The sequence below is a fragment of the Rhinatrema bivittatum genome, chromosome 2, assembly GCF_901001135.1.
Source record: "Rhinatrema bivittatum chromosome 2, aRhiBiv1.1, whole genome shotgun sequence".
In the NCBI taxonomy this organism is placed as follows: domain Eukaryota; kingdom Metazoa; phylum Chordata; class Amphibia; order Gymnophiona; family Rhinatrematidae; genus Rhinatrema; species Rhinatrema bivittatum.
In genome coordinates, this window is record NC_042616.1 from 118,414,049 (window position 1) to 119,402,065 (window position 988,017).

The 988,017-nt window shown below is 43.7% G+C and overlaps 4 protein-coding genes and 1 non-coding gene across 6 annotated transcripts; 2 read left to right on the plus strand and 3 right to left on the minus strand.

Moving 5' to 3' along the window:
• The first annotated feature begins 8,717 nt into the window (after window positions 1–8,717).
• LOC115083226 (myb-related transcription factor, partner of profilin-like) lies at window positions 8,718–9,928 on the plus strand. The gene is made up of 2 exons (XM_029587034.1): window positions 8,718–9,198; window positions 9,459–9,928. The coding sequence occupies exons 1-2, from the start codon at window positions 8,718–8,720 to the stop codon at window positions 9,926–9,928; spliced, it is 951 nt and encodes a 316-aa protein (XP_029442894.1).
• Window positions 9,929–246,095: 236,167 nt separating this feature from the next.
• LOC115086392 lies at window positions 246,096–246,221 on the minus strand. The gene has a single exon (XR_003855267.1). It is a non-coding gene; the product is annotated as a U6atac minor spliceosomal RNA (small nuclear RNA).
• A 96,626-nt stretch (window positions 246,222–342,847) lies between these two features.
• On the plus strand, window positions 342,848–345,756 carry FZD8 (frizzled class receptor 8). The gene has a single exon (XM_029588557.1). It carries the CDS (start codon window positions 343,272–343,274, stop codon window positions 345,126–345,128), a length of 1,857 nt encoding a protein of 618 aa, XP_029444417.1. The 5' UTR covers window positions 342,848–343,271; the 3' UTR covers window positions 345,129–345,756.
• A 29,473-nt stretch (window positions 345,757–375,229) lies between these two features.
• GJD4 (gap junction protein delta 4) lies at window positions 375,230–376,435 on the minus strand. The gene has a single exon (XM_029587036.1). The coding sequence runs from the start codon at window positions 376,433–376,435 to the stop codon at window positions 375,230–375,232; it is 1,206 nt and encodes a 401-aa protein (XP_029442896.1).
• A 30,732-nt stretch (window positions 376,436–407,167) lies between these two features.
• CCNY (cyclin Y) lies at window positions 407,168–895,026 on the minus strand. Of its 2 annotated transcripts, XM_029588558.1 has the most exons (10): window positions 894,380–895,026; window positions 629,503–629,577; window positions 612,095–612,129; window positions 578,678–578,778; window positions 554,555–554,590; window positions 533,554–533,611; window positions 533,166–533,285; window positions 497,452–497,618; window positions 457,393–457,555; window positions 407,168–408,783 (listed from the first exon to the last, which is right to left on the minus strand). In XM_029588558.1, the coding sequence occupies exons 1-10, from the start codon at window positions 894,531–894,533 to the stop codon at window positions 408,667–408,669; spliced, it is 1,026 nt and encodes a 341-aa protein (XP_029444418.1). In that variant the 5' UTR covers window positions 894,534–895,026; the 3' UTR covers window positions 407,168–408,666. The 2 variants fall into 2 exon arrangements, with proteins under 2 accessions (XP_029444418.1, XP_029444419.1); XM_029588559.1 differs by lacking the exons at window positions 612,095–612,129; window positions 629,503–629,577; window positions 894,380–895,026 and adding an exon at window positions 608,537–608,600.
• Between the last annotated feature and the right edge of the window lie 92,991 nt (window positions 895,027–988,017).

Consider the following 988,017-nt stretch of genomic DNA (forward strand, 5'->3'; position numbering starts at 1 on the left):
GGGGGACTTTAAGCTTCTTGCTGTCACACTAAAGGAGTTGCCACAGTGAATGTATTATGAGATTTCAATTACCCCAATATTCACGGGGTAAATGTAATGTCAGGACACACTAGGGAGGTAAAGTTTGGCTATGTAGAACCTTTTCCACTATTTAAAGGGACAAATTTGAAGTTATTAAGATAGGTAGTGGCACTTATCTGGCTAATATTCAATTTATCTGGATTAGTAGCAATAGGCTTACATAGCTGGATAAGTCTCAAGCTCTACTTAGACAAACTACTTGTTTGTCTAAGTAGCACTTTTCGGACTTATCAAGCTACATGCCACTACTTAGCCAGATAAATTGGCAATTACCAGATAAATCCAATTTTGTGTGGCTCATGGTTTTAATATACACGAGCATTAGTGCACGCATAATCATATCTTATAATATTTTAGTGTTGGATATAAAATATAGTAGTAACTTTGCATGTGCCCATATAAACCCGTAAATGGGTGGATGGGAGCAGTTTTAGTCCCAGGGCTGAAGTAAGTTTTGTAACAGAAAAAAACAAGAAGAGAAAGGTAAGGGGGAAAGGGCGAGGGAGGGAAGGGAAGGAAAGGTGGGGTGGGGATAGGGAATGGGGGAAGGCAGCGTGGCTCAGCACAGGCTCAGCGCGCGCAAGTTATAAAATCAGGCATACATGTGTGTGTGCACTGGGTAGCGCACGCACATGTACGCCCGTGCTCACCTTTTAAAATCTACCCCTTAGGGAATAGCCATTACTTATCACTGCTTAATAGCAGCATAAGATCTATTTACTTTTGGGGATTTTCCCAGGTACTTGTGACTTGGATTGGCCACTGTTGGAAACAGGACGCTGGGCATGATGCACCCTCAGTCTGCTCCAGTATGGTAATTCTTATGTTTCTATGTTCTTAATGAGCTGCTTTGCATGACAGTGCATCACTGCAGCTCATTAATGTCTGAGTCTCATACTAAAGTTTTATATGTAGTGGACTACGTGCTAAAGTTTACTACATGCAAAGGAGGTATTTTGAGAAATTTTCCACAAATGGGCTCTATGTATGTTATAGGGGTAAAGGCTAGGCAGCAGCATTTTGGAAAATGGCCACCGACTGGGCCCAGAGGTTAGGGGGTTAGCCCTCACTAGATCACCAATGACTACGTTTCAAGTAAGGGGGGGGGGGTCCAGGAGATAGGATAAGGTGGGGGATGGTAGTCAGAGTCAGGGTCAGGGTCCATTTGACCAGCAAGATTTCTTATACGGAAGGGAGGTCTGGGGGGGTGGGGTGGAGTGGGCCACTAGACTACCATGGCCATTTAATTCTAAAAAGAGGGATCCAAGGAGTGACCTGGCTTCATGGGGCCAGATTTTCTTGTAAAAGGGAAGGGTTTATGAATGGGGGGGGGGGCAGGACATTGCAGGGGTGATTTATTTTATTTACAACGGGCTACATGTAAGGGTGGTGGATGGTTTAAGCAAATTCCTATGGGTTTTTAAATTACTTAGGGGGTATTCTCAGGGCCAAGCAGCTCCTTTAAGGCTAGACTGTGAGTTCATTGGGATGTGTGTTAATGTCTTGATGCACCTGCAGGAAATTAGTTACAACTCCTGAGTTGTATCTAATTTCTAGTCAAATAATGTAGCTTGCATATTTTTTGACAAGCTGCATTATTTGATTTGCATAGTTTAGGGTATTAATCAGCTCATTAGCATATTTTACATGCTAATGAGCTCATCTAAATATGTGTGGTGCTGAGGCTCAGATAACATGAGTATTTCAAATATCTCACATTAACCCCATGTTAAGTCATTTACTGCACAAAAAAAAGAGAATTTTTATACAATAAATGGCTTAACTCAACTTAGTAAATGAGACCGTTAGCCAGATGAGTGCCATTATTCAGCCCTGTCCAGCGAAGTTGTTTGGATAAGTCTCCTGCTATTGAGCAGGTCTAAAGTTAGCCAAATAAATGTATCTGGCTAACTTTTAGAATATATTGAATATCCCAGCTAAGTTATTTGGATATGTTTATTTGGCTAACTTCAAAGACAGATAGTGGCTGAACATCTACCTCTAAATTATGTAAAAATCCAAAATGCCCACACTTTTGCACATTTTAGGATGTTTTATGAGTTCTAATGCATATATATAGGGCTCCATCAAATCTTATTTTCATTGATAAAAATTTTTCAGAGATATAGATCAACAAAAGATTAAGTGGTTTATTGAAAAATGTAGAAAATATATCATGTTCTTTATGCTTTTCATAAAAATTGTAACTGTGGCATTTTCCACAGTTTATTAATAACTTGCATTTGTTCTGAATTGATGTTTTTCATATTTTTTACCAAAGCAAGTAAATTCACATTTTTCTTGCAGATGGAGATAGACTGAAAATCAGAAGATAACACAAAAAGAAATGATGCAGTAATACATCGAAGCTACAGGTGGGCTTAGCCACATAATTCATAGTGATTTTCTTTAACTAAAGGTATGCAAAGATACCATTCATATTCTGGCTGCAGTTATGTACCATTTATTAAGCCTTTAAAGTTGAGTTTCTCAAACTAATATATAATGAGTTGTAACAATCCAAGGAAGTCATTACTAAAGAATGCAACATTGTTTTCAAGTCTGATTCAGATAAGTAAGGTTTCAGCAGCCTTAGCATTTGTAATTTATAAAAACTGCTGTGTACTACCTTTCTTTCTGGAGATTTAAAAGAAACACGATTACCCCAAGATTACATGCATTGTTTACAATTGTTCTATCAATACACTCAAAGAGGAAACTATTTGAAGGATCTCAATGTGAAAAACTTGATTTTAAAAAATCTTGCTTTCACAGGTATTAAGAACCTGCCTATGTTCAGTTAACTATTTTTAACCTCAGTCAAACAATGTAATATTTTCTGCAAAGCATCAGTCACAGAAAGATGAGCTGGAACCAAATGCTGGATGGCACCAGCAGACAGTTGAATGCCGACATGCAAGTTAGCCAGCAACTGACATACAGACAGGACTAGGGGATATTCCATGAAGTAAGCGTGTAACATGTAGCACATTTAAGTAAATCATAGATAGCTCTTCTTCACTCAACGCACAATTAACTTGTGGCCAAGGTTTTAGTACAGTAAATGTAGCAGGGTTTCAATAGGGATTGGATAAGTTATTGGACGAGAAGTCCATTACCTGCGATTGGAAAGTGCTTGTTTTGAGGTATTTGGCTGGTATTTGTATATCCTGAATTGTATCTAGGATACAACACATTTGTAGCTCGGAAGCAGGGCTTGATGGACCCATAGCAAAACCACCGCTAACAACTCTTTTATGGGTTGCATAGCCTTCGAGTTGTGGGCTTTTTCCCTAGTGTCTATCAGTAGCCAGTCACCAATAGCCAGAAAAATTAAACAGTGTCCAATTCCTATTTTGCCCCCGACATCTTCGTAGAGAGCAATGTAATACTTGTGTTTATCCTCAAACAATCGTCAAGATTAATTGGTCAAGGTTATTTAGCCCTATGCTCTGCTTGCTGTACTCTACCTTGGCTGTCTTTCAAATATTCCCGCAGCAGTATCACATAAGTCGCATGCTTAGAGTAGAAAATAAATCAAACACATTTTTGAGCATAAAAAAAATATATTTTAACCAAAAAAATAAACAAGTATTTACAACTATAATATTCGGATACAAATTTAACATGGGGGGGGGCAAAGGGGGGGGGGTTTAAAAAAAAAGTGGGGAAAGCATGCCATGGGAGAGGAGGAGGAGCGCTGTCAGTGTTGGCCCCCTGTGCTGATGCTCCAGCAGGAGCCCGCGCCAAGACCAGCAGTGACTGAGCTCCTGCGATTGCTCGCAGGAGCTCTACCATCTCCTGCTGGCTGTGATGCTGGTCCTGCAGGAGCATCAGCACACGCAGTGAGTTCCCCTCCAGGGCGTGAAAGGTGTTGGCGATCTGCGCCAGGAGGTACAGCATTGAGTCCATACGGCCCTCAATGCTGCCCTCTGGCCGATCGCCAACCCTGGAAAGCCCTGGAGAGGCTGGGCCAACGACATCGACGTCGCTGTCCTCCTCCTCCTCTCCCATGGCAGGCGGGGCGGGGCTGGGGCGGGGCGGGGCTGGGCGAGGTGGGTAGGTCGGGAGACAGTTGGGGTTGAAAATCAGGGGGGGTTTGGTGCGGTGGGATATAGCCGGGGAGGGGCAAAATAACGGGTAGGCGCTCCAAAATGGGGGTGGGTGGGGAAGCAGGGGAAGCAGGAACCATTTTGGGGGGTGAAGGAAATGGGACGGGACGGATAACAGTGGGACGGTCCATGTGTGGGTGGGGTGGAACGGGCGTGGCCAGCATTTCTTCATCAGAAGTATCTGAAAAGAGAAAAATCAAGGCCTTAATCCCATCCAACATGAATTCATGCACAACAAGAAACAGAACATAGCAACATTTTTTAAGAGGAACAATAGTGGATTCAATTTAACACATGTACACATGCCAATTCCCTTGTCGTGAACAATGCAGAAAGTAAGCCAATAATACTGAAGGCTCACCTTGGGGGGGTGCCAGCTCTTCCCCCGTCCTTTCTCCTTCATCAGAAGTATCTGAAAAGAGAAAAATCAAGACCTTAATCCCATCCAACATGAATTCATGCACAACAAGAAACAGAACAGAGCAACATTTTTTAAGAGGAACAATAGTGGATTCAATTTAACACATGCCAATTCCCTTGCCGTGAACAATGCAGAAAGTAAGCCAATAATACTGAAGGCTCACCTTGGGGGGGTGCCAGCTCTTCCCCCGTCCTTTCTCCTTCATCAGAAGTATCTGAAAAGAGAAAAATCAAGGCCTTAATCCCATCCAACATGAATTCATGCACAACAAGAAACAGAACAGAGCAACATTTTTTAAGAGGAACAATAGTGGATTCAATTTAACACATGTACACATGCCAATTCCCTTGTCGTGAACAATGCAGAAAGTAAGCCAATAATACTGAAGGCTCACCTTGGGGGGGTGCCAGCTCTTCCCCCGTCCTTTCTCCTTCATCAGAAGTATCTGAAAAGAGAAAAATCAAGGCCTTAATCCCATCCAACATGAATTCATGCACAACAAGAAACAGAACAGAGCAACATTTTTTAAGAGGAACAATAGTAGATTCAATTTAACACATGTACACATGCCAATTCCCTTGTCGTGAACAATGCAGAAAGTAAGCCAATAATACTGAAGGCTCACCTTGGGGGGGTGCCAGCTCTTCCCCCGTCCTTTCTCCTTCATCAGAAGTATCTGAAAAGAGAAAAATGAAGGCCTTAATCCCATCCAACATTAATTCATGCACAACAAGAAACAGAACATAGCAACATTTTTTAAGAGGAACAATAGTGGATTCAATTTAACACATGTACACATGCCAATTCCCTTTTCGTGAACAATGCAGAAAGTAAGCCAATAATACTGAAGGCTCACCTTGGGGGGGTGCCAGCTCTTCCCCCGTCGTTTCTCCTTCATCTGAAGTATCTGAAAAGAGGAAAATCAAGGCCTTAATCCCATCCAACATTAATTCATGCACAACAAGAAACAGAACAGAGCTACATTTTGGACAATGGTAAATACTTTTTTCACTTTCTGCTCAGCCTTTACATCTGTTAAATGCACCTACCATCCTGTTGGTGGGCCCGCAGGGCCCTCAGGTACTCCGGCTCCTCCTTCCGGATCCTGCGCGCCCGCTTCTTCAGTGCCTCTATCTGTGGGTTATATAATAGCCAAAGGAAAGGGAAGTTGAACTACAAGTAGAGAGGTGGAATGAAATTTTAGCCCTACCAGTCTAATAGGTAGTGTTATTTTTACATTTGTCATCCGCATCCCAAATAGACACCCAGTGCCCAAGCACATGTAAAAGTAAAGTTAAGTCAAGTGCCATGTTTCATGCTGTGATGCACAGCTCTACTAAGCGAAAACCCCCAAAAAAAATTGCTCTTGCAAGTGAAGCATCACTTTACCACCATCAGATTTAACACTACTAAACAAACAAAGCGAAGATGTTCAACTTAAAACTTTACTCAAAAAACAGAAGCAAACACCTCTCAATTCGATAGGCACACAGCACTCTAGAGAGGGAAAATAGTATTTAGACTATTTACCGATACCATATATCAAAAAGTAGACTAGAGACTATATCATAGGCTCTATGAAACTTTAAACTTTTGCATGCAGTTACAAAATTTACTACAGGCCTATGAACTTACCTCCCGCGGAAAATCCGCTTGGGCATTGAATTGTGCCCTGAGCGCCCGCCAGGCCTCGTCCGCCCTCTCCTGGTCCCGCGGGCGCCCAGGGATAAAGTAGAGGCGAGCCATGTTTGCCGCCACTAGCTCCGCCAGCAGCCGGACATCGCCGGCGGAAAAATTGCGGCCTCTTCCGCGAGGCATATTTGCTGCAATTGCAAAATGGCCGCCCGGATGTTTCATTGCACGTGCGAGCGCCGTGCATCCGGCTTTAGGCGCCTTTCCCTCCGCCATATTCCTACAGTCAAACACAACTGGCGATGTAGCCTAGATTTCAGCGTGCCTTCGGTTCGCCATTTTGCTACGGCTAAACATATGGGCGCTCTATCCTAGGTTGAAGCTTTGCTACGGCTAAACATATGGGCGCTGTATCCTAGATTTAAGCTTAGTTTTCGGTTCGCCATTTTGCTATGGCTAAACATATGGGCGCTCTATCCTAGGTTGAAGCTTTGCTACGGCTAAACATATGGGCGCTGTATCCTAGATTTAAGCTTAGTTTTCGGTTCGCCATTTTGCTACGGCTAAACATATGGGCGCTCTATCCTAGATTTAAGCTTAGTTTTCGGTTCGCCATTTTGCTACGGCTAAACATATGGGTGCTCTATCCTAGGTTGAAGCTTTGCTACGGCTAAACATATGGGCGCTGTATCCTAGATTTAAGCTTAGTTTTCGGTTCGCCATTTTGCTACGGCTAAACATATGGGCGCTCTATCCTAGGTTGAAGCTTTGCTACGGCTAAACATATGGGCGCTCTATCCTAGGTTGAAGCTTTGCTACGGCTAAACATATGGGCGCTGTATCCTAGATTTAAGCTTAGTTTTCGGTTCGCCATTTTGCTACGGCTAAACATATGGGCGCTCTATCCTAGGTTGAAGCTTTGCTACGGCTAAACATATGGGCGCTGTATCCTAGATTTAAGCTTAGTTTTCGGTTCGCCATTTTGCTACGGCTAAACATATGGGCGCTCAATCCTGAATTGCCGCCATTCTTGCCGCATTCCTATTACTGGCGTTTAGTGTTGGTGAAAACTGGAGTTTCAAGAAGGTCTTTGAAACCGGAGTTTCCTATTGGTTTTCAAACTGCTCTTTCCTATTGGTTTTCAAATTGCAGTTTGAAACTGGAGTTTCCTATTGGTTTTCAAACTGCATTTTCATTTCGGTTTTATAACTTGCTTTTCCTATTGGCCAGCACGGCATAATAATCGTACCATGGGCGTGTATATAGCTCGCTTCCCTTGGATGGAAAAGTCCCTTTACATATTTCGTTTGGACAAGGACACACCATGAACAAGTGTTTTGTCGGATATTGTCAAGGCTTTAAGCAGGTAAGCATTGCATTAAACGCTTTTGGTTCGGGCATCTACGGGCCCCCCTTGTGTTTAACCGTGTGACTTTGCAACTGTCCCTCTTATTTTCTTCTTTTTTGCCCTGTTATGTTTCCCTCTTTTTTGCATTTCTAAGCGCAGATGTTTCCATTTCAGCGCTTGGATTTAAGCTTTCCGTTGTATTGAGCCCGGTAGCCTAGTTTCACGGTTCTTTGCATTCATGCTGTGTTTTATGTTTATCGCTTGCCATCCCTATATCTAATGGAGATGTGAATCGTGTGATCAAGTCGGTAGATGGTCGCCCGAATCGCGATGGCCGCCCGTGAACATAGGCGTCCGTAAGGGCATTCTCGTCCACCCTTGATTGGCGCCCATTTTCCTGCGACCGCTTTGTCTGTTCCGCCCTACGGATGCCTCCTGCGTGATAATCGCCGGCCGTATTCCCGTACGGCAACACGATTCGAGTGCAGGAAGTAGTTCCCGGATCCCCGGTGGACTTAGGTCTAGTCCTGTGTGGGGTTTTCCGTTGTATTGAGCCCGGTAGCCTAGTTTCACGGTTCTTTGCATTCATGCTGTGTTTTATGTTTATCGCTTGCCATCCCTATATCTAATGGAGATGTGAATCGTGTGATCAAGTCGGTAGATGGTCGCCCGAATCGCGATGGCCGCCCGTGAACATAGGCGTCCGTAAGGGCATTCTCGTCCACCCTTGATTAGCGCCCATTTTCCTGCGACCGCTTTGTCTGTTCCGCCCTACGGATGCCTCCTGCGTGATAATCGCCGGCCGTATTCCCGTACGGCAACACGATTCGAGTGCAGGAAGTAGTTCCCGGACCCCCGGTGGACTTTGGTCTAGTCCTGTGTGGGGTTTTACCGCCCTAACCAATATTAACGATTTGTTGCATTAAATCGGGGGAATTCTTATTATTTATCTCTCAACCTGGAGTTAATCACTAATGTTCACAACAGCTGAACACAGTTAATGGAAAGGCTCTTAAACAAGGCTATACAGGGGCCTAAATAATTTTACAGTATATATTACCGATTTCATCTCCTCCATGATGTTCATTAATCGCGTTTTCTTTGTTACCGTCCAGGTTTAACTATGCCGGGAAAGCGAGTTCGGGCTCAGGTAGAGGACCATGCCACGGACCAGCAGCCAGAGGAGGACTCAAGCGCCTCCCAGCCATCCCAAAAGAGAACCCATAATGCGCGCTTTACGGATGATGAAAAAGAACTCTTGTGCCGTGCTGTATGTGAAAAACATCGCCTTCTCTTTAAGTCCAAGCTTTCGTGGTGCAGCCAAAAGAAGATTTGGGAGAAGATTGCACAGGATGTAAGCTCACTTTCGGTTATGCCAAGAGATATTAAGCAGGTGCAGCACCGGTGGCGTGACACCAGAAAAGAGGTTAAAGAGAAGGCCACTAAAATCAATGCCCACGCAAAGAGGACTGGTGGAGGGCCACCGTGCAGCATCGTGCTGACACCTGTGGAGGAGATGGTTCTCAGAACCATGGCTGCGGAGGTAGTGGTGGGCGTGCAGACGGAGTATGGCGGTGAAACGGAACCATGTGCACCTTGTGCAGGTATGTATTTAGCTAAATTCAGATGTGAGCTGTATGGTAGCTCAGTGGTCAGCCGATGTGTGATCGCTCCTTTCTTACAATTTACTACTGTAATAGAAATGTGCATCATTGATTGCCCTACCGTCACTGTACTTGTCACAATATTGTCTGATAGCCATAAGAATTCTCTTTTTATGACAAAATAGAAATCGGTACTGTAATAAATTATGATTAACTTTCCACAGTTATGTAATGACGTTGACCTCTCTCTTTGCCCACAGAAACAATGGACGACGGTGACGGTGACAGCGGAGAATCCGAACACCAGGAATCATTGTTTCCGCAGCCTAGCGCAGACCCCCCCAGCCAAGCGATGTCATCAGGGGACATGGATACACAGGATCAGTACGATGTCCCTGTGATCGGAGCGGAGGATGTTGTACTGGACCTACAGTATTTGAACACCCCCCTGGCATTTCAAGAACCCGACCCATCACAGCAAAGCGATGAAGCTACAGTGATTGAGGAATCTGAACCAGTGTTTCCTGACACGGAAATTGCACCAGTATTTGGCATAGAGACCGTGACCGATCAATTACTGGCTGGAATCGGCTCGCGCCTGGATGGTCATCATGCTCTAATCCTCCAGGAGCTGCGTTTGCTCAGAGCTGACTTTAAACAGTGCATGGCGTCACTGATTGGCGCAATCCAGTCACTTGCCCCGAAACCTCCAGCCGGCAACAAATCCTAAAACGTTTAATAAAAGTTATATTTTGTTTTCAATTTGAGTAAGCGTACTTTTGTTTATATTAAAACCGTTGTCCTTGGGGGGGTCATGTAACGCAGGAAGGGATATTTATTCAAGCATAAATCACTACTGTACATAACGAAGTGGCTAGAAACGGGCAGGGGAACCACAAAAGGTTATACATGTACAGTTTTTAATGGGACGGTCATATTTTCCAGATTCAAATAATGGAAATAAATAATTCAGAGTTGTTATATAATAAAATTTTTATTGAGTGATCCTCAGACACAATTATAACTGTGTGTTCAAAATCTCTAGAGCCACCCCACAGAATACTCATGTCGCCTACAATCCTTTTACGGTGTGATCATCTTCCGTTAATGTCTTAAAAGACATGAATTTCAAATTCTGGAACAGAAAGAGAAGAAAAGGCAAGAGTAAATAGTACATACATGTACAGAAACGATCAATCTCTAGAGATCTCAATCTGAACCGGACCATGTAAAATTACCCCCTTATCTTCCTGCTCCAGGCTGTACTCCCACTTCCGGTCGTCTGAAGCCAACTTCACATCTCTATTAATATGTAGAGAATACCACAGCTATGACGAACTATTGAACCACAATATCGTCGTGGGCCACAGTAGACAGGAATGGTTATATGACAGCAGTAATGAAATGTAATGTATGACATGAAACTTACATGAGAAATAAATTTCGATGATCCTCCGCCGGACTTCATTACCCCGTGCTGTGCTGTCCGCATCAACTGCCAGCTCCTGTGGCGGATCGGGTATCAAGTCTTCTTCAACCTCTGCATGCATACCGAATCTCAGACAAATGTTGTGTAGCATGCAGCAGGCAATAATTATGCTGACAACCTTTTCGGCACTGTATTGCAGGGCCCCCCCCCGAGCGATCCAGACATCGAAAACGCACCTTCAGCACTCCAAAGGTGCGTTCAATGACGTTTCTGGTGCTGGCATGAGCCTCATTGTACCGTTTCTCAGCATTTGTGTGTGGTGTCTGGAGCGGTGTTAGTAACCAAGGCTTACAACCATAGCCGCCATCACCTATGGGATGCAAAATATGGGATGTATTGAAAACAACTTGCAGCGCAAAAACGGTAAACATAATATTCATAACTATATAGCTATCATCTTTCAGATCCGGAGAACAGAACACTACACATGAGAGACAGACAAATCACAGGAAGTTGCAATTGTCACTTACCAAGTAGCCAGCCTTCGCCGTACTTTCCTTCAATGAAATTAGTAGCCAGATTGGAATGCGCGAGAATGTAGGCATCATGGCAGTTCCCTGGAAAGTTAGCTACCACATTTAGGATGCGAAGGCGTGCGTCGCAAACCACTTGCACATTCATGGAATGAAAGTGCTTGCGATTACGGAACCCACTCTCTTCTTCCGCCCTGGGTCTTAACGCAATATGGGTACAGTCGATAGCGCCTAACACGTTGGGCATACCGGCAATACCCATGAAGCCACTGCGGATCTGTTGGAGTTCTGCTGGATCCGTAGGAAAGAATATATAGTCCCTCTTCCGCTTCATCATGGCCTTCAACACCTGGGCTAGATTCCGTGAAACAGAGGCCTGCGTCATACCTGCAACTTTGCTCACCGGGTTTTGAAAACTTCCGGTACCAAAAAAATTTAAGGCACACAGAAGCTTACTCAATCCGGGCACAGCATGGTATCGATTGGTCTTGGGATCCAGGTCCTCACGCAAGTCTTCATACAGGGACAAGATTGCCTGTGAGCTCAGCCGGTATGTTCGGACAACATCTCTCTCACACATGCCAAAGAGCATCGCCCGTGTATGGATGACACGTGGCCGCTGGATGGCCTGTTGATGGGCCGGCTCTGCCTGCAGGGGATACAACAGATGATAAAACCGTCAATGATATAAGACAACTCAAATTAGCAATGGACACATATAAATGCTTTTAGCACATGGATTACACTGGGTTATATGTTGATTAACAGCATTGACTTCATTTGATATATGCTTGGTATTTCTACATTGATTGTAAAGCCAGTGCCTACATTAGCTATGTGAATCTTTATTTGGCGATTTTAAATGTCGCCTGATGTATTTTAATCTTCTAAAATCGTTAGAGACGCTATATAATAGGAATCCCCCCTATTTATCGTCAGAAAGGGTAGTGGAAGGGGGAAGGGGAGTGCGGGAAAACCTCCCAAAGATATCTCTAATGTACATATGGTATGAAAAACTACAGCCGGATTGGCTCAATAGCTTACAAAAATATGTGTCACAAAAAAGAGCACAGAAAAAACCATGGCCATGGATCAGTGACAATTATGCACTACCGCACAGGCGCCTGTGAACGGTCTTTTACGGGTGGCTGTGGGCATAGGCCCGGCGCCATTTTGTTATACTCGGGTCTGTTTTCCCAATGGTTGAATCAGTCTCTATCTTGAAGAACAAAAGAAATTGCTAAAACCCTTTATCGTTTTGGTCGCCCTTCTCTGTACCTTCTTCACAGCTCGATTAACATTTCTATTCATTGTAAACTGATGTCTATAACGTGCCGCTGTATAAGAAGACTTTAAATATATAAATAAATATATTAATAAACAAACAACTATAGCCCTTGGCTCAATAGCTGCAAATAGACACTGGTCTCTAAGGCGCCCGTAACCGGCGCCGTGAACGGCACTTTACGGGCGACTGCTTTCTCGTCCGCCATAAGGCGGACGAGAAAGCAGTCGGCTATATCGACCGGCGCACGTCCTCCGCTGCCCAACCACCGGCACATCCTCCGCTGCCCAACCACCGGCGCACACCCTCCGGCGCCCATTACCGGCGCCCGTTATCGGCGCCCATAACCGGCGGCTATATGGACCAGCGACCATCGACCGGCGCACATCCTCCGGTGCCCATCGACCGGCGTCAATAGAGGCACCAGAAGGCATGGGCGCCGTTCTTACAGAAAATAACAGATCACCTACCTCCGGTCTTACAGCTGGGTTCTCGGGTCGGTCTGGTTCTCCATGCTGCGGCAGCCCCCTGTTCACCTCTCCAATCTGCCGAGCGTTTCCTGGGTTTCTCAGTCGAGCATACATTCGTCTCCTTCTCCACTGAATCATTATTAGCGTCAGAGCAAAAAATAACAGCTCGTCCATGGTGCAGTCCGGTACCTAACTGTTCGAACACCACACTAACACCACGTTGAGGTAGGCGCTAAACGAGCGTGTTAAGGCCGCGGCTAAACAGTGGGTTACAAAGGAGATAATCTGAGCGCGCTTTACGGTATCGGAGAGGAAGAGCTAATTCCTTCATTATACAGCATTATACAGCATTATACAGCTAATTCGCTCATTTACATGCCGGGTGCGGAAAGGGTTATGCGTCTGTTTTCAGAAGCGATACGGACGCGTGAAACTGGAGACTGGATCGCTTAATTGCTTTGCGCACCCGAATTGTGCGCTACGAGCACGTTACAGACGGGCAATCTTCGATCGGACGACACTGGATCGAGCTGATAGTGGAAACATGTAGAGAGTAAACAAAGTGGCAGAAAGGAAGGACCACTGGGAAACCCCTATATCTAACAAGACCCTGTTTGTTTTAATGCTTTTCAGTTCAGTTGAGAACTATGGGTCTTGCGCTGAAGGTGGACCCTTGGCCTGGTGCAGGATTGGTACGGCCCTCTAGTTGGACCCAGAGAGCGCCTGCCACCAGGAGGCAGAGCACATGAGGAGACAGAGGATAACTTGAGCTTCACCAATAACAGTCTGGGGTTTCCTCAGGATGAGCCCTTGGGTACCTGGACTGCCTGGACTTAGGTGGGCCTCAGGTGGTCTCCCAGAGAGGTAGCGGAGGGGTGTGCCCACCATGAGCAAGGGTGCGCAGCTGATGCAGAGTGGATGGACTAGATCCGAACTGGAAGCTCCGGAGATCTCAGGGAGGTAACAGTTCAGGAAGCTTCTCCGGCGAGGCAGACAGCGCCTGCGGATCTAGTCAGGTGGAAGCCGAGGTTAGTTTCCAAGCAGGTTGGTCTGGTAGTCACAGTAGGCCAGAAGAGAGTGTTCGAGTGAAGCACAAGGGTCAGAGCCAGAATATCAGTCCAGGAATAGTCAGCCAAAGCAGGGGTCAGTCCCCCCAGAGTCAGGCCGAGCATAGTGAAGGCAAGCGAGGGTGAGTTCCAGGCGGCAGACAAGAGAATGGTGAGGCAGGCAGAGGTCAGTACCAGAGGTCAGTCTGAAGAGGTACTACCTGAGAAGGATACAGGAACACACGGAGACACTGGGAACAAGGAGATGCTGGAATGAGGAGATGCTGGAACAAGGAGACGCTGGAACAAAAGAACACTGGAATACAAGAAGGCAAACTAGTACACCAACGGTGTCGACCCAATTGCAAAGGCGGGGTCTTGGGGACAGGGCCTCGCTTTAAATAGGGTTAAGCGGTGATGTCATCACTTCATGTCTTGTTCGGGTTTCCCGCGCTCGGCCATTTAAATACAGAGACTTCGGCCCCACACATGCCTAGGGGCGGGGCCGAGACGGCCGAAGACACGGAGCCCCGGCGGGAGCTCCGCTGCAAGGCCTTGAGCGAGGAAGAAGACGAGGCAGGCCACAGTGAGCGTTGGGGACGCTGGGAGCTAGCGGCGAGGCCAGCACTAGTCAAGGGCAGCGTGAGGTGAGCAGGCCCGGTCATGGCATCCATGCGGCCGGGATGCGCAACAATATGTTGGTTTTGAATTCTTGACGTGGCAGATTTTTATTGGGACAACAACAAATCAAAAAACTCTCCAGTGTGCAAAAGCAAAAATATCTTTAAGAAACCACTGGTGCACCCCAGTTGTTATCTCCAATGATCCTCAACACACAAAAAAAATATAAAATGATAAAGAATAGTCGGTACCACATATTAAAGAATTGGAAAGAGAAAAACCTCAGGCAGCTGACATTCTACTACCAAAGTTTACCAATGCTCAACAATGGCTGCAATTGCCACATAGGAAAAAAAGAACTTTCCTAAAATCTGTCATCATGGAGTGCATCACACTTGGAGCATGCATGTAGAACTTGCATCGCAATACCCTCAGATGACCCATGTGAGACTTTCTGCCATGCCACATTTTGTGTGCTATCATCTCATATGCCTTTGTTGGCACACGGTTCTGCAGATAATATGCAGTCATCAGTGCCTCTCCCCTGAACTTGTCAAGAAGGTTCGCATCCAACAGCATGCTTCTTCCTGTCTCCACCAGTATGCATTTTTTCTTCTTGGCTACACCATTCTGTTTATAGTGCACTGTGACCTGATGCTTGATCCCTTGTCACTTGAGAAATGCATGAGTTGCTCTGTTCACATATTCTCCTCTGATGCCTGTACAGATGGTTCCAGGTTTATACTGAAATTTGTTGCTTATCACTTCATGTGCTCCTTGTGTTTCTCTAGTGTTTCATTTTTGTGTCTCAAAAGGTAAGTCTTTATGCACCTAGAGTAATCATTAATGAAGGTCTGGAAATATCTGTTTCCAGAAGGGGTTCCTGTTTTCATTGATCCACACAGATCATTGTGGAGTAGTTCCAGTGGCTGACTTGCTCTGTGCTGGCTTGCCCTCTCAGTGGTGCACAATGTTGCTTTACCTTTTCGACATCACAGGCTCATTATTCAAAAGTTGTCCATTTATCTAAATTAAGCCTGGATTCATCATTCCTCGCAGAATGATGAATCCTGCGAAAACCGGGGGCGGGGAGGCAGGCCTGCGAAAGCCCGCAGCCTTTGCACCACGGCGGTGCACCGGCTGCCAGCTTTCGCACCGAATAGCGCCACCAAGAAAGATGGTGCTATTCAGCACGCTACTGCCGACAATAATGTTAGTAACATTATCGCAGGCAGTGAAGACACCGCCGACTCCGCTCATCCCCACCCCGACTCCTCCCCTCCCCCTAATTTGCATTCTATCGCATGCGAAAAGCCTTTGATAAATGACCCCCTTAGTCAGATAGGCATATCCGGCTAACTTAGATGGGATATTCAGCAGCACAGCTATGCTATTAAACATTCCTGGACAAATCACTACTTAGACACATAAGTCTTATCCATCTAAGTTTAAACCTGCTATTGAGCAGATCTAATATAGGCAGATAAGTTATCCATCCAAGGCCGAATATTGCTTAGTCAGCAACTTATCTGTGCATTGCCTGCCCACAACTTGTCTGGCTAACTAGATAGCCAGATAACGTATTTCTCCCATTTTCTAGTGGCCACTAAATATAATTCCTACTTATCCAGCTATCTGCCGGCTGAATATTGACACCCATATGCATGTCAATATCTCTGTGCACAGTGATATCTTTAAATCCAACATCAACTGTTTGTACAGCAAGTCATTTATTGCATCTGGGCAACTGTGAACCAGGTAACTGTGCCATGTGTGTATTCATTTCTAGTATGAGAACTGGATAGCTACTTTATCTTCCTCATCTTACAATGATGCAATATATATTGTTATCTGCAACCCCCTTGTAACACTCTGCCTGCCCCTTCTTAATTGTGCCTATATTCTTGGGGGAGTAGAGAGTTAAGCCCTTGCTTATCAGGAATTTCACTTATATCAGGCTCCCCTTCATGTCTGACAAATACAGCACATCCTGTATGAGAACTCTGTGCCTGTGCCCAGCAATTGTGGTGCATAGGGATGTGAATCGTTTTCCATATCGTCTTAACGATAGAAATCGTGTGGCAGGGCAAGAAAATCGTCTTAGGCACGATTTTTTAGTTAAAAAATCGTTAAAAATCGTTTTTTCCGATTAGTGCGCACTAACTCGAGTTAGTGCGCACTAACGGGAGTTAGTGCGCACTAACTGGGAGTTAGTGCGCACTAACTGAAAATGATACAATTTGACACTTTTCAGGTCAGTTAAGGTCAGTTTAGGAATGAATATGTATTCCTATTGGCTGCCCTCTTATTTATTCATGTTACCAAGTTTCCTACTGACAGTATATGGGGGATGGGAAATGGAAACAGTTGGTAGCTTGACAAAACAAGTAATGTGATCAGTCAATGTGACTAGAACTTGTGCCCTAACCCTGATACCAGGGGTATTGTGATCTTCCTGCACACAGTGCCCTATCCCTATTAATACCAGGAGTGTTGTGATCTTCCTGCACACAGTGCCCTATCCCTAATACCAGGGGTGTTGTGATCTTCCTGCACACAGTGCCCTATTCCTGATACTGGGGGTGTTGTGATCTTCCTGCACACAGTGCCCTATTCCTGATACCGGGGGTGTTGTGATCTTCTTGCACACATCCCGATATCAGGGATAGGGCACTGCGTGCAGGAAGATCACAACACTCCTGGTATTAATAGGGATAGGGCACTGCATGCAGGAAGATCACAACACTCCTGGTATTAATAGGGATAGGGCACTGCATGCAGGAAGATCACAACACCCCTGGTATCAGGGATAGGGCACTGTGTGCAGGAAGATCACAATACCCCGGAGGAGTGAGGGTCAGGCAGCTCCCCCCTGTCTGTGAAGCCAGCCTCTCACTAGTAATGCAGGGAGGGAGCTGTCTCAGACTTCACCATCCTCCCTCCCCCCCCTTACCCACACACCATTCACTAGCTGGGACATGGGGGAAGTCAGGAGTGAGGGTCAGGCAGCTCCCCCCTGTCTGTGAAGCCAGCCTCTCACTAGTAATGCAGGGAGGGAGCTGTCTCAGACTTCACCATCCCCCCCCCCCCCCCTCACCCACACACCATTCACTAGCTGGGACATGGGGGAAGTCAGGAGTGAGGGGACAGGCAGCTCCCCCTGTCTGTGAAGCCAGCCTCTCACTAGTAATGCAGGGAGGGAGCTGTCTCAGACTTCACCATCCTCCCCCCCCCCCCTCACCCACACACCATTCACTAGCTGGACATGGGGGAAGTCAGGAGTGAGGGTCAGGCAGCTCCCCCCTGTCTGTGAAGCCAGCCTCTCACTAGTAATGCAGGGAGGGGAGCTGTCTCAGACTTCACCATCCTCCCCCCCCCCCCTCACCCACACACCATTCACTAGCTGGGACATGGGGGAAGTCAGGAGTGAGGGTCAGGCAGCTCCCCCCTGTCTGCGAAGCCAGCCTCTCACTAGTAATGCAGGGAGGGAGCTGTCTCAGACTTCACCATCCTCCCCCCCCCCCCCTCACCCACACACCATTCACTAGCTGGGACATGGGGGAAGTCAGGAGTGAGGGTCAGGCAGCTCCCCCCTGTCTGTGAAGCCAGCCTCTCACTAGTAATGCAGGGAGGGAGCTGTCCTCAGACTTCACCATCCACCCCCCCCCCTCACCCACACACCATTCACTAGCTGGGACATGGGGGAAGTCAGGAGTGAGGGTCAGGCAGCTCCCCCCTGTCTGTGAAGCCAGCCTCTCACTAGTAATGCAGGGAGGGAGCTGTCTCAGACTGGTATCAGGGTTAGGGCACTGTGTGCAGGAAGATCACAACACTCCTGGTATTAATAGGGATAGGGCACTGTAAGAGATGACTGTAGTAGATTGAATAAAGATCTGATGTTTCTGCTCTCCTCACACCAAACAAAAACAACACACAAGCAGAGAAGCCCTTCTTACAAAGCTGAGCTAGTGAGTTAAGTAGGAGGAAAAGTAAACATACTGGTGCCAGTGTGGCTACTTAAAAAATACACTTACCAACAATCAATTACATATATTTGAACTGTGTACAGTTCCAGCCAGGACCACCTTTCTAAAATGCACAGTGATTGGCAAATTCAACATGCACTAGCATTTCAGGTGCCTGCTAACAAAAATAATAAACAAACAAGTTCTAGTCACGTGAGTGCTGATCATTACATTACTTTTTTTGTCAAGCTTCCAACTGTTTCCATTTCACATCCCCCCAACCATATTGGTAACATCAATAGATGAGAGCACAGCCAGCCAATAGGAATACATACATACATATTCATTCCTAAGTGACCTTTACTGACCTGGGAAGTGTGAACACTTTGTTTCATTTTCTGTTGGTGTTCGTTAGTTTCCAGTTCCATTTCCCATCCCCCAACCATCACCTCAGTGGTAACCTTGGTAACATCAATAGATAAGAGGGCAGCCAGCCAATAGGAACACATATTCATTCCTAACTGACCTTCAGTGACCTGGAAAGTGTTTATTTGTATCATTTTCAGTTAGTGCGCACTAAATCGAGTTAGTGCGCACTAACGGGGAGTTAGTGCGCACTAACTCGAGTTAGTGCACACTAACACGATTTAACGATTTTTAACGATAAATCGTTAGAATTTCTATTGTATCGTGTTCTATAACGATTTAAGACGATATAAACATTATCGGACGATAATTTTAATCGTTGAAAAACGATTCACATCCCTAGTGGTGCATATAGGCTGTCCTGTTCCCTTCCTCATCATAGAAATACATTTACCATACTAGATACACTTCATCTTTTACATTGTAATCAATGTCTGTGAAAATATTAATAACTTTATTGCTTGTTATAAGGTTTGATGCATCTGATTCAATATAACCATCTATCACGTTATGTCCTTCAGGGAGTTTAAAACTGCAGTTCCAAAGCCATTTATTGTTTCTTTGGTTAATTACATATTTTGCTGCTGCTATTATTTCAGCTACTGACTGATCGCTATTAGGTTTTTAGGCTAGGCAGTTCCATTTTAAATGCCTTAACTTTCGAAAATGGCAGCATAGCTTGGGTTGTGATCACCCATCAGCTACACCTCCTTCTGTGAAGGTATCTTTGCCTTTCCCAATCTCACCCTCTGCTGTGTGAAAAATTGATCATAACACAGCACTTTACCTTCTGAGATATTTCAAGAGGAAGGGTACTGACATAGTGGTCCCAATCCTGTGTTTTTGCTATTTTGGAAAGTGGGAGAATTTCCCCTTTTTCAAATAAAGGGTAGAAATTCCAACCCTCTGCAAATCTTTTTGGGACCAATTATCTCTAGTAGCATACTAGAAATCCATACTTGTGTGGCTGTAATCTATTTTTGTGAAGACAAAATCTGTAAGTGAAACCTCTGGAGGATGTCCATTTCATGAAGAAGAAGAAGAGATCTCAGAGGAACTGCAATTCTTAGAGGTATAATGGACAATCTGCAATAGTACAGAGGATTCCACATATTTATTTATTTATCTATCTATTTATTTATTTATTTGTTGTTTTTATATGCCGAAGTTCATGGGAAACATCACATCAGTTTACAATATAATAAAATATAAAAACACAATTCAAAATGTACAGTGAAATACATAATTTGTTAAAAGAAACATTGAAATAAAATAAAATAAAATTTTCTAAAAGCATCTAAGAGAGTTATTACTAAAATAGATAAAAAATAAAATTTATCTGAAAATAAAGGTTGGATACAGCTGTCATCATTAGTTATGCATAAGCTTGCTGGAAAAGCCAGGTCTTTATTCTCTTCTTGAAAATTCAGGAATTTGCTTCTAATCTTAAGTCCTGCAGCAAGGAATTCCATAAGTGGGGACTTGCAAGTGATAGAGCTCACTCTTTTACAGTATTTAGGTGTGCTAATTTGGGAGAGGATATAGGTAAAGTGCCATTGCTTTCTGAGCGCGTAATTCTCTGTAGAGAATGGAAATGGAGAGCAGTGTTAAGCCAGTCAACTTTATCATTATATAATGTCTTGTGAATCAATGATAGAGTTTTGTAATGGATTCTATATGTTATTGGTAGCCTATGTAGTTCCTTTAGAATAGGTGTTATATGATCTGCTTTCCTAGTGTTAGTTAGTACTCTGGCAGCTGTGTTCTGCAGTAGTATAAAGTAGTCTGGTAGAAGATGCCAGAAGGCCTAATAATAAGGCATTGCAGTAATCAATTTTTGAGAAAATGTGGGCTTAGAGTACAATTCTGAAATCATTTATATGAAGTAGGGGTTAAGATTTGGACATCATCGGCATAGATAAAATGTGTTAGTCCTAGTCCAGCTAACAGCTTGCATAATGGCAGCATTTATATATTAAAAAGTGTTGAGGATAAAGAGGATCCTTGGGGAACACCATGGACCAAATCTATCTGCTCTGATTCAAATACACTTATTTTAACTTTATCGGACCTATTTCTTAGATATGATTCAAACCATCAATGGGTGACATCTGATAGGCCAATTTCACTTAGCCTATCTAGCAAAATGTCGTGGTTGACCATATTAAATGCAGCGGATATATCCAGCATTACTAGGAGGTATGACTGGCCATTGTCTAAGCCTCTCAGGACTGCATCCATGAGGGAAACAAGTAGGGTTTCTGTACTGAAAATGTTTCAAAAGCCGAATTAGGAGGGGTATAATATATTATGATTTTCGAAATGTTCTGAAAGTTGTTGATTGACCACTTTTTCCATGAGTTTAGCTAGAAATGGTAGATTGGAGATGAGCCTGAAACTGGGGGTTTTTTGGAATGGGCTTGATTACGGCACATTTTATATTATCTGGAAAACTACCTTGATTTAAAGAGGAGGAGTCGGGGTATCACCAGGGCCGACTCTGCGAGGACGGCGCAGACAGTGAAAAAGTAAGGAGTCTTTTCACTGCCTATTTCATGCCCAATAACTATACCTTCTATGGTGTAGTTATTGGGCGCGATGCCGGCAGCGATCGCACCGCGGAGGTGCGATCGCTGCTGGCTAGCACAGGACTCCCCCCCCCCCCCCGTTTCGGCCCCCCAATCCCTATTACCGCATTTTTCTAAAGTACCGCAGTCCTGTGATACTTTAGAAAATGAAGCCCTATGTTAGGGACTAACTTTAGGGATTGGATGGGAATTGCATCAGAAGGGTGGATGGCAGGGTTCATTTTCCTAATGAGGATCTCAATTTCAGTGGAAAATACATTATCAAAGGTGGACCATATTATTTCTGGGTTTGTTGGCAAGGTGATTTTATTTATCTTATCTATGTGAATGTTTTTTATTAAATTAAGAGTCTTCTCTCTAAAAAAATTGTTCAAACTCGTTGCATTTAAGTTCTACATTTTCTTGAAGTGTTGAATTTGGCTTGGATTTAGTTATATCTGTTACATAGGAGAATAAAACTCTTGGGTTGAATTGATAGTCATGAATTTTTTTGGAAAAGTAATCTCATTTAGTTTTATAATATTAGATCGATATTTACAGAGCGTGGTCCTTTAGATGCCTAGAGTTGTAGGGGTTGGATTTTTTCGCCCTTTTGTTTCAGCGTTTCTAAGGGAGCGCTTTATTTATTTATTTATTTTATTTGTTTATTTAAAATCTTTTTTATACCGTCGTTTAGTAGAATACTGTCACAACGGTTCACATATAGGCACATATAGTACATTGTATATGCAATTGTTCCTATTATTAGTAATGGAGGTGCCTGATGATCTCGGTAACATCGTTTCATAGTAGTGGCTAAGAGTTTAGTGATGATTAATCTGACCTGTGACTAAGATAAAGACTGTTAAATTATACATTTAATTTAGAAGGTGCAATAGACAGACCATGACATACATACATATAATGTGCTAGTGCTGTATGAAGATTTCATGTGTACAGCTTTCAGCGTTTTTTTCTCTCTCGCTCTCTTTGTGGAAAGGCTTCTCTAAAGAGCCATGTCTTTAAGCTCTTTTTGAAAGTCTTGAAATCTCTCTGTAGTCTTATCTCTATGGGCATGGTGTTCCATCATTTTAAGGTCAGGGGTGTACCATGATGCTCTGTGTTTATTGAAGGGCTTTACCTCTTTTTTAATTATTGGGCAGCAGGTATTAGCTGGATCATTGGTGATTGAATTCCAAGAGGCAACAGCGGAATCAACGTCAGTCAGATCCAGATTTTTAAGGCTTCTGGTAAAAGTTCTATTAAGTCATCTCCTGGCTTCCTATATTCAAAAAGTCTTGGAGGCAAGGAAATCCAAAATGACCCCCGGAACTTTCCTTGCTCGATGTTTTGTGCATTTTTATTGTTGACTGTATTTTTGGGTAACTGCAATTTCTGTAAGCAGATTTTTGTTATATCCTACCATTTATCTTTTGCTTCAGTAAACATTTTATTTTTGCAATGTAATCCCTTGGCTGGCATCCCCCTACAGGGCTTCAGACACCACACCTCACAGTCTTAACTGTTAAAGTTCTTTACTCTTGTTAATTTTCTGTGAAGCCCTGTGCTTAATCAAATATTAAAGTCAGTAGCATACAGCACTAATAATCATGCTGGATGCTGATACGTTTCAACTTAAAACAGTAACTTCTAAAAAGATCCACAGGTGCACATGTGTGCGCGGTCGTCACCCACACCCAGCAACCCAGCAACACAGGTTATAAAATAGCCTGACTGCTCGCACATGTGCAATCTTTTATAAGTGAGCATGCACCTTTGCATGCAAATGCCACTTCTACTGCATAAGTGAAGGGATTTAAATAGACACAAGCTCTGATGCCATTACCAGTTTTACCAGTTTTACCAGTTCATTCCCAGTTTGCCCAGGTACGGAATAGGACTTCCAAACTCCCCTAGTTTAAAAGCCTTCCTTCTCCCCTGTTAGGCCTGACCCTTAAAACCCTGCTGATCTAGCTATTTATTGTATTAATTACACATCCTCCATAGCAGAAGTAAAGTTGTGCAGCAGGGGACACCGATGCGCACCTCTGCGCATATTTACATGGTAATTTGAAGTTGAATTTCAGGAACGCCCATGCCCCACCCAGACCCTGCCCATGTTCTGCCCATTTATTAGAACTTTTCATTTGTGCGTGCAGCGGGAGATACATACATACTCTGGCAGCTTTTAAAATCTGATCAGTGTGCACTGGCCCGACATATTCGCGTATCTTCCGGTTTTGGCGCACATCGGGCTTTTAGAATTCACCTTTAAGCTTTTAGGATTGAGCATGGAAAAATGGATAATCAGCTTCTTTATACTTCTTGATATTTACAAAGTTCTGCTTACATTTTAGATCTTCACTATATTCTTGACCATAAGCTTTCTGTAAATTCATTCAGATTGTAAAGCTGTTTCCGATAATAATTTGGAAGTAGTTTTTAAGTTTCCTCCCAAAAGCTAGATGTACAGGAATTTTACCCAATTTAGGTGTTTCATACCTTTCCTGTATTTACTCCTCACCCTTCTCCTTCCTTTAGTTCAAACCTGCGTGGTACCTTTAGGCTCCCCGCATCCCTTGATAATCTCCTTCAGATGGTCATGGATACACCTGGGTGGTGTATCCATGACCATCCAGTTAGTCTTCTAACTCTTCCTTTCCTTCTCCCTGGGAATGAATGAGAATTCATTCCTCCCTGAGGACACAGTTGATTTTGGGGTTCCCCCTCTGTAACAGACACTGCTTCCTCCAGATGTCAAACAATCTGAATCCCTGGGCCCTAGGGTACTCAGTTTGAACAAAAAGGGAAATCCTTAAGCAAAAAGGGAAAACTAAACTATGGGACAGGAAGGGTGAAAAAGCTTCCTCCTCACCAAAAGAAAGGTTTCCAAAACCATGGCCAAAAATAGGTGAAGTTACTCTAGCTCCTTTCTTTACCCAGGTCTCAATGATCGAGACCTCAGATTCCTTCCCTAGGAAAATTAACAAAAAGGTAATCGCAGAGGGACATGCTGCCCCTAAGAGGATAAACTGAAGTTTCCACTAGGGATGTGCAAAGCCCGAACCTTTCAGTCTGGGCTTTGTTTTTGCAAATATCGTATTTCCCGCGGTTTGGGCCTTTGAAATTTGGGGGGACCCGAATTTCAGGTTAGTGCACACTAACGGGATTAGGGATGTGCATTTCTTCAGGACGAATTAGGCAATTGCAACGAAATTGCCTAATTCGTCCTGGTTCGGGGACCCTGAAATCCGAATTAATTTTTCCCGAAATTTTGGTTAAAATTCATTTTCGGGTTAGTGCATACTAAATGGAGTTAGTGCACACAAACTCCTGTTAGTGTGTGCTAACATTTTAACGTTAGCGCGCACTAACTCCCATTAGTGTTCACTAACCTGAAAACAAATGTTTCCCAAAATTTCACAAAAAATTTGTTCCCTAATTTCCACGCTCTTGTAATGGTGGCAGCGAGTTACTTATACCAGAAGCTCATCACCACCACTTCCCACATGAAGAAGCTGTAAACCACAATATACACGCGATACTATTCCCTCTGTATTGCTGGACCATTCCTTTTAATAGAGATCCTTTAGGATCTTTACAGGAACAAAACTTCAAGGTGTGAAAATTGTTTCTTGAATGAGTGTGAGAAAGATCTCTTTGGGCTTAGAAGCAAACTGCTTCCCACCTATCTAGAAGAATCACCAGTACTGTATTGAGATTGTCAGGTCTCACCAGTGCCCAAGGATGTGCCTATTTTCCTAAGGGAAAACCTGAAGACCCTAAAAAGGGTTTTATGTAGATAGATAGGCAGATAGATAGATATACAGTATATAGAGATATAGAGATATTCACACACACATACATTTAGGTTTAAGTATTATCAATAGGTTTCTTTGTTTAGTACAAACAAGGATTGTTGACATTTAATTTATTTATTTATTTATTTATTTATAGATTCTTTTATACCGCGGTATGTATAGTTATACATCACCTCGGTTTACAGTGAAACAATAAATTAGCAACAGGCTTTACATGTAACATTTTAAAAACAGTAAAACATTTAACAGCAACAGGCTTTACAGAAACATGGGTTTTAAAGATAATATGTATACATCATTAAATGTCAACCAATAACATATTAATAACCATGTATTCGCAGGAGCAAATTAACTGTCAGAGGCAAGACCAGCGTCACATTAAATACAATAGCCTGAATTGAATAACAGTGGGGGGGTATGGAATAGCAGAATGTAAATACACTTGGCGAGGATAAGAACTTGGAGACAGTAAGGAATAATATGAGATAGCTGAATTTAAGGTTAGATGAGATTCATAGAGTGAATGCTCATCAATCAATTGACATTTAATGATTCAGCAATTGATAGAACCCTAAACCAAGCCCTAACCCCTGCAGCCATGGAAAAACCTCACCGTTACCACATAATCATCATCTACTTCTATATCCTACCCCCTGATCTCCTGTCTAATCGCTCATCAATAATAACTGATTTCATGCAATATCTACTCCGCTGATCTATTAGTCAACTGCCTATATGTCACAGATATAATTTTTATGATAGACAAGAAACATTCCTGAGCCTAACTGCTCCACAGTTCCTGTATACCGATATGATATACACAGCTATACCTGTAAATATTTCTTTAACCCTCTAATAGATATTGATGTTCTCCTATAACATACAATATTCACATCTTTCACTATCTGTGTAACTTATTATCTATGTTACTGTTATAGATGTTCCCTGTATCAAACAGAAGGAAACGCCTGGCTTCCTGCACCACTAAGTTGTTTGTAAACCGATGTGATATGGAAAATCGAACACCAGTATATAAAAACAAATAAATAAATAAATAATCACTGAAGTATGACTTCAGGGAGATATTGCATAATGAGGGAACCCCCCCCCCCCCAAAAAAAAAAGGAGAGAGGGTAAAGAGCATGCTACCATTTAAGTGAACTGCAGCAGAGAACAGAAAGAGGACAATGCAGCTATGTAACATGATCTACCAGCCCAGGAAACCCAGAATGAAAAGGTTACCAGACCTCTTACTGTGAAGGTGCTAAAATGACCATTGAATAGAGTCAGAGACTCAGGTAGGGAAATTTGCATGTCACAGCCCCTTGGACTACTGTTGGTAACTTGCAGTGAAATATCACTTTAAATCATATAGAAATATGACTGGAAAAGCAGGCGTAGGTTGCATGCACCGACCGAGTGCCGGCACGCGATCCCCAGGCCCAGTGGCAGTGCGAAGCATCTGGCCATGCCCACGCCCCACCCCTCCCCACCCATACTCCGCCCATTTTTTCAAGCCCCAGGACATACGCGCATCCCGGGGCTTGCGGGCGTCGCCGAGCCTACGCAAAATAGGCTCAGCGCGCGCAGGAGGGGTTTTAAAGGGTAACCCTTTTAAAATCGGCCCCAAAATGTTTCTCCACATAACCACTTAAAATTAGGAGCACACATAAGCACGCTAACAGGTGAATTTTCAAAGGAGTTAAGTGCATAAATGTGATATACTATCATAGAAATTCAAAAAACATTTACACATGTAGGGGTAGATTTTCAAACCGCGCGAATTGGCGTACTTTTGCTGGCGCATCAGGCGCCAGCAAAAGTACGCGGGATTTTAGTAGATACGCGCGTAGCCGCTAAAATCCTGGATCGGCGCGCGCAAGGCTATCGATTCTGTATAGCCGGCGCGCGCCGAGCCGCACAGCCTACCCCCGTTCCCTCCGAGGCCGCTCCGAAATCGGAGCGGCCTCGGAGGGAACTTTCTTTTGCCCTCCCCTCACCTTCCCCTCCCTTCCCCTACCTAACCCACCCGCCCGGCCCTGTCTAAACCCCCCCCCTTACCTTTGTCGGGGGATTTACGCCTCCCGGAGGGAGACGTAAATCCCCGCGCGCCAGTGGGCCGCTAGCGCGCCGGGACGCGACCTGGGGGCGGGTACGGAGGGTGCGGCCACGCCCCCGGACCGCCCCGGGCCATAACCACGCCCCCGGGCCCGCCCCCAAAACGATGCCGACATGCCCCAAAAATGCCGCGCCGACCGGGCCCGCCCCGACACGCCCCAACACGCCCCCCTCGTCAAACCCCGGGACTTACGCGAGTCCCGGGGTCTGCGCGCGTCGGTAGGCCTATTGAACATAGGCGCACCGGCGCGCAGGGCCCTGCTCGCCTAAATCCGCCTGGATTTAGGCGGATTTAGGCGAGCAGGGCTCTGAAAATCCGCCCCGTAAAGTGCACTTATGCAAGTAAATCCTATGGACAATTCAATGGCATATATTGTACAAATTTTCAAAAACCCACTTACACAAGTAAAGTGCATTTGCACATGTAAAACCCAGTTTTAAGCATGTAAATCTTAAGAAAATTAGGCCCTTAGCGTATTTTATATTATATGTGCACACTTGCAGGGACAATTTAACATTCCAGCATATGTGGATGCGCACACACTCGTTTTAAAGTTACCATCTTATGTTTCTCAAAGAAATAACTGTAGAGTCTGAAAATAAAAAAGGAATGTCTTTTATTCATTTGAAATTAATTTTAAAAATGTTACTGATAAAGGGGAGTGTGTAAAGTTTTCCATCTTAAATAAATACATTTTCTAAGAATAACGGTGAATAGTGATTTCGAGTATTCTAGGACATCATGGGATTCATCTGAAACTTTTCATCAGGCTACATGGTTCCTGCATTAAAAGATTTTAATTGCTGGAAAAGTCCAAATCAGCCATTTCAGCTTTTTGGCACCCATGTGAATTCACAGCCTGGGAGAAAAATTTCAATTAAGTCTAGTCAAAGGACTTCAACTATATCAGATGACAGTTCTTGAAAAATGATTCATATTTTTCTGTACATTATGTCTTATTTTAAGTGTTCATGCCCCTTTTCATTCATTGTTTTGGAACCTCTTTACAGGAATCTTACACTATTGTTCTCCGTATCGTATACCTTACAAAGGAAGCTGTGATTATGGACATTATAGATTGTTATAGACATGCAGGCAGTCCTCTACCAAATGCCTATGTGCATGTTCTTAACTATAATGTGAACAAGAACAGATGCAATATTAGATTTAAAACAGAAAAGCTGTGGCCTTCTGATTCCAGGGTTAATAAATTCACATTTGTTTTTAGCCTGCTTTCATCAAAATTAAAATCTATTGCAGAATGAATGTGTGATCTAGCTTTGCCTATCACTATTTGTCCCTATATTTTCCATCCAGAGAGGGTTTTATCCCTGCTTTTTTGAGGTCTGTGGCTCAGAGGTATGAATTGCCTCCGGAGCACATCCGTAGGATGTGGGTAAGAAGATACTGGAGAAGGTGAGGAGTTTGCGGTACTGTTGGTCTTTCCTCCCCAGAAATTGATCAAGGAGAGTGGAGATATTGAGAGTAGTGAAATTTTGGAGTTTGAAAGATATTTGAAGATTTTTTTGGATTTGAACTAGTTTCCTGATAAAAGGACAAACCCCCGGTATCTTGAAGGGCTGGGTTCTTGATATTTTTGCCTTTGCGACCAGTTAACTGCAGAGGTTGGAGATTGTGGAGATTTTTGAGACTTTGAAATTCTCTTACAGGGACTGTTGTTGGAGTTGCCAATTTTAGAAAATCTATTTTTGAACAAGTGGTTTTGTCATCCGCTCCAGTTCTTGTTTCATGCCAGACCTTGAGAGAGATTACCCTACCCTTCTAGGAGGTATTAGATTCTAGAAGTGGACACTGGTTCAGGTGGGAGAAGAGCATCTTGGGGATTTACCACGGACAAAGAGACTATGGCTTTTTTTGCTTTTTTATCTTTCTGATGCCGTCTCCACATTTGACCACATAAACTCCTTACTGAGATTCAATCTGAACACTCCACACCTAAAGAAATATATAGATGTTCTTTGTAAATTATAAAATTCACTTGAAATCATTTATAATATAGTATCAAAAAACCCATATGATTTCGAAACTATGGTTCCCTTGTCAGAACCCAAACTAACTGAATCTGAGAAAATGAAATCAATCTCTTACCAATACACAGTCTGAACCGTTCTGTTGAATCTGAGCCGCCTTTGTACTATCTTTTCAAAAAGACACAGTGCATGCGCAGCAGCCACACATTGCTTTAAATGATGCACCTTCCTCCTCATTCCCATAAATCATAATAGTTCCCTTTCAAAAGACACGGTACATACGTAAATCCCAAACATTACCTAAAGAAAGAGACCTTCTATATATTTCTATAAGAATTTCTATATATTTCCTTAGGTGTGGAGAGTTCAGATTGAGTCTGCGTAAGGAGATAAGTGGTCATATGTGGAAATTATGTGAGTTCAATTTGTTAAGTTTATTAGGTGATTAGAGTGAATAGATTTTCTAGTATTTTATGACTCTGACAGCAATCAGGTAATAGCAAAACAAGCATTACATTGAATAATGAGCATGATTTTAAAATTCAAAGGCATTTTCTGAGCTAAAGGCCTTAGAAAAAATGATACTCACACTGCTGACAGCTGCCGAATTATGCTGCTACAGTAACTTGAAAACCTATCCATGATCTAAGAGAGGGCTACTTTCTATAATCCATTTTCTTCGCTAAACCAGGCTCATTCTATAGAAGAAGAAAATGAGGTATTCCCAGTGCTGGAAAAGATACCAGTGTCCTCAAGCAAGCTATCACATATTTTCTGCTTGAAAGGAAGAATGGGGGAATCCTATTTTCTTCACATCTTCCACATATATGTGTTCATTTCCAGTTGATCTTATTTAATTGCATTTAGCTGTTAAGGGGCAACCTTTATGTATTATTAGAGAAAGTACAGTTCCCCAGTGCAAATAAAACCACAGAAAAAGATGAAAACTAATCTAAACTCTCAGGGCTTCTGGATCACAAATTCCAAATAGGCTGATTCAACTTCCAGGGCTCGAGTATTTACATTTATAGATAGAAAGACAGATATAACACAAGTGACAATGTATATGAACACACCAATATATAGATGGGGACTAAATAAAGAATGTCCAGCAAACTCTGGTTGGCAGTAATGACTCCAATCTAGTGACAACTAAAGGAAGATGTCGGCAAGCCTGACTGCGTATCCTGCTATGGTAAGCCAGAACCTCCTGGACAGTTCAATCATCCACATTCCAAACAATTTTTTAAGAGTTTTTCCAACCTTATTCACTAACACTTTGGACTGTTATGCTCATTTGTTTTATGTACTTTCTTAAAAATCGCCTCACAGCAGTGTCTGCTCAGAAAGCAGAAGGAAGGTCTGTGTAATTACAGAAGCCATCAATTTGTTCCCCTACATAATTTTTCTTTCACTTTTCTGCCATGCATGGCAGTTCAGTTCTGGGTTTCACCGACGCCTGTTCTACTGGGGCATTGGAAACATTTTGCCCCTTTAAGCGCCACAGTTCTCCAATTTTAGCATTACTTGGCAGTCTCTATAAAGTTTGGACAACGCCATTTTTCCAGTGTCTTTGCTCTTATGGGTTGCAGTTCAAGGCCCCTGATAGTATTGAAGGGATCCAGCAAGGTGTATCTCACCTTCCCCTCAAGCCAACATGAAGCAGGCAGGACCCTGTCAGCTCTGCTGATAGTTGTGACATTGGCTCTTCCCCGCCAGGGGGTGTTGGGAACAGCCTTGATGAAACAAAAACCTTCCATTCGCCTGTAACAAGGGTCTCCCCTGAGGAAGCCACTTCGGCGAAACAAGGCCCTTCTAGGATTTTACCACCTGACCCTGGATCTCAAAACACCAGCATTTGGTGGAGCTGTCTTTGAAGTTATTTTGTTATCATTTAGAGCCATGTTTTTGACCTGTTACATGCATTGTCACATTATAGCTTGGCAGTGTCAGTACAAGAGCTGCCCTGCCAATCTCTGCTCACAATTTTTGGGTAACATATGCAGTTCTTATCAAATGCTGTACTAGAACACCTTAGCATTTATTATTACTTTGTATATGTGTTGTGACACTTGTGTTCATGTGCACTTGAGGTAACTGACTGATTGAGCACTTTGGTATGAATGTCTAATTAGTTTTGTGTTTTGTCTGGTCAAGATACTTGCATATATTGTTGCCAATTTATAAACATTTGTGCTCTTCTTTGAATAGGAACATTGCATCCCTTTGTATCTACCTGAGTTTATTATTCTTACTAATATATTGTATCTAATGAATTGAGTTGGTACCATTATTAACATTAATTTTTAAGTGCATTTTAGTGAGTTAAACATTTTTTGTGTCTAGTCATAGATTGCTCATGTTCCTTTGATCTTGTCTATACAAGTCTCATCTTATATATGTATGTATATCAGCCCGGATTTTAAAAGCCCAGCGGGCATACATTTTGGTGTTCACGTACACGGCCGGGCCTTGCGTGCACCGTGCACATTTTCTAAAGGGCCCAGCCATGCATGAAAACACCGATACAAGCACAAACACCAGGCCCTGAAAAAGGGGTGGATAGGGGGCGTGGTCTGGGAGGGGAGGGGCGGGGCAGAGGCCGGCCAGGACAGTGGCCATTAGCCACTGTCCCAGGGAAGCGCATGCCAGCCAACTGCTAATGTGCATAATTACTTCTGCTCTGAAAGAGCGGGTAAGTTACCAAAAAAAAAAAACCTACTTATAGTTAGCATAGGAGTTGGGGAGGAGAGGGGAAGGGGAAGGAAGGTTAGGCAGGGAGTTAGGGAAGTTCCCTCCCACTCTGCTCCTTAATTGGAGTGGACTAGGAGGGAACTGGGGAAGGCCCAATTACATCGCCGCACATCATTTGCAAAACTTCACCCCCCCCCCCCCCCATGCGTGCCACCCACATATGCACGCGCAGATTGTAAAATCTGGCACACATGTGTGCGTGGCCCCCAGATTTTATAACATACGCGCACTGTCGCGCATGTTATAAAATCTGTACTTCCATGCATGCGCATGTGCATCTTTTAAAATATACCCCTAAATAATTTTGGCATGTATCATCTGAAGTCTGTTGCTTCTAATTGATTCATTAGTTAATAAAGATTTTTTCTATAATTTTTTTATATCCATCATTAGAGCTTTTCTGCCCCTTCAATTGGGGTTTTTTTTTGTGTGTTTTCTAAGCACTTTATTTTGTATATATTTAGCCCGCGTTTTATATATAGTATTTATTTACATATGTATGTATGTATAAATAGATAGTATTTATTTACATATGTATGTCCATATATAGTACATTGTTATATGTGTATATTTTATTTATTTTGTATTTGATTTATTTGATTTATATTCCGCTTTTTGGCACTTCAAAGCAGATTAGAGCCAGGAACTGTGGGTATTTCCCTATCCCCTAAGTTATAGATAGATATAGTTATTGAAATAAAAATAGGAATAGATATGGACTTGGTGATGTAGGATAGACAGATGTAATTATTTTAATTCAGAATCCAATGTTTTAGAAACATAACACAATGGAACTCATTTTCAAACTAGGGCTCCCCCAAACACACAATGGGAGAAAGCCTTTAAAACTTAGAGCCCTCTAGGTATTTATAAAGTCATTTTGTTACTTTTCTGTAATGGCTCACCATAGAGATACCATCTTATGACTTAAACAAGAAATCTTAATGTGAAGAAAGCAAAATGGAGGTAAAGCATGCATATACAGTATATTTACTTCTTACTATTATGCACTGTCAAATTATTTGAAGAAAGTGTCACTTTATCATTTTTCCATGGTATTCATTTTAATGTCCAAGTACAAAAAACAGTTGACTTCATAGTGTTCACAAAGACAGCTAGGAGGTAATTAATATGAGTTGGAAAGGGGAAAACAGCTGCCAGGCTCAAATTAATACTCATAGAACTAGTCAGATCCTGTACACTTTCAAGCAAAGAAAAAACAGCCGGTGCTCAGTTGACTGAAATCTTTTGTAAGTAGGAAGTTTAAGTTTATCCGGCATTGTAAAACCACTAAAGAACACTTTTCCCTTGAAAGGTCTGAGTTGAAAGAACTGTAAATTGATCCTTTGCACAGAAACTTAGGATACCATTTCTTTCCTCTTCTGCAAATTTTAACATTTTTAAAAGTAACCCTCTCCTTTGTAAAATAAATAAATAAATAAATAAATTAATTAATTAATAAACAGGAATGTAAATACCATCAATGGAATTGTTTACTCAGGTGAGATGTAGTATGCTTGACTGTCCCCCTTCCAAACTCTCTCCGGTGCTTTACAGCACTAAACAAACAGGCACAGAAAACATTTCTTGCCTCCCAGAGCTGTACCCTGTTTCTTCTCCCAATCCCTTGCACTCTGCTTTTAGAGGTCTTCCACACTGGAGGCTAATGAAAGCTTGCTTTGTTACTATGGTCCATGGCATCTCAATGATTCCTAACAAAACTTGATCATTGATTCAGAGCACTTGGTGAATGGAATTCTTCCTCTGACTTCTCTGCTATCCAACAATGGAAAAAAATTCCTTTTTGTCTCACTTAAGTAATGGGGCTAAGACAACATTTGCAAGAAAGAAGAATTTTTTTGTTTGCATTCAAGCAGTTTCCATTTTTTTTTTTTTTTTAGATCTTTTGTATGGATAAGAAAATCAGCCATTGAGTCTGTCCATTATAAATTTGTTTGTCCAAACTGTTGATAACAATAGATCCTAAAAAAAAGTTTATATTCTGATATATGGCCTAGTTTTGCTTTGATTCCCTTTTTCTTATGAAAATAATTTGTAATTGTATTAAATTAAATAATTTAATTAAAGATTGTCATCATGCACCACTTCATGTTTAGAATTTGTTGTATAATTCTAGCAGTGTCTAAAATGTATACAAAAGGCATTTTGACTATCAGGTATTTTAACAACAGAATCTGTGTGGAGGACATGGCTTGGGCATAGCTTTAAGTATCCTGTTTCTTGACTCACTGAAGTTCATGTCTGTTGGAAAGGTAATACAAAAGAATGTTATGGAAATGATCAACCTGCACCTTCCATAAGAAGACTCTGTCTACTGAAATCAGAGGGATCTGCATTGAATCCTAGTAGACTGTTTTATTTATTTATAGACTTTTGATATTTGTTATGATGTTATTTGTTTGTTTTTTATTTAAATATGTTTTACTTGCCTATAGTATATTCTCATTACTCTAAGGGGGTCATTTATCAAAGTGTTATATGGCATTTTCACAAGTGTTAAGATGTTTTCGCATGCAAAAAAAGCCTTTAACGCATGCGAAAATGCCATAACACATAATGCGAAGCAAATTAGAAAATGGGGAGGAATTTGTGGTGGGATTTGTGGCTAAATGGGCTGGCTTCATAATTTGCGAAGCCATATCAAATGGCTTTAATGCGTATTTTAACTACACCTTTTTCATTTGCGTAAAGCTGTGCAATAGGGCTTTATTGCACTATGCGATGTTTTCGCAAATGCCTTCAGAGTGAGGAAATCAAATCTTCACAAGAGAGCACTGTTCTCTTCTGTTTAAAAAAAAAAACAATCATAGCTAAACCTTTCAATAATATTGCCTTAACAACTAATATAAATAAATGACATATCAAGTAATCAAATAAAATACAACAAAACACAAAATTCCAAACTAATCAACCCAGACAATATTTCACAGTTACCAACATCATAGCACACTATCTACCAATAAAAGTTGAATTATTTATTGTATTTATTATTTAACAGCTTTTTTATAATGGTATTCGTGGGTACATCATATCGGTTTACATAGAACTAAATGAAATACATAAAACAGGGGAGGGGGAGAGGGAGCAGATGAAGAAAGAGAATATGCAAAGAGGGAGAAATGAGAAGTAAAGGGATAGTAATTAACAATTGAGGTGAACAGTAAACTGCATTATACAATATAACCAGGTAAATAAATTAATAGAGAGGATAGGGGGTCAGGGAGTGACTAAAATTAATTAATAACTATAGTGAACAGGAAAAACTGCATTATTCAGTATAACTAGACAAATTATTTAATAACTTAATAAGGGGGTAGCGGGTATAGGGGTAACTAATAGGAAAATTAAGAAGGAATGGGGGAGTCTAAAGGGAGAATACTGAGGGGAGGGGAGGTGGAGGAGAGGGCGAGAGAGAGAAGCATGGAGTAAGAGGGATCGTGATTAACAATAGGGGTGAACAAAAATTCAATATAACAGGACAAATAATTTGATAATGGGATAAAGGGTAAGATGGTGTCTAGTAGGTAAAATATGGAGGAAGGGGGGAGACTAAGGTAAAGGGGACAAGGAGGTAAGGGCAAAAAGGGAGGAACGATGCAGGGTAGAGTCAAAAGGGGATGAATTCAGGTGAAAGTCAGGAGTTCTGGTTAATGCATCCCCTATCAGTTTACACTAACTGCCTTAAGGAGGACACCCAGAAGAAAGCATTACAATCCTGTAACATAGTAAATGATCCATCCAGTCCACCCAGCAAGTTGTTTAGAGTTGTAACTGCCTCTCCATGCAGATTACTCCCATGCAGAAATGTTACACTAAAAGTTATCAAAGGTTACCCTGTTTATTAATTTCCATCCTCTAGCCACCAGGTATGCTCTGTATTTATCCCATCACTTTTGATTACCATATTTGTCTTCACCATCTCTTCCAGAAAGGCATTCCATACAGTCACCATCCCTTCTATGAACAAATATTTCCTAGCATTGTTCCTGAGTGTCCACCCTTGGTGTTTCAGATCATGACCCCTTGATTTACAGTTTCTTTTCCATCAGAAAAGGTTGCATTCAAGTGCATCATGAATACCTTTATTACAGATACTTAATACTCTGTATCATATTCCTGATCATTTCTTTCCTCCAGGGTATTACATAGGTCCTTCAGTCTCATCCTCCAAAGCCCACTAACAACATTTCTCTTCTCAAGTAAAAACATGAGCACTCTCCCCTTGACAGCAAAAATTACCAACTAAAATGGTTGCATATATCACATGATTTCAATTGTTTAAGAAACACAAACTTCTGAATAGAATGCAATTCTCTCAGAAGTTGGTTCCAAAGAGAAAATGGATAGTCTATAATATTTAAAGAAGGAACCATCAGAAGGCCCTCCTCCTGGGGAAATAACATAAGTCCAAGGAAATAAAAGGAATTTATCCTGAAGATAAACCAATGATATTTATGCATTTAAATATCAAGCAGAATATTTTAAATTTCATACAACAACTCACTGGGAGCCAATGTAATTCTTTTATGATAGGACTAATATGTTCATGTACACTGCTACTAGAAAGCAAGCGTGCTTCCGTGTTATGGACCGTTTGCAAGCGAGATAACACATTATGGGAAAAATCCATATAAAGTGTATTGTAATAGACAAGATGTGTCACAACCAATGCCTGAATTAAAGTTCTTAAGGTCGATGTCCCAAACCAAGGCTTAATTTTTGCAATATTGTGAATTTAATAAAACAAATGTACTATAAGATACCTTTGCAATTTATGGCCTAGATTCATCATTTTGCTATAACTTTCACATGAATAGTGCCTGTGATAAAAAACAAAAAGGCATGGTTAGGGTAATATTTGAGTTGCTGCAATGTGCTATTTTAGTTGAGAGAGAGAGAGAGAGCAAGCATGAGCACCTCTAGGATGGCACACATATTAGTCAACTATTTATACCACTATAGGAGGGTCAACTAGTAATTTAAAATGAGTTTTTGGTGGTGGTCTAGGGTTTCATTCACAGTGAGATGAACAAACAGCTCAGTACACATCAATGAACATTTGATGTGATTTGGAATGAGGGAAGGTACACAAAGATGAGATTTCTACAATGTACTCTCAGCCTAGGTTGATAGCATCTAGGTAGAGAGTTCATCAAGCTAGGATGAGAGTACATTGTAGAAATTTCATCTTTGTGTATTTTTCCTCATTCCAAATCACATCAAATGTTCACTGATGTGTACTGTGCTGTTCATACGTCTCACTGTGAATGTAAAACTGGCCCCAAAACCCTAGACCACCACCAAAAGCTTGCTTTGAGTTACTAGTTGACCCTCCTATAGTGGTATAAATAGTTGACTAATATGTGTGCCATCCTAGAGGTGCTCTCTCTCTCTCTCTCTCTCTCTCTCTCTCTCTCTCTCTCTCTCTCTCTGTCCCTCTCTCTCTATCTCTCAACAAATATTTGCATCTTGCAATGTGGTAAATAACACATGTGATAGGTCCCTAAAAGATCTTGATGAATGACCTTATAAGATTCCAAACTATCATCTAAAAACAGTCCCAAATTATGGATGTTCCATTTTAACCAAAGAGGTACAGATTAAATTGAAAAATATAAGATGAATCAGTTCTACACAACATGGCTTCTGACACTGAATAGTTAAATTGCAACTTATTTTGTATTGACTCCTCCCAAATTGCCACCAGTCAAGTCATTGGGATACTGATCTTTCAGCATCAGGTCCTAAGGGAGTATAGAGCTGCACATCATCAGCATAGATATGAAAGCCTACATTAAACAGATGGATGATTCCTGCCAATGGCTATAAATGATATTGAATAAAGCAAGAGAAAGGAGTTAGCCCTGAGAGATCTCAAAGCCAAGAAACAACTCTGCTGAGTGAAAGTTTCCCAGGGCAACCTACTGATTGGACAAGTTAGAAGCACACTGTGCCAAAGATAACAAGTTCAGCTAATCTGTGAAATATAAAATATAATCAGCAAGATCAAAAACCGTGAAATAATCAAACAGGATAGGTACTAATAATACCTTAGAATCACAGGATCTTAAATGATTGTCCATCAGACAAACCAGTAAGAATTCAGTGCCATGCCCTGCCCTGAATCTGGATTGGCAGGACATTGTGCTCTTGTATAAAATTCTCAAGCTGATTCAACACCAAATGTTCAATCACTTTAACCAGGAAGGAGACTCAAAATCAATCAAAAATTTTCAACCATAAAGGAACTGAGAGATAGTTCTTTTTAACCGAGGTTGGTAGAGATTTGCTAACTCTCTCAAAGATATTCTAATCTGGGATTTCCAAGGGAGCTGCAGATGGAGAACACAGGTATCACAATTTGGGACAACTCTCTACTCTTATTGGTAAAAAGGACCAGGTGACTGACCATCTATGCTTTAGATAAGGAGAGAATATTTAAGAGTTCCCAGATGCATAAAGAGGCCACCATAGCTGCAATTTACAGAAGAATTCCCAAAAGGGTAGGGAAAAGACCAGGGGCAAAGAAACCCCAGCTGAATACATAATGGCAATATATATCTTTACTATTTTTATCATCTTACTGGCTCTGAGTTAATATATGCTCTTATCAACTAACTGTTGTAAAATTATTGATAAAAGTCATATTGTAGCCTGTGTTATGGGAGTCTCTGTTTAGTGGACCCTTGGGCTGACCTACTGGAGACTGGGAAAGATGGTCAATGTCTCTAATGTATAGCAGGCCGGGAGGCAGATGTTCGAGCAGGACATAGATGCTCTTCACCCTGGAAGCTGGTACTCCCCCGAGAGGAGCCCGTAGGAGCCCAACCGCTGGGACTTAGATGGCTTCACCCTTGAAAGCCGAGGCCCCCCCGGAAGGAGCCCGTAGGGACCCAGCCACTGGGACTTAGGTGAGTAGTGGATCTCTACCCTGCAGCATTCGCACATATGTAGATTTTCATGTGAATACATGCAGTGCCCTGAAACCACGTATGTCAATGCATTGAACGAGTGTACTTTACCCACCTATATTTAAAATATACTGGTACATTCCATGTATTAAATATATAAAATATTTTACGCATGGAATAGGATTTACCTGCATAAGTCCCTATTTACACGCATAAATTGGTGTATTTTATAAAACATGCAAATCCATGAAATTACCAGTTTTACTAATTAGTTCACCAGTTTGCCCAGTCCTTCTCCAGGTCATTGAGACCCTCCTGGTCTATAATCCCCCGAATTTACCTGGTCCTCCCGCCCTGTCAGTACTGCACGATACACGCGTTTAATACTTATGCCAGATAATTACGCTGGAAAATACATGCACGGGTCTTTTAAAGGAGTAACTTACAGGTGTAACTCTTGGCACCGTCCTCTTTTTTACATGCATATATGTGCATGCGAAAGTGAACATACGCACAATTTTTGTACTTTTATAAAATATGGAATATGCGAGCAGAGGCCACTTACACTCCTCCCCCCCCCCCCCCCCCCCCCCCGGAATTCTACTTCTGTTTCCATAAAAGTGCACATTAAACCCAGCCAAATTTGTATGGGCCATTTACATGCATAAACCATGATTTTAATATGTAAATTGCCTGTAAGTGTAGAAAGTGACATTTATATTAGGTAAAGAAAGCATTAAGGATGCACGAGTCCCTAGATAGACCCTTCAGTGTGTATCAGTACGTGAGATGTTGCTATGGTGTTTAGGATTTACATTCAAGAAGAAAGTGTGAATAGTACAAGTGCAAATGTGTAAAGTGGGACTGAAATGAGTTTATAGGAGAGAAAGTTATGAAGATAAGGAAAATTATTTTTACATTTTATTAGGAGAACTGTTGTGTATTTCATACATGGGAGTATGCCAGAGCGCTTATGGTAAAGCTTTGGATCAACATTCTTGAAGTAAAAGTGGCACTGGCTCTTTAAAAGAAATTTTTTCCATGGAAAAAAAAAAAAGAAATGTTTAAAAATATGGGAAGGTTTCTAGTAAATATTTTGGAGGCATTATGTCACAGAGTAAAGGAAGTGAGAATGTTTAGTATTGCTTTTTGATTCTTCTCCAATCACATAAACATTTTTAAAACGTAAAAATTGTTCCTGCAGGAAGCGATAGAATTGCGGGCAAACTGATAGACTTATTGGAGAAACTGGGTGGTCCCTCGCACGAGCAGGTTTTAAACTCTGCCTGCATGTGCACATAAAAGCCGACAAAGTCCTAGGGAAGACACGCGCAGTAGCTGTGTTCAAGTAATCTCTTAAAATTGTGAACATACTTATGCGTTGTTGGTATATATTAAAACATACGCACGCGAGTGCCCACCTGATTTAATATTCCAGCGTATCTTTGCTCGCACGCCAATATGCGCATTTATGGGCACATGCACGTTCGTTTTAATAGCATATAAATATGTATATATCTTTAGAGAACTGGCTTTTTGAGATTAGCTCTGTTAGTGGAAAGGAAGGTGAAAATAGTGCATTTATGTTGGTCCTTCTTTGTGCAAACTCTGAATACATTTTCTCAGGATGTGATGATTTTTTTTCAATTGAATGTCTCTTGAAAGTCTGTTTTCACAATAGTTGCTATTTAGATTTTCCTGCTATTTATCCCTCCAGAGGTCAACAAGAATATGGATGAGACAAACCCGCAATTTTTACCATTGACTAGGTGCCTTCAGTAAGAAGTAGGGCTTTTTCTCTATTTTAGTTATAATGTAGGACAGTAATCACATAATTGTCTATGAGCTGTGGATAGAAAGATATTCCATTTCTATGAGGTGTCATTCCTCATCCTTCATAATTGTATTCACTGAAAAAAATAACAGCATACAAATCAACCATATTCTGTATCATGGAGAATTTTCAAATTTCAGCAACCAAAGTTTGCATCATAATGAGAAAATGCTATGCAACTGTGAAATCCAATTAGCCCCATCTATTTAATCACCACATTTGCAGACTGTTAGGCAGAGTTCAGGGAAAGCAGATCTCAGCATCTTCTAAAGCAGATTTGAACTGAATTCTTCTCCTACAAATTCCTTAATGGGCTTGAGATTGGAAGCTATTTGCCAACATCTGTTAAGAATGCTTCTTTTTTTGTTTCTTTAAGGTGGGAAGGGAGAAAGATATGTCTTAAAGAAATATTTTACCATTTTTGTTACAAAGGTTGAGAAGATGTGAACCCTTAGTCCGAGGAGGAGTTGATACTACCAGAGGAGATGGCTCCTCGGGTTCCCCCGTCGGAACGTGAGGCTGAATTGAAGCAGCCGGATCTTCACCACTGGAAGCCCGTGGTCCCCCTAGGAGAAGCCCATAGGAACCCAGACCGTTGGGACTTAGGTGAACCTTTGAGAGGTAGAGGACTCATGGAACAGGAGCAAGGGCCAGTTGGATCTTCACCTCTGGAAGTCCGCGGTCCCCCCGGGAGGAGCCCGTAGGGACCCGGACCGCTGGGACTTAGGTGGGCCCTTGAAGATGGAAGACTTGTCGAAGTCCAGTCCGGGAGCAGAAGCCAGAGTTCACCTACCACCAGTCCGAGATCAGAAGGCCGAGGATCACTGGTCACCAGTCCGAAGTCAAACACCAGAGAATCATCGATAGCCAATCCAAAGTCAAACACCAGAAGGTCATCCAGAAGTAGGAACCAGAGTACCAGAGACACCAGCAGACTCCCGGAAGAGATCAGACTCATTGCCAAGTCAAAGCACAGGAAAAGGAAGCCTCCTTATTTACTTCCCGGAGCCTGCCCTATCTGAAGCAGCTGGAGCTGGTTAAGGTACCGAGGTCCCTTTAAAAGCAGGCAGGAGGTGCGGCCACGCGCCTAAGGGGAGGACTGAACCCGGAAGTATTGCAGGGCAGCCCAAGGCCACGAAGAGGAGATCATGAGGCGCTTCCCCCGCTGGGAAGCAAGACAGGAGTTCACCCGGGAGGGCTGTTCCGAGGAAGGGAAGAAGGGCTAGTCGTGAGGACACCTCCCCGATGACGCTGAGGTGCTTGCGGCAGTCCTGACGCCGCGGACGGTAGCGACTGGAAGTTATAACAATTTTACAAAGTTGGAAAGTCTTCCTTCCAAAGTGCATACTCCCTTCAGAGATCATTAACATTTTAATTCTTCTCCTTTAAGGATTTTTAGACCATAATTCCTCATGCAATCTCTAAAACAATATATTGTACAAGGAATTGACATATTTTGAATAATATTAGATACATGATAATATTGATTTAACAAATCCATTTTAAGTGTTGAAAACTACATATAGTAATTATGTATTGTGTTTATGGTTTATGGTTTCTTATTTTGAGTGCATAAATTTATAAATTTCAATTTTTTTCCTTTTACTATTAAAAACAGTAATTTTGAAAGGGACTTCTTTGGGGAAAACAGTGCTTTACGTGCAGAAGTGGCCTATTATAAAACTGCCTGCCTATGACTCAAGTTAACTTACGCATATAGGGGTAAATTTTAAAAGAAGCGCGCGAGGCCTACATGTGTGCACGCAACCCAACGAGCGCATGTACGCCCGATTTTATAACATGCGCGCCCAGGTGCACGCATGTTATAAAATCCAGGGTCGGCGCGCACAAGGGGTGCACAATTGTGCACCTTGCGCATGCCGAGCCGCGCTGCCTTCCTCCGTTCCCTCCCAGGCTGCTCCAAAATCAGAGCAGCCTGGAAGGGAACTTCCCTTCCCCCTAACCTAACCTTCCCACCCCTTCCCCTAACCTTTGCCCCCCCCCTAGCCCTACTCTAACTCCCCATGACTCTTGACTTACGTTTTGGCTGCTCTGTCAGAGGCCTCTGGCCACGCCCCACCCCACCCCCAAACTTCCCCTTTAGTAAAGCCCCAGGACTTACACGCATCCCGGGGCTTTACGCGCACTGCCGAGCCTTTTTAAAATAGGCCCAGTGCGCGTAAGACAGGTTATGCGTATAAATCCGTATGTAATATTCATGTAAAAGTTTATCCAAACTGAGCATTCCCAGGGCAGGGTGGGGAGGGGTTTATACTTATGCACATGCTTTTGCACTTTCAAATGAAGGTGCATACAATTTCCCCAGGCAGGTGTAATTATGTGCAGGTAGTTTCGGTATAATAATTTTCTCAAGGGAAAGCATGCATATACTTTTTTTTTGAAAATTGCTATAACTTATTTGCATATTTGCTAATTTATGCAGGATATTACAAAATTAACCCCTCAGAGTTTTTAGCAAATTCATAAAATTATGTTTTCCAGGTTTCCATCTCCCCTCCCCCACAGCCCATCCTCAACTTTTTATTTGCTTAATACCATTTTCTTTTCTTTATTTTTGGAAGAAGGGGTGTTAAAAACATACAAACGAATTATGTTTCTTATCAAGGGCAATTTTCAAGCTGCCCACATTGATGACTCCTAATATGGAACCAAATTTATTAACTGTACATGTCCACAGTTCGAGACAATTTACAAAATTGACACTACACATAGAGAGGTTTTTTTTAACATATGTTGTACTTACTAAATAGTTGAGCTTTGTATTTGGTAAATTTTATATTTGAATTTAGTTTAGATTTTCATAAACAAACAATGTGAATGGTTTTGAATAAAAAATTAAGATGGTAATTTTCAAACCGGCATGCACGCATGTTATTAAAATAGCCTGTCCGTGTACACATGTGCACCAAGTTTTAAGAGGGTACGTGCCTTGCATGCAGAAGCTGCTTCTACAACATAAGTGAGGAAATTTTGAAAGGGATGTACACTGACACCATTACCAGTTATACCAGTTCCTCCCCAGATCATCCAGTTAACAGCTAGATCCTCCAAACCCCCTGATTTGATAGCCTGTACCCCCCTCAGTTACCTGAGACCCTTTAAACCCCTCCGAAATGGCTCTTTTTTAAGGGGGGGGGGACTTGCAAGCCATCTATAGCAGAAGTAAAGTTGCGCAACAGGGGGCCTCACCGAGCGCCGGATCTCATAAGTATTTACATGAAAATTTCTGGTTAAAGTACTGAAATGCCCATGTACCACTCATGTCCTGCCGAGACCATGTCCACATCCCGCCCCTTATTGAGAAGTTCCACATGTGCACGCAGCAGCATTTATGCACATAGGGGTAGATTTTTTTAAAATACGCACGCGCATTCATGTGTGTGCGCTACCTGGCACACACAGATGGATGTGCGATTTTATAACATGTGCGCGCCAGCGCGCACATGTTATAAAATCACAGGCGGCATGCACAACAGGGAGTAGAATTTAGCGAATTCGCACAGCAATGCATCAAGGCCTTCCCCAGTTCCATTCCAGTCTGCTCCAATTTAGGAACGGACTGAGAGGGAACTTTCCTACCCCCTACCCTAACCTCCCTTTCCCTTTCCCTTCCCCCTCTCCTCCCCACTCTCTAAAACCCTTTTTTAAATTGTATTACCTTTTATTTTGCAAGTTACTTCAGGGCCCGACCTGAAGTAACTTGCGCGCCAGCAGCCAGCCGGCCCGCGAGGCTCCGGGGCAGAGAGGAATGGCGCTGTCCCGGCCTGCCCCACTCCGCCCCCCCTGGACGGCTCACTTCCTGACATCCCAGGGTTTACGCGCGTGGCTGGGCCTGTTTGAAAATTGGCCCGGTGCGTGTAAGGTCCAGCCACGCGCGTACACCCTGGGTTTTACGCGCGCCGGGGTTTTAAAATCTGGTCTATATCCAGGCGGCTTTTAAAATCTGCTTGGCACGTGTGAACCCAACATATTCGCACATCCCCTAATTTCGGCACACATCGAGCTTTTAAAATTCACCTTTATCTTTTCTGGCATAGTCAGAAATGTGAATGTTTATGTAAAATTATGCTAATTTACAACAGAACTGCAGCAAAATTTTGAAAATTCTGCTACAGAATTTGCTAACTTTTCCCAAAGAATCATGAAACATCTCCACAGGAAACTGAGGGCTCTGCTTTCAGCCACTGTAAAAGTGGCAGTTTTCAGTCAGGACAATCTACCCAGGTAAATGCATCTTAAAATTATCCTCATTGAGGGTAATTTTCAAAGGCATTTCCACAGGTAAAGAAGAATTTTACCCATAGAATGACCTTTTAGAAAATTGTCTGCCCAATGTGCAGTAAACTTACACACATGGGGCGGATTTTAAATGCCCTGCGTGCATAAATCCGGCCGGATTTACGCGCGCAGGGCCCTCGCACGCCGGCGTGCCTATTTTGCATAGGCCGCCGGCACGTGCAGAGCCCCGGGACACGCGTAAGTCCCGGGGCTTCGTAAAAGGGGCGGAGAGGGGGCGTGTCAGGGGCGTTCCCGAAATGACGCGGCGTTCCGGGGGCGTGACGCGGTGTTTCGGGGGCGGGCCCGGGGGCATGGCGCCGGCCCGGGGGCATGGTCGAGGCCTCCGGACCAGCCCCTGGGTTGGGTGATGGCGCGCCAGCAGCCCGCTGGCGCACGCAGATTTACATCTGCTTTTAGCAGGCGTAAGTCTGCCAACAAAGGTGGGGGGTTTAGATAGGGCCGGGGGGGTGGGTTAGGTAGGGGAAGGGAGGGGAAGGTGGGGGGAGGGCGAAGGAAAGTTCCCTCCGAGGCCGCTCCGAAATCGGAGCGGCCTCGGAGGGAACAGGCAGCGCGTGCTGGGCTCGGCACGCACAGGTTGCACAAATGTGCACCCCCTTGCGCGCGCCGACCCCGGATTTTATAAGATACGGGCGGCTACGCGCGTATCTTATAAAATCCAGCGTACTTTTGTTCGTACGCGATCGCGCAAATTTTTAAAATCTACCCCCATTACTGCTTGTTCATGCTTATATTTACTCTAAGCAGAGGTTTTTCTGGGGCTAGAGTTGGGAGAGATTTGCACTTGCATGCAGACTTTTGGATTTTCAAAAGTACATGCATAAATGTTCCCAAACATTTTCCATGCACTTAATAGCAGGTGTAATTGTTTGCAGGTAAATTTGGTAAACTAATTTTCAAAGGAAATGTATACATGAATCTGCTTTGAAAACTGGGGCAACTTACACATGTATTTGCTACATAATTTAGGATGTTATAAAACTGCCCCATTATGTATTACTAGTAGTAAAGGTCCATTCATGGATGGGGAAATATGTGAAGAGTAGGAAATGCATAATTGAGATGTCTGATAGTAGAGAGAACAGGCTGAGCTTGGGTGTACTGTAAAGTAGTAGAGAGGGGCTTGGACAATTCAGAGAAAAAGAGAGGGGCAGAGCTGGAGAGAACTTCCAGAGAGGGGGGGCTGTGCTCAGTTTCCATATATGGTAGTAGACAGTGGATTGGACAATACAGAGAGAGAGAGGCGGAGCTGGAGAGTACAGGGAGAGAGGGGGTGGAGATAAATTTCCATACGGAGAGAGGGGGCAGATCTGAAAAGTGGAGCAGAACTGGAGATTACAGGGAGAGGGGAGGAGCTCAATTTGCATATCAGCAATGCAGGTGCAGGACAACTTTCCTCTTTATTATAGTCAGATGGCAGAAATTACCAAAGCATACCAGCCAGCTGGCCAGTCTGATTTAGAGAAGACCCAACCTGAAAACAGATGAGAGCTGCAAGCACATCTGACTCAGATCAAGTGAATTACACCCTTGAACCTTTCCTACTCAGGTCTGTTGATTTATATCTCCTTCCTCCAGTTCATATGTTCATCCCAATGTTTTAAATCTATACTAGGGGTGTGCACATGAAAAACATTTGTTTAATTTTGCTTTTTATTTAGATTGTTTTTTTATTTCTTTGTTTATTCCACTTTATTTTATTTAACTAAAACAAAACAAAGTGTGTCCCTCCCCCACCCACCAAACCTACTAAACCAAAGGACAACCAGGCCCCATCTTTCCACCATCCCCACCTCTTACCCCATTTCTGTCTAATAAAAAAAACCCGATGTATCAGGGCCGGGAGTAGGATCAGGACCAGGGGTGGAGCAGGAGCCCTCCCCTGCCCATCAAATCCATCAAACCAAATGCTTCCCTGGCCCCCAAAAAGTTCCTTATCCTGACTCCACACTAGGCCTTACCCCATCATGGGGTTCATGGGTCTTCCGGGGGCAGTAACAATCCTCAGGCACTCCTACCCACTGCTCTGGCTTTCCAAATTCACCGCCAGTGCCATTATTTTGAGTGCCTGAAACTGCCATACAACATAATGGCACTGGCCTGAGTTTAACCAGCAGCCATTTTGGAAAGCCAGAACAGGGAAACAGGAGTGCCTAGGAATCGCTTCTGCCCCTGACTTGCAGACACATGTGAGGGGGTAAGGAGGTTCCTGGGACCTAGGGGAAGGGGGCCTTTGGATTACCAAGTTTGCTGGATGGAGGGAAGCAGACCTCGAAGAGGATCAGAGTTAGAGAGGTTTTTTTTTATTTTTGGCAGTGAATATTCAAAATGGAAAGAAAGAAATTTCATTCATTTTTCTTTCATTCTGTACAGAAAATAACATAAAACAAAATAGGAAATGTGCTTATATTGTGAGTTTCATACTATTGCTATTAATGTATACTGTGCTAACAGGTGAATTTTCAAAGGAGTTGTGGGCCGGATTTTCAAAGCTGGAGGATTTACGCATCTAACCGGTCATATGCGCGCCGGGCCTATTTTCAAAAGGCCCAGCAACATGCGTAAAGCCCCGGGACGCGTGGGGCGGGGAGGGGGCAGGGAGGGGCGGGGGCATGGCCAGGGCTGAAGTACATTTTGTAACAAAAGAAAAATCGTCAAAAAGGTAGGGAGGAAAGGGCGAGGGAGGTAGGGGAAGGGAAGGGAAGGTGGGGTGGGGGGGTAGGGAAATTCCCTCCAAGGCCGTTCTGATTTCGGAGCGGCCTGGGAGGGAACAGGGGAAGGCAATGCAGCTTAGCGCGGGCTCAGCGTGCGCAAGGTGCACAATTATGCACCCCCTTGCACACGCCAACCCCCGATTTTATAACATGCGTGCGCATGTTTTAAAATCTACCCCTAAGTGCGTAAATGTAACATACTATCGTAATAATTTTCAAAAGCCATTTACTCAAGTAAAACCCAGTTTTACGCAGGTAAATGCTTTTTAAAATCAGGCCCTTTAAGCACTGTGGAGACATTGTGCACTGTCATTGTCATTACCAGCTTATTTCGCTGGATATCATTGTATTTTAATTAGGGCTTCTGATTTTATGTGTTTAGAAATTGTAAATTTAGGTGTTTATATTCCAGCTAATTGAAGGTTCTTTGTGCGGACCAAAAACTGGTGTTTATTAGTGTTTTCACAGTGCAGGCACTATTGTTGGGTACCTTTTCCGGCTGAATCAATTTAATTTATACGTTTTTGCAGCTCAGGAGTTGTCAGCGTGGGAAAGGCACAAAAACAAAACAGAGGATCCAGGGTAGGCAGAAGAGGGGTGAGAAAGCACTAGGGTAAGTGGTGGTTCTCCAGTGTTTATGTGATAAACACCTGTTTTATTGCATTGGAATGTTTTATCTTCGCTTATAAGTTAAAATCTAAAATCAGAAGCCTTAATTGTATTAGTGTTACTATATCATTTTAATTTTCCTATTTCTAATTTGCTTTGCTGTACACTGCCTTGAGTGAATCTTTTCAAAAGGGCAATTAATAAATCTTAACAAATAAATAAATACATATTTGTATGCGTTGTTGCATACACATACATCTCACATGGATTTCAGGAAGCCTTATAGGTTTCCTGAAATCCAGACTGGTTGGGTAGACTTTGAGGAGCAGTTTGAAAATCACTGTATTATATAGCATGGAATACTATGGAATTATAACATCAAACATTGGGAGATAGACCCCGTTAGAACCTCAAATGAAGCAGCTCAGTAGGGTTCTCCACTGCCTCCACTCTTGCTCAGATCAGGTCCATCTAGTCCTATTTTTATCCCACCGCATGCCTAAATTTGTAGTACTGTTTTTTGTTCAGGAAATCTGAGCTTCCAGTCTATTTATGAGAGAGGTAAAGTAAGACTGGATGAGGCTAACTAGTAGAAATGGAGAGCCACCTGGCAACCTTACTTATCCGTCCTGCGACAATATCTCAAACTTCTTCTTAGAAGAAAAATCTTAATGGAGAAAGGGTTAAATGCAAAGCATCCTGCAAAGCACCCTACAATTACATATACATTATACTGAAGTGGACCTTTCCAAATTAACCTGATAATTTAGATTCTTCTTAACTTCCCATTGAAATTCATTATTTTTAAGAATGAAGTTAGGAAGACATAACTGTGTATTATCAAAAATGAGTGCCTGATCTACCTTGCTAAGAAATTGGCAGTTTTGCCTTGGATTCTGCATTATTGGTGAAATTATTTTCACCTTCTAATGGAAAATGCATCTCTTTTTTTAATAATTCAATATGCTCACTCTTCACACCTATCTTAGAAGGCACATGATTCACTTGCAGAGAGACATTTTCTCTTTAAAGTTGTTAACTCCAGGGGGCCACCTGTGCGTGAGGAGGTGTGTGTGCTGCTGCAGCTAAAGCTCTCAGGCAGAGGACACTGGGTGTGTGACCTTGCTCTCCCCTCTCCCTCCCTGGAGCAGCCAGCTGACATCATCGGGGAGTGAGTGATGGGCCCTTCTTAACACCAGGCCTGTGGCAGGAAGGGGCGGGGGAGGGGGAGAACCTGTGAGTGAGGAGAAGTCTTGCTGCTGAAGTTCAGAGGCAGAGGACGTCGGGTGTCTGATCTTGCTCTCCCCTCTCCCTCCCAGGAGCAGCCAGCCAATGACATCATCAGGGAATGACTGATAGTGATCAGGTCCTTTTTAGCAATCGACCTGTGGTGCGTAGCCACCAGTGCCCTGCTGAAGCTGCGTGCCAGCGGGTCATGTCCCTGGGAAGACGTTTTGAGAGACTGATGGGAAAGAAAAGAAAGGGTGTTTGTTTCTTCTCCTATTGTGTCTCGAGGCCTGATGGATTCCCATATTCAGTGGCTATCAGACCAAGCCCTAATGGGCAAGAAGGGTGCGGCCTCTGTTAGTTCTGGGGCCTTTCTTAGCCCAGGCATCTGTCTACCACCACTACAGCCCAGGCCTCACCTTCTCAAGAGGGATGTCATAGCTCCGGAAGCACTAGGAACTGTTAGTTATACTCCATCGGTTAGGGAGAATAAAGGTAAGAAGAAATATATCGGATGCCCAGAGGATATAGGTTTGAATATCTTGCCTGTGGATATTCCTTTGCCAAGGGATGTTGAAGAGGTAAAGGTTTTAGGGGATCTTGTTGTTAGATGTTACCGGGCAATGTAAAAAGGCAGTTGATAATAATTTGGTTGTGGCAAGAATTCCTTTACCCTCACCTAAATCTGTGCTCTGAGTGAGGCCTCTGGGGTTGTTGAGGAACCCGGCAATATATCTTTAGTGGATATCTGACGGGTGGTTACTAAACTGGAGAAAGCAACGTCTCATTCTCTTCTTCTACTGTGTAAGTTTACTGAGAAGATTAAGGCTAAATGGCAAGGGCATGAAGGTCATTTGGTTGAAATGGAAAACTCAGTTTCTATTACAAGATCCTAAGTGGCCTCTGAGCAGATCTCTGGGGTAGCTCATATTAAAGATAGTTTCATTCTTCACAGCGTTTAGAGGCATTAGAGAATTCACAGAGAGCAACAGATGGATTTATTTATTTATTTTAACCAACCTACATCGATCCCACCACTTCCTGCGTTTTCTAAATTTCCCCATTGTCTGTTCATGAGAGGTTTAAGAAATATCTACATGAAATTCTGGGCATATCTGAAGAATGAATACCTGTTCTTTACAAAGTTTACTACATCTCCAAAATTAAAAAGGTCGTTAATGAAGTTGGGGGTGGGGATGGATTTATTAAATCCTAGTAACCCAGATCTGTCTGCTGTTTTGGAAGCATCATTGGATGACAAACCTTGTAGGGCCAACCTTCTAGCTTCCTTTTATGCTGAGCAAGACAAAGTCGTGGTACTTTATAAATATTTTTGGAATACAAATGTCCTATTTTGTAGGCAAAAAATACAGTTTTTCCTGATGCTTCCGATCTGACACAATGTCGTAGGAAGCAATTCCTTCAATTAAAACAGAGAGAATTGTCCCTCAGGGCTACTTTCTTTCTCAAACATCCAGGTAAATATTTGGTTTCTTATCAAAAGAATACATTAGTATTTATAGATCCCACACAGAAGAATTTCTGAGAGATGTCAGTCAAGTAATTGATAATATTATATAATAACTTCCCCTACAGATATTAGTTATCTGGTGGACAATTAATATTTTATTTGTTTGCTCCTCTTTTAAGCTATATTTACTTATAAATATATATTTTCCTCTTTTTTTGCCCCTCTTATTGAGGTCTGGATTGTAAATATGCAGGTTTTATTATGGTTATTTTCTTGGCTTGGTATGGCATCTTCATGATTCTTTCATAATTTCATAACTGAATTTGATTTAAATTTATTGCAATTTAAATATGAAAAAAAAAAAAAAGTTGTAACTCCAACCTATTTTATAACAGTATCTGTAGAGATGATCTCCATTACCTCAAAGATACCAACCACTGTGGAGTCATTAAATAAGAGTAAATCTGTTGCACTAAGTTTTCTAAAAATATAAACTCCGACTTACTGAGCTTTCTAGCTGCCTGCTCTGATTAACAATTACTTAGAGTAAATATACCAAAGAAGAAAGAAGACTGCAATGTTAGCACAGATGTTTCGGTTAATAATTTAGTGACAGAAAGCTATCAGGCCATTCCACTGAGCATTCCTAGTGTTTTACCAGGGATGGCTTAAGAATGTCTTTGAGAAGTTTACTCACTTTCATTAGAGGAAGAGTGGAAACAGATCAATTTAAAATGATAGCAGATTCCAGGCTTGCAAGATAAATTTGAAATGGTATAGATAGAGATTAATAAAGGCATGCTTGGGGACTTCCATCTTATTAATCTGTATCCAGTCCATGTAAAAAAATATATATATATTTGTCTTTGTAGTTAGTTTCTTTTTCACAGAGATTAGAAAAGGATCATTTTCTTGCATCTGCCTAGTCACATCAAGGTGGAGGACAGCACATGGGAAAAATAATCCTCCCTGTTCTGTAACTGACTTTTCCTTTTAAAGGAACAATACATGCTCATTTTATCTACCTGAAATGGCTAATTGCAATCTTCCAGGGTCAGACAGGTCTAGTTTTTCAAGGTAACTGGAATCAGAGTCTGAATGTATTAATATATCTTGCAAATAGTTATGAATGAACTAAAACCAATCCTTAAGAGTCCAGTCCATGTTTCAGACCTCAGTGCTCTGTGAAAGAATACAAAAGGTCTTTTTCAGATACCCATCCCACTTGGAAAAGCTGTGGAGATGACATTCTCTGGCCCAGGAAGGAAGAGAGAGATGACTGCCACTAAAGTGGTGATCCCTATCAGCCAACAAGTGAGGTCTCACAGGAAGCTTCCTGCCAGGCCTGGGGCCAGCAAGCAGGGCCAGTGCAAGGGGAACAAGTGCTCTAGGTGAGCCTTCTGCATTGCGCCTGCCCCCCCCCCTCCCCCGGGCCTCCCCCCATGCCACCGCCACTCCCTGGTTGTGCAGCCCCGATTCCTAGCTCATACCTAACCGCGGGCAGGTTTGGTGCTGCTCCAGCCTGTGGAATCTCTACTCCTCTTTGCCACAACTCATGGCCCCACATGGCTGCTCTAATCTTCAGCGCCCCCTAATGGTCAGTGCCCTAGGTGCCCTCCTACTTCGTCTAGTAGGATGCAGTGGCCCTGCCAGCAAGAGGCTCCTGGCTGTCGGGGTGTGACAATCTGGGGAATAGGATGAGTGGGTAGGAATGGCAGATACCACTGAGAGTACTAAAGTACAAAACTTTGTAAATATAATTTGTTTGCAGCCCTGGAGGACTAGAGCTAAATATGACTATCTCACCGCATGTATTGGAATTTGAATCACTCAATTTGAATTTGAGCTGTCCCCTAAGCAGCATTTCTTCTAATAAAAGGATAGTGGGTATGCAGACTGCTTTGCCCAAAGATATTATTGCTAAAAAAAAAAAAAACAAAAAAGAAAAAAAAACATTCTTCCAACATATTTATCCATATATTTTATTTTATCATACTTAACATTTTATCCATCCATTCATATGTTCATTTATTCATGATTTATGGAGCCTTATACCAACAAAGCTCTAAGATTTTTGTAGAAAATAAATTCTGAATAAATTATAATAAATTAACAAAGTAAGGCAAGTGATACAGTGTATGCATTAGCACAACAACAAAAAACAAACATAAATGACAAATAACGTAATAGTTATCAATAAAACTAAAAGTACAAAATAAATATGATTTTAGTTTGACCTTGGAAAATCCATTTAAGTTTCTTTATGAATGCCAATAAAGCTAGAATCTAACCCTTAGATTCATCAGATTGCTATAAATATAGCGGAAATAGTGCCCATGATAAAAAAAAAAATGAGTGTGGTTAGCAAATTGTAGAGTTACCACGTCGCACAGATAAATATCGTGTCATACATTATTTGTTTTTAATGCAAACAATATATTATCATGGGTCGTAATACACAACCACAGCTGTCACTGCAGGGGAAAGAGAGAGAGAGAGAAAGAGTGACTCTATTCTCTCTCTCTCGCTCTCTCTCTCTCTCTACCCCATGGGATAAAAACATTTTCCCCAGTAATGCAAGGCTAACGTGGGTAGTACGCACAGAAAAAAGGTGTAGTTGGGGGGAAGGAGAGTGGAAGGAGAAGACCCGGAAGGAGCGTGAATACGGCTCACCTTTGCTTCAGGGAGGACGCTTCCCGTTCGACGGACTTGCCGCTGATGTCATCAAAGAGGGACGGTAGGCTTTAAATCCGTCCCTCCCTGTGGCTCCATTCGGGGGAAGGAGAGTGGAAGGAGAAGACCCGGAAGGAGCGTGGATACAGCTCACCTTTGCTTCAGGGAGGACGCTTCCCGGTTCGACGGACTTGCCGCTGATGTCATCAAAGAGGGATGGTAGGCTTTAAATCCATCCCTCCCTGCAGCGCGCAGCCGGCGCGTGGCTTTGCCACTTTTTTGGGAGTTTAGGAAATCGCTCCTTCAATACTTGGCTTCTGTGAGTACAAGATTGTTTCTTATAAAACTTTATCTCACCCTCTCTGAATTCTCCCCTTTAGGCAATCCTAATAATTTTGTGTAATAGGCCTAGAGGATTAGGAAGAAGAGCCCCCTATGTGCTTTAGATTATATACATATGCTGCATTCCAAAAGGAAAGCAAGGATCATCAGAGAGCTTAGGGCTGGTACCTTAGCCTCAGATATCCTGCAACCTACAATAGAGGAGTTCATGATCCCTACAGTGAGTACTATAACTCCGCGGCAGTCCTTGATGATCAATCCAGATGAGCGGGTGGAGAGATCATCGGACACACAAATCAGCTTAAGTCCCGGAGCTCCGTCTACCCCCCCCCCCCCCCCCCCATTTTCCTCTGGAGGTTTGTCAGCAACAAATAGACAAATAGGTGACAGAGTTTCTCTTTCTGTCACGAATCAGTCTATCCCAGAACCTGGAGCAGTGGGGTTCACGGAGGGCTTAGCACAAGGGGAAGAAGAAATGATCCCCTCTGTGATAAAAGCCTCAACTCCTAGAGAGAATAAGGAAACATTGGGGGAATTGAGAAACTCTCTGGAGGACCAAAGACTTGAATGAAATTTATTACGCCCAGCTATTCCTAAGCCTACTGAAGTTACCATGGACTCTATATGGACAGCTATAATGGTATTAGAAAAATCTGTATCTTCCTTGGTAGATGTTACTTCTAATTTGGTCGGGAAAATTCAGCCTATGGAAGCTAATATTTCATTAAACACGAAAAACATAACTGATTTGGATTTAAAAGTTAACATGCTACAAAAAGATCAAATACAACTAATCAAATCAGATATGATTCAACAAAGAAAATTAGAAAATATAGAAAATTCTATTCGATACTTAAATCTTCGTATACTGAATTTCCCTATACTTGAAAAGATATCCCCTTTAGAAATGTTTAAAAAATACTTATTGGAAGTGTTAAAAATCCCTAAAGAATTGATGCCCACCCTGGCAAAAGTGTATATGACTAAGATTTCTTCCACAGTAACAAATGAGAGGGTATCTGAACCAGATTTAGATCTAACACAATTTTTGGAATCATCCATGGAATTAAAGATTAGTAAGAGAGGAACTTTGTTTATACAATGTGTATTTGCAAAGGATAGAGAAATGATTTTAAGAGCTTTTTTCCAAAATAGGAAGTTACTTTTTTTTGGGTCAATCTGTGTGGATTTTTCCGGACATTACTCGTTCCACTCAAGACCGAAGGAAGTGTTTTCTAGCAATGCGTGACGAAGTAGTTGGTATGGGAGCTAAGTTTAGTCTTAGAATCCCATGCCAATGTATAGTGAATAAGCAGGGTGTTAAAAATGTATACTTTGAATCTGATCAATTACGTAAATTTTTTGACTCAAGATCTGTGGTGAATCCAGGTTTAGTGTTATCTTGATTACGGTATAAGTAAGAGATAAGTAACACTGTCTCCTTTTAATCCTATTATTTTCTACCATTGAAATATTTCCAATTAATGAATCGCTCTAATTAGGATTTGTCTTTCATTTCATTAATATTACATTGGAAGTTGTTGCAGATTAGTTTAGTTTAGTTTGGTAAAAACTGTTTCTTTGACTTATTGTATGGTAGAAGTGTTAATCTGCATAATCCATTCGTATTTTTCTTTAAATGTACCTGTATTAATGGTCAAATCCCGTGTTAGTGTGTGTTACTTGCTAGCAGACCCTCATTTCCATTAATTCCTTCCCAACTCCTCCTACTTGCATACTAAATGTTAAATTTGCATACTAACGTGCATTGTGCTATTTATCACCTGCATTAGGGCCCTAACGCATTTTGATGAATGACCTAGTAAGAATGCTAAAGCTTTTGATTTTCAACAATCTTCATGATCATCTATGGCTTGAGACAGAAAATTTTCAAGCAAAAAAAATAGTATCATAAGGATGATTAGAATTCCCACACATCCAGTAAAACTCAAATAAACTCTTTTACATTCTCCCAGCTCTTTCATACACAATATATTTTTGGCTTCATTACAAAATACATGTGGTTCATTATTCCTTTTCAGAAATAGAAAGATACATAGAGACACAGAAACATAGAAAATGATGGCAGAAAAGGATCAAAAGGTCCATCCAGTCTTCCCAGCAAGCTTATGGTAGCATCTGCTGCGCCATACAAGTCACCCCCTTACTTAGCTTCCCAAACCATCCAAGTCAGGGCCCTTGTTGGTTGCTGTCTGTGTCCAATTCCCTCTTACCTCTTGCTGTTGAAGCAGAGAGCAATGTTGGAGTTGCATCCAAAGTATCAGGCACTGCTAACATCAGCAACATCTGGAATAGGACAGAAAAAGCACATTGAACATAGGTATAGCATAATGTCAGCAGGAAGATAAAACTCTCTTATCTGTATATTTAGATAGATTGAATGACTGTTTATATGTTTTATTTTGTTTATGATGATGTTTTATGATGTAACTGATTTATTTTATTATAAACTATTTTGAACCTTAAGGAAAATCAATATAACAAAATAAATATTACCATTATCTGTCCATGCTTCAGTCACCACTTGGCTTCAATTAAATGATTTAAGATACTTATGTGCTCCTATGCCACTGGAAACAATGGGGGAAATAAATGCGTCAATAAACACATTGACAGGATAGCCAAAAATGAATCAGCTTACATCCCTCTTCCAAATTTATCCTAAATATGCGTAATTGTCTGATGAAACTTCATTACTGAGCAACTAGACTGCCACCAACAGCAACAGGAGAGACTACCACAACCCATCTGCTCCCAAGGAAAGGTGAAAAGAAATGCATAAGAATATAAGATGTTCCATGCTAGGTAAGATCAATCACTAATACATTTAAAGGAAGCTAATTAAACATATTCCTACTCCCATTGCAACCTAAGGGGATTATTTTGTAAGGCTTATTGCATGCGATAAGCCGCTATCGCACGCGAAAAGTCCCTTTTCGCGTGCGATAGCAAGTGGGGGCGGAGTCGGGGCGGCGAAGGGAGGAGTCGGAGCGGCGAGGAGGCAGACTCGGCGCTGTCTTCACTGGCGGCGATAAGGCTATTTATTTATTTATTTATTTATTTTTAAGGGTTTTTATATACCGTGGCTCGTTAGCAAACATCACCTCGGTTTACAATGAACATTAAATTAGCAACAAGCTTTACAATCCAACATAATTAAATAATGATACATCGCAGATAACATTGAAATTATAATATAATTAAAAACTAAACTAGATTTGGCAGGGGTGCATAGAGCAGGAGGATCAAATTAATGGTACATTATTAACAGTACAGATATTTACAAGGTCAGAATTAGATGACAGATATCGTTATCGCCACCAGTAGCACGCCCGATAGCATCACCTTTCACCGTGGTGGTGCGATGGCTGCCGGCTTTCACAGGTCCGCTCCCCCGCCCCCCTCCGTCCCCCGTTACCTCTGGATTCACCATTCTCTGCGAGAATGGAGAATCCAGGCCTAAAACTTAACTAGGAAATGAACAAATTTGAGATGAAGGCAGCAGTCCAGCAGCAAGAGGGGGTCTTCCCAGTCTCTTGCATCGAGTGTCACATGCATGATTTTTTACCTGCCGGTAAGAAATTGTACATGTGCATGTGATGCAAAGAGCTCCTGTCTCTCAGAGAACGAGTCCGATCTCTGGAGGCTAGAGTGGCAGACCTGGAGGAGCTGAGGCAGACAGAGAGGTATATAGATGAGACCTTCAGGGACATAGTAGACAAGTCCCAACTTCAGACTGGCAGCCCTGGTGCTGCCTTGGAGGAAGAAGGTCTCATGATTGAAGAGCATCAACCTGGTGCATCAGGAAAGGATCCTGTAGCAAGGACCTGCTCTCCAGGTGGTGCATTGTCCTTTCACACAGAGGATGTGTCTCCAAGGCTTATTGCCCAGGAGGGAAGGGTTAGGTCAGCCGTCATAGTTGGTGATTCGATTATTAGGAATGTAGACAGTTTGGTGGCTGGTGGGTGTGAGGATCACCTGATAACATGCCTACGTGGTGCGAAGATGGTGGACTTCATGCATCACTTAGATAGGATTTTAGACAGTGCTGGGGAGGAGCTGGCTGTTGTAGTACATGTGGGCACCAACGACATAGGAAAATCTGGGAGGGAGATTCTAGGAGCCAATTTTAGACTCTTAGGTAGAAAGCTTAAATCCAGAACCTCCAGGGTAGAATTCTCTGAAATGCTCCCTGTTCTATGCATAGGTCCCCAGAGGTACGCAGAGCTCCGGAGTCTCAATGCGAGGATGAGACGATGGTACAAAGAAGAGGGATTCAGTTTTGTAAGGAACTGGGGAACCTTTTGGGGAAGGGGGAGTCTCTTCCGAAGGGATGGGCTCCACCTTAACCAGGGAGGAACCAGACTGCTGGTGCTAACCTTTAAAAAGGAGATAGAGCAGCTTTTATACTAGAACAAAGGGGAAAGCCAACAGTCGCTCAGCAGTGCATGGTTCGGAGGGAGGTACCTTCAAAGGATATTAATGACGCTTTAGAATTAGGGCACCCCGACCGTGAGATTCCAATAACAAGTGCCTGTAACTAAAAACTCACCTGAGCTAAAAAATTCTAACTTATCCCTAGCAATTAAAATGCAGAATGAAAATACAAACAAAAAACAAACTTTGAAATGTTTGTATGCTAATGCCAGACATCTAAGAAGTAAGAAGGGAGAATTAGAATGTATAGCAGTGAATGATGGCATAGACTTAATTGGCATCTCAGAGACATGGTGGAAGGAGGATAACCAAAGGGACAGTGATATACTGGGGTACAAAATTATATGCAATGACAGAGAGGAGCACCTGGGAGGCGGTGTAGTGCTTTATGTCTGGGACGGCATAGAGTCCAACAGGATAAATGTCCTGCATGAGACTAAATATACAATCGAATTTTTATGGGTAGAAATCCCTTGTGTGTTGCGGAAGACTATAGTGATAGGAGTATACTACCATCCACCTGGCCAAGATGGTGAGACGGACAGTGCAATGCTAAGAAGGGAAGCTAACCAAATTGTGCGTTAATAATGGGAGATTTCAATTACCCCAGTATTGACTGGGTAAATGAATCATCAGGACATGTTAGAGAGATAAAGTTCCTGGATGGAATAAATGACAGTTTTATGGAGCAATTGGTTCAGGAACCAACGAGAGAGGGAGCAATTTTAGATCTAATTCTCAGTGGAGTACAGGATTTGGTGAGAGAGGCAACGGTGGTAGGGCCGCTTGGCAATAGTAATCATAATATGATTGTTACGTTCTGTGTGCCTTGAACTAGAAGTTGGCCCTTGGGTCGTGGCGAGTGAAGACTCCGCCCACAGGGTCCTGTGGGCCCTTACCATAACAGGCAAGGTCTCAACAGTGATGGACAACAGAGGAAATAACTTTATTATACAGCCGATGAGGATCCGAGGAGCAGATCAATAGAGCCAGTACCCAAGACGGTGACCTGCAGCTGGTCAGTCCGAGTAGAATCCTCAGCATGGAGTAGTCCAATGAATACCTTCTCTAGGCGTAGCTTGTGCTGGTAACTCCAGTAGTGGTCCTGCAGCACGGGGTAGGCCGGAAGCCGATGGAAAGCTGCACAAGACTGGAGGGATCCGGTAGTGGCTCGCAGGTGGAGTAACCCGGGGATCTGTGCCACAAAGGTAGATGAGCAGGTTCTGTACTCACGACAGTACTGTGGAAGGAGATGGAGGATCAGGCAGCGAAGAGGTCTGAACAAGAACAGCAAGGGTCATCTGGGGACGATGCAGGAACTCACTGGAACAGAGAAGCAGAAAGTAATGGCTCTCCGAGGAGCATAGCCCTGAGAGCAGCAAGGCCCCCAAGGAGCGGGTACCTAAGTCACCCAGTAGGATAGTGAGACGGAGTCCCAGTGTGGCGGAAATAGCAGGACGGAATCCTTGCTAACTCATAGTGCAAGAAGTCAGCTGAGCTTAAGTATGGTAAGCAGATGACGTCATGCGGTGGGGACACCCCCGAGGTTCCTGCCATGATGCGTTCAAGAAGGGGACAGGTGCGCGCGCATGCCTTAGGTAACCCCGCATGTAAGATGGCTGCCGGGAGTGCCCACGCCATCCCGGGCACGCCATGAGGGTCGGCGTGTGGAAGCAGAGGCTGCCATTCTCCCCACACTTGGAACTGCATAGAGAAAGGAGGTGAGCAGCAAAGGTCGCAACCGCCTGCGGCCGATGGCCGCAACAATACCCCCCTTGGGCCCAACCTGGGGGTTTCGGCTTCTTAGGATGAGCAAGGTGGAAGTGATGTAGCATCTCTTTGTCCAGAATGTTGGCAGCAGGTTCCCAGCTGTTCTCCTCTGGTCCGTACCCTTCCCAGGAGATGAGGTACTCCCAGTGCTTTCCTCTTTTACGAACATCCAATATGTCATCCACTTTGTACGCGATGTCATCTTCAGCATCGAGGGGTTGTGGATCAGGAATCTTGTTAGAAAACTCTGAAAGGATAAGTGGTTTCAGGAGTGAAACGTGGAAAGCGTTGTGTATTTTCATCGAGGGTGGCAACCTCAAGCTGTAAGTCAAAGGCCCCAAATGTCGGAGGAGGGTGAAGGGTCCAATGTATTGTGGAACGAATCGAACTGAAGGAAGGAAGGAAGGAAGCTTGAGTCGGATATATTTAGTACTGAGCCATAATTTATCTCCTGGCTTAAACTGGGGAGCAGCTTGTTGATGAGCATCATAGAATCTCTTTGCTCATGGTACAGGAGCTTGGGCAGCTGAAGATGTACCAGTCAATGGTATGGAAAGTGGTGGAAGTGGCTGCCAACCACACACAATCTAAAATGGCGTGGATCCTGTGGCAGATGCGAATTCAAAACAAACTCAGCCCAGGGTAGTAATTCTGCCCAATCATTTTGGGCAGAATTGACATAGAGTTGACATAGGCATGGATGAGTTGGGCCTAGAGTTGACATAGGCATGGATGAATTGCTTAAGAGTCCTGTTCATTCTCTCCGTTTGTCCATTAGATTGGAGGTGATATGCAGACGTCAAATCCAAAGAAATATCGAACTTGCGACACAGTGTCCTCCAGAACTTGGCGGTAAACTGGACTCCTCTGTCCAATACAATGTAGTTCAGCATCCCATGTAAGCGAAAAATATGCCGCACAAATAGCTTGGCTAACTCTGAGGCAGATGGCGGTCCCGATAGAGCAACAAAGTGCGCCATTTTCGAGAACTGGTCCATGGTAACCCATTTCGTATTGTTCCCATTATAAGGAAGTAGATCGACCATGAAGTCATTTGCATTATGCGCCCAGGGATGACCAGCAGGAAGCTTTTGCCTAGCGCAGAAAGTGCAGGATTCCACGTACGCTTGCACATCTTTTCTCATAGACGGCCACCAATAGTATCGCTGTAGGGTAGCAAGGGTACGGGCTTGTCCTAAGTGGCCTGCTATCTTAGAGTCATGGGCCCAATTCAACAGCTTCTTCCTTAGAGACAGTGGAACCACTGTTTTACCTGTGGGAACCAAATGGGTAGTGGCCAGCATTAACTTCTCAGGGTCAATGATGTGATGTGGTTCGTCTGGGACATTATCAGGAGTGAAGGACTGGGAGAGAGCGTCTGCCCGAACATTCTTCTCAGCAGGATGGTTTTTGAGCAGAAAGTTGATCCTGTTAAAAAACAGTGACCATCTAGCTTGGCGATGATTGAGCCTTTGAGCATGGCTAAGATATTCCAGGTTCTTGTGGTCAATGAATACGGTTATCTGATGTTGGGCACCTTCTAACCAGGGATGCCATTCTTCAAATGCTAGTTTGATGGCAAGCAGTTCCTTATCGCCGATGCCATAATTCCTCTCTGCTGGAGAGAAGCGTCTCGAGAAGAACGAGCAGGGATGTAGAATGAGTGTATCGCTGTGCTGGTTAAGTATGGCCCCCAACACAGACGTCTGAGGCATCCACCTCGACAATGAACGGCTTGTGAGGATCAGGGTGGCGTAAACAGGGTTTCTGGAGGAAGGCCCTTTTGAGCAGTTGGAATGCAGAGTTGGCCTCTGGAGACCAGTTTGAAGGGTTAGCCCCTTTTTTCATCATAGCGGTGAGGGGAGCTGTCAAGGTAGAGTAGTCCTTGATAAAGGAGCGATAATAAATTTTAAAGCCAAGAAAGCAGCGTAGTGCCTTGATTTCAGTGGGTTGAGACCAGTCTTGTATGCTTCTTGTCTTCGAGGGATTGATATGGCAGTCAGGACCCCATTGACATAGCTCCATTGATGACCAATTAAATTGAGGAGAGTGCTCTTGTAGCCAGGGTATGCCAAGCACAATAGGATGGATGGCCTTTTCGAGAACCAGGAACATGATGGTTTCTGTATGCAAAGATCCCTTGTGGAGGCAAACAGGCTGGGTTATGGTCATAACTTCTCCAGGCAAGGCCTCGCCATGAATGGACGAGAGGAGGAGCGGTGTGGGTACTGGCTCAGTAGGAAGTCTTTTGAGAATAAAGTTCCCACCTGCACCCGAGTCGACCAGGGCTTGAGTGGCAAATTCGAGAGGCCCAGAGATGATGGAAACAGGAAGAGTCAGTGGAGGAGAAGGAGCAGTTAGACCTAGGAAGAGTCCTCCAGCGGATCCTAGGTCTGCATGTTTCCTGGACAGATAGGGCAGGTTTGAACTGCATGGCCGATCATCCCGCAATACATGCACAGGCCCATCTTTTCACGAAAGCGCCTCTCTTTGGCTGTCAGATGACTATGGCCTAATTGCATAGGTTCATCTTCTTCTTCAGGGCTAGGTGCAGCTTGGACCAGAGTGGGCGGTAGATTCCATGAACAGATACCACTGGATACATGTTTCTTCAGAGGTTTTACCTCAGTTGAATGTTCGCGTATACGGTGGTCAATTCTCCCAGCAAGGTCAATTAGTGAGCTTAAAGTGTCAGGTAACTCCCGGGCGGCAAATTCATCTTTTATGCAGGAATTGAGTCCTCATAGAAATATAGCTCTTAGGCAACCTGAATCCCATAGGAGTTCGGAAGACAGGGTCTTGAATTCAATCACGTAGTCCGGGAGTGGCTTGGTTTCCTGTTGTAGGTCCAAGAGTGCCGAACAGGCAATAGACTGGCGAACGGGGTCATCAAAAACTGACTTAAAAAGAGCCAGAAGCCCAGGCATTCCCAATGGGGTGAAGCCCAGGCCAGGGCTTTCCCATCCAACAGGGACAAAATATAAGTAATCTTAGTAGTAGCAGTAGGAAAGTAAGCTGGTTGTAGAGCAAAATGCATACAGCATTCATTGAGGAAGCCCCTACACAACAGGGTAGGGATGTGCAGCAGGGACGGATTCATCCCATTCGGGATTCGGATTTGTAGGGGCCCAAATCCGTTGCATCCATTCTCAGGGGCCCCCGATCCATTCATATGTCAAAAATACATTCGTTCCTCCCAAAAAACCCATCCCAACCCTTTAAAGTTATTTATATACAACCCCCCACCCTCCTGATCTCCCCCCCCCCCCCCCCAAGACTTGCCAAATGTACCTGGTGGTCCAGCAGTGTTCCTGGAGTGATCTCCTGCACTCGGGCTGTTGGCTGCCGGTATTCAAAATGGCGCCGATAGTCCCTGTGACATAGTAAGGGCAAAGGCTATCGGCACCATTTTGAATACAGGCAGCCGAAGACCCGCATGCAGGAGACCGCTCCAGGACCCCCCCCCCCCCAAGACTTGCCAAAAGTCCCTGGTAGTCTGATAGCCTTTGCCTTTTCTATGTCACAGGGGCTATTGGTGCCATTTTGAATATCAGCAGCCGACAGCCCGAGTGCAAGAGATCACTCCAGGAACCCCGCTGGACCAGCAGGTACTTTGGCAAGTCTTGGTGGGGTCAGGAGGGTGGGGGACCTATTCGTTGGTGATCCGTTGTATTCGTGGGGGTTCGACATATGTTTCAGAACCCCCACGAATACGAATATGGCATATACGTTGCGGATTCACAATACATCGAAAACAAATGCATACCCCTACAACAGGGAGTCTCCCATGAAACGCGAGGGGGCTGGTAGAAGAGCAGATGGCCCTGAGTGCGGCAAGGCCCCCAAGGAGTGGGTACCTAAGTCAGCCAGTAGATGAGATGGAATCTCAGTGTGGTGGAAATAGCAGGAATGGAATTCTTACTAACTCGTAGTGCAAGAAGTCAGCTGAGCTTAAGTATGGTAAGCGGATGACGTCATGCGGTGGGGACATCCCCGAGGTTCTCACCATGATGCGTTCAAGAAGGGGGCAGGCACGTGCATGCGTTCCTTAGGTAACCCCAGATATAAGATGGCTGCCGGGAGCGCTCATGCCATCCCGGGCACGCCATGCAGGTCGGCGTGTGGAAGCAGAGGCTGCCATTTTCTCCAGACTTGGAACTGCATAGAGAAAGGAGGTGAGCAGCAAAGGTCGCAGCCACCTGTGACCGATGGGCACAACAATGATCAAATTTGAATTAATGACTGGAAGGGGGACAATAAGCAAATCCATGGCTCTCGTCCTAAACTTTCAAAAGGGAAACTTTGATAAAATGAGAAAAATAGTTGGGAAAAAACTGAAAGGAGCAGCTACAAAGGTAAAAAGTGTGCAAGAGGCATGGTCATTGTTAAAAAATACCATCCTAGAAGCACAGTCCAGATGTATTCCACACATTAAGAAAGGTGGAAGGAAGGCAAAATGATTACTGGCATGGTTAAAAGGTGAGGTGAAAGAAGCTATTTTAGCCAAAAGATATTCATTCAAAAATTGGAAGAAGCATCCAACAGAAGAAAATAGGATAATGCATAAGCGTTGGCAAGTTAAATGTAAGACATTGATAAGACAGGCTAAGAGAGAATTTGCAAAAAAGTTGGCTGTTGAAGCAAAAACTCACAGTAAAAAAGTTTTTAAATATATCCGAAGCAGAAAGCCTGTGAGGGAGTCAGTTGGACTGGTAGATGATCAAGGGGTTAAAGGGGCACTTAGAGAAGATAAGGCCATCACGGAAAGATTAAATGATTTCTTTGCTTCTGTGTTTACTGAAGAAGATGTTGGGGAGATACCCGTACCAGAGAAGGTTTTCATGCATAATGATTCAGATGGACTAAACCAAATCATGGTGAACCTAGAAGACGTGGTAGGACTGATTGACAAACTGAAGAGTAGTAAATCACCTGGACCAGATGGTATATACTCCAGGGTTCTGAAGGAATGCAAAAATGAAATTTCAGACCTAATAGTAAAAATGTGTAACCTATCATTAAAATCATCCAAACTGGCTAAAAGACAGGAAACAGAGAGTAGGATTAAATGGACAATTTTCTCAGTTGAAGGGAGTGGGCAGTGGAGTGCCTCAGGGATCTGTACTGGGACCCGTACTTTTCAATATATTTATAAATGATCTGGAAAGAAATATGACGAGTGAGGTATTCAAATTTGCAGATGATATAAAATTATTCAGAATAGTTAAATCTCAAGCAAGTTGTGATAAATTACAGGAAGACCTTGTGAGACTGGAAAATTGGGCATCCAAATGGCAGATGAAATTTAATGTGGATAAGTGCAAGGTGATGCATATAGGGAAAAATAACCCATGCTATAGTTACACAATGTTAGGTTCCATATTAGGAGCTACCACCTGAGAAACAGATCTAGGTGTCATAGTGGATAACACATTGAAATTGTCGGTTCAGTGTGCTGCGGCAGTCAAAAAAGCAAACAGAATGGTGAATAAAACAGAAAATGTCATAATGCCTCTGTATCGCTCCATGGTGAGACCACATCTTGAATACTGTGTACTAAAGATGTGAATCGTGTGCCAGATCGTCTTAACGATCAGATTCGGCTGGGGGGGGGGGGGGGGGGGAAATCTGATCGTTAAGATATGTGAATTGGAATCGTTTCCGATTTCAATTCACATCACTAATTTTTTTTTTAGGGAGGCCCGCGCCACTAAAAAAAAAAACCCACCCGACCCTTTAAATCGACCCCACCCTCCCGACCCCCCCAAAACCTTTTAAAATTACCTGGTGGTCCAGGGGGGCCTCGGGGAGAGATCCAGGGGGGCCTCAGGGAGAGGAGAGATCCAGGGGGGCCTCGGAGAGAGATTTCCCATTCCCAGGCATCAGCTGTTCTAAAAAAAAAATGGCGCTGATGCCCCTTTGCCCTTACCATGTGACAGGGTATCCGTGCCATTATAATAGGGGCTGATGATGAATAGGCCCCTATTATAATAGGGGCCTATTATAATAGGGGCTGATGAGTAAAGATGGCCGGCGCCATCTTTAAAGATGGCGCCGGCCATCCAGTGCTCCTACCATGTGACAGGGACCGGCCAATGGCACGGATATACTGTCACATGGTAAGGGCAAAGGGGCATCGGCGCCATTTTTTTTTTTTTAGAACAGCTGATGCCTGGGAACGGGAAATCTCTCCCCGAGGCCCCCCTGGACCACCAGGTAATTTTAAAAGGTTTTTGGGGGGGTCGGGAGGGTGGGGTTGATTTAAAGGGTCGGGTGAGTTGTTTTTTTTAGCGGCGTAGGCCTCCCTAAAAAAAAGGGTCAGGAGGGTTTTTTTGTTTATCGGGCCATCGGCGCCATTTTAATTAGTGGCAGCCAAAATGGCGCCGATGGCCCGAGAGCAGGAGATCGCGCCAGGCCCCCCCCCCCCCCCACTGGACCACCAGGTAATTTAACATTTTGGGGAGGTTCGGGAGGGTGGGGGAGGGTAAGGAATTGGTTTTAAAGGGTCGGGGTGGGTTTAGGGGTTGTTTTGGTGTGCCGGTTTTCCCGCCCTCCCCCAAATAATTCCCGTTCCCTATTTAACGATACAATACAAATGCCCCTGATGATAAATCGGGGGCATTTGTATTGTATCGTGCACTCTAACGAATTAGGACGATTTTAAAATTATCTGACGATAATTTTAATCGTTCAAAAACGATTCACATCCCTACTGTGTACAATTCTGGTCACTGCATCTCAAAAAAGATATAGTTGCGATGGAAAAGGTACAGACCAAAATGATTTATTTATTTATTTAGGTTTTTTATATACCGGCATTCATGATACAATCACATCATGCTGGTTTACAGTTGAACAGGGTGCAAAATAAACTTCAAACTAGACTATGGTGCGGAGAAAGCAGTTACAAATAACAAGGAAGGTATAACTGAGAGGGGAGAGAAATAAAAGGACAGGATAACATCAGCTAAAGATAATTGTACATCGTTGAAACTAAAATTCCTGTGTGATATAGGTTGGTGGAGTTAGAAATTAATTAATGATAAAGGGGATGGAACAGCTCCGCTATGGGGAAAGACTAAAGAGGTTAGGACTTTTCAGCTTGGAGAAGAGATGGCTGATAGAGGTGTTTAAAATCATGAGAGGTCTAGAACGGGTAAATGTGAATCTGTTATTTACTCTTTCGGATAATAGAAGGACTAGGGGGCACTCCATGAAGTTAGCATGTGGCACATTTAAAACTAATCAGAGAAAGTTCTTTTTCACTCAACGCACAATTAAACTCTGGAATTTGTTGCCAGGGAATGTGGTTAGTGCAGTTAGTATAGCTGTGTTTTAAAAAGGATTGGATAAGTTCTTGGAGAAGAAGTCCATTACCTGCTATTAATTAAGTTAACTTAGAAAATATCCATTGCTATTACTAGCAACAGTAACTTGGGATAGACTTAGTTTTTGGGGACTTGCCAGATTCTTATGGCCCGCTCCTATAGGACCACTTCCGGGGTCCCGCCCTCGACGTCACTGACGGATTGCTGCTATACACCATCGGAGCAAGAAACCAACTCTTACCCCCGGGTTCTTTCATCAGCCAGGTAAATCTCAGAAGCTGCTGTGAGAGAAGCTGGCCTCCTAGACACCATAGAATCTCAACAGCAGCAAGATGAGCATAGCGTATTGCAATGTCAGTTAAATGTGTGTGCTAAATATTGTATTTTCTGGATTATACCTTGTTCAGATGTACCTTGTTCACCTTGTTAGGTGATGCTCTGGTGCACTGATGTACAGCAGAAGCACTGACAAGCTTCCTTGGCCCCCACCAAGTTAGGCTTTCTATATAGGTTACAGACACTAAAGCACACACTTGTATAGTGGAGGTATAGCCTAGTGGTTAGAGCAGTGGACTGGAAACCAGCATTCAACTCCCACTGTTTTTCCTTGTGATGTTGGGCAAGTCACTTTACTCTCTGTTACCTTAGGTACAAAATTAGAGGGTGGGGGTAGGAAAATACCTATAGTGCCTGATTGTATTCCACTTTGAAGTGCCAAAAAGCAGAATATAAAAGTAATCCATAAATGCACTTTTATCTATGAAACATTTATTGCTTCTTACAACAAATGACCCAATAAACATTCTGCTCAACTATGGTTTACATGAAGCTTAATGGTTAGATGTCTACATTTTTGCACACAGTGTGAACTAAAAGCCAGTTTGCAATCATGTCCTGATCCAGTACACAGGACAGGTATTTGGGACAGCTATGGCAACATCCCAAGACTGGCTGTTCACCACATACAGAGCTAGAAAACTAACCTTCTAGAGTGCAACAGCTTTTAGTACATCCTTTCTACAGCTTGTCATTCTGGTGCTCAGGTGAATATATCATTAGCATGGGAAAGCTTTCAGTACTATTTGTGATATGTGTGCTGTTAGGAATAACAAAGCTTCAGTTTTCTGAAGAAAAGAAAGTGAAGAACATGTAACACTTTTTGTTGTACAGGCTGTATCCTAAAGGATAGGTTATTTCTGTTGGGAGAAAGAGAACTTTCTATTAGGGATGTGAATCGGGTGATCGATCGTCTTAACGATCGATTTTGGCTGGGGGGGGGGAGGGAAATCTGATTGTCATGGTTTTTGTTTTTTTTAAATCGTAAAAAATCATAAATCGGGGGAGGGCGGGAAAACCGGCACCCTAAAACCCACCCCGACCCTTTAAAATAAATCCCCCACCCTCCCAAAGCCCCCCAAAATATTTTAAATTACCTGGGGTCCAGTGGGGGGGTCCTGGCACATTCTCCCGCTCTCGGGCCACGGCTGCATTAAAAGAAATGGCGCCGGTGGCCCTCTGCCCTTACCATATGACAGGGCAAAGGTAGCGCCGGCGCCATTTTGGTTCCTGTCACCCGACGTCACGAGTGCAGGAGATCGCTCCCGGACCCCCGCTGGACTTTTGGCAAGTCTTGTGGGGGTCAGGAGGCCCCCCCAAGCTGGGCAAAAGTCCCTGGGGGTCCAGCGGGGGTCCGGGAGCAATCTCCTGCACTCGTGACATCGGGTGACAGGAACCAAAATGGCGCCGGCGCTACCTTTGCCCTGTCATATGGTAAGGGCAAAGGGCCACCAGCGCCATTTCTTTTAACGCAGCCGTGGCCCGAAAGCGGGAGATCGTGCCGGGACCCCCCCACTGGACCCCAGGTAATTTAAAACATTTTGGGGGGCTTCGGGAGGGTGGGGGATTTATTTTAAAGGGTCGGGGTGGGTTTTAGGGTGCCGGTTTTCCCGCCCTCCCCCGATTTACGATTTTTTGACGATAAATCGGGGGAATTGTTATTGTATCGCGGCTCTAACGATTTTTGACGATTTAAAATATATCTGACGATTGTTTTAAATCGTCAAAAAACGATTCACATCCCTACTTTCTATGCCAAGGGCATAGGTGACCTCTAGAGTATGGGCATGTTACTATAGTTCTTTGGGAAAAGCACTCTTACAAAGGAGGCTGGACTCACTGGATGGATGTTTAAAATAAAGTTTACTGTGATTGCTCTGAAAAGAATTAATAAGTGCCAAAATAGGTGTCCAAATACATCCAGGGCCCCCAGATTTCCCAAAGTCAGGATATAAAGGTTTTCTATCTCTAGGGATGTGTCCTTCAAGGCAGAGGCTGGGAACATGATTATCCTCCATGGGGTGGAATGAGAATTGTCCCAAGTGGGTTTGGATCACCTAACAGTGATTACATCTACTACCACAATACCTGGGGTCGACAGTGAATCCCAAAGTCCAATCTGGCAGTGTCCTATGTCCCAGCAGTGGAAACTCCATTGGGGGTGTCCAGGTTATTTTCTCGCCTTCTCTCCCTTTCACTCCTCTTCAAAAGATAGGGCAGTGTCTCCCTGTCAGTGCTAGATTGGAGGCTCTAAAATATAGAGCACACTGAAACAGCTCCTTCTCCTTTGAAATCCAAAATATCCTACCACAATCTAGCCTAGATTAGCACTTCCTTCTGCCTCAAGGACTCCCAATTCCAGTGTACTTCTGGGGGAGGTACTTTATATAGAATGGTATGCCACTTTATAGCTGACTACACCAGGGCTAGGAACTAGTGTCATCTATTGGAGACTCCTGGGGATCTGTACATAAGGAAAAAACACATATGACAGTGTTCGACATTTATCTATTTCATTGTTGTAGAGAAGCCTGCTGAGGAATGTGCTGGTCCTGCACAAAGAGGCACATAAAGGCCATTCTATCACTTTCAAGTCATGCGTGACACCTCTGATGAAGAGAGCGAAAGAGAGTAAGCCCCTGAGATGCAGCGACAGCCCATAATGGAGGAGGAGGAGGAGCAGCTGGAGGAGGAGCAGGAAGACCTAATGGCTGATATCCTAGAGGGTGACCCACAGGACAGCAGCTCATCTGATCAGGGACAAGGCCCTCAAGACGAAATGGTGGTCAGTCAAGCAGAGAGGCTGTTGATACAACAGAGCAGCAGCCTCTTAGGGGAGATATATGGCCTCCAGGTTCAACTGCAGGGCCTCTGACACCATGAGGGAGGAAATGCAGTGTCTGCATCATGAGACACGGGCCCAAACTGCAGTGTGGAGGGATTTGCTGCAGAGGATGCCCCCCTTCCAGCCACAGCCACTAGCAGCTCCATAGCATTTCATGGGGCCCTAGATGCAGCACCCTCCGCCTTATACAGCACCATGTGCATGGATGGGACATCACCATGCTGAGGGTCCCCCTGTGCCCCTGCCACCTGCACCCCATGATGCACCACCTTATGCCTGGATGCCACCTCACCAAGCAGAGGGTCCACTTGCACCACAGCAGCCTGCACCACCCATCATGCTGCTGCCACTGCCACCACCATCATCATCACAGTCTATACTTTCTCCAGCAGAACTCTCCTGCAGCCAACAACTGGAACTGCCACAAGGTCCTTTGCATTCTGAGGGCAGAGTAAGCAATAGCAGAACTCCACTGCAGAGGCGCTCTAGATTAGGGTAGCCTAAGTCCTGTGAGCTTCCTGCTGCATGCAAACGAGGCCGCCAAGGAAGCCATAATTTCTCTTGTTAGAATTTATTTTGTTTCACCTTTTTGTAAAAAAAAATGCACATTCACCTTCTGAAATTTTTTTGTATCAGAGTGCTTTTTTCTTGTATAGCATGCCTTTGACTCATGCAATGTATCTCCTGCAATTGTCCCTAAGTCATCTCCTCTTCCTCCTCTTCCTCCTCCTCATCCACTTCATCCTAATTCTCTTGCAGTCCCTCTGGAGGCATATGTCTAGTTTTGGCAAGGTTATGTAGCACACAGCAGGCTAGAAAGATCTCACAAACTTTAAGTGTGCTATAAAGACAGCATTCCTCTTGATCTTCCAGACAGCAGAAATGTGCTTTCAGTAAGGCAAAGGTTCTCTTAATGACAGTCCTAGTCTTCCGGTGTGCCCTCTTGTAGAAATGCTCAGCTGCACTCCCTAGGGGTCATGAGCTGAGTTTTGAGTGGACAGCCTCTGTCACCTGTAGGGGAGAGCCAAGAGAAAAGCTGGGTTAGTTATAACTTTGGGTTTGAAAGTGGGACAGTTCACAGGACAAGTTTGGAGCAGTCCTGCAGTGTCAACACTCAGTCAACCTAAATATAAGGGAGACAATAGGAAGCAGTGAATTTGGTATGTGGTGGAAGTGATAGGTGTCTTCCTGCCTAGAAGCCATCCCCCAGTGATGTGTCCTTCCTGGAAGTGGTCATGAAGTCTTGTTTGCGAGAAAATGTAGGCATCGTGAATGGATCCTGGAAACCTGGGCATGATGTTCATGATGATGACCTTGGAATCGCAGACCACCTGCATATTGAGGCAGTGGAAGCCCTTGTGGTTGCAGTAGGTGGCCTCGTCTCCCCCGGTGTCCTTATGGGGATGTGAGTGCAATCAGTAGCCCCCAAGACAGTGGGAAAACTTGCAATTTTATAGAAATCAGTAATTATTTGGTGTTGTTGCTCTCTTCTGCTAGGGAAGGATATAAAGGGTAGCATCTTCCTGAGCAAGGCAGCCAGGATCTATACACATAGAAGTGACAGACTGGCTGTTTCCAGATGTGACCCTTAGAGGTGTCTGGAAGATGCCAGTAGCAAAAAAGGTCAGATCGATAGTGACCTTGATGTGTATTGGCAAGGCATGGCCCCTTTTGGTGATAGGTTGCAGGTCCCGCTCTAGCTGCTGGCATAGATACAGTATGGTTTTCTTGTTGAACTTGCACATGATTTGCTCCTCTGACAGATCCAGTAAGTGCATCCTAGTCCTTTAAACTCTGTAAGGTGTACCTCCTCCTCTTCATTCTCTTCCTCTGCATTCTTTCGCTCCTTATCCATATTAATCTGAGTACCCATGTGGTTAGCATAATCATAATATTGAAAAGGAACTCTCCAAGAACAAGTAACCCTCTCTATATGTAGGTGCAACACACTCTCCTAGCCTTCTTTGAGGACCCCCATGATCCAATCTCGTCCCTATTTATTCCTTTAAGCACCAGTTTACACCTGAATATCCTATTCCACTGGTATAGCCCTCTTTATCCCTGATTCACTCACTGCGAGCCCTGTGGTATGTTCCTATAACTCTTCCAGAGTCCCCCAGTAGGTCCCCGTCTGTTCCTGATTTTCCCTGACCTGCTTCTGTGTCCACTCACCGAGAGAGAGAGCAGCCTAGCAAAGGAAAACGTACAATTGAAAGAGAAAGTTTGCACTATCAGGCATCAATGGCAATAGCAAATGTGCAATAATTAAACTTTGAATGTGTGGGTGAATAACTCTTTGCAAGCATGAAGTATCTATGATAATACCTCCTGCATACCCTCATTATTCTTTTTATTATTTCCCCGTTTATGACCGTTGCTATTTGTCAAAATCCAAATATCCTCAGATATTCTCCCTCCACAGCCAAAACCACCAGGACTGAATCACGCTTACAGGCAAAGGAGGGGTCATTTGTAAATGCGATACCCGTAGTACAGGACTATTTAAAACTTGTCCTCCCCAGGGCATCTTTTTCCTCCACCTGCTTGAATTGCAATGCGACCCCCATAAAAGCATGCATCTGATGCTGCTTCATTCCCCCTCTCTGCATCCTCTCTTCTGTGCAGAGAAGGGGCTTCAGAAAGAGAGATTGCTGCCTGGGCAGGGAAATGGAGGAGAGAAGAGAACTGATGTTTGGGCCCCTGGGGAAAGGGAAGAGAGAGGTGAGAGAGAGAGGATCCCAATAGTTGGGGTGAGGGGGGAGAGTTAGAGAGAGTAAAGTAATGTGAGGGGGTGAGATGTGTTATGTTAGGGCCGCCAAGCTGCTGTCATAGTTCTTATGTGAAAGGGAAGTCCCACTAAGACCTATCATTGTTCATTTGTATGTAGGGGAGGAAGGTTTATGTTGAAGGTGCTGAATTCCCATCATTGTTCTCAGAGAGGGGTGTTATGTTAGGATCCAAAAAGTGCAGATACCAAAGGCGAGGGGGGGGAAAAGTTGCTTCCTTTTTGTTTAGTGATTCGAGTATGCCAGCTTTTGGAATGTGAATGTGCGCCATCTCCCATATCTTTGTATTTTGCACAGTACGGGAGGAAATGCAAGTACAGGAGGCTATAGCAAGCTGCGGATACTAAGCCACCTGAAACCTTTACTAACTAGTACAGACTTCAGAACTGTTCTACAAACATTAATATTTTCAAACCTTGACTATTGCAACTCCCTGCTCCTTGGTCTTCCTGCTTGTCACATAAAACCACTACAACTTCTCCAAAATGCAGCCGCAAGTCTGTTACCCAGAGCCAGGAAATACAATCACATTACTCCTACATTGAAAGCAGTGCACTGGCTACTAATTCAGTCTAGAATCCAATATAAAGCGTTAACGATCATATTCAATATCATTAACCTAAATAATAATGATCTGCTTGGATACCACTTAAGCAACAAAACCCCCAACGAACATTGAGATCACAAAATAAAAGTCTCTTCTTGATCCCTGCATTACAAACCTCCCATCTGTTTCAAACAAGAGAAAGGGCAATATCTATCTATAGCAGGTCCTGAACTTTGGAACATTATGCCAGAAGAACTAAGAACCACAACTGACAAGAAGAAATTCAAACAAGAACTGAAAACATGGCTGTTCCAAAATGCATACAACTCAACACAAACTGATTGAATGATTACTTTCTCACTCTAATTCTCTTCCCATTTTCACCCCTAATACCCTCCCAGTACCCAAATACTCTACCCATTGCCTAGTAACTAATAATGGTGTATGTTATTGATAAACTCAGTGTTTTCTAATTCTCTTGAATGTTAATGTCATGAACCGTGATGAACTGGTGATTTTAACTTGGAACGATGGTATACAAGACCTCTAAATAAACAAACAAACAAACAAATAAATAAATAAATGCTTCTCCAGTGTTGCACTGAATGTAGGGTCTAGCTTTCTTGGTGTTTCCAGTTCAGGTTTTCCCTGCATACATTCTATTTATAATTTGTAGTCACTTATTGTGTATTTGGTGTGGGTCTATCCATGTTCTATCTGTGTGATCAAGGTGAGTTACTCAGCTAGCGAGTAATTTTTGTGAAGCGATCTGAAGGACTCCTGCTTGTTCTGTTTTTCCAATAGGAGATATAGTAGTATTCTAGTGTCAAGTGTAATATTTGCAATGCTGTCATTTCATAGGGTCTGCGGCCAGTGGCAGGAAGCAGAGCCCCAAGTGGTTGCCTCTTCCCTTCTTACCCCCAAGGAGGGCCCTGCATGTGTAAGTAAACTTAAGTGTATGGTACAAGTACCAGTGTAACCTTGCCTGCAGTAAGAGGTACTCCCAAGGCCAGGGTTGGGAAGGGATTTGTACTTACAAGCTTATTTTTGGAAATCCAAAAGTATGCATGTATTTTTTCTTGGAAAAGTTATTTACACAAATTAGCAGGTGTGAGTGTGTGTGGGTAGAATCCCTGGGATAATATCAAAGGGAATGTGCATGTATACTTAAAATCTATACAAACTCCATGAGCACAAAATACTCACAAAATTTACACCAATGCACGTGGTTATATATTTACCCCCAAAATACACTGTTAGAATCTTCCAACAATAAGCTATTTTTTAAAGCCAGGACCTTCATAAGCAAGGTGCTGTTACTTACACTCATTATCCCGAAGAATGAGACAGAAGCTTCTTCCTTCCCCACCCTTCAAGTCTCAGTTTTCATAATAAAGGTACATGGCTAAAGAAATTGCTTCAGATATTCTGGCCCTCCCGTGTTTAAGATACTATAGATGATGTTTAACCATATAAACAAAGCTTTTTATCCTACCAGTGCATCTCTCAACAAATGAGCATTATGCATTTTCTACACTGTGATTAATCCCACTGAGAAGGCTGCCTGCTTCAGTCTGCAGCATTTGTAGTTAAGATGTACTCTACAGAGAAAACCCAGTATATTACAAATAATTCAGCATGGAAGAGTTAAGGCATGTTTTACCGTATGTAGGTCTGACCTGAAAGGAAAGGACACAGCTTGCAGACATTGTGGAGATAGAATAAACTATCATTCACCTCTTCACTCTCTTTTGTCTCTAAATTGAGAAAATTGTCAAAGATAATTCCAAAATTGCATAGCCTGTCAACCAAGTCAGATTGAATTGCATCTAATAAGCAGGATGCTACCCAGTCACTAAACTCTGGCTTCATCTGGACCTGTCACTAATTAGGAAGCATTTCATTAACCATTTCCACTATCCAATGAGAAAGTACTGAGGCAAGCACAATGTGACAGGTTTGAAATATTTGAAACCAGCAACTTAATATACACGTTAAACAACAATTTCACAAAAGGAGTTTGTGATTAGGACTCTTGTCTATCCTGAAAAATAACCACAGCTTAATTAATTAGCAATACACTCATGTTGTAATCAGTGATATGAAGGGCTTCTGTCAATGCAAATATGTTGACAGGCTAGGCCAGTCTTGAACTGCTCGTCTTCAGCTCTGCTAGCAGAAAAATAGTACAATTTCAGAGATTTGGGGGTTCTTCTAACAGGCTCCCTTTTTTGAAGGAGTTAATAAACATGTGGATAAAGGTGAACTGGTAGATGTAGTGTACTTGGATTTTCAGAAGGCATTTGACAAAGTTCCTCATGAGACGCTTCTAGGAAAAGTAAAAAGTCATGGGATAGGTGGCAATGTCCTTTCGTGGATTACAAACTGGCTAAAAGACAGGAAACAGAGAGTAAGATTAAATGGGCAATTTTCTCAGTGGAAGGGAGTGGGCAGTGGAGTGCCTCAGGGATCTGAATTGGGACCCTTACTTTTCAATATATTTATAAATGATCTGGAAAGAAATATCACATGTGAGGTAATCAAATTTGCAGATGATACAAAATTGTTCAGAGTAGTTAAATCACAAGCAGATTGTGATAAATTGCAGGAAGACCTTGTGAGACTGGAAAATTGGGCATCAAAATGGCAGATGAAATTTAATGTGGATAAGTGCAAGGTGATGCATATAGGGAAAAATAACCCATGCTATAGTTACACAATGTTAGGTTCCATATTAGGTGCTACCACCCAAGAAAGAGATCGAGGCGTCATAGTGGATAACACATTGGAATTGTCGGTTCAGTATGCTGTGGCAGTCAAAAAAGCAAACAGAATGTTGGGAATTATTAGAAAGGGAATGGTGAATAAAACGGAAAATGTCATAATGCCTATGTATCGCTCCATGGTGAGACCTCACCTTGAATACTGTGTACAATTCTGGTCGCCGCATCTCAAAAAAGATATAATTGCGATGAGAAGTTACAGAGAAGGGCTACCAAAATGATAAGGGGAACAACTCCCCTATGAGGAAAGACTAAATAGGTTAGGACTTTTCAGCTTGAAGAAGACTGAGGGGGGATATGATAGAAGTGTTTAAAATCATGAGAGGTCTAGAATGGGTAGATGTGAATCTACCCATTCTAGACCTCTCATGATTCTAGACCTCTCATGATAATAGAAAGACCTCTCATGATTCTAGACCTCTCATGATAATAGAAAGACTAGGGGGAGTGCCCCCTAGTCTTTCTATTATCTTTCAGATAATAGAAAGACTAGGGGGCACTCCATGAAGTTAGCATGTGGCACATTTAAAACTAATCGGAGAAAGTTCTTTTTCATTCAACGCACAATTAAACTCTGGAATTTGTTACCAGAGGATGTGGTTAGTGCAGTTAGTATAGCTGTGTTTAAAAAAGGATTGGATAAGTTCTTGGAGGAGAAGTCCATTACCTGCTATTAATTAAGTTGACTTAGAAAATAGCCACTGCTATTACTAGCAATGGTGACATGGAATAGACTTAGTTTTTGGGTACTTGCCAGGTTCTTATGGCCTGGATTGGCCACTGTTGGAAACAGGATGCTGGGCTTGATGGATCCTTGGTCTGACCCAATATGGCATGTTCTTATGTTCTTATGCTCATCCCAGCTCTCAGGTCATTCTGATTCCACCCAGCTACCAGACTAGCAGACTAATAGGGGCCAGTTCTGATTGGCTGCAAGACATGAATTCCTTTGCAGCTTTGGCTTCCTGTAAGTATAAGGGATTTCCTGACTTTGTTTCTATGTTTCTGCACCTGGTCTAGTTTCTACCAACCTGGGTCTATGCCTGCTCCTGCTTCCCTGCTGGCCTTGATTCTCACTTGCTCCTGCTCTTCCTTGTCTGCCTCCTCCACTGCCTTTATTTATTTGTTTTATTTTTTATTTATTTAACGAGTTTTATATACTGTCATTCGGAAACATCAAAATAACCCCATCATAACAGTTTACAAAATATAAGGTTACAGAAATGAGGGGGTTAAACAGGGTTTCAAGATATAAACTGTTGGTAAGCAAAGGTTATAACATGTGTAATGTTACAGAAAATTTATAGAAACATAGATGTGATGAATTTCATTTCTTGAAAGAGGATTGGAATGTGAAGTAATTTTGTTGTTCATTGGGTGAGTTGGTATAAGTTTTTAGATCTTTTTTGAAGGTTTTCTTGCGTTCTAAGCTCAGTTGGTAGTGAGTTCCAAAGTTTTGGGCTACCAAGGGAGATTGCTCTATTTTGGGTTGAGGTGAGTTGATTTGAGTGTGTTAGTGGTGTTTTTAGGAGTCCCTTATTTGCTGATCTAAGGTTTCTTCTTGGTGTATGTAGTTGTATATAGGGACTTAGCCAATTTTCTTGTTTTTCGTATATAATTTTATGTAAAATGGATAGGACTGTATTCAATCCTGTATCTAACTGGTAGCCAGTGAAGTGCAATGAGTGTTGGAGTGATGTGATCATGCTTTTTTGATCCTGTGAGGATTCTTGCAGCTGCGTTTTGCAGGATCTGGAGTGGGCGAATGGTGTTTAGAGGTAAGTTGAGTAGGAGAGAGTTGCAGTAGTCTATGTTGGAGAAAATTAGTAATTGAAGTACTGATCTGAAGTCATTGTTGGACAAAAAAGGTTTTAGATGACGGAGTGTAAGTAGTTTTTTATAACCATCTTTGATTTTAGTTGAGATATGATTTTTGAAAGAGAGTTCTTTTTCAATAATTACTCCGAGGTTGTGGGCAGAATTGATTGAAGAAATAATTGTGTTTTGGTTCATCAGGTTAAAGGGTGGTATTTGAGGGGAGTTGTTCTTTCTGTCTAGAAGTACTAATTCAGTCTTGTCGAAGTTGAGAATGAGTTTTAGGCTGGCTAGTATTTCCTTTATTTTGTTTAGGTAATTGGATGTTAATTTGTATGTTTCTTCTAGAGATTTTTTTTATAGGGATTAGTATTTGAATATCATCAGCATAGATGAAGTGTGTTAGATTCATATTTGAAAGGAAGTGGCATAATGGGAGCAGGTAGATGTTAAAGAGCGTCGCTGATAGAGTGGATGCTTGGAGAACTCCAGTGTTTAGGTTGATTTTCTTTGAGAGGGAATCATTATGTAGTACTTAGTAGGATCTTTGTGATAGGTACGAGGAGAACCATTGAAGAGTTGATTTGTTAGCTCCGATTTCATATAGAAGGTTAATCAAGATTGAGTGGTTTACTGTATCAAAGGCTGCTGATAGATCGAGCAGAATTAACAGGAAACTTTGGCCTTTTTCAAAACCTTTGAGTACAAAGTCATTCATTGCAAGAAGAAGGGTTTCAGTGTTGAGTTGTTTTCTGAAGCCGGCACCATTTTTAAAGATGGTGCTGGCCGTCCATTGCTCCTACCATGTGACAGGGACCAGCCAATGGCACGGATACCCTGTCACATGCTAAGGGCAAAGGGCCATCGGCGCCATTTTGTTTACTGGCAGCCGATGGCCCGAGCGCGGGAGAATGCTCCCAGGACCCCCGCTGGACCACCAGGTATTTAAAAATTTGGGGGGGGGGGGGTCCGGAGGGTGGGGGGATACTAACAAATTCATTTTAAAGAGTCGGCTGTATTTTTTGGTTATTGGCTCGGGCGCAGCCAATTAAAAAAAACCCCGATCGGACTGCAAGATAAAAATTTCACGATGTGAATCGGAACCGGAATCCGAAACGATACCAGTTCCGATTCACATCTCTATTGTTTTCATCTAGATGATCGGTGAGCCGAGTGTGGACTACTTTCTCAATGATTTTGGCAATGAATGGGAGGACTGAAATGGGTCGGTAGTTCAGTGGGTTTTCTGGATCTAGATTATTCTTTTTTAGAATGGGTTTTATGATTGCAGATTTTAGGCATTCAGGATAGTTTCTGTCCATGAGGGAAAGGTTTACAATTTTGGTTAAGGTCTTGGTTATTGGTGGTACAAGATTTTTTATTGTTGTAATGGGTATGGCGTCAATTGGGTGTTTAGCTGGGTTCATTTTTTTAATGATCATTTGGATTTCTAAGGAAGATGCTGTTTCAAAGTTGGACCAGGTTTTTGTTTGAATGTTCAGAAATTTCTGGTCTTGTGAGTCATTTTTTAGGTTGTTCTTTATAAGGATATTGATTTTTTCATTAAAGAAGTTTGCAAAGTCATCGCTATTGATCTTTGGTGTTGAAAGTGATTGATCGTCATAGGATGATTTTGTTAGGCTTTTTACTATGTTGAAGAGCATCTTAGGGTTTTGTTGGTATTTGGTTATTTTTTTGGTGTAGAAGTCTTTTTTTGTTTTATGGATGAGTTTTTTGTATTCTGCTAGTTGTGTTCTGTATACGTTTAGTAATGCTGATGTTTTGTTTTTTCTCCATAGTTTCCCAATTTTTCTGAGTTTCCGTTTGGCTGCTCTGATATTTTTGTTGTACCATAAATTTTGATTTTTTTGGTTCTTTTATAGTTTTTTTTATTATGGGGTTTATCTTATCTGCTATTGTTTTCGTTATGGTGATCCAAGAAGATGTTGCTTTTTCTGTGTTTGATAGATCTATATTTGATAGTTCATTTTGAAGATTTGCTTGAAGAGTTTCAATGCAGAAAGGTGGATGGTAGGAGAAGGATTTGGTTGTGTTTTTTCTTGTGGAGCATTTAGAAATTGAAAGTATATTTGTATGGATGATAGAGTGGTCTGACCATGGTATTTTTATCTTCGTTTGGTGGTTAGACCAAAAATTGGTATTGATGAAAACTAGGTCTAGAGTGTGACCTGCTTTGTGCGTAGGGCCATTGATGATTTGATTGAGTCCCAATGATGACAGTGCATCAATGATTGAGGAGCAGGCTGGTGATTAGGGGGTAGAGTCAATGTGTAAGTTGAAGTCACCTAGGATAATTAAGGATTTGTTAATAGATAATTTGGTCAGAAAAAATTTAATGAGTGGTGAGCAGTTTTTTTCAAGAGTATTGGGGGGGCAGTATACTAGGCAAATTTGTAAGTGTGGAAAATCAAATAGTGCAATTTCCATAGGAGAGAAGTTACTTGATGGAATTGGTTTCATCTGTAGGGTTTTTTTAGAGATTAGCATTAAGCCTCCGCCTTTCTTTTTAGGTCTGGGTAGAGAAAAAGTTCTATAGAAGGAGTTATTGATTTGGTTTATTACTGTGTCAGTGTTTTTTGCCCATGTTTCTGTTATAGCTATGAAATCTGGTTTTTCATCATGGAGAAGGTCATTGATGATTGGTATTTTTTTTATTATTGATTGAGCATTGAAGAGAAGGAAAGAAAGTGTTAGATAGTTATAAAGAGATGTGTTGTTGTTATGAGTAAAGGTTATGTGTTGATATTTAAATTTTGTTTTAGATTTCATACTTCTTTCATTCCAGTTGTTGTCAATGTTTAGTCCATTTCTTTTTCTTTGCAGATTTTGGGGGTTGATGGTTTGCCATTCTTATTGAAGATTTGGAGAATATCTGGATATTATGTATGTTGGCACTATGAGATGCACGAAGGGGTGCCTTCCTGAATCCTCACCTGATCCTGCTTTCCTGCATGTCTTGACCTCTCATCTGTTCCTGCTTCTCCTGCTTTCATGGAGTGGCTACCCACTTTTGAGAGTCATTTAGATTTTACAAAGATTGGTGGTAAGACTGGTTATACCGATCACTACCATTTATCAATATTTTTGTGGCATCAATATTTATTGTATTCCTTACTTAAAATTGATTGCTGCTGGGTGGAATTTTGTTTTTGGTTTTTGTTTTTTTTTGTGAAATTTGCTTTCTGACCAACTTTTTTAACTATCAGAACATGACAATTGTCTCTTATCAGAGTGGCTTTCCTGTTAATTTGTGAGGTTTGCTTTATTAGGAAAGCTTTTTCCATATTCTGTAGCTTAACACAGTCTCTGCCTTTGTTGATTTTCTGATTTTGCAATAGCTCTATCTTCCTACTGAAATCTTTACCACATTCAGAATATGTAAACGGTCTCTTTTGTGCATCTTTCCTGTTTTTCCTGTATTTTTTCCTTCTGACTGAGGGTTATAGGGAAAATACCCCAATATAATCAAGAAAGAAGAAAGGTAGGAGAACTAGGCTAGAATCCTAGAGATGAGGAGCAAAAAAGTAGAGATGCAGAAAAGAGATAGGATGGGAGAAGAAACATATATATAATTTTCTTTTTTTCAATTTTTTTTCCAGGGACAAAACACCCTAGAACAACGCTTCTCAACCGGTGTGTCGCCAAACACCGGCAGGTATGTCGCATCTCCCGGTGTCCCACTACCCCGTTCTACTTTCCTTTTGCCTTTTTCCAGCTCCCATGGGCCAATTGGAAGCCTCCTTTCTTCCTACCCCATTGCCCAATGGGAAGCCTCCTTCATTCTGCCTGCCCCCACACAGGCCAATCGGAAGCCTCCTCCATACCACTGGTAGGAAGAAAGGAGGAAGCCTTTGATTAGCCGGTGAGGCAGGCATCAGAATGCCCAGGGGTGGGGTGGAAGGAATAGATGTTTTTGAACTCCGATGAAGCAAGGCTGCATGGTGAAGAGGAAACCCAACCCCCAATGAAGCAAAGCCACCATGGGAGCCCATTCCCATGGTGGCGAAGAGGAAACCTGAGCCCAACCAAGCAAGGCCACTACAGCCCGTGATGGCGAAGAGCAAACCCGACCCCAACCAAGGCCAAAACAAGAGCCCATTCCCATGGTGGCGAAAAAAGAAGGCCCGCCGGAGTAAAGCCACGGCAGAACTGGAGCCCATCCCTGCAGTGAAGCAAGACTTTTTGGTGAGAGCTGGTGCGTCTGTGTGTGAATGAGTGCCTGGCTGAGTGCTGGTGGCGTCTGTGTGTGAATGAGTGCCAGGCTGAGTGCTGGTGTGTCTGTGTGTGAATGAGTGCCTGGCTGAGTGCTGGTGCGTCTGGGTATGAATGAGTGCCTGGCTGAGAGCTGGTGTGTCTGTGTGTGAATGAGTGCCTGGCTAAGAGCTGGTGCATCTGTGTGTGAATGAGTGCCTGGCTGAGTGCTGGTGCATCTGTGTGTGAATGAGTGCCTGGCTGAGAGCTCGTGGTCTGTGTGTGAATGAGCCATGGCTGAGTGCTGGTGCATCTGTGTGTGAATGAGTGCCTGGCTGAGAGCTGGTGGGAATGGGTGCTTGGGTGAGAGCTTGTGTATGTGGGTGTGAATGGATGCCTGGGTGAGAACTTGTGTATGTGGGTGTGAATGGATGCCTGGGTGAGAGCTTGTGTGGGTGGGTGTGAATGGATGCCTGGGTGAGAGCTTGTGTGGGTGGGTGTGAATGGATGCCTGAGTGAGAGCTTGTGTGGGTGGGTGTGAATGGATGCCTGGGTGAGAGCTTGTGTGGGTAGGTGTGAATGGGTGCCTGGGTGAGAGCTTGTGTGGGTGGGTGTGAATGGATGCCTGGGTGAGAGCTTGTGTGGGTGGGTGTGAATGGATGCCTGAGTGAGAGCTTGTGTGGGTGGGTGTGAATGGATGCCTGGGTGAGAGCTTGTGTGGGTAGGTGTGAATGGGTGCCTGGGTGAGAGCTTGTGGATGTGAATGGGTGCCAGAGTGAGACCTGGTATGAATGGGTGCCAGAGTGTGAGCTGGTGTGAATGGGTGCTTGGGTGAGAGCTTGTGTGTATGAGTGTGAATGGAAGCCTGGGTGAGAACTTGTGTCTGTGGGTGTGAATGGATGCATGGGTGAATAGCTGGTGTGAATGTGTGCTTTGGTGAGAGCTTGTGGGTGCGAATGGAAGCCTGGGTGAGAGCTTGTGTGTGTGGGTGTGAATGGATGCCTGGGTGAGAACTTGTGTGTGTGGGTGTGAATGGAAGCCTGGGTGAGAGCTTGTGTCTGTGGGTGTGAATGGATGCATGGGTGAGAGCTGGTGTGAATGGGTGCTTGGGTGAGAGCTTGTGGGTGTGAATGGAAGCCTGGGTGAGAGCTTGTGTGTGTGGGTGTGAATGGATGCCTGGGTGAGAGCTTGTGTGTGTGGGTGTGAATGGAAGCTTGGGTGAGAGCTTGTGGGTGTGAATGGAAGCCTGGGTGAGAGCTTGTGTGTGTGGGTGTGAATGGAAGCCTGGGTGCGAGCTTGTGTCTGTGGGTGTGAATGGGTGCCATGGTGAGAGCTTGTGTGTGTGGGTGTTGAATGGATGCCTGGGTGAGAGCTTGTGGGTGTGGATGTGAATGAAAGCCTGGGTAAGAGCTGGTGTGAATGGGGCGAGAGCATTTGTTTGTGATTGAGAGCTTGTATATAAGAGACCATGACTGTGATTGAGAGAGAGACTGGTCAGGGTGGTGATGTGTTTCTGTGTGAGAGAGAGAGACTGGTCAGGAAGATGACTGGTGTGAGAGAGAGACCGAGACTGGTCATGGGGTCTAATTGGGGGGGGGGGGGGTGACTGGTTGTTGGCGTTAAGGAAGAGGACCGTGAGGACAGAGCTTCAGCAGCTCTTGCTGCTTCTGGTGAGTGCTATGGCGTGGAAGGGTGCCTTCCACGCCAATTAGACCCCATGACCAGTCTCGGTCTCTCTCTCACACCAGTCATCTTCCTGACCAGTCTCTCTCTCTCACACAGAAACACATCACCACCCTGACCAGTCTCTCTCTCAATCACAGTCATGGTCTCTTATATACAAGCTCTCAATCACACACAAATGCTCTCGCCCCATTCACACCAGCTCTTACCCAGGCTTTCATTCACATCCACACCCACAAGCTCTCACCCAGGCATCCATTCAACACCCACACACACAAGCTCTCACCATGGCACCCATTCACACCCACAGACACAAGCTCGCACCCAGGCTTCCATTCACACCCACACACACAAGCTCTCACCCAGGCATCCATTCACACCCACACACACAAGCTCTCACCCAGGCTTCCATTCACACCCACAAGCTCTCACCCAAGCTTCCATTCACACCCACACACACAAGCTCTCACTCAGGCATCCATTCACACCCACAAACACAAGCTCTCACCCAGGCTTCCATTCACACCCACAAGCTCTCACCCAAGCACCCATTCACACCAGCTCTCACCCATGCATCCATTCACACCCACAGACACAAGCTCTCACCCAGGCTTCCATTCACACCCACACACACAAGCTCTCACCCAGGCATCCATTCACACCCACTAGAGAGGGTAAGTAAAGGTGGCTTTTTAAGGTTATTTTTCTTGATTGACTGCCATTTTAATTATTTATTTATTTATTTATTTATTTGGAAACTTTTATATACCGACAACCGTTTGCACATCGTATCGGTTTACAGATAACTAAAAACTTTAGGCATTGCCTTTACATGGAACAGTAAAGGCATTATGCGATTATGCGATGTCTGCTGTTTTGAAATATTTATTGGTATTTGGACATGTTTTAATAATTTTTATGAGTTTTTAATTGTTGGATATTATTCTATTCAGCAGCTGTTTTGTAACAATTTTAGTATAGCTTTACAATTATTTCTGTGTGGGGCTCTATAGCAGCTTGGCTTATTCTGTTTTCCCAATAGGAAATGTATTAGTGTTTAGGGCCTGGTTTAATAGTTGTGTTTCTTAAATAGGATTGTTACTGTTTGAGTGTGTCCCATAATACAGGTGTAACTTTGTGTGGGTTAGTTTGTGTGCATTATTGCAAATCCTGAGAATCTGTTAGGTGCTATATTTCTCTTTCCATTTCTCCAGGTTCACACTGCATGCAGAGTGGCTTTTTTGGTTTTCCACTCAAGTTTCTGTCTCCATATTTATAATTCGTGGTTTTTCTGTACTTGGTGAAAGGTGTGTGACCGAGGTGAGGTATTTTACTAGCATGTAAGCATTTGTATCAATCTTATTTGTTGTGTTTTCTCAATAGGACATGCATTAGTGGTAAATTACTGTCTTTTCAAAAGGAAGGCTATTTTGCCTGGTAGTAAAGGGAGTTTGTTTTGCTTTTACTGGGATGTCATCAGAACCAGAATATCTTTTTTGTTTGGTGAGTTGTACAGGGTAATGCCCTAGATCTGCTCTGCACTCATTGCTGGGGGTGAGGGGGTTCCTGTGGATGCAGAGTACATGTTTACATTTAGCCCCGTGATGGTCACATGTTCAGTGTGTCACGCATGTGAGAACCATCTGTCAGGTGTGTCCCAGCCAAAAAAAGGTTGAGAACCACTGCCCTAGAATAACCAATAAAGAAACAGGGTGAGAAAAAAAGGCTGGGATTGTAGAGGAGTAGAACAAAATGAAGAAAAATAAAAGAGGTGGATGGGAGGAGAAACATATCTTTTTTTCACATTTTTTTGGGACAAAACACCTCAATATAACCAAAAATGAAATATGGTGGGAGAACTAGGCTGATATCCAAACAGCAAACAACATGGAGGCACCAAAACTCCCATGCTGCTACATAATAGGCATGGCAGGTAGACATATTAACATTATGACCCCCTAGATGATATATCAGGAGTAAGGCAGGCAGGTAGAGCGATAGCAGAAAAACCCCAAGATGGTATATCAGGTGCATAGCAGGTAGACAAACCAGAAACACTTCTAAGTGGTATATATGGGCATGGCAAGAAGGCAGAGTAGCAGTAAGAACTCTTAGTATATATATTAGGGGAATGGCAGGTAGGCAGAGCAGTAGCAAAGAAAAAACCTAAGGTGATACAACTGGAGCATGGCAGGTAAGCATGTGGCAGCAAGACACCTAAGGTGGTACATCAGGGTCAAGGCAGGTAAGAAGAGAGGCAGAATGGCCTTCAAGGTACTTTAAGTCATTTTGCAACCCACATGAAAATTCTGTAAATGCAAGAAAAGGCAGTTTAATTTTCAAAAAGACCAGCTTTTCCATCAGTTCTGGTACCATCCTTGAGTAATGAGGGTTCACAATGGCCCTGCCATTGAGAAGACATGTTCACTGGGCATGCTGGTTGGTGGTCAAAAAAGATAATGCTAAGCTACCTTGGCTAGGTCTGCTAGATTGTAAACTTGTGTACCCAAGATGTCAGTGCATCTATGTTCATGACCTTGATGGACTCTGTGAAATAATGTGTCACATAAATTTGTGCTAGGGTTTCCTTTGTCAAGGTGAGTTGAGCGTCTCTCTTACTAGCTGCTTGAGCTATGGCCTATGTTAAGAGAGATGGTACTTTGTGGGTAATGTGGCTTTGGTATATTAAGGTGGGGAAAGAAGTGGTAGCTGAAATGGTGATGCTCCTGCTTGTACCATTCTCTGAGGTGGCCACACTTTCCTATACTGCATCCCCACTGTGCCGCTGCCTCTGGCATTCCTGTTCACATAGCCTAGTTACCAGCATCTCTTTCCTGAATGTGAAATGCTGGGACTGGAACATGAGACTCCCTTTCAACCTTGGATCACAAACTGCAGCAAGTATGTATGCATTGTTTTGTGTGAGTGGTTTCAGTCTCTCTCTTGCAGCTGCTGCTGCTGCTGCAAGGACACCACAAACTGCAACACTATCCAATCATGATGCTCCAGAGCCAATGCACATCTATCTCTATTTCCAGAGCCACTAACCTCTGCAGCATCACATAGGTGGAATTCCAGAGGGTGCCAATATCTTGAAATAGATGTTTGTGAGGTAACCAGAATTCTTCCTGCTTTTCAAGATGAATTTGCCGTACACGTATGCTTCTATGGAAATGCCCTGCTGTTTTTCTGAACATCTCTATCAGGTCCTTCAGGAATGGATTACCATCATCCTTTGGCGCCCAGCCCCAGGGCATCCCTCACTTCCAGATCCAGAAAGTGTGCAAAGCAAAGGATACTCTGAAAGCCCCCATGTTCTATAGCTTTTACCATATTGGTTCCACATTCTGTCAAAAGAAACTTGCCTGAACACTCCTGCCTCTCCAGTCTAGCTGCCAATTCTCCAGCATCTTTATTTTGCCTAATAAAATATTGCATGAGGTATGGGAGCTATGCATCAGCTGGGTGTGCAGCAAAGACCACCTGCACCCTGATTCTCCATCCTAGTTATAACTGCTGCCAGCCCCGACCTCAGCCAGGTCCCATCAGTTTGTCCTCAGGGAGCGATAAGCATGCATAATGTTTGTGCTGGACCAGATATCACTGGTGAAAAGCATACTACTCCCCTCTACCTTAGCTGTGCCTGCAGGCGGCTATTGTAATTGTACAGGATGGGGAGCCTTGAGGGCTCAAAGCTCCCAGCAAGGACCTCCCTCTGGTGGAGGTCAAATGAGCAGGTTCAGAAGGAGGACAACGAGAAGGCCACAGCTCCCGGCTGCATTCTAGGGCCTGTTGATCAATATGACCGGCTAGGTTAATCAATCCCTCCAGGGAGTCGGGTAGTTCATGGGCTGCAGGTTTGTCCTTCAGTTGAGCGGACAGACCATCCAGGAAGATGGGACGGAGACAGTCCTCCTGCCAACCCAGCTCGGAGGCCAGCATACAGAACTTGATGATTTAGTCATTGAGAGGGCGCTGGCCCTGAGGGAGGTGCAGCAGGTCATAGCTGGCATTCACGGCCCTCTCTGGGTTATCAAAGGTCCTCCAGAATTCAGCGATGAAACAAGGCAGGTCCAGAAGGAGGGCATCCAAGTGCTCCCAGAGTGGGGAGGCTCAGGACAGAGCCCTACCCTCGCTTCGTGAGAGGATAAAGGTCATTGCATCTGGGAAGGTGACAGTCTGAAGCATGAAGTTCATGTAGCACTGATTAATAAACTCTCTGCATAGCTTAGGGTCACCATTGAAACGAGGTGGTACCTGGAGTGAAAGGGGTGACCTCGGAGGTGAAGACTGCACCAGAGGGCTGGGAGCCGAGGCTGGCATGGCTTAAATAGGACCAGAGCCTAGACGGACATTGAGCCGCTCAATGGAAGCTGCCAAAGCCTTGAGGTACTGCTGCTGCTGCTGCTAGATCTTGAGTGCCAGGCTCGGAATGGCCTGTAGGGCAGATGCCTCAGCCGGGTCCATGGCCTTGGCAACCTGTTGCGAGCATGGACCCTTGGCCTGAGGTGGTGTTTGCGCCACTTGAGGGGGAAACTCCCACAGTTCCCCACTAACGGGTGGTGAGGCCGGATGAGAAGCAGAGGCCAGCTGGAGCTTCGCCACTACCAGCTCACATTCCCCACAGTTTGAGCCCTTGGGGCCAGTTGGTCTTAGGTGGGCCTCTGTGTGGAAGATCCCCGGAACACGGCCAGACAGGGTGGAGGCAACCAGGAACTGAGGGCCCAAGGCAGGAGCCGAAGACGTGGTCAGGTCCTGTCCAGAGATCAGAGGCAGGTGGCAGAATACGTGGTCAGTCAGCAAGCCAGGTCAACAGCCAAGGTCCATTCGAGGGAAGAAGGACAACGGAGCAGGAACTGGAGTGCAGAGACAGGAACTGGGAATCCGGAGCAGGAGCAGGAAGAAGAGATGGATGCAGATACAGGAACGCAGGAACAGCAACTCTGTAACTCAAGCAGACAAGAGCAGGGGGACCTGTTGCCAAGACAAGCTCTGACTGTCAGGACCACCGACGTCATCACTAGGGAGCTTTTCCCACCACAGCCCCTTTAAATCCTCGACGATGGCGCATGCACGCATCTTGGAGCAGGGGCGAAGGAGGAAGGCTGCGGCGGCATGTTCGGCACGGTGGCATCCCCCCACCGCAGCTGGGAGGCAGCCGGTGAGGCTGGAGAAGTGGTTGGTGTGGCGGCATTCCCCCGCAATGGATGAGAGAAAGGAGGGCTGCCCCGGGATGAGCCAGACAGTCGGGAAGTGGCAGGTCTCAACTGCTCTCCTCCTACACAGCCAAAAGAGATCTCCAGTCATCCCAAATGACTCTTCTTTCTTCTCCTCCTTTGACTTCTGCCAGTTTGTCCTGCACTAGATTTCGTGTTTTCAGTTGTTATGCACCAAATATTTGGAAAAGGGTATGCTACCCCTATGACTTCAGCCTTAATACTTCACTTTCAGAAAAAGAGCAAAGGCCAGGGCGCCCTGCAGAGACCGCAGCCACTCTGTTCTAACGCTTTATTTTAAGTAAAGGCTGGGAACCTGCACTCTCATTGTTTTCCAACTGTAAATTGACCAAACTAATATATTTAAATTGCAATTTGTTTGTAAATTAACTGTTCCTGATTTGATTGTAATTTGCCTTGAGGCCACTCCTGCTAAAAAGCAGAATAACAAATGTATATAAATGAAGAAATATACAATGATGACAAAAAAAGAAAACCATACACAGTCTTTACACGTTACTGCTCAAAGACAAAAAAATGTTTAAAATCAACAATTTGGTACTAAATATAAATCTGTATAATTGAAAACAATTATACATAACACGCCTTCCTTTCCCTGAGCTGTAATTGCCCTCAAAAGGCGATTACCTGCCACAGCTGGGAGGTAGCTTTATGGGATTTTATGTCACAATCCTAGCAATGGATTTTAGGTTTTGCACTATTTTCTAAACTGCTTTCTTTAGAGACATTTACATTTTCTCAATTGACATTAAACATTCTGGAAATCTAGAGCTAGCTGTCGGATAGCTCTGCAGTCACAGCTTGTGTGTCTCCTAAGACCCAACCCATTAATAATCTGTTTATATTCCTCCTGCTCCAGGAAGCATATGTGCCGGAGCAATGCCAGCTGCAGTCTATCTGAGCTCATATACCCCGCAAATGATAGTCAGGGACACTTTCTGTCACTCACCTGTCTGTATTTTATATTCTAATATATATACAGATGCCTGTGGTAAGCAACTCATTAGTATCTCTGACTATAAGGTACTGTAAAGTCACCTTCCTCTGAACATCCATTCACATCCAGCTGTTCAGAGAAATCCAGGGCTCCAGCACCATGTGTTAAAGCTGCTTCCCAGAGAGACCTTGCAGCTTTCAGTCCATTTCCCACTTTTTGATAAGATAAATAATTAGGGTAATGCAGGGATAAGGTGCCATTAACTTTTTGGGAATGCCTCCTTCCATCCAATATGTTAACAACATATTTATCTTAATTACAGAAAGAGTCCACTCATATCCACACTTTCAAGTTAATGGCACGCAAGCAATTAAAGGTTTTTTTAAAATCTCTGAATTTATCACTTCTAAGCATCCTTTCTCCTTAGAGAAACAGGTGACGAGGATTTTCACAAGGTTGAAACAGTTTTTCAACAACTACTGAATAAAAAGGCTATAAATCTGGATGTCTATCCTGTCTGGGGTAGGAAAAGAAGCTTACGTAAACAGAAATAGGTAGCAAAAGTTTTTTTGTTATTTTTATCAATTTGATCTTTTTTTCCAGTCATTACTGTCTCCTTGACCCAAATCATTTGCTGATGAACAAATAATTTAAAAGATTCACTTACAGTCAGAGCACCGCAACAAGCATTCCTTATCCTTGAGCGTATGAACTGAAAAATAAAGACAATGGCATTGTGTCTGGCTTTTAAATATGACAGAATTTTAAAAGCAACAATAATTATATTATTTTATTTTTTTCTCTACTTTGTGGATTGTTTCTCATATCGGGCATGTGCGCCAACAACATCTGCCCAGAGGTTTGGAGCTACATACCTGTCTACACAGAGTTATGATTAGCGAGCATACAGAGATCCATTTGAAAGTAAGGCACTTCACAAATCCAGATTAATGCCATCATCGATATTCCTAATATGCTTATATCTGCTAGGAAAAGATTTGAATGTGATGTGGAGCTGCTCAACCCTTCAGCCAAGGCTGAGAAATCTGATTAATGCAACAGAACTCAAAAACCTCTTGAAAAGAACATTTATTTCACCTTAAGCAGGAATTCTCTAAGATATGAACAGAAAGCACGTTCTGATCCTACACACTGAAAATATATTTTCCCTCATCCTTCCCCAAACATTTGCAAAAGTCTGGGCCCATTTCCTGCAGAAGTCACTAGGGTGTGATTATAGTAAATCATTCCCCCTGGTATCATTTTCTCGTTCTGATTCCATTAACAGCTTTATTTGCACATGATCTGGGAACCCCCAATCTATATATTCTTTTAAAAAGCTGTTTATTTCCCTTTGTTTCTGATTGCATAGCTGCATTTAATCCATGCCAACTAATTTAGAATATGCAGGGTGGAAGTATCACCTTTAAAAGTGATTTATAAAAATCAACACGGTTTCACAAAAGGAAAGAAAGAGAGCATTTTAATAGCTTTTGCATATTGGTCCTTGCAGCATCTTTAGAAAAACATTGATGGAAATTTAATCAAGTTTTCAGACTTCCTGCTTCTGTTATTACAGTTGCCTTCCTAAAATATGTGAAGATTTATTTTCATTTTTCACTGCATTTATATTCAAGTGCTGTTGAAAAACCTTTGCAAGTTGGGCTTAAATTCTTTTTAGTGCTTTGCAACCAGGGCTGAAAGTACTATAAGAGTGACTCAATCTGTCTACCTGTCCAGCGGCATGATAATTTCTGCTAAAATTTGCTTGTCAGGGGCTCATGGGCCTGGCATCTTCCCTATTGAAATTCACTTTGATCTGATAAGGGTGAGGTCATTTTCAATAAGGTCAAAGTTGAAGGTGCTAGAAAATTCATGCATGATTTACATTTCCTCCCATGTTACTTTTCACCTAGTTTTTAATTTATTTTTACTTTTTTGTTTTTTCTCATTCATGTTGTACCTCTTTGCAGGAGACAAATATCTAGATAGTAAACTCTAAAACTTTAGGACCTAAATGCCCTCCCCCCAAAAGCTGGACATATCACTTCTTTAAAATACCTCTTCCTTGTCAGCCTCAACGAAGAAGAGCTTCCAGCTCCTACCTACACTAAAATACAGAGCCATGCCACTGAGCAAAAAGGTCAGGAGATATCCTTCTAATCTAAGGTTACTAGATGAATCTAATTCTTTATGAACTGGCTGAACCAGTCTTGAGATTCTCCTGTATATTTTGGGAATTGTAGTTCTGGCTTCCTTAAAGAAAACCAAAATTACAAAAGATTATAAGCCTCAGCGTATAATATTTATTTATTTATTTGTGGCATTTCTATACCAATGTTCTTTTGCACATCACATCGGTTTACATTGAAACAAGTGGAAAAGAAATTGCATCTCAAGAAACATTCAAACTGCTCAAAACAATTCAGGGCAGTTGAGATAGTTAAGTTATAGGAGGTAGGCTGAAACTTCAGGGTAAGCGAGATTATAATAAATAATGGAAATTTTAACAATATAGAATAAGGATAATGGTGTGAGCTACAACAAAAAAACTTTATACAGAGGGTTTTATGAAAAAAATCTTGAGTTTAGTGGTTTGGTAGTCGGTGTGTGGAGGGTGTCATGAGAAGGCCTTCTTAAACAGCCAGGTTTTCAATTTCTTTTTGAAGTTTGATGTGTTTGGCTCTAGTCTTAATTCTAGGGGCATTGAATTCCATATGGAAGGGCCGGCAATTGATATTGCTCGTTCTTGAATCGCGGTGAAGTGTGTGGATCTGGGTGAGAGTATAATAGGGTCAACAGCAAAACTGGCTCATTCTATCCTTGGTTATCGGGAGCCATTAGGTAACTGAATATATATTCATCAATGTAATTGTCAATACCACCTTGAAAAAGAGAAATAACGCTATACTAGCTGTTACCCAATGAAATTCCTCAGAGGACCCTATTTACACCCCTCCTCCCTAACTTGACCCCAGCACACTCTGACCTCCCTGCCCAGCCCAACCCCAGAACACTCTCCCCCACCAGTCTTCCCCAACACAATCTGACTTCTCTCCCCAATCCCAAGACCACAACTCTCCTCAGTCCCTCCCCAGCACACTTTGTCACACCTTCCTTCACTTCCATCCCAGATATTTGCCTTTCCCTTACTCCCACCCTGAACCCAGCAGTCTCATTACCCTCCACCCCACTCTGACCTGATCCAATCCAAGCAAATCTTGCTATTTTCCCCCTCCTAACCATCTATCTTCTTCTTTCCAGTTCCATGGTCCTCTTTTCCAGGCTACCTGTCATAATGGCTCTAACCAGTTCTGTAGTTGTCTGGTTTCCTCTGGCCCAGCAAACAGACCCTGTGTCCACTACACAACACAGGAAGGTTCCTCAGCAGCAGGTGGGGTGTACATACATGTGAGTGCACACTTGAACATCCCACCATTCTCCTCCCCCTGTGCATTGGTTTCACAGCAAAGTGTAGCTGCATAACTCAGAAATCCCGCACATGCATAACATGGAATTTATGTACATGCACTCATAACTCAGAATTTAGGAACATGCACTCTGAGCTATGTGTGTAAAATTCAGCAAATACGTGCGTAAGTCCCATGCTCCTCAGCGGCTGGCAGAGCGTGACTGTGCACTGGTACACAACTGCATCCCACAAGTCCTACATACAGACACCACTTTTCGCTAAGCATATGATATATATTTATGATAATAGAGTGAGCAAGAACTCTATACAAGACAATTTATACAGGGAAGGGAGGCCAAGTCAACTTTTTTAAGAACAGAAAGCAGGCTGAGTTAAATAGCCTAATTAGAAGATGAGAGTTTGGGGGGGGGGGTTTGAAAAGTGCTGTTATGCGGGTACAGGCTGAGGATTGGGGAAACCCCCTCAGGAGTAGTGCAGGATCGCAGGGCTGGGCTTGCGTTGGTCTTCTGCCTAGTCAGCCCCTCCTCTGCAGATTGAGCCCTCGGGTTCTGGGGGCCAGTAGGGCTTGGCTTCGACAGTTGAACATCATGGTAAGGCAGGCTGGACGAGGCTGGGCAGGCACTGGCTGGAACTAGATACCAATGCAGGGCAGGCTGGGCTGGGCTGGAGCTGGTATAGTGCAGGTAGAGCTGGAACAGGTGCTAGGCAGGTTGCCCTGGAGCAGGTACTGATCAGGCTGGGCTGGACTGGATGCTGACTGGTCAGGGCCAAAGACGATGAAAGGACTAGGAAACCACTGAGGGCAGATACAGGTTAGAAGCTGAGGACTGGATACTGAAGCAGGGACTGGGGCTGGATACATACACAGACTTAGAAAGGATACTGAGTACAGGCAGGACTGGATATAGACAGGGATGGACTGGGTACAAGGGCAAGGCTTGGAATTCTAACAAGGAACAAACTGGGCAGGGCAGAACAGGGACCAGACAAGGGTAGCACAGGACCAAGACAGACAAGAACAGGACTAGACAAGGGCTAGTTAAGAACAAGACAGAAAAAAAGAACAAAGAAGGACCAAAGACCACAAGGTAGGAGGCCCATAGGCCACTATGCATAAGGCCAGGAGGCCACTAGGTTAGGCAGGAGGCCCGGAGGCCACAAGGCAAGGAGCAAGGTAAGATGAGGCCCGGAGGCCACAAGGCAAGGAAAAGCCTAGACAGGCCGCAAAACAAGAAGAAAAGTGCCAAAGTAAGAAAGGCCAGGTCAGAGAGCCGAGGTGACTCAATGAAGAGGTACCAAGGCTTTGAGCAGGCTGAATTAAGTAGGGCTGAGGCTTGGGTATAGTCTGACCAGCGAGAGGTACTTGGCCAAGCTAAAGGTGAGACTTTCTAAGGACTCCTGGTGGAAGGAAGACTGTGCAGCAGGCTGAACCTTGGCACAGAGAAACTGTATAACAGGCAAAACCATGACGTGCATTTCCAAAAACTTACCTTGTCTTACAGTCATAGCTAAGTCAAAGTGGGGGGGAAGAAACAATGGCATCCCACCATGCCTGAATGGAGAAGGAAGCATTGGAGCCCTGCCCAGGCCTGGCAGGAGTGGAGGAGGCAGCAGCACTGGGGAAGGATGGAGTGGAGTCCCTACTGATCCCAGGCAGAGGAGGAAGGAGGCAGAGGAGAAACTGCCTAAGTCCAGTAGGAAAAGAAGAAGTTGATCTCCTGACAAGATCACTGAAGCACATAAGGGGGTTATTCTCCAACTGCACTGGTCCAAATAGAAGAGGAATATCTTATATTCAGGATCATCATATAACTGAGCCAATAGAATTCATGCATACCTTCATTTTGAAATTTCTCCTAGATTATTTCATTTGCATCTGTTTAGTTTTTTTGTGGGGAGGTAGTTTTTCATAGAAAATAATGGGCCGGATTTTCAAAAGGTTATGCGCGCCGAGCCTATTTTCAAAAGGCCCAGCATCGCACGTATAGCCCCGGGACGCGTGTAGTTTCAGGGCTTTACAAAAGGGTGGTCAGGGGTGGGGTGGGCGGGAGTGGGGCAGTCCAGGGCAGGGTGGGTCATGGCCAGAGGCCTCTGCACGACCGCTGGGCCGGGGATCGCGAGCCGGCAGTTGGCCGGCATGCACAACTTACTTCAGCCCAGGGCTGAAGTAAGTTTTGAAATAAAAAAAACTAAATCATCAAAGGTAGGGGGGAAGAAGGGCGGGGGAGGTAGGGGAAGGTAAGGTGGGGTGGGGGTGGGGGTGGGGGTAAGGAATTTCCCTCCGAGGCCGATTTCAGAGCAGCCTGGGAGAGAACAGGGGAAGGCAGCGCAGCTCAGAGCTGGCTCGGCGCACGCAAGGTACACAATTGTGCACCCCCTTGCGCGTGCCGACCCCGGAGTTTATAACATACGTGTGCCTGCGCGCACATGTTATAAAGTTGGGCATACATGTGCGTGCGCCAGGTAGCGTACACACATGTAGGCTGCACGCGTATGTTATAAAATCTACCCCAATGTGTGTAGAACTGAAAATACAATCAACGCATGTTATTCTCTGATCCCACCTGCCCCAGAACATCTCCCCTAGTTTTTCTAGATATTTCCGCTACTTTCGATACTCTTGATCATCAAATCCTTTTATCCAGCTTGCAATCTATAGGAATTACTTCAACAGTACTTATCTGGTTTACACTTACCTATCGAACCGTATTCAATAAATCAATATTGCCCCAGACTCTTCTGACTGTTACTCTGTTCGTTTTGGTGTTCCTCAAGGTTCTTCTCTATCTCCTATTCTCTTTAATATCTATTTACTTTCCCTCTGTCAGTTACTCTCTGCCTTGGACATTTGATTCAAAATATACGCAGACAACATACAATTTTTTGTTCCATATAAATCTTCATGGCCAGATACTCTCTCTACACTTTCTTTATATATAAATACAATTAATACTTGGTTGTCACACAACTGCCTCAAATTGAACCCTGCCAAAATGGAAAGAGTTTACTTATCTTCAATTGCAAATCCTTCTAACGGACCTCCGTCCCTCGTATCGCTAAATGGTATTTCTATTCCTATTCTATCTCAAGCCAGTAGTCTAGGTGTTCTTCTAAACTCTGATCTCTCATTATCCCAACATATTTCTACAATAGTAAAAAAAATATTTTTTCAAACTACATATGCTTAAACGTCTCCACCCGCTTCTTTTCTTTTTTTTATTTTCTTTTTTTTTTTTTTTATTTATACTTTATTAATTTTTCAATTATTATGACATAACATGTCAAAACAAAGTACGGGTAATATTATCTCATTATACTCAAAGTACACAAAAAGTTTTAAATAATATTGGAGCCTAAATTCATAAGTCCCAATATCATTTTACTTAAAAATCCGAGATTTATACCCATATTACTATGAAATTTTAGCAGTAAACAATCTATATCATATAGAGCTCTTCTATGAAAAATATATTTAAGGAAAAAGAAAGTACAGCACCCTATTTCTTTCATTTTACGTCAAGTTCTCAGCCATTATTATTCCCTAATTTTTTTTTTGCCTCCAGGAAGATTTTTAAATCCGGTGGCTCAAAATACACATATTTAACTTCATTGAGTTTTAATAAACATTTACATGGGTATCGCAATGTCATTTGAGCACCAATCTGCTCAGCTAATTGTCTCAATTCCAAAAATTCTTTCCTTTTTCGTTGCGTTGTTTTAGCAATATCCGGGTATATCCATATTTGATGGTCATAGAATTTTACAGATCTATTACGTAGGAATAACTTTAAAACTGTGTCTCTATCCGATGGGAACACAAATCTTACTAAAACAGTTCCACTCTTTTCCACCAAGTCGTTGTCGGATGATTCTAATAACTCAGACACATTTAATGGAGATGATTGATTTTCTTTCACATTTTTAAATGAAATATAATAGATCTTTGCCAGCGGTGGTGTGGCTTCTATTGGAATTTTTAGGATTTCATTCAGATATTTTTTAAATTGTTCATGTAACGACATATATTTGCTTTGAGGGAAATTAATGATTCTAAGATTCAAGAATCTTGAATCATTTTCCAGTCTTTCAAGATTTTTCATCTGGCTCCTCTCTCCTTGCAATAACCCCACTTGAACTTTCTGAATTTGTGTGACTTTCAACTCAAGTTCCTCAATATGTGAATTTTGTTTTCCAATCTGTTGCTCTGATTTTACAATTCTTTCATTCATTTCCATCGTAACTTCAGTCAGTTTGGAAATAGCTTTTTCCAAAGTTACAATTGCCATCCATACTGAATCTAATGTAATAACAGATGGTTTCAGCAATTTATTTAAGGGGGTTCTAATGGCTTTTCCTATCCCTCCAATATCCAGCACCTCCTGGTGCTCTTTGGTGGGTCCCTCCTCCATTCCCCTAATAGAGCTTCCATCAATATTCCCTTGGATATGTTTTTCTCCACTATCCTCAGGAATTTCTTTTTCCCTTTCGGGTAATACAGATGTTAAAAATTTCTTTTCAGAAAAAACATTTTCCAGATGGCTCTCCAAAAAGGGGGGGGAAGGGGTTGACGGTGCTCCCGGGCTTAGTGTAGTATCTGAAGCAGGTGAGCCCAGCTTTAGCTCTGAGGCTGGATTCACAGCGCTTCCCTCAGGAGTAGTCCCAGGGACTGAACTGAAAAAACTCTCAATTTTAGATTGATTGGGGTTCGCTGGGGAAGATGTTACTGCAGATTCCCTCAGCTTTCCCTTCCTTTTAGTGTGGGGCATATTAATATGCAACACACAATAAAGATACAAAAAAAGAAAATCTTATACTAAACTCTTGAGAGCCATCAGTTAACTTTCTTAACTAATTGATTGTTACTGCTATTTGAAGGCTAGGAAAAGGAGTTAAACAAAACTTACTTTTAAGGTGAAGGAGATATAGGAGTCACCAAAACAAAGCCGCGCACCCCTTAGGCGCGCGCGGCTTGGGCGACTCGCGCGCCCTCGGCAGTTGCGCGCCTGGAGTGGGCCGGTTTTATGGGCCCCCGATGACGTCAGCAACCGGAAGTGCTTGCTTCCACCGGGGCAAAACTCCTTTCACCCCGGAGCAGGTAAACATCCAAAAGGTAATTTCTTTGCTATTTACCGGCTGCTGGGATCTTCTCTCCTTTCTCCTTCACCTCCCACCCGCTTCTTTTCTTTCAAGACTTTTGCACAGTCCTTCAATCTCTGATCTTTTCTGGTCTCCACTATTGTAACGCATGTTATTTCAGTCTCTCAGATACAGCAATCTGATCACTCCAGTGAATTCAAAATTCCACTGCCCAAGTCTTAACCGGTTCTTCTTTAAAAATCATATATATCCAATACTGTTCTCTCTACATTGGCTTCCAATTAAATTTAGGATCTTATACAAAATTTTATCTATATTCCACTCGCTCATTCACAACCCCTCCTCGATATGGCTTTGCATTATCCTTCAAATTTACAAACCCACTAGACACAAGATCACTAAACAAAAATATACTAGATGTACCTTCAGTTTGCCTGGCTAGATTAGACATCACTAGAAAAAGAGCCTTTCCATCACTAGTCCCCTATTATGGAATACTCTACCAGTTTCTCTTTGTCTAATCACAAACTCAAAATAATTCCAAAAAAACCTTAAAGACATACCTTTTTTCCGAAGCATTCAACTTACATACTATAGATCACATTTAACATTTGCATTCCATCCTTACCCTAGTCAGTCAAACATTAATGTCCTTTGTATTTTATAGTTTATATTTTAAATTTTTTGTCTTTTAATTTAAGTTTTTAATTCAAATGTTTTTGTTTATGCTAACTATTTTTACTTTTAATTATGTATGTGCTTAATGTAAACCATTTTGACCAATATTCTATTGAAGAAGCAGTATCTAAACATTAGATACTGCTTTTGTTGTGGAACAATTCACATACTTTTAGTTGTACTGAGGGAGTAATGTAAATCACCATTTACCCATATAAATTACTTTGAATTTTTTCCTTCCTTTGCTAGAAGTTATGAAGTCATCACTAGCACCACTGAAGAGACTATAATGGTTCCAACACTTACTCTGTAGACATCCTCTCCTGGGTCCAAGCATACATGAAGTCAGAGGGAGCTTAACATATGGACATCATAGGAGGAACTAGGAAACTTAGGGCCTCATTTTCCAAGGAGTTACCGTGCGTGATAATTCCACAAACCGCGCTAACAGCAGTTAATGTGGTTTGCGAATGCAAAATTTTTAATTTCGTATTCAGGGGGTGGAGCAAATGTAAAGTAGGGAGGATTTATCATGTGCTGCGAAACAGCCACACTGTTAACACGGCTCCTAACGCGGCCAATAACTACACCTCTTTCATTTGCGTTACATTGTGCGATCACAGGCCGGTGAGAGAGAGAGAGAGAGAGAGAGATGCAGGCTCTCTCTGAGCCTGCATCATACTGAAACAGGCCTGTCAGGAGACATCATGAACCGCGATATACCGGCAATATTGCACTAATAGTGCAACTTGCGATACACATGCTTATTAGCATAAGGTACACCCCTTTTTGGTATCGCATGCGATACCAATGCGATATTGGAAAATGAGGCCCTTAGTCATCACATCTATCAACAGTAAGCAATGATATTAACAGAGCTGAATGTTCAGACTATAGTAATGCTTACAGTTCCAGTAGATGGTTTCCTAGCTCTTTGAAGGAAGCAAACCAATGAACAGAGCAGCAGTTACTACCCAAGCAACTTGCTGAGCAGATTGGATGAACCATTTGGATCTTTATTTACTATGTTACTATGTTACTGTGCTACTATGAGGATAACGAACCTGGCGATGCTCTCGGAGACACGCCTAAGGGGGCACTATCCCTTAGTGCCATGCACCCATTTCCCCCACCTCTGCACATGCCATATGCCACAAGCCTCTAGCCCCAAGCTCCTTCTGAAGCATATCTCTCTGGGCCTTCCTACCCCTGGCATATCACTGTTACACCTACCCCTAAGTAGCCTCACCCCATCCTTAAAACCCAATCCTCAGCCCAAGGCACACAAAAAAAGCTCCCTTTACACGCCCACCACTCACAAGCCTCTTTCCCCCAACCCCTCCCTTAGCCGCAGGAGCCTTCAAGGTAAAATTGGAACCAGTCACTCTTGCCCCACCAGCGCTGTCATCCCCTGTGGTGGCGGTTGACCCAATGTGATGATATTTGACCCAAGCTCTTATCGATCTGTTCCGTTTGAAGGTTTATTTTTATGTTCAGATTTTATTATCATGAATATCTTAACTGTGTATGTAAATTATGTAAGCCACCTTGAACATTTGGATAAGTGCAGGTTAAAAATGTTATTAAATAAATAAATAAATAAATAAATATTCTGCTTTCCAGCCACTTGCATGTTGGCAATGGGTAGACCTCTTTCAGATTTGCTAAGTGGCAGTTTAGTGTTGTTTTGGATGAATATATGGTTTGTCTTTATGGTCAATCTTTAATTACAATGTGTTGATATGAGCATTCATTACATTTTTCTTTTTTAATTTCTGAATTGATGTACCTGATTTTTCTAATATGTATCAAAAATGTAGAACAAAATGTAACTAATTAAGGGATAATCAAAGACTAAGGCACCTTTAACATTAGGCAAAAACAGAGTTAACCTTCCTAAGTCAGCCATATCGGGATAAATGGATTCTTAACCGCTGGTAACTACATGAATACTTTCATAACCTGCACACTTCTATCTACACAGAAAAGAGGCATTCTGGGGAGTGTTTCAGCTGCATGGCTGGAAAGTGTACACCTTGTAATATGCTGCTAACACAGCTAACTTACTCCATTGTACACGTTCACCCTCATAATAAACTGATATTCAAATATAATGGGTATATGATGGTTTGTATTTGTACAATTTGCCTTTGTTGTACACCACTTTCAACAGCATGCACAGGGATGCGGTACAGACAAATTTTGAATATAAATAAATTAACTACTTGCATTTGAAAATTAACTTGTAAAAGCTGACAAGTCATAAGGAAAGATAGGAGAAGAATGTTTCCTTGTGTAACCACTTAAAATTAGGATCACATATACGCACTTTTGGTGTATTTTAAATCATATGTGTGCACTTGCACGGATGAATTAAAATTCTAGCATGTGTGGATGCATGTACTGCTCATCTTAAAATTACCATCATAATGTGGTTTTATAAATTACTCTGAAATTTTAAAGCTTCATGATGAAGTAAACTTTGGAATATCTTCTCAGGCATATTGGCAGACTTGTCGTGGGGGTTACAGCTCTTATTCAGTTATATGCAAGCCCAAGCAACTTTGAAATGTCATTTGCTATCCTTAAAATATTATGCTGCGCCAAATGAAATTCATAATGCTGTAGACATAATTTAGAAAGCCAACTGAGTGAATTTATGTTAATGGGAACCTGACATTTGCTTTTCTATATTTGTTATGGGGAAATAAATTGCGTAATTTCTTTTGTTTTTTGCTGTAGTCCAGGATGAGGGATTATGTGCATTTTACAAGAGCTCAAACCAATCACGGCGAGTAGGTGCAGAATGATGGCATGCCTTTCCATCCCAGTCTCCGAGGCAGAATCCATACAGCACTGCCTACATTCCGTCTGCAAGAAGACAGGAAGCTTGCCGTGCCATATCCCCAAGAGTGGGTGCATTTTGGAAATGTTAGCTCATGTCAAAAGCAAAGACAGACTTCAGACAGAAATTATTCAATCTTTTATTTCTCCATTTGAAACCAGGGTAGTTTACATTACACCAGTGATGACCAACTTTCATGAGCCTGGATATCAGTCAAGTAGTTTAAAATGTTATCGAGGGCCCCATCAAATATAGTTTATTTGATTCCTCAAAATACATGAGGAGAAACTTATGTAAACCGATACCTAACTACAATAAAATATGTAAAATGGAAAGAGAGAACAACTAAGATAAAGCTGTGTGGTTGCTATGTTAGTCCACTTGAATGCATAGAAACAAACATTCACACAAATAGAAGGCAATACCTTATTTTTAGGGGAGGGGGGATGAAATAGATGTCATTGCTTTCAGGAATTGCATTCCCTTAATCAGGACAAAACAAAATGAGCAGACAAAGGATGATGTTTCTTGATTATACCAGTGAAACAATTGTAAAGTCATCTTTGCCTGTGCGTTTTGTTTCGACCTGATAAAGGGACTGTAATTCTGAAAAGCTAAACCAGAAATGTATTTAGTCCAAAGAGAAGATATCACCTTTATGTTTTTTCTGTTGACCTTTATTTCCAACGATAACAAGAGAATGCAATACTTTTCATTTACAGAGGTAACCCCACCATGTTTAACTTAATAGAAGAATGTGCTAGCCCCAGCCTAGAAATAAATGGCCTGATTTTAAAACGCGTGTGTGCGTAAACATCGGGGGTTACGTATGTGGGCGTGCGCTGCGTGATTTTTCAGAAAGGCCCAGCCACGCGTGTAACCCCCGTTATGCATCGAACTACCGGGCCTCTAGAAAGTGGCAGGTCGTGGGTATGATCTGGGCGGGGAGTGGTAGGGCGGGGGACGGACCCGGACAGCACCAATAGACAGTGTCCCAAGGAAGCGAGTGCTGGCCGAAGAATACTTCTGCTCTGGAGAAGGAGAAAAGGAGCAGTGTCTGTGGCAAGACTGCCATGGATCCCATCTCTCAGCATCCCAAGAGGAGGCCCAGAGGCAAGAGGGAGGCTGAGGCCTTGTAGAGAGAGTGAGAGAGAGAGAGAAATTGTGTGAGTGTGAGAGTGAGTTGAGACCCTGAGTGTGTGAGATACAGCATATGAGAGTGAGAGCCTGTAAGCCTGTGTGTGTGTGTGTATGTCTTTGTGTGTGTGAGTGAGACAGCATTTGAGAGAGAGCAGGTATGTATGTTTGAGAGAGTCAGCATGTGAAAATGAGAGATGAGTATTTGTGTGAGAGACAGCATGTGAAAATGAGAGTCTGTTAGTATGTGTGAGTGAAACAGTATCTAAGAGAGAGCCATGTATAAGAGAGAGACATCATGTGAAAGTGAGTGCCGTGTGTGTGTGTGTGTGTGTGTGTGTGAGAGAGAGAGAGTATGTGAGAATGGGAGCCACTGAGTGTATAAGAGAGAGAGAGAACATGTGAGACAAAGAGAGCATACAAGAACCTGTCTGTGTGAGATGGAGTCTGTGTAAGAGCATGTGAGAGTAAGAATATGTGTGTGGGGTGGGTGTGTGTGTGTGTGTGTGTGAGAGAGAGAGAGAGAGAGTGTGTGTTAAAATGAGAACCTGAGTGTGTGTTTGAGAGGGGAAGAGAAAAAGACAGGTGGAGAGAGAAGAAACAGAAAGGAAAAAAAAAAAAAGAGACCCTGTAAAAGGAATTGGGAAAAGACTGAGAAAGGGAACATTGGAAAAAAAAAGCCTGGGACCAACCAATTAGAAAAATAAGATCAGACAACAAAGAAAAATATTTAATTTGAATTTTTAGTGATTGGATTATGTTACCTTTGGGAATGTGCATTATATATTTGTATTTTATTGTTTCTTCAGTATTCGACTGTTCAGAGTCTGGTTTCTCGGGCTTTCTATTTGATTTTTGTCTGTGTGTTTCTGTTTCTAATTTATAGTCCCTTATTCTGTATTAGGTAAGAGTCTGTCTGAGTTCTGAATGTGTAAGTGAGGTCCCGTATATCTGCTGGCATGTAGTTTATCTTTAGGGCTTTGTAGCAGTCTGGCTTGTACTGTTAACCCCAGTAAGTAGTGTATTAATGTTCTAGGGCATAGTAAAATATTTGCATTGCTGCTGTGTCATAGATAAGGCTGCTGCTGTTTGAGTCCTGAGATAGGATAGTTCTGATATGGTATGGCAAAGTTCTAGGTGTTTTTTGGTTTGTTTGTTTTTTTGCAGGGGTTTGTGTTACTTCTCAAAGTGTATGGCAGTGAACATTTTGCAGTTCCTGAGATGAGTGTATGTGTGGAAGAGGAGGAGAACAGAGTGAGTATGCATGTGCATGAGAGTCTGGGGAGTGAATTAAAGGAATGAGAGTAATTGTGTGAGTTTGTGAGAATGAGCATGTATATGTGAGAAAGAGTATGAAAGTGAATATGCAAGTGTGTGTGTGTGTGTGTGTGTGTGTGTGTGTGTGTGTGAGAGAGAAAGTTTGTGTACATGCTACTACCAATGTTCCCTCTAAGGACTGGGTTGCTGTGAGCATACTTTTTTTTTTCATTTATTTATTGATTTACAATAATTCCAAGAATAAATCTTGTACAGAAATAAGAAAACTTTGAAATCAAATAAAAAACTCAATCACATGCATGAAGGAAAATATTTATAAACTTTAGCCCACAAGTAAGGGGGGCAGAAATGATAATGGTGAGAAAAATTTAAGGTAATGAAAAGACCAAAGTTAGCGTAGCTCAGCAAATAAACAACTGAAGCTGAATTCATGGAGGGATCATCAAAGGGAAAGAAGATATTGGCAAGGAAGCAGAAGCCTGTCTTTAATCTATAAAGCTGGTCAGTTTTTGGGGGTCAAAGAAAAAATATTTGACCCCTTAACTTGACCACACATTTGCAAGGAAAATTTAACCAAAATAATGTGCCAAGTTGTAGAAAAGCAGGCCTCAAAAGCAAAAATCTCTTTCTTCTAGCCTGGGTTGTTTTTGCTACATCAGGAAAAATATTAAGTAGTGCTCACAGGGTAATGAAACCAAAAAATTTTGCTCACGAGCAAATGTTTTTGCACATAGCAACCCAATCCCTAGTGGGGGAGGCAGCTGGTATAGGTGAAGCTCCAGCTTGTCCTACTACAGGGCACGTTTGCCAGCTGTTGGCATTGGCCTAGTATATTCGCCTACAGGGCAGCGTCAACTATGCCACAGCACCAAGGGCTCACTTCCACACCACTCATCACAGGTGGAAATTGCACCATTTAAGGGAAAGAGTATTTGTACAGAACTTAACAAAACTGAAAGTGGTCAAAACCATGGGACTGGATGGGATGCATCCTTGAATACTGAGGAAGTACAGAAAGCTCCTGGCAGGTCCACTGAAGGACCTGTTCAATGGATCTTTGGAGACAGGAGAAGTTTCACAAGACTGGAAAAGAGCAGATGTAGTCCTTCTTCATAAAAGTGGTAACAAATAGGAAGTTGGAAAACACAAGCCGGTTAGTCTTACCTGGGTATTGATCAAATGAATGGAGACTTTCCTGAAGGTAAGGATAGCGAACTATCTACAAACCAGGGGAATGCAGGATCTAAGGTAACATGACTTTACCAAAGGTAGATTAGAGAATTAGATCAAAGATGTATTCTGGATGTGGTTTGTTTTGGATTTCAGCAAAGCTTTTGATACAGACCCACATAGGTGGGTTATTAATCATCTCAGCAGCCTGGGGGTTCTGAATGGGAGACTGGATTAGAAACCGGCTGAGTGATAGACAAAGGGTGTTGGTAATTAGAATTCACTAAGGAGAGAGGTGATTAGTGGAGTGCCTCAGGGTTCAGTCCTAGGGCCAGTTCTGTTCAGTATCTTTTTAACTGAAATTGTGGCAGGGATAGAAGGAAAAGTTTTTCTTTCTATAGATGAAGGATTATGTACTTGAAGGAGATGAGAGCCATATAATTACAGCAGCCCACATGAGGTTGCTGCCTTGAGCTGATCCTCCTGGTATAAAAGCAGGTGCTCCGCTAGTGGTCTATGCAGGGTTTTGCTTTGGAGATGGAAGGAGCTTTTCTTTTCAGCTCTTATTAATTTTTAAATCAAAGCCCTGATCATTAGAATAGGGAGCCCTAGAAGAAATACAATTTTTAATCTTAACCTCACACCCAGTGAATAATAGATTTACTCTTAAATGATGTGTTAGTATCTTTTTCTGAGAAACTGATCTTGTTTTGGTGAGGAAGTTTCCGGCCACCCTTTCTCTTCAGATGGAGTAACAGAAGAGCTTTTTTTCAGTTGTGATTTCCCTAATATAGGGGATCAAATTGTTCAACTAGCAAGTGATAAGTAAAGGAGAAGAAATGCATACCCAACTGGTTCCACAGTCTGGGAGGAAAGAGAAGAAGCGAAATCAATCACCCAGTGTTTAAAATCAGCTAATTGCTGTGAAGATGCCCATCCAGTATCAGAGGAAAGAAAAGAGATAACAGTGGAGAATTCCAGAAGGATCTGTGGAGCCCAGGTATTTCAAGGGGAGCCTGTAAGGGAAAGGTATACGCCTATATTCAAGGTGCCCAAGTAAGCTTCATTTTCCGTTCAAGGATAAGAAAGAGATCCCTATGGAATGGACCTAAGGATCACAGTTTGACCTATACACAGAGTCACAGGTTTACCTATTTCAGCATTTGGATGTATATTCAAGCTTCACATCCTGAAGAAACTCAGACCCCTCCTCCACTATCATGACTTCCGCACCGTCGTCCAAGCCACCCTTTCCTCAAAGCTGGACTACTGTAATGCCCTCTTCCTTGGCCTACCCTCCTCCACCACCAAGCCCTTACAAATGCTCCAGAATGCCATCGCCAGGGTCATCACCAACTCAAGGAAAGCTGATCACATTACCCCAATACTCAAAGAACTCCACTGGCTCCCCATCGCATCCCGAATTCTCTTCAAAATTCTAACCATAGTGCACAAGTCCATCCACTCGCACAATTCCAATTGGTTGGATGAACCCTTTCGTCCTATACGCACTGAACGACCCACTCGCACTGTCAACAAAGGCACCCTCTCCATTCCCCCTTTGAAAAAAGCCCACCTCTCCTCTACTAGGGACCGTGCACTATCCATTGCAGGCCCTAAACAATGGAACGCCCTCCCTACCACTCTCAGGCTAGAGCCATGTTACGCCAAGTTCAGAAAAAAACTTAAAACATGGCTCTTCCGACAAGCCTACCCTGATTAAGTACACCGACTTCTGCAAGTATCTTGCCTATGCCTTGTATATTCCTGTAAATAGTCCGTTGCAGTTTTTATTTATTGCTTTAATTCCTCCACCTCCTGCTCTTTGTATACTCCTCCTTGTTCGCCCTCCCTGTTCATTGTAATTTCTACCTTTAAAGTTACATTGTAAACCGGTATGATGTATGCATACTAATACCGGTATATAAAAGTTTTTAAATAAATAAATAAATAAATATTGTAAGAGAGATTTGTGGAAAATGCCATTTTTCATGTTTGAACAATTTCCTCAGTAAAGTTAGTGTTGCGTCAGAGGTGGACCCTTGGGCTGAGGTGGGGTTGACGCAACCTGTAGGTCCCCACCATCAGCAGGTGGAGTGGGCTGAAGCTAGAGGCAACTGGAGCTTCACCTATACCAGCCCTCGTTCCCCTCGGATTGAGCCTTTGGGTGCCAGGGCCAGCAGGACTTAGGTGGGCCTCAGAGTTAGCTAGGGATGGAAGGTGGTTCAGCCCAGAGATAGTAGCCGGTAGATGGCGTAGTCCTATCCTGGACAGGATTCAGTACGGGAACTCGGGTGCCAAAGGAGCAATAAGTAACTGGAGGCATTCAAGCAAAGGATGGCCTAAGCCTTGTAAGTCTACATCCAGGGAATAGGCAAGGAGAGGCATCACTGACAGGCGAGGATTAGAGCCGGCGGCAACTGGAAGTTGTTGCAAGCTGTGTAGAACTCTGGACACAGGAGAGTCTGTTGCATCATCATTCAAACCAAGGGTCAAGACATGGAGAAGGCAGGTGTAGTCAATCAAAGCAATGGTCAGGGCACGGAGAAGGCAGGCATAGTCAATCAAAGCAATGGTCAGGGCACGTAGAAGGCAGACGTGGCCAGGCATAGCAAAGGTCCAGGGCTGGAGAGAAGCAGGCGAGTGGTCAGGCGTAGCAAAGTTCTGGGGCTGGAGAGAAGCTGAAGAGTAGTCAGGCGTAGTGGAGGTCCGGGGCTGGAGAGAAGCTGAAGAGTAGTCAGGCATAGCGTAGGTCCGAGGCTGGAAAGAATCTGAAGAGTAGTCAGGCGTAGCAGAGGTCCGGGGCTAGAGAGAAGCTGAGGAATAGTCAGGCGTAGCAATGGTCAAATCCAAGAGTCAGTCCAACAAATAGACGAACAGGAACCGGGAACCACAGGAAACAGGAACACCATGAAGACACAATTCTAGGATCAGCAATGAGTACTCTGAATACGAGGAGACCTGTTGCAAAGGCAAAGCTATGGAGCGAGGCCTGAGCTTTTATACACTGAAGAGTCTGATGTCAGCACCCGGGTCCATGGCCAGGTTCCCGCCGTGGGCCCTTTAAAAGAACTAGTGATGCACGTGTGCATGCCTAGGAAGTGGCGCGGTGCTGATGGCAGCGTCTCTCCACGGGCCACGTGGAGAGGCCCGATGAGTACAGATATCTTGGCTGGCAACACTAGGTAGCGTGGAGACCGGAGGCACTGGAGGGAACCCGAGGTCGGAGCTGGCAGCCCACCGCTGCCAGAGAAGAGGAGCCATGCACTGGAATCCATCTGAGAAGGTGAGAGGACCATGCCACGGGGCTGCTGCGGATGGCACGCATAACAGTTAGTACTGTGGAAGGGCCAGAAGCAGGACTACATAAAACAAAAACAAATAGGATTGCAAGTAAAGTAAATCTCAATTATTTTTCAGAAAAGTGTGTTCATGAACAGCTAACTAAACTTAAAGTAGTTAATATAATGGGAGACTGATGGGATACAAGCAAAGGTTTTAAGGCAACTTAGAGAAGTTCTGGCAGCTCCACTGACTGAACTTTTCAATACATTTTTTAGATTCAGAAGTTGTTCTGGAAGAGTGGAGACAGGCAGATGTAGTTCCTATTCATAAAAGTGGAAGTAAGGAGGAGACTGGGAACTAGAGGCCAGTTAGTCTGATCTCTGTGATGAGCAAATTAATGCAATTGCTAATAAAACAGAGGATAATACAGTTTCTGGAATCCAATGGATTACAAGATCCAAGACAAAATAGGCTTACCCGAGGTAGGTCTTCTCAAATGAATCAAATCATTTTCTTTAGTGGGTAACCAGATAGTGGGATCAGGGGAGAGAGCCATATGTAGTGTACTTGGAGTTCAGTAAGGCCTTTGACAAAGTTCCACATTGGCAAAATATAAATAAATTGAGTACCCTCCGTATGGCCCCTAAAGTGATTAACGGTGTTATAAACTGATTGAGGCGGAGTAGGACTGGAGAAATGTTATCATAGGGACAGCAGCAAAAGCTGAATTGTGAGGGCTGCCCCTGCTACAACAGGGCAGTGGGGGAAAGGGGTTTGTGTAGGTTGTTTGAGATTCCTACACAGTCCTGCAGTTCAGAGACACCAAGCTCGTGGCAGACTACAGTTGGACATTAGGGGAATGGTCATATGAGAGAATTTTCCTCCTCCAGTGGCACTGCAAATGGCTAGAGCCATTAAAGGAGGAGACTTCTAACAGCTGCGGGAGGACTGTGTGCTCCTTCCATGGTACTGAAGGAAATTAGAAAAGGGCGGAGTAAGTAATCAGCCAGAGTTTAGACCACTGCCACTGCTGTTTCATTCTGACTGTGATGGCGGCCCGGGAATGCCTATATTGTCGCAGTTTCCTCCTGAGTGGCTGCCACAAGTATCTGGGGGCCTTGGGAAAGCCTCTCGTGCTAGACTCAGGCACAGGACACATTTTTTACTGACATCAGCATGAAGTCATGTCCCAGCTCAGAGCCCATTTGAATAAAATGAATTTAAAAACATTGAAATAAACAAAATAACATATGAGGACATGGGGCCTGAGCAGACCTCTGTGGGATTTAAAAAGCACAGAGAGAGGCTATATCAGAGCCAACAGAGGAAAAAATTAAAATAAGCTAAGAACAATACAAATAATAAAAAATAAAGACAAGGATACACCTATACAGTGGTAGGGGGCTCCTAAATAGATCCCCGGGAAGCAAGATGATTGTCATCAAAATCGATAAATTTATTTTAGGAAAAATAATGTAAATTGGGTCAAAACAAGGGGCAGAGTCACCAGAGTAAGCCCTTGGCGCATCTAAAATGCCACAGAGAACAACTTCAGTAATCAAGAAATTTTAAGAAAAGTAATATTTCAAAATGACTCTAATCTGGTCAAGAACTGTTAGACCAGTGTGGGTTTTCTCCAGCTTGGAAGCATGACTCAGCTCAGCTCAAAACATCTACAGAAGCCTTGCTATGGAAAACAACAGCGTGACTTGGCCAGTGAAAGAATATCAGGATAACACTGTGATTGGCTCCCCTGAGGTTTTTAGGGTATTTCAATCAAATTTAAAGACATCTAAAATTTTTACCAATAGTCACCACCTGTAGCAGAGGGTGCCAATGGGTATAGAGTACCATACATGGAACACCAGAGAGCTTGAGAGGCACTGCATTTTCTGTGATATCATTAGAGTAAGATACTACTGTAAGAAAAGATTGCTAAAGTTATAGAATGTGAGGAGAGCTATGGTTGATACTACGATGAGCAGAAGTGCTTCACAGTGCTCTGTCACAAAGACTACTCAGTGTCATATTTAAAGTAAAAAGACAAAGGGAACTGATAGGCACACTTAAGTATGAGTGTGTAAGCTATTTAAAGTTGTCAATTTTTGTAAAGAGAAAAATTTTAAGGTAAGAAGCAGTGTAGCTGTAGTTAATTATAATGACAGCTGAAACAGCTTTTAAATTAAGCTTATTGAGATATAATTGTGTGAAAAGAACAAAAATGTGGTGACTGAAAAATTGTTATGTTACTGGTGTGGACCCTTGGGCAGAGACAAAGTTGACGCTAACTGCAGGGAGGAGCCCTTCAGGTCCTTGTCGTCGGCTGGCACAGCCAACAGGACCTTCACCAATACCAGCCCTCGTTCCCTGCAGATGAGCCCTTGTGAACCAGGGCCAACTAGACTTAGGCACAGGTCTCTGAAAGTGACGAATTCCATGAAGGAGTGTAGGCACGAGCAAAGTCAAGGTATTCCTAGGGTCAGAGCAGGCAGCCAACAGGGAAGTCCAGAAGACGTACCAAGAGATGAGGTAGGTGGCGATCCAGCGAAGTCCAAAAACAATCCGAGGTCAAGTCCAAAGAAGCAATCCAGAGGAAGACAAGGCAAGGAACATGGAATCAGGAACACAGAGTCAGGAAACTAGCTACTCACAAGGAGCTCAACCTGTTGCTGAGGCAAGGGACTAAAGGCAGGGACTGAGTTATAAAGTCCTGGAGCGCTGATGTCATTGGTGAAGGCCACAGGGATTTCTCGCCATGGGCCCTTTAAATATTGCAGAGAGGCATGCGCGCATGCCTAAGGAAGTACTAGCAGGGGCCGGACATTGGCAGCATGGGCTCTGGGCCGCAAAGAGGAAGCTTGGCGTTGGTGTTGGATCCCTACCACCGCAAGGGAGGTTGGGGCTGGTCTGGTCATGGTGAGGAAGCGCTGGGTGAATGAGGCCAGCCACAGAGCTCTGTGGCCAGTGAGCACAACAATACCCCCTCCTCTGAATCCCCCTCCAGAGGGTTTAGGCTTCTTGGGCTGAGAGGTGTGTAAATGTTTGAGTATTCTTTTGTCTAGTATGTTGGAGGCAAGTTCCCAGGTATTTTCCTCTGGGCTGTATCCTTCCCAGGATATCAAATATTACCACTTCTTGTTTCACCATCAGACGTCTAGACTAGAGGAACTGGCAAAGGAGGTCTGACTGGAGGAGACATGAGGTATGGCAGTGAGGTCCCCAACTCATCAGTTGAAGGGTTCCCAGTTGATGATGGGAGAGTGGATCTGTAGCCAGGGCAATCCCAATATGATGGAATGTACTGTCTTCTCAATGATTTGAAAGATTATCTCCTCCACATGTAGAATGCTGGTACAGAGGTATAATAGAGTTGTGGTAATCGTGATTTGGCGAGGGAGAGGTTCTCTGTAAATGGTGGAGATAGTTAAAGGTGGGTCCCTGGGAACCGTTGGCAGCTTCAGAATAGTGACCAGGTTCTTCAAGATGAAGTTCCCCTAGCATCGGAATCTATTAATGCAAGTGTAGAGAATTCATACTGGTCCATGGGATCACCACCAGAAGGGTAAATTGGGGACCAGGAGTGGCATAGCCTATGGTCATCTCCCCGCTGACTCCTAGACTTGGTAGTTTCCCTACTTCACAGGGCATTCCACTAGAAGATGGCCCTTCCAAGTGCAATAGAAACAAAGACCATGGGTACGACGTCGGCGCTTCTCTTCGGACATGAGGCGACTCTATCCCAACTACATAGGTTCCTCAAGACGAGATGAATTGGGATCTGTCAATGGGCTTGGGACCAAAGGAAGTGAAAATGATGGGGCAAGCATTACTTGCCTTTGCGGTGTCCGTAACTCTTGGGACCGCTGCTGGAGACGGCGGTCAATCCTCCCGGCTAGATCAATGAGGGCATCATGGGATTCTGGGAGCTCTCTCACTGCTAACTCATCATTTATTCGAGAGGATAGTGCTTCCAAGAAAATGCTCCAAAGACTGTCTTCTTGCCAGTTTAATTCAGTAGCCAGAGTTTCGGAATTCGATGGCACAGTCCGTCAAAGATCTAGCACCCTGCCGAAGATGCAGCAAATTGGATCCGGCAGTGGTCATGTGGCCTGGCTCATTGAACACATGCTTGAAAGCTTGAACAAACTGCTGAAAATCCTGGAGAAGGGCATCACCTTGCTCCCATAAGGGGGAGGCCCAGGCCAAGGCCTTCCCATCGAGAAGGGAGAGGATGAATGTGGTTTTAATAGTGTCATTGGAGAATTGCACCGGCTGTAGAGTGAAATGCATGAAGCATTGATTTAAGAAACCCTGGCACTGCTTGGGGTCCCCCACATACCGGGGCGGTACCGGAAGGCTAAGAGTAGAACCAGTAGGCATGGGTACTGGAGCTGCAGGGGTCGCAGGACTGGTCATGGTGGTAGCATCAAGGCAGGCACTAAGGCATTCCATCGTGCCTGCCAACATCTCCAAAAAGGGCTGCTGCTGCTGTTGGATTTTCTGAACCACGCCCAGAATGGCCTAGAGCCCCAAAAGATATGCCGGGTACATGGCTTCAGCAAACTGTTACTGGTGTTGACCCTTGGGCCGAGACAAGGTTGACACTACTTGCAGGGAGGAGCCCTGCAGGTTCTTGTAATCGGTTGGTGGAGTTGGCTGGTGCAGACACTCAACAGCACCTTCATCAATAGCAACCCTCATTCTCCGCAGGTTGAGCCCTTGGGTACCGGGGCTGGCTGGACTTAGGCGCAGTTCTCCGAAAGTGACGAATCCCACAAAGGAGTATAGGCACGAGCAAAGTCAAGACATTCCTAGGGTCAGGGCAGGCAGCCAACAGGGAAGTCCATAAGACATACCAAGAGTCAAGGTAGGCAGCAATCCAGCGAAGTCCAAGAACAGTCCGAGGTCAAGGCCAAAGATGCAATCCAGAGGAAGGCAAGGCAAGGCAAGGAACACAGAACCAGGAACACGGAGTCAAGCAGCTAGCTACTCACAAGGAGCTCACCCTGTTGCTGAGGCAAGGGACTAAAGGCAGGGACTGGTTTATATAGTCCTGGAGTGCTGACATCATTGGTGAGGGCCATGGAGATTTTCCTGCCACGAACCCTTTAAATTCTGCGGAGAGGCATGCGCACGTGCCTAAAGAAGTGCTAGCAGGGGCCGGATGTTGGCGGCATGGGTGGCAGTTCTGGGCTGCAAAGAGGAAGCGTAGCATTGGCAGCAGATCCCTGCCACCGCAAGGGAAGTCGGGGATGGTCTGGTCGTGATGGGGAAGCGCCAGGTGAGTGAGGCCAGTCGCGGAGCTCTGTGGCCGGCGAGCACAACATGCTGTGACACCAATGCATAAACTTAGGGATAGTAACTTTTAAATTTGGTACATGTTTGCGCGCATGTATCGGCCCACACCCAGGGACACAGCCATTTTATAGCATGCACAAACATATCCACGCATATCATAAAATAACCTGATCATGTGCACGTGTGCCAGATTTTAAGTGGGTGCATGCATATGCGTGCAAATGCTACTTCACCATGTAAAATGGTGGATTTTAAAAAGGGCACACACTGATGCTATTCCCAGTTTTACCAGTTTGTCCCCGGTTCACTCATTTAAGAAATAGGTCCTCCAAAACTCCCTAGTTTAATAGCCTTCGCTCCTCCAGTTAGCTCCGTCCCTTAAAACCTCACAGATCTGCCTAGTTTTCCTTAATTTTTAACTTACACTTCATCCATAGCAGAAGTAAAGTTACTCAGCAGGGGGCCCTTGGCACGCATCGGGTTGCATCGGTATTTTACATGCACATCTTAGGTTCATGCCCCAAAACTCCCATGCCCAGCACAGACCACATCCACGCCCCATCCGTTTTTGAAAACTTTCAAGATGTGCGCGTGGCAGGAGATACGTGAGTATCTCGGTGTCTTTTAAAAGCCACTCGGTGTGCATGCCCACCTTATTTGTGCATCCCCTAATTGATGCACATGCCAGGCTTTTAAAATTCACCTCTAAGTGTGATACAATATTGATACACCAAGCTGGTATCCCTTCACTTGGTCAAAGCCATACTAGATAGGGTACAGGCTCAATGAAAGAAAGTCCTCAGTGTACAAGTACAATAAGTGTTGAGAAACCTTTGTGTGTGTTAATAGTTCCAGCACAGGAATAAATATGAAGCAAAAAAGAAATCTCGGTTTTCATAAGCTTAAAGAAAATTAGAATAGTTTCCTCAATTGGAATTTAAGTATTTGGTGTTGAATAAGGAACTCCTAAGGTAACTAAAACACCCTTGGGTTATACCTAAGAGTTTGAAAAACTTTTAGGGTGAAGAGAAAACTCAATCATTAAAGAATTTATTAGGAAACAATTGTAGTAAACATATCTGGCGGTAGCAGCATAAAGAAAGAAAGAGTGTGCTTATCTACTAACTACACCACCTTATATGTCACTTGTTTCCTCTGCAACATTTTAAATTAGGGAAAAATTGCTTATCTGAATTTTTTTTTCTCAAAAATAGTAAAGCAGAGTACAAGCCATCAAAGAATTGCATAGAGGGAACACACTAGTCTTGCCTGTGGAAGAAAAGTAGAGAAAGAGCAATAGGGAGAAAGGAAAAGAAAAAAAAATTGAGAAAGGAGAACATACAAAAATAAGACACAAAATAAAGGAATAGAAGAAAAGAACAACTGGACATTGAAAAACAAAGAGTATAATTTCAAGTCCAATTTGCAAAAGTCAGGAACATCTGTGAAAAACAAATACTGAAAGAATCCCCAGGGGGCGGAGCACAGGAGGAGACAGAGGCTAGGATGAGCTTCACCACTGGAAGCCCTCGGTCCTTCTGGGTGGAGCCCGAAGGGACCTAGGCCACTTGGACTTAGGTGGGCCTCGCAGGATCTCCCGGAGAGGTAGTAGAAAGGCGTGCCCATGATCAGCAAGGGAGCGCGGTCGGACTTCACGTTGCTGGCCTGGAGAGGCAAGGAAGGCCCAAACAACGTAGGCGATGACAAGGCAGGGGACAGAGCCAGAATCAGAAGATGTGGTCAATGGCAGCCGAGGTCAGAATCCGAGGATCAGTCCGAGGAGTAGTCAACGAGGCAGAGGTCAGGTTCTGGAGGTCAGATGAGGTCACAAGGCAGGCAGAGGTCAGGTTCCAGCAGCGGACAGGAAGGTCAAGGAACAGGCCGAGGTCAGTACCAGAGAGACAGTCCGAGGGTACTACCTGGGAGGACGTACAGACAGATGCAGGAACAGAAGGACGCTAGAACAGAAGGGCACTGGAACACGGCTGGAACAAGATTGGAACAAGGCTGGAACAAGACTGGAACAAGATTGTGAACGTTGAGGCAAACTAGTACACTTACAGTGCCAACCTGATTACCAAGGCAAGGAAGTGCAGGCAGGGACTTCCTTATATCGTCCCATCAATCAGAGCGCGACTGTTGTCGCTGGGGAGGCCGACTGGTGACCTGCAGAGGAGCTAGCAAGGTGAGCAGGCCCGTGCGTGGGCCGGGTGCACAACAACAGCAGCTTAACAACTTTACTATAGTATAAATTAAAGAAGAGTACTGATACTTATCTGATAGAATAACTCTCAGGTTACAGAACTGGTTCTACATATCTATAGTGAGGAAAGAAAAGAATTCTTATTAACTTAAAATTGTCTTGCATTTTTTTTTTTTGTAACTTTTATTTTAAAGTTTAACATCAAATACAAATTAATTTTATAAATATCAATTGTTACCAGCTTATTATAATTTGTTTAGAAAATAAATTTAAAATTTTGAAATTCTAATAATTGAATTTTATTTCATCTGATTCATTTAAACCCTGCCTTCCATCTTAATCCCAGAAAGACTGGCTGAGTGGGTTCCACAACTCTTTTCCTTTTAGGAAAGTCTGTAGGAAGGAGGGCTCTTTCTAACTTCTCCTTCTATGCATTACATCCAGTGGCCCTGCACTTAAGATATTAGAAACCCCAATACACACACTTTGCCACCAATAATGAGAGGGTCACTGCCAACAAGAGGGGGGCATGTTAGACACATAAGATGCAAAAACCCAAGGGATAGATACAGTATAAGGGATGAAATTCTTCTAAGCATGAAAGAAGAGCAGGATCTGGGAGTGATCATATCTAAAAATCTTAAGGTGGCCATACAGATGGATAAGACAATGTCAAAAGCCAGAAAAATGCTTAGGTGCTTAGGGAGAGGAATAGTCAGTAATAAAAAGGAAGATGAAATTGCCCTTATATAAGTCTCTGGTGAAACCTGATTTGGAATAGAGGTGTACAGGGGTGAAAATTTTATTTCATTTTTTGTTTCATTTTTTGTTATTTTCCCCTACAAATTTCATTTTATTTAATGTTTCTTTCATTTCTTTAGTTTAAAATAAAAAGAAATAAACATTAAATAAAAAAAAAACAAAAAAAACATGAAAAACATGAAAAATGAAAAATGAAAAAGGCCTCCCAAGGTCTCCCATCTCCACCACCATTCATCACACCAGGACAAATGTTGGGTCTAGGATCCTCCCCAGCCCCCATTCATCCAGTCCAAGAAGGTTCTGCTGACGAAGCCTAGGTCCACGCCAGTGTCTTGGCATTGCGTAGGCCTAGGCCCAGTAGGTCACCGTGACTTCAGCCTCAGCCCTATGAAAGGCCCATGCTTGGAAGCCTGATCCCAATGCCTCGGTCTAGGACCAGGTTAAAGCCTTAGCCTTGTGTAGGCCTACAACATGGTATGTCACTGCAATCTCAGCCTAGGTCCTAAGCAAGATCCAGGCTTGGAATTCTCGTCCCAATGCTGGGACCTTGACCTTTGGCCCAGCCCCAATGCTAGGGCCTGGCCCAAAGGTCAGGCCCCAATATCTGGGCCAAGGTCCAGGCCAGGCCCAACATCGGGCTTGATCTGGAGGCCAGATACCAATACATGGACTGAGCTCTAAGCCAGGTCCTGGGCTCAAACCCATCACAGGGTCTGGCATGGAGGCCAGGTCCCAACAACTGAGATGAGGCCTAGCCAGGGCTAGAGCCCAGTCCCGATACCAGGCCCTGGCATGAAGCCTGTGTCCTAATGCCTGGACCTTAGCCTAGGCCAAGGCCCATGGCCAGGTCCAACACCAGGCCCTGGGCCACAGGCCAGATCACATCATGCATAGGTCCTGCTCTGTCTTCTTTCTTCTTCAAATAACGGCAGCTGCTGAGAATGTGCCAGTGTAAATTAACTGCCATACACAAAAATGGCACCCTCCACTGAGGAGAGTACACCAGAGTTAATTTCCTCCAGTACATCCCCAGTGGATACCATCATTTGAAGAAAAAAGAAAAAAGAAGAAAGAAGACAGAAGAGAACCTATGAGGCCTGCACCTTCTGGCATCAGGCCTGAGCCTTTGCCTCAGCCAAGGCACAAGAACCCAGCCTCCATGCCAGGTACTGACCTCAGGCCAGAGCCAGGACCTTGCTCTAGACTTTGGCACAGATGGAGGAACTCGGAGGAGACCTGGGTTCGAGCCTTGGTCTAGGTTAAGACCCAGGTGTCAGGACCTGGCCTCCAGGTGTCATGGCCTATGCCTTGACGAGGCCTCAACTTCATACCTAAGTTGAGGTGCCGGTGTCACATTTGGACATAGGCCATGACCCCTGCTTTGGGCCCTGTCCTATTCCTAGATGACACCCTGGCCTTGGGCCTAAGCCTAGGCCCAATGGGTGACTTTTTTTTTTATTTTCAAAATGAAATGAAATTCCGACTAAATTTATTGGAATTTAAATTGTTTCGTTTTGAAAATAAACTAAAACAAAATAGGTAATTTCATTGTTTTTTCCTATTATGTTTTTCCTGAAAGCATATTTATTTATTTATTTAAGGCTTTTATATACTGACTTTCTTGATACAAATCAAATCAACTCGGTTTACATCGAACTAAGTGGTTAACCATAACCAATTAACAAGAGACAAAATTTGATGATGCATAAAGTTACATTATAACAAGGGCGCAAAATCTGGGGATAGGAAAATAAAGGGGGGAGAACAGAGATAGTATACTATATACAGGTGAGGGTGTGGGAGGGAGGCAGAGGAGCCATATCCCTAATTTGGAATACTGCATACAGTTCAGAAGACCTCATCTTCAAAAAGATATGAACTGGCTGTGGTCTGTCCAGAGGATGGCTATTAAAAGGGTCAGTGGTCTTTATTTTAATGCATCTGGGGACAGACTCAAATATCTATACATGTATATCTTAGAGGAAAGGCAGGATAAGGGAGATATGATAGAGACATTTAGATATCTTCAAGATTTCCATGAAGAGGAGATGGACCTCTTTCAATGGAATAGAGGCTCTAGTATGAGGGGTCATGGGATAAGGGTGAAAAAGGATAGATTCAGAAGTAATCTAAGGAAATATTTCTTACAAAGAAGGTAGTAAATGCATACAACAGCCTCCTTGTGGAGGTCATAAATACAAGGACTATCTTAATTCAAGAAAGCATGGAATAAACACAGAGGATCACTGACGGAGTAATAAGGATTGTAAAGCTGAATAATTGGTGTGGATGGGCAGACTAGATAGTCCACAATGGTCTTTTTCTGCCATCATGTTTCTCTGTTTATGTCTAGCTTTATCACTGGCATTTATTAATGGACAGATATTTAACAATTAGGGCCCAGGGTGATCCTCCCCCTGCCTGATGGAGGACCCTGCCCAGGAAAGAGAGATGAAAGATACTGTGGAACCTTAGATTTAACCCATTTTAAAATTGTACCCTGTGCTTTATTGAGGAGGCCCTAGCACAGGGGTTACACAACATGGCACATGATCAAGAACCCAAGAGACATGAAAATGTAGTTAAAGTGTTTTTAGTAAAGAGATATATTAAATTGTGTTGTGAACCCTTTACCATGATTTGGTGGAAAAAAAACCCCCACAAAATTGTTGTAATGTAAGATGACAACTGTTTCCACTATGGAAACAAAATGGATGGCAAAGCATGTAAAATCATGAAGCAGAAAGGAGTCATGCACATGCTCCTGATATCATAGAGAATGTCATTCAGTTGTACCCAATGAGTGTGCGATCCCTGCGACTGAACTGCTACTAAATTAGATGCATGATCCGGAATAGGAGACAGCCAATGGGCATCGCGTTCCAAGTGTATAGAGAGAGAGCATGGAACTCTTTGCTATGCTTATTCACCATCCCAAGTAAGAGAGTCAAGAAAGAGTAGGCTGCAATATTGGGCCTAGCCACTTGTCACTCTCATGAGAGTGTGATCCTTCTTATCAGTGGGACAGGACAGTGTGGAGACGGATAGTGACTTTTACTCTGTGAATTCAGGCTGGACACTGCCATCAAATATCATGTTCCATGTGGGTAACAGAACAAAATACAGCGAGTAATATTGGAAGCCTTAAACATTTACCATGGTCACCACAAGAAAACAAGTGACAACAATATGAAACTGAAGATGGAGGGAATTATAGAGTCTATAGAAAAGAAAATACCACAGCCAACCCTTGTGGAATGCATCAATTTTCCTGTTACTACTGCTGGTCTGATTTAATGTTTAATAACACTTAATAAACCGCACATCAGAAGCAGATGAGCGGTTTACAATAAAAGGCATAAAATGATAGATTAAAAGCAATCATCCCAACTTCTCCTCACAGCCAGAGCATTTCTGCAAACCCTTAGAAATAATTATAATAAATTATACCTACCATCACCCCCATTAAAACACTAATAATCAACTCGCCCCCTCTATTCAACCAAATATCTCACCCTCATCTCCACCTCAATCTCCCAGCTTCCTAGAACAAAATGAAAGAAACATGACAGGCACTTTCATATTGACTAAATAAAATTATCAAATAAAACCCCCTAACTAAATATTTGATTAAAAAGCCAGGTCTTAATTAATTTTCTAAACTTCTCATAATTTAATTTCTTGTGTATATCCAAAGGGAGGGCATTCAATAAAAGGATGAAAAGGACTGATGTACACTAAGTACCTATGAGTCTTATTTCTGAGGGTGATATTAGCCTAAGCAATTTTAATTGAGAGAAACACAGAATATGTATCAGCCTATAAGGAGTCAAAAGTACATCTAGATATTATGGTAAGCCTCTCTGGAGCACTTTAAAAGTTAAACACAGAATTTAAAATTTAATTTGCCCTGCCACTGGTAACCAGTGGAATTCTCTTAATACCAGGGAAACATGCTTAAATCTAAATGCAGCAGAAATAAGCCTATGAGGAAAGACTAAAGAGGTTAGTGCTCTTCAGCTAGGAGAAGAGAAGGCTGAGAGGTGATATGATAGAGGTCTTTAAAATCATGAGAGGTCTAGAATGGGTAAATGTGAATCGGTTATTTACTCTTTCAGATAATAGAAGGATTATGGAGCATGCCATGAAGTTAGCATGTAGCACATTTAAAACTAATCAGAGAAAATTATTTTTCACTCAATGCACAATTAAACTCTGGAATTTGTTGCCAGGGGATGTAGTTAGTGAAGTTATTGTAACTGAGTTTAAAAAAGGTTTGGATAAGTTCCATTACCTGCTATTAATCAAGTTGACTTAGAAAATAACCACTAATATTACTAGCACCAGTAGCATGGGATATACTTAGTTTTTGGGTACTTGCCAGGTACTTGTAGCCTGGATTGGCCAATGTTGGAAACAGGATGCTGGGCTTGATGAACCCTTAGGCTGACCCAGTATGGCAATTTCTTATGTTCTTTAGGAATGTTGAATCATTTTGTTGTGTTTGACATATTGGCTGGATAAATGATCATAATATGTGCTTAATTAAGTCTTCACTGTGATCTATTCTGCCAGCAAAGTCACTAATTTTGACTAAGAGGTGCATTTTGTATGATTCCAATCACAACTTTTTGTTAGCCCATTTGGTGAACTGTTGATATTTTTGTGCCTCTCGCTCCTTTTTCGTTGACACAAATATTTTCTCAAGAGGCTCGTCCAGTCTGCTCAGCAAGATTTTTTTTTCTCATTTAGGATAGTAACTGTCACTCCATGCATATTACCTCATGCATTTTGATAAGGATAGTGACTGCTGCTCCATGCAAGTTACCCCTATGCCTTCTGTTAAGGGTAGTGAAAAAGAAAGTAGTAGATACCCAACTGGTTCCAAAGTCTGGCAAGAAAAAGGAGGAGCTGAGCCCCCCACTTGGTGCTTGTCATCAGCTAAATGCAGTGAATCTGCCCATCTGGTAACAGAGTAAAGAGAACCGTGGAGAATTCAAGGAGGAGCTGTGGATCTGTCAAGGGGAGACCTTAAGGGAAAAAAAAGTACACCTAGGCACAAGGAGCCCAAGGGAGCTTCATATTAAGTTAAAGGATAAGAAAGCGATCCCTAAGGGAGGGGGCAAAGGATCATAGTTTTACCTAGACACAGATTCACAAGTTTCCAGATCTTAGTACCTGGCATTTCCACCAGCCTAAGAGAGACTTTTTTCATATTTTAACAATTTCCTCAGTAAAATTAGTACTCTGTCTGGCTTCATCATTGGCAGGCATTAACAGACATATTTAATAAGTACTGGAGGGTCCAGGAAGTGATCCAGACAGAGAACCTTGCACCAGGGAAGAGGGATGAAAGATGCTGTGGAACCTTAGATTTAGCCCCATGTTTGAAAGTGTACCCTGTGTCTTACTAAAGACTCCCCTAGCAAAGGGGTTAAATTAAGATCTGTAACAGAGTGGACACCACCTGAGGGAGCAGAGAGAATAAGAAATAATATTAAAAAGTTTAAGGAGTGGTCAAATGCTCAGCAATTAAAATCCATTGCTAAAAAGTACAGAATCATGCATTCAGAGTGCAGATATCCGAAGGAGCGGTAATGATGGGCATTGAGAAACTAATGTGCTCTGTCCCAGACAGAGATGTTGCAGTAATTGTGTCTCATCATCTCAAGGAACAAAACAGTGGGACAATGCTGTGGCTTCGCTCAGAGGAACGATGGATTCTACAGGGAAAGGCATAACCAGTAGAAAAAATGAAGGTGATAATACTACTCCACAGGTCAGTGGTTAGGCCTCACCTAGAATAATGTGTTTAGATCTTATCGCCTTATCTCAGAATTATATAGAAATGGTATGTGGACTGCACCAGAAGCCATATGAGATTTGACCTGAGGAACTAAATATATAAATGCTAGAGGAGAGATATGGGAGGGGGATATGATAAATACCTGAAAAGAGAATAATGCACAAGCAGTAAAGCTTTTTCAATAGAAAGAAAGTTCTGGAACTAGAGGTCACAATATAAAGTTCCATACAATATCAGGAAATATTTTTTCATGAAAAGGGTGATGGATGCCTGGAATGTACTCCTGGAGGAGGTGGTAGAGATAAAAATGGTAATGAAATTCAAAAAAGCTTGGGATAAACACAAGGGGATGTAAATGAAGCACTGGGATGACTTGCATGGGATGACAGTTACAACCCAAAGCAGCAGTGACGTGACTGCATTTTGCATCCAAGAAGTCAATGGATGACCTGCACAGAGCAATACCCATTACCTACAACCCTAAACAGCAGTGATAAGATTGCATCGGATCTACAAGAACACCTTGGGGCACGCTGCAAGGAGCAGCAGTTATAAACCTAAAAGGCAGGGGGTACAACTCTGACAGGTTGAATGAGGGACACGGGGAAAGGGGTAGTAGCTATCGGGATCCCAAAGTGGGCAAATCACTACTGGGCAGACTCAATGGAGAATTTGCTCTTTATCTGCTGTCATTTACAATGTTACTATTGCCACAGAAAATAAGTAGCTGCAAAGATTTGTGCCTGCTTTTTCTACAGGAACTTTTTCCATATGTAGTTTCGAAAATTCAAAACTACACGCACTGTTGCCTCCCTCCTGACCTAGACCCACCTGTGGGAAAGCCTCTGCAGTATGCGGGTGAAAGCACCTGCATTGCTGAACGAGGCGCATACTTTACTTGAGCAGAGGGAGGGCGGTTTTCCAAAAGCTCCTGTCCACAGGCAAAATGCATTTTTTTGCCTGTGGACATTTTTCTTTCGTTTTTCTTTCATTCTTCATTTTTCATTCTTCATTTTTCATTCTTTCATTTTCTTTCATTTCTTTCATTTTTCTTTCATTTATTTAGTGCCTTTCTTCCCTCCTCCTTCCCACCCCCCCAATCTTTCCTCCTCCTCCCCTCACCACACTCCAACCCCATCCCCCATCCCCCCCCCACTAATTTCTCATCTTGCAGAGTGCCCCCAGGCTCAGAGTCTTCCTCCCACAGAGAGGCAGGAACCTCCCCCATGAGATGTCGGAGCCTTCCCCGACGCAGCTGAGAGTCCTGCAGGGCCAGCACAAGCCTGCAAGGTCAGAGGGGAGGAGGAGGGTATGCGACCGGTGCCAGCTGCACCAAAGTGCCCAGTGAGTACCAGCACAAGCAAGCGGTTAAGAGTCCTCACACTGGATGTCAAAGAATCTAGATGGCTTTGCTGGGCAAGAGAAAAGGGCAACGTTGAAAGGGACAGAAGGGAAAAAAGAGAAACAAATTAATTGGGGAGGAGATTATGAAATTTCCCTGCTCTCCTATTCCACACCCCCACCCCCCTCACATACACACACACCCCTTGCTTGTGCCTTGTGAATTTCCTTCATTTTTCTTTCATTTTGATTTAAGAAAAAAATGAAACTGACTGGGAATTTTTGTTAAAATTTCCCATTTTGTTTCCAATGAATGCACATCCCTAGCCATGGATCGGGTGTGTTTGGCCTGAGGATCTGCTGGCTGGTAAGCCACATTTTCAGCTTGTGCCAGTCTGTTGGCCCAAGAGCCATTTTTTTGAGTTGATACCAGACATCCAAGTAATTGTTAATGCCTTGCAGAGATGGGGAATAATAAATATCTAATGCATCTTAAAATGTTTCTGGTATCATGTAAGATTTTTTTTTAACCCTATTTAAAGTTTAATTCACATGAATGAGAAAAATGCTGTTATGCCCAGAACGTTTTTTGCAATCATCATGAGTCTATATACTTCTATAGGGTCCACTCTACAATGTAAAGAATCCAGACCTTCCAACTAACACCCCTCCCCATCCAGCCATCAGGAGCAATGTGAGACAGAGCTCGTTTTTAAATTTCTATTTGGGGATTTGGAATCATGCATTATACATTGGCAAAAGCAGAATTTCAACTTCCCAGAATACTTAGGAATGGGACTGTAAAAACCCAGGATTAACATAGTGTTCCTGCCAGCGGGACACTGTCAGCGGTTAAAATGTAAAAGTGTAACAGTGAATTAGATAACCATTGCAGTCTAATATACTTTGCTGTATTCACTGCAACATGAGAAGGACTGAAATATCTTGATGCTTAATTCTACTGTCCAGGCTATGCAAAATATTTGCAACAATTCAAATATTAACTCATTGTGTATCAGCAATATTACTCGTCATACGGTTTCCTATGTTCTTAAAGCATCATTTAAATTCTTTCCTCATATAGAAACTAGTTAAAGGATTTATCCAGCAGTGCTGATTATCCAATCTAAATAATCACAGCTCAACCAAATTCCACCATCCTTTATTACTTTTACCAGTCTCTCAAATATTTAATTAGCTGCACAGCAGTCCTGCATGACTTTTCAATGGTTGTTGGCATGCTGAAATGCAAAAGCAGGTATTACAGTATCTATTTATAAGGCAAAAGGATTGGCATAACTTTATTCAAATTATATATAGATGTGATTCTTTAAAAAATATTCCAAGCCTACTTCAATCTAAGGTTTTCATAAAATAATAATCCAAAAATTATTCAGTAAAAGGATCCTCCTAAATCCAAGCTGGAAATCATAAGCAAAGATAGAATCATTTCAGGTTCTAATTTGCACTAAAATACCGTGGAAGTGACCTCTTCTAAAAATTGTAGACTTCTTCTGGAAATTCTAGACCATTCCTTAAACTTTGCTAGATCCCTCATGCTTTCACACCTTTCTGGGTGCTACCCTGTTGTAGATTTTAGCATTATCCACAAAAAAGACAAACCTTTTCCACACTATCACTTTACAGAATGTTGATAAGAACCGATCAAAGGACCAATCCCTGCAGCCCTTCTCCTCTGTGTTTAGTAATGCCCCTCTCCTCAAAGTGCACACCATTTACCACCATGATAGCTGCTATGGTACATGGTGCTCACTCCAGGGCGAGGAGCATTACTATTAGGATGCTGCAGGGGTCAATCCTTAGACAGTTTCTTTTCAACATTTTCATAAATGATATTGTAGATGGACTTGTCAGGGCAAAAAGGGCATTTGGCAGGTCTTGAAAGGGGTCTGTCCTTTTGAGGAAAAGTGCTTTCCTGGTGAGGCTACAGAATGACTTAAATTAGCCCGAGGACAGAATGGAAGTAGTCCAGAGAAGGGCAACCAAAATGATGTGGGGTCTGTAGCAGAAGATGTATGAGATGAGAATGAAAGTCCTAAATAGTAAATACAGTATGTATATCCTGGAGGAGAGAAGAGACTTGAAGCATATGAAACAGTCTTTCAAATTCCTGAAAGGAATAAATAATGCACAAACATCAAATCTTTTCCTGTGGAAAGGAAGTTCTAAAACTAGGGGTGATGATATGAAATTCCAAGGGGGAAGACTCAGAAATATTTCTTCATGGAAAAGGTGGTAGATGCATGTTATGCCCTCCTGGAAGAGTAGTGATGAGCAAAATGGTACTAGGATTCAAAAGAGTGTGGGACAGAGAGGATCCCTACTGGCTAGAGAATGGAGATGAAGAAATAGGATAACTTCTGTTACACCTACAGCTTACATTTCTGCATTGGGGTTACCTTTAATCAGAATGGTGGTTATTATCCTTAACAGAAGGCTTGGTGATAAACTGCATGGAATGGCAGTTAATACATTTAACAAAAGGAATGGGGCGATCTGCATGAAGCAGCAGTTACTAAGCTAAAGAAAAAAAATCTGCTGGGCAGACTGGATGGACAATTTTGGTCTTTATCTTCTGCCCTTTACTATGTGACGATGTTACTAGCAAATTCAAGTCCCACCCTCAGAGAAGCAAACATGATAACACTCCAAGATATTTTTGACACCTGGGATGGTCTATGGGGGATACCCCAAGGTTACATCTAGAGAGGGGAATGATGTGGTAATGTCAGGGCAAATAAAAGCATTTGTCAAGTCTTGAACCAGGGTCTACCTAGTTGAGAGCTGGTGCTCTGCTGGAGAACCTACGGAATACTCTAACTGAGGCAGCCTTAGACTTGTGTTAGCTTGGGACATGGCCTCACCACTGAGGATCTGGATTGGTCCTCAGGGGTTCAAAGAGTTCCTAGGAAAGGACCAATGTTAGGGCAACTTGATAATTGAGGGCAGCACAGTGACACGGGAAAGCTAAGCTCCATTGCTGCAGACTGCAGAATACTGAACAAGAAGTACAGCCTCTTTGTCCAGTAACAGGAGCTTATCTAGAAATAGGAGAAAAGCACCATCTATTCAGCTTTTTACAAGGTGAATATATGGATCTAAGTTGGCCAACCACCAACATCTATTCTGAGGGAATATTTAGCTCTGCTCATACTAATAATATTGACTTTTAATTTGTGCTATCCAGAAATGCAAAGAAACTTAAATCCTCAGGGGTAGATTTTAAAAAATTGCACGATCGCGTACTTTTGTTCGCGCACCTTCCCCTCCCTTCCCCTACCTAACCCCCCCCCCCCCCCCCTTACCTTTGTTGGCAGATTTACGCCTGCTAAAAGCAGATGTAAATCTGCGCGTGCCAGCGGGCTGCTGGCGCGCTGTCACCCGACCCGGGGGCTGGTCCGGAGGCCTCGACCATGCCCCCGGGCCGGCGCCATGCCCCCGGGCCCGCCCCTGAAATGCCACGGCACGCCCCCGAAACGCCGCGTCATTTCGGGAACGCCCCGACACGCCCCCTCCCCGCCCCTTTTAGAAAGCCCCGGGACTTACGCGCGTCCCGGGGCTCTACGCGCGCCACCGACCTATGCAAAATAGGCGCGCCGGCACGCAAGGGCCCTGCGCGCGTAAATCCGGCTGGATTTACGTGCGCAGGGCATTTAAAATCCGCCCCTCAAAGTCTATTACAATAGACTTCTCTATAAACTCTGGTAGAGCTTACAGAGTTTACTCTTATTCAGCTAGCGATAAGCTTCTGGTTTCAATGAAAATGGTGAGAACAACACCAATTATTAGGGATGTGAATCGTGTGCCAGATCATTTTAATGATCGGGTTCGGCTGGGGGGAGAAAAAAATCTGATCGGCATGATTTTTTTGGTAAAAAAATTGTTTTTCTGAATAGTGTGCACTATCAAAAGTTGTTACTTAATGGTTTAAAAGTAACATTTGAGGAAATGTTCGTTAGCTAGAGGTGCGCACTAAGCTGCGCATGCTTGGTGCTGTCCCCCGTGGCCATTTTGCTACCAGATATAGCACGCACTAGCCAGAAAGAGAAAAAAAGTGCCAGCAGGCTGCAGCAGTGACAGTGCCAGCAGTAGCCACTAGCCAGTAGCCAGTCTAGCCTCAGCCTGCTCTTTAAATTTAACCACTGTAAATTAGGGATGTGCAGAGCAAAAGTTTATGTTCATAAGTCCATAAGTCGAAAGTGGGGGTCAATTTCGGTCAATATGGACATATGGAGAATTCCATAAGTTGAGTCTTATAAAAATTTAAACCCCTCACCCTCCTTAATCCCCCCCCCCCCAAGACTTACCAAAACTCCCTGGTGGTACAGCAGGGAGTCAGGACGCCATTTCTGAACTCCTTTGCGAGGAGCACGTGACGTCGGCGTCACGTCGGAGTGACTCGGCGTCACGTGATTCCCCGCGCGATCACTCCGGGACCCTCGTTGCACCCAAAAGGAACTTTTGGCCAGCTTGGGGGGGTCAGGAGGCCCCCCCAAGCTGGCCAAAAAGGAGTTCAGAAATGGCGTCCTGACTCCCTGCTGTACCACCAGGGAGTTTTGGTAAGTCTTGGGGGGGGGGGATTAAGGAGGGTGAGGGGTTTAAATTTTTATTTAGGATCAACAATCGCGATTTCCAACTTATTCAACATAGCTATGTTGAATAAGTTGGAAATCCGATCGTTTTCGCCTCATCACTTTTTTAAGTTAAAAAAAAAAATAAGTTGCGTTTTACATTTAAGTACAAAACGAAAAGCACACCCCTACTGTAAATATAATAAATTAATAATAAAGTTTTTTGTTTAGTTTTTCTATAGTATGCTAATGTTTTGAAGCTCAGGTTGCAAGTTTCTTTATTAAATGTTTTGTTTCACTAAAGTGGCATATAGAGAAGTACTTAATTTCATTTTATGTAAAGTTTCTTTAGTTTAATACACAAAGTACTTCATTTTATTTTATTCTACTCTAGTGAAAAAAAAGAAGTTTAGTTTAACACAGGAACTGCAAACTTGAGCACAGTGAATGGGGGGGGTGAAGAGAGATGTGAAGGGGGAGACAGCCCCTGCATTCAGCCGCTCTGATTTTCTGAAGAGATCTGTCCTTCAGAGACCAGGGAGTGGGACTGCTTGGCCCTTCATCTCCCCCTTTCCCTCCCCTTCCCCTTCTCTCTCCCATATACCAGCAGTGGGGGGGGGGGAGGGGGGAGAGGGATGTGAAAGGGGAGACAGGACAGCCCCTGCATTCAGCAGCTCTGATTTTCTGAAGAGATCTGTCCTTCAGAGACCAGGGAGTAGGACTGCTTGGCCCTTCACCTCCCCCTTTCCCTTCCCTTTGTCAAGCTACCAACCGTTTCCATTTCCCATCCCCCATATATTAAACCATCACCTCAGTGGGAACCTTGGTAACATCAATTAATAAGAGGGCAGTCAATAGGAATACATATTCATTCCTAACTGACCTGAAAAGTGTCAAATTGTATCATTTTCTGTTAGTGCGCACTAACAATGGGTAGTGTGCACTAACTTCCTGTTAGCGCGAACTAACTCCCGTTAGTGCGCACTAAGACGATTAACGATGTTTTTATGATAAATCGGGGGAATTTCTATTGTTTCGCACTCTTTAACGATTAATGACGATATTAAAAATATCGGACGATAATTTAAATCGTTAAAAAAGGATTCACATCCCTAGCAATTATGATGATGACCATGAGGACAAAGATGTCACTGATCTTCGTTTGACTCTCGTTGGAATAGATAGGAAGTAGGGGGACCTGCCAGAGGTAGGACATGAGTTAGGGAGCATGGAAGGCCCTTGATTTTATCTGAGAGGTGGGAGGATGCTTAGCTTATATGAGAGGTATAGAAGGTTGATTGAACTGCCGAGCCCCTTAATTTGTATCTGGTGGGGAAGTGATCAGGCCATGCAGGCAACTTGTTCTTGTGACAAGGAAGTATTGGGGTGATCAGGCCATGCATGCCCCTTTGTGCTTCACTTGGGGGATGGAGAGCTGCTTTTAGAAGGAGAGAGATGAAATCCCTCATGCTAACATGGCTTTTGACTTTGGGCCAGTTAACGCATGTGCATGCTATAAGGACAATTTTTCTATAGCTTCATGCAAAAATTGAGAGGTCGATATTCAAACATGCCAAACGCTACTTAGCCATATAAGGAGGACTAAGTAGTTAACCAAATAGTCAGTGGGCGGACAGTGGGAGCAACTGGGTGACGCTTCTTATCTGTCTAGCTTAGCTAGATAAGTAGTGATATTCGGTCTTTTTCAGGTAAGTTAACTGGATAAGTTAGACCAGCTCCATAGCAGCCAGCTAAGACTTATTCGGCTAAGTAGTGGCAAACATGGACACATGCAGTAGCAGAGCCCTGCTGCTGAAATTCCCATGAAAGTTAGCCAAATAAGTCTTACTTAGCCACCTACAATATGTCTGAATATTGACATCTTAATGTATTATCCGTTAAGTGCCATTTTAATGTGCATATAAAAAGTTTTAGGACATGCATACAATAATGTTTTTTTGCATAAGTTTTAATGCATATGCCCTAATTGTCTGTCCTGTATTACTTGCACTGACTGCTATCTTCTGTGACTAAATTGGGAGAGTGGGGCATCAAACTTATCAAAGATGTTATTATTGACAGAGAATTTAAGAGAACACCATGATACATCAGGTCAGTTGTGTGTAGGAAATAAAATGGAGGACCCCAGTACTGGAGGAAAAACCAATACCAGCTTCTTCCAGTAAATCAATTTTTCATGAAATCTTTGCTGTTTGAAAGAGGACTCAGATTTGTTTTTCTTTTCTGGTTCTTTGAAATATACATAAGGCCCCATATGATAGCATTTTTTTCCATAGGCACAAAATCAGGAAAATCCTTTAGTACTATACAAATGATGATAATAATAATACTTAGGCTCCATGATCATAACTGCGGCAGCCTTTGTTTTTTGCAAATGGAAGTTAATCTTCAAAACTGGCCAAAACAGGTCCATTTCCCAAAGTAAATTTTGATCCATGGTTCTTGCTCTAAACTGCAATCAGAGGGGCAGAATTAAAAAAAAAAAAAAAAAAAAAAAGCAAAATGACTCCAATCACTGGAACTTCCAGATTGCAATCCCCACCAGTGGGATTGACTTAGCTCTCATTCACACTTCAGTTCCTTTTCTAGAATATTTAATTGCTCCTGAGGCAAGCCCCAGACATACTAACTTCAAAGCATTCAGATCACTTCCAATAATAATTATGGGCTGATCTCTTTTACCCACAGTGCTGTTTCCTTTGGAATATATGAATGTCTGCAATTAATCGCCTGCATACTTTGAAGCAGCATATTAAAAGAAAGATGTATTACGTCCTGTAATACTGATTATTATAACCCTTGGTATTATGGTTGGAAGTGAAAAGGAAGTTTTTCTTGGTCAAGCACTTTGCGGGATATCCCACTTTAGCAGTACAGATTAGAGAAGTTGTGCTATTCAAATGCCTGATCCAGCCACATTCCCAAATTGCTACCTTATCTTATTGCAGAAAAAAAACTATAAAATGTTTATGCCCCAACTTTAAAATACAAATGACTTTTAAAACAAATGTCAAAAGACTATAGCTCATAGTAGTTCCAAGAAAATTAATGCCCAGTGGTGTTTAACAACCCAAGGCTAAGCACCTATACCAGTCAAATATTAATCATCAGGAAATGCCCTGGGCCTTCATGGCTGCTGCTTCATTAGGGTCACTTCATATTCCAAGGACCCTGGAAAACTGGTTAGTATGTGCCATCACCTTCTACTGCTGATCATATTAGCCTGCAAACAGAAGCACTGACCCTTTCACATATAAGGTGAAAAGTTTTTCCAGCACACATAAATTAAAGGGATGTTGCCTACACTACCTAGTGGGTTATAAGGGGTAAAAGCCAACTTGGATCAAAGCGTGTATTAAGGAATAGAATATGCTAGCTACTCCTAAGTTAATATTTACCTGCTAAAGACATGTTATGCATTCACTGGAAATCCTATATCTGTAGTAGGTGGTATATTTACCATGATGCAAAAAAAACCCCCAAAAAAACCCCAGACTCTTTTGGTGGATATATGTTGGAATCACTTCCGTTTATTCGTATATATAGTAGAAGGGGCAGTCATGAAAACAAATTATACCTCCGTCTCCATGCAACTCCCTACCATGCAATTAATAGGGATTTTGTAAAAAAGCTGAACTCCCCTATACAAAATAAATGCACTCCTGGCTCGGGAAGAAGTCCAGTTATTTGACTGTGAGTTGAAGCTGGACCGTTCAATAGGAAATCATGGAAACCCCACTATGGCAGATATGCTTATTCTCCTCTGCTAAAAAAAATAATTCTGCCTCTGTTTATCGAAGGTAATAGAGGCAGCCAAGAAACATCAGAAATTTGGTGCATAAATGATGATGATGACTGATTACAAACAGTCTAGAAATTTTATACAATGTTCATATACAAATAGTCTAGTTCCACTTAGAGTCTTGTTAATGCCACATAAATGTGGCCCCTTTAGCTTCTTTGTTGGTTTCTTCCTTTCTACAGGTTGGGCTTTGAGGTCCCCCTTTCACTCTGCAGGACCTTGAACTTGCTAAAAAATGTACAGTTCATTACTTCTGGGCAACCCCTTCTTAGGTCCTCCTTCTCAAGCTCAAAGCCTTTTAAACACACACTGTCTCTAGTGGATGTGCCAGCTTCCCCACAATCATTTCTCCCCCACCATGCAACAACCATTACAGTCTTTTGGCTGGATCTTTACCTGGCTCTTTAATGCTGTGGCTCAGTTTGGCTTCTCACACACAGCTAGCTGTCCCAAATAGAAAATCTGCTTCTTAGTCTACACCCACCACTCTTCTCGTCTCTTGTCAACTTTTATCTACCTCACATACCTCTCATATGAGGTTGGAGTCCAAGGATTTGTTCAGTCAGAGGCTGGTATTAAAACCAGAATCCAAAACCACTTACTGAAGTACAAGAAGCCTGGCAGAGTAAACTGCTGTTAGTAAAAGGGCAGCTTTTCTTTGAGACTTACACAGAGTTTGAATGGAATTAAATCTCCTAGTTAATAACTGGGGAGAGATTTCTCTGCTAACTAACATTCTTCTCTACTAGGACTGTATGCCAGTAAGACTGACAGATACATTATCAGAGAAAGTAAATTGGAGTAACTGGCAAAAATGAGATAAGGGCACGCGTTTTTATTGTTAGTTTTTTGTTAACTAGTTCACGTTCTAGTTCAGTGGTTCCAGCGAATGAGGCATATGCATACTTAGATTCTGCAGGAAAATAATTTGTGTTATTTTCATGTGAAGGTAGGTGGTGTGGCTGGATGTGGATCAGAGGACCCAAGGATCACATGATCAAAAATTGCACAAAGGAAAAGGCATGGCAATGCATTCCAGAAGCATCAACAAGGACTGCAGAACTGTGAGCTATTTAATGCACACCTGTTACAAAAACAGTACATTTTGGCCAGAAACACAGAGAAGCACAAACATAATATACACACACACAGAATTACTTGGGGACACACAGAAAGTGGTGCACGAAGAGAGGCACAAAGAAAGACTGAAAGAAATTTAGTGTTCTCACTTCTATTTACCTGGTGAGTCTCTGAGTAAGAACTGAAACATGCAAGAAACAGTGAAAATATATTTTTTTTTGTAATTAAAGTATTTTATTGAAAATAATAGAAAATACATCAACAGTTTACCAAGGAAATGAACATCATTTTGTGTCCAAAACAAGTTTGCAAGTGTACATAATGTTTCAAAATAAAACAATCTTAAACAGAAATCTCTATCCAGTGTTAGGATCAGACCTTCCATAACTTATAAGTACAGTGTCACTCTATTTGGTCTCCTGGATTTTAATACCCCTCCCAGAAACCCCCCCCCCCCCCCCCCCGGTCCCATCCCCTTAACCCCACAGGGCTTTGCTAGAACTATGACCATTTTTATCTGTCAAGCAATCATACAGGGACTAATATGTAGGCAAATAGTACTAATCAGCTAATCCAACTGTATAATAGTCCAGCTGAAGAAGTCTATAAAGAACAATAGTAAAGTTCAGTGGAGTGACTTCCACTTAACATAAGGTGTCCAAATTTTTAAAGATTGCGAGCAGATGTTATTTTTAAAAGCCATAATCTTTCTCAACCTATATAATGTATCCAATCTAGTATTATACTGCTAAAATTGAAGGAACCAAAGAGTCCCTCCATTTATAAGCTAGTTCACAATGAGCAGCTATCAATACTTGTTTAGCCAGCTTTTGTTGGTACTTATCCTCTGATGCAATGGAACATCCAAGAGAACTTGAGCCGGGGTGAGTATCAACATAACATTTAGGAGGGAATTTATCCAGCCTGATATTTTCAGCTAATGAGAATGTAAAATAGGACAATCCCACCAGAGGTGAAAAAAGGTACCTAAGCTACCACATCCCTTCCAACACCTATCTGGGATAGATATATATCATGAGCATAGAGTGGGGAAGGGCAATAGCCCCTTAGGATCCTAAATATGTTCTATCCGCAATATTAGGGATGTGAATCGTTTTTTGACGATTTAAAAAAATCATCAGATATATTTTAAATCATCAAAAATCGTTAAGAGTCGCGATACAATAGAAATTCCCCCGATTTATCGTGAAAAATCGTAAATCGGGGGAGGGGGAGGGCGGGGAAAACCGGCACACCAAAACAACCCCTAAACCCACCCCGACCCTATAAAATGAATCCCTTACCTTCCCCCACCCTCCCGAACCCCCCAAAAACTTTTTACGAGTACCTGGTGGTCCAGTGGGGGCGCGGGGACCGATCTCCAGCTCTCGGTCCATCGGCGCCATTTTGGCTGCCACTCAAAAAAGGCGCCGATGGCCCGATAAAAAAAAAACCCACCCGACCCTTTAAAAATGACCCCTTAGCTTCCCCCACCCTCCCGATCCCCCCAAAACATTTTAAAATTACCTGGTGGTCTAGTGGTGGTCCCGGGAGCGATCTCCCATTCTCAGCCCATCGGCTGCCACTCCATAAAGATGGCGCCGATGGCCCTTTGCCCTTACCATATGACAGGGTATCCGTGCCATTGGCCAGCCCCTGTCACATGGTAGGAGCACTGGCTGGCCGGCGCCATCTTTAAAGATGGCCGCCGCCATCTTTAAAGATGGTCGCCGCCATATTTAAAGATGGCCGCCACCGTCGTAAAGATGGCCGCTGCCATCTTTAAAGATGGCGCTGGCCATACAATAGAAATTCCCCCGATTTATCGTGAAAAATCGTAAATCGGGGGAGGGGGAGGGCGGGGAAAACCGGCACACCAAAACAACCCCTAAACCCACCCCGACCCTATAAAATGAATCCCTTACCTTCCCCCACCCTCCCGAACCCCCCAAAAACTTTTGACGAGTACCTGGTGGTCCAGTGGGGGCGCGGGGACCGATCTCCAGCTCTCGGTCCATCGGCGCCATTTTGGCTGCCACTCAAAAAAGGCGCCGATGGCCCGATAAAAAAAAAAACCCACCCGACCCTTTAAAAATGACCCCTTAGCTTCCCCCACCCTCCCGATCCCCCCAAAACATTTTAAAATTACCTGGTGGTCTAGTGGTGGTCCCGGGAGCGATCTCCCATTCTCAGCCCATCGGCTGCCACTCCATAAAGATGGCGCCGATGGCCCTTTGCCCTTACCATATGACAGGGTATCCGTGCCATTGGCCAGCCCCTGTCACATGGTAGGAGCACTGGCTGGCCGGCGCCATCTTTAAAGATGGCCGCCGCCATCTTTAAAGATGGTCGCCGCCATATTTAAAGATGGCCGCCACCGTCGTAAAGATGGCCGCCGCCATCTTTAAAGATGGCGCTGGCCATACAATAGAAATTCCCCCGATTTATCGTGAAAAATCGTAAATCGGGGGAGGGGGAGGGCGGGGAAAACCGGCACACCAAAACAACCCCTAAACCCACCCCGACCCTATAAAATGAATCCCTTACCTTCCCCCACCCTCCCGAACCCCCAAAAAACTTTTGACGAGTACCTGGTGGTCCAGTGGGGGCGCGGGGACCGATCTCCAATTCCGATTCACATCGTTATTTTTTTTTTTGTGAGGCCCGACCCTTACCTTCCCCCACTTTTCCCCTGGGGTGATGTGAATCGGAACAATTCCGATTCACATCACCCCAGATCAGATTTTTTCCCCCCTCTAGCTGAACCCGATCGTTAAGACAATCGGGCACATGATTCACATCTCTACGTAATATCCCTCTAGTCTTCCACCCATGGAAAGCTGACTTGGGTAAGCCCGGACCCAAAAGTGTATTATGGAATAGTGAAGTGCTAATATAATAGTCCCTCTTTCTTACCAATTGTCTCTTCCAGTGTGCCCAGACAAGCAAGGAGTGGTTCAGTGAGTCTGGTATATCTGGTAGTTTCTGCCAGGTTTTTTTCTGTTGCCAGATTAATATATTCAAAGACATAACTCCTATAATACCTGATACAGAACCTCCCAGGGCTTCCTATATCGAACTTTATGCCAATCTACTAGGGCTTTTAAGTGGGATGAGACATGGTACCAATGCAAATTTGGAACACCGAGACCTCCCTGTGATTTTGATAGATAAAGAATCCTTCTAGCCACCCTGGGGGGGGGGGGGGCCTCCCCTTCCATATAAACCATAATAAAAGCCTCTGCCAGAGGGTCAACTTATTAGAGGGGACTGCAAATGGAATAGTTTGAAATAGATAATTAATTCTAGGTAAGATATTCATTTTTAAAACCACTATTCTGCCCAGCCAGGAGATATGATATCTATCCCACTCTTCCATATCCTCATAGATTCGAACGAGGAGTGGAGAATAATTCAACTGAAACATATCTCTCCTGGAGGAAGTGACATCACTCCACCAAATGGCAGCCTAGGGAACGAGCTCCCGAACCCGATCTTCAAACTAGCAGCGTATAGAGAGCAGGACCTCCAATTTTTAGGGATGTGAATCATTTTTTGACGATTTAAAATATCGTCCGATATATTTTAAATCGTCAAAAATCGTTAGAGGCGATATACAATAGGAATTCCCCCGATTTATCGTCAAAAATCGTAAATCGGGGGAAGGGGGAGGGGAAGGGGGAGGGCGGGAAAACCGGCACACTAAAACAACCCTAAAACCCACCCTGACCCTTTAAAATAAATCCCCCACCCTCCCGAACCCTCCCCCAAAATGTCTTAAATTACCTGGGGTCCAGTGGCGGGGTCCCGGTGTGATCTTCCACTCTCGGGCCACGGGTGCGTTAATAGAAATGGCGCCGGCGCTACCTTTGCCCTGTCATATGACAGGGCAAAGGTAGCGCCGGCGCCATTTTGGTTCCTGTCCCCCGACGTCACGAGCGCAGGAGATCGCTCCCAGACCCCCGCTGGACCCCCAGGGACTTTTGGCCAGCTTGGGGGGGCCTCCTGACCCCCACAAGACTTGCCAAAAGTCCAGCGGGGGTCCCGGAAGCGACCTCCTGCACTCGAATCGTATTTGCCGTATTGCAAAATGGTGCCGGCCATACGGCCATATGGCCAGCGCCATTTTGCAATACGGCAATATGGCCATACGGCTGACGCCATTTTGTATTGCAAAATGGCGCCGGCCGTATGGCCATATTGCCCTCCCCAAGACTCACCAAAACTCCCTGGTGGTCCAGCGGTGGGGTCCGGGAACTCACTCACACCCTCGGTGCTAGTTTCATCACGGCGCCAATAGCCTTTGTCACAGGGGCTACCGGTGCATTGGTCAGCCCCTGTCACATGGCCATCGGCGCCATCTTGTGCTCCTACCATGTGACAGGGGCTGACCAATGGCACCGGTAGCCCCTGTGACATAGTATGGGCAAAGGCTATCGGCGCCATTTTGAGTCCTGGTGTCGGACGCCGTGATGAAACTAGCACTGAGGGTCTGAGTGAGTTCCTGGACCTCACCGCTGGACCACCAGGGAGTTTTGGTAAGTCTTGGGGGGGTCAGGAGGGTGGGTGTTTGTAGTTAATTTAGTAGTAACGTATTTACAGATCGACAACTTATTGAATTCTCCATACTTCCGCATGAAACGGAATTGACCCCCCACGAATACGGATCAAGTACGCAACGAAAACTTTTTGCCTGCACATCCCTATCATTAAGTCTCCAGAACAGATGACCCTTATCATAATTAGATATGCCTAATCTCATGTGAAGAGTTGCATGATCAGACCACGTTATGGGGTCAATATCCACTTTTGAGATGTTATTAAAACACTCCTTATTGACCAAGAATAAATCTATTCTCGAAGAAGTATTGTGGGAGTGAGAGAAAAATGTATAACTTCTAGGCTTAGGATAACAGACTCTCCACAGATCAATTAACCCCAGCTTAGATAAAAAAAAAAAAAAGCTTTTAAGAGCCTCCGGTCATTCTCTATGATAGGCTTATGCCTATTTTCTAACATAGGGTTAATTGTTAAATTGAAATCTCCCCCTACTATTAGGTGACCCTCTGCATTTGCAGCCAAAATCTCACCTAGAATCTTGAAAAATATGTCTTGTAGAACACTAGGAGCATGTATATTGACTAGGGTATATTTCACTTCCCCTATGGATATTACCAATATTATATATCTTCCCCCTGGATCTATCAGGCAAGCCAGCATTTCAAAAAGGAAGTCCTTACAGAAGAGAACACCCACCCCTGATTATTTTGCTTCCTTGGCGCAAGGTGCCCAATATTGAAATGGGTATTGATCTGGATGGAGCAAGTGCTTATGTCTGCTCTTTAAATGTGTCTCTTGCACCAGTGCAATGGTAATCTGTTGGGAATTTAAGCCTGAGAAAAAAAGGTGCTGTTTACAATATATATTGTATCCCCTAACATTAAGGGAAAGTACATTATGGGAAGCCATCTGTGGTATAAAAATAAAATAAAATGGCTACCCGCATCCACCAGCTTGCTGGGAAAGATAAAAATGTATGAAAGGACTGCCTGTTCAAGTGATCACATTAGAAATATGTCCCCTCAGACAAAACTCCCCTTGAGTATGGTCAAAAAAGAACCCTATGACTACTTTATAAAAATCCAAATCCCCAACATTAAAGCCTATCCCCCTTCCACCAACGGAGTAGCCAAAACAAGATGGTGCATCCATCAATACCATAGAGGAACCAGCCATTAAGACACTCGAGGTCCTTCCCCAACAAGTTACAGATTAGAGTCTCTCAATAAACATAAAGCATCAATCTCCTCCTATATCAACAGTGCAGCTTAATAAATTTCTCAGGCATCCTGAAATAAAGCAAGTAGAAACATAAACATGTTAGTTAATAGCATTACTGTCCCAAAGTATCTCATGTTGTCTCCTTAGCGCTAGCGGAACTCTCTGAGTTTCGGCAAAGCCGCCTTCCTCCTTTGCCAACCCGCTGCCAGCGAGAAATTTCTTCCTTCCTAGTAGAAAAACTTGAAGAGCTCTGATTCACTTCCAGCCCTGTGTAACTGGCTTCCCGAAGAATCGCCACCGCCTCCGCACACATTTTCACTCGATGCAATGTTCCTTTGAGGTGAGAATCCCAGTCTAAAGGGAAACAGCCACTGGTAGCGTATATTTTCTTTACGTAATACTGCAGTAATATTTCGCAACTCCTGCCGCTTACGGAGTGTAATGGGAGAGAGATCCATGTAGATTGTTACCTCAGTTCCCTGCCAGCTGCATGACGCTTGTTTGCAAGCTATATTGGCAATTTTCTCTTTTACCAAATATTCATGGAAATATGCTATTATGTCTCGCTGGTTTTCCAGTCTCTGGCCAAGAGCCCTATGTGTGCGCTCTATCTGCACATTAATCGGTATAGCCGAGTACTGCTGATTGACCATAGCCAAGAGACTCTGGCTCACTTGTATGACCACTTCCACACAATTTTGAAAGTCTGGGGTTTCAGGGATCCCCCAAAACCTGAGGTTATGGTGAAGAGATCAGTTTGCAAGATCTTCAAGCTTGTCAGATAATGCATAATAATCTTTTTGGAGAGTATTATGGGCATCCCGCATATGTCATAGTTCAAAGTGAGTCAGTTCTAGTCTACTTTCTGTATCGAAAAGTTGGCATCCAAGTTCCACCATTTCCTCTTTCATCTCCCCTATCAATTCCATAATTTATTTTTTATAGCTCTGCATATCATTTCGCAGTTCTTTAAACCAGCTGCAAACCTCGATCCTGGTTGGGAGGTCAGTGTTGGGTAGAGATGCTCCACAAGCCTGAGCAAGCTCAGAGGGACCTTCCTCATCCTGCGCCATGTTCACTAGGCCGCCTTCTCAGGTAGGAAAGGTCTTCTGATAGGAATATTTATGAAAATCAACTGATTTTCATTATACCAAGTCGGCAGCAAATATGCAGTTGGCAAAGTCTATCAGGGGGAGAAAACACCAGGGGATGCCTGAGATTATTGGAGATTTTGCTCACTAAGAAAAGAAGCCCATGCTTCAATCTACCATCCACCTCGATGACATCATTTCCTCTCTAGGAACGCACAATAAAGCTCTGGAATTTGTTGCCAGAGGATGTGGTTAGTGCAGTTAGTGTAGCTGGGTTCAAAAAAGGTTTAGATAAGTTCTTGGAGGAGAAGTCCATTAACGGCTATTAACCAAGTTTACTTAGGGAATAGCCACTGCTATTAATTGCATCAGTGGCATGGGATCTTCTTAATGTTTGGATAATTGCCAGGTTCTTGTGGCCTGGTTTGGCTTCTGTTGGAAACAGGATGCTGGGCTTGATGGACCCTTCGTCTGACCCAGCATGGCAATTTCTTATGTTCTTATGTTCTTATTTTGAGAAAGAATCATATTCTAGGTTTAACAAATTTGCACTATAAGTTTCTGTTGATCATTTGAACTGAAACTAATCTGATTTTGCTGTTGGTGGTGAATCCTTGTACCTGCAAGATAAAAGAAAAAGAAAGATAATATTTGAAGTTCTCCGAAAATCCTAGAAAGGGAAAGGAAAGTAGTTAATAGTGAAAAGCAAACAGTTAAAGAAATACTTCACTTGTAGTTCTTAAAGAGTGTTCCTGGAAATTATTTAAAGAAATTTTGCTTGTTACCAAAATACGTTTTCTTCAATTCATATTCTTAAATGCTGTAAATTCTACTGAATTTGAGAATTTCAGTCAAAGTATTTATTGCTCTGAATTAACACATTGCATTTTAAGATTTTTTTTTTCTACAACTAAATATCATGGCACTAATTCTCTCCCCTGCCTCCAGGGAAACCACTTATATTGTTAATAATCACAATACAGGAAAAATGTGTTTTATTTTATGTATAACTGCCATGAGAGGAAAGATGAGGGGAAAGTGGTTTTCATTTTGGCTTCATGACATTTCTAAAGCTCTCCCTTTCCTATTCTACCCTTGGGGGATACAGTATAATCACCGTGTCTGTGAGATCCGTCTCTCCAGCTCCTACTGCTTCTGAAACAGGTCTTAAATCATCGTTTAATGGTGACTTTGCACCCTTACATTTTTCATCTGCTGGGAGAGTTTTGCATTTTTAGATCCTCCCCATGTGTTTGCCATTCCCCCCTGTTTTAGGATTGGTCAAGTTCCCCACATACAAGCTGGGTTCAGCGTGTTCAAATTGTGTTTGGCTGTAATTTTCATTTGAAGAAGTTTGGAGTTTTTGTTGCTGGTGATCCCAGTAGGCTCCCACCCTAAAATAACAGGATAACAGGGGGAAATCCTATTTTTATGCCCTCACAAACCAAGAGGAGATTTCCCTGCATAGAGAGGAGAGGATTTTGTCTTCCAAAATATGGGCCTGTTATTTTTTGACCTGACCAGCCTGACCAGCAGTGATTCATGGAAGAAGCAGGATTGAGGCTGCCTGTCTGTCTAATAGTCAAGTGGGCTTGCAGTGCTCAGAAGAAGAGTTATCGGGTCAAAGAGAAGTCTAGGTAGGTTTTTCCTATTTTTATGGGAGGAATTGAATTGGCCTTCACCTTCCTATCCCAATCTTTTGAAACACTTTTTTTTTTCCCTTTCCAACCACTTGGAAAAGGACACTAGTTCAAGAGGAAATGGATAAGGAGATAATACTAGGAATCATTATGCTTTTGTTCCTGATGATGATTTTTGCCATCCTTTTGTGGATATTGTTTTTTAAGTTATAGTAAAACTTTTTTTCTTTGAACCCCACTCCTAGTTTACTACATGGTTCTTGTTCCCTCCCACCTGAGAAATGTGTTATGGAAGAAAACTACCCAAGTGTGTACTCTGGTGAACCCAGAGTGAGGAGTGAGAGACTGTGTCAGATAACCTCCTGCAACATTGTGGATCCCGGAGGCTTAGATCCTGTTCCCTATCAGCAGAACCCCAGCGCCCGGGGTCAGAGATGATATGCATGAGTAAAGGTTAGAGGATCAGGATGATGAGAAAGGCCCTGGGTATTGCTGTAGCCTGTGAATTAGGTGTTCTAAAATCAAGAGTGAGGGTTATAATCATTTTATCATCTTTCTTTTATTTCTGCCACTACACTTGTATCTGCCGCCTGTTGCTGTGACCTGTCCCAGTTGCTTTGCCATGTCTCTGGACTGTCTTTTTCTTCTCTTCTCAGGTTTCCTTTGAGGAATATGTCTTATTTGTGTCTGCCCCTGATGCAGACTCCTCCCCCTTTGATGACCTCACCGGGGCTTGCTATTAAAGGCCCACAGCAATGCTGGAGGTGCTGAGTACCAGGGATGCATGCACCTCAGTCGCACACATGAGGAAGTGCAACTAAGAACATGCTCCTTTGTGCATGGCTCGCGCATGATTAAGTGTGTTTTGGTGCATTTCTGTTTCAGTACTCCTGTAATTGATTCTCTTGTATTTTCAACTAAGGGGTAATGGCCATTTTCATCTTTATTTATGCTTGCCATGTATTGTTTTGCTATTCATTGGTTTTCACATTGTGTCTTTTTTTCAGTATCACAGAGTATTTGAAAAACTGCATGTCCCCGTGGAGAAATCAATTCTGGTTTTAACTGAGCATGGCCGTTATAGGGATTTTCTCTGTTGTAAGTCTGAGTTCTCCTCTTCTAATGATAGAGTCTCATGTTTGTGGTTGCCATGCTTCCTGATCAGAATTGCATGCTGCTAATCTTTCATTGATTTTGATTAATGGCCAAACTATTTGTCAAAACATCCCTGTATTAGTTGACCTGCTTAAGGATGACTCTCCTGATGTAGTCTGTGCCACAGAATCATGACTGTGCTCTGCTAACACAGTTCTATTACATCAGTTATGTATTTCCAATTATGTGGTCTTTTCTAAACTACTGTTAAAAAGAAGGGAGATGGGCTTCTCATTGTAGCTGAATCTTCTCGTCAGTTAACACTTCTTCAAACTGAGGATATTTTGCCTGTGGAGTTTTGTTTCCTTGCCTGTCCTCTGCAATGGAATCTAGGTATGGTTTAATCCCTTGTGGTTGTTGTCTGAGAAGCTATCAATGTTTATTGGTTGCCTTTTTGTTGTTAAAGTTGATGTTAGGAAATCCATCATATTAGCTGACTTTATTCTTCACATTGATAGTTCTCTACTTTTTCACACTTGCAGGGATTCACTACAGTCCATGAATGCCCTTGGATAGACTCAGTTGATCCACAAGCTGGCCCATAAGTTGGGTCACACATTGGATCTGATCTGTGCATGTGGGGGCTGGTCACTTAATACATTTCCAGCATCTCATGCATAGAGGTACTTTGCTCTGACCATTTTTAAACCTGCTGCAGTCTAAAACATTCAGCCAGCCCTTGCCTATGGAGCTTGTGCCCCATATTCTGTGTTTAGGAGATCCTCTATTGATGTTGAAGAGTTGCACTCAGATTGACTCACAGTACTTTTATAATCTCCTGCTCATGATGCCATTAGTCTAGTGAAGCATTGGCAAAACTCATATAGCACTGTATTAGATACTCTGACTCCTATGAAATTCTTGAGCAATTGCCATCTTCAGAGGAGTCTTCACTTATTCATACTATACCAAGGTATAAATCACCTCACCTTTGGAAACAAAAGTGTCTTTACTTGCTTCCAAAATTTCAGAAGATTCATTTTTACTCTAACAGACACCGACATTGCATTCCAAACCTTTGGAGCTACCTATGAAAAGGCTCACATTGCATAATACTTCATTTGTAAAGTTGAGGCCAATGCTGTCATCAAAAACATCCCTGTGATGACCTTAATTCCCTACCTGGCTTTAACCATATAAGCCTATCCTATAGGTATTTAGGAGCCAATTCCCCCTATGAACTCCAGAAGAATGCTGTCTTTGACACAATACAAGTATTAAGAAGTGACATTAGCAGTAAATTCGAGAGACTGAAATCAGACTCAGCATATCCAGACTTACAAGTGAGACTCATTCTTGTCATGGCCCTCGTTTAAGAATTGATACAGCTAAAGAAGATGAATAAGAGGAAGAACTCCTGGGAGTAACAATCTTGTTTTTAATAGAAAATGATCTCTTCAAAGGGACTTTCTACAACAAATGTGTCTGAATTCACAGTTAAACATCTTATTTCTTATAAAGACAATATCTACAGTGCGGCCACAATGATGTGTTGGTTTTTGGTCTTTTTGATCCCATCCCAATGCATGCCTAGCCAAGAGGAATCCCTCACAAGCAAGAGAAAGAGGAAGCATAACAACAAGTAGATTAAAATCTCCTGACTAAAATAGTAATTAATTCCTGTTTGTTTTCTAAGAAGACATATATCTGGTGCCTAATTGCTGTATAATTGAACTGGCAGACAATTTTAAAAAAGGCATACCCCCATTCTTTGTTGTTAAGAAATAAAACTTCATGTAGAGGGTTAATTTCTAAGGGACACAGGTTGAAACCTCAATGATTTTTATACAAAATAATGAAAAGTCCACCGCCTCTCTTAATTAAATGCAGTTCAGAAAAACACTGATAATTATCAGGACACATCTGAGTTAAGAGGACATTATCAGCATCAATCAACCATGATGCTGTATTGCATAAAAGCCATGGTATACTTCAATTTCTTTCTTTACTGAATGAGCAATAATGAGACAAACCATTAGGATGCATGATGTAAGCAACAACAATGACATTTGCAAAGTAACACAAGAGATCAAATGAGATCTATGAACTGGGAGCTCTTCCTAACATAGCCATTTGATGGATACAAGTTCACTCGGGCAGATAGATACAGGCTCAGTCTGGATTTGCCCTGCACAGGGATAGTAAGTTTACCTACTAGATGAATCCATTAGTCTTTTGTCCTATACCCAGGTCTGAGAACCAATTTGCACATCAGGATCGCTAAAGATCATCTCCAGATTTTTCTCTGGCTTCATAGAAAATTTTAAATTAAAAAGAAATAAAATAATATTTATGTTATCATCTTATCTATTAATAAGCCAGCATTGAGACAACAAACCCAGCATGGTTTGTTTGCAAAAGCTTCCAACCTGACAGGACCCCTTTACCTCCTTCATAGTGCTTTGAGGTGTTCATGCCACTGTGCTTAATGCTATACTCCTCAATCTATGCTTTGGGTGTTCATGCTAGCATTGGTGCTGCTTTGATCCTCTTTTGATGCCTTAGGTGGTTCATTCCACTATTATTGATGCCCTTTGTCTATTTTTTGGATCCTTGGAGTATTCTTGCCACTCTTGCTACTGATTTGCCCTTCTGATGCCTTGGAGTATTCACGCCTCTGTTAGGTCTGCTTTGCTCTTTTCACAGTGCCTTGGTCTATTTATGTCACTCTTGGTGCCAATTTCCCCACTTTTCATGTCTTGGAGTGCTCACCCCTATGCTGCTGATGTCTACGTGCAAGTTCTCTCAACTTGAATAAAAAAATCCCCACTTTTAGATCCCAAAATATGATGCATTGCTTCCCATTCTTGACTTTAATGGAAAATGAATGACCAAATGACATGAATAACAAAACAATTTGGGGGCCTGAAACAAATGAAACAAATCCATCTGATCCTTTTCCGCTTCAAACCTCATCCACGAAAAGACATGCTCACAACTCTCCTCCACCCTACAGAAGACTAGCCCACGTTAGATACCCTATTTACAAGTCCCTTTCAGTTGATGAGGTCTCCCTAGACCCAAGACTCGGCACAGTGATCAGGTACACTAGGTACAGTCAATTTGTTCTCCTCCTTATTCTCCGGCCCTAGATAAGAGCCCATCATTTTATTCGCCCGGTTATCCCAGTTAATGTATCCCTTGTTGTAATGTAATGCATTCTTACATGCTAGTTCACGTTCTCATGTAAACCGAAGTGATGTGTAATTTTTACATGAATATTGGTATATAAAAATGCTAAATAAATAAATAAATAAATCACCAAGTTGTATGAAATCAATGAACAAATTGAATCAAAAAAATGTTTCTGTGTACATCCCTATCCTATATACGCTATATGGCAGTGATTCTCAATCCAGTTCCCCTTAGCCAGTCAGGGATTCAGGATATCCAAAATGAAAATGCTTGAGAAATATTTGCATACATTGGAGACTGTATATGAAATATCTCATGCATATTCATTATAGATATTCTAAAACTCTGACTGGCCAAATGGTACCTGAGAACTGGATTGAGAACCATTGCTGTATAGAATAAAAAGTAACATATAATTTTGTCTAATCAAAAAGTAAATAGCATATATTGGACAAATGTTGATATAGAGATTATGAGGTCTCCACTAGATGGCCCTAGTTCCAAGTCCTTGGTTAGACAGCTGCAGAGGGACTTACTATTCAATACAGTACCTCCCCCAGAGGTTCTCTAGAATTGGAAATCCTCTAGACACAAGAGGGCACTAGTCCAAGTTAGAATGTGGCAGTGTAGATTTGATTTTGAAGGAGAAGATGTAATTTCAATATACTCTCCATGTTAGGCCCACAGCTTAGCACAGAAAGGAGAGACACTGCTCTGCCAGGTCCTCTGATAGAGGGAGAGAAGAGGATCCTGGGCCCAACAATAAGTCCCGATGCCTGGGCCTCAGCCCCAGCCCAGACCCGATGCTAGGGCCCAATCCGGAGATTAGGTCCTGACACAGGGACCTTGGTTTGGACCTAGGGCCGTCAAAGGAGCCCTACCCAAAGGCTGGGTCCTGACACCTGGGCCTCAGCCCAGGCCTCAGAACTCCTCTCAATGCATCCTCTTTGTTCTTGAACTGATGTCGTCCACTGGGTTTGTGCCAGAGTTAAGTCCGATGCATTCTCCACAGATGAGGGCACCATTTTGATGTACAGCAGCCTAATTGAACTGTGTGTACATCAAAATGGCGCTATCCACTGGGAAGGATGCACCAAAGTTAATTAACAATGGCATGACCCCAGCCAATGGCGTCAGTTCAAGAACAAAGAAGATGAAAAAAGATGCATTGAGAGGCACTCTGATGCCTGGGCCTGACCCTAGGCTGAGGCCCAGATGTTGGGAACCAGCCTCCAGGCCAGGCCCTGGCATTGAGCCTGGGTCCAGGCTGAGGCTTCCGAACCAGACCTCGGCATCGACCCCAATGTTGGGCCTGACCCCAGGCTCTGGTCTAGGCTAAGGCCCAGGCATTTTCACTCAGTTTCCTGGCCAAGGTCCAGGCATCAGGCCTGAATCCATGCTGAGGCCTGGCATTACACTCGGATGTAGGCTGTGGCCCCTGCTTTGGGCCTCTGCCTATTCCCTAGGTGAGGCCCCAGTGTCCGACCTAGCCTTAGGTCTGATGCATTCTTTTCAAATGAATGTAATGAATAGGATTTGTTTAATTCAGGGAGGCCCACAATTTGTTTTGGGGCCCTCTGAATGAAACAAATTGCTTTTATTCATTGTGTTTTTCAGATTTGTTTAAAATGAATGTACATCCCTCCTGGTGTGTAAGTGTATCTATTCTGAGAGCTATGGTAACAAGCACACACATACAAGGCTGCCTGGGCCAATAATTTTAGCCTTCATACCCATAGAACAAACCTATACCTTGGGGGATAGTAGGGGACATGTACCAGTGAAGACAGCCTCAGGAAATAATACTTTTTGTGTGCCCTTTGAAATAGCCAAAACCATGAAAAAGGGTTACGTTAACATTCAAAAGAATAGACTTAGCAAATCTGCAAGCAGTAACACCATTACCAACGTTTCATTGTTGTCTAATCAGTAATCCCTCACCTTTCATAAACCAATGATTCTCAAACCTATCCTAATGACCTCACAGTCTGGTTTTCAGGCTAGATACAATAAATATGCATGAGACCAATATATATATATAATGTATCTCCCATATATGGAAATGCAGTATATTTCATGAATATTCATTGTAGCTATCCGGAAAGTCTAACTGACTGTGGAGTAAATAGGAGAGAATTAGGAACCATTCTCATAAGCATTTGGTCCTCATGTTCATTCTCCATTTGCTCAAGTGCATCCTTATCCTTCATCTCAAAAATCTTTCCTAGGGTGAATTTCTTGCACTGAGAATCATGCATCCTTTGTAAATAAGTAAAGTTTTTGCTCCACGTAGACTAATCTGAAAAACATTTATTTTCCTCTCCTCCCACTTGATTTCATGTTTTCTTTTATAATGGCACTGCTTAAAAATAGACACATTCAAAAGTTAAAATAAACATAATTCTTGAAAACACAACATCACAAGGATGCTCTGGGATAAAATTCATTTTAGGCTGTGGCTTGGTCACAATTTTCTCTGTTTAAAAGTAGCAGTTTTCCATGTAACCAAGGTTTAAAAACTACAAATTCAGACACAGCCACAATTTACTAGTAAACCACAGCTGCCATGTAGTGTTTTATTTTAGACCTATACCTATTATCATTTTACTATCTCTTGAATTGTTTAATTATAGCAATATGTTCTTCTATGGATAGGGACTCAGAGCCAGTTAGTTTATATATAAATTAACTGCAAAAACACACTTGTAAGAAAACTAGAATTGCTTTCAAAAGAAACAGAAAATTTGATGTTTTTTTTTCCAGATGCACAGAAAATATGTCCATAGATTTTATGGCCTTTTTAATAGAAGTCCAATTTATTATTTAAATGGTAAGATTGATATGTGTAGTGTGATGAAGTTCTACCTCTAAATCTATTACACGGTCCCTGCTAGCTGAGGGGCAGCATCAATCACAAGAAAATAAAGGAACAGGGGGAAAAAATATATCCTGAAAATATGAATCAAAACATACTTTTTTATTGCTCCACTGTCCAGAAAGGTTAAAAGCTTATCCAGGATTTTCAGAGTCTCAAATATAAGTAAGTCTGCTTGAATCTAGGCTAATGGTTTTCTGGCTACTTCTCACCTGACTCTGTACACAGTGTGCTTTTTCACATCCTTACCAACTCCCCAGCATTCCTGCTGCTAATGAAGACTAACACATACATATGCCTAGAACTGACTGGCCTGTCTCTTCCCCTTCCCCTTAAACCTCAGAGCCAGTAAAGCCTTCTCTCCCAACAGGAGGACTTCCTCTATATGATCTCTGACAAACCCAGTTCTCCTAAATACAATTGTAATCCTGTGTTCAGGGAGCGAGGGGGTCATCCCTCACAAGGTGGAGGCTCTTTGCAAAGGTGGTTGAGCAGATGGCGCACTTAACCATGGATGAGAGCATTTGAATGAAAGGGTGACCAGATCCTCTTTGTGGCTGCTAAGATTAGTGTAGTCAAGACCCTGGAATAATTGCAGACACTCCAAATGTGAACTTCCAAACCTGCTCTAACTTTTATTTACAGGAAAATATATATATTTACAAGTGACTCCATAGGAACAGTTGACTGTATACAGTTTTCAGAAAACTGTGCTGAGCTTTTGGGTTCAGATTCATAGGTCATTGTAACACTGTTTTTTAAAAAGTGTTCTGGGGTGATCCAGAAAACTACAGACCGATGAGTCTGACATGAGAGCCAGGAAAAAAACACATTTTAATGGGACAAAGCTAGAATGGATTTAGCCAAAGGAAGTTTGCCTCACCAATCTACTAAATTGTATTTGAAGGTATGAATAAACTTGTGGATAAAGATGAGCCAACCAATATTGTGTATCTGAATTGTCAGAAAGCATTTAACAAAGTACTTCATGAGAGACTCTTGAGGAAACTAAAAAGTAATTGGATAGGAGGAAACGTTCTATTGGTTTTGAGAACTGGTTAAAAGATAGAAAACAGAGAGTAGGGCTAAATGGTTAATTTTCTCAATGGAAAAAGGTGAATACTAGAGTGTCCCAGGGATCTGTACTGGGACTACTACTTTTTAACATATTTATAAATGATCTAGAGAGATGGGAACAATGAGTGAGATGATCAAATCTGCTGATGATACAAAATTATTCTAAGTTGTTAAACCACAAGAGGATTGGGAGAAATTGCAAGAGAATCTTGCGAGACTGGGAGACTGGGCATCCAAATGGCAGATGAAATTTAATGTGGACAAGTGCAAGGTGATGCATGTAGGGAAGAGCAACCCAAATCGAATGTAAATCGAATGTAAACCTGTTCGAATGTAAACCGACATGATGTGATCTGCTCATGAATGCCGGTATAGAAAAAACCTAAATAAATAAATCAATAAATAAATCATAGCTACACAATGCAAGATCCCACATTGGGATTCACCACCCAGGAAAAGGATGTAGGTGTCATTGTGGATAACGTTGAAATCCTCTGCTCAATGTGAGGCGACAGCCAAAAAAGCAAATGCAATACTAAGAATATTAGGAAAGAATGGAGATTAAAACAGATAATATCATATTGTTTCTGTATCGCTCCATGATGTGACTGCACCTTGAGTATTGTGTACAGTTCAGGTTTCTGCATCTCAAAAAAGATACAGCGAAATTAGAAAAGGAATAGACAAAGGGGCGGGTTAGGAAGGGGAAGGTGGGGGGGTGGGGGGTGGAAGGGAACAGGGAAAGCCATCGGGGCTCCCCTAGGACTTGGCATGCACAAGTGTGTAACCCCTTCCACTGCGTGCGCATGTTATAAAATCGGGCGTAGATTTGGGTGCGCCGGGTTGCGCGCACAAATCTACGCCTGCGCATAAGTTTTAAAATCTGGCCCTTACTCTACTATGCATTGGCATACAAACATTTCAAAATATGTTTTTTGTTTGCTTATCAAATGACAGGGATAATTTGGAATCTTTAAACTCTTTACTCATAGGCACATTTTCTATTTTTGCTTTTATTGGAGCCTCTGTTGGGATGCTCTCATTTTCCTATTTCATTAGTATCTTTTGAAGATAAATCCCTCTGAACCATGCGCTGCTGAGCAATTGTTGACTTTCCCCTTTGTTCTAGTTTAAAAACTGCTCTTTCTCTTTCTTAAAGGTTAGCGCCAGCAGCCTGGTTCCGCCCTGGTTAAGGTAGAACCTATCCTTTTGGAAAAGACTTCCTCTTTCTCAAAGAGTTGTTCAGCTCCTTGCAAAACTAAAACCCTCTTCCCTGCACCATCGACTCGTCCACAGATTGAGACTCCGGAGCTCTGCCTGCCTGTGGGGTCCTGTTCGTGGATCAGTGAATATTTCAGAGAATGCTACTCTGGGGGTTCTGGATTTTAAATTTCTATAGAAAAGTCTAAATTTGGTTTCCACAACCTCCTTCCCACACTGTCCTGTGTCATTGCTGCCCACATGTACCATGACAGCTGACTCCTCCCCAGCACTGTCTAAAATCCTATCTAGGTGACACATGAGGTCTGCCATCTTTGCACCTGGCAGGCAAGTTACCAGGTGATCCTCACGCCCACCAGCCACCCAGCTATCTACATTCCTAATAATCGAATCACCAGCTATGACAGCGAGCTTAATCCCTCCTTTCTAAGCAGTAGTCCTGGAAGGCTCATCCTCAGCGTGAGCGAATAATTCATCACTTGGACAGCAGATCCTTGCTACAGGATCCCTTCCTGATAAACCAGGGTGATGCTCTCTGAAAAGAGAACCTTCCTCTTCCAAAACAGCGCTGTGGCTACCATACTGGGGTTGGGATTTGGCTACTATGTCCCTGAATGTCTCCTCTATGTAACTCCCTGTCTGGCTTAGCTCCTCCTGGTCTGCCACTCTAGTCTCCAGAGACTCTGCCAGGGTACTTGGGTATTTGGGCAGAGCCAGTATTTGAAACCGCGCTCTGGTCAGCTTTTACAGCTTCTGATTGAACAAATCCTTTGGTCTATTGTCCCAATTCAAAATTAAACATTCATTTCAAGCTGTACCTCATTCACATTTTTAACTACAGCAGATTACTATTTTTCTGCATATCTCTGCTGATAACTTTGACTAAATTTCCTTCCACACAAATTACTCCTTTTCCTTACCCTTCTCTTTAAAAGTTCTCTTTTTCTAGTAGAGTTGTACCACTGGGTTAGAATACAATTCATGTCTACCCTAGGAATAAGGGGCTTTCTCTGGTCAAACAATTCCTTTTCTGCTCTGACAAAAAAAACATTTTTTCCTCACTTGCTGCATCCACACTGATACGCTTCTTGTCCCCTCAAAGCCTTTCTCCAACCTGTCTCTAAACTGGTTCCTTTCCCACCTGCAGAAGCAATAAGCACGGGGCACAGCTCAACTGCTTGTTTACTTTTCTCCCCTCCCCTTTGTGCTTTTATATTTACATTTCCTTCCTACAGAAGGCTCTACAGGTCAACAATTAATTTTAAAAAGCATAGAATCTCTCTGCTAGAGCTAATGCAGCTCTAATTCTCTACCAGATCCATTTTTTCAGGGGCTCAGGCAATACATTAATTATTTTTTAACTCTGCTACAATATAACAGATAATGGTATTGCTTAAAAGTAAAACAAGCAGGTTTTAGGAGTTTGAAATAAAATGTTCATTCTAAAACGTTGCTATTAAGTATTGTCAGGGTCCCTGTTGATGAAACTGTGACAGTCATGGCAGCCGGTGAAGGAGTGTTCTGAGTTACAGCCATCGAAAGGGCACAAATCCAGTATTGCTAAACTTGCCTGTAATCCATTAGCTACTGTGAACTTGAAGTTATATGGAATAATCTATCTGTGCACACTGTGTGCTAATTTCTTATTTACAGTTGAACAAGAGAGTTCATTAGGTACTTATAAAAGTTGTTCTTTATTTACAGATGCTACAGAGGTTATAAAATGTCAGCAAGAGATTTGTATCACTAGTAGTCATTATTTACTTTTTTCCAACTTTTATATACCACACACTCGGCAAAAGCTGACCAGAACAGTGCACAACAAAATCAGAAACATAAAAATAAAAATACAATAAAACCAAATAAAATACATTAAAAATCTACATTATGCTTACCCAAATCAGGATTAAGAGCAGACCATATCAGACAATTACATTATAACCTCATTGTTAACAACCTTTTCTTAAGAGATGGTTGCTGCAATGTAGAGGGAGGTGCTGCTGGTGGGAGATTTTATTGGAGCATCCCACCTGCAAAATCAGTTAGAAGTAAAGTGATCCTAGACTCCTTTTAAAGGGCTGTCCTCAGACAAATGGAACCCATGATGGAGGGGCCGATACTGACCTGATACTTACAAATGAGGGAAGTGTTTCTAATGCTAGTGATCAGATGGTATGGTTTACTGTAAGAGCCAAAGCACAGAGGAATGATTCAAAAGTGAAAGTCCTGGACTTCCGGAGTACCAGCGTTATTAAAATGGGGGAGTAGGAACAGGGCTGGGAGATTACAGTATTACAAACAAGGACCTTTCATTTCCCCAAGAGCAGATGCAGGGGGAGAGCTGACAAGGAGAAAACAAAGGGTGGATAAAGGAAGCATGACTTAGCAATACTGCAGGCCATGGAGCAGCCAGGTTGGTATCAGCTAGCTACAACTCAACAAAAGACATCCGAGTTGGTACTGGCCGATTGGTGATTGCAGGTATAGACCAGCAAGATCCTGGGGACCTAGGAAGCTGGATTTTCCCAGCAACAGACTCACTTGTATTAATGGTGGTTTGGATTATTACAAAGTTTGGTGGTAAATCATAGGGATGAGCAGGATGTTAGATTAAGTATGGAATCTTGCATTCTTATCTGTTCAGGACGAGAAAGAAGCAATGAGAAAGAAAACAAAAACTGATTGGGGTAAAGAGTGATATCCCACAAGTGGCCCAGCTTTTATGGCTGGCAGCTGGGATAAATGCTTAGCAGCCTGGACAGGAATAACTGGGTAGACTGGATGGGCCAACTGGTATTTTTCCACTGTCATCTGCTACGTTAAACTTTTATGTGACTCTGCTACATTTCAATGGGGATTGAAGACCTCACGTCTTCCTTTTACCCTCCCTCCCAAAGTTCATTCTTAAAAGTATCAGTACTCGGAAGCTTATGTTGAAAATAATTCAGGCGACAAAAAAAAAAAAATCAAGATTTCCCTATTTGTTCTAGGTTTTGTTTCATTCCTGAGGGGAAAGGTTATTGAAAACTCATGTAGCAATGCCAAATGGCTCCATTCTTTCAGGATAGGCTAATCCAGTCCTGTTTTTACCTCAGTGCATGCAGGGATTTGTAGTTCTGAGTTCTCCTTGAAAATCAAGATTGTTCAACCTGCTCTGAAAAAGCCTTAAGCCATTTCACATCCAGAAATGAGACACTAACAAAGGAATTCCAAAATCCTGGGAAAGAGTCCCAAATAAAAGATACGGTATATACTTTTATTCCAAAATGTATAAACAAAACATATGCAAGAATATATGTAAGGATAGAAAGGAAAAGAAACCTAAGAATAAGACCGAAAAAGGATGCAACAGAACCAAGAAACTAGCAAGTTATTGGTCTGGGGAACCTAACTAGCACTGTAGCTTTAAGAGCTTTTACATATTGATTTGTTTGTCAGTAATGATTAATGTTTAAAACATTTGTATGCTTCGTTACGTTAAATTCAACTGCAGTAATTTAAAAACACAAATACATATCACAAATTCCTAAATCCATTTTGAGGTTTACATACCATGCACCTAGTGAAACAGTTATTTAGCCTGAAATGGTCTCCTCTGATCTGTAGCACATGCTGCAGTGCTGTGGCAATCTGCCTGCCAGGTAGAGTTCATGGTGTTTGTTTACTTTTTCCTCCTGACTGAATACCTAAAACTGAGACACTTGTTTCTCAGTTGCTTAGTTAAAGTTAACACAGAGTTCATGCACCACGAAATCAAGTTAATATTTAACTCAGGGTGCTGGAATAAGCAGTTGCCTTTACATTGACTGAACTAATGCATGGCAAATAAAAAAGTCTGTGGTAATGTACGTGCTGTAGGGTATGTACAGTATACGTAGCCCAAATCCTAAAAGAACTTGCTGATGGTTCCCAGCCAAATCTCACATTATCAAAATGCCAAGAACAGGGTTCTTTTAACCATTAGGCAACCATTAGGGTCTCGCCAAGGGTGTCAGTTTCTGGTGGTGTGGCAAAGAACAGTTGCAGTCACAGCAAAATAGCAGGTCCTGACAGCCACATAAATTCAAAAAAACAGCAGCACTAATCAATTTGAGGTCAATATTCTGTTACCCAAAAAACATTATCAGCTAGATTTTAAAAGTGTTGTTTGTGCAAAAATGGGGAGCTGGGAATAGACTTACACATGTAACTGGCAATGCATGCCATGTGCTGGGTAACTTTACTATGAGAGAGAGAGAGACTCTGTTAGACAATCTGACACTCTATATATCTCCTACCACTCAGGGTGAAATTTTTTTTTTTGGGGGGAGGTTACATTGCACCCCCCAAAACCCACCCTGAATTGAAAATGCCCCTCTTACAGTGGGAAATATATAGAGTGTCAGATTCTCTGTCTCTCTCCCCCCCCCCCCCCCCAATATGTTCACTTGTATGAGTACCACGTGTAAAGGCTGCACACATATATGCAGCAGGGATATTTTAAATGATACGTTTGTACTTGCATGCACAATATAAAATTAAGCATATCTTTGCTAGTGTTACCCAATACGCGCATTTATGGGCGCATGCACACTCCTTTTAAAATTTACCTGTATTTGGGTTACTTTACCAAGATATTTAATGGCAATTAACCAGGTAAAAGTGTCATTGAATATAGTCTTATAGAATTACCTGGGTAAAGTTATCCAGGTAACTGTGCCATTCTGTAGGTTTATGAATATTAGAAAAAAATTTAGCTGCTCAATAATGCCCCTATCCCCTTTCCACCCACAGTATAAAAGACCATAACAGGCCAGCAGTGCCCGGATACCCCCTCCCTGTTACTCGCAAAATTAAAAATAGTAGCAAGCTAGCAGCACCCTGAACCCCCTTTGTCCCATCCCCAAGATAAAACATTGAAGTCCATGGAGGGATCTATCCCCTTTCAGAACTCACTGATGGGGAAGGACATAAGAACATAAGAAATTGCCATGCTGGCAAGGGTCCATCAAGCCCAGCATCCTGTTTCCAACAGAGGCCAAACCAGGCCACAAGAACCTGGCAAGTACCCAAACACGAAGTAGATCCCATGCTACTGATGCCAGTAATAGCAGAGGCCATTCCCTAAGTCAATTTGATTAATAGCAGTTAATGGACTTCTCCTCCAAAAACTTATCCAAACCTTTTTTAAACCCAGCTACACTAACTGCACTAACCACATCCTCTAGCAACAAAATCCAGAGCTTAATTGTGCAATGAGTGAAAAAGAATTTTCTCTGATTTGTCTTAAAGTGCTACAAAAACACAAAGAACCCCCCAAAAAGTAGCCAGAAGCTAGAAATAAGCTAGGAGCAGTGAATACCTAAGTAAAAAGGTTGAAAAGTTCAGTTCAGTTACTCACCTTGGAAAGATGTTGAGGCAGTGTGATTGGGTTTGAATAGGGACCAACATTTGTTACTCAAGAGAGCAGTGAGTCACTCTGGCTGACTAACTGAAGTTAGACTGTTTGGATTTGTTAGGAACTGGGGAACCTTTTGGGGAAGGGGGAGTCTCTTCCGAAGGTATGGGCTCCACCTTAACCAGGGTGGAACCAAACTGCTGATGCTAACCTTTAAAAAGGAGATAGAGCAGCTTTTAAGCTAGAACAAAGGGGAAAGCCGACAGTCACTAAGCAGCGCATGGTTTGGAGGGAGGGGTCTTTATAGGATATTAATGATGCATTAGAATTAGGGCATCCCAACAGTGAGGTTCCAATAATAAGAAAAGTAGTCCAAGTGCCTGTAACTAAAAACTCACCAGAGCTAAAAAATTCTAACTTATCCCTAACAATTAAAAAGCAGAATGAAAATACAAACAAAAAACAAACTTTGAAATGTTTGTATGCTAATGCCAGATGTCCAAGAAATAAGATGGGAGAATTAGAATGTATAGCAGTGAATGATGACATAGACTTAATTGGCATCTCAGAGACATGGTGGAAGGAGGACAACCAATGGGACAGTGCTATACCGGGGTACAAACTATATCGCAATGACAGAGAGGAGCACCCGAGAGGCGGTGTGGTGCTTTATGTCTGGGATGGCATAGACTCCAACAGGATAAACATCCTGCATGAGACTAAATGCACAATTGAATCTTTATGGGTAGAAATCCCTTGTGAGTCGGGGAAGACTATAGTGATAGGAGTATACTACCGTCCACCTGGTCAAGATGGTGAGACTGACAGTGAAATGCTAAGAGAAATTAGGGAAGCTAACCAAATTGGTAGTGCGGTAATAATGGGAGACTTTAATTACCTCAATATTGACTGGATAAATGTATCATCGGGACACGCTAGAGAGATAAAGTTCCTGGATGGAATAAATTGGTTCAGGAACTGATGAGAGAGGGAGCAATTTTAGATCTAATTCTCAGTGGAGAACAGGATTTGGTGAGAGAGGGTAACGGTGGTGGGGCCGCTTGGCAATAGTGATCATAATATGATCAAATTTGATTTAATGACTGGAAGGGGGACAGTAAGCAAATCCATGGGTCTCGTGCTAAACTTTCAAAAGGGAAACTTTGATAAAATGAGAAAAATAGTTAGAAAAAAACTGAAAGGAGCAGCTACAAAAGTAAAAAGTGTGCAAGAGGCGTGGTCATTTTTTAAAAAATACCATCCTAGAAGCACAATCCAGATGTATTCCACACATTAAGAAAGGTGGAAAGAAGGTAAAACGATTACCGGCATGGTTAAAAGGGGAGGTGAAAGAAGCTATTTTAGCCAAAAGATCTTCAATCAAAAATTGGAAGACGGATCCAACAGAAGAAAATAGGATAATGCATAAACGTTGGCAAGTTAAATGTAAGACATTGATAAGACAGGCTAAGAGAGAATTTGAAAAGAAGTTGGCCATAGAGGCAAAAGCTCACAGTAAAAACTTTTTAAAATATATCCAAAGCAGAAAGCCTGTGAGGGAGTCAGTTGGACCGTTAGATGATCGAGGGGTTAAAGGGGCACTTAGAGAAGATAAGGCCATCGTGGAAATATTAAATGATTTTTTTTCTTTGGTGTTTACTGAAGAGGATGTTGTGGAGGTACCTGTACTGGAGAAGGTTTTCATGGGTAATGATTCAGATGGACTGGACCAAATCACGGTGAACCTAGAAGATGTGGTAGACCTGATTGACAAGCTTAAGAGTAGTAAATCACCTGGACTGGATGGTATGCACCCCAGAGTTCTGAAGGAACTAAAAAATGAAATTTCAGACCTATTAGTAAAAATTTGTAACATCATTAAAATCATCCATTGTACCTGAAGACTGGAGGATAGCTAATGTAACCCCAATATTTAAAAAGGGCTCCAGGGGCGATCCGGGGAAACTACAGACCGGTTAGCCTGACTTCAGTGCCAGGAAATATAGTGGAAAGTATTCTAAACATCAAAATCACAGAACATATAGAAAGACATGGTTTAATGGAACAAAGTCAGTATGGCTTTACCCAAGGCAAATCTTGCCTCACAAATCTGCTTCACTTTTTTGAAGGAGTTAATAAACATGTGGATAAAGGTGAACCGGTAGATGTAGTGTACTTGGATTTTCAGAAGGCATTTGACAAAGTTCCTCATGAGAGAGAAAATGGACAATTTTCTCAGTAGAAGGGAGTGGGCAGTGGAGTGCCTCAGGGATCTGTATTGGGACCCTTACTTTTCAATATATTTATAAATGATCTGGAAAGAAATACAACAAGTGAGGTAATCAAATTTGCAGATGATACAAAATTGTTCAGAGTAGTTAAATCACAAGCAGATTGTGATAAATTGCAGAAGACCTGTGAGGCTGCAAAATTGGGCATCAAAATGGCAGATGAAATTTAATGTGGACAAGTGCAAGGTGATGCATATAGGGAAAAATAACCCATGCTATAGTTACACAATTTAGGTTCCATATTAGGTGCTACTACCCAAGAAAGAGATCTAGGCATCATAGTGGATAACACATTGAAATCTTCGGTGCAGTGTGCTGCGGCAGTCAAAAAAGCAAACAGAATGTTGGGAATTATTAAAAAGGGAATGGTGAATAAAACGGAAAATGTCATAATGCCTCTGTATCGCTCCATGGTGAGACCGCACCTTGAATACTGTGTACAATTCTGGTCGCCGCATCTCAAAAAAGATATAATTGCGATGGAGAAGGTACAGAGAAGGGTAACCAAAATGATAAGGGGAATGGAACAGCTCCATAGGAGGAAAAGCTAAAGAGATTAGGACTTTTCAGCTTGGAGAAGAGATGGCTGAGGGGGGATATGATAGAGGTGTTTAAAATCATGAGAGGTCTAGAATGGGCAGTTGTGAATCGGTTTTTACTCTTTCGGATAATAGAAAGACTAGGGGGCAGTCCATGAAGTTAGCATATGACATATTTAAAACTAATCGGAGAAAGTTCTTTTTCACTCAACGCACAATTAAACTCTGGAATTTGTTGCCAGAAGATGTGGTTAGTGCAGTTAGTATAGCTGTGTTTAAAAAAGGATTGGATAAGTTCTTGGAGGAGAAATCCATTACCTGCTATTAATTAAGTTGACTTAGATAATAACCACCGCTATTACTAGTAACGGTTACTAGTAACGGTAACATGGAAAAGACTTAGATTTTGGTACTTGCCACGTTCTTATGGCCTGGATTGGCCACTGTTGGAAACAGGATGCTGGGCTTGATGGACACTTGGTCTGACCCTGTATGGCATGTTCTTATGTTCTTATGTTCATGGGTGACAAATTTGCCCTCTGCTTATATTCTCCCTTCACCCCAGCTATTCACTCCTGCCCATTTGCGATGGCAGATCCCTAGCTCCTCATTATCACCCTCTTCTTTTCCTTACTGGCTAGGTTGTCCGCAGCATCATATTCACAATCTTTAAAATGCTATGGTCCCACCTCCTCCCTTTCCTGTGCATACTTCCAAGAGAAAAGGAAAAGGCAGGGCCATGTGGCAGCTCCCAATCCCTGCATTTAGGCACCTGGCAATCACCCAGTGTACATTTGAGGACCCGGACAGATGTGTTAGCAGTGGTGGAGGCCCTGGGGGAGACTACAAAAGCAGCAGTGGAGGACGGCAAGAAGTATCAGCAGCGAGGAAGAAGAGAGATTGGGCAGCATTAGCTTTGCGGGTGGAGATATCCTGAACAATACTGCTGCTGAAGGGTGTCAAGCTTTGAAGTCTCACAGGACAGCCAGAAACCTTGCACTGTCCCTGGCTATGCCAGAGCCACTGTCCCTGAAGCAGGAAATATTGGGGGGCGATACAGAGAAACAGAGGGGGAGATACAGTACAGGAAGTGAGAAGAGAGACATGGATGCCGGATGGGGGGAGAAAGAGAAGGATGCTGAGGACTTAAGATGCAGGGCTGATGCTTTCATGTCATTTTCATTTATTAACTCCATAACTCAACCTTCTCTACCACATCAAAGTGAAGAACAATACACTTTTAAAATTTTACATACAAATGCATAAATAAACCAATTTATTCAATCAATATGAATTTAAAAAAAAAAAAACCCTCTAATCAATCTGTCAGAGAGAAGGCTTCTGTGGGGTTGGTGGAGAAAGAGTCAGAGGGGCATGGATGATGCTGCTGGGCAGGGGGAGATAGAGAAAGATACTGGGCAAAAATTGGGGGAGGAGAAAGAGTGGCGATGCTCTTCTAGAACCACCGCTGCGTTCCCCAAAGAATGGGGCGAGGCAGATAGCGGGATTCTGTGCAAGGAGGGAGGAGGAGCTGGAGGGGCTGCCAGGCCAATGGGTTGCCTAGGGCATTTAATACCCTTGCACCAGCCCTGGCCCTGCTTGGATTTGTTTCTAATGCTGACGACTACTTGCAGCCAAGCACTTCAAAGGTCAGGCTGAAGGGAGGAATTTTGTGGATTGAGAACCTCAGGTACATCATTTACAGGTAATTCTTAGGTTGATCCAATAAAAGGTATCACGACCTGCAAAGAATCCAGTTTTGTCTGGGATAAATATGACTGCTAGATCTCTGTCCCTGGAGTAAATGAGCATTAACTTTAAAATGATCTAAGAAAAGATGAGTTATGTTGTTTGTGTGCTGTAGCCATTGCTTTTTACATCAACTTTTCAATACCGTGCATCCTGCAAAAGAAAGGCAAAATATTAAGAGCTGTATTTGTTTTTTCCTTCAGTTTTTTTGTCCAAATTCCCTTCCAATAAAGTGTGCATAAAGGAGGATCATGAGAAAGCATGTATAATTATGACGAGGAGGAGGAGGAGGCGTGAGGATAGACTGAATAAAAACTTTCACAAGAGATGGAGCCATTCAGATGCGATTGGAAGCTCCTATCCAAAGAAAGGGGTCAGCCAAAAAAAAAAAAGTCCTGAAAATGGACTGAGAATTAAAAAAAAAAAAAAAAAGCCTGGGGCAACCAAAAGAAGGAGGCAATTGCAGGGCTGTGGGGAGGATATTCCACCGAATCCAGTCACTGAGGTAAAATAGAGAAGTACCACAGATTTAGGATAATCTGGATGCATGAGCGAGCAATTTACAAGTGGCAAATATTAGACATCTGCACATTGTTACAATGTTCCAGAGATGGTAATGGCAGGTATTTCTTTCTCTAACAATCATGAGATTGTTAGATTCTCCCAGAACAGGTCTGTTGCCTGAATGTTATTAATTTTAAATGACACTAGGTCATGTATAAAATTGTGAAAGGTCTAAACAATAGGGATGTGCGTTCATTTTAAAACAAATGGTAATCCCAACCAAACAGGACATTCTCACTTCAGTTTGTTTTATCCCAAAAAGGATGCACAATCCTCCCAAAAATGCTAATGCAAAAATGCCCACATAGGTACATATATAGGACACGCGCAACACAGATTTTAAAAAGCCGAGAAATACACATGTATGTACCCGTACACACGTCAAGAATAAGAGGGTGGGAAAAGGCTGGAGCATGGATGGAGCAAGGGCATTCCAAGGCGGGGCCAACACTTACATACGTAACTCCGTATTTTAAAACCAGAGATCATGGCGCACATCAGCTTGTTAACCACGTAACATTACTGCTGCTCCAGATGAGGAGCGAGTCTGTAGATCTTGAGTTTTAGGTCTTACAGGACAGGGTGAGGGGTCTGGGTCAACTGGGAGACATGCAGGATGAAGGCCAGAGGGGTCTGGAAGACCTTGATATTAACCAGGCAAACTGGTGGAATAATTGGGAAAACTGGGTTGTCCTTCATGTTTTAAAATCCAACTTTATACGCATGTAAAAGCCAGCAAAGTCCTAGGAATGATATGCAAACTACATTTTCTCTTAAGATTAGGCACATAGGGAGTCATTTATCAAATGACGTTTTCGCATGTAAAAAGCGCCTTTAATGCATGCAAAAGCACCATAACGCATGGTGCGATGCAACTCTCTCTCTCTCTCTCTCTCTCTCTCTCTTTCTCCCTCTCTCTCAACAATTGGCACTTACCAAAAAGTTATTGCAGTAATACCTGTGCTAAGATAGTGCACTTTGTGATAAACAGCCTATTACCATAAAACATGCCCCTTTTCCTATCGCATGCGATATTTAGTGCATTTTGATAAATCCAGGCCAATCTTACATGCGGGAGGTGTATTTAAAAACATATGCATGCAAGTGCACACACGATTTAAAATTGCAGCATATCTCCACTGGCACACTGACACGCATGTGTATGGGCGCCCGCACACTCATTTTTAAATTAGCCTGTTTGTGAATAGTGTGCACTATGGGGCAGATTTTCAAAGGGTTATGTGCGTAACCCCGAAAACCTGCCCCTGCACGCGCCGAGCCTATCTTGCATAGGCTTGGTGGTGCGCGTAAGTCCCGGGATGCGCGTATGTCCCGGGGCTTGCAAAAGGGGCGGGGACTGGGCAGTTTGGGGTGGGGCGGGGGCATGGCTGAAGCCTCCAGGCACAATGGCCATTTGCCGCTGTGCCCGTAATCACGGGCCAGCCGTCGGCCAGCGTGCATAAGCAACTACTCCAACAAAGGTAAGGGGGGGGTTTAGGTAGGGTGGCCTCGGAGAGAACGGAGGAAGGCTGTGCGGCTCGGCGCGCGCAGGTTGCACAATTGTGTACCTCCTTGCGCGCGCCGACCCTGGATTTTATAACATGCGCGCGGCTGCGCACGCATGTTATAAAATTGGGCGTAGATTTGTTTGCGCCGGGTTGCGTGAACAAATCTACACCCGCGTGCAGGTTTTAAGATCTGCCCCTATTTGAATAGTGCTCACTATTTGTGAATAGTATATACTATATGGGGCGGATTTTCAGAGCCCTGCTCGCCGGGAAGCCTATTTTACATAGGCCTACCGGCGCGCGCAGAGCCCCGGGACTCGCATAAGTCCCGGGGTTCTCCGAGGGGGGGCGTGTCGGGGGGCGGTCCCGGTCGTCACGGCGTTTTCGGGGCATGTCGGCAGCGTTTTGGGGGCGGGTACGGGGGCGTGGCTACGGCCCGGGGCGTTCCGGGGGCGCGGCTGCGCCCTCCGTACCCGCCCCCAGGTCGCGGCCCGGCGCGCAGGAGGCCCGCTGGCGCGCGGGGATTTACGCCTCCCAGAGGGAGGCGTAAATCCCCCAACAAAGGTAAGAGGGGGGTATAGACAGGGCCGGGCGGGTGGGTTAGGTAGAGGAAGGGAGGGGAAGGTGAGGGGAGGGTGTTAGAGGATTCCCTCCGAGGCCGCTCCGATTTCGGAGCGGCCTCGGAGGGAACGGGGGTAGGCTGCGCGGCTCGGCGCGCGGCGGCTATACAAAATCCATAGCCTTGCGCGCGCCGATCCAGGTTTTTTAGTAGATACGCGCGGCTCCGCGCGTATCTACTAAAATCCAGCGTACTTTTGTTTGCGCCTGAGCGCAAACAAAAGTAGGCCTATTCGCGCTCCTTTTAAAATCCGCCCCTATGCGAATAGCATGCACTATTTGTGAACAGTATATGTTATTTGCAAATATAGTGTACGATTTTCCAAAATAAATAAAATGAAAAAGCAAAAATGTCCACAAAATGAAAAAACAAAAATTGATCCAAAAACAAATAAAATGAACCAAAATTTAAAAAAAATCTCTGCACATCCCTACTAAATAATTGATAAATAATTCATAAGGAGGTCTATATTCAGCTGCTATTGGGATGAGCAAGTCAGCCACTAAATATCCCCAGCTTTCAAATAGTTAGCCAGATGTTTATCTGGCTAACTTTAGACCTGCCTAATAGGTGATCTAACTTATCTGGCTAACTTTGCCAGATAAGGCTGAATATTGGCACTTAGCTGGATAATTAGCTCTGCCTTGAAATGCCCCATCCCACCCCACCACCTCCACCAGCTGGATAATGATTTAGCTAGATAAATAGTTATCTGGCAAAGTGACAGCTGTTTAATGTTTATTTATTTATTTATTTTATATACTGTCAATGTGAAGCAGTCTCAACGGTACACACTCAATTACATAGAAAAAACTATATAATATATTACAATAAAACAAATTTTAAAAATTAATCACTATAAAACAAATTATTTGCTACATAATAAAATTAAATTCAAAATAAAATACAAAAATTTTAACTAATATGGCAAAAATAAGACTTAAACTTGAGAAATAAAAATAAAATAAGATAAAAAACCAATACATTAAAATAAAATAAAATGAAAGAATATAATGTGGCAGAATATTCAATTGGCACCACATAGCGTGTTAAGTCCAAACTTATCTAGCTAAGTGGTGCTGAATATTGACCTCAGTGTGTCTTATTAACTCATCAATACAGTGTAATCATTACTAGGTACAGGTAGTTAGGGTTATGTTGGGCTAGTCTTAGTTTCCCTGAGGTCCATTCAGTCACTGGCCAGTTTGCAACGTTAGATGGATAAATTTATCCAGCTAACTTTGGAGGTATATTTAGTGGTATATGTTAAATAGGGATGTGCGAAGCCTGAACCTATCGGTTTGGGCTTCGTTTTCCGCCCGTCGCTGGAATTTTCATATTTCCCGCGGTTCGGGCCTTTAAAATTTGGGGAGACCTAATTTTCATTTTAGTGTGCACTAACTCCCCGTTAGTGCACGCTAACATTTTCGTTAGTGCGCACTAAACCCGAAAACTAATTTTTCCCGAAATTTCGGGAAAAGTTCCTTCGGGTTTCGGACTCCCTGAACCAAGACAAATTAGGCAATTTCACTGAAATTGCCTAATTCATCCTGGATGAATGCAAATCCCTAATCTTAAAGATAGTCAGATAAGTTTATCCAGCTAACTTTAGACTACTCTATGGCATGTCCAGAGTTAGCTGGGTAACTTGCCTGGCTAACCTAATTCCTCCCATAAACATTCCTATGTCATCTGACTAAATTTTAGCCAAATAATGAGATATCCAGCTAAAGTTAGGCCAGTAAGTATCCAAAATATTCAAATTTTCAAAATTTAGCCAGATAACTTGCAAATTGAATATGGACCTCTCTGTTCTCAGCACATTCTAGATCATGAAATACTGTTTTACTAATAGACAATATGTGAAATGCAGTGAAGCTGGTGCCCCATCTGAAATCAGCGAGTTGGAAAAGCAGATTGCTGCATGTTTTGACCTTACCCACTAGTTGATTGAGATGTATCTTTAAAATAAGGGAACAATCATAAGTAACATCAGGATTCATTGGATGACTTTCAAATGAGATGATGTTAGTGTCACAGGACATTCAGCTTGAGGTTAGCATATCTGTTGGTGAGCCAGAAAGTATTGTTAACCATATTTGTGATGATAAACCAGGGATGGTAACTTTCAAACCAGCACGCTGTCCTATAATATACACGCATATATTTATGCACATTATAAAATAGGCTGGCTGTGGGCACCTGTGCACTGAATTTTAAGTGCTCTTGCAAATCCCACTTCTACCTCGTAAGTGGTGGATTTTATGAGATGGGCACTGACGCCATTGCCAGTTTTACCAGGTCATTCCCAGTTTGCCCAGTTAAAAGAGAGGTCCTCTAAAACCCCCTAGTTTTATAGCCTGTACTGCCCCTAGTTAGCCCTGACCCTGCAGATCTGCCTGGTATTTTTACTTTTATTACTTGCATTGCATCCACAGCAGACATAAAGTTACACTGCAAGGGGCTTCGGCACATGCCGGATACCATAAGTATTTACATGCAAATTTCTAGGTCAAGTCTTGAAATGCCTATGCCCTGTCCATGCCCCACCTAAACCTTGCCCAACCCTGCCCCTTTTTTCGACATTCTGAGATGTGCGCCCCATGGCATATATGTGCAATTCCGGGTATTTTTAAAATCCATTTGGCACATGCAGCCCGACATAGTAATGCATCCACTAATTAATGCACACATCAGGCTTTTAAAATTCACCTTTAAGTCTCCAGTTCTTCATTGAGTTAAGATCAGTAGGCATAATCTGCTCATGGATCTTTAAAGTTTTACTATAGTCATAAGAGCTAGACATGGCTTTTAACAACAGCATTTGGCATGAGGCTTGTGTCTAGCTGCATTCGCTTAACACCCAAACAACAGCTATGAGTTGTGAATGGCATTTCCTATATCTCCCAAGATACTCATCATGAGATGCACTATCTCACTTTTATCATCTGCACTCTTTCTTTGAAGGCTTCTCCTCAGATGCTTGGGATGAATGTTTCTGGAAAAAAAAGAATGATGGAACTCTGAGGAATGCAGGCTCAAGGATTTTTTTGGCAAACTCTTCTGTAAGACCACCCAGTTCCAACTAGATTTGCTTGGTAACTTGTTAATGACCTACAAACTGGGCACAATTGCTTCCAAACTGCCATGTTTAAAATTGACTTGTCTGCCACCTTCACAGACTGCAAATAATCAGGCTGATTCAGTAAAGTCCACGGGAGAGCGGGCGAACGCCCGCTCTCCTGGCGCACGCACAGGCCACTTGCCTGCGCGCGCGATGCAGTATTTAAATTAGGTCTGACGGTAGAAACAGGTAAAAGGAGGCACTAAGGACACTAGCATGTCGCTAGGGACACTGGCGTGTCCCTAGTGCCTCCTTTTGGCCCGGAGCAGCGGCTGTCAGCGGGTTTGACAGCCGATGCTCAATTTTGCCGGTGTTGGTTCTCAAGCCCGCTGTCCGCTACAGGCTCGGAAACCAGACGCCGGCAAAATTGAGCATCCGGTTTTCGACCCGACAGCTGCCGGCTGACTTCAAATTTTTTTTTTTTTTACTTTTTTTACCCTTTGGGACCTCCGACTTAATATCGCCATGATATTAAGTCGGAGGGTGCACAGAAAAGCAGTTTTTACTGCTTTTCAGTGCACTTTCCCGGTGCCCGAAGAAATTAGCGCCTACCTTTGGGTAGGCGCTAATTTCTGAAAGTAAAATGTGCGGTTTGGCTGTACATTTTACTTACTGAATCACGCGGGCATACCTAATAGGGCCATCAACATGCATTTGCATGTTGAGTGCGCTATTAGGTTTGGCGGGTTGGACACGCGTTTTCTGCCCCTTACTGAATAAGGGGTAAGGGAAAATTCTTACAGAATGCCCTATTTTCCATTGCCCTGGTAATCAATTTCTAATCTGTAATCTATGCCAAGCCTGGTTTCATTCTGCTCCTTGTAAAATATGACTTTGATGTTTCAATGATACATATATTGTTGGGGAATTGATAACAAAAGGTCATCTTCCAGACCAGACAGCAGGGCAGACAGTAACTGTGTTACCTAACAATGCTTGGGAAGTGGTGGGACTGTAAAGATTGCACAGATAGAATGTAATCTGTATTAGCATGAGCCTCTTTCTTCCTCCCTGCCTATTTTGCCCGTCACACCAGCACAATCCCTATGTACAGAATCATGCAACTAAAATGTTTATTATTTTTCTCTCATAGTTTCCCAAGTAAAGTATTCTTGCATGCCGCCATAGAAGAGTTCTGGCTTATTTCTACTTCACTGAGTTTTTCCTGGAGACATGGAGGTCTCTGTTACATGCACCCATTTCTGACCTTGAACACCAAGACTGGGACAGACAGGTATCAACAAGAACTACAAATTAGGAGTCCAGAGAAGGCTGCAGCCCCAGAGAAGAGGTTCTGAATGCAAGGTGTGCTGATCTAGGAAGTTGCTGATAGCTACATCCCAGAGAGCTGGCACAAAGCAGCAAGCTTCAGAGAATAGTGAGTTCTCAAGGGAAAGAAGGACCTGAATTAGGCATACTGCTTTGACCACAAAATAACCGTAGGTAGATCAAAAGAATGTTGATAACTCAGAGTACATGGCTTCCAGTATAGATCTCAGAGCAGCTGTAACTAAACTGAATACAAGCAAAAAACAGGCATGGAAGTTTACAATTGAAATTCTGCTGAGTAAGGATAAACTTTGAAATGTGATATACAAGAACAGACCTAATATAAATGCTAAGGAATCAGATGACAGTAATATGCAGGCAAAGTAATATGCAGGTGAAGATAATTATTTCCCTTTTTGTGAAGGATAGTGAATTAATATACAGCCTTCGCCGTGGAAGCCTGACATTTTAGCCTACCTCTAAATGGTCTCCGATGTCTTGGACTCCGGCTTCACCTAACCTCCGGTGGATTGTGCTGTCAGTGGATAGACTGAGGGCTGTTCTGGCCACTGAAGCCTCCTATCCAGCTGAGTGAGTTAGCGTGCTATCCGGATTCCACTTCATCCTGAGTTTTACTTGCCTGATTTTCCTTGCCTTGCCTTGTCCTGCCATGTCTTGCCTTGCCTGAGTCTTCATCTTTGTCAGCTCCAGAGTCTTCATCTTCTTCAGTTCCTGAGTCTTCATCTTCATCAGCACCTAAGTCTGTCCAGTGCCCGTGGCCTTCATCCACCTCTGCCTCCTGTCCGGCCTGCCACCTCTGCCGTTACCCAGCGGCAGGTCGGAGTGGTCGGAGTGGTCGGAGGACTATTCAGAGACCAACCTTGCGTGGTTGGCCTCCCGGAGGCCGTGCAGGTCGGCAGGGATCTGGGCTTCCAGTCTCCGCCCAGATGAGGCTCCCAGAGGCAATAAATGACTCGCTGAACAAACAAATGATGGAAAATGTAAAAATATCCCCATGCACAAAGGCATTGTTATGCAGGTGCTATCTGAAATGCAAAGTGATATGTACACCACAAGAGGCAAGCCACATCAGAGCAAGTCTGCCAACAGACTTAATCCACAGTGATCTGAGGGGATAAATGAAGACAGCAACTGCTACTGAAACAGATATTTCCTGACCTTCAATGATGATTACTCCAAATACACAAAGACTTACTTCTTAAAGAAAATGAAAATGAGACACTGGAGAAACTCAGAGACTGCATGGTAGTAGTAAGCAACAAGTCCCAGTGTAAATCTAGAATCATCTGTAAGGACAACAGAGGAGAGATGAAGAGCAAACCAACTCAAGTGTAGCTCTAGAAACAAGGGATCAAGCATCAGACTACAGCATCCTAGACTTCCAAATAGAATGGAGTAGCAAAACAGAGGAACTGCCTGATGGTGAAGGTGCAAACAGCATGCTATGGATATCAATTTTCCTGAGAAGTTCTGGAAAGAGGCATTCATGTCTGCAAATTATCTGCAGAATCTGCTGCCTACAAGGGCAAATGAGGTGATACCACATGAAATGTGGCATGGCAGAAAACCTATCATGGATCACCTGAGAGCATTTGGCTGCAAAGCATAAATCCTTTTTTTTATTTCAATTTTATTTAAAATTATTTATTAGCCACTCACTCCATTAATCATGGCAGCTTACAATTTAAAACAAACATAATTTAGTAACACCATAAAACAAACATTATACAAATCATACACAAGTCATACACAAAAATAATATCTCTCACAAAATATCACCCTAGTTTGTGCTTAAGATAAACAGTCATAGTTTCACATTTGTTAATAAATTGCCAGTGTTATATGCCATGATTTTAAACTTTTCTCCAGATCTTACTATCATTCAAAACAATTAGCTGCTATTTGCATAAAAAGTTTGTTGACATAAGTGTTTATAGAACTTTTTAAAAAAATCTTAGTATCTGTTGTAATGTCCTGAATGAAAAGTGTTCCAAGATGGCAGACAGAGATACTGAGGGCATACTATCAGGATGCAATGAATAAGGTGAGGGATACAGAATCCTTGACCCTAGAACAGCCCAAGTAAAAGTATATGTCAACAACACCCCTCACCAAAAATCATGATTCCAATAAGCCCTAAATAGACAATTCCCATTAGAATCACCACTTATGTGGATCAAGATGAAGCCATGGCGCAATCAGGTATTGATGCTGTTGCAAATTGAGGCAGAGTAAAGGAACAACCGCTTGACACTGCAGATGTGAATCAGATGAAACTGAAGAGCAACCAGCTGAGATGATTAAGGAGGAGATTTTGAAACGTCCAGACAATACTGAGGGAACAGATCTTAAAGAGGAACCTATAATTTGAAGGTTCACCTGACAATGATGGATATCTTGGTTCACAGACTCTCATACAGAACTCAAGCCCAAGAAATACTGGAATCCTCAACCTGGGAGGACATCAAAAGACCATCCAAATGTAAGACGTGGGAATAGAGGAGAGTGGCATGACAAGTAAAAGACTCTCCTCTTGAGGACAAAGTGTTGGCATTTGCAGATTTTCCACTAAAGACTGCCACAGAGACATCCTGGAAAGACTGAGTCTTGAAGTCTGACCATTCGGGCTTCAAGAAGGGATATTGGAGGACCGACAGTAAAATGTAATCCTCTAGACCAGATAGCAAGGGTTAATATTCCCTGACTGTGTCACCTGACCCTGCCTGGGAAGGGGTGGAACTTGTAAGGATTACCTAGATAGGATATAAACTATATTAGTTAGCCTGAGTCTCCATCTTCCTCTCTGACTATAATATCTGGTCACACCAACACAACACCTATGTACGGAACCATGAAACCATATTTATAATGTTTATTTTTCTATCTCAGATTCTCAAATAAAGTATTCTTGCATGCTGCCACAGAAGAATGCTGAGTTATTTTTACTTCAAAGTAAGTGTTTCTGTTGGAGGATTAGGGGTCCCTGCTGCAGTGCACATACCTGGTTTGAACAATAAGATTGGTCCAGATTGATACCACCAAAAACCACATAGAGAAAGTAACGATAAACAACAGAGTTACAAATCCCAGAATGCAGTCAGACTAAAACAGGAAAGCCAGAACTGGTTTAGCATGATTATGATACTAAAAAGGCATTGGAAAATCATATATCTATTGTACTGATTTACAAAAGCATTACTTAATATCTGACAATTATTTTATTGCTAGTTGAAGGGTCTGTCAAAAATGACAATTTGTAATGTGGTACAACCTGCTCCCTGTCTCATCTCTCCACTTCCTCCTGCATATTTCTACTTGGTCCCGCAGCAGCCTCTGCTGTGCCCCAAACTGTGGGGGGTCTCATCTCCCTGTGAGCAACAACTTATCAGTCCCCCATCATCATTACAGATCCCCAAGCGACAAAGCCTGGTCTCTCCACTGGTGTTGACTCCCTACCAGGCAAGAGGCGGTCAATGTTCCTCACCAGCTATGGTGTTCAATGCTCCTCGTTATGACCATCAGTCGCAGATGACTGCGACCGATTCAACTCATGTCCTATGTTGCCCTGCTCTCCTCTCCGGGTCAACTTGTGGCTGGGGCTAGCCACTACCGCCGCATACCTCCGGGTTCTCAAGGCTCCTCGTGGCAGCTGGGATGCCGCCGACCCCCACGCCGACTCTGGGCCTTCCTAGGCATGCACGCGCACCTTTAAAGGCCCAATGACGGGAACTTCAGGGGCATCCCTGACTGATGACATCACTAGGGTGGGATTCATAAGCATCTCCCTTGGCTTTTGCTAATTGACTTGGCAACGAGTCCCTTCACCCACTGGTACTTGCTCCTGTCTCCTCGGACCCGTAGTTCCTGCCTTGGATCTACCTGCAGCTCTGGACTCTGGCTCAGGTACCTGCTCCTCGGGGGCCTGCTCGCGCTCCAGTTGGAGACCTGGTCTCCAGGCTTCCCTGCTCCTCGGGGTAGCCCCTATGCCTTCCGGAGTCCTGCCTGCCAGCTTCCCTGCTCCTTGGGGTTGCTCCTCGAACTACCTTACTGCTTTGGAGACTCGACTCTGCGATTCCTTGCTCCTCGGGGCAGTGCCTACGCCAGTGACTGTACTCCGCGCTTTCCCACTCCTCGGGGCAGTGCCAACGTTTTTCTACCAGAGATTCCACTGTGTGCAGCCCCACTCCTTGGGGCAGCTTATGTCACTACTTCAGAGATTCAACTTGGGCTTCCCCGCTCCTCAGGTCAGCCTACGTCATCACACCAGAGCCTCTCTCGCTATGCTGTATCACCCCTCGGAACTGACTCTGCAGCATTCCTCCAGAAGTTCCTATCTCATGCGCCCATCTCCTCGGGGCCTGCCTAGCGCTTCTCTTTCGGAAGCTCCTGCTCTGGTACTTGCATCTCCAGTTCTGCCTGAGTACTGTGTGTCCCCTCTGAACTGTGTCTCTTGCCCCGCTCCTCAGAACACCTCACAGTTGTCTCTCTACAAGCTCCTGCGATCATGTGGCTGTGATGCAGGATGCTTTACCTCTCTGCCACTACTACCGTCTCCCCTGCTGCAGCTGACCTCGCCTCCTGATGGTGAGGACCTGTGGGGCTCCTCCCCACAGGTGGCATCAACCCTTACCTCAGGCCAAGGGTCCATGAAACCCACGAATCCTAACAGATTGCCAAGTCCATGGACCCAGCAGAGGTCTCAGCCATACAGGCCATCCCTGGCCTGGCACAAAAAATCAGTGAGCAACAAAAGTTCCTGGAAACACTAGCAGCAGCCATTTAGATCACTCATTTAGATGCCACTGTGATTGCCGCCACGATGTCTACCAAGCTCAACCCTTCCACCGCTAGGCCAGTTCCTCGGCCTACCGTGCCCTTGCTGGCACTTCCATGCTTTTCAGGGAACCCTGTTATGTGCAGGGGTTTCCTGAATCAATGTAATATGCACTTCTGCCTGCAACCGGCTTACTTCCCAGATGTGATCACCAAGACTACCCCCCACCCTCTGGAACTCCCTCCCCACCTTCCTACGCCAAGAGACATCCTTTCACAACTTTAAGAAAGGAGTCAAAACATGGCTATTCCGACAGGCCTACCCTGACACAAACCAAACTTAATATCTCCGCACCTTAGCCCCCCCTCTGCACGACCTGACACCCTGCGCCCCCCCCCCCCCAGGTCCCCCCCGCCTGGCCTTCCACCCTCTCTCTCAGCCCGCCTGATCCCCTCCCCTCCTCCCCTGGCCACCTCCCTTTATCCTCGACACCCAGCCACCACCCTACCCCCCCCTTTTTTTTCCCCTTTTTCCCCTGCCCTCCACACCCCCTACATACCCTTGAAGAAACCCTTCCCAGCAATTACCTCCTGTTTCAATTGTTCCATATTCCTATTTAATCAAATGTTTCCTGTACATTAGTCATCTGTACATAGTATTCCTCTTTTCCGCTTTATTCCCTCCCTTTACCTCTGTTAACTATACCTCTCCCCCCTTCCCCCCTTATCCCCCTTTCCCACCCACCTCCTACACCTTCCCTTTTCTCCCCCCCCCTACCCCCCTCAAATCTCTATTCCTTGGTTCCATTTATTGTTTATTTTGTTGTATTTGGTTTTGGTTTGTTTTTTGCTCTTGCGTTAGTTTTTTCATACTGTTTTATTGTCATATTGTTATACTGTATCTCCCACCTGAGTTCATTGTAAACCGGCATGATGTGCTTCACGAATGTCGGTAGATAAAAGTTAATAAATAAATAAATAAATAAATACATCCTTTCCCTTCTGGATGGTAAGGTTTTGGCCTGGGCGTCACCCCTCTGGGAATGTGGTGACCCAGTTCTTCTAGCCTTATTTCGCTCCGTCTTCGACGACCCTGGCAGAAGATCCGTTTCCGGGTCCTCACTTCTTCATCTCCAACAGGGCTCTCGGCCATTAACTGACTACGTCATAGAATTCAGGCCCCTTTCGTCAGAACTTCATTGGGACTCAGACTGATTACAATCCATTTTCCTCGAAGGACTGAGTTCCCAGATCAAAGATGAGTTGGCAGCTCATGAATTGCCTTGGACTTATTGATAGACCTTGCCAGTCGCATCGATTGCCACCTGCAGAAGCGCTCACAGGAATCTAGAGTGGGCTCCTCCACACAGGTGGCATCAACCCTCACCTCAGGCCAAGGGTCCACGAAACCCACAAATCCTAACACTTGTCCTTCTGTGCCTTGAAACTTGAGGTTTTTTGGCAACCAACAAACCCCATATGCACACATCTGGTTGACATGCCTATGCACTGACGTCACTGTGTGCGCTTAGGCCATCAGTATGCTGTGTACACACTGAGATAACTGCGTACACACTGAGATAACTGCGTGCATACTAATTAGGGATGTGCACAAGGAACATTTCCATTTAGTTTAGTTTTTTCCTTTCATTTTTCTATTACTGTTTCATTTTATTTCTTGTTTATTCCATTTTGTTTCATTTACCCAAAACAAAATAACAAAAATATTTTGCAAAATCCTTGACAAAATGAAACAAAAGTACCCTCTCCCCTTACTCATCAAACCTACATAAGCAAAAGTCCCCCAGACCCTAGGATCCTCCCAACCTCCTCCCCACTGCAGCCCTTACCCCATTGTAGATCCTTGGGTCTTACAGGGACAGGAATGATCCCCAGCTGCTCTTGGCCCATTGATTCAGCTTTTCAAAATGGCCATAAAGCTGCTGGCCTTGGGTTCATTGTTTTTGAAAGAGCAAGAGCAGCAGGGCAGGAGCAAATGGGAATCACTCCTACCCCTGGAAGACCCATAGATCTGCACTGGTGTAAGGACTGGTGTGGAGGGAGGTAGTGGGCTTCTCAAGGCCAGGAGGCGCCTTTGGTTATGTGGGTTTAGTGGATGGGGACTTGGAACCAGACCTGTTTTTTTATTAATTTGGCAGCAGTAGTGATATTCAAAATGAAAGAAAACCAAACTAAACTTTGTTCATTTTTCTTTCATTCTGTTTTTAAAATGAAATGATAGCACATCCCTAATACAGATGTGCCTATGCATGCACTGGAACCTTGGTATGAGCACAGTAATATCAGTACTTGCAGAGGCAGGGGGCAATACCTACTCTGCTCCACGCATACTGTCCCTACCTCATGCATGCATACAGGCAAACATCACCATACACAGCTTTTTTTTTTATATAGCGGAGGATTACAGACATTCAAATTCTGCATGGTTTTTAGTTTAGCTCCCCAGGAACAAAAAAAGAACAAGTTGGAAAGAGGTATGCATTGAGTAACACAGAGACGTGAGGCTCAGGAGGTCCCAAAACTGGACCGATCTGAACTAAACTCGTTTTCCCCATAATCTTAATTTTCAGGCAAATTGTTACACTGCCACTGCAACATGCATACAGACCGACAGACTGATCATTGAGAAAGCACAATGACAAATGTTTGCACTGACATACACACCTAAAACAAAATCACAATCAGCAGTAATAAGAATCTACTGTAGGGCAAATGATGCCCTGGGCAAAAATGGTTGATGATGTTCCCCCACTCCCAACTGATCCCCAACCAAGAACTTTGGATTTGAGAGTAGGGGCATGCAAGTTCTCTCTACAACCGGGTGGCACACACAGGTGTCCCATCCTCTCCACTGTCCCTGATCTCCCCAAGCATCCTCTCCCTTGCCTCATCCCAAGCATCCACGCCTATGCCTTTTAACCACATCCATCCTCAGCATCTGCCCCTCCCTTTCCCTTCTCCCACCCCAACATCTGTCTCCCCTCCTTCCCTCCACTGCTGTCACTGTATTTGCCCAACACCCCCCCCCCCAAATTCTCTTTGCCTTCTCCCCAGGCAAAATAGCAGTTTAGGGACAGAGCTGCCAGCCCTTCCTATACACTGATCTCATGCATAATGAGATCCCCATTCAAAGAGAGCTCACCCGTGAGTTTTGTACATGCTCACAGGGCCAGCAGTGTCGGGAAGGAACAATGGTAGCAGCGGCTTGGACTAGGGCTATTCCTCCCAGCTGCACGCTAGAGACAATTCTGCCTCCGCATGACTTGAGATGCAGTGTGTGAGCTGCTTAAAGAACCTTCCTCGGCCACACCTGCATGCACCACAGGAAACAGTGTTGGTGCTGATCCTGGCTGATGGCATCCCTCATTGCAGGGCACTCCGGGAAATTTCCCTTCTTTAATTGACACCTTCGTCGACAGTCTCAGCAGAAAACCATGGATTGCATTGGTATGAAGGCTGAATGACCCTCTTACTCCAGAACAGGACAGAGGCAGAATGACAGAGCAATGTGGGAAGCTTGTACTTGCACAGCTACTGCCTATACTATAACGGTTCTGTAAATAAACTGAGGACTTCACTTGCCAATACTCTATATACAGGGCAGGTCACATTAACCGATGTTCATTAAAAAGTTAAATTAAAAATATTGCACAAGACAAATACTAACTTTAAAATCAGAGTTGGACAACAGCAGTCCTCACAGTATACAAACAGCTCCAGTTTCCAGGATTGTCAACTATTTTACCTGGTTCGTAGAAAAATATATGTTAATGCATTGCTTATAAAAATTCTATATCCCTTGCATTTTATTTTTCCAGTACATCAGACCTATATGCTTTTAAGTGAGTTTTTTTTCCCATTTATCAATATGCCATACACTGGCTGTAGAAGCAGGTATGGATGAAAACATCACGGGGTCGCATGCCTTAGGAAGAGGAGCAGAGCACATGGGGCTTCCAGCAGCTACTGGGCTGTGAAGAAGGAAAAGTTCACTGAGGCTGCCATGGGCCCCATCTCGGAGTGGCAAAAGAAGAGTTCCGTCAAGCTGCTGCTACACTCTAACCCAGCCGCCGGCTGAAATCAAAAAGATCGGGCTACACACCTCAACTGCCAGCGGCCATCACCAAAATTAAGAGGCCACATGGTCATTAGGAGGAGGCTGCAGGACCCTCCCATTCCCCCTTAGATTCTATGAGAGACAGAGGACCAGGTGAGAGGGATGACTGTGAGTGTATATATGAAAGAGAGGAAGCCTGATTATGTGTGTATTAGAAAAAGAGAGGATTTGTATAAGCATGTGTACATAAGAGAGAGGGAGCATGTGTATGAGAGAGGGATCTGTGTATATGTGTGAGAGCATATGTACATGAGAGAGAGAGAGAAAGAGCCTATGCATATGTGTATGAGAGAGGGAGCATTTGTGTAAGCATTTGTACATAAGAGAGAGGGAGCATGTGCATGTGTATGACAGAGGATGCTTGTATGTATATGTATGTGTGTGAGATCCTGTATGTATATGAGAGAGGGAGCTGTGTATATATGTGACAGTATGTGTACATGAGAGAGAGAGAGAGCCTATGCATTTGTGTATGAGAGAGAAGGAGCGTTTGTGTAAGAGGTGTACATAAGAGAGAGGAAGCATGTGCATGTGTATGAGAGAGGATGCTTGTATGTATGTATGTGAGATCCTGTATGTATATGAGAGAGAGGGAGTGTGTGTGTATATGTGAAAGCATGTGTATATAAAAGAGAGGGATCATTTGCGTGTGCATGTAAGAGAGAGAGGGAGCTTACTTGTGTGTGAGAACTTATATGCATGAGGCCAAATGATGACCTACTGGTGAGCTTCCTGCAAACAAGACCATCAGGAGAAGGGAGGGTTGTAGCTGAGAGGGAAGGGGTACAAGTGAGGAGAGGGAAGGGGGTGACGGTAGTGAGTGACTGATAGGGGAAGGGAGTGGAGGAGTGGGGGAGAGAAGGGAGAGAGGGGGTGAGTGACTGGGAGGTAAGTAAGTGAGGGAAAGGGTGCTGATGAGTGGCTGAGAGGGAAGAGGAGGGGTAGTGACTGAGAGGTGAATGAAAGGGAAGGAAAGGGAGGAAGGAAGAGTAAGGATATAAAAGTGAAAAGGGCAGGGTAGAAGGGTGTGGGGGTGTGTGTGTGTGTGTGTGTGTGTGTGTGTGTGTGTGTGTGTGTGTGTGAGTGAATGAAAGTATGTATATATGAAAGAGAGAGAGAGGAGAAATTTTGTGTGTTCCCTCCTCTCCTGCCCTCCACCTCCATTTACTCTCCTCTAATCCAGGACAATCTCAGGGTGATTGGAAATCAAAAGTTCTCAGGAATGGAGAGGGGAACATTTTTTTCCTTATTAGTTTTAATTATTGGGTGTTTCTTGGTATGTCTGCTATTTTAAATTATTTAATAGATTTTTGGAAAATATGTAAAGTTGTTTTTCTCATTATTTATCAAATGATCTATTCGTCATCTGTTTTGAAATATTGTTTTTTATTAATGTGTTTACTATTATGATCAGTTATATTTCTTGATTTTGTTAAAATGAGGAATGCTGAAGGTTCTGTTTTTGCATGTTTCCACTGTCTGGGAGGAGAGATGGGGGCTGGGGGCTGGAAGGGTAGGAGAGTGAGAGTGCTATTGCTTCTGTATCTCTGAAATGGGAAGGGGGAAAAATCTGATTTTCTCTGTCATTTTTTAGAAATGTGCATCTGAATATTTCTATATTTTTAAAGTACAGGGAAAATGGAAGTGTTTTTATTTCTCTGGCATTATACTGAGGCAGAGTCTGTCTTTATGGGGGTTTCCAGTTCAGTTTTTGTCTCCATGATTCTCCTTCTAATTTGTTGTCAATCATTCTGTATTTGATGAGGGGATAGGCAGTGTGCTGTAAGGAAGCTGCAGTGATGTGTGTGATCTAGAAAACAGGACACATTTAGAATGCTTCTTTTTCTCTCCTGATGGTCAGAAGTGGATAAATTGGAAATTTTGGAAGAATTGATAAATGTTACATCACAGCCCTTGACTCTTGGTCTTGTTCTTTATCAGAGAATGGTTTTGTTTGTTTGCACTCCCAGGGATGGAAGGGGCAATGTTGGCAGCCTGTCTGAAGGCAGGGAAGCTTTTGCCCCACAGATCGCTCACAGCAGTCTGTCAGGTCATTGCTTTTCCGGGGGTTTGCATTAGTCTCACTTTCTTGCCCTTAAGCATTTCTACAAGGAGGACTGAGGGGGCGGATCTGTTGGGGGAGGCAATGCAAACGCAATGGTTCCCGAGCACCAGAGACCCTCGCTATGCCTCCGGTACCATTCTCCACACCTTTCAGGGCCAAAAATGTTTTTATGGGGAGAGAAAAGCATATATGAACTGAAACAAAACTAAAATCTAATTGAATGAGTTTCCATCTCCCGAATCAACACTTGGTAGAAGGACATTAAGACGCAATTAGGGCTGTGAATCTGTTGGGATAGGTCTCCATCAACTTTACTCACCTGGAATCAGGGGCAGCAGAATGCCTTTTTGATTGGGGGGGAGGGGAGCAGCCAAGCTACACCCCAACCCCTCTCCCAACTCTGCTGCAAGCTCTGCCCACGTTCCCACGTCAGTGTTTTTACATTACTTTTACAGTTAATCTCATTCTATCTTATATACATTCTTCACATAAATCATAGAGTGTAATTCGAGAGTGGCCAACCCGCTCCTCGAGAGCCACATACAGGCCATATTTTCAGGATATTCACAATAAATATACATGAGATAGATCTGCATGCACTGCCTCCATTGTATAAAAATTGCATGCATATTTATTGTGGATATTCTGAAAACCAGGCCTGTTTGTGCCTCTCGAGGACCAGAGTTGGCCACCCCTGGTATAATTATTAATTCCCATACCAATTAAATGCTTGATGCTAGAAAACTGGACATAGTGGTGAAGGAGGAAACAACCAAAACAGCATTACTCATAGAAATATCAATATTAAATGACTATTTGTGATCACAGACCACCACCCCAACACATTCACAGCCTTCTACCAATGGGGGAAAATCAGGATATTTTGCCCTGCACTTCATCATAGAAAAAAATTCTGGTGTCATCTAAGTAACAGAACCAAAAATTTAAAAACTCACATAACTGTTTTAACATTTCCCCAATAAACAATAAAATATTTCAAAACAGCAGACACATCAAATAACACCCAAAAATTACAGCTAGTAAAGATTTAAAACTCTCCCACTCTCCATACCGGGGATCATTTGATGGTCAATCACACTGAGAATGTTATGGATCCTGTCTCTTTCTCACACTCACACATGTTCATTCTCTAAAACATTCCCCACATGCTCTCACACTCACACACACACACTCAGGCAATCACCCATATACATGCACACAAGTACTCTCACACACACACACACACACATAAGAAGGCAGGAAGGCACTCTCACACACACACACACACATACAGACAGATACACAAATAAGCAAGTAGGCACTTTCACACATATGGACTCCCACAGGCAGACAGAAAGGCACTCTGTCACACACAAACAGGCAACAGGAAGGCACTCACATACATGCAGGCAGGCAGACACTCTCTCACACACATATAGGCAGGCATTCTCTCTCACACATAAACAGGCAGGCAGGCAGACCAGGGCCTCATTTTCAACCACCACGGGATGGACTCTGCAGCAGCCTGGGCTTCTTCTTTGGCAGCTGCAGGACAGGCTTTGTGGCCATGGGCTGCCTGAGGCGAAGGATGGAATGCTTCCCCCCCCCCCCCCCCCTGGTACGGTGCAGGTGAAATCACTGAGGGCCAGGGCAGGGGGAAGGCAATGGAGGGGAAGTGACTTGTCCAAGGTCACCAGGAATGGCAATAGGATTTGAACCCTGGCTTCCCTTGTTTGCAGCCCACTGCTCTAAGCATTCAGTTTTTGGGCCTCTTATTTTTTTGTTCTCAGTCTTCGGCGTCTGCACTAGGGGGCGCTGGCGAAATGTTTAATGTGGTGGGGTGGCCACCTCCTGGGTCTAGAAATAGAACTCCTCCATTCCCTATTGCCTGCCTCCCACCCTGCTCCAGGCTCTGCCCCCTGGGGGTGTGAGAGGTTGGTGAACGGTGGGAGTCTGTGTGTGTGTGACACTCTCTTAAGGCTGATGCAAGGGTATTAAATGCCCTGGACAAACCTTACAGCCTTTCATTCCCCCTTCCCTCTCCTCCCCACATAATTAAAACATACATTCTTTTCCATTTTAAAATGTATTAACTTCCCCATCCTCAAAAGTCAGATTGCAGATGGAAAATAGACAAAGTACAATCTTTTTTTTTTTTTTTTTTAAATTCTTTATTTTTAAATTTTTTGAAATTAACCCAAGATATACACTTGTACAGAAAAATAGTTGTTGGCTTCACAACAATAAAATAATAAGAAATTTTTCAACAACTTTACATTCATTATCACAATGATTACCAACATCAAAATTATAAGAAAATTGGGGGAGGGGGCGGAAAGGAGCATTTAATATAAGCAAATATCACAAATATGGAATTGGGTTGCTACCCAATAGTGCTACAGCTATATTACTATTACATTGCCGAAACAGTAGTAGGAGTTTCCTGGGAGCATGACCGTAAAAAAGCCCTGAGCTGAACTGGTTCTTGGAAAACATAGTGAGCATTTTGATATTTAATACAACATTTTGAAGGATATTTTAACACAAAACTAGCATCCAGCTGTAAGACCTCAGGTCTCATTAAAAGAAACTCCTTACGCCTCAACTGGGTTCCTTTTATTACATCCGGATATATCCAGATTGGATAACCAAAAAAAAAAAGGTACCTGCCTATTTCTTAAGAATAATTTCAATATATGAATGAAATAAGCATAGGTTTCCTTTGAGTTATCGCTGAGTCCAGTGAGGATTCCAGGAAATTTGTTAAGTCCAAGTTAACTGTTTGAGGCCCAGCTGGCACTTGCTCTGCTGTCTGTTCTTTCTGCCGAAAGTAATAAGCTTTTACGATAGCTGGTGTCGCAGATTCTGGGATCTTAAGAATCCGGTTCATGTACATTTTAAACATGTCTAGGGGAGATGTTAATTGCTGTACAGGGAAATTGAAGACTCTTAAATTGTGAGCCCTCAATGCATTCTCAACTCCCTCTAGTCTTTTGCTGAATATTTTTTCAGGCACTATTAAATTCTGTTGGTTTTTTTCTGATGAAATAACTCTTTTTTCCAGATCTTCCACTTTTTTTATTAAACGACATTACAAGATTATTATTAGTTGTCGTTTGTTCTCTAGTGTCTAAAGTTATTTGGGATAGAGTTTTAATTGATTGTTCTATTGATCTCAGAACTGACCAGAAGCCTTCTAAAGTGTCGGTGTTCGATGTTGAAATTCCAATCCCTGCAGTCATGGCTCTTAGACGGTTTTCTCCCTCCTCCATATTACCTTGTTCGCACACCACAGTACCTTGCAGGCTAGAGGTTTCTATACCCTGATGTATCCCTTCCAGTGGTCGCGACGTCGCTCCCTCCGAAGCTCTTCCCGGGCAAGCATCTCCTCCCCGCGTTCCACTGGGGTCTCTCTCTCTAGCAGTGGCTCCCGCTCCACTCAAGTACACCGCCTGAGGAGCCTCCTTCACTGCCAAGCTGCCTGGTTCTGCGTCGATGTTGGTTGGAAGTGCGGGCCGTTTCGGCTCTCCGTGGCTCAGAGAGGTGTCAGAGGTCAGGGGTGAGGATGCGTGCTCCAGCGTCTCTCTCCCAGCAACCTGGCTCACCGGCATGGAGGCTGTAGCACCCACGAAAAAACCGGGGATGAGAGAACTCCTGTGGGGGTAAGTTCTCACTCATACCTCTCAGTCTCTCCTTCCTTTTAGTATGGGGCATAATTTTGCAGCAAGAAATCATAAAGAAATCAGCCTTTCACCAATGATCCTCGCAGTCCTATTAGGCAGTGGCCATCTTGCCACCGGTCAAAGTACAATCTTCTGAAGTAGAAATATCATGTATAACAACATATATATTAAATAGGCATACATTGCAAAATAACACACTTTCTATTAGTTCAATAGACTTAATAAACTACCTTTTTTTTATAGTAATCAGGGTGGTTTACTGGATGCCATATGGTATAAGGCCTATGGTAAAGTGCACTGTGTATGGATTTGGCCCACAGAAAGCCAGGAAAAAACTGAACTACACTTCCAATATAGTAAGCCTTCCATATCATAATTGCCAGGACTCAACCTATGAAAAAGCCATACTGCAAATATTACATCAGGCCCTAAACACCAATACACCTCCTATTAGGAAAACAGATTAAAGCCAGGTTGTTGTAAATCCCTACACAGAAACTACCTGCTAGCAGAATACCTGAAGCCTCAGTCACACAAGCAGAACACAGATAAACTCTCACCAAATACAGAATAATGAGATTATAAAATATAAATTCAAATGTGCAGACAAAAACTGAACTGGAAATCACAAGAAGCCAAACTCTGTAAGCAATGCAAACCCAATCAAGAAATATAAAACATTAAACATACCAATATAATGAATGTCAAATCTGCTGATAAATTCAGCCAATTAAAAATGTTTAAATATTACCAAACACTAATAAAACATTTCAAAACAGCAGATACATCACATCCAATAATTAAAACTAAAAAAAAAATCTCCACTCACCATACCTGGGAACTTTCGTTTTCCAGTCCTCCTGAGGTTGTTGAAGATTGGAGGAGGGTGCACAAACTTTAACCTCTCTCACACACACATACTTACAGGTACTCTCACACATGCACACACATGTGCACAGGCACTCTCCCACATAGACACACATAAAAACCCTCTCTTATATACACATACACTCACACCCACCCTCTCATACACACACATATATACACATACATATATGCACATACATATATACACATACACACACACCCTTGCATATATACACATACACACACACACAAACCCTCACATACACACACTCACATGCCAAATTCTCACACACACACACACACCACCACCCTCTCATACATACACACCACCCCACCACCCTCTCATACATACACACACACACACACACACACCCCACACACACCCTCTCAATCACACACCCACCCTTTCACATACACACATACACACACCCACTCTCTCACATGCATAAACACACCCTCTAATACACACTCACAAAGTCTCTCTCACACACAGGCACTTACACAGGGCAAGTCTCTTTCATACATTTTGGACTTTTTCTCTGCCTGCACAGTAAGGCCTCTTCTGTCGCTGGCTGTGGGGAAAAAGCTTTCAGAACCTCAGACCCTTTCCTGCCGCCGGTTACAGTGAAAATGCTGGTGGCACTGCAGTGATTCTTCTTTGCCGCTAAATCATCCTTTTGCTGGTGGGGAGTGAGAATCCTGCCAGCACATCATAGTTCCTTGCTGCTGGGACCTTCCCTTTGCTGGCAGGAAGTGGGAACCCTGCCAGCATGTCACAATTAAGCACCGCCATGGGACCTCTCTTTTGTTTGCAGGGAGTGGGAACCCTGCCAGCACGTCACAATTCCTTGCCGTCTCAGGACTTCTCTTTTGCTGGTGGGGAGTGGAAACCGCGCCAGCATGTCGCTTCTCCACGCCGCCAGTAGAGATGTGAATCGTATGCCAGATCGTCTTAACGATCAGGTTCGGCTGGGGGGGGGAAATCTGATCATTAAGATATGTGAATTGGAATCGTTTCCGATTCCAATTCACATCGCTAATTTTTTTTTTAGGGAGGCCCGCGCCGCTAAAAAAAAAACCCACCCGACCCTTTAAATCGACCCCCCCTTAGCCTCCCCCACCCTCCCGACCCCCCCCCCAAAACCTTTTAAAATTACCTGGTGGTCCAGGGGGGCCTCGGGGAGTGATTTCCCGTTCCCAGGCATCAGCTGCGCTAAAGGAAAATGGCGCCGATGCCCCTTTGCCCTTACCATGTGACAGGGTATCCGTGCCATTGGCCGGCCCCTGTCACATGGTAGGAGCACTGGATGGCCGGCGCCATCTTTAAAGATGGCGCCGGCCATCTTTACTCATCTTGCCCCCACCAGGTAATTTTAAAAGGTTTTGGGGGGGTCGGGAGGGTGGGGGAGGCTAAGGGGGGTCGATTTAAAGGGTCGGGTGGGTTTTTTTTTTTTGATCGGGCCATCGGCGCCATTTTAATTAGTGGCAGCCAACATGGGTCCGATGGCCCGAGAGCGGGAGATTGCGCCGGGACCCCCCCCATTGGACCACCAGGTAATTTAACATTTTGGGGGGGTTTGGGAGGGTGGGGGAGGGTAAGGAATTGGTTTTAAAGGGTCGGAGTGGGTTTAGGGGTTGTTTTGGTGTGCCGGTTTTCCCGCCCTCCCCCAAATAATTCCCATGCCCTATTTAACGATTTAGGACGATTCATGATGATAAATCGGGGGCATTTGTATTGTATCGTGCACTCTGATGATTTAGGACGATTTTAAAATTATCTGACGATAATTTTAATCGTTCAAAAACTATTCACATCCCTAGCCGCCAGCACTGCAGGTTTTCCTGCTGCCAGAGTTTGCCTGAATGATGGGTGAGGCAGCTGTGGCAGGAAGGTTTCAGGGAGCAATTTTTCCACCTCAAAATCTTGCCACCTGAAGTGGCCGCCTCACCCTGCCTCATTATAGAACCGCCCCTGTTTGTGGCAGCACAGCCAGACCTGTTCTCAAAGGATGGATGCTTTGCCATGTGGTCACTTCCTCTTCCTCATCTCTCGGTGCCTGTTGATATCATTCAAGTGCCGGCAGCCAAGAAGGAGGAAGCAGCCCAGAAATACTGCAAGGCCACAATCTTCGTATTTGTTAGGGTCAGGCAGAATGAATGGATTGTGGCAACACCGAGGAGAGCAACAGCAACAGAAAGGACATGGGCCATCCCACTTACCACCAATGAGCTTGCTCCTTCCATTGCAGGCAGGCTCATGGCCCCTGCAGTGCCCCTTCCCTGTTCTTATGCCAGTGCCTAGAATCATCAATATTAGACCATTCTTCTTTACAAAACTGTCCAAGTTCTGTCAGGTTTCTTGAGGAGCATTGATGAACAGCAATCTTAAAGTCATGCCACAATTTTCAATTGGATTGAGGTCGGGTCTCACTGGGCCACTCCAGGACATTTAAGTTTTTGCCCTTAGCCACTCCATTGCAGCTTTGGCTACGTGCTAAAAGGTGAACTTATATTCCAGTTACAGCTTTCTTGCAGGGGGCAGCAGATTTTCCTCAAGGACTTTTCTGCACTTGTCTCTATTCATTGTTAGCATTTTTAAAGACAGAGGGGAATCATGGACTGGCAGTGATTTGCAGTGCTTCCAAGCCCTCTAACTGCTGCACTTTTAAGGGCTGTCTCAGATGTGACATGATCCTGCTAGGAGAAGGGGCCTGAGCCAAATGTGAGAGGGGGCAGGCACCGTCATAGCTGCACCTGCCTTCACTCCTGACAGTGCCCCAGTCCCAGCTGATGAGAAACATCCCATAAAATGATGCCGCCACCACCATGCTTCACAGCAGGGATGGTGTTATCTAAGTGATATGCTGATTTGGATTTGTGCTAATGTAAAGCTTTGCATTTAGGTCAAAAATTTCTATTTTAGTTTTGTCAGACCACAAAATGTTGTGCTACATGGCTACAGTTGTCCCTGAGAGTTCATTTGCATACTTCAAAAGGATTCAAGGTGGGTTTTCTTAAGTAATAGCCTCCTTCTTGCCATCCTACCATATAGCATATAGTAAGGTTATGCATGAGAAAAATGTTCATGTTGTTTCAATTTTCATTTCATTATCCATTTTCAAAATGGCAGCAACTGGCTGATGTAAAATCTTTGCCCCATCACATGAAAGAGTCATGAAATGACATTGGCTGGCTGGCACCATTTTGAAAATGTCAATGCTGAGCCTAGAGCCCTAGAAGGGCACTCCAGGCTCCGCTGGACCACCAAGGCTTGCTTTGTCAGGACCAGGGATAGAGGTGGACTAGGGTCGAGGAGGGTGTGAGGTCTGGGGGAGTTTCAAAACGGGGGAGGGGCTTGAGTAGAACGAAGAAGGGGGAAGGGGATGGACACAGGCCAAGAATCTATACACTTTCAAAACTTTATTTAACTTTGGCTGCCTCAAGAAGGGGGGGGGGGACAGTGGGATCTCTCAAGACCCTTTGGGGTTTTGCTAAACTTGGTGGGAGCGCTGTTTGTATCGCTTGAACCCTTTAAGAAGATGGCAGCCCATGGCTACGGGGCTGCCATCAAGCAGTACAGAATAGGGGCTCTCTGCAGTAATATTTTTCCTGATGATATTTTTCCATCAGGAAAAATCCCATACTATTTACAAAGTTGCAGGATTTACAGAGCTCCAAGTAACATATGGCAACTTAGTATGTTGCGATCCCCCCTGCTGCTGCGCTGCAGGAGGTCTCTTACCTTCCTCCAGAGGCCGCTCTGAAGCCAGGGCCTCGCCTGCGCATCATCCAGGACTTGCTCCAGGGCCTGAGAGGCCTAGCTGCTCCTGAGGCATGCCGGTGGCTTGCAGCCTCAGTGTTTGGACTTCCTGTTGGGCGACGCCCTTCCCTAGGGGCTGGCCCGCAGCTCTCTACCCTAGTTATAGGACCAGCGGTGGGCGGTCCTGGCAAGCTCCTCCCAGGGAGTTGCCTTCTACCTCCAGTATTTAAGGACTTTCTGTTCACTGTGTCTTCGCCTTGGATCTGAGCATTACAGTCGCCTGTAACCTAGCCGATCCAGGTCCTCCATGTTTGATGGCGCCTTGTCCTGTCTCTGCTTGCTGTTCCTGATGTCCAGTGTCTCTGCCTTGATGTCTGTCTCTGACCCTGCCTAGATGTTTGTTCCTGTGCCTGCCAGCCGTAAGGGCTTCGGATGTGAGTTTCCCAGCATCGGAGTCCTGTTCGCCTGGGTCTTCCCCGCGCCCTCCTTCTCAGCGTGGTCCGCGACCAGCCTCTCAGGGCTGTGTAGGGCGCGTCTGGGACAGGGTGGTCTGCGACTCAGTCCCACGGGTGGGCTGAGTAGGGCGCCCTGATGGACAGTGCAATGTTCCCGTCCAGCCTTGTCTACAGTGTCTGCTTCAGCCCGTACCCTGATGTCTTCCTCTGCCAGCCGAGGGGGCTTCGGATGTGAGTATCCCAGCATCGGAGTTCCTACTCGCCTGGATCCTTCTAGTGTCTCGCTTCAGCCCTTGTCCTGATTTCTCCGTCTGCTTCAGCCTGCTTCTGCCCTGTCTGATGTCGTCTGTTTAAGGACTCTGTCTGCCCTCGCCTCTGTCCGGCCTGCTGCCCATTGCCGTTCCCTGCGGCAGGTCCGAAAGGGCCGGGAACAGTCGGAGGACCGTTCATTAGTCAACTTCCCCGTGTTGGCTACCATGGGCATGCAGGTCCGGCTGAGGGCCGGACTTCCTGCTTCTGTTCCTGCCTGCCTGGCTCACCATGCCTGCTCAGCTCACCTCCCACGGTGTGGCCTTGGGCTCCTCCTGGGGTCCTGCCGTGGCCCAAGGGCTCACCACCCGCCCGAGACGACCGCGCCCGCGCGCGCTCGTAACATAGTAAGTGTACCCCTAACTTTGTACCTGAGGCAATGGAGGGTAAAGTGACTTATCCTAGGTCACATGGAGCATCAGTGGAATAAGCAGGATTTGAACCCTAGTTTCCCTCCTTCTGCTGTTCTAACCATTAGCTACTAAGTAAAACTACTAGATAATACAGTAAAAGATTGCAAAGGTATAACTAGCATTTATTAATCACAATTTCTGTAGATTATGTGATGACTAAAATTTATAAAAACAGTAAACCCCAGGCATAGGCATATAAGTGAATCCCACTCTTTATATTATTTTAAGGCTCTCTAAATCCTTCAGTTTAGATTATGAGTTTTATTTAACACTTTCAACACTATCGGTTCTAAGGTCAAAAGTGTTGACAGACGAGACATGCTTGATAGCAAAGTGAAGGTAAACTTATAGTTTCAATATACCAATGATAAGGTATGAGCTAACTCCAAATAAATAAATAATGTTACCAAATAATATAATAAAATGACCCATGGGGAGAGGAAGTTTGCTGATGTTAATAATTTTGCTGATTATTATCTGTACTTGCTGCCTTCTTTAGAGCCAAGAAGTTGAAAAGTGCTCAAACTTTTTGTAAAACATAGTTACTAATGTTCAGAACTTCTTCTTCAAATTGAAACAACTTGAATGTACTGCTCTCTTCCCTCATCCTGTCTTTCCTGCGTCTTTCATTTTTCACAGTCATTTGAAGCACATAGCACGTTAGAAAGCGTCCGAGGTCCATCTTTCAGAGTCTGATGGAAGTAGGGCTTTAGGAGTCTATTCTGTAAGTGGACTGAAGCAATAAACTAGATAATACAGTAAAAGAAACCAGGAAGAGTACTAATGGTTTTTAACACATTTTGGGAATTGAGTCTCTTGGTGGTCTTGAAACCTCTGTGGAGGGGAGGGGGGGAGAGAGGAAATTTTATAGCTTTTCGCATCTATCTGCTGGAGTTCTAAAGTAGGCTTTAGTGCAAATGGGAACATTGTCAGACAATAAAGGAACACAGCTACCTCTGTTAGCACAACAATTAACTTTGTTTGCAAAGTACCAGTCAGTCTATTTGCTACTTGGAATGTGTTAATTATTCTTGCTAATTACATGCAAAACACTCATTATCACCTGCCTGTGGAACAGGACCACTAAGGTTTTAGTGACAAATTAATTATTGTGCTTTCCTCCAGAAAATACTTTCAGTAGTCCCAGTTATTATCGGTAAAACAAACAGTTTCTCAGCAAGATTGCCTCTTCAAGGCTTTTTTTTTAATTGAATGGAAGACGCAAACTAACATCTTTGTGTCCTACCCATGAAGGTGTTTCTGCTATAACAATGGTGTAAACACTATGCATCCTTTAACCCAATATTGGAAGATTTATGAGGCATCATTTATGAAAGCCTTAAACATATCCATACTCAGAATTAATAAGTAGCAACAAAACCTGCATGTACCACACTACCCAAAAAGGAAATTAGTTTACTATTAAACATAAAAAATTATGTCAAAAAGAATGTATATAAGATGAAAAATGACATTTCTCCTTCTTTTTAGAATTATATATTTTCAAGAATTTGTGGTATGCCTTTCCCATTCAGAAGGCGACAACATATATAAATTATACATTATCGCAAAACACATAATAAAACATCATCGTTTCAAACAGCAAATGTACAAAACAGTACATAAAACCTAAAAATGTAGAAAAAAAACCAAAGAATAAAAGAAAGAAAGTAATTATTTTGTTTGGTTAAGTCTCTTCATCGAATGAGATTGAAACAGGTTTATATAAGCACTTAAAACACTTTAAAACTTAAAAATGGCAGTGCTGATCCAAAAAGGCTACAGGAGAAACTAATGCTTTGTTTGGTGGAGATTTATTAAATTGAAATATTGCCTCTTCTTTTCTATCAGCTCAGTGGGGAAAAGAAAAGATAGGGTTTTGTCCTTTCTAGCTGTACCCTTGTCAATGTCTGTTCTCTCAAGCCAGATGGACCATTTTCTAGCAACTGATATAGTGGAGTCTGTGACTGCCATCAGTGCATGATGTTTCACTGTGTCCGAAGGAGCACCCTCCTCTGCCGATTCTGGGCACTGTGGAGGAGCTTCAGAAGACGTCCGAGATGTGTGTACCAGCTGGGACTGTGCAAGTGAGATCAGAGGCCAGACTTCCAAGTACATCAATAGCAGCAGAGAACTTTGTTTTGATGTAAGAATCATCTGAGGTGGTTCGCCTGAGGTGATCCCCAGCTGGCTATGATGGGTGTTGCTTCTTGTGCTGCTGCGTGTATTTAGAAGACACCAGCTGGCTTACCAGACCTCTGATCTTGGGGCACAGCCCACCCCCAAAGTATGAACTATTCCAGGTGTTGTTCGGGGAAGAGACTAGGAAAGTGTACTAGAAATTTTGTCCAAAGTTACCCTTGAGAAAAGTTGAAGGGCTATCTTATCTCGTGGTACTGGAAAGGGTCTGAGATTTAGCTACAACTGTTCATACTGTGGAAGCCAAGGTTAACCAGAATAAGCAGAATAACCCGACTAAGAATAACCAGAATAAGCAGACCAGAGAAGAATAAAACAAATCTATACCTGAGCTTAAACAGAAAATTGTTTGGAATGAAAATACAACTTGCTGCTATCATCAAGGATAGTATTTTTATCCACCTTGAGTTTGAAGCATTGGAAAACAATGTGAAGTAGAAAAACCTTCATCTTATTAATTTCCCCAAGATTGCTAATACTGCTGCTTCGGAACCTTAAAAAATTATATTTAATGGAAGTTTTACCAATTTCCAAAGAAGCAATACCCTCTATGTCCAAAGTTACATGCCAGCTATGAAAGATTCTGAATGTCAGGATGATTTGCAAGTACAGCAAATTAAGGTAGAACGTTCTACCATATGAGATTGAATTGGATCAAGAAAGTGAAATTGGAACAGCAACTTTGCTGATATCTTTCTGGAGAAGATGTGGATTCAAAAAGTTACATCTTCATTAAAAAAAAAAAAAAGGAATCTAGATTTCTTGCAATAAGACGTACATTTTCCCAGATATCTCACAATTATCCCAAGCCTGGTCTCACCCCCAAGCCTCCGTAACAAAAGCTGAACTCCCCAAGCCCCAGCTCAGCCTGCCCCCTAGATCAAGCCCCTTCCCCCAGCCCCAGCGGAGCCTGACTCACCAGCCTGAGCCCCAGCCATTCTACCCTCCAGATATCAGACTCATTCTCTGAGGGCTAGGACCTCTTTGCGCTGAGAAGTAAAATTTAAGACCTGTGCGCGAGTGCACATGTGCGTGTATTTGCCTGCACACGCACATGGACGCGGCGATTTTATAACATACGCTCATATATGCGCGTGTATGCACACATTCTAAAATCGGCTTTACGCACGTACATGTGTGCATGATTTTAAATTGACGCACACATCTGCTTGCATATGGCGACTGGAGCGCATAATTGGGGGACATTTTAGTAGCTACGTGCGCCGACGCAATTACCCGTTTCCCCTTCCAGTTCAGCCCAGTAAAGGAGAGGACTTCCTAAACCCCCCTAGCTAACTTGCTTCCCTTTTATCCTATTAGCCCCAAGCCTTAAAACCCTGCTGACTAGCTTAGTTTTATTTTGTTACACGACTTACACGCTGTCCATAGCAGAAGTAAAATTACACGACAGGGAACTCTGGCGCATGCTTGTGCACGTAAACACTTACACACAGACGTCATAGTGCAGTTCTGGCCCACCCATGCCCCACACAGACCAGGCCCATACCCCACCCCTTGTGGTGAGAAAAATGTGTATGCGCATACCAGGTGATACACACATCCCCGTCCAGGTTTTAAAATCCGCACAGCATGCACCGGGCTGAGTCACGAGCATATTTCCCGGCTTTGGCACGTGTAGGGCTTTTTAAAATTGACCAGTCAGTGCACACAAATATAACCTCTAACCAACTGATAGATAAATCATACGTATGGCACTCAGTGCAAAAGACTGGATACCCTCCTCTCACTGCTGGACTACTGCTTGCGTCTTAATTTTGTTCACTTGTTAGTAATTTAAAATGTCTGAGAGTAGGGATATTCAAACTAATCTAAAGTATTTGAATCTATTAGTTTATTTTAAATTTGTCTGTCAGTGATCCTCCAGAGAGTACAATTGATCTACTCATAACTACCCAGTTACACACATTATTGATCCTTGTTCTAAACTAGCTCCCTGTTATTATACCAAATACATAAATCTGTTGTTGAAAATGTATTGGAAGTGGTGTTTTGGTGCATGGCTTCCAATCCTCTGCTGCTGGAAAGAAGAGAGGATACAGAAGCTGAAGCCAGTAGCTGGCTTGCAGCATCCTAGAGTTTTCTGCTGGGGCAAGTATGAGCCTTCACGTTCTCTGCTGCTGGAAAGAGGGAAAAGACTGTGAAAACTCAAACCTAGATGGTACATAGTGGGGCAGATTTTAAAAAGCCCTGCGCGCGTAAATCCAGCCAGATTTACGCGCGCAGGGGACTTGCGCGCCGGCGCACCTATGATGCATAGGCCGCCGGCGCGCACAAAGCCTAGGGACACGTGTAAGTCCCGGGGCTTTGCTTGGGGGGCGTGTCGGGGGGAGGGGTGTCGGGGGCGGCGTGGCATTCGGGGACGTTCTGGGCTGGGGCTGTGGGCGTGGTGCTGGACCAGGGGGCGTTCCGGGGGCATGGCCGAGGCCTTCGAACCAGCCCCCGGGCCGGGGAATGGCGCACCGGCAGCTGGCCAGCGCGGGCAGGCGTAACTTTCTGCACAAAGGTGGGGGGGATTTAGTTAGGGCTGGGGGGGTGGGTTAGGTAGGGGAAGAGAGGGGGAAGGGGGGGGCCTCGGAGGGAAAGGAGGCAGGCTGCTCGGCTCGGTGCGCGCAGGTCGCACAATTGTGCACCACCCCCCTGTGCGCGCTGACCATGCATTTTATAACATGCCCGCACATAACTTTAAAAATCTATCCCAGTGTTTTCTAGAGCCCTCTACCAGGAAAAGCATGCAAATGAGTCTTCCAGTTCTCTGCTGCTGGAAATAGTGTGGGGGCTGTGGAAGTTAAAGCCTAGACAGCTCATATCATCTTTCAGAAACCCGGCCTGCTAGGAGACATATACAAATGAACCTTCAGGTTTAAGAGGTGTAGGGTATGTGGAAGCTGAAGCCTAGTCAGGCTTGCCCTGCTGGGGCTGCTGGAAAAAGTATGCAAGTGAGCCTCCCAATTCTCTGCTGCAGGGAAACAGTGTGGGGGCTGGGAAAGCTGAAGCCTCGGCAGCTTGCAGTGTCCTCTGAATTTCTCTGCTGGAGTTACTGGGAGAAGTATGCAGATGAGCCTTCTAGTCCTCTGCTGCAGGCAGACAGACACCACTTCCTCCTAAGCACATTATATAGAGAGAGATTCTAAAGTGTGACTGATTTTAATTTCTTGCAGGCCGATACAGTAAAGAGCGGCCGCAGTTACCCAGTTTCTAACCCGCTGTGTACCCACAATTTGGCCGTGTAAGTCTAACCCGCGATTCACTATCTGTTTTTACCGATCCTTACCGCTTCTTTTACTCGACGCGTATCCCTTTCCGCCCGCGGCATGTATATGATATGTAAACGAACCGATTAGCTATTCCCTCCCATACAGTAACATGCGCCCCGACTATCTCCTTTTTAACCTGCTATCTTGCCACGTCTTTTACCTGCTAATTTACCGCCTACCCTGACCCTGGCGTTAACGCCAGGGTCAGGGTAGGCGGTAAATTACGAAATTTCACACGAAAATTCACAGTCCCAAACCAAGGATTGGATTGGGTTGGTTTGGTTTGGGACTGTGAAATTTCATCTCTCTCTGCTGGGGCTTGGATTGGGTTGGTTTGGTTTGGACTGTGAAATTTCGTCTCTCTTGTCCGTCCGAAGGAGGGTGCTTTGTTGCTCTCCCTGCCTCCGATCGCCGGCTGCTGGGGTTTGCTGGCGCCGAGCGCTCAAGGCAGCGGGGTCTGTAGGAGAACCATCCACTTCCTGGTACCTGTCATTTCAAACGTCATTTGAAATGACAGGTTCCAGCGCACCCAGGATACTGTATAGGCGCTTCATGGATGCTTCTTGGACGCGCTTTGGACGCGGCTTGCATTTGCATGCCATTTAAATACTGTATCGAGCGGTATATGATCCAGACTGTGGGCCAGATTTTCAAAAGCATTTACTCGAGCAAAACTGGTTTTTGCTCGAGTAAATACACTTTACTCAAGTAAGTGGGCTTTTCAAAATTGCTACAATATATGCCATTGAATTGTCCATAGGATTTACTCAAGTAAGTGCACTTTACTCGAGTAAATAGCTTTTGAAAATTGCTACGATAGTATGTCACATTTACATGCGTAACTCCTTTGAAAATTACCCCCTGTGCGCGCGGCAAACGAGCAGGTGCCCGGCACTGTCGCACTTTTTCTTACGCGCCCTTACTGTATCGGCCTGTTGATTAGGTACCTTTTTTTATTCTCAGATCTTCTGCTTGAGTATAGACTTTCTCTGGTTGAGTTAATCTCTGGAATTTTGTTAATAATCTGTATTGATTTATTATTAATTGATACTATTTTCCTTTTTCAAGATTTTTGTGCCTGGAAATTTAGTTTGCCAAATTTATAAAATGAATATTAAATTAAAACAAAAATCTTAAAAATGAACTGTCTTCGATTATCTTAGAACATATTTAAAACCATGGAAGGCAGAGTGAAATGAATACTATGCTCTGCTGCTTGCAGGTAAAGATACAGCAGGCCAGAAATGTTCAGTGTTTGCCCGTTATTGGCATTGCAGAGCTGTCAGATAATGAAAGAGGTCGTCAGAATTAATTGCTAGAGAGCCTCTGGGAGGACACGGTACGCACAGAAGGGATTTTGCACAGAGAAGGCTTTGGTAGAAGCTGATTGCTGCAGGATTACACCCATGTAATTTAACATATTTCAAAATGAGATCTCAGATGAACAGGCCTCACTCTGAAACAGCAGATGACGTGGCGTTGATCCTGCATCCCAGCATAAGAAGTACCAAGGTGACCAATCTATAACCAGGAACATCGAAGGTAGGCAGCTCACCTTGGGCCTGATGTAAGGAGGAGCATGGAAAAACTGTCTATTGCAATTCAACGGTTTTTGTGAACTACACAGTAAAAAATAAAAGAGCTCCTAATGTAGTAAGTAAATGGTATGCTAATGCACCTGGAGTTAAAAAGTGTGCAAACATGAATAAAAATGTGCACTCAGCGTTTTGTATAGGCTGAACACCACATTTTAAATCCACTAGGAACAAAGGATTCTCTCAGATTCATGATGTATGAGCTCAAAAAAGAAGCACTTTTGTATGCATGAAAGTCCTTTATGTGCATGATGGGCCGGATTTTAAAAACGTTTATGCACGTAACCGGTCTTATGCGTGCCGGGCCTATTTTAAAAAGGCCCGGCGACGCATGTAAGTCCCGGGGTTTGCAAAAAGGGGCGGGGAGGGGGCAAGGCCAGAGGCTCCAGGCACAGCAGCCATTTGCTTCTGTGCTTGGGATCGCGCACCGGCAGTCGGTCAGCGCGCGCAACTTACTTCAGCCCCAGGGCTGAAGTAAGTTTAGAAACAAAAAAAAGAAGAAAAAAAAGGTAGGGGGGAAAGGTCGGGGGAGGTGGAGGTAGGGGAAGGGAAGGGAATGTGGGGTGGAGGGGTAGGGAATGTGGGGTGGAGGGGTAGGGAAGTTCCCTCCGAGGCCGCTCCGATTTCGGAAGGAATGAGAGAAGGCAGCACGGTTCGGAACACGCTCGGCACACAAGGTGCACAATTGTGCACCCCCTTGCGTGCGCTGACCCCGGATTTTATAACATGTGCGCGCACATGTTATAAAATCGGGTGTACATGTGTGTGTGTGCCGGGTAGCGAGCACACATGTATGTCCGCTCGCTCCTTTTTAAAATCTACCCCTCTGTCTGATTTATGTGAACAAAAATGTTTTCAATGCAGAAAACATCTTTTGTGCGCATAAATTACATTTTTATGCACAGGAAACACGCTTTGTGCACGCAAAGCATGGTTTCCGATCCAGATTACAGGTCACAGCAGCAGAACTCCATCTTCTGCCCATAGACTAACATTAGCCCTGGAAACTTTACTCCACCTCTCTGCATTGTGTGATAATAGCTAATACCATCATTAGCATGGGATTTGCAGGAGAGGGCGCTAACCTGCACACACATTGCTGTGCGCATTGGTAGTAAAGTTTGCACACAGAAAAATATGCACACAACAGCGGGTTAAGCCCTAGGCTCTGCTGAGCTCACTTTACTACTTCAGAGCACCTGGGTGCAAGTACTAAGGTGGGGTGTGTACATTTCTTGGATCCCAAAACCAGTTTTTGTCTGTTAGAACGTGACTCATTCAGTAAGGCTTTTCTCTTATTCTTTCCTTTTGGGAGACTTCATGTAAATAGAGCTTTAATCTTACAGTCCTGGTATTGCTGTAACTTCAGTTTCATGTTGTAAAATCCAGCCAGTAAAGCCAATCTGTGAGTGCTTGAAGTGTTTATTGAAACATGTTTTAACAAGATTTCTAGAGGTCAGAATCACTCCCGGCAATATTAGCCTCCAAGAGACAAGTAGCATTTGACTATTGGTTTTATCTGAACATTTATGTCATAGAAAGAGATATTCAGTTGCTAGTCCGTCTCCGACTCCTTTTACACTCAGAACTTGCGAGTCACCTTCCTCGATACTCACAGGCCGATGCAGGAAGACGTGTTTAGCCAAACGCACAGCTTAACCCTGATATAAACGCACATTTTGTAAGCACAAACCTTGCAGCAAGGAGATTTACGCTCACAAAATGAGCTGTCTAAAATGGAACTGCTGCTTAGTGCCCTCGCATGGAAATCCCATGTAAATGAGGGCATTAAGTAGTACTCCCCAATGAAGAGAGGTGTGCTGAATAAATCCAGATTCTTTTTGGCGCTGGAAACTGAACTCCTGGTCAGGGAGCGCTAGGAGAGCGGTCCTATTTCCAAGGGGATTGTGTGCCCTTGGACCACGGCACAACCCCAGAGAGCTCCAAGGCGGTACCGAGGCTGGCGGGATGAGTCCAAGCATGGGAGAAGACTGTAGACCAGGCCCCTGCCGACCTGCACAGCCTTGTTGAGGCCAACCACGCAAGGATGGTCTCTGAGTGGTCCTCCGACCACTCCAAGCCCTTTCGGACCTGCCGCTGGGTAACGGCAAAGGCAGCAGGCCAGGCAGGAGACAAGGGCGGATGAAGACTGGAACATGAAGACTCAGATGAGGAACTTGGAAGGGCTCAGTCGGGATTTGGAAGGACTCAGACGAGACTTGGAACTTGGAAGGACTTGGAACAAGGATTCAGGATTCAGACGAAAGTACTGGATGGGAGCTGCAATGCAGCATGCCCTACACAGCCGGCCCAAGGCTGGTCACGGACCATGCTGAGTGTGAGGCAGACTCCAGGAGTAGAAGTGGAACTTGAGACTGGAACATGTCGAAGATTCAGTAGAGGCCTGCGCTGGTGCATGCCCTACACAGCTGCCCATGGCTGGTCACGGACCACGCTAGAGTGGAGCAGGTTCTGGCAAAATCTTGGTCATGGACGGAAGCAGACAGAAAGGAATCCGAGGGCCGGAATGAGATTCAGGACAAGGGACCAAGATGGAACTTGGCTTCAGGCAAGGATGACCCTCCAGAGGCATGCGCTGCAGATGATAAGAAGGCTTTGTACCATGAAGCGCCCTACACAGCCCCCATGGGCTGGTCAAGGATCACGACAGTGGCACACCAGGAAAGGTGGACGAGGAACCAGGGATTCAGGACATCAAGGCTGGATTATGGAACTCAGGGACATCAGGACTGAATCATGGAACATCAGGAACATCAGACTGGATCACGGGACATCAGGAACATCAGACTGGATCACGGGACATCAGGAACATCAGACTGGATCACGGGACATCAGGAACATCAGCAGAGACCAGGAACGAAACAACGAGGGATCCCACGAAGAACAAGGAATGCCAAGCAGGAGTAAAGACGAGAAGTCCTAGGGAGGACTAACCCCTTGCGAAGGCAAGGACAGAGTGAAAGCAGGGCCCTTAAATAGGACTGAAGATCAGAAGACACCCAGGGAGGAGTCCAGGTGGGGCCCGAGACATATCCGGCCGCAGACCATTTAAATATCCAAGAAAGATGCAGCCTCGCCCCTTAGGGGAAGTAGGCAGGATCCTGGACAGCAGCCATGCTGCAGCTGAGTAGCAGGAATGAAGTAGGAGGAAGCTGGGCCTCAGAGCAGGCCCCGAAGCTGGAGGCGGCATCCGAGCCGCAAAAACATAGGGCGGCTCTTGCCGCGGAGGCGAGGCCGGGGACTGCGGCCTCCGAGCAGCGAAGCAGAGAAGACATCGGCGGCAGCACCAGCCGCACTGAGGAGCGTCCAGGTGGGGCCCGGGACATATCCGGCCACAGGCCTTTTAAATATCCAAGAAAGACGCAACCGCGGCTAGGCCTGCGAGCAGGAGTGTAACAGAGACGGAGTTAGGTTTCCAGCACTGCTGTGCAGGCACATAAAATCAGAAAATTAAGTCTGTCCCATTCTGCCACCACTTAGCTAGATAAGTATGGATTTATCTGGTTATCTGGCCATGGTTAGCCGCTGCCACATAGTCAGATAAGTACTGATTTATCCGGCTAACTGGCGGTGACTAACCGCGACCAGATAGCATATCATTAGCTTAATGCATCGGGAGTTAAAACATGTAATCTGTGCGTTAAAACCATGAGCTGAAATCCAGCGCACAGTTCCTTAATGCACAGTTTATTGCATCGGTCTATCAGCTTGCATTTGCCCCCTAGAGCATGACAGAAAGAGAGAGCAGTTACGGTATGAAAGTTGAATCAAAAGGCACACACAAATATGACAGGAGAGCACAGCTGGTGTCCCACCAGCAGAACACACAGAGACAGGCATAACATGAAAAGACGCTTGCAGACTCTGTGATGGACAACAACAGACATAATAATAATACTTACAATTTTTGCAACACTATACAATGATGCTAAGTATTTGGGTACAATAAACTCCAGCCCCGTAGGGTTTACAATCTAACTGGTGAATTTTCAAAGGAGTTCCGCATGTAAATGTAATATACCATTGTAGCAATTTTCAAAAGCCGTTTACCCATCTTTATCTGTAAGAAACTGACGCCATGCAAACAGCTTTGCATGTCTGAAAAGTGATAATGAGAGAAGCTAATGCATTCCGTGGAACCAAGATGCTTCATTATAATTAGGGCTTCTGGTTCTCAATTTAAACTAACAAAACCCAATAACCCTCCCCACCCCCACCCCCCCCCCCCTGTGAAATTGGGGTCTATCAGTTTAAACTAAAAAAAAAAAAAAAACACTGTAATCTTATCTTCTCGGGCAGTGGCTCCACCTCCCAAGGTAGCCCGCAGTGACTGAAAGTGCAGTGGTTCCTCCAGCCAATCAGCAGTCTCACCACTGCTGATTGGTCAACAGAATGAGGAAGAGAGTAGCATTGCCTTAGGCCGTGGCCTGGGCCCCAGAGCCCAACTGTGAATTGAAAGCTCATGGCACTCCAGCCTGCCTGAATTCAGCCCACCCTTCTTTCCATTCCCAAAATGGGTGAAGGAACCCCACAGGTTTTTTTTTTTGGGGAGGGGGGGTTGGTTTTTTAAATGAGATTTTTCCTTTGTTGCAGGCACATTTTTTTTTCACTTCATGCACATTTCCTGGCTCAGTAATCTGTTTGCTCACACAGTAGTTTTTTCAACACAAACATGAGTTTCCTGGCCATAAAGAAAAATAGGAAAAGGTCTTCAGTGTCACATAATTTATGTTTTCTATGCAAGGTTAGGGTAGAAAGGCACTGCCAATAGCTTGTCAGCCAAGACAAGCTTGTGAAGCAAAATAAACAATTATATCATTTCTGGTATGCACATCATGTAATAAGACAAAGAAAAGTAGTTTTGCCAGACTGCTTACCATGCTTCCTGTCACATTGTAATCAGGGGATGATTTCATTTTCATCAGATTAAACGGGAACCATTGACTAAACCATTTTTATCTGTAAAGGTACAGAAAAGGCTAAAACAAGTCACTTTAAAATAGCTCTTCATGAACTGTCAGCAAACAGTAGTGCTAGACCCAGACAGACTATCATGTCAACAACAAAGTTTCATTTCCCCCTGCCTCCTAAAATCTTTTTTTAAAATCCCCCACCTTACTTTAGATTGTGATTATAAAACTGTAAAGAAAATAAAGGTGGTCTTCTGAAGGAGCGGGCTGATCCACTACTGCACTTTCCTTTCTGAGAAAAGAATGCATACTTGTGTTGGCCTCATGACAACATGCAGAAAAATTGCTGAGTCGCTGAAGTTTGAAACACGAGCGGTAGCACCAGTTGTCAACAATCCAGCCATAGCTAGGCCCACTCTACTGCTCACAAGTTTCAGACTTGCTCTAAATTCAACGTAAGGTGGGGGGGGACGGGCATCCCTCACCATTGACGTCAGCATCTCCACAGTCACTGGTGGATGAGGTCGTAGGCAGTAAGAGCGCTGTGGTGTGCCTGACACTTTCCAGTGGGGAGTCGGCTTTCTGAAGTGAGTGGCTTGACAGAGCTCACGGAGCCCACGGAGCACAGCTCAGCTCTTCCTTCCTTTCCTTCTCCTCTCCTGAGAGGGTGGCTGGTGGACCTAAGGGGATCAAGGAGATTAGTCTTGGAGTCCAAGATTGGACTTCTGAGCTATTCCAAGGAGCCAGAGAAGAGGTCTCAAGGAAGGAGGGAGTTAGTCTCCTAATCCTCATAGGTCTGCAAGAGATCTCTTCAGTGTTTTGGTGAAAGAGGATTTTCTTTGTGGTGGAATCAGAAAGAAGAGTACTTCATGGGGAGAAGGTCCCATAAAGCTGCTGCTTACAGGAGTAAGCAGCCCATCAGCCTAGAAGTTTCTGAAGGGTATCAAGAGGAGTTCCAGTTTCCTTCTGGATAGGTGTCTACATTATATCCCGTTTACATACAGTTTACATGGGCTTAGTGACCAATGGTGGTCTTTTGTGAAGAGCACCTACTGCCAGGGAGTTCAGATCTGTCTGTAACCGTATCTGTCATTTTCTTATTGAAGTTTATTTTCTGTATTAAAATGCACTATTCCAAAGTCTACCCTTTGTGACTTTTTCATCTGCAAGCAAGTATTCAGTAAAAGGATTTTTTATTTTTTTTTTTTTTACAGCTGCTGATTTGTGTAGTTTGTTTCTTTTACTGTAAGAAGCAAAAACAAAAAAAACCGCACAAGATACCTAAGGGCCTTGAAAGAATTTACTTTGCTTCCCTGTGGTGAAAAGAACCCAGGACCATGGGTCACAATGTGGCTCCAGCACTTCCCAGTGAGCCCCCCCTAAGCCCTGGTAGCCAGCAGGACAGGAGCTACCAGAAAATTCAACCATTTTTCTACATTGCTTTCAGTCTGACATGTCTGCAAGCATAAACAAGTGTGATGGTCTTAATCTAATGCCCGGGGTACTGAAGGTCAGAATTGAGATACTGACAGATCTCGTGAAAAAGAAGCCTGCGCAGCTCCTGCTGGCTTTACCTGCTGCTGCTACTGCTGCTGCGGTATTGTCCTCTTCCTTCCAGATAATGCAGGGGAAAATGATACTGTCAGCCAACCACTATTTGTTACAAGAAAGCCAGTCAAAAGGAGCTTTGTATTTCAAAGGAGAACCTTGTTTGTTGGATTCTGACAGCCACATGCCTTGCTGACTTTTGTTCAGATAAGCGCTGAATTCTTTGCAGGTAGAGAGGCACATGGCATTTCCAGGCCTAAGCTGAACATTCAGCATCAAAAATAGCAACTTGAGATTAGACAATGAACAAGTGGCATTGCTCTCAAACGCTCATGCACAACATCTTTGGCTAATTCTTAGGCTGATCCGATCTAGGGTGTCCCAAGCTGCAATGAGTCCAGTTAGCAGCAGAATCAATCCAGTTACTGCAAAAGGTAAAGAATGTGGAACAAAAAGATCAGTAGAGAAGTTGTGGAGGACACCTAAAGGTAACAGTGTGAAACTCAGCTAACAATTACTGGAATACTGAACAGTTTTCACTAGCGTAACAGACAGGATTTATATTTTACTGATCAAACAGCAAATCTTGTCTCAAAGTCAGCGCCCATCTTTAATGACTTCACATGGACTTTTTTTGTGTGAATTAAAGTCAGCTGGGCACCTGTTGAGTCAAAAATAGTATTTATTTCATCTCCAGTCAGAGCTACACTGCCTGTGTAGTGTGATTTGGAAACATCAGGTCAGTTTCCCTAGGCACTACCCACAGAGTGCTTCAAGTGTTAAACTTTTGGGAGAAAGGAACATTACAACCATGTTCTCTGTACAGCTCTGTGTACACTAATGATACTATATAAGTCATAAATAAAGCAGGAATGACATTTGAGTCTCATGGTTGCTAAGTACCAAAACCAAAATAATGTCCAATTGCATATACAGTATCCTCACAGTAAGAACCTAAACCACATTTAAAATCACATTCAAACAGTTTTGTTTTGCCTAATATGTGCATACTCTGTTTCGATCAATAGTTACTATCTGTAGATTTATAATGTATTATCCTTTATGATAAGACCAAATATAAATGCCGTTTCAAATTCTGAGGAAGCTAAACATATTTAATATCATACATGGAATTTGTCCATCTGATAATTAATTATAAATATGTGCATATATCTCCCCCTTTACACAGGCATGATTCCATAATCCTAATCCATACATGATCAGTTATTTCATAACGCAATCTGTTTGTTATTTAAAGGCTTACTATCAAAATAGAGAAGGCAAATGTATATTTTTGATGTGCAGTTCTTCCCATTTTTATATTCAGCTTTACTGTGAGATAGGATCATCGCATTTACAATTAATTAAAAAATTACTGGTAGGCCTTCAATTAGTAATTAAATGGCTAGAACAAAATACACTTAAACTTAATCCCCAAAAGACGGAAATACTTTGGATTAAAAAACCTTCCATTCCCTTTTCTGCTCCAAAGAGAACCTTGGAGTATTCTGAGTTCCTGCTGAAATCAGAATCCCAGATTTTGGGGTTGTGATGCCAAGGGGTCAGGATTAGCCAGAGAACAGACCCAGGCTGGACTCTGGCAATAATCTTTTTAAGTATCTTTATTGTTAAGCAGTAACAAACAATACAGTTAGCTGGTTTGAGTACTTCAACAGTAACAATCGTAATTTACAGTTCATATACTCGAGGCTTCTGTCTCTCTCACCGGGCTTCCTTCATCCCTCTGGCCCTGGTCTCTTATCCCCACATGCAGTGCTCCACCCTATCCCAGAATCCCTTGCGGGCTTGAGAGTTAAGGAGGACTGGTACAGATTGTTGTATTCAGTCCTTTAAAGTGTTCTGAGGGAGTTCCATACATGTTCCTTCACAGGGGAGCTAAGTTTTTAGAGTCATATCTCAAATGTACAGACCTGTTTTGCTCCATTTTACATAATCTGTCATTTATTACCTTACTTCTCTGGCATAAACCTGACACTCTTTAACTGCAAGTCGCCTAGACTATTATAATTCATTATATACAAGTATCACCCATTCTTAATTTCATAGGTCACGTTTGTGCAAATCATGGTAGCACAAATCCTTTTAAATCTGAGATAACATCACAGCAGGTCTGAAAGCTCTATTCTGGATTCCTGTTCTATTTAGAATCTAGTTTATGATTTTATCATTGATTTTCAAACCTTTGCAGAATCAGGGCCCTCAGCATTTAAAAGACAGCATGATCTGTTAAGTCACTAAGGGGCAGATTCTCAAAGGGTTACGCGTGTAACCCCAAAAACCTGTCCCTGAACACGCCGAGCCTATTTTGCATAGGCTCGGCGATGTACGCAAGCCCCGGGACGCTATGTCCCGGGGTTTTGAAAAAGGGGCAGGAAGGGTGCATGGGCATGGGCGGGGTGCCGATCCGGGGGCGGTCTGGAGGCGGGACCGAGGCCTCCAGCACTGTGGCCGTGCCGTGGGTTCGTGCGCTGACACTCGGCAGGTGTAAATCACAAAATAAAGGTAGGGGGGATTTAGATAGGGCTGGGGGGCGTGTTAGATAGGGGATGGGAGGGAAGGTGGGGAGGTGGAAGGAAAGTTCCCTCCAAGGCTGCTCCGATTTCAGAGTGGCCTCGGAGAGAACGGGGAAAGCCATCGGGGCTCCCCTAGGGCTCAGCACGCGCAAGGTGCACAAGTGGGCACCCCCTTGCGTGCGCCGACCCCGGATTTTATAACATGCACGGCTGCGCGTGCATGTTATAAAATCGGGCGTAGATTTGTGCGCTCCGGGTTGCACGCACAAATCTACGCCCACGTGCATGTTATAAAATCTGGCCCTAAGTGTATCCTCCATTCTTCACAGGAGGTCCTGTTGGAGATTCCCTAAATAAAGGAAGTTAGTTTTGGGAAACCAGAAAGTATTCTACTATTTAGGCCCTGGAATTTTTTCCATCTGAACTCCATTCTATAGGGTAGGGATGTTCAACCTAGTCCTCAGGGCACACCTAGCCAATCTGGTTTTCAGGATATCACAATGAATATGCATGTAATAGATCTGCATACCATGGAATCAATACATGCAAATCAATTCCATACATATTCATTGTGAATATTCTGAAAATCAGACTGGCTAAGTGTGCCTCAAGGAATGAGTTGAGAACCTCTGCTATAGACTACTTGGGTTTCTGAAAATTCTGTACTGCTTGGTTATTTAAACTTGTTTTTAACTAATTTTATAATGATCTGCTTTATCCTTGCTTTTGCTCTTATTAACAGTATCATTGTATTATTGTTTATGATAGGTTGTAATGTCTTTGTCTTATTTGTGTAATGATTTTCTTTTATGTTTGTTTTCCATTAAATTTTATGTTGCTTGTCTTGTTACTCACCAGCAGCACTGAGCCCTTAGCTGGAGAGGCTGTTGCATAAATGTAATAAATAAATAAATAAATAAATGTACTTAGTTGGCCTTTCATTTCTGAGTCATATAAATGACAAAATATCTGAAGATGTGCAGTCTTTAGCATTGTTTCTTATGCTGCATGTGAATATTAGAGATAACAGAAGAGATTCAGTTTTTCCCCTTAAAGCCTTACCTCTGCTATGTAGTGGATAGGACTACCACAGGCAGTCCATATAAAACTACAACTCCACCGAGTTCCCAAGTGGTATAGAAAAGCAATTCTGCAAAATCCCTTGATGTCTCAAAAATAAATATTTCTACTCCTGCCTGTGACAATAGGAAATCTCTCAAATATCATGCGCAGAAGAAGCCACGCCCAGAGGCCTATATATCACTTTGCCTGTAGAAACTGCTCATCTCAAAAACTCAAATGTGGGAGTGTCCAATCATTTTAAATACTGGGAAGTGGTTAATAAAGGGCTAAAATAGATTACCAAAGTACAGATGATCCTAGACCCAAAAGTGTACCTACTAAACTATCAACCTAATAAATGAAGGTTGACCGACGTGCCGCAAATGCGCAGTAGAGAGCAGCTCTACTGCGCATGTGCGGGCGAGCATGTCAGTCTTAGGCAGCGTCAGGAAAAAAAAAACATGGCGGCAGCGGCGGCGGGTGGCGGTAGCGGGCGGCGGCGGCGGCAGGAGAGAGAGAGAGGGAGGGAGGAGAGAGAGGGAGGGAGGGCGTGGGAGGGACGGAGGGAGGGAGTGGGAGGGAGTGACTGAGTGAGAGGGAGGGACTGAGTGAGAGGGAGGGAGGGATTGAGTGAGGGGGAGGGACTGGGAGGGAGGGACTGAGTGAGAGGGAGGGAGGGGGAGGGACTGAGTGAGAGGGGAGGGCGGCTGGAGTGAGTGTATGGGAGGGAGGTAGGGGGTGGGAAGAGTGAGGGGAGAGGGAGAATGAGGGAGAGGTGAGAGACAGGGATGTGAGTAAGTGGAAGGGGGAGAGGGAGAATGAGGGAGAGGTGAGAGACAGGGATGTGAGTAAGTGGAAGGTAAGAAGTTGTGGAGCAGAGAAAAAGGGAGTGGAGGAGGGCTGAGGGGGAGGGGATGGGATTGAGAGAGGGTGGGGAGTGACTGAGGGAAGGGGAGAGAGGTGGGAGTGACTGAGGGAAGGGGAGGGAGGTGAGAGTGAGGGAAGAAGACAGTGGGAGACAGAGGGTGAGTAAGACTGAGTGGAGGAAAGGGGAGGAGTGAACAAGGGGAAGGGGGAGAGAGGGAGAAAAAGTGTAGAAGGGTGCTGTGTTAGAAAATGGACTGAAAATAAAATGTAATGTAGCCCGTTTTAATGGGCTTAACGGCTTGTATGGAGAATAAAGAAACAGTATGAACTTCCAAATGATTCATCATGCAACTACTTCTAGCAGCTGGAATAACCATAGTAAGTCAGTGTAAATCACAGAAGGGACTGGATTATACAGAATGGATAAGAAATGCAGAATAAATAAAGTCATTAGAGAAAATAATGAAGTTCCTAAAAGGAGATTACAATAAGTGCATAGATACATAGCCACCTTTCTCTAAGAAAATGCAATAATGCTTTTGCAGCACAAATGTAAAAAGTAAAGATACCATAGCATATCTGAAAAAAGTCCTGATCAATTTACACAAAAAATAGCTAGTTGTGAACTGAGAGTCAAAATTGAAATTGGTTCATGCTTATTACTATATAAACTGTACCAAAAAATGTCTTTGTCATTCTGTACAATGTAAACTTATGCGGTTGATCTATATCACACATTGTTATAGGAATATGAAGACTGATCAAACATGTACTGAGCTACCAGCAGGAAAAAAATCACTAAATTAGCAGTATGAGAAAATGAAAGAGTACCAGATGTAAAGGCAAAAAATAATGCCACCAGTAATTTCAATAATTTTACAATTAAAAAAGTTAAAAATTTAGTCATCAAAACATTTTTTTAAAATTTGAGAATTAGTATCATATATCAGTGTAACACCCATGCTATAGATTTTGTAGCACTATACACTATATTATAATCATGTACCAAAAAGTTCAAAATGTCCAAAGTGTTCATACATAGCATTTTCCTTAAAACTCTGTGATTTATAAGTAACATCAAAAAAAGAATACATTGACCTATCACCGATATTGTTTCAATAAATACCCACTTAAGGGGTTCTAATGTGAAATTGATTTGTGTATCTCTTTATAGCTCCTCAACATATCTATTGTACCAACTCAAGGGGTCATTTACTAAGCATTTTTCCCATAGACACAGAATGGGAGAAAAGCCTTAGTAAATCAGGCTTCAGTCTTAGTTTGTGCAATGGGATCACTGTGGAGCCATACAAACATATGGGATCCATTTTCAGCTACTGTGCAGCTCAGTTGGTTAGCCAGATAACTGTACCTGGCTACCTAGCTGTCACGCCCTTAATATACCCAGCTGTCTTAAAGATAGCCAGATAACATTATCTGGCTTTCATTAGGACAGGTCTGAGGCCCAACCAGAGTTAGCTGGATAGGTTATCCAGCTAATGCTGCATATCAACCTTACAGGGTCATTCATTAAAATGTGATGGGCCGTTATCGCATGCGTTAGGGCATCATCGCACGCAGTAACGCCCTAATGCTGCCAGCACACGAGTCTTCAGGACAACGTTCAATGGCGCTGTCCCGGCCCCCCCCCCCCCCCCTTGGCCCTGCCCCTCCCCCACCCAGACCCCGCCCCCCTGACCCAACCCTTTGAAGAAGCCTGGCACTTGTGTGTGTACCGGGGATTACGCGCGTGGCCAGGCCTCTTTGAAAATGCACACAGCACACACAAGGCCCGGCCACGTGTGTTTTACACACGTGGCCGGGCCGGGCGTTTTACACACGCCGATACTGTCTCCTTATCAATCCATGACGTGACTGCACCTTGAGTGAAGTTCTGGTCACCCCATCTCAAAAAAGACATATCAGAACTAGAAAAGGTGCAGAGGAAGGTGACACAAATGATAACGGGGATGGCAAGGCCCCCCAATGACTATAAAAGGCAATGCAAGTAAGGGGTCTTCAGCTTGGAAAACAGACGGCTGAAAGGGGGCATGATGAAAGTTTGTAAAATCACGAGTGGGATGGAACATGTAAATAAAGAGCAGGCAATTACTCTGTCAGCTCTGTAAAACAAGGGGACACTCAATGAAACTAAGGACCAGCAGATTTAAAACAAATTGTAGAAAGTACTTTTTCACTTAGCACACAATCAGGCTGTGAATATCTATTGACAGAGGACATAGTCAAGGCAACCAGCATACAGGTCGATCCAGTAAAGTGTGCTCCGTCGGAGCGCACTGTCACCCTGCTCTGGACGCGTGTTTTCCCTTACCCCTTATTCAGTAAGGGGAGGAAAACACGCGGCCCACCTGCGGCACCTAATAGCGCCCTCAACATGCAAATGCATGTTGATGGCCCTATTAGGTATGCCCGAGCGATCCAGTAAGTAAAATGTGCAGCCAAGCCGCACATTTTCCTCTAAGAAATTAGCGCCGCCCAAAGGTCGGCGCTAATTTCTTCCGGCGCCAGGGAAGTGCACAGAAAAGCAGTAAAAACTGCTTTTCTGTGCACCCTCCGACTTAATATCATAGCGATATTAAGTCGGAGGTCCCCAAAAGTAAAAAAAAGTAAAAAAAAAAAAAAAAAAATTTGAATTCGGCTCACGGCTGTCGGGCCGAAAACCAGACGCTCAATTTTGCCGGCGTCCGGTTTCCGAGCCCATGGCTGTCAGCGGGCTCGAGAACCGACGCCGGCAAAATTGAGCGTCGGCTGTCAAACCCGCTGACAGCCGCCGCTCCTGACAAAAAGGAGGCGCTAGGGACGCGCTAGTGTCCCTAGCGCCTCCTTTTCCTCGTTTGCACCGCGTCACCTCATTTAAATACTGGATCGCTCGCACCGGCGAAGGGCCGGTGCGTGCGCTGGGAGAGCGGGCGTTCGTCCGCTCTCCCACGGACTTTACTGGATCGACCTGATAGTGGGGTTTAAAATGTTTGGAAAAGTTCCTGGATGAAAAGTCCATAACCAGGGAGACTAAGAAAGCTAATGCTCTTCCTGGGATCGAGTAAAAAAGAAATAAATCTACTTTTTATTTATTTATTTAACATTTTTCTATACCGAACTTCATGACAAGCTTCATATCAGGCCGGTTTACATCAAACTTAGGGATTAACTGAACATAACCATATAACACGAAGGCCGAAGCGCAGTTACAAATAACAGGGAGAATGAACTTTTTGGGATCTGCCAGGTACTTGTGACCCATGCTAGCCACTGTCAGAGACAGAAACAGGATGCTGGACCTTGGTTTGACCCAGCATGGCATTTCTTATGTTCCTATGTCTAGTTGCACTGAGCCTGGGCAATCGCTTTGAAAATTGACCTCATTACATGCAAAGCATTTCTATTGCCCAGTTCCAGATACTGTGAAATCAGGAGAGTAGTAACTGCATATCCGAAAAAGGGTAATGAAGTTGATAATGTACTACTTGATTCTGAGTAGAGCTGGTCTGAAAGACCACATAAAAGCTGTTTATTAAGGTTTCCCAAGCTACTCAGGGTCTGTGACTTGGGGGATGGGGTGGAGTTAACATGGGATGCAATTATTTTTATTTTGCAAACTTGGCTAATACAGTTCAACCAGAGATCATTCTTTGTGCTGAATTCTTTGTTGGATACTAGATTGAACTTTTTTTTTTTTCATTTAATTTGGTAATACTGTTGCAAGGAGATTTAATCAAAATAAATTGTAATTTGATTCAGGCAACAACAAACTTCAGCTTCTGATATTTTGCCTAATGCCTGGGATCAATCTTACAAAGCAGATCTTGGTTTAAAATATCCTGTTTAGGTTGGAACCTGTCAGTGTATTTTTTTGGTTGCATCAAACCACTTGGCAAATTCTCCAAACTCCAGAAAATGGCAACCTATAATATATATTTTTGGGTAACAATTAAGGGAAAATGAGTTTTAAGATAAAAATAAATCGATATACCACTGACTGGGGTTCTTAAAACCATTCCCATATTTCTATAACCATAATTGGAACATCAAAGATTAAACCAATCCATTCACTGGTTTTATTCTGAATTTCTGGAAATTATTCTGCAACAGCTGGGGCTGGAAAAGGCAACTGGTTCTTAACCGCTTAAAAGAAAACCACTTTTAGGTGGCAGAAAGAATATTATAAAAATAGACTATGTGGTAGAGATAGGGATGGCCCTGCCTAGGATCACACATAGCTGCATTACATTTTCTTATCTATGCTAGAATCCCCAGCTCATATTAGAAATAAAGAGGGCAATATTAAAAACTGTTAAGCTGCGGGATTTAAATTCCCACTGGCTTACTGCTAAAAATGTAATCAGATAAGTCCAGGGTAAGGTAAGAGTATTCCAGGGTGAGGCTGGTTATCCAGCTAAATTATCAGATAAATGCCAGTTGTCAGCGTTATCCATCTGACATAGCTAGATTAACTTTAGAACTGCTGGAAAGCAGGTAACACATAGATTCATCAAAATATGCATTGCATGGTGCAGTAAACTTATCATACCCCACAATAACTCCTGAGAGAGAGAGAGAGACTATCTACAAGGCTGTCATATTAGTCAAGTATTTATATCTCAATAGGAGAGCTATCTAATAGCTCAAGGTGAGGTGGTGGTGGTGGTTTAGGGGCCAGTTTCTCAGCACAGCACAGTACACCTAGCTGAAGATTTTTTTTATTATTTTATTTTTATAAATGTACAAAAATCACAAGAATTCTCTCATACAGAAATAAGAAGACAATCATATAAAAATCTAATATAATCATGTAATACATAACCACAATCAAGTGTTAACACTATCAAGCTTTGTAATCTCCATTTAAAGGAAATAAGGGAGAATAAGTGTAATAAAGAGCGGTTCCCCAAGGTAAAAGGAAAAAAGAAACATGTCCCGAAAATACTCCACCAAATAATTCTTTGCACCTAAACTTAATATAGGGAGTTCTTTAGGAATGGGAATAGAGGAACACTTGCAGTTGTGTAGGCTGAAAAAATACCTATTTGAATCAGAATAATATACCAAACATTTACATGGATATTTATTTATTTATTTATTTATTTATTTTTTACTTTTATATACCGATGTTCCTGTATAGGATACATATCGCACAGGTTTATCTCAATATAAATTTGACTCCTTGTGGCAAAACCTCCATTCTCATATCAAGAATTTTTTTTCTACATTGCTGAGTGGCCCTTGTTAAATCGGGGTAAATCCAAAGTTTTTTCCATGGAACAGGGAAGAACCGTTGCGTAGAAAAAGTCTTAATACAGCATTTTTATCTGAAATAAAGGTAAATGAAACCAACAAAGTAGCTCGTTTAGTTACTACAGTATCTTGGGACAATTCCAAAATATCAGCCAAATTTAAAGACAACTCAGATTGTTGAACATCAGGTAGCCCTTGATCCCATTCATTTAAAGGTAAATTATAGATTTTAGATATAATTTGCATAGTGTTCAAAGACAATCCCAAAACCTGGGTAAGATAAGACTTAAATAAATCAAGAGGGTGAATCATTTTAACATAAGGAAAATTAAGAACTCGCAGATTTAAAGTTTTCAAGGCATTTTCAATATTTTCCATCTTTTTTGAATGGACCAGTTAAGATTGAATTAAGCCATGTTGCAAATTTTCCACAATTGTTAAATGGGTTTCAATCTGTTCTATTTTCTCTCCAAAAGTATTAACAGTCTTATCCATGGTTAGAATCCATTGATTAGTATCCAAGGCTATGCTGGTTAAAGTAAATATTCCGAATTCCAAGGAGACTAGAGCTCTCCATAGTAAATCCAAAGTAATCACTGGAGGTTTTATCAAAGATATTCTAGAAAGTGAACGTACCTTCAAATCCACATCTCCTGCTCCCAAGGAAATAGCAGCACCCTCCTCAGATCAAGAGGAGCCGAATGAATTGATCAAGCCTGAGGCCTGGCCAGGGTGCTCAGGCACCTTAGCTGGGAGCATCACTCTACCTCCTCCAGAGCCCTCCAACTTGAGATCTTTCATTGACATCGGCCAACAAATCTGATCAAGATGGAAAGGTTGGGGTATTTTCCATTTCTACTATGTTCTCTCACCCTAGCTTGATGGACCATCAAGCTAGGACGAGATAACATACCACAAAATTTCATCTTTGTTATACTTTCCTCACTTCAAATGTTGTCAAATCTTTACCAAGGTGTAGTGTGCTGTTTGTACATCTCACTCTACATGAGAAACTGGCCCCTAAACTCTAAACCACCAACAACACCTCACCTTGAGCTAATATAGGGCCCTCCTATTGAGATATAAATAGTTTCACACTGTGAGGGCCTCCCCAGAGGATCTCTCTCTCTCTCTCTCTCTCCACTCCATTCCCTTTCCTTTCCTCCATTCCCAAGCCCAGAAATGGCCAAAATGCAATTCTAAAAATTTATCTCAAATTGTGCTATGGCCATTTCAGGCATATGCAAACATAAGAAAGTAGATGCCAAAGAATGTCTTTTTCAATGTCTTTATTGGTTGGAGACATATAAAAACAATAAAATCACCCGACTCAGGCCGACTCATACGTCTCCAACCAATAAAGACATTGAAAAAGACATTCTTCGGCATCTACTTTCTTACGTTTGCTCACGGCTTTTCTAGATTGCCTACCTTGTTGCTTTTTGGGCCCATTTCAGGCATATCACACAGCCTAATGCCAGGAAAAAAGGTGTAGTTATTTCCAGCATTAAAACCATGTCATAGCATGCATTATGCTATCGCACAGTATAATATTGCCCCTCATTTTCCTAAATCCTGCCCAAACTCCTCCCTGATCCCACCCCTTCCAAAAATTTGCATGCGCTGTGCACTAGTATTATTAACACATATGTTAAGGCATTAACACATTATCGCATGCATTAATGCCATATCCCATTTTGATGAATGACCCGATAACTTTGACATAGTCTGGTGCAGCCATGCCTCTGAATATCCCAGCAAAGTTAGCCAGGTAAGTTTATCTGGCTAATTTTGCTAGATGGAAGGTGACTGAAAATAGACCTCAAAAAGTTTATTCCATCCCATCCCATTCTGTAGTTTTTCTCAGGGATGGTAACTTTGATACAGCCACGTGGGCGCACATGTACAAGCGTATAACAGCCCACACCAAAGGAAGTGGCCATATTATAATATATGTGCGATTCTGCATGCATGGTATAAAATACACTGTATGTGCATACATGTGCACACAATTTTATATGGATGTGCACATGTGCACGCAAATGCCACCTCTACCATGTAAGGGGGGGATTTTAGTAGAGATGTGCACTGATGCAATTACCAGTTTGTTCCAAGTTCACCTAGGTAAAGGATAAAACTTCCTAATGCCCCTAGTTAATTAGCCTCCCTTTTACCCTGTTAGCCCCACCCTTAAAACCCTGATGACTAACCTAGTTTATTTGTTCCTGGACTTGCACGCCATCCATAGCAGAAGTAAAATTACACGATAGGGGACCTCGGCACACACTTGTGCATGCAAATATTTACATGCAGATTTCATTGAGAAATCTAGGAAAGCCCATGCCCCACCCAGACCATGCCCATGTCCTGCCCCTTTTTTTGCAAAAAGGTTTTTGTGCTCATACCAGGAGATATACGTGCACTCTCGTGCTTTTTAAAATCCACGCAGCTCACGCCGGCCTGACTTCTGTGTGTATCTCCTGGCCTTGACGTGCATAGCAATTTTAAAATTCACCCTTATTTTTGTAACACAGTAAATGATGGACCTGATTTGCTAAGACGTTTCTCCTATTCTGTGTCTATGAAGAATACATTAAATAAATCAGGCTCAATGGCACATAAATAGCAATTGGCTCAACCAGTCTGCCTGTTTTAAGCCACATTCTTTTTAGGTGCCTTTATTCTTGCCTTGGAACATGTAGCTCACTTGTAAATCAGGGGATGAACCTGTGATGCTTGTGCACCCAGGGTTTCTTTGGTGTTATTTTATCTAGGACCCCTTGATTCCTCTGAATTCCATTGTTGTACCATGTTATCCACTGTGGTTCATGGCGCATTGTTGATTGTGAGATGGAAGTTCTTTAGAAATTTTGAGGTTACAGATGAAGGTGATTGGTGTTTCTGTAGGAAGTCCAGGTTCAGCGTTATTTTAAAAAAAATGGTCCTGCCATAGTGGAGTGGAATGGTGTGTAAATTATTGTCATTGTTGTGTTGGAGGAGGGCGAACAATGGCAGGAAGATGTGGTCCAGGGTATATCCTGCTTGATGTGTGGGCCCTTGTACACACTGAGAAAATTCGAGAGCAGTCATTCCTTCTAGGAAGTCTTTGGCCAGTTCACTGGCAGAAGCTTCAGCAATGAGGTTGAAGTTTCTGAGAATAACTAGGGAATTGATGTCTAGTCAGGCTGTTGAGATAAGTCCTAGGATGTCGAACAGGTCGTTCATGTTTTCATTGGAAGAACTGAGAAGCAAACTTCTTCTCTATTTCTGATACTGTTAACAGGTGTTCACAGCCAGGTATTTGTGGGATAGCAGGTGTAGTTAGTCTACAGGTATCACAGAAGAAAATGGTAACTCTACCACCATGTCCCCCAATCCTGCACTGAACCAGAATTGGAAAAGTGGCAAATAGCTGATCGGAGTTCTTCCATACTTGGGAAGCCAGGTTTCTGAAAGGAAAACAATATGCTGATTCATTGGATATCAGGTTTGTTTTGTGATGGATATCTTTTTATTAACTGATCTAGTGTTGAGCAGAAGCAATTTAGAAGGGAGAATTTTATGGTTGGAAATCTTGGAGGACCATTTGTGAACAGTCAGGTTGAAGACCTAGCATCAGTGTCTCAGCTGCCTCTGAAACTTCTACCGTATTTGTAGCTTCCATTCTCCCAGAAAATTTAATAAGCTGAATATCAGAATTCAGGCAACAGATGGAGAAAGTGGAGATCACAGTATGAAGATCAAGAGGTGACTGTATCATGCAGTGGCACTGTAAAACCTCTGCAAGAGTGTGGTCTGCATGGTTATGCCAGCATCATATTTAAATGCCTCACCTTGAGGATCAGAAGTATTTAGTGAACAGCAACAGCATCTTGTAAAGCAAATTAAGATGCATAAAAAATGGACTGCATGTGAATAAACTAACAAGTAAAAGATCTCATTTTGCCTCTCTCCTTAACTTTCTGCTGGTACCTGTTATTACTTGTAAGGATGTGAACCCTAGGCCGAGGTGAGAGGTGACTCCACCCACAGGGAGGAGTCCTGTGGGCCTCACCGTCGGTAGGCATGGTCTCAGTGTATCAGACACAGCTGTGGAATAGAGACCTTATTAAGAGAGAAGAAAGGCACAGCCCGCGGAGTGGGAGGTGCAGTAAAAGTACAATTCTGAGCAGAGGGATATACCCAAGGGTAGTGCCTCCGATGTGAAGATCCAGTAGTGGCTCACAAAGCGGGGTACACCAGGAAGTCTCTCAGTAGTGTAGGAATACCTCAGACGTGCTGATCCGGTAGTGGTCAGTGGAGTGGGGTATGCCGGAGAGGTGTCTCAGTGGTGATAATGAGATGGTAGTCCAAGGTGCAGGAACCCCGAAGAGTGTCCTGTAGCGATGGTGTGGTAATGACCTGCAGCTCAGAGTATACCGGAGTGTTTCCTACTGGGAAGATGTGGTAGTGGCCCGTGACACGGGGTACACCGAAGAGGATCCCACGATGAGGCTTGGTATCATTGAAGACTGTAGTAGTAAGGTACTCACAGAAGGTAGTTCCAGGAGAGGTCCCGGGGAGCAGGACAAAAAGAAATCCAAGGCAAGAAGGTCCTCTGAGGAGTGGATAGCCAGAGACGAGGATGGGCCCCCGAGAAGCAGGTACCCAGAGCGTCTCACGCCAAGTGTAGAGTCTGGAACTGGAAGTCCAAGGATGGAGCAGAATTCAGCAACGAGGGAACTCCTTGCTAACTCATCAAACTGAAGGGCCAGCCAGCTTAAGTACAACAGATGGATGACAACATCCGGAGGGGATGCCCCGAGGTTCCTGCCATGATGTGTATAAAGGTGGCCTGTGCGTGCGCGCACCTAGGTGATTCCTGAAACAAGATGGCGGTCAGCAGCACCCACAGCATCCCGGGAACGCCAGGCTGGTTGGTGGTGGTTGGCGGAGACCGCCATTCGGCCAAGAGATGACAAGGCAGTAAAGAAAGAGGTGAACATTAGTGGTCGCAGCCGTCTGCGACCGATGGGCATAACAGTACCTTGTTAGTGCCTTTTTCACCAGTGTATGTATCAAAGATTCTTCTCAGTCACTTGCCCAGCAGTCAGGTGGACAATCACCAGCAAGAAAATGACTGAATACAAAAATTAGGAATTAGCTTTCTCAGAGCATGCAAAGAGTTTATAGTAAAGCTGCTAGACTTCATAGGCCTAAAAGCACATTATATTTTGTTTACCAGTGAGACCTTGACACAGTTCCAGATTACAGTGGAAATATATAGAATATACACTTCCAAAATCAATATAACCCACTCTACAAAGAATACATGACAAGAAAATATCTAGAATAAATGAAAATAAAAACATGGCATTTTTACATAAGGAGAACTTGTGATTTTGTTGAGATATACAGAAAGAAGTATTAAAAAAAAAAAAAAGCCATATTAAAATAGTAATGGATAATGGAAGCGACTGAGTGAATAATATATTGATGTACTTTTGATAACTTAATATAAAATAGTTAATAGATTTTATTGACATATTTCTTGATTCATTAAATTCATAGTATATTGAATTGATGTTATACTTGTTTTTTCTTTGTAAATTGCTTTGGGTTGTACTTTGGTACAAGGAAGACTGTCTAAAAATGTAAATTAATAATAATAATATCAGAGAGGCATATGTTTACCGTTAGTCAGATGGGAGTATGGAAGGCAGGTAGCCGAAGCGTGAAGTACAAAGATTACCTGGGTACCAGAGGGAGGATAGAGGCAGGGCAATCCAAGTTTGTGGGCAGGTTGTTCCTTACTAATGCTTAGGTGTCTTACTTGTCATCTTGGGGTTCAGTCTTCCTCTTCAGAGATCTCCTTAGGTTCACTGGCACTGATTGGAAGGCTTTTTTTTTTCCCCAGGGGTTGCTTCCAAGGTATGGAACTCACTTCCTAGGGAGGAATGACTGTCACATGATTTTATGACTTTCAGAAAACTGGTGAAAACGCACTTAAAAAAAGGCTATTAGTTGAATTGTTGATGTTTTAAACCTGGCTTTTAAACAGGTTTTAATTGAGATGGTTATTTCTTCTTCCCTGTTTTATATTAAGGTCTCAATTTGGGTTTAATTTAAAATTCTTTGGCTTCTGGGTATTTTTTATTTTTTAGCTGTTTATTTATTTTCAGCATTTCAATCCGTATCTTTTATATTTACATTTTTTATATCTGGCTGTTGTGTTTTACTATGTTTCATTCTGTGATTGTGTTTTATGATGATTATTATTGTTGTTATTAGTTTGCCTTTCTCTGCTTTGAGTTTGTTGGAAAGACGGGTTACAATTTATTTATTTATTTATTTATTTGAAACATTTATATACCGGCATTAGTAAGCATACATCATACCGGTTCACATTGTAACTAAAAGGCTGAAATTACAATCAACGGGGAGGGGAAACAGGGAGGAATATACATAGAGCAGAGGGCAAGAAATTAAAGCAATCAAACAACTGTAACAGGCTATTTACAGGTATATATATATATACAGGTCTATAAATAAAGGCTTATATATAAAGGCTTAAGCAGGTTACTAACTGGAGTCTATATACAAGTAAGATCAGAAGGTAAGAACTGGAGGGTGGGGGGGGGGGGGAGGTAGGGATTAATCAGGGTAGGCTTGACGGAAGAGCCACGTTTTAAGTTTTTTTCTGAACTTGGAATAACATGGCTCAAGCCTGAGCGTGGTGGGGAGGGCGTTCCATTGTTTGGGGCCTGCAATGGATAGGGCGCGGTCTCTAGTGGTGGAGAGGTGGGCTTTTTTCAAAGGGGGGATGGAGAGGGTGCCTATGTTGACTGATCGAATGGGTCGTACAGAGCGTATAGGACGAAAGGGTTCATCAAGCCAGTTAGAATTGTGAGAGTGGATGGATTTGTGTACTATAGTTAAAATTTTGAAGAGAATACGGGATGCAATAGGGAGCCAGTGGAGTTCTTTGAGTATGGGGGTGATGTGATCAGCTTTCCGAGAGTTGGTGATGACCCTGGCGATTGCATTTTGGAACATTTGTAAGGGTTTGGTAGTGGAGGAGGGTAGGCCGAGGAGGAGGGCATTACAGTAGTCAAGCTTTGAGGAAAGGGTAGCTTGGACGACAGTACGGAAATCATGATAGTGGAGGAGGGGTCTGAGTTTCTTCAGAATACTGAGCTTGAAGAAACCTTCTTTGAGGATGGAGTTGATCTGTTTTTTTAGATTGAGTTGTTGATCAAGAATTACCCCAAGGTCTCTTACAGTGGGTTGGGACGTGATGGTGTTGAAAGCTGGGTCGTTAGCGATCAGGGGTTTGGGAGGGAAGTGGGGAGAGATAAGGAGCAGTTCTGTTTTAGCGGAGTTTAGGGCGAGGTGGATGTTGGTGAGGAAATCGTTTATGTTGGCAAGACATGTGTTCCAGAATGCAAGGGCATCTGAGAGAGAGTTGTGGATGGGAATGATGATTTGCACATCGTCAGCATAGAGGTAGAATTTGAGGCCAAGGTCTGTGAGGAGTTGGCATAGGGGTGTGAGATAAATATTGAAAAGGGTAGAGGAGAGGGAGGAGCCTTGGGGGACACCTTGGGACAGGGGGTAGAGTGTGGAATTGGCGTTTCCTATCTTGACAGAGAACTTTCTGTTAGATAAATAGGATTTGAACCATAGCAGGGTTAGGCCTGAGATGCCTATTTCGGTTAAACGGTTGATGAGGAGGTTATGATTGATAGTATCAAAGGCAGCTGAGATGTCGAGGAGGGCGAGGAGGTAACAATTGCCTTGGTCCATGCCTATGAGCAGGTGGTCCGTGAGAGAGAGGAGGAGTGTTTCGGTACATTAAATACATTTCGGTACATTAAATACATTTCGGTACATTAAATACATGAAAAATGTAACCGGATTGTTTGTTTCATTCAGACTGTCTAGCAGTGATAACACTGCAAATAAGCCCAACAATATTTTCTCCAACTTGACCCATTGAGCTAGAAGAGAAGCCCAATAATAAAACTTTGGATAAAGCATATATCCAGACCCCCTTATTCCCACCTAACGTTCAGTATTGCCCTGCTAAGACAAGGATGAGTCTTCTTGGAGATAAATTTAGAGCATAAATCATTGTCCTAAATTATTTCCCTGCTGTATATATAAAAATACACTCAAAGCCAGAGTGGGAAAAAAGTACTTGAACTCATGAAAGTAGTAATGATATATAGAAAAAATATTCCTTTATTAATACACACTTAAAATAAAGCCTGTAATGATTCGATTTGAGTAAAACAACACAAATACACACCAATGTCGCTAAAGGGACTATCTAGACATACAACATCTAAGCTAAGCTGGGAGTAGAAAACTAACTTGATTAGTGAAACAATTACAATGTGGAAACAATGTGTCTCAATAGTTTCAAAATGTTAGCAAACAACAGTCCTTATTTGAAGGACACAATGTTTTATAATGGTTATTAGAGGAGAACAGAGTTACAAGTATAATACATTCTGACAAATCAGTTCAAATAATGAATACAAAGGTTCACCAAGAGTGATACCCAAATATAGCATTCCTTGTCACCTGTAACAGATGAATATTCAAATAGAAACGGTGTTCCTTCTGGGTCAGATGTTACTAAGCCCCAACAAGGCCCTTGTTTCACCAAGGCGGCCTCCTCAGAGGGAAACCCTGATATTTTGGACACCCAAAAAGACTCTTATGGGGCTCCGCTCATGCCAAAGCAAGGGGAGCCGAAACCAAAAACTAGGTTTAAAATGCCATGTGGCTCCATAAACCAGTTCAAGTTGTTTGACCAATGTAGGTTTAGGACATGAAAGCAATGTCACTCATGTTGGCTGCACTGTTCATCCCAAAGAAACGTTGGCTGCCTTGTAAATAGGTGTGGCCAAGTTCAAAGTACTGTATAGCTGTGCTAATCAACTGCCATATATAAGAAAATCAGGTTGACTGCAGGGATGTTATACAATGAATCAAACCCCCCGCTTGAAGAAACAGGATTCTCAATTAAATAAAGCAAATTTGCCTGATGCCTTCCTCCCAATACCCTCACACTAATCGGGAACCATATATATGAGAGAAAATGAAGACATGCATAGTTCAGTTGTGCCTGAAGGATCACTTTAATCACATTTATTCTTCCTAGTAGAGAGAGATAAGTAGATCCAATATTTTACAATGTAAAATAGGGCAGTTCTCGCCCTATTCAACCTGTTATCTGGAAACCGATGTGATATTTCGATCGAATGTCGGTATACAAAAGAAATAAATAAAAAATAAATAAAAATCCATCCATCTTTCCAAATTATCCTTAATTTTTTGTCTGACCAGAATAATATTATTAATTGCTATCATATTCTCTAATTATGATGTTAAAAAATGTATCTAACTATTTTGGCTTACCTTATAATTTTACCCTCAACACACTTTGAATTTCCTCTAATTTCCCTGGCTTCTCCCCCCCCCCCCCCCCCCCCCCCATCAAAATATTCAGCTTTATCCTAATGAACTGAATACCCTGAGATTTTCTAAAATGAATGTATTATTTCCTCAATTTGCTCAAAAGAGGAATTCAGATCTTGGAGCCACAGGTGTTGGAAAGGAGTGGGTTCCAAAATCTGGTCTTTCCTGCAGAATCACTGGAAGTACCTGAGGCATCACTGATCTCATCCTCCAGCCACTGAGTAGCATAGAAGAGGGAAAGGTGGATGGTAGGGGGAGAAAGAAAAAGAGAGTGAGAAAGGGAGGGGTTAGGAGCAGGGAACGAGAAAACGAAAGAGAGGTGGAGTTAAGGGAAAGGGTGTGGAGAGAGAAAGAAAGACTGGAGGAATCAGGGAGGAGAGTGTGGTTGGCCTCCCCCTCACACACACCCCAACCATAAACATGTTCCACTGCCCTTGCACGGAGCATTAACAATAAGTCATCCACATATGGTAGAAGCTTGTTTTCTATTTTCTTCCTTCCCATCCTTCAGTTTGTTGTGTTTGCCTCGGTTTAATTGCCAGTGGCTCAATAGCTATTCCAAATAATCAGGGGGACAATAAACATCCTTGTTGGATACTTCTTTCTAAGTTAATCACTACTTACTAGTCGTATCATTAGTCCTTTATAAATTATCATAACCAATCTATAAATTTAGCAGTAAATCCAAGCTTTTCCATTATCTGAAAAATAAATTTTCTTTCTTCTTTGTCAAAGGCTTTTTTCTGCATCCAATGACAACAAAACATTTTTCCCCTATTTTATTTTTGTTTGTTTGTTTCATATATCAAACCAATCTATGGATGTGGTCCATGAAAGATCTCCCTGGAATAATGCCAATCTGATCTGGGTGAACTATGCTTCTAAACATACTCTGAAATCTCTCTCTGTTTTTTTAATCTGAAGATGTACATTTAGGAATGAATTGGCCTGTAGCAAAAACACTCTAAAGAATGTTTTCTCTCTTTTGGTATAAATGATATGATTCCTTGATTCAATGCTTTTGTTAATTCTTTTTCTAAACATACATTAAGGGGGCAATTTTGAAACAGCCTGTGGGGCTGGACTGCAAGCTAATTTTCAAGGGGAAACGCTACACACAAGTAAACTTGAAAAGGGAATATAATAATATAAAAGACAAATCTATACATATATAGTGCCTCTCAGATTATTATGGAGAAAACTGTAGAATCATATACATTACTGTTTCCTCCTTATATTGTTGCACTGGAGGTGGACCCTTGGCCTGGTGCAGGATTGGTATGGCCCTCTGGTCGGACCCAGAGAGCGCCTGCCACCAGGAGGTGGAGCACACGAGGAGACAGAGGCTAGCTGGAGCTTCACCAATAACAGTCCGGGGTTTCCGCAGGTTGAGCCCTTGGATACCTGGACCACCTGGACTTAGGTGGGCCTCAGATGGTCTCCTGGAGAGATAGCGAAGGGGTGTGCCCACCACAAGCAAGGGTGCATGGCTGATGCAGAAAGGATGGACCAGACCTGAACTGGAAGCTCCAGAGACCTCAGGGAGGTAACAGTTCAGGAAGGTGGTCCAGGCAAGGCAGGCAGTGCCTGCGGTTCTAGTCAGGTGAAAGCTGCGGGGTGGATTCCAAGCAGGTTGGTCTGGTAGTCACAGTAGGCCAGAAGAGAGTGTCCAAGTGAAGTGCAAGGGTCAGAGCCAAAGTATCTGTCCAGAAGTGGTCAGCCAAAGCACGGGTCGAAATCAGTCCAAGCATAGTCAAGGCAAGTGAGGGTCAGTTCCAGGCAGCAGATGAAGAGGATGGTCAGGCAGGCAGAGGTCAGTTCCAGGCAGCAGACGAGAGAAAGGTCAGGCAGGCAGAGGTCAATACCAAAGATCAGTCCGTAGAGGTACTACCTGAGTAGGGAAGCAGGAACACACATAGACTCAGGAACAAGGAGACTCAGGAACAAGGAGATGCTGGATCAAGGAGACAGTGGAACAAGGAAACACTGGAATACACAGTTAGGAAAACTACTACACCAATGGTGTAGTAGTTTTCCTAACTGTGCAATCGGGGCAACAATGGTGTTGCCCCGATTGCTAAGGCGAGGTCCTAGGAAACAGGGCCTCGCTTTTATACTTGAGTCAGATGATGTCATTGGGTTGCGGAGAGGACGCCACACCCCGGCGTGGAGCTAGGCACAAGGTGGAGGGCCTAGAAGAAGTTGCCGTGGGATGCCGCGGACTGGTGATGCTGGCAGCAGCCGTGGAAGAGGACAGCCCGGGAGCCATTAGCACAGGAGCAAGGTGAGCAGGTCTAGGCACGGGCCTAGTGCGGACGGGACGTGGACAGGACGTGCAAAATATATACTTCTGTTACAGCTGTTACATTTTAGATGGGATAATTTCTCCCATCTAAAATGTAGTGAAGAACTACTTGCTTAGCATATAATCAGAAAAGGGGAAGAATAACCACTAATTTCCCAAAAACATTAATGATGTCAGCAAAGATTACCTGATGATCGGGCTGATGTACTAAATTGTGTTAACATTGGCCATTCACACACATAATCATGTTTATCATGTGTAATCACAGCCAGTGTTAATGAGATGCAAATGAGGCATGCATAATTAAAAGTTTACATGACAAGTTTTGCATTACCTTCCACATTAACTACACCTCTGCAAGGTATAGTCAATAATTTTGTGTTAATGCATCTGTGTTACATTTTGCATACTTTTTAATTGTGCTAATAGTAATGAACTACTTTTGCATTTCATTACCTTATTAGTATAGATCTTGCATTACCACTAATGCAAGCTTGTTTATGTATGTTAGTGCTTTCATCACATTAACTACTTGAAGGCATTTAATGATTTAATGCATGTTAACATTTGCAGAGAAGAGCACCTGGGAGGCGGTGTAGCGCTTTATGTCCGGGATGGCATACAGTCCAACAGGATAAACATCCTGCATGAGACTAAATGCACAATTGAATCTCTATGTGTAGAAACTCCTTGTGTGTTGAAGACTATAGTGATAGGAGTATACTACCGTCCACCTGGCCAAGATGGTGAACAGACAGTGAAATGCTAAGAGAAATTAGGAAGCTAACCAAATTAGTAGTGAGGTAATAATGGGAGATTTCAATTACCCCAATATTGACTGGGTAAATGTATCATCAGAACATGCTAGAGAGATAAAGTTCCTGGATGGAATAAATGACAGTTTTATGGAGCAATTGGTTCAGGAACTGATGAGAGAGGGAGCAATTTTAGATCTAATTCTGAGTGGAGCACAGGATTTGGTGAGAGAGGTAACGGTGGTAGGGCTGCTTGGCAATAGTGATCATAATATGATCAAATTTGAATTAATGACTGGAAGGGGGACAGTAAGCAAATCCACGACTTTCGTGCTAAACTTTCAAAAGGGAAACTTCGATAAAATGAGAAAAATTGTTAGAAAAAAAAAACTGAAAGGAGCAGCTACAAAGGTAAAAAGTATGCAAGAGGTCATTGTTAAAAAAAAATACCATCCTAGAAGCACAGTCCAGATGTATTCCACATGTTAAGAAAGGTGGAAAGAAAACAAAACAATTACTAGCATGGTTAAAAGGTGAGGTGAAAGAAGCTATTTTAGCCAAAAGATCTTCATTCAAAAATTGGAAGAAGGATCCAACAGAAGAAAACAGGATAATGCATAAGCACTGGCGAATTAAATGTAAGACATTGATATGACAGGCTAAGAGAGAATGCGGCGGATTTTAAAACGAGCGCGAATAGCCTACTTTTGTTTGCGCTCCAGGCGCAAACAAAAGTACGCTGGATTTTAGTAGATACGCGCGGAGCCGCGCATATCCGCTAAAATCCTGGATCGGCGCGCGCAAGGCTATCGATTTCGTATAGCCGGCGCGCGCCGAGCCGCGCAGCCTACCCCCGTTCCCTCCAAGGCCACTCCGAAATCGGAGCGGCCTCGGAGGGAACTTTCCTTTGCCCTCCCCTCACCTTCCCCTCCCTTCCCCTACCTAACCCACCCGCCCGGCCCTGTCTAAACCCCCCCTTTACCTTTGTCGGGGGATTTACGCCTCCCAGAGGGAGGCGTAAATCCCCGCGCGTCAGCGGGCCTCCTGCGCGCCGGGACGCGACCTGGGGGCGGGTCCGGAGGGTGCGGCCACGCCCCCGGGCCACCCCGGGCCGTAGCCACGCCCCCGGAATGCTCCCGACACGCCCCGAAAATGCCGCGCGGTTCGGGCCCGCCCCCCGACACACACCCCCGACACGCCCTCTCCGAAAACCCCGGGACTTACGCGAGTCCCGGGGCTCTGCGCGCGCCGGTAGGCCTATGTAAAATAGGCTTCCCGGCGCGCAGGGCCCTGCTCGCGTAAATCCGCCCAGTTTTGGGTGGATTTACGCGAGCAGGGCTCTGAAAATCCGCCCCAATTTGAAAAGAAGTTGGCCATGGAGGCAAAAACACACAGTAAAAACGTTTTTAAATGTATCCAAAACAGAAAGCCTGTGAGGTAGTCAGTTGGACTGTTAGATGATCAAGGGGTAAAGGGGCACTTAGAGAAGATAAGACCATCATGGAAAGATTAAATAATTTCTTTGCTTCGGTGTTTACTGAAGAGGATGTTGGGGAGATACCCATACCAGAGAAGGTTTTCATGAGTAATGATTCAGATGGACTGAACCAAATCACGGTGAACCTAGAAGATGTGGTAGGCCTGATTGACAAACTGAAGAGTAGTAAATCACCTGGACCGGATGGTATACACCCCAGGGTTCTGAAGGAGCTCAAAAATGAAATTTCAGACCTATTAGTAAAAATTTGTAACCTATCATTAAAATCATCCATTTTCCCTGAAGACTAGAGGCTGGCTACTATAACCCCAATATTTAAAAAGGGCTCCAGGGGTGATCCGGGAAACTACAGACCAGTTAGACTGACTTAAGTGCCAGGAAAAATAGTGGAAAGTGTTCTAAATATCAAAATCACAGAACATATAGAAAGACATGGTTTAATGGAATAAAGTCAGCATGGTTTAACCAAGGCAAGTCTTGCCTCTCTAATCTGCTTCACTTTTTTGAAGGAGTTAATAAACATGTAGATAATGGTGAACCAGTAGATGTAGTATATTTGGATTTTCAGAAGGCATTTGACAAAGTTCCTCATGAAAGGCTTCTAGGAAAAGTAAAAAGTCAAGGGATAGGTGGCGATGTCCTTTCATGGATTACAAACTGGCTAAAAGACAGGAAACAGAGAGTAGGATTAAATGGACAATTTTCTCAGTGGAAGGGAGTGGGCAATGGAGTGCCTCAGGGATCTGTATTGGTCCCCTTACTTTTCAATATATTTATAAATGATCTGGAAAGAAATACGACGAGTGAGGTAATCAAATTTGCAGATGATACAAAATTATTCAGAGTAGTTAAATCACAAGCAGATTGTGATAAATTGCAGGAAAACCTTGTAAGACTGGAAAATTGGGCATCCAAATGGCAGATGAAATTTAATGTGGACAAGTGCAAGGTGATGCATATAGGGAAAACTAACCCATGCTATAGTTACACAATGTTAGGTTCCATATTAGGAGCTACTACCCAAGAAAGAGATCTAGGCATCATGGTGGATAACACATTGAAATTGTCAGTTCAGTGTGCTGCGGCAGTCAAAAAAGCTAACAGAATGTTGGGAATTATTAGAAAGGGAATGGTGAATAAAACGGAAACTGTCATAATGCCTCTGTATCGCTCCATGGTGAGACTGCACCTTGAATACTGTGTACAATTCTGGTTGCTGGTTGCTGCATCTCAAAAAAGATATAGTTGCAATGGAGAAGGTACAGAGAAGGGTGACCAAAATGATAAAGGGGATGGAAAGCTCCCCTATGAGGAAAGACTAAAGAGATTAGGACTTTTCAGCTTGGAGAAGAGATGGCTGAGGGGGATATGATAGAGGGGTTTAAAATCATGAGAGGTTAAGAATGGGTAAAGGTGAATTGGTTATTTACTCTTTCAGATAACAGAAGAACTAGGGGGCACTCCATGAAGTTAGCATGTGGCACATTTAAAACTAATCAGAGAAAGTTCTTTTTCACTCAATGCACAATTAAACTCTGGAATTTGTTGCCAGAAGACGTGGTTAGTGCAATTAGTGTATCTATGTTTAAAAAAGGATTGGATAAGTCCTTGGATGAGAAGTCCATTACCTGCTATTAATTATGTTGACTTAGAAAATAGCCATTGCTCTTACTAGCAACAGTAACATGGGATAGACTTCGTTTTTGGGAACTTGCCAGGTTCTTATGGCCTGGATTGGCCACTCTTGGAGGCAGGATGCTGAGCTTGATGGCAGTATGGCATGTTCTTATGTTCTTATATGTAGCCCCTTTCCCAATCAGTTTTTGGGCACAGGGGCTCACTGGGATGCATCATGGCCCCATGACCTCCCATGGGGAAAAAACAGTCTCTCAAGGCCCTTTGGGTTTCCTCATTTATTTATTTATTTATTTAAAGGTATTTATATACCGCTTTTTAAAATAAAATTTTATCAAAACGGTTTACAATAGTTTAAAATAAAATGAAAAATAAAATGCTGACCGACCCAGTCACTGCAAAAATCACCACACTGACTCCCAAATTGTTGTTCAAACTTAAAAAGTCTTTATTGGCATTGCTGAGGAAGTCCAAAAACTCTGACATACCAGGTAATAATGCCCACACTGCAACACAACTCCAAATCCAGTACACAAAAAATAAACTCAAGTTTCCTAAAGAAAATTCATCCCTCTCCTTCAGATCTGCTCCCAGAAGGGCTGACTCCAAACCCCTTCTGACCCTTCCTCCTCTGGGTCTGTCCCCAGTACCTGTTTGGTAGGGCAGGATAACCTATTTCCTTACCACAGCTTCCGTCACTTGGTTGAGCTTCTGGCTGAACTCTATTATCAGACAGGAAGTCCACAGAATTTCTCCTCTGCCGAATACCTTCCTTTTCCGAAACCTACAGCAGAAGACCAGTCCTCCTTAAAACACTCATCAACAAAACTCTCTCAGGTAGGGATGAGGTATCTTTCACCTCTCCCCCTGCACCTCTTCTTGTCTGCACCCACTGGAATACCAAGCTTCTCCTGGGCTCCTTGACAACTCCTCCCAGTAAGGCCTGGTCTAACCCTGCCTCTGTGTCCTAGCCACCTTCCCCGAAACAGAAACATTTCTTCTCTGATACCCTTCTGATTGAGAGAGGGCAACTCCTTTAGGTCCCTGTGGAGGAGCAGACCCCCTTCAAGTGCCCTCTGCATGGAGAGACACTCACAGTCTCAGCCCTGGTCTAAGGCTGACTCCAAACCCCTTCGGACACACTCAAAATGGGCACATTAGTTTTATATAAACAAAAGGCAGTGCCAAGACTCAGTAAACACACCTACTTACACTGCCATCACCACTGGCAACCAAGCCTATGGAGGCCACTGCTGTCACATCAGTAAGAAACAGAGGGGCAGAATTTGGCCCCCGCTGACCCTTGCTTTAATATATCAGCCTCTTTACTTGATGCCTTTTTGAGTGCCTCATCCTATCTACATTCAGTTTGCTATTGGGAGTCACGGCATGTTTTTGACTGGATGCATCTATTTTCTTATTTTTCTCCTTATTTGTAATGAATGCAGTGACCTCCCTTTCTGTCCAAATCAAAGAAAAGCAAAATAATTATGTTGATTTTTTTTCTGAGTCCATTTTTTATTCTACAAGTTGTTCTTTTCTTTTTTTTTTTCTGGTAGTAATTGTGCTTTATTTATGCCAAAAACAAATTTTTATTTAAGCGTAGTGATATCATCCTTTCCAGTAAATGGCTTTATAGGATGTCGATTGCCCAATGCAAGGTTTTATCAATTCAAGGAAAGAGCCAGCTACTGCTTCATTTCAGCAGAAACCAGCAGGACCCGAGTTCCTGTTCCTGTGGCTGCAGCAAGCACTTGAACTTTCGGTCATTATTCTCCCTCGAGAGCATTCAATGCCCCATGCGCATTCCTTCCGGCATCCCCTTTTTTTTCCTAACTGTTGCATTCCTTGATAAGTAGTAATGGCATCTACATTTTTTTTTTTTTTTTAAATGAAACATTTCCAGCAAATTACAGCTGTGCCTGCACAGAACCCTCATTTCTCCCCAGCTCTGGCTCTTAACTCAGCAGGGAGCCCTGGAATAAGGGGGTCGGGATGGTTCGAGGAAACCAGCATAAGAAGACAGGGCCTTTCACCTCTGGGTCACCATTCAAATTTCATTTCGTTCATTAGTGAATGAAAGCCATTGCTATCTGGAAGATGTTTGTTGGCCTACATAAAACAAGTTGTGATTTTAGTCCAGTTCCCCGTGTGCCCCTACATTATGATGCTGGCAGTCTGAGCGGAGAGATTAAAGCTTCCACAGACAACATAGACTTGAAAAACCCTAGTGGTATTCGCTCCAGAGCAGAGTGAGGCACACTGGCAGGGCAGTATAGGGAAGCTTGCATTCCCACTGCTATGCTGCACAGTAGAGCACCTTTTATCCAGATTGATCGGTGCCATCAGTGTTTCAGATAAAATATTTTTTCTGGATAATGGAATTTTTCTGATAAAATAATTCCAAACAATGGGAGTTTTTCCAGATTATAGCCCTTGGAGAACATGGGATGTCTCAGAGAAGATTCCTTCATCAGGCCAGCCCAAAACTCTCTGGTGATGTCATTCTGCAGGTCCTTCTTAAAAGGGAGTAGTGATTGTAACACTGAGCCCAGTATCATGCCTGATAAGCTTGCTGGTAGCAGGTGCCTGTTTCTTCTGCTTTTTAATGTGTCTCTCCTCTCCCCTTCCTATTCCATACCTCCAGCTGCAATCTGCTGCTATCACTGCTGCTCCCGGCCTGGGTACGTTCCTGTCACGTCAGCCACCACGTCCTTCTCCTCTCTTTTCAGTGCCTTTTCTTCATTAGCAGGTCACTGATCCACACCAGTCCCCTGCCACCCTCCCAATACCTCTCCACCACCTCCTTTATCTCCAGCTGCTGGCGCTGAACTGGCGGCTGTGTGGTTCCTGCTGTTGTTGCTGCTCCCAGCCTGGCTCCATTCCAAGCTTCTCTGATTGCTTATGACTCCTCCATGGTTGCCAGTGTTGAAGCAGAGGAGCAAGGACTGGTCAAGGGGCACATTCCTCAGTCCATACAGCGGCAGGAGCACCTTACTGTATTCCCTGCCAACAGTGTAGAGCAGTGGTTCTCAACAGCTGTGTCGGGACACACTAGTGTGTCACGAAGTCCTAGGAGGTGTGTCACAGAGCCAGCAGAAGACTAATCTTTCCTCATCAGTCTGGGGAGTAGTTGGCTCACTTCTCTTTTATTGGGTATGACCGGAAGCTTCTCTTGCTTCCTTCTCCTCTTCCTGGCCAGTGGAAGGTTGTTTCCGCCTTCTTCATTCAGATCAGAGCACGATATCATCAACTCCTATTCATATGGGTCCAGCAGGACACCAACTTTATCTTCCTCTGCCTGGCCTGGCAGTGAGGCTGCTGATGCTCTCTTCACCCCATGGTGCCTGGACGTGAAAGCAGGAGCATGAGGGAGAGAAGTGCGTGCTCTATAGATCCACTGCTGACTTCCGCTGCTGCTGCCTCATCTTCTTCCTCTCCTCATTCTTCTTGCCCTCATCTACTGCTGATAGAGGCAGGGAGACTCTGGATTGGACTGAAGATTTTTCTGCTGGCTGGGAGCCAGGAGGAGGGGGAAATGTACTGGGCAGGAAGGCATGGGAAGTTAGGTGTTCCAGAATCTGCTGGGCAGGAAGGTATGGGGAGATAGGGAGTCAGGATTCTGCTGGATAAGAAGGGGTGGGGGAAAGGAGGTTGGGGTTTCTGGGTAGGGAGAGGTGGAGGAAGGGAGGGGTTGGGGGATGATGGGCAGGGAAGAGAAATGGAAGTGGAGAGCGAGATGGAGGTGTGGGGCTGCTGAGTTGGGGAAGAGGGGACTGGGGAGTGGGGGATGCTGAGCAGGAAAGGGCAGGAAAGGTGGTCAGAGGTATTCTGGGAAGGGGAGAAGGAAGGACAGAGAGTTGAGCATGGGAAAGAGGGAGCACAGAGAAAAGGATGAGGGGTTAGGGGTACTGGGAATGTTGGACAGGGGTATGAGCATGTGAAGGGATGACTGAGTAGTTGGGAGAAGTGAGGGGTGATGGGGGCATGGAAGGGGATTGACTGGGTGGGTACAAGGGCCATACTATGTCAGTTTTGAGAATATGCATGTCTTCTCCCTTTGAACTTTGCTTAGTGAAGGAGGAAACATTTTTGTTTCTAGTCTCCAGTTTTGCACTGCATGCAGAAGGTCTTAGGGTTTCCATTCCAGGTTTTGTTTCCACATTTGTAATTTGTGGTCTTTTATTCTATATTTGGTGAAGGCAGGTCTGTCTGTGTGCCATGTGTATGTGCCTGAGATGAGGTACTTTACTAGAGGTTTGTATCAGCCTTATTTGTTGTATTTTCTCAATACTATATTGCACTGGTGATGAACTGCTGCCTTTTCATGGGTAGGGCTATTGCTGTTTCATTTCTTGGAGTTAGTGCTGCTGAAGTATCTCAGTTTTGATAGACATGTATAGAGTGGGGGGTTTTTTGTATTATTTTACAATGCACCTGGTAGTAGAGGGAATTTGTGATGTTGTTATTAAGATGACACCAGAAACAGAAATACCTTTTTTGAATGGTGAGTTGTACAGAGAAATATGTTAGTGCTGCTCTGCACCCATTGTTAGGAAGTGCAGAGCGTGTGCTTATATTTAGTTCCATGATGGTCTGTGTTCAGTGTGTCACACATGTAAGCATCATCTCTCAGTTATGTCCTGATAGAAAAAAAGGTTGAGAACCACTGGTGTAGAGGACGCCAGTTGCAACAGTGTCTGAGGGAGACCCACTCCAAATATATATTTTTTTTCAGTGCAGTCCGACACTGAAATCTGTTTGACACACCTGCACTAGACCCTATCATATGGTACCTGTTTAAAAAGGAAGTGTTGGTGGAGAATGAGTCAGAAGGTCAATCACATCAGGAAAGCTGGGAAAAAGCAGCACACTTTTGATATTCTTCAGTTTTCCATGAGAATTTTAGAAAGGGCGCAATGAGAAATATTTGACCTCTGAAATAGAACTGTGAAACTGACCCACTTGCTCAGCACAAAATGAAAAACCAAGTACAGTACTGTGTCCATTCAAATTATGTGCAACGCTGTACATATGTTTCTATGTAAGTACAATTCAGACCAGTTGTTATTTCTGATACAGAGAGAATGAGGTCTCTTTTCCATCTGAGTACTTTAACCCAGAGTCAGCTGATAGAGCACACCTTAAATAAAGAAGTCTTAGATTGTCAGCAATTGCCTCACTGAACCAACCCTTACATGAATAACCTAACACATGAAGCCAACCAGTTTTTACGGTAGATATTAAAAGGTTTTCTGGATAACAGCACATGAACTGAAGCCTGTGATAGTTTTCTTTACTAACCAGGATTTTCAGATGAAGGAACTTCAGAGATAATATGCTCTGCTACTCCTGGTCTGTAGATAAGCTGAGGATTTTGGTTTTCAGGGCAGATTTCACAAGCACTAAATTGGCTAGGACAAAAGTAATACATATTAAACAAACAAAGATTTTTTTTTTTTTTAAATGAAGACAATCATATAGTACAGGAATATATTCTGATTCTTTGGCATGGGAACTTTTGCATTCAACACTTTTATGAATAAAATAGGCCACGGGTCTAGCCAATATGAGCAGTAAGGAGTTATTTGTAGCTATAGGTTCTGCACTTTTCAACCACTCTTGTTTTTTGGAATACATCACCAGCTTCAAAAGTACACAGCTACTGAGGCCATAACGGGGTATATTTTATGGCAAGAAAGATAGCGAAGATGGCTGAGTTACAGCATAATGGTCAGTTTAATCACTGTTGCATGGTCCATTCATACACCGTTCTCTTATTAGAGAGGGTCAGCTGGGGATGCTTGCATGCTGCACTGTGGGTAGTTCTATTTTTTATAATGGCTATGTTCCCTGCGGCTGTCAGAGCTTGGAAAAAAAAATATCACCAGGCAATCCACAGAGTGCATATTAACAGAACATTGGAAACTCTCTCTAATTTTAAAATCAGAGTTGTGTGGAGCTTTCCAAGGCATTTGGAATAAGAACATGCCAAGCAGGAAAACTGCTTAAGCAAAAAGGCATGCATCATTCTTTTTAACCAGTTCAACGTTTAAGGCATGTCTGCCTACATTCCCAGTGCCTGTGACAATAGTAACACTTCCTTTCAGCCTAATGGTTCCTGAGCCCCAGCTTTTGTCTGCTGATTAACAGCTCCATTCATTGACCAGACCACTAATTGCATGCTCCTTATAGTCACCCTACATTACTGTAAGAATTAATGAGACACAATTACAGCTCCCAGAAATCTCAGGCCTAGCCAACTGCAAAGCACTCCAACTGAATAAGAACGCCTGAAGAATAAAGAGTAAAACTCAGCCTATTGTTTGGAGGAAGCAGAATGTTTTTTGTTTAAAAAAATTGTATTTATTTGAAGCTGTTTCATAATTAGGCCCTGGGGGGGGGGGGAGTAGTGCCGGTGGAGGGGGGGAGGGAGGAGAGAACAGAGAAAAAGACTTGGGAACCAGCATTCAGTGAAAATTCACAATGTGAGCAGAGAGACACAAACAATTCGGTTATGAGACATGCAGATCTGGAAAATAAAAAAGTGTTAGAAACAGTCCACCAGCACACAGGAAGTCAGCTGTCTAACTGCAGCCATGATAATAAAACTTCCGTTCAATCTGAAGTTTGCTTTCTTCACACAATGTGTTGTGGTATATGTGAAACTGGATTCAGACAATAAAGGAAGCCACTTTCAAAAGCTCTTGGAATGAGTTGCAGGCTGCTGTAAAGTGACACCAGTGCAGATTCTATAATGCAGCATGGATCAAACTGATTATGATTTGGCATTCTGAACCAGTTCCAGTTTGGGTTTGTATCCTCTCAACCTGTCATCAGGTTTTCCTGGTTGCAGCAGTACTCTGTTATGGCCTCTTCTTGGTAAGCAAAGGTTGACTTTTTTCTTTGCTACTTCAATTCCACGCTCACACAGTAATGTAGTCATGTCACTGATACTTGTCATAACGTTGCAAACATGAACTTTCAACATGAAACATTATGATAAAATACAAGCTCAATTAATTATAAAAAGGGGTCAATTTTCAAAGGGGCTGACTTCCCAAATTTGAAACGCATGCACCAAAGTGCGCTGAACTCCACACCCACTGTCACACAGAGCATGTGTTATTTTGCTAATAGGACTTCTATGCAAATAAACCTCTAGCAAAACAGCATTCACAGTTCTTCTACTGACTTTTCACAAAACTCTGCCTACAGCTCAGTGAGATGTAATTTGCATATTCAGGTTTTTTGGGTGTAATATTATTTAGATATGAGCTGCTTTACATAATTTTACATCACAGTCACTCATTAACAATGAATTAATTTGTATGAAATTTCACAAGTGTAAAAGTGCGCATGAAAAATAGTCATTTGCAAAGCAATAGTTATGTGCTGAAAGGGCAAACAGTGCATGTCATCCCATCTCATGAGCCCCCATTAACGAGATTCATGCATAAAACAGTCTTTGTGAGTTTGGCCACAGCTTAGTACATTGGCCTCGTTGGGAGTTAGGAGGCCCCTTTGAAAATGTCCTGGGTTTGATTAGCTAAACTCACCTGCTCTAAAAGCGGGCAACCCTGGTGAGAAGGTTTGGTCAAAGGAGGGAAGTAAAGGCATTTCCATAACAGCCCTAAATCTAGATGCTGAGATTTTAGGAAGCTAGATTTAAGCTCATTTTGAGCTACAAACCTAACTGCCTATGTAGAACTGAAAATGAGCTTTATTGAGCCACTAAGACAGGCACACAGCAGCAGGTTGACATTTTGCAACCCAAAAATTGCAAGAAGTGGCCTATTTCAGCAAAGCATAACTGTGTTTCTTTAGCCTGCGGTTGTTTCATACTCCCCAAAATAGATTGATATACTTTTAGTGATAATATATTAATTCCTGTATTCAATGACAACTAGTGGGTCAAAAAGTGGGCTGTGGAGGGAGCATTATGATAATTACCCTCCCCCTTTCATTTGGACCCCACCACCACACTGCCCCATCCCCATTGCCACTTTCCTTCCCTTCTCCTCTTTCTCCTACTCACTCAAAGCTCTAGCCAATCCTACTCACTTGCCTCTATGCCACTGACTGCAACCCTTCATGCTCACACTCTCTTCACTCCTAGTCCTTCTGCCCTCTGTCCTCCCAGTTCCCACCTGCTCCCAATATCTCTGTCTCTCATCTGAGCCCCCCTCACCAATGTATTCCTTCTCTGAACCTCCACAATCCATTCCCCACACTCTTTCTTCCTTTCTGTTTAAGGATGTCTCTCATGATCAATAGACTGATAGTCCACTTGCTACCACCATCACCCAGCTTCCCTTCTTTCAGGCCTGACAAATTAGTTCTGTGAGGACCATTGTTTGTAACATACAAACTAGAACTTTAGGCCCGGATTTTAAAAGGATTTACGCACGTAGGAGGCCTTACATGCGCTGGGCCTATTTTAGAAAGGCCCGGCCACGCGCATATGTCCCGGGGCTTCGAAAAAGGGGTGGTCCGGGGGTAGGATGGGGCAGGGGCAGGATGGGGCAGGGGCAGAGGCTCCCGGCACAGTGGCGGAGGCAGGCGCAGAAGGTAAAACAAAGGTTGGGGGGTTAGGAAGGTTAAATTAGGGGATTGGGAAAGTTCCCTCCCAGTATTGAGAAAAATGCCAAAAAGAGGCTTCACTATTAGGAAAAATTAATAAAAAGAAAGTGTTGCGCATCCCGGCCGCAGCCGCTCCGTGGCCGGCCCTGCTCACCTTGTTCTCCCGTCCACGAGCTCCGGGCTCTCCTCCTCCGCAGCTGCAGCCAGTTCGCGGCGTCCCCTGCTCCCCTGCTCGCAGTCTCCTATGCAGGCCTCACAGCGGAGCTCCCGTCGGGGCTACGAGTCCTCGGCGTCCTCAGCCCCGCCCTTAGGCGCGCGTGCGGCCGACTTGTAGCCCTTTAAAGGGCCAATGGTGGGAAAACCCGCAGGGGCACCTCCCGATGATGTCACATAGGCTGGATACTTAAGGCGAGGCCCTGCTTCCTGTCCCTCGCCTTGGCAATCGGATCATACACTCCGGTGTCTCTAGTTTGCCTGTTCCAGCATCTCCTGTTCCAGAGTCCCTCCTTTCCTGGAGGTACCCTTCGGACTGATCTCACAGTACTGACCTTTGCTTGCTCCAGACCTCGTCTGACTGCTGCCTGGATCAGACCTCTGCCTGTCCACTGACCACGTCTGACCGCTGCCTGGAACTTGACCTTTGCCTGACCTGACTACTCCCAGATTGACTATAGGTACTGACCCCTGCTTTGGCTGACCATTCTGGACTGATACTCTGGTCTTGATCCTCGCTATCCACTCGGACACTCTCTTCTGGTCTCCTGTGATTCCTGAACCTGCTTGCTTGAACATTGACCACGCACCCTTGTTCGTGGTGGGCACTCCCCTGCACTTCCTCTCTGGGAGACCCTGCGAGGCCCACCTAAGACCAGGCAGCCCGGGTATCCAAGGGCTCAACCTGCGGAAACCCCGGGTTGCTATTGGCAAAGCTCCAGCTAGCCTCTGTCTCCTCCTGTGCTCCGCCTCCTGGTGGCAGGCGCTCTCCGGGTCCGAACAAGGAGCCTACCAATCCTGCACTAGGCCAAGGGTCCACCTCCAGTGCAACAGAAAGGGCTTAAAAAGCTTTTCAGGGGAATTATTGTGTCATGTAGTAGTACTATGTATTTATTTATTTAAAAAACTTGTATTCCGCACATATCCGTGTCCAAGGCAGATAACAAATAGTCCATTCATAAAATCATGAAACATTAAAATAATAGAATAAATAAACACATTAAAATAATATTAAAAGTAAACACATAAATGCCTAAAATATTAAAATGATCAATTTGTATCCAAAGACTGCCAACTCAAACTAAAAAGAGATCATGCCCAACTGCATGTTGCAATCTATACATATCATCAGAGGATCTTTCTAAAATAAGATTTTACTACATGCCACCAAATGCTTTGTCAAAATAAAAGGTTTTGCCTTTTTAAAAGCAGAGACACAAGTTAGTAATCTAATATATTTGGGAAGGTCATTCCATAGTTGGGGACCAACAACTGAAAATGCCCACTCATGCACTTTAAATTCTAAAAGATAGGACTTCTAATAAACAGCAGTCAGCTTAGCGAGGAGTATATGGCGGGAATATAAAACTTTAAAATAGCATGGGCCTATGGGTAGACTTTAGAGAGTAACAGCTTAAAAACTAATAAAACAATTTTAAATGTAATTCTCCATGGTTTCGGGAGCCAGTGAAGAGAATACAGTGAAAGCGATATATGTTCGCAAAGGCCTTTCCCTGTTAATAGCTTTGCTACAGAATTTTGAATTAGTTGAAGGGCTTTTAATGAGGTTGCAGGTAGCCCAATCAATAGTGAGTTACAATAATCTATTGAGGACTAAAGCTTGGAGAACAGTTCTAAAATCATGTGCAGGCAATAAAGGCTTTAGTTGTCTCAAAGGAAGATTTGACCAAGAAGTTTATATAAGGTTGCATAGATAACTCTTGGTCTAATAGCACCACAAGGTTCTGAACAGTGGTGGATACTCTAATACAGGGGTGGGCAAGTCCGGTCCTCGAGGGCTGCAAACCAGTCGGGTTTTCAGGATATCCCTAATGAATATGCATGAAATAGATTTGCATACAACTGAGGCAGTGTGTATGCAGGTCTCTCTCATGCATATTCATTAAGGATATCCTGAATACCCAACTGGTTTGCGGCCCTCGAGGACCGGAATTGCCCACCCCTGCTCTAATAGAATGATTCTCAAATGTAAAAATAGAAGCATCAGACAATGGGAGTCTGCTTAAAATTAAAATTTCATTTTTTTCCTAAATTAAAGAAAGATGATGATGAGAGAGCCAGGATCTTATGGTGGAAAAACAGATATTAAGTAGATCGTTAGTAGCTGACCAAGATGCTTGCTTTGGGACAAAATATTGTATATCAGCATATAATTTATAATTCACTCCCAAACAAGATAACAACTTACAAAGAGGAGAGAGATATCAAATGTAATCATAGTGCCCCAAGAGTTATCATTTTTTATAAGTTTTAAACAACTCAAAAAATGTATGCTTATTCCAAAAATACATGCCAGTCCAAGTTGAAAATTGGTGTAAGCTGAGTGCATATTTGCTGACTTTTAATGCAGGCTGTTTGAAAATTATCCCTAATTACTTTCCTCGGAACATATACATTCTAGGGCATTCAACCATCATACATACCCTGATTCAAACAGATACAGTATGTCAAGATGGGGACCCCATCAAATTGAAGGACTGGGCTGTATGGGACATGCATGAAAGCTGAACAATACAATAAATCCCTTTATCATCATCTATGATGGGTAAGGCTTCATTACAGATCACCTTCAGTTCATCTTTTCCTAGCTCTGTCTGGATCTCTTTTTCTTGTACATATTGAAGACCTTCTTTGGGGAATCTTCTATGTTCCATTCTTTTTACATGCTTTTGCCATTGCTCTTTATATTTAAATTTCTTATTTACGGAATATATATTTAATTATTTTCTCATATCTTCATTCCTAAACCTATCTTGTCTGCTACATCTTTAAGCCAATATTAAAAATTTCATTTCCGCTGCCTGAATTCTGCTAACATCTTTACTAGGCATAACCCATGTTTCAGATCCATAGAAAAATGTTAGTGCGGTCATTACTTTATAAAATAGGGCTTCCCAAATCTGTCTTAGGAACCCTACAGCCAGTTGGATTTCCAGGATATCCACAATAACTATGCATGAGGTAAATTTGCACACACTTGGTTTCCAGTGTATGTAAGTTGATGTCATACACAGTAATATAATTGACCCCTGTTTATACTACACCAGGACAAGGAACTGGGACAGGAAGCCAAACTGGGTTTCTCCCTCTTAGAGGGTGCTTCAGACTTGTTTTACTTATTATGGGGTCTCTAATTGCCCTAGCACAATGACAAGAATTAATTAAGGAGTTGTGGCAAAAACTGAAGGTTATGCAGTATCCAACCTGAAACTTGTCCTGGCTGAGAAGAAAAAAACTGGAGCTTAAAAAAAGTTGTTTTTATATGTCTGGACTGCTGAGTACCAAATCCACTCCTAAAAGGTTAACAGGCAAAATAAACTAGCTGGAAGGGAGGCAGGAAGCTGCATGGAGAAACAAGGAATCAGCTGACCCCCAGGAACCTATGGGAGCTGCAGATTTTCAGCACCAATGAGAAATGAAAAGAAAAGAAGTGTGTTTTGCAGTTTGAAATCTCTGGGCAGCTAAGGACAGACAGAGAGGATAAGCCCTGTTGTGAGGGACCAGGAGACTCAATAACCAGGCAGCCTGGACACCCTTGCGCTCTAATCTGCTCCCACCCCAGCCCTGCTGGACTCTACCAGTTACACACGAGAAAAACACGACACATCATTTGGAAGCAATGCTGCAGCAGTTTATTAGAATCCCTAACATGGGAGTTTAATCAGTCGCCGAGTCCGGTCCATAACGTTCACAGAAATTGCATATGGGCAGGTGCCAATACTTTAATCTCCACCTACGCGGAGCCGCTGGGTCCAATCCCTTACCGGGCCCCCTAGAACATGTGCCATGACCGCCAAGCACCAGATGGGCTCCCCAGCTCTGACCGCCACAAAGCAAGCCCCCTGCTGGAGCCCAACCGCCAGAGGGGATCTCGGCCTGGATGCCACAAAACAAGCCTTGCTGGAGCCCCCTCCTCTTGTATCAGCCCTAGATCCATCGAGGCCGCGCCCAAGCCCGACATTGATCACCCATGGCAATGAGTGAAGGCCCTTAGGCCTCTCACGTACATATTGGCACCTCCCAGCTTACTTCTGATGCTTCTGCATTTACAAATGCTCTCCTGGACTCGATTGCCACCGCCACAGGGGCCCAACACACACGGGCAAGGAAGTGCCTTTCACCCGTGTGGGAATAGCCTCTGCAAAGCTTAAAGGAACGGATCGTTTCCCGAGTTCAACAAACATACTCCATCACAGGCATATAATTCTGCGTAATGTCTGTCCACAGATTCATGTCGCAAATGATACCATCATGTCACCAGTGATGACCACTCTGTCGTTGTATGGTTTTGGCTATCTGCCGATTGCACTTGGCAGGGTACCTTCCCCACCCTCAGTGAATTGGCCAGCAAATTCTTGAGGATGGCCATGATGAGGCAAGGCAGCTCTAGTCTTCAGTGACTGATGCCGACACGGTTACCTAAATCGATGCCATCCAAGTGTATGATGATAAGGTCAGGCAGAGTTGGGCTCACTCTTCTCGATTGTCCATTCTTCTCTGACAACTCAAGCATTGAGGGATGGTCCTGCTATGACTGCCTTCACCAGAGGGGTCTTGGGCAGTCCGCCACAAAGCAAGACCCTCCAGGACCCCTCACAGAGTGTCCAGTCATTTATCTGTCAGACCCAATCCACAGTCTTAGCACCCATGACCCAAGCACCAAGGTTTCCTGGGCAGTCCACCACAAAGCAGGACTCTCCAGGGCTTCTCACAGATGTGACCAGCCATTTTTCCATCAGATCCAATCCCCAGTCCTGACCTTAGCACCCATGACCCAAGTGCCGAGGGGTCCTGGGCAGTCCGCCACACAATAGGACCCCTCACAGATGTATCCAGCCATTTTATCCATCAGGCCCAATCCCCAGATCTGACATTAGTGCCCGTGGCCCAAGCACTGAGGGGTGGCCACAAGACAACATGCCTCTCGAACAGGGTCTTGCTGCCCACGAGTACCCCTTATGACCATCTTCCCCAGAGGGGTCTTGGGCAGTCCTCCATGTGACCGGACCATCCAGCTTCTAAAAGACATGTCTGGCCACTGAGCTGTCAAGGCTCAATCCCCGGGCCTGATGCAGTAGGATAATAATCCAGAGCCCTTGAACAGGGTCTGGCATCCGGCGAGTCCCCCTTATGACCACCTTCACCGGAGGGTGGGCAGTCTGCCCCTGACCTTGTCAGATTGATGAGAAATGAGCATACCGTGTGCATCTCACTCCATCCTGGATTGTTCCAGACACTCACATCCTATCATCACAAGCCGCGCACCTCTAATGCATTCCGCCGTTGTAACGTGTTTTGCCAAGGCCATGCAGTTTGCTGATGTGCTAAGCTCCAAGGACTGCAAGTGCAAAGGCAATCTGGAAGAACATAGTCTCGCACTCTCCCGCTGCTGCCCCGGGCAGAACGCTCCAAAGTGCTGTGCCGCGAAGACACACCAAGTTAGTAATGAGAGCTCTGTGTGGCCCATTTCCAGCTTCGAGCGAGCGGTAAGGTGCAAACATGCCAAGTCCTTGGATGGTCCCTACTGTTTAGTGTACACTATGCAACTAATAAAGAGACCGTTTGGATCCTGGTATCACAATGAAGAGCACCAAGAAGAATGCCATATCTCGTGCACCCTACAGTTTCAAAGGACCACAGCTGCTTGGGTACCTCTCTAACGCTCATCTCCACTTGTGCCGCAAGAGAATCCGCATTCTCACTGCACATTCCGAGAACATGCCTCGCTCGCGCCACAATGTACATGCGCATGTAGAACAACACAAAGTCCCACCACAACTCCAATGTCAGGGCTCCCAGAAGCCTGCTCATTTGCTGACTGGACCACCATGCATTGCTATGCCAAAATACCCCCATCGATGACCAAGCACATCACCTTAGATGCACGTACCGACTATGATAGGGAGACTACCATGAGGAGACAGCTGTGAAGTTCCTGGTTGAGCAATCCGCTGTCTGGTGTCCAGTAGACTGGGCAGCGGGGTGCTCATCAAGCTTTCTCAACATAACACCAAACCACTGGCTCCTGACACGTCGAATATTATCAATGCAACAGGGCCAGGTCTTTCCTAATTGGCCTGCTGTTGGACTCGCTCTTCTCTACTGCATCGATAGCCAGGTGACATCGTGTGCCTTCTTGAATGAGGCATTTGATGGTACAACCCACAGATGTTTCTCATGCATGATGGATAAATAGCCAACTATCCATGCCAAATGACATCAGACAATAGCAGTGGGTTGAGGAGAACTTAAATCTTAGCATGCATGTGACAAGGTGACCATCGAGGCCAATGTATTACGCATAAGCTCCTGACCTCCATTGACACAGCTGCTGTATAACAGCCAGTGGGATACCAGTGGGGCAGCATTGGAAGAGCTCAATGCAGGATGAGTGAGCGTAGCAACATTTGCTCTAAAACCTTTTTTCCGTGAGGGTTTCTCAAAAACTGGTAACGGCTAAAGGGGATTTATCATGATGAAACAAAACAGACCATCCCCTTTTGGGCATAGAGTTGGGCTCCTTGATCAGTCTTGAGCTGGGCTGTTCATGCTAGGTATAAGGCGATCCCCCATTAAGCCATGTAACTGTGATGCATTAAACGATGGCACTGTAAACGCGCCAGGCTCCTAAGAATGCCAGTGCAAATGGAAGAGCATAGTCAGGAACTCACCTATTGCTAACGGGGCAAGATGCGCCAATGCCATGAACCTGGGTCATGGGTTAGAGGCCTTTGTACGTCACACAAATGCAGGAGGCCCCACCGAGCATTACCCCTTTATATGGCGAAGTGCTGCCCCATCCAGCCGGAATTAAAAGAAATCCGAAACGCAAACAAACTTACACCTTACAGACATGCCTCTTCCCCTTGCAATTCGGTGCTGACAGTGTTAAAGCCATTCTGAAAAGTTCTGTCTTGCACAGGCCACTGTCCCATAAGAACCAAACTTGTAGTCTTAGTTGCAAATAAGAACAGCAGGGGGAAATACGGTTTCCTTAAGTGCATAATTTGTTCCTCGCCTGAAAATGCTGAATTATGTATCAACAAACTTTTGTGGCTGCCTCGGCTCCCCCTCACCACAAAGAAAGTTCTGAAACACTTCCCGCTCACAGACAAGGAACCGTAAATTGAATGAACAGAAATGTTCTCATATAAGTTTTCCTCTGCTTTACACTGACAGCTACTCTGGCACCGATTTAGGAGGAAACTGATTCAGATTCTTAGAAACACTAATTTTCCACCGCCGATAACAACTTTCTGGGAGCGGAATGTCACTTCCCCTTTAAAAGTAATGACCCATGTTCCAGGGCGATCCCGGCTGTATGGCGTGCAATACGTAGCTAATCAAGGACCAGCAGTTAGCAAGGAGAAACGGCTTTGCTTCGTTACAGTTGCAAATGCAAGCGCTCCATGAAAGTGGGGCCAAAGATCAGCACAGCTGCTGTGTTAGTCCCTTCCCCCGAAGCACAATTTCAAGCTGGAACTAAAGAAAGGCCGCCTAATAACAGCCAATAGTACTGGGGTGTGAGTAAGGTATCGTGCTCCTCCTACCCTACATGCATAAGAATGCCAACCTGTGCCCTGTAACACCAGATGCAGCTTCCTGCCCCTGATCAGCCATCCAAGGTGGCTTGCTCAGAGATATTAGGGAGCTACATGAACGCCACCACCGAATCTGCTTGCCCCTTGCCCCACCCGGACACGGGGGCCAATGGGGGCAAAGGAAGGGGCAGTCATGCTCCGTAGGACCATGAGGGGCAATTCTAAGTATTGCTCTCCTCTCCCCCTTTCCCCAGTTGCCTCAACAGTTTGGTGGCACTGCCCCTACAGACTGCTGGTTGGGTTTTGAGCTCTCGTCCCTGGCAACTGCCCACGGCATTGCAACGCTGTATCCCTCCATGTTTACCAACTCCCCCCAAGCAGATGGGTAGTCAGAGATCATGGAGTGATGAGGTTGGTTAGATGCCATGAAGTAAATGGCATTACCTTAACCAAATGCATGTTGAAAAGGCCACGAGGGGATCACGAGGTATCAAGGGGAGTACTAACCTTTGCTCCTTTCAACACAGCACTGGGGGGAGGCTCAGAGGGAATCTCAGAGGGAGACGAATGGGGGGGGGGGGATCCCCGAATAGGAGAGGGGATGAAAAGGCAGGGGGGCCAGCCAAAAAGAGGGGGAGGGAGATGAACTGGCTGCGCTGCTACGTGGGGAGAGCCCCGGGTAACTGCACATAGCTTACCTTGCTGCATGGCCAGCAGGAAAGGGAAGAGAGTCAAGTCATCTGATTTGCTACCTTTACCTTATCTCCCTAAGAGTGAATCACCTAGTAACCTCTGCGACCCCCCAGCCCTTAACTTTACCTTCATCTTGGGTCAGAAGTGACTGACCCTCTGAGGGTAGAGCTGGACAGGCTGTAGGCACACTTGCAGCTCCAGCAGCAGAGCTGGGAGCTGAGGTTGAGCCCGAGCAAGCAGGGGATTGAGCCAAAGGAGGAATGAGCTGAATAAACGGATCAAGAAAAAAAGGCTTTTTTTGGGGGGAGCTAAGAGGAAACAGGGGTAAAGCTTCAAGCTTTAGAATCCCCAACGGGTAAGGAATTTATTTATTTATTTTCTTATTTTTTAAATGAAAAGGAATGGGCATGCTGATTCAGTACTACTCACCAGCTCAACCCTCGGCCCGCTGGGTTAGAGCCGGTGCGATCGCCGCACGAAGGAGGAAGAAACAGCTCTGTCGGGGACAAGGAGGAAGAGACTGGACCACGCGGAGCTGGTGGAATTCAAAGTGCCCACCAGTCACCCTCCCCTCCCCCACCCCCCCAACATCACGATGCATGCTGCCCCAGCCAATCGGGTGCCCCAGCGTGGGGGTGCATCCTGATGACGTCGCCACTCCCGACGCCAGGTCAATCAGCAGGCGCGACGTGATAGGTGCCAGTCTGTTGTTGCAAGAATCATTAACATATTCCTCATTCTTTCTGATTTACAGTTTATTCCTTGGGAGAAATAGCACTTTGAAGTGCTCTTGTTATTTTCATGAACTAAGAATGTAATTCAATAAACCATGCTCATGGGCGAGCAATGGACTGAGGTCAAAGATAGAAGTTAGGATTTGTACAATTCTGTACTGCAGTTTTTGAACCCATCTCTGGATCGTTGTCCAAATAAGAAAATGAATGCTGTTTAGCTCATTTTTTCAGGGAATTACACTATGCTTTCTTGCTTGGAAAGATTTAATGCCTACACAGCAGGTTGAGAAGGCAGAAGTCTTAATTCGCAGGGACGGCAACTTTAATACTGATGCGTGGGCGCATATGTGCACGCGTTGTCCAGAGACACGCCCATTGTATAACATACACACATCTATGCGTGTGCATTATAAAATAGCCTGGACGTGTGTGCATGTGCGCACAATTTTAAATGTGCGTGCAAATGCTGTGTTTACTGTTCCAGTGGGGGAGTTTTATAAGGGGCATGCGCCGACACCATAGCTAGTTTTCCCAGTTTATTCCCAGTTCACCCAGTTTAGAGATAGGACTTCCAAACTCCCCTGGTTTAATACTCCCCCTTCTCCTGTTAGCCCTGACCCACTGACTAGCCTACATTTTATTTTATTACTTGCACGCCATCCATAGCAGTAGTAAAGTTAAGCGGCAGGGGACCCTGGTGCACAAATGTGTGCATAAGTATTTACGCGCACATCTCTTGGCCTTCCCCGACCCCACCCATGCCCCACCCATGCTCCACTCCTTTTTAGAAACGTTTGCCTTGTGCGTGCAGCGGGAGATACACGCATCCATGGGCTGCTTATAGAGTCCCCTTGCTGCACGCCAGCCCAGCTTTAGTGCGCCCAGGCCTTTTAAAATGAATTTGTTAAAGTACAGGTGATGCTCATTGACAAGGCTGCTTGTTCCCCATTTCTTCTAGGATTAACAGAGATGACCAGCACTGCTGCTCACACATTTTAAACTAGAACTAATTCACTGAAATCATTCACATGGGCTCAGGTCTCTCTCTTTCCCCACCACTACCACCACCAGTCCCATATTTTATAGGGGAGGAGTAGCCTAGTGGTTAAAGAAGTAAGTTACAAACCAGCATTCAAATCCCACTGGTGCCAAAAAGCAGAATATAAAATATAAAAATTGAAGATAAATTGTGGGAAATATGCGCTTGCCAGCAAGCCATTTCATCAGGGTTTAAACATTAACTTCCCTTCTCCCTGACCTTTGCCTGAATAAAAGCATCACTTGTGCTTAAGTCTCTGCCTGGGAAAGGATACCTGTTGGCCCTGAATTCCTGGGGGAGGGGCTGGGTGTTCCCTAGTCAGAGGCAGGACAAAGTCAGGAGGTATAGAATTCAGCAGCCAATGTTATGATCTGTGCACACCCCCTGAGCCAAAGCCAATGGTGTAATGACTCTTCTGTTGCTATGGGAAAGTAGCCAATCATGTAATGACACATCATCTGCCTTTGTATGAATGTACAATAAAAGGAAGAGGCTCTGAGGACAAACCCTCTTTGCCTTCTCCCTCTTCCTGCCTGCCATGAAAGCTGTCTGATGTGCCTCTTCATTACTCCTACATCTGGTGACCCCGACGTGATGATAAACTCCATGCTTATTTCGGCTGGTCATAGCTTAAAGGTACGTACCGTTCAACAGATTTGCAATCGTAATATTTTTTTTAAAAAAAGTACTTCTTAGTAATTTTTAAAAGTATTTCTCAGCAAGTTTGTTCCCCACACTCGTAAGCATGGGCAGTGATTTGACTGTACAGCAGCGGCTACATGCCAGAGAGCTGCAGCAAATCATCAATAATCATTATTTCATCACCAGAAGAAAAATAGCGCAAGTCAGCCTGGGGGACTTAGAAAAATTAATAAGTGAAATAGCTTGCCGTTGCCTTGGTATTCGATGGAGGCTGGAAGTCTAAATACTCTAAATACCCAGGAATGGATCTCAATCGGCAATTATCTTCATACGGCTCCCAGAGCTCCCATAAAGCAAAGATTAATATGGCAAAAATGTACAGAGGCCATCGAACACATGGTAGAAAAAAAAGGTTTAAAAACAGCAGTTTCAAACCATGTGCTTTTAGAAGCAGGCAGACATTCCCTTCCCCCATCTTCTCAGTCTTCCTCAGAGACAGCAAATTCTTTGTATCCTCAGCTCCCCATACCTACACCCAAGGCACAAGCAATTCACACCTTCCCCATTTCTTTAGAAAAGCAGTCCTTGAGAACAATAGAGCCACCACCTGGCCTGGGTGGGGCGATTAGCATTGAATTTCAGCAGAAACTGCAGAAAGAAAACCTTACAGAAACAGAATTATTAGAAGGACTTCAAGCCCTCCCCATCCCAGAAAAGAACCATGAACAAAGGGGGACAGAAAATGAAATAGAACATCTGGGGACGCACACTCACATGGCTCCTGTGGCTTCCTCTGCGTCCACCTCAGAGAAAAGGCCCCAGGAAACTGAAAACACAGAGGTCAGAAAAACTAGCCTTCCTCCATCTTGCCTGCAACCCCCTTCCCCCACTAACCACTCCCTGAACCTTCATTTGCCATTGCCTGAGCCAGTCATTAATTCTGCATCATCAATTTGTGCAGGTAAATTACTATCTCAAACCACTGCTCCCAGTAACAATTTATGTGCAGCGGTCAGCATGGGATACCACCTAGAACATGGAAATCTCACAAGGGAGGAATTATTGAAAGGGATTCAAGCCTTTCCCATTACAGAAAGAAACAAAGAACTAGGTGTGGCAGCAATAGAGTTGAGTGCCATGAGCAGTGGCTATGCCCCCAGGTCTTCAAAGAAATCAGCGTGTAAGACCTTGGGCCAGGCAGCTGCACTCCTGTGTTACAAGCAAAGAAAATATCAATATGAAAAAAAGGATTTAATTAGACTCCTGCGTTACAAGCAAAGAAAATATCACTATGAAAAAAAAAATGGTTTCTCTTTACAAACAGTACAAATTTGGAAAAAATGGTTTCCCTTAACAAACAGTACAGATTTAAAAAAAAAATGGTTTCTATTAACAGACAGTACAAATTTGGAAAAAAATGGTTTCTCCTGGTCTTCGATGTTCAGTTGCAGAGGGACTGCATGCTTAAGGAGTAGTTTCTATTTGAATTCAGTTACAAAAAATCTGCATACTTTGAGAGTATTTTCCCCCACAAAGTGAATGCAGAACCTTATGTTAAAACTGTACTGAAATTTGAATAATATTCTGTGTAAATTTCATGTGAAAATTTCCCTTTTGCAAAGTTAATTTGGCTCACATTTAAAATGACTCCATTTCTCTGAGATTTAAGTTTATAGTTTGAATTGCTAGCGTACAGAACTTATATTCTTACTGTGATTCTCCCTAAAGTGAATTGAAGTGGTGTCTGTCTGCAAAGAATCAGCCAGCCATTGTCTGTGGTCAATTGTTAAACAAAGCTATCTTTAAGTTCCTATTGACTGAAGGATTAACTCCTTGGGTGCAGTTCTTTTCTTTTGAGAAACACTGCTCCTCCTCCCCCCCCCCCCCCTTTTCTGTAACTCTTGCTAGCCACTCATGGGGGAGGGAGGGAGAACTTTTGAAACGAAAGGAAAAAAAACTGGACTTAGTACTGCAGTTTCTCTCTCTAGTTTATATATGTTATAACTCAGACAGATTAATAGTAGTTACAGTCACTTTAGCATGCAGCAGACAGAGCTGAGCAAACAGCGTGTTTAATTTCCTATTCTAATAATTATATGAAGAAATTCTATTCTGATATTCCACATTGAAAGTAAGCTCAGAGTATTACTGATTGCAACCTGGAACAATAGTTGCAATCTATAAAGTAATGATGGTGTCTCCACTAGGAGGCGCTATGCTATTCTACAAGTTATATTATATTATTGTTTTAATAATTCTGTTGTATAATAGTTTTTATTTTTCAGGCCTACAGACCTTCTGTATTAAAGAAACTTCAGTTTTATTTTCTTTTTCACAAAATTTATACAGAATTCTGAACCTTAAAATTTTTACTGACAGAGGTTGCTACATATAAAGCAATCCCTTCCAAACCTTTTCTTGCAAATCCAAATTGATTTTATTAAATTGAATAATAGAATTGATTTCTTTAAGGTTAAAAAAAGTAAGAATTTCACTTTTATCCTTACCTTAGTAATTTTTTGCTGTATGCCAGTTTTTAATATTTTCCAGATTGACGCTGCCATGAGGAGATGTGAAGATGAACACTTTGCAGTTTATTTTAACATTTTTCTAACACCTTTTGACTTTTGATTTTTGATCCTTGATCTAATTTTGTTTTTGATAACTTTTTGATAAGATTTTTAGCTCAAATTATGTGTTATCTGTTGTCTGTCTTGATGCAAGAAATATTTGCAGGATGGATGAATATGTGTCAGTTTTGTGTAAATTAATATTTGCAAGATGAATGAATATATGTCAGTCTTGTGTAACATATGTTTCATGTAATGTCTAATATACTTGTCATTTGATTCTGCTTACTGCAAATGACTTTTCCTTTAAACGATTAATTTACATTTATTGCTATTTTACTGAATGAAAATTGATCACTGCATAAAAACTTTCTTGATAATGGGGCTACCCTCTGTCCTCAAAACTGATAATGGCTCTGCTTTCTGCAGCCATTCCTTTGCATGAATTTTGTCAATAATTGAACATTAAATACTTATTTGGCATCCCCTACAACACCACAGGGCAAGCCATTGTGGAGAGAGCAAATCATACCCTTAAGAGCTCTGGACCAAACAAAAAGAAAAAGGGGGGATTGCCCCTGGATTTTCCCCCTGAACAAAGTAGGATTTTCCCCCTGAACAAAGTATTGTTTACTTTAAATCATCTAAACATATCAGGTTCAAATTTAAGACCACAGCCATGAGTAATCATTATGGGACTAGGGTTAGTCACCCACAGCCATCAGTTTTGTATAGAATATTTAATGTCTGGTACGGTCCCGTTCCCTTAAAATGGGGAACGAGGATATGTTTCTCTGCTTGCTTCCACAGGTCCAATCAAGCCGTGGAAAGATGGAAAGGTGTCTAGGTCTACAGGACCCGATCCCCAACTTCTCCCTGAGCCTCCACAGCCCTCAGAAGGACAGAGACCGGACTCCTTGCAAAAAGCAGCACCACATGACCTGGGGACAGATCAAGGCCCTATCCAACCAATCTGCACAACTCTTAGAACAAAAAGGCCTTGAGAAAACTCCAGAGAACTTATTAGCCGCTTTTTCTTGCCTGAATGCCAACTCATTAACAATTGTGTTCTGCATCCTCATCTTTTGCCTTATTTCTCCAGCTATGGCGATTTCAGAACAAGGACTCTGACAGAACTTTTCACACCTGTTGAATCGAACAGACTGTTGGATCTGCACACACATGCCAACCCAAGCCTGCGGAGAACGACTGATGCATGCTGTACCATTTAACCTTACAGTATGGACTAATTATCCTTTACAGAGAGGTTTTCATTAACTCTCCAGTTAATAATACCATACTACACATTGGTAGCTGTATTCAAGAGACTGCCGCTCTTTGTTGGGACTATGATACAGGGGATGGAAAGGGATTCAGGTGGGAAATATCCATATTGTAACTGAACCTTTGTATTAATCACTGAACACTTACAAAATTATACCACATATATGTATACAATTGGCAGATTTCAGGATGTGCAGTGGGAGACCCAAGCAGGTACAGAAAGTATAGAGGGGATGAAGGATTTACCTTTTGTAGTTATATAGCCCAAATGATAACCAATGACATGTCCACTAATCTGTTAGGAAACATATGGATGTTATGTGGGCGTAGAGCATATGTGTACATTTCCCCAAGATGGATAGACAGATGCACTTTAGGCTACATCCTCCCCTCATACTATGCAGTCAAAAATTTACCCAAAGCAAGGCTTCCTAACAAAAGGGAGGCGATAAATAATCCCATAGAAAAGTATACAGAAACTCAGATAGCTAGAAGCCTGTTTCCCCCAATGGGGACAGATATGAATTACAGAGACTTACACATCCTAGCTAACTGGACGACTGCCATATTTAATCAGACAGTCCATGTATTAAAACTACTCACAACAAAAGTCTCTCAGATTAGAGAAGTAGCATTACAGAACAGCTATACCTTAGAAGCTATTTTAGCCTTAAAGGGTGGTGTTTGTGCATTAATTGGATCTCATTGCTGTGTGTACATATCAGACTATAAAGCAAACCTCACACATACCATAGAGCAGATAGAAACCATGGTTGCTGATGCACCATTTTCAGACAGAATACCAACTTCTCCATGGGACTGGCTATGGTCCTGGCTCCCTGATATTTCTGGTCTCAAAAGGGTGATTTCTATTATAATGACCATAATTATCTTAATTATTTGCCTGTGATGCTGTATTCAGTGCATACCCAAACCTCATATCTATATTGAAACCTTGCTCTCAGCCCGAATACAAAGATGTCTTGTAAGATGCCTAATAGGGAATCATGAGCCATGCAGAGTTGGCACACCACCTGCACCAGCTCTGGGTGATATGGAGATTCAGAAGCTCATCGGCAGCTGGCACACCACGTCGAATTATAGCTTTCTTCTCTCCATAATCCCCCTTCCCCTATTTCCAGCCCATACCAAGACATAACAGATTTCAGTAAGGGTCTAAAGCTTTACTGAGCTGCCCTAAACAAAAACAGAAAGGGTGAGATGTGGGAAATATGCGCTTGCCAGCAAGCCATTTCATCAGGGTTTAAACATTAACTTCCCTTCTCCCTGACCTTTGCCTGAATAAAAGCATCACTTGTGCTTAAGTCTCTGCCTGGGAAAGGATACCTGTTGGCCCTGAATTCCTGGGGGAGGGGCTGGGTGTTCCCTAGTCAGAGGCAGGACAAAGTCAGGAGGTATAGAATTCAGCAGCCAATGATATGATCCGTGCACACCCCCTGAGCCAAAGCCAATGGTGTAATGACTCTTCTGTTGCTATGGGAAAGTAGCCAATCATGTAATGACACATCATCTGCCTTTGTATGAATGTACAATAAAAGGAAGAGGCTCTGAGGACAAACCCTCTTTGCCTTCTCCCTCTTCCTGCCTGCCATGAAAGCTGTCTGATGTGCCTCTTCATTACTCCTACAATAAATAAATATTTTTATTTGTAAAATGTTATCATTTCAACCACCTTGAAAGGAATACCACTCTATAAATGTAAAAATCTATCTGGCTCTTCTCTTTTTCAGTGGCACTGGGACAAGTAAATATTCTCTTTTCTTGTTCTTTTTGGATTCAAAAGTGGAAGGAGGCAGGGTAAAGACTCTGCTTGTTCTTGACACCTTACTGTTTCAGCAGGTGAGCAGGGAGGATACAGAGAGCCTTGTTCATCCCTGGCTTCTCTCTCATTCATTGGGTAGAAAGGAGAAGGAAGATAGCCCTTCTTGTTTCCAACTCCTCTCTACTTTGGCAGTTGGGGAGGAAGAAGCAAACAGTGGGCTACTTCCTACAGTGTCTAGCCCCACCCACTTCCTCAGCCCCATGATGTGTCTATACAAAGATTGTGCTCCCTTCTGGAGTGATATATAGGGATGTACAAGGAAAAAGAATTTTTTTAGTTTTTAGTTTCATTTTTGGGAGCTTTTTTTTCCCACGAATTTCTGTTCGTGGATTGCTTGATTCATTTCATTCATGTGAAAAAAAACAAATCAAGTAATTAAAAAAAAGAAACCCAAAATGGCCAAAATATGAAAATAAGCCCTCCCACACTCCCGGAAAAATGCCGGGGCCAGGATACCTCAGCCCACACTTATCCAGTCCAGTGGGGATCCACCATCTCGGACTAGGCCGAAGCCAAGGACTTGTGTAGGCTGAGGCTTCAGAGTAATCCTAGGCCTGACACCTAGTCCTCAGCCTAGCCATTGCCCAGACCCAGGCCCAACACTGCGGCCCAGCCAGGAGACCGGGTACCGACACTGGGGCCTCAGCCTTCATCCAGGCCCAACACCAAGACCCAACCCGAAGGCTGGGTCCCAACACCAGGGCCTTGGCCTAGGCCAGGGCCCAGACCCCGGCCTAATGCCATGATCCAACCCGGAGGCCAGGTCTAGTTGCTGGGGCTAGTCTCAGACCCAGGAACAATACTTCAGAGCCCAGGCCTGGGAGTTCCTCTTCAGGCGTCTTCTTCTTTCTTCAGCCCGCAGCACTATGACAGCATCCGCTGGGGTCGTGCCAGAGTTAATTGGTCTGATCCAGTATGGCATGCCAGAGTTAATTAACTCCGGCGTGACCCCAGTGGATGGCCTTATTTGGCTTGCAAGTGCCGAAGAAAGAAGAGGACCAAGAAGAGCCTCCCTGCCTGGGGTTCGAGGTCTGGGCCTGACCCTGGACCAAGGCCCAGATGTTGATCCTGGGTCTGGCCCTAGGCCCCAGCATCAGGACCTGGCCTCTGAGTCGGGACACGGTGTCGGGCCTGGAAGGTGCATGAGTCTGTGGGACTCTTCTCCTGTATCATTACATTTGGAAAGGGATTATCAGAAATATAGGTAAGCTTTGAAAACTTTCCTGTTTCTGATTGCTGATCTCTTCCACATTTACCTACTGAAACTGTTACTCTGTTACTTTTAATTTAATTTTATGTTTTATTGTTTTAAGAACATAAGAACATGCCATACTGGGTCAGACCAAGGGTCCATCAAGCTCAGCATCCTGTTTCCAACAGTGGCCAGTCCAGGCCATAAGAACCTGGCAAGTACCCAAAAGCTAAGTCTATTCCATGTTACCATTGCTAATGGCAGTGGCTATTCTCTAAGTGAACTTAATAGCAGGTAATGGACTTCTCCTCCAAGAACTTATCCAATCCTTTTTTAAACACAGCTATACTAACTGCACTAACCACATCCTCTGGCAACAAATTCCAGAGTTTAATTGTGCGTTGAGTGAAAAAGAACTTTCTTCGATTAGTTTTAAATGTGCCACATGCTAACTTCATGGAGTGCCCCCTAGTCTTTCTATTATCTGAAAGAGTAAATAACCGATTCACATCTACCCGTTCTAGACCTCTCATGATTTTAAACACCTCTATCATATCCCCCCTGAGCTGTCTCTTCTCCAAGCTGAAAAGTCCTAACCTCTTTAGTCTTTCCTCATAGGGGAGCTGTTCCATCCCCTTTATCATTTTGGTAGCCCTTCTCTGTACCTTCTCCATCGCAATTATATCTTTTTTGAGATGTGGCGACCAGAATTGTACACAGTATTCAAGGTGCGGTCTCACCATGAAGCGATACAGAGGCATTATGACATTTTCCATTTTATTCACCATTCCCTTTCTAATAATTCCCAACATTCTGTTCAGGGCCGGTGGAAGCACTAGGCGAACTAGGCCTGGGCCTAGGGCGCCGAGTATTAGGGGGTCCCGTGAGCAGTGGTATCCCGAGGGGAGCCAATGCCCCCAAGCGAGGGAGGCTCTTGCGGCCGCCGGTGGCCCTCATCCCACTGGCAGCTGAGCAGCAACACATAGCAGGCAGATCGACAGGGCCATGGTGGAGCTCACGTCACCACGGCCCGAAGAAAAAGGTTGCGTTTAAACGGGCTGATGCTCCTCCTCCTTCCTGCCTGCATGGCCCCGGAAGAAAACGTTGCCGGAGCTGCACGGGCAGGAAGGAGGAGGAGCATCAGCGCGTACAGGAGCAGCGCTTACGGGCCGCCACGAATCCCAAGTCGTAGCAGCCTGAGAAGAGTAAGAGGCTCGGTTGCAGGGCCGCCATGGCCGGAGAAGATCAGGACCACTGCAGAGCCCATCCTGCAGCGACCTGTGAAGAGGAGGCCCAGAGATGAGAGAGAGGCTAAGGGTCTGTAGAGTGTGTGCGTGTGTGTGTGTGTGTGTGTGCGTGTATGAAATGAGTTGAGAGATTGTGTGTGAGAGAGAGTTGAGAGACTGTGTGTGGGAGTGAGGACCTGAATGTTTGCAGAGACAGCATGTGAGAGCCTCTGGGTGTGTGAGAGAGCATGTGACAGTGAGAGCCTGTGCTTGAGCAAGACAGCATGTGGGAGTGAGAGAGATCCTGAGTGTGTGAGTCAGACAGCATGTGCCATTGAGAGACTGTGTGTATGAATGAATGTATGAGAGAGAGCATGCGACAGTGAGAGACTGTGTGTATGAATGAATGTATGAGAGAGAGCATGCGACAGTGAGAGCCTGTGTGTGTGTGAGAGAGAGAAATGCATGTGAGAATGAGAACCTGACTGTGTATTTGAGGGAAGATGGAGAAAAAAGAAAGAGAAAAAAAGACAATATTTTTATTTTATTTATTTATTTAACTTTTTTATATACCAACATTCAAGACGGTGGTCCCATCATGCTGGTTCACAAGAAACAGGGGTGCAATTATAATAAACTTTACCATTTAAACAATAGTGCAGAAAAGCTGTTACATATAACAAGGAAAACAATAACTTGGAAATAGAAGGGAAATGAGGATCAGATAGTTATATATAAAAGGAATTGGCAAAAAAATAAGAAATGGAAGGTGGAAAAAATAAGAAAGGGAAGGTGGAAAAAAAATAAGAAAGGGAAGGTGGAAAAAAAAAGCCTGTGACCAACCAATTAGAAAACTAAGATCAGTCAGCAAAGGTAAAAAAAAAAAATTACTTTTTACTGATTGGCACATGTAATCTTTGGGAATGTGCAAGAGTAGCACTTTCTCTATGCGGATCTCACAATGTACGAGATCAGCATGGAGAAAGTGGAAGCCCAAGGGGCCTGCACAGAGGAGGCAGCAGAATGGGCTTCAGTGTCAGTAGCAGCAATCGGCACCTCCCCAATAGCCATGTGGCAGCAGTGACAGTGGCAGCAGAGGAATGAGAGAGGTTCTGAGGTTGCTGGCAAAAGAAAGAGAGGGGGGTCTGCCTTTAGTGTGTGCATGTGTATGAATGGGACTCTGCCTGGGGGTGTATGTGTGTGAATGCATAGGTGCCTGCCTGGGGGTCTGTGTGTGTGAGAATGAATGTGTGCATGCCTGGGGGATGGGGAGGGAGTGGTGTGAAAATGGATGGGAGCCTGCCTGGGGTTCAGTGTGTGTGTGTGTGTGTGTGTGTGTGTGTGTGTGTGTGTGTGTGTCTGAGAATGACTGGGAGCTTGCCTGGGGTTCAGTGTGTGTGTGTGTGTGTGTGTGTGTGTGTGTGTTTGTGTGTGTCTGAGAATGACTGGGAGCTTGCCTGGGTGTGTGTGTTTATGTGAGAATGATTGGGAACTTGCCTGGGTGTGTGTGTGTTTCTGTGTATGTGAGGGAGCCAGTGAGTGTGAGAGCATGAGAGTGTATGAGAAAATCCAGGGAAGTAAGAGTTTGGGGGGGGGGGTGTGGAGGGGGAGAGAGTGTCTTAGAGCCTGAGAATGTGTCAGTGTCTGTGAGAGCGAGAGGTTATGGTGGATATAAGACCATGAATATGTATGTATGTGACAGTGTATGTGTGAGAGAGAATGGAAATGTGAGTATGTGTGTGAGAGAGAGAGGATAACCTCCTAATCCTTGACAATATCAGGCTGACTGGAAATCAAGAGCTCCCACAGAAGGGGACAGCAGGGGCTTTTTAAAATCCTTATTAGTTTTAATTATTGGATGTTATTTGATATATGTGCTGTTTTGAAATATTTTATTGGTGTTTGGGAAATTGTAAAAAATGTATATGATTTTAATTAATAGAAATTCTATTTATCAGTAGTTTTAAAATATTCTTTTATTATGGTTTTACTATTAAAACTGATGCTTTATGTTTCTTGATTTTATTTGTTTTATGAGGAATGGCGGTTCTGTTTTTCTATTGTTAATATACAGAGTCTGGCTTCTTGGAGTTTCCATTTCAGTTTTTGTCTAATTTGTGCTCCTTTATTTTGTATTCTGTATTTGGTGAGAGTCTGTCTCTGCTCTGTGTGTGTGAGACCGTGATGAGAGATTCTGCTAGCATGTAGTGTCTGTATAGGGATCTATAGCAATTGGGTTTGTTTTGTTTCCTCAGTAGGAGGTGTATTAGTATTCTAGGACCCAGTGTATTATTTACCCTTGCTTTTTCACAGGTAGGGTTATTGTTGTTTGAGTCCTTGGTGTTATTACTGTTATGTTATGATGAGATTGCAGTTAAGATTTTGAGTGTCTTTTTTGCGGGGTTTTGTGTTCGCTCACAATGTGCCTGGCAGTGGAAGGTGTTTGTGCTGCTGTTACTGTGAGGTGACACCAGAATTTGAAAATATTTTTTAGTATGATGAGCTGTAAGGGAAACATCCAAGCTCCATTGTTTGGGGGAATTTCAGTGGATGCACAGAGTTACAGAACTGGAGGTGCAGGAATTGTATTGACATTCTGTCCCTTCCTATATATTCCAGACTTCACTCTCATAGCCATATAGAATTAGTTGAATGAGGCTATCAAATAATTTTATAGTGTGAAACTGGCCAGCTTTTTAAAATTACACAGAAGACCCTTTGGACTTTTTTTATTAACACTTTTTTTTTATAACCAATTTGAAAGCAGGATCCATGCTATAGAGGTGGGTGTGATGAAGAAATGTCATTTTGGCTCCCCCCACCCCCAAAAAAAAAAATTCTTCTGTCTAGAGATGCCACTGATTTTCTGTGACCTTAAGCATTAGTACAAGAAGGATTACGGGGGGATGCTGGAGAGGCACACATGCATTGGCCCCCGGGCGCCGGAGACCCTTGGTGCGCCACTGGGTGCGAACCATATGGGGCTGCAAGCGGCGGCAAAGAGGAGTGGAGATTTGGCGGGCCCAAGCAGTGCCCAACCTGCTCGTGACCCAGAAAACCACACAGTCAGCGGGCGTGATCGAGAATGAGGTAGGAGTCAGGGCCGAGACTGGGGGGGTGGCGGCGCAACGGGGGGGCGCAAGGGAGAAGGCTCGCCTAGGGCGCCTAATCCCCTTGCACCGGCCCTCATTCTGTTTGCTTTTTTGACTGCCGCAGCACATTGAACCGATGATTTCAATGTGTTATCCACTATGACACCTAGATCTCTTTCTTGGGTTGTAGCACCTAATATGGAACCCAACATCGTGTAACTATAGCATGGGTTATTTTTCCCGATATGCATCACCTTGCACTTATCCACATTAAATTTCATCTGCCATTTGGATGCCCAATTTTCCAGCCTCACAAGGTCTTCCTGCAATTTATCACAATCTGCTTGTGATTTAACTACTCTGAACAATTTTGTGTCATCTACAGATTTGATTATCTCTCTCGTCATATTTCTTTCCAGATCATTTATAAATATATTGAAAAGTAAGGGTCCCAATACAGATCCCTGAGGCATTCCACTGCCCACACCCTTCCACTGAGAAAATTGTCCATTTAATCCTACTCTCTGTTTCCTGTCTTTTAGCCAGTTTGCAATCCACGAAAGGACATCACCACCTATCCCATGACTTTTTACTTTTCTTAGAAGCCTCTTATGAGGAACTTTGTCAAACGCCTTCTGAAAATCCAAGTATACTACATCTACAGGTTCACCTTTATCCACATGTTTATTAACTCCTTCAAAAAAGTGAAGCAGATTTGTGAGGCAAGACCTGCCCTGGGTAAAGCCATGCTGACTTTGTTCCATTAAACCATGTCTTTCTATATGTTCTGTGATTCTGATATTTAGATCACTTTCACTAGTATTATTGATTGCTTGCTAATTACTGTTAATGTATTTATGTTTAGTTAAGGCACGCTAGGTGATTATTTTATTATTAGTTAGAATATGTTAGTTTAATTATTAAATTGTACACCACTTTGGTTTACTGCGATAAATTCAAGAAATAAACTAAACTCTTGTCTCCTCAGATTGGGAGCCACTGCTAATTCATCCCCCTTGTGTGACTAGGGTTATTAGAAAAATGCAAAAGTCAAAATGCATCATTAAAAATGTCAGTGGTATGATGATTTTAATTTAAGCACAGCTATTTCATCTCTCCTTTGCCTCCAATTGTCTTTCAGTTTTTTGTCTGGAATTCTCTATCTCACACTCACACACACAAACACACATACACATACGCACACGCATGTCACTCTATGTCACTGGCAACTGTTTAGGGTAGGAGTAACTGCACCCCGAACCCTTTTCTAATATACATTTAATAATAAGTATGTTTTGTGATTTAACCCATCAGTCCTACCACAATTTCATTGGGGCTAGAGACACCGCCCCACCATCTAAAAAAAAGATGAAATTCTGAGAAACTACAATAATAATACAGAGTCTGAGAAGTTTATGTGCCGTTCTCTTTCTGTTCTAAAGTTGAACCTAGTCAAAACACTGCTGTACAGATTGGCTGCAACAGTCTGCAGTCCTCTTCCTCCTCCCTTTGCCGCTCCGCCCGTCCTCAGCTGCCACCGCAAGTAGAGATTTCAGCTGTAAATTATTAATCTGTAATTTGCAACCCTTATCTGCGGCTGGGTATGAAGAAATCTGTCTGTGACGACAATATCAACTGGGAAATGAAAAGATCACCTATTTCCTTCGCCTGCCCTGCCTGAGAAGAGTAGCAGCTTCAGTCTTCCAAGGCCCGAGGACGGGCAATGTGATCAGATTTGCCTTTATCATGCCAGAGAGCTAGCTCAGGGGATTGGAGGCCTGGATTTAGTGGAAAGTGCACGTGCCTGGCTTTCTAAGGCAAGGACAGAACACAAGGGGAAGGGGGCGGGGGGGACGATCTTTGTAACTGCCCACATAAATTTGCCTATTTTCCCTTTGAAAATTATCCCACCACATTTACACGCACACTGGCATCTGCTAATTTGAGTGCAGATTTTTTTTTTTTGGAGAAAACTTTTCCAAATGTGTAAGTCATGCATACATGCAAAGCTCTCCTCGATCCAACTCACCCCCGGGAACGCATCTGCTCTTACACGCAGAGTGCACAGGCTGTATGCACACAAGTGTACTCACGTATCGGGCAGGCAATTTTGTAAAAGGTCATTTCTGTGGGTAAAACACTGATTTGCCCTCGGAAATGCCTTTGGAAATCACCCTCATGGTGCGGAGGGCACGGAAACAGCACCAACACTGCCATGCTATGGGCAGCAAGTAAGGGGGAACATTTCTGCAGGTTAGTTACAATGGTTTTAAATTGCCATGCGACTAATGAGTTTGTCATTCCTTTTGTATCATAAATTTTCAACTCTGTCCAGTCAGTTCTTCTATTTAATAACTGGATTTGCTGTTCCAATGACTTTCAAGCATGGGCATTTCTTATGTATTTATTTATTTTAAAACATTTACGGTCCGCACAATTCACCTTCGTTGTTCAAAGCAGATTACATCTTAAAACATCCACATTCCATATTTTCATTAAAATATAACACTTAAAACTAATAACACCAACAAATAATACCAAACAGTAAAAGCCTCACTAAAATAAAATGTTTTCTAAAAATCTTTACATCCCATATTCCCCACAACTCTGTTGGCAAATCATTCCATAAAACAGGAGCTATATATGAAAAAACCTGAAATCTTGTACACTGCAGTTTATATTTTCCTAAAGGTGAATTTTAAAAGCCCAGTGCGTGCATCAGTTAGGAGGTACGCGAAGAACTCAGGCTTGCGTGTACCGACCTTATTTTAAAAAGCACCCATGTATGCATGTAAATGCCGCGGCACGTACATCTCAGACATCACAACCTCTCTTACATATGGAAGACATATAGCTCGTAGTCAATGTCCAGGCAAGGGTCATGGCAGGTGGCATAGCTCGTAGTCAATGTCCAATCCAAAGTCAAAGCCAAGTCAATCAAGGAGCAAGGAAGAAGGCTGGGAATAAGGAAGGAACTCGGGAATTCAGGAACGGCAAAGCACAATGCTTGGAGCGTGGAGCCTATTGCCAAGGCAAGGCCTGCAGGCAAGAACTTGCCTTATATAGTCCCTGAGTGGTGATGTCATCAGTAAGGGCTGTGGGGCTTTTCCTGCCGCGGGCCCTTAAATCGTACAGAGATACACGCGTGCACGCCTAAGGGTCGGGTTGAAGAGTAGGACGTCGGTGGCGTTCCTGCCGCAAAGAACAAGGGAGAGGAGTCAGTGGCCCAAGCCGCAAAGAGCGATGGCAGCGCTCAGAGCCGTGAATCAGGAATGTTGTGTCAGCAGCGGCTCTCCACCAGGGAACCCGGGCTTGCCTCCGCCATGGTGGCGCGGCAGCAGGTAAATGAAGGCAGCTGTGGAGCCTTGCGGCTGGCAAACGCAACAGCTTTTTAATGATTATAATATTTAATTATCTGTAATTTTATGAATGTTTTAATTGTAACCCACCCTGAACTAGATTTTTGGAGTGGTGGGATATACATTTTATTAATAAAAGTAATAATAATAAAAAAAAAAATAGATGAAATGCTCCACTAACTAGAAGATTTTTCATCTTGTATTGGAAAAGGAATGAGCAAAAACCGTGAATCAAACATCACTCATCAAAAATCAAAAACCATGAACCTTTATTTCTGATCTGTATTAATAACTATATATCCTGAGCTATTCTGCCCAATATAGTTTACTCATGCTGCAAAAATAAAAAAAGATGTTAAGGCCAATTCAGCAGGAATTTGGTGCTGAGCCATGGAGAGCTATCGCTGTGTACAATATTCTCCACATCTTCAGGGTTTCATAGAGTAGAGGAGGATTTTGGATTCAGATAGTTTCAAACTGACTGGATCATTCATCAAGCCACATTAGGGCCTTATGGCATGATAAATGGGGTCTAATGCGCACTAGACGAGCGATGTTTATTGCGTCATGCATTAGCTTGTAAATATGATAATCAGTATGCAAAACCAGGAAAATTATGCAAATGATGAAACCTACCACAATACCTTTTTTTAGGTAGAGTGGAAAAAAGTTTTTATCGCAATATAGTAGCCATTATCGCGGATCACAGCTATTATTTCGTGTGATAAAATGAGGCCTTCTCTCAGACACACCTACACAGCCATGCTAGCCCAATGAAAACAGCTTTTCTTATCTGCTCTGTCTTTGTAAAGCTACAATGTTAAGGGGAAATATACTAGTAGTAGGATACTGGCTCCTTAGGGTTGCTCAATCTCAATAACAAGAACAACTCCTACAACAGGCAAGGGAGGTTCAAACGCCTCCTAAGGAAGTACCCTCACTGGAGCTAGAGCTGTAAGCCCCGTCGGTGAAGCGCCCTGGACCATGGCAGGGCTTGCCATGTAGGAGGGCATACAGGCAGCATAGGGAGCACATCTTTCATCCACAAATCACATTACTGGGGATGCCAGAGGATGCCAGCAATAGGATGCCAGAGGATGCCAGCAGTAGACTTAGTTTTTGGGTTCTTGCCAGGTTTTTATGGCCTGGATTGGCCACTGTTGGAAACAGGATGCTGGGCTTGATGGACCCTTGGTCTGACCCAGTATGGCATTTTCTTATGTTCTTATGAACACGTGGTTATGAGGTATTGCCTCAGCAATCAGGCTATCATGGGATTATATCAAGAATTCAGAGGGGATCTAGATCCAGTCAAGGAAAGGTCCTGCCCTAAACCAGACCTCACCAAACTATTGTGCTCCCTGAATTTTATGGCATCTGGCTCATTCCAAATAACCGTTGGGGTCATCAGGGGAATATCCCAAACATCTTTTTTCCACAGTCTGGGCCAAGTCATAACAGCTGTACATAGCCACATTATTAGTTTCATAAGATTCCCTTGAGAAAGGCAGGACATGGACTTGAAGAGAGGTGTTTATGCCATTATCAACTTTCCTAAAGTTCTGGGAGCTATTGACTGCACTCATGTAGCTATCATCCAGTCCCATGGCAGAGAGGAGATCTACCGCAACAGAAAGCTCTTCCACTCCATCAATATGCAAGTGGCCTGTGACGCTCGACTGCAGATCCTTGACATGGTCGCCAGGTTCCCAGGAGCTGTACACAGATCCTTTAGGAAATCTAGCCTGTTTGAAAATTTTGAAGATGGCCTCTGCGATGTTGGTTGGCTCATAGGTAAGAGCACTGCTTCTTTCTATAGTCCCTCTCCGGCTATGTATTTACAGCAAACAGCATTGACACAGGGGAGCTTTGGTTATAACAAGTGGCTTGCACAGTTAGGTTTTTCAAGCCATAGTGCCAGGGCCCAGCTTTCTCTCTCCTTGCTGTAAAGGCCTGCTAATGTTGTGTGCCCAAACAGTGCGATTGCCACAAAGCTCTATGTGTGACCAAGCACTACAGACTTTCAACTTGTTAACTTTAAGCAAGTGGCTGTTCAAATCCTCCCTCTTGGAGCTGTTGAAATGTCACAAGTCAACCAAAACCTTTTTGTGTCCACAGTGCAGGGACTCCCAGGTCAGGTGTGCCCTGTTCGTGCTCTGTCAGCCAGGATGTCAGCCACAGTTTGTCTTGAAAATCACAGGGGTACACGGGTTCAAATGAAGCTGGGGGCCGTGCATTTTGGCCCAATCCTAGTCACTGTATCATGTCAGACAAATGTGTATCTCTGGGAGACATACTGCAGAACAGCCAGGGACATGCAAAATCATAGCACAAGGTTGATGTCTTTCTGCAATGACATCTGTGGCAACTGTGATGTACAGCTTCAGTGTTAAGAGGAGTGCTAGAAATGGGTAGCGATAGCTTGGTTGTGAGTGACATGGACACATCGTGTAGGAACCCCAGATGCAGTTTTTCATTCAGGAAGATTTAACACAGAATAAGTAAGTGCTATAGCATACAAACAGTATCACAGTGAAAGGTGGCAAGGACTTTGGGTCTACATCTCATATCAAGCTATAGCTTAGCTTCTAGTGTATAATAGCATGCTGTGGGTTGGCAGCGATATCACAAAGTCACGGTGGTGTGTGATGCAGCCATTCTCTCTTTGCTGCAGGAGATTCGAGATATGGTTGCAGGACCCATCACTATTCCCAGCACACCAGCAGAGATGAGGTACAATGAGGCCTTATGTTCTACCCATTGTTACATAGAACACACCTTCGGAGTTCTCAAAAGAAGATTTCACTATTTGGACAAAATGTGGGGAGCTTTAATATATGCCCCACCCAGAGTTGCTGAGACAGTGCTGCTCTGCTGTGTACTCCATAATCTGGCTTTATGGTATGGCATCTCAGCAGACATCTTTCCAGATCTACCCAAGTATAGCCCATGTCCCCCTGCAGAAGCCGGGGAGACCACATGGACTGGCAGCCAGCTTCAGCAAAGCATCATACAATGCTACTTTACTGTTAGTCATCATCTATTCCGTCCCCTTCCATGGAAGAGAATCCAGCAGATTGGTTCGAGCAGATCTCATCTTTATCTTTCCTTTACTCACAGGTACTCTGTCTGGGTCAGTGTATAACAGGGTTGTGATGCACCAGTCTGTGGCTTAGTCTTTGTGCAGGAATCTCCGGTTAAACCCATAGGAGCAGTGCAAGATTAGGTAAAAATAAGAGAAAAGCGAAAGCAGTTGTGCAGGGAACTACATTTCCCATAGTGCCCCTCCCTAGTCTCTTGGGCCAGAGGCCATCACGCCCGACACAGGACTAATGAGATTGGTTAACACCACTCAGACTTGGAGGAGGGGTATAAGAGGCTTGTGGAGCAGCTGAGGTAGGGGAAGCTTCAACCAAGCTGGATACAAGCAACAGTGTGAAAGAAAGCAGCTCCTTCACCATGGAAGGAAACTCAGATGGGGAGGACTCAGAGGAAGGGCCTTCCACACAGCATGGCTTCTAATCTAAGTGATATTTTTGTTTTGTTATACTTGCTAGGAAGGGACTGATATAAGTTACTAAGCTGAAAATGAAAGAAAAGGTTTATTTTATTTATTTATTTATTTAAAAGTGTTTGTATACCGTCTTTACAAACAGTGTTTAATCAAAACGGTTTACATAACTAAATAAAAACAAATATAAATAAAATTAAACTTAAAAGAAACATAAAGTTATAAAATTATAAAAGGGGAAAATTACAAAAATATTCAATAAAAATAAAAAAGTATCTAAAACAATAATTAGTTTACATAAGATAAATTAATATATAATAATGTTGTGCCCTGTATGAGAGAAAGAGGTTTGACAGAAGCATGTGAGAGAAGCCACCCAAAGGTGATGAACAAGGCAGAACCTAGTAATGCAGTAGCCTGTTTTGAGTTTGAATTTGTTGGTTATGTTGAGCACTGGCTGGGTTGTGCTGCTGCACCAGGAGACCCTGATGTATTTCAAAGAAGGAAAAAGGATATGTGCAATGGCAGCAGTATGCAAAGGGCATTTATAAACCAATGCAGTTTAATGTGCCCAGAATTAAGTTATAAACTGCATTGGTGAAAGGCACAGAAGTAGAGTGGTTTGGAGATTTTTCTTTGTCTGAATTAAAAAGCCGCATGAGTGGCAAGGAAGGAAGAGACCTGTCTTAATGAGTAAGCTATCTGTGTGGAGCTGCAAAAGTGTAAATCCCCTCCTTCTAATTATCAGCAAGATCCTTAAGCCTCTGAGAAGGAAAGACCCTCTCTAGATAACTAACCATCCCTGGAATCTACCAGGGGTGAAAACCTGATCAACCCTGCCTTCTAGCCTAATTGGTGAAAATGATGATTCTTTTGTTTGAACTTAAGAATTTTGACTGCAATTAGTTGTGGAAGAATGGTATTTCTGCTGGGACAATAAAGCCATGTATTAAACCCGAAGAGAAATGGTACCACTGAAATTTGATAATAAAAGCAGTTAAAGGAATGCCTTGGCTTCATAGACTTTTTCATGTTTTGGAAATTGAGAGACAGTTCTGCAACCCCCAGTGAGAAGGATCCTTCACTCCTGAGAGCGTCAGTATCTAGTTGGGAAAGTGAACTAAAGACGTGTTACGGAGAACCCAGATGAAGAGGGGCTCAGAAGTGATATTCCCAGGTGCCTGATTGAAAAAGGGGGCCAGCAGTGAGGTCACGAAAGAACCGGCCCTAGCCCATTGCAACGGGGAACCAGGACCATTGAACTGGAGTCTGAGCAGTAAATTGGAATTCAGGGCACAGTTTTCCTGGTCATAGATTAGCCAGTACCCCAGTAAAGGACAGCTACAATCCTCAGCCACTGAGCTGCAGGCCCCAAGATACTCCCGCCTTGTCACAAAGAGAAACCATTTAGGCCTAGTTAGGCAACGTCATTATAATGGAGCAATAGGTGCAATAGACAGTAGTAGACAAAAGACACAAAATAAACCTTACATATGAGAGATGTGACTGGTCTAATGTATTCATAGTGATTGTTAGTCCAACAGAGTCACATCTTGCCATAGCATTCGTGTTGGACTGCCAACATAATTGCATAGCTTGCCATAGCTTGTGCCTTCTTGCTTGCCTTGGTCACGCCTTTGACCTTGTTCTAGCCCTCATATGTTGGCAAGATATGATGGAACTCCAGCCCAGCCTAGGAAATGGAGCCAAGTGCTCTATAAGTCATAGAAATTGCAAGTAGTTCAGCTGCTAAAAAGGCACGGTCTGCAGCTACAAATTGACAGTTACAATCATCAAAGACTTGACATGTTACAGCCAGATTCCCTAGCTGACATCTGTGTGCATCTGAATATATCCACATGTACATTGGATGCATAGTGTTACATGGGCCTGCAAAGACACAGGAATCAGAATTGCCTCAGCTGTTTTCTGAGACAGTGCTCACTTAGCAGGCCTTCACTTACAGCATTTTGGGAAGCACATGTCAAATATCATGGCAATCCCAAACTTCACACAGGTCTTTGCAAGCTAGCAGATTTCAGAGGGGTTGCACACAATCATGCATAGCTGGGCCCTGCTACACCTAGATAAGCAAACAGTCAAGGGAGGCTATACAAGGATGCTGGTTTAGGAATAGGATGGTATCATGCCTTCATATGTTGAAAGTCACCTCTGAGATGTATAGATCAAAGTTTATTTAGTGATGACAATAACAGCACCCAAATGTCACATAACAAAAGGTTCACCTCATTGAACCTAACTATTAACCTAGCCTGATATGTCACAGGTAGCCTTTGGGAAATATTGAGATGTCAGGGCACAGCAAGGCCCTGTGCAGGTCCTGCTCAGGACTAGTCTGCTTTATGTAGGTACACAGAAAATCTGCAGAGTAGTTTGTTTGGATTGCTAGTAGTAGCCACAGTCCTTATCCTATCCGTGGCCACCCTTAAAGTACATAGGCTGAGGACTCCAGGGGAGACAAGCTAGCAGAATGGTCATTTTCCAAACAGTCGTGACCTTTCAGGTCTTTTCAGGTTTGAGGTCCTTGCTTGTCCACATGGCTGCCATAATAGCAGAGTTACTGTCCTGTAGGATGGGTGTCTTGTGGTGTTAGAGCATCTTAGACATTGTGGATACCGAGACCAAGGCAGATGTGCTGATAGCTGATGAGCGAGAGCTTATGTGCTTAGCATTAAGTCTAGAGAAGGTGTTGTCAGCTGATGACCTTATGAGCCTCTTTCTGAAACCTGCCACTGTGCAAAATGTATAGGCCAACTGCTCCCAGAGGTATCATGTGGTACTCATGATATCTTCTGCACTTTCTGTGGGGTACCTGAAGCCTGGAGCTGCCCATGTCTGTAACAAGGATCAGTGATCATACATGCTTCAGATGAATGTCTGTCAGGCTGCCATATATAGACAGTCTTCTGTGAGGAGTAATGATTTTGACTACCTCATTAGCAGATAAGGACAAGCTTGGCACAGGCATCATTGATAGTTTATGATGAAAAGGCCAGGAACAGCAATTTTGGGCCTCAGTGGATAACCAACAATGTCCTAACAGATGTATGTGTCCGTGTGAGTGATGTGCTGTGTTGGCCTCTAGCTATATCTCTCCTGGGGGTGATGTAGGTCCCGTATTGTTCTTCCTTACCACACCAATAGGTACACCTGGGCATGCTCTGTGTGTGCACCCAATTAGCACACACTGGCTTTGGACACAAGTAATCCTGTGCTTCTACTTTTTATGGTGAATGCTACAACTATGCTATTGTGTAGGTGGGAAGGGATTATAACGCATTATAATCAAACATTCCACCTTGGCCTGGCACTGTTTCTTCATTCAGTGGAGAGGGAGTTGTGAAAACTGGCAGCGTAACAGCTCAGATATGCAGTGCCACTTTGTCAGATGAGTAGATATCCACCTGTAGAATATACCTCTCTACCCCACCCCCCGGCACCTGAGGCTCTCCCACCCAATACCTAGCCTATTAATTTTGGTATTGAGGGGTATGCTTGGTTGGAAGAGCTTCAGCTGCTGGGGAGGTTGAGGTGTTTGGGAGGGATTGAGATGTGGAAATTTTATTTTGAGGATGCAAAGATGGAGACAAGGGGAAGGGCAAATGGTATCCTCATGCCAGGTACTTTCATGTTCACCAGATAAATGGGTTGGGGGAGGGGGTCTGGGCCAGTGAGTTGATGACACATGGGGACAGGGGGCTGGCAGAAGGCCTGCCAGGACCTCTGTTGATGTTCTCTTTTTCTAGACAGATGCTTACTTACCCACTTATCTGTAGATGATATCCTGGTAATTAAACAGTGATCCTGCCACTCAAGGCTGCATCACTTAAGGCTTACTCTGCCATATGTACAAACTGCCAGGTTAGGCCTACAGAGAATCTGCCTTATGTAGCTGCATAAGTTTTGGGTACATGGATTAGGTGGCACTTTTATCCTGCTTTATTATAGGGGACAGGTGCTGCTGCTAACTGTAGCCACATCACTTGTCCACTACCCAGCCTAATGAATACACTCCCCAGTCTACTTGCAGCCTGCTAGAACACCATGTCATCCCAGAAAGTGGCCTCTATGTGAAGCTAAGGATAAGTCACGGAGGTGTGGAGGATAGAGATTCTCCTCTGACCAAGAGCAGACAGTGATGAGGCCAGCTGTTGCCTGGTACCAGACAGACTGGCTCCTACCCCTGCACTGCTTTGGGTTGTTGATCTGTATATACCTCTGAGCTAAGGATCATCTCTATGTGCACCTCTAGCCAAGCATTTTTACATCTATTCCACCTCACTGCATATGGAGGTGAACACTGGCTAGATATATACACTGGCTAGATATATACATAGATATATACATACCCACATACCCAAGAGTTAAGAGTATGCCCTCTAGAGAAGACAACACAAGCCACTTGGAAAGCTCTACAGTAAGGAGTTTCCTATTTTGTTCTTGCTGTCTTCCTTGGGAACATACAATGAGCTTTCTGTTTTATGGCCTAAGGCATATGGTCTTGATTGTGAGGAATGTGTACAATTGGATAGGCCAATGGCACTCTAGCATGCAAGGTCATGTGGATCTCAAACCTTTTACCTAGTGAACCCTTAAGACAAAAGCCACAAAATGAAAAGACACAACCAGAAAGTGAAGTTTCAAAGCATGTGACCACTTTATTAAACATTTGTAGTCACCAGAATCAAAGCAAGTCAACGTCTTTGGTAATCACATTCTGCAAGGACAAGATATCAAATAGCACATGACATTTTAATTGAAATGACCAGCACATTTAGCAGAGACATGTGCATTCATAGTTACAAATGGCAATATGACATATACAGGATTATGATCTTATCTTCTTGAAAAATCATGATTACTGCAAAGCACCTAGAAAATGGAAGTGGCAACCGAATAGCTGCAGTACAGCTGTAATGTTAGAGCTGATGCCAGCACAACTATGTGATGGCAAGCAATGCCAGATGGTCCATGTTGAAGGAGTGCACTCAAAGGGGACAGCCTAACAGCCACAGCAGCAAAGTTCAATCAGCAGGACCAGGACCAATCAGCAGAGCAGGGAGGATGCAGGACCAGGATGTGTGGTGCATTCTGCTGGTGATGTGGTGTGTTGGAGGCAGGTGGGGACTGGCCAGCTTCATCCCATGGCATCAAGCTGGAGAGGTTTAAGCTGGTGTCAAGTTGTAGGGATGAGCCAAGGGGTGGCAGTAGCAAGTGCTATTCTGGAGGCTGCTGCTGCTGCTGCTTCTTCTTCTCTTCTTCCTCACTCCACTGGGTCTGAGCATCCAGTTGTAAGCTGAGAGCTGGGGCTTCACAGCTGGGACTAGGGATTTCCTGGGCGAGAGCTGTGGAAACAAAGAAGACATAAGTATGAATGCTAAGAAGTGCACATGTACTGCTTGGCATAAGATGTGCACTTTGCATCAATCCTTCAATGTGAGCATCTTATGCCAAAATATGTGGACATCTATAGCAGACTTGACATTTACAGGTGAGGTGAGCTTGGCTTGCATGATTGTCCAGGGCCTCGTCCATCTCCTCAAAGACATCTGGTCCCAGCCATTGAATGAGGTACTCCATGAGGACTATTGGGCAAGGTGCTTTTCCTCCTATCTGGTACTGGTACCTGTTGTAGCTCACTACCTTGTTTTTCTGCTGGGCCTTTGGGTCGCGGTAACAGTGGGCCATCTGTTCTCCAGTCCTCTTTATTCCATTGCATCGGGAGATGGTCTGGGCGATGGTGCACCATATTTGGCCCTTGCTGCCCTGGATGTCTTCACTGCACAGTTCCAAAACAGAATCTTGTAATGCTCAACAACCCTGGCGATGAGCATCTTGTTGTCCTCTATGCTGAACTTGTATGCATGAAGATGAGTCCAATCTGCTGCCTGGCTGCCAGATGAGCAGATTGCCACTTCCACTTATGAAGAGATAGTCTCACTTTCCTCACTCTCACTCCCTTCCCTTCCTCCCCTCCTGCACTCTGTCCTCATTGTCTATCCCTACCCTGCCATCCTCCTCCCATCATACTTGCCTGTCTATTCCCTTCCCCCTCCCATCTTTTCCTATCCCTTACCTCCTCCCTATCTCTACTGATGTCTCTACTCCTATACCTATTCCTCCTACCAGTCCTGCTCTCTTCCTCCCTCCTCATCTCCCATCATCTCTCCCCGTGCCTTCCATGATCCGTCCTCTCCACCACTCCGCACTCCTCCTCCACCCCTCCACCACTACACAAAGGTAAATTGACAAACTTGACAAACACACAAAAACTTCCACACACAGATAAAGACAAACGACAAAGGTAAAGGTAAACAGATAACACTAAACGGGACAACTTACTCAGAAATCACTATGAACCTCCACTACAACCAAGAATTCATCTCCTCTCCTCTCTCTCTCCCACACCTGATACACTCTTAAAGAGGCAGCTGCAGGAAGCCAGTATATAAAAACAAAGAAAATAATGCATGACACGCTTATGCATCCTGCAACGTGATAAAGTATTGTGAAACTTACCTACGTGATGCAGTATATCAGAAATTTCCCTAACCGTGCACTTTTTTTTATCGCGGATGCTAATGCATCACATTTCTGCTTTATTTATAGCATTTTGATAAATCTAGGCTGTTTGTTATGGACTTGGTATCTGCAAGAAAGCATTTCCTGTAAATGTATCCAATGAAAGCACTATTTCAGAGAAATATTATCTAGTGCACGTTTGTATACCCTCACTAGGAGCCACTTAGAATTGTTACCAACACTCACTGATCATTCTGTTCTCTGTATTTATAAAAGAGGTTTGTGTAACCAAATAGACTTGACATGACATTTTACATTTAGGAGTATCTATCTTTTTGTAATTTGGCAATGGGACAACACACGTAGATACAATTTCTACACATCAGCCTCTTAATACTTTCAGTGTTGAAAAATGTTTGATAAATGATTAAACAAAAGCATCATGCACTGACTCTGGCATGCTCTGGCATCTCATCCCTGTTTTGCACTTATCTTCCAGCAGTTTTGATTCTATTTCTTTATTGAGAAAACTAAAAACAAGTTTAAATGCAGCTACTGTTTTCTGCTGACATAAAAACATGTCACGACTGAGCCCACAGTGCCTTTCTGCAATGGTTGACAAAGTAAACAATAATTACAGTTTCTTTGGATGGTGATTGTCTCAGGGACATGGAATCCCTAGGTCTGCTCCTCTAACATACATAATAAAAGATGTTTTTAATATAGTACATAAAGAAAACACATTTTCCTTGCACATGTTTTGTCTGTTCTATGGCACTCCAAAGTCACTGTTGCCTGACTCTTGAGTACCTTGATGATGATAGTGTACACAATATTTTGTGATCATTATCTTGTAAAAAACAAAAAAATAAAGCCGGTAAATGCATTTTTTTGTTTGTTAGTTAAATAGAGCACACTTCTGTTTATGATTTTCAACATAGAAAAGATTATGGAGGACCATTCAGTATCCCTGTTAAACTGGTGCTAAAACCCGAGTCCACTTTGAGAGGTACAGAGGGAAAAAATCACATAGGTAGTAGTAGTAGTAGTAGTAGTAGTAGTAGTAGTAGTAGAGTGTTGCATATACCTAGTAGTGCTATAGAAACAATGAGGTACAAGTAGTAGTAGTGTGTCAGTTTGGTCTATTATTTGGATCTTGCCTGTTACATTCTTTCAGAGCCCAGATCACCTGGAGGAGAAGTGAAACACAGATGACGACTGTGGTAAAGAAAAAAATAACTTAAGCACTGCTATTCTGGAAGAAATATGGGATAAGATTCTATGGGTACGATTACTAGTACTACTTAACAGATCTATAGCACTTTTAGGAATACACAGGAACTTAACAGATACATTAAAGGGACAATCCCTGTTCTATGGGGCTTAAAATCTAGTTGAGACACCCAAAAAACATAAATGCATTTCTAGTAATCATGGAGAGGGCAATATTCAAAGCCCCCACTTCCGTGGGTAAAATGTTTTGCTATGTTATTTTTGGTACCCACGGAAGTGTAGACTTTTAATATTGCCCAACCTGTCAACAAAATGCATACTCTCACCCGCAGAGTGAAGAGGTGGTCCGGGGATAGAGAGAGTGTGGAGAGAGAAGCTTTGTGATTAGGTTTGATTATTCAAATCTACCCATGTAGTTTCTAGTGGAAAAATTGTGCACAGAGAAAGCAAGTGCAGTCTCTGCAGTTAATTTTTTTTTTTCTGGGGGCAATAATCAAAGCTGTGCAGGCTTTTGCTTTGGTTACTGGTGCAAACCCCACTGGTAAAAGTACCCATGGAGTTTGCACCAATGCGAGCAGTTTTGATTACTGCCCTTTTAATTACTGCGGAAGAACATGTTTTATGTAAGAGGGCTAAAATTAGGAAGAATCGTGATTTTTTTTTTTTTTAATTTAAAAACAATCTCAAAGAGGTGGAGTTTTAAGCAGGGTCTGAATACGGCCAGAGAGGGAGCAAGACACACCAACTCAGGAAGGCTGTTCCCGGCTCACAGTGCCACAAGACAGAAAGTGCAGAGTCTGGAGTTAGCAATGGAGGAGAAAGGCACAGAAAGCAGCAGCTTGTTCGACAAACTGGGGTCACAAGAATGGACATAGGGGGCGAGAAGAGAGGTAAAATGAAGGTGAATGCAATTGTAGGCGAGAAGTCCTAATAATTTAGACAGACTAAACAGGCCACTTGCCAAGTGACTAACCTGAGCACAGTATATGAAGAAGTACATCAATGTGTGTGAGATTGGCAGGCTTTCAAACAATGCCATAGCCATGGATAGGCCTTGAGGATCTGTGCCCCTTCATTTATGGCTCAATCCCTCACCCCTAGCAGCAGGGTTACATCCCATCGCAGTCAGATATTTTAAAGAAGCGGCAGTTAGAGGGCCTGGAGGCACTGGAATCACTGTCAGTCCAAAATCCTCTGTGTCTTGAAGATGGCTAACTTGAATGGGGAAACACCACTGCCCTTGGTCTAGACTTGTAAAAGTCTGAGGCCATCAAAGTCTTTAATTCTGTGTATAGTTTAAGATTAGCATTTAATTCTGAGTTTGCAAAGGTCACTTGCTTGATCTGAGGTGAGAGAAATGATTCCTGGGCACGTAGTCATTATTAGTGTTTGATTTCCACCTACCACAGTCACATTTTTATTTTTTATATATATAAATTACCTCATTTAGGAAGACAATCTTCAAAAAAAAAAAGTCAGTGATACAGAACAGCATGCAATTAACCCTGTTTTTTTTTTTTAGTAGCAAGGACATATAAGTAAGCCCTGCTACTGTGTACAGGAGGTGGAGGGGAAACCTGGAGGCAAGTTGCCAATGCAGCCTCTGGGGAAAACATTTAAAATGAAATAAATGGGCAGGATTCGTGATGGGGTAGCCAGTACTAGCTTCCATTACCTGTGATGTCAGGGTTATTGGGCATTGTAATGATGCCAGGGAAAGCCCTTGGGCCAAGACTCCAGGTGCCAGATGACTCCATGCCAGGATTAACCTGCAGATCACTAGCTTCTGCAGGAAGCCCAAAAGCATGAGGGCTAGCTTTGACTTTGCTGGTGAGATGCCCAATGTAAGAAAACCAGAGATGTAAAATAACCAGCCCATGGAATTTTTTTTTATTTTTTTTTGGAAGACTGAAGCTATTTTTAAAAAATAATAGTAATTAAATAGGTGGCTGGCCCCAGTGCCATGCTAAAGAGGAGTTGGGGAAATGCAGAGATAAGGTACGAGAATTTTTATTTTTTTTTAATGGCACTGCTTTGGATGATGTCAGTGAAGCAAAGATCTGCTCTAAGGGGAAAGGGTTTTCATGTGGAAATGTGGGCAGAAAGACAGAAAGTGCTGGGAGAAGGTAAAAGCTCTGCTCACCAGTTCTGCCAGACTCCAAAGAAATCTTGGCGAAGCCAGCCTGCACCAAATGAGGATGGTCACAGAGACTAGCGACACCTGTTACTGCGTCCGTGAGAGGTTTAGAAGAAAAAAAAATGTGACTCCTGTGCCAAGGTAAGAGGAACAAGGTAGGTAATTGTAAGAAATGAACAAGAACACGGTTTAATTTTACCTGTTCTTATTAAAGGGGAGTGGGAAGGTTAAAAAAATGAGTGAATGCGGTTCCCCCTACTTATAAGCAATAATTCTCTGCTTTAAATCATTTTATTTTGTATAGTTAGCTGATCACTTTCAACAAGCTGCTGGAGTGGACACCTCACGAGCAAGACATAGCTGGCGGAAGATTCTCGGCACCAGAGAGGTAGGCTTCATTGATTTTTGCACAGTAAGGCAAACTGGTACTCTTGAAAGTGAGGACAGGGACAACGTCTGGTGCCTATGGACTCCATGCCCCAAGGACGTCCACCACATGCAGCGTCGTCGCCCGGGAGATACCTGCTGCTACAGAGACATCACATCAGAGCTTTGGCAAGAACAGGCCTGGAGATAAGCATGGCACGCTCACGACTGAACAACCACAGAAGAGGTCTGGCCAAAGAATGAGAGAAAACCAACCGACCCACACAGAGGGGAAAGAAAAGACAAGAATACTTACCACAAAGGGACTCTCTGTTCCAGAGAAACCTAACAGAGAAAACAACACAAAGGATCAATTTCTTTAAATACCACTTTGGAGTACAGAGACAGAGTACAGTAAAAGGGCAAATAGAGAGGCAATACTTATCTGACTCATCGCTGGTTTCGGCTTAAGGTTCTGCAAAAGAGAAAAAAATAATTGTTAGTACTTCAAATTATTTCTATGCTAAAAAAAAAAAAAAGGTTTGGATTTAGTAAAATTTAAAATTGTCATCTAAGTTTATCTAAAAATAAGAAAAAAATGTTTTGTAGTATTGTTTTCAAATTGTCAGTATTGCCAGCCAATTCCTAATTCTTTTCTTTTTAGTAAAATAAAATTATTAAACCTTTTTTACTTCAGGAATTATTTATTTCAAGAGGCTCTCTGGAGTAACATCCTCCCTCAGGACGGGGTTTTCCTCAATTTACCCTGCTTTCCCTCCCTACCTCCAGGAGACCGCTGGGTGGGTTTTCTACCCCTTTTCTGCACAAGTTGGGAAGAGGGCATCAAACAGTACACTCTGTGGGGTTTCACCTAGAGACCTTGAACTCCAGAAACTCTTAACGCCCAACGAACCTCGGCCACAACAACAGGAAAGGTCTCTGCCACAGGGAGGCTCTGTTTGGAGAGAGGGAACTATCTGAAGGAGGGGCGGTAGCTTTAGAGAGGCAATTTGCTGACAAAGGGGTGGACGTGTCAAGTTTCCTGCATTTAGCATGAGTCTCCCACTTTTGCAGTCCATCCCCTAACCTCCCACATGGGCGCAGTAATCTCCTGCCAAATGGGGGTGACTTGAGGAAGCCAGTGCAGCACAGACCCAATCCCTTCTTCCATCCTGTAAGCGCTATTCAGAGACGCACAGAGCAGCCACAGCAGCCTGAGCCAGCGGGTTCTGAGCATGCGTAGAGCTTCCTGTCCCTGCAGCCTGCCCCCTCCATCCAGCCACGTGCTTCCTGTTCAAAGGAACAGTCAGTACTGAATTTCCTCAGAGGTCCTACAGCCTGTGCTCAAGTCACTGTTCAGGAGGAAAAGAAGAGAGGAAAGGGTGGAGGAGAGATGGTGTGGTGGAAGAAAGATAAGGAAGGGAGAGGTTGAGAAGAGGAAGAATTGAAGAAGGGAGGGATGGAAGAGAAAGATGAGGACTGGGACAAAGGAAGGAATCGTGGAAGAGGAGAGGGAAGGGAGGGAAGGGAAGGAAGGAAAGGGGTGTGGGTGTGTGAGAGATAAGGGAGAGATGCATATGTGTGTGAGAGGTCAAAGTCCAGGAGTCAGTCCGAGGAGTGGTCAGCAAGCAGAGGTCAGGTACCGGAGGTCAGACGAGGTCACAGGCAGGCCGAGGTCAGAAGGCAGGCAGCAGACAGGCAGGTCGATGAACAGACTGAGGTCAGGCAGGCAGCAGGCAGCAGGCAGGCAGGTCGAGGAACAGACTGGAGTCAGAAGGCAGGCAGCAGACAGGCAGGCAGGTTGAGGAACAGACTGGAGTCAGAAGGCAGGCAGCAGACAAGCAGGCAGGTCAAGGAACAAGCCGAGGTCAGTACCAGTAAGACAGTCCAGGGTACTACCTGGGTAGACGAACAGAAACAGGAGGACGCTGGAGTACTAGGAAGCAGGAACAAGGCAGGAACAGAACTGGAACAGAAGGATCCTGGAACGAGACTTGGAGCAAGACAGGAGCAAGCAACAAACACAGTGACAATCTAGCACAAACGCCAACCCGATTGCCAAGGCAAGGAAGTTCAAGCAATGACTTCCTTATAACAAGGGATCAATCAGGATGCGCCGCAGAACTAGAACCCACCCTTGGCCCTACAAGAGGCTGGGCGGTCCACGCGCACGTAGGGGCATGGCCGACACAGCCGAGGATGCCGAGCTCCGGCGTGTGGCCTGGTGCGCAGTGGAAGGCCTGGTGACCACCGCTGCAGGACGCCAGGGCCTGGAAGCGCTAGCAGCAGCCGCTAGGGAGGTCGACCCAGGACCTGCCGTGGAACCATGAAGGTGATTCTTTCTCCAGGGTCACTTTTCTCTTTGTTTCTTCTCTCTCATTCTATCTTCTTTTCTTCCTGCCACACACACACACACACACACACTCGCTCTTAGATGCTCTCTTTTCTCACAAAAAGCTCCCATTCTCCTAACAATTCCTAACATTGTTTGCTTTTTTGACTGATGCCACACACTGAACAAAGGATTTCAAAGTATTTTCCACTATGATGCCCAGGTCTTTTTCTTGGGTGGTAACTCCCAATATGGAACCTAACATCTCTCTCATACACACACAACAGGCTCTCACTCTCACATGCTTTCCCTCACACACACAGGTTCTCACTTTCACGCTCCCACTCACACAGGTTCTCATTCTTACGATCCCACACACTAACACAGACCCCCCCATGCCCTCTCACACACCCACATATACTCACACACACAAGAGAAATGAATCTCACACTTGCTCCTCTCTGCCCCCATCCCCAGCAGTCTCAGTCATTCTCTCACTGCCTACCCTGTCCCTGTCCCTGCCCCTTCCCTTTCCCCCTTCCCTCTCACTCACTCGCCCCCTCACATTCCTTCCCTCTCACTCACAATTCCCTCCCTTCCCTCCCATTTATTTAACTTAGTTCCCTTTTCCTCCCCTCCCTTCTCAGTAAGAGGGAAGGGAAGGATAGGGAAGCTGAACGAGTGAGCCAGATGGAAAGGGAAGGGATGAGGAGAGAGGCAAGGGAATGAGACATTCTCACTCCTCCTCCCTTACCTGTTCATTATGTGCCTCCCTCACCTCCTGTGGCCTGTCACAGGCCTGTCACATTATGGCGGTCTTCTTCAGCCTGGTCATCACCAAGCCGTCTGATCATCGTTGTCCTCTTCAGCCCGCGGGGGGAGGAGAGCCTCGGAAGCTTCGATGTGCAGCCGCAGTTCTGCTCATGTACCCAGGGGGGGTGGGATCCCCGCAGAGACGTCATCATCTTGCCACCGCGGTTCTGCTCTTTTGCCCGGGGGGATCCCTGCAGACACATCATCATCCCTTCGCCGCGGTTCTTCCTATGTGCCCGCAGGAGCGCTACTACGATGTCGGAGAGCTCTGTGTGGGTGGACCATGGCCTACCCAAGCCCATCCATGGCTACGCTGCTGGTGCCAGAGATATCTATTCAGTTATAACTGAGGGTCCTTGTGGATGTGAAGCAGGATGTGCTGTGTGCTGTCTAGTCTGGCTGTTCATGGGTGCTGCACCATTTTACCATGGAACAATGTGAATCAAAAGTGCTAATTTTTTTTTTTTCCCCTCTTTGAGCTGCAGCGTATCATACTGGCTGTCTGGTTGTAGACATTATCAAGACCAAAGAGGAGGACTGCCACTAAAACCCCAGTCAATGGTTCCAGGGATACCATGAAAGGGAAATTGACTTTTAGCCACAATTTTTCAATATTAAATTTTCATGTTAACTATCCTTGGCTTCCTGTGCCTTCATTCTACAGGTTTAGTGACGTGTGAAAGGTGAAGTCTAACTCCAGAGAGTGCGTGCATGTGTGCAGCGCAGGGATCGGTAATGTAGGTGTGTTAGAGTAAATGTCAGGATGATGTATGCATCTTGGGAGGCATATGTGTGGTTGGTGAGTGTATTCAGGAGCCAGGGACTGTCAAAGCAGCTTTCCAAAAGACGTTCCAACCAAAATGGTAGTGTTCAGCCAGGCCCAAGCCCATCGGTCCAGATAGCTCTGAGTGCAAATTTTCTGCGTCTACCATTGACCTGCTAGCCTCAACTTTAAGCAAATCTGAACCGATCCCATTCAAAGGATTTGGGATGTATTATCTGAATTTGGGACAAAGTCCAGAAAAATTAATGTATTTCAACGCTACTGCTTTGTATGTTTTGACATCAAAAGGTTATTGTTAGTAGTTATATACTGAGTGTTTGAACAGAATAAGTGAGATAAGGTTGCTGATAGCATAAAAACTAAAATCTTGCAAAAATCATCTCAGAAGTTAATTTATCTGAAGATTATCCTGGAAAATGTTGATAGTGTTCTACACTAGGATGCTGTGCTCAACAGTTACCATGCAGTTAAGATGAGGTATATTTTGGCAGAGTAAATCCTTGTGCATTTTAAGGCAAGAGCCACTGACTTTATCTGGATGGTGGAAAATGTAAGATCAGCAGCTGGTCACTGCTATATTTGCTGAAGGTAATCAGATGAAGATGGATTAATCTAGCAGGTGTGTACATTGTTACTTAGTGGTGTCCACCAGACAACAGGATCTTCTTAAAAGATTCAGCTCCGCCTGACACTAATTAGCAGAAATGTGGCATGCAAATAAAAGCAAGGGGAGGTAAATGAGAGAGGCTGGAAAGCAAGGCTGCAAACCAGCAGATCAAGCTGAGCACTAATAACATGAAAATGCACCAAAAAAAAAAAAAAAAAGCCACTGAAAATCTGGAGAGAAATTCCATTGCGATAATGCTCATGCTGTCACGTTACAATTAACCTCAGGCACCCTACTTCATTCAATAATGTTTCACTAATTAAACATTTGTGCCTCACTGGTGACCCTATGTTTGTAACAGAGCATCAAATATTTATACAGCCCAAGTGGTTAGTAAGCATAGTAGGGGAATAACAGAAGCCACAAGCAGATACAACTGGAAAACATTCTCTTGGGGGAAAAAGAAATGACTCAGATGGGATCCAAACAACACGGTTCATACCTGGGTTATGCAAAGCTTAGTACCCAGTGACTTTTTACCTAAGCATACAACACAAATGCAACTCAGCCTGCAGAGCACGACTAAAGTGAAAACTGAACTTTTACTGGGTAATTTTAAATAGCGCGCAGAACTCGGCATGTGCCTGCATAAGATGGGGAAGCTAAAGTTATGCCTGGATTTTGCAAACTGTGCAGTGGGAGCCACACACTTTATAAAATACTGCATATGTTTCAGCAATTTTTAATGTATGTTTGTGCACATATATTAGAAAAACATATGCATATGTCTTATGTGCAAAATAGTTGTAACGTGCATGTAATACCTGCTTCTGTTGCACTTGGAGGTGGACCCTTGTCCTGGAGCAGAGTAGAATGGCTCCCTGGTAGGGACCAGGAAGCACCTGCCCCCAGGGGGCGGAGCACTGAAGGAGACAGAATCTAGGATGAGCTTCACCACTGGAAGCCCGCAGTCTCCCTGGGTGGAGCCCGTAGGGGCCCGGGCCACTTGGACTTAGGTGGGCCTCGCAGGGTCTCCCGGAGAGGTAGTAGAAAGGTGTTCCCACGAGCAGCAAGGGAGCGCAGTCGGTCACTAGGCTGTAGGTTTGGAGAACCAAGGAAGGCCAGTACAGCATAGGTGATGATGAGGCAAGGGACAAAGCCAGAATAAGAAAATTACTTCTTACCTGCTAATTTTCGTTCCTGTAGTACTAGGATCAGTCCAGACGGTGGGTTATGTCCCCCGTCCAGCAGATGGAGTCAGAGTAAAACTTCGAGGGTGCTGGTATATAAACTGGTGCACCCTCCTAGATCCTCAGTATCGAGAATATCAAAGCCAAGCCAGAAAAAACTGGACAGACCAAGGATGATGGATCAAGCATGAACTCAACCAAAAGATTGAAACTGTGAACAAATTTATGCAACATGCAATGAGAACTGTCAAACATAACAACACACAAAAACCCCTACCCCCCGAGAGGGAAGGAACAGCGAACAGAAGGACAGTAGAGAATAGTCGAGCAGGTTCATACCGGGTGGGCGTCTGGACTGATCCTAGTACTACAGGAACGAAAATTAGCAGGTAAGAAGTAATTTTCTTTTCCCTGTACGTACAGGATCAGTCCAGACGGTGGGATGTACCAAAGCTTCCCTACACCGGGTGGGTCCCTGAGAACCCTGCTCGAAGTACCCTGTCCCCAAATGAACCAGACTCCGTCCCCGGTACATGGAGTCGGTAGTGTCTGGCAAAAGTGTGGAGAGACTTCCAAGTTGCCGCCCGGCAGATTTCTTGTATGGAGACCAGCTGAGACTCTGCATGGGAAGTGGCCTGGGCTCGCAACGAATGCGCCTTGATACCCACCGGAGGAACCTTCCCGGAACCAATGTAAGCAGCAGCCACCGCCTCCTTGAGCCAGCGAGCGATGGTAGTCTTGGACGCCTGCCGGCCCTTTCTAGCACCAGACCAAAGTACAAAGAGATGGTCGGAGAGTCGAAAGTCATTCGTCACCTCCAGATAGCGAAGAAGCGCTCGTTTGACGTCCAGGCACCGAAGCATCGCAGGGGCGTCTCCTGAGAAGGCTGGAAGTTCCACCACCTGGTTCATGTGAAACGAGGAGACCACCTTAGGCAAGAACGAAGGAACCGTCCGCAGGGAAACCCCGGAGTCCGTGAACCGCAGGAAGGGCTCCCTACATGACAACGCCTGTAGTTCGGAGATACGCCTTGCCGAGGCTATAGCAACCAGGAAAACCGTCTTTAGGGTAACGTCCTTGATGGTAGCGTGACGTAAGGGCTCGAAGGGTAGCTCCCCCAGGGCCCTCAACACCAAGTTGAGATTCCAGGAAGGACAAAGAGGTCGCACCGGCGGCCGCAAGTGTTTAACTCCTCTGAGGAACCGGGAGATATCCGGATGAGACGACGGATCCGGCCTACCTGAGGCGCGAGCCAAGGATGCGAGGGCTGACATCTGCACTCGGAGCGAATTGTAGGAAAGGCCCTTTTCCAGCCCATCCTGCAAGAACGCCAAGATGTGATGGCGGGAAGCTGCGGTCGCGGGGGTCCCCCGCGCCGAGCACCAAACTTCAAATACCTTCCAGACCCTCACGTAGGCGACCGACGTGGAAGTCTTACGCGCCCTGAGAAGTGTGTCCACCACGGGAATAGCGTAGCCCCTGTTCAGGAGTGCCCTCCTCTCAAAAGCCACGCCGCAAGACAGAAGGGTTCCGCCTGCTCCAAAAATACTGGACCCTGATGCAGAAGCCGTGGAAGGTGCGCGAGTCTGAGTGGGCCGTCCACCGACACGCCGAGCAGGTCCGCAAACCACGGGCGCCGTGGCCATTCTGGAGCCACAATGATGACCTGACCGTGGTGCCGTTCCACCCTCCGAATCACCTTTCCCACCAGTGGCCAGGGGGGAAAGACATAAAGTAGGATCTGAGTGGGCCAGGGGAGAGCCAGAGCATCGACACCTTCCGCGCCGCGCTCCCTTCTGCGGCTGAAGAACCGAGGAGCTTTTGCATTGGCGGCGGACGCCATGAGATCCATCGCCGGTGTCCCCCACCGACTGGAGATCAGCGACATCGCTTCGTCGGAGAGTGACCACTCCCCCGGGTCCAACGCTTGACGACTCAGGAAGTCTGCTTGAATGTTGTCCACCCCGGCAATGTGAGATGCCGCCAGCTGATTCAAGAAACGCTCTGCCCACGCCATCAGGCGCGCGGCCTCCCACGCGACCAGTTGGCTCCTGGTGCCCCCCTGACGGTTGATGTAGGCCACCGTCGTCGCATTGTCTGAGAGAACTCGAACCGCGCGCCCCTTGAGCAGCGGCAGAAACTGCACCAGGGCTAGGCGAACCGCCCTCGTCTCCAGGCGGTTGATTGACCAGGTAGACTGATCCCCCGTCCACGTGCCTTGAGCCGAGCTTCGGAGACACACTGCTCCCCAACCGGACAGACTTGCATCGGTAGTGACCACTACCCAGTCCGGCGTTTCCAGGGAACATCCTTGAGCTAGGTTCCTGGGGTCCAGCCACCACTCCAGGCTGGACCGAGCAGCCTGGGGAAGTGGGAGAATCGCCTGGTAATCCTGGGAGACTGGTTTCCATCTCGAGAGTAGGGCCATTTGCAGGGGCCGCAGGTGTGCAAAAGCCCAGGGAACCAGGCTGATCGCAAACGCCATGGAACCCAGGACTTGAAGATAGTCTCTCGCCGTGTGTGTCGGGAGAGACGCAAACCGGGTGATTTGATCCCGCAGCGCTTGAGCCTTGTCCGGACGCAGGAAGACCTTGCCCAGAGCCGTGTCGAACCGCGCCCCCAGAAAATCCAGCTGTTGGGCTGGCCGCAGACTGCTCTTGCCGAAGTTCACCACCCAGCCGAGTGACTGAAGGAAAGACACCACCCTGTCGACCGCCGCCTGTCCCTGAGACAGGGATTTCGCGCGAATGAGCCAGTCGTCCAAGTAAGGGTGAACCAGAATGCCTTCCTTCCGGAGTGCGGCCGCTACCACCACCATGATCTTTGTGAAGGTTCTGGGCGCGGTTGCCAGGCCGAATGGTAGCGCCTGGAACTGAAAATGTCGACCCAAGATCTTGAAACGAAGGAATCTGTGATGAGCCGGATGAATAGGGATATGTAAATAGGCCTCTGTGAGGTCGAGGGAAGCTAGGAACTCCCCTTGATGCACCGCCGCAATGACAGAGCGGAGTGTTTCCATACGAAACTTGGAGACCCGGAGCACCTTGTTGATTTCCTTGAGGTCCAGAATGGGACGAAAGGCTCCGTCCTTTTTGGGAACCACGAAGTAAATGGAATAATGCCCCGAGCCCACCTCTCCTAAGGGGACGGGCGAGATGGCTCCCAGGGTCAGCAGCCTGTCCAGCGTGTGTTGCACTCCCTGTCGCTTGAGACTTGACCCGCAGGGGGAGAAGACGAATCGATCCTTGGGAGGCCGCACAAATTCCAACGCGTAACCGTCTCTTACAATATCCAGGACCCACCGGTCCGTGGTGATGTCGGTCCATTCCTCGCGAAACAAAGCGATGCGACCTCCAATCCGGGGCAGCGAGGAGTGGACTGGCCTGACATCATTGTGAAGGCTTGCCGGAGGCTCCCTGGGAAGAGGAGTCCCTGGCCGGTCTGCGCCCTCGAAAGGGCCGCGTCCACGTCTGCGACCTGGTGGAAGGCGTCCTAGGGCTCTGTGTCCTGGAGCCTCGGTACCGCCTCTGGGCGCGGTAACGATTCCTGGCATTCCCAGAGTATGATCGAAAACCACGCTGCCGGTCCTCAGGCAACCTGTGGACCGAATTTTCCCCCAGGGTCTTGATGATCTCATCGAGGTCTTCTCCAAAGAGAAACCTGCCCTTGAAGGGCAGAGCTCCCAGGCTCGCCTTGGAGGAGGCGTCCGCCGCCCAATTCCTGAGCCACAGAAGTCTTCTGGCAGAGACGGCCGAAGCCATGGTCCTGGCCAGGACCCTCAGCAGGTCGTGCAGGGAATCCGCCCCGTAAGCAATGACCGCCTCCAGACGGTCAGCCTGAGCCGCCTCCTCAGGCGGTAACTGCTGAGAGGTGAGGAGCTGTTGGACCCATCGAAGCCCGGCTCTCTGGGTCAGCGAACCGCAGATGGCCGCCCGGACCCCCAGCGCCGAGACTTCGAAGATCTTCTTGAGGGCGACCTCCAGCTTTCTATCCGAAACATCTCGCAGTGCGGTGCCTCCTGTGACTGGGATGGTAGTTCTCTTGGTGACGGCAGACACCGCTGAATCAACCTTGGGGACCCGGAGCAGGTCCAGAAAGTCCCCCGGAAGCGGATAGAGCTTGTCCATCGCCCTGCCGACCCGAAGGGACGCCTCCGGGTTATTCCATTCCCGCACCAGAAGATGGAGAAATGAATCATGAATGGGAAATGTCTTCGCTATGGGACGCAGACCCGCCAATACAGGGTCACCCTTGGAGGTAGCCGAAGCCACGGAGGGAGCCGGGGGCCCTGGGGGTGCCACGGGAGGGTCGAGGTCCAATTCCTTGAGAACGTGTGGGAGAAGATCCGCCAATTCATCCTGGCGGAAGATGCGAAGGACCCTCGGATCATCACATTCCAGATGCGCTGATAAGGGCAAATCGTCATCCACCTGTAACAGGGGGTCGCCCCCGAGGTTCGGCGAGGTTGACGGGCCCCCCAGGGAGAGTGGTATACTCAGGGGCAACCTGGCGCCGCCCCCTCCGGTCCCCGGTACCGCAGCCGTAACCCCCGAGGGCCTGGGAACCTTGGCGGGAGGAGGAGCGAGAGCTGCCCCCCCCTGAGAGCTCAGGCTCTGTAAATACGCCTGGTGCATCAGCACCACAAAGTCCGCTGAAAAACTGAGCGGACCCGCCGAGGGAGGGGGCAGGAGGTCCCTGGGGAGTCCGGATGTGGAAGGCAGAGGCCCCGAATCTGAGGTCGGGGGGGCGGACGGCAAAACATCTTCAGTGGGCTCCTCCGCGTCCGAGTCCGCGCTGCATTCCAGGTCTAAGATGGCCGCCGCTCCCGCCAAAGACGGGGGCGGGGCTAGCCCTCGAGGCCCGCGGCGCTCCGGGCGCGGCGGCGAAATTGTCGGCGGGGCAGCGCTCGTCTCCCCCCCGGGGAGACAACGCCCGCATGGACCGTCCCTCGAAGCGCCCTGGCCCGGGCCGCCGCAGGACGGGCAGCGCGCGCGTTGCATCGCGCGAGGGCTAAGTCGGGTGTAGCACGCCGGGAGGAGCCCCCTCCTCGGGAAAGCCTAAGATCGCGGCGCGGGAAGAGCGGGCTCGCCGTGCCCTTGGACACTCGCCCAAACACTCTCAACCCCGGGGACGGCAGGGGAATGGGACCTCCGTGCCGCCTGCAGCCCTGGGGAATGAAGCGTCGCAGGGCCGCGGGGGAGGTGAGCCGCCGCAACGGAAAGGAGGGGAGAGGCTGGCCCCACCAGCATCCACCTCAGAAGGTGTCCAAAACCTGCGCTGAAAGGAAAAAATAACACAAACTGAGAAAACTACCCCCAAGCTTACCCCTGAAGATCACAGGAAGAGATAAATGAGGTAAGAGGCAGTCCTTATGGCAGGCTGATCAGGGGAGCCAAGAACCCCGGCTCCCTTCTGACAGGAACAAAAGTCTTTTTTTTTTTTTTTTTTTTTTTTTTTTTAAATAACTTGATCCATCAGTGAAAGAGAGAATAATAATATAGATATATGTAGAGTAATAAACCCTAAGTTGGGGAAACAACGAGATCCCCTCTCACATCTGCTGGAGTCAGAGAGATACTGAGGATCTAGGAGGGTGCACCAGTTTATATACCAGCACCCTCGAAGTTTTACTCTGACTCCATCTGCTGGACGGGGGACATAACCCACCGTCTGGACTGATCCTGTACGTACAGGGAACAGGAGACGTGGTCAATGGCAGCCGGGGTCAGAATCCGAGGATCAGTCCGAGGAGTAGTCAACGAAGCAGGGATCAGGTTCCAGAGGTCAGACGAGGTCACAAGGCAGGCAGAGGTCAGGATCCAGGCAGCGAGCAGAATGGTCAAGGAACAGGCCGAGGCAGTACCAGAGAGACAGTCCGAGGGTACTACCTGGGGAGACAGGCCAGAAGGACGCTGGAACAGAAGGACACTGGAACAAGGCTGTGAACGTGGAGGCAAACTAGTACACTTACAGTGCTGACCCGAATGCCAAGGCAAGGAAGTGCAGGCAGGAACTTCCTTATATCGTACGTTTAATCAGGGCACGCCGCGGAGCTAGGACCCGCCCCTGGCCCTACAAAAGGCTGGCCGGTCCAGGCGCGTGCGCGTGTAGGGGTGTGGCCAATGCCACTGATGACGCCGAACTCCGGCTTGAGGCCTGGTGCGCAGTGGAAGGCCCGGCGACCGCCGCCGCAGGACGCCGAGGCCTGGAGGTGCTCGCGGCTGCCGCTGGGGAGGCCGACCCGTGACCTGCAGAGGAGCTAGCGAGGTGAGCAGGCCCGTGCATGGGCCGGGCACGGAAGGGGGAACGCAACAGCTTCTGCACATAAACTGAGGGTTTTTATAAAGGTGGCTGATGTACGCGCATAGCTTGTTTACGAATAGGGTTGCCAACTTTTCCACAGATCACAACGGGACACGAGGACCAAGGGCAATGTTTATTCCCTCCCTCTCTTTTGCATCAATTTGCATTTTTTCATATCATGCTTCTTGGAGCCCATATGGTATGAGGCCTATTGTAACATGCATTGGGTGTGAGCTTAGCCCTCAGACATTTGGGTAAACAATTACCAGGACTGACTGCCAGCATTCAAACAGTAACAACCCTATCTATGAAAAAGCAACTCTGCACATATTAAACCAGGCCCTAAGACAGCAATACACCTCCTAAAGGAAAACAGACCAAGCCAAGTTTCTTTTCTGGTGCAGGGATCTAAAAGCTATCTAGAAAGTAAATAAACTGAACTACATGCTAGCAGAATAAATACCTCATCTTGATCAAACATGCAGAACACAGCCAGACATTCACTAAATACAAAGAGATCATGAAGTATAAATAGTACGTGTGCTGACAGAAAATGAGCTGGACATTACAAGCTGAACTCGTATGCAGTGCAACAATGGAAAAACAGAAACATCACCATTCCTCATAAAGCATCAAACCATAAAATAAAATAAAAAAATAAAATAGTAAAATCATACTAATAAGAAGAATATTTGAAAACAATTGACAAACAGAACATACAATAATTAAAAGTCATTTCTTAACAATTCCTAAACAGCAACAACATACTTCAAAACAGGACTGATATCAATTAGCACCCAATAATTAAAACTAATAATTGTTTTTAATCCTTCATTCCCCATACCTGGGAACTTTTTGATTTTTTTACAGTTATCCTGAGAATGAAATCCACTTTGAAGTGACTGAAAGAGGGAATATAAAATCAAATAAGTTGTCGTGCATTAGTCGGGGGTAGAGGATGTGCACAGACTTTTTCCTCTCTCTCTCTCTTTCATATAACATACCCTCACTCTAACATACACGATCACTCACAAAGGCTCAATCAAAGCTGGATTAAAAAGCGGGATAGCTCACACAAACACACATTGAACCTCGCAGACTCTCATTCACATGTTTGCTGACACACATTCTCACTGTCTGTCTCATGCTCTCTTATGCACATGTACTGTGACACACATACACACACACCCAGGCTCTCACGCATATACAGCTCTCATTCTCACATGCTGTCTCATACATACACAGCTCTCACTCATACATAATACATACACACTCTTGCACATGCTGTCTCACTCTCACACACACAGGGTCTCTCACTCCCACATGCTTTCTTACTCAAGCACATTCTCTCACTGTCACATGCTGTCTCTCTCTCACACACACAGAGGCTTTCACATGCTGTCTCTCCAAACATTCAGGCTCTCACTCCCACACACAGTCTCTCAATTCACTCCCACACACAGGCACATAATACACTCAACTCACTCTCATGCACACGCACACTCTAAAGGCCTTCAGCCTCTCTCTCACCTCTGGGCCTCCTCTTTACAGATCGCCGTGGGATGGGCTCAGCAGCGGCCCTGATATTCTCGGGCTGCCGTGATGTGGGATTCACGGTGGCCCTGCTGCCGGGCCTCCTCTTCTCAAGCCGCCACAACATGGGATCCACAGCAGCCATCCTAGCGGGCCTCCTCCTTGGGCCGCTGCAACATGGGATCTGCAGTGGTCCATAAACGCTGCTCCTTTTCTGTACGTGGCCGATGCTCCTCCTCCTTCCTGCTCGTGCAGCTCCAGCAACGTTTTTCATCCAGGGCCATGCAGGCAGGAAGGAGGAGCACCTGCAGGTTTCGACGTGACCTTTTTCTTCAGGCCGTGGTGAGATGAGCTCTACCGCGGCCCCGCCAATCTTCCTGCTGTGTGCATCCAGCACACAGCACAGAAGTAGTTCCCTGCTCAGCTACCAGTGGGATGAGGTCCATCAGCGGTCGCATAGGCCTCCACTTTGGCCATCAGCGCCCCATATGGCTCAGCGCCCGGGAGCATTGCCCCCCCCCCCCCCCCCCCCCCATTGGTATGTGACTGGCTGGCACGCAGAGCAGCAAAGTCGACACGAGAAGCATGCTTCCTTATTTCCAACTCTGTGGCTGCGTCAGTAGGCCCTGTTTAAGCCAGCTGATTGGTTCTTGAGATGCCCAGCCCTCCCTCTCAATAGCACAGGGCTTGCTTGACCAGGCTTTAACGTGTCCGGTTACCCATTGTAACCGGACACTGTACAGCAAGTTTTAAAATCAGACTTTCCAGTTCAAAGCCAGTCAGTTGGCCACCCTATTTATGAAAATACTTGCATGCATCCAAGTACCAGTTCGGCAAGGCCTCCACCAGTTTACCCCACACCCTTCAACTCTCCATCTCTAACTCCAGACTCCACCTGCTGCCCCCCCCCCCCCCCCCACTGTCTAAAAAACTGCAGCCATAAGAAAAGTCAGATTTCATTTTCATGACTTGATTAGCAGGTGTGAAAGCAAGTGTGCATGCTTGCTGATACACAAATGTACGTGTACTTTATGACCCCACCCCCATACACCCTTGCAATGCCTACAACACATCCTCTTCATGCAAACTTTTCCGTGCAGCAACGGAAGTGCATGTGCAGTTGCAGCCTTCTGAAAATGTGCACGGCCTGCACAAAAGCTGCTTACAACATATACATTGATTTTACATGCACAAACCCTACGTACGTCTTTGGACATTCACCCCTACAAATATAGGGCTAGATTTTAAAAGCCCTGCGCGTATTTTGCATAGGCCGCCGGCGCGCGCAAAACCCCGGGATGTGCGTAAGTCCCGGGGCTTCGTAAAAGGGGCGTGAGGGGGCGTGTCCGGGGGCGTGTCTGGGGTCAGGGGGCGGTCCGGGTCGGGTCCGGGGGCGTGGCGACGGTTCAGGAGTGGGCCGGGAGGGCAGTCCCAAGTCCCCCGGCACTGTGGCCTGTGCCGGGGGATGCGAGGCGGCGCGTGCAAGTTACGCCTGCTTCAAGCTTCAAGCAGGCTTAACTTGCCCAACAAAGGTTGGGGGGGATTTAGGTAGGGCCGGGGGTGGGTTAGGTAGGGGAAGGGAGGGGAAGGTGGGGGGACGCGGGAGGAAAGTTCCCTCCGAGGCCACTCTGATTTCGGAGCGGCCTCAGAGGGGAGGCAGGCTACGTGGCTTGGCGCGCGCAGGCTGCTGATTTTGCGCAGCCTTGCGCACGCCGACCCCGGATTTTATGATACACGTATCTTATAAAATCCGGCGTACTTTTTAAAGATCTACCTCATAATGTAGTTACAATAGTGATGCACATTTTTAAAGGATTTTATTTACTTAAAACTGTTTCCTTTAGCTTTGTGGATACTATTTTTTATATTCTATGTAATATATTTTTGTTTCATAAAATTCTTTGTGCCACATTCAACAATTCTGTGCCCCTGGTTTGCTATACACAAAGCCTTAGAAAAAAGTGCTATCCAAATACACTCCCAATAAGAATAATCATTCTCTTGGCAGAAAAAATGAGCTCAGTTTATGGAATGATTTTGAACTCTGGAAAGAGCATTTATCAAAGTGTTTTGCTCCACCTTTGTGCCTATGCAAAAATGTGCTCCTGTATCAAAACAGCAAATTTCCTCACTTTAATTTCACTGCTAACTCTAGAGCCATGTCTTCCCTGAAGCCAAAGGTTTGATAAACCTGCCTTTAGTTTTTAGTCCAGAGATATTTCAGAAATTAATCTTAAACAAAATGAATACATCCTGCCACCTGGGCACATTATTAAGATATTCAGGTATACAAACTACTCCGGCCCAGGCTACTCTGCCTATGCTTGGAAAATAGAATGCTAAATAAATTAACTGCATAGATTTTTGAAATTTTTTTTTTTTATTAATATTGATCAGAAGTTTTATGTGGATTTAAAGCTTAGTCTAAAACTAAGGCAAAAAATGTAGCTGCCTTTTAGAAAAACATAATTTAAATTATATATTTGTTTTGCTTGAAATCTTTTGAAGAAACTAGAAAAACAGGTCTTTTGTATTTTCCTATTCATTACTGGTTAATGGAAACTACTATTAAAGTGTTTACCTTAAACCTCTGTATCACTTTCATCTTTTTTTTTCTATTCCACTGCAGTTTAAGTTTCACGTTATTGTCTTCCGTGGGTAAAGTGCCTTAGCAGAAAAAAGAGAAAAATATTTTCTCTGCAGACCCCAATAGGAAAATGTGAGTTTCGGTCTGCAAGTGATACCATTCTGATGCCTGCTTTGACTTAAAACTGCTTCTGCACTACTGACAAATGCAATGCCAGTCTGAGATTTCTGCTTCGTAATAAATAATAATAATCTTGAGCAGGTCTTGCCTTATATCCGGGCACTTCGTAATCTTTGCGCTCACAACCATGCTGTTGCCTGAGGGAAGGACATTAGCGCTTCCGAAAAATGGAAGATGAAAACACTAATTTGGCTAACAAAGGAATCATCTTTACCCAGCTACTTTGTTAGTTATTTTGTTTTAAGAAAACTATAATTATTAGAGAAGATTAGGAGAAACATGAGCAAATATGTCTTCCCCGTGAGAGTGGTGGATGCCTGGAGGAGCCTCCCAGCAGAGGTAATAGTAACCAGAGCTGGGCCCGAATGGAAGCAGGCTTGGGACAGACAGACAGAGGAAGTGAGGTGCAGGAGCGGGAAGCAGTCGGGTGAAGAAATGAGAGCCCAGGCTTTGGCTTTGGTATGGAAACACATATGCTCATCTACCCAGAGCAGTAAAGGGTCAAAAGAGCTCAATGGCTACATTCCTAGCTAATGGTAAAAAGGATTAGGAATGACTTCCTGCACTTTATCTGGCTGATAGCTGGGAGATCTCCTTTAGGGGGTGGTGGCAAGGGCCAGGAAGGGCGATAACCAGAGCTAAAGCAGACACACAGGGCTGGTGCAAGGGTATTAGATGCCCGCCCCCCCCCCCCCCCCCTGCCCACTCCAGCTCCCTCTTCCTCTCTTCCCCCTCCCCCAGCCACCAGTTCCTGGAGAGTTTTTGCCTGCCTCTGCCACCATAGGTGAGGCTCTGGGAGCACGGTAGGTGGTTTCAGTGCTGCCGTGAATCCAGAAGTGAAGCTGGGGCATGGAGCTGGTGAAAGCCACGGCCGTGGGAGAGAGCCAGAAGTGGAGGGAGGTAGAAGTGACAGCGAGCGCGCATTGGAAATATCCTGTCCCGATGGATGCCAGCCTGGTCCAGTCCTGCTGCTGCCACCCTAAAAACTGCAGTACTTTAGGCAGCCACCCAGTACTTCCACCAGCCCTGAGCAGATAGAGGCAGCTAAGTGATATGAGTGGGCCAAATGGTCCTTATCTGCCAACATCTACTATGTTAATGCATAATTATTATTACTATTATTGAATTAAAATTGGATATACTGTAGTAAAGTGACTGAGTCTGGATTTAAGTTCAATTTTTTTTTTTCATTTTATGCAAGTAATAAAAGGGCAAGTGCAATACCTAAAAATGTTCAGAGGGATAGCCGTGTTAGCCTGGTGTAGCAAAAATGACACAAGGCGGGTGGCACCTTATAGACCAACCAATTTATTGAGGCATGAGCTTTCAAAGACAGCGTCCACATCATCAGATGCATGAAGTGAAGTACAGAGGTGGGTAAAATCTATGGGGATGGGGGGGAGATACAGAACAAGGAAAAGGCACTGAATGATAATAGCACATTGTTTCCACGCCCTGCCTGCCTACTCAATGCCTTCTCTTTGTTCTGAATCTTCCCCCATCCCCACAGATTTTACCCGCCATGCTGGCCGAGGAGGATCATCACCGACGGTGGCTGGCTTGGTGGAGCCCGGGCCATGGCCGTCGGTGATTGAGCTGCTGCCATAGATGGCAGCATTTCTGTCGTTTCCTGCTGGCCACCATCTGGACCACCAGGCCCTCCAGAACGCAGGTCAACTGGACCTGGACAGCCAGCACAGCATCCAAGCTTGCCTGGATGGGAGAGGGCCTGCATTGCTCCTATGGCCCTTCCCCGGATGCTGCCCAGCCTCTAGGTAGGAACTGGCGAGCTGGTGCTGCTGCTGCCTCTGGCGCAAGCTGGTCATTGTCTATGGCAATGACCTCCTCGACTTCCATGGAAGGTGGGGTGGGAGAAATGGGTGCCGGGGGGAAGGGGGGCAGGTGGTGGTGGCATTGCCGCCCGTGCCTCGGCAGGTGGTTAAGGAGGTGGTGGTGGTGGCGATAGCGCCTCACCATCCTCTTCGGATGTGCGGGAGGAGTCTGAAATGAGAAATATCAAAGCATTAATAAGATTCAATGGAGGGGAAAGGGTCCTGAAGGGCGGGCTGGACAAATTTATTAATTGTACTCAGTTGATATAGGCCGGCACTATTTCAGGCAAACTTTTAATAACTGTGAGTGATTATTATTTATAATTTACATTATTAGACATATATAGACTGCAAGCTTCCTACAATATAGTTTTCAGTGCGCTTTATATGACCATTAAACTGTATTTGCTTTTTGACTTGTGTTTCCTACTTCAATATGAAACCAACAACACATACCTTCCTGCAACCCAAGCTGGGCACGAAGAGCCTGGAGGTACTTCCGGTGCTCCCGTCGAGGCCTCCGGGCCCTCTTCAAAGCCTCGACCTGGTGGGGCACCAAAAAAAATAAAACATTCAACTATGGAAGAAACTGATGTGTGGCCTGCTGCTCCCACCTAGTTCATTAACTCGCCCTGCAAGTTTTAACAAAAAAAGCATAATAAATTGCCATGCTGGGTCAGACCAAGGGTCCATCAAACCCAGCATCCTATTTCCACAGAGGCCAAACCAGGCCACAAGAACCTGGCAATTACCCAAACACTAAGAAGATCCCATGCTACTGATGCAATTAATAGCAGTGGCTATTCCCTAAGTAAACTTGATTAATAGCAGTTAATGGACCTCCAAGAACTTATCCAAACCTTTTTTGAACCCAGCTACATTAACTGCACTAACCACATCCTCTGGAAACAAATTCCAGAGCTTAATTGTGCGTTGAGTGAAAAAGAATTTTCTCCGATTAGTCTTAAATGTGCCCCATGCTAACTTCATGGAATGCCCCCTAGTGCTTCTATAATCTGAAAGTGTAAATAACCGATTCACATCTACTCGTTCAAGACCTCTCATGATCAGCAATAAACAAATGTGATACAATTGGTCTATGCTTGGAAGCTTGATTTCCCACACTATTAATTATTATTATTATTATTATTTGCTTCCCTGAACAATTCTGAAGATCCTGGAGCAAAAGATCTTAAACCATAATTGGCCATATTGACATCCAAAAATCTGCAGGGAGGTCTCTAGGAATGGACCCTATTATCATCTTCCCCACCTCTCAACTTACCTCTCTTGGGAATGAAGCCTAATTATTAAAGCTCGCCCTGAGCACCAGCCGGGCCTCATCCACCTGATCCTGGTTCCGCCAAAGCCCAGGGCAAAAATACCGGTGACTCTCATCTGCGACAATCAGCTCCATCAGGAGCCAGACGACCCCTTCCATAAAAATTGGGGAGCCTCCTGCATGGCATCTTGTATTCTTATTTTAACTTCCCAAAGGCACTGCACAAAATGGACATCTGGGTGAGGCTGTAGGGGATGGATGTCCACAATCGTGCGCACAAAAAACCACTTCCGTGTGGACATCCATTAGGTGCATCCAATCCTAAACAGACATCCAAAATTCTGATTTGGGCCCCTAGGCGTCCATGATTGTCTAGGGTGCACAGACCCTTCACAGACACCCGAAGCATGGATGCTTTGGAAAAACTTAGGCTTTGGGCATCCATTATCTAGACCACATGGGTAAGGCGTACATGCCTTGGGCGTCCATGAAGGATCCGAACGTCCTAGATAACAGACGCCCATTCTGGACATCTGAAGGCACACAATAGACGGCCATGGCCATGGCCTTTCCAAGGTGTCTATATGTCCCACCACACATTACAGGTTCTCAAGCAATGTGCTAGGAGAGAAATGCCAATGCAGGGGCCTTGTGAGAGAATAAGTGGACCCACGCCTGCGATGGATGGGGGTTGCTGAGAACGCCAGGTTAACACATGGCAGCAATGGCAGTAGCTGGCACAAGGTGAGAGTGATGTAAATGACATATGTATCAAAGGCACTTTATTCCAGAGAACAGAGCCTGTTAAAGAAATTCAAAAAATGTATTGGTACATTTGGAAAAAAAAATGATATATAATGTATTGAGATCCGGGTCCATCTGTTGTCCTCCAATTTTCAGCTCCTGAAATAAAACACAAAAGGATTTCAATTTTGCTCCCCAGCGATGGGATTTGTTGAGAGGCCAAGGGGAAGGTGCAAGCATTAGGAATAGGTGGGAGATGGATGCCTATGCTTGCGAGGCAGAGATGACAGGATAGACTCCATTCATAATATGTAACTAATCTACTGTTATAATACGAAAAAATATAAAAAGATTTTGCATGGGCATTTTGTTGAATCAAGACTGCAACAATATTCTGACAAGGGGTGAAGGGTTATGTAATTGACAACAACATACGAGAAATAATTGGCAATGACCCTTCGGCGAACATTGTAGCCCCTCACTGTATTGTCCACTTCTGCTGCTGGTTCGAGAGGTGGATCAGGCAGCAAGTTTTCTCAGCGTCCAAGCCAAAGTGCAAACAAAGGATATGAAGCATGTAGCAGGCTATAATAATGCTCGCCACCTTTTCCACATTGTACTGCAGGGCTCTACCAGAGTGATCCAAACATCTGAATCTGCCTTTGAGTATGCCGAAGGTCCGCTCTATCACGTTTCTTGTACTGGCATGAACCTCGTTATACCATATTTCAGCCGCAGTGTGTAGGGACTGGAACGGATTTAGCAACCAAGGCTTACAGCCATAGCCGCCATCACCCATAAAAGGTTTAACCAAGATTCCATCAAAAAACACTAGAGAGACAACACCAAGCACATACACGATCCAGATCGCATATAAATATACATATACTCATTTTATTCCCCACCACCCTAACACTACAGCCATTAACGAAATACTTTCAGAAATTAACACAACACATCACATGCAATTATCCCACCTGGCTGTCTAGGACCCCTGCCCATAGCAAATGTTACTTACCGAGCAGCCAACCATCACCGTATCTCCCCTGTGGAAAATGGGTTCCAAGCGATGAATGTGCAAGAATGTAGGAATCATGGCAGCTTGCGGGAAACCTTGTCACTGCATTAAGGATTTGAAGGTGCGCATCACATACAGCTTGCACATTCATCAAATGGAATTGTTTGCGGTTATAGAAGGAACTCTCCTCTTCCGACTTCAGGGTCAGTGCATTATGGGTGCAGTCTATGGCACCCAACACATTCGGCATCCCAGCAATTGCCATGAATCCACAGCAGATCTCCTGAAGTTACGCTGGGTCCTCAGAAACTCAATGGACTTCTTCATCTGCTTCATCATCGCCTTCAAGACCTGTGCGAAATGCCGCAAGACCGAGGACTGAGTCATCCCCGCAAAGATACTAACCGGATTTTGAAAACTTCCTGTGGCGAAAAAATGTAAAGCGCTCAGAGGTTTCATCAACCCAAGCACAGCATGTTTGTGAAACACTACAGGGTCAAGGTCACCGCGCAGGTCTTTTTGAAGGGCTAAAATTGCCTGTGAGCTGAGCCAGTATCTTTGCACCACATCGTGCTCAGGCAACCCAAGGAGAATTGTCCGGGGGCAAATGATATTTTGCCTGCATGGTCTACAGATGGCTCTGGCCTGTATCAAAAACAAAAGAACATAAGAACATAGGACATACCATACTGGGTTTGACCAAGGGTCCATCAAGTACAGCTTTCTTATCACCTCACAAGTATTTTGCAATTCAAGATTAGGGATGTGAATCGGGCTTCGGACGATTGAAAATATCGTACGATATTTTCAAAATCATCAGAAATCAGGGGCTTCCCCAAAATGATAGGAAAACCCCACGAAATTGTTCGTGGGGGTTCTCTTATCATTTTGGGGGAGGGAGGGAAAAAAGCACACAAAAATAACCCCTAAACCCACCCCGACCCTTTAAAACTAATCCCTTAGCTTTCCCCACCATCCCGACCCCCCCAAAAACATTTTACAGGTATCTGGTGGTCCAGTGGGGGTCCCGGGAGCGATCTCCCGCTCCCGGGCCGTAGGCTGCCACTAATCAAAATGGCGCCGATGACCCTTTGCCCTTACCATGTGACAGGGTATCCGTGCCATTGGCCGGCCCCTGTCACATGGTAGGAGCACTGGATGGCCCGTGCCATTTTTAAAGATGGTGCCGGCCATCCAGTGCTAAGGGGAAGCTAAGGGATTCGTGCTAAGGGGAAGCTAAGGGGAAGCTAAGGGATTAGTTTTAAAGGGTCAGGGTGGGTTTTTTGTTTATCGGCTCGGGCGCAGCCGATAAACAAAACAGAGGTTGGGCCGGACGAAAAAAAAAGCATGATATGAATCGGAACCGGAATCAGAACCGATTCCGATTCCGATTCACATCCCTATTCAAGATAGCATGTATGAAGGAATAACTATTGTCCACTAATCCATGGAAGGATAAAGGAACAGGCCATAGCCAGCAAAAATTGATTGGATGTCCATGTACAGGCCCATTGCTTCCCTTCATGGACGTTCCGGATTTCGATTTGGCCTTCAGTGTCCAAGGCCTTGGCCATCTATTATGAGCCTTTTACAGAAGCCCAAAATGGACTCCCAATTCTTGTACTGACACCAGGTTGTCTGGTCCTTTCGTTTGTCTGAGCAATCACTCTCCTTCACCTGGCATTCCTTATTCTTGCAAGGCTGAGGCTGAGTCCTGAGCCAAGACCTCCTCAGCGGATCACCCCCTGGACCAGATAAGTACGGGTTGTGGAAGATCCTGGCCCTGGCAGTTTTGTAGGTGGGAGGGATGGGTGGTGTGGATGGAGAGCCTCGGGAAGCCCCATTTCTTTTTTTATTGCATTTTTGGATGGAGTTTTTTTTATGTTTATTACATTTTTTAAAACGGTAATGGGGGGCGAAGCGGGGGGTAGGCCTGCAAAAGCCAGCAGCAATTGCACCTCTGTGGTGCCATCACTGCCGGCTTTCGCACCTAATAGTGCCATCGTAAAAGGTGGTGCTATTGGGCGCGCTACTGGCAATGAAAAGGTTTCTTACCTTTTTACCGCCAACAAAGTTTCCACTGTGTCCGCCCCAACTCCTCCTCTTCCAGGGCCGACTCCACCCCGACTCTGCCCCGATCTAGCTATCGCACACGAAAAGTCCTTTCTCGCGTGCGATACGCTATGAAAGTGACCCCCAAAGACTCAATTCCTTAAAATACAAATTTGAAGTTTGGATACAAGTTTGGGAAACAGCTAGAGTAAATTAAAAGTGATACTTATCTGACTCTGCATTGAATCCAGCTTGAGGTTCTACAAGAAAGAAAATTGAATTGTTAAGATTGGTTTAGCAAAGCTGAAAGGTATTTACATTCCAAATATTTGTTCAATTGATAATTATTGTAAAAGAAGACATTTTCTTCAAATATGTTTCACTGATACCTTTTGAGAGATCTTGAATATTGTTATTGTTTTTTGCAATTCCTAATTCTTTTTTTATTAGAAAAATAAAATGTGTTAAATATTTTATCTCAGGAATTATTACAGAGGTTCTCCAGGTAACATCCTCCCACAGGACATTAATATAACTTTATCCTGCTTCCTCTCCCTACTCCCAGGAGCCTTTGCGGGGTGAGTTTTGGACCTCATTTCTGCACAGGAGACCTAATAGGGAAGAGGGCATCAAACAGTGCACCCTGTGAATGTTACATCTTTATCTTTATTTGAATTTATTAATCGCCTGTATCCTAGGTGATGTACAGAAGAAAGCGAGCAGCCAGAGGCCTTACAATGCAAGAAACATTTAACACCTAGTGCCCACCAGCCTCGGCCACGACAGCGGGAAAAGGTCTCTGCCACAGGGGAGGTGCTGTTTAAACAGGCTCTACGTGCATAGGTTTACCCGCATTTAACATGCCATTCCCAGGAGCAAAGTACTGCTTTTCCTGCTGAAATGCCTATGAAAACGACCGTGTACGTCTGCAAGAGAGGAGGGAGATATTTTACAGCAGGTGCAATCCCTTCAATGCTCACTCCTTCCTTGCCAAAAATCGAAAATTGGCAAAAAAAAATAGTGGTTGATGCTTTTAAATTGCAAATATTCAGTGCATGAGTTAATGCTGACAGAAGAAGGGCAGTGCCCCTTGTTTTTGCAGGTATAATTTTTAAAAACATAAAATAATTTGTACATAGGGCAATTTTCAAAGCTTTTTTTTCTATGGGTAAACAGCTGTTTACCTGCAATAAAAAAAAAAGGCCCCGCTGTAAACTGCCCTCTCCCTCTGCAGGTAGAAGCACCCCAACTGTTTGACAGCAAAGCACTTTTACCTGAAGTGAAAGGGGGGTAGATCCAGGAGGAGGGTGGGGCCAGCCAATAAAAGGGCATAGAGTTCATTTTCAAATCCCCACAGGTCTGCAGTAACAAATGTCCCTGCGGCACAGCCAGCCCCTGTATTCAATTTCCCGTTTGAAGATGTGCTTGTAGGCCAACGGAGACAAGGTGCCTCAGGGTCTGTAAACACCCTGCAGGGTTTCACATCTGTTCCCACAAAATAGAATCCAATACTTCGAGAAGTCATGTATTCCAATGAAGGTCTCGCTATTCTCATTCAGGCTGATGCACGTATGGGCGTGTAGAAAATGGGCACTCAATGTTGCTTGCCTGCCTTCCTAACGCAAACCCAGCCACCTCTCCTGGGTGGCTGGGTTTGCTAATATTTAAATGAGAGGTCACACTAAAAAGGAGGCACTAGGGAAAACTGTGTGTCCCTAGCATCTCCTCGGCATCACGTGCCCAGGAGAGGTGACTGTCGGTGCGGGTTAGGAAAACGAACGCTCAATACGAGCGTCCGTTTTCTCCCGCTACCAGGACAATATACATACCCAAGATACACGGCCTGGACCATGTATCTTATACGTGTTTACTGGGCGCCCTGACTTTTTTTTTTTTCCAAGACACTTACCCGGATCTTGCTTTCTGTGGTTCCTTCTACTTAGTTTCCCGACGATACTAAGAGTAAAAAGCACTGAAAGCCCGGATTTTTTTGTTTTTTTCCAACGAGCCCTTGAGTGCGGCAGACCTTTACGCCAGGTCGGAGCTGGCATAAAATCTGCCCTGTTGCAATGGGCACATTGGCCGCGCGGGAAATTGTTTTGAATTTCGGGGATTAGCTAATAGCCTCATCTACGTGAACTTTACATGTGATGAGCTCTATTAGCTTCACGGTGGTTTGGACACGCGTTTTGGAATACGCTAATCCCCGTATTGCATCGGGGGTTATGGACACACGTCCAAAATGCACAACAAATTGGGCACATATAAAAGAAAAGAGAATACAGTAAGAAAAAAAATAAAGAAAAAAAAAGAAATATGTACCCAATACACAGTCCACATGTGAGGAGGGAGATAGCATAGAATGAGACAAGTTGTGTTTAACTCACACCAATAATACAGCTTCTAATCACTGCAGAACCTAAGATTTTATTGTAATTTCTCTATCCTGTAATTTTACTGTTACTATTTTGTAACTTTATTCCTTTCTTTTCATCCCCTTTTCTTTTAATTATTTTATATATTACTTTACCAACACATGTAAAATTGCAATGCCAATAAAGTGATCTGAATCTGCTTGCTTCCTGATTGGTGCTCCTTGTGACAAAAAAGAGCAGCCAGCCTGCCCATCCCTCTAAATCCCCTGTCACTGCTAAATTCTTCTTCCATCTTGGCCTCGAACAGGAAACTGCTGAAATCTCCATTTTTACCCTGCTGCCACTGGGCCAGAGCGTTGTGCAGACCACCACAGGAGATAAGAGACAAGACTAGGAAACGAGACTTTTTTTGGCCTGGTGGTAACTGAGGATTAGGCTCCTGGAGGAAGGGGAAAAGACTGAGTGGCAGTATAAAATCTGTTGGAGGAGAAAGAGGATGTCGCTCAGCATGTGAAAAGGTAGAAGAGGTTGGGTGCAGTGGCGTAGCCAAAAATAAATCTTTTGGGGGGATACCCAAGGTTAACATGGGTGGGCAGTTGCCATACAAGTCTAGGCCCTATTATTTGTACTTTTATCAATAAATAATGCCCAGGAGCGCATCTGACATTGGATTTCTAAGTGGTTTCATCATGAGTGATGCTTTAAAATATTTTAATTCTATTATTTCAAGTACTTCCCAGAATTAAAAATATCTTATTAATCTATATTAATCTATTTTATATTTATTGCAGTTTATAAATACACCTCATGTAAAAAGTAAGTTTAACAGAAACATCAGATCCTATTATGTAATAAAAGAAATATAAATGTATTATTTTATGAATCCTCTTTCCAGAAATGAAGAGAATATCAAAACTACAATAAAACAGCAATAATCATAATAATCAACATAAGAACTTAAATTTTGCAACAGGTGCAGAACAGAACTAGGACATGCAAAAAAAATATATTCAAATGCTGATGCCACCTCAGCGACAGCAAAATAAACTCCCTCCGATGCCAAACACTTTGGGGCAGATTTTCAAAGGCTACGCGCATAACGTGCGCACGTAACCCGAGAAAATCTGCCCCTGCGCGCGCCGAGCCTATTTTGCATAGGCTCGGCGGCGCGCGCAAGCCCCGGAACACGTGTATGTCCCGGGGCTTGCAAAAAGGGGCGGTCTGGGGGCATGGCGGCAGTTCGGCGGCGGTACGGGGGCGTGGCCATGGGCGTGGCGGCGGTCCGGGGAGGGGTCAAGTGCTCCGGCACAGCGTGCCGGCAGCTGGCTGGCACGTGCAAGTTACGCCTGCCTTAGGCAGGCATAACTTTTGCAGCAAAGGTAGGGGGGGATTTAGTTAGGGATGGGGGTGGATTAGATAGGGGAAGGGAGGGGAAGGTGGGGGGGGGGCGGGAAAAAAAGTTCCCTCCAAGGCCGCTCCGATTTCGGAGCGGCCTTGGAGGGAAGGGGAAAAGCCATCGGGGCTCCCCTCAGGCTCGGCGCACATGTGTGCACCCCCTTGCGCGCGCCAACCCCAGATTTTATAACATGCGTGCGGCAGCGTGTACATGTTATAAAATCGGGCTTGGATTTGTTCGCGCTGGGTTGCACGAACAAATCTACGCCCGCGCATAAGTTTTAAAATCTGGCCCTTTGTGAAGTAAGACAAATCCTTACCAAAAAAAAACCCACCTAGAACCTTCCCATGCCATACCATAACAGCGGTAACTCTCAGGACTCAAACAGCAGCAACCTTATCTAAAAAAAAGGCAGCAAAGGCAAGCATTACACCAAGCCCTAGAACACTAATACACTACGTAGTGGGCAGACAGAACAAGCTGAACTGCTACAAATCCCTACTGAGAAACTACACACTAGCCAAAATACTGCACTTCTGTCACACATGTGCAACACAGACAGAGCCTTACCTAATCCAGAATAAGGGACTACAAATTAGAAACAAACACACAGACAAAAATCAAATGGAAAGCCTAAGAAACTAGTCTCAGCCTCTGTGAACACTGGAATACTGAAGAAACGGCAAACTACAAATATATAAGAAATGCACATTCCCAAAGATGGCATATTCCAATTGCTGAAAGTCAAAATATAATTTTTTTTACCTTTGTTGTCTGATCTTATTTTTCTAATCGGTTGGTCCCAATCTCTTTGTTCCCCTTGTCTGTCTATTCCTGATTCCTTTTTCAAGGTCTCTTTTATTCTTTCTGTTTCTTCTCTCTCCTCTTTTCTTCTTTCTGAAGGTGGAGGATCTTCATCGGATGACGTATGAGGAGAGATTGAAGAATCTAAATATGTACACCCTGGAGGAAAGGAGGAGCAGAGGTGATATGATACAGACTTTCAGATACTTGAAAGGTGTTAATGATCAAAAGACAACGACAAACCTTTCCGAAGGAAAAAAATCAGCAGAACCAGGGGTCATGATTTGAAGCTCCAGGGAGGAAGATTCAGAACCAATGTCAGGAAGTATTTCTTCACGGAGAGGGTGGTGGATGCCTGGAATGCCCTTCCGGAGGATATGGTGAAGACCAGAACTGTGAAGGACTTCAAAGGGGCATGGGATAAACACTGTGGATCCATAAAGTCAAGAGGCTGCCAATGAAGAGTGGGTGACTCGCCAGAATGACGGCTACTGCCTGGAGTCAATACCCTTATTAAATAAACATACACAGGCTTACTGTGACTCCAAAATCGCTCTAAGCTTCAACAGCAAGAGGAAATGTGGAAAAAAGGATTCACACTCACAAAGAGGGGAGTAGCTGGCTTGTTACGGCGGTTACTACCCCAAATCAAATAAGCCTGATACTTCACTTTCAATGCATATACAGCATAGTTCTCTGATTCAACGGCAGGGGAGAAGAAAAACTGATACTTCACACATCCAGAAAAGAGGGTTCGCACTCGCAAAGCAGGGAGTAGCTGGCTTGTTACGGCGGTTACTACCCCAAACCAAATGTGCCTGATACTTCACTTTCGATGCATATCCAGCATAGCTCTCTGCTTCAACGGCATGGGAGAAGAAAATCAACCAATAAGGGCTGTATAACAGTCTGGGTAAAACAAATAAACATGGGTGCAGATTGCTTATTGCGGCGGCTTCTACCCCTAACTAATCAAGCTAGATATTTCACTTGGATGCAGCTCCATCACTGCTCTCTACATTAAAGGTGGGGGTGGAAGGGAAATAGAACCAAGAGCTAAGAGAAACAGATAAGTATGAGAGAGAAAATTTGCGGGGCAGACTAGATGGGCCATTTGGTCTCCTTCTGCCGTCATTTCTATGTTTCTATGTTTCTATGTTTCCTCCTTCACACATACACACATAGAATCTCTCTCACATGCACTCTCTCACATACATGCTTTTTCTCACACAGGCTCTTGCATGCTCTCTCTCACATACACACAGGCTTCCACTCTCAAATGCTCTCACATGCATGCTCTCATTCTCACATTCTCTCTCTCACATGCAGGCTCCTACTAGCACACACAGGTTCCCACTTGCACACAAAGGTTTCTACTCCCACAAAGGCTCTCTTACATGCTCTCTCCCACATGCAGGCTTCCACTCCCACATGCTTTCTTTCATACATACACATACAGGCTCTTCACTCCCAAACTCTCTCACATACACACAAACACACAGATAGGCGTCTCACTCCCATGCTCTTGCTCATACATACACAGACAGGCTTCTCACTCCCATGCTTTCTCTCATACACACACAGACAGGCTTCTCACTCCCATGCTCTCTTTCATACACACACAGATAGGCTTCTCACTCCCATGCTCTCTCTCATATAAACACACACATACACACACACACACACCGGCTTCTCACTCGCATGCTCTTTCACACACATGCACACACAGATGCTTCTCACTCCCATTCTTTCTGTCTCTCATAGATACCCAAAACACACAAACTCTATCAGGGCCTCTCCCTCTCTTCCGGGCCTCCTTGTGCAAGGCCTATTTTCTGGCTGTGCGTGTCAAGCTTCTCTTCTCGGGCCATGCTGGATGAGCTCCTACAGCCTTGCGAATGTCAGGTCAGGCCTTGGGCAGCGTGAGATGAGTTTCACGATGGCTCTGTATCAGGCCTCTCTTCTCAGGTGTCGGATACGTCTGAGTGGGTGGGCGTGAGTGCAAAGTGGGTGGGCCATGACCCATCCAGGCCCACCTGTGGCTATGCCACATGTTGGGTGGAGGGATACTGGTGCTGTATAGAGAGTAGAAGAGGCAGAGAGGGGTGGGAGTAGGAGGGGCAGAGGATTGAGTTATATGGCCATGAAAAGAAAAGGGGAGTATGGGGGCAAGAGTGAAAGAAGGAATAGGAGATGGGGAAGATAAATGGGTTGAGGGCAAAGTTAGTGGGTGGGAGGTAGAAAGAGGGGTGAGGAGGGTAGGACAAAGAGAGGTGAGGGATTTTGTTGAGTGCACACTACAGGATGGAGGAAGAGGAGTGGGAAGGGATACCAACCGATATGGTCTCGTAAGGGGAAGGGAGATATTTATATTGGAGCCATCAACCCATTGTTTTTGTCACTTTCTCCCACCCTCCTTCTCTCTCTCACACCATCCTTCCTATTATCTCTCTCACCCCTTTTCCTGTCTCAAAACAATGCTAAAAATTGCAGGAATGGATGGATTTGTCTGTCTCCTGGGCAGGAAGCACCAACCTGCTCAAGAAGAACATATTGTCTAGGCTCGTATTTATTCCACATGTGCCATGCGGCATTCTGCTTAAAACATTTGCAGAATTGCATGGCGCTATGAGCACCTTTATTTGGAGTAACTAGTTAAGAAAATAAGATGTGCCATATTGGGTTAGATAAAGGCCATCAAGCCCAGCATCCTCTCTTTGACAGTGGCCAGTCTAGGTCACCAAGCAGATCCCAAAGAGTAGATCATTCCTTGCTACTCACCCCCAGGAATAAAGTAGTGGCTTTCCAAGTTCCCATGGCCAATAGTTTATGTACTTTCCTCCAGAAGCTTGTCCAAACCTCTTGTAAACCCCACTATGCTCGATGCCTTGAATACATCCTCTGGCAACAGATTCCACAGCTTGATTGTGCACTGCATGAAAAAATACTTTCTCCAATTTGTTTTCATTTCTTTTCAGTTTTGCTTGATGCAGTTTTATATATCCACTTGTTCCCATACTGTTAATACACTACAAGTTTATAAGTTTTAATACATCAGAAATAAAAATGATTGAAAATATCATTTATACTAGCCTTTATGTCATCTTTTGAAGATTGGGCTACTTTTGGACTTAGGACCTCCCTTTCCCAGGATACTTGGGCTAGTTTTGGGCTACAATGTGGTTTACTTTGGGCTATAAACCCCACTTAAAACCTGGCAACGCTGGCTATGGAGATCACCAGGACAGATTTGGGAAGACTTGGTCTGTGAGTCACAGTGACCTGAGCCAGAAAAATTCACTTCCAGTCTTTCAGGGCTGCAAGCAGATCTGGTTTTCTGGATATCCACAATGCATGTTCACTAAATACATACACATGTATTTGGGCTCAGACCTAGATTAATTTCCACATTTTGAGTGCCCTGAAAAATAGACCCAGCTGCTGTGCTCTTAAGATTTTCCTTCTTCTTTTACTACTGTCCTCTCGCCTACCCTTTCCCATCCATAATGTGACCCTGTCAAAGGGTAGAAGCTGAGCCAATCCTGGTTTTAGCCCATTGCATGCAAGGAGGAGATAAAACCTGACTTTACTTAGAGAAATAAGTAGGGAAGTCGGAGCAACTCCATTGCATTCTCAACAGGGCAAAGCCAGGACTAATTCAACCAGTCCCCTGCTTATAAACACCAGTAAGCCAGTGCCTGCTGGAGGACAAAGGAGGACAATGTCCATCCTTTCTATAACCAATGAAGGGATGAAACAGTAAAATGAATGAATCCACTGATCTCATTCAGACCTGCCTGGTATCAACTGTCTCCTCTCCCCATCACTGCCCTGCTGCTTGGGACACTAACGGCTCGATACAGTAAGGCCGCGGTAAAAACAGTGCGGCAGTGTCAGGCGCACCCTTCCTCCCCGCACGCACAGTTCTCCTGACCTAACGCCTGATTCTCTCTTCTAATTGCATGCAAATGCATGCCACGGCTGTGAAGCGTTAGGGAAGGGTTATGCCCGCGCAACCCATTTTACTGTATAGGCGCTGTAACAGCACCTATACAGTAACCTGGGTGCGCTGGTACCTGTCATTTCAAATGACATTTGAAATGACAGGCATCAGGAAGTGTAAAAAAGTGTAAAAAGTGTTAAAAACAAAAAACCTGTGTGTTATATAAAAAAATAAAACAATTTTAAATACCTGTCGGAGGGCCGTGGGTCCAGGCGGCCGGTGGGCGGCGGGCAGCCATCAGCGGCATCTGGTAGTCCCTTCTCCCTTCCTCCCTCCCTCCCCTGCCTGGATGAGCTCCAGCGGGGGGGCGGCAGCAGGATCCGGGAGTGGCGGGTAGGCAGCAGCGGGGTCCGGGGGGGCAGCGGCAGCGGGGTCCGGGGGGGCAGCGAGATCCGGGGAGCGAGTAGCGGCAGCGTGTTCGATCGGGCAGGCAGGTAGGTGGCAAAATAAAGATGGCCGCCTGCACGGGAAAATCGTGCAATTGGCCGCTGAAGACGTGACGTCACACCCCGTGACGCCAAACGTCGTGATGTCACGTCTTCAGCGGCCAATTGCACGATTTTCCCGTGCAGGCGGCCATCTTTATTTTGCCACCTACCTGCCTGCCCGATCGAACACGCTGCCACTACTCGCTCCCCGGATCTCGCTGCCGCCCCTGGATCCTGCTGCCGCTGCCCCCCTGGACCCCGCTGCCGCTGCCCCCCCGCCGCTCCCGGATCCTGCTGCCGCCCCCCCCGCTGCCGACCCGCCCATGCGATTTTGGCGCTCATCCACTTACCATAGCAGGCCCGAGCCTTGCTACTTTTTCGTTTGTTTTTTTTTTGCTTCGGGAGGAGGGGACCGGACGGGGCTGCAGGAGACCGGACGGGACCAGGGCGGGTAAGCAATGTTTTTACACTACACTACACTAACTCCTACTAGGGGGAGGCGGTAAACTAGCAGGTTAAGGCCGCGGCAGAACAGCGGGTTACGGAGGAGATAATATCAGCGCCCGTTACAGTATCGCAGGGGAATAGCTAATTCCTTCATTATACAGCTTTTTCGTTCATTTACATGCTGGGTGCGGAAAGGGTTTAGGAAAGGGTTTAGGAAGCGCTAAGGACGCGTGAAACTGGAGACTGTATCGCTGGATGGCCTTACTCGTCTGTATTGTGCGCTCCCAGCACGTTACAGACCGGGAATCTTTAACTCAACGTTACTGTATCGACCTGTAAGTAAAGTGCCATCCTGGCTTCAGCCTTGTCTGCAGTGCTAGTGGCATTTTCAAAGGCTCAATATAGACTTATAAGAACTCAGGAAGATTACGGTCTACAAACAAAGATATAATCTTCACAGTTTTCGTTTTCTTTTCTTTTTTATTTCACTAAGAAACGACCCTTGCTTAAACCCAAGACCTGGCACAGCCACCTGAAGAGACAATGCATAATCTTAGATGGAAAATTATAGCTGCTTGACTCCATCGTTATCAACTCGATAACGATACCCTGCCATTCCATGTGCTAGTAAGGGTTTTTCAAAGCAGCATAATGACCTTGCTGTAACCGCATCGTCAAGTAGCCTGCTATGGGGGAGGGGAAAAAAAAGAGTTTTTCTAAGGTATCTGCCAGGTGCAACTGCAATAGGACCCCCGGTGGCACGCCCAGGGGATTAAAATCTTCACAAAAACAATCTAAAAGTTTACCTCTCCACTCATCAACAGTAAATCAAGGTTGCAATCTGAGTTCTGCACCATCAGTCCGATTCTTTTATCGTATCCAAGAGCAGAACACCAGAGGTAAACATTTTGTAATACCTTAATTTAAAAAGTGCACACCATTGATTCTGAAAAAGTGTACAAAATATGACCGTTAATTTTAGTAGGAAAAAGTAAGATGCACAGAGGAAGCAACAGAGACAAGAATCTAGCAAACTGACATCTTGAAGTATCTAGCTGGTGCTGCTGTTTTAAGTAAGATTTTAAAATATTATCTTCCTTCACTAAAAATGTCTGCAGTTGAAGGCTAATAACCACCAATAAATCCAGTCCTATATCCCCAAATTAAAAATAAATTGGAATCCAAAGCTTTGGTATCAAATTCATAGCAATGTAATCCTTCCTCCTCCCAGAAGCGTCCCAGCTTGGATGTTTGTTTCCCTTTACCAAGCAGCATACAAAGAAGAAAATTGAAATTCTGGTGTCATCTGAGCAACAGCAGCACAAACACCTTCCACTATCAGCAACTTGGGATGCAACACAAAACCCTACAAATAAAAACACTCAGCACCTATGGAGCAAACGTGAAATATGAAAAACAGCACTAACTCCCAGGACTCAAATAGCAACAACCTATGAAAAGGTAGCACTGTAAATATGACAACGGGCACTGGAAACCCAATACACCTCCTACCGGGAGATGCAGATGGGAAAACGAAATCAAGATGAACTGCCGTCGCTCCCCACAGAGAAACGAAATGCTAGCAGACTACTTTTGCCTCGGTCACACACCCACAGAACACAGACAGAGTCTCACCAAATACAGACCAAGTGACCCCAAGTTAGAAATAGAAATGTGCAGACGATTGAAATGGAACCCCCAGCAGCCAGACTCTGCACTCCAATGCAACAATGCAACACCGAAAAACTAGAAACTCCAATGCAACATTGCAACACCAATGCAACAACAATGCACCACCGAAGAACTAGAAACTCCAATGCAACAATGTAACACCGAAAAACTAGAAACTCCAATGCAACAATGTAACACCGAAAAACTAGAAACTCCAATGCAACTATGTAACACCAATGCAACAACAATGCAACACCAATGCAACACCGAAGAACTAGAAACTGTGCAAAATGCAAAAACATAAGAGAAGTGCATTTCCCAAAAGTCATGGAGAAAATAAAAGACTTTGCACAAAAGAATGAGGAGGAAAAACTCTGTATAATCCTGGGGTTTTGGGAGGGGGGGGGACAGAGATGAAACTGCGGCTATAAGTGGTGTCCTGCCAGCAGGCCAGAAAGGTAATTCAAGCAGAGACAATACCAGACATCACCAGAATACTGAGCCTGTCTTTCTTATGGTCCTTTCTGCATTTTGTAGTTTTATTTTACTGTTATTAATACGGTTTTTTTTTCCTGTTTTTAGTTTAACTGATTTGAGTTTAATTTTTCAAGAGACTTACTCAGATAAATAAATATTTACCCAAGCAGATTGCTCTGATTTACAATTGGCCCCTTCAGAGCAGCCAAACGTATATGCAAATGTCACAGCTCATATGCGTTACAAAGAAGCATTTCTGGCAGGGGAGGGGATGTTGTTTTGATTGGGGGAGTAGTAAACAACCTGTATCCATTTACATTTTCAAATGTACATGCACTGTTTGTCCCCCTGGAAAGAATAGGTGCAAGTGCACATGGCCGCTGCTGTTTACGTGTGCACCTTGTATGCAATTTCCAAAGGAAAAGGTCCCAGTTGCCTTTGAAAATTAGCTATGGATGTGCTAAAGTGAACCTTGCAACAACACGCTGCCTCAGTCTGCCTGTATCAGTACAAAGTCTGCAGGCACTTTTTACCCACAGACCTTACACTAATTTTCTAAAAGGACAGTGTGTGCTTGAAAATTATCCCAGAAAAACTGCTCGCACACATTTAGGCCTCCTGTTTCGTATGGATACATTTTTGCACACAAATGCAAACTCGTCCCCAGTCCACCCCTGGGAATGCCTCATCTCACGGCTGATAAAAGTGCCCACACAGAGGTGGTCTGCACATACTTTTAAGCCCATATTGGGCAGGCAATTTTTCGAATGTCCAGTTCCATGGGTAAAGCACTGCTTCACCTGCAGAAGTGATTTGGGTTTTTTTTAATTACCCTCTCTACGTGCTACCTTGGCAATATGTACAAACTGCCTTGCCATTAAAGTTTTGTGAATCTGAATCTGTCAAGTGAAACTTTCCTCTGGCATGTGTTACTGCTCTACTTCATAAGCAGTTCCGGTCATACATGAAAATGAAATGTCACTGCAGCAAAGGACATGTGAAGAAGGAAATATTATTGGAAGAAACATATTACCAGCTATTAACAGGTGCACAGTGCAGTTACTAAACTCTACAGTTTCCCTTTCACTCGCTAGTGTGATTTCATCTTAAGGGAGATAAAAATTTAAGATGGCATTTTCTGACATGTTAAATTTATAAGGAGGGGGGAGAGAAATCCCTTAATTATCAGAATCCAAATTTATAAGAGTTCACATTTATAGAACAAAATATTTTAATAGAGGCTATCTAGCTAAAAAAAAAAAAGCACATGAATGGGGAGGAAACTTCAACTTGTACTGTATCATTTGCTTGAAATGTTACACTATTGTAAGCTCTTTTTGCTTCAAACAAAGAGGATATTAAAAAAAAAAAAAAGCAGCACCTCCACCAGCTCGGCCTGCTGAAAATGCTGACCCCTGAACACTACAGGGTGGGCCTACAGCCATTAGCTACCTTGAAAGCTTTTCTGCTTTAGAACAGATGTAATGCTGAGAAACCTTATAACCTGCTGGGCCCACTAGAACTGCCCACCTGCCCTGACAGGATCTGGAGCCCTCCCCTCCCCCACCACAGACTGCCAGCGCCCTTGTCCGGCACCCGGGCTAACTCTGACAGCTGGAAAGTGCAGCAAAGTTTCTATCTGTTGGTGAATCAATACTTTGACTACCTGTAATAGAAACTGGTCTTCATCTGCTGCTGGCTTTATAATTGCACATGATCTTGTGTCACTAGACATCTGTTCCAAAATCCCTCTCGATGCTGTCCTGATCTAGGTCACTACTAAATGTAATTTTCCAAGGTGGGGGAGATAGATACAGCTGCCCTGCATTTGGAACCTCAGATTAGCTCTTTATTTGCCCCCCAGCAATCTTGGATCATGAATAGCTTGTTAAGTACCCCCTTTTCATCTCTTGTCTTTAAACAATATTTGCACTTGCTGGCTTTCACTAATTACATCCCTATACTGCATTAAGAAATTCTAACTCAATATTATACATGAACAAAATATAATGTTGACATTTTTAAGCAGATCATGCAAAGAATCGCCACTGATTTTCTGTTAACCATCATTTATAAAGCGTGTAGCAAAGACATAATTTCCTGTGCTGGTGCAGAAGAAAGGATATATGGAAGCAAAAAAAAAAAAAAAAGATGATAGGGTAAGCATTAAAACATTTTGGCATAGGTTCCTGCAGCATAGTGGGCTACAAGACCAAAGATGAAGACCTTGTCATGTATTACTGAACATACAATTTTCAAGATAAAGTATTAGTATAAGAAGATAAGAAATTGCCATGCTGGGTCGGACCAAGGGTCCATCAAGCCCAGCATCCTGTTTTCAACAGAGGCCAAACCAGGCCACAAGAACCTGGCAATTACCCAAACTGGGATATTTGTCTTTGAAGGTAAAACCAGGATGAGACTAGCAACCCCACAGGACGGTCATCATTATTGAATAATATTAGTGAATACAACAAACATATCCTGAGCTTTGTAATCCATTTTCACTGAATATGCAAACAAAAAAAACCCCAAAAAACAATTTTGAGCTGGCAAAGAGAGCAACCGCACACTAGAGATAATGCATGTTTGTACAATGACTTGTGCCACCACAGGAATACATTAACTGGTGTTAGTCCTCTCTTAGCTTCAGGGTGCAAGTTAAGAAATGCTGCTTGCACACCGGATCATACTATTCCTGCGCTTCGTCGGGGCTAGTAGGAGACTAGTATTACAGAAGCAATCTACTAAACAGAACAAAACGTATTGTTCAATGTAATTCAGAATCTAAACCAGAAAACTTAATAGCTCAAGAGCCTTAGCAAAGGGTTACTAGGACACCAGTTCAAACCTGGCTCAGGGTAGTAGGAATGTAAAAAAGGTGGCCTGAGTTAGGGGTGAGCAAACTTTTGGCGCCATGCTTCCGTTTAATGCACTTAGTTGTGGCTCCCTTAAGATGGGTCACTTCAGAGAGAGAGAGAGAGAGAGAGAGTGTGTGTGTGTCCACCAGCTACACTGACAGCTAGTGACTCAAAGCCCCTGTTTTTGATTCTCTTCAAGTTGCTTGAAGGAGTAAGCTCACACATATGTACATATACATACACACAGGCACAGAGAGGCAGACATCCCATACCCAGACAGAGAGAGAGAGCAAAGCAAACACCCAAACAAACACCATTACCCCATGCCCAGACAGATAAAGAAACTCAAAAACACCCCATAGAGAGACAGACAGGCTCAGAAACAAACATACCATACCTAAACAGAAAAAAAACCAGACAGAAGTCAAATGCCCAAACAGAAGACAGACACACCACGGATGAACACAGAGAGAGTCAGACACACCACACCCAGACAGACAAACACAGGCAGACAGAGCACACCCAGACACAGGCAGAATACATCACACACAGAGACATAGACCACACACAGAACACAGCACACCAAACACAGACACACATGCTACAATCATACAGACCAGGATCCATAGACAGATGTACCACAATGGCAACGGCTAGAAACTTTATCAAAAACCTAGGTGCCAGCCAAACTTTTTTAAGAGCTGAGAAAAACTCCATCTCACCCTGACACCTTTATTTTTATTTATTTTTTATCTTTTTTATTTTCACTAATTTTTCCTATTTTTCTGTCTAGTTTTGCATTTTTCTTAGTTTGCTTGTCTTTTTTTATTTTCTCATGTTTTAATTTGCTTATTTAACTTGTTTACACTTTCTGCCCTTTTCCCCTTTCCCCATCTCTCCCCTTCACCTCCTCATTCTCTCTGGCCTCTTTCCCCCAGTCCCCTCCCCACCTCACCACTTCTTTTCCCCAGGCAGGCAACAGTTGTGATCTCTCTCTGTCTGGGCAGGGATCCGGTGGCAGCAGGAACTCCCGCCGGGCTAAGGCCTGAGGGTGGCAGCTCTTCCTGGCTTGTGCAGCACCGCAAGGACCGTTCCAACGTCCAGTTCTGCTGCAGAGTAAGCAGCTCCCCGCCTGGGCCCCGCCACAGCAGAAGGAGCTCCACTCCCCAGCCCACTGAAAGAACCACGTGGCCAAGCCGTGGCAGGCTTACAATGATGTCACTACATTCTGGCATCTCCTTCCCTCCTAAACTTGCAGTGCCTCCACGGCACCAACATCTGGCAGGGCAGCCAATTTTTGTCTTCCTTGATTGGGCAGTCATTGTGCCCCTACCTTCAGGATTGTGCAGGGCCCCCTTTTCTGGGCTCCCCTCCTCTCACCTCTGGCCTATGTGACAAGAGTTTGTAGCCTGAGTCCACTCCCAGAGGACAGGTGTCCACATCACTAAAAGCATCAGAATTTGACACTAATTGGCAGCACCCCTGTTAGTCTCAGCAGAGAGGCCAAAGATCGCAAAGGCACGGAGATTGAATTACCCTTTCACCCTCAGTGTTGGGTTCCCTCCAGAGCAGGCAGGGCAGCGTGAAGAAGCTTGCCCTGGCACTGCCTGTGCTGTACCTGCACTATAGCGAAATGGAGAATATGCGTTCCCTATGCTGCAACTCTGGCACTTTCCACAACTGCTAAAATTCGCTAAAGTAAATAGTGTGGCTGTGATGATTGCAGACTGCTGCCTGAAAAAGAGCTCAGTGCTCTCAGCTGCCAATCACAGGAGAGCTTTCACCACTCAGAAGCAGAAATGAACACCTTGGAGAGGAAAAATCCTATAAAGGTATACATCAGGTAATCAAAGGGATTTCTCACTTTTGGTGTTGGGGGGAAGAGGGAATGTTTACTGCCATCTGACCCATAGTAGTTTATACAAAGTTATGGGGCATTAACTGTATTTAATCCTTACCTCTGGATTGCCCATTGCTGAAATTGTACACCATATATTCAAAACCAAAGGCACATGGTATGTTTATCCAACACTGACAAGAACTGAGTTGTGTGCTAAAAATGTTACAAAGCATCCAGTTTAACAGTATTTCAAATCTTTTTATATATTTTTTGCTTTTTTTTTGGTTTGTTTGTTTTTATTTGTTACTCATTATTTCCATGCATTCAAGTGGACTAACATGGCAGCCACCACAGTAGTTTTTTTTATATAAAATGCAGACTAACTCAGCAGTTTGTCCATGTTGCCTTGCTGCATTGCCAATCCTGATAGCACATCGCCTCACTGTTGTCAAAGCACAGATGTCACTCCTGCAGCTCATAGATGGAATAGGTACTTCTCACTCCCAGGTCAATGTCAAATTCATAAAACTGAAAATGTCACCAAACACCTACACTATGCAAAATGTGAAATAATTTTTGGTCTTTATTTGTTTTTATTTTCCCTGGAATTTATCAGAGTTTATTATGAGAAGAGCAAAAAGAGGAGAAAATCAGAAGAAAATGTGACTCATTATTTATCTGGGTAAATATCGGAGTTTATTTTAATGGACAGAAACCAGTACAATAAAGCAGTGGTTTTCAGCCTTTTTGCTGTTGGGACACACCTAATAGATAGTTCCCACATGCGTGACACACTGAACACATGACAGTCACAAAGCTAACCCCCACCCCCGACACTCAGTAATGGATATAAAGCAGAATTCCCCATACAACTCACCATACAAAAAAGATATTCTGGTGTTATCTCAATACCCCTTTTGCTTCGGCGCTTCGACACCGCGGACCTCCGGACCACACTCCCCGCGATCTGCCGGACCCTGCCACGTTCGCCGGACCCTCCATGCCGCTGCACTCGCTGGACCCTGCCTGCAGTAGGCCCAGTAATCCGCCCCTCCAGGCCATCAGACGGACAGCCCAAGCCCAGACCCGACCCGAAACAGTAGACGGCACAACCCCAGGCCCGGCCATACCTCCACGGTAGGCCCAGACCCCGTTCGTGCCGCAGGACTCACCTCCACGGTGGTCCCCAACGGCATCAGCAGCCATTGCTCCTCACTGACGCCATCAGAGCGATGCCAGCAGTCACCCCAGCGACGTCCACCGCAGACTCCGCCCATCAACGCTCCCCAGGCGGCAACGTGGGACCTATAGGAACCGTGCTGACATAAGCACCAGGGAATCTTTGATCCCAGACCTTTAAATTCTGGGCTCCTCTCTGCGGTGCCACGCACCGGGTGTCACGCGCACGAAGTAGCGCGACCTTAGGGGCATGCCCCTTGGTGCGCCCCTTGGTGCGCCCATTCGAAATTCTACACCTCAAAAGCTTTGAACCTGCCTTACCACTCAGACTATCGAAATCCTGTCCTATCCACCTGCCTCTGGCTACAATTGAAACCACAGTCTCTCCTATAGCAAGTAATATACTGCATCTAACATTGACTGAGAAATCTACCTGCTGTACCCTTTCTATCTTTTTGCAAATTGTATTAATTTCCAAGCTGCTTCCTAACTCAGTTAGCTCTGGTTATCTGCCTAACTATTTGTAGTTATTGCTTACTTAGTTACTTGCTTTATTAGCTGTACTTTTGCTCACTCTCTGTTTAGCTCTGCTTTCATTATTACCTGCCTACCTCTGTCATTCATAGTTATTTAAACTCTTGTATCTGCATATTTATTATTACCCTGATATCTGCATCCCTGTAAAACTCTTGTACCTCCCTCCTCCCTGACCTAAATCAACTCCATTCTATCTGAAATGTGTCTCCCAACTATACCTATTTTACACCACCCCTCCCGGCACACCCACTTTCCCCCTTCCATCGCAAATCCCTAGTACCCATCATGATTTCACCTCTTATACAATCGTGTAAATCGCGTAAATGAAAAATGCGAAGAACTAGCAAAGTACTTCAAGAACAAAATCGCCAACGTCCTTCTTCGTTTCCCTACCAAGCCCTCCCCCACCGATCCACTCCCTAATAACAACAAAATCAACCTTGGGTCCCTCGACCTTACTACAACAATGGAGATCGAATCCATCCTAAAAAAGATGAGACCAGCTAATCATATCGCAGACACAATCCCCTAGAAAACTCTCCTATCTATTCCCAAAGCCATTGCAAAACCCATAGCTGACATAATTAACTGCTCCCTCACATATGGAAAAGTCCCAGACCCTCTTAAACTTGCTGTCATCAAGCCACTTCTAAAAAAACCCACCCTCGACCACAAAGACCCTGCAAACTACCGGCCTATCTCCAACCTGCCGTTCATCTCCAAAATTCTTGAAAAGATAGTTAATACGCAACTCACCGACTTCCTCAAAGACCACAGTATCCTACACCCCTCACAATTTGGTTTTCGTAAAGACCGCAATACTGAAAAGCTCTTACTTGCAATTACAGATACCGTTCTCAAAGGCATGGACCATGGTCAATCATATTTACTTGCCCTCCTAGATATCTCGGCGGCCTTCGATACTTTCAACCTCCAAATCCTAATCTCCCGTTTGGCAGAAATAGGTATCTCCAACACGGCCCTATCATGGTTCTCCTCCTACCTCACCCATAGAGAGTACTTTGTAAAAATTGATAACTCGGAATCCTCGCACATTCCCCTCACACAAGGTGTCCCCCAAGGATCTTCCCTATCCTCCACCCTCTTCAATGTATATCTTTTGCCACTCTGCCATCTACTTTCTAACCTAGGCCTGAAGCTTTTTCTCTATGCTGATGATGTGCAAATACTCATCCCCATTCAGAAAACCCTCAAGGAATCTATGCAATTCTGGGAGTATTGCCTTGTATCCATCAACTCCCTTTTATCCAACCTCCACCCTGCACTTAATGCATCAAAAACAGAAATCCTCTTCATTGCTAATCAGCCGAACCACACATTCCACCCCACCTCTCATAACACTGCACTAACTTATACACCATTGCACTCTGTAAGAGACCTAGGCATCTCCCTAGATCAACACCTAAACTTCAAACCCCACATTAAGTCTTTTTTAAAGGGGGGTTTCTACAAACTCCAAATCCTTAAAAAATTTAAACCCTTCCTCCACGCCCAGGATTTCCGCACAGTTCTGCAGATGACCATTCTATCTAAATTGGACTACTGCAACTCCCTTCTCCTAGGCCTCCCCGCCTCCACCATCAAACCCCTACAAATCCTGCAGAACGCCATGGCGAGAGTTATAACCAATACCCGTAAAAGGGACCACATCACTCCCATATTAAAAGATCTGCACTGGCTTCCCATCTCTTTCCATACACAATACAAAACACTTACCATCCTACACAACACACTCTACAAAAACAATCTCCCCTGGCTGGAAGAAATGCCATGTTCCGTTCCTCTAACCACCCTACCAGAACCTCCCTGGCGGGCGCCCTTCACACCCCATCCCTCAAAACCATACACCTTACCATCACTAGAGAAAGGGCCTTCTCCATTCTGGCCCCACCCTTTGGAACTCCCTTCCTGCTGACCTCCATCTAGAACCATCCTTACACCATTTCAAAAAAGGTATCAAGACATGGCTCTTCAAGCAAGCCTACCCAGATATTAACCAAACTAGACAGTGCTCTCCTTTGAACCACACTGGCTCCCTAGCCTCCCTTCGTCTGCTACCCCCCTGTTCTACCCTTCCACCTCCCGCCTCTTAGAACGCGCTTATTGTTCTTGTACATATTTGTATACAGCTAATCCAGTTATTACTTGCACTCTGCATGTGTTGTGATTTTTAGTATTTTAAATTGGTTATCTTTCTCCTTCTCCTCTTATTCTCGTTCCTTCCTGCTTTGCTTAGCTGTGTTACTCGCCCTTGCCCACTCCTCCCCTTTTTCTAGCCTGCCCCCCTCTCCCTATCCCCATTCATTGTAATTTCCTTCTTCTAGTTACTTGTAAACCGGTGTGATGTGTCCTACGAATGCCAGTATATAAAAGTTCATAAATAAATAAAATAAATAAATACCAGCAACACAAACTCCCTCTACTACCAGGCACAATAGCCCTACTTATAAAAAGACAGCAGTTCACCACCAATGCATGTCCTATTGAAAAAACACAACAAATAAGGGGGGTCATTTTCCAACAATATCGCACGCGATATCTAAATCGGGGCGGGTTCTGGGCGGTGTCCGCGCCGGAAGGGGAGGAGTCGGGGCGGCACCAGGGTGGATGCTGTTAAGACATCGCTGACGGCGAAAAGGTAAGGAGTCTTATCGCCGCCGACAGTAACGCGGCCAATAGCACCACCTTTCACGATGAACGCTATTGGTTTGCGAAAGCCGGCCCGCCCCCCATTTCGCCCCCCCCCCACCCCCATTACCGCCGGATTTTCTGTGACACCGGTAGAGGATTGCCGCAATAGAATAATATTAAGCAGATTTTCCCACTCACTCACTCAGCATCCCATTCCCCAGCATGACCCTTTCCCTCCCCACCCTCCTGAGAATCTCCCTCTTCCTCCACACATACCCCCTGCCCCCCCCCCCCCCCCGCAGTAATATACCTCCTTACGAGTGGCGGCTCCAGGCTCCTCCTCTCTCCCTTGGCAGCATGCGTACCGAGGCTTCCAGGCTCTGCAGCACTTGCACTTCTGCTTTTGTGTGGGACCAGGGAGCCTGCTAGGGAGAACCCATTTCAAATGATGCATTGGCGGCACCAAGCAGCAGGCACTTTGGCTGCTTGGGTGGGAGGGGGAGGCAGGCGCCACATCAGCAAAACCGGAAAGCAAGCGTTTTTGCCGGGGTGAGATGGGACTTGAAACGCTGCCGTTGCTTTGGCCCGCGCAGGCTCCCAGCAGTGGCCGGAGGTCTTGAGACGCTGCATCTGCGGCTCTGGAGCCGCTCTTTAGTCGATCTAAAATTAAGGTGCAAATCAGTTTAACCTGAAGGACCTCAGAAATAAAACAGCAGCAAAAAGAGCCAGCTCGTCCTTACACTGAATATGGAGTCAAAGGTCATTCATTAAACTAGCACCGTTTATTCGAGCATTATTTGCACCTCCCATTAAACACTTTCCCACTATTCAATAAATTAGCATTTTCTCAGATAGATAACACCAAAAGAAGTTTTATTCTATCCCAGGCAGTTCCCCTTCCCACCCCCTACCCCCCTCATTTGGGTTTCCAGCTCAATCGGAATTGGCCTTTATTGGGCTATGATGCCAGGAGCCTTCATTCACATCCACCTTCGGCTTTCTTCTCACACCCTCTTTCCACCCCTCCCCCGCAGTTTAGCTTAGCCATATTGCAGCAGCCATCCTTAGTCAGGAGCCACAGACTATAGTGACATGTGCACCCTGAGACTGGACACTAGGCAGAGTCATCAAGGTCATGCGATAGATAGCTGGGCCTTCCAGAGGGCTACCCCTGCAGCGTTCCAAGCCACTGTCAGCTCAGAGATCAGAAGCCGGGCCCACAAATCAAAGCCGAGTCCTCTGCATAGCAGGAGGAACACTGCCACTGTCCTGAGCCTGATTTTACATCGTGCAGCTTGAAGCGTCTTGAGCCTAATTCAGACCTTTTGTCTGTCCGTGTTATTGAAGGATGACGGGGGGCCTTTCATTCTGCAAAAGCTAGAATCTGTCACCCAGAATATAGAGCCTCTCCAGCAATCTAACGCACATGCAGATAAAAGGCTTGCCCTGGCACCAGTGTGTGTTTTGGCTCTTACTTTGGATTCCAATATGCTGCGTGACACCTTCAATTGTAGTAATAGTCCCTGGAAGCAATGTTACCTTCGCAGCACAAGTTATTTCCGTGGCCTTATTTTATGAAATCTTACGCTGCGTTTTATTGCACTGGAACTTATAGTCCCTTCTCCTTGTCTTCCTACTTTTTGAATTCCATGTCCCGTGAGGTCACATACTTGGAGCTCTGCTATACAACTGCATAGAAAGGAGCCTTAGCTGAAAGCAGCTGCAGCTGATGGCCAAGTACAATGAAAAGGAAGCAGCCAGTCCTCAGGCAAGACTCAGAAGGGGCAGAGGCAACAGGTAATTTACTTGCCAAAAAAAAGGGCATATCAAATTACAGGATAATACTAGGAATAAAAAGCAAGGAGCCATTGAGAAGGAGAAATATTGTTCCCTCTCATCTTTGCAGCGATCTGAATGCATCTGATTAAATTAAAAAAAAAAAAAAAAAGGTGAAAAATAAATCAAGAAGTTCACAGCCCCTGGGGGAGAGAGGGCGGTCCAGCCCTCGCCCAATGATCAAATGCAGGGTGCAGACATATTAGTTTCCGGTCTGTGGCACCTGTTGCTGCAGTGATTGTGCTAAATAAATGGGGTGGGGGGTGAGGGAGGGTAATATAAAAAGGAGAAAAACTCCAGTTAGTTGTGAAGGAAGGTTCATGTCATCAGAGCCCTGCAGAGGCCTGTTCTAACTGGGCTTAAAACTCAAAGGAGGAAGCTGCTGAAGCAAAAAAAAAAGGCAAGGAATGGCATAGATATTTTACCTGTGTATTTGCAACCGACTTGGTGGTGGCGTTAGCTCCATTCTGGCTCCCCTGCAGGTCTAACGCACCTTGGTAATCCAAGGTGGCAGACGTGTGGAGACTGACTATGCTCTCCAGGTTCCTGCACTCTCAAAGGCTTTTCCTTATTTCATGAATGGGGAAGGGCCAAGGTTAGGTGCTGACTTACTCTGACCAACCCAGGCCTTCCACGTCTTCCAGGTCTGATGCATGCATTTTGTGAGTTTGTGTGGACTCTTCAGCAGCAACTTCCCAGGTGTGGCCCTTGGGAGTCCCAGCAGGGGAAAACTGCCTGCCAGGCCTTCCAAATGTTAATGTTTCACTGAACGCAGATGACCAGAATCCCCCTAACCTGCTGGGTGCTGGATCTATCAATAGCCCTCCTATTTCATCACCTGTAGGCGATGTTGCAGTGACATTTTTAATTAGAGAAGCAGTGTAGACACCGGTATGTGTGGCAAACTGCAAGATCAGGTGGCAGAATCTCCCAAGACTTGCTCATTGTAGCTAGGCGTGGCATCAAAACCCAAGAAGGAGGCTGCAGGATCTAGTAGAATAGCACAGCCTTCAGTGACTATGGCTGCTAAGGAGGATCTGGCTGTTACATTGATTCCTACAATGATGCTGGTGAGACACAAAGGTTTCAATTTAGAAGGTCCGTGGGAGGGAATTGTGGTGATGGAGAAGTCTCTCTCTCTCTCTGTACAATAAAGTTGAGATTCTAACAGTGAATTCTAAATCCCAGGAGACATTTCCAAATGAGGAAATGTGGTTGCTGAGTAAGGGCATTTCCTTCGTGCATAATAAAATTGAAACTGGAAAAGGCAAAGAACGAAGGTCCAGTTTGTGTCGTGTTCCCATTCCCAGGGGACGTGGTAGTCTTGCATTAGAAATGTTTAAAAAATATTTAAGGGACGTGTTGAAAGTAGCAGCCAAATCTGCCTCCTGTTTCCAGAATTTCCAGTTTGCCTCCGCTTAAGCAGAGGAAAGCTGGGGAGCGACTGCAGTGTTCTCAGTTTTCCTAGATCTTACTGGAGTTCTGGAAAGGTAGGGTAAGGGGTCAAGGTAAGGGCTGGAGTTGTAAGCTATCTGGAGTATCTCCAGGGGCCTCTCTCGCTATACTGTGCAGCAGTTAAAATTAATCTGAATGGGACAGAGCCAAATATCCTCTGATGCAGCTCACATGTATTTTGTGCAGCATAAAAAACAACATTGTGGGATGAGTATCTCCAGATATGCAGACATCTATGCAGCATGGGAATTTGGCACAATCAAGCACAGGTGGATGCGGTTCATAGCCCATCTCTTGACCGTCCTTTTAGGCCAATAGGCTGAAAATGAGGTACGAACAATAGCAAATGCAAGAGAGGGCGCATGGCTTGGCCTTCTGCCTTCCCTTGACGCAGAAAACATTTTCAAAGTACAGTACAATTATTTTTGCAATCTGACACAAGTCTGCTGTCCCAGTGAGCTTTTGAAACAATATGGAAGAAAAGTTAATGGAGAATTACTAAATTCTGGTGAAGAATGGTCCCACAGAGAGTGAGACTGTACACCAGCCAGACTGCTTTCCCTCCCTACGGCTGGAATCTAACCCTGGAAAATGGAAACTTTCTCCTCCTCCTCAGTGTTGCTGTTGGAAAGCAGCAGGTCCCAGCAGCGCATACCAACAACCTACGCTATTAGGAGTGAACTCATTTCCACCAGGCTTGCCCACTTTGTGATCCACTCAAAGCAAATGACAAAATTCGGAGGATGCCTTTGCAAGATAAAAGCACTTCAACAGATTTGATCCCCAGCGTGAACACTGTAAAACCTAATATGCTTTAGATTTGCAGGTGAGAGACCACCACCAGAATTCACGATCTGGTTAAACTTTAACAGATCTCCACATTGACTAGCCTGAGTATTTTTTTCCCCTTTTCACACGCAATTGTTGGATCACATTAAAATGCATCAGAAAAAGCTTGTGAAATGGGCTGTCAAAAAAAAAAAAAACCCCTCAAGTTTTTTTTTTCTCATTAGTAGAACAGTCAGAATTTGGCAAATAAATCTCTGAAGACTTCCTCCCCATCTGATTTCAGCTTATTCTGGGTCAGAAGGGTAACTTTTTTTTTTGTATTGAGAATTTTCAAAAATGCATACAAAGAATAAACCTTTGCACAGTAATTGCACGAGAGAGGTACATATTAAATATACAATGCTACAGTATAATCCAAAAATCTGAAAAACGAATCTTCCTCTCTATAAAGACCAACAATTATCAGGGGGAAATCAGAATTAAGAAAAGCAAAAAAGAGACGTAAGAAATATTTCTTTATTATTTGATAAACAGCGTATAAACTACTACCCCTATAAATATATCATGGATAAACAATGGAAAGCTATGGGTTAGATCAGTGATGGCTAACCTATGACACGCGTGTCAGAGGTGACACGCCGAGCCGTTTTGGCTGACACGCGCAGCGTTTCGAGGACTATCAGGAATTTTTTTTTTTTCGGCTGCGCCGAGCCTTTTCTTTTTCAGCTGCGCCGAGCCTTTAAATGTGTTTTTTAGTTTCCCCCTACCCTCCACCAATGCCCCCGGGCGCAGGGAGGCTCATGCGTCGCAGCGATGAGGCTCAAGACAACGCGCTGATGCTCCTCCTTCCTGCCTGTGCGGCCCCGGAAGTAAACGTTGCCGGAGCCGCGTGGGCAGGAAGGAGGAAGCGAATCAGCGCGTGCAGAAGAGGAGGAGCCGCCGCGGGTCGCTGCGAATCCCAAGTCGCAGCGGCCCAAGAAGAGGAAGAGGCCCGGTAGCAGGGCTGCCGCGGCCCGAGAAGATCAGGGCCGCTGCAGAGCCCATCCTGCGGCGACCCGCGAAAAGGAGGCCCAGAGGTGAGAGAGAGGCTGAGGGCCCATAGAGTGCGTGTATGAGGTGAGTTGAGAGAGAGGACCTGAATGTTTGCAGAGACAGCGTGTGTGTGTGTGTGTGTGTGTGTGTGTGTGTGTGTGTGTGTGTGAGAGAGAGAGAGCATGTGCCAGTGAGAGCCTGTGTATATGAATGATTGTATGAGAGAGCATGTGCCAGTGAGAGCCTGTGTGTATGAATGATTGTATGAGAGAGAGCATGTGCCAGTGAGAGCCTGTGTATATGAATGATTGTATGAGAGAGAGCATGTGCCAGTGAGAGCCTGTGTATATGAATGATTGTATGAGAGAGAGCATGTGCCAGTGAGAGCCTGTGTGTATGAATGATTGTATGAGAGAGAGCATGTGCCAGTGAGAGCCTGTGTGTATGAATGATTGTATGAGAGAGAGCATGTGCCAGTGAGAGCCTGTGTATATGAATGATTGTATGAGAGAGAGCATGTGCCAGTGAGAGCCTGTGTATATGAATGATTGTATGAGAGAGCATGTGCCAGTGAGAGCCTGTGTATATGAATGATTGTATGAGAGAGCATGTGCCAGTGAGAGCCTGTGTGTATGAATGATTGTATGAGAGAGAGCATGTGTCAGTGAGAACCTGTGTGTATGAATGATTGTATGAGAGAGAGCATGTGCCAGTGAGAGCCTGTGTGTGTGAGAAAGAGAAATGCATGTGAGAATGAGAACCTGACTGTGTGTTTGAGGGAAGAAGATGGAGAAAAAAGAAACAGAAAAAAAGACAATATAAAAGGAATTGGCAAAAAAATAAGAAAGGGAAGGTGAAAAAAAAGCCTGTGACCAACCAATTAGAAAACTAAGATCAGAAAGGGAAGGTGAAAAAAAAGCCTGTGACCAACCAATTAGAAAACTAAGATCAGACAGCAAAGGCAAAAAAAAAAAAATGTACTTTTTAGTGATTGGCACATGTACTCTTTGGGAATGTGCAAGAATAGCACTTTCTCAACGGATCTCACAATGTACGAGATCAGCATGGAGAAAGTGGAAGCCCACGGGGCCTGCACAGAGGAGGCAGCAGAATGGACTTCAGTGTCAGTAGCAGCAATCGGCACCTCCGCAATAGCCATGCGGCATCAGTGACAGTGGCAGCAGAGGAATGAGAGAGGTTCTGAGGTTGCTGGCAAAAGAAAGAGAGGGGGGGTCTACCTTTAGTGTGTGAATGTGTATGAATGGGACTCTGCCTGGGGATGTATGTGTGTGAATGCATGGGTGCCTGCCTGGGGGTCTGTGTGTGTGAGAATGAATGTGTGCATGCCTGGGAGATGGGGAGGGAGTGTTGTGAACATGAATGGGAGCCAATAAAAGAAACCGACTGACAGATGAAGTTTGTAACGCTTGCTTGGACTTGAAGTGTACGAAATACCAACCTTCAATTGAAGATTTAGCCAATGAAATTCAGCAACAAAAAAGTCACTAAGCAGGGTAAGGTAAAGAATTATTTGTTTTTGCTTTATTAATAAATACAGTATATATATTAAAATTATAACTTTGTTGATTAGAGCTACAAATATCACAAAATTATGGATTTTTCTAGAAGTGATACACCACCCGAGTTATGCTCGGTTTTTTTATGAATTTTGACACACTGAGCTCAAAAGGTTGGCCATCACTGGGTTAGATACTGAGCTCACTCAGAAACTCCCTTAACTGTTCAAGAGCAAAAAAGTCAAAAAAAGTATTAGTATCCAATTTCACAATGCATTTACAAGGATAATGTAAAAGAAACAAATCACTGAGGGCAAAAACCTCATGGCGCACTTGAAGGAAACCTTTCCATCGTTCTTGTGTGACCTTAGCTAAGTCAGGATAAATCCCAACTTGTGCATCTAAGAAACTAGCATTTAAATTTTGAAAATAAGACTTCCATCACAAAACTTAGATCCTATACATACAAAAAAGAAACAAGCAATGCAGACCTTTCAGAAACTTCAAGAGTGAAATTTTCCAAATATGTAGACAAATTTGATGTCTACTATAGCTTGAGGATGATCCAGTTGACTGGCACTCGATTTATAAGGAAGAAAAAGCATTCTATCAAGATTAGGAATTTTTTCAACCGGAATTTTCAAGATTTCAATAAAATACTTCTTAAGCGTTAAACAGGGTAATTCACCCACAACTTTAGGAAAATTTGTGAATCTCAAATTCAAATGTCTGAATTGATTCTCCATAAATTCCAGCCTCCTAGCTAGAAAACAGCACTCCCGAATAATCATAGCGTTAACTGCTTGAATGTCCTTAACATCCTTCCCCAAAGACTGAATGAGTGTTCCTAAAGGATTCTCTGATGGTCTTGAGCAACCGAGTCCAGTCTCTGAGAAACAGCCTCTAAACCATGGGCGTGATCACCTAATGATTGGTGATCAGCCCATTTCACAAACAAATCCCAAAGTGAATCCAATGTAACCACTGCCGGTTTAACAAACAAATGGGGAGCACGGGAAACAGCTCGCTCATCTTCTGGAGTGGCAACCACTACTGGTAGACCCCCCCTCCAGGGTGGATTCTGAGGCCGAGTCGCCCACAGTGCATCCCACCTCCGCAGCAGAAGCCCAACACAGAGACAACACACAACTTGTCTCCCCTACAGGTGAGATGCCTACAGCTCCTTCCTTTTGGGCAGCAGCTATGAGGTCATCACCAAGCACCCCCATGAAGTCGGCGTTCCTCTGAATCCTTGCAGGCAGCAGCGGTTGAATATCCGGCGGGCTGAGTGAAACTTCCCCCGGCAAAGACAGGTCTCCTCTCTCCATCATGCCAGCGGGGCTCAAAGCCCGAACTTCTGGGGTGGAGGAAGCTATTCAAGCATTCAAGGATGGAATGCTGGTTCGGTGGAAGCGAGGGCTCAGAAGGGAAAATCCTCACTTGACCCTTCCTCTCATGTGGCATATTTCAAAAAGTAAAACAGATACAAGGAAATTTAGGAGGAGCAGCTGAATATGCGTCCGTTCATGCCACCATCTTGGATTCCCCGCCCCCTTCCCCCCCAGAAGGGTAACTTTTCATCAGAGTTAGGGTAGAATGCAAGACAGATAGAACTGGACATGCTAAAGAATTTTTCCCATTTTGTGTCTATGCTTAATACATTTTTGCCCATAGTGTGGTATCTCTAGTCTGCACTGTGTATATTAATGTATGGAAAGAAGTCCTATAATAAAAGTTTATTCAGAGTAAACACTATAGTAAAAAGCAGAGAGATAATATGATGTATGTGGCGTGTGCACAATAAACATGCAGACATTTTGATTCTTTTATGGCACCCTGACCAGTGTGCATTATAATAAACATTATTATGGTGGGATAATACATGTGCAGAGTTGAGCCATACTGGGAGTATGAAAAACAGATATAGATTACAGAATGGTATAGCCCAGATGGAAAAGATAGGTTTTCAGTTTAGATTAAAAAACAGATAGAAAGAAAGGGGCTACAGGTGGATCCAACCTGCCAGCAGCTGAAATAAAGAGGAGGGCCCAGGGCTACTGGCAGATCCCAACAAAAGACGAGCTGGAGTGGGAGAGTAGTCTAGTGGTTAGTGCAATGGGCTACCAACCAGGAGACCAGAGTTCAAATCCCACTGCTTCTCATTGTGATCTTGGGCAAGTCACTTTACCCTCCATTGCCTCAGGTGCAAATTTAGATTGTAAACCCTCTGAGGATAGGGAAATACCTACTGTACCTGAATATAATCCACTTTGAAGCCCTGAAAGAAGTGTGAAAAGCAGAATAAACAAAATAAATAGATGTCTGAGAATGTGTGTATGAGAAGAGAAAGTTTGTGCCATCCATTCCCACTAATTCAGGGCAATTGGAAATCAAATGTTCCCAAGTATGGAGAGCATGAATTTCTTTAATCCTTTTTAGTTTTATTTTTCAGGTATTATTTAATGTATCTGCAGCTGTTTTGAAATATTTTATTGGTGTTTGGTACATTTAAAAAAAATTGTGAGTTTTTAATTATTCAATCTTTTGTCATCTGTTTTTGGAATATTATTGTGAGCATGTCTTTACTATTATGATTATGTATTTATTTTATTTCTTGATTTTATTGTTTGATGTTTGAGGAATGGTGATTTTTTTTAAATTCTTTATTTATAGAATTTTTAAATTCTGTAACTTTAAAATTCTATAAATAAAAACAAAACAATCAGTTTGTGAAAGAAATATGTGGATCTTAAAAAACATTAAACAAAATTACAAAGAAATATAAAGAAATAGTTAAGGGAGCAAACTCAGGTAACCATTACTAAAAATAAAGGCATTAACAGTTTAAACCAGCATTGAATTACAGATAGTTCAGGAAGGATGAGGCACAGGGAAAGAAGGGCATATCCCGGGATGAACAGCTGCCCTATGAGGAAAGGCTGAAGAGGTTAGGGCTGTTCAGCTTAGAGAAGAGAGGGCTGAGGGGGGATATGATAGAGGTCTTTAAGATCATGAGAGGTCTTGAACGAGTAGACGTGAATCAGTTATTTACACTTTCAGATAATAGAAGGACTAAGGGGCATTCCATGAAGTTAGCAAATAACACATTTAAGACTAATCGGAGATCATTTTTTCACTCAACGCACAATTAAGCTCTGGAATTTGTTGCCAGAGGATGTGGTTAGTGCAGTTAGTGCAGCTGGGTTCAAAAAAGGTTTGGATAAGTTCTTGGAGAGGTCCATTAACTGCTATTAATCAAGTTTATTTAGGGAATAGCCACTGCTATTAATTGCATCAGTAGCATGGGATCTTCTTAGTGTTTGGGTAATTGCCAGGTTCTTGTGACCTGGTTTGACCTCTGTTGTAAACAGGATGCTGGGCTTGATGGACCCTTGGTCTGACCCAGCATGGCAATTTCTTATGTTCTTATGTTCTTAAGTGGCCTATGGGACTCAATAAAAGATTTTAATTGCTCAGGAAGAAAAAAAATAAGACACTCGCCCCCTTTTTTAATTATACATTTACATGGAAAATGAAGGACAAAATAAAAACCAAGAAAATTACTTCCTAACGAAAGAATAAAAAACCTTTTCGTCTAATTTGAGTCACAGAAGCAAGATCAGGAAAAACTCTAACAGGTTGGGCGAAAAATAAAACAGGGAATTTCCTAAAATAGTTTTGCATTACATTATTTAAATCTAAAGATGAAATAAAGGAGACTAATAAAGTGCCCTTTCAATAACTTCCAAAGAGGAGTTTTCAAGAACATTTGACAAATCATTTGGAAAATGAGCATTAGCCACAGTTCCTGAAGATTTTGTTTTAGGAAGAAAATAACATGCATTGATAGATGGCATATTTTCAAGTAAAAACCCAAAACGTATTACCCGTCAGGCTGGGTAATATGTACTTTAGGGAAATGCAACTTAAATTTCTGAGGCGTGCATTTATATCACCACAAATTGCCTTTCACGCCAAATTGACCTCGTCAGCGTTATGCCCACGTTGCCACGTTTCCATAGGCACCCTGTCACATGTTTTCTGGGCCTGTCCAATTATCCAAAGGTACTGGGGGAAGATTTTGGGATACTTGCGGGGGCTGTTAAATCTCCATCTACCCCTCTCTCCTTATATGCTATTATTTGATTGCATTCCTCATCCGTTGTTTAGAGGGCTGGGTCTGCGGTTGTTTCTAAAAAAAAGCTGGGGCAGTGGGGAAAAAGGTGATTTTACTTCAATGGCGAGAGAAGACTCCTCCGTCCTTCTGGACGTAGCGACTTCATCTCCATCGCATGATGCAAATGGATAATCTGGCCTCGAAGTCGTCCCCGTCACGGCGACGTCAGTTCCTACGAATCTGGGATTTGTACCTGCAAGCGCTTTCCCATCGTGCCAGAAGTTTGATATTGAATGACTAACGGTTGTCTGGATCGTGATAAGCCCACCTGCCGGTGGATGCTCAGTTGGAAGCTTGGACAAGGAACTCTTGTTGGTGACCTGGGGTGGGCCATCTTTCATGGTGTATCTACTTGGGTTCCGGGATGTAGCAGAAAATCCACATCTCGGACTTATTTTGTATGTTTAAGTGTTTATGGTTAATAAAAATGTTTTACACTAAAAACCCAAAACTCTTGAAGAAACTTCTTCAAAGTTGAAAAAGGAATCTCCCCGACAACTTTGAGGAAGTTTAAGAAATGCAAATTAAGATGTTTAACATTATCCTCCAGAAATTCAATTCGTCTGGAAAGGGCCACACGATCCTTCACAGTGGCTGCAATGAATTCCTGAACTGTGGAAACTCTGGAAGACACAGAATTGACCTGGGTCTGCAAATCAATCATATTTTGTTGAAAATTTGAAGAAAACTGATCCATTTTTGAACTAAACAATTTCAGTGAAGACCCGAAGCCAGCAGCTAGGTCCTACAGCGCCTCAGGACGAGGTGGAACAGCAAAGCACTCACCGCCTTCGATGTTCACTGCTACCCGGAAGGAAGAAGGTGAAAGTAGTCCCGACTCAGGACCCAAGCTCGGACCGGAACCTGATGTTCCAACCACTGGCATGACTTCAATAGGTCGATTATAGGAAGTCCCGATAGAGTCAGGTGAAGGAAGAGAGCCTGGTCTTAGTGGCGAGTCACGGAGAGAAGCCCCCTCCACCACGGATGCTGACAGCGTGTCATCGCAAGATGCCACAGAGGCACTCTCCGGCAAAGTTCTAAGCGCAGGAGGCTGGCGAAATTCCAGGCTTAAGGTCGCCTCTTCTGCCGGCAGTTCTCCCACCCCACACCACACATCAGACTCCTTGGCTCCAACTAACACTGGCGAGGACATGTAGCGAGTAATAGCCAATTGTTGTCCAGAAGGGGGAAGAGGGCCTGGAGGGAAAACCCGAACCTTCCCCTTATGCTTAGGAGGCATATCGAGTGAAAAAGTAGAAAGAAAAAAAGAGGAAAACGGGACAGCAAACGCTGCACAGCCTCACTATGCCGCCATCTTGCCCCTCCGTGGTTCTGGGTTTTATTGTTCCCCTGCATATCTGGCTTCTTGTGGTTTCCAGTTCAAGCTTTGTCACATTTATATTTCTACTTTATTTGGTGTGGGTCTATTTGTGTTCTGCATGTGTGACTGAGGTAAGGCATTCTCCTAATAGGACATGTATTAGTGTTTTACGGCTTTTGGAGGGTCACGCTCACATATTACACAGGTTACAATACCATATGGGTTCCAAGATGTTCTTACAGGATTTCTGGTTAGCATCACAGCAGTGCATGTAAGTAAAATGTGATATTTTTACCTCTGAATATGGTACTTTGATATTTTTCATGTAAAATGTTATTATAAATGCATAACTCTTAACTGTGTGTACAGTGCGCTGAGGTTGGGGGGGGAGGCATTGTGCAAGGCCATAAGGTGCCTAGGCCTTAGGGCACCTAATACCTGGGGGGGGAGGGGGGGTGGATGGTATCAGTTTTCAAAGTTTATATCACTGAAGGGAGGTGGGATTTTTGTTGGGGGTGAACCCGGGACCAAAGTGTGTGTGTGTGTGTGTGTGTGTGTGGTGTGTGCCGTGCTGCCAACGCGTGCACAGATATCCAGGGCACAAAAATAGACCGCTGCAGTCACCAAAGGAGGCCTCTCCCGGGCAGAGAGCAGTGCAGATCTGCGCTTTGCGGCGGGATACAAGGAGGCCCGCAAGGTAACGCACAGCCGCGCTGATCGTGGGCCTGCCTCGTGCAGAGCCCGGGAACGTTCACGGAAATCCTTCTTTCATTCCCATTGCAAAGGGCCGGGAGGCGGCAAACGCAGGCTCCGCGCGGGATCCCGCTTTCCCTTCCCGGGTTCTCTCCCTTGCGGGACAGCGCGCGCCCCGCTCGTAGCCCTTTCACTTCGGAGTAGACTCTCTTCCAACTTTGTTTTCTTTTTTTTTTTTTCTCTTGTTAGTTCTTTTCAGGGCTCCCCGACCTGACAAATCGCAAAAAATTTAGCTGCGGCCGCCAACAACAATAACAAAAAAAAAAAAACCCTCTTTTGCCACCCTCCTGGCTCGGCGAAATGCTTGTTCGTGAGATTACATTAATTACATCCCCAGCGTGAGCTCCATGCAAGCGCTAAACGAAACATCAGCACATCAATTAAAAAATAAACACTCCATTCTTGGTTTAAGACAACCCCCTGGGACGTCCTAACAAGCGTAAATTAACCTGCCAAACTCCCGGGCTCCTCCGCCTGCCAGCGCCGGCTTTTAAGGTGGTTTTACAACTGGATCAGCGCAGGAGGGCAGGGTGCCCGACGCTAGCACCCAGGCTCGGACACAGTGCCAGGGCCTGAGGAGCCGGCACCCAGCTCCTGGCCAATAGCACCGGGTGCCGAGGGGGCAGGGGCACGCCCCGTACCCATCCCTGCTCATCCTCTTCCTAGGGGAGGAGGCCCCATTGCTGTCACATTGTTGGCCTTCCCGGAAAGCCTGCTGAATCTTGACCTTTTTTTTTTTTTTTTTTTTGCACACATTCATTCCCCGCGTAAACATTCAAAACGTTAGTGCCAAAAGTAATTAGCTTGTAATTGGATTTAGACGCGCCAATAAAATCATCACCCCCCCCTTTGACTGGGCTCCCCGAGACACAACACTGCTGCCTGTCTCCGGGCCAGAGGCGGATGGTTCAGTCTTGCTCAGTCACAGCAGCAAAACTAAAACGACCCCAGAATATTTGCTGTTAAACTACGGTATTAGCAGCAAATCACTTTCGTAGGAAGTGCACGACTTCCTTTGCAGACACGCACACTTTGCCCTTGCACCTCTTTTAAAATACCATTTGCCTATACCATATATGACAAGGCTCCTTGCTTCTATCCACTAACACAATAGGTATGAACCGTGCATGCCTATTATATAAAGTCATGCATTGTTTCAAAGGATAGAAGTAATTTCTATTTATATAGCACCGGTTATCCAAACAAAAACCCCATAGTGTTTACAATTATAGAGACCGTCAGAAACAAGCAGACATGTCACAACAAGTAGCATATTTTCAGTGGCTCCACTATATAAATACCTTCCAAATGGAGTGGAAGAAAAAGAATTAAAAAAAATAGTTATAATAACTATTATTATACAATTATAGGTTGAGTAATCTGAAGACCTAAAATCACAAAAACAATTGCTAGAAGTATAGGGATTTCAATACAGGCTAGCAGTGTTCAGGTTTGCCCTAATAAGAAGGCTCACATTTAAACATCACTGATGTAATGATGAGAAAAATAAGGGAAAAGGCTTATAAACTGCCTTTTGCTTCTTGGCAGGTTCCTTCCATGTACTCAGCACTACTTGCTCATCCCCCCATCCCAGTAATTCAATACTTTTCATCAGGCTTTCCCCTGCACTTCTGTATCTTTCTGGATCTAATCAGAACTTGTCCCATGCCGGCATGGAGCGTTAAGACTGGAAGAAGGCCAAAACTGAAGCCCTCGATGAGATTAACATTCACTACCATATCTACCCAAGGCCATAAATTGTGTCTAGGAGAAAAACATGATTCAATCAAGCCAGAGGAGCAGATCCCCCCCTAGACCTCTCAGCACCTGGCCTTGTACTCTGGCCAAAAAGCCACACAAAAAGCACGATATCCTTTTACAGTACCCCCACATACATGTAATAAGGCATGTTAGGCCGTGCACATAAATCAGCGCATGCTTCTGCAAACATTTTAGTGTGTAGGACTGTACTGTGCTGATGTGGCACAAGAGTTTAAAAAAATGCGCACACCACCCTGGGTAAAAATGTGTACACAGCTTAGCACGCCTCTCATATTCATCAAGGCTATTGGTCTCCAGAGCAAAGGAGGTGTGTAGGCTTTGCTCGTGTTTCAATGCTGAAAATGTATCTCCTGGTCAGAGGTGGAGAATCGTTTCTGGGACTAGTGTTAGCCTATGGGACTGGGCCTGGAGTTTGTGGTGTACTCTGCATTTACACGCATAAAATATTTTGTGGGCGCAGCTTTTATGAGCTAATTTATGCTCCTAACTTTTTTTTGTGCACACCTGGTTGAGTAAAGTAAAACTCTGGTAGCCTGTTTTTTTACCATTAAATGAAGTAGACATTCGCCAAAGAGCACCACAATTTAAGGAGTAGCCAAAAATGCGACCCCAGGACCTCATTAGCCAAGAAATGAAGACAGAACCAGGCCAGAGCAGCATGACCAGTAGGCCCTGCCAGTGGAAGAGATGCAGCAGGCATCTCACATCCCGCTGCCAGTTTCACAATGCAGGAAATGCTGACCCGGGAATTTTGAACTTGCTGGTGGTGCCAGAGGGGAGTGGTGGACAGACTCCTCCTGCTTAGGATATCTGATGCAGGGAGGAAAGACCCTGGGGGGCAGATGCATGAGACGGGAGAGAGAGAGAGAGATGCAAGGGGTGAATGATGGGGAAATGGGAAGAGGGCACAGCTCATGGGGGAAAAGGGGAAAAATAAGTCAGGAAGGATGGGTGCTGGGGAAAGGGGAGAGCAGATGCTGAGGAGGAGGAGGCAGGGGGAGATGAAGAGGGCACAGCACATGGGGGAAAAAAAGTCAGGAAGGATGGGTGCTGGGGAAAGGGGGGAGCAGATGCTGAGGAGGAGGCAGGGGGAGATGAAGAGGGCACAGCACATGGGGGGAAAAAAGTCAGGAAGGATGGGTGCTGGGGAAAGGGGGGAGCAGATGCTGAGGAGGAGGCAGGGGGAGATGCTAGAGGTTAAGACAGGAGGGTGGATGCTGGGGAAGGGGAAGGTGTGGAAATTTGGAGAAGGACAGATGGTGGATGCTGGGGAAGGAGGGAAGAAGCAGAAGGGCAGATGCTGGAAGAATTGGAGGGTTGCTGGCAGCAAGGGGTAAGCATAGGAGAGAAGGCATTGCATGGGTGAAGGATGTTGTGGAGAGTGGGAGAGAAGGAGGAGGTGAGAGAGATGAAAGATGTGATAAAAAATTAGGGAAGAATGAGAAGAGACAGCAATGAAGGGAAGCGATGGAAGCTGAGAAGAGACGGCGAGACCCAGAGAGTAGCAGCAGTAAGTGGTGGTGGTGGTGCCGTGGTAGAAACTGCGCACTGAACAGAGGGGGATGCACAAGCAGCAGAAGATGGGGGAACCTCCCCCTCGTGTGCTCACTTGGAAACGTTACGTGCACAACAGGGGGAGATCTAATCAGAGGGTGGTGGGAAAGAGAGGGGCAATGCTGGGCAAGGGGTGTGCTCTGCCGCTGGTCAGGCACAGCAAGAAGGGGAGGGGGGGGGTGTTCTGCCTGTGCCAGAAACCCCGCCACCAGAGGGAGCCCTGTGGCACAGGTGCTGGAGCTGCAGCCAGTAGGTGAGCCCCGACGAGGAGAGGGGTCAATCAAGACCTAAGATGTCTGACGGCCCTGCATGCAGATTCCAGTGTACCGAGTCCAGAATAAAGGCATCAGAAGTAAGAACCTTTCTTTTCAGGGTTTAATTTATTTTTCCTGGGAATTTCAATGTTATGATGAAAATAAATTCAGTGGAAAAATGAATTTTCTTCTATGCATTCCACCAGTCATTTTTGCACAGATATTTTTTGTTAGAACATTGAAATTCTCTGGAAAGATAAAATAAAATCTGAAATCAAAAGGTCCCAAACCATAAGTTAAGTTAACACACTATCCACGTATTGTTATTTGAAAATGTAGGGTGTCATGTGGTCCTTGTTCTTTTCTTGTTGGTATTACTGTAAATGGGTTCATTTGAATTATGTATTTGGTGCTTCACATTCCATGTGACTTTTGCGCACTGCTTAGCACAGCCAGGGAAGCCTTACCTGTAAATAAGTACTGCGGGGAATGGAAACAGTTTGTTAACCCTTAAAGTCTGTACCACTACTAGAACTCTGGTTTAAGAATCCCTATGTTGAAGGCAGCGTTAAGTGCCTGAGAAAAAGCAGGCTTTTCATTCATTTACTGACCTTTCTGGATCTCCAGTCATCAGCCTCTGTTCAACAATCCAGTGAAAGTGCTAGGGGGACTGACCAGTTCACGTTATACCCCACAATCGAACCGATGCAGTACAGTGCGCTCCGCCGGAGCCCGGGTTTGGACGCGTGTTTTCGACATGTTAGCTTTACCCCTTATACAGTAAGGGGTAATAGGGCATGGAAAACGCGTGTCCAACTCCCCTCCTCCCCCCTCAACTAATAGCACTCGCAACATGCAAATGCATGATGATGGCCCTATTAGTTATTCCCGCGCGATACAGAAAGTAAAATGTGCAGCCAAGCCGCGCATTTTATTTTCAGAAATTAACACCTGCCCAAAAGGAGGAGTTAATTTCGGCCAGCACCGGGGAAGTGCACAGAAAAGCAGAAAAAACTGCTTTTCTGTGGACACCCTCCGACTTAATATCATAGAGATATTAAGTCGGAGGCCCCAAAATGTAAAAAAAAAAATCAAAAATTTAAAAAAAAAAAAATTTAAATCGGCCGGCGGCCCGCGGGTCGGAAGATGGACGCTCAATTTAGCCAGCGTCCGTTTTCCGAACCCGTGGCTGTCAGCGGGCTCGAGAACCGACGCCGGAAAAATTGAGCGTCGGCTGTCAAACCCGCTGACAGCCGCCGCTCCTGTCAAAAATTAGGCGCCAGGGACGCGCTAGTGTCCCTGGCGCCTCTTTTTACCACGGGCCCTAATTTGCATCTTCTTCGTGTGCACAGGAGAACGGGCACTCGCCCACTCTCCCGAGACTTTTACTGAATCAGCCCGAATGTGAATTACCGCCTTCTTTATCGGGAGCCCGGTTAACATTCGGATGCAGTTTGCCTTGTGGCTAGCTTTTGAAAAACATCAGTTTGTCAGTTTCTTAGTTCTGTCGTGTCCTTCTTTCATCTTAGTTACAGGCCACCTCTGCTTTCTGCCCTAATATGCTTATACTGAAGTCTGGTTGCGTCCCCTTTAAACCAAAACCTTCTTCCCTAGTGTAGTCTTCCGATATCGGTGCAGTATTTCCAACTTTCCACGTCTGCAAGGGGTTCTGGGGATGGTCAGAACAGCAGCGCCTTGATTTTCTTAGTTTCATAATGATGGGATGGGTTAAGCAGGAGGAGTTTTCAAGATATTTAAACACCAGTATCTCCCCAGGAAGAGTGGAAACTCAGAGGGAGATCTTAATGATTTTGAAATAAAATGATAAACGTTTTTGGTAGAACTGCAGTTTTTAAAAAGCATTTGTAATGCTTTTGGAAACAGAGCCAGAGGGAGAAGGGAGGATATCTTCATGCTGACAGCATTCAATAGCTCAGACTGAGTGCAGAGGGAGATTGAATAGCTGGCCAAAGTGGATCAAAATAACTTAAAAATAAATGTAAAAAGGAAATGGCCAAAGAGGAAGAATAGTTTTGTGGTCTTCAAACCAAGCCATCAATTATAGTGAGGTAACCCAAATTGTTACACTAGATGTCTGTCTAATGCAGTTATGGACATTTCTGCAGAGGAAGGGTTCAGGATGACTGTCTGACAATTCCACAGTTATTTGAAGTAGCAGAAACGCAGCCTTAAAAAGATCATTTTTCACTTTTGCATTTTCAATATTTTAAACAGTAGCAGTAATACGTTCTAGGGAACACATAGAACAGAATGTGTGCTTTTCAAGAGCGAACAGGCAGAATACTCTTACACTCTAGCAGCCTGCGACGAAATCACCCCAGGTCATGAAAATGCTATTCCACTCTAATGCATCGTTTATTCCGCCTGCGTCCAGTTCAAACTCTCAGCAGGGGCAGGTTTCCCGGATCAGAGCATACTGGGCCAATCAGACTGCGTCATTCTATCCTTCCTGGCCTGTATCTCCCCCCACCCTACAGGAGATACGCACCCAGGCCCAGGGGCAAGTTTAAATGAGGCCCAGAATATATAATAAGAGCAGCGACTTTCTCTGCATGATCATCATGAGGCACAAGAAAATGACAAGGCAGCTTGAACAGTGCTTTAAACGTACAAGTGGTCTTTTCTATCCTATTTAAGAGAATTGTGCATTAATTAAAAAAAAATTTCAATTTTATTCGACTACACTCTCAAAGAGGTGGCCTATAATCATGTTCTAACCCTCAGAGAGGGAAGGACCATGGTAAAAAAAAAAAAAAAATTCTTTACCACATGAAATGAAACAGATCCCTAGCATTAATATCTTCAAAAGAAGAATGCTAGACAGGAGATGCCTTTGTTTTGATTAGTGTGCATTAGAGGTCTGATTCAAGCATTTTATCTAAATTAGCAAACCCTCACAGTGTGACACTTCCGAAGTGGAGAGCTGCCTGTGTGTGATGGGGGGAAAATCGCTGCTGGCTCCCAATGGAAAAAGTTGCCCTGGCAGCACATCCAAGGGTCTGGAAAACCAGACAGTACCCAAAAAAGGTGTCAATGAGACAAAAGTTAATTTCCAAACATACAGGCTGATGCAATATTGGCACGCATTAAACAGGCGCTCACGTGCACCCGCTCCACCTCTCCCGGGCACCCGATTTAATATTTAAATCGGCTGCGATGGTAAAAAAGGAGGCGCTAAGGAACATTTTGCACCCCTAGCGCCTCCTCGGCAGCGAGCGCCCAGGAGAGTTGGCTGTCAGCGGGTTAGGAAAACAGATGCTTAATTTTACGAGCATCCGTTTTCTTAACCTGTACACAGTCACCTGTTAGAAATATGGACGCTCATTAATTAAGTATCCCTTTTCCTAAGCTGACTGCCAGAACACCTTTTTTTTTTTCAGGGCTCTTTTTCAGTTCTTCCGACTTAATAACAATACGATATTAAGTCAGGGGAACTACAAAAAAAGTAGTATTTTCCACTTTTCTGTAAACATTTTGGACTCCTCAGGAATTAACGCCTGCTCTGGGGCAGGCGTTAATTTTTGAGAGTAAAAATGTGCGCATAGGGGGCACATTTTTATTTTTGCATCGGGGAAATAGCTAATAGCCTCATAAACATGAATTTACTTGTAATGAGTGCTATTAGCTACATGCTCAGTTGGATGTGAGTTCTGGACGCCCAAGGGTCCACAGAGGCCAGCATCCTGTCTCCAGCAGTGGCCAACCTGGATCTCTAGGAAGTACCTAGCAGATCCCAAAGTGTAGATCCATTTTTTTGTTGCCCATTCTCAGGGATAAGTGATGGGTCAAGCCTACCTGGCTCCCGATTATTTCTTTCAGAAACTTGTCCAAACCCCTTTAAAACTCAAGTATGTTACTTACCTCCTCCAACAACATTCCTATTTAAATTTTGCCAAGACTACTTCTTACTGCATTGAAAATCTCACCCTGCCTTGTGTATCTCCCCCCTTCATCGGGTCTGCATTTTGGGCCAGAGTGCATGTTTATTTTACCACTTGGATTGTCATTTTAGAAATGTAACTTATTATGGGCTATGTGCATTAAGCATTTTGACACCACAAAGGTGGAAAAGCTCCCTGGCACATCTGACCCTAAAACCTACTTTTTCAGAAACTATATGTTTAATAGGATACTGTAACTTGGTCTTGTTAGCTAAAGTGACATGCATTCCAAATAAAGTTTATTAGGGAAAACCTGAATGTAACTGGCCTTGAGCCACCAATGAAAAGGGGTGAGCTAAAAAAAAAAGTTCAGAGTAAAAGCGGGAAATGCATGCGGCTACCAGGGATCTGCACTGTTAAAACACATATTTAAAATGGATAACACGTTTTCACAACTATTATCTAACGGAAAAGCGGACTGCTGCTTTCAGAAGTGAGCTCAGGGAGAGAAAGGCATTAAAAGGATTTCCGTGTACTTTTCTGGGTGCTGAAGGCATTCAACAATATCATACATAAACGTCCTTTAATGAATACCATCAGGAACACAAGTGTGCTATTACTTACCTCTCCTTAAGAGTCACCATCACACTCAGGTGGTTATTAAAAAATAGTTTAGCAAATCCCATTTAACTGTAGGGATCGCCTTTTCCATTATTGCTGAATTGTCCTCCCCCCGTTTAACAACAGGGAGTTGCCGTAGCTGTATTTGCCTTAAAATAAAAGTGGAATCTTTGAAGGCTGTGATACCAACATAAAGCTTATGAAAACATGGAGCTGTACATGAGTTTTACAGTGCATACTCTGTAGGGCTGCTCATACGGCGAAGGAACTTTTCCTGTTTCAAATGCTCACATGCTCATTTTTGGATAACTCTTAAACTGGGCACGCAACCTGCAGTGAATTGCAGCTGAAATTACCTTTCGAATGATTAAGTAGAAAAAGCTACATTTTCCGATGCATACATAAACACAAAAAAACCAGCCTAGTAAATCTGTTGAACAGAAGGAAGCATCACCACTCAAGAAACAAGAGTCCAAGAAATAAAAAAATAAAAAAAGGGGGACGCTAATGGGCCGTCAGTTTTTTTATTGCGTTCACTCTTTCATGACCCTTGTAAATGCATCAGAAACCTACAACTCGGACACAAAACGCTTCATCATGCATGAATAACAATTGCAAAAGGGGAACAAAAAAAAGGAGGGGGGGGGGAGAGAAATAAAGAACTCACAACCGGAGGGGCAAGCAGACGCGATCCACCTTTAGAGAGTTTGGCAGGCTGAAGTCGGCGGCCCCGCCCCCCGGCGCTGGGAGGCTCGCGGATTGGCCGGGAGGCGGGACCTCGGGGGCTCCCGCTATAACTATTCATAAGCGCCGGGGTCGGGGGAAGAGCCGAGAGCGCTTCTCGGTGGCTCAGGTGACGGGAGCGGGCGAGCCTGAACTCGGACTTCAGTTTTTTGTGAGCTTTGGTTTTCCTTGGCGGAGAAGTTCACCGCCGGACTCTTACTATTTATTTATTACGGTTTCTTTTATTGTTTTATTTCTCGTGGAGAAGTCGCGCTGCCCCAGCCCCGATCGGTGGACTTGCACGCCGGGCACTTGGACTTATTGCTATTACTACTACTGCTGCTGCTGCCGCCACCCCATGCTCGGAGCGATGAGAGCGGGGCGAGGGGAGCTGTGAGCGCAGGAGGAGGAGGAGGTGGTGGTGGGCTCGGGCTGGGGCTGGCATCCGGAGCGCCCCCCCGGCGCCGAGCATGGATCGCGGGCACCTGTTGGCGGCGTACCTGGCCCTAGCCCTGGCGCTGCTGCCCCCCTCCGGCTGCGCCGCGGCCAAGGAGCTCTCGTGTCAGGAGATCACGGTGCCCCTCTGCAAGGGCATCGGCTACAACAACACCTACATGCCCAACCAGTTCAACCACGACACGCAGGACGAAGCCGGCCTGGAGGTGCATCAGTTCTGGCCGCTGGTGGAGATCCAGTGCTCGCCCGACCTAAAGTTCTTCCTCTGCAGCATGTACACGCCCATCTGCCTGGAGGACTACAAGAAGCCGCTGCCGCCCTGCCGGGGCGTGTGCGAGCGGGCGCGGGCCGGCTGCGCGCCCCTCATGCGGCAGTACGGCTTCGCCTGGCCCGACCGCATGCGCTGCGACCGGCTGCCCGAGCAGGGCCACCCGGACACCCTGTGCATGGACGACAACCGCACGGACCTGACCACGGCGGCGGCGCCGCTGCTGCCCGGCCACCCGCCGCCGCCCCCCAAGCCCGCCGGCCCGGGCAAGGCCGAGCCCCCGGGCCGGGGAGGGGGGAAGCTGCGGCCCCCGGCGGCGGGAGGGGCCCAGCCGCCGCCGCCGCCCCCTTCCTCCTGCGAGTCGGGCTGCCAGTGCCGGGCGCCCATGGTGTCGGTGTCCAGCGAGCGGCACCCGCTCTACAACCGGGTGCGCACGGGCCAGATCGCCAACTGCGCCATGCCCTGCCACAACCCCTACTTCACGGCCGACGAGCGCACCTTCATGGCCTTCTGGATCGGGCTCTGGTCCGTGCTCTGCTTCGTCTCCACGCTGGCCACGGTGGCCACCTTCCTCATCGACATGGAGCGCTTCAAGTACCCGGAGCGGCCCATCATCTTCCTCTCCGCCTGCTACCTCTTCGTCTCGGCCGGCTACCTGGTGCGGCTGGTGGCCGGCCACGAGCAGGTGGCGTGCGGCGGCCACGAGGCGGGGCGCGAGCCCGAGCACGTGCACTACGAGACCACCGGGCCGGCCCTCTGCACGCTCGTCTTCCTGCTCGTCTACTTCTTCGGCATGGCCAGCTCGCTCTGGTGGGTCATCCTGTCGCTCACCTGGTTCCTGGCCGCCGGCCTGAAGTGGGGCAACGAGGCCATCGCCGGCTACGCGCAGTACTTCCACCTGGCGGCCTGGCTGGTGCCCAGCGTCAAGTCCATCGCCGTGCTGGCGCTCAGCTCGGTGGACGGCGACCCGGTGGCGGGCATCTGCTACGTGGGCAACCAGAACCTGGACAACCTGCGCGGCTTCGTGCTGGCGCCGCTCGTCCTCTACCTCTTCCTGGGCGGCATGTTCCTGCTGGCCGGCTTCGTGTCGCTCTTCCGCATCCGCAGCGCCCTCCGGCGGCAGGAGGGGGGAGCGGCGGCGGCGACGGCGGGAGGAGGAGGCGGCGGCTGCAAGGCGGACAAGCTGGAGAAGCTCATGCTGCGCATCGGCGTCTTCACCGTGCTCTACACCGTGCCCGCCGCCGCCCTCGTCGCCTGCTTCTTCTACGAGCAGCACAACCGGCCCGGCTGGGAGGCGGCGCACAACTGCCCCTGCCTGGCCTCGGCCGCCCCCCGCCGCCCCCACTACGCCGTCTTCATGCTCAAGTACTTCGTCTGCCTGCTGGTGGGCATCACCTCGGGCGTCTGGATCTGGTCGGGCAAGACGCTGGACTCCTGGCGGGCCTTCTGCACGCGCTGCTGCTGGGGCAGCAAGGCCGCGGCCGGGGGCGGCGCCGGAGGGGGCGGCTCCATGTACAGCGACGGCAGCACCGGCCTGACCTGGAGGTCGAGCACGGCCAGCTCGGTGACTTACCCCAAGCAGATGCCACTGTCGCAGGTCTGAGGGCAAAGGGGGGAGGGGGGTGCTCCTTGCTGGGCTCTGGGAACACTTTGCGCTCACCCCCTCTCTCCTCTGATTTTCCCCCCACCCCTTCTTGCTATTAGCATGATAATGAACTCTTAATGGTATCCATTAGCCCGGGACTTGAAAGACTGGTTAGAACAATGTACCTGGTACTGAAGACTCTCAGATCCCCCCTCGCATTTATAGGCGAGAAGCCTTGATGAAGGCGTTAATTTGACTGCACAGTTGAAGGCGAGGAGCATTAACTGTCCTAGTTGAGAGATGCTGCACTGGCATGTTTTGGGGCGGGGAGGAGGTTCCCTACCTTATTTTGAACGGATCCCTTGGATTACAAAGACATGATTGACTGCAGGATCTGGGAAATCTTTAATGACTAGGAACAAGCAAAGCCTTAAAAAAAACCATGTCTTGAGTACGCCCCAAATAAATACGGGTTTCATATGTTAAAGGATGTATTTATATAATTATTTGTTAATCTTGTAATATATGTATATATCAAAAGTTATACTGTTCTGTACATTTTTTTTGTAAAAAGTTTAGAGACTACCCTAAGAGCAAATATTTGATTATTCTATTTTGTCAATAAAATGACTTTTGGTAACTCTTTGCTAGCTTTTTCGCATTCTAAATTTGTGATGGCCTAGAATAATGGAAAGCTAAAATAGTGAGAGACATGACACAAGCTTGCCTCGACCCTTAGTCCCGAGAAGAGTTAAAATCGAATTGTGAAATTGCTGGCAGTTCTATTTTTCTTGATTTACGTGTTTTTCTGGCACAGGGAGGCAAGTTGCTAAGTGAATCTTTAAATGTTTCCTAGCTCTGGCTCTACCCCAATTACAGAAGTGCAATGTCTGGAAATGCAAAACTGCTTCCACCTGAATGTCTCTAGAATATGTACGTGGATGATCTTCTTTATGAAGGTAGTCACTTAACTTTGGACCAGGTTTAAGTCGTCACCGGGAAGTTTTGGAAAGCATCTGGCTTTTTCATGACATGGTTCTCACCTTAAACTCAGACGTTATAGCCACATTTTCATAAGTAACTAACGATTATCCTGTATGGTATGTATAAAAAAAAGACATATTTCGATAGATCGGCTTTTTCTAAAATCAAACAAAGGTTAGGTGTCTTAATAACTGTAGGCTGCTTGTGTGTGTGTTAAAGTGTGGGCTGCCTTTTTTTTATATTAGAGAAAAATAGTATTGTCCTTCTGTCAGCTAATTTATAGGAGTAGAAGGCTGTTGAATAAGCAGAAATTGTTGAACTTTTTACCTGTCTGCCCAGTGGCTAGGCCCATCATTTCTTAAAGGGGAGCTAAATGAATAGGGTTAATCTGTAGGGAACTTGGGTCTTTTCAGCTGGAAAAAACTTTGATCTTTTCTCTTCTTCCAACCTGCTGTATAGTCTGAGGTTTCTTTCCCAGCGCCCCGACCCTCTTGTTGCAGACCAATTGACCACCGCAGAGCCTTAAAGTTCTTCAATTAAAGACATGTGAGACTTTACATTAAAAAAAAAAAAAGGGGAAGACTTGTAACAGTTAGTGAACACCAGAGGGAAAAAAAAAAAAGGGAGAGCAGCCTTTTAAACAGCTTTTTCCTGCATTGTTAGCCAGACTGCAGGCAGCAAGGCATGGATTGGAGCATCATAGAAAAGAGCCTTCAATGCCCTACAGGTGGTCTGCTCACTTAATCCCCCAATTTAAAGAGTTTTCCTTTGCAAAACAATTGCATTACAAAATTCCTTTCTTTTTCTCTCCTAATTGAACCGATGAACAACTGTTATGAACTGCCAGTTTAAAAAAAAACCTTCAGTGCCAGAACGTAATGGGTAAAGTTCTAGGAAGTTTTTTTTTCTAAACTGAGCTCTCTTCAAGCTGCTGCAGGAAACAGCTCCTCTCGCAGACCTTGCTTCTATTCATATATGAAACGTTTTGTTTTCTTTTTTTTTTAATGTCTTCTACTTTTTTTTTTTTTTTTTTTACTCCAGATTAGCAATAATTTAGAAGTAATTGGTAAGGATGTGTGTGCACAGTGAAAAGATGCCCCCAGGTTCCTAATTAGCGTGTCAATCAGGATAAGAGATAGGAGCCGCCCTAGTAATGACACAGGCATCAATCATGCGTGGTGGGAGAAGCCTTGGTCACCTCACTTCACCGTGACTTTAATTTGTTTGGATATGGCTGTAAAGTGGAGGGGGATTTCCGATTGCCATGAAACTGGATCAATGAATGGCGGATTCTAGTGTGTTTGGGTTACACAGGCATGGAAATGATTCCTTACGAAATGTATGATCTGTACATCAGGCTTTGTTTTATGCCTTCGGCTAGGAACCCATCTGTCAAATCCAACTAGAACTCATAAATTGCTTGGTTTTTTTTAAATTGTTACATTTTGAGATCATTTTTATTCTGCGTGGAAATGGCTTAGTCCCATTGACACAAAAGATGTAGCAGATGTAGTTTTGTTTTAACCTCCTCCATCCATTCTCTCTACCTGTATCCATGCAGGTTTTGTCTTCTGGTATCCCCCGTATAGTTACCACCCTAAAAAGACAGCTTTGAGTAAGAGGGTTTGCTCTCAGAGGAGATGAGAGCTTCAGGGCTTAATGGAAGCTCTGGCAACAGGGTGTTGAAAGAGGAGCTATTTTCCTTGGGCATAAACCGAGCTGTTCCCTTCCTAAAACCTGAGCCCTCCTCCACTGCCGCCTTCCCAGGGCTGGACCAAGGGACAGCCAGAAGCTGGAAAGTGCTGAGGCCCTGCGGTTGCACTTCTCTTAAGACTACTGGCTTTAGAAGTAACCAAATCATTTACAGGAGGATAATAAACTTTTTTTTTTTTTGTTTGTGGGGAAAGAACTCATGCCAGACTTTCCTGGAGAAAGCTTTAGGGCAGTACGAGGCTGCAATCCATTTTATTTTTTTATTTGTACTTAAAATATTTTGTTTCTGTAACTTCCATACAGATCATGTCGGTGGCGGATAACTTGCTGCTTCAACTGCTCTTCAGGGCCCAGCTGCTGCCATCTGTCCCCCTCCCCTCAAGAGCAGCAGCCTGGAGAGCGCCCCCACTTTACGTGAGGATCTGATGTAATTCCATTGCTGTACTTCTTGATTAGCAATTACAGAACTGAAGGGCCAAGCATTTCCTTCTGAGATATGTACATTCACAACTTTTTTTATTAATTCATCATTCCCATTCATTACTGTGTTCTGTATCTTTAATCTTTTTTTTTTTTTTACAGTGTTTCTTTTCTTTTAAGTGGGTATTAAAGGGAGAGCGTTTACAGTGCTCAAGAATGGCAAGCGCTACGCCCTGTCTTAAAGAAATAGGGATCCCTCTAATGGTTTGGGTGGTTGTATATCACAGTATACTGTACTTGAACCTGAAAGCGCTGAAAGTCAAAAACAAGAGGCTGAGCTGAAGCAGACTCACCCAGAGCCAAAACCACTGGGTGGAAAGGGTCGCAACAACATCTGTATGCAGTTTCTGACCTCCAAGTAGCTCTCGGTGAGCAGGGCTTTCCCTTGTGTACTTTTTTAAAAGTGGACAAATTGGAATTCAAACCGTCTACAGTAACGGCAAGTTATACTTAAAATTGCAGTCTGGAGATGAAACTCAATAGCCTGAAGTTAACCAGTGGGCCCTTCTTTTTTTTTTCTGTCTTGTAAGGGTTTCAAGGTAAACAACGTCCCGTTGAGAGTTTGACCTCACTGATCCTGTTCTGCAGCGCCATCTGCAGGTCACCCGCCAGATTGCGCCTACTCGCCTGCCAGCTCCAATGCAATTGCCATAAACTTGGGTTACTTTCCTAATGAGATTCACATTCGTCTTTGGCTGATTTTTAGATGTATTAAGTTTACAACATTTAACAGGGTTTTAATAAGGAAGTAATTAAATGAGCTCATTTTGACTGCTACTGTAATTGAAGCAAATGGGATCTGCCAATTTAAAGGAAGCAGACAGTGCTTGGTTTTCACTGCTTACAATAAAGTACTGTGGTCGCAGTGTAAATTTACTAGAAGGCATGGATATAAAGCTTAAAGAAAAATATAAGGTGAAACCTTTGTATTGGACTAATTTCAATGTGTGTATATGTATATATATATATAATATAATTTTGTTTACTAATTTTATTTCCAGGCATTACTGAGGACAATGTTTTAAAAAATCACTTAAGTCCTTGTAGATTTCATATTAATTGGTCATTTCCTATTCAGCAAAATTAAGGAAGGCAACACCCATTTCAAATTTTTAACATATGGTGCTGTTTTCTAGCAGGTTTGATGAACTAAAGCATGTGATCCATACAGCAATGAAGGCCAAAGTCAAAATAGAGCATCACCTGCAGAACTGGTGAATTGAAGAGTCTAGGTTGCTGTATTTGGTCTGGCAGAGAACTGGATTCTTTCAGGTTGCTATGCCTTTTATGGGGCCAGCCTAGGACCAGATAAAAGGTGATGCATTTGCATGAGTGTTCAAGACCACATAGGTCTCTTCAAGTAATGCAGCTGCTTCTGTCACTGTTTCCCACGTATGTACCTTTCTCCAAATGCTGAAGTGGGATCCAACATGGCCTCAAAACTCGTGTACCATCTTTGCAAATTCCCTATTTGGTCCAATAAAAGGCATATTGAAGAAATCATAAAAATTATGTACTACAGATAAGTGTAAATTTAGTTATGTCATCTTTATATATCTTAAAATCTACAAAGCACCTTTCTTTTGTTATGAAGAAAAAGAGAGAGGGTCTAGGAAGGGACCACTTGCCATGGTTTAATCCTTCCATGTTTTAGGGCATTTTAACCAGTATAAAGAAATATATTAGTGTTGCATTTCTAGCCTGGGCACCTGCTCATGTGTTAAAACACTCAAATTCTCTCATATTTTATGATGTCACCAGAAGCTCTTCATGGAAAAATGTAATATACTGCAGCTCATCTAGTCTCATCTGTCTGTACATTTACACGTGTCAAGTGTCCAAAGCTTGCTCAAAGCCTGAAATTAGGTGCAATGGCTGAAAAGCAAGTTTGAAGATGCTGCTACTGCTGCAATCCTTCCTCCTCCCTCCCCAAAAGATAAGACCCAAAGATTAAATTGGCACATGTAAGCTAGTTTATTAAATATTGGGCTGAGGCTCAGGAAAATTTCTGGGACACTAGTTTAAGTCCCTTCTCGCCCTGGCCCGGTGGCTTTAAACAAGTCGTTATGTTTTCCCTTGCATTTGTATGACCAATGTTTTAGCTCTTCTGCCTTTGTGTCCCCTATTGGAGGCTTTTATGCAAGCTGAGTACCAGAAATAGGCTGTTGGGTTTTCCACTCCATGATTGGTTGCATACATGTTTTTAAAATACTGCATTCTAACACACTCTGCAATCAAGTTTGGGTGAAAATAAATGTATACTGAATTACAACTGTCCTGCAGTGTGAACCTGCTAGGGCTCTGAGATAACGCTTTCGTTTCCCTCACCCCTCTCCTCCGGTGTTAATACAGAGAAATTATCCAAACTATACTTTTAAAAAGTTTAGTTAGGCCAGATTGCTGGCTTTGAGTGCAGGAGACTCCAATGAGGCCAGCAAAGCTTGGGCGCACCACAGAGGCAAAGCACGTGATCCGGGAGAGGCAAGGCCATTACTACTGTGATGACTCCTGCTGGCCATTAGAGTATTCCTAGGGGTGAGACTTGGAGGAGACTTCCCCCAAAGCTGATGGCATGCCTGGCTGATACCAGAATGCTCATCTCAGGTGTGAGGGATGATTTACAGTAATTATTGTGGTGTTTAAAAAATCTTTATATGATCTTTCATGTATTTTGTATTAAAATTGGAAAAGCTTTCCCTCCTTTTTTATTTTCTTAAAATCAGGACAGGAAATCTCATGCCCGCCTCTCCTTCCAGCTTGCCTCAGGAAGGAAAGAGTTCTTCCTATACTGGAGCATCCTGTATCAAACCAAGGACCCACAACATCTAGCAGAAAAGCAATGTGTGCCAATAATGTATAGCAATGAAGCAGGTCAAAGGTCGTCTTACAATGTTAAAACTGATTTACTTTATTCCCCCAAAATAGCTTTTTATATTAGGCAGCCCCTGGTACCTAAGGAGCATAGATGCTGGCATCATGTTTTGTGTTGTTTTTTTTTAATTCATGGGCCAGCTGAACTAATCATGTGATGTTCATGGACAGCACAGCTGGCCATCTACGTTTAAAAATGTTTGTGGTGCCAGCCTTTATACCAGTCAGACTGTGATGCCCAATGAAGACAGGATTTCCTGCACTATTTTTTGGGTATTCTTCTCCCCTCCCCCATGTCTGTGTGAACATTTAGAAGGAATCTCCCCTCTGCTCTGCCACAGTATCAGTATTTGAAAGGGGGCACTTTTGATCTTTCACCTACTCTCTCCCCCCCCCCCCCCCCCCCCCCCCCACACCCACTGTCTTCATCTTCCTATGGAGAACTGGTACTATCAAAAAATGTTACCTGCCCTGGCTCACATATAATGAGTAATGTAAGAGATGATGGGAGATAAAGACAAGTTGGTCCATCCACGCTGCCTAGTTCTTCTGGTCTCCACTGCTAAGTTCCCAGCTGCCAGACATAGAAGTTTCACTGCTTGTAGGATATCACTCCTTATCCAAGACTGTTTTTATTTTCCTCTGTGGTCGACTACCATCCTGGTAGATGAACACAGACCTTCCCCCTCTGTATGGTCTCACTAAAACAAAATTAGCCCTGTCCTCAGCACTCCATGCTTTCCACAGGAAGTGCAAACAAGAGCAAAGTGTGGGGTGGGGTGTGGGACACCATGGAGAATTTGATACTGTAACATTTTAATTTATTTTAGAAAAAAATCTTTTTGCCTGGCTTCAATTTGCCTCAAAACACACCTAAATGAACCTGAAGTTCAAAGACTCCTCTATGACAGTGTTTCCCAGCCCTCTCCTGCAGGCACACCTAAAGGCTGGTTTTCAAGATAATCCATAAGAAACATGTATGAGAGAGATTTACATACATTGGAGACCCGCTGTATGCAAATCTCTCATGCATATTCATTGTGGCAATCCTGAAAACATGACTTGTGATTTTGCCTCTAGGAAAGCTCTAGGCTGCTCAATGCCATTAAATAGCCATGTCCCAAACCCATTTGCTCATTATGTGATTTAAATAACAGACTGGCTGGAAATGTTCTCATATATATATATATATATATATAGACAGATAATCCGATTAGCGGCTTGAGTCATTTCGTGGCTCACAAGACATTACAGGGGCTATACATTTTTGCTATTTTTAGTCCATAAAATAGCGCCAGGTACAGTTCCATGACAGCCTCACAGTCATCTGTCTGGTTTGCAAACTCCTGGAAATCAAAGCCCAACAACACCATTTCCTCATAATCCATCATTCAAGTCTAGATTTGTTTCCCCTGACGCTGGAGGGAGACATTTTGCTGTCATGACACTAGGAGGGGAAACGAGAAAGCAAAAATATTTTTTTCTCAGAAAGGGGAGGGGGTGGAGGTAATATACAGGGGGGGGGGGGGGCGACGGTGGAGCCAAAAAACGGCAACAGAATGTAAAAAAAAGCCTGCTTGGTCTAAACACAAGAGGATGGGAAGGAAGCCCAGAAGGAACCTGCAGAGAACGGCAGTCACAGCCCTAGAAGGCAGGGGTAATACTTTGCAAGACTGGGTGAGGGGAAGGGGGATCCCTGTGGGATTTACGTACGCATGCAGCCAATGGAGGTGCATTGCTGCTTGGCAGACTGGATGGGGCATAGTGGTCTTTATCTCCCATCATTTACTATTTTGCTATGTAAAAGGGATTTCATTTTGTTCACGTTCTGAGAAGAAACATTAACAATGTTTTCGCACGTTTTCTTTTCTTGCCAACCTGAGTAGAAAACTCCAGGTGCAATCTTATTTGTAGTTTAAAACAACAACTCATTATTAATAAAATAAATGTGGGAACGAGTTTTTGGGGAGGCAGGGTCCTTCAAAAGTTTGCCTAGTTAGGCATTTCTGGCTTGCCTAACCTGAATAGGACCCTGAAGAATGGGTTTAATATGAAAGCTGGATGCATAGCGCCCTCTTGTGACTTGCAGGCATAATTTTTCTCATATAAATGTCATGCATGCAAATTTAGGTGGCTGGGGCCAAATTTTGCCAAACTGGTACAGGTTAGGCAGTTGCCTCTATATAATTGGAAGAACATCGATGCTGGACTGATAGCATTTCGACAGAAGCTCTAAAAATATAACTTGATCAAGTTCATATGATTTGTTTGACCAAGCAGATGTTGACTGGATGGATACCGAGATGTAGCATCTGTAATTAGTGCAAGGTCTTAAAAGTTGTATATGCCTGACACATGATACCTATCGGAAGGATTGGCTAACAGTGCTTAGGAAAAATGTGAAACCTATGGGGTAACATCAAGTATCTTCCAGCATTCCTCTGATGTATTTCATCAGAAGAGATCCAGACTACTTGATTTTGAGAGGCTGATTGTCTGCAGCTCTGGCCCTATGTGTTCCTCTGACAAGCTTAATATGCATTTCAGATAGGTATGTGCTCATGGGTATATTTTACATATTTATTGCAGTGGTGGCTGGGTCATTCTGATAATAAAGATAGGCATGTAAAGATTTATATAATTCTGTAGTTGTTCCACACTGAGGCTATAGAGTGGCATGATGTTAGCACAGTTATGACATCTGACACAAACATGATAAATGATTTAGATTTTTGCCTTAAGCAGCTATGATAGGGCATGAGATGAATGTATTGATTAAGCAACATTTTATTTTCAGCATGGGTTCATTCTTCAATGTTGTGTAGTGTTAGCATGGCATTAGCACATTTATGAATACATGGTCATGATTTCTGCTTTACCAAATTGCCTTTGATTAGTGGAGGCTGCTATAGAGCATGGCTTAAGTTCCTTAACTCACTTTCTATGAGATCACTATACAAGTTTCAGAATGAGGTCAGGTGCATTGGATCTAGAGAATCCAGAAAGAGCACACCTATCTCTGTTTGCCTGAAGTCTCTCGATATAGCCCTTGTACATTTAAAGCAGTATGATTTATTTTGAATACCGGTATATAAACTGAAATAAATAAATACATGCCTCTAGCACAAAAATTATATAAACTTTGGTGAAGGAAGGTTTAATCCTGCCATTTTGGTCAGGGCCTACACTTTTCTGTCCTCAGCAGGGCACTAATCCCCATATTTTGTGTTTTCAATCTAAGCCAAAAAGCAGAGAAGGGACAATCCACAGATCATGACACAGACCTTACATTTAATCGTAGCCAAAGACATGATGTGAATTCTAAAATTAGATGACTTGTATGACTGAAACTTTTTGCCTGACACAGTTTTGATATGCAGATACATCACTCTGATTTTGTCTCATTTACATAACTCTCTCTTGCATATATACTAATTTGCTATAGCACTGCTTCTTATGCACCAGAGGATAGCTACCTCAGTAGCAACAAGCAAACCAAGGATGCATCATGTAAGACACAGTAAAGATAGGTCTCAACACCTTCAGGATTCTATTCTGGCAGAGCGGTGAGATTGTGGAATGTTTTCCCACTGGGGACAGGCATGGCTACTGCATACATATAACTTCAAAAGAAGATTGCAAAATATTTTAAAAGAAAAAGAAATTGGTAGGTATAAAGAAATTCAAGGCAAAATGTCAATTGAGAGACATACAATGACCCCCAAATTTGAAGTAAGAAGGAATTCTTTTACTGGAGCTGCATTGACTTTTGTTCTGGGTGGAGGTAGGGGATTCTTGATTTGTTGGATTTCTTTCAATGTTGGAGTGGGGAGGGGAGGGAAGGGAAAAAGTTCAGGAGTGTGCAGCCCCCTTCTGGATTACCACATAGGGATAGCTGTAAGGTTTTGCGCTGGGAGGTGGACCCTTGGCCTAGTGCAGGTTTGGTAGGCTCCCTGGTCAGACCCAGAGAGCGCCTGCCACCAGGAGGCAGAACACAAGAGGAGACAGAGGCTAGCTGGAGCTTCACAACTAGCAACCCGGGGTTCCCTTGGGTTGAGCCCTTGGTTACCCGGGCCACCTGGTCTTAGGTGGGCCTCACAGGATCTCCTTGAGAGAAAGTTCAGGGGTTTGCCCACCACAATCAAGGGTGAGCAGTCAATGTTCAGGCTAGGAGTCCGGGGTGCCAGAGAAGGCCAGAAGTGTCTCTGAATGTAGGGCAAGGATCAGTCCGTGGGTAGTCAGCCAAAACAGAGGTCAGGTTCCAGTGATCAGTCCGTGGGTAGTCAGCCAAAGCAGAGGTCAGGTTCCAGGCAGCAGTCAGACATGGTCGTGTTCAGGCAAAGGTCGATTCCAGGCAGCGTACAGACATGGTCGAGGAAACAGGCAAAGGTCAAATCCAGGCGGCGATCAACGTAGTCAAGGACAGGCAGAGGTCAGTACCAAGAAGACAGTCCAAGAGGTACTATCTGGGGAGATGCAGGAACAGGAGGATGCTGGAATGGGACTGGAACAAAGACTGGAAATCAGAGGCAAACTAGAAATCACAGCGTGATCGACCCAATTGCCAAGGCGAGGAAGTGAAGGTAGGCACTTCCTCTTAAGCAGCGTTCAATCAGGGCGCGCCGTGGAGCTGGGATCCACCCCTGGCCCTTTAAGGGACCGGGTGGTCCATGCACGTGTGCCTAGTGGTGAGGCCAACGCCATGGAGGACGCCGAACCCTACCGTGAGGCCTGGCTGTAGGTGGAAGGCCCGGTGACCACCGCCACGGGACGCCAAGGCCTGGCTGTGCTTGCTACTGCTGCAGGGGAGGTCGACCCGGGACCCGTGGAGGAGTTAGTGAGGTGAGCAGGCCCGTGTGTGGGCCGAGCGTGGATGGGACTTGCAACAGTACCCCCCCCCCCCCTTCTAGGCGTCCCCCTCGGGCGAGGCTTGTCTGGGTGTGCCCTGTGGAAGGCCCCTAAGGAGGTTCTTGTCCAGGATGTTCTGAGAAGGCTCCCAGGAGTTCTCTTCAGCCCCATACCCTTCCCAGGAGAGAAGATATTCCCAGCGGCCTCGACGCAGACGGACATCTAGGTCCTCTCTTACCTGGAGGGTGTTATCAGGTTCAGTGGAGACTTGCGGTGGAGGAGGATCCCTGCAGGAAGGCCAGGAGAGCACGAGCGGCTTTAACAGGGAGACGTGGAAGGTATTGTGGATACCCATGGATTGCGGCAACTGGAGTTGGTAGATTACCGTTCCGACACGATGGCGGATTGGGAATGGCGATTGCCAAGGCGAGGAAGTGAAGGCAGGCACTTCCTCTTAAGCAGCGTTCAATCAGGGCGCGCCGCGGAACTGGGATCCACCCCTGACCCTTTAAGGGATCGGGTGGTCCGCGCGCGCCTAGGGGCGAGGCAGACGCCATGGAGAACACCGAACCCCACCGTGAGGCCTGGCTGTGCTCGTTGCTGCTGCAGGGGAGGTCGACCCGGGACCCGTGGAGGAGTTAGTGAGGTGAGCAGGCCTGGGCATGGGCCGAGCGCAGACAGGATGCGCAACATTAAGGGGCAGATTTTCAAAGGGTTATGCATAACCCCTGAAAAGCTGCCCCTTCCACCTCCTGTGCGCGGTGAACCTATCTTGCATAGGCTCGGTGGCGTGCGCTGGCCCCAGGATGCGTGTAGGTCCCAGGGCTTTCCTGGGGGGGCATGTCGGGGGCGTGTCACGGCCGGCGCTTCATCGTGGCAGGGCCGCGGGCGTGGTTCCGGCCCAGGGGCGTTCCGTGGGTGTGGCCGCGGCCTCCGGACCAGCCCCTGGACTGGAACATGGTGCGCCGGCAGCTGGCCGGGGCAGGCGTAATAAAGGTGGGGGGGGGGGGGTGCGAAAGGAAAATTCCCTCCGAGGCCGCTCCGATTTTGGAGCGGCCTCGAAGGGAACGGAGGATGGCTGCTTGGCACGTGCAGACTGCTGATTTTGCGCAGCTTTGCGCGCACCGACCCTGTAAGTTATAACATGCGAGTGGCAGCGCGTGCATGTTATAAAATCGGGAGTAGATTTGTTCACACCGGGTTGCGCGAACAAATCTACTCCCGCGCGCACACCTTTTAAAATCTACCCCTAAGTTTGCATATAGCAAGTATTGGTCTTTTTTTCAATAAAGAATACTAAGCACATCCAATATAAATATATATTATATATACAAAAAAACTCCAATAGGAGAAGGAAAAAAGCACATCAACAATTATACAAACTCAAAAATAAAAAATAAACATTTCATGCAATCCTTTATTCAAAGATAACCACATTGGAATAAAGTACACACAGATATCATTAAATATTCCCTAGAATACTTATGCATATCCTTTATAACACATTGGACACATATTTCCCATTCATGATTATATTGAATACAGATCTAACAAAGGTAGACCCTCTAATCTAAACTGCTGCTAATCTATAGCTAACAAACTGGGTGAACCAGTTTAGAAAGCATAGCATCGAATCAAATGAATACAGAATGATAGATCACACTCAATGATAGCATCCTAACAAAACATCTCATATACTGATAAATGTAACCAAAAATAATACTGAATATCGATATTCCTATGGGTGTTGAGCTGTGATGTCCTGATGATATGATGTCCCAACAAGGTCCTTGTTTCGCCAATCTGGCTTCCTCAGGGGAATTCTCAGAGGAAACTATCAGCAATGAATTGAACACCCAAGAATGATTGCTACAATGGATAGCTAATAGGAAACATAAATCATAAAACACCTTAATATACTCAGACCATATTCAAATAAACCCCTCACAACTACAATTATTCCATAGGGTTACCCTTCAATCGCCCTAAAACCTATACTCAATTATTAAGATTTAAAAAACTAATCTATGTTACTAAAAACATGTTGGAAAATTCATAAATAATCTATGTTACTCTACTAAATTTAACTATAAAAAAGTTTATATTATCAAAATATCCTTAAAAAATTAATACAAAAAAATATTTACCTCATCTCGCTCCCACCTTGTCACCTTAGGGGGAGGGGAGCTAGAGATGTAACTGGGTTTGAAATTGCCTCGTGGCTAGATAAACTGTTTTCTTGATCCATGTCTGCTTTCCTTATGGAAGGGCATCTCTAAGAGGGGACAAGATTTATTGTTGATCATTCATAAAGGAGACTCTGGCCCCTGCTTCTTTAAAACAATCTATAATTGCCCCAGAAAACTAACCTAGACTCATCCCTTTGCTACAGTTATCAACCAATTGCCAGCATACCACATATGGTGAAAATAGTTGAGAGGGTAGACCAGATCCCATTGGCCTCATGTCTAGAGAAGAATGAAAGGCAGGGTATTGAATGGGACGTAACACCAAAATGGTTATGTTGGCCGTCCATGTAAAACTTGCTTTAATTGGATAGTGGAAATCATACCCTCTTGATTCTATTAGACAATGTAGCTGCTTTTGATTTGGTAGATCATGCTTTTCTCATGAGTAGATGCAGTTTTGAATTGGTTAGCCTCGTTTCTTTCAAAATGAAGTGTTTCAGTTCTAGCTTGGTTCTTGGTCTCTGTGGAACACGATATATCTCAAGGCTTCTCTTTGTCACCACTACTATTTAACACCTTTGGCAAAGTTACTATGAGATTTTCTAATAGTTTACCCTTTGAGCTTGAATATCTCTGATTCATTGTCCAGGTTTAAGCTGGCCATTCAAACTAAGTCAGATTAGTTGCTGGCTAATAATCTGGTTCTGAATGAATCAAAGAGTGAGATTTTGTTAGTTAGCGATGATGTTCTGTTTTCCAACATGTCTGTAGTGGAAGTGGGAATAGGCAGAATAATCATAAATGAACAGCTGGAATCACTTGGTGTTAGATTGGACTCTTCTCATTCTATGGAGTATCAGATTACACAGATAGTACGCTTCTTTATTAGACAGAAATTCTTTCAGATTGATAGTGAAAGGTTTGGTACTCTTTCACTTGGATTATTGTAATAGTCTGCTTATCAGCCTCCGTGTAAGTCTGGATGCAGACTTAAAATAATCGAAAACATGGAAGCATGTACTATCTTTGGATGTCCTAGGGCTACATCAGCACTACATTTATTGTGACATTTACACTGGTTGCCAGTGGAGCTCCAAGTTCATTTTAAGATTCTTTCACTTGTTTTCAGGCTGTTACAAGGTAGTGGACCCCCCTATCTGAAGGAGAAACTTAGTTGGTATATTTCCACACATGGCCTACCAGCTTCCCAATGTGCATTATTGTCTGAATCTTCTTGTAAGGTACTGAAGAAGAAATCTAGATTGAATCAGTTGTAGCCACTGTGTCAATCGTAGTCACTCAGCTATGCAATAAACTCATAGTTGACATCAAAATTGAACATAGTTATCTTTCTTTTCAAAAGAATCTTAAGTCATGGTTGTTTTCTATGGGAGGTTAACATCTGTTAATAGAGGGTTGTAAATTGCCACTGAAGAGCAGTTATCTATCTGGCTTTCTTTATAATTTTAAGAACATAAGAACATAAGAAAATGCCATACTGGGTCAGACGAAGGGTCCATCAAGCCCAGCATCCTGTTTCCAACAGTGGCCAATCCAGGCCATAAGAACCTGGCAAGTACCCAAAAACTAAGTCTATTCCATGTCACCATTGCTAATGGCAGTGGCTATTCTCTAAGTGAACTTAATAGCAGGTAATGGACTTCTCCTGTCTAAGTATTGCATTACTTTTATTTGTATTGTGAGTCCTTTGTTTTTCTTGTAGAGCACTTTGGACAACCTGTATGGGCCGGGTAAGTGGTTAAGAAATGCTTTTAAATAAATCAATAGAGTTAGATCCAATTATTATCCTGAAGGTCAGGAGCGAGGCCCCCATTTACCAAGGTAGGGTGGTTTTATAACAACGCTAGAGAGTCTCAGCCTTGTCATGGCAAAGATGATTCTACTCTGTGGCGCACCCTACCCCAGCAGAAACTTTAAAAAGCAGAGCAAAACCCTCAGTGGAAGAGATCACTGAGGTAGAAGGAGGTTCTCACCTCAAAGTCAGGCCCTCTCAGTATTACATCACTCCAAACAGTCCCTGGAAGAGGTAAATGTCTATTTGCTTATAGTAAACTGCGAGATTATTGTACTACTTAATGGTTTGGTTTCTTCATATGCTGCCACCATGTGGAGCCCAGATAGGGCCACCAAGCGCATGGTGGCAGGAATTACTGTATAAAGCAACAAATACTCAATGCCATAACAAGGCATTCTAGTGCCTGGGGCAGGCAATCATATTTGTGTGCCACCATCTCCCCCCCAGTTGAACCTTGCTCTCCCCAGTGGTCCTCAATTTCTCCCCAACTCCCCTCAGTGCTCAACCCCCAGGTCTTCCCCTTTCTCTCTCCTCCTCTCTTCCCTAATGATTCTCATCCCCAGCCTCTCCAAATTCATCCCCCCCCCCCCAGTGTCCTCAATCTCCCCCCAATCTCATCCTGATACCTCACAATAGGCCTCAGTCCCCTCGTGCTCAAGCCCCAGGTTCCCCTCTTTTTACTCCAGTGATCTTCTGTACCCAGTCCCCTTCATTTCATCCCCACAGAGATCCTTAATCCGTCCAGCCTCACCCTCAATCCCTCCATGGCTTTGATCCCCCTCGCCTCCTACTAGCGCTCAACCCCTATGGTTCCCCCTCTCTCTTTCCCTTCTTCTTTTGCCCTATGGTCATCTATCCACAGCAACACCCCCCCCCCCCCACACACACACACACACACACACACAAAATCTCTCCACAGTGGTCCTCGAGCCTCCCCCAACCCTAATCTTTGGTGGTCAAAATTCCACATTCTCCTTGCAGTAGAAAATAAAAGGCCACCATGGCTTTACTTATCTTCCAGCAATTCTCCTCCTGCTAATCTCCCTGGCCAGTAGCAGAGAAGGTAGAAGCTCCTCCCATCCTGGCCCACAGAATTCCTGCTTCTCTGGGGGAGGGGGAGCAGAAGCAGCCTAGGACCCCCACTCTGCTCCATCTCTGCCACTTCACCTGCTCACCTTTCTCAGTCAGGGCTGGGGGAGGGGGGCAAGGAATGGATTTGTCCTCAGCAGCCTCCTCTTCTCCCGCGCTCCTCTGGTGGGGGAGGGGGTGGGGGGGAAAGGTGCAGAATGTATCCGTGCTCCCCCTCATTTCAGTGCAATCCTCTCCTCGGGTGTGGGGGATTGTGCTGCCTCTCTTGCATGCTGCTCCAATACTCCGCAGCTCAGAAACATGAACAGGAGAGGCGGAAAGTGCTTCAATTAAAGCAATCATCAAGCAGGACATAAAATATGCCCAGCTCACATTTTGAACATTCCGTTGTCTTTTTAAACTCAGTTAGGCGCTGTTTTCCTTTTCATATCACATTATATATACTAAAGAGATCACCTAGCTTATCTTTACCAAAAACAAGCAAAATATGCTTGGATAGAGTGCTTTCAGTATGCTGTGAATACAAAACAAAGAAAATGTCGGTTTCCTTTATCAAAAAATGGGTGTGCATATATGGGATAAATAGTAACAGACAAAAAGGGGTGAATTAGTGCTCTCAAGAAAACTTTAAATCTTTTAAAAAAGATCTTAAAACTTGGCTACTCAGTCAAACCCTCAAAGACAGTATAGGATAAGACTGCAGTCCACTCCCTTGGCGTGTCCCACCTTGGCCATGCAATCTCCCTCCAACGACTACCACTTTGACTCACAGAAACCTTCTTGACTTTTCTCTGTATCAGCTATCCCCTTACATGCTTTGAGCACAGATATATACCTAACTATATTGTATTTGTTGATTGATATTAATCTATTGTTCAGAACCAGTTTCTGTTTTTTCTGTTAAATGCTTTAAATGTAACAGGTTGTTGTAAATGTAAACCGGAGTGAAGGCAATTTCTGCTATACCTCGGTATATTAAAAAAAAATGCTAAATAAATAAATTAAATAAATAAATAAGTTTCAAACTTGTGCTAATGTTAAGGAAAAGACATATTGCTTTCTTGTAGTGCTGATCAATTCCTCTAGAGGGCAGCAAACAAGCTCAAATGTGCATAGAATGGTGGCCATTCTAGGAAGCCTGTTAACACAAAGCTTCCAGAAATAATGATTTCAAAGAAGGGCTTAACCACGCCTGATGCATAATTTCATTTTAAACTTAAGTTTTTGCTCTGTCCTTTAACTACAACTACAAAAAGTGCTCTAGAAAATGAAGTGAGAATGAATTAAAGTAAATGGAGCTAGATGTATCATGCTCTTTATTCAGTTTTCTCATGTTTCCGATGGAATTTCAATGATGCTTTAGAAAGATTCACTATATGGTCTTTTTCACTACTGAAAATAGGGTTTATATGGCTTGTATTAAGTATTACATCATAACTCTGTATGTTTCCTCCCCAAGTTTCACAGTCTCCACCTTCATCTGCTGTTCACAAGACACTTTGTAAAGTTGGAAGGCTAATCACCTGCAACCTGTAGCACACAATGATTGAAGCAATCATCTGATGTGACTCCCATTAGGGCTGCCAACGGCTTCTATTTATTTAAGATAGGTCAGTGCACAAACTTGTAATTCGGCTTTCCTTATTGATGACTACAGAAACACATGAGCACACATACTAGACATATAACAGCAGACATAGAAAGGCAGGGCTGATTTAATATTAGGTGCCCTAAGTTAACCTTCAGCCTTGCAAACCCCCACACACCCACTCATCACCAATGAAATTTAAGAACCTCAGGGACCCCCCCCTCCCACCCTGAAATTTTGATAATTAAACTCATTCACTCTACTACTACCCCTCCTGGAATGATCCTGCAAAACATATAATTAGATATGACTTTTAAATATTAACCTGTTTCATATATAATATAATATATTGTTTTTTTTATTCATTTATTTTATATTCTGCCTTTTAGGCATGTAGTTATTTCTCTGTCCCCAGAGAGATCACAATCTAAGTCTGTACCTGCGGCAACGGAGGGAGAAGTAACTTGCCCAAGGTCAAAAAGAGTGGCAGAAATCATGTTAGTGTTTGATGAACATATTATCCATGATAGTTGGAGGCAGACTGCAAATAAAATCAGGAAACACAAACATTAATAAATTAAAAGAAATCCATCCCATATTTGCTAAGGCGGTCTCTCTCTGAAATGGCTGGCTGGGCTGAACTAGAATGTTTCTCCTCACTACTCAAAAATAATTATAAAAAACCCCTCCTTCAAAATGTTGAGAGCTGCAACATTAGTTCTTATAGACCATCATACCCAGAGCCATTACTATTTGCACAACAGTTCAAATGTTATAATCATCAGATATTAGTTTCTTCTAGTCTAAAGTCAATTTTATTTCTACATTTTTTTTTAAAAATGCAAATAAAATTCAACTTAGCTGACATCCTGGGTAACACTCAGTCCATCCCAACATGGACCTGTGTTTTGACTGGGTCTGCATCAGGGGGAAATCCAGCCCTAAATGTTCATCCACTTATCCTGATATTTATTCTCCGGGCAGCCATCTATTTTGCACCTTCATTGATAAATGTTGCTGTGATATTTAAATAGTAAATCAATGCACATGATCTCATGGTACTCTCTAAAAGCATTCACTCATTCTGTGCCAACAAGAAAAAAAATACTTTCACAGTGTTCTCTAGTTTTGACATTTGAGGCCAATAATCAAACAAGCCTAAAATGTGTAACTTATCTCGCTAAAATTAGTGAGATAAACATCTTGATGAATATTCATGAGTAAAGTTCTCCAGCTAACTTTAGCCGGATAACTTTTAAACCTAACCTAACAAGCTAAAGCTGGTTAAGTGGCCTTACAAAAAAAATAATAATAATTCCCGAGTGGGCCTGTGGACAATTCCAAGACCCCCAAGCAAAATGTTAATCATATGACCGAGGCTCCCACCTACTGCAAACCTCTCCAAGTAGATTTCTCAACTGAAATCTCTGAAGGGTCGGGCACCAGCCTTCTCCCTGGTTAGGCCAACTCCTCTCCCTCCATGCCTGCTGCTTCCACCCACCGATCTGCCTCCCAGCACACGATATGCTCGTACCACATCCCAGCCGGCTCTGGAAGCAGAAGCTGTCAGCGCTGCTGTCAGAAGAATCTCTGTCACAACAGTTTGAGCACCCCACGATCGCAGAGGGGCCGGTGGGCTTTAGTTCAGATACAAGGTGGGGGGAGAGGGAAATTGGGGTGGAGGGAAGGAAGAGAGGGACAGGAGGAGATACGTAATTGGGGGGAGGGGGAGGGGAAGACTAGGCTACCTCCAACCCTTCAGATTTTTTAGTTTAAAATTTAACTTGGGATCTGGAAGGTGGGAGCTCGGCTTAGCAGGCCAAATGATTAACATTTTGCCTGGAGGTCAGGGAATCGGCCACAGGCCCAGAGAGGACTTTAAAAAAAAAAAAAGTATGGCCACTTAATTGGCTATATTGCTTTGAATATAGCGGTTAAGCTTTAAGTTATCCAGTCACACACAGCTGGATAACCTTTGAACTACTCTGAGGCAGTCATAAAGTTGTCCAGCTAACTTAGCCGGATACAGCTGAAAATCATCTAACTTAGCCTGATAACTAAACCCCGACCCAAAATGCCCATTTTTTATGTGGCTAAATTCTAACTGGATAAGCGACCCACTCATGCGGCGCTCTCTTTAGAAGTCCAGGTAAAACGTGCAGGCACACAACCACCTCCTGGAAACAGGCACGAGAGATAGATACATGGCAAGCTGCTGTGCAGTTTTATAGGGCAGCTGTGCTTTTCCTGCTGTAACAAAACCAACAGTAGTCCCTAATGTCTGTTCTATTTTAAAAGGGGATTAGGTGCCTGTCAGCAGCATATCTCCTTGAGTTACAGGATGCCTCTGCAGCTGGTCTGATCGCTGCACCACAGCGCGTGTGGGCGTACAGTTATAGAACCTGCTTCAAGATGCCACTTCTCCACATTCCTCGGCATCATCAGTATAATGAACAGGGCACATAGCCTTAGTTTATTCATTTATTTTATAAAATACATATCCCGCACTCTTCTCAGCCCTAGCTGGGTAACAACAATCACATCCATAAACTAATAAACTGACAGACTAAAATGACAATTGACTATATGCTTCTGTGTGTTAGTGTATTGTACATTATATATATACACACACTAACACATTGTTTACTTTCACAATTTGCACTCTTTGCCTTCCTCCCCTTCTCCTTCTGGGTTCAGCCAGTGCCATTTTGCAATACGATACCAGTGAGACAGGAGTTACTGGGGATCATTCCTGCCCACATTACACCCCATGGATGGGGGTGGGGTGGTCTGGGAGGTGGTATAGAGTTGAATCTGTGTTTTTAAATTTCGTTGGCACAGGTTTTAATTGCTGAGAGAGGGGGCAGATTGTCTGCTTACTGAACACGTTAGTGCATGCCCTTGTAAAATAGCAGGCACGAAAAAAGGGACATGAAATGAAACCCAAACAAAAATGACCCCCCCCCTCCCCCAAATGAAATGAAAATTGTTTGTATCATACCTCCCCTTCCCTTTTTTTCTCCCTAGAGTACATCTTTAGCTCCTTTAATCTATGTATGAATGGCTTATTATTGTGCAGCTCCAAATAAGGAGGACAGAGAAACTGTGAAATCAAGCAGAGATATCTCCACTAATTCAACATGTCTTTATGGGTGAGAGCAAGCCAGGAGTATGTGCAAAACTTCTCAAACACATAAGAGAAGTATCCCGGACTGCTCGATCATTCACCCTCGCACTCTTAATGGATCATCCAATCTCCAAGTAGTCATAGAAGGTTTTCTGGCTCAACCAGCAAAAGTGGTGTGAAATAGTCCTCACCCGGAAATAATGCCTACTCTTTGTCTACATTCTGACACCAAACTTTTTATTAGAATTTGTGGAAGGGGACCCATTTCCAGGCGAGGACTATTTCACACCACTTTTGCAGGTCAAGCCAGAAGACTTTCTCTGACTACTTGGAGATCGGATGATCTGTTAAGAGAACGACTCATGATTACACATCATCATCTTCAATTTAAGATGAGTCCCCCTGCTGCAGTTTCCACGAAATGCCAGCTGACATCAGGGATAGGTTATTACTTTTGAAATTACTTTATTATGCAATATGGACTTGTGTTGAGAGTTGGTGATTCCCAAGAATTGATGTGTTATATAGTATGTATTTATATGCAATTGAAAAATTGATTATATTGATATCCTTTTGGGTCCGCACGGGTGAATGATCGAGCGGTCCGGGATACTTCTCTTATGTGTTTGAGAAGATTTGCACATACTCCCGGCTTGCTGACACCCATAAAGACTTGTTGAATTAGTGGAGATAACTTTGCCTGATTATACATTAATTTCTATGTCCTTATTTGGAGTTGATTGTTTTAGGACAGTTTGCTGGGCTTTTATTTTTAGTCTTAATATTATTGTGCAGGCCATGCACCATTTTGGTAGCCCTCCTATGATTTACTTCCATCTTAGCAATGTCCTTCTGTAAATGTGGTTCTGCAGAACTAAACACACTACTCAGCTGGTTCTGTGCAGAGCAAAACTAACATCCCTCTTTCTAAGCATGATGCTTCTATTTGTGGTGGTTTGATGGTATTATGGAAGAGCTTTTTTAGTGATTGGACCCAAATTGTGGAATTCAATACTATTAACTGTAGGGTCAGAAGTCAACTATCTGGCACTTAGAAAGTGAAAACACGGCTATTTCCCAGTTTGAAGTGTTGACCTAGAAATATGAGAAGCTGTGGTTTTTATTTGCTTCTTCTCTAGTAGCTCAGGATACAGAGACAAGTTTTATTTTATGATTTTTATTATTGCTTATTTGTTGGAATAAATTTTATTTATGATTATATTTGTAACATTTGTTGTAGACTGTTCTGGTCAGCCTTATGCTGGGCAAACAGTACATAAAATCTGGAACTAAAGAAATAAATAAGTAAATAAAAACCTATATGTTACCTGTATAATGGAGAAATATCATTCTGTGCTGACACAATGAAGGGAGTGCAGCTCTTGAAAGTTAGTTACAAATGTATGCAGTTAGCACAACAAAACGTTTTCAGCTACAAGTTGCCTGGTGACCTTTATTTCTTTTTTAACACGGTTTCTAGTATTTCAGTTTATGAATCTTTTGTAATTGCTGGACTCAGTTCACTCAAGTCCTTTTTGGCTTCTAGAGGGCAAATAATGGAAAACCCAAATTGCAAATGTTATCAAAGCAGATATTCTAAAGACAGTAGGCAATACGCAGGAGGAGTTGATTTCATTTACAAATTCCAGTCTGCCCACAGACCTGCCTCCAAACACCCATTCCCCCAAATATATACAGCCCTCAGACCTGAATATTAGTTACATTTCTCTAGGCTGGTGTAAGTCTGAACTAAAGAACTGCTACTCTTCCTATAAGAGAAATTTTGGCATTTTAAATTTTTATTTTTTATTTATTTTTATTTTTTTACAGTTGTTGAAAAATTGTAATACTAACTGCAACAAGTCTTCTCCTTTTCTAGCATGAAGCACCCAGAAACATTTTTTAAGAATCACCGCCTATTTTTAAACATTGTCTAAACCTTTCCTTGAAAAAGCTGCTTTTAAAGGTCTAGTGCTAGGGATTACAGCATTTACCTTTTAAAACCATTTTGCCCACATTGTTCTGCCCCCATTAACTGTGAGCAGATTGGTTGTTTGTTATATATATATATATATATATATATATATATATATATATATATATATATAAAGTTGTTCTGTTCCTGCTTGTAAGCTAGTGTGATGTCACAGAAGGACTACAAGCCCCTATAATCCTATAAGAGCTATTTCAACTCCAGAGTCAGTGCTCTGAACCTGTGACCAACCTCTCCTCTTTCCTCCCTCTCAAGACTGCAACCAGTAAGTTTCATGACTTGATTATTTATTGGAATAAACACTGATGGAATTAAGACAAGTTGTCTTCATTGGAGATTCAGTATCTGGTTTAGCTGACTGATTATCAGTGCATGGGTGCTATGAGATCAGAACACCCTGACACCTAAAATCTCTTTTTCACCCTGCGCATCATCTCTCATCTTAATCTAAGCCTCTTTTCTTTTCAATAAACATTTTGTACCCTTCCTCGCACATACACTTTCAGACACAACACACGCTAAACAAAAAACAGAAGCCTCTATAATAAATCCCTCTGTAATAGGACCCAACAACCATGAACAGAGCTATGCAAATTTAAGACGATAATCTAATGTCCGGTTTTGCTTGTCTTGGGCAATGACCACTTTCAGCTTCAAACTCACTCGCAAGCTAAATACCGCTTTGCTCTACGTATAAGCAGCTAATAATTTTTTGGAATTTTTATCTTATATGCAAATAAAATCACTTCATTTACAAATCACTTCTTCCATTTCTGGAAAAACTAGTACAAAATAAGTTCATATAAAGCAGTCCTTCCGATGGAAAGTGAAGTACAGCAATTGTAATGAATGTTAGCCCAATTTCTTGAAACGCAAACTCGCCCGACACTGGCCGTGTTCTTATAGACCTGAAGATGTACAAGAACCAGCTTCATCCTCCTGCTCCTGATGCAGATGCAATGTGTCGAAACACGGCCGGTGTCGGGCGAGTTTGTGTTTCAATTGATTGAAGGCAGCACATTGGGTGGAAAACCAGTGAGCAAGCCAATATGATAAGTGTGATTTGTAAATGAAGTGATTTTATTTGCATGTAAGATAAAATTTCAAAAAATGATTAGCTGCTTATGTGTGTGGAACAAAGAGGTATTTAGCTTGCGAGTGAGTTTGAACCTGAAAACGGTCATTCCCCAAGACAAGCAAAACCGGACATTAGATTAAATTTGCATATCCCTGTTTGTGGTTGTTGGAGACCTCTAACACTGACACTTGTGCTATATACATTTTCCTCATGCATGTTAACACTTTTACCATAACCATTTGCCTCTGTTTCGGAGGATCACGTGCCGACAGGCTGCTGGCAGGCGCAAAAGGTAAGACAGAGGTCAGGTTAGGGGGGAAGGGAAGTTCCCTCATAGGCCGCTCTGATTTTGGAGCGGCCTGGGAGGGAACGGGGGAAGGCAGCACGGCTCGGGGCGTGCAAGGCGCACAATTGTGCACCCCCTTGCACGCGCCGACCCCTGATTTTATAACTTGAGCGCGCAAGTTATAAAATCGGGCATTCATGGTACGCCCACGCGCTGCTTTGAAAATCTACCCCTCAGTGTTTCTCCAGAAGAATTAAGCAGGATTTCCTTTTCAAATTGTATTTTTTCCCTATGGAGGATGTCTATGTTATATGTAAGCCCCTCCCAGACCAGGGGCCCACAGGGTCTGGGCTTCTGAGCGAGCTGAGTGCCAGTCTCTCGGGAGGACTCCAAAGAGCAGACGGTGAAGGGCACCAGGGCCCAGAGGTGAAGAGGGTGTGTAATGTGCCCTAAGCTGGATAAGGATCTCACCCTGTGACTTCCTCTGACTGCTCTTCTCTGCATCCCCAACAACAACCACAGCAGAAAACGAAACGGGGCTTACTCTAAAGATATACTTTAACAACAAAACCTTTATTTTCTGGTGATACCAGCAGCCCGAGTATGCAATATAGAGAGAAAAGTCATTAATTAAATCAGGACACACAGGCTTATACAGGAAAGGTTAATAGATAAGCTCCCCAATAAGTATAAACATCGTCCCCTTAGTTACAACTAATCCCCTCTCCTCACCCAAGTAGTTCAACGTACACACAAAAACAAAATGTCCTCTCCCTTCATACATGGATTTTCCCTGTTCTCAACGGTCAATGGCTCTCCAGATCCAGCATAAAGTATATCACTTAATATGCATCAGTACTCACTGGACACACAGCCGTTCCCCTCAGATGCCAGTCCAAGCAATTGCATGGGACTTTCCCCACTGTGCCTGGCTCTCACCCAGCAACAGTGGCATCCTCTGACTCTCCTCCACCTGCAGGACTCAGCTCGAGTCCCCTGCTTATTTCCCTTTGAGCAGAAACAACTTCTCTGCCTCAGCCCTTTCTCTTGGAAGGGGTAAAGCCCTGAGAAGAGGGTAAACCCATTCCTCAAATGGATTTTCCCCAGCTCCCCATCAAACCTCAAACCAGCCTTTTCAAACTGAACACCCCCTTCTACAGGGCATTTCTTCCTTCCCTCTTAAAGGAGAAACGTATCCCCGGAAAGCCCATTAACTGCTTTTCCCAATTGCCTCAGTGCACTTGCACAAGGTAAGTTTTCCAGAAAAGGTGTTTGTGATATATTTTCCACACAGACCATCAGCAGTAATATTTCCACACTCCCCATAAATTTCCACAACATCAAACCTGACTCCATGCTGGGGCTAGGAAGCCTCGCCCACCCGAAATCCTTTACAGGAGTCTTTTAATGACAAAAACAGGCTTCTAGTGAGGACACCCCGTCATATTTATAAACTTGAGAATATTTCTCTCTCTGTAGATTTTTAACTCTTTTTGAGGGAAGCCTCTGGCAAAGATGTATTGCGCTGGTAAATCCTCGCTCTTTACAGAAGCAGGCAGCTCCATGGACATGGATATCAGCTAATTTAACCAGGAATCTCTGTCTCCCATTCTTTAGCTATTGATCTAAATTACTTTCAATGGGTCAGATCAGGAATGAACAGTTTGAAACTAAACTTAGAATCCTTTTGGCCCCAGTGCCAAAGGTCTAATAGTTGTTTCTCTTATTTAACACCTTCCTCTCCCCTCAAGGATCCTCAGAGGGTCAGCTTGCGACTGAGATAGCTGAGCACAACAGCTGTATTTGGCTTATGTGCTCAAAGCTCCTCTGCTTTGGCTAGCATGCATCGCTGCTAAGACCTTTCTTGGCTCTGCCTTCCCCTGGAACTGCTACCAGTTTGACAAGCCAGCAGCCATGTAATATTTATCATTTTCTGAACTTTTTGCAAAGCATTTTTCTGTTTGAGTTAACATGTAACCTTCTTGGGTGTGCTGTAAAGTCAACATTTCTCTCACGTTAGGTATAGAGGAGTCTTTTTAAGAAAATTTTGTAGGCAGAGAATAGACATGTTCTGCATACCATACATGTTCTGCATAACATACAGTACAAACTAGTAAGAGATTTAACAAATCAGACCTATATATTATTCAGCTTCAACATGGCAAAAAAAACAAACAAACCATAACTGCAATAAAAACAATAAAAAAAAAAAAAAAAGAGAGAACAGGGCGACATGGGAAAAAAAGCTTGATTAAGGCCAGACAGCTTTGGCATGCTATAAATGTCATACACTAATACCAGACCATAACACTCTGTACTTTCATCTTTTCTGAACCAAGGATGTTGTTTTAACTACTACTACTAGTCATTTCTATAGCACTGCAAGACATGCAGCACTGTATAAGTACACATAAGAGACAGTGCCTTCTCTGTAGAGTTTACAGTCTATTTAACACAGCGGTTCTCAACCTGTGGGTCGCGACCCCGGCGGGGGTCGAACGACCAAAACACAGGGGTCGCCTAAAGCAGGTCCCCAACCACCGGTCCGCGGACCAGTACCGGGCCGTTGGGGTTTTTTGCCGGTCCGTGGCGCCGCGGCTGCTGCGGGGAGGCGCGGCGAAGCTGGAGACCTGCCTCCTCCAACCCCAAAAGGGAAGAGACATGGCCCAAAAAGCTAGCGCGTCACAGTAAAGTATGTTGCTGGAGCCGCGCAGGCAGGAAGGAGGTGTATCAGCCACTGCAGGTGCTCCTCCTACTTCCTTCCTGCCCCGGAAGACAAATGTTGCCGGAGCCGCACGGGCAGGAAGGAGGAGGCGCGTCAGCCGCGTGGGTAGAAGAGGCGCTTCAGCCGCGTGCAGAAGAGGAGCAGCGGGGCCGGGAAGACTAGGGCCGCTGCAGAGCCCATCCTGTGGCAACCCGTAAAGAAGAGGCCCAGAGGTGAGAGAGAGGTGTGTGCGAGTATGAGATGAGTTGAGAGACTGTGTGTGTTTGCAGAGACAGCATGTGAGAGCCTCTGTGTGTGTGAAAGAGACAGCATGTAAGAGTGAGAGCCTGTGCTTGAGCAAGGCAGCATGTGGGGGTGTGAGAGAGCCTGTGTGTGAGACTCAGACAGCCTGTGCCAGTGAGAGACTGTGTGTATGAATGATTTCAAGAGAGAGAGAGCATGTGACAGTGAGAGCCTGTGTGTGTATGTGTGTGTGAGAGAGAAATGCACGTGAGAATGAGAACCTGACTGTGTGTTTGAGGGAAGAAGACAGGTGGAGAGAAAAGAAATAGAAAAAAAGGCAATATAAAAGGAAATGGCAAAAAAATAAGAAAGGGAAGCAGATGTTAAAAAAAAAAATAAATTACTTTTTACTGATTGGTACATGTAATCTTTGGGAATGTGCAAGAGTAGCAATTTCTCTATGGCGGATCTCACAATGTACGAGATCAACATGGAGGAAGTGGAAACCAATGGGGCCTACACAGAGGAGGCAGCAGAATGGGCTTCAGTGCCAATAGCAGCAATCAGCGCCTCCCCAATAGCCACGTGGCAGCAGTGGCAGTAATTAGATTAATTGTTTGACTCAGCTGGAGGTAACAAAGTATGAAGTGGGATGTGAAATCAGCTTGATCTGGTGGAGAATTAGGATTGCTGTTACACATGAACTGTATTTGGCAAACATTAAAGGGAGCCAGGATAATCAATTGAAGCCTGCAGCTGAGGACTGATTCATTATGACTCATGTAGAAATTAGTGCATTTTCCAGATTAGTCTGCATAACACAATTCTCAACATTCAGCATTATTTCTGCTGCATAGAGTTTTATCTGAGAGGCTCTGAGGTTGTGAGGGAGCCAGTAAGAGTGAGAGCATGAGTGTGTATGAGAAAATCCAGGGGAGTAAGAGTGTGTGTGTGTGAGTGGGGGGGGGGGGGGGGGGGAGAGAGTGTCTTACACCCTGAGAGTGTATCAGTGTCTGTGAGAGTGAGAGGTTATGGTGGGTATAAGAGCATCAATGTGTATGTATGTGACAGTGTATGTGTGAGAGAGAATGGACATGTGAGAGTATGTGTGAGAGAGAGAGGATAACCTCCTAATCCTCGACAATATCAGGGTGACTGGAAATCAAGAGCTCCCATGTTTGGACAGCAGGGGCTTTTTAAAATCCTTATTAGTTTTAATTATTGTGTGTTATTTGATATATTTTTTGAAATATTTTATTGGTGTGTGGGAAATTATAAAATGTATATGATTTTAATTAATAGAAATTCTATTTATCAGTAATTTTAAAATATTCTTTTATTAGTATGGTTTTACTATTATAACTGATGCTTTATGTTTAATTTTATTGTTTTATGAGGAATGGTGGTTCTGTTTATAAATGTCATAATAAATAAGTATACACTAAAATCCAACCCCATCCATAACCCCGCCCCCATATGACCAAAGCCCCGCCCTTACCCCGCCCTTGCGGGGCGAGGGCAGGGCGAGGGGTCACCGCAACATGAGGAACTGTATTGCGGGGTCACGGCATTAGAAAGTTTGAGAACCACTGATTTAACAGCACAAATAAGAGACTTGAGAGTTTCGTAAATGCTTGAAAATGGTTAAATAGGGGTTCAGATTTAAAAGCAGCCTCAAAAAGGTGGGTTTGGCTGGATTTGATTAAGAGCCTGGCACTGACTCAGGAAGCCTATTACACGTGTACAGAGCAGCACGGAGTCTGGTGCTGGCGATGCAGGAGACGGCCATAGATAAGAATGACTTGCCCCATGTGCGGCGTTCACGAGGATGAACGTAGGGTGGGATTAAGGGAGGAGAGATAAGGAGGAGCTGCAGAATGAATGCACGTGCAGTTGAGTAAGAGAAGCTTGAATCGCAGAGAGGAAAGGGTAGGGAGCCAACGGAGGGTTTTAAGAAGAGGGGTTATATGGGTAGAGTGACATTGGCAAAAGATAAGTTACTCAGCTGAATTTTGAATAGGTGGAAGTGGAGACAAATGGGTCAGTGGGTGATCTGTCAGCAGAAGATTGCAGTCATCTAAGAGGGAGGGTCTGATAGTGTGTTCAGAAAGGAAGGGACAGATTTTCGATATGTTACAGCAAAAATAAAAAAAAAAGATGTGTTTTAACAATGTTTAGGGATGTAAGAGAGAAAGGCGTTACCTATGTTAACTGGAGGTAACCTGCACAGATTGGCAGTTACTACCCTAAAAAATACAAAAATTAAAAAAAAAAAAAACCTTGATTGCCCGTCCGATCCGCAGATAAACCTCCACGCGTATGTCATGTATGTGCTTTTGTTTTTCCGGACTGAAAAGCGGCATTCCTGGGGGATAAAGTTGGGAAGGGGTTTGCATTTAGCACAAAGATTTGAAAAGTCAAACGTGTGTGTGTGTGTGTGTGTAAATGTTTCTGAAACATGAGCACGCATTATATAGCAGGTTTCGATATATCTGTATAGGTAAATTTAGGGGGATAAATTTGAAAGCGGATTTATGTGCACAAGCCCACTTTGAAATTTGGTGCAATTTGCATGCATATTTGCCACGTGAATAAGGCACGATTTAACAAAATACCCCTCCTATAAACACGGCATTTTACACTACATCTTTAATACAAATTTCAGGTAATGCCACAATGCCCCTTGAAGGGAATGATTAATGCCAAACATCAAAATTCAGGCTGTTTTGGAACAATTTTAGCATCCATTTGTCCAGTGTAGGACATTATCGGAAACTTCAGTACTAAAACAACCTCTCCCCCCACACATCAGGAAGACATAGGTATGCTCAGGATTGTGCGATACAATTCTCCCAGGTAAGATGATGGGTACTGTTATATATTGGGTTCCAAGTGTATTAGGAAAGGGCCCTCTCTTGTTCCACCAGTGTTACTTATACTCATCGTGCCATTTATTGTGTTCCCTGTTACAAGTCTTTCAGTATGTTTGCCTTGTACAGTGCAGAATATGTTGTCAGTGCTACAGAGCTGCAATAGTTTGAAATCGTCCAGAACCGCCAATGCTTGAAATTCATTTTCTTGTGTTGCTGCCGTCTTCTTCGAGGGCCTCCTTATACCCATTGAGATTTTGTGGCTTTGATAGTATTGGAAGAATGAAATTGCACATCACACTGAATTCCTTCCAGTAGGTATCCCTCTGCCCCGAGCTTGGGGTAGGGTAGAGGAGACACGTCCTCAGTTCGGAATGGAGGGTTCTTGTCGTGCCATTTCTTCCCAGCCTGCCGATGGGCGACCATCTGAGGATCACTGCCCCTGCATGCTGCCACTGCATTCCCGATGGGGTGGTTGAGGCTGGGGCAACCCTGCAACTCCTCTATTTTCTTGTTACTATTTGTGTTGATATTAGACGTGGCAGTATCATGAGTGAAGGCTTCCGAGTAAAGAGAAATGTCAGTAGCTCCTGGATCAGAAACAAGAGAAGGCGGCGCCTTGGGACTGCCCTTCCCCTTCGCTGGGTCACATAGAAGTGGATGATGCTTGTCCTCTTCTGGAGCCTGCTGGTACTCCACGTGCTGCTTTATTGTAGTCGAGTACAGCTCTTCTTGGACAGAAGTATTTTTAATTCTCAGCGACTCCCCCCTATGATTTTTTTCTTTTATTTGACTTTGGATCACGCAGATCAGATCAACCACACTGAGGAAGATGGAGATGCCGCTGATACCCCAAACGAAAATCACCATGATGGATTTCTCTGTTGGTCTTGAAATGTAGCAGTCAATAGCACCGGTGCAAGGAGGCTGATGGCAGCTGAAACTTTGCGGAACAAAAACCCCAAAGAGGAAATACTGGCCTGCACTGAACCCAGCCTCGGTGATCGTCCTCAGAAGGAGATGAATTATGTAGGCTCCAGAAAAATCTTGTATGTCCATGTTCTCTGTCCTGTAGTCTGTTGTAGGATTAGTGGTGTGACTGATCCTTTTGCAGCTGTAAGTCCCGGTTGCAATGTGCAAGGAGACATGATGCAAGATATGAATGCTGAACATGACATAAGGCAGCAAAACACATAGTGTCTGCATGAGCCAAAATCTGAAGTGGGAGACAGGGGAGAAAGCATCATAACAAACATTGGAGCATCCTGGTTGCAATGTGTTGCAAATGAACCGCTCCTGCTCATCCTGATAGAGTGAATATCCTGCTAACACAATCACAGCCAGCCGAAGCAAGGTCATTAATGCCAGCCAGAGCTTTCCTACAAAAGAAAAAACAGAGAAAGAGAGGACAATGATAATTTGTAAAACTAGAATACAATTTATCATAACTGCTTCAGTCTTTGGTGTTGTCAGGCTTAGATTACTGCAGTTTGGTTTCTATTTGGCTCCCTGACACTATATCAGAGCTTTGCAAATTGTACAAAAATATGGCTGCCTGTATTCTTATTGGGACATGTCTTTGAGACCATATAACCCTGGTGCTGGAATCTTTACACTGGCTTCCTTTTACAAGACATAAAATTGAAGGTTGTAACTATTGTACACAAAGCATTAAACAATCAAGTCCCTTTGTGCATTAGTTCTGCCCTGGAAATATATCGACCATCCTGCACATTTCACTCAAGCATTTTGGAGTTTTTGGACGCTCATCTGACTGAAGCTCAGGAGAGAGCCTTCTCAGTGGCGGGCCCAATTTTATGGAATGCACTACCAGCACAATTCCATTCTATTCCATGTCGTAAATCCTGCAAGAAACAACAAAGATTCATTTTTTCAAATAAGTATTTGGGCAATAGTATATAAAAATTGTTCCCATGGAGCTGAGCTGTTAGTCTGACCATTGTTCCTGGTATGATCACTGTGTGTTTTTATGTTACATACCTATCACTGTTTGACAATTACTTATTGTTTATTTATTTGAAAAAAACCACAAAGAAACAAAACATTATGTCGCTTCATCCAACGTTCTGAGTGGCTTCCAAATAAAACATTCATAGAATCTTAAACAAATAAAACAAATGAATAAGACATAAATTAGAAACAAACATAAGAGTAGATCAATATAAATCAGAAGCTACATTACAAAATCATGTCTAAAAATATGCCTGCTCAAATATTTATTTATTTATTTAACAGTTTTATATACCGAAGTTCCAGTAACAAAGTTACTAATCAATTCGGTTTACATTGTAACAATAAAAATTGACAGAATATAGAATTATGTCTTACAGAGAACAGGGAAGATTTAACTTGGAGATAAATAAAATAACTTAGTGAGAGCAATAAATAACTTCAATGGAGCAAGGAGAGTACAATTTAAATACAATATAATATAGGAGGATAAATTCGGAATTGAATGAGTTGGGCCTGAGGTCGATTGTTGAAAAGTTAAGAAAAGTTATTGGGATAAGGAGAATGCTTGATTAAACAGCCAAGTCTTGAGTCGCTTTTTAAAGGTGGGTGTTGATTGTTCCAATCTCAGGTCAGGAGGGAGAGAGTTCCAGAGTTTAGGTCCAGCAGTGGAAAGAGCTCTTTTACTGAGTGAAGTTTTGAGCGGATGGGCCTTTAGCGTGCCTCTCTGGGCTAGCCTCGTTGGACGGGAAGAGGTGTGAAATTGTAAAGGGATGGTGAGATCAATTGGAGAAGCGTTTTTGATGACTTTGTGGATTATTGTTATAGTTTTATAGAGGATTCTCTGATTGATGGGGAGCCAGTGAAGGTTCTTTAAGATGGGTGTAATATGTTCCTTTTTGTTAGATTTGGTTAGAATCCTCGCAGTGGCATTTTGTAATAATTGTAGAGGTTTCAAAGTGTTAGCAGGTAGACCAAGCAGTAAAGAGTTCCAATAATCTATTTTCGAGAATATTATTGTTTGTAGAACATATCTGAAGTCTTGGAAATATAAGAGTGGTCTTAGTCTCTTTAATAATTGAAGTTTAAAGAAGCAATCCTTTATGATATTATTGATGAAAGTTTTATAGTTCAGCAGATTGTCCATGGTGACTCCAAGATTTCTGACCTGGGTGGAGAAGGCTGGAGGAGATAAGGAGTGTGTGTTGAGTGAGGAATGGTTGCCATCTGGAGTGATGAGCAGAAACTCTGTCTTATTGGAGTTAAGTATCAAATTAAGCTTTGTTAGGAGATTGTTGATGGATAGTAGACAGGAATTCCAGAATTGTAAGGTGTTTTGTAATGAGTCTTTAATTGGGATAAGGATTTGGACGTCATCAGCATAAATGAAGTGTGTAAGATTAAGATTGGAAAGGAGCTGACATAGGGGGAGAAGATAAATATTGAATAATGTAGGAGATAAAGACGAACCTTGTGGGACTCCCATGGTGGATCTGAAAGGAGGTGATTCTTTGCTATTAATTTTGACTTTGTAAAATCTATTTTGGAGGAAAGAAGAAAACCAATTGAGTGCTGTGTTTTTTATGCCAATCTCTGATAGACGATCTAAGAGGATATCATGGTTCACCGTGTCGAAGGCAGATGATAAGTCGAGAAGAATGAGGAGGCAGGAATGTTTTTTCTCTAGGTTCAAAAGAATATTGTCTGATAGAGATAGAAGGAGGGATTCAGTGCTTCTGGATTTACGGAAACCAAGTTGAGATGATGAAAGGAGGTTGTTGTTTTCCAGGTATTCGGAAAGTTGTTTATTGACTAATTTTTCCATGATTTTAGAGATAATTGGAAGATTAGCTATAGGGCGGAAGTTGGCTGGATTATCTGGAGAGAGATTTGGTTTTTTTAGTAAAGGTTTCAGAATGGCAAGTTTGAGTGGGGAAGGAACGAGACCTTGTGATAAGGAGGCATTGATGATATGTGATAAAGGATAAGAGATGTCTTTGGCAATTGAGATAAGGAGATTAGCTGGAATTACATCTAGTGGGTGGGAAGAAGGTTTGAGTTTTTTTAGAACATTTTCAATTTCCAACGATGAGACCGGTTCCAGGATCTCAAGGCTTGCAGTGATTTGTGGAGGGGAGGAGAGTAGAAGAGGAGGGGAAGAAGCTTTCTTTGTCTTGAGAGGGTCCAGGAGGTTAGGAATTTTGTTCTTGAAATAGGTGGCGAGTTCTGAGGCTTTACTTACTGCTTTGTCGTCTGGGAATGAGAAAGCGGGTTGTTTGGTGAGTGATGTCACTAAAGCGAAGAGGGCTTTTGGATCGAATATAAAGTTATGAATTTTTTGAGCGTAGAAGTCCTTTTTTATCCGAAGAAGGGAGATCCTGCATTGATGCATTAGAGTTTTATAGGCTATGAGGTTTGAAGTTGAAGGATTCCTGCGCCAGATCTTTTCTCTATGCCTAAGCTCACGTTTAACAGATTTGAGAGTAGGAGTATACCAAGGTTTTTTTGGATCTTTGTTGCTTTGACTATTTTTGGTGATAAGTGGGCAAGTAAGGTCTGCAACTTTGTTAGTAATTTTAGACCAAGAGGCCAAAGCTGAGTTAGCGTCTGTGAGATCTAGAGTATTTAACTCCTGAGTGAGATGAAACGAAAGGGTATCTGGTTTGCAGAGTTTTCTGAAATGGATTGTGTTTTTTTGGGGGGCAGTGGGAATTGAATGGTGGTTTAGTAAAGATAAGTTGATTAACTTGTGGTCAGACCAAGGTATAGAAAGGCAGGTAATATTGGAGTTGAGGGAGAGATTTTGATTTATGAAAATTAGATCCAGGGTGTGACCAGCTTTGTGTGTGGGTTTGTTTATGAGTTGTTTGAAACCCATGGAATTGAGGGAGCTGAGGAATGCTTCACAGTTAGATGAGCGAGGTGTAGTATCCACATGGATGTTGAAATCTCCCATTAATATGGCAGGTGAGTCGGAGTCTATGTGTTTAGCAATGCATTCAATTAAGGGCGAAGGATCTGAGTCTAACCTTCCAGGGGGGGAGTAGGTGAGGCCGATTTGCAAATGTGAGGATTTAAAGAGAGCAAATTCGAAATTTTGAGAAGAACTGGATGCTTGAAACGATATCCTAAATTTTTTTTTGGCTGCAAGTAGAAGACCACCACCTCTTTTTTTCAATCTAGGGATAGAGAAGATATCGTAGGATTGAATCGGAAGTTGGTTGAGAAGGGCTGTGTCTTCTGGTTTCATCCATGTTTCTGTGATGGCAAATAAATCAGGTTTCTCTTCTGTGAGATAGTCGTCTAAGAGATGAGTTTTTTTGGTGAGGGATTGAGCATTTAGAAGAGAAATTGTGAACAGAGAGAAGCCCAGGAATTGATTAATGGGAGAGAGCATGATTGGGATAAGCCTGTTGTGTTGTTGGGGTGAAGGGGAATCAAATTGTTTCTTTTTTGGATTTCTGTTGATGTTAAAGATAATTGGAATAATAGAGGTGAGCATGATAGCTCTCTGTCGGAAAGGAGAGAACAGAGACAAATAATTGTACCTGATATTGTTGAAAGTCGGTTTTGGCTTATTTGAAGACGTTGGAGTTTTAACTTGTAGGGCTTTCTTTTCTTTTGCTTTTGATTCTTCTTGGACTCAGTGGCTGCACGAAGGGGCACACAAAGGGGCAAGCCCCTTTGTCGCGCCCCTTCGGCGCGCGGCGCCTGAGAGAGTAGAAAATTTTAAAAGTCCCTCTGTAGCCTGATAGGCTGATTCACACTAGTGGGCGGGACAAATAGATGTATTTTTAGCTGTTTGAGTACTGCAGATTCTACAGCTTGACTAAAAAGTGCTTGGGGATATAGACCTATAATTATTCTGAATTTGTTTTATTTATTTATTTTTTTAATAATGGTCAAACCAAGGCTCTTTTCAATAATGGTGGGAAAAGGTCCAGATTTTAATAAAAAGTTGACTAAGGGCCTCATTTTCCAAGTGGTTCACATGCGATAAGGGACGTTTCTCACACGAAATGTCCCTTATCGCGTGCGATACCATGATGGGGGCGAGTCGGCCCCAGAAGAGGAGGAGTCGGGGTGTCACCTGGGCCGACTCCGCGAAAACGCCGCGGACGATGAAAAGGTAAGGGCCTTTTCGCGTCCGAGTTCGCGCCCAATAGCTACACCTTCTATGGTGGCGCTATTGGGTGCGAAACCGGCAGCGATCGCACCACCGGTTTCGCACCCAATAGCGCCACCCCCGGGTCGACCCCCCGCCCCTCATTACCTAAAGTATCGCAGGCCTGCGATACTTTAGAAAATGAGGCCCTAAGTTAGCTAATGGTCTACTAATATAATCTAAAAGGGAACTCATAACTGTAATGCTACAGGGAAATAGAGAGCAAGTTATAGGATTCAAACTTTTAGCTATCCATTGAGCCAATTGGATCAAATTATGTTTATAGAAAACCAAAATTCCAGACAGAAAGCCTAGGTAAAAAAATTATTTTTGTTTCAAAAATAAATCTCGCTCTCTGTTTGGAAGAATGTTATCATGCTTTGTGCTAAACTGGAGATTTGGTTCAAAAATATAAGGCACATTAATTCTAATTCTTTCTGAAGCCCATTATTGCAGGGCTTCCCAAACTGGGGGGGTCACAAAACCTTCAGCTAGGGTGACAAGTTCCTCAGATGCAGCACTCTTTAGGCACTAGCTGCAGCAAAATCAGTAGTGGAAGTCAGAATGGGGCCCGTGAGACAGCAGGCATTCACTGGCCCTGCAGTGATCCTGCCCTCACATGAGTTTCTGTAACAGGAAGCCCTGTACAAGGAGGGATCGGGGGTCACTGAGGGCCTAAGAGCTTACCCTGGCTCCAAGCCCTGCACTCTGTTTCACTACTAATGCTGCTGCCGCTTGAAGATCACTATCAGGCTAATGACCAGCCATAAGGGGGGAGGGAGGGCTGGTGGAGATTGCCATGGGCTCCTCTGTTCACCCACCACTGAACCTGCCCAAGAAAATAATGTCATCAGCCTGCCCTCTCTTTCCACTAGTTGTCATCCACCTTTGGCCCGGGGCCCAAAGGAAAATGTCACTGCTCCTCAATAGAGGAATGTTTAGAGAAGGGGAGGGATCAGATGCAGGAGGGGTTTTTAGGGCTGGATCATTTGGGAGGGATTGGCTATGGTGGGCAAGGGGAGGAATGAAAGATTGACCCAGGGGTGTAAGAGAGAAGCTGTAGGGGAGGGGGATCAGCTAGGGGGATGTGAGAGAACGGTGGGAAGGGAGGAGGTGAGGCGAGGAGGTGAGGCTGGGAGGTGAGAGAGAGAGAGAGAGAGAAGGGATGGGGGATAAGAGTAAGGAGGAATGGGGTTGAGTGAAAGTGACAATCAATTTGAGGTTACAAGAAAGGCTTGGAGGTGAGAAAGATGGTGAGCTGGAGAAGTGAGAGGAGAGATGTAAAAGGGTATCAGCTGGAAGGGGGAGGTTAAGAGAGGAGGTCCTCATGAGATGGTGGATTTTGAGAGAGAGGATTGACTAGAAAGGGTGGAGGTTGAGAGTGGATCAGCTGGAGTGTGGTATGGGTGAGAGTGGCATGATTGTTGGAGGGGAACATGATAATTTGTTGGAGGGGAACATGATAATTTGGTTTTGGTTGTCCTTTCAGGTTATATGAATTTTCAAGTACTAAAATGGGATCACACTGGCTAAAAGCTTGGGAAGCTTTGCATTATTGAATCTTTCTGACAAGACTGAACAGTTACTTTGCTTCCAGGAAAATAAAAATCTGGAACTGGGAAGTGGAGGAGTAGCCTAGTGGTTAGGCCAGTAGGCTGAGAGCTAGGGAAACCAAGGTTAAAATCTCACTTTTTCCACTTTGGGCAAGTCAGTTCATTCTATTATCTCAGGTACAAACTTATAGGGTCATTTATCAAAATGCTATAAGGGGTTTTTGCATCTTTAACGCATGCGAAAGCTCCATAATGTATGGTGCGATGAGAGAGAGAGAGAGACTGAGACTAGCCATAATGCCCTAACACTAGATAGGTATTTATATCTCTATGGGAGGCCCACCTAGTAACTCGAGGTGAGGTTTAGTTATTAATGGAGGGGTTAGGGGCCACTTTGACATTCAAAGTGAGACATACGAACAGAACAGTGCTGTCTTGTGAAGATTTGATGACCCTCGGAGTGAGGAAACTCACTCAAAGATGATATTTCTGCAATGTTTGTGCAATGTTCTCTCAACCTAGCTTGATGGACTCTCTACCTGGGAAACATCAAGAGAGAAAATTGCAGAAATATCATCTTTGAGTGAGATTCCTCACTCCGAGGGTCATCAAATCTTTACAAGAGAGCATTGTTCTGTTCGTATGTCTCACTTGAATGTCATATAGAAACATAGAAATGACAGCAGAAGAAGACCAAACGGCCCATCTAGTCTGCCCAGCAAGCTATGCACTTTTTTTTTTTTTATTTCTCTCATACTTGTGTTACTCTTGGCTCTTAGTAACCTTTTGGTTCTATTTCCCTTCCACCCGCACCATTATTTATTTATTTTTATTTATTTATTAACTTTTATTTACCGACATTCGTGAAACACATCATGCCGGTTTACAAAAAACTCAAAGGAGGAAAGTTACAATATAACAATAACACAGTAAAACTGATAAATAGGTAAAACAATAGCGTAGTAGAGCAATAGTAGAGGGGAGGGGAGTGGGAAAGGGAGGATACCGGGGAGTGGGAGAGGGAAGGCTAAGGGAAGGGCAAAGGCTGGACAGAAAGGAGTGAAAGAACACAAATAGCTGCAACTATATACAGTTGATAAGTACAGTCATAATCAAAATTGTAGAGCTAAGGAGGTAATGAGAGACATTTACTTAAAGTATTCACTTAAATATGAAATAAGAAGGGGGTTAGGATGATTTAAGGGCGGTATAAAGGGAAAAGGGTTAATGGGTTAGCAAAAGGGTATTGGAGGGGCAGGGTGAGTAGGGCGGGAAAGGGGTACAGAGATTTAAATATACAAGGATCTCTTTACCTACGTAGGGATACGGAGGGGTTGAGGGAAGGTAATCACTGTAGAGAGCAGTGTTGGAACTGCATCCAAGTAATCACTGTAGAGAGCAGTGCATCCAAGTAATCACTGTAGAGAGCAGTGCACTGTAGAGAGCACTGTAGAGAGCAGTGCACTGTAGAGAGCACTGTAGAGAGCAGTGCATCCAAGTAATCACTGTAGAGAGCAGTGTTGGAACTGCATCCAAGTGAATATCTACCATAGTTAGGGGTAGTAACCGCCGCAATAAGCAAGCTACACCCATGCCTTTGTTTACCTAGACTATGTAACTCAATCCTTGTTGGTTATTGTCTGTATATAGATCCACCTTTCTACGTTCCCCCTGCTGTTGAAGCAGAGAGCTATGTTGGATATGCGTGAAGTATCAGACTTTCTCCCCTGCTGTTGAAGCAGAGAGCTGTGTTGGATATGCGTTGAAAGTGAAGTATCAGACTTTCTCCCAGTAGCCCCTAACCCCTACACTAATAGCTAATCCTCACCTCGAGTTATTAGGTGGGCCTCCCATAGAGATATAAATACTAGGGATGTGAATAGTTTTTTGAAGATTTAAAAAAACCGTCAGATATATTTTAAATCGTCAAAAATTGTTAGAGTTGTGATACAATAGAAATTCCCCCGATTTATCGTGAAAAATCGTATATCGGGGGAGGGCGGGAAAACCGGCACACCAAAACAACCCTAAAACCCACCCCGACCCTTTAAAACAACTCCCCCACCCTCCCGAACCCCCCCAACATGTTTTAAATTACCTGGTGGTCCAGTGGGGGGGTCCTGGCGCGATCTCCCACTCTCGGACCATCGGCGCCATTTTGGCTGCCACTAATATAAATGGCGACGATGGCCCGATAAAAAAAAAACCCCACCCGACCCTTTAAAATTACCCTCTTAGCCTCCCCCACTCTCCCGACACCCAGCGATCTCCCGTTCCCACGCTATCAGCTGTGCTAAAAAAAATGGCGCAGATGGCCCTTTGCCCTTACCATGTGACAGGGCAAAGGTAGCGCTGGCACCATTTTGAATATTGGCAATACGGCCTGCATGCAGGAGATCGCTCCCGGACCCCGCTGGACCCCCAGGGACTTTTGGCCAGCTTGGGGGGGCCTCCTGACCCCCACAAGACTTGCCAAAAGTCCAGCGGGGGTCCGGGAGCGACCTCTTGCACTCCGGCCGTATTGCCAGTATTCAAAATGGCGCCGGCGCTACCTTTGCCCTGTCACATGGTAAGGGCAAAGGGCCATCGGCGCCATGTTTTTTAGCGCAGCTGATAGCGTGGGAATGGGAAATCGCTGCCCGCGGCCCCCCTGGACCACCAGGTATGTGTAAAAAGTTTTTTGGGGGGTTGGGAGAGTGGGGGAGGCTACGGGGGTAATTTTAAAGGGTCGGAGTGGGGGTTTTATTTTTTTTTTTTATCGGCGCGGGCCTCACTAAAAAAAATTAGTGATGTGAATTGGAATCAGAACCGATTCCAATTCACATCTCGTAACGATCAGATTTCCCTCCCCCCCCCAGCCGAACCCGATCGTTAAAACGATCGGGCACATGATTCACATCCCTAATAAATACCTATCTAGTGTTAGGGCATTAAAGCTAGTCAGTCTATGTCTCTCTCTAGCCCTGATAGTAAACATGGTCCCCCCCAGTGGTTGTATGTAGGAAATACCACAATTCTGGCAATTATCTCAAAGTGTGAAAAAGTTATCGCAATAAACTGCCTATTACCATAAAACACACCCCTTTTTCTATCGCATGCGATATTTAGTGCATTTTGATAAATTCAGGCCTTAAGATTGGGAGCCCTTGTGGGATAGGGGAATGCCTAAAAGTACCTGAATGTAATTCACTTTGAAGTGCTGAGAAGTGGAAATAAAATAAAAATAAACCTACTGTGGCTAATGAAAAGGTAATTGTGTTTTTTTTTTTTGGTTTCATTGAGATTACTTCTAACTTCCTATTATAAGCAGAAATTCAAAGTGGTTTAAATCCTGTCATCTGTTTCACCTGCAATTATCTCATTTTAATATTTTTCTTCCAGACATTACACAGCTCAAGGATTCAGGGCTGGAATTTTTTATCTTGACTGAGTGGCTTCCTCCTGCTACCTGCGCTCCCAGCTCGGGTGGCACCAGCCTCTGTTGGGCAGGCTCAGTGCCGTGACCTTCATTAGCAACTACCCAGAGATTTTTTTTTTCATCTACTGCATTACCCCACCCCCCTCCCTTCCCACAGCCATTTCAGGGACAATCCTCACCTGGAAGCCATTCCCAGGGCTCCCTCTGGCATCCTGCAAACTGTGGACCCTCAGTCTGCCTGCTAGGTGTTACCAGTGTATGATGATGGGGACGGCCATGAACGCTGCCTCCCCATTGTCCACAGCCTCAACCGGACCGGGCAGCAGAAGACCTGAGCCGGGAATCAAACCCAGGACCTCCACATAACAGTGCCCAGCACAGCCAGAGCCAGCAGACCGGGCGGCTAGCTTTTTTTGGAGGGTTTTTTTTTAAAGGGAAGCTTTGCTCCTTTTTTTTCTGTGAAATGAAACCGTTCTTAGCAAATATTAAAGTGACATCGTTGCTGCCCTGTTGAAATGAAAACACACTTGTATTTGTAGAGCAGCCTTGAGGGCCCAGGGTTGAGAAGTGTTTTCATTACACACTTGGGGTACTTTACACAGTGGAAAATTCCACATCTGCTAAATTCAAACCTGTTGACTGCATAACACATGGCAGCCTGGTCATAAAATATATATATGTGGAATAGATTCAAAGTTTTCTGCTATGGGCAGAATATAAATCTTTTAAATAAATAAATTAAATGTTAAGATGCTAAATGTTTAACAGCTCGAACCACCCTATTAGTGTTTGGGCACATAATATTATGCATATACAAACAGCACTAACAAAAAAAGTAAATCCACTAACCGGAGTTAAAAGATTCTACAGCTAAATGTTTTTGCTTCTTTTTCCAGGACTTTAATTTTCCTACAACTAAGGAAAATATTGATAACAGAACTCATATTTCTTGAAAGACTGGCAAAACTTTGCAATCTCGCCCCTTCGCCTCGTGCGGATTAAAGCAGGCTGAAAAAGCAAGCTGGACGTATCGAAGTCCCTGATATGAACGTCACCTGTCCTATCATGTCATGGAAGCAGACAGTGTCAGGGTCACTCAGCTGATGGGAATCCCAAACACCCCCTAATAATTAGGTTTTGGAATTATTTTGCCCAATTCCCTTATTACTTACTGTACCTCTGGATACCCTGTTTTAGAGTCCACGAGGAGAGGAACTGAACTCCGAGAAGTATATCGAGAATAACCCGCCTTTAAGATACTTACCTACAATTGTCACATTATAGCTGAGAGTGATGGCCAAGAACCCGAGAGTGTCCCACTGCTCCATGGTTGAGCAAATCCACAGAATATCCCTCTTAAGAGTCCTTAAAAATTGTCGTTTTCATACCAAATCTGACCTGGCGGAGATGGAGTTGATGCACTGTTGCTACAAAAAAAAAAAGTAGCAGTAGTAGCCACAGCAGTCCCCGCTGTGCTGGGATGGTCGCCTCAGCTATTTTAGTGCTGGAAAACAGAGCTTGTGTGTGTGGGCTTTGCTGTACTCTCAAAAGCCTTAAGCCCCTTAAAACCATTTGCTGTGCCCACCTCCCAGTGGCTTTTCTTTCCTGACAACTGCAGCAAGACAAAAGACAACAGAAGTCATCTCGGGCCTTGTAGGCTATTCTTACCCTCTCCCCAGGCATCCTGAAATTGCTGGAATGTTTGGGAAGAGGAATAATAAAAGCCTCCGAAGACGACTTATCAAATATTTGCTCTAGTTTTGCTCCAGTGTAAAAAAAAAAAAAAAAAAAAAATTATTCCTGATTCATCAGTGAAGGTAAACCAGCAATTGCACTGGGGAAAGGGCTGGAGCAAAACTCTGATCAGTAATAGAGATGAGGTGCAGAGAAAAACGGGTTGAGAAACCCAGATTCCTACGTGCGCCTTGCACTGCTTGGAAGGTTTATGCAGGCCACTTTGTTCAGTTAGGCTAGATGTCCGGACTTCCAAAAGATTTTTTGGCTCTTGGGGCTGGAGAGGAGGCTACCAGTTCTGATAAGGACAGACGGAGGTAAAATTCTACAAAGGCGAGGGCTCTCGCTTGCTGGGCAGACTGGATGGGCCGTTTGGTCTTCTTCTGCCGTCATTTCTATGTTTCTATGTTTCTCTCAGCCACAACAGTTTTCAAGGAGAGTTAGCAGATGTCTCCAAAACATCAGGAGCAGGCCCAGGCTTTTCCTCAGTAGATCAGTGAACTCACAGTCCTGCTTATCTTAGAGGAACTCAAATTACAAGCTCATAGAGAATGCACAATAAATCCTAACAGCCTGATCAAAGAGAGCTCAGCGCCACATTTAAGGTCCCTTATCTGAGGATCTTATTTAGGCTCCTATATTCAGTTATTTAAGGTCCCTAAATAAGTTGCCTTAAATAGCTGAATAAAAAGCTTCTAATTAAGCCACCTAAACTTAGGTGGGTATTGACTTGACTAAAATTAGATGCTCAGCACTGGGCTCCTAACTTTATTCCCCTACTCAGGCCCTGGCTACTTTTAAGGCAACTAAATTTAGGAACTGAGAGACTGTCAAGATTTTTACATTCAAAAGTCCAGGATCCCAACTTTTAAAGTTAGGTACTTAGGTCTTTTGGATACTGGGCTTTAAGTGTGAGAACTGGGTAAAAGTCTGCACAAGTTGTTGCCTGCATAAACCTTTCTGAGACTTTTTCCCTTCTAAATGTTATGGGAAATAAAAGTCTTTGGCAAAGAGAAACTCTTTCAAAATTGTACAAGTTAAAGGGCAAAAAATGGTTTCCATGATTACCCTGTCAGGCAGATTTTAAAAGCCTGGCACGTGCATTAAACTGAGGGTTGTGCGCACAAGTCAGGCTTGTGCGCACCGACCGAATTTCAAAAGCCTCCCAGTCGCACACGTATTTCCCGCCGTGCGCACATCTCCCTCGATTTTAAAAAGGGGCGTGGTCTGGGTGGGGCATAGCCAAAAGATGTGTGTGAAATACTTAGGTGCCTGGGGTGCGCCTAGGGTCAGTGCCATGTAAGTTTGCTTCTGCTATGGAGAAGGTGTAACTTCAAAATAAAACAAACCAGCCCTTTGGTAATGGGTTTGAAGGTCTGTGGTAACTGGGGGGGGGGGAGTGCAGGCTAGTAAACCAGGGGGGTTCGGAGAAGCTAGCTCTTAACTGGGTGAACTGGTGAAACTGGCAATGGTGTGGACGCATGCCCGTTACAAAATGCCCTGACTTATGTGTGCGCCCATTTAAAATTGGGCACATATGCGTGCGCATGTTATAAAATCACCGCGGATCTGGGCGTGCACTGATGCACCTGTGCTTCGATTTGAAAGTTACGGTCCCTGGTTGTAGTCATGAGATGCAGTCAGAATAGTCAGGCTTGGTTAAATGTGTTAATTAAGGCGTCAGGTACAGTGGAGTGATAGATACAGCAGTATCTATCACTCCACTACTAAGGCAGTTGGCGGACACTATATGTAAGTAATTTTATCTGTTTCATTTGGATGTCATGTAATACAGATAAAAATTCAGTATGGATTAAACCTGTCTGACTGCACCAAGATTCCAATACCCTGGGTAAGTGTCATAAGCTTCTGAGAACAAATCCCTTTAGGGGCACTTTAATGGTCGGCTATGAAATTCAAGAAGATGTAATGGAATCTATTTTAAAATCTGCAACTGTTGTCTAAGCATGGAAAGCAATTATTTGCTAATGATTGAAATTATCTTCCCACGTACATTGCAGCAAGGCCTCACCACAGTTTGCAATTTTTTTGCTAATTGCATGCTTAAAGGACTGTTAGAAGCAGATATGAACAAATACTGTGAAAAGGTGCCAATGTGTCCAGACTGACTAATAGAAAGAAGTGGTGGAGGAGGGAAGGAGGGGAGGAGCGGAGAGATTGTATTGGCTAGCCTGGAGTGGCAGAAGAGTACAGCTGCTTTGGTTGGACACCAGGATGGCCCTCTATGCCAATAATTTAAAAATCATTGAGTGCGCCAAACTCATCTGGACATATGTTACATTTGCCGGTTCACTCGCCCGGCGACACCCAGCCAAACGCCACTGCTCCATGTGACATCCATCAACCATCTCCTTTACTCAACTCAACCTAGCCCTAAATCCTAATAAAACTGAACTCATGATCATCTCACCTCAATCTATCAATTCTTTACCTACTCTTTCAGCCAACTCACCCCCCCCCCCTCTCCCTACCTTCTCCCAAACCGTAAGAGACCTAGGTGTCACACTTGACCCCCAATTCAACCTTCAGAAATTTATCTCCTCCACCATCAAAGACTGTTACTACAAACTACACACTCTCAAAAAACTTAAACCCATCCTGCATTTCAACGACTTTAGAACCGCCCTACAAGCCCTTATACTATCCAAAATAGATTACTCAAACGCTTTACTCCTAGGTCTCCCGAAGAACAGCCTTGCCCCCCTTCAGCTACTTCAAAACGCAGCTGCACATATATTAACTGGCTCCCGTAGAAAAGAACACATTACACCAGTTCTTAAACAACTTCATTGGCTTCCCATCACTGCCAGAATTCAGTTTAAAACTCTCACCCTCATACATAAAGCCATCCACAATCCTGACATGCTCTGGTTCTCAGACAGTTTACTCATTCGTTTCTCTTCCAGGCCTACCAGAACACCCTACACAGCAAATATTCACACTCCATCTCCCAAACTTTTCCACCTTACTACCACCAAACAACGTGCACTATCCCTAGCTGGACCTTCCCTATGGAACTCTATCCCCACCCACCTACGCCTTGAGACCTGCGCCAAAAAATTCAGACAATCTCAAGACCTGGCTCTTTACTCGAGCCTACACATGAACCCCCCAGCTTGTCACTTCTTTCCCCCTCACCCCCCGCCCTTCCCCCTGCCCCCCAATCACACTACCGATCCCCCTCCTCCCCTCACCCCCCAAACATACTACCGATCTCCCACCTTCCTAACTCCCTTCCCCTAATTTTTTTATTGTAAATAATTCACTTGTATATAACGTTTCATTGCGTATATCTAACCATTTTATTACGCTTATCAATTTGCACAGTATTACCTTTGTTTTCCCCCCTCTTCCCCTCTACCCAATTTCATTGTAAAGCCCCGTTGGCCACTTTATGTTACATGGAAACCGATGTGATGTTTTCCTAACTAATGTTGGTATACAAAAATTTTAAATAAATAAAAACAAAAAAACAACTCCCCTTTATCCATACCTTGTAATATTTGGTTTCCAGATGGCCTGAAATTGTCATGGATTAGCAGGCAGAGAGTAACTGGGGTAGTTGTGCACACACTTGCTCTCTCTTTCCCACATACAAGCACACTTGTTCTCTCTCTCTCCTACATACAAGCACACATGCTCTCTCTCACTCTAGCACAAACATGCACACATACTCTCACTCTCCCATACACATGCTCACATGCTCTCACTCTCACAAGCACAATGCTCTTTCACTCTCACACACATTCTTTCATACACATGCATGCATGCTCTCTCTCACTTTCTCCTTGACTTAGCAGGCAGCAGCAGTCTCCTTCTTCAGACCCCGTGGCCAAGGGAATGACTTCTGGCCCCGGGGCAGAGCAAGCTCTAGCACTGGACTACTTCCAGCAGGGTGCACCTCCTCCTCCGAAGCAGCGTGGCCCACCAAAATCAGTGTGAGCGCGGCTTTAGTAAGAAGGGAAAAGCAGTACGGCCCTGCCAGAATCAGCAGTATTGCCAGCAGGGCCCTGCTGCTTTTCCACTTACTAAGGCTGCACCGATCATGCTGTCAATTTCAATGGGGCTACTCTGCTTTTTCTTTTGCTGAGGACCAACTGGCCGCACTGCTCTCCTTGGCACATGGCATCACTATGGCACCTTTTCGTAGCGGCACCTATGACCGTGGCCATATTGACCATAGACATGCTATGGCTAGACTTCCTCCGCTCCCCAACTTGTGGTCCCCATAGCAATCACCCAAGGCGAGACCCACCTCATATCACAGGCATTCCTGGACTCCGATGTTGGGAGAAATTTCATCAATCAGGCCCTTGTGATGCACTATCATATAGTTCCCCTGCCCAATCGCTTACTATTTCCTCAAATCCCCTCCTAGAAAAAAATCACAGAGCACTGTTCCTCTCACCCTCCACACTGGTTTAGTTCATTATGAGACTATTACCCTCTGTCATACCTCAAGTGGTCTATCCAATTATACTAGGGTTCCATTGGCTGCAAAAGCATCAACCCATCATTGATTGGTCCTCACTACAACTGGCCTGCTGGAGGCCATCTTGCTCTTCCACCAGTCTTGCCTCTCTTTCCTTCAAAAAGGAGTGGAATAGTAGAGGAGTGAAGTGAGGAATGGAGGAGGAATGAGGAGTGGTGGTGGAGTGAGAAGAGAGAAGTGGAAAAGTGCAGGAGTGAGGAGCTGGAGAGGATGGAGCATTTAAGGCATGAGGTATGAGAAGGGAGGAGGAGAGCAGGAGTGGTAAGAGGAGGAAGAGTAGGGACAGAAGTAGAGATAGGGAGGAGGGAAGCGATAGGAGGAGGAGGGAGGGGGAAGGGCTAGGCAAGCAAATGTGGCGGGAGGAGGATGGCATGGTAGGGCTAGACAGAACAGGCGGGGGGGGGGGCAGAATTGGCTGGGCAGGTGCAGGAGGAGGGGAGTGGGAACGAGAATGAGGAAAGTAAGTGGAAGTGGCAACCCTTTTCTCTGGCAGCCAGGCAGCAGGTCAGTCTCATCTTCACACCTACATGTTCAGCATTGCGGACAAACAAGCTGCTCATCGCTGGGGTCCTGGAAAATTACAACCAGCTGTTTGGGAACTGGGCAGCGAAGATATCCAGGACAGCCAAGGGCCAGATATGGAGCACCATTGCCAAGGCCAGGTCGTGGTGCAGTGGAATAAGGAGGACCAGAGAGCAGGTAGCCCATTGCTACCGGGACATAAAGGCACAGTTGAAAAGCAATGTGGCAAGCCGGAACAGATATCAGCGACAGTTGGGAAGAGGAGCCCCTTGCCCGATAGTCCTCACACTGATGGTGGCGCACCTGATTCAACGGCTGGGACCAGATGTGTTTTGAGGAGATAGAGAAGGTCCTGGAGACGATGAGAGCTGGGGCTGGCAAGTTCATATCTAACCTTCATGCTAACCTTTGTGCTCCTTCTAATATAATTATATTTATGTTTATGTTAATAATTTAACTTTTATTAATGTTATTTAGCTTTTTGCTTTGTTTAAAATTATTTCATTATTGATGTTTAAATGTATTAGACTAAGGAATTTTACTTCCTGCTCATTCTGTTTCATTGTAAACCGGTTTGATATGCATTTTATGCAGGAAAATCGGTATAAAAAAACTTAAAATAAATAAATAAATAAATATCACCTGTACATGTCAAGTCCGCTACAGATGTCCACATTTTTAGGCATAAGATGTTCACATTGATTGATGCAAAATGCACATCTTATGCCAAATAGTGCATGTGCACTTCTTAGCATTCATACTTATGTCTTCATCGTTTTCACAGCTCTTGCCCAGGAAACCATCTGTCTCAGCCATGAAGCTGCAGGTCTCAGCACAGCTTTGCAACTGGATGCTCAGACCCAGTGGAGCGAGGAAGAGGAGGAGCAGAAGCAGCTGCCAGAATAGCTGCACATACTGCAATCCTTTGGCTCACCCCTACCCTTTGACACCAGCCTAAATTCTCAGAGGGGACATCCCTGCCATGAGAGGAAGCTGGCCAGTCCCCACCTGCCTCCAGCATGCCACATTGCCAGAGGGATGCACCAGACACCCAACCAGCTCAGCCCACGAGGCTGGCTATGCTAGCATTGGAGCCACAGACAGCACCCTCAGCCACCACTAACCACAGTACTTGCTGCACTGGATCGTACAGTCCAGGACACATTCAGCTGCACAGAGAGGAAGCATGGGCTCCACCTGCACCATATGCAGGCAGAGATAGTGCTGTTGAGGAGGGCTCAGATCAGCCACACCCAGGCCATGCAGGCACAGTCAGCAACCCTTTCATAGGGCCTAACCATCATCTCTACCTTAATCAACAATTTGACCTCAGTGATAAATCATTCAATGTTTACCAAAGCTTGCACCCATGCCATCCCCCATCCTCCATACCACGCAGCAGTTCCCAGCTCTCAGGACAGCCCAGGGATAGGTCCCCCATAAAAAGGCCTGCCCAATCACCCAAAAGCCCACGGAGGAAAAGGTCAATGGGGCCCACAGTTGTAAAGGCTGCAAAAATTCACTCAAAGATGACTTGCCCAAACAAGCCAGGCCAATCCTCTGTATAGAATTCCTGTGCCGACTAGATGGAAGATGCCTGCTGGGCTCGACCTAACTACAGAGCTCCTATGCCGGCTAGATGGAAGATGCCTTCTGAGCCCATCCTGACTGCAGAGTTCCTGTGCTGGCTAGATGGAAGATGCCTGCTGGGCCCATCCTGACTGCAGAGTTCCTGTGCTGGCTAGATGGAAGATGCCTGCTGGGCCCATCCTGACTGCAGAGTTTCTGTGCCGGCTTGCTGATGTGGATGATCTACTGTTTGCCTGTGTTCTCCTGCTGCTTACTTGTTATGCCCTCCTCTATGCTCTGCCCATAGTCCTGCCTCCTTGATGCAGTCTCCTGTCATGGTCCTGCTGGTGTCTCTTTTCATCTCATAGTAATATAATAATGACGGCAGAAAAAGACCAAAATGGTCCATCCAGTCTGCCCAGCAAGCTTCCCAAGGTAGCAATTGCTGCTCTATGCAGGTAACCCCCATGTTTCTCTTAAGGGTAGTAACTGCCGCTCCATGCAGGTTATCCCCATGTTTCTCTTAAGGGTAGTAACTGTCGCTCTGTGTTGGTTAAGCTTTTTTATTTATTCCCATCCTCTAGCCTTTTAGGGATCCACAGTGTTTATCCCATGCCTCTTTGAAATCCTTCAGTTTTAGTCTTCACCACTGTTATGACTGTCAGCTGTGGCCGCCTGCAGCTGACCCAACTCACATCATGTGCTGCCCTGCTCTCCTCTCCGGGCGAACTCGAGGCTGTGGCTAGCCGCTCCCAGCATATGCCGTCTGTCTCTCTGGACTTCTCATGGTGGCTGGGACGCTGCCGACCTCCATTCCTCCTCCGGGCCTTCCTAGGCACGTGCAGACGCCACTGAGTCTACCTTTAAGGACGCTATGGCGGGAACCTCAGGGGCGTCTCCTACTGATGACATCACCAGCCGGGATTCATAAGCACCGCCCTGGGCCTGCACTAATTGAGTTGGCAACGAGTTTCTTTGCTACTGGTGTTTGTGCCTGTCTGCCCGGATGTCTGTTCCTGCTTGGATCTCTACCTCGGTTCCAGGACTCTGGCTCGGGTACCCGCTTCCTCGGGGGCCAGTGTGCGCTTCATGGGAGACTTGTCTCCAGACCTCCCCACTCATCGGAGTGGTCCCTGCACCTCTCCAGAGGTCCTGCCTGTTGGCCTCCCTTCACCTCGGGGTTGCCCTGGAACTGCCTTACAGAGACTCTTGCTCTGCACTTCCCTGCTCCTCGGGGCCATGTCTAAGTCTGTGCCTATGTCTCTACAACAGCAACTTGCCTTGCACTTCCCCGTTCCTCGGGACAGTGCTTATGTCTCTATGCCAGCAACTTGCTCCACTCTTCCCCGCTCCTCGGGATAGGGCCTACGTCGCTACATCAGCAACCTGCTCCATGCCTCCTGCTCCTTGGGGCAGCATCTACATCTCTACTCAAGTGAGTTTGCTCCTGCTTCCCCGCTTCTCAGGGCAGTCTCCATTACTACTGCTAAATCTGAGTCTGCACTTCCCCACTCCTTGGGGCAACCTACATCACTGCTGCTAGGACTGACTCTGCGCTTCCCCGCTCCTCGGGGCAGCCCCGTCATCATACCAGAGACTCTGTTACTACGCTATACTTCAGTTGTGTCTCCTACTATTGCTGACCATGCCTCCCGATGGTGAGGATCTGTGGGGCTCCTCCCCTCAGGCTGTAACAACACTCACCTCGGGCCAAGGGTCCACTAAACTCACGAATCCTAACAGCCACTTCCTCCGGAAGGGCATTCCAGGCATGCAGCCACCCTCTCAGTGAAGAAATATTTCCTGACATTGGTTCTAAGTCTTCCTCCCTGGAGTTTCAAATTGTGACCCCTAGTTCTACTAAACTGTTTCCAATGGAAAAGGTTTGTTGATGACCATGGATCATTAAAACCTTTCAAGTATCTGAAGGTCTGAATCATATCACCCCTGCTCCTCCTCTCCTCCAGGGTATACATATTCAAGTTCTTCAACTTCTCCTCATAAGTCAGTCGAAGGAGACCACCCACCATTTTGGTCACCCTTCTCTGGACTGCCTCCATCCTGTCTTTGTCTCCTTTGAGATATGGTCTCCAGAACTGAACACTGTACTCCAGGTGAGGCCTCACCAAGGACCTGTACAATGGGATTATCACTTCCTTTTTCTTACTAGATATTCCTCTCTCAATGCAGCCCAGCATTCTTCTGGCTTTGGCTATCACCGTATCACACTGCTTCATCAAATTCAGGTCATTAGACACTATCACCCCAAGGTCTATCTCCTGCTCCGTGCACATTAGCCCTTCCCCCCCAACACATACAGTTTTTTCGGATTACCACACCCCAGATGCATCACTCTGCATTTCTTGGCATTGAATCTCAGCTACCATTTCTTCAACCACTCTTCCAGCTTCCTTAAATCCCATCTCATTCTCTGTACTCCTTCCGCCGTGTCCACTCTGTTGTAGATCTTAGTATCATTCGTAAATAGACAAATTTTACCTTCTATCCTTTCCGCAATGTCGCTCACGAAAATGTTGAACAGAACCAGTCCAAACACCGATCCCTGTGGCACTCCACTTAACACCATTCTTTCTTCAGAGTAGGTTCCATTTACCATCTACTACGCTCTCCTCCTCCAGAGGGGAGGAGTTAGCAATCTGTTATCGCTCAACCAGCCAGGGGGGCGGAGTTATCAATCTGTTCTGCTTGTCTCCTGAAAGGTGGAGGAGTTAGCAATCTGTCATGATCTGCTCCTCCAGAAGGGAGGAGTTAGCTATCTGTAGTGTTTACCTCGCCAGGAGGGCGGAGTTAGTAATCTGTTAGCGAACTGCTGTAGATGCTCCTGTAAGGAAGGAGATAGCAATCTGTTATGGATCAACTCCCCAGGAAGAGGAGTTGGCAATCTGTTCAATGATACTCTTCTGAGGAGAGGAGCTAACAATAGGTATATTGTACTTTGCTACAGAGATAGCCTCCGCTATGGAGTAACAATCTGTTATATATAGGCTGCTGACAAGTCCCATAGAAAGAGAAGGTAGCTATCTATATAATACTTCCGTAAGCGGTGTTAGTGGTCGGTAGTGGTTGGCTCCCTCAGAGTGATAGTAGTGTAAGGAATGACTACTTGGAGGAAATGGTGAATCCCTGGGCCAATGGCAGATGACAGCGCCCCCAGGAGGAGATTCTGAGAGGAACCACCGGCTAGGCTAGAATGTAGTAGTGAGTCGATGTGTTCGGCAGGGCTGAAGTCCCTCTGATACTGGAATATAATCTCTGGGTCGCTGAGCTGTAGAGAGAAACTAGAAGTAGTGAGTAGACAGGGTATACTGGATACAAGATGGTACACTCACAATAGTAGATGTCTGCAATGGTCTCTATGCCACAGAGAGTCTTCAGTATATTTAGGAACAGGAGCCGTAGGTGAGCACTGGTTCCTACAAACAGTCTGTAATAAGAACTCACAATAGCTGTAGATGGAATGGCTTCTAGAGTAGAAGAGAGTCTGTAAAGGATTCTAGGAACATGGGCCCTCGTGGAACGAGTACCGGTTCCTATCTGCAATCTTGCCAATAGAACTCTCGATCTCCGTACCTGAGATAACATCTTGGACGGAAGGGAGTCTTCAGAGCTATAGGAATGTAGGCCCTCATGGAGCGAGTACCGATTCCTATCTACAATAGAACTCACTGTGTTCACGTCTGCGATCGCTTCCAGGCAATGAGGAGTCTTCTGAGTATTCAGGGACGTAGAAACTCGAGGAGCGAGTAACGGATCCCGTCTTGGTAATCTGAAATCAAGAAGAGAGAGCGGAGTCCCTGTGGAGCGGGTACTCCTGGTAAGTTTGAAAAGACCAAGCAGTGGAGAAGGATTCCCCTAGCTGACTCGGATCATTGTTGCAAGTATCGTGGACTGCCGAAGCAAGTCCTGTTGGAGTTCCTTGCGAACTCGTTAGAGGTTAGCAAACAAAGACCTTTTAAAGTGGAAATGGATGACATCACTACGAGGTTCGCTTCCTTACGTCATCAGGAACATGGCGGATCCATAGCGTCAAGCCAGCTCGGGGACACCGGGACCAAGAGGCACAGAGAAGCCGCGGCTGCATCTGTCCATCAGAGCTGAAGGGAGTCGCTCCCAAGGTAGAGAGGGTGGAGGCGAGGGGTGAGAAGAGGCACGAACGCAACACCATCACCCATTGATTTCTATCCGCCAACACCTTGGAGCTGACTCCCAAGCTTCTCATTTTGTTGATGAGTCTTCTGTGTGGGACAGTATCAAAAGCTTTACTAAAATCCAAGTAAATTACATCGAGCGCTCTTCCCTGATCCAGTTCTCTAGTAATCCCATCATAGAAATCAATTAGATTCGTCTGACAGGACCTTCCCCTGGTGAATCCATGCTGCTTCTGATCGAGCAACCCACCGGATTGTAGATAGTTCACTATCCTTTCCTTCAGCAGAGTCTGAAGGAAATATTGAGTCCCTCAGTATTCTGGGGTGAACCTCATCAGGTCCCATGGCTTTGTCCACTTTCAGTTTCCTTAGCTCTTCCCATACATTATCTTCCGTAAATGGAGTTTTGTCTACTCCACCCCCTTCTACAGTCTTGATAACAAGTGATGGTCCTTCTCCAGGGTCTTCTTTTGTTAACACTGAAGTATTTGTTTAATATTTCTGATAATTCATCATCTCTCTCCACCCATTGATCCTTAACCACTTTCAATTTCACTATACCACTATGTACCTTTCTCCTTTCTCTGATATACCTGAAAAATGTTTTGTCACCTCGCTTTATCTCCTTGGCAGTCCTTTCCTCTGCCTGACTTTTTGCTTTCTTGATTACTTTTTTCATATCCCTCAGTTTCGCCAAATAATCCTCCCTGCATTCAACTTTTTGGGATTCTTTATATTTCTTAAAAGCTGCTTTTTTTGCTTTTATTACATCAGCCACTTCCTTTGTGAACCAGATTGGATTCTTATTTCTCTTACTTTTGTTTACTTTTCTAACATACAGATTTATTGCTTTTGTAATTGCTCCTTTTAGTTTGGCCCACTGTTATTTGACCTCTCCCATTTTCTCCCAGTTTTCAAGTTCTGCCTTCAGATATTTCCCCATTTTGACAAAAGTCTGTTTTTTTGAAGTTCAAAACTCAGGTCTTCGTGACTCTTCTCCAGATCCTATTTACAATATCAATCCATACTGTTTGATGATCACTGGTGCTGAGGTGGGCACCCACCTGGACATTAGAGACATTATCTCAGTTAGTGAGCACTAGGTCAAGTAAAACTCCCTCCCTCGTAGGTTCCATTACCATTTGTTTGAACAGAGCCCCTTGCAGGGCATCCACTATCTCTCTACTTCTGGTAGATTCTGCAGAAGTGATTCTCCAGTCCACGTCCGGCAGATTAAAGTCACCAACAATCAACACTTCCCCTTCTTTCCCACCTTTTGGATGTCTTTGATCAGATCTCTGTCTAGTTCTTCCGTTTGAGTCGGAGGTCTGTACACCACTCCAGTAAAATGGATGTACCATCATCTTTTTTTTAGGACAGCCCATAATGCTTCTTCTCTACCCCACTTTTCCTTGCAGTTCAGTTGCTTGGATATTGTTTTTGACATAAAATGCTACTCCTCCCCCTTTTTTGTCCTTTGTCATTCCTTAACAAGTTATAACGCGGTATGGCCGTGTCCCAGTCATGAGAATCCGTGAACCATGTCTCTGTGACAGCAACAACGTCCAAGTCTGCCTCCCACCATTAAGGCCTGCAGGTCTGGGATTTTATTGCCCAAACTGTGAGCATTTGTAGTCATAGCTTTTCAATTTTTCTCCATTGCTATGTTGCATTTCCTAGGAAACTTTTATGTTTTTTTAAGTCGATTATGTTATGTTCACTTCGCATGTCTGTCACAGGCCTTATTCTGCCAGAACTTCCTGTTATCCAATTGATTCTGGGTTTTTGAATCCTGGATGTCTGATAACTCTGTGGGAGTGGGGGTTGAGGTACAGGTTGCTGTAAACTTGGGGAAGGTGGGTGCCTGATTCTCACATGTCTATAGTTCTAACTGAGCCCACTGTAACATATGTTTTCCGGGATTCCGTAACCACTGTGGGAGATGGGTGACAGATGGATGTTTCAAGGAAGGGGAGGTTAATTGAATCCTGGCCAATTGCTCCATTAGATGGATCAGCTCCATTTTAATTTTAGACAGCTGAAGGCAAAAGGGAAAGCCCTTGGTTCTCCAAATGATAGACCTTGGGACATAAGCACCACAATCGTTGTATTGAATTAAAGCCATTCTCTCTGATTAATTAAAATCCTAAAGATAAGGTAAGGTATGGTTAGTCCCTAGCAAAGATTTTTAATAGGTATTTGAACTAAAAAGTACATGTTATTCAGTAAAGATTAATAGGCAGCGTATGCAAACTAAATTAACAAGCAATATGACAGTATAAGTTATATCTAGGCTGTAAGGAACTATTAAGTAATTGGGGATGAGGTAATTGAAGCTAATTATCTAGTAGACTAGGGAAGAGTATATATGAAAGTAAAGCCAGGGGTGGCTGGGTAGAGGGGCAGGGAGAAAGGGAAATAAACACTGGCTAAGGAGACTGGCTGTTCTTTATTTTAATTCTTAGCCCTAGAAAGCAGACAAAATGGCTCTCTTTCAGGTTTCAATTTCAAATCTGCCCCTTTCTAACAGACAAGGCACAGTCTTTTCAAATATAAAGCCCTATTACATTAAGCACAGGTAAATAACAAAATAAAATTGCACTTAGTTTCAAGTAAGGTTCTGGCTCATGAAGATCCCAGCTCCATCACTGTTGGCTCCCTACTGGTGTCTCTTCTCATGCTGATGCTGGTGCTTCATCTCCTGGGATTCCTGCCTCTAAATTGTGCTCTAGAGTCCTGCTGTGGCCCTTAGGCTGTCCCCCCCTTTCATTCCACCTTTTCAACATGGACTGTCTGAGCCTTTGCTTGCCATCACATAATTGTGCTGGCATCAGCTCTAACATTACAGCTGTACTGCAGCTATTCGGTTGCCACTTCCATTTTCTAGGTTCCTTGAAGTAATTATGATTTTGCAAAAGTATAAGATTATAGTACTGTATATGGTATATTGCAATTTTTAACAATATAAATTGTCTCCACTCTCAATGTCAAGTGCTATTTGATATCTTCTACTTGCAGAATGTGATTGTCAAAGACGTTGAATTGCTTTGATTCTGACTACAAAAGTTGTTTAAAAAAGTGGTCACATGCTTTGAAACTTCACTTTCTGGTTGTGTCTTTTCATTGTGTGGTTTTTGTATTAAGGGCTCAATAGGTAAAAGGAGCAAGAGCCACTTAACATTGCATGCGGGTGTGCCATTGGCCATTCCACTAAACATTTCTCACATGCAAGACCATATGGCCTAAGCCATAAATCTGGAAGCTCATTATATGCTCCCAAGGAAGACAGCAAGACCAAAACAAGAAACTCCTTACTGTGGAGCTTCACAAGTGGCTCTTGTTGCCTTCTCTAGGGAACATACATGGATATGTATGCAAGATGGAAACTAGTTAGTGTTCATCTCTATATGTAGTCCAGTGGAACAGCTATAGAAATACTTGGCTAGAGGTACTGTAGCAATGTCTTCACTCTGTTGATAACCAATAGGTTGTATAGCTATTCTCATCTCATAGCGAATCTATGACAAACCATTCAACTCTTCCATTGTGAAGATCTATCACCTCTGACCAAACAATGGGCCTTCTCTCTGAACATAAGAACATAAGAAAATGCCATACTGGGTCGGACCAAGGGTCCATCAGCCCTGTTTCCAACAGTGGCCAATCCAGACCATAAGAACCTGGCAAGTACCCAAAAACTAAGTTTATTCCATGTTACCATTGCTAATGGCAGTGGCTATTCTCTAAGTGAACTTAATAGCAGGTAATGACTTCTCCTCCAAGAACTTATCCAATCTTTTTTTAAACACAGCTATACTTACTGCACTAACCACAGCCTCTGGCAACAAATTCCAGAGTTTAATTGTGCGTTGAGTAAAAAAGAACTTTCTCCGATTAGTTTTAAATGTGCCCCATGCTAACTTCATGGAGTGCCCCCTAGTCTTTCTACTATCTGAAAGAGTAAATAACAGATTCACATCTACCCGTTCTAGACCTCTCATGATTTTAAACATCTCTCTCATATCCCCCCTCAATCGTCTCTTCTCCAAGCTGAAAAGTCCTAACCTCTTTAGTCTTTCCTCATAGGAGAGCTGTTCCATTCCCCTTATCATTTTGGTAGCCCTTCTCTGTACCTTCTCCATCGCAATTATATCCTTTTTGAAATGTGGCGACCAGAACTGTACACAGTATTCAAGGTGCGGTCTCACCATGGAGTGATACAGAGGCATGACATTTTCCGTTTTATTCACCATTCCCTTTCTAATAATTCCCAACATTCTGTTTGCTTTTTTGACTGCCGCAGCACACTGAACTGACGATTTCAATGTGTTATCCACTATGACACCTAGATCTCTTTCTTGGGTTGTAGCACCTAATATGGAACCCAACATTGTGTAATTATAGCATGGGTTATTTTTCCCTATATGCATCACCTTGCACTTATCCACATTAAATTTCATCTGCCATTTGGATGCCCAATTTTCCAGTCTCACAAGGTCTTCCTGCAATTTATCACAATTTGCTTGTGATTTAACTACTCTGATCAATTTTGTGTCATCTGCAAATTTGATTATCTCACTCGTCGTATTTCTTTCCAGATCATTTATAAATATATTGAAAAGTAAGGGTCCCAATACAGATGCCTGAGGCACTCCACTGCCCACACTCTTCCACTGAGAAAATTGTCCATTTAATCCTACTCTCTGTTTCCTGTCTTTTAGCCAGTTGGCAATCCATGAAAGGACATCGCCACCTATCCCATGACTTTTTACTTTTCCTAGAAGCCTCTCATGAGGAACTTTGTCAAACACCTTCTGAAAATCCAAGTATACTATATCTACCGGTTCACCTTTATCCACATGTTTATTAACTCCTTCAAAAAAGTGAAGCAGATTTGTGAGGCAAGACTTGCCTTGGGTAAAGCCATGCTGACTTTGTTCCATTAAACCATGTCTTTCTATATGTTCTGTGATTTTGATGTTTATAACACTTTCCACTATTTTTCCTGGCACTGAAGTCAGGCTAACCGGTCTGTAGTTTCCCGGATTGCCCCTGGAGCCCTTTTTAAATATTGGGGTTACATTTGCTATCCTCCAGTCTTCAGGTACAATGGATGATTTTAATGATAGGTTACACATTTTTACTAATAGGTCTGAAATTTCATTTTTTAGTTCCTTCAGAACTCTGGGGTGTATACCATCCGGTCCAGGTGATTTACTACTCTTTAGTTTGTCGATCAGGCCTACCACATCTTCTAGGTTCACCGTGATTTGATTCAGTCCATGAAAACCTTCTCCATTACGGGTACCTCTCCAACATCCTCTTCAGTAAACACCGAAGCAAAGAAATCATTTAATCTTTCCACGATGGCCTTATCTTCTTTAAGTGCCCCTTTAACCCCTCCATCATCTAACGGTCCAACTGACTCCCTCACAGGCTTTCTGCTTTGGATATATTTAAAAAAGTTTTTACTGTGAGTTTTGCCTCTACAGCCAACTTCTTTTCAAATTCTCTCTTAGCCTGTCTTATCAATGTCTTAGATTTAACTTGCCAACGTTTATGCTTTATCCTATTTTCTTCCGTTGGATCCTTCTTCCAATTTTTGAATGAAGATCTTTTGGCTACAATAGCTTCTTTTCACCTCCCCTTTTTAACCATGCCGGTAATAGTCTTGCCTTCTTTCCACCTTTCTTAATGTGTGGAATACATATGGACTGTGCTTCTAGAATGGTATTTTTTTTTTAACAATGGCCACGCCTCTTGGACATTTTTTACTTTTGTAGCTGCTCCTTTCAGTTTTTTTCTAACAATTTTTCTCATTTTATCAAAGTTTTCCTTTTGAAAGTTTAGCACAAGAGCCTTGGATTTGCACACTGTTCCTCTTCCAGTCATTAAATCAAATTTGATCATATTATGATCACTATAGCCAAGCGGCCCCACCACCGTTACCTCTCTCACCAAGTCCTGTGCTCCACTGAGAATTAGATCTAAAATTGCTCCCTCTCTCGTCGGTTCCTGAACCAATTGCTCCAATTGGGTCTAGGACTGAATGCTGTCATCACATAAGTCTTTAGACAGATGCCTACTTGAAAAGTACATAAAATACTGGATCTTGTTCATCTCTAGAGAGCAGAAATGTGCAACTGCAGGTTCCAGATCCAGAGGGTACATGTAATTCTTGTGTGGTGTTAGATGACACTAATCACCCCACAAGAGATTACTTAGGGCCCCTTATTTGTGTCCTCATTCCATTTAAATGGCACTAAAAAAAAAATGTTTTTTTAGGTATGACAGTTTATAAAAGATGTCATCTACTTGCAGCCTGCTATAACACTGTGTCATCTCTGAGATCATCCTTAAATATGTACAGATCAACAACCCAAGGCAGTCAGGAGTGGGAGCCAGTCTGTTAAAGTCTGTCTGGTCCCAAGCAACAGCAGGCCTAAAAAGTGTTAATTCCCTCTCCCTGTCATCACTTTTACACACAGACACACATCCTCTTCAAAGAAAGTGCACATTTTTATTTGCCTCTTGGATAAGGTAACATGGTAGAATCTGAAGTCTGCAGAAAAGATCCAGAAATGGTAATGAAAATATATAAAAAATAAAAACCTTTTCCTTCTGCCCACACCTTTCACTTTGTGTTCCAAGGGGCTTGTAACAAAAAACATGTGAACTTCCTCAAAATAGGGGCGCCGAAAAAATCACCAAAGCTTGGAAAATTCTCAAAGTTTCATTGAATCAGTTTGACAAACCCCTTTATTTCCCCAAGTCATTTTTATTGAACATTTGACAAACCCCTTTTAAAGAAAATTCTCAAAAATTTCACTTTGAATCTTCAAAAAAATCCAAAGATTTGTCTTCCACTACCAGCATTCAACATTACCATAGATACCCTTAGAACTTTATAGAACACTTATTAAACAGCAAATATTAACAATCTTGCTGTTAATTACAGGGAAAGAAACTGGAGAGAATTATAATAGTTGGAAATAACAAAAGCACATGAGCATGAACATGGTGAAGAACTGGTACATGGGATGTGTAGGGTGATACAAGATATCTGAGGAAGTTGTATCTGTCACTCTCTCAAACCACCTTAAATTACAACCAAACGAAGATGATTACTAATTCTCAAAAGTCTGACCATGAGCGACTCAGTTTTAATCGGCTATGACCAATTTAAAGCGCTGTTTGGCACAGACATTATATTTATAAAGCGTTCTCCTATCCCAAGTGTGCGCACGATGTTTTCCATCTAATGATGTTTAAGAACACAGTAACACAACATAATCCTAAATAGTAATCCAGCTTTAATTATAATATAGTGTTCAATCATCTTGCAAACAAATTACAGTCACTGAGATTCATTCATAGAACTGTACTTTTTTTTTTTTTTTGGCAAACTTAGAACAAACCGGAATAGAAAACAATGAAATTTTTTTTTTTTCGCACGCAGAAAAACAAAATAAACTTGCCACTTAAACTGTTTAAGTGATTGGTACTGCAAGCCTAAACTTAAAAATAATAATAAAAAGAACACACTGCAGATTTTGTTTTCATTTTTACTGCAAGAAATATAACCAAGTTAATCACAGAATCAGTTCTACTGAAGAAATATGGAAAATTCTCTATAGAGGTAGAGTCCAGTGCACAAGGCTATAAAGATATTTAGCAGTCTAAACCAGACTGAGCCAAGTTTTACGGAATCCACTTTAAATTTTAAGTATTAGACTGTATGTACATACATACAATAAATAGACTATACAATCTTTAAAGTAGTTTAATAAATTCCACAAAAATTATAGCAGATACACTGAGGAATTTTTTTTTTTTTTTTACCATATTTTAGGATTCTTATCACTTAAAACCGTGTTTCTGCTATAAATATAGTATGACCTTGTTTTGCAATGCGCTGATAGAACAAACATTCTACATAACTCTGTAAAACCTAAGTTATACTTAGGAGGGTAGTTATAGTCCAAAGACCATCTAAAATAGGTCCCTTTTCTACCTACATTTTGCAATGCATGGTTAAAGTATCCTAAACCTTTCAGAGACTCATTTTTACATTCCATATTAAAGAAATTTGGAAAAAAAAAAAAAAAGTTGTTGACTTGGGGACTCACAGCTATGATGTGTTGACACAACAATAATATAATTAGATGTATACTATTTTCATACAGGCCTTGAAGACATCATGAACATTCATGGGTAAAAATATTTTATCTTCAGTGTCCTACCCAAATCACATTAAACAAGCCATTTACATAAAATTATGGTTGGTATCATTTCTTGAATGCCATGCATTTTTAAAAGTATTTTGTCAATGTTTTAGTAGGGCAAGTACAGCATACATCCATAGGTTCACACATCTGCTGTATGTCACCAAGTACTCAAAAAGTTAATAAAAACAATACTAAATATTTTTATTTCTCTACTAGTGCATAGCAGAGGTATTATGAGTCTCATTCATCATCTCTCCATGCTCGCAATGAGAGTCATCCAGAGAATGCCATCCTTCAAAAAAACACACATATTTTCAAAAGTAACTTTCTAAAATGTGCAAAAGTCCACTTCATAGAAACAGACATCTTGGGTCCCATATTTTAAACAAGGTTTTTTTTTGTTTTTTTTTTTAAGGAAAGAATTACATAATTTACTATAAAAGATTTTTGCTTGCCAGCGAGGCATATTAAGAAATAAACACTAAAAACAAAAACAAAACAGTATAATGAGACCCCCGTCAATGATCAGCAACACGGCAACATGCTTTCTTCACAGTTTTGAATCTTGTTTAATCTATAAGCACCCATACTGAAAAGTGCACTAGATTTTCTTTTCCTTAACCAAACTACTGGTGATATTGACAGCGCATAAGATCAGCATGCTGCTCTGTGAATCTCCATTTATCTCTTGGTAATTGGGGGAGGCAGAATTTTTTTTTTTTTTAATATTTTTAATTTTCTACAAACAGACTGACTTAACGTAAATATATATAAAAATGTTCAGGATATTGCTTGCAACAATGGATCTGGTTGTGAAGAAATGAACTTGTGGACAATAAACTCTCTAGATCTCTCAGCTGACTGCTGATTAACTGCAATAGGGCTAGAATCACTGCTGCATGTCTCACTGATATGGCCTTCCATTTCTGAATCATCTTCGGCAACTCTGACAGTCATCTCTTCATGTTAAGAAAAGCTGTATTCTGCCAACATCAAGTGGCACCGCTTACATACATACACATACATCAATAAAAAATAGAAATAAAGTTAGGAATGACCATTTGATCGCTCAATACACTTTTGGTTCAGCACTATGGTCAAGATAATTGAAACTATAATAAAAGTCATACAGAAATGTGATACAGGCAATTGAATAAAGATTAATGCTAATTGGATAACCAACAAGAAAGATGGTGGGAGCAGAATGGGGTCAACTTCATCTATTCTGAAGGTTGTGTTACTCTACATAAAGATGTTTCATTTGCTGATGTGTAAGAAAGCAGGAGAAAAAACAAAAACTTTCAAGAAAATTGCAATATGTAATAGCTAGCAGAATAATTTAAGATGAAATGTCACCATTCAATTACTGCAATGAACACCAAAAAAATATCCTTCTATTAGGCTTTTCGATCCTCTTGTTTTGTTTATTGAGAATGGCATCTCTTCTTAAAACAAAACTAAAAAAAAAAAAATCATAGTTACTTCTTAACATTAACTCCTGCATCAGCCTTTGAGTGAATTTTTCCAGCATCAGATTAACTGTTTCCATCCCGGGAGTGAGGCTGTTAAGAGGCAGTGAAAGTTAATGGTTTCCCATGGTGTTTCCAAACTGTTGATTCATCTCACACAATCTCATGTGCTACAGTCTGGGAGGCACTGTAAAGGCAGTTTGCCAGATCTGTTAACTCCTCCCTCCACTCCAAAAGACAAAAAAAAAAAAATAGAAAAAGAAAATGTCTCATTTTTCCTGACATCACCCTCCCCAAAATTAGAGATGATAAAATATGCATGGAAGAAACAGTCCATTTATGAACAGCTCAGGCTGCCCTCCGCTGTTAAGAGATGATGGCCGGGGACCATCGGACCAGAGTCAGATTGTCAGCACTGGCTGATCTTTTCCTAGCAGATTTTCTGAAGTCCTTATACTTATCTTCACATAAGCGGGAGATGGCCTGCAAGAAAAGAAGAAAACAACAGAAGGGTCAGGAACTGCATGCATAAGGAGCCACTAATGAAACAAGAGGGTCAAGTTAAATGGCAAGGATGGCTATATTTAGAATCAAGTAATGCAGGATTTCTTACCCTCAAAACCTTGTAACTTAGCAGTGGGAGAAAGAGGATGGCACCCTCAAAGTTCATTTTTAAATTCTATTTTAAAAAAAAGGAGGGGATAAAGAAATGCAATACTGGTATTGCCTCTTTCCCTAAAGACATAAAGGCTGTCCTCCTCTGTAATAACATGTCTGTAGTACTCAACTAAGGGCCAACTAAAATCACAATTTTCTGGACATCATGGATCCAGCCATATTAGATCTCTAATGTAATTTCTACAAAATCACAATTAAGGTTGGGAAATGATCCCGTCCCTTTCCCTGCTTGAACCCTGATCCCTCCTGCAGGTAACATGGCTCCAGTGCTAGCAGCAGCAGGGCCTTGAGCATGGAGACTAAGCCAGCACAGAAGTCCAGAGAGGACCGTGTCTCTTAGCTTATGCTGACTCAGCCCCTTTGTTCACGATCCACTGCTGATAAGAGGATCCGGGGGCAGGGATGGAGGGAAGAAATCAGAGGTTTTGGAGCAGGTCTCACAATTTTGTCTATTTTGTCCACTACTCAGGTGCTGCTACTGGAGGTTCGGTCAAAGCGTTATTTTACTAATTCGTTTCAATTTATTTCACGCATGTCCATCATTTGCTCAAGGTGAGTTACAACAATTACAATAACACAAATACAAAAAACATACAATAAAATATAAAAAAAAAATAGCAATTTATACACACAAAATCCTAAAATCAAACAGCTATAAAACTCAGAAACATAGGGCCTCATTTTCTAAAGTATTGCAGGCCTGCGATACTTTAGGGGATGAGGGGCAGGGGGCCGAAACGGGGGGGGCGGGCCTGCGCTAGCCGGCAGTGATCGCACCGTTGCGGTGCAATCGCTGCCGGTTTCGCACCCAATAGCGCCACCATAGAAGGTGTAGCTATTGGACGCGAACTCGGATGTGAAAAGGGCCTTACCTTTTCGTCATCCACGGGTTCAGCCCCGGTGACGCCCTGACTCCTCCTCTTCCGGGGCAGACTCCGCCCCCATTTTGGTATCGCACACGATAAGGGACGTTTTGCATGCTAAAAGTCCCTTATCGCGTGCGATACCAAAATGGGGGCGGAGTCGGCCCCGGAAGAGGAGGATCCGTCTGGAAAATGAGGACCATAATTTAAAGTCTACTGTCTATTGTGGTTGGCATGGACTGATGAGTCTGAGCTACAGGGATGGAGGGAAATCAACAACCACTGCTGCCGTGACATTTGTTGGCACAAGGGCAATACTGGAGAGAGGGTGCTAAGAGAGGACCAAAGTGTTTAAAAAAAAGAAAAAAAAAAAAGAAAAACTAGAAACATGAATTTGGCATACCTAGCAGTCCCAGACCAGGACAAACACAGGATTGGAAAATCAAGATTAACCAGGCCAGAATTGAGGAGCATTGGCAGACTATATTTTAGGAAGCCTGCCTAACACCAAATCACAGTTTGAAGTACTGCTAACCCTTCGCTTTCATGAACAGTACAACTCTAAAATCGTTTCTCTAACATTTTTCTCCATCCAAACAGCTGTAAAATCATATTATAGTTTTCAAGATACAATGGCATAATAAGATTTCAGAACTGCCTGGAGGTGAAGAGGGGCTAGTAAACCTTTCACGGCCTGACTTTAGGCAAGATATTGCAGAGCATATTTGGCATGTGTCAATGAATTGAAATGATCATCTGTCCGGATTTTGCACTGGCAAAGTAATGGCTACGAAACTTGCTGTACTCTTTTAAACCAATAAAACTGTTACATTTTACAAATGCAAGAAAACAAAAGGAGTACAAGAATTTAGCTTTAAAAATACAAATAATTATTCAGAAAACCCCACTAAGGCTAAAAAGAGTCCAAACAGTATGAAAGAAACACGCTTCAAAAATAATATACAATTTTACAGCACTTGCAATATTTTTGTCAAATTTCAGAGTTGCAGGTTTGCATTGCACATCCCAGTGAAGAATTGGTTCAGTTTTATTTAATGCATGGTAGAAGTATTTGGTGAAGTTTTCCTTCTAGTCTGCCTATACATTTCAAAAGCCGAACTAAAGCTGGTAAAAACGGATGACAATGAAAAAGAATGGCTTTTATGATGACATTTAATAACAGGGAAGAGTTGTTTAGTTTTATTTTTAAAACAAAGCTGCCAGTGCAAACAGTGAATGCTGGTTTCTTTTTGCTTGTTTGTTTTGTAGCTCATCCTTCCTCTCCATGACCTGTTTTGACTTTCTGTCAAACTTGTCAGCCTTGGGTATCTTACCAGTGAATTATGTGGGCTGAACTGTACGAATAAAATAGCCCATCACTGGAATTTCAACTAGGTCTGTGGCACTGTTTCTTCTGAATAATTAAAAACAAATCTTCAAATATGTTTTATCCCAATGAGTATTTACTTCCAGTAAGCACGGATGTTGTATTATTCTGCCCCACCATTTTATATTGTTGAGATTGTGCTGGAAACAGAAAAGTGATTATATTGCTATTATATGTATTGATTATACTATTCCAGTCAAGTAAAGCAAGATGACAGCGGTCGTTGAGTATAAGGGTGGATAATCACCCTCCACACTGACATACACGATACCCCAAATATGTCTGAAGTGGTGATGAAGCCAGCTGGGAACCTAGTGCCCCTGATGAACCAACACCTAATGCTGCACTACAAAGGATTTAAGGAAGTCCCTCCCACAGAATCTTTCCCCCACCCTTTTGGGAATGTGCAAAGTGTGTGGAGTGAACAGTCTGCAAGTTCTCTCTGGCCTGCTCCAACCCCAACCCCAGTGCAGGCCCTTTCCCCCATGGGCGAAAGTACATGCACTGCTTACAGCACAGAGGGCTAGGGGCGATGTTGAAAGGGTGCCTTTTCTCTGGGAGACTCCTGTGTGCCTTTAGAGAAACCCCTTTGAAAACTGCTCCCATCAACTGCTGGCATTTGTTCCGCAATGAATCTCTGACTCAGAAGCCCCTTCATTCAGGTGTCCTGCAGCACCACAAACATTTTATATGAACTTTTGCACCATGCAAAATCTCTGTATTGTTGACCACCACCTGAATTAAGCAGCTTGTAAGAGATTCATTCTGAAGAAAGTTCCCGATGCAGCCACTGGAAGGCGAAACGCTGGCCACATTGCATTGCCCTTGTGGCTTTGACATAAAGAATTGGTCGCTACTGGACTCTATGATAACTGCACTTTTGCACGTTTTTGAGCATTTAAAGCGACAACATTTAAGAAGCTGAAAGGAGGGGTTTTTTTGTTTACTAATGATAGTATAAACCTCAGTGTAGGGATTTTCCTAGGGCTGACAACGATTTTTATTTTATTTGGGTGGTCAGTGAATCATTTGGTGAAGTTTTTTGTTTAAGGAATTCTACAGAAACCCAGAAGTGGCTCAAGCAAATTCAATAGAGCTGCAGTGGTATAGCAGGACTGGCCATGGCAAATGCATTATTTTATCATAGGTTGCTGCCAGTTTCAAGCGGCCGGCAGAGTGAAGAAAATTAGAAAGCCACAAAATTTTACTTCCTTGAGCTTTTCATCAGCAAGGTGTCTGTAACCTTCATGGCCAAAATAATTTAGTGTTAATTTGTTTTTGTAATAATAGGTTTCAAACACAATAATGCATTCTTCCTTCATGTGTATTTGGGCAAATATTCTCTTTTTCAGCATAAAGAGGGCTTTTCATCAACGTACTGTGTGTGCTGGTCAAAGTTACTCATAATCGCTATGAATGAGACAACAGAGTTTTTCAATAATAACGTCTAGGTTTATGGGCAGCAAAACACTGTACGGGAAAAAACTGTCCCACATCCCTGAAACAACTATTTTGTTCCATTTTGCAACAATAACTCGTAGGAGGCTGCGTTACTGCGCGCACTTTCCAGTACCTGGTGTAACCTATTTACTCAACTTTTTTCTATGGGAATTTGTCTGAGCAGTAAGAAATCCAAACAGAACTGATATTTTCTGGAGCTACACAATTCATTTGAAAAACAAATGAAAAATTTGCCTTTGCAAAGTACATCTTGAATTGGAACAGACCACCACTGATGCTCCAATTCAAGGTGGTTATGGATTAAAAAATGAAAACCCAAACGTTTTGAAGCAGAAAGAATTGGCATCTGTTCCAGAGGCTCTCATTTGGCCTAGGTTTGGTAGTCTACCTCATATGCAAATTAGGCATGATAAATTGTGTGGTATACTCTCCACTGCATACTATTTAGTGTGCACTCATTAAGCCTATTTTTTTTAAAAACTACCTTGGACTACCTTTTTAGCTAACATGCTATATATATATATATATATGAAGGGCTCAGCTGCCAGCATGCGTTGTGGGTTTCATTTGGTTCCCCTGGATGAGGAGTTCTGGTAGGAGAGGAGACAAAGAGAAAGACAGAGCACAGGAGACAAAGGAAGAGGAAGGAGAGGAGAAGGAGATAGGGTAGGAGAGCTAATAGGGCCAGAGACAGAGAAGGAAGTCAGGCTCTTTAGAGGATAACAAGAAGGCAGTTATGCCCATGCACCTACATGTCCAGGACCACCGTACTGGGTCTGCTGGAGACAGAAGTCATTCGCATTAGAGTCCTATATGAGGAGTTAACGCCTGACATTGATCCTCAGGCAGTCCGCTCTCATACCATACCTAGGCTTGTCAAACTCTTAAGCCTGTAATATTATCTGACTTTTGGGTGCTTTTTAAACAAGTGGCTGCAGTTGGTGGGATGGAGCAAAGCACTTTCTCCAGAAGTTCTCACCAGTTATTGCTAGCACAAACAAGCTGGGTTGTAAATTCAACATCCCAAACAGAGGCAATAATAGTAGAACCTCAAAAGGATTTTTATATTTCTGGCCTACCTAACATGTTGGGCACAATAAACTGCATGTAAGTAATGCTAATGCTGCCTCATGAAAGGGAAGGGGCTTACCAGAACAGGAAATTCTTTCATTCCCTGAATATGAAAGTGTGTGACACATATATGCAAATTCTGACAGTGGTAGCCAGATATCTAGAGTCCTGCCATGAGCCTTTTAACCCTCTGACAATGGTGTCTGAGGAGCTCTACTATTATTTATTCATTTTGATTTGATTTTCTACCTTCCCCTTCTACTTCAAAGCTGGTTACAATAAAAACACATACAATAAAATATAATACAAGCATAAATATAACAAAATAAATACAGTAATAGCAAGAATACCAATAAAATTCCATTAGCATCCTTGTCGGGACCAGTTAGAGATGGCTTCTAGGTCAATACTTCTTTACCCTTAAGCCATGTATGCTGCCTCTTTCATACTTTAGGGATGGGGTGGGGGTGGGGGTGATAGTAGGAAGACATCCTCAAAGGAAAGTTGCACATATGGTGACCACAGTCAACATCTAGGACTCGTAATATAGCTCATTTGTTCTATGGCTTTCTCTTAGCTGATTCACAAAATTACAGCAATATTTTCAACAAATAAACTTAAATGAAAACATCTTTTCTGTTTCATTTTCTTAAGCTTTTCATATACATTAACCTGAAATAATTACTCCATTCATGCAGAGCCAAATATCATAATGGTATCACACCATAAGCCATTATCATTGCACAAAGTGTTCAAAAATGAAATGTATTTTCTTTTATTACTTAATGTCCTAATACTATCACTCAAAACATTTGTAAACATAAAAGTAATATAAATGTAAAAATGCGTAAACGTGCAAAATGTCTCTCAATATAAATCATGAAAACATGTGCCCCAATACTTATCACAATTTGCTACATCCAAATCAATAAATCTTTATCTAAGACCGCTAGCTGACAGCAGATCTCTGGCTGGTTTCCAAACCAGCTGCTTTTCAGTTCAGGACATACACCTCATCCCAGAGATGGCGGCCTGCCCCTTACATTGCATGACATCTTACTGAGAGGCAACCTTCACGGCAAAACATGGTCCATTTTGGGCCTGGGCTCTGCAAATATCCTGAAGTGAAAAATAGCTGAAGTTTGAGAGCTGGCATTTGTGGAGGTTTTGGAGAGATTATTTCAGTATCTAGTTAAAAATAATATTTTGTGAAAATAAACCAAATAAAAGCTACGGGAATTGATGTTCTTCCTGCATAACTACAGCCCCATTGAAGTGGAATATCATTATTGGAAAATGTTTTTCTGCACAAAGCACTGCTGCCCATAAACGCCCTTGACTGAAGCATCACTATGGAATGTAATAAAATACACATTAGTTTCATGTTATAGGGGATATGGGTAACAAAACTTGGTGCAAGACAGTTAAGTTACCTATTTTTTGAAAACAGAATATTGTCTGTTTTCATATGGTGCAAACTTTTTTCAGTAAGTTTTACTCTTTACCACATTTACCCGGCCTTATTCCCCTTCCTTTTTCCTTATATTTTCACTTTTTTTTTTTACCTTTCTCTTCTTCCCCTCCAATGCTGTCTCCTTTCTATATCCCCTCTTTTGACCTTTAGCTTTTCTCTAGTCCAGTGGTTGCCAACCTGGGATCCGTGGACCTCTAGGAGTCCACGAAATCATGACAGGGTGTCCATCTGCAGGGAGGCAACTGCTGAGAAATGGATCAGGCTGACCTAACCTCTGAGGAACTCTGTTCAAAGGCTTCTGCTGCCTAATCCCACTGCCTGATTCCATGCCAAGAAGAGGATGATCACAGCCTTTAGAAGCCCCAAACAAGCAAAAAGAAACTGGCAATCACTGTTTGCACTGGCAGCTTTGTTTTAAAAATAAAACTAAACAACTCTTCCCTGTTATGGCACAAAGGAGCATTGCTGTCCATTGCTACATGTGCTATGGCCGTCCTGCTGGCCTGAAAGTGCACTGAGGGAATACTATGGCCATGGTAAGGGTTGGATGGAAGGAGGGCAGGAGGCTATAGTGCAATCAGCACTCAAGAAAGGGACAGAGAAAGGGGGTCACAGTGAGGCGAGAATAAGAGGGAGAGCATGGAAATGAAACCACTTGGAAAGAGGGAGTGCTATAACTGGTTAGCACCATATGGGGTGCCTTAGGGGTAGATTTTAAAAAAGCGCGCCTTCGCGTACTTTTGTTGGCGCATCAGACGCCAACAAAAGTACGCTGGATTTTAGTAGATACGCACGTAGCCGTGCGTATCCGCTAAAATCCTGGATCGGCGCGCGCAAGGCTGCCGATTTCGTGTAGCCGGCGCGCGCCAAGCCGCGCAGCCTGCCACCATTCCCTCCGAGGCCGCTCCGAAATCGGAGCGGCCTCGGAGGGAACTCGCTTTCGCCCTCCCCTCACCTTCCCCTCCCTTCCTCTATCTAACCCACCCCCCCGGCCCTATCTAGACCCCCCCCCTACCTTTGTCGGTGGATTTACGCCTCCCGGAGGGAGAAGTAAATCCCCGCGCGCCAGCGGGCCGCTAGCGCGCCGAGACGCAACCTGGGGGCGGTTCCGGAGGGCGCGGCCACGCCCCCGGGCCCGCCCCCGAAACACCGCGCCCCGCCCCCCAAAACGCCGCGCCGATCCGACACGCCCCCGGCACGCCCCCCTCGAAAAACCCCTGGACTTACGCGAGTCCCGGGGCTCTGCGCGCGCCGGTAGGCCTATGGAACATAGGCGCACCGGCACGCAAGGCCCTGCTCGCGTAAATCCGCCCGGATTTACGCGAGCAGGGCTTTTAAAATCCGCCCCTTAAAGTGCAGCTGCAAGCTATTGTTTTTTGGAGATGTTTGTGCTTATAAGTACCTTGAAAATGTACCCCACATATCATTCTTCTCTTTTTAGTGTTACGTTCCATTTATGAATACTCACTGTTGTCTGTCAGTCAACCAATTTCTGATCTATTCCACCACCCTTGGGACCCTTGCACAGGCTTTTCAATTTGTCCATGAGAATCCCATGCAGGACAGTATCAAAAGCTTTGCTGAAATCCAGATAAAATCACACCAAATGCTATTCCTTGATCTAATTCTCTAGTCACCCAGTCAAAAAAGTCAATCAGGTTTCTCTGACACGATCTTCCTCTGGTACAACCACATTGTCTCGGATCATGCAACCTATTGTGTGTTGTACTATCTGCAAACCCATGGGGAGTGCATCATTCAGAAAGGGGCAGGAAGGAAGAAGGAGCACAGGAGGGGGAAGCACTCAGGAAGGGGCCTTGATGGGTAGGACCAGAGAGAGGACAGAAGAGAAGGAGCCTTGGGTAGGGGAAGGCAAGAGGGCCGTAGGATGAGCACTCAGGAAGGGGTCACATGAGGAAGGCAAGGGCGACAGAACCAAAGAAGAGGCTACAGGGAGGAATAAGTAGGAAGAAAAGCACCCCAGAAGGGTCCATAGATGGAGGGAAGTGGGACAGGAGGGAAGGCACTTAGAAAAGGGCCATGGTAGAGCTAGGGAATAGTACTCCTGAAGGAGCCATAATGGGAGGGCAAGAGGGAGAGCAGAGTTTATATATAAAAAAATCATGACTTATTTAATATTAAGTTATATACATATGATTTTGCCGTACACATTTATTACATTATTCAGTTTTTCGCATGACATTTAAAGGCATGAAAAATTAAAGAGATGCATGTGGGGGGGGGGGGGGGGGGGAGTCTGCAAAATTTTGGAAGATGAAAAAGGGTCCATGCTCCCCAAAAGGTTGGGAACCCCTGCTCTAGTCCTTCTCCTCATCCCTGTGCATGTCCCCACCACAGAATCCTTCCGACCCATTCAGAAGTTTCCTCTTCCTCTTTGCCTTCCCAGAATCCTGACTGTTCTTTCTGCTCCTATCTCTGTCTCTCCATTACTCACCATCCTCTTTTCTTCCTTATTATTTTCTTTCCCTATATATTTTTTTTATCACCTGTCACCACCTCCCTTCCTCCACCCTGAAATTCGATTCGATCTTCAGTGTTGTTTTACAGATTTTTTCCATTCCCTTGTTCTCTCTTGTCCCTTTCCTTAAAGTTCATTCGTTCCTCTGTTCCCTAACCCTCCTAGTAGTGCTGAATAATGAATTTGTGCTTCCATCCCTAGCAAAATTTAGACTTTATCATGGTCAAGAATTCAAAGAAGTCACAGAAATAGCATCAGGAGAAGAGATAGCAGCTGTGTTTGCTTTTCCATGTGCCCTATCCTGTGGCTCAATAAGGCCCTGGAGATCTGATGAACCAAATGCAGCTCTAGACACTGACGTAGTTAAGCCTTTGTGTAAGAAATGTCAATATAGCTTAAGGCACAGAACATGGTTAGACTATCAGATTGTAAAGTTTGGATATTCTGAATCTCATAGTCCCAAATTTATAGGGAGAAGTGATTTAGAAAAGGCTGAGAATTTGCTGACATATGGCATAGAAAACTTACACGTATTGCCCAGAATCATACCAGGTACCATAAATCTGGATGAGTCTTCATACCCATAGCACAATTTGTCATATAATGCTAATCCCCTGTTTCCGTCCCAAAGTTCTAGTTTTAAAACGATTTACGCTTGGTTTTATTTATTCTCTACATTAATTCCCCATCCGCACCGCAATAGTCTGCAGGACTTCCTAGGTCAGCCAGTGGTTGCCGCTTAAGATGCAGTTGTGCACACTAATGTGACTCAATAATAAAGAGCTACAATGCACCATCCATTAGACCATGGGGAATTCTATTACTTGTTTCTAAGAAAGGTGTGGCATATCTCCTGCAGACTGTCCACACTCTAAGGATGGTTTTTTCTTAAACTACATGGAAAAAAAATGTATCGCAGAGTGGATAGATTTAGAAAAGAATTTGTGTGGACAGACAAATGAGAATTTTGTTACTTTTAAAAGATCTTTAGCAAGCAATTAAATATTACAAGATTGATAATGGTCAATACATTGAAGTGTCATTAATTCTTAAACATGTATTGTGAAGTTTAACTGTACACAAGATAACAAACTATTATAAGGTTGATAAACCACAACATGCATACTTTTAAGAATTAACTAATAGTCAATATACCATAATTGTCTTGTTAAATCTGAATTAAGTAGTAACTGCTAGACATATGTTAGCAATGGTTCTCAGAAATCTCTTAAATTCTTTTATGATGACAAAATATCATGCTGAATGGAACAGAGCTGGCAAGAGACAAAAACTTGGCAGCACATCATTAGTAATTTACCCAATTAGTAAGGTCTCAAACAATCCAATGATGGCACCATCCTGAAATGAAGAAAAACTCAGTGGCTTTTGAGATGAAAGGAAGATAGATGCACTGGAAGTCTCACACATCTGAGAACTCGATTAGTTATTTTGTTGTTCTTGCTTCCTTCTCTGCTTCACTTCTCAAGGCAACCTCTTCCTGCAAACTCCCCCCTCCCCAATAAAAAATACACTACTTACAATTTTTCAGTCGATCTGCTGGCTCTGATTCTTGATACCTCTCTTCTCTACTCCCTGTTACAGTTTTCACCCTTCCTTTCCTGATGATCTTGCTCGTTTCTCCCTGAACAAGGTCAACCAGAATCACTCTGCCTCTACTATCCAGTCCACCCCTCATTCCTCTTTGTCTTACCTCCCTTCATCTCTCTTGCTGATCACCTGAACAAGTTTAGAAAATTCACTTCTCAATATTGTTCATTATTTATTTATTTTAACACTTTTGTATTCCGCAATCTCCTTTAGTAAGACTAGTGTGGATTATACAAGATACATTCACAACATCATCACAAACAAAACCAATACAATATTCTTATAAAACAAATACAATTAAAAATACATTAAGTACTATTTAAATGTCATCATAAAACAATGAGTGTTAACCATCTTCCTAAAAAGTTTGAGATCTCTATGAGATCGTATTTCTATAGGGAGAACATTCCATAAACTAGGACCAATATATAAAAAAGCTCGCTTATGAGAGGTCTGTAATTTATATAGCTCTGCAGCCGGTAAACTCCATAAAAATGACCCAGCTGACCTTACATCGCGAGCTGGAACATACCAATTAAATTGGTGTGCTAACATACACCCTGTCTGTACATACAGGACTTGTGTAAAATAACAAATTCTAAATTGGTACCTCCAACACAATGGCAACCAAAGCAAAGAGAAAAGAACAGGGGAGATATGGTCAAAATAGCTAACCCCACTTACTAGTCTAGCTGCGGCATGTTGAATCAACCTCAAGGCCCAGAGAAGTTGGGTGGGAAGGCCAACCAATAGACTACCACAGTAGTCCAAATTCCCCAAAATCAATAACTGTAAAACAGTTCTAAACAATTCAGGCTTCAGAAAATATTTCAGTGGCTTAAGCATTTTTAACTTATAAAAAAAGCACTTAAGATATTGTACATGAGACTTAAAAGATAATTGTGAGTCCAAGAACACATCATAATGATACTTAATACTCATCTGGCTAATAAAGAATCAGTTTACTAATCCAGAGGATTTTTGTTTTCTTAACATTTAACAGCATCCCTCTACTATTCTGTTAGCGCTGTGGACCCTTGAGCTGGCACGAGAGCTGGAACCACCACTGAGGGATGGCCCCCAGTAGACCTTGTAGCCAGTGCAGGACCAGGAGACCCAACTGGGGCTTCACCTATACCAACCCATGTTCCCCTCAGGTTGAGCCCTTGGGTACCGGGGCCGGCAGGACTTAGGCAGGGTCCCCTGGCATTGAGAAGTCCACAAGAGGAAGCAGTATCTGGGAGTCCGGGTCGAGACTGGTGGAGGTCCGAAGAAACGAGGACGGTCCAGGAAAGGCAGGCAGCGAACCAGCAGCACGAGAAACCAGGCCAGAGGTTGGGGCAGGCAGCGGACAAGCAGGAACCAGAAACAAGCCAAGAGTCAGGATGGGCAGCAGACAGCAGAATCAGGAAACCAGGCCGAAGTCAAAACAAGAAGTCAATCCGAGGGGCAAGGAACCAGGAGAAGAAGGAAGCTGAACCACGGGCAAAGGAACAGGCAGGAACTCTGGAAGAGTGGAACGCTTCAACAACACACTCCAAGGAGCAAGACCCATTGCCAAGGCAAGGAATAGTGCACTGAGCCGGGCTTAAATAGCCCAGAGAGATGGCATCATCTTCGGGGGCCGGGCCAAGGTTTCCCGCCACAGTCCCTTTAAGAAGTGGCAAGTGCTGCGTGTGTGTGCCTAGAGAGGCGGGCGCAGGGAGGAAGTTGGAGGCGTCTGAGGCCGCGTGGGAGGAATGCCCAGCAGGGCCTAGGAGTGGCCTGCCCCGTGCCGCCGGGGAGGAGGGCTGAAGCCGGAGCTTGCTGGAGGAGGTAAGGGAGCCCGGTTGTGGTGACCCGCGACTGGGATTCCCAACATATTCAGCCAATCTTTGATGGTATCCAAACAATTCACAAAAAGTGTATGAAGTAAGGAACCATTCATATTACAAGGAATATACAACTGGATATCGCTGGCATACATATAATATCGCACTCCAAGAGAATCAATCACTGCTCCCAGGAGGGCCATATACAAATTAAATACTGCAGAAGTGCAGATCCCTGTGGAATCCCCCTGAAATAATCTCCATGCAAACCGCATTCCACTCATTGAGATCTGCTGCTTCCACCTTTTCAAGAAGGACCTAAATCATTGCAATACAACTCTGCCAATCCCACAACTTCTCAACTGAGAAATCAAAATTTGATGATTTACTGTATCAAATGCAGATGCTATATCCAAATGCACCAGCAGACCAGATAACCCTTTATCCAGTCTTTGATACAGCATATCTGTTAGAGACAACAAAAGATGCTCCTTATTGTGGTCCTTGCAAAATCCAAATTGTTTTTTTTATTCCAAATTAAATTTTCCTCCACAAAATCTTCAAGCAGTACCAAAACACATCGCTCAGTAACTTAGTCAAAATTTGAAATTGAGAGATTGGTTGGTAATTGTTTAACTCCAGTACTGAACCTTTATTATCTTTTATTAACGGTTTCACAATGGCTTCCTTCAATTGAATCAGAAGATGACCCTCTGCGAGGGAAGCATTAACTGACATCCTCAAAACTTCAAATGTTTCTGATCATAAATTCCTTATAACAAAAAAGAACAGGGATCTAAATGCACTGATGATTAATTTACCCTGCCAATGACATCTAAAAACTCTCTCTCCAATACGTCCCTATAAACAGACCATTTAACCAATTGTCCACCAGACTCAACAGTTACATCAACCACAGCAGGAACAGTTTGTCGCCTTATATCATCAATCTTTTTTTCAAAATACTCTGCAAAACCCTCACATGTAGCGTATAACAGTGTTTCCACATTAGAATGACTAATTAATTTATGCATAATCGCAAAAAGCTCTAATTGAATCACTCATTGCTGATTCAATCTTTTGGACACAATAATTACTCCCTATCAATTTACATTGTTTTCTATATTTACACAATTGTTTATTATACTGTGTCTTATTAACATCACTTGGATTCTTCCTCCAATGTCTTTACAATTTCCTCAAACTTCTTCGACAAAGTATCAAATCAAAATTAAGCCAAGGGGCATATTTACTATTTTCTCAGAACCTAAACTCATACGGGATTGCTACATTATCATATGCCACAGCCAAAGCAATATTCCATCTAAACGAACACAAGTCTGACCAGATAATTCCCTTCTCCATTGATGAAGAAAATTTTCATTTATTACAGGTGGGCGAACAAGTTTCTTTGCAGATTGTGCACTTTCTTCCTTAGGACTCACTCCTATCTTACAGTTCCACACTATTAAGCTATGGTCAGACCACAGACTTTGCAATACACACAGATTGCATACTGCTTTAACTCACTTAATCAAGGGAATAGACCTCTCGATGTGTTAGGACTTTTATCGATTGAACACAATTTACAACTTGCATTATTGACAATAACTCCTTTGTATTATCTCCTTTCTCCACCATTTTAATTTCCTCCTTTTCTTACTTTTACTGTCTTCTCTATCTCATTGTATCTTTAATTTCTGTTTAAAGTGATGTTCCCTCTTTTTCCCTCAGAAAGTCTTCTCTTGATCTCCTTGCTCTTTCTAGTTATCACCCACTCTCTTCTATCTTTTTTCTCAAAGATCCACCAGTGGGTAATAGAACATTTTCATCTTTTCACTTGGTGTTATATTAATATTTTATTTCACACCTCTCCATAAATGCTCATGGTATGTAACAGCAATTTTGAAAGTCATCAATATGACAAATGAAACATATAATAAATCTGTATAAAAAAACTATAATTGATCCTGCAGGGCCATAAAATAATTGGCATCTGCTGGGGGCCCAACAAACATTAAGAAACATAGTTTTATTCTATTAAAATATTCCTGAATACTACCATGACATCAAGAATCTTTAATAAAAAATCACTCATATTTTAATTTAGCCCTATGATCCTACAGCAACCAAATTTTAATTATTCTATCAGCCACAGAATAACTTGAATATAACCTGCTCTTTCCTATTTTAATCAGAGTTTAATACTACTTTTTAAAATCCCTAGCCAACTCCATGACTCATGACATGCTTGTGAGGTACACCTAAAAGACCTCTGTAAATAGCCAGGTCTTTTTCTTTCTCTGGAATGCAACAACCTGTAATGATCTTAGGTCTCGCAATAATGTATTCCAGATAATTGCTACTGTACAGGCAAAGTCTGTCCATCTGGTACCTCGTTAACTGAGGGTATAAAGGGAAGACCCTCAGAAGCTGATCTTAGCATATGACTGGCTACATATATTAACAAATTATGCCTCAACATGAATAAAACGGAATGCATACTCATAGGAAGAAACAACTTACAACAATCACCCCCAACACACTCCCTACAAATAGATAACATCACCATCCAACTGAAGAACTCAACAAAGGACCTCGGCATCTGGATCGACAATGAACTCAACTTAAAAAAGAATATCGCAAACAAAACCAAGGAAGGCTTTCACAAACTCCACATCCTCAAACACCTAAAACCGCTACTCCACCAACATGAATTCCGAACAGTACTACAATCTCTTGTCTTCAGCAGCCTCGATTACTGCAACTCAATCCTGATTGGCCTTCCTAAATCTACACTAAAACCTCTACAACTATTACAAAACGCCGCAGCAAGAATATTAACCAGCAAGAAGAAATCAGATCACATCACCCCTGTCCTGAAAAATCTTCACTGGCTTCCAATCGAGCAGAGAATCGAATTCAAAATTCTAACAATAATTCACAATGCATTACACAAAGCTGACAACAATGCACTCAATAACATGATTCAGCAACACAAACCTCAACGAACGACCAGAACAACCAACAAACTACACCTAGAAATACCCCCTCTTCCTCTAGCGAAACTCACCAACACCAGGAACAGAGCATTCTCCATAGCAGGACCAAACCTATGGAACTCCCTACCACAATACCTAAGATCAATTTGCGACATCAAATCCTTTAGAAAAGAACTAAAAACATGGATATTCAGCCAAATGTTCAGAGATGGTGTAGGCTAAGTGACGCACCACTAGCATGAACCATTACACATCTCCGGTTCCACACATCAGACTTGCCAATCTTGCTCTTATCCCCCTCTCCTTCCCCCACCTTACCCTACCACGATCAATCATAATCCCCCCTCTAGTGAACTAAAGACCTGACCGGCCCCACCCTCCAACTTTCGGACTCTTATATCAGCCCCAACACACCGCCCAATCAGCCACTAGTACTTCTTATGTTATTAGGCTTTATCTATCCTATTAAGTAATGTTACAATAGGTTCCTGTAAGAAATCTCTCATTCACATGTATATTTTTGTTCATGTAATGTTTTTCACAATGTTCTAATGTTAACTCTATGTATTAAGTTGTTAACATGTAAACCGGAGTGAAGGCAGATTGCTATACTTCGGTATATAAAAGACCCAAAATAAATAAATAAATAAACAACAGATCTTTAAGATAAGATCATAAGGAGGGTAATTTTAAAACTCCCTGCATAGTGGTAAAGTACATGCAGACTTCACTAAGGATTTTCAAAGCATACTTATACACATTTGAAAATTCATGTGTTAGTGCCATGGTATGCCCCCCAGAACTCCTCTCCCATGGTTTGCAATTTATCCCATGCCCTTTTGAATTCCATAACTGTTCTCGTCTTCATCACCTCTCCCGGAAGGCATTGCATGCATCCACCAATTTTTCTGTGAAAAAATATTTATTTATTTAAAATCTTTTCTATACCGTCGCTAAGTCAAATACCATCACAACGGTTTACATGTAGGCACATAAATTAATGTAGGTGAGGGTGTACATTAGTACATTCTAACAGGTGCCGCTAAAGGTTCGGTTACAATATATCATTAAAGACAATCGATTGTTTAGTGGAGTAGGTCATGACCACTTGTACCAGTAAGGTACTGTTCACGGGTAAAATTCACTATTCAAAGTATTACAATTATGTTTATAGTGATATTGTTCCTAAGTCTACCCCCTTGGAGTTTCATATCATGAACCCTGGTTCCATAGCTTCCTTTCCATTAGAAAACATTTCATTCATGTGCATCATTAATACTTTTTAGGTATTTTAAAACCTGCATCATCTTTTCCCTGTCTCTCAGTCCTCTGGTCTCATCTCAGACATCTTACGTTGCTTTGAATACCATATCCTAAGAACCTTAAACAAAGTTACAGTCCAGGGTGGACAAGTCCGGTCCTCAAGAGTCACAAATAGATCTGGTTTTTAGAATATCCATGATGACTATTCATGAGGTAGATATGCATGGGCCGTGTTATTTAGCTGGATAAGTTATCCAACTAAGTATCGATATTAAGACTTAGCTGGATAGGTTATTAGTCTCCTAAATAGCAGGTCTAAACTTAGACAGATAAGACTTATCCAGCTAAGAAACGATTTATCAGGGGATATTCAGCTGTAAAGTCACAGTCACATGGCTGGGGCACGGTCAGGTCAGGGGGAAGGGGATTGCCTGTGAGTGTGAGGGGCCCCGGAAACCCCTTATTAGCAAGGTCACCACTTTTGGGGGGTAGGAGGGTGGGACCCTTGAACCCTCACTGAGATTTCTTGCTACATGTGATGGGGGGATGGTAAGGGGGGCTGGGCTCAGATACACAATTTACACACCTTTGGGAGGAGAGAAGCTTGGGGGCCGCTGAACACTAATAAATAATTTTACCTTGGGGAGAGGAAGGAGAGGGGTGTTGGGGACCCTGGAACACCACTGAATGCTTTTTTTTTTTGGGGGGGGGGGGAGCTAGCAGGGACATCACCGTGTGGGCAACGTCTTCTAATTTTAAACTTTGGGCATTCGGGGCCACCTTGAGTGGCGGTATCGGGTTGATCCAAGGGTCAACCCTGACTCCCACAAAACCTTTTGTTGAGCCACAGCAATTTTTTAGCAGCTGGTCCTTTAAGGTGATGGTGGTCTCTTGAGGTTGGGGATGCCACCTTGTTAAAGGACTGCTAGCCACATTCTTTTTTTCACTACAGTGTTCGGCTGCCAGTCAAAAACACACCACAGAGCTGCAATGTTTTTTTGGGGGGAGGGGCCCCACATTGCGGGGACACCTCCCCGTGATAGTGGAACCCCTTTCACAAAAATACATCATGGCTTAGTGGTTCTAGTCCTGAGTTTGTACCTGAGGCAATGGAGGGTGAAGTGACTTGCCCAAGGCTACAAGGAGCAGTAGCAGTATTTGTGCCCTGGCTTCTCTGGTTTGCAGCGTTGCTCTAACCACTCCTAAAAATGCTACAATGCCAGAAAAACATTTTATGAATGCCCATAGAGCTGATAAGATGCTAAAAGCCAGTACATTTACTGGAGGTGTATTTCCCTTCAACAAATCTGAGATATTTCCTATGACTTGTACATTTTCTTCAAATCCAAAGAACATAACCAGTTTTCTTTGTTTAACAGAGGTATTAACCATCTTCTGTCATAAGAATCTTGTTCAAAATGATATACTCTAGTCTTATTTATAAAACTTGTAGCCCACTGATTCACAGTTCTCAGCAGAAAATAATGTTACATTCACAATCAATCAAAATAAATATAAAACATACAACAAATACCTGAAAGGAATGAATAAAGCACAGCAATAAAATATTTTCCAATGTAAAGAAAGCTGTAGAACTAGGGGACATAATATGAAGTTCCAAGGGGGTAGGACTCAGAAACAGCACCAGGAAATATTTCTCCACAGAGAGTGGTAGATGCATGGAATGCCTTCACGGAAGAGGTAGTAAAGATAAGAATGGTAATGGAACTCAAAAGGTTATGGGATAAACAGAGGATCCCTTGTGGCTAAAAGATGGAAATGAAGAAAAGAGATAGCTCAACACTATGTTAACTGGGGGTAACCTGCACATAGTGACAGTTACATAAAAACAAAAACTTGTGCACACTGGATGGACCACTTGGGTCCTTTTCTGTAGATATTTACTATAAAAACAAATTAAAACACAACTGCAATAAAACATTATTAATAGCCCGAAAAGCAACTTTGGCAGTCTAGGCAAAGTAACTAACAAATAAAACATCAGTAAACCTAGCTAATCCCTGCTTTAACAATATCCATGAAACAAAATACAGGCAGTATAGACACAACCCAATATGGAGTAACTGCCAACATGACTAGAGACACAGATTAGCATAGCTAGACAAAATAGATCATGGCAAAAAGCACTGCACAACCCAAACCTGAAGCACTGGAAAAGACCAGAAGCAGGCTATGAAGTTGACAGATCAAAGGAATAACTAAGTGATCCAGCTAATGTAAGCCAACCAAAGCAATTTAATATAGGTGAGTCATTAACAGCTTCCTAAAACAAAGTAATCCAACTCTGATTTAATGGACTAGCTACTCCAAAACCTTTTTCATGAGACTCACCTGAACAAACCTTCTTAAAGGAAGGAACATCTAACAAGTTCTGAAGGGAGGAACAAAGGTCACATGTAGGCTAATACCTTTTTAGAATGTAATTGTAGAAGTGTGATGCCAGACAATTGACGGCCTTAAAGATCAAAGTTAGGTTCTTAAACCTAACAAGTCTTTTTGGAAACTAGAAGGCCCTGGCACGAAATCTCTCTCTGTCGTGCGGTGGTACAGGTTCAGCTGCTTTGACCTCCAGAATGAAGGAGGTTTCTAACCTAAAAAGATCCTGTATTCTGAGAGTCAATACTCTCTTGGATAGCAAATTTGGGAGTAATTCTAGTAAGCATCACCTGTAGTTCTCTGATACTATCCAAAGGCACCAGGTGTTGAAGGTTCCCGCTAGCTAATGGCTTGCGTAAAAATTCAATGTCTCACCCTCAGGAAGATCTTCCAGAATGAGGACTGGAATGCCGACTATAGACTCTGGATTTGGTCAAAAACCAATCCCCTGCTTTTGACTTGATAGCAGTATGGGGTTTAGAGTTTATTACCATGACGGAAGAAGCTCTATTACTGATGAGGAGAATTGAGATTGGCACCATTTTGACACCACTATGACTGAGACATCATCAGTCAGTGACATTTTCAAGGGATGTCCACCAAGTGGCAGTCAGCAAGTGGACATCCTCCCTTCCCCTTTTACTAACCATGACCCCCCAAATGGAAAAGGTGAGTTGAGGCCAGGGCCTGGCAACATTAGGGGGACAGAAGGGGTTTCAGAGGGGTCTAGGGAGGCCTCATTTCTTTTTTTTTTGTTTTTTTTTAAATATTTCAGTTTGGAAAATTATCTGAACTGAAATAAACATTAAACAAATTGACCCCTCCCATAAAAAACATGGAATAAAATCTTGAGGGTTACACACTCTTAAAGAAGTTAGCTTAGAGGTTATTTTGCATTGAACCTATAAACAGTGAACGGAGTTCACCTTGATCCTATTGAGAAAGCATGTCAGTGAATTCCTGTTTCCATTTCAAAATGGTGCATAGTCCTGGACTATGGAGGATAGGAAGCTATGCAGGACTGCAGCACATCATTCTAAAAATGCCTTCCCCCAAAGAGGTCTAAGGTCTGACACTCATGTCCTGTGCTTAGACTTCTTAGGGTAGATTTGAATAGCACAGACTGATACGGCTATTGGGACAGGTCAAATCCATCAATCACCTGGACCTGAGAGTTGGTGTCCACTTTTTCATCAACTGGGAATAGAGTGTGGGGTCCTCTATCTGCCAGGACATATATGGGCAGATGGATACTGCATTCAACTCTTTTGGGGAATCCGGGTACCTGAGAAGGCTGAATAGGGATCCCCTGAACTCTCTCTTGGCTATAACTAAATTGGAAATACTTTAACCATTACTTGAACAAAATCAGAAAAGAAGAGGTCTTCAGGTGGAGATCTGCTTTTTGAATGTGGGGAAGAGATCCAGGGTCAGGATGGAGGTGGTCAGGTGAGAAATCCTGCTGGGCACAACCTCGGACTTAAAAGTGGACTCCCAAGACTGCTTAGAGTCACTTTCAACATATATTGGAGGTAATATCTGAGTCTGCGCTTTTGACTGCCTTTGAGCATTGATGATCTATTCTCAGGGCCTCATCATCAGCCTTGCAGAGAAAGCTTCTGTTGGCACAGTTTTTACTGGGACATTTATACATGAAGGTTTAACAATTCCACAACTTCAACTTCAAGAAACCTCACATAATTTGACTCCAGTCTGGATCCCATGGCCCTCACTACAGGGAAAGCATCTTCTGAAGATAATTTACAGTTAGCTTTAATACTGAATTCCGACATTACTGCTGCTGAGTTAAGCTCAGAGGGCGATATTATTAATCTAATATCTGCTTTCAAAGACATGTTTCCTGAGGAGGTAAAATCTTAAAACTCTTTTGCAGCCATCCTACATATAGGGAACAGTATGTGCGTGTTCAGATCGGACAGAGAGAATACTAAAGACAAATTCCGACTGAGGTTCTTTAAAAAATGATTTCTAATCAGTTAAAATTGGCTAAATCTTTGACAGGATTTTAATGATGGAAAGTGTCATTTGCAAGGCAAAATGAAAATGTATCTAAGAAATTAAGGTTGAAAATATAAGATTGATTGGGCTACTGGAAGACGTCAAAGAACATTTTGGGTCCAACTGAACCCCCACCCCCAAAAAAAACCAACAAAACCCTCCCTCTTTGAGGGCACTGTTCAAAAGCCTGGGTAAAAAGGACTTTTTAAAAAGTTTCCACCCTGTTTGTGAGTAATACACACTGTGCCAGAATTTGTGTCCTTTCACCTGTATAGTATTGGAGGCATTCCTGGGGCGTTGTTTGGTCAGGGAAGAAGACAACCTGCATAGATTTGCATTTTGATAACTGTGTATTTTTTGGCTGCAAAGTATCCAGAGAGAAGGGAGTTGCAGATCTTTGTGGGTAATTTTCCCCTCGGGCAACTTTCAAAGGAAAAGGACGCGTGTACGTTCTCTCTGAAAACTGGAGCAAAATCTGAAAGGCAAAAGCTCCCGCTGACTTTTCACCTGCCCGCACAATTTTGGAAACTGCCGCCCTTTTTAGGGTTGTTCTTCTTAGGACTGGCATAAACAGTGAAAGTTCAACCACGTTTCCTCCGACTGCGAGGATCCTCTAGCAGTGCTGCGTCCGGTCTCAGATGGCTTCGACCTCTGTGCCTCACCTTTCTTCCTTCTCTCTCCTCACGCCTTGGGAAGATGGCTGCTGCCGCGTCTTCATGCTGCTCTCTCCGGTGTCCGGTGGATTTCCTGAGGGCCTCCTAGGGTGCACGTGCGCATGCCACCCACGTCTTTATCCATGTCATGGCGGAAACCTCGGGGGCATCCCCTCTGAGTGATGTCACGACATCCGGGTATTTAGCCTGCCCTTCGTTTGCTAACAAACTGAGTTAGCAAGGATTGGAGTACCTCCGGTCTAAGCTGCTCTGCCGCTTCCTAGCTGCCACAGGAAGCTTACTCTCAGTGTTAAAGGGTAAACAGTGGAGTGCCTCAGGGATCTGTACTTGGACCGGTGCTTTTCAATATATATATATAAATGATCTGGAAAGGAATACGACGAGTGAGGTTATCAAATTTGCGGATGATACAAAATTATTCAGAGTAGTTAAATCACAAGCAGACTATGATACATTACAGGAGGACCTTGCAAGACTGGAAGATTGGGTATCCAAATGGCAGATGAAATTTAATGTGGACAAGTGCAAGGTGTTGCCTATAGGGAAAAATAACCCTTGCTGTATTTACACAATATTAGCTTCCATATTAGGAGCTACCACCCAGGAAAAAGATCTAGACATCATAGTGGATAACACATTTGTTTTCTTTGTGTCTGAGGTCTTGCTTCATCTGTTTAAGTTCAGGGGAGAACCAGGGTTGTTTTCCTTTTTGCACTGGGTTAATTATTTTGACAACTGAGGGGCATACTGTATTTTTCGCTCCATAAGACGCACTTTTTTCCCCCCAAAAGTGGGGGGAAAATGTATGTGCGTCTTATGGAGCGAATATAAAAAAAACAAAAACCTAAAAATCTAACACCCCCCCCCCCCCCATCCTCCTGACTCCCCCAAAACCTGCCGACTTAATTTACTACAACCCCGCACCCTCCTGACCCCCCCAAGTCCTGCCAAACATCCCTGGTGGTCCAGCGGGGGTCCGGGAGCAATCTCCTGGGCTTGGGCCGTCTGCTGCCAGTAATCAAAATGGCACCGACGGCCCTTTGCCCTCACTATGACACTGGGACCAACCAATGGCAGCGGTAGTCCCTGTGACATAGTAAGGGCAAAGGGTCGTCGGCTGCCAGTAATCAAAATGGCGCCGACGGCCCTTTGCCCTCACTATGTCACTGGGACCGACCGCTGCTATTGGTTGGTCTCAGTGACATGGAGAGGGCAAAGGGCCGTCGGCGCCATTTTGTTTACTGGCAGTCGACGGCCGAAGCCGAGGAGATCGCTCCCGGACTGCTCCTGGACCCCCGCTGGACCACCAGGGACTTTTGGCAGGTCTTGGAGGTGGGTCAGGAGGGTGGGGGTTGTTAATTAATTTAAAGGGTTGGGATGGGGTTTTTTTTTTGGGGGGGGAGGGGTTCCCAGAGAAAGAAAATGTTTCTGATCTGGGGAGTGGACCGAAATGGCCCTCCCCAGACCCGAAAACAAAATGGGGAGAAAAAAAAAAAGCTATGCATTCCCCTAATTTGCTCCATAAGACGCCCAGACGCAGAGCCGGTTTAGCACAAATTTTTTTTTTTTTTTAATTTTCCCCCTCTGAATCCTAGGTGCGTCTTATGGTCAGGTGCGTCTTATGGAGCAAAAAATCCGGTAATTTATTTGCTGCTGCTTCTGTGATGTTGTGCCGGATAGCAGGGCTGAGTTGGGGTTGGATACATCCAGGTTTGTAAGTTCCTTGGAAAGATGATCACTGAGCAAATTGGAAGCGCAAGGTTTCCTAAAGTGTATGGTAGAATGGTGCAGTGGGGTGTTTGGGCGTTCTTTGGTGGTGAGGGTAGTGGATATCAGTGAGTGGTCAGGCCAGGGGACTGGTGTGCAGTCCAGTGCAGTAGAGAGAGATAGGTTGGAGTTAATGAAAATAAGGTCTACAGTATGTCCTGCTTTGTGGGTGGGTTTGTCGATGATTTGGTTAAGTCCCATGGCCCTGAGAGATGTGAGGAGGGCTTCACAGCTGGAAGAGCAAGGAGTGGCATCAATGTGAAGGTTGAAGTCCCCCAGGATCACGGCTGGAAGATCCATGTTGATGTGTTTCGCTATAGCTTCTATGAGGGGTGAGGCGTCTGCATCTAGTGCTCCTGGTGGAGCATATAGTAGTAGTATTTGAAGCTGTTTCGATTTAAATAGACCCAATTCAATTTTGGAGGCGGACTTGATTGAGTGTGAGGTGAGTCTGAGCTCTTTCTTGGAGGCTAACAGAAGGCCGCCTCCTCGTTTTTTGTGTCTGGGGATTGAAAAGAAGTCGTACAGGTGAGTGGGTAATTGATTGATTAGAGCTATGTCTAAGTTTTTTAGCCAGGTTTCTATGATGGCGCAGATATCTGGCTTAGAGTCCAGGAGATAGTCGTTGAGGATATGTGTTTTCTTTGTCAATGACTGTGCGTTAAAGAGGGTTAAAGAGAATAAGGTGAGACCCAGGAGCTGGGTCAAAGGGGAGGTCATGATGGGAATGAGAGACCTGGATGTCCGTGTTGGGAATTCTTGAGAAGAATATCTGCAAGAAAGGTGGCGATGATATATGACGGGGATCGGATGAGTTAGCATCTTACTCCTTGAAGTGTGCAATTGTAGAGGTTTGAATATGGGAAGCTGTGATGTAAGAACTGGAGGATATGTAGAACCGGATTGCTTTTTTTTTTTTTTTTTTTACTCCTTATAACTGTGCTACGTTTAAATTTGAAAAACTGTGTGCTAGGGGAGGGTAAGGAACGTTGATATGAAGTTGAAGGGAGGTTTGTGGGATTTCTACCCATATAGATTCTAATGAGCATTTAGCCTCTTTTATGATCTTTATCCTGTTGGACTCTACACCCTCCTGGACATAAAGTGCCATACCCCCACCAAGTTGATTCTCCCTATCATTGCGATATAATTTGTACCCTGATATAGCACTGTCCCATTGATTATCCTCCTTCCACCGTCTTTTAAATTTTTATATTAATCTTTGCTGCTATTTTCTGTTGTTGAAAAGATGTTGCTTTGTGAAATTGTTTTCTTTTATAAGTTAAAGAAAGTTAATTAAAAAATAAAAGTTAAAAATATAAATTTAATATAGCATGGGAAAAATCAACAAAGATCCCTAGATGTGAGGATGTAAAGGTAACGTCAGACTGGGTAGGTTCTGTGATTCTGCATCAGAAATGGGCAAGTTAGATGGGCTTTGCCATACTTATCCTCCCAGGACCGTAATAACTGGATGAGACAGACCATAAATATTTTAAATAAATAAATAATCTGCCATCGGTTTCTGTGGCTTCTTTGTTTCAATATGTATAATATGTAACTCACAAAATATACACTAAAAACACACACCTTTGGAGTTACCGGACAAAACTTGTAGGAAATACCCCAATTCTAGCTAACAGGGACAAGCAACTAAGATGGACCCTCTGATGTCAGCAAAAATGGCCATTGGCCTATTTGGGCTATGCACAGCTAAATGCAGAGATGAGAAATCATTCTCATTACTGAGTATGTGACAAGCCGAAGAATTTATTAGCTTTTTAGCAGACTTGGCACAAAAAATGAGGCCTCTTTTTATGGTTCTAATATCTATCTGTCTGGGATCAGAGTTTATCAGAGCTCTGTCAGACCTTTGAAATTGTTATTCGTCAGAACTGACCACTTGTTGAACTCCAGTTAACAAAGGACTCCCAAAAAAGGGCGGGAAGAGCAGCCAATTAAAAGCCTAATTATACATTCACCTGATTATTCATGAAGCTACTGCATATGCAGAGATGAGCCCTTGAAGAGTGAAAGTTAAAAGCCTTGTGGGTCTGCCACACGTTGTCCAGCATTATCCATCTGAGGAGGCAGCGGCAACCCATCTGAGTGTTGTGCATCCTGGGCCAAGGTGACTTGCAGAGAGACAAGACCTGAGAGTGAACAGTGTGGTGATTGTCCTCTCTGATTCTGTGCTGGAGACCAGTGAAAGGAGGGATCACCCCCGACCAGCCCAAGAACAAAGCTACTACCCTGTCGCCTAGTAAGAACCTGACTCCATTTCCTACCTTGGGGGTTAGTAAGGTAGAGCTTATTGGCTCTCTGCCTAAAGAGAGGTGAGACTAGCAGAAATTAAGGATAGTTTGGTTGATAAGCACCCGGATGTTAAATATGGGTTGGTAACTATTTCTTATTGCTCGTGTTTTTAATTGCCTGTGTGTGTTTGCCTGACGAAGTGTTAAGCTTAGCCCTGCGTAACCTATAAATAAAGGAGATTTGTTTTTATTCAGACTGTTGTATAATTTTCTAACAAGGAACAGGGAGGGTCGCTGGTAAACAGGGAGATGGGAGTTAGAAATAAAGCTCTCCTCCCTCCAAACTGATTTCAAACTTTCCCATGCCCTCCAGTTACATTTTGTTTGGGTAACCCCATTACCCATACCAGATTTAGGCGTCTATTTATTAAGCTGTGTCAGGCTCTATCGCACAGTAAATGACTTAACACCCAGTATTTCAAGCACCACGCGTTATCATCCCAGGTTCTGAAATGAGCTGATTTGCATACAAATCAGCCCATACAAGGTCAAATATAATGCAAATCAAATAAGGCACTTGCCTCAAAATTTGCTAGAAACATTATTTGAATGAAAGTTAGCTATACCCCGGGATGAATCCTTTAAGGGCACAAGCATCCTACATACTCAACACTCTCTCAGTACATTTTGGAAAATGGCAGTAATCGGCCTGGAGTCTCGGGGGCACTCCAGGCACTGCCTAAACAGAAAAGCGAATCGCGCCGAAAACGCTGAGCCCCGCCTACTATTCCAGCGCCTCCAATCAGGTACCAGCCCTGTGGGGTTTTAAATTTAGACACACTTGCGGCGCCATCTCTCTTCGGCTTCTGTGCCGCTGCAAAAAGGGGAAGGCCTGCGCGATCGGCGCCGAGCCCCGCCGGGGGAAGGTCACTGTGAATCTCTCCCCTCCCGGCCGGCCTCAACGCCGATAACGCGGCAGACATTGCAAAATAAAAATCTGCCTAAACAGAAAAGCGAATCGCGCCGAAAACGCTGAGCCCCGCCTGGGGCTGGTACCTGATTGGAGGCGCTGCAAGTACCGCAGCGGCGCTGCAAGTACCGCGACAAAGGGGCCTGCCCCTTTGTCTCGCCCCTTCGGCGCAGCCCCGAGGAAGCCCCGAATCTACATCTTGGTCTTTGGTCTGATTCTATAATTCCATACCATCTTTGTCTGCCCTCCTACCAGCTCATACAACATAACATCAGCACCAACAAATCAAAGCACAAACATCACTAAAGAACGGCTTTAACTTTCAAGCCCCAGCTATCTACAAAAGAACTGGCAAACCAAACCACATACAGGTAGTGGCACCAGAGACTCCAAGCCCCAGATCTGCACAATCCAGGCCAACTTCACAAAGAAAGCTCGCGGAATTACCAGATTTGCCAGCAGACTCCTCAGAGGAACTTTAAACATCTCATTATACGTCCACCCAATACCACCAGGTCTTCCTTAAGCTTCCGCTTAACATTCGCCCATCTTTCTCCGGACTGCTCTCGCCCATCACTCTCCAGACTGCACTCGCCCATCACTCTCCGGACTGCACTCGCCCATCACTCTCCGGACTGCACTCGCCCATCATTCTCCGGACTGCACTCGCCCATCATTCTCCGGACTGCATTCGCCCAACATACGCCCATCATACATACAGCACTCTTCTAACATTATCCGCCCAGCACTCTTCAAACCACATTCGTCCAGCACTCTTCAGACAGCATTCGCCTAGCACTCCTTTTGACCGTAACGATTCCTACAGTCTTCCACTGCAGCCACTTACATCCCAACATGCACCCCCTCACAATTCCCATCATCCACAATCCCAAATGGAGAACACCAAAGCCCCCTTCCCCCCCCATCACAATCGTCAACAGAGGCTCAGGCCCATCATGCTGACACCAGTCACTCAATTCCTTGGACTAACTCTCTTCTCACTCACATTGATTAATGCGCAATCAATCGCTAAGAAAAGTCATATATTCAACGACTACCTATCCGATACAAAACCTGACATCTGTGCTATCACAGAAACCTGGTTAAAACCCTCCGACACTGTGCTAATAAATCAGCTACCCATACAGGATTACGATGTTCTCTCTATTCCCAGACCCAAAAAAAGAGGAGGTGGACTTCTCCTCGCAGCCAAAAAAACACTGGGTCTGACTTTGCAGACTTCCAATAACATATCAAAGATTGAATTTGCCCTATTCAACTCAAAACATCTGACGATCGGCCTAATCTATGCTCCCCCCGGAATACTGGAAGCTGACCCATCCTCCATCATAGAACTTACAGCAAAACACCTAAATTCCAGAAAACCTACCATCCTCATGGGAGATTTTAATCTGCACGTAGATATCCAACCTCATTCTACCAACTGTAAAACTATTCTCTCCTCTCTCAACAATATGGGTTTCAGACAAATAGTGACTGAACCAACCCACAAAGCAGGCCATACGCTGGACCTTATCTTCATAAATGAAGGTATCACAACCCACACCACTCCAACTTGCACTCCAATACCTTGGTCAGACCATCGAATTATATCATCGGTTTTAAAAATAAAAGAACTTCCACCACAATCCACACAACCAATAACTATATCGCTTAGAAACAGTGCTCAGGAGACCAACTCGGTGAACACCTAACCAAGGAACTTGAGCACCTAGACCTATCCGACGTAAACTCAGCAACTTCATCATGGACCAACATCACTAAAAAGGTTGCAGATCAAATTTGCCCCATGACAACTAAATCTATCAATCCAAACAAAGACAACAGGAGACCCTGGTTCACACCGGAGCTAAAAAATCATAAACACGAGTTGAGATGCAAGGAACAAAATTGGCGAAAAAACCCATCTTCAACCACCCTCCTCATCTACAAATCATGCCTTAACTCATACAGAAACAACATCAACACAACAAAGAGAATATTCTTCTCCAAAAAAATCCACCACCTCATTTTTGATTCAAGAGCTCTTTTCTCCTATGTATCAACCCTCACAAAACCCCCGGCACCTACCATTCCAGACGATCAAGCACTCAATAAAGCGAACGAACTGGCAGACTTCTTCGACAACAAAATCACTTCACTCCTAGCCCCCCTCAAGGGACCATCTACACATCCAAAACACGTAATCAACCTCACCCCCCAAACTTCGCGATCACCCACTCAACAAACACCTCACTCAACCGCTCAACAACCACCACTCCCAACAGATCAACAACCATCACACCCAAATGTCAAACAACCCAACACTTCACTAACAGTGCTCAACACTTTTGAGCTCACATCCACTCTAGAAATTGAGAATATTCTCAAGAAGATAAAACCATCCTCCCATCCATCAGACCATATTCCATCCAACAAACTGAGTCTGATCACCAACACCATAGCCAAACCTTTAGCAGACATTATTAACTGCTCCTTCACTCAAGGTCATGTCCCGAACCAACTCAAGTTAGCCATGCTCAAGCCGCTCCTCAAAAAACCCAACTTACCCACCTCAGACCCAGCTAACTTTAGACCCATAGCAAACCTCCCGTTGATTGCCAAAGTTATGGAGAAAGTTGTAAACAAACAACTTACAGAATATCTTGACGAAAACAACATCCTCACCTCAAACCAATTTGGCTTTCGTAAGTCTATGAATACCGAATCATTATTAACATCACTATCAGACACTATCATTTTCAACCTAGAAAAGGGCCAACCTTGCCTCCTCGCTCTCCTGGATCTTTCATCAGCGTTTGATACCGTTAACCACTCATGCCTCCTGCAACGCCTAATAGACATCGGCATTACAGGAGTAGCTTTTAACTGGTTCAAATCGTTTTTGGAGAACAGAACATACAAGGTCAAGATAAATAACAAAGAGTCCCACACCATCGAATCCAAAAGGGGGGTACCACAAGGATCATCCCTCTCCCCGACTCTCTTCAATATTTATCTACTCCCACTCTGTCAACTTCTCACTAACCTTAAGCTAAGACATTACCTATACACGGATGATATTCAAATCCTCATCCCTATAGAAGATTCCATACACAAAGCCATATCATTCTGGAATAAATGTCTGTCAGCTATCAACAATCTACTCACCAGCCTCAACTTGGTTCTAAACAAAAACAAAACTGAAATCCTCATTATAACACCGGAAAACTATACCCCCTCCTCACATTCTAACACTAATCAACATCCGGACACCGCAGGGCTCTCCACCACGCAACAAGTTAGAGACCTGGGAGTCATCATAGACAACAGACTCAGTCTCAACAAATTCGTCAACAACACAACAAAAGAATGTTTCTTTAAACTTCAAACATTAAAGAAACTCAAACCTCTCCTCCTATACAGAGACTTCCGCATGGTTTTACAAGCCATCATACTCCCAAAACTGGATTACTGTAACTCTCTCCTCCTAGGCCTACCAGCATGCACCATCAAACCACTTCAGATGGTCCTGAACGCCTCTGCAAGAATTCTATCAAATGCCAAAAAGAGAGATCATATCACCCCAATTCTCCACCATCTCCACTGGCTTCCGATTAAATACAGGATCCAGTTCAAGTCTTTAATGAAGATACATAAGGCCTTACACAACATCGCACCTCTCAACCTAACATTTCAAATTCAATTACACACATCTGTGAAACCAACCAGAAGCGCCTATCAGAACAGACTAATCACACAACCGGCGAAATCCATTCTGAGGAAACGTGCATTATCCACAGCGGGCCCTTCACTTTGGAACTCGCTCCCTCCAGACCTTCGTTTGGAACCATGCCACTCTACATTTAAAGGGAAACTTAAGACTTGGCTTTTCAAACAAGCTTTCCCCTAGAGCCAAGAACTCGAAGAAAAGTCTTTTCAAGCCCACAACGAGTTATTCAGATCTATTATTTTCTTCCTTTTTTCAATCAGAAATTTACACATGCTGACTTCAATGTAAAAACTTGTTTACTTAGTTTTTGTTCAATGTAAAACTTCTTTTTTATTCTGTTCTATGTAAACCGCTATTTGTAGCGATAGTTACTGTTCTTTGTGAACCGGGGTGATATGTATATTATACAGGAACCTCCGGTATATAAATTATTTAAATAAATAAATAAATAAATAAATAAATAAACAAACTACCAGAGACCCACAGATCTGGGTGTGTGACATTTTTGGAAAAGGGTGGTAAGGGCATCACCGTGTGATTAGAAAATATATTTCTCAATATATTTTTTTTTAACTTTCTGCTGCCTCTAAAGGCAGCATGGAGGGGGGATTGCTTTAGTGCCAGCATGGCCCTTTACATTTCAGTCCAGGAGCATCTCCTGAGTTGTATCTAGCATTCTATAAAATAATGTGGCTAGTGATTTTTCAAGCATGCCTGTTATTTTATTTGCATTAAATTAACTAATCATGACCTGCTTTGTATGCATATGCAAAGCAGGTCATTTAAATACCCACATTATTTAGTGAATAAACATTTTTCATAACAATATCAAAGTCACAAGGAGCGGTAGTAGGATTTCAATTCCTGATTCCCTGGTTTGCTCTAACCACTAGGCTACTCCTCCATTCTGTGGTGATCTGTGGTGTTTGGGGTAATGGAGGCTATAGGAGGGGTGTGTGGATGAGTGGGTATGGTGTGTGTAGGTATCTGTGAGCTGGATGTGTGGGGTGTATGTATGTATTTTTGGGCAGGTAGGGGTCTATGTGTGGGGTGAGGGTGTATGCATGGGGTATGGGAGTAACAAGTGCAGCAAGAAAAAATGCTTTGTTCTAAAATTTGTTTTGTGGGTATCCTAATTCGTTTTAGTTTCAAAAGAAAAATTCATTTTTTTTTTAGTTTGATTCATTTTCATTTGTCATTAAAATCAATGGAGGAAGCAATCGGGCCTCTCCGCATGCCTGCGGAGATGCTGCTACTCGGCGCCGCGTCCCTCCCTAGGCGCGCGCATCACTGCAGCTTAAGTAGGGCCCGCGGTGGGAACTGAGTTCCGGATGATGACATCAGCAGAGCTCGGGAACTTAAGCCTGGGCTCCGCTCCCTAGCTTTGCCTTTGCAACAGGTCTCCTCGCTGGTCGAGTACTCGTTGCTTCACTCCTGTGTTCCTGTTCCTCGTTGATCCTGGTTCCTGATTCCTTTGCTCCTACATTCCTGCTCTTCACCTTTCCTTGGATTCACTACACGGACTTTGACTCTGCTTTGCCTGACCATGTCGTTGCCTCTTTCCAGACCCAGACCTCCGCATTGCCTGACTACACCGCTGCCTCTCTCCACACCCAGACCTCTGCATTGCCTGACTACACCACTGCCTCTTTCCAGACCCAGACCTCTGCATTGCCTGACTACACCACTGCCTCTTTCCAGACCCAGACCTCTGCATTGCCTGACTACACCACTGCCTCTTTCCAGACCCAGACCTCTGCATTGCCTGACTACACCACTGCCTCTTTCCAGACCCAGACCTCTGCATTGCCTGACTACACCACTGCCTCTTTCCAGACCCAGACCTCTGCATTGCCTGACTACACCACTGCCTCTTTCCAGACCCAGACCTCTGCATTGCCTGACTACGCCACTGCCTCTCTCCAGACCCAGACCTCTGCATTGCCTGACTACGCCGCTGCCTCTCTCCAGACCCAGACCTCTGCATTGCCTGACTACGCCGCTGCCTCTCTCCAGACCCAGACCTCTGCATTGCCTGACTACGCCACTGCCTCTCTCCAGACCCAGACCTCTGCATTGCCTGACTACGCCGCTGCCTCTCTCCAGACCCAGACCTCTGCATTGCCTGACTACGCCGCTGCCTCTCTCCAGACCCAGACCTCTGCATTGCCTGTCTATGCCGCTGCCTTTCGCCAGACCAAGACCTCTGCATTGCCTGACTATGTTTGACTATCTCCATGATCAGACCTCAGCCTTGCTTGCCACTGCTTCCAGATTGCCGCCAGCCCTGACTCAAGCTTGTTCCACGATGCCTCTTCAGCCTACGTCCTGGACTTGGCCTATTTAGGCTTCGGCCTGCTCTTGCTCGGGCGCCCCCTGTCTGGCTTTGTTCTTTTGGCGCCTGGGTCTCCGGGACACTACCTTGCCCATTACTAGACTGTATCACCCCTCTACTGCTGTCTCTGGGCTGACCTTGATCACTCCATCGATGACGACATACAGAGGTCCACCTAAGTCCAGCCAGGCCCGGCACCCAAAGGCTCAACCCGTGGGGAATGAGGGCTGGTATTGGTGAAGCGCCAGCTGGCCTCCGTCCATCAGCCCACTTCGCCTGCAGACGGTGGGGACCCGTAGGTCCCCACCGTTGGCGCAACCCGTAGGTCCCTACCTACGGGTTGCGCCAACCCCACCTCCGGCGCAACAAGAAAAAGTGGGAAGAATACCTCAATGCTCCAAAGGAGGGCCCCAGCAACGATGCCATGAACCCTTGATGACATCTCAAGTGGCAAACTGGCACCGAAAGTAGCATTAGTATTCTAAAGCAGCAAGGGAACAAAGCAGAAAATGTGATAGCACAGAGTGGCTTGAAGGCTCCAAAGCACCATAAAAGATGCAAAGCAGCCCCCCCCCCCCTCCTCAGACTGACAAGTTGTTAGCTCTGGGGTACAACAGCAAGACACAGTGGCAAAGGGAGCTCCAAACTATAAAGTATGGGCATGGAAGCAAAGCTGAGTGGCACAAAGACCCCCATGGTGCAGGCAGGAATTTAGATTTTCTTGTAGCATGGATTTGCCAAATTTAAATATTATCATCACACTTAGCACAAAACAATGGCTTCGCTAATGACTGTGGGGTGGCTTGCTAGGAAAATAGTGAGGGCTGCTTTATTTAGAGACCATTTCCTACACCACAGAGCTTCTCTCAGCCTGTTTCATTTCCTGGTTTTGCATGAAATTTCTGGCACTACTTTAAGTGTTATCACATTCAGAAGACTGAGATGGTTATGCTTGAGCATCTTTTGTCTTGTGCTAATATTTTCTCCTTCAGAATGAACGCATTTTTGGGATAAAAAACCCACCCTGGTGTAATTATTCTCGACAGGGTGGGAGAGCCAGGCTGAGAGGGTTGGAGAAAAGAAAGAGCTATCAATCAGGTGCTGCTGTGCCTGGAGTGAACCCTGGGTCTGCCTTTTATTGACTTTTTTCAAATGTTTGTGCTGGCGACAAAACACCCCACTATAACAAACCAAGAAGACATCTAGTGTGAGAAGAATACCCCACGGATCCAAAAGAGGTTACCAACAACAGTTCAATGAACCTATGATGGCATCTCAAGACTCAAACTGGCACCAAACGTGGCATTAGCATCCTAAAGCAGGATGAAGAGGGACAAAGCAGAAAAGGTGGCAGTAAAACCTCCCCAAGGCAGGGTCCAAGCAACACAAAGAGTGGCTTAAAGGCTGCAAAGCAGCATTAGAGATGCAAAGCAACCCCCCCTCCCCCTCCCCAGATTGACAAGGTTTAAGCTCTGGGGTATGACAGCAAGGCACAGTAGCAAATGGAACTCTACGGTATAAGGTCTGGGCATAGAAACAAGGCTAAATGTCATAAAGACCCCAAGGTGCAGGGTGGAATTTAGATTTTCTTGTAGAATGGGCTTTCCAAATGAAAAATTATATCACATTCAGTACATGCCAATTGTTTCTCTAATGATTGCAGTGTGGTTTTCCTGGTAAGTGGTGTGGGATGCTTTATTTAGAAACAATTTCCCATATTATTTAGCTGACCTCAGGCTGCTCAAGCTCCTGATTCTCTGATTTTGCATGAAATCTCTTGCACTATTCTGTTATCACATTCAGGACATCAAAATAGTTAGTCTTGAGCATTTTTTGACTTGTGCCTCTATTTTGTTCTTCACAATGAGGCCCTTTGCTGGACAAAAACCACCCCAGCAGAATCAATCATTTTCAATGATTCTCCTACCCGAGAACCAGGCTGAGATTTTAGTTGCAAAGGAAAAACTATGGAAGTTACAGGCACTACTGTGCCCTGGTAATGAAACCAGTATGTTTTATTGATATTTTTTTCAATTTTTTTTTCTGGGGACAAAACACCCCAGTGTAACAAACCTCGAGGTTCCAAAAGAGGTTTCTAGCAAAGTGACATGAACACTTCATAGCATCTCAAGTGGCAAACTGGCACCCAAAGTGGCTACAGGATCCTAAGTCAGCACTACTTTTTGGTTTCTTGCCGTTTTGCCTTTCCCTATCCGTGACAGAATTGATTCTGTCACTGGGATGAGAGGATTAAAATGATTTAATATTTTGCAGTGGTATCATAAAGCCCACTGACTGTGCTAGTGCCATGCTGATGTGTATGTGTGGGCAACACAGAAACACTGCAGCACTGTCACACTGCTGGCACTTGTTCTATAACACTGATACCGTAGGCTTCTCAATACAGCCAGATATGATTCAGTCTCTACCCTGCCCTCAGTGCTCCCCTTGTACCCACTACGCCAATTGCCTACTCCCCTGGCAGAGACAAAATCAGTACCAGTTCTTCAAGCAACTCAACAGACTGCCTTCAATCACCACAAAACAAAAAAAAAAAGGAACATCAAGCAATACAAGTCTGATCCGAAACACAGAGCTTCAGACGCAGCACTGCCTCACTGCTTTCCACTTTTGTATGACTAACCGGCACAGTGACAGACTGTAAAATGGGCAGCAGCAAAAACGTTGATTGGGAAAAGTAAACCTTGCACTCAGAGAAAGCTCAAATAGCAGACGCTTCCAGACAATGTCTTCAGAATGCATGCACAGCACAACTCTGATATGTTCAGTCTTCAGGGTGCGCTGCGATAGGTCTGATTGGCATATTGTTTTGATGTGATACATCATCCCTGTTGTTTCTTTGACAACACATCCATCCTTCTCAGGTCTCCTGACTGTCTGCTCTAAACTTTGTATCAATTTCTAACTATACACCTGTTGCTCCCCCTATGATTTCAACGAGTCAATTGATTATAATGGCCTATAGGAATCATTGAATTTCAAACAAATGAAACGTACAGGATTCATTTAATTCGTGGGCCCCCTCAATTCATTTTCGGGGCCCCACGAAAGGAACAATTATGGCCCCTATTCATTTCATTTTTCTATTTTGTTTCAAATTAATGCACATGCCTATATCTATCTATCTATATGTGTGTGTGGGAAGAGTGTGCATGTGTGTTGTATACATTTAACAGCATGTATATGTGGCAATGTGTGGGTGTACTGTGTGTGTACTTTGGAAGCACCTTTTTTGCTCCATCCTTTGCCAGTTGCTTCAGTTATTTTCCTGTCTCTGTCTCTCTCTGCCTGTGTTGCAAAATACTAGTGGGGGAGGAGGCAGATTTGGAATGGAGCGCTGCTTAGCATTCTGACAGCTTCTAAAGCTTCTAACAGTTTTCCATAGAAAGTACAAGGGGATCGTTTTTATTTTAACTCATCCAAGAGGTTCACATTTTCCTCCTCATGCCAAATTTGGTAAATTTCCATCCTTTTGTTTGGAAAGTTATTGTGCCTACAGACAAGACAGACATCGATCCCTTTAACAATTTTTCTCAAACATTTTGTATTTTGGAAAACATAAAAAAAAATGCTGATTCTTTTGGGTTCTAATATCATTAAATAATGCCTTTCTAACGTCAGCTCTTGAAAGAATCATCCTGAGTTTTATGTTCCACTGCACTTTGGGGAGTCACTTTAAAGGCAGGAGGAGCACTCATGAATGTGTTTGTAAAGAGTTTTGATATTCCTAATCTTCTCCTTTTAAGTTAAATTAACTATAAATAAAGATGCAAGAAAATGACTTACATACACAGAACATAATGGGAGATAAAGACCACATGGCCCATCCAGATATCCTGCTCAGTTTTAAAGTCCCTTCCTCTCCTTCAAAGATTCTCTGTGCTTGTCCCATGCTCTCTTAAATTCAATACTGTCCTCGTCTCCGCCACTAACACAGGGAGGCTGTTCCATGCATTCACCACCCTTTCTGTACATAAATATTTTCTTAGATCGCTCCTGAGCCTACTCCTCCTTCACCATCATCCCATGATCCCTCGTTCCAGAGCCTCCTGTGTATTATTTTTTGGAGGAATTCAAATGTCTCGCTCCCCCTTTCCATCCTTTCCTCCAGAGCAGTGGTTCTCAACCTTTTTTCAATTGGGAAATACCTGACTGATAATGTTACATACATGACACACTGAACACGTGACCATCATGGACTAAATATAAACACACACTCTGCATCCACAGGATCTCGCTCCTCCCCCCCAGTCCCCAAACCATGGATGCAGAGGAGATTGCCCCATATAGCTCGCCATCTAAAAAAGCTATGCTGATTCTGCTGCTATCTCAGTAACAGAAACACAAACTCCCTTACTACCAGGTGCTGTGTAAATATACAAAATCTGAAAAAAAACAAACCCCCACTCAGACAGGTGTGGCAAACCTGTCATACCTTAGCAATACTAACTCCAAGAGCTCAGACAGCAATATCCCTGCCTTTGATAAAGCAACAGTGCACCATCAGGGCATGTCCCATTCAGAATGAGAAATACAACAAATAAGATGATACAAATCCCTACATACTAGTAAAATACCTCACTCACTCATACAGATCCGCTCTCCACCAAATACAGAATAAGAGACCACAAATTACAATGTGGAGACAAAAACTGGAATGGAAAGCTGAAAAAGCCTTTCTGCATGCAGTGCAAACCTGGAGAACTAGAAACAGAAAAACATATCCTCCTACACTAAGCAAAGTACAAAGAGAGAAGAAATGAACATTCCCAAAACTGACATATTACTCCCCCTCCATCATCCTTCACTTCTCCCAATTATTCCCTTTCAATCATCTGCTCACACTCACATTCTTGACCCCCCCCCCACATCCTCTTCCCTGTGCTTCCTCTCTCCCCTGCTTGACTCTCCCTACCCCCTTCATTTCATCTCCCTGCCTGCCCAGCTACCCGACCCCCTGTTCCCCACCCCTTCCTGCTCAGCACCCCCCACATTCCCTCTCCCTTCCACCTCTATCTTCTCAGCATCCCCAACCTCCTTTCCCCCACCCTCCACAGGGTGAAGAGATCAGCAGCAGCATCTCTCCCAGACTCAGCAGGGGAAGATAAGGTTTGTGTCACATCGGGCCCAGAACAGCAGGAGCTGGCAATGTCTCGTTCTGACCTGGATGAAAGCAGAAACAGACTCCCACTGGGCCAGAAAGAAGAGAAGGAAGTGAGAGGAGCCTCCTGTCAGGCCAATGTAAGAGAAGTCAGCCAACTCTCACCTGGGCTGATAAGGAGGCAGCCATCTGCGACACACCTTCCAGGTCCTCCTAACATACCTGTTGAGAACCACCGCTCCAGAGTATACATGTTTAGATCTTTAAGTCTGTCCCCATATGCTTTAGGATGAAGACCAGACGTGTGCTATGGATGGCCTTCAGGGGCCTATGGCCCCCTCACTTTTGGCTCAGGCCCCCTCCCTTAGCAACAGGGACATGTCCCATTTTAGTCAGCTCTTTAAAAGTGCAGAAGCTAAAGGGTCTGGAGGCACTGGAATCACTGTCAGATGATCCTCCTCACCTTTAAGGAGGCTGATTTGAATGGGAAAACCCATTAACCTTGGGCTAGATATGCTAACGCCTGAGACCATTACAGTCTTTATTTACTTTAGGAAGGTAATTATTTATCCCCCCTCCTCTCAGCCCCTTCAAAGCTCAGGAATTCCTGGACTAGCAGCCTTGTATAAAGTAGGTGCATTAACCACAGTGAGAGTGAGATCTGGCAGTGACAGGCCAGGGAGACAGTGAAGATACAGAAGACAGAGTGTTGCCAGAAATTGAAAAGGCTTTGTAGCGACTGCTATGAAGACCCTCATAGGATAGGATAGAAGAAGGGGAGTGAACAGGGTGGGGTGGGGTGGGGAGAGGCTGCCCATAGTGCACACCTTAGGCCCCCCAAACATTCAGTTCTGGCTACGTCCCTGAAGACCACTGACCATTTTAGTAGCTTCCCTGTGAACAGACTATTTGGTTTATATCCTTTCAAAGCCTCCAGAACCATTCACAGTATTCTGAGGTCTCATCAGGAACCTATACAGAGGCACCACACTTTCCTGCTGGCTATTCCTCTTCCTATGCATGAAGCACCCTTCTGGCTTTTGTAATCATCTTATTTACCTGTTTGGTGTTTGGCTACTTTAAGATCATCAGAAATTATCACCCCCAGATCTCGCTCCTGTTTGGGGCACAGAAGAATTTCTCCCCCTTTACTGTACTGCTCCCTTTGGTTTCGGCAACCCAAATGCATAACCTGCATTTTTCAGCATTAAATCTTAAGCTGCCACACTCTAGACCAGAAGTTCCCAAACCTGCCCTGGGGGACCCCAGCCAATTGGGTTTTCAAGATAGCCACAATGAATATGCATAAGATAACATTTGCATGTTGTGGAGGCAGTGCATGCAAATTTATTTCATGCATATTCATTGTGGACATCCTGAAAACCCAACTGGCTGCGGGTCCTCCAGGACAGTTTTGGGAACTGCTGCTTTAGATCACGCTTAGAGCTTACTAGATCCTTCCTCACATTTTCCACACCTCCCAAGATGTCTAGCCACAAAAAAGGTATCATCAGCAAAAAGGCAAACCTTTCCTGATAGCCCTTCTGCAATCTCACTTACAAAAATGTCACAGAAAAAGAGTGGTGAGTGAAAGTCCTCTCAGAAGAATATGTGATCCCAAAGCAAATGTTCATAGAATGCATATCCGTGGTATATCAGATAGTGGGAATAACAGTTTTGCCTTAACTGGTTTCGCCCTGAACTTTCAATCATTTATCCCAGATGCTACTGTGTAATCTATATCTTCAAAGGGATAATCCAATAAATACTTGTTTTCTAAAAAATGCATATAAACAAAGAAAAAGTGGCCACTGGCTGTAAATCCTGGAACTCCAACACCCCTTAACCCTTCCCTCCTGCCTGAGATACCCCAGAATCTCCAACACCACAATATCATCTGGGATAAATGACTGAAAGCACAGGGCATAACAGGTTATGGTTAAATCATGACCTCAAATTCTGATAGCCCATGGGATCACAGATTTGTTAGTGTATTATCTTGTGAGAACTTTCACTAATTACTCTCTTACTATGTGTTTGCATTCAGTGAGGTGGCAGTTTGCTCCATTTTTTTTTGATATATTACAAAAGTGTTAAACAGAAAAGGACCAAGGTCCAAAGACCAATCCTTATGGAACGGTACTGGTAACCCCACCCTTTCCTAGGAGGGAACTCTATTTACAGTTATCCTTTTGTCGATTCCCACTCAACTAGTTTCTAACCCCGTCACTTTAGGACCCGTACCTAGGACGCTCAGTTTATTTAACAAGTCTTTTATGCAGAACTGTCTCAAGGGTCTTGCTGAAATCCAAATACATCTTTTTTCCTTTTGTTCCTTTTCAGGTTTCATTCTAAACCTAACGCTGTTGCTGGCTAGGTACCTCAGCGTATTGGCTTGCCAATCTCTTGGTCTTATTCCTATGTCTTCTTTCATCTTCTCATATAGGAGGTAATTTTCCAAAGGATTGGCGCACGTAAAACTGGGTGTTGCACGCGTAAATGGATTTTTGCTACTTTTACGCATGTAAAACTCCTTTGAAATTCCACTAAATTTTCAAAAATGTATAGGCGCTTAAATGTTTTGAAAATTGCTACAATATATGCTTGCGTTTAACGCCTTTGGAAATTACCTCCATTGTTTTATTTCTCCCATGTCATCCAAGGAGTTAGATTCATCTGATAAGACCCTCAACTGGTAAAACCATGCTGCCTTGGATCCTGTAATCTATTGGATGTCAGAAGCCACACGATCTTCAGTTTTAACAGCGAATCCATTAATGCACTTAACACCGAGGTCAGACTAGCCAGCCTGTAATTTTCAGACTCCTCCTTACTTCAACTTTTAAGAGAAACCACTTCCGATGCTAAAGAAGCATTGAAAAGATTTAGACTCCTCTAAGTTCCTGTTATACCCTTGGGCTTTATCTACTTTTAGTGTTGCTAGCTCCTTGCGATCAGAGCCTTCTGAAAATCGTTTGGGGTTTACCTCACTTCCAGCCAGATTTTTTTCAGTTTTCTGTGGTCCTGCTCCAAGCTGTTTCTCATTGAACGCTGGACATATTTGTTAAGCAATTCTGTGCTTTCCTCTCGTCAGCTGCTACATATTCCCAACCTTCACCTTTGAGGCTAACAATCCCATTTTTGCATTTCCTCTTGTTTAAAAAAAAAAAAAAAGGTCTGGCCCCTCTTTTTTATTTCATTTATTTGCAACATGATTTCTCAAATATATCAAATTTTATTAAACTAAAAAAGCCTAAAACTTTATTAGCTATTAATTCAATTAGCACTCTCACTCTCTTGACAACTTTCCCAGACATACGGTAGTTGCCCATCTTCCTCTTTCTGCAGTCTCTTTTAGTTTATGAATGCTAACCATTTTTCTGTTACTTTTTCAGTCACTTCTTTAAAAAAAAAAAAAAAAAAAAAGTGAGGCTTCTATTTCCTCTTACCTTCATTTACTTAACTAGCAAAAAACTATTACCCTTACAATACTTTTTAGTTTTGCTCACGGCTCTTCTACTTTCTGTAGCTTTTCCCCTCCAGTTAATGCCTTCCTGAGGTATTCCCCCTATCTTAGCAAAGCTAATTTTTCTGAAGACCGGGACTCTCACCTTTGATTGAACCACTGCTGCCTGGGCTCTAATACTGAACCGCGCCCTCCTGTGGATCACTGCATCTCATGTCATCTCCCACGATGACATCAAACACACTACCAATCTGTAAGTACCAGGTCCAGTTATCAACTCTTATGTGTTGGCTTTGTCACCAGTTCTCAGAACAAATTCAGGACCTCCCTGATTCTAGACGATACCACAGGAGGGCTATCCCAATCCAGAACTGGCAGACTGAAAGCAGCCAGCAACAGCATTTTGTTAATGTCTTCAATTAAATCTCTCCCCATTTCTTCTGCCTGCCAAGGAGGTCCGCATATCACACCAATATAAAGGAATGCTCCATTTATTTAAGACCTCACCGGCAAGTATTCTCCAGGAAAAACCTGAGCAACTCATGGAGTATAATAAGCATGTACAGTAGCAGAGCTACAGAAGTACACTGAAATATATTATACGGCTTTTTCTAAATCTGGCTACACAAAAACAATCCAGATAGAGCTTTCCAATGTTATGATTCCTACATTTATAGTTTTCATTTCTTTTTTTGGCCCTGAATTTAAAAGAGAAAAAACACCACTGATCCAGGGCCAGGGGACGACCACTGATCCCTAATAGCTGTGCTTGGCTGCCTCTCTCATCAACCTGTTCCTTGTGTATCTTGGAAAGAAATCTTCTTTTAATTCTGAAGATAAAAGACAGACCCCTCCCGGTTAACACAGAAAAATGAAATGTGGAAGGCTTTGGAGAGATTTCATGTAAATAATCTCTATTCAATGAGCTCTGAAACTTCTGGACTCATCTGGATGGAAGACTACCAGTGGGCCTGGGTCCAGCTTTTGAGGGTCAAGACAATGGCATATTTTCCACAACGTTTCTTATTTTTATGTTTCGCTCTGCAGATACTCATGCCTCCAGTGCTGTCTATCAACATCTGGTCTGAACTGTTATAGCCATGGTTTCAGAGCGGCTGCTGTTCTTTGGGTCTGATTCATTAGCTTAGAGTAATGTCTGCATTTTGCCCCTCACATTGCTCTTCTTTCAGGTCTTTTATTAATATTCACTTTAAAAGCAGTGATCTGTGAGAGCAGAGGCAGCCAATTCAATTTCTGCTTCCCATGGAGCATCTTTAAGCTGGGAAGCCTGCATTACCCCACTTAAAGCTTCTACCCCACTTCTCAAGATTCTACCTCATTTCTTTGTTTCAAATGCAGCTTATGACAAATGCATGCCAAGCTGAATCCTAGTGTTATCCCTTTTTATACACAGCGGCCCCAGTAAAACCTGTGAGGAAAGAGGGGCTGGAGCGTACCACTTTGCCGCAGGAGCCCCCTCCGTGAGGCTGCTGCAGTGCTGGGCTCCTGCCTGCCCAAGAGCAGGTGGCACCTGACATCAGTGTGCGATTTTTGTTTGGCATTTGAGGTGCGCGGGCCAACAGCAGACCTTTTATTTTTTTAATTAATAATATTTTAAAACTGGGACGGGGGAGACCACCAGGTCCCTAATGTAAAAAGGGGCCAATGGGGGATGTTAGCTGTACCTGTTGAGTTGTGGCTAACGTCACATCAAATAACGCGGCTTGTGATTTTTGAGGCAAGCCGTGTTACTTGATTTGGATACATTTTGGGTAGTAATGAGCTGTTTATAGCAAATCCATGTTAATCAGCTCATTTTAATATGCATGGCGCCATTTGCTGGGTGGTAAATGTGCCAACGCAGCCCTTGCAACTGAGTCCTTAAGCTTGTACCTGAGGTAATGGAGGGGGCCGTGACTTGCTAAGGTCACAAGGGATTTGAACCCTGGTGGGCAACCTACTATGCTGCTACTCCACTATTCCATTCCTTTGTATTATTTTGGGACTGGTTTATTTGTACATCGCCTAGAGTACTGATACTCATAATCATACTGATTCATAAATCCTAACAAAAATAAAGCTAATAAAGATTGAGGGAGCACTTAAAGGTAGCTAGCTAAAAAAAATCTGTTCAGCTCCCAGTAACCCCGTGGTATTAAAAATAATGCCACCTGCCCTCAGAAGGAAACCATTACTTTTTCATGCAACTTATTTTCCTATGAAAGTCAGGCACTTTCTTCTTGGCTATCACACACTTCCCAACTTCCTCTCTCCCCCGCCGAAGGCATGGGCGAGCTATTGCTATAATATGTAATTCCAGGAGAGGATCTACAGGAGCACCAGCAGTGGGGGGAAAAAGGATTTCCTGGAATGCACCAAGCACTATATTAGAGAAAGTAACTTTTTCTTTAAAAGTTCATTTTATTGTATGTGGGTGTATAGTGCCACAGTTTTAGTGACATACGCAACCAAGAAACATTTCGGCGTAACCAGCTTTCTTCATGAAGCCAGCTGAAGCATACTTTCCAGAACACCCACCTCTGCTTATCTGATTTTCTCCTCAGAACTGCAAATACATCTGATTTTCAGACAGTGTAACATGAATATTCATCAGTATATTTGCATAAATTTGGTCAAAGGTAGGGTTACTTTCATGTCCTTGAAAACCAGAGCTGTTTGCAGCCTTCAGGTATAGCATTTCATAAGGCTTGCATTTATGGCTAGCTTGAAACTTTACTTTTAGCCGACTACAGAGTGGAAATGCACCTGATAAATTAGGTAACATGGCCACCTTCATAGACCCCTGGTAAAGACAAGCAGCTCTGTAACCGGGCATAGATTGGTCAAGAGGCACACTAGGCCTGTGCCTAAGATGAGAAATATTGGTGGCAGGGGTGTGGGGGGACCTGGGGATGTGTGCACTAACAGTGTTTAGAGCACTGTTTCCCAACCCTCATCTGAGGCACCTGACTGGTTTGGTTTTCAGGATATTCATAATGAAAAGTGCATGAAACAGATTTTCATACACTCCAAGGTATGCAAATCCATTTCATGCATATTCGCTGTGGCAATCCTGAAAGCCCGACTGGCTAGGTGTGCCACCAGGAGAAGGTTGGAAAACACTGAGCTAGAGGCAGCAGAATCCTAAATCCATCTCTGTCCATAATCAGTTCCTTGACAGCAGCTAGGGCCAATGTTATAGATCATAGAGCACAAACCAGTGCAAAACCTATGGTGATCAGAGACTGAGAAAGTCAGTTTTTCTCTTTGAAACTGGGCTATATCTTCTGATAAGCTACCCCACTACTGGTGCGCTACTCTGCTGCTCTTTAATGATGTCACAAGCAGGGAGCACAGCAAGAAAGAACAGCACATGCGCTCATGGAAGGCAATCTTTAGAAACCCTGGGGCACAACCATAAGTAGATGATGTGCTGCTTTTGTTCTGCAAAGTGTGAAAATATAAAAGAAATAAAACAATGGAGGTAATTTCTAAAGGCGTTAAACGCAAGCATATATTGTAGCAATTTTCAAAACATTTAAGCGCCTATAAATTTTTGAAAATTTAGTGGAATTTCAAAGGAGTTTTACACGCGTAAAAGTAGCAAAAATTCAAGTACGCGTGCGCAAATCCTTTGGAAAATTACCTCCTATATGAGAAGATGAAAGAAGACATAGGAATAAGACCAAGAGATTGGCAAGCCAATACGCTGAGGTACCTAGCTAGCAACAGCGTTAAGTTTAAAATGAAACCTGAAAAGGAACAAAAGGAAAAAAAGGCAGCTTATCTTCCAATTTTGAGTGATTTAAAATGATTGTATGAGTTTTTGATGTGTGAAAAGCTGTGCAGTAACAGCCTTTGCAGCCTGTGCGTGAGAAGCCATATAACCAGGTTCTCTTCCCTATCCCACCTCTGATATGCTTATTGCTAAAGGCATGGCGAGGGTTTGAGTATGTGGAGGAAGCTCAGCTGCTCTAGAAATATACAATACAGTGGACCCTTGACTTATGAACTCAATTCGTTCGCGAGGGCTGGTTGCAACTCAAGTTGGTTGTAAGTCAAGACTATTTTTCCCATAAGAAGTAATGGAAATACCCATAATGCCCATTCCGAACCTCCCCAAACACCCCTTATCTAACCTTTTCATAATTAAAAAAGGGTTGAACAATATGTCTAATTTACCAGAAACACCAATAATTTTCCTAGTGTACTCACCAAAAAGTTATAAAATGTGCCTAGCCTACCAGAAACAACAATGTCATACTGTACTCACCATTCGAGCTGACATCTTTAGCTAGCCAGGAAAGGAGGAGGGGGAGGATTCCCCCTTCCCCACCCCCTCAGAGCACATCTCTGGCCCCCACTCATTCCCCCCTCCCAGCATACTCATTCCTCCCCTGCTGATACCTTGCTGTAGCCAGCTGAGTGCTACACTCCCTTTCTGCTGCTGCACAGAAGCTTTCTTGGTCACCGGTGATGCTGCTGCTTGCTGCAATGCTGTGCTGGGTCCTCCTCCTGTGAACATTTGCAGCTCTGGGTACGCCTGAGATGGCCAGGCCTCAGCAGCAGCAGCCAATCACTGCAACAGCAGAGCAGAAGTCCCACCCACCAAGCCCCAAAAAAACGCGATTGACAGGGAAAAACATCCAATTAGAAGCAACCACACGCATGAGCGGATACACATGGCCTTGGCCAGCATTCAGGTTGTAACTCAAGACTTTGGTTGAAACTCAAAACTAAAATTTTGGTTGTAACCCAAGTTGTTCGTATGTCAGGCCGGTTGTAACTCGAGGGTCCACTGTACATCCAACCTATAATAAACCACACAGAAAACCAAACCAAGACACATAAGATGAACACCTGAAAGGGGCCAACAAAGAACCCCAGCTCATGATTGTGCTGTGGTGGGAAGGGAGCAAAGCTGAAACAGGATAGGATTAAGGCGTTATCCCCTTCGACTCTGATCAAAAATTAAACAAGGAAGCTCTGAAACAGGTCAAGAAAAAATATTCCAGTATACATACTTGCAAAGGCATACCTAAAGTATTTGGCACCTAGGGCGGATAATTCTTTGGCACCCCTCGCAATACATAATTTTAAAATTTCCTAAACATCAATAAAACATTTCAAAACAGCAGACACATCAAATAACACCCAATAATTAAAACTAATAAGGATTTTTAAAATCTCCTGCTTTCTATATCTGTCATCCTAAGATTGTTATAGACTGGGGGCACGCATGCACACACACACACACACACACACACACAATATGCTCCCTTTCTCTCATACACACACATACCTGCTTGGTGAGAGACAGAGGGAGCATATGTGTGTGTGTGAGAGAGAGAGAGAGACCCACATACTTCCCTCTGTACCTCTCTCACACACACACACACATGCTTCCTCTGTTTCTCTGACACAGACATGCTTTCTCCATCTCTCTCTCTCTCTCTCTCTCACACACACACACACACACACACGCAGACAAAAACTGAACTGGAAACCACAAGCCAGATTCTGTATGCAGTGCAACAATGGAGAAGCAAAAAATCACTATTCCTGAAAACAATAGAATCAAGAAATATAAATTAAACAATAATAAAACCATACTAAAAAATACATTTCAAAATAGCTGATGAATAGAATAATATTCAATAATTAGAGGCTCTTGTAAAAATGTTTTACATTTTTCTAAACAGACAAAATATTTCAAAACAGCAGACATCAAACAACACCCAGTAATTAAAACTAATAAGGATTTAAACACCCCCGCCCCCAACTCTCCATACCTGTCACCCTGACATTGTCATGAACTAGGGGTACCACACACACAGACAAACAAACTACGCTCCCTCTGTCTCTCACACATATACACGCTTGGTGAGATATAGGGAGCTTGCGTGTATGTGTGTGAAAGAGAGACACACATGTTTCCTCTGTATCCCTCACACATGATTCCTGTCTCACCCATGCACACACACAAGCTTCCTCTCACTCACCCCCACTCCCGCACACAGGTACCCTCTCACACATACGCACCCACTGGCACCCTCTCATATATATACACAGGCATACACACATACTCACTCTTCTATACACTCACCGTCTTATATACACACAGACATCCTATCATACACACATATATACACTCCTCTCATACACTGGCACTTTCTCTCACAGGACCAGTCTCTTGCTTCTTCGGCTGCTGGCTGCACAGCAGAGCCTCTTCTTCTGCCTCCGGCTCCAGAAAATGCTGGCGGCACCACTAGGTCTCTTCTTTTGCCACCGGTTCCGGGAAACGCCGGTGGCACCGCTGGGCCTCTTCTTCTGTTGCCGGCTCCGGGAGACCCCAGCAGCACCGCTGGGCCTCTTCTTCTGTTGTCGGCTCCGGGAAACCCCAGCAGCACCGCTGGGCCTCTTCTTCTGTTGCCGGCTCCAGGTGACCCCAGCAGCACCTTTGGGCCTCTTCTTCTGTTGTCGGCTCCGGGAGACCCCAGCAGCACCGCTGGACCTCTTCTTCTGTTGTCGGCTCCGGGAGACCCCAGCAGCACCGCTGGGTCTCTTCTTCTGTTGTCGGCTCCGGGAGACCCCAGCAGCACCGCTGGGTCTCTTCTGCCGCTGACCTCTTCCACATGACCTTGCTTTTGCTGGTGAGGAGTGGAAAACCCACCAGCAAGTCTCTGGTCCGCGCTGCTGCAGGACCTTCCTGCTGGCGGCAATGGCACCCCTCCCCCCTCCTTAGTACGCCTCTGCATACTCAACACCACAAATGCCAGTACAATGCAAGATTACAAAAAATTTGAATGAATAGCAAAATTGAGACAAACTGGGTACAGCTCTGACAGGGGAGCATAAAAAGGAAGGAACAAAGACAAGAAAAATACCTCAGCAACAAGCTTGCTTTTCATTAATTTTTCTTAAACTTTATTATTACTTATTATCCTGGAACAGGAAGCTTTGCTTTTTTTTTTTTTTAAATATCTTTTCCTAAGTATTCAATTGCTTTAAGGGCAATTGAATGCCATGCGACTGTGTTACTAGCGTGAGAACTAGATCAAATTCTACATGCACATTCCCCCACTCAGCCTTAGCTCATTTTGCACTGACCCTGTGAAGGAAGTGCGGCCCTCGAAAGTGAGTCACAACTGTCTCAGGCCAGCTGAATGGACAGGCATCCCCTACAGCTCCTATGCTGAGCCACTTCTTTCCCGTCTCGCTAACTGAAAAGGGGTGAAGAGAAAGCAGGCAGCTCACCTCAAGTTTATGTGCTCTTTCCCTGCTGAGGGGCTCCAATGGAAAACTTAAGTTATTGGCTTCCGCTAGCGAACGCAGATCGAAATAATACTTGGCGTAAACGCTCGAGGGAACATTGATGTTGAACTGCAGCAACTCCAGAAACTGGCGCTCCAGCTCATTCCTGTAAAATGAGAAGGGGGGGGGGAGGAGGAAATGTTACATTGCATCATTTACATCAACGTCTGAAAATAGTTTTAAGCGCAGGCCTCATGCGTGTGAAGTTTGTGCTAAAAAGAGTTTGCCTTGTGGCATTCTGTGGCGTTGCCTCCATAACGTGACCTTAAAGAAATGGAGTAAACTTAGGGTTCTCAGACAAGGATTTGTGTTTGGATAGATGCCGCTCGATGCCGTGTGGTAAACGCCGTTTATCGGTTATGATGGGCGCATTTCTCAGCTCCAGTGTCCTTTTCGGATGTCTTCTCCTCCAATTACAATATTAACAAATTAGAAATAAAAAGGTCAAGCACATCTGAACAGGTCCAATCCTGGTAAGTGGCTCTGTGCAGACTTTTATTACGTGTCTGTAAGTTATTTCTAAGCACGCTTTTTTTTTTTGTTGAAACCAAAACCCCTCATGTCAAGCAGATATGTTTGTTCAATGGCGTTTTTGTTTTACTCAACTTGCATGACTGCAGTGTCAACTGTCACTCAACTGATTTGTACTTCCCCCATCTCTTTTTCACCCAATTCTCTGGCATCTGTGCAGAGATTAATCTCAGAGAAGGTTGTTAGATCCCAGAACGCTGCTTACAACTCAAAGCATCACCTCTGAGAAATACCAAGGCCTGGTTAATTAGGCACGCTCTATGCAAACACAATAGTTTAGGGTCCATGTCCTTTAGAAATCTTCATTATGGATGGAATCTCAGCAATACCAAAATAAAAGAAAATACACAACAAATCTCATCACAACTCAGAGAAATGTTAACACATGATTATTAAAATTATATATATATGATTATTATTAGTATACCTCAGGCTGCAAAATGGCAATACAGCCTAAGCCTGCTTCCGAGATAGCAGCAGTCTGCAGTTCACAAAGAACTGAATATTTGAACAAACTGATTTTTGTTTTTTTTTGCAAGGGTTCTTCCACACTCCATATCAGAAAAGAAAGTTGCGCCCTCAGAGTTACTACCCCTATACATTTCTGTACCGCTACTAGGCACACGCAGCACGGTACAGATACATAAAAGGAATAGTCCCTGTCCCATAGAGCTTACAATCTAGATGAGACACAAAGTCAAGACAAATAGCTTTCTAGTAATCACTTCACTATTGCAGTAAAACATGTACAATGTGGGAAGGTCAAGATCAGGAAGTTTCAGCGCTTTTGGATTTAAAAGCAAGCTCAAAGAGATGGATCTTTATGTGGGACTTGAACACAGTGAGAGAAGGAGCAAGACACACCAACACAGAAAGACCATTCCAGGAACATGGGGCCGCAAGCCAGAAAGCACCAAGGGACCGATGCAATAAGCCGTGCGTCCAAACTAGGCAGCGGTTTTTTTAAACGCGTGAACAGCCACGACTCCCAATGCGGTATGGAAATGAGTTGCCGCACAAAAAAAGGACATGCTAGGGATCAACTGTGCACCCCTGGCACGTCCTTGGCATCGGGTGCCCAGGAGACGTAGCTGTACAAGCAGGCAGGGGTTAGGAAAACAGACGATCGACTTATGAGTGCACGTTTTCCCTAACCTGCACACAGGATTAGGAAAAAAGGACGCTGTTAAATTGAGCGTCCGTTTTCCCAAAGCTGGCCTCCATCAACACTTTTTTTTTTCATGTTGCTGCTTTCTCTGGTTCCTCCTACTTAGTATCGCGATGATACTAAAAGTAGGAGGAACCACAGAAAGCAGGATTTTTTTTTTTTTTTTTTTAGAGAACCCTGCGGGAATGGCATTAAATTTGCCGTTTTAAAAAATGTGCGTCGGGCACACAGCAATTTTTTGCATTGGGGAAAAAGCTAATAGTCTTATCTACATGACATTTACATATGATGAGCGCTATTAGCTATGTGTGAGCTTTGGACGCACTAATCCCCTTATTGCATCGGGCGTTAGCCTAACGCTTCCAAAACGCTCGTCCTCTCACTGGTTAAGCTGTGCGCTAGCCTGCGTGCACGATTTTGCATCAGCCACCAAGTATGGAATTAGCAGTGGAGGAGAAGGGCACAGATAGGAGCAATTTGCTTGATGAACGTAAGTTACGAGGATGGACATCGGGAATAAAGGGAAAAGAAAGTTAGTGTGGAACTGCTAACTGAACACACGTAGGGGAGAAATGAGTTTTTACAGGATTGTGGCTTGAGGGAGATGGCAATCATGATTCTTCAGTTTAATTATCTAAATTTAGGGGGGGGGGGGGAAGAAAGAAGGGAGCAGGGAAGGACCTAAGAGCCCATGCTCTTGAGATCATCCTGCCTCTTCTTCCTAGCTACAGCATGGGCATGTGGTAAGTAATAGGCAACATATGCAGGGCATGCAGCACACAGCACCTCCTCGCCTTCCTCTTTCTGAGCTTTTCCAGCCTCTATCCTATCCCCAGGCTGAATGAGACGGGGAGAGTGTGCACTGAGCACTGAATGTGACTCACCAAGTGTTGGGAAAAGCATTAGTGAAGGAGCTCTGGCAGCCACATGTGGCAGTCAAGGTAAATAACTGAGCCGGCTGCTCGCACCTCCCTTCTACTGCACATATATAGAGGGAACTGGTGCATTGTGATAGGCTCATATGTGTCTCTATCCCCTCTCTCCCTTTACAATCTGAAAGAGTCTGTGGGTCTTTCAGTGCTTCACTGGGTCACCTTTTGGCCAATGGAGTCCTCTCCGTGTCCGCAATGCCTGCTCCATGGAAACTGGTGTGTCACACAATATTTTTGTTAGTGTAGGTGTGCCTTGGGCTTGAAAAGGTTGGGGAAACACTGATGTAATGCGCAAGATACAGATTACAAACTGGAGATAGCTTCAGGAAGGAGTGAGCAGTAAGTCAGGAACATAGCCTCAGTCCTCCAGCAGTAGGCAACAGGGAAGAACCTTGTCCTCCGCTCAGAGTCCTTCACTGTACTCCCCACTCTCTCTGACCTCCGTCGCAGGAGGCTGTGTCGGGCACTCGGCAATGTTGCTCCTGCGTTGGACTGCCAGCTGCTGAGCAGGAATTAAACTACTGGTGCTACTGGCACCATGTCGGCTGGCTGGTGGTTCTGGTGGTGTGGCACCTCCTCCGCCCGGGGCTCAGCCTCTAATCTGTGGTACTTCCTGCACTGGCGGGCATCAATTCCCACCTGCTCACCCAAGTTCCAGGGCTGCTAGGCCTGCTGTTGCAGCTGGGGATAGTTCTTCCCCTGTGGCTCCACGCACTGGACCACAACTAAGCAACCCTCCCACCCCAGTGTGCAATGAAGAGGCAGCAGTGTAGGGAGGATTCGGAGGGAGGTCAGAGAGAAAGAGAATGGTGGGACAGGACTGGAGCAATTGAGAGAGAGAGAAAGGCTGTGCCGGTCAGCCATGTCATTGTTGGCTCAGCTCCAGTGCATCCAAATGAACCCTCGCTTGAAAAATTAGAAAAGACTTACTGGCTATACAGAATTAAACATGTTTAAGCAATGTTTCGGATGTGTGCAAAGGAGAAAGAGGAGTCCAAGAGGAACCCAAGCTTGCGGACTGAGGGGGCAGGAGAATGCTGGCACACGAGTTTGGGAGGAAATGTAAGAAGCTCAGTTTTGGCTGCGTTAAGTTTAAGGTGGCGGCGGGACATTCAGGCAGTTGTGTCAGACAAACAAGCAGAGACCAGAGATGGAACTGCAGGTGAAAGCGGGAGGCAGCTGTCCTTTCGCAGTAAAACATCTGCAGATAAAGGGCAGTGGAAGCCAAACAAACTACTAAGTTCAATAAAAGATGCTCTCGGTGCCCCCAAAGTCATACCAGAGGCCTTTTTCTCCCGCACGCTGCTGCCGCCGCAGCAGCAGCTCTACTGCCAGTAGTAATATAATTATGACTCAGTGATAGCCAAAAATAAAAAACAATCAAAATAATAAAGATTTGGCTATAGGAAAAAGAACTCAATGTGTGATGGAGTCTAGCAACCATCATATATTGCCACTGTGAACTCTATGGCTTATATCATCAAGCCTGTGAAACACTGGGCTTGTCTAATCATAGGTTGCTGGAGAACAGCAGGTGCAGGCAGTGTGTAAAATACTACTATGCTTGCACTTATAAGATAAAATACTACTATGCTTGCACTTATCTTATAAGTGCAAGCATAGTAGTAAACAAGTAGTAAACAAGTAGTAAACAAGTAGTAAACAAGCTAGGATGAGATAATATAGTACAAAATTTCATCTTTGTGAGACTTTATTCACTCCAAAGGACCTCAAATCTTCACCGAGGAGTACTGTGGGGGTCTTCCACGATAGTTTTGGGAACCACAGCTCTATTGTAATTGTAATTTGGTTTATTCATGGCTTTCTGAGGGCCAAGTCCACATTGAACGCACCTTACAACAGGCTCAATACCATACAGGTTCCAAATTCTTTTTTTCAGGGATTTCAGGTTGGCACCAGTGCATGTAAAAAATAATATACATGTTGTTGTGATATTTTTACCTTAGACTATGAATATCCCTTTTCATGCAAAATCTATTATAAAAAAAATGCATAACTTTTAAATGTTTGTGGTGAGGGCTGGGAGGGAAGGGGTACAAGGCTGCAAGGTTCACCTACAGCGCCTAATATCTTTGCACCGACCTGGAGAGAGTTCGCTACACAGATTCCCACTATTCATCCATCTCCTCCAGGGTGCAAATGCTGGGGAAACATGAGAGGCAGGAGGCAGGGCTCCTGGGAGTGTGGCAGGGTTGCCAGCTTCCTAGAAATATTATCATGGACACTCTATCTGCCCCCTCCTCTGGGAACTCTGACCCCTGCTTTTCCTCTCCTGTAGCATTGCAAATCATTGAAAAGGGCAGAGTCCAAGGGGCCCTCCTGATGATCTGAACTGTGCCGTGCCTTTGGAGAGGGGGAGCAGTTTGTCTTGAGTCACCCCTGCTGCAGTGAGCAGAAGTGTTCCTTGGGGATGGAGGTGGCAAGGAGTTTGCACTTACTTGCATACTTTTGTATTTTCAAATGTATGTGGTATGCTTTCCCTTAAAAAAAAGAAAGAAAAAAAGCACTATTTCCACATACACACATTAACAGGCATACTTCCCGCTTTCTGCAAAGTTCAGAGAGGAGGGACTCTTCACCCTCTCTGGTGTAAATGTGTATGGGCAGTTTTGGTGGGATAATTGTACATGGAAAGTACTTTGCCTTTGAAAATTGGAATAAAGCCAAGCCTGTGGTGGTAAAAAGCACCCACCGACATGACACCAATACGGGCAGTTACAAAATGACCCCCCCAGCTGCACATCAATGTGAAAAACTGAGTGCTCACAAAACATGGTTAAAAGGGGAGGTGAAAGAAGCTATTTTAGCCAAAAGATCTTCATTCAAAAATTGGATCCAACAGAAGAAAATAGGATATTGCATAAGTGTTGGTAAGTTAAATGTAAGACATTGATAAGACAGGCTAAGAGAGAATTTGAAAAGAAGTTGGCCAAAGAAGGCAAAAACTCACCGTAAAAACTTTTTAAAATATGTCCGAAGCAGAAAGCCTGTGAGGGAGTCAGTTGGACCGTTAGATGATTGAGGAGTTAAAGGGCCACTTAGAGAAGATAAGGCCATCGCGGAAAGATTAAATGATTTCTTTGCTTCGGTGTTTACTGAAGAGGATATTGGGGAGGTACCCGTACTGGAGAAGGTTTTCATGGGTAATGATTCAGATGGACTGAACCAAATCACGGTGAACTTAGAAGATGTGGTAGACCTGATTGACAAACTGAAGAGTAGTAAATCACCAGGACCGGATGGTATACACCCCAGAGTTCTGAAGGAGCTCAAAAATGAAATTTCAGACCTATTAGTAAAAATTTGTAACCTATCATTAAAATCATCCATTGTACCTGAAGACTGGAGGATAGCTAATGTAACCCCAATATTTAAAAAGGGCTCCAGGGGCGATCTGGGAAACTACAGACCGGTCAGCCTGACTTCAGTGCCAGGAAAAATAGTGGAAAGTGTTCTAACATCAAAATCTCAGAACATATAGAAAGACAAAGTCAGCATAGCTTTACCCAAAGCAAGTCTTGCCTCACAAATCTGCTTCACTTTTTTGAAGGAGTTAATAAACATGTGGATAAAAGTGAACCAGTAGATTTAGTACACTTGGATTTTCAGAAGACATTTGACAAAGTTCCTCATGAGAGGCTTCTAGGAAAAGTAAAAAGTAATGGGATAGGTGGTAATGTCCTTTTGTGGATTACAAACTGGCTAAAAATCAGGAAACAAAGAGTAGGATTAAATGGACAATTTTCTCAGTGGAAGGGAGTGGACAGTGGAGTGCCTCAGGGATCTGTATTGAGACCCTTACTTTTCAATATATTTATAAATGATCTGGACAGAAATACGAAGAGCGAGGTAATCAAATTTGCAGATGATACAAAATTGTTCAGAGTAGTTAAATCACAAGCAGATTGTGATAAATTGCAGGAAGATCTTGTGAGATTGGAAAATTGGGCATCAAAATAGCAGATGAAATTTAATGTGGATAAGTGCAAGGTGATGCATAAAGGGAAAAATAACCCATGCTATAGTTATACAATGTTAGGTTCCATATTAGGTGCTACCACCCATGAAAGAGATCTAGGTGTCATAGTGGATAACACACTGAAATCGTTGGTTCAGTGTGCTGCGGCAGTCAAAAAAGCAAACAGAATGTTGGGAATTATTAGCTAGGGAATCGTAAATAAAACGGAAAATGTCATAATGCCTCTGTATCGCTCCATGGTGAGACCGCGCCTTGAATACTGTGTACAATTCTGGTCGCCGCATCTCAAAAAAGATATAATTGCGATGGAGAAGGTACAGAGAAGGGCGACCAAAATGATAAGGGGAATGGAACAGCTCCCCTATGAGGAAAGACTAAAGAGGTTAGGACTTTTCAGCTTGGAGAAGAGATGGCTGAGGGGGGATATGATAGAGGTGTTTAAAATCCTGAGAGGTCTAGAACGGGTAAATGTGAATCTGTTATTTACTCTTTCAGATAATAGAAAGACTAGGGGGCACTCCATGAAGTTAGCATGGGGCACATTTAAAACTAATCGGAGAAAGTTCTTTTTTACTCAATGCACAATTAAACTCTGGAATTTGTTGCCAGAGGATGTGGTTAGTGCAGTTAGTATAGCTGTGTTTAAAAAAGGATTGGATAAGTTCTTGGAGGAGAAGTCCATTACCTGCTATTAATTAAGTTGACTTAAAAATAGCCACTGCTATTACTAGCAACAGTAACATGGAATAGACTTAGGTTTTGGGTACTTGCCAGGTTCTTATGGCCTGGATTGGTCACTGTTGGAAACAGGATGCTGGGCTTGATGGACCCTTGGTCTGACCCAGTATGGCATGTTCTTAAAACACAAAAATAGTCTCCTAAACAAAATAATATGAAAAGACAACCATATGCTGAAACATTTCAGCAAGATTGCCTATACCAAGAGGCAGAGTTCCACCTCAATGCACTATTCACTCTGCAACGACAAAATGGACCGGGGGGCGGGGGGGGGGGGGGGGGGGGGGGGGGGGGGGGAAGAGCTACAAGGAACTGGAGATACCACAGGAGGCAATAAGCCATCTGAATCAATAACTACAAACTACTCACTCACAACAGGCAGCAGTCTCAACTGTCCATGCTTTCTCTGTTCAGGATTAGATACTGGCACAGCATACATATTAGCACGTGTCCTTGTTTTCTATTCACAGCTGAATAAATGTTCAGTCAAAATGGTGTTCCAGGAAAGCATGCTTGGAATTATAGGTGACAGACAGAAGAATAATATTTATTATGCAAGTACCTTGTTGTATTAGGTACTGTAGAGTTTCCTGCTCCAGACAATGCATTTATCTGTAACTAACTACCCAGGAAGTTAAGGAGTTCTCACCCAGTCAGGGACTTCTTCCCTTGGCCAAATTTCCAAAGCCCGAGATGCCCTCTTCTTTGTGTATATCACTGCCAGATACATTCACCAGGCCCTGCATGACCACATTTGGAAAGGTGCTTACTTTTTTATCATTAGGCATGGAGTTGGCAGGTGTCAGTTGTGGTCTAGCTGGTATCCTTGTTTTTGATAACGGACATAAAAAAAAAAAAAAAAGACAGCAGGGGGTGCTCACCCTCCTCTGAACTGGTAAGAGGTTACGCACATGGCTGGGGCATGGAAGTTCATGTTGACTCGCTGTTAGGCCTTTACACCTGCAGACACAGAGATTTTGCAGTAGAGCCTATCTGTAACATATCCCATTTTTCCTTTGCAATTTCCTTTATTGCAAGGCAGTTTTTGTTTGTGGTCAAGCACACTAACTTTTGTCCATTTCGGACAGGCCAACCTCTCGCTTTCTGCAAAGTTCACCCCATCGGGTGGGATGAAAGTAGTCCGATACTCTGACCCTTTGGAGGCATTTTTGAAATGAATTCGGCAAAACGTGGTGATCTGTAAGAATTGGGTGTGTTTGGGATACCATCATTGCTCTCCTTGCTTTGAAACATCGGGCATTGGTCAAGAAGCTGATCTTCGGGTAGGACAAGCAACCTTTGAGCTATTTGCAGTACAGCAAGCTTCGGAAATAAAGCACACATTTTGAGTGCCTTATAAACATCACTGCATTACATTTTGAATGAGAATTATTTCCCAGGAGGGTTTCACAGTTTTTTTAACTGTTGTTAGGAACGAACTTTGAATTGTCAGACTGTTTGTAAATTGAGAGTTTGGAACAACATAACAAGCAGTTTTTAAGATGAGCCATGTTTGTTTCGAGCAATGGGTGTAGCCAATATTGGTAACTCTTTGGTGAAAAAATTTGGAGGAGGTGGTCTGCAGTTTGGGAAGAGTTGTGTGGTATGAATCAATGCGTGGGATATAAAAGTGTGTGTATTTTGGGAGGGGTTATACTACATTCTATTAATCTTGTATTGAAAGAAACATTTAAAATGTTTCTTATAAAATTTAGATAATTGTTATAAAGAACATTAGGTTGTAAATTTGGATTTCTAATTTTTGATAAATAATAAAACGTTAAATGGACACGTGAGCTACTGTGAGAGACTGTTCCCTCGGGACTTTAGAGTTGGTGTTTGTTGTAAAGAAAAGAGAAACAAAACCAATGTCCACTTCTTTTACGGTTTCTGTGTAGTTTCAGCAGATTCTGTATTGATAGAGAAACAAGGCATCCTAGATTTGCTGGAATGGTCTGTGGCCCAGGGATAGAAAGGCTGACTTGGCCCTAATCTTTAACCACCCAAGCTTTACTACTAACAATGTCACCGAAGTGCATGATAAGAACGTACAAAAATAAATGCTGCCATATAATTTAAAAAAGTGAAAAACAAATGAAGTAAAAAATACATTTGACGCAAATATCAAAATCCAAAGTCCAAAATACTGAAAAGACCTAAAATATTGAAAAACATAGAAGTCACTAATAAATCGTTTAAACAACATGATACCATTTCCACCTGTCTGTTGTTCCCCTTGAATGTGCTGTAACCAGTTCCCTCACAAGGAATCTGAATGTTAACAGAGCATGCAGTCCATGGGACTGCTCTGGTTTACCATGTAGAAGCACCCACAGTCTGGATCTAAACTCAGAAATTCCAATTACGGGTCCAAAAAAACTCTCTCTTTTTTAGTTTAGTTTTTTTTTTTTTTTTAGAAATTCCAATCACATAGAAACACAAAAACAGGAATGACAGCAGAAAAGAACCAAACAGTCCATCCAGTCTGCCCAGAAAGCTTATGGTAGCATCTGCCACGCCATACAGGTCTCCCCCCCCCCCCCCCCCCCCCCCCGCCAGGGGATGGCATCTGCTGCACCAATCAAGTTACCCCCATACTTAGTTTCCCAAACTGTTAAAGTCAGGGCCCTTGTTAATTGCTGTCTGAGACCAATTCCCTGTTACTTCTTGCAGTTGAAGCAGAGAGCAATGTTGGAGTTGTATCACAATTATAAGGCTTATTGGTTAAGGGTAGTAACCGCCACACCAGCAAGTAACCCCCATGTGCTCTTTTCCTCATTTCTATCCTCTAGCTTTTAGGGATCCACGGTGTTTATCCCGAGCCCCTTTGAAATCTTTCATCATTGTTGTCTTCACCACCTCCTCCGGAAGGGCATTCCAGGCATCTACTACCCTCTCCGTGAAGAAATATTTCCTGATGTTGGTTTTATGTCGTCATCCCTGGAGTTCCATTTCGTGACTCCCTAGTTCTACTGATTTCTTTCCAATGGAGGTGGTTTATCGATTGTGCATCATTAAAACCTTTCAGGTATCTTAAGGTCTGTATCAGATCTCCCCTGCACCTCCGCTCCTCCAAGGTATACATATGTAGGTCCTTTAACCTCTCCTCATAAATCATTTAATGGACACCCCCCCCCCCCCGACCATTTTTGTCGCCCTTCTCTGGACCTTTTGAGATATGGTCTCTAGAACTGAACTCAGTACTCCAGGTGAGGCCCCACCAAGGACCTGTACAAGGGGATTATCACCTCCTTTTTCTTACTGGTTATTCCTCTCTCTATGCAGCCCAGCATTCTTCTGGCTTTAGCTATCACCTTATCACATTGCTTTGCCGTCTTTAGATTGTTAGATACTATCACTCCTCTCTTGCTCTCTGCACAACAGCCCTTCACCCCCCATCACATACAGCTCTTTTGGATTACCACACCTCAGATGCATGACTCTGAACTTCTGGGCATTGAATCCCAGCTGCCATATCTTCGACCACTGTTCAAGCTTCCTTAAATCACATCTCATTCTCTCTACTCCTTCTGGCATGCCCACTCTATTGCAGATCTTAGTATCATCCACAAAAAGACAAACTTTACCTTCTATCCCTTTCACAATGTCGCTCACAAAGATACTGAACAGGGCCAGTCCCAACACAGATCCTTGCGGCACTCTGCTTAACACCGTTCTCTCTTCAGAGTAGGTTCCATTTACCATCACATGTTGTCTTCTGTCAACCAGTTTGTAATCCACACTACCACCTTGACGCTCACTCCCAAGCTCCTCATTTTATTCAAAAGCCTCCTACGTGGGACTGTATCAAAAGATTTGCTGAAATCCAAGCAGATCACATAGAAAGCTCTTCCTCAATCTAATTCTTTAGTCACCCAATCAAAAAAAAAAAAATCAATCAGATTTGTCTGATAGGACCTTCCCCCGGTGAATCCATACTTCCTTGGGTCCAGCAATCCTCCTGACTATAGATAGTTCACTATTCTTTCATTCAACAGAGTCTCCATTACTTTTCCCTGCTAAAGTTTCCAGCCTCCTCTCTGCTCCCACTCTTGTGAAGTGTCACTGGGCACCACTCTTGTTTCCAGGGATCTATTGAACAGGTTATGCAGCAGACCTGTCAGCACATCTCTGAGCTCCCTCAGTATCCTGGGATGAAGTTCATCAGGCCTCATGGCTTTTTCCACTTTCACTTTTCCTAGCTCTTCCCATACATTCTGTTCTGTAAAAGGAGTTTCGTCTACTCCACCACTGTCTTGTTAACTAGCAACGGACCTTCTTCAGGGTCTTCTTTAGAGAATACCGAACTGAAGTATTTGTTTAATATTTCCGCCATTTCTTCATCTCTCTCCACACATTGTTCCTTTTCACCTTTCAATTTCACTATGTAACTTCAGACTTTTCTCCTTTCTCTGATGTATCTGAAAAATGTTTTGCACATCGCGTTACCTCTTTGGCAATCCTTTCTTCCACCTGACTTTTTGCTTTCTTGATTACTTTCTTTGTCTCCCTCAGTTTCACCAGATATTCTTCCTTGTGTTCTTCTTTTTGGAATCTCTTATATTTCTTGAACGCTATTCTTTTTGCTTTCATTTTATCAGCCACCTCCTTTGAGAACCAGATAGGTTTCTTATTTCCCTTGCTTTTGTTTACTTTTCTAACAAAGATTTGTTGCCTTTGTAACTGCTCCTTTTAGTTTGGTCCACTCATTTTCTCCCAGTCTTTTAGCTCTACCTCCAGGTACTTCCTCATTTCAATAAAGTCCATATTTTTGAAATTCAAAACTCATGTCTTCGTGTGACTTCTCTGTATCCTATTTGCAATATCAAACCATACTGTTTAATGATCACTGATGCTGAGGTAGGCACCCACCCAGACATTATCCCCATTAGCACTAAGTCGAGGGTAACTCCCTTGTGGGTTCCATTACTATTTTTTGAACAGAGCCCCTTGCAGGGCATCAACTATCTCTCTACTTCTGTTAGATTTTGCAGAAGGGATTCTCCAGTCTACATCCGGAAGATTAAAATCACCAACAATCAACATTTCTCCCTTCTTTCCCACCTTTCAGATGTATTCAACAAGATCTCTGTCTAGTTCTTTCATTTGAGTCAGAGGACTGTAAACCACTCCAGTAAAAATGGCTGCACCATCTTTTTTTTTGTAGGATGGCCCATAATGCTTCTTCTCTATCCCACATTCCTTGCAGTTCAGTTGCTTGGATATTGTTTTTGACATAAAGAGCTACTCCTCCCTCTTTTCTGTCCTCTCTGTCCTTCCTTAACAAGTTATAGCCCAGGATGGCCAAATCCCAATCAGGAGAACCCATGAACCATGTCTCTGTAACAGCAACAATATCCAAATCCACCTCTACCATTAGGGATTGCGGGTCTGGGATTTTATTGCCCAGACTACAAACATTTGTGCTCATAGCTTTCCAGCTTCTCTCCTTCAGGTTACTGCTCTTCTTGGACTTCTTTTGATCCTTTTTCAGCTGACTTGTTATCCCCTTTACCCATTTCCTTTAGATTTGGGGGTGACATTCCAATTTCCTTTTGCCACCCCTGTTGTCTAGTTTAAATGCCTTAAGGCATAGGATTTGAATTTATCTCTTAGGATCCTTTTTCCTGCCACAGACAGATGTAAGCCATCTTTGACATAGAGCCTTTTACTGTTCCATACATGGCCCCAGCCTCCAATATCCAAAACTTTGTTCCTTACATCATGTTTGAGCCATGCATTGAAGTTATCTATATGGCTTAGCCTCTCCCCTTTCCATGAACTGGTAATACTTCTGAAAAGTCAATAGAGTCTGCGCCATGTGACTAATCTGCTTTGTCAGAGACTGGAAATCTCTCTGTACCACTTGGATATTGTTTCTAGCAAGGTCATTGGGTCCAGTCCCGGATGGATGATAATATCAACTTCAGAGTCCTTACTTTCTTCTTTGATTGCAAGGGAAATAAGAAACCTATCTGGTTCTCAAAGGAGGTGGCTGATAAAATGAAAGCAAAAAGAATAGCGTTCAAGAAATATAAGAGATTCCAAAAAGAAGAACACAAGGAAGAATATCTGGTGAAACTGAGGGAGACAAAGAAAGTAATCAAGAAAGCAAAAAGTCAGGTGGAAGAAAGGATTGCCAAAGAGGTAACGCGATGTGCAAAACATTTTTCAGATACATCAGAGAAAGAAAAGTCTGAAGTTACATAGTGAAATTGAAAGGTGAAAAGGCATCCAATGGCAGATGAAATTTAATGTGGACAAATGCAAAATGATGCACAGGTACACAATGTTAGGTTCCATATTAGAAGTTACCACCCAGGAAAAGAATATGGGCATCATTGTGGTCAATACTTTGAAATCCGTGGCTTAGTATACGACAGTAAAAAAAAAAAAAAAAAAAAAGGAAAGAGAAAATTAGGAATTATTAAGAAAGGAATGCAGAACAAAATGGAGCAGGTCATAATACCTCTATTGTTCCATGGTGAGATCAAACCTAGAGTACTGTGTACAAATCTGGGCATTACATCTCAATAAAAGATATAGCTGAACTCGAAAAGGTAGAGAAGGGCAAACAAAATGATAAAGGGGATGGAACGGCTCTCCTACGAAGAAAAGCTAAAAAGGTTAGGACTGGTCAGCCTGGAGATGAGGTGGCTAATGGGGATATGATAGAGGTCTATAAAACCATGAGTGGAGTAGAAAGGATAAATTATAATCGATTGTTTACACTTTCAAAAAATACAAAGACTTGGGGACAATGCATAAGAACACAAGAAGTTAGTAAGTAGAGTATTTAAAATAAATCAGAGAAAATATTTTTTCACTCAACATACAATTAAGCTCTAGAACTCATTGCTGGAGGATGTAGTAAAGGCAGTTAGCAGCTGGATTTAAATAAAGGTTTGGACAAGTTTGAAAAATCCATAAACTGTTATAAAGCAGGGAGACTTGGGGAGAGTCACTACTTTATCCTTCTGCATCAGCAGCATGGGATCTATCTACTAACTGGAATCCTGCTAGATACTCGTGACCTGGATTGGCCACTGTTGGAAAGAGGATGCTGTGCTTGGACTCTCGGTCTGACCCAGTATGGCACTTCTTATGTTCTTATGTCTACAGTTAGTGCAGAAAACTGCACCATGGATATTATCTGATTGCAGCTCAGTTCCCCGGGATCTAGATTGGCTACCAGTCCTTTGACCAGTCTCTTTTCAAAGCCAATTATATTGCCTTCAAATCACTAAACAACTAAGAACTAACCTATCTGAAGGATCGCTTGTCTCCCTACAAACCTATTCACAGTCTACAATCCAACTCCTTATGCCTAGAGTCTCCAAGGCTGGCCAGAACCGGTACGTGTGCCTGCTCCTCATTCATCCTCATGCTTTGGAATTCTCTCCCGACAAAGACCAGGCTAGCTTTTGGCATACTAACTTTCCACTGTGTGCTATAGAGCTGTCTCTTTCTGCCAAGCTTACCCTTCTTTTTTTTCTTTTAACAAAATGTTTATTAACATAGAAAAACATCAGCTTGAAAACGAAAAACAGTACCATTGGATACAAACCTTTATACAGGATAAATCTGTAATTGCGAAACCTTTCCTCTTATTTTTCCCTCTCTGCTTTCTTTTCCACATTCCCTCACACTCATACACACACACACATCACACATCCATACCTCCCCAGCATTCCTAATTATGTTTCCAACCATGTTTCTTGTAAATCCACTTCAGAGTTACCTTTATCTCAGGCGGAATAACCCTTAAGAAATGTTTTCCATTTATTCATAAACCTTTTACATTTCACCTGAGTCACTTTCCATAGTGCTTCTTTTTCCATTTGAAAAAGCTCTATCATTAATTATAGCCACATTTCTTTTGTAGCTCCTCTTCACTAATCCATTTTAACATTGTATACTTCCTAGCTACTAACCATGACAAATCTATCATAGTACGTTGTACAGTAGGAATTACATCATCCATTTCCTTAATACCAAAAATTGCCAGTATGCCAGTACACACTAAATTGATTTGAAAGATTTGATTAATCTGCTGTATGAGTCATTTAGAAAGCATTTATTTTGGGGCAAGTGTATAAACTGTGCAAAAATGAACCCTTCTCCATTTAACACAAATACCGGATTCTATTATACTCATATGAAAAAGTCTAACTTTGTCAATGTATGCAGAATGTAAGATTTTAAATTGTGTTTCTCTGAGCACTATATATCCATGCTAATTTTATATAGTTGGAAATAAGAATATATCGTATCAGCTGTTTGTGCAAATGTTTCTAACAACTCAGACCAAAACACACTTTGGGAATGCAAAATATCTTCTGACAGATAGTTCATACAAAAATTATACCATCCTGTAATATTATTTTTGCTCTTTAATAATCTCCAATAGCACTGAATAAGCCTATCCCTCTTAACCAGCAACACCAGCTTCCCCTCATCTTTAACCCACCGATCAGAACATCCTCATCCCCTTCCTACTACACCAAATTTTCTATCTCATAGCCCCATCTTCTCTCACTCCACTCCCACTCTTTTCTGACTATCTATTTATTTCTTGTTTAGATATGCATTATGTTTTAATTATTTTGTATTTTAGGTATGAATTTATACTATGCTTAGGTACTATGCATTATGGGCCGGATATTCAGAATTACATGAGTGCGTAGATTTTATAACATGCGTGTGCAGCCACGCACGTTATAAAATCCGGGGTCGGTGCGCGCCGAGCCCTAGGGGAGCCTCGATGGCTTTCCCCATTCCCTCCGAGGACGCTCCGAAAGGGAACTTTCTTTCCGCTCCCCCCCCCCTCCACCGTCCCCTCCCTTCCCCTATGTAACCCACCCCCCAGCCCTACCTAAATCCCCCCTTACCTTTGTTGTCCTATTTACGCCTGCCTCTGGCAGGCGTAACTTGCGAGTGCCGGCCGGCTGCCGGTGCGTGATTCCCCTGGCACGGCCGCTGTGCCGGAGGCCTCGGTCCCGCCCTTGGATAAGTGCCCCGCCTCCTTCCCGCCCCTTTTTCAAAGCCCCGGGACATACATGCTTCCCGGGGCTTGCACACGTCGCCGAGCCTATGCAAAATAGGCTCGGCGTGCACAGGAGACGTTTTAAAGGGTTACGCATGTATATTACACACGTAACCCTTTTAAAATTGCCCCTATGTTTATTATGTCATATGCATGAAATTACTTGCTAATCCTATACCTTGCTCTGAGTGCTCTGACAGGACAGCGAGTATCACATCCTTCTCATAAATAATGCCTTGTTTAACCCCCACTAAAAGAACATAGGAACTTTCGCCAGTCAGAAAGGCAGTTTGCAGCTGAGCCAATTTACCTGGGTAAATGGCTTTGAAAATTTCCCTTGAAATATCTCTCCTTGTCTCTTCTTGACTTGGTGGCCCTCTGGCAAACCCCTGTTGTGATATCACCCTTATTCTTTTCCTGTCACCTTTACCTAGGAATTTCCCACAGATTTACTAACCTCCCCCCCTCCCTTCTTTTTCAGTCTTAGAACAAGTATATATATATATATATTTATTACGACAAGGCAATAACCCTTCCCTTTTAAACCTGCCTCATTTAAATAATCCATATCCTGCTTTACCATTATCCCAGTCATGTAAATGATCCCAACAAACCTCAGTTATGCAAAAGTGCTTAAAAACATTAGCACCGCTTGTTTATCTCTTCCAAGGATCAAATGATTTTTCAAACAAACCATTTTTATTTAAGCCAGAAGATTACAACATGAAACTTGCAGTTCACATGACCTTCACACATCCAGACGCTTGAGAGCCCCTGCATCGATGATCGAAGACTACACAAATTAACCCAGCAAGCTAATGTTTCTAAAATTCTAAGCAAAAATATTTTTGGAAACACTCTCGAGGATGATGTATGAAAATTTAGTGCTGCTACAAAGCATGCGATTCTGCATAAGGTGTAGCAGCAGTAAAACCTGAAGGAACAGATCATTCCCCCACCCACTCACCTGAATTCCTGCTTTTCTTATACAGATTGCCCAATCTGTATAAGCTTCTAATTAAATAAGTGATCTGTACACCCATATTTTCAAGCTGCTTTAAATTTATCCCTGGCTCTACTGGATAATTGACATTGAACCTAACTTATCTGGCTTGGTTCCTGCCAATCATGGCCTCACTGTTATAGCTTAATGTCTTCCATGCATTTAGTTCTACTCTTCTGCTAGTGCAACTGGTTCATCAGTCTGGGTCTAGAATGTGAATCCATTTCTCAGTTTCTTACACAGAACTAGGGTTTTTATTTATTTACTAAAACTTGATTGCATGCCTTACGTCCAAACATTCATCGAAGTCGAATACAGTAAACCATTCTAGGCCTATTTACACTAAATAAGAAAAGGCTGACTATAACCAGAATTCTCCTTTAATGTTTTACAGGCCCCTAACATCATACTTTCATGATAATTAACACCCTCAATTTAATCACACCTATAAGCACCTACTTTAACTCTTCTTAGTTACAGCCTTGCCATTTTAGCTCAAAGGCTCTTACCTGTTTTTTTGTTGTTTGGCTTGTCTGTCTTGACAAAATTGTCAGCTCCAAGGAATAGGAACTGTCCGTTATGTGTCTCTGTACAGCACTGGATACATCTGGCACATGCTATACAAATGATGATGATGATAATTTCTATCTGCACTGGCACACAGCATGGTACACCAAAGGAAATGGGGTTGCAGGTCCACAGCCCCAGGCGGCAATAGCTTATACAAATCATTGGAAACTCAAATGCATCAAAAAAGCACAATTCTTTGATATTGCGCTGTTGATATGAACTGAGCTTATAGCCAAGAGCACATTAACATGATAGACCTGGTATGAATGTGGGCAACAGACGCAACAAGCTGGAATGATTGAATTCAACTAGCAAGCAAGTCTGTTTGGCAGTCTACAAGTAGTTTAATGACGAGACAGCTAGTAGTAATGCCTGTGATGACATAGCAGAGTCTGTCTGGCAGGAGGCTGGATGTTGAGGTAGCTATTTAGATCATTACAAAGCTTTGTGGTTAGATATAGGAAAGAAAGGGTGTTGAATACAGACTAAACGGGAAATATGTTTGCCCAACTGCATAAGATGACAGAGTACAAATAAGGAAAGACAAAACTTATCTTGGATAAGGATTGATATCTTAAAAGTGTTCACACTGGCAGCTGGGATATATTCTTACAGTGTGGATGGGAATATTTGGTCTATTTCTGTCACCATCTAGTATGTTACTATGAATAACATTTCTCCCTATATGAGGAATACTAAAATAGTCCACTCTTTGCGCTCTATTTTCTTTTAAGTCTGTACAATGGATTTTTGTTTAGTTTCTACAATCATTTATCATCTAGGGAATTCTGCATTTCAGTTACAATTAATACAACCTATTTGTTATTACTTTAGATACATCACTGGTTCGCTGATGAGAAAGAGCAGATGGAAGAATACCTAGCATGAAGAGTAACTATTAGAACAGAAGCACATAAACATTTATCTAACAGCTCCTTAAAGCATTGCTACACAAATATTAAAAGGACAGAGTAGACTAGAGGCTGGGGTTTATATTGAAGGTAGAGCAATATTCTAGGAACAGTGAATTATTATTTCAATTTATGACATGCTTTTTTTCCAAAGTGCCCAAGATGAGATACAACAATCCATTAAAAAATAGTGAAACAAACAACATAAAATGTAAAAACAGCAAAGATAAAATTCAACAATTATATAATTTAAACAAAATTAAATACTAATTGAATATATCAGAACTGAAAACCACTTAAAAAAAACCAAAGATGTGACTTAAGCACCAAAAGCCTGGCAAAACAACCGGAATTTCACAAAGTGCTTAAACTAACAAACAATCATTTATGAAGATGGCTTACGTAAGAATAATCAACCTATCTAGGTCCAAGGCCACCTTTGAAATAACTTCCAGTACCATCAGTCGGAGTTTGGTTGACTCTCCAAGTGTCTGACAAACCAGGAAAATTCACCGCTCATGTTGGCCCTTTGACCAAAAAGGTAAATACGCGCATCTAAAGGCTGTGCATTTAAGCAATGGAACAATATCATGGTAATTGCTAGTCCGCTTCTCCAAACTCCCCTGTTAATCAATGAAGTCCGGTTGACACAGCTGAGAAGAATTTAATCCCTTGTTCACATTTTTGTGATACAAAGTAGATCAACTTGTTCCTCTACAACCAAACTATAAAGAAGCAAAACTTTGCCATTTATGCATTTTCCATTTAGCAATAATACTTTTAAGGAAGGGTGAGTGACCTGGATATCCCTATGAGTGGCTATATCTTATTGGAGGAAATGACAACACTTGATAAGTCTTTCTAATAATTCTCTCATGCCTTAGTAACTTTCCAGCTACATACCTTCCTCTACCTCATGTCACACTGATGGCTGTAGATCCCCAACTAGTGCCCCCTTCACTTCAGCCCCCTGTCCTTACTTCTCAAGTATATCGCAAGGCTAATCCCAACACCGGATCCCAACTGCAGAGTTTCTATGCTATACCAGATCAAATCCTTTCATTTCATGAACTCCGTGTAGCTTTGGGTGATCCATTTTATCTACCTATAAATCACTTTACTGAACTGTAATTTACTCTTGGCCCCTCCCCAACTCCTCCCCCTCCCATTTTTTTTTTTTTTTACATTTGCATGCATGTATATATGTGCATAATTTCCGGCTTTTAAAATGCATGTTGCTCACGCACGGTCCAGATACTTGTGTATATGGGCTTTTTAGCATGAGCAATGCTTTTAAAATTCTGTCCCTAGATTGTAAACTCCTCTGGGGATAGGGAACTAACCACAGTGCCCAAATTTAATCTGCTTTGAAGTGTTAAAAATTGGAATACTGTGTGTATGTGTTTATATATATAAATTAAAAGCACTTTATAAAGCCAAGAACCACTGTTAAGTTATTTGTTTATATTATATGTATGTTTTATTGGTAAACAATGCATGCTAATGAAACTATAATTTATAATACAACTTCACTATAAATTTAATAATTAACATTTATTAAACACCACTATGGTATGATGGTTGCGATTTACAAAGAGAAATATAACCAACACATATTAAGTAAAAATATACCATTTCCCAAAACACATCCTCCCATCATATGCTGTTTAAAAGAAACCCGCTTTATACACAGTACAAAACAAATACATTAATCCTAAATACGGTACACTGCAATTCCGTCTCTAAAAACCACCCCATAAGATTATATTCTTCTCAGCTTCCTGACCTCTAAAACAAATACCAGAATTCTGCATCAAACTGAGTCCCTGCCCTCTCTGGCATCATCCACCTACCAACTGAAATGACTGATTGTTCCAGAGAGCTTTTACCTGTTTTCAAAAGGCTGCCTAATGATCTGGCTTCCTTCGAGTGGCTGTTCCAGAGTCTAGAGGCTAAAATAGAACATGTCAACCCACTTGCCCTCTTGTAATCAGGCATTTTCTAACATGTAGCCAGATGGACTCAGGACCAGTGGGTTATGGGTTCCCCTGCCAGCAGATGGGAGATGGCGTCAGGTTTCAAAGCTGATGTCACCCTAGATACACCCCTGCAGTGACCTTAGATCTTCAGTATCTCTCCATCTCCTTAGCAGATGTGGACGCCATCCCCACACTAGCACGGTGTTAGCGGGATTGCAGCACTAATCCAAAGAGAGAACATTTTTACATTCACTTTTAAAGAAAGATCAAGCCCCGCTCTCCTGCGGTGATACCTAAGGGGCCCTTTCCCAGTTGAGAATTCCTGAGGTGATTTCCAAGATCCCTCAGAGGTGAGCCTTGGTCCGGTAGCCAGTTCCCGGTGTGGACTTAGCTGCTGAAGCAGCTGAAAGGCAGCGGGTGCAGAAGCCGAGCGTGGAGATGAAGGCCAAAGCCCTCTCCCCCTGCAGTCGGAGGCCATCTCTGTACTCAGCCAGTAAGCACCGAGACCAGGTAAGTAGAGAAGAACTCCTCTGATCCAGAGACGTGGAAGGGCTTCAGTATGTTTTTCCTCTGGTCTCCTTGCTCGGTGTGCTGGACCGACTTCTTTCCCGATCTCCGTTCCGGCGAGGGAAGGGGATTCTGAGTGGATTGAGTGGCCCTCCGATTAGCTAGGCCCCGTTTTTGGCTCTGAGGACTCTCCAAGTGGCGATCCGTGGCAGCGCCATCTTGCACGCTGTTTGGTGTGACGCCATTTTCCCCCTTTGGCCGTTGGTATGCACGGTGCAGGCAGGCCTTCTATGCGCCTAACTTGCACGTAAATACATGCACAGCTGCGCGCATATCCTCGCGCACAACTAACTGCTCAGACATACGCATGCCAAGGCGAGTCGCGCCCCCGATAGACAACAATCGGCTAAACGCACAAACCACACAGGCTATGGCCCCGGCAGCAAAAAAGCTCAGGCGACACTCCCTCTGCACGGCCTGCCATTTTAGAATCACAGTCTGACCTGAAATCCTGCCTGTGTCAGCACTGTGAGGAGGCCCAGGGAGGGCTGGATTCTCAAAACTTTTCCAAGCCCAGCCCATTCCAGTCAGAGAACAGGTCAGCCATGACCTTATCTGGCAGATCCCCGGACCTGAGCAATTCCGGGACAGCATCCTCCCCGGGAGAGGGCAGTTCAGTGGCCCCTACTCCATTTCCCCCTAGGATAATTATGGACCCGGCAGCCTTCTCTTGGTTGGAATTTTTTCAGGGCCTCCAAGCCTTTGTTCAAGCGCAGTCAGCCCCTGTCCCTGGCTGGGTTGAACCCCCAACTGGGGGGGGCTTGCTCTCCTGGCCCTGCCTGCGGGCCCCAAGATATGCCACGTCTGACCAAGAGTATCCCTGACAGGGACCGGACACCACAGTTGACAACGGGGATTCACTGTAGGGTGGGGAAATCCCTCCAGGCCTGGAACCATACCGGACCATGCTTCGTTTCTTCCACAGAGATGAATTACCGGCACTAGTTTCCCAGACCCTGAAGACTCTGGGAGTTCCAGGCATGGACCCTATGGCAGAGCCAAAGAAGAACCCCTTCCTGGTGTCTCTTCGGAAAGCCTCTTGCTATTTCCCAATGCTGAAAGCCATCCAGGACCCAGCGGTCAAGGAACGCCTGCATTTCTCAAAAGTGGATGCCATGGTTTGTGCCGTCTCGAAGTGAACAATCATCCCTGATGAGGGAGGGATGGCTTTGAAGGATGCTCATGATAGGCAGTTAGAATCCATCCTTAAGCAAGCCTTCGAAGTGACAGGAATCATACTGCAGATTGCTTCCTGCTGCGCCCTGGTGACTCACTCCTGCTTGCTCCTCTCGAGAAAGGCAGATAGCTCTGGGGCACATGCCAGAGAGGCAATTGAACCCGCCGCAGTCTTCCTGGCAGACACAAGCTTGGATCTAGTGTGTACCTCGGCCAGAGGAGTAGCCTCAGTGGTGGGGGCCAGAAAACAGCTATGGTTGAGGAACTGATCAGCGAACGCATCCTCTAAGGCGAACCTCACAAAGATGCCTTTTAAGGGATCCCTCCTATTCAGAAGCGAGTTGGAGAAGCTAGCCAGTAAGTGGGGCGAATCTCCAGTGCCTCGACTACCAGAAGCCAGGTAAAAAGAGGTCTCAGCGCCCCTCACCCATGAGGGGTAGTGCCATGGGTTCCCAGCACTTCTGGCCCTACAGAAACCCATTGTTCCAGTCACCTCAACCCTCGGGGAGGTCTCAGTCCTTTCAGAACTGGCAACTCAAAAGAGGAACAGATTCAGGCTCAGGCTCGACCCGAGCTTCCGAATGAAGTTGGGTCAACCCATCCACGGGAAGTGGAGATAGGGGGTCGACTTTCCCTCTTCTACCAGCGATGAGTCAAGATCACGTCAGACAAATGGGTACTGGACATCATCAGAGAAGGCTACGCTCTGGAATTTTGCAGCATCCCTCGGGACAGGTTCATATCATCACCTTGCAACTCCCAGCTCAAGACACTGGCAGTGGTATCCACACTGATAAGGCTCCTCAGTCTGAGGGCTATAACTCCGGTACCTACACTCCAAGTAAATACGGGGCATTATTCCATCTATTTTATTGTGCCCAAGAAAGAGGGCTCATTCCAGCCCATCCTGGATCTCAAGAGTGTCAACTGTCATCTGCGGATGTTGCACTTCCGCATGGAAACGCTCCAATCCGTAATAAAGGAAATGCAACCAGGAGAGTTCTTAACCTCCCTGGACTCCTCCAAAGCCTACCTTCATATTCCAGTCCATCAAGACTACCAGTGTTTTCTACGCTTTGCGGTACTGGGCTGCCATTACCAGTTCTGGGCATTACCCTTTGGTCTGGCAACCACCCCCAGAACATTCTCCAAAATTATGTTGGTCGTAGCGGCAGCACTGAGGAAAGAAGGGATCCCGATGGAACCCTACTTAGATGATTGGCTGATCCAGGTGGTCATTGGAAGAGAGCCTCCAGGTGATCAGCAGGGTCAGGTTCCTCCTACAGAAACTCAGTTGGGTCATGAACATGGACAAGAGCAGCCTCAAGCCCTCTCAGAGTACCTGGGGGCCTGTTTCCTTGGGCCCCTGGGTCTTCCTCCCTCCCCCAAGGAGGAGGAAACTGATGGACCAAGTACACTGGTTGACGACCACAATGCGCCCCAAGGTGTGGGACTACCTTCACGTCCTTGGCCTCATGGCATCAACCCTGGAAGTAGTACCATAGGCGAGGGCTCACATGCAGCCTCTCCAAAGCTCCTTACTGTCATGCTGGAACCCACTGTCCCAAGACTACTCGATCTGCCTCCACCTATCAACGGAGGTATACTCTCAAGCTCCAGTGGAGGCTACAGGAAGTTCACCTAAGCAAAGGTATAAGCCTATCCCCACCGAGCTGGATCGTCCTCATGACAGACATGAGCCTCCGAGGGTGGGAAGCTCACTATCAGGAGCTGACAGCCCAGGGACAATGGACCAAGGAAGAGGCGAACTGGAACATAAACTGCCTGGAAGTTCTAGCGGTCAGACTATCATGCCTGCAGTTCAGCCACAGGCTCCAGGGCCAAGCGATCCAGGTGATGTTGGACAACGCAACAACGGCTGCCTACTTCAACCGCCAGGGAGGAACCAAGAGCCATCAAGTATCTCTGGAAATAGACCCCCTTATGGAATGGGTGGAGTTAAACCCACAAGGGATCTCGGCCTCCCACATCACGGGAAAAGACAACGTCACAGCGGACTTTCTCAGCAGGGAAAGCCTAGACCCGGGGGAATGGACACTATCGACCAAAGGCTTCCAGCTACTAGTAAATTGCTGGGGCCTCCCGGTCAGGGCCTATTGGCCTATTGGCCACATCTCACAATCTGAAATTCCCCCGGTTCTTTAGTTGCAGATGTGATCAGCCCTCCCAAGGGATCCATGCCCTTGTCCAGACCTGGCCAGAGGAGGACTTACTGTACGCCTTCCTCCCATGACCTCTACTGGGCAAGATCATCTGCAAGATAGAACGCCACAGAGGTTTAGTCCTCCTAATGTCCCTGAATTGGCCCAGATGCCCATGGTACACAGCCATGAGGAGGCTCCTTGTGGAGAGTCCTCTGTGCCTCCGCCCCACCAGGGTCCTTCTCCAGCAGGGCTCGATTCTTCATGAAGATCCGTCTCGATTCTCTCTTATGGTCTGGCCCTTCAGAGGGCTCAAATACATACACAGCAAGGGTTTTTAACACAGGAAATACTAGCAATAGGTAATATATCAGATACAAAACCTGTGTATATATAGTATTTTATCGATTTTTATTTTAACAATATCAAAAGACAATTCATTAAAAAACTCTATGTTAATATGTCATACACAATATAACATACCTACAAATCATTCATTCACCATTCATACTCATCATAAAGACATTACAGATGACAAATTCCACATTTAGCAGATTACAAACAAATTAAAACACATTATCTAATTATCCCCCCAAAATATTTATTTGGTATTCCTTCTTTTTTCACGGTGGTGTAATCCTTCCAATTCACTATCTTCAATCGCATCTATTTATTTAATTAAATTCTTCTTCCCATTAAGAATTTAATGGGAAGAAGAATTGAAGATAGTGAATTATATTGTGTATGACATTATATTAACAAAGAGTGTTTTAATGAATTGTCTTTTGATATTGTTAAAATAAAAATCGATAAAATACTATATATACACAGGTTTTGTGTCTGATATATTACCTTCAGAGGGCTCGCCTGAAGAAACACGGTTACTCTGTGGTCGTGATCGCCACCTTGCTTCGCGCGTGGAAATTCTCAATGTCTGTGGAATACATACAGATCTGAGAATATTTGAGGCCTGGTGAGAGGGCTGCGGGGTGCCTCTCGAATGGCCAAGATCCCCATGATTCTGGAATTTTTACAGGACGGCCAGAAGAAAGGGTTGTCTCTCAACTCCCTCAAGGTCCAGGTAGCAGCCATCTCCTGTTTCAGGGCCGAGGTGAAGGGAAACAGTCTGTCGGCACATCCGGACTTGACCCGTTTCCTAAAAGGGGTTAAACAACTCCGATCAACCTTAAAGTGGCCGGTCTCCCTATGGAACCTCCAATTTAGTATTGGACTTCCTAGCAGGGCCCTTCCTTTAGACCAGTGGTTCTCAACCCTGTCCTGGGGACCCCCCCCAGCCAGTTGGGTTTTCATGATATCCACAATGAATATGCATGAGAGAAAATTTGCATGTTATGGAGGCAGTGTATGCAAATTTTCTCTCATGCATATTCATTGTGGATATCATGAAAACCCGACTGGCTGGGGGGGTCCCCAGGACAGGGTTGAGAACCACTGCTTTAGACCAATGCGCAGTCTGTCGCTACGCTTATTAATACTAAAGACAGTATTCTTGGAGGCAATATGCTCAGCCTGTCGCATCTCGGAACTACAGGCACTATCCTTGCCTGGAACCATTCCTTCGATTTACTCCAGGAACAGGACAGCTTCACACTGTCCCCGCCTTTTTACCAAAGGTGGTCTCGGAGTTTCACTTGAATCAATCCATCTTCTTACTGTCACCGGAGGGACACAAGGACACCATCTAAACATCGGTAGTGCGGTACCTGAAGCACTCGGAACTGGTGCGTAAGACAGATCGCTTGTTTATTCTTCATGGAGGGAAGAAACAGGGCAAAGTGGCTTCGTGAGCTACTATAGATCACTGGATCAAGGAAGTAATCAAGGCAGCTTATGTAGAGGCAGGGAAGCCTTTACCCCTTCAGGTCAAAGCTCATTCTACTAGGGCCCAGGCAGTATCCTGGGTGGAAGCTAAGCTATTGTCGCCCGCCGACATCTGTCAAGCAGCGACATGATCTTCTCTACACACCTTCTCCAGGTTCTACTGCCTGGACGTCCAGGCTCAAAAGGTCGCAGCCTTTGCAAGGGTGGTGCTAATTAAATCAATGGCAGCCTCCTGCTCCGTTTGGGAGTTTTGTACATCCCACTGGTCCTGAGTCCATCTGGCTACATGCTAGGAAATGGAGAAATTACTTACCTGATAATTTCATTTTCCTTAGTGTAGACAGATGGACTCAGCATCCCACCCAAGGCTGCCCAGGAGAGGCGCCAAGGAATCGCCCATGAGGCGAACCTCAATTCCATATGAATACGGGTAAGCCATTGCCCTACCCCTAGTTCAGGGCATCCACAGTATGGCTGGTTTCAATACTTATGTTGGTTGAGTACACTGGCGGTCTCTAGTTTTTAATCAAGTTTTTTAATCTAGTTTTTTTAACCAACAGTTTAATCAAGTTGTATCCAAATTCTAATCAAGTTCTTTGATATATATGTCCACAATGGCTTTTCGAAGAGAATACTGAAGAGCTGAGGTCACTGTAGGGATATTTCTAGGGTGACATCAGCTTTGAAACCTGATTCCGTCTCCCATCTGCTAGCAGGGTGAACACATAACCCACTGGTCCTGAGTCCATCTGTCTACACTAAGGAAACCGAAATTATCAGGTAAGACATTTCTCCAATTTTTACCGAAGAATGAAGAGATTCTCCTGTCAGGAACACAATCTATGGTATGGAAGACAGACCACCCCCTCCTTAATTATTCAGGTCCTCCCTCCCCTCTCAAGGCTTTAAACATTAATGTCAGCATCTTAAATTTACAAGAAGCTTCAACTGGAAAACAGCGGAGACCCTTAAAGTGTGTGTGGGAGGGGGGAGAAGATTTCCTACATTTTTCAAGCAGTAACTTGAAAGTGAGATGGACAGTGCACTTCTCCCTCATGGGCACCCAGCACTACTATATAAACGCCATGCTCGCTTCACTAAGTTCTCTCTCTGTTTTGGAAATTTTTATTTTTTGTAGGTATTACACTTCATACTGGGTTGATGAGAAAGCAGCTTCAGGTGCACATGCTCTTTTCATAATCCCTGCAGCGGTTTGAGGTCCTGGCACACAAGAACCAAAAAAAGGTGAAAAACATTTATTTATTTATTTATTTAATATAAATTTCTATACCGGACTTCACGAATAGAAATTCACATCAGGCCGGTTAACATGGAACTTGGGGGAAAAACAAGTGTAACCAAGAACAAGAAGGCTGAATCAAGCAAAGTTACATTAAACAGGGGCATTGAACTTGGGGGCTAGAGTAGCCAGGAAGAAAGGTAGGGCAGAAATAAGCAACAAATAAATAATAAATAACTGGTTATGAGATTGGTAATTATCTCATTCCTTAGGCTGAGTTCGAAGTGGCATTTTGACTAGGGGAAGGCTTGGAGGAAAAGCCACGTCTTCAGTTGTCTTCGAAAGGTATGAAGGCAAGGTTCCAGTCTTAGGTCAGTCGGAAGTCTGTTCCAGAGGACCGGGCCTGCTGTGGAGAAGGAACGTTCTTTGGTGGTTTTTAGACGGGTGTATTTTGAAGGTGGGACTTGAAGGGTCCCTTTATAAGCTTCTCTGATGGGTCTTTCGGACGAGTGGTGTTTGAGAGGGTTCTGAAGGTCTAGTGTGAGCTGTTGGTGAATAGATTTGTGGATTATCGTGAGAGCTTTATAGAGAATTCTATATTTTATTGGCAGCCAATGCAGGTTTCGAAGGATGGGGGTAATGTGAGCACGGCGGTTGGTGTTGGTTAGGATTATCGCTGCTGCATTCTGGAGCATTTGTATAGGTTTTGTGGCTGAAATGGGGAGCCCCAGGAGTAAGGCATTGCAGTAGTCTGTTTTTGAAAATAACGTGGATTGAAGGATGGTTCTGAAGTCCTGAAAGTGGAAAAGGGGTTTGATTCTTTTTAAAACTTGAAGCTTATAGAAACAGTCCTTGGTGATATTATTAATTGATTTCTTTAGATTTAGATGATTGTCTAGTATAATTCCTAAATATCTGGTTTGAGAGATCTGTGGGTCCAGAGCTGTAATGTCGGTGTTGGTCGAGTGTTCAGGGGAGATAAGAAGGATTTCCGTCTTGGATGCGTTTAGAACCAGGTTCAGGCTAGAGAGGAGGCTTTTTATGGACTTCAGGCAATTTTCCCAGTAGTCGAGCGTTTTTGGCAGAGAATCTTTTATGGGGATCAATATCTGCACATCATCTGCATAGAGGTAATGTGTTAGTTTTAGGTTTGTGAGTAGATGGCAGAGGGGCAGTAAGTAGATATTGAAGAGGGTAGGGGATAGAGAAGAGCCTTGTGGGACGCCTAGCGTTGCTTTATAAGTTGGTGATTCTCTGTTGTTGACTAACCTTGTAGCTTCTGTTTTTGAGGAAAGAGTTGAACCATCTGAGGGCGAGTCCAGCGATTCCAATGTCAGATAAGCGGTTTAGAAGAATGGAATGGTTTACCGTATCGAAAGCCGCTGAGATATCTAGGAGGACCAGTAGGTATGAAAGCCCTTTGTCAAGACCCAGGAGGATGTGGTCTGATAGGGAGATGAGGAGGGTTTCTGTGCTGGAGGATTTCCGGAAACCGTACTGTGAGGGGTATAGTATTTTATGTTCCTCGAGGTAGTCAGAGAGTTGTGTGTTTACAATTTTCTCTGTGAGCTTTGCTAGAAACGGAAGGTTGGATATAGGTCTGTAATTGGAGAGTTCTTTTGTATCCAAGTTATGTTTCTTCAAGAGGGGTTTGAGAGATGCAGATTTTAGCTCATCTGGATAGTCTCCTTGAGTTAGGGAACAGTTTATGAAGTTAGTCAGTGCTCTGGAGATGGTGCTGGGGATGAGGAGCAGAAGTTTAGTAGGGATGTGGTCCGTCGGATGGCTGGATGGTTTCATTTTTTTAAGGGTTGATTCTATCTCCAAAGTGGTTGTAGGTTCGAAGGAGTCGAAGGTGGCTCTGGGATGATGGGTGGGATTGGAGTCTAGAGCTGGGTTCATTGGGTTGGTAGGAAGGAGTGCCAGTGTGTTTGTGATTTTATCTTGGAAGAAGCGTGCTAGTTCATTGGCTTTTGATTGAGCCTGTTCATCTGGGATAGTAGGGGCAGAAGGTTTTGTGAGTTGGGATACGAAGGAAAACAGGGCCCTGGCATCGTATTTTATGTCGTGGATTCTGCTAGCATAGAATTTTTTTTTTGTCTGTAGAATAGAGATCTTGTAGAAATGCAGGGTACGTTTGTAATCAGATAGAGTTGTGGTGTTGGGGTTATTACGCCATAAGCCTTCTTTGTGTCTGAGGTCTAGCTTCATCAGTTTCAGTTCTGGGGAGAACCAAGGTTGTTTCTTTTTTTGTGACCAATTGATGGATTTCGACATTTTAGGACAGAGTTTGTTGGCTATTGATTCCGTGATGTTGCTCCAAGAGAGAAGGGCCGCGTTGGGGTTGGAGATATCCATATTAGGTAGATCTTTAGTTAGATGTTCGCTAAGAGTGTTGGAGGGGCATGCTTTCCGGAAGTGGATGGTAGATTGAGGTTGAGATTCAATATGATTTACTTTGGTGGAGAGAATAGTTGATATCAGGGAGTGGTCCGACCAAGGTACAGGGGTGCAGTCTGGAGAATTATAGTAAGACAGGTTAGAATTAATGAATATGAGATCAAGCGTGTGACCTGCTTTGAGGGTTGGTTTATTTATGATTTGTTCAAAACCCATGGCTCTGAGAGTTGAGAGTAAGGATTCAACATTGGTAGAGAGAGGTGAGGCATCTACATGAAGATTGAAATCCCCCAATATCATAGCTGGAGAGTCTGTGTTGATGTATTTGGCGATAGTTTCTATGAGAAGGGAGGCTTCGGTGTCGAGTATACCTGGTGGAGCGTAAACCAAAAGAATTTGGATATGTTTTGACTTGAAGAGACCTAATTCCAGTTTTTTTGTGGGGGTCTTGACTGGTTGTTGTGTGAGATGGAATTCTTTCTTGGCGGCTAGTAGAAGCCGTCCTCCTTTTTTTTTGAGTCTTGGTATTGAGAAGAAGTCGTAGAGGTGTATCGGTAGTTGGTTTATCAGGGGAGTGTCAGAGCTTTTTAACCAGGTTTCTGTGATGGCACAGATGTCTGGTTTGGAGTCTAGTAGGTAGTCATTGAGGATTTGGGTTTTCTTAGTGAGGGATTGGGCGTTGAGGAGTGTCAGAGAAAATAAAGTGAGTCCTAATAGCTGGGTGAGAGGTGTAATCATGATGGGGATGATAGATCTCTTGGTGTGGCTTAAGGGACGTTGTAGCAGTCTCAAGTTGTGAGAGTAGTGATGGTGAATGACGGGGATGGGGTAGGTCAGCATATTGGCTCCACAGGTGATGTAGGAAATGAAGATAATTGTGAGGGAGAGTTGAAGGTATTGGTTTTTGGTACTCCTATGTTGTGATGTTCTTAGCTAAGGTTGTTGGTGCTTGGATGAGCGAGCTAGAAATTTTTTTTTTTTTTTTTAATGTATAAGGGTTATTAGGGGTAGTTGAGGAGAGTTCGTTTGTTTGACTGTCTGATGTGATTGAGTGTGGTTAGAATTGGAGGTCCGTTGAGTGTTGGTCTGTGAGTCCATTGAGTGAGTCCGTTGAGTGTTGGTCTGTGAGTCCGTTGAGTGAGTCCGTTGAGTGTTGGTCTGTGAGTCCGTTGAGTGCTGGTATGTAAATCCAAAATGGTATGTGAGTCCGTTGAGTGTTGGTCTGTGAGTCCGTTGAGTGAGTCCGTTGAGTGCCGGTCTGTGAGTCCGTTGAGTCCGATGAGTGCTGGCTGAGGGGTGAGTCCGTTGAAGGATTCTGCTAGGTGTAGCTCACCTAGGAGAAATGAGCGATGCAGAATGCAAGCGAAGTGGTTGAATGAATGATGGTGTGTAGGTAGGTGGCTACGTCTGGAGGTATGAATGAGCTGCCGGTTGACAAAACTGGTGGGTGCTTTGTTTGGAGTAGCGCGACGCCTAGGGCCGTCTCAGTTCTGGGGGAGCCGAGTGAGGTGTAGAGGTTTCCGGGGCGTGCTTACCAGTTCCGTTCCGGTCAGTTATTTTCTTTTCTCCTTTCTCCTTAGTTTCAGTCCACCGTCCTCGTGAGAGTCTAGTTAGGTGTCCACCTCCCCTGGCCTTGAAGGGCCGACGCCGACCGCGCGGGGAGGGCCGACCCAAGCCGAGGGTGGAGCGCAGGTTCGCGGTGCAGGGAAAATAGTGACCTCGTGAGAGTAGTGGCAGGTTGAAAGGAATACGGCCTGGCCTCGGGCCTCAGGGGCCGCACGAAGGGGCGCACAAAGGGGCGGGCCCCTTTGTCGCGCTCCTTCGGCGCGCGACGCCGGGAGGAGAGAGGGTTTTAAATCCTCTCGGCAACGCCCGATGACATCACTGCTGCGCCGTATGTTCTCGTGGGCTGCAGGGAGGCGAAGGTAAGTGTGGCCAGCGGAGCGGAGGGCCGGAGGGAGAAGCCTCGTGGTCGGCCTGGAGCCCGTTGGGGGGAAGGGTGCGATCGAGAGGCCTTACCCCGACGGGCCTCTCGATCGCACATCACCGGGCGTGTTCTTCAAGTTATCATGTGGGCCAATTTAAAACGTAACTTTCCAGCAAAGCTCCCACTTTCCCACAACAGCTCAGGCCTACATTATTCTGGGCAAGTTTTGAAATTCTGCTGCAATTCGGTGTCACATTTGCAAATAACTGTCCATTACTTAAATGTGCACTACAAGCCGAGTTTACTGAACATACTTTTATAATATTTCTAACCTCTGACTGGTGTCTGAATGATCTCTTTTCATTCTCTATTTCAGTTCTTCTTCCCTTTGTTGTTTTACTTTTCAATCCTTTTGCTTCCCCCACCACTTCCTTTCCTCTCACCCTACTCTTCCACATTACAGCCTAATTCCTCCCCTTCATTCCAAAGTTTTCCCATTTTGCTCTACTGCCACCAGTCCATCAATCTATCCCTTTCATCCTCCCCCCTTCTATCTCTATTATCCCCAAAGTCTCGATCTTTTCATTTTTTCTGATCCCCACCCCCACAAAAGCCTGTTGCCGTCCTTTCTTCCTCTTTCTCAGCTGCCACTTCTGCTGCCTCTACTGCCCTGCATTCTCTCTCCCTCCCACTAGTTAAGTCTCTTCCTCCCAACTGCTCACTTCCTTCTCTCCACCCTTTCCCTGACATAAAAGGCTGTCTTCTTCTTCCTCATTCCTAGTATTCTCCTCTCCACACCCCAGTCTCTGCATCCTCCTCACCCTAGACCCTAGCCTCTTCTTCCTCCCCACCTAACCTTCTCCTCTCTCCCAAACCCCAGTTGCTGGCCTTCTTGCCTGCACTGCTACTCTGCACCTTACAGCTGTTGCTCTGTTCTCCCTGAACCACATGTTGCTGGTACTAGCGCTCAGCTACCATGAGAGCAAAGAGGTAGTACAAGAACTATGCAGATCACAACAAGCAGGCCCACGTCACATGCAGGCAGCCATGAACTGCAGAACAGCACTAGCAACAGTTAGGCGGTGGCAAGCAGTTAGAGAAAAGTTGACTGGCGGAGGCTTGCAGATGTGGAAAGGGGGATGGGAAGTAAAAAAAGGAGGCCAGAATAAAGAGAACAAAAAGGAGGAGTAGGACGACATGACGGAGGAAGGGAGATGGGGGTGGACTGTCACTTGGCTGCTATTCCAAAGCAGGAGAAAATTCTGTAACAATTTCTGCCTCACTGCAGGAAGCCAGTATCCTAGCTTTAGAGTAACCCTTTCTTTGAGTGGCTAAAAATAATCCCATGCCACCCATGGGGGAAGGGAATCAAAGCTCACTACATTATGGGACAACTGTCCATTGCAAATCATTCCATGATGCAATGAAGCAGATCCTGCCTCAAGTGTCATATTCATGGTGGCAGAATATTAATAAATCCACAAGCGGGAGTGAGAGGCAGCTGGGAGAGTTTTCAAAAGCTAGATGCCCTTTATTTATTTAAAATTATTTCTATACCACATATCATAGATTAATACATAAATAATTAAGTCAAACATCAAATTAACATCAGAGTAACTATCTTGCACATAAAATCCAAATTAATCAAATAAAAAATACACAGGGTAAAAATGAATAAAAAAGTCAAATCTACAAAGTAATATGAAATAAAATGAAATGGAACAACAGATAAACACATTTCAACACTTTACAGAGCCCTCTTGTAGCCACTCTTGATACATCCAATACTCTATATTCAAATCACTGCCTATTATTTATCAATTATCTGGGGCTAATTTACAATGGTTCACATCATATCTGAATAATCGCTTTTTCCAAGTGTACATCAATACTAAACTGTCAGACTAGATTCTTGAGTACCACAAGGATCCTCCTTATCAGCAACGCTATTTATTAAATATATATTGCCCCTTTTCCACCTTTTAGCTGGTTTGAGTATTATACAATATATCTATGCAGATGACATTCAACTATTAATTCCCATCAAGAACACAATTGAAGACACTCTAAAAGAGGTAGCCATGTATATGTCAATTATCAAATAGCTTTTAACACAAATGAAATTGGTTCTTAATACTGGAGAAGCAGAAATCATTTTAGTGAACATGAAAAATATTGACAATAACCTCCCTATATTAAAAACAGATGATTCAAATACAAAAATTAAACTAACTACTGATGCAAGAGATTTAGGTATTATTATCGACAGCGAGTTGAACTTAAAAAAAAACATGCTAATACAAAATTAAGAGAAGGATATTTTAAATTATTAAGTCTGAGGTGACTGAAACCTCTTAACTCAAAATGACTTTCATACAGTGCTGCAGCTTTTAATATTTTCTAATATTGACTATTGTAACATTATTACTTGGACTCCCTAATAATACACTATGACCATTACAAATATTCCAGAATGCGACCGCAAGAATATTAACAGGTGCAAAAAAGTTTGACCATATAATTCCAATATTACTATTACATTGGTTACCTGTAAAATATCGGATCAATTATAAAGTACTTTGCCTGTTACACAAAACAATATACGGAGAGCAAACAGAATGGTTAAAAGCAGCAATTCATTTATATACACCTCAACGTAACCTTAGATCGACAAAGGGTTAACAACGGTCCGTCAATACGTATTGACGTTAGATCTAGAGCTATATCGATAGCGGGCCCTAAAATATGGAATTCATTGCCAACTGAACTACAATTACATAGTAATTTAAAAACATTTAAAAAAGAATTAAAGACATGGCTATTTACGAAAGCATATCAGGAACAAGAGCAGGAATAAAATAACATCACTGGCATGGAGATGATTTAACAACTAGGAAGCAAACATTGATTGGATTTACCCAAGGGAAGTCTTGCCTAACAAATATGCTTCATTTTTTTGAAGGGGTTAATAAATATGTGGATAAAGTTGAACCGGTAGATGTAATGTATTTGGATTTTCAGAAGGCGTTTGACAAAGTCCCTCATGAGAGGCTTCTAAGAAAACTAAAAAGTCATGGGAATACTGTGTACAATTCTGGTCACCGCAACTCAAAAAAGATATAGTTGCGATGGAGAAGGTACAGAGAAGGACAACCAAAATGATAAAGGGGATGGAACAGCTCCCCTATGAGGAAAGGCTGAAGAGGTTAGGGCTGTTCATCTTGGAGAAGAGACAGCTGAGGGGGGGATATGATAGAGGTCTTTAAGATCATGAGAGGTCTTGAACAAGTAGATGTGAATTGGTTATTTACACTTTCGGATAATAGAAGGACTAGGGGGCATTCCATGAAGTTAGCAAGTAGCACATTTAAGACTAATCGGAGAAAATTCTTTTTCACTCAATGCACAATTAAGCTTTGGAATTTGTTGCCAGAGGATGTGGTTAGTGCAGTTAGTGTAGCTGGGTTCAAAAATGGTTTGCATAAGTTCTTGGAGGAGAAGTCCATTAATTGCTATTAATCAAGTTTACTTAGGGAATAACCACTGCTATTAATTGCATCAGTAGCATGGGATCTTCTTGGTGTTTGGGTAATTGCCAGATTCTTGTGGCCTGGTTTTGGCCTCTGTTGGAAACAGGATGCTGGGCTTGATGGACCCTTGGTCTGACCCAGCATGGCAATTTCTTATGTTCTTATGATATGGAAAGTATTAATACTAGTGAGGTTTTATTTGAATAATTTTATTTTCCTGTTTTATTTCAATTTTATTTATTTAAACTATTTTAAGTTTATTTTAATGATTTATTTAATTAATATTTAACAAACTACTGTATTTAAATTTTTGGTATTTATAATTTTACTTCACTTGTACTATGTGTTTGTTATTCATTATTTTATTTTACCTGTACTATGTGTTTTGTTTAATGTTTTAAGCTTTGTTAATCATTGTGATAGAATACTGAACGAAGGTATATAAAACCAATAAATAAATAGATCAAAGGCTTGTTTAAAAAGCCAAGAAGTTTCTTGAAAGTCTTGGAGTCCTTTGTGGCAAGTAATTGTTTAGGCATACCTTGACTGTGTTTTGGTTCTATTGCTTCCTCTTTGTCCCATACCCATGTTCCTCCTGCACATGACAGCTACACATCATAGCATAGACACAGCCACCCCGATAGTTCAGACATAACCAGCTGCAATGATGCAGGAGACGTAATTTAGTACCCAACTCGGATCATACTGGGGCTTGTACCAATATAGAGGCAGTGTCGATATGGAGGTGGTGGGAGCAATCTCTACAAGAGTAGTAACGTTATATTAAGTGATAGTGCACCACAAAGGGGCCTGTACAGTAAAGGTCAACATGCACTCTTAAGGCTGTTAAATGTGCATAAAAGTTAGTTTGCTATGTACTTACTGGACGATTTTAAAAGGCCTATGCATGCCAAAGCCGGGAGATACGTGCATAACTTGGCCCAGCGTACGATGCACGGATTAAAAAAATTGCGCAAGTACGTGCATATCTCCCGGTACGGGCACAAAATATTTTTCACAAAAAGGAGCAGGGTCTAGGCAGGCTGGGTCTGTACCATGCGTGCTGGGGTCCCCTACTGTGTAACTTTACTTCTGCTATGGATGGCATGCAAGTTGTAAAATAAAGAAAGATAGGGTAGTTAGCTGGGTTTTAAGGGTTGGGGCTAATAGGGTAAAAGTTAGCTAGGGTGTTAGGAAGACCTCTCCTTTAATAGGGTGAACTGGGAAAAGAGGTAATTGCGTCAGTGTGCATCCAGTAAAATCCCCCCAGTTATGCGAGCAAGGCGGTATTTGTGCACGCGTCAATATGAAATCGTATACATACACGCCAATAGCCAATTTTAAGAGAGAGAGAAGAAACACCAACACACACTTGAATACTTCAAAAACATATCTGCATTTGTTTACATAATGCAAATACATTTTCAAGCACGAATAACAGACGACTTTTTTTTTTTTTTTTTAGCATAATTGTATATTTAACAATGCAAAAGGCACAATGATGTCACAATTGCAAATAAAGGACCATCCCACAGATTTCATCCATAACCAGGATTGTAAAGAAATCTTTTCATTGTCTGAATTTTATGTCCTGCAAACAATCTGCAAGACAGGGATGGCTCTGGAGAAAAAGCAGCAATAGGTGAGCAGTAAGTTTCTCACAGAAAGCATTAAGAGCAAAGTTGGAAAGATGACAACCCGGTAGGCTTCTTCCCACCAAAATGTGGCTGCCCCTCTCCAACCTTTTATTCTCTGATCTACGGCCTTCTGACACAGGCGCTGCTGTGCACATGGAGTGAATGCAGAAGCGATGGAAATAGCATCGGCAGATGGGGCATGTTGGTCGCTGGCATTGACGATGGTCATGCTGTCATTTTGTTTGGTAGTATGGCCAAAGATCACAGTAGGCATTCTAAAGGTTGAGCCCTGGTCTGGGCTTCAGATCTTCTTTGGACTCATCAATTATTTGGTCTGAAGGCAGAGCTACTTTCTTTGATTTCTGAGGCCTTCACAGACTTTGTTATCCAACAATTGCTGGCCCAACAGTACAGGGTGCTTGCAGAGGGAGAATGGTCAGATTGTTGGTGCACTTCTAAATCAGGGTGGCCATATTTGTCTCTTATTCATTTCCTTCCATTCTCTCATCACATATGTCCTCTTATACCATTCTTTCTAGACTCTTACTCTCATAGAATACAGATGGACAGAAATACAATCATGTCTGGTTTGCCCTCTCCTAGAATTCTCCTCTCTCCTTTAACCTCTCCTGGGGTCCAGTAGCTCTCCAATGTCTCCTGTCAGCACTGACAAGCCACCCTATGTGCTGGGCTTACTTTGATGGAGTTTTGAAGCAAAAAGATGGAATCAGGGAAAATGAGAATTGTGCATACACTTTTTAGTAAGTATGCTTTATTTTGTGTAGCTTCCACATGATAGTGATCAGGCAGAAAAAGCACAGAAGTGCTATACGCTTTTAAACTACGTTTGAAGAAAAAGAAAGCTTATGAGATGGCTGTGTCTGTGTCCCTAATACCTTGTGTGTTTAGTGTTCTATCCATATGAAAGTTTAAGGACATGGGGCAAGAGACAAAGACTCGGAGAGAAGAGTTTTGGGGGGGGGGGGGGTTTCCAGACCCATGCTTATCCATGGACCACGGATGCGAGCATCCAAGAAAGTAGGACTCTTCTAGTTCTGGGTGGAATTCCTTGTTGAACTAAAATGCAAGTTCATACCATATATATTCTATGGAGGCTATTATTAGTTCCTGCACACTAAAATGTGCTACCTCACCCAGTAATTGGCATTTTAGCATGCATGTTACATTTTTACTGATGTGCATGCTAAAACCTTTTTTCAGCTCAAGTTTTAGTGCATAAATAAGGAAAGCCAGACTCTGCCTAGCACAAAGTTGCTGGAGGGGGGAACTGTAAAGGATGAAAAATTTGTAGGTCAAGGAAGAGATCTCTAAGTTGTCCAGGGTCAAACTTTCTGCCAACTGGCTGTCTCAGCAGCGGTAAATGTGCATCTAGACAATGCAGGCCAAACTGAACACAGCAATGTGTGAGACTGGAGCTGACCCCAAGAGAACTGTAACATAAACAGGAGACGGCGAGCCCAAAAGAAACACAAGGCTAAGTCAGAAGAGTAAAACTGAGCAACATCACACACACACACAGCCATAAAAATAACATTATTTGCTTTCTACAGCTTCCTCTGCCATTATCCACGGGGACAATGTATCTACATATTCTATGGAGTGTAGATTTTAAAAAATAAGGTTTCCTCATAGTTGGGTAACCTTAAAACCAAATCAAGAGAGTTAAAAAGTCAGTAATTTAAAAAGCAAGTGAAATTTAAAAGGACTCCAAATAAGGTGAAGTTGACAACTGTGTCTCAATGCAAAACCCAATGGGCCGGATTTTAAGAATTACACGCGGGCGTAGATTTGTGCGCTCAACCCGGCGCGCACAAATCTACGCCCAATTTTATAACATGTGCAGCCGCGCGCATGTTATAAAATCCGGGGTCGGCGCGCAAGGGGGTGCACACTTGTGCACCTTGCGCACGCTGAGCCCTAGGGGAGCCCCGATCGATGGCTTTCCCTGTTCCCTCGGAGGGAACTTTACTTCCGCCCCCCCACCTTCCCCTAATCTAACCCGCCCCCCAGCCCTACCTAAATTCACCCCTTACCTTTATTTATTTATTTTTTTTAAATTTACGCCTGCCTCTGGGCAGGCGTAGGTTGCGCACGCCGGCCGAGTGCTGGCGCGTGATCCCCTGGCACTGTCACTGTGTTGGAGGCCTCGGTCCCACCCCCACCCTGCCCCGCCCACTCCCCGCTCCTTTTTTCAAGTCCCAGGACATACGCTCGTCCCGGGGCTTGTGCGCGTGTCACCGAGCCTATGCAAAATAGGCTCGGCTGCGCAGGAGCGCGTTTTAAAGTGTTACGCGCGCAACCCTTTTAAAATCCACCCCAGTGCTTTTCAGCAGTGAGATTTAAATCTCACATTATAAAAGTCTCAGGGTTTTATTTTCTTTTAAGACTATTTCAGAAGACAAACAAACATAACCTGTTCTGATACACTCTCGTCTCACTCCTTTGTTAATATTTCAATATTCTATAAATATCTGAATAGAATGAATGAAGTGCATGAGCTAATACAATGACCCGGCTACTGGAGGACACAGAGAGAAAAGAGAAAAGTAAAAAAAAAAAAAGAAAGAAAGAAAGAAAGAAATCCGGCATCCATAAGATTGAGATAAAACATATTGAACTCACATGTCCTCAACTGTGATATCTTTCAGGATCTGGCAGTAATCCACATTCCACACTGCCTGGTCGTCCCAAACTTTGGATGCCAGCAGAATTGCACCCAGTACAATTCGCTTCCAGTTTGCTGGACAAATATCTATCTCTGCGTAAGTTAAAAGTCTTTCAAGATAAACCTGGGGAAAGATTGTAACCAAAGCTTAGTAAATTACTTATCTAATGTTTTTCTATGTAAATGTGTGCATGAATATATATATATATTTACGCACACACACACATATATATGCGCATACTATTTCATTTAAAATTGCTTGTGAAACCCATTCCAATTCCTACATATACACAATTGTGTACAAAGGTTTAGGCCCCCCTGGTCAAATTGTATGTTTCAATGAATCTCTAAGTAAACTGAAGCTGACACAATCTGAACATGGGACAAGGTTAGATGCAACATTTTGCTGCAGTTTTTAAATGCAAAATTACTATTTATTTGCTGATTATATCAGATTGAAAATAATAAAACAGTGACTATGGCATGTGCAAAAAAGTTTGGGCATTCTTTCAGTCATTATGTTGCGACACCTCCTTTGACAGAATAAATGTTTCCTGTAGCCAGCTAAGAGCTTATTCTTGCTTTTGGGATTTTTTTTCCCATCCTTCTTTACAGACTTTTTCTAGCTCAGAAATACTCTTAGGTCTCCCTGCATGCACTGCATGCTTGGATCTCCTCGCTGATTTTCAATAATATTCAAGTCTGGTGAATGTGAAGGCCATTCCAAAACCTTCAGCTTTCTTTTCTGTAAGTACTTTCTGATTGATTTTGCGATATGTTTCAGATCATTTTCTTACTGAAATATCCAACCTCCCTTCAGTTTCAGTTTCTTCACTGACTGTGGGACATTAGCTGCTAGAATAAGCTGATATCCATTCTTCCTTCTACCTACTCAATATTTCCTGTGCTGCTGGCTGCCACACAACTCCAAAGCAGAACTGATTCATCCCTTTGTTTAAGGGTAGGCAAGTATTCTTTTCATTAAATGCTTTAACCTTTTTCCTCCAAATGTATTTTGTGTGATTGTGGCTGAGCAGTTCAAATTGTGTTTCATAAGTCCAAAGCACTTTGTCCCAAAAAGTTTCAGGCTTATCCAAAATATTTCTGCATGCTTTAGACGACTTTTGTGATGAGATCATAAAAAAGGTTTTCTTCTAACGTCTCTCCCATGCAGATCCTCACTGCATAAGCCTCACTGTACTGTAGACCTGTGGACGACTATTCCATCAGGCAACTTAACGTTTGAGCAGATTATTCGCAGTGATATATGGGTTCTGTTTTGCAGACCTGACCAGTTTCTGGGCAGTTCTATCAGAGATTTTTCTTGGTCTTCCAGATCTTGCTTTGACTTCAACAGTTTCATATAACTTCCATTTCTTAACAATGTTTCTGATATTTGAAATTGCTAGCTAAAAGCTTTTTAAGAGTGAGTTATCTTAATTTTCAAATGCTCAAAGTGATGCTGCTTAAAGGAGCCTATGATTGTTGAAATTCAACAGAAAAACAATCATAACCTGAGAAGTTCAAGGGTCAGAGTGTTTGGTTCAATCGTGGAACTGTTTTCACCTAACTTCTACAGCCTTATTAACATCTTATTACAAACAGTAGTAATGAAGCAACCAGAAGGGTGACCAAACTTTTGCACATGCCATAGTCACTGTTTTACTATTTTCAATCTGTTAAAAATCAGCAAATAAATAATTTTGCATTACAAATTGTCAAAATGTGTCATACAATGTACAAATGTAAATCAAGAGATAAAATATTTTTAAGGGACATCAGAAAGTGGAAAAATTATGTAGCAGGTCTTACAGAGAAAACCACCAAATTCTAATCATAGTCCCATTTTCTTCAAAATATCATTCAAAGTGCACCCACAAGATGAATAAAAACTTTTCACTTGTAACTTATCTTTTTTTAAAGAAAAGTGCGCAATGTGAAAAACTCTGACAGCATTCGACACAACGCTTCGAAAAACTGCTGCAGGAGCATGGTGTGACCACACACACAGCTTGTTGTATTCTCTTCAGGATGTTCAGAACATCAACCGGCACTCTCAGTATCCCATCTTACACGAATTATGATTAGAATTATTTGGTTTTCTTTTAAGACCTGCTACAGAGTTTTTCCACTTTATGAAATCTCTAAAAAAATTTTAAGTGTCTTTTTGGCTAGTTATTTAATGGATTTAACTTTGTACCATGTAGAAGTTGTGTCACCGTTTCTGTTCACTTAGAGGTTCAGTAAAACATACAGTTTGACCAGGGGTGCCTTAAAATCTTTGTACACAATTGTAGTTCTATAAAGTTTCTTTTGTTTCTGTTTTCATTCTAGAAAAGACAGGACTCAAATGATTTACAAGATAGAGTCAAGCAGGTAAGCCATGATTTTGTTCTAGCTCTTGTCTTATTTTATCTCATCTATCTTCCTCCCTAGAGAAACTGCCCTCAGCATATTAAGGATCTTTTCAGATTCAGGTCTGCTAGGGAAGCCTCCTCCAAAGTTGAAACTGTTGATACCATCATGCACGTCCAGGACTGCCATCATCCCTCCAATACATGACTTGGGCATACCATCTCCATGTCGTGATGGAATCCTAACAATTCAGTCCAGTCTCCTACATGACCTGGACAGTAAGTCATCAGCTCCTATCTGATCCATTCGCAATACAATTTTTCTTTCTATATATAACATGCATATTCATAACTCCTAAAATTCTTTATCACTAGCTTGACAAACACAATAAAATAATAGAAGTTTCTGTGAAAGGCAAAACACAATGAAAGAAGCCACAACAAAATAAATATTAAATGGTATAAAATATTTACTGGGGGCAAGGAGAAAAGGTGAAATTTCAAGAGAGATTGGAAAAAGAAAAGGAGAAAGAATTAGTATGAGAGATGGCATGAGATAGCAACAGATGAATGAAGCAATAAGTACAGTAAGAGGACCCTTTTCCTTCACTAGTAACAAGATTAAAGGAATAGGTAGTGAGCAGGCAAGAATTTGAAAACTGAGAGCGCTTGAATGGCAGTAATGAGGTCCCTAATGCACACAAATTATGTGAAGAAGTTGAAAGACTAGTATGATAATTTCTTAATGAATCCTAAAAGAAAAGTGAATTTGGGCATGGAGAAGAAATAATTAATGAACCAGGGTGCTTAGAATCAAATTTTTATATATATATATATATATATATATATATATTTTTTTTTTTTTTTTTTTAACACAAGCACTCTAATGCATCACAATTTCAGACATTAAATTATATATACACCCACACGAACATATGGGTTTAATAGGTTGATATGGTGTGTAGTTACTAACACATGGAGATATCAACAAACTCAAGGTCTCTGTTTCTGTGATTGTGAAGCACGTTTGTTAAGCAACAGCCCTCAATGGTATTGGTTGGTGCTAGACGAGATAATCTGTCCACAACCCAAGTTAAGCCTTGAGCCATGGGCAAGAATGCCTAACGTAAATGACGGATGGTAGAATCTGAAACCAAAAGTTTGGCATTAGTTTTGTTGACATGCGTACGTTTATTAGAAATGGAGTTGCCTGTCATTTTAGGGTTGTGGTATGTTCTGTTTGCATATTATCACAAAAGTAATAGGGTTATTTATGTTGAATGCAATAATGAATTCTGTAAACATTAGGAGCACTCAAGTTCAATTCTGTTTCAAATCCCACACCGCCATGCACTTTAGCGAAGATGATGGGAGTTGACGGACACACTCTCACTCTTTGGAAAAGTTCAAAAGTGCTTTGCACCGTTAATGCAATAGAACATTGTACCAAAATGAGTATAGTCATTTCAGTAATGTGAAATGCATTGATGGTAGAAGTATTAAGGTTGGCCTCTGATGCAGCACATATGAAATGATATCACATCAGGCATTTTATTTATTCCTCAGTCATACAGAGAAGTAACTTTTTCCACCTTTTATATGCAATTAAAAACATAAAAAAAGTAACTTATAGTAAAAAGTGGACATTTGGACCAATGATTAAAAATGATCTATGAAGTGCTAAATGGTGAATGAAATATAGTAACTTGAGCACAGGTGTTACGAAGGTTTGCATTTAATCGATATTTAATTTTTGTCGGTGTGTGGGATTTGAAACAGAATTGATCGGGGGTGCTCCTGATGTTTATAATGGCCCTAAACATTTATGAAAATCTACTACAGACTGGCTGAAGAAGAGCTTTAGTGTTTAGGATTGGCCAAGTCAAAATCCTGACCTAAACCCTACTGAAATGTTGCTGCAAGAGCCGAAGCGAGCTGTTCATGCAAGGAAGCCCTCGAATGCCAGAGCTAAAACAGTTCTGTTGGGAAGAATATGCCAAAATTTCTCAAGAGTGATGTGCGAGACCTATCAACAGTTTTAGGAAACGTTTAGTTCAAGTTACTGCTGCTCAAGTTGGTGCCACCAGTTGCAGAATAAAGGGTTCACATACGTTTTTCACACAAGGATACTTATTATTGAATTTTATTGTTGATGAATCAAAATATATTATTTTTGCCAGTTATTTAAACAATGGTATTATCTTTCGCTCTTATCAGGGCTTATATTAGGACCTAATTATGCCTTCTATATAAATGATGCTAAAATATGGACCATCCTAGAGAGTTCATGAACTTTTTCTCAGCATCATTACGATATATATCTATACGTATACAGCATACACTTCCTGTGCTGCTGCTGTTAGAGCAGTGCCAGAAGTAAGAGAATACCTCGCTCCCGGCTGGGGTTTTCAGAGTTGAAGAGGTGTGGCCCAGTGACAAAGAGGTTGCAGGTGGGTGAAGGAAGGAGATCATAAAAGAACCAGATTTAAAATAAAAATTATGGGGGAAGTGCGGGCTAACCTGCAGACCCCACATCATCTTTATGCACATCAGAAGGTTTGGGGGGTGATGGTGGGATGCACAACCTGGCAGGGTCATTTATTACATATTGGGGGAGGGCATGCAAAACGGGCCTCAGGCTCACATGGTATTTAAAAAAAAATTATTACTTCACAGTGCCACTTAACCGCATATCTTTGAAGATTTCTGGTTAATTGTCAAGTTAACCGGCCTCACAAGGCTAACTTTAAAACCTAACTGGTTATATTCAGACATAGCTTGTTATGTTTTTTTTAAGTTATCTGGCTACAGTACATGTAGTTGGATAACTTTAGGTAAGCATATGCAGTGGGATATTTATCCTGCTAAACATCAGGAACAAGTTAGCCAGCTAACTTAGCCGGGTAACTTGTTCGCAAGCCAGCTAACTGAATATGCATTCCTAAACGTTGAAAAGCAAAGCAACACAAATCAGTTAAAATTGTTATATGCCAACATCAGACAAAAACAAATAAACCTGTAGCTGAAAGCTGCAATGAAGCTCTCTGGGAAATTAAGGGCAAAATGGCAGCTTTAATTCGCAGAGCTTGCTTTGAAGCATCTCTCTTAACAGCAGAGTACCATTTTCCTTTAAAACAAAGAAAAAAAAGATGGGCCAAGAAGGCCAGAAATAATTCTTGCTTTATTTTGAAGATGAAAGTTTACTATCACGCCTGCCAGCAGATATGTTTGCAATCAGTTGGCAAACGCTGATATTTGTAATGATAGCAGCCTCATAGCCTTATAGGGAAATTTTTACTGAATTACAGAATGTCTTTTGATTAATTACCTCCCTGTCTAATGTTACTTTGTGTTCTGCAAGGAATGGAATTGTGCCAGTGAAGTATTTCTATGTTCCTCAGTTTATTTGCCACCAACTTCCTGGCAATTGGTAAGACGTTGGCTTGCTGAAATGCCCAATGATGTGAAGATGTGAATAAATCTATTTCTTAAAGAAAACATACAAAAGAGCCCTCCTCTCTATCTTGAGGTTTGGCACACTTAATTACTCTCTTATTTGTTGCATAAGTTTACGCAGGGCAGCAATGGCAGATAGTGCTCACAAAGGAACAGCCCAGCTGCTGGGGAGGGAGCCACAGCTGGTAGGTGGCACATTACATCCAAAGATACAGATGTAGTACATTTTTAGTAAAGTTCATTGTATCTCAGAAAAACGTGCAGTCCTACAGAATAACACTACCACAGCACCTTAGCAGTCCAGTGCAGGCAATATTCTTTTTATAAAACCATTTAAGAGCCTATGTATGTTTCCCCAAAAGCAGAAAGTTGACATATCAAGGACATCATGTACCAAAATTTGAAAAAGCAAACCCCAATATGTGCTCGACCCAGTGGGATGAAAATGAAAATAAGATGTTCAAGCAAAATGTATGTTAACAGATGGTAAAGGAAAGCTGGCAGAGCCCGAAGAAACTCCTTAAAACGTTACAAGGAGCATGGGACTGGAGCATTCCCCCACTTTCACATACAGACCCAGGCTTTGAGAATTCTCTGACCTCGGGTCTGGCTCTCTTAAATGGCAACTTTGGTTCAGGCTCAGCCAACATGTGGAGGTCAATATTCAAAAGCCATTTAGACAGATTAACATAATAGTTATTCATCTAAATGGCTTACAAGATTATATTTAGCCCTTATCCAGCTAAATTCTATCTGGGCAACTACTTTATTTATTTATTTAAAAAAATTACCCACTGTACAGGGTGGGGTACAAGAAAATACAAATAATAAAATTACATAAGAATCAATCAACAATGACAAAAATCAAACAAAATCACAGACATTGACAGCACTGACAGACCCAACTATTGTCAATATAGATGACTAGAATTTAGTCAGATAAGAAGGGGGCATTCCAGGGGTGGGCGGGAGGCGTTTCGGGGTGGCCCAAAGTTAGACACATAAGTTATGTGGCTAAATCCAATATTCGGCGTTAGCTGTTTAACCAGTGTGGCGAACTCTGGTCAGCCCATAGGGCTGTCCTAAAGTTAGCCAGTTAGACATAACCGGAGGACAGATGGGTATATTCAGTAGTGAGGACGCGCCACTGAATATACTTTACTAGTTAGCCAGATATGTTTATCCAGCTAATTGGTCGAGCCACACAGCAGCTGAAAATGGACCTCCTCAGGCCTATTTTGAATGGAGGGAAACTGCAAACTATCAGGCCGAGTGCACTGTTTAGCCCCAATTTGGCTGCGTGTTTTTGACTAGCTATTATTACCCCTTATACTGTAAGGGGTAATAATAGCACGTGGAAAACGTGGCCAACTTCCCCCGAAACTAATAGCGCTCATCACATGCAAATGCATGTTGATGAGTCTGTTAGTCACCCGCAATACAGAAAGTAAAATGTGCGGCCAAGCTGCACATTTTACTCTCAATTAACACCTGCCAAAGGCAGGAGTAATTTCAGTTGGCACCGGGCAAATGTACAGAAAAGCAGAAAAAACTGCTTTTCTGTACACCTTCCGACTTAATATCATAACGATATTAAGTAGGAGGCCCCAAAACTTAAAAAAAAACAAAAAAAAAACTTATTAAAAAAAAAAAAAAATCTGCCAGGAAAACGGACACTCAACTTTGCCGGCGTCCGTTTTCTGAACCCGTGGCTGTCAGCAGGTTCGACAACTGACACCGGTAAAATTAAGCATCAGCTGTCAGACCTGCTGACAGCCGCCGCTTCCGCCAATAAGGAGGTGCTAGGTACGCGCTAGTGTCCCTAGTGCCTCCCAATTAGCACAGGCCCTAATTTAAATAAAGAATCGCCCGCCCAGGAAAGGTGCCTGGGCGCGCATCGGGAGAGCGGGTGCTCGCCTCGGAGCGCCGGCTCTCCCGCAGACTTTATTGAATGGGCCTGTATGGGCCTGATGTAATAAGGCGTGCAGTAAAACTGTGTGCTTAAATTCAGCACCCAGTTTTTTTAACCATGTGCGGAAAATAACCTGTAAAGTTAATATCTGTGTTAAGACTCTCCAGTGTTAAAGATCTCATTTCAAATAACTTAAAAGATTCACCATTTCTAAGGTGTCTTTGTAAATTGCTGCCATGGGGTGCTGAAAACCTTTTTTCAATACTAAAAGGTCAATATCCAGAGGATTTGTCTAGCTAAGTTTGGGACTAACGTTCTAACTAGGGTATACTTTTTTCAATTTTTCTCTCTCTATATATATAGTGACCATACACTTAGAGAAAATATAAACTCTCATACATAGTAAATACATACAATTTATTAGTATAAATATACCAGAACCTATCTAGACATTATAAAACTAACACATCCATCCATTTCTTGTTAAAAACCTAAAAATCTCACAGTGAAAATATAGCTCAATCTATCAACTACAATATCACTATTACAATCAAGTACACTTAATCTTAATCTTCTCATATGTTATATCTTCCCACATATAATGCATGTCGCATAATCTACTGTCTTGTAGACAGTAGAAGAACTTGTGGTGTATCAGTCTAGGTCAGCGGTTCTCAACCTGTGCGTCGCGACCCCGGCGGGGGTCGAAAGCCCAAAACACAGGGGTCGCCTAAAGCAGGGGTCCCCAACCACCGGTCCGCGGACCGGGACCGGGCCGTGGGAGTTTTTTGCCGGTCCGCGGCGCCGCCAAGCACCGGCAGGTGTGTCGCGCGCTCCCGGTCTCTCCCGCTGCCGTTGCCGCCGGGCTGTCAGCACGTTCAAGGCCAGCGGGAACGGCAGCGGCGCTAGAAGAAGCTGTGCACCCGTGGCTGGGCCTTTTCTTCTTCCTGCGCCTGCCCCCCCCCTCCCGTGACCCGGAACAGGAAGTGAATCGCGGTGCGCGGGAAGGAGAGAGAGCCGCGCCGCGCGAAAAAGTAGCAGCAGCGGCTGCAGCATCGGTCCTCGAGCAATAGAAGTAGCCGGTAATGGAGAAAGGAGACAGCAGCATGAGCCTCCCGCGGCCGATGGGATTCTTCTTTCTTGGCCTGCGGGGGCTGCTGCAGCTCCCATTTGTGCTCCGGGGGGGGGGGGAGGGAGTGAGTGAGAGAGAGAGAGAGAGAGAGAAAAGCAGCCGGCCAGCCTGTGTGTGATTGACTGGTCAGAGAGCTGATGTGTGTGTGTGTATGTGAGAGACAATGAAAGTGATTGCTCAGGGAGATGACTGATGTGTATGTGAGAGTGTGAGACATTAGTCAGGGAGGTGACTGATGTGTGTGTGTGAGAGAGAGAAAAAGCATGGAAGTGAGAAGTCTGGGTATGTGAGAAAGCATGGGCGTAAGAAGCCTGGTGTTGTGGGGGTGAAAGAAAGCATGGGAGTGAGAAACCTGGGTGAGTGTGCATGCATGAGAGAGAGAGACTGCTTGGTAAGGTGATGGTGCGTGTGAGAGAAAAAGACTGGTGTGTGTGTGTGAATATGAGAGAATGTGATTCAGGGAATGAGAAGCCTGTGCACGTGGAGAGTGAGCATGGAAATGAGAGAGACTGGTGTGTGTGTAACAGAGAGAAAGTGATTATGGGAATGAGAAGCCTGTGCATGTGGAGAGAACAAGCATGGGAGTGAGAGACTGGTGAGTGAGTGAGTGAGTGTGTGTGTGAGAGAGAGAGAGACAGAGAAAGTGATTATGAGAGTGAGAAGCCCATATATGTAAGTAGAACACAGGAGTGGGAAGCCTGTGTGTGTGTGTGTGTGTATGGCATGAGAGAAACTGTTCAGGAAGGTGACTGGTGTGTGTGTGTGTGAGAAAGTGATTATGAGAGTGAGAAGCCCGTATATGTAAGTAGAACACGGGAGTGGGAAGCCTGTGTGTGTGTATATGTATGGCATGAGAGAAACTGTTCAGGAAGGTGACTGGTGTGTGTGTGCCAAAGACTGTTTGGGAGATGATTGGTGTGTGAGAGACAGAAACTGGTCATGGGGGCATGACTGGTATGGTGTGTGTGTGTGTGAGAGACATGGGCATTAAGGAAGAGGACCATAAGTATAGAGCTTAGCTTCTACTGCTGCTTCTGGTGAGTGCCACGGCCTGCAGGGAAGGGGAGTAGGAGAGCTGCTGGAGGGGGTAAGTAAAGGTGGCTTTTTAAGTTTATTTTTCTTGACTGCCATTTTAATTGTGTGATGTCTGCTTTTTTGAAATATTTTATTGGTGTTTGGAGAATGTTTAATAGTTTTTATGAGTTTTTAATTGTTGGATGTTCATAGCTGTTTTGAAACATTTATTCTGCTTATTAGTATAGTTTTACAATTATTTCTGTGTGGGGATCTATAGCTGCTTGCTAGTTCTGTTTTCCTAATAAGAGGTGTATTGGTTTTTAGGACCTGATTTAATATTTGTAGTGTTGCCTTTTCATAGATAGGGTTGCTCCTGTTTGAGTGTATTCCATAATACAGGTGTAACTGTGTGCGGATTAGTTTATGTGCATTACTACAGATCCTGGGAGTATGTTAGGTCGGTTCTGTGTCTGTTACCGAGATGAGCATGTAAGCGTTTGTATCGGTCTTATTTGTTGTGTTTTCTCAGAGGACATGCATTGGTGGTAAACTGCTGTCTTTTCATAAGTAGGGCTATTGAGCCTGGAAATAGAAGGAGTTTGAGTTGCTGTTACTGAGATGTCACTAGAACCAGAATATCTTTTTTGTAGGGTGAGTTGTATGGGGAATGTCATAATTCTGCTTTACATCCATTATTGTGGGTCAGGGGGGTTCCTGTGGATACAAACTGTACTTTTACATCTAGCCCCGTGACGATCATGGGTCAGTGTGCCATGCATGTGAGAACCTATGGTGAGTTGAGTTACATTCACATTATAAATGTCATAATTAAATGATAAGTGTGCACTAAAATCCAACCCCATCCATAACCCCGCCCCCATATGACCAAAGCCCCGCCCTCACCCCACCCTCACGGGGCGAGGGCGGGGCGAGGGGTCACCGCAACATGAGGAACTGTATTGTGGGGTCACGGCATTAGAAAGGTTGAGAACCACTGGTCTAGGTGGATCCAAAATATAGTAAGATGGAGTAGATGCATAGATGATGTTTTTTTGATCTGGCAGGGTAAAGTTGAAGATTTAAATTGTTTTCTACAAGAGGTTAATGCTGGTGATTCAAACTTAAGATTTACTGCTACTATTGAAACTAAGTCTGTAGCCTTTTTGGATATTCAAGTCCATATTCACAACACTAGATTGATTACTACGGTATACAGAAAACCAACAAGAACACCTTGCTACACTATCAGAGCTTTCACCTCCAACAATTAAAGGATAATATTCCTACAGGACAGTTTTTGAGATATAGGAGGTTGTGCTCTACTACAGAAGATTTTAAAATGCAAGTGCAGGATTTGAGTAATAGATTTGAGGCTAGGTGATATACTAAAGCAGTCATCAAGAAAGCATATAAGTGTGCGCTTTATGCTAATAGAGAAAATTTGTTAATTAAAACCCAATGTGCAGCTCCGGTCCGGACTATATGTTCCATTCCTTATTCTTCACAAACATCTAATATTAAGGAAGTAATACTCAGAGATTGGCATATTTTATCATCGTTAAAAAATAATATTCGCAATCAAAAAACGGCTTAGTTTATGGGATTGTTTGTAACAACATAAATCGTGTGTGGATTGTGTTGATCAGGACAGGTTTTGTGCGGAGGATGCTCTGTTTGCCCACATGCGCTAATCCTTAAACGTTATGAACATCAGAATTTGACTCGCCCTTATATGTTGCCAGGATTATTTTCTTGCGAGACCAGTGGGGTCATTTATGCTATTTTGTGCCCCTGCGGGTCTATCAGATCTCATATTACAGAACATAAAAGCCGCATTAGACTGGTGAAGGAACATGCACCCTTGGTAGATCATTGGGTGGAACTGCAACATAAGTTAACAGACATAAAATGTTTTGTCATCAGAAAGGTGAAATTGGATAATGGGGGTGATTTATCTGTTTTGAGACAGATTGAACAGCGATTTATTTTCAACTGGCGTACTTCAATGCCTCATGGTCTTAATGGACTCATTGGATGGGGAGCTTTTATGGGTTAATAGTGCATTCTAATTACGCTGTTGAAATTTTTTGATATCAGATCAGCTTTAAATGAATTAGGTTATTCGATATGGACTGTGTATATTCTGGTTTAGAGTGAATTGACACTTGGATTCAATTAATGTGTGAAGATATTCATGTGTTTGGTATTTGATTGTGATTTGCCGGTGTGTCCGATGGATAAAAGGGGAAGTATAGAGGTATACGGATAACGTGTCTTTGAGCATCATTTGTGACGCCATTTCCGGAAAATGTGAGTAATGTGTTGGCAGTGTTTTATGAGGTATGTGTTGCAAGATTAAACGATACTATAACTGGGTTAAAATGTTTTTTGTATGTTCTATGAAATTGGAAATGTCCAAATTAAAAACTGAGTTGAAATAGATGATATTGGAGTACTTTGTTTTTTGACGAGAAGACAAGGGTCGGCATAGTATATTTATTTATGCTAAATTAAATTTGGATTTGTTGTAGAATTGAACGGGAGAATATAAGCATCGTGCTATAAAGTGGGATGACATTGTCGCTACGCTAATAATTGAATATGAGTCCCTGAAGAAGCCCTTAAAGTGGGGGTGAAACAGAGATCTTTGTTGGACAGTGAACAGGACAGTAGATTATATGGCGGGGCTGTTAAATTCATGCATATGTGGGAAGATATAACATATGAGAAGATTAAGTGTACTTGATTGTAATAGTGATATTGTAGTTGATAAATTGAGCTGTATTTTCATTGGGAGATTTTTATGTTTTTAACAAGAAATGGATGGATGAATGATATAGCATGTATGTGTTAGTTTTATAATGTCTAGATAGGTTCTGGTATATTTATACTAATAAATTGTATGTATTTACTATGTATGAGAGTTTATATTTTCTCTAAGTGTGTGGTCACTAAGTTTGGGACTAAGTCAGAGAAATCTGAGGATTTGAATTTTCCACTCCTCTCAATGGTAAATTGAACCAGATAAGATATTAGCTGGTTTAAACTTACCCTGACAGAAAACATTCTAGTGCAGAAGGTGTTCTGGGTATGAGACTTAAACTTAACCAGGTAGTATGGATATGCAGTGCTACCTGGATAAATTTATCCAGGTAACTTCGGTTGTGGTGCAGAGCAGGTCTAAAGTGATACTGGTACATTTATCCTGATAACTTTAAACCCAATTAGCTATATTCAGCCATTAGCCAGATAAAAAACAAAAAACCTCATGGGCCAGCAGCAGACTTACCCCCTCTGCCCACCCCTCAAAATAATTTTTAAAAAATGGGGACTATAGTGCCTAATCCCATCCAGTCCCCAAATCACTTAAAAATATTAGCCCGTAGCAGTTATGTATTAAGCAAATAGAAGGAGGTAAAGTGAAGTTACTTGCCTGTAACATTGGTTCTTTGATAGACATTAGGATCATAGTCCTCACACATAGGTGACATCAGATGGAGCCCAACACAAAATTTTGACTTCAAAGCTTCTAGAAGATTTAAGCATGCTCTACTGGGCATGTGCAGCCTTAGGGCTAAGGAACCCTCAGTTCATGATAAAACTAAGACTTGAAGAAACCAACTCCAAGGGGAAGCGGAAGAGTTTTGTGAGGTCTGACATCCTGCTGTCCATCAGATAATCAACGTTACAGGTAAGAAACTTCACTTTCTCCAAGGACAAGCAAGATGGCAGTCCTCTCTCATGGGGACTCCCAAGCTACAGACTGCTTCAAACAAAGGAGGAAAACTAAACAATGCCAAAGGCAATACTGTTGTGGGTGGCATCAGGCCAACTTCACATTATCTGCTTTTCTTTCATTTTTTTGGGCAGTCTGAGCCAAAATAATAGACCTTAAGAGGGATGGGTGTAGAGTTCTATACTTTAAAAAGCTACCATGACAGACTGTTCAAAATTTGGATTTACTTTGGGAACTCCATTTGACAAAAGGGGTAAGAAGCAAACATACAAAGAAGATTCCCATATGCTTCTGATGTAGTCATAGCTCCAGCATTGTGAGCCTCAACATGTCCTAGATCCTCCTGGGAATGAAAAAAGGTACAAGTCACTAAACAAGAGAAGCATAGCTCTTGGCTATGGCAATTCCAGGTTTTTTGTTGCCAAGAAGAATATCTGAGTGAACTAATTGGGGCTTTAGATCACCCGAGATAGGCGGCTACAGATAATTTGTATCCAAAGAGTGAATGCAGATCACCTTTACAGACTCAGACATGACACTAGGCGACAACTAAAAATGTGCACAGAAACAGCTTACAATGAAAACATTTAGAAGAAGGTGGAAAAGACACTAGGGTCTGAAGACATGGATAGGTGATGTCTAAGTGACCATTAATAAAATGTATGACCTTCAGGTCAGTTACTATGCTGATAAGAGTGCAGAGCCTTGAAAGAACTTCTAATAACTGGGTGAGGACCATGCCGAGATCCCACAATACAGCAGAAGGCTCAACAATGAGCTTCAATTGAAACCCACCCCATATAAAAAATATATAAGGACCTTCATTTTCAGTTTTCATTTGATTTTTCCTGGGAATTTCAATGTTATATTAAAAAAAATTGAGGAAAAATGATTGTTATAACAAACAAGAAAAACATTTTTTTTTTGTTATAAAACATTGAAATTCCCTGGAAGAATAAAACAAACTGAAAAAAAAGGTTCTAGGTATACAATTAAGGCCTACATGGTTGTGAAAGCACTGCTTTCACTGCATTGGTCATGCAACTGACTCAGAGAAATGCAGAAGGCAGTTAAACAGATGTCAGATGAAACAGGGGAAAGGATTCTAGGACCTTTCTCTCAAGGTATATGGCAAAACTTTGCCTTTCCATACTAAGGCTTCCCTTCTGAAATCCCTACCAAAGGAATAGGTGGGGAAACCTTACGTAAGACTGTGGATTCGGAAAGTACTCTTACTGGGGAAAAAGGCTATTTTACAGAATTGGGTGAAGAAGGATTCCCCCATGCTATCCCACTGGTGTGTCTTAGTTCATACTTTATGTCTTTTTGAGAAGTATGTGGAACACATGGATACGACAAAGACCACCAAGACTTTCTTGCTGATTTGGGACCTCTACATACAGTCCCTCCCACATAGGACAGGGAGCCTGCTGTTGAATGACTTTTCTGGACCTGTCCATTTGGAACCCGTTTGAGGATTTTACACATTGCCTTCCTGGGGGGTGGGGGGAGTTCTGTGGGTAGTTGGGGGTTGTTATATGTTGGGGCACCGGTCAGAACCACCCGGTCAGTGAGGAATACAACTCTGTGTTCCCGAGTTGTATTCCTCACTGTTTGTTAATGCTTGAAAATTCAATAAAACAGATTTAAACATAAAAGAATGCTGTGCATCACAAAGTAATGGGCCAATACAGTAAAATTGCGGGAGAGTGGGCGAGCGCCCGCTTTCCCAGTGTGCGCACAGGCCACTCTCCTGTGCGTGCGATACAGTATTTTAATTTATTTAAATTAGGCCCGGCGGTAAAAAGACGCTAGGGACACTAGCGCATCCCTAGCGCCTCTTTTTTGATGGAAGCGGCGGCTGTTCAGTGGGTTTGGCAGCCGATGCTCAATTTTGCCGGCGTCGGTTCTCGAGCCTGCTGACAGCCACGGGTTCGGAAACCGGACGCCGGCAAAATTGAGCGTCCGGTTTTCGTCCTGCCAACTGCGGGCCCATTTAAAAAAAATTTTTTTTCTACTTTCTTAAACTTTCGGGACCTCCGACTTAATATCACCATGATATTAAGTTGGAGGGTGCACAGAAAAGCAGTTTTTACTGCTTTTCTGTGCACTTTCCCGGTCCCCGGAGAAATTAGCGCCTACCTTTGGGTAGGCGCTAATTTCTGAAAGTAAAATGTGCGGCTTGGCTGCACATTTTGCTTTCTGAATCGCGTGGGAATACCTAATAGGGCCATCAACATGCATTTGCATGTTGTGGGCGCTATTAGGTTCGGGGGAGGGGTTGGACTCGCGTCCAAAACGCGTGTCCAAATGCTGGCTAACAGTGCGCTCCATTGGAGTGCACTGTACTGTATCAGCCTGTAAGAGATCATTCTAATGTTTAACAGATGTAAGTTACATTTTTCAGCCTATGTATAATGCTTTTTAGTTTGCTCATTTCCCATATTGATGAGGATACCTTCATTGATAAGTCATGTTGAAATATCAGTTACATTATCTTTAAAATCAGTTTTCAAGGGGGCCTGACCTGCGAGGAAGGAGGGAGCCGACCCAGCCTGCCCGGCACAGTGGAGCGGTGAGGAGTTGAGATCGCCTGCACCTGCGGAACTCCTGCCCCCTGACGTCATCGGCCGGAGACCGCGAGCTGAAAAGCCCGCGGGACAGAGTGGAGTTCGGGGCCTGACCTGCGAGGAAGGAGGGAGCCGACCCAGCCTGCCCGGCACAGTGGAGCGGTGAGGAGTTGAGATCGCCTGCACCTGCGGGACTCCTGCCCCTGACGTCATCAGCCGGAGACCGCGAGCTAAAAAGCCTGCGGGACAGCGGCACACCGTAACCGCCGGCGCAGCATCTAAGCCGCGCACGTCCAAGGGGCGTGCGTGACTTAGATCGACTTTCATCGGCTTGGATCGGCTGGGATTGTTTTTGAGAATTATTAGGTTTTATGGGGCGTAAAAGGAAGGCAAAATTCGTCACCTCGTCTCCAGCCTCACATGGACTAGGACCGATGGACGCCCACGTACGTAGGATTTCGCCACAAAGGGACTGCACTAGAGACTCTTATGAGGCCTTGTTGAGTCCCGGCACAGGCCCAACACCTCTACAACCCCCACCCGGAACATCAGGAGGAGAAACCAATTTACAAGATCAAGCAAAAGTAAGTGATTTGGATAATATTTCTCAATCGCTGAATGTTGCAGAAACCTCCCAGTCTGAAATAGACAGACAGGGTATGGGTGAGGATTCTCCAGTATTTAACATTGAAAGTGCAAGGTTAGATACCGTTGACACAAACAATGTGACGTTGGGGGATATATGGAGGATGATGATCAAATTGGACTCTAACATGCAAAAGATGAATGTATCTTTAGGAGCAATTGTAAATCGTAATAAGATCTTAATACAAGAACAGGGGAAGAAGTTAAATGGAATTGAAACAACTATGTCTAATTTATCTATAGAAGTAGATAATGTTAAAAAAATGGAAGATTTACACACGGTAGATAATGTTATATTGCATGCAAATATGGAAAATTTGGAAAATTTTATGCGAATAAAAAATCTCCGTATTGTGAACTTCCCTATTACCAGATTATTGTCACCTTTAGAAATGTTTTCGAAATATGTAAGAGAAATTTTAGTATGTGAAGAGGTTCCAGCTATTTCGAAAATTTATTATTTCCCACGCCAATTAGATACTGCACCAGGGAGAGAGGTAGAAGACTCTCCAGGTGTATCTACCTTCTTGGAGGAATCAATAGATTTAATAACTAAGAGGACAACCCTGTTCGTTTCTTTTGCCTTAGAGAGAGATAAGGAGATGATTATGGAAAAATTCTTTAAGAAAAAAGATATACTGTTTTGTGGTCAGAAGGTTTTTATTTTTCCTGACGTCTCCAAACCAACACAGGTTAGGAGAAGGCAGTTTTTAAGCCCTAAAAAATGCAGCATTAGAACTGGGGGCTACTTTCTTTTTAAAGTACCCCAGCAAATGCTGCATTAATTATCAGGGGAAAAAATTTATTTTTTCACAACCTTCACACTTGGAGAATTTTTTGACGGATAAAACTCAAGCAAAGTTAGAGAACAAAGTATCACCAATGTTGAGCCAAAAATAATAATTAGTGCTCCTGCTTCCTTGATAAATTGTTATTTGAAAATGTAAGATGTATCTTTAACAGGCCCCCAAGTTATAAGGTTTGAATATAGCAGAATCTTTTATATATGAAATTGTTTCTTTTGTGAATTATTGCTGTTATATTCAATTTACTTGATTTATGCATGTATGATGTAAGAATTGCTGTTAAGCTTTTTTTGAAAATCCAATAAAGAAAGAATTATAAAAAAAAAAAAAAATCAGTTTTCAAGCTACATATTCCATACAACTCCAAAAATAGATTGGCTGGCAAATTAGTTCACAATGAAAGGTCCTCAAAAAGTAATAAAGAATTTCTATTAATAGGTTTGTATATATATATATATATATATATATATATATATAAAATCTTGTTACAAAATGTTATGCTTTTGCTGTTGTAATTTGATTTATGTTGTAAACCACCGAGTCCTTGGTGAAAGAAATCCAAATAGAGTAAAACAACAAGGCTTAATTAATGTGGGTTTTAGAATTTTTGCCATGAGAGAAAAAGAAATGGGTCATATTTGATTCTATAAACTATAATGGGAGCTGCAGCAGGAAACCTTCTGGAGATATTCCAGCCTTAGGCAGGAGTAACTATATTTGGTCCAAGAGCTCCAGGAGGCAAATAAAAGGCACATGTGTGTGTGGGGGTGAACAACTCTGTGTGAGTTGGTTCCTAAGTCAATGAGTTGGTGTTAATGAAGCATTTACAGTGGTTCTGCCTCCTACATACGCCAAATATTCTTTTTAAGCCTTGCCAAATATAGTTTTGATCACTCTAAATCTCTCAGAATATCCCCTTTTAAGACCCCAAGATACCTGCCTTTTGAAGAATACAAACAGGGGTCAATCAAGCAGATAGAGTTTATGATTTCTTTTAACACATTATGGGCTCAATTTATTTAAAAAAAAGAAAGTCAAGTAAATTTGACTGAGTAAATCTGCCGTAACAATCAGGCTGTACAAGCCATTCTAAAGTTTCTGTACAAAGAGACCAATTGCTCAGGGTCATGCAGGGCACTCTGCTGAGCATTCAGTACATCTGACGTTGCAGGCCTACCATCTGGTGCCTCATCAGGCTCCCCAATTTAGTACTGCTGGGTGTGCTGCTTCGGTTTCACACAGGACGCTTCCGCAAAAGGCAACACTTTACAGAAGGGCATTTGTTCTGTAAGAGCTGTCCAGATTACATTAACTCTGATTCAGATATAAACCACCAGCAGCCTTATAAAGACATCATCCTTGCCTGCTAGTTTGTTGGTTTTCTTTTAACTATTTTACTTCTGGTGGATTTACATGCTATTCCCCTTCTATTGCTCAGCAACTTACACCCTTTTCCTCCCCATTCTTTACCTCTTTTGTTCTTGAAGAGCAAAACCCTGCCAATACCTGGCAGTGACACTCAGTTTGGGCCTGACGTAATAAGATAAGAGTAAAAGATGTGCACTGTATTTCAGCGTACATTTCCTGAACGTGTTCACTAAGAAAAATGAAGACGTCAACTTATGACACACCAAGTATGCAAATACAAAGCAAATAAACCTAAAAATGTGCACAAAAAATGAAGAGCAGGCATAAATCATGTTCAATGCACAAAAACGATGGTTTAGCTTGGGAAATGTGATTTATGCCCGCAAACCAAGTTTTGCATGCATAAATCATGTTTAACGCGCACAGAACATCATATACTTGGATTTCAGCAAAGCTTTTGATACGGTTCCGCACAGGAGACTGGTGAATAAAACGAGAAGCTTGGGAGTGAGTGCCGAGGTGGTGACCTGGATTGCAAATTGGTTGACGGACAGAAGACAATGTGTGATGGTAAATGGAACCTTCTCTGAAGAGAGAGCGGTTTTAAGTGGTGTACCACAAGGATCGGTGTTGGGACCAGTCCTGTTCAATATCTTCGTGAGCGACGTTGCGGACGGGATAGAAGGTAAGGTTTGTCTTTTTGCGGATGACACTAAGATCTGCAACAGAGTGGACACGCCAGAAGGAGTGGAGAGAATGAGACGGGATCTAAGGAAACTGGAAGAGTGGTCGAAGATATGGCAGCTGAGATTCAATGCCAAGAAGTGCAAAGTCATGCATATGGGGAGTGGAAATCCGAATGAACTGTATTCAATGGGGGGGGGAAATGCTGATGTGCACGGAGCAGGAGAGGGACCTTGGGGTGATGGTGTCTAATGATCTGAAGTCGGCGAAACAATGCGACAAGGCGATAGCTAAAGCCAGAAGAATGCTGGGCTGCATAGAGAGAGGAATATCGAGTAAGAAAAGGGAAGTGATTATTCCCTTGTACAGGTCCTTGGTGAGGCCTCACCTGGAGTACTGTGTTCAGTTCTGGAGACCGTACCTTCAAAAAGACAAAGACAAGATGGAGGCGGTACAGAGAAGGGCGACCAGGAAGGTGGAGGATCTTCATCGGATGACGTACGAGGAGAGATTGAAGAATCTAAATATGTACACCCTGGAGGAAAGGAGGAGCAGAGGTGATATGATACAGACTTTCAGATACTTGAAAGGTGTTAATGATCAAAAGACAACGACAAACCTTTTCCGAAGGAAAAAAATCAGCAGAACCAGGGGTCACGATTTGAAGCTCCAGGGAGGAAGATTCAGAACCAATGTCAGGAAGTATTTCTTCACGGAGAGGGTGGTGGATGCCTGGAATGCCCTTCCGGAGGATGTGGTGAAGACCAGAACTGTGAAGGACTTCAAAGGGGCGTGGGATAAACACTGTGGATCCATAAAGTCAAGAGGCTGCCAATGAAGAGTGGGTGACTCGCCAGAATGATGGCTACTGCCTGGAGTCATTACCCTTATTAAATAAACATACACAGGCTTACTGTGACTCCAACATCGCTCTAAGCTTCAACAGCAAGAGGAAATGTGGAAAAAAGGATTCACACTCACAAAGAGGGGAGTAGCTGGCTTGTTACGGCGGTTACTACCCCAAATCAAATAAGCCTGATACTTCACTTTCAATGCATATACAGCAAAGTTCTCTGATTCAACGGCAGGGGAGAAGAAAAACTGATACTTCACAAATCCAGCAGAGCTCTCTGCTTCAACAGCAGGGGAGAAAAGAGGGTTCGCACTCACAAAGCGGGGAGTAGCTGGCTTATTACGGCGGTTACTACCCCAAACCAAATGTGCCTGATACTTCACTTTCGATGCACATCCAGCATGGCTCTCTGCTTCAACGGCATGGGAGAAGACTTATACGTCACGCATATCCAGCATAGCTCCCTGCTTCAACGGCAGGGGAGAAGAAAAACAACCAATAAGGGCTAATAACATAGTCTGGGTAAAACAAATAAGCATGGGTGCAGCTTGCTTATTGCGGCGGCTACTACCCCTAACGAATCAAGCTAGATATTTCACTTGGATGCAGCTCCATCACTGCTCTCTACATTAAAGGTGGGGGTGGAAGGGAAATAGAACCAAGAGCTAAGAGAAACAGTTAAGAATGAGAGAAAATATGTGTGAAGCTTGCTGGGCAGACTAGATGGGCCATTTGGTCTTCTTCTGCTGTCATTTCTATGTTTCTATGTTTCTATGTATGTTTCTATATGTTGAGTGCACTGTGTAGAAACAGTAATTTGTGCGCACAAAATATGTCTTAGGAGCACAAGCTATGCATTCAAACACGCATTAAGAGCATAAAATGTGTGCTCGTAGGTTGTTTGCACAAAACCAGCGTACAGCATGTTTTATGCACATAAATCCCAGGTTCAGTCCCACAGATATCATGCCACCTCTAACTAGGAGTTAATTGGAGCAGGCGTTAATTGCTGAGCGCTCCTTAAACCAGTACAGAAAAGCAGAAAAAACTGCTTTTCTGTACTGCCTCCTACTTAATATCGTTGCGAAATTAAGTAGGAGGAAAAGTGAAACTAAAATAAAGTTTAAAAAATAGAGAAAAAAAAAAAAAAGACCCTGGCAGTCGGGTGTTTCCTGAACCCCCTGGCTGTGTGGCATTTAGGAAAAACAGACACCAATAAACTCGGCGTCGGTCTTCCTAACCGGTGGACGGCCGATGCCGATCGGGTTCGCGTTAGCAAGGAGGCGCTAGGGGCGCGCAAGCAACCCTAGCGCCTCCTTACTAACGCGACCCCCTAATTTAAATATTGCATGACGCCTCCCCCCTTGGGGTTGCCTGGGGCGCATTAAGAAAGCGGGCGCTGACTGTTCAGCGTCCGCTTTCTATGCAAATTTATTGCATCGGCCCCTCCAACTGAGCAAGCCCGAATCTTGTGGTGGGCACATCCTTCATTATGCTGAGCTTGCCTCAAGACCGTGAACCTTGAACCTGTCATCAAAGGATGCTTGGATCTTAAGATCACCTGATGAAAAGTACCAAATTCTTGTACTTCTGCCAGTTGTAATGAATCACCTGTTATTGTTTAGAGTTTGCATTTGAGAGAGAGGTTAATGATTAATCACAAGAGCTACTCCCTTAGTGGAAGAGCAGCCCCGCCTCCCACCTTTTCTGTCCCGACATCTGAAGAATTACCACACCTGACAAACCGCTTCCGCTCAGTACAGGTTAAGTGTTCTGCACTAAAGCTGTCAAATGCATTTTCTCGTGTCCACTTGTGCCAGTAATATCTGTTCTTAGAGGGTTGCTGATGCTTTACGAGCTTTTGTGCATCCCCTGCTTCTGCTTATTGAACCAGTGAAACCTGTTCTGCATAGGGTAAACCTGCAGTAAGATTTATAGCCAGCAATGCGTGCACATCCTTTCTAGCTCACACAAACTAACCTGATATTCAAACTCAAAGGAGCCACAGAAGATTCGCGCATGCTTTTTAGCTGCATGGCAAAAACTAAGCTGTTTCAAAGGAGGCCTTACTGTTGGTTTCAAGTTCGTGTACTTGCTTTAAATTTCTCCATTATTGTCGATCTACTTCTAGTTCAGAGCTTCCTGTGCATCTTCTTCTTTTGTTAAGCTGCTATTGATGCCTGGTTATATGCTGCCATACTGATATACTGTACCCTGTCATGGGCAATAAATACAAATAAGTCTATGCATAACCTGCACATGTACACGTTTGAAACAGTTTCAACAATGCCTCTCCTCCCAAGAACACCTTTTTGATGCAGCTGAAAGTATCTGCGTACTTTTAGGAAGCTGAAAATTCACTTATATGGATTTGGCCAATCTACCCCTGCAACTTCCTTTTTTTTTTTTACCCTCGTAGATCCTAAGCCTTTGGGAATTTAATCTGTATATGTCAAATCTGCACAAACTACCTATCCATTAAGACCAGAATAAAAAGAGCAATGACATTATTCAAAATCAAAGTTTATTGCATATTTGTTATGGGATATTGTTGAGAATGAACACAAAAACTCCTTCACTACGATACTGTCTTTGCCCAGATATATTTCTTTTGTACCTAAGTTTTGCAATGTACTTCCGAGGGAGAACACACAGAAACATGAATATGATGGATCATCCACCAGAGAGACATTAGGGTTTCTGACAGTTTGGGAAAAGTTTTTTAAAAGAGGCACTTGTAACCTACTAAATACCGACAGAAAAGGACCATTTGGCCCACTCAGTCTGCCTGACTTCCACTGCCTAAAAATATATCCAGGCCTTGCTGCAGTTTCATATTGGTCGACCTCACCTCCTCACTTTGAAGCTTGAAGCAGCTGTACTGCAGCTCTGTGCAGGCTGGCTTTCTTCTCCCTTTTAGAGCCTTCTAATGATCCATATGACTGAGCAAATAAAGTTCTAAAAGTAGCCCAGCACTTATTTCTTTTACCTGCTACTCACGCACCTGCCATTCCCCCTAAGCTCTGTAGCCGCCCCAAGCATGCTTAGGTTATCCCCAGGCATCTACAGCCCTCTGCGTAAAAGCATATTTCATCTGATTGTTACTCATGCCAGATTCCTTTCAGGACTTGTCCTTAAATTTCTTTTATCTTTTTTTCATGGAACATACCTCCTTCCACCTTATTTAAGCCTGTCAAATATTTTGTCTTCCCTGAGTTTGTTAAGCCTCTCTGAGTAGGGTTTCCTCATTTTGGAGTCCCTATCTGACCTGCTTCCATCCTGTCCATGGCTTTACGAAGGTATACGGCATTCAGAACGGAACACAGTACTTAATGTGGGGACTCACTAATGATCTCATACGAGGGCAATATTACCTCCTCCTTCCTGCTGCTGATACCCCTAACTTCCAAATCCAAGCATACTGTTGACTTTCCCTGCCACTTTATTACTCTGACTGGCAACCTTTAGCTTATTTGACATCATGATTCTTGGCTCCATTTCCTGTTTGGCAGTTTCAGACTTAAATCCTCCTGACTGATAAAGATAGCCAAGTCTCAAATTCAGTCTGGCAGCTCCAGTGCTGCCTTGGATCAGAAAGGTCTCCCAGTAGGAGAACATCACCTACTGTAGCAAGGACCTGCTCTGTCCTCTCGCACTGAGGATAAGTCTCCCAGGGCTACTGCCCAAGAGGGAAGGGTTAGGCTGGCCATCATAGTTGGTGATTCAATTGTTAGAAATGTAGATAGCAGGGTGGCTGGTGGACATGAGGACTGCCTGGTAACTTGCTGCCTAATGAGAAGGTGGCAGACCTCACGCGTCACCTAGATAGGATTATAGACAGTGCTGGGGAGGAGCCGGCTGTCGTGGTACATGTGGGCACCAATGACATAGGAAAATGTGAGAGAGAGGTTCTGGAAGCCAAATTTAGGCTCTTAGGTAGAAAGCTTAAATCCAGAACCTCCAGGGTGGCATTCACTGAAATGCTTCCTGTTCCACGCGCAGGTCACCAGAGACAGGCAGAGCTCCGGAGTCTCAATGCGTGGATGAGACAATGGTGCAAGGAAGAGGGATTCAGTTTTGTAAGGAACTGGGGAAACTTTTGGGGAAGGGGGAGTCTCTTCCAAAGGGATGGGCTCCACCTTAACCAGGGTGGAACCAGACTGCTGGTGCTAACCTTTAAAAAGGAGATAGAACAGCTTTTAAACTAGAACAAAGGGGAAAGCAGACAGTCACTCAGCAGCGTGTGGTTCGGAGGTCCATTAATTGCTATTAATCAAGTTGACCCATGTTACCGATGCAATTAATAGCCACTGCTATTAATTGCATCGGTAACATGGGATCTTTCTTAGTGTTTGGGTAATTGCCAGGCTCTTGTGGCCTGGTTTGGTCTCTGTTGGAAACAGGATGCTGGGCTTGATGGACCCTTGGTCTGACCCAGCATGGCATGTTCTTATAGCCAATGGATTTCTGCATTTTAGATGCATCATTGTTGGCATAGATGAAGGACTTACAAACCTATGGATCATTTCTTCAGTTTTCTCAGATACTCTCTTTTTATTTTTGCCACCCACATAGGTGCTTTTACCTTGTTGTGGATGTGCGAGTCATTTGCAAGTAGACAAGCTCCCCTTCAGTCCCTCTGCAATGTCGCTGATAAAGATAATAGAAAAAAAAACCCCGCCCTAGCAATGGGCCCTATCCCACTGGTCACTTCACCTTAACCAGAGGGGACTCCACTGACTAACACTCTCTCAGTTATGTTGCTTACTCAATTTCTCTCTCAATTAACAACTTTCTGCCTTATTCCTAAACAGGCTAATTTGTTAGAGAGTCTTCTGTGTGGAAACCTTATTGAAGTCCAGCTACTGCTCCTTTGTGATCTACCTCTTTTCTCACCTTGAAGAGCTCAATCAAGTTTATTTGACATCTCCTCCCCGTTACAAAGCGATTTTTCCTAGGGTCCTGCAATCTATTGCACTTTTTCTTCAGTCGTGTTTCCATAGCTTTTCCTCATACAGATATAAGACAGGGGTTTATAGTTACTTATCTCCTCCTCGTTCCCACCTTTGTGAAGGGGGACCATTTCTGCTCATCCCCCTCTTCCCCTCTTTTTACCTTTACTATTCTTTAGTTTTTCATCTCTTTCTTATATATCCAAAGGAGGTTTCATCTCTTCTTCTAATAGATTGGGTAATTCTCTCCTTAGGTTTGAGCTTTCCCATTTCCATTTTCCTTACTGTCTTCCCTTTGTTTTTCCTGATAATTCTGTCTGTCCTCATCCTCCTGTGCTTTGTACTTACTGTAACATTAGTCTTTTTGCTTTGCTACCTCCTTAGAAAACCACATTGGTCTCTTTTTAATTCTCTTTCCGACTTGCTTTACACAGAAATGCATTGCTCTCACAATACTTTCTTTTATTATTACCCAAAGCTCCTCTATATCCTTTAGATCTCTGACTCCTGATTTCATCTTATTTGACTCCTAGTAAGGATTCCTCCACAAAATCACTTATTATATTGAAGCCAGCCTTCCTGAAGCCCAGGATTCTGGTCCTAGAGCAGGCAATCTTCAGACTTCAAACACAACTAGTTCCTGAAAACCATGTCTTAAGTTTGAAATGTTATAATTCGAAACTAACTTTCCCATAAGAGCTATGTTATCTCTAGGAGGCTGGTTTCAGGTCAATACCTTATTTTCAACCCAAAAAAGTCCTGAATTTAATACAGTTATCTAAAAAGCATAAACATGTATTACAGAGAAATTCAGCACTTAAACACCATCTCAAAGAGGAAAGAGATTCAGGCTACAGAAGAATGCTATGGTACTTTTTCCAAAGATTAATAAAGCCTACAGAGACTAGCATTTTCCAAGCCATGCAAATACATTTTAATTATCTGGGGTTTTTTTCTGACCTGCCGCCAATACTCTAAGGGTAAAATTGGCTCCAAAGAGACATATCTGTTCTAGATCTGAGAACCAAGCCGAAAGACTGACTGGAAGCCATGCTCACATCGGTGCTTATGTCAGTGTCAGCACACTGGCACTCTTACACATACCTTAATTGGAGCAGGCTGGGAGGGAACCTGGGGAGGTCTAACTGTGTCGCCATGCGTTGCTTTGTAAAATTCGCCCCTCCCGCGCATGCGAGTCTTGGCTGCCCAGACATACGCCAGATTTTAGAACATGCGCGCGTCGGCACACACATTATAAAATTGGTGCGTCCATGTGTGCGCATCGGGAACCATGTGCTCCTTTTAAAATAGACTGCTCAGTGAGTGCCCCACTGCCCTAGCAATGCTGTATTATTTTGTAAAGTTCTTGCTTGCTGTCAGCCCTTCCACAGCCTACAGCAGCCCCCCTTCTTTTCTCATTACCACCCCTTCTCAGCACCCCTACTCTCCAGGAGACTCAAATTTCATAGACAGTGTATGCAACTTGCAAGATGCCAGTAGGCCACCCCTCACACATGCAGAACACAGACAGATACTCATCAAATTCAGAATAAAGAGACCATAACTGTAAATAAAAATGTGCAAACAAAAAACTGAACTAGAAAGCACAACAAGCCAGATGTAATCCAGTGCAACAATAGAAAAACAGAAATCTGTCTATTCTTTATAAAGCATCAAACAACAAAATCAAGGAATATAAAACATCATAATAGTAAAACCATACTAATTACATTTTGTAAAAATAGCTTAGTCTACTATTTGCTTGCATTTCAATGTTCAAGCAGCTTTCAGGAGATGGTTTTATTATTGATTAATCATTCACAAGGGCCAGGGCTATGCTCTCCCAAGGTGGTGAATACTCCTCCTCACTCCCATGATCCCTTCTCAGTGGTGGGAAATCAAAACAAAAAGCCCATTAGAAAGAGTAGTGAGAGCAGGGAAGGCTGATCCCAGCCCGCACACTAAACCCATCGAGATGCCAAGGGTAGTCCATCCCAATGAGTGAAACAAAGCTGAAGAGTAAAACTTTTCAGGCCTTGTGTCTAGGGTTTTATCTGGACTTTCTTGGACCCTCTGTGAGTTGCTCTCTGTAACATGGGAGGCAGATGGCATTTTCTGACTGAGTTTGTGTATGTGAGAGAGAGTGCATGAGTAGGTATATGTGAACCAGAGAGAGAATGACTGCAATGGTGGGTGGGGGTGAGAGAGAGAGAGTGTGAATGCAATGGTGGGTGGGGGTGAGAAAGTGTGTGCGAGCGTGCGTTTCTGAGAGCAAGCATGGGTATGTGGGTATGTGTGTGTGATCATGTGTTCATATGACAGCGAAGAAGGTTTGTGTGCTCTTTCCTCCCCCCATTAATTTTCGACAATCTCAGGATTAGTGGAAATTAAAAGCTACCAGATATGGAGAATGGGGGGATTGTTAAAAGACTTATTGGTTTTAATTATTGGGTGGCATTTGATCTGTCTGCTGGTTTGAAATATTTTACTGGTGTTTCGTTAATTTTTAACAAAATGTTATATGAGTTTTGAATTATTGGATGTTATTCTATTTGTCAGCTGTTTTGAATTATTTATTCTTTTAATTTATATGGTTTTATAATTATGATTGATGTTTTATATTTCTTGATTTTATATTTCTTGATTGTTTGATGTTTTATGAGACATGGTGATGGGTTTCTTCTTCTCTGTTTATTCTGCAAACAGGGTTTGGCTTTTGGTTTCCAGTTCAGTTTTTGTCTGCATGTTTCTATTTATGCTTTATGGTCTCTTTATTCTATATATGATTAGGGTCTGTCTGTGTTCTGCTAGCATACAGTTTCTGTGTAGAGATCTATAGCATCTTGGTTTGTTCTGCTTTCCTGATAGCAGATATATTGGTGTTTTAAGGACTGCTGTCATATGTGCAATGTTGCCTTTGCATAGGTAGGATTAGAATTTGAGTGCTAGCAGTTAATGCTGTTTTGCTATGGGAAGTTTATTATATTGTAATTGAAACTGTTTACTCATGGCTTTCTTAGGGCCAAGCCTACACCCAACATGTTACAATAGGCTTAATACCATATAGGTTCCAAGTGTTTTACTTTTTTTTTTGTTGGGTTTCTGGTTAGCTGTGTATGCAAATACAATATACAGTACATGTTATTTTAAGTGATATTTTTACCTCAAAAGAGTTTATTTTGAATGTCTTTTCAGGTAAAATCTGTTATAAATGCATCCATTTTTAATTGTGTGGAGAGCCATGTGGGGGGAGGGATAGAGGGGCTCAAGGCTGTAAGTTTCACCGAGGATGCCTAATACCTTGCACCACTCCTGATCGGGAGCCACACACTGAAAAGCAGATATGGAGAGAAAGAGGGAGACCATAGCAGCACCGGAAGAGAGAGGAAATCGAGACAGCAGGAGACTGGGAGCTGGGAGGGAGATCAGTGATTATATTCCCCAGATGGTTGAGCATAGCAGTCACCGTGTTAAGTGTCTGGCTTGTTTTACCCCCTTTTCTAATTCCTCTTTATTTTTTTTTTGAGTTGGGGTGACCAACACAACCCAAGGTGTGGTCAACACCATGGACTGACACAGAGGCGATATGATATTTTCTGTTTTATTCTTCATTCCTTTTCCGATCATTCCTATCATTCTATTTGTTCTTTAAAGAGCTGGACCAGCAAACAAGGAAAAGCAAGAATAGTGAAAAATACAAAGAATTCCTTCAATAGTCACATGTAGACCAAAACCTGACACAGGAATGCTACAGAGCAGTGACTTTAAACCTAAAGGATAGTAGACTACGCACAAGATGGTTTAAGGCCAGCACAGAAAAACTCCAAAAAAAAGAAAAAGACAAAGTGTAGATTGAGTAGTACAGAACCAGAGGTGGCGTCCCATGTTGGGGATAGCTGCAACGTGCTGACATCAGAAGGCCTGTATGCAGAAAGGTACAGCTCGTTCAATGTAAACCGTGTACACACCATAACATCACAGTGCCAGAGAAACACTGCGACCACGACCCTGAAAGGACTGAATTAAGAAGTTATGGAAATGTCCCGGGTGATCACGTCAACTAACAAAATGCTTAGCGTTATAAAACCAGACAGAGGCAAAGGAGAAAAACCTAAGAAGGGTATTGCTAACTATCCTGTACTACATACGGAGAAATAAAGTACTAATTAACACAATCTGAAACCAGGAAATGTACCTGAAAGATACAGAAAGAGCCCCAGTTTTATGGGTACCCCCAACCAGATTAAAAAGGACTTCCAAATTCTCCTACATATGTTATCTATATATATATTACAACCTATGACCTCCAGAAAGAAGCTGTTTAGCACAATGTTAAGAAAAGCACTAGCAATAAATGTGAGAGATTTGAGATTATATAGCCAGCATATCCTGGTTTCAGTCTGTCATGGTATTCACTAAAAAATCCATTTGGAGACATTCCCACCGAGATAACTTTGTAAGAAACGTGACTGGGAAAGAATTACAAAATATCAAGTATTTCACCTATGAGATTTCAAACACAGCTCAACATGAAAAACGTGATGGCCTCCTAGTGGCTGTTTTTCATATAAAAACAAACTGCAAGTAACTATTGTACCAGCTTAAAGCCAGAGAGTAATGTAAGAGGAGATACGAACCATTAACTTTAAGCCTTAAATGTTTTTCCCTTATCGGGAATAAATGCCTGCTTGTAATCTGTTTTTACTAACCCTTTCCACAGAAGAATACATAAAAAAGATGATAAATGCTGCCATCTAAGCATATAATGATAATCACATGTAAAACATTTTCCCAAATGCACCTACAATGGAAATATTTAGAATTCTGATCTACACTTGGCATGAAATATGGAACAGCTTTTTGCTTTACAAGATCTGGTACAACTTGTTTTAAAAATGCAGTGATGGGTGTCCTGAGGACGGCTCAGAGAATGAACATGTCCCTCGGAGGCCCCTTGGAACAAAACAGTGCTGTAAAATCTTTTCACTCCCTCTGCCGAATTCTACATGCTACAGTTCTTTTGACGCAGCCAGCGGCGGAGCCAGAACTGATCATTTGGCAGGGCCCAAAGTTAACATGGGTGGATACTGGACACACAAGTCAAGATATGACGCACCAAAGAAGATAAATGCTGAGGATCTTTACTTTCGAAAAAGCAGAACAGCAGTGGCACCAGAGGCTATGGGCGTAGTCGAGGGCTAACCTGCATAGAGCCCCATTTTCAATCTTAACAGTTTTACGCTTATAAGTCAGGGCCTCGATCACCGAAACACACCTAATGACTGATACAGAGCAAAATCAGAGCGCTTCTCCTTACTACTGGGCCATGCAAAAAAAGAATATTCAAATTTTGTGTCACCTCAGTAACAGCAACATTAACTCCCTCTACTAATAGGAGCTATTCTGATGAAGTAACACAAAATCCATTCAGGAGCCAGGAGGCAAACTCTCACCACATCAAAACAGCACTAACTCCCAGAACTCACACTGAAACAGCCCTACTCATGAATCTAATACATGTTGCCAATATTGCAACATGTATTAGACTTACCACCTTTCTCAACTGAAGGAGACCTTTAATTCCATGTTTAATCCAAAAGCCCATCCATCTTCTACGGAAACAGGGGAAACAGTAATTATAGCAACAAAACGTTATCTCCTGCCACCAGGCTTCTGATGCATTCTGACCAGAGACAATGCAGATCAGCACCAGAAACTGGGTATTTTCGTGGTTACTGTATTTCTATATCCTGTAATTTTATCCTACTGTTATCACTATTGTGTCATTTTTTTTCTTTTTCCTTTTCACCATTTCATGCATTACTTTGGAAGCACATGCACAAACTGTCATGCCAATCAGGTTTCCTGAATCTGAGACCCTCTGAAAATCTCAACCCCCATCCCCAGAAATCTTTTTCACAATGCCCTTCCTTCCCCAAGATGAAGGCGAGTGCGGAGCACTGAGAGAGACAACCGGGGACAGGGGTTGAGATTTGACAGAGATTCAGATTTAGGAAATTAGATTGGCATGCCAATCTCTCTCAAGTCTCAACCCTGTCCCTAGCAGGGGACAGGGTTGAGACTCTCCCAATTATAATTAGGCATTCAGAGAGACAGATGGGGGATGAGGAGCATTGAGAGAGACTGTTGGGGTCAGGGTGGGACATAACGGATAATATTTCATCCCATGCCCCGCCCTGTCCCCCAGTAGTGTCTCTCTCATGTCAATCCCCCTCTCTCACATCCCCAGTAGTGTCTTTCTCCTCAATCCCTTTCTCACATACCCAGCAGCCTCTCAATACCCTCCCAACAATCTCAAACCTCTCCCTCCATTCCTAGCAGTCTCTCTCTTAGCTCAGTATCCTCTCTCCTCATACCCAGTAGTCTCTTAACCTCCCCCCTGCACATACACTCTCTCATACCTCAACCTCTTCTTCCCCATCTTCCCCAGCAATCTCTTTCTCATACTTCACCTTTCTCAATAGTCTGTCTCTCTCAACCCTCCAGGCTAGAACTGACCTATCCCTGGCAGTCTAGTCTCTGATTCAAACCTCTCTCTTCTTCCAGCATCCTCTCTTACTGATCAGTGGCAGCTGTATGTGTTCATCTATCTGTCCAGTCGAGTCTTTTTTGGGTAAGGACTGTTTCGTCCTCTTCCTAAGCTCCCATGGGCTGCAGCCCCCTTGCTATAACCAACACTGCTGAAGTGAGCAGCCTCACACTGCCTCTTCTCCATCCTTCTGCTCACCAAGCCGACGCTAATCCTGTTCCTGCCAACTCTTCTCTATCTCTTTGGATTGGGCTTACGTGGTGTCAGCACACACAAGGTCTTTGCCTTTGCACTGCAATGCTTATGCTTAGACTGTCTCCTGTCTCCTTGCTTTCGACCCCACACTCGGGCTGGATTTAGGATCGGGACACCCATAGGCAGGATTGGAGAGTGGGGGGTAAGAACCCTGGAGATCAGACAGTGAGTCAAGTCCCTCTACTCCCACCTGATTCCAGAGTCCCATAGCAGTGCCCTTTGGAATTATATGACTGGAACAGGCTCCTCTTTGGCTCGGATATTTGGTGTCTTCAAAATTTAGGAAACTGCCTTTGTTGCCTATTCTTAAATTCAGGCCTGCCCCATGCTGATGTTGCTACCATTTCATTGGCTCCATGCAGCCTCAGTACTGACACTGCTTGTTTCCTATTAGTCTTGTGCAATTCAGCTTGGCAAGATGGCAGAATTGGGTGGGCCTGATTGCAAAGTGAATAGGTGATGACCCTTGCAGGCCTACCCTTGGCTATCCAACTGGACTCAACTTTTACCTCTTAAAAAGCAAGAGTATATTCTGCTCATTAATTCTGTCACAGTCAATTCTCCTCATGATGCTTTGTGCTTTACTATTTTTATTTACAGAAATGAACATTCAGCTAGAGAGGTGGTGGAAGCAAAGATGGTACCAGAATTCACGAAAAGAGTAAGTGCAGAAGATCCTCATTTGCAAGAAAGTGAATGTACAGCTGGATGTTAGGTGTACACTGTAGCATGACAGAAAGAAGGAAAATTGGGCAGAACAGATGGACTATACTGTCTCTATCTGTTGTCACAATCTACATTTCTATATAAAACATGGTCACTGGTTATTCACAGGACTAACCCAAAGACAAGGAGCCTTCCATGTCTAGATCAACAGTTGATATCAAACTGGAGTCAAAGTGACCAATAGTCATCAGCAACTAAAAACCGTTCTGTGGCCTGCATATAATGAGCTGGTGGCCTCTACCAAGTTATCAACAGTCATAGCTTTAAAATATAATAAAAGAAAATCACAGCCCATACTAACAATTTTGCTGACAGACTCAGCAAGGAGGTGAAGAACTGATGGAGAATGGATTAAGTATGGAAACCCTATCACCATCAGCAATGATCCCCTCAGGACAAAGTTAAGGAATATTTTCTCACGGCAGTGTGCAGAAGCTTGCAATGTTGGTAGACAGAATGCCTGATCTCTGGATAAAGGGAAGATTTCAAAATCTACTGCTATCAATCTGGTATCTTGCAGATGCACTCAGATTCAATAAAATAAATATTTATGTCAAATTGTACTATCTAAGCAATTATTTAAAACAGGAAACCAGGTCTTAAAAACTAAATTCTAGGCAAAAGATCATCATTCTGGGGGGCAAGGTTAGGTCAAGCCTGGAATGAAGTAAAGTAAAGTGGGGGCAATGGGAAACAGGATGAAATTTGTGTCATTAATGTACTATATCTGGGTAGAGAATCTTCCTTTTTAAATATTCACTGTTCTGTAATTTGGCTTCCCTCCTTAAGGAACATGTACTTCAAAATGCAGGCCAGGTCTGTCCGGCAGTCAGGTCTGTCTAGTAGGCTGCAATGACAGAATTAAACAGCAGCTGGATCTGTCCGGCAGACTACAAGGACAGTAACAACTAGAAGGCCTATGTGGAGATGCACGTGCTCACATCTTCGGGTCTGTCTGGAAAGGCCATGGGGATCTAGGAGTTCTGATGTTCAGATAACAGCTACACAAGTATTGGAAGCTATTTATATTATTTTAAAGTTTTTTAGTTAGACATGTGAAGGGAGGAATGCTGGGTGTGGAATACATAGGGGATCTTGTATGCTCATCAACCCAAGAAAATGAAGTAGAAAGGGGGGAAAATAAACATTATCTTTAATCAAAAGTGATCTCTTACAGGAAGTCATGTTCTACGGCTGACAACTGGGTTATATCCTTTGTAATGTGAACAAGAATAACTGGGAAGGATGGATTGGGTCAGTTAGCTTTTTCTGCCATCATCTACTGTATTACTAGGCCATTACCAGCAGCCTCCAGTCACTCATTAGATATGTACTAATCCACCTTTTGCGATCCAGGCATCACTTGACGAGCATCACCAAATGACGGCGATTGTAAACATGAAAGAGAGAAACAGAAACGGAAAGAGACACTGAGCTACATTACTATGTCTTAGTCCTCAAAGAGTAGCTCCCTTTAACTCAAGACAAGATCTCTGGGCATTAGAGATTGAATACACCAGAAAACTTGCACTGACTGAAATTATTGCACATTCATCCCGTAATGATTAAAGACTGAGACATATATTGATACTGCAAATAAGCTACATCTCTCTCTCTTGCTCTCCTTCCCTTCTTCAATCTTTCTCTCTCTTTTCTGCTTCCATAAGACTGCAAGGGGGCAGACCGGTAAGCAAGTACAGCTACACAAGGCTAAGCTGGTGGTTAGAGATTAAAGAGCTGAATGTACTGCACAGAGCAGCCAATGTTCACAACGTTATGCACTCAGCGACAGCAATGTCTTATTCATGCAAATGAGTTCCTTTTAATTTTATAAAGTGAGTTTAGACCAAAAAGTGTCCTCAGCCGGCAAAAAATGTTGATACCTTTCGAGAACAAATGTAAATCTACTGACCTTCTCTCCCATTATCCTAATGTGATTTGTTGGTCTCTTTTCTTTAGTCTTGATTAACTGTATCCTTTTTAGATCACTAGCGTTCTAACCCCACAACGAACCAAAGTGGTTTGGATTTCTTAAAAAAAAAAAAAAAAAAAAAAAAAGTGCCCATCTTGATCAGTCATTCGCTGACAAAACCACGAATTACTGACAACTCCCAAAAAGCCTCCTGTTGGAACCGCACTTCAACACATTAAACCTGATGGTACGGAAAATTGGGACACTTGATTTGAGCAGTTCTCACAGGAGCTGGTCAGAGTATGTAGAACTACCAAAAACATAATAGCTTCGAATTGCTAGTCTAATTGTCTTCATTCTGGAATATATTCAAAATAGGTTTCAAATGAATTGAGAGAAACTCAATAAAGACTGTAACGAGCCTCTCTGTATTTAACATTTCCACGTTCTTTAAAAAATAAATTACAGCTAAGCATGCAACGGACATAATCTGTGTTTACGAACCACTCTCTCATCTCCTCCAGCACAGCAACAAAGCATGGGGGATATATCTGCAACACCACGCTCTAAACCATTCTTTCAATAAACAGGGCACTTTTGTTTTCTATGCTGTCACTCTGGCACCATTCATGACTATTGAAATCTACTAGCCAAAAAAAAAAAAAGCAGAGGAAGATAAAAAGGCTTCTAAAGGGTACCGGGTAGTTCCACTAGAAGGCTGGCACAGCCTCGCAGGCACTCACCAGGGTAACAATGGCGCATTCAGCAGTCAGTTGAGCAGCACTGAACAGCGTCCGCACAAACCGGTAAATCTGTTTCTGTTCCGGGTCATGCTTCTCATAGTCTAGAGGCACCTCGGATTTCTGGGGAAGAAATATATTTTTAACAGATCACCAAGTTAGCACACAGAGGAGCAGAAAAAAAAGCAGTGGAAATGCTCACACAAATATCTGTTATGCTCAATCTGTAAACTTCCAACTTATAGACTCATCCCTCCTGGCGGAAGAGTAGGGGGGATCTGGAACATTCCAGGTGAAATTCTAGAGTCAATCTGCTGAGTTAATACAAATAAGACAAGGCAACAGTCTCAGTCATATGAAAAAGAAAAGAAAAGAAAACAGAGGAGTTTACCGAAAGCGGGTGTAGTTTTTCATCAAAAATATCTAACAGCATCCTTCCATCTATGTCCCTGGAAAACAAAACAAAAGGAGACAGGTTTTAATGTCCTCACCGGGAAAGGAAAAGCTTCCGTTCTAGTCCCAGCCAAGCAACAGGCTTTATGAGTGTCTGCACCACGCAACGTACATGCACCTTAGCAGTGGGGAAGAGAGGTGCACAATGCTAGTCCTGACAGCTCACAAGCAATTCTGGTTTTCACAGTAACCGTAAGATGCAAAATTGACCTGTCTGTCAGACCAAACACATGCAATTATATCCCATGAATGTGCATGATATAGATCCTAAAAATCAAAGTTATTTGCAGGACCTTAATGAAATGCAGACGGAGTACTTCATTATGATAAGGCAGGAAAAATACTCCAGCACCTTAAAGACTAGAGCATTCCTTTCTGTAAATTACAGCTAAAGTATTACTCTCATGTCGGTATTGCTCAGACCTCCATCACTTCTCTCTACTTAGTTTTAACCAATTGGTGAAGAAACTAAATCAATCCATTCCTTTATTTGCTGTTTTGGAGGAGCAAGGACACCAAGAAGGTATAGAGAAAAGGCCTTCAAGGCATAGGAGAGTGGTCCCACGTCCATTCTGGGAGCCTCTGTGCTGCTTTGGAGGAAGCAAGACCACCACAACGTTCAGCGGCAGAAGTGTTCCTGCAGCTGGGACACTGCCTTCAAGGACGGGCCAGCCCTAGGGGGACCCCGTCAACTGATCCCCAACACCCCATTCCTTGGCGTGGTTTAGCAATTGAGGAAAGAACCCTCCTCCCTCCACCTCCTTAACCCCCTCTCTCCACATTCTCACCCTACCTCTTATCATTCTTCCCAGCATCCTCTCCCCACTGCCTCTTAACCCATTCTCTCTTTTGTCTCTTAACTCCTCCTCTACCATTTGCCCTGTCCCCCTGCATCCTCTCCCCTTCTCTTAACCCCCACCCCCATCCCTAGCATCTGCTTCCAGCCTTTTCCTTCATTTCTCCTAGCATCTCCTTCCTGTCTCCCCCTACCCCACCCTGCTGTTAACACCATATAAGCCTGTTCCTCCCGCCTTCTTCCCAGGCAAAATACCTTTTTAAAGGAAAAGTTGCTGTCATCAATTCTCCCAGTTTGTGCTGGCCTTGTGGGCATGCTCAAAACTTGTGGGCAGGCACTTTCTGTACACTGATTTTGCAATGCACAAGATTAGCATCCAAGAAATGCCAGTCCACAAGGACTGAATATGCATGCAGGGCCAGCACTAATGGGAAGAAACAGAAGCAGTGGTGTGAAAGGCCTTCTGCTTCTCCTTCTGCTCTTCCACCGGTGCCTGTTATGGGTTTGGGTCTGCATGGCCTGAGATGCAGCATGTACAAACACTTAAGGAACTCTACTCAACCGTGCCTGCAAGCATTGCAGAGAACAGTATTGGTGGTGAACCGAGGTCGCTAGCACCCCATATTGCATGGCGCCTTGGACAACCACCCTGCTCATCTTACCCAAAGGCTTTTCCCTGACTCCAGGTGATGAGATACCCTCTTGCATCGAGGGGGCATTCCGATTAGGGGCCTGTGAAGGAGCATGCCTGAGAAAGCCCCAGAATAGTAATAAAGGACCGGTTCCAGCCATCTGGTTCCCGTCCACTTTAAGACACAGCATTATGGGTACTGGGTGGCTCCCTGAGCAGATTTATAATGCAGGCTCAGAGGAGAGTAGAGAGAAGCCCAGGAAACTCCAGGAGAAGGCAGTTCCTTAAACACCGTTGTCCTAAACTGTGAGTAGGAAGGGGAACAGCCCTTGAGAATGGGATAACTTAATGTTCTGTGTTTGAGAATACTGTGGTGAATGCTGAGAATTAAAGCACTGTAAATAAAAAGCACTGAGAAAAGCCTTGACCACTCTGAGTTAGCCAGCTAAATGCCTTTTAATATGGAGCTCTATATTAAAATTACAGAGCAAATATAAGTGGCGGTGACATGGAATTATACAATATGTTATGAATTTCACAGTCAGGCAGGATACAGATTCTACAAGAAACTAACTGCACTTTGGAAACTCTATGGATATAAATTTTGTGTGTGACGGGTAGGAGTATAGCCATAGGGATTTACTACTGTCACCTCTCAAGGATGATGAAATGGAATCTGACATGCTAAAAGAGATGACAGGCTACTAAACGTTGAAACATAATAATGGAAGCGTTTCATTATCCTAATATTGATAAGATGACTATCTCATGAGGGCATGTCAAGGAGACTGAATTCCTAGACAACATAAATGACTGCGTCATGAGGAACTAACCCTAGAACCAACAAGAGGGCAGCCTACCTTGAATCTAGTTCTTGCTAGAATACAGGATCTAGTACAAGGGGTAAAAGTGGTGGAGCCAGTTGGCAAAAATAATCATAATGTAATCAAATTTGAGATAATCAGTGGAGGGCAAGTAATAAATAGAAGCACTGCAATAGTACATAACTTTAAAAAGGGAGACTATCATCAGATGAAGAAACCAGGTAGAAGGAAACTAAAAGTAGTAGTTACAAGGGTTAGTCCGCATGACACATGGAGCCTGTTTAAAACACAATCACAGAAGGCCTGATAAAACGTATTCTACAAATTAAAAAAAAAAAAAAATCCAAAGAAAAACAAGCAACTGCCAGCACAGCTAAATGATGCTGTCAAACAGGCCATCAAAGCCAAAAAGACATCTTTTAAAAATTGAAAACAGGACCGAATGAAGAGAGAAGGACGGCATATTAGCACTGCCAAATTAGAAGTAAAATATTAATAAAGCAGGACAAGAGAGAATTTGAAGAAAAACTTGCCAAAGAAGCAAAATCTAATAATAAAAACGTTTTCAAGTACATTAAAAACAAGAAACCTGCAACATAGTCAGTTTGACCATTAAATACTGGGGACTAAAAGGGTTCTGCCATGGCAGAAAAACTAAATGAATTCTTTGCTTTGGTCTTTTCTTAGGACGATGTTGGGGAGATACCCATACCTGAACCATTCTTTGTAAAGGAACTGAATCAAACCAGTATCAATCTGGCAGAGCTGCTAAAAGAAACTGATAAATTAAATAACAGTATATCACTGGGACCTGATGGTATTCAAGCCAGAATTCTAAAGGAACTCAAACATGAAATTTCAGACCTGGTAATCTGTAACCCATCATTAAATGTGCCTCTGTATCTGAGGACTAGTGGTTAGAGCAGCAGGCTGTGAATCAGGGAAGCCAGGGTTCAAATCCCACCGACACTCCTTGTGGCCTTGGACAAGCCATTGCCTCAGGTACAAATCTAGGGCCTCATTTACTAAGCATTTTTCCACATAGACCCAGAATGGGAGAAAAGCTTTGGTAAATCAGGCCCCTCTGGAGAGTGACATGAAAAGCAGAATATAAATAAAAACATTTATTTATAAAATGCACATCCCTACTGCTTGTCCCTGAAAGAATTGGATCTACTCTTTGGGATCTGCCAGGTACTTCCTGGTGACCGGGATTAGTCACTGCTAGAGAAAGGGTGGTGGGCTCAATTGACCTTTCACCTGCCTCAGCGTGGCTGAACGGTGCACTGCTTGATTTACTGATTTATCGACTCTCTTTCCAGAGAAATACTGCTCAAGCAAACAAAAACAAGGGCACATCAAAAACATAACCATAAAGTACGGGGGGTAATTCTGTAACAGCCTGCATAAGGAACTCAGCAAACATGCACAGAGCTTACACCAATTTTCAAAGCAAACCTGCACGCATATGTTCGCTTTCTCAATTGCCCCATCAAAATCACCCATACACAATTATTTATGCCTGCCTCTTTGTACGCAGGAACTTTTAGTGAGAATCTACACACATGCTTTTGAAAATCAAAACGTATGCGCCAACTTCGAAACTCCATCCCTGGGATCACCTCCACTCAGTCTAGGCAAGCTTACCCACATAAATCGGGGTGGGGAGCGACGTCGGGAATTTTATAGCAAGCCATTTCCATGTGTAAAACATTGTGTTACCGGTGGGAATGCCTTTGAACATTTCCCTCTGCATAAAATTAACAGTTCTGATATCATCAGCAGTAATAAAATTAGCAATTTTAGCAATGAAAAGACTATGAAGGTAACTCCAGGCACCTACGTATGAAACCATCAAAAGAGGAAACCTGTGTGGTTTTGAAAGCTCATGTACTACAACCTCATTACTGGTGGTCCAATAAAAGGGCATCACACCCTACAAAGCCCTTAGGAAAAAGAAAATTACCTTACTGTGCCACAAGGCCAACTGCGTGACCGAATCCAAAACATGTTATGAAGAAATGCCTTTCAAAGCTTTTGTAAGGTTAACAACATAAAGCGAACCTTAAACAAACAACCCCAGCATAGTTCACAGGTTCCAAGGTAGTCTTTTCCCAGGGGACGTTACCCATTTCCAGGTAACTTTCCATCTGTGAGACTAGCTGGGATTGCTTGTGTAACCCCCTTTCGATTTCAGACTCAAAGGGGGACAATTGGGAAGGTGCTGGGCGATCGTACAACCCCAGAATCTTCCGACAAGAAGGAAGACTGGCTTCAGAGCCCCTAGGGTGGGGAGACCTTCTCTTCACCTCTAGTTAAAAAAAAAAACAAAGAAAGCCTCACAGCCACAATAATTTGGGACTGTTCAAAAAACAAAAATTTACTGAGGTACTTGTGAAATGATAAAAATTTGACAAAATACATATCTTCTTCCGGTAACTTCCACAGCAGAACAAAAAAATACAAACAGTTACATAAATACATTTCATTAGCAAGCAATGGCTTCTTCCAACTCCAGACCCACGGATTTCTATGTTTAGACATTTCCCTTTTCAGTACCTTAATCAGCCTGCTGATTTCCTCCTCCTCCTCTGCAATCCTCTGAAACACAAGGTCACCTGCCCGCATCTGAATGGCATCCATCCTCATCCCAATAGTCCTCCATTGAAAATTCCTCTATAATTCACTCTTGCCACCACTTTGGGTGCAGAATATCTCGCTGCAGACACACCCTCAGGAGCTTGCCCTGTGCCTGAACACAGATCCACTTGACTTAAAACACTGGTGGAAAATCTCCACTGGACCAAAGAGTGTGGAAATTACTCCCTGTCACTTTGAATCTACACCAGATTCCAGCTTAAACCCTCACAGCTGCTCTAAAGCTCTTATTCCCTCTTAGGAGGATACAGGGACTCTGACTTGAGCCCCGTATCCCACCACCACCAAGAGCTAGGAGGAGACAAACTTCTGTACCACTGAACTATATTCATTCCACCAAATTCTCAGGCACCTTCTACTAGGGAGTGTCTGAACTATATCTCCTCTGACCTCATTTAGTATGTATCTCTGTGGAGACACATTCCTCACTTGGAGAAGAGACGGCTGAGGGGAGATGATAGAGGTCTACAAAATCATGAAAAGACTTGAATGGGTAAATGTGAAATGGCTATTTACCCTTTCGGATAATGTAAGAAGTAGGGGGCCTCCATAAAGTTAGCAAGTAGCACATTTAAAACAAATCGGAGAAAATTATTTTTCATTCAATGCACAATTAAGTTCTAGAATTCTTTGCCAGAGGATGTGGTTAAGGCAGCTAGAGTAGCTAGGTTTAAAAAAGGGTTGGATAAGTTCCTGGAGGAGAAATCCATAAACTGCTATTAATCAATAGGGAATAGCCATTAACTGTTGCAGGCATTAGTTGCATGGGATTTATTTAATGTTTGGGTACTTGCCAGTACTTGTCACTTGGACCAGCCACTGTTGGAGACAGGATACTGGGCTTGATGGACCCTTGGTCTGACCCAGTATGGCATATCTTATGTTATGTTCACTAGTAAGGCACCTTTTAAATTCCCTTACACTTCTTTCAAGCTAACACCATGTCATGATCAAAGTCTCCTGTAAACTAAGTTGTTTAGCTGAGACTCATTCTAGTTACTGGCCCTATTTTGTGGAACTCACAACCCTCAGAACTATGGTTAAAGGAGAGTCACTTATCCTTCCAAAATAGGTGAAGGCATATTATTTTGACCAGGTCTTCACAAAATCTGTTAACTAGTTGAAACATTGACGATTGCTTTTTTAAAAATTATTATTATTATTATTGTGCTATTTTACTGATATAATTTTACTTTTGTTGACTGCACTTTTTTGGGGGGGGGGGGGGTATTATTGCTGAAATAACTGTAATAAGTTGTTTGTTTATTTGTGTTATGTATTTTATATTTTACATGTTTTTATGGTAGGCTAAAGGTAATAATTTTAGGATCAGCAAAATATAAAATTTTAAAATAAATAACATTTCTTCCAGTAGTTGGGGGGAGGAAGGGAGGCTGTTTCTAACATAGTGCCACCACTTATTGCTGCTGCTAACTCATCACCAGGGACTCAAGCTCTGTTTTTCTCCTACATTCTCTTAATCTCTCTCTTTTCTCAGCTACCATCTCTTCGTTCACTTCCTTAACTTCTCTCACATCTCTCACCTACCCTCCCATTCCATTTTCCTCTCTCCTTGGCTTCCATTCCTTTGTCTCTCATCCCTTACACCTCCCTTCCCATTCCTCCATCTCTGTATCATTCCTCATCCATATGTCTCCATTTCTATTCTTATGCTTTGCCACTATCAATCCTCCATTCCCCCCCCCCCCCCTCCATCTCCAATATTTACCCCTCATGCTTCTTGTCCCCTGTCCCCAGCGTCCACCCTCCTGCCTCCTTCTCAAATGGACAGGTATGGCTCAATAGGGAGGAAAAAGCATGGATTCAGTAAAGCAAAGTCATGCCTTACTAATCTATAACAATTCATTGAAGATATAAACATATGGATAAGGGAGAGCCAGGCAATACAGTGTATCTGGATTCTCAGCAGATATGTCCCTCATGAGAGTCTTCTCAATAAATTAAAAAGTTATCAGATAGGAGGCAATGTCCTATTGTAGACTGGTAAATGATTCAACGATAGGAAATAGAGTAGGATTAAATGGCCAGCTTTCCCAGTGGAGAGAAGTAGAAAAAAACAGTGTGTTCCAGGGATCACAGGGAGCAGTTGTTTAATAAAGTCATTAAGGATCTGGAATAGGGAGCAATGAGTGAGATCCATCAAAATATGCATACGACACAAAACTATTCAAAATAGTTAAAACTCAAGAAGACTGTGAGGAATTGCAGGTGAAACTTGTAAGACTGGGAAACTGGTTAACTAAAAAGGCAAATGAAATTTAATGAGGACAAGTGCAAAGTAATATGCATAAGGAAAAATGATCTTAACTATATACGCAATGCTGGGTGTTCTCGCATTAGGAACTACCATGCCAGAAAAAGACCTAGGAGTCACTGAGGACAATGCATTGAAATCCTCAGCTCAGTGTGCTGCAGCAGCAGCAGCCAAAAAGCAAACAGAATGTCAGGAATTGGAAAGGAAGAGAGAATACAGTTGTGAATATCATAATCATGCCTTTATATCAATCTGTGGTGCAACTGCACCTTGAGTATTGCATGCAGTTCAAGTTGCTCTATTTTAGAAAAGATCTTAGTGGAACTAGAAAAAAGGTACAGAGAAGGGCAACAAAAACGACAACAGGGATGGACCCACTCCCATAAGGCAAAGCTTCTTCAGCTTGGAAAAGGGATGACAGAGGAGATGTGGAAGATTTATTATATCATGAGGTTAATAAGGAGCAGTTATTTACAATACTAGGACGAGGGAACATTCTATGAAACTAACCTGTAGCAAATTTAAAACAAATGTAATTTAAAATGTGGTTTGTTTGTTTTTTCAGTCAACAAACGATTAATTTGTGGAAGTGGTTAACAGAGGATGTTGTCAAGGCAAGAAGTGTAGCTGGATTTAAGAAAAAAATGTTTGGAGATTGCCAGCTCTTACTTCTGGAAGTGAGCAGCAGGGAAGAGATTTCCTCATCTGGACCTGTCAGGTATTTCCAAGTGACCCAGATCGGTCACTGTGGGAGACAGGATGCTTGGCTGAATGGTTCACTGGTCTGACCCAGCTTACATTCTTAGGTTTCCCAGGTCCCCTGCACCTGCCTCCCCCTCTCCTCCTTTCCCACTTACATAGTAACAGAGTGAATGACAGCAGATAAAGACCAAAATGCTCCATCCAGTCTGCCCAGCTGGTTTCATATTAGGGTAGCAGCAAATGCCGTTCCGTGCAGGCCACCCCCAAGCAGAAATGCAAACTTTACGTGTAACAGAAAAGTAACTCTGACCTGCCAGCACTTCTCAGGATACTTCCCTTAAGTATTCTCATCTGAACCCCATGGCCTCGTCCATTTTCAGTTTTTCTAGTTCTATCCAAACACTCTCTTCTATAAATGGAGATGTATCTAGCAGCAAAAGTCCTTCTCCAATGTCTTCTTTAGAGAAAATCGAAATGAAGTATTTGTTTAATATTTCTGCTACTTCTTCACTTTTGCCCACAGCTTGTTCCTTGTCTCCTCTCAGTCTTCCAGTGCCTCCTCTGATATACATCTGAAAAATGTTGTCACCACGCTTTACTTCTTTGGTGAGCTTTTTTTTCATTTGAGCTTTCACAATCCTGATTTCTTTCCTTGTGTGCTTTTTGAAATTCCTTTATACTTACTGAATGCTGATCTTTTCTTCCTTTATTTGCTCAGCCACCACCTTGGAGAATCATATTGCTTTCCTTTTTCTCTCACTTTTATTTACTCTTTGCCTTCATCCCCCTGACTCTTCCTCCCCCCACTTTCTCTAGTAATCTCTTCTACCCCTCCCCCAGCATCTTCTTCTTTGCTTCTTAAGCCGCCGTCTGCCTCTTACCTTTCCCCAGCTTCCCCTCAGGTATACATGTTTGAGCCAGTGGCACTATTTATTTATTTATTTACCTGATGTGCTGTCCTTTTGATTGCAGGCCAAAGACCGCGCACGTTAGAAGAAAAAGGAGAGAGAGTCCTGCCTGGTCCAAGGAATCAGCTGTTGGGCATGGAGAGTACTGCTGCAGTAGCAGACAGCCACTGCCTTCCTCCCATCTGTGCCAGCACGCGAGCATGTTCAAAATTCACGGGCAGCATTTCTTGCATGCTGATCTTGTGCACTGCGAAATCAGCTTGGAGGAAATGACGCCTGCGAGTTCTGAGCACGCTTGTGAGATGACACAGATGGAACAGAACGTGGCAGCCATTGCTCATTCCGCTCACCTGCTGTGCCCGGGGGTTCTGCATGGTGTCTGATTCCAGGGAGTGAGCCCTTAAAACTGCTGTCAGATTGGCACAAACAAACTAAGACAAGCCCAGATTTGGTCCCAACAGGTAAGCAGCTGGCTTTCCACGGGCACAGTCGAGGCACTGGTAGAGGCCGGGGCAGGCGGAAATTAAGGAGAGTTGTGGAGCGGGCAAAGGTCAGGGCTAGTGGAGATCAAGCAGAGTCAAAAGGAAGTCCAGGTCAGCAACAGAAGAACAGTCCTAGGAAAAGCTGACTGGGAGACAAGGCAAGACAAGGGGAGGCAGGGCAAGAGAACAAGGCAAGATAGAGAGACAAGGCAGAAGCAAGACAAGGCCAGGCTAGACAAAGTAGGAACAAGGCAAGGCAGGAACAGTAGCAATGTGGCACCAACTGAGAATGCTGGACAATGTGTTGCTGAGGCCCTGGCAGGTTGCAGAGGGTTTCTATTTATACCTGGTCAGGATGTGATGTCATCAGCCAGTGCCATAGGAAGTCCTGGCTGCAAGACCTATAAAAAGGACTCAGGAGTGCAGGAAGTTCTAGACAGGGCCCTCGGATGCAGCACGGTGTGGGATACTATGCCGGAGATGCATGGAAATAAGGGGTGTTAAACATGAGGTGCAGCATGCGCGTGAGGAATCCTGTACACATGTGCATGCATGTACCTTAGAGGGGCACTGATCATGAGCCTTATAGCTTTTTTTGAATGGTGCTTTAAAATCAGATATTTTTAATAAGGTTTCCGTACCAGATTGCCCCAAACTGTTTCTTGCTTGATGTCAGGAACACAACAGGGAACCTAAGGATCTGTAGCACAGATTTCTGCACGGGACTGCTTCTAATCACGTTTGTACTTTGTGTTCACTATGATTCAATAGGCTTAATCTGCCCTTTACAATCCCCATTGGAACCCCAGAGGCCGGCTCTAATTCTTTACCAAAATGCTTAATTGCTAGTTTCTGCTTGGGCCTTTGCTAGTTCAGCAGCTCTGAAAAGACTGCTCGCTCTGCTCCTGTGCATCCTGCATCCGCCTTGAGACCCTGTTATTTCTACATTTTTCTTGTCTTCTGTCCATTCCTGTTTCCAGCCCAGCAGCTGCCTTGCTTCTCTCCCTCAGACTGACAGCTCAGGGTCCTGAACTCTGCCTGGCTTTCTGACATTGACTTGATTTATGGACTGAAGCTGTTAGCCTGCACAGACTACTTCAGGTAATTTTTTTTGTGAGATCTGTGTCCTATGTAGCGCCTGGCTGCTCTCAACTCGTTCACCCTTAAAAGCCTGATCATTTCCTCTGCATCAGCTCCCATGGTCAGATTATAAAGAAATGCAATGGACAGATACAGCACAGGGCACTAGATGAACAATAACCACCCTCCCCCACTCCCAAAAAACGAGCAATTCTAGCTTAGTACCTGGTTCTCTTTGGGTAGGCTACCCGGATCCCTTGTTGCTTTTCCTTGTAAAGGCAACAAGGATCCATCTGAGGACAGAGATATTTTAAACTCATCCTCTTGATAAGACATTGTTTATTTCTTATCCTTCTGGTTATTTGCTTTATTTCTGTTAGCATTTTGAGGGTACATTAAAAAAAAATCTGAACTTCTGGGGGCACTCTTGCGTAAAGGGAGGCGATCCTGGTCGGTCCGGGATCACCGACAGTAACGAGGGGGAGAGCATGGGCCGGCGATGAGCTGGGGCGGGACTAGGTGGGGGGGGGGGGCGGAGTAGAGCAGCGCGGGACACCAATGGGAGGCAGCGAATTCGAACGCTGCTCTCCCATTGGTGGTCAGGCAGGGATAGCGAAGGGAAGCGCTGGGTCCCGGGCAGTTGAGAACCAGGCAGCGTGGCAAGCAGAGGGTTTTTTCTGTTTGTCCCGTGCCTGGTTTTCAGCTGCGCAGCGTTTCATTTCGCGGTTTCGCTCCGTTGTTTTTTTTTTTTTTTTTTTTTTTGCTGCCGTTCCCTGCCAGCAGGCTCTTCTCCAGCGTCATGCGACGTTCCCGGACTCAGCCGGCACCTAAGTCTCGTGCCCGGTCTGCCAGGTCCGCGGCGGCGGCGACAGGAAAGGGTCGGCGAGGTTCCCCGGAGCCTCTTGGCTTGCTGCCATTACCTGCCCTGGCTTCTCCGGTGAGTTCCTCCTGCCGTCTCGTTCCCCCTTCCGTTGTCCCCGGTCCTCCCAGGCTCTCTCTCGCCCCTCTTTCTCCTGTGGTCGTACCGGCCCTCCAGCCGGTCGACTCGGGTGAGAGCGGTGCGGAGCCGGACTCGCCGCCGCCGCCTTTCAGCCCCGGGTCGCATTTTGGCCTTGTTCCTGCCTCCTCCGCCTTTAATGCCTCCCCCACGCCCGCGGCCCCCCCCGCGCCTCCTTTCCCTTCCCTGCCTGCTTCCCGCCCTGCTGCCCCCCCCCCCCCCCCCGCGGGCCTGCTTTGCCTTCTCCTTTAGCTTGCCCCCTACTGCAGGCCTCTAACGTGGTACTGGATGAAGCGCCTGATCTTTTCCCTTCCGTAGCGCCCCTACCTCGTGCTCGCGCCGAATCTTCCGTTGTTGGCTCTAGGCCTGGCCCGCAGTTGGATTGCCCCCGTGCAGGCCGGCCGGCAAGGCGCCGGAGCACGGTCCGCCGGTTCTCCCCGGAGCTCCCCTTGGCCCCTTCTCCGCGAGGTAGGCTTATTTCCCACGTGGTGCCCCCCACCGCCCCCCTCAGGCATGATGCCCGCTGTTCTCCCCCTCCCGATGTTCCGCGGCCGCCATGTCTTCCTCCCCAGCGCGGTCCGGACAACACGGCCGCGTTATTTGCTGAAATATTGCAGCACATGGCTCGGTCTGGGTATCAGTTCATCCAGGGGCCTTCTGAGAGCAGTGCCCGGGGTCGCCCAGATTTTGGAGGGTGGCAGACGGGATATGGTGGGTCCCCGGGTGCGCAAATTTTCCCGACCGGTTCCGACCGGGTGCGTGATTCTCACAGTGCTGTTGGGCGCTCAGGGTGGTTAGGGGGAGCAGGGGCAGTGCAGAGTGAGGAGGTGCGAGGGGGGGCCGGTGGTGTGCGGGGTCTTTTCACAGCAGCAGACGAGGACGATCGCCCTGGCCCGTCCAGTCGTGAAGCGTGGAAGGAACGGGAAGGGCTCAGCGCCGGTGCCGCATCCGTGCCCAGGATTACAGATGGTGTCGAGCTTCCTGACGCAGCATGTCCAGATGCCCCGGGACCACATGCAGGTACGGAAGGCCAGCCGGGTACGGGTGGGGAGCGCAGGGGTAAGATACGGAGGTCAAGGGGGGCGTCCAGTGAGAGCTCTTCCACTTCGTCCTCGCGCTCTAGCGAGGCTCGGCCTAGCTTGCGGGTGATTCTGGGGGAGGGACCCAAATGTGAGGCGGCTCCCTCGGCAGCGGCCTCTCTGTCCGAATTGTGGGAAGAGGTTCCCACTAGATTACTTAAACGCATTCGGAAGAGAAAGTTTGTTAATATTTTTAAGTTATTGGAGGGCAGACGGGGAGGGAAGAAGCTTTCTAGAAAGGCGAAGAAACGTTTGCGCAAAAGCGGCTCCGGACCGCGCATCGCAAAAAACATCGTTAATTGGATGCGGGGTTTTTTACGCTTAGCAAGTGTAGTTACTCACTTTGAGCCCTCCCAGTGCGGGGCTTTGTTGTCCTACGCGGACAGCATTTTGGGTGCTTTTCGAGACTATGACGGTTGGGCTTGGCTCAACTACGACGAGAAGTTCCGGGATAAGATGGCAGGGAACAAATTTATGTCCTGGGGTTCTCAGGACATTCATCTGTGGTTAACACAGATGACAAACAAGAGCGTCGGGTCTGTTCGGACGAGTCGCATGTCAGGAGGGGCACCCGTTCCGGGTGGCACGTTGCCAGCTGTTAGTGTTAGTGGGCAGTCCTTTCGTGCCGGGAGCCTGCGCTCTGGCAGTGCAGGCTCCAAGAGTGCGGGGGGAGCAGCTGATGTTTGTTGGCGATACAACAAGCTCACCTGTTTGTTTCCCCAATGCAAGTTCAGGCATGCCTGCGCTGCCTGCGGGGGTGCTCACTCGGCCCTTAAGTGTGCACAGGCTGCGGGTGGAGGGGTTAGCAAAGGGGCCAACTAACTGCCTGTTAATGTGCAAAGCGGACTCACCTATCCTGGTGACCGGATTGCTCGATGGTTTGTGTGCTTACCCAAATAGGGTGGCCGCTGCTCTCCTACGGGATGGCTTTAGTGAAGGTTTTCGTATACCATATTCGGGTCCGGGTTCTGGGGACAGGGCTAGAAATTCGCGGTTGGTTGCTCAATTGGCCCCGGTAGTCGCGGCAAAATTGCAGGAGGAAATTGTTTTGGGGAGGATCATTGGGCCTTTTCGGGGTAAGCCATTCGAGCGGATGCACTTATCCCCGTTGGCTATCATTCCCAAAAAGGTCGTGGGTAAATTCCGATTGATACTGAATTTGTCGTATCCGAAAGGGGAGTCTGTCAATGATTTTATCCCGCCAGCCGCGTGCGCGGTGAAGTATGCCTCCTTTGACGAGGCCGTGGCGCTGGTCCGCAGGGCGGGGCCGGGGGCTTTGATGGCGAAGGCGGACATTGAGTCTGCTTTTCGTTTGCTGCCAATACACCCGTCTTGTTTCCCGTTGCTCGGCTTTTACTTCCAGGGTGGCTATTACATTGATAGGTGTCTGCCCATGGGCTGCGCAGTGTCGTGCGCCTTTTTTGAGGCGTTCAGTACCTTTATTCACTGGGCTACGATTTCCCATAATGAGTGCGCGGATTCCCTGCATTATTTGGATGATTTTTTCTTTGTCGGCCCGGGCGGTACGGATGTTTGTCAGCAGCAGTTATCGGGTTTTATGCGCACTGCCGCGCATTTTGGCGTGCCCATTGCCCAGGACAAGACGGAAGGTCCAGTCACTCAGTTGACTTTCTTGGGTATTGAATTGGATACGGTGGCAATGATTTGTCGCTTGCCATTGGCTAAAGTTCGACAACTGCGGGAGCTCGTTCATACGGTTAAGGGTGCGGTCAAAGTTACATGAGGGACAAACGGCGACCGATTCGGTATGGTGATTTGATTGCATTGGCCACCGGCTTGCAGGAGGTTTGCGGCTCGAAATTTGAACTGTCGCTGTTTCGCTTGGCGTTTTCTTGGGCCTTCTTTGGTGCCCTTCGCGTAGGGGAGTTGGTGGCGCGGTCCACGGGGGACGCCGGGGGGCGGGCGGGGTTGCTAGCTAGTGATGTGTGTGTGTATGAGGAGCGGGTAACGCTGCGGATCCGCATGTCCAAAACGGACCAGGCAGGGAAAGGCGCCTGGATTTCTTTAATCTGGGCGACATGTGGGAGGGTCTGTCCGGTGCGTTTGGCACGGACCTATGTATTGCTTTGTCCGGGAGTTGAGGGCCCCTTTTTAGTGCATGCTGATGGCTCCCCCCTCACGCGGTATCAATTTGTGACCGTGCTGCGTAGAGTCGTGGGGTGCCTCGGATGGGAGGTCTGCCGCTATACATCGCATTCCTTTCGTATTGGTGCGGCTACCACGGCGGCGGAAATGGGCTGGTCCGCGACCGGAATACAAGCGCTGGGGAGATGGAAGTCGGAGGTGTTCCGGGTTTACGTGCGAGAGTAGCGGGTGGTAGTCTGACCTGGCTGCTTGGTAACGGAATTGTTTATCTTGCAGATCGGGTCTGGGAGGTGTCGAGCGGGGAATGTGCCTGGATCGTGGGTCATTCCTTTATCCATCGTGCTCATCGCCGGGCTAAGAAGAGACCTTACGGAGAGCATTTGAACCTGGATCACCGACACGTCCGCGTGCGCTGGATTGCCAGAGGGGGGATGCGTTGGGGGGAATTATGTGACATTTTGCAAGGCAATATTGACCGGTGGGGTGTCCCTAGATGGATTCTCATTCATCTGGGCGGCAATGATGTCGGCGAACTGTCCTGTCGCCAATTAATCACCATCATGCGTAAGGATTTCGCTTCGCTCATGAATAGATTGCCACACACTAAATTGGGTTGGTCTGATGTGATCATTCGATTTAAGCACCACCGTGAGCCGCTATGGCGTAACGGTGTCAAAAAATTGAACCGCCAAATTGGTCACTGGTTGGTTCGGGAGGGAGGATTTTGGATTCGGCATCAATGGTCTTGGGAGCTTTTGGGGGGTTATTTTCTTGGGGACGGGGTCCATCTTTCCGACGTAGGTCTTGATCTATTTAATAATGCCTTGGAAGATGGTCTTCGGCAGCAGCTCAGTTGAGGGGCCGCAGTGGGGGTACAAAGACTGCAGCAGGGTCTTTGTTGGTGGCGGAAAACCCGAGCCATTTATATTGTATTGTATATTGTGCCATTGTAAGGGACTGTTCGGAGGGGGGGGAGGAATGCTCGTGTAGCTTGGGGCTGCTACACGGGAAGGCCTAACGAGCAAGGGGGGGGGCCGATGCTCAGGCCGCAAGCTTACCCTCGCTGGTGATGCGGCGGGGTAAGTAGGGGCAAAGGGGGTAAAGGATAGCTTATCACCGGGCTGCGGTGTAAGTGAAGATTGGGATACGGTGGAGGAGGGGGAGGAGGTGATGTTATTTGCATTTATGTTAAGTTGTTGGCTCGGGTTAGGTTGAATAAACTGCGGCCTTTTGTTATTACCATACAGTTGTGATGTTGTATTATTGGTCAAAGGGGGGAGGAGCGAGATGGCCGGGTCGAATGTCTCGAGTCCCTACGTTAAGGGAGGCGATCCTGGTCGGTCCGGGATCGCCGACAGTAACGAGGGGGAGAGCACGGGCCGGCGATGAGCTGGGGCGGGACTAGGTGGGGGGGGGGGGGGCGGAGTAGAGCAGCGCGGGACACCAATGGGAGGCAGCGAATTCGAACGCTGCTCTCCCATTGGTGGTCAGGCAGGGATAGCGAAGGGAAGCGCTGTGTCCCGGGCAGTTGAGAACCAGGCAGCGTGGCAAGCAGAGGGTTTTTCCCGCCCTCCCTCCCTTTGACTCATTGTGTTTGGTTGCGGATGTATACATGTCGCAGTGGGGCGGAAAACCCGAGCCATTTATATTGTATTGTATATTGTGCCATTGTAAGGGACTGTTCGGAGGGGGGGGAGGAATGCTCGTGTAGCTTGGGGCTGCTACACAGGAAGGCCTAACGAGCAAGGGGGGGGCCGATGCTCAGGCCGCAAGCTTACCCTCGCTGGTGATGCGGCGGGGTAAGTAGGGGCAAAGGGGGTAAAGGATAGCTTATCACCGGGCTGCGGTGTAAGTGAAGATTGGGATACGGTGGAGGAGGGGGAGGAGATGATGTTATTTGCATTTATGTTAAGTTGTTGGCTCGGGTTAGGTTGAATAAACTGCGGCCTTTTGTTATTACCATACAGTTGTGATGTTGTATTATTGGTCAAAGGGGGGAGGAGCGAGATGGCCGGGTCGAATGTCTCGAGTCCCTACGTTAGAGGAAATGTTTGAACGAGACTGACATGTACCTCTGGGAGTTAGAGTACCGGTTTTAGACAGACTCCTGTACAGCAACTCATTTAGTGGAGAAAAAAAAAAAAAAAAGAGTGAAAAAGCTACAGAGAGGGAATAACTCAGAACAGACTGTTGACAAATCCTAAACCCAGTGCTCTGCCTCTCACATTAAATACCGGGGTGGGCAGTAAGTGATGTACTAGGACCAGAGTTGTAGCATAATGTTTTTGGGGGGTTGGTGGGCAATACTCCATGAATAAATATAGCCAAAAACATTCAAAATAACAGGTCCTAAAAAAACAACCAAACCCAAAACCTGTCCCATATAGATGGCACGGACAAGGGAGGGTACTTTCTGCCCGTGGACTCTGCTTCAACTTTCAAAGGTTTCCCCTTTGAAAAATGGCAAAAACTGTCTAAGGAAAAAAAAAAAAAAAAGTACCTGCACAGCTCTGCACCTCCATTTTGTGCAGATGTTTTGTCCAGGTTACGTCAGACATGTGCTTCAGAAAAATTTTAAAAGGACGCGTGCGTGCTCGCCAGGTCCTCCCCTACACCTCCGCTAGAGCTCTCCTTTAACTGTAGCTAAAAAATTGTTGCATCCAGCTGCACTGTTCCCGTAATTCTACCCGCACGCAGGGCGCCTAATATTCAAAGTCCCCATTTCCATGGGTAAAGCACTCTTTTAACCTACAGAAATGCCTTTGAAAGCTGCCCCCCGTCAGGGGTAACTTTCAAAGCTGTTTACGCGCATTGAGCCCTGTTTTATGCACGAACACGGCCATTTTAAGATCCACCCAGGCTCAGTGCATGCGGACGCACGCACGCAACCTGCTCTCATGCACACTTTTATGTGCACTGAGATGCATTCTTTGGGGGACGGGGGGGGAGGGATGGAGTCACCATTTATGCACATGCTTTTTTTTTTTTTTTTTTTTAATATTCAGAGGATTTACAAAGGTAAACGGACCTTAGACACGTAAATGGGGTTTTCAAAATTGCTACTTTTATGCACGTCACTCCTTTGAAATTTCGTTCCTGTGTGCGTCAGTGTACAGAAACAAGGTCCGTGCTGTGAAGAGGAGCTGTCGCTTTATGTGCGCGAACATGTGCCCATACTCAGGCAACTGCACGAGAATTTTCAAAGCAAACTCATGCGCGCTGAGTTTGCATTGAAAATACCTGGTAAAGTCTGCATGATGTACCCACAGACTGCACTGCTGTGCGGGCTGTTTGATAATTACCCTCCCCATGAACAGCAAATTATGTTTACAACTCAATACTTGTCAAAAAGATAAGGTGGCCCCCATTATCCAAGAAAGCCTGGAGCGATACGGACCCCCGTCTTCATCCGTTGTCCTATTCTCTACCTCCAACTGCGTGGATTCATCCAAGCTTGGCCTATGCCTCTGTTTACCCAGCTGTAAGCGAGCGATAACAAATGATGTCCATTCTCATCTAGAAGTTATCATTTACACACACTGTATTTATTTTTTTAGTTTATTTACACGTTCCTGTTTTCCACTACTTCCTTTATATTGTTCAGCTGTCACAAACCTAAGCTGGCCTACTTCTCTGCTCATTTAAGTACTGCTGGAAATATTTCCTTCATGGCCCTACTGAAGACATATAAAAAAATCATCCCAACATACTCATATAGCCATGCGCTTTCTCTAGTACTTTGCCTCAGTGTGTCTTATCCTAATGCTCTGCTCTAATGAATTTTCTCTGACATATTTATTCAGTGTACTTACTGAATATACCGCTGTGATGACCACTGTGCCTTTAGTCATTTGAGATACTAAGAAGGTAAATGCTGACCTGCTGTAACACACTTTGAACTCTCTAGTTGGAAGAGTGTGAAAAAAAAATGACAACGACTGAGTGCATTTCTTTAAAATATTCTAATACTAAAGCACCTTGCCTTCTTATTTGGCTTCAAAATACAAAATGTAGGTCAAGCTGTCATTCTTGGTATCACTGATCGCAGAAGTAGAGCTCGGTGAGAGATGTGGCTTGGTTGTATTGTACTTTAAGTGGAGTGATTTACGGCATCTCCAAGTAATTTCTGTCAAACACACGAGAGGGCGCAAGAACAACACAGGACAGCTCACAGCACATGGGCTGCGGTGCTCAGAGCTGCAGTTCATGCATCACTCGCCTACGAAAGGGACAAGTGCAAGGAAACCAAGCTTTTTAAAGACTTTTGAAAAACCCTGCTCTGAAAATCTAGTCGTGCGATTCAGGCAGCTGAGGATTCTGTTCTGGGAGAATGAAGGGGGGGCCTGGCTGAGCCGATTTCTCCTGGGCTGGTGGGGTGAGGGGGGATCCGTTTCTGCCCTTATATGCCTCGCAAATAATAGGTAGAAACACAATTGGTAGCTACTACTACTACTACTATTATTATTATTGTCCTTTCTGTAGCATTAGAAGGCATACGCAGTACTTTACAGAGACACACAGCTTACAATCTAGTCAAGATGGACAAACAAGACTTTTAGAGAAAAAATAAATTCTGGCTCGTTTTCCCTGCAGTCTTTTTCCCTTTCACACTCCTAAATTCTGCGCAACCCCAGACTCATGCGGGAGAGGCATTTTTAGCTTCAAAAGCTAGCTTTCAAAGCCTATCACAACACTGGAGAGAAATCTGCAGAGAAAACAGTACAAACTGTTCCCCCTGCAAACAGCGGCTCTTCCAGCTACAATCAATTTTTGCAGAGGGTGCTATCAACACAGCAATTAAGGCACCTGAGATCTGAAGAAGAGACCTGTGCGTAGAATATTATCTTAGGATAAGTCTACGTTAGGCCAGTAAAAGGATCCAGAACCAACACGGCTGCTAGAACTGTGAATTAAAAGCTACAGAAAAATCTATTTATGTGAACTTCAATTCATCTTTCTCTCTTCAACAGTCACACTTTAAGGTGAACAGGATTTTCTTTATGAAAATAAATGTTATGAAAGACTAGGAGTATCATTGCCCTAAACAGCAACAGACGTCTTACAGGTGTACAGCCACAGTAAAACTGCAAACAGCAAAATGCCACGAAAAAATACCAAACCGTACTGTGTCAACTGTGCAGGTGCTGCAAACTCAGTGGTTTGTTAAATCTTCAAAGCGCAGATGATTTTATTTTTTTTTAATCATATCCTTAAAAAAAGATTACATTTGTAATTTATAAATTTATGCACCATACATAATAGAATAAACATACCATCATATAGACAGGCAAGGAATCCCCAGATCTGCTGATGACAATTTTTTTTTTTAAACTTGGCTGTTTCAGATCAGTTGGAACCAAGCCCTACTGTGCCTTCCATTCACAACTGCCTGAGATCTTTTGGAAACACTGTCCCCAGCCCTTGCAATGGGGGTCAGTGGGGACAGTGCTGGGGAAGGGGCTGTTTCTAAAACCTGGTACACATGCACCCCAAGTCCGGCCGCTACGCTTCACCCACTGTGTTACGGCCGAGGCTCCTTCCCCACCAGGGCCTTACAACACCCACGTGGGTCAAGGCATACAGTTAAGTTTATTTTTCTCACCATAGGTTATGCAACTTTTACAACAGCGATATTTAAAGCATCTATCCGGGTAACTTCTGGAGTTACCCGGACAAAAAAGCAGAAATGTGAATTTCCAGTCTCTCCCGCCCTTTAACCGAGTTGGTTCTTAGCAGAGCGGGGGGAGCGTGTTCCGAGGGCACAGAGCAGAAACACTGGTGAGAAATAATAAAAATATAATAACTGCCACCATTTCATTTTTATCCCCGTTTAAAACAGCTTTTGTAAATCGTAAAATCCGCAGCAGTGTGCACAATTTATAAGAAAACATAGTCAGAACTTTAAAAACCGTACTCCGCTGAAGACCTGGGCACCTACAACCACAGCTGGAAAACTTCTTCCCAAGCTCCTTCCAAGCTTGAGTTTTAATTTCATGCCCCGTCAGAACAGATGCGGCTCCGTTAGCTGCTGCCGTACCAGTGGCAGCCTGAACTGACACCAGTACTGGGAGAACAGGGCACACTGAAGGACGCACAGAGCTTGGGCTGCCACGCATGTTTCAGCTCATTCTTTTGAATTTCTGATTCTGAATTCCTCTGGATTCATAGCACCAATGAGTTTAGTAATTAGCCTAACCACAGAGTGGAAAGAGCTGTGCAGGTTTCATTGTAGTACAAATGCAAGGCTCTGTTTAAAAAGCCCGGCCGTGGCCCTCTCAATCAAAGCCTCTAAAATACAGGGAAGACTGCAAGTCACAGGGAACACTCTTTCCCCTCCCCTCCCTCCCTCCCAAAAAGAGACACATCAGCATTTACAGATTAAGAAGCTGAAATCAACATACCTGTTTTTGATGTGGTAATATATTGCAAGAGCTACGCTGTAAAGCAACATTTAACAAAATTAATATTTGCATTAACAGAGAATAACTGTATTGAAAACTTTAAATGCAGTGTCAAAAGGCAAGTGAGCGCCAAAGCATTGAAAAATGAGACGGAGCATAAGTAGTAATTATTGTAACGAGGAGACAGATTTATTAAGGAAAATGACCTTATTTCCTCATTGTATCAGAACTAATCAGGCTCATATATACACCACTCGACTTGTGTTCAGAAAGAATTCAGAAATTGATAATTAAAAACATTCATCATGTCACACAGTGGTCTGAATACAAATGAATCACTTCTTTTGCCATTCATTCTGCTCTTTTTGATATTTTGGGGGAGGTGGGTAAAACTGCAGCAGTTTTTTCTGCTCCTTTGATCTTTGGGCTTACAACTCAATTGGAACTGGGCCCCTGGGTTCTGGGCTATGACACCAAAATCGTTCATTCATTATCATCTGGGGTCTTTCTCCATTTTTTAACCTCTGTCATTGGTCAGGGCTTCCTCCCCTTGGGGGCTGGGAATGCTACCTCTCTGTACCATTCCCATCACTACCTGAGAAAGTGAAGCCCAGGCTTGGGAATCAAATGCTAGTTTCCCCTTGGCAGTATCAGATCAGCCCCTCTCATCCACTGAAACAATGGGGACTCAAATTCCCAAGAAATCTTAGGGGCGGATTTTAAAAGGCCCGCGCGCCTATTTTGCATAGGCCGCCGGCGCGCGCAAGTCCCGGGGCTTTCGAAAAGGGGAGGGAGGGGGCATGTCCGCTCGGGCGTTCCCGAAACGATGCAGCGTTTCGGGGGCGGGCCCGGGGGCGTAGTGCTGGCCCGGGGGCGTGGTCAAGGCCTCCGGACCAGCCCCCGGGACCGGAGAACGGAGTGGGGCTGCCGGCCGACAGGCGTAACTTTGCCGACAAAGGTAGGGGGGGGGGTTTAGATAGGGCCGGGGGGATGGGTTAGGTAGGGGAAGGGAGGAGAAGGTGGGGGGAGGGCGAAGAAAAGTTCCCTCTGAGGCCGCTCCGAAATCGGAGCGGCCTCAGAGGGAACAGGCAGGCCACGCTGGGCTCGGCGCGCGCAGGTTGCACAAATGTGCACCCCCTTGCGCGCACCGACCCCGGATTTTACAAGATACGCGCGGCTATGCGCGTATCTTGTAAAATCCAGCATACTTTTGTTCGCGCCTGGTGCGCGAACAAAAGTACGCGATCGCGCAAGTATTTAAAATCTGCCCCTTAGTTTTCATGATACCTAGTGTTTCTGCTTCTTTGGCATGGGTCAGTGGTTCCCAAATTGTCCGGCTTTTTAAAGATTTTTCAGAATGGCAGTGCAATAGCAAAGCGCTGCCCGAATCGGGTCATGATCCTGCCTGCCGCGGTTAACATAATATTATTCCTGCAGCAATATCCCTTATGCAATCCCGTGATAGAACTAGCTCTACAGAACTCTCGTGTATTTTATTTTTTCTACTATTTATATTCCTTTCTTTTAACTTCAACCATATGTTTCTTGATTTTATTATTATTACTATTACTATTGTTTTATGAGGAATGATGGTATTTGTTTTTCCATTGTTGCATTGCATACATACATGGTTTCTTGCAGTTTTCAGTTCAATTTTTGTCTGCATGTGTCTGTCTATATTTTTTTTTAAATAAACTATTTATACTTTTTTGTGGCATACAAGCTGATCATAACAACAGTGTTATATCAATAACCATCAGTTACATTATTAACATATCAACTGCTAACTTTGTCTTGCACCCCATGGAAATGTCGATTGTGTAAATATGTAAATTGTTATCATATCTCAGTTTTAAAACAGTTCCTATTTTTTCTTTCTCCTTACTGATGACTAACTCTATCCTTCCCGCTTATTGCGTGCCTGGTATCTCCTTGCCCCCTTCTTCTCCTCCTTTCATTCCTGCTCCCTCTTCCCCTCCCTGTTTTTTGTAACTTTCTTGCTCAGTACTTCAATGTTGATTGTAAACCGGCATGATATGTCCTATGAATGTCGATATAGTTCAAAAGCATATAAATAAATAAATAAATATAAACAACACAGACTAAGGAACATTTCAAGTTATGATCAAGACAGGTACAAGTGCAGGTATAACTACTATGACATAGTAATTGCATAATAATGATGATACATTTCCCAGACCGTCTTATATTTAAACTGTTCATTCTTTAGTGCATAATGTAGCTATTCAATATCAGCTATGTCCTGGATCTGGGTATATCAATGCTCTATACATGGATTACATTTCCAGAATGTGGCAATAGTTAAACGAGCCATGAATAATAGCTGACTAACTAATTGTCTGTGCTTCCAAGGCACCAGAGAGCTGACCCATCTGCCCAAGAGCTCCGTTAAGGGTGCATTAAAAATAGGGAAACCCAAAATATCTACAGTCTCTTGAGTGACTGACGACCAAAAATATCAAACCCCCTGACAGTCGACCACATATGAATGTAGATGCCAATTTCTCCATATCCTCGCTAACTCGTAATGTCATAGTTATTGTACACCAGTTATTGTACACCAATAACTGGTGTACAATAAGTTTTGTGCAGCAGTTGGACCATTAGTTCAACAATTTGCATGCAAAGTGAATTACGATAGGCAGCCAACCAAGTTCCTTTCTAAGCTCTAGCATTTAGGTTTGTGCCCAAGTCTATGTTCAATTTATTTATCAATAACTGTAGTTTTTATTCTGAACTTACTAGATATTCCCCCCCCCCCAAATATAGCAATGATACCCTTAATAGAAGCCCCAGGGTCACCTAGGAAGTTTTCCATGCCATTTAATAGTCGAATGGGAGTGTAAGATCTACAATGTCTCCCAAGATTTGTCTCAACTGTAAATAATTAGCATATGTATGAGCTGGAAGATCAAACTCTAGGCTGAGCAGCTTAAAGGTCTGAAAGAGCCCATCCTCCCAAAGTTGAGCTAAACATAATAAATCACAGGATCTCCATTCCTACAACGCCTGAGCAAAAATGTGGCCTGATATACATCATTACCATAAATAGGGGCCAGAGGAGAGAAACACTCTCCTGCAGTCCCCAAATATTCCTATACCTGACTCCAAACTTTGAGTGTATACACCAGAATGGGGCCATCTCTAGTTACACAGCGCCACAGAGGAGATGTCGGGGAAAGGAATGGCAGCATAGACAAGTCAACCACACCAGTCTGCAGGTGTTTTAAATGACCCCATGACTCATCTTCATGACCAAACCAAACCTTAAACAGATCAGGTGGACGGTCCAGCAAATTGGGAAGAGCCATACCATCCTGCTTTTTAGGGAACCAAAGTAGACTAAGTTTAATCCGTACCTGCTTATGATGCCATATAAATATAGACATTGCACTGTGTAGGGTAGTAAATACTCTATTGGATATAGTACACAGAACATGCTGAAAGAAGTAAAGTAATTTCGGAAGGAAGTCCTTCTTTAACAGGTTAATTCATCCTGTCCACGATATAGATAGGTCCAACCTATATCGCCTATAGATCTTGTTTTATCTTACTCAAAATGAGATTGAAGTTTTTAGCAAACAAACCTTTAGGGCCTCTGGGGATAAAGATCCCCAAGTAATTGAAAGTCTGACAAACTGTCAGGCATTGTACTTTTAGAGCCCACTGGAAAGATCTCCGATTTATCATAATTGACCTTATAAATTGGAGAGTTCCCCACATTGGCCTAGCAATTTTATGAGCGAGAGGCCCAAGACCTGTGAATTGGAGATAAATCAAAATGTCTATATAAAGGGAAATAGTGTGCTCTCTACTCCCAAACTGGAAATTTCAAATGACTGAGTGTTGTCTAATGGCCGCAGCCAGGGTTCTATGGTCAAATCAAATAGTAAAGGCCAAATCAAATAGTATTTGCATACCACAGCAAATAGAGATAAGAGGAGAAAGGGTTCCATTTATTAAGAGATGTGCTTATGGTTTAGCATACATGGCACTTATCCAAATCAAGAACCATTCCAGCAATCTTGCATTATGGAGCACTGCAAATAGGAATGGCCACATTGTAAGGCTGAAGGGCTTTACTGCTTCTAAAGATATAATAAGGCCTGTCTAGCCGCCTCTCTTAGCAAGATGTAAAATATCAAATAAGCATCTTGGGTTAGATGTAGAAAATCTTCCTTTCACGAATCCCATTTGATCTCAATGAATGAAAAGGGAAAGAAGCTGTTCCAGCCTGAGGTTCAAGACTTTGGCTAGGATTTTGAGATCCAAGTTCAATAAAGATATGACGATATGAACCACATCTTTTACTTTCTTGAGAATTAAAAAATAATGACATCCCCCCCCAAGTCACCCAAGGTTGACCCATTCAACTCTGCCAAGTTAAAAAATGCAAGCAAAATGCAGGTAGTATCAAGAAGGTGCTTTTTGAAAAAGTCTGTTTGGTATCTATCGGGTCCTGGGCATTCCCCCCCTGGTAAGGGTGAAATAGCTGTTTGAATTTCAATCAATGTAATGGGAGTATACAACACTTAGTGCTGCTCTTCAGACAAGGTTGGTAATACTAACTGATCCAAAAAACTCTGAATATCAACTACTTTGTCTTGAGCAGGACCAGAGTACAGTTCAGAGTAGTACTGCATAAAAAGATGCTCGATCTCATCAGTCAACTGAACAAGTGCCATCTGGCCGCTTGACTGAAAAAATATAAGATTTCCCAGTTTTCCTATTAACAGCTGTAGCTAAAAATAGCACCCAACCGATCCCTGTGTTCAAAAAATTTCAGGTGAGTGTATATGAGGGATCTCTCTATATGGCTCATCTCCAACCCACATAAGTTTCTGCGGCATGCCTCCAACAGCTTATATGTTTTATTGGAACAATTCTTATGTTGAGCGTCTAAATCCTTAATCTTACGTAAAATTATGTCTGCCTTTTTCCTATGCTCCTTTTTAATGTAGCAGGTATAACAAATTATTTTACCTCTCAAATAGGCTTTATAAGCCTCCCATCTCAGAGTGGGTGCATAGTCTGATTCAAGATTATGAGCATTAAATTCTGCTGTCACCTCCTTTACCATACTTTGACTTATTTATCTCCCAGCAGAGAAGTATTTAGCTGCCAAGTGAAGATAGGTGCCTGAGTTGACAAAACGAACAAGAATCTCAACTGGGGTATGATCAGAGACAATGTTAGTGAGCATCTTGTTCTCAACTATGTTTGCAACAAACTTTGGAGTACAAAGATAATAGTCTAGCCTACTATACAAACTGTACTGAGAGGAATAGTAAACTACTAAATATTAATTAAGTTAAAAGATGACGTTAAGTCTAATTAAGTTTAGTCTAATTATCCTGGTTGGATGTAAAAGATCTTTCAATATACATTCAAATCTCCATCTATACATAGCCGCTAATAGCCAAAACTAACAGATTTTGTCAAGGACATATAGAATGCTGCTTGAACATGACTGGGGACCATAAACATTAATCAGGGTAAATTGTTCTGAATGTAATACTCAATTGAGTACAACATAGCAGCCCTCTGCGTCAACTAATGACCATTTAACCTGCAAGGGAAGAGATTTGTCCACCAATATGCACACCCCTTGAATTATATGAACAATAGTAGATGTCCCTAAACCAACCTCCTCTTGACTTTTTGTATTCAGGTTTGGTCAAGTGCATTTCTTGCAACAACAGGATCTGCACTTTGTTGCGATGAGCCAATTGCAATATTATTTTCCTTTTAATTGGGGAGGAAATCCCCTGTACATTGAGGGACATAAGTTTAATGCTATTAGCCATATTCGGTATGTCTGAACATTAATGTATAAATAAAAAATGCCATGTAGATTTATTAACATCAAGTAGTAGTAACAATACAATTTGGTGAATATCTGAGAAATTAACCATGCAATCTGAAACTGTGTCATCTGTTATTTTTCTGAGCTCATTAACAGTACTACTTTTGATCCAGCACCAAAGTATGCCTTTAAAACCCCCTTAAAACCAAACCTAACCCTAACTATTACCCTTCCCATGACAAATCCACCCCATTACCATTTAAAACCACCTCAAATACACTAAAAGCTGAAGGCAGTGTGAAAATATTGTCTAATACATTATATATGTGCTAGTATGGAAGGATAATCAAGAACAATCTTATATCACACCCCATCACCATGCAGTGGACCAGAGGAATGGGCTCACTATGGTCAGGAGGGAGCACTGAAACCACCCACCCTGCTTCCTTAAACTACCCCAGCTTATGCTTGTCGCAGCATGGCAAAGAACAGTTACAGGAAGCACCAAGTGGCCAGCCTGCAGCGATATAAATTAACATTAAAAACCACTGCTTATGGTTTGCAGCATGTGCTCATCGAAGCGGCATGCATGTCATCAACCAAGCAAAAGCGCATCCCGTTGCAACCAGAAGTACGCCAACTAAGGCAAAGGTATAGCGACAGCAGCACGAAACAATGCCAACCAACTGCACTCAAGTCCGTGGGAAAAAGACCATTGACATCACAACATGCATCTGTTGAGCAATTTGCAGAAACCTCAATGGCTGCACTTAGCCAGTCGACAGCCACTCTCACAAAAAGTAAAGGAAGGAACTCTTTGATGCTTTGCTGACCAATAGACAAGTAGCCACAAAGCCAGTTTTTGTTGTCTGGCCCAAGACCAGTCCGAGCATCGACATAACCCTACCGTGAAACTTGTATGTTGATAGCCTAGCTCAGTGTAACACAAGTAAATTGCTGCAAGCATGCAAAGCAGCAAGGGGAAGAGTCCCTTATCCTTGCCAGTGTCCCTTATCATGGACACTGGCAAGGAATATGGAGCTGAACAACAAATAACCCCAGCGATTTTTTTTTACCACACAAGACAGGCAAAACAAACTGTTAGTCGAGTGTCTTCTATTAGAAAAAGTCCAAACTTTTATTGAGCTGCTCCCGCCAAGTAACTCGAGCCACAGCCACACGCATCTGACGAACAGAATTTACACGGTCTGATAGAGAAACATAAGAACATAAGATATGCCATACTGGGTCAGACCAAGGGTCCATCAAGCCCAGCATCCTGTTTCCAACAGTGGCCAATCCAAGTCACAAGTACCTGGCAAGTACCCAAAAATTAATAGATCTCAAGCTATGATTCCTTATTGATTAATAGCAATTTATGGATTTATCCCCTAGGAACGTATCCACACCTTTTTTAAACCCAGTTACACTAACTGCTATAACCACATCTTCTGGCAATGAATTCCAGAGATTAACTATGCACTGAGTGAAAAAGAATTTTCTTTCATTTGTTTTAAATGAACTACTTGCTAACTTCATGGAGTGCCCCTTAGTCCTATTATTTGAGAGAGTAAATAACCAATTAACATTAACCTGTTCAAGTCCTTTCATGATTTTGTAGACCTCTATCATAACTCCCCTCAGTCGTCTCTTCTCCAAACTGCACAGCCCTAACCTCTTTAGCCTTTCCTTATAGGAGAGCTGTTCCTTTATCATTTTGGTCATCCTTTTCTGCACTTTCTCCAGTGCAACTATATCTATTTTAAAATGTGGTGACCAGAACTGTACACAGTATTCAAGGTGCGGTCTCACCATGGAGCGATACAGAGGCATTATGACATCCACCGTTTTATTTTCCATTCCCTTCCTAATAATTCCTAACATCTCCAGTGACAGAGTCCAAACCTTGTTCAGCTTCTTGGATCTGGTGCAAACTGTAGTTTTATTATTAATGAACACTCACAGCTTTGTCGGATGCCAGTATTTTGAAGGTCGCACTTAACCACTTAATAAACTTGTCTCCGCGGCTGTAACTCCAATGAAAAATCCTGAAGCACCATGATTTTATTGCCCTAGTAAGATATGTTTCTAGCACTATGAGCTTCCATTAAAATCAGCTGTTTGTCAGTAAAATTGTGAAGCCTCACAATCAAAGTGTGTGGCCGACCACCACGCTCCAGGGCTGGAGCCATGAAAAGATGCGCCCGATCGATTTTAATTGCGCTGTTTTTCCCCAAAATGCCAAGTAAATTAGGCAACCAGCTCACCACAGACTGGGTCTGATCCCTTGGATTTCTCTGACAACCCTATTTGAATGTTTCACTTTGAGCGATTGAGATAGTTAATTGGCGGCAGCTGCTGCTGTTTGGGACCTCTCTATTTTATCCACCTTAGCCCGCATGGAGGTGAGGGAATCCTCTAAATCCGATACTCGGGATTCGACCTCATCCAAACGCACTGAATTGTCGGACTGACTTGACAAACTGGGCTATTTTTTCAACCACAATTCCCATTCGAGAGTTGAGTTTTTTAGTAAGTTTGGCAGTAAATGCTTCTAGCAGGTTAGAGATTGAGTCCTTATCACCAACTGTATCCCTGATCAGGCCCTCCTGTTCGTCGTCAAAAGTTTGCAAAGCTGCCATGCTTTCTAGCTCTGGGGCTTTAGATTTAAGTGCTTTTCTCATCTTAGCACTTCTATTAGCCCATAAGGAACTCTGAGTCTTTAGATGCAGACATAACGAGTTACTTTGGCAGATTTTAACTTTTAAATGCAAATGGTTAATAGGTCCAGTGGGAAGCTCAGCTTCATGCAGACTCTTGCTCAGAGCATAACTGGAAGACCCCTCTATTTATGGTCTTTATTCTGTATTTGGTGAGGATCTGTCTGCGTTCTGCAAGTGTGACTGAGATGAAGTATTCTACTGGCATGTAATTTCTGTGTAAGGATCTATAGCAGCCTACCTTGTTCTGTTTTCCTATTCTCTTGGTTACTTATTTTACCGTTTCATATTTATGTACTGTCCCATTTATTCACATAGGCTTATTTATTCACTCCGCTATACTACTACACTAATTGGCTGAAATGTAAATATTGCATTGTTCAATCTCTCCCCTCTTCCAGCTCCAAGTTAATTTTCCCTGTTTTATTGTAACTTTCTCACCCTTCAATTGATTCTCTGTATTTAAAGTTCACAGTTCTATTGGGAATATTGTTATCACGTTACCTTATGCTTTTCACACATTGTTAATTGTAAACCGGGTTGATGTGATGCCAGTCATGAAACTCGGTATAACAAAAACAATAAATAAATAAATAAATAAAGAGAACTGATGTTTTAGGGCCTGGGGTAATATTTGCAGTGTTGCCTTTTCATTTTAGGGTTGTTACTGTTTAAGTGCTCACATTTAGTGCTCTTTTGGAATAGGAGGTTTACTATTATTTTTGTAATTGTAATTCAGTTTACTCCTGGCTTTATGAGGGCCAAGTCTACATTGAACACACTTTACAAAGGCTTAATATCATATGGGTTCCAGGTTCTTTTATGCAGGGTTTTTTGCCTGGTGCCATAGCAGTGCATGTTATGATATTTTTACCTTAGAAGACTATGAATATCCTTTTTTGTGTAAAATACCTGGTTATAAATGCATACCTTTTGTGCGTGGTAAGGGCTGGGAGGGAGGAGGCACAAGGTTATGAAGTACGCCTAGGGCTTCTAATAGCCTGGCACTGATCTGAAGAGAGTGTCAGCCACACACAGACCCCCCACCATTCAACGATCTCCCACTTCTCCGGGGGGTATATAATGGGGACATGTGGGAGGCAGGTCATAGGTTTCCTGGGAGTATGGCAGGGTTGCCAGCGTCCTAGAAATATCACTGATTCTCTATCTGACCCCTGCTTTCCCCCTTCTGCATTTCAAATCATGGAATGGGCTAGACTCCAAGAGCACCTCACCCGTTCCCCCCTGGTCCTCTCAATGATTTGACCTGTGCCATGCCATGGGTTGGGGAGGGGGCAGCCATCTCGTCCCTCGCCTCAGGCAGCAGATTGCCTTCAGCCGCCCCTGTTGGGCCTTTCACTAAGCCCTGTCCCTCATTACATCACCAGAGTAACCTGCATTCCAACAAGGGTCCATGACCCTGTGACTTGTACCACCCAGTCTAAGATGTAACATCAAACTCAGCAAGACAGCTCCGTGTGTTTTACTGGATTTAAATACGATCAACCAATGCTCAATGTGGGAGTAGAAAGAAACAGAGACCTGCCTCTAGTGCTGCAGAAAACACCCATGTCAGACAGCAGGAAGAACCGAAGACTTTGTGATAATTATCCGTGAAGGATCTATAAAGAAATCCACCCAGCTCTCTCTCATTTTCTAACATTTTTCATTTTAGACTGTCCTTCCTAAAGCCTTTATTCCTATATATTAATTCTCTTCATTTTTTGGCTGCTGAAGGTGATATGTATTGTTATTTACTGAGAGAAACTAACACTTGCTCAAGTTGTGAGAGGGATTCCCAGTCGTATAATTTAAAGGAACGATTTATTCTTCCTCCCTGAGGAGAGACACGCCGTGTTCGCAGGAACACAAGACACCTCCTCGCTTTCTCCTGTCGTGCAAAAACCACCTTCTTCCAGGAATCTGAAAATTCAGTTCCCACATTAGAAAAGCACTGCAAATGACTACAAAGGAACATATTTTTACAAGGCAGCCTAATGTTTGAGACAGCAATCAGGATGACATGCAGATGTGGCAATAATCAGGAGAACTGTACGATTTGGGCATTCAATTCATTAGAAAAATATTTTTTAATATCTCCCTGTACGTAAGCAGAGCAAAAACAGAGGCGGCCTTCAAAGTGTTTCCCCCCCCTAACACTGTCTAATTTTCCTGCAAACAGATCTGTTTGGGGGTGTCCTGAGAAGAGGAGCTGCCCTCCCTTGGCTGCTTCTTTCTCTTGTAGTTTGAAAACCTTTGATGTGCAGTAGGTAGCTATTGATCTGCACATGTAGCTGGAAGGCAGTAACAAAGGAGCAGACTCACTGGAGGATGGCAGTAGACCAGAATTAATACTACAGCAGGGCCATAATGTGCATTGCATTTGCATGTGGTGTGTAAACAAGGCTTTCTAACATTTCATTCCTAGCGCGAGTTGTTGCCCATGTTCCATTCCTTTACAGATGATACAGTGGTGCTAACCATTAAAATGCTGCCGGTTCCCACCAGGAAGCCTTGGCAGTGCCACTACTTTAAAAGCATCATCCACAGAAGCCCGGAGAAAAGTGCAGGTTTTGGCTGCTCAGTATTGTAAACATTAAAGCAGCAGCACCCAGTTAGACCTGCAGAATTAGCAAGCTGCTTGTCTTGTCAGTTTCCACCACCCCCTCTAAAATAACATTTTATTTCTTAAGGGTTTGGGTTTTCTGTTTTTATTTCTTTTTAAATAGTATACAATTTTTTTTTTATTAGGGTCACACTCCCTGTTTTTAAATCTCTCCTCCCTTCCTCCCCTCGAGTCCATATATCAGTTGTCTTTACCATACTTTCAGTGTAGCCTTGTGAAGCTCATAAGGGGTGCGCTCATAAGGATCAACACAGCAGCACCACCCCCCAATTCACTCTAATGGTGAGATTGGCTAACCAGGAGGAGCTTTCAAAATCCTTTAAACTCAAATCTCTACAGAATATGAAAACTGACCTCTATGGTCTTGTTTATTTTTAGATGCGAGCTCTAGTTCCTGCAATATTTGTTCCTGCTCTTACCGGTATATATTTTAACAAAATCTGTTGCTTTGAGGTTTTGTAACTGTTGAATTGTCTCAAAACACTTTTTTTTTTTCCTTTTGAGACCGAGATGGGGCTTTTTCCTTCCCTACTATTCAGTGATCCCTTGTCAGCTCTAGCCTTAATTCAACTCGTCAGCTCTGAGGCCTGGGCTATCTATGAGTATGAAAAAGTGAGGGCTTTGCTCCAGCTCCAAGATTCTCCAAAATTTTCCAGCAAAAAACCTGTTGCTTTGTAACTGCTGAATTTTCTTTCAAGATTTTACTGTTTCTATCCAGAGACTGAAGTAGGACTATTCCCTGGCTGTAATTCAGTAGAATTGTTTTCACAGTTTACTACAGGGAAACTGGCCTTATAAGATCATCAGGTCTGTGTGTCTGTCTGCACCCTCCCCACCCCTTAAGCCTGGTCTCTCATCTCCAGTGACTTCTGAATCAGGTTAAAAAAAAAAAATCCCAGATTTACAAGTCCTATAGGCAGAAAGAGATTTCTGTCATATAAAAACCTTGCACATGCACTGGGCTGGCAGGAAAAGGGTTAAGGAGACAGGTAAAAGATCTGAGGGGAGGAAGGAGTTGGTATTGGGTTGCATAAGGGATTTTGAAAGTGCGCATATCTAAACTGGATGATTCTTTTCTGGGCAGACTGGATTTATTTATTTGAGTGTTTTATCTACCGCCGTTCCATGTGAGAATCACTAGTCCACAACAGTTTATGGACCAATTAGGTATTTATCTGCTACTCATGACTAGGATATAGCCATACCAGCTAAACCCTGTTCAGGAATGATAGGGTAGGTAAAAAAAAAAAAAAAAAAAAGGAAGATGTGGTAGCACTTTATGAAAAAAAAAATATAAAGGGTAAAGGGAAGGAAGGCGATGCAGTGGGGTTATCTTGGAAAAGGGAACTGACAGTCCATTTATATTAATATAATCAACTATAGTCCTCCAGCACAAGAAATAAAACATAAAAAGTGCTGTGCTGGGTCAGACCAAGGTCCATTGAGGTCAGCACCCTGTCTCCGATAGTGGCCAGTCCAGGTCACACGTGCCTGGCAGATCCCCAATAGCTGATCTATTTCTTGTATTTCACAATCGGGGATAAGTGCTGGCTTTCCCAAGTCTACCTGACTAATAATGGCTTATGGACTTTTCCTTCAGGACCTTGTCCAGCCCTCTTTCAGTTGCCTTGTCCACATCTTCTGGCAACAGATTCTGAAGCTTGCTTGTTAGCTGAGTGAAAAAATACTTCCTATTATTTTTTTTTAATCCGCCGGATGCTAGCTTTATGGTGTGCATCTAGTCCTAGTGTTGTTTGTTTCCCTCTTTACCGGTTCCACTCACTCATGATTTTATAAATTTCAATCATATCCCCTCCCACTCTTCTCCAAACTAAATCTTAATCTGTTTAGTCTTTCAACATAAGTGAGTTTTTTTCATCCCCTTTATCATTTTTGTCACTCTTCTCTGTACTCACTATGTCTTTCTCCTTGCTCTGGCTGTCTGTTTCTTTCTCTCTCTCTGTAGTTATGGCAACTACTATATACAAGGGTTAATCTCTCAGGCTGCTGAGGAACAATTATATAAATAGTTTTCCACCCAGATCTGGCATTCCTGAACTTATAAGGTGCTGAGAGGAGGGGGAATATTTACCGATGAAAAGTAAACAGAAAGACTTTGAAGGCCTCACACTTTCAGGACTAATCTAAGGGTAGTGTTTCCCCATTCAAGTTAGTCTCCTTAAAGGTGCAGGGGATCATGGACTGGCAGTGATTCCAAGGCTTCCAGGCCCTCTAATTGCTGCATTTTTAAGCACTGGCTCATATGTGACATGACCCTGCTACTAGGTGTGGAAGCCTGAGCCAAATGTGCGGGGGGCACAGGCACTGCTATGCCCCTTATTCACTTCATGGAAAGAGGGGTTTTCATATTCCTAGTGGAGCGGACAAAATCAAGACTCCTCTAAAACAGACTGAGGATTAGCCAAATGCTTGGCAACTATGATACAATGTAAAAAGAACGTAGAGTCATGAATTTGGGATGCAGAAATCCAAGAATGCGGTACGTGATGATAGTTGAGATACTGATATCTTGACTTGATCTTATTTGATAATCCCAAGATAGAAATATATTGCCACAAGGCAGAATAATGCAGGGGAGAGAAAAGGAGAAAATGATGCTTCTGTACAAGTCATTGGTGAGACCTAATTTGCAGTAAAGTTCCCACCTCTGGAGACCCTACCTCCAAAAGGTTATAGAAAGAGCTGAGGCACTCCAGAGGATGGCTACCAAAAAGGTGCAGTTTCTGCACCAACAGCCCTATGACCTGAGATTTAAGGACCTAACTATGTATGCCCTATAGAAGGAGAGAGAAAGAAGGGGGAAATTATTATAGACATTTGAAATACTTGAACAGCAAAAATAATGTACAAGCAACTGTATTTTTTCAGGGGAAGGGAAGTTCTAGATCATGATGTGAGGCTGAAAGGAGATAGAGTCAGGTGTAATGTTAGCAAATATTTCTTCACAGAAAAAGTAATGCACGGATAGAAGAGCCTCTCAGTGGAGATGAAGTCAAAAACAGTGACAGAATTAAAGAATGTGTGAAATAAGCAGAGAGGATCTGTAGTAGTGATGAAGAGAAGGGAAAGAGAGATGAGCTGCTGTTGCAACAGGAAATAAATTGAGCAGACTAGCGAGTTCCTACATTCCTGATCTACCAGCATACTCTGTTTGTATATTAATTATCTATAATTGTTTTCTTAAAAGTAGCTTACCTTGGAATGATAATGGAACATTTTCTGTTCCACAGTTTTGCCAATATCACGCACAGACTTTTTAACTATACATTAACCCAGCTCACAGATTGAGTCTGGTAATACACTTTTTCTGGGACATCCAGTCATGAACAAAAGGTCCTGCTGTCTAATGAGCATACAGCATTACCAGTCGAGCCAGAAATGCTGAGCTATCAGGTGCGCCAGTGAAACCCCAAGTCTCAGCTGTCTAAGCAAGGACCAGAGACACGGAGGGTGAAGTGTGGATTTACTGAGGGTAAAGTGTGGACATAATCCTGCACGCGTGATAGGATTAAAAGAACTAAAATCATGTAATCGCCTGAACAAGATATGAATACTGAAGTACAAGCCTTGGTCAACACTTCTGAGGTGCCCTCCCCTAGCCTCAGAGGCATTTCTACGAATAATGGAATAATTAGTAACAATAAACTTTGGTAATTTAGGATAAAAGAGGCAGAAGTAACAGAGCAATGAGAATAGCAAGGTTAATCTAAGCAAGTGGGTATGGAGGAAGAAAAAGCGAGGGAACTCTAAAGCATAGGATGAGAATTTGGTGGTAGCAGGAGAAACTTGCGTTAGGAACTGAAGCAAATGAAGATCTGCCTGTACATTTTCTCAACAGCTATAATGAGTTTAATCAATTCCATGCTTTTTTGAATAAAGCCATAATATTTTGAAGAAGCAAAAGGACTATGTGGGCTTGTGTTAATATCCTGGGTAAGGTTTGTAAGAAGATTTTAGCTATACAGACAGAGCTGGATTTCCTATTAAACAAAGTAAGATCTGCTGTTCGGAAGGAACCAAGGGAAGAGAGGAAGAGGGAAGGAGGAAGCAGCCACTGATTGTGGTGAATCCTTGGAGGACAGCAGAGTTGCTAACCTGTAACAGGTATTCTTAGAGGATAGCAGGATATTACATGGGTGGCATCATTGGATGGAGCCTGGCATGGAAAACTTACGTCAAAGTTTCTAGAACTTTGATCAAGTCTCACTGAGCATGCTCATGTGCATTATACCATATATCCACACAGGGTCCCCTTCAGTCTTATAATATAGAATTCAAGAATAAAATAATAAAGGAGAAGAAACCCATGTAGTGGAAACCCAACTCCATGGGGTGGTGAAAGGGATCTATGAGGAGAGACATCCTGCTGTCCTCGGAGAACACCCATTACAGGTAAGGAACTCTGCTTTCTCAGAGGGCAAGCAGGACGGCAGTCCTCACATATAAGTGAATCCCTAGCTACAGGTTGCCCCCCCAACATAAAAGGGGACCAACAAAACAACAAAATAAGTGCCAATGGGCACAACAACAACTAGATTTGTTGGTAATGGGGGGGGGGGGAGGGGAAGAGGCAGTCTGAGCACAAACAACAGACCCTAGACAGTAACAGAGCTGGAGTTCAAACAAATTCTGAAAGACAGATTGGCCAAACCTGCTGTTGCGTCAGCCATCCCTATCCAAACAATAATGCAATGTGAATGTGTAGCGAGAACTCAATGTTGCAGCTCTACAGATCTCCTCCACATGGGAATTGCTCACAAGTGGGTCACCGACGCTGCCACGGTTCTGACAGAGTGAGCCTTGACACCTCGCCTGGGCATAACAGAAGGAGATGCAGTCCACTAGCCAATTAGAAAGCATCTATTTGGTAACAGAGATGCTGAAAAGAAAAAAAAAAGTTGGGAGGACTGTCTATGGGCTTCTCTCAGCTCCACAAAGAAGGCTAAAGCTCTCTTGCTGTCAAAACTGTGCAGGGCTTGTTTGCCTTGATGCGAAAGGGGCCTGGGAAAGATGGACTGGTTAAGTGGAAGTCCCACATCACCTTAGGCAGGAACTTAGGGTGCGTACTTAAGACCATTCTGTCATGAAAAAATTTAGTGTAAGGCCTAAGCTCACTGACCTCATGTGCTGAAGTGACAGCCACCAAAAATATGACCTTCCAGGTCAGGCACTTCAAGTCACAGGAGAGCAGTGGCTCAAAGGGAACTTTCATCAGCTGTGCTAAAACATGTTGAGGTTCCAAGACATAGCAGGAAGCCTTAGGGGAGGCTTCAACTGAAGCAGGACCCGTATGAAATGTACAACTATAGGCTGTACAGAGATGGGCATACCATCTACACCATGGTGGTATGTGCCAATTGCAAACAGGTGGTCTAACAGAGTTGTCTTCAATCCAGCCTCTGAAAGATGTAGAAGGTAATCATGCAGTTTTTCTGGGGAACAGCAAAATGGATCTGGGGCCTTCTGCTCACATCACATGGAAAACCTCCTCTACTTCAGTCCGTAGGACTTTTTAATGTAAGGCTTTCTGGAAGTCACCAGGACCCGAGATACATCTTTCAAGAGATTAAGAAATTACATTATTAACTTCTCAACATCCAGGCTGTGAATGCCAAGGCCTGGAGGTTGGGATGCTGCGACCCTCCTTGATCTAGTGTAATGAGATCTGGGGAAACAGGGGTGGAAACCAGACCTGTCTTGGCCAATCAAGAGCTATGAGGATTATAGTCCTTTTGTCCTCATGAAGCTTCAAGAGAATCTTTGCTTACAGTGGAGCTAAAGGATACACATACAGAAGACACTCGCCCCAGTGCTGGCTGAGGGCATCTGAGGCTGGTTTACTGCCTGTCCTGTACAGGGAGCAAAACTGTTCCAAGGTGCTACAGAGATCCACATCCGGGCTTCCCCAGAGGTGAAAGATCTGATTCATGATCCCTTGGTCCAGAGACAATTTGTGGGGTCTGATCCGGTACATAGCCTTGAGCATCATCCCGTAGGATAAGGTCCATGCCCAGATCTGGGCTGCTACCTGGCACAGGAGGTATGATCCGGTATCTCCCTGCTTGTTGACATACCACATTGCCACTTGGTTGTCAATTTGGATCAAGACATCTTTGAAAGCCCATCATGCGTACCTGATCACCCAGAGCTCCAGGAAATTGGTTTCATAAAGACATTTTGAGAGTTGGCCCCATCTACATGAGCTCCACAACCCAGGGTGGATGCATCCAGGGCGAGAACAATTTGGATAGGAGGACTCTGAAAGGAGACTGCCCATTCCAGTTTTGAAATTACTCGCCACCAGGACAAAGAGTCCCAGAGAGATGAGGTGACTCAGATGCGAACCTGGAGGTTCTGCATGGCTTGATGCCACTGAGACCTTAGGGTCCACTGGGCCTGTCACATGTGTAAACTTGCCAAGGGAGTGACAGAAACTGTCGCAGCCATATGGCCCAACATCCTTAACATGTGCCAAGCTGACACCTGCTGGCTCTGTTGAATCTCTGCCACAACCATCATCAGGTTGATGGCCTGTTTTGAGGCAGGAAGGCTTAGGCCTGAACTGTGTCTAGCAGGACTCCAATAAAGTCCAATTGAGGTGATGGACTGAGATGGGACTTGGGGTAGTTGATGATGAACCCTTATGTCTCTAACACCCGGACAGTTGAGCACATGGACCTTTGCGGCCCCCAACCATGAAATGCTCTTGACCAGCCGATCATCCAGATATGGGAACCGTGAACTCCCAGTCTGCGAAGGTGCACAGCCACTATGGCCAGGCATTGTGTAAAGTCACGTGGGGCTAATGTGAGCCCAAACTGCAGCTCGCGATACTAGAAGTGCTGTTTTCCCACCACAAATCGGATATATTTCCTGTGACTTGGGAAGATCTCGTTATGTGTGTACATTTCTTTTATATCTAGGAAACATAGCCAGTACGCGTTTTTGCAAGAAAGGGATCAAGATGCCCAGGGAAACCCTCTTGAACTTTTCTTTTTTGATGAAATAGTTCTAGGATGAGACAGAGTCCTCCTATTTTCTTTGGTATTAGGAAGTACTGGGAGTAAATTCCCTGTCCACTTTGCCCTTGTGGAAAGGATTAGACCACCCTGGCTATTAAGAGGGAGGAGAGCTCCACTACTAGTACTCCCTGATGCACTACAGGGCCCCAAAATGGGCTTGGGGGCAATTTGGCGGGGCATCTAATAAGTTCAATCGGTACCCTTGGTGGACGATAGAAAGAATTCACCGTTCTAAGGTTACACTGGGTCATTGGCTCGCAAAGAATTGAAACCTTCCCCCAACTGGCATAACCATCACCCCGGGTAGAGAGGATTCGGCTATGCTCCCTACGAACCAGTCAAAACCCTGTCCCTGGAGTTGACTGAGGCACTGACTGGGCTTTGTGGCTCTTTGTTACCTGGAATGAGCATGAGAACCCTGGTATTGATGATGGGAGTGAGAGGGAGGTGGATAGACTTCCTTGGAACTGACCTCCCTGATTGCCTGAATGAGGATGGTGGGTCCAGAGTGCTTATGGAGAGCTGCTGAAGAGTCACATGGTGATCCTGGATTTGGGCACTGCATCCTTAACCTTATCTTCGAAGAGATTCTCTCCCATGCATGGCACATCAGCAAGTCTGGTCTAAGATCTGAATAATGCAACCATGCGAACCTGTAGGTGCCGATTCCCGCTGCAGAGACCCTTGATCCAGTCTCAAAAACATCAATTGAGTGGACCTTGTGTTTACTGCACTCCAGACCCTTATACCTCTGAGGCAGTTGCTTGGCAACATCCTGCACCTGCTTCTAGATCACCTGAGTATTTTGGCCCATGTACAGCTGGTAGGCAGCTATGTGGGCAATAGGTATAGTGCGCCCTGGAACACCTTCCTCCCAAGAGCGACCATCGCTCTATGATCCTTCCCCGGGGCACTGAGGAATGGGTCAGAGAGCGCTTGGCCTTCTTGAGAGAGGATTTGACGACCACTGATTGGTAGGGTAGCTGTCACTTGTCAAATCAGAGAGCCTTTTGAATGAGATATACCGCGTCTGCCTTCCTGTTCACGGGAGGTACTGTAAGGGGGTGTATCCACATCTTCAAAAATAAGTCCATAAGGATCTTATGAACTGGGACTGCCATGATCTCCTTGGGAGGCTATACAAACAAAGATATCAAGCATTTTGTGCCTGGTATCCTCTTCAGTCATTAACAGAAAGGGACTGGCCTCTAGCATCAACCGAACAAACCCTGAGAAGGAGAAGTCCTCCAGCGAGGGCTTCCTCCATTCCTCTGGAGGAGTTGGATTTAAGGGGAGACCATCAGGAATCATTGTCAGAGACCACAGATGAGTTATCCTCCCAGGGGTCATAGGTGCCCTCATCTCCACAGACATCGACAGAGGATGGGGCCCTAGGTGCTCAGACTCTGCCTAGCGGTACAGGCACCGGCAAAACAGTTTCTCAAAACTAGGCCAAAAAGTAGACTAATAAGTTAGCAAAATTGAGGTTTTCACCCAACTGCAAAATGATAGATGCTGCGGAAATGAAGAGCCTGAAGGTGACCCTGCATGGATAAGTGGTATAATGCATGCTGAGCATGCGCAATGAGGCTCAGTCAAAATTCTAGAAACATTGACATAAGTTTTCTGTCCCAGGTTTCATCCGATGTCACCCATGTGTGAGGACCTCATCCTGCTTGTCCTCGAAGAATCCCCTTCCACCCAGTGATGTATCTTAGTACAGGGACCCCCCTCTGACAGCTTTGGAGAGGAGCAGGAACCTCTCCTGTATCTTGCCATATGCAAGAAGTAAACATACCCCTGTATGCCGTGAACTAGTTTCTGTCATTATATTATGCATAATGCTGAGGTGAAGCATTATGCATAATAATGACATTATGTTTTTACAATTGTGCTACACACAGAGTACAGAACTGTGCAGAGATGTCCTTGAAGAAGAAGCAATACATTTTCATACAGATGCACCCACACCAAGAGAGTGTGTATATTTTTTTCATCTGTACATAGTTTTCCCTCTATTCTTATTTAATTTGTTTTTTACTTCATCTTCCTTCTGCCTTGTCCCCTTCCCCTCTCATCCCCTCATATGGTTAACTGTTATTGTTATTTATTATTATTGTTATTAATATTGTTATACTGTATTTTCCACCTGAGTTCATTGTAAACCGGCATGATGTGCTTCACGAATGTCGGTAAATAAAAGTTAATAAATAAATAAATAAATAAATAAGAGTGAACACTAGAAATGTATTTAAACATTTTGCAATTAATTGCTGGCAATCATGATAAAAGATCCTACAGGTAATCGAAAAGTTGGAATTATTATGGAATGGTGTAACTTCTGCCATTACCCATTTATTACTTTTGTAAAACCTAATGTGGCTGGACTTTTATTCTAGTGAAATACTGTAAGATGTCATTACAACAGCAGTATACCTCAATAAACAGCAACAGATGCATACAGAATAGTAGGTAAAATCTAATGCCCAGAATGTCTTCCAATATTCTGAATATGTTGCTAATCAAGACCCTACGTCAGTAGATTTTACAGTTTTCATACTTGGTTTAAGCTGCTTAGTTTTAGCAATTTGTGTGTGATGGTGGAAAATTAAAGGAGAAATATCCCGTGTCTGAGGAAACTACAAGAAGTGATACTCTAAAGCAACACAGCAGCCTACAGAGGTATCTATTTAAGAAATCCTTATAAAGCGGTACATATTATATTCCTATTTTTATATTTAAATTACTTTATTTTGCTTTACTTAACTTTTTAAATGGATTTGTCTAATCTACTGCAATTCAGTTTATTTTGTACAAAACTACTAGTATATTGAGAAAGAGATCCCCTAAGTAATCAATCAGGAAAGTGTTCGCTAAAAGAATGAGAATCAGGATGCAAAACCCTGGCTAACTGCGCAAGCTGATCACCTCCAAAGGTACACACATTGTTCATTTATAACTATTTATATTCACAAACATGATTATTTTTTTTTTAAATAATGGCTCATACCATGACAAAAAGAAAACAAAAAGGCCTCCTCTATATGCAAAAAGACGCTCAGTGATAGCTGCAGTAGAAGGGGAGAGATCTATAAACATATTAAAAAACTTAGAAAATAAATGGAGTCACAGAACGACTATCTTTAAAAATGCATTACCGGTAGTTTAATATGTCCAGAGGTGAAGAATGGTAGAGAGCAATGTAGCAACAAACGTAAAATCTTAAATCAAGCAGGTTTCATGGAGCATAAAACAAGTTGCTTAGCATGAAATCCCATCCAAACCACTGGTATCAGCTGCATTTCTCGAGTACCTTGTATCAAGGGGATAGTGGCATAGGCGATGTAGAGACAATCTGCAAACAGCCTTAAAAAGTCAGGTTTAAGACTGCAGATTGTCTCTACGTCCCTTATGCCACTACCCCTTTCATACAGCTTACTTGTAAAATGACTTGTGTCGGGGGTTTGGGATGAGACTGCAGGCTAGCAACTTGTTTATACTCCACAAAAATATTTTCCATTAAACCTACTTGACTTAAGATTTTAAGTTTGTTGCTACAATATTCTTTACCGTTCCTCACATCTGGATATTACTTGGTGGTTTGTCGTTCTGCCTCCACTCTGTTCTTGCTTAGTTTATTATAGAAAATGCTTTAAAAAAAAAAAAAATCTGACATAATGATGTCTGACAGCACCATGTGACATTGCATTGAAATACTTTGAGACCCAGTCAACACATCATAAGGCACTAACCAATGGCCAGGCACATTTAAAAAAAAAAGGGCAATTTTCTTTTGTGACTGATGCTGACTTCAGCAATGAACTCTTGTTTTCTTAGCCAAGATTTTTCCTAATCTGTCTAAATTAACAAGAAAGGAGGAAGGGATTTCTTGCTCTAAGGCATGAGACTATTCACTGGATGCTTCTTTTATTCTTAGATACTCATGTAAATGCGGAATTAAATATAATAAAGGACTATTACATTTTCTGTGTTCCTCAGCAACTGAAGTCATTTTTGGACTCCTGAAAAGTATTAACATCTTCCCTGGCTCCTAAGTGTCCAGAGACCTGATCTATTGGTTGCAAAGTTTTCTCTCATGTTATGCTATTTCCTTTCTATTCATTTCCTCAGGTCTCCTTGTTCTCCGCCTCTCCTCCCTGTTGTGTTGCTTGACTTGGAAATGGGAGCTAGCATTTTTTATTTTTTTTTTATATTTCCTTATTTTGTTCTTTGTATAATATTGTAGCTAGCAATTTTCCATTGTGGTTCTGTGCAAAAATGCTACGGTGTTTTGCAATTGTTAAAATTAATAAATATAAAGGTAAAAAGAAATGGCTTATGACATATTTGCTCTAGCCCCACTGGAACTTTACTTTAGAATAAAAGAGAGGCTATTTTTTTTTTTTTTTGGCTTGGGGGTAAGTTTTATAATTGCTCACACTGGTGTAAAGTCTGCAGGCACTTTTTACCTGCAGACGTTACTGTAAACCCCATGGACTGTGTTTTCTCTGTGAGAAGCTGTGAAAGAGAAGGGCATAGTGCAGGCTCACTTGGATGCTGTTGATTTACAGCAGCCATGCTTAAGGGCAATCTAAAAGCCCAACAGTTGGATAAACTGCAGATGGAGCAGGAGCATATAACCAGCAGGAGGGTGGGGGGTTTCTCAGGCCTGCACAGGCTTGCATGCCCAACGGCAATCTGGGTCTCTGGCTCGGTTGTAGGACTCAAGTTGTGGAAACCTTCCTTTCAGGTGGCATAATGGACTCCTAAAAGGTGCAGAGCCAGAAAAAAATACTCCTAAAGGAGAAGATTTCAGGAACAACAATTCTGAACTCTGAAGAAAGGGACTGGGCAATTGGGAAATTCTGTTTGTTTTTTCCTGTTATAAAAATCAGAAAGATAATTGCAGAAAAAAAATGCCGTATGTACAGTATTCATTTAATAAATACTTGATTTCATGTCATTTTCATAATACTTAGAGAGACAGCACGGCATGCAAAACAAACGATTATGTGCTGCGTTGTACTGTTTCTCTTGTCATTTTCATAATAAAAAAAAAGAACTGGCTTTTTTTCTGATTGATGAAGAAACGACTTTTCAAGAGTAAGTTATATAAATAAAGTTATGTCTTTAGGTAAAACAAATAACTGTTTCTCCCTCTGAGTTTTTTTTTTTTTCCTTCCTTGAGAAATGGATAAATTGCTACCAAAGGGAAAATAAAAAACAATCCAGATCCTGAATCGAAGTCTAGAGTACATGTTACAACTGCCCCAGTCTTCAGAGGGAAAGTACCAGCTTACTTTCCTTTTCAAAATGATCTCGGCAAAATTCCCCTTTAATAAGTGAAATAACATGCTGCATGAAAGGGCATCAGCACGTTTCTCGGGTCCTTAAGGCACAAGGCATACCCCCCTCTGCCTATGATAGACGCCAAAATCCTTATTTTGGTGTTACTGGAGGTGCTCTGCAATGTGTTGTCAAGCAATCAGCTCCTGCATATGAAGTCAGCTGGGCCCGGGAGCACCGTGAAGTCAGGGCTCGTGAACCGTGTGTGGGCAGGGGTAGCGGCAGCAGAACTTCATGCTGGGTAACAGAGGCCAGTAATGTGGGATCCAGGAGAACAGAGGAGGAAGAAAAAACACACACACTGAATGGATAAGGAGCAATACCCTAAAAGTGGTCTGGCTTCTGTGGCTGGCATATATCCTCGCAGTGTAGACAGGAGTAACTAAACAGACCAGATAGGCCAATTGGTTCTTTTCTGCCATCAGCCGCTACTTTACTATCAACTAGGTATGCCACATCCAGGAGGGGTATGTGGGGTCAGCCTCCATGACCCTTTTCCTTCTATAACACCAAAGGAAATTAAACACATTAACCACAGATCTATCATAAAACAGCACCCACCATTTAATGGTATACTTGAGGTTTGGCTGGCTGACTGTGCTGTCATCGAGAAAAATGGTGGAGCAGGAGCTGTACTTCCTTCTCATTTGTCCCGGGGGATGCTAGAAAACAACATGTGGGAAAAGCAATAATTATACAGTTCCAACAACTTTCAAAGCAGAAGTCAGCCGCAAACAGTGTACAGCCTCATGCACTAAGACGAAAAAAAAATAAAAGACAGAAAAGACAGACATGCTGGCTATGCAGTAAAATACCAAAGACTTGACTGGCAAAGCTTTTAAAAACCTTCATGTCTTATAAGAAAAACCCGTTGAATTAGATCCCACCCCCATCTTTTAACAAAACCTGCAAAAGAACCAAAAATGAAGCCTTCCAAAGGCCTTTAGAGAGAGACATACTAGAGATTTTTCACTGCGTAAGATAGAAATCTACAGCCTTTCAACTACAGGAGACAGATTCTCAGAGACCCCAGCAAAACGCTGAAGACAAGGGATAGGAACAAGGTATTCAAGTTCCATAAGGAAAGCAGTCAGCATGCATCCAAGCAAGAAGGAAGAGAGTCAGAGCTCTTCTGATGACCCCAAATGTAAAATAACTACAGTGAGAACATTTACAACAAGTAATATCTGACACTGCAGAAACTGGCAGGAATGACTAAGACTCAGGAGGCTTGTCACTTCTGTTCCACCATCTGCTGCTGATCACTTCTATATTGGGCTCTCCCCTGGCTGCAGGAACAGCGAGATGTACTTCTGACACAGAGAGGCATGAAATAAAGTTACAGAGCCACACTCAAACTGCTCAAAGCTAAATCTTAAAAACATACTCCAATGTTCTGCAGCTAAAAAAGCATTAAGCACATCAACAAATTAAACCTGGAAAATTCCAGTTTCAGGGTTACAAGAGGATTTTTTTTTTAGTTGTTGTTCTTGCAAGAAACAGGCATCGAAGGCCTCACCGTGAGGTTCAAAGTGTGAAGCATCAAAGCAAGGCCAGAACTAAGATGTTGATGACCACAGGCGGGTGGCAGAAGGTAAAGGCAGAAATATCTCAATCTCCCCCCTCTCTGGAGATCGGAAAGTGGGAGGCGTTCACCCCCAGAGTTTTGAAAGTAGGAGAGGGAGAGTTGGGCCAGAGGGGCAGGTACTTCCTTAAGGTAAGTGGGATACGGCTCCTCTTTGGCCCAAGTATTTGGTACCTTTAAAATTTGGCACCCTAGGCAGCTGATTGTGTTCTCTAGGCCTAAAATTAGGCCTTCAGCAAAGACACCACTTACACTATACCTGCAAAGCAGCAAGGTGGAGGTGTGGTCTGCCCTCCTCCTACCACTTCCCAAGTGCAGACAAGGAGAGCAGCAAGGTCTGGGAGGAATCTTGGCACCTGTTGGAGGGATGGAGGCCTGCATTTGCTGCAGGGATGGGCAGCTGTTAGTCTGGGACATGGCATCCCTCACTGTTGCTACCATCTAACATGTAATTAAACCTCTGAGGTATACTTAGACTGAGATAAATTTAACTTTCTTTTGTAAATTCCACAGTAATGAACATATCAGCACAGTATTTGCATATTCTAAATAGATGGCCATGTGGAAAATGTAAAATAATATGATCGCATTAAAAGGCTGCAGCTGTGTACTAATCTTATGTTAGCAGTAGTAAAACATCAGAGTTACCTAATGTAGCCATGAGCCCCGGTCATTGTCTTGGTCTATTCTTTACACGCTTTTACAAACAGAGCGCTCAAAGCGTGTTACAACACGATACATCTGCTCGATAATACAAGATTACCGGTAATATCTGAATAAGGTACAATTAGGCAAAGGCATAACAAACACAGGGATACAGAAACTGAAAACCTGAGATACAGCAGCAATAAGGGGGGACAGAAAGACAGGTCTGCTACCTGTCAGACCCTCCCAGGAGGGACAGCATGAGAGAAGGCAGCTATTTCAGCTTTTCTGAGCTATAAACACACATGGAGCAGTTTTAACAGCTAAAGGATTACTGTCGCCAAACAGTATTCTGACATGTTCATAACCCTATGCTTGCTATTCATTTGCCTGGCTTTAAAACAATAATAATTTATATGCACCAATCATCCATCCATGAGATGTGGCTCACTTCTATACAAAATGCTTATTTGCATTTTTTTGTTTTGTTTTGTTTTAACCAGGAAGAGAAGAGTAAATATATCCCTTCTAACAGTTCACCTGAATGAGAAAATCCCTAGAAAATATATCCAGGGAACTAGGTCACCGAGGAACCTATTTATACACATTTATTATATAAACTGCACGCCTACATCGCTAAGACCACTGCAGGTTAATATCCCAAATGCCTCTGCAGAGAATACTACATTAATTGCCAGTTTCAGTTATAATTTATGTTGAAAGTCATTGCTGAACTATTATTTAAGCAAATACTGACCAAAGAAGGTTAAATTTAGTTAGAAACTGCGTTCCCACTTGATTATCTAACAGAATTGTTACAACGCAGCAAATCTTCCGCCCTCCTTATGCACAGTGGGTCTTTTTCAGGGTTTATAAAGCAGAAGCTCTAGCAAAGAAGTTTCTAATACAGTAATTCAGTTTGTGGTGACAAAAATATATATTTCGAGTCTACCTTTTTGTTCTAGTTTGTACTTAGCTTCCACGGAGCTACAAGAGCTTCTCATTTTTGAAAGCTCCTCCTAGTAAGCCACCACCCACACCGAGGCCAATTTCAAAAGCCATTTAGATAGATTAAAAAAAAGCACTTTTCCCATGTAAGCCAGCTTCCTAAAAATATTGGCCACCCTCAATCTCAGCCAAGCTGAGAACAGCAGCTTCCGGTTGGGGGGGGGGGGGGGGGGGGGAGGGCATATTTAGGTCAGGGGAGGAAAAGTAACTGCGTAGATGGTATCATCAGATCTCCAGCAAATTCTTACCCACACCAAAAAGCAGGTGCCAGTGACCACCAGGCGTACTCTGTACACCCACGGCTATTTTCAAAGCAAGAGTACACGTGGACTTCCTCTTTGAAAACTGGGGCACAGCTCACAGCTATAAAGTATTCTCGGGTTTTTGTCCCAATGCGAACAACTCCAAACCCCCCCTTCCCCAAGCCAAATAATGAATCAGAGTGCCGCTGTGCCTTTATCATCACAATGCCAAGTGGCCAAAGCACAGATACATACTGGACAAGAATACAAGGCGGATAAAGAATGAACTAAAGGAAGATTTTAAAAGACTGCAGTGTGGTTGTAATAAAAAAAATCTGTATGCTGCAATTCCTTCCCCCCCCCCACCCCCCCACTCCAAAATATAAGAAATTAAAAGTGGTAGGGATAAAGGAGAGGAGACACCGAGGAATCATTTCAGAGGAGGTGAAAGAAGAGCCCAAAACAGGAAAGTTTATTGAGAAATGTAGATCTTCCAGCTGGCAATCCACTCGAGGCCCTAAGTTAACTTTACTGCATCCCTGAAAAGCATCTTCCATAGGGATTCCAGTCTGGCCTGCCTGAGGCTGCTCCCCAGAGCTGCCACCATCAGGTGAAAAGGTGCTTCTGCCTGCTGCCTTCAGATAAAGCTAAGCTGCTCTCACCCGTAACACACAATCACGTGACCAGACTTAGCACCAAATGGACAGATTCTTCTACTGCTTTCCGAAAAATGCTTACAGGACTTTTGCTGCCCATGTGCAGTAGTTCTCATGCTGCAACTGCTGCGAGGCTGGAGGATGGGGAGAACAGCTTCGAAGGGAGGGAGGAACTAGTAGTGTCTTCAGAGAACACCTGTTATGAGTAAGCAACTTCACTCTCTTCTAAGACAAGCAACTCACCAAGTTATGCAAACGGGTCTCCCTAGCTGAAGGTTGTCTTTAACAAAAAAAAAAAAAAAAAAAAGGAACAATCACTTCTATCACCACCACCAGGCAGGAAATGTTTTATTTTTTTTTAATTCTGAAAACCTATTCAGTCTATTTTGTTTCTTTCTCTTTTAAACAGGGAAGGCCAAATAGATTTTAGCTGACATGGAGTGTGAGCCCTTGGGCTGTGGTGTAGCTGATATTACCCAGCCCAGGGGCATGAGCTGGCTTTGCGCTGACAGCAGGCATGCATGGGGGCTGGGGCAGGCAGAGGCTCTCACCCACCCCACACCAGCCTCTTCCCCTGCAGCTTAAGCCTTTGGGTTTTGAGGTCGGCAGGACTTAGGGAAAGGTCCACAGCTAATCGCGAGTTCCAAGGGTCAGGTCCGGTGGGGCGGTCTGAGAAGGCAGAACCAGGATCCGGGCAGGGGTCAAGGCAGGGGGCCATCAAGGCGACGTCGGAATGCGGGGAAGAGGACAAGGCACAAGAGATTAGTCAGAGGGGGACGAGGCAAGGGAGGGACAGGAAGACAGAGACAGGCCAGGAACAGGGGGCAAGAACCGGGACAGGGCAGGAGCAAGGCAAGGGCCAGAAATAGGCAGGATCTGAGAAAAGCAAGCATTGCATAGGCAGGACCACTTGTTGCGGAGGTGAAATCTCCCTGACTGGCTGGGGTTTAAAGGGTTAGGTGACCTGATATCATAGGATGGCACCACTGAAAGGCTGCAATGCACGTGTGTGCCTAGGAGCTGGAAGGAGGATCTGTGTTGGCAGCACCTGGGGTAAGGTGCGCCGGCTGTGGGATGGGTACCAGAGTCAGTACAACAGACTAGAAGGAATACTCTGCCCCCTCAAGAACGTTGTGGAGAACAGACAGTGCAAACTTTAACTACTAACCCCACTGAGAGGCTATATCTAGCCAGAATGTAAAATGTGTGGCTGGATCTCCCTGTCGCAGCCATGCAAATCTCTTCAAGGGCGGTGGACCTTATGTGGGTGACTGACGCTGCCATCGCATTAACATTATGGGCCTTTACATGCCCCTCTAAGGTCTGGGGCATAACATTTATTATATTTTATTTTATCTAATTTATAGCCCACGTTTCCATACACTCAAGGCAGGATAAAACAAATGTAGAAAATATAAATAAAAAATAAAATAGTACATTACAAAAAAATAAGAGCATCAAAAACAGAAAGACACAAAAAAAAATAAGAACCATAACTACAGTAAAATAACCAGCAAATAAGGTTAAAAGAATAGAACTACCACCCTGTGAAAATCTAAGCAGTAGACAGCAAATAGGACTAATAAAATATAAGAATGAACTATACAGAATGCCTTTTAAAAACCTGCGCAAAGAACCAGATCTTGACCAAAGATCTTTAAGTCAAGAGGTCTTGACAAAGGTGAATCTCCAGAGCGAGAGAATTCCACAGCAAGGGGCAGCGCCCCCAAAAAATGTATGTTGGCAGGTCCCTGATAATCTTGTCTCCTTCAAGGCACAGCATAAATCCCTAGTTCGCATACATGAAGACAAATGATTAGCTAAGTATAACAGAGTAATGCCTCTGAGAGCTTTAAAAGTCAGGGTTAAAGCTTTTACTTGCATTGTAAAATGAAGACCCCTCTCTCTCAATGCATAACCGCATAAGAAATATCACCAATTTCTCCTTCTACAAACTGCACTTACTAAGCCCCCTTAAATCTTTCCTCGAATATTCAGATTTCAGGTCGGTCCTGCAATCCCTACTATTCTCAGGGATAGATTACTGTAACTTTCTCCTGACAGGCCTACCTCTATAGGCCACCCGGCCACCACAGATCATAGAAACTTGGCAGCAAGACTCCTTAATCGGCATTCGCATACGAGACCACATTTCTCCCTTTTAAAATCACTCCACTGGCTCCCTAGCTCCTTCTAAATACAATACAAGCTGGCTATGATCATCCACTCCTTGATACACAAATAAACTCCCCATGGATCTCCTCAACTATAGAAATCTACGCCCCCACCCGAAAGCTCAGATCATCCAACCAGATGCTACTAGAGGCTCCACCCGCAAAGCACACACAACTCGTGGAAACCAGAGAACGTGCTTTCTTCTCCGCTGGATCACTTCCATGGAGCAGCCTACCAAAGACAATTAGATGTCTCCGAGAAAGAACTTTCTTCAAAAAAGCCCTAAAAACGTTCCTCTCCAAGGGAGTTTTCCCAAACCAAGATGACAATGGACTACCCACAACTTGTCCCCCTACAAGGAATACTATCTAGTCCTCTACCCCCCTTTCCTATGACCCTCTTGGCACATCGGATCCCTGTTGCTGTCCTTCCCTTCCCCTGAAATTTTGCATTGCCTTTCCTTCCTTTCTATCTTCTGTATTTGTTTCATATTCTATCCTGCTCTGAACATAGGAAGGGTGGGTAATAAATGCTTTTTAAATTAATTAATTAATTAATTAATTAATTAAACAAACAATGCACCTGTAACAGGTGCGCTCTGGCCACAGCAGTTCATCAGTTACAGGAGGATACACCACTTCCTATCAAATCAGAAACAATGCATTTTGCCACCATACTCCCAGTCATACTAGGATTAAAAGAAACAAAAAAATAGATGGACCAATGCAACAGCTCTCTTACAATCCAAGAAAAGTTTACCTTTTGGAGGTGTGGCCTAGGGAAAAATGTTGAAAGAGCAATTAAGGTGGAAATCTGATACAGACTTAAGACAGGAATGTGAGATGTGTGCGAGTCACTACCTTATTGTGATGAGATCTCAGATAAGAGCCTGGAGGTCACTGATTATGGGTTAAAGAGACCCCAACACAAAGGCATCCTTCCAAGTCAGGTATTTCAGTGCACAAAAAACTAAAGGCTTATAAGAGGCTTTCACTAGCTAGGGGACTAATGTCCTATGATACTGTGGGAAGCTTGATGGGCTGAATCAGGCCCTGCATAGAATACTAGCACAGCTCAACAGGTAACAAAGCACCTATACCATTCTCCAACATTACTCTCTGCATCAACGGCAGAGAGTGGCAGGAAATTCGAATCAAACAATTACCAACAAGGGCCCTGAACTTGGTGGTCGGTGAAACAGATAAGTATGGGAAAATAAGTATGGGAGCATGCTGGGTAGACTAGATGGGCTGTTTGGTCTTTTTCTGCCATCATTTCTATGCATGTATCTATGTATGTATAACATTTGACAACTAGAAGCAGGATTCAAGGTCAGCATGGCTGCTTGGAAAAAAAAAATCTGTACTTGATGCACTCAATGACCAAAATTGAACCAAATTTGAGCTGGAGGACCATGGCTGCCTGAGAACTCCCATTTATGGTCAGTGAAAAACCTTTAACTCTTTCCCAGAAACCTCTGGAAAAAATCCATCCATTCAGCGCTGAGCACGATGAACTGCTTTTCTTCAGGAGAAAGAGCTGCATGAATGAATCACAGCCTACTTCGGGAGACTGGAGAGCACGTCCACAGGAGGGCAGAGGAGCGTCAATACTGTGCCAAAAGCTATGCCTGTCTTTAGAACATAGGTGTGACTGTGAGTCTGTGCATCCCCAGACGGGACTCATGCAGTATAAGTGTGCACAAGAGAAAGAAAGAGGCATGGAGTGGTGACATGACAGGCAAGATAAAAACAAAACAATGTATTTAAGAACAAGTGAGATTTAAATGAAAGACGAGTGGCAAAAAAAGGAAAGATGCTACAGTAGAAGGGCAAACAAAGACTTCAGAACGTCACAAAGACCTGAAAAACATTATCTTTTTATGGTGGTCAAGTGCTCTGTGCTGGTGCAGGGGATTCACTTTACAATTATCTGCTGTATGCTTCATTTTGTGTTCACTTGCCTAAAACTTCATAGTTCTGGAGCCAGAAGTAGTCTTTCAATATTTTCTGAAAGAACTAGACAGACATCCCCCTCCCCCACCCCCCCAAGACCATCCCTGAGCTAGCACTGCTGTCTTATAATGGAACTAAGTACCACCGCTGTGCCCAAAAAAGAAAGATGTTTAATGCACGTTTTATTCTGGAGCAACTCGGTCCTCAGGACTTGCCCAGCCAGTGGAGTGTTCAGGTTATCCACACTGAATATGCATGAGATAAGACTTCCATACTCTGCCTTCATTTATTTATTTATTTATAATTTTTATATACCGATGTTCTTGTATGAAATACAAATCACTCCGGTTTACATATAACAGTGAAATGCCCAAAAAAGGGGAGGGGCTTTACATAGAACATTAGAGCAATAGAGCAAAGAACAAATTAAACATAGTATATTATAAATACAAGAAACTTATGAACTCAAAATCATAGTGCAGTTAAAAAAGAAATAATAGGATAATTCAATGAGGTATCCCCTAATTGGGTTTATCATAGCATCTGGGCAGCATTAAATGTCTGGGAAGGCTTGGCGGAAAAGCCAAGTTTTTAGCTTTTTTTTTTTTTTTTTTAAACTCCTGATGACTTGGTTCAAGTCTTAGATCGGGGGGGGGGGGGGGGAGCGCATTCCATTGGCGGGGGCCTGCTGAAGATAGTGCTCGTTTGCTCAATGATTATTTTACCGGCGGGGCATACAATGTGCCTTTGTATGCGCTTCTAATGGGTCTGGAAGATGTGTGAGGTTGAAGTTGTGTGCTTAACATGATAGGAGCAAGTTTGTGTGTCGCTTTGTGGACGATTGTGAGAACTTTGTAGAGTATCCTGTGTTTAATGGGGAGCCAGTGGAGGTTACGAAGGATTGGAGTGATATGTTCTCTTTTGTTAGAGTTTTGAGGATTCTGGCAGCGGCGTTCTGTACCATCTGTAAGGGTTTGATAGAATTTGTGGGGAGGCCAAGTAGAAGGGAGTTGCAATAATCGAGCTTGGATAGTATGATGGATTGGAGTACTAGCCGGAAGTCAGTGAAGTGGAGGAGGGGTTTTAGCTTTCTGAGGACTTGCAGTTTGTAAAAGCAGTCCTTTGTGGTAGTGTTTATAAACTTTTTTAGGTTAAGATTGTTGTCTAGCCAGGCTCCAAGATCCCTGACGTCAGGTGAGAACGTGCTATTTGAGTTTATTGATTGAGAGGAGCTTGATGAGATGGTGAGGGGGTCATGGGAGATAATGAGCATTTCAGTTTTATTGGCATTCAATACTAAGTTGAGGCTAGAGAGTAAGTCTTTAATTGGCTGAAGGCAGTCATTCCAGTAGGTGATAGTTTTTTTGAAGGGATTCTGTAATCGGGAGAAGGATTTGTATGTCATCCGCATAGAGGTAATGGGTGAGTTTAAGGTTTGCGAGTAGGTGGCAGAGAGGAACGAGGTAGATATTGAAGAGGGTGGGTGAAAGTGAAGATCCTTGAGGGACTCCTTGATCTGTAAGGACTGGATGAGATTCATTGTTGTTTATCCTGACTTTATAGAATCTGTTGCTCAAGAAGGACTGAAACCAACTGAGAGCTGAGCCTTTGATGCCTATGTTGGCTAGTTGGTCTATAAGTATAGTGTGTTTTACTGTGTCAAACGCTGCAGACAAATCAAGAACAACAAGCAGGTAAGATTGTTTTTTCTCCAGGTTAACGAGGATGGTGTCTGTGAGAGATAGTAAGAGAGATTCGGTGTTTAGGAATTTGCGGAAGCCGTACTGAGCTGGGGACAGAATGTTATGATCTTCAAGATATTCTGACAGTTGCTTGTTGACAATTTTCTCCATCAATTTGGCAATGAGAGGTAAGTTTGCAATTGGTCGAACGTTTACTGGGTCCGATGGAGACGCATTTGGTTTTTTTAGCAGAGGTTTGAGGATTGCCATTTTTAACTGGTTAGGTACTAGGCCTTGAGAAAGAGATGTGTTAATTTCCGAAATTGGTTTTGAGATGATGTTCGGGATGGCGATGAGCAGATTTGTTGGTAATGGATCTGATAGGTGGGAGGATGGTTTGAGTTGTATGCAAATACAATGTATGTATGCAAATACATTGTATGCAAATACATCTCATGCATATTCACTATAGATATCTGGCAAAACAAAATTGGCCAGACGGGTCCCAAGGGTCAGGTTGAGAGCCAAGATTCCTATAGCATACATAAATGTAGCAAAGTGCTTAATTCTTCCGGGATGCCCTCAAATATAATTTAAAACAGACACCTGGAATCTTAAAATCTATTAAGGTTATCATGTAATGTATTGGCAGACAGTGAAGGAAATGTGGACCTGATATATAAAAGATTTTTAATAATATTTTGTCTAAATACAATTTTTTTTAAAGAAACCTTTAATAAATTATTCCCAATGTATACCTGTGAAGCAGCAGCATTGAAAAAATGATTAAAAATAAGTCAGCTAACAGTTAAAAATAAATCAATAAGATTACCCTCCTGAGTCCTGATTTTTATTAGGCCTAACAGGGAGCTCGTATCGGTCCTTCTGTCTATGATCTTGTATCAACAGACACGCTAGCAAAGGGAATGAGGTGATATTTCAGATGTCACAGCTTGGGAGTTAGTGCAGACAAATCTGATAGTTTAAAAAATAGTTTTTTGGTGGGATGGAGAGGGGCCAGGGCCACCTTTTAGTTCTGTTTGGCTCCATTTTGTTTTCTCCTGATCCGGTCCATATTGCTGTACATTAACTAGTTAGAGAGCATGTTATTTATTTACTTATTTATCGTGTTTTGTATACCGCCATTCGGTTTCGCCATCAGAACGGTTTACAGAATCATGGGATAGGTATATAAACATTGGACATGTTGTATAAACATCATCACATCATCTTATCAAGTAGTGTAAGTTGATTACATACAGTAATCAGTTGTAAGGTTCATTTATATACAGTAAAGATTTTTGTTAAGAGTTCTTTGGTTGAACTTGGAATGTATCATTTTTCTTGTTGTTGGGTTTCGTGTGTGTTTGGTGGGATGGTTGGTTGAGTGAATCTGAGTAGGCTCTGGTGAACAGCCAGGTTTTCAGGTCTTTTTTGAACATTTTGATGCATGGTTGAGTTCTTATTCCAATTGGTATTGAGGTCCATAGTGTAGGGCTGGCGATGGATATGGCTCTCTCACGGGCTGAGTTCATTCGAGTGATTTTTGCATGAGGGATTTTGAGGAGGCCTTTATTCATTGAGCGTAGGTTCCGTTGGGAGTGTATATTACAATGGATTTGCTTAGCCAATTGTTTTGTTGTCCTATGATTATTTTATGCAGGGTTGTAAGTACTTTGTATTCTATTTAGTATTTTATTGGGAGCCAGTATAATGAGATGAGTGTTGGTGTGATATGTTCACATTATTTTGATCCAGTCAGAATTCTGGCGGCTGTGTTCTGTAGGATTTGGAGAGGACGGATGGTGGCGAAAGGTAGGCCAAGGAGTAGGGCATTGCAGTAGTCTAGGCTGGAGAAGATGAGTAGTTGCAGGACAATTCTGAAATCTTGTGTAAGAATGGTTTAAGACGTCTGAGTGTCAGCAGTTTGTGATATCCTTCCTTTATCTTGTTGGTTATATGGGTTTTGAAGGATAGTTCTTTGTCAATGGTGATTCCTAGATTTCGCGTATGGGTGACAGGTGAGATTACTGTTTTGGGGTTTTCTGTTTTGAGTGGCTTCATGAGAGCGGTGTTGTTTTTTTTGTCTAGGATGATTAATTTGGTTTTATCAATGTTTATTATGAGTTTTAGGTCATTTAATTGCTTTTTAATTTCTGAGAGATAGCTATTCTATCATAGGTCTCTTCTAGAGTATTCTGTATAGGGACTAGTATTTGTATATCGTCAGCGTATAGGAAGTGGGTCAGACCACAGTGTATGACAGATAGGGAGAAGGTATATGTTGAAGAGTGTAGCTGACAGAGCTGATCCTTGTGGTACTCCTGTGTTGAAGTTTACTTTATTCGAGAGGTTGTTGTTATACATTACTTGGAAATTTCATGTGATACGTAGGAGGAGAACCATTTTAAAGTGTTACCCGTGATTCCTATTTCAGATAATCTGTTGATTAGCATGGAATGGTTGACTGTGTCGAAAGCAGCTGATAGATCCAGGAGGATTAGTAGGTAGCTTTGTCCTTTGTCAAATCCTCTAAGCACTGTGTCATTTAGTGAGAGCAGGAGAGATTCTGTGCTTAGGTTTTTCCGGAATCCGAATTGAGAGGGGTGAAGAATGTTGTTCGTGTCAAGGTAGTTGGAGAGTTGGGTTTGGGCGATTTTCTCTAAGATTTTTGCAATGAACGGTCAGTAGTTTTGAATGTTCTCCGGGTCTAGGTTGTTCTTTTTTATTAATGCTTTGATGATTGCTGATTTTAAGGTTAACTATGTCTGTTATTGTTTTGTTTATTGAGTTTACAATCAGTTTGATTGTTTGAATGGGGATACTATCGATGGGGTGGTTTGCTGGATTTATTTTTTTGATTATATTTTGTATTTCCAGAGAGGATGCAGTGTCGAAGTTATTCCATGTTGATGTAATTTTCCAGTGCAGTTTAGGGATTTGGGTGTATGTTATTGTTGCTGATGGAGTTGTTTATTAATTTTTTGATTTTGTTAAATGATGTTAGCATGTGCTAATCCACCATTGCCCACACTAATACATTTTATGTGCATTGTGCCATTTCGTGCATTAAAATCTCTTTCTGCATAGGAAAGTGAATTAGTCTGAACAAACTGGAAAAGTCGATCTCTATGTTGGATGGAAAGTTCCCCTGACAAATGAACGCTATCCTTTAGACCTGTTTAATTTCTCTGGAGAAAGGAGTGTTCAAAACTCTCCCAACTGAGCGACTCCCATTATTATGCATCAAAGTGAAAAGGGGTGCTGCTGTGCTCATCCTCATCAGAATTCTAAGGAGGCACCATGCACACACACATAAAACCACAAATTCAGCACCAACTGCTGGAAGTGGAAATATCAGGGAGGGTTTAAAAACTAGCAGTTTGATTCCTGGCTGAGAGCTTCTACTCCCTGGGCTCGAGATGCTGTAGCGGCAATGCTCACAAACGCTTGGTGGAGAAGGGAGTCCTTTATTGTGCAATGGTGACATTCAGCGGCCCACTGTAAGGCCCATGATTGATAGGTTCCGGAAGGAGCTTTGGTGCATGGGCCCCGGCTAAACACAGTCACGGCAAGGACTGAACTAAAGCGAGATAGGACGGGTTTATATAAATAGTGTGGAAAAAGAAAACGGAACTCTGCTTGCAAATATCTATAAAGAAAGCAGCAGAGCTCACAGACAAGCTTGTATGTCAAGCAATGTACGTAGTATTTCTTTAAACTTTTTTTCAGTAAGGTTCCATGCATGTAGCAGGTTGGAGAGACCCGCCCTTCCTTCTTTACTTCTGATTTTCCATTCCTTCCTGGTTTCTACACATGCGGCAGCAGCTCTCATCAAGAAAGGGCGAGTCGGGTGACTTCGGCGGCAGCAGAATGCTGATAGGAGGAAGAAATGTAATCTGGCCTTTCACGGCCAGATTACATTTGGGGGTAAAAGTTTACTTTTGGGCACTTTCAGGCTGAAGCCCCAAAGTTTCTTTTTTTTTTTTTTTTTGAAAAGGGTACACGAAATTAAATCCTCAGGCAAAAGATTTACCATTTCAACATTGTGCAAGCAAACTGGCTTACAAGCTTTTGCACTTTTTTTCTGTACATTTACAAAGTATTTTCATACAACGCAGATCATTAATATTTTGTCATTATTTGGGTTAAATAATACACGGTATTCAAAATACCACGTTACCACTGCATTAAGGTGTTTACCATGCAGGAAATACCTAACACAGCTTAGTAAATATATCACTAAGTTTGTGCCTGAGGGTGAGATTGGAAGTGGAAGAGCAGAAGACAAGTGAAGCATTAATATTTTCCTCTACCTCTTCTTCAAGGAGTGAGCGAGCTCTGCTTGCTTGCTTCTGGTTTGTTTGTTTTTTTTCTAATCTGGGCTCCTTTAAATTACTCTTTCAGGAACCCAGAGCAGGTTCTGCTAAATTCCGTGATTTTGTTGTTCGCTCATGATTTTCATAAAGAGGAAATACAGGCGCGTCAGAAAACCCGGCGCTGGTGACAGGAGATGGATGCACCCGGCTGCAGTACAGATGAAGCAGGGTACAGGAGGCACTTCTCTCCGCTTGGACAACGGTCCACAGGTGGAATTTGGAGCATGGCGCTCCCCTTTTAGTTTGCAGTCTTGTGATATCTACACAGTTTTATTATATATTTTGTTATACCTACAATCCTTATTTTTGTTCCTTTTTGCAGTGCCACCTTGCTAAATTTCATGGAATGCTAGCCTTGGGTCACTTTTATTTTTCCTAAACGGGACCCATCTCATCTGGAAAGCTCTCGCACAGCTGGCAAAATCCTTACACTGGTCTTATAAAGGGGGCCAGGAACTGCCAGAATTTATTCTTCTGCAGGATCAACGTCCACTGGAATTTTCAGACGCAATTCTTTCCAAAATTACTCTGTTTCAAGGTTAAGGAAGAGTGCAACAGTCTTCAGTTACCAGCCCTTTCGCTCTTCTCTAGCAGAGCCAAAACTATGCGGCTCCAAAACAAAAGGCAGAAGGAACCGAGCCCACAAAAGAGAGCGAGTGGCAGCAGAGCGCGGGTACCTAAACAAAGTCAGAACGGATGTAATCAACTAATTAAGAAAACGAGTCGGTGCAGCCACTGTCGGGCTCTTAAATACTTTACACACTGGGCACGCTGCCTAGTTGTGCACTCGATGATCTGATCGCTCACAAGAAGACCTAGGAGAGTATTACAAGAGCAGGAAATGCTACCAGCTGGACCCCTAAATAATCAGCGAGAAACACCAGCGACTGCTTGCCTGGTCCTATGATCCTTCTCGGGACCCGCCGCAGGCAGGACCCATACAGCCGTCCAGAAAGGAGGCGGGCACCATGGAAGACCCCAAATGTACTTGCTTTCAGTTTATTTCTAGTCCAGCTTTGAGAAACTTCCTTTTAATAGCCATAAAAGCCCTGGTTAGGGTGCAACCCGGGAACAAGACAACCAAAGCAACTGGGCAGACTGTGCAACAGCTGATTTTATTCAGTATGCACAGGATCACCATGAGCAAAATCATCATAACCCAGACCTCACTTTTAATCTGGATAAATGTCCACTGGGCCATTATTGTAACCACGCAAATATAGAAAATAATCAAGACTTGCAAGGGTACTTTCTTTTTTTTTTCTCAGTTCACTGGGTCCCAAATTGAGCGGTGATCACAATGCATTAACCAGTTTTCCCCAGACGAAAGGTGGGATTTAGAATTACAATTACCGACTGCGATTCTGTGCCATTGCGGCAGAGCTTTAAACGTAGATGAAGGGCTGAGGAGGAGATGGGGGTGAAGCAAATCTTCAAAGGAGTTTATTCCAATAGGATGGAGACAGAAAGGAAAAGGAAGGGAGCTCAAGCTGAAATGAGTGAAGGAGAAGCCGATGGCTGTAAGCATGCAAGACAGCAAAACCGAAATTAAGGGAGAAAGACAGGCATTTAGAAAATAATAAATGGCATATTTAGGGGCAAATCACTGAAAATCCCTGCATAAATTTACTGAACCGTGGCAGGTGAGTATCACAATCTAGTAAACCCCCTGGGAATTTCCCTTCTCAGCAAGGCTGGGAAAGTCGCGCAGTCCTGGCCGTGGCATCACACATTTGTGGCCCGCCATCCCAGGGCAGCCAGCTCAAAGGGGCCGCAAAGTGCTGAATTATGCTGCCTATTTTCCTGGCCAAAATCCCTGGTGGTTTGTCGGGGGCAAAGGCCCTTCTCTCCTGCCCACCGGCACATAAATATTTTTTTAAAAAACACAGCGGTGACTGAGCCCCACTCCCAGCAAAAAAAGCTCCATCCCCATTTTGAATATCCTTTCCCCCTCCCCAAATCGAGCTTGCTCCTGGACCCGGCACTTAATGCCCAAAGGCTGTGAGTTCTGAGGAAACAGGAATGTTCCCCAACTCGCTCCTATCCTGTCTTTCTAAATGGCACCAGCTGACTTGCTGCTCCCATTTGTGCTGTACGTGTGAGGCAAGAACTGAAGGGAGCAGAGTTTATTTTTGGTTAGTGAGACGGGGAAAATCGCCGATACTTTTTTTTTTTTTTAATTATTATTAATTAAATAATAATTAAAAAGGGTATGAGGAGGGCCTAGGGATATTTCTGTTACGCCTGTCGGTCGCAGACGGCTGCGACCACCAATGCTCACCTCTTTCTTTGCTGCCTTGACATAATTGGGGAACGTGGCAGCCTCCGCCAGCTACCGCCGATCTTCCTGGCGTTCCCGGAACAGCGTGGACGCTGCCGACTGCCATCTTGCCTTCGGGATCACTTAGGCGTGTGCGCACAGGCCACTCTTAAGCACGTCATGGCAGGAACCTCGGGGGCAATCCCCTCCGGATTGTCATCTTCACCCTGCTGTACTTAAAGCTGGCTGGTCCTGCTTATTGACGAGTTAGCAAGAAGTTCCCTCGTTGCTGAATCCGCTTCACTCTTTCAGACTTCCTGTTCCAGTCTCCGCACTTCAGCGTGAGACGCTCTGGGTACCCGCTCCTTGGGGCCCTTCCTAGTCTCTAGCTATCCACTCCTCGGAGGGCCTTCTGCCTTGGACTGCTGTCTGTTCCCGTTCCCCGGGACCTCTCCTGGAACTACCACTCTGTGAGTACCTTGACTCCACAGACCACTACTATACCAGCCTTATTGTGGGATCCTCTCCGGTGTACCCCGTGCCTTGGGCCACTACCGTATCATCTCTGTGAGGAACCACTCCGGTGTACCCTGCGCTGCAGGCCACTACTGCATCACCACTACGGAGAGACTTCTTTGGTGTACCCCGTTCTGCGGACCATTACCGGATCTCCACATCTGAGATATTCCCTCTGGGTATAACCCTCTACTCAGACCTTGCTACTTTTCCTGCATCCCCCGCTCCGTGGGCTGTGCCTTTCTACCTCTCTAATAAAGAGTCTATTCCACAGGTATGTCTGACGTCTGCTGAGACCGCGCCTCCCGACGGTGAGCTCACAGGGCTCCTCCCTGTGGGCGGTACCATCTCTCACCTCAGCCCAGGGCCCACACACCAAGTCATAACTTTTTCCTTTACTTCCATGGGCTATTAGAGATTTTAGCCAAGGGTTTAGGGGGGGAATGCTTCAGGGCCTTGTGGCCTCCTTTAAGCTGTCTGCGCGCGGGGAAAGTAAGCAGTATCTCTTGTCATGTAACTAACTTTCCTGGAGTAGCACAGCAGGCAATGAGTTTGCACAAGCCACACTACTCTGTTGCCATAATAATGAATTGCTCTACATGCATTTGCAGGTGAGGCAGCTCATTACCTTTTACTCACATTGCGCTGGATTTTTTTGGTAAGCAGCAAAATTACCAGAGAACTCCTGGACTGGCAAATATAGTGCACTGATTGGGAAATAGCACAAAACTGGCTGATACTGCAGCTATTCCAATTTTGCAGCTTAGTAAACAGGCCTTTCAAGCTTTTATATTTAAACTAACATGCCCAAAAAGTTGCATGACACAAAGGACTCCTCACTGTGGCTGTGGACTTGCAGTCCTGCTTTTCTTACAGAAACTGGAACAAACCTACAGCTGAATCCAAGACTGACTCAGTTTGTGTATGATGAGCTTAGCTTTCCATAGGGCACCCAGTTTATACCGAGCCCGTTAAATGGTGGCTGAAAATGTGCTTAAAATAGCTGGCTTTATCTAAGCTGGGCACACTACAGCAGGTTAATTTGTCCTAAAACCCTGATCCTTTAGATAACCCCACTCCTGCAGCCAAATCCCCTTCTACACGGCTAAGCTTACCCAGCTAACACTGAAAAGCACTTCTAGAAGGCTAAGTTGGCAAGTCCATGGGGCCAGATGAGGTTCATCCCAGGATACTGAGGGAGCTCAGAGATGTGCTGGCAGGGCCGCTGAAGGACCTGTTCAATAGATCCCTGGAATCAGGAGTGGTGCCATGGGATTGGAGAAGAGCGGTGGTGGTCCTGCTTCACAAGAATGGGAGCAGAGAGGAGGCTGAAAACTACAGGCCGGTTAGCCTTACCTCGGTGGTGGGAAAATCAATGGAGACTCTGCTGAAGGAAAGGATGGTGGATAATCTATAATCAGATGGATTGCTGGACCCCAGGCAGCATTGATTTACCAGGGGAAGGTCCTATCAGACAAATCTGATTGATTATTTTGATTGGATGACTAGAGAATTGGATCGAGGAAGAGCGCTAGATGTGATCTACTTGGATTTCAGCAAAGCTTTTGCTATGGTCACGCACAGGAGGCAAGTGAATAAAGTGAGAAGCTTGGGAGTGAGCGCCAAGGTGATGGATTACAAGCTGGTTGACTGATAGGAGACAGAGTGTAATGGTAAATGGAACCTGCTCTGAAAAGAAAACCGTGTTCAGAGGCATGCATCTGGGATGCAGAAATCTAAGTTGCTTGCTTTTGTTTGTAAATATTACTACCCTTATCATAAGGCTTGGGGATAACTGCATGGCGCGGCAGATACTGCCATAAGAAGCTTGCAGGGCAGACTGGATGGACCATTTGGTCCTTTTTTGCCATCATTAATATGTTACTAAGTAAGTCCTCCCCTTGGAGCGACTCAATCTGGCCTCCTAATAAAAGCCCCCAAAATTGATTTAGCTGCTCAGCAGTGGGAGGGGGAGCAGAGAGGGGAGATTTTCAAATGGACTGATCTAGCCTCCCAGCCCTACAGTTAGGAAGCCCAACGGCTTTGAAATTTGGCCTGAATCTATTTGGCCATCTTAAACAAAACAGCCGGAGCAGCGATACTGAAGCAGTGTCACACTGATGCATAAGAACATCTTTCCAAAGTCACTTCCCTTTGCAAACTTAGGGGCTGATGCAATACAGTGCGCTTAGCGACATGGGTTGTATAGACGCTAACTAATCCCCTTATGCAATAAACGGGATTAGCGCCTCTAAACCAAAAATTTGGTTTAGAGGCGGAGTGAAACTAATAGCGCTCATCACATGCAAATGCACGTGAATGAGGCTATTAGCTATTCACTCCCTATGCAAAAAAAAAAAAGTGCGTCTAGGACGCACATTTTAGGGATTACAAACTAACGCCTGCCCAGAGCAGGCTTTAATTGCTGAGCGCTACTAAAACTAGTACAGAAAAGCAGAAAAAAATGCTTTTCTGTACTGCCTCCTACTTAATATCATTGGGATATTAAGTAGGAGGAACAACTCTTTAAAGTTTAAAAAAAGCGGTGGCAGGGCTTAGGAAAATGGACGCTGATAAATTCAGCGTCCATTCTCCGAATCTGACTACCAGCACCAGAAGGAGTGAATAAAATCAATATTAAAGTGTCCGGCACTTAATATTAATTTATTCGCTCCTTCACTTATTGCCCATTGGTCCTTTTCACTGACAGCCTTCTGAAAGGAGATTGGTCCTTTCACTGAAGTGACAGTAACGGGACCAATGGGCAATAAGTGAAGGAGCGAATAAATTAATATTAAGTGCCCGACACTTTAATATTGATTTTATTCACTCCTTCTGGTGCTGGTAGTCAGATTCGGAGAATGGACGCTGAATTTAATCAGCATCCATTTTCCTAACCCCTGCAAGTGCGCTGGTTAGGAAAACGGGACGCTGATAAATTCAGCGTCTGTTTTCTTAACTGGCAGACAGCCACCGACAGCGGACCTCTCTCCGGCTCGTGCTGTCGAGGAGGCGCTAGGGGCGATTGCATATTGCTTCGCGCCCCCAGGAGAGGTGCCTGGGGGCACGTTATGAAAGTGGGTGCTGAACAGACAGCGCCCGCTTTCAGCACAACTTTTTTTCATCGGCCCCTTACAATGTAGAGGATAATTTTGAACAAATTTTACTTGTGTTAATCAGCTATCTGCCCGCCCTTCAAAGGCCTACAAATCCACACCTGCACGCTTTTATCACATTGAGAAGCATTGCTCCGGGAGGGGGGGGGGGGTGATTTTGGTTGTGCACAAAAACGCACATGCAGAATCCAATTTCAAATCTTTACATCAACTCATTTCAAGAGGCAACTACAGAGAAAGTTACAGCAGGTGTAGCCACGGCAAGTATCAAAGGAAAGCACTTGAGCACGTTAGGGGGCCCATGCGATTAAAACGCGCAGAAAGCAGGCACCGAGTGTTCAGCGCCTATTTTCCTAACGAGCCCCCAGGCACCATGCCTGGGGGCGCCATGCTATATTCTAATTAGGATTGCGCTGTCAAGGAGCTGCTAGGGTCGATTGCGCGCCCCCCTAGCACCTCCTTGACAGCATGCGCCCGGGAGAGGCCGGCTGTCCGCGGTCGTCTGCCGGTAAAGAAAGAGGACGCTTAATTTGTCGGGGTCCGTTTCCCTAACCGGCGCACAGCCATGGGTTCGGAAAACGGATGCTGGTTAATTGAGCATCCATTTCCCGAACCTGACTGCCAGCATTTTTTTTTTTTAAATTTTTGGTTCCTCCAACTTAATATTGGTATGCTATTTTCTGCTTTTCTGTACAACAATTGGGAATGCTCAGGCAGGCGTTAATTTCTGAGCACAAAAATGTGCATATTGGACACTTTTTTTTTTTTTTTTATTTCGGGTAACTAATAGCCTCATCACATGCATTTGCATGTGATGAGGCTATTAGTTACCCTATTAGTAGGGGCAACCTAATCCCCTTATTACATAAGGGGATTAGGTTGCACCTACACAACCTGCGTCCAACTGCGGGTTAAACGGTGCGCTCGGCTGAGCGCACTGTATTGCATCAGCCCCTTAGTTTGAAAACAGAGGCAAAGTCTGCAGGTAAAATGTGCCCAGAGACTACATCTTGATGAAAACAGTAGAAAATGCAGGTAAAAAGTGCCAACAGATTTTATCCTAGTGCAAACAGAATGAAAATGCAAGTAAAATATACCTACAGACTTTGTCCCAATGCGGACAGTATGTCTCCATAAGCATTAGCTCTATTTGAGTCTGCAAAGCTGTAAAAGAGTCGCAGGTTGAGTATCCCTGAACCAAGTTTATCTTGAGGTTTTCGGATCTCATAAGAACATAAGAAATTGCCATACTGGGTCATTCCAAGGGTCCATCAAGCCCAGCATCCTGTTTCCAACAGTGGCCAATCCAGGCCATAAGAACCTGGCAAGTACCCACATACATATATTTTCCTAGTGCATCTTCCTATAGCTAGTGTAAGAAAACTCCTAAAGTTTACGGCTGCTGCCTTTAGAAGTCTCTGCCATAATACACTCTACATTCACTCCTCCTGAGCTTCCTGCAATTACTCTTCCAGTCATTTTGATTACTTACATTTTTTTTTCTCCCTCAACAGGCCCAATACCAATTATTTCTAGATCACTTAGTGAAATCCACTGGTGCGTTAAGGAGGAGGTGTAAGCACTTGAATCATCAGACCTTGCTAATCTACATGTCTGGGTAATAGCCCATGTAAGTGCTGACTAACCTTATTGTAAATGTAGATTCAGACTCAGCAGACTTTACTGGCATGACATTTTGCGGGCATTTCCAAAGCTGTATATAAAGGGGGCAATTTTCAAAAGCTTTGTCGCAGGTAGATGCGGGTTCACCTGTTTGAAAAATGCCCCTCGCGTGAATGCGTATAAAGATACGCACGCTCTACGACCAGACGCGTACTCTCGCCTACTCTTGAAAAGGGGCAGGTGGGGGGCCAGGATGGGCTTCGTAACATAAGGCACGAGGATGTTATTTTGTGAGTACTCTTACAACCCACCTACCTTACACCTGGCGTGAGTTACCTGTGCTCCCTGCCCTCCCCTGAAAATTCAGAGAGAAATTCCAGGGGCCTGCACACCCTGCAGGGAGTTGGAAAAGTCTAACCCCCCCCCCCAAAAAAAAAAGTGGTTAAAAAATAAAAGAGAAAAAAAATGTCTAATACCGAAAGTAAGATAAAATTACAATGAACGGGAAGAACAATAATAAAAGACAATTCCATGATGCTAGAGGGGTTCCCGGTCACTTCTGGTCAGATCGTGTTTTTTGCTGCTAGCCCTTTCTCCAGTTTTTCCTGCTCATTCTTTCGTGGGACATTTTTTTGATTTTCTGTGTCAGCATTGGGGAACGTGCCTCTGTTGTTTCTTTCTGTTTTGCACAGCACAGAAGGAAGGATATTTCTGTTTTGTTTCTCCAGTGTTGCACCGCATGCAGTCTGGCTTCTTGGGAGGTTCCACTTCAGCATCTGTCTGCATATTTCTATTTCTAATTTATGGTCTGTACTTGCTGGGGGGGCTCCAGCTATCTGTCTTTTGCATGTGTGACTGAGGTAAGATAATCTCAAAGCATCCTTTCTGTGTAGGAATGGAGAGCAGTCCAATCTGCACCTCCCACTGGGGCCTATTTACTAAAGGATGTTTTCTCCCAGTGTGAGTCTAAGGGGAAAACGTCTATTGGTGATACAGGGCACCTTGCAATATCTTCAGTGCTGCCTTTTCATAAGTAAGGTGTTTGCGATTTGAATCACAGGAATTTGTGCTGTTGTGGTGAGACAGTTTTGCTCAGATGTGTTGAGTGTGTTTTTTGCAGGGTCCTGAGTTATGTCATAAAGTGTTTGCTAATGAGTTGATGCTGCTGCTACTAAAGCAACACCAAAATCAGAACATTCTTCTTTTGAGTGCAGGGCCAGATTTAAGAGTTTGGTGCCCATAGGCAATGTTAGGAGAGTGGAAGTCAGGAGACCCCCCGAAGATCAGAAAGCAGTACACACCCCTTCCCCTCCTCCATCACCACCTCCCAAAGTCCCACAGCAATATCCCTCTGAAGTGGACTGGAGCAGGCTACTCCATGGTAGAATGGCACTCCTCTTTGGCGCCTTCAAAATGTAGTACCTTAGGGCCAGATGTTAAAATCTATGCCCGATTTTATAACATGCACACGCTGCTGCGCGCATGTTATAAAATCTAGGTTCGGCGTGCGCAAGGGGGTGCACACATGTGCACCTTGCGCACACTGAGCCCGAGGGGAGCCACAATGGCTTTCCCAGCTCCCTCCGAGGCCGCTCTGAAATCGGAGCGGCCTCGGAGGGAACTTTTTTCAGCCACCCCCCCACCTTCCCCTCCCTTCCCCTATCTAACCCACCCCCCAGCCCTAACTAAATCGTCCCCCACTACCTTTATTTCAAAAGTTACACCTGCCCAAGGCAGGTGTAACTTGCACGTGCCGGCTCGCCATCCCCCAGCACAGGCCGCTGTGCCGGGGGATTCGGCCCCACCCCCGGACCCGCCCCCTGACCCGCCCCTTTTCAAAGCCCCAGGACATACGCGCGTCCGGGGGCTTGCGCGCTCAGGGGCAGACTTTCTCAGGTTACGCGCGTAGCTTTGGAAAATCTGCCCCTTAGGGAAGTGCCTATGTTGCTTTTGCCTAAATCCAGGTCTGTTTGTGTGGCGAGTAGTATGGAAAGACATCCCTGCAGCGCTACGTCCACTGAGGTCTTGTGGATGCAGAACATATGCTTGTAGAACTGGAGGTGCAGAGTTTCTATTGGAACACTGTCTTATTCTGTATAGTTTGGGACACATTTTTTATATATATATATATATATATATATATATATATATATATATATATATATATACACACACCTTCATTTTCGGTTCAAACTGATTTTCACTCCAATTTCATACACATCGAACCGGGGGGGGGGGGTATGGGGGGGCCCGCAGGGGCCATGGCAACAGGCACAACAAAGAGATAGAAAGCTTTTGGCCTGGCGCTATCCTCCCTGCCCCAGGGGAGGCTGTCACCACTGCTGCCGCTACCCCTGCTCCCGGGTTCACTCGCCCAGGATCCTGGCCTTGCAGCCCCTGTCCCTCTTCCTGCTCCGCAGCTGCTGGTGCCTGAATAACATCATCGAATGCCGACAGCCGAAGCCTTTCAAAGTCGTGCTTCTTTTGGAGATGGGTGAGTGAGAGCATCATGGCTCAGAGCAGATGCAGGTTAAAAGGGATGTAGTCTCTGAGCACATGCTGGATAGGGGGTAAGGAGGGGGTGATCTGTAAAGACCCAGGATCAGATTTAGATTTACATGTTCTCTGAGAGCAAGCTGCATTTAGACAGATTACAAGGAAAGCTCTCTCAGGAACTGTGAGGGGAGGGTGTGAAGGAGGGCGAGGGTATTGATGGAAGGAAGGTGGGGGCAAGGGGAAAAAGCAAGGTTGGGGGGGGGGGGCATGGTTGGGGACGAGAACAAGCAGGTGTGGGATTAGGGGAGGGAGAAGGGGCTGAGGGAGAAGGGGTTGAAGGAGAAGAGGGGGTAATGAGAGAGGTGGGATATTGAGGGGAGGGCTGGGGGCAGGAAGGAAGAGGAAGGGGCTGAGATGAGAGGCCTGGTCATTGTTTTTATTAGCGGGGGGGGGGCTAGCTTCTGCTCTCTCCCTTCTCTTCCTCTGCTCCCACCCCTTTCTCCTGCTCTCTCTTCTTCTTTTTGCCACCCTCCTATCCATACCCATACCCCTACCCTCCACAAGAAAAACAACAAAGGCTCAATAGGCCCAACACACGGGCCGATACAGTAAAAACGCGGGAGAGCGTGCGTGCGATTCAGTATTTTAATTTATTAAAATTAGGCCCGGCGGTAAAACGAGGCGCTAGGGACACTACCGCATCCCTAGCGCCTCTTTTTTGACGGAAGCGGCGGCTGTCAGCGAGTTTGACAGCCGACGCTCAATTTTGCCAGCGTCAGTTCTCAAGCCCGCTGACAGCCATGGGTTTGGAAACCGGACGCCGGCAAAATTGAGCGTCCGGTTTCCGACCCGCCAGCCGCGGGCCCATTTTAAATATTTTTTTTTTTTACTTTTTTAAACTTTCGGGACCTCAGACTTAATATCTCCATGATATTAAGTCGGAAGGTGCACAGAAAAGCCGTTTTTACTGCTTTTCTGTGCACTTTCCCGGTGCACGAAGAAATTAGCGCCTACCTTTGGGTAGGCGCTAATTTCTGAAAGCAAAATGTGCGGCTTGGCTGCACATTTTGCTTTCTGAATCGTGCAGGAATACCTAATAGGCCATCAACATGCATTTGCATGTTGCGGGCGCTATTAGGTTCGGGGGGGGTTGGACACGCGTTTTGGACGCGCTATTACCCCTTACAGAATAAGGGGTAAAGCTAGCGCGTCCAAAAGCCGGCTAACAGTGCGCTCCATCGGAGCGCACTGTACTGTATCGGCCTGACAGTACACTAAATTATTTTGGGGCCACAGAGCCTTTATTGATTTTCTTGGGGACAGATCTCTCTTCCTGGCCCCCAGACCTTTCCCTCTTACTTCCCCTTCAGATCCCTCCTCTATCTCTATGGAATTCATTGCCAGAGGAAATGGTGAAAGCTGCATTTAAAAATGGTTTGGACAAGTTCCTTGAGGAAAAGTCCATAAACCATTATTAAGGTGGAGTTGCAGAAATCCACAGCTTATTTTTGGGATAAGCAGCTTGGAATCTGTCTAACCCTTGGGGTTCCTGCCAGGTACTTGTGATAAGGATTGCCCATGGTTGAAAACAGGATACAGTGCTTGATGGACTTTTGAGTCTGACCCTGTATGGCAAAGTCTTATATTCAGCATCCTACCTTTCTCCATCCCCCTTCTCTTTAAGCATCCCACTTCTCTCCCTATGCCTACTCCTTGTTCTCTCCCCATCTCTCTCTTTATCACCATATATCCTCATCTTCCCATTCATCACGCCACATCCCTCCCCCAACTCCACTTCCCCCCTGTCCACCAAACTAATAGGGTCATTCATCATAAGAACATGCCATACTGGGTCAGACCAAGGGTCCATCAAGCCCAGCATCCTGTTTCCAACAGTGACCAATCCAGGCCATAAGAACCTGGCAAGTACCCAAAAACTAAGTTTACTCCATGTTACTGTTGCTAATAATAGCAGTGGCTATTTTCTAAGTCAACTTAATTAATAGCAAGTAATGGACTTCTCCTCCAAAAACTTATTCAATCCTTTTTTAAATACAGCTACACTAATTGCACTAACCACATCCTCCGACAAAAAATTCCAGAGTTTAATTGTGCGTTGAGTGAAAAAGAACTTTCTCCGATTAGTGGAGGCGAGGAGGAGTAGGCTAGTGGTTAGAGCAGTGGCTATGAATCAGGAGACCAGGGTCTGAGTCCTGCTGTTGCTCCTTGGGACCTTGGGCAAGTCACTTTACCCTCCATTGCTTCAGGTACAAACTTAGATAATAAACCCTCTGGGGACAGGGAAATACCTACAGTACCTGAATGTAATCCACTTTGAAGCGCTGAAAAAAAGTGCGAAAAGCAGAATATAAATCGAAATAAATAAATGTGCCACATGCTAACTTCATGGAGTGCCCCCTAGTCTATTATCCGAAAGAGTAAATAACCAATTCACATTTACCCGTTCTAGACCTCTCATGATTTTGAATACCTCTATCATATCCCCCCTCAGCTATCTCTTCTCCAAGCTGAAAAGTCCTAACCTCTTTAGTCTTTCCTCAAAGGGGAGCTGTTCCATTCCCTTTATCATTTTGGTCGCCCTTGTCTGTATCTTCTCCATCGCAACTATATCTTTTTTGAGATGCAGCGACCAGAATTGTACACAGTATTCAAGTTGCGGTCTCACCATAGAGTGATTCAGAGGCATTGTGACATTTTCCGTTTTATTCACCATTCCCTTTCTAATAATTCCCAACATAATGTTTGCTTTTTTGACTGCTGCAGCACACTGAACCGATGATTTCAATGTGTTATCCACTATGACGCCTAGATCTCTTTCTTGGGTTATAGCACCTAATATGGAACCCAACATTGTGTAATTATAGCATGGGTTATTTTTCCCTATATGCATCACCTTGCACTTATCCACATTAAATTTCATCTGCCATTTCGATGCCCAATTTTCCAGTCTCACAATGTCTTTCCTGCAATTTATCACAATCTGCTTGTGATTTAACTACTCTTAACAATTTTGTATCATCTGCAAATTTGATTACCTCACTCGTCATATTTCTTTCCTGATCATTTATAAATATACTGAAAAGTACGGGTCATCATACATATCCCTGAGGCACTCCACTGCCCACTCCCTTCCACTTTGAAAATTGTCCATTTAATCCTACTCTCTGTTTCCTGTCTTTTAGCCAGTTTGTAATCCACGAAAGGACATCGCGACTTATCCCATGACTTTTTACTTTTCCTAGAAGCCTCTTATGAGGAACTTTGTCAAACGCCTTCTGAAAATCCAAATACACTACTTCTACCGGTTCACCTTTATCTACATGTTTATTAACTCCTTCAAAAAAGTGAAGCAGATTTGTGAGGCAAGACTTGCCTTGGGTAAAGCCATGCTGACTTTGTTCCATTAAACCATGTCTTTCTATATGTTCTGTGATTTTAATATTTAGAACACTTTCCACAAATTTTCCTGGCACTGAAGTCAGACTAATTGGTCTGTAGTTGCCAAGATCGCCCCGGAGCCCTTTTTAAATATTGGGGTTACATTAGCCACCCTCCAGTCTTCAGGTACAATGGATGATTTTAATGATAGGTTACAAATTTTTACTAATAGGTCTGAAATTTCATTTTTTAGTTCCTTCAGAACCCTGGGGTGTATACCATCTGGTCCAGGTGATTTACTACTCTTCAGTTTGTCAATCAGGCCTACCACATCTTCTAGTTTCACCATGATTTGGTTCAGTCCATCTGAATCATTACCCATGAAAACCTTCCCCATTATGGGTACCTCCCCAACATCCTCTTCAGTAAACACCGAAGCAAAGAAATCATTTAATCTTTCCAATATGGCCTTATCTTCTCTAAGTGCCCCTTTAACCCCTCGATCATCTAACTGACTCCCTCACAGGCTTTCTGCTTCGGATATATTTAAAAAGGTTTTTACTGTGAGTTTTTGCCTCTAAGGCCAACTTCTTTTCAAATTCTCTCTTAGCCTGTCTTATCAATGTCTTATTTTTAACTTGCCAACGCTTATGCATTATCCTATTTTCTTCAGCTGATCTTTCTTCCAATTTTTAAATGAAGATCTTTTGGCTAAAATAGCTTCTTTCACCTCCCCTTTTAACCATGCCAGTAATCGTTTTGCCTTCTTTCCACCTTTCTTAATGTGTGGAATACATCTTAATGTGTGGAATACATCTGAACTGTGCTTCTAGGATGGTATTTTTTAACAATGTCCTCGCCTCTTGCACACTTTTTACCTTTGTAGCTGCTCCTTTCAGTTTTTTTAAAACTATTTTTCTCATTTTATCAAAGTTTCATAAAAACATAAGAACATGCCATACTGGGTCAGACCAAGGGTCCATCAAGCCCAGCATCCTGTTTCCAACAGTGGCCAATCCAGGCCATAAGAACCTGGCAAGTACCCAAAAACTAAGTCTATTTCATGTTATCATTGCTAGTAATATAGCAGTGGCTATTTTCTAAGTCAACTTAATTAATAGCAGGTAATGGACTTCTCCTCCAAGAACTTATCCAATCCTTTTGAAAGTTTAGCACGAGAGCTGTGGATTTGCTTACTGTTATGGTGTTAACACATGCAATAAGGCGTTAAAGCTAACATATGTGCTAATTGTGTAACAGCACAGTGCGAATGCAAATTTTTAGAAGGGGTGGGATTGGGGAGGAGTTTGGGCAGGATTAATTAAAACGAGGGGCAATATCTCACAGTTTTAACGCAGGAAATAACTACACCTTTTTTCCTGGTATTAAACTGTGCGATATTCCTGAAACAGTTGTAACATAATTTGTGATAAATTTTGCAAATTGCATTTCAGCCTTTTCTGGGAAGAGTGGAGGAGAGAGAGAGAGTACAGGGGGGGGGGACCCTTCACAGTATTCAACTATTTATATCTCTATAGGAGGGCCAGCTAATAGCTCAAGGTGAGGTGGTGGTGGTGGTTAGGATTTAGGGGCCAGTTTTAGATGTGGAGTGAAACATACGAACAGCACAGTACACAGAGGTGATGATTTGATGTCATTTGGAGTGAGGAAAGTCTCACAAAGATGAGATTTCTACTATGTTATCTCATCCTAGCTTAAAAATGGCCAGTAGTTTCTTTATTCCATATACATTTTTAGAGTTTCCCTTACAGCATTCTTCTACAAAATTTAAAACTCCCACATGCATTTAGTGTAAGGCACAGTATGTAGAGTCTAGCGTATGCTCTAATTTTTGGTTATTTAGGTAAAATTTGAATTTGTGCTAGAGATTTTGTGGCTTTATTTTCTGGAAAATCCTAAATTTTGTCTTTCATAGATTCACCTGTAAAGCCTATGATTAACAATAGGTCACTAGGATGTTTCATTTCTCTTGCAAACCTACTGGGATAGGGACAAAATGACCCAATCATCTGCATACTGCAGGTATATCTTCACAACCACCAGGGTTATCATGTGAATCTGAAGCTTTTAAATTTGAATAGAAATTGAACTTATAAATGTATATTGATTCATGCTTTTTTAATATCTAACTCAAAGTGCATGCAAGTACTTTATAAAGGAATCTATTGACCTCAAACACAACTGAAAAGTTGTCCTTACTATGCATAAGCGTGTAAAACTTTATATCATGTGAAATGCAGTACCATGTCACAAAATCTGGTAATTTGTACTCGTGTACAATACAGTGTTAAAAGGATTTAACAAAATTGCTTAAATATTTATGAGCTACAAGAAAAGCAGAATTTTAACATAACCCAAAGACCGTATCTACATCATTAAACTGAAATGTGTGGACAGCACTAAAGCAAACCTCTACCTATGCTGTAGGGACATGCAATAGAGAACTAAGAAAGAGAATTGTTTCCCCACAGACTAACTTGTAATTGTGGGACACCGGCAGCGTACAGAAAGAAGAGACAGACTTCGAAATTTCTATCCTTTTCTGCACAGGAGAAATTAAATGCTCTCCAAAGGAGGCAAACCTCAAGAAAACTTGGAAAATGCAGTGCTAAAGGATGCATCGCAAAATGACATTGCATTATATAGATTACAGAATGCATACCTCACTACCTTCCTGGGGGCAGGATCTGTCTTACTGGGCAAAACTCAAGTACTGACGATCTTTGATGAAACAGAACCAGTTGCCATTGTGTTGACTCTGGCATCTGAAGCAATATAATCAGCAACAGACTATTTCACATGACATGTATATAAAAGGTGGATCATGATCTATGATTCAGCATATACGACTTTTTTAAAATTCTGAATTATTACAAAACATATATTCAGACCCAGTGGGCATAATTTTCAAACAGATTTACACACTTAAAACAGGATTTTACTTGTGTAAATGGGCTTTTGAAAATTGCTACAAGAGCATGTTACATTTACACACGTAACTCCTTTGAAAATACCTCCAATTGGTCATTTTCCAAAGGATCAACATTCTTAAAACATGTAAATGCACTTTATGTATTTAAGAGGGCTTTTGAAAATTGCTACAAAAGTATGTTACATTGATGCATTTAACGCCTTTGAAAATTACCTCCAACATTGTAATACTTGATTTTGTCTCTGTGTATTTTTCAAGTGTTTCAAAATATTGCTTTCCTCACTATTTTATTTAAGTTTCAGCTGATATTCTGTCATTTTTATTCATCATTTGGCATTTAATATATGAAAGTCACTGGAGCACAGGATTTTGTTTTTAGGACAGTTGTGCTTCCAATTCCATCAGTCTCCAAGCAGCTCCATCCCAAGTCAAAACTTTAAGCATTGCTGGACATCAAGAGATGATGCCATCATCATTGCCCTAGCTTTAGTGGATTACAGTGCAATCTGCAGTAAGAATGTAAAAATTACCACAATGGAGGTAATTACCACAATGGAGGTAATTTTTAAAGGAGTTACACCTGTAAATCTAACATACTATCGTAGCAATTTTAAAAAGCCATTCACGCGCATAAAGTGCACCTATGCGTGAATATCCTATAAACAATTCAATGGCATATATTGTTGAAATTTTCAAAAGTCCAGTTATATGGATAAAGTGCATTTACACGTGTAAAACCCAATTTGTGTGTGTAAATCCTTTTTAAAATTACCACCCCCCCAATATGCACAAGTTATATAGTTGCACTGAGTCTGACTCCCTGAAACAGCAGCATTAGAGACCACCCATGGAATCTACTGCATCAGCTGCCCTACGTGATGGAGTTAGAATTCCTGCGATGTCAGGTATCTGCAATGTCAAACATGAATTCTTATATCAAAATACCAATATGGGGCTGCTCAGGAAACAAGCACAGAAGGTAATCAGAATTTTTCCAAGGAAAGGCATGGACAGCAAACAATTTAGCAAGTTGGCAGACAGTTTCAAGTTTCTCAGGGTTTTGGGAGCTTCCAGACAGTTCAACCTTCCTGCCTATTCTCTTGTCTCCAGAACCTACAGCAATCTTGGCTGCTGTGCAAAGGAGCAAGGCAGAAGAAGAGTGGCAAATGAGGTGATAGGTTCAGGAAGTGCAGACAACTCAGGGAAAAGGAAAGCTGTTTAGCTGCTCCTCCTCGTGCTGTCCTCACAGGCCAGGAGGAGGAGCTGAAGTAGATAAAGCACAACAGCTCATCTCTGCTAGCGGAAGGAATGGAGCCCAGCCTGTGAGGACGCAGGCAGGTTGTGAGTGCTGGGAAAGAAGCTGGTACAGGAAAGAATGAATAAGGGGGGGTAAGAGGGGAGGTGCATGAGTGGTATGGAGGGGTAAGAGTCAGAGAGAGAGGTGAACGTTGGGGACAAGTGAGAATCAGGTAGAGGCGAGTGTCAGGGGTAGACTGCTAGGGAGAAGTGAATTCTGGGGGCAGCTGAGAGCTGGTTGGGGGATGAAGCAAAAGGAGAGGTGAAAGTCTGATCTAGGAACAGATGAGAGGGAGGGTTGAGAAAGCAAAGCAGAGTATGAATGTGCAGGACGCAAAGGGGAAGATGAAAGGATCAAGAAGGTAGAGGGATGAAAAACAGGAGTAATGGAGTAAAGAGAAAATAAGAGATCATGTTGAGGGGAGAGAGGTTAAGAGACATGAGATGAAAGAGTAAGGCAGACGTCATAGAGAGATGGAAATGGAAGAAAAGGAAAGCAGGAAAAGGCATGAGAAAAGAAACAAGAGGAAAGAAAATCAAGAATAGCACAACAGATAAAAATATCAGACTAATAAGCTGAAAATATTGTTAGATGCTATTTAAGTAAAATGTGACTTAAATTCTCATACAATATGTAATTTAATTTTTAATATTTAAAAGATATATTTGCAGCAATCAACAAATTACACTAATCTACTATTTTAGTTCCGTTTCATATATTTAATATTTACAACTAAAAATGTATTGCATGCTATATTTAGCTAGTTATTTATTTTGTCAAGGAATTGATGGGAGTATTTTATTTTTTTTTTAAATTCCTGCCCTGACCCTTTTTAATTGAACCTTTCCTACTTGCTGCCTCCCTAGAGTTGGCAATGAATACATAAGGCTGCCTAGGTCAGTCACTTTTGTAAACCCCAGAGCTTGTGATAATAATGGACGTTTACTTCGAGAATGAGCACCACGCTTATTTTATTTTTTTAATAACTCTTTAAAATTTAAACGCCTGAAGAACTAACACTTAGGGCTGGCATCCTTTGAACTTTGATTTTTCTCGTTTCTCCTACCCTACTCTGTCACCGACAAAGTTTGTGCACTATGAACGCCCATTACCCACAGGAAAAAGAGGCACTTTCAGGGGCAGGTGAACAGGGAAATGGAAATATAAATACAGAGATTACATTTTCAGATCTCCGCATGTACTTCTCCTCCCTGGACCTCAACCACACATGCTCCTCCTCAATTTAACCCAACCTGTCTTAATCCCTCTCACTCAGAACCTTATGGCCCTGCCCTCTTAACTCAAAGCCTCTCATGTCTTCCTCATTGTGCATCCTGTCTGTCTGTGTTGACCAGACTGTAAGCTCCAAAAAGTAGAGACAGAGTGTACTTTCATTTTCAAAATTATCCCAGGAAAGTACCATTTACCTGTACACATGCAATTTGCTAATGTGTGCGGGTACATTTCCTGGGAAAGAAAATGCACACACTAGGTGCAAACCCCTTCCCAGTCCCGTCCCTGGAATGACCTCTTCTCGGTGCAGTGGCACTTCACGCATAAGCTGACATATGCAAAGGGAGGGCAATTTTTAAAACGTGCTACACCCGCAGTAATGGCTTTGAAAAATCAGTCTGCCTAGATCTCTGTGCAGCACTGCACATATCTGGTATGTACTGTACAAATTATGATTTCTGTAAAAGGTTCTGTAGAGATAAGTAAATAAAGCAACAGAGGAAAAAAAATAAAAGAAGTTTACTGCAGTTTTAATCCAATGTGATACCCTGGTGGGAACTGACAGCACAGGAAGGATAAAAGGGACTATTTCACAATGACATCACATACACATCTATGTTGTATGTGGGACAGAGACAGAGAGCCTGACAAGTGCTCTCAGACTTCCGTGCCACACAGTATCAGAGCATGAGGAATCTTTCACAGACAAGGATCATTTTCAAGTCTTTACCCCCATACTATGAGAAATTTGTACTCACGTGGTTTATATAGAGACTCTTGCGTTTTTCTCTCACTGTGGAAACACAACAAAAATAAGATAGCATCTTGTCCTAGAATACTACATTTAAAAGGTTTATACAATAAGATGACTATAGTCTTAGCAATCGCATAAATGTATTTGAAGGATCAAAATTTAATTTACCAATGATGTTGCTAAATCATGCTTCACATAAAGCATCAGTAGTAAAGAAGGCAGATATCCAGTGACCAGCTGGCCACTGGAAACCCATAATCATCGTTCTTTTGCGTCAATCATAGCATCATAAATCAATCATGCTTATTCATGGGAACAAGTCATTGTTAGTGATGTTTCAATCCTTCACAGTGCACACCAGCTTTAAACATATACCGGAGCACCTGAGGCATTGACTGTTCTTTGCTGAAAATGCAGTGTGTGTTCTGGGCCTAATCACTACTGGAGGTTTGCTCTACTGCCACCAGCACCTGTACAGAAGTGGTTTAGGCCTTACCAAATTACGTATTGCTCTTCTGATCCTAGTGGGAGAATCTCTGCTACCTGAAGTCTCATCTGATCAGCTGTTGCATGCTATTGTGCCTTCCATACTTGGAGTCATGTGCTCTTTGGAGATTAGCAGACAAGTTCTAGGATAATAAAAAAACTATTGCATGATTTGGTAGGTGGTGGTAAAATGAATGCTTTGGGTCCATGGTCTGGCATGACTGTTCTGCATGGCTGACCACTGTTCTTCTAGGAGTGTGGGGGCTTGCCAAGATGGAGAGGCTGTCTTCATCAGCTGACTTAAGGAAGCCACTAATACTTCTACAGCAGTCATTGAACACTGGATCAGTCTTTTTTTGCATCTATGGTTCAGCAGTATAGGGTTGCAGTCTTGGGTATCTGTGTCTTTAAGTGCGTGTGTGTTCAGATGGAACCTCTAGAGCAGTGGCTCTCAACCAGTTCTCAAGGAACACCTAACCAGTTTGCTTTTCAGGGTATCCACAATGAACATGCATGAGGCAGATTTGTATTTATTTATTTATTTTAATTTTTTCTATACCGGCATTCGCGATAAATATCGCATCATGTCGGTTTACAATTAACAAGTAGATAGGGAACAAAAGGCAAAAAATAACATTGATCTAAGTAATAATAATAATAATAGTAATAGTAGTAAAAACATTAAACAAGAGAAGGCTAAGGAATGCAGTTACAATAAAACAAGGGAGTAATATAACTTGGATCAGAGAAAAGAAGCAGGGGTTTAAATATAGAACATATATGCCAGTCAATGTGCTTATAGCGTTGATGAATTGCCCTTATGAGGTAGGGATATTAATTACCATGATTAAGGCAAAGTCTGAGCGACTAGTTAAAAATGGAATAAGTTCAGTTTAGTTCAGGAAAGGCTTTCATGAATAGCCACGTTTTGAGTCTCTTCCTAAATGTGGGAAGGCAGGGTTCCTGTCGCAAATCTGGTGGGATGGAGTTCCACAGTGTTGGTCCTGCAGTGGAGAAAGCCCTGTCTCTGGCGGTTATGTGCCGCATGGTTTTGGAGTGTGGTACTTGTAGGGTTTCTCTATAGGACTCTCTGATTGGTCTTTTGGACGTGAATTTTTTGAGAGGAATTTGAAGGTTGAGCTGAGAGTGTTGATGTATGGCTTTGTAAATAATGGTTATGGACTTATATATGATTCTGTAGTGAATTGGCAGCCAGTGCAGGTCTTTGAGGATTGATGATATGTGGTCTCTTCTCCGTGTGTTAGTTAATATTCTCGCAGCCATGTTTTGGACCATCTGAAGGGGTTTGGTGTGAGATGATGGAAGACCTAATAGCAAAGAGTTGCAGTAATCTAGTTTAGCAAAAATTATTGATTGTAGAATAGTTCTGTAGTCATGAAAATGGAAGAGTGGTCTTATTCTTTTTAAGACTTGGATTTTATAGAAGCAGTCCTTAGTAGTTTGATTTATGAATGCTTTTAGGTTTAACCTGTTATCCATGATAGCTCCCAAGTTTCTTACTTGTGGAGTTTGTAAATTGGGTGGAAGATTTGTGTCGATGTTACTGTTTTCAGATGAAATTAGGAGGAGTTCGCTTTTTGAAGAGTTTAGTATTAGATTAAGGTTTGAGAGGAGTCCATCAATTTTTTGGAGACAAGTTTTCCAGAATTGTATGTACTGCCTCCATTGTATGAAAATCTATTCCATGCACATTCATTGTGAATATCCTGGAAACCAGACTTTCTGTTCATATACCAAGGAATGGGCTGAGAACCAACGCTCTAGATCAGTGATTCCCAAACCTGTGGGTTGACCCCTAAACAGTTAGGATTTCAGGATGCTTGCAATGAATATGCATGGAATAGGATTGGCATGCAGTGGAGGCAGTGCATACAGATCTATCTCACACATTTATTGTAGAAATCCTGAAGACCTGACTGGCTGGAGGTTCCCCAGAACAGGTTTGGGAACCATGTTCTAGAGGGTATATAACACGAATTCATAGCAGGGAAAAATTTCCAGTTTTGTGTTGTTCCAATGAAGAATAGTGCGAGCAGAACTTTTTCTCCATGAGGTCCTGCTTTTTCTAGCAGAGGTGTTTTAGAGCTTTCTGGCACATAAGGATCCTACTGGTTTTGCCATGGATTCTAGCAGACCAAAAGGGAGCTCCTAGGCTCTGCTGATTACCTCAGAAAAGTAAATAAACGGATTTAAAGTTGGAGCCACCAAATCCATTGAGATGGACTGGAGCTATTGGATCCCAGTGTTTGGATTTAAAGATCCAGGAACTAATGAGAACTGCTGGAGAAGATTGCTCAGATCTCACTTAAGGAGGATGGAAAACAGTTTTTTTCAGTCACAGAAAGGAAGTATTTTTATATTGATTGTTCCCTCTCCAGACATTTTGATTAGCTGTATAAAAAAATCCATATGTAAATCAATAAACAAACAAACAGATTCATTTATTTATATTTAAGCTCATTTTTAATCCACAATTTGAAAATAGCTTGCTCCCTCTGCAAGGCACATCATTACATTCATAACTGGCAAAACATTACACAGACACTTAGGCCCCTGGTCCCCACCACTACTTGCAGAACCATTTTTGAACCTCCAGACCATGTGCCAGAAGGACCCACCGAGTACCAGGATTTTTATTTTATGTGCCCCTACTGGAGGTTACTTACATTTTGAGCCTGCTTGAGAAAGATAAGGGAAGAAGGTTGAGAGACAGCGTAGAAGACATGGGCGAGGGGGAGTTGGTGTTAGGTTGCATTTGGGAATTTATATGCACATCTGCCCTAAGTGGATGAATCTCAACTGGGCAGACTGGATGGGTGGGCCATGTAGTTTTATCTGCTACCATTTACTATGTTACTGGAAAAAAATAGGATCCTGTGTCCAGGTGCCAGCCTATAATCTCAAATCCTTTTCAGAAATCTCTTGAAGCTGCAAAATTTACAGCAGATGCCCAACATCTTCAGAGAAGAACATGTTTTATGTTAACATTTAAGACGTTTTTAGTTATAGATGCCCCCATGTTTTAAAAACCCATGGTCACACATGCAGAATGTTGACCAACTCCTTTGATTTCTTCTGGTCAAGAGAACATAAATCCTTAATTCCTGTACCAGAACATTTTCATGTAAACCCAATATCTGACGCTTTACCTCTGAATTTTGTGAACAAGGCTATATGGAAGTTAGATTCTCAAAATCAGCTCTTATACTATTGGCATTAGTCAGACAATTTTTCAAAAAACCTTCAGTTCTGCATTTTGGGGGTCATTTTAAAAGAGCATTTACATGCTTAAAATTGAGTTTTACAAGAAAACTGCTGCAATAAATTCCATTGAATTGCCGTTAGGATATTCATGTGTAAGTGCACTTTTCACACATAAATGGCTTTTTAAAATTGCTATGATAGTATGTTACATTTACACGTGCAACTCCTTTTAAAGTTACCCTCTAAGCGTCTTAGATATCTATCTTTAGACAGTCGTTAAAGTGAATGGTCCACAGAGGTGTGAGTTAAGATGTCTAACTATAATTTCAAAACACTGCACATCTAAAAGAAAGCACTGAGTATTAAAGCATATACATGGGAAGGGGTTTTGGTGAGCAATGTTTCTATAACTTTTTTAAAGTTTTTCAAGCAAGAATTTAAAACCACGTTGGCTAAAAGAATAAACGTAAATAATATTAGCATTGTTCAAATGTGTAGATTTTAAAGATGCATCACAGCTACCCTCAAGAGTCTTGTTACTTCCCACACAACTTCAGCTACGAACATCTGATATTGTATTTGTATAATGTCCTCTCTTGTCTTTTCATATTACCGCCAAGGCAATTTCCAGGGACATTTCCATGGGTACAGCAATGATTTACCTGCTGAACAGGGCCTCTCTCTTTTATACACGCACACAATGCCACTACAAGTGCGACTTTACCAGCACAGAGAAGAGGTGTTCCCAGGGGCAGGGCTGGCACTTTCAGATTTTCAAACGCGTTTGCTTATTTTCCTCAGGAAAACTCCCTGCACGGATAAGCAGGCCTAAATGTGGGGTGTGTGAATACTTTCACTTTGAAAACTGGGGCAAAATCCACGAGCAAAAAGATACCTGTGGACTTTGCACCAACGTGAGCAGTTAGAAAATGACTCCCCCTCCCCCCATTTCTCGGTTCAGCTCTAATCCGTTTGCAGTACTTTTGGTTTCAAACATTGGAATGTGTGAATACATACGAAGATCCTTTTTGCTCCCAGTCACAACCCTCCGTTAGATGAACCCCAGGTTATAACAGTTCTTATGGTTCTTATCCCTTGGCCTGATTATTGTTTGTGCTTTGACTCATTTCGATGACCGTTTCTTCCCCCATAGTTTGGATTCGCTTCTGGTTCAGAATTCTTTTCCTTCAAGTTAGAAGCCTCCATTTCAATGAGAAAATAGTTGGTTTACAAAGTTGACACTCAGTTTCAAAGTGAATTGCTAGAGTTTTGTGTTTCTAATAAGTTATACTTATGTGTGGACTGCACAACGAATCATTACGCTACAATGCTGCTGAGGTAAGCAGGGTGTCTATGTTCCCAGCACGCTTACGGCAGCAGAGATCCATCCTTTGCCATGAGGTATGCATTAATGCTTTTCTAAAAGAAGGCTCCAGGTTTCTTCAAATTTAAAGAATACTAAGAGGCTTAATTCCAAGGTAACTTTGTTAGAAAAATCAGTAAGAGAGACGGAGCTGAAAATTAAAAAAGTGGAAGAAGTCCAAAATAATCTTATTAAATCAGATAGTATCTGCTTCAATAGAATGGAAAGATTGGAAAACGAAAGTAGAAGAGTCAATTTGAGAATTCTTAATTTTCCAAGAATGAAAACAGTTTCTCCAAGAGAGCTATTTAAAAGTTACCTAATAACATGTATTAAAATACCCCTTAGAAGGAATTCCTGCCATAACAAAGATATATTGCATATCTAAGAATAAATAGGAAAAAAATAAAGTGGAAGATTTACCTCAACAACAATGAGGACTGGAAACACCTTTAAACATCACAGCATTGCTTGATTTAACATCAGAAACGCTTATAGAGATGAGAGATACTTTACTGGTCTCTTTTGTGTTTGTCACAGAAAGAGATGCAGTTCTAAGAATATATCTTCGCAATCAACAATGCAATTTTCACGGACACAGAGTATGGATATACCCTGATGTGACAAAGAATACCCAAGAAAAAAGAAAGAAGTTTCTTTCTATGAGGAATGAAGTCATATCAAGGGGGGCAACATTTATTCTTCGTTTCCCCTGCAAATGCATTGTTTGTTATTTATCAACAGTCTAGATATATCTTTTTTGACCCTTTACTATTAAAATCGTACCTAGACTCACACTCCTGAGAGAGCTCCCCAGAGAAGTAGCGCATAGTGAGTTAATGCACGAGTCACACTCTAAAGGTCTTTGTTAGTATATATGATTATTAACTTTGAAAACTGCTCTTATCAATCTTAGACTCCCAAGTTTCTTATTATTTTTCTGATATAAGATGGTTAACGTTTATGTCTATATGAAATAAGGATTTTTCTTTAAATAGGTTATTTCTAATATCTGTTATTCTTGGAACAATTGTTTCTGTAAAACTTTGTTAAATTGCAATAAAAATAAAATAAAAAAAAAATAGTGACAGACCTGTTTAGATCGTCATGTTAATTAGATATTTTAAATTTCTTGTTAAAATATGCTCCTTTATTTTCCAAGCTCTCCCGTATTTCTTTTATTAAATTAGGAGCAGAAAAATGTGATTAATGGTTATTGAAATAACTATTATTTACTTTATAACTGTTTTGCCTTTCTATAACTTAAGAAATTACTTTAACAAGCGGATACTTTAACAAACGGATAAAATTCAATAAATGAAGAATTAAAAAAAAAAAGTTACCTGGATAACAGACAAACGTTCAACGGGACAAGTCTCCTGCTGAATATACTTGGCTACAAATACCCAGATAAAGTTATGCAGGTAAAGCAAGATTGCTTATCGTAAACGCAGTTCTTCATAGATAGCAAGATGAATTAGCCATGACACGTGGGTAATGTTATCATACGGTGCTAAATGAACCCTTCTCTCTAGCTCAGTAGAGTTTTACTTCTGAGCAACGAGCATGCGCAAGAGTGCCCATGTATGGCTGCCTCGTGAGTCTCTCGGTTCATTGTAATGCTTAGCTTTAGCTAGTAATGGACTCTTCCAGGGAAGCGGGTGGGCATTAAACATGGTTAATTCATCCTGCTGTCTACAGAGAACCTCGTTTATGGTAAGCAAACTCATTTTGTCTTTGTCAGTAAGGAGGGCTGAATTAGCCATGACACATGGTGGGGTCCCAAGCTGAGGGTTGCATAGCTGAGAATTTGCTGAATAAGCAACCCAGCTCCCCTGTGGAGCATAGCCTATTGGGTGAACAGATTGCGTAAAACTACTTGCCCAAAACTACTGTCACTACTTCAGATTGTTCAAACAGTAGTGGGACCTGAAGGTGTGAATTGACCACTAAGCTGCAGCTTTGCAGGTGTCCTCAATGAATACTGCTCTAAGGTGAACAACTGATGAGCTTTGATTCTTACTTGATGAGCTTTGACAAAATCTGTGATCTGAAGGACAGCCAATGTATAACAAAGCACAATGCAGTTCACTTGCCAGTTGCACAAAGTATGTTTGGCAACAGCCATGCCCAGTCTGTTAGGATAGAAGGATATGAACAGTTGAGACGGCTGAATTGAGACGGCTGAATTCTCCTCAGGTAACAGGCTAAGGCTAGTTTTCAGTCCACATGTGATATTGGAAAGAGTGTGGGCAAAATAATAGCTTGATGGAGGTGAATCACAGAAGTCACTTTGCGCAGGAACTTAGGATGGATGCGGAGCACCACCCTATTGAGAAAAAAATTGTAGACATGGAGGGCATGAACCTAATACCAGTGGCTCACAGACTCTTCTAGCTGAAATGAAAGCAACCAAGAACACTGCCTTCCACGTCAGAAATTTCAAAGATGATAATTCATCAGACAACATTGAGATCCCATAGCACAGGTATTTTCACAACTGGAAGCTTTGATTGTCACAGGCGCTTCATGAGTTTTGATATCAAAGGATAGAGAGATCAGTTTCCCATCCATTTGAGAATGGTAAGTAGCGATGGCACTAAGAGGCACATTCACTGATGAGGTACGGAGATCCAATGAGGAGAAGGTATACAAGTTCTGCAGGAGAGATCCTTGAGATTACAGGGACATCATCTTGTATCAGGTCAAGAAATGCTTCCATTTAAATCCATACCACTCTTTTAGTGCACAGCTTCCTAGCCGAAATTACAATGGCCTCAACCTGCTTGGATAGTGACAGTGAAGACACTATCAAGCGCTTAATATCTATACCATCAAGCTGAGGAAGGGGAAGTTTGGGCAAAAAAGATGCACTGGATCAATTCCCAGAAGGAACAGAAGGTGGACTGACAACTTGAAATATGAGAGCTATATCTGTCTGGGCCATGCTAGGGTGACAAGGATAAGTTGTGCCTGACTCTAGAGCACTTTCTGAACTATCCTCACCACTAATGGAAGTGGCAGAAAAACAAACAGTAGATCTGCATTCCACTTCAGCAGAAAAACATCCAGAGTCTGAACTCATTTCGAAGAATGAAGCAAATGTTTTTCACATTTCTGGTGCTTTCTGATGCAAACAAGTTGATTAACAGTCGACCCCACAGGCTGAACAGCCTATTTGCTACTCCTTGATCCAGAAACCACAGGTGTTGTCAGAATACTCTGCTAAGGTGATCCGCCACTCTATTGGAGACTCAAGGAAAGTTGGAGGAAAGCCCCGAGACTGAGAGCCCATTCCCAAATCTTTTGAAATTCCTGGCAGAGGATCCAGGTTCCTGTGACCCTTTGCTTGTTAACATAGGGCAATGCTACTTGACTGTTGGCTTGGATCAGAATTCTCTTTCCCTGAAGGAGGTGAGTGAACACTCTTAAAGCATGTTGTATGGCTCTTAGCTTTAAGAGGCTGATGTGAAACAGACATTCTATTGCCAAGCATGGTTTCCTGAATTCAGGAGAAACCTGTATGCACTCCCCACTCTCTGGTGGAGGCATCTGAAGCTAATGTCACATCTAGCTTGCTTTAAATGTCAACAAGACCGAGGTGATGATACTGAGTCAATTTCCAATTGCTGACATGCTACCTGACTTTGTTTTTGAGAGCTGTAAAATACCTGGCATACAGCAAGTAAAAATATCTGGAGATAATCATTGATCATAATCTATAAGCTCTCAGCTTAAATTGGCAGTGTCAGTTGCCTTCCATAAACTAAAGATGCTTTGTCGCTTAAAACCTCTTTTGAAATCAGATTTCCGGCATGTACTTCAAGCTCCTATTTTTCCTGCTCTGAATTACTGTAAATCTTTGTATTTTGGTTTACTGGCTTTATCTCAGATACCTTCAGACTGTACAGAATGCTGCTGAACGGATCCTTACAGGTTCAAAGCTATGATATATCTCCCTGGTCCTCCACTCATTGCATACCCAATACATTGGAGAGTGAAATTTAAAATTCTTACTTTAATACCCAAGCTTCTTAATCACTCAGATACCCCTTAGATTAACTCAAATGATTTATTCTCCTTCGAGGGCCTTAAGATTTGCCAGTCAGGAAAAACTTGAGGTACCCACTATGCTCTTTGTGCACCTTCTGAGGCTTGTGACCAAGGTTTCTCAGTTGCTTTGGAACTCGCTTCCTGAACATCTTAGGACAATGAACGATACCTCAGCCTTCAAAAGGTACTTGAAGACATTCCTATTTAGAGATGCCTTTGTCCTGACACATTAAAAATCTCCAGTGGAGAGCCAATTTCTCTCTGCCAAGAGCTGTTGACTGCACTTTTAGTTTCTGTATCATTGTTTGTGTCTTTAGTATTGTTGAAATATGTATTATGTATGTTTTAACTAATCACTCCCAAACCTTAGAGGGCACAGATATACATTTATTAAACATGATGAAGTAAAGTTTGAAGAGGAGACTTCCAGCCCCCAGTGAAGGAATGCCTTCATCTCCAGAGTTGTTATTACCAAGTGCAACAGGGTTTGGCTCAGCTGATCCCATTGAGAATGGAGGCTCCACTAAAAAAAATCTCATGCTCAGTCAAGTCATGGAAACCACATGTAATGCCACCACCATGTGACCAAGGACAACCAGAACGGTGGGATTTGATCTCACTGTAACAATTTCTGGACCAGTGCTTCAAGACAGATAGCCCTTTCCAACAACAGGAGAACTTTCTCCTCCAGCAAATCTATTCAAGCCCCAATTAACTTGATTCTCTGGGTGGAGACGAGATTCAATTTGGCAAAATTGGCTACAAAGCCTATGGACTGAAGGAGCTGAATTGTCTTTCTCAAGGAGTCTAGCACCCCCACTTGAGAAGGCCCCATATCACTAGCCAGTCATCCAGGTAGGGGAAAACAAATCCCTCAGTGATGAAGAGGTTTACTCTGCTGCTACTAAATGCTGAAGTTTCTATCTAAAACAATCTCTCTGATTAATGCCCTGCTCGAGGATTTAAATCCTACCATTTTCTGTATAACTGAAACCTGGCTGAAAGACAGAGATAATGTTCTCCTACACCAAATTTACCAAACTATGATGTATTTCATTTTCCTAGGGCTAAACAAAAAGATAGGGGCTTATTAATAATTAGCAAAAAAGAATTTAAGCTTGTACCATACAAAGTAGAGATTAATCCCCCATATGAGTGTTGTAAATCTGCTAGGGAGTAGCAACCTGTTGAGAATCTGCTAGGGAGTTAGCAATCTATTAGGGTTCTCCGTGAAGAGTTATCAATCTGTTATATCTATTAAGAAAGCTGGGCGTTAGATGGGAGGAGCAATCTGAATGAATGGCTCCTAAGAAGGAGGACTCAGCTATCTTGTAGTGTCTCAGATTCTGTTATATTCCGCTTTGCTGGGAGTTAGCAATCTGTTATGAATCTGAGATAGTAGTGGTGAATCCCTGGGCCGATGGCAGATGACCATACCCACGGGAGGATATCCCGAGAGGGACCACCGGCTAGGCTTGAGTATGGAGACAGACACACATTAGTTCTTTTATTAAACAGGTTTTGGAAACCACCAGAGGTGGCAGAAGTGAGCTGATATGCCCGGCAGGGCTGCAGTCCCTCAGGCACTGGAACCACGATCCTGGATGGCTGAGCTGTTGAGAAACTGTAGCAAGTGAGTAGGTAGAGTAGACAAGGTTCATGAACAGAACTAGATGACAAAACTCACATAAGGTCTCAAGGAAGCTCAGGAGCTGGAAAGGTTTAGGCCCTCGAGGAGCGAGTACCTGGCTCCAGGGAAAGCTCTGAGAGAGCAATGGTAACTCACAATTGTTTGTAGCAGCGATAGCTTCCAGGCAGTAGAGAATCTTCAGAGTGTCCAGGAACATAGGCCCTCGAGGAGCGAGTACCGGTTCCTATCTGTAATCTGAAAGTATAGAAAAGAGCGAGGCCCCCGAGGAGCGGGTACCTCTGGTAAGTCCGAGGAGGCAGAGTAGCTTGGAGAAAAGCCGAAGCAATCCCCTTGCTAACTCAGGTAGATAGTGAATTAGAGACCTTTAAGTATTGGAAGTGGATGACGTCATCTCAGGGGGACGCCCCTGAGGTTCGCGCCCTTGCTGGTACTTCAATCAGAGCGCGCGCGCACCCTAGGTCATCAGGCAACATGGCAGATCTGCAATGTCAAGCTGGTCCGGGGACGCTGGAGGGAGACGGCATGGAGACGCCATGGCAGCCAGCCATCCATCAGACCCGGAGGGAGTCACCACAGAGGTAAAGAGGGCGGAGTGAGGGCGTCGAGTAGCGATGGGCGCAACAATGAGATGGCAATTCTTAAGTCACCACAACTAAACATAGGACTGGTCTACTGTCTTCCAGAAATAATACAAAAAGATTGCTCAACGCTGATTGAATTATTCGCCAAGTGTTTCCATCACCAGAATCTACATTAATTGTAGGAGTCTTTAACCTTCATGTAGACAAAACACCAAGAACCTTAGCCTGTGAAATTTCTTTTTAGATGCAATGGAAGCCCTGGGATAGTCACAATTTGTCTCAAAAATCACGCATATTACAGGTCACACTCTAGACCTAATATTTGTGAATACCAATAATTGCCTAATCAATACTTCGCACACTATATTGTCCTGGTCTGATCACCAATTAATAAAGGTGGAAATTACCATCACCAACAAAATCCATAGTATAGATAGTAAGCACACTATTACCTTTAGAAAAAAGATAGAGAGAGAAGTACTTGCTGAAGCAATAGAAAAACTCCATGAACTAACTCAAACCAATTTCACATTGAATTTTGATTCCTGGGATAAAACTGTCAATGACATAGCTGAAAACATCAGTCCTATCCAGACAAAAACTATTAACAAAGAAAGGAATAACTCCAAACATAAGAAGCCCTGGTGCATTGATAAATTAAGCAGCACTAAACAGAACCTTAGAAAATTAGTTAAACAATGGCAGAAATACCCAACTGCTGAATCCCTAGGAAAATATAAATCTTTCCTTACAAAATACTGTACACTAACCAATAAAGCAAAAAAAGATTACTATGCTAAGCAGATTCACGGGGTAAGATTTAATTCTAAACTGCTCTTTGAAGTTGTTAAATATTTAGAGACCTGACATCTTCCAGCTCAAGAAACTAGAACTACATAAAGGCCGCTTGCAATGAATATGCCACCACATTCTTAGACAAAATCAATAAGTTAAAAGCAGATTTCCCTATCTGTTCTCAAAAAAAGCACCTGAAGATTCTAATGGCATAATTAAGTGGTTCACATTTGACAGAGTATCAAAACCGGAAATTGGTCAAATCATTACTAAAATTAAACCAGCCATTTACCCACGTGACCTAATTCCAGCCAGTTCTTTGAAAAAAGCACACAGGATTATCACTCATACAATCACATTAGCTAACCTGTTTCTCTCAGAAGGAACTGTTCCAAATGGATTAAAAACAAGTGTGATAAAGCCGATCCTAAAAAAATAAGAATGGCAGAACTAACGATTGGGACAACTGTCGCCCAATATCCAACTTGTCTTTTCTCACAAACGTACTTAAGAAAGCAGTGTTATCCCAGTTTGTAAATCACCCGGAAGCTCAAAATATTGTATCCCCAAATCAATTTGGATTTAGGGAACATCACTCAACTGAGACATTACTCCTCTCGTTAATGGACCCGGTTTTATGAGGGCTTGACCCAGATGAATCTTAACCTGTTGACCATAACCTGTTATGCCATCAAATGAACCTCACTGGGATCGACTGCTATGGCATTTTAGGCTGATGCCTCTCACGTGAGCATCCTTTAGCCGGAGATTGTTGCTGCTGCAGCACAGCTGTAGGGTAGTATCTCTGCAATTGGTAGAAGGAGCCTCTCTGAAAGAAGAACCACTTAAAAGGAAAGTAAGGCTACCTGGAGGTGGAAGGCTGGTTGGTTCCTGCCAACAGAGACTGCATGGCCACATGTTGCTCCATATTTTTTTAAATGTCCCCAAAGAGACTGCCTCTGGAACATAGTCAGTCAGCCATTTTCTCATGGATATCTTCCTGTACACTGCTGGCCTTCAATCGGGCCATTTGGTATACCCAATGGCTGCTGCTGAGGATCTTGCTGCTATATCAAAGAACTCATACACTGACCAGATGAGGTGTTGCTCACACTCTTCAGCATCATGGAGAGCCAGGACGTTAGCTTACTGATACAGTCATGTAAGTATTGCACCATATAAAGTTGCATATATATAGCTCCCCACCTCTGATGTTTTACCCTTTCTCATGGCAACACATTAAGAATTACTGTAGGAATGTATTTCGGTAATACGTTGTATAGTTTCATGTTCTTGCTTTGCTCGTATCATGATCCCCTGTATAATAATTTTTCTCTTTAAGATATAATTGCTAATATAGCTGTCTAAGAAACCCCATTTGATACTCCCTGTTCTTATATACATATATATCTCTTGTATTTTTTGCATATATCTCTTGATTTACATATATATTTTTTGCATATATCTCTTAATTTACATATATATCTCTTGTATACTGTTTTTCACATCTTGCTATTGTTCTTTGTAAGGGCTACGCCCACAAGTTATCAGTTGTATGTAAACCGATACGATGTGCAAACGGCTATCTGTATATAAGAAACTCCAAATAAATTAAAAAAAAAGTAGGAAATTTAGCATCAAGCTCAGGAAGAAAGTCTTCCTGTAGTTGTCCAATAACCTGGGGTTTTTACCTGATAATGTGTTGGAAAATATATGGAGTTTTCTTAGCTTGCTTCAAAACCAATTCCACCACCACCACCACTGACTGATGGGGCAGTTGGACTATGCCAAAACCAGGGACCTGCTGCACTCTGTACTTGTGATCCAGCTTCCTGGCTACTGGACAGCAGAAGGCTGGATTATCCTACATTATTGTTTTCAGTTCCCATAAAATCTGATGAACTTGGATGCTTGCTGGTTTGGAGGAAGTTTCCAATATCCAAAGTAAGCTGAAGACTTCCTTACGGGGTTTCCTTATCCTTCTGAATGCTGACTCTGATGGCCTTACTGAATTTTTCCAGGAATCTGGAGAACAAAAGATCTTCTGCTGGGCAGAAGAATGTTCAGACAAGTCAGGTAAGGTATCAGAGATAATCCCTGCAAAACCCTGCTCAGAACCAAATGGTGGAGAGATGCTAACCAATGAACAAGATGGAGATCAGGGCAGAGATCTTGGTCTTCTCAGAGACGACAGCTCCTGGGAAAGGTCCCAGTCAGCCATACCCCCAACGCTTCCTCCTCTGGATGTCTGAACACCGAGAGGGATATCCTGCCCGATGGAGGTGGGTTAGCTTCTTCCACTAGGATTTGTGATGAGAGATCCCATGGCTTCACCAAAGAGAGGACGTCTTACCTCCTCCCGCAGACTGAATACATAGGCACTAAAACTAACAGCTACTGGCACTTACATATTCATTTATTCATTCTGCCATTTTCCAGATTAATCAGCTTCACTGACAGTTAAAGAATCCCCATTCAGAACTGAGTTCTGTATTAAGATTGATCCATACATTGTCAGTGAACCAGCTAGAGGAGGGCAGGGGGTCGCTAAGGCCACAGAGGCCTGCAACTTTTTTTTTTTTTTTTTTTACATAAGAGGTGGGAGGTGGAAATAGGATCCTCACTTAAAATACCTGAATCGAACCAAAGAAAGTGGAATTAAGCCACCTAACGCTGATGCAATTTATGCACGTACTCTAAAAATCCTAAGGAGGACAAGACCTCAATACAAGAATCAAATGTGAACTCAAAATTTCTTAATCTATGACAAAATATTTAAAATTGACCTTGGAGGCTTTTCATAGTTTTGGAGTTTTTAGATATAAAAGCATAACCTTCAAAACCGTAAAATCAACAATGAATTACTTAGCTGTGTAATCACCCCCCGCCCCCGAAATGAAGGGAGGGTAGGATTTGCATTCGTGGTCATTCTAATAAAAGGCATCGCAATCTGCAACCAAAACCATATTCCTCCCTTTGTCATTTCTTTTAGTGAAGTATCTCCCAGGCATGGCTGGAGGAGAAAGAGCCAGGTACTGCTGCAAGGAGAGGAGCCAGCGGCAGAGGGAGGAAAATCACAGGTTGCCTATGGCCATGGGAGGAGCCGCCAAAGGAATAGATTATTAGGCAGTGCAACAAATGGAAAACAATCAATGAGTGGAAACATTTTTAACAAGTGCTAAGAAAAATGTGCTATAGCTGTGTTTTTATGCAATTAAAAAAATCATACTGGGCATAAGAGAAGGGCTTTTTTTTTTAACTCTATATAAAGCATCTAGAAGTAAAGAGCTGTCCTCCCAAGCATCATGAGCTTTCCGTGAAGACTGCAGTGTGTAACTGGGGATTAATTATTTCTATAACACTGCAATTAATGGTTGTTTTAAATTTGTTGAAATTCACTCTTTAAATATACATCTCACAGAGATAATTATACAAGTGTATCCCCCATGGACTGTACTTTCATAGTGATTTTCTCTTTAAGAAGCCTTGAGAAAGAAAGGCATAGTGTGCGCTCAGCTGATTGTTGCACATTTACATTGGCCATGCCCCATATTTGAAGAAAATGCACCTGGAATAGCTGCATATAACCAGCAGGAGGATAGGTGTTTTCTCACTCCTGCCCAGACCCTGGAGGAGATCAGAAACTTATACTACCAACAAGATACCAGTGAAAATGTGAGTAGGTAGCAGGACTCAAGTTTTAGAAACTTTTCTTTCAGGTTAGTGCTAACTATTTATTAAGAGGCACAACTGATGGCATCTGTTTTAATTGTGGATAATGTGATATTTCTGCAGATGTAAATCTATGTGAGGTGATTTGGATTATAATACTGTGGCAATAAATGTTAATAGAATTTTTCTCAGGCCTGTACAGACCCGGGAGGAGATAGCCAACCTGTACTATCAACAAGAGAGCTGAAGGCCAGAGGCCAGTTGCATTCTGAGTGAGTTGCAAGAACTGGATCCCTGTCATGGAAGTTACAAGTAACAAAAGTCTAAACTCCAGCAAGGGGGACTGAGCTACTGTAAAATTCTGGTTTTCCCATTACAAAAATCAGATAAATAATTGTAGACAAAATATCTATATGTATTCATTTAAGGAATACATGAATTAATGTTATTTCCATGACTGAAGAAACTATTTTTCTAGTGTAAGTTACATAAATAAAGATCTGTCTTTGGTTAAAACAAATAACTGTTTCTCCCTTTCTTTGGCTTTTACTTGAAAAGCTGATACATGGTTATCAAAGGAAAAATGAAAACAACCCAGACGCTGTATGGCGCTCTAAGTACATGTTACACAAGCTTTGGATGGGATGGATGCATATGATACGATGAGGTAACAGAGGATTTGCAGAAACTACATCTCAAATAAGATTAACACAATTTAAAAATATATATCCTAACCCCCTGAAATGCAATTGTTCTGGGTGTTCATGGCGAGACAACATCCGGAAGAGGTGCACTAAGAGAAATGTAATTCATGAATTATGAGCATGGATTAGATCATTCATTAATAAAAACAATAAGGAAAGAAAGAATTTACAAAGTCTTCTGAAAGTAAAAACATCTATGCAGCCAAATAAAAGAAATGTACTCCTCATCATCCTCTGTGCGAATCTTAACACGGTATAAAGAAGAAAAGCGATTTCTCTAAAACATAAAACTTAGCTTGTAAGCCCTCTGGGGATAGGGGAATACCTACAGTACCTGAATGCAATCTGCTTTGAAGCGCTGAAAAAAGTGTAAAAAGCAGAATTTAAAAAATCTAAATAAAAAATAAATAAATAAACAAGGCAATAAAATGGGGCCAGCACAATGGCTCAGCGGCAGCACTGTGCATTGCTCTGGTACAGAAGACTAGGGTTCAGGTGTCAAGCCTGCCATCCTAACTCCTTAGGCCAGCCAGGGTAACGGACACCATGGAAATATCGTTCATATCCAACAGAGAGGAATCCCAACCATTCCAGAACCCCACCAAGCACTAGCGGGTTCAAGATTGTGCAAGTGCCACATTCTAGAAGGAACCGTGACCTGTGCCTCCCAGCCAGAGAACTCTGCAATGACTGGGCCAGATGGCAGCAGAGGTGAGAGCGTATATGGGGTAAAAAAAAACCCAACAACAAACACTGGGTATTTATAAATGGAGACCACAGCTCTAGCTGAGCCATGTTCTATGTAAACTAGAAGATTAAAAAGGAGGAGGAGGAAGAAGAGGGGAAAGCTGTTGGGCAAAGAGAGGTAATAAAATAACTTACCATCTGTTTGAGATTTGCTGAGAAATATTGTGCTTGCTCGAGGATGGTCTGAGGGATTGAATTCCATGTTCATATCTTGAAAGAAAGAATAACAGAAACAGGTTAAAAAGTATAGCCCAGATCTTGAGGAATCAATCGATGGGATACTGTAGAGTACTGCACAGAATGATGGATACATTATGCATTAAGAAACACATAGCCAGCGGATTATAACTCCCACAGGCATCCTAGAGGATTTGTTATGCATTCAGTATTTTGAAACCTTCGCTCCCCTGATAATTATTAAATACCCAAACAATACAGCCCACTCATCTATCACAGAAAAAAAATGCAGCATTTCTATAATAATCAAATAAATGCTACCTCTGTTAATCTGCAGCTAAAGGCAACTACTTTTTACTCATGCCCTAAACACGTAAGTAGTGGTAGGCCAAAGCATCTTGCCTCACCACCAGACTGAAGGAGCAAGGGTTTCCACGCCAAAGTAGGGCATCTCAAGACATCAGAAGACTTCCTTCTGACTGAGGGAGCACCAGGAAACCAACCTTTTTCATTCAAAACTCCAGATAGGAGCGACAACCTAAACCACGAGTCTTGCAATGTACTAGAACAAAGTTATCAAACTCTGAAGCTTTCCCAGAGTGGCCTTTATTACCCACTATTGGAGGCTGACATATAGGTAAACAAAATCAAGGAACTGGAACAAAGGAGCAGCAACTTCTAAAGATCGAAGAAAAATCAGGGAATAACTAGTATACAAAAAATAACTAGTTATGAATGTGACTCTTTGCTTTCAGAATCCTCTCAAATTGTTATTACAACTGTATTCTACTGTTAAAAATATATGAACTTTATTAATAACACAATGAAATTACTATGAAAACATTTTTTTTTGTTGAAAGAGAGAAGACCTCAGTATTGGCAAAGGATCCAATTGTCTCAGAAACTTTTTTAGCCAATTGTTTCAGTCACTGGTTTTTTATACCCCCTTTAATTTTTTGTTTTTTTTTTTCTTTTAAAATTCCTTGTTAGATTGTTATCTTCAATTTGTTTCTACTTTCACAACAGCAAATAGTCTTCAGCCATTTTCCTTTATAGCCCCATTTTAGTTCTAGTTAGAAAATCTCTTGCCGTTCTGAACTTGACTAAAAGAACATTACTTTATATGTTCTATTATGTAAACTTTATCCTGACAATCTGAACAACCTAAGGAAAGGAAGCGACAAGTAGCTTTTAACACTTCATCTGGAAGCTCATCTGATGAAGAAGATCAAGAAAGTCCAACTACAGATAATGATTTTTTAGAGAATGTCAATTTCACAGTGAAAAAAGGAAGAACAGGATGGAAGGAGTACAAGAATTCGACAGCTGACAACATCACGACGAGATCACGAGGCACAATGAGGGGCAAGAAAAAGTAGTGATAAATTTATCCAAAACACCACTCAGTAAAGAAGAGGAGCAGATTTTAAATTTTGGTTTGCTTTTGTGCCCACTGAAAAACATAATCCATTCCAATTCCGCATTGATTTACAATGGTTCACTAGAAAATTGATCCTTAAACATTTTTTTCAGCATAATGATGAAACAATTAAGACAGCAGCATAATACACAATCCTTCATCCTGGACACTGTCAGGACCAATACATCCATTGATAGATACGTTTCAAAAACTAGTATTGAGAGATGTTCAGCAACTAGAGTAGAAGAATGAAAAATTTTGCAACAACATGAATAAAAATGCACGTCAAACTCTATATTCCATAGCCAAGAATCAAAATTACGTCATTAAACAAGCTGACAAAGGCGGGTCAATTGTTTTAATGGACAGAACAGACTATGTCAAGGAAATTGTACGACAGATAGAGGATGATAATACATATGTTAAACTTTCAGGAAATCCTACCAGTCAATTACAGAAGAAAATCAAACAGTTTACAGATCAAGGTAAAGAAATTGTTTTTTTGATCAATAAAGAGTACATTTTTCTGAATCCTAAGCATCTCAGAATTCCAACAATATATGTTCTGACAAAAGTTCATAAAACATTATGTAATCCACCAGGAAGACCCATTATTTCATCCAATGAATCTTTATTAGAACCACTTTCCAAATTCGTAGACTCTTTTTTGAGGGAATTTGTGTCTGACAACTCATTTTTTAAACATGATTGAAAATTTAACTGTCAGTACAGCAGACAAGTGGTTGGTTGGTTACGCTCGACATAAAATCATTATATACGTCGATCCCCCAAGATGAGGCACTGAAAATTGTGGAAATGTATCTAAATAAGAAAGTTAGACCTCATCGCGTACCCAGTGAGTTCATTCTTCATTTGGCATCCATCGCATTAAAAAAGAAATTTTTTGTGTTCCAACAAAAATATTAGCAGCAAATCTCTGGTACAGCAATGGGTGCCACAATGGCTCCTACCATTACCAATTTGTTTATGACAGAATTCGAAAAAAAAGTGGATTAATAATTCACCATTTTTGACAAAAATTGTTTTTTTCTAAATGTTACATTGACGATATTTTTAGTCTGTGAACTGAGAATGAGTTATCCTTTGAAAAATGGATCAAGACCTGTGATGAGAAAATAGTTTGTCATGCATTTTAATTTTTTGGAAATATTTCTAGAAGTATTATTAAAGAACGTAGAGTCAGGAGAGATCACCACCAGTGTCTTCAAGAAATCCACCGATCGTAACACAATGTTACATTTTGAAAGCGCACATCCATTGCCACTAAAAAACAGCCTTCCTTTCTCTCAGTTTTTGAGATACAAGCGAAAGTGCTCGAATACTCAGATCTACAAACAATCAACACAATTGATTGCAGACTTCAAACAAAGAGGTAACCCCAACAAATGCATAACGCATTTAAAAGAACAGTGCGTCTGTCGTAATATAATGCTATCGCCACAATGTAAACAAGAGGATTCAGAGGTAGTTACTTGTGTCACTAAGTATTCGCCTACATCACGCAAGATTGTTAAATGCATGCGCAATCATTGGTTCCTTATTCAGATGATTCCAGGTATGGAAAATTTAGAAGCAAAAATCTAACGGAAATTTTAAGTCCATATACGCTACCCGAAAAAACAGACAGAATGAATTCCATTGATGGGACTATTCCAATTGGTCATTATAAATGCAGCCATTATAAGATCTGTGACCAAACATTGCAACTCAAAGAATTCACTTTTCCACAAACACAGTATAGATTTAAGTTCAATAATTTCATGACATGTCAAATCAATTTCGTCATTTACATTATATGTCCCTATAATAAAATCCATGTGGGTCAAACAACAAGGTCACTGAAATTACAAATTGGTGAGCATAAAAGCTGTTTAAAGAACAAAAAAGAAACTGCTCCGATTGTTGTGCATTGTATTAAAGAAAATCATAACACAAGAGAATTGCGGTGGTTTGCGATAGATCGCATCAAACAAGACTTGAGAGGGGGTAATCGAGAGAAATGGCTGTATAGAAAAGAAAAGGAATGGATTTTTAAGTTGTGATCTGAAGAACCTATTGGTCTTAATTCCAAAATTGAATGGAACAGTTTAATCCATTAATGATTGACAGTTCAGTGGCCAGCATCTTAATACAGGGTTAGGCATGCGCGGAGCTGTCAGCGTGAAGACATTTAAACTTTACATCATACGACAACATATGTCATTACGTGTTCAGTGATTGGTTCTTTTTCAAGTAAGTCAGCTATTTAAAATGCGCAGCCGACCAACAAGACTGAGGGTAGAGATAAAATTGTGAGTATTATCGACCACGGCATTAATGAATATGTATGAAAACGGTAAAACTAAGCTTGGTTTAATTGTGGCTTAAATTGTAGAGTCCGCCCTGATGCAGCGTTGAAGCAAAACGTTGGCCACGTTGGCAGCGGCCGAATAATACACGGTGTTTGTGGAAGGCACATATTTGTTATGAGAAGATAAACAACAAGGAACAAGTTGAGAGATAAGTGCCTTGCTGTTCAAAATGTCCGGATAAAGTTTACATAATAGAACATATAAAGTAATGTTCTTTTAGTCAAGTTCAGAACGGCAAGAGGTTTTCCATCTAGAACTAAAATGGGCTATAAAGTAAAATGGCTGAAGACTATTTCCTGTGGTGAAAGTAGAAACAAATTGAAGATAATCTAACAAGGAATTTTAAAAGAAAAAAAAACAAAAAAATTAAAGGGGGTATAAAAAACCAGTGACTGAAACAATTGACTAAAAAAAGTTACTGAGACAATCGGATCCTTTGCCAATACTGAAGTCTTCCCTCTTTCAACAAAAACATTTTTTCATAGTAATTTTATTGGGTTATTAATAAAGTTCATATATTTTTAAAAGTAGAATACAGTTGTAATAACAATTTGAGAGGATTCTGACAGCAAAGAGTCACATTCATAACTAGTTATTTTTTGGATACTAATTGTATACTAATTATTCCCTGATTTTTCTTCGGTCTCTAGAAGTTGCCACTCCTTTGTTCTTTTGTTATTTTTTGAAAAATTCAAGAGACCACCCATTCTATCCCATTACCAAACCACTGGCCTGATTGGGCAAGGAATCACTCACAGTAGGGCCATTGTAAATGGCTGCCTACCAGAATCACTTTTTTTTTTGAGGGAGGGGGAGAGTTGGAGGAAGACCTGCTGATCCTCCATGAGTATCTGGAGAAATCCCTATGTCTCTCATCTTCATTGCCCTATGAATGGGCTTACTGATATCCTAACATCTCCAGGTTGACTCTTGACATCCCCCAAGCAACTGTGGCTTCAGACAGTCCTGAGGCCATCAGACAATAACCACTGGGAGTCTGTGAATCACTGGTACTCAGCCTTCCCAGATCTTGTCCAAACAGTAATCCTTAAAAAGAAATACTAACAGGGGCCTAAAACTTTGAACCTGCTGCCCTCTCTTGCAACTGTCAATACCATGGCATCAACCCAAAGGACAAAGAAGAAGAAGCCGAAAATGGAGAAGCTCCCTTCAGAGGCAAACTCTCCTTATTCCCAGTTTTCCAAGGGACTATCCTCCATCCTGATCAACATTCCTGATGGCCACAATGGAATCCAGTGGGGGCAGCCTCCTAGGAGTTTGAGGTTCACTAGCCAGCCTAGGGTGGAAGGGTGCATACCCCTGAATGGAAGAAGGTCCCTAGGGAGAGGGATGAAGAATTCCACTAAGGCTCCTGGACTCCATCATTTTGCCCATAAAAAATATTTTAAGAACCGGAACTGTGAAGGACCAGGATTCACAGAATCTGAGGGAAGAGAAAACAATCCTTTTCACTTGGGGCCCAGGAACTTTCCCATAAGGATGGCAGGAATACAATAATAAAACAGGCTCTCCATGCATGGCTTAAGCTGCAGGCCTTCATAATAGCTGTGCTGAACGTGTGGTCTCGCTGGGTCATACCACCTGTGAACACAGAAACATAAAAGAGCTTCTCTGCGCATGGTTGCCCACTCAACCCCTGAGAGCCTCTAACCAGTATCAGTACAAGTGGCACATGGGATACCCCAACTGATGTCTGGTAATGCCAGTGTGGACTCCCAAGCTAGCAGGACCATCTGCTTCCTTCTGCCTTGCAGATTTTCCTTGCAAACGGGACAAGTAATTGAAAGTTCTAGCTCTCTTCAAATAGCCACAGAGCAAGCCACCAAAAGCACTCTTATCGGGATGCGGAGATCCCCCCTTAAGGGCTGGTTGCCTCTGCATTAGTAGTGGCCCAGATCCAAACATACCTCTGGAAGGGGAAAAAAAAGCTGGAGACATTTGACTTCATAAGGGCAGGCAGAGTTCCTCAACAGTGAATACTTATGCCTGCTTGGAAGGTCTCCAGAAAAGAAAAGGCCCTTCCCTGCTCACGGCTCTGTAAACTCTCTGCTGTAACAACTGCTGAAGGTCCATCGTTGGCTATACTTTTTTGTTTGTTTGTTTTTTTTAAATAAAAGCAGCTTTACTGCTGCTGACTAGTCCAGGCAGTCCAGAGGTAAGGGAATTAAACCCAAGCTTAAGGGGAGGGCAGGGCTTGAAGGAGGGAGGAGAGGCAGCAGGCAGGGCCCACACCCACAAGCATCAGATAGAGGGGGACCTCCCAAAGGCTTCCTCTACCAGATCTTTCAACCGGTCTCGGCTGGAGACCTGGAAGCCACCCACAGATCCTGAGCTACCTGCCAGACCCTGCTCAACCAGGCCCAATAGGGAATCTGGGAGTCACTTACCAGATGCTGCTCAATCAGGCCCAAAAGGGAAACCAGGAGTTATGATCCAGGCCTTTGCTCAACCAGACCCTGAAGGGATTCCTGAGAGCTACAATCTAGGCCCTACTCAACCAAACCCTATAGGAAACTCTGGAGTTATGATCCAGGTCTGCTCTACTTGGGAAACAATCACAAAAATTGTTGCCCTAGGAACCAAGATCCCGCTCCACTAGGGAAAAAAAGCATGCATGCTATTGCTCTGGGAGCAAGCTCCACCAGGGATCGGGCCCAAAGAAATCCTACTGCATCAGTTTAGCCTGTATCCACCATCTGCTGGAGAAAGAGAAATACTGGCGCTTGCCATTGCAACACTAGCCTATATACCAAGTAATAATGTCACTGAAAAAGGGTGTGTCTTCTGTCTCCATCTGCTGATAGGCAGAGTTAACCCACTAGTGTAGCAGAATAAAGAAAGAAGGATTATTCAGTTCTCTACCAAAACGCCAGTTTTGTATCTTTCATCTTCTATGACTCAGGAGCCAGTACTGCAAGAACAGTTCAGATAGTTCAAATGTCTACATCAGTTTCTTTTCATTCACGGGGAGAAGAAATGTTATCAGCAGAAAACAGCTTTTTCAAAAATAAATGTAAAAAGGGCACCAGCAAAGAGACAAAAAGGTAAAGGGTCAAATTGGGATATTCATCCCTCTTATTAGTTCTAGAAACAGAAGGCATTATCGATAGCTAAAATGGGTCCACTTCCTTCCAGGATTTGATTTCATGTTCCCTATGACAGTCATTTAGATTGTTATAATCTACAAAAACAATGCAATGTGGACCATGATGAAATCCCTCAAAATGTTAAAATCTTAAACCCACAATTTCTCAAGTCCCTTTTTCATGAGGGTCATTTGATAATTTGTTAAAAGCAGTCATTTAAGAATATTGTAGGCACTTTAACAGAGCTAAATAGAAATGATTAGTCAATATTCAGATGGAATTACAAAATAATAATAAATGTAATTATTGATCATTAGCTGAGCTCACAGAAGACAAAATTTTGATTTTTACCTAATGAATTGTCAAAATGTTGAAAAATGTTGAAAAAAATAAAACCTCTATTGCTACCAAAAGACTTTGGTTCTGTTACTCAGGCTTTAATATTGTCCACACTAGATTACTGTAATGCTTTATATCTTTGTCTACTTCAAAGTTCATTACAACCACTGCAACTTGTTCAAAACACAACAGCTCGTATGTTATGTAATGCTACACGTAGAGACCATATTACACCAATTCTATATCATTTACATTGGCTTCCTATATCATTTTGTATTTCATATAAAATCTTATCTACAATTCATAATTTAATACACAACCCTAATTCAATATGGTTATGCTCAATGTTAAGATTATATAAACCTAACCAACAACTTAGATCCCTGGATAAGTATGCTGGAAATTCCAACAATTAAATCTGCAAGTTTAGCATTAACCAGAAAAAGAGCTTTTTCTGTTGCAGGACCTACTCTGAGGAACTCTATTCCTGAATATATCCAACAGTTAATCGTAATGAGTTTAAAAAAGTATTAAAAACGTATTTATTTACATGCACATATAATATAATCGAGTGACATTTTCGATTCTGTTGATATCCATTAGTATCTGTTACAAGGTGATTATAATGTAATGATTATTATGTATGTTAAGATTTTCTGTTAATGTATGATGCTATTGTGTATGTTTTATTTTTGTGAACTGCCAAGATGGATAGACTACTACCCCCAGGGCAGTATATAAAACTTTTAAATAGATAAAATAAATAAATAAAATAAATAAATAAATAAATAAATAAATAAATAAAATGCTAATTAGAATAAGATCTGGTAGGGGAAATTCAAAATGGCTGCTGAGTTTGTGTGTTCTGACGGTCTCCCTTTACCATCTCTTATGTTTTTCTGGTTTTGTTTTGTATTTTGGCTGAATTTATCTGATCAGTAAGAGGAAAAACAGGCCCCACAATCTCAGTGATGTCTACGCTGACAGAACCTATGGATAGACACCTGTTTCAGCTCATGGACTCTCCATTTGATTCTGTTACTGAGAGGTTGTTGGGAAGAATGCCAATTGAAGGATTGCTGGTAACCACACCTGACCACAAAGCATCTTTGTCTCCGAAGCAGCATTGTATACTTTTGTTCCCGAGTCTCTTGGAGAGCAGTAACAGAAACTCTTCCTTTTCCTCACTGCGTATGAGTGACATCAAATAGACAGCCATTTCGGCTCCAGCAGAGACCCAGATGGAAGAACCTTTTGCTGTGGGAAATGTTTGGAGTTCGATGGAAACAGGAGCAACATTGGAAAGCCATCAGGAAGACCTCAAGTAACTACTGAATCCTTGGCTGGATTGATTCAACCTCTAGGAATTACTGAGGTACTGAGTTTTGAACTGCTTAAACTCCCTATTACTACTTTTCACACTATCTGGGACACAGCAACAAGGAATTTCTGCACCGTTACAAGAGTGCAAGAGCATTTTTCTTCTCTCTCTCAAAGCTGAGGGTTTGGACTCTAAAATAACTGCAAGATTTGATTGGGACTCTTTCCAAAGGTCATCTTTTTATACAGAACAAAACTGAAAATTTAAAAAATGTCATTAGACGATGCATAATATTCATTTAATGACTCTAGTTTGCCATTTTCTCTGCATATCAAGGTGGTGGTTAAAGCATCATTCTTTAAATTGAGAATGGTGAAAAGACAATGTCCTCTGTTGGAACCCTACGATTTCCGTTTGGTATTACAGACTCTGGTATTGACAGGACTCGATTATTGTAGTGCATTACAGTATATACAGGCTTACTTACAAGTAACCTATACCCACTACAACTTGTTCAGAATGTGGTTGCTTGCATTTTGACTGGAGCTTCTCAAGAACACATTTCACCTGTCCTTTGTACACTTCATTGGCTGCCCATCAAATTCAGAGTAGAATATAAGTTAGCTTGCTGAGTCAGTACGGTGATACGATTATATAAACCTTCTCAATCTTTAAGGTCTGCAAATAAAAGACTACAAGAAATACAGTCTGACAGACATGCTCATTTAGAATTCACCAGAGAGAGAACTTTCTCGATTGTGGACCCAACATTGTGCAATTCACTGCCTGTACATATTAAGTCCACCAATAGCCACAATGCCTTTAAAAAATGCTAACATACCTATTTAAACAGGCTTTTATCTGAGAATGGCGCTAATTTTTTTTTTCTATTAGTCTGTGCACGGTATGCTACCATCACTTTTTTCATGTTGTATTTGTTCTTTATCATCCTGGTTTATCCTTTTATTATGTAAGTTTTTTAACATTATGTGATCCGCCTATAATCTCCATGTGTGAAGAGTGCGGAATATACATTTTTTATAAATGCTAAATGCTAATGCATTTTTCAAAGAAGTGGCTGATATCCCCTATTAAGATGTTAAGGAAATATTTTTAATTCTCCCAGTCTCGAACTTATTTGACATCTAACCTAAAAGCTTACGGGGGGGGGGGGGGGGCCCGAGAGCTTTAGCCATCTTCGCACATGTTAAACTTGACTTTCAGAAAAGTCTGTAGCAGATGGGATTGTACTACCTATTTTTATTGTGACTTTTGTCTCTGACAGGAATTATATAATGCTTTTTTTCCCCCCACAATAAAGAAGTTTCTTTTCTGGGTTTAAAAGTTTCAATATTTCCAGATGTTGCTAAAACAAGTTAGATAAAGAGTAAGAGATTTTTTATGTTGAAACCCAGCTTTATTTTGGCTTTATTTTCCTAGTTAAATTTCAAGGGATAAAGTATGTGTTTTTTTGATGCCTCTCAGTAACTTTTCTTAATGTGAGACAATCCCAGGTGACGGTTTCCACACATTAGGATCCAGAACCTTCACTTCCCCCAGCTTTAGACAGCGCTAGTTAAGATATGGATGGTTAAACTCAGCATAAGGTTGATCATTTTTGTTTTCTTTTTTAGATACATTTCTTCTCATATTGTGATTGGTTTTCATATAATGTTGGCTGTGGGCTGATAGGACAAGAGTGAATTCACTTTCTTTACATTAACTGCTTTATTATGACATATTTCTACATTTTTGGATGCTGTTCTGAACAAGTGCTTTGCTTGGATGCAATTTGAAATTTAATAAATTAAATGTAAAAAAAAGAAAATCAGATCCAGTGATTATTTCAACTCTTAGCCTTAAATTAATCCAAAAGATCTGCTGTCCAGTAAGTTAACACCAAAACTACTGAAAATGATATGTGAATCACAAAGGGTTCACAAAAACTCACAAATGTCTAGATTTGGCTCGCAAATCTAGACATTAGAAAATCATGAGCGGAGAATGACAGATTCCAGATCAGTCCAAATTTAAGTTTAAAAAAAAATGGCACATTATTTATTTCTCGTTTCTTATACCAGATACCAGACCTGGCCAGAGCAGTTCACAATTAAAACACAGATTAAAATACAATCGATATAAACATACACATAACCAAATAAACACAGAAAAAATTTCTTAATACCATACCAACCAGACTATGATGGAAAAAGACAAGTCTTTTAACTATTTCCTAAAACTAAGATAATTCTGTTCCGCCCTCACCTCCAGTGAAGCCAAATTCCATACTTCTGGGCCACTAACTGAGAACATCCTTTTCCTATGTAATACCTTATGAATAAATTGTCTAGAATAGATGGAACCAACACCAAGGCGGCTAATTTTGAGCATAAATTATAAGCGGGAACATAACTCAATCTTTTCTTGTAAATAATCTGCACCCCTTCCATTTAACGCCTTGTACATCAGGGTCATTAATTTGAAATTAGCCTGCTCTACAATAGGTAACCATTGAAGACGTCTTAGTAAAGGTGTCACACTTACCCTACGTGGGAGACCAAAAATCAAACGCGCCGCCAGGTTTTGTACCACCTGTAAACGTTGCAAACTTTTTGTTTGGAAGACCAACTAATAGTTTGTCTAGTATTAGACTACTGTAATGTAGTAACGCCTGTACCACCAACCTAAAAACAGGCAACTAAAAAAAACCCCAAAACTTCAAAGTCTCCTCAATTGTCTAAATTGAAACCATACTCTCTGAACCATTGAGGAAATATAAAAATCCATAGTCAGGGCCTCATCTATTATTACCCCTAGATTCCTCACTTTCTGATTTCTCGCAATAGTCACGTCTCCTATCCTATTTATTAATTTAAAAAAATGTATAGCCCACATGATCTGAAATTTTTAGCGTTAATAAAACACATAAAATAGCAAAGAGACAATAAAATCAGTATACATATATTGCACATTATACTTTGTCTACTCGTGGCCTATCACAAAGATATCAAATTCTTATCAGACATATTATCCTCTTCACTTTTTTTGTTTTTATATTATACAAAATGGAATCCTCTTTCTAATCCATTAGAATAAAAATAAGAGACAAAAAACAAAACAGTAACTTGTATGATAACTGCATTTTGTGTAGATGTAACCAGTCAATCAGATGGGAAATCCTAACAGTTGGAGGGTTCTTTAGACTAGTGTGGGCAAACAGATGATGTAGTGGACTGCGAGTCAAAGCACTCAAAAATACTCCAACAACACCGATTTGTATTAGTCAGGACTTGAAATGATGGCCAACAACTCCAAAAAGCTGTGGATTCAAAATGGTCTGACATATTTATATAAGAAAATACTTACATGCTGCTCCACAGTACCAGATTTTATTTCACTGTACTGAGCAAAGTGGATGCAGTTTCAAAGTTGCAATAGAGAGATCAAGATTGTATCCTACTTCTATACCAGACAGCTCTCAAATAAGACTGTGAGGATCCTAAAGTGTGCTGATTCTCCCTGCCTTCTTGAAATCATTGATTAAACACATCCCTTTCCTATTATTCATTCAACAGAAAAAACAATGATATAGTACATATTACTCGTTCTTCTGACATGATACTCAGTGTGTGCATGTTGAGAGGAATCCCCTTTTACTTACTGTTCCCATGTCCTCAGTGGACTGGCTGAGCTCTGCCAAATTCAACATCTGATGGCTCATGAGAAATCTCTAACTATACACAAGATGACTGATTGGAAACTCTTACAAGCGGAATAGCATACTCCACCCAGGAGCTCAGGGATTCACCAGGATCTTGGTGTGCTCTCTCCAGTCATTTCTCCTATGGATTCTCTATTTCCCATGAAAGCTGCAAACACACACAACAAAACTAAACTCTAGTCTGACACACTCCCTCTAAAACATACTCACATCATCTCTGTGGACCAGTACCATTAGGGCTCAATACTCAAGGGTTTGTACTATCTGGGGCATACCAAGTGTGGTACATAGTGATAAATAAGAGAGGTCTTCAGTGTTCAGTACTTGTAAAGTGCACGCAACATGCTTCCAGGCCCAGTTTCAATGCAGCATTCCACTGCCACCTGAGCACAGAGGTAGTGATCTTTAGGACAAACTGTGTAGCGGGAGTTGTCACTTTCAAAGAGAAGAGATGGAGGGAATCCATTCAGGTATAAGATATTTTGTAACCTATAAAGCTTACAATATGAGCTTGAGGCCAAAATGCTATTGTTAGGCCAGAGAAAAGGAGAAGCTGCTGTGCCTGGCCAGAAGTTAGGAGATCAGCTTTGACAGAGAGGGAAGCAGCTGCCTTGGGAGCAGACGAAGAGGCAGGAGAGAGAGAGGCTGGAGAGAGAGTGTGAGCAGAGCAGGGAAACAGGAAGGAAAGAGGCAAAAGAAGAAAAAAAAGAGGCTGGAGGGAGGAAGGATGGGGAGGAATGAAACAGAAGGAAGACTAAAAACACACAAAAATCTAATTTCTTCAAAAAATGAGAAAAAAAGTCTAAAAAAAAAAAAAGAGAAAGATTACAAGGTAAAGCATATTTTTCTCTGGCTCCTTAAAATTCTGGATAGCACCCAACCTTTCAAAAAAGTTTTCCACCCCTGCTAATGACTAGCAAGATCTTAGTGGAATTCCTGAGACAGGGAAAAAGGGTATTTCTTTTATGGTTCTGAAATTATTTAAAACAATTTAATATTCCACCACTTCCACATTCCAATGTTCAAGAAACCAATATAAACTCAAATACAGAGATAATCTAATTGCATCTCTGCTAGGCAAAAACACACTGGAAAGTAAGGACCTTACACCTCAGGACAGCATCTGTAACGAATTAACTCCAACTTGCTGAACCATCTCCTGAGGGAGATTCTGCATCATTTTCCAGAGATTTAGCTTATCCATTTCTCATCCAAAGAATAAAATGGAAGGTCTTCCGTGAGAAATGCTTCACAGGCCCTTTATGGAAAATAAAGGTAGCAAGTCTTGTGTCCAAGTGGTGGAATGCATCAGAAATTGGCTGACAGACAACAGCAAGTAGTTGTAAATTGCACCTACTTTGATGAGGGGAGAACCTAAAGGATCGGGTTGTGGGCCAGTTCTGTTCAATATCTTTGTGACTAATATTGCAGAAGGGGTAGAAGGAAAAGTTTGTCTTTTTGCAGATGATATTAAGATCTGCAACAGAATGGACATGTAAATCGGTTATTTACTCTCTCATAATAGAAGGACTAGGGGGCACTCCATGAAGTTAGCAAGCAGCTCATTTAAAACAAAATGAAGGAAATTATTTTTCATGCAGCACATAATTAAACTCTGGATTTCATTGCCAGAGGATGAAGTTAGTGTAACTGGGTTTAAAAAAGGTTTGAATAAGTTCCTAGAAGAAAAATCCATAAACTATTAATTAATAAGCAATAGCAGCTTGAGATTTATTTAATGTTTAGGTACTTGCCAGGTACTTGTGACTTGCATTGGCCACTGGAGACAGGATGCTGGGCTTGATGGACTCTTGGTCTGACCCAGTATGGCATATCTTATGCTCTTATGCCTGAAGGAGCAGAGAGAATAAAAAGTAATCTAAGAAAACATGAAGGGTGGTCAAAGGTTTGGCATTTAGGAATGAATACCAAGAAGAGGTGCATAAATCCAAAAGAGCTATATGTGATAGGGGGCAAAAGTCTGATGTGCATGACTGGGAGAGAGGCATTGGGCTAATAGTGTCCAATGATCTGAAAGCAGTGAAACAATATGACAAGGGAGTGGCTAAGGCCAAAGGGATGCTGGGATGCTTTGAGAGAGGCATAACTAGCAGGAAAAAGGACGTGATGCCACAGCTGTACAGGGTTTTGGTGAGGCCTCATCTGGAGAACAGTGCTCAGTTCTGGAGACCATATCTCAAAAATGATAGAGAAGAATGGAAGTGGTCCATAGAAATGCAACCAAAATAGTGTGAGGTCCACACCAAAAGAGTTATAAGATGAGACTGAAGGACCTAAATATGTATACACTGAAGGAGAAGAAAGACAGGGGTGATATGATACAGGCTTTTAAATACCTGAAAGGTATTAATAATGCACAAGAATCAACTTTTTTCAATGGAAAGAAAACTGTAGAACAAGGGGTCATAAAATGAATCTGCAAGGGGGTCAAGTCAGGACCAACGTCAGGAAATATTTACTCAGAGAAAGGGTGGTAAATGCATGGAATGCTCTTTCAGAAGATATAGTGAGGGCAAGGATAGTAATGGAAATCAAAAGGGCATGGGATAACAACAGAGAATTCCTAGATGGAGACAATGAAAAAAATAACGTGTTGATTGGGATAACCTGCACAGAGCAACAATTACCTTAAGAATGAAATAGAAAAAAATAAAAACAAAAGATTCCCCGGCAGACTGGATGAACCACTTGAGTCTTTTTTGACATTTACTATGATACTAAGTCTGCCAAGATATCCCAGAGGATGTCCTTACAACCACACAAAATGCAAAACATAAAAACTGAAACCCTTATCCTCTGCTTTAATAGGGTCATTCATCAAAATGCTTTATGGCATTAATGCACGCGATAACGCATGCGATATTTATGTTACCGCATGGTGCGAATGCAAAATTTTTGAAGGGGCAGGATTGGGGAGGGGTTTGGGCAGGATTAATAAAAATGAGGGGCAATATCACACCGTGCAATAGCATAACGCATGCTATCACAAGTTTTTAATGCCGGAAATAACTACACCTTTTTTCATGGCGTTAAGCTGTGCGATATGCCTGAAATGGCCATAATGCAATTTGCGATACATAGCATTCAGTTTGGGGAGAGAGGGAAGAATGGAGTGGAGAGAGAGAGAAAGGAAGAAAGAAAGAGACTCAGGGGAGGCCTTAACAGAATTGAACTATTTATATCACCATAGAAGGGCCAGCTAATAGCTCAAGTGAAGTGCTAGTGGTGGTTTAGGGTCTAGGGGCCAGTTTTACATGCAGAGTGAGACGTTCGAACAGCACAGTACACCTCGGTAAAGATTCAACGTCATTTGGAGTGAGGAAAGTCTCACAAAGATGAGATTTCTACAATGTTCTCTCACCCTAGGATGATAATGGACTCTGTAACAGGTTACTAAGCTAGGGTGAGAGAACACTAGAAATCTCATCTTTGTGAGACTTTCCTCACTTCAAATGAAGTCAATAGCTGGCCTTTCTATAGTTATATAAATAGTTGACTACTATGAAGGCCTTATACAGAGTCTCTCTCTCTCTCTCCTCCTTCCCTCTCCCCCCCCCAATAATAATAGCCTGTCTGGGCACTTCACAAGCTGCGAAATAAAAGTATTGTGAGGTACAAAACCTTTACCGCACCCTACGGTACACTTCCTATGTGAAATGCTATGTTAGCACATGGTGCGGTATTTTAAAATTACCATAAACATACCCCTTTTTCTTACTGCGGGCATTATCCATGCAAAATTATAGCATTTTGATGAATCTAGGGATAAGATAGTTAGGAATTTTGATAATTTTCAGATGCCTCATTTGACAAAAAGTATTTAAAGAGCAATTAGAGACACAAGAATAGCTGTCTTCATTTCCATAAGGTTCCAACTCTTAGCATGCAATGCAGGTGGGACATCATATACTTAGAAATGGAAGAGACATACAAGAGTCAAGCAGAGAGAGAGAGAAAAATGTGTTTTAGTGCAATAATTTATTTAGACATTTTATATACCAGCATTCCATATCAAGATCACAACGTTTTACAAATAACATTCATAATATTGATAACTAAATATTTTATGAAATAAAAATAAAATAAAAGCAATAAGATAATATAGACTAAAATAAAACAATGAATACAACATAAATGATTGCATTTAATCCCTTTTACTTTAAACCTAAACATAGCGCTCATCATTAATATTACTGTTCATAACTCAATGGATATTCTCTCGCTTTCTTGGACAAGGTTATATGCATTTTTAAACAATTATGTTTTTAGCTCACATTTAAATCTCTTCAAATCAGTTAACATATGCAACATCTCAGGCAATGGATTCCATAATTTCTACAAAAGAGATTTAAACCAGGGCTTCCCAAACCTGTACTGGGGACCCTACAGTCAGTCAGATTTTCAGGCTATCCACAATAAATCTGCATGAGATAAAATTGCATATCATGGAGACTTAGTATATGCAAATTTATCTCACGCATATTCATTGTGGATTGCCTGAAAATCTGACTGACTGTAGGGTCCCCAGGACAGGTTTGGGAAGCCCTGGTTTAAATTTTGGGAACAGAGACCTGCAGCTGCTTTCGGAGAGAGAAAATAATTTGCCAGACAGCAAAATGCCGCAACATTGCAAACGATTCCTTTAGGCTGCTGCTGGTGACAAAGGACTGCTTCCATCTCCCTTAGACTATAATTCTTTTCACCACTGGCGTAATCAAGAGGATTCAATTACTATCAATGTCCTGGGGAACAATAGCAAATACAAGAAAGAGAGGCAAGATAAAGAAAAACAGAACAGAGCAGCAACATATTGAAAAATGACATGAAAATAAAAAAATTGATATATTACAGATGTTACCCAAGATATGTAAAATAGAAAACAAGAAAAACATTGCGAGAGCACCCCTTAAACAATCTGAAGAAAATTAAGTAAATGTTACTGCATTCTGACTCACGATTTCCTAACACCACTTTTTTTGATTAGTAAAGAACAGGAAAGCAGATTTCCTGCCATTTATACAAGAAAAAATCTTGAACAATGGAGTTTATTTAACATAGGAAGATTTTAATCTCTGCTGGGCACTAATTCACAATTATTAATCCTTTCACTCAGGGTTCCCCTGCAATTGTGATGAACTTCATCACTTCCTTTAATTTTCTTTTTTTTACTGGCACACCACAATATATGAACTCCTGCACCTACGCCCAAGAAATATTACAGTTTTAAAGTAGAATCTAGTCTACACATAAAACTAACCATATCATTCCATCACACTTATTCACCTGATTAAAATACCAGTAATGGCAGCTCTAGTTACATTGCTGAAAACTCATATCCTCTACAGCAGGGATGTCCAACTCTGGTTCTCAAGGGTCACAAATTGATCCAGTTTTCAGGACATCCTTAATAAATATGCATGAGATAGATTTGCATACAGCTGAGGCAGTGGGCATGCAAATCTATTTCATTCATAGTCATGTGGGCTATCCTGAAAACTCTAGAGGTCTGCAGCCCTTGAGGACCAGAGCTGGACACTCCAGCTCTTTAGCGTAACAGAGGTTCTACAGCCCATTTTATTTACTTATCTGCTGGTTTGGTTTTTTTTGGTTTTTGTTTTTTTTTTAGAGCAGTCCACCCAAAACAGCTGAAAAGAATGAGCAATGAATAGTATGGTTCAAAAACTAAAGGAAACGTTCAGTCAGGAACATGGAAATAAACCAATGGATCAAAAGACTGGATTTAGGGATAGGAATCACAGACAAGTGCCTCCAGTGCCCCAAATGTGGGACTGCCAAGAGCACCCCTCCCTTCTCCCATTGCTCTCCACTTTCTGACAGGAAGACTCTGTTCCCCCCATCCATTCTTCTTCCACTTTGGGGAGGGCTGTAGGTGGAAGACGGGGGACTCCAAGGTCATGAAGTATGCTACAAATGCCATAAAAAATGTTTTCAAAATGTAAATAAGAGGAGGGGAACTGTGCTAAAGATACTTCTTGCCTAGGACCCCATTTGGCCCAGTGCTGACTATTGGTGCATCCATTCGGGTTATCCCAATATCTAGTCCCCAGGGGCTGGATTTACGATAATGGTGCTCATGAATTACCGAATGTATACACAAGCAAGACCAAAAATCTTTATTTTTTTGAAACAACATATAATTAAATTTATTTAGTATGTAAAATATGCCACATTTAGGTTGTTTAAATTAATATCTTTCTGAAAATTGCTCACTGGCCTCTAGGAGTGAGAAAACAAATGGCAATGCAACACCTGTCACGAAAAGTTGTTCAGCTCTGCTCTAGCCACATTGCTGTGTAGAAATGGCTTCAACAGAAATCTGTGACATCTCATTAAATAATTTCCTTTATTATTCACTACTTGCACTCCAAGACTTCAATAACAAGAACATGTTTATAATTACACAATAAAACAAGATTCCCAATGTAGCCGGTCTCTCAGTTCACTCTGTTCTTACATATCTCACTGGCTGAGATCATTATAGGAAGTTTGAAAAAAATGTAATGCTCAGAAAAGTCAGTAACATTCCAGAGAATTCTAGAAACGTTCTAGGCATTCACGAATAAATTAATCCTCAGACACTTTACCTCAAACATTTTACTTATAACATTCTATTTTCTCACTGATGACAACAGCAGCAAAATTAATGCTCTGTTAAGGTGGGTTTGCTGCTTAATGATTTCATGATATTTGATTATTTTTATGGTACAGATAATATCACTCAGACACATACACATAGAGCATTTGCTGATGGGCATTGATGTAAATTTTCTGGTAACTTAAAAAAAAAAAATAATAATAATGTAACCTGGGCACTCCTCGGGTTTTTAGTGACAATGTCAATTAGAGCGAGAATAGGTCAGAGGTGGCCATCCCCCCTGGGAGTCTATTTAGGAGGGCGCCACAGTAAGCAGTCCTATAAATGGCTGGAGAGTAAGGAGCTAGAGAGATTTTCTCTTTTGTTATTTTTCAGGCCCAGTCAGTAAAGGCAGGTTAACCCAGCTTGCTGGTCCTGACCAGGGTCGGGAGGGATTCCTTCTTCCAGTTCACCACCTATCTGGTTGAGTTCCCCTCTGAATATAATTTAAGGGATTTTTGAAAAAAAATTTTTTATTTAGCAGCCTCACTGGACACCTGGGCCTGTCTTGCACGTAGGGACTGGGGAACCCTGCGTGTGAACCGCCCAGGGATAGGGAAGATCCACCCCTTACGTGGTAGTGACCTGCTGTGAGGAGGGGACTCCGCTGTTAGTTTCTTTTTGGGGAAGAACACTTTTGTTAGAAGATCCACGAGGAAGGTTTTTGGCTGCCCCTTCCTTCCTGCTCGAAGCAAGAGAACTGCTTGTTTCAAAGAGGGTCCTGTGCATCAAGGATCCAGAGAGAGAGAGAGAGTACTAAAGAGACTGTGTAAGATCTAGGAGGTCATGAAGATCTGCTAACCATGAGTAAAGGAAAATAACATCACTGGGGACACCCATCTGGTGTTTACCATCCTGGGGAGAGAAAGAGAGGATTTACTCCCTGTGCCATAGACTTTGGTATTTTCATCAGTTTGGAAGGGTTTTTGACCATCCTAAAAAAAGACCCTGCCCATCAGGGAACTCCACTTCCAAGAAAGTGGATGTTTCCCCTTACTCTGGTGTGAGTCCCGCACGAAGAGAGGAAAGAGATTGTAGAGGAATTGAAGAGGGATTTCTGTGGTGCTGCAGTCTGAGTTTTACGAGATTCACCATCAGTGTTTAAAAGAGACGACTTTCATTTTGGACACTAAGCCAGCGGCACCAGAGTATTTATTTCTGCATTCATTGCTCCCACATCAAGGATTACCTCCCTCCCCAGGGGAAACTACATCCATCTGGGCGTGCCTGTGAGAAAGATAGATCGGGAGCCCGTTTGCATTCATGAGAGAATGATTGGCAGGCTGCTTGCATGTGTGAGAGAGAGGAAGGAGAAAGGTTGCACACCTCCCTCTCTCCTGATAATAATCCACCACAATTTTAGGACGAAAAATTGGAAATCAAATCACCGATATAGAGAACAGAGTATATTTTTTCATCCTTCATAGATTTACTTATTGGGTGGTTTTTGTTTTTTATAACTTTATTTATATGATTTTTAAACAGTTAACAAGCATATATTTGACAAGTAATGATATACAGAGAAAGGAAAAAAAAGAAAAAGAAAATACACATACTTCAAATAGATATTAATCAAAATTAACATCTATACACTTTAGTTCTCTGTATTATCCTGTCAGACCACATTAATGAGAGGGGTCCATTTGTAAATATGAAGGAAATATGTGACATTTAATCATCAGTATTAGATATACCACAAACAGCTAGTGTTACTTAAATTCCCTAGTCGGAACAGATTATTCAGAGCTAGTTCTAGCTATTTGAGAGTCTGGGTTGACTTTGCTGTTTAAAAAGGAATTTAACTGTATAGGGTCAAAGAAAATATATCTAATCCCAACATGCTTTGTAACACATTTGCATGGAAAATATAACCAAAAAGAAGCACCCAAACTGATTACAGCCGGGCGCATCATAAGAAAACGTTTTCTTTTTGCCTGTGTTATTTTAGCAACGTCTGGAAATATACAAATTTTTTTTCCCATAAAAAGTGTGTCTCTATTCCTGAAAAACATTTTTAGAACAAACTCCCTATCCGAGTCCAAGGCTAAGGAAACAAACATAGTTGAGGTTTTTACTTCTTCTTCTTCCATAAAAGTTTCCAAGAACGAAGATAGGTGAGATGTATCTATTATGGGAGATACTGCCGATCTCACATTCAATTGTGCAATAGATTTTACTGGTAAGTAATAGGCTTTAGAAATTGGTGGAATCATTTCTTCTTTTATCAATAAAGTCTCAAGAAAATATTTTCGGAGCATCTCTGTCGGTGTGACAAACTTTTTCTTAGGAAAATTGGGTGTTATTTAATGTCTCACAACACCAATAATATTTGAAGAGAGTAAATTTTTTTTTAAAGTATGAGTTTTCAATTATTGGATAATCTATTCAGCAGCTGTTTTGAAATATTTATTCTTTTTTTTAGTATGGTTTCACTATTATGTTTCATATTTGTTTTATTGTTTGATGTTTTATGAGGAATAGTAATGTTTCTGTTTTTCATACAGTTTCTGGCTTGTTGCTGTTTCCAGTTCAGATTTTGTCTGCAAGATTTTTTTTTTTTTATACTTTATAGTCTCTTTAGTCTGTTTTTGTTGAGGGTCTGCCTGTATTCTGCCTGTGCCAGCCCAAAAGTGAGGTATTTGGTTAGAGTATAGTTTCTGGGTAGGGATCTTATAGCTGCTTGGCTTTTTCTGTTTTCTTAATAAGAGGCATATTGACATTTTAAGGCCTGGTGTAATATTTGCTTTGTTGCTTTTTCATAGGTAGGGGGTTGTTACTGTTAGAGTGCTGGCAGTTAGCGCTATTCTGATTTGGAGATTTACTATATATTGTAATTGCAATTTGGTTTACTCATGGTTTACTTAAGGCCAAGCCCACACACAACACTTGTTACAATAGGCCTAATACCATATGAGTTCCAAGAATCTTACTTTTTGCAGCGGGGTTTTATGATTGGCACACCACAGCAGTACACGTAAATATAGTGTGCATGTTGTATCTTTATTTCAGAAGACTGTACTTCGAATGTTCTTTTTCATGTAAAATCTTATTACAAATGCATAATTTTTAATTGTGTGTATGGAAAGTAGAGCTGAGTAAGCAAGGCTGTATGGTTTTGCCTAGGGCAGGGGTCGGGAACGTTTTTGGCTGAGAGAGCCATGAATGCCACATATTTTAAAATGTAATTCCATAAGAGCCATACTAACTACAACCCCCCACCCTCTGACCCCCCCCAAGACCTACCAAATTAATTTACTACAACCCCCTACTCTCCTGATGCCCCCCCCAAGACCTGCCAAATTAATTTACTACAACCCCCTACTCTCCTGACACCCCCCCCCCCCAAGACCTGCCAAAAGTCCCTGGTGGTCCAGCGGGGGCCCAGGGCTCGCAGACAAGTCTTTAATAAAAAGTAAAAATCTAACAAAACCCCCCACCCTCCTGACGCCCCCCAAGACCTGCCAAAAGTCACTGGTGGTCCAGCGGGGGTCCAGGAGTGGTCCGGGAGCAATCTCCTGGACTTGGGCTGTCGGCTGCCAGTAGTCAAAATGGCGCCGACGGCCCTTTGCCCTCACTATGTCACTGGGATCGACCAATGGCGGCGGCAGCCCCTGTGACATAGTAAGGGAAAAGGGCCGTCGACGCCATTTTGATTACTGGCAGCCGACGGCCCTTTGCCCTTACTATGTCACAGGGGCTACCGCCGCCATTGGTCGACCCCAGTGACATAGTGAGGGCAAAGGGCCGTCGACGCCATTTTGACTACTGGCAGCCGACAGCCCAAGTCCAGGAGATCGCTCCCGGACCGCTCCTGGACCCCCGCTGGACCACCAGGGACTTTTGGCAGGTCTTGGGGGGGTCAGGAGGGTGGGGGGTTTTGTTAGATTTTTCCTTTTTTATTAAAGATTTGTCTGCGAATCAGATGCAGCCATCAAAAGAGCCACATCTGGCTCGCGAGCCATAGGTTCCTGACCCCTGGCCTAGGGTGTCTAACACCCTTGCACCAGCCCTGGCTCCACATAGGAACACAGAATTCCATCTGGAGCTGTGCTGCTGTGGGTCAGGCTCTCCTCAATCTCTGCTGCAGCAGTGATGCATATAGCCTTTGCCAGGGCTTCATTTTCTTTAGTCCTGTATGAAGCAGATAGAATGGATCACTGCTAGTAACCCCCTCTCCAGGCACAGCAGAACCTAGGGAATCATAAAAGCAGAAGACTGTAGCACACAGTCAGTGAGAATGAGCCCGAAGTGGAATCAAGCTACTGTCATAGAAAGGGAGGGGGTTAACCAGAAGGAGATGCCTGTGTAGGGTTAGTGAGACTTCTGTCTGAGGTGGATGGGCTGAGAAGGGCAGCAGCTGGAGCAGGGAGGCGCTCACTGAAGGGCACAAGAGAGATAGCGTGTGTGTGTGTGTGTGTGTGTGTGTGTGTGTCACTGGCTGGCAGTGTGATTTTCTCATTACTTGGCAAATGGTTCAAGAACTGATTGGTTGGAAAAAGACTTAACACCAGAGGAGGAATTGAGGATATATGAGGAATGTCATCAAATTTGTGGGGTGACCAACTGATTGCATGAATAGAAGGGGGATTGCAGCTCAATTTGCTCGCCCTGGTCTAGGATGTGCTCTACTTAATTTCACCTTTTCTTAAAAAATTATGATGGAGATTTTTTGTCTCAATTCTGTCAGGCTCTAAGTTACACTATGTACACCTCTTAACAGAAAGCACATTTGCTGGTCACAAATAGCCTGTGGGCTAGATTTGAAAAAAATTCCCCAGGCTGGCATCTGCCTGCAATCCGTCTCTGGACAGGCACAACCTGAGCATGAGATGCCTTCAAGCCTGATGCCCTGGGTCACATGTCCCTAAATTTGGCCCTGCTGTTACCCTGCGTTCGTAAATGCCACAGAGTACATCATTTAATTAAAAAGTGACTACGGAGTAAGAAGACAGAACAGTTCTATTACCCTTAAACTCTGACATCAAAATCCTAAATGGCATTAAATGTCAGAAATAATGTTGGGAGAGCTAAGAAGTTGGCATAAAATGGCAAAAATTATGATTATGCAGTTTGGTTCCAGAGACCAAGTATAAGACAAGCTTGCAAGGACACCTCAAAACAACTGTGTTTCTTCCATCAAAACAAGCAAGGTTTACACTTTGGATCGATAGGGATCGATTTCTCTCGTGATTTACCACTAGCTGAACTCTGAGGTGTCTATCCAAGGCATCTTTACAGGCAGAGTAGCAGCTGAACAGGTAATTAATCCGAAAGCAGTACCATAACGCGGCAGGAAGGAAAGAGGGAATAAGAAAAAAATGTAAAGGGTGGAAAAGGCGAGAAAAGCAGCGACGAGCTAGTACACAGGGAAATACCTCCAGTACCTGAATGCAATCCACTTTGAAGTGCTGAAAAGCAGAATATAGATCAAATCAATAAAGTTACTATACAGACAAAGGAAGGCAGGTGGATTTTTTTTTTTTTTATAAACTTAAATCGATGAAATGTGAATATAAATGGGAAGCTGGTTCCTGAAATACCGGGCAGATATTCAACAGGTTCTTAAACTAAAAGGAAGACAAGGATTTAGAGTGTGCACATGATCTTCAAAGTTTCTATAGAACTGATTGTATGGCCACCTGAAAACCTCTAATAAACCATAAGAATGTTCTTACTTGTACCTCAAATCATACATAAATCTGGATTCAGATTTAAATACATGTCATGTCAAAAATGTTGATTTGCAAGTTGAAGCCACTCTACCCCAAATTCACTCATCCCTGCATAACTGATATGGATGTTTTATATTATGAATGCCATAAGCTTCTAATTTTTTATTTTTTTTAAACAGATCTTGTCATTTTTATGCCCAACAGAAAACTATTGTTTTGTGTAACTAGTATCCAGCAAGAGGAGGTGCTCCTAGCTGGATGCTGGAGACACAGTAAAAGATGAAATACTAACCAGCACCAGAATATGAGAATTATCCTAGTCATTGTCCTTTTTGTAGCCTGCAATATAATTTTACAACTAGCAAAAAGTGCCCGGCATTGCTCAAGTAGTCTGGTCTATAAAAGACTGTTTTTGTGTGTGTGTGCAGGAACATGCCTGTGTCCCCGTGTGTGTACACCTGTGCATGTTCATATGCATGCACAAGCCGATGTACGTGTGAGGTAGTGTGCATGCATTTGGGAGCCCGTGCATGCTTTCGCAAGGATGGCACATGCTTTTGCAAGCTTATATGCGCTTCTGCACGCTTGCTAGTGCAAGCTTATTTGGGCACCTGTGCCTGCCTGTCCCTTTATATCAGATACAAGGCTTCGCAGATAGCATGACCAACACAAACCTTTCATATACTGTATGACGTTAACTTTTAAACAGCTGCGCTCACACAAATGGATGCAGCCATTTTATAACGTACGCACATATATTCGTGTATGATATTAAATCGCCTATAACCGCGTACATATGCGTGCAATTTTGTATGGACATGCGCTTCTGCACACAAATGCCGGCTCTACTGTATAAGTGGGAAATTTATTTAGATACGCATGCAGACAATTACCAGTTTCCCCAGCCCATTCCCAGTTTGCCTAGGTATAGGCTCCCAATTTCCTAACACCCCCAAATTAACCTTCCTCCCTTTTACCCTATTAGCCCTGACTCTGGGAAACACGCGCATAGTAGGGCCCGAGCCATGCACATATCTCCCAGCTTTGGTGCACATAGGGCTTTTAAAATTCATCCTTTATATGTATAGATTACTATCACTATCGTCATTTTTTCCTTTCCTCTCTTTTTCCTTTTATTTTAACTACTTGAAGTATTACTTTGTAAACAGATACACATATTGTCGTGTCAATAAAATTCCCTAAATCCAAAAGTACACAATAGGTGATCTTCAACCTGAATATAAAGTCTGAGGAAATCTCACGAGTTGAAGGGGTAGAAATATATCAAAATATTTGGTCATCTGGAAAGTTAATCTAGTACTTAACAAGTAAAACAGTAGAACTGAGCAAATTGATGCAGATGCATTTCTAAGTGGAATTTTGAGGTCACAATATGAACTACAAGATTGGACATAGCTATGATGACTACGGGGAAGAAGCAATGTATGTTCTGCAGGGCTTGTCTACTCAACACATAGAGGACAGAGAGTCGGACAGAGTGGAACCATGGTGTCTAATGCAATACCTGGTAGGCTCCTAGCAGACCGCCTTTGCTCATCTGCTAAATCAAAACAAGAGTCCTAAATGCAGACTACCAAAAACATTTTACCAATAAAAGAAAGCATGGGGCAAGTTATTTGTTACAATACCTCATAATTAAGTAACTTTACAACAAATTATGCAACCCATGGATTATGTACCTATGACCACATAGCCTGGCTTAAACCAACATCACTGAACCTCACCCCCTCCATCCCCCTCTGGGCCATGACATAAGAACAACCCATTAAACATCTGGCAGAAAGCCTTTCCTTCTTGATTTGATACTTAAGCCTTCAGACAAGTCCTTTAGGAAGAAAGCAAAAGAACAAACAGCAGACAATCTCACATTGTAATGCTGCTGTTTTACCCCTGCTGAGAAAGCATTGAGACTTGGAAGAGCAGAAATAAACAAGCAGATAGGCATTGTCAATTAAACCATAGGAAAACCGAAAATCTATTAAGTCTCGGTGGAATCTTTAATGAAGAATGTTTCATAAGTATTTACAAAAGGTACATCTGGGTTTTCCGTAGGAACATCTGCTTCTTTAATATGCAGAAATATCATTAATATGCATTATCTTTTAGACTGTGCCACAGGATTTCCACTGCATAACAATACCACCCCTTCACTTTTTTGTATTCTGTGCAAATCCATTCAGATGGCAACATGCAGAAAATTTGCATGTTCACAAGGCACAGCAGTAAACCCAGACTGAAAAAGATATACTTCTAAATTAAAAGGGGTGGCGGGAGCGGAGGAGGAAAAAAAGGCGAAATTATTCACTTTATTAAACATAGAAATATAATTTAAAGCTCTAAACCATTATCAAACCATAATACAAAATTACAAAGCTAAGATTTTTTTTTAAACTAAACCACCATTTATTACTTTAAATTAACTTCTTTTGAAAGGGTTAGGGGGAACCGGGGAAGAAAATGTACGGTTGTTTTTCAAACTATTCAGCATATTGGAACATAAGAAAAGATGAACTGATGAGCTACAAATAAAGCATAAATAATCTACAATGGGTTCAATCCATCAGGTTTCTGGAGGATGAATTAGTGATCTATAGGGGAAGGAGGAGAGAGGAGATGAAAGCAAAAACACAGAAGTGTCTCTTCTGTGACAGTTTTCTACGTCACTTTAATGATAGCCATATAGATATGGAAAACAGGATTAGCAGGGATTATTAAGACCTCTTATAATTCTGGGCACTTATAAAAATCACTTATATGTGGTTTATGAGTAATTGTATTAAAACCACTAAGAGTGATTTAAATGCCCTTGGGATTTTCAATCATTGGTCTTTGAAAGTCCTAGTTTTTAAATATGTATTTACTTTCTCATTTGTTTCAATTTTTCCAGAATTATACTTATAATAGGCTGCATCAATATAAACCATTGACACTTAAGTAAAGCTTGGCAGATGAACAATTTGTAGGTTTCGTCCCCAAATGAGAACTCAAACTTAAGTATCTTGCCCAAACTTCATGTCCAGAAAACCGCTTGTATTAAAATGCCTTGCCCGACATGAGTCGTGTTTCGAGAGATCTCCTTCCTCAGGGGCTTGAACGGCAGTATAAATAACATGCAGATACTGCGTGCAATAGATGCTGCCTTGTCCGAGTGCTGCAATACACACACATTTTGAACTGCCGAACTCTTATGACAATATTGCAATAGTGATGTGAAGGTGAGAATACAATGCCCTTTGATAAGCCATCTTAACCACAGATAGTGGGTAACCCCGCTCAAAAAATCATGTAGCTAAAAGAAAACGCCCGAGTTTTGAATTCGGCTATGGATGAATATATTCTCCGAATCCTAAAATATTGGCTGACGGGGAGGCCATTCTTAAAAGCTCATGGATGGAAGCTATGATACATCAAAAGATTGTTACTGGTTACAATAAACAGTCTTACCCACAAGATGTCCTTGTTTTGATCACTTTGTTCATGGTTGATGTATTCAATTTCATGTTTTAATGTCGTTCATCTACAATAAGCTGATTGGCTATTTTCATATTTGTTGGATTTCATTGGTTAGTCAATATCCAATCACAGTGTATAAACAGACATAATCTAAATGGCAGATCCTATTGGAAAATGCTGTTGTCATCATGCTACGTTCTGTACAAGAGACAAAAATTTCCCAATTGGGACACGTATGTTATGTCTAAGATTAGTTAACTCTGCTTTGAAATTCATATCTTCTGCCATATAATGTATTCCTTACTCTTTAAAAATTGCTGTTATTCATACTGACGTTCAAACCCCTGAGGAAGGAGGTCTCTCAAAACACTCATGTCGGGCAAGGCATTTTATCATAAGTGGTTTTCTGGACATGAAGTTTGGGCAATACACTCCAGTACAAGTTCTCATTTGGGGACGAAACCTAAATATTGTTCACCTGCCAAGCTTTATATATGTGTTGATGGTTTATACTGATGCAGCCTATTATAAGTATAATTTTAGAAAGTGAAAAAAATGAGAAAGTAAATACATATTTAAAAACTAGGACTTTCAAAGACCAATGATTGAAAATCCCAAGGGCATTTAAATCACACTTAGTGGTTTTAATACAATTACTCATAAACCACATTTAAATGATTTTTATAAGTGCCCAGAATCATAAGAGGTCTTTAACAATCCTTGCTAATCCTTTTTTCCATATCTATATGGCTATTGTTGAAGTGCTAGTTTGATTTTTGCCATATAATATTCAGCTCTACATTTATAGTTTTCCACTTCAGACATGCAGGGACCTCTAGTGGAGCGATGGCACAAGCTAATATTTAGCTTGGAATATATAACAAGAAATATGCTTATTACTAGATCTAGCTACTCAGTGGTAATGTGACTGACATGAAAGCAACTAATATGCTTAATGCTTTGAAAGAGCATACAAGAAATATTGTAATTATCTATTATAGGGCATGTTTACTATCAAGCTTTTCAGGGATCAAGGCATCTAATTATCTTACAAATTTATCTAAGTGGTTTAAAATATTAAAGAGAAGGCAAACAATGTAGGGGTCATTTAAAAGCCAGAAACAGTAAAAAGTATAAGCACATGTTACAGTTTGCAAGTAACACATCATCTGAAAAAAAAACAAAACAAAACACTTTTTTGGTATATTTTCACAAACAAATTTTTGTGAACTACTTTTTCATGCACTATTGTGCTTTTCATGTGTGGTATAATTATTATTATTTGTTCACCTACACTTTTCCATTATTTAATCTAACAGGAAGGCACTCTCCTTCTCCATTTAAACAATCAGGTGCTCCTTCACTTGCTGAAAGCCATTCAGTCTTTAAGGGCCTTCAGTGGCTGTCTGCAAAAACATCTGTCATCTAGGCCAGTCAGTCAAGTCTGTAGGAGCCAGTCCAATCAATTTTCCATCCTTAATTGATAGTTTTTTTCCTTTCCACTAGCCAGCAGAGATGAAGTCATGATTTCACTTACAATTTCCGGTAGGAAGAATGAGGAAGAGTAAGATGGGCGGGCAGCCAGTGTAGGCTCTGGATGGTTAATAAATGTGTCTTGTCTTGGGATTCCGGTACCATTTGACCTCAACCTCTTACATTAAGACACAGCAACTTACTGGTTCAGTTACGTCATGTGGAAGCCTGTGCACATCAAAATATTTTTTAAAATAAGTATGCTACACGATTCCTTATTCTAGCAGTTGGTCAGTGTGAGCCTGCAGCCCCAGCATTTGAATAACATGGATCTACTACTAAATAAGGCAATATATGAATAGAAAATCAGGGTAAGAGCTTCCACAATCTAACTGAACTCATCAGTACAGTACTAGTAAAACTATGAATAGAAGAGTTCATGGTACTAATGGGTGATTTAAAAAAAATATTTGAATTAGAAAACATTTTTATTAAAAAATGTTAGCCATTGAACAGTTACTTCCTGCTACCAATCACATATATTATTCACATGTTGTAATGCAGGTTCTGGTGGAAGGGGAAATGGTGGCAGAGCTGCTTGGAAATACTGAGGCCAGTATTCAGCACCATTTATTTATTTATTTGTCTGGCTATGTTCGAACTTAGCTGGATAAATGGAGGGATCTGAAAATCCCACGCCGACTAGCCCCCAAGTTAGCCAGAAAATGTTATCTGACTAACTTAGGGGAGAGGCAGGGGTGTTCCACGGCTGAGTTGGCTATGTGGTTAAATTAATCTCATAAACACCTATTAAAATACATTCCATACAACATACACAGGACAACCATTTCAACAAGGAGGAGACTACATAAAAGGAACTTTAGTTACAAGTGTTTAAAATCTGCATGACACATGGAGACTGTTTGAAAGTGCCACTGTGGAAGCCAAGTGAAAATGCATTCTACAAATAAAAGATCAAAAGAAAAACAAGGATCTTCCACAATGGTTAAATGTTGCTGTGAAAGAGTTTATTATATCCAAAAATGTATCATTTAAAAAATGGAAAGCAGGACCTAACAAGGAAAATAGCAAGGCACATAAGCACTGGCAAGTTAAAGATGTAAAATGCTAATAGAATAGACCAAAAGAGATTGTGTGGAGAGACTTTCCAATAAAAGTTTTCTCAAGTACATTAAAAACAAGAAACCTGTGAGGGAATCAGTTGGGTCATTAGATGACTGGGGCACAAATTATTTATTTTATAAAATTTGAAAGACTGCCCTTACCTCAATACATTTTTTTTCAGTTCAAATATTGTATTAATATTTTGCACAAGAAGAAAAAAACAATAAACAAAGAAAAACAACAAAAAAAACCCAAACAATAACCATATCAGAATATATCCAATGAACCAGACAAATAAATTACTGAGCAATAGCATGCAGTTGAGCCTTTTGATTAAATTAGTCAAATGCTGCTTTGAATCCGTGCACCTTTTAATGTTCCACCAAAAAGTCACGTTCAGCAGGGAGCAATCTTTCCAATTCCCCAAAATTACCTGCAAGGCAAGAGCCATTAATACCTCCAACAATTTGTAATTGTGTCCTTAAGCACCCAGAAGCATAGAATAACTATTCAAAAAGATATAGGGACCCTCACCGGTAAAGGCTTACAGATGTATTCCCATACTCGAGTCCAAAATAGGTAAACTTTGTCACAGCTATAAAGCATATGCTCCAGGGTTCCCCCAGTACCTTCCAATGCCAATATATTCCTCAGTTATGCAACCCCGCTCTATAAAGATTCATGGGTGTCCAGGTAACCCAATGTGATAGGAAATATAGAGACACTGGATAAGATTCGTAGACGGGGATACCTTCATTATCCCCAGCCAATACATTTTCCAGTTAAAGTGCCCTTCCTCTAAAGAGAACTCCTTCACCCAGAATGATTGCAATCCGACAAATGAATGAAAGTGTAGGGAGATATCTCATGTTTATCACTGGATCATCAAATATTAATCGTTAATAGCCAAGAAACTGATGGGCCCCAAACAATATCACAGCAAGAGAAAGACTTTTACCCAGGTAAACTTTAAGACTGCACTGTCTCAGTGGAAAATGAAGAATTTTGTCCTGTTACATTGAAGGATACCTTATCAGATGTGCCTGTTTCCATGCTCCTGTGTCAATAGGAGCAAAGCAGACAGAGAGACAACAACTTAAGCCAAGCAAGCAAAGGTCAGAAGCTCAGGAAGCTGCTACTCGTTTGTCCTGAGTTTATAGCATTTTGGAGTAGCTAAAGCTGTAGTACTTTTCTGAGCCCTAGGCCACAAGCATCAAAATTTAGGCACCTGAGATTTTTCCACCCCAGTTGAATAAAGTATACACAAAATATCAGCTTTATCGTTCCAGTCGGCCTTAAGTACTAAGGTGTTTCTTCCACATTGTGTGTATGAAGGGTAATGTTTCACCCATCCTACTTTGTGCTCCTGCCTTATACAAAATTATCTGTATAGTTTGAAGAAAGAAAGAGAGCACTGTGCAAACAATTCAGTCTAACGAATCACAAGCAGCTTTTCCTGAGTTCTAGTGGAGAAATCTGTCAAATTTTCCCAAAGAATCCATGGAAAAATTTTAAAAGCCACTAAAATCCAAAGCAGATATGCTTATCTTAGGAAATCTGATCCAATTTAAATTTTACAAGGTTCTGCTTAAGATTTTTCCATAAAGGGAGGTTTTCATTTAAAAGAAAAAAATGGAGTGTACATGAAGAAGTTCCAGAAAACCAGATACAGCAAATATCCCGAGTGAGATAGATGGCAAGTCCCTGAATTTAGTTTCTGCTGAATCCCCTTTTTGATATATTTGTATTACACACAATAGACGATAATCAAACTCACCAGAATTATTGGGCCAACAAAAGTGACTTCATTTGTTGCCACTTCAAAATCTGACTCATCCAGATTCTGACTACAATGACATAAGGCCTCAAGATATTGACCTTGTGAAGATAATTCACCTTTCTGTTATAAACCAAGCAAATGAAGATTTTGTGCCCTAGATAATGATTACAGAGATTTTCGCATGAGCTTCCAAACCCCACATGTTCCTTTTAATTGGTAGGTACTGGTAAGTTTATATTCTAGTTTACATGAAAGGCAGAACACACATTAAAACATTAAAAAAAAAAAAAAACACATTTCTGCTAGGATTGAATTGCTACGCCTAGGTCTATTTGTTGTTACTTAAGAAATATTTCAGGGTGTGGTTGAGGCAATTAAATTGCATTCCAGTCCTGGGAGCAAGAACATTAACTGGCTAGGTACATCTATTGTTCAGCAAGCTATTCAGGCCCATTTAAGATTGGGTTCATCTCATAACACTCAAGCTGCTGAAAAAGAGTTAACCTAACAGACTGAGGAAACTCACCAGAATTATTGGGCCAACAAAAGTGAGCATCTATCAGGCAGCCTCAACTCAGTCCTGCAAAATCGACAGCAATTCTTTACACCATCATGACGCCCATAACTATTCTGAACCAGTAAATAATAAAGTCAAAGAAGCAGCATTAAAGAATCACTGGAAGAAATTGTTATAAAGGCAGAACCAAGCATAAATTATAAAAGCAAAATACACTAAAGATAAACAAAATACTTTTCCATCTGTGCAGGTTTTTTGGATTCCTTTATTTATAACATACCTAATTGGTTAAAAGAGGTGTAATTCACATGCTCACATGTGCTAGAACTACCAATTTTTCAGTTTGCATTATTAATGGATCCTACAAAAGCATTAACCATTCTAAACACCTGGGTGCACAGAAGCTAGTTTGAAAGAATCTTCTAGATTTTTTTTCTCTATATATATGCTAGGAAAATCTTGCTTATTTCAATCTTTTTTTCCCCTTTTCTTTAGATTGAGCTCCAATATCTTTCAGAGAAAGCATTTCACATGCCAAAATAACTGGTATGTCATAACACACCCCCATTAAGCATCAGGAACATTTTCATATTCAAACAAGGCAAACAGATTATATTTAATTCCAATGCAGTATTTTACTAGGCTTCAACTTTAGCTACTGACCAGGTGGATACCACTCTTCAACATGCATAATTTAATTTGCAAATGAACACAGTAATGTGATTTGGGGCAAAAATGCTTTTTAGTAGCTAGGAGTTTGTCTTGGGAAGTGATGCTAAAAACCACAAAAGTATGAGAAGACTCACAGACAGCAGAACATCTGTTACCTGTAACAGATGTTCTCCCTGGAAAGCAGGATGTTAGTCCTCACAGATGGGTGACATCATCAGATGGAATCCCTCACAGAATACTTTGACTGGCACACTGAGCATGCCCAGCATGCCACTAACCCCCTAGTCACACGGGGTTCCACTTCAGTCTCAGAGCAAAGCAGATAAGAACGAACGAAAAATAAAACAACAAAACGCAGATGAATCCAACTCTGTGGGGTGGCGGGCGGGTTTCCTGAGGACTTACATCCTGCTGCCCTGGGAGAACACCTGTTACAGGTAAGCAACTCTGCTTTTGCTCAGGGCAAGCAGGATGGTACTCCTCACAGATGGGTGAATACAAAGCTGCAGACTGCACCCGGAACATACTGGGCCAACAGGCACCCAATAACGTGCAACAAGCACAACAACAGGGGCACTGTTGGCAACAGGGCAGACTGAACCTCATACTGGGCCCTAGATAGGGAGAGTTGGGTTCTCACACTGGGAATAGGTTGCGGAGGACAGATTGGCCAAAGACACTGTCCTGTCGACCATCCTTGTCCAGACAGTAATGGGCTGCGAATGTGTGAAGGGAACTCCACATTGCGGCCTTACAGATTTCGGCAATAGGGATTACCTGGAAGTGGGCTATTGACACTGCCATGTCCCTTACTGAGTGCGCTTTCAATCGGCCTCTGAGCGGAAGGCCTGCTTGCTCATAACAGAATGCAATACAGTCCGCCAACCAATTGGACAGAGTCTGCTTGCCCACTGCAACTCCAAGTCTATTCTTGTCAAAGGAGACAAAGAGTTGGGTGAACTCCCTGTGGGCTGCAGTGTGCTTCAGATAAAAGTCGAGAGCATGCTTGCAGTCCAAGGTGTGCAGAGCCCACTCACCAGGTTGAGAATGCAGCCTCGGGAAAAAGGTGGGCAACACGATGGACTGATTCAGATGGAAGTCTGTCAGCACCTTAGGCAGGAACTTAGGGTGAGTATGCAACACCACCCTGTCATGGAAAAAACTCGTAAAGGGAGGATAGGTCACTAAGGCCTGCAGCTCACTGACTCTGCGAGCGGAGGTAACTGCCACTAGGAAGATGACCTTCCAGGTGAGGTGCTTCAACTAGCAGGAGCACAGGGGCTCAAACAGAGGTCGCATGAGCCTTGCCAACACTATGTTGCGGTCCCAGGCCATAACAGGAGGATGTAATGGAGGCTTTAATTGGAGTAAGCCTCTCATGAAGTGCCCCATTAAGGGCTGCACAGAGATCGGCGTGTCGCCAACTCCATGGTGGTAGGCACCGATGGCACTCAGATGTACCAGGATGGAGGTAGTCTGTAGCCCAGACTCCGAGAGGCACCAGAGGTAGTCCAAAAGCCTGGGTGTCGGGCACGTGAAAGGGTCAAACCCTGAGCTGCACACCAGGATGAGAACTGTCTCCACTTCGCTTGGTAGGATTTCCTCGTGGAAGGCTTATGAGAAGCTACCAGGACTTGCGAGACATTGTCCGAAAGGTTGAGGGACTGCAATACTAGCCTTTTAACATTCAAGCCATAAGGGCCAACGACCAGAGGTTCGGCTGGCATAGCCTGCCCTGGTCTTGTGTGATGAGGTTGGGTGCGGTGCCCAGGTGAATGGTCTCCTGGACCAACAGGTCGCTGAGGATGGGAAACCAGACCTGTCGCGGCCAATGCGGGGCTATGAGGATCATGGAGCCTTTGTCCTGTTGTAGCTTCACAAGAGAGTCTTGCCTATGAGTGGAATCGGAGGATATGCATACAGGAGACCCGCACTCCAGGAGTGGCATCCATGGATGGTCCCTTTCCCTCCCTGTGCAGGGAGCAGAAACGGTCCACCTTGTGGTTCTGCAGTGACGCAAAGAGATCCACGTCCAGCTGACCACACCAGCAGAAGATCCTGTCTGCCACATAGGTGTTTAGAGACCACTCGTGAGAGTGGAATATCTGATCGAGGCGGTCTGCCACCACATTCTCCATCCCTGCCAAGTAGATGGCACTCAGGAGCATGGAACGTGACAGGGCCAGGCCCAAATCTGTGCTGCCTCTTCGCAGAGGAGATAAGAGCCTGTGCCCTCTTGTTTGTTCACATACCACATAGCCACTTGGATGTTGGTCTGGATCAAGACGACCCTGTTGAACAGGCAGTCCTGGAATGCATAGAGTGCATACCGCATCGCTCAGAGTTCCAGGACGTTTATCTGGCATCTTGCCTCAGGCTTCAACCATACTCATTGGGTGTGGAGGCCGTTGACATAGGCCCCTCAGCCTAGGTTGGAGGCATCTGTGGTCAGAATCATTTGCGCAGCCAGGGGCTAGAAAGGAAGTCCCTTGCTCAGGTTGGATTCCTGCGCCCACCAAGCGAGGAGGAGATGTAGTGGTTCGGTTATCTGGACCAGTGTGGAGAGTTCCTGAGAGGGTTGGTGCCACTGAGATCACAAAGTCCACTGTGTAACCCTCATAGTCAGGAGGCCATTGGGGGTGATGTGCACCGACAACGACATGTGACCTAGCAACTTCAGGAGCAGGCGGGCTGAGGCCATCTGTCAGTGACGGATGGACCTGGCTAACCCAGCCAGGGTGGCTATGCGTTCGCTGGGAAGGAGCGCCTTGGCCACCGTGGTGTCCAGATCTGTCCCAAAGAAAATGAGCCGCTGGGATGGCATCAGCTGGGATTTCGGGAAATTTATGAAAAATCCCAGCGATTGAAGGAGCCCTATCATCATCTTCAGAGACTGAAGGGCCCCTGCCCTCAAAGAACACTTGATGAGCCAGTCGTCCAGATATAGGAACACATGCACCACTTTTCGGCGTAAATGTACTCCCACCACTGCCAGGCACTTTGTGAAGACCCGGGGTGCCGAGGCGAGCCCGAAGGGAAGAAGCCTGTACTGGACATGCCGCCGGCCTACTACAAAGTGCAGACATTTCCAGTGAGGCGGAGAGATGGCAATGTTCGCGTAAGCTTCTTGTAGATTGAGAGAACAGAGCCAGCCCCCTTGATGCAGAAGCAGGAGTAAGGTACCCAAGGATACCATTTTGAACCGCTCTTTCCAGAGGAACTTGTTTAAGGCCCGGAGGTCGAGGATGGGACGGAAGCCGCCTGTTCTCTTTTGAATACCTGGAGTAGAACCCCCGGCCACACAGAGCTCGGGGGACTGGTTCTATGGCTCTGGAGTGTAGCAGGGCCGAGAGTTCTAGCTCAAGGTCACTGCATGTTCCACGAGGCTCCACGCCGGAGAGTGTGGGGAGTCTGAGGGAACATTGAGAAGGTTCAGGCGGTAACCCCGTGCTACGATGGATAACCCACCCATCAGTCAGTGGTGATGGGGTACCAGCTATTTGCGAATAGGCAGAATCGGCCACCCCACTGGTGGGTCGGACGGTGTGGGCACTGGGGTTAGGATGCTGCTCTCTCTGTGCCAGTCAAAATCCAGCTGCAGGGCTAGGCTGAGGGGCTGGCTAAGCCCTAGGCACCCGTTGTTGGCTAGGATGGCCTTTTTGGGTAGCACGAGCTGGACGAGCACCTGAGGCCGGAGGGTAATATCTCCGTTGCCTGTAAAATTGCTTTCTGGATTCCTACGTGGCTCTCTGCGGGTCACCGAGGAGGGGTCAGAGGTGGTAGTAGACAACTGGCGAGGGTCTCATGGTGATCTCTGAGTTGGGCCACCGTGTCTCAGATTTTGTCCCCAAACAGGTTTTCTCCTGTACAGGGAAGGTCAGCCAGTTTGTCTTGGACTTCTGGGCGAAGGGCGAAGGTCGGAGGCTTTCAGCCAGACCCAGCATTGGGCACTAATGCCTGCTGCTGAGACCCTTGTCGCCATCTCAAAGACATATTAGGCCACTCTCACTTCATGTTTTCCGGCTTCAAATCCTTTTAGGAGGATGGATTCCAGGCCCTCCTGGAACTGCTGTGATAGGCTCTCGGCAAACTCCTGGACCTGTTTCCAGAGGTTCTGGTTGTACTAGTTCATATATAACTGGTATGCCGCTGTTCAGGTGATAAGCATGGATCCTTGGAAAACTCTCCGGCCTAGAGCATCTAAGGCTCTGTGGTTCTTCCCCGGAGGGCGGGCCTCTTGGCCTTTTTTTGGGCTGATTCCACTAGCACGGACTGGTGAGGCAACTGGTTCTTCTGGAAGCCCAGAGCCTGTTGCACCAAATAGGTAGCACCCATCTTCCTGTTGACTGGAGCCACAATACCCGGGTGTTCCCAAAGCCGGTAGAAGAGGTCTAAGAGGACCTCATGTACCGGGTTAGCCATTACCTCCTTAGGGACATCCATGAATTGAAGGACTTCCAACCTCTTGTGGTAGGGCACACTCTTCAGTTAAAAGCTGGAAGGGAATGGTCTCTGCCATTGCCCACACAAAGCTCGCGAAGGATAAGTCCTCAGGAGGCGAGCGCAGTCTCTCATCTGGGGGAGAAGGTTCCGAAAGAAGGTCCTCGAAGGCCTCTGAGGAGTGCTCGGAGGAGGCATCTCCCCACAGGTTCTAAGAGGCCGCCTCCTCCTCACCACTGACCTGCCTGGGTCGAGGAGGGAGGCCAGAACCCAAAGTACGGGGTGCGGGCACCGATGGTCGGTGAAGGGGAACCAACAGTGGTTGCGCTGGCATCGAGGGCACCGGGTCCTGTGACAGACGCCGGGGCACCAGGAGGCCCAAGGGCCCAGGAACGGGATCCGGCACCACCACCCTTGGAGACAGATGTGAATTCACATCTTCCTCCTCAGAGGAGCCCGGAATCGGGATCAAGACGGGGAGAGGCACTGGTGGCGGATGGGCTGCGTCGATAAGGCGCCGAGCAGTATGTACAGCCTTTCCAGCAGGGGCGCCAACATGGAAGGCACTGGCTCCGATGCCGGTATGGGGGCCGGCGTCGGTGGCTGCTGGAGACCCTGAAGGGCATTTAACACTGCTTGTTGAACCATGCGGTCCAACTCCTCTAAATAAGGGTGCGGAGAATACTGACCCGGGAGGAGGCGGCAGGCTTGGCGTCACCGGAGTGCCCACAGGGATCTTCAGAGGCTCGGTGCCCGGCATCAATATTGGTGGGGAACGCCCTGGGGTCCCGGGCTTGGAGGAGGATGGGGCCTCCTCCCTTCGGGGTCTCTTCGGAGGGGATTCGGCAGAGGCCGATGCCGTTCCAGTATCAGTCCCGGCATTGGACGGTGAAGACTGAGTGAGAATGTCGATGCTTCCCACGGTGCTCGGCCCAGTCCTTCTCCGGCGCCAAGGAAGACGATCCAGAAGCCTTTGAATGCTCCGATGCCAGTGATGGGTGATCTCCTGCTCCTTGATCATCGCGGTGGGGCACTGAAGGTGAAGGTCCCAAGTCAGATCAATCCCCGCAACTCGATGTACCCAGCACTAGAGTTGATGGAGCCAATTGCTTGGAACCAAACAAGTGCTCCATCTTGTCCAGGCGGGCACACCAGCCTTTGGGGGTTATCTGAGCACAGCTGGGACCCCAACAGACATCGTGGGAAGGCCCGAGACACAGGACGTAGACATTGTGTGGGTCTGTGATGGACATAGTCCTCGGACACTCAGGACACTTCCTAAAATTGGTCGCCATTGAAAAAAAAGCAGCTCGCAGTCAGTGGCCAGTGGGCACCGGGGGGCAGACGCTCGGGAATAGTTGGAGGTTCCAATTAATAAGTTACTCTATATTTGTAGTGCAATCATTCCTGCAATAACTTCACTTCATACCCAGCAACATGAATTCTAACTGAGTTGAAACCAAGTCTCTCCCTCCCAAGAAAATTTTTTTCTTGATAGGCTATAACGTAGTCACACAATAGAAAATATTTCCAATTTTCTAAAATTCTAAACCATCAAAACATCTTTTGCTCATTCTAAATTCTGACTTGAGGAATAAAGCATTAGCTATCAAAAGCTAGTCAAGAAATGTGTTAAGTTAACCGAATAAAAAGTATCACCTTATATATGTCTTGAGCTGCAAAACTTTAAGTAATTAAATTCTACCCTAATCAATACTGGCAACTTGTTCCGAACACGGGGGCTAAAACGGAAAAAGTCCGAGCAACATACTTCTTCAGCAGTAATTTTTGGGCTGAAGTCAATAATAATAGACAGCCCTGTAAAGATCTAAACATCTGTACTGGCCTATGCCACAACAGTTTTGCATGTAAGTACTTAGGGCCATTGCTCCTCAAACTGAAAAGCAAGTTTCAGTAGCTTAAACATAGCCCTCTCTACAACTGGTAGCCAGTGGAGTAAAACATAGAGGAAGCCTTTTCAAATTTAGATTTTCCAAGAATCAACCATGCAGCCATATTTTGCAGTAACTGGAGCTTATGCATGAATTTAGCTGGTAGACCCCACAATACATTGCAATACTCAAGAACTGATATAAACTAATGTGTATACCACCAGTTTTAATGCTTGGGAATCCAGGAAAGACTGAAGTTGACACATCGTCTTAAGCTGTAAATAAACTCTTTATCAACTAACCCATTACGCAACTCCATAGAAAAACTAGAGTCAAGTAAAACTCCCAGGCTTCTAAACCTTAGATGAAATCGTAATGACATGATCCTCTAACAATAGCTGATCAGTCAAAACTGAAAGCTTAACAGCATTGCCTAAATAAAGGATCTCAGTTCAAATTACTCTTTTGAAACCAAAAGGCAAAAGACAGCCAAACAAGAACTCGGAAAGGCAACCACCTTGCTAGTATCATTCCCAACCGGCAGGCCTGGATTAAGGCACAGACAACACAGCCAACTACCTAGGGTGCCAAATTATGAAGGTGCCAAAGAGGAGTGCAACTATGCCAAGGAGGAGCCTATTCTAGTTGTCCACGTCACAGGGGGTGCTGGGACTCTAGAAAGGGGTAGTGGTAAAGGAACTTCACCCACTATCTGATTTCCAGAGTCTTCTACTCCTCCACCCTTCAATTTTGCCTATGGGTTGCCCTGACCCTAAATCTGGCCCTGCCAACAGAAATCAAGAACTAGATGTCACTGGCATAAATGCGTCCGATGTCCCAGGGCCCATCATAGTTTGGCAATATAATACACATTCAAAGACCTTTGAGAGAAAAAGAACGAAGGAGATAGCTTGACAGTGATAGAATCAGGCACACTTGAAGTCAAGAAAAGTGCAATAGCACGTAAGCTGGTGGGGGTATTGTCTAATAAGAATCTAAGAAACAATCCTACACCAGCAGCAAATGCTTTAGAGCAAGTTTTAAGCAACACTTTCTGTCAATTAGGCCCTTTTGTTTTCAAATAGTGACATGAGCTCTTCCGGCTCCCTACGACATTTCCATTATAGTAAACGCAGGAGACAAACAGCATTTATCCACAGCCCAAAACTAGTCTGGTTCTGACCTACCAAAACCTGGTTAAAGGCACATGGTTTATGAATAAGGATTCAAGAACACCCACAAATTCAAGAAATTGTACTATTCACAGGATGAGCAAACCGGCATGAAGAACTGTTTCTACGCAGTCCTTAATTCCCAAACGTCTTAGGCAGGCTCATTATTTCTGGCAGTTCACAGGAAAATAAGAAAAAAAAAAAAAAAAAGAAAGTAGGACTTCTGCTTAGCTACTCTATATAACCCTTAAGCTTCTGAAATAATGATAGCAGTAAATCACAATCTCTTCAACAGCACCAAAGATTTATTTAATTAACAGTGTTACAGCGTTCCAAGTTTAAGCCATTCAAAAAAAATAAGAGCAAAAACCAATTCCGATGTCCACCAGTTTTTTGCCCTCAGTAGGGAATTTGAAAAATATAAAGTAGAAATCATTTTCATCATCTTCGCACTGCTATGCAATAATTTCTTGATCTGCCAGGACTTCTAAACAATACAAACCACAGAGAGCCCTCGCAGGGAAAATTACGCAAAGCAAGACACTACCACTTTTCCACTGATGCATGTAGTCAAATTATTATTTTTTAACAAATCAGCTTGTGCTACATAGGGGAATATGCATTAGCCAAGGACGCTTGAATCTGGGCCAAAACAGTTTGCTGGTTTTGACAAGCTAGAAGCAGCTGAGATCTTGTCATTTGATTCGTTTTTTTTATCCTAAACTACATAATGCTGCCTCAGAATGCCAAGCACAGTTTGCCTGGATCAAAAGTCTCTCTCTCTCTCTATATATATATATATATAGATAAAGATATATAGATATATATACACTTTTAAAGTTTTGTTTTTTTTTAATTTTTGCTCTTTATAAAGTTTTATTTGCTCTCCTCTCCTTCCAGTTTCTTCCTTATCATTCTTCAATCCCTTTTCTTCCTCTCTTTCCTCTAGCCAGCCTCTTTCACCTATTTATCAACCTACACAAACTGCTGGCTGAATCTGGAAATTAAAACAGTAGACTTTCTAGCCCTGTACAGAAGCTTTTGAAGCATCAGAATTACTGTGTGCACGTGAGTGTGAGGAGATCATATTCAGATGAGCTAAACCACATAAATGCAAAAGCATTATGATTTATAGTAAACGGTTGTATACATATCCGTCAGCTAAGGCACGCAAGAGGGACATTTTCTAGCCAGAATGCAAAAAAAAAAAAAAAAGGCAGAAAAGGTTTCCTACATCCTGTAGATTTTATCCCACACTTATAAAGGATAGTTCAAAATGGTCTTTGCAAAAATCAGCTAATAAAACATATCACTGCTGTTTGGTATTCCTGTTCCCCGCCCCTGCTAAAGAAACATCGTGTCAGATATGAACTACCATAAGGGCTGCAGCAGGGTTTCTCAAAATGTGATCTGCAGACCCCGGTCCTTCAGGAGTCCATCGAGATCCCAGCAGTGCTGCAAGGTCATGGAGGAGCGGGTACCAGACAGCTCTCTGCTCCGCTGCCACTTCCCCTGGCCCCAGTGCACAGAAGATGACAGCCAGCACTGCTGCAGCCCAGAACCCAAGTGCTGCACCGGCAAGCTAGAGATAGCAACGTGCTTTCTCCTCTGTCACCCCCCCACCGTGATTCAAGAGAGAACATCTTGCCTGAACTTAATGGCAAATAAAATTAAATCAAGTTACTTTAAATAGCCCAGAAATTGACAAATAAAGAAACAAATGCAAAGAAATGTTCTCTTTTAGGCAGAGAGGAGTGAAAAAGAAATTGTGGAAGGATCTGGGTATTATTTCTCGTAGCAAGAATGGCTCCCCAGTGATGATATTTCATGACTGTAAAAGAAGGACTACATGATATGTACCGGAAAACGCCACTCCTCTTCCCCATGGTGGATGCAGGGAACGTCTTCCCAGGGGAGGTGGAGAAGGCAAAAACGGTATCTGACTCCAAGGAGGCATGGGACACTGTTTTTGCCTTCCCCTGGGAAGACGTTCCCTGCATCCACCATCCTTTCTTCTAATGTTACTCCTCAGTCTCCCTCCTTACAGCATGAACTCTTGTCCTAGAGAACTTCCTTTCCAGTGAAAAAGGTTTGCTTCTTGTGCGCTTTGACGGCAGTTTTGGATGGGAAGAAGGAAAGGAGAAATATTTTTTAAAAACTTGTTATTTCTTTTGAACTTTACTTGTATCAAGATCTTATTCTGAGATTGCTTTTAAGATAAAGAAATAACTACAAGATTTTTAAAAAAATCACTTTTACCCTCTAACAGATCTCTGGTACTTTGTAATTTTCTATTTAATTTGACAAAAAAATGTAACACATAACAAGCAGTGAAATGGGAATAGGTGGGAGGCAGCATAATTTCCAACAACCCCAAAGTCCCATAATGTATTTCAGCTGCTGGCAGCCGAGTCCTCGTTGCTAGAGGAGACATATATGGATATCAGGTAAAATGCGAGAACAGTGATTATTTTATGTTTATTTTATTACTTAATCTACATAGCTTTGTACTGGTTTTATAATGAAAACAGCAGTCTATATATATATTAAACTGAAGGCACTGATGGGCGTGGCTGGGTCTTGCTTGCGCTGTGCGCATTTTAGAAGAGGCCCGGCCGCGCGCGTAACCCCCATTACATGCGCAAGAGCCAGGCCTTGGCAAAGTGGCAGGGCTGGAGGCAGCCGGTACGGCGGCCCATTTGCCCCTGTGCCGGGGGATCACTCGCCGGCAGCCTGCTGGTGTGAGTTCTGAAACAAAAACAAAAAAAGGGGTCGGGGAGGGGAAGAGGGAGGGAGGGGAGGGAAGGCTGCGATGCATTGCAGAGCGAAAATTGCAATATTTCACCCCCCCCCCCCCCCTTGCTCGTGCCGCCCTGGATTATATAACATGCGCGCTCACCAGGTAGTGCACACATATGGACGCATGTTTGTATGTTTTTAAAATCTACCCGTAACTGTTTTAGTGCAACTATTTATACAAAAAAAAGCTAAAAAAAAACCAACCACCCCCATCTCGTTGCACTAGTCCAGAGGTGGCCAACTCCAAACTCAAGAGCCACAAACCAGGTCTGGTTTTCATGATGTCCAAAATGAATTTGCATTCAATAAAAGCAGTACATGCAAATCTCTCTCATATGCATATTCATTATGGGCCAGATTTTGAAAAGGCCCGGCGACGCGCGTAAAGCCCCGGGACGTGTGCAAGTCCCGGGTCTTGCAAAAAGGGGCGGGGTGGGCCGAGGGGCGGGTCAGAGGCTCCCAGCAAGCACAGCAGCCATTTGCTGAAGTAAGTTTTAAAACAACAACAAAAAAAAAGAGGGGGAGGTAGGGGGAGGGAAAATGGGGTGGAGGGTAGGGAACGGGGGAAGGCAGCGTGGGCTCGGCACGCGCGAGGTGATTGTGCACCCCCTTGCGCGCGCATGTTATAAAATCGGGCGTACATGTGTGCGCTGGGTAGCAAGCGCACATGTACACCCGCGCGCGGGGTAGCGAGCGCACATGTACAACCGTGCGTACGTTTGAAAATCTATCCCTATGGATAGCCTAAAAGCCAAGCTCGTTTGTGGCTCTTGAGGCCCAGAGTTGGCCACCCTGGGGGGGAGGGGTTGTTGTTAAAGCAATAAAAATCAATGTTTGAAAGAAATAGAGAGCAGGACCATAATCTCATGACAACATGGAATTAAGCTGAAAACATAACAAATGCCTTCATCACTATGATGTCATCAAAGTGAGTTCATTATCAATAATGCCTTGGGAAACAAGTGCTTTTTTTGAAATAGAACCAAGTGTGGTTTTAGGAGAAGAATAAAAACAGCTCAAGCTGGAGTAGCAAACTGAGAAATACTGCAGACAGAAGAAAAGTATTTCTGTGGTATCTGAGCTTTACACAGCTCTGCTCAGCATGTATCATTTTGATGACGATGACACTGGAGCAAGGAATTCAAGAAGGCAAGCTAATCAGGACTTAGGCTGCCTACAAAATTCAACACTCTTCTTACAAGTAGCTTTCAACCAATCACCTTATATTAAACAGGCAATAAAATATCCATGCCAAGCATACTCTTATTCTCCTTTGCTAAAAGGATGAACTACATACATGTAATCCGTTTGAGCACTGCTCTGTGTGCCACAGTTTCATTTACCTCACAGGTGTCTCCATATCTGAATCAGGTTTTCAGGCTCCAGCTGGACATTTGATGTATTTTTTCCAGTCTAACATTGTTTTGGAACCCAGTGGAACTTTACGCCCAATATATAATTTTCAGCAAAAGTTGATTAATACTTGATGAGAAATGAATATTCAACAGCTCCACTAATCAAGGATATCATGCTTTTGTAGCGGATCAAGTCTTTTTTTTGCCCCCCCCCAAAAAGAGATTAAATCTATTAATTAATGTGAAATTTAAGTTGCTGAACACTAAAACAATTTTTAAAAAATAAAAGCTGATCCTCATTTTTCAAATGGTCTTTCCTTATGGATAATTCTTTCCAGAAAAATTGTCATACTCTTCATTTTGTAGGTGCATTAGACATAAAATTTGAGTTAGGGCAAAGGCCATGTTCTCTGAACCAAACTAAGATGGAAGAACGGCAGCAAGGACTTTGTGAAAAGCAAAATTATAACCTTGAGGACTCTATTCAGTCACTGTCTAGATAGCAAAGTTAGCCGGATAAACATCGGGCTAGCTCTGGAGGTATGTTCAATAGTGCAGCCGCAGTATTCAATGAATATAGCCGGCTATCCTTACCTGGCTAACTTTAAGCTAGCTCTTTGGCCTGACCAGAGTTATCCGGCTAACTCTGAACATCGGAGTTAGCCAGGTAACTTAAGCTGATTAACTCAACTCCTCTCAGTTATATCCTAGAACGCCCCTAACTTATCCAGATAAGTGCCCAAATCTTCATTCAGTCAGATAGATTCTTAGTTATCTGGCTAAATGCTTTTGAATATGAACCTCCTTGTTTAAAAAGGCCCCAGAATTGTGTACCTCTGGGCTTTGCCTGAAATTTAAAAAAAATTCAGCTTATCTCTAAGCACTGCTAAGGCCATTCAGTCACTTATTCCAAGATGGATTCTTAACTCCTCCAAAAAAAAAAAAGAGAATCCTTCAATCTAAACCTGAATTTGCTCCTCTTCAATATACATGCAAACCTGCCTATTCTCTTGCTATAAATTAAGTAGAACCCAGAAAAAAGACAGCAGGACCATTGTCATCATCAGGAAGCTGCCATCATCCTGAGGCTCAGCCAGCCAATGCACATACCCTTGGGACCAGCATTGACACACTGGTATCCAAGCAGAAATGGCCTGTAATCCTGCCTTCTGATCAGAGTTCTGCAAACCAACGCACCGATTTAAAGATTCCTATGCAGCAGCTGATATTCTGGGCTCAGCCTGCCTTATCTTCAGCGACAAGTTTCCAGCTGTTGCCACTAGGTTCTTAACCAGCCATGCAGACAGCTGCCTACAGACGGGCCGATGCAGTAAAGTGCACTGAGGCTGAGCGCACTGTTAGCCCCCATTTGGCCGCGCATTTTCGATGAGCTATTTTTACCCCTTATACAGTAAGGGGTAATAGCGCGTGGAAAACACGCAGCTAACCGCCTCGAAACTAATAGCGCCCACAAAATGCAAATACATGTTGATGGGCCTATTAGTCATTCCCGCGTGATACAGAAAGTAATGCCTGCCAAAGGCAGGCATTAATTTCGGCCGGCACCGGCAAAGTGTACCAAAAAGCAGAAAAAACTGCTTTTCTGTACACCCTCCGACTTAATATCATAGCAATATTAAGTTGGAGGCCCCCAAAATAAAAAAAATTAAAAATTAAAAAAATCTGCCTGTGGCCTGTGGGTTGGAAGATGGACGCTCAATTTTGCCGGCGTCCGTTTTCTGAACCCGTGGCTGTCAGCAGGTTCGAGAACAGACGCCGGTAAAATTGAGCCTTGGCTGTCAAACCCGCTGACAGCAGCCGCTTCTGTCAAAAAGGATGTGCTAGGGATGCGCTAGTGTCCCTAGTGCCTCCTTTTACTGCGGGCCCTAATTTGCATACGGGCAGATACTGAATCGCGGCGCCCAGGTCACTGGCCTGTGTGCGCGTTGGGAGAGCACCGGCGCTCACCGGCTCTCCCGTGACTTTTACTGTATTGGCCCGAGAAAGAGAGAAAGAAAGGCTGCACCTTGCTTAAGCCACTGACTAATTTTCAGCGCAGTAAGAAAACAGACTATCTCCTAATAATGTTGTGAAGGTCACAGAAGTGATTCTAAGTAATCTGGGGTTAGTTAGCTGGTAGGATTTGTGTGTTTGTAAAATCCATGCGTCTACAATTAATTGATCTGTTGCCATAACTTCAAAAATGTGAGAAAGTATCTGCTTGCATTACCAAAGCAATTTCTATATGTTTACATAATTCTGAATCAATTATGTTTTAAAAACCATTAAAATAAGGAAATTACTGAATCTTGGTAAATCAAAGAAGTCTCCCTCCGATTCCAATCCTAAATAAAAATTACTCTATGAAATAAAAGTCAGACGTTGTAAGGTTTCTGTAGTAGTCTTTATTTTCTTTTGCAAGTATTTTGAAATAAAAATGTCAGTATTTCTCCGCAGTCAATGAAAATGACCTTTCAATTGAAAAAAAACAAACAAAAAACAGTTTAGTTTGTTAAACCTTTGTAATATAGTTTAGTGGCTCTATTACCTGCCATTAATCAACCTGTCAGTCCAGTTTAAGAGGACAGATGAGTGTAAGTGGTAGAGCTAAGTAACAACTTACTTGGCAGGTTGCAAAACTCTCAAAACTGAACTTTCTAGAAAAGTCAGATTGCATCTTAAGTGACGACTATCACGTAACAAAAGAAATAAAAAGCCAACATTCAGAAAGCTAGCAGGCTGCCAAATTATCCGGATTAACTCGTTCAGGATATTCTCCTAAAGTTATCCGGCTACCTTTAGCCAGATAAATTTCACATGTACACAGTTACGTCTGAACTCTCTTCTTGACCGACTGCTTTCCACATATAGTAGCCAAGTTAAGGGGCTGCGAAATGGAACTTTCAAAAAAAAATAATAGAGAGTCTTCAGGGCAATCCCCCAGCCCTGCACCCCAGGAAAGTCCTTAAAGCAATTCAGGCTGTATCGAACAGGGCAATTCATATTTCGTATGGATGCCTGCTTCTCTGCTTTACAGCCCTTCTCTGAGGGGGAGGGTGCAGATGGGGGTTTGTATTTCTGGTTTGTTGCATTTACCCATTATATGACCAAACACGGACTGAGGTTTATTGTTAATACGGTGGTGTGCAGAGCCAGCTCACCACTGCAGGATGATATTTTTCTGTGCATAATGGGGTGTTTTGTTGGTTTTTTTGGTTGTTTTGTGTTGAAAATTGATGAAAAGAAATTCAAATTAAAGTGAAATCAGGCATAATGCCCAATTCCCCCTCCCAACTCGTCACATTTTAAAAAGAAATATGCAGTGAGCGCTAATGCCTAGAAGCCAGCACCGCCCTGCCCCCTCCCCCCCCCCAACAACCTGTATTACACCCTCTGATTCCCCCCCTCCTCCCCCACCAGGAGTGCAGTAATATTTTATCCACTCCTAGCTGCTTCCAGCGTTGCTCTCCCACTGCTGATATTACTGGACTCCTGGTGGAGGGATGGAGCATCCGGGGCGGGGAGAGGGCTGTCCAGTGAGGAGTGGAACAGAGGGTGGGAAGGAAAGGATCCTAAAATGTACACCTAAAAACCTGGGCAGGTTGGGGGGAGGGGAAGGGGGAGGAGCACCCGCTGCATTATTTTTTTAAATTTGATGAGTTTGGGGGGGTGAGGCAGTCTGGCACTATAACTGACTTTCTTTAAAGAATTTTCTGAGGTGCAGAGCTGGGAGGAATCAGACCCGAAGGCCTTGAAATGTTTTTTTTAAAGATCTATTTTGCAATCACTTAACTGGCTATATATTTGTATACATCTGTATATATATATATATATATTTGTATATAGCCAATTAAATAGAAAGTTATCCAGCTAGATAACTTTTAGGATTGCTCTGAGGCCTTCCTAAATTTATCTGGTTAACTTAAGCCAATATTCAGCTGTATCTGGCTAAATTAGGATAACTTTGCTCTGCCCCAGAATACTTCATTTTTTTATCCAGCTGAAACTGACCAGTCAAGGTGAGATATATTTAAATGCCAGATTTGTCTGGGTACGTTTGGGACTTAGCCAGAGAAAATCTTTGAGAATATGGCCCTCATAATAAATATACTCCTTTTTATTTGTATTTAAGTGCATAATCTCTTTCAGGCCGCTACAGTAAAAATCACGGGAGAGCGGGCGAGCGCCCAGGACACTCTCCTGTGTGTGCGATTCAGAAAAAAAATGTATTCAAATTAGGGCCCGCGGTAAAAAGAGGCGCTAGGGATACTAGCGCGTCCCTAGCGCCTCTTTTTGGACAGGAGCGGCGGCTGTCAGCGGGTTTGACAGCCGACGCTCAATTTTGCCGGCATCTGTTCTTGAGCCCGCTGACAGCCACGGGTTTGGAAGCCGGACGCCGGCAAAATTGAGCGTCCGGTTTTCAACCCACGAGCAGATTTCAATTTTTTTTTTTTTTAAATTAGTTTACTTTGGGACCTCAGACTTAATATCGCCATGATATTAAGTCGGAGGGTGTACAGAAAAGCAGTTTTTACTGCTTTTCTGTACACTTTCCCAGTGCCCGAAGAAATTAACGCCTACCTTTGGGTAGGCGCTAATTTCTGAAAGTAAAATGTGCGGCTTGGCTGCACATTTTACTCTCTGTATCACACGGGCCATCAACAGGCATTTGCATGTTGCGGGCGCTATTAGTTTCGGGGGGGGGGGGGTGTTTGGACGCGTGTTTTTGATGCGCTAGCTTTACCCCTTATTCAGTAAGGGGTAATAGCGCGTGGAAAACGCGTGTCCAAACGCGGGTTAAAAGTGTGCTGCACCAGAGCGCACTGTACTGTATTGGCCTGTTTGTAATCAAAATGTTTTACTAGAAAAATTTCATAAAATAAATATAGCGTTCTGACAAATACAACAGTTCTATTACACCCCACCCCCACCTCATCACCTCCCATCACCCATCCCATCACCCACCCAACTTTCAGCTTAAGATATGAACTTTCATTCATACTTCCATAACACTAGGGAACTATTAATCTATTAAATAAATGCTTATTTTATAATTTATTAAACTACACTTACAATTAAGAACTCAAATCTTAATAATGTTTCCCTGCAAGTGAAATGCTCAGCTCTTTTAATATTCAGTAAAAACAACCAGTGCAATTACAAAATGCAATTATTTTCAGGTTTGATGACGCTCCTGAATGTTCTATCCTGGGATAATTACACTGACAGAGGACTTATTAGCTGTACTGTGCAAAAAAATACCATGAACACAGAAGGTAAATCCTTAAGACAATAATCAAAGCAGAGTTTCCCAAACAGTGGTCCACGAACAACTAGGAGGATCATAGGGGTCATGCAGGAGTTTGCATAGATATCTCCGGTCCTAAGAGCCTTGGCCCTGGAAATGTGCTGATAGAAAAATAACTTGAGTGCTCATAAAGCTGGGTGGGGAAGAGTCAGTGCTTGTTGGTCTTGTAGTCCCATGCTGAGCTGGCGTTAGGCAGAGAGAATTTGGGGGATGTAGCTAAATATGTGGATGTATACTCTAAATATGGAGAATACATGCAAACCCTTGCTTTTCCTCTATTGTTTGACCTCTACCACTGGTCATATTGGCTAGATCGCTCTCTGCAGTACAGTATTACCTTTTATTTTCTGATTTCTTTAATTGTGTGCAGAGATGAATTCTAAAGGGAATATATTTTTGGTATACACAAGTCTGAGATCTGAGCATTCTAGGGGAATTCATTGTCCCAAGAGTTTGGACCAATCCTGGGGTTCTGGGGATATTCTTAAAGGCCTGCTGGTTCTGCCAGTCCAGTCCAGACTCTTGGGACAAAGGATTACTCCCAGGTGCTAAGGCCTAGTGGCTTATCAAGAGTACTAATGGAGATCCCCAATTACCAGGACAATTTCCTCCCAAGAGAAGGTTTGAGCTAATGGATTCAGAGCTAATAGCTAATACCCAGTCTTATCATGGGGGTCGCGCTGTAGGTTTTCCTCTTTCATGTGTGTTGATTGCTGGAGCTGTTGAAGTTCTAATGGTTGTGCTGCTATAGAGATTTGGGATCTGTATTCCCAAGGCAGTCTTTTGATTTTTCTGAAGTAGGATCCTGTGAATCTTTCTATTGTTTTGTGATCAATGCTAAGTTTTAATGCTGGAACCCCAGCAAAACAAAGATGATGATGGACTGAAGGCGAGAACAGGCCACAATAGAGCTGCTGCCTTTGGAAATGAGCACACAGAGTGGAAGCAGAAGGATCAGCTGCCAATGGTCCCACACTGAACCCAAGAAAGTTGATGGTTTGTGGGTTCTGATGCCAAAGGCTTCCCCATGACTAGTATGTGAAGGGGCCATGGCTGTAGAAGCCAGCAGGACCCAGTCTGGCACTGCTGGTGAAAGAGAGGAAAGAGGAATAGAAGCCAGTGAGAGATCTGAAGGAAGCAGGAGTCACCCTGCTGCTAAAAATCAGTCAGAAAATGGAGGAGGAGGAGCATAGGATGGCCAGGAGGGGGAGTATAAAAAGGAGGGGATGAGCTGAGATGGTGTCTTTGGCAGAGCCTCTTCTGTGCCCAAATGGAGCTACAAGAACACTAGGGCACACTGCCCAGAGTCACTGGTTCCCTGGAAACGTGTTTCTCCTTCCAGTTCTTGGAAGACTGTGAAGCAGTGAGAGGGCACAGGGAAGATGGAGATCTGAGCAGGGTGAAAGAGGGAGAGAGAATTTGAAAACTGAGCAGTGGGGAGGGCACTGGTGCTGTCAGCCCGCCACAATACAAAATGTCCACCATTATTTATGGGGAAAAAAGCACATTTGTCTATAGAAATGTCTTGTAGCAGTTACTTCCTAAGCTTTTTTCAGCCAAGGACTAATTTGGCATCACACTAAATTTCCTAGATCCCTTTTGTGTTTTTATTTATTATATTTCTATGCTGCTTTTCCCAAGGCTCAAAGTGGAAGAACAAGCTAAAACCAAACATTAAAACAGAAAAACCCAAACAGTCATAAAATAGACCTCATTAATCTCTCTCTGCAATTATCCAGATGATGATCGGAAGGTCTGAAGCTGGTATCTGCTTCCTCGGACTCGCCAGGGTAGCAAACAATCCTCCTAGCGCCATTCAGTGCCGGCTAAAATATTGATCTTGGTCATTTGCAAAATTTGAAAGTATAAAAGGGAAAAGGGAAAAGCATAATAAATAATGAAAGCAGTGACATGGAGAACATTAGATGATCAATTGTCTAAATTTGATTATCATCAAATGTGAAAAGTTCCATAAATTTGCTTTGCTCAACCCCCTTTTTCCCAGGACATTATCCAAACTTAATATCTCTAATGTGCCTGTCTACGAAAACATTAATTTCCATTTAAATACCATGTCCTGTAATAACCTTCTGAGGCCTCGAAAGTTCTAATCCTACTGCTCACTAGATGCAAAAGTAAGAGCAGCATTTGTGCCTGGGATTCACTCGGGAGCTATAAGTGATACTTCAGCAACAATCTCACCTAAGGAGCAGGAGTCCGGCCCAGTCTCCTTCCAGCAATGGAGCACCAGCACTCCACCGCCACCAGCTCACACACACACACACCCCTCTCTCTTTTTCAACTTCTTTTAACTGAACCAGCTACTCCTGATGCAAACAGATTGAAGTCAAAGAAAAAAAATGCACTGTTATTATCTATGAATCAAGGAATGCCTTTACTCAACTACTTCCTCAACAAAACAGATGATAATTCCTTTAACTTGGGTAAATGATGTTATCTGAAAGGATACACAAGAGGAAAACCTTACAGATATGTGACTTGGCTTCCAGCTGCTGGAGATGTCAGCAGCACTTTTTTTTTTTTTACATAAAGACCATATTATAAACACTACCAAAAAATAATTCCACCAAACTTCCCATTTCTGACACAAAATGATGGGTGTCAATACTAAATTAGCCAGCACCGCAGAGTCGGTGGGCACCCAGAGGAAGTACTATTGTATTAATGGAGCCAATCAATGTTCCCTCTAATTTTTTGTAGACTGCACACGAGAACTTATTTTGCTTCAATGTGGTATATAAGCTTGTGCACAGTGTTCTTTGAAACACAGTTCTATTTTTCTTCTTTTGTGCATGCTGTTTTTCTCTGCGCTTGTTTCACGACCTGTGTGCACACACAAGTGCACAGCTTACAGGGGACATGGGAGCCAATCCTAGATTTCCTCGGAAATCTACATCACTTAACTGGTCTGCTCTGTATATAGACCCAAAATACTTTCACAGAGGCCAGTCAGCTGTGTCGGCCTAGTAGCACATAAATATTAGCCTATTCAATTACCAGCCAATATTTATTTCCTAGTATGTTCCCATACTCAAGCTTATTCAGTTAGTCCAATAAAAAAAAAAAAACGATCACCTTAGATATATTCTCAGTAAATATCAAAAGTGCAAATAATGATGTTGAATTATATAAAACAATAAGTAACAATGTAAATGAAAAACAATTTATTAAATTCTACTTTTATCTTTTTTCCTTTTTTTCTTTAACTAACACAATACATAAGCAAATTACAGACAACCAACATGGTAAATAATACTCTAGCAAACATGATCCTGAATTATATACACACATACACACATGACTGTGCTGAAGTCTAGAAGTCCAGCTGCAGTGTTGAAATACTGATTTAAATCTAATTAACAAAAATCTATCCATCTATGCAAAATAGCATATCACCACCGAAGACTGTTGAATCTAAAGGATTTAGATTGAAAGATAAAATTAGTTTCATAGAACAGACACACAGTTTTCCTAAGAGGTAGGATTTTCGACAAGCGTTTTGCCTGTTGTTGCATGGTCTGTTGTCACATGTGATTGCCATACAGCAGTGTCGATTAGAACATAGGATTTGCCATACTGGGTCAGACCAAAGATCCATCAAGCCCACTATCCTGTTTCTAACAGTAGCCAATCCAAGTCCCAAGTACCTGGGAAGATCTCAAAAGGTAGACAGAATCCATGCTGCTTATCCCAGGGATAAGCAGTGGAGTTCCCCAAGTCTACCTTAATAATGGTTTATGAACTTTCCTCTAGGAACTTGTCCAAGCCGTTTTTAAACACATCCTCTGGCAACATATTCCAGAGCTTAAAAATATTTTCTCTTATTAGTTTTAAATATACAACTTAGTAACTTCACTGGTGTCCCCTAGTCTTTGTATTTTTTGAAAGAGTAAATGATTGATTTACGTTTACTCATTCTACTCCACTCATTATTTTATTGACCTCTATTATATCTCCCCTCAGCCATCTCTTCTCCAAGCTGAAGAATCATTATCTCTTTAGCCTTTCTTCACAGGGGAATCATTTCATCCCCTTTATCATTTTGATCGCCCTTCTCTGTCCCTTTTCTAATTCTGCTGTATCTTTTTTGAGACGTGATGACCAGAACTGCACACAGTACTCAAGATGAAGTAGCACCATGGAGCGATACACAGTCATTAGGATATTCTCGGTTTTATTCTTCATTCCTTTCCTAATAATGCTTAGCATTCTATTTGCTTTTTTGGCTGCTGCTGCACACTGAGCAGAAATGTTCAACATGTTATCAACAGTAACACGTCGATAACCTGAATGGTGACTCCTAATGAGGAACCTGGCATTGTGTAGTTATGAGTTACTCTTCCCTAGTGCATCACTTTGCACTTGTCCACATTAAATTTCATTTGCATACTCAAGAGTCCCAGTTTTGCAAGGTCCTCTTGCAAATTCTTACAAATTCTTTTGAATTTCTTTGGACAACTTAAATGGCAGCCACTTACTTCGGCACTGAAAAAGAGAATAATCATATTACAGTCTTACTGATTAAATGCATGAAACATGTTCTAAAGAAAATCAGTGGTTATCCTGACCAGGTTCTGTCCATAGTTCATAATAATAGGTGAAAAGAGAGTATTAGCTCCCAAAAGCTATTCAAGAAATGTATTCAGTTAAGCCAATAAAAAATTGATCACCTTAAATATATGTTTTAATGGTAAACTTTAATTTTTGTGAAATGGAGGCATAGACATAGATGGAGCATATAGAGTGTCTTGGTTTTGGAAATCTACTACAAGTTAATCCAACATGACTGCAGCAAGAAGCTAAGGAATAATGTTTCAGGAGGTGGCAATAACATTCCCAAGAAAATAACCAGGCTAAACAACTAAAACCATTACACACTGCACTAGAAAACATTTTCTGCATTACACAAATTTCTAACTCAGCACATAACTAGGATTTGTGCCGAGAGGTTGGACACTTCTTTCAACATTCTTAGAAACCAAGAGGTTTCAAAGCAAAACAAGCAATACAAATAAAGATCCCATCACAGAAACTGCAGGCTTCCAAACGTTTGCAATTTGAAGACCTGCCTAGATTTTTTCAGGGCTCCTTTCAAACTTGAAAAACCAAAAAAAAAATGTTTTTGATTGAAATATTTTCCTGGGATGGCTCAAAGGATTTATTGCAGCCAATTCAAATCGTACCGTGGTTAGCAGTCTCAGCAGAGAAGCCAAAGATTATAAAGCATGGAGGCTGAGTTCCCCTCTCACCCTATTCACCCAGTAGCCCATTCTCTATGGGGTGGAGGTACGGGTTCATTACGGGCTAAAAACTGAAGTTATGCATTTAGGATACAAAACCCAACGGAGAGGTACAGTATATGGTGTGAAATTCTTCTAAGCATGAAAGAAGATGGTGGGGGTCATATCTGATCATCTTAAAGTGTCCAAACATGTGGGTAAGGCAATGGTAAAAGCCAGAAAGATGCTTGGCGGATTAGGAAGAAGAATGGTCAGCATAGATAGGGTGACCTCATTTGGAATACTGCGCACAATTCTAGAAACCACACCTTCAGAAGGATATAAACCAGTTGAAGCCAGCCAGAAGGTGACTACTAAAATGATCAGTGGTCTCCGTTCTAAAGTATATAGGGACAGTCTTAAAGATCTGAACATATATACCCCTAGAGAAAAGGCAAGATAGGGGCGTTATGGAGATGTCTAAATATCACTAAGGTTTCCATGAACAGGAGGTGGCTTCTTACAACGGAGAGGAGGCTCTAGAAGAAGGGGGTCATAAGATGAGGGTGAAAGGGGGTAGACTCAGGAGTAATCTAAGGAAACATTTCTTTATAGAGAGGATAGTGGATGCATGGAACAGCCTCCTTGTGGAGGTGGTAGACATAAGAACAATATCTTAATTCAAGAAAGCATGTGATAAATATAGGGGGATCTCTGAGGGATTGTTAGGGATCATAAAGCTATATTAGCAGATGTGGAATTGCAGACTAGATAGCCCATATGGTCTTTTTCTGATATCACATTTCTATGCCTCTATGATCCATCCAGAGCGGGTTAAGGCACATCTGATGCTTCCGTGGTTTCTGCTCTGTAGATAACTAGAGGGCTAAGGATTTCAGTTTCTAGTGCTATCAATCTGGCACCTTTCACAAGTACGAAAAAGTACAGTAATAAATTATATTTACAAAAAAGAAATAGGACTTTGCTGCCATCACAAATGTATGTCCATCTACCCGATACAGAAATACCATCAAGGAAACAGAATACCTACTCAGGTATACAATGACTTATTTACATGGTATTTACTACATGTCCTCTCATCTTTATTGGATTTATTAATCGCCTAAGCCAAGGCACTAGACAATGTACAACAGAACATACATAATATCCAGCTCATACATTCTATAAAATAAAACACAAAACTACAATATTCGCATGACAAAAATAGCTGAAAAAAACAACGCTGTTCTCAGCCACATTGCAATAAACCTGCCTAAACAGATAGCTTTCCAATAGACTCTTAAATGTTTTTGTACAGTCCATGAGGAAATAAGTTCCTGTGCTGGAGCAGCAACAGAAAAAGATCTTTCCTTTGTCTCAGCAATGCAAGCCTTTTCAAATGATGAAATGACTAACATTCCTCGCTGTGACTACTGCAGAGAATGAGTAGGATTCTAAATCTGTAATAATGCATTCACCTAAGGGAGAGAGTCCAATTTCGGCATCTTATGTACCAGCAATGCAATTATGAAGGTAATATGATATTCTACTGGCAGCAAGTAAAGGTCAACACATACAGGTGAGGTATGTTCCCCAAGAGACAGCTGAGGGGGGATATGATAGAGGTATTTAAGATCATGAGAGGTCGAATGAGTAGATGTGACTCGGTTATTTTCACTTTCGAATAATAGAAGGACTAGGGGGCATTCCATGAAGTTAGCAAGACTAATCGGAGAAAATTCTTTTTCACTCAATGCACAATAAAGCTCTGGAATTTGTTGCTAGATGATGTGGTTAGTGCAGTTAGTGTAGCTGGGTTCAAAAAAGGTTTGGATAAGTTCTTGGAGGAGAAGTCCATTAACAGCTATTAATCAAGTTTACTTAGGGAATAGCCACTGCTATTAATTGCATCAGTAGCATGGGATCTTCTTAGTGTTTGGGTAATTGCCAGGTTCTTGTGGCATGGTTTGGCCTCTGTTGGAAACAGGATGCTGGGCTTGATGGACCCAGCATGGCAATTTCTTATGTTCTTATGTATTCTTCCCAGAAATCAGACTTCACAGCTGAATTCTGCAAAACTTGCAGTGCTTTTAAAGTCAAGGCTGGAAGACCAATGTAAATAGCATTGCAATAATCTATTAATGGAAGAATTAAAGCTTGTACAACACGACAAAAATCTGAGTAATCTAGTAGATGTTTTAATCTCCGAAAGACTCAAGGTTTTATAAAACGTACAACTGTTTTAACATGTTGTTGGAATGTTTATTTAGAGTCAATCCAGACTCCTAGGCTTCTTACATAGGGAAGGACCGGCAACAAGATATTTTCAATAGACATAGACAAAGGCACAGATCAAGTAAGTGCATGACCATTGGACAATAAGTACTTCAGTTTTTGCGACATTATGTGCCAATTTATTATGATAAAGCCATCATCTAATGGGCAATAAGCTAAGTTCAATTAGCTTGATAGTATCATCCCAGCTAGAATATATGTTGATAAAGAACTGAATATTGTCCACGTATAGTCTGTGCCCCTCAAAGAGAACCGCTAACATGAATAAATTAAATTGTAATCCACAAAATGTGCAAATCCCTATTACAAAAGATGTCAAAAAGTCTATAGAGCTATCTATAATACACTTAGCCCACCAGATGGAGTTTGTCTGTTGGCAGTCGGTGGGTGTGCAAGCATGTGTCATTATGCATGAGGCATGCTATTCTTTTCTTAGCCATGCACAGACACACTGCTCAGTTTAGCAACATGTGGCATAGGAAGTCTGAATCAAACTAAGCATATGCATGGTGACATCCAAGGAAGCGATTCCCAAAATTTTTATGGCGCGGCACACCTGTCACCAGGTTCACTTTGTCTCAGTAGACCATCACCTTCCCTTTCCTTCCCTGCCACACCCACTGACATCATTGCAAGCGGGATTTGGAATGGAGAAGTGTCAGGTATTGATTGATGGGGAAATGGTTACGGCAACTGATGAAGTGAAATCTCCAGGGATTAAGCTAAATTCTGACTGGACCTTGGAAAGCCACATAACTGAAGTGTTGCAAACAGCTTATAGGCATTTGAGGTTGGTGAGGTAATTTAAATCATTTCTGAGCTTTAAAGCATTAAAATTGGTAGTATTTGCTACTTTAATATTATCTACTGAGATCTCCCAGGTTATGGGCCACTCTAGATAGGAATCAGCTACCCCTCTTCTAATGAAGCTGCATTGGTCGCCTATAAAACTTTGGTGCACATTTAAACTTGTGTGGAACTCATCCTCCACATACGACTCAAAGCTTAAGCTGGAAATAGCACCTAGAAATGTGTGTCCATATTATTGTCATCAGCTTCAGCTTCCATGCATTAAAGCTTATCGACAGGTTAGACTACAGAATAGGAATTGTCATGGAAAATGATCTAAGCTATGGAATGATCTCCCACTGCTGATTATGGAGGAAAGAGGTTCCGCCATCAAGTAAAGACCTGGCTGATGAAGTCTGAGATAGGATCAAGGTAGAATGCCATAAATAGCTAAAGTTAAGATGCCTTAGATTTGAAGAGATAACATCTCATGAATAGATAATTTTATGATGCTGATTTTCTGTTTTGCTTTGGAAGATTTTATTGTAAACTCAGAAAGTGAATCAAAAATTGTATTAAATATTTATTTATAGTTTTTTTATATACCGTGGCATGTAATGCACATCACCTCAGTTTACAGCAAACAGTAATTCAGCCAAATAAACAAAAACAATAAATACATTTCCCTTCTCTTTTCTCCACCCCTCCTAGCATCACAATTTTCTCTTCTGCCATGTCTGGCATCAGCACCATTTCTCCCATCCATCCCAGCATTGCCATTTCCTTTCCCTTCTCTCTCAGGCTCCTGGCATCAGCGCCATTTTCCCTTTCCTTCTTTCCCAACCCTCCAACATCAGTACCATCTTCCTATCCCTCCTACCCCCTTTCTCCCTTCTGTCCTCCAGCCAACGAGGAATCCAGTGAACAGAGCTTATCTGCTGCTACCTCAGTTGGCTTCCTTCAGAATTTGGAACTGCATAGGGCCAAGGGATCCTGTGAGACTTCAGAAGGAAGCTGGCACAGGGAGAGGAGCACTATTCGCTGACTCCTCATGCTGGTGGGAGGCCATGGTGCAGGAGACTGAGGTGAAAAAGGAGCTGGATAGAAACAGACTAATGGGGCAGCGCCAACATGGCTTTAGCAAAGGGAAATCTTGCCTTACAAATCTGTTAGATATTTTTGAAGGGGTTAAATACATTGACAAGGGTGAGTCAGTTTATATAGTGCATCTGGGAAGAGAAATAATTTTAATCTAAATTTGACTGAATGGTTTATGTTCATTATAGTTTAGCCTCTGAGGTATTTTATTTGTTTCTGTAATGTGAAATAAGGGTTTTTATGTTGAGTTTACCCAACTGTGTTAATTCACTGTTACAAGGAGTTGAGGAAAGGTTTGACTCCTAATTGTGGATTGGTGGGTTTACTGACTACTGATTCCAGGGGTGGCAACCCTGGAGCCATCGTCTATTGGGTTATAAGCTGTTGTTGCAAGGCCCTGATGGATAGCAGGATCCAGGAGGTGAGTTGTGGGGAGTGGTATCTGTCCATCCTATGAGTATCTCTCTTTGGATGGTCAGTTTTCTTCAATGGCTTATAAATCAGTGAATGTGTGCTTTCCCATGCTCTATCATTCTGGCATGCTGTTGTGATAGGTGCTGATGTAGATTGTGAGTGTGTGTCACAATTCAAGCTGCTACATACTGCATTGCATACTGCTCATATATCTGTACTTTGTGTCCATTTGTCCATGCTGTGTCATATTCACTTTGTGGCTTGGGCATGGATCGCTCTTGTATGCATGAATTATCTGTACATGGAGTAACTATAACCTGTCTATTGTCTTTTCTGATCTCTGGATTGAACTTTCCTGTCTAAATGTTTGGTCATATACAATGGTGTTCCTTTATGCCTGCTTTTCCCCCTGTTTTGTAAAGTCTACTGTATATGACGTAGAGACTGGGCTCGTGCCATTCTATAGAACTCGAGTTTCCCAGTACTGTGCACATACATTTAGATCCCAAAGTAGAAATGAAGGCCCTCAACACTTTTAAAGCTAAGGAGACACTTCCTATATTTGAGAATGGGCAACAGAGAGGTGATCTTCCGGGTACTTCCAAGTGACCCAGATTGGCCACTGTGGGAGACAGGTGCTGGGCTCGATGGACCATTGGTCTGACCCAGCATGGCACTTAACTGTATGTTTTTATGCCCTTTCGGATGCAAAACTATATATGTGCTAATATCCTGCTTTCCACTTCCTGGGCTCTGTTTTGTCTGTGGAGTTGTATTTCATTTGCCTTTTTTCTCTTTCAGCCCCGCCATAATATGCTCACGCAGAACTGTACCTGGAAAGGCCAGGTGGAGGAAGAAGAAAAAGCCCTCAAGACATATATAAGACATACGGTCTTATATATTTATTTATTTAGGGCTTTTTTATACCGACATTCATGATACCAATCATATCGTATCGGTTTACAAGAAACAATGGTGCAAAAGCATTAACATCAACATGAACAATAAGCGAAGAGAGAACAATATTGCGGAAAGATACACTTTTAGTTCAGCTTAGTTTATGCACTTGATTGACCACATTTCTGTCATGACATGAAAGCAGTTTACAAAACGAATGAAATAATACATATTTTACATAGTTATTGTGAGCGTGGTGTCACTCCTTACAAGTATATCAGTGCGTGAGCATGAAGAATGGATGCGTGAAATGTGTTAATATTCAGGGTATGCATATCTTCTTTTTTTTTTTTTTTAAGTAAAGGAGAGAGGAGCATATGTGGAAAGTGAGAACATTAGGTTGGTTGTATAGCATATAAAATCTGGCAAAGCACTTAAAAAAAAAAAAAAACTGCCGCCACAATCTGTTGCAGAAAAAGCAGATCTTTCTCTTTAAAAGCAGATTTTGGTTTAATAAAATTCAGCAGCAGATTTTAGAAAAAATGATTGTGTCACCTTTCCTCCTTGAGGCATGCAATCGAGTAAAATGGTGGGGCTTGTTTGAGCCAGGATTGCTGATAGGGATTGCATAGGTGCAAATGAAAATGAAAGGGATTATCACTCCCACAGACTAGGATGGGAGCTCTGACAAGGGGACTTTCCAAAGACACCCCTGCCCAAATATATTTGAATGTTTGGGCTTAGAGTGGCAAATAAAAACAGCACAAGCGCGAAGGCTGTTCACCTTTTCTAGATGCCCTTGGGCAGAGCTAAGGGTATTAAAGAAGCATCTACACAGAGCCTTCACACCTCCTACAATCCTCAAATTCCTTTCAGACCCCTGCAAATATTTTTTCTCTCAAAACCACACCCCTTTCACAGCAGCTGCTCTTTGGCAAAACACTCATTTCCACAGATATTCACTCTCCAGAGCTCAAAAACAATGGGGTTGAAGAAAAGCTTCCTTTTTTTTTATCCCCTTCATTAGAAGGAGCTCCTTGAGTAGCCAGGCTGACCTCATCTTACCCACATTACAAGCGTTAGCCAAGAAAATGTGTTCAGTTCACACATACTGCAGTGCTGAAAACCACACTGTCTGGTGACCCTGTGGATTCATTTTGCACTACCCTGACTAATGCATCATACAGCAAATTAAATTAATTTAAATCTCAGCCAAACCTCGAGTCTCAAATCTCTAGCAGTCTGAAGCATGTACTGCCAGCTCAGCCTGTGAGCATCGCACACCCAGACGCAGAACTGCATAATCCTTTATCACAAGTTACCATGCACATCTTCAAGTACAGTTTCAATAGAGGCTTCTCTAATTACTTCGCTGATAACAGAAACTACCGACAGTTCTTTACACTTTTACAGCAATTCTGCCACAGCCCAGAACGAGCATCGAACGCCAACAAAACCAAGAAACTTTGGAGTGGGAGACTTTAGTTATTAATGCACAGTTACCTGCATTTACGATGATCTTTCACCATGATTAGAGCCCCCTTGTTTTTAGTTAAAATCAAGAATGATGTGGGAAGTGGCAAATGTATCCAGGGAACTTGCCCCAGATATTCAGCGAGTCTTGGGCACACAAGTCGCCCGCTGAATATGCTTGGATTTAGTACTTACAGTACTAATTTTATCCAGGTCGAGTTAGTATTGTGATTTTTCACAACCAGACTTGGGCGCTTAACTTTACTGAACAGTGCTAAATATGCAATGCTTACTGAGTAAAGTTATTCCCTATCCCAAAACAGCTCCAGCACCCCTTTTTGTACAGACAACTTTCACATTCTCAAAAACTGATACCAACAAAATGAATGCATTGAGCATGGGAAAATATTCAGTGCTCTGTTTTTGTGTACATAAGGTTTGGCATATTGACTTCCAAATCTCCCAGGTTTTACAAAAACTAGTATTTATCTTCTTAACCACCTTTCACCCTAATTCTGTAACATTCAACACAGATTTTTATTTTGATTTCACAGAATGTACGGCACTCTAGACTTAGCCCCTCCCCCTAAACCTCCGTGCAGACATATTTACTCAAAAACACCAAAATGATCTCCAAGCCTGGTTTTCTTCCCCTGCTTCTTTTTGTCTGTACAGCAGAACAAGTGGCATTATATATTTCAGTCCACAAAATAATTCGTTTATCTAGGAAAATGAGCTATCTTTGCACAGTTTTACCATTTTTGTTGGAGCTGTTATAATGAAAAACAGAGAAATTCTTGGGAAAAATAAATTTTAAAAAAAACCCTAAAAATAAAGGAGCCTTGACCATATTCCGTGCCTTTCACCTCCAGAAGATAAATACAATATACACACGCACATATACTTATTCCTAATTATTTTGATATACATTCAGCTGAAGTATATGGCAAAGCACCATGGAGGTGTGATGTTGTCAAGCACTGGTTGGAGCCTCTGGCTAGCTGTTTAAGGGACAAAGTAATTTAATGCACTGCGTACTCAAAGCTGCATATTCAAAGGCGAAACAAAGACTTTTTATAACATACAAAATAAGGACGAAGAAAGAGAAATTTCCTTTGCTCAAATCTAGCTTTCTGGAGTTTTTACCAAAGCAAAATGGTTATTAATTTCTAAGCAAATTCAACTTCAATTATAACAGAAGTAATAACATTTAGGTTATAGTACGTATTTTACAGAAGGTCTCAAAGTAATCATACCCATAAGTAAGACGGATCCGATTTAATTCTCGTGTATCAAAAGGGTATACAGTGACAAAACTGAAGATGTAACAAGCAGTGCCAGTGCTGACAAGTTTCAACTTATGCTAATTCAGTATTTTCTTGTATAGGGAGCTTTCTGTCCCAGAAAAAGGTGAATCCATCAATCAGATTGGCCATGTCAACTTTTTTTCTAGGCTTAAAATGTCTGTATGCCGGAAATACTACACCCTCCACGTTTTAAATTAGAAACACATAAAAATCAGCAGATAAGGACTCTAAGGCCTATCGAGCCTGCTCAGTTTCATTTCTAGTGCTTTTCTTGATGGAATGCCATAGACCTCAGTTGATCACTGGCTTGCCGGTCACTTCGTTGACACTGTGGGTCCTCTATCATGATCACATTTTATTGTATTCTATTACTGATTCTTTCTCCATCAACTCCATTGCTAGGTCAATCCATGCATCTGCCATTTCTGTTGAGAAATATTTTCTGTTACCCCTGAGTCTATCCACTTGTAGCCTCATACCATGACCTCTTATTCTAGAACATTCTTTCTTCTGAAAAGGTTTTGCTTCTTGTGTGTCCTTTCTCCTCTTGAGCATACTATATTTAAGTCCTTAAGTCTAGTCTTTTAAGTTTGTTCATGCAGACTCTGTACCACATTCTAAATAAATACAAAATAAAATTTATAGCATTGACATCCGTAAGAACTGGTGTTTGATTGCAGACTCAGATGATTTCTCAGGTGAGGAATATGCTACAAACTAGAAAAGTGGCAGCAAAATCCTTGGGAATTTAGCATCAAAAGTGAGTGCCCTTGACGGGTATACACTGTCTGCCTACATCTGAATAGACTCCAGTGCAGGGCTTTAATTTGTGGGGGAATGGCCTGGAATGGAGTTCCACCACTTCCTTCAGACAAGAAGCGAATAGCTCCTCCCTCCAACCCGCAGGAAAGAAGAGCACTGATGAGTGAAGGACAGCTGGGGATGGAGCACCGGCAGGGGGCTAGAAATGGAGGATCACTGGGTTAAGGAGGAGGAAGGGTGTGAACTGAACAGTGTATTCATGAGTGTCTGAGAAAGTCATTGTGTGTGTTTAGAGGAAGGAAAGAGTTCAGGCCCAGTCCTGTGGCGCAGGTCACATTCAACCCTGGCCCTCTCCCTTCTTCTCACCTTTACTTCATTTTTGTCTACAAATTAAGCCCTGCTCCTGTGTATTTATGTTGGATTATCGGCTGTGTATTTTTATTACACCAAACTAGAATATTTTCTGCTAGCCCTTTGAATAAAATATAAGCAAACTATAACCCAGAGCTACCTATTTATAATATGTACCATTACTGCAAGTATATTACAATTCATTTTTCTCTCATTAGCACTGCTGCCTAAAATGTGGTTCAAGAACATACTATCGGGTCACAGATCATTGCAAGTGTGGCCTGATCTCACTAAGAATATCCACCATAAAAGGCAGAAGTCAGGGCTGTTCCCAGATGTGCTTCAATACTGTATTAATGTTTTTAATTTTATATCAATATTTATTCCATCCTTCAGGCATGTTACAGTAAAAATTTAAAAAGTCTACATGTCATTAAAATAAACAAAAAATATGATTTATGCACAAAACATTTTCTTTATGCATGTTTAAGTTTGTGTGAGTTTCAAGGGTGATGATTCAGATGAACTAAACCAAATCACAGTGAACCTGGAAGATGTGCTAGGCCAGACTGACAAACCGAAGAGTAGTAAATCACTTGGACTGGATGATATACACCTCAGGGTAATGAAAGAACTGAAAAATGAAATTTCAGACCTATTTCAATTAATTTATAACATCATTAAAATCATCCATTGCACCTGAAGACTGGAAGGTGGCTAATGTAACCCCGATATTTAAAAAGGGTGATCTAGGAAATTACAGACCAGTGAGCCTGATTTCAGTACTGGGAAAAATCATGGAAACTGTTATAAAAAAATAAAATCACAAAACATTCAGATAGATATGGTTTAATGGGACACAGCCAGCATGGATTTAGCCAAGGGAAGTCTTGCCTCACAAATCTACATTTTTTTTTTGAAGAGGTGAATAAACATGTGGACAAATGAGAACCAGTAGATATGGTGCATTTGGATATTCAGAAGGCATTTGACAAAGTCCCTCATGAGAGACTTCTAAAAAAAAAAACCTAAAAAGTCATGGAATAATAGGTGGTTGAATTACTTTGCTTGGAGTTGCAATAGATCAAGTTGAAAACTCCATCCTATCCACAGAATTTTATTTGGCATCAAGTTATTACCGGAGAAGACTCGACTTATTGAAAAACCTAACTTTTCTTATTGTTATTATTAGGTGCTTAGTAACCTAACTTTGCATATTGTTATTATTAGATGACTCTCACTTTTGGCTGCCTTGATTGTAGCATTGGCATTTCTTGATATTTCTCTACTCCTCTTGATGAGATAATGTGATATGCTTAGTATGTAGTGTTTAGTACAGAGTTACTGTATCTTTTATTTTTATTTTTGGCTGAATGGAGTGGGGGAGGGGGAATTAGTACAGGGCATTTGCTGGTGTCTTCATTTTTTGTTTCTTGTGTTATAAAACTGAAAATAAACAGTTTATGCCAAACAACTTTTATTTGGGACCCCATTCTGGGTTTGGAGAGCACATTTATTTATTTATATTTTTGATAATCCACTTATCCATATTCCTAGGCAAGGTACAATTAAACGTACATAATAAACAACACATACATTAACAAAATAAAAAAACAAACTCCTCATAACTACAACTCTCAAAACTAATTAAACATTTATGAGTCCTAGTTACTTTTGTCCTATGGATCTTGAAGTGAAGCTTCCCCCTTTCTTGGGAACAAACCACATCAGTAGCCTTTTCAGAGTGAGGGCACAGGGGGGAGTTACTACTGAGTAGCCTTAAAAAACAAAAAAAAACAAAAACCTCTTTCTCTCCTTACCATGAATTGCTGATTCTCCACCTTCAGAAATCGACAGAAAGAGGAGTTAGCATACCCTCCAATCCCTCCCACTAAAAAGGTGTGTGGAACCCAACACACTGCCTCCCTGTTACCCCTCTCTAGCACCCACCACCCCCACCCCAAGAAGGAGCCGGAAAGCAAAAAGGCTGTGCTGTGCCATGTGGGTGGAGGAGGGGGAGCCTGAAGCACAGCTCAGTGACACTCAACCTGCTGAATGTCTTCAAGGAAGGGTGTTTTTAGAGTGAGAAAATAAGTTGGATGACAAAAAAAACACAAAGCTGAGGAAAAGGAGAAAAAATGGTTGACACAGGTAAGAAGAATAGGCAAAAGAAAGCGAGTGGGAACAAACATGAGGATAAAGGGATTTGAAAAAAGAAAGAAAAGAAAATAAAAGACAGACTGAGCAGAGATGTAAAAAATAATACATACTAGAAGATGCCAAGTTTATTTTTCTATGGTGCTATAAATTTGCTAAAAAAACCCAAAAACATTCTTCTTGTGTAGCAGCAAATTCTACTGAAAATGCTGTTGTAAAATATTCTCTCAAAATACAAAACAATCCAGCTATGTATAGAACTCAATGGAGAACACTTACATTGCAACCGTCATACGCAGCCGCAGTAGAATAATGGCTTATATTGTCAAGCCCTTGCAACTCTGGGCTTGAATAATCATAGGTTGCTGTAAGTATTAAGATGCAAACATTGTGTGGGCACTACTAATGTTTGCTCTCATCGCTTTCCACCAGTTTGGTAAATGATATCTTACGTCCTGAAGTGCTCGCTCCAACACAGCAGTGTTTCGGAGTGTAGACTCCTTCCTCAGGGAACTTCAGGGAGGTAGTTTACTGGTGCAATTCTGTGTGGAAATACAATATAAGAGTTCTGAAAAAATGCCTAAAGGCTATTAATATAACAAATGGCTGAGATTTGGAAGCAAACCACTAACTTACTGTGAGATGATGATTATGGTCAGTCAAGTAGCGGTGAAAAACACTGGCTGAGATCGCTAGAAAAAACATGAAAGACAGCGCAAATGGGGTGCAGGGAAACCTCCCTTATAAATAAACTTATGCGTTTAAAATAAAACATCTTTGGTGGATTTTAAAGTCTCTAAATGTTGTCAATGCGATGCCAAAGTGAAAAACTTACGTGCCCCAGAAGTGAGCAGCCTTGCCGAGATTCTTGCCGCTGAGATGACAGCGAACCGCGGGCGAAAACGCCGATTTTAAAGGGGACCTGTCGACTGAAGTTAGTGCAGGCAGGAAATGACGTTTGAGACTCCAAATTTGGTGATGACCATATTTGGTGAGTGACGTGTGTGGGGAATACTAGCCCAGCTAAAATCCATATTTGGGCAGTGATGTCATGCGGCGGCCATTTTGAAAAAGGAAAATGTGAAATAAATTCAAAGTACAGGGCACCGCGAATAGGGAATCCCATATGTGCGGAGGGAACTTTGTAAACCTAGTTGTCCTCTAAAAAACAAGGTTATAGAAGGTAGAGAAGGTGGCCTTGCACAAAAATGACGTACTTGATTCATAAATCAAAAAGAATGCATTGCTGGGATTGAAAACCATCAACAAGTAATCTGAAAAAACTGAGAAAGCATTAGAAAGAACCCATGTATAATGCAATATTAGACAAGAGAAAACCATTCTATTCTTTCATTTAGCCCCAGTGGTTCAGTGGAGCGTAATAGAAAGATCCAACGGTTTTCCTTAAAGTTGAGCTGGGATGTTCTATCGCCTCCTCTCCAATGATGGGGAATATGTTCCAGAATGGCCCATTTGTATTCATCAAATGTATGTGTGTGAGCCAGGCTATGTTGGACTAGAGGAGCTTTAATGTCCTGGTTGTTGATCCTGCTACGATGTTCCACTAATCTAATGCGAATCTTGCGTCGTGTACGTCCTATGTAAATTTTATTGCAAGGACACTGTAGTACATAAATTACAAAGTCAGTGTTGCAATTCACATTATGTTTATGGATGATCTGCAATCCTGTTTGTGGATCGGTCCAATGAGAGCCGGTCATAGCTTGACTACAACAGGAACATTTCCCACATGTTGAAAATAGCCCTGATGAGGGGCCAGTTTGAGAGCGAGGGGCTGCTCTAACAACCTTTTGCTTGATATTGTGACCTCGAGAATATGCAAACATGGGAGGTTCATGGAACAGAGAATGAGGACTAAGGACATGCCAATTATTCATGATTGCTTGTTTGACATGTGTGGTAAGTTCTGTGTATGGTAAAACGCAGATAATGCTGGGAGATTCATTACGGTGTTTGTACTGTACATACTATACATAGCTGGATTATTTTGTATTTTGACAGTTTCTGATTTTCAGCTATCTTGAGTTTTCTATAAGTAAAATATTCTCTGGCAGTCAGTCATCTTCCTCTTCCTTTGCTGCTCAGTACAATAGAGTGCACATCATATTTACAGCTGGGGCTCCTCTGAATTAGGTGAACCTTTACCTTCTCTCCCCCCCCCCCCCCCCCCCTTCTATGGCTACTGTTTCAGGAAAATCCAGATACCAAAGACAATATGTGAAACTAAATGAAACCTCCCAAAAGCGACCATCAATAAAGAGCACTGTCTTCCATGACCCTCCTCTAGCATTTACCAACATCGGAAGCATTCTAAGGAGGAAAACTCCACCAGGTACCTTACACGTCCAACTAAATTGGTTAGCAAATGCCAGCATCACACTCTCTTTCATCACGAGGTCTAGAAGCTACATCTTCTAATCTAAGCCATGCCAGCTGCACTCTCAGTCGTCGTTCTCTTGTTGCTACCCTAATATAAACAATGAACCACCTATGCATACAGGAGGATCTCCACTCTTTAACCATCACCATCCAACATTGCTGCCTGCAAATCAAAAGGCCTACCTTTATCCACAAACGTAATCTTCATCTTTTGCTAAACACAATCAGACTTAAAAATAAAGTGATTAGTTTCCCATTTCTGTGCCCCAGGATTCAGAAGCATTGGATCTGTCAATGCAATGCAAATCAGGATCCCCCCTTCCTGGCACTTTCAGCTCCTCATCTACTTCCAATTCCCCAAATGTCTCATGTGTTTCAGAAGACTGAGAGGACTGAATAACAAGGATTATGTGAGACAGATAGGTGTTCAGTGGTATTCTGAAGGGGCTTCCCACCTGTTATACCCCCTTTCATCCTCTAGTAATCATATGCTATAGTATTGGACAAGACTGGAGACTCTTCTACAACTTAAATCTATCATGTCTTGGTTCTCCTACCTTAAAGTAATCCATTATCTGAACTCTAAAACTGAGCAGTACTAGATCAGATAGTAAAATGGTTAATGTCAAGTACCCCAAACCTATGTCTTCTTGATATATCTCTCTGATGACCGCAGAGCTTGATCCAGTCTTCTTCATGTATTTCAGACCATAAACCCCAAACAATTAACTCACCCCCTGTGCCAACAGCCCAAAAGGGCATGAGTCAATTCAAAGTTCAAGGAAGCAGGAGACTGCCACTAAGGATTTGTCCTCCTGCCACCTAAAAATGGTCACTTTTGGGGAGGTCTGGGGGTGAAAGGTGATGTTATCATGGGACCATGAGGGTTGGAGGTTATATTTATACTCAATCATGGGGAAGGGAGAGGATTACTTAGATTTGACCAATCCTGTTAAAGGAGAAATCATGGATGGTGGAGATGTTGCTTTTATTTTTTTCTTGGATAATTCCTTAAATTTGGGAACAGGATGTGAGGCAGCAAATCGGGGAGTGAGAGGATGTCTTTAGCATGGTGCACTATGCTATGAGGTGAAGGCTGAGGATATGGTCTCCTGCCAGTGGTTAATAAGCAAGTCAGCATGCTAGCAGTTCACTACAGTACCCGACAGAAAATAAAATCTGATGTACTAAAATTGTGTATTAAATTCAGCTACTGCTCAGGAATCTTTAGTACATTGTGTGCTAATGACTAAGCACACACACATGAGCTAATCATCTACTCTTGTGTGCATTTGGGCTTTTGTTCAAAGCACAGTAAAATATGCATTTTGGGGGGTGAATGCATGTATTAATTATAACACAGGTTTGGTACATAATCCCCAAAATGTCTAACACAGTAACATAGGAAATATCGGCAGAAAAATACTCAAGAGATCCATCCAGTCTGCCCAGCAAGCTTTTTTTTTTTTCCCCATTTCTTTTTAGGGTTATTATTGCTTTGCGCAGGTTACCCTAGTCAACACAGTTCACCCGTTTCTTCATCTCCATTCCTAGTGGGTAAATGATGGAGACAAAGAAACATCTCGGTTCTCCACTCACTTTAGCTTGCTTGTTCATACTATCATTTCTTTCTTCCACACTCTTCCAATTAACAGAGCTCAATGCAGGTTACAATTTAGAGTCTGCATTCAAGTACATGCAATAAGGCGCAGTAGATAACAGCTACATTCAAGTACAAACATTTAGGACAAAAAATTGGATAACAGCTGACAGCAAATGAAGAGAGAAAATAAAGATCCAGTGTTTAAAGTGATTAGGAGTCATTTAGCTATATCTCAGACAGTTTTCTAGGGATCATGGAGTGCATCAAGATAGGCACAAAAGGTAGCGGCATAGGAAGCCGGGTCACGAGAATCCTGTATTTAAGGCGTCTGATGCTTATTTCTCTCTCTATGTAAAAACAATATGCTACACGTATGTGATAGTCATTATGTCAGTCATGCTCTAAAACCATATTTGCACTGACTTTTCAGGACATTCCCCGATTCCTTTTGTATCCTTAGGATCTAATCGCGATATCCTACCAAAGGTTGTCACTTCGTAACCTTAATTGAACACAAAATACCATTAAAATGGGCTTCTCAAGGGAAACAAAGACAGCAATTTTCTACACTTTTCACACTGGTGAGCATGAGTTTACATGCGTAAATAACATTCAGCACATTGCCTTGTCTTTATATGGGTCAAAGCAAGCATGTAGTGTAAAACACAGCAAAAAAACAGACGTGCTGCCTTCCCTCCCTTGAGAAAAGGGTGCTCTAGGGGGCGAAGGGAGGTTAGAAGGGTAACTATGCCATTGCCTTTTGTCTTGTCACAGGCCATTGCACTAGCCCGGAGTATGATATTTCAAATCCAGGAGCAAATCCACCTCAGGTACTCAAAAGGCAAGATACGTACAATATACCGGGGAAAGAAAGGAATTGTACATTTTGTTCAGGGCCGGTGCTAACTTATATGCTGTCCTGTGCGAAGAATTACTGTACTTCCCCCCCCCCCCCCCCAATTAATTATCTGTACCAGGCCAGTCAAATAAAGCCCTGCTCCCTCCAGCAATCAATATTTTAAAAAACTGACACCCATCCCCCCCAGAACCTTACAGCCGTGCACATATGCCCCCTCCCCCCACTCACACACGCACTCCCATATGTATTTATTTATTTAGACATTTTATATATCGTCGCTCCAAACAAAGACCACAACGGTTTACAAAATTAACATTCATATTATAAATCAACAAATGGTTACTCCCATACCGTCTACAGCCACACTAAATTTAATTATGCACTTATAACAAATTTTACATGAAAAATAACACTCAAAAGTACAGTCTTCTGAGGCAAAATATCACAACATGCCTATTATATTTACATGCACTGCTGTGGTACCAACCAGAAAACTCTGCAAAAAAGACACTTGGAACTCCTATGGAATTTGTAATAGCACCTCAGAAAGCCATGAATAAACGTAATTACCATTACAATATAGTAACTCTCTCATACCAAAACAATCCTAACTGCCAGCATTCAACAGTAACAACCTTATCTACGAAAAGGCAACACTGTAAATATTACACCGGACCCTAGAACACCAAACCCCAATACACCTCCTATTAGGAAAACAGAAAAAGCCAGGCTGCTATAAATCCCGACACAGAAACTACATGCCAGGAAAATAGCTCACCTCGGTCACATATGCAGAACACAGGACGACCCTGACCAAATAAATAATGAAGAAACCAGAAAGTATAAACAGAAACATGCTAAGAAGAACTGAAACCCACAACAAGCCAGCCTCCATATGCAGAGCAACAATGGAAAAACAGAAACATGACTATTCTTCATAAAACATTAAATAATAAAATCAAGAAATATAAAACTATTGTGTTTGTGGATCCTTAGGCTGAGGCACCATTGATGCAACCTGAAGGGAGGAGCCCTGCAGGTCCCTACCATCGTCAGGTGGACCTGGACAAAGCTGAGTCCCAGCTGGAGTTTCGCCTTTATCAGCCCATGTTCCCCTTGGGTTGAGCCTTTAGGTGCCAGACCAGCAGGTCTTAGGTGGGGCCTCTGCTGGTGGCGAAGAAATCAGTTGAGATGGCTTGAGTGAGAGTAGGTGATGACTGGCCTATCCAGTGGCAGGTGGAGGTCAAGCATATCGAGGAACAGGTGGTGGTCAGTGACAGGAGGTAGTCAAGCAGATCCAGAGGCAGGCTGAGATCAATGCCAGGTATCCATGTAAAAGGAATGGTGGGACGGATAGGCAGGGCAGCAAGGCAAGGAGAAGAACAGGCGGGAAACAAGGGAGACATTGAAGAACCGAAGACAAGGATGCTGGACTGAAGAACTGAAGACAGGGACACAGGAAGTGAAGACAGAAAAGCTGGAACAAGAGACAGGACACTGGAGCAACACACACTACTGCTGGAGTAGAGAAACCTCTTGCTGAGGTGTTGGTGAAGTAGCAGAAGAAGCCTTTTATAGGCCTGAGCGATGATCTCATAAAGAGATGTTAATCTTTCACCCTCCCTCCACCCCCTGCCCAAAAACAAAAGCTGAGGCCTCCATGGCCCACTCCAACCCCCCATAAAAGAAGATGCAGGGCCCAGGCCTGTGCTGTGGTTTAGCCAAACCCAGCTGGGACCCCACCCGGGCCCCTCTGACCTGCCACCGGGAAAAGATTCTGGAGCTCTTTCATGCCATGGGCCCTTTAAAACAGGCAACACCGGGCATGCATGTGCCATAAGAGGAGCGGGGTCAGGAGATGTCAGCAGCGTCCTGCCATGTGGACTCTTGGCGACGTCTGCCTGCAGATCACTAGCAGCACACACCACGAAGAGGAGCAGAATCTGCAGGAGGGAGGTAGTGTCCTGCCACAAAAGGGTGCCTTGCTGCGGCCTGGGCTCAGAGACCAGGATGGCGATTTGTGTGGTTAGCCCACCAAGTCACATCTACTCGTTCAAGACCTCTCATGATCTTAAACACCTCTATCATATCCCCCTCAGCAGTCTCTTCTCCAAGCTTAACAGCCCTAACCTCTTCAGCCTTTCCTCATAGGGGAGCTGTTCCATCCCCTTTATCATTTTGGTTGCCCTTCTCTGCACCTTCTCCATCGCAACTATATCTTTTTTGAGATGCGGCGACCAGAATTGTACACAGTATTCAAGGTGCGGTCTCACCATGGAGCGATATAGAGGCATTATTACATTTTCTGTTTTATTAACCATTCCCTTCCTAATAATTCCTAACATTTTATTAGCTTTTTTGACTGCTGCAGCACACTGAGCTGACTATTTTAAAGTATTATTCACTATGATGCCTAGATCTTTTTCCTGGGTGGTAGCTCCTAATATGGACCCTAACATCGTGTAACTATAGCAAGGGTTATTTTTCCTTATATGCAACACCTTGCACTTGTCCACATTTGGGAAATGTTGGATATTCTATTCTTTAACTGGTTTGAAATATTTAAGTAAAATCATCATAATAGTAAAATCATATTCATAAAAGGAATAAATATTTCAAACCAGTTAATGAATAGAATATCCAACATTTCCCAAACACCAATAAAATATTTCAAAAAATCCCATATTTAAAAAAATGTTCTAATATTTCCCAAAAAAAACAATAAAATATTTCAAAACAGAAAAACATCAAATTATACCCAATAATTAAAACTAATAAGGATTAAAAAACCTTCTGCTCTCCATACCTGGGATCTTTTGATTTCCAGTCACAGACATTGTTGTGGATTTGGGGTACCTCCCCAAATCCACAACAATGTCTGTGACTGGAAATCAAATAGATTTATCTTCTCTCACAGACACACAAACATATACACTAACACATTCATTCCCTCACACACTCCCACAGTCTCATATACATGCCTATGCTCTCAAACATACTCCCTCTCTTTCACCTACACAGGCTCTCTCTCCCACACAGACTCATAGGGGCAGATTTTCAAAGGGGTACGCGCGTACCCCTCGAAAACCTGCCCCAACCTCCCCCTGCGCGTGCCGAGCCTATGTTGAATAGGCTCGGCAGCGCGGGCAAGCCCCGGGACGCGCGTAAGTCCTGGGGCTTTGCTAGGGGGCGTGTCAAGTGGCGCATCATCAGGGGCAGGGCCGTGGGCGTGGTTCCGGCCTGGGGGCATTTCGGGGGCGTGGCAGAGGCCTCCGAAATTGCTCCCAGGCCGGGGAATTGCGAGCCAGCACGCGCGACTTACGCCTGTCTCAGGCAGGCATAACTCTTCAAACAAAGGTGTGGGGGGGTTTAGATAGGGCTGGGAGGGTGGGTTAGGGAGGGGAAGGTGTAGGGGGAGGGAATGGAGGCAGGCTGCCGATTTTGCACAGCCTTGCGCCTGGTGTGCGAACAAAAGTACGTGCAGGCGTACTTTATTAAAATCTACCCCATAATGTGTATGTATGAATACCTGTGAGAGCCTGTGTGTGATACATTGGCTCTCAAGGACATACACACGCACAGGCTCACACAGATACATGCATGCACTCTCACACAGACACACAAACACACACAGGCCTCATATAGAGACACACACACAAGCTCTCACACAGCTACACATGCATACAGGCTCTCACACACACACAGGCTTGCATACAGACACACACATACACAGACTCCTGTTTTTGTCGGGCCTGGTGAGATGAGCTCCATCACAGCCCACCAGCCTTCCTATTCATGGGGGGGGGGGGGAGTGAGGAGGGTTTGGAGCTGAAGCTGTGCATGCCCATGGGAAAAGTTCTGGATGGGCGCACGTGCTGCAGATTACAGGGCTGCCGGCAGATTTATCTGTGCCGGTGGTCCGCAGCCCCTCTTCCTATTCAGCCGCCAGCGGATTGGACTCTGCCAGCAACCCCCTCCTTTTCCTCTTTAGTTTCTGCTGGGTTGGGCTCTGCTGGCAGCCCTGCAGTCTCTCCTACTGCCATGGCCCACTGGGTGTGCCGCCCTATGCAAATGCACAGTATGCACACTCGGTCATGCTGGGCCTGGTTTTGTTTCTGTGCCATTACTACAGTTCTGATTTACTTGGAAAATAAACTTTTTTTTTTTTTTTTTTTTTTTAAATAAAGCATGCATACTTTTCCAGCAAGGTGCCCTTCCCTACATTCTAGTTAAAGAAGAAGTAGATTACCAGTAAACTGAATCTCAGTTGCTGGAACAGTCCACCTTCTGAAAAGGAGATGATACACTGTCATCACCATCCAGCAGCTGTGGAGTAACTTTCTCCAACCAATGTACCTGCAAACTACTTCATCATGGGAAAACTCACCTGACGATGCAAGTGCTGCCTGTTGTAAGAAGATAAAAGTTGTACTTTAATAAGACTATTTACAAGAATGAAGAGGAACTTGGCTAAATCGCAACCACTGCCTGTAGCCAGGGCGATAAGGAGGAAACTTCCTCACCATCCTAAGTGCTCGTTTAAAAAGGATCTGTTATAGAACCAGTGTCACTACCACTTTGGCCCAGTTACTTTTTAAAATAGCTATGCTCTTCCAAAACACTGTGCTTAAACTGTAATTTATCTTCCAAGGGAATGCAGATTAGCTGGTCCATAAAACTCCACTACTCCAACCTGGGCTTATTTGCCAAGCACAGAAACAAAGAAAGGGATTTTATTGGGGCCTTCATAAAAGGCCTCCACGCACACACATACACTCCCATTACTTAAAAACTATGTCTTACTTTTTACAATTGGTGATAAAAACTTCACTGCTCCTAGGAGGAGATCTTCCTCTGTGCTACGCCAATATTCTGTTCAATTCAAAAGAGCAGTAATTAATCCAGAAGGAGGCCGACGGTGACTAGATACTTTGGGCGATATCATTAAATGCACAAGGAGAAATCTTAAGGCAGCAGGAGCACAACGGTACTTAAAAAAAAAAAAAAAGCTAGCAGAAACAAACCGAAAAACAGTATTGTGCTGGGAGCGGCCGAGGGGGATGGACTATGCTGACATAAACCTTCAACCAATCTGGCCCACTGTTATCAGTGGTGACAAATGGCAATATGGCTGACAGAAGGGAGTATTTCTGCCAAGAGAAAGTACAGTACATTTGTTCTTTGGAAGCTTCCTGGGAAGGACAAAAAAAATATCTGTACCATGCGAGAAAAGTCACAGCAATTAAACAGCCATCGAGGTCAACCTCAACTATAAGCCATTCTCACTTTTCTTCTCCCCCATGTGTAGACAGGGTTGGCACCAACACAACACTGGATCGGTGTATAGACAAGGGGCATGCTCTATAATGTATTAAACCAGCAAGTAAGTGCTTACGGGAAAAACCTACAATAAAGGATAATGTTTTTGAAGGGGTAAATACAGGAAAGATGGTATTGAAAAAGAACTGCCTTAGTTTTGCTCTTAGCATTACAGCCCTCAGTGGGTAGGGTCCAGTAAAGATGGAACCCTCAAAGGAGAATGAAAAAAAAAAATTATTTTTTATTTCAAGATAATAGCTGTTCCTGCTAGCTTACCTACTGATATATCTAACACCGAATGCAGTTTTCAAGGTTATACTGCATTTTTATCAGTTTAATTTTACCTTTTAATATTTCGGAATCATTATTCCTTTGTTAGGTACATATGTAGAAAATAAAGGGGTAGATTTTCAAAGGGGTACGTGCGTAGGATACACGCATACCCCCCGAAAACCTACTCCAACCCCCCCCTGCGCGCGCCGAGCCTATTTTGCATAGGCTCGGCGGCGCGCACAAGCCCCGGGACGCGCGTAAGTCCCGGGGCTTGCATGGAGAGGCGTGCCGGGGGGCGTGACGCAGCGTTTTGGGGGCATGGCGCAGGTGACGCGACGTTTCGGGGGCGGCGCCGTGGGTATGGTTTCGGCCCAGGGGCATTGCGGGGGCGTGGCCGCGCCCTCCGGAACAGCCCCCGGGTCGGGTGATGGCCCGCCAGCAGCCCGCTGGCGCGCGCAGATTTACATCTGCCTCCGGCAGGCATAAATCCGGCAATAAAGGTAGGGGGGGGGTAGGTGAGAAGAGGGCGAAAGAAAGTTCCCTCCGAGGCTGCTCCGATTTCGGAGCAGCCTCAGAGGTAGGCTGCGCGGCTCGGCGCGCGCAGGCTGCCCAAAATTGGCAGCCTTGCGCGCGCCGATCCCGGATTTTAATGGATACGCGTGTATCTATTGAAATCCCGCGTACTCTTGTTCGCGCCTGGTGCATGAACAAAAGTACGCGTTTGAGCTAAATTATAAAATCTACCCGAAATTCTTGCTCAACAGACAACATTCTGTGCTTAAAAGCAGGACCCACACAGGTGTCAGTCTGAGGCAGCAAAACACAGTACTGTACAGTCAGGGACTTTTGTTTCTAGATGTACATTCCTGTGCTGCTGCCTTGGGCTATCTACTGCCCTTAGCAGCTACTGCTCCTGCCTACTCTATCTCTTACCCATCCCCCCACCCTGTGCCCCTCCATTCACACACACACTTGCTGCTGCCCCTAAATGTTTGCTCTAATTGGGCTTCTTTAAAAATTAAAAAAAAAAATCATCTGTAGGGTTTCCCCCACTGCCACCCGTTGTGAAATTTAGAGCTCCTCAGTCAGCCCCTGCTGGCTGCAATCAGAAGCAGCATTTATTGGATGTGCACAGCATCAGCATTACGGATAACAAAACAAGGGAAAGTAAAGTCAGGGAAGGGGGGTTGCTATTTCTGTCTGCAAGGTAGGGATTTAAATTGTAGTTCTGCAGATGGATTTTGAATGGAAGGCCTCGAAAGGCCACAGCAACGTCGTGAAGATGTGGAGACTGCCGAGTGTTGAGAGGGAGGAGGTCTTCTGAAAAGGGACAGGCTTACGTTGGGCTTGTTTTTAAAGGGAGTGCCACTTACTTGCCTTCCCCCGAAACTTGGTAACACCGACCCTAACCTCGCTCTGCTCCCAAGCCACCGCAGTTTTCGGCTCAGGCCTGTCTCATGGTCTCTCCCTCAAAACCAAACAAAGTAGGTGGGAACCTGAAATCACTGATATACTCCAGAGACAACAACAGTGATTGGGACAAAGCTTGAAAGGTCCACAAGAACTCAAAAAGCTGTTCAAAAAAATGTTTTATTTATTTATGGAATCTAACATCTTAATGGATCGTGTTCTCGGACCCCCGACACGGACCATGTTTCGATTAATTGCGTCGGGAGGGACCAGATCTGTAATGGGAATGAAAATAAATAATTTGCCTCAGCATTAATGTAAATGCATTCAAAAGATAAACATTAAAAAGGTTAAATAGATTAAAAAGGAGTTGAAAGGGGTTCACACATGGAACAAAATAATGGCGCACCAAATAAACTACAGTAAGGGCGAGGGCAAAACCACCATCACCAACTAGCAAAAGTATAGCCGAATGGAAGCCTGAGGTTTTGGAAGAAGCGGTTGGAGAAATGGCAAATTTTTTAATCCACCTAGGGTGGCAAGAAACCTTGCTTAAAAGCAAAGGGGTAGAAATGAAATCCTTCCTAGTTCTCTCATCCGAGACACCACAGATTGCAAAGGTCTAGAGACTAGAGGTGCTTCATCCAGACGAGAGTAAAGAAACACTGCCAGGCCAGCTGGGGAACCTTGTATTGTGTGGACAAACAGGAGGACATTCCATTTCCTGTCTTGTCAGTAAGGCACATTCCACAAACTCAAAGGAAACTGTAGGAAAAAAATAAAAAATCAGAAAAAACCTTAAGTAGATCTGCATGTGTGAGAGGAACACCACATAATGAGGTAAATACAACAAAGGTTTTTGTTTCAGAGATAGGTTAATGCCCACTTGGGAATAATGCAAGGCCATCCTTTCCAAACAATTTAGGTTTTTCAGTACCTTTATGTCACATAACACAAGAAATGTCACTGAATCCAGTGTCCCATCTCCAACACTGGTCAATCTGGGATATAAGTACCTAGCAGATCCAAACAGGGAGATCCGTGCCTTGTGTTGACCCCAGAAGGGGTGATCCCCAAGACTACCGCACAATAGCTGCTCATGGGTCTGTCCTTCAGAAATGTCCAAATTATTATTATTTTTTTTTATAGTTAGCTGTACTGCCAGCCTTGATCACATCCCCCCAGCAACAAGCTCCACAGCTTCCCTGTGCGCTGACTGAAAAAATATTTTCTTAAAACCTGCTACCAGCTAGTTTCAAAGAGTGCCCTCCAGCCCTAGAATTAATAACTGTACCTATTAAACTGTTCTGCGCTACTCATGATTTTATAGACGTCTATCATATTCCTTTTCTGTTGTTTTTTCTCAGAGCTGAAGAGCCCTCTCAGAGGGGAGCTGTTCCATCCCCATAAGCATTTTTGTTGCCCTTCTCTGTGCATTTTCTAGGTCCAGTATATATATTTTTTTAACACTTCTTTATTGGTTTTTCATAACATTCATAACAAATAATACAGAATAAAACAAACTGAACAACACCCTTTACCCTCCCCGCTATAGTGCAAAGGTCTCTCCAATACTCTAAGCCTCTGAAAGTGACTATGCTTGAACTTCCAGCTATCCATCATACAAAATTCTCAACGTATGGTCGCACTATGGATTTATACAGAAGCATTATGATGATATGATGGTAGGTAGAGAAAAGAAAATCTATTCAGAGATTTCAAAAATATTGCTTTGTGACATCATGAGGATAAGCTCTCCACAGTAAAACACCAGAGCAATAGATTTAGTTTTAAATTAACATGCTAATTAGCAGAAAGGGGCCGAAGCAAAACAGCTCAGCCGAGCACAGTTTAACCCGCGGTTGGAAGCGCGCCCACAGCCCCTTATGCTATAAGAGGATTAGCACATCTACAGTGCACATCCAATGCGCCACAAAACTAATAGCGCTCATCACATACAAATGCATGTTAATGAGCCTATTAATTATTCACCCCATGTGCAACAAAAAAATGTGCGCCGAACCTGCACATTTTTACGCTCAGAGCAGGCGTTGATTTCTGAGCAGCCCACATAGTTGTACAGAAAAACAGAAAATACTGCTTTGCTGTACAACCTCCGACTTAATATCGTGACGTCTGCAATATCATCAGAAGGCCATCGCCTTCACCATACTAATGGGAATCATGTTAGTAGTACCACAGTAAAAAGCATTTTAAAAAAAGGCGACCTTTTTAAACAGAAGTCATCTCCAAAATCACTGCCATCTGCAATGAGCAATTACAGGATATATTTACACAAACAGTGGTAACAATACAATTTAAAAAAAAAAAAAGGCAGCTCCCTCCTGCTCCTTTGGACTTCCAGTTCAATATGAAGCAGGGTCTCCAAACTACAGTCCATGGGCCAAATCTGGCCCATTGGGCAGAACTTTTACCGGCTCACTCTGTCTAACTGCTTTACAATTACTGGAGGCCCTGGAATACCAAGGTCCTTCGTTTCCGTGGCAACTTCCATCCCTTACGTTCCATGGGTCTTCCCCCTCCTCCTCGCCCGGCTCCTCCTCATCAGTTGCAGATGCATTGAGAAATGAAGTGTCCAATGGAGGGAGAGGAGGAGGAGAGATATATTGAAGCTGGACAGGTCTGAAGCCACAAGGAGGGGGTGTGTGGGAGAGAAGAGGCCGAGTGCACTAGCCACTAGAGATGTGAATCGGAACCAGAATCGGATCCGATATCAGTTCCGATTCACATCTCTACTAGCCACTGCTGGCACACCTGCCCTGCATGAGAAGAGCCACTGCAGCCAAGACCACCCAACACTGAGAGGACCTGCCACTGAAGACACGGTGCCATCCACGGCAGCGGAAGAAGCCACCGCCTATCACTGAGGTGAAAGGAATTACTGCTGCTAAAAATGCCTGTCATCCTGTTCGTAAGAGGAGCCACCCCTGCTGCTACAAACACGCGCCGCTCCCAGTGAGGAGGGACGCCACGCCGTGGACATCCAGAGAAGCCACCACTGAGAGTATCTCCCTCCCTCTCTCCTCTCCCACCCATGCTCAGTAGCAGTAGTAAGGTGAGGCATGTGAATGTTCACAGGGTTATGGAGCAACCTTTTGTACAATCAGGACCCCACCTTCCCCCAACCCCCGCCTCTTACAGGAACTAACTGCGACACCCTGACATCCCTTCTCCACCCTCAGCTCAGAAAGCTCCCTGGTCCTTCTCAATGGTTTGAAATGTCCAATGTGGTGCTCATTCCAAGTCTGGGGATTCCCTGGTCTAATGGGTTACAGTCTATAAGCTTTCATTCACATCTACCTGAAGGTTTTTTTCCCCATTTTCTTACTCCTCTTCCAATTCAAACCCATTCATTGCAGCAACAGTCCTCAGTCAATGCTGCCACAGCATTCACAATTGGCCTGGGGAACAGGAGCCAGCCTCAGAAACCAGACCTAGGTCTTCTGAATTGCACTGCACAGCACTAGCCCCAGGAGTCCCTTGTTAAACAGATCACCATACTTGAGACAGTACAGGTGTTTACTTTTCCCTCAATGCCACAGAATTAGGTACTAATGCAGAATTCTTTCCACCTTACCCTGGATTAGACCATTAGATGAAACTGTGACAGAATATCTCTTGTTGTATTTCAGCCTAACCAATGAACATGTACTTCGTTTCTGTCCCGAAGGATCCATATCCAAAACAAGTTGATGCCTTTTTGAAACACCACCATGTGCATGCAAGAACACAGAACACAATTTGTTTAAGATATTGATCTTATTTTAACAACCTCTTTTGCTGCAGGCCAAAAAACAAGATAGAGGAACGGTCACGAATCTGAACAGCAATGAGCAATAGTGTTGATATTTTATTGTCACAGTAGCCTCAGACAACATGCAGCAGAAGCATAAGAACAAGAAAATTCTGCAAAACCAGCGAATCAAGGCTGAAGACCCTCAGTGTACAATAGCAAATAACCTAAACTTTTCAAAAAGTGATTTCTTAAAATTCCATCATATTGGTCTCCAATGTCCCATCTCACCCATTCACATAAAATTGAAGCCCCAGAATTTTAAAAATCTATACCATGCAATGGCAAAACCAATTTCAGAACACAGAAGCAATAATTCAAGTGTGATGCTTAATATTTACTGTCAAAAATGCAATGCTGCATCATTTGCCCATCAGAAAACTAAAGTTATTTGGATATTTGTACCACTGCTGATCAAAAGCCAGTCACCTTCTAATGCCTGAAGGTAAGCAAGCCCTCTACTTCTACTCATAGTGCACTCAAGAGGCTTCCAAAAAAGTACTGGGCACTCGGTCTGAACCTATTAAAGGGAATGCCTGTGTTTTTCTTATTATATACTGCATGAGAATCACAGCTAGCGTACATCGGATGTCAATAGGCACAATAAGAAATGCTACATTAGATCAGACATGAGGTCCATCAAGCCCCAACATCCTGTCACTGAGAGTGGCCAGTCCACATCACAAATACCCAGCAGAATCCCAAAGAATAGATCCAATCCTTCTTGCTCTTAACCAGGGATAAGCAGTGACTTTAACAAGTCTACATGGCTAATAATGGTCTACAGACCTTTCCTCCAGGAACTTGTATAAACTATTTTTAAAACTAGCAATACTAACTGATTTCTCCACATCCTCTGGCAACAAATTCAACAGTTTAATTGTGCACACAGTGAAAAAAAAATACTTTCCTCCAGTTTGTTTTAAATATATTACCTATGAGCTTCATGTCCTCTAGTCCCACTGCTCTCCCCCCCCCCCCCTTTCTCCTCAGCGAGACGAACATTGATGCCGTTCCTGCCCGGGCTATCGGCACATTCAAGCCCCGAGGGGAACGGCAGCAGTGTTTTGTGGAAGCCGGCAACAGGAACGTGACCTTTTCTTCTTCCTGCCCCTGTGGCCCGGAAGAGGAAGTGATGTCTACCGGGCACGCGGGAAGAAGAAAAGGCCATGCCTGCATGCTGCTTCTGCAGAAGGAGCATGGTGCCACTACCCCCCCCCCCCCCCCCCCCCGGCTCCGACCTCCCTTAGCCTCGCCAGCATGACACCTGCAAGAAAATATAAAATAATAATAATCAAACTGCAAAAAAAAAAAAAAGGCTGGGGTGGGGAGAAAAGAATAAAATTACAATCTCAGCTGATTGCTCTGTGCCGCGATCGATCGCAGCACAAGCAAACAGCTGAGTGCTGCCGTCTTAGCGCTGTGGGGCTGGGGAGGGTCGCTCCTGCTGCAGTTTTCAGCCAGTCAGGACTCTGCTTTTAATAGCAGCATACCGGCTACCTTGTGCTGTAGTGCTATGTGTGCTGTGGGTGGGGGTGAGCGAGACAGAGTGAGTCAGCATGTGTGTAAGTTTATGACAGAATATGTGTGTAAGTAAGAGAAATGTGTGAGAGCAAGAGACTGCTCAGGAAAATCACTGGTGGTTGTGAGAGAAAGAGATTGGTCAGGCAGGTGACGGGTGTGTGTGTGTGTGTGTGTGTGTGTGTGCAAGCAAGAGAAATTGGTCAGACAGGTGACTGGTGTGTTTGTGTGTGCGAGCAAGAGAAATTGGTCAGACAGGTGACTGGTGTGTGTGCGAGCAAGAGAAATTGGTCAGACAGGTGACTGGTGTGTGTGTGTGTGTGTGTGTGTGTGTGTGTGTGTGTGAGATAAGACTAGTCATGGGCCCTAAGGAAGAAGAACGTGAGGACAGAGCTTCAGCAGCCCTTGCTGCTTCTGGTATGAGCTATTGGCCTACAATGGAAAGGAGTAGGAGAGTTGCTGGAGAGGGTAAGTAAAGGTGGCTTTTTAAGTTTATCTTTCTTGATTGACTGCCATTTTAATTATTATGTATTATATGATGTATCTGCTGTTAGAAATAGTTTATTGGTGTTTGGAGAATTTTTAATCATTTTGAAAATTTTTAATGATTGGATGTTCCATTTATCAGTTGTTTTGAAACATTTATTATATTCTAGTTTTAGATTATTTTATATTTCTCAGGGAATGTATAAATAGAAATGTGGAGACAAAAACTTAACTGGAAACAGCAAGAAGCGAAACTCTGTATGCAGTAAAACAATGCAAAAACAAAAACATTAGCTTTATGGTCACTTTTTTTTTTTTTTTTAAATTTATTTATTTATTCAATTTTATAGCTTATACACAAAGAACCCTTTGCATTCAATCAGGAGGATTTTTCAAAAGAAAAAATGTTACACCACATTAATTGTAATATACAATTATTTTTAAACGAAGATATTTATCCCCTTTTTTCTAAGTAACATGGGAGAGGAACAAAGGAAAGAAAAGGAGTGAATAAGAAAAATTTAAACTAGCACTCTGTTAACATCCCATTCATTTATAAATTAGAACCAGATCTTTTAGGTTATAGGGGTTTCCTTTCTGGCATCTATGAAGCCCCTTAACTGTTCTGGGTTAAAGAAAACATAAGTGTTCCCAGAGTGTTTTACTACGCATCTTGCAGGGTAACGTAGAAGAAAATTTGCACCAAGAGCTATAACTTCAGGGCGCATAGTTATAAATGATTTTCTGCGTAGTTGTGTAACCCTGGAAAGATCAGGAAAAATACGGATTAATCCACCCAAGTATGTTGTATTAATTGCTTTAAAGTAGTGTTTCATTATCATGGCTCTATCATACTCTGAAAACAGAGAAACAAAAAGTACAGTTCTTTCAGAAATTTCAAGTCTAGAACTTTCCAAATACTGAGATAAGTTGTTAAAATTCCCAGTATCCCCTACTGGGGATATCTGTATTTGGCTCTGTCCTTGTCTTAAAAATAAAATCTTTTTTACAGATGGTATCTGTTCTTCTGGGATCTGTAGAATTTCCTTCAGATATCTCTTAAAAGTTAGTAATGGGATTTCCCCCACCACTTTCGGGAAATTCAAAACCCTTAGGTTTAGTTGTCTGAGATAATTTTCTACTGATTCTAGTCGTCTTGTTAAAACCCCCTGATCTTTCACACATATAGCATTTATATCAGACATTTGTTTTAACTCTAATTTTACTTGCTGTAATTCTTGTAATTGTTCTGTTCCCCTCAGGTGTAATTGCTTGTCAATAGAGTCCATTTTGAGTGAGATTTCCTCCGTTTTTTGGGCTTGCTCATTAAATGCCGTAGTTAACCCCGCAACCAGGTCCCATAGGGACTCTATTGTGATTTCCGTCGGTCTTTTCACCTCTGTGGGACCTCTTACTAGGCCACCCGTTCCCTCTCCTCCACCCACAGCTGTTTTAGATCTCTGCAACATATCCTCATTTCGGTACTCACTCCTTGCTGCAGCTTCAAAAGGGCTCGAGGCATCGGGTGATCCCTCCACTTTCGCGGAACTTCCTGGCAGTCCACCCAATGAAGTCGCTCCTGTGACAATTTGCACTGGCGACACAACTTGCCCAGCTGTCCACGCTGAGGTAGCATTCGGCGGTAATCGTGGTTCTGGTGGGGACAGCGATATATGCCCAAGCGGGGAAGGGACTCCTCTTCCCTCACCGCTAGTGGGGCTCGTTGTCCCTAATGGAATGGGTGACGCAAAATCAGTGATTACCCGCTGTCCTATGGTTGGTGAGGGTTCGGGTGGATAAACCCTCACCTTCCCCTTTCTTTTATGTGGCATTATTAAGAAATCCTATTTAGGACAAAAGGAAGACAGGAGCGCTGAAGTTACGTCAACAAACAGCAAGATTTTCCAATCTGTGGCGACTCGCGCCGGACGGCGACACGCACCGAGGGAGACCAGCTTTTGTACTGCCAGTCCCAAGCTGGTGACGTCGGCGTCGTCGATTCGTGGGTGGGGCTCCAGGGGCCGGGAAAACGCGTCTCCTCCACCCCAGCAAAAAGGTAATCCGGCAGCTAGTCAGTAATTATTTCAAAGAAAATCTCCTCTGCTCCGTCCACCGAACGCCGAGGGAGACCAGCTTTTGTACTGCCAGTCCCAAGCTGGTGACGTCGGCGTCGTCGATTCGTGGGCGGGGCTCCAGGGGCCGGGAAAACGAGTCTCCTCCACCCCAGCAAAAAGGTAATCCGGCAGCTAGTCAGTAATTATTTCAAAGAAAATCTCCTCTGCTCCGTCCCTTTATGGTCACTTTATTCTGTATTTGGTGAGGGTCTGTCTGTGTTCTGTGTGTGTGACCAGGCTAAGGGTGTTCTGCGAGCTTATAGTTTCTTGGTAGGGAGCAGCTTGGCTTGTTCTGTTTTCCTAATATGAGGTGTATTGGTGTTTAGGGCCTAGTGTAATTTTTGCAGTGCTGCCTTTTCATAGGTAGGGTTGTTACTGTTTTCCATAATGCAGGTGTAACTTTATGCACATTAGTTTGTGTACATTATTTCAGATCCTGGAAGTCTGATAGGTGCTATATTTCTGTTTTGCACTGCATGCAGAGTGGCTTTCTGGGATTCCATTCCAGTTTCTGTTTCCATATTTGTAATTTGTGGTCTTTCTGTACTTGGTGAAGGTTGATTCTATGTATGTGACCGAGGTGACGTATTTTACTAGCATGTAGGCATTTGTATCAATATTATTTGTTGTGTTTTCTCAATAGAACATGCATTGGTGGTAAATTACTGTTTTTTCATAAGGAGGTCTATTGCACCTGGTAGGAGAGAGTGTTTATGTTGCTGTTATTGAGATGTCACCAGAAATATCTTTTTGTATGGTAAATTGAACAGGGAATGTCCTAGTTCTGCTCTGTACCCATTGTTGGGGGGGTCAAGGGGGTTCCTGTGGAATGCAGAGTGTTTGTTTACATTTAGCCTGGTGATGGTCACATGTTCAGTGTGTCACGCATGTGAGAACCATCTGTGAGGTGTGTCCCGACCGAAAAAAGGTTGAGAACCACTGCTCTAGTCCTAGTAGTAATCAAAAGAGTAAATTACTATTTACCTGTTCCACCGCGTAGTTGCACTATGTTAGGTTGCATATTAGGAGTTACCACCCAGGAAAAAGATCTGGGCATCACAGTGGATAATACATGGAAATAGTCAGCTCAGTGCACTGTGGCAGTCGGAATGCTAGGAATTATTAGGAAGGGAATGATGAATAAAACGGACATTGTCAAATTTGTATTTCAAGTTATAAATGTTTTCTGATGTAAACCGCCATGAGCTATAGCAGATTGAGGGAGATATATAAATATTAATAAAGATAATGCCGCTGTATCGCTCCATGGTGAGACCGCACCTTACTGTATGCAATTCTGGTCTCCACATCTCAAAAAAGATAATTGTGATAGAGAAGGTACAGCAAAGAGCAACCAAAATGGTAAAGGGCATGAAACGTCTCCCCTATGAAGAAAGGCTAAAGAGGTTAGGGCTGTTCAGCCTGGAGAAGAGATGGCTAAGGGGGGATATGACAGAAGTCTATAAAATCATGAGAGGTCTAGAACGGGTAAATGTGAATTGGTTATTTATTCTTTCAGATAATAGAAGAACTAGGGGGCTCTCCTTGACGTTGGCAAGTAGCACATTTAAAAACAAGCGCAGGAATTCGATGCCAGAGGATGTGGTTAAGGAAGTTAGTGTAGCTGGGTTTAAAAAAGGTTTGGATAAGAGCCTGGAGAAGTCCATCAACTGTTATTAATCAAGCTGTCTTAGGGAATAGCCACTGCTATTACTGGTACCAGAAGCATGGGATCTATTTAATGTTTGGATACTTGCTAGGTATAGCCTGGATTGTCCACTGTTGGAAACAGGATGCTGGGCTTGATGGGCCCTTGGTCTGACCCAGTATGGTAATTTCTTATTTTCATTCCACTCAAGGATTTTATAGACCTCTATCATATTTTCTTTCAATTGACTGTTCTTCAGGCTGAAGATCCCTAACTTGTATAGCCTTTCCTCACAGGGGAGCAGTTCCATGCCCTTTATCATTTTAATTGCCCTTCTCTGTACTTTTTCTAGTTCAGCTACATCTTTTTTGAGATGGGGTGACCAGAACTGCATATAATATTCAAGGTGTGGTCATACCAAGGCATTATTTCCTCTGTTTTATTTGAAATCCTTTTTTTAATAATACCTAATATTCTATTTGCTTTTTTGACTGCAGTCGCACACTGGGCCAATGATTTCTAAGTACTGTCCACAGTGATTCCAAGATACTTTTTCTGGGTTTTGACTTCTCATATGGAACCCAGCATCTTGTACCTATAGCTTAGATTATTCTTCCCCTTTATGTATCACTTTGCACTTTTCTATATTAAATGTCTTCTGCCTCTTTACATGCCCAGTCTCCCGGTCTCATAAGCTCCTCCTGCAAAGCCTCACAAACTGCTCATGACATAACTTTGAATAATTTAGCATTAGCTGTGAATTTGATCACCTTGCTCATCACTCACTTTTTTAGAACAGATCCCTTACCTTTCTCCACCCAGACAAATGACCATTCAGGCCTGCTGGTGGCATCCAAAGTACTATCAACAAAAATTGTCTTTAAGAGGGCAAGTCTGATAAGGCTCAGCTGCTCAAACAGTGGTGCTTGTGAGAAAGTGCCATCAGGACAAAGGAAGAGATGCCCCTTTAAGCATGGGTATATTCAGTTGAAGACCATGGCAGCACCACCACCACTCCTGCATCCTTGGAGGAGGATCCCTCCTCCCCTATGCCTAGGGGGCTCTCAAAAGATAAACTGAGCCCTGTGCTCGACTCAATTTTATATGTATGAGAAAACACACAAAATATCTGGAATGAACCTGAAATGTACATCAGCAAATAAGCAATTCTTTCAATGTTTAACGGGAACAAAATTAGAGAAAATGCTTATAGTTAAAGAAAAATGAAAAACAAAGAGAAATCTGTAAAAATGAATAATTTAATGCATTAATGGTTCCATTTACAAGCCAGCCCAATGGCTCAGAGCCAGTGCTGAGTCCTGCCATGTGGAGCACCTAGGGTCCCATTATTAGGTCAGGTCTTCCATCCCCGGGCCGGCTAGGGCTGTGGATGCTATAGAGGGCAGCACTCACAGCTTCCGGGGCAGGAAGGAAGTCCCAGTCACCACATAATGGCAACCCGTAATGGGCAGACTGAGGGCCCATGAATGGAGGGGTACTGGAAGGAGCCATGGTGAATTGCCCCTGACAGACGACTGTCACGGCAATGCCTGGACGAGTGACTTGGAAGTGGCTGTAAAATAGGGGAAAATCCCCAGGAAACTGCCAGGGAAAAGCTCATCATGCCAGATCCCAGCCGCAGCTCAAACTGAGCCCAAAAGATGAAGGCACAAAGAATATCCACATGCCCACTCTCAAAGATGTTTCTCTGTTGGTATTATTTCAACACTATTTGCAGGTCATTTTTTTAAGTCTCATCCAAAGCACTTCCTCCGTTGCTGAATGTTTAGTTCTTGCTCATGTCTAAATATACATCTGTTGGTGTACTAAATTCTCTAACACCAGTCTCTCCAAACCCAGGGGTCAACTTGACCCAAGAACTCAAACTGCTAATGATCAGATTGTCAGTAAAGCAGCACTTTTAGCTATTTTTGTATTAGAGCCTGACGGAAACTGTATTTTAACATTAATTTTGCAATTTTGTTTTCTTTTTTAGGTCAGAAACTTGGGAATTGTTCTGATGTTATGCAAGTAACTCAGGAAAGAAGACAAAAAATCATTAGCCTCCATCAATATGTGATTAAAAAGGGGACTATTTTTAATGGATCCCTGTAAGTATTTGATTAAAATTAATAGGACTTCTAGTCTTTTTGAACTGGAACAACCAAATAATTTCCACAGAAGTAAGACTAAGAAAATTAGATTTTTATCAAGAAAACCAAGTTGTTCTAGTATGCTTGAAGGATGTGCTTCTGATTGGATTTATCTTGCTTAGAATATGCGATATTCAGGTCTCTTGATGGTTGTTGATGCTTCCAGAAAGCTGTATTGTGACTAAAATTTAATTCTTCATTCTCTCAAATGTTCGGGGGCTTACAAAAGTTGAGATGTCTGGAATTTTGTAAGTTTATTGTGATATTTCATTTTCATTTTAAAAATCCTTGGGTCAGCCTGGTGACTCAAAGACCCAGATTTCAATCCCAGGACTGGCTTTCTGCTCCTTGGCCAGCCCAGGGTTGATGCTGCTGCAAAGGTTGCACTCGCAACTCTTAGAGGTGCGGGGGGAGGGGAGAAGTCTCAGTCATTACACAACATGACACCCACTGGACACGTGCAAGATGCACAAATACCATGTTCTAGAGGGAGATGTGGTCTGTTGCCCTTCGAGGACCATCCCTACAATGACTGGGCTAGGAGAGGGCAGGGTTTATAAAACAGGGGGTGTTGGGGAACCCTAGGTAGTTATGAATGAAGGCTCAAGGCACTGTTACCTATGACAGCTAGTTCCAATTGAACCAGATGACATTGCTGGGCCAAAAAAAAAAAATTCTGCACTTTAAATATATCCCTAATTAAGCTTTAATTTGTGGCTTATAACTTAACCAACTTGAGTGCAGCCTGCACACACGGTCACGAACAATTCCAGATCTAAATCTTCATAGACGCATTTAAGACAATTATAATTATTTTTCCTTAGTTGTTGCTTTTTTCAAGTCACTCTAGATACAGTAAATATTCTTATCCTCCTGTATTATTATTAACCAGGTGAACATAGAGAAAGCCACTAATCATCCCTGGGTGTCAGCAACATGGGATCTGTCTGTTTGGGATTCTGCCAGATAGTTACGACCGGGATTGGCTGCTGTTGGAAACAGGATACTGGGCTTGATGGACCCTCAGTCTGACCCAGTTTGGCAGTTCTTATGTTTGGGTGCTCCCTTTTGGAACTTCTCAATTTGCTTGATATAGCAAGGGATGAGTTTTTGGATGGCAGCAATCAAGGTGATTAAAAAACAAATTGTGGATTGTGCATACCATCCCACTTTGAATCATGATGCAAAATCAGTCCAGCTCTATCTTAATATCTGTGCCTGGATGAATAGGTCACATTTGAAATGGCTTAGGCCTTACAAAGGGTAATATCACCTCTATCTCCAGGCACAAAACTTAACTCCAATCAAATGCTACCAAATATATGTATAAAATCTGATGACTATTTTGTCTTGGTATCCTTAAAAGGCAGGCCTGTTGGCAGATCTAAAGGATGAGAGACAGTTGCCTGAAGCAAGATCCCAGTGGTCCTGCCAGATAGCAACTGATTTTTGTAAAACTATTTTTGGTTTGTCAGTTTCTTTCCTTCCTAGATTATCCATTGTATTTTATTCTTGCATACTGCAAGCACATTAAAATGTATTTGCCATTTACAACACCTGTCAATCTGTTCCATTCTACCTATGTCTTTTTGCAATTTCCTAATTCCTCCCACTAAAGCATTTACTGCATCACTAACCACTGTGTCCTCTGCAAAACTCACAGTATTCTATTTTCCCTTTACACAAATCCTTAATGACCATAATAAAATGTAAATCTGCCAACACATGCTAACAGATGCTGTGGGAGGTGTCTGTGATGTCACAGAAGCCATTTTGTGCTCTTTGAAGAAAAGGACTGCAAAGGGAAAGGTGAGGATCCAAAGGAGAAAAAAACCACAATTCCTGGAGAGGTCGCGTGATGCAGTAAGCCTAGCAGGACGTGCAACTGCTGAGCTCGGGTGCCATCTCCCAATCCGCATGCTTTTTTTTTTTTTTTAAACATTAATACCAAGGACATAGCCCAATACAGACACAAAAGCTGTGAAGGAATCAGCAGAGGAACCTTGCAATGTGTTCAAAGCAAGAAATGACCTCTAAATTACAGAGAAAAGACAAAGAGAAAACAAGTAAATGGCCGCCACTGCGAGAACAGCGGCACCATGTATGTTAGAAGAAGCGGCAACGAGTGAACTAACAGCTGCAGTGGTAGCTGCTTTAGAAAACAAATTTAACAGTGTCATTGCATAAATTACAGAAGTGCGTAACCCAATAATAGATACTGGCATGCGTTTAGATGTAGCTGAGGCCTGCATTAGTACATCTGAAGAAGACCTACTTTGCAGGAGAAAACTGTAGCCCTAGAAAAAGCTGCAGAGGAAAGGGAAAATAAAAAAAAAAGACAATCTTAAAAACCGATCAAGGAGAAACCATCTAAGATTTGTAGGCTTGTCTGAATTGGTGCTGGAATATGAAGTGCCCTTGTTGTTAGAGCGCTGGCTAGTTCAGGAGTTAGGTCTGACAGAACTGCAAGGAAAGCTAGCAGTAGAGAGAGCCCCCACACGTTTAGGCACAGAAAGAGTCTAACTCAACTGCAAGTTATCGTGAAAATCCTCAATTGTTCATAAGATGCTGATCCTCCAGGTTTATAATAAAATAAAAAGTTACAGTTTCAAAATAATAAAATCATAATATTTCATGACGACTCACAGCAGGGGGCAATGCAACGGAAGGAGTTTGCAAACATCTGCACAGAGCTGGTAAAACTAAACGTACGATTTGCTCTCCCAATATCCAGCATTAGATACATACAACTGGCAAGTAATGGAAAGGAAACTTGTATCGGACGAAGTTAAGGCATGCAGTTAAGCATTAACTCTTACTGACATACTGTTTGCCAATCGGAACTGGCGGTATTAAGATAATACTCAAAGAAATAAGAAGTCAATGGGATTATATGGAGTTCTGATGAGAAGTATTGTTGTGAACAAGTGTGATATTACCAGGACTGGAATGTGTCTGTTTTTATTTTTCTTTGCAGTGGGAAAATTGTATTACAAGCACTACTAATTTAAGATGAAAATAACTTTACCTTTGGATATTAACGCCTCATTTGGTTTATATTAAATCCTCTCATAAACATGATTGGAAAATGTCCCAAGTGATACATAGGAGGCATAAAAAGTTTCAGTTGAAATATACTATTAGGTGATGTTTGTTATGTATTAGTAAGGGGATGGCACCCAGTACATTAAAATGTTACCTTTGCTCCCTATAGACGGGCGTGCTTTCATTGGCTGAGCGCCCGTCAATTTGGGCGCGCGTGATGTCACGGCGTGCGTCACGCCCGTCTATGTGCTTTCATTGGCTGGAGTGCCCAAATTGATGGGCATGCTTTCATTGGCTGAGCGCCCGTCAATTTGGGCGCACATGGACGGGCACGCGTGATGTCACGGCGTGCGTCACGCATGCCCGTCTATGTGCTTTCATTGGCTGGAGCGCCCAAATTGACGGGCGCTCAAGCCAATGAAAGTACACTTCACTTCGCTCCTCTTGCGCCGTGACTGGAGAGGGCACAGAACAGTGGGCTCTCACCTGACTTCACAATTTGATGAGGGCCGAGCCAGGAGAACCGGGACCTGCGCGGGGGGGGACGGACTGCTGCAAGCCGCTTTCGCCGCCGGCTGCCCCCTCTGGAGGGCGGCAGAGAAGGGAAGGAGCTGAAAGCAACAAAAAGTAAGAAAGCAACAAAAAGTAATGTCAAGTCGCTTCGGGAGGAGGGGATTTTAGGTTTTTAGAGGTTTCCTTTTGGGGGAAAGTTTGCCGTCTACCCTTACCCCTGCCTCTAACGCAGGGGTAAGGGTAGGCGGTAAGTTAGCAGGTTAAACGCGTGGCAAAACAGCAGGGTAAAATAGCGATAGTTGGGGCGCGCGTTACTGTATGGGAGGGAATAGCTAATTCGATCGTTTACATCTGATATACATGCCGCGTGCGGAAGGGGTTACCCGGTGATTTAAAGAGGTGGTAAGAATCGGTTAAAGGGGATTGTGTATTGCAGGAAGGGCTAACGCGGCCGGAAAGTGAGTAGAAAGCGGGTTAGGAGCGGGGTAACCGCGGCTGCACTTTACTGTATTGACCTGTATGATAGGTATGGGGGAGTGGCTTTTGCACAGTTGGATTTAAAAAAATGTTGGGAGAATATTAAACGTGAGGGCTGAGAGGTGGGGCTGGAAGGGAAGGAAGGGGGGATTTCCTGCAGGAGAATAACAGGTACGGTATTTAAAAATACTTCTGTGTTACTTCAGATCTTCTCAGTATACTAGCAACCCGCTGCTCAGTGTGGAGCAAGGTGGGCCCCTGAATGTTTTGAGGTTTTTGTGCTTATGTTATGATTCACAGATTTGGGATGGGGACCCCCAATTAAATGGAACGTCACAGGTTTACGTTCTGTAATTAAACAAAAGAAAGTACTAACACATCTAAACAGATTGAAATGCAATGTGGCATGTTTACAAGAAACCCATATGCTGGAGAAGGAACATGCAGAACGCAGAAAGAGATGGGTAAATCAAATATATTCCGCTCAAGATACTTCTAAAAGCTGTGGAGTAACGATCTTATTGCACCACTCGGTATCTTTCAAATTGAGCACCACTATAATAGATCCTCAGGGCAGATATGTCATCATACTTAGGAAATTATTTGGGGTTGACACTATAATGGCTTCTGCATATGCCCCAAATGTCTGTGACCATTCCTTTTTCACCAAGCTACTAGCATACATCACTTCCTTGGGTCCAGCCCAGATAACGCTAGGGAGAGATTTTAATTGCATTAGAGACCCCAGATTAGACTGGCAATTGAATGAAACCCATAGGTAAGAACAAGGACATAGATCTTTTATGTGATTCGCTACAAATAGTGGATATATGGTGGACATTAAACCTTATGTCCATGGATTTCACACACAATGCTAGATTACATAAAATAAAAGCACATATTGATTATTTTTTAATTTATTTAGATTTATATTCCACTTTTCACACTTTTTTCAGCGCTTCAATAATCAGAACATTTTTTTTCTAAGATCTGTGAAGTGCATATTGAAGCAATGGACATTTCTGACCACTGCCTTGTGATGTGTTTCATGCAAACAAATTTGGCTGGACAAGAATTTGCAGAATGGAAAATGGCTGCATGGTTGGTACATACATTTTCCAAATATTTACCTATAAAATAGTATGAGAAGACTAATGGTCAACATAAAACAGACCCGATTTTATATTGGTAAACAGCCAAAGTACTTATGAGGGGTGACATTATAAGCTTCTTGGTACGGAAAAATAAAATAGTTGGATGCAGAAATTACAGACTTAACTCAGCAACTGCTAAACGCTAAAAAGAATATAGTAAAAGGGAAATCCTGAGACACAGAGCAAAGATTCTTAGATATTCAAAAAGTTCTAAATAATAAACTTCACCACAGAACTTCCTCCTCTCTATTTTCCCTAAAACAAAGTATTTGTTCATGGGAACAAACCGGGCAATTGTTAGACAGGACAGAAGAGGCTCAATTTATATTACAGCAATGCAGCATACCTCTGGTAAGCTGGTGCATTCCCCAAAACACATCTGTGAGGCCTTTAAAGTCTTTTACCAGCAATTATACACTGCTGAAAAAGATGTGGAAGCAGGCAGGACATTTATTTTTGATACAGACAGTATTTGAGCCAACAACAATTAGAAAGCCTTAATCGTCCTTTACAACTCTCTGTGACATCAGAAGCAATTTCAGAGCTTAAAACTTTTAAATCTCCAGAAACAGATGGCCTGATGGCGCACTTTTCTAAGACCCTTATGCCAATATTAGTAGATAGCCTACAAGCTCTATCCTAGGAAATGATTAGTAGAGGCCAAATGCCAAATATTATGAAAATAGCAAACACAGTGGTGTTACCAAAACCTGGTCAGCATGAACAACTGCGAGCTTCATTCAAACTGCTTTCTTTATTAAACCAGGACATTAAAGTATACACCAAGCTTTTGGCTAAGACTCAAGCCTTATATCTAAAGGGCCAGCAGGCTTTGTTCGTAGATTGTTAACCTTGCTAGAAATACACAATAAACATGGATTCATGGACCCATTATTAATACGCTTTTAATGGGGTCTCATGGTCCTTTTTAGTAAATGTTTTAGAGGCATTTGGCTTTGAGGGGATTATTACCAAGGCCACTTGGATCCTATACTACAACCTTGAAGCTCACATCAAAGCGAATAATGTTCTCTCCAAATCATTCCCTTTGTCAGCCCCAGCTTATAATTAAGCTGGGGCTGAAGTAAGTTGGGCGTGCCGGCCAACTGCCGGCGTGCGATCCCCGACACAGCAGCAAATGGCCACTGTGTCAGAGGCCTCTGACCCCGCCCCACCCCTGGACCGCCCCTTTAGTAAAGCCCCCAGGACTTAGACGTGTCCCGGGGCTTTACGCGTGTCGCCGGGCCTTTTGAAAATAGGCCCGGCGCGCGTAAGCCGATTTACACGCCTAGGGCTTTGAAAATCCGGCCCTTAGAGTGTTAAAATAGAATGGGACTGAAACCTTCCAGAGCTTTATTGATCTTGGGATGACGAAATTTCATTCCCTTCGATACTGTCAGCAGCAATTGAGTACGAGAGAGGCAGATTGTCTGGCTTATTTACAAATAATTTTATGTGGGCCTGGTTTCAGCTGGACTCCTGGGTTTATACATCTGGAGCATTCCACAGGTTAATTCAGGTATACAAAACGTTGTCATTGTTGTACAAATATCTCCATTCAGTCAAAGATTATACACTTATACAAACTCTGGCAGATGTCTGGCACAAAGACCTAAATATGGAAATTACAGATCATATTATATCTACATGTATGATAATATTATACAAGATTACAAAATCTGCTTTATATCGAGAACTGTTGAAAATAATACATAGATTGATTCTATCTCCATATAGAGCCTTTAGAGCTCAAATAATCAATTCTACTAAATGTCCGAAATGTACACTGGATAATACCATGCTATATCATAGGCTATGGAAGTGTCCAGTAATACAAAGCCTTTGGTCTGAAGTATTAAGCTATCTTACTAAAGTATTAGGGATCCTTTAAACCCACTCTTACAGGTGTTGGGCTAAACAATTGATATTGCTGGGTGTGTTAAATTTAAAATGTTAGTAGTACTGAAAGGCATGTTAATTGCATGTTGCATATTAGCTATATGGATATCTGATAAAGGTCTGGTATTTCAATGTTGGAAAACTGTTTTAACAGATTTGCTTTGTTTAGATTATAGAACATGGATAGTTCACACTCAAAAGGCATCAACTACCTTTATATAAGACTTGGAGTGCCTACTTAAGATCACTACCGAAAGATCTACAATTGAAGTTTATGGTTACCTGATTCAGAAGGACTGAGTTAAATAAGACTATTTCTTACTGTAGGGACTGAATTGCGCAAATCGGATGGGGTAAGGTTGGTAAAGTGGATCATTGTAGTTGATGATTATTGAAAGTTATTACATGCTAAAATGAATTAAAGATATTATGCAAAAAAAACCAAAAACCTGCAGCATCCCCCTCCCCAGCCGCCCAGGAATTGAAACCGTGCCCTCCCCACGGCAGCGTGCAACTGTGCCACTGAGCCACCGGACAGAGAAATTTAACCCAAAGTTAATTTATGCAACCCTATCTTATCCTTTTTACAGCCACAAACAATACGAAAGCAGAAGACATATTTATAGTTTCCTTATGGCAATTTCAAGACCACATTTCCTAAATTCCAATCTGTTTCATAGTAAAAGGCATATAATTAAGCTGGGATGCGCAGAAGTTCATTTCCTCTTACGGAGAACAGCAAAATATCTTGAAGGCAATTCCTAGCTACATCTTAAGACTTTTTTCCCCCAAGGTCAAGGGAGCACGTCAAAGAAAAATATTCACTGTACATTTGTACGTTAATCCAGTAACTTCTGTCACCTGCCTGGGCTTGCCCACTGCCCGTGACGCCCTGCTCAGCTTCACCAGACTGCCTTTGTCCCAGAGACATAACTTCTTCACTGAGCTGCGATTTTGTCAACCTAGCTCAAAGTCATCCTTCAGCCAGGGCAGACAAACCCTGCTAGCTAGAAAACTAAATAATGAACACAAATTCCGGTAAGAAACATTGAGCTGTTTTCAAACAGAAAAAAGAAATTAGGGCCTGATTATTAACTAAAACAAGTTTCCCTAACTAATATTACCCATCAACTTCCTATCTTCGCTTGCACTTCCAAGAAACATTGGAAAAATAGAAATTAGAAAAAGAAAATCAGAGATGTGCAAACATCACTTCGCACTTTGCAGGGTAACTGCACTGCTTCTTCACAGGAACCTCTGGAAAACTACTCAGGTATGAAAATAAATGAATCTAATAAAAAGGTGTTGACTCTTAATGATACACTATTTAACAAATCATTGCAAAAAGACAAATGGCCTTCTCCAGTTATTCTCAATTGGGCAGTGGCAACAGCTGACATGCCTGGTGAAGTTCAAATGAAACTTTATATCTTCAACATGGTTATATATATATATTTTTTTTTTATAGACTTAAATGGTTTTACTGCTCATTTGTTTAAAATATAAAATGAATGCATCAAATAATATAAGGTATTTAATATGATCTATTTGCTTTGTTTTATTATACATTTGTAACAAAAAGCAAACTTCTTTCAATTAAACCTATTCAATATAGCCTTGTGTTCACCACTCTCTTTTATCAGTTTTGTAAGGACCGTTCAAATTCTTGGGCTTAATTTCATGCCTTATCAGCTGGCGAGAGCTTTGGTTTTTCCTTTCACATAGGGCGTAGTATAATCATAGGTCCACTGTTTTAAAATTATAAATGCAGATAAAATGCAGAGTATCCAACACTTGTCTTTTAAGAAGTCAATCCCAACACAGGCTCGTGTTTCGGAACACAATAGGCTTCCTGCTTCAGGGGAGAGGATTCTCTTGCATTGTCATCCTGGGTATAAAACAAGGCTGTGTGCTTTTTTTTTTGTTATAAACATGATCATTTCTCTTTATTGTAATGATTTGGTTTGATAATAGTGTTTATTCTGTTGTTCCTCGCATAAAGCACCATAGTGAAAAGTTAAGAAAGTAAATCAAAAACAGTAAACAAATTATGCCCCAAACATCAAAGTAAGCAGACCAGAAAGGTTTTTGTCTGTCCATTTTACTGTGAACTGTTAAATTAATGTACAAACTGAGATGAGATGAATACTACCCTTAACATAAGGCTTGGGGGTAATCTGCACAAAAACATGGGGATAACTTGTAAGGAGTGCTAGTTACTACCATAAGAAGCTTGCTGGGCAAACTGGATGGACCATTTGGTCTTTTTCTGCCATCACGTCTATGTTACTATGAGAATGGAGACCGCAGCCTACAGTAATGAAGGATGCAGATTAAGACATTTAGTAGAACTTGCTAAGCAAGAGAGTTGAATTTCAAAAAGTTCTCATGCAAACTTGACATTGCATGAGATGACCTATACAACAAAGAGAAAGAGATAAAAGAGAAAGGTTCAGTGCTAGCAAGGTGCATCATGTCACTGGGTTCAATTTTTCACCCCCAGCAATTTCACAAATGAATCTGTAAAAGATTTTTGTCAGTACATACCAAGTCAAAGTCCTTCTTACTAGGGGTCAGATTCAGGTTTTTCTGAGAAATTAAATCTAGATATACAGACATGTATCTGCTGCAAAACTTTGTATTGGATACAGAGAACTTAATTTTAAAGCACAAGATAAGAGATTTTCGGATAAAAAAAAAAATGAAATACATAAGACTTGCCATGCTGGATCAGCCCAAAGGTCAATTAAGCCCAACATCCTGTTTCCAGCAGTGGGTGATTCAGGTCACAAGTACCTGACAGGAATCCAAATAGTAGTTTTCATACTGCTAATTACCCAGGGGAAAATAGTGGCTTTCCCCAAGTCTTCTTGGTTAATAATGGTTTATGGAATTTTCTTTAAGAAGTTGTCCTAACCTTTTTTAAACCCAGCTACACTAACTACTGCTACCATATCCTAGGACAATTAATTCCAGAGCTTAATCGTGTGATATTTTTTCTCATTTGTTTTAAACATGCTATTTACTAACTTCATGAAGTGTCCCAGAGTCTTTGTATTTTTTGAAAGAGTAAACAACTGATTCGCTGTTCCACTACAGTGATGATTTGTACATCTCTGTCATATCTCCCCTTCAGCCGTCTCTTCTCCAAGCTGAACAGCCCTAACGTTTTCTCACTGGAGAGCTGTTCATCCCCTTTATCATTTTGGTCACCTTTCTCTGTATGTTTTCCAGGTCAGTAATATCTGTCTGAGAAGCCATGACCAGAATTGCACACAGTACTCCATGTGTATTCTCACCATGGCACAATACAGAGGTATTAGGACATTCTCCCTTTTATTATTTATTCCTTTCCTATTAATTCCTAATATTGTTTGCTTTTTTGAATGCTACTGCACACTAAGCTGAGGATTTCAAAATATTGTCCTTGATGATGCCTAGATCTTTTTCCTAGGTGATAACGTGTTTTGGGTAGGGACAGACTTGTCGAAGTCATCTTGATGGATCACGTGAAGGCTTAATTTTGTCCCTTATGAGAGAGAAATACGGTCATATAGTTATGATTTGTTTATAATGGGTTACAGTTATGGCATGCAGTTTCGTGTTTTGGGTTCACTGAGAAACATTCTGTGTTACAGTTTCTTGATCACAGTCCCCCCCCCCCCCTAACAGAAGTTAGTTAAGATGGTGGAAATGGAAGAGGAGGATATTAGAGAGAGTGAAAATAAACAGACTCCATTCTGGCAAGGTCAGCACATAGCCTGTTGGAAATTTAACGGATACGCACTGCTTAAAGAAATTACAGGCATCTAGGCTATTAGGTAGCCCCCTTCACCCACCCTTCTTCCTTTACTAGAAGTAGCCTGGAACAATTTGCAGCCTATTTCCCCCCTTCACAGCTTCCCCTTCCCTTCAAAGTCCACAGTTCGCTCGCTAGCACTCCCTTCTCAGTAGTCCACAGCCCATGGCCCCAAGTCTACAAGCTTCAAGATCATATACACAAAATGGAGATATGACTTAATTAAAAGTATAAGAACACCACTTATTTAAGCCAACTAGCAGATTAAAAGTTAAATTTTGACCTTGACTGGCTGCACCAGTCAAGTGCAGTATAAAAGATTTTGCAAAGATTGAAGTTGAGAACACCTGGCATATACCCAGATTAATTTTAGTAAAATGTCTCTATTAAGAAGTAGATTAGACAGGTCCTTTTTATAGTTATTTAACTGAGACATTACATTGGTGATACATATGCTGATTTTTTGGTTATTTTGGGGTGTTTTACAGAATGTGTTAGGCTTAGAGAAAATGTAGAGCTAGTGGTCACACATATGTGAGAGAATGTCTGGACAATATGGCAATTAGAAGCAGTGAACAAAGACAAGAAGTCCACCATTTTCAGAGTGATCCTGAGAACACACGCAGTAGTTTCTCTTATCAGTAACTTGACAATATTTCAGGAAAGTTAACATAAAAAAAGATCCCTTCTGCAAATGTGCAGTCCAAAAGGCATATAACCTCAGTACACAGTAGGACACATGGACTTCTACCAAAGAGCAATAACAAGACAAGTCTAGGCACTGTCAAAGGGATCCCCAGGTGCAGACCAGCCCTCCCAATGAGAACCTGCTTAGCTATGCTGACTGAAGAGTTTTGGAAGGTGCTCTTTCAGGAAAGTGGTAACTTCTGCTAGGCATTTGTATATAATTATTTCCCTATTAGTTGGGGAAAGATATATACCCTTGCCTTATTGTGCTGATATACTCTATATATCCTGTTTTTGTTTCAGGGGTTCTCATAAGCACCTGTTTTGTATATATATATATATATATATATATATTGTACAGAAAATAGAGCTTTTCATAGTTTCACATTAACTGTAGTCAGTGTTATTTTCTTTGTTTGTGTGATCCAGAATACAAGGTGAAAAGCACCATCCTTTCACCCACTACAAACTGTTAATAAGGAACCTAACTTCATATAACTACAATTTGATTTACTTTTCTCTATGTGCATCCAGTCTGTCCAGCAAGTAGCTTGTGGTAATAACTATCTTATCATGGCGATTACTCCCATAAGTTATGTTAACAGTAGTAACTGCTGCGGTGTGCAGGCCTCCCCCATATGTTTCATTAAGCGTAGTAACTACTGTGAGTTACCACCATGTGTTCTATAAAGAGTAGCAGCTACTGTGCTGCGTAGGTTCCTCCCTATGCAGAAATGTTACACCTAAAGTAAACATAGGTTACCCCTTCATTTTCAACCTCAACCCTCTATGGATCCACAATGTTTAACCAATGCCCTTTAAAATTCACCCACTGTTTTCATCCTTATCACCTCTTTTGGGAGGGTATTCCAGGCATCCACCACCCTGTCTGTCAATAAATATATCCTGATGTTGATTCTGAATTGCCCCCCCCCCTTGCCCACCCCAGAGTTTCATATAATGATCCCTAGTTATACAGTTTCCTTTCAAATAGAAAATGTTTGATGTTTTTGTATCATTAAAATCTTACAGGTATCTGCAGGTTTGTATCATGTCTCTCCTGCTCCTCCTCTCCTCAAAGGTATACACATTTAGGCTCTGCCTCTTAGGTTTTCCAAAAGAGACCCCAAACCATTGTGGTCACATTTGTCTGGATTCTTTCCAGACTGTTGCTATCCCCTTAGAGATACAGTCATCAGGACTCAACACAGGAGAGGCTTCATCAAGGACCTGTTCGAGTGCAATATTGCCTTCCTTTTTCTGGTAGCTATTCCTTTCTCAATGCAGCCAAGTATCCTTCTGGCTTTAGCTACCACCTTATCACATTGCCAGATACAATCACTCTCTCCCAATCCGTTGACATTAGTCTTTCCCCCCCCCCCCCCCCCCCCCCCCCCCCCATCACATACAGTTCTTTTGGATTACCACAACCCAGAAGCATGACTCTGCACTTCTTGGCAATGAATCTCAGCTGACAAATCTTCGACCACTAAGTTTACTTACGTCATTTTTTCTTCTCTCTACTCCTTCAGGCTTGTCCACTCTGTTGAAGATCTTAATATTGTCCACAAAAAGACAAACTTTTAACCTCATAACCCCTCTGCAATGTTGTCCGCCTGGCCTATTAGAACATAATATTTCTCCTATTATGGAGCTATCTGTCAATGAACTAGAACCGGGAAAACCTGCAATTATCCTAGGAGACTTCAATCTGCACATGAATGTATCAAGGTCCACAACCTGTAATACCCTCATTGAATCATTAGGCTTTGAACTCATTACAACTGAGCCGACACATAAGGCAGGGCATACCTTAGATCTAATCTTTACAAATTTTAAAATGGATAGCACATCAAACATCAAACAAGTACCTTGGCCTGACCATTTCCTAGTTCAATCCTCAATCATTTTTTCTGCAATATCTGCTACCAAAAAAAGCCAAAATAAAATGTTTTCCTATCATCCATCAATTAAAACAGAAGATCTGTTAAGTGAAATAGAACACATTAATGAAAATAGAGATTTTTTCAGATTCCAAGCATGCCACACAGTCATGGATTGATACCCTGAACGACATAGCAGATAAATTAAGCCCTGTTCTAACTAAAACAGTAAAAACTTCACATAATAATCATAAACCCTAGTATAGAATAGAAATTAGAACAGTTAAGAAAACCCTGAGAAAAAATTACTAGAGGAAATCACCGACCATCCCAAACTTATCAGCATACAGAAGCTGTCTAGCTTATTACAAAAAGCTGAATACAAAAAATAAATTTTATAGCAAAAAACTCCAGAATTACCTCCATAATACTAGAACACTTTTCAATACCATTAAAACCCTTACAAAAAATCCTGACCACGTTAATTGTACCTTACCTGAATCCAAATGCAATGATATAGGTATACTTTTCAAGCAAAAAGTGGAAAAATTAACTAAAGGAATTGATACCACTAGTAACTGCTCTATTAATATGAGCATGAGGGACTTTACTAAATGGATGGATTTTGATACTGTTTCCCCAGATGAAATTAACAAACTCATTAGAAATATGAATCCAGCATCACATCCAATTGATAGTATTCCCATCATCACTTTAAAAAATTTGGTTGATGATATTTCAACCGCATCACAAAAATTATTAATTTATCTCTTCAAGAGGGTAACTATCCTCAGCTACTAAAAAGTGCTATTGTAAAACCAATTTTGAAAAAACCAACGCTCGATCCTCTAGAATTTAATAATTACAGACAGATATCCAACCTCTCCTTTTAGCAAAAATCACAGAAAAAATAGTGCAAAAACAACTCTTGGAACATCTTGAAAATAACATCTTATATCCCACACAGTTTGGTTTTAGAAAGCACTACAGTACAGAGACTCTCTTACTTGCCTTAAACGATACGATTTTAAGAGGTTTCAATAATGGACAAAGCTATTTGTTAGTGCTGCTAGACCTGTCAGCAGCATTTGATACGGTAAACCATCTCATCCTTTTAGATAGACTTAGAGAAATTGGGATAATTGAACATACACATAAATGGTTTGAGTCATATATTACTAATCGGTTCTTTCAGATAAAAATTAACAACACTATATCTGAAAAATTAAATTAGATACGGGAGTCCCACAGGGCTCCTCATTGTCAGCTACTCTTTTTAATGTATATATGATCCCTATCTGCCATTTTCTCAGTGGGCTTGGTCTCATGCATTATGTTTATGCTGATGATGTGCAAATTCTTATTCCTATAAAGAATTCAATAGATGAAACTCAAACTCACAGCGATGTATCTAGCAATGATAAAAAAGCTATTAAATAATATGAAATTGAGTCTAAATGTTGAGAAAACTGAATTTATATTCTTAGATCGGAGAACCAGTAATAACAATAACAAACCCTCATTTTTTTACTTTAGAAGATAAGACAAATATTGAATTTAAATGTAATGCACAAAATTTAGGGGTGATAATTGATTCTGAATTCAGTCTAAATAAACATATCAATTTGAAACTCAAAGAAGGTTATCATAAGCTACAAACTCTTAAACGTTTAAAACCCTTACTGGAATATAACTTTAGAACAATTCTCCAAGTCTTACTGTTCTCCAGTATAGAGTACTGTAATGCTCTTTTCTTAGGATTACCACAAAGCATGATTCGACCACTACAAGTTCTTCAAAACACAGCAGCACATATACTAACCAACACACAAAAATATGATCATATCACAGCAGTTTTGATCTCACTACATTGGCTCCCAATACAATACTGTATAGAATATATAAATATATAATATATATATATATATATATATATATATATATATATATATATATAAATATATAAAAATATACAAATCTATTTTCAAATTATAAATGCACCACAAGAAAAAACACAATCAAATCCTTCTCCTATCGTCCACCTTTCTGCATTGAAACTCTTCAAGCAAATCTTCAAACTGAATTAACAAATATTGATCTATCAAACACAGAAAACACAACATCTTCCTGGATTACCATAACGAAAACAATAGCAGATAAGATAAATCCCATAATAACAAAAATTATAAAACAACCAAAAAATCTGAATCTCTGGTACAACAAAAACATCAGAGCAGCCAAAAGGAAACTCAGAAAAATAGAGAAATTATGGAGAAAAAAACAAAACAACCACACTACTAAACACATACAGAACACAACTAGCCGAATACAAAAAAAAACTCATCCATAAAACAAAAAAAAGACTTCTACACCAAAAAAATAACCAAATACCAACAAAACCCTAAGATGCTCTTCAACATAGTAAAAAGCCTAACAAAATCATCTTTCGATGATCAATCACTTCCACACCAAAGATCAATAGCAATGACTTCGCAGACTTCTTTAATGAAAAAATCAAAATCCTCAAAGAACAACCTAAAAAATGACTCACAAGACCAGAAATACTGAACATTCAAACAAAAGCCTGGTCCAACTTTGAAACAGCATCTTCCTTAGAAATCCAAATGATCATTAAAAAAATGAACCCAGCTAAACACCCTATTGATGCCATACCCATTACAACAATAAAAACTCTCGAACCACCAATAACCAAGACTAACTAAAATTGTAAACCTTTCCCTTACGGAAAGAAACTACCCAGAATGCCTAAAATCAGCAATCATCAAACCCATTCTAAAAAAGAATAATCTAGATCCAGAAAACCCGAACTACAGACCCATATCAAACCTCCCATTCATTGCCAAAATCATTGAGAAAGTTGTCCACACTCGACTCACTGACCATCTAGATGAAAACATCCTTCTACCTGCTCAATTTGGCTTCAGAAAGCAACTGAACACTGAAACCCTACTACTTGCAATGAATGACTTCGTACTCAAAGGTTTTGAAAAAGGCCAAAGTTACCTTCTAATCCTGCTCGACCTATCAGCCGCCTTTGATACAGTAAATCACTCTATATTGATTAATCGTCTATCTGAAATAGGAGCTAACAAAACAACCCTTCAATGGTTCTCCTCGTACCTGTCACAAAGTTCCTACCAAGTGCTACTTAATTATTCCCTCTCAAAGAAAATCAACCTAAACACTGGAGTTCCCCAAGGATCCGCTTTTTCAGCGACGCTCTTTAACATCTATCTGCTCCCATGATGCCACTTCCTTTCAAATCTGAATCTAACCCACTTCATCTATGCAGATGATATTCAAATATTAATCCCAATAAAAAAATCACTAGAAGAAACATACAAATTAATAGCAAATTACCTAAACAGCATAAAGGAAATACTAGCCAACCTAAAACTCAACCTCAACTTCGACAAGACTGAATTAATATTACTAGACAGAAAGAACAACTCTCCTCAAATACCACCGCTCAACCTCTTGAACCAAAATTCGATCATATCTCCAATCAACCATGCCCGCAACCTCGGAGTAATAATTAACAGGGAACTTTCATTCAAAAACCATATATCAACAAAAATCAAAGACGGTTATCAAACTACTTACACTCCATCATCTAAAACCTTTTCTCTCTAACAATGACTTCAGATCAGTCCTCCAATTACTAATTTTCTCCAACATAGACTACTGCAACTCTCTTCTTCTCAACTTATCTCTAAATACCATTCGCCCACTCCAGATCCTGCAGAATGCAGCTGCAAGAATCATCACAGGAGCAAAAAAGCATGACCACATCACCCCACTTATTTCACTTCATTGGGTACCAATAAGATACAGGATTGAAAACAAAGTCCTATCTATCCTACATAAAATTATATATGAAGAACAAGAAAATTGGCTAAGCCCCTACATACAACTACATAACCCAAGCAGAAACCTTAGATCAGCAAATAAGGGACTCCTAAAAACACCCCCAACGCACTCAAATCAACTTACCTCAACCCAAAAAAGAGCAATCTCCCTTGTTAGGCCAAAACTTTGGAACTCCCTACTGACTAAGCTCAGAACTCAAAAAAACCTAAAAACCTTCAAAAAGGAGTTAAAAACTTGGTTGTTCAACAAAGCATACCAACTCACCCAATGACCAACACAACATCATCGCCCTCCAATCCAACCTCATGAATAAATAAATGAAATTCATCACATCTAGGTTTTCATAAATAAGAAATGAAACAAAAAACTGAACTAAATCCTTACACATGTTATCCCCTATGCTTAATAACAGCTTGTACTTTGCATCTCTTGTTTAACCCCCCTTATCCCTGTAACCTTATTTTGTAAACCATTATGATGGCGTTATTTTGACGTTTCCAAATGACGGTATATAAAACTCATCAAATAAATAAATAAATAAATAAATAAATAAATAAAACCCTCTGCATACTACACAGAATGATATATTTATTTATTTATTTAATTAATTAATTTTATATACCGGCAACCGTTTGCACATCGTGCCGGTTTACAAGTAACTTACAACAGAAGATATATAGGCATAGCCTTTACAGAGAACGGTATATAATGTAAAACACAGTAACAGAACAATTAACTTAGTAACTGGGGAGGGATGGGGGGGGTAGATACAAGGGGAGGCAGGGGGAGGGTGCAAACAGATACAAGGGGATAAAATGTGAATAGGTGAAGGCACTGAATGGCTAAATGCCTCTATCAGATTACATACCCCCCAAAGAAATCTAAGGTAATAAAGCTCTCCTATTCATTCCTTCTGTCAAATCAGCACAGTTAACACAGATCATAAGAATATAAGAACATGCCATACTGGGTCAGACCAAGGGTCCATCAAGCCCAGTATCCTGTTTCCAACAGTGGCCAATCCAGGCCATAAGAACCTGGCAAGTATCCAAAAACTAAGTCTATTCCATGTTACCGTTGCTAGTAATAGCAGTGGCTATTTTCTAAGTCAACTCAATTAATAGCAGGTAATGGACTTCTCCTCCAAGAACTTATCCAATCCTTTTTTAAACATAGCTATACTAAATGCACTAATCACATCCTCTGGCAACAAATTTCAGAGTTTAATTGTGCATTGACTAAAAAAGAACTTTCTCCGATTAGTTTTAAATGTGCCACGTGCTAACTTTATGGAGTGCCCTCTAGACTTTCTATTATCCGAAAGAGTAAATAACTGATTCACATCTACCCGTTCTAGAACTTTCATGATTTTAAACACCTCTATCATATCCCCCCTCAGCTGTCTCTTCTCCAAGCTGAAAAGTCCTAACTCTTTAGTCTTTCCTCATAGGGGAGCTGTTCTATTCCCCTTATCATTTTGGTAGCCCTTCTCTGTACCTTCTCCATCGCAATTATATCTTTTTTTGAAATGTGGCGACCAGAATTGTACACAGTATTCAAGGTGCGGTCTCACCATGGAGTGATACAGAGGCATTATAACATTTTCCATTTTATTCAACATTCCCTTTCTAATAATTCCCAACATTCTGTTTGCTTTTTTGACTGCCGCAGCACACTGAACCGACGATTTCAATGTGTTATCCACTATGACGCCTAGATCTCTTCCTTAGAAACATAGAAACATAGAAATGACGGCAGAAGACGACCAAATGGCCCATCCAGTCTGCCCAGCAAGCCATGCACTTTTTTTTTTCTCTCTCATACTTGTTATGCCTGGCTTTCAGTACCCCTTAGTTCCATTTCCCCTCCACCCCACCACCAATGTAGAGAGCAGTGCCGGAGTGCACTGCTCTCTACATTGCTGGATATTCACTTGGATATTCACTTGGATTCACATCCAAGTGAATATCCAGCCCAATTAGGGGCTGGATAATCGAAGAAAATTATTTTTCACTCAGCGTATAATTAAACTCTGGAATTCATTGCCAGGGGATGTGGTTTCAGCAGTTACTGTTACTGGGTTTAAAAAAGGTTTGGATAAGTTCCTAGAGGTTAAATCCATAAACTGCTATAATGGTAATTATATGGTAATTTTTCCCTATATGCATCACCTTGCACTTATCCACATTAAATTTCATCTGCCATTTGGATGCCCAATTTTCCAGTCTCACAAGGTCTTCCTGCAATTTATCACAATCTGCTTGTGATTTAACTACTCTGAACAATTTTGTGTCCATTTAATCCATTTAATTAATTGTAGAACCTAATATGGAACCCAACATTGTGTAATTATAGCATGGGTTATTTTTCCCTATATGCATCACATTGCACTTATCCACATTAAATTTCATCTGCCATTTGGATGCCCAATTTTCCAGTCTCACAAGGTCTTCCTGCAATTTATCACAATCTGCTTGTGATTTAACTACTCTGAACAATTTTGTGTCATCTGCAAATTTGATCATCTCACTCGTCGTATTTCTTTCCAGATCATTTATAAATATATTGAAAATTAAGGGTCCCAATACAGATCCCTGAGGCACTCCACTGCCCACTCCCTTCCACTGAGAAAATTGTCCATTTAATCCTACTCTCTGTTTCCTGTCTTTTAGCCAGTTTGCAATCCACAAAAGGACATCACCACCTATCCCATGACTTTTTAGTTTTCTTAGAAGCCTCTCATGCAGGACTTTCTCAAATGCCATCTGAAAATCCAAATACACCACATCTACCAGTTCACCTTTGTCCACATGATTATTCACCCCTTCAAAAAAAATGTAGAAGATCAGTGAGGCAAGACTTCCTTTGGGTAAATCCATGTTGGTTGTGTCCCATCAAACCATGTCTATCTAAATTTATCTAAACATCTAAAAATCTAAACATTATCTAAATGTTTTGTGATTTTAATCTTTGTAACAGTTTCCACGATTTTTCCCGGCACTGAAGTCAGGCTCACTGGGCTATAGTTACCCCTGGATCCCTTTCTAAATATCAGAGTTACATTGGCCATCTTCCAATCTTGAGGTACAATGGATGATTTTAATGATAGGTTACAAATTAATTTAAATAGGTCTGAAATTTCTTTTTTTTAGTTCTTTCAGAACCTTGGGGTGTATACCATCTGGTCCAGGTGATTTACTACTCTTCAGTTTGTCAATCAGACCTACCACATCTTCCTGGTTAGCTGTGATGTGGATCAGTTCATCTGCATCATTACTGTTGCTCGTTTAGACCTGTTCAGCTTCCATGGCATTATCTATGCAAGTTTTGGGGAAATCCTGCCAAAGCCTCAGGCTTGTTACCACTAGTTGGTAACCCGCAATTTCCTCTGGATTTGTGTGGTAGGATATTTCAAATACGGCAGGAACAGGGAATGAGGGATATTACATCTATGTATTGTTTTGATGATCAATGTCTTTTTTCGTTTGAACTGTGTGATAAATACCAGATTTCTAGATCGCATTTCTATGGATTTTTAAAGGCTAGACATTGTGTGTGTCATCTGCAAAGGGCTTATCCCGGGATATTTCATTTGGACTCTTTGGTAGTGATCTCGCTATCTATGGGGAAATGGTTCAATAGGTTATCATGGTATTATAAAGTTTGTTTATATAAGATGAATCTTGATTTATTGACTGATCTTGCACTGACCTGGTCTCAAATGGTTGGTCTTACTATATCTTCCAGGATATTGGTCTTTGCTTTGAATATTGTAGAAAACTTTCCCTGGGCGCTAAATTTCAGGTGTTATATTATAAATTATTACATAGCAGTTACATTGATTGTATGAAGGCTTGTAAATTTGGCATAAGTCTGATTCTTGTCCCAAATGCAGAGTGGAAAGAGGACCTCTAACTCATAAATTTCTCTTATGTCTTATGATTTTTTTCTTTCTGGGAGAAGGTTCTCTCTCTCATTCATAGAGTTACTGGGACCCATCTTTCCTTTGATGGTCATTTTTTGTTTTTGGGGTCTCCTCTATTTAATATATCTATTTCCAAGGGATTTTTGAAATGTGTTTATGTAGCCCTTTTAGTAGCTTTTTTTCTGTACATTGAAAGTTTGGATTCAAACAGAGCCTCCTTCTCTTGCATCGTGGTTTACTGTCATAGCTGACTGGATGCATATAAAAAGATTAGATGTGTTTATTCATCATAAATTATCTAAAGATCATAAGCTAGCTTGGACATCTCTTTACAGTCTTTTGACTTACCACTTAAAGACCATTTAAAATGATTGGGTTTTTCGTACTCAATGGTGGAGTTGATCTTTGTAGGATATAGTTGATTTGTTGATATGCATGCAGGATGTGTGAGTGTCTTGTTTTATTTGTGGACACTTAGCATCCTTACATATATTTATGTTAAACTTGTCCTGAAGCTTACTGCTTCTTGCTATTGTCACTTTGTTCCTGCTTTTTTTGTTTGTTACCATAGCTTCTTAATTTTAATAAATATACATTTTAAAAAAATCCACAATAGGACCTTTCCTCCTATCCCATGACATTTTCATTTTTTCAGGAATCTCTCATGGGGGACTTTGTCAAATGCTTTCTAAAAATCTAAATACACCTGTTACCTTGAGCGCGCGGGCCGCGGCGAGGCAGCGCGTTGGTGGGCACGTTCGGGCTCCGGGGACTAGCAGGGCGGTTCCGGCGGCATCGGCAGCGCGTTCTAGGGAGGATCGCGGCGGGTCCTACCAGCGGGCGGATCGGCGTCTTCACGCGGCTCGGAGCACCAATTACCGCGGGACTCGAGCGTTGGCTCCGCCCCCTTGACGTCAGACGCCAGCAGAGGCTCCTTTGCGCGGGAGAATTGACTATTTAAGGGAGCTGCTTCCCCAACTCGCTGCTTCGGCCACGATTGTTCTGTGGAGCTTTCGCCTGGGGATTTTGCCTTCGTTGCCTGTTGCCTGCCTTTGGATTACCTGCTGTCTTGGTTCCTGATTGTCTGCCGCCTGCCCCGACCCGGATTGAATATTGGACTTCGTTGCCTGCTGCCTGCCTTTGGATTACCTGCTGTCTTGGTTCCTGATTGTCTGCCGCCTGCCCCGACCCGGATTGAATATTGGACTTCGTTGCCTGCTGCCTGCCTTTGGATTATCTGCTGTCTTGGTTCCTGATTGTCTGCCGCCTGCCTCGACCCGGATTGAATATCGGACTTCGTTGCCTGCTGCCTGCCTTTGGATTACCTGCTGTCTTGGTTCCTGATTGTCTGCCGCCTGCCTCGACCCGGATTGAATATTGGACTTCGTTGCCGGCTGCCTGCCCTGACTCGGACTGTCTTTGGAGCTTCTCGTCACTAGGTAAGCGGTCTAACCGGTGGTTCCACAACTATCAGCCAGGGGGCCTAACAACACCACATCTATTGGCTCACAATTGTCCACATTTTTAGTAACCCCGACTGGCGTACTAAGGGGGCATGGAGGAATGCAGTCCACCCTGGGTGACAACCAGGAGGGGGTGCCAGCCGGAAGCTGAGCCCATCCCACTCGCAATAGAAGAGGGAGGCCTCCAGGCTATAAGCGGTGGAAGCACTGGGACGGTCGCCTACAGAGCCACTGGTCTGGAGCCTGCAACCTTAAGCCTTTTCTTCTTTCCAACCCCCACGACCTAGAAGAGGAAGTGGTGGGTCCGTGCAGGCGGGAAGAAGGAAAGGTCAAGCAGTCGCGGTGTGAAGCAGGAGGAAGAGCAATAGTGCTGCCCCCACCCTGCAGATGCAGGAAGTAGAGCTGCACCAGCCTACGTGCCACCTCAAGAAAAATGCAGGGGGCTGAAGGAAGAAGCTGCTGCTGTGCTTCTGATGGGAAGCAGGATAGGAAGTGAGAGAGTGTTTGTGAGTGTGTGTGTAGGAGTCTCCATAAGAACACGCCATGCTGGGTCACATCAAGGGTCCATCAAGCCCAGCATCCTGTTTCCAACAGTGGCCAATCCAGGCCATAAGAACCTAGCAAGTACCCAAAAACTAAGTCTATTCCATGTTACTGTTGCTAATAATAGCAGTGGCTATTTTCTAAATCTACTTAATTAATAGCCGTTAATGGACTTCTCCTCCAAGGACTTATCCAAACCTTTTTTAAACACAGCTATACTAACTGCACTAACCACATCCTCTGGCAACAAATTCCAGAGTTTAATTGTGCATGGAGTGAAAAAGAACTTTCTCCGATTAGTTTTAAATGTACCACATGCTAACTTCATGGAATGCCCCCTAGTCTTTTTATTATCCGAAAGAGTAAATAACCAATTCACATCTACCCGTTCTAGACTTCTCATGATTTTAAACACCTCTATCATATCTCCCCTCAGTCGTCTCTTCTCCAAGCTGAACAATCTGTGTCTTTGTGCTAGAGCATGTGTGTGTGTGTGTGTGTATGAGAGTGCATGTTTGTGTGTGAGAGAGAGAGAGCTGAGTGAAGGGGTGTGTATGTGAGAGAGAGCAATGAAGGGAGCCTGTGTGCAGGGGTGTGTGAAAGTGTGTGCAAGAGAGAGAGGGAGCCTGGGAAAGTGAATATCAATCACAACTTTCCACCCACAAACCACTGTATTTCAGTGTACCTTAATGTGTATCCACAAAATTAAAACAATAGTACCACCGGTCAATATTAACAAATAACAGAATTATTTGCCAAATATATAATCCAAGATACAAGAGGAAGGGTAATACTCATCTGTGCCAGTCTTGGTTAGTCTCCCGACACGCACGTGTTTCGAACAAAAAGTCCTGCTTCAGGGGATTTCCTTCAGTATCTCTTTCTCACAATATCTTCCCATGTTTAAATGATGCAACTTTCATCCGCTCGTCTTCATGGCTTATATATTCTTAGTTGATTTCACGTCAGCCTCTTTGAGCCGCGTCTGCTCTTGGCAAATAATTCTGTTATTTGTTAATATTGACCGGTGGTACTATTGTTTTAATTTTGAGGGAAAGTGAAACCAGAGATCACTGGGGGTGGGGGGGGGGGGATGGATGGAAAAGTGAGGGAGGGCAAGGGATGGAGAAGTAAATCTGGAAGGGTTACCAAAGGAATTATCCACCCTGGGTGCCAAATACTCTAGGTACACCACTGTTAACCCCGTAAAAAAATTGTAGCAGACTGATGAGGCAAGACTTCCCTTGGGTAAATCCATGTTGGTTGTCTCCCATTAAACCATGTCTTCCTACATGTTCTCTGATTTTGCTCTTTAGAATAATTTCTAAGATTTTTCCCAGCAAATCAGGCTCATTGGTTTATAGTTTTCCAGATCACCTCTGCCACTTTTTAACAAGTGGCATTAATTTAGGCACCCTTCAATCTTCAGGTACAGTAGGCAATTTAAATGATAAATTACAAATTACTAGTAATAGATCTGCGATTTCATTTTTTAATTCTTTCAACCATTAGGCTAGTCCTCCACTACATGCAGGCGTCTCCCTCATCCTTATGTAGCCTTTCAGGCTATTCCAGGGATCTATATTTGATTCTTTTGGACTCCCTTTTGTACTTGAATTCTCCTCGACTCCTTTCTATATGGCTCTCCTCCTCACTTAAAATGCTGTGAAGCCCTTCTGGCTCCTGTCTCACCTTTGATTCAACACTCACTGGAGGAAGTACTGCCGTACTCTTTTCCTTTGCAGCAAGCTTTCCACGGCTTTAAACACACTGGGCACTTCCTGGTCCCCTGTGTCCTTTTCAAGTTCCACAGAATACAGGAAAATATAAATTCCAGCAGAGCAAACAGCCTCCCCTATGCTCCGCCTCCCCAGGAATCCTTTCCAGATTTCTCCTGATACCCCCCACATGGGCAGTTCCAGGAACTCTTTCTTTGAGAAACCCAGTGGTTCCCCTCCTGGGACCCTGGATCCACCTCAAAGAGGTCCAGAACATTCTGAGCCTCTGCTTTTATTATTTCTCTAAAATCCTAAGGCACCACCCTAGTAGGGTGAGTCTTCCACATCTCACTTCTTACTCACTCTCAATTATCATATGTGAAGACATTCGTTAGCCTGGTATGGGACCTTTGGATACGTTTATAAAAGCAAGTAGGTGACCTTTTATACTTGTTCTGTATAATATTTCACTTACATCCCACTAAACCACAGACAAAGGGAGTCCAATTAACCAGAATGTAAAGCATCACAGGATTAATGCATTAATAGATGTGTTTCCCAACACGGACATTTTAGTCAAGGTTTGCAAACATGTAAAATTAACCAAAATGATATCAATCAAGCAAAACTGCAAAATCTGCAATAAGAGCATCCGAGACCCAAGAATAAGTGCTCCAGAAGGATTCTGCCTTAGTGCATGAAACAATACCTGCGCCTGTTGATCTCCTTGGTAGTATTAACTGAGTCCTTGACTAGTGACACAGTAAAAGGGAACTGTTCAAATCAAAAAGCACTGCATCGAGGGCTAGAACACAGAAAACAACTGGCACAACTTATTACTGGGTTTTATTCAGAGAGGGATTTCAAGCAATCCAAATGCCGATTGTGAACACCACCCATCAGTGGCACTGTACATTTGCTGGGCAAGTATGGAGGCAGGATCCCACTACTGGTCATCCGCCTGATGCTCAAGCACATTTTCAAGATATTTTTCACACAATGAGCATACTGGGAACATAAACGTACTCAGACTGAGAACAGGAGAATGTGTCCCGCAGCAAATGAGTTATTATATTTCTAGAGTTTGAACACATTTATTTAGTAACCATTAGGGGTGTGCATTGAACATGTTTTCATGTCATTTGAGTTTTGTTTTGGGTTTTTTTTTTTTTCTTTTTTTTTAAATTCTATTTAAAATGAAACAAATATGAAAAATACAAAAACAAAACAAAAAAAAAGTCAGGTCTGCTCCATCTCCTTCCCATCTTTGGGTCTAAGGGGCATCCTGCCCATCAGGTCCCCATTTCAAAATGTTGCCAGCGGGCCCCAAGGCCAGCATCATTTCATTATGTGGAGGTACAGATATACCTCCATGCAACACAATAGTGCCAGCTTCCATGGTAGTCTGTGCCATTTTGAAAGTGCGACCCAATGGGACAGTTTCTGTCCCAGAGACCCACCATTAAGGTAAGCGGATGGGTGAGATTGGGTCCTATTTCATTTGAAAATGAAACGACGCAAAAAAACTAAATTTTTTTTTTTGTTTCTTTTCATTTTCAAAATGAAAATGAAATCATTTGCAATTTCCAACTCATCCCTAGTAACCATCACATAAGATTCAGACTGGACACTTGCTGTCAAATAATACATAGAGAAGGTACTTTTCAAAGGCATTTTTGCAAGGAAAACTGTGTTTTATGCAAGGAAAACTGTGTTTTATGTACAGAAATGGTCTTTTTCAAAACTGCCCAGGCAATATGCGGGTTGGCTTACACGCATAAGTCATATTGGTGCATGTTTACCCAGACTGAGCAGAGACATTGCCAGGAGTGGGGCTTGGAGGGGTTTCAACTTATGCACATATTTCTGAATTTTACAAGTTACTGAGTTGACACCAAAATTTGAATGTTCTTTTTTGCATGATTAGCAGTGAACAGAAGTGTCCTAATTCTGCTCTGCACATGTTACCGGGGATGTTTCTGTGGACACAGGGCTTCTGTTTGCAGAACTTGAAGGGCAGGACACCTCTTGTGGGTCTGCTCCATTCTGTCTGGCTTGGGGTCAATGACAGATCCCAGACTACTTTGTCTGATCTCTATTTGACAGGGCTGAACTATTGATTACCCAGGAGAAAGGGACAGGGAACTCCGTGCTCATGCAAATGCTTTGTACCTCCCTCTGGGAAATCGAGATACAACATTTCCAGGCACAGTCAAGCTGGCATTAATGCGATGGTAGGAAAAAAACAAAACAAAACATGTTTCTCGCTGTAGAACTTGTTTTTCCAGCAAAAGAAAATCTATTCCTGACTTTACAGAGCACTTTCATTTTTAAGCAAAATTATGTTCATACAAATTACTTTTAAAAAGGAATGAGGGGAGAAAAAAAGCACTGAATGAAAAGAATCATGCCACAGTTTGCTCCTGGAGCATATATCTAAGAACATTACCCATTCAGAACATTCATCTCTAAACATTTTGTGTTACTTATTTCAAATCCTTGCACTTTTTCATGTCCCTCGTCATCAACTGAAGAGATTCAGAAAGGATATAATGGTGCGAGGTCAATCGAGTTTCAAACAAGCGTATTTTTCAAAATTCTCACATAATGATAAACGGAGGTGGGTGTGCACCTCCTAACTTTCAGAGGGTTTCAATTTTTAGATAGAAAGTCAGTAAAATGAAGCAAACAATGTACCTTTTCACAGACTTTCATGTCTGCACTCTAGAAAATGACAAAATGGTCTGTTGTCTTGCTGCTAGCTTGCTGCTGTTTTTGTTCCACCTTGAAAAGATCACAGTACTGGGAGGCATGGGCAACACACTTCTCCCTGGATGGGACACAGCTCTGGATCACGATGCTAACAGACTAATAAATAAATATATTTTCCGATCGTCAGAATCTCTGTTCATTATTCTTCAATTAAATGAGAAACATCTCAAACTTGCTCAGACCATCTTTTTTAGCAGACGGTACTGTAGCTATAAAGAATAACGACAGCTGCTGCCGTTATATTCAATTTCCATCTACTTTAGTAGCAAATTTTATGCTTTTAAAAATTTTGAAATATATTTTATACATAAGCTTGTTTACCATCCGTGTGATTTCTTTTTTTTTTCACAATCCTCCTGCACAGTTCTCCAGAAAGATACCTCCTATATGATCTCACAGAAAAAGCTGGATGCTGAATTTTTTTTCTTTTTTTAATAGGGAAAATATTGGTGCTACAATATTCAAATAGCAGAAGGGTCTTATGTGGTGTGGAAAACGTATGTGCATCATCTTTGAATAATTTGTATGTTGATCCAATTAAAGATGTTGCAAGCTGTGACAAAATCCAGTTTTCTCCAGGACCAACACAGCCACCGGAAACTCTGCACATTGCACTACACGAGTTAGAGCTTTCCACTCTCAAATAAAGATCACACACTTTGGGGCAGAAAGGAAGAGGTCAATGCTTGCTATTTACACACAGCCTCTCACCCACATATATTACATGTTATCCTCTCTGCCTCATATATACTGTATCCAGGCCACCCCACAACAAACCTCAACCAGAAAACATTCACCCCCCTCAGCCCCCCAGTACAGGCCAGGGCTACCTACGCCTCAGATTTCCTCTATAAACAGAGATGAGCTCAGTCCCTTCCCAGTCTCTCTCTTTGGCTGCTCTATTTACAGAAGGGCCCACATATTTTACTCAAGAACACTTAGGACTAATTTACTTTATAGCTCCGCTAATCCATTGTGAAGGATATGAGGAGAATGCACAGTGGCTCTTTACAGCGATACAGATGGAAGTGAGAAGTCGCAGTGGAACCTATGAAAGAATCACACCAGGAAAACTGTGGAAGTTTGACTTTGATTCATACGTCCCTTCATTCACATCATTTATGCTGCTGGCCCAGTGGCCAGTACTTTGTGGCTGGCCCAGTGGCTCCATGGCTGTTCTAGGCACTGCTGTGCAGCTGGAATCTCAGGTTCGATTCTCAGCTTAAGTCGTTCACTCCCCTGGGTCGACCGGAGCTGTGGGATGCTCTGGAGGCAATGTTCGGCACCCAGCAATGGAAGGCATTTGTCATCACACGACAGCAATGTCTAGCGGCTGGATTGTCAGCCCACATTTGCAGGCTTTCAGAAGGAGCTCTGGCACATGGCCCCCAGGCTGAGGACCCGTGCATCACATGATGTCCGGGGTTGCACCAAGTGTGCCAAGATGGCTCCTAAGGGATGTAAAAATCAGACTCAAAAAGATGGAGTGACTCTTCAGGCTCGGAGAATGCCGGACTATCGACATTGGCATTGGAGGCATCAGCATTAAAAAGCCATGGAGCCGCACAGATGGACACCAAGGCATTGGCAGAGACGTCAATTCCAATGATATTGAAGGCTGCCAGGGACGCCGGAGACGGACCATCATCTGCCTCCCCAGGTTGAAGGCATCGGGTTCATTGTCTTCGAACTCAGCTTAGAGGAAGGACCAATCTGAGCATTGAGGGGAGCAAAAGCCGCATCGGTCCCTGTCAATGCACTGTACCGGGTGCAGGGATACACCAGATTGGCTGCAATGCCCCAGAAGTATCCCCATAGTGAGGAGCACCAATCCTCCAGCAATGCCCAGGGTTCACGACAATCTCCGCCAGCACTGATCCTACTCTCAGTTCTGAAAAGGATGTGGGAAAACCTTCTGGATCCCAGTCAGCATCTGTGAACTTCGAGGAGTTGGAGAGATGGCTGTAAAAAAGGCAATGCAGAGTCTAGGTATTGTGACACCGATGACCCCAAAACCAGCATCGTTCTTCATCGAGCTGCTGTTGGAATCTCTGCATGCACTCTTCAGTTCTTTACCTACACAACCGGTGTCTGTTGTCAGAGTGGCACTCATGCCCGACAGGGCACTGGTGGCACCACTGACCGATCTGGTGCTGATTCATGGCTCCTCTGAGGAGAAAACTAATCCGGAGGCCGCACCAGCACAGAGGCCTGAGATCACAGCCAGCAATGCCGGTACCCATACCACTGACTGAAGGCAAAGCACCCAGGGCCCCGCCATCAAGCAGTGCAGACAAGGGCTCCTATGACCCCTGGAGGATGACACCTACAATGTTTCCAACACTGTGTCACATAGTCTCCCCTCGGAACAGCCTCTTCCCACCAACAAAAGGAAGTCTCCTCCAGAAGACCTCTCCTTCACAGGATTTGTCAGAGATGGAAGATGCCATCCTGTTTCAATTGTAAATGGAAGAGGATACCTGGCAGAAAATGCTGGACATCCTCCAGTTTGTGGAGCCTCTCCAGCAACCCTCCTAATCCTTTCTTTTGCAGGCCAGTAGCACCAGGGGCTGCTGAAGCTCTGTCCTCATGGTCCTTTTCCTCAGGGCCCAAGACCAGTCTCTCTGTCTCACACACACACACACACGTCGTCCATGACCAGTTTCTGGTCTCTCACACACATCAGTCACCTCCCTGACCAGTCTCTCTCTGTCTCTCATACACACCAGTCACCTCCCTGACCAGTCTCTCTGTCTCTCACACATAAGCCACTTCCCTGACCAGTCTCTCACTCTCACACACTCACACCAGTCATCTCCCTGATCAACCTCTCTCTCTCACACACATACCAGTCGCCTTCCTGACCAGTCTCACATACACACCAGGCAACCCCCATGATCAGTCTCTCTCTCCTGCATGCACACCAGTCACTTTCCTGACCAGTCTCCTCCCTCAGTCTCTCCTTCAATCCCATACATGCACTCACACACACACACATACACAAATGATCTTTCTCACTTAAACACAAATTCTCTACCACAAACATTCTCTCACATACACACTGGCTCGCTCTCAATTTCACTCACACCCACCCTAAGTACAAATAGGAGCTGTAGCAGCCTCCTCCTTGTTATGGTTTTGAGGTGTTTGGTGGATTCTTAGGGCCTGCAGTGATGGCCACTCCCACAGGGAGGAGCCCCATGGGGAACTGCAGTACCAGGCTAGACTCAGATGCACAAACACAGAGATAGTTTTATTATACAGCTTGTGGAGTCCACCAGAGGTGGCAGTAGTGAGTAGATTCCTGCAGCAGCAGTCTTGGGTCCTCGGCTGAGGAGACCCGTCCCACAATAGTGGTGTAGGGAGCTCCGATGCAGATTTCCAATGAGGAGCTTTAGATGAGACAGGCTGGTAGATGTCAGAGTACTCACAACTCTTGTAGCTGTAATGGTAGAGTTCCCAGCAGATAGTAATGGTAGCAGGCACCAAGGTAGACAACTCAGGCCCTCGAGGAGCGAGTACCTGGATACTGGATAGGCAAAGAAACATAGGGCCCCCCGAGGAGCGGGTACCCAAGTTAGTAGAACCCCAGTGGGTAGAGAGAGCTTCCAGCAGCAGCAAGAAGCGGCAGAGCAGCTTAGACTGGACAAATCCAATCCTTGCTAACTCAAAGTCAGTCAGCAAATGGGAAGGCTAAATACCCAGTCGGTGTGATGTCACTCGAGGACGACGCCCCTGAGGTTCGCGCCAACGCTGGAATAAAGACGTGGGCAGCACGTGCGCACCCTAGGAGGCCCTCAGGTGAATCATGGCAGAATGCCTTGCCATAGCCATTCTGGGGACACCGGGGGGTGCGGCAAGCAGAAGCGGTGGTCACCATTTTCCCGAAGCTGGTGGAGAAAGCGAATATTGAGGTGAGGCATGTGGGAAGAAGCCGTCTGAGTCAGACGGACACAACACTCCTCCAGCTCCCCCCCCCCCCCCCCCCCAGTTCAAGAAAAAATAACGTTGGCCATCCCTGCCTAGCGCTGTTTCCCATTGCGGATCTTCAGTGACTTCTCTGGGCCCGTGCTCCTCTTTGGGCCAATGCTGCTACTTTTAAATACAGCATGTCCCTTTCTTCTTCCCATGTGCCCCGCAAAGCATCACTTCCACTTCTAAGCTGCAGGGGTTGGGAAGAAGAACCTAAGAACATAAGAAAATGCCATACTGGGTCAGACCAAGGGTCCATCAAGCCCAGCATCCTGTTTCCAACAGTGGCCAATCCAGGCCATAAGAACCTGGCAAGTACCCAAAAACTAAGTCTATTCCATGTTACCATTGCTAGTAATAGTGAATACAAGATGCAATCCAGCTCTAGACAAAAGTCTTACAAGCTGGTAGTACAATGCAAAACAATTGTTCAGCTATCTTGAAGCACTTTGTCTTCTCCACGTAATACTTTTAGAATGCAGTTTCACATCTTTAGGGTTTTGGACACAAAAGAAACAAATGATGACATGGTTAATGTAGAGAACAGTGGTTATTGAGCTAGTCCTCTTCGATATGTAGAATAAGGGTCAAACAACAAGTTGTAGGTGATGCCTTTTTATTGGACTTAATATGTCCGACTAGCTTTAGAGAGTTATCCTCCCTTCATCAGGTCAGTGAAAAAACATTAGTAGCATTATTTCTTCACTGACCTGATGAAGGAAGGATAACTCTTTAAAGCTTATCACAGATCTAAGTTAGTCCAATAAAAAAGCAATCGTCTACAACTTGTTTGATCACAATATTACTGCATGGTTACTGTAAAAAGGAGAATTAACACTAGGAAAAAAAACATAAAACCATTTTTAAATTTTATCATTTAGCTTCATGCCAATGAGTCCTATTTTTATATACGCTACACATCTGCAGACTATAGTTTCAATTTTAAGAAAATGACTACACAGAGGTGAACACAGGACTGACTCAGTCCGCCCAGATGACGAAGGAAGTTGGCTGTCCCAGTCTTAAAATTACTTTGTCTGGAAAAAAAGTGATTGAGGAGAGAATTTTCAATATGTTCACCTATCTGGCTGAACCAAAAACGCAAGCATAATGATCAGAAATTAAAGATAAGATGAATCCATACATTCAAAATGACGTTCCACGAGAGCATTCAGATCAATATTCAATCTACAGGAAATGAAGTGACTTCAATACCCTAAGCCTCTGCAAATTCACTGTTCTGAAAAAAATCTCACTGTGCCCAGGTAAGATGCCAAAGAAATACCATCGATCAAGCTCATGACATTAGAAACAGCCACCCCACTAAACCTCAATCCTCTAGCATTTGAGCCTGTCTAGGACCTGAAACAAAAATATTCTAAACCTTGGCCTGGACAAGACTTCTGAAGCCCTTTGTGCCACAGAGTAAATAAACTCTAGACAGCATGATAGGCTTCATTAGCAGAAGACATCTTTGCCCCAGTAGAACTCAAATCACTCTATCAGAGTAACCCCTTGGATCTTAGGGCATTCCATTTAACCTCCAGGCTACCAGCATGCCATGTTACATGGATTCTGTGCTGAAATCTGGATCTTTTTAGCCATCTGTGCTACGGCTGCGTTCAGCTATCTTCTAGAAGTCCAATTTTGGAAATCTATGTAAATTCCAGCACAATTTAAATAATCTTGGATTATAAAAGCACTGCTTAAATCATTAACAATTCATCTGTATTACACTGAAGCAAAAATAGCACATCTTAGGCTCCAAAAGATGCTGCAGTGTTCTTACTTCACATGCAAGTGATCATTTAAAAAAAAAAAAAAAAGTAAAAAGCATTTTAAAATCAGGCACAATAAAGGGTGTTTTAATTACATCTGCCAGCAGTGGGCCAAGATTTAAGATGTGACATATGTAAGTGCTTTTTCAGAGATTTTTCCCAATTATGCTGCATTCCTTTTTACACAGCGCACTCAAGAAGGGTTCAAGCTGAAAACTTCCAAGCATCTACAGGTCAATGACAACACAAAAAGTAATAAAATTGTGTGAAAAGGGTCATAAACCTTTTTAGAATGTTATTCACATCATTATAAACTGTTTCATCAAAGAGGTAGGATAATGAAAGCCAAGGAGTCATATCAGATCTTTATAGAAACATAGAAATGACGGCAGAAGAAGACCAAACGGCCCATCCAGTCTGCCAAGCAAGCTTTCACATTTATTTTTCTCATACTTATCTGTTACTCTGACCGCTGAGGTCAGGGCCCTTGTTGGTATCTTTTTGGTTCTAATTTCCTTCCATCCCCACCATTGATGTAGAGAGCAGTGCTGGAGCTGCATCAAAGTGAAGTATCAAGCCTAATTGGTTAGGGATAGTAACCGCCGCAATAAGCAAGCTACTCTCATGCTTGTTTACCCAGCCTGTGCAATTTATTCCTTGTTCGTTGTTGTCTGAATATAAATCATCTTTTCTTCATCCCCACTGCCGTTGAAGCAGTCAGCTGCGCTGTATATGTATTCAAAGTGAAGTATCAGGCTTAATTGGTTCGGGGTAGTAACCGCTTCAACAAGCAAGCTACTCCCACGCTTATTTGTTTACCCAGACTATGCAATTCAGTCCTTGTTGGTAGTTGTCTGAATGTAAATTCTCTTATCTTCATTCCCCCCTGCCATTGACGCAGAGAGCTACATTGGATATGCTTGAAAGTGTATCAGGCTTATTTGGTTTAGGGTAGTAACCACCGCAACAAGCAAGCTACTCCCATGCTTATTTGTGAATGCAAATCCTTTTCCCCACATTTCCTCTTGCCGTTGAAGCATAGAGCAATGTTGGAGTCGCATTAACCGTGTGCATGTTTATTGAATAAGGGTATTAATCACCAGGTAGTAGCCATCATTCCCGCAAGCCACCTCTTCTCTTCATTCATACCCTCAAGACTTTATGGATCCACAGTATTTATCCCACGCCCCTTTGAAATCCTTCACAGTTTTGGTCTTCATTACTTCCTCCGGAAGGGCGTTCCAGGCATCCACCACCCTCTCCATGAAGAAATACTTCCTGACATTGGTTCTGAGTCCTCCCTGGAGTTTTAAATCGTGACCCCTGGTTCTGCAGATTTTTTTCCAACGATAGTTTGTTGTTGACTTTGGATCATTAAAACCTTTCAAGTATCTGGAAGTCTGTATCATATCACCCCCTGCTCCTCCTTTCCTCCAGTGTATACATATTTAGATTCTTCATTCTCTCCTCATAAGTCATTCGATGAAGACCCTCCAACTTTTTGATCGCCCTTCTCTAGACCGCCTCCATCCTGTCTCTGTCCCTTTGGCGATATGGTCTCCAGAACTGAGCACAGTACTCCAGGTGAGGCCTCACCAAGGACCTGTACAAGGTGATAATCACTTCCCTTTTCTTACTTGATATTCCTCTCTCTATGCAGCCCAGCATTCTTCTGGCTTTAGCTATCGCCTTGTCATATTGTTTCGCCGACTTCAGATCGTTAGTGTTGCGTTTGTGCCTGTTCTCGCCCTCGCTCCACCCTCTCTACCTTTGTGGCAACTCCCTTCGGGTCTGACGGACAGATGCTGCCGCGGCTTCTCCTCGCCACTTCTCCCTGGAATCCCCGGGCTGGCCTGTCGCTGCGGATCCACCATGTTCCTGATGACGTAAGGGCGCGCGCTCCAGAGTTTGTACCGGCAAGGGCGTGAACCTTGGGGGCGTCCCCCAATAGTGATGTCATCCGCTTCCAACTTAAAAGGTCTTTGTTTGCTACTACGAATCGAGTTAGCAAGGGGAAATCTTTCTCTACTGCTCTGCCTCCACAAACTTACCAAGGGGTTCCCGCTCCTAGGGGGCCCCACTCTCTCTTCTTGATTTCAGACTGCTAAGATGGGATCCGGTACTCACTCCTCGAAGGCCTACGTCCCTGAATGCTCAGGAGACTCCTTACTGCCTGGAAGCGATCGCAAACGTGAACAGTGAGTTCTATTGCAGATAGGAACCGGTACTCGCTCCACGAGGGCCTATGTTCCTAATCTCTGAAAATTCCATTCTGTTTAAGACGTTATCGCAGGTACGGAGATCGTGAGTTGTTATTGCAGATTGCAGACAGGAACCGAGTCTCGCTCCACGAGGGCCCATATTCCTAAACCCCTTCACAGACTCTCTTCTATCTCAGAAGCTATCGCATACCTATATCTGGTACATTACTATTTCATGTTGCAGATAGGAACCAGTACTCGCTCCATGAGGGCCCATGTTCCTGAAACCCTTCACACTCTCTTCTATCTCAGAAGCTATCGCATATCTATATCTTGTGAATTACTATTACAGATTGCAGATAGGCACTCGTGGAGCGAGTACCAGTTCCTATGTTCCTAAAACTCTCCAAAGACTCTTCTATTTCAGAAGCCATCTCATACACAGATATTGAGAGTTCTTATTCCAGACTGCATATAGGAACCAGTACTCGACTATGGCTCCTGTTCCTGAATATACTGAAGTTTCTCTGTTGCGTAGAAGCCATTACAAGATATCTACAATTGTGAGTGTATCAACTACTACTGGTTATGTATCCAGCATACCCTGTCTACTCACTACCAATAGTCTCTCTCTACAGCTCAGCAACCCAGAGATCGCAGTTCCAGTATCTGAGGAACTTCAGCCCTGCCGGGCACATCAACTCACTGCTGCCACCTCTGGTGGTTCTACTTCCTGTCTAATAAAAAAATGTGTTTGTCTCCATACTCCAGCCTAGCCGGTGATCCCTCTCAGGATATCCTCCTGGGGGCACTGTCATCTGCCATCGGCCCAAGGATTCACAAATGTCCATTAAGTGTTTATTCCTTACACTACTAGAGCGGTATCATACAGACTGCCACTCTGGGAGCCAACCCACAACAGATCATTAACTCCATCTACGGAGTACATCACTCTGTTGACTTCTCCCCCTCTGGGGAAGCAGATCCATATCAGATTTCTAACTCCGCCCCCCTGGCGGGGTGATCGCTAACAGACACTATCACCCCACGGTCTCTCTCCTGCTCCATGCACATCAGCCCTTCACCCCCCATCGAATACATTTCTTTCAGATTTCCTCACCCCATATGCATGACTCTGCATTTCTTGGCATTGAATCTCAGCTGCTATATCTTCGACCAGTCTTCCAGCTTCCTTAAATCCCATCTCATTCTCTCCAATCCTTCCAGCGTGTCCACTCTGTTGCAGATCTTAATATCATCCACAAATAGACAAACCTTACCTTCTACCCCGTCCACGATGTTGCTTACGAAGATATTGAACAGGACAGGTGCCAACACCAACCCTTGCGGCACTCCGCTCATCACCGTTCTCTCTTCCGAGTAAGTTCCATTTACCATTACACATTGTCTTCTGTCCTTCAACCAGTTTGCTATCCAGGCCACCACCTTGGCACTCGCTCCCAAGCTTCTCGTTTTATTCACAAGCCTCCTGTGTGGGACCGTATCAAAAGCTTTGCTAAAATCCAACTTTGATGACATCGAGCGCTCTTCCTCGATCCAATTCCTTAGTCACCCAATGAAAAAAGTCTATCAGATTAGTCTGACAGGTCCTTCCCTTGGTGAAACCATGTTGCCTCTGCTGCTTGTAGATAGTTCACTATTCTTTCCTTCAGCAGAGACTCCAATACTTTTCCTACCACCAAGGTGAGGCTAATTGGCCTGTAGTTACCAGCCTCCTGTCTGCTCCCATTCTTGTGGACCACCGCTGCTCTTCTCCAATTACTCAGCACCACTCCCATTTCCAGGGATCTATTGAACAGGTCACGCAGCAGAGCCGCCAGCACCATCTCTGAGCTCCCTCAGTATCCTGGGATGAACCTCATCAGGCCCCATGGCTTTGTCCACTTTCAGTTTTCCTAGCTCTTCCCATACATTATCTTCCGTTAACGGGTTTTCATCTATTCCATTCCCCTCCAGTTTCTTGTTAACTAGAGACGGTCCTTCTCCAGGGTCTTATTTAGTGAACACTGAACTGAAGTATTCGTTTAATATTTCTGCCATTTCTTCATCTGTCTCCACCCATTGATCCTTTTCACCTTTCAATTTCACTATACCACTTTAGACTTTTCTCCTTGCACTGATGTATCTGAAAAATGTTTTCTTACCTCAATTTACCTATTTGGCAATCCTTTCTTCCGCCTGACTTTTCGCTTTCTTGATTACTTTCTTCATCTCCCTCAGTTTTACCAGATATTCTTCCTTGTGATCCTCCCTTTGGGATCTTTTATATTTCTTAAATGCTATTCTTCTATTTTAATCATCCACCTCCTTTATGAACCAGATAGGTTTCATTCTTTTCTTGCATATATATTAGTCGCTTCAGTAATTGCTCCTTTTAGTTTGGCCCACTTTTCCACATCTCTTGTTTTCTCCCAGCCTTCTAGTTCTTCCTCCAGGTACTTCCCCATTTCAACAAAGTCCGTGTTTTTGAAAAACAAAACCCTGGTCTTTGTGCGACTTCTCTGTATCATATTAGTAATATGAAACCATACCGTTTGATGATCACTAGTGCTGAGGTGGGCACCCACCCGGACAGTAGAAATATCATCTCCATTAGTGAGCACTAAATTGAGTATAGCTCCCTCCCTTGTAGGCTCCATTACCATTTGTTTGAACAGAGCCACTTGCAGGGCATCCACTATCTCTCTACTACTGTTAGATTCCGCAGAAGGGATTCTCCAGTTTACATCTGGTAGATTAAAATCGCCATCACCACTTCTCCCTTCTTACTCATCATTTGGATGTCTTCAATCAGATCTCTGTCTAGTACTTCCATTTGGTTTGGAGGCCTGTAAACCATGCCAATAAAAATGGATGCCCCATCATCTTTTTTTAGGAAGGCCCATAAAGCTTCTTTGCCCCATCTTCCCTGCAGCTCGGATGCTTGGATATTGTTTTTGACATAAAGAGCCACTCCTCCCCCTTTTCTGTCCTCTCTGTCCTTCCTTAATAAGTTATAGCCCGGTATGGTAGTATCCCAATCATGTGAATCTGTGAACCACTTCTCCGTGAAAGCAACAATGTCTAAGTTCGCCTCCACCATTAGGGCTTGCAGGTCTGGGATTTTATTGCCCAAACTACGAACATTTGTGCACATAGCTTTCCAGCTATTCTGATACAGGTTAATGTTTTTCTTGGACTCTCTATGTGACTTATTTTGCTGACTTTTGTTATCCACTTTGCCCTTTTTTTTTATTGCATTTGTATTTGTATTTGGGGGGTGACATTCTAATGTCCTACTGACACTGACTATTTGAATAGCATTTCTACTGGCTGATGATCCTGGGAGGCTTTTAACTGTAGTGTTTCCCTCGCTGAGAGTTCCCTGATTAGTGCCTCTGATGACAGTCACCCAGCATAGTGAGCTTTTTCTTTTGGGTACTGATTGTATTATGGAATTTTTGTATGCATTGGGTTTCTTCTTTCTTTTCGGATAACACTTCTATCTCTTTCGCAAGAACTTCTTCAATATTTAATAAGAGAAGGCGTTTTGCACTTGTGTCACTTGATATATCATGTCTCCCCGCATCACAGGTCTCATTCTACCAGAGCCCACTCTAATCCTGTTTTTTGAGTTCCTTAATGCCCTGTGTAAGTGAGGGGGTAAACTTGTGGGCTGCACAGCTGTTAAGAACAGGTGTCTTATCCTACCCGAGCCCACTGTAAACCCCTTTTTCCTTGACTTTTGTTTTTTTTGTGGTAATGGGGAATTAATTCCTGAATAATGCAAAGTGGGTGAAACTTTCTTTATTGCAGCTAATTCAGCTGTAACTTATGACACAATCATGTCCACACAAAGGTCCTCCTAATTTTTTTCCATATATATATTTTATTTTTACATATTTTACTCACATCTTTTCATCGGTAGCTCGAGGTGAATTACCTTCAGGTACAGTAGGTGTTTTTCTTATCCCCACAGGGGCTTACAATCTCATGTTGTACCTGAGGCAATGGAAGGTGAAGTGACTTGCCTGGGCCAGCTTGATGGCTCTGGGGCAGTGCCATGCAGAGGACATGGATTCAGGTCCTCAGCCAGATCTCCTGCTCCCTGGTGGGAAGAGAGTTCCAGTTATCACACCACAGTGACATGTAGTGGCCGAACTCAAAGTCCACGATAGTAAGATTCCAGAAGGGAGCCGTGGTGCGTGGCACCTGACTGAGGACTTTTGCTGCAATGACTGGGCTTTGAGCTGGGAAGCAAAAATAAAATAGGGGGAATACCTCCACCCAGATAGTTGTCAATGAAGGTTCATGGTACCAGATCGCTGCCCTAGTTCTGACTGAGCTAGAAGCCCAAAAGAGCAGGAGGAAACTGCTCAAAGGCAGAAATAAGCCATAATTATCTCAATACAGTTCTTAAGTTGGTTTTTTTTTTTGGTTTTTTTTGTTTTTTTTATTTAAAAAAAAAACTGAGTGCAAAACCTACTACTACAACAAAATATCCTCACTCCCTGGAATGTCAGGTTAACATTTAGCTTGTTTTGTACTCAGTCATTCTATAGATGCCCTAATCCTTATAAAAACCTGACTCACACCAATTCTACGGCAACCTCTTTTTCTTCTGCAGCCCTCTCCCACTTTCCTGGTTTAACTGGTCAGTGGTGGGACTGCATTTGCTGGTTCTTGCCTCTGATTCTTCTTTTCCTTTTCTCCAATCTCATCTTCCTCTCATCTTTTCAATCTCACTGAATTACTGCTCATCACACTCTTCAAATCAATCTCACTGACATCTGCTAAACTTCTTGACCGCCAACTATATTTTTGGATAAATCTGACTGCTGACTCTCTCAATGTTCAGTTCTTGAATCATTCAGCCCCGATCTTGAGAGATTCAGCATCCCTTTAAGATCCTCTCCTGCAGAGGCAAAGCCACGGATGGCCCTCAGGGGCCTGGCCCACTTATTTTTGGCTCAAGCCCCCACAGCTAGCAGCAGGGTCATGTCACATCTGACTCAGCCTCTTAAAGGTACAGGAGTTAGCAGAGTCAGGAGGCACTGGAATCACTGTCAGCTGATTATCCTCTGCGCATTTAAGGAGGCTAACTTGAACGGGAAACACCACTGCCCAAGGGCTAGACAGGTAAAAGTTTGAGTCCATCAAAGTCTTTGTTTACTTTAGGCAGGTAATTATTTATCCTCCTCCTCTCACTCCCTTCAAAGTCCAGGAATGCCTGGGCTGGGTGGAAGCCTATTTTCTTTTCAGTAACCTGAGAGATTAAGACTTATATAAAACAGCTGTCATAACCACAGAGGGAGAGGGAGAAACAGCAGAGACAGATACAGAGTGTTGCCAGAAATTAAAAGGGTTTTGTGGCCACTGCCATGAAGACCCACATAGGAAGGAGTAAGGAATGGGAGTGGGTCTGTGGGGGAGGGGCAAGCCACAGTGATCACCCAATGTTAACTCCGGGCTCCGCAAAAAAATATTCAGTTCTGGATACACCCCTGCTCTCCTACTTTCTAGCCACGCCTAAATTCTCATAAATCCATTTCAATCTGTAGGTCACTCAAATTAATCCTTATATAGACAGGCAATAAAGGATGCCATGAAAGTCTCCATGGTAAACCCCTTGGATCTGTTGGGAAAAATCTAGCCCCAAACTGAAAATAACTCCTTTTTAGTTCAAACTTTGCCAATTGAACAATGAAGAAACCTTTGTCTCTGAATAATCCTGCTAAAATAAAGATGTTTAAATCCAAGGGGATGATGGTATACAGTGCTGAAACATCAGCAGTTACTAAGTACTACATTAGTGAAGCGATCTCCTGGAGTGATCTAATTAAATGTGTACACAGGGCCGGTAACATAGTAATGACGGCAGAAAAAGACCAAAATGGTCCATCTGGTCTGCCCAGCAAGCTTCCCAAGGTAGTAACTGCCGCTCTGTGCAGATTACCCCCATGTTTCTCTTAAGGGTAGTAACTGCCGCTCCATGCCAGTTAAGCTTTATTTATTCCCATCCTCTAGCTTTTAGGGATCCACAGTGTCTATCCCATGCCCCTTTGAAATCCTTCATAGTTTTAGTCTTCACCACTTCCTTTGGAAGGGCATTCCAGGCATCCACCACGATCTCAGTGAAGAAATATTTCCTGACATTAAAACATATGGCTTGGCACACACCTCTGCCCTGGGAATAGCTTGCACCCTTCCACACACACACACATATATACTTAAAAACAAAAACTGCATTAATAGATTTTACATTAAAAAGGAAAAAGTACAGTCTTGAGATAAAAATATTACTTTCAACAACATATTTACATGCACTGCTGTGGTGCCAACCAAAAAACCCTGTAAAGAAATTGGAATCCATATGGCATTAGGCCTATGGTAACGCATGTTGGCCTTCAGAAAGCCAAGAGTAAATGGAATTACAATTGCGATGTAGTAAACTTCCCATATCACAACAGCACTAAATCCCAGCACCAAATCAGTAATAATCCTACCTATGAAAAGGCAACTTGCAAATATTACAACAGGCCCTAAAACACCAATACACCTCATATTAGGAAAGCACAACATGTCCAGTAGCTATATACCTCTACACAAAAACAAAACATTAGCAGAACACCAACAGACCCTCACCAAATACATAATAAAGAGACCATAAAATAGAAATAGAAATGTGCAGACAAAACGTGAACTGGAAACTGCAAGAAGCCAGATTATTTGATGCAACAACAGAAAAACAGAAACAAAAATTAAGAATTTATTAAAATTTTCCAAATACCAATAAAAAAAATGTCAGTACAGCAGACACCTCAAATAACAGCCAAAGCAATAATTAAAACAAATAAGTATAAAACTAATTACCCTATCTTCATACCTGGGAAAGTTTTATTTCCAGAAGCCCTGAGACTGTCATAGATTAGCTGTGGCTGGGGCGACGTTGCACACAAACTTTCTCATCTCTCACCAGAGGTGTACTGAGGGCCTCTGGCGCCCGGGGCCAATGCATTTATATTGCCTCCCCTGTGCCCCCTCCCCCATCCCTCCTTATAGAAAAGCTTGCGGTCACAGAAAGTCACACTAATACAAACCCCAGAAAAGAAATGAGCTGGCAGACTACTGTGATCTGCTTATGAGGCAAAAACTTCACCATCTGAAGATAGGATGTCAGGAGAGTTTCCTTTGCCCTTTCCCTGCATGATACTGCAAGCAAACAAACGCAGCCTCTGATAAAGATCTCACCATGGAGCGATACAGAGGCATTATGACATTTTCTGTTTTATTTGCCATTCCCTTCCTAATAATTCCTAATATTCTGTTCACTTTCTTCATTGCCATAGAACACTGAACTGATGATTTCAATGTGTTATCCACTATGACACCTAGATCTCTTTCTTGGGTGGTAGCTCCTAATATGGAACCTAACATTGTGTAACTACAGCAAGGGTTATTTTTCTCTATATGCATCACCTTGCACTTATCCACATTAAATTTCATCTGCCATTTGGAAGCCCAATCTTTCAGTCTCGCAAGGTCCTCCTGTAATGTATCACAGTCTGCTTGTGATTTAACTACTCTGAATAATTTTGTATCATCTGCAAATTTGATAACCTCACTCGTCGTATTCCTTTCCAGTTCATTTATATATATATTGAAAAGCACCGGTCCAAGTACAGATCCCTGAGGCACTCCACTGTTTACCCTTTTCCACTGTAAAAACTGACCATTAAATCCTACTCTCTGTTTCTTGACTTTTAATCAGTTTGCAGTCCACAAAAGGCCATCGCCTCCTATCTCATGACTTTTAGTTTTCTTAGAAGCCTCTCATGAGGGACTTTGTCAGATGCCTTCTGAAAATCCAAAGGCTCCCTCTCCCCTCCCAGTCCCCAACAGTCTTGCTCCTGAGCCTCCTCTCCCCCTTCCAGGCCTCCCAGCCAGAGTCATATGCAGTGCAATAATGCAAAAACGGAAATATCATTCCTCATAAATAAAATCAAGGAAACAAATCAATCATAATAGTAAACCATACTAACAAAAACAGTACTTCCAATCAGATGACAGATAAAGCATTTAATAAATAAGAATAAAGGTAAAATAAATTTGAAACATTTCCAAAAACTCAATATAATATTTCTATACAATAAAACTAATAAGGATAAAAAAAGTGTCTCCCTCTCCATACCTGGGAACTTTTGATTTTCAGTCACCCTGAGATTGTTGTGGATTAGGGGGAGGAGGAAATACACAAACTTTCTCCTTTCTCTGTCATACGCACATACACATGCAACCCTTCTACCCTCTTTTCTTATTCCTCTCTCCCACTTCCTCTTCAGTCGCAGTCACTCACAGCTCTTCCCTTCCTTCCCAGTCTCTCACCCCTCTCTCCCACTCACCTTCCCTTCCCTCTGTCACTCCCTTCCTCCCTTCCATTCATCCATTCCATTTCAGTCACTCATCCTCCTCCACCTCTGCCACCGAGCAGGATGAGATTTTTACTGCCCTGTGTGAACAATTACTGCGCTGCCCCCCCTCACGTTCATTTTTTTTTTTAAACACAGAATGTTGTTTTTGCCCAGGAACCAAAACACAATAGAAACTCATTCTCACACTGTTGCAGGTCTCCTTCCCTAGTGAAAAAAGCCACGCTCCCTCTAGCAATCTAAACTTTTAAAACACACATCCCTTGAAACTCAATGCCAAAATTTGGCAGGCGCCATCCATAACCGGACTGTAAAAATGCTGTTGGCTGGCACTGTAGCTGGCACCATTTTGTCGAACAGAAATGCATGAACTCCTGTGGTGCCACCCAATAAAACCATAGGGGCGGATTTTAAAACGAGCGCGAATAGCCTACTTTTGTTTGTGCTCCAGGCGCAAACAAAAGTACGCTGGATTTTAGTAGATACGCGCGGAGCCGTGCGTATCCGCTAAAATCCTGGATCGGCGCGCGCAAGGCTATCGATTTCGTATAGCCGGCGCGCGCCGAGCCGCGCAGCCTACCCCCGTTCCCTCCGAGGCCGCTCCGATTTCGGAGTGGCCTCGGAGGAAACTTTCCTTTGCCCTCCCCTCACCTTCCCCACCCGCCCGGCCCTGTCTAAACCCCCCCCCTTACCTTTGTCGGGGGATTTACGTCTCCCGGAGGAAGGCGTAAATCCCCGCGCGCCAGCGGGCCTCCTGCGTGCCGGGCCGCGACCTGGGGGCGGGTACGGAGGGCGCGGCCACGCCCCCGGACCGCCCCGGGCCGTAGCCACGCCCCCGTACCCGCCCCCAAAACGCTGCCGACACGCCCCCGAAACGCCGCGACGACCGGGCCCGCCCCCGACACGCCCCCCCTCGGAGAACCCCGGGACTTACGCGAGTCCCGGGGCTCTGCGCGCGCCGGGAGGCCTATGTAAAATAGGCTTCCCGGCGCACAGGGCCCTGCTCGCGTAAATCCGCCCGGTTTTGGGCGGATTTACGCGCGCAGGGCTCTGAAAATCCGCCCCATATGGTATTAGGCCTATTGTTATACATTTTGAGGGTAGGTTTGGCCCTCAGAAAGACTTGAGTAAACTAAATTACAATAATGATATAGTAAGCTTCCCATACTAAAATAGTACTAATTGCCAGCACTCAAACAGGAATAACCCTAACTATGAAAAAGCAACACTGCAAAAATTACACCAGGCCTTAAAACACCAATACACATCCTGTGGGAAAAACAGAACAAGCCAGGCTGCTATAAATCCCTACATAGAAACTACAAGCTGGTAGAATACCCCACCTGTTACATATGCGGAACACAGTCTCACCCTCACCAAATACAGACTAAAGAGACCATACAGTATAAATAGAAACATGCAGACAGAAACTGAACTGGAAACTGCCAGGCTCTATATGTAATGCAGTAATGGAGAAACAAAACATCACCAGTCCTCATAAATTATTCAACAAACAATAAAATCAAAGAATATAAATCAATCCTATAAGTAAAACCATCTAATAAAAAGATTTCCAATGAACTAAGGAATAGAATGACATCCAATAATTAAGAGTTCATACAAAATTTTAAAATTTTCCAAACAGCAATAAAATATTTCAAAATGGCAGACACAGACACCCAATAATTAAAACTAATAAGGATGGAAAATTCATCGCTCTCCATACAGGAAACCTTCATTCCCAGTCACCAGGAGCATGTCATGGATTAGAGAGGCACCACAAATTTTCTTCACACACATCCTCACAAAAACACACACGCACACACACACCCACCTAGGTAGTTCCCATTCAAATACACACACAGACAAGCAGGTCCCCATTCACACACACACACAGCCATCCAGGCAGGTTCCCATTCACACACACACACACACACCTAGGCAGACTCCCATTCATTCACACACACACACACACCCAGGCATGCTCTCATTCATTCACACACACACACACCCAGGCATGCTCTCATTCACACACACACACACACTTCAGTCAGGCTCTTTCATTCATTCATTCATTTACATACAAACACACACACTCATACATACCATTGGGAACAGATAAGGGAGCCCATTCTGCTACTCTTCCTTGTGTGCTGGCCCCTGTGCAAGTCAAATCTCTCAGAAATAGCACTTCCTTTAGGCTAATCTCATGCATCATGAGATCAGCAAAGAGTACAAGCTAACTGCATGTGTTTTGATTACCGCACACCAGCAAAGTGAAGGAGCAGGGCCTCATCTTTTTCTCGGTCACTGGTGGGATGGGGTCCACTGGCGACATCTCACGCTTCCTCTTCTTCAGCTGCCTCTGCCCCCATCAGATGTGCACACCCGTTAGTGCCGAGCCTGGCCTGGCCATGGGCCTCCTCCACCTCTACTGCTGGGCAGGATGGGATCCCCTGGCAGCTGCAGGGCCTTTTCTTGGCTGGGTGGGATGGCATCCCTTGCCTCCGGGTGCCCCTTTACAGCATGGTACCCGGGGACATTGTCCCTCCACCTCGGTACACCACTGTCTCTCACCCACAGTCACATGCACTTTCAATCAGACATGCTCTCAATCACATTCACACACACACATGTACATACTCTCTTCCACACATGCTTTGAATCACCCACACCTGCTCTCAATCACACACTCATGCTATGTCACTCTCCCCCCATACTCTCATACATGCTTTGAATCAAACACACCAGCTCTCAATCACACCCATAAGTGCTTTCAATAACACTCACATGCTATGTTACTCACTCACACACACCCTCCCCCTGCAAGCACATGCCATGTGACAGCAACCTCTTCCTCCTTCAGCCTCCATCCAATGACCTTTCTTCTTCCTGCCTTCAGCTGCAGGTGGGATGGGCTCCACCCGGGCCCTTGTTCCTGCTCGTCTTCAGCCACAGGTAGGAAGGGCTCCACCCGTGGCCTTCCCGGGCCTCTCTCCTGCTTGTCTCCAGCTGTGGATGGGATGGTCTCCACCTGGGCCTCTTTCTCGTCCTCCACCATGGCCTCTCTCTTTGACCACATAGAGGGTTGCGTTGGTGGTTTTGGCACCCCCTAAGGGATGTGATTTTATAAATCAATGGCCACAAGTAACTATCCATGTACTTTGATATAGGGTCAAAGATAGACCCTATTCCGGAGACTATGGGTCGCCCCATTAGATTTATTCCTTGAGGTTATAAGTGAATTACAAATTGATTTTGAAAACAGATCATGAACATTAAGAGGCAGGTATGTCATGAGTATAAGCAGTGATATTAGAATATTAAGCACAATATATTAATGATGGGGAAGTAATATTATTTAAAGGTTTTCCATAAAGGAAGTTAATAATAAATTTTGAAATGATTTAGTTTATAGTTCTAATAAATCTGATGAAGGGTAAGCGGATGGATGTACAATGATTGGCTAAAGGTCACCAAGAGCTGCTAGGTGATTCCTTTCTGCGGTTCTTTATGGTAGATTGTATTTTTTAAAAACCTATATAACTGTAGTTATATTCATTATGGGGCGGATTTTAAAACGAGCGCGAATAGCCTACTTTTGTTTGCGCTCCAGGCGCAAACAAAAGTACGCTGGATTTTAGTAGATACGCGCGGAGCCGCGCGTATCCGCTAAAATCCTGGATCGGCGCGCGCAAGGCTATCGATTTCGTATAGCCTTGCGCGCGACGAGCCACGCAGCCTACCCCCGCCTCCAAGGCCGCTCCGAAATCGGAGCGGCCTCGGAGGGAACTTTCCTTTGCCCTCCCCTCACCTTCCCCTCCCTAACCCACCTGCCCCTGTCTAAACCCCCCCCCTTACCTTTGTCGGGGGATTTACGTCTCCCGGAGGGAGGCGTAAATCCCCGCGCGTCAGCGGGCCTCCTGCGCGCCGGGACGCGACCTGGGGGCGGGTCCAGAGGGCGCGGCCACGCCCCCGGGCCCGCCCCCGGAACGCTCCCGACACGCCCCGAAAACGCCACGCGGTTCGGGCCCGCCCCCGACACGCCCCCTCCGAAAACCCCGGGACTTACGCGAGTCCCGGGGCTCTGCGCGCGCCGGTAGGCCTATGTAAAATAGGCTTCCCGGCGCGCAGGGCCCTGCTCGCGTAAATCCGCCCGGTTTTGGGCGGATTTACGCGAGCAGGGCTCTGAAAATCCGCCCCTATATTGGATAGTTTACAGTGGTGTCTTGTATATCCTCAACTTTATCGTCTGTTTTACACACACCCCGACAAGAATGAACCTCACTCATAAGCCAGTGATTGTTAGAGAAGAGCTCAGTCTCTCAAATGTAATGCCACTGCCGCTTTCCTTTGGGGAGGGAAGACATAAAATGTTGCCCATGTCAGTTTGGCTAATCTGAGCCTGCCAAGTCAATGTGGACTTATCGTGGCCTTTCTACTCTATTTTTCCCACAAGTCTCCCTTATATGTCCTTTGATTCAACTAGTCCAGCTTCCTCTGCCCATGCTGGTTTGGTGGCCAGCTCCAACACCTCCAACTCTGCAAGCAGTGTTGCTGTCAGCTTCTATCAGTCTCTCTCTGAAAAATAGGAGACTCTCAATAGCCTAGGATAGGGTCACTGGTGAGAGGCTTAGATCACTGCTGGTAGCTTTCCAGTTTTGTTTTTCCTCCCTGGCTCTAGTATCTCTCCTTAATGACAATCTTTGGAGCTAGACAATTTATTTGGTTGCAGAGTTCATTTTAAAGCCCATCCACATAATTACAGAGGATAAAATGTATTGTAGCATTCCCTTTGATAATTTTTTATTTATATTCCACCTTTTGACATTTCATAGTGGGTTACTGTAAGCTGTCTGCAATTTCCATTAATTTATTGGGACATTACGCTATCCAGGTTATACTGTCATGGTACAATAATTATACATCCACTTCCTACAGGCACAAAATTCTGTGTAGAGTTACTTAGTCTGATAAAATCATTAAAATCTATATAAATGTGGTACTGCACTAAATTAAAAAATAAATACTACGAACCTGTACTTCAGTCTTAAAGGGCTACTAAGCATTGGTAAAGCTGCTAAATATCCTGGTTGGAATCCCATCTCCTTCTCTTTCACTGTATGACCCGATGCAAGCTGCTTCACATCTCTGTAATTAAGTTCACTCTGTTCTTTGCAAACATATTTCCTTGGCTTGCTCTCTTCCCTCCTCACAGGCTGCAGCTGTGAAGTGCATGGATGCATCATGGAGTTCAATCCAGTGGCTTTTACCTTTCCAACAGTCTTCATAAAACTTACATTGCCTTTTGTGATTGATCTCTACTACATTATTCCTGCATCAACTTCCATGAGCATTATCTATTGCAAGTCTCCGTTTTTTCTCACTTATCTTGCATCCATGGAGGTGCTGTCAGCACCTCCATGGATGCCCAGGACCCATGTCAAGCTCCACACCAACTGTGACGGAAAGAGGTCCAATCATAGACATGTCCTCACTGTCGTTCTGTGCCTTTCCCAGCAGGTTATAGGGTTTGACCTCATAGGTCCCTGATCAGACCTGCATGGGCTCCATGCTCCAGAAGACTTGATAGCAGCCAATGTCCAGTCCTCGAGTAACAGGGACCTGTTGGCTGCTAACATCTGCACCCTGCCACATGTTTCTGCAGGCAGGCAGGATCTCCAGGATGACAACTGCCTCAGAGGTAATGGCGGCATCAGAGATAGTGTAATAAGGAGATTATCCTGGAGCTCTGTGCAGATTTCCACTGCACAGCAGGAGAGCACAGTAACTGCACTATTATCTCGTGCTTATACATTTAATTTTTATTTCTTTCATTTATATTCCACTTTTTGGCACTTCAAGGCAGATTTACATTCAGCTACTGTAGATATTTTATTATTTTATAGTGCTGTACTGTGTATGCTGTTAGCATTACTAAAAAATAATACCCTCAAGACACAAGGCTCACGTTCAAGTTATTTATTTTAAACCATTTAATTAATCCCACTTCTTGTCCAATTCCAAAATTAGGAAACCTATTTACTTGACAGTCAGCCAATGATTACTTGGCCTGGCCTGTTAGAGTAACAATAGACCTGACAGCAGTAGGCTCCCAAAGGCATGGGAGTATTTGTCTCTGTGCAGGAATCTCACTAAGTAAGTATTATGTTACAGTGATAAAAAAGTGGCAATTCACTTCCTATTACAGCCAAAACAAACTATTCTAAGAGCAGAAGCAACAAGTGCTATTTTTAATGCATTTCTGCAGAGTCTTCCAATTCAGGGCACAATGGAAAACACATTATACTTCATGAAAAATCTTTGAGGGTCATTTTCTAAAGGATTTACATGCTTAAAACTGGGTTTTACACTTATAAATGCACTTTACACGTGTTGATGAGCTTTTGAAAATTGCTACAACATATGCCATTGAATTGTCAATAGGTTTTACCCATATAAATGCACTTTAAGGAGGGGGATTTTCAAAGGTTGTGCACATACAAATTAGCAGTTGTGCACTCACATAGGGCCAGATTTTCAAAGGGATACACGCGTACCCCCCGAAAACCTGGCCCAAACTCCCCCTGCGCGTGCCAAGCCTATGTTGAGTAGGCGCGCGCAAGCCCCGGGACGCGCGTAAGTCCTGGGGCTTTCCTGGGGGGGTGGCGTAGCCGGCACGTCATTGGGGGCGTTCCGGGGGCATGGCCGCGGCCTCCGGACCAGCCCCTGGACCGGACCCTGACGCACCGGCAGCCGGCCCAACGCGCGCAAGTTACGCCTGCTTCGAGCAGGCGTAACTTGTACAACAAAGGTGGGGGGGGGGGGGGGGGTTTAGATAGGGCCGAGGGGGTAGGTTAGGGAGGGGAAGGGAGGGGAAGGTGGGGGGAGGCCAAAGGAAAGTTCCTTCCGAGGCCACTCTGATTTCGGAGTGGCCTCGGAGGGAACTGAGGCAGGTTGCGCAGCTCAGCGCACGCAGGTTGCCAATTTTGGGCAGCCTTTCGCGCGCCAACCCCGGATTTTAATGGATACGCCTGGTGCGCGAACAAAAGTACGCATGTGCGCACACATTTATAAAATCTACCCCATAGCACATATACTCAAATGCTATTTTATAAACCTGCAACATACACACGCAAGTAATGGTGCATGAATAAATTTGCTTGCATGAAAAAGGGGCATGCTAGGGGAGGGCCAGGGGCATTTCAGGGCGGAGCCAACATTTGCACATATACAGTGCTATTTTATAGCCTGCGAAAGCAACGTGCGTATGTATGTTACCTTGTTATCTGCTGTAGGCGAGAATACAATTCTTTACAGCCTAATACTGACTGGATGAGGGATCATGGTAATCTGGGGGGAGTTCAGGCTGAAGAACCAGGCAGGTCTTTATGACTGGGAAAACCAGTTTTTCCAATTAGTTCCCCAGTTATTTCCTTCACACGTGCATGTTACAAAATTTGATGCCTTTCAATCGTAAAGGCAGACAAGGGCTAAGGGAAATATTTAGGGATCTTCTTTTTCAGTTTTTATATTTTTTCCTGGGAATTTATCAGGGTTTATAATGACAAGAACAAAAACAGAAGAAAATCAGTTGAAAAAAATGACTCCATTTTTCTGGGTAGATATTTTGAGGAACAGAAGTCAGGACAGTAAAACAACATTAAGCAGATTCTTCCATCCATCCATCCAGCAGAATCCCCATCTCTTCCCTCATCCCCTGCCTAGCAGGTCTCTCTCTTTCCACACTCTTGCCGAGAATATGCCTCTCCCTCCAAACCTGCACTGCAACAACATTTATCCTTACCGGTGGCGGCTCTAGGCTTTTCCTCTCTCCTTCAGCAGCATGCTTACTGATGCTCCTGTGCTCTACAGGATTGCAGAAAGCCTGCCGGGAAGTGCTGCTGGTAGACAGGGCCTGCCTCAAATGTGACTGCTTCGGGGCTGAGGAGGGGGGGGACTTGAAACATAGCATGGGTAACATGGGAGAGTGAGTGCTTTTATTGGGGGTGGGGTGGGAACTGAAACACAGCATGTGCTTCGGCCTACACTGGCAACCAGCAGTGACTGGAGGCTTTGAACCGCAGCATTTTAGTCAACCTAAAATTAGGGTGAATATCGGCTTAAATCAATTGTTACATTTGAAAAAAACCCATGAATTTATAGATGAAAATCAGTTTAAACTGAAAACGAAGGATCCTAAAAACATACAAAAATCTCCAAGTGTAAATGATTAAAATTTTAAAATCAGAAGCACAAATACTCATGTATATGAGATTTGCGCCACTTTTGCAGATAATTTACTTCTCTGGGTAAGTGGAGGCTTTGCTGCAACTTAGCCTGATAAGTCTCAAAAACCACTACTTATTTGGCTAAGTAATCTAGCTGGATAAGTGTTAAAATGCTGCTTCTCCAGCTATGTTGAAAATACATGCCACTTATCTTTTGAATATGCGAACATGCTGGGTATATTTAACCGTATTTTATATAGCGTGTGCACATTTGTATACATGATATAAAATACATAAGCATGGCCACAAACACCCTTATACATGTGTATATGGGCTTGCACAAGTTCTATAGTTATCCCTCCCTAAATGTAAGTGAGCTTTTGAAAATCGCTAAGATAGCATGTTACATGTAACTCCTTTGAAAATTAGCTCCTTCAAAGCAGCATCATCGCCTTTCAAACCAAGACAAACTTCATTCCTCCTCTTCATACACACTAGTCATTCGGCCGTGCCATGTAATATTTGTGCGTGCGCAGAAAACCCATCAGACTTGCAGTTTGTTAACCAGCTCTTTTTTCTGTCTTCAGGTACATTTTCTGCACATGTAACGGACAGAAGACTATGGCCTGAGGGGGCTGCTTAGTGACTTCTGCCTTGATGTCTAAGAATTATTTATTAATAGTTCTTACCCGCCTTCAGCAGATCATGGACTGTACAGCCTGCAATCCCCTTTCACTTGCAAAATGTCTGCAGACTCTTCTGAGAGGGTGAATAACTGTACCCCACCCAAAACTGCATACTCACTGATCAAACTCAATCAGCAGCCAGCACAGGATGCTGCTATACGCTATTACTAAACACTTATATAACACCACCTCCTCTACCATACGATTAGTATTACTGCCACTACGCATAATGGCCCAGCACATGGATCTGCAACCTGCAGCTCTGAGTACGAACTGCTTCCCTCTCAACCTGAAAGAAGAGGACATCATTACTGGATACTAGCAGCTGCGCCGCATCCATCGCTATTTTCTCCTGCGGCACACTGGCTACCTGCAGTCTGGAGTTGCAAATCAAAGTCCCATGAGATTACCCACTGTTTAAGTAAGTAGCATGAGCTTCCAACCTGCAGCTCCCTTTTGGCCAGCCACGCATGCATCAGAGAATGCAGAAAAGGGAGATGCAGGTGCTGGGGAGAGAAAGGGAGGAAGAGGAGAAAGTTAGATCTCCTGCAGGAGATGTGAGGCTGGGGAGTTGCTTGTGCAGGAGCTGTGTGGGGAGGATGGGGTGAGGAACACTGGGGGAAGAGAGGGATGAGGGAAGAGTGCTAGTGCTCTGGGGGTAAGTGCTGGAGCAGTGAAGGTTAGGGCTGGTTTGTTAAAGAAAAACAAATAGGAAAAAAAAGCCTTCTTTTGTGAGATGCATTTTATTTATTCCACTACATATTTTTTTCTCTCTCTTACATCAATCACAATTGGTTTGTCTTATGTTATATATTTACTGGTGTTTCTGTGTGCTCTGTCTGAAGCTTGCTTTCTCCAGCCCAGCTGTAGCTATGTGTGGGGGCTTCCATGCCTGCCTACGTTCAGCCAGAAGTATTCCTGCAGATATGCTGAAGTCGGAGAGAAAAATAAAATGTGTGCAACGTGACATTTCCAAAAGCATGTGCACTATTTTACGCTCCTTGATGGCTCGTACAAACTGCTTGGGAGGCTTCTCTGAAAAATTTGAAAAGTATGCGCGCTAACAGTGCCTATCTACTTTGTATCTATGTAGGTTATTCAAACATTTCTCCTATGAATCATGCATGTGTGGGGCGCATTAATATTCATGCATGTATCATGCATGTGTGAGGCGCATTAATATTCATGCATGTATCATGCATGTGTGAGGTGCATTAATATTCATGCATGTATCATGCTATGTGTGGAGTGCATTAATATTCATGCATGTATCATGCATGTGTGAGGTGAATTAATATTCATGCATGTATCATGCTATGTGTGAGGTGCATTAATATTCATGCATGTATCATGCTATGTGTGAGGTGCATTAATATTCATGCATGTATCATGCTATGTGTGGAGTGCATTAATATTCATGCATGTATCATGCATGTGTGAGGTGAATTAATATTCATGCATGTATCATGCTATGTGTGAGGTGCATTAATATTCATGCATGTATCATGCTATGTGTGGAGTGCATTAATATTCATGCATGTATCATGCATGTGTGAGGTGAATTAATATTCATGCATGTATCATGCTATGTGTGAGGTGCATTAATATTCATGCATGTATCATGCTATGTGTGGAGTGCATTAATATTCATGCATGTATCATGCATGTGTGAGGTGCATTAATATTCATGCATGTATCATGCTATGTGTGAGGTGCATTAATATTCATGCATGTATCATGCTGTGTGTGGGGTGCATTAATATTCATGCATGTATCATGCATGTGTGGGGTGCATTAATATTCATGCATGTATCATGCATGTGTGGGGTGCATTAATATTCATGCATGTATCATATTGTGTGGGAGTCTCTTTTCCCTGCACAATGTAATCTGTACAGCTAGTCTTGCAGTTTCTCTTCAGGTGTCTATTTCGTGGTGTTCCTGGATTTGTTTAAGCTAGCGCTGTTCTCAGCACTGCTTAGTCAGGAGCGCGTTCACTTCCTCTCTTTGAAATCAAGAGAGAGCTCTTTACAAATAGAGTCTGTCTCCAGAACCATATTCATTTTGCTGATAACGAAAATTTAAAATGTCTGTGGTTCAGTGAAACCTTTTATACACTACATTAAAAAAATAAAAGGGACATCCACAAACTTTTGAAAACATGACACCTTTCCTTGTTTATGCCATGGAACATTTGTAAATATAGTTTGAATTTGAACCATCTATTACATTAAATACCTTGTGAAACAGCATTGTTAAGAAAAGTTTCCTCTGAAGAACTATATAGATTAGAGAAACGGGGGCCTCTGTCGGGGTCCACATTGCTTTGAATTTTCCTCGTATGCATGTGTAGGTTGGGTAATGAATGTGATTTTTTTTTAAAGTGCGTATGTTTTGTGGGTTATTGGTGTTTATTAGAATGTATGTGTTTGGAAGTTTTAATCCTATTATGTTCCATATGGCATTGTTATGTAACTGTATACTTTGTTGTCTTTACATTTATTCAAATTTATCTCGAAAATCATTGTAATAAAATAGTGAAATTTAATTTTTCCCTTGTATTTTTTGTTGTTACTTTTGTATGTTTTGAAGGGATTGTTTTCTTTTGTTGTACCTTCTTTTGTTGCATTACCTTGGCGTGTATCAATATTCATGCATTTATCATGTATGTGTCTGGAATGATTTAATATTCATACATGCAATATAGCTCTCAACATATTTTGATCAAAAACAAAAAAAATAAAAGTGGGTCCTCCTCTTTGAAAGATTGCAGAGCCCAGGACGAAGTAGAGTACCAACTAAGTACGTGCATTCGTTGGGCCATTCAATTCATTCATTTTGTGGGTACATGCATACCTCACAAATGTAAGGTATGCATTTGAGAACGGATGATATTCAAACTCGTTAAGAAAATACGTGAATAAGCAAGTGTTGCTTACCTGTAACAGGTGTTCTCACAGGACAGCAGAATGTTAGTCCTCACATATGGGATTCATCATCAAGATGGAGCCGAATCACGAAAAACTTCTGTCAAAGTTTCCAGAACTTTGACTGGCCCCTACTGGGCATGCCCAGCATGGCACTAACCCTGCAGCCAGCAGGGGTCCCCCTTCAGTCTTATTTGATAGCTACAGGCAGTGCCGAAAAAATAAAACAAGAAAACGTTACGAACCCAACACCACGGGGCGGCAGGCAGGTTTCGTGAGGACTAACATCCTGCTGTCCTGTGAGAACACCTGTTACAGGTAAGCAACACTTGCTTGCTTACAAGCAGGATGGTAGTCCTCACATATGGGTGAGTACAGAGCTGAGGATGTCCGAATATGCACCAAATGTACCCAACGGCGTGCAACAGGCACAACAACTGGGGTGGAATTTGGTAGAGGGCATACTGAACCCCACCAGGCAGGCGGAAGGATGTTGGTACATCACGTTGGAAATAGGTTACGCAGGACAGATTGGCCGAAGATGGAATCCTGTCTTCCGGCTTTGTCCAAGCAATAGTGGGCTGCGAAAGTGTGGAGAGAACTCCAGGTGGCAGCCCTGCAAATATCAGGAAGCAGCACCGATTGCAGGTGTGCTACTGAAGTCGCCATGGCCCTCACAGAGTGTGCTTTAACACGGTCTTGGAAAGGAATGCCTGCTTGCTGGTAGCAAAAAGATATGCAGTCCGCCAACCTGGAGGAGAGAGTCTGCTTACCCACAGGTTGCCCTAATTTGTTAGGATGGAAAGAGACGAATAACCGAGTGCTCTTCCTGTGGGCAACTGTATGGTCTAGGTAGAACGCTAGACCCCGTTTACAGTCAAGGGTATGCAGAGCCTGTTCCCCTGGGTTGGAGTGGGGCCTGGGAAAGAAGTAAGGTAGTATGATGGATTGATTAAAGTGAAACTCTGAAAATACCTTAGGCAAAAACTTAGGCTGAGTGCGGAGTATCACCCGGTCCTGCAGGAGTTTAGTGTAAGGCGGATAGGTAACTAGGGCCTGCAACTCACTAACTCTGCGAGCTGAAGTGATAGCCAAAAGGAAAATCACTTTCCATGTGAGACATTTTAGGTCACAGGAGTGAAGAGGTTCAAATGGTGGTTTCATGAGCCACCCAAGAACCAGATTAAGGTCCCAAGAAGGGGCCGGAGGACGTAAAGGTGGCTTGCTATGGAGCAAGCCTTTAAGAAAACGTGTTACGAGGGGTTGTACCGATATAGGGACATCCCCAACACCTTTATGGAAGGCGGCTACCGCACTGACATGCATTCTGATGGAAGAGGTCTTTAGACCTGATTCCGATAAGTGCCAGAGATAGTCCAAAAACCTTGGGATTGGACAGGAAAAAGGATCAAAGGATTGCGAAGAAAACCATGATGTATACCTTTTCCATTTATAGGAATAAGACTTTCTTGTGGAAGGCTTCCATGAAGCAATCAGGACACGAGAAACAGAATCTGAAAGGTTAAGTGATTGAAGAATTAACCTTTCAACATCCATGCCGTCAGAGACAAGGCCTGAAGATTGGGATGGCGTAGACAACCGTCGTTCTGAGTGATCAGAAGCGGGTGCGTTCCTAAGGGAATGTGCCTGCAAATGGAGAGATCCTGGAGTATGGGAAACCACACTTGGCGTGGCCAGTGAGGTGCTATCAGGATCATGGTTCCCTTGTCCTGACGGAGCTTCACGAGAGTCTTCGAGAGAAGAGGAAGTGGAGGAAATGCATAAAGCAGACCAGCTGCCCATGAGAGGGAGAATGCATCTCTGGGCAGAGAGCGCTCGCTCCGAATGAGGGAGCAGTAATTGTCCACTTTGTAGTTCTGAGGGGACGCAAAGAGGTCTATTTGGGGATGACCCCATTGCTGGAAGAGAGAGGTCGCTACTGAGGGATTGAGAGACCACTAGTGTGGTTGAAAGACATGACACAGTTTGTCTGCCAAGACATTGTGCACTCCCGGCAAATAGGTGGCCCTGAGGTACATCGAGTGGAAGAGCGCTTCCGCCCAAATCTGCGCAGCTTCCTGACACAGAAGGAAGGAGCCTGTGCCTCCCTGCTTGTTGATGTACCACATGGCCACCTGATTGTCCGTCTGAATCAGGATGACGTGATTTGATAGGCAATCCTGAAAAGCTCTGCGAGCATATCGCATTGCTCGAAGCTCCAGGAAATTTATCTGGTGTTTGGCTTCCTCTGGAGACCAAAATTCTTGTGACTGTAGATCATTCACATGAGCTCCCCACCCGAGGTTGGAAGCGTCGGTGGTGAGAATGAGTTGAGGATCTGGTAGGTGAAAAGGCAGTCTCTGGAGGAGATTGTTCTGATCTTTCCACCAGGTGAGAGACAGACAGAGTGCGTCGGTGATGTGGACAATGGTTGACAGAGGCAGAGTCGCTTGAATCCATTGTTACCTCAGAGTCCAATGCATGACTCTCATGGCCAGGCGGGCCATTGGTGTGAGATGGACTGAGGACGCCATGTGTCCGAGAAGGACAAGGAATTGCCGAGCTGTTGCTATATACTGAGACCGCAACTGGTGAGCGAGGGACACAAGGGTTTGCACTCGTTGAGGTAGAAAGGCTTTTGCCTGTAAGGTGTCCAAGTCTGCCCCAATGAAGGACAAGGTTTGAGATGGGACTAAATAGGATTTTTCGTAATTGACGAGAAATCCTAGAGAAATTAGAGTGTGTAGGGTCAAATCCAGGGACGATCGAGTGGCTTGCTGGGTTGGGGCCCTGATTAACCAGTCATCTAGATAGGGGTAGACATGAACACCTTCTTTCCTGAGAAAGGCTGCAACGAGACATTTGGTAAAGACTCGTGGTGCTGATGCTAGGCCGAATGGAAGCACTCTGTATTGATAGTGCTTTGGGCCTACTAAAAACCTGAGGTACTTGCGATGAGCTGGAGATATTGCAATGTGGGTGCATGCATCCTGGAGGTCCAGAGAGCAGAGCCAGTCTCCTCTTTGTAGAAGAGGTAGAAGCGAGCCCAAGGTTACCATCTTGAACTTTTCTCGCTGTAGGTACTTGTTGAGGGCACGTAGGTCCAAGATTGGACGAAGCCCCCCAGATTTTTTGGGGATCAAAAAGTACCGGGAATAGAATCCTAGGCTTTGTTGCAAAAGAGGGATGGGTTCTATTGTTCTTAACTGGAGAAGAAGGGAAACCTCCTGCTCCAGAAGGACTGGTCGGTTACTCTCCACGCTTGTAGAGGTGGTGAGTCCGGTGGAAGAGCAAGAAAGTTTAGGTGGTAACCCTCAGAAATGATTGCTAGCACCCATTGGTTGGTTGTGATTGATTGCCATATTCCATGAAAGTGTAAGTGGCACAATCAACCTCCCACTGGTATGCCTGCTGCTCTCCAAGGGAAAGTCAAAAACCTGAAGCAGGCCCCGGCTGAGGAGCTGCTTGCGGCTTTTGCTTCCGGGGCTGGCGAGGCTGAGATTTTTGATAAGGCCTCGTAACTCGGGAGCTTGTTGGTGGAGGATAGTACTTCCTTGGGCGGAAGAATGACTTCTTAAGAGTCCTTCTTGAAGGGCTGTCTAGAAGGGAAGTCAGAAGATATCGATGAGAGCTGTTTGAGGGTCTCATGATGGTCCTTTAATTCAGCCACTATTTGCTGAATCTGTTCACCGAACAGATTATCTCCTATACAGGGCAGGTCAGAGAGCCTATCTTGTACTTCTGGGCGAAGGTCAGAAGAGACTTGAGCCAGGCCCAGCGTCTTGCCGAAATGGCAGTTGCAGACATTCTAGGGGAGGTGTCGAAGATATCATAAGCTGTTCTTATCTCATGTTTTCCTGCCTCAAACCCCTTGTTGACAAGGATTTGAAGATGTTCTTGGAATTGGTCAGGCAGGGTTTCAGAGAAGTCCTGTATTTGTTTGAAAATGACCCTGTTGTATTGGGTCATGTACAGCTGGTAAGAAGCAATTCTGGAGATGAGCATGGCCCCTTGGAACACTTGTCGACCAATATTGTCTAGGCACTTGTTTTCCTTGACAGGAGTGGGTAGAGGAGTGAGGCTTCATCCTTTTTGCTTTCTTTTGAGCTGATTCCACCACAACTGAGTGGTGGTCGAGCTGAGATTTGTGAAAGCCAGGGGCTGCCTGTACTAGATAGGTAGTATCAGCCTTTCTGTGTACTGGGGCAATGGATCCAGGGTTTTCCCAGTTCTTTTTGAGGAGGTCAAGAAGAACTTGATGAATGGGAATAGAGGTGATTACTTTAGGGGCATCCAGGAACTGGAGAAGCTCCATCATCTGGTGCCTATCATCTTGCTCCGTCTGAAGCTGAAAAGGGACCAATTCCGACATTTCCTTCACAAAATTAATGAAAGAAAGGTCCTCTGGAGGAGAACGCTTTCTACTTTCAGTAGGAGAAGGAGGTGAAGGCAGGTCATCGGTGTCTGTGGAAGTATCATCACCCCAGGTGTCATAAGGATCAGCAGGCTGACCTGTAGGATGAGAAGGGGGCTGGATACCCGAAGGGCCCGGCTGAGGATCCAAGAAAATCAAAGGAATCACCGAGGGCACCGTGGACACCCTGGGGGGTTCGGTGCCGGCATCGATGGCGCCGATGAATGAATCGGTGGCGAGGGATGACATGGCATCGATGGCTGAGGCCATACCCCCCCGAAGGAAGAATGCGAAACTGTGTTTCTCCTCCCGATGAAGCTGTCATCGGGGAGCGCATCGAAGCCATTGGAGACCCGGGAATCACTGGTGGAAGGGCAGTCATGAGTGCTTCCATCCGGGATAGCAGCCATGCCAGCGCTGCTGGAATCGGGTCGGTGACCGGTTCCACACTCTGTGCCGGTGGAACCTAGAGCCATTGCATTGCCTTGTCGATGGCCTCCTGGACCAGCCGGTCCAGTTCTTCCCGGAGACCTGGGGCAATCAGCCCTGGCTCCGTGACGGAAGAGAGAGGCTGAGGCATAGTCGGAGGGACCACCTTTACAGGCGGAATCGCGACTCCCAAACCCCAATCGGGTGAGGGTTGCCTTGATGTCCCGGTCATAGGAGTGGTCGGTGCCGTTCCTGGACGGGGCTTCTTTAATGGTGGCTCAGACGGTGGTGAGGTCGATGATTTCGCTCCCTTGACGGTCCAAGACTTAAGATGCCGGTGGCGATGTTTTTCCCTACGATCCCCTCGATCTTGAGGGGGAGAAACGGGAGTCGATGGCAGTGACGACGTCGATGGCGGGCGGTCACTGGATGGTTGTCGATGCTGGTGTGACTTCGACGGTGCCGGTTCCGATGACGTCGATGCGATGGACAGCGTCGGGGTGTGAGCAAGGAAAAGGAGTCCCATCTTCTCCATTCTGGCTTTGCGACCTTTTGGTGTCATGAGGGCACATTTGGTGCAAGTCAGGACATCATGCTCACGGCCTAAACACATTACACAGACTCCATGAGGGTCTGTGATGGACATGGTACGAGTACAGTCCGGGCACCGACGAAACTCCGACGCCATGGCCATAGAAAAATCGAGCCGCGGTAAAGTCGACGGCCAGTAGGCCGCGAGGGCCAAACTAGATGGTAATCGACGAAAAACGGTGTAAAACTTACTGGAGTACCGCGGCCTGAGAAAAGTTAGAGGAGGGACCCCTGTGGGGCAATTTAAGTTTAATTAACTCCGTGAGGAAAATTCCTGTCAGGAATCTCTTCAGAGCTCCTAAACCATGAGACTACTGCTGCGCAGAAAAAAGAAGACTGAAGGGGGACCCCTGCTGGCTGCAGGGTTAGTGCCATGCTGGGCATGCCCAGTAGGGGCCAGTCAAAGTTCTGGAAACTTTGACAGAAGTTTTCCGTGATTGGGCTCCATCCTGATGATGTCACCCATATGTGAGGACTACCATCCTGCTTGTCCTGTGAGAACTATTCATTCTTATGCATGTATCATACATTTGTGAGGTAAGCACGTACCCATGAAACGAACGGCCCAAGGAATGCACATCCTTAGTACCAACTGGATTAGATTTACAGAGAAGCACTGCAGTCACTGATTTTCTCCCAGTTTGTTCTTGTCATAATAAACCCTGATAAATTCCCCAGAAAAATAAAGAACAATAAAACCCGAAAATGAAGATCCCTATTTATTTCACAAAAGTAAAGCAATTATACCTCATTTGAACTATTGGGGAAAAACATTTTTATTAAGGAGAAATTACTACTTACCTGATAATTTCATTTTTCTTAGTGTAGACAGACTCAGGACCAGTGGATTATGCACATCTGCCAGCAGATGAAGACTGAGCAAGCTGACGTCACAATGTATATACTCCTGCAGGAACATCAGCCTGCCAGTATTCTCTTCAAAAGCAAAAAACTTGATTAAAAACAGTCAACCATTACTGTACTCAACCAACAGGAAACACTGAACTCAGATAATGAATGTATGTACCCAAATCTAGGGACTGGATGAACACTGACCAGTAATCATTTGGCAGCCCAGGAAGGGAAGCTGAGTCCATCTGTCTACACTAAGGAAAACAAAATTATCAGGTAAGTAATCATTTCATCTTTCTCAGCATGTAGACAGATAGACTCAGGACCAGTGGGATGTACCCACGCTAGTCCATTAGGGTGGGAGGCTGCCCACGGTCCAATCAATACCGCACATGCAAAGGTTGTGTCCTCCCAGGCCTGCACATCCAGACAATAATAACTGGAAAAAGTGTGTAGGGAGGACCATGTCGCAGCTTGGCAAATGTCGACAGGAGACAACAATCTAACCTCCACCCATGATACTGCTTGAGCCCTAGTGGAATGAACCCTAACCTGAGTAGGCAATGGCTTTTCAGCCTCCACTTATGCAGCTGTGACTTCCTCCTTAATCCAGCAAGCTATTGTAGCCTGTGACACTGGTTCGTCCTGCTTTCTTCCACTATGAAGAACAAATAGGTGCTCTGTCTTTTGAAAAACTTTAGAAACCTCCAGATACAGCAGTACATGTCTCTTGACATCCAAAGGCAATACTCTTCTGCATCTTTTCTCTTATCTAAGGACAGCAAGGAAATGGAATGATTCAAGTGAAAATTCGAGACTACTTTAGGCAAGAAAGAGGGAGCAGCAAGCAGCTGTATCGCTCCTGGAGTCACCTGAATGAACAGCTCCCGCCGGCAAGACAAGGCCTGCAGCTCGGAAATTCGGCATGCAGAATATCGCCACCAAAAACACTGATTTCAAGGTCAATAGCCTCAAGGAAAGGCTACGCAGTGGTTGAAACATAGGGCCCACCAAGAAATCCAATACCAGGTTAAGACTCCACAAGGAAACCAGTAACCATAAGGGAGGACGAAGATGATTCGCTCCCTTCAAGAAATGGTCCACATCAGGAGGAGATAAGGATTCACCATTGACCTGGCCTCTGAAACAGGCAAGAGCTACAACCTGTACCTTCAAGGAATTAAGGGCCAACCCCTTATTTAACCCATTCTGCAAAAATTCCAAAATGAGTGGGATCCTCACTGAATGAGGAAGACCACCACCTTGATCCTCACACCAAGACTCAAACACTCACCAAACCCACACATAGGTTAAGGAAGTGGATAACTTTCTAGCACATAGTAAGGTGGCAATCTCCGCAGAAGAATAACCATGCTTCAACAAGCGAGCCCTTTCAAGGGCCATTCAAGACAAAATAGAGTCGGATCTTTGTGAAGGACAGGCCCCTGCTGCAATAGATTCTTGTATGGCAGAAGATGAAGGGGGGGGATCCCTACCATGAGTCTTCGCAGATCCACATACCATGGTCTTCTGGGTCAATCTGGTACCACCAGGAACACCATCCCCCTAGGACCTTCAATCCTGTGAACTGCCCAACAGGGGCCATGGAAAAAGACATACAGCAGCTTGTCTTCCGGTCAGACTTATACGAGAGCATCGAAAACAAAGGACTTTGAATTTCTCCTGCAACTGAAGAAGCGAAGAACTTTCGCACTGCGAGAAGTTGCCAACAGGTCTAGGAATGGAAGACCCCAGCGATCCACTATGAGCTGAAATGCCTCATCCAACAACACCCATTCTCCAGGGTCTAGACTCTCCCTGTTGAGAAAGGTTGATCTTACGTTGTCTTTTCCTGTAATGTGAGAGGCTAAGATCACCTGGAGATTCCCTTCCACCCAATCTATAAGTTGGTCTATTTCCAGTGACACTTGCTGACTCTCGATTCCTCCCTGCCGATTGAATAAGCCACTGTCATTGCATTGTCTGACATTATTCAGACTGCTTGACCCTGCAAGTCTGTCGCTGAACTGAAAGCACGCCAGCTGGATCACCCGGGCTTCCAGACGATTGATGTTCGTGAGAGACTCTTCTGGTTTCCAGTGTCCTTGCATCATTAGTTCCTGACAGAGAGCTCCCCAATCCTGTAGACTCACATCTGTCGTGAGTATCAACCAGTCTGCGTAGTCATAGAATCTCCCTTTCTCAGCTGATCCTCCTGCAATCACCAGTGCAGGTGGGAACAGATTTCCATTGGCAAGTGGAGCTGAACCAAATAGTTCCAAGATTGTGAGTTCCAACAAGACAGCAGGGAGTGCTGAAGAGGACGCATATGCGATCTTGCCCAAGTCACCATTTCCAGAGTTGCCGCCATCACAGTACCTGAAGTTAGGGGCACACTGTTGGGCATATAGTGTTCACCAAGGACACACCTGCAACATCAATTTCTGAATCCAAGCTTATGGCAGGAAAACTTTGCCTTGTCTCATGTCGAACTGAACACCCAGTTACTCCAACGACTGAGAAAGCTGAAGATTGTTCTTGGGCCAGGTTCACTACCCAACCAAGCTCCTGCAACAAGTGGATCACCTTACGGGTCACCAGGCAGCTCTCTTCCAGAGACTTGGATCAAATCAGCCAATCATCCAAATACGGATGCATTAGGATTCCATCCTCTCTCTAACTCTGCTGCCACCACTATTACTTTGGAAAAAGTTCTGGGAGAGTGGCTAGACCAAAAGGCATTGTCCAAAACTAATAATGGTGCCCCAGCTCTGCGGAAAGCAGAAAACGTTTGTACTCCAACCGGATAGGAATATGAAGGTAGGCCTTGAACAGATCCAGAGAGGTCAGGTATTCCTCCAACTCCACGGCCATTATCACCGAGCGCAAGGTTTCCATGTGAAAATGAGTCACCCGCAAATGATGGTTGACTCCTTTGAGATCCAGAATGGGACAAAAGAAGCCCTCCTTCTTGGGCACAACAAAATAATGGAATTTTGCCCCATACTTTCCTAAGATGTAGGCACTGAAACCACAGCCCTCAGACTGAGGAGCCTTGACAGGGTAGATTCCACTGACTGCTTCTTCTGTAGGGAGTGGCAAAGAGACACCATGAACATGTCCCGAGGAACATTACGAAATCCCAAAGCATATCCTTCTCGTATCAGCTCCTGGACCCACTGATCTGATGTGATCTCGACCCACCTCTGATGAGAGAGAGATCCCCCTATCTCTTGTCCCCAAGGGTTGGTCAGCTTGGGAGGATCTGCTATCCGAGCCCATATCTCTCTAGGGTTGTCTGGGACGAAAGGACTGAGACCTGCCGAAAGGCTAAGTCCTCAAAGGTCGTAGGCTGTAGGCGCGAAACTGCTTGGAACTCCTAAGATGATCCCTCATACCAAAGGGGTGCTGCAATAGCTCTCTATTCTCTGGCAAACAAGGAACCAGGGATTCGCCCCACTTACTGGACAGTTTCTCCAACTCTGTCCCGAATAAGAGGGAATCTTTAAAGGGCAACTTCATAAGGTTAGCTTTGGAGGTCACACTGGCCAAACAAATCCACAGCCATAATTGATGTCTGGCTGCTATTACCAAAGTCACTCCCCTAGCCGAGGTATGGACCAAATCACAGCCTCCCATCTGCTAAAAAAAAAAAAAAAAAAAAAGGATACAGATAGGTCACACAAAGAGCCAAATTTTGAATTTCAAAAATACAGACTGTGTCGAAATGGGGACGTACTTGGAGGTAGAACTAGAAGACTGAGAGAAAATGAGAGAGATGGAACAACAGTGGGTCAAACTAAAAGGTGGTGGTGGGTTCCATAACTGCTCTGGAATCCACCTCAGAATCATCAGCCTCCTGAGAGAGAAGCAGACAAGAGCGAGCCACCAGGGCATAACAGAAAGCTATCTGCAGTGTCATTGCCACTGCTTCAAATACTTGTTTGAGGATGGCATCAATTCTTTTATCATGCTACTCCTCCCTCCCTCCCTTCAAGGCTGCTCCTCCCTCCACAGGAATATTCATCCACTTAGAGATGGTACAGACCAACACATTCACTTTTGGAAAATGCAAACGCTCTCTCACTGCTGAATCCAGGGGGTACAGGCCTTCCAATGTCCGAACCCCCTTTGAAATTTGCCTCTGGAACATGACATTCAAAATCAATCAATTCTTGAATGGCTTCCATAACAGGGGAAAAAAACAAAAGGCTTTACGCAAAGAAACCAAAATGGGATTCTTCTTTGGCTCAGACATGGAATCTACCCCAAGTACTCCCAGCATCCTTAAGCTCTGGGAAATCAGGGCCGGCAATTCATCTCTATGAATATGGTCCAAAACATTTCCAGTCCCAGAGGAATTTCCCCATCTTCCAGGGAGTCAGGATCTACCTCATCATCAGTGCCATCCGGGTTCCTGTTCGAAATATCCACAGCTAAATGAGGCATGCTTAGGCACTTAAACATAGGATTGGAAGAAGGAGGGGCCACCAGCTGAGGATCCGACCTGACAGGATTGGTCGAAGCTGAGAACTATGCCTGAAGAAAGGATTGCAATCCTTGAAAAAAAACTCTACCCAAGAAAAGGCAGAAGGATCCAGGCCAAAACCAGAAGGTACTGGAGCAGGGCCCACTGAGCTACCATCTCTTGTAGAGGAACCAGTCAAGGGAGTTCCAAGGTCCAGCTTTCCTCCAGACTATCATCAGGCTGGAAGGACCAGGTTAGCAAAATCAGAGGAAGAAAATTCTCCCTGAGCATCTAAGCAGCGCTGACATGTTAGAGAGCACTCCAATCTAAGATGACCAAATATGACAGGCAACAAAGAGAAAGGCGCTTAGATTTCTTGTTTACCTGTGCCATAAAGTTCGTCAGTCGACTGAGAATTGCATCCAACCGGATCACGCTGAAAAAGTTCAAGCACACAAAAGTTAGGCGCCCAAAGTTTATGCACTGCAAAAAAACGCACAAACAGTGCGCCAAAATCTGGGCGCACCACCAATATGCTTAAAAAATGTGCACACAGGAAGTGGCCCAAAACTGGGCGCCCAATTCGTATGCAGAGCAGGACGCACTGCACACACCTATGTTCCTGTAGAGGACAGCTGAAAACGTACAGAAGCGTACAAACACCACCACGGCCTACCACGCGGTGCGCAGGAGAAAATCTTTTCAGCAGGACCTAGCCCACCCAGGCTGCCCAGTTCCCTTAACCCCCACGGGAACAGGAACGAATGTCAGAACAGCATGCCAAGCACAGAGAAAGTCCTACAAAACCCCTCTACATTGTCTCTTTTTTTCTTTTAAACTTACCTGAGCTCAGCCATCACCACCAAGCTCAGCTTCCTGCACCCGCTGCCTTTAAGCTGTACAATCAGCTAAGTCCATGCTGGGAAAAACAGCTACCAGACCAAGGCACATATCTGAAGGACCATGGAAATCACATCAGGAATTCTCAACTGGGGGAGGGACCATCTGGTATCACCGCAGGAGAGCAGGGTTTTTTTAAAAATAAAATTCTCCTTCTAAAATCTGAAGCAGTCCCCATAGGGAGATGCACGCCCACCATATGCTGGAGACGGAGAATACTGGCAGGCTAATGTCGCTGCAGGAGTGTATATACTGTGATGTCAGCTTTGCTCCATCTCCATCTGCTGGCAGAGGTGCATAACCCACTGGTCCTGAGTCCACCTGTCTACACACAAGGAAATATATTCTGATACCTTTCTTTTCTTGGTTTGAGAGCTGATTATATAATCTCAGACTATCTGAATTCCTAAACATGTATGGGGAATGGGAGGAGATTGGGTGACATATGTGGAGAAAAGGCAAAAGGTTAGTTTCATTGTGTCTACAGTAGGCACAGGAACATTAAAAGCAAAATGAAGAAAGTTCTACAAATATTGAAAGTCTATATCAGGGTAAAGTACAGTGCAAATTCTGTCATAAGAAACTGACTGAAAACTTTCAATCATACCTCATTCAAATATTTATAGGAATAAGAAAAAAAAAAAGAAAAAAGCCTCAGCTGAAAGAATTTTTTGAGATTTTCATCTGGGTCTGGGAGTTTGTAAATGCCACCAGGAAAAGAAGATGTGGAGTGTCTGATCTGCAGCTTTTGTTTTTTTGCCACAGAATCACCTACATTCAGGTACATACATTGCAATGAGACATGCCTCATTCAGTTGTTTTAGTTTTTTCCCTCTACTTTATAGAAAGATTCAATCTAATTATTCATATCTGCAAACTAATTTTTTGGACCCAAATCCCCCTGCCTCTCTTATACAGATTTTTATGAATACACTTCTTCAATGGCTCCCAAAAGGGTCTATCTGGCTTCTAAATTCAATATAATCATACCCACCCTGTGGATTGTTTTTTTTTGTTGTTGTTCTGTTTGTTTTTTTAAGTTTAGTGCTTTGTGGTACTTGAAGCTTTGTATAGAAAGTTGTGTTCCTTGTGAATTTGGGTCCAGAAAACGGCCAAGGTGTGTGCGTAAGTCTATGTTTACAGTTATAACATAAGCAAAAGCGCAACTGTTTACAGTAATCTTAAGTCTCCCTCTTTGGCCATCTGAAATGTTTGGCGGAATTGCTATTGTTATGTTTCAAAGGAACTCTCCAGGCACCTCCATACAAATCCTTTATCCACAATTCCTTTCAAAAACGAACACTGTCATCCGCCGGACCACAGCTATGGAACACACTACCCCCAGATCTACGCCAGGAACAATGCTTTCTGTCCTTTAGAAAGAAACTGAAAACTTGGCTGTTCTCTCAAGCCTTTCCAGTATGAAGCTCTCCCCAACTAGCAATGACTTGCAAAACAATTGTTTATAGTTGCCCGTTGCACATTTCCTTAAAAAGCGTTTTCTTAATCTAATTCCTTCTACTCTCAATGGTCCTGAATGATTCTCCCTGTTCATTGTAACTTTCATTTTCATAATTTATGGTTTTTCCCCTGGTTGTGATGTAAACCGGTACGATAAGACATGGTCTTGAGCATCGGTATATTAAAAAGAATTAAATAAATAAATTAATTAAATGTTTCTAAATTTATGTCCATAGACAGCACTTTCTGCCCTGGATCTGGAGCAGGAGCCTGGTAAACGCAGCTGAAGATGGTGCAGCAGTTTGGAGCTCCTCCGGAGCAGGGGCTTCCTGGAGCTGGAGCTGAGGCTCTCTCGTGGCTCTGGAGCCAGCCTGGAGCTAAACTACCAGGGCCACTCTTGGAGCTGGGAGATGGCAAACCTGGAGCACTACCAACCCTAAGAGACAGTTTTGTATGGGGAAACTTCTCTCTCAGGGATGGTGAAAGGAAAACCTGAATGAAAGAACAAAAGCAAAAGGGAGGAGAGGAGAGGGGAGGGGGGGACCGAGGTAAAGAGACAGCATTTCAGGAACAAAAATGGAAACATGTCAAGAGGGGAAAAATGGGGAAAGGAGGAGACTGCAAACATGGAGGAGTGAAAGAAGTGGTAAGACTGCAATGGTGACTGAATGAGGAACATGGAAGATTGCAACAGGGGTAGTTGAAGTCATGGATGGGAGAATGGGCTGGGGCACGAGAGAGAGGCAGCACTAAGAAAGGATGGGGGGAGGAGGGAGGTTTTAGAGATTTCGGTTTGTCTGTGTGAGGGGGAGGGGGCGGGAGGGGGGGGGGAAGAGGAAACCCGCACATAGAGCATGAAGGGAGGTGGAGAGGTCAGATGCAGCAGGGGGGGGAGCGAGACCAACAACAGAAACGAGAGGGAAGGAGCAGCAGCACGGGTGGAAAACTTGAAACAGCATGAGGTTTTTGGTTTGTTTTTTTTAAATTATGAAAAATGAATTAATCACTCATTCCACTGTTTGCAGCAAGTTACATAAAATACATCCATAACCAAACAAAAATACAAACACCGCAAAATGACATTATAAATCCATCATCTCAAGTTGAAAAGGTGGCAAAACTAAAGAGAGCTGAAAGATCAGCTAAACACGTAATCTGAACGCCTGCTAAAAAGAAATAGAGGTTTATTATTTTACACAGCTTATGAGATACAGTGGAGTACAGCTGAACGGGGAGTGAATTGCACAGCATGGGGCCTGCAACGGCGAATGCTCTCTCACGGGCACTAGTTTAGAAGAAAGGTCTTCCAAAAGACCCTCGACTACTGGAGAAGATCGGTAAATCTCCAGCCTGGTAATGAGGAAGCCTCAGTCTCTTGGCCCTACAGAGAAGCAGGGTTAGTGCATGGGTCAGGCCGGGGCAACAGGAATAGAGAAGCTAGAGTAGGATCTTGCCTTTCTGCTACGAATGGAAGACAGGGTTGCCTGGAGGTTTAGCAGCCAGATAAACCACAACTCCTCAGAGATGAGAACTGAGAATCAGGGAGCGGCGAGCGGGAAAAGCAAAGCACCAGAGAGAACATGCTGCCTTCCTCCCTCACCAGCATTTCCCCAAACCACCACCAGCTCCTACTTGACTAATGTAAGTCAACTGGCACGTGCAACCTTTTGTTCTAAATATTCTACCAGGGCTAACACGCCATAAGTCTTCATCTGCAAACACTACAGGGCAGGATTTTTCAGCTCTCCCCCCCCCCCCCCCTTCCCCTGCACCCCCTTCACTCCCCATCTACACGAATACTCCCCATCTACACGAATAATGTTATAATAATATTATAGGTTTGTTAAATACTATTGTTACTTTCACTGTTCCTTGTAATAATGTTCAATAGTTGATTGTTGTCATTCTATGTTCTATGTAAAAAACCCCAGTCTAATCTACCAGACCAGGGCAACCTTTTCGTTACTTGTAAACCGGACTGATTTGTATTGCATACAGGAATTCCGGTATATAAAATTAAAAATAAATAAATAAATAAATCTAGCTCTGCCATCACAGAGCATGTTTTTAGCCAGGGGGACACAGATCACATCAGCCATGCACAGTCGCTAGGTGCTGCTCCCACATTACGTAAGAGATTTCCCCTTCTCCGCCCCCCACCACCCCCATCGAGCACTGTGAACGCTGACAATTTATTTTCATTCTTCAGCATCTCCCATGGAACCCCCTGTGCATATCTGAAAGCAGCCATTTGGCAACAATATCAAACACTTGGAATGTATCTACCCCTTGGGATCCTGCCAGGCACTTCTAACTTGGATTGGCCACTATTGGAATCAGGATGCTGGGCTTGATGGACCCTTGGTCTGACCCAGTATGGCAAACGTTGTGTTCTTATGTTGCATTAACAACTGGCCATGAGACCTGGCTAGCATTTCGGGTCTAGTACAGAACTATGTCACTAAGATCACCCAAGTGATGAACAAGGCTTACAGTCTACACCATGGAGGCACGGTCCACAGGTACTTTTGTAACCCATGCGACTTGTAGCTAACTTTCAGACACAGGCTTCCAGGTAGTTTCTCTTTGAAAATTAACCACAAAGTATGCAGGTTAAAAAAATAAATCACGCAGGTTAGAAAATAAAGAGTACTGCTGAACTCTGCACCTGCTGTATCTGCAGGTCAACTCCGTTCTGGAAAACACACACACATACATTTAAAAACTCAATCTATATGCACATTTTCCCAAAGCTTCCTCCTGCATGCCCTTTTATTCAGCTGTTAAATATAGACACATTGTGGGGAAAAAAAAAAAAGAAAGGACCATATTTAGCCACTGTGCCTGGGGGCAATTTTCTGCCCTAGGGAATCTTAGGTGCCCAACTCCAGATTAGGTATGTAGATCCATTTGAAAAACCATCCCCTAGAGGTTCCCCATCAAGCAAATCAAGCACCTCGTACGAAAGTGCTGCCATCAGTGCAAGCACTGCCTCTGCACGCTCCTGCCAGATCTGCCTTCCAGAATTCCAGTGCCAGAATCATTACTTTATTTACTTACATTTATTAAACACCTCTACAGCCACACCTAAGGAGATGTACAACACATCACATTAAAAAATAATTTCAACCACCACTTAAAAATGTATCCACAAAAAAATAAAATACATCTGTACACTAAACATGCATACATAAAATCTCCCAACCAACTCCCCCCCCTGATAATAAACACACTCCGACAACATCAAATCAACACGCTCTGTCCTGCTATTTGTAAATAACCTCGTCTGAAATGCTAAGCGAAATGTTGAGGTCGTAACCATTTTTCTAAACAGGGACAGATCCCTTCGAGTTCCGCAGTCTCTAGGAAGTTGGCTCACTAAAATGGGGATAATTATTGAAGAAAAAAAAAAGCATTTTCAAACGAGCTTTTTTTTTTTTTACAGAAAGAATACACAATTCTTCCAGAGCAGAGTGCCAATCTCTACCCGAAAGACAGGTGGTTAAACTGGACTCCAAATACCATGGGCCCTTGACCATTCAAGGATTTGTACGACAACCACACTCAAAACTCAACTCAGACAGCAGAGAGAGAGAGAGAGCAGATCTTCACCACTATTGCCACACTAGCCCTTCTATATAATCAAATTACAATTTCTTCTTCTGTAACTTCTATGTCCTCTTATTTAAGCACTATTTCATATTAACCTGCAGCCTGACAATGTTCCTCCGTTCCTGCTGCACCCCTCTCCAGCTGTCAGGCTCCCTTTACTTCTGGGCAGCATCAGTTTGTCAGATGCAAAAAAAAAGGGGAGGACATAGGGGAGAAGGGTGACAGCAGGAGAGCTAATGCGTGGCACTCATCTGGCAGAGGGATGCAGCTGAAATAGAGGACTGGGGCCAGACTACAGGCTAATATGAAATAATACTTCAATAAAAACATATATGTACTTAGAAGCTACTAAAAGAGAACGTTAATTTGATTTTAAAGAAGAGCTACTTTAGCAACAGGGTGGTGAAGATATGACAATGTCTACATAGTGTTATTGTTTGTAAGGGTTTGGGTGGACCCCTGGACACTGTGGCAGATGACCACGCCCACAGGGGGAAGTCCCGTGAGGGGCCACAGGTCAGGCTCAGCTTTAGGACACACAACACAGAATTATCTTTTATTAAACAGAGTTGAGGAGCCACCAGAGGTGGCAGTAGTGAGTAGAGATGAAGCCCGGCGGGACTTGTAGTTCCTCAGGATACTGGGAATAGCGATCCCTCAATAGCTGTGCTGTAGTGGAGAGAAACTGAGATAGTGAATACAGTGGAGCATACACAGGGTTCTAAGTATGGAGCCTCGTTGGTTGATTACTCACACAGCGGTTTCTCCCGGAAGCTAACACAGAAGCTGGAATAGAGGCAGGCCCTCGAGGAGCGAGTACCTGGTTCCAGGGAACAGCTCTGAGAGAATCTAGATGGTAACTCACTGATGGTGTAGGCAGCAGATTCTTCAAAGCAGAAGTGAAGCTCAGGCAGCGAGTCCAGAACATGGGCCCTCGAGGAGCGAGTACCGGTTCCAGACAGCGACCTGAAAGAAAAGAGAGAGAGGCCCCCAAGGAGCGGGAACCCCGATAGAGTAAGTCCAATAAGGAGAGGCAGAGTAGCTAGGTACGGAGAGCAAATCCCATCCATAAGAAGTCCCTTGCTAACTCTATTAACTAGCAAACAGTGTAGGCTTTTGTATCCAGGATGTGTGACATCATCACAGGGGGACGGCCCAGAGGTTCGCCCCCAAAGAAGGAATAAGAAGCAGGGCCGCGCAGCGCGCATGCCCTATGGCAGCTGAACAATATGGTGGGATGCAGCGCCCAAGCCGGTCCGGGGATGCCGGAGAGGACAGCAGCCAGACATCCATCAACCGTGGGAGGAGTCGCCAAAGAGGTAAGGAGGGCGGAGTGGAGACATCAGGCAGAGACAGTCGTAACACATAGCTAGGTTAGGTGTATGCAACATCATTTCACGAGGAAGAGCAAGTAAAAGATGGATCGTGGGACAGAGAGGGTACTGGAAGGCAATAGTAAGGAAAGAAGCAACGAAGACACTGGGTCAGAAAGAAGGCTAAGTAAATCCATCCCCCCTCCACTTCAAGCTCCATTTGAACCTACACATTAGTTACATAGAAACATAGAAACAGAAATGACGGCAGAAAAGGACCAAATGATCCACCCAGTCTGCCCAGCAAGCTTATACCAGTATCTGCTACACTATGCAGGTTACCCTCAAGCTTATCAGTTTCCCAGACCGTAAAAATCAGGGCCCTTGGATGCTGCTTGAATCCAAATTCCCTTAACCCTTGCCGTGAAAGGAGAGAGCAATGATGGAGCTGCAGCAAAAGTATCAGGCTTAGTGATTAAGGGTAGTAAAAACCGCATCAGCAAGTTAACTCCCATGTTTATTTGTTCCCCAAACCGTAAAAGTCGGGGCCCTCATTAGTTGCTGTCTGAATCCAATTCCCCTTTTCCCTCTGCCATTGACGCAGACAGCAATGATGGAGTTGCAATAAGCCTTGATGATACTGTTATTTATTAAGGGTAGCAACTGCCACACCAGCAAGTTACCTCAAGTTACCCCATGCACTCTTTTCTTTATTTCCATCCTCTAGCCTTTAGGGATCCTCAGTGTTTATCCCACAGCCCTTTGAATTCCTTCACCACCTCCTCTGGAAGGGCATTCCAGGCATTCACCACTCTCTCCATGAAGAAATATTTCCTGATATAGGTTCTGAGTTGTCCTCCCTGGAGTTTAATTTCATGAACTCTAGTTCTATTGATTTCTTTCCAACGGAAAAGGTTTGATGATTGTGCATCAATAACACCTTTCAGGTATCTGAAGGTCTGTATCATATCTCCCCTGCACCTCCTCTCTTCCAGGGTGTACATATTCGGATCCTTCAGTCTCTCCTGATAAGTCTTCCAATGTTGACCTCTCATCATTTTGGTCGCTCTTCTTTGGACTGCATCTATCCTGTCTTTATCCTTTTTGAGATATGGGCACCAGTATTGAATGCAATACTCCAAGTGAGGCCTCACTGAGGACCTGGTACAAAGCCATTATCACCTCTTTTTTCTTACTGGTTATTAGTCTCTCTATGCAGCCCAGCATTCTTTTGGCTTTAGCTATCGCCTTCTCACATTGCTTCACCGCCTTCAGATCATCAGACACTACCACACAAAGGTTCCTCTCCCAGTTCATGCACATTACTCTTTCACCGCCCATCACATAAAGCTCCTTTGGATTGCTGCATCCCAGATGCATGACGATGCACTTCTTGGCATTGAATCCCAGCTTCCAAATCTCCAACCACGCTTCAAGCTTTCTTAAATCACTTTTCATTCTTCTCTACCCCTTCAAGCGTGTCCACTCTGTTACAGATCTTAGTATCATCTGCAAATAGACAAACTTTACCTTCTATCCCTTAAGGTTTAAAGTTTATTTATTTTTATACCGTCATATCGGTGACCCATCATAACTGTGTACAATATGTTAAAGCAGGAAAAATACAATAATTAATCAAATCACAGAACAATAAGTAAAAAAACACAAATAAAACATAAATCAAGGCATCTTAAAACTCTTAATACATAGTTAAAAGTTTGTTAGAATCAGTACAAATAAAGGTAAAAATAGATAAACATGCTTAATTGTGTTTCTGCATAAGCACATTTAAACAGCCAGGTCTTAAGTTCAGTTTTACATTTTTTAATATCTGCTTGTAGTCTTATTTCTTCAGGTAGGGTGTTCCACAGTTTTGGGCCTGCTATAGAGAGTGCTCGTCCACAAACTTGACTTAGCCTAGCTGATTTAATTGTCGGAACAGTTACCAGACCCTTGTATGCTGACTGCAAATTTCTCTGGGGGACGTATAGCCATATTGATGTGTTTAGCCATTCTGTATTTGTACCATAGATTACATTATGAATGATTACAAGCAGTTTTGTACTGTATACGGTAGTTAATTGGCAAATTTTTTTATGCCTGTTAAGACACGGGCAGCAGCATTCTGCAAAATTTGAAGTGGTCGGATGGAATTAAGTGGTAAGCCTAATAGAAGAGTGTTGCAGTAGTCGATATTAGCAAATATCAGCACCTGGAGAAGTGATCTGAAGTCATTAGGTTCTAGCAATGGTTTTAGTTTCCGAAGAGTTAGTAATTTAAAATAACCATCTTTTAATTTGGTCGCAATATGTTTATTTCAGTTCAATTCAAAGTCAATTGTAACACCCAAGTCTTTTTCAAAAGGGGGCAGGTTTGATTTTTATATCATTATCTAGGGCCAAATATGGAAGCTCTTCTTGCCTACATTTTCTATCTAACAAGATTATTTCTGTTTTATTCCACCAGGTCGCTCACAAAAATAATGAACAGAAGAGGTTCCAAAGGCACTCCACTTAACACCGTTCTTTCTTCAGAGTAGCTTCCATTTATCATTACACGATGTCTCTTTTTAGTCAACCAGTTTGCAATTCATGCTACTACCTTGGGACCCACTCCCAAGCTTCTGATTTTGTTCACGAGTCTCCTACTTGGGATTGTATCAAAAGCTTTACTAAAATCCAAGTAAATCACATCCAGCGTTCTTCCCTGATCCAATTCTCTAGTCACCCAATCAAAAAAATCAGATTTATCTGACAGGACCTTCCCCTGGTGAACCCATGCTGCCTCGGATCGAGCAACCCACTGGATTGCAGATATTTCACTATCCTTTCCTTCAGCAGAGTCTCCATTAATTTTCCCACTACCGAGGCGAGGCTAACTGGCCTGTAGTTTTCAGCCTCCTCTCTGCTCCCACTCTTGCAAAGCAGGACCACCACCGCTCTTCTCCAGTCTTGCGGCACCACTCCCATTACCAGAGATCTATTGAACAGGTCCTTCAGTGGACCCACCAGCACATTTCTGAGCTCCCTCACCATCCTGGGATGTACCTCATCTGGCCCCATGGCCTTGTCCACTTTCAGTTTTTCTAGTTCTTTCCATAAATTCTCTACTGTAAAACGTTTCGTCTAGTCCACCCCCATCCACAGTCTTGTCAACTAGCGGTGGTCCTTCTCCAGGGTCTTCTTTAGTAAACTCTGAACTGAAGTATTTGTGTAATATTTCTGCCATTTCTTCATCTCTCTCCACACATTGATCTTTGTCACCTTTCAATTTCACTATATCACTTCGGACCTTTCTCCTTTCTCTATTTGAAAAATGTTGTGCCACCTTGCTTTACCTCTCTTCCGCCTGACCTTTTGCTTTCTTTGTCTCCCTCAGTTTCACCAGATGTTCTTCCCTATGTTCCTCTTTTTGGGATCTTTTATATTTCTTGAACGCTGGGTTTTTTTTTTTGCCTTTATTTTATCAGCCACTTCCTTTGAAAGCTAGATTGGTTTCTCATTTCTTTTACTTTTGTTTACTTTTCTAACATATAGATTTATTGCCCTTGTAATTGCTCCTTTTAGTTTGGCCCACGGTTGTTCCACCTCTCTCATTTCTCTTAGTCTCCTAGTTCTACCTCCAGGTACATCACCATTTCGACAAAGTCTGTATTTTTGAAATTCAAACCTTGGGTCTTTGTGTGACCTCTCTGAATCCTATTTGCAATATCAAACCATACCGTTTGATGATCACTGGTGCTCAGGTGGGCACCAACCCGGACATTAGAGAGACATTATCCCCGTTAGTGAGCATTAGGTCAAGTATAACTCACTCCCTCGAGGGTTCTATTACCATTAGTCACACTGGCCTCTCACGTTGTAAACCTCTTGAGATATGGAATGACCACTTGGAGATAGCTCAGCCTACAAAATTTCTCTCTCATGCTACAAATTTATAGTTGGCTTCAGGAACATTTTGCTCCATCTCACAGAGAAATAGTTCTGTGTATAATATTTTTCCACGTCTCCAAATCTCCCAGAATTGAGACCATTATGAGCATTAAACCACAGATTTGCACTATCTTTCTTCTTGTTATATACCTGCAGTGGCACAACAAAAAGCATTACCGTGCAAGGGGGCCCTCCTTCCCTTTGAAACAAGAGAAGCAAAGTCAGATGCTACTCATGGCTCAGTTCTTTTTAATCTAATTTTATAGCAAGTCTGCTTATAACCCCGCAGACAGAAAAGCCATATACGAATACCTCAAAGAGCAGCACTCTTCAGTCCCATTCTGCCAAAGAGTACCAAGGCACTGCAAGGTATAACCCTTCTTCCCAGAAAGGAGAGCTGAAAATCAAGAAAGAACACAAGAACACACACTCTGTGAAAGCAGGCCTGCTGCCCTTCATCTAGGAAAGCAGGCTGTGCTCATAGGAGTCTCTCAGACTGCAAGAGGTTAACAGAAAGAAACTCTGAAAAGGAATTCACCAATCTGAAACCCAGCGCCTACCAGGCTATAATACAGGTTGTAATGTCACATTATTGGACTCCTGCTGATTGTTTGGGTCACAGGTCTCAGCATACAAGCAAAAGGCAAACAAACAGCTAGAAGTGTACCAGAGAAGCAATGGCGATTAAGAATTGTAGATTGCTATTATTATTAATAATGTACTACATAATTTGAAACCAATTAAGGCTTTTCTTTCAAAAATATCCTAAGGAACTTTACAACTTTAAGACTTGCATAAGAAGATAAGAACATGTCATACTGGGTCAGACCAAGGGTCCATCAACCCCAGCATCCTGTTTCCAACAGTGGCCAATCCAGGCCATAAGAAACTGGCAAGTACCCAAAAACTAAGAAGATTCCATGCTACTGATGCAATTAATAGCAGTGGCTATTCCCTAAGTCAACTTAATTAATAGCCATTAATGGACTTCTCCTCCAAGAAGTTATCCAAACCTTTTTTGAACCCAGCTACACTAACTGCACTAACCACATCCTCTGGCAACAAATGCCAGAGTTTAATTGTGCATTGAGTAAAAAAGAGTTTTCTCTCTTTACCATCCTCCTCCATGAAAGTGTGTTTGCTCTCTGTACTGCAGGGCTTCCCAAACTGAGTTGAGACCCCAAATGGAATCACAAAATCTTCACTTGTAACTGTTGGTCTTCATTCCTTCTCCCTCTCCACCCACCCCTGCTGGATTTCAGTACCTCTACCCATTTTCATCCCTATGGGCCTTCATGCTCTCTCTCTCCTCTTCCATCCTATGGAGACCTTCACTTTTTCCCCCCATCACCCTTCTCCCTAGTGTTCACCTCATCTTTCCCAAAGTGTGGAAATTGCTCATCCTGGATGCTAGGAGAGAAGGTCAGCAGTAGGTTGTTAGTCCCTTCACTCCTTCCCTAAGACAACAAGTGCTCACAGTGTCCAAGCTCACCGAAAACCTGGTATTGCTCTCTTACCTAGGGTTGCCAACATTCCACCATCAAATTTCTGAACATCCCCGGAGATGTTATTTAATATCTTTGCTGAGAGGTTTAAGCACTGAAACATTGCCATGCTTCAGCATTACAAAAACACAGACATATAGATTATAATTGCAGATAAGCACCCATCTAGTTTGCCTAGTTTACTTCTTGCTACATTGCCACAGGCACAAGTTGATTTCTGCCTTTCCCCTTACTTGCAGGCCAATGCAATATCGGTGCTTGGAAAACGGGCGCTCATGATTGAGTACCCACTCTCCTAACGCAGACCAATGCACCTCTCCGGGGCGCCCAATATAATATTTAAATGGGCTGCTGAGGTAAAAAAAAGGCACTAGGGGAAATTATGTGTCCCTAGCTCCTCCTCGGCAGCGGACGCCCAGTAGAGGTGGCCGTCAAGTGTGGGTTAGGAAAACAGACACTCAATTTTATGAACGCCCGTTTTCCTAACCTGTGCATAGCCACGGGTTAGGAAAACGGTCGCTTGTTAATTGAGCATCCATTTTCCTAACCTTACCACTAGCGTCTTTTTAAAAAAAAAACAACATTTTCCTTACTCCTTTTTTCTGTTCCTCTGACTTAATATCACCACGATATTAAGTCAGAGAAACCGAAAAAAGGAACAGAAAAGCAGTATTTTCTGCTTTTCTGGTAATTCTTGAGGAGCCCCTAAAGTTAACGCCTGCTCTGGTGCAGGTGTTAATTTTTGAGAGTAATAATGTACACGTCGGGGGATAATAGCACTAATCCTCTTATTGCACAAGGTGTTTTCGACGCGCATGTTAAGCAGTGCGCTCGGCCGAGCACACTATATTGCATCGGCCTGTTTACTATTAATGATCCTTTGTACTTGTCTCATGCTTTCTTAAACTGTTATTGCTTTTGCTTTTATCACCTCCACTGGGCGTTTGTTGCATGCATCCATTATCCTTTCTATGAAGAAATATTTTCTGGTTACTCCTGAGTCTACCCCTTTGGAGCCTTATATCACGACCACTAGTTCACAAACTTTTTGCTTCAAAAAAAGATTTTCTTATAAAAGTCCAAACTATTGTTTTGTAAACATTTTTAGACCTCCGATTAAATCACGGACTGAAGTCTGCATAAGTGGCACAAAATAAATGCATCCGTTGCATACTGAATGAAGAGTTTCTACCAAAGCACACACTGTTGTATAACTGCAGGGAAGAACTGGATGCTAAGCTGCACATGGAGGACTAAAATCAGGACATTCCCTAACAATTTAGCTCTCCCTTTTTCTTTTTCCTGTACAATCTGGACAAAATCAGATCAGCTGGCAACCCTAGTACTAGCTCAAGGCCTAGGACCAACCTCAGCATTTTCCCCCCACTTGGAAAGAGGTGAGCTGGTATAGGAGATACAGAATGGAGGCATATGGAAGGGGGGGAGTCAGCAGATTGCCAGCCCTATTATTGCCAGTTTTAAGGGTCCTGAAGGCCGCTGTCCTCCATTTATCAAAACTGGCCAGACTGGCCAACTACCAGGCAGTTAGTCATCCTGTACTGGGGGATAATGAGAAAGGAGAAGCAGGGAGGGCGTCAATACCAACCTAGAGTTTAGAAATAAGTTGGTTTAGAGGGGTATTTCCCAGGAATTTGAAACCCTACAATATGGGGAATTTAAAACTGATAAAACTTTGACATTTTCATACTGAAGCTAAGAAGGCTTTATAACTAAATTAAGTATCCAAATAGTTAAAGCCAGGTGGAGTGTAACAAGGATTTACTAGGAACTTATAGCACTTTTTTGGAAATAATTTTTCATGGAGCAGCTGGTCCTAGAACAGACGAGAGGGACAGCTACTTTAGATCTAGTTCTCAGTGGAACAAACAATCTGGTAGAGGAGTTACTGTGGTGGAGCTGCTAAGCAATAGTGATCGTAATGCAATCACATTTCACATCACTGTAAGGAGGACTAAGTAAAACTGCTAAGGGAGACTGTAAACGAATGAGAAAGTTAGAAAAAAAATTAAAAGGAGTTAAAAAAAAGAACTGCATGAGATATGGATACTGTTTAAAAATACCATTTAGGAAGCCCAGATAATATGTATTCCATGCATTAAAAAAATTGAAGGAAAACCAAATGACTGTTAACGTGGTTAAATGATGAGGTAAAGGAGGCAGTTAAAGGCAAAAGGGCCTTGTCAAAATATGGAAAGCAAATCCAAATGATGTAAATAAGTAATTAAGAGCAAACACACTGGCAAGTTAGATGCAAAACAGTAGTTAGACAAGCCAAGATACTTTGAGAAAAAGCTGGTCAGTGAGGCAAAAACAAATAAAAAAAAGTTTTTCAAGAACATTCAAAACAAAAATCATGTGAAGGAGTCAATTGAGCAGCTAGATGGCAAAGGGACAAAAGGAGTGCTCAAAGAGAACAAGAAATAGCAGAAAAACTGAATGAATTCTTTGCCTCAGTCTTTACAGAGGATGTTGGGAACCTACTCACACCTGAAACATTCTTTAATGGTGCAGATCCTTTACAAGGAAAATAAATATCTGTGACAAAGGAGGATGTAATATATCAGATTAACAAACTAAAGAGTAAGAAATCACCAAGACCAGATGGTATCCACCACAGTTTTCTAAAAGAACAAAAATATGAAATTACAAACCTGCTACTAGCAATCTGCTAGCAATCTGCAAACTTTAAATTAAACAGCCACAATCCCTGAGGAATGGAAAGTGGCCAATTTTAAGGGCACCATGGGTGAGCTGGGAAACTATAGACCAGTACTGCTGATGTCAGTGCTGGGCAAATTGATAGAAGCCATTCTTAAAAACAAAATCACAGCCATATAGACAGACATAGCTTAATGGCGGAAAGTCAACATGGTTTTTGCAAAGGGAAATCATGTCTTACCATTTTTTTTTTATTTTTTGTAGGTGTAAATAAGTATGTAGATAAAGGTGAGCTGGTTAATATGGTGTATTTGGACTTTCAGAAGGCATTAGACAAAGTCCCCATGAGAGAGACTTCAGGAAATTACAAAGTCATGGAATAGGAGGCTTGCTAATTTGTTAAAAGGCCAGAAACAGAGGATAAGACTAATGGTTGGTTTTCCAAATAGAGAAAGGATGTTAGTCGAGAACCGCAGGGATCGGTATTGGGACCTTTGCTGTTTAACATATTCAGAAATAATTTGGAAAAGGGAATGAAAAGTGAGGCGATCACATTTATAGATGACAAAATTAATCTAACTTGTTAAAACGGGACTGGATTGCGAGGAACTGCAGACTCTCCTTGTGAGATGAGGAGACTGGGCAACTGAATGCCAGATGAAATTTAATGTAAAAAAGTGCAAAATGATTTACATATGGAAGAATAATCCATGCTGGATTCTGTATTGAGTCACTACCCAGGAAAAGAACCTTGGAGTCCTTGTGGACAATATGTTAAAATCCTAAACTCAGTGCGCAGTGACAGTCAAAAAAGCAAATAGAATGCTAGGAATGATCCAAAAAGGAACTGAGAATAAAACAGAAAATCTCGTATTGCCTCTGTATCAAGCCATGGTGCAGCGCACCTTGAGTAACATGTGCAGTTCTGGTCGCCCCATCTCAAAAAAAAAAAAAAAGACATAGTGGAACTAAAAAAGTGTAGAGGAGGATAATAAAAATGAAAAAGTGGACAGAAAAACTCTCCTATGAGGAGAAGCTATGCAGGCTTGGAAAAGAAATGGCTGAGAGGGGATATGATAGAAGTTTTATAAAATCATGAATAGGGTGGAACAGGTAAATAAAGATGGTTATTTACCCTTTCAAATAATATTAAAAAAAGTGACACTCCATGAAATGAACAATTAGCAGATTCAAAAGAGATCATAGAAAGTACATTTTCCATGGAGTCCATTATCAAGCTGGGAAATCTGCTGCCAGAGGAAAAGTCTACAATACAGTACTCGCCAGGTAGACTAAAGAAAAAACTATTGCTATCCCTGGGAGTAACAGGAATTAAATCTATTTTGTGCAATTTGCCAGGAATTTGCGACCTGGATTGGCCACTGTCGAAGACAGGATGCTGTACTCAATAGACCATGGCAACTGTGATGCTCTTAGCTCTCACCTATTAAGAATTACAAGGAATCGGTCTTAGTGGGAGTGACATTCTGATTAGGTATGTGAGCCCCTTTCTCAGGGCACTTCCTCAAAACAGGCAAGGGGCCACCGTCAGTTGCTGCAGAATAGGGAACAAACTTTCTGCAACTCCGGATCAGGATTCTCTAGTGGGAGACAGCTAATGCTGTCAGGTATAAGTGGATCACAGCACAGTTTCTCAATAAAAAGAAGTCCATACAAGCACTGGTGTTCCAAAACAAGAATTTTTTCCCCAAGACCAGGGAATATTCACCATCCTCAGCAATGCTCTCAGTCTCTCCTGCAACTCTTTCCAACCAGCAGGGCATCCCAAATTTTTATCCAATGTGACTTCAATTTTAGCACTTGAAAATTCACCTAATCCCAGAAGAAGACCAAAACTAATCAGCAGAGGTGCAACCCCCTCCTCCTCCAAACATCCCCCAGTACAGGTTCAGCAGCAGCATTTTCCTTTGGGCTCTGGGCCAAAGGTAGAAGACAAGTGGTGAAACTGATGACAGAGGTGACATTTTTCTCTGGGGTATGTTCAGCTTTGGGGAAGGAGAGAACAACGGCAATCTTGCATACTCAGCTCTCTCCTCTCCTAGTGGCTGGTCCCAAGCCAGACAGTGATCCGCAAGTGACAGCAGCATTGCTAATGAAAGTCAGCGTGGGTCCCGTGTGAAAGTGCAAGCTCATAGGCCCCACAGCGGCCTAGATACCACAGAAACTCATGAACGGGCAAGTGCCTCACTAGTCCCATGCTTCACTTCCACCACTAATGCTGCTGCAGCTGGTGCTGCCACTTGCGACCCCAGCTGACCCCCCTAGGGTGCCAAATTTTGAAGACACCAAATATTCAGAGCAAAGAGAAGCCAGTTTCTGCTTGCTTAGGAGCCATTTATTTATTCATTTACAATTGTTATATTCCTCCGGTTTCAACACCAGTTGTTCTGGGTGGATTAAAATTACAACATGCATGATATTTCACATGGAAGGCTTAACATTTAAAAATACAAACAGTCACAGAGACCCGGAGAGCCATGTGCTGGCAGAGATTCAAAAGGTGTGCCGGCGTGGCACTCTGCCTATGGGTACCAAAATCTTAAATCCAATCCTGGAAGAAAGCCTCACTTACACAATCCGCTATTCCTCGCAGAGACCCCCCCCCCCTCCCCAAGCATACGCGCCTCTGGGGGTCTAGAGAAGACCTGCTGTGGAGCAGTGGCATGCCCCCAGCCTGTGCCAGGAGTTAGATTCAGTGCTGGCAATGCTAGGAAAGCACTGACTGGTTTCCATGGAAACCAGTGGCACAGAAGTAGGATGAAGGAAGGGAGGCATATGGAGAGAGAGAGAGAAAACACCGGAGGGTGGGGGAATGAGAGACAACAAGAGCAGGGTGGATAGGAAAGCAAGAGAAAGAACAGAGCGAGAAAATAAGAGAAAAAAAAAAGAGAGACACCTAAGGCATGAAAAATGACAAGCCGTGCAGAAAGATTGATGATGAAAAACTGGGAAGAGGAGAGAAAACACACAGATCACATTTTTCACTTCGTTGACTCGACAGTTCTTTGCTGCTTGCCCACGTAACGCACCCTCTTGATGCCAATCACTTCTTAGTTCTTTAGTCTACACACCCATCACTCAATGCTTCAAAAGAATAAGAAAAACATGAATATTCAGCACCCAAAGAAAGATGCTTTACTTTGCTTTAAACCAACACATCAGCTCATAGAAATGTCTCTCTGAGGAATTAAGACCCTACAATTCCTGTCACTGAAGCGGCTGTCTGGCCTGTCCCTATCACAGTCCCCTCTCTAACCTGGGACATACAGTCTGTCTAAGGAATCACTGTGATGCCAATTAAAATATACTCATTTAAAAGATCTGGTGAACTGCAGTAGTTTAAAATAGATTTCCAAACAAGTGTATCGTTCCTGCAGCCCAGTCAGCTCCATTTCCTTATGACTTGTGAATTCACACTTGGCATCATGGAACGACAACATCACAACTACATCAGCTCTATATTCAGCACAGAAGGTGTAAGAATGGCTAATTTTACTTTAGCTTTGCAAAATTATTTGCAGACTCTTCTGCTGAGTCAGAGCAGATCCAACAGTAGAAAAGAACCCTAGGCTTTTCTTCCCATCCCATGGTCCAGCTACAAATCTACCTCAGTAGTTTCAGAGTTAGTTGTGTTATCCCATGAAGCAAGAATTTAGTCAAAAGAAGGAAAACTCCAGGGAGCACTAAGTATACATGCAGTGAGGAACAGATGGAAAAGAGACCATCTGTCACAAAAAGTATAACAATAGATGGACAACTCTAAATAGGACTTATTCTATACTTCTTTAGTGCATTCCTGCTGCCTGCCACTGTCAAAGACAGGATACTGGGAAACAGAACTGATGAGGGCTCAAGTAGAACAACACATATGACAGACACCCACCTTCCCCAACTTTATAGCATCAACCCCCACTCCCATAAAGATGATAGACATCCAGGAATCAAAAACCCAGGAACAGTTGGATAACAGTGGGCTCTGGCAGAATAGGGCCTGTGATGAAGAGATACCCATTCTCCCCATTGTTAACCCTGCAAAATGCTTTTTCTGCATTGGAGAATGAAGAAATCTCAGCAATAGATTTTGAAGTAATTTCTAAAAGTGAAGTCACCCAATGCACCCTGAAGCCCTTCAACAGAATCAAATGTCATAAAAGAAAGCTGCTTCTACTGGGATATCGATGATCAGAAGAACCAATTTGGGAGCACATTTTGATGGTGACAACAGTTAAATGCCTTCCAGGATCCTCAGCTAGTAGAAATACAAACCAAATAGTCAAAGTCATTGAAGATGAAAGTAGGAACTTTGATATCAATGTTATCATACATCTGGGGATCAATGATCTCAACTGAAAAGGTATCCATGAAGTACACAAAGATTTCTAAAATCTAGAAAGATAAGACACACTGCAAAGACTATTGCCTTTTCGGAAGCATTACCTGTTCATGGAAAGGGAAATGAGAAGCTATGCCATATAGATAATTTCAATTCCTGGCTCAAAACCAGGTGAACAGAAAGTGGTTTTGGATACATTGGAGGCTGGGGTCGTGTATAGAGCAGTAAAAGTCTTTATTGGCCTTTATGCTAAGTGAGAAATTCAGATCATATATTATCAAACATTTAAACTAAAGAATGGGGGTGGCAGGAGATGGCCAATGAAACTGAAATGTCACCCCAAAGCAATAAAGGAAATAGGAGGAGAAAATAAAATCAATCAGTTCAAAAAAGCAGAAAAGGTGTCTAGGCAACAAATCAAGAAAGAAAAATTGGAAAGCTATGACTACAAATGCTTGCTGTCTAGGCAATAAAATCCCACACCTACAGGCTCTAATTGGGGAGGCGGACTCGGACATTGTTGCTCTTATGGAGACATGGTTCACGGATTCTCACGATTGGGATACAGCCATACCGAGCTATAACTTATTAAGGAAGGACAAGAGGTCAGGAAAAGGGGGAGGAGTAGCTCTTTATGTCAAAAACAATATCCAAGCAACTGAACTGCAAGGAATGTGGGGTAGAGAAGAAGCATTATGGGCCATCCTAAAAAAAGATGTTGGTACATCCATTTTTTACTGGAGTGATCTACAGACCTCCGACTCAAAGGGAAGAACTAGACAGAGATCTGATCAAAGACATCCAAAAGGTGGGAAAGAAGGGAGAAGTGTTGATTGTTGGAGATTTTAATCTACTGGACATAGTCTGGAGAATCCCTTCTGCGGAATAAACCAGAAGTAGAGAAATAGTGGATGCCCTGCAAGGGGCTCTGTTCAAACAAATGGTAATGGAACCCACAAGGGAGGATGTGATGCTAGACGTAGTGCTCCCTAATGGGGATAATGTCTCTAATGTCCAGGTGGGTGCCCAGTGATCATCAAACAATATGGTTTGATATCGCAAATAGGATATAGAGAAGTCACACGAAGACCTGGGTTTTGAATTTCAAAAATACGGATTTTTTCGAAATGGGGGCATAACCTGGAGGTAGAACTAGAAGACTGGGAGAAAATAAGAGAGGTGGAACAACCGTGAGCCAAACTAAAAGGAACAATTACAAAGGCAATAAATCTATGTTAGAAAAGTAAGCAAAAGTAAGACAAATAAGAAACCAATCTGGTTTTCAAAGGAGGTGGCTGATAAAAGCAAAAAGAACAGCATTCAAGAAATATAAAAAGGTCCTAAATGAGGAACACAGGGAAGAATAACTATTGAAACTGAGGGAGATTAAGAAAGCTAAAAGTCAGGTGGAAGAAAGGATTGCCAAAGAGGTAAAGTGAGGTGACAAAACATTTTTCAGATATATCAAAGAAAGGTCCAAAGTGGTATAGTGAAACTGAAAGGTGACAAAGATCAGTGTGTGGACAGAGACGAAAAAATGGCTGAAATATTAAACAAATAGTTCAGTTCAGTGTTCACTAAATAAGACCCTGGAGAAGGACAGCTGCTAGTTAACAAGACTGTGGATGGGGATGGAGTCAACGAAATTCCATTTACAGAAGAGAATGTGTGGGAAGAGCTAGAAAAACTGAAAGTGGACTGTTATGTTGCTAGATGAGATACATCCCAGGATACTCAGGGAGCTCAGAAATGTGCTGGAAGGTCTGTTGAAGGACCTGTTCAATAGATCCCTTGAAATAGGAGTGGTGCCGCAAGATTGGAGAAGAGTGGTGGTGGTCCTGCTTCACAAGAGTGGGAGCAGAGAGGAGGCTGGAAACTATTGGCCGGTTAGCCTCCCCTCAGTGGTGGGAAAATTAATGGAGACTCTGCTGAAGGAAAGGATAGTGAATAACCTATTACCAGATGGATTGCTGGACCAGAGGCAACATTGATTCACCAGGGGAAGGGTCTGTCAGACAAATCTGATTGATTTGATGGGGTGACTAGATAATTGGATCAGGGAAGAGTGCTCGATGTGATTTACTTGGATTTTAGTAAAGCTTTTGAAATGGTTCCACACAGAAGACTCATGAACCAAATGAAGAAGCTTGGGATTGGGAGCCAACGTAGTAGCATGGAAATCAAACTGGTTGACTGACAGGAGACAGCATGTAATGGAAAATGGAACCTACTCTGAAGAAATAACTGTGTTAAGTGGAGTGCCACAGGGATCGATTTTGGGACCGGTTCTGTCCAATATCTTTGTGAGCGACCTGGCGGAAGGGATAGAAGGTAAAGTTTGTCTATTTGCAGATGATACTAAGTTTTGCAACAGAGTGGACACATATGAAGGCATAGAGAGAATGAAAAGTGATTTACGAAAACTTGTAGAGTGGTCGAAGATTTGGCAGGTGGGATTCAATGCCAAGAAGTGCAGAGTCATACATCTGGGGTGCGACAATCCGAAAGAGCTTTATGTGATGTGCAGTGAAAGACTAATGCGCACAGACTGGGAGAGAGACCTTGGTGTGATGGTGTCTGATGATCTGAAGATGGCAAAGCAATGTGACAAGGCGATAGCTAAAGCTAGAAGAATGTTGGACTGCATAGAGAGATGAATAACCAGTAAGAAAAAAAAAAAAAAGATAATGCCCTTGTACAGGTCCTTGGTGAGGCCTTACCTGGAGTACTGTGTTCAATACTGGTGCCCGTATCTCAAAAGGGATAAAGTCAGGATAGAGGTGCTCCAAAGAAGAGCGACCAAAATGGTGAGGGGTCAGCACTGGAAGACTTATGAGGAAAGGCTGAAGGATCTGAATATGTACACCTTGGGAGAAAAAGTGCAGGGGAGATATAATACAGGCCTTTAGATATCTGAAAGGTTTGAATGATGCACAATTTTCAAACCTTTTCCGTTGGAAAGAAATCAATAGAACTAGGGGTCATGAAATGAAACTCCAGGGAGGACGACTCAGAATCAATATCAGGAAATATTTTTTCATGGAGACGGTGGTGATTGCATGGAATGCCAGTCAAGGAATTCAAAGTGACATGGGATAAACACTATGGATCCCTAAAGGATAAAGTTTAGAAATAAAGAAAAGAGTACATGGGGGTAACTGGAGGTAACTTCCTGGTGTGGCAGTTAGTACCCCTGAAAAACTAACTGTATCAAGGCTTAATGCAACTCCATCATTGCTCTCTGCTTCAACGGCAGTGGGTGAGAAAAGGGGAATTTGATTCAGACAGCAACCAACAAGGGCTCCAACATTTACAGTTTGGGGAACAAATAAGCATGGGAGTAACTAGCTGTTGAGGCACTTACTACCCTTAATCACTAAATTGATACTTTTGATGCAATCCCAAAATTGCTCTCGGCTTTCATGGCAACGGTTAAGAGAAATTGGATTCAAACAGCATCTGAGGGCCCTGACTTTTATGGTCTGCTAAACTGATAAGCATGGGGGTATCCTACACAATGCAGCAGATATTGGCACCGTGCTGCAGATACTGGCATAAGCTTGCTTGGCAGAATAGGTTGATGATTTGGTCCTTTTCTGCCATCATTTCTTTGTTTCTATGTTTTAAGTTGTTACAATAACCACAGAAACATACAGTAGATAAGGATTATACACCCCATTTAGTCAGTCCAATTTACTTCTTGGTGCCCATCATAGAACCCAGTCAATCTCTGGCTTCCTTTCACTTCTTCTGTGTTTATCCCCTGCCCTCTTGAATTTTACTAGCATCTTTTACCTTCACCATCTCCCCTAGAAGATGGTTCCAATGCATCTACCACGCATTATGTGAAGAAATATTTTCTGGTGTTAACGCCTGAGTTTACCCCCTTGGAGTCTCATATGATGACCTCTTGTTCTAGAATTTCCTCTCTCCTCTCATCTCCTCTAGGGTATACTGTACATATTTAGGTCAAGTCTCATCTTACACTGTTTTCGAAGTACATCATGCTTAGAAACAAAATTTTAAATTATTGATAAGGATGCCCAGCTGATTAACTCAACTGGATCATAAAGAACAATGCATAAAAGTTAGTTAATTTTGAGAAGAAAATGTACAGCTATCAGTGAGAAGCTAGTTGATCTTGGGAATAACACCTGAAGAAATATCTGTACAGTGGGTTTGGGGAGTGGAGAAGAAGTTGAAATAGGACTACGTTTTTTATACGGCTGCCAGAGCTCTTGGTTTGCAGGCAAAGCAGAGTGGTGTAAAAAATTGCCGGACCTCATCAAGTTCGCCTGTGTACAATTAGGGTCTGATTTTAAAAAGCATTTACATGCTAAAAATTGGGTTTAACACAAGTAAATGCACTATACCCGTGTAAGAGGGCTTTTGAAAATTGCTCTAATTGCCATTGAATTGTCCATAGGATATTCACGTGTAAGTGCACTTTACGTGCGTAAAGGACTTTTGAAAATTGCCAAGATAGTATGTTAGGTCATTTTAAAAGGAGTTACACGTGCAAATCTAACTGTACAGTACCAAAATATCGCAGATAAAGTTTGCATAGTGGATGCTGCATGTCTGAAAGGGAATATGCAATACAACACAAGAAATATCTTTATAGGTTGTGGGTTTGTTTAACTAGATTATTGCCTGGTGCTGCATTATCTGAGACAAAGTTACAATGAGGTGAAAAAACATTTCTCAAACAATACGGCTTCATATATGCATTATTTATTCAGCCCACCACAAAGTAGCTCAGGCCGGTAAGTCGGTCGACTGCAAGTCTGCTGCCAAAATGAAAGGTCTCTTCAGCAATGCACCCATTTCTCACCAAATTAAGACTCTTTTTCTTCCAAATAAACTGTTTTTCTTAGCCATGTGAAAGTAATGCTCTTGGTTGGCATGGAATGGTGAATACTTAAAGAGTTTTGGAAGTTGATTGCTGTACATGGAGTTCCTTCTCTTTCTTTTGCCATTTTTCTGCGAAAGATGGACAGAGACCTTTATTAATGTTTTTCAGCTTTTCACTCACTCCAGTGCCCCCCCCCCTACGGTTTTCTCAGTGTATATTTTATTGGCTAAGCTTTTATGTTGATTATAGCATGATTGCTTTATCAGTATAATTCATTGGAGGTTTTTGCTACTGTGAATTTCGTACAATTTTTATTGTGCTGTTTTGTTGTTTGAGTACTCGAGGAATAGACATTTCCTTATTACCTTATGCTTGAACTCGGACTCATTTAAGATTGTTTCTTTGGGACAGGTATGTTCATAAGGATGTTTGCAAAGTGGTGATTTTGATTTAATTATTGTGGAAAAAATGTATTCTGTTGGGATTGCACATTAGGGCAAGAGAGGGAAAGGATTTAGGTCATTTAGCTTCTTTTCTTTGGTTTTTAATTCCTGCATATCTCGTGTCTAGAGATCTCTCCCTCCTGCATCTGCCTAAAATTGTAGAGTTTGTTTTTTGTTTGCCTACCATGTATGGTAGTAATGCATATGTACTCTTCCTGTTAAACCACTCCCCTCAATGTAGCTGTTATTAAAGGTTATGCCTCAGTCTAAGGTTTTTCTGAAGCTACTATTGAGTGATACAGTGTTTAATTTAAAGATTATTTTCAGCTTTTCCAAAGGGGTTCTGGCTGCATTCCAGTTTTTCATCCCCATATGCCCAGTCCTCGACTTGCATATTACTTTCCAGGTTTTGTTATGTGTTTTTAAACTTAGACGCATGGTCCACCTACAGTATTGATTGTTGAGTTTGCTCTTTGGTCATATTTTTCTAAGTTGAAAATTTAGAAGAAATCTCAATATTGAAAGATATTTTTTGAAATTCGGCAGGAGTACAGCTGCAAAACAGCTACTCTGTTCAGTGCATCACATAGTATCCATCCACTTTTAACTTTGCATGCAAAGAAGTTTCCATTACTGCATAGTATGCTTTCAGCCATTCACTCACAGAAAAGACGGGAGGCAGATTACTAAAACAAACATTTACAATTAGAACCAGTACTTATAAGAACTTGGTTTTGCAAGCTTCCCCCCAATAATCTCTTTAATTCAAAAGTTCATCCCACAGCGCCACCGACTGGTGAACCCTCTGTAGAGCACAGCATCCACTTCCAAGTTAACTCTATCATGACAGGCACATCCATGAACCTTTTCTTCACATCTCTATGAAAGTCTAAAGACATCAATAACCATACCAGAGGCTCTTCAAAGCCATTTCAAAAATGTTGCCCAGATGTTTATCACATTCCTCATTAATACTGATTGTGTGATGCAAACGTTTGTCTAACTTGTCTGTGTAAAGGTAAAACAAGTTCCAAAAGACAAAAAAAGAAACCAGATTTTCTTCTTTCCTATTTTCATACCCTCTGAACAAACAATTATTAAGGTAAGGTCACTGTATTTTTTTTTCAGATAGGCCTCATCTCAAGACTTGCAGAAGATTTCATATTTTACATAGCTGTATATCTTCCTGTTTCCAAACACTAAAATAAACCAAAAGCAAAGCAGCACTGGCTAACAGATGGAACAAAGGCTAGGTTTATTTTCGTGGTCACGACCACAGATAAAGTGTTGAATTTGCAACAGATTTTACTACATTAAAGATGCAGATAAACATGCTATTAAAGCATTAACTCAACTAATCTTTTTTTGGCCTATGTTAAAATTTCTATCCAAAAAGAGTAAAAGTAGTAATATCATAGAGAGTACAGGAAGCTCTACAATTCTCTGCTGTACACCTACTCTCCTGCAACCCTGCAGAGTCAGACTGAAGTGCACTTTCCTGAGCAGTTTTCTCCAACCTTTTGCGTGCCAGGGACAAGCTAGCTACCTTCCTTATAATACATGAACCAATTTCAGTGCTGAGTCCCTCCCTCACCAATCTTTTATCTCATGGGTCAGCTCTGCAGCTTATCTATGTCATTTTAAGAAGGTAACTAGCCAGTTGCAGAAAATGGTTTTCTTTAATAAAAAAAAAAAATAATAATAATAATTTAAAAAGTAGCTCATTAAAACAAAAAAAATATTCCTTGCTCTCTCTTCCCTCTCCCCAAGTCAGCCAACAGTATGATCCTCAGAAAAGGAAAACTTGCCTCTCCCTCTCTCCTTCAGTTGATCACTGAAAAAAAAAAAGAAAATCCTCTTTCCCTCCCCATCCAGTCAAAATGTCAGCAGTTCATTACAAAAAAACCACATTCCTTTTTCCCTCCCCCCAAGTTGACCACCAGCTTTTAATTAAAACATAAAAAGACAAATCTTCTCTCTCCCCCACAGTCTGCGACACTACTATAATTAATAATCCTGCCCTCTGGACGTTTGTCTTCAGCTTGGGCTAGCCTCGAGGCCCAGTCTCAGAGAAGGAGCTACTGCAGCTGAATGTTCTTACAGAGCCACATGGAGCTCTGATGGGCATTTACATTCATTAATTACTCTGGCATTAAGATTCTTACAGATAAAAATGCAGATGTTCCGCAGAAGCAAATTCCCATGACGACTCTTACTCAGTGCAATCATTTATTTATGCTTTTTATATACACTCATTCCAGAAGCAAATCACAACGGTTTACATGTAAATAAGGTAATTGTGGATCTCTACTCTAAGTAGACCATCTGGAACCTTGGAGCTTATAACATCTGTCTGCAGCTCTCTACACTAAAAATGGAACTGGTTGACCTCAGAGAGGAACTGATTACAATTAAGGGACCCCTCCACTATTACATCTAGAAAATCTTCCTTCACACCTTCAAAAGAGCCAAAAAAAGCTGAAACAGACCTGTCATAGTGGGCTCTGGTAGGACAAGACCCATGACGCACAGACATCCTCCTCAATTCATACCCACAGAAATTGCCTTCACAGCACGAGAAACAGATTATACTCTACAAGGTGTATCTCAAGTGGTATAGGAGTTGGAATAAAAAAAAAGACATCTACTATTCACAGAAACCCAATGGTACTGTTAAAAGATCTCAAAACAAAAAATCTTTAAGGGGCTTCATTATTAAAGGCATTAACTTGAGGACAAACTTGGAAGGTCACAAAAATGTCAGATGCCTACCAGGACCCTCAGCTTGCAGAAATATAAACCATACTCTTTGTACTAGTACAGAAGAATGGAATTCTGACACAAATGTCCCCGGCCATTTGGGAACCAACGACCTGGGTACAAATGAAGTCAATAAAGGGCATGTAATGGATATATGGAGATGGCATGCATGGGGGCAGAGGGGGAAGAAATGTTTTTCTCTCTGACGGGATGATATATATATATACAGATGTCTTCAGATATAGCAGATATAGATATTGTTCATTTTTTATTTTCTATCACTCTGGAGATTTCTGTTTTGGTTATATATTCTGTCTTGGAATAAAAATCATTTTGAAAAAAAAAAAAAGCACTTTCCAGATTTTAGCAAAGTGGCTTAAGCATTACGCTACGAGGGTGGCATTTTCAGAGTTATTGCCTCTGAAAGGCTTGGTCATATTGCCAGCTTTAAGAGTTTCAGCCCGAGGCAGCAATGATATGGCTGCACTGCACTTCCTGGAAGGCACCGGGTAACCTGCACAGAGCAGCAGTTGGAACAACAGGACTGGGGGTGGGTTCCATGTGGGAATTTGATCCGCTCTGGGAAGAAGCATATCAAATCACTGCTGGACGGACTGGAAGGGCCTTTTTGCTCTTCATCTGCTGTCATTTACTTTGTTGCTATATTACTGTCAATGCGGTGGCATCGGTTCCACTCTCTCCAGGCCCCACCTCCCGTACAAGACGCCAGGAAAGGGCAGGGCCTGGACAGCAGAGCGGACACTAACTTAGTCTCATGTTGGTTTATTAAACATTCAGCTGCAGCTGCTCCCCTCCCAAAGATGGGGACCTCAGAAGTGGCCCCAACTGGGGGAAAAAAAAAAAACCCAACAGGTCTGCAGGGTGGTGGTGGAGGTAGGAGAAGCCTCTGCTGGCTGAGAGTGCAGTGCAGTGTGTGCAGGGGAAGGGCTTGCTTCCTTCCTCATCTTCCTCACTCCGCGGGCCAACAGAAATGCTGCCGAGGACAGGTATCGGTCCCATGGAAGGGAGAAGTCGCACACTGGATGGAAGATAATTGAGCAAGGCCCAGGCAAAGGTGGTCTGAGAAGGGGGTCACGCAATGGAGGTGTGCACCTTTGCTGTATGCCACCAGAGGCATGGGGGCCGTCTTTAAATAGCTGGAGTAATCTCACTAAAGAAGGGGAGGGGCAAGGTGGCCTCTCTGCAGAGACAGGATGTGGTTAACAGGCAGGAGCTACCTAACCAGAAACAAACAGGCAGAAGTCGGTCCAGTCAGCTGCACCCAGTGAATTCAGAGCTCTAGCAAAGGGAGCGTCACCATACTGCCACAGGCCTGGGGCTTTCAAACTGCTGAATTTCAGTAACCTCACTAAGAAGGGGGAGGAGCAGAGATGCCTCTTAGTATCAGAGATGCGGCTAACACACATTTTAGTTTCCCTTCTTGCTCCACTTTTCTTCCATTCGCCGTCACTTCACATCACTCATTCTTTTGCATTTCACCTATTTTTACCAGTCCCCAATCTTATCCCCTATCACCATCCTCTCTCTTCCCCACTAAGCTCTCCATTTCCCTTTCCCCCTTCCATCTCTCTCTCGCCCTTTCCCTTTATGCCCCATTTGTCATCCCCGTGTGCCTCCCCCCTCATTCCCTCCCTGTGTGCCTCTGACCTCCTCTGCTCCCTCTCACCCCTCAAATCGCTCATGGCTCCCTCCTTCCCTTCCTTCTTCATGTCCTGTCATTCTCCCCTATCTTCCTTCTCTCTCCCTCATCTCCGCCTCCCCCCCTCCATGCCCCCTCTAGCTCAGTTCCCTCCTTTCGGGGTGTCCAGGACTTTCCCTCGTGGCTCTGAAAACCCACAATATAGTTCTTTCGTGAGGCTACTGAAATTTAAAAAAGAAAAAAAGCAGTCTTCTCCCTTCAAACCACCAGGAGGGTGGCAACTCTGTAAATGAACCTCTTCTCCTGGGAAGCCTCAGAGACTGCTGCAGCTGGCGGGACGACGACTCTCGAGCAAAGAAAAAGGCCATGGAGGTGTGAAAGCTGAATGGAGAGTCTGGACAGGAGAAGCCCTTCAGACCGTTAGACACTTCCTTCTCCAAGGACAGCAGCTGGAAAGCGAAGAGAAAGAAAGCCGAACCTCTCCTTTACCAAAAGAAACTTGGGTCTCACTTCTCATGCCCCCAGGAACTACGCAGACCCACCAATTCAGGATCCCGTCGAGAGGCGTAGACAGAGAGCAAGCCAAACAACTCCTTAAAAACTCAGGAAGCCCGAAACACAGAAATAAAGAAAACCATGGTTGCAGCCGGTTACCTTCCACACACACACAATGGATGGCAAAAAGGGATTTTAAACTCTGACGGTTCTTTTAGTCTGGGTCACTCGCAGGTCCTGCGCTGCTGTTGCACTGTGGGTGGAAGCTGCCGCCGCTGCCCTCTCTTGTGCCATTCAGGTCGTGGCTGGTGTAAAGCCTGCGTCCACTACTTTTAAACTCAAGAGTGTGGGGGCGACTGCTATGAATCACGGGGGCAATGCATAATTGAACAGATCGGTGAAGAAAGCAAACACACACAGTTCTCAAAGTGTATTCCATAGCTGGGCGAGGAGCTCACTACTAGTTTTGCAGAGAATTAAACCAGGTGAACGATAGGGGAAAGCAACAGAATTAAAAAGGTGGGGGGGTCCAGAAATGGCTCGGCAAGAGCAAAGGAGGGATGTCCTCACCCTGAATCTAAATGTTGAGCACCAGCGCAAACACAGATTATGTCGAGATGACTAAAGCACTTTCCTGAAGCCATTCTGAAAACGTGGAGGGGCAGGAAAGACAGCAGCGGCAAACAGAACTCTCGTTTCCGGAGAGGCCACGCAGCGACAGGGTTCTGCCACCTTACATCCAGCGCAGCTCTGAACAAGTTCTTTCCTCACGCGCAAACGCCATGGCAATAATTTATCTGACCGATGAAAATCACAACACTGATGTGTTTCCCTTTACTGAAATACATTTCCTAAGAACGTCTGAGGATAGAAGCATCAACACTGGGGGTTACTTTATGGCTCCCATCCCGGGCTGCGTAAGTCACGTAATGATTTCCAGATCGGTGGAATAACTAAACAAAATCAGCAGAGTATGCAGCTCAGGAGAAAGCTACAAGGAACATTTTATTAAGCAGGATGCGTTTTCAGACACGTTGATGAGTTTGTGCATTGCGTGAGACTGCTTGCGTGCGCACCCACACGTACTGTGCATCTGTATCTACAGCATCTATACAGCTGTCCCTGAAGGGAAGGTGAGACAAGAGTCACATGGGTGCAAGTCCAAAGCAGCCAGCACATTGCCATTCAGAAAACAATGCTACCGTGGGTAGCCTCAGACGTTGCAGACTGCTAGAGGAAAAGAGGTTTTGCCACACACCCCTCTTTAATTGTTTAGAACCCGATTCTGCAGCTGCCTTCCTTCCTGTAGACATCTGGAATCTTTGGGAGGTCGAGAGACTTTTGACGAGTCCTGCAAAACCTGACAGTATCCTATGTGAGTTTTCGAGACCACGTGCATTCAGAAAGCCTGGTTGAGATGATTTGAGAAGAGAGCCTGAGAAACCCCAACAAAATCCTGGCTCCCAACCTTGCAAGGCGCCACCGGCCAAGTAACTGCAGCACCCACAGCACTGCAACCTGCTGGCAACACAAGGAGGACGGGCAAAGGGGATATAAAAAGCCAAAGAAATAAGCAATGTCCAAATGTGCTCCCGTGGCTGTGCTGGGGATTTCACATGCACATATAAGCTGCATCTGGTTTTCAGAGGGGTTTTTTTTTTTCCTCCAAACCCTCTTTCCAAAACTTTACCCAATGACTTTGATTCTGCAATGGCCAACAGATGCACTTAGAAAAGTCTGCTCTTAAAACAAGAAAGTATCAGGCCTGATTTTTGAAAGAAGTCCTTCTATTCCTTGGAAGCCTATTTCATACACAAGCCAATCCATTTTCCTTTTCTTTTTTTTTTTTTTTAATTCTTTATTTTCAAGTTTTTCAAAACTTATTTCCAGGAAAACTCCTTACAGAAAAATCAATGTCAAGAAGAAACAATGACAATCAGAATTATCCATATTTCAGCATATAGATTATTGACATTTAAATTATAAGAAAATACAAATTAGGCAATTAGGAGGCAGAAGGAGCAATAATAAGTACAAGAAAATAAGTCCAGTAGTATACTTGGTTCGTTATGGTATCCACATCATTATTTCTTTCACACCAGTCCTGATGGAGTTTCCGTAGGGGTTCTCTCAGCTAAGAATGTTTTCATTTGGTCAGGTTCAAGAAATATATAATTCATGTTCTGGTACCTGATGCAAGCCTTACAAGGATATTTCAGAGCCATTTTCCTTTTCTAACTTGATTCAGTTTCATTGTTCTTTGTCTGAACTCTGCTTGAAACAGCCTGGATGGTGCAGGGAGAGAATAAACATTGCAGAGTAGAAAGCAACGGCCCAACTCAGCAGTATCTGTACTCCATCAATTCAAAATCTCTCAGCCATAATTCCATACTAAGATGGCTCCAGCAGGACGTTCTTTTCTGGCTAGCTTTCCCTACCAATTATGTTAGATCTGATGACAGGATTTTAGGCAATTAACTATTTGATTCTGTGGGAGCTAAGGCCAGCCAGCTCTTTTCTGACAAGTAGGGTGACCACGGGGACAAGCGGAGCCAGTCCTAGCTCCATCCCACTGTGTCTAGAGATACAGATTCGATTTCCCTAATGAGCCAGTCTAAGGACTACACGTCCATGCCATGCAGTGGAGGCAGAGCCGTAGTTGGCCACAGACATAGGCGCCATTCAGCACAGGGTGCCACAACTCTCACAAATGGACTGAGAAGCTGTCTCCCCTTCCTCCCAAGCCTTGGTCCCTCAAGAGCTCTACCGCCGGGGAAAGGAAAAGATGAACTGCTGCACCTGCTCTCGCCCTCGCGGGACAGCAAGAGGAATCATCGGGAGCAGGAAGAGCAGTGTGGCCCATCAGCTGGAAGAAGATGCATTCATCTCCCTCCCCCCCCCACCCCCCCAACTGCCGTCGCAGCAGCCTGAATTTCCCGCCCAGTACTCAGCAGAAAGAGCAGTGCGGCCACGGCCCACGGGGGTCGCCAGAACAAATAATAGTCTTCCGCTCTTTCCCCGCAGACAAGAAGCAAGAGCAGCAGCAGCTCGGTTGCCAGCCAGAAGATTCAGCCTCAGCTTTCCCTCAGTCACAAACAGCAGCTTATCCCTGAGGCGAGGAGGAGGAGGAAGACTGGGCCGTGGTACTGAAGGAGGTGGCTGCTGCTCCTGCTTCTTCGGCTCCTTTTGCTTCCAGAGGGGGAAAACAAGTGAAAGCATGGGATGCGTATATGTATGTGATTGAGCATGGCAGAGAGAGTGTGTGTGTAATTTTGTATGGCACAGAATGTGTGTGTGAGAGTGAGCATAGCACAGAGAGCACTTGTGTGTGTGCGCGTGCAAGTAAGCATGGCAGAGACACTGTGTTTGTGTGATAACAGCATGGCCCAGAGAGAGCAAGCGAGCGAGAGTGTGTGTATGTGTGTGGGTGCGCATGTCAGCATGGCAGAAAGCATGTGGGTGTTTGGGATTGAACATGGCAGAGTATGTGTGTATAAAATTGAGCATATGAGAGAGTATGTGACTGAGCATGGCAGAGTGTGTGTGCGTGTGATTGAGCATAGCATAGAGAATGATGTGCATGTGAAATTAAGCGTGGCAGAGAGCGCACCTGTGTTTTTGCTTGAGATTGAGCGTGGCAGCGAGTGCATGTGTGCGCGTGAGATTGAACACAGCAGAAGAGTATATGTATGTGCATGAGACTGAGCATGGCAGAGTGTGTGTGTGTGAGATTGAACATGGGAGAGAGAAAGCAGAAAGTTTGTGTGCAACAACTACTCTCCCCATGTTAATCCATGACAATATCGGGGCTTTTGGAAATCAAGTTCCAGGTATGGAAAACAGAGGATTTTTAAAAATCCTTCTTAATTATTGGATGTTATTTGATGTCTACTGTTTTGAAATATTTTAATGGCATTTGGAAAAGTTTTATGAATTTTAATTTTTGGATGTTCTATTCATCAGCTATTCTGAAATATTTAATCTTTTTATCAGTATGGTTTTACTATTATAATTGATGTTTTATATTTCTTGATTTTATTATTTTTTTTTTTATGATGAATGGTGATATATCTGTTTTTCCATTGTTGCACTACATACATAGAGTCTTGCTTGTTGCAATTTCTAGTTCAGTGTTTGCACATTTATGTTTATACTTTTGTGGTCTCTTTATTCTGTATTTGAGATAGTCTCTGTATTCTGTAGGTATAACAGAAGTGAGGGATTCTGTTAGCTTGTTGTTTCTGTATATGGATCTGTAGTAGCTTGGCTTTTTCTGTTTTCCTAATAGAAAGTGTATTGTTGTTTTAGGACCTGGTGTAATATTTTGCAGTGTTGTCTTTTCACAGGTAGGGTTGTTATTGTTTGAGTGCTGGCAGTTAATGTTTTAGTATGGTAGGTTTACAAAGCCCCTGGCATTTAACAGAGTCTCCCAGCTCCTGGTATTATATGTTTGTGTTCATGACGAGGGCTCACTTTTTCACTTGGCCATAGGTGCCAAATGGCCTGGCTATGGCTCTGAGTGAAGTAAAACCAAGAGTGGCTCAGTTTGTCCCCCTGGACATGGAGCTATATGGTCACTCCAGTGATAAGAAGATTTCAGGTAGAGATAATGAAAGATTTCTAATCCATGCCAAGGGATGTCCCGTAGGTTATTCCATGGGCTTCAGTATTTTCACCACTGTCAGTTTAGTTCAATGCATATGTCAGTCTGCCAAGAGAACTGGTAAATGTCACAGTAGAGGTTTTCAGTCAGAATGCAGTGGACTTTCAAGAATTACATAATATGTTTACACAACACTGATCCAGATTCCATCCTAGCCCAGTGCATGGCTGAGCTTACTCATTGGACAATACTTCTGTATGATTCAGTGGTGAAGAAACAGATAGGTTGTTGACTGGTTGAGGTAAACTTCCGGTAGAACTTGCACCACAAACTCTCAACCCCTAGGCAGGGGACAGTCAGCCAAGACTGTGCTGAAGGTGCATAACCTGGAAATCATCGGTTATCAGCAGCTCAGTCCGAACGCGGTTTGTCATTAGAATCCATCCCGGACTTCCATGCAGTAATTTAAGCATTTGGTTTCTTCCAAACTAAGCTGCTGTGTGCTGCTATCTCAGATAACAACTCACAGCGTTTCCAAGCAGCATAAAGCAATAACCAGTGAAGATGAGAAGAAAAGAATACAGGAAGAACAGAGGCAGAGTAAGAAATACACAGTAGCAATGACAACTCACCTCATGACATGTGCATCCTAGATTTAAAAAGGATTCTCAGAAAACCTCACTGAATGGAGGCATGTCAGTAGTATAATGGGTACACCGTCACTCAAAATTGCTTCCCGGCCAAGTCTGAGCAACATTTATCTATGCCTAACACAGGATTAAAAGTGGCCAACACTGTCAAAGTCATTAAGAGGGAAGTAACAAGAAAAAGAAAACAAACCTTAAAGGAATTCTGAGACATTTTGCACTGTAATATACACCATACAAGTCTTCGATCTGGGGTAAGCAAGGTTGTCATAAAGAGAAATCAACATCAGGGCAATTTTTTTTTTATTTATTTATTTATTTTTTTACAAGCCATCTACCCAGTAAATTAGGCTGTCTGAAAAATTGCCCACCCCATCCCCATGTATAGAGCAGCTTGGGTTAGGTCAGGGAGGTAATACGCACATTTTTGCATTTTCAGACCTATGCACTTTGATTTCCCCAGGGAAAAACATACCAGCAGAAAAAGAGGTGGCAAATCTCTGTGTGGGCGATTTTTCCTGGGGTAATTTTCAAAGGGAACGTACACTCACTTTTTCCTTTTCAGAACTGGAACTTTTACCCATGGACTTTGGGGCAGTGCTGAAAATTGCCTCTGTATGTGTGCAATTTCCAAAAGAAAGTATACCATACCTGAAAAAAATATTCAAAATCTTACTTTCTGATCTACTCTGCGTAAAAGCATTTGAAAACAAAAATGAATGGTATGTGAAAGAACTGGTTCTGCTACCCAGGTCCCACTCATAACCCCTCCTCTCATTCTGCTTCTGAGTCTAACTCATATGGTTCATGTATCTGACAAAGAGGACTCTGTCCTCAAAAGCTCATGCTCCAATAAATTGGTTTGTCTATAAGATGCCACCTGCCTCATGTCATTTTTGCTGCACCAGGCTAGCACAGCTATCCCTCCAAACACTTGGGTCTAACTTTGCAAGCTTTAAAATGCCAGCAGAAACCACCAAATAATACTAAAAAGAATCCAATTGAGAACTGTGTGCAATTATTTATCCCTCTGGTGTCCTCATTCTTCTGCAATGGGTTGGCAGGGGAGTATCAATTGGGGACTTAGCTATTCTTGTCCCAACAAATCTGGTTCACTGAATACAATTTCCAAGCATGAGTCAACAAATCCTACACAGTGGGGGAAACAGTGACAATGTGGTTTTAAACCCCCGATAAGAATTACAGTCTCGTGTACATCTACTTCTACTGTGGCCTACAAGAGCATCTATGTCATTCCATTTGAGTTCCCTTAAGTGTATATGTGGCACTGGTATGTAACCAGTAAACACTGCGCTTGCTGCTCCATTTCCCATGTTTTAGAAAAGCAGCAAAGCTAACACCAATATAGCGTCAACAGAAGCATAAAATATACATAAATCAGCACTAACAGAAGATGTCGGCATGATTTAGAGAAGCTGCCCTGGAAGATCCTTAATGTAAGATGACCCCCACATTTGCACCTTAATAGTGGACTTGTCCTTAACTATTATGGCCACAGTGGTCTCAACAGAACTGATGTGCCAATAGTGTAGGATCAGTGGTCTCAATAGACCCTGTGCCCTGTTTTTAGAAGATTTGATGCTCCACAGTGGAAGGGGGTCTTAGTTTTAATAAAGCTTTTGTGTCCATGTGATGCAGTAGGACTATGCAGTGCAGGACTCCTGATAGTTGGAGTCTAGAAAAGCCACATCCGAGGGTGTTGCTCACCCCACCGTCAATGGAATCGTGCAATTGGGATCATTCCTTACACTGGGAAAGTGCCTGAAGTAGGACCTTTTCACAACTGAATAGTGTCTGGAAAAGAGAGGAATATAATGCTTCTTATATATATTGATTTTAGCAAGCAAAAACATTTCAAGAATTAGGTGGCAAAAAAAAAAAAAAATCTAACTCCAAAATAGCAAACAGTGATAATATCTGTCACCACTTCTAGAGAAAAATCCCACTCATGCTTTTGTCAGAGGGAACACCACATCATGGACTCACAATAGTCCTGCAGCTATGCGTATAGTTTCCAGACATAAAAAGAAAACCAACTGTGCTCCTCCATAGCAATAGAATGACCCTAACACAGTTCCAGTTTCTATTAGATAAAAATAAATCCAATTTAATCAGGGCAATTTAAGAATAAGCCCATACAATCATTCTGTTATCTCTAACATACATACAAGTACATCTGAAGAGCCACTCTCGTCTTAAAATAGCCTCCATCCTGATCTGGTCCTGGGCAAAGAAGCTCACAACCTGGCGCAACCCCCATGACCTCCCGGGATTTCTGTACCGGGGGGGGGGAAGAAATCTCACTTTCAAGGTCCATAGGGTTTCTCTTTGCTGGATCTCTGCTGTGCATCAGCCCAGCAAACAAAACAAGCATAAGCGCCACACAGCCTCCCAGTCTGTCGTTCAAAAATAAAAATGAAGTTTTACCGGCACAGAACAGCAGGTGAAATGAAGTCCAAACACTGACACGCTAATGGCTAGTGCATCCAACCGCCAAGAAAAGTTCAATGGAACATAAAAACAAATCTATCCTATTCTGCAGAAATCACCACCACCCTCACCAGGTCAGCTCTTCGGAAAGGAACCCTTCTGAGTGCCTGCATTGGGAGGCAGCTCGTCTCCTGCATCACAGCAGCTCTTTCCACTCTGTGGAGCTCCTGGTTGACTCTTTTCCCTAACCAGCTATTACTTCTGACTTTTTTTTCCTCCAATGGACAGTTCTTCTCTTTTTCCAAATTCCCACCAAGGATCAAATCCCTTCTCCGCAAGCACTTCCCCCGAACTTCTGAAGGACCTCCAGCACTTCTCTCTGGTAACCTCTTCTCTTCGAGCCCCAGGACCTTTTCCTCCTTCCTTCCTTGTGTCTCAGTCCCCTTCACTGGAGAGGAAATCTCCAATCATCATCATCAATATCGCACATGCCAAGAGCCACAAAGGGGATACCCCCTGCAGACAACAAGAACAAAAAATATGAGGCATCAAAGTCCTAAGCATTCTTCCCTTAGACATACAGGGCCAGTGTTAGTAAAGTTTCACTCCAATTCTGTGTCTATGGGAAGAAAAGGATTAGCGATAATGAGAGAATCTCTACTTTGGCACATCTGATTCCACATTAGACGAGTCCGCAACCTTGGATGACATCTACATGCTAAGCTGGTTTACATTCTCTCCGTTAACTGTTTTTTTTTGCACAGCATTTCCTAGCCAGGGGGGGATCCTAATGCCACAAGAGGGAGAAACCTGCGTTTTCTTGCTGGTTACTCGAGAAGTTGCCAGAATTGTATTCCCTGGAGACTCATACAGTCTTGGGCAACCAGTCAGACATCTGTGGCGCTCGATTATTATACCCATTAACACTTAATCATCAGGCTCATTGGTGATAAAATGCCACTTGTAGCAGAAGATCTCCATTAAAACAACGTTTGCTGCTCATTCAGCAGCATATTGAAGACTTCAAATCTTTCCACTTTTTTTCCTATTAGTAAAAAAAAAAAAATTCAGTTCAATGTTTTGTTTGGTTTTTTTTTTTTTTTTAATAACTTTGGTGGCAAAAAAATAAATAAATATAAATCAAACCATATATTTGGGATGTGCTGACCCGCTACAGACTCACCTTTCTGGGGAAGCCATTACAGAAGGGTTAGAAGGAAAGGTTTGCCTTTCTGCAACAGTCTGGCCAGCCCTGAAGGAGCAGACAGAATGAGAAGCGATCTAAGAAAGCTTGAGGAGTGGTTGAATACTTTGCAGGTGATATTCACTGCCAAAAAGTGCAGCATCCTGCATTTGGGGGTGCAGAAATCCAAAGAAAGCCTATGCGCTGGGAGGTGAGAGCAAGGCGCATTTAAGAGTTTTATGCCCATAAGCAGGGTTGGCGCGTGTAGCTTCCCCGCACCACCCCCCAAACTCCCAGAGTGCTACAGCAGCACCCTTTGAAGCAGATTGCTGGAGAAGGCTCTTCCTCAACACTGTTGCATTTTTTTTTTTGGTGCCCTGAACAACTGCCTATGCTGCCTAGGCCTAAATCTGGGTCCGAGTGAGAGAGTGATGTGTGCGGAGTGATAGAGATTTCAGGATGATGATTTGAAGGTAGTGAAGCAGTTTGGCAAAGTAAAAACTAAAGCCAGAAGGAGGTTGGGCCGGTGACGCGCGCAAGCGCCAGGACACACATATGTTCCGGGACTTTGTGAAAAGGGCGGGGGCGGGGTGGGACCGAGGCCTCCGACACAGCGGCCATGGAGGGGGATCACGCGCCAGCACTCGGCCGGTGCGCTCAACCTAAGCCTGCCTGGAGGCAGGCGCAACTTATTAAACAAAGGTTGGGGGGATTTTAGATAGGGCTGGGGGGCGGAAGGAAAGTTCCCTACGAGGCCGCTCTGATTTCAGAGCAGCCTCGGAGTTAACAGGGAAAGCCATTGGAGCTCCCCTAGGGTTCGACGTGCACAAGATGCACTAGTGTGCGCCGACCCCGGATTTTATAACATGTTATAAAATCTGGCGTACATTTGTGTGCGCCGGGTAATGCGCACAAATGTACCCCGTGCGCGTAGATTTTAAAATCCGGCCCTAAGTTTTCACATCAGACAATGGAGGGGGAAGTGATTTGCTAAAGGTCACAAGAAGCATCAGCTGGGTGTAAAAAATAGAAAAAAAATAGTAAAACAGTAATGACAGCAGTTAAAGACCAAATGGTCCATCTAGTCTGCCCAGCAATTTGCTTATGGTAATAACTGCCAGTCTATGCCTGTCTCCTCCATGCATTCTGTTAAGGGCAGAAGCTGCCGCTCCGTACAGGTTACCCCCATGCAGAAATGTTACACCAACCCTTTTCTTCAAGCCTAAGGATCTGCAGTGTGTCCCATGCCCTTATGAATTCATTAACTATTCTCATCTTCAACGCCTCTTCTAGGCGGGCATTTCAGGCATCCACCACCCTCTCTGTGAAGAAATATTTCCCAATATTGGTTCCAAGTCATCCCCCGCTGGTCTTTCTTATCATGAGCCCTAGGTTCTACTGTCTCTTTGCCACTGTTGCCTCAGAGGACAACTGCAGAGTTTTAGTTTTCCCTTCCTCCTCAATCTCCAGCATGGCGGGAAAGAGAAAAAGATGGCCATGGTTCCCATGGAAACAAGCTATCTGATACCGGCAGCCTCTGCTCCCCAGAACAAGTAATTCTTTGCAACAGCCTTCCTCATCTCAGCAGTGGGGCCGGTGGAAGAACTGCCCTCACTGCCACTGACAGTCCCTGCAGAAGCCCAAGGCCTGCAGCTTGGTCCTGTGATAGCTAAAGGCCAAGCACCACTTCCCACGCTTAGTGAAAGCATCCATTAAGAGAGCCATGCCGAAAATGGCCTCTTGAGCACTGCTATCCCCAGCGATGTCCCAACTCCCTTACTGCAGATTGAATGAAAATAACAGGAAAGACCTGTGCTGCAATAGCTCCTCCCCCCTACAGACTGCAACAGATCTCATCGCCACAAGCTAGACTTCCCTGAGCTGCCAGTAACCTGGCTCCCTGTTTTCGCCTATATTTTCAACTTTCTTAAAGGCACAGCTTAACCCCAGAAGAAATAAACTTACTTTCCTGAAAAGAGAGCTACCTGGAGGAGCCAGCCATGAGAGAGATGGGACTAGGAGATGAGGGAGCCAGAACCACTAGCTATCAAACTTCTCTTTAGGGTAAGGGCTCCAGATAGAAAAGGGCCATCAACCCCCTGCTTACTTCTATTCAGGATTTAATACCTCTGGGAGCAACATGAATCTCCAATCTGACTATAGGTTTTGCACCTCTACCATCTGGTGGAGACAAAATTCTGAGCAACTGCAGGTGGTACACTGTCTTATGTACCAGCATAAGAACATAAGAACAAAAGATATTGCCATGCTGGGTCAGACCAAGGGTCCATCAAGCCCAGCATCCCGTTTCCAACAGAGGCCAAACCAGGCCACAAGAATCTGGCAATTACCCAAACACTAAGAAGATCCCATACTACTGATGCAATTAATAGCAGTGGCTATTCCTTACCCACACTACGAAGGAATGCTTCTACAAGCTGCAAGTACTCAAAAAACTCAAGCCGCTCCTTTTCCATAACGATTTCAGATCAGTCCTCCAAGCCATCCTGTTCTCCAAGGTCGATTACTGCAACTCCATCTTGCAAGGTCTTTCTGCTACTACAATAAAACCCCTCCAGCTGCTTCAAAACGCAGCTGCGAGAATCCTGACGAATACCAATCGGAGAGAGCACATCTCTCCTATACTAAAAGATCTTCATTGGCTCCCAGTAAACTTTAGGATTCTCCATAAATCACAATTATTCACAAAAGCATACACCATCAGACCCCTCTTGACCTGTTACACCCCCTCAGACTTCACTCTACGACCAGACCCTTAAGGGAAGCTTACAAAGGATCCTTATACGTTCCTCCAATCAAAGCGGTGCACCAATCAAACATCATAGACTGGGCATTCTCAACAATAGGTCCCTCCATCTGGAACACCATGCCACCGGACCTCAGTCAGGAAACCTGTCTCATAACTTTTAAGAAGAAACTCAAGACATGGCTTATCTGTGAGCCTTTCCCTGTTCCTAAGCCAATAGCTTGACTTAGAATTGTTCTCAACTCTACTGTGATTAAACAAACTAAGTACTCATATATATGTTATAATGTGGTGGACTCCTTTTGCTTCCCTCCCACACTATCTTCTGTAAAAATTTAATTGTCGCTGTTCTCCCCTCTTTATTTCCAATCCCCAGTTTTGCGCCCCTGTTATAATGTAACTTTTTGCTTCTTCAATCTATGTCTCTTGTTATCTGATTATGGTTAACCACTTTGTTCGATGTAAACTGTTGATTTGTATCAAGAAAGTCGGTATATAAAAGCCTTAAATAAATAAAGTCAACTTTATTATTAGCCGTTAATGGACTTCTCCTCCAAGAACTTATCCAAATCTTTTTTGAATCCAGCTACACTAACTGCACTAACCAAATCCTCTGGCAACAAATTCCAGAGCTTTATTGTGCGTTGAGTGAAAAAGAATTTTCTCCGATTAGTCTTAAATGTGCTATTTACTAACTTCATGGAATGCCCCCTTCTATTATTCGAAAGTGTAAATAACCGATTCACATCTACTCGTTCAAGACCTCTATCATATCCCCCCCTCAGCCGTCTCTTCTCCAAGCTGAACAGCCCTAACCTCTTCAGCCTTTCCTCATAGGGGAGCTGTTTCATCCCCTTTATCATTTTGGTTGCCCTTCTCTGTACCTTCTCCATCGCAACTATATCTTTTTTGAGATGTGGTGACCAGAATTGCACACAGTATTCAAGGTGCAGTCTTATCATGGAGCGATATAGAGGCATTATGACATTTTCCGTTTTATTAACCAGTCCCTTCTGCTCTGTCTCCATCTGCTAGTAGGGGAGAAAAACCCAAGGGAGAAAGTTACAGGGCAAGCATGAGCCTTTGACCATAAGGGGCTATAAGGATCATAGTCCCTTTGTTCTCAAAGCTTCAAGAGAGTCTTCGCTACCAGTGGAGGAGAATATTTCGACAGAAGACACACATCCCAATGCTGGACAAGGGTATCTGAGGCTGGTTTGCCGCATGTCCTGCACAGGGAGAAAAACTGAGGAAACTTCCTTTTCCAAGTTGCCAAGAGATCCACATCCAGGCTTCCCCAAAAGGTGGAAGATCCAGTTCGCAACCCTTGGTCCAGAGACCATTAGTGGGGTCTGAATGCACAACTCAGTCTATTTCCTATCACATTTTCCATTCTAGCCAGGAACATATCCCTGATCATCATCCCATGGGACAGGGCCCATGAAAAACATCTGAACCACTTCCTAGCACAGGCAGTTTGATCCTGTACCTCCCTGCTTGTTGACATACCACACTAACACTTGTTAGTTTGGATCAGAACAACTTTGTTTGACAGACAGATAATCTTTGAAAGCCCAGATCATGTATCTGGATTGCCCAGAGCTCCAAAAAATTGATTTGATAGAGTTGTTCCTGGGCAGACCAGAGACCCTGAGTGCTGAGCTCATCCATATGAGCACCCTAACCCAGGATGAATACATCCGTGATGACAATTTGGGTAGGAGGACATCGAAAGGAGATCCCCTGTTACAGATTTGAAATTGCCCACCACCAGGACAAAAAGAGTCCTGAAGAAGCAAAGTGATGATGTGATCCTGGAGGTTCAGCATGGCCTGTTGCCACTGTGACCTCAGGGTCCATTGGGCTTTTCACATGTATAAAGGTGCTAAGGGCGTGGCATGAACTGTTGCGGCCATTTGGCCCAAATTCTCAACATATGCCAAGCGGACACCTGCTAGCTCTGTTGAATCTCTGCCACAATGGTCACCACGTTGACGGTCCTTTGTCGAGGCAGGAAGGTTTTGGCCTGAGCCATGTCTAGTAGGGCTCCAATAAAGGCCAGGTGCCGGGCTGAGATAGGACTTGGTGTGTGTGAACGCTGCCTGCCCTGGTTCTCAGCCCGCTGCTCAAACCACTAAGCTACTCTTCCACTCCAATTCACCCTTCCTCTAATTTCTCTGCATTTCTCCTCTAAACCTCTTTCCTCCTCCCACTGCATAATCAGTTCTCTCTTCCTATCCAGTTTGCCCATCTATCCACTTCTGTTAATCCTCTATCTCCCCTTTCAACTTTTATTTCACCCACATTCCTTACCATGTTTATCCTCCTCATTATTCATGTCCTTTCCTTTTCTCTCCATTCTTTTCCCCCCAATATTTTTTTACCCTCTCTTTCCCCCATGTTCTGCTCCCTTCCCCATCTCACCTGCATCTCTATTCAAACTGATAGCATAGGGATAGAGTGAAAGTGGGCACTCTCAGTTCCCACATCCACCCACCTCTCCAACGTGCTTTCCTGCTGACTCTCATCTTATCATGGCCAAGAGGAGCAAGCCATATCACCATCAGTTACTCCTCTTCCTCATTGCTGCCTGGTAGCATGGACTCTGCTGGCCTTATGTATCCTGTCCTAAGAAACCAGGATTCAAATTTATGGTAAATAGGATTTTTCCACCATATATGTATCAGGAAGAGATAATCTACTATTACCCTTGTGGCCTATGTACAAATCTAAATTGTACAAATGGAATCACTCACAATTTCAGACAACAGTCCTATGCCTATGAGAACAGATGGCAAGTTTTTAATGATGAACAACCAGGAAGTTATCTGCTCTTTTAATAATGATATTGAATAAGGAAAAATAAACACATTTTGGGGGGGCTGAAAGATCAGTATCCTATAACATGTTAACATCTTGCCGTTATTTCTAGAATTAATATGTTAAAATTAAAATACAGAACTGTCTATTTCCAAAATGTACTTTTGCAAATTTGAATCTGCTGGTCATAACCCTTGTACAGAGCAAAGCTGTTTAGACAATCAGAAAATGCAGACTAGTCAAATATTTATGTTATGTTATATGTAATGTGCTATTGTTCATTTCATGGATGTAATGAAGAAAAATACTAATAAAAGAGGCCAATATTTAAATAATGGTAAGTTATCCAGCTAACATTAGTTGGATAAGTTATCAGGGATATTCAGCCATATAAATGTCCCATTGAATATCCTTGAATAAAGTTGTCCGGTTATACACAGCTGGATATCTTTGAAATCTAGTTGGCTATGTTTGAATATCGGACAATTGGTCCTCGATCCCAGGGGTGGAAAGGAGTTTGAGAGGTTTGTGGGTACTAAATAGGACAGAAGGGTAGCCTCTGGCAGGGACCTGCCTCACGACTGTATTTAGCAAATTCAGATAGGAGGATTTTTCAAACCTATTGGCCCACAATGTTTTGGAATTATTTTGGGGTGCTTTGGGCCAATAGGTCCACAAAGTTTTGTTTTTTTAAGTTAGAATCACTACTTCGGCTATATCCTTTGAATATAGCCAATTAAAGTTAAAACTATCTAGGAACATGTTCTTGGATAACTTTAACCCTGCTCTTGGCCACAGAACACCTCCAAAACTCCTCATTTAACCAGATAAATGCAGACAATATTCAAAATTCAGCATTTATCCGGATAACAAAAGTTATCCGGATAAATGCCTTTGAATATCTTCCATTGCCTCAGGTACAAATTTAGAGCCTAACTTTGAAAACCGCTTGCATCCGCCCATTTACGTGTAGATATGGATACATGCAAAGTTGCTACTGTATTTTATAACTACAGTATTTTTCGCTCCATAAGACGCACTTTTTTCCCCCCAAAAGTGGGGGGAAAATGTCTGTGCATCTTATGGAGCGAATGTAGCGTCTCTCCCTCTCGCGCGCGTAGTCCCCCTCCTCCTCCCAACTCAGCCCAATCAGTATGGTGGTGCAGGTCAAATGCATGAAACATTTTATCAGAATATATATAGTAGGAGGAGGAGGAGGAGAGAGGGTTCTTACCCTGAATCGAGTTTCCCTGCAGGAGGTGAGGGCTTGCTCGGCCCCGAGGATACCGGTGGTGAGGCACCCTGGCCCCAACGACGCTGCTGACCCCGCCACCAGTGACATCATTGGAAGGAGACGCAGAGGCCCACAAAATCGGCCTAGTACCGGCGGTTGGTCGTCGCCGGCGCGCTGCATAAGCCGTGTGCTGCAAAGGGGCGCACAGCTTAGTTCAGCTTTGTTCAGATTTGGGAAGATTGGGATAGACCTCTATCCTTTTCAGTAACTGTAAGTACACCTTCTATTATACCTCCTCTCCTCCATTAAGGAGTCAAGAATTTTTACATATCCTGAGTGTCCGGATTGACCTGACTTGATTTTAATTAGTCATGCCTCATTCTGTTCGAAAAAGAAGGGCTAAGGAAAGAGTGGATCCTGCCTCTACCCCTGGTACCTCAATAAAGGGCACTATGGACAATCATGCTCAGCGTATGCCTCGATCAGATGTGGCGCAGGTGAGAGGAGTCCCCGAGGAAATTATCGTGGACTCCCCACCAGACCTTTCTCTATCCTTATCCCCGATCCAAAGGGAATCACCTGTCAATCCGGCAATATCCAGAGCCCAGGGTATGATGGGGGTAATTTATCTGCGGGAGTCACAGAACTAGAACTATCCCAAGTGGGCCCAAAAGCCTTGGAAAGGTCTGAGATAGCAAACCGGATGGAATCCCAAAAGGGACAGACCACCTCACTGGAATTGGTACAAGGAAGAGATCAGCCAGAATTAGTAAAGATGGATGAGTCTGCCTATTTGCCTAAAATATTGCTACCACAAATTACTAGACCAAATGTTGTAGCATTGGATGTGATAATGGATGCAATAGTAAACTTGCAAAATTCTGTGGTTGCCCAGGTTAATCCTATTGAAGAAAAAGTAAATAATATACAAGAAAAAGTGTTAAGTTTAGAGATAAAAAAGGATAATGAATTAAAAGATCTAGAGAAAATCAGCAAAGACTTGGATAGTTGTAAACTGGTACAAGATACAGTAATAAGAAAATCAAGCGCTACAGGCAAAAATGGAAAGTTTAGAAAATGTAAACAGAAAAAGAAATCTTCCATTTGTTAATTTTCCGATGTTATCTCACGTACCACCTAAAGAAATGTTTAAGAACATAAGAAAATGCCATACTGGGTCAGACCAAGGGTCCATCAAGCCCAGCATCCTGTTTCCAACAGTGGCCAATCCAGGCCATAAGAACCTGGCAAGTACCCAAAAACTAAGTCTATTCCATGTTACCATTGCTAATGGCAGTGGCTATTCTCTAAGTGAACTTAATAGCAGGTAATGGACTTCTCCTCCAAGAACTTATCCAATCCTTTTCTAAACACAGCTATACTAACTGTACTAACCACATCCTCTGGCAACAAATTCCAGAATTTAATTGTGCGTTGAATAAAAAAGAACTTTCTCCGATTAGTTTTAAATGTGCCCCATGCTAACTTCATGGAGTGCCCCCTAGTCTACTATCCGAAAGAGTAAATAACCGATTCACATCTACCCGTTCTAGACCTCTCATGATTTTAAGCACCTCTATCATATCCCCCCTCAGCCTTCTCTTCTCCAAGCTGAAAAGTCCTAACCTCTTTAGTCTTTCCTCATAGGGGAGCTGTTCCATTCCCCTTATTTTGGTAGCCCTTCTCTGTACCTTCTCCATCACAATTATATCTTTTTTGAGATGCGGCGACCAGAATTGTACACAGTATTCAAGGTGCGGTCTCACCATGGAGCGATACAGAGGCATTATGACATTTTCCGTTTTATTCACCATTCCCTTTCTAATAATTCCCAACATTCTGTTTGCTTTTTGACTGCCACAGCACACTGAACTGATGATTTCAATGTGTTATCCTCTATGACGCCTAGATCTCTTTCTTGGGTTGTAGCACCTAATATGGAACCCAACATTGTATAATTATAGCATGGGTTATTTTTCCCTATATGCATCACCTTGCACTTATCCACATTAAATTTCATCTGCTATTTGGATGCCCAATTTTCCAGTCTCACAAGTTCCTGCAATTTATCACAATCTGCTTGTGATTTAACTACTCTGAACAATTTTGTGTCATCTGCAAATTTGATTATCTCACTCGTCGTATTTCTTTCCAGATCATATTTGCTTGAAATTTTTAAAGTACCAGAAAATGCAATACCACCGCTAGTTAAGTTTATTATATTCCAATGTATAAAAAGAATGAACAGGAAACAACTCAGGAAGGGGTACAGGCAATAGATGTATTAGCAACTAATTTGGATGTATCCAGGATGCTGGAAACATCCGACGGTGATTTGGTGCAGAGTGCCACTTTACTAACCACATTTGTTTTTGAGACGGATAGAGATTGGGTATTTCGACTTTTTTAAACACAGATTGGAGAAATTTTTTACATTATCTATAAGGGTATACCCAGACTTTTTCAAACAAATTCAAAAAAGGAGATAATTTTTTCTTTTAAAGGTGAAGGTGCTCCAAATTGGAGCAACTTTCTTTCTTAAACACCTATGCAAATGTTGCGTGGGTTATAAGGGTAATTCCTTTGTTTTCTACTCTCCTTCCCAATTGTCTATTTTCTTGAGTGATAAAACAAATGTGGAGTGATCTGGTGTTGGAAATCTAACAGGTACCATAAAATACAGTGAGCCCTATAAAAGAAAGATTGTATGCTTGAGGATTGGGTATATGTCTAGGTAATTATAATAGCTATTTTGAATTAAATTGACTCCTTATTAGATAGAGGACTATTAAGTAACTTGGTTGGAATTGTTTAGAAGTACAACTGATTGGGGGTTTTTTTCCTGTACCAAATAAATACTTTTCTTAATCAAGAAATATTCTTGTAAGTTATGGATAAAACTTGATAAATAAAAAATAAAAAAAAAGAATATATATCGTATATTACCCTCATTTTCTAATATATCTAAACAAATGAGTAGGAAATGGCCTGAACTAAACATAAACTTTGATGCCATCTATCGTCTGCCGGCAGAGCTTGAGCTTCCTGCCTGTCTGCTGTTCCCAGGGTGCCACTGACCTTCACAGTAAGATGCACCCTGGGAACAGCAGACAGGCAGGGAGCTCAAGCTCTGCCGGCAGACGATACATGGCATCAAAGTTTGTTTAGCACAGGCCATTTCCTTCTCATTTGTTTAGATATATTAGAAAATCATGAGGGTAATATACTGCCTGGGATAGAGGACACATGATACAAACCTTTACTTTTTTAGTTCATGGTATAGTTCAGTGATTTATGATAAAATGTTTCTTGCATATGAAGCAATGTGGATTTTCAGAACTGATTAGCAGTTTTTGACAGCTGAAATTAATGAAAAGCATACCAGGCCACCAGGAGGGAGCTCCGTACAGAGCCAGTCATGGGGACAGAATTTTATTTTTTCTTATTTTCCTCCTCTAAATCCTAGGTGCGTCTTATGGTCAGGTGTGTCTTATAGGGCAAAAAATACGGTAGTGCAGAAAGGATATGCACTGATTATAAAATGCAAGTACAAATGCGCACGTAAATGCTCGCGTTACTCATGGACCCCGATTTATAAGTTACTGTTTTCAAAACTGCATGTATTCACGTATGTGCTATTTTATGCGCGCAAGTGCAAAATTTTATTTATCAAATTTCTATATCGCTTGTCCACATTTCCAAGTGGTGTACAATAAAGCATTCATAATATACATAAAAACATCACATAAAATAATAAACTAGGAAAACCTATTTAAAAACATAAAAATACAAAATATCAATAAAGCAAAAGCAGACTACCCTCTGCATAAAATAAAAAAAACAATACCCTCTGTTTATGTTTAAACATTCACCTGTCCTCCGGGGATAGGGAAATACCTTCAGGACCTGAATGTAATCCACTTTAAAGTGTCTGAAAAGTGGAATATATATCAAATAAACAAGTATCTATTTTACTGACAACAGTGTGGACAGTGAAAGTGCGAAGGTTAAAGATATCTTTGTTTGAGTGTGACTGAAATCCAGAACTTGCTAGGAAGAGCAGCCAACTCTTTGGGGCACCGGCCTGAACACTGGTTCGCCAAGCTGCTTGTAGCTGTTGGAGAAAGATGGGAGCGTCTGGCCCCAGATAGCATGAAACATTTGACAGCATCAGCTAGCTAAAGCTAGTAATCCAGAGAAGGAGATGTGAATACCTGTGGTACCTGAATGTAATCCATTCTGAAGTAGCTGACCAATCATGAAAAAGTAAAATATAAATTAATATAAATGCTTTTGCTTTATTGATATTTTGTATTTTTATGTTTTTAAATAGGTTTTCCTAGTTTATTATTTTATGTGATGTTTTTATGTATATTATGAATGCTTTATTGTACACCAAGCTGTGATCCCCCCGCCCCCCCACTCTTTTGATCCCTCTTCTCTCCAGCTCAGCCATCACAATGACAGACCTTGGCCAGGGTCCACAGACTGCAGCTCCCTTCAAAACCTGGTATTTTCCTTCCGAGTCTGGGTGCTAGGTGTCACTGCTGTGCAATGATGGAGATTCTCTTCCCCACCTGAATGTTTTTTTTTTTTTTTCATTCTTCTTCTTTAATCATCAATAATAAATACTATAAAAAACATAAAAAAATCCACCTTCAAATAATAAATCATACTGTATGCACTCTGGGACCATAAAATAATTATTAGTTAGACCATCATATATGGATCAATGCAGCAATTCTTGAGTTTAATCATTCGGTCTAAACAGCTTGCATGCAGTTTGCATGATTGTTTAAAGCATTTATCTACATTGAAAATTTCAAAGATTACTTATTTCTAAATGTTCATAATATAGATGTTCTCCAAAGTCAAGCCCAATTGGACTCAGAATATTAAACCTGACATGGTGTTTCAAGCACCTTTCTGCCTCAGAACGTTGCATCTCTTTGGTCTCCTTAAATTTCCACGCACCTTAAATAACCCAAATGTAATTATATAGCTACAGAAAGCATTAACACAATTGCTTCTGAATGAATCATTAAAGGCTTAACACAGCAGTAGAAATAATTTGTATCTTCTGATCCAACAGTAATACACAAAGGCAGATAATGGAGGTTCAGCTTAGTTCACTTACGGACTTTTGAACTCAATAATAGGTACAAGTGATTGACATCCTTATTCAATAACAATCAAATAATGTCTAGTGTCTCAGGCCTAGAAACCAGCCTCCAGCTACTTCATCAATGAAACCATAGAGTTTGGAAGGTCACACTGTGATCATTCCATTTAACTGACTACAGCCAGCCCAAGCATTAGTGCAAGCGTATAACAACCACCTTCTTCTAGCAAATCCACATCTGTGGAAACCAACATACATTACTGCCTTTCAGCTAGTAGCCGGGACTCAGCATGGCTGTCCTCTTATTACCACGCTTATTTAACCTTGCTTTAGAGCCTCTGGCAATAGCCCTACAACAGGGTTCTCAATTTCAAGGCATTTCAATTGGTAGTCATCACTTCAAAATGTCTATTTATTTATTTATTTATTTAGGATTTTTATATACCGACATTCTCGATATAAATATCAAATCAGGTCAGTTTAATTTATGCCAATGATGTCTTATTATACTTAACTAACTCTGAGACTTCCATTCCTAACTTACTGCATTTAATAAATCACTTGGAAGGCTTCTCCAGTTATAAGATCAACTGGTCAGAGTCAGAAGTCTTGCCTTTAAAAATATTCACTGTCTTCAGGCTTTATTCCAAGCTTACCCATGTCAGTGGAAAATTGATGGGCTTAAATATCTTGGCATACGGTTTGTGGACATTTAGACTTCTCTCTGGAAGACAATGTCAGGTTACAAACCCAAACACAAGATACTGTTCAGGATACTCTCCTCTTTGTCTTTCCTGGTGGGATACATTTGAAGCTATCAGAATATCTATTGCTCCATTCATCCTCTATTCACATAGCATGATATTAATTTTATGATACTATTGAGAAGATGCTAAGTTTTTATAGCAAAAGAACTCTATGCATTGCATTACAGAAATTAAAACTTCCTGAATTCTTGGCTGGGGGGAAGAGTTAATTTTCTGGTTATTTTTTTCTTTTTTTAAATAGGTTGCATTCCTATTGAGGCAGGGGTGAAACTGGATTCTGCAATTTCATAATCCAGAACTATCACCCACCCTCCCACCTTAGCAGGTACTGACTCCTGTCACTAAATTATCTTCCTGGTTCTCCTAAAAGTTTTGGGAATAATATCCTATCCTGTTTTTGACACACCAAGCATTTGGTATGTTGGATAAATAGGTTATCATTAAGTGCAACCAATCCAAATAAAATAAACAATCCATTATTTAAAATTGATCAATATTCTAGCCTTCTTATTGTTCACAGGGTATCTGAAATGTTACTCATATGCTACAGGACGGCCACTTTATGTCATTTTAGCTATCAATATAAGCTTCCTTTATCTTACTGTTTTAAGTAGGCTCTGGTAGGACAAGACCCGTGACACAAAGACTTCCTCCTAAATTCATACCTACACAAATTGCCTTCACAATATTAGAAACAGATTACAAGCTAATCAAGAGGTAGATGAGATTTGGAAGAGGGGGGCAGGAGGCATCCGTTGTTCATAGAAATCCAAAGGCACTGTTAAAAGATCTCAAAATAGAAAAATCCTTCTCTTGGGGAGAAACTTGGAAGGTTACAAAAATGTTAAATGTTCACCGGGATCCTCAGCTTGCACGAATATAAGCCAGATTCTTTGTCCTACTAGAGAAAAATGGAATTCTGATACTGATCTCACATCCATTTGGACAGTGTTTACCAACCAGTGTGCCGTGGGAAAACGTCACCCCTGCCTGCCTCTCAGATCCAGACCAGCACCTGGGCTCTGCTCTCAGCAGCAGGAGCTCTTAAGCATGCAGAAGCTCCGTTTTGAGATCAACCTGCCTCTTCTTCCTAGCTACACAGCATGGGCATGTGGTAAGTAATAGGCAGCATATGTAGGCATGCAGCACACAGCACCTCCTCGCCTCCCTCTTCCTGAGCTTTTCCAGCCTCTATCCTATCCCCAGGCTGAATGAGACGAGGAGAGTGTGCACTCTGCGTGCTGGACTCACTCTGCGTGCTGGAGCAGCACCAGTGAAGGAGCTCTGGCGGTCACATGTGGCTTCTCCCTGTTACTGCACTTGCAAACAGTATATAGAGAGAAGGAATATATCATGAGGGGTTGATATATGTCGCCACACCATCTTTCTTTTTTTTTTTTTTTTTTAAATTTGGAAGAAATTGGTGGGGCTTTCAGTGCTTCACTAGTTCTTCTTTTGGCAAAATGAGTCCTCTCCGAGTCCGAACCCCCTGCTCCATGGAGGCTGGTGTGCCACACATTTTGGTTAGTGTAGGAACCTTAGACTTGAAAAAGTTGGGAAACACTATATTTGGGAACCAATGATCTGGCTGCAAATGAAGTCAATAAAATAGAGAGAGTACTTTCCAGACTTTAGGGGAATGGGTTCAAGCATCAGGCCAAGACTGTGACATTTCCCGAGTATTGCCCAAGGCAGCAGTAATGCAGTGCATTTCTTGGAAGGCACTGGGTAACCTGCACAGAGCAGCAGCTGAAACTCTAAAGGAGACACAATAGGACTGGGGGTGGGTTCAATGTGGGAATTTGATCTGCTCTGAGAAGATATGAATATAATCTCTCCTGGGCAGACTAAAAGAGTCTTTTGGTCTTTATCTGCCATCATTTACTTTGTTACTATGCTAAGTGGTTACAATTAAAACATTGCATATTTTGCTGGAAATCAGATTCCCAAGAACGTGTGGAGCCGTCTGGTGTTCAACAAGTTTGCTATAAGATTTCTGCTACCGGTCTTATGGCGTTACATTTTTGCTACATTCCCAGGTTCCATGCTGTACAGAAATAGAGAAAGTATGGAGTGGGAAGTGGGTATTATTTGAGATCATCCATGGGAGATTTTCTGGGGAAAAAGAATCCTACAATGCTCTATGTCTTTGACTCAATCATTTTTGTCTTGCTCATCCTATGAGCAGAATTCCTGTAAAGTTGCATGATATCAACTAACTCTCTCTCCCCTGCGTTGATATTGGATTGGTGAAGAATGGAACTTTTGATCACATGGCTCTTCTACTGTTATCCTGTCCAACCCTTCCAGCAGGGTGCATGGCATGTAATCACAAAAATCTTGAAAACTGATATATCTCTCTCATGCTCTACAGCAATTTTGAAATCTATTATTTATCTATAAACCTTTGCCAAGCTATTCTCAAGATAGGAATTTTTAACTCTAATTCTGATTGCAATCTATTTCAACAGTGCACAGTTGTTACAACAAACATAGGGAACAGGAAGGCAGTCATGAACATATATGACTTAGATTGTAAGCCCTCTGGGGATAGGGAAAATACCTCCAGTACCTGAATGTAATCCGCTTTGAAGCGCTGAAAAAAAAAAAAGTGCAAAAAACGGAATATAAAAAATCTAAATAAATATGACTAGAGGTACAAAGGGCATTAAATTGGTCACTTGAGATCGCAGAAGGAAAGGTAGCATTATGAGTCCCAGGGGGGTTCTCAACAGGTATGTCAGGACAGAGTGCTGTGTCGCAGGGCTAGTAGGAGGCAGCTCTCTCATCAACCCGGGAGGAAGTCAGGTGACTTCTCGTTTATTGAGCCTGACAGGAGGCTCCTCTCACTTCCTTCTCCTCTTTCTGGCCCGGTGTGAGGCTGTTTCCTCTTTCATCCAGATCAGAGACATTGCCAACTCCTGCTCTACTGGGCCTGACGGGATACCAACTTTACCTTCCCCCGCCTGTGATGCTGCAGGTGCTCTCTACGCTGTGGAAAATGGAGGAAAGGAGTTTGAGGATGCTGGGCAGGGAGATGTGGGAGAGAGAGGAAGGGCGGGTGCTGCGGCAACAGCATGGAACGTTTACTACACAGCTGCTGAAGAATTATTTTTTTCAGGCTTTTTATTTTACAATGTGTCCAGAGTTTATGGGAGTTTGTGTTGCTGTTACTGAGAAGACACCAGAAGTAGAATGGCTTTTATGTCTGGTGACTTGTAGGGGGAAATATCCTAGTTCTGCTCTGCATCCATTGTTAGTGGTACCTACGGATGCAGAGTATATGTTTACATTTAGCCCTGCCACAGTCAGGTGTACAGTGTGTCACGCATGTGATCATCGTCTGTCAGGTGGGTTGCGACAGAAAAAAAAAAAAAAAAAGGTTGAGAACCCGTGCATTAGATGAATGGAAGAGGCAAGGAAGTTTTCTTTTACTGACCTAGTAACAGTATCACAGTTAAACAATGAAATGTAAGGGAATGCCTGGCCTTGGCTCTTTTCCTGAAAGTGAGGTAGAAATTATCTTGCCATAAGAATAGTGACATCTTGTTTCATAGTTTAGGTGTAAAGAAAACGAATGCACAAACGGGTCAATGCAATACAGTGCACTCAGCCGAGCAGGCGTTAAGTTTTGAGGAGCCCCTAAAGTTGGCAGAAGAACAGAAAATACTGGTTTCCTGTTGTTCCTCCGACTTAATATCGTGGTGATATTAGGTCGGAGGAACTGAAAAAAGCAATTAGGTAAAAAAAAAAAAGTGCCGGTGATCAGGTTAGGAAAAGGGACACTCAATTTTACGAGCATCCCGTTTCCTAAACTGTGCAAAATGGATGCTCATAAAATTGAGCGTTTGTTTGCCTAACAGGCACTAGGGGTGCACAATTTCCCCTAGCACCTCCTTTTTACCACGGCAGCCTATTTGCATATTGCATTGGCCGCCCTGGAGACATCGATCAGCGCATGTTAGGACAGCGGACACTCAATCATGAGCGTTTTCCGCGTGCCAATATTGCATCGGCCTGAAAGTCTACAGTGCAGGTTAATCAAGCAGAAGCAGAGAGGGAGAGGATAAGTAATTGTTTATCATACCCTACTGAGTAATTTCTAAACAATTCTTTTTATCTGCTGCTGCTTCTTAGAATGTACTGGAATGTTAGAAGAATTCTACCTTACTAAATTTTGCTTTTTGGTGGAATTCCATGTCTGATTTACAAATATGAGCTTGCCACTGCAGAAAAAATGTAATTGTACTTTCAAATAAAAAAAAAAAATACAGTATCCAATAGAAAAATATATAGCTTCACATTAATAGTTCATGTCCAATTTTAGGTTATGCTATAACCAGGAAATTTGTTTTACATACATCCTCTTATGGGATAATGTGATTATACAGTTCTTTGCTGTGCTTAGATATATATATATGCTCTCTTTCCTTTATATTTTGTATTTTTATCTTCAAAGTAAAAAAAGAAAAAAACAAAACACCATTTATCATTGCTACAGGATGACTTAATAACCCAGTCCTAGAGCCACAGTAATATCTCCTATGATCCAGCTCAAGGATCATTCATAGTGTCTTGCTGGCCGAGATCAGCTCCCTGAATAGGAAGCACTCACAGCCTCCAGGGTTCAGGGTCAAGCACATCGTACAGGGAATGTTCATGGCCTTCCGCTCACCAAATTTTTATCAAAATAATACAATATAATCACATATTCTGAGTATTCATTTACAATTAAGAATAGGAAAAAAAGTTATTATTCAGAAGTGGAAAGCATTTACCTTTTTTGTGCATAATTCCCCCAGAAAAGCAGTAACAGTGCACCATAACTAGGGCTTCGGGTATTCGTTGATTTTCCTTTAGTAATCCACAGAGTCCAAGTAGAGCTCTGAGCTGCGAGCAGTGCTTTTTTACAATTGCCAGTGCCTACGGCAACACAGCAGTGTCCAGGATTGCTGCTACGTATGTCAGTAGTTGAAAGAAGACCGTGCTGCCTGCAGCTCCTCTTGGGCTGTGTGGATTGCTAAATTAAAATCTATGAACATCAGAAGCCCTAACCATAAGGCGGTGGTCCCCTCTTCCCTCCCCCGCCTCAACTCCTCCAGTTCATCCCTTCCAATACACACTCTCCCCCCACCCATCATCCCCTCCCACACATTCATTCCCCATGACTTCTCTCCCCCAACATGAGCCATCTCTGCACACTCTTCCCTTAAATCCATCCCCCAGTCCCTCCCATTCTCGACCACCTTTCCCAGTTTTTGGCCTCTCCCAGTCAGTCTCCCCCCCCTCTCTCTCTCTGCTCATGGCACCAGATGTCTTCTTCCTGCACCACTTGGCTCTCTGAGTGTGAGCCGCATGGCGCTGGAACAGAAACCAAGTGGGAGTTTGGACACCTGTGAGCCAAGTGGAAGACGAGAGCATGGGTACCCCCTCATCCGGCGGGCTTCTGGCACCCCTCTCTTCATGCAGACACCTGCGTTGGCTCCTTCTCCTCTCGCTATCCTGCGGAGATGGTTCTTTACATTGCCACACTCACATAGGTCAGCTCATCATGGATTCTGCACAAATTCTGCATCCCTCAGGAGTATGGCCAGAGTCAAGAGCACTCTGCAGAGAACAGCCTCCTGAGGTCAAGGGCAGGAGCAAGGTATAGGGTACGCTCACTACGGCCTGCTGACTGGAATCAGGACCACTGTAGAGGAAGAGCTTGCAGCCCCCTTGGCAATATGATAATGAAGGAAGAAAATCATGCACTGGGATACGAAGAGTAGCACCAAAAGAATCCTGCCTCTGCTCCCACCTTTCCAGTAGGAGACACTCTTCCCTTCCCCCCAACCTCTCCCTCCCCATTCAGTGTTATTTTCAGCGGGCTGCCGTCATTAAACATGACAGTGGGACTGGGTCAGGCCTAATCACGGTAGCTGAGTAGGAAGTGGAATCTGAGCTAGTCTAAAAAGGGATCACAGGAACAGTCTAATAAAAGCAATGGATTCCTGTCCCTAAACCTGCAGAGATCTCAGGTCAGACACACTGTCCTGGGCCCTGTCTGGCAGAATAATTCACCTCTTCAAACAAGCCCGGTCTGAAGCTCGACTCTCTCAACTGCTCTCTTCTTGGTTCACTCTCCATTTTTGCTGCATAAACTCTCATTCGGTATTCCTTATAAGGCATCGAATAAAAACTGTAAAGAAATTAACATACTTAGGAGAAAGGCCAAGTGGTGCTGCAAACCCAGGCACAGAAGCCCTCGACCCGTGCACTACGTGCTGTAATGAGATATTAATTAAATCATCCTGGAAATGCAGGGCACCCATAAACTCTTACAAGCCCTTCAAATGCACTGCAGGACAAAAAATTAAAAAAACAAAAAACAAGCCACACAATGTTGCATATGTGTCGCTCAGTCAAAGATAGAAATGCACCACTGGGCCAGGTCTAAGCTGTAAAATATTCTCCCCCTTTAGGTAACAGCAGGTTTGTAAATTTAGCTTATAAAAAAAAAAAGATAATTAAAACTAGGGCTAGCCAAGTTATTTCAAACAAAATCTACCTTACAAAGATAAAATCTCTTAGGTGACGAGGGACAAGTGCAGAGGAAATTATAAATGCAAATACTTAGTTATATTTCAAAGCACATCGCCTCTGTAAAGTAAGGCTGAGAGGAGGCTGCTGCGCTGTGGAGAAAAAGCAGGGCATGTTATAAAGCCTCTGAGGCAATTTCCCACAGGACCTTTATTTCAAGCTGAGACGCAGGCTTGAAGTATTTTGTGTTAGTAAAATCTTCTTGTGCTGTGGCGGATATTAAGCCCAGCAGTTGTTCATGTAGCTAGTAACCGCTGTGTACGGCCTGAGAGATACTGTGCAGGCCTGCTCCTGCAGAGAGGGAGGATAGCTGGGGGAAAGGGGGGTAATGGGGCCAGGACCCTGAAAGCTGGGAATGGTGGTAGAGGTGTCAGACAACGACAGAGGAAGGCAAAGGAAAGGGCTACAGGTCAAAGCATACGGAAGAGATAAAGGCAAGAGAGCTAAGGAGGTATAAAAGCCCACAAGATTAAATATAGAAATAACAGGGGATGGAGAGACACTTAAGCGGGTAATGCTCATTGCACTGCAACAGTTACAGCGAATCGGGTAATGCTCCGTCCCGCAAATGGACAGGAAGCATCTGATCCAAGAACACAGGCAGATGACATTTGCCTCCATATGGCTGAGCAATTTTATGCAGCGCCAACAACTAAAGGAGCTAGAGGCAGGGAAAAGCAGGAAGCTGAGCTGAGCTAGTACAGTAAGGGATAGGAGGAAAGGTGTAGACTAAGCATTTCGGTTCTCAAGGGTGCATTTTTGCTAAAGGCCACGCTCAGGTAGTGATGAGTTCCTCAGATGACATCAGGATGACAAATATGTTAAAGCAACATTCCTTAAAGGAAAATTAAGTAAAATTGAAAATATCTCCCCAACTGAAGATAGTAATATAAAGGAACTAGAGCAGGGAGGCATCTATAAATATCTAGTAGCAGCAACAGGTGGAAATATTCAGCATAATGTACTGAAAGAAAAGACTGGTAGAGAATACTACAGGAGAGTGAGGTTCGTATTGAAGAGTGCCTTAGCACAAAATAAGATCCAAGCAATTATTCAGCTGGAATAGTAGACTGATCCCATAAATGCCTAGAAAAACTGGGATATAAAAACAAGAAAGCTCTCCATGCCCATCAGGCAATCTGTAAGAACCAGTGTACGCCAAGATTATACATCCCTAGAGCTAAAAGTAGTATGGATCTTTTTAAAATTGATTACACCTATAGAGCTACCATTATAGGCCTTCAGGCGTACTTAATGGCATCAATGGACCAAGATGCTCAGATATTACTAAAGTATAAAAACGAGCAAGCATCATCAGTCTCAGCCCTTAAGCTCGGACAATCTTATGGCAAATAGAGAGAATGACTGAAAATCCACCAGCAAATGAAGGGAAAGAAACTACAGAATTAGCATAATGAGAAAAGAAACTCTCTAAAGAATCAAATCAGCAAACAAGGAAGGACAATTGGCAGAAGCAAAAATACAATGGGAATTATAGAGTTACTCCAGAATCCCCTCAAGATCAAGAACATAAGAACATGCCATACTGGGTCAGACCAAGGGTCCATCAAGCCCAGCATCCTGTTTCCAACAGTGGCCAATCCAGGCTACAAGTACCTGGCAAGTACCCAAAAACCAAGTCTACCCCATGTTACTGTTGCTAGTCATAGCAGTGGCTATTCTCTAAGTCAACTTAATCTATAGCAGGTAATGGACTTCTCCTCCAAGAACTTATCCAATCCTTTTTTTAAAGACAGCTCACTAACTGCACTAAGCACATCCTCTGGCAACAAATTCCAGAGTTTAATTGTGCGTTGAGTGAAAAAGAACTTTCTCCGATTAGTTTTAAATGTGCCCCATGCTAACTTCATGGAGTGTCCCCTAGTCTTTCTATTATCCGAATCCCCTCGAGATCAAGAACATAAGAAATCGCCATACTGTGTCACACCTAGGATCCATCAAGCCCAGTATCCTGTTTCCATCAGTGGCCAATCCAAGTCACATGTACCTGGCAAGTACCCAAACATTAGATAGATCACAAGCTACTATTGCTTATTAATTACCGTAATAGCAGTTTATGGATTTAACCTCTAGGAACTTATCTAAACCTTTTAAAAACAGTGATTTTAACTACTGAAACCACATCCCCTGGCAATGAATTCCAGAGTTTAACTACACGCTGAGTGTAAAAGAATTTTCTTCTATTTGTTTTAAAATGAGCTACTTGATAACTTCATGGGGTGCCCCCTGGTCCTTCTATTCTCTGAGAGAGTAAATAACCAATTTACATTAACTTGTTTAAGTCCTTTCATGATTTTGTAGACCTCTATCATATCCCCCCTCAGTTGTCTCGATCCTCTGTGATGAGATCTGGAGAAATCCCCTGTCTGATCAATTTCCAAATGGACATCTCCCAGAGGAGTGGAAACCAAATCTGCCTCGGCTAACGAGGGGCTCTGAGGATCATAGTCCCTTTGTCCTTGCGAAGCTTCAAAGTCTTCACCACCAGTGGAGCTGTAGGACCCACGTACAAGAGACCCACACCCCAGTGGTGGGCAAAGGCGTCTGAGGCTGCTCTGTTGTGGGTCCCTATCAGAATCGTAATGTCCCCCTGACATGTCCTGAAAATCTGGTGTGAATAGGAGACCAAATATAACACTTTTTTAGGAACACAAACGGAAATTTCGCAAGCTGCATTTCTCATCATAAAGTAGGCTGAAAACTGAACCTTTTCCAAACGTGAATCAAAGGTAACATCCCAGTGGAATGCACGGCTCATAAAAATAACCAACATCATATTGTTAGTATTGTATATATTAGAGTGCCTTTGGCAGCAGCTTCCACCAGAAAGATAACTGTCAATCTTTTTTCTTCAACAGCTTTGTCTTCATCTGTAAGAGCTGGCTAGGCCTGCCAGCAGCAAGGATTATCAGTTCATTACCACCCATCTGGCCAAGATGAGATAGACTGTGAAATGTTAACAGAGATTAGACAGTACATCAAAAGCAAGAAGCCTGTGAGGAAGGCAACTGACCACTAGATGATCACTACAACTGTTTATCACTTCTATATTGCTACTCAATGTACACAGTGCTGACTGGGGGGAAAGAGTGCTCAGGGAGGACAGGGCCACAGCAGAAAAACTAAAATGTGTTATTTCCTTTGGTCTTTACTGAGGAGGATATCAGAGATGCCCACACTGGTAACAATCTTTGAAGGCGAGATCTGAGAGAAACCAAAGCAAATAACTGTGAAACTGGAAGATATAATAGATTAACTTGACAAACTAAAGATTAACACATCAGCAGGACCAAGTAATATTCACTATAGTTCTAAAAACTTCCATATGAAATTACAGAATACAGGTTGCTAGTAACTGGTCGGCAACCTATCAATAACATCAGCCACTGTTCCTGAAGACTGGAGGGTGGCCATTGTAATGCCAATTTTTAAAAAGGGCTTCAGAGGTTATCTGGAAACTGTAGACTGATGTTTGTGCTGGGAAAAATAGTAGAAGCTATTCTTATGGATAGACATGGCTTAAGGAATAAACACCACAAATTCAGCAAAGGGAAGATCTTGTTTTACCAGGTTCAGCCCCATAGATTAACAATAGCCTGAGAAATTGTATTTACTCCTCCTAGGGGAATTCTGCACAACTGCAGAAATAGGTCTGGTGGGACACAAGCAGAGCCCATCCAGCTCACAGCCACAGATTAGGAGAAAGGCCTGGAGGGCCATGAGCAGAGCCCATCCTGCTCACAGCAGAAGATAGGCCCAGTGGGGCTGCGAGTGGAGCAAAATCTCACTCGCAGTCAAAAATTAGGCGAGAAGCCTGGTGGGCCCCAAGCGGAACCCATCCTGCTCTAAGCCGAAGATTTGGAGAGAGGCCTGATGGGCCACAAGGGCTCATAGCCAAAGATATAGAAGAGAAAGGCCCAGGATAGGAGCAGCAGAGCCCATCCTGCCTGCAGCTGAAGACGACGACTAGAATGAGAGCATGTGAGCGGACGGGGAAGAGTGAGAGTGTGTGTTTGTGTGAGAGAGAGAGAGAGCAAGCCTGTGTGAGGGAGTGTGTATGAGAGTGAGAAATTGTGTGTATATGTGTAAGGGAGTGAAAGTGCATGTTTGTGTGTAAGAAAGAGCCTGAGTGAAAGGGTGTGTGAGCGAGAGAGAAAGAGAGAGAGCCTTCATGAAGGAGTGTGTGAGTAAGAGAGGGAGCTTGTATGAGGGTGAGTATGAACGGGGATCCCGTGTGAGTGTGTGTAAGCCAAGTAATGTGTGTATCTGAGCGAGTGTGTAAGCCAAGTAATGTGTGCATAAGTGAGTGAAGGTGTGTGTAAGAGAGAGATAGAGGGTGTGAGAATGAAAGACTGTGTGAGAGAGAGAGAGAGTGAGCCTGTGTCAGTGAATGAAGGTGTGTGTGAGAGAGTGTGAGAATGAGAGACTGTGTGTGCATATTTGTTGCTTGGTAGAGCATGTATATGTGTGAGAGAGAGAGAGAAAAAGCAAATGTGTGTTTGTGTGGGTATATGAGAGAGAAAAGAAAGTTTGTGCATGACTGCCCTCCCTATCCTATCAATTAATCTATAACAATCTCAGGGCACTGGAAAATCAAGCTCCCAGGTATAGAGTTAATTTTTTATCCTTGTTAATTTTAATCATTGGGTATTATTTGATGTGTCCTCTGTTTTTGGAGTTTGGAACATTTCTCAAAATTGTTATGAATTTTTAATTATTGGATGTAATTCTATTTGTCAGCTATTTTGAAATATTCTTTTTAATAGTATGGTTTGCTATTATTCTTTGATATTTTATGAAGAATGGCAATGTTGCTATTTTTCCCATTGTTGCACTCCCTACAATTCATTTTTTGTCTGCACATTTTAAAATTTTTACTTTATGGTCTCTTTATTCGGTATTTAGTGAGGGTCTCTCTGGGTTCTGCATGCAGGATCAAACTTTAGTTATTCCATAGCAGGTGTATTTTTTGTCCTACACAGCCCGGAGAGAAACAGGCAAATTGGGTGTCAGACCTTATGGGGTGAGGGAGAGAGAACAGTGAGAGGTGGGCATAGAGGAGAAGGGGCAAGGAGCCAGTATGAGCATGGAAGGGGGGGGGGGGTGCAGTGAGCAAGTAAGGGTATGGAGGAAGTTGGCAGGGGAAAGAGAGTGAGGGCAGAGTGTGTCTAGTCCAAGGGAGGGGTTGGAGGAGACCGAGTACAGAGAGCATTAGGCCCATGGGAGAGAGACAGAGCAAAGAGGGTCAAGCTGGAAGGTAGATTGCGTGGGGGGAACATTCGGCCTGGAGGGAGGAGATAGAGTAGGATGGGTTGAGTCTACAGGGGCAGAGGTGAAAACGTGGAGACCAGAGGAGTTGGGGGTCTGAGAGGACAGAGTGAAAGGGGGTCTATAGCCAGAGACGTAGGGAGAGGGTGGACCGGATGCTCCTACAGTGTACTTCTAGGGGAATTCTACTCAAAATATTTAAAACTCTGCATCTTTTACATTTTTAATTAATTACTCAAAGACTGTGTTATTGTGTCCAATATAAAATATGCAGAATTTAAAATTTTTGTGCACAGACCTCCCCCAGAAGTACTTATTCCACCTCTAACCAGGAGTTAAATCTCCAGCAGTCAGAAAACACAGGTTAAACCTATGCACCTTTCTGTTTTGGGAAGCCATAGCTAATGCCTCGATGAAACGGAGGTTGCATGGAGGTGCAAGTTTTACTCGTGTTCCTGCAGACATTTGTTGGGCGCTAAACTCCCTGTTAAATTGCACAAAAAGGTACACACACCCATGCGTTGACACGTGCACCCAGCCGAGCGCACTTTATTACATCAGCCTAACAGTAAGGTACAAGTGTACCCTCCGGTTCCTCCTCTTCCACTTCCAAGACTGGAATCCTAATGGAAAGCCATCTCTCAGGCACCCTTTAAGCTCACATAGCGCTAGGCTATGCAGTGGTACTCCCCAGTTTTGTATTTAGTAGGGTGGCACTCCCTACACACATGAAAGGGCTCATGCCTTCCGCGCCTGCCGGCTGAATACAAACAGGGAGGAAACTTCACTGCCACAAAAAGAAAACACGGCTTCCAGATCACTGTCCCTAGGCTTCTGCAGGCTGTGTTTAAACAGCAGAGAGAAAAAAAGGAAGGAAGAAAAAACACAAACCCTCCTCCACAACAACAGAACAAAGCCAGTTCACAGTCTCAGCCTCTGCAGGTCTTGTTCAAACAAACACAGATCCCCCCACAACTAGTTCACAGAAACAAATTGCAAAGGCTTTTAATCCAATCTAAAGAGCCAAACTGATCCTAGTGCAGATTTTAACCTGCGTTTTAGCACCAGAAATGTAACTGCTGCAGTGGGGGGTTAAAATCAGCACTAGGATCAGCACATCTACACTCAAATCCCAGGCTAACGGTGGGACTACGTTGCGCAGAAAATTTCACCATCTTTCTACAGCAGGACATTTAATTCCTGGGTCAGAGGTGGAGTTCAAACTTCCTGTGTCAGCTCACCCTACAGGGACAGTCTCTGCTCCACAAACCTGATATAATTGTATTTTTAAGCTTTCCAAAAAAGCAATTCAAACCAAAAGCCATCATACTTAAATAAAATGTAAAATGCCATCAACAATGGCATATTATTAAGAGCAAGCAGAACACAGCTATACCACAGGCACCAGCTCAGTCTTCTAACGGTAACGGGCGTGCACCCCTCTCGATGTCCTCCTGGTGCTGCCGAGCAATCGCGCTTCTGCTGCATTCACAAACCAGCACAGACTCCCAGTCCCAGTCTGCAGAGCTGACCATAGCAGAGGCTGGAGCCCTGGGACTTGCCGAACCACATGGGGAACAGGGCACATGCCAGGCAGAGGCACCCCGTGGTCACGGCAGCTGCAATCTACAGCCTGGAGCAAGAGTCGGGGCTAAAAACTACCACAGGGGCCGCGGCTCAGTCTGCCACGCCCTGCTGCAGAAAACTCCCATCCAGGGGCGGATTAGCCTATCAGGGCTTCGGGCACGCCCCGGTGGGCACAGTCCACCCAATCACGTGGTTGGTGTTGGCTGCAGCGGCTTCATGCCTGCGGAGGCACTGCGACCAACACCGGGTCCCCAGCGCTTCTCACACAGTAGCAGCCCCCATATTTGACCCGTTCTGCTACATTCGCAGTGGATGCCATGGCCTCCCGTCGATGGTGAGAAACGTGATTATAGCAGGATGAGCGGCACCTAAGTCCCCTTCCGCTATCTGTGCATTTTTCACACAGTTCCCTATTCCTCGCAGCTCTCTTGGATCCTCTCCCCCACGGATCTACCTCTCGGCAAGAGGCAGTAGGAAGGCAGAGCCAGGGAGGAAAGGCGGCTGAAAGTGGGGAGAGGATCCAAGAGAGCTGCAAGAGGATAGGAACATGCGCCTCATGTCTCCTCTGCCAACTCAAGCTCTGCTGTGGACCCTGACAAAACAAAAAAAAACAAACTCTAAATAGAGCACTGAAGCTTGCAGCCTGCGATTCCCACAGCAAGAGGCACAATTTCCCATAGCAACAGGCAGCCTACAGAGACACCGTTATCCCAGGGCTTTGCCTGGACCCCCTAACCACCAATAAGTGAGTATAAGGTTTTTTTGATTAAAAGCTGCAGCAGCTGCTGTGAATAAACTCTGGAGGAGGGAGAAGAGAGAGTGTGTGAATGACTGGGCATGTGCGTCAGCAGTCAGAGTCTGTGTAAGTGAATGTGTGTGACTGATTGTGTGTGTGTCAGTGAGTATGTGAGAGTTATGCGTGACTGATCGTGTGTCAGCATGTACTTGTGACAGTGTATGTGTGACTGATCATATGTTTGTCAGCATCTGAGAGTATATGTGTGATCATGTGAGTATATGAGTGACTGCGTTGTGGAAGTGTATGTGTAACTGATTATGTGTCAGTGAGCATGTGAGAATGTATGTGTGACTGATCTTGTGTGTTAGTATGTATGTGTGAGAATCTTTATGTGATTTATTGTCTGTGTGTCAGCATGTGAGTGTATGAGTGACTGTGTCAGGGAGCATGTGAGTATGTGGGTTAGAGAATGCATGTATATGAAAGCAAAAAGTCTATGCACACCCTCAACAATCTCAAGGTGTTTGGAATCAAAAAGTTCCTAGGGGAGAACAAGGGATTTTTTTTAATCCTTATTAGTTTTAATTATTGGGAGTCTAATGTATCTGCTGTTTTGAAATATTTTATTCTGGTTTGGAAAATTAAAAATAAATGTTTTTAATTATTGGATATTTTATTCAGTTGTATTGAAATATATATTCTTTTTATTAATTTGACTTTTTCTATTATGATTGATTTATATTTCTTGATTTTATTATTTGATGTTGTATAAGAAATGGTGGCTTTTCTGTTTTTCCACTGATGCACTGCATACAGAGTATGGCTTGTTGAGGTTTCTGGTTCAGTTTTGGTCTGTAGATTTCTATTTATACTTTATGATCTCTTTATTCTGTGTTTGGGGAGGGTCTTTCTGTATTCTGCACATGTGACCAATATGAGGTATTCTTCTAGCATGTTGTTTCTGTGCAGATTGCTGTAGAGACCTTTCTTCTGTTTTCCTAATAGGAGATGTATTGGTATTTTAGGGCCTGGTGTAATAGTTACAGTGTTGCCTTTTCATAGGTAGGGTTGTCACTGTGAGTGCTAGCGGTTAGTGCTATTTTGGTATGGGAGGTTTGCTATATTGTAATTGTAATTCAGTTTACTCAAGGCTTACATTTTGCTTTCAAAAATTAACGCCTGCCCAAAGGCTGGCGTTAATTTCTGCCGGCGCCAGGGAAGTGTACAGAAAAGCAGGAAAAAAAACTGCTTTTCTGTACACCCTCCAACTTAATATCATAAAATTTTTAAAAAATTTAAAATTGGCCCGTGGGTCGGAAGACAGATGCTCAATTATGCCGGCGTCCGTTTTCCAAACCCATGGCTGTCAATGGGTTTGAGAACCGATGCCAGCAAAATTAAGCGTCGGCTGTCAAACCCTAGCGCCTCCTTTTATCGCGGGCCCTCATTTGTATACTAAATCGCGCGCAAAGGAAGAGTGGCCTGTGCGCGTGTCGGGAGAGCCGGCACTCGCCTCAGAGCGCCGGCTCTCCCGCGGGTTTTACTGCATCGGCCTGTTAATTAGGTAAAAAAACGTGACATTTATGATAGAGATATTTTGGTTCTAGGTAACATGATAGATCTCGCAAGGGTTGGCTTGACATGCTTTTGAGAGTTGTTGAAACATGTTCTGCACAGAAAATTCACAAAAGGTGTCAGACATATTATCCGTGGGCCTGTTGTGAAAAATATTCGCCGGGCAGTATTTCACTACAACCTGCCCCTGCTCCATCCTCAGCCAGGAAAGTGGGCGGTACTTTTTCGGCAATACTTCCATCCTTACACAATCAGGGAGCTGTCAGCGACACTTCAAACCTGAGCAGAGAAGAGCCAGTTTTTAGCGTGGATTTTATAGTTCAACAGCATGCAAGTGGCCTGTGAATAAAAAAAGAAAAAAGTGCATTTTTTCCCGTTCAGCTGTTTTATTCACGGGCTATTTGCCTGCCATCAGCTTACTGTAACCCCACAGTACTGTGGATTTCCACAGCGTGAATAAAGAAGAGCCAGCCCAGCACTAACACTTTAGCTCCAGTTTTAGCACAGGTTTTACTACATCAGCCTCTTCATCTCAGGGCTCCTATAAAAGTTTTTCTCTCTCGGACAGCTCGCCCTTTTTAGCCCCTGACTTAGCATACATCCAAGGAGGGAGTTCCACCCCCATCCTGCTCTCAGGAACTCCACTCTCAAAGCCCCAGAAGACTGAACGTCAAAGCATCCTGGGATTTGTAGTTTCCCTAACTGTGCTAGCTTTATCATTTCCCGGCTTTACCACATTAATAGTTCCCGGGTTGCCTAGGAACGGTAGGCAGCAGTTGGTGGCAGATCTGGGGTATAGATATTAAATTAACAGCACTGCTCAGACAAAACTGAAAAATTACTCACTGACCTGAGTTTTCATTGCAAGACCCCCAGCATTCTGAAATATTTATAAAGATGACCCTTACAGGTATTTAAAACAAAACCAAAAAAATTACATTTCAATGCTTTAAGGCATTAAACTGAATATTTAGTCTGAGAAGTAGAATGAGAGATAGAGGCAAGGATGCTATCCTCAAGATGAAGGTGAATGATAAAAACTGCTGTGACACCTCTTCTGGCTGTAGTTATGACAGCAGGGGTACACTCAGTACCGGGTCTTAGTCCAGGCATGGACCACCAAGCACGAGCATGGGGGATAGATCGTCAAGACCGAAGGTGGTGCTTCTACTGAAATTTAAGTTTGCTGCAGACATACGAAATAGTAAAACAAGTGTGTGATCCATGACCATTACAGAACAGCCCAGCACGTGGCCTGGGATTAAGAAATGGTACTTTGCCAGTCAGTGTTTCAAGCCCTCTGAAGGATTTTCATCAGGGCAGGACATTTTATATATTGGTCAATTTGAATTAAAAAAAAAATAAAAAGTGCTAGATCAGGACCAAAGGTGGCCTCCCCATAGAACACTAACTCCTATCAGCATGGATCTTCACCGCAGGCGCAGGCGACCCAACAGCCCTGTCAAAAGGAGACAATTACAAAAGGCGCCGATGCCCTTCAGAGATTAAAGACCGGAGCTTCCCACGGCACGAGGCAGGTTAAGAAAAGAACAAGCACTGTGGCAGTGCTTTCCAGCAGAAACCCTCAATTCTGCACAAATCCCATCGCACACTGGAAAATTTGGCAAAATTCTTTTCCTAGAAACAAATGCAAGCCAAGATGTTGAATTTAAAACGCTGACTTTTGCCTTCTTAGTAGTTTTCTTTATAGGGATTTCTTCTTGTAAGTTACACTGAACAGTTTAAACTTTCATTTGCAACACTGTCCCCAAGCACAGCTGCCCTTGGGCTATTGGGGGTTAGAATTTAGCTTTTCCTTAAATGCTCTAAAAGGAGAAAGTGAAGCCCTTTAAAAAAGAGAGAGTCAGAATGTCAGGATTCGAAGCGCCTGATTCATTAAGCTTTTTCCCCTACAGACGCAAAACAAGAAAAAAAAAAAACCCCTTGGTAAAGAAAGCCCGAAATCTCCTGCCGGAGGATGCCTCAGAAAGCGGTACCCAAAACTCAAACCACTATATCAAAGGGGCGAGATCACGTTCGACCTTTGGTAGCTGCTTTGCAAGCCAATATCACATTTTTGTGGCAGTGCAGTGAGCGCCGGGAGAATACGGCAGCACGTTCTGAGCGCAGCAGCTGGAGTCATTCACTTTTTAGGCCTGGGGCACGAGTTAAGAAGAAAACCCCTCAGGTATACGCTTAACCTTTAAATATAACCAAGGCCTTTCTGCCTAATTAGGTTCACAGGAAAAAAATCAGAACAGTTCCAACTACCATGCAAAGGGAAATTTAAAATATCCCCCGTCGCTCATTACTGAAATTTTCCAAATATCCCTCCAGCTTATGAGTGTATATGCATGAACTCACTGGCCAAAGAGACAAGAGCAAATCTAGAGCCAGACGAGGGTAAGAAGGGGGCAGCCTCAGTCAGGGCCACAGAGTCTCCCAATTTTCCTCCTGCAGCACTCCACGTCAAGTCCCTCTGCATTACTAGACTGCTCCTCTCCCCCTCCCCCCTTTTTTTAAATTAAAGTACACTAAACTTTCAAGCAAAGCGGACCACAGCTTCTTCAGGGCCTGCTAACGAAGGCTGCAGCCAGGACCCCATTTTGCTGTGTGGGTGCAAGGGGCAGCTGCCGTAGGCCCTGCGGGAGCACACGGGGCTGTGCCACGATGACCCTACTGGCTGGCCAGTGCCTTCTGCTGCCTGCAGGGGAACAGGAGAGAAGAGGTGAGCTGGCAGTGGCCAGCAGCGAAAAGAAATACTCCATGGTTGCTACATAGTTGTGTTTCTACTTTGTGGTCATTTATTCTGCATTTGGCAAGGGTCTATGTTCTATGTAATAAAACCACCCATGCTATTGTTTTTAGCATGGATTTTCTTTTACTCACGCATTTAAAACAATGCGTTAATGCAGGATGCAAATGGCCGGTGAGTTTTAAAAGTGATAAAGGGAAAACCATATTCAAATATTCTGAGTAAAGTGAAAACCTTTGCTATAAAAAGAAAATGCAGAAAAGTGCGGTAATGCTGGAAACTGCTACATATTGTCCCTTATGGTTGGAAGGCTGGGATGCACAGTGTCAAAGTGCATACAGTGCCAAAATGAGCTTGCATGCAAGACTGTGCCCGAAGATGGGATATACAGCACCAAAAAATGCACACTATTCTGCTGTAGCTTCCCATCCACTCCCTGAAGTAAGATGAAAGTGTAAGCTCTCTGGGAAAGGCACCTACTGCAGAACAGGATGCACGTTTGCACCATGCATCCCACCTTGACATAACCTTGCCTGCAAGGCCATTTTGGCAAGAGGAGGCATGGCAAGATAACGCTAAATGTAAGCTCTCAGGGGTGGATACCTACCGAAAAAAAAACAGTATGTACTTCCCTGCATGTTCCAACTCTTGACATAATCCTTTGTTTCCGCCCTGGGTTGCAGTGTGTCTAAGGAAAAGGTGCTCAGCTAGAAGAGACAGAGAAGGGGGCAATGCAAGGGTGAGACATGGAGACCAAGAAGGAAGGAATAAGATGACCAGGAGAGAGGGAGAGGGGCACCACATCAGGACTGGAGGGGTAAGGAACAGATGGGGGCTTCAAACCTTGGATAACCTGAGAATCCAACTGCAGGCACAGAATTAAAGCTTTACATTGCTGTAATCGGATCACAGAACTAAATTCATTTTAGGTTCCCAGTATCAAAGCAAGATAGGGCTTGAAAGCAATCAGATAGGCAACTGGATTGTCATATGGGTAAAGCAGCATAGGTCCAACAACTCCTGCAGAAACCACCATACCTGAAATGTGAGTTAATATTACTCCACCTCTGACCCAAGCATTACATTTCCAGCATTAAGAAAATGTGGGCTAAGCAGTCAGACCTTTAACGCAGCTCCCTGCATTGCTGAGTAATATCTAATACATTCATTAACGTGCACATTTTAACTCAAGTTTTAGCAGAGATTTTTCCACACTAAAACCCTATTATACACCTGAGTTAGGTTAGCATAGAAAAATCCACACTAGCACACAAATTAAACTGCGCTAAGGTGCACTATTACAGCAGGGTTTTAGAGTGTGAGCCCTCTAGAGATAGGGAAATACTTTCTATATCTGAATTTGTAATTCACCTTAAAGTACCAATAAAAAGGCATAAGCTAAATCTAAACAAACAGAAAAAACAAGGTGAGGTGTTCTGCAGGCATGCAATTTATGTAGCAGTCTGACTTGCTCTGTTTTTTCTGCAGTAGGTGTACTGGTGTTCTAGGGCCCAGTGGAATATTTGCAGTGTTGCATTTTCATAGATAGGGTTGTTGCTGTTTGAGTTCTGGGAACAAGTGCTATATAGGCAGGGTTGTTATACAAGTTATGAGTAACTTTTCAAGAATTTTGTGCTACTTTACAAAGTATCTGGTAATAGATGGAGGCTGTGTTACTGTTACTAAGATCACAACTGAATCTGAATTTATTTCCAGGGGGAGCAGTAAAGAGAAACTCCCTAGTTAATCTCTGAAATGGCTGGCTGGGATGATCTTCAACCAATGTAGAACAGATTTTTTTGTAATTTTTAAATATTTGTATTTCTTGATTCTTTATTTGTAGTCTAGCCTACCCTCAAAAATCACAGATCACACATTCAGACACTAACAATTTCTGAAACGTTTATACTGTATGGGGCAGATCTTAAAACATACGCGCGGGCATAGATTTGTTTGCACAACCGGCGCGAACAAATCTATGCCCGATGTTATAACATGTGCACGCTGCCGTGCGCATATTATAAAATCCGGGGTCAGCGCGCGCAAGGGGGTGCACACATGTGCACCGAGCCCGAGGGGAACCCCGATGGCTTTCCCCGTTCCCTTCAAGGCCGCTCCGAAATCGGAGCGGCCTTGAAGGGAACTTTTTTTCCGGCCCTCCCCGGCTTCCCCTCCCTTCCCCCTAACCAACCCACCCCCTATCCCTAACTAAATCCCCCCCCCTACACCTTTGTTGAATTGCGTGCCCCCCAACCCGGGGGCTGCTTCGGAAGCATCGGCCATGCCCCCAGAACGGCACCAGGCCCATGGCCCCGCCCCTGGAATGCCCCTGAATGCTGCGCCGCCCCCAACACGCCCCGGGACTTAGGTGCGTCCCGGCGCGCAGGGCTTTTAAAATGTACCCCTATGTGTATTGGTATACACACTTACACGCACATACATATACACATATATACTAACCTACACACACACACAAATAAACAGCAAGTACCTTCACAAATCTTTCAAAAACATTTTATTTACCAAAAATATTTTATTATAACATCTTTAAAAGTGAATTAATTAAGCATGTCAATTTCAGTAAAACCTGAAGTGGTAACCACCCCCACTGCATTCATGCTACTAAACCAAATATGCCACTGAGCTCAAGTCAAACATACCCAAAGACACACAGTCTCTCTGTTAAAAAATATTTGTAAAGCTTGTTGAATTAACACCAATAACATTTACTAACTAAATTTAGCAAGGGCAAGACATCATATTTATTTATTTATATACCGATATTCATGATATAATAAAAAAAATAAAATTAATAAAATACATTAATAAAATGTACATATGATTTGCAAAAAACACCTGAATCATCATTTATCTATTGATTTATATTTTTATATTCCGCTTTTCGGCACTTCATTACAATTCATCGGTACATCAAAGCAGATTACATTCAGGTACTGTAGGTATTTCTCTATCCCCACAGTGTTTACAATCTAATTTTGTACCTGAGGCAACAGAGGGTAAAGTGACTTGCCCAAGGTCACAAGGAGCGACAGCGGGATTTGAATCCTGGTATCCCCTCGCAGCGAGGACCTATTCCCAGTGCTGGAAGCTCTTGCAGTAAAGCATGCACTGGTGTGGAATTTGGATTAGCCCCACTATATGGGAAAATGTCTTCGTTTTTGGAAAGGAAAGACTAATCTCCCTCAAAAAATAAATAAAACCACTGTATAACTATATATGTATATACACACACACACATTTGTTTTATCAGAATTGTTCTGGAAGAGATGGTGTGGGACCATAATGATTGTTGAGTTCACTGGAAGAAGATGGGGTGAGCTTGCATTGGTCAGCATGGGCCAGGAGGCGGCGGCAGCAGGCAGCTGCCCTCCCGTTAGCCAGCACGGAGGAGGAAAACTGCAGCAGATTAATGGGGTGGGAACAGAGAAGGGGGACCATCCACAAAAGTTTGCCCAGGGCCTCTTAAATGGTTAAAGCAGCCCTGGTTGTAGCCTGAGGTCAGGAACAGACAGGAGAATCCTGCCGGCTATTTCTGCCCTCATGGAGTTTCGCTATTCTCAGGGCCAGCACACAGGAGCAATTGGTAGCAGAATACTAAGCAGCCATGCACACCTTTCAATCAAAACTGAATTTGCTTAAAGTGCACAAAACTTTAAAAAAAAAAAAAAAAAAAAGTGAATTTTAGTGTTTTGGGACAAAATTAGCGCTACATGTGCACAACTAACCCACACGATGTTCCTTTGGATCCTAACCTGTGGCTTTTCGGCTCAGAGATATCCTTGCACCAGCAATTAGACCCAGTGACTCACTTTTTCCTCAAACGAGCTAGTTTAATGGGCAAGAAAGTTAAATTATTAACCTGCTGGCTGGATCCCCAAGGGCCCACTTACGAAGAGTGGTTTCAGAAAATGGTTCATGTATGATCCCTGGAATACACAACAGCCACTTCACCGAAGAAACTAGCTATTAACCTACAAATCTGGTCCGCCTTCCTAGCTTATTTTTCACCTACTGTGGTGCAAGAGTTAGAGTCACAGTAACAACATACAGTTTTGCACGATAGACTTTGGAAGGAAATTGTATTTTAAAAGTCGTGACTGTTCTTGGGTTTACCCTTTCCAGTAATGCCTATTGTTCTGAAGGTTGTGTGTCCCCATAAGTACTGCTGCTGTTTAGTGGATCGGAATCCCATGTTCTAGTTTACTGGAAGAGCACTTTTGTTAGCCACATATGTTACACTACAGTCTGCTGTGCACCTGTACCTTACCTACATCTATGCCTATGAGGTTTTCTCAGTTGGAGTAGAAGGGAGGGAAGGATTGTTCCAGGAAGTTTGATTCAACATACGCTCTGTTTATTTTGTTTGAATAAAATCTCAATAAACATATTACACCCCCCCCCCCCAAAAAAAAAGTGTATCCTTCCAGAAATGCTAAACACAGCTAGAGAGCTATATGGAAAGGAATTTGGGAAATAAGGATGCAAGCTTATCGGAAATCATCCTTAGATCTCTCCAAGATGTTCCAGGGCCTTTCATGCCAAATAAGGAGAGACTTGTTTATTAGCCATGGCAAGAGATCTAGATATGGCCGTACCGGAGTTAAAGGAGCTCTCTCGTGTGTGCCATTGCCTATCAAGTTCACACATTAGCCAACAAAATGCCTACAAATAAAGTAGGCATTCCAATGGTAACCCCAGACTGGGGTCCTCTCTAGCAGGACATACACTTAACATTTGTTGGGCTGACTATATTTTCCCCCAAACACTTCACTCGCTTACCTCTCAACCCTGATACATTCAGCATTCTTCTATAGGGGAGAGGGGGATAAGCTCCTAGGCCCTGGGTAGTTTCTTCAGCTCGTCTACAACCTCTGGTAATAATCACACGGGAAACAGACTGGGGTTCCAAAACAAACTCTACCAACAGGCTTCTTCAAAAGCAAAACACGGCATTTCCAGCAAGGCCCTTTCCTTTCACAACATCCAGAAAGCAAAAAGTTACTGGTAGCAAATCTGTGGCCCTGAAGCTTCTTCAATAAGGCAATCTCAATAGACTGCTCTCTGCTCTGCTGACAGCTGGGGTTCCCACACCAGCGGGGTAGCGAATCACAATCTGACGTCCCATTCACCATACCTGGTATCGGTGCCTTACTCCTGGTGTGCCTGAACGTTACCTTTTTACTCCAGGATCCTGAACAGGTATTTATATTGACTCTGCCCCAGCTGGCTACCACTCCACTCCTCTTTCTTACTTCTTTTACTCCCTGTGGTCAAACTCTCTTCAGAATTTGATTAGGCAAGTGCCGTATCTCTTGACCGGAGAGTCACGGATGAACAAGAAATCACTTCCAATGTTCAAAACGGAAGGAAATGTGGAAAAACGTACTTCACAAAAAACTCCAAAATAAGCCAGTTCTCTCCTCCTCAAAAAGGAAAAAAAAAAGAAAGACTCAAAACAGAAAGTCTGAATTTTTCTCCAAATCCCCGCCACAAGGTACAGGGTCTAGGATTTCTTCTTAAGCAAAACAAAAAAAAAAAAAGCACTCCTCACTCTCTATTGTTCCACTAAAAATGCACTTTTCCACAAAGGGGCCTGGCTTTTTCTAGGAAAAGGTATCAACCACAGCAGCATCATGAGAGGGGGTGCTGTAAAACGGATGGTATGCTCCTCTACTACTCCTCCTCTACCTACCTGGTCTTTCTGCACAGCTAAACATTAGTGGGAAACCTTCGAGGCTCTAAACTATGTTCCTATTTACTCAATACGTCACATGAACTATTCTGACTAGTGGGTTCTGCATTTATCAACTGTGAACGTGTAAACCAGCATTAAATAATTCTTTTATTTGGTTCTGATTTCACTTTACCATGCTATGCTATATTTTTTGCAGGTCAAGGAATGAGACAGGCAGACTCCAACTGCAAACTCTTAAGAAATTAGTTCAAATAAATATGTTTTAAGCAAGTCAGAATAATGCACCCGATAGGTGTATATTAGGGCAGACCAGAGATGCAATCGCCATAGCAATACATTTGCTGATGCCTAGAAATCACCAAAACCAAAAAAATGGAAAGTGATTCTATTTCTTTAAATGTAAATAACTCATAATAACCTGGTTGGGTTAATTTATCAGGATATATATATATACACCAGGGATCCCCTGACTCAGCAGGTCAGGGGATCCCTGGTAAAGCATTAAAGTGGCCAATCAGACCAGACTTACTGCTTAAAGTCTTGCGTTTGCAACCCCGACTCTCAAACCTGGGTCATAGGTTAACCAGAATGTCCAAATTAATCTGTTTCCTTGACCAAACGTAAGCAAACATCTCTCAAGAATGTTCAGTGTGGATGTGCTGAGCAGCAGATTCGTCTGCAGCCCTGGAGGATGGGATGCCTGAAACCTAGTACAGGCGACGATCAGGATGTGGAACGTCAGCAGGTCACAACAAACCAAAGCACGAGAGCTCATGCATCTCTCGGGGCTTCCACCCGTTACATGTCTGAAGTATTTGTTGCGAGAAATAACCTCCTAATAAGGTTATACAGTCCCAGACCTCACATGCCTGCATTCCTTATCCTCGTTCGCTCACCTGGGAATAAAATCAACCAGCGGTAGGTCTGCAGCAGGGATTGCACAGGCAGTGCTGTATCAGACGGCACTGCGTACCCAGCATGCTAGCTGCCGCGGTTCCTTCCAAACTATTGTGCACTAGGGAGACTGCCCAGTGGTGGAGGAGACAGCACCGCTAAAGCAAACCTACAGTGTGCTCTTCAGGTCCCTCTCCTTCTCTCCTAGCGCCCACTCATGGTGTACCACACGTCTCCTTAGCCCACATGCCTCCGGAACGCCCCCGGGCTGGCACCACGCCCAAGCCCCCAGAATGCCCCCGAATGCTGCGCCTCCCCTGACACACCCCTCCCCCAAGCAAAGCCCCGTTTATTGGACTAACTTAACGGATGTCTGACTAGCTTCTTTTTCGGATCAATTTAAGCGAGAAAGTTAAACGTATTTTCTGTTGACATTTATTTCTCTATATTCAAGTGGACGACCACGACAAGCAAACTCTCCTCCCTTCCTTGGAAGGTTTGTGTGGGTCAAGGATGAACTCTGCAAACCAGCTGGCCGTATGCGTGGCAGCTGAGAGCGCACGTGCAAGCTGAAAACAGGATCCACCGCATATGCTCCAATTTTTTAATCACACACATTTTCCACAATCACACCCTAATTTTTTCCCCTTACACCTTCAACCATTACAATTTTGTCAAGTCAATTGAGCAATTACACCAAGCACAGTATTCCAAAAACCCGACCAACATCTGGCAATGCAAAAGGCGGTGTGCAAGAGATCCTTCCATCACATTACATTTGATACATAACGGGGCATCCATTGAGATCTATCCGGAAGCGTAGATTAGTATTTCTTTTCCCATCATTACCGGTATATATGTGCATACACACACACACACACCCTGCCTAAGATAGTACCACAACATAATGAGTGATGGCAGATAAAGGCCAAAATGGTCCATCCAGTCTTCTGAAAGAAAACTTGCTGGGCAGACTGGATGGACCATTACTTAGTCAGACTTCCTCCGCTGTTGGATTCTTTCAACGATGTCAAGACATTTCGTGAATGGAGATTTTTAAAAAGCAGACTGCCGCATCACAACAAGAAGGCAGGATGGCCAGAGCCATTCTAACAAAATCAGAGTTGGTTTCTGTAATCAGAAGAGAAGGCAGAAGCTACAGATAAAGTTCTATATCCTGGATTGGCCACTGTTGGAAACAGGATGCTGGGCTTGATGGACCCTCAGTCCGACCCAGTATGGCAACTCCTTATGTTCTTATCTAAAGGGTTTGGGCAAAATGTTGTATTTACTTATACCACTACAGAGAATCAAGCATTGGAATGGGTCCCCTTGAAGCATCAAGCACGGGTTAGGCAACTCCGGTCCTGGAGTGCCACTAACAGGTCTGGGTCCTGGGATATCCAGAAGGAATATGCATGAGGTATCTTTGAATGCACTGCCGCCATTGTATGCAAATACATATCTCATGCATATTCACTGTGGATGTCCTGAAAACCAATCCCATTTGTGGCACTCCAGGACCAGAGTTGCTTACCCCTGCATTAAACAATAAGGCAGTTTTAACCAGGACAGACACCATTACAATGTGCTGGTCAACAGAGTCACTTGAATATACACAATTTAACGTTAATATGTCATTCTTTATTCATTTAAAAGCAAAACCTCCAGCTTTATTTTTTGGTACCAGGGCATTTTAGGGATTTCAAAAACCCACACCAGACAGTGCAATAACACCACACTTCTTGCCCCAAAGTGAATCTAGGGCATATAATCAAACTCCTTCAATGCACAAGCTATCGTGTGCTACTGCAGGCTTATATTCATATCATCAGCAGAGAAGAATCACTAAAGCCATGCAAATCTGCCCAGGAGTATTGCATGCTCCGTACTCGAGCTCCAGCCTAGTCCCTCTCTCCCGGACCCTAAGTTCCCTTTCTCTCCGTTCCAAGCAGGCATGAACTCTGCCACTGCTTTGGTTCCTGGAACTCTGCCCAATGCCTGTAACCAGGCGGGATTTCTTGCAACCTCTCAGCATTTTCTGTGCTTTCCTATTAATTCCACCACCTCACTGAAGCCTGCTAGGATGCAAACATTCAGATGTCTCTCTCTCTCCTTTCTAACCAACACCAGAGTGAGAAGGAGTTTCTTCACACTTTGGCTTTTAATCTCGGTGCAGCTGCCATGAAAAAAAGAAGGTGATGCTCCTCCCTGGGAGAAATTAATCTGTAATAACAGTTTACAAGCTCTCACATCCCTGAACTGGCGGTTATTGCAGGCCAATTGCTAGCCATGCAGGGACCTACAGCAGTGCTCGCAGTCCTCTCTTTGGCTTTTATTTCTTTCTAATGGGGAGCATGTGGTTCTGACCATGTACAAAACAGCTTCAAGAGATTTGTACCAGCAGGAGCTGCGGTGCTGCCATCTGCGAGGACAACCCTGACAAAATGAACCGGTTCCTATCCCAATCTATTCTGGGACCTTTTCTATCCGTTAAAAAAAAAACTAAAAGAAACCAGCACATCAAGACCCAGAATACACGGGAATAGAGCTTCAACCTGGACTCAGAGGGCAATTTTGTCAAGGCTCAGGTGTCAATGCTAGTAAACCACGCGCCAGTCCACTCCTGCCTCCACCACCCATTTTCAAAGAAAGCAAGCCAGCGGGCTGGAATCACTTGCAAGGCTCTTTCCAACAGCGGGCGTACAACGTAATGCAGAGGACACAAGATGACACACACAACATATCATCCTCAACTTCCCCCCCCCCCCCCCCAACACATCTATCACAGGTTTACTGGAAACCCGTTTCTAGGTTTACAGTAAATATCTCCGTATTCATATGCCCTGCAGGTGATGGAGTCGTCACCTGATGGGAATCCTGAGCTGACTCGCGGAAATCAGTCCACGGCTGCGAGGTGGGAACGGGAGCCTAAGGCCCCCCACCAGACACCAACTGCAGTTTCCCAGACTTGCTACAAGCAAGGATTTTTCAAAATGGTCAAATAATACTCCACATTGGTAATGACACTGGAACGCAATATAAAACATTTCACGCATGTTTGCCACTCTACCCTTCTGATGCATCCCAAACAGCTTTTTTCAGTTTCTGTCCTCAAACCTACCCTACTTCTTATGGTTGGGGAAAAAAAAAAAGTCTGAATACTGTGGAAAATATTAATATGTCTTTAATGTTCCCAAATATAAAAAAGGTGTTAATTGGGCCACTGCGCTTACAGTGAAATCAGGCCCAGGCCAAGCAGAGTATGGCACCGCGGTGGGGGATGTAGAGGAAGAGTGGCAAGAAGGAAGAAAGGAGGGAGAGAGAAAGAGGATGGATGGGGAGAAAACAGCAAAAAAAAAAATAGCAAAAGCAGAAATAAAGGAAAAAAAATATTTAGATTTCAATGAGTATATGCTGCAAGGAATTTTCTTCCCTGCTTGCACCTTAAAATTGTATTTTCAATTTCAGACGGGGCAGGTGAATCAGGTTAAAGTGAAATATTGCAAAAAGTGCATTTTTCCAGCTCAAAATTCTTATGTTGCTGTAGTAACATTAATAAGGCATTCATGAAAAATCTTGGAAGTCGCGCATTCTATGGTTGGGGTTTTTTTGGTTTTTGGTTTTTTTTTTTAAAGAAGAGGGTTTACATTAAATGAAAAAAAATAATAATAATCTGTGGCTATTGAAAAGTTACCACAGTAGATGGACACAGAAATATTCCATCTATTGTAACTATTTTTAATTTTTTCTTGTCACATCCTACAAGTGGATGGACCGAAAAAGAGGTGGAAAATTTGTTTAGAAAACTTAGGAGCCTTACATTAGAATTTTCTCTAGTTGGTTATATTATATTAACTTGGTATTGCAGTGCGAGTTCTCCGAGAAGAGAAACACGTAAGCATTAGCTAGAGTTAATGTGGTAGTTTATTTTGTGTTATCCGAGACCGGGATTGTATTGCCTTGTGAAGCTGTTAATTCACCAAGGCTGTAAGCACTGCTCTGCTATTTGCGGGGAATATAATGCCATTACGAGTCTGTGACAGTAATTCACATGTATCATTCAAAGCTTTGTGGAATAAATAACAAAAGTTATAAAAGAAAGCAGACTAAACAATAGTCTGTGCAAAGCGCGTATCTTCTGTAAATCTTGTCATTTGTTTAAAAAATTAAAATGATTTAGAAGCCAACCCAGTGGCTTTGTGGTAGCGTGGCACACTGCCACGTGGAGTCTGATTCCGGAAACGTGGCACTCACCATCACGGCAATGGGTGGGAGGAGGTGAATCCCCAGGGAGGTGAGGCTTGCAGCACACCAGGAGCCCAGACCTGCTTCTGACACGAAAGGAACAGAGGAAACTGCTGAGCCCCACACCTCCCTCCTCCCAAAAAAGGAGCCAGCACCAGTTAACTAGCCCAGACGTCCCCACTTGTCTCCAGCAGTCAAGGAAATATATGATGCCTCCTCGGGTATCCAAATTACACAGACCCGCTGACTCCTTGGCCACAAAAATCTATTATATTTAGGGCTTCTGATTTTAGGTTTCAACCAATAAACCCACATAAAACATCCCCAATGTGAAAAAACAAAACAAAACAAAAACAGGTGTTTATCAGATAAAAACCAGGAAAAATCAATTTCCCCTAGAATTCTCACACCCCCTCCCTCTGCCTATCCTGGATCCTCCGCTTTGTTTTTGTGCCTTTCCCACACCGATGACTCCTCAGCTATACAAATGTATGAACTTGATTCACCCGGAAAAAAAAAGTACCCAACAATAGCGCCTGTGCTATGAAAACATTGATAAAACACTGATTTTTGGTGTCTCCCCCCCCCCCCCCCAAAGAACCCCTAATTAGCTGGAAAACAACCATCTAATCTACAGAGATTATGCCAAAAGCTGTTCCTTCATCCCTTCTGCACTGGCAGCAATACTGTGCTACAGGCTGATTGGTTCTCGCTTTTATCCAATCAGATTCCCATTAGTGGGATAAAAAGCCAACCAGCATTGCTGGGAGGATGGAATTCCAAGTAAGGAGAGCAGTAAATCAAATAGAGAGGACTCTCGACTCTGGCTGCACTGCCAGTATTGTTGCTGACATCTAGTGGCTAGAAAAGAAAACTGCAAGCTTTCATTGCTGGCGCGGATGATTCACCTGGAGAAGCGAACCACATACACTGCTTTTGTTGCAAAAATAGCATGCATTTTAGATCTTCATTTTTAAAGAATTGTATTTACACATATGTAACAAGCATGAACACTTAAGTACACAGAATAAGGAACAATCTAAGAAAACCCAAAAGAATGATCAAGTATTTTGCGGTGAAGGTTCCATACAAAATCATACATCTGTGGTGCAGAAATCAAAGGAAGAAGTACATAATTTTGAGGAGGGGGAGGCAGTGATGTTAAAAAAAAAAAAAAAAAAAAGAGAGACCTTGGGATGATCACGTCCAATGATGTCTGGGTAACAGAACAGTGCGACAGGGCAGTGGCCAGAGCCAGTGGGATGCTAGGGTGCATGGGGGTTGGGGGGTATAACTAGTAGAAGAAGGGAAGTGATATTGTCTCTCTATAGATCACTGGCGAGACCTCACCTGGAATATTCTGGAGGCCTTTACTCTGAAAGGATACAGACAGAATAGATGCAGTGCAGAGAAAGGCTACCAAAATGGTGCAGGGTCTGCACCAAAGCCTTATCAGATGAGACTTAAGGACCTAAATATACATATACCCTAGAGGACAGCAGACAAGGAGAGATAGGAGAAGCACAATGGTAAAAACAGAGAATTTACTATATCCATTCATACTATTTAACAAGTAAAGACTTTCACTAAGTGATGGATTTTAACTGTGAAATGCCATTTTTGTTTAAAACATGGTGCAACTGTTCTTTTTATATTTTCTTGGGAAACAAATATTCGATAAGGACTGTAGGGCCTATCTAATCTGCCCAATTTCATTCTGCTGGGAACACTGTCTCTTCATGAAGAAATATTTTCTGATGTTCTCCTGAGTTCATCTCCATGGATCCTGCTATCAAGATCTCTTGTTCAAGACCATTCGTTTCTCTGAAAAATGATTTTCATTTGTACATAATTTAAATATTGTTTAAGTACAACTTGAAAGATAAGTCATACCATAGGAAGCTTTTAATTAAGTGTACTCCAAAGAAAACTCACTCCAAAATATGCACAAGTCATTTTGCAATATTTGTGCATTCCTATTTGTGTTGTATGTTAATACCGGTAATTGCAATTAAGGTTTGGATTTTCCTTGGTTAATAGTCATGTTTCCACTAGTGTTAACCAATTCAACTAAAATATATGTTGAAATGCAAAGAACAAGACTACCGAAGTCCAATAATGTAAAATAATTCTGAAAACATAAAAACAATCAGATTAAAGATGAGAAACTGTAATCCTAAAAGGAAGAATACCATAGAAGAGGCAAAAACGTGACATAATTTAATCACTAATAGAGACAGAATTAACTGTGCACAGAGTCAAAAGTGAAGCCTTTTTGATAAGATCACTTGTGGAGCGGTAGAATAGCCTAGTGGTTAGAGCAGCTTGCTACGAACTGAGGAGACCAGGGTTCTGGAGAGAGAGAGGCAAAATAGTAACTCGGGGTGAGGTTTTGGTGGGCAGTTTTACATGCACAGTCAGAGGTATGAACAGCACAGACGACATCAGTGAAGATGTTATGTGATTTGGAGTGATGAAAGGCACACAAAGATGAGGATTTGTACATTGTGCTCTCAACCCAGCTTGACAGCAGCTAGGTAAAAAGTGCATCAAGCTAAGTCTGAGAGACCGCAGCAATAAGACGTGCGTTAAAACGGGTGCTTGTCCTGTGCAGCCGTTTCCCTAAAACTTGGGCAGACAGCTATGATTCTTGTCTGCCCAATGCTATATTTTAATGAGCGGCTGCATTAAAAAGGACGTACTCGAGAAGAATTATGCCTCCCTAGTGCTCAAATGCATCGTGCGCCAAGATGTGGCTGTGCGCTCACAATTGCAATGGGTTTTCAATACGACCGTCTGTTTTATCTTGCTTCAGATTGATTTCTGGATGCCCAATATACATGCACAATAGCAAGAGGCAAAATCAGCCAGGAGCCTGTCTACTGTGCGTGTACATTATGTAGCCAGAATTATTTTTTCATCAAGCCATTACATGATACCTTTATTCTTAAAACACCCAAGCAGTGTTTAAAAATAAAGGTAGGAACCACACAGGATACTATTTTTTAATTTCTCCTGAGCCATGAACCTTGACTCGTAGACTGATTTCATGCCAGCTCTGGCACTGGAGTTAAATTTGCCGCGTTAAAAAAGTGTGCATTGGGTGCCCAGCGATTTTCCGTACTGGGGTAATAGCTAATAGCCTGATCTACATGGAATTTACAGATGATGAGCACTATCGGCCATGCGTTTGTTTAGTCGTGCGTTTTGGACGCACTAATCTCCTTATTGCATTGGATGCAGGTCTAGGGCGTCCAAAATGTGTGTCCAACCACGTGTAAACCTGTGCACTACACTGAGTGCACTTTATTGCATTGGCCTGTGAGACTGAGAACCTGCATAACATGGGAGGTTGGTCAACATCTTGCCAGCCAAAGTCTCTAGGGACAAAAACAGTTTACACCCTCTCCCTGGCCAAACTGGGAGGATTAAACCTCTGGCTAGGAAATTACAAAAAAAAAAAAAGAAGTTTATTCCCTTCTCGGTTGCTATGGTAATAAACTACTGCAAATTTACAAAACTGGAGTCAGAGGATCATCGATAAAACAGCACCCTACACTTCAGCTTGACCCAAGATCACATAGATGAAATTATGGCGATTTACAGAAGAAACAATTCGGCTGCTAGAAAAAGCATACTAAGTAAGCCCAGACACAACACTGTAACAGCACAGAACATGAATAAGATTCTATCAACATTCCAGCTGATAAGAAGTAACACAAATAAAGCCGGCAGCCGATAGATATACAAATGGAATGATTACGAAGCCCACATTTCTCCAAGGAACGCACACTCAGACAGTGGGGGGCAGAGCTTCCTGAACATTAGGGCAATGCTTCTCAACTGATGTGCCATAGCAAAATCCTTACTGGACCGCAATAACATCAGCCACAACCTAATGCTCTCCCCTCTTCCCTTCTGCCAAAGGCATCACCCATGTAAAGGGGACGTCACGTGCTCCCTGCCCTCACAAAATGTGGCTTACCCCTTTCCCAGTTCCAAAGCATTGCCTGCTGGGTCTGCCCTGCCAACTCCCTCACCTCCACCCTCCATAGCCTGGACCCCGCCAGTAGGAGAGTGGAATCAGCAGCCCAGCACTTCTAGCCTGCTCCTCCAGCTGCTGCTGTCGTCACCTCTCCCCCCCCCCCCCCCCATGTAGTTCACAATCAGTTGCTTGGACTGTATGTTGCTCCGTTAATGTACAGGTGAATGCTAGGGAGTGGATGATAGACAGAGGGAGAATAATAGGGGAATGGGAAAACTAGGGATGTAGTGAGTGGGAGGGGGAATCCTAGTAAAATAAAAGGAAAAATCCTAATAAAAAAAAGGAAAATCAGGGGGCGAAGGAGCAGTGAAATCTAGCTATAAGCTGATAGAGGGGCAAAAGAGAAAGATCAGTATCATAGATATAGGGGAAGAAGAAAAGCAGACAGAAGGAAAAGAAAGAAAGGGAACGGAGACCCTGGAAAAGGAGTTAGGAGACAGATAAGAGCAAGTCAGAGGGGAGAGACCAGGGCCACTAAGATTAGGAAAACTAAAATGCCCAGACAGCAAAGGTAAAAAAAAAAATGATTTTCAGTTTAGCAATTGAATTATGTCAGCTTTGGAAACGTGCATTTCTTATAACTTAGTATTTTGCTCAGTATCAAGTGGTTGCTTACTAAAGTTTGTATTTGGTGAAAGCATGTCTGTGTTCTGCATGTGTGACCAAGGAGAGGTATTCTACTAGTATGTAGTTTCTTCCTTGTACCAGTTTCCTTTTTATTATCAAAAGCTAATATAGCCTGCACACCGTGGCAGAATATCCTAACAGAAGGCTGGTGAGGTCGCAGCCATTTTTAATGCGGTGCTAAAACTAAACAACTACAACTACTGGCCAAACGAAGCATCCTGAGCAAATATTTAACTTTCAGTCAATCAAAGCAGGATTCACTTGGGACCCCTTAATAGGGTACATAAAATGTAACCAGTTGCTAGGAGTCCAAATGTTTTACTGGTCATTGGGTTTTTGGAAAATGGTAGAGCAGATGATGTAGTGGCCATGCTCAGAGAGTGATCTTACTGGACAGGGAAGCTTTTCCCCTCTGTGGATGGACAGACGAATCACCCAAGCAAATGGCTTCCTCAGCCTAAGAACAGTTCACTGGCAACCTCCACCTCAGACAAACCCAAACCCTGGAAAACAGTGCAAGCCACAACTTGGCATGGTGGCTCCAGTAATACCAAATTTATTCACGCATAAAAATGAGGTGTCGAGAGATCCAATATGGCTGCCGAGGGAGAGGTCGGAGTTTTTTGAGCTCCTCGATGAGACTGATATTGCTTCAGAAAAATGCCGCATACTAAACGGAAGGGTAAGGTGAGAGTGGATACCTCCTTGCCCTCTGCATCGACCCCTTCCCAGCCACGTATCGAGGGGTTCTTTGCTCCGGCTGGTTGAAGGACATGACCCGTCCCTCCTGGACGATCAAATCTCGTTGAGCCCGAGACAACTAGAGAGTCCCTCCCCTCCAAACCTAGGCGCAAGCCCGGCTAGTTACATGCTTCCACGAGGTTCTCTAACCGAAGTGGGTGCGGTATTGGAGGACTACCCGAGGAATCTCGCCGAGGTTTTGTTACCTGCAACTGCGAAGGCCAGATTGGAGGAGGACGGAGAAACCCCTCAGAGTATGGCGGAGAATATCAAGCCGGGGCCGAGCAGTGTTTCCATTCAGCAGAGGAGCGGAGAGACACCGACAGACGAATCCGTAAGGTTTGCAGAGGTCTGCCGGAAAGGAGTGGTGAGTCAGACAGTAACTGTGCAGAAACTAGTCCGACCAAAAGTTACTACTCTTGATTCTATTTGGAGTGCAATAGTAATGCTGGAGAAGACCATATCTACACTTGTGATTGCAGTGAATTCGTCGCAAAACATTATAGTTGATTTGGAATCCTCAAAAAAAAAGAACAAGAAAAAAAGATACAGGAAATATCTGAAAATGTTTCATCTGTTAAAGATGTTCAAGTACAATTGATACAAAGTGAAGAATTGATGACAAGAAGAATTGAAAATTTAGAAAATAAATCGAGATATCTTAATTTGAGGGTTCTAAATTTTCCAAGTATTAAAATGATATCTCCAAAAGACCAGTTCAAGAAATATATGATTGAAATTTTACAAATTCCAAATGGATGTTTTACCTCCTATTTCAAATATATATTTCGCTACGACACCAAGGAAAAAGAATGAACAATTTCAAACAGGATCCGATCAAGCAGCTGGAGTTGATTTATCATTGTTTCTGGAAACATCAATGGAGGAACAAATTGAGTTCAATGGAACTCTGTTGGTAACTTCGGACAGGGACAATGTTTTAAGAATGTTCCTACGTAATCGTGAAAAGTTGTACTTAGGCCAGAAAGTTTGGATTTATCCGGACCTTACTAAAGAAACACAAAAACGCAGAAATATGAGTCAGGCAGCAAGAAATGTGGGGGGTCAAATGATTATAAGATATCCGTGTAAGTGCACCTTGAGATTAGGTGAAAGTAAATATGTTTTCTTTGACCCTATCCATTTGAAACAACTGTTGGACAGTCGCGCAGTTACTAACTGAGGAACCTCTCTCTAGTGTGAAAGATAGAAGCATATTTCCTCCCTCTTTTCTTTCTGGTTAACTACTTTGAACATGTCCAGTTTATAAAATATTGGATCTCCCAATTTCTTTATGCTTTAATTGCAAGGGGAATATGATGTTTCCTATAAAAAAATTTTGTTGTTTCTTACATATTCTGGATAAAAGAAGTGCAAGATTTATTACCTTAAGGCAATTAGAATATGTTGTTAATAGGGTTTAAATATTCCTTTACTTGTAACAGTTTGTGAAAATGATAAATAAAGAATTTTAAAAAAAATGAGGTGTCTTCAAAGTTCAAACTTCCCTCTCAGGCTTCCACAGTAAAAAAAAAAAAAAAAGACAGTAAAATAACTAAAATATCCTTAGTTGGCACAACATATCCCTCAGCACAGAGAATGCATTCCTGACAAAATTCAGCACAGCTCAACAGTAACAAGATCAGTCACAAATGAGATAAATGACGACACTCTGGCATTGTCCCCAAAGGCACCCGTGCTATGAGTGCTCGAGTATCCCCTCTCTGTTCCATAATCCAGACTTCCCCTCCTGTCATTCAGGGACACCAGGGGAAGAGGAAGATGGAGCACATTTTGCAAAGCAAAGCCCCTCCTCTTCCTGCTTCAGCCCTCCCTCTCTTCTGACATCTCACACACACACACACACACACACAGCAGCACTGACAGGGACGATGACAGGAGGGGAACGGCTGGAGCAAAAAGCATGGGGCTCTCTGCAGGGGTGGTTCTATTGTGAGGCAGGGTGAGGCGACGGCTTCGGGTGGAAACATTTTAGAGCAGCAAAATAAATGCCCTCAAAAAACTCCTGTGGCAGCTGCCTAACCATGCATCCACACCCGGGCAAAAAAAAAAAAAAAAAAACCAACAGCCGCCCCAAATAATGGTGCTATAGGATCCCAGGAGGCAGGCCCTGCGGAGGGATGAGCAAGCTTAGCACTGGTGGCGCAGAGCTCTGACGCGCCCGCAGGGAATCCCAGGCCTGCGGGCAGAAATCATTAGCGATGGCGGTGAGATAGGATGACATGACTGACAAGTTTCCCAGGCCTACAGATAGGAAAAACAAACTCAGAATTCTGACGTGCTCACAGGGATCCCAGGCCCCGCGGGCAGGAAGGCAAACCCCAAGCCAGCGCTGCTCGATACTGACATGCCCAAGGGGGTACCGGGCCCCACAGGCAGGAGGAAAGAGACGCGACGGTCGAGGTGTGAGGGAAGGGGACGAGGTGAGTGAGAGAGAATGGCTGAGCTGGGGGGGCCCCACTTACTCAGCACCCTGTCCTGCTATCCCCCCGATAGCAGGACAGGGTGCTGAGTAAGAAGGGAAAGGAGGGGTATGTGAGAGGGAAGGGAAAGGGGCTGAGTGAGAGGGGATGAAAGGGAAAGTGGGGTTAAGTGAATGAGAAGGGAAGAGAAGGGAGGTGGAACAAAAGAGAACATATGAATTGCACGTGTAGGGGCATGTGAAATAATTTGACTAATCGTGTGTGCGTGAGCAATTGTGCGTATGTGTCTTCGTGTGAGTGTGCATTTTGAGAATGAACATGTGTGTGTTAGAAAGTGTGTGTATATGAGAGTGTGGACAAAGTTTGTGTGTAGCTCCCCTTCCCCCACTAATCCAGGACAATTTCAGGGTGAATAAATCAAAAATTCTCAGGTATGGAAAACTGGGATTTTTTTTTTTATCCTTATTAGTTTTAATGATTATTGGATGTTATTTGATGTGTCTGCTGTTTTGAAAGATTGTATTGGTTTTTGGGAACTTTAAAAAAAGTTGTATATGAATTTAATTATATAAATGTTATTCTATTCATCAACACTCTTGAAATATGTATGTTTTATTAATATGGTTGTATCATTATTGTTTTATATTTCCTGATTGTATTGTTTTATGAGGAATGGTGATGTTTCTGTTTTTCCACTGATGCACTGCATAGAGAGTCTGGCTTTCCGTGGTTTCCAGTACAGTTTTTATTCACATGTTTCTCTTTATACTTTATGGTCACTTTATTAGAAATTGCCATGCTGGGTCAGACCAAAGGTCCATCAAGCCCAGCATCCTGTTTCCAACAGGAGCCAAACCAGGCCACAAGAACCTGGCAATTATCCAAACACTAAGAAGATCCCATGCCACTGATGCAATTAATAGCAGTGGCTATTCCCTAAGTAAACTTGATTAATAGCCGTTAATGGACTTCTCCTCCAAGAACTTATCCAAACCTTTTTTGAACCCAGCTACACTAACTGCACTAACCACATCCTCTGGCAACAAATTCCAGAGCTTTATTGTGCGTTGAGTGAAAAAGAATTTTCTCCGATTAGTCTTAAATGTGCTACTTGCTAACTTCATGGAATGCCCCCTAGTCCTTCTATTATTCGAAAGTGTAAATAACCGAGTCACATCTACCTGTTCTAGACCTCTCATGATTTTAAACACCTCTATCATATCCCCCCTCAGCCGTCTCTTCTCCAGGCTGAACAGCCCTAACCTCTGTATTTGGTGAGAGTCTGTATTCTGGTGTGTGATGGAGCTGAGGTATTCTGCTACTGTGTAGTTTCTATGAAGGAGGTCTTTAGTAGTCTGTCTTGTTCTGTTTTCTTAATAAGAAGTATATTTGTGTTTTAGGGCCTGATGTAATATTTGCAGTGTTGCATTTCATGGGTAGAGTTCTTACTGTTTGAGTGCTGGCATTTAGTGCCATTTTGATATGGGATGTTTACAATATTGTAATTGTAGTTCATTTTATTCATGGCTTTCTGAGGGCCAAGCCCAAACCCAACGCACTTTGCAATAGGTCTAATACCATATGGGCTCTAAGTGTCTTTTTTGCAGGGTTTCCTCATTGTCACCACAGCAGTGCATGTAAATATAATAACCATGTTGTTGTAAGTGATATTTTTACATCACAAAACTTTGAATGTCTTTTTTCATATAAAATCTATTATAAATTAATAATTTTTAATTTTGTGCAGGGTGAGGGCTGGAGGGGAGGGGTGCAAAGCTGTAAGGTTTGCCGAGCACCTAAACCCCTTGCACTATTCCTGAGAGAGTGTGCTATGCACAGACCCTCGCCATTCAATCATCTCTCATTTCCCCAGGGTGAAAATGCTGGATAACACATTGAAATCATCGGTTCAGTGTGCTGCAGCAGTAAAAAAAAGCAAACGGAATGTTGGGAATTATTAGGAAGGGAATGGTGAATAAAACGGAAAATGTCATAATGCCTCTGTATTGCTCCATGGTGAGACCGCACCTTGAGTACTGTGTACAATTCTGGTCACCGCATCTCAAAAAAGATATAGTTGGAATGGAGAAGGTACAGAGAAGGATGACCAAAATGATAAAGGGAATGGAACAGGTCCCCTATGAGGAAAGACTAAAGAGGTTAGGACTGTTCAGCTTGGAGAAGAGACGGCTGAGGGGGGATATGATAGAGGTATTTAAAATCATGAGAGGTCTAGAACGGGTAGATGTGAATCGGTTATTTACTCTTTCGGATAATAGAAAGACTAGGGGGCACTCCATGAAGTTAGCATGTGGCACATTTAAAACTAATCGGAGAAAGTTCTTTTTCACTCAACACACAATTAAACTCTGGAATTTGTTGCCAGGGGATGTGGTTAGTGCAGTTAGTGTAGCTGGGTTTAAAAAAGGATTGGATAAGTTCTTGCAGGAGACGTCCATTACCAGCTATTAATTAAGTTGACTTAGAAAATAGCCATTGCTATTACTGGCATCAGTAGCGTGGGATAGATTTAGTTTTTGGGTACTTGCCTGGATTGGCCACTGTTGGAAACAGGATGCTGGGCTTGATGGACCCTTGCTTTGACCCAGTATGACATGTTCTTATGTTCTTATGACCTAGGAAAGAGAAGGAAGGGCAGGCAGTGAAGTAAGAGGAGCTGAGAGAGGGGAAGAGGACTGTGCCAGCTGAGAGAGAATGGATGAGTGTGAGAAGGGAGGGGACCATGGTTTTATGTAGGCAGCAGGGGGCGCTACTCTCTTGATTCTTGTTACTGCTTCATCTTTTCTGGCTGTGCAGCTCCCTATATAACAACACTTGGTTAATATCTACTGGTTCCACCTATTCTTCTACACCATTCTGGCAATGAGGATGGGATTCTGCTGTTGATGTAAATGGGCAGCAGGAATGTTCTGCTCCTGATCAGCGGGTCCAGGACAACCAGCCAGCATTCAGGAAAAAGGGGCTGTGCTTAGAAATCAAAGTAACACATTCAACTGACGCAAATCTGATGTGGGACACATCACTGTCAGTTTCTCAACTATTCTGTCCATCATTCTGGATCCACAAGTGGAATCAAGGCAGCGATGACAGCATTGCCACCTATGTGGCTAAACTGTGCAGAATCACAAAGCATTGCAAAATCTGGCAAATTCTTAAATGACATGCTTCGTAACTGTCTGGTCTGTGAGAGCCAGAATGAAGCAGCTCAGGGCGGTTTCCTGGCCAAGCCAAGTCTGACCCTTGCAACAGCACAGGAAAAAGGTTTCCGTAGCTGAAATGGGGTTGCAGCACACAAAAGAAATCCACAGCACAGCGACCAATGTGGGCATTGTCAGTCACAATAAGAAAGGTCATTCAGCAGCCAAACCAAAGGGCTGTGCTTCCAGGCTCACACTAAAGCTACAAAGGACAACATCTACACTCTCTGTGCAGATTTAAAGGGGCAGAGTGTCATTTTGTAATAAGAAAGGCCCCACTGAATAAGTTTGCAGAAACAAAAAAAAACCTGTCAGGGATGAAAGGTATACGGGAACAACAAGAACCTAGATTCATAAACAAATATGCTTGACACAGCAAGGAGTGATAAGATAGGGAAATTATATCACATTCAGATTGTACATTAAATGGATTCACATAATTCATTGTTAATAACAATCCATATCAATGGCTAAGAATGCAAAATGGAGGATGACTCTGGGTCTGAGGTGTTAGTTGTCAATGAGGAGACACTCAAGAAGTTGTTTGCTATTCACAATCCTCCCAAGTTGTCCACACCACAGTGCAGCCTCCGTGATTGCAACAGACAGAATGTTGATGTCACAGGAAGCTGTGTTGTAAGTGCTTGCTATGGCCCTTTTTCAAGGAACATTGCCGTTTACAGTCATGCAGACTGGGCCACATCTTTAGGAATCAGTATCCAAAGGGTCCATATGTCATCACTGATGGGCATCTCAAGAACATCATAGATAAATTCTCTCAGGTGCTCTCCGAGGAACTAGGAGCTTAGAAAAGACCAGTAGTGTCATTCCACCTGGACCCAGCGGTTGCACCCATTTATCTGAAGGATGAGAATGTGCCTTATGACGTATGCCCTAAGATCAAGGTGCAACTCAAGTATCTCATAACACAAGGTACCCTACTCCTACAACCAATTGTACACACAAACTGGGCAACACCCATTCTACCAGTGATAAAGCAAAAAAGAGACATGCATAAGTGCACTATTAACAAGATGCTTAAAGATCTCCCGCAACATGTACCTGCTGTTAAACCACTCACCACACCTGCTGGAGGAAGTGTCTTTGCAAAACTTGACCTTTCACAAACCTACCAGCAATTAATTTGGATGAAGAAGGTGCAGATGCCCAGACCATCATTACTTGATCTTTCCAAATTAAACTTCTCCAATTCAGACTCTCTGACATGCCAGGCATTTTTCAATGAGTCACTGAAGTACTGTTGGCTGAAATTCCATGCGTTGCATCTTATTTGTATGATACTTTACATTAGTGGACAAACTCTGGGCAACTTGGGGAAATCCTACACTGACTCCAGAAGTCCGGCATTTGAGTGAAGAAAGATAAACGTGAAATTGAGACCTCTAGTGTCATACTGATGCTTCAGGAATCCATCCAATGGAAGACAAGGTAAAGGCAATCCATGATGCCCTTGAACTGACTTCTAAAAGATGAGCAGAGTTCTTTTTTGAGAATGCTCAACATCTATCATATCTTCCACAAAAGACAACACTAGCTGAACTGTCACACAGCCTTCTCCATAGAGGAGCAGTCATGGACACGTGTGGACACTTTCCCCGAACATTAAAATAACTCAAGACAACAGACTCAGCTCTCATTCTCTATAATGAACAAACGCCTGTAATCATCATCATATGATGTTGGAGCTATGCTGAGCCATGCTTTTTTTTTTTTTTTTTTTTACATAGATGGCACGGAGGCACCAATTGTCTGCTGTTCTCAAATCTTAGCATCCGAGGGGAAATTATGCTTAGATTGATAGAAAGGTGCTCATTTTGGTAGCTGGGGTGCCCGGCCAGGCTTTTGAAATCCATACTAACCGACCACAGGCCTCTGTTAGGCACATGCTCGAAAGACAAGCCTACTCCCCTCGTCTAGTTGTCTAGAATCAGATTCTGTGCTAAACACCCTCTTGGGTTCTCGCTCCCGTTTTATCTTTTCTGACTCTGCTGCTCTCACCTAGATGGTGCTGGTTAATATCTGCTGCCTCCACCTAATACTCTACACATGGGTGGGGGTGAGAAACAGCATTAAGAAGTGAGGAGAAGGCAGTAAAGAAAGGGAGAGGGGTTAGAGAAGGAAGTAGCAGAAAGGGGTGAAAGTAGAAGGAAGTGAGAGAAGATAAGCACCAGAAAGACAGGCTATAGACAGAGATACACATGGAGGAAAGAGAACAGAAATGATAAAAAGGAGAGGAAAGAAGAAATGTGGAAGCTGAGAGAAAACCTAAGAGAAGACCAAGGACAATAACAAACTACGGCTAGAAAGGCTGAAGAATTGTTTAAGGTTAGTGAAGATTACTGTGCTAGCCGGGGTGGGCCAGGAATGAGAGGCCGCTGGCACTCTGCTCTCTCCTCCAGCCAGGTATTCTACTGGGCGGACATGCGGAATGCGTAAGCGTTGATGGTGTGAGCTGAAAGACAAAACTATGCCCAGGAAGTACGAAGAAAAGATTAGAAGAAAGGGAGGATGAGCTGTGGATGGGCCAGGCCTGACTGGAGGGGGGGGGGAAGAGAGAGAGACAAGTCATATGGACAGACTAGGGCTGGTGGCTGGAGAGAGAAGAGAAGCTGATGGGACTTTCATTGCTTCCCTTTGGCCACACGAGTCCTCCCCAAACTGCACTAACTTGATTCACTCTGTCCATTTGACTACAGCCTGGCCAGTTGTACCCATGACCTACCATGCTTTGTTTTAAATTTTTCCTTTTATTTGGCCAGGGCAGGGCAATTTGTGTTAAGCTGAGCAGCCCGATCACTTTGTACAGTTGGCTCCCACGGGCTCTTCCAAAAAGAAGCTAGGCTTAGTCATAGAGTTTTAGATTCACTCTCGTCAAAGGAAAAATGAGTCAATGCCAGGTCCAGTACAGGTTTCTGTACTGGAGAGCAAAAACAGACAGCAAGCAGAAAGAAGAACAGGCAGCAATGAAAAGGCACACACACACAACGCACTACATGATAAAAGGTACAAACTCTGCCATTGAAACAAATACAGCCCATTGTTCTCCAGGGGTAGAGGTTAAGTAAGGTGTAAGTGGAGGTTAAGCACGAATCATTAGAGACCAGCATCACACACAAATTTCTTCTCTACTGAGAAACCCCATATTCTTAAAATTGTAATTGGGCAATAGATCCCAAATCCTTACAATAAAACTAAATTTAAAATTAACCATATTAAAACTGGATTAAGACACTCCAGACCCTAAGTTGCACAATCAATGCAATGCATTATGAACAGCTGAGTCACTCAGCTTGTGTCTCATAATATATCTAATGTGCCCTACAAGATGCACAATATAGCAAAACTACCTAGAGTACTAGAATGTACCATTTAGAAATGTTAAAAAGTTGGTTTGATTTTTTTTTTTTTTTAATTCTTTAAACTGTTCCCCTGCATTTCTCTTGAAACTTTGGTAGCAGTCATGTCCGGAACTGTGGCACAAATGGCCTTCCGCGGGATAGGATCAGAGAAACAGGCAGGGGTGCACCATGGCCCCATCAGATCAACTGAGGGTCTGGCTACCAGGGAATCACTGTGAACCACTCAAAGCAGCAAAACTGCCCTCTAGACAGGAGCTCCAGCCTATGTATAGCTGGTTAGGACTGGACCAACCTGTCACCCTGCCTGGACCTGGCCTCACGAATCACCTTGTAACAGCTAACATCTAAGGTAAAAAGACAAAAAAATTGGAAAAAAAAAAATGCCTTTGAAACTGAGAAGAGATTTCTGTGGGGAAAGCCATGATTCTGAGACCCGCCCCCCTCCCCTGACATCATCGCAAACAGAGCCGGGCAGTTTGAAAGGCGCCAAGCCAGCAGGCGCTTGTGATGGGGAGGGCTACCCACCAGTGCTGATCACCTTGTAACAGCTAACATCTAAGGTAAAAAGACAAAAAAATAGAAAAAAACTGTCTTTGAAACTGAGAAGAGATTTCTGTGGGGAAAGCCATGATTCTGAGACCCGCCCCCTCCCCTGACATCATCGCAAACAGAGCCGGGCAGTTTGAAAGGCGCCAAGCAAGCACCCCTTCGTGCAACCCTTTGTGTTATTTCTTTAATATGCTCCTTGTTATACCTTTTGCTTAATTGTTAAGAACTTTGATTTTGATGATTTTATTTTTGTAATCTCTTAGCCTCAGGTACAAATATTTTAGATTGTAAGCCCTTTTAGGGGATAGTGAATTACCTATTGTACCTTATTGTAAACCGATGTGATATCTCTTTTTGAAATGAACATCGGTATATAAAAATCGTAAATAAAATAAAATAAAAGAGAACAATGTTATGTGTTACATTTATCGAACACCCTGTGAGCACTGCCGCTCACCATGGGCTTAAGAAAGCTGCACAATGCACAGAGGGCTCAAAATTATTTTAATGCTTCAGTCTGGGGCACCTGGCTTAGAACTGGAGGCTTCCAGGTTTTGAGGCTGTAAAACTAGGATTCATTAGTACTGGTCACAGTTCACAGAACTTTTTTTTTTTGTGTGCACTCAAGCTAAAAAATACGATAGCATACTAACCAAGGGCACACCTCTCTGATAACCAGTGCACTCTCTCTTTGTCTTCACCAATAAACTTAGTTAAAAAAAAGAATCAAATGAATAACATTAATACGCTTAGCAAAATAAGATTACAGATCTCGAAAGAAAATTGTGTGTAACCTAGAAGATATTTCAGGCCCTAAGAAAATTGTCTTCAGGTAAGATGTATGGCCAATTGTGAAGAACCCTGGCAGATCTGACACACTGACCTGGGTCTACGGGATTCTGCTAGCTGTGATTCCATGCCTCAACACTCAGCTATCATCATCATGATCTGGGGACAGTAATGTTTACTCTCTCTCTCTCATACTATATTCAATTCATAAACTATAAATCCTACTCTTTTTTTTTTTTCAACAGCATCCCAAGAGCCTAATAAATTTCTGCCCACTTGGGAAATCAGCTCTGGGAATGTCAGCATCTTACCCAGACCAGCCATCAATCTCTCAGCATTAACAATGGTGGAAAAACAGCGGGTCTGACTGGATGCATTCATGGCGGCAGACATTCCCGCAGCTCTGATGAATTCAGGCAGTCCATGCTTTGCATTCAGGATATGCTATATAGTCTTCCTCTGACCCAGAACAATACCAATTTTATGGCAGACCCACAGTTATCTTTCATTGCCAGTCACATAAAACCTGCGCCGACTTCTGTTTTCTTCCTATATTCATGTTGGCTGTAGCTGCTCTGCATGCAAACGCTGGCCTTGTGGACGGTGCTTGCAGGCGGACCAAGTCCACAGCCTGCCCTCATCACCTTCTGAATACCAGCGGCAGCACCTGAGAGAACTTCTTCTTGTCATGCAAACCTTGCAGCCCCAGTCAGGGACTCGCCCGGTTACAAATGCAAGTTCCCAGCGGCGAGTTGCTAACCAGGAGTTCTGCACTTGGCTAGCACAGAGGACACCAGTAGGTTCTGGTCCGTGGCTTCATGATCTTGCCCCCAAAAGGCTTCCAACCACTTTTCTTCGCTTGTAAACACTATGCTTCCCATTCGAATTCACCCCAGCAAATGCAAACTTTCCATACAGAAAAAATCATCATCTTAAAGGAACTCTGCGTTCCTGACAATGTTACACTCTGATCATGAGGGAAACTAACTTTTTTTTTTTTTTTAACATTTTTTTTCCTTTCAAGAACATACAATACTAAAAAATGTCATTAACCACCCCAAAGTTCTACATAGTCAATTGTATATTTTTGTTTAGCTAAGGAAATGTTATATATAGTGTAGAGCAGTGGTTCTCAACCTTTTTTCCCCATCGTGACACACCTGACAGATGGTTGTCACATGTATGACACACTACTCATTACAATCTATGGCAGAAAAAAAAGAGGCCCCGTATTACTTTTATTGTTAAGAATGACACACGAGAAAAATAAGACTACACTCTCTGAACATAAATTATATAAATAGTAAACCTCCCATACCAGATCAGCACTAGCATTCAAACAGTAACCACCTTACCTAAGAAAAGGCAACACTGAAAATATTACACCAGGCCTTAAAACTCCAATACTTCTATCAGGAAAATGGAACAAGCCAGGCTGCTATAGAGCCCTACCTAGAAACTACATGCAGCAAAAATACCTCACCTCAATCACATGTGCAGTCCCTCACCTAACAAAGAATAAAGAGACCATAAAGCATAAATAGTAACATGCAGACTAAAACTGGAAACTGCAGTGCAACAAAGGAAAAAGGGAAATCACCAGTCATAAAATAAAGTAAGAAATATAAAATCAATAGCAGTAAAGCCATACTAATAAAAAGAACAGTTTATTTCAAAACAGCTGATGAATGGAATATCCAATAATTAAAAACTCATAAATTACTAGACACCAATAAAATATTTCAAAATAGCAGACACAAAGACCCAATAATTAAAAATAATTATTTAAAAAATGCTCTGATTTCCAGATGCCCTGAGATCATTGGAAATTAGGAGGAGGTTGTTTGCAAATTTTGCCTCTCTCTCAAGCACACAATTGCACACATTACATAGGCTCTCAAACACACACATGCTCTCTCTTATACACAGTACAGGCTCTTAATCATGCATACACATGCTCTCACACATACAGGTTCTCAATCACACTTACATACATACACTCAATCACACAAACAGGTTCTCAATCACACTTACATACATACGCTCAATCACACATAACCTCGCTCACTCTCTCCTCACCAAACTAGTGGCAGCAACAGCCTCCTCCTCTTCCAGCCCTTGCAGCCTCGAGAAAGGAGTCCCATCGGCTGCAAGGGGCCGACGCTGCTGCTCTTCTGAGGAATGACTCTGCAGAGACTTTACCTAACAGGGTCTTTTCTTCCCCGCTGCACTCCACTTCCTCTTCCGGGCCACAGGGGCGAGAAGAAGAGACCATGCTGGCGCCACTGACTCCAGCTCTCCCGCTGCGTTCCACCAGGGCTTATAGCCCAGGCGGAAGAATTCCATTTCACTGGAGGAGCAGCTGGGCCAGCGGGGGACCGGGAAGGGTGGCGACACACCTGCGTGTGCCTGGTGAAACACTGATGTCGCAACACACCAGTTGAGAACTGCTGGTGTTGACAGCCCTGCTAGGTCTCTAGTAGAAGGAATACACCAACTGTGTAGGTAGAAAAGAAGCATTTTTAGTTGGGGTTCAGTTACCCCCATGTGGACTACTGTGTTGATTGCTTCTTACTACAACAAAAAGGGGAAACATCTAGAGAGGGTGCGGATTTTTGTGTTGACCTTCGATGTTTTGTCCATTCTGTTTTAGACGGGAATACCCTTGGCCCCTTAACAGTAAGGTCTGGGTAGGAAAGAAGGAAGGGTAACTTCTTCTCTTTTTGAGAAACTGTTTTACCTCTTTAGGACTTTACAGGAAGCTTTGCCCACCCTTCCTTGATCTTTTGTTGCTTTTGGAAGTCTGGATTGTTATTTTGGATCCAGCAACTCAATTCCCCCATGACGTAGGGGAATTCGTCGCTGTCAGAAGAAAGGAGTTTTCCAGGCGTCTCTCATTCAGAGAAATCCAAGGACCCATTGGAGGTCCAGCCTGAGGGGTGGATTCTCATTCTTTCCTGGGAGGAGAGAAAATAGAGAAAAAGGAGAAGTGTGGCAGCTGTCCAGTGTTAGCCACCACATATCATCAGGATGTACTAGAGGAGACTGGGTAAGGGGTAATCATCTCAATCAAGGTATGACAAGTAAGTCTGTATTGTTTGCTATCTAAATTCAAATGAAGAATATGCATAATATGTAAATTTCAACATAAACACCTGGGCTAAAATCCTCACTGAAGAGTCTAAGGGCCACCCTCAATTTCAAGATATCCAAACCTCCTGTACTGTCCTTAAGTCCCTTTTGTTTTCTAGGTTTCCCATGTGGGATAGGGAAGATCAATCTGTAAGGTCCTGAGGATTGTTTAAATGTCTTTAGCATGTGTAGTAATAATGTTAGGATTTCACCTGTTATACAGCCTTATTCTACCTTCATGATGCCTCCCTACTAGCAGAGGCCCTCAATATGTCTTATCCTTAGTTGTGTCAAGTTCATCCTCACAGCTCTTGTCACGCCCAAATCCCAGCCTAATTAAATCTCATGGTGTCGTTTCTGGCTCCATGACCTGACCTTGTCATTCTTGTCTTGTGGCCTACAGGCCTTCTGCCTTGCCTCATGGCCCTCAAGCCTTCTTCTCTTTTGCCCTGCCTTAGGGCCCTTGGGCCTATCTTGAGGCCTTTGGTGAATTCTCTCTTGTATCCTGTTTGAGGCCTTCAGGCCTATTCTGTCTGTTTCAAGCCTTGCTGCCTTCAGGTGACATAGGTTTCCCTTGTCTAAGTCCTGCCCAGTCTGACTTGTTGGTCTTGCTTGTACCAGAGTCCTGTCCTTGCCTTGTCTCACCCTTGTCTTGTCTAATTCCTAGGTCCTGTTTGATATCCAGCCTTGTCCAGCCTGCCAAGCCTGTTTTTGTCCAAGCCTTGCCTGTGCAGACTCACTACTATGATGCACTGCTGCTGCAGAGACCTACTGGCCCCCCAGAATCCAAGGGGCTCAACCTGCTAGGGAAGGAGCTGGCTAGGCAGAAGATAGGGCCTTGTCTTGCTCAAAGTCCTGCCTTGCAGTCCCACGCCACTCTCCAAGTGGGTTTCCCGGATTCCGGGGCCCATAACAAATAATTCATGCTGGACGATAAATGCGGTTCCAACATAACTTTACTGATAATGCAGATTAACAATACACAAGTGATTAACAATACACAAGTCTTTGTTCCATAAAATCCATTATACAGTTCAGGTCCAATAAATCTGTGACTCTTCACTGCTGTTTTCATATTATATATATATATATATATATATATATATATATATAGCGCAAACACACACACTCTATATATACACACACTCATTTTGTACATATGGTTAATTATGGTATGATTAGTTAAACATTTGACACCGATCTCAGTTTTTTTAAATTGATATGTGAGCTTATTTCTTTCCAACTATATTCAAATGCCAGTAGGCAATGAGAAATCAGGTGTTAAGTGTGATCCATATTTATATATGGAGATTAGAAAAGAGCAGATCATATGATTTTTGGAGAGTACTAAATTTAAATCAGGTACGTTAGGCACAGATTCCCTCAACGCAGCAAAGAAGTGAGAAACGCCACTGAAAATCTTTCATTCCCAGAAGACTGATTTTTACCACATAGACATCAATAAAGATGGTCCTTATTTATCAGCTCCTCTCCTGTGGCTCTCCCTGATTTCATCCCTAAGTGCATGGGGCGTTTCTTTTGCGGCACACTGATACTTCTGCTTGAGTGCCCAGCACCAGAGCTACTTTTCTGCGTTTTAGAATCCCAGAATCCAGTCTCTCACGCTCCTTTAATCTTCAGAGCACATTTGATTTATTTGTCACCGTGCACCGACAAACTGACAGTTTACTCTGCACCATCCCAGGCCTCCAGTACAACCCTGCGATATTAGCAGAAACAATTCAAGCAGGGCCTGAAACAGACTGGATCCAGCCTCCGCACTAAAGCATTTTAAGATGTCGTATTCAGAAAAAACTTACTCCAGAAACCGCTGGCCGGACGCCGAAGCCTCGGAGCCCTGTCGTTTCACAAACGGCATACTTTTTTTTTTCTTCCCCTGTGCTAGTTTTCTTCAGTCATAAAAAAAACTGAGGCGTATACCAAGCCTTAAACAGCGACATTTTAATCCTACATAATAAAAGCCAGTTTCCGGCTATTACCCTGCTTTCTATAAAACGAGTCAATAAGCCATATATTATAAAAGCCTTTGAGCTAGCTGTCAAGTAACCAGGTAACGACACTGCCAGCCAACAGCTCGGTACCCCAATACCTCTGAGCTGCTGAAAGGAGCTTTCCCCAGACACAAACACACGCACGGGCACTGAGGGGAGGGAACCAAAATGAGAAGGGGCTGCTGGGGGAGGGATTTGAGGCTGGAGGGCCACTGGATCCATTCTGCTGAGAGACTGGGGGTCTACATTAAAAGGTGAGGGGAGCTGGAAGGGAGGGGGGGAATGACTGAGGCGGGTACTGGGGGAGGCAGTAAGGGGGATGGACTGAAGCTTGGTAGGAAAGGCACTGAGGGCAGTGTGGATTGAGCAAGAGAGTGGAGAAAAATCTGAGAATTGACAGGAGAGAGAGAGAGAAAGGATTGAGGACTGAGCAGAGTGGGGAGAAGGAGACAGAACGTACAGGGATTCAACACACACACACATAATGCGAAGAATGCCTTTGGAAATTTTCTGTATCGCAGGAAATTCACCCAGAGTTGTCTTTGGAGGCTGAGGAGTTGGGGGCCCTGCGCCAGAGAGAGATGTTATCGACTGTACCAAAAAAAAAAAAAAAAAAAGCAGTCAGCGTGATTAGCTGGTGCCTCACATCAGCCTTCCTGAAGTTCTCCGGCCCGGGTGGAAGAGGCGGCGGCAGTTGAGCCATCATGTCCTCTTGTGCCTGCTCCCACAGCCCTCAGGAATGAGTTGAGCCACTGCAGTCAGGGCAAAGAGGACTCAAGGAGGGGATGGTGTTATCGGCCCTCACAGACCAGAAGGTACAGGAACCACAGAGCAGCCAAACAGGAGCCTAAAGAGGGGAGGGCAGAGAAGACAAGAGGAAAAGGAAGGGAGAGAGTGCTGGCTGAGGTCCGTTATCGAGTCTGGGGAGGGAAAGGGGAGAGAAGTGGTGGTCGTGCCTGGGGAGGGAAGAGAGCAAGCGTGAACGAGCTAGAAGGGAGAAAACGTTTGTTCACTCCCCTCCCTGCCAGTCTAGCCTTGTGAGAGACTGAGAAAAGGAGATTTGGCTGGGGAGTGGGGAGTGGGGCAGGGAAGAGGACAAGAGAGAGAGAAGGGGGATGCTGGTTATTAGATGATAATGATGACATCCTCCTCCCCCCCCCCCTATTAAATTGCAAGGGGCTCCACCATGGCTGATTTCCCTTGGGCCCCACATCCCCTTGGGATCAGCCCCGAGGACACCCTTCCAGCACTTAGAAGGAATTTTCATACTCAGCAGAAGCCAGGGTTCAAAGCCTGCTGACACAGCCTGTGACCTTCGGCAAGTCACGTACAAACTTATAGGATCATTCATCAAAATGCATTATGGTGTTAACGTCATAGCGCATGTGATAATAGCATTATCGCACGGCGTGAATGCAAATTTTTGGGAGGGGCAGGATTAATTAACATGAGGGGCAATATCACACCATGCGAAAGCATAACACATCCAGACCATCAAGGCAGGGCGAGAGAACATAGTACAAAATTTCATCTTTGTGAGACTTTCCTCACTCCAAATCAGGTCAAATCTTCACCGAGGTGTACTGTGCTGTTCGAACGCCTCACTCTGCATGTAAAACTGGCCCCCTAAACCACCACCCACACCTCATCTCGAGCTATTAGCTGGCCCTCCCCTCTCAGCCTGGGAGCTGAGAAATAGAAGTATCGCGGGCTGCAAAAACCTTACCATGGGCGTACGCATGCGATATTATAGCATTTTTATGAATCTAGGGATTATTTATTTAAAATCATTTATATTCCGGTCTACCCAGACAAGCACTTCAGATTAGACTGTAAACCCTCTGAGGACAGGGAAATACCCACTGCACCTGAATGTAAAGCACTTTGAGCTACCAGAAGGAATGTGCGAGCTAAGGATAAGTACATAAAATACATAAACAAGCTCTCAATTCCTTTCATTTATGATGGCATTCTTCTAGCACTCCCTCCCATAAAAGGAATCCAACACTAAGTCTCCCACCAACTAATCACCAAGTGACCCAACAACCACACTGCCAGCCAGCAGCTCACTTTCAGCAACACACACACGAAAACTGAGGGGCTGCTGAGGCTGACAGAGGCGAGAGGTGAGGGAATGAGCTACAGAGGGGGGAGTATTGAGATGGAGGGGGCAGGGAAGAGGCACAGAATGAAGGCTGATGGGATTGACTTGAGGTCAATAGTAGGTGCTGGGGCAGGGGAGGGGGACACAGAGGGTTGATTGAGGCTTGGTGGGAAAGGGAGGGGCATGAGACGAACCGGGAATTGAGAAGATGCACACCACACACGTATATAAAGACACACACAGGACCGGGAAGAGACACACTAAAATCCAGGACAGGAAACTAAGCGGTGTGCTCAGTCTATGCCAGACTTCCTGATGCTCACTGAACTTTTCAAGGGGGCCTCAGGCAACTGCCTTGCTTGCCACCCACTAAATCCCAACCCTGAATGCACGCAGAGTACACCTTTCCAGTGCTGAGAGGAAATGGACTGCAAGTGCCCTGCATGGAGAAATCTTCAAACTCAAATCCTGCCACTTATGATAGGCATTCTTCAACCGGCAGCTAATCCCTTGTATAAAGAAGGTAAATGCCCAAGACAAAACCAGCCAAGAAAGTAAAAGAATGTAAATGTCACACTCCTGGTTTATGTAAAAGATTTGTGTGCCCCCTTACCATAGGTCCCAAGGTGCCATCAGCCTGAATGTGTGCAAGAGCCCCAGGCTTTTGAGTCTCACAGCTACCCCGGATGGTAGAAGACTGATGAGGAAGAAAAATAAAACTGACTAGATTAGGAGATGTAGATATTCAAAGACGAACGTTTAGCTGGATAAAACTTAACACAACCGATAAAATCTTACTTATCCGGCTCAATGGCATTGAATATCGACCTCAGAATGATTTCCTACAAGTGACCAAGCTTCTGCAGCTGGAATATATCTTTGTAGGCTGGTACAATTTGGAAGCATGGATGGACCAATTGGTCTTTTTCAGTTGTCATCTCCTATAGATTATCCGGTTTCTGCTCTTGGGACCAGCATAGGGTGTGGGGGTGCCCTGGGAAGCAGAGGGCATTACAGTCATCACTCAACTGCGATACCTACTGGTTGCACCAAAGGGAGCAGCACTTCTTGTCTCAGTCAAAAGGACTACTGTAGCTGCAATGCCAGGACTAGACAGGAGGGAAAGAAGTTATTTTACATAACAGAAAACAAATATAAAAACAAACAGGTAGCTACTAATGAAGGCCACAGTATCATTCAGCTCACATTTCAACTGGACTCGAAACTCAAGAGAAAGTGCAGCCTACCAAGCCAAAACAAAGATAAGACGATGGTCTCAAGGTTTCAATATAAATACGTTTTGTAACAACTTTGAATAGCTTCAGTAAAGCAGATAATCAAATCCACATACATAACAGTTTAAAGAAATCATTTAAAAACTACAGGCATTACAACAAGCAACAGACTAGGAAAATTAAACAAAAGACGAAAGATGTCAAAGAAATAAAGGGGTCCATTTTCAGCCGTTGTGCAACTTGGCTAGTTAGCTGGATAAACATATATCCGGCTAACTAGCTGGGTATATTCAGTGCTGCTGAATAAAACCAGCTATCTTAAAGTTATGTCTAACTGGCTAACTTTAGGACAGCCCTACGGCCCAACACGAGTTAGCTAGCTCTGCTCCTCCTCAGAATGCCCCTTGCCACCCATGGAATGCCCCCTTCTTATCCGGCTAAATTCTAGTTACCCAGCTGGATAAAAACTAAATATAGCTGGGTAAGCCATTTAGATTCAGATAACGATTACATTATTCATCTAAATGGCTTTGGAATATGGACCTCAAAAATTTTTACAGGAAGGTAGGTGGTCAGCGGCAAATAAAAATCTTCCCTGCCTTGCGAGTGTACTCCAAAATCAGGAGTCCTGCTGCAGCAAAGGTCCTACCTGCAATCAAACCATCTCCTGCCTGCTTAACATGAATTACCATTTGCATCACAGAGGAGCAGATATACTTATGGAAGAAAACTGGAAGCTGTGGCACCCATCTCACAACTGAACATATAATAAGGGCCTGGTTGGCTAAATTCCACCCCCACCCACAAACAATGGGGGGGGGGAGAAGCCTTTGTAAATAGAACCCTAAAATTTCATCATCCATGCAAATGGTAACAAATCAGGAAATTTTTTTTTTAAGTTTTTCTTTGGACAATGACCACAAATGATACAGTGTTTTCTACCAATACAATTGCTGCTATCCCATACCATTCTTCAAGTAACAAGCCTTCATTATGATCACACAAAGCACTCGCACTTGCCCCAGCAGTGCAGTACTTCCCTTGGTGCAAAACTATTCAGCACCAAGGGAAGTTCTGTTTCAACAAAAGCCCTAACAATCTTTTTTTGGGTTAAGATTTCTCCTGTTTATCTATGGCAAAATTCTTAAATCAAACTGTCCCTTGGAATTATGTTCACAATAAAAAAAAAAAAAAAAATCTACTACTGTGCATTTTATTGGAAAACTCATAATTTAACTTCAATGCTAGTTATTAGGTTTCATTTGCTAAGCGTAAAATAACTAAAGGGAGCAACATCACGACATTCACAAGCAATGTATCCTCACATTGCTAATAATGCAAAAAAAAGGGATTAAAAAAAATTACAGTTACAGAATGAACAATCAGCTCTTTCATCATCCCTGAGTGAAGTCCCTGAATACAGAGCAGTAGAATTTTATTTATTAATGATGATGCTAAAAACAGTCAACCTCATGCACAGCAGAGGCATAAAGATGCCAAACAGCCAACACCCCACTACAAACTCCAAAAGAAACCCCATGACCCACTGCATAGTGCACTGCCCAGAGCCCTGGCAAGAGAGAGTGCCATAAGTAGTGCCAGCGGGGCAGAAGGGAGCTAGCAGCAGTGGCCTTGATAGAGGAAGGTGCAGCACACCTAAGGCCCAGGCTAGCATGTCAGGCCAGGGGTGGACCGGTGACGGTCCCTGGCTTCTAGTAAAAGTTTGGAGCCAGGGAAGAGATGGGCGAAACACCTGCAGGCTGCGCTGCCCGCCACACCACCTTTTTTCCCCAGGCTCACTCGGCATCTTCTCTGGGTCTTCCGAGCCCCCCCCCCGGTCACTCACCGTCGATGTTCTCGCGGTCGCTGATGTGCTGCAGGTTGCAGCCCGTGTCCTCCCGGCTCAGCTCGGCCTCGGGCCGGTAGGTCTCCAGGCGGGAGTGCGCGTTCCGGCGCAGCTTGGGACTGGAGGACACGCAGCAGGATGCCGTGTTCCCCATGGCTGGGGCTCGCTGCCTTCCCCTCCCAGGCTCTTCCTCTCCCCGAGCCCGTCCCTCCTTCTTCCTCCGCCAGCGCAGGAAGCTGGAATAATACAACCACCGCGCGGGCAGAAATGGGAGAATGAGAAGAATAAATCAGCAGCAGGAGCAGCAGCACACAAAGAAAAGCGAGCGCGGATCCGTTCCTGCGAGGAGAGCCTCCCGCCGGGGCGGGGGGGGGGAGGGAGAGGAATCAGGCGCTGCCCGTGCCGGCTCCCGAGGGGGGGAGGGATAGCAGGGCAGCTTCTCCCCCTCCTCCGCTAGCGCTGGCCGGGAGACATGGCCCGGGAGCCCCGCCGAGAGCTGCCGGGCGCCGCCTCCCTAGCGGCAGCGGCGCACGGAGAGCCGCATTCCCGCCGCCGCCTGCTCCCTGACTCTGCCCCCGACTCCGTGCTCTTTCCCCAGCGCACAGCAGCGGTTATCAGCAGCCCTGGGGCTGGAAGGCTTGCAAAAAGGTTCCGGTTCAAGGGGGTGGTAACATCTGCTGGCAGCAGCCGAGCTGGGCGGGGGGAATAGAGAGACGCTGGCCTGTGTGCCGGGGGGGGGGGGGGGGGCTCTCCTCCGAAGGGAGCGGCGCCGCCGAGGGCTGAGGCCGAGCCCGCGCTGTCGCTCGTAAGGCAACGGACGCGGTGACTGACAGCGCCGGAGGAAGGGAAGGGGGGGGGGGGGGTGCACTTGAAACATTTTCGTTTACTTTTGCTTTTCATTTCGTTTTCCCGCCCTCCCTCCTCCCGAAAACGAAATTTGAAAACCTGTAAAGAAAACACTATTAAAAAAAAACCCCCGCTGCCAGGACCCTGCCACCTTCTCCCATCCCAGCCCTGCATGGGTGTTCTGGAGACAGGAGCAATGCTGAGTAGAGCAGGTAGCCCATGTGCCTAGGACACCCTGCAGAGACGGAGTACAAAAGAGCACTCACTTCTACTCGCGCAGTCACTGAGCGAACCTTTGGAGTGTTGAAAAGTCATTTTAGGTGTTTTGGGGGCCTTACAGCATGACCTACACCCAGTTACTGAGATTGCGCCAATAGTACGGCAGAAGCTCTCCCCAGTCGCTCCTGTTCAGCTGTTCCAGCTTTCCAAAATGATTGCGGTCAGACCTGTACCTTTGTGTTGTACACTAGGTTAAGGGCTGGGGGGGCTCCGGGGCCTTTGCTTAAGCGGATTTAGTGGGCAAAGGGAGAGACTCAGACGGACTCAGAGGATTTTTTTTTTTTTTTTAATTTGGCAGTGAATATTCAAAATGAAACAAAAAGAAAACAAAATGTTTTCTTTAGTTCCATTTTGAAATGAAACGAGATACTGCTGCCAGCATCGCTTCTCGGTCCTGTTGTTCTCCCTAGGACAGCTGTAGAGAGGATGTACAATAAAGCTATCAGCAAATGCAAACTTTGGATGGTTGAAAAGTCATTTTAGGTGGGGGGGTTTTTTTGGGGGGGGGGCGGCTCCTTGCTGTACAACCCCACACATAGTTGCTGAGATTGTGCTTCCCTGTTGCATGCTTCACAATATTGCTGTCAGTTATGGCATTCCAGCAGCTGTTAACCAGAATCGAAAGGCGAATCCTGAGCTAAGCCATTTGTCATGCAGGTAGTTTCATTTATTATCGAGCTGTTAGAGTGCCTATCTTGGTGGGCTAGTATCCTAGGGAAGGGAAGTAACTGGGTCGCCCCTGCTATCTGAAGTAACGTGTGATAGGGTGAACTGTTCTTGTTTGCCTCTTGCTTTCTTTGGTAGTCAATGTGCCATACCAACTGTGAGTATTACAATTATTTGGTGCCTGGTGCTAATTGCTGTGTAAGTTTACATTAGTTATTATTGTGAGGACTAAGGGCAGTATGGCTGGACATCCGATTCCGGTCAAAATTAGCTACAATAGAGATTCCGCTTACCAAGATCTGAAACGGTCAAGACCCAAACAGCGCTATTTGATAAAAGTTTCTTCTATTCCTAATCATCAGGTTATGACATTAGCAATGCTATCGCTTTCCTTGGTTAATATTCAATCTATTAGTAAAAAGATTCCAGTGGTTCTTGATCATCTTAATGACCACAAACCTGATATCTGCGGGATAACCGAGACATGGTTACGTTCGTCAGATTCAGTACTTATTAACCAGTTACCTCATGACGACTATGATATTTTTTCATGTCCCAGGATAGACAAAAAAGGTGGGGGTTTATTATTACTAGTTAATAAAACCTACCATTTAACTCAACAAAAAATTAATATTGCCACACGGTATGAAGTTGCCCTATTCAAATCAAGTTTATTACAAATTTGTTTGGTATACACTCCCCCGGGACTATTAGACCATAACTGTTCCCCTCTTATTGAGTTGTTTTCATCTAGGATTGACACAAATGTGCCAACTATTATTATGGGCGACTTTAATTTCCATGTTGATGTGTGTCCTCGTTCAGCTAGTTGCGATTCCTTTTTAAATATGTTAGAAGCACTAGGCTTTGTACAAATTATTAATGCCCCCACCCATAGGGCGGGACATATTTTGGATTTGGTGTTCATAAATGATGCCTTTAAGGCTAATTTAGGACCTAATATCTTGCCTGTACCATGGTCGGATCATTATTTAATCACTGCTACATTGTCATTTACAAAGCCTCAGACTAAAATTATATCGAATAAAATAGAAATTGAGGTTAAAAAGTCATGTACATCGGAAGACTTAGTTGCTAGTTTCCCAGAAGCTTTGAAATCATTAAATAGATCTAACATTGTTGATGCAGCTAACTCATGGAATTTAGCTATGTCTGATTTAGCAAATAAACTATGTCCTACTAGCAAGAAGTGGATCCCTACTCAAGGTAAATTTAGAGCCCTCTGGTTTTCCACTCATCTTAAAGATCTTAAAAAAGGAGTTAGGAAAATGGAAAGAATATGGAGGAAAATGCGAAATGATGATTCCCAAGCAAATTATAGAATGGCTCTCTATAATTACAGAGAAGCAATTAATATGGCTAAACGTAATTATTACTCAGAGAGAATTCATAAATTCCAGTTTAATCCAAGGATCTTATTCCAATATGTCTCAGAACTTACCAATCCTAGAAGCAATTCGATTACTTGGGATACCAATGCAAAAAACAAAAGCAATGAATTCGCCTTTTTCTTCAAAGAAAAAATTCAAGTAATATTACAAGAACTAACCTTGATGGCCCCACAAAATATTATTTTACCAACTAACCCTTCGGTTAATTGGGCAACCTTTGATCTAGTTTCTTCATTAGAGATAGTAAATCTAATTAAAAAAATGACACCTGCTAATCATCCTATAGATAAAATGCCTATTAATCATTTGAAGAGTGTACAAGACATTATAGCAAAACCTCTAGTTGATCTGATTAATCTATCACTAGAAGAAGGTATTGTTCCAGATGAGTTAAAATGTGCAATAGTAAAGCCTATTCTGAAAAAAGCTAATCTAGATCCGGAAGTCCTAGCAAATTATAGACCAATTTCTATTCTACCTTTCTTGGCTAAATTATTAGAAAAGGTAGTTAATCGACAGCTTATGGAGTATTTGGAAGATCATCAGCTGTTATTTCCATCTCAATATGGCTTTCGGAAATCCCACAATACGGAAACTCTTTTAATGTCATTAGTGGATACTATTCAGAAAGGCTTTGATCAAAATACATCATACTTATTAATTTTATTAGATATAGCGGCAGCATTTGATACTGTCAGTCATGAAGCACTCATCCTAAGATTGAGGGAAATTGGCCTTCAGGATAAAACACTTGACTGGTTTAAATCTTTTCTTACAAATAGATCCTTCAGAGTTAAACTTGGAACAGTGGAATCGGATTTAGTTGATCTCCACACTGGTGTCCCTCAGGGCTCATCTTTGTCACCAACTCTGTTTAATGTCTATATGGCCCCACTATGCAGATTTTTATCAGGGCTGGGATTGGTACACTATCTGTTTGCAGATGATATTCAGATACTGTTACCTATAAAAGATTCCTTGGCAGCCACATTAAAACTTTGGGAGGTTTATTATAACTCATTAAACCAACTTCTTAAACATATGTCTTTGGCTTTAAACAAAGCAAAAACTGAAATGTTATTTATCTGCAACAAGATAACAGAGAAGATAGAGATGGAAATTGCAAATTGTCTCCCTACGTATAAGATCCAACACGATCTTAGAGATCTAGGATGCATCCTTGACTCAGAACTTAATATGAAATCATCAGTTAAGACGATTATAAAAGATGGGTTTCATAAATTACGTGTGTTAAGGAGATTAAAACCGTTATTGCATCCAAATGATTTTCGAACGGTTGACCAGGCATTAATTCTACCCAAACTAGATTATTGTAATGCTCTATGGTTGGGAGTGCCTCAATCAATTATTCGCCCGCTGCAACTTTTACAGAATTCTGCTGCGCGATTGTTAACTGATACTAAAAAGTTTGACCACATCTCTCCTGTATTGATGGGTCTGCATTGGTTACCGATTCAATTCCGCATACAATATAAATGCCTAACACTGATTCATAAAGTTATCTACGGTAGGAATTCCGAATGGCTAAATGCCTCATTGCGCATTCATGTTCCAATACTAAACTTGAGATCACTCGGACAGGCCCTATTGACTATCCCGTCACCTAAACTGGCTCATTTGAGTTCAGTTAGAGAGAGATCCTTGTCTTTGGCGGGACCAAAGATGTGGAATTCCCTGCCTGTTGAGATCCGGTTAGAAGAGAACATAAATAGTTTCAGGAAACAAATAAAGACCTGGCTATTTGAACAGGCCTTTCCCAATTAACCGAGATCTTATTATATTTCTATAGATGGAGCAGTTTATAGCAATTATAGCAAGGGTAGAGAAGGGTGAAAAGGGAGATGATTAGATGGACAAGGGTTTGGGGAGGAAGGGTAAACCTATGAGTAATAGGGAAGACAGGAGGGGGTCAAATGTATAGAAAGTAGGGTAATTCTACTAGTAATAAATGAATGGGTGGGATTCTATGACATTTTGTAATATGTTTTAGTTCAATTATATAATGGTCATGTAAGAAGCATCAGGATATGTTATATGTTTGTGTATTTACTCGAGTCTTGCTACTGCAACTCAATTTTATTGTAAACCGCCTTGAAATGAACTTGAAAGTCGGTATATAAGGATATATAAATAAATAAATAAATTGCCCCACTGCACATGGTTGGGAGATGACAGTGCGTATTGGTCAGGGTCTGCTAATACCGTATTTCTGATCTATGTAGAGTAGTTATTCCAGTCCATTTACAGATAAGGGCAACCAAAAAGATAAAGGGGAGGGGACAGCTCCTCTATGAGGAAAGGCTAAAGAGGGTAGGACTGTTCAGCTTGGAGAAGAGAAGGCTGAGGGGGAATATGATAGAAGTGTTTAAAATCATGAGAGCTCAGGAATGGGTAAATGTGAATCGGTTGTTTACTCTTTCCGATAATAGAAGGACAAGGGAGCACTCCATAATGTTAGCAAGAAGCACATCAAAAAACTAATCAGAGAGAATTCTTTTTCACTCAGTGCACAATAAAGCTCTGGCATTTATTGCCAGAGGATGAGGTTAGTGCAGTTATTGTAGCTGGGTTCAAAAAAGGTTTGGATACGTTCTTGGAGGAGAAGTCCATTAACGGCTATTAATCAAGTTTACTTAGAAAATAGCCACTGCTATTGCTAGCATCAGTAGCATAGAATAGACTTAGTTTTTGGGAACTTGCCAGGTTCTTATGGCCTGGATTGGCCACTGTTGGAAACAGGATGCTGGGCTTGATGGACCCTGGGTCTGATCCAGTATGGCGATTTTTTATGTTCTTACTCCTCTCTCACAGATGTCAGACCTGAAGGAGGAAGTGGTGGACGAATGTGATGTGCGATTGGAAGCTCATGTAGACAAATTAAATAAATTACAGCATAACTACCAACAATTAACCATAGATTCTGCTGCCTTTCATATGAAAGTGGAAGACCTTGAAAATAGAAATAGTTGATGTAACTTGCGATTTCAGGGAATCCCAGAGACAGAGAAGGACTGCCACGAGATGATAAAAAAAAAAAAAAAACTAAGCACTTTTTTCTTGACCCAATATGTAGGTTCAGGCCCTCCTTCCTGATAATACTGGTGGAAGTTGAGCGAGCCCATCGCTCTCTAGGTCCCAAAGTGGGAAACAGACCGCGGGATATTGTGGCCTGCTTTCTGTAATAAAGACCAAATTTTGTCAGCAGCCAGGAAGCAGCAATCATGGCTATTGGAATCGCATTCAATTGAGGTTTATGCGGATCTTTCACAGATTACTATAAAGAAACGGATGGATTTTCTTGAAGTTACATCAGCATTGCGCAGAGAGGGGTACCGCTACTGGTGGCTGCTCCCAATGGGCCTAGCCATTACCATGCATGGCACTTCAACCAAAGTCGACAACTGAAGCGGGGGCCATGTTGACTGTGGCGGGAGTCTTGAACAAAATCCTCAACCGAGCAGAAAACAGCGGCAGTCTCCGCCAAAGATGAAACCCCTCGGTGGCAAAGATGGAGAAAGGGAGACGCAGACGGAGGAGAAACTCAGGGGACTCATCTTCAAAGGACAGTGGGAAAGGTTGAAAGCAGGACTTTGAGTAATACTGATTTTCCTTCCTGTTTTCAGCAGCCAGCTCTGAGTCAGTTGAATATGACCGACATTATGGGTGACTTGGGGATTTGTTGTGCTAGCACGTTTAGCCAGTTATTGTTATTTCTTGTATGAAGGTGGGTATTGGAAATGGGAGGAAGCTCAGCTCTATTCCTTTTATTTGTGCTTTTTTATGTGCGCCTCCATATGGGGGGGGGGGGGGGGTGGGATAGGGATTAGTGAGGAATACCAGGGTGAAGGGGGTCCAAAACTAAGGATTGGGTATTTTAGCCTGGGAAAAGTGGGGGGTTACTCTGCTAGCCTTTTCACAGGCTATGAACAGGATTGTTTAAGGGCCTTGTTTGGTGGTGCCGAGCTTTTTCTCCATGCTGGCATTGCTTTACTTTAAAATGGCGGATTTAAGAATCAAAGCTTTAAAGGTTAAAGGGTTAAACATTCCCTGTAAACGGCAGCTCCTCAAAGCTGATTTACTAGCTTCAGGGGCCTCTATTGTATTTATACAAGAGACCCACTTAAAGAAACGCTGTGAATACCTGTTGCACTGGAATGTTTACTCAATTTTTTGCCACTGCCCCTTTATCTTCTAAGCATGCGGGAGTAGGAATATTGTTTCCCAAAGATTTTAAAGGTTCAATTGTTAAAAACGTGGCCAACCCCTCTGGCAGGTTTTTACTGGTCCAGTTTCATTTAGAAGGGGTCTCTACTCTTTAGTAAATATTTATGCTCCATCTGAAGGTGGTAGAGATGATTTTATTACTCTAAACAATTTCTTACAGTCTGAAGGAGAGGGATTGCTGATTGTTGCGGGGATTTTAATATAACTCTTTCTCCCAAGTTACACAATTCAGGGGGGTGAAGGGGCAGGGCCTGGGAAAGCTGGGGTCTCCATTAAAAAGTTAATGAAAAAGTGGGAGTTAGTGGACGCCTGGTGCCATCTTTACCCGAAGTCTAGAAATTATTCATTCTATTCCTCCCCCCATAAGTCCTATTCTAGGATAGACTTTTTCCTCATTGACAAATTACTGCTGGGGCGGCTTTCTCAAGCTGGGATAGATATTTCTTGGTCGGACCATGCTCCAGTGTGGATCACTTTGCGTTACTCCGGTTATGATGAGAGAAGGCGATATTGGAAGCTCAGTGACACCCTTTTAAACTGATGAATCTTTTTGTACACAAATACAGAAGGATATCAGGGACTTTATGACCTTTAATGACTAGGATAACGTAGACCTAGTTCTTCTTTCGGACAGTTTGAAGGCAGTACGTAGGGGTAAGTTTATTTCTAGAGCGGCTTTTGTCAAGAAACAGAAATTAGAAATAAAGAGTTGTTTAATTAAACGAACTGTCGAGGCTGGAACAACAGCATAAACTAGCTCTGTCAGAGACGCTTTATGGCCAAATATTACACATAAGAGATGAACTGCAAGCCTTGGAGCTTGATCAGATAGCTTTCCATCTCCAAAAGACCCAGCAGGAGTATTTCAAGTGGGATAACAAAGCCAGCTGCTTGTTGGCTCACCAGTTGAAAAAGCGGGTATCCCACCAATCGGTCACCAAGCTGAAATCTGATAAGGGGGAGATCCTTTTATTTCCTCAAGATATCTGCCAGCAATTTACTCTTTTTTTATGGTAATTTGTATAAGGCGGATTCCTCTATCTCAGAGGACAGAATAGATAAGTATCTGCAGGCAATAGAGCTATCTTCTCTAATGGAAGAGGAACAGTGATTTTTTGATGCTGAAATTACATCTTTAAAGGTCTCATAGGTGATCAAAGATCTTAAGGTAAATAAGGCTCCAGGTTTCGATGGATATACTGCTTTCTTTTATAAAAAATTCTCTTCAGATTTAATGCCAGTTTTATACTGAAATGGTTCAACTCGTTACTCACAGGTCATACATTATTTCCAGAGTCTAACATAGCAGACAGAAGGCCAGAGAATTCACACAGGGTGGGAGCTTAAAACAGAGCATTTCCACAATCACCAGTTTCAGGGAGGACTGCATACTCAGTGTGTCAGTTCCCTTTAATTTTTTCCAGGGTGTGTGGGGATGTGCGCTCCTGTTGGGCATATAACTATTGCACATAAGCAGTGAGAGGTGGGAGGGCAAGAGGCAGGAGTATTGCTAGGTACTTAAAAGATCCAGAGCACTGGGCCCAGAGATCCTTCCCACTGACACACCCCCTTGACCCCTTGAAAGTTTGATAATTAAATTAAAGATACAGGAGTAACTGCGATACAGGCTTTCCACTTCCTTACTCTCTCAACATCACCTCCTGACTCCACTACACCATTCTTACACTCATCTTCTAGCCCAAATAACACACACCACCCAATTGACCAGTACCCATTGTACCCCCTCTCCTCATTCAAAGTTCCTACTCTCCCTCATTCTGCCACCCAAGTCTACACTCCCCCTTCAATTCCCCCCAATTGCTACTCTTCCCCCCCCCCTTCAATTCTCATGTCCCATCTTCCCTGCCTCGTTTTCTCACTATTTCCACCCAAAATAGGTGCAAAACAGAGCTAGGATATTTCCCATTATAACGCAATATACAAAATATATTCAAATTATGTTGTCACCTCAGCAGCAGCAACACCAAATCCCTCCACTGCCAGGTACCTTACAAAATAACACAAAACCCTGCAAAAGAGACACATAGTAAATTATGGCATGGTAGATTTGCTATATGGTTACTAACTCCCAGGGCTCAAAACAACAACAACCCCTACCTATGAAAAGACAGCACTGCAAATTTAAACCAGGCCCTAGAACAGTGTTTCCCAACCCTCTCCTGGAGGCACACCTAGCCGGTCAGGTTTTCAGGATTGCCGCAATAAATATGCATGAGATTGATTTGCATACACTGGGTCTCCAATGTATGCAAATCTCTCTCATGCATATTCATTATGGATATTCTGAAAACCTGACTGGTTAGATGTGCCTCCAGGAGAGGGTTGGGAAACACTGCCCTAGAACACCACCACACGTTTTACTGGAAATGTCAGACTACTATAGATCCCTACACAGAAACTACACGTAGCAGAATCCCTCTCCTTTGTCACATGCAGAAGACTCTTACCTAAATACAGAATAAGGGACCCCCAACTAGAAACAGAAACATGCAATTGAAAACTGTGACATAGAAACGCTGAGACACCAGGCTCGGTATGCAGCACAACAGCAGAGCAAGAGAAACTTATGTCCTCCAGTAACTGATCAAAATACAAAAATGCACATTCCCAAAGTCTAAATATTCCATTCACTAAAAACTGAAAATGAAAACATTTTTCCTACTTTTTTGAGCTTTTTATGTTTGTATTCAGGGTGGTCCAGATCTCTCTTTTTCACTTTCCTCCTGTTGGTCTTTGAAATCAATTTCATTTTCTATTTCTTCTCTTTTCTCCTATCTTCTTCCTTTCTTTCCCCATATCTGTCTGACATTGATCTCTCTTTCATCCATTTTTACAATTTTTTCCCTTCTTCTCTAGCCTCTCTCATTGCTAGATTTCACATTTCCTCCTCCAGTCCTCAATCTCCCTTTTTTCGCCTCTGACCTACTCCTAGTCCTCCCATTCTCGCCCCCTCTCGCCCCTCCCAGTCCTCCCATTCCTCCTCTTCTCCTTCCTCAGCCTATTCTTTCACCCACTTCCTAGTTCCCTCTTTCCTCTGTCCGTACTCACCCCTCCCCAGCCCTCATCTACCTTCCTTTGTCTCTCATCCCCTCACCACCTCCAGCGACTTCAATCACTCATCCCCCTTTCTTCTGCCCTACCCAGCCTCCTATTCCCACTTTTATACTCTTCCCAACTCTTCCATTTCCACTATCTCTTTCTTCTTCTTTTATCTTCTATTGCCTTAGGTATCTATTCAGACTGCAAACTCGTTGTGGCAGGGATTTGATTGTACCTGAATTCTTATAAATGCTGTCAGCTACCTTGAACATCCACTAGAAAGGTAGACTAAAAATCAGGACACCTCGGAAAGATAGGCCAAAACTTTAACTTAAAAAATAAAAACAGACTAGCCCTTATAAAATAGGCCACTGTAACTGGAAGGGGATCCCCAGCGTTCAGCAATCACAGGGTACCTGTCTTTACACCTGTTTCTATTAGCAGCTTCCAAACAGCTTTTCCTAATCATTTTAAGATCATGTTTCTGCAAATCTATGACTTTTATTCTTTCAAAAGAGACTGCAGCCATGTGTGCAGGGCAATGGAAAATGTCTCAACATTTGCGGAAGCATGGCAATTTCTTTACATACTCCAAGACCTCCATTGGCTCCCCATCACCTTCCGTTCCCAATATAAAACACTTACCATCCTCCACAACACACTACACAACAACAATTCACCCTGGCTTGAAGACATACCACAATTCCGTCAATCTAACCGCCCCACCAGAAACTCCCTTGCTGGCACTCTCCAAACTCCCTCACTTAAAATTGGACACCTCACCGCCACTAGGGATAGAGCCTTCTCCATTGCGGGCCCTACCCTCTGGAATTCCCTACCTGTCACACTCCGCTTAGAACCATCCCTGAGCCATTTCAAAAAAGGAATCAAGACCTGGCTCTTTAAACAAGCATACCCTAATTCCTCCCAATCCTAGCCGATGTTTGCCCTTTATTCACCTTAATCCCAACCTAGCCTATACCCTTACCTGATCCTTATCAACCCCCCCCCCCTGCAACCTTCCCCCCCCCCCACACCCCCCCCCTGTAACCGTCACTGTGTATCAAGTGCACAAGCCCCGCGCTACTGTAATCAAGTTCCACATGCTAAATGTGTCAAGTGCACATGCCATGTAACATTGTATATTAGTTCATTTGCATATATAACCCTAACCGAATGCAAATAGTTGTATCGCTGCTTGTTAAATATCCTCTCTCTTACTTGTGTACTCACCCAGTTATCCCCTCCCCTGTTCATTGTAATTTCCTTTCCTTCTCAGTTTTTTGTAAACCGACATGATGTGTCCTACGAATGCCGGTATAAAAAAAGTTTTAACTAACTAAATAAATAAATAAATAAATAAATAATTAATATGGTTTTCAATATCCGATGAGTTAAAGAAGTTTTTCTTTCAATGATGGCAAAAGGGGCATGTTCATGTGCAAAATACCTACTGGATACATTTTATGTTGGTCTAATCATAGGACTGCGCACAACCTAACACAAAGTGTGAGCCTCTGAGGTCATAATGGGGCATTGTGACAGTGGAACCTTGGCAGGATACAGTCTCTTTTTCTCACCAGAGAGATTCATTTTTCTCATAGATAAGCAGCTGAATTAGCCATGCTGTATGGGTACGTCCTCCATGCCACTAGGTGGCGAAGCTCTCAAAGTCTAGTAAAATCTTTTAGCTAGGTGCTCACTCCCTCCTGTATCCTGACAGGATCACCTCAGGCTCCTCAATCTAATTTTTTCCCCGCAACACAGTGCACGGAGCTCTCTACTTCTCCTCACTATACTTCAATAAAATTATCTATATGTAAAAAAAAAAAAAATAAATAAAAATTGAATAATAATCCCTACCAAGAAGAAGAAAGAAGAGGATAACAAAACAAAAAAAAAAGAAAAAGCAAGGCAGAAACCTTCCTCATCAGACTTGCCCTCACGAGATTGTTTAATATCTCGGGGCACACCCATCCCAGCCGGTGTTCTACTTTTAATTTGTCTCCTCTGTTAACCCCCAGGTCTACCCAGGCGGGTACCGAGTAGAAACGGGGAGGGGCGCGCTTGACTGCCGATCTACTCACCGGCCGGCAGCAGGAAAGAGCGCCAAATCCATATAAGCACCGAGGCATCGCTCTTCGTACCATGGCGCAGGAGTATCGAAGAGCGCACCTGCTCGAGGTTAATTTCGGCGCACGACCCGGCACGCTGAGGACATGGGCGCATTGGTGCGTACGCCGGAGAGCGTGCACCGGAGGCCAGGTGCATTGGTGCGGGCACATTGGCGCATGTGCTAGAGGCCCGGCGCAGGCACATCGGCGCATGCGCCAGAGAGTCTCGGCGCGTGTGCCAGAGGCCCGGCACATCGGTGCGTGCGAGAGGGTGCTGAACATCGATGCGCGTGCTGCTAAATTCAGCTGACACATCCTCGCACTGGCGGGCATTGCCACATGAGTTGGCGTGCCGAGAGCTGGACAGAATCATCGTCGCGATCGATACCAACTCGAAGTGGCCTTGATGCGAACTTCAGACGCCCCAGTCCTTCACAGCAGCATCGACACAGGTACAGCACATGCCGGAGCTTCGGCAAGAGCGCCAACCACACCGAACATCGGTGCAGGTGCCGGAGCATGCCGCATCATAAGCGCGGGTCCCGGGATACGCCGCAACATAGCCGCCAAACATAGATGCGGGCGCTGGTGAGGCCTAACATTGGCGCGGGAGCCGAATGCACGTGTCCATACGCGCAGACGTCAGGTACATAAAAATGCGCTGAAGCGACCACACGACGGAAATACGTCGCAGCTACAACAGTAAGACCTCATAGAACAGCTGCGTGCCTAACCACGCTAAAGTCTACAAATGGTCATTAACAAACAACAAACTTTAGTGAGCGGGGAACGGATGCTCACAGAACTGTGCACCTTCACCAAAAACACGAATGGCATCGGGCATGCTTGAACCAGTTACTTCCTCGAGCACGTGCTACCACTGACGCAATCCCTGAATGTCGTCAATTAGTTATGATTGACACCAGAACGATTCCGGTTCACATCAGGAGATCCCGGGTATGCAAAAGATTTGACATGCCTACTGAACAAGTGGCCCTACCTCAGCACCCAGTTGGCGGCCTTAACATGAAAGTCCTATCATTCTCGCCAACATTTCCTTCTTGGACTTCGAATACAATGCAAAATTCTCCTTTCAATACTAAAGTTCATCTTCTGCATTGGTCCGGGGTGGTTGAATCGGTGAGGTAAACGAAGCGTAATCAAAGTTCTATTCCACCCCACCGTCGGCTGAGGATCCTAAGTCACTGGATGACTTTTCCAAAAAAACAATAAATACAATAAATAAATAGATAAAATAAATAAAATAAAGCCTTTTCATCTGAAAAGCTCATCTCCTGCATTCAAACCATTTCTTTCGACAACCACCTCTCCAACAAGCAGTGGCAGACGCCATTTTCCTCTTCCATACCATTCCCTCGAAGAAGAATGGGAGCACTTCCTGAAATCCATTTCTGAAAGGCTTTGGAGTTTCTTTTTCTAAGACTTCAGCAAATGCCTTAACGACCAAATGTCTTCCATAGTTACGTTTTACCGCCATACGAGACGATATTCCCAACACAGGGACAAATTTACTATGTTGTCTACAAACTTTATACGGAGATCACTTCTCTCATACGTTCATAAGGTTTAAGAAACAGTATACCACAATCTTTCATTAACATCTCCTCAGCCTCCTTCTATATCACGACGTCAGCTGGGGTCTCCCATACAGCATAGCTAATTCAGCTGCTATCTACGTAGATAGCAGCTGAATTAGCCATGCTGACTCGCTCGCCTCCCCGGACAGTTCTAGCATACCTACCTTGATTTGATATTGACTGAGGAGCCTGAGGTGATCTTGTCAGGATACAGGAGGGAGGGAGCACCTAGCTAAAAGATTTTACTAGACTTTGAGAGCTCCGCCATCTAGTATCCATACAGTATGACTAATTCATCTATCTATGGAAAACACCGTTTACGGTAAGCAAACTTGCTCTTCTTTGCTACACTTAATACTGAGGAGTTTGAAGAGAATGAAGAAAATGATGGGAAACCTCAAAAAGTGCAAAAGGTTCAGAATTAATCCAATCCAATTGGCTTCCAGCTCTGATACCAGACAGCAATGTATCATGGATCATCCCTTTTTACAGACTGTCCATAAAAGTAGCTGAGAAAGGGATGTGTCTATATAATCCATAAAAAATCTGCGATGTTCAAGAATCCCAAACGTTTTTTCCAGCATCCTCATCTGATATCACAGGTGAACAAGCAGGAGACAAACGTGATGCATGATCAAGTTGAGCACCGGAGTGAAAGGCGGCTGCCCTGCATCAAGGCAAGAAAAGCCTCCTGGGATCACCCAGAGAAAGAGCTGGATCTGTTCTGCCCCCAGAAACATAGCAAGAGCCAGCCAGGACCACTTCACAACTGCCCCCCAGACTGAGTCTGCCACCTGGGCCTCACTTGTCTTCCAGCAGGGTGCATGGTCTTTGGCTAAGTGCCTGTCATCAGGTCCCCACTGTTTCCATCCCTGATACCATGCCTTTCCCCTTCCATCCTGACTGCCAGCCTAATAAAGAGCTATGGTGGCCCTAGACACCAGCAACTGCATGAGATGAGGCTGAGACAGCCTGAGAAAGACCCTCATTGGGTAGTACTACAGTGCTGAGGAGCTTTTGCATTTGGGTTTGGGATTTAATTACCTTTCCAAACCCAAGCTCAATTCAGTATAGAAACACTGTATTTCCCTGCTCCAAAGGCTGTACAATCAGGCCTGATTCACTAAGGCACTTCTCCCATTCTGTCTTTATGGGAAAATGCTTTGATGAATCAGGCCCAGGTGCTGTATCTGAAGCAAAGAAGGAGAGAGCCTGGAGAGGGGAGAGCAAAGGAAAGTAAAAAGTAAAAATAATGGAAAATAAGTTTAAAAACTTTAAAATATCTAGAATTGCATGCAATTTAAAAGAGCATGTTTTATGATTCCATGACCTGCATATCCAAGTTACAGTTGCTGTGTGTGTGTGTGTTACAGGGGTTCTGAAAATTTTTATCTTGCAGTTGCTCCCTGGCAGAGTAGGGAGTAGAGATAGGAGTAGACACATTGGCAGTGGGTAGGGAGTGAAGGATTATAGGTGAAGGGGGTATGAAAAAGGGGTGTGTGTATGGATAAGGAGGCTGAGGGATTTAGTTTCACTGCTACTATTATGAATACTAATATTAATGTTTTATATAGTACTACAAGATGTACACTGCCCTAGACAGGCTTATATTGGATATAGTCCCTACTCAGTAGAGTTTAAAAACCAGTCACAATGCACAAGATAAATCAGAGGTTCTTGGAGTTTGGTTCACATTGAAAAAATGATTAAAGTCAAGCCCTACCTTGTAGCATGACTTACAGTTGCTCCTGTAGGGGAGGGGGTGAGAGTAGAGTATGTGGTTGAGTGGGTAAGGATTACATCCTCTCGAACCCCCTATTCATACATCAGCTCCTATCACCCATATCCTCCTACACATTCATACTCCAACAACACCCGCGCTCACCTCTCACTTCCCCTGCACACCTCCCCACAAAAACACACATCTCTACCCTACCTTCCTATACCCTCCAGCTGCTGCCTTTGCTTTATCTTCGGCTAGTGGGGCCTAGGGAACCATTCCAGCCCTGTTGCTTGTGCTGCCAGCAGCTCCTCATTTTCAATTTGTGAGGCTTGAGAAGCCTCACCAACACTGCTGCACCAACCACTGGCAAATCCTCCATCACACTTATTGTTTTGCTTTGTCTGCCTGACCGCGGCCATCAGTGTCGCAGATGGACAGTCTGACAAAGCAAAACTATAAGCACCTTTTTATTTTATAAAAGTGCTAAATATAGATTTAAGTGCTTGATAAGAAAAGAGCAAATTTGCCAAAAAAAGAAACAAAAGAACCAAGAAATGGAGAAATTACTTACCTGATAATTTCGTTTTCCTTAGTGTAGACAGATGGACTCAGGACCAATGGGTATAGTGTACTCCTGATAGCAGTTGGAGACGGATCAGATTTCAATCTAACGTCAGCCCTAGTACATATACCCCCTGCAGGAAGTGCAGCTCTTCAGTATTCTCCTCGAAAAGCAATTGTGGATATATGTATGACTAAATAATTTGAATAACTTGATTAACTTTATAACTTGGTTAACTTAATTAATTTGAACTGGTTGAATTGGTTATAGCTGGAGACCGCTAGTGCCCTCAACCGAGAAACATCAATACCCGGTAGGATGGGTGTTCTAGTTGGAGAAAGGCATGGCTTACCTGTGAATCACTTGCTGTCGGTGATGTCACTCGAGGATTCCATGAATAACGGCAGCCGTGGGTGGGATGCTGAGTCCATCTGTCTACACTAAGGAAAAAGAAATTATCAGGTAAGTAATTTCTCCATTTCCTAGCATGTAGCAGATGGATGAGGACCAATGGGATGTATAAAAGCTACTCCCGAACTGGGTGGGAGGCTGCCCGTGACCCACTTAGTACAGTCCTTGCAAATGCTGTGTCCTCTCGAGCCTGAATATCCAAGCGGTAAAACCTGGAGAAGGTGTGGATGGAGGACCATATTGCCGCCCGACAGATCTCGGCGGGTGACAGCATCTTGGTTTCCACCCAGGACACTGCCTGGGCTCTAGTGGAATGGCCCTTGACTTGTAAAGGCGGTGGCTTGCCTGCTTCTACATAGGCCGCCTTGATGATTTCTTTGATCCAGCGGGCTATGGTTGCTCGCGAGGCCGCTTCCCCTTGCTTCTTCCTGCTGTGAAGGACAAATAGATGGTCCATCTTTCGTACAGATTCCGAACTTTCCAGGTATCAGACTAGGAGTCTGCCGATGTTGAAATGGCGTAGACTGCGAGCCTCTTCTGAATTCTTATGCTCATCTGGCGATGGTAGCAAGATGGTTTGGTTGAGATGGATGTGAGACACCACTTTGGGGAGGAACTACGGAACTGTGCGTAACTGGATGGTTCCCAGGGTGAGTCTGAGGAACGGTTCCCGGCAGGACAGTGCTTGTAGCTCGGATATACGACGGGCTGAACAGACTGCCACCAGGAAGGCTGTCTTCAATGTTAATAGTCGGAGAGATAGGCCGCGAAGAGATCTGAAGGAGGTTCCTGCTAAGAAATCTAGGATCAGGTTGAGGTTCCAAAGAGGCACCGTCCACTTTAGGGGTGGTCGGATCTGCTTGACTCCTTTCAGAAAGCGGGAGATCTGGGTGAGAGGCTATGCTGCCACTCTCGCTCTTGATTCCGTAGCATGACAATGCGGCCACCTGTACCTTGATGGAGTTGAGAGACAATCCCTTCTGTAGTCAGTTTTGCAGGAATTCAAAAATCGCAGGAATTTTGACTGAGCGTGGCATGATGTCGCAGTCCTCGCGCCAGGCTTCGAATACTCTCCAAATCCTTATGTATGTTAGGGATGTGGAGAACTTGCGTGCTCGGAGTAGGGTGTTAATTACTGCCCCCGAGTATCCACTCTTCCTCAGGCGAGTCCTCTCAATGGCCAGACCGTAAGAGAGAATCGAGCTGGATCCTTGTGGAGCATCGGTCCTTGTTGGAGCAGGTCTCTGTGTTGAGGTAGCGGGAGGGGGCTCCCTGTCAGCAATCTTCGCATGTCTGCGTACCACTAGAAGTACTGGTCCCCTGTGGTGTACTATCTTGTGGATGATTGTGCCCAATAGGGGCCACAGCGGGAAGGCGTATAACAGATTGTCCTGTGGCCAGGACTGTACCAGGATATCGATTCCCTGGGACTGGGGTTCCCGCCTGCGGCTGAAGAAGCTGGGCACTTGGATGTTGGACCGGTTTGCCAGGAGGTCCATGGTTGGTATTCTCTAACGGTTTACTATCAATTGGAATGCAGTGGTCGACAGCCTCCATTCTCCTGGGTCTAGACTTTCTCTGCTGAGGTAATCAACAGCGATGTTGTCTTTCCCCACGATGTGGATGGCCGAGATCTCTTGAAGATTCTATTCCGCCCATGACATTAGAGGGTCTATTTCAAGAGACACCTGTTGGCTTCTGGTTCCTCCCAGATGGTTGATGTAGGCCACTGTTGTGGCATTGTCCGACTTTACTCTGACCGATTTGTCTGAGTCTGTGACCGAAACCTAGGCAGGCTAGTCTGACTGCCCGGGCTTCTAGGCGATTCATGTTCCATCCCGACTCTTCTTTGTTCCATTGCCTTTGGGCAGCTAGCTCCTGGCAGTGTGCTCCCCATCCTTGTAGGTTGTGGTGAGCAGGATCCAGGTTGGTGAGGATAGTCTTGTTCCCTGGCTCAGATGGCCTTCTTGTAGCCACTATTGTAGTTGGGTACGAACTTTGTCCAGGAGCTGAAGACGTACGGTGTAGTTCTGGGACAGCATATTCCATCGTGATAGCAGTGAGCGCTGTAGGGGTCTCATGTGAGCTCTTGCCCATGACACTACTTCCAGTATGGATGCCATGAGGCCGAGGACTTGTAGGTAGTCCCATGCCGTGGGGGCGAAGTTCGCTCAACAGGGTTCGCAACTGGGTCATCAGTTTTGATCTCCTTGTCAGTGTCAGGATGATTGTTTGGTGTCGAACTGGACTCCCAAGTATTCTAGAGATTGGGAGGGCTGCAGACAGCTCTTGTTTGTGGTGACCACCCACTCAAGGCTCTCCAGTACAGTTTTGACTCTGTTGGTTGCCTGGTGGCTTTCCTCTGGGGATTTCGCCCTGATCAGCCAATCGTCTAGATAAGGGTGTACGCGGATTCCTTCCTTCCTCAGTGTTGCTGCCACCACCACTATGATCTTGGTGAACGTCCGGGGGTGCTGTGGCTGACCCGAATGGTAGTGCTCGGAACTGGTAGTGACAGTTCAGGATCGTGAGGTGTAGAAAACGCTGATGTTCTTGATGGATCGGAATGTGTAGGCAGGCTTCCGACAGATCCAAGGATGTAAGGAACTTTCCCGGTTGTATCGCCCTTATTACCGAGCATAGGGTTTCCATGCTGAAGCGAGGAATCTTCAGGTGACGGTTGACCGCCTTGAGGTCCAGGATGGGCCTGAACATTCCTTCTTTCTTGGGAATGATAAAATAGATGGAATAATGTCCAGTATTTATTTGTTGTGGAGGCACCGGTGTTATAGCCTCTAAGGCTAGCAATCTGGTCAGTGTAGCTTCCACTGCCATCCTCTTGGAAGGGTCGTGGCAGGGGAATTCCACAAACTTGTCTGGAGGGAGGTGATGGAAATCCAGATAATATCCCTCTCGAATGATGGATAGGACCCACTTTCTGAAGTTATCTCGACCCATCTTTGGTAGAATAGGGCAAGTCTGCCCCCTATGGCTTCTTCCTTTAGACGGGTTGGTTGATTTTCATTGTGGGGTGTGGCTGGGGCCTGGACCCGAGCTGGCTCCCCTTTTGTTGTGCTTGTTCCGAAAGGACTGACTCCTGCCTGCAGGGCGAGCCGCTTGATATGTGCTTCTGTATGAGTTGAAGCGCTGTGATCCTCTGCCCCTGGAAGTTCGGGGGAAGGGTCACTGGTTTCTCTTATTCCTGTCCTCCGGTAGCCACGGCAGTGAGGATTCGCCTCATTTGTTGGCTCGTTTCTCTAGTTCGCTTCCGAACAGGAGGGTTCCCTTGAAGAGCATCCTTCTGAGTCTTGTTTTGGAAGATGCGTCGGCTGACCAGCTTCGGAGCCAGAGTTGTCTTCTGGCTGCCACGGCTGATGACACTCCTCTAGCTGCGGTGCGCACCAGATCAGAAGCGGCATCCGTGAGGAATGATACTGCTGGTTCCAGGGCTTCCCCAGGAGTGTTGTTCCTGGTCTGTGATAAGCAGGCGCATGTCACCACGGCACAGCAGGCTGCGATCTGTAGACACATAGCGGAGACGTCAAAGGACTGTTTGAGGATGGATTCCAGACATGTCTTGAGCATCTTTGAGTGCTGCTCCTCCCTCCACTGAAATAGTAGTGCGCTTTGAAACCGCGCAGACCATGCCATCCACTTTTGGACATGCCAGGAGGTCTTTGGCAGCTGAGTCCAGAGGGTACATGACTGCCAGAGCACGCCCCCCCTTTGAACATAGTCTCGGGGGCATCCCATTCCAATTAGCTGCTGGACGGCTTGTAATAGTGGGAAATGGCGGGAGGTCTGATGGAGTCCCTCTAGTAGGGGATTCGTCTTAGGTTCCCCCGAGGCACTTGTGCCCGGGATAGCAAGCTCTTTCAAGCTGTGTGTGACCAGGTCTGGAAGCTCGTCCTTGGTGAAGAAGCGCCTCATGGTTCAGTGAGGCTCTGTCCCCGGAGGGAGTTCCCCTTCCTCCAAGGGTTCTGATTCCTCATCTGAGTTGTCCGTGTCCCCGACGGTGGGGCTTCTGGGCGGTGAAATCACTTCCCTGGGCTTAGAGGGTCCTGGGATGTTGAGGTCCTCTGGTGGAGGTTGTGGCCGTATTATCGGAGGCTCCGGTTGCATGTGGACAAAGTTATGCAGGCCTTTGAAGAACTCCACCCAGGAGATAGATGCTGGGTCTAAATTATGAGGCACTATGTCCATGGGGAGCACCGTTTGAGGGAGGGTCCCGCTGGGAGACATTAAGTCCGGCGTACTGTTTGAGGAGCTGGAACCCGGTACTGGCTGGGGAGGGCCATGGGCTGGATCCCGCAGGGCCTCCTCGCACTGTATACACAGGGCGGAGGTCTCCTCATGCTGTGCAGCTCTAATATGGCATTCTGGGCAGAGGCCCTGAGCCTTGAGCTTCTTTTCCGGTGGTGCCATGGCTTTGTGTGCGTAAAATACAGTTATGCGCTCCGATGCGTCGAAGTTGTGCATGTAGGATTGGTACGCACTCAGGGAGGTATGTGCGCCCAGATTGAAGGTATGCGCCCGGCACAGTAAACACATGGCTGTGCGAGTCGCTTGTGGCATGGTACTTGGGCACACAATGATGTGCGCACAAAGTATTTGTATACCTTGTGTGCACATCTGTAGAGGTAAGATTTCTTCTTGTTTTGGGTTTTCTTTGTAAAAGAAAGAGCTGCACTTCCTGCAGGGGTATATGTACTAGGGCTGACGTCAGATTGAAATCTGATCCATCTCCAACTGCTATCAGGAGTACACTATACCCATTGGTATACCTTGTGCGCACGGCTTAGAACGGCGGACAGTGCGGCAAACAGATCAAAATGGTGACGGCAACCACGCGGACAATATGGCGACCACCTTGGAGGGTCTCCACGTAGGAGGACCCTTGGATCTGACCGGAGTCTAGCCCTGCTAGGGCAGATCAACCCGGTGGCACTGGTCCCGGCTGGCGACCTGTGCGACTCCTCAAGCTTCGGAGACCGGAGACTTTTAAATAGATTTCTACCTTACCTTGTCTCGGTGCTTCCTGGTCTCGTTCCGGGCGGTCTCCGGCTGTGGGGGGAGAGGGAAAATACCTTCACCGCCGCGCTTGAAGTGGCACCCACTGCCTCTCAGCCTCACCCGATGTCGGGGGCTAGGTCCCCGCCGAGGGTCGGCTGCCGGGAATTCTCAATTGGGGAAGGGACCCAATGGGTGTCACTGCAGGAGAGCGGGGCTCATCTGTAGAGGTAAGATTTCTTCTTGTTTTGGGTTTTCTTTGTAAACTTTACTCTAACGCTGTGCTAGTGTGTATAGAGTCACGAACTGCTATGGAGATGGAAAATACTGAAGAGCTGCACTTCCTGCAGGGGTATATTTATTTATTTATTTATTTAGCATTTTTCTATACCGACCTTCAAGGTTAAATACCTTATCAGATCGGTTTACATCAAACAGGGACATAAACAGTAAACAAACAACTTATTATAATCAGGAGAAACAAAGTTACATTTAACAAGGACTGCAAAACTTGGAAGCTTAAACAGCTGGAAAGAAAGGCTTAAAAGGGTAGTAAATTAAGAAACTAAGACCTAAAAGTCCGTGCTAGTGCTAGTTGAGCTATTATGAAAGTACTGATGCTTGTGTAGTATTTAGAGGGGGATCGAGGAGTATATGTACTAGGATCGAGGAGTATATGTACTAGGGCTCACGTCAGATTGAAATCTGATCTGTCTCCAACTGCTATCAGGAGTACACTATACCCATTGGTCCTGAGTCCATCTGCTACACGCTAGAAAATAAACATTTCTTGCTGGTACCTAAGTTTTCACCCCTGCCATAAAGTCAGGCTGTGGCGTTGCATTGCCAGAATGGGCAGGGAAGGGAGTGATGCTGAGGTGTGCTGCACCAAGATACTGAAAGTATACTGCAGCAGCAGGGAACCTGCACTACCGTGGGGGGCTGGGACTTGGTGCTGCAGCAGACCAAAGTGCTGCAAGAACTGCAATGTTGGCTACAATGGGCGTCAGGAGTGATGCTGAAGTGTGACCGGTGTGCCGCAGGAGTGGTGGCAGGCACAACAGGAACCAGAAAGGTTGCAGGTGAAGAGGGCACCAAGTTATGATGGGAAGTGAGAGGGGATCAGAAAGGGAAGGAGAGAGAAAAGGAGTCAGTAAGGTGGGAGTGGGAGTGAGAAAGGGGAGAGTGAGAAGAGATTGACTAGGGGTAACATTAGAAAGGATACATTGATACTCTTGGGGGAATTCTGCTCAAATAAATTTAATATTGCGCACAAAAATTTTAAATTCTGCAAATTTCTGCATACTTTATATTGGTCAAAATAACACAATACACATCACTGTCTTTGAATAATTAATTTAAAATGTAATCTTGAAAAGTTTTTACTAAAAGATGCAGAGTTTTAAATATTTTGAGCAGAATTTCCCTAGAAGTACACTGTAAGAATGTCCCTTCCGCCTCTCTCCTTACTCCCCTGGCCAGATCTCTTTCACTCTGCCCTCTCAAGCCCCAATGCCTCCACTTTCCACTATCTCTACCTTTGCTCTTCACTCTATCTTCATTTCCCAGCCCTCCACTCCCATAGTTTGACCCTCTCTCATCCTGCTCCATCCCTCATACACCCCCTCATACAGGATCCCTCTCTCTCTTGCACATACACACACGTACCCTCACACAGACTTCCTTTTGTGAGTGGACACACACACAAATGCACAGGCTCCCTTTCATTTGCACACATCCGCTCATACAGGCTCCTTCTTTCACTTGCATACCCACCCACACAGGCTCCTTCTCTCTTTCGTGCACACACCCTCACACAGGTTACCTTTCTCTATCTCTTATACACCCCTACACACAGGCTCCCTTCTCTTTCTTGCACAAAATCCTAAACACCCTGACACAGGCTACTTCTATCATAAACAAACATGCACCATCGTTCACTCATATACACACACCAGCACCCAATCTCTCACCCATAAACACAGTTGCAGGAGTGGTGCCTGCCACCACTCCTGCGCACACACCCATGCACCTTCACACAGGCTCCCTCTCACACACATACATACACCCTTGCACACTGGCTCCCTCTCACTGGGTCTGTCAGATCTTCCTGCACTCATCCCCCCCAACCCCCTTCCCCAAAATGCTTTCACCTCCCCTCTGCACATATACCTATGCTGCTTCTCCTCTTCTGATGAAAGCAGTTCTTCAGGGATGGGGGTCTGCTCACGGCTGCTGGGCCTCATTCAACTTAGTCACGAGCACAATGGACTCCATTTGTGGCTGCTGGGCCTCAGTCATCTTAGTCACGAGCACTATGGACTCCGTTTGTGGCTGCTGGGCCTCAGTCATCTTAGTCACGAGCACTATGGACTCCGTTTGTGGCTGCTGGGCCTCAGTCATCTTTGCTGTGAGCAGGATGGATTCCACTCGCAGCCATTGGGCCTCAGCCATTTTCGCTGCCGCTGGGTCTCAGTCATCTTTACCATGAGTGTGATGTGCTCTGCTCATGGTCGCCAGGACTGTGAAATCTTCATCAAGAGCGGGATAGGCTCCTCTTATGACCTGCTGTGCCTCGCTTCAAATTCTGCACCAAAGATTGAAATTCTGCACAGGAGGGGACTTCTGCACAAATTCTGTGCTCCACAATAGCGAAGAATTCCCCCTGGAGTAGAGGGAGGATGAGAGGGGATTGACTGAGGTTGTGTATGTGAGTGAGAGAGCAGGCTGCTGCATGTCTGTTCTCTCACTCACATGAACCAAGGATGAGGTTTTAGGTTGGAAGAGAAATAAAGAGGAATTGGAAGAGGAAGACAAAAATTCTATAATTAAAAACATTTTGTTACAATAAAGAATCTAAATTTTAGTGGCACCAGCAGGTTTTTTTTTGGCAGGAAAGGAGGGACCCTAGCACTTTCCTTTTTGTTAGGTTTTTTTTTTTTTCTTTTTTCAATTCATTTCACTATGTAACACCGACAGAGAAAGTGGATCTTTGTGGCTGCAGTGTAATTGTTGCTGCCTAATGAGTGAACCACTAGACTCACACCTGCAGCTGGCAGTGCTGGCGGGACTGACTGGAGCTTTGCCTATACCAGCTGCCTCCCCCTCAGGTTGAGTCCTTGGGTTCTGGCAGCGGCAGGACTTAGGTTGGTCCCTGGGGCTATTCAGATCGAGTGTCCAATCCAAGCAAGTGTCGCGGCAGGCAGAACGGAGAACAAACCAGAGGTTGGGGCAGGCAGCATAATGGAGGGTTCAGGAGCCAGGCTGAGGTCAGAATCCAGAGAAGCAATCCGAGACAAAGAGGAGAGACAAGACAAACAAGGAAACTAAGACAAGGGAAACAAGCAATGCATAGCACAGGTGGAAATAGGGAATAAGGACCAGATTGGTGGTGGACAAGGTAAATAAAGGCAACAAAGAGACAGGGAAACAAGACAACACTAGCAACATGCACTGGGACACTTGGACACCAGGGGCAGCTTGATCTATCAGCTGGTGAGTTTTAGTCCACAGATCTCAGAGCTATTGCCCTACCAGGTTGGTGGCTGGGCAGGTATCAGGCATAGAAACAGTTCTTGGAGTATGTGGGTGACGTCCAAATGCAATGAAGAATGGTGAGGATCCAGTGGAGTTGTTTACATGATTATTGTGGATGAATTTGGCCCAAGGAAGGCAAGGAGGCCCATTTGTTTCTGGTTCACATAAGAGCACAAAAAGGTTTTGAGGTTCTGGTTGACTCAATTTGGCTGTTATGGGGATGATGAGCAGAGGTAAAGTCTAGGATGATCCCAAACTTCTGACACAGGCTTTTCCAGTACTTGGCAGTGAATTGGATCTCCTGATCTGAGAGAATATGGCAAGGAAGTCTATGAAGTCAGAAAATATGCTGAGTAAAGATTTTGGCTAGTTCAGGTGCAGATTGGAGTCCTGGGAGTGGAACAACATTTTCCATTTTGGAAAATCTGTCCACAACCACAGTTATGGTGGAGTGACCGCTTGAGGCAGGGAGGTCACATGGATCCAAGGATCCATGAGAGCTGGCAGAGAGTAGACTAACAGCCTCCACGGCCATGCCCTGACACTTTTCTACATGGCACATGTAAGGCAGAAACCCACGTAGCACTGCATGTCGCTCTTCACGCAAGGCCATGAGTAGTGACGCACAATTAATTCCAGTGTGTGGGTGATGCCAGGATGCCCCGACAGATGAGAGTCATGTGCCCACCCTAGGAACCTCTGATGCAGATGTCGAGGAGGGATAGTGAAAGCAAATACAAGCACAATCTTAGCCAGGTCGATGATGTGCAGAGAAGGTTCTTGTTTCCCATCTGTATCAAATGACCAGGACAGGGTGTTGGCTCAAGGATTCTTGTCAGTGGATCGGTATTGCAGCTTGACATTAAATCTGTTGAAAAACAGGGACCAGCAAGCTTGTCTGGGGTTCAGTCTATGGGCTTGCGCTAGGTATTAAAGATTTTTGTGGTCTGTGTAAACAGTAATGGGATGCTTGGCTCCTTCCAGCAAGTGCTGCCATTATTCTATTGCCAGCTTGATTGCAAGCAGTTCACAGTCCCCTATAGTATAGTGTCTTTCCGTGGGGGAAACCTTCCTAGAGAAGTAGGAGCAGGTCACGAGAGTACTGTTGTTTCTATACTGTAGGAGAACAGCACCTACCCCAAGGGTGGATGCATCTAACTCCAGGATGAAAGGTTTTACCGGATCTGGGTGATGTAGGCATGGTCCCCAAGTAAACTCTTCCTTAAGTTGTTCAAAGGCTCAAGTGGCATCTGGAGGCCAGTTCTTGGTGTCAGCTCCTTTAGGGAGGTCAGGGGAGCTGCCAATGAGGAATAGTTGGGAATAAATTGCCTGTACTAATTGGCGAACCCCATATAACGTTGCAGTGCCTTAAGGCCAACCGATTGGGGCCACTCCAACTTGATTTTAACTTCTCCAGGTCCATCTTGAGGCTTTCATGGGAAATAATATACCCCAAGAAGGAGAGCTCCTCTTGCTTGAAGTGACACTTCTCTAGTTTGGCTTAGAGGTAGTGGTCGCGGAGTCTCTGCAGAATCTGTTTTACCTGGTCTCAGTGCTTGGTGAATAACAGAGAAGACTAGGATATTGTCCAGGTATACAATTACATGGCAGTAGAGAAGGTCCCTAAAGATCTCGTTATCTATGGATTGAAATACCGTGGGAGCATTACACAACCTGAAGGGCATCACTAAATATTTGTAATGCCCATCACGTATTAAAGATGGTTTTCCATTCATCACCATGATGAATCTTGATTAGATTACATGCTCCCCGAAGATCCAGCTTGGTAAAAATGTTCATTCCCCACAGGTGATCAAAGAGTTCAGAAACCACAGGTAGCAGTTTTGCTTTGTAATGGCATTAAGACCCCAGTAATCTATGCAAGGATTCAGAGACCCACCTTTCTTGCCAATGATAAAGAATCCAGCACAGACAGGTGATGAAAAAGAATGGATAAACCTTCTGTCCATTTTCTCCTTAATATATTTGGTCATAGCTTCCATCTCTGGGGTGAACAGAGGGTAGACTCGACCTCTGGGTGGGAGCTCGCTGGGAAGCAGATCTATGGGGCAGTCAGATTTGATGAGAGAGGCAAGGTCTCAGCCTGTTGCTTACTTAAGATGTCCATATAGGCTGGGCATCTGGGTAACCATCACTTAGCCAAGAAGTCTCCTAGGTAGAACTGAAGTGAGATAGTGCATCCGGCAGGAGGGCCCCCATCGGGAGATCTCCAAGGTACCCCAACCAATGAAAGGCTGATGTTGTCTCATCCATGGAAGGTATAGAATAACTTGATTTATTGCTCCTGGAAGAACATAAGCGCGCATCTTCTTCTGGTGGAGCAAGCCAATTCACATCTGAAGAGCAAATGACACAGCTGGCCAGGTCCTCTCCAGTGACTGTGGACACTGTAAGCACTGTATCCAACAGGTCAGGATCTGGTGAAGAGCGCACAAGATCCTCGGTAATGAAACTCCTAGCCGCTCCAGTGTCCGAGAAGACTTGTAGTGGGAGGTGGGATCCCTCACATTAGAAGATATGTGGGAAGGGACTGGCATGACCTAGGGTGGCCTCCCCTACCAATCCTAGGTCCTGGCATTTCCTGATTTTGCCAGACAGCAAAAAGCAAAGTGCCCCAGGGTTCTGCAGTACAGACAGTGATTAAGCTGCTGTATCCTCTGCTTCTCCGGCAAGAGCCGACAACTGTCCACTTGTATGGGCTCTTCGGTTGAGGTGCTAATTCCCTCGTCTCTGGGGTGACTGGGCAGTGCAGAGAGATTGTAGATCCTAAGGTAGTCTGTCAAACTAAACCCCCTTTCCCTCGCTTTTTCTCTGAACAGCAGGTCCAGATAGATGGCCAGACTAATGAGACTCTCCAGGGTAGCAGAGGTCATGTCCCAACAATTCATCTATGATGGTCTCCGAGAATCCTAGCTAGAAGAATGCAGTCAGGCTGTCTTCTCTCCATTGAAGCTCCAAGACCTACCCATGTGTAATAATCTGCTATGCTGATGGGAGGAGCAATCAGATAGGGGAGTTATCAATCTGTAATAATACTGGTGTTAGTTGTGGGTGGATCCTTGGGCCGGTGGCAGATGACCACGCCCCCGGGGGAAGATCCTGAGAGGAACCACCGGCTAGGCTTAGAGTATGGAGACAGACACACACTAGTTCTTTTATTAAACAGATTTTGAAACCACCAGAGGTGGCAGTAGTGAGCTGAAGTGCCCAGCAGGGCTGAAGTCCCTCAGATACTGGAACACCGATCCCAGGATGGCTGAGCTGTTAAGAAACTGTAGACAGTGAGTAGGCAGGGTATGCAGAGTTCATGAACAGATGACAACACTCACAATAATGGTCTCGGAGAGGCTCAGCAGCTGGAAAGGGTAGGCCCTCGAGGAGCGAGTACCTGGTTCCAGGGAAAGCTCTGAGAGAGCAATGGCAACTCACAATGATGTAGGCAGCGATAGCTTCCAGGCAGAAGAGAATCAGCAGAGAGTCAGGAACGAGGGCCCTAGAGGAGCGAGTACCAGTTCCTGTCTGTAAATCTGAAAGGCAAGGAGAGAGCGAGGCCCCCGAGGAGCGGGTATCTTTGGTAAGTCCATGGAGGCAGAGTAGCTAGAACAAATCCTTGCTAACTCAGTTTGTTAGCGATATCAGAGACCTTTAAATATCTGAAGCGGATGACATCATCTCAGGGGGACGCCCCTGAGGTTCGCGCCCTTGCTGGTACTACAGTCTGAGCATGTGCCCTAGGCTTCAGGCAACATGGCAGATTTGTAGCGTCGGGCCGGTCTGGGGACGCCGGAGGGAGTCAGCAAGGAGACGCCACGGCAACCAGCTGTCCTTCAACCCCAGAGGGAGTCGCTACAGAGGTAAAGAGGGTGGAGTGAAGACGGGCAGCAATGGTCGCAACAGTACCCCCCTTCAAAGGGCGATCTCCTCTTCAGGTACCAGGCTTGGGTTTTGAAGAATGCGCGAGGTGGAACTGACGAAGCATCTCTTTGTCCAAGATATTGGTCTGAGGCTCCCAAGAGATGATATCGGGGCCGAAACCTTCCCATATCAGAAAGTATTCAAAAGTCTTGCCTCATTTACAAACATCCAGAACCTCTTTGACTTTGTATTCTCTGTTGTCTTCTGCATTGATGACAGGTGGTTCTTGAATCTTGGAAGAGAATTCGCTGAGTATAACCGGTTTCAAAAGAGAAACGTGGAAAGCGTTATGGATGTTGAGTCCAGGTGGTAGCTTCAGACGGTAGGTGACTTGGCCAATATGTTGAAGGACTGAGAATGGTCCCACGTAGCGAGGAGCAAACAGAGAGGAGGGTAGTTTGAGTCTAAGGTGCTTGGTTGACAACCAGACCTTGTCTCCTGGTTTGAAGACTGGAGCTTGCGCATGGTGCGCATCGTAGTACTTCTTAGCACAGTCGCTCACTTTGATTAGCATGTCTTTTGTCTGAACCCACAGCTTATGGATATCATCAGCAGTGGATTGAGCTGCTGGGGACATCACTGAGAGCTTCAGTGGAAGTGGCAGAGTCATTGAGGAAGACGGGATGGTCGAAACACTGCCATTTTCGGGCTGACGGCTCCAATCTCGCTATAACAAATGGTCTTTAAAAGAGAAGATAACCTCTTCTGAAATATAAGCTAAGTATAAAATAACTCTAAGGAAGGCGACAGATGGTGACAGTGTAAGAGAGAGCTAATTTTACCAAGATCAGCACAATTCGAAAATGCTTTGGGTGAGGGAAATCACCCATGGGCAACAAAAAGAATTACATTTAATTAAGAAAAACCAAAAAGTTAAATCAAAAAATTAAAAACGGTATTAGTACTAACAAGGCTATCACCAACATATGGGGTAGTCTAATCAGTAATACCGGACATCGGTGTACATAAGAGAAAGTACAGTGTCCTCTGTTTGTTGATATTTTGATTTCTAGGTGGCCTGGCTACTGCAAGTTATCTTTTTGTCTACTTATAAAATCAGTTAACAATAAATCTCGAGATATTTTCTACTGGTTGTTTTCTCTCTGTTTCTGTATCCCATTATGCTTCCTGACAGTCACTTTAGTGGCTAACACTTGTACATCTTTCAATGAATGGGCATCAATTTTCCCTGCTACCACAGAATACATTTAAACCTTTGAGAATTTGCTAAGTTAAATTTCATTCTTATCTCATGAAATGTCATTAGTTATTTTCTTTTTCTTACCTGATTCCATACCCATATATTTTGTCATGCAGGTCAACTAATAAATGAAGTTCTGAGTACGAGACCCTTATGGCAGTGGGTCTGAGCAGAACTTAGTGGTCCTATCTATTAAAGAATGTGCTGGAAAGAAACATAAAACATTCTGAATGTATGTACATTTTTTAATGTTTTTAGGAACATTCATAGACGAGAACTCTATTATACCACTGAATAGTGATTCTCAAGATATCTAAGAATCATACAGATTTGCCACTTCTAAATGACTTGGCCTAAGTACTTTGATATATTAAACTATTGCTTAGTTTTGAAATAAGGAGAATGCATGAGCACATTAGCAGCTAGGAACATGCATTTGGCTCCCTCTAGTGGTTGACTGAACTAAATACTGCAATGATAAATAATAGTTTCTTCCAATGTTCCTTGCCATAACTTCCTACAATTATTTATTCAGTACTGTGCAATGCAATTACATTTATTGCATTACAATTTAACATAGTAACTTTTATACAAGTTATGTTGCAAATATCTTTTGAATTCTCATGAGAAATACAGGATGATAATACAACAGAAGGAATTAACAGAGAGCCTAGATAACGATAAAGTACTGAAATAATGTGATTTACTCAATTGCATAAAAATAAATGTTGGCAATTAAGCTGGAGGTGACACCTTTTGGGTGTGCTAACCTAGCAGATATGTGATTAGTTTTAAAAAAATTATACTTTCTTTATCAGGTCAGTTTAAAAATGACTAAGTTTGATGCCTGGATCTATAGATGCACTGCTGATTGAATTACAACAGTGTTTTAAAAATCATAAATAGATTTAATGAAAAGATAGACTTGTAGTTACAACAAAGTATCAGGCAAAAAAAAAAATCAGTGTATTTATTGAGACCCTTTTTATGTTTGTTTCAAAGTGTCTGATCAAGGAACTTACACAGTAGTACAGTCTGGAAGATGCTAGCAAAACTGAAAGTGGATAAGGCAATGAGATCAGATAGGATACATCCAAGAAGAGAAAAAAAAGAGTAGTCAGGCCAAGCTGGTTGGCCATGAACTGACAACCATCAAATTTATGGTTGGAGAGCCTCTTGCTGAGTTACTGCTTCATGCATTGACTCTTTCTGGTGCCTATTTCTTTTCTATTCAGGACATATCTCAGAAGGGTTAAATTGGGTCAGTAACATTTTGTAATAAGACAATTAAGAAAATATCTGAACTTTTCCTGAGGGAAAGCTCCCCATGATATTGCCACTGTGGGCTGGATGGAACCAATTCTCTGTCACAACTCCATGGGGACACCTTTGTGTATTTATCAAGGTCTGAATGCAGTCACAGTCTGCAATAGACAACCATTGCCACTCACATATGATCTGTTTAAATACCTTTGTTCAGCATGAATCTTTACAAAGCTGGATTTAAGAGGAGACTTACAGCCTGATCTGGATCCTAGAGAGGGATGAATAGAAGACTGTTTTCTGTGCTTGAAAATGACAGGTTATATATACTATTCATTTAAACATTTTTAATAAATAAATTATAAGCACATATTTACATGAAATTATGATGGCAGATACATCCAGAAAACAAAACAATAAAAGGTTTAAGCAAAATCAAATATCAAGATCATATACTAATAAGAACCCTTCTATAAAGTCCCCAACAATAAAAGAAAGAATTCCAACAGAAAAATACTGGATACTTTGCTTATGGGGTCATGCCTCTTCAGTTTGTTTCAATTTCCGGGAGGACATTTTGATTTTCCTAGAAGACTCTATGAACAGAACATAGCAAATGATGGCAGATAAAGACCAGTTTGTCCAACCAGTAATCTTCCTCTCTGATTCTCTGACTCAATGACCATATAAACGCCTGTATTTAAACAAACATCAGCTACTACCCTGCCTCCACCCCTATGCCTGCCCCTCACCCCTCTCATCCTCTGAACCCTGTTCCTAGTTCCTACCATTGCCTTCTATAACTGTTCCAAGCATGTTTAAATTCTGTTACAGTGCTGGCCTCAAACTCCTCCACTGGTATGCCATTCCATTCTTATCTTCCTCTTTGTTTCTTACAAGTGCTATACTTAATCCAGCACTCAGGTCTACTCCCATGCAGGGCCAGTACAAGGGTAGTAGGTGCCCTAGGCACCTACTACCCTTGTACTGGCCCTGCCTTGTGCCCGCCTGCCCCCACCAGTCTCAGGCCAGACTCCTCCTACCTCATTCAAGCCACCACTGTATGCTTCTCAGGGTCGCAAGAAGTGCACGCTGCTCATGGCCCAAAGAATCTCTATTCCTCTTTGCCGCGAGTGCCTCCACAAGCGGCATTCCTTAAGGGTCGGCACCATAGGTGACTGCCTAAGTTCATCTAATGGATGCGCCAGCCCTACTCCCATGTCTTTGTAGTAGTCCAAACAGCTACCAAAGTTAGTGTTGTCTAAACATATTGCCACCCTGTGCTTGTTGATGTTAGGGTTGTAACCATAGCTTCTTCATGCAAGTTACTCCAGCTTTCTTGGAAGCCTAGCATTGCCATACTACTGATATACCATATATAATTTGTTCTGCTTCCTCTCAAACAACAAACTGTCACAACTAGCAACTCACAGGATGGCCCCTCAAGTCACCACACTCACCTGACATGGATGGAACTCTCATCGAGGCAAATATGCTGCTGACTCAACCACTGCAGCCAACTCCACCAAGCACCAACCTCCCCCTAAGGCGTGAGTGTGCCCAGCTTCCTGCCATTTAAAGGGGCCATAGCAGGAAAGTCCCTGTGGTGCCCTTTCATGACATCACTGGCTTGCCTATTTCACTCTGCTCCAGACACCTCTGTAACAGGTTCTTTGGTGCTCCTTGTTCCAGTGTTGGTTGCTCGTTTCTTGCCTAGTTCCTGGTTGTTGCCTTGTTCCTGTTCCCTGTCTCTTGCTCCTTGATCCTACTGCTGTGCCTTCCCATCTGTCTTGTCTCCTTGGCTTACTTTCCTGGACTTCGATCCCAGCTCTGGACCTGACCTCAACCCGTTTGCTGCCTGCCTTGACCTCTGGCCTGTCCACCGATTCTGCTGTCTGCCGCCTGCCTAGGCCCAATGCAACAGGGTGTGCATACTGTGCATTTGCATGGGGCGGCACTCGCGGGGAGGGCAGCTGTAGAACAGACCACCAGCAGAACCTAACCCACTGGTAGCCAAAGGAGGACAGAGGAATACACAGCAGAGCAACATAATCTTTGCAACTTTGGGTGGGACACACATTAAAGCTCCTCCCGTCTTGTCCAAACAGCGAAAACAACTTTTCAGAAGGCCGAATGGTGCGTTCTATGACACAGCGGATAGCACATAACAGCTCGTTGTACCTAGTCTCTGCTGGTGAGCTGGGAATGGCAGCGGGGACCTGCAACCGTACCTTGAATCTCCTATGGCAATTATAGAACAAAAATGCATGAACGATAGCATTGTCACTTGCAGATGTGAGTCGCAAACCACAGCATTCAGTAAGAAAGTGTAAATTAGCTTGTACCTTTGCTGAGCCTTAAAGGGTGATTAGCATGGCCTAAATGCCTTTCACATAGGTGGCCACTATTATGTGCAGGCTAGCTGTAGGCTAAAGGAGCTCATCTGTTCTTGACTACTAAATCAGATGTGGCTATTGGAAGTATTGCATGACAGGCCTTCCCAACCCTGCAAAGGCTACTGGTATGTAGCTACCTGCCAACCTTGAAGAGATACGCAAGAGGTGACACACCTGTGTTAGCAGCAAAACCGTACTTCATGCTGTGCACGCGAATGTCTGTGGCAACTCTGCAGTCTGTCCTCCATAGAAACCCATTAGTGAGCCCACACACAGGGAATTTGGCAGGCCACCAACATGCAAAAGATACTGGTCGTGGTACCGGTGTTTCAGGCTGTACCAAAACAATATGCAACAATTTTCCTGATACTTCAGTAATAGCCCACACGTGATGGTGCTGTGCCAGTGGTGTGGACGGGTCAAGCTTGAGATTCACCAGTGACATTGTAAGAGTTCCCAAGGGGAGGATAGGAATGGGGCCCTTTTTGCTAATGTACATATGCAAAGTGTATAGTGGTTCCTCACTCAGCAACCTTTAGGTCCCGTGCATTGTTTGCCCTCACTCATTTTGCAAGCCTGTGAAACATGGAGAAAAAAAGGCATGGCCTGCATACGTGACTACAGAAGGCAGTTGACATGCCACTGATAGTGTCCTCCCCAACAAACACCCCCCATTTGTGTGCCATTAGCGACATACACATAGGCAGAGATGGAATTGACAAAGAAAAGTGTGTCTTACCTATGAGCCAAGTGTCACTGTACAGGCCAGCCTCAAAATTGTCAAAGAAGCCTAATTGCCTAAGTATAAAGGAATTGTGTGCGGCTCCTGGGTACCTGGCCACCACGTCCAGGATGCACATTCGAGCATCGCAAACCACTTGCAAGTTGAGGGAGTGGAAGAGCTTTCTGTTGCGGTACGTCTCCTCCCTCAGACAGGGTGGAACAATGACCATATAAGTGCAGTCAATAGCACCGACATCATTGGGAAAGTGTGCAAAAGCATAAAAACCTCTCTTCAAGTCCATTAAATCCTGCCTCTTGCGAGGAAATTTTATGTAGCAATTAATGCAGTCAATGACTGCTTCGATGACCTGGTTGAGACAGTGAGAGAAAGTGGTTTGGGACATTCCCCCCACAACCCCTTCTGTGGTTTGGAAGGAGCTGATTGCCATGAAATACAGGGCAGCCAAAAGTTTGGTCAGGCCGGGGATGGCATGGGACCTTTCGGTGACCAGATCCAGATCCCCTCGGATGTCTTAATATATTTCCAGGATTGCCTGAGAGCTGATGTGATATCTGATAACCACAAAGTCCTCTGACATGCCCAGCAAGAAGGTGCATGGAGGAAATATATTCTTCCTGCATCTCTAACGTCGTGGCCGCCTGTGTGCCGGTCACTGGGCCGGGGCTTGACCCGGTGCCACATAAGCCTCTGCCTGTGCTGCTGGTACTTCTCTCGGAGGTGTTGGAAGTGGCTTTGGCTTTTGTTCTTCTTCCATGTGTTGTCTTCTGCGGCGAGCCTGGCGAGGCATCAAGTATGCCTGTTCAAGAATGCTTGCCATGAACAATATAGCTTAAGAAACGTTTTTCTGGTAAAACAGGCATTTTTATTGGGCCAGGAAGGCTTGGTAGGTGTCAGTTGTCATTGGAGTTTTTATCGCCGTGATAATAGCACCTGTAGTGCCAAGAAAAAATGGAGAAATTACTTACCTGATAATTTTGTTTTCCTTAGTGTAGACAGATGGTCTCAGGACCAATGGGTATAGTGTACTCGTGCTAGCAGTTTGAGACGGATCAGATTTCAATCTGACGTCAGCACCTAGTACATATACCCCTGCAGGAAGTGCAGATTCTCAGTATTCTTCCTTGCAAAGCATTATGGATATATGTGTGACTGACCGATTGATTAACTTAATGTGTTTACTCTGATTAGATTGAATTGGTTGATCGACTATAGCTGGAGACCGCCAGTGTCCTCAACCGGAAAGCGTTGACACCCGGCAGGGTGGATGCCCTATGATAAGTAAAACATGGCTTACCTTGATTTGATGAACGACCATGTATGACGGCAGCCAAGGGTGGGCTGCTGAGTCCATCTGTCTACACTAAGGAAAACGAAATTATCAGGTAAGTAATTTCTCCATTTCCTAGCGTGTAGCAGATGGACTCAGGACCAATGGGATGTATAAAAGCTACTCCCGAACTGGGTGGGAGGCTGCCCGTGGTCCAATAAGGATTGCTCTTGCAAATGCTGTGTCCTCCCGAGCCTGGACATCCAGACGGTAGAATCTGGAGAAGGTATGGACGGAGGACCACTTTGCCGTCCTGCAGATCTCGGCAGGTGACAGCATTCTGGTTTCTGCCCAGGAAACCGCCTGGGCTCTGGTGGAATGGGCCTTGACCTGTAGAGGTGGTGGTTTTCCCACTTCTACGTAGGCCGCCTTGATGACTTCTTTGATCCAGCGAGCAATAGTTGCCCATGAGGCCGCTTCCCCTTGCTTCTTCCCGCTGTGCAGGACGAACAGGTGGTCCGTCTTTCGTACTGGTTCTGACATTTCCAGGTATCTGGATAGTAGTCTGCCGATGTTGAGATGGCGTAGAGACCGGCCTTCTTCAGATTTCTTCAAACCTTCCATCGTTGGTAATGAAATGGTTTGGTTGAGGTGGAAGTGTGAGACCACTTTGGGGAGGAAGGAGGGGACCGTGCGTAGATGGATGGTCCCCGGGTGATTCTGAGAAATGGATCACGGCAGGACAGTGCTTGTAGCTCTGAAATGCGGCGGGCTGAGCATACGGCCAGCAAGAACACCATCTTTAGGGTTAGTAGACAGAGAGACAGGCCTCGGAGGGGTCTGAAGGCGGGTCCCGCTAGGAATTCCAGGATGAGGTTGAGGTTCCACAGGGGCACTGGCCACTTTAGTGGTGGGCGAATGTGTATGACCCCTTTCAGGAATCTTGATATGTCTGGGTGTGCGGCTATGCTGTCGCCCTTGTTCCTGGGGCCGTAGCATGACAGCGCTGCCACCTGTACCTTGATTGAGTTGAGGGACAGGCCCTTCTGGAGTCCATTCTGTAAGAATTCCAAAATTATGGGGACTATAGAGGAGTGTGGTTCGATGTTGTGATCTTCGCACCAGGCCTCAAATACTCTCCAGATCCTTATATATGTTAGCGATGTGGAGAACCTGCGTGCTCAGAGGAGGGTATCTAATACTGCCCCCGCGTATCCCCTCTTCCTCAGTCGGGCCCTCTCAATGGCCAGACCGTAAGAGAGAATTGAGCTGGATCCTTGTGAAGGATGGGACCTTGTTGTAGTAGGTCCCTGTGTGGGGGCAGGTGTAGAGGGTCCCCTGCCAGTAGTCTTCTCATGTCTGCATACCAGGGTCTTCTTGGCCAGTCCGGGGCCACCAGAAGAACTAGACCTCTGTGTCGCTGAGCCTTGTGGATGATTGCGCCCAGCAGGGGCCATGGGGGAAAGGCGTATAGGAGGGTCCCCGGTGGCCAGGTCTGTACCAGGGCGTCGATCCCTTGTGACTGCGGATCTCGCCTGCGACTGAAGTATCTGGGTACTTGGGCGTTTGATCTGTTTGCCAGAAGATCCATGTTTGGGGTCCCCCACCGATCCACTATCATCTTGAAGGCTGTGGTTGACAGCTTCCATTTAGGCTTTCCCTGCTGAGGAAGTCTGCCGTGGTGTTGTCTTTCCCGGCGATGTGGACGGCGGAGATGTCCTGGAGATTTGCTTCCGCCCAGGTCATCAGGGGGGCTATTTCTAAGGATACCTGTTGGCTTCTGGTTCCGCCCTGCCTGTTGATGTAGGCCACCGTGGTGGCGTTGTCCGACATCACTCTGACCGCTTTGTTTCGAAGTCTGTGGGCAAACCGTAGGCAGGCTAGCCGGACTGCCCATGCCTCTAATCGGTTGATGTTCCACCCCGACTTGACTTCGTTCCACCGCCCTTGGACAGTTAGCTCTTCGCAGTGTGCTCCCCATCCGTGTAGGCTGGCTTCTGTGGTGAGCAGGGTCCAGGTCGGGGAGGATATTCTTGATCCCCGGCTCATGTGGTTGGACTGCAGCCACCACCTTAGCTGGGTCCGAACTCTGGTCGGTAAAGGTAGATGCACGGTGTAGTTCTGGGATCGTGGACTCCACCGTGATAGGAGTGAGCGCTGCAAGGGTCTCACATGTTGGCTCGCGCCCATGGTACCACTTCCAGTGTGGATGCCATTAGACCGAGGACTTCTAGGTAATCCCATGCTGTGGGCCGGGTGGCGCTCAGCAGGGTCTGTAGTCGGTCCCGCAGCTTTGATCTCCTTGTGGGGGTCAGACTGACCTTGTCCTCCTTGGTGTCGAATCGGACCCCTAGGTATTCCAGCGACTGTGATGGCTGTAGGGAGCTCTTGTTTGTATTGACTACCCATCCTAGGCTTTCCAGTAGAGTTATGACTCTGTTGGTTGCTCGGTGGCTCTCCTCCGGTGATTTTGCTCTGATCAGCCAGTCGTCCAGGTAAGGATGAACAAGGATTCCCTCCTTCCTGAGTGTCGCCGCTACCACTACTATTTCCTTGGTGAAGGTCCGCGGTGCAGTGGCTAACCCGAAGGGTAGTGCCCGGAATTGATTGCGGTGATTCAGGACCTTGAAGCGCAGGTAGCGCTGGTGTTCCTGATGGATTGGGATGTGCAAGTAGGCTTCCGACAGATCCAGGGATGTGAGATATTCTCCTGGCTGTATTGCACGTATGACTGACCGCAGGGTTTCCATTCGAAATCTTGGGACCCTTACGTGTCGGGTGACCGACATGAGGACCAGGATGGGTCTGAACGTACCTTCTTTCTTGGGTACGATGAAGTAAATGGAGTAATGCCCGGAATTTATTTCCCATGTTGGTACCGGGGTTATGGCCTCTAGGGTCAGGAGTCTGGTCAGAATAGCTTCCACTGCCGCCCTCTTGAGGGGATCGTGGCAGGGAGATTCCACGAACTTGTCCGGAGGGGTTTGAAGGAAGTCCAGGTAGTACCCTTCTCTGATGATGGCTAGGACCCACTTGTCCAAAGTTATCTCGACCCATCTGCAGTAGAATAGGGATAGTCTGCCCCCTATGGCTTCTTCCCTTGGATGGGTCGGCTGAATCTCATTGTGGGGTGCGACTGGGGCCTGGACCCGAGCTGGTTCCCCTCTTGCTGTGTTTGTTCCGAAAGGACTGGTTCCTGCCCGTTGGGTGGGGCGCTTGGTAGTTGCTCCTGTAAGGGTTGAAGCGCAGTGAGCTTCTGCCTCTGGAGGGCCTGGGAAAGGAACACTGGTTTCTCTTCGTCTTGTCTTCTGGTAGACGAGGTACTGGAGAGTCGACCCATCTGTTAGCCAGCTTCTCTAGTTCGCTGCCGAACAGGAGGGATCCCCTGAAGGGCATTCTTGTGAGGCGTGTCTTGGAGGAGGCATCAGCCGACCAATTTCGCAGCCAGAGTTGTCTCCTGGCTGCCACTGTGGATGACACTCCTCTGGCTGCCGTGCGTACTAGGTCGGAGGCAGCGTCAGTGAGGAACGAAAGTGCCGGTTCCATGTCTTCCCCCGGGGTGCTGTTCCTGGCTTGGGATAAACAGGAACGTGTCACCACGGTACAGCAGGTCGCAATTTGTAGAGATATGGCTGCCACCTCAAAGGCCTGTTTCAGTATGGCTTCCAGGCGTCAGTCGTGTGCATCCTTGAGGGTCGCTCCTCCCTCCACTAGTACGGTGGTGTGCTTAGCGACCACGCAAACTATGGCATCCACCTTGGGGCACGCCAGAAAGCTCCTTGATTGCTGGGTCCAGGGGGTACATGGCCGATAAGGCTCGACCCCCTTTGAATGAGGATTCCGGCGCATTCCACTCCAGGTCAATTAGCTGTTGTGCTGCCTGTAAGAGGGGAAAATGGTGGGACATCTGTTGAAGGCCCTCCAGCAGGGGGTTCATTCTAGGTTCTCCCGGGGTGCCTTGGCCCGGGATAGCGAGTTCCAACAGGCAATGAGATACCAGGTCCGGAAGCTCATCCTTTGAGAAGAAGTGTCTCATGGTTCGATGTGGCTCCGTCCCCGAGGGGAATTCTCCCTCCTCGAGGGGCTCAACTTCTTCCTCGGAGAAATCCGTTTCCCCGTAGGTGGGGCTTCTGGGTGGTGGGAGCCTGTGCCTAGGCCTCGAGGGTCCTGGGGCATGAGGGTCTTCCGGTGCATATGGATGGCTGGCCCAGGGATCAGTCTGCATCTGAACAAAGGCGTGAATCCCTTTAAATAACTCCACCCAGGAGATTGATGCCGGATCTAAGTTGAGGGGCGTCGGTTCCCTGGGGATCCCCGTCTGTGGGATGGATTCACTGGGGCCAGCTAGGTCCGGGGTGCCCCCTGAGGAGCTAGCACTGGGACCCGGGTGAGACTGGCCCTGGCCTGGGTCGCCTCCTCAAAGTGTGCGCATAGGGCGTCCGCTTCCTCGCTCTGTGCGACTCTGATGTGGCATGCAGGGCAGAGGCCTTGGGCTTTTATGCCTATTTCTGGAGGTGCCGCTTCTGTGGACGCGTAAGCTCTTATGCGCTCCATTGCGTCTGGTATATGCGTGCCGGTTTTGCTCCGAGCCATAGGTATGCGCCTTGTACTGTGCGCGAAGCTTATGCGCGGAAGTTTTAATGTGCGCCTAAGAATGTGCGCCCAAATTTTTATGCGCTTATAATGCGTGCCCAACTATCGGCACCTACAATACGTGCCCAAAAATTGGCGCCTATAATACGCACCCAATTATTGGGCGCCTAGCTTAAAATATGCGCCCGGCTATTTTCGGGCGCCTATAATATGCGCTTAGCTTAATTTGTGCGCTCGATCGGGCGACGGGCGGCGAAGAAGGCCAAGATGGCGACAGCGAGCATGCAGGCAATATGGCGACCTCCTTGGAGGGTCTCCACGTGGGCGGACCTTGCTCCTCCTCGATCTTCAGAGACCGGTTAAATAGAAGATGTATGCCTTACCTTGTCTTCGGTGCTTCCCGGTTTCGTCCCAGGCGGTCTCCGGCTGCGGGGGGAGAGGGTAAATACCTTCACCGCCGCGCTCAAGGGGATGCACCCACTGCCTCTCAGCCGCGCCCGAACTCCTCTTGCTCGGGGGCTAAGTCCTCGCCGCGATTCGGCTCCGGACCGAGGCTGCCTCTATGCCGCGCCCGAACCCTTCTCGCTCGGGGGCTAGGTCCCTGCTGCGATTCAGCCACCGGACCGAGGCTCTTACCTCCAAGGGACCACGAAAATCACCTTGGGAAACTCAACTGGGGGAGGGACCCGAGGGTATCACCGCAGGAGTGCGGGGCTCGTCTTCAGGTAGGGTTTTGTTCTTTAAATTTGTTCTAACGCTCGGCGAGTGTGGATAGCTCCTAACTGCTTTGGAGACGGAAAAATACTGAGAATCTGCACTTCCTGCAGGGGTATATGTACTAGGTGCTGACGTCAGATTGAAATCTGATCCGTCTCCAACTGCTAGCACGAGTACACTATACCCATTGGTCCTGAGTCCATCTGCTACACGCTAGGAAAGGTGTAGCTTTTTCCCGTGAAAATTACCTGCGATAACATGCGGTATGGTACCATACACAGTGCTCGCACCACCTTTGCATTAATCCCACCCGAACTCTGCCCACTTGCATACAAATAGCCTATTTGAATATGCAATTTGCAATGTGCTGTTTATCGTGTGCAATAATGGCCTATCGCAAAATGATGAATGACACCTTAAGTCACTTAACTGGTTACATTTTTATCTGGATAAGTCAGGATGGATCGGGTAGGAATCGAGTTGGCCGGGTAAGATAACCAGTTAGCCAGCTGAATTATCTGGCCAACTCTGGTCAAGCCATAGGGCTGTCGTAAAGTTAGCTGGTTTAACTTTATCTGGTTAACTTTAAGATGGCTGAGTATATTCAGTGGTGCAGCTTCACCGCTGAACATACAGCCATGTGGAGGATGAGCACAAGATGGCGCCAGCCATCCATTGCTCCTACCATGTGACAGGGGCTGACCAATGGCACCGGTAGCCTCGTGACATAGTAAGGTCAAAGGCTATCAGCACCATTTTGAATACCGGCAGCCGAGGGCATGATTGCAGGAGATGGCTCCCGGACTCCCCGCTGGACCACCAGGGAATTTTGGTAAGTCTTGGGGGGGTCAGGAGGGTGGGGGGTTGTAGTTAATTCAATTTTAGCTGGGAAATGAATAAGAATTAACGCATGAACGTATCAGGGGCCCCCCTTGCCGAATGCAACGTATCTGCCCCCCCCCCCCCCCCGACGAATACAAATCCCGAATGCAATGTATAGCGTCCCTCTGCACATCCCTACTGCTTCTGTTACTGGAGGGCACATCTGCAAGTCTTTTCTGCACATTATCACAAAGGCCTAAGGTCAACAACCATGAGAGTCTGCATGCTATCAATAACTATTGCAGAGGCTCTCAATCCTTTTTCAAAAGTACTGTATGTTGTGTGGACCAGATGCTTTTATTTATTTAGGCGTTTTATATACCATCATTCCAAAAGAAGATCACAATGGTACTTCTCACACTCTTCACCAGTCTCCATCAGGAGAAGGAATTCTGCCTGACAGAAAATCTTGGTGAATTCCTGGGTCCTTTCCAGACTTGCATCATGTAGGTTTGATAAGAAGTTATGCAGGTCTGGATAACATTCTAAAAATGCTTATTCTTCAATGTATAGCAATGAGTCAAAAACAGGGAGGTACTGAGGAATGAATTCTAGATTTCTAGCCATTTTCAGGATGTAATAGACTATGACATTCTGGTGTCATAATTGGAGTTTGTCAAATCACTCAGCTGCCTGAAGTTGAAATATCATACACCACCCTTTCTACCAACTGGAAGCACACCAAGCCTTTAGGCACATACTGTTATTATTTGAGTAGGCTGACAAGATGTTCCTTGGACTTACCCTTAACCTGCAGCTCATAGAGGACAGCCTTAGCCATACTGGGGTCAATTTTTAGAATATGCAGGTTTTCAGATCCATGAATACTTTGTATCTGCTAGCCTGCAAGCAAATTTTCAAAAAAACTCCCTGCAGAGCCTTTGAGGGCTGGTGGCACTGCAAATATTTCAGCACCCAAGAACTTTGCACCTGCAAAGTCTACACCATGAATCAAATGTGCAGAGTTTAAAATGAAATGCTTGCCTATTGTCTCTCTGCTCCAGCCTCCCTCCATCTCATCCCATTGCATTGCAGATATAAGTATCAGTTTCGTAGTGCAGATTCTTATATCCAAAGAAGAGAAGGGCAATTTTTGGATCCTGTGTTATCTGTGTAAAAGTTTTTTGAATATTGCCCTTGCTATGGATAAAATCAAAGAAGGAAAGGTCTTCAGGTGGAGACCTAGTCTTTGCCTGTGGTAGAAAGGGTCATGACTGCAGGTCACTATTGTACTCCTCTTTGGAACAGTACTCAGCTTGGACTTCTCAGATTCTGATACAGAAAACATTGGTTTAAAGGATGTTTGGGACTGCACCGATCCTGCAGCTGAGGGTCATGGAAACTTAAAACTTGATTCTTTACTTTTGGGACTGAGGTCAAGAAGAAGCTGCTCATTTCGAAGTCATTCACTTGGTGTGGACAGCACTGAGAAAAGCTCAGGTAGTTGAACCTCTATGGAGCTGACATTCTCAGGAATGAAATGGAGATGAAGTGAAGACTAGAGTTTCGTTCAATGCCCCAAGAGACATCAAAATGCTCATCATTGGAAACCTGATGAACCTGGCATGTTGGGAAAACACACACACACACACACCTTTTTACTTAATCCGTGTCTTTCTCATTTTTGAATATTCTTATTCTTTCTTTTTATTTTAACAACAAAGAACTAGAGTTAAGTAGTACTTTATCTTATAGCTAAGACAGAGAAAACTGGACATGACTTATAAACACCCACCAAGTAATACTTATTATGAAACTATGTTACAGTATTTTGATGGCACCTGTTTAGTTGTTAGAATTCTAGACATTTTATACAACATGTAGTCATGTGCCCTATTGTGAACCGTTGTGATGGCACCCGCTTAATGACGGTATAGAAAAGATTTTAAATAAATAAATAAATAAATACATTTTTGTGATTCTCCTGTCCAAATTAACCTTAGAGTGTGCTGACAAAAATACTGGCTTCAGCCTGATAGGGGAGTTGGCATTGGAGAAATTACTTACTTGATAATTTCGTTTTCCTTAGTGTAGACAGATGGACTCTGGACCAATGGGTATAGTGTGCTCCTGATAGCAGTTGGAGACTGAGTCAGATTTCAATCTGACGTCAGCACTACATATACCCGTGCAGGAAGCTCTGCTCTTTAGTATTCTCCTCGAAAAGCAATAGTGGATGTGTGTGCTTGGATAACTTGATTAATTTGAACTAGCTGACGTGAATTGTAGCTGGAGACCGCCAGTGTCATCAACCGAGAAACGCCGACACCCGGTAACTATGGGTGTCTTAACTAGGGATAAGTCTGGCTTACCCATGCTTGTCTTGCTTTCAGGGACTGCCACCCGAGGTTTCTGTATGTTGAGGCAGCCGTGGGCAGGATACTGAGTCCATCTGTCTACACTAAGGAAAACAAAGTTATCAGGTAAGTAATTTCTCCATTTCCTAGCGTGTAGCAGATGGACTCAGGACCAATGGAATGTACAAAAGCTACTCCCGAACCGGGTGGAAGGCTGTTCGTGGCCCACTTAGTACTGCCCTTGCGAATGCTGTATCCTCCCGGGCCTGAACATCCAGGCAGTAGAACCTCGAGAAGGTGTGAATGGAGGACCATGTCACTGCCCAACAGATCTCGGCGGGTGACAGCATCTTGGTTTCTGCCCAGGACACTGACTGGGCCCTTGTGCAATAGGCCTTGACTTGTAGAGGTGGAGGCTTGCCTGCCTCTACATAGGCCGCCTTGATTACTTCTTTGATCCAGCGGGCTATGGTTGCCCACGAGGCTGCTTCCCCTTGTTTCTTCCTGCTGTGAAGGACGAATAGGTGGTCCGTCTTTCGTATGGATTCCGATCTTTCCAGGTAGCGGACTAGGAGTCTGCCGACGTTAAGATGACGTAGAAAGCGTGAGTCTTCCGAGTCCTTGTGCTCATCTGGAGGTGGCAGCGAGATGGTTTGATTTAGATGGAAATGAGAAACCACCTTTGGAAGGAAGAAGGGGACAATGCGTAGCTGTATGGATCCCAGTGTGAGTCTGAGGAACGGCTCCTGACAGGTTAGTGCTTGAAGTTCGGAGCTGCGACGGGCTGAACATATTGCCACTAGGAATGCAGTCTTCAAGGTCAGGAGCAGTAGGGACAGATCACGTGTAGTCTGAAGGAAGTTCCTGCTAGGAAGTCTAGTACTAGATTGAGATTCCATAGGGCTACCAGCCACTTTAGTGGTGGTCGGATTTGCTTGACCCCTCTCAGGAAGCGGGAGACGTCTGGATGGGAAGATAGACTGATGTCAGCCACTTTGGCTCTGAAGCAGGCAGTGCGGCCAGTTGAACCTTGATGGAATTGAGAGACAATCCCTTCTTCAGGCCATCCTGCAGGAATTCCAGGATCATGGGAATTTTGATTGTCCGTGGAAGAATGTCGCGGTCTTCACACCAGGCTTCGAATATTCTCCATATTCGTATATAAGTTAAAGATGTGGAAAACTTGCGTGCTCGGAGCAGGGTGTCAATTACTGCCCTCGAAAATCATCTAGGTGAGTCCTCTCAATGGCCAGACCGTAAGAGAGAATTGAGTTGGTTCTTCGTGGAGGATCGGTCCTTGCTGGAGCAGGTCCCTGTGTGGAGGTAGACCCAGGGGATTCCCTGCCAGAAGTCTTCGCATGTCTGCGTACTACGGCCTGCTTGGACAGTCCGGGGCCACTACAAGTACTAGTCCCCCTGTGGTGTTCTATCTTGCGGATGATCCCGCCCAGTAGTGGCCATGGAGGAAAGACTTACAGCAGGTCCTCCTGTGGCCAGGTCTGGACGAGGGCGTCAATCCCCTGGGATTGTGGTTCTCATCTGCGGCTAAAGAACTTGGGTGTAGGACCGGGTTACCAGAAGATCCATGGCTGGTGTTCCCTAGTGGTTTACTATCAATTGGAAGGCTGTGGTCGACAGCATCCATTCCCCCAGGTCTAGACTTTCTCTGCTGAGGTAATCTGCAGTGACGTTGTCTTTTCCCACGATGTGGGCGGCTGAGATCCCTTCTAGGTTTGCTTCCACCCACACCATTAGGGGGTCTATTTCCAGGGACACCTGTTGGCTTCTGGTTCCTCCCTGGCTGTTGATGTAGGCAACTGTTGTGGCATTGTCTGACATGACTGACAAATTTGCCCCAGAGTCTGTGGCTGAATCGTAGGCAGGCTAGTCTGACTGCCCGGGCTTCCAGTTGGTTGATGTTCCACCCCGACTCCTCCTTGTCCTATTGCCCCTGGGCCGTCAGTTCCTGACAGTGGGCTCCCCACCCTCATAGGCTCGCATCCGTGGTGAGCAAGACCCAAGTCGGTGGGGATAGCCTTACTCCCTTGCTCAGATGGTCTTCTTGTAGCCACCATAGGAGCTGAATCCGTACCTCCGCCGGCAACTGGAGGCAGACGGTGTAGTCCTGGGACATAGAGTTCCATCGTGACAGTAGGGAACATTGTAGTGGTCGCATGTGGGCCCTTGCCCATGGTATGACTTCTAGAGTTGATGTCATGAGTCCGAGGACTTGAAGGTAGTCCCATACCATGGGGCGAGCGCCGTTCAACACTTTTCTCAACTGGTCCATCAATTTCCTTCTCCTTGTAACGGGAAGGACAACCCTGTCCTGTTGGATGTCGAACCAGACTCCCAGATATTCTAGAGATTGGGGGGCTGCAGACAGCTCTTGGTTGTGTTGACAATCCACCCCAGGTTTTACAGTAGGTTCTTGACTCTGGAGGTCGCCTGATGACTTTCTTCTGGAGATTTTGCTCTGATCATCCAATCGTCCAAGTATGGGTGTATGAGGATTCCTTCTTTCCTCAGTGTCGTTGCCACTACCACCATGATTTTGGTGAACATCCGAGGGGCAGTGGCTAGTCCGAAGGGTAACGCTCGGAACTGGTAGTGGTGGTCCATGATCGCGAAGCCTAGAAAGCGCTGGTGGTCGTGATGAACCGGGATGTGCTGATAGGCTTCTGACAGATCCAGGGAGGTAAAAACTTCTCCCAGCTGTACCACCCTTATGACCGAGCATAGGGTTTCCATGTGGAAATGTGGTACCCTCAGGTAGCAATTGACAGACTTGAGGTCTAGGATGGGCTGGTACGTTCCCTCTTTCTTGGGGATGATAAAATAGATGGAATAGTGCCCAGTATTTTGTTGGTGCATGGGCACCGGTGTTATAGCCTTTAGGGCGAGCAATTTGGTCAGTGTGGTTTCCACTGCTGTCCTCTTGGAGGGGGAGTGGCAAGGGGATTTCACAAATTTGCCTGGGGGGATGCTGTGGAAGTCATAAGAACATGCCATACTGGGTCAGACCAAGGGTCCATCAAGCCCAGCATCCTGCTTCCAACAGTGGCCAATCCAGGCCATAAGAACCTGGCAAGTACCCAAAAACTAAGTCTATTCCAGGTTACCGTTGCTAGTAATAGCAGTGGCTATTTTCTAAGTCAACTTAATTAATAGCAGATAATGGACTTCTCCTCCAAGAACTTATCCAATCCTTTTTTAAACACAGCTATACTAACTGCACTAACCACATCCTCTGGCAACAAATTCCAGACTTTAATTGTGCATTGAGTAAAAAAGAACTTTCTCCGATTAGTTTTAAATGTGTCACATGTTGACTTCATGGAGTGCCCCCTAGTCTTTCTATTATCCAAAAGAGTAAATAACCTATTCATATCTACCCGTTCTAGACCTCTCATGATTTTAAACACTTCTATCATATCCCCCCTCAGCTGTCTTCTCCAAGCTGAAAAGTCCTAACCTCTTTAGTCTTTCCTCATAGGGAGCTGTTCCATTCCCCTTATTTTGGTAGCCCTTCTCTGTACCTTCTCCATCGCAATTATATCTTTTTTGAGATGCGGCGACCAGAATTGTACACGGTATTCAAGGTGCAGTCTCACCATGGAGCGATACAGAGACATTATGACATTTTCCGTTTTATTCACCATTCCCTTTCTAATAATTCCCAACATTCTGTTTGCTTTTTTGACTGCCGCAGCACACTGAACCGACGATTTCAATGTGTTATCCACTATGACGCCTAGATCTCTTTCTTGGGTTGTAGCACCCAATATGGAACCTATCATTGTGTAACTATAGCATGGGTTATTTTTCCCTATATACATCACCTTACACTTATCCACATTAAATTTCATCTGCCATTTTGATGCCCAATTTTACAGTCTCAAAAGGTCTTCCTGCAATTTATCACAATCTGCTTGTGATTGAACAATTTTGTATCATCTGCAAATTTGATTATCTCATTCATCATATTTCTTTCCAGATCATTTATAAATATATTGAAAAGTAAGGGTCCCAATACAGATCTCAGAGGCACTCCACTGCCCACTCCCTTCCACTGAGAAAATTGTCCATTTAATCCTACACTCTGTTTCCTGTCTTTTAGCCAGTTTGCAATCCACAAAGGACATTGCCATCTATCCCATGACTTTTTACTTTTCCTAGAAGCCTCTCATGAGGAACTTTGACAAACGCCTTCTGAAAAGGGAGGGGTCCAGATAGTATCCCTCTCGAATGATGGTTAGGACCCACTTGTCCGACGATATCTCAACCCATGTTTGGTAGAATAGGGCAAGCCTGCCCCCTATGGCTTCTTCCTGTGGATGAGTCTGTTGATTCTCATTGTGAGGTGCAGCTGGGGCCTGGACCTGAGTCGGCTCCCCTCTTGCTGTGTTTGTTCCGAAAGGACTGGCCCCTGCCTGCGGGACGAGGTGCTTGGTGTGTATTCTTGTACGGTCTAAAACGCTGTGATCCTCTGCCCCTGGATGTTCGGGGAGAGGGGCATTGGTTTCTCTTGTTCTTGTCCTCCGGTAGCAGAGGTACTGGGGTTTCGCCCCATTTGTCGGCTAACTTCTTCAGTTTGCTTCCGAACAGGAGGGTTCCTTTAAAGGGCATTCTCATGAGCTTCGTCTTGGAAGTCATGTCGGCTGACCAGCTTCGGAGCCAGAGTTGCCTTCTGGCTGCCACAATGGATGAGATGCTCCTGGCTGAGGTGCGCACCAGGTCGGAAGTCGCATCCGGGAAGAAGGATATCGCTGGTTCTAATGTTTCGACTGGCATAAAGGCATTCCTGGCAAGTGACAAGCAGGCACATGTCACCACGGCACCGCAGGCAGCCATCTGCAGTGACATAGCTGCCACATCAAATGACTGTTTAAGGATGGTTTCCTGATGCCTGTCCTGGGCATCCTTGAGTGCCGCTCCTCCTTTGACTGGAATGGTAGTGTGCTTTGTGACAGCGCAGACCATGAGGTCCACTTTGGGAAACACCAGGTGTTCTTTGGCTGAAAGGTCCAGTGGGTATAGGGTTTCTAGGGCCCGTCCTCCTTTGAAACTGGCCTCCTGAGCATTCCATTCCAGGTCGATCAGTTGTTGTAAGGCTTGTAGCAACAGGAAATGGCGTGAGCCCTGATGGAGCCCAACCAGAAGAGGGTTCGTCTTTGGTTCCACTGTGGCACTTGTGCCTGGGTTGGCCAGCTCTTTCAGGCTCAGAGACACGAGATCTGGTAGCTCGACTTTGGAGAAGAAATGCATCATGGTTCAGTATGGTTCTGTTCCTGGAGGGATTTCCCCCTCCTACAGGGAATCTTGATCTTCCTCCGATGTGTCCATGTTCCCTAAGGAGAGGCTTTTGTCTGGGGGGGGGGGGGGGCACATCTCTGGGAGAACAGGAGGGGCCTGGTAAGTTTGGGTCCTCTGGTGGAGGCTGTGGCTGTGTCCCCAGTGGCACCGATTGCGCCTGGACGAAGGTTTGCAGGCCTTTAAAGAATTCCACCCAGGAAAAGGTCCTGGGTCCAAAAGGTTCCAGGCGTTCCCCGAGGGCCCTGACTGAGGAGGGGCCGAGCTGGGGATAGAGAGGTCTGGGGTACTATCGGTGGAGCCGGACTCCTGTACTGGCGGAGGAGGGCCTTGTCCCGGTTCCCCCAGGGCTGCCACGCACTGTAGGCACAGGGCAGTGTCCTCCTCATGTTGCGCAGCTCTTAGGTGGCAGGCTGGGCAGAGGACTTGTGCCTTGGCTTTCTTGGCCGGTGGTGCCATGGTTTGGGCACGTAGGGTCGTTCAAGACTGGTCTATGCGTCTATATGCGCGCACCGGGCGGCTTAGATATGCGCTCCGGGGGCACTGAAGATGTGCGTGCAAACTGCGAAGATATGCGTGCAGGCCGCTATGTGAGCTTATGGAAATCTGCATGCCGCTGTGAGCACATGCTTAACGTGTGCGCCCAGCGTCGTTGGGCATGTCGTTATGCGCCTGGCACCCTAGTGCGTGTCGCTGTGTGCCTGGCACAGATGTGCTGCTGCTGTGAGCACAAGTAGGTTGTGTGCCTGGCTCAGTTAAGCGGGCAGTATGGCAATCGAGAGGGGGAATTGGCGTTGACGACCACATGGGCAAGATGGCGACTCCCCCAGAGGGTCTCCACGTGGGAGGACCCTCGTAGCGGATCGGGGTCTAGCCCATATGGGGCTGATCAACCCGATAGGACAGACGCCAGCTGGCGATCTGTGCGGCTATCCGAGCCTCGGAGACTAAGAAAGGTTTTCTGCCTTACCTTGTCTCAGGGTTTCTCGGTCTCATGCCAGGTAGTCTCCGGCTGTGGGGGGAAAGGGAAAATTACCTTCACCGACGTGCTCGTATTGCACCCGCTGCCTCTCAGCCACTACCGTTCCTGGGGGCTAAGTCCATGCCGGGTACTGGCTACCGGACTGAGGCTTACCTCTGAGGGATCTTGGCAATCACCTCAGGAGAGCGGGGCTCATCCGTAGAGGTAAGATTATTTCTTGTTTGGAATTTTCTTCTTTGGTTTGGATTTTCTAACACTGTGCACGCATGTGTATAGTCCCGAGCTGCTAAGGAGACTGAGAAATACTGGAGCAGAGCTTCCTGTACAGGTATATGTAGTGCTGACGTCAGACTGAAATCAGATTCCGTCTCCAAATGCTATCAGGAGCACACTATACCCATTGGTCCTGCGTCCATCAGCTACATGCTAGGAAACCTCTATTACTCTCTGTATGTGTCAAAATCTCCAAATGTGTCTTCTGAAAATTGGTGCAACATTGCTTGAGGCAGTGAGGCAGAGCTTTACCTCCAGACAGGGTCATTTTTGGATAGTGAGGAACCTCCTGCAAATCTCAGCTCTTACAGCTCTGTTTTCAAGCTTTGATGTATCTTCTTAAGTTCAGTAGCAACTCTCTTTGGTTCCTTGCTTAAGCAATCAGAACCCTGATTGGTTTCATCTCAAGCAGAGGAGCAGAAATTCTCTAAAATTTTGGCCCTATCCTCAGAGTGAGGAGCTGAAGAGGTGGAAGGCATTTTGGATTGGCTCTATGATCCAAGGGTTGAGCCTTTGACACCAGCTTTGAAGAGGCAGACTTTAGCTCACCAGCAAGGAAATTTTGAAGCCTCTCCTTCTAGGCATGAAAGACTGGTGACATCTTAGTGCAGATGTCATATCTGGAGGAACTGTGGCTTTGTCTCAAGCATTTGAAGCAAACTATGTGATGATCAATAATGGACAGCTTCTATTTGCATTTAGAAGAGAACTTAAAGTCATAGGCCTGGTTCTTAAAAATAGGGCTTGATTTACTAAGCATTTTTCTCATAGTCACAGAATAGAAATTAAAAAATAACAAACCAAAACGTAGTAAATCAGACCTATAATGAGCAAAATAGAAGAGATGTATTTAAAGGAAAACATTTTCCCTTCTGATAAAAAATAGTCTGAAGAGATGAAAAAATGTAGTCAGACACTCTGCTGTCGTGACTATGATTAAGAAAACAAAGGTCATTTCAGGGGATTGATGAATAAGAAATAAAACTTCAGAAATACCAAAAAAATCTTACTAGGGCAATCTGGTGAGAGGAAGATGGGGAAAGCAAGAAAAGCCTAAATAAAAGATCAGTTTCTCAAGCTCTTTAGGGTTACAGTACAAATAGAGTGTCCTATTGTATTAGACAACAAAACTGAATTGAGGGTAGTCAAAGCTGCAGCAGTGTTGTCATGTGACTCATGTGTGACTCGGGAACTGCTTGTCTTCAGAGAATGCTCATTCTCAAGTCTGCCAAAACATGGAATTAAATCTGGTTTCTCTGTTTGTTGACATTGTTCCGCAAATTAGATGTGTCTGAACAGACAATTTTGTCTACCAATTCCTGAAGGCCTACAGAGTATTCAAAAAGTCCAAATCCTTATTTATAACTGTTGATGTAATAAATAGAATCCTGGAGAGGGCGGAGCGCACTGTTAACCCGCAATTGGACGCGAGTTTTGGACGTGCTAGCTTTACCCCTAATTCAGTAAGGGGTAATAGCACATCCAAAATGCGTGTCCAACCCCTCTGAACCTAATAGCGCCCGCAACATGCAAATGCATGTTGATGGTCCTTTTCTGTGCACCCTCCGACTTAATATCATGGCAATAGTAAGTCGGAGGTCCCGAAAGTTAAAAAAAGAAATACATTTTTGAAATAGGTTCGCGGCTCGCAAACCGGACGCTCAATTTTGCCAGCGTCCGGTTTCCGAACCCGTGGCTGTCAGCGGGCTCAAGAACAGACGCTGGCAAAATTGAGTGTCAGCTGTCAAACCCACTGACAGCCACCGCTCCTGTCAAAAAAGAGGCACTAGGGATGCGCTAGTGTCCCTAGCGCCTCTTTTTATCGCCGGCCCTAATTTTAATAAATGAAAATATTGTATCGCTCGCACAGGAGAGTGGCCTGTGCGCTCGCCCGCTCTCCCGTGATTTTACTGTATCGGCCCGTTAGTGTGGTCATAAGTATTATTTTAATCTGAGGAATGTAGAAGGACAAGATTTGGGTCAAACTGGAATGAACGGAAGCTAGGTCAGACAGGACTGGAACTATTTCGTGGCAAGGATGCTATCCATAAAGCACTGAATGGCCTAAGACCACTTCCACCTCACCGTCCTCCTGATGTGTCTCAAACCCAATATCCTCTACATTAATCTGGCTCATGTCTACTGATTCTACTGTTGGAAAATGCTGTCAAACTTGTATCTTCTAAGGCAGTGGTTTTCACATCCAGTCTTCCAGGCCCCTAAACAGGTATATGTTTCCTGAGATTCAAAACTAATATTCATGAGAAAAATGTATGCATACATTTGTTCTATATGTTAGTTTGCATACTTCAATTACTGAAAGTTGAGATGTTTTGAGGAACATATTTAATAATCACTCCTTTAAGTGGCAAGAGATTTCCAAATTTAGCACTTTTAGATGACAATTCTGTGCAATCATTGTTTTGGTCAACATACAAAAAGCATAATCTGTAGCCTTCTCTAATGACAAAGTCTAACCTTTAGCAGTGATTCCACAGTCTTCCTCCTACCAATAGCTTCTTTGTTAATTCAATATGAAACTAGAAAAGCATTCTGAATCCAGGAAAACTATAGCTGAACCTATCCCGCACATAAGATCATGTATATGAAAACTTCGATTCAGAGGTTAAAAAATGGCACAACAAATATTTTTCTTGTCTGAAGCAGATTATAAATGTAGCATATCTAGTGAAAAGCAAGAAAAATGGTCAGTCACAGCATATACATCTTTCAGATAATGCAATGCAGGAAAGGCATAAAACATGTAAATTACTGAAAAGAGCATCTCTATAGGACCTGGCCATTAATTTTTCCTGCTAAATTAGAACATTAGGGAGTATGAAATCTTTTTATATGATGCTAAGATACTACTGGAGAAGGAACTAGCCAAAACCATTAGTAAAAAAAAAATTAAGAACCTTCTGAAGAGGTTTTTTTTTTTGTTACTAACACCAAGACAAACATGTTTTAAAAGTTGAAAATGAAAAATTGGTTTGGTGAAACTGTTTTGATACAGAAATGGAAATACATGTATATAAAAGCAAGTTTGCTTACCGTAAAAGGTGTTTTCCGTAGATAACAGGATGAATTAGCCATGTTCTGAGGTAGTGTGCCCCCTGGTGTCACTGAACGGAACTGTCTTTCCAAGCTCTTAGCTCTACTGGGTATGCACAGGAGTTCCCACAAAGGCATAGTCAGCAGAACTCCTCAGTCCATTCCAAGCAAACAATAAAGTAGGAGTCTGCAATCCAGGAAGGAGGGGCAGGCATCCTGCTAATTCATCCTATCTACGGAAAACACCATTTACGGTAAGCAAACTTGTTTTTTCCATCAATAAGCAGGCCTGAATTAGCCATGTTCTGTGGGGAGTCCCAAAGCTGAGGGTTGCAGAAAACAAATTGTTAACTTTTTTTTTGCAACCCGGACTCCACCATGGAGAGCAGACAACTTAGAATCAGTCGCAAAACAGAGCAACTCACCATACTGTCTTCGGTAGTCAGAGTGTCCAGACAGTAGCTGGAGGTGAATGTATGCACAGATGAGCAGGTGGCAACTCAGCAGATGTCTTCAATAGGTACAGCTCTTAGGTGTGCTATTGATGTTGCAGTCGCATGAACTTGGTAGGCCCAAACGTGTTCTGGTAGGACAAGTTCAGGCGCTATGTAACCATGTTGTATTCAAGAGGTAATCCAATTTGAGAGAGTCCTTTTGGAAATACAACTCCCAGTCTATTGGGGTCATAAGGGATAAATGGTTGCAGGATCTTCATGTGAGAGTGTGTGTGAATTTATAGTATGCTAGGGCTTGTTTAAAATCAAACATATGGAGTCTTTTGCCTTCATGTGCATGAGACTTTGTATAGAACGTGGGAAGCATGATGGATTGGTTTAAGTGGAAAGCCGAAACCACTTTGGGTAGAAACTTAGGGTGAGTTCTCAGCACCACTTTGTCTTGAAAAAACTGTAGATAAGGGGACAGATGTATCAGTGCCTGAAGTTCACTGAAAAGGCATGCAGACGTGATGGCAAACAAGGAAGAGCACTTTCCAAGTAAAATATTTGAAAGACATTATTTATTAATTTTGATAAATCTCGTTTCTTACATATGTATATCAATGTGATGTACATATTCAAAAATATGCATAACATACATTAAAGCTTATAGTGATTAAAAATAAATTAAGATTCAGGGTTTTAAAACAATGAAGATAAAATGAAAATAAAAAAATCAAATTAAGTCAAGTGGCTTGAAAGGGGGGTCTCATAAGAGCTGAAAGAACTACATTGATGTTCCAGAGCATTGTGGATTTTGTCACCGGTGGTTTAACGAGTATTAGTCCATTCATGAATTTGGATACTAGAGGATGTAGACATATGAGACGTCCATCCTCCTGCCATGACATGCCACTGTGGCACACAGGTGAACTCTAACAGACGATGTTGCGAGACCTGATCTAGAAAGTTGAAGTAGGTAGTCAAGGAGTATCGGTGGTGCATACATAAAGGGGATCTACTACCAATGTAGTATACCACAACGTATAGCAGCTCTACTTGAAGAGAGGTGGCTCAAGATCGAACATTCAACATCTGCGCAGTGAGATGGAGAAATTGTAGGATGCAGTAGTGCCCCCCCCCCCCCCTTCCTGAGTTAGCAGGGCAGAATCACTTCTCAGTGGGAAAGCAGGCTATACACACAAATGAACTAGATATGTGAACCACAGTTGTCAGGGTCAGGCCGGAGCTATCAGAATCATCCTGGCTTGAATGAGCTTCTGAATGGTGTTAACAATGAGCAGGACTTGAGGGAAGGTATACACCACTCCCTCTTCCCATGATAGCAGGAAGGCTTCTGTGGCTGCCCTCCAGGAGCTGGGAAGCATTGATCAGAATCGTTCCAGTTTCCTGTTGTCCTGTAAGCAATATAAGCGTGTTCTATAGCCCATCTGACACTGTGCACTTCTTTCCACCTCCCCCATGCCTATTGGAAAGGGCGATGCTACAAACAATTACCTCTATCACCTCCTATACCTATACAGACCGAATAGCTCAGAAATGACTACAGAGCTTTTCCAGAGAATCAGACGTTTGTCAGACTTTTCAGGTTTAGCAGTTAGAATAAAATAAACAATATATATCTCTAAAATCCTTGCTGTTCAACATCGGTTTCTAATACGTAAAGTTCTGCATCATGAGTAAACAAACATATCAGACACTTCAACTTGCTCTAGGTATATTAATAAATGTAGTAAGCTAACTAGCCCCACAACTTTAGAAGATTACCTTTGTTTCATCTTGGAGTAGTCTGTGCTGAAGAAAGCTTGCCGTCTTTGTCCCTGTCATTTGCTGGGCTAAGGGGCTTGTCTCAGCCCTGGAGAAGAGAAGACACTTTCAACACAGGCAGCCACAACACTAAAAAAATACAATTTCATATTTCACAATATCATTTCCATCCCTTCACTTGAAATTGCTCTATTTAAATCAAAATATTTACAAATTATACTTCTTTATGCTCCACCAGGCCTCCTAGATCATAACCCCTCACCACTCATTGATGCTATTAAAATAACATCAATATAAATTACTCAGCAATAGTTCTAGAAGATTTTAATTTACATGTTGACAAATCTCCACTTTCTAAATCTTGCCAACTCCTTCTAAATACATTATCTGCAACCGGCCTAAAACAAATAGTTAAAACATCAACTCAAAAATCAGGTCATACTTTAGACCTTATATTCATAAATAACATGATTGAAATCATAAAGTCTTTATCAACAACAAATCTCCCTTGGTCTGATCATAACCTCATTGAGACTAAATTTTGCTTAAACTCTTTACAACTTGAACATCTTAATCAAACTAAATATATTGAGTTTAACAAACTATGCTCCAGTGATGAACTAATTGAAATCATGCCTAAATATTTAAAATCCGTAAATAAATCAGACATCAAACTCTGCTGTTAATTCTTGGCTCTCTATTACTTCAGAAATAGCAAAAAACAAATGCCCAATTATCAAAAAAATAATCAAACACACAAACACAAATCACCATGGTACACTCAAGCACTTAAAAAAAATCAAACTTAAATCAGCAGAAAAAAAATGGAGAAAAAACCCAACAAATCAATTAAAAGACAGATACAAAACTATTCTTTACATATATAAATCAGATATTAATAAAGCTAAAAAAGATTTCTGAGCTGAAAAAATACACAAATATCAATTCAATCCTAGAGAACTTTTTACATAAAGAACTCACACAAGGCAAACCTCCTTTGCCCAAAACTCAACAACTTATCTCATGTGATGACTTTGCTACCCTTTTTAAAGAAAAAAATACTCAACCTTACCATGACTATACCAAAAATTAAAGAAAACACCATATCCATTACAATCAAACCAAATTCAAATTGGTCTTTTTTTGATACTACAGCTTTCACTGAAGTTCAAAACATCATTCAAAAAATGAATCCGGCCTCTCACCCAATTGATGCACTAAACTACTTAAATTAGTCTCTAACATTATTGCTAGGCAAATTGCAGATATTATAAATCTTTCACTAAATGAAGGCATTTTCCCTGACAAATTAAAATGTGCAGTGATTAAACCTACTCTCAAAAAAATCTCATCTTGACCAATCTCCCCTTCATAGCCAAAATATTAGAAAAATTTATTAATCAGCAACTCCAAGAACACCTTGAAAAATACTTTTTCCAGCTCTGCATGGTTTCAGAAGTACTCTCAGAACAGAAACCCTATTAATCTCTCTCTCTGATTTAATCCTAAAAGGATTAGACAACGGACAAAAATTCATCCTTATTCTCCTTGATATTTCTGCTGCCTCTGACACCGTAAACCATAATATTCTTCTGAAAAGACAAGAGGAAATCGGTTTATGTGATACCACTATCAACTGGTTCACATCATACCTATGCAATCGATCATACATAGTCAAAACTAATTACAAGGAATCCAAACTAATTCTTCTTCCACATGGAGTCCCTCAAGGTTCTTCATGATCTTCAACACTTTTTAATATATATTTACTCCCACTATGTAAACTCCTATCTGATTTTAAATCATCATGTTACATTTATGCAGATGATGTTCAAATTATTCTCCCGATAAATAACAACATTTCTAATACTCTTAACCTTTGGAGCACCTACCTCACTACAATCCAATATCTATTAATACAATTGGCCCTCACTCTCAATCACAATAAAACAAATTCTCTATATCTGTAATAAATCCTCACCTTTAATTGACCTCCATCTTAATAACTATATAACTAACAAAAAAATTCTACTCAACATAAGAGATCTAGGAGTAAATTTGTTTTAAGAAACATATTAATAATATCATAAAAGAAGGCTTCTACAAGCTTCAAATATTAAAAAGGATTAAACCTCTCCATCACCATGATTATCGCATTGTCTTGCAAACCCTTTTATTTTCTAAATTAGATTACTGTAATGCAATTCTTCTTGGATTACCTGCTTCCACCATTGCACCGCTTCAACTCTTACAAAATGCTGCGGCAAGGTTACTCAGCAACCTCAAAAGATCAGATCACATTACTCCAGTTCTAAAAGACTTACACTGGTTGCCAATATTTTATAGAATTCAATACAAGGCCTTATCTCTTATTCATAAAACTTTGTATAATAACAAGATGAATTGGATGGATACAACATTTTTCTTCCAAATTTCAAAAAGAAATTTATGTTCCACAAACACTGGTCTCCTTGAAGCTCCCTCTCCAAAATTGTCCCGCCTTACTTCAACAAGACAACATGCCTTCTCAATAGCCGGACCACTCTTATGGAATACCCTTCCAACTGATCTGAGACTTGAATCATCCTCACAAACTTTTAAAAAGAATCTGAAAAACATGGCTTTTCAAAAAGCATTTATAACATGATAAGAAGAATTAACACCTAATTCTAACCTATTTATCTCTCTTTTTATTTCTCCTCTGTTTTATTGTTTTCTGTTTTACTTTCTATTACAATGTAACCTCTCTAAGTTTTGTTATATATAAACCAATGTGATGACTTTAGTTGAATGTCTGTATATAAAAAAAAAAAAAATAGACTTCTAGGACAACGGAGCTCTTCCATTTAGCAGCAGGGGATGGGCAGGGGTGATGCCTTGGGCATCCTCTACAGGTGTAAATTGTCTTTCTTTTGCTAACCCTCTCTTTTCTCTCTCTTCCATACTGCTTTTAACCACCCAGTCAAGCTGTGGGCAGATGGTGTCATTCCTTCATTTCAGAGTACTAGCCCCCTTTTTTCATAGGGGTAGTTATTGATCCTGCTGTATGGTGCCCCCAGACCAGGGTCTGGTCTCAATCCTGTCACCACTTGGCCAGTGCTGCTCTGCCATGTCAGCGCTTTTCTGTGAATCATTTTCATCTCTGGACCTGTCCTTGTTCTGGGCTTAGCTCATGTTTAATGGAAAGAAGCTATAACCCTTAAGTAAACAGGCAGATCAGATAAGCTTGGCAGGTACTGTCATTTTGGTCAAAAGTTCCTCATCTTGTTTCTCTGTTGAAACGTATGTCAGTATCCATTTTCTGAAGGCGGCGTCCCTCTTGTGGAGTCAGTATTTATATTTTATAGTGAAACCTCTGGTATCTTCCTACAGTTCTCTGTGGCAAAGAGATCTATCCATAGCAATGTCCATTGCTAAAAAAAAGTTTTTGACAACTCTCTGGTCTAGAGACCACTCATGGGATTGGAAAACTCTGCTGAGGTGGTATGCCTCCACATTGTAGACATCAGGAATGTATACTGCATGCAGCAAAGCTTTGTGAGATACTGCCCACTGCCAGATTCACAGGGTTTCATGGCAAAGGGTCCAGGAACCCATGCTACCTGTTTGTGCGGACTGTGATCTTCTTTCTGTGCAGGACAAGACCGAAGGTGAGAAGGGCATGGCGGATGGCACTGAGTTCTAGCAGGTTGATTTGAAGATGACTTTTGGATTTTGACCAAAGTCCTTGTGTACAGAGGGGCCCTGTATGAGCTCTCCACCAGACACTGAAGCATCCATGCCCGGTAATGTTGGATACGGGTTGGATATAGATGGGTGCCCAGTTGGAAATGGCGAAAGTTGATCCACCATTGAAGTTCTCACACCATCTCGGCAATTATCACAATCCAGGTGCAAAGGGGTTTGAGGTACTAGTTCCACTCTGTGCACAACCCCCATTGGAGCTGCCACATATGTAGGTGAACGTACGGAACTACATGAATAGCAGCTGCGAGATGGCCCAGCAATTTGAGAACGTTGCGGGCTGTCACTTGAGGAGACTAAAGAAGCAAATTGGCCACCTTGCAAAGGTTGCCTATTCTGCCTGGGAGAAGGAATGCCCTTATCAGCATTGTGTCTGTTGCGGATACACCTTGTAGCTACGTATTCCGTGGTGAATGCGTGCGGGAAGCCCTGGGAAGGGGCATAGAGGCATGATCGCTTGCTCCTGTGTGAGTGTGAGCCCCTGGTCCACGAAATAACTCAGAGAGGAGCCCCAAGATACCCTGAGGATAGGAAAGCAAGTGCGAGCTTGGACACAGTTCGAACTCATGAAGAATGGGACTAGGACAGGGGAATCCTGGACCGGAGAGCTTAAGAGTCCGAGTTCATAGAAGGAGGAGGATTCCTGGAATTTGGAAAAGATGAGGACTCCTGGACATGGATGAAGGAGAGGTGTACTCTTGAAGACGAAGACGAGACGAAACTCTTGGAGAGGATGAAGAGGGACACGAGTATGAAGAAGAGAAGAGTCTCTTGAAGTTAGGGAGTGCGATCCCTCAAGGCGCCCTACACAGCCTGAGCACTGGTCGTGGACCACCTTGTCCACTCCGCGCCCTACACAACCCAGAGGCTGGTCGCAGACCACGCTAGGAATGGGAGTAGCACCAGATGGAGAGGAGTCGGGCAGCACTCGACAAAGTCCAACGGAGAGATTCCAATCTATCAAACATAGACTGATTGGAATCCGGGGAACGCCAAGATCTGCTGATGTATTCTCCAGGATAAGGAGGTATAGTGAAGAGAGAGAGAGGTATGCAGAGGACAGTATCTCAGAGAAGCCATCTTGACATCAGGGAACCTGGACATCTGAAGAGATGGACGACAGCAGATGGGCCTCTGCTTAGGGTAGGATCTGGAAGTCTTTATAGAAGACGACGGTGGATGAACATCTGGATGAAGGATGTCAGAACACCAGAACATCTGGGACTCAGAACAGGCGGACTTCTGGACATCAGGACGTCACGACATCGGAGCGTCAGAGACATCTAATAATAGACGAGGAGTCCTGAGGCTTGAGAAAAGGAAGCCTGGGCTGGAACATACCACAAGGAAGGTAGACGACAGGGGAGACCTGGACGTCGGACGAAGACATCACGAAGAAGACATCACGAAGAGAGAAGACTTGAAGATGAAGTCTTCTGGACAGGAGCTTGAAGATAACCACATTGGGACAGTGGAACTTCCGAGGATGGAACTCTCTGGAGGGTGTTACTCCATCCGAAGACCCTGAAGGAATGAAGCAGTGCCTTTTTATAAGGAAGGAGCAGGAAGAGCCCTGAAGACGTCATCTGGGAGGGCTGCTTTGTCCCTTTAAATGAAGAGAAGAGCCATGTGGCCAGCCCCTAGAGGGAGCCCTGGAGCACAGGGGGCGGAGCCAAGGCCTACACGACGTTGTGCAGTGAGAGAGAAGACTGGAGCAGGGCTGGACCGGCCACGAGGAAGACTGGAGCAGTGCTGGGGCTGGACCGGCCACGAGGAAGAGGAGATGACATTGGCGGCTCCCTGCCACGAAGAGGAATCGGCGGCAGCACTCAGGCTGTGAGGGGATTCCCTGAAACGGAGGAGCTCCGGCGGTGGCACAGGCCGCAAAGAGAACGGATTCTCGGCGGGGGGATTCCCCTGAAGAGGCATCAGCGGTGCGGCTCTGGCCGCGCAGGAGAGGAGGGACGGCCAGCGGCAGCAGGCCGCAAAGGAGGAGGCAGTGTGGCTCGGTGGCAAACCGGGCCACGGAAGAAGGTAAGGCCCTGTCCGTGGAGCAGCCGCGGACAGGGTCGCAACAGTGTCAATGAGTGTCTTTGTATGGGGATGAGGATAGACTTCTCAAAATTGACAGGTAAGCCCAGCAACTGAAGGAGACCAATGGTGGAATATGTATGATTGCCCAAGACATTTAGTGATGGTGCTATAATTAGCCAGTTGTCCAGATAAGGGAAGGCTCTGATTCCCTGACATCTGAGATGTACAGCAACCACAGCCAGGCACTTTGTGGTTACTCTTGGAGCTGAGGAGAAGCCAAAAAGAGGTACTTGGCATTGGTAACGACGGTCAGCCACTTGGAAGCAGAGGAAGCGCTAATAGGATGGGTGAATGGGAATATGAGCATATGCATCTTTCAGGTCTAGTTAACACATCCAGTCATTGTGTTGTAGAAAGGGAAGGATGGACCCCAAGGAGATCATCTGAAACTTCTCTATGAATGTAGGGACTGAGGGCATGGAGATCAAATATGGGCTGCACCCCCCCCCCCCTCTTTTTGGGGATAATATATTGTGAGTAGAACCCTTTCTGGACTTCAGGCATAGGTGCTTCCCGAATTGCATTTTGTTGAAGCACACAAGGTACAGATGTGGTGCTGGTGGCCTCAAAATGAAGTTGAGGCAATACCCATGTTCCACAATGCTCAAGACCCACTGGTTGCTGGTGATCATTCTCCAGGCTGGAAAAAATAGACATATTCTCCTTCCCACTCAAGAAATCAGGGTTGGGGGCGAGGACATCAAAATCCAGGAGCTGGCTGGTTGAGGCTGCTTCTGATGGAGCACTCCCTGGGGCGAGAGTGGGGCCCCTGGCCCTAAGAGGTCTGCCTGGCTTGCTGTAGAGGGGGAAGACAGTATTGCTGGTACAGTTGTAAAACCTTTCTGAAGTAGTATGACTTTTGGTATGAATAATAGGGCTGTCTGGGATTAGGTGGGACATTCCCTGAGGTCAATAGGGACTGCACAGCCCCATTTTGCTCGGATGTGAGACACGGTCTCCCAGAACTTCTCCCTGAAGAGATTATCTCCAAGATAGGGAAGATCATCCAGCTTTTCATGGACATCTTCACGAATAGTGCTCGCCCGTAGCCAGGCCACACGACAAGCGCCAATGGAGGCTGTTGACATGCGGGATGAGGTGTCAAAGCCTCATATATAGATCACAGTAGATGATGTTTGGCCTCTTCCAGGTGATGTAAAAAGGTAAAAGTAATGGGTTGAACAGTTTTAGATTCTGTACACATTTGTACATATACTGCATCATAAAGAACTGGTGCTGTGTTATTCAGTCCATTAAAATGGACCTCAGGAACATCATTCTTCTGAAGTTGTCCAGTAATTGGTTATCCTTCCCATGTGGAGTGTTTGAGTGGAGATGGGTTTCCTTAACTCTTTTCATAGCCAATTCTATCTTAATAGTGTTGTGGGCAGTTGGGCAACTTCATATGCAGGGGCCTTTTTCATACAGGATTTGAGGTCCATTTTTGGGGCAACCATAGGTCCCAAGAAAGGGGTCTCCCACACCTTAATCAAGACAGTGTCCACCTTATGGGTGGGCAAGACTGTGGGTTCTGAGGGAATGTTAAGGATCTTGAGTATACTTAGGACTTCTGCTCTGGGGTCTGGGTCCTTCTGAACTTCCACCTTGAACACCATTCCCAGTTTTTCTACAAAACGGGTGTATGTTATATCTTCAGGTGGGAACAGTGATCCAGCAGTTCTGGTGTGCGATCCAAAGGAATGCCTGTAGAACTTGAATAGGACTCCCTTGTTGAGACTGGTCCCACATGGGTGAAAGTGACATACGAGAGCTTCATGAAGATGGTAGTAGAGGCGAAACACGCTTTGTCCTCCTGAGGAGGAGCAGCAGCAATTAGTGGGGGGAAGCTCCCAGCCTGACCTTCTCTGGTGAGGATGGAGCAATCTGATAGACTGGAGGAAAACTCAATGGTTCCAGTATGGGGAAGATTGAAGAAGGAGTAGATGATATCTGATCTCTTCCACTGCTTGTTGGGAGCACTGCCCTGGAGTTAAAGGAGGGGCATCTTCCTCCAAAACCAGGATGTGTTCCCTTTTCCAGAGATGATATGGATAGGAGCAAATAGCGGGTTCGGAGTTTGAAGCCTGAGATCCTGAGACAGGAATTGTGGCACAGGCATAACCCTAGTGATTGGTGGGGGTAGATGTAGGAATGGGTCACTCTGTGGAGCAATGTATCTTTGTGTAGGCAATTAAACACATAGAAATCTCTTGCGGCCTCTACCCCCGGATGTCTTAGAAGTGTAGGGAAGTGAACTTCCTGATGCCAGGACTCCCTAGTACTAGCCGGGATAAGGTGAGACAAGAACTATGAAGTAGATTTAGAATGTTTCAAGAAATGTTTCTTTTGAGTAGAAGGCTCTGGAGGATGGTCAATGGGATTGGTTTTGTCGAGATCTAGTGCTTATCAACAGAGTGAGTCGATGCACCAGCACTGGATGGCCTCAGTGAATCCTGCTTCAGTCTCCTCGATGCAGAGCGTGTAGGGTGATGGTTTGGGTGACAACTCCAAATGTGTCTAGGAGTCTTTCAATTGATGTCGCATTAATGTTTTTGCCTATTTAGGTGGCACAGATGCAGCGTGCATCGAGTTTGTCAATGCATCCCTATGTTTGGATTTCGGGGCTTTCTGGCCCTTTTCATCTGATGCACCTTTGTGCAGCATCGAGGCAATTCAACTCTTATGACTCCTGGAGTTGCTAGTGTCAGAGGATTTACTCTTACTGCTACCGGAGGCCATGGGAGAGCTGCTGCGCACGTGGAAACATCCAGCTACAGGGTTGGCAATTAGCCCTTCCGCTTATAAGATATATTAAGCAGCTCTGGGAGCCACATAGAAAAAAAACCCCCCACTACATCAGACCCTTCCACTTGCTCGGGGATCCCAATTCTTAAGTTGTTACGCCTACTCCTATTTTCAGCATCTTCCTATTTTTCCATTAATTTCTTCTGAGTGCGTTCCAATATTTCTAGCCCCTGCCTCAAGGATATGAGGGATATTTCCAGCTCCTCCGCTCTCTCTGTCACATTATCTAGCCTTGCTGACACCTCACCGATTGTAGACACAAGCTATGTAACTTGATTGACAACCGACACTAATTTTATGTCCAAACTGATGTGAATTTTCTCTCCCAGCTGCTGAATCGCCATTTTAACTGCTGCCGAATCGCCATTTTAACTGCTGCTAGCTCAATGGGAAGTCCCGTGTTGGCCATATTTTCTTCATCCGACGCAGTTTCTTCTGTGCAGGCTGATTTGTCCGCCACTAATTTCCTGCACGGTTGTTTTTCTTGTAGTTGCACTGGAGAAGGTACAGAGAATGATAAAGGGGATGGAACAGCTTCCCTATGAGGAAAGGCTAAAGAGATTAGGGCTGTTCAGCTTGAAGAAGAGACAGGTGAGGGGGGATATGATAGAGGTGTTGGGATAGACTTAGTTTTTGGGTACTTGCCAGGTTCTTATGGCCTGGACTGGAGACAGGATGCTGGGCTTGATGAACCCTTGGTCTGACCCATTATGGCATATTCTTATGTTCTTATGTTTTTATAAACATGGAAACAAGGCAGGCTCTATGTTGGCCAGACTTTTAAGACGCCATAAACCACAAATATAAATTGTGGGAATGCGCAAGTCAAATGTGATTATCATGCCTTGGTTAAAAGATATTAGTGCCTGATTACATGCTTACATTTTGCACAATTATATTCTGTGGAGGTTCAAATTTCCAAGCAAGAGGTACTTAAATATCTGGGTGAGATGCCATTGCCTAATCTGACTGAAACAAAGAGAGTGCTTAGTGGCACCAATCTCTGTGGACGAGCTGAGGAGAACAGTTTATGACCTGCCTGGGAAAAAAAAAAGTGTCCTGGCCCAATAAGGTATCCACTAGAATTTTATAAGAGCTTTCTCCTGGAACCAGGGGGGAAAGGCATTGCAGTTGTTGTTTATGTACTTGCAAGTTTACCCACAGATATTTGGCAGTTTTGATGGATGCAACTATCACTGCTGAACTTGGCGGCCGTTTTCATTACTGGCAGACGGCTGGTTATCAAAACCGACACAGAGTTTAACGGTGTCGGTCTTCATAACCAGCAGCTGCGGTGGGGTCGCGTTAGCAAGGAGGTGCTAAAGTCGCGCAAGTGTCCCTAGCGCCTCCTTGCTAGCATGACCCCCTAATTTGGATATTGCATTATGCCACCCTTGCAGGCACCATGTGCACTTTAGGAAAGCGGGCACTGACTTTTCAGTGCCCGCTTTCTGCGATTTATATTGCATCAGCCCCTTACACTTCTCAAAACATCATTGTTTCTTACAAGGGGCTGGGGGCTGCTCTTCCTGCTCTTCGATAAACTTGGCAGCTGTTTTAATTACTGGCAGACGACCGGTTATGAAAACAAACGCCGAGTTTACCGGCGTCGGTCTTCAGAACTCGGCAGTCTGTCAAGTTATTTATTTATTTATTTTACTTTTAAAAAAGTACAGAAAAGCAGTTTTTCCTTTCTGTACTTCTTTTACCTGTGCTCAGCTATTAACGCCTGCTCTAGCAGGCGTTAATAGTTGAGTGATAAATGTGCGTCCGAAACGCACATTTATTTTTTTGCATGCGGAGTGAATGAGTAATAGGCTCATTCACATGCATTTGCATGTGATGAGCGCTATTACATTAACTCAACGCAGGTTATACAGTAGGCTTGGCTAAGCGCACTGTATTGCACCGGCCCATAAGAGTGATAATCCTTCTAATACTTCTGAGGATGCAGAAGATCAAGATTTTTTGCATACCAAGGAACAATAGCAAGGAAGGAGGAAAACCTGAACAAAGTGAGGGAAAAGACAAATCTGTGCAGTGCACTTTATTCTTACGATGAAAAATCAGTGCTAGATAAGGTCTTGCATGATTACTCAGATACTGACGATGATGATGAAGATGAGAGTGGTGTGTATATAATGTTGAGATTACTTACCTGATAATCTCCTTTTCCTTAGTGTATGCAGATGGACTCAAAACAAATGGGTATTGTGTGCTCGTGCTAGCAGTTGGAGACGGATCTGACGTCAGCACGGGTACATATACCCCCACAGGAAGTGTAGCAATTCAGTAATCTTCCTTGCAAAAGCTGTTATAGCCATATGTGTACTGACCGATCGATTAATCAACAGGATTACCCTGACCAATTGATGGTAGCTGGAGACCGCCAGTGTTCACAACCGGAAGGCGTCGACATCCGGCAGGGTGGATGGCCTATTATAAGAAAACATGGCTTACCGTGAGTCGGTGAATCCCCATGTATGCCGGCAGCCAGGCGGGATGCTGAGTCCGTCTGCATACACTAAGGAAAAGGAGATTATCAGGTAAGTAATCTCAACATTTCCTAGCGTGTAGCAGATGGACTCAAAACAAATGGGATGTACAAAAGCTACTCCCGGACTGGGCGGGAGGCTGCCCGAGGACCGTTTAGGATTGCCCTCGCAAATGCTGTGTCCTCCCTGGCCTGGACGTCCAGATGGTAAAATCTGGAGAAGGTATGGAGGGAGGACCACATCGCCGCTTTACATATCTCTGCAGGCGACAGCAGCTTAGCTTCTGCCCAAGAGGCCGATTGTGCTCTGGTAGAATGAGCTTTGACCTGTGGAGGCAGTGGTTTTCCCGCCTCTATGTAGGCTGCCTTGATAACTTCTTTAATCCAGCGGGCGATGGTTGGCCGTGAGGCCGCTTCCCCTTGCTTCTTCCCGCTGTGCAGGACGAACAGGTGGTCTGTCTTTCGTACTGCTTCTGACATTTCCAGGTATCGACAGCAGCCTGCCGATGTCGAGATGGCGTAGCATTCGACCTTCCTCCGACTTCTTCAAACCTTCCGTGGTAGGCAAGGATATGGTTTGGTTGAGGTGAAAGTGTGAGACCACCTTGGGTAAAAAGGATGGAACTATGCCAAGATGGATAGCCTCTGGAGTGATTCTGAGAAATGGATCCCGACAGGATAGTGCTTGTATCTCTGAGATGCGGCGTGCTGAACATACAGCCAGCAAGAACACCATCTTCAAGGTTAACAAACGGAGGGACAGGCCTCGAAGGGGCCTGAAGGCTGATCCCACCAAAAATTCCAATACGAGGTTGAGATTCCACAAGGGCACTGGCCACTTCAGTGGCGGGCGAATGTGTTTGACTCCTTTCAGGAAACGTGAGATGTCTGGGTGTTTGGCAATGGTGTTGCCGTCACTCCTGGGACCGTAGCAAGACAGCGCTGCTACCTGAACCTTGATGGAGCTGAGGGACAGACCCTTCTGAAGTCCATAATGATAGGAATCTTAGCTTCATGCGAGTTTGTGCCGTGAGAGTCGCACCAGGCTTCAAAAACTCTCCAGATCCTGATATATGTTAGGGATGTGGAGAACTTGCGTGCTCGGAGGAGTGTATCTATAACCGGCTCCGAGTATCCCCTTTTCTTCAGTCGAGCCCTCTCAATGGCCAGACCGTAAGAGAGAATTGAGCCGGATCCTCGTGGAGGATGGGACCTTGCCGCAGCAGGTCCTTGTAGGGAGGCAGAGGTAGAAGGTTCCCTGCCAGTAGTCTTCTCATGTCTGCGTACCAGGGTCTTCTTGGCCAGTCCGGGGCCACTAGAAGAACTAGGCCTCTGTGTCGCTGAATCCTGTGTACAATGGCGCCCAGCAGGGGCCATGGAGGAAAGGCGTATAGCAGCATCCCCTGAGGCCACGGCTGTACCAGGGCATCGATCCCCTGAGCCCGAGGATCCCGCCTGCGGCTGAAATATCTGGGTACTTGAGCGTTGGACCTGTCCGCTAAGAGGTCCATGGCTGGCGTCCCCCATTGATCCACAATTATCTGAAAGGCTGTGGGTGACAGTTGCCACTCCCCTGGGTTCAGGCTTTCTCTGCTGAGGAAGTCTGCCGTCGTGTTGTCCTTCCCGGCAATGTGGACGGCGGAGATGTCCTGGAGATTTGCTTCTGCCCAAATCATCAGGGGCGTTATTTCTAGGGACACTTGTTGGCTTCTGGTTCTGCCCTGACGATTGATGTATGCCACCATGGTGGCATTGTCTGACATCACTCTGACCGCTCTGTCGCGAAGTCTGTGGGTAAATCGCAGGCACGCTAGCCTTACTGCCCGTGCCTCTAGTCGGTTGATGTTCCACCTCGACTCTTCTCTGGTCCACCGCCCTTGGGCGGTGAGTTCCTCGCAGTGTGCTCCCCATCCGTTCAGGCTGGCATCTGTGGTGAGCAGAATCCAGGTTGGGGAGGACATTCTTGACCCCCGGCTCGTGTGGCCGGGCTGCAACCACCATCGTAGCTGATACCACACTCTGGCCGGTAGAGGTAGGCGTACGGTGTAGTTCTGTGATAGTGGGCTCCATCGAGATGGAAGGGCGCGTTGCAATGGTCTCATATGAGCCCGTGCCCATGGCACCACCTCCAGAGTGGACGCCATGAGGCCGAGGACCTGTAGGTAATCTCGAGCTGTGGGCTGGCTGGCGCTCAGCAGGGCCTGCAGATGACTCTGGAGTTTTGATGTTCTCTTGGAGGTCAGGCTGACTTTGTCTTCTCGGGTGTCGAATTGGACCCCTAGGTATTCCAGCGACTGGGACGGCTGTAGTGAGCTCTTGTTTATGTCGACTACCCATCCGAGGCTTTCCAGAAGAGCTATAACTCTGTTGGTTGCCTGGTGGTTCTCCTCCGGTGACTTTGCCCTGATCAGCCAATCGTCCAGGTAGGGATGGACGAGAATTCCTTCCTTCCTGAGTGCCGCCGCCACTACTACTATTACCTTGGTAAAGATCTGCGGCTCGGTGGCTAACCCGAAGGGCAAAGCTCGGAACTGGAAGTGCTGATTCAGGACTTTGAAGCGTAAATAGCGCTGGTGATCCCGATGGATTGGGATATGCAAGTAGGCTTCCGACAGATCTAGGGAGGTAAGAATTTCCCCTGGCTGTACCGAATTCTTGACTGACCGCAGAGTTTCCATGCGAAAGCTGGGGACCCGTAGGTGTCTGTTGACTGACTTGAGGTCCAGGACGGGCCTGAAAGTGCCCTCCTTCTTGGGTACTATGAAATAAATGGAATAATGCCCAGACGTTACCTCTCCCGCAGGTACTGGGATTATGGCTTTTAGGGCCAGGAGCCTCTGTAAGGTCACTTCTAGTGCCGCTGCCTTGAGCGGTGAACAAGGAGATTCCACAAACTTGTTCGGCGGAAGCCGAAAGAAATCCAGGTAATATCCTTCTCGGATGATGGCGAGGACCCACTGGTCCGAAGTGATCTCGACCCACCTGCGGTAGAAGAGGGTTAGCCTGCCCCCTATGGCTGCTACCCCCGGATGGGTTGGCTGATTGTCATTGTGGGTTGCGGCCAGGGCCGGAACCCGAGCTGGTTCTCTTCTTGTTATGCTTAGTCCGAAAGGACTGGTTCCTGGCCTGGGAACGAGGTGCTCGATAGCGAGTCCTGTAAGGGTTGAAGCGCTGCAAATTTCTACCTCTAGATGGTCTAGAAAAAGAACGCTGGCTCCTCCTCGCCCTGTCTTCTGGTAGATGGGGTAATGGGGAGGCACCCCATTTAGTAGCCCAGCTCTCGAGATCGCTGCCGAACAGTAAGGAACCCTTAAAGGGCATTCTTGTGAGTCATGTCTTGGAGGACGAGTCGGCCGCCCAATGACGTAGCCAAAGCTGCCTCCTGGCTGTCACTGAAGAGGAGACTCCCTTGGCTGCCGTACGAATGAGGTCGGAGGCTGCGTCAGTGAGAAATGCGAGAGCTGATTCCATGTCTGCTCCCTGGGTGTTGTTTCTCGCCTGTGACAAACAGGAGCGCGTCACCACGGTGCAGCAGGTCACGATTCGTAGGGACATGGCTGCTACCTCAAAGGCTTGTTTCAGAATGGTGTCCATGCTTCGGTCATGAGAATCCTTGAGGGCCGCTCCCCCCTCAACCGGAATGGTGGTGTGCTTCACTATTGCGTTAACTATGGTGTCTACCCTGGGGCACGCCAACAGCTCCTTGGATGCCGGATCCAGAGGGTACATGCCTGCCAAGGCCCGACCCCCTTTAAATGAGGCCTCCGGTGCCTTCCATTCCAGATCGATTAGCTGCTGTGCTGCCTGTAGGAGGGGAAAATGGTGAGCCGGTTGGCGCAGGCCCTCTAACAGGGGGTTCATTTTAGGGCCCCCTGGGGTATCCTGGCTCGGAATGGCCAGCTCCGATAGGCATTGCGAGACCAGGCCTGAAAGATCCTCTTTCTGAAAGAAGCGCCTCATGGTCCGATATGGCTCTATCTCCGAGGGAAGTTCACCTTCCTCGGGGGGCTCCTCACTGTCCTGGGAGCAATCCGAATCCCCATAAGCGGGGCTGTCGGGTGGTGAGTGGCTGCGCCTATGTCTCGAGGGACCGAATCAACCGGGACGGAAAGACCCATTCGAGGAGAAGACTGCATCTGGACAAAGGCGTGAATCCCTTTGAATAATTCTACCCAGGAAAGCGAAGCTGGATCTGGCCGCAGGGGTACCAGGTCTCTCGGGTTCCCTGGTTGCTCGCCGCGGCCCGCTAAGTCTGGTGTGCTCCCTGAGGAACCGCTGGGCTGGGGCCGGTCCTGTCCTGGAACTCCCATAGCCTCCTCACATTGGGCACATAGTGAGTCTGCTCCCTCGCTCTGTGTAGCTCTGAGGTTGCATGCTGAGCAGAGGCTTAGAGCTTTCATGCCAGATTCTGGAGGTGCCAGCCCTGCGGCCGCATGGGCTTTCTTATGCTCCATTCGCCTGAAATCCGGTGTCGCCCAATAAGTGCGCCTAACAAGAGCGCTTAACAGCAAGCGCCTATCCACGGGTGTCTTATAAACGTGCGCCTATCCACGGTCGTCTTATAAATGTGCGCCTGTCCAAGGTCGTCTTATAAACGTGTGCCTATTCACGGGCGCCTTATAAACGTGCGCCTATCCACGGGCGGCTTATAAACATGCGCCTATCCACGGGCGGCTGATGAACGTGCGCCTATACACGGGCGGCTTATAAACGTGCGCCTATACACGGGCAGCTTATAAACATGCGCTTATACATGGGCGGCTTATGAACGTGCGTCTATACACGGGCGGCTTATAAACATGGGCCTCTCGCGTGCGCTAACAACATGCGCCTATCGCCTGCGCTTAGCTCAGTAACGAGCGCTCAGCGGCGAAGTTGAGTAGGCAGGCAAAATGGCAACCTCCTTGGCGTTCTGCCCCGTAGGCAGGCCCAGCGAATCCACACTTTCTCGGAGACCAAGTAAAGATATACGCCTTACCTTGTCTTCGGCGCTTCCCGGTTGCAACCCGGGCGGTCTCCAACTGCAGGGGGGAGTATACCTTCAACCGCCGCACATAAGGAAGTGCGCCCGCTGCCTCTAGGTCGCGCCCAAACTCTTCTCGCTCGGGGGCCAAGCCGCGCCCAAGCCCTTCACACTCGGGGGCCGTCCACGCCGGGACAGAGGCTGCCTCTAGGCCGCGCCCGAACTAGTCTCGCTTGGGGGCCAAGCCGCGCCCGAGCCCTTCTCACTCGGGGGCTAGGTCCCTGCCGCGAACCGGCCACCGGACCGAGGCACTTACATCCGAGGGACCACGGAAGTCAGCTCAGGAAAACTCAACTGGGTGAGGGCCTCACCACAGGAGTGCGGGGCTTGTCTTCAATAGGTTTCTTCTAGGAATTTAGTCGTTAGAATTTGGAAACACGCTCAGCGAGCGTGAGGTACCTCCAAACTGCTTTGGAGACGGAAATTACTGATTTGCGGCACTTCCTATGGGGGTATATGTACCCGTGCTGACGTCAGATCTGTCTCCAACTACTAGCACGAGCACACAATACCCATTTGTTTTGAGTCCATCTGCTACACGCTAGGAAATGTGGATTTCCTAATGTCGGGTGAAATTTCTGCTAGCAAGTTGAAGGAAAAACCTGAGAAAGGGTGTGAGGGTTTTCTGAGGAGGAGGAGACCACCAATGGCAATGTAGCTACAGATGTTAGCCAGAGTTCAAAAACCAAGTGCATCTCCCCTATACCATTTGACCATCGGTGAGTGACATCACTAACTACTCCTAAATCTTCCTGTATGACATTGACAAGTCAATGTCAATTTCTAGGGATACTAGAAAGAAATCTCAGATTTGGAATCATTTTCATGTTCTGGCTGATCAGAGATTTGTTGAATGTATCCATTGTAAAAAGCTTGTGAGCAGGGAAAGGATAATTGGACATCTGTCTAACAGCAACATGAGATATCACTTGGAAAAACAACAGAGCATTGTTGTTGCAGAAGAGACTGGTACTACCATTGTGATTGCCCAGGCTTCAACTAAAGCAGTAGAGAAACTACAGGAAGAAAGTGGAGATTATTGTCATTCTTCTAGTTTTACCTCACAGCCCTATTTCTCAGGTACCATGCAGCATTTTCTTCCCTGACTGCAGCGGCAAGCTACCATTGAGCAGATGGGGTGGTGTTCTACTGCACTGTCCCAGTGCAGGGAACAGGCAGTATCCAAAGTGGCTACATGACATATTGGTGAAATGATTGTTTTGGATGATTGCCTGCTGCAGATCATAGAGGCTGAAGGGTTTAAGCAGCTGATGTATTTTTTTTATCCACTACTACAAAGTTTCTTCAAGAAGTACAATTAACCTTCATGCGATTCCTTCCCTGTAAACACAGTGTCATGCTCAAATAAAGTCCTGGTAAAGGCAAAGGGGAGGAGCATCCATCTCACCACTGACATCTGAACTAGTATGAATGCAATGCATGCATATTTGTCCCTAACAGCACATTGGTGGCAGCTGGATGAAGCATTGGCTGAAAGCAGCTCTAAAAAGGGTTCACCACCAGCAGGATACCGGTGGGCTTTTCTGCACACTTAAGAGCTAGATAAGAGCCAGAGCTCAGAAAAAATCTTGGGAGGTAATCCAGGAGATGATGGAAGGATGGCATGGGCTACTTAGAAGCAGTGAAATTGATTATTTGAATGGATATTTCATTACTGAAAATGGTGCCAATATTACTAAGGCTCTGGCTGATGGTGGCTTCAAGGATATTCGATGCTTTGCGCATATGCTGCATCTGGTTCTACAGGATGCTTTGGGGGCTTGGTGGCAAGGAAGGTGGTAGCCAAGTCCTGAGGTGGTTGATTGAGAAGTGTCGTAAAATAGCCGTCAGTTTCAATCAGAGTGTGAAAAGTGGGAAGCTGCTCAGAGAAGCGCAAGTACAAAGCCAGTTGGCTACAGAGACCACTGACCCCTTACAACTCCACCAGAAATCTCCGCTCAACCAACACAGGCCTTCTCACCACTCCCTCCATTAAGGAAGTACATCGAATCACCACAAGAGAACGTGCCCCATCTATAGCAGGCCCTCACCACTGGAACAACTTTCCCCCCTCTCTCAGATCCGACCCCTCCACGCCCTCCTTCCGAAAAAACCTCAAAACCTGGCTCTTCCGGAAAGCATTCCCTCCAGATACATAATCTTCTGCCACTTCCCACCCATCCCCCCAGATAAATTGCCCCGTTCCCCTGGCCCTGCCAACCCTCCTCCCTGCCACTGTACATAAGTTAAATCAGAACATGTTCTGTTAAAAGAATTATTTTAATATATTCTGTTAGTTATTTCGTTAAGTAAGTTATAAGTACCTAGTTAACCTGTTACACTGTACCATGTCTTAATAAGGCTTGCCTTTAGACATCATGTTATATGTAAACCGATGTGATATGCCAAATCGAATATCGGTATAGAAAAACAAATAAAAAAATAAAATAAGTAGCAGTTGGAGCATCTTTGCACAACCTTGTTCAGGATATAGCTTCAAGATGGAATTCCACTTATCTTAAATTGCAGAGGTTGCCTGAACAGCAGACATCTCTTCATGATTTGGCACTGGCTTCTGCAATTAGGTTGGATTGTCCTCTTGTATGTCAGGACTGGACAAACATTGCACAGGCTTGTCCTCAAACCTGTCAAGGAATATTCTGATGCACTGAGTTCAGCTACTACTAAGTTGAGTGCATCATCCCTGTAGTAAACTATCTGAAGCACGTATTACAGACATTTCTGCATCAACAAAATTTGTCAAAGGAAGTGCTGGTGCTTTTTAAATGCTTAAAGAAGCAAATTGAAAAAGGAGTGAAAGATCTCACCCACCACTGCTATATGTTAGCCACTATGTGTGACTGTGATAACTTGTGCCTCAGAACACGGTTTGCACTCAGCTGGTAGCTCCCTGCTGCAGTATCCTGATTCCTGAGTCCTGCAAAACTCTTAAATAATTAGCACATTTCACTCAGGATGCTCCAGGAGGAAGATAACTTATCACCGGTTGTTCATGCTGCCTTTTGCCTATTACAGTTCATGTGCGATAATGTCCAAATTATTCCTGGGTCAAGCTGCGAGTCTGTCAGTGTGATTTGAGTTTATCTGGCTCTGAGGCTCCAGTCCCCACCCAGGTATGTGGGAACTGGCCTAGGCCTGACATCCAATGTTCAAAACTCTCTTAATACTTTGCTTGTTCACGCTACGACCAGCCCAGCAGGAAAACAAGTTCAAAGCCCTTGCAAAACTTCAACCCTGCATAGGGTGTGCTGCATAGGGTGGGAGCTCTACACAGTCACAAACACTGAAGTTGCTTAACTGTTGCGGATATTTCTCCTGGTCTAGCAACCCTGCAGTGTCCCTCCCCCACACTGTAGTTAAGGAAAAATGACGCTTGATAACTTCGGCTAACTAGTTACTGATATTCCTTCTTCCACCACTTCATGCATCCTACCTCCTTTTCAGCTCTGCTTAGGCTGGTTGCTCTGGCTCCTCTGCTTCTGAGCTTCCTTCCCCCTGCTGCTTTGTGGTCTCTCTAAAGGGGAGAACCACATTTCCTTCCTGTCTTTATCTACTCCAGCTGCACTAAGGTGGGAGGGACTTTGGCCCAACCAAGGTCCCACTCCCAAGAATTCCCTTACGACACCCAATCCCTGCCCATATTGGGTTTTGCAGTTCTCCTGACTCTTACTTTGCTTTGCTCTAGGGGTTTTCTTTCTTTATCAGATACTTCTAGCGTTTCTTCTGCTGCCCTTGGGGTCTGCTCTGTGACGTCTCCATCATGGTGACCCACATGTGAAAGGCAGTATCATTCTCAAGTACAATGCCTTACACACTTGAAAAACAAGTTGATTACAATAGCTGAAAAGGTATTGTTAAAGAGGATCAGTAGCAGTGAAGAAGAATTAGGTTCTTCTCAGTCTCCAAATCCATCCAATTCAACTAGTATCAGCTACTCTCCATCATTTGTATTCTTATCCCCTCCCTTGAGACACCAATCTCGTCCTATGTTTGATGAACTGGCTCCCATGTCAAAGGCAATAACATCAGCCATTGACAGCAGAAGTGTGAGTGAGCACTACCCGCAGAAGAAGCTTTCAGAATTTTCAGTCAAGTGTTATCTGTCTGAGCCAATAGAGAACAGGGCCACCGATCCCTTGAAATATTGGACACCCAAGGCTTCAGAGTGGCCCGATCTTGCCAAAATAGCACAGCACTTTCTTTCCTGCCCACCAACCAGGTTGCAAAGTGAAAGGGTATTTTCTATAAACAGGGAACGTTGTGAGTCCACATCACTCATGTTTATTTCCAGAGTTAGTAGAACAACTAGTTTTCATTAGAATGAACCTTCCTCAGCTTGGTTTCCCAGAAATTCCCAGTGATTGGCAGGAGGATTGAGAGAGTAGAGTAAGTTTACCAATAGAGGCAGGGGCAGACACTCAATGCCTGGTGTTGAAAGCGAGGCCTCAGTCACCACCAGTAGTCTAATACAACTCGTTTCCTTTCATTTTCTTTCTTTATTTTTTTTAAAAGAACTCCTCATTTCAAATATAGACAGTCAGTCATAGTAGGCTAGAAAATAAAATATATCTCTGTCATAGGTCAAGGTCACAGATTCAGACTTAGTTCCAAAACAATGATTAAGTGAATGAAGTATGAATGATTTTCAAAGATGTGTGAATAGACAGCAGCCATGGTTGTAGCCTTGATGTTGGCACTAGAGATGCGCTTCGGGTAAAAATTTCATGTCGGGCTTTGTTTCGGGCCCCCCACGGGAATTTCATTTTTCCTGTGGTTCAGGGTTATTTTTTCTTGGGGGCCCCGATTTTTGGGCTGGTGCACACTATCGGGATTAGCACACACTAACTAAAAAATGAAAATTTTCCGAAATTTCAGAAAAAAATCTATCATTTTTCGGTTCCCACGAACCATTCCGAATTAGGCAATGTCAACGAAATTGCCTAATTCAGGAAAAATGATTGCATATCCCGAGTTGGCACTACTGCTCACAAGTATGCAACTTGTGCTAATTCAGTCTCATAGAGAGAATGCTTTGTGAAAGTGCATGAGTGCTGTGGTACAAAAACACTCAAATATATGTTTGATGATTTATTTATTTATTATTAGTTTTTATATACCAGTGTTCAATTTGGAATATCACATTGGTTTACATTGTAACTGTGGTCAAGAAGTAAGGTCTTCTTGTTTTACATTATAACTTCAGTAGATTCTTATTTAACATTGTAATTAATTCTTATTTAACATTGTATCTTTAAACTTTATTAATTCTTATTAGGAGATTAAACCTGAAACAGTGACGACAGTATGTACCACGTAGCGTCTTGTTATTATGATTTTAACATTAATTCTTGCAAAAGACATTAATTGGATTATTTACAACAATACGGCTTATGGAGTGTCTTGTCATATTAAAAAGTGAATACTGGATTGTAACTTGTATGTCCTTACATAGTGTTTTTCCGTATGGTAGCATCGGAAGGAGTATTAGGTGGTTGTTGTGAAAGCTTTTTGGAAAAGCCATGTTTTTGGTTTTGTTTTGAAGATTTGTCTATTAAGGTTTGCCTATTAACAGACATCTATGAACGCAAACATATTTGAATGTTTTGTTCACACAACTGCACTACTATACACTTGTACTCTAAATGAATTTTTTTTGAACATGTGCTGAGACAGTTTTTCACAATAGAACTTAGTTCACCAATATATTTCTAAAATTGGAAAAAAAAAAACCCCCACAAAGCTTTCATTAAACCAACAAAATTATTTAAAAAAAAATGTTTTCATTAATAATAGTCACTTAACCAAAATCAAATGCAGACTGTGCTGGTAAGATGAGTGGAGCATCCATCCTACCACAGACATTTGGAGTAGTATATGAATGTAATTGGTTAATTATTTGTCCCTACTCCCTATCTAACAGCACAACTGGGCAGCTGGATGAGTCATTAGCTGGCTGCAAAAAGCAGGATGAGGATAGTGGATATGGTGGGCTGGGCTGTACTGCAGTGCATAGTTGCATGCATACTACTCAAGGGTAAATATCTTCTTGGATGTAATCCAGGGGATGACAGAAGCATGGCATGGGCTAGTTATAACAAGCCATGGAATGGTTTTACTTTTGAATGGATTTTTTACGTATGAATGATTGGATAAACAGGGTACCCAGAGTAGAAATACAAATATATATTTTTACAATGATAAAATAATATATATAAACAAACAAACACAAGTGAAACAATTTTGAAAAGAAAAATATATAATTAAAATAATAAAGGTGAAAGAAAAACTTTCTAGGAAAGGGAAGCCCCAGGGTAATAAGAACATTCTCTCTGGACCTTAGTGAAAACTTCACTCAGAGTGCTTGAGAAGACAATGCATATGTCTCGTGCCAAGCTGAAGGCACTGGAATCTCCTGTGATGCCCTCTGCTCCAGAGCAGTCTCCAGGACCTGCATACTTCTCCCCTACACCCTCACATCTTCCATCGTTGCCTGTACTTCCTACAGGATCGAAACCTGCATGCCGCAAGTACAGGTAGGAGATCCTGCAGGAAGTATGTGGGGGGGGGGCAGTAAGTCCAGAGCAAATGTTCCAATTGCCCTGGGGGGGGGGGGGGGGCGGGGAAGAATAAGGGGATGAAGGGAAGTGGGAGTAGGGACAACTTCTTGAAGTTCTTATTGCCCTGTTAGGAAAAAAATGTTGAGATTACTTACCTGATAATCTCGTTTTCCTTAGTGTAGAAGGATGGACTCAAAACAAGTGGGTATAGTGTGCTCGTGCTAGCAGTTGGAGACGGATCTGACGTCAGCACGGGTACATATACCCCCGCAGGAAGTGCAGCAATTCAGTAATCTTCCTTGCAAAAGCTTTATGGATATATGTGTAACTGACTGATCGATTAAATGAACAGGATTACCCTGACCGATTGATAGTAGCTGGAGACCGCCAGTGTTCTCAACCGGAAGGCGTCGACACCCGACAGGGTGGATGGCCTATTATAAGAAAAACATGGCTTACCGTGAGTTGGTGAATCCCCATGTATGCCGGCAGCCGGGCGGGATGCTGAGTCCATCTGCATACACTAAGGAAAATGAGATTATCAGGTAAGTAATCTCTACATTTCCTAGCGTGTAGCAGATGGACTCAACAAGTGGGATGTACAAAAGCTACTCTCGGACTGGGCGGGAGGCTGCCCGAGGTCCGTTCAGGATTGCCCTCGCAAATGCTGTATCCTCCCTGGCCTGGACGTCCAGACGATAGAATCTGGAGAAGGTATGGAAGGAGGACCACGTCGCTGTTCTACATATTTCTGCAGGCGACAGCATCCTAGTTTCTGCCCAAGAGGCCGCTTGCGCTCTGGTAGAGTGAGCCTTCACCCGTAGAGGTGGTGGTTTTCCCGCTTCTACGTAGGCTGCCTTGATAACTTCTTTGATCCAGTGGGCGATAGTTGCCCGTGAGGCCGCATCCCCTTGCTTCTTCCCGCTTCTTCTTTCCAGGTATCTGGACAGCAGCCTGCCGATGTCGAGATGGCATAGTATTCGACCTTCTTCCGACTTCTTCAAACCTTCTGTTGTAGGCAAGGATATGGTTTGGTTGAGGTGGAAGTGTGAGACTACTTTGGGTAAGAAGGAAGGAACCGTGCGAAGATGGATAGCCTCTGGAGTGATTCTGAGAAACGGATCACGGCAGGACAGTGCTTGTAGCTCTGAGATGCGGCGTGCTGAGCATACGGCCAGCAAGAACACCATCTTCAAGGTTAACAGAGGGACAGGCCTCGCAGTGGTCGGAAGGCGTGTCCCGCTAGAAATTCCAAAACTAGGTTGAGGTTCCACAGGGGCACTGGCCACTTCAGTGGCGGGCGAATGTGTTTGACTCCTTTCAGGAAACGTGAAACGTCTGGGTGTGTGGCGATGCTGTTGCCGTCACTCCGGGGACCGTAGCAGGATAGCGCTGCCACTTGAACCTTGATGGAATTGAGGGACAGACCCTTCTGAAGTCCATCTTGCAGGAAATCCAGAATGATAGGGATTTTAGCGGTATGTGGATTGGTGCTGTGAGTTTCACACCAGGCTTCAAATACTCTCCTGATCCTTATATATGTTAGTGATGTGGAGAACTTGCGCGCTCGGAGGAGTGTAGCTATTGCTGGCCCCGAGTATCCTCTTTTCTTCAGTCTAGCCCTCTCAATGGTCAGACCGTAAGAGAGAATTGAGCTGGATCCTCGTGGAGGATGGGACCTTGCCGCAGCAGGTCCCTGTGTGGAGGCAGGGGAAACGGAGTCCCTGCCAGTAGTCTTCTCATGTCTGCATACCAGGGTCTTCTTGGCCAGTCCGGGGCCACTAGAAGAACTAGGCCTCTGTGCTGCTGAATCTTGTGTATAATGGCGCCCAGCAGGGACCATGGAGGAAAGGCATATAGCAGGATCCCCTGAGGCCATGGCTGTACCAGGGCATCGATCCCCTGGGATAGAGGATCCCGCCTGCGGCTGAAATATCCGGGTACTTGAGCGTTGGCCCTGTCCGGTAGTAGGTCCATGCCCGGCGTCCCCCACTGATCCACAATCATCCGGAAAGCTGTGGGCGACAGCTGCCATTCCCCTGGATTTAGGCTTTCTCTGCTGAGGAAGTCTGCCGTGGTGTTGTCCTTCCCGGCGATGTGGACGGCGGAGATGTCCTGGAGATTTGCTTCCGCCCAAGTCATCAGGGGGGCTATTTCTAGGGATACCTGTAGGCTTCTGGTTCCGCCCTGTCGGTTGATGTATGCCACCGTGGTGGCGTTGTCAGACATCACTCTGACCGCTCTGTTTCGAAGTCTATGGGCAAATTGCAGGCACGCTAGCCTGACTGCCCGTGCCTCTAGTCGGTTGATGTTCCACCCTGACTCTTCTCTGTCCACCGCCCTTGGGCGGTGAGTTCTTCGCAGTGTGCTCCCCATCCGTTCATGCTGGCATCTGTAGTGAGCAGGGTCCAGGTTGGGGAGGACATTCTTGACCCCCGGCTCATGTGGCCGGGCTGCAACCACCACCGTATCTGATTCCGCATTCTGGCTGGTAGAGGTAGGTGTATGGTGTAGTTCTGTGATCGTGGGCTCCACCGAGATAGGAGGGCGCGTTGTAATGGTCTCATATGAGCCCGCGCCTATGGTATCACCTCCAGCGTGGATGCCATAAGGCCAAGGACCTGTAGGTAATCCCAAGCTGTGGACCGGGTGGCGCTCAGCAGGGCCTGCAGCTTTGCTCTCCTCTTGGCAGTCAGACTGACCTGGTCTTCCTGCTTGTCGAATCAGACTCCTAGGTATTCCAGCGACTGAGAAGGCTGTAGGGAACTCTTGTTCAAGTTTACTACCCATCCTAGGCTTTCCAGAAGAGATATAACTCTGTTGGTTGCCTGGTGGCTCTCCTCCGGGGACTTTGCCCTGATCAGCCAATCGTCCAGGTAGGGATGGACGAGGACTCCTTCCTTCCTGAGTGACGCAGCCACTACTACTATGACCTTGGTAAAGGTTCGCGGCGCGGTGGCTAACCCGAAGGGTAAAGCTCGGAACTGGAAGTGTTGATTCAGGACTTTGAAGCGTAAATAGCGCTGGTGATCCCGATGGATTGGGATATGCAAGTAGGCCTCCAACAGATCTAGGGATGTGAGAAACTCCCCTGGCTGTACTGCATTCTTGACAGACTGCAGAGTTTCCATGCGAAAGCTGGAGACCCGTAGGTGCCGGTTGATTGACTTGAGGTCCAGGACAGGCCTGAAAGTGCCCTTCTTCTTGGGTACTATGAAATAAATGGAATAATACCCAGAATTTTCCTCCCATGCAGGCACTGGGATTATGGCTTTTAGGGATAGGAGCCTCCGCAAGGTAACTTCTAGTGCCGCCCTCTTGAGGGGTGAACAAGAAGATTCCACAAACTTGTCCGGCGGGAGCTGAAGAAAGTCCAGGTAATACCCTTCTCGGATAATGGCAAGGACCCACTGGTCCGAGGTAATCTCGACCCACCTGTGGTATAAGAGGGTTAGCCTGCCCCCTATTGGCTGCTACCCCCAGATGGGTCGGCTGATTGTCATTGTGGGGTGCGGCCAGGACCAGAGCCCGAGCCGGTTTCTCCTCTTGTTGTGCTTAGTCCGAAAGAACTGGTTCCTGGCCTGAGAACGAGGTGCTTGATAGCGAGCCCTGTAAGGGTTGAAGCGCTGAGAGTTTCTACCTCTGGATGGTCTAGGAAAAGGGCGCTGGGCCCTCCTGGACCTGTCTTCCGGTAGACGGGGTAATGGAGAGGCGCCCCATTTCTCGAGGTTGCTGCCGAACAAGAGGGATCCCTTAAAGGGCATTCTCGTGAGGTGAGTCTTGGAGGAGGAGTCAGCCGATCAATTACGTAGCCAGAGGTGCCTTCTGGCTGCCACTGAGGATGATACTCCTTTGGCTGCTGTACGAACTAGGTCGGATGCAGCGTCAGTGAGGAACGAGAGGGCTGATTCCATGTCTTCTCCCAGGGTGTTGTTCCTGGCTTGTGATAAGCAGGAGCGCGTCACCACGGTGCAGCAGGTCACAATTTGTAGGGACATGGCTGCCACCTCAAAGGCTTGTTTCAGAATGGCATCCATGCGCCGGTCATGTGCATCCTTGAGGGCCGCCCCTCCCTCCACCGGAATGGTGGTGCGCTTCACAATTGCGCTAACTATGGCGTCTACCATCGGGCACGCCAGCAGCTCCTTGGTTGCCGGGTCCAGGGGGTACATGCTAGACAAAGCCCGACCCCCTTTGAAGGAAGCGTCTGGCGCAGTCCACTCCAGATCAATTAACTGCTATGCTGCTTGTAGGAGGGGAAAATGGTGAGCCGTTGGACGCAGGCCCTCTAGCAGGGGGTTCATTCTGGGTTCCCCCGGGGTGCCCTGGCCCGGTATAGCCAGCTCCGGCAGGCATTGAGAGACCAGGTCTGGAAGATCCTCCTTGTCATCCGGTATGTATGGGACCGGTCAGGGATCAGACTGCATCTTGACGAAGGCATGAATCCCCTTGAATAATTCCACCCAGGAGAGGGAAGCAGGTTCTAGCCGTAGGGGCACCAGGTCTGTAGGGTTCCCTGGCTGCTCACTGTGGCCTGCTAGGTTCGGGGTGTTCCCTGAGGAACTGGCAGTCAAACTGGGCTGAGACCGGCCCTGTCTTGGAACTCCCAGGGCCTCTTCACATTGGGCACATAGGGAGTCTGTTTCCTCGCTCTGTGTGGCTCTGAGGTGGCATGCTGAGCAGAGGCCTAGAGCTCTTATGCCTGAGTCTGGAGGTGCCGGCTCTGCGGCGGCATGGGCTCTCTTACGCTCCATCGTGTCTGAGCTCCTATCAATGAGCGCCTATAAGTGTGCGCTTATCAACGTGCGCCTACACGTATTAATGTGCGCCTATGAGCGTGCGCCTATGGACGTGCGCCTATCAACGTGCGCCTATGCTATCAACGTGCGCCTATCAGCGTGCGTGTATCACCAGCAATGGGCGCCCAAATCATTTCGGGCGCCTAACATATGCGCCCGTCGTCCCGCTTAGATCGAGGCGGCGAACCAGGGCTGGCGAGCAGGCAAAATGGCCACCTCCTTGGCGGGCTGCCACGTAGGCAGACCCTGCTAATCCTCGCTCTTCGGAGACCAGTAAGTAAAGATGTACACCTTACCTTGTCTTCGGCGCTTCCCGGCTGCGACCCGGGCGGTCTCCGGCTGTGGGGGGAGAGGGTGATTACCGTCACCGCCGCGCTCGAGGAAGTGCACCCGCTGCCTCTAAGCCGCGCCCGAACGTCGTCTCGCTCAGGGGCCAAGTCCTCACCGGGACCGAGGCTGCCTCTAAGCCACGCCCGAGCCGGTCTCACTCGGGGGCTAGGTCCCTGCCGCGATCCGGCCACCGGACCGAGGCACTCACCTCCGAGGGACCACAGAAATCACCTCGGGAAACTCAACTGGGGGAGGGACCCGAGGTGTATCACCGCAGGAGTGCGGGGCTAGTCTACAGGTAGGATTTCTTCTAAGAATTTAGTCGGTATAATTTTGAAAAACGCTCAGCGAGCGTAAGGTAGCTCCAAACTGCTTTGGAGACGGAAATTACTGAATTGCTGCACTTCCTGCGGGGGTATATGTACCCGTGCTGACGTCAGATCCGTCTCCAACTGCTAGCACGAGCACACTATACCCACTTGTTTTGAGTCCATCTGCTACATGCTAGGAAATATTAAAATACTGTACATAAAATACAAAAAAAAAAAGCACTAAAGCAAATAAAGTAAGCATAAGCACTAGCAGTAAGGCCATTGCAAGTATCAAACTGCCACTATATTTACTTTAGATGGAATGGAAATTGGATTCCTGAATTTACTTTGAATTTTTCATTCAGCTCAGCAACAAATAATTTAGTATTTATTTATTCCATTATCTGTTTATAATAACAACAATAATAATATATTATATGCTATAACATATCTTAGTGAGCACCTATAGCTTATATACATTAGTACAATAGACACAAGTCATGACTATAGTACCACTACTATTACTACTGTATGTAAGTTATAGGTGCTCACTCATTGCATGTTCATGCTCACAGAAAATGATAAATTTGTCTTGCAGTCTCAGATACTATACCTGTACCATTGACTGAGGCTGTAGCTCCCCCATCACCTGATGTTGATGGCAGACAGTGGCTAGGTCCAGGAAGCCCCACCATGACCCTGCTGCTGGTGTGAGATTCTGTAAAAGTCCAAAATTGAAAATAACAGATGATATAACTGTTTTAAAATATAAAATGTGATGAGTAACAAGCTTATATTCAAGTATCCAGGAGATGACATTTACAAAAAATCTAAAGCAGAGTGGTGAGATCATGAGGAAACTGAATTCAATGTATATCAAATTTCATTCCAACTAAACTAAAGCACAACTATTGCTTTTTGAATATTGTGTTACAAATATCAGTAATATTCTAAAAACAACCTACTCGGCAAGGGACGATGAAGGGTTCTGCAGATCTCCGTGACTGCATGGAGTGTCAGGAGAAAGAGAGACTAGTTTGGGAGGTGATTGACCGGTGAGGGAGAGAGAGCCTGGTGTGTGGAGGGGTGAATGATGAGTGGGTGATTGTCTGGGGTGACTACATGGAGTGTCAAGTGGAAGAGAGACTGGTTGGGGTAATGAGTGACTTGAATTTGGTGGTGGTATCGGTGACTGCTGGTCTGTATGTGGGGAGGGCTGGTGAGGGCACAATTTAATGCTACTGCTTATTTCTGCTCCGGAAGTACATACGTATACCAGCCTCTCACCAGTCAACCCCCCACTCTCACATATCCTAATCACTGACTGCTTGGTATGTGTGTGTGTGTGTGTGTGGGGGGGGGGGGGGGTGACTGGTAAGAGGGTGAGTGACTGGGGGGAATAATACTTACACATGATCTACACTGTACTTACAGGCTCAGGCTGTATGCTGCAGAGGAACTTGACAGTCACACTATTCAGAGTCAGTGGCAGCTGCCACATGCTACTGTGGTTGGCTGCTGCTGCTCAGCTCGGTGCTGTGATGTCCAGTATAGCTTAAATGGCATCTAGAATGTTCTGTGCATGTTCTGAGTTACTGTACATTATCTGGAGTTACTGCACAGTAAACTCCCTAAAGTGCACACTATCTCAGAAATCCAAAAAACGTTCCCCCGATTCATTTTAACCCAAAATAAGCCTGCAAATGAAACACAAAAACAAAATGAAAAAAAAAAACAAAAACAAAAACAAAAAAAAAACCACATGCACACCCCTAGCAGGTAATACTCAAGGTAGTAGACTAAGTTAGAAACAGGTTGAGTGACAGACAGAGGGTAGTGGTAAATAGAATTCACTTGGAGGAAAGAAGGGTGATTAATTTGAGGGCCTCAGGGACATGCCCTTGGACTGGTTATGATTAGTATCTTTGCTAATGATATTGCAGAGATGTTAGAAAGAAAATTTGTCTATTTGCAGATAAAGCAAATGTTGCTTACCTGAAACAGGTGTTCTCACAGGACAGCAGGATCTTAGTCCTCACATATGGGTGACATCACAGGATGGAGCCCTGTACGGAAAACTTTTCTGTCAAAGTTTCTACAAAGCTTTGACTGTCACTGGCACACTGAGTGCACTGAGCATGCTCAGCCTGCAATTATCCCAGTGAACCACAGGTGTCTCCCTCGGTCTCGTCTTATAGCTAAAAGCACAAGCGAAACTAAAATAAAAGTAAAAACATATACAGACCCAATTCCGTGGGGTGGCAGGTGGGTTTCGTGAGGACTAACATCCTGCTGTCCTGTGAGAACCCCTGTTACAGGTAAGCAACACTTGCTTTCTCACAGGACAAGCAGGATGGTAGTCCTCACATATGGATGAGTACCAAGCTGAGGATCCCCGAGAGTGCACCAAATGCACCCAAGACTCGCAAAAGGTGCAATGACGGGAGTGGAATTTGGAATAGAGGGCATCCTGAAACCCGTAACGGGTTGGTGGAAGGATGTTGGGTAGTTAAACCGAAAAGAATAAGAGTAGACGGACTGGCCAAATATGGAGCATGCTGGCTAGTTGTATCTAAGCAATAATGGGCTGCGAAGATATGGAGAGAGCTCCAGGTTGCAGCCTGATAAATATGTACAAGCAGCAGCGGCTGAGGGGAAGCTATTGAGGCTGGGACGGATGCAACAGAGTGTGGTTACACACAGTGTTGTAGTGAAATGCCTGCTTGTTGGTAGGAAAAGAGATACAGACCGTCAATTAGGAGGAATAGGTCTGTTTGCCCACTGGAACTTGCAGCTTGACCCTTGCCACAGAAGGAAAGAGTTAGGTGGAATTTCTATGGAGTGTAGTGCGATCTAGATAGAATGCAAGTGCACTATTACTGTCCAAGGAGTGGAAAAAACCCTCTCGCTTTGGTGAGAGAGAGGTGTTGGGAAAAATGGGCAGAGTATATCCTGAGTAATGTGAGATGCAACGTCTACCTTAAGAAGGATATGAAGTTGAATACGTAAAACCACTCTGTCATGGAGGAACGCATAAGAACATAAGAACATAAGAAAATGCCATACTGGGTCAGACCAAGGGTCCATCAAGCCCAGCATCCTGTTTCCAACAGTGGCCAATCCAGGCCATAAGAACCTGGCAAGTACCCAAAAACTAAGTCTATTCCATGTAACCATTGCTAATGGCAGTGGCTATTCTCTAAGTGAACTTAATAGCAGGTAATGGACTTCTCCTCCAAGAACTTATCCAATCCTTTTTTAAACACAGCTACACTAACTGCACGAACCACATTCTCTGGCAACAAATTCCAGAGTTTAATTGTGCGTTGAGTAAAAAAAGAACTTTCTCCGGAAGAGACACGCAGGATCGGATGAGTATGTAACAAGTTGTGTAACTCACTGACCCTGTTGGCAGAAATGACATTTATGAGGAAAGAATTTCCATGCCAAACTGTGAAATGAGAGGAGTGGAAAGGCTCAAACGAAGAACATATGAGACTTATAAGCTCAAAATATAGGTTCCATTTCGTGACTAGTAAAAACAGAGGCAGCTTGATCAGTGGATAATCCATGGTAAGCTGACTCAGAAGGGGTTTACAGTTAATGGGGTATCCCCACTCCCAAACGATACACCAATTGGAACAGAGGTGTACCTATGTGGAGGATGTCTGGGGAGCAGAATCAGAGGGAGCAAGAGAAAAGAGTGGTGTAGAAAAAAGAAAAAGGGTAATACCCTTTTGTATGCGTCATGTGGTAAATCATGCCATTTTGAATCATAGGATTTGTGTGTGGAAGGTTTTGTGACGCTACCAATATCTGAGAACATCATTTAGTCTACGATTTGTGACTGACTGGTGAGAAAGCGAATTGGTTACTGGTGTGATAGATTGAGAAGTATGGGAAGCATACTGGTCTCGGCCAGGAAATGGGTCTGAGGAACAGTGAACCCCGTCCTGGTTCAGCATTAGAAGAGTGCTGGCTATGAGAGGCAGCGGAAGAGACACGTTTAAGAGGCCCTTGATGGAAGAAAGGTGTCTATGGGAACGCACTGGAAACATGTGCAGGGAGTAGAATCTGTGCGCCGTATGGTTCGATTCGGACGCAGAGGGCAAGTTCAGTTGACCTCAGCGCTAGAAGATTTTCCCCGCTATACATGTAGTCAGAGACCATTCGAGAGGATGGAAACCTATATGGAGAAGGTCTGTCTGCTAGTGAATTTAGTAAATGGCCCGAGGATGCATGGAGTGAGCAAGGGCCAAGGGTAGAGCTGCGCAGCTTCCTTGCAGAGCAACTAAGAGGTTGTGTGTGCTTGTGTGTTGGAAAGCACATTGTCCCTATGCTGTCTGTCTGTATGCACAAAGATTTGTTGCAGAGGCAGTATTGAAAGGCATATGGGTATAACTCATGGCTACAAGCTCCAGGAAGTTCATGTGAAACTGTGCCTGGAGTGGAATAGAAGCATATTGTGTTGAGAAGATTTTAGGTCAAACTTTACAACCCTGAGAAAATTCGAGCATGAGCAGAATCAGACTAGGTTTTGGTTCTAGATCTGCAGTATGGATGAGGGACGAAAGCGGTTGAACAGCTTAGACCCACTGATAATAGAATTTCACTGAATGTAACGCACAGCAGTTTTGGATCTATGAGGAAAGTGCATAGTGAAAAAACCCCATGGCCCGACAATGAAGAATTGAGGGGCTGAGGTTATGGAATATGTGCGCAGGGACATGTAATAATTTATTAGAATGTCTGCGCGGTTGCTGGACAGGAAGGTCATTGTGACTGTAGTGTCCAGAGTGTTGTATAAGGGATTTATGGCAGTGACAGTAGTCCCAGGAGGTAATTTATAGTGAGTCATGCAGAAGTTAGAGCTCCTTGCGTGGACTGACTGTGGTTATGCAGCTGTCCATGCAAGGAAAGTGTGAATGATGTTGCACTCCATAGAGAAACAGCAGTCACCGATAGTGATTCAATGAAATACCCCAGATGCCGAAGCTGGTGCAACCAGCAGAGCTTGGGATTGTAATATTGTTGACTCACCATGAAGCACATAGAAAGATTAGAGGTAATGTACTTACTGCAATATGGAAGCATGGTGACGAGAGATACCATTTCACCTGTGCCTTCTGAAGAAAGTTGGTATTTCTGAGGTCCAGGATGGGTGGAGAGTAAATACTTTCTGTTGAAAGAAAGAATAGTGTAATTAAAACTCCCCAACCCCCACCCCCCCTCCTGCGCTTTGTGGCATCTGGGGGAGTGTACCGGGAACCTTGGTACAAAGTGTGGTGGCCGCTCTGATATCCGGCCAGTTGGGAGACCAGGAGGTGTCCAACTGGAAGGGCTGATTTAATCTGGATATCATGTAACCTCCCACGGGAGCGTGAGCGGTAAAGTCTTACCCGCATTTCTGTGTACTGTACAAGGAGACATCGAGACCTGTCATCAGGCTTCGAGGTGGTCTTGCACTTGAGGTAGTATTTGCTGGATCTCATGTTTAGCAGATCAGCGAATGCATCTGGAACTTTGGTTCTGAATTAGGAATCAGAAGCCAGATTATTAATCAGTACAGAGCCCCGTTGCTGAAAATGGGAGGATGTCCTGATGCAATCCCAAAGAAATGATGGTATTGTGGCTGACATAGCTGGCATAGCGATATGCGACACTAATACGGTTCTTGGAAGGTACATGACCTAGAACGTTTTGAACCATATGGCCCGAATTAGAGAACACATCTCAATGGGAATGCCGCAGAAGTGGGTACTTACCATCCGACATGGATCGCCGAAGGACGGGCCGGTGAAGATTGCTGGCTCCGTGGATTTCAGGAGTTATCGAGGGGTAGCCTGTCTGACATAGACGTCCATCTCAACTCTGATGCCTGGTATGGCGGCGCAGGTATAGAGGAGACAGGCTGGGTGTGGCTCGCACTACTACCGTAATTAGTGGAGGGTCACAATCCCGCACCGATGTCAGTGGGGCACACCTCGGGAACAGGGGAGCCATCTTTGGCTCGTGAACCTGGCCCTCGTTGCAGCGGCTCGATGTCTCGTGACGCCAGTGCACAATTCTTCGGAACTCGTTCCAGTGTTTCTGGAGTACCAAGGACTGCCAGCACTGTGCGGAACAATGGCGATGGCAGTGGTGATGTTGCTCGGCCCAGGCATTCTCCAGCACAGAGAAGGATAGCACCGATGTGTTGGATGGCGTCTGTGGCGGATGGTCACCGTGTCTGTGACAATGCGTGCCACGGTGCTCGGCCCGGTCTTTCCCCAGCACCGAGATGGATGCCCTCACTGTCTTGGATGGCGACTGATGACGGACTGTCAGTGTGCCTGCACTGCTCCTGGCACTATGTAGTGTTGTAGGCTAATACGGGGCTTTAATAAGAACCCAAAGCATGGAGCACTGCGTTTAGGCGAGGGCATTACATGGCACTGACGGTGTTGATGGCAGCCAAAGCGGCCTCGAGGGTATCGTCAAAAATATATATGAAAAAACGTCGATGACCCAGGCAAAGCAATGATGACAGTGATGGACGCACTGATGGCATCAGCGTAGGTATCTATGGAAACGATGTGGCATCGAATAATCGAAAAAACATCATTGGCATCGTAAAAATGATACTGGCATCGACGGAGTCGATGACTGCATCGATAGGAACGTCGAAGTCACAGATGGAAACGACCTGGGCGTCTATGCCATGGTCAATGGCATCGATGGAAATGACCCTAGCATCGATGGAAGTGCCCTGGGCACGGTGGCATCGACCCTGGCATGGATGGCACTGACGAGACAAAGGTGTGCTTCGATGGCATCCATCTGGGCAATGATGGCACCGATGAAACCCAAGGAAAAAATCAGTGCCATGGATGAAAAACATGGATGACACTGATAGAAATGATGCAGGGACCAATAGCATCAGTGTACTGCGAGGGGACGGGTACAGATGGCATCAAAGAATCCAGGATGGTCTAAAGGGGGTACCAACTGTAGCGATGGGGGCATCGACTGCACGAGGGTACCGAGGAAATCAAAGGACCTGAAATCGACAGGGGACCTGGTGGCAACGGAAACCGTGGAAGTCCCTGTCCCACTAGCACTAATAACCAGGCAGAGTGTCAGAGGGACACTCGCAGGCTATGTGTGGCTAACTGAAAACAAAGGGAGAGGGAAGGCTGCAATCGGTTGGCAGGCCAGGGTGGTGACAGGAACCGATCGAAAAAACAGGGCATAGTACTCACCGAGCGTTGAATAAACGTATGCAAAGGGAGACCCGTGCAGGGAAAAGTGTTTGTGAAGTAAAAGTTTAAGTATTTCCGTAAGGAAAAAGTATTAAAATTTCTCACAGAGCTCCTAACCACTATGCTTACTGCAGAGCGGAAAAAAGAAGACTGAAGGAGACACCTGTGGTTCACAGGGATAATTGCAGGCTGAGCATGCTCAGTACACTCAGTGTCAGTCAAAGCTTTGTAGAAACTTTGACAGAAAAGTTTTCCATACAGGGCTCCATCCTGTGATGTCACCCATATGTGAGGACTACCATCCTGCTTGTCCTGTGAGAACTCTAAGCTACAGAATGGACACACCTGAGGGAATAGACAAAATAAAAAGTGATTCAGGAGTGGTTGAGAGCATGGCAGTTAAGACTGAGTGCAAAAAAAGTATAGAGTTATACATTTGGGGAGCAGAAATCTCAAGGAGTGGTACATAAGTGGGGATGAGAAATTGATATTTACCAACCAAAAGAGAAACTTCCTCAGTTTTCTCTAAAAAAAAAAAAAAAAAGTGGTCAGTTACAAGCTTTCAAATTTAAGCTAAGAAACTTCCACTTAACCTTTTCCCTTCATCATATAGAATGGGAGATATAAAATACTATAGGTGGGAGAAAATACTGTAGCAAATACTTTTAAAACATATCCAAGGGTAATTTAGTTTTCCCTCTTGGAAAGTTTATGAAGCACAAATGCCAGCATCTCATAGCATTCAAGGTTTTTCAATTTGCCTTCCAATTTATTTGATAATCTCAAGGTAGCAAAAGAAACAGTGTGATAAGGTAGTGGCCAGAGACAAAGGGATGCTAGGGTACACAGGGAGAAACATAACCAATAGAAAAAACATGAGGTAAGGCCTCACCTAGAGGGAGAACTAGATTATAGCTGTGCCTAGAGACACACCTAAGCTGTGGAATTCTTCTTGGTGTTCCATTGCTCGTTACTGGTGTTTCTTCAAGCTCTTTGAAATGGCAAAAAAGAACGGCAAGGTGAGGATGAATCCCTTAGTATTCCTACCTGTTGCAACTAGTCTGATGGACTCCCTTGTAAAAGAAAAAGATCTGGCAGTACAGCCTGAAGAATAGCCAAGGACTGCCACTTGGAGTTGAAGATCTCAAAGCCTAAAGTCCGAGCTCCCTTTCACCACCAGTGAGGACAGGACATCCTGGGGTTCTGAAGACATCAGTAGCCTGTGAAGGAATGTGGTCATTGTCTTGTCATGAGAGTCTTGGGCACAGGTTTTGGGGTAATATTAGAAGCTATAGAGGAAACACAGGCAACAATGCAACTGGGTATGTCTGGCAGGCTATGAAGACAGAACTAAATCGCAGCAAGGACTAACTGGCATATTGCAGATACAGTAATATCTAGAAGTCCTAGCAGAAAAAAAAAAGGCTCTCATATAGTCTAGGGCTGTCTGGCAGCCTACATATTTCTCATGTCAATCAGACAGGTGAAGCAGGTTGCTGATGGTGGAATACTGTCTGGAAAGGTCAAGGGGAACTAGAATGACAAATGTTTTGGCAATAGCCATGCTGATGTTGGCGAGTGTTTGGTTATTCGAGAGCTTTGTGGCCAGACA

Excerpts from the sequence above, each read along its gene's own strand:
- LOC115083226 (XM_029587034.1), top strand. The coding sequence starts at position 8,718 with ATGCCGGGAAAGCGAGTTCGGGCTCAGGTAGAGGACCATGCCACGGAC. Across the intron at positions 9,199-9,458 it reads ACCATGTGCACCTTGTGCAG|AAACAATGGACGACGGTGAC; the intron begins GTATGTATTTAG and ends CTTTGCCCACAG.
- FZD8 (XM_029588557.1), top strand. The coding sequence starts at position 343,272 with ATGGATCGCGGGCACCTGTTGGCGGCGTACCTGGCCCTAGCCCTGGCG.
- GJD4 (XM_029587036.1), bottom strand. The coding sequence starts at position 376,435 with ATGATAAATTGTATTCTAGTTTTACAAATTATCATTGTCCTCTCTTTC.
- CCNY (XM_029588558.1), bottom strand. The coding sequence starts at position 894,533 with ATGGGGAACACGGCATCCTGCTGCGTGTCCTCCAGTCCCAAGCTGCGC. Across the intron at positions 629,578-894,379 it reads CGACCGCGAGAACATCGACG|ATATGAACATGGAATTCAAT; the intron begins GTGAGTGACCGG and ends CTTTCTTTCAAG. Across the intron at positions 554,591-578,677 it reads CTCAAGTATACCATTAAATG|CGTAGCTCTTGCAATATATT; the intron begins GTGGGTGCTGTT and ends GTTGCTTTACAG.